Source organism: Scyliorhinus canicula, chromosome 13 (genome assembly GCF_902713615.1).
Source record: "Scyliorhinus canicula chromosome 13, sScyCan1.1, whole genome shotgun sequence".
Taxonomy (NCBI): domain Eukaryota; kingdom Metazoa; phylum Chordata; class Chondrichthyes; order Carcharhiniformes; family Scyliorhinidae; genus Scyliorhinus; species Scyliorhinus canicula.
Window position 1 is genome coordinate 61,374,714 of NC_052158.1, and position 1,002,150 is coordinate 62,376,863.

A 1,002,150-nucleotide genomic window follows, 5' to 3' on the forward strand; every position below is an offset into this window, starting at 1 on the left:
GATGTTCCCGGACTGAGATGCGAAAGTGCACACAACCAGGAGCTGCAAGGGGGTCGACCACCCAGGCGATTTTCACCAGGTGACTTGTTGTATATTCAAAACTTTTCACCCAGTGGGTGTCCACGACTAGCCTCCGCCAGACAGGGCCAGTTTCCTATCAAGTACACTTGCAAGGTCAAATCGTGCAAAGGCACCTTGATCATATTCGGTCCAGGCAACCGATTCTTAGAATATTTCCTCATGAACTGAACATCTTCATCCAGCCACCTCTGGTGCCAAAGCAGCCGGTAACGGGACCATAAGGAGGTCAAGAGGTCAAGATGATTGCGGTCATGGTCCAAAATGGAAACTCAAGCATCGGAAATCTCCAATGGGAAGTCATTGGTGCAACATTCACCAGCGGACCAACCACCACTTCAGTTGAAGAAGAAGCGGAGTTCGCCTTCCAGGTTCATGCCCCCCCAATCTGGCACCTCAGGTGTACAATGTCCAAATAGGCGCAAAGAGAGCTCCCCCACCCTCCTTTCCCACAGATGTCAGATGATTCTTTGGACTTTGTGGGGGGAGGGATGTTATAACCCACAAGTATCTTACGGGTGGGAACAATTAACTTCCCCTTGAACCTTGCAGAATACAAGCTCCCCTGTTAAGGGGACGGGGGACCTCTAAACATATAGAAGTATATATAAAGCTGTCAGTTAAACACCGGCAAAGCAGATCCAGTTGGGATCTATTATGTGGTGTATATAATAGTTATTGTAAATAACCTAAATTTCTTTGAGCTACTCGGCGTGGACTCCTTCGAGGCCTTATAAAAGTAGAACTTAGTAATAAAAGGGGACAGTCACACTGCTGGGAGAGTATTATAGACCACCAAATAGTCAGTGGTAATAGAGGAGCAGATATGTAGACAATTCACTGAGGTGTGTATAAACTATGATAGAGTAATTATATTACGGGTGTCGGCTTTCCCAACATTGATTGGGAGCAGATTTGTATTGAAATGTATTCAAGAGAGCTTTTTACACAAACATGTCAAAGGTCCAACAAGGGATGGTGCAGTGCTGGACCTAGCTCTGGGGAAAAAAACTGGACAGGTGTCCGAGGTAGCAGTGGGGGAGCGTTTTAGTGATTGCGACCACAGCACTGCGCTTTAAATTTGTCACAGAAAAGGAAAAAGATGGTCTGCAAAAACGTGTTTTGGATTGGAGGAAGGCTGATTTTATTAAAATAAATAAAATAAAATAAATACCTTATTAAAATAAGGCAGGATCTGGCCAGCTACTTCTGGGTAAATCTGCAGCAGAACGGGAGGAACATTCAAAATGAAATTGGTGAGAGTATAGGTCCAACATGTTCCCTTTAGGGTGAAATATAAGAGCAGCAAGTCCAGGGAAGCCTGGATGTCTAGGAATATTCAGGACTGGATAGCAAGGAAAAGCGAGGATTTTAATGTGTACAAAGGAAGCAAATCTACAGACGGCCTCGTGGAGTATAGAAAGTGCAGGAGGTACTCAAAAAAGCACTTAGGCGAGCAAAGAGGGGCCATAAAAAAGCACTGGTGGGTAAGATTAAGGAAAATCCAAAAGTATTTTATAAGCATATCAAGGGGAAGAGGATAACCAGGGAAAGAGGGGGTAGTCTGTGTGTCGAGCCGGATGACATTAGTAGTGTGTTGAACGAGTACTTCACATCCATCTTCACTTTGGAGAAGGAGGATGTGGGTGCAAAATTCAGACAGGGACTGTGAGGTGCGTGAGCAGTTTGACATAGGGAGTGAGGAGGGACAGGAGATTTTAGCAGGATTAAAAGTGGACAAATCCCAAGGTCTGGATGAGTTATATCCCAGGCTGCTTTAGGTGATGAAGGGGGGAATTACAGGCGCTCTGACCCTTAAAATAAAGTTTTAATTTATCTCTGGCCACAGAAAAGTTATCAGTGGACTGGAGGAGGGCTAATGTGTTTCCACTTTTCAAAAAGGGTGTTCGAGATAAACCAGGAAGTACATTCCGGTGAATCTCACATCGGTGGTCGGAAAACTATTAGAGAAAATTCTGAAGGACAGAATCCATCTCCACTTGGAGAGGCAAGGTTTGATCAGGGTCAGTCAGCATGGCTTTGTCAGAGGGAGGTCACGCCTAACAAATTTAACTGATTTTTTTGAGGAGGTGATCAGGTATGTAGATGAGGGTAGGGCAGTTGATGTAGTTTATGTGGATTTCAACAAATACTTTAACAAGCTCCTACATGGGAGACTGATAAAGAAGGTAAAGCACATGGGATCCAGGCTAACATGGCAAGTTGGATCCAAAATTGGCTTTCACACAGTTGGTGTGTGATACAAGGTGGAGGTAGAAGGCTTATTGTGTGACTGGAGGCTGGTGTCCAGTGGCATTCCACAGGGTTCCTTATTATTTGTGATATATATAAATTATATAGAAGAATATGTGGGAGGGATGACACGAAGATTGGGCAAGTGGTTGAAAGTGAAGAAGAAGGTTTTAGGTTACAGGAGGATATAGATGGAATGGTCAGATGGGCACATCAGTGGCAGATGGAACTTAATCCTGAAACGTGTGAGTTGATGCACTTTGGAAAGAGTAACATGACAAGTGAGTAATTAATGAATGGCAGGACACTAGGAAGCTCAGATGAGCAGACAGATCTTGAGGTGCTTGTCCAGAGATCTCTAAAGGTGGCAGGCCGGGTGAATAGGGTAGATAAGATACCTTTATCAGTCATGGCATAGATTATAAGAGCAGGGAAGTTATGTTGGAGCTGCACAGAACTTTGGTTGGGCCGCAGCTGGAGTACTGTGTGCCATTCTGGGCATCACGCCATCAGAAGGATATGATTGCACTAGAGGGGGTGCAGAGGAGATTCACTAGGCCTGGGGGGGGGGGGGGGGGGGGGGGGGGGTGAGGTTTAAAAAGCGATCTTGCCTGGGTGGATTAGGCTGCTGGTTCATGTTGCAGAGTGATACTAACAGCATAGGTTCAATTCCTACACCTGCTGATGCTATTCATGAAGGCTGTACCTTCTCAACCCTCCCCCTCACCTGAGGAGTCGTGACCCTCAGGTTAAACCACCACCAGTCAGCTCTCTCAAAGGGGAGAGCAGCTATGGTCCTCTGGGACCATGGCGACATTTATATTATTATGTTTTCAGCAAGGAGGCAAAACTGATAATGGATGCAATGGTCCAGGGAGCTTTTATGCAAATCCTCATCCGAGGCAGGAGGTGAAGAGGGGAGAGGCGTCTGCATGCGCAGCTCCAGCAGGAGGCACTGCATGTGGGGCAAGGTCAGGGGGAGCTGGAGCATCAACGGGGGGGGGGGAGGGGGGGGGGGGGGCTGAGAAGCAGAGGCCCGGACTGTGGAGATGACAGGCAACACCAAGGATCTATTGTCCATGAATATCCTTCCTGCAAATGAGTGTTTGGAAATTCAGGACAAGGCTGTGATTGTTCAGAGTTCTGGACAGCCACATATACCACGTGCTCCGAGAAGACCTGACGCCACATGGGTTTGGAGTCTTCCCCTTGCCAGTGACCCTGATGGTGACAGCAGCACTGAACTCTTTTGCCTTTGGATCTCTCCAGGGAGCAACTGGGGACCTGTGTGGCAATTCACAGTTGGTAATACATTGCTGCATTCAGAAGGTGACCAATGCCCATTATAGGAGGGCCCATCATAATGTGAGCTTTGCATTGGACAAGAACAACCAGACTCAGAGATTCATGGGCTTCGCAGCTATCTCTGGGTTCCTGAGAGTTCAGGGTGCAATTGGCTGCATCTATGTGGCTATATGGGCTCTCTGGCAGCAGCACTCGAAGTTCATAAACCACAAGGACTTCCATTTCATTAATGTGCAGTTGGTGTGTGACCATCAAAAGCACATCCTGCATGTTTGTTGATTGTTCCCTGGGAGTTGCCATGACTCCTACATCCTCAGTCACTCTCAGTTGCCTGGGATCTTCGAGAAGCATCTGCAGGGATGGTTGCTGGGGCAGAAGGGTTACCACTCAAATACTGCCTCACGACTACTGTCGGTCGACCTCAGACTCCAGCCAAGGAAAGTTGCAACATTGCTCACGCCGGCACACGCTCCCTGAAAAGCAGACCATAGGACTGCTGAATATATAATTCAGATGTCTGGAGTGCTAAGGTGGCTCTCAGCATTGCGCACCGGAGATGATTTGCCGCAGGATCGCAGTTTGCGGTGCCCTTCACAATCTGACCATTTGAGGCCCTGTCAGAGAGGGAACTGGAGGATATGCCCTCCTTGGACGATGAAGATAAGGAGGCACAGAAAGCCCAGGGGGATGCGGCGGAACAACATGAACGAGTGAATGTCATGGAGAAGGAGACACTTCGGAGCTGTGCCCATGATACCCTAATAGCTGACCAGTTCCAAGAGAAGTAAATTGAAGTCCAATCATCAGGAGACATCTCCTCTAGCCCTCCAAGCCATTACCTGACTTTTGAGGGAATTGCTGAACCATCGTTGAGAGGACTGGTCACTTGGGCTTTAAATGCTCATGACTCACTAGGGCTGGATCTTAGCTGTGGTCATCGAAGACCTGGTAATGTGCTCACTCCGTCATCTTAAAGTTCACCAAGGAAGAATGGTGATGTGAATCGAGGTCAGACTTTCCTACGCCATGTAGGATGCAAACACTGCTGTGAAGGAAATTAATATAGAACATTACAGCGCAGTGCGGGCCCTTCGGCCCTCGATGTTGCGCCGACCCGTGAAACCATCTGAAGCCTATCTGACCTACACTATTCCATTTTCATCCATATGTCTATCCAGCGACCACTTAAATGCCCTTAAAGTTGGCGAGTCTACTACTGTTGCAGGCAGGGCATTCCACACCCCTACTACTCTCTGAGTAAAGAAACTGCCTCTGACATCTGTCCTATATCTATCACCCCTCAATTTAAAGCTGTGTCCCCTCGTGTTGGTCATCCCCATCCGAGGAAAAAGACTACTGAACCAAAAAATACTTTAGGACTGGTAACCAAACGTTTGGTCGATGCTCCCATCATAATGTGCAGGTCTTCATTTAGGACACTATCAGCTAGGATACGCAGATGCGCACAGAGTCACATTGGTGATGAGCCATCCTCAGCCATTGCTATCCCTTTGAGGACTAAGGACTGAGAACTCTCCCAGCATACACTCTGAATATAGAATTACACACCTCTGCCTGAGAACACAAACGGAACACTGAGGAAGACATCATCTGAATCTTAACATTAAAAAGGTTGAGAAAGGTCAGAATAAGAGGATTGCGAGGGCAGCATGGTGGCCCAGTGGTTAGCACTGCTGCCTCATACACCGAGGTCCCAGGTTCGATCCCAGCTCTGGGTCACTGTCTGTGTGGAGTTTGCACATTCTCCCCATATTTGCGTGGGTCTCACCCCCAGAACCAAAAGATGTGCAGGTTAGATGAATCGGCCACGTTAAATTGCCCCTTAATTGGAAAAAAATTAATTGGGTTCTCTAAATTTAGTTAAAAAAAGAATAAGAGGATTGCAAAGATCCAAACCAAAATCCGTTCATCTGACCATTACATTCATATACCCATGGAATGGTTTTCAAAAGGTGCAATTGCAATTTAATCCCAATGATATAGAGTACCCATCATGACCCTGGGGTGAGATCAAAAGTTTTTAGTTTTCCTAATCCTGCCACTAGACCTTGGTACAAACCCAATATCTGCAACAGTGACAGAGGCAGCCTGCTGACTGCTACATCTTGATGCCTGTTGTCATAACCCACTCAAGTCTGACAGAGTGGTCGCCACCTTCAATTCCATGGACTCGCTGCTGGTCACCGCATCGTGTGTCTGCAACTGGACCCAGATGGACCCCAATCTTGCCAAGGTCCGATATCTAATGTTATATGGGGGTCTTCTCCTCAAAGTTGTCTGAACTGAGTGTGGAAGTCGATGTTCTATTGTGGGGCACATGGATTGTTATCCCAGTGAAGGGTCAAGAGCTCGTCTTGTAAGACCTTCACAACGGGCACCCGGGATGTCCAAACTGAAGGTGTTGGCGTGGAGCTATGTCTAGTGACCGAGCCTAAATACCGACATTGAGAAGATGACTCAACAGTGTTCCATTTGTCAGGAGCACCAGAAGCTCCCGCCAGCCAAGCCCCTTCACCCTTGGGAGTGGCCGGGCCACCCTTGGACTCGAGTGCATGCCGACTTTGCTGGTACGTTCCTGGGCTCGATGTTTCTTCTTTTCATAGACGCTCATTCCAAGTAGTTTGAGTTCCACAGAATGAGAACCATCTCCTTCTGTGCAATCGTTGAGCTGTTGCGTAAATCTTTCTCAACTCACAGCATTCCTCGCCATAGAGAATGGTTCTTCATTCACAAGTGAGGAGTTCTCAGCGTTCCTGACGGCCAACAGGATTCGACATATGCGTACTGTCCCATACCACCCGGCGTTGAACAGGTTGGCAGGGTGAGCCATGCAGACATTTAAACGGGGGCTCCGGAAGCAGACTTTGGTATCGATGGGTACAAGGCTGGCTTGTTTCCTATTCTCCCATTGGACTGTGCCACACACTTTGACAGGGGTAGACCCAGCTGACATGCACATGGACCGACGTCCTAGTATCTGCCTTGGCTTGCTATTTCCTGATATCGGCATGAAGGTGCGCCATAACCAGGAGCTGCAAGGGAATTGCCCTATTCAATGTTGCCCACCCCAGCATTTCACACTTGGTGACGTGGCTTTGCTCCGCAACTTCGCAGATGGTGCTCACTGGCTCTCGGGGTTGTCTTCCGTCGGACAGGACCAGTCAGCGACCAGATCTGAGTTTGCAGCCAGCTGATGAAAAGGCATCTGACTCACCTTCAGTTACAGAGACCGCTCCTTTGTAAGTAAGGTTCCTTATGTGCGACCTGTCCTGGATCGTCCTGATCCGAGATCGGACCAGCCCGGGGATATCTCAACGCTGACATGTGGGATGTCGTCTCTTCGGATTCCGACATGGAATCCGCTTTCTGAACTCTCTGATGCCGATTCCACTGTGCAGCTGCCTCTAGCCGACCGGCCACCATGATATTCCTGTGGGAAAAGGCATTACCCTCTGCAGCATACGTCACCAGATCTGGCGCCCCGGATATACGACACTCCACCTGCATCAAAGAGAGTCCGGACTACTCCTCCTTATCATCCTCATCCACGGCCGTCGAAGGTTCCTTTGGACTTGGGGGGGAGGGGGGGGGGAAGGGTGTCAAAACTCGTACGGGACTTACGGGGTGGGAATGATGGTCTTCTCCGTTTCCCTTGCTGAGTATGATCTCCCTCATTAAGGGGGCGGGAATTCTCAATCTATATTGTATATAAGGTTGGCCATTTCGGCGCTGACCTGTTAAGACCCAGTTGGCGGGAGCACCAAGGTAGCGCAGTGGTTAGCACTGCTGTCTCACGGCGCCGAGGTCCCAGGTTCGATCCCAGCTCTGGGTCACTGTCCGTGTGGAGTTTGCACATTCTCTCCATGTTTGCGTGGGTTTCACCCCCACAACCCAAAGATGTGCAGGGTAGGTGGATTGGCCACGCTAAATTGGCCCTTAATTGGAAAAATGAATTGGGCACTCTAAATTTTTGTTAAAAAAGAAGAGATTAAAAAAGACCCGGTTGGGACTTACCGGGAGTTGTGTATCTTGTAAATAAACCTATCTTTCTTTTATAGAACTCGGTGTGGACTCTCCGTGACATCCGGAATCCTGTGATGACCTTGCTGGACACCCTCTGGTGGCCCAAGTCCTGGATTAATGCAGACTCATTAGGGTCTCCTGCTCAGGGGCAGAAGCATCCTCGGTGGTTTGCGCTGCTGTAGTTAGTGCAGGCAGAGGAGGCTCTGCGTGACTGCACACCATTGGAGTGTCCTGAATGGAAGGCCCTAGGGTGTCCTGCTGGCGCCCATTCTCCCTGTGGATGTCAGAAATCCCGGAATGACCCCTGCAGGAGATGGAGCGCCGAAAGGGAGGTCAAGATGCCTCGTCTCCATGTGGCTCACATCTTGATGATGCACCAGAGTGGCTGGCCATGGAGTGCATGGCCGAGCACAAATCGGTGCTGTTGGACCTGTTGGACCAAGGTCTCCACGGTGGTCACCAGCCTTCCTATTCTGGCCCTGCGGCGCTTGCATGTCGGAGCCACGACTTCAGACAGAACACAGACGCACTCTTCCATAATTCGCTCTGGTCTGCTGAGAGACTCTCGAATCTCTGCTCGATATTCCGTTGTCTCCCTTTACGTCTCCACCGTGAGCTGCTTCCAGAGGCTCATCACCTGACTAGGACTGAGCGGGTGGCTGCTCTCCAGGAGCCCTCTGAGTGCTGGAGAACTGGGCTGTCCCTGCCTCCGACTGGTGTGGGGACGGTCAGTGAGGGTGACCCTGAGTCTGACCTCGAGCTATGTCTCATCGAGGTGTGTGACTCTGCACTGGTGGGGGGTGGGAGTGATTTTTCTCCCGGAGCCCCCTCATCCTTAGACAGGCTCCAGGGGCTCGGAGAGCTGCTCAGCTGGACAGCTGGCTGCTGTCTGTTGATAAGATATAAAAGGGCAGTTTTTGTGGATGAGCTGTAGCTGATTCTGAGTACACGGCACAGTGTGAATTGCAGGATTGGGTGAAGTGATGGAGCTGGGATCTGTACCAGGTTACTGGGAGAGGACAAGCTCTGCATCACCACAGGAGTGATCCTAGTCCTCCCGGGCGAGCTCTGTAGCAGCCTCCTCGAACTTGCTGAGGGTGATCTCTCCCTGGTCTGAGCTCACTCCAGCCTGTTGTGTGTGAGTTTGGCCTGTATAGTGACCAAAGAAAGAGATGTGATCAGAGGGGATGGAGCAGAAGTTGATGTGAAATGCATGTCCCCTGTGTGTGGTGTGCCAAACTGTGGTCGTCACCACTGATGCATATATTAGGTGATTTGTGGTAAGGCCCTGTACTACAGGTACGGGGTAGTTCCATGCCTGCTGGCTCCGCCCAGTAGGCGGAGTATAAATATGTGTGCGCCCCGTACAGCAGCCATTTCGCCAGCTGCTGCAGGAGGCCCCACATCTTAGTGTACTAAAGCCTCGATTGCATTCAAATCTCGTCTTTGTGCAATTGATCGTGCATCAATTTAATACACTAAAGTTTTCAGAAGATAGACCTCCGCATCAAGCCGGATCGCCTGCAGCTGTATCCGAAATCAGGCAACGCCAAAAAGGACTTTGAACACTGGCTAGCCTGTTTCGAAGCTTACATCAGGTCTGCACCAGACCCTATTCCGGGAGCTCAGAAGATTCAGATCCTCTACATGCGGCTGAGCTCCAACGTCTTTCCGCTTATCCAGGACGCGCCGACCTACGACGACACCATGGCGCTACTGAAAGAAAACCACGCTCAGCGGACTAACACGCTTAACGCAAGACACATCCTCTCCACTCATATTCAACTCCCTGGTGGGTCAGTAGAAGATTTCTGGCGTGCTCTAATTCTCCTAGTCAGACACTGTGACTGTCAGGCCGTCACAGCCACGGAACACCCGAACTTGCTTATGAGAGACGCTTTTGTTATGGGGATAGGGGTCAGATTACATCCGCCAGCGCCTTTTAGAAGGGGCCACGCTTGACCTCGCGGCAACCAAAAAGCATATGCTCTCACTGACGATCGCCTCGTGCAACAACTAGGCCTACACCCCCGGCCGCGTGGCCCCCTCCTACACATCGTCGACTCTGCAGACGGCCGCCCCATCGGGCCTGTGCTGTGCGTGCGCCCGCCAACCAACCCCGGGGCCCAGATGTTACTTCTGTGGGCAGTCAAAACACCCCCAATAACGCTGCCCGCCCCGAAGCACCCTTTGTAAGGCCTGCGGCAAGAAGGGGCACTTCGCTGCGGTGTACCAGAACCGCTCAGTCGTCGCTATTGTTCCGACCCCCCCATTGTACGGCCAGTGCGTGCCGCCATCTTCCCCTCGTCGGATCACGTGCGGCCCGTGGGTGCCGCCATCTTGTTCAACCCCCACCATGTGCGGCCTGTGGGCGCCGCCACCTTGTTCTCCCCAGGAGCATCAAGCGCCACCATCATGTCTCCCCCACGGCACGTGCGGCACGTGCGGCACGTGCGGCCCGTGGGTGCCGCCATCGTACCAGGACTCATGCACCCCGGGCACCCCATCATCTACCACCATCGACGACCAGCCACGTCTCGCCACGGTCACGATTGACCAGTCTCGACCACACAACCTAGCAACCGCCTCTACAAGCATGAAAATCGATGGGCACGAGATCGCCTGTCTGCTGGACTCTGGGAGCACTGAGAGCTTCATTCATCCCTATATGGTAAGGCGCTGCTCCCTCGAGGTACACCCCGCCAATCAGAGAATCTCCCTGGCCTCCAGGTCCCACTCCGTGGCAATCCGGGAGTACTGCATAGCCACTCTCACTGTCCAGGGCATGGAGTTTACCGGCTTCCACCTCTCCATCCTCCGCAGCCTCTGCGCTGCCTTACTACTCGGCCTGGACTTCCAGTGCAACCTCCAGAGCCGAAAATTGAAATTCGGCGGGTCCCTACCACCCCTTACTGTGTACGGCCTTGCGACCCTAAAGGTCGACCCACCTTCCCTTTTTGCAAACTTAATCCCAGATTGCAAACCCGTCGCCACCAGGAGCAGACGGTACAGCGCCCAGGACAGGACCTTCATCAGTTCCGAAGTCCAGTGACTGCTTTGGGAAGGCATCAACGAGGTCAGCAACAGCCTCTGGAGAGCCCAAGTGGTAGTGGTGAAAACTGGGGAGAGACACAGAATGGTCGTGGACTACAGCCAGACCATCAATAGGTACACGCAGCTCGACGAGTACCCCCTCCCACGCATATCTGATACGGTCAATCAGATTGCACAGTACCGGGTCTTCTCAACTGTGGACCTGAAATCCGCCTACCACCAGCTCCCCATCCGTCCTCCCCAACCTCTGCGCTGCCTTACTACTCGGCCTGGACTTCCAGTGCAACCTCCAGAGCCTAACATTGAAATTTGGCGGGTCCCTACCACCCCTTACTGTGTGCGGCCTCGCGACCCTAAAGGTCGACCCACAATCCATATTTGTGGATAGCCGCCTCTACCACTTTCTCAGGGTTCCCTTCGGCGTCACCAACGGGGTCTCGGTTTTCCAACGGGAAATGGACCGAATGGTCGACCGGTACGGGCTGTGGGCCACCTTCCCGTACCTTGACAATGCCACCATCTGCGGCCACGATCAGCAGGACCATGACGCCAACCTTGCCAAATTTTTCCGCACTGTCACTCTCCTCAACCTAACTTGCAACAAGGAGAAGTGTGTGTTCAGCATGAACCGCTTACCCATCCTTAGCGATGTGGTCCAGAACGGAGTTCTGGGGCCCAATCCCGACCGCATGCGCCCCCTCATGGAACTCCCCCTCCCCCACTGCCCCAAGGCCGTTGTCTGGGGTTCTTGTCTCACTCCGCACAGTGGGTCCAAAATTATGCGGACAAGGCCCGCCCACTCATCCAATCCACTCTTTTTCCCCTAACGGCCAAGGCTAACCAGGCCTTCAGCTGTATTAAGGCCGACATCGCCAAGGCCGCGATGCACGCAGTCGACGAAAAGTTACCATTTCAAGTCGGGGGCGACGCATCAGATGTCGCTCTAGCCGCCACCCTCAACCAGGCAGGCAGGCCCCTTCATGCCTCCGAAATTTGGCACCCCTCCGTCGAAAAAGAGGCCCAAGCCACCATTGAAGCTGTGCAGCATTGGAGGCATTATCTGGCCGGCAGGAGATTCACTCTCCTCACTGACCAACGGTCAGTAGCTTTCATGTTAAACACACAGCGGGGTAGGATCAAAAACGATAAAATCTTGACGTGGAGGATCGAGCTCTCCACCTACAACTACGAGATTTTGTATCGCCCCGGTAAGCTCAGTGAGCCCCCCCGGTGCCCTATCCCAAGGTACATGTGCCAGCGCACAGGTGGACCAGCTCCGGACTCTGCACGACAATCTTTGTCACCCGGGAGTCATACGTTTGTACCACTTCATCAAGGCCCGCAATCTGCCCTACTCCATCGAGGAAGTCAGGGCAATCACCAGTGACTGCCAGGTCTGTGCGGAGTGCAAACCGCACTTCTACCAGCCAGACCGTACGCGCCTGGTGAAGGCTTCCCGCCCCTTTGAACGCCTCAGTGTGTACTTCAAAGGGCCCCTCCCCTCCATCGAACTTAACACGTACTTCCTCAGTGTGGTCGATGAGTACTCCAGATTCCCCTTCGCCATCCCATGCTCTGATATGACGTCTGCCACCGCCATCAAAGCCCTCAACACCATCTTCGCTCTGTTCGGCTTCCCCGCCTACGTCCACAGCGAAAGGGGATCCCCATTCATGAGCGATGAGCTGCGTCAGTTCCTGCTCAACAAGGGTATTGCCTTGAGCAGGACGACCAGCTATAACCCCCGGGGAAACGGGCAGGTGGAGAGGGAGAATGGGACGGTCTGGAGGGCCGTCCAGCTGGCCCTACGGTCCAGAAATCTCCCGGACTCCGCTGGCAGGAGGTCCTCCCCGACGCGCTCCACTCTATCCGATCGCTCCTATGCACTGCGACTAACGACACACCCCATGAACGTCTCGTTGCCTTCCCCAGGAAGTCCACCTCCGGGATGTCGCTCCTGACTTGGCTTGCAGCTCCAGGACCCGTACTCCTCCGTAAGCACGTACGACTCCACAAGGCGCTGGTTGAAAGGGTCCAGCTACTCCACGCCAACCCACAGTGCGCCTACGTAGCGTACCCCAACGGCCGCCAAGATACTGTCTCCCTCAGGGACCTGGCACCAGCAGGTTCCACACACACACACCCCTCCGGCCCGGCGCCACCCTCCCCTTCCCCGGCACCCAGCCACAAGTCCCGCCCCAGGACAATCCGTCCCCCCCCCTGCCCACGCCCGAGGATGACAAGGATTTTGGCACGCTCCCGGAGTCACTGAGGACCAGACCGACACCGGAATCGCTGCCACCACTGCGGCGCTCCCAGCGGCAGATCAAGGCACCGGACCGACTGAATCTGTAACTTGATCGGGACTCTTGAAACATCAGCTTTCTCTATAATTCTCCACCACCCCCGCCGGAATCAGTTTTAACAGGGGGAGAATTTGGTAGTCACCACTGATGTATATATTAGGTGATTTGTGGTAAGACCCTGTACAATAGGTACGGGGGTAGTTCCCTGCCTGCTGGCTCCACCCAGTAGGCGGAGTATAAATATGTGTGCTCCGCGTACAGCAGCCATTTTGCCAGCTGCTGTAGGAGGCCACACATCTTAGTGTATTAAAGCCTCGATTGCATTCAACTCTCGTCTTTGTGTAATTGATCGTGCATCACCTACCCAGAAGGGACAGAGACAGGAGTGTGAGCAATAAGACAGATGGGATGGTGATGTTGTCAAAGTCTTGTCGAGAGAGTAAGTGTTGATTTGTGTCCCTCGGAAATGTGTGAGATCTGTGAAGAGAGTAACCATTAGTGTACATGATGCCATGCTGAGAGTTTGATAATGGAGGGAGCTGAGAGGGGTCTTACCCTAGCGATGTGGATGAAATCAATCATCTGCTTCCGGCACTGTATGATATATTGTAGGCAGGTGTCAGCCATGCCGACCTCCTGGGCAACTGTCTCCCAGGCCCGAGAGGTGAGGTTGATGTGCTTCTTTGAGCCATTGCTGGGGTACAGCAATGCTGGGAACCCCACCTAACCTTTTGGACACTAAGGGGTGATTTAGCATGGCCAATCCACCTAACCTGCACGCAGACACGGGGAGAATGTGCAAACGCCACATGGACAGTAACCCGGAGCCCGGATAGAACCCGAGTCCTCAGTGCCATGAGGCAGCAGTGCTAACCACTGTGCCACTGAATTTGTCAGCTGTATTCAGGAGAAATCCCCAGCACCGCAGCGACTTGCATTTATATAGTGTCCTTAACATAGGTAACATTGCAAGGCACTTCACAGGAGCATAATCACACCAAAGAATGTGAGGAAATATTAGGATGGGTGGCTCACAACTTGGCCAAGGAAATTGGTTTTAAGATCTGTTTGGAAGGAGGGAAGAGAGATAAAGAGGCAGAAAGGATTAGGGACCAAATTCCAAACTTCGGGCCTGGACAGCTGATAGCACAGTCACCAATGGAACAAAGGAAATCAGGGTTCACAAGAGGCCAGAATTAGAGGAACGCAGTGTTCTCAGAGGGCTGGAGCTGTTACAGAAATAGAGAGGGGCGAGAAACCCAAGAATTTTACAGTGTCTTAAATTAAATTATACTGTAGGTAAGCGTCTGGCCTACAAAGGTTAATGTGGGACTGGGTACAGCACCTCCCACAGTGTGATGCAAAGGGATATACGACCCGAGCCTAAGGGGTAGTCTTGTACTAGTCAAAGATGTGTATAGAAGCAAGCATGGAGACAGCTCCTAGCTTAGACCTTATCCTGTATATTATATATATATATGTCACTAGTAGTTACTTTTAAACTACATAAGGTTCTGAACCTCTTCATGAGACCCACCAAACTATGCAAAACATCTTACACATATACTACTCGGCATGCTGGTATAGATATTTTCAGTGTATATGGTGGGTACATTCTTTTTATAGTTATGACAACAAAATTCCAATCATCTCTTCTTAAATTGATGGTTATTAGGAATGTTCCTGCCAAACTGGTCACGTGCAAGACTATGTAACAGCCTGGAAGGTAGATGCAAGCAAACACCTTGAAGAACTTTAAAGGTATCTTACACTGAAAAAGAAACTGGCTGCACCGAGCAACAAAATCCTCCACAAAATGTTGGTTATTAAGTTCCAAAAATTGCAATAGTCCTGGCAGCTGGAAACAGAGGAACAGGGGTTGGCTATTTAACCCCTGGTCTGCCACTTATGGTTAATCTGTGCCCTTACTCCACATACCTGTCTTATTTGCCTCATATCCTTTATATTTTAGGATTACAAAAATCTATCAACGTGAGGTTTAAAAGTAACAATTTATATGGCATTAACTTTCATTTTACAGAGGAGATTTTCAAGTCTTGTGTGTCGAAGTGTTTCCTAACTTCAGTCCTGGAAGTTCTGGCTCTAGGATTTTGGTTATGGCCACAGCCTGAGACCAACAATCTATCCTCTATGTATCTTATCAGCTGTTCATACTGTCTTGAAAACTTTAGAAGATTTTAAATTCCAGAGAATCCAACCTTAGTTTGTGTAAGCTAACACTGAAAATCAACAATACAAAGGAAACTTTAATAATTTCTGATAAAACTAGTACTGGCCTGCCTCTGATGTTGCAATAGAGAGGGTTACAATTGTTCTTTTCATATTTTCACACTCTTCCCTTTGTGAACAATGTGAAGTAATGGAAGGATTTGCAGGCTGGTTAACATTACAGGCCTCCCATCTTCATACTAGTCTATGGGCTGGTTCATCTGAAGCAGGGTTCAAGCGTCCCTTCTGACTCAGGGGCAGGAATCCCACCACAAAACCAATGACTCACTCTGGGTGCAAATAGTTATGCGTAAATGCCTGCGTTGGTGCTGGCAGCTCTCCCTCAATGCATTAAGAAACCTCAATCTAGCGTGGCCCAGCCCAGAATGATAATTGCATCCTCACACAATACGCTCAGTGTAATTCTAAGATAACCCTTTTGGCACGTATTCATCTGCTCCAAATAACCTCAGGATATTCATTTGGACTGTGTCTGCCATCCGGAACTATGTTGAGACAGCTGACAGCTGGTCAAATTTGGGCCCTGGAGCAATACCATCGGGTGTGCAGGCAGAGCAATATCTGTATGAGTATGGAGCACCAGCTGCCCAGGAACTGCAGGGGGCAGACTGACCCTCAGTTGTGCAGCAAATAGCATGTGCTGCTTGACCACACAGCTTTACCTCTGTGCCTCAAAGATTTGAAGAACTACAGAGGGAACAGGTGCTGGAATGGAAAAGATGCTGTACATCTTCCACGAGATCTCAGTTGCAGGCGGCGAAGCTGGCCATCGAGCAGATTTTGGCAGTCCTTTCGTTTTCACAAGCCTCGGCCAATTTCACTCATCCGCTCTGGAGCAAATGTAGGGTTCAGCCAGCAGTAATGTGGGGTGCTAAGGAGACACGAAGTGAAAAATACAATGTTTATGGCTCAAGTGGGTACTATTTGCATTGATTTTTACATGTGGAGGCATGGTGGCAGAGTGGTTAGCACTGTTGCCACACAGCACCAGGGACCTGGGTTCAATTCTGGCCTTTCCCCCCGTGTGTGCGTGGGTTTCCTCCGGGTGCTCCGGTTTCCTCCCACAGTCCAAAGTTGTGCAGGTTAGGTGGATTGGCCATGCTAAATTAGTGTGCAGTTTAAGTTTGGCTGACAGGAATAGGGTGGGATGGATGGGGGAATGTAAATGGGTAGAGTGCTCCTTCGAAGGTTCGATGAAGGCCCGATGTGCCGAATGGCCTCCTTATGCACTGTAGGGATTCTATGATTCTACATGGAAGTGGCCTAAACTTGAGCTACGTCGTATATACACAGGACCTGGGCTTGATCCAATTCACACCGCACATGGCTTGTTCGATCCGAGTCATGTATACATTTCATCTAGATTGATCCATGCAAAGAGTATTAACACATCATCGCAATATTGCAATAGGATCAGGCCAACTAGGCAGCCACCTGAACAGTTTGTCTTTAATGTTCATTTGTGGAATGTAGGCATAGCTGGCTATTTATTGCCCATCGCTTATTGCCCTTGAGCCACCTTCTTGAAGACCTGCGTTCCATGTGGTGCAGGTACACCCACAGTGCTGTTAGGAAGGGTGTTCCAGCATTCTGATCCCATGATAATGAAGGAACAGCGACATATTTCCAAGTCAGGATGGTGAGTGATTTGGAGGGGAACTGGCGGTGTTCCTGTGCATCAGCTGCCTTTGTCCTTCTAGGTGGTAGATGCCCACACAACACATGGTTTCTGGATATTCAAGGAAGCCAATTCATCTATCCATTCCCTCTCCCCAGCACTGTCCTTAAGGTTGTTCCTGCTAAACTTTGTGCTGTGGCTGCTGGCTTAAGGAGCTTGCAGAGATACATTTTTTTTTAATAAATGTTTTTTATTGAGTTTTCATATTTTATCTATGACAAATTACAAATTATTAGAGAGAAAAAAAAAAGAAAACACAAAAATTTAACATGAATATTTACAGGTAAGCATCTTCATAACAACAATTGTGGCCGCCCCCTTTAGCCAGCATACATATTTTACATTCCCCAATATGGCCGAGGCACATGTTTATAGGTATTTATTTATAGTTTGGTTTTGGGCCTTGGCTTGCCATCAAACCCCCATAACGAGCCCGTAACCCCCCCCCCCCCCCCTCCCCCCGGCTACCTTCCCCCGATTCCCGTCCATTTTCCCCTGATTCTTGGCCACCCGACTATTCTTCCTCTTGTACGTTGGCCACAAACAGGTCCCGGAACAGTTGCATGAATGGCTCCCACGTTCTGTGGAAGCCGTCGTCCGACCCTTGGATGGCGAATTTGATTTTCTCCATTTGGAGAGATTCCGAGAGGTCGGACAGCCAGTCTGCAGCTCTGGGCGGTGCTGCTGACCGCCAGCCAAACAGGATTCTACGGCGGGCGATCAGGGAGGCAAAGGCAAGGGCGTCCGCCCTCCTCCCCAGGAATAGATCTGGCTGGTCTGAAACCCCGAAGACCGCCACTATCGGGCATGGCTCCACCCTCACCCCCACCACTTTGGACATAGCCTCGAAGAAGGCTGTCCAGTACTCCACAAGCCTGGGGCAAGACCAGAACATGTGGGCGTGGTTGGCCGGGCCTCTTTGGCACCGCTCACATCTGTCCTCCACCTCCGGGAAGAACCTACTCATACGGTTTCTCGTTAAGTGGGCTCTATGTACCACTTTTAGTTGCGTCAGGCTGAGCCTTGCGCACGTGGAGGTGGAGTTGACCCTATGCAGTGCTTCGCTCCAGAGTCCCCACCCTATCTCCATCCCCAGGTTGTCCTCCCATTTCCTTCTTGTTGCGTCCAGTACGGTGTCGTCCCTATCTACCAGTCGGTCTTACATGTCACTACAGTTCCCTTTCTCTAGGATACTTGCGTCCAGTAGGTCTTCTAGTAGTGTCTGTCGTGGCGGTTGTGGGTACGTCCTTGTCTCCTTTCGTAGGAAGTTTTTGAGCTGCAGGTACCGTAGCTCGTTCCCCCCAGCTAGCTGAAATTTCTCTGTCAGTTCGTCCAGTGTTGCGATCCTGTCGTCCGTGTATAGGTCCCTGACTGTCAGTGTCCCCCCGTCCTGCCTCCACCTTTTGAAGGTGGCGTCAGTCAGTGCTGGTTTGAACCTATGGTTGTTGCAGATGGGAGCCTTGCCCGACATTTTGTACAGGCCAAATTGCTGCCGCAGTTGGCTCCAGGATTGGAGGGTGGCTGTCACCACTGGGCTGCTGGAGTGTTTTTTGGGTGGGGATGGGAGTGCTGCCATGGCGAGGGCCCAGAGGGAGGTTCCCATGCAGGAGGCCTCCACCGCACGCACCCACTCGGCTTCTGGCTCCTGGATCCATCCCCTTACTCGCTCGGCTGTTGCCGCCCAGTGGTAGAATTGTAGATTCGGGAGGGCTAGCACCCCCCGGATTTTGTTTTTAGTAGGACCTTCTTTGGGATCCAAGCATTTTTACCCCCCCATACGAACGCCATGATAAGTTTGTCCAGCGCTTTGAAAAAGGCCTTGAGGATGTAGATCGGAATGGATCTAAACAGGAAGAGGAACCTGGGCAGTACGTTCATTTTGATCGTCTGGACTCTCCCCGCGAGGGAGAGCGGGAGTGTGTTCCATCTTTGCCTGTCCTTTTTAACTTCCTCCGTCAGGCTGGTGAGGTTCCATTTGTGGATCCCTTTCCAGTCATGGGCTATTTGGATCCCCAGGTAGCGGAATTTATGTCGGGCTTGTTTGAACGGCAGCCCCTTTAGTGCTGCCCCCCCCCCCTCCCCCCCCTTGCGGGTGTACTGGGAAGATCTCACTTTTGCTCATGTTGAGTTTGTAGCCCGAGAAGGCTCCAAACTCTTTCAGGAGCGCGATGATTCCGTCCATGCTGCTTTGTGGGTCCGAGATATAGAGGAGCAGATCATCCGCATAGAGCAGGGGTGGGCAAACTACGGCCCGCGGGCCGCATGCGGCCCGCCAAAGGTATTTCTGCGGCCCACCAAGTCATTAAAAAAAAAAAAAAAAAATTTTTTTTTTTTTTAAATTTTTTTTTTTTTTTTTTAAATTTTTTTTTAAGTTAATGGGGGGGGCTGTTGGGTTACTTACTGGTATAGGGTGGATACGTTGACTTGAGTAGGGTGATCATTGCTCGACACAACGTCGAGGGCTGAAGGGCCTGTTCTGTGCTGTACTGTTCTATGTTCTATATGAGGCGCCCAGAATCATAACCGGGTGAAGTAATTATTTTACTTAATATACTATGCGGCCCTTTGTGAATTGTGAATTTCTGAATGTGGCCCTTGCACGGAAAAGTTTGCCCACCCCTGGCATAGAGTAAGACTCTGTGCTCTCTACCTCCCCTTCGGATCCCCCTCCAATTTTTTGCTGCCCTGAGCGCGATTGCTAGAGGTTCGATTGCTAGTGCGAACAGCAGCGGGGACAGTGGGCATCCTTGTCTGGTGCCCCTGTGCAGCTGGAAGTATTGGGAGTTGGTATTGTTGGTCCGTACACTCGCCATGGGAGCGTTGTATAGGAGCTTTACCCAAGCGGTGAACCTTGTTCCAAGCCCGAACCGCTCCAGTACCTCTATGAGGTATTTCCATTCGACTCTGTCGAAGGCCTTTTCTGCGTCCAGGGAGACGATCACCTCTTGTGTTCTCTCCCCGGAGGGTGTCATTATCACGTTCAGCAGGCGCCTGATGTTCGCGGTAAGCTGTCTACCTTTGACGAAGCCCGTCTGGTCCTCTGTGACCACCTCAGGTACACAGTCTTCTAGCCTTTTGGCTAGGATTTTGGCCAGTATTTTGGCGTCTGCGTTCAGCAGAGATATGGGTCTGTATGACCCACATTCCGTTGGGTCTTTGACTTTCTTAGGTATCAGCGAGATTGAGGCCTGTGCTAACGTGGGTGGCAGTGTTCCCCTAGCTAGCGAGTCTGTGAACATCTCCCGCAGGTGCGGGGCCAGCGCTGTCGTGAATTTTTTGTAGAAGTCCGCCGGGAATCCGTCCGGTCCCGGCGCCTTCCCCGTCTGCATGGAGCTAATGCTCTCCATGATCTCTCCCAGTGCTAGTGGTGCTTCCAGATCCCGTTTTCTGCCCTCTCCCATGACTGGTATGTCCAGTCCATCAAGAAACCGGTTCATCCCAGCCTTCCCCGTTGGGGGCTCTGAGGTGTACAGCTCTTGGTAGAAGGCCTTGAAGGTTTCTTTAATCCTCTCTGGTTCTGTTTCCCACGTGCCTCTGGTACCTCTGATTTGCGCAATTTCCCTGCTGGCTGCCTGCTTTCTCAGCTGGTATGCTAACAGGTGGCTGGCTTTGTCTCCGTGTTCGTACAGGGCCCCGCGTGCCTGGTGGAGTTGGTGTACTGCTTTCCTGGTGGAGAGCAGTTCAAAGTTCCTTTGTAATTCTTTTCTCTCCGCCAGGAGCTCTACGGTCGGGGCCTCGGAGTATTTACGGTCTACCTCCAGTATGGAGTCGACCAGCTTCTGCCCAGCCACCCTTTCCTCCCTATCTCTTTGCGCTTTGAAGGCAATGATTTCCCCTCTTAGTACGGCCTTAAGCGCTTCCCAGAACGTGGAGGATGAGACCTCCCCGTTTTGGTTGTTCTCCGTGTATTCCGCTATGGCCCGCGCTATCCTTTCGCTGAAGGCCTTGTCAGCTAGTAAGGCACCGTCCAACCTCCATGTGGGGCGCTGGGCCCTTCCCGTCTCCAGCCGCACGTCCATGTAGTGTGGGGCGTGGTCTGATATCACAATTGCGGAGTATTCCACCTTGTCTATCCCTGGAAGCACCGTTTTCCCCACCACAAAGAAGTCAATTCTGGTGTACACTTTGTGTACTGGGGAGAAGAAAGAGAATTCTTTCTCCCCCGGGTGGGCGAATCTCCAGGGGTCCACTGCTCCCATCTGCTCCATATAGTGACTGAGTTCCCTTGCCATGTTTGAGGTTTTCCCCGTTCTGGGGTTTGATCTGTCCGTCTTTGGATCCTGTACACAGTTGAAGTCCCCCCCCATGATTAGTCGGTGCGTCGCTATGTCCGGGATTTCTGCCATGGTCTTTTGGATGAAGCTCGTGTCGTCCCAGTTGGGCGCGTACACGTTGACTAGAACTACCGGCGCCCCATCCAGGGCCCCGCTGACCATGACATACCGCCCCCCTGGGTCTGTAACCGTCTTTGTCGCCCTAAACATTGTCCTCTTGCCAATCAGGATCGCCACCCCCCTGGCCCTTGTCCCATAACAGGAATGATAGGTTTGTCCCACCCAGCCCTTTCTTACCCGCAGTTGGTCCTGCTCCCTCAGGTGCGTCTCTTGGAGGAAGACTATGTCGGCCCTCATGTTTCTGAGGTGGGTGAGGACTCTAGATCTCTTCACTGGGCCGTTTTGCAGAGATACTTAAGCTCAACAAGCAGTGAGCTTTCTCAGAAAACTGTAACGACCAATATGCTGCTAACCAAAGTCCATCATCTCAGCTAAGATCAAATCAGCATCGGCTGGGTGATCGCGCTTGGCATCCACTTGGGTTGGGCTCATTTTACCAACTCTGGGAATTAATTGGAAGACACTGGGGGTCCAATAAGATGGCGAGAGAAGATGGGGATGGGGAAGGTGGTGTGCCTGATGTCTTTCATCGTGCAATTTTACCCGCATTGGGGAAGGTGGATGATAGCCCTCCCACCCAGAGACCAATTGAGCCACAGGGCACCACTTGTGGGCATCCTCCTCCCACTGCTATAATTTTACCTGCAGTGGATGAACCACCCACCCTTTGGGAAGACCGCCAGCTAACACCTTGCAGCTTCCCAAGTGGCTTGAAGATGGGGGAGGGAGGGGGCTTCTATGGGGGCATGCTTTGACCCAGAGACCCCCATACCACACACTACATGGCTGGGAGAGCAGCCCACTTTCTTGGCGTCCTCTTATTCCAGGTGTAGTACCAGCATTGACCAGTGCTCCAGGTGGTGCTGCTGAGACTGTTAAGCTTCCAGCCCTCTGATTGGCCAAGAGCTCCTGGAGGCAGGCAGCCTTCCTCTAATGAGCCCAACAGTAACTAGTAAGTTGCCCAACTTGCAAAACAGCTGAAGCAGGGTCACCCGTGGCTTTCTGACCCATCACCGGCAACACCTGACACACTAAATCAGCCCTTTGTGAGGAAATTGGGAAGGGGAGGGGCGGGTTGTTAAAAAAACAAAGTTTCAAATTGATGATACTTTATTGGGTTAGAACAATCAAGTATGAAGTGTAACTGATAATCAAAATAAGTAGGTACCACCGAATAATTTGCAATGGTTACATAGAGAATTCTATTCACTGAATATAAGAGTATAAGCTGGTTAGACCAAGATGGAGATCTCATCCTCTCATACCAGCAAAATAAAGCAGGATCTCTGCAAAATTGCTGAGAAGTCAGACAAACAGGTTAGCTTAGATAATATTGCCTGACATGAATGAAATGTAATTCTATGGCACTTTTCAAAGTGATTTATAGCCAGTGAGGTACTTCTTTGAAGTGTAGTTCAGAGCTGGACGTGCAACTCCAATACATGCACACAATCAACATTAAGGAAACTGAAGAAATTTACCAGCCTGTTCCAGGAAAGCCCTATCTACACCCCCTTCCCAGAACCTGTCAGCAATGATAAGTTCACTTTTCTCAATGGCATGCTCTCTCAATCTGTCTATATCGATGGAGAAACATACGCAAAAGTTGCCAAAGCAACTGTACCCTTCGACAGGTTTCAGACAGCAGTCTGGAATCAAACTTAGAACATATAGAACATAGAACAGTACAGCACAGAACAGGCCCTTCGGCCCTCGATGTTGTGCCGAGCAATGATCGCCCTACTCATACCCACGTATCCACCCTATACCCGTAACCCAACAAAACAAAACACTTTCATTTGAGTTGCTCTTGCACGCTTCTGAAGATCAACATTAAATGCTCGACACTGAGATGTTCACCTGAGCTGGCATGACAAGCATCCCGACCATTTTGAAACAGTTACAACCAAGTTGGGCTATTCACGTAGCCAGAATGCCTGGTGCTCGCTTACCAAAGTAAAGCTTGAGTCTGGGATGCGCTCTCATGGTTAGCACTGGGAATGCGGTGCTGAGGTCCCAGGTTCAAATCCCGGCCCCGGGTCACTGTCCGTGTGGAGTTTGCACATTCACCCCCACAACCCAAAGATGTGCAGGTAAGGCGGATTGGCCACGCTAAATTGCCCCTTAATTGGAGAAAAAATAATTTGGTATTCTAAATTTATTTTTTTTAAACTGAGGGCTGTCCTCGGGCTGGAGAAACACTCATGCGGCAGAACTGATGTACCTGGGGAGAGGCCAGAGCCATTTTGAGAGTCTGAGCTTCACTTTCTTAATCCCAGAAAGCTGTGAGTGCAGTTGGTAATTTAGTGGCCAGAGGTGGGTGTGGTAGAAATTGTGATGGTTAATCGTAACAGGGAACCTGGAAATGCTCCCCAGGGAGCTTAGGCAATCACATTTTAGGGTGTGGGGTGAGGGCAGGGAGGATCGTGTGGTTTGGGGTCAGTTGGTGGGGGTGGCAATGGGATGGGAGATTTTAGTGGGATCAGGAGTAGCATTTAAGCAAATAGAATGCAGCTTGCTTCAGAGCGATGTACAGCAGTCTCTGTAAGGCCTACTAGACACCCGGTACCAGTGGATGGAGCCAACCTATGTACACTCTACCTATCAGTACCTAAACATCCCATCAGCATCCTGTGTGACTACTGGACTCCAATTCACACATTAGAATGAGGCACGGGCCTTAACGAAAAGATATGGTTAAGACATGGGGAGGTCCAGTGGTAACATAACTGGCCTAGTAATCCAGAAGCCCAGGCTAACACTCTGGGAACATGGGTTCAAATCTCAAGTGTGGAAATTCAATTCAATTAATACAATTTGTAGTTAAAAGCTAGTCTTAGTGGTGACCATGAAACTAAAAACCCAGAGTATTTTTGGGCAGCACGGTAGTATAGTAGTTAGCACAATTGCTTCACAGCTCCAGGGTCCCAGGTTCGATTCCAGGCTTGGGCCACTGTCTGTGTGGAGTCTGCATGTTCTGTGTGTGTGTGGGTTTCCTCTGGGTGCTCCGGTTTCCTCCCACAGTCCAAAGATGTGCAGGTTAGTTGGATTGGCCGTGCTAAATTGCCTTTAGTGTCCAAAATTGCCCTTAGTGTTGGGTGGGGTTACTGGGTTATGGGGATAGGGTGGAGGTGTTGACCTTGGGTAGGCTGCTCTTTCCAAGAGCCGGTGCAGACTCGATGGGCCGAATGGTCGCCTTCTGCACTGTAAATTATATGATTCTATGACTTGGGCTGACCATTTGGAGGCTATGAAGGAAATGGGAGCAGCAGGAATGGGATGGGAATGTGGCGTTAAGGAGATAGAGCAATAGTTGGATTGCTGGCATTTCCTTTCTGCCCTGGAGAATGACTTTAAATCAGTCCCTAGCTGTCCTCTGAACCCCGAGCAGCAGGATATTGCACTGCAGATCCTGAAGATAGATTGTACAATTTTAATCATGGTTTGAGACACAAGCACCTCTTCAACTCCCATTTTTTTGAGACTTTTGATCGTAAGTGTTACTATTGTTCAGCCTGTGATGATATGCAAAACGTAAGTTTGTACATAAAGTTATGCACGACTTCTGACCACAAGGTGGCATTGTAATCCCATCACATCACCGTGTGATCTGGGAGTTGGGAGTTGGTCGTGCTGGGAGGTAGACGTATTTGCAGTTGTTCATTGTTTGTTAGTTTACTTATCCAGGTTATCTTACCACGCAGTTTGTTCTATAATAAATTATTTTAAACTACATGTTCTGCAGTTTATCATTCACATCGGCCAGCCAACAGAACATGACATGGTGCCAGGATTGATGATGTAACCAGAACTTGAAGATTCTGTACAAGAAAATTCGAACCACTGAAGATAACTCTGCAGGAAAGGAAAGGAAACAAATCTTTGCGACTAACCTTGCAAGCAACTGGCCTCTTGTGCTCAATGCGCGGTAGGTAAAACTTCGAAGCCTGGAATGGAAGGTATCAAGCAACCTCAACAGCTTTGGTTTGCCGGTAATGTAGATGAAAATTGGAGGGTGTTTAAACAGCAGTTTAAACAACCCAAAAAGATGTGCAGGGTCGGTCAATTAACCATGGTAAATTGCCCCTTAATTAGGAAAAAATAAATGGGTACTCTAAATTTATTTGAAAAAAACATTGCTGACACCCCAACTCACCATCCCCAGCCTCCATTTCTGACCTCAGGGGCACCCCAAAATTCAGGCAAGAGCATCCAATATTGATGGGTATGAAGGGCCCTGCGGGTCAGTTGTGCTCAAGATGGCCGTAGCACCAATGCTCAACACGCCCTCTCATCCATAGCCCACCCAGTCATGTAATCAATTGCCTGTGAGAAACTAAAAGCAAATGGAGAATGTACCCAGGTCAACAAGGGAAAAGAAACTCTGGGAAATTCCTCAATGATCCCCTCAGGCAGTCAAACAGGACTTTTTCTAGGCTGCTCATGATACTCAGAATGAGAACAGAACAAACTGGAAATACATAGCAGCTTCTAAGGATTGAACATTCAGATGAAATGTTGAGCTTCTGTGTGACCTCTAGCATAACCTGAGAGTTCCTGAAGCTGATAGTGAGCTAGAAAGCAAAAATCACATTGCATTCTCTGCATTGGAGTCCCTCCAGTTTGCAGGACAAAAGACCGAAAATCTCACAAAAGTTAGGAAAAGATTTGCACAACTCAATACAGCCAGAACGGAGTTAAATGATATACTGGTGCCCTCCTGACCCTGAACGGATTTACTTCACATCAGTGCATAAATTAGAATTTATTTGGGGGCATGTCCGCAGCAAAGACATAAGTGCAGTGATCTGTTGCTTATGTACACACAATAGGACCCTTTGTTCCTGAGAAACACTGAGGATTCAGGAGCTCCGGGGTCAGGGAGAGGGGTCACCATCTTTAACAGCCACCATTTGTGCTTCTCAATGCGGCACCGGAGCCCTGAGCTGAAGTCTCTTGCAAGCCTGGAGTGGGGAAACTGACCCTTTTTGAGATCAATGAAAGTCCCTGACGCTCCTTCAGACTAAGCCACTGGGACAGCAGCACCGGAGAATAAAGAGGAAGTTTTCAGTTCCAAGTAGATAGCATTAATGAAGATATTACATGGATTTTGCAGCAAAGAAAGAGGTCCGCATCGGTGTTTATGCCCTGTACAAGCCTCCCACCCCGCTTCTGCCCCTATTAGCATATTCCGTTCTTCCTCACCCATTTATCCAACTTACACTTGGCCACAAGCCGACAGGCGTGGTCTTTCAACACAGGCTCCTGCTCCATCACAGGACAACTCCCCTTGCCCCTGAGAATGCCAGGTCGCAGAATTGCCTCCTTGTGGCAATTCACTTTCATGTTAGTGTTCGATAAAGGCACCAGTTCGCTCCGGGACTGGTACTGGTTCCACAGGCATCAACATCCCACACATTCCCTCAGCATTCACCGGTGAATCTATAAGCTGTGGAGGGCACGATGGCCAAGCATAAACTGTGCTCTCCGCCCAGCAGGGGTCAGTGGGCGGTGATCAGAAGCAGAACACTGATCTTCTTTTCTACTTTGTAGCCTAGAGACCAGTAAACGTACTGGAAGAACAGTCAGGAAAACGTGATTTTCCTCGAAACGTTGATTGCAAACAAGCAAAACCATTCAGATATAAGCAGTAGTACTTATAGACAAATTACAAGAAGAACAAAGTAATGATCAACACAAATGAACGGCTGCAGGACACCCTAAAGGGGGAGGGTGAAAAGTCCGAGGTCTGTGGTGATATAACCACTGTAGTTATGTGTACTTGCAGTAGGGGGATGTATGCCTGTACCTGTAATACAGGTTCCTCCGGTAAGCCCCTGCCGGCTAGCTCTGCCCACAGAGAGCTTGTGTATAAATATGCGTGTGAGTCACTCAGACCTTAGTCTACAGTTGCAGATGGAGGAATAGCATCGCACAGCAATAAAGCCTCTATTGTACTAGTCTCTCGTCTTTGAGTATAATTGTTAGCGCTACAAGGTTATGGTGCATGTTGGTACTAATAATATAGGTGGAATGCAGGATGAGGTCTTGCATCAAGAATTCAGGGAGTTGGGCAGATTAAAAAGCAGGGGGCTGGATTCTCCGTTATTGGGACTATATTCCCATGACGGCGTCAGAACTGTGGATTTTCATGGCAACAAAACTGTCGTGAAAGGGCCACATATTTCCAGCCCTGCATGGGGCCAGCAGGGACCCGGCGTAAATCTAGCAGCTTTTGCTGCAGATACGGGCCCGCGCACTTCTGGGTCGAAAGCCGCGCATGGTGGCCTCCAGCGTCTGTGCCGTGCTCCATGGCGGTCTCGGACCGTGGGGCTGTACCCTGAAAATAAACCCCCCGATCGGCCGCGCGCCTGACCCTGACAGCCCGCACAAACATTACCCGGCCACGTATAAGGTTTCCCCCCCACCCCGCCCTCCGATCGGCCCGCCCCGGACCAGGGCGGCCGTGGACTGAGTTCTCAGCCGCCACGCTAGTATCCCGACCGGCAGGGCCACATTAAATCCACGCCATCGGGACTTTGGCCGGTCTGGGACGGAGAATGGCGGAGCGGGTCACCAGCAATGGCCCGAGGTAGCTGCTAGGCGGTGGTACGCCGCTTTGCGGGGCCCGCAGAGTCGTGGAACCGGAGCCAGTTCCATTCCGTGTGGGGAAATGGATTCTCCGCCCCGGCGTGGCCGCAATTTTGGCATCAGGGTGCGGAGAAGACTGCTTGTCTTAAAGTGTCATGTCCATTAATCATCAATGGATCAAAATAATAACAGCAAAATAAGAGAAAGGGGAAATAAGGGAACAAACAGGGAATAAACAGGAAGGATTCTCACACTGCTGGGAGGAGTTTAAACTAGTTTGGCAGAGGGAGGGGACACAGAATATTAGTAAAATAGAGAAACATCATGCTACAGTAAAGGAAGCAAGCCAGAGTGAGCTCAACTGTGTTTTTATGTTTATAAATTTAAAGTACCAAATTCATTTTTTCCAATTAAGAGGCAATTTAGTGTGGCCAATCCACCTACCCTGCACATTTTTGGGTTGTGGGAGCGAAACCCACACAAACATGGGGAGAATGTGCAAACTCCACACGGACAGTGACCCAGAGCCGGGATCGAACCTGGGACCTCGGCGCCGTGAGGCTGCAGCACTAACCACTGTGCCACCGTGTTGCCCCAAGCTCAGCCTTGTTGAATGTCAGGAGAGTAAGACAAGGCTGGATGGTCTTTACTTTAATGATAGGAGGGTAATATGTAAGACTGATGAGTTATGGGGAGTTTTCTGTATCAATATATAGAAAGCCCAACAAGAGATGGAGCAGTGCTGGAACTGGTTCTGGGGAACGAAGCCATACCACATTCGCAATGTGGTAGTGGGGGGTGTTTTAGTGATAGTGACTACAACACGGTACAGTTAAAGTTTGTTATGCGGCAACACAGTGATTAGCACTGCCACCTCACAGCGCTGAGGTCCCAGGTTTGATCCCGGCTCTGGGTCACTGTCCGTGTGGAGTTTGCACATTCTCTCTATGTTTGCCTGGGTTTCGCCCCAGACCCAAAGATGTGGAGGGTAGATGGATTGGCAGCGCTAAATTGCCCCTGAATTGGAAAAGAATAAATTGGGGATACTCTAAATGTTTTATTTTAAAGTTTGTTACATACAAGGAAAAGGTTAACCTGCAAAAGATGATGTGGAGATGCCGGCGTTGGATTGGGGTGAGCACAGTAAGAAGTCTTACAACACCAGGTTAAAGTCCAACAGGTTTGTTTCAAACATGAGCTTTCGGAGCGCAGCTCCTTCCTCAGGTGAGGTCAGAGGGACGTCATGCTTAACAAATTTGATAGAACGTTTGATAAAGTGACCGATGGCGCAGTGGGTTAGCCCTGTTGCCTCACGGCGCCGAGGTCCCAGGTTTGATCCCGGCTCACTGTCCGTGTGGAGTTTGCACATTCTCCCCGTGTTTGCGTGGGTTTCGCAAAAAATGGTTTTGGATTGGGAGAAGACAGATTTTACTAAAATAAGGCAGGATCTGGCCAAATCTGACAGGGAACAGCTTCTTGTGGGAAAATCAGCAGCGGAGGACTTTCAAAAAGGAAAAGGGGACAGTACGGGTCCAACTTGTTCCCTACTGGGGGTAATGTAGGAGCAATACATTCAGAGAACCCTGGATGTCTAGGACAATAAGGAAGAGGGAAAAAGCTTTTCGCAAGTCCAAAAGGGAGAAATTCAACTGCGGCACGAGAGAGATATGGGAAGTGAAAGAGGAAACTTGGGAAAGCAATTAGAAGAGCGAAAGTGGGGCATGATAAAGGAATTGAGAATAAGATTAGATTAGGGAGAACCCTAAAATACTCTATAAATACAGTAAAATGAAGAGGTTCACTAAGGAAAGAGTAGGTCCCATTAGAGATCAAAGGGGCAACCTGTGTACGAAGGCACAGGACGTTGCTCGGGTGTTAAATTCATATTTCTCCTCGGTCTTTACTCTTGGTACAGCATTCAGGGAATGGAAGTGTGAGGACCTTGAGCAGTTTGACATAGGAAGTGAGGAGGTATTGGAGACTTTGACAGGCTCAAAAAATAGACAAATTCCCAGGCCCAGATGGATTGTAGTCCAGGCTGCTGCGGGACAAGAGGCAGGAAATTGCCAGGGCTCTGACCCAAGTTTTTAATTCCTATCTGGCCATGAAGGAAGAGCCAGAGGACTGGAGAACAGCTAATGTTGTTCCATTTTTTAAGAAGAGTGGTAGAGGTAAACCAGGGAATTACAAACCGGGGAAATATTGCAAATTCTGGACTTCCGGTGGCTGTGATGGAGTAGGAAGCCACACATTTGGGAGCTCCCGTTTTAAACTGACTTTTCGGCTCTTTTTAGAGCCCAAAACGGAAATTTTTCGACGTCTCCCAGTGGGGGAAGGTGTGCTGAACGATTTCCCCGCAGTCCATGACTCGAACTCGGAGTGGAAAGGGAGAAAAAGCAGCAGCAGCTCCCCAGAAAAAATGGGGGAAGGGATCCAAGATGGCCGCCGGCAGAGCTCCAGAGGAGTGGAAACAGTGGGCCCAGGAGCAACTAACTGCTCTCCTGCGCTGCTTCACAGACTTCAAGGCTGAGGTACTGAGCTCTCTGCAGGAAACAAACTGAAGGCTGTCGGAGATTCAGACCACCCAGGGTGCTGCCATCAATAAGTTGCAGACGCAGGCCACTGAACGAGAGGAGGAGGCCGTGGTCCTCGTGAGTAAGGTGGAGGGGCACAAGGCACTCCACAAGAAGTGGCAGGAACGCTTCGAGGAGCTTGATCACCGCATGAGGCGGAAAAACCTGCGGATCTTGGGCCTTGCGGAGGGGCTGGAGGGGTCGGACCTGACAACCTATGTGGCTATAATACTGAACTCGCTAGTGGGGGCCGGGTCTTTCCATCTGCCCTTGGAGCTGGAGGGAGCACACAGAGTACTGGCCAGGAGGCCTAAGGACAATGAAACCCCGCGTGCGGTGCTGGTTAGGTTCCACCGGTTCAGTGATCGGGAGTGTGTGCTGCGCTGGGCCAAGAAGGTGAAGAGCAGCAAGTGGGAGAATGGAGTAGTACGGATCTACGAGGATTGGAGTGCGGAGGTGGCTAAGCGGCGGTCCGGATTTAATCGGACGAAGGAGGTACTTTACAGGCAAAAGATAAAGTTCGGAATGTTGCAGCCCGCGCGCCTGTGGGTAACTTATTCGGACTGGCATTATTATTTCGATTTCCCCGGAAGAGGCGTGGGCCTTCGTGCGGACAGAGAAACTGGACTTGAACTAGGGGTTTGGGGTTGCGGGGTCGGTTGTAATATCTTAGCGCTGGATTCTGCTGTTGCTATGTTCTCTTTTTTTTGTACTTTTGCAAATTTGATATGGTTATTCATGGGGGTGTTGTTCTGCTATGTTTTTTTCTGCTGTGGGGCATTGGTTGAGTTGTGTATCTTGCGGGGAGGGTCGGGGGGGTTTGTTGTATTCTATGTCGGGTTGGGGGTATGGAGTGGGGCTGTTATTTTGGAGCTGCGTCAGAAGGGTGTGGTGGAGCAGTGCTGCGCTGCGGGGCTGGGAGGCGGGGCCTTAACTGGTTCTTCCCCGCGCTGGAGCGGTGCCTGGAGGAGGGATAGATTGGGGGATGATCCCACTTTGGGAGGGGTCGGGTTATTGGCGGGAGTTTCCGGGGTCAGCAGAAGTTAACTGACCCACGGAAGTACAATGGAGGACGGTTCGCAGCTGGGAGGGTTCCTAGCCTGGGGGGGAAGGGAGGGGGGGAAAGGGGAATACCGGGTTGCTGGTGGTAGGGTCAGGAAGGAGCTGGTGGGGGCTGGGGGTGACAGAGGAGAGGTGTTGTCGCTGTGGGGACTGGGTCGGGCAGGAGGTGCTGGCCTGGGGCGGGCAGTCGACGGGCTTTGGCTAGTCAACGGGGGAGGGGGGCGGGACGCCCTCTGATCCAGTTGGTCACCTGGAATGCGAGAGGGTTGAATGGGCCGGTGAAGCGGTCGAGGGTACTGGCTCACCTGAAGGGGCTAAAGGCAGATGTGGCAATGCTTCAGGAGACCCACTTGAAGGTGGCGGACCAGGTCCGCCTGAGGAAGGGATGGGTGGAGTAGGTTTTCCACTCTGGGTTGGATGTGAAGAACCGGGGAGTGGCGATTTTGGTGGGGAAAAATGTGTTGTTTGAGGCATCGGAGGTGGTGGCGGATAAGGGTGGTAGGTATGTTATGGTTTGGGGCAGGCTACAAGGAGAGAAGGTGGTACTGGCTAGTGTGTATGCCCCAAATTGGGACGATGCGGGCTTTATGAGGCGTATGTTGGGACGGGTCCCGGATTAAGGGCAGCATGGTAGCATGGTGGTTAGCATCAATGCTTCACAGCTCCAGGGTCCCAGGTTCAATTCCCGGCTGGGGCACTGTCTGTGCGGAGTCTGCACGTCCTCCCCGTGTGTGCGTGGGTTTCCTCCGGGTGCTCCGGTTTCCTCCCACAGTCCAAAGATGTGCGGGTTAGGTGGATTGGCCAGGCTAAATTGCCCTTAGTGTCCTAAAAAATAATGTTAATGGGGGTTGTTGGGTTACTGGTTGTTGGGTGGATACGTGGGCTTGAGTAGGGTGATCATTGATCGGCACAACATTGAGGGCCGAAGGGCCTGTTCTGTGCTGTACTGTTCTAATTCTAAAAAAAATCTGGATGCGGGATCATGGGGGGGACTTTAATACGGTGTTGGATCCTTCACTGGATCGGTCCAGCTCTAGGACGGGTAGGAGGCCGGCGGCGGCCAAGGTATTGAGAGGGTTTATGGATCAGATGGGTGGGGTGGATCCATGGAGGTTTGTGAGGCCGAGGGCACGGGCGTACTCTTTCTTCTCCCACATACATAGGGTCTACTCTCGGATAGATTTCTTCGTGGTGAGTAGGGGACTGATTCCGAGAGTGGAGGAGGCCGAGTATTCGGCCATTGCAATCTCCGACCACGCTCCGCATTGGATAGAGTTGGAGATGGGGGAGGTGCGGGACCAACGTCCGTTGTGGCGGTTGGATGTGGGGTTGTTGGCGGAGGAGGAGGTGTGCAGGAGGGTCCGGGTAAGTATTGAGGGGTACCTCGAGGTGAATGATACGGGGGAGGTTCAGGTGGGGATGGTCTGGGAAGCCCTGAAGGCAGTGATTCATGGGGAGCTGATATCCATCCGGGCACACAGGGAGAGGAGCAAGAGGGATAGACTGGTGGGAAAGATGCTGGAGGTGGACAGGAGGTATGCAGAGGCACCAGAGGACATAGAACATAGAACAGTACAGCACAGAACAGGCCCTTCAGCCCTCGATGTTGTGCCGAGCAATGATCACCCTACTCAAACCCACGCATCCACCCTATACCCGTAACCCAACAACCCCCCCCTTAACCTTACTATTAGGACACTGCGGGCAATTTAGCATGGCCAATCCACCTAACCCGCACATCTTTGGACTGTGGGAGGAAACCGGAGCACCCGGAGGAAACCCACGCACACACGGGGAGGACGTGCAGACTCCACACAGACAGTGACCCAGCCGGGAATCGAACCTGGGACCCTGGAGCTGTGAAGCATTTATGCTAACCACCATGCTACCGCGCTGCCCCAGGAGGGACTGTTGGGGGAGAGGCGCAGCCTCCAGGCTAAATTTGATTTTCTGACCACTAGAAAGGCGGAGGCACAGTGGAGGAAGGCACAAGGGGCAGTGTACGAACATGGTGAAAAGGCGAGTAGGATGCTGGCTCATCAGCTCCGCAAGCGGGATGCGGCTAAGGAAATTGCTGGAGTGAGAGACAAAAGTGGGAATGTGGTGCGGAAGGGGGTAGAGGTGAATGAGGTCTTCAAGGACTTTTACGGGGAACTGTACCGGTCGGAACCAACGGGGGAGAGGAGTGGAATGGAGAGGTTCCTTGACGGGCTTTCTTTCCCGAAGGTGCAGGAGGAGAAGGTGGGGGGGGGGGGGGGGGGGGGGGGGGGGGAAGGGGGGGGGGGTTGGGTGCGCCGATTGAGCTGGAGGAGCTAGTTAAGGGGATCGGGCAGATGCAGTCAGGGAAGGCACCGGGGCCGGATGGGTTCCCGGTGGAATTTTATAAAAAGTTTGTGGACCTAGTGGGCCCCTTGCTGGTGCGGACACTCAATGAAGCATGGGAAGGGGGGACTTTGCCCCCGACGATGTCACGGGCGCTGATCTCGTTAATTTTAAAGAGGGACAAGGACCCCCAGCAGTGTGGTTGATCCAGGCCCATATCTCTCCTCAACGTGGATGCTAAGGTCCTGGCAAAAATCCTGGCCACCAGGTTAGAGGACTGTGTGCCAGGGGTTGTGCACGAGGACCAGACAGGTTTCGTGAAGGGAAGGCAGCTGAACATAAATGTGCGGAGATTGTTGAATGTCATCATGATGCCGGCGATTGAGGGGGAGGCAGAGATAGTGGTGGCGCTGGATGCGGAGAAGGCCTTCGATAGAGTGGAGTGGGGGTACCTATGGGAGGTGTTGGGGAGGTTTGGATTTGGTGAAGGGTTCATTAGATGGGTAAGGCTGCTATATGAGGCCCCAATGGCGTGCGTGGCCACGAATAGGAGGAGGTCGGAGTACTTCCGGCTTTACCGAGGGACCAGGCAGGGTTGCCCCCTGTCCCCCTTGTTGTTTGCACTGGCAATCGAGCCGCTGGCGATGACGTTGAGGGATTCAGAGAGGTGGAGAGGTTTGGTGCGAGGTGGAGAGGAACATAGGGTGTTGTTGTATGCCGATGACCTGTTACAGTATGTGGCGGACCCGGTGGGAGGGATGCCGGGAGTGATGGAGTTGCTAGCTGAGTTTGGGACCTTTTCAGGTTATAAATTAAATTTAGGCAAGAGTGAGGTGTTTGTGGTGCACCCTGGAGACCAGGAGGAAGGAATTGGTAGGCTCCCGCTTAGGCGGGCAGGGGAGAGCTTTAGGTACCTGGGGGTGCAGGTAGCCAGGGACTGGGGGACTCTTCACAAGCATAACTTCACCAGACTTGTAGATCAGATGGAGGAGGAGTTCAAGAGGTGGGACATGCTGCCATTATCGTTGGCGGGGAGGGTACAGTCCGTCAAAATGACGGTGCTTCCGAGGTTCTTGTTCCTCTTTCAGTGCCTGCCCATCTTTATCCCCAGGGCCTTCTTTAGGAGAGTGACTAGCAGTATTTTGAGCTTTGTGTTGGCACATGGGACTCCGAGTGTGAAGAGGGTGTTCCTGGAGCGAGGGAGGGGCAGAGGCGGGCTGGCGCTGCCCAACCTTCTGGGGTACTATTGGGCAGCCAATGTGTCAATGGTGCGTAAATGGGTGATAGAGGGGGAGGGGCGGTGTGGAAAAGAATGGAGATGGCGTCATGTAGAGGTACGAGCCTGGGTGCCATGGTAACGGCACCGTTGCCGCTCTCCCCTAAGAGGTTTACCACGAGCCCGGTGGTGGCAGTGACCCTAAGAATCTGGGGACAGTGGAGACGGCATCGGGGGGAAACAGGGGGCTCGATGGAGGCTCCACTGGGTGGCAACCATCGGTTCATCCCGGGGAACAAGGATGGGGGATTTAGGGGATGGCAAAGGGCGGGCATCAGCAAATTGAGGGACCTGTTTATTGGCGGGAGGTTTGCGGGCCTGGGGGAACTGGAAGATAAATTTGGCCTTCCCCAAGGGAACATGTTCAGATACCTGCAGGTAAAGGCGTTTGCTAGGTGACAGGTAGAGGGATTCCCTCTGCTGCCGTCGCGGGGGACGATGGACAGAGTGCTTTCGGGGGTGTGGGTCGGAGAGGGGAAGGTGTCTAACATCTATAAGGTAATGCAGGAGGTGGAGGAGTCATCAGTGGAGGAGCTGAAGGCTAAATGGGAGGAGGAACTTGGGGAGCAGATAGAGGACGGGACTTGGGCGGATGTCTTAGAGACAGTCTACTCTTCCTTCTCATGTGCGAGGCTTAGTCTCATCCAATTTAAGGTGCTGCACCGGGCCCACATGTCCGGGACTAGGATGAGTAGGTTCTTTGGGGGTGAGGACAGGTGCACCAGATGTTCGGGGAGTCCAGCGAACCACGCCCATATGTTCTGGGCATGCCCAGCACTGGAAGAATTCTGGAAGGGGGTGGCGGGGACGGTGTCGAGGGTGGTTGGATCCAGGGTCAAACCAGGGTGGGGACTCGCGATTTTTGGAGTTGCGGTAGAGCCGGGAGTGCAGGAGGCGAAAGAGGCCGGTGTCCTGGCCTTTGCGTCCCTAGTAGCCTGACGAAGGATCCTGCTACAGTGGAAGGATGCGAGGCCCCCAAGTGTGGAGACCTGGATCAGTGACATGGCGGGATTTATAAAATTGGAAAGGGTCAAATTTGCCCTGAGAGGATCAATACAACGGTTCTATAAACGATGGCAGCCTTTTCTGGACTTCCTGGCTCAGAGATAGGTATCTTGGTCAATAGCAGCAGCAACCCGGGGTGGGGGGAGGGGGGGGGGGGGGGGGGGGGTGGGGTGTTCCTTACTGTAATGTCTAGTCTGTAACTTTATATTGTGTTAATTTGCGTTGTTGTTAAAATGCTGTGTTGTTCATGGAGGTGGGGCGAATGTTTATGATTGTTAATATTATTGTTATTTTTGGTATTTTACTATGGTGCGTTATTGTTGTATAAATTCAAAATTTTTCAATAAAAATTATTTCAAAAAAAAAAGTATTGCAAATTCCGAAGGAGAGAATTAATCGGCACTTCGAAAGGCATGGGTTGCTTAGGGATAGTCAGCATGGCTTTGTCAGAGGGAGGTCATGCTTAACAAATTTGATAGAACGTTTGATAAAGTGACCGATGGCGCAGTGGGTTAGCCCTGTTGCCTCACGGCGCCGAGGTCCCAGGTTCGATCCCGGCTCACTGTCCGTGTGGAGTTTGCACATTCTCCCCGTGTTTGCGCGGGTTTCGCCCCCACAACCCAAGATGTGCAGGGTAGGTGGAGTGAACACGCTAAATGAAAATGAAAAATGAAAATCGCTTATTGTCACGAGTAGGCTTCAATGAAGTTACTGTGGAAAGCCCCTAGTCGCCACATTCCGGCGCCTGTCCGGGGAGGCTGGTATGGGAATCGAACCGTGCTGCTTGGTCTGCTTTAAAAGCCAGCGATTTAGCCCAGTGAGCTAAACCAGCCCGTAAGCCTAACCCTAAATTGCCCCTTAATTGGCAAAAAATGAATTGGGTACACTAAATTTAAAAGAATAAATAACTAAAAATAAAGTGACCGAGTGTGTGGATACAGGAAGTGCAGTTGATGTTGTTTATGTGGATTTTAGCAAAGCCTTTGACAAGATCCGCACATTGGAGCCTAATTGAGAAGGTTGCATCACATAGAATTCAAGGAAACTTGGTGAGATAGATCTGAAACTGGCTGAGTAATAGGACACAAAGGGTGGTGGTAGAAGGCTGTTTGAGAAACTGGAGGCTAGCGGCATGCCACAGTGATCAGCGCTGGGTCACTTATTGTTTGTTATATATACACAAATGGTATAGATGAGAATGTGCAGGGAATGATAAATAGGATTGCAGATGGCACAAAGATTAGTAGGATGGTTAACAGTGAAGAAGGTTACAGGAAGATACAGATGGGTTGGTCAGATAGGTAGAGCAGTGGCAGATGATATTTAACCCTGTTAAGAGTGAGGTGATGCACTTTGGAAGAAGGAACAGGACAATGGAGTATATAATGAATGGCATGACACTAGGAAGCTCTGAGAAACAGACAGATCTTGGGGTACTTGTTCACAGAATCCTGAAGGCGGCAGAGCAAGGAACTTATGTTGGAGCTGTACAGAACATTAGTGAGACCATTGCTGTGTGCTGTTTTGGTCACCTCGCTATAGGAAGGAGATGATTGGACTGGAGGGGGTACAGAGGAGATTCACCAGGATGTTGCCTGGGATGGAGCATCTGAGCTATAAGGAGAGACTGGATAGGCTTGGTTTGTTTTCTTTAGAGCAGAGAAGACTGAGGGGGGACATGACTGAGGTGTATAAGATAATGAGGGGCTTGGACAGGGTAAATAGGAAGCAACTGTTCCCCTTGATTAAGAGATCAATCACAAGGACGATCTTAACATTTATTTTTTCCTTTGCTTATCAACTCTTTAGCTAAGATCAAGCAATGAGATGGATTAAGGGTTTGCCCTGTCCACACTGCGGATTTGGAATTGTAACTTCAAGAATGGGCTTACAAAAATTGAACTATTTTTTCCCCTCAATGGTATTTGCCTCAACTGTGGCAAAGTATTCCTCATGCCAACGAAACCCGTATTAAGGAGGTTCACCTGAACTCTCTCAGTGGCAATTTTAATTTGATGACTGCTCACAGAAAGTAGCCTTTAGCCAACAGAAGCATCCCCGATTTATTAAATAAACCCCTATTAATTCTCCTCACAGCCTCATCTTCTCAATATCTCGATCTCTTCATATAATTATATTTTCTCATTGCTCATGTTCTCCCAGTATTCACAGCATATCCTGAAGGCTTTCTAAACCTTCAAGCACTTCCTACAACAGGGTGCCCAGAACCTGTTAATTACAATCAAACTTAGAGTCATAGTCATAGAGTTGTTCATCGCAGAAAAGTCCCTTAGGCCCATCAAGTTTGCACGGACAATAACTACCCCATATCTTGTGCTAATCCCACTTATCATATCCTTGAATGTGCTTCAAGTGCTCATCCAAGTGCTTTTTAAAGGTTGTAAGGTTTCCAGCCTCCACTGCCTTCCCAGGAAGTGCATTCAAGATTCTCACCACCCGCAGGGTGAAAAATTATTTTCTCAAATCCCCCCGGAATCGCCTGCCCCTGAACCGAAAACTATGTCCCCTTGTGATTGACCCCTCAACCAATGGGAACAGCTGCTTCCTAATTACCCTGTCTAAACCCCTCATAAGGTTAAATACCTAAATTATATCCTCCTCATCCTTCTCTGCTCCAAATAAAACAATCCATGCCCATCCAGTCTCTCCTTATAGCTCAGATGCTCCATCCCAGGCAACATCTTGGTGAATCTCCTCTGTACCCACTCCAGTGCAATCATTTCCTTCCTATAGTGAGGTGACCAAAATTGCACACAGTGCTCCAGCTGTGTCCTAACCAACGTTCTGTACAGCGCCAACGTAACCTCCTTGCTCTTATATTTTATGCTACAACTGATAAAGGCAAGTATCCCATATGCCTTCTTTATTACCTTATTCACCTGCTCTGCCACCTTCAGGGATCTGTGAACAAGTATCCCAAGATCTATCTCTTCCTCTGAGCTTCCTAGTGTCCTGCCATTCATTTCATACTCCCTTGTCCTGTTTCCTCTTCCAAACCACATCACCTTGCACTTATCAGGGTGAATACCATCATCTGCCACTGCTCTGCCCAACCCATCTGTATCTTCCTGTAACCTACGGCCCACATCTTCACTGTTAACCATCAATCTTGATGTCCTCTGCAAACGTACTTATCGTACCCACCACATTCTCATCGATGTCATGTATGGGCAGCACGGTGGTACAGTGGTTAGCATTGCTGCCTCACAGCGCCGAGGTCCCAGGTTTGATCCCGGCTCTGGGTCACTGTCTGTGTGGAGTTTGCACATTCTCCCCGTGTTTGCGTGGGTTTCGCCCCCACAACCCAAAGATGTGAAAGGTAGGTGGATTGGCCACGCTAAATTGCTCCTTAATTGGAAAAAGTTAATCGGGTAATCTAAATTTAAAAAAAATCTATGTCATGTATATATATATAAATATAAGGGACACAGCACTGATCCCTGTGGTGTGCCGCTGGACACCGACCTCCAGTTACTCTACTCCTGGCTGCACTTCAGCCCCCTCTCCTGATCTCTAGCCACCTGGTGTGGACAGGAAGCGGGCAGACTGGGGGTCCTCAGACCTGTTCCTAAACCCTGACTATTAACAGGTCCAAATGTGCGCGATCGAAGCGGACCCACATTCAGGCTGCCTGCCTCTCTTCTGTGGTAATGTCTGCACCTACACAAACCTGCTCGTAGGCCTGACCAAACGTGCTGTCAACAAGGCTTTGACAAAGAGTCATCCAGACTTTAAACGTTAGCTCCCTTCTCTCTCTACAGATGCTGGCAGACCAGCTGAGATTGTCCAGTGTTTTCTGTTTTTGTTGCCAACATCAGGTCCAGGCAGCGGTCGATCGAGGGGGTAGTCTGCTCCGACTGTCTTCCCCTCTACCGCCCTTGAAGTCTTCCGTGCCCGATGGGCACCGCGGGGGGCTGAGATGCCTTATTAACCCCTTTAATCACATTTTAGTTTGAAGTTTCATTTGTGATTCCTTTGTTTGTTTTAGTCAGTTTCCCTTTAAGGGACTGTCTCTCTCATTTGTCCCTCAGTTTAGTTGATTTAGTTTACTTGGTTATTTGTGTTCAATGAAAATAGTTGGCGAGGGGGCATGCAGTGCCCGCTGGTGCCATGAGGCTTTCTGCGAAACAGCGGGCACTGAGGAGACTGAAGTACATTGCTAATAAAGGGTGCGCAGTCATAATTTGGCACGTTTTGAAATGAATTTTGATCATCATTTGAAACTTGTGCCCTCATAAACGTGGCACTTATGGTCTGCTTACGGATGATGTTTTAATAATCAGTGAGAGCTCACTAAAAGGGTCTGGCTGGTTTCACGCTTGTATTGAGAACTGCACTTTGGGGACGAGCCCTAAAGGGACGGGAAGAATGTTACTTTCCTTTGTCCTTTTCGAGCACGTGGTGGGGAGGCTTTTGGTAAAAAAAGTGAATGAAAAATTGTAGAGCTTTGTTACTTTCTCCTCCACTCTTGATGTGTCAATATCGAGCACAGGCTTTCCTGCTGCAGTATCTGAGGTCTGGATTAAAGAAATATATCAAGGTTTAACAAATTGGGCACAAACTAGTGCCTCTAATCTCCAAGAACTGTGAGTAAACATCTCCGCAAAGTGCTGGGACTGGAGTGTGAGGGCGCTGATTTGTAACCCTCCCTTTTGAAGCATCATTGTGTGTTTGTTTTAAAAGTTTCCAACTTGTTGGCGATGTTGCCCCATTCTACATGTTTGCAGAGATATGGATCACAGTTAGTGGCTGCTATGAAGGATTCACAGCATTTAAAAAAAGTATTGTAATATTTTTGAGCAAATAATTTCAATCATTCGAAAAAACCCTTAAGAGTCAGAATTTCGTCCCCGTCCCCCCCCCCCCCCCCCCCCCCCCTCACATTAATTGTGTTAAGCAACACAGTCAATCCAAGAATACTTTGGTTTTTGTATCTTTAAAAATCCAGATAGCTGGGAAATTCGAGTTTGTAATTAGAGTATAAGGAAACAAAAGCCTTTGCAAGCACTGGAAATAAAATCAGACAATGTTGCAAAACGCACAGCAGGTTTCGATTTACATGGAGCAAAAACATGACTAAAGGGCTGCGTTAGGTGTATTGTGGGGGCAAAGTACTGGAAATTTGCCTCGGTGCTCTCTGTGAAGTGATTCGTTCGGTGGAACAGAAGTTCAGCCGCTGAAAGATGCAAATCTTCCAATAGGCCAGTCAGCATTTGAAAATTAAGGTTTTTTAAAAAAAAATCGCTCACTCATTCTGTCCTTTCCCAAATGCTTTCTTTATATTTCATGCCTGGGGAAATACTCAGGGGTTTATCTCGCCCACTGTGATGCTTTATAAAATCCTGCACGATTTCTTCATCTCCTCTCGGCACCTTTTCATGTATTTGGAGGGTTTGAGGGAGGGTATAAACACTTTGGCAGTTGGTTAAAGCCAGCAGTGCATTACTGAATCAAAGCTTTCACCCCCTGCAGTTCTGGTTAACGCGGAGGGGCTTCCCAACTCCCTGGAGTGGCAGATCTGTGCAACTGTTACAAAAAGGAATCGCTGCAAACTCATAGTCAGTCAAATCTCAATCTCAAGCAGCACCTAGGGAGACAATTTGGCCCCATTTTGCTTCTTCCGAATCTTTGGGAGAGTGACTCCAATAAATCCTATTTCCCCATGCTCTTTGTCCACGTCTCTGCAGATTGTTCCATTACAAGTTGTCCAGTTCCCTTTTGAAGGTTACTACCAAATCTGTTTCCACTATTCTCACAGGCAGTGCATTTCAGATTATTGTAAATCAAGAGTAAAAAAATTAACTCATCCCTGGGCTGGATCTTTTTTTTTACCAATTATCTTCAATCGTCCTCTGGTCCTTCTCCTAGTGGAAACAGCAACTGCTCCATAATTTTCAACAAGTCTTTTAAATCTCCCTTCAACCCTTTTCTGCCAAAAGGAGAAGAATCCATCCCCGCTTCTCTCACTATTGAATTCCTTTTGAAAGTTACTGTTGAATTTGATTCACCCATCTGTTCAGGCAGTGCACTCCAGAAATCTGGATTGAAACAGAAGGTGCTGGGTATACATATCAGGTTCTCGAGAACCTGGAACACTAGATTGACGATGTTGGGTTAGGGTTTTATTGCAATGTAAAGGTTTTAACAGTAAAGCATTATCAGCCAGTTTGAGCTTTTTTGTGTTTGCAAAAGAGCTTTGGTAACTCAGCACTTGTCCCAGTGCAAGCTTCCCCTTCCCAGTTTTATCCGTCGGATAAACTCTTTCATTCTTAAATGGCCCATGCAGAATTTCCGAATTTTGTTCTTTAGTTTTCTTGCTGCAAATGCCTGCTAATGTCTTTTCACAATTTGGAGATCACCCCCCCCCCCCCCCCCCCCCCCATGTTAAGGGGGTTGGGGATTGTGGGGCATTTGTTTTAAAACCTTTTCAAAGGGCCAATAAAGACTGATTGAAGTCAGTCATGAGGAGAGATAAAGAATGCTTAATCCTGCAGGCCCAAATGGGATCTGGTTTGTCTGGGGGTAGGGGTAGTGGATTCATTGAAGAGTGTGATGACTTGAGGCAAATGATGAATGCTACTGTACTATAAAATATGTATGAAGGGACGTAAATTTACAACTGTTTCACCAAAGGTGTCCCCTCAAGCAACAACTTTGCCCTACTTTTTTAAAATTTTAGAGAACCCAATTCATTTTTTTTCCAAATAAGTGGCAATTAAGCACGGCCAATCCACTTACCCGGTACATTTTGGGTTGTGGGGCTGAAACTCACGCAGACACAGGAAGAATGTGCACGCACTTCAAGCAACAACTTGCATTAATGTATGTCGCGCCATTAATCTCGGAAAATTGGTCAAGGGGCTTCATAGGAAGGTAAATCAGATAAAAATGAACACCAATCCAAAAGGAAAGATCTTGGGAGAGGTGCAAAAAATGCTTGGTTGAAGACGTGGGTTTTCAGCAAGGTCTCAAAGGGAGGGAAAATGGTATAGAGATTTAGGGAGATGATTCTAGAGCTTGGGGATTAAATGCTGAAGGTTTGGTTGCCAATAGGGAGAGTGCAGACCGATTAAATATTTAGAATAATTAGGTGGAGTCATAGGGAGAAAAATGTTGAAGATTGTTGTGGTTGGACAGGTAGGCTACTGGAAGAATCAACTTTAATGGTGATTTGCTTTTTCCTCATCCTGAGTGATGCTTACATTGTTACAGAAAATGGCCTGCTATTAAATCAGCTATTTCTCTTTATTCCTCTTTGGTCCGAATCCACTGCTAATACTTGTGACTTCTAACAAATCGGGATATTTGAGAAGCAGATCTCGTTGGGACATGGCTTTCGCTCACCATGTCTTCCTTGTATCAGGAAGTGTGGACCTTATGTCTGCAGATAACCTGCCTCCATCTTCCACCATTACTGCAGTGAACCGTGCCCTTGTTATCAATCCTTGTATGAAGTAAACCGCCCCATAGGGCAGGCTTGATGCCTGGTCAGATTTGTCCGGGTTGATCATCTGCATACAGATTGTGGGTGGGAATTGGTTATTGAGGTGCTGTTTTTGCAAGGCCATCGTCCATTTAAACAACTTCACGCACTCTACAGATTCCAAACCACAAACTGTCAGGGTTGAAGGAGGTATGTGTTTAGAATATTTTCTTTGTTCTCCTGGGAATGTAGTTTTTTACTTGTCCGCCCTCACTTCTTTCTTTCGACCATTGGTGCCATAATTCCAGCTGCCTTGGCCCTAAGCTCTGGAATTCTCTCTCTAAACCTCTGCACCTCCTTCATTCTTTTAGAAGTGCTTCTTCAAACTTAACTTTCATTACCTGTCCTCATATCTCCTTATGGTTCAGTTTCAAATTTTATTTTGATTCTGTTGCTGTGAAGCCTTTTTGAGATATTTTTTGATGTCAAAGGACTGTATCAGTGCGGTGGCTTCAGTCCTGTTATGGTACGGAATGAAAAAGCATCAGCTATGGCGTTCCCGAATCTACATTTGCAATCCAATGTGTGTGGACATTGAATAGGAACAGTTTTAGCCAGCGCTGAGCAGCGATCTGTCAATTTTCATTATTTATCATGTCTCTTATAGTGTAGGACACTGGAACCATAGAATCCGTAGAGTGCAGAAGGAGGTCATTCGGCCCATCGAGTCTGCACCGACCAGCTGAAAGAGCACCCCACCCAGACGTAATCTTCCGGCCTATCCCCTAACCCCACCTAACCTACATATCCTTGGATACTAAGGGGAAATGTAGCTTAGCCAATCCAGTTAATCTGCACATTTTCGACTGGGAGGAAATCGGAGCACCCGGAGGAAACCCATGCAGACACTGGCAGAAAGTGCAAACTCCACACAGACAGTCACCCAAGGCCGGAATTGATCCCAGTGAGGCAGCACTGCTAATCACTGTCATTGCCACTCCAGTTTAGTTTTTTTTTAAATTTAGAGTACCCAATTCATCTTTTTCCAATTAAGGGGCAATTCAATGTGGCCAATCCACCGAGCCTGCACATTTTTGGGTTGTGGGGGCGAAACCCAAGCAAACACGGGGAGAATGTGCAAACTCCACATGGACAGTAACTCAGAGCCAGGATCGAACCTGGGACCTCGGCGCCGTGCTAACCCACTGTGCCACTGTGCTGCCCTCACTCCAGTTTAGTTAAAGAACATGTTGTGTGGTTAGCTTCCATCTTTTTTGCTCACACCGATATAATGAGTGGTTTTTCCTTCTAGTCCTTGTTTCTAGTTTGAACTTCCACATGCCTTTTCAAGTGGATTTCAAACATCACAGAAAAGTAGGAGGAGACTTTCCGGAGTCCTGGTCAGCATTCCTCCCTTAAGTCGCAACCAAGAAAAACTTGAATTAGCTGTCATTTATCTCATTTTCCCTTTGTTGCACTTTTCTGCGTGTAGGATAAGTGGCGTGTTTACTCATGTAACTTCATTGATCACACTTTTAAAAATGGTTTTCATCAGGCCTGAATTACTTAAGATCTCTAGGCAATGCACTTGTTTGAGGCAGCACGGTAGCATAGTGGTTAGCATAATTGCTTCACAGCTCCATGGTCCCAGGTTCAATTCCCGGCTTGGGTCGCCATCTGTGTGGAGTCTGCACGTTCTCCCTGTCTGTGCGTGGGTTCCCTCCGGGCGCTCCGGTTTCTTCCCACGTTCCAAAGATGTGCAGGTTAGGTGGATTGGCCATGCTAAATTGCCCTTGGTGTCCACAATTCTCCTTAGTGTTGGGTGGGGTTACTGGGTTATGGGGATAGGGTGGAAGTGTGGGCTTGGGTAGGGTGCTCTTTCCAAGAGCCCGTGCAAACTCGATGGGCTGAATGGCCTCCTTCTGCACTATGAAATCTATGAATCTATAGAACCCTCCATTTTTTTTCTCTGCCAAAGCGTGGTCCTCGAAACATTAGCTGTATTATTTATTGCTGAGCCGTTTTTCTTTAAATATAAAGGTATTTGTCAATGCTCTGTGAAATTAGGTCAATTCTAAGAACATTGTCACCTAAGACACCATTCCTCTACTTGGACCTGGTGGGTCTCTGCAAGTGCAAGTGACTACTCTGTATACACAACTGCGGCACACCCATTCAAATTTAGTCCCCACCTTCCTTTCATTTGTTCCCCCCCCCCCCCCCCCCCCCCATCGTACCACCTTTGTATCCCCTGAGTAGAGCAGGTTAAAGAGTTCCCTTGTCTAGATCCGGGGCTCTGAGATGCAGCTTCCTCTTCCAGTGGGATAGTGTTGTATCCCTCCCATTGACATGCAATGCCCGAAGATCAGTGACCGTGCCAATGAAGCCTGCATCCTGCCCCCTTTGTGATGCTGCAGAAATCTCAGCTTCGTAATACACTGGTGTCCTTTGTTGCCTGGAGATGTGTGACGGTGGCTGAATGCTCACTTTGGCACTGGGTCTATGCTGCTTCATGTTTCAGAACGGAATCTACACTGGAGTTCATCTCTGTGTAAACCCAGCAGCCTAGATGTGACGGGAGCAAATCCATCATTAGGCTGCCTCAGAGAGTGCCATTTTAATGGCCCTTGCAAATTAAAGGAACCTTGAGGAGTTACTAGGTGTCATGGTCGCTGTGAGATATTATTTTACCTTGTGTCCACTTCAAGACTGAACAATACCCAGCAGTACAATTAGAGATTTCTGCCCTTCAAACTGTGAGCATTCTGAACTGTAAAACAGCAGGGTGAAGTACTGGCGGTGTGTGCCACTGATCAATAACGGGGAGTCGAAGTGGTGAATTAACGTCACTCAGGAAATGTGTTGCTTTCTGTGTGTGAAACGAGCCTGGTGATGTGGTCTCGGCTAACTCTTGGGCTAGGTGGTTTATTTCCCATGGAATTGGAATCCGGCATGAGGCGGAGAAGAATTGCAGAGGGGAAACAAAACTACACTGCTCCGAGGATTTGAATTGCAATTTCTTTGGGGAGGGAGTGCTGATTTGTGTCCTTGCTGACTTATATTGGCTGTCCGACTCTCCACCCCCAGCTTAGAACATAGAACATAGAACAGTACAGCACAGAACAGGCCCTTCGGCCCTCAATGTTGTGCCGAGCCATGATCACCCTACTCAAACCCACGTATCCACCCTATACCCGTAACCCAACAACTCGGGCCCACCCGTAACCTTAACCTTACTTTTATTAGGACACTACGGGCAATTTAGCATGGCCAATCCACCTAACCCGCACATCTTTGGACTGTGGGAGGAAACCGGAGCACCCGGAGGAAACCCACGCACACAGGGGGAGGACGTGCAGACTCCACACAGACAGTGACCCAGCCGGGAATCGAACCTGGGACCCTGGAGCTGTGAAGCATTTATGCTAACCACCATGCTACCCTGCTGCCCCAATTGTGGCAGTTTTGCAATTGTGCATTTTAAAAATCTTTAGGAGCCTCAATCTTTCAGTGTCTCTCTCTCTCTCTCTCTCTCACACTAATCTTGTCCATCCCTCCTACAGACCTCTGAGATCTCTGTGTTCCTTCAATTCTAGCCCCTTATTGATTTCCTCATTCTACCGCTAGCAGCTATCAACCATTGCGGCCCGTAGCTCTGGAATTCCATGCCTAAACCCCTCTCTTGCAGTAGCTGCTTAAAACCTACCACTTGGTGATCAACATTTGTCCTATTAACACCTCTTTTGACTTGATGTCAAGATTTGCCTGGGTGAGAGGGTGGCGCAGTGGTTAGCCTGCTGCCTCATGGTGCTGAGGACCTGGGTTCGATCCCGGCCCTGGGTCACTGTCTCTGTGGAGTTTTCACATTCTCTCCGTGGCTGCGTGGGTCTCACTCCCACAACCCAAAGATGTGCAGATGTGACTGGCCACACTAAATTGCTCCATAATTGGGGGGAAAAAAGAATTGGGGACTTTAAATTTAGAAAAAGTTTTGCCTAATGATGCTCCTTGGATGGAGGGCCTTGGGATGTTTGACTGTATTAAAGGTGCTGTAAAAATGAAAGTTTTTTTTCACCCAAATTCTCCACAAGAACCATTTCTGATTAAGCTGTTGCTCTCCTGGTAATTTTTGCCTCGGTAGCTATACTTTACTCTGGTTACTCCTGCGTGGAGTCCCTGGTGACCTTTCCTTCGGCATAAGTGCAAGTTGTTGAAGGCAGTTGTTTTCTGAGGCGAGGAATTCGATTGAATTGAAATTTTGTGTAGGTGGTTTCAGCCTTGGCGTGCTCGGCCGGGCACATTGTGGGTGGAGAGTGGAGGAAAGAAAAGAAAGAGCTGCTGTGCATTTCAAGAGCGTTTCAGCTTCTAAAACCATTCCTGGCTACAGAAGGACAAAAGGCCCCGTGAGTCATCCAGCAAGGTTTTGATATGGTCGGATTGTCTTCGTCGACTGAAATAGGGGCAGAGTGGCAAAAAGAAAAAAAATTTCAGCCGGCATCGAAAAGGGAATCAGTTGGAACATTGGGTGGTTAAAAAAATCTAGATGCAACAGTGCACCATAACGAGCGTGTTGTAACACCTCAGTGAAAGTTGTGAGCCGGCAGCCAAACATTAATTGGGCAACAATTTGGTCAACATTAATCTTAGTGCATCTCTGAAAATCACAGGCGACATCTGCACCCAGTACATACATGTTGCCTGTGAAATCATTTGGCCTATTATGTATTTGTGTCAATCACTCAAGACGCTATGACTGTCTGTTAGGCTCCTTGTATGATTGTTTTCATTCATCATCTCAAATGAATCTTGCTGTGTAATCAACGGTACATAAAAACCTTAGGAAGAGGAGGAGGCCTTTTCAGCCCCATGGGCCTGCCGTGCCATCCATGTAGATTGGATGAGCTGCACCATGATACCATTTACCCACCATTGCTTCTTGTCCCCGTGATTTGGCTAAGATGAGTATGAGGTCAGGTGTAATGCTTGGATCCGGTATGTCTCTCTTGTGGGACCATGATTTGGATTCAATTTGAATTGTTTTTTGGAGCAGGCAAGGAGCTGGATTAGGGGTTTGCCCCTGTCCACACTCTGAGCTCTGGCTTTGTAATTCTGATAAAGGAATAATCCTGTAATTTAACAAGAATATACAGGGGCAGGTTTAGCTCAGTTGGCTGGATAGGTGCCAGCATGGGTTCAATTCCTGTGCTGGCTGAGGTTATTCAACCGCCTTCACAAACTTGCCCCTCGCCTGAGGTGTGGTAATCCTCAGGTTAAATCACCACCAGCCTGCTCTCCTCCTCAAAGGCCTCTGGTCATCTGGGACTGTGGCGACTTTACTTTTACAGATCAGAGTCTTGAAAGTTGCAAATGTTCCCAGAGGAGGGGGAAATATCCCGTACCTGGGCGGCACGGTAGCACAGTGGTTAGCACTGCTGCCTCACAGCGGCAGGGACCCGGGTTCGATTCCTGGCTTGGGTCGCTGTCTGTGTGGAGTCCTCACATTCTCCCAATGTCTGTGTGGGTTTTGTCCGGGTGCTCCAGTTTCCTCCCACAAATCCCGAAAAACGTCCTTGTTAGGTGAATTGCATGTTCTGAATTCTTCCTCAGTACCCGAACAGTTGCCGGAGTATGGCGACTGGAGAATTTTCACAGTAACTTCATTGCAGTGTGAATGTAAACCTACACTAATAAAGATTATTATTATTATAGATATTCCTGTGGTGATATTAGGGATGATTGTCGTTGGTCTGCTTGGTTAGCTGAGTCACTACTTCCTTTTAAATAAACACTTGTGTTTAAATAGAAGGGAAATAAAGACTTTTGTTTGTTTAACTCAATGGTTTCCTTTTTTTTAAGTAAATTTTTCCAATTAAGGGGCAATTTAGCGTGGCCAAACCACCTACCCAGCTCATCTTTGGGTTGTGGGGGTGAGACCCATGTAGGCATGGGGAGAATGTGCAAACTCCAAGGAAATAAAGACTTGCATTTGTGCAGCACCACTCACTATCTCAGGACATTGTTTCATTGCCAATGAAGTACTTTTAAAATGTAATGTAATTAACAGCAGCCAATTTGCACACCGCAAAGTCCCACAAAGAGCAATGTGCTAATCGTCCAGATAATCCGTTTTTAGATAAAGATAACTAAACTTGGATAAATGTGGGATTTTTATTCTTGAGAGAGCAGACCAGGCCTTGGTTTAACATCCCGACTCACAAGATGGCACCCCAGAGTGTAGGTTAGATTTTCCGCTCAAGTTCGCAGAGTCTGACCCACAGATTTCTGGCTCGGTTGCGGGAGTGAGCGACCAGTAACACCAAGGTGGCCCGTTTGAAATTGGGAGCTCACTGTGTGGGGGAATCAAGGTGCACTGAGCTCTCTATCCCATGGGGAAGACACTGAGATTGCAGTCATGACAAAAGGTTGGTGCATAACCCTCCCCCCCCCTCGGGTTAAAGGTTAGCCGAAGCTTAAAGATGTCCTGGGAAAGCAGCACCAATGCTTTGTCAATGTGATACTTTTCAATTCTTCCATTGACCTGTAATGGTTGAATTTAAAGGGGCATTGTCCTTGCACTTTGGTGAACATTTGGGGCAACATTAGTTTCCCAGAAAGCTAAGAAAATGTATTCTGCTTAAATGGCATGCTGGCCTCTGGGGTTAAGTCCAGCAGTGCAGCCTCTGCTGCAGCAGGAGCCCTTGCAATCATTTATAATGGTCGGTTGTCAGGGTCGTATCTAAGTGGGGGAGGGGGGCTTAAATTCCAAACCAGCCTTCACTTACGAGTTGTTTAGGTAACCATTCGGGACAAACTTGATAGAAACGCCATGGAAAAGAAAAATCATCTTTTCGTGTGACGCTGTTCCATTTCTTGTTTTCTAAACCCTCCCCCTCCCCCCAGAACTTTTTATTGCTCGTCCAGACATGGGAGACCATTTCAGAAAGCTAGCACAACCCCGTGTCAGCTTCAAACATCCCCAGTTCAGAGAAAGGTCCCTCATGCAAATTTTATGATTCCAGTTGATTTAATCAAGGGTCCTTCCAGTGAGAAGAGAGGGGAGACCAGCCTGGTCCTTTTGTCCTGGGTTTCAATCGAGAGGCCGGATGTGGAAGGGCAACTTGTTTGCTAATGTACCTTGGGTCAGCACAAATGCTAGGCTGCCTAGGGCCAGACATTTTTAACCATCGCGGATGTGGTTTAACAGGAAAATGGAATCCTCGAAACTCCTCAACCTGAAATACTGTGATTGGTTTTAGATAATAAATTGGATTAAACAATCACCGTTGTGTTGAATGCGGGTAAGTGAAATTCTCTTCGAATGTGAATGTCTACATTACCGTATTTGGTTTCTGGTTTGCAATGAGTGAAAGATTGAGCTTTGACAAACGGTTATCCATTTATATATTCCGTCTGATTCAAAAACATTTCTCAGCAATTGGCTCAGGGTGTTCCATTTATTGCAGTTATGCAGATAAACAAGGTGACCGATTTGGGAGAAGCAAGACCCCACAAAGGGCAAGTGAGATAAATGGTCAGTTAACATGTTTAGAATGTTGACTCAGATGGGTGGAGTCTTCCTTGTATTTCTTGGAACAGTGTCGTCGGGTCCTTAGTACACCCTAAATATTATGCCCTGCCCACGGCAGTACAGCACCCCCTTGGTAGTGCACTGGGGTCTCAGCCTAGATTATGCCCACCAGTTTCTGGAGTGAGATTTGAACCCACAACATTCTGACTTTGGGATGAAAATGGCACTCTTTGTGGCAAGATTTGATTGGGCTCCACTGCACATTAATAATAATCTTTCATTGTCACAAGTATGAAGTTACAGTGAAAAGCCCCTAGTCGCCACATTCCGGCACCTGTTTGGGTAAGCTGGTACAGGAGTTGAACCCGCGCTGCTGGCCTTGTTCTGCATTACAAACCAACTGTCTAGCCCACTGAGCTAAACCAGCCCTTAATGAAAGCTAACTAACTTTCCATGGTTAGATCATTAAGCGCAGAGTAATTAAATACTGTCTGGTATATTTGAAAGTTTGTGTTTTTTTTGTGAATATTTATCAACACCAGAGAAAGAAAGAACTTGCATTTATATACAACATCCGTTCTAAGCTCAGGATATCCAAAAGATTTACTTTTCAAGTGCAGCCAATTTGTGAAATGCAGTGGCCAATTTGTGCACAGTAACCTCCCACATTTGGCAATGTGATATTGAGCAGATAACCTCGGTTAGATATGTGCATTGAGGGTTAAGCTAGGACAGGACAATGGCAAATACTGCTGTACAAATCATAATGGGGGATCTTTTACACACACCTGATAGGGCCTCATCTGCGGGAATTGAAAAGGTTTGTGACTGGCGAATGGAACACTTTTTTAGAAAAAGAAGCTGGACGGAATTTTCAACCACCATCCCCCCGCCTCGGCGTGTATTTTGGCGACGGAGGAGGCTTGTCATTGGCCGTCGGTGGGATCTTCCGGTTCCCTCAATGCCTACACCGTTTCCTGTGGCTCACCCAGGACAGGCAAACCTGCTGCAGAGGGTGGGGGTGGGGGGGGGGGGGGGGGGGGGGGGGGGGTTGCCTTCAATGGGACCCGTTGGCGGGAAAGGCCTGAAAAATCCCAACCGCTGCCTCCAGTATCTTTTATTGACTATTCCCAGTTGGCCCTCTTGCTGTTAAACATTCAAACCCTGTGAGCCACCACAGTGGGAAAAGGGATCAACTTTCGTACTGTCAGTCTTGGTTGGACTAGAGATTTGAATGTCAAAAAGCACCTATTACCAATTTTATTGTAATGGGCATGCAGCCAACTTTGATAATAATAATCTTCATTGTCACAAGTAGGCTTACATTAACACTGCAATGAAGTTACTGTGAAAAGCCCCTCGTTGCCACATTCCGGCACCTGTTCAGGTACACTGAGGGAGAATTCAGAATGTCCAAATTACCTAACAGCACGTCGTTCAGGACTTGTGGGGGGGGAAACCAGAGCATCCAAAGGAAACCCATGCAGACATGGGGAGAACGTGCAGACTCTGCACAGACAGTGACCTAAGCCGGGAATCGAACCTGGTACCCTGGCGCTGTGAAGTATCAGTGATAACCACTGTGCTACCATGCTGCCCACAGGCCAGGAGCTTACTCTGGTCCAGTCCTAGGGAAAAGGAAATGGAAAATTTGAAGCATTTCCTGATGAAATGTGCTCTTTTTTTGTTTGCATTCATTCGTACACAGTAACATTGCTTCGCTCTCCAGTACACCACAACCAGAGACATTAATAAGTTTCATGTTTAGCCCGTGGGGTTCAGGGGATTTTGCCAGTATTTTGTGGATTACCCTTCATTATGCCATCAATTGAAATTAGACCCATAGGTTCATAGTGATACTCCACTTCTTTATTAGCGACATAGGATTCTAGGAATGTTAAGTGTCTTGAGAGATTAAATAACATTATTTGGTCCATTAATCTGTTAGAGCAGGCTGGCATACGATGCTTTAACGTGCCGCTTTTTCGATCCAAATCTCCAATATGTCAGATTCCTTTGGCCATTTAATAATGGCTTGCGTATATGTAGTGCTTTTAAGTATGAAAAAACTGGTGAAGGGGGAAAACTGGCATGGAGAATTTAAATAGATATAAAAGGAGTAAACAATATTTGTTTTTTTTAAAAAATAATTTTTATTGAATTTTTCAAAATACAAACATTTTAACCCCCCCTACATTTACATTTAAATTATAACAAAACAAAGTCAAACCCCCCTACTTAACAAGAAAAAGAAAAAAGTCCCCCCCCCCCCTACCCGCGCGTCCCCCCCCCCCCCCTCCGCCGGCGAACCGACAGTCAGACCAACTTATCATTTCTAGCAGCGTCCTCGGGCAAGCCTTGCCCGTGCCACCACCGTAAACAATATTTGTTAACAAGATCAAATACACCATCAGATGGGGTGGCACGGTGATGCAGTGGTTAGCACTGTTGCCTCTCGACGACGAGGATCCAGGTTCGATCCCAGCCCCGGGTTGCTGACTGTGTGGAGTTTGCACATTCTCCCCCCGTGTCTGTGTGGGTCTCACCCCCACTACCCAAAAAAGATATGCAGGGTAGGTGGATTGGCCACGCTAAATTGCCCCTTAATTGGGGAAAAAAAGAATTGGGTACTCTAAATTTATACTAAAAAAAATTAAGCCACCAGTTTTTCACTGGAAGACGAAATGGCTGCATGCCTATCTGCTGTGGTCAGTGTGGCTGCTAGAGTCACACCTCGCTCCAGAGATCTGAGTCTTTGTTGTCTTTCAAATGAGGATGTAAGAGACTCTCTTTCTGGCCTCTCAGAGGGACATCAAAGATCCCACGGCGTTATTTTGAAGAGCAGGGCAGTTCTCCCCAGTGCACTGGCCAATCTATCGACCAGTGTCACTGAAACAGCTCATTGTGCCGTTGCACAATGTAGCTGCTGCGTTTTCCCTGCATCCCAAGTGACCACAAATTCAAGAGAGCCCCGTTGGCTGTAACATACTTTGAGATGCTGTGAAAGGCGCTATGTAAATACAAGTTCCTTCGCTTGCGGACATCATTGTGGAATGCGATTGAACAGTTGGGGGAAGGAGTTGCTCAGTTGACTTGTGGATCCTCGATTTGCCCTGTGACGCTCGGAGTCGCAGGCAGCTTGAAATTGTGACCCCCCCCCCTGACCTCTCTCAAATGTGGCCAGGCTGCATTCAGCCTTGAACAAAAGGAGCAGAAGATCAATTGGACCCCAACAAAAGCACCACGCAGAAGGCCGAGTGACCCTTCAGGTTTTATCTGCAATTCTAATCAGAGTGGAGCTGCCCTTTCAGATGCCCTCAGCCATTTGTAAAAGAAAAAGAAACTGTTTGATTTCTTCCATTTGTGCCAATGAAGGCACATTTATTTAAAAAAAAAAAATTTAGAGTACCCAGTTCATTTTTTCCAATTGAGTGGCAACTTAGTATGTTCAATTCACCTACCTTGCATATCTTTGGGTTGTGGGGGCGAAACCCACGCAGACACGGGGAGAATGTGCAAACTCCACACGGACAGTGACCCAGAGCCGGGATCGAACCTGGGACCTCGACAACGTGAGACTGCAGTGCGCCCGCGGCGCCACCGTGCTGCCCTGAAGGCACATTTATAATGGGAAAATGCAAGGTTTGTAGAACAGTCATTCGGAGAGATGAGTTGGGCTGTTGAAACTAGGATTTAAATATTTCATTCACAAAATGCCGTCGTCAATGACCTTCTGGGCAAAGACACCTGCTGCAACAATTCTGTGATTCTGTATTGCGAAGCCCTGTATCCCAGATCAACCCAACTTTGAACATGTTTTGGAGCGGCCTGGGGTAGAAGGTGAGGTACTGGTATTGGATTTGGTGCAATAAGGGGCAAGGTTTTTCTGTCTCTGATGATGCCCGCTGTAGAAGAGGTCACTGAGCACACTCAAAGGAACACATCACCGGCAGGATCCAACTCCGCCATGCCCGGACCCTGCAGCCCAACAGCCTGCGGATTGCTTGCTGTTTCGGCTTGCACATGATCCACTCCAGTGAGATGGAAAGAACATGCGCGTGTTTTTGGAACGCCTTACAGCCAATATCGGAACTTTGAAGTGTTGTGGTAAATTAGGAAATGTGACTGATGGATTTTGCAGAGCGGACTCCCACCCGCAGAAATGAAATAAATGAACAGAGCATCCGTTAGTTTTGGAGTCAAGACACTGGGAGACCTTCCCTGTTTTTCAAATTGTGTCAAATGGATCTTTTATATCCACGTGAGGGAGCAGTGAGTGCCTCGGTTTAATGTCTTATCTGGAAGACAGCGGACGGGATTCTCCGGATGCCGACAGTTAAATCGCATTTGGCGATTGGCGGGAGAATCCCTGTTTGCGATGGAATCAGGGGCGCCACCGCTTTCGTGATGTTCAGCCCCCTCCAAAGCGGCATACTGCACACCGTATCGGCGGCCTCAGGACGTTTCCTGAGGCCCTTACCCGATGATCCGCCCCTGACCGGCCGAGTTCCTGATGGCGTGGGTCTCTCATACTATTGTTTGTCGGGAACTCAGTCCAGCACTGCCACAGTCGGGGGGAGAGCTGATCCGCGGGTAGGGGGGACTTTGGCAGGGGCTGGGGGCAATGTTTTGGGGGTGGTCCGAGAGTCGCAAACCTGGCCAAAAGGGGGGCACGATTTGGCAAGCTGGGTCTGCATGTGGGTGGCACAATGTTGCACGGTGAGAGGTTCAAAATATCTTGCATCTTGAATCTGCAGAAGTCGTTTCTCCTTTTAACTTTTAGGTATAATTCAGTGTCGTCCCGAGCATCTCTTAATTGTAAGTGTGTGAAATTTTCATGCAGTATCTTGACTTAGAGAAAGTTCAGCACAATTCAAGATTGTCACCTTCCAAACTGGGGTTGTTTACAAAGGGGACTTTGACCCTTTCATTTAAAAGGATATGCCACGACTAACATGGATTGTCCATCTCTAGTTGCCCAGCAGGGGTGTTTGAAGGGCACCCTCTTCAGCCACTGTTGTCATTCTGATGGGTGTTCCCATAGGGCCTCTGGATGGAAGCGTTCCTGGATTTTGTCCTGGTGCTGAAACGGAAGGGCAGCAATATACCCTAGCTAGGACAGTGTATGACATGGAGGGGAACTTGGAGCTGACGCTGTTCCCAAGACCTTGGCTTTTCTTGACCGAACTTGGGGGGTTAAAGGTCATGCGGGAGATGCTGTCGAAGTAAGTAATGGAAGAGTAGGACTGGGAGTAATTTGGGGGAAGGTATATCCCACTAGAAATACATTGACATGAAAATAAAGTCATCGTTAATTCATGTGTCCTGATTTTCTGCTGCATTGCACCATTGACATCACCAAGTCTTCATGGGGCAAAAATAAAGTACGCTTACATTAACACAGCAATGAAGTTACTGTGAAAATCCCCTGGTTGCCACACTTGAACGCACCTGTTCGGGTATCCTGAAGGGGAATTCAGAACGTCCAAATCATAACAAGCGCGCCTTACGGGACTTGTGGGAGGAAACTGGAGCACCCGGAGCTACCCCACGCAGACACTGGGAGAACGTGCAGACTCCGCACAACCAGTGACCCAAGCTGGGAATAAAACCGGGTCGCTGGTGTTGTGAAGCAACAGTGCTAACCATGGTGTCACCCATCAGTTGGCTTGGCTTCCAGTATCTGTCCGGTGAGATTCCATTCTGGTCCATAAGTGTACTTCATGCTTTAGGATAGTTAAAATGGGTTTGGCTCAGGTTGAAGTGATTCAGGTCAGCCATTCGAGCCTCATTGTGCAGTCCCAAAAAAAGTGCAGCGAGTGGTGCCAAGACATCAGCTCAGGGCCCTAGAAACAGCTTTGTTCTGGTTTTGGGTGCCCCTGCCCTACAAGTACCAGTTAAATTTGGAGTTGTTTTAAACGTTATGACATAGGCATTAATTCACCGAGCCACTGAGACAATCTGAGAACATGCACTTTCCAGGCCATGCACAAAGATTAGCTATTTGGACAAAGTTCTGAATGAATAGTAACCTGGCACCTCTGGAACAAGTGTCTTCTGTGAGTCCTCAGAGTCATTAGGTTGTGGGTTAGTACTTCACTGCAGGACTTAAGCAGCACACTTAATTAAATGCGGCATTACAGAGTGAGTAGCAGAGGCGCAATTGTTTTAGATCAATTTTTTAATAATGCATTCAGGCAATGTGGCCATTGTTGGCTGGGCCAGCATTTGTCGATCCCTAATTGTCCCTGATGATCTTCCTAGGCCATTTAAGAGTCAACCATATTGCTATGGATCTGAGTCACATGTAGGCCAGACCAGGTAAGCACAGTAGATTTCCTTCCCCAAAAGTGGGTTTTTATGACAATCGGCAATGGTTTCATGGTCATCACTAGACTTCTATTTCCAGGTTTTTAAAAACAATTTAATTCAGATTTCATCAGTGGTTAGCACAACCGCCTCACGGCGCTGAGGTCCCAGGTTCGAATCCCGGCCCTGGGTCACTGTCTGTGTGGAGTTTGCACATTCTCCTCGTGTCTGCGTGGGTTTCGCCCCCACAACCCAAAAATGTGCAGAGTAGGTGGATTGGCCACACTAAATTGCCCCTTAATGGGAAAAAATAATTGGGTAATCTAAATTTTAAAAAAAGAAAAAAAAAAAAAAATTCAGATTTCATCATCTGCCGTGGTGGGATTCGAACCCAGAGAATTAACCTGGGCCTCTGGATTATGAGTCCAGTGGCAAGACCATTGCGCCACCGCCTATATGAGGTTCCGTCTGCCCTTTTAGATGGATGTAAAAGACCCCATGCCAGTAAAGGATGGAAGTTCTGGCCAATTTTCATCCTTCAACCACCAAGAGCATTCATCTGATTGCTGCCTGGGTGTGGACTCAAAGAAAGTAAACTAGATGTGGAAAGAGCTAGAAACCAGAAGCATTGAGCAGACATTTTAAAACAGTGAGTAGAACCTGTTGCACTCATAGATACTCACGTCATAGATCTGAGATATAAAATATACAAAACTGTTTATGGGATCTTGTCGTCAGCACTGAGATTGCCATATTTCCTCCAAAGCCGCAATTATACTTCAGAAGTAATTCAGTGGATATATATTATTGGTGACTGGGCATGCACAAGCACTGCACACTTCAAGTGAGGAGAGGATAAATGATTGCGTCTCAATTTCTTTATGCCCAAGATCAGTGAGCATCATTTCAGAGAAAATATAATTTAGAAAAAAAAAAGGATGGAAATTGGTAGTCGGGGATGGCTGGCGAGGAGCAGTGAATTACCTAAAGACTGCCTTGCAAATAGTTAGTTAGATGGATGTAAAGAGTAGCGCTTTTAAGCCAGTTAGCCACTCTCAAAATCAGTGCTGTGATGTTCTGATCACATGTATTTAATCTCTCCAAATCAATAGACATTGATCGTTGTTGCAAAAAGAATTAATTTATTTAACCTTCCTCTCCCTCTTTTATCTTCACCTCGTCCATCAGTCTTCTGATCGGTTTTGGGCTTTTGGCAAGCGACCAAAATATTTGGAATATAACAGGAATCTCTTTTGATTCTTTATCTGCTTCCCCAGTTCCATTCTATTTTCCCCATTCTTCTACTACCGTTGCGTTCCATGTAGGGTACATCTTCCCAGGTACTAACTCTCTTCAGATTCTTTGTCCAAGTAATCACTTGTCAAGTGTGTGTTCAGACAGTGTGATCAAGGCATTCTGCCCTGCCCTTGTTGGTTGTAGAATCTTAAGCCCCATTCTGCCTTTGCTGGCTCTTTCTGGGAGCTCTCCAGTTAATCCCATTCTCCAACCTTTTTCTGATAGCTCTGCAATTCTCCCTCCTTCTAGCATTTATCCAATTCCCATTTGAAAAATATCATTTAATCTACTTCCACTCCTCTTTCAGGCATTGTATTCTGGATCATAACACGCAGAGTAAAATAAAAAAACCTTGGGGTTGATTCCGCGATTGGGATTCCCGATCGGGAGGAGAATGGAGCGTCCCCCGGAAAACAGGTTTGGAGCAGGGCATTTCTGCTGTTAATTAGAGGAAGTAAAACCACTCGGCTCCTTTTGATGTGGCAAGGAGCTGTCAATCATAAAAAGAGTGTTTATAAACATCAAAGCAGCATACTTGAGATGCATTCAAGCGTGAAGGGAAAGATAGATAAACAATCCAACTGTCTCTGGTCTAATAAAACTCAATCACTGGCTAGTAAAATATATTACTGTGTGAAATTGAATAGAAGTTATTTATTTCAAAAACTGACAAGGGATTTGAAGCCCTTTCAAGTGTACTTGGCTTTGAGAGGAAGCCTCTGACACTTGTAACAGCTGCTTCTTTAATCATTTTTGTCTGAGGCAGCAGATGTTAGGGAAGGGTAAGTGAAAAAATACAGTGATCTTTCATTTTACTGCCTGGACTGCTCTTCCGTGGGGGTCTTTGATTGGGGGGAGGGGGGGCGGGGCTGATTGGGAGGGTCATGGGGAGTATCTGTGGGGAGGGGTTTGGGTCACCCTCATGTGGGCGTGCTGTGGGGGGTGACCTGTTATTCCCGTTGAGTGAGGTGAATGTCTCTACTTGTCGGTTTTTGGGGGGGGGGGGGGTTGGCTGCTGCCGGACCTCGGGGTCAGGCATCAGGGCTGCCAGCTGAAAATGCCAGCCCAATACCGGGATTCCGACAAAATTCCATGAGCTCTCCTCCGTACGTAAATGTGTATGATAAAGGAGAGAGAGAGAGACGCTTTTGGACACGAAGGGCAAATGTAGCATGACCAAAGTCTGCGCATCTTTGGACTGATGCCAACTGTATTTTTTCAAAGCGGTCATGTCCAAAATAAGAATGTTGTGATGTTAGATGATATCTTCCGAAATGGTCTTCCGATCATCCCAAACTCTGCTGCCAATGTGCCAAGTCCCGTACACATCAGCCTTGTGCTCACTGACCTACATTGGTTCCTGTCAAGCAACACCTCACTTTAAAATATAAATTCTCAGTCTTATTTTTGAATCCCTCCATGGCCTACTGCTCTCAATCTCTGTCATCTCCTCCAGCTCTACAACCCTCCGATATCTAAGCTACTCTAATTCTGACCTCCTGCTCGCCTCCGATTTTAAACACTCCGCTATCAGTGATGGTGCCTGCTGCCTAGGCCCCAAGCTTTGGAATAATACAACCCCTCTTCTTCTCTCTATCTCACATTCCTCATTTTAAAACCTTCCTTAAAACCTACCTCTTTGACCAAGCTTTTGGTCACCTGCCCCAATAACTCCTAACTGTGCCTCAGTGCCATATTTTGTTTTATTATGATCTTGTGAACCACCGTTGGATGTTTTTATTACACTAAGGCACTAAATAAATACTTGCTGTGGTTCTGGATTGGTCTGTGCTCAGCTGTCCTCATTCGGGATCCATTTGAATAGAATTCCTACAGTGCAGGAGGAGGTCGTTTGGCCCATTGTGTCTGCACTGACCCACCGAAAGAGCACCCTACCCAGGCCCACTCCCCCACTCTATCCCCATAACCCCAGCTAATCTACACATCTCTGGACACCAAAGGGTAATTTAGCCTAACCTGCACATCTTTGTGGGAGGAAACCGGGCACCCGGAGGAAACCCACACACACGTGCAAACTCCAAACAGCCAGTCAACAAAGGCCGGAATTGAACCCGGATCCCTGATGCTGAGAGGCAGCAGTGCTAGCCACTGCCACCACCATGGCTTTGCATTGATTTTGAGAGAAACTTTCCTTCACACAAACTCTGCAGTTGGCTGTTGAGGTGACGGACCAGCCAGTTCTGCAGAGTACTCCCTGGTCTCTATCGAGTTGGCTGTGACTGACTTCAACCAGGCTTGATGTAGGGGCAGCACGGTAGCATGGTGGTTAGCATAAATGCTTCACAGCTCCAGGGTCCCAGGTTCGATTCCCGGCTGGGTCACTGTCTGTGTGGAGTCTGCACGTCCTCCCCGTTTGTGCGTGGGTTTCCTCCGGGTGCTCCGGTTTCCCCCCACAGTCCAAAGATGTGCGGGTTAGGTGGATTGGCCATGCTAAATTGCCCGTAGTGTCCTAATAGGAAGGTTAAGGGGGTGAGTTGTTGGGTTACGGGTATAGAGTGGATACGAGGGTTTGAGTAGGGTGATCATTGCTCGGCACAACATCGAGGGCCGAAGGGCCTGTTCTGATTGACTTCTGGGTTAAGATGGAGCAAGTTAGCCTCTCCCGGAACTTTGGCTTGTGGGACGATGCATAAGATGCATAAACTGTGGCTCAGTTTGCGGCACACTTGCATCCGACTTACCAAAGTTCTGGATTTAAACCCCACTCCAGGACTTGAGCACAAAAATCAAGGCTGACACTGTGGTACAGTTGTGAAAGAGTGCCACAGTCTCGGGTCCTCTTCTGATGACATAACAAACCAAGGCACCACATGCCTGTTTTCCTGGATGTAAAAGATCCAATGGCACTAATCTGAAGGAGAGGAGTTTCCTGACAACATATACCCTTCAATCAGCATCACAAAAACAGATTAACTGGTCATTATTACATTGTTTAATTTTGGCCGCACGATTCCTACATTAAAACATTGACTTTTTATAATTTCTTGGGAGGCTGTTGCGCTAACAATTGCACACAGAAACATGAAACGGTACAAAAGAGGCTTTATTACCGTGAGATGTTATTACCTCAAGTGGAGCTATAAAATGGAGGCTTAGGAGACCTCATGGATATTTATACTGCTCCTGTGGGCGGAGCGAGCCAGCAGGGGCTTACCGACAAACTATGCAGGGGCTTACCGACAAACCTGTAATAGCCGGTACTATTGTACATCCCCTAATAGAGGCACACACATATATACATATCCAGTGGTATTACCACAGAGGCGAGGCCAGCATTTACTGCTGATCCCTAATTGCCCTTGAACTGAAGGGCTTGCTAGGAGAGGGCAGTTAAAGGTCAATCACATTGCTGTGTATCTGGAGTCATGTGTCAACCAGACCAGGCAAGGATGGCAGATTTCCTTCCCTAAAGCACATTAATGAACGGGTTTTAACGACTGTAGTTTCACGGTGGCCGTTACTGCACCAACTATCGTGGTGGTGTTTGAGCCTGCCCACCCCCCCACAAGGCATGGGGTTGCAAACCCCCAGGATTGGCTTGGAGTGTCCAGGAATTGAAGACCAATTTCCCAAGACACTGCTGTGTACATACTGGAGAAAAAAATCATTGAGACATTAAGAAATATTTATTTTTTGTCTTTTTCTTTGAATAATTCTCTTTACCAGACATAAAAATTGTGAACATGGAGGGAAAAACAGACTGGTGGTAGTCGAGGATCATCCAATTGGGTGATGAGTCTCTTTGCTTTCCAATTGGTGTAGGAAGGCAGTGAGTCAGAAGGATGGATGTTGGAATGTGGGAGAAAGTCATATGACAAAATCTCCAGGAGTACATTTAATCACAATTGGCAGCCCTACCAGAGCATTATGCTAGGCCTCTGGATTACTAGGCCAATGACATTACCACTGTGCCACCCTCTCCCCATACTGTGCTTCAGAAGTACTTCATTGGCTGTAAAATGCTTTGGGTTCTGAAAAATGTCATATCAGTGCAAGTCTTTCCTTTTTTACTTTCTATATCTTCAGAGTCCTGGTCTGGCAGATCTCCTTTGGGGTTGTCCGTGGTGTACTGATGCACGGTTTTACATTCATAGTGCATTATTGGAGTGTGGAAGGCGATACCGAACGTGAATGTGATACATAACAGAATAATGTATATCAATGCATGCGTTTAGCGATGTAGTGTTGCTGCTGTTTGTTGACTGTGGTAGTTTTGTTTTATTTGGGGGGGGAACTAATTTTGTGGGGCCAGCTTCAAATGTTTGAAGAGGAGTAGGGGAATACTCTGTGTCCTAACCAGCATTGCCCCCTCAACACCACCTATAACAGGCTCAGCACTCATTCTACATCTTTAGCATTTCAGCAATGTTTCAACATGAGAATTATCAGCAAACGTAGGCAACCGGTGGTTACATAGAAATGTAGAAAATAGGAACAGGAGGCCATTCGGCCCGTTGAGCCAGCTCCGCCATTCATTATTCAATAGCCTAATCCCTCTTTCCCCCCCCCCCCCCAAAGCCTTTGATCCCTTCGCCCCAAGTGCTATATTTAACTGTTTCTTGAAAACATACAGGGCGCGATTCTCTGCTGCCCACGACGGGTCGGAGAATAGCGGGAGGGCCTTCCCGACAATTTTCATGGCCTCCCGCTATTCTCCCCCCTCCGGCCGCCCCCCGACACGAATCACTGCTCGCTGTTTTTTACGGCGAACAGCGATTCTCCGCAGGCCGATGGGCTGAATACCGCGGAGTTTATGGCCGTTTTCACGGCCGCGATCACACCTGCTTTCAGCGTTCGTGAAAACGGCCGCAAAGTGCCCGTCCCGGACAACCATGGCACCGATTGGCACAGCTGCACCGATCGCGGGCAGCGGGTCCGATACCCGCGCACTATTTGTTCTTCCGCCGCCCCGCAGGATCAGTCCGCAGGGCGGCTGAGGGGCATGACGGCTGGCGCATGCGCGGGTTTTGACGCGTCTGCGTGATGACGTCATCCGCGCATGCGTGGGTTGGAGCCGTCCAACCCGGGCATGCGCGGCTGACGTTATCGTATGCGTCAGCCACCGTGACTCTTGGTGGGCGGAGTTAGCGACGTTCGCTAACTCCGCGTCGTCGTGCTTCCACCGGCCCCGGTACTAGCCCCGCCCGGGGGGGGAGAACCGGATCCCGGGTCGGAGCTCCGAAGCTGGTGTGAAACACGGCCAGTTTCACGCCAGCCTTCACGGCACGCCGGATTTGCGGAGAATCGCGCCCACCTTGTTTTGGCCTCTACTTTCTGTGGTAACGAATTCCACAGGCCGATCACTCTCTGGGTGAAGAAATTTCTCTTAATCTCTGTCCTAAATGGTTTACCTTGTATCCTCAGACTGTGACCCCTGGTTCTGGACACACCCACCTTCAGAAACATCCTTCCTGCATCTCCCCTGTCTAGTCCTGTTAGAATTTTATATGTTTCTATGAGACCCCCCCTCATTCTTCTGAACTCCAGTGAATTCGATCTCTTCTCTTACGTCAGTCCCGCCGTCCCAGGAATCAGTCTGGTAAACATTTGCTGCACTCCCTCTAGAACAAGAACATCCTTCCTCAGATTAGGAGGCCAAAACGGCACACAATACTCCAGATTACATATCTACAAAGACACCTGGAGGCCAAATAGTCGAGTAAACTTATTCACAGTCAAAAGAAGCGGCCCGCTACAGTGGCGTATACGCACAGTATAAGTCCCAGTCGGGACTGCCAATGTGCTGGCGGTCCCTGTCCGGGCTGGCTTTTATACAGGTTAACCATGAGCCCCAGCTGGACGGGTCTCCGCCTGCGACCAGGGAAGCTCGTATTCCATGAATCCCAGGGGGACTAGGGTATCCCCGTGGGCCTGGTGAGGGTTATTACAATATCAAAAGTTCTTCATTGACAATAAATGGGGTGAGCTGAAAATGTGACGTGGGAGTGACGGAGGGGAGGTGGGGGGGAGGGGTGGGGGTTGTTCTGTAAACTCAAGCTTGCTTTGTTTTTTTTTTAACGACTGACATAGAGACTACAGGTTATTTTGTAAGTCATGTGCTCCCAGCAGCAGCATTAAAACAAACGGACGTGTGTTTGCTGCCATTTTCCAACCATCTGCAGCCAGGGAATTGGATGTCCATCCTTCTCCTTTTCCACTGTCTGTTATCAATGGGCAGTCACCAATTTGCTTTTATCTTAAATGAGAATTAGGTCAGTATTTGAAAAGAAAAGATACGAGGGCATGGTGGGGAAATGGATTAGCATTTGAATTTAATGAGCTACCACCAGCTCAGTGGGCTGGATGGCCTATTTGTCTTCCCAAATTCCATTATCGTTAATTTCACTGGATGAATATTAAATAGGAACAACACCGATGCAAGTGATGGGTTTTACTTTGAAGTTCAGGTGAAATGCAATGATAATGATTTAAAAAATTAAATGGCAAAATAGTTGAGAACAAATGTTTTTCCTTGACTACAGTGGGAAGAGCATTGCAGTTCCTGAATGTTCAGAGTTCATAATTGGCCAACCAGTTTTGTCATGGAGAGGGAGCTTCTGCCTCTGTGCTCTGCAAAGATTTTTTTTTTAAATAAATTTAGATTAGCCAATTATTTTTTCCAATTAAGGGGCAATTTAGCGTGGCCAATCCACCTACTCTGCACATTTTTGGGTTGTGGGGGCGAAACCCACGCAGACACGGGGAGAATGTGCAAACTCCACACGGACAGTGACCCAGAGCCGGGATCGAACCTGGGACCTCAGCGCCGTGAGGCGGTTGTGCTAACCACTAGGCCACCATGCTGTGCTCTGCAAAGATGGCATTTTGAGGTAAAACTTGTCCTGGAAATGCTAATTTGGGACGCTGTCTTGCCAAAAACACTGGGTGGTTCTCCAGCATTTTGGTGAGACTCATTTGACATTCCAGTGCAGCAATATTGAGATTTTACCATTAGGTGGCCACTTGAAGAGAAGTAGAAAATGAGTTCCAATTGTAATTCTGTTCCCGCATCTAGTGATACACTAAGGCAGACTTTTGTCTTTTTCCATAGCCAGTAATTCCTGGAGCAGGCCGCTGGTCTGTCTCTGGGGTCTTATGGCTTACGATGCACCACTCCACATCAAGTGTTGCTGACCAGGATTCTCTCCCACTCTTACCACCAGCCATTGTCACGTTGGAAGGATTTTGCAGGTTGACACACTCAACCTTTTGGCCGCATTTTGAATGCATGTTCCTTAGTGCAGAGCTTCAGGCTCAGAGGCAGGGGTGCTCCCATTTAACCCAGAAAATGGATACCTCCTCCCTTATTAGCCATAACCAGCGATTAAGGGACCATAGGTATCACAAGCGAGGGAGACCAGTGGCTACAGCTTTACATCAAGAGACGGAGACCAGGAGTTGCAGCTTGACAGACACCATTAAGCTTCAAACATGACTGATGCGGAATTGCTCCCACTCTTACACCTGCCATGGGCCTATTGGATTGATCATCAAGCTACTTGGCCATGTCATGCACACACATTCCACAGCCAACAAATCTTGGGGTGGGACTTTGCCTCAGAGCCAGAAGCTCTGGCGTTTGAGGTGCTACCTATTGAGCATTTGGATCTCTAAAATGGACAACAGACCATTTCACTCGATCCTAAAGGTTCTTCAGTAAAATTCCCCAATTATATATTTGGAAGGCAACCGAAGAGCATGAGAGTTGAACATTGGTCTTTCTCCTTTCTGGATATGGGTCCAGTGCCAGTTCAGTGTCAATTCAGTGCTGTGGGAGCACGGAACAACAAAATTGCTCCCCAACTCAACACCGCTTGACAATCCCACCTGGATCACAGGATGGCTGGTATTGGAAATAGGAAAATTTTGCATTGGCTTAGTCAGAGTTGACGAGTTGGGGGTAGAGTCAGGGAGGTTAGTTCTGCATCAGAAAGTTCCTGATGCTGAGACATGGGGTATTTGAAATGGAAATTCTGATGCAAACGTAGCAGACGAGAAAGATCCCCAAGGAATGTATAATTTTCAGTGAGCGGAGTTTTGTAATGTTAATTTATTTCCCGGCCCCCCATGATTCTGATGCTGCAGCACCATCCTGCCCGTGACCATTAAAGTGAATATTGGCAAACTCTGACCATGAGGGAGTGATTCTGCACAGCTAAATTTGATTCTGTTCGCTCCAAAACTCCACACGTATGTCTTTCTCCTGCAAGTGCTGCTGCATAATGCTCAGTAACAAAAACCGTCCCAACCAGTCGTTACCTTTCTGTCCACCTGACTGAGATTTACCACCTCCAGCAACATCGGATTGACTCAGCTGTGGTGGCTGAATATTGTGTTAATTTACACTCTGTATGTGCTGCTTACTGGGACCATGCAAAATGCACACATATGTGCATATGCGCACACATACGTGCATACACACACATACATGCATAGGCACACACGTGCATATGCACACACATACATGCATAAGTACCCAGATATACACACGTGCATATGCATACGCACACATGCATATGCAGACACGCACACGCATACATTACGCACACATACGCATACACACACGCCAATTGCAACTTTAATTTATCACTTTAAGGCAGATTTCTTCCCAGCTGGGGACCTAATAGGATATTTCCCATCACCAGGCTGCAGCTTTTGGTTCAATTTGAAGCCTATTTTGGGGGATATTGGTGTATATCCGACCGGTAATTCCTGACAAAGTGAGTAGATGAGCTCCTCTCTGTAGAATTGGATGATGCATTTTGTCACTGAAATATCCGGCCTCATTTCCATTCTCTAACTTCAATGAGTCATCATGATGTGAAGTCCTCCCCGATGGATGGATAACCAAGCGAGTATATCAAAGTCGGTGCTGTAGTTTATCTTTACAATGATTGTAAAATCATTGATAATAGATGTGATTCTATGCCAGTCGTTGTTGGTCCAAAATGATTAAAGGATTTGCTATCTTATCGATTGAAAGATCCTGGGCTGGATACTCCCATTTTGAGGCTATGTCCGGAGGAAGTGTCTGCTTTTACGATAAAGAGGTTGGCGCTGTCCCCGCACCGATGCTCCGACCGGTGAAGGTCTAGCACCCACGCCACGTTAAACGCACGACCGTCCCGATATAAACGCCTGGAGAATTGCCGGGCCCATGCCGCGTATGCGCACGGCGATGACCTGCAGCGGTCGCACCGTCCAACATGCCGGCCGTGCGCGGACCCGACCTGCCAGATAGTGCCCCCCGGACATACCCTCGCCACCCCCCACCAGCTCCCCCAACCCCCACCGAAGCCCCCATGGCCAACAGCACGGCTCCTTCTCCCCCCCCCCCCCCGACTGTGGCCACCATGTCGGGTTCACGAAAACTGGAGCACACGTTCCCCCGCGCCATCGGGAACTCGGCCCATCGGGGGCAGAGCATCGGGGGAGGGCCTTCAGGTAACTATTTTGGAGTGGGCGTAGCATCGGAAAACGGGCGCCGTCCCCGTTTCGGTCGTAAACAAGGATTCTCCGCCCGATCGCCGATTACGATATCAGTGTCGGACAACAGAGAATCCCGCCCCCTATTTTCACGGCTGGGAGAATCCAGAACAAGTTGGCGGAACCTTAAAATTAAAAGTGGGTCATTCAGGGTTGATGTCAAGAAGCACCTCTTCACACATAGAGTATAGAAACTCTTTTCCCCCTCCCCCCCCCAATAAAGGTTGGTGAGATGGCAGACGGAGGAGGTCAACTGAAATTGATAGACATAGTTAGGGCGGGGTAGTAAAGGTTATGAAACCAAGGTGGCTAAATGGAATTCTGATACAGATCAGCCATGACCTAATTGAATGTTGGAACAGGCTGGAGGGGCTGAATGGCCTGCTCCTGTTCCTATGCAAGTTGCAAGTGTTTTATAAAATGGTGATTCTTTTCATTTACACTGATTCAAAGGTAAAGTAAATTGAAAATCGGGCTAATTTTATTCAGCGAGGGCAATAAACAAGAGCCAATATCATTACAATGAAAGTTTCTGCTGAAGTGCAACGAGACCTGGGTGTCATGGTGGAACAGTCGCTGAAGGTTGGCATGCATGTACAGCAGGCGATGAGGAAAGCTAATGGCATACTGGCCTTCATAGCGAGAGGATTTGAGTACAGGATTAGGAATGTCTTGCTGCAGTTATACAGGGTCTTGGTAAGGCCACACCTTGAGTATTGTGTGCAGTTTTGTTCTCATAGTTTGAGGAAGGACATTCTTGCTATTGAGGGTGTAGAACGAAGGTTCACCAGACTAATTCCTGGGATGGCAGGACTGACATATGAAGACTAGATCGACTGGACTTGTAATCGCTGGAATTTTTATAATCATCTTTATTAGTGTCACAAGTAGGCTTACATTAACACATACAATGAAGTTACTGTGAAAATTCCCCTAGCCACCACACTCCGGCGCCTGTTCGGGTACATTGAGGGAGAATTCAGAATGTCCAATTTACCTAACAAGCAGGCCTTTCGGGACTTGTGGGAGGAAACTAGAGCACCCGGAGAAAGCTTACGCAGACGCTGGGAGAATGTGCAGACTCCGCACAGACAGTGACCCAAGCCGGGAATCGAACCCGGGTCCCTGTCGCTGTGAAGCAACAGTGCTAATTAGAAGAATAAGAGAGGATCTCATAGACACATATAGATTCCTGGTGGGACTGGATAGGCTAGATGAAGGAAGAATGTTCCCGATGTTGGGGACGTCCAGAACTAGGGGGGTCACAGCCTTAGAATTAGGGGTAAGCCATTCATAACTGAAATGAGGAAGAATTTCTCTTGGAGAGTTGTGAACTTGTGGAATTCTCTACCACAGAAAGCTGTTGGGGCCAGTTCGTTGGATATAGTCAAGAGGGAGCTGGACTTGGCATGTTAAAAGACGCTCAACAATACTTTGGTATCAATACATGTGTAATTTGGTGTCCAGCTCCTTTCAATTACTTACGCACTCTCACTATTGTTCATTTCGATCTATTTTTAACGCGTTCTTTGATTTCCTATATCTTTGCTCTCATGAAGATAGCGTTCTCGTGTCCATTTTGGTGGCCACATTTTTATCACTGGGATTTCAGTGAAGCACACTGCTAGCTGGATGGTATTTCAACTGTGATGAAACTATTTTTCAGAGGGTCGGTGCAGACTCGATGGGCTGAATGGCCTCCTTCTGCACGGTAGGAATTCAGCAGTTCATTGAGAGACCATTGTCCTTCATACCAGGTGGATGGTTAGAGTTGGAAATTTTGGATGATATGAAACTAGAGGGAAATGGGGAACCACAGAATCATTACAGTGCAGAAGGAGGCCATTCAGCCCATCAGGTCTGCACAGATCCTCTGAAAAAGCACCCACCGGACCTCTGTAACCCCACCTAGCCTTTTTTGGAAACCAGGAGCAATTTAGCATAGTCAATACACCTAACTTGCACATTTTTGGACTGAGAGGAAACCGGAGCACCCGGAGGAAACCCACACAGACATGAGGGGAATGTTCCAACTTCACACAGATGGTCACCCAAGGCTGGAATTGAACCCGAGTTCTTGGCGCTGTGAGGCAGCAGTGCTAACCACTGTGCCACCATGCCGCCTGTAACGATTTAAAGACTATCCTGGAACAAGCCTTTGAGGTAGCGGTGGGGCAGTTTTCTCCCACTCGCCCCTCCGAATCTAGAAGGTGCAGGGTTCAATCTCCATCTCAGACCTACAGCTCGGAATCTGACATCAAGCAGAATACTCATGTCTGGTGGACGTAACTCTTCTTCCCATGCAGTGATGCTTATTGCAGTGGAGTGGTTTACTTCCCCAGCTAATAGAGACGGAATTATCTGCCTTCAGCTGTGGTGCATAGGATGGATGGCAGCCCGAGCCCCATCCCTGATTGATGAGCTGAAAGTCTCCTGTGTTTGCTGGTTGTAATTGTAAATAGGTTTGGACAGTGTCCATCCAGTTTATACTGGGCAGGTGTTTGACAGATTTATGAAAAGCTGCCCCCTAGGGTGGCATGGTGGCGCAGTGGTAAGCACTGCTGCCTCATGGTGCCGAGGACCCAGGTTCAATCCCATCCCCGGGTCACTGACCGTGTGGAGTTTGCACATTCTCCCCGTGTCTGTGTGGGTTTCCTCCGGGTGCTTCGGTTTCCTCCCACAAGTCCCGAAAGACATGCTGTTAGGTAATTTGGACATTCTGAATTCTCCGTCCATGTTCCCGAACAGTTGCCGGAATGTGGCGACTGTGTGCTTTTCACAGTAAGTTTCCACAGTAATTTCATTGCAGTATTAATGTAAACCTACTTGTGACAATAAAGATTATTATAAAAAAAGATTCAAATTCCACCATCTGCCGTGGTCCCCAGAGCATTGTGATCACTCTCGGAAGGAGCGATCACAATATGGTGGAATTTAAAATACAAATGGAGGGTGAGAAGGTAAAATCAAACACTAGTGTTTTGTGCTTAAACAAAGGAGATTACAATGGGATGAGAGACTGGGAGCAAAGACTTTATGGTGAAACAGTTGAGGAACAGTGGAGAACCTTCCAAGCGATTTTTCACAGTGCTCAGCAAAGGTTTATACCATCAAAAAGGAAGGACGGTAGAAAGAGGGGAAATCGACCGTGGATATCTAAGGAAATAAGGGAGAGTATCAAATTAAAGGAAAAAGCATACAAAGTGGCAAAGATTAGTGGGAGACTAGAGGACTGGGAAATCTTTAGGGGGCAACAGAAAGCTACTAAAAAAGCTATAAAGAAGAGTAAGATAGATTATGAGAGTAAACTTGCTCAGAATATAAAAACAGATAGTAAAAGTTTCTACAAAAATATAAAACAAAAAAGAGTGGCTAAGGTAAATATTGGTCCTTTAGAGGAGGAGAAGGGAGATTTAATAATGGGAGATGAGGAACTGAACAGGTTTTATGGGTCGGTCTTCACAGTGGAAGACACAAATAACATGCCAGAGACTGATAGAAATGAGGCTATGACAGGTGAGGACCTTGAAATGATTGTTATCACTAAGGAGGTAGTGATGGGCAAGTTAATGGGGCTAAAGGTCAACACGTCTCCTGGCCCTGATGGAATGCATCCCAGAGATGGCTAGGGAAATTGCAAATGCACTAGTGATAATTTACCAAAATTCACTAGACTCTGGGGTGGTCCCGGCGGATTGGAAATGAGCAAACGTGACACCACTGTTTAAAAAATGAGGTAGGCAGAAAGTGGGTAATTATGGGCCAGTGAGCTTAACTTCGGTAGTAGGGAAGATGCTGGAATCTATCATCAAAGAAGAAATAGCGAGGCACCTGGATGGAAATTATCCCATTGGGCAGATGCAGCATGGGTTCATAAAGGGCAGGTCGTGCCTAACTAATTTAGTGGAATTTTTTGAGGACATGACCAGAGCGGTAGATAACGGGGAGCCAATGGATATCTGGATTTCCAGAAAGCCTTTGACAAGGTGCCACACAAAAGATTGCTGCATAAGATAAAGCTGCATGGCATTAAGGGTAAAATAGTAGCATGGATAGAGGATTGGATAATTAATAGAAAGCAAAGAGTGGGGATTAATGGGTGTTTCTCTGGTTGGCAATCAGTAGCTCGTTGTGTCCCTCAGGGATCAGTGTTGGGCCCACAATTGTTCACAATTTACATAGATGATTTGGAGTTGGGGACCAAGGGCAGTTTGTCCAAGTTTGCAGACGACACTAAGATGAGTGGTAAAGCAAAAAGTACAGAGGATACCGGAAGTCTGCAGAGGGATTTGGATAGGTTAAGTAAATGGGCTAGGGTCTGGCAGATGGAATACAATGTTGACAAATGTGAGGTTATCCATTTTGGGAGGAATAACAGCAAAAGGGATTATTATTTAAATGATAAAATATTAAAACATGCTGTTGTGCAGAGAGACTTGGGTGTGCTTGTGCATGAGTCGCAAAAAGTTGGTTTACACGTGCAACAGGTGATTAAGAAAGCAAATGGAATTTTGTCCGTCATTGCGAGAGGGATGGAGTTTAAGACTAGGGAGGTTATGCTGCAATTGTATCAGGTGTTAGTGAGGCCACACCTGGAGTATTGTGTTCAGTTTTGGTCTCCTTACTTGAGAAAGGACATACTGGCGCTGGAGGGTGTGCAGAGGAGAATCACTAGGTTAATCCCAGAGCTGAAGGGGTTGGATTACGAGGAGAGGTTGAGTAGACTGAGACTGTACTCGTTGGAATTTAGAAGGATGAGGGGAGATCTTATAGAAACAAATAAAATCATGATGGGAATAGATAGGATAGATGCGGGCAAGTTGTTTCCACTAGCGGGTGAAAGCAGAACTAGGGGCATAGCCTCAAAATAAGGGGAAGTAGGACTGAGTTTAGGAGGAACCTCTTCACCCAAAGGGTTGTGAATCTATGCAATTCTTTGCCCAGTGAAGCAGTTGAGGCTCCTTCATGAAATGTTTTAAGATAAAGATAGATAGTTTTTTGAAGAATAAAGGGATTAAGGGTTATGGTGTTCAGGCCGGAAAGTGGAGTTGAGTCCACAAAAGATCAGCCATGATCTCATTGAATGGCGGAGCAGGCTCGAGGGGCCATATGGCCTACTCCTGCTCCTAGTTCTTATGTTCTCTCGATTACTAGTCCAGTGACAGCACCACTACACCACACCTATTGTCTCCATGAGATGGGATTCCCAAAGAGGGGCATGTTTCTTTTTAAAATAAATTTAAAGTACCTAATTATTTTTTTCCAATTAACGGGCAATTTATTTATTTTTTAAATTTAGAGTACCCAATTGTCTTTTTGTCCCAATTTAGGGGCAATTTAGCATGGCCAATCCACCTAACTTGCACCTCTTTGGATTCTGGGGTGAAATCCACGCAGACATGGGGAGAATGTGCAAACTCCACAGTGATCCAGTGCCGGGATTCGAACCCGGACCCACAGCGCTCCAGTCCCAGTTCAAACCACTGTGCCACCGTGCTGCCACTTAAGGGGCAATTTAATGTGGCCAAATCACCTACACTGCACACAGCATACAGACGCCACACAGTGATCCAAGCCGGTAATCGAACCTGGGACCCTGGAGCTGTGAAGCAACACTGCTAACCACTGAGCTACTCTGCCGCTCAGCTGATAAAAATCTGGAATTTAAAGTCTAAATGATGACTCGGAAACCATTGTTGATTTTCTTAGAAACTCATCTGGTTTACTGACGCCTATAAGGGAAGGAAATCTGCTGTCCTTACCTTGTCTGGCTTGCACATGTTCCACCACAATGTGGTTGACTATTAATGCCCCCCCCAAGGGCAATTAGGAATGTGCAAAAATGCTGGCCCAGCCAGCGACACCCACACATCCCATGAAAGAACATTTAAAAAAAATAACTGACCTGGTTTGGGAAACTTGTGCTGGTTACGTCGGAATGGCAGAAACTTTCACTTCATGTGGCTTCCGAGGGAGGAAAGCGTGGACAATCCACCTCCCCTGCACATCTTTAGTTATGGGGTGAGACACACAGACACAGCTGGGTGGGTGGGGGGGGTGGAGAATGTGCAAACTCCATATGGACATTGACCCAGGGGTGGGATCAAACCCGGGTCCCTGGTGCCGTTAGGCAACAGTGCTAACCACTGCGCCACCATGTTGCCCAGAGGTGCCCGGTTGAGGTTGGCAGACTGGACACATAAATTCTTGATTTCTCAGATGCTACCATCCCTTTGCTCCCAATGGGCAGCTGTGCTCGGTTTGTGTTGGAGAGCTAGTTGCATTAGTCCTAGATGTGCCCGTTTATAATGAAGGTGGTAACAGCAGCCCTGCCAGCACTCTTGTTCACAAGGAATGTATTTGTGGGCCCTAGACTCATCCCTGAAGTTAAGAGCAGGGAGCTCTCCTAGAAATGGACAGTAAGAGTTCAAATGGCCTCCTTCAGCTGGTGCAACTTGCACGCTTCGGAACACAGCAAAGGAAGTCGGCCATTCGGCCCCTCGTACCTGTTCTGCCCCTCAGTTGGACCACTGTTGATCTGTACCTGGTACCTTTTGGCCCAGAAGACTACCCATCCCAGTCTTTGAAGCTCCAATCCTTCCAGCCTTTTGGGAGACAGTTCCAGATTCCCACCACCCTTTCTGAGAAAGAGGTGCCTTTTCTAATTTCACTGCTGTCTTTAGATTCTACCCCCCTTTTGTTCTGCATTCCCCACACGGCGGGAAACGGGTTTTCTTCCGAACTCGAGGCAAAACGAATCAAGTTTTAACCCGTGGTATCCTTCGGAGTAAATAAAGAGGCCTGAAAACGATTCCCACCCTGTTTCTCATCTCGCTGCGGAAAGTAGGTACGCTTTCGTAGCTGTCTTTATCTCAACACGCCGAAAACTTTTTCAGGGTTCCAAATTTGTTGCAATCTTATTTTCCTCTTGCAGTGACTCTCACGTTGGAAAAAGTGGTCTTTTGTTCCAATGTTGTGTTTACTGACGAGATAAGGAAGCGGGCATTTCAGTTGATAGTGCTTCTGTATGTGTAAATTACATGTTATTAATGTGTTTCCCAAATCCCATGTATTTAATTTCTCATTAGTGTTTGGACCTTTATCTCCCCTCCCCTCCCCTCCCTTAAAAACAAATGCATTTCTTGGTGGGGCCTCTCCATCTTGCAAAACACGTTGGCTTAGAGGAGCTGTAAACATTTTCTTTTCAGAAGGAATATTCCCCCCACCACATCCTTGTTACAGTTCAATGCTGGGTGTGTTTTTTTTCCCCCTCTCCCTGTTTCAGCAGGAGCTCCAGTACAAACAGGGCGAGTCTCTGTCGTGTCGGTGGAAGCAATTATTTAAAAAAAAGCCCGAATCAAAACGCAGCATTTAACGAGGGCGGGGAGGAATTAAGTGCTTTTAAGATGTCAGCGGGGCTCCTCAAGCCCGTGGCTGTCTCTTTAGGGGGGATTTTAGTTTAAATTCGCAAAGGAGGCAGAGAGAGTGTTGACGTTTTCGTAGTTTGCCGTGAGTGGTTCCGAACGGGCTGGAGAGTAAATCGCTCTTAAAAGGCGGATGCAAATAAATACTGGCAATATTTTATTAACTTTTCTTTTCCCTGTTGGAAACGAACGAATGCAGAAAAAGTTGTTTGTTCCCTATCCAAGCCATCCATCCGATTCTCCGTCGAGCGGACAGAGTAACTTTTGTGTTTTTATTTGTGGAGTATTGCGAGGAGGGGGAGGGAGCTAATCTCAAGTGTCTTTTTGAAAAGAGCTTTTGGGCTTGCAGCTCTTATGGGGGTATCTTTTTTTAAAAAGAGGAACATGCAGCTCCCGATCTTTTTCCCGTGGTCGGGAAGGCTTTTATCAAGAAACCATGAAATTAAATGGGAACCGACCGGATACTTTTTTTCCCTCTCTCTCTGTTTGCATACTGATTGGTAAGCCCCGTGACATCACTGCTTCCCTCCCTCCCCTCTTTTTTTTACTATTTTGCAGCCACAATCTCTTGTGTCTTAATTTCCATGTGGCTTGAGCATTTTCCCCCCATTCTCACTCTCTCTCTGGGTTACGTTCTGCATCAGAGAAAATTTGACGATGAGACGAATTTAAAAAAAAAAGACTCGGAAGGAAGCCTTGAATCGGATGTTGAGGAACACGAGGGGGAAACGGTCGGAGTGGGTTGTTAAAAACAAAAAGGCGGTGAGGAAAGTCTGAATACCCCATCTCTCCCTCTGTGGGGGGAGGGGGGGTTTATGAATGGAGGCGCCCGGCAGGGATGGAACGTTGCGGCAGCCGAGGTTTCAGCACTCGATACATTGTTGCCGTCCCGCGTTCCATTTTGGAACGTCCGGACATTGTAACTTCCGCGGGTTGTAAGTTTCGGGCTGATCGCGGCAGAGGCGCAAACACGTGGGAAGAAGGGGGTACCGCTGCTTTCTTTCTCTCGCCGTCTGATTGTGTTGCTTTCGATCTCTTGCGTCGTGGGTGGGTTTCAGTTTTGTTTATCTGTTGCAGAGAATGGGTTGCATGATTTTGTATTCAAAGCCGTTCATTTAAAATGTATATATATTTCCCCCACCTTCCCAACAAAACAAGATTGCGCACGCTTGTGGGTGGGGAGGGATGGGAGGACTCGGGCAGCTTTTGGCTTAAGTGCGCCACTTTTGTTAAGTTCAGTTGCGGCAGGCCTTTCTTCCGGCTTATGGCCTTTTCCATGCTCTTTCCCCCCCACCCCGTCTCTTGCACCTCCCTTCTCTCTCTCGCCTTCCGAAGAGTTAAACAAAGGCAGAAGAAAGTGCAGCACCCAAAAAAGTGGGGAAGAGGGCTGGAAAAGGCAGGGAAGCATGAAACCGAAAGGCGACAGGGAACCAGCCAGCATGGTGGGGCTTACAATCTGGGCGTTTTACTTGTAATTCCCACCCTTCCCTTCCCTCCCCTCCCCTCCCTGCAGGATTTAACCGTCCGGTTCAAATCAGAACAGACTCGCGCCTTTCTGCACAGACCCCAGCCTTTTGGGTGCATTGCACTGGACGTTGAAGTTTAGCGCCAAATCTTCTCGTTTTGTATTCCACGAATTGTAAAGCCGCCCCTCCATCAATTTTTTTTTGTTATTGCGACTTTCCGCGAGTGAGCATGAGACACAAATCCGGCCAATTTTAAACGTGCTTTTTTTTTCATTCGGAAACAGCTCTTTCCCCGCATGTTTCATGTAGACTTTTCTTCTCGATTGTGCGATTTTCACGGTACTTTTGAGGGGAGGGGGCTCTCTCTGGGGTGACTTGTTTAAATGAGCAGTGAACAAACCCCAGTTTGGCCGCCCCGATGGTTTGCTATCTACACCTCTATCCATGCACCATTTGGCTTCCAGGCGGTTCCTCGGCTGGTGTGGATTTGAACCGATTCGTCCCATGATCGAATGACTCTCTCTCTCCTCCCCCAACCCCCCCCCCCCCCCCCCCCCCCCCCAAAAAAATCCTGGTCTTCCTCAAAAATATCCAGGTGTGTGCACACTTTCCAGTTGAGGCACCCAGTGTGATTGGTGTTTTCGCTTACAGCAGCACCCTCTGAGGCCCACTCGGTCCTTCAGTGCTGAGATCAGAGGGCTCAATCCTCGCGTGTTTCCATAGAATCCCTACAATGCAGGAAACCATGTGGCCCACAGAGTCTGCAGCACCTGGTGGACCTAGGCCCGTACACCCCCTTATCTATCCTTGCAACCCCTGTGCATTGATCCTGCACATCTTTGGACACTAGAGGGCAATTTAGCATGACCAATCCACCCTTTCTGCTCTTGTGGCTCATGTTTCCCAATTGAGGAAGATAGAATCTTCATTCTGCGACACCTGCCCAGTGTGGCATGTTACCAGGGCAGTGGCGGCACCTCCCAGGCACATGACCACTGCCATCTAGAGAGGATGAGGGCAGCAGATACATGGGAAACACCGCCACCCACATGTTCCTCAAGTCGCTCACCATCCTGATTTGCAAATATCAAACCAATTGTTCGCTGTCACTGGGTCAAAATCCAGGAACACTCCAACAGCATTGTGGGTGTACCTACAGTGCATGTTCATTTTGTGGACTGCAGCGGTTCACCACCAGCGCAAGGGCAATTACGGATGGGCAATAAGTGCTGGCTTAGCCAACGGCGCCCAGATCTGCCGAAGGAATAAAAAGAAAATGAACTGTAAAGCCTTTAGTGTAGAGAGATGTCCTATCATTGTTCACGGGAGGAAAATGGGTAGCCAGTGTGACTCGAGAAGTCATGAGGTGTGATGGAGAGTATGATTGATTGGGACGGGAAGGTGCTCCGGGGGGGCAGGACATTGGGGTGTGTAGGAGTCCACAATTGGAGGAAGAAAGTGCAGAAGGTCGAAGAGGTTGTTGGATTAAAACCATTGCAGGGTTCGTGCATGAGGCTAAGAATATATGTTGGTGTGAGAGCAATGCTTCAATGGGACCTTTTGGATGATTGGAGGGTAGGATGACAAATTTTGAATGAGCTGGAGTTTGAGGGGATGGTATTGGAGCAATTAAGTCTGGATGACAAGTGTGTGGGTTAGGTTCAAGCTGCAGGGGTTTGAGGGGGGGGGGGTTGGTGGGAAGGGATGTGAAGGTATGCACTGTTGATGCTGGCCAGGGTATGGTATTTGAAGAGATTTCAATCCCACCTTTTAAAGGTGTTAATTTCTGGCTCATTTCCTCCGTTTTGAGTTCGAAGTGCCCTGTTACTCTGACAAACCTGGTTCATTTTTAGCAGTAAACAGATTAGTCCCTGCCCCATAGTATTGGAGAAGTGTTAGCACTATGGCTTCACAGCACCAATGTTCCAGGTTTGATTCCCGGCTTGGGTCACTGTCTCTGTGGAGTCTGCCCGTTCTTGTGTCTGCGGGTTTCCTCCGGGTGCTCCAGTTTCCTCCCACAGTCCAAAGATGCGCAGGTTGGGTGGATTGGCCATGCTAAATTGCCCTTGGGTTAGATAGGGTTGCAGGGTTACGGGGATAGGGTGGAATTTTGGGCTTAACTTGCCAAGAGCCGGTGCAGACTTGATGGGCAGAATGGCCTCCTGCACTGTAAATTCTATGGCGGGAGACCATCGTGCTTCAGAGTGGGGGAGCCTTGTGGCACGTGGTCTTGTGGTGTGACTCAGCAGGAATGTGCAGCCCTATCTCAGTTCGGTTGCCCAGATTCAGAGTATTGAGAGTGTGGCTGTGCTTTACTAATTTTTGAGTAGCTAGCACTATTAGTTTCAGATCCTCTCAACGCCCTTGGTCCTGCTTACCACAGAACTGCTTTACTAAGGGTGAAATTCCCTTTATGTCTATCACCCGTTCTGAAACTTCCAAAAGTGCTATAATTAATTTTGAAATGTAGTTAGTCACTGTTGTAGAGCTGGGCGGCATGGTAGCTCAGTGGTTAGCACAGTTGCTTCATAGCACCAGGGTCCCAGGTTTGATTCCTGGCTTGGGACACTGTCTGTACGTTCTCCCCGTGTCTGCATGGGTTTCCTCCCATAAGTCCCAAAAGACATGCTTGTTAGGTGAATTGGGCATTCTGAATTCTCCCTCACTGTACCCGAACAGGCGGCGGAATGTGGTGACTAGGTGATTTTCATTGCAGTGTTAATATAAGCCTACTTGTGACAATAGTAAATATTATTATTATTATTGAAGAGCTGGTCCTGAGTAAGCCAGTGATCAGGCCACTTGGGCCTGTACTCCTGGGCTAACTGCTTGTGATGTGTCTGCCTGCAATATCCAGCTTTACTTGGGCCCACTTCCAAACGCTCCCTAGTTTTGCTGTACTTCTGTCAGTTGGGGAGGGGGGTGGAGGAGGGGGTAGAGCGAGAGGGAGATACCTCTTCGAGGTGGCAAGCCCAGACTCTCCTTTCCACGGAGTAATACTGCATTGCACTGTGCAGAGCCAGGTGAGTGACTGGCGCGATTGAAGGTGAATTATTCCTGTCCTGAGTAATGAATTCTTGCATTGGATGGGACTGTGTGGTTTTCGGTGCGGTTCATCTTTCGTGTTGCATGCAGCGTTCCACTCACAGCTTGAGGTTCAGGCTGTGTCACTGGCGAACAATTTATTTAGAAATCTCGGGCAAGCTTGTGTGACCACTCGTTACAGTATAATTGTCGGTATGAGAAAAGCCAACTGGTTGCCTCTGATCTATGAACGTACCGAATGCTAAACCTGCCCAGCAATTATAACGGCTGCAACAACCGAGTGAATTTGTGACAGGAGAGTACGTGAAAGTTAATGAGCCATTGAAAGAGCCGTTATTGCTCTGAGTGTACAGGACAGCCCAAAATAACTACCAGTTCATTTAATAGAATCCCTGTAGAAGGAGGCCATTTGGCCCATCGAGTCTGCACTGACCCTCTGAAAGAGCACTCCTCCAACCTATCCCAAAAAACACTTGACCTAACCTACAAATCCTTTTTTGGACGTGAAGGGGTAATATAACATGGCCAATCCACCTATCTGCTCTGGACTGTGGGAGGAAACTGGAGCACCCGGAGAAAACCCACGCAGACACTGGGAGAAAGTGTAAGGAAGCTCCTCACAGACAGTGACCCGAAGGCTGGAATTGAACCTGGGTCCCTGGTGCTGTGAGGCAGCGGTGCTAACCACTCGTGCCACGTCCCTTCCTGTCTGTGGTCCTTTAGCTCTTTTGAGGTATAGGCTGACGTGACTGCATCACGGAAGCTGGCTATCTCTGGGCCAATGTGAAGTTATCCCCGCCTGCTCTTCCTGACCTATCTCTTTACCCCCCCCCCCCCTAAATTAACACCAGCAGAATGGTCCAAACAGGAATGGAAACCCAGCATCAACCCTGTGGCTCGCAGCACGAGAGCCCATAATTCCTGTGGGAATGTGGATTGCGCCTTGCTTTGACATTCCACTGAGGATAGTGGTCAAGAATAGAATCGTTGCTGCTGCTTTATTTTCCATGCCCCCCTCCCACACACATCAATTATACGAGGCCAGTTGTGACTAACTCGACCCAAGCAAATAGAAATTGAGCGAACTGTCTCGAATTAGGTTGCCCTAAGGTGAGTTTGAATGATCAATGTATTTATCCTTGACCACCATCACACAACAGATTACCTGGTCGCTACCTTGTCGCTGTTTATGGGGTCATGCTGTGCACGACTTGGATGCTGCACTTCCTATGGCGCAAGTGACTAAACTTCAAAAGCATTTAATTGGCTGTAAGCCTCTTTGGGAAGACTGAATGGCACTATATAAATGCAAGTCTCTTCAACCCACCCCCCCCCACGCGCTGTAAGAGGGTGTATCTTTGTTTTAAAGATAAAACAATTAAACCTATTGGAAGTTTATTCCTCCCTGATCGGATAGTCATGTATGTCTGGCTCCTCTGCAAGTTAGTGAGATTGGGGAGGGGGCATGGACATTCGCTAGCATCTTAACACGTTGACTTCTCTCTACACAGACCCCTTTGGAAACTTCGCAAGTTGATTACCCTAAAAGAATAATGGAATTATCCAATAATCTAAAGGTAGTGATGTAAGAAAGCACAGAATGGGCCATCATGAAGAGCGTCAAGTGAATTGGAACTGGGTAGAAGATCAGTGATGCTTCCCATCGTGCGGAAGCTTCGCTTTTGCCCAGGTCTGGGAAGTTCCGTCGGTAAGAACAGTGAAAGCGAGAGTTTGATACCTGGGGGCGTGGAAGGTGTTCGCTGGGCCATCGACAAGTAGAAAATGAACTTTGGCCTCTGGGCAGAATTGAGAGATTAACCTGATTGAGACACTATTTGATCCTTCTCTGTCTTTCCTCCAATCTTTTGGTCACCAAAATGTAACTCAAAACCATATTCTTCTGTAGGCTGATGTGGCTCTTCATAAATCTTGGTGAAGAGATACTGCATTAGTCATATTTTAACAGGATGCTGCTTTTTCATTCCCTCAGTTTTGAAGGATAGGCCCCCTGAATCTGATCAAATGCAATCCATGCAGGTCAAGTGACCAGCAGCCTGGATTACTTGATCGTGAGCAGTCAGCATGTTTGGCCTCGTCAGAGTGAATACTGTGCCCCTTCTCTCCCAGGCTTCGATTAATGGTCTTGCCACTCCCTCTTGAACCTGAGTATTTGTCTTTTTCATGTTTTGGTTTTGTGCTGCACCCTGACATCCGTAAGAACTGACTTGGAAGTGCCCTAAGCATTAAACCCAGTCAAATCCTTTGCACAAAGAAGCGATGATGAAGGGCTGGGTTTGGTCTGGAATGTTGGGTATGAGAGGGCAGCATTATTACCTCATGATATTGCTTAACCCCACCCCATCCCTTTTGGTACTGAGCACTCTGTACCCACAACAAGACATGTGGCAACCTTAAGGTTAAGGTTGGGCACATTGAGTCCTTATTTTCTTCTTCGGAGACCTTGGCTGAATGTGTAGATATCAAGTGCTAAAGAAGACTGGCTAAATGTGCTGGTTTCTGAGGTTTTTTTTATTACTGTAGCAACACGCTGAAGGACTGTTGAGTTTGTTAGTTTTTTGTTTGTAACATCCCAAGAAGGCCCTGGAGCCCACATTGAGCGATTTGATGTGATGTTCCCCATTCTATTCTGGGAGTGCCAACAGCCTCCAAGTATCTGCCCATGTGACAGTCCTGCCAGGGAGGGGACCCATGACCACAGTGCGTATGGGTGGCACGGTAGCACAGTGCTTAGCGCTGTTGCTTTGCCGGGGATGGGTTCGATTCCCAGCTTGGGTCGCTGCACGTTCTCCCTGTGCCTGCGGGGTTTCCTCCGGGTGCTCTGGTTTCCTCTCACAAGTCCCAAAAGACGTGCTTGTTAGGTGAATTGGACATTCTCTAAATTCTCTCTCCGTGTACCCCAGCAGGCATGGTAGCGTGGCGACTTGGGGATTTTCACAGTAACTTCATTGCAGTACTTACTACTACTTGTGACACTAATAAAGGGGCACTAATAAAAATAGGGGTTGGTTTAGCACACTGGGCTAAATAGCTGGCTTTTAAAGCAGACCAAGGCAGGCCAGCAGCACGGTTCAATTCCCGTACCAGCCTCCCCGAACAGGCGCCGGAATGTGGTGACTAGGGGCTTTTCACAGTAACTTCATTGAAGCCTACTCGTGACAATAAGTGATTTTCATAATAAAGATTATTATGTTGTGTTCACATAGTGCTTTCTACCAGGGGTAACTGGTTCCCTCTGCTCAGAAACAATTGTAACTTGCCCCTACTGTGTTGTATCTCCTCACCTCACATTGCCACTCAACCATTCCTACCAGCAAACATCTCTGAAAATGTTATCTGAACAAAAACATTTAACTTGCATGATTAGATCGAGGTAGGCTGTTCTGGGTAGTTTAATATTGCTTGGATTTCAACTCCATGTGACAATCTGGCCAGTGCAGCATATCTTCGACTCATCATTGGGCAGTATTATTATTTTGTGAGTATTTCAGTATCTTGGCTGGCCAATGGGTTGTGACTCTGTCATTGAATCCTTCACTTTTTATCATCTCTCCTCCAATATTGGTTTGTATATTCTGTCTCTTGACTCTCATGACCCCCTCTTATGGCTTGTGAGTATGTTAACGTTAAATTTTCTCTGCAATATTTTGCCAGTAGACCGTGGTGGCTGAGGCCTATCTGAAACAATGTGTTCAAATCAGCATAATCTAGCTCATGGAATGAATGAGGCCTAGTTTCAGCAATTTGAAGTGTAGTGCCTGGGCTGTAAAGATGGAGTTTGATCTAGCCTATTGGCGATTCTTGTTTCTTCCCCCCCCCCCCCCCCCCCCCCCCCCCCCCCCCCCCCCCCCCCCCCCCCCCCCCCCCCTCCCTCCCTCCTCTCCTGAAGCGATCGTCTTCTCCATGGGGTGATCTGCCTGCTGATGCCCATGATTTTGCTGTGAGTTGTGTCAGTGGTCGTCTAGAGGGCAGAGACTACCTGGCATGAAATAAATATGTGCGTTTGTATAATGCTGGGAAGGCCCCCTTTACAGCCAGTGAAATGTAGCCTGTTGTATTGCAGGATATGCAGCAATCTGTTTGTGCACAGCAAGATTCCACAAAAAAACAGCTGGCCAGATGATCTGTTTTAATAATGTTTTTATTGAGGGTATATCTTTGAGGGAAAATATGGTTTAGCCTCTGAAACCCAGCACTCCTTCAGCGCAAAAATGTCCAAATTTTGTGCTCGAGCCTTTTTGAAGTGCGATTTGAACCCCCAACCCCCTGACTCCGAGGCGAGCTGTGAAAGCGAGCCTCTGTCTGGGTGCTCGTTGATATTTAGGCCTCACTTGGCTCTTGCTCCAACCTTGGTGACTGAATTGAAAGTCATGACTGAATGCTGCAAAGGAATTACGATAAATTGTTTTCTTATTTCAGGATACCTCCCAGAATGTGATGAGCATCATTAACAAGTTGAACGTCTGAGAGGGAGAGGTGGAGTGAATATAAAATGGCTGCTGTTGGGTAGATGAGGTGAGTGCTGTTTTCGTCTTTGTCTTCAGCAGGTGTATCCCATTGTGCAGCCCCCATATTTTGGCACTTAAGTGCTTTGCTGACTTGTTGATACCCTCCGCCTGGCCTTGCATGGTGTGCCTCATTGGGATGTCACCTCCATAAGCCCCACCAGGGCAGTCCTTAAAGCCTGGGGAACGAGGACCTGTTTTGCACTTAGAAGGAGCATGCCTGCAAACCAGCACTCCCGGTGAGTGGCAGCTTTTGCCGGGAGCGTGTTTTGGGAAGTCGGTCAGAAAGCCTATGGTTCCCCCATCCATTCACTTCAGTAGAAAGAGGCACTCCTTATGCGTGCAGATCTCTTGGCATCTCAAGTCACTCCTACTTTTCCTCTTTGGGAAATTTGCCCTCATTAAACGTCTGACGTCTCAAAATTTGGCAAGTACCTTTTGCCTCGGCAGACCTATCCTCAGTCCAAATGCCAGGAGCTGTTCATCATTATTGACTTAAAATGGAAGCAATTTATGGAAATATGGTTTTAAGCTTGATATACAAGTGCGCCCTCTCCCTGAGCTGCTGTAGTACATTACTACATGTACTATAAATGCGCAGAAAGTGGGCGAGACCTCTTATGCCTGTGATTTCGCAGCTAAATGAGCAATCTCCTTCAATTGAGAGTCATGGGCAGGGACTTTCCGTTGCGAGACTGACTCGCTTCCGCTGCTAGCGAGGACGGAGAATTTGCGCTCAGCCAAATCTCCATTCACTGCAGCGGGAATGGAGAATCCTGCTGGCGTGAAGGAAGAGAATCCAGCCCTTGTTATACTGTGGACATTTAGATTGAGATTGTCCCTGTAAAATCTTCTCTCTAATGACCTTTTTGAGGTATTGCATTGAGATGTGGGTGTAAATCTCACTTTGGCTACTTCTGTGCCTGAGAGAGTGGAGGGGACTCTGGTCGTTTGGTGTTTTATTGAAAGTTGGGCCTCCAGTGGCCTCCCAAGGACTCGCTGGGCCATAAGAGAGCAGGGAGGTCTGAGGTTTGGTCCTAAATCTGTTTCGCTGCAAATCCACCTTGACTCTGACCAGCTCCTATTTGTAATAATGCGCAGCCAGTGATCGATTCTAGTCACTTCTCCACAACTGACAGATGGGTCCCCCTCTTTCTCGACTCTCTCCCTTTCCTCCCTCCCCCCCAACCCTCTTAGTAAGTAATGGAGTGAGATTTGCAATTTTTCAATCTAAAAGTAAATTACGGAATCTACAGACCTTGCAGGGGGGGGGGGGGGGGGGAGGAGAATCAGACTAATGCACTTGTGTTTTCCTCAGCATTTACCTTCCATTCTCTGGCTACGAACCACCAAGTCTTCAAGTTTTGTCTCAAGTCCCATTATTTTCCCCATCCCCATATTTATAAAAAAAAACTGATGTTCTCTCCTTGACTTATTTTTAGATTCTCATGTCCTGCTTGCATTTTACCCTCTTGCTCCACAGTGAACAGAAAGAGTTTTCTGTTTCCTTAGTTGTCCAGCTCCCAGTTGACAGTGTTAAGGAGCTTCAGCAGTTGATACTTCTGAGAAGTGCCGAGTACACAAGGGGCTGAACTGAATGGTGTGTGTTGTGTAAATATTTCTGTTGTAGAGCAGTTCAAGGCTGCCTTCTGGCACTCTGCCAGTATTCAATGAGTTCAGCTGTTTACAGGTGTGCTCGCTGCAGCAGAGAGCGAGAGAAGACTGGGGAGGGGGGATGGGAGGAATCTCTTCAAGTGTGGAAAAAAGAGAATGGATAATGCCATGCTCTGGTACTTGACCTGGTGGGGGAACAGGGTCACGGGGTTGAGGCCTGTAGTTTTGTCTTGAGTGAGCTCAGACCTTGGTTGAACTGATGGAACAAGTGCAGAGGGTTATGCCATTCAGTCTTAAGACTTGATTGCTGGGCATTTTCATGAATTTTGGAAAAATGTGCACATGATAGATTTATTCAATCCAAATGAGGGTTGTCCCAAAATGCTTTACAGCCAGTGAAGTTGTTTTTTGACTAATGTTCTAATGTAGGAAATGCAGTAGCCAATCAATGCACACAGCAAGCTCCCACAAACAGCGATATGACCAGTTAATCGGTTTTAGCAATGTTGGTGGAGGAATAAATATCGGGCAGGACACTCCTCTGACCTCCTTCAGAAAAGTGCCATGTCCACCTGCAAGGCCACAGAGATACCTGTTTTTCAAAAAAAAACAAATGTTTTATCCCATCCGAAGTGACAGTCAATGCGCAGACTGGACAGGGCAAACCCGTGATCCATCTCATTGCTCGTTTGAAAAACCAATTCGAATTGAGCCCAATTCAAGGTCTCCACAACGGAGGCATACAAGATCCAAGCTGACGAGAAAAGACATCGCACCTCATCTTGGGCTTGATCTGACACTTGATCGAAGCCAAAAGGCCGAGAAAGCAATTCAGAAACTTGGTTGAACATGTCATCTGAAAAACAGCACCTCCGACAGTGCAGCGCGCCCTCAGTACGACACCGTGGAGTGCCAGCTGAGATCGACACTGGAATGCCAGCTGCATTGTGCTCCGGCCTCTGGACAGGGCACTTCCGCGTGCTTGGACAGAGGCACGATTGCTTCTCACTGAGCCGGAAGATTAGACTTGCTTTCGATTTTGGTGTTGGGGGGGGGGGGGGGCGCCTGGCTGACGTACAGTCACCTCCCACGATCAGCGAGAGTGGAGAGTTCAAACTGGTAGATGGACTGCACTCTGAGGAAGAGCCAACTTGTCAAGATATAGATGGGGGGGGGGCGGGCGGAGAAACAACTCCTTTGTCACCTTCACCCGTGATTAAATTAACAAATGCTCTGTGGAGCTGATGTGCACCAGTGTGGAGAAGAAGAAATGATTGTTTTTGTGGTAGGTTCAGGAGTGGAGGAGATGAAAAGGATTGACAAACAGGATTTTAATCAGTCACAAACCAATTTTTGGGGATTGATGTGTGTTGGCCGATCCGTGTGAATCCACACCCCATTCTTTGCAAATCTGCTTTTCTGCAGTTGTGGCGCCAGAAGTTGAGGGTCGTCCTGACTTGTGTGAATTCTGGACGTCCCTGGAAACGTTGCCGCAGTAACCCACGTCGCGCTTATTATCTGCTGCTGGAGGCTGCTTATCCCTAACTGATTGTAACCAGTCATTTCATCCTCCATCCTGGGTGATCTAGGAATCCCTGGGTTTCCTTTAATCTATTCTGTTAACTGCTCTCTCAATAAACTCAATTCAGGGTTAGCACACCAGAGCGATGAGATGTATGTGTTTAATCGAGAGAACAAAAGTTCCTTTTTAGCGGCGTTGTGTCATATATTGAGGCCAGGTGTTAAGCGGAGTCGCTCCCAGGGGTCAGTGCAGGGCCTCTGTTGCTTCTAATGTGCAAGAACAACCTGAATAAGTTGGTCACATTTTCTGATGACCTCGCAACACTATTAATGACCAGAGAATTGAAGGGTGGATTGACTCCTCCCCTCCCCAGGAGGAAGAGTAAGACAGTATTTTAAAAAATACATTTTAGACTAATCCAATTCTTTTTGTTTCCAATTAAGGGGCAATTTAGCGTGGCTAGCTAAGGCCCAAAACCAAACTGTAAATAATTGCCTATAAACATGTGCCTCGGCCATATTGGGGAATGTAAAATATGTATGCTGGCTAAAGGGGGCGGCTACAGTTGTTATTATGAAGATGCTTACCTGTAAATATACATGTTAATTTGTGCGTGTTTTTTTTTTCCTCTAATAATTTGTTGGATATAAAATATGAAAACTCAATAAAAAACATTTTTTAAAAAAATAAAAAAATTTAGCGTGGCCAATCCACCTACCCTGCACATCTTTTTGGGTTGTGGGGGTGAGACCCATGCAGACGTGGGGAGAATGTGCAAACTCCTCATGGGCAGTGACCCAGGGCCGGGATTGAACCCAGGTCCTGGGTGCCGTGAGGCAGCAGCGCTAACCACTGTGCCACCGTGCCACCCTGAGCAAGACCGAGTAAATGGCTTGGGCTGTTGTAATTTTAGGGTCTCAAAGTATTTTACGTGGATTAGAAATGTGGGGTGTAAATCTGAAATGAGTTTAATTAGCACAGCACCAATCTGGGACGGCTTTGAATAGTAATCGTTGACCGCAGTTGCATTGATGTAGTGCCTTTAACTTAAATATAATTGGACAAAAGTGGGTTGTGAGGTGGCACAATGGTTAGCACTGCTGCCTTACAGCGCCAGGGACCCAGGTTCAATTCCAGCTTTGGGTGACTGTGTGGAGTCTGCACTTTCTCCCTGTGTCTGCGTGAGGTTCCTCCGGGTGCTCTGGTTTCCTCCCATAGCCCCTTAACTGGGGAAAAAAAAAGAATTGGGCACTCTAAATTTATATTTAAAAAAATAATGACACCGAGCTAAAGAAGATGGGTGAGACAAGTGACAAAAAGGTAGGTTTAAAGGAGAGGAAGCGAGTGGCAAGGAGATTACAAGAGGGTGCGGAATTCTGGGATTTTGACTGCTTCATTGATGGAAAGGCAATATATTTCCAAATCAGGATGGTGAATGACTTGGAGGGGAACTTGTTCCTATGTATCCGCTGCCCTTGTCCTGTCTACGTGGCAGAGGCCGTGGATTTGGAAGGTGCTGTCAGACGAGCCTTGATGAGTTCCTGCAGTGCCCTTGGTGAGTTCCATGGTAACATTAGGCTGACTGATGCCACTAAGGGGCATGAGTAATGGCTTTCAGGGTATAGCATGTCAAACAAATTTATAACAAGTTCCCTGTACATAACCCCACCCTTTCATGACCTCGGGATGTCCCGAAGCTCTTAATTGCTCATAAAGTACTTTGTGAGGTTGAGTTAATAATGTACGAAACACAGGCAGCAAATTTACACCCAGCACGTTTGCTACAAATGTCAATGAGATAAATGGCTAGTTCCTTTGTTTTTAGTTGTGTTGAGCAAGGTGTAAATGTTGGCCTGGACACCAGGGGAAAACTTGCCAACAATTTGCATATTGCAATGGGATCCACTCTTTCCACCAAGAGGGCTAATGGCCTCGGTTTAACATTTCAACAAAAAAATAATGGCATCTCCCAACAGTGCAGCACTCCCTCAGTACAGCACTAAAGTGCAACCTTGATTTTGTTTTCGGCTTCCTGGAATGTGACTTCTGATTCAACAGGGAATGTAGCCAACTGTGTCCCAGCAGCACACTTTTCCTCACCCTTGTTGAGGTTAACCATGCTGTGGCCCCACCATTGATCAGTTGGGATAATATTCTGGACTGCAATGGTTTCAGTAACATCACTTTTTATTCACCTCAGGATTCACCCGAGGAAGGAGCAGTGCTCCGAAAGCTCGTGTTTGAAACAAACCTGTTGGACTTTAACCTGGTGTTGTAAGACTTCTTACTGTGCTCACCCTAGTCCAATGCCGGCATCTCTACATCATGGCACTTTTTATGGGTGCTGTAGCTCATAGATATCAAAACACACAATGGTCAGCTGAGTGTCTGCTGGTTCTCCGTCAGAACTACTCAGCCGGTCCCATTGTGTGTTTTGCCAGCAGCCTTGCAAAGCTTTTCTTCTTCCGGTGCTTATCCAATTCTTCTGTTTGTGAAGTCCAGAATTGGATTGAATCTGCCTCCAGCACTCTCCCAACTGCTGCATTCCAGACCATAATCAGTCACCCCTTTGTCAATGGGAGCATTTTTCTCCCTGTCCTCTTTGACCAGGCCACTAGTGAGTTTGAGCACTTCATTCAATTCTCTCCTCGGCCTTCTGTGGGGAGAATAAGCCCGAGCTTCATCAGCCTCCAAAATCCCTCATCCCTGGAATTCTTCTCGGGAATCTTTTCAACACTTTTTTAAAGCCTTTACCACCTTCCCAAAGCACCTGGAATTGGGCACAATATTCCAGCTGAGGTTGAACAACTTTTATAAAGATTCTTCATAACTTCCTTGCTTTTGTACTCTTATGGTTCTCTTTATAAAGTCCAGGATCCTGGCTGCCTTATTAACTTCTTTCTCAATCTGCAGTGCCACATTCAGGGATTTGAGCACCTACACTCTCTGGAACACCATCTGTTTTAGTACTCTTTATTTTATATTGCCATTCCTTTGTTCTTCCCACCAAAGCGCATCACGTCGCACATGAGACATGTTCTGAGATGGGAAGAAGGGTGATGGGGAAGGAGGCACTGCTAATCAGCGATTTTAGGATTGTTTGCCCCCATAATGGGTTGTGTGTCTCGCATAGTAAGTGTGTTGCCCCCTGTGGTGCTGAGCCACTTTGGACAGGTTGGACGTGGGTATCAATCTGTGGTCAAGTAAAACCCCAGTCAATTACACCAGTCATGTCAGCTTTCGATTAACCTCTGGCACTGAGAGAGGTCGGGCACCAAACCTGGTCAAGCGGCTCACTCATTTATTGCTGTTGCAAGGTGAGAGGAGAGGATATTGGGGGGAGTGGCCGACTTGCTGTTACCATGCTAGCTGAAGCGCGGATGGGCATCTCTATTTTGCGCGTGTGATGAGAGGGAGAGGGCAGTGTCTGCGGTTGTGATGAATCGGCAGAGTCTGCCTGAACATAGAACATAGAATTTACAGTGCAGAAGGGGGCCATTCAGCCCTATTGAAAGAGCGCCCCACTTAAGTCCCAAAACTCCACCCTATCCCCGTAACCCCACCTAATCTTTTTGGACACTTAAGGGCAATTGAGCATGGCCAATTCCTTACCTGCACAACTTCGGGAGGTGGGAACAAACCGGTGCACCCGGAGGAAATCCACGCAGATACAGGGAGAACGTGCAGACTCCGCACAGGCAGTGACCCAAGGAGACTGCAAGATGGACTGGCAAACTGCTGTTCTCTCTCTCTCTCTCTCTCTCTCTCTCTCCCTCCCCCCCCCCCAGCCCCAACCGATTCTGGAGCTTGTGGTGGAAATCTCAATAAGATCCCAAGCCCAGCTGTTTGAGGGAATGTATGCTATCTGATTCTTTATCCAGAGCAGAGGCTTGACACATTGTCACATATTAGTGCGAGGGCTGTGATGAAATGTGAAAATGCCGGGAGACTACCAGGAGAGGTCAAAAACTGGTTATTTGGGAATGTGGGAGATATGAGAAAGGTCATTATCATAATGTAGAGCGGAGTGCAAGTTTATAATCGAAGATTGCAGTGCGGTGTGACAATTTACGCAAGGTGTTCACTCGATACAGTGGAAAATACAGTTGTGAATTCTGCCCTCCCAAGCAGTGTGGGTTTCGTAACACTGGGGTGACACACTCCTGATCCTAAGTCTACCACTTCTGTTGGATCAATTTGCGGTGATGAATCAAGAGAATAGTTAGAGAACGTGGGGTGTTTGACTGAAGAAAATCGACTTGTGTGTAGAATGTTGGTGCTTGTACAAGGAAGAAACCATGTGACCATAACACCATATTGGCAAGTGCTTTAGTGAATCGCCAGGCAGGACCCTGCTGGTGAATTCTCACCTTCTCGCAAATTAACATTTGTTGTTTTTTTTGGGGATGGAGGTGGATGGCAGTGGTAAATGTGTTTGTGGAAAAACCTCTGACCATATGGGAGTTGACCCCATGCTGCAGCAAAATGGCTGCCCAATCTGGTGAATGTGAGCCGCCATTTTGAATTTAAGGATTTTGCTAACCTTCAGTCTCGTGCAGTTGGCGACTACATCTGTTGGCGATTACAATGTGCGAATGAGTCACAAAGATGAGAAGTCTGTACGGGTTGTATGGCAGTTCACATTTAATGATAAATTCTGCTGTAAGTAATTAATCTGGCACATGTGAATGGTAGCTGTGAGGCAATGCAGTTTTTGGGGGAAAAAAATTCATTGACTTCATCCTCGGGGGGGGGGGGGGGGGGGCGATTTTGCTCTTTGACCGGATCTCGGTCAGTCTTAATGACCACACTGAGAATTGGTGGAGCAGTTCCACTGTGAGGAGCCCAATTTAAATGCACCCAGTTTTCCAGGATGGAAATGGGCTTGTTTGCTTGAACGCTTTATTACAAAAAGAAGGCAAATAATCAGCCAGTCGACAGTTCCTAGCCAGGAGTTTCCTCATGTCCTGGCCACTTGTTTAGTGGGGAGAGGGGAATGTCCTGGTCAGTAAGCTGTTTGCTGTGAAAGTCCATTGGTAAACTGGCCTGTGCAGAGGCAGCTGTGGATGCTCTGCGCTGTTGAGCTGCGTTTAATCAGAGCTAACACTGCTGAGTGACCTTGTGGCCAGTGTGTTTTTATCTCTTCTGTCTGCTTTTCTTGCTCGGCACAGTTGGTTCTGTTCAGGGCCACCTTCAGGGCTGATTGGCAGATAGAGATTTGCTCCTGCCTTCCTTACCCCAACCTCCTCCCTGAGTGTACATTGTCCCAAGTCCTCGGAAAGCTCTGCGTGCGTGGGTGTGGGTATTTTTCTTTTCTCTTTCCCCCTCCCATTCATTCATTCATGGCGCATCTATATTTGTTTCAAACATGATCACGTAAACCTCTTTATACTCTTGGGGCAGCACTGTTGCTTCACAGCTCCAGGATCCCAGGTTCGATTCACGGCTTGGGTCACTGTCTGTGCAGTCTGCACGTTCTCCCTGTGTCTGTGGGTTTCCTCCGGGTGTGCCGGTTTCCTCCCACAGTCTAAAGACGTGTAGGTTAGGTGGATTGGCCATGCTAAGGAGGTGAGAATGAGCTTGGCCTGTCAGGGTATGCAGCAATGACACATCATCGCTAAAGGCGGAAGAGGGTGTTGGAAACCTGTCTGTCTCACTCTCGCTCTCTCCGCTCTCGCTCTCTTTCTCCCCCCCACCCCCGAAAAAAAGAGGACATTCGGCCCATCAAGTCTGCACCGAACCACCAAAATAGCTCCCTACTGTGGCCACTCCCTCAACCTATTCCCTGACCTGCACATCTTTGGACTGTGGGAGGAAACCCACGCAGACACTGAGAACCTGCAAACTCTTCCAGCCTTGGCCAACTGTGTATGGAACTCTGGTCTCTGGCACTCTGAGGCAGCAGTGCTATCTACTGTGCCACTGTGCTGCCCAAAATATTACTATTGATTCCAGCAGATGACGTGATGGGATTTGAGCCATGTCCCTAAAACACTAGCCTGGGTGCCTAGCTTACCAGTCTAGCGGCATTACCTCTGCACCCCTAGTGTGCGGTATTTTCAGTGCACCAAGCTTTCTTCAACAATATCTTCCGAATCCATAACCTGTTGCTACCTTGAAGAACAAGGGGAGCAGGTACATGACCTACAGGTTCCCCTCCAAGTTTTCCAACCTCCTGACTTGGAACAATATCACCATTCTTTTAATTTCCCTAGGTCAAAATCCTGGAATACCCTCCCTCACTGTGGGTGTACCAACATGACATTTACTGCAATGGTTGAAGAGGGCAGTTCACATCTAGTGAACAAATGGAAAAAAAAATCCTCAAAAGGTTTGCATGTGCACAGAAGCTTATCTTCGACTTTGCGTGTTCAGCCATCATGTCCTTCCAGTCCAGGGTGACAGCAGTGGGAACTGTCAAATGGTGTTCATTAGGGGTCAGAGGCCTGCTGAAGGCCCACTCTTCAGCCTTGGGGCTCAGCTTTCTCATGCTCAGCAGACTCCAGTTCATTGTCTGCAAGTGAGAATGTTTCCGCAATTGAAACAGAGATTAAAGTGATTAAAATTGTTGATCATGACTTGGGTTTTATTAGAATTACTCAAGCTCTGTTGATCACTAATATGTTCCACCTGTGTTGGTGGTTGGTTAATCTGAGCCGTAACAGTTTGGGAGCTCCACTGTTCTTCTTCCCATAATCCCAGTGGATATTTTACATCCAATTCGGTTTAACATCTTGCCAAAACCTCCGACAATACAGCTCTCCCTCCGTTAACTGAGCTGTTGGCACAAATTATGTGCTTGGGACTTGAGGAACCTCTTGAGGCGAGATGGGTAGTACTGAGTGGAAGTGACTTGTGGTTGAAAGCGGAGGGGTGGTTTTGTCCTCCAGGCCCTTTTCATAGCAGTTCGCATTCCATTTGTGAATCTTCAGACCAATTTTACACCAGGGTTGCAAAAAGACTAACATCAGATTAAGTTCATATCCAGGATCCCAATACATTCTGTACATGTCAGAGTGCCAATACCTGCGATGTGGTTCCGGACTCCGAATAAATCTCCAGACCCACAAAAATTCCAGCAAGACATCATTGTGTGTCAGAAATTTAATGGTTAAAAATAGGACTAGGCATCCAGACTTCCAAGGGCCAGGTTGTCGAGGCTCGGGGAACCTTGTAGTTTCAATGTTGCCAGTAGGGAGGTTCTGGTTTTGAGATATGTTAAAAGGATCCCAAGCACATCCAAGTTAAACTAGCTGGTTGCTGAGACTACATCGCTAAATGTCTGCACTCCTACCAATGTCATTGCTAGGCTCTTTCACCATTCATGATTGGTGCAAGGACATACATTTTACTACCACGGGGCATAAGTATTGTGCTGCACGCTTTGTTTCATCGCCTAACCTCGGCCCACTGGTCATATCCCTGTGTTAAACGAGACAAGTCAAGTTGGAAAGAACAAGAGTTGAGCACCTGCATCCTGCTGAAGGATTTATTTATTGTTTTCCATCCGCGGTTCGAAGGGGCAATATGCTGCGCATCCACCATTGAGCCATGTTGATATATGAGCGGGTGGTGAGGGGGAACTGGAAGTAGTTTGGGTTTCAGAGGCCTAATGATGTGGCCTGGAATCGCCTCCTGTGGCTGTGTAAGTGTGTGTGGCCTGTTCTGTGATGTGCACAATGTATTAATGTGGAGTGTCCTGCAGTTAGGAGTTGAGTGTGCTCTTTTGCAAAACAAAGCCGGGGTTCCCACTGGATTCGCCGAGACCGGCCTGGGAATTGGTTAATGGGAATTATACACGCATTTCTTGTAAGTGTTTGTTCGTTCTGAGTGAATGCTCCAGTGTTTGGATATTGCAGGAGTATTAGCAGCAAATATTGAGAAGTGACTGCAGTGTGTATCAGTGCTGGTGGTTCATTTTAAACACTGCCTGCTTGTGTTCACAGGGTTTGGAAGCGATATCGGACAGCTCTCCAGATCACCAGCTCCAATACCTTCCACAGGACCATCCATGTGTATTTTTAAAACTGAAACTGGCGCGTGGCCCATTTATCCCGTTGTCAAATGTAAGTATCGATGAGTGAGTAACTTACTTCATTCCTCCTCCTCTTTGTCACCTTCCTCCGTTCTGCTCCACTCGCTCTATTCTCCCTCGCACCTTTTCTCCTCCTCCCCCCCAAATAACCCTTAATCCCTTTATTCTTCAAAAAACTATCTATCTTTACCGTAAAAACATGTAATGAAGGAGCCTCAACTGCATCACTGGGCAAGGAATTCCATAGATTCACAACCTTTTGGGTGAAGAAGTTCCTCCTAAACTCAGTCCTAAATCTACTCCCCTTATTTTGAGGCTATGTCCCCTAGTTCTGCTTTCACCCGCCAGTGGAAACAACCTGCCCGCATCTATCCTATCTATTCCCTTCATAATTTTAAATGTTTCTATAAGATCCCCCCTCATCCTTCTAAATTCCCTATCTTACCCTATCCTCAAATCTCTTGATTCTCTTTCGTCCAGAAATATATCCGCCTCGGCCTTGAATGTGCTCATCGACTGACCGTACACAGCTTTCTGGGGCATAGGACTTCAGGATTGACGGCCTTTCAAGTGAAGAAACCTCTCCTCAGAACAGCCCTAATGGTCAGCATCTTCTCTTGTGACTGTGCCCCAGTTGTAGATTATCCAGCCAGGGAAATAGCCTCTTGGCATCCACCTGCTTCCATCACTGTTTCAATGGAGGGTCACCTCTCATTCTTCCAAACGCCAGAGTGTAGGCCCATTCTCTTGGGATGAAAGGTTTGTCCCATCTGATTGCTATTTTTGGGAGCTTGCTGTGCACAAAATGGTTGCTGTGTTTCCTAAATCATAACAGTGACTGCACTTCAAAAAGTGCGGTTATGAGGTGCTTTGGGGTGTATTTTTCAGTAACATTTTTCTGATGGTTGATGGGGACTAAAACCCTTGAATCTGAAAGTTCCACTCCGGCTAAAGAACCATTGTTCATTTGAGGTCCCACAGCTTGTCCTCCCCTGAGACTTGGGACATTATCTGAACTCCTTACCCTGATTGATTTCAGAATAGCCAATCATATTTTTGGGTGGGTTGTGAATGAGGTAGGGTTTCTTTCTCTTGTTGAATCCTTGACGGTCCGTTGTTAAATGTCTCCTTTTAATGGCCATCTGTAAGCCCCTTCTATAGAGCCTTAATCACTGAAGACCCCTACCTGAGGGAGGGGGCAGTGACCCTGAAGGCTCCATTGAATTTTGACGGGGCCCAGGAATGCACGCTGCATTAATCTGTGTGACAACGGTGATTGATGCTGCCTGAGTAGCCTTTGTTGTGGTCAGGGTGGCGAGGTTACTGAGGGGCCGGGGGTGGGGGTGGCGGTCAGGTACACAATGGAGAATGGGATCAATCGAGCCCGCCCCTCTCCTTTCCCTTTTCCAAGCGTGAGAACCATGGCAGAGCTCAACGCTGAGTTTAAGCGAGCTGGGGGAAGCTCTTGTCCCAATTGGCAATCTACCGATTACAGTCAGTGAGGGATAGTTTCACCAGGCAGGACTGGGATCGGCATATCCTGAGAAGGGTCGTGACCTCTCGTGCGGGGGTGGGGGAGGAGGTTATCCGTACTCCCTGCAGATGTTTTATTTTCAGGACAGATGGGTACTTAGGCTGATTGAACAGCCAGCTGCACAGAGGCATCTTTTAACAGCTTACTGACCAAACTGAATAGTTAATGTGAATTTTTTCTCTCTCTCTCTCTTCCCCCATAGATGCGTACGGTCTGCGCATCTTAAATTTCTCTTCGACCCTCTTTTCCCCCCTCCCCCCCCCCATAATCCCTCCTTTCAACAGGTTTCCACGGTCTGTGATTGTTTTTAAAAAATGTACTTAAGCAAAAAGATCAAACCTCTTTGGAAGCTTGGAGTCCTTTGCCTGTTTCAAATCAAGAAAGAGAGAACTTCCATATATCATTCGCAATTTCTGGACACTCCAAGGTGCTTCATTCACATCCAGTGTCAGTACTTTTGAAGTGCAGTCACTGTTGAAACATTGGGATTATTGGGCAGCTGCTTTTTACACAGCAGTGTGATAATGAGTAGAATCCTCCATTTTCCGGATGTTGGTTTAGGGGGTACGTATTGGCCAGTGAGAGAGGGAGAACGGCCTTGTTCCCCGCATCAACCTGACGGGGCTTTGTTTTCACATCTAACTCCAAAAGGCGAGGCCTCTGACAGTTTAGCATCCCCTCAGCCCTGCCCTGCGCTGAGATTATATATCCCAATAGTCCGGAGTGGGTGAACTCCCAACCTCTTGAGGAGAGAGTAAATACCCACATATGACAAAGTTGAAGATCGTTCTGGGCCTCAAAATCTGTTGAGGCAGGGGGGGTCGCATGGTTAATTTTGATTTTACTGGCCCAGCTCCCCATCCCCCTGATAGGATTCAGCAGGTATATACCTGCAGGTTGTTAGTGGCAACATTAACCCATTCATTTTCAAATAGCCGGGTGAGGAATTTCAAACGCGTATTCCGAGCTTGTGCACTCTGTGCAAGTTAGTTCCTCCTGTTATTGGGACCGTTCACAGAGCTTTATTTGTCTGACCTTCACGTCCTACAAAGATGGCTGCAGATCCGTCTTGTATAAATAGGGTCGGTTTTCTTGTCCATCTCCGTTAAGAGTGGCACCGCGGACCCTACAACTGGTCACTGTGTCCCACCCGGCTGTTAAATATAAAGAATTGGCTGCGGTTTCTGCAACTGATCGTGGTCCAGTGCCTGCTACTGATTGTTAACCTATTTGAATTTACACAAGGGTGGGTCAAACTTCGCCATAGTTGAATTGCATGCCAACATTCCTGTCTGGGCAACCAGTTGGATGTGGAGGGCCATGGGTGGATGGAAGCAGGGAACAGGATTATATTAAAATACTTTGTGTATGAAGCACTGATACTCTTTCGGGTATTTCATCTGGAATCATTAAACGATGAATCTGGCAGCCCCAGAACAATGGTCGGGTTCAAGCTATGATATTTTTGGAGTCTGCACCCATGTTCATTTCCAATATGGAAGTATTTTTTAAAAATTGCTTAATGGTCGCTTTCGTTTAGTGTGTCTTGCTGACCTTTTCCCTCTTTCGTTCCCCTACCTCCTGTCCCAGTGTAATATAGCACGGTGTTTTTTCTGCCAATGTATTGAAAGGCCTGTGATTTACTGGAAGGTTTGGTGGGCCTCTGGAGGAATGTGTTACCGTGGAAACTATTGTGCGGCCATCTGTCCGAGTAGTGCCAAAGTGCTGACAGTGCAGGTAGTGATGAGGCCTTCTACTGCAGTGTAAGCACTTAACGTACTCCTTGTGTACACCATCTTCCCTGAAGCTGCAAGCTCCCAATGATCGTGTGTACGTGTGCGTGCATGCATAGAGTATCCTGTATTCTCTTACTCTTCCTCCTGCCCCTTATCTCCATCTCTGTCACTCACCATCATCAGGGATGCTGATTTTTTTTTTCTCTAGGCCTCCCCAGAAGGTAATGAATGCTGAGGTAATGTAGTGATTACGGCTAATAATCCGGAGAGCCTTGAAGTAACTACCGTGGTGCTTTGACTTCAGTTTACAAAAGAATATCTGGAAGTAAAAAGCTGATAACAGCAAAAGTGACCATGAAACACTGATTTTCGTGAAAACCCCGACTGGATCATCAGTGTCCTTGTCGGAAAGGAAACCTGCCATCTTTACCTAAATTGGTTCAATGTGACTCCAGTTCCACTTTGTTTGACCCTTAACTCTCCTCCAAGTGGCATAGCCAATAATCTCTGTTAGGTCAATTGGGTGGATAATGAAGATTGTTTTAGCCAGTGATGACCACATCATGAATGTGTTTTTTGTTTTTTACAAAAGCAAGCTATGCCATTAAAGCAAATTTAATTTCCTCGATTGCTGGGTATCCTTGATCCGGGCCCCATCCCAGTTACACTCCCTGGTACACTTGGATAATGGAGCCGGTAGCTGCGCTGGCAGTAAACGCAGAGAGAGTGTGTGCAGGACTGATTCTCTGCGGGCTTGCAAAGCAGTGCAGACTTGGCTCTCGCTGAATGGTTGGGGAGGTATGGGACAGCTTCAGGTGACCTTATCCACCGGAGTCGCAGGGGCAGTGGCTCCACTCGAGAATCAACGAGCAAAGAAACAAGGGAGCAGGCTTCGGCCCTTCGAGCCTGCTCTGTCATTCAATATGATCTTGGCTGATCCTCGCTCCTAATGGCACATTCCTGCTTTCTCCCCATCCTTAATGCCATTAAAATCTAATAAATGATCCAGCTCTACATTAAATACATTCATTGATTTGCCTGTGCAGCCTTCTGTGGTAGAGAATTCCACAGGTTCAGTACCCTTTGAGTGAAGACATTGTTCCTTATTAGTCCTAAATGGTCCGCCTCACATCCTGAGACTTTGGCCCCTGGTTCTAAATTCCTCAACCATGGCAAACATCTTCCCTGCATCTAGTCTATCCAGCCCTGTGAATTTTCTGTGTTTCAATTCCATCTCCTCTCGCCCTTCTAAACTCCGTGAATACAGGCCCAGGCGAGCCAATCTCTCCTCGTAGGCCAGTCGTGCCAACCCTGGTTGTCTAGTGAAGCCTAGTGAATCTCCGCTGCACCCTCTCTAAGGCAAGTACATCCTTTCTTGGGTATGGGGACCAAAACGTAAGGCGTGGTCTCACCAAGGCCCTGTATGACTGCAGTATAACACCCCTACCTCCTGAATTCATTCTCTTGTAATGAAGTGACATAGGTTGCAGGCTGGCACAGGTGTTGAGCGCCCCCTGGCGTCCACTACCTTCTGAATGCCCAACCTTCGCCACCTTGACTTGGTGAAAACCTGCACACAGCACTGTGGCTATTAACTTCCTGCCTGTTTCTGGGTTCTCCTCCACTTCGCAGACTTGTGGCTGACCACTTGCTGGCAGCAGTTCCTGTGAGACCTGGGGGCGGGATTCGCAAAGCATTGGTCTGCTTTTCTTTACAGTTTCACTCTTGTTTTTCATTATTGTATCTCCTTCGTGCTCCCCCTGCTGTTCCCACCTCTTCACTACATCCCTTCTGTCGAATGGGCTGGAATGTGAAAGCTGGTTGAATAAATCTCTGAATATTGGAGGCGAAACCCCTCTTCAGTCAATCGCTGCTTGTGCTTCAACTCTTGGCTGATTGAACACACCGGCCCAAAGGCATGGTTTTTGTTTTGGGTTGACGCCCCTGTGTGAGGCAGTTCCACTGTTGAGATGGTCTGCTTTGATAAGGGTTCCAAAAAAATGGGAGTTGTGGGGAGGCGCAGTAGTTTGCACAGCTGCCTCGGCGCCGAGGACCCGGATTCGATCCTGGCCCTGGGTCACTGTCCGTGTGGAGTTTGCACATTCTCCCCGTGTCTGTGTGGGTTTCTGCCCCACAATCCGAAGATGTGCAGGGTAGATGGATTGACCATGCTAAATTGTCCCTTAATGGGAAAAATGAATTGGGTACTCTAAACTGATATAAAAAAATGGGAAGGATGCAGTTTTAGATATTAAAGGAATTAATAAGGCTGAGCTGTTCCATCGTTCTTGAGGGAAAAGAAGATGCTGAAGAAAACCATATCGATCTGAGGTGGCTGAGTCTCCCGAAGTAGAGAATGGATAGAGATGTTTGGTGAGAAGATTAGCTGAGATCATCCAAGGAGGGACAGGTTTGTGATGATGTGTTTATATAATGTCTGTTGTTCAAATACAAAGTTTTCACATTTCATGATACCTGTAAGTGCAAACCAAATCGTGAATACATAACTGCCTCATGGAGGTTGGCACTTGTAATAATCCAGTTTTTGAGCAGACTGGTACAGGCTTGGGCCTACTGGAAATAATATTTCGTTTTGTCTTTTTTGGGCTGTTTGAGATGCTGGTGGGGGGGAGGGGTGCGGTTACAGGTGCTTTATTCTGGGTCTGGAGTGCCAAAGTGCAAATAGTGGTAGGTAGTACAGAGTGAATCCTAGCTACACTATTTACACTTCAAGCACTCTTGTGCCCATTTGCTGACCGGAAATAAATGAAAAATGCCTTTCAACCTGGCCTCCATTTTGGATGCAGCCTCCAGCTACGGTATTGTGCACTGTTCTGTTAGGATAGGTTGTGTTTCTTTTTAAACCAATAGAAATATACAGTAACAGCCTTCAAACCAAGTGATTCTTTTCTGAAAGATTCCCAACCATTGGGTAGGTGTTGTCTTTTCTGTGGTATGACTTTGGGGCACCAACGATACTCCATTCTCCCCACCCACTCAAGTTGGCTGTATTTCACGTGATGGGAGTATCAGTTGGAAATCTGTCAAGAGAGGTCACAGTGTGGCTGCTGTGCGAAATGGGAAAAGGTCACCCTGATTCAGCTGGAGGTACTCTGCACACAAGTTAAGTGGCATGGATTCGGAATGATGGGACAACTTGGAGGGAGCTTAAGTCTGGATGTTACCTGTGTACCTGACCCGAGTGTTTGGTGACACGGGATGACGTCAATGGGCAGTGTGTTATTTCACCACACTTGACAATTCTCAGTGGAGATGGAGGTTTTAATTTGTCTTTGTTTGACAGGGAGGACGAACAGAAAATGTCTGATCCATGGGAATGTAAAGCAGACTGCCGAACGTTGAATTCTGGAACCGTTGGCCATGCTCTTGGCTGACCTAGTATAATTGCCTTATGTTGTTTTATTTTCTCCTTCCATACAGTGTCTTGATAGTAAATCATGCTTGTGTGCAGATCTAGATCACATTGTTTTCCTTCCATTAGCAACCCATCGTTTTGTTTTGGATGTCCTGCCGATTGTAGAGAAGCTGCTGGGGCAGCAGCACGTTCCGCAGCTGTCGGCCTTGCCCTGTTGTATTTGCTTCATTCCCCTTGCCATCCCTCACCAGAAGTGATCAACATCCGGCTTTTTGAGGGAGGGGACGGAAAATATTTGGTGTATTGCTGAGCCGGTGGGGGACGGACGGACGGGGGACAGGAGGAGATTTGATGCCTGGGGCAAGATAAAAACCCCTTAACAACAACGACTCCTCTTGCCATCTTGAAATGCAGGAGGGCTGTGTCCACGCAGCCCAAAAGTGCTTGTAGTGCAGGTAGTGGTATTGAAACCTACTGCAGAACAATCACTTTCAGCGCTGCCTGAATACATGCGCCTGGACCACCTCGGGTTAAGAAGGACTGACTGAAATCCAGATGTCTTTATGCGATGGCTGAACGGCGGGTCTGGTCAGTTAGGCATTTGGTCTGAGTCCTAACCTTGGAAAACTCACATAAGCTTGTTTTATGGTTCTATTTCAGTCAGCTCTTGGGCCGATTGAGTTTTTGGAGGGGGGGCGGTGGTCGGTTGAAAGGAAGTTGAGGTACAGATTACGTGTGATCCAACTGAATTCTGGAACAATCCCAAGGGCTTGAATGGCCTATCCTATGTTCCTAATTATGTGAACCAAGAGGATTGGGAATGGCTGCTCTTTTCATCCTGACGATTGTTACATCATAGGTTTTGATCTCTTGGCAATAGCGGTATGGATGAATATCTCCCAGAACTGTTGCAGTTAAACTTCCTTTGTGGATCTGTGAAGCCAAACGGTTTGGCTAACCTTTACCCTATTGCCCGTTCCCTGGTTTAACACCCCTTTTACTCACAAATTATTTAGACGGCAATGTCTGAAAGAAAACTGGGTTTCTTGCCCCAATGTGACGAGCAGAATTCCCACTTCATTGCTGAGCTCTGTGTCTTGAGCTACTGCTCTTAAAGGAGGGGGAGTCCATCAAGTTTCATTCTCTATTGAAATTTTGACACGCAGCCATCTTGCCATTACAGCACCGAAGGAGTCCACTTGCTCCATGCTGGTCTCTGTAGAGCAGTCCCACGCTCTATCCCTGTAGCCCAACAAATTTATTTTCCTCCAATCCCCATCCAATTTCCTTTTGAAATCATTGATTGACTCTACTTTCTACCACCCTCGCAGGCAGTGAGTTCTAGACCAATCACTTGAGTTTAAAATAAATAATTCTTGTGACACCCTGTTACTCTTTCCCAATACTGCAAATCTGTGCCACATAGTCCTTGGACCATCAGCTAATGGGAGCAGCCTTTATTTGTAGGAACCTGAGGCCAGAGGTGCGAGTTTGTGATTTGCTTTGGATCAATGTGGGATGGGGAGATGCTGGATCAGAATTGGGTCTGGGTGGAATGTTTGGACGATGGACCTCTGGCGTCAAGAGCTGGCCTCGGTGCTGGATGGTGCCGACTCGCGGTTAGTTTTGCTGGCTTTGCAGTCAGTTGGTGATCCTCATTGCTGTGCAAATCCACGCAAAACTGACCGCGTCGGCAATGGCGACAATCTCGCACTCACCCGGCTGGGTGACTTATCGATCCAAATCCTGAGCAAAATCGGGCAGACTCGACCCGCATGGGATCATGGAGGATGAAGGTTGGACTAGACGTGGCTTGAGAACAGAAACCAGTGACGTGGGCGATTTGACTTGTACATTTAATAATCAGCCCTCGTCTCTTTGACAAAGAGTCATCCAGACTCGAAACGTTTGCTCCCTTCTCTCCACAGATGCTGTTGGACTTACTGAGATTGCCCAGTATTTTCTGTTTTTGTTTCCGATTCCGCAGTAATTTTCCTTTGTATTTCTATATGAAACAGCCTGTCTGTGCAGGGAAACGTTTTTACTGTGATCCTAGGAGGGTTAGAATGGCGAAGGGGAATGTGTGTGAACAACCTCTCTCTTTCCTTCATTACTGTATGGGGGCATTGAGCAAGCAATGGGCATTTAAATCTGTCCTGACTATTCCACAGTGACCATCGAAGGCACTGCAACAGAATTGGTGCTGATGTGGTCTGAAAAGTAGTTTAGGTGTGGTGGCACTGTCGATAAACAAGGCAGTTCTCTACTTGACTCCACAGTAAAACCTCCCTCATGTTTGATAACGAATCCCCAATGCACTGAGGCACCTTCGAGTCTATGGCTCGCCACTCGTTCGATGAATAAGAAAGTGCGAGCCGCTGGGCTATGTTTTAAAGGCTTGAAACAGCTGAGGGTTCTGCCATACTGAGAAACCAAGGAAGACATGTGCAAAGCTGAGAGGACGCTGGGAAGCTGATCCCCTGTTTTGTGAAGGTTGGGATGGGCAGCAGTATTTACAGTTGGATTGATATTGCACTTGTCCCGGCCTACACAGGTCAAGAGGTAACGATGTCATGTGGGCCTTGTCTGCCATGTCTAATGCAAGCACTGTTTGGAGAGTTCATCAACTGTGGGCTGTTTGAGCTGATTTAAAACAATGGAGTGTTCTCTTCCACTATTTTTCCTTTGCTCACCTCTGTTACCTGCTCTGTCTTTCTCTCTTTCCCCCCCCCCCCCCCCCTTCCCCCTTTTGTCTACTGCCCTCTGTCCCCCTTTCCCATATCAAAGACTAGCCAGTGTTGAGAGGCGGAGACTGGAGCAATTGCTGGGTTTCCCGTGAAGCATTGCACTTGTCTCGGTCCGACAGTGCTGGTACAACACCACTGCTCAGTCGCACTTATTCCATCACCATTGGGGGCAGAGTTCTGACAACCAAGATGTACAGCCATACAGATCACCTGATGTTCCATTACAATTCCAGGCTGGGCTGGGCACATCTCAATCAAGTGGAAGTGAGTAGGTGGTGAACTGCAGTTGTATGCTGTGTGTCCCCAGCAACATTCCAGTGCTGGTGTCCTGTGCCACCGCCTGGTACCGTGTATGGTTATGCAAAAATAATTGAGGATGACTGTAAACCCTCATCCTGTGGTTGAATGGTAGTTAGTTGCCTGAGTTGAGAGTCTGTTTTCAGGAGGGCTCAAGCTGTGATGCTAGTTGTAGGCATCCACCACACTGGAACAGATCCTCCAAAAAGGAATGGGAGAATATTTTGGGGAAGGAATTCAAGGCATTCCTTATCTCAGCCCCCACATATTTAAATGGGTATTTTGTGCTTTTCCAGGCAACTGAGGCTGAGTTTGCCTATTTCTGCCACCCTATATCTCTGGCCAACTTACCTCCAAACTTGTCTTTGAAGCCAAATGCTGAAGGGCACTTTACTGCGCCAACCATGCATATGAGCTGCCAGTTAGTCTGATAGATGTGTATATCTCCTAGGTGTTGTATGGTGGCCTTTTGGAGAGCGAGAGGCTTTGTCGTTTGAATTCTGCACTGGCCTCCCCAGGTCCGGAGGTGATGAGCCAATGGTCATTCCTAACTGCTGGTATATGTTTTAATTTGATTCATGAAAGAGTGCCACATACTTAAATCAATGTTCATTTTTCTAACCTCACTAGCACCTGTTGCTGCTATCTATTGAGAGTCAGGCGTAAGATCTGCGATTGTACATTTGAAGGATGATCATTAAACATTTAATTACTGGATGAATTCTGTGTGTGCTTCTGCATTGAAAAGAATCACTGAGCTGAGCGGATGAAAATTAAGATGTATCTGCTGATTTGGCCCCTCATTTATGTAATGAGATTCTCCGAAAGATTGGCTGAATGAGCAGGATATTAAAGAGCTGTAACAGCATACTAAATGCTGTGAGGCTGCATGAGCACCTGGAGGGGGAAACTCCCATTTGCTTCCAATATAATCGGAGTAGGCCGAACTTTTACATCAATTGGATTCTGGTGCTGTATCCCTTAATGCCAAAAAAATGTATTAATCTCAGTGACTGAACTAGGTTGGAGAGTTTTTTTTTATGGAGGGGAGGGAATATTTTTATAGAACATAGAACAGTACAGCACAGAACAGGCCCTTCGGCCCTCAATGTTGTGCCGAGCCATGATCACCCTACTCAAACCCACGTATCCACCCTATACCCGTAACCCAACAACCCCCCCTTAACCTTACTTTTTCTAGGACACTACGGGCAATTTAGCATGGCCAATCCACCTAACCCGCACATCTTTGGACTGTGGGAGGAAACCGGAGCACCCGGAGGAAACCCACGCACACAGGGGGAGGACGTGCAGACTCCACACAGACAGTGACCCAGCCGGGAATCGAACCTGGGACCCTGGAGCTGTGAAGCATTTATGCTAACCACCATGCTACCCTGCTGCCCCAGGGTTTTTATTAACCTTTTTAACAATTTTAATTCAAAACCTACAAAAACAGAATAACAGTAGAAATCGCCTCCGCCAACCCCCCATATCCACCCTGTTTCTCTTCCCCTCCCCCACCCCTCCTAGCAGCTAAAAGTGCCAAGCACTCTAAAGTACCATCCAAACGGCCACCATCTGCGGTAAAACCGTTCCACCGAGCCTCATGGTAAACTTGACCACCTTGAGGTGTAAAAACTCCCAAGTCACCCGAGGCGCTTGGCGTTGTAATCGGCTTCCAGCCCATGAACGAAATGAAATTCGCTTATTGTCACGAGTAGGCTTCAATGAAGTTACTGTGAAAAGCCCCTAGTCGCCCCCATTCCTGCACCTGTCTGGGGAGGCTGGTACGAGAATCGAGCCGTGCTGCTGGCCTGCTTGGTCTGCTTTAAAAGCCAACGATTTAGTCCAGTGAGCTAAACCAGCCCCATGAGAATCCACCTCATTGTTGCCAGTGAGGCAAAGGCCAGGATGTTTTGCCTCTCCCCCCCCCCCCCCCCCCCCGGTCCGGAATTCCGGCACAAACGCAAGCTCAAAAATGGGATCCCAATGTTTAGGATTCCGACGTTGTCTTAAAGAACCTCCGGACGTCCGCCAGCTTTGAGCATGATGGGCCGAGCCTCCCAGACTCTGATCGCATCTATCCGTTGCCACTTCAGAAAATCAACCTCGTCTTCGGAAGGTGTGCTCGGAACACCACTTTCAGCTGGATAAGACTCGGCATTGCACAGGACGAGTTCGCCCTCCTCTGTGCCTCAGTCCAAACCTCTTCCTCCAAGAGTGGACCCAGCTCGTCCGTCCGCTTTGACTTCACACCCTCAACAGAGCCCGTTTGCTCACCATCATCCGTGGGTACATACCCAACGTGCTGGCCACATCCGAACCAGAGCAGAATAAGATCCTCATGAGCAAGGTAGACGGCTGCTTCAACGGACAGGCTGAAAAGTACTTTTGACCCAGCTGTGCACCTGGAGATAGCTAAACCGATCAGCATCTGTGAGCACATATTTTTCTTTCAGTTCCCCAAAACTAGTGAACTGACCTAAAAATAAGTCTACTTTCTCTAAACCTTTATTCTTCCATACCCTAAATTAAACATATGACTTAGCAAGTTCGAATAACTGCTTTACACAGATAGGGGTCAGCCGAGAGGCAGCCCTCAAGTTTAAATGATGGCAGAGTTGCCTCCAAATTTTCAACAAAGCTACAAGTTGGATAAATGTTTCTTTGGTACTGCCGGTAACGGAGCTGACACCAGCGCCACTCTTCCTGCTCCCCTCAGCCAAAGCTCATCTGAATCTCCGAAGCACCTTTTCAGCGTTAGCTGCCTAATAATGGTATTGGAAGTTTGGCAAGGCCAAGCCCCCAGATTGCCTCCCCCCTCTAGAGTAACATCGTCCTGATGCTTGGGCTCTTCCCGCCTAAATGAACCCAGCCACCAGACGGTCAGTCTCTGAAAAAAACCTTGGGTAAGAATATAGGAAGGCACTGGAATAAGAAAAATCGCAGCAAGATGTTCATTTTAACTAATTGATCTCTGAGCCTCCGCCCATAATCTAGCCTCCATCTCCCTCCCCAGCTCTTCCTCGCACTTACTTTTCACATCTCCTATCGAGGCTCCTTGCCAACTCCTCTTTTTGACACCACCTTGTCCTGTCGCCCTGGGGTGTGGCAGATTGGGAAAGCACGGCGCCTGCTTCCTAACATAATCCTGCACCTGTAAGTACCGGAACACATTCCCACTGGGCAGCTCATACTTTTCTTCCAATTCCTCTCGGCTCAAGGATCGCCCCCCTCCCACAAATAGGTCCCCAAACCACTCGATCCCTGCCCTCTGGAATCCCGCGACCCACCCTCTGGGAGAAAATCTATAATTCCCATGGATTGGTGCCCAAACTGAAGCACCCTCCAGCCTCTGGTGCTGTCACCACACCCTCGGGGTCGCCACCACCACTGGGCTTGTGGAGGATCTGGCTGACGAGAACGGCAGAGGTGCCATCAACAGTGTCCCTAAGCTCAAGTCTTTACATGAGGCTGCCTCCATCTGCTCCCGCACCAACCCCTTCCCCACTTCCTGACCATGGCTATATTCGCTGCCCAGTAGCAGTTCATTAAATTTGGCAAGGCCAGCACCCCCCCCCCCCCCCCCCCCACATCCACAGAACGTTACACTGCAGTACAGGCCCTTCGCCCCTCTATGTTGCGCCGAGCTGTGAAACCACTCTAACGCCCATCTACACTATTCCCTTATCATCCATATGTCTATGCAATGACCATTTGAATGCCCTTAGTGTTGGCGAGTCCACTACTGTTGCAGGCAGGGCATTCCACGCCCTTACTACTCTCTGAGTAAAGAACCTACCTCTGACATCTGTCCTGTATCTACCGCCCCTCAATTTAAAGCTATGCCCCCTCGTGCTACACATCACCATCCAAGATCTTCATAAGATCTTCCCTCCATACCAGACAACATTCTGGTAAATGTCCTCTGCACCCTTTCCAATGCTTCCACATCCTTCCTATAATGCGGCGACCAGAATTGCACGCAATACTCCAAATGCGGCAGCACCAGTGTTTTGTACAGCTGCAACATGACCTCATGGCTCCGAAACTCAATCCCTCTACCAATAAAAGCTAACCTACCGTACGCCTTCTTCACAACCCTCTCAACCTGCGTGGCAACTTTCAGGGATCTATGTACATGGACACCGAGATCTCTCTGCTCATCCACACTACCAAGAATCTTACCATTAGCCCAGTACTCTGTTCTCCTGTTATTCCTTCCCAAATGAATCACCTCACCCTTTTCTGCATTAAACTCCATTTGCCACCTCTCAGCCCTGCTCTGCAGCGTATCTATGTCCCTCTGGAACTTGTAACATCCTTCCGCACTGTCCACAACTCCACCGCCTTTAAAGTGTCATCCGCAGATGTACTGCCCCATCCTTCGACGCCCTCCTCCAGGTCATTTATAAAAATGACAAACCGCAGTGGCCCCAAAACAGATCCTTGTGGTACACCACTAGTAACTGGACTCCAGTCTGAACATTTCCCATCAACCACCACCCTCTGTCTTCCAGCTAGCCAATTTCTGATCCAAACTGCTAAATCACCCTGAATCCCATGCCTCCGTATTTTCTGCAATAGCCTACCGTGGGGAACCTTATCAAACGCTTTACTGAAATCCATATACACCACATCAACTGCTTTACCCTCATCCACCTGTCTGGCCACCTTCTCAAAGAACTCAATAAGGTTTGTGAGGCACGACCTACCCTTCACAAAACCGTGTTGAGTATCGCTAATCAACTTGTTCTTTTCCAGATGATTATACATCCTATCTCTTATAAAACTTTCCAAGACTTTGCCCACAACAGAAGTAAGGCTCACTGGTCTATAGTTACCGGGGTTGTTTCTACTCCTCTTCTTGGAAAACATTTGCTATCCTCCAGTCTTCTGGCACTATTCCTGTAGATAAAGGTGACTAAAAGATCAAAGGCTCAGCAATCTCCTCCCTAGCTTCCCAGAGAATCCTAGGATAAATCCCATCCGGCCCAGGGGACTTATCTATTTTCACACTTTCCAGAATCGCTGACACCTCCTCCTTATGAACCTCAAGCCCTTCTAGTCTAGTAGCCTGTATCTCAGTATTTGCCTCGACAACATTGTCTTTTTCCTGCGTGAATACTGACGGAAAATATTAATTTAGCACCTCTCCTATCTCCTCGGACTCCACGCACAACTGTCCTTGACTGGCCCTACTCTTACCCTGTCATTCTTTTATTCCTGACATATCTTTAGAAAGCTTTAGGGTTATCCTTGATCCTACTTGCCAAAGACTTCTCATGTCCCCTCCTGGCTCTTCCTAGCTCTCTCTTTAGGTCCTTCCTAGCTAACTTGTAACTCTCGAGGGCCCTAACTGAACCTTCACGTCTCATCTTTACATAAGCCTCCTTCGTCCTCTTGACAAGTGTTTCAACTACTTTAGTAAACCACGGTTCTCTCGCTCGACCACTTCCTCCCTGCCTGACAGGTACATACTTATCAAGGACATGCAGTAGCTGTTCCTTGAACAAGCTCCACATTTCCATTGTGCCCATCCCCTGCAATTTCCCTCTCCATCCGATGCATCCTAAGTCTTGCCTCATCGCAGCATAATTGCCTTTCCCCCAGATATAACTCTTGCCCTGCTGTATATACCTATCCCTTTCCATCACTAAAGTAAATGTAATCGAATTGTGGTCACTATCACCAACGTGCTCACCTACCTCCAAATCTAACACCTGTCCTGGTTCATTACCCAGTACCAAATCCAATACGGCCTCGCCTCTCGTTGGCCTATTTACATACTGTCAGGAAATCCTTCTGCACACATTGGGCAAAAGCGGACCCATCTAAAGTACTCGAACTATAGCGTTTACAGTCAATATTTGGAAAGTTAAAGTCCCCCATAACAACTACCCTGTTACTTTCGCTCCTATCCACAATCATCTGTGCAATCCTTTCCTCTACATTTCCTCTGGAACTTTTCGGAGGCCTATAGAAAATCCCTAACGGGGTGACCTCCTTTCCTGTTTCTAACCTCAGCCCATACTACCTCAGTAGACGAGTCCTTATCAAACATCCTTTCTGCCGCCGTAATACTGCCCTTGACGAACAGTGCCACCCCTCCCCCTCTTTTCCCACCTTCCCTGAGCTTACTGAAATATCTAAACCCCGGCAGCTGCAACAACCATTCCTGTCCCTGCTCTATCCATGTCTCCGAAATGGCCACAACATCGAAGACCCAGGTACCAACCCATGCTGCAAGTTCACCCACCTTATTCCGGATGCTCCTGGCATTGAAGTAGACACACTTTAAACCACCTTCCTGCTTGGCGATACACTCCTGCAACATTGAAACCTTACCCATAACCTCACTACTCTCAACCTCCTGTATATTGGAGCTACAATTCAGGTTCCCAACCCCCTGCTGAACTAGTTTAAACCCTCCGGAAGAGCATTAGCAAATCCCCCCCCCCAGGATATTGGTACCCCTCTGGTCCAGGTGTAGACCATCCTGTTTGTAGAGGTCCCACCTACCCCAGAATGAGCCCTAATTATCCAGGAATCTGAAACCCTCCCTCCAGCACCATCCCTGTAGCCATGTATTCAACTGCTCTCTGCCTATTCCTCGTCTCGCTAACACGTGGCACGAGTAACAACCCAGAGATAATTTTTTTTTTTTTAAATTTAGAATATCCAATTCGATTTTTCCAATTATGGGGCAATTTAGCATAGCCAATCCACCTACCCTGCACATCCCTGGGCTGTGGGGACGAAACCCACGCAAACACGGGGAGAACGTGCAAACTCCACACGGACAGCGACCCAGAGCCGGGATCGAACCTGGAACCTCGGCGCCGCGAGGCAGCAGGGCCAACCCTGCGCCACCGTGCTGCCCTCAACCCAGAGATAATAACTCTGTCCTAGATCTAAGTTTCCACCCTAGCTCTCTGAATGCCTGCCTTACATCCCTATCCCTTTTCCTGCCTATGTCGTTGGTGCCTATGTGGAACACGACTTGGGGCTGCTCCGCCTCTCCCTTAAGGATCCCGAAAACATGATCTGAGACATCACGGACCCTGGCACCTGGGAGGCAACACACCAACCACGTGTCTCTTGTTCCCACAGAATCTCCTATCTATCCCCCTAACTAGGGAGTCTCCAATGACTAATGCTCTACCCCTCTCCCCCCTTCCCTTCTGAGCAACAGGGACAGACTGTGCCAGAGACCTTTACCCCTGGTAAGTCGTCTCCCCAACAGTATCCAAAGCGGTATACCTGTTACTAAGGGGAACAACCACAGGGGATCCCTGTACTGACTGCTTCCTCCCAGCCCCTCTCCCCATCACCCATCTATCTTTATTCTTCGGAGTAACTAAATCCCTGAAGCATTTATCTATGACCACCTCTGCCTCCCGAATGATCCGAAGTTCATCCAGCTCAAGTTCCCTAACACTAGTTCTGAGGAGCTGGAGATGGGTGCACTTCCCACAGATGAAATCAGCAGGGACACTGACGGCGTCCCTCATCTCAAACATTCTGCAGGAGGAACATTGCACTGCCTTCCCTGCCATCCCCTCTAGATAAAACAAGAAAAAGAAAGGAAGAGCTTACCTGATATTCACTCAACCCCTTGGGTTAGAGGAGGTGGAAGGGTGGGGGACACCACAAGTGTAGTATCTCGGGTTTAGCAACCGCCCAACTTATATACAGGTACTACACACCTTCCCAGAAATCCCCACGGCCGACTTCCTGCAGCTCTAAAGGTAAGTTTTTACAGAGGTAAACGTACCTTCCCGACAGGCCCCTGGACACTGCTCCCACCGAAAATCTGGAGGAATCCACAATCCCCGCTCCAGCAGCCCCGCCCAGCCAAACCCCAAAATTACGGTGCCAACTTTCCAAAAAAAAGGCCTTTGGGATAAAACCAGAAGGTTATAAGAAACGCGGAAGCACCGTTATTTTCACGGTTTGCACCTGACAGCGATAGCGGGACCATGTCCCATCTCTTAAAATCCCCCTTCATCCACTCTACCAACCTCGCCAGGCTCAATTTGCGCTGTTCCCATCCCCGCGCCACCTGGATGCCCAAGTATCTAAAGTTCGTCCCCATCACTTTAAACGGCAGTACGCCCAGCCTCCCCTCCTCGCCACTTGCTTGAATCAGGAAGACCTCACTCTTCCCCCAAGTTAGATTTTTACCCGGAAAACCAGCTGAATTCCTCTAAAATGTTCACGATGCCGTTCAATGGGTCCAAAATATAAAGTAACATAAAGTTCATGTACAGTGAAACTCTATACTTCACCCTCACACTATCCCTTCCCAACTCCTTGCAGCTCTAAGCGCCATTGCCAGTGGCTCTGGTCAGCAAGGGGAAGTGGGCATCCCTACCTTGTTCGATGATGAAGTCCAAAATACCCCAAACTCACCCGATACGTCCAAATGCTCACTCCCGTTGCCCTATATAGCAACCGGACCCAATCCACCAATCCCCTGCCCAAATCTGAACCATCCCAGCATTTCCCACAGATATTCCATTCTACCCGATCAAAGACTTTTTCCACATTCATAGCGACTTCCACCTGTCCCACAGGGGGCATCATACTCACATTCAATAAGCACCCAACATTCGTCAACAGATGCCTCCCCTTTACAAACCCCGTCTGATCCTCCCCCATCACCCCCAGCACACCGTCCACAATCCACGAGGCCAAGATCTTTACCAACAGCTTGGCATCCAGATTTCTCAGTGAGATTGGGCGGTAGGACCCACACTGCTCCGGGTCCTTGCCCTTCATCAAAATTAAGGATATCGAAGCCTGTGATAATGTAGGGGTAAGCTCCCTTTTCTCCCTCGCCTCATTGTATCCCCTTACCAACAGGGGCCCCAGATCCCCTGAAAACATTTAATAAAATTCCACCAGCAACCCACCGGGGCCCAGAGCCTTCCCTGCTTGCATTACCCCCTTGTCCTCCATTACCTCCACCAGTTCAATGGGGTCCCCAGTCCCTGAAAGAACAAAGATCCTCCTCCCCCCTAAGGGAACTCTAACCCACTTAGAAATTGGTGCATTCCCTCTGCCCCCATTGGGGGCTCCGATTCATATAACCTCTTAAAAATTCTTCAAATGCTCCATTCACCCCATCGGGTCCAAGACCGCTCTTCCCCTCCAATTCTTCACTTTTCTGATCTCCCTCACCAGCTCCTGCTTCCTAAGCTGGTAGGCCAGTGTCCTACTCGCCTTCTCCCCATATTCACACACTGCCCCCTGGCCCTCCTTAACTGCCCCATTGCCTTTCCCGTTGACACCAGCCCGAACTCCACCTAGAGCTTATGCTGCTAATCTCCAAACTACCTGCAGGATCTCCCCCTCTAGCTATCTCTGCCTTCTCTGTCTTATCCCTATGCGCCCGGATGATATAAACACCCCCTGATCACTACTTTAAACGCCTCCCATAGCACAGCGGCCGAAACCTCGCCCGTGTCATTCAGCTCCAAGAACCCCCATATGGCAGCCCTCACTGCCTCGCATTCTTCCTTGTCTGCTGACAATCTTCATCTCATGTTCAATGCGCATGCTGCCTCCCCCACCCCCCGCCCCCTCGGGTCCATTGGCAAGTCCACCCATTGCGGCACTTGGTCAGAAGCCAAAATCACCGAATACCCCGAGTTGACCACCCCTGCCAGCAGAGTCTTATCCACCACAAAGTGATACAAAAGAGACCAGAGGGGAAGTTATTTCACACAGAGGGTGGTGAGCATCTGGAACTATCACTAGCTTAGTCATCGAAACTGGGCGGCATGGACATGCTGGGCCGAAGGGCCTGTTTGCATGCTGTAAACATCTATGACTCTATAAAATAACAGGTTTGCGAGGACACCCTGTGCTCATGGGAGAAATACAAAATAGGAAAATTCCTTCGCCCTCGACCTCCCAAACCTCCACGGTCCACCACCCACCCCCATGCCCTCCATGAACCCCCTTAGCTCCTTCGCCACTGCTGACACCCTCCCTGATCACGGATACGACCGATCCAATCTCGGCTCGATAACCGTACTAAAATCCCCCCCCCCCCCCATGATCAACTGATGTGAGTCCAGGTACGGGATCCTCCCTAACACTGCCTCATAACTTCAACATCATCTCAATTTGGGGCATACAAGTTCACCAAGACCACAGGCATCCCCTCCAATTTCCCGCTCACCGTCACTCTTCCCCCTGGATCCGCCACAAGATACCCCACCTCAGATACTACCCGTCTATTTATTAGAACCGCCACTCTCCCAGTCCATCGTCACCAACTCCCTCCATCAACTGCCCCACACCAATTAGCAGTCCCCACCTCCCCAAACCAAGCCACAATCCCATCCGCCCTCTAAAACACTAACCACCTGTTCACCATGTCTTGGGCAGTAGCAACTTTGGTAAAAGACAAATGCAAAGTATTAATTTAGTAGCTGAGTTCACTGAGCTTCCATGAACTAGCTAGCCTGGCAGGCCCCGCCATGGCGCAGAGCATCCTACCCCACCCCCCGCTCCACTGATTCCCCTCCCTCCTTGCTCGCCCCACCCTCTTTGCTCGCACTCTGCAATAGTGCAAACAACAATAACAATGTAAAGAAGAAAAAAAGGTGCTCCCACCTTCCGCCGTCTTTCGGACTCCCACCAAAGAACCCCGTGAAAATGCTAAACAGCTACTAAGAGAAGAGAGGTTTTCCCCCTGGCATCACCCAAAATAGAACACACAGTAGTACAACAAAAAGAGAGGCAGGGAGAACCACCACCAATTCAGATTTCCTCCAAAGTTCAGTGTCCTCCCTCTCCTTCCAGTTCATTGTCTCTCAAGAACTTCATTGCCTCCTCTGCTGTTCCAAAATATTATTCGCAGCCATTGTGGGTCACCCGAAGGCGGACCGGGTACAGCATCCTGAACTTCACCCCCTTATTAGAGAGGGCAGCCTTGACCCAATTGAGTCTTTACCAGTTCTGTGCCCACGTCCTGATATACCTGGGCTCATTGCCCTCCCAAGTACATCTCGTCTGCCTGGCCCACCACAAGATCTTCTCTTTGTCCAAAAATCGGTGTAACCTCATCATCATCGCCCTCGGCGGCTCATTCATCAGTGCCCTATGTGCCTGATCGATTTCCAGGGGTCGGTCGAAGGCCCCCCCCCCCCCAGCTGCTCCAGCATTTTGGCTACATAAGAGCATGTGCCTGCTCCCTCGATGTCCTCTGGCATCCCCACTATTCTCAGATTCTGCATCCAAATCATCCACTTTCTCCTTGAGTCACTTCTGGGTCTCCCTCTGTATCCCAACTTCGGCGGCCAATGAGGTGAGCTGCTCCTCGTGCTCCCCCACCGCCTCCTCTACCTTCTGAATCACCTGGTTCTGGGTCACCAGCCTCAGCTCTACCCGGTTGATCCCTGCTTTCAATGGGCCTACCACCTTCGCCAGGTCTTCCTGAGCCTCGCTCCTCTGCTGGATGAAATATTTGTGCAGAAAGTCCACCAACTGCTCTGTCGACAATTGGGTTGGCAGGGCCGACCCTTTACCCTCCGCCACCTTCCCTGAGTTGCACGAACAGTTTCTTGTTCCTGCAGCTCCTTTCTTCTTAACCCACTTCTGGTCCGCGGATCCATCCACCGACCTCACCAGTGGAGTATGGCTTTCCTCCACCACCTCCGCATCTTTCTTCTCCAAGCGTCCACCCAGCAACTGGGGAAAAGGGACCAAAAAAAACCGTCTTGAGTGGGAGCTGCCGAATATGCGATAACGCACACCATGGCCGTCACGGAGGTCGTCAAGCGGAATTTCATCAAGGTCCTTTTGTAACTCCTTCTCCATGTGGGAAATTCCAACCCACCCAGAAATTCCACCACATCTTACCTCTCGTGGAGGATACAACCTGTATCAATTTTGGTTAAAGGTGTTAAATAACCTCAGATACCTTCTCTTTTTAAAAAAACAGGTCACAACACAAACGCACTGGGAAACATACTTCCCAACAATCAACTATACAGTCTGTACAAATGTTCCCCCTTTTTCACCCTCCCTTTCCCCCACTTGGTGACGAACAGCTCCTCAAACATGGTCACAAACATCCCCCACCTTTTCTTAAACTCCTCCACAGAGCCCCTTAAGTCATATTTTATCTTCTCCAACCACAGGAAGTCGTACAGGTCACCCAACCATGCTGCTACCCCTGGTGATGATGCAAAATTCGCCGCTGTGCAATCAGAGAGCGAAGGCCACGACATCAGCCTTCCTCCTCTCCATGAGCTCTGGCTTCTCTGAAACCCCAAACATCGCCACCAAAGTGTCAGGGTCCACTCCCTCCTCCACTACCCTAGCTAATACTCTCGCCCAGAATCTTGCCAGTTTTGAAACCCCAAAGCATATGCGCGTGATTCGCTGGTCCCCGCCCACATCTCTCACACTCATCTGCTACCCCCTGAAAGAACCCACTGAGACATATACACCCTGTGCACCACCTTAAACTGTATCAGGCTCATCCTTGCTCAGAGGAGATCCCATTTATGCTACGTAGTGCCTCACTTCATACTCCGCAATTGATCTCCCCTCGCAAATCCACTTCCCATTTCTCCTTGATTTTCACCACCCGCTCGCCTCCTTAACCCCCCCAGCCACTTGTGTATATCCCCAATTCGTCCCTCCCCTTTCACATCCGGAAGCAGCAGTCGCTCCAGCAGGGTGTATCCCGGCAATCTAGGGAACCCCTTCCAGACCTTTCGTGCAAAGTCCCTAACCTGCAGATATCTGAACTCGCTCCCCTTCGGCAGCTCTACCCTCTCCCTTAGCTCCCCCAGTCTGACGAACCCTTCCTCCAAATACTGATCCCTGACTTTAGCCAGCCCCACTTCCCTCCACTTCATGTGTACACTATCCATTCCCCCCCCCCCCCCCCCCCCCCCCCAAGCTCAAACCCATGATTCTTGCACAGCGGTGTTAGCACCGACATCCCTTCCACTCTAAAATGCCTCCTCAACTGATACCATATCTTCACTGTGGATTGCACTACAGGGTTCCCTGAATACCTACTCGGAGCTATTGGCAATGCCGTCACCATAGTCCTCAAACTAGACCCCTTACAAGATTTGTCCTCCATCCTAACCCACTCTACCCCTTCTCCTTCCCACCACTGCCGCACCTTATCCACATTCGCTACCCAATAATAATGAAGCAGGTTCGGCAACACCAACCCCACCCCTGCTGCTTCTGCCTCTGTAGCAGGGTCCTCCCGTCCTTCAACACCTTCCCCACCTGTACAAAGTCCGAAATGATCGTGCCAATTTCCGAAAAAAGGCCTTTGGTATAAAGATGGGGAGAACCTGAAAAAAAAAGATCCTTGGAAGAATATTCATTTTTACCACTTGGACCCTCCCCACCAACGTTAGTGCAGTGTATCCCACCTCCTCAGATCCTCCCTGGCCTCCTCCACCAGCTTCGTTAAGTTCCACTTATAGAACAGTACAGCACAGAACAGGCCCTTCGGCCCTCGATGTTGTGCCGAGCAATGATCACCCTACTCAAACCCACGTATCCACCCTATACCCGTAACCCAACAACCCCCCCCCCCCTTAACCTTACTTTTTAGGACACTACGGGCAATTTAGCATGGCCAATCCACCTAACCCGCACATCTTTGGACTGTGGGAGGAAACCGGAGCACCCGGAGGAAACCCACGCACACACGGGGAGGATGTGCAGACTCCGCACAGACAGTGCCCCAGCCGGGAACTGAACCTGGGACCCTGGAGCTGTGAAGCATTTATGCTAACCACCATGCTACTGTGCTGCCCACATGGAGCCCTGTCCATTCCCTACCCGAATCCAAAAATACCTAAACCTATCCCTTACTCCGGTAAATGGCATCCCCCCCTAAATTAGCCCGCCGTCCCAGCTCATTCACCGGGAAAACCTCGCTTTTCCCTACATTCAGTTTATACCCGGAGAACCCTCCAAACCTCCCCAGCCGGCCCATCATCCTTCCCATACTCTCCGGTGGATCCGCAACATACAGGTCATCGGCATAGACCGACACATGATGCTCCCTCTGTCCCCTCATAATCCCCCGCTATTCTGCCAACCCCCTGAGAGCCATCGGCAATGGTTCCATGGCCAGTGTTAACAGCAGCGGCGACAACGGGCATCCCTGCCTCGTACCCCTGTGTAAGCCAAAGCTCCGCAAACTGATATTATTCATCCTTGCACTCGCCATTGGTGCCACATACAGCAACTGTACCCATGCCACAAATCTCAGCCCAAACCCAAACCTTCCCAAAACCTTGAACAAGTACCGCCACTCCACCTGATCAAATGCCTTCTCCGTGTCCATGGGCACCACCACCTCCGGTACCAGAGCCCCTGATTGATTCACTACATTCAATACATTGTATTACTCACGAGCTGCCTGCCCTACACAAAGCCTGTTTGATCTTCTGCAACCACCCCCGGGACACAATCCTCCATCTTCCCTGCCAAAACCTCAGCCAATACTTTCACACCCATGTTCAATAGTGATATGGACCTGTATGACCCACATTCCACCAGGTCCTTCTCCTTTTTCGGGATTAGCACGATTACTGCCTGCGTCATCATCTCCAGCAACTCCCCCCCTTCTCCAGTGCTTCATTAAACGCCCCCAACAGATGTGGTGTCAGGTCCGTCACAAATTCCATATAAAATTCTGCTGGGTACCCATCCGATCCTGGGGCCTTCCCAAACTTCATGCCCCTGATACTATCCAGCACCTCTCTCAGACCAAGGGGCTCCTCTAACACCTGACTCTTTCTTTCCTCCACCTGGGGAAATTCCAGCTCGTCCCGAAACCGCCCCATGTTCCTCTCCTCTACCACCTGGTCCGCCTTGTACAGTCCCTGATAGTACTCCCTAAATGCCTCAATTATCTTCCCCGGCTCTGACACCACATCTTCAGTCCATATCTATAATATTTCCCTGGACGCGGCCTGACTCTGCAGCTGGTGCGCCAGCATGCGACTTGCCTTCTCTCCATACTCATATTGCACCCCTCTTGCCCTACTGCCCTCCCTGTTGTCAACCTGCTAAACTGCCCCTGCAACGTTTTCCTCCTCACCAATCCCTCCACGGTGGGTACCCTCGAATACTCCCTGTCCACCTCCTTTCCCTAGCCGTACGAGCTTTCAACAAAATAATTTCCCCCATGACCACTACCTTTAGTGCTTCCCAAAAAATGGCTGCCGACACCCCCCATTCTGATTGAACTCCACATACTACCCAATCGCCGCCCACACCTTATCACAAAAACCTGCCAACTACCTCGAAGCAAACCTCCACCCGCCCTCTGCTCTCCCTATCTAAACTGAACCTCCAGTTTGTGGGGTGCATGGTCCGAGATAACTATTCCCGCACACTTTGTCCCCTCCACCCCAACCAAAATCTCCCGACTCAATCAATCCTCCAAAGTAATCAATCCTCGAAACGCCTTCTGGATGTGTGGAAAGAAGGAATACTCCCTTCCCCCTGGATTCTGTAAGCACCATGGATCCACCATATCCATCCTCTGCATAAATCTCCTGGCTCCCTTGCCATTTGTACCCATCGACCTAAGGCTCGACGTAACCACCCTTTTCCCTAGGACACAGTTAAAATCTCCTTCCATGATCAATTGGTGCGTGGCCAAATCCAGGATTGCTGCCAGAAACCCCCTCATAAAACCCACATCATCCCACTTCGGGGCGTACACATTTACCAACACCACCGGTGCTCCTTCCAATACCACACTCACAATCACATATCTCCCACCCGGATCCCTCACCCCATTTTTCTGCTCATTTAAATCACCACTCCCTTCGATTTTGAATCAAACCCCGAGTGAAAAAACTGCCCGACCCACCTAACCTGGCCCTTCACATGGAGGTGCATCTCCTGCAGAAAGATCAACTCCGCTTTCAAGCTCCTGAGTTGCGCAAATACGCATGACCTTTTAACCGGCCCATTCAGTCCCCGGACGTTTCATGTTACTAAGGAGGGGTGGGGGGGGGGGGGGGGGGGTCGTTAATTTAAGATGAAGATTGGGTGAGTACATGGTCACTTGAAATGAAATGAAAATCGCCTATTGTCACGAGTAGGCTTCAATGAAGTTACTGTGAAAAGCCCCTAGTCGCCACATTCCGGCGCCTGTCCAGGGAGGCTGGTACTTCCAGCCCAACAGACCCCGGAGTCCCAACATAAGAGGATTAACCAATTATTTGTGTTTTCCAGAGATTTTTAACCCATGACTGCTACAATGAGTTAAAGAAACCAGATTTATAAGTAAACCATTAACAAATTGTTTATTTATAACAAGAGTAAAAGAAGGGCATATAATGGAACAATGTCCACTGGCCTAGCTATTCCCAAAACCCGTCCCATCCTCCACCCAGCCACACACAAGACAGACACATAGGGTGCGATTCTCCGCACCCGCGAAAAATCGTGAAATTGTCGTAAAAAACGGGCGCGTTTTACGACGGTCGGGAAGGGTCCATTTCCCGACGTATTCACTTCCGGGAAATGGGCTAGTAACGCGGCCGCGTCAATCATGTGCGCGATGACGACAGAACGCGGCGACGACACGATCACGCCCACGTGACGCCGCCCGACGCCGTAAAAAGGTGCGGGCGAGCACAGAATCTGTAGGCCATGATGTCGGAGCCCAGGAGAGCTGCACCTCGTTTTGTGGAGGCCGATGTTGAGACGCTGCTCGATGCTGTCGAGCAGAGGAGGGGCATCATCCGCCCGCGGAGAGGGCATCGCCAACCTGCCAGCGCGGTACGCCAGGCCTGGCGTGAGGTGGCTGCTGCCGTCAGTGCTGTGGGGCAGACCCCTCGCTCTGCAGAGCAGTGCCGGAAAAAGCTTCACGACCTCACCAGGGCTGCCAGGGTAAGTACCAAGAAGGTGCCCCCTGGTCACAACCATCCCTCCCCCCCTTTACTTAATCACCCACCTCCCCCCCTGGCACGGGGGGGTGGAGGGGGATTGGGGCAGAGTTATTTGAGGGTGGTTTACAAAGTTGTCACAGACCCAGCGCTCTGGCCCCGTGGAGAGATGTAATCGTCTTATGACAACTTGACCCCCAAACTGTGCCAGTATCTGAACGGACTGCTGATACCTGCCGTATTGTAATGATCTACCTATGTACCCTCCCCCAACAGGCCAAGTCCGCTCACAACAACCGTGAGCGGCACAAGACTGGAGGGGGTTCGCCCAACCTGCACCCCCTCACCACCTTTGAGCAGAGGGCACTGGACCTTGTTGGGGGGTCTGCCACCCGGGATGTCGCGCTATGCGAGGTTGGCGGAGCTGCAACAAGTGAGACAACCCTCCTTGACAAACACCCACCCCTCCCCCATCCTCTGTCCCTTCACACACCCTGCCCACTTGGACACCTCCCCCATCCTCTGTCCCTTCACACACCCTGCCCACTGGGATACCTCCCCCATCCTCTGTCCCTTCACACACCCTGCCCACTTGGACACCTCCCCCATCCTCTGTCCCTTCACACACCCTGCCCACTTGGACACCTCCCCATCCTCTGCCCCTTCACAGGCTGCCCACAGCGGCCTGCCGAGCAAATCTAAATAACCCGTCTCATTCTCTTCCCTAGGACGTGATGCCGAACGACCAGGGCCGTCTGGCTGCAGACGGACACAGGCATCTGCCGCCACCTCACCCGGGGCCGCATGACAGAGGGTGTCCGATCAGCGGGGAGTCCCATCCTCCCCAACCCAATCTGCGGATCAGGACGCCCAGAGCGTGGCGAGACCACAAGCCACGGAAATGGCCAGCGATAACCCTCCGGACTCTGAGCGGCCCCACACCATTGAGGAGGCGCTAAATTGCGACAACATCGGGCTTGCGGCACTGCTATCTCCCACAACATCTATCATCCCAGAGACACTCACCCCGGCGGGCCTATTTAGTGATGAGTCTCCTGGGTCACAGTCTGGTTTGCACATCACAGCTGAGCAGGTACAGCAGGTGGAGGTCGGAGCAACCGAGGGCCCGGACTCGCGGAGGCCAGACCAGGCCCAGGATGCAGCTGGCTCCCAGATGTTTTCGGAGTTCCTGGAGTTTCTCAACCCACCCGCACAGCCGATGCCTCAAGAAACCCAGGGAAACAACGACGGGATGAGGGCTGCCTTCCAGACTCTGCAGACGCTGTTAGAGGAGTCGAACCGCGTCCACGAGCAGGGAGTGGTGCCGCTCATGGCAGAGACCCAGTCTGACACCGCACGGATGGCATCCGTGGTGGAGGCAATGGGTCAGGTGATGCAAGGCATTGGGGTTAATATGCACGCGTCATCCTCGGCCCTGGACAGGGTTGCCCTTTCACAGGCAGCAATGTGCCAGAGGCAAAGCGACATTGCTGGCGCCCTGCAGGCCTTGGCCCAGTCTCACCAGGTCATTGGCCAGTCGCAGCAGTCAGTCGCCGAGAGCATCAACCGCCTGACACATGTGCTGGATGGCGTCGTGCACACACAGGTTGAGATCGCACAGTCCCTGGTGGGAATGTCTAACTCCCTCGACTCCGTGTCTGCAAACCTTTGGATCCTGGTGGATACCGTTGCAGGCCTCCAGGACTGGCAGCGCCAGGTGTCGGTGGTGCGACGGGGCACCTACCCGCTCGCACCTCTGTCCCAAAGTGAGGCCCGGGGGCCACCGGGCTCCCCGAGGGAGGAGGAGGTTTCGGGGCCCGTCCCATTAAGTCCATCACGGGACGTCCCGGAATTCTCGGCCTCCCCCCGTCCCATCCCTGGTGCATCGGGTGGGCAGCAGGCAGAGCAGGGTGGCACAACGTCACCCGAGACGCCCGCAGAGCAGCCTGGCCCATCAAGGCCGGGTCGCCCCAGGAAACGCTTGGCCAAGGAGAAACGAGTCGACAGGGGCGATTCGCAGCAATCCTCCTCCACTCCTGCTGTATCATCTGGGGAATCACTTAGACGTAGTGGTAGGGCCCGTAAGGCAACTAAGATAGACACTGAGTAAGTTGGCACTGGTGAAGGGCACAGTTTAGTTGTAGGGGCTAGGGCACCTGTAAATAATTGTTAACATTAAACGCACTGTTCCACCTTACTTGTAATACCGTGTGATTGTTCCACAGCCACAGGAATCGTGATGGTGACCGAGTGTCGCTGGGGTTGACGAGCGGTGAAACTTCGGTGCCGGGTGTGCAGTCCCTGCCCCTCCCCCCTACCACAGCTAGCCCACGCGGGCACGTGATAGAGTGTCAGTGACGATCTCAGCGGCCACCAAGGTGGATGGTTCAGCTGTTGCCATGGGTCAGACTCTCTCTAACGATTCTGAGCTCACAGCTCATCGCAGAGCGGGCTGTCATCATTCCACATGGCACTGATCACACCCGCTGACACAGCCATCAATGTTGTGCCATACCGTCTGGACCCAGTGGTAAGGGTGATGTCGAAGTGGAGCAGTGTACACTGAGAGGGGGTTGGGGGGGGATTGTGGTGGTGGAAGTTGTGTGTTGACCCTCTGCACGACTAGCGATGCAGGTGGTGGTTTGGTGTTCAGCGGGGACGTCACATGCGATGCGTGAACCGTGCTGCCACCAAGGCGTCGCGTGCCCGCCGTCCTCGCCGGGTCTGTCGTGCCGCCTCCTGGACATCACCAGCACCTGGGTCGTGTCTGCGTGCTGCGCCCGCCACTCCACCAGCCTCCTCCTCCTCCCTCTCCTCCTCCTCCTCCTCCGCCTCCTCTGTGCTGGCACCACTGCCACTGGCTTCTCCCTCCGCCTCCTGCAGCAGGTCATCTCCCCTCTGCATCGCGATGTTGTGCAGCGCACAGCAGACCACTACAATGCGAGCGACCCTGTCGGCCTGGTACTGCAGGGCCCCTCTGGAGCGGTCCAGGCACCTGAATCTCATCTTCAGGAGGCCAAGGCAGCGCTCCACCACACCTCTGGTTGCTGCATGGGCCTCGTTGTATCGTGTTTCTGCATTGGTCTGAGGCCTCCGTATAGGCGTCATCAGCCAAGACCTCAGTGGATAACCCCTGTCGCCTAGCAACCAGCCCCTCAGCCGGGGGGGGACGTCCCTCAAACATCGCAGGGATGAACGACTGCGCCAGTATGTAGGAGTCATGCACACTCCCTGGGAACCTTGCAGAGACATTCATGATCCTCATGTGGGGGTCGCATACCACCTGGATATTCATGGAGTATGTCCCCATTCTGTTGGTGAACACGTCCCTGTCCCCTGCAGGTGGGCGCATGGGGACGTGAACACAATCGATTGCCCCCTGCACCACCGGTATCCCGGCCACACTGGCAAATCCACGAGCTTGTGAATCTTGACTTGCTTGGTCCTCGGGAAAGGTGATGTAGCAGTCCGCGATGGCATAGAGGGCATCGGTCACATCCCGGATGTGCACCGATGACTGGGAGATCCCGGAGACGTCCCCCTCGGAAACTGGAAGGAGCCGGTAGCATAGAAGTTAAGAGCGACCGTCACCTTGATGGCAACCGGGATCGCGTGTCCTCCCCCCGTTCTACGTGGGGCGAGGTGCGCCACGAGGTGACAGATATGTATCACCGTCTGCCTACTCAGCCGGAGTCTCCTCCTGCAGATGATGTCCGTCATTGTTAGGAAAGAGACCTGGACACGGTACACCCTCGGCCTTGGTCGTCACCTCTGGCGCCGTGGCTGCACCCTCACTCTCTCCTCCTCCCCCTCCTCCTCCTCCCCCCCCATGCTGCTCGACGACTGGCAACTCCTCGGCCCTTCCCTCTGCTGCTGCAGCTGGCCCTGCATCCACTGCGGGTTGTGGCTGTGGATGCTGCTGCATCACCAAATGCAGTGCAGCGGCCCCAACCACTGTGCAGAACATAGGCGTTCTGTTCGCAGACATTGTGCTAACCTACAGAAGGGTGGTGGGAGGCAGAGAAACGGGACATGTTAGACGGAGGTTAGTCGACACCTCGGCAGCCGCCTGCCACGGGATACCTGTGTGCCCCGGTGGCCTGGTCGCGCTGCTGACACGCGGGCAGCCTAACCCCTGGTCACTTTCTGCATCCAACGGCCAGTAAACTATGGCCTCCTCACGGGTGCGTCAGTGGCCTGTGGCCGTAAGCCACAGGGCAACCAGCGGCCGTGTCCTCGTGACCGGCACGCCATGGCATGGTGGCAGACATTTTGTAACCGGGGTTGGACGGCTCACTCGCTCACTCTCTACCTAACCCCCCCACCCTCCATCTCCCCCACCCCCCCTCCATCTCCCCCACTGCCCCCTCCGTCTCCCCCACTCCCCCCCATCCCCCCACTTCCCCTCCATCTCCCCCACTGCCCCCTCCGTCTCCCCCACTCCCCCCTCCATCTCCCCCACTGCCCCCTCCGTCTTCCCCACTGCCCCCTCCGTCTCCCCCACTCCCCCCCATCCCCCCACTTCCCCCTCCATCTCCCCCACTGCCCCCTCCGTCTCCCCCACTCCCCCCTCCATCTCCCCCACTGCCCCCTCCGTCTCCCCCACTGGCCTCTCCATCTCCCCCACTCCCCCCCTCCGTCTCCCCCACTCCCCCCTCCGTCTCCCCACTCCCCCCCCATCTCCACCACTCCCCCCTCCGTCTCCCCCACTCCCCCCTCCGTCTCCCCCCACTCCCCCCGCTCTGGACCCCCCTCCCGGTCTCAGGGATGCCTTCCCCGTTGTGGCCAGACTCGAGCGGTGCACTGAGCGGTGCGCTGAGCGGTGCGCTGAGCGGTGCGCTGAGCGGTGCGCTAACCTCCTCGAAGCTGTCGTCAGCCAGCACGACTGGTTGATGAACTTAAAAAGCAGGTGTGTTTGACGCCGTGTAAAAGTGCGCGATGACGTCGGGACTTCGGCCCATCCGGGCCGGTGAATAGCGGGGGGAGGGCCAATTTGTAGCGATTCTGGTTGTGTCGGGGGCGTGATGGAGGCGTTTGGCGGGAATGGCGACTCCGAGATTTTGCGGGGTTCGGAGAATAGCGGGAGGGCGTCGGACCAGCGTCGCCGTAAAAATTTGCGACACCCGCTATTCTCCGACCCGTCGTGAGTGCGGAGAATCGCGCCCATAGAAAGGGGGCAGGAGAAGAATTGAAAAAACAGGAATTGAAGGAAATGGTTTGAGATGAATCAACACTGCTGTAGTTGTGGCCTCTGGAAGCACCGGTCTTCTCCGATTTGGACCCTCCGGGGAATGGATTTAGTCAAGAGATTCAGGTTGGTGCAATTCTGTCCCTCGACTACTGGATGGAGCCTTACACAGGAGATTCAGGTCGGTGTAATTCTGACTTTCAAACACCAGATGGAGCCTCCGTCTCCATGAGATATTAATAGAGCTTTATGTCTGAGAATTTTACAGACTCTTCCGTTCGCCTGATCTCTGTGCAGAAACTCCGGCTGTATAATGAAGAGTCTTCTCAGATTGGGCTTTTCCTAGTCATTCAGACAGAGGATTAATGTATAACAGACCTAGTGAGAAACTGCTTGTAGCCTTGCACCCCAGAAGTTCCCTTCACAGATCTAATTGCTGTCTGCAGCCTTCCAAATAAGAGTGCCTTCACACGTTTGGCTGGGAGCCTTTTAAAGTGCCTGGTCAGAAGTTCATCTTGGAACAGTCAACAAGGCCTCTGGTACTTGAGAAAACTATTTGTTTAGAACTGCAATCACTTTAATTGATGTGGGGGAGGGGACTAAAGAAACAGGCTAGTAACTTCCTGGAAATCACATGGAACAGAGAAATGGATCTGCTGGTTTTGAAGGCTGTTAGGGGACAAGCTGAGAAAAGAAAGTTACCCTACTGGTCTTTCACTCATCTATAATACACACAATTGTGTGTGGCCATGAGTGTACCTTGTTGGCATTTAGATCTGCAAATCTGAGACCAGAAGAGTTGATGCAATCCTCCTCCATGGCAAAGTCCCATTGGTGAGAACGTCTAACATCCAGGACCAACATGAGGGAACTAGATCGACACCGCCAAGACCCTGTGAACTTTATCTTTTATTTTATAACACCTATCATCTCAAGCTCCCTTCTGCAGAGAGACTCTGTGTGTGCACTGGGGAAATTATTAGGAAGGGATAAATAGTTATACTTCAAGCAAAAAAGAGTCTCATCCCTCATCCAGTTTAGTCCCTGTTATTTTGAACCTTTCCTACCCCTCCACCGTGTGTCTGTCTCGCATGTGTCAGGATGGAGGGTGCGGTGGGATTTGGGAAGGAGTCAGATTGGTAGACCATTGTTTTATTATTTCCATTCCATGTTTATCTCTTCTCTTATTATAAATAAACAGTTTTTAAGTGTTTTACTTGCAAATCTGTTGCCTGTAAGTCATTGGACCATCGAGGGTCAAAGATCTCAGGAAAACATACAAATTAGTGGTTATTTCACTTATGTTGGGACTCCGGGACCTGTGGGGCTGGAATTGACCATCCACTAGTCCAGGGTGTTGGAACACTGTAAAGATATTACTGGGGTAAAGGAATAGTGTGAATCTGGAGTGTCTTCTTGTGTTTGTATTGAGATATTTCCAGCCTGTTTGCCTGGGGTAATATAGTTCATTTTTCTTGCTTAAGACATATGCTATTCTTTGTGTTAAAGGTTCATCAGCTTCATGAATTTGTTCAGTAACTTTCTTCCACATTTTCTGAAAGAAAGTTTGGATTTATCAAGCCAAGTTGTAACATCGGCTGGGATCAGAACACTTTCCTACCTAAACTTTGTATCATTAGGTTTAACTACCACACATTTGGTCCTTTCAAGTCATTGACGTAGATTCTAAATGGTTGAAGCTCCAGGACTGATCACCTTGGCACTCCTAACAGCTTTCCAACCCAAAAGTGACCCATTTATTCTTACTCACTGCTTCTTACTGTTGGCCAACCAATCCTCAATCCATGCTAACCCGCTACACCATGAACTCTTATTTTGTGCAGTATCCCTTGATGCAATGACACCTTACCAAATGCCTTTTGGAAATCAAAATACCTGTTACTTCATCAAAGAACTCTAATAAATTTGTCAAACACGATTTCCCTTTCACTAAACATGTTGACTCTGCCTGTTGGTATAACGATTTTCTAAATGTCCGGCCTCTACCCCCTTAATTATGGATTCTAGCATTTTCCCAAAGAAAAAAGATAGGCTAACTAACTAGCTTCCTGATTTTTTTGTCTCCCCCCCTTGAATCAAGGTGTTACATTAGCCATTTTCCAATTTGTTTGCCCCTCTCGGAATCGAGGGAATTCTGGAAGATCACAACCAATTCATCAACTACTTCTTTTCAGACCCTAAGATGAGAGCCATCATGTCCAGGGGATTGGTCAGCCTTTAGTGCTAATAGTTTTACCAGCACCTTTTCCAGAGCAATTGTGATTGTCTTGAGTTCCTTCGTCCCTTTCACCTCTTAATTTTCATGTACTCTTGGGATCGTTTTGTCCTTTACAGTGAAGAAAGGATACAAAATATCTGTTCAACACTTTTCTATGTTCACCATTACTAATTCCCCAGACTCATTCTCTCCCTGACCAACGCTCACTTTAATTACTCTTTTCCTGTTTAAATGTTTGTAGAAGCTCTTGCAGTCTGTTTTTAGTTAGCTTTTTCTTACGCACAAAGTTTTACCTCCTTAATTATTTTAGTCATTCTTCACTGAATTTGACAATCTCTCCAATGTTCTATCCTACCACTAACCTTTTCAGTATTGTACATCTTTTCTTTCAATGTGATCCGATTCTAAATCTCTTCAGTTAACCAGGGATGGTGCATCCTTTTCATAAGAGTCCGTTGTGCTCAATATGTTTGCTGAGAGTTATGGAATATCTCCTTAAATGTCTGCTACTGTTATTCAACTGTCTTTTTAACCTATTTTATCAGTTCACTTCAGTCTTTTAAAAAAAATATTTAATTAAGGTATTTATAATTTAACAATTTTAAACATCAGGGGCTGGATTCCGACGCCGAAATCGCATTCGGCAAATGGCCGGAGAATCCAAAGTCCTGATGAAATCGGGGGCGGAGCCACTTTCACGATGCTCCATGAATGGTCTCATCCGTCGGGAACTGGGCGTGACGGCTGCGGACTGAGTCCAGCGGCGCAACAGTCGGGGGAGAGCCAATCTGCCGGCAGGGGAGACATTATTTGGGGCTGGGGGCACTGTGGTGAGGCAGTCCGAAGCGCGCAAGCCAGCCGAAGAGGGGACTATTTCATGGGCCGGGTCTGCGAGTGGCCTCCGCCATGTAGCACGGCACGGACCCGGCAATTCTCCAGGCCTTATCGGCAGCTAGAGCCGGATGCTCAACGTTGCTGTCCTGCCATCTCCCGGCAAAACGGGGAATCGGTGGGCATTTTGATCCAAAGCGGCACCGTTCCCGTGCCAGCATAGGGAGATAGCCCCAGAATTGGAGAATCCAGCCCCAGGTTTCAACAAAAACATAAACAAAACAATATAACCAACCCCCCCCTACTGCGCCCCCCCCCCCCCCACCCCAGTAACAAACCCCAGCCAACATAGCTTACACAAACAGGACCACCTTCCCCAACTCCCTTTCCACTGGTTCTTCTGCCCTTACTTGCCTTCCCCATGCCTCCTTTCCCACCCCCCCCCCCCCCACCTTTGCTGACAGCTTATTTTTTCTCAAAGAAGTTGGGCAAACCCCTCAAGGCAAATTTACTTTTCTCGAGTCTGAGAAACCCCACCATGTCACTAACTCAAACCTCTGACTTTGAGAGTTCAGTGTCCCTCCAACCTAGTAAGCTCCGCCTCCGGGCCACCAGGGAGGCAAAGGCCAGGACGTCGGCCTCCCTCACCCCCTGGGCTCCCGGGTCTTCCGACACAGCAAAGGTCACCACCTCTGGACTCGGCACCACCCTCACCTTTAAAACCCCTGACATGACGTCAGCAAACCTCTGCCAGAAACCCCTCAGCCTCGGACATGCCCAAGACATATGGATGGTTCACAGGCCCCCCCCCCCCCGCGACATTCCAGTGACAACATAGCTGACTGGAAGAGTCCCAACGGCTTCGGGCGCACCGAGAATGTGTGGCACTGAGGCCAACACTGCTAGGGTGGTGACCGCAGTGGAAAGCCTGGAGCACGACATCCACATCTAGAGTTTGCTGCCCAAGGCATGGCTCGGTCTGTGACGACCATGGCTGAGGGCCTCGACAGCATGTTCCAGTCGCTGAGGGATGTGTCCCAGATGCAGATGGACATTGCCGAGGCACTGCAGAGAGTGGCCCAGGTCGCTGAGGGCGTCGACAGCATGGTGCAGACAATAGGGAGCCGCCAGTGCTGGTAGAGCCAGATGACTCAGAGGCTTCTAGAGCTCACTCCAGCTGTCCCTCCATCCCATGGAGTCCCCCAATCAGGAGCCTGCCACCAAACAGATGACAACGGTCTCCCGTTCTTCTGATTTTCCCCCCCCTTCTGACACAGAAGCATCTCAAGGGCAGTGACAGAACAGGATGGCACGGCGACCCCTGTAGCACCTGTTGGTCAGCTGGGGCCCTCCAGCTCCAGGCACTCCAGAGGACGTCCGCCCAGGGCATCACAGTCCACAGGGTATGGAAAGAAGCAGACTGCCTCCTGCAGACTGTGCATCTTGGGGACAAACCTAGACATAGCACTAGACCACGAAAGACGAAGAAGAGTGAGAAGCACTGAGGAGTTCACTATCGGTAGCTAGTAGCTAAAGAATTCACTATTAAAACACCTAATACTGTGAGCAGTTTAGGAATTCCGGATCTGAAGGGACTATCTTAAAAACCTGTATCAGGCTAAGCCACCAAAAGAGGGAAATGTTTTTCTCTGTTAAAACTGCAAAGAGCTCTCACAAAGGGAGGTTACTTTTTTGTGTCTCAAACAGTTAAACAGGATTTCAGTTACTTTCTAATGGGTGATGTTCAGATATGTCACTTATCACTAAACCCCCTATCTCTGTCGGTTGTGGATCATTGGGCGCGATTCTCCGCTCCCCACATCGGGTGGGAGAATTGCAGGAGGGCCAGGCGACTCACGACACGCCGCCCTGGCACCCCCCGCGATTCTCCCACCCCCCGCTCGGAGAATCGCCGCTCGCCGCTCGCCGTTTTTCACGGCGACCGGCGATTCTCCGGCCCAGATGGGCCGAGAGGCCTGGCGTTCCCGCCCTATTCACGCCGGCGGCAACCACACCTGGTCGCTGCCGTCGTGAACATGGCACCAAAGCTTCGTTTGTGGGGGACGGAGAGGGGAGTGAGCACCACGGCCGTGCTCGGGAGGGGACTGGCCCGCAATCGGTGCCCACGGCGTCTCCAAGGGACGCACTCTTTCCCCTCTGCCGTCCCGCAAGATCAAGCCGCCACGTCTTGCGGGGCAGCGGAGGGGAAGACGGCAACCGCACATGCGCGGGTTGGAGCCGGCCAACCTGCGCATGCACGGCTGGCGTCACCTAGGCGCCGCCGCCGCATCATTCTCGGCGCGCCGCCTTGACGCAAGTGTCAAGGCCCGGCGGCCGAGATTTGCGGAACGCCGCTCCTAGCCCCCTTGGGGGGGGGGGGTGAATAGGGTGCGAGGAGCGGCCTCCGAGGCCGTCGTGAAGCTCGGCCGAGTTCACAACGGCCTTCCCGATGCCGCGCGGGAGCGGAGAATCGCGCCCATTGTCTTTTAAGACTTCCTAAAGGTGTGTCTAGGATCTAAAACCTATTGTGAGTAAGACTGCATAGTTTAATTTCTAATAGTATTTTATTATAAAATATTCTCAATTGATACATACAGAATTGCAGAGTTAAAAATATAAACCAGTTAACAGTCCTTTGTTATCTGCTAACAAACTAACTTCTCTAAGAGAAGGATACATCTAAACGTGGAAAATCCGCAAGTATCTCAGATCAATTTCTAATACATTTCTAAGACGTTTATTAGAAACATACTTACAAAAACCACGATGGCCATTGTTTGATGAAGCATGCCGATAAACAGAACTTTGCCGCACTCTTAGCAGGAGAGAGAGTGAGTGCTGATTCTGCAAATCTGCTTGTCTTTATACATATTTCTTCCTATTTAGTGTGCAACCTTCCCTGTGACTTATCTGTCCCAATTTCCCAATGCCAAATGGCTAAGTTTGTGGTTTCTCAACAATATGTGGTTTAATGATCTTAGTGTCGGCTTGAATGGCAGGTGCCTAAGATATATGGTCGGACAGGGAGTTATTGAAGACACATTTCTACTTTTGTCTATTTTTAATGTGTCAAGATTCTTAAATATATAGAAGTTCAAATAGCCACTATTCCAAATGGCATTATCTTAAGTGTCAAAGGTTATATAGCTGAGAAGGAAGTTTGCTTAATTTATATGACTTTTTATCTCTATATACTTTCCCGCTCTCTCGCTTGTGGGTATAATTGCAGGAAGGTAATTTGAAGAATTTATGGGCTGTCAATTCAAGGATCTCCCTTATCCCTGCATTTGTCTGGGATAGCTTAATGATCCGAGGGATCAGCTACAGTTTTTGCTGAGATCTTTCTGCTGAAGTGGTTTTATTCCACTTTGAATTAAAACACTTGATGTATTGATTTCTGCTGCTTATACATATCCTTATTCTAGACCGAATTCTGCGGACAGTGTGATCTCCATCACAATACATGTGAAGCCTCTATTACGCTAATCTTCACAGCGGTCCTGCCTGCACTCCCATCCCCTGTTGCCCTCCGCTCCCCCAACCCCCAAGCACAGTAGTCCAAGATCAAAAGCCCCCGATGGAGACCCCGTTCTGAGGATGGGTATGTAGTTGTCAGCATAAAGACAGGAGTCAGACTTTTGCATAAACTGAGGAGCGCCGGAGCTAACCTCACAGTGAGTGATCATCACTCTCCTGCCTTGTATATTGACCCGCTGACAGTGTCAACACAGACCCATCACCCTGGAGTGATGTTACACAGAGTTCTGGAGAGCGAAACAAGGTGCTCGGGATGGCTGGGGGGGCGATGAAGGAAAATGTGGGAGAGGGAGAATTGGGGGCGGAAGGAGGGAAATGGGGGAAGGGGATTGGAGGGGAAGGTGGGTTTGGGGTAGGAGGAAAATGGGGGAGGCGGTGAGCTGGCAGACACAACCTTGTCCTGTGAGAATCTGGAGACGATGAGGGCAGCCCTGGTCCTCCGGACGTGTTGGACCCTTGCCGCCGCCTGTCCTCCATCCTCCTGCTCCTCCACGGTCTCATCCTCTGCCGCCACCTCCTCCTGATCCTCAGAAGAGGCCACATATCCCTCCTTCTCCTCCTCCAGCATATCGCCTCACTGCTGTGCCAGGTTGTGGAGGGGACAGCAGACTGCCACAAATCAGGAGACCCTCTGGGGGGTGTACTAAATGGCACCACCAAGCGGTCCGGGAAAAAGAATCGCATTTTCAGCAGTCCAATGCACCCCTCAGCGACAGCACGGGTGGCAACATGGGCTCTTTAGTGTATGATTGGTGCCTCTATGAACTAGAGTTCAGGCGCACTGTTCAGGCTTCAAAATTGACTTGATCTGCAATGCACTAACCTTCCTCTGAAACAAGGCACTTGAGAGTTGAAAACATTTTGCTTATTAAACGGTCAACAGTAAGAGAGATTTAAGAATCAACTTTCATACTTAACATTCCACATATCACACTAGCCATTAAACAGCAAGGAAATGTCGCCGTTCCATATTGGTACCAACACAAAGCTATAGCTCACTTTCACAAAAAAACATCCAGTATCATCATCACAGGCTCCTCAACAGTAATGGATGATAAGTCTAAGAATGTCATCGTGTCCAGAACTTTGTCTTAGAAATGATCTATCCATCAATGTGTTACTTTTTCAAAGTATCAGTGTCATTGTCCGTCCGGGGGCTGCAGATGTACAGGCCCTCCTACACGACCCAATCTCACCGGAACCAAATCCTGGCATCCGCATATTCCACTGGCGCTCAAGATGCAGTTGAACATCCTCGACTTCAAGTGTGTTTAACGCGTGGTGATGGGCCAGTTACATGAAGCACTCACCACACCAGCAACAAAAACATCAGCAATCAGAGAAAGCAATTCTTCAAATGGTCCATTTGGATCAATGTGGCACACCAGGTCCCACAGCATCTTCTTGCTTCAAACCGGATTGCCTTCTGGACACGGAAGTCCCTTTGAGCCTGGTGCTCCAGGAACCATGTATCTTAGAAAGAGTTGTCTTTCTTTCCAGCTACAGAAAAGGAAGGAAACAGCAACAGCAGCCTCCAGGCATTTGCAGCCATCAGCAGGAGCTAGGAGCAAACACCAACCTGCAAATATTTAGTTTATTGACAGTGTCAAAAATACAAAAGACAATACAATAAGGACACTCGGCACCCAGAACACTCCCTCCCCTTGTCCCAACATGGAGCACGGTGGGGAAGAGAGAGGAAAGCATTCCCTCCTCCTAAGAGGGGCACAGTTCAGTCCAGAACAGATTTGACACATGATAAACAAAACCAACTACAGAACAATTTGCACCAAAAGAAAACACAAAGCAGGCAGGAATATAACTAGGACACCAGCTGCACACAAAATCGAGACAAAAAAACAAAAGAATACAATGCCGCCAGCTGTCGAGTCAGCCCACGTTCCCTCCCCACCCCACATTGATGGAAAGATGCTAAGAAGTGATGGTAACCAACAGAAGACGTCACTGACATGGTGCACAGTGGAAAAAGGAGGGGGAAGACCCCACCCTTTCTCCAGCACTGATAATTTGTAGGGGTCTGGGTGTAGAAGCAAGAGGGGTCGCAGCAAACAAGCACACAGTTGCCAGAGCAATACACTGCCAATGGTGCAAAAATGATTTCCCCCCCCCCCCCCCCCCCACCCCCCCCCGCATAGCCTCTAAAGTGGACTTGCAACAGTGGAAAACCACTGGATTGTTCCACTGATCAGGAGCATGGCAGAGGAGGGAGAGAGAGGGAAAACCACCTCCCCCTCTCCATCACTGGCAGCGCTTTCCAGCGACTCCCAGGCTACAGAGGCAGGAGGGTCTGCAACTGGCAAAAGGATAATCTGCAGCCACATGATATCCAACATACAATTCCCCCCCACAGACATAAACCAAATGTATTACAAAAGGAAAATAAAGAACACAAGCCTGCATGGCTTGCATAATGGGAGCAGTAGATGGCCACTGAACACAAAAGTCACCGGTCGTCAATGAAAGTGTCCCGATGCAAACTGCGGGCTGCGCAGTTGAGCCGAGCCACCGCCCCTCCTCTCCTGCAGTAGCGGTTTCAGATCTTCCATCACCGCCCTGTCCGAGGACTGGGCCATAGGAACACAGGAGCCATTAACAGGTGATCCACAGGGCCAGAACAGAGGACACCATCAACGGACAAAACGGACCTTTAAAAACATCCACAGACTGCTCGAGCAAGTCCTCCTGCATCCTCAGCCCGGTAGTAGGCCCGCCGGAATCCTCCCCTCGCCACACTCCAGGTAAAAGAGATCTTGTTTTTTCCTTCCCTTCATCCAGAAAGCAGCAAGTAAGCCCAAGGCGAAGAGGTGGCAGGCAAGCAGAAAAGGCAGCAACAAACAGCAAATAAACTCACAGCTACAGCAGCCTCCAGGCATTTGCAGCCACTAGCAGCAGCAAACACAACCTGCATCTGTGAAATGGTCTCACAACTAACCAAGCTAATTTGTCATTTGAAATAGCATTCAGCTGTGAAGCTAGAGACTGCTCACAGTTAACGGGAGTGAAATTGACTTTCAGGAGAGAAGCTGCAGCAGAGCTCTGTCCTGGGTTAGTTTGGTAAGACAGATAGGCAGCAACTGTGGTTGCTCCTGTTATGGCTCTCCACAATATTTAAAGGTGGCTTGAAGGCCTCACAGATCCAAAGCCTCTCCCCCTTCCCCCCCCACCTCCCAGTCCACGGGTAACCCCTGACCTAGAACGCTTCAGCTCCCTGACCAAACCCAACCCCCCTGAGCCCCAGCTTCGACATAAGGCAGCAGCCACGGTGCCCTTGAGCTGCATGCCGGAAAATGGAAATGGCTACTCACCTCCTCACTTAACCTCAGCAGCCTTTGCGGCAGCTTCACGGTTTTGAAAAGGAGTACTAAACGGAAACCGGAGCACCTGAAGGAAGGCCATACAGACATGGGTAGTTCATGCAAACTTTCCACAAAGACAGTCACCAAAGCCTGGTATTGAACCCAGGTCCCTGACGCAGCAGCACCAACCACTGTTACAGGTTGCCATCCTGATAATGCCCCTCTTTTCCCAACTCCCTATCTTCTATCAGTTAGCCAATCCTCTATCCATGCTAATATACTACACCCAACACCATGGCTCTTATCTTATTAAGTAGCATTTTGTGCGGTACCTTATTGAAGGCTTTTTGGAAATCCAAGTATATTACATTTACTGGTTCCCCTTTATCTATCTGCCCATTAGCACCTCAATTAATTTGAATAACTTAGTCAAGCATTATTTCCCCTTAATGAAGCCATGCTGACTCTGCTTGATCTAAATGCTCTGCTATTATATCCTTTTTAATGGACTCTAACATTTTCCCAGTGACAGATGTTAAGCCAATTAATGTGCTTCCATTAATATTTTCCGTTATATATTTCAGGTCAATATAATGTTTTTACAGCACTGAAGCAGGTCACTCAGCTCAACAGCTGTGTGTGTAAAAGGATTTCTCCTCATCCCATTATACCAATTACCTTGCATCTGTATCTAATCTGCCACTGGTAACAGTTCCTCCCTATCAACTTCATCCAGAATTTTGAATGTCTCAATTAAATCTCCCCTTAACCTTCTCTACTATAAGGACCCCAGGTTCTAAAGTCTCTTCAGGTACCATTCTAGTTAGAGTGGCATGGTAGCACACTGTTGCTTCACAGTGACGGAGCTGGGTTTAATTCCGGGCTTGGGTCACTGTCTGTGCAGAGTCTGCACGTTTTCCCTGTGTCTGCGCGGGTTTCCTCCGGGTGCTCCAGTTTCCTCCCACAAGTCCTGAAAGATACGCTTGTTAGATGGATTGGACATTTTGAATATCTCCCTCAGTGCACCTGAACAGGTGCCGGAATGTGGCAACTGGGGGATTTAACTTCACTGCAGTGTTAATGTAAGCCCACTTGTGTCAATAAAGCTTATTATTGTTAATCTCCTTTTATACCCTGCACCCTCAACTTCCTTCATCCTTTATCCATTCATGGGATGACGGTGTCACTGACAAGGCCAGGATTTATTCTCCATTCCAAATTGCCTTTGAACTGAATTGTTTGCGAGGCCACTTCATTTAAGAGTCAACCCACATTGCTGTGGATTTGGAGTCACATGTCGGCCAGACCAGGTAAGGACGGCAGATTTCCTTCCCGAAAGGACATTAGTGATCCAGATGTGTTTTACAACAATCAATGATAGTTTCAGGATTCTGCATTTATTAATTGAATTTGAGCCCAAGTCTCCAGAGCTTTGGTCTGGGCCTCTGGAGTTCCAGTCCAGTGACATTACCCTATGCCGCTATCTCCCCTGTCTAATTGGATGCAATACCCCAACTAAGGCTGAGTTAGAAAGGTTTAACACAACTTCCTTGCCGATGTACTCCAAGGTGGCTACTAAAGAAGCTAAAATGGTGAGGTGGGATTGGAATTAAAGTCGAAGAAAACCCCTGACCCAAACTCACTCATCCCTGGCTTTAACTGAACTGGAAGGTGATTAGTCTGGTAACCCACTTCAAGGAACTGGTTAAATCTGATAATGAGGTAGTAAACTCCTTGTCAATCAGGTTTTAAACTTCAGCTGGTGTCAGCCAAGCTTCCCAAGTGTTAGGAACGGAGCTGCTTGCTGGATTTGGGAACTTTGTACCTTCACACCCAGGTCCTGGAACCAGGTGCCTGAGGACCCTCTGCGCTTGTGCAATTCCCCCCACCCAAACCCCACCCCAACCCACCAACATCCATGTCTCTGAGACCTCGGATGTCTTGCGGCCTCTGATTCCCACACCGTCCTCCAAGTTCCCCCAAACACTGCAAACTTCCCACTCTTTTCTCAGACCTGCAATCATCCCTCTTCAATCCACCGATCCCCCTACAAAGGCCTGTGTTCTCTTCTCCTCGCAATTTCCCCCAACCTCCCCGCCCTATGGCCCCCAATCTCCCCATACCCAGCATCTGCATTGCTTCTGATCGGCCTCTCCCCCCCCCCCCCCCTCCTCCACCCACCCCCTCCAGCATGTAGGAGGAATCCTGAATTGAAGATTTCTGACAAAGACACTCCCTGTGGGACAGGTAAGTGAAACCACTCCCCGACGCCTCTATTTACAAAAACAAAGATTTAGTATGCTAAGATTAGTCAGCAGAAAGTACAGCGGCAGTATATGTAAAGGCTGCTTTGTCCTCACTTCACCTCACAGACAGAAAGTTCCCTCCTTGACTTGATCATACTGACCAGGGTACATAGTACCAGTCTTTGTGTTAATGCTGTGATTATGGTGATTGTAATTTTCATCCAGTAGAAGACACTGAAACAACTTTTTCAAATCATTTATCATCAATTTATTTGGTTGAGGGGAAGATTTGTGTTCCTGAGCATGGACCAATCACAGAGCCAGGGCAATAGCACATCAGCTGACACAAGGCTTGTAACACTTCCCCTGCTGCGTGACAAGTGACAAAATACCATGGGCCATCGATGTGATCCTCTGCTTCACCGGCAGTGCACTCATGCCCATGGATTTCCTGATGGCATGGGGGTGCCCAAAATGGGAAACCCCATTGGCCAGCTGTTGGGATGGAGGATCCCGCTCTCGGTTGGGGTGCGGCACACCAGAAAACAGGTGCGGCGGGACGGAGAATCCTGCACCCACTCCAGAAAATTGAGCACAGCATCTGAGCTGACATCCAGTGCAGTATTTGCTAATATCAGATGTTAGTATATAACGGAGGAATAATACAGCAGCTTATGTTTTGCCTTCAGCAAGTTTATTGTTCATCCAACTCGGCAGAGATATAAATCCCCACAGCAACTGTTCCATTTATACACTTTTGGAGATTCAGCGAATAACCATTACCTGTCTTTAATAATGCAATTAGCTTAACAATTTAATTGTCACAGCATGCACTTGCTAATACATTGGCACATTGACAGTATTGAGGGAGCATCAGCGTCTGGGCTGATCACCCCCCTCCCCAATGCAGCACTGAGGGAGCACCAACATCTGGGCTGACCCCCCCAATACAGCACTGAAGGATGTCATCTGAGTGTCCCTTTAAGAAAGGTTCTTGGCTTATCACATGGCTTCAGTGATGCCATTGTATGGGTGGAGCTGGGCTGTGGCTATGTGAGCTGTTTTTGGTTTTGCTTTCAGATTTGACTGCGATGGACAGAGAACAGAAGTGTTTTGGCCTGTCTCTCTCTAGTTTCATTTTAAACATCTGTTCATCACCAATCATCTTGATGGTGGCTTTTAAGATATAGTTTGCTTTCCGGAAGGGTTGAAACCTGCTGGTGAGACGGGGTCAGAATCTCAGGGAAAGCCAGTCTTATTTAAGTGAGAATGCAGAGTGCTGGATCACGCACTTGAAAAGGGGTTTTTGGTTTATGGGATTTTGTTTTTGAATTGGAACAGTTAAGGGGAAATTCATTAAGTTTTATACATAGATTACTGTAGCTGTGGGGTGTCTTTATGTTTATAATTGATAACAGTTCTTGCTGTGTGTTTATATAAATGTTAACTAAATTCTTAGAATAAAGCTTATTTTTATTAACATGTCTATAGAGACTGAATCACACCTCAAGGGAGGGCTCTTGTGTTCATCCCAGCCAAATTCAACAAAGAGTTAAAGGTCAGGTGAACTCCATAATACACTTTGGAGTTTCTAAACCCTGGCCCATAACAGGGAGTACCAACATGTGGGCTGACCCTCCAATGAGGGAGTGAAATGAAGCCATGGTCCCAGAGGATTGTAGGCTGCTTTCCATTTGAGGGAAAGGGTCACCACACCTCAGGTGGGTGGCAAGGTTGAGAAGGCTGAGCCTTCATGAATAACTTCAGCTGGTACAGGAATTGAACGCAAGCTGTTGTCGTCGCTCTGCATTGCGAACCAGCTGTTCAGCCAGGTCAGCTAAGCCCACCCCTTTATGATCAAAGTTACAGCTCATTGAATAACATCGACATTGATACAGAATTGGCTGAGTGACAGGAAACAGAGAGTTATGGTTATTGGATGTTTTGTGGAGGAACGTTTGCAGTGAAGTTCCCCAGGGTTCAGTGTTGGGCCTCTTGCTTTTTCTGATATATATTAATGGCCTAGATCTTGGAGTGTAGGGGACAATTTCAACATTTGAGGATGGTACAAAATTTGGAAATATTGTGAAATGTAAGGAGGTGAGTGCGGAACCTCAAAAGGTCATAGACAAGTTGGCGGAGTGGGCAGATAGGTGGCAGATGAGGTTCAGTGTGGAGGAATGTGAAGTGATTCATTTTGGCAGGAAGAACATGGAGAGACAAAATAAAATAAAGGGTACAATTCTAAAGGGGGGGGGGCAGGTGTAGGAGCAGAGAGACATTGCTGAAGGAGACAGGACAAATTGAGAGAGTGGTTAGGTAAAGCATACAGTATCCTAAACTTTTTCAATAGGGACAAGGAGTGCAAGAGCAAGGAGGTTCTGTTGATCTTGTATTAGTCACTAGTTCAGCCTCAGCTAGTGTTTTGCATCCAGTTCTTGGCATCACACTTTAGGGAGGATATGAAGGCATTGGAGAGAGCGCAGGAAAGATTCACGAGAAGGGCTCCAGCGATGGGGAACTTCGGAGAAGCTCGCATTCTTCGAGACTCACGGGGAGGCTAATTGATCCATCCTCGTAGGTGTAGTGCAGGTTATAACAAGTTACGAAGATATGGAGAAGTTAGAACTGCTCTCCTTTGAGAAACGAAGGCTGAGAGGAGATTTGATGGAGGTATTCAAAATCATGAGGGTCTGGACAGAATAGATAAGGAGATCCCCACCCGTGAAAGGATCAAGAACGAGAGGGCAAAACTTTAAAGTAATTCATAAAGGAAACAAAAGTGACACGAGAAAAATCTTTTTCACACAGCGAGCAGTTAAGGTCTGGAGTGCACTGCTTGAGGATATGGTGGAGGCAGGTTTAATCGAGACATTCAAAAGGCAATTGGATTGTTATCTGAAAGGGAGCAATGTGTGCAGAGTTACGGGGAGAAAAAGGGGGAATAAAAATAAGGGAATTGCTCGATCAGAGAGAGCTAGTGCTGACACAATGGGCCGAATGGCCTCCTGGGTTGTCACAATTGCGTGATTCTGCGAGCTTGTTTGACCCACACCATGAACACTGCTTCCATGGGCAACAAGTCGTGGGGTGGAACTTAAAGCTGAAGCTTCTGTCTCAGAAACGGGCGTGCTATTTACTGAACCACAAGGCCTCCAGTTTAACGTGTATTAGTGTGTTAACCATTACTAAGTCAGTCAATCTAAATGCAGCAAGTTGGCTTTGTGTACTGCTCATTGCCTAGATATCAACCCTTTGTTACGATCAAGTGAAGCGGGTTACACTGGCTCCCCTCTTTCTCCACTCCTCTTTCGACCACAACAGGTTTTTGTTTTAAGAAAGAATGCCTGCCCAATTAGTGAGTGTTTAACTGTTTAAGTGCTGTGACTGTAAAAGACAAACACAGACAGGCTTCCTTGTAAGCTTTTAAAATAAAGAGAATAGTATTTGTTATGCTTAATGCCTGATCTAAACAAAATAATAAAAATCCTCCAACTCTCACACACACACACACACACACGTGCATTCAGGGGTTCACACGCACACATACTGAAATACTGTTGCTCAGTCATTTTATTGGATATTGGATTTGTTTATTGTCATGTGCACCGAGGGACAATGAACAGTATTTTTCTGCCAGCAGTTCAAACAGATCATTTAGTACATGAAAATAAAATAAAATAAAAAGTAAATATATAATAGGGCAACACAAGGTACACAATGTAAATACATAAACACCAGCATCGTGTGAAGCATACAGGAGTGTAGTATTAATCAGGTTAGTCCATAACAGGGTCATTTAGGAGTCTGGTAATAGAGGGGAAGTAGCTGTTTTTGAATCTGTTAGTGTGTGTTCTCAGTCTTTTGTATCTCCTGCCCAATGGAAGAAGTTGGAAGAGTGAGTAAGCCGGGTGGGAGGGGTCTTTGATTATGCTGCCTGCTTTCCTCAGGCAGCAGGAGGTGTAGTAGACAAAGTCAATGGATGGGAGGCAGGTTTGTGTGATGGATTGGGCTGTGTTCACGCCTCTCCGAAGTTTCTTCCAAGCAGTTGCCATACCAGACTGTGATACCAGATAGGATGCGTTCTATGGTGCAACTGTAAAAGTTGGTAAGAGTCAGTGTGGACATGCCAAATTTCCTTAGTTTCCTGAGGAAGTATCGGTGCTGTTGTGCTTTCTTGGTGGTAGTGTCGACGTGGGTGGGCCAGGCCAGATTTCTGGTGATGTTCTATTTTTTAAAATGAACTATGTTCTGTCACTCTCTTTCAGAACTTAATTCTTGTTCATCCAAAGTGACACATTTATTAAATCATAGGGATGCCCATCTGTTGTCTAGTAAATGCATCTCCGACATTATTCCAGCAGCTCCCAAGCTGAGAGCTCCCCGGCTCAGCGCCAAAGTGGATTTATGTTCAGCTCTGTCCGATGGTCATCAATATGAATCATCAAATCTGCTTCTCTCTCCACAGAAACTGCCAGACCAGCTGAGTATTTTCAGCGTTTTACACCTCGATTAGAGGTTTCCAGCATCTGCAGCATTTCACATCTGCCTTTGTGTTGGATCCTTTAACAGGCTGGAAACTGGCCCAAGGCACATCAAAGGCATTAATCAGACAGAAATCAGACACCCAGCCAAGGAAGGAGACATTAGGAGAGGCCACCAGTCAGAGAACTCATTTTTCACAAAGGTCTTCAAGGAGGAATACGAGACGGAAAGGGAGTTCTATAGTTTAGAGCCTGGATTGCTGACAGCATGACTGTCGAGGCTCACAATCTGACCTACAGTGAGCAAAGATCATATACCGTCACCGTAGGATCGGCCGAGAGAGGGTGCTGAGGAGATTCATCAGGATATTGCCTGGTTTAGTAACTTGAGGAAGTCGGCAGTAAGAGTCCCAAGGTTGATTTAACTATATGCAATATTCTGCTCTCGGCAGCAACTCGCTCCCAGTACAATACTTGCTGAGAGAACACAATTTGCTGCTTGTTTGTATTAGTGGTCTGAAACTTTTAGCTGGGGAGGGAGTAGAGGGTGGGGAGAGTGAGGGTGGTCTTGAGAGTTCCAATGGGGTGGTCTCCGCTCCCTCTCTGGGAAGCTTGTGCTTCACCAGTCCTGCTGGGATATCAATATGGTTTCACTGTGGTTCTCGTGGGCGTTATAACACGCTCAACTACCCCACAAAGTTCCCCATCAGCCAGCAAAGGTGAGGCGTTCTGTGCCGTTTTGCCTGTCATAATATCCACTCGTGTATAATGAGATGCAGACAGGCAGTGATTGACACATAGGATGACCAATGAACACACAACACAGAACAATCAATCACCAGACAAGACACCACCACTATAAAGCCCACAGGGCATTAAGACTCCCACTCTTTTCGGGACCCAGACACTGAGACAGTCAGAGTGCACAAGTCAGTGGACATTATTGCCATGTGGTAGCTAGTAGGTCTGGTTGAGACAGTAAAAGGTCGTCAGTAGGATTAGTAGAGTGTCAACCCACAGCTGAACATGTATAGCAGCTCATAGTTTAAATAAAACCGTGTTGGATCATCTCCGGTGTTAGACGTTTGTTTCTAGCTTCCCTGCATCCAGTTGCAGTCAACGCCAAACCAACCCGCCTAACACATCATGGTACCAGAATGCTATTAATCCTGCCGAACCTACCTCAAGTAAATCTGCAACGACCAGAAAGCGGCCATCCAGTGACATGGAAAACATCCAGCCTCCTCCAGCGAGACGACTCCTCGTCCTGGGCTCCAGTGGCATATGCCTCCAGGGCCATGACGCCCACCGAGCAACGATGCCCAGATCGAGAAGGAGTGCTTGCGTCTCCTGACAGGAATAGTCAAGTTTCATGACTATGTATATGGCCTGCTGAAGTTCACGGTGGAAACAGACCACAGGCCTTTAGTCCACATAATCCAGAAGGATCTAAATGACATGATGCCTCGGCTACAGCGCATTCTTCTTCGTCTCCACCGTTATGACTTTGAACTCGTCTACACACCGGGTAAGGAGCTGATCATCGCAGATGTCCTATCCAGGTCCATCACCCCGCCGTGTGAACAGGGCGACTTGTGTGCCAGCAATTTACCAGCCACTGATGAACGTGTGGTCCAAATACGTGAAGAAACTGCCAAGGATCCTCTACTGCAGCGCGCGATGCAACACCTCGCCCATGGCTGGCAAAAGGGGCAGTGTCCCCAGTTCTTTAACGTAAAGGACGAGTTAATGGTCATTGAGGGAGTCCTTCTTAAACTGGACAGGATCGTCATTCCTCAAAGCATGTGAGCTATGGTGCTCGGGCAGATCCATGAGGGTCACCTTAGGGTCGGAAAATGTCGACGCAGAGCTCGGGAGGCGGTTTATTGGCCGGGTATCAACCAGGACATTGCTAACACGGTCCTCAACTGCCCAACCTGCCAGAAGTTTCAACCGGCTCAGCCCACGGAAACACTGCAACAGCACGAGCTTGTGACCTCTCCGTGGTCTAAAGTAGGGGTAGACCTCTTTCACGCCAATGGGCATGATTACGTGCTCCTAGTCGACTACTTCTCCAGCTACCCGGAGATGGTGAAATTGTCAGACCTCACGTCTAGGTCCGTCATCAAAGCCTGCAAAGAGACGTTTGCCAGACTCAGGATACCACTCACAGTAATGAGTGACAACGGTCCGTGTTTTTGCAGCCAGGAGTGGTCTGATTTTGCATGATCCTACAACTTCAGACACATCACTTCCAGTCCCCATTACCTGCAATCAAACGGGAAGGCCGAAAAAGGGGTCCATATCATTGTGCAAGGCTGCAGACTCAGCATCCGATTTCAACTTGGCGCTGCTGGCCTACAGGGCAGCCCGTCTGTCGACTGGTTTGTCTCCGGCGCAGATGCTCCTGAACCGCAACTTGAGGACGACTGTTCCAACCATTCACATTCCAGACCTTGACCACCTCACGGTGCTGCAAAAGGTGCATCGGTCCAGGGACCAGCAGAAGATCGTGTATGATGCTCATGCCATGGATCTGCCTGCGCTGGCTCCCGCAGATGTTATTCGTGTCCAGTTGCCTGAGGGAGGTTGGTCGGCCCCAGCTGTTGTTATCAGGAAGGCCGCCCCAAGGTCTTTCATTGTCCAATTGGCTGATGGCTCCATTCTCCGGCGCAACAGGAGGGCGCTGCGGAGAGTTCCCTGCCCACCGCCTAATCGCCTTGCTCCTCCGGCTACTGTGCCTCCTCCAGATGTTTCCTGCCACGAGGACAGCAATCTGCCATCGATCCCGCCTGTCCATGACACCGCCGCAATGCCGGCAATTCCGCCTGTCCAAGTGCCGGCGTCTCCTGCTCCACCTCTGTGGCGATTGACCAGAATTCGGCGCCCGCCTCAAAGACTGAATCTATAGACTTTGCTTTTGTAAATTTCGTTCAGTTTGCTCTGTATCTGTACGATAGACACCTACCCATGTATATATGTTCGTTAACGCACCGTTTCTACATAGTCAGGCATGTATATACCTTCACGTTTCATAACTTATTTAAAAAAAAAGGGGAGATGTCATAATATCCAATCATGTATATAATGAGATGCAGACAGGCAGTGATTGACACATAGGATGACCAATGAACACACAACACAGAACAACCAATCACCAGACAAGACACCACCACTATAAAGCTCACAGGGCATTAAGACTCCCACTCTTTTCGGGACCCAGACACTGAGACAGTCAGAGTGCACAAGTCAGGACATTATTGCCATGTGGTAGCTAGTAAGTCTGGTCGAACCAGTAAGAGGTTGTCAGTAGGATTAGTAGAGTGTTAACCCACAGTTGAACATGTACAGCCGTTCATAGTTTAAATAAAACCGCGTTGGATCATCTCCGGTGTTTGACGTTTGCTTCTAGCTTCCCTGCATCCAGTTGCAGTCAAGGTCAACCCAACCCGCCTAACACATCATTGCCCATGGCTATGCTTCTGCCTGTGACGGCTGTAGGTCAGGCGGAATGTATCAATTTGCCGCCTGTTGGACAGATTTGTCGGCTTCATTACCGGAACCATGGGCGTGGCCCATTCCGCAAACTGCATTGGGCGTATGACCCCCCTGATCCTGAAGGCACCAAAGCTCTGGGCTAACCTTGGCAAGCAATGTGGAAGGGACAGGCCTCATCCTTAAATACCAGAGCTGAGCATCAGGATCCACGGGGAAATGAGCTTTAGTCCCATTTATGCTGCCTAGACCCTCCTGCAACACTTCAGGGTAATTACCCAGCATGCCCTACAATCCGAGAAACCTGATGCCAGTCGAAATGGAGGACTTGCAACCAGTCTCATCCAAACAAATTGGGCCCTGGTCCCTGCACCACAACCAAGGGAAGACGGACCGACTGCTGCCCGTGTGTTACCAGGGTTCTGGTAGTCCCTACGATGTTCAAAGGCTCACCGGTGTAGTTCGCTAATCTCACAAGTTAACAGCATGATTCCTGTGCAGAGTCACTAAAATGACAGTTGTCCATGATGGCGTCGGCAAAGCCTGTGTCCATTTCCATTATCAAGAGGTGACCATTATCACGAGGTGACCATTGACCACTAACGTTACCCGGATCAGTGCTACCTTCGGGGCCGTGATACAGTTCAGCTGCATTAAACAGTCCTTATCTGGTGGGCCAACATACCAGGCCCTGGTTCACAATGATCATGGTGGCAGTCATGGACAGCGTTTTCTGCATCGAAATTGGCGGCTCTGACCATGACGAGCTCTCCGACCACACATTTGGCAATGTGGCCGGCTCTCCCCTTCATCCTCTGGGGTAGTATCCCACCGGTCAGCGGTAGCTCCGGAGATCCTGACCCGGCTGTAGAATTGTCTCTAGGGCTGCCCTTTCGGAGGAAGTCTGTTCAGACTGGCACGTCCCGCGATATAGAGGGAGTTTGAAACAAAGGGTGGGTCAAACTAAATGCTCCATAGTCCATGGACCCCTGCAGCTCCTACACTCATTTCTCTGCATGCTCCATGAACAGCAAAAGCTCGATTGCCCCTTTCAAATCCAAGGTGGGCTTGGCCAACAGGTTCCCCTGAGTTGCTGTGTTGTTTATGCCACACAGTAGCCTATCCCTCATGATTTCGAGTGGGAGGGCAGCACGGTGGCATAGTGGTTAGCATTGCTGCCTACGGTGCTGAGGACCCGGGTTCGAATCCTGGCCCTGGGTCACTGTTTGCACATTCTCCCCGTGTCTGCGTGGGTTTCACCCCCACAACCCAAAGATGTGCAGGATAGGTGGATTGGCCATGCTAAATTGCCCCTTAATTGGAAAAAATAATTGGGTACTCTAAAATTTAAAAAAAAAGAACAAAAAAATGATTTCGAGAGGGACGGCCAGAATTCGCAAAGCTCACTAGACGTCTTAGGCGGGTCAAGGAATCAGTGACCGATTCACTGGGAGACCGCACTGACATATTAAAATGATAATGCTGCATAATTACAGAAGGCTTGGGGGCCATAGCATTCAGAAACCAAAGCAACCAGCTCATGAAAGGATCTGGAATCAGGTTCAGCCAGGTAAGTCAGACTTTTTGATGATCTTCCCTCCAAATCCAGTTTGCCTGGAAAAAAGTACCTCATGCACTCTGCATACTGGTTTCAGTCTTCCAGGCCTGCATCAAAGGCTTCCAACTTCCCAAATTTCAGCATTTTGAACTGTTAGTGCCCTATATCCTGGGATAGCAAATTACCGGGTGGCTACGCAGTTCCACTAGTGAGTCTGGAGTTTCCTTTTTTCCTCGTCGCCAGTTTAGTAACTTGAGGAAGCCAGCAGTAAGAGGACAGACTATTTAACTATATACAATATTCTGTTCTAGGCATCAACTCACTCCCAGTACAGTCCTTGCTGAGAGAACTAACCACACCAGGCCCTGTAATGGGCACCAGCTGGGAAGCTTGTACTCTACAAGTCCTACAGCGAGATCACAATGGGTTGCACGTAGTCCTCGTGGGGTTTATAACGCTAGGGATCGAGCATTTCAGCTATGAAGGGCAGCTGGATAATCTCGTGTTGTTTTCTTTGGAGCAGAGAAGGCTGAGAGGGGATCTGATTGAGGTGTATACGAGTATGAGGGGCATGGACAGGGTGGATCGAAAGCAGCTGTCCCTCTTAGTTGAAGGGTCAGTAACAAGGAGGTATAATTATAAGGTGAAAGGCAGGAGGTTTAGAGGGGACCTGAGGAAACATTTTTCCACCCAGAGTGTGGTGGGAATCTGGAATGCACTTCCTGGGAAAGGCAGGAAACCGCAGAATCTTTAAAAAGTAATTGGATGAGTACTTGAAATGCCATAACATTCAAGGCGATGAGTTCAGTGCTGGGAGGTGGGATTAGTGTAGATGAGAGAAGTTATTTGTCGTTGTAGACTTGATGGGCCGAATGGCCTCTTTTGTACTGTATGATTCTAAGAGTGGGCAAGAGTTACAAAAAGAAAACACTGGAGATCTGGGAGCTTTACAAACCAGTTAAAACATGCCGTTATATGAAGAGTTAATTAATTTCTTCTTATTTTCTTTTCAAATATATTGGCAAACTTGATTTTGGATTGTTCATATTGAAAATAGTTCTGAAAATACTACAGTGACATTTAGTGGAGAAATGCACTGTGACCACAATTAGAAACACAATTTGCTGCTTGTTTATATTAGTGATCTGTACTTTTAGTTGGGGAGGGAGAAGAGGGTGGGGAGAATTAGGGTGGTCTTGAATTGCAGTCAAAATGAAAATATTAGCCACACACTAAGTATTGCATAAAATAATGTCACCTCTATTACTCCATGGTGGCAGAGATGCTGGTGGTGAGCCGTTATAGATCAGGGGTCACGTGATAATGTGTTGACGCGGCAACCAAAAGGTCACATGTCAGGAACAGGGGAGGTTTCCCCAGGCGTGCAGGCACCGTACAAGCATGAAGTAGCTGCAAAACTAGTGAATAAACTACACTTCATTACAAGTCCTTGTTGTCAGTCTTTAGGGAACCCAACACATTGACATGGTGTCAGGAGTTGGCAGTATGGTACAAAGACTTCGCTGCATCAACCCACTGATCTTTGATGAATACATTACATACGGTTGGGAAAAGTTTGAGAAAGAGTGGTGTATTAACTGTGGTGTCACCTTGTCTGACAAGTTGAAAAAGGTACGGGCTTTGGGCAGCACGGTGGCGCAGTGGTTAGCACGGCAGCCTCACGGCACCAAGGTCCCAGGTTCAATCCCGACCCTGGATCACTGTCCGTGTGGAGTTTGCACATTCTCTCCATGTTTGTGTGTGTTTCACCCCCACAACCCAAAGATGTGCAGGGTAAGTGGATTGGCCATGCTAAACTGTCCCTTAATTGGAAAAAATAAATTGGGTACTCTAAATTTATTTTTAAAAAAGGTACGGGCTTCTACTTTATTGTTCTTAGCAGGCCCCAAGGCTGTTGAGAAATTCAATTATTTTGCTTTCTCAATGGAGGAGTTAAAAGAGGACCTTGAAATAATCCTAAAAACAATTGAGAATATCTGTCTTCCGGTAAAAAATACAATCCTCGACAGGCCTGGGTTCAATTCAACAACCAAAGAGCAGATGAATCAATACAACCTTAAATGGCCACCCTGCAAATCTTGGCAAAGAAATGGCCGTTTGGAACTCTCATTGATGAACTAGTCAGAGATCGAATAGTTTGTGGAATTCATAGTGATTTAGTCTGCAAGCAGCTGCTGCGAGAGAAAGATCTAACATTACATTAGTAGCTGCATACTACATGAACAATCAAACAAATGAAGAGATTTTAGCAGGGAAACAATGGTAGTAACTGTACAAGACACGCCCTGCTCCAACTGCAGTGGCCAACACCCTCAGAACAGCTTGTTTCTCACACGATGAAAGAAGCAGCAAATGTGGAAAATCAAATAATTTTGTAAAATGCTGCAGATCGAAACCACAGCAGCCGTCCCCCGCCACCAGAAACATGGCAGCTGGTCTGTCCTCCATGGGTAGGATTGACAGTAAATTGGAGCTCCGACAAAGCAGCAAAGCTATAGAGCCTCCAACAGCACCCTATTGTAAAAGGGTTGTTGACACTCACAGAAAAGTGTGAGATCTTCATCACTGTGGTAATTTGAGACCACAAGAAGGTAGTCAAACGTGTTGTTTAAAAGAATGAACATCTTTGTATAAATAAATACCAAAGTTTAACAATAACAGTAAGTCAGCTGAACCGTACTAACTATGAAAACAGGAGCACGAGTAAATAGGTCTTGCTTACAGGTCCCCTCTTGCAGACTGAAAAGCCCACCAAAGCCTGCACATGCTCAGAACCCCGAACAGACACCAGTAAAATAATTACACAGGCGGAAGACTTATAAAAACACTGTACTCAAAATGATGGGCAGCACAGTGGCACTGTGGTTAGCAGTGCTGCCTCACAGTGCCAGTGACCCAGGTTCAATTCCAGCTACGTGTGACTGTCTGTGTGGAGTTTGCATGTTCTACCTGTGTCTCCGCGGGTTTCCTCCGGGTGCTCCGGTTTCCTCCCGCTGTTAAAAGACGTGCAGGTTAGCCATGTCAAAATTGCCCCTTAAACTTCAGAGATGCGCAAGTTAGGTGGAGTTACGGGAATAAGGCAGGGAAGTGAGCCTAGATAGGGTGCTCTTTCAAAGCATTGATACAGGCACGATGGGCCGAATGGCCTCCTCCCCCACTATAGGGTTTTAATGGACACTCAGTAATGATCACCCTCAACATGATTTGCAGTAGTGTAATCTATTGTCCAGCTGAATGTTACGGGAACTAGACCGATACACAGCACCAGGCCTCCAGTACCCAGGCGGATCTCATTGTTTATGGTGGACAAACCATCCACACTGAAGTCTCTCTCCACTCCGCACCGAGAAATTTGAACAGTCTGTGATCCGAGAATAGCAGAAGGACATTGATGTGCTCAGTCAGATGACGACACTGGGTGTTATAACTCCTATAGACACAGAATGGGTTTCAGTAATGGTGGCGGCTGTAGAGAAAGCCGGCATAGTCAGGATAAGTATTGGCCCAGTACACCTGAACAAGGCACCGCTCAGACCTCATCTGAAGTCAGTGGAACAGATGGAAACAGACAAGCCAAATGCCAAGGTGTTCAACATCCTGGATGCAAAATGTGGATTCTGGCAGATTCCGCTCGATGAAGAATCCTTGAAACGAACCACATTCTTGACTTCAGTTTTTATTGTTTGCCCGATGGGTTGTTCACTGGCAGTGGGGTCTTCCAGTAGTGCATGGAGCAACTCTTTGCTGGCCAACAGTATGAAACCATCGTCGATGATATCCTGGTTTGGAGTCAAACTGAATAAGAACATGGTGCATCATCTTCGACAGAATCAGAACCATACAGCTGGAGCTCAACCATGTGAAATACGGGGTCAACCAGGTTCCCTACATGGGTTATTCACTCACTGCCGTTGGTGTAAAGCCAGATCCAGACAAGGTAATGGCGATATAAACGATGGTCATTCCTGTGGACAAGTACACATTCCAGCATTTCCTCAGTACGGCAAATTATCTTTTAAGTTCATTCCTTGCTATAGTGAGATTAATGGATCTCTTCGTTAATTCACCCACCAGGATGTCGAATGCTGCTAGCAGGAGTACCACACATCTTCAACAGACTCAAAAAGACACTTGCAGCCCCACCCGGTGCTCTAATACTTTGGCGTTCGAGCACCCATATTTATATCAGCAAATGCTTCCCAGCACGGACTTGACACTGTCCAAAATGACAGACCAATAATAACAATAATAATAATCTTTATTGTCACAAGTGGGCTTACATTAACACTGCAATGAAGTTACTGTGAAAAGTCCCGAGTCACCATATTCCGCGCCTGTTCGGGTACACAGAGGGAGAATTCAGAATGTCCAATTCACCTAACAGCATGTCTTTTGGGACTTGTGGGAGGAAACCGGAGCACCCGGAGGAAACCCACGCAGACACGGGGAGAACATGCAGACGCCACACAGACAGTGACCCAAGTCGGGAATCGTACCTGGGACCCTGGCGCTGTGATGCAACAGTGCTACCCACTGTGCAATAGCCTTTGCACCTAGGGCCCTCACTGACACTGAGATTCGTTATGTACAGATCGAAAAGGAACTCCTGTTCAAACTGATCATCAGCCACTCAAAACCATCTTAAAAAAGCCTCTTTACAATACTGCACGTTAGCCGCGCATGATGCTAAAGCTGCAACGTTACAATCTCAGCATAGTCTACAAACATGGTAAGGAGCTATACTTGGCTCATGCCCTTTCCAGGGTCTTCCTATCCACTACAGATTGGCAGATCGTGAGGTGGAGATCACGTATAGACAATTGCACAACATCACCATGAGTCCTCAAGGGAGCTTCCCCACAAGCTCTGCATATTCTTCACCATCAGAGATGAACAAACCATTCAGGATGGACTGGTACTGCAAGGTCAGGGATTCATCATCCCTACTGGTCTTCAAAGATACTACACACAGCAACTTCACTGGGGCACCCTGCGGTGTAAGCAACCAGATACAGAACTAAGGAATCACTGTACTGGCCTTCCATGTATGCAGACATGGAAAGGGAAGTCTCCAGATGTGCACCATACAATGTACTCAAACCGCATCAAGCAAAAGAACCGTTGCATTTACACGAGGTTCCGGACCTCCCATGGTCATTCACAGCAGCTGATGTCTTTAAATGGAACGGTAAATAGCATTTAATCTTAGTTGATTCATATTCTGGGTGGTTTGAACTTGACAGTATGCCAAACATGATGAGTAATACAGTCATCATCAAGCTCAAGAGACACTTTGCCACACGCGACATTTCTCAGAGACTTATAACTGACAACACTCACCAGTTCATCTCCACTGAATTTCAAAACTTTCCACATACATGAGACTTTGAGCATATCCCCTATATCCACAGTCCAATGGTCTGGTGGAATGGGTGTTACGCTCAGCCAAGCATCTTTTAGAGAAATGTGCCCAGGATCGCACAGATTACTATGCCTGTCACGAAGCACGCTGATGCTATTTGCGAGGGTATCCCATCTTGTATCACCGGTTTGTGGAGGTGTATAGTTTTGTTTTGTTTCCGTGTGAGGAGACAAGTGCAACCCCAGTGAGAGTAAATAGCCCAGTCGTCATGTACCAGTTGTCAAAGACAACTTATACACAAATGCACACAAACAGGACAACACAATAAAGATGTATGAATTATTAATCACACTGTTTATTTAGAACATACCCCTTGTTACACAATGCATCTACAATACCTGAACTCCGTAAGACTTCCCCTATTCCCCAAATAACATCCAAATTGAATAAACAACTATAGTTACCACACAATACAGGGATGATATTCAAATCTGGGATTTCCTTTTTCCTGGTCCAGTGAAGATATTTTAAATCTACTGTTACAAAGGTTTTCTGCACCGCCTTGGCTCTTAGACTTAGAAGCTTGCTTGTTGTAAAATTGGCCTTACGGCTTGGTGACTGGAAACTGGCCTGTCCACTTTCTGAGACAGCTAGATGGTAACTGCCTCCCTTCCTTCTCAGGGTCTGAGCAATTATACCTTTTTGTTCTTTGATTATGCCTTATGTGTATTTGATTGTCTGCCCCCCATCAACTTCCTGGCATCACCCTGGACTCGCAACTCCCCCCTCTTTTGTCCACACAATCCAGAAATGCTCCAGATGGCTCTGTTTGTAAATTCTCTGTGGTAAAATTCTCTATTGGCTAATTGACTACTGCAGGCATCACTGTCATGTGGGATCCTGCGATATAATTCCCTGGAATGAATTGAATCCCTGCAATGGGCATGATTTCTACCATGCCTACCACTACTTCTCCTCTTCAAGCTACTCTGTCGGCTTATTTTTACTGAAGGAATTTCTTTCCTTTCTCTGATCAGCACCATTTCTTTTAATACCTCTCCTGGACAGCAAATGTCTTTATCCCACCACATTAGGGATTGACTCCCGCCTGCATTATAATACCTTTTCCCTTTTGATCCTGTCCACATGTAAAATTTTACCGTGGCGCACAATTTCTTTAAGTATGCTCTTACCTGCTAGTCATTCTGCCCATGTGCATGTGGCGCACACATGTTACCTCCTATTGTCAGTTCCGTTATTCGGTTCCAGGGAGAACACCTGTTTCACCTGTTCTCCAGCCTATAATTTCATAATTTCACTTTAAAGATTTGTAACACCCTGCGGCCGATCATTTAATCTCCAGCATAGTGGGGGCGATTCTCCGCACTCACGACGGTGCGGAGAATAGTGGGGTTCGTAAATTTTTATGGCCACGCTAGTCTGACGCCCTCCCGCTATTCCCCCCCCCCCCCCCCACGCCCGCCTCCCGACACGAATCGCTGCCCGCCGTTTTTTTACGGCGAGCAGCGATTCTCAGCTGGCTGATGGGCCGAAGTCCAAGCCCTTTACGACCGTTTTTAGGAACGTCAAACACACCTGGTCTGACCGTTCGTAAAAACGGCCATAAAGTTCGGATCTTGGGAACCATGGCACCGATTGGCACGGCAGTACCACGGCCGTGCCAAGGGTGCCATGGGCCCACGATCGGTGGGCACCGATCGCGGGCAGCGGGTACTTACCCCGCACACTCTTTGTCCTTCCGCCACCCCGCTGTATCCATTCGCGGGGCGGCTGAGGGGCATCCCGGCCCGCGCATGCGCGGGTTTCGCGCAAATGCGCGATGACGTCATCCGCGCATGCGCGGGTTGGAGTCTTCCAATCCGCGCATGCGCGGCTGACGTCATGTGACGCGTCAGCCATCGCAAACTCTGGCAAGCGGGCTTAACAAAATTCGTTAAGCCCGCGATGCCGGAGTTCACGGCCGTGGGATGCTAGCCCCGACCAGGGACCAGAATCGGTTCCCGGTCGGGGGGGTGGAGGCTGGCGTCAAACCCGCCCGTTTTTGACGCCAGCCTTACGATTTCTCCCGGTTTGGGAGAATCTCGCCCAGTGATTTGGTGTTGCCTGGTTTATTATAATAAAAACATATGACCTTTTTCATATTGCTCACCCCTTCAACAGACACTGTTGTATTTGAGGTGAGATCTCCTTGGGGTTTCCAACCACTCCTTCTCTAGTTGGCCTGTCCTCTCTGTTATATTTTAAATACTGACTTATCTAAAATATATATATTACTCTTGAATCCAACAGGATGATAAAATGACCAATAGTCCTCTTGTTGAAAGACAAACTATTTAATGAGTAATAAAATAATAATCTGTGAGTCCTTTTACTCAATACTAAACTAACAGTAAAGAATTAAAGCACAATACAGATACACTATTATAACAATAGTTTGAACTTCTCTCACTCTGACTATTCGATGTCTTGCTTGTTCACTGTTCTGAGTCACATCAACATGTCACCATCATGTCATCTGACTTCGGAAAGGCGGGAAACCAGTTCTTATAGTATCTGACTGTGAGCCATCTAGTGTTGAAATGACTGTACTACATTTACATACATTGATCATGTATATTGATATCTGAATATTGTTATAGGAGAGGTGTTTTCAGAACCCCAAAATGTATCATGGAGTCCAACCAACGCCCCCTTTAATGGATTGTTGCTTTTGAAGCCCGCGGCTTGTTCCCTAGGTGTGGTATTACAATTATGGACACGTGGTTTTAAAAACAAAACAATGTTTATTCCATGAACTCAACTTAACCTTTTAAAATAAACATTGGATCTCTTAACACCCCTTAGTTCAAAAATAACCCCGAAAATAATACAACACTACCCAATCCTGCAAACTGTTCTTTTAAACCTCCAAAAGACTTCAACCCTTCAAAAATAGGAGCACAACAGGTTACATTCAATATATCTATAGTCTTTGGATTTGCAGAAATCAACAGACCAGCTCTTTTCCTTCCTGCAGCTCTCAGCAAACCAGCCAGGCACTTTTCAGCTGCTCTCTCAAACTGAAACTAAAAACTTCAAAATGGCTGAACTAGAAGCCCAGCTCCACCCACACTCTGACATCACTGCATTTCTTAAAGGTACATTGCTTAAACATCCATTTCTTAAAGGCACTCTCACATGACAATATCCTCCCTAATTTTGAACTTTCTCTAATTTAAAATTTGCTCTAAAGTGGGGTTTTGGTCTATGAACCAGCTCATTGTCGTCCACAACCGTGGCTTGTCTAGCAGTTCTAACTTTCTGCTCCTCGACATGAGTTCTAATCAGAGCAAGCAACGAACCTTTAAATGCCTCAGACAGAATTACCTCTCTAAGGCCTTCAAAGGTTTCTTCTATTTTCAAGGTCCTACCCACCTATCAAAATAACTTTTCGTAACCCTTTTGGATTTAAGGTAAGTATGGTCAGCCTGTTTTCGTAAAGCTCTAAATTTCTGTCTGTAAGCCTCTGGGACAGACTCATATCCCCCTAATATAGCTTTCTTCACTATCTCCTAGTCCCCAGACCTTTCCTCTAATAAGGATGCACTAACCCTATGCACAAGTTTTGCCTGTTAGAGTAGGGCCCAACATTCTTGTGGCATTCTCAACCTTTTAATTATTTTCAGAAAAGCAACAAAAAATATCATCCCTGTTTTGTGTGGTTATCGGACCATTGAGTCTGCTCAGCCATTTAATGTGATCATGGCTGATCTGATATAATCCTCAAAACCACCTTCCCGCCTTATCCCATAACCCTTGATTCCCTCACTTTTTAATCAAACATCTGTTTATCTCAGCCTTGAATATAACAACCCAGCCGCTACACCCCTCCGCGGTAAGGAATTTCACAGATTTACTATCCCCAGAGAGAAGAAATTCCTCCTTATCTCTGTCTTAAATGGCTGACTCCTTACTCTGACATTATGCCCTCTGGTCGTAGACTCTCCCACAATGGGAAACATCCTCTCAGCATCTACCCTGTCAAGCCCCCGAGAATCCCATATGTCTCGATAAGGCCGTCTCTCATTCTTCTAAATTTTAATGAGCACAGGCCCAAACTACTCAACCTCTCTCCATAAGAAAATCCCTCCATACTCAGGATCAACCCAGTGAACTGTAATGACTTAAACCTGGCCTTTGAGATTGGCCAATTGGAATACGAGTTCCCTGATTAGTGGGACAATCAGGGAATCTTTCATTTGTATATAACAGGGAGTGTCAGATCTGCTGCTCCCAGTGTAGACAGCAAGCTGAATGCACCTGGTTGTACTGCTGTTGGTATTATTAATAAAGGGATTCTGGTGAAGGGACTGGTGGTGAATGTGATTCACACTATATATAGTTGCCAATATCACTCATGTATATATGTTCGTTATCTACACGTTGTAAGATCAATGCTGTATATAGTTGCCAATATAACTCCGTGTATATATGTTCACTATCCACCATTGTAAGTGCAGTTGCACTATCCGACCACCAGGGGGAGTCGCTCTGGGAGTACGTGAGAGTTTGTACTGGGCTCCTCCCTTGGCTCCGCCCAGCAACTCCTCCCCCTGGGACCGATGTATAAAGATCAGTGCCTTAGAGCCAGCCTGCCAGTCATCTGGAGTTCAACAATGAATAGGCTGGCTCTGTTGTAAGTGCATTAAAGCCTCTGTTCAGATCCAACTACACGTGTTCGCTGAATTGATGGTTCCATCAGGACTTATGCCTCCGTGGACTTATTATATGAGCCTTCTCTGGACTGCACACTTCATGGACTTCCTAGAATCTTGCCATTTCTGTGGTCTTGTGGAGTCCGTGAGCCATGTCTATGTTCAGTATCCGAGGCTGCACTCCCTTTTCAGTTTCTTAACAACAGTTACAGTTTTGTTCACGCTTTAGCCCCAGGTTCCTGATTTACGGGCTCCCAGTGCGGAGAGGGGCAGGAAAGGTGGAGGACCTCCTCGTGAACCATCACCTGGGGCTGGCGAAACTCGCCATTAACAGGTCCAGGCAGCGGGCGATCGAGGGGTTTGTCCGACCAGGCTGTCTGCCCCTCTTCCACAGCTTCATTCATGGTCGGATGTCCCTGGAGAGGGAGCATGCGGTATCCATGGGCAGACTCGAGGCCTTCCGTGCTTGGTGGGCACCGCAGGGGTTGGGTTGTTTTATCGACTCCTCTTCCCACATTTTGATTTGATGTTTCTTCGAAAGATTCCTTTTCTCTTTATTATTTTTTGGGGGCTTTTCTCCTATTAGGAGCGATCCCCTTTTAATTTGTCCCTGAGTTGATTTTTGTTCTTCTATTAAGTTGATGCACCCTAACACACTGCTGCCTTTCCAATGGGTTCATTGACTCAGAGTCAGTAACTATTCCCCTGGGATGTTGGCTGATTTAGCTCACTGGGCTAAATCGCTGGCTTTTAAAGCAGACCAAGCAGGCCAGCAGCACGGTTCAATTCCCGTACCAGCCTCCCCGGACAGGCGTCGGAATGTGGCGACTAGGGGCTTTTCACAGTAACTTCATTGAAGCTTACTCATGACAATAAGCGATTTTCATTTCATTAATGCAATTTTTAATAAAATAATATCTGGGCAAAGGACATCGGGCGGGATTCTCTGATCCTGAGGTTAAGTGTTGAAGCCATCGTAAACGCTGCCACGTTTCTCGACGGTGTCAACAGGCCCTCAGGAGCAGCAATTCAGAGCCCCTCAGTAGGCCAGCAAGGCACTGGAGCGACCCACGGTGCTCCAGCTGCCGATGCCGGGGTCAAATGGGCGTCACGGGTCTGCGCATGCGCAGTGCGACTGGCGCAGTTGCCCGCATGCGCGCCGGCCCCGACGCAACATGGCATAGGGCTACAGGGGCCGGTGCGGAGCGAAAGTGGCCCCCAGCCCGAGAGGCTGGCCCACCGATCGGTAGGTCCCGATCACAGGCCAGGCCATAGCAGAGGTCCCCCTCTGGGGTCGGACCCGCCCTATCCCCCCACCAGACCGCCCCCCGGATGGATGCACACCGAGGTCCCGCCGGGTAAGACCACACGTGGATGGTGCCAGCGGGACTCGGAGATTTTTTACGGCTGCTCGTCCCATCCCGGACGGTGAATTGCTGAGGGGGCACCGCCGCGCTGACCGTGCCGGCGCCAATGACGATGATTCTCTGCTCTCCGGAGAATCAACGGACTGGCATCAGGGCGGCATAGCGTGTCTCTGTGCGGAGAAGCTTGGTGATTTCCATTATGCATCAGGGGACAGCAAACTACAAGTTGTTGCCCATCCTGTACCTTCAACAGCAGGATTTCTCTTCAAAGACTTCTGTGGACTCAACCTCCTGCTGAGAGACCGTCTTCACCCCCCTCCTCCTCCCTCTTCCTGCAGCTTGTCTTCCTGTGTGTAGATTCTGTTCACTCTGCCTATCATGCTTAATTCTAAGAGGTAAGTTGAACCAGCCGCCCATGCCAGGAAACCACCTGGTTCAGCCGAAGCCTTTAAACCACCCATTAATTATCTTAGCACCAAACAGACCACGCTCTGTAAATTATTCAAACTTTAGACAACGATAGGAAATTGCCTGCATTACGTACAATCGACAGCTGAAGTAGTCCAGCAGTTAACCTGTAAGTAATCATGACCGCTTTAGTGTCGTTGTGGAAGGTGGGGGGGAGGGGGGTGTTCATGCTGGTTCACATATCATTTTCAGGTGTGGGAGGTTAATAAGTGTTGGTTGGAGAGTGGCCTCCGAAATGGTAGCACTGGGCGGGATCAACAATCTAACCTAGATTTCAATCGGGACCGATATTCGAGACCTCTGTGCCTCACTAAACAATTATTCACTGAAATCGGCCAATGACTGCAGCCACAACCCAAGGAGGGAAAGGAGAGCATTGCCAGTGGTTGTCAAGATGACTGTAGCTTGTGTGCACCAACATGTATAGTACTGCATCAACAAGGTGAGTAGGGGTTGCCATACATAGATTTAATGTCTCATTCTATTGGCTCTGTGTGGTAGTCACCACTGTTGTATTGTGTATACTGCATACGAGGGTATTACGGTAAGGTCCCTGTAGTACAGGTACGGGGGTAGATCCCTGCCTGCTGGCTCCGCCCAGTAGGCGGAGTATAAATGTGTGTGCTCACCGAGCTGCAGCCATTTCGGCAGCAGCTGCGGGAGGCTCCACATCTCTGCGAAATAAAGCCTCATTACTCTCTACTCTTGTCTCGTCGTAATTGATAGTGCATCAATTTATTACGCAGAGATTTTACAACGATGGATCTCTGCATCAAGCCTGATCGCCTGCAGCTGCACCCTCAAGCAAACAACGCCAAGTCGGCCTTCGCACATTGACTAGCCTGCTTCGAGGCATACATCGGATCTGCCCACTGACCCATCCTCAGAGGCACAGAAGCTCCAGATCCTTTACACGTGGCTGAGCTCCGATATCTTTCCCCTCATCCGGGACGCACCAACCTACGCTGAGGCCATGGCGCTGCTGAAGGAGAACTACACTCAGCAGACTAACAAAATCTACGCCAGGCACCTCCTGTCAACTCCCCGGTGAGTCTGTGGAAGATTTCTGGCATGCCCTGCACGTCCTGGTGAGAGACTGCGATTGCCAGACCGTTTCGGCTGCTGAACATTCTGACCTGCTACTTAAGAGACGCATTTGTTATAGGCATCGGGTCGGGCTACATCCGCCAGCGCCTCTTAGAAGGGGCTACCCTCGCCCTCGCGGCGACCAAGAAACTAGCGCTTTCGCTCACAGTCGCCTCACGCAATATACAGGCGTATGCCCCCGACCGCGCGGCCCACCCCTTCTGGGCATCATGGACGCCACTAGCGAACACCCCACCGTAGACCCCATCAGTGATCTGCCCCAGCCAACCCTAGGCCTGCGCCACTCGGCAGCCACCCAACCCCGGGGGACTCAAGTGCTACTTCTGCGGACAGTCAAAACACCCCCGACAGCGTTGCCCGGCATGGAGCGCACTCTGTAAGGCCTGCGGGAAGAAAGGACATTTCGCTACTGTATGGCAGGCCCGCTCGGTTGCCGCTATTGCCCCGGCACCCCCCCTCGCCTCAGACCCCATGCGGCCCGTGGGCGCCGCCACCTTGCTCCCCTCACAACACGTGCGGCCCGTGGGCACCACCATCTTCCCCGCTTCAGGGCACCTGCTCGTCGGGCACCTCATCGGGCCGCTCATCGCCTGCAACCACCACTGACCAGACACACTGGTCTCCATCACGATCGACCAGTCCCGAACGCACAACCTCGCGACCGCGTTGACGACAGCGAAGGTCGACGGTAACAAGATATCCTGCCTTCTGGACTCTGGGAGCACTGAGAGCTTCATCCACCCCAATACGGTAAGGCGCTGCTCCCTTACGGTCCACCCCACCAACCAGAGAATCTCCCTGGCCTCTAGATCCCACTCCGTGGCGATCCGGGGGTACTGCACCGCCACCCTCACCATCCAGGGCGTAGAGTTCAGCGGCTTCCGGCTCTACATCCTCCCCAACATCCGCGCTGCCCTGCTACTCAGACTGGACTTCCCGTGCAACCTCCTGAGCCTAACCCTGAAATTTGGTGGGCCCCTACCACCCCTTACTGTATGTGGCCTCACGACCTTAAGGTCGACCCACATTCCCAGTTTGCGAATCTCACCCCGGATTGGAAACCCGTCGCCACCAGGAGCAGACAGTACAGTACCCAGGACAGGACATTCATCAGGTCTGAGGTCCAGCAGCTGCTGGGAAGGTATTATCGAGGCAGCAACAGCCCCTGGAGAGCCCAAGTGGTAGTTGTGAAAACTGGGGAGAAAAAACGGATGGAAGTTGACTACAGTCAGACCATCAATCGGTACACACAGCTCGACGCGTACCCCCTCCCACGCATATCTGATTTAATCAATCAGATTGCACAGTACTGGGCTTTCTCGACAGTGCACCTGAAATCTGCCTGCCACCAGCTCCCATTTGCAAGATGGACCGCCAGTACACAGCGTTTGAGGCTGACGGCCTTAGGGTTCCCTTCGGCGTCACTAATGGGGTCTCGGTCTTCCAACGGGAGATGGACCGAATGATTGACCGGCAGGAACTTCGGGCCACTTTCCCGTACCTGGATAACATCACCATCTGCGGCCATGACCAGCAGGACCACAACGCTAACCTTTCCAAATTCCTCCACACCGCCAAACTCTTCAACCTAACCTACAAGAAGAAGTGCGTGTTCAGCACAGACTGATTAGCCATCCTTGGCTATGTGGTTCAGAACAGATTTCTAGGGCCTGACCCTGATCTCATGCGTCCCCTCATGGAACTCCCCCTCCCCCACTGCCCCAAGGCCCTCAAACGATGCCTGGGGATCTTCTCGCACTACGTCCAGTGAGTCCCTAACTATGCGGACAAGGCCCGCCCACTCATCCACTCCACAGTTTTTCCCCTGATGGCCAAGGCCCACCAGGCCTTCAACCGTATCAAGGCCGACATCGCCAAGGCCTGATGCACGTGACCGACGAGACGCTCCCAAGTCAAGAGCGATGCATCAGACGTCGCTTTGGCGCCACCCTCAACCAGGCAGGCAGGCCCATGGCATTCTTTTCCTGCACCCTCCATGCCTCCGAAATTCAGCACTCCTCTGTCGAAAAGGAGGCCCAAGCCATCGTAGAAGCTGTGCGGCATTGGAGGCATTACCTGGCCGGCAGGAGATTCTCTCTCCTCACTGACCAATGGTCAGTTGCCTTCATGTTTAACAACACACAGTGGGGTAAGATAAAAAATGATAAAATCTTGAGGTGGAGGATCGAGCTCTCCACCTACAATTACGAGATCTTGTATCGCCCGGTAAGCTCAACGAGCCCCCCGATGCCCTATCCCGAGGTACATGTGTCAGCGCGCAAGTGGACCGACTCTGCACCCTGCACGATGATCTCTGTCACCCAGGGGTCACCCGCTTTTATCACTTTATAAAGGCCCGCAATCTGCCCTACTCCATCGAGGAGGTCAGGGCTATCACCAGAGACTGCCAGGTCTGCGCGGAGTGTAAACCGCACTTCTACTGGCCAGACCGTGCACGCCTGGTGAAGGCCTCCAGCCACTTTGAACGCCTCACCGTGGACTTCAAAGGGCCCCTTCCTTCCACCGCCCGCAGCACGTACTTTCTTAATGTGGTCGACGAATATTCAAGATTCCCCTTCGCCATCCTATGCCCCGATATGACGTTTGCCACCGTCATCAAAGCCCTCAACACCATCTTCGCTCTGTTCGGTTTCCCCACCTACGTCCACAGTGACCAGGGATCCTCATTTATGAGCGATGAGCTGTGCCAGTACCTGCTCAACAGGTACTCGAGCAGGACGACCAGCTACAATCCCCGGGGAAACGGGCAGGTGGAGCGGGAGAACGTGATGGTTTGAAAGGCCGTCCAGCTGGCCCGTCGGTCCAGAAATCTGCCGGCCTCCCGCTAGCAGGAGGCCCTCCCCGACGCCCTTCACTCCATTCGGTCGCTCCTGTGCACTGCGACGAACAAAACTCCCCATGAACGTCTCTTTGCCTTCCAGGAAGTCCACCTCAGGGGTTTCGCTCCCAAAATGGCTGGCAGCTCCAGGACCCGTTCTGCTCCGCAAGCACGTGGGGGTCCACAAGGCAGACCCGTTGGTTGAGAGGGTACTGCTACTCCACGCAAACCCACAGTATGCCTACGTAACGTACCCCCACGGACGGCAAGACACAGTCTCCCTCAGGAATCTGGCTCCAGCTGGGTCCCCACACACCCCCCTCCCTCTGCCCCGGTACCATCCACCCTCCCCCGGTGCACCCCACCACAGCCCCTTCTCCAGGACGATCCGCCCTCCCCTTGGTCCCACCCGGGTTGAAGATGAGGTCGACACGCTCCCAGAGTCACCGACGACTGAACCGATACCTGAATCACCACCACAACTGCTGTGCTCGCAACGACAGATCAAGGCACCCGATTGTCTAAATTTGTAACCTCTTTCTTAAATTTTAAACAACCTGTATGTAAATAGTTTTCCACCACCCCTGCTGGACTCTTTTTTAACAGGGGGTGAATGTGGTAGTCACCACTGTTGTATTGTGTATACTGCATAAGAGGGTATTACGGTAAGGCTAATGTACTACAGGCACGGGGGTAGATCCCTGCCTGCTGGCTCCTCCCAGTAGGCGGAGTATAAATGTGTGTGCTCACCGAGCTGCAGCCATTTTGGCAGCAGCTGCGGGAGGCCCCATATCTCTGCGTAATAAAGCCTCGATTACTCTCTACTCTCATCTCATCGTAATTGATAGTGCATCAATCTGCAGGTGCTCCTAGTGGGGATTCGCTGCACACTCTTAAATGATTATACCAGGATGGCATCCAATGCACTTCCTATTTGGGGTCAGCAGACACATCCACGACCGCATTTTCCATTAGATAACTGATTAGCAACCAAAACAGGAGCAACCAAGCTCAATTACTCGGGCAATGAATCAAGACTAAACTCCTGCACTCTCATCAAACAGGATTTGGAACAATCCATCTTATCAATGGTTTCATCTAGAGACTGGCATGGGACAGAATGCAACCTTTCATGCAATGGTTAGAAAACAGGAACAAAAGATAATACCAGTTGCTTCAATCCCCCCCCCCCCCTCCCCCCCCCCCTCCCCCCCCCCCCCCCCCCCCCACACCACCTCAGATACTAATACCCCCTGGTTTACATTACAGCGCTCCTATGGACACTGTTACCCCCTTGTTGACATACCTGGACTTCTTCTCCACACCAAGACACAAACATTAATTTTTTTATTATCATGATTGCATAGTTAACACCAGAATCAGTAACCTGCTCTTGTAAGCTTAGCTCCTGACCTCATTCCAGCCTTGATATAAAAATGAACAAAAGGACTGAATTCCAGAGGTAAGGCGAGAGTGATTGTCCTTGACATCAAGGAAGCATTTGTCTGAGTGTGGTATCAAGGAGCCCTAGTGTTACGATCCCAGTTGATGTTGTAACTGAACAGGAAGATTCCAGAATGGAACCCTGGCTCAAAAGACTAACTTTTATTTTATTTTTAAAGCGTGGAGGAACAGAGTCACAGGGCCAGATCACATCTATCCCAGATTACTGAGGGAGATGAGATGAAATCGCTGGGCCTCTGACAGAAATCTTTGTGGCCTCGTTGGCCACAGGGTGAGATCCCAGAGGATTGGACAACAGCTGATGTTGTACCATTATTTAGGAAGGGTAATTATAGGCCAGTGAGCTTGATGTCAGTGATAGTGAAATTGTTGGAACCTCTGCTCTTTGTAATATATATAAATAATTTATAAATGACTTGGAAGAAAACGTAACGGGTCTGATTAGCAAGTTTGCGGATGATACTAAGATTGCAGGAGTTGCAGATAGTGATGAAGATTGTCGGAGAATACAACAGGGTGTAGATAGGCTGCAAAGTTGGGCAGAGAGATGGCAGATGGAATTTAACCCGGACAAATGCGAGCTAATGCATTTTGGTAGATCCAATTCAGGTGGGAGCTATAAAATAAATGGCAGAACCATCAGAAGCATAGAGACACAGAGAGATCTGGCATGGCAGGTCCACAGATCCTTAATAGTGGCAGAACAGGTAGAAATGGTGGTAAAGAAAGCATATGGTTTGCTTGCCTTCATAGGATGGCCTGGAGGAAGGTATAGGTGGTCTGATTAGCAAGTTTGCAGATGATACTAAGATTGGTGGAGTTGCAGATAGCGAGGAGGACTGTCAGAGAATACAATAAAATATAGATAGATTGGGCAGAGAAATGGCAGATGGAGTTCAATCCAGGCAAATGTGAGGTGATGCATTTTGGAAGATCAAATTCAAGAGTGGACTATATGGTCAATGGAAGGGTCTTGGGGAAAATTGATGTACTGAGAGATCTGGGAGTTCAGGTCCATTGTACCCTGAAGGTGGCAACGCAGGTTGATAGAGTGGTCAAGAAGGCATACAGCATGCTTGCCTTCATCGGACGGGTATTGAGTACAAGAGTAGGCAGGTCATGTTACAGTTGTATAGGACTTTGGTTAGGCCACATTTGGAATACTGCGTGCAGTTCTGGTCGCCACATTACCAGAAGGATGTGGATGCTTTGGAGAGGGTGCAGAGGAAGTTCACCAGGATGTTGCCTGGTATGGAGGGTGCTAGCTATGAAGAAAGGTTGAGTAGATTAGGATTGTTTCCGTTGGAAAGACGGAGGTTGAGGGGGGACCTGATTGAGGTATACAAAATTATGAGAGGTATGACAGGGTGGATAGCAACAAGCTTTTTCCAAGAGTGGGGGTGTCAGTTACAAGGGGTCACGATTTCAAGGTGAGAGGGTGAAAGTTTAAGGGAGATGTGCGTGGAAAGTTTTTTACGCAGAGGGTGATGGGTGCCTGGAACGCTTTACCAGTGGATGTGGTAGAGGCGGGCACGATACCATCATTTAAGAGGCATCTAGACAGGTATATGAACGGGTGGCAACAGAGGGAAGTAGACCTTGGAAAATAGGAGACAGGTTTAGATAAAGGATCTGGATCGGCGCAGGCTGGGAGGGCCGAAGGGCCTGTTCCTGTGCTGTAATTTTCTTTGTTCTTTGTTCTTTGATGGGGTATCGAGTATAAACGCTTGTAAATTATGTCTCAGTTATATAGAACGTTGGTGAGGCCACATTTGGAATACTGTGTCCAATTCTGGTCACCGCACTACCAGAAAGATATGGAGGCTTTGGAGAGAGTACAGAAAAGGTTTACCAGGGTGTTGCCTTGTACTGAGGGTGTTATCTATGAGGAGAGATTGAATAAACTGGGATTGTTCTCTCTGGAGAGAGACGGAGACTGAGGGGCGACCTGATAGAAGTTTATAAAATTATTAGGGGTATAGATAGGGTGAAGAGTTGGAGGCTTTTTCCCAGGGTGGAATTTAAAATTGCAAAGGGGCACAAGTTCAAGGTGAGGGGGGACAGGTTCAGTGGAGATGTGCGGGCAAAGTTTTTTACACAGATGTGGTGGTGGCCTGGAATGCACTGCCAAGTGAGGTGGTTGAGGCAGATACGTTAGCGACCTTTAAGACCTATCTGGATAGACACATGAACAGAAGGGGTATAGAAGGATACAGGCGGTTGGTCTAGATGGGACTCGTGATCGACGCAGGCTTGGAGGGCCGAAGGGCCTGTACCTGTGCTGTCTTGTTCTTTGTTCTTAATACATATTAATGAATTAGAGAGGAAACTAAATGTAATAACTGCAAATTTGCAGATGACACAAAGCTGGGTGGGAGGATGAGCTGTGAGGAGGATGCAGAGATGCTTCAGTGTAATTTGGACACGTTCCTGTAACTGTCTCTTTAACTCAGAAAACTTTGTTTACTCTTCCTTGAATTCTTCTGAACCATACTTTGGTCTCTGTTCATTTAACTTCAGATTTCTCTGAGACTTCTTTTCATTTATCTAGTTTTCGTAACTGGGAGAACAATCCCAGTTTATTCAATCTCTCCTCATAGCTAATACCCCCCAAACCAGTTTTCTTAACTAGCTGGACTTTAGATTTCTGGCATCTGTTTCCTTAACTGTTTCCATAGTATGTCTTTTCTTCCAGCAAATCTGAGAGAGATGTTTCCCCTGTAACCTTCTAAAACTAACTGCTTCTAGCAGAACTATGAGAACTACGTTCTCTCTCACTACCTGTCTCCAAATGCTATCAAATTAGCGAAAATAAAACATAAAAGCTTCTTTATCTTACAAGGCCCCAGTTGTTTGGCAACCACTGCCGGTTTATTTATTCTTCACGTTGTAGCCATCTCTAAACACAATAGAAACACAGTTGAAACTTTATCAACCCCACATATACAAACAGTTTTGTTCAGCATGAATCACTAAGGAGGTAATGATGGGCAAGCTAATGGAGCTAAAGGCAGACAAGTCTCCTGACCCTGATGGGATGCATCCCAGAGTACTAAAAGAGATGGCTAGGGAAATTGCAAATGCACTAGTAATAATTTACTAGACTCTGGGGTGGTCCTGGCAGATTGGAAATTAGCAAACGTGACACCAATATTTTAAAAAGGAGGTAGGTAGAAAGCGGGTAATTATCGGTCAGTTAGTTTAACGTCGGTAGTAGGGAATATGCTGGAAGCTATCATCAAGGAAGAAATAGCGAGGCATCTGGATGGAAATTGCCCATTGGGCAGACGCAGCATGGGTTCATAAAGGACAGGTCATGTCTAACTAATTTAGTGGAATTTTTTGAGGACATTACCAGTGCGGTAGACAATGGGGAGCCAATGGATGTGGTATATTTGGATTTCCAGAAAGCTTTTGACAAGGTGCCAAACAAAAGGTTGCTACATAAGATAAAGATGCATGGCATTAAGGGTAAAGTAGTAGCATGGATAGAGGATTGGTTAATTAACAGAAAGCAAAGAGTGGGATTCATGGGTGTTTCTCTGGTTGGCAATCAGTAGCTACTGATGTCCCTCAGGGATCAGTGTTGTTCACAATTTACATAGATGATTTGGAGTTGGGGACCAAGGGCAATGTGTCCAAGTTTGCAGATGACACTAAGATGAGTGGTAAAGCAAAAACCGCAGAGGATACTGGAAGTCTGCAGAGGGATTTGGATAGTTTAAATGAATGGGCTAGGGTTTGGCAGATGGAGTACAATGTTGACAAATGTGAGGTTATCCATTTTGGGAGGAATAACAGCAAAAGGGATTATTATTTAAATGATAAAATATTAAAGCATGCTGCTGTGCAGAGGGACGTGGGTGTTCTAGTACATGAGTCGCAAAAATTTGGTTTATAGGTGCAACAGGTGATTAAGAAGGCAAATGGAATTTTGTCCTTCATTGCTAGAGGGATGGAGTTTAACACTAGATGAATGAAATGAATGAAAAAATGAAATGAAAATCGCTTATTGTCACGAGTAGGCTTCAATGAAGTTACTGTGAAAAGCCCCTAGTCGCCACATTCCGGCGAGGCTGGTACGGGAATCGAACCGTGCTGCTGGCCTGCTTGGTCTGCTTTCAAAGCCAGCGATTTTGCCTGGTGAGCTAAACCAGCCCCTAGAGAGGTTATGTTGCAACTGTATAAGGTGTTAGTGAGGCCACATCTGGAGTATTGTGTTCAGTTTTGGTCTCCTTACCTGAGAAAGGACGTACTGGCACTGGAGGGTGTGCAGAGGAGATTCACTAGGTTAATCCCAGAGTTGAAGGGGTTGGATTATGAGGAGAGGTTAAGTACACTGGGACTGAACTCTTTTGAATTTTGAAGGATGCGGGGGATCTTAGAGAAACATATAAAATTATGAAGGGAATAGATAGGATGGATGTGGGCAGGTTGTTTCCACTGGCTGATGAAAGCAGAACTTGGCAGCATAGCCTCAAAATAAGGGGAAGTAGATTTAGGACTGGGTTTAGGAGGAATCTAGGGAATTCCCTGCCCAGTGAAGCAGTTGAGGCTCCTTCATTAAATGTTTTCAAGATAAAGATAGATAGTTTTTTGAAGAATAACGGAATAAAGGGTTATGGTGTCCGGGCGGGAAAGTGGAGCTGAGTCCATAAAAGATCAGCCATGATCTCATTGAATGGTGGAGCAGGATCAAAGGGCCAGATGACCTACTCCTGCTCCTAGTCCTTATGTTCTTATGAATGCAACTATAGGTTTTTACCCTTCTAGGCACAGACACATTAAATAAAACACTCTTAAAACTATACCTTATTTCTAATGTTTACCAATACAAATCTAATTCCCTTAAAACTACCTTTGTTCTTCTGAAATCTAGGAAAACTCGATTCAATGGGAATCAAGAGAATACTCTCAGCTGGTTGGACTCATACCTAACACATGGGAAGATGGTTGTGTTTGTTGGCGGTCAATCATCTCAGTTCCAGAACATCACTGCAGGAGTTCTTCAGGGTCAGATCCTAGGCCCAACCGTGTTCATCTGCTTCATCAATGACCTTCTCCCGATTATAAAGTGAGAATTGGAGATGTTCGCTCATGATTGCACAACATTCAGCACCATTTATGACTCCTCAGATAATGAAGCAGCCCATGTCCAAATGCAGCATCCAAATTCAGGGGTTGGTTTAGCACACTGGGCTAAATCACTGGCTTTTAAAGCAGACCAAGGCAGGCCAGCAACACGGTTCAATTCCCATACCAGCCTCCCCGAACAGGCGCCGGAATGTGGCGACTAGGGGCTTTTCACAGTAACTTCATTGAAGCCTACTCGTGACAATAAGCAATTTTCATTTCATTTCAGCAAGACCTGGACAATATCCAGGCTTGGGCTGACAAGTGGCAAGTAACATTTGTGACACACGTGCCAGGCATCTTCACCAACAAGTGAGAATCAAACCATCGCCCCTCGACATTCAATGGTATTACCATCGCTGAACCCCCCCTATCAACATCCTGTGGGTCACCATTGACCAAAAACGGAAATGAACTAGCCATATAAATATTGTGATTAAAAGAACAGTTCTGAGGCAACATATTCTGTGGAGAGTAACTCACCTCCTGACTCCCCAAAGCCTGTCCACCATCTACAAGGCACAAATCAGGAGTGTAGTGAAATACTCTCCACTTGCCTGGGTGAGAGCAGCTCCAACAAACACTCAAGAAGCTTGACACCATCCAGGACAAAGCAACCTGCTTGATTGACACCCCGTCCACAGACATTCACTACCCTCCCCCGGCCACCACGTGCACAATAGCAGCAGTGTGCACCATCTACAAGATGCACTGCAGTACCTCATCAAGGCTCCTTAGGCAGCATCTTCCAAACCCATGACCACCACCAGCTAGAAGGACAAGGGCAGCAGACACAAGGGAACATCGCGACCTACAAGTTTCCCACCAAGTCACTCACCATCTTGACTTGGAAGTATATCGCCGCTCCTTCACTTTAAAAAAATTTATTGAAAAGTTCTGTCTGTAACAAATACACCAAATAAAATTTAAACAAAATACTCAGTAGTAATATGACATAATGGATATTTACAATATTAAAAAAAATATATTTTTTTATTCTCCTTTTTCACATTTTCTCACAAATTTACACCCAACAATAAACAATAATCAGTAACGAATGTAACGTCAATCCCCATATCAATAACAACGATCCCATCCTCCCACCAAATCCCAGACATCAGCCCGCATGTAAACATAAACAAATGACAAAAAGGAATCAGGAATCAGCCATAGTCACCATTAACATATACGTCCCCCTCCCCCCAACCCCCCCAGCCCCCAACCCCCCTAATGTTCGATGTGATCCAATTCTCGAAAGTGCATAATGAATAACGCCCATGAATTGTCGAACCGCTCCATCCTTTCCCTCAGTTCAAATTTGACCTTTTCAAGCATTAAGAATTCCAGCATGTCCCCCAGCCACACCAGGCCACGGGGTAGAGAGGTTGATTGCCACCCTAACAGTATCCGTCTTCGGGCGATCAATGAGACGAAGGCTACGACATCTGCCTCCGCGCCTGTTTCCAACCCCGGCTGGTCTGACACCCCGAATATGGCCACCCGGGGGCCCGGGTCCAGTTTCACGTGCACCACTTTAGAGATTACTCTAAACACCTCCTTCCAGTAATCCTCCAGCTTTGGACAGGACCAAAACATATGAACGTGGTTTGCTTTGCTCCTTTCTAGTGGTGCCTTCTCCTCCTCCAAAATAGCCCGGCAAACCGTCGATGCTACCCCCTTCTCCAGCCCCCCTGTCGTCAGCACCTCCTCCAGCAATGTGGAAGCCAACTCTGCTGGGAAGCTCTGTATCTCCTTTCTGGCAAAGTCTCAAACCTGCATGTATCTAAATATTTCCCCCTGCTCCAGTCCATACTTCGCTCCCAGCTCCTTCAGTCCTGCAAAACGACCCCCGAGAAATAAATCTTCTAGTGTTCTAATTCCTTTCTCCTCCTATAGGGCAGCACGGTAGCATTGTGGATAGCACAATTGCTTCATAGCTCCAGGGTCTCAGGTTCGATTCCCGGCTTGGGTCACTGTCTGTGCGGAGTCTGCACATCCTCCCCGTATGTGCGTGGGTTTCCTCCAGGTGCTCCGGTTTCCTCCCACAGTCCAAAGATGTGCAGGTTAGGTGGATTGGCCATGATAAATTGCCCTTAGTGTCCAAAATTGCCCTTAGTGTTGGGTGGGGTTACTGGGTTATGGGGATAGGGTGGAGGTGTTGACCTCGGGTAGGGTGCTCTTTCCAAGAGCCGGTGCAGACTTGATGGGCCGAGTGGCCTCCTTCTGCACTGTAAATTCTATGATAATCTCCTAAAATTTCCATCCCACTTCCCTGGCTCAAATCTATGGTTCCCCCGAATCGGCATTTCCCTTGACCCTGCCCCCAACCCAAAGTGCTATCGAAACTGCCTCCAAATTCTCAACGAAGCTATTACTACCGGACTCCCTGAGTATCTCCCCGGGGCCGTCGGGAGCGACGCTGTTGCTAGCGCCTTCAATCCCGACGCCCTGCACGAACTTTCCTCCAATCTGACCCACTGGGAGTCAACCCCTCTGACCCAGCTACGTACCTTCTCCACATTCGCCAGCCAGTAATAATACATCAGGTTCGGAAGACACATACCCCCTGCCTGCCTTCCTCTCTGCAATAGCACCTTTTTAATTCTGGCCACCTTCCCTCCCCTTATGAACGAGGTGATCATCCCTTCAATCTCTCTAAAAAATGCCTTTGGCAGGAAAATTGGCAGGCATTGAAAAATAAACAGGAATCGCGGCAGCACATTCACTTTACCCGCCTGTACCCGACCCACCAGTGACAGAGGGAGACCATCCCACCTTGCCAGATTAGCTTTCACCCTCCCCACCAAACTAGAAATGTTGTACCTACGGAGCCCCCCTCCCCCCACCCCCACCTGCAATCTCGGGCAACCTGCACCCCCAGGTATCTAAAGTGAGTCCCTGCCTTACGGAATGGCAGCCCTCCCCACCCCTGCCCCCACCCCTGGCCGAGACACCACAAAATATTCACTCTTGTCTAGATTTAATTTGTACCCTGAGAAAGACCCAAACACCCCAAGTAGCTCCAGTAGTCTTCCTATTGACACACTTGATTCCGACACATATAATAATAAGTCATTGGCATATAAGGACACACTATGTTCTATCCCCCCCCCCCCCCCCCCGCACTATCCCTTTCCATACCCCAAAACTTCTTAATGCGATGACCAATGGCTCAATCGCAAGTGCAAACAGCAGGGGGGGGGACATCGGACATCCCTGCCTAGTCCCACGGTGGAGAGGAAAGTATTCTGAGCTGATGTTATTTGTGCGGACACCGGCCCTCGGCTCCTTATACAATAGCTTTTCAGTCCACAAATCTGGGTCTAATTCCAAACCACTCTAGAACTGCCATCAAGTACCCCCATTCTACCCAGTCAAATGCTTTCTTGGCTTCCAATGCTACAACCACCTGTTTCTTTCCCCTCCGCCGGTACCATAACCACGTTCAATACCCTCCTAATGTTCGAAAAGTGCTGCCTCCCTCTCACCTATCACCTTCAGGAGGCACTCCTCTAGCCTTCCTGCTAGTACCTTCGCCAATATCTTTGAGTCCACGTTTAAAATTGATATGGGCCTATATGACCACACTCCGCTGGATCCTTATCTTTCTTAAGTAACAGTGAAATCGATGCCTGACCCAAGGTTTGTGATAACACCCCCTTCCCTATCACCTCCTCAAACATCCCCACCATCAGCGGTACCAGCTTATTTTTGAATTTTTTATAATATTCCACTGGAAACCCATCCGGCCCTGCCACCTTCCCCGACTGCATCCTCCCAATCGCATCTTTTATCTTCTGCTCCATTATCGCACCCTCTAATGTAGCCCTGTCCCCCTCCCCTAACCTCGGGTACTCCAGCTTATCTAGAAATTCCTGCATCTCCCGGCCTCCTCCAGGTGGCTCTGACCTGTACAATCTCTCATTGACTTCCTTAAAGACCTTGTTAATCTGATCTGGAGCTACCACCAACTTCCCTGCCCTGTACCGCACCTGGACAATTTCCCTTGCCGCAGCCTGCCTACGGAGCTGACCCCCAATATTATGTTATTCTCTAAGTCTGAATAAAGACTGTAGACTTCCAGTTAACACAAATACTTTATTCAATGGGTTTGTTCTGTTTCCAGAGTTTAACTAGATATAATACAGTCAAGAGGTATGACCAGTGAAGCTAAGGTAAACTGCCTATGCTGAGCTGTCTCTGTCTGCTGCTGCTCACTAGCCCTGTGCTTCTGAAAGAGGCAGATCCTCCCTTGGGCTGGACCCTTTATACCCATCTCTGATGTTGCCCTCGAGTGATGCTGTGGCTGTTACATCTGTCTGTAGTCCCTGGTGTATGTGCAGATGTATGTACAGATATACAGATCACTACAAATATGACCCTCTTTCTCTCCATGGTCGTAAACTGCCCCCCTTGCTTGCCTCAATTGGCGCACTGCTTTCCTGGTAGATAGTTGGTCAGAGCTCGCCTGGAGGTCCTTCCTCCTTTCCAACTGCGCTGGGTCCCTATCTTCTGCATACCTCCTGTCCACCTCCAGGATATTTACAATATTAGAGACAAATATCAAACGCAAAAAGACAAAACCCCAAATTAAACGATTTGCAGGGCCATGTTACAGTAATACCCTATCCCTAGCCCCCTTCCTCCTCCCCTCCCACCCAGCTGCTGGTTATGAACAGGTCTTTGAAGATATTTATGAACAGTTTCCACCTGAGGTGGAACCCTTCATCCAATCCCTCTGGTGGCAAATTTTATTTTGGCAAGCCTCAGTAATTCCGCCAGGTCGGCCGGCCAGTCTGAGACCTTGGTTGAGGCTGCCGACCTCCATCCAAATAGGAGTTATTGCCAGGCTATCAAGGAGGCGAAGGCCAGGGCGTCGCCCCCCCTACCCTCGATGAGCTCCGACTGTTCTGACACCCCGCGTGAGCATGATTCGACTTGAACCCCCACAACCTCGGACATGGCCTTGAAGAAGGTGGTCCAGAATCCGGTCAGCCTTGGGCAGGGCTAGAATATGTGGGAGTGGTTAGCCAGACATCGCTCACATCTGTCTTCCACCTCCGGGAAGACCCGCTCATGTGTGGCCTGTTCGAGTGTGATCTGTGCATCACCTTTAGCTGTCTCATGCACGAGGAGGTGCAGTTCAACCTGTGGAGTATCTCGCTCTAGATTCAACCCTATCTCGATGCCCAGTTCTTTTTTCCACCTTTCTCTCGTTTCGTTCAGTGGGGCCCTCACTTCCTCTTGCAGTCGCCCACATTTGTCCACGCACTTACCCCTCCAATTCCTGTGCTAACAGTGTCCAGCAGGATGTGTCTGGGTAGCTGGGGAAATGATGGGACCTCCTTGTGGATGAAGTCCCGCACTGGAAGCTATCGGAGCTCTTCCATTTCGGGAGCTGTAGCTTCTCCATTAGTACTCCAGGGTTGCTACTCTACCGTCCACACCTAGGTCTCTGACCCTCAACACCCATTCCTCCCTTCCCCAGGTTTTGTACGTCATGCTCAATTTGGCCGGGGTGAACCTATCGTTATTGTAGATAAGTTATGTCTTTAAATTTGAAGTGGTGTCCAGGTTCTTAGTGTGGCAACCATTAACGGGCTCGTCGAGTACTTGGCTGAGGGAAATGGAAGCGGGGCAGTGGCCAGTACTAGCAGAGACATCACAATGCAGGAGATCTCTTCCATCTGTATTCCATTCCACCCCCGGCTCCCCCAGCCAATCCTGCAGCCTTTCTAGATTCGCTGCCCAGTGGTTGGACAGGAGCTTTGGCAGTGTTATGCCTTCCGAGCACCACCCTCTCTGTAGGACGGTTTTGCAGATCCTGGGGTTCTTCCCCCCCCCCCACCCCGCCCGTGATTAGTTTCATACAATCATAGAAAGGTGACAGCACAGAAAGAGGCCATTCAGCCTATCTTGTCCATACAAGCCCGAGGACACCCAGGAGCCCTTTCTAATCCCACCTTCCTGCACCCAATCCATAGCCTTGTATCTTACAGCGCTTAAGGTGCAGATCCATGTACTTTTTAAAAGAGTTTAGGGTCTCTGCCTCCACCACTAACTCGGGCAGCAAATTCCAGACTCCCACTACCCTCTACGCAAAAAGATTCTTCCTCATGTCCGCTCGAAACTTTCTGCCACTTATCTTGAATCTGTGTCTCCTGGTTCTAGAATTCTCCACCAAAGGAAACAATTTTATCCTGTCCACTCTATCGCTTCTCCTCATAATTTTGTACACCTCAATTAAGTCACCCCTCAGCCTTTTTTGCTCCAAGGAAAATAACCCCACCTTGTCCACCTTGGTGAAGAAGCATTGAGGGATGAAGATCTGGAGTATTCTGATTATGAAGAGGAATTTTGGCAGAACGTTCATTTTTATTGTCTGCCCTCTCCTCACCAAAGAGAATGGGAGTGAGTCTCATCTCCGCAGGCCACTTTTCACCTCTTCCAACAGGCTAGACAGGTTCCATTTGTGGAGCCGGGCTCCGTTATGGGCCATCTGGATCCCCAGTTATCTAAACTTGGTTTGGGCCTACTGGAATGGCAGCCTTCCCAGCTCAGCCTCTTTCACTGGGATGATTTCGCTCTTGCTCAGGTTAAGTTTGTAACCCGAGGAGGCTCCGAACTCCCTCCGGAGTTCAATCATCTTTCCCCATGCTGGCCGGAGAGTACGAGACATTGAGGAATGGGTCATTCGTAAAGAGTGAAACTACGTGCTCCCTGTCTCCTCTCTGAATGCCTCTCCACTCCTCCGCTTATCTGAGCGTGGTAGCCAGTGGCTCAAATGCCAGTGTGAACAGCTGTGGGGCCAATAGGTGCCCTGCCTCGTGCCTCTGTGCAGCTGGAAATGACCTGAGTTGGTGGTATTTGTCCATACACTCGCCATGGGAGCGCTGTACAGCAGTTTCACCCATTGAACATTGCTCCAATGTTCGCAGATGATGGATCTGTGTGACCCCACACTCCAAGGGGTCTTTGTCTTTCTTTGGGATTAGTGAGATCAAAGCCTGTGCCAGCATTGACGATAGGACCCCACTTGACAGAAAGTCATCGAACAGCTGCGGGGCCAGTTCTGTTGTAAACATTTTGCAGACATCCACCGGGAACCCATCCGGTCTGGTGCCTTCCCTGATTGCATAGAATTGATGCATTCTATGACCTCCTCCACCCATCGGTGCTTCCAGCTCCTGTTCCTTTTCCTCCCTCACAGGTGGGAAGTCCATTCCGTCCAGGAACTGCGACATCATCGAGTCCACGGCAGACGGTCATGAAGGCTCCATTGATCTCCCCTTCTCCCCATCCGTCCCTTCTCGTCTATGTCCTGCACAATCCCTCATGTGGCTGCCTGTTTCATTAGATGGTGCGCCAGTATGCGATTGGCCTCATCCTCTTGTTCATGAAAGGTACCCCGTGGAGAGCAGGTCGCATTCCATTTGCAATTTCTTCCGCTCCACCAGCAGCTCCATGGCCGGGGCACTGGATTACCGTCGATCCACTTCCAATATGGAGTCCATCAGCCGCCGCTTGGCCGCCTTTCCCTCCCCCATCCCTGTGAGCCTGTAGGCTATTATCCCCCCACACCTCCCCGCCAGATCACTGTCTTCAGTGCCTCTCAGAGTATTGTCATGAGAATGCCACTTTAAGAAATGTCTGTCTGCTCATGTTACTGCAGTGAGATCAGAGTGTGGGTGGAGCTGAGCTCTGGCTCTGCTTTTTAGTTTCACTTTGAGAAAAGCTTGGGTGTGTCTGTGTCTTTTTGGTTTCATTTTTTCAGTGTTGGAGCTGAAGCCAGACAGAGCAGGTATACTGTTGATCTCTCTGCCATGAAAAGATTATCTCTTGATCATTTGGTGAATTCGGAATTATAAATGTTTTCAGTAAACCAGTTGTGCTTCTGTTAAAATGTGTTTCTTTTGTCTTTTGGATGTTGTTTGGGAAGTTATTAAGGATTACTTAGTGTTGTATTCTTTGGGGGTTGCATTTGAATTAATGGTTGCTAATATGTTCACTGTATGTTTTAAAAAGGTTAACCTGAGTTCATAGAATAAACATTGTTTTGCTTTAAAAAATACTTTTCCATTTCTGCTGTACCACACCTGTATAGTGGGCCGTGTGCTCCCCATACCCAATCTAGTAAAAGTTGTGGGTCAGGTGAACTCCATGATACACTTTGGGGTTTTCTAAACCCTGGCCCATAACAGTATGGAGGGTGAGACCTCCCCATTCCGGTTACAGGTAACGTATCGCTCCAGGGCTAAGCCTTTTTGGTGAGGAGGACTGTGTTCACCCTCCATGGGGCACTGGGCCCAGCCTGTCTCTAACCTCACGTCCATGTAATGTGGCGCATGGTCTGAGTATTCCGGAGTATTCCGCACCAGCCACACCCCTAAGCACCAACTTTCCTACCACAAAGAGGTGTATCTGGGACTAGGCTTTAAAGATGTGGGAGAAGAAGAACTCCTTCTCCCTCAGGTGACTGAACCTCCACGGGTTCACCCCCCACCATCTGTTCCATGAGGACGGCCAGTTCCGTAGCATTCCTGATTTAGCCGCTGATTTGGGACTTGACCGATCTCCCTTTGGGTCCAATGCTCAATTAAAGTCTCCCCCCATGATCAGTTGGCATCGGAGATCTCTGCCATGGTATTTGTGATGAACATGGCGTACATATTGGGCATACATATTCATTGTACCACCCTTCCAGGACCCATTATGTACCGTCGCCGTGTGTCAGTCACCATGTTCATCGCTGTGAATGCTACCCTTTTGTTGAAAAGTATTGCCACCCCCCCCCTCACCCTCGTGTTTAAGTATTCCTGATAAGCCTGTCCCATCCCAACCTTTCCTCAAGCCCACCTGGTCCTTCGCTCTTAAGTGTGACTCCTGGAGAAAGACTATTGATGCACGATCAATTGTACAAAGACTAAAGTTGGATACAACTGTGGCTTTATTGCAGTCAGATGCGTGGCCTCCTACAGCAGCTGGCGAAATGGCAGCTGAACAGAGGACACACATATTTATACTCCTCTCCCTGGGCGGAGCCAGCAGGCATGGGCTTCCGGCGAACCTGTAGTACAGGTCCTACCTTACATCACCTAATACAGGTGTAACAGTGGTTTACCACATTCACCCCCTGTTAAAAATGAGTCCGGCGGGGGAGGTGTAGAACTATATACAGTAGTGAAAATTATGTACAGTGTTTTATTAGAAAAGAGAGGGGAAAAAAAAAAATGTATTTTGAAAGTCCAGTGCCAGTTAGAGGTTCAACCGGTCTGGTGCCTTGACGTTCCGCTGGGAGCGACGTAGCGGTGGCGGCGATGTTGATGCTGGCAAGGTTGGTGCCGGCCTGATGTTGGGTGATCCCGGGAGCATGCCGAAATCCTTTCATCCTCTTCATCCTCTTGCGTGGGAAGGGGAAGGAGGGATGGTCCTGGTGGGGTTAATGTTGGAAGCGCTGGGGGAGGGGAGGATGGCGCCTGGCCGGGGAAGTGTGTATGGGTGGAAGCTGTGGGTGCCAGGTCCCTGAGGGAGACAGTATCTTGGCGGCCGTCGGGTATGCCACATAGGCATTTTGGGGGTTGGCATGGAGCAAGTGTACCCTGTCCACCAACGGGTCCGCCTTGTGGAGTCGGACGTGCCTACGGAGCATGACCGGTCCTGGAGCTGTGAGCCAAGTCGGGAGCGACACCTCAGATGTGGACTTCCTGGGGAAGGTAAAAAGACATTCATGGGGTGTGTTATTCATAGAGGTGCAGAGTAGTGACCGGATGGAGTGTAGTGCATCAGGGAGGACCTCCTGCCAGCGAGAGGCTGGGAGGTTCCTGGACCGTAGGGCCAGCTGGATGGCCCTCCAAACCGTCCCGTTCTCCCTCTCTACCTGCCCGTTTCCCCAGGGGTTGGAGCTGGTCGTCCTGCTGGAGGCGATACCCCTGCTGAGCAGGAACTGACGCAGCTCATCGCTCATGAATGAGGATCCCCTGTCACTGTGGATGTAGGTGGGGAAACTGAACAGAGCGAAGATTGTGTTGAGGGCCTTGATGACGGTGGCAGATGTCATATCGGGGTATGGGATGGCGAAGGGGAACCGGGAGTACTCATCGACCACACTGAGAATATACGTGTTTGGGTCGGTGGAGGGGAGGAGCCCTTTGAAGTCCACGCTGAGGAGTTCAAAGGGGCTGGAGGCCTTCACCAGGCGTGCACGGTCCGGCCGGTAGAAGTGCGGCTTGCACTCCGCACAGACCTGGCAGTCCCTGGTGACTGTCCGTACTTTCTCGACGGAGTAGGGCAGATTGCGAACCTCGACAAGATGGTACAACCATGTGACCCCCGGGTGACAAAGGCTGTCATGTAGGGCCCGGAATCGGTCTACTTGTGCGCTGGAACATGTACCTCAGGATAGGGCGTCTGGGGGCTCGTTGACTTTGCCGGGCGATACAAAATCTCGTAATTATAGGTGGAGAGGTCGATTCTCCACTGCAAGATTATATAATTCTTGGTCTTGCCCTGCTGCGTGTTGTTGAACATGAAGGCGACCGACCGTTGGTCAGTGAGGAGAGTGAATCTCCTCCCGGCCAGCTAATGCCTCCAATGCCGCACCGCTTCAACGATAGCTTGGGCCTCCTTTTCGATGGATGAGTGCCGAATTTCTGAGGCATGAAGGGTGCGGGAAAAGAATATGACGGGTCTGCCTGCCTGATTGAGGGTGGCGGCAAGTGTGACGTCTGATGCGTCGCTTTCTACTTGGAAGGGCAGTGTCTTGTCTACTGCGTGCACCCCGGCCTTGGCTATGTCTGCTCTGATACGGGCGAAGGCCCGTTGCGCCTCAGCCATAAGGGAAAATGGGTGGACTGAATGAGTGGGCGGGCCTTGTCCGCGTAGTTTGGGACCCAATGAGCGTAGTACAAAAAGAACCCCAGGCAGCGTTTGAGGGCCTTGGGGCAGTGGGGGAGGGGGAGCTCCATGAGGGGGCGCATGCGGTCGGTATCGGGCCCCAGAACTCTGTTCTGGACCACATAGCCGAGGATGGCTAAGCGGGTTGTGCTGAACACACACTTCTCCTTATTGTAGGTGAGGTTGAGGAGAGTGGCGGTGTGGAGGAATTTAGCAAGGTTGGCATCGTGGTCCTGCTGATCATGGCCGCAGATGGTGACGTTGTCTACGTACGGAAAAGTGGCCCGCAAACCGTACCGGTCGACCATTCAGTCCATCTCTCTTTCGAAGACCGAGACCCCGTTAGTGACGCTGAAGGGAATCCTGAGGAAGTGATAGAGATGACCGTCCGCTTCGAAGGCAGTGTATGGACGGTCCGATTTACGAATGGGGAGCTGGTAATAGGCGGATTTTAGGTCAATCATCGAGAAGATCCGGCACTGCGCAATCTGATTGACCATATCAGATATGCGTGGGAGGGGGTACGCGTCGAGCCGCGTGTACCGATTGATGGTCTGGCTGTAGTCCACGACCATTCTATACTTCTCCCCAGTTTTAACGACTACCACTTGAGCTCTCCAGGGGCTGTTGCTGGCCTCGATGATACCCTCCCGAAGCAGCCGCTGGACCTCGGACCTGATGAAAGTCTTGACCTGGGTGCTGTACCGTCTGCTCCTGGTGGCAACGGGTTTGCAATCCGAAGTTAGATTGGCAAAGAGGGAGGGTGGGTCGACCTTTAGGGTCGCGAGGCCGCACACAGTGAGGCGTGGTAGGGGCCCGCCGAATTTGAGGGTAAGGCTCTGGAGATTGCACTGGAAGTCCAGGCCTAGTAATAGTGCAGTGCAGAGATTAGGAAGGGCGTAGAGGTGGAAACCGCTGAATTCTGCGCCCTGGACAGTGAGAGTGACCGTGCAGAACCCCGGATCGGGACCAAATGGGATCCGGAGGCCAGGGAGATTCTTTGGTTGGCGGGGTGGACCGCGAGGGAGCAGCGCCTTACTGTATCCGGGTGGATGAAGCAGGCAAGAGGTCATGTGGCCGTTGATTTTCACCGTAGTCGAAGCGGTGGCCAGGTTGTATGGCCGAGACTGGTCGAGCGTCATCGAGGCGAGCTGCGGTTGATCGTCACTGGTGTCAGAAGATGGAGAGCGTGGGGGGCCCCGGTCGTGGAATGTTGTCGGCGTCCATGCCCCGTGGGGAAGATGGCCCCGGGGGGTGAAAATGGCGGCGCCCACTGGCCGGTCGCGGCCCCGGGGGGTGAAGATGGTGGCGCCCAATGGCCGCATGTGGGCCCGGACGAAGATGGCGGCACCCATTGTGCGTGTGTCAGGGGTGAGAGGGTGATCGCGGCGACTGCGCGGGCCAGACACACTGCGGCGAATTGGCCCTTTTTTCTGCAAGCCGTGCAAATGGCGGTGCGAGCCGGGCAGTGTTGGCGAGGGTCCTTCTGCTGGCCGGAGAAGTTACATTTGGGACCCCCGGGGTGCGCGGATTGGCATGTGGCGCCGGCGTATTGGCTGGGTAAGGCCCCGGCTGGGGGGGCCATTTGCGGGGTCCATGAGGGATAGAAGGGGTAGGCCGCGCGGCTGGAGGGGTAGGTCTGAGCGTTACATGAGGCGACCATCATGGAGAGTGCTAACTTTTTAGTCTCCGCTCGGTCGAGCGTGGCCCCTTTGAGCAGTCATTGGCGGATGAGGTCCGACCCAATCCCCGTTACAAAAGCATCGCGCATGAGGAGATTAGAATGTTCGGTGGCCACGACCTCCTGACAGTCACAGTCCCGGACAAGTGGGATTAGGGCCCGCCAGAAGTCTTCAATGGACTCACCAGGGAGTTGAGAGCGAATGGCGAGTACGTGCCTGGCGAAGAGTGAGTTCGCTTTCTGCACGTAGTTCTCTTTGAGGAGCGCCATGGCGTCCACGTAAGTCGGGTCGACCTGGATCAGCGGAAACACGCTGGAGCTCAATCTTGAGTACAGGATCTGTATCTTCTGAGCGTCCGTCGGTGTGTTGGTTGCTGAGTTGATGTAAGCCTCGAAGCAAGCTAGCCAGTGATTAAAGTCTCTTCTGGCGTCGGTCGATTGTGGATCCAGCTGCAGGAGATCTGGTTTGATTCGGAGGTCCATCTTGTTAAAAATCTTACTACAATAAATTGATGCACGATCGATTGTACAAAGACTCAAACTGGGTACAACTGTGGCTTTATTGCAGTAAGATGCGTGGCCTCCTACAGCAGCTGGCGAAATGGCAGCTGAATAGAGGACACGTATATTTATACTCCTCTTCCTGGGCGGAGCCAGCAGGCAGGGGCTACTGGCGAACCTGTAGTACAGGTCCTACCTTACATCACCTGATATAGGTGTAACAGTGGTTTACCACAACCATGTCAGCCCTCAGGGTTTTTAGATGCACGAAAACCCGGGATCTTTGCATTGGCCATTGAGTCCTCTCACGTTCCAAGTGAGTATTCTGGTATTTTTTTGTTCCCATGCGCACCCCCCACCCTCACTGCCTCCTATGGGGTCAGCCATGTTTGTCTCGTGGACATGACACTGAATGACTCATTCGCCTTTGTTCCTGGGTTGTCCTAGATGACCACCACCACCTTCCTCTTTCCACCCATCTCCATGTGTGACCAGTGTGACACACAATCTACCCTCCCCCATCCCCCCTTACATTATCCCTCCTTACGTGATCCCCCCCCCCCCCCCCCCCCCGGAAACGGAGCCCTATGGTCCTGACCCGTCTGAACCTACACCCCCCCCCCCGCTCCGCTCCCTCCCTTCCCCCTACCCCCGCTCCACCAACACCGGCTCTGGCATTTGCTGTCCCTGTTTAACATTGCCCTATCTGGAGTCAGGGGTGGGGGGGCGCTTATGGAAGAGTGGCGGTACCTTCCTTGCCCCGCTGGCCTGACCCCGCTGCAGGTGGGGATCCGCCACTTGGCTCTACCCCGCTATGTTTCCCAATTTTCGTGCGCTAGTTCGCAGCGACAATACCTTTGGCGTTTTCCCACTCAGCCATCGCAGAGTGAAACGTGGGCGGGTAAGAGGCATATAGTCGCAGGCTTAGAAATGACCCAAATGATAATAATAACAATCTTTATTGTCACAAGTAGGCTGACATTAACACTGCAATGAAGTTACTGTGAAAATTCCCTAGTCGCCACATTCCGGCGCCTGTTCGGGTACACTGAGGGAGAATTCAGAATGTCCAATTCACCTAACAAGCACGTCTTCCAGTGACCCAAGTTGGGAATCAAACCTGGGACCCTGGCATTGTGAAGCAACTGTGCGGCCCACTGTGCCATTTGATATGGAAGAGTGAGGCAAGAACACTATCAGGCAAGAAGCCAGACCCAACACGAAACTAATCCTCAAAAGAGAGAAAGACAGAACAACTGGAGAGCAAATTCCCCCACATATAACATACACCTCCCCTACCATTTCAGGAGATCTATAGTTTCATGCCTTCCCAATGAATTCTTCCCAAGTCCGTTCTTCTGCACAAAATCAAATGCTTCTTCCGGCGTGTTAAAGAAGTGGTCCCTGTCCTTCTAAGTGTCACAAAGTCTCACCGGGTATGGTAGGCCGAATCATGCTTTGTTCTTAAAGGGTGCAGATTTTGTTCCATTGAACTCCGCCCAGCGCTTGGCCAGGCCGACCCCAAAGTCCTGGTAGATCCAGATGGTGTGTCCTTCTCATTTACACGACTGCGTGTTCCTCGCCCAATTCAGGACCCGCTCATTCTCTTGGTACCCGTGGAGTCTTGCGATTATTGCCCGCGTTGGTTCCCCACATTTTGTTTTTCAGTGGAGCGACCTGTGGGTCTGTTCTAGTTCTGGGGGTTTGGTGAAGCCCTCCTCCATGACCAGCTTCCTGAGCATCCCCGAAACAAACTCAGTTGGGCTCCTACCGTCTCTGCCCTCTAGTAGTCTGACGGTCCGGAGGTTTGGCCATCGGCACCTGTTCTCCTGGTCGTCTACTTCTCCCTTCAGTATTTTTTTGGGTTGCCACAAACCTCATTAACTCGGCCTCAAACGAGGCAATCCGCTCATCCTGCCCGGTGGCCACTTTTCCCAGGTCCCAGATCGTCGCTCCTTGGGCCTCCTAATTGCCAATCTACCCTGTCCATCCTTCCCCATCTGAGGGCCAGCGCGGCCTCAATTGCTGACTTCATCGCTGACACGAGGTCCTCCTATACTTTAGGAGTTCTGTGGAAATGAACTCCATCAGCTTCTCCATCGGTGACTGGGATGGCGTTGCTGTGCCTGCTGGTTCTGCTATGTTCATGTTTAAGTTCACGTCGCCACACGGGTCCCCTCCCCCACTCGGAGGTTGGGGTCTTTCTCTCTCTGCTTTTAATCCCTTTGTGGTTTGACTGTGAGCTCGCCAGCATCTCCGACTGAGTGGGTTATTGATGGGGAGGGGGGAGGGGGGTGGGTGCGGGTGAGGATAGGATCGCTTAGTTTGGCTTTATGCTGGTTTGGTGACCGTTTATTGGGTCACAAAGGGTCAAAGGGAAGTTCCCAGGCGAGAGTCACCTTTCGTGCCACCGCTCAGCTCATGGCCGCCACCGGATGTCCGCCGTTCCTTTACTGTCGCTGGGTCAAAATTGTGGAATGCCCTCCCTGACAGCACTGTGGGTGTGTCCACACTATTGTACTGCAGGGGTTCAAGAAGGCAGCTCACCATCGCCTTCCCAAGGGCAATTAAGGATGGGCAACAAAAGCTAGCCTCACCAGCGACGCCCACATCCCATTAATCTGCTACCTTTGGTTTATCACTGACAGGCCTTCTGCATTTAGATTACCATTTCTTTTCTCATTTCTCCTTCAGCTCTTCCCACTTGTTTCACACTCCCATTGATGACCTCTAGATCCCTATGTTCCTGAAATTGCTCCCACTTCCTGGGCACTTAGCTAAGTTCTCACTGACAAAACAGAGATGAAACGGAGGGCAGGGACCCTCTCAGCTCACTGGTGTTATCTGGTAACCTCCTGTGATTCTTCCCACTGCCAGTAGGTGGCAGAATAACATTGCAATGGACAGCGTGCTGAAGCATAATCTCGTAATAAATGTTTCCAGCACCTTGTTAAACACAGTTGGCCCCGTCACACACCCAATGCACATGCCCCCAACCCTTTTAGACTTAACAGGCCCGGTTCACCACTTGCAGGGTTAAAATCAGGTCCAAAAGCTTTGTGGGGCAGGCTGGTATGCGGGAGGCATGGTAACACCAGGTGGGGTTGGAAGTGACAATGAGGAGAATCCAGCAGCCGGTGAGGTCACAGCTTCTTTCGGAAAGCCAGGGAAAAGCCACTATTGCCCGATCACTGTGGCAAAGTGCCTCAGGTGAAGGAGCAGTGCTCTGAAAGCTAGTGATTCGAAACAAACCTATTGGACTTTAACCTGGTGTTGTAAGACTTTTTACTGTGCTCACCCCAGTCCAACGCCGGCATCTCCACATAATGTATAAAATAGGGTACAGCAGCTGGAAGACGGTAGAAGGCCAGTTATAGGTTGGAACTAGGAGAGATTACAACAAAGATGTACAGTGTATGAGATAGAGGAAGTGTTAATGGCAGTGTTAAGGACTAAAGAAGATGCAAAAAGTGGCATATGGATAAGATAACAGTGTTAATAGGAGAACAGAGGTCAGCGCTCAGTGAAAGCAAAACTGAAGAACAAGCGACAGATGTTTGGTAGTCTACACTAGGTGGAAACTTTCAAAATATCACCCCTATGTGAGGCACAGGATAGGAGGCAGTTTGTGTCCGGTCAGTTCACTACTGATCACAACTGCACTTCTGTAGCACCTTTAATGCCTTTAAACAATGGAACCTTCATCAGATACTGTGACGCTGGCAGGTTAAACATGGAGATACATCAGGATCGGGTCATCTAAAGATTGGTCGGAGAGGCGGGTTTTAAGAAAGGGGATTGAGGTGGAGGGAGAGAGCTTTTAGGTAGAGGCCTCCAGGGTTTAGGCCTTGGCAACTGAAGGCACAGTCACAATTGGATCTGAATTGGAGCAATACAGATTTCTCAGGTTGGGGGGAGTGCGGGGTTTAGGACTGGAGGAGATTACAGCGGTATGGAGGCACAAATTCATCGAGGGATTTGAATACAAGGATGAGAATTTTATAATCGAGGTGTGGTTGGACCAGAAGCCAATGTAGACAATTGAGCAGAGGCGAGTCTTCTCAGCTACTTCAGGATGATGTCACCTGCTGATACCTCAATATTCTCAGAGGGCTGTCTCACCCCCAGGCACAGCATCATATGGTCGCCTGCGCCCATGTTCTCCTTCACTGTGTCGGGCAGATAGCACTGGCTCAAATCACCTCAGCTTACTTAATTTCCAGACCTTTATCTACCAGAATGGAAATGACGCTGTTCACTCTGCGTTTACTCTGGAGGTGATTGGACTGGTTCCTTCACCCGAGGAACTGGTATTATCCTCTAGCTGTGTTGCAGTGAGTAATTTGCCTGGTTCGATTCACACGGCAGGGTAAGGTGCTTACGTTGAGCAATTGGCCTTACATCACTTATCCACAACTGTGTACAGACCTGCCTGATGGGTCTGTAGCTTTAGCCCACAGACGGCAGTTCAAGCACCATGCAACTCAATCAATATGCACGTACTAGCATCAACTTTTCTGTTTTAGCTGCTGCTCACTCTTGCCTCTCAAGTAACAGTTTGTTGGTTCAGAGGCTTCAACATGTAATGCAGGCAAATGCAATACTGAGAGTCTTGTTCTCTTCATGGGGTGTAGGCATTGTCAGATGGACCAGCATTTGCTCATCCCTAATTGCCTCCTCGAACCGCTGCAGTCCGCCAGGTGTAGGTGCACCCACTGTGCTGTTGGGGAGGGTGTTCCAGGATTTTGACCCAGTGACAATGAAGGAAAGGCGATATATTTCCAAGTCAGGATGGTGAGTGATTCGGAGGGGGATCTGCAGATGGTGGGGTTCCCATGTGTCTGCCGCCCCTTTCTTTCTAATTGGTAGTGGCCATGGGCTTAGAAGGTGCTGTCAAAGGCGCCTTGGTGAGTTGCTGCAGTGCATCTTGTACATGGTGCACAATGCTACGACTGTGCGTCAGTGACGGAGGGAGTGAATGTTTAATGATGTGTGTTGATCAAGCGGGCTGTCTTGTCCTGGATGGTGTTGAGCTCCCTGAGTGTTGTTGGAGCTACACTCATTCAGGCAAGTGGAGGTGAGTTACTCACTGCAGAATTCCAGCCTCTTCCCTTCTCTTGTGGCCACAGTATTTATATGGCTGGTCCAGTTCAGTTTTTGGTCAATGGCAAACCCCAAGATGTTGATTCAGAGATGGTAATGCTGTTGAATGGCAGGGTAGATGGGTATATTCTCCCTTGTTGGAGGTGGCCATTGCCTGGCACTTGTGTGGTGTGAATGTTGCGTGTCACTTGTCAGCCCAAGTCTGAATGCTCTCCAGCTCTTGTAGAATTTGGGCATGGGCTGCATCAGTTTTAGGATTCCCAAACGGTGCTGAACATTGTGCAATTATCAACAACTTTCTACATTGCCGGATAGATGCCAGTTGATGCACTATCAATTACGCCGAGACGAGAGTAGAGAGTAATCGAGGCTTTATTAAGCAGAGATGTGTAGCCTCCTGCAGTTGCTGCTGAAATGGCTGCAGCTCAGAGAGCCCACACATTTATACTCCGCCTACTGGGCAGAGCCAGCAGGCAGGGATCTACCCCTGTACCTGTAGTACAGGAGCCTTACCATATTACATCTCATATGTGATATATATACAACAGTGGTGACTACTACACCAGTGCTGTACTGAAACAGCTTGGCTAGGGGATGTGGACCACAAGACTTCAGTACTATCGCCGGAATATTGCCTGGGCCCATAGCCTTTGCAGAATTCAGCCTTCAGCCGTATCTTAACATCACATGGCGTGAATCGTATTTATTGAGGGCTGACATATGTGATGATGGTGACCTCCGGAGGAGGCCAATCATCTACTCGACACTTCTGGCTGATGACTGCTGTGAATGTTTCAGCCTTGTCTTTTGCACTGATGTGCTGGACTCCCCCATCATTGAGGAATGGGATATTTGTGGCGTCTCGTCTTCCAGTGAGTTGTTTAATTGTCCGCCAGCATTCATCACTGATTGTGGCAGGACTGCAGAGCTTAGATCTGATCGGTTGGTTGTGAGATCGCTTTGTTCTGTTTATCACAAATGCAGCTTGTGGTATTGTGCTGCACTGCCAGAGGTGCCATCGTTTGGATGACACACTGGCTGTGTCTGCCCTCACAGGCAGATGTAAAGGATCCTGCAGCGCTATTTTGAAGAGCAGCAGAGACGTCCTGTACAACATTGACACCTCAACAAACAGCGATTGTCTGAATGCTGTATTGTGCGTGGGACTTTGAAGTGTGCAAATTGGCTGCTGTGTCTCCTACAATACACCTTCTGAAGTATTTCCAGCTCCCTGGAAGATGTTCTAGGAATACAGTTAAGCAGATCTGTGTTTTGTTGCCTGGGACACTGCCTGACTTACAATAAATTGGATTTCTTTGGCAGTATTTGACACGCAGCCCTTTTCATATGCTGAATGAATCTGCCCGTGATTGGGTGGGAAATCCATCCTCCAGGGCATTGAAAGACGAGCATTTGGATGTTTCTCTCTACACAGAATGAACAGTTAGCATGGCTGCCTCACAGCGCCAGGGACTCGGGTTCAATTATGGCCTCGGGTGACTGTGTGGAGCTTGCACGTTCTCCCCGTGTCTGCGTGGGTTTCCTCTGGGAGCTCCGGTTTCCTCCCCCAGTCATTGAGGAATGGGATGTTTGTGGAGACTCATCTTCCAGTGAGCTGTTTAATTGTCCGCCAGGATTCACAACCAGTTGTGGCAGGATGTGTAGGTTAGGTGGATTGGCCATGCTAAATTGCCCCCTTTTTTCAAATAACTTTAGAGTATCCAATTCTTTTTTTCCAATCAGGAGGCAACTTGACATGGCCAATCCACCTACCCTGCACATCGTGTTGGGTTGTGGGGGTGAGACCCACACAGACATGGGAGAATGTGTAAACTCCACACGGGCAGTGACCTGGGGCCAGGATTGAACCCGCGTCCTTGGTGCCATGAGGCAGCAGTGCGCCCTTAACTTGCCCCTTAATATCCAAAGATGGGCAGTATCGATGGATTGGCCATGATTAATGCGCAGAGTTGCAGGGAAGCGGGGGGGGGAGTGGGTCTAGTAGGGTGCTCTTTCGGAGGGTCGGTGCAAACCCGATGGGCCGATTGGCCTCCTTCTGCACTAGGGATTCCACGTCATCTATGCCCATGTCAGCAGTCCAAGGAGGAAATACAGTTCGGAAATGATTTTGTTGATGACTTTTCTGGACAAAGAAAGAAAGTGTAAACCAAAGAGAGATTTTGTGGACAGTTTCAAAATAAAACAGAGAGAAAAACGTGGAGTGGAAATACATGACCGAGTATGCTCCAGATACCCGTGGCAATCTCCGATACTGTTTTTCTTGAAGAGCAACAACTGATATGAACAGTAGGTGGCAGCAGTGCACACAGAATGGACTGCAGCACCCTCGAGGTCAGCAGTGGTTCACACGCAATACGTTCCAATTTGTTAAATGAAGTCAGACCACACATTAGTGTGTAATTAGTTGAGAAATGCGGTTAAATGGCCTGGACCAAAATGAATTCACATTCTCCCCCAACCTGGGGGGTAAGAGAGATGAAGCTAATCGTGAAGAACCCGCAGCCATACTCAGGCTGTGGGACTGAAGACTCCAGTAGGAATCTAGGACCAGTCTGTCCCAGTACAGCTGCGGACAATGGGGAAAATTGCCCAGGTACATGCCATCCACAAACAGGACAAATTCAATCTGGCCAATTAGCTTTATTAGCAGAGTAAGCTGAGATGTGGGCAGAGGCCCTGGGGAAGGTGAATGCTCCCTCGTCGTGTGTGAGGTTAAGCCTCATCCAGTTCAAGGTGACACAGAGGGCGCATATGACGGTGACAAGGATGAGGAGAGGACAAGTGTGGGTGATATGCGGGGAAGCCCACGAATCACGCCCACATGTTTTGGACGTGTCCAAGGTTGAGGGGGATCTGCCAGGGTTTCGCCGACGTGATGTCTGAGGTGCTGGGTGTGGTTGTGATCCCAAGTCCGGAGGTGGCAATATTTGGGGTGTCGGAAGTCCAGGGAGTCCAGGGGACAAGAGAGGCCGATGTTTTGGCTTTTGCCTCCCTGATAGCCGGAGAAGGATCTTGCTCGGTTGTAGGGACTTGGAGCTACCCAAAGCAGGGGTGTAGATGAGTGACCTGGCGGAGCTCCTGAGGCTGGAGAGGTCAAGTTCAAGGTCAAGAGGGGGGGGGGGGTCAGTGAATGGGTTCACCTGAAGGTGGAAGCCGCTTATCGACTTCTTTAAGGAGGCTGGGGGGGTCAGCAGGGGGAGGTAAGGGGGTTAAAATGGGTAAGGTGGAATGTGAGAAAGGGGCGGTATTAGGGGCAGGGGAGGAGGGGGTTTTGGTTGTTCATAGAGGTGTTTGGTTGTTTTTCTGCTTTTGTTTGTTGAAATGAAAATGCCTTGAATAAAATATTTTCTGAAAAGAACTATTAGCAGAGTGATGGAAGGTGTCGTTGACAGCACTGACTCAGCAACTACCTGCTCAGAATGCTCTGATTGTCTTCCACCAGCACTGAGGGACACCCACAAGGCCGAAAGGCAGCACCTCTCTGGGTGTGGTCACCCCGCAGCTAGAACAGGTGCAGTCAGCGAGGGCAGGGGTGACTGCCAGCAGTCAAGGTGAACCAGGCAAGTGATGTAGGAATCCCCTGAGTGCATCTCTTTCTCGAACTGGTTCAGTTCTGAATACTGGCAAGAGCAGTGGTTCCTCTGGGGAAGTCACTGGGGGGTGCAGCCAGAGCCAGGTGCACTGTACAAGGGGGAAGGGGAAGGGAGGGGCAAGACCAGGAAACCAGTAGTGATTGAAGGTTCAAGAGTTGGGGGACAGACGGTCATTTCTGTGGACACAGATGTGATTCCTGGATGGCGTGTTCCCTCAGTGGTGCCAGGGTCAATGGTGTCACTGAACAGTAGCAGAGCAGGGGAAGGGTGAACAGCCAGAGGTCATGGTCCACATCAATCCCAACAACATAGGCAGAAGCACAAATGAGGACCTGCGGGTAGATTTTGGGAAGCGAGGGAGGAAATTGTAAATTGGAACCTCAAAGGTAGCTGGCAATCAGGATGAAGGGCTTTAGAAACCTGGGGCATTGACACAATGACGGCACGGTGGCACTATGGTTAGGACTGCCGCCTCACAGCGACCCGGGTTCAATTCCAACCTGGGGTGACTGTGTGGAGTTTGCACGTTCTTCCCGTGTCTGCATGGATTTCCACCAGGTGCTCCGGTTTCCTCCCACAATCCAAAGATGTGCAGATTATGTGGCTTGACCATACTAAATTGCCCCTTAGTGTTCAAAGGTTAGGTGGGGTTACGAAGATAGGGCAGGAGTGTGGGTCTAGATAGGGTGCTCTTGCAGCGGGTTGGCGCAGATGCGATGGGCTGAATGGCCTCTTTCTGTATTGTAGGGATTCTACGATTCCTGCGCGAAGGGGAGATGGGTTGCAGCTCAACGCGTCTGGGACCAATATCATGGTGATCGATTTTGGCTGGCCAGGATTTAAACTAGCCGACTGGGGGATGGGAACCTAAAAGTAGATTCAGAAGAGAGAGAAGCAAAGATGGAAATGGAAAGCAGAAAATTAGTGAACCAGTCAGGAAGACAAAGGCTAGACAATGAATAAGGTGGGGAGTTGATCAGTAAATAATAGCACATGCATCAATGTAAGGAGTCTCATCAATTAGGGAGATGGACATGTGGTTTTTACAGAAATACAGCTTAAAAAAAAGTAAAAATGGGCAAGTCAACATTCCTGGGTTGCAGGAATTTCGGATAAGACAAAAAAAAGAAGAGGGGCTTCACAATATTGGCTAAAGAAATAGTCACACCTTTGAACAAGGGACACTTTACGAGATGGATCATCAAATGAGGCACATTGGTTGAACTGAGGAACAGTAATCACACTGCTGGGAGTTCACTGTAGGTCACAAAACAGCTAGAGGGAGATAGAAGAACAAATATATGGTTAAGATTGTGTATTTTACTTCCAGGATAAAAGAATGGAAACATTGAAGCATGGGGGTTGAACACAGTAATCAACAAAGGTTTATGAGATGGTTTTGAACTGTACAAAGGCTTGATCCAGACTGAGAGACAGCCCACAAAGTAGCCAATGATGTCACTGGAATATGTTCTATCTGTGCACAATAGAAGATACTTTCATTACGGGGTGTTATCTGACCAGCAGGCAAAGGCAAACATGTCAATGCATCAGCATTGCCGTGGCACCCTGACTGACAGTATTTGATCTCGTAGGAATGTGTGGATAGAATTGAATACCATCGTTGGAATCCACTGGCTGCCAATGACGGAATACCTTCATATGGCCCAAAATTAGCTGCTAAGGGCCTGTGATCTGCCAACAACGTGAAGTGACGACCATAGAGGTATTGGTGAAATTTTCTCACACCAAATACAATACTCCGCACCTCCTTCTCCAACTGAGCGTAGGTTGACTTAGCACTTGTTCAAGTACGTGATGCAAAAGCAATTGGCCTTTCGTCCCTTGAGGATAGTTTGTGTGGCTGTCCCAGAATTGCAAACTGCTTTTAAACTGCAACTTTTAGTTTTGAACTGACCCCCCCTCCTCCCCCACTGTAAGCTGTTAGTTGACTGACCTAAGCACATCTCTTGATGCCAGTAAGCTCTGTGGCTCGTGATGTCATTTTGATGGACTTGGCTAGCAGCTAATTCCTTCTTCTGGAATTCCAGGATCGCTTCTATTCTTGACTGGGATTGGTAGGACCTTTCAGAAAATTCTGTAACAGAAAGGAAAATTCCATTTTGGCTTTCAGTTTCTGCTTAGACCTGAAAGGCAGCTCATAGCAGGTAAAGTCTCTCTCTACTCCCTCTCTCTGTAAATTTTAAAGGCTTCCAATTAGCCTGTGGAAGCTCTTCTGTTTCGAAAGGCTGGGGAAGGCACCATGCTGATTGCTCTCCTCTGAGACCTCTAGAGGTCTGGAAAAGGTCCTTTTACTTTCTTGATTTGCAGAAACGGCAGACAAGCTTTCAATAGATGGAGTAGATGGACCTTATTTTAAATTCTCAGCTAGAGAAATCTAATATTATTTCAGTGAGTCTTATGGTCCTGATGAAATCAATAACCGCGGAACAAACTATCAAAAAGCTCAGTGTGATATTCGCCAGGCACCACGGCGGCACAGTAGTTAACACTGCTGCCTCTTAGCACCAGGGACCCAGGTTCAATTCAGCCTTGGGTAACTGGGTGGAATTTGCACTTTCGGTGTGGGTTTCCTCCGGGTGCTCTGGTTTCCTCCCACAGTCCAAAGATATGTAGGTTAGGTGGGATCGGGTGTGGGAGTGGGCCGAGGTAGGGTGCTCTTTCAGAGGGCCGGTGCAGGCTCAATGGGCTCCTTCTGCACTGTAGAGATTCTATGATTCTATTTAGGAAACCAGAACAAATTGTAAGTGACAAAGATCCACAGTTCACGGCTCAGGAATTCGAGGATTACTTAATGATGAGTGGTATCCAACATATAAAATCAGCACCTTACCACCCATCCAGGAACGGTTTAGCCGAAGGTTTTGTCCAGTGCTTGATGCACGCACTGAAAACTTCTAAGATCCAAGGTTCATTACATTGCTGCTTAAACTGTTCTTGATAATGTTTTGCAACACCACACATGTGACTACTCAGAGTTTCCCAACATTATTACTGATGAAGAAGGAGCTGAGAACTAACTTTGATTTAATCTTACCGCAGGAGACGCCCGGGATAGTGGAACGCAATCAGCAGTCGCATATCATGAGAAGAGAAGGTAATTCAAGAAGATACTTGTTTAAACAAGGAGAGCAAGTGTTGGCGCGCAGCTCTACCATGAACGAGAAGTGGGTTCCTGAAACTGTGTTGGCTCAAACTAGTCCTATCTCCTATACAGTACAAACTGAAGATGAGTTATTGTGGAGATGATAGCGATGTGCCAGTGCCATGTTTGACAGAAGTAGCTCAAGAGGAAACACCGTCCCTACAAACAGATCATGTCAATCCGCAGAAGCAGAGATTGCTGAACAATCCCCTGCTGCTACTAGTCTTGGTTCTGCAAGATAATGCCTTCCAGGACAGAGACATCCACAGTGGAACCCAAGGGCAGCACAGTAGCACAGTGGCTTGTACTGTTGCTTCATAGCTCTAGGGTCCCAGGTTCGATTCCCGGCTTCAGTCACTGTATGTGTGGAGTCTGCATGTTCTCCCTGCGTGGGTTTCCTCTGGGTGCTCCAGTATCCTCCCACAGGTCCCGAAAGACATGCTATTAGGTAATTTGGACATTCTGAATTCTCCCTCTGTGTACCCGAACAGGCGCCGGAATTTGGCACCTAGGGGCTTTTCACAGTAACTTCATTGCAGTGTGAATGTAAACCTACTTGTGACAATAAAGATTATTGTTATTTATAAGAATACATCCAAGGTCAAGAACAATCAAATCCCTGAAATGCTCAGGCAACCAGTGCAGAATAGATGCCCAACAGATTATCTTTCCTATTGATTGTATTACCACCATGTAATAATGGAATGTCTGCCATTATATATATGTGTAAATGACTATGTAAAAATACTATAGTTATTTGTTGTGTTACACCTGAGAAGTAAAGGGGGAGGTATGTTATATATGTGGGTTGATATTGTTGTGCTATTGCATGGTCCTTTTAAGAGTTGAGTCATGTGATAGTCTGTGACATCGTTGTCTACTTTGCAGCTTAGAGTCAGTCTATACCAAGTTTTTGTACAGTTCCCAATGATCTCATAAACCTCTGTTGATTATTGTGTTCAACCCATGTGCTTCAACAATTCCATTCTTTTATCCTGCTAGTATAATAGGAGAGTTTGAGATGGAGTTAAGGGAAGTTTGGAGAAGAGTTTTGGAAGGATGTTGTCGTGAGGTTTTGGGAAAGTTGGGGTATTTGGGGATTTGGAGGGGGTTGGGGGAGGTCGGAGGCCATTGGACAGAGGTCGGACGGGTCTTGGGTGGAGTTTGGAATGGAGGTATTGTAATATCCCCATCAGGTTGAGCTGCATAGTAGATATTGAAAATATATTGTAGTGAGAAAGAGCAATCAGCAGAGTCTTCAGACTGCTGATAAAGAAAACACAGATACAATTGCGAACCATTCAGTCTTTATCCTCTGGCTTCATACAATTTGTGTTGCACCGAAATACCTGAGGATGCCTACACTTCTCACTGACTGTGAAGACCTATGATGTTCACAGCGGCAGGGACCCGGGTTCAATTCCGGCCTTGGATGACTGTCTGTGTGGAATATAGAACATACAGTGCAGAAGGAGGCCATTCGGCCCCACGGGTCTGCACCGACCCACTTAAGCCCTCACTTCCACCCTATCCCCAATAACCCCTCCTAACCTTTTGGTCACTAAGGGCAATTTATCGTGGCCAATCCACCTAACCTGCACGTCTTTGGACTGTGGGAAAAAAACAGAGCACCCGGAGGAAACCCATGCATACACGGCAGATCCACTCAGACAGTGACCCAGCGGGGAATCGAACCTGGGACCCCGGGGCTGTGAAGCCACAGTGCTATCTACTTGTGCTACCATGCTGCCCCTGAGTTTGCATGTTCTCCCTATGTCTGTGTGGGTTTCCTCCGGATGCTCCTGTTTCCTCCCACAGTCCAAAGATGTGCAGGCTAGCTTAAGAGGTTATTGGGATAGGGCGGGGGTGGGCATGGTGGAGTGCCTTTTCAGGGGGTTGTTGCAGAATTGATGTGCCAAATGGCCTCCTTCTGCTTTGTAGGTATTATATGAAAATCGTCTTGATGCGACCATCAATTCACTCAAGACACGAGAGGAGGTAAACTGTGGCTTAAATCGACTTACAACTGAGCCTGCCTGCGACCAGAAGAACTGAGGGCGGACTCACAAGACCGCAGCACTTTATACTTATGGTAGTGGGAGGGCCCATGGGCGGAGCCAAGGGTGGAGCCCTGTACAAGCTCCTCATCTCCCCCTGTGGGCAGAGCCGTGCAACGGCTCACAGATGGAGCCCACAGGGACACAGTGATACACAGTGTGAATTATGCGTTATACATTCACCACATTCACCCCCTGTAAAGTCGTTCAAAGGGCCGGGAAGCCTTTACCAGGTGGGCCTTGTCTGGTCTATAGGTGCGGTTTGCACTCCGCGCAGATCGGGCAATCCCTGGTGATGGCTTTTACCTCCTCGGTGGAGAAAGGCAGATTGCGGGCTTTGATGTAGTGGGCGAGCCGGGTGACCCCCGGGTGGCAGAGGTCATTGTGGATAGCCTGTAATCGGTCGTCTTGCGCGCTGGCGCATGTGCCACGGGACAGGGTATCTGGGGGCTCGTTGAGCTTCCCCGGCCGATATATGATATCATAATTATAGGTGGAGAGTTCGATCCTCCACCTCAAGATTTTATCGTTTTTTATTTTGCCCCGGTGCGAGTTGTAGAACATGAAGGCAACCGATCTCTGGTCGGTGATGAGGGTAAACCTCCTACTTGCACGGTAGTGACTCCAGTGCCATACGGCTTCCACAATGGCTTGAGCTTCTTTTTCGACTGAGGAGTGTCGAAGTTCTGAAGCGGAGAGGGTTCGGGAGAAGAAAGCTACTGGTCTCCCTGCCTGATTCAGAGTGGCGGTGAGAGCGACCTCTGAGGCGTCGCTCTCCACTTGAAAGGAGACGGATTCATCCACCGCCCGCATGGCGGCTTTGGCGATGTTCTCCTTGATGCAGTTGAAGGCCTGGCTGGCCTTGGCTGACAGTGGGAAGAGTGTGGTCTTAAATAGTGGGCGGGCTTTGTCCGCATACTGGGGGACCCACTGGGCGTAATAGGAGAATAATCCAAGGCACCTCTTGAGGGCCCTGGAACAATGAGGGAAAGGGAGTTGTAAGATGACTGTATGGGAGGTCATATCGGGGCACGGTATAGCAAACGGAAAATGGGAGAATTTGTCTATGATGTTGAGGAAGTTGGGTCAGGCCCCAGAACCCCGTATTCCACGACGTAGCCGAGGATGGCTAGTCTGGTTGTGCGGAAAGCACATTTCTCCTTGTTGTATGTGAGGTTGAGTTTCTTGGCTGTTTGGAGAAATCGGTGGAGGTTGGCGTCGTGGTCCTGCTGGTCATGGCCGCAGATGGTGACATTATCCAAGTACGGAAACGTGGCCCGCAGCCCGTACTGGTCCACCATTCGGTCCATTGCTCGTTGGAATACCGAGACCCCATTCGTGACGCCAAAGGGGACCCGGAGGAAATGGAAGAGGCGACTATCTGCCTCAAACGCCGTGTAGTGGTGGTCCTCCGGGCGGATTGGGAGCTGGTGGTATGCAGACCAGATCCACCGTGGAGAAGATGCAGTATTGGGCGATCTGGTTGACCATGTCTGCAATCCGGGGAAGGGGGTACACATCGAGGTGTGTGAACTGGTTAATGGTCTGGCTGTAATCAACCACAGTCCGGAACTTTTCCCCGGTCTTGACGACCACCACCTGACCTCTCCAGGGGCTATTACTGGCCTCTATGACTCTCTCACGTAGGAGCTGCTGGATTTCGGCTCTAATAAGTACCCTGTCCTGCAGGCTATACCGCCTGCTGCGAGTGGCTATGGGTTTTCAGTTAGCGGTGAGGTTAGCGAAGAGTTGAGGGGGTCGATTTTTAGAGTCGCTAAGCTGCATATAGTGAGAGGGGGTAGGGGTCCACCGAAGCTGAGTGTGAGGCTTCTAAGATTGCATTGAAAATTGAGCCCGAGTAGGAGGGGGGGCGCAGAGGTCTGGGAGTACGTACAACTGGAAGTTGGAGTAGTTGGCACCCTGTATTGTTAATGTCGCAACGGTGCGCCCTTGTATTTGGACCGAGTGTGACCCCGAGGCGAGGGAGATAGTTTGCCGTGCTGGAAAGACAGGGAGCGAACAGCGTCTTACCAGGTCTGGATGAACAAAGCTCTCGGTGCTCCCGGAGTCAAAGAGGCACGGTGTCTTGTATCCGTTGACCTGAACGGACATCATTGAGCTTCTGAGATGCTTTGGCCGCGACTGGTCCAAAGTGACTGCGTTGAGTTGCGGGTAGTCGGTGGCTTGATCAGCAGTGCTGGAGTGGCCCCGTGATGACTGTCCGCGGCGGTTATAGTTGTCGATATGAACATCGGGTGATGGCCAAGATGGTGGCCCCCGTTGATTGCGCGTGGCGGGCGATGAGGAAGATGGCGTCCAGGATGGCAGCCCCCATGTCTCGCACATGGCCGGCTACGTGGGGTAGGATTGCCAAGATGGCGGCCCCCATGAGTCGCACATGTCGTGCGGAGGCGGAGTCGGCAGACACGCTGCAACATTGCAGGGTCTGCGGACCTGCGAGTTGGAGGAACGATTGCTCTGGATAGCGGGAGAGTTAGAGGGTTTAGTTTTAGACAGGCATACCTTAGCAAAATGTCCTTTTCACCCGCAGCTGCTGCAGGTCGCGTTGCAGGCTGGACAGTGCTGCCGTGGGTGTTGGGGCTGACCGCAGAAATGGCACGATGGCGCTCCGTGGTGGGCGGGTGGCTGCGCGGTGCAGGCCTGGGGCAGTCTCTGGTCGGGGGTCCATGATGGGGTCGCGTGCTCGGTGGGGAATGAGTTAAAACTTTGAAACGCGACCTCCAGCGAGGTTGCTAGCGTTACAGTGTCCTCCAGGTTCTGGGCCCCTTTTTCGAGGAGATGCTGGCGCACGTAATTGGACCGGACCCCTGCAACATACACATCACGGACAGCGAGTTCCATATGCTGGGAGGCAGTTACAGCCTGAAAGTTACATTCCCGTGCAAGAGCTTTTAGGTCGCGCAGGTAGTCCTCTAGCGACTCTGCAGGGCGCTGGCGGCGGGTAGTGAAAATATGCCGCACGTATAGGTGGTCGAGAATAGCGAGGGCTTCGGTGTACGAGTCGGCACGATCGAGTTGCGTAGAAATGCGATGGCTCACCCGTTCGTGTAGGAGACTGAATTTCTGCTCTTCAGTAACAGCGGAGGTAGTCAATGCAGCCAGGTAGGACTTAAAGCACCGAAGCCAATGTAGAAAGATTTCCTTCGCTTCTGCGGCCTACGGGTCGGGTTCCAGTCGATCAGGTTTGAGGGCTGATTCCATGGTGGTTTTTTTTAAAGACGATTAAATTGATGCGACCATCAATTCACTCAAGACATGAGAGGAAGTAAACTGTGGCTTTAATTGACTTATAACTGAGCCTGCCTGTGACCAGAAGAACTGAGGGCAGACTCACAAGACCGCAGCACTTTATACTTCCTCTAGTGGGAGGGGCCATGGGCGGAGCCATGGGCAGAGCCAAGGGTGGAGCCCTGTACAAGCTCCTCATCCCCTGTGGGCAGAGCCACGCAACGGCTCACAGATGGAGACCACAGGGACACAGTGATACACAGTGTGAATTATGCGTTATACATTCACCACACGTCTATTCTTGCTCAGGGAGTCATTTGATCTTTCTACCCTGTGAGATTTCTGATAAAATAGAATCCAATTGCACCCCATGTATGAAATGATTATATTGAATAATATCATGAACTGCAGAATGGAAAAGATCCTGTGCAGTTGATCTGTATTGCAAGTGTTAAATGTTTCCCAAAATATGAATTTCCTGTCACCATATCCATGTGGCGTAACGTGCAGAACACGTTAATGAAAGTTGAGTCGGGCAGCACGGTGGCGCAGTGGGTTAGCACTGCAGCCTCACAGCGCTGAGGTCCCAGGTTCGATCCCGGCCCTGGGTCACTGTCCGTGTGGAGTTTGCACATTCTCCCCGTGTTTGCGTGGGTTTCACCCCCACAACCCAAAGATGTGCAGGGTAGGTGGATTGGCCACGCTAAATTGCCCCTTAATTGGAAAAAACGAATTGGGCACTGAATTTAAAAAAAAAATGAAAGTTCAGTCAGTCAGTCAATGTTACGATCTATACAGTGTTAGAAATAACCAATAGGATATTTTCTTGTGAAATTAACAATATTACATTATTCTGTCCAAGTAAAATTCGTAATCTTTGGCTTGTTTAATAGTCAGGGGCTGGTTTAGCTCACTGAGCTAAATCGCTGGCTTTTAAAGCAGACCAAAGCAGGCCAGCAGCATGGTTCGATTCCCATACCAGCCTCCCCGGACAGGCGCCGGAATGTGGCGACTAGGGGCTTTTCACAGTAACTTCATTGAAGCCTACCCGTGACAATAAGTGATTTTCATTTCATTTCATTTCATGGTGGTATCACCTCTTGGGCACACACAAACTAACAATGCATTATATTGTGACTGCTCTTAATATTAATGATCCATGCTGCATGATGGTAGCACAGTGGGTATTACTGTTGCTTCACAGTGCCAGGGCCCCGGGTTCGATTCCCGCTTAGGTCACTGTCTGTGGCTCTGCACGTTCTCCCCGTGTCTGCGTGGGGTTCCTCCCGGTGCTCCGGTTTCCTCCCAGAAGTCCCAAAAGTCGTGCTGTTAGGTGAATTGGACATTCTGAATTCTCCCTCTGTGTACCCGAACAGGCGTCGGAATGTGGAGACTGGGGGATTTTCACAGTTACTTCATTGCAGTGTTAATGTAAGCCTACTTGTGACAATAATAAAGATTATCATTTTTTAAAAATATATTTTTTATTAAAGTTTTGCAAAAGTTTTCATAATAAATAGTAACAATCCTAACACAGCAAAATAGAGTGAACATTAACATAGTGCAGAAAGAGAATATACAATAGCAATTAACTAGACGTTACCCCACGCGCCTCAGTTTTCCCACACCCTCCCAATGAAGCACTCACCCCCCCCACCCTATGGATCGCTGCTGCTGCTGACGTTTTAATTTTCCCCGAGAAGTCAACGGACGGTATTATGCTCAACAGCAGCAGCTCTGTACACTTGGCAAAGCTATTTACACACATATGTAGGCATCCGTTCGTGGTGTTGTCCCTTGCTTCTCCCGGACGGAGTTCGCTGCCGTTGTCGTCTCGTGCGCACTTCCGCTTCCTTCTGCGGCCCTCCCGTCTTCCCCATTTTCTCTGTTCCTGTGGATGCCAAGTTTTTTTTTTAGAACAGTACAGCACAGAACAGGCCCTTCGGCCCTCAATGTTGTGCCGAGCAATGGTCACCCTACTCAAGCCCACGTATCCACCCTATACCAGTAACCCAACAACCCCCATTAACATTATTTTTTTTAGGACACTAAGGCCAATTTAGCCTGGCCAATCCACCTAACCCGCACATCTTTGGACTGTGGGAGGAAACCGGAGCACCTGGAGGAAACCCACGCACACACGGGGAGGACGTGCAGACTCCGCACAGAGTGACCCAGCCGGGAATCGAACCTGGGACCCTGGAGCTGTGAAGCATTGATGCTAACCACCATGCTACCGTGCTCCCCAAGTTTGTTAACGTTTCCCTGCCTCCCCCCCTTCCCCTCCCTGGCTCTCCTCTATTGTTCCCTGTCTCTTCCCTCTACCCCCCCCCCCCCCCCCCCCCCCCCCCCCCCCCCGCTTCTGCCCTCTTCCCCCGCCCTGTGGTTCGCCTTTCCTTCCTCTTAGGTTTAGCTGTTCCTCCCCCCCCTCTCCCGGTCTATCTCTCCCTCTCATGCTTTGGCTACTTGCCCGTTTCTTGGCTACCTGGCTATTCTGCTTGTTTGTTTGTTGGCATAAAGATTATTATCATTATATCAGGCAATATTTGTAACCCCAGATGACAACAATGGACATTATCATTTTATCGGGAACTTTGTGCGATTGTTTGGTGAATTGATTTGGGAATCTTGAAAGGAGCAAGAAATATGCATGTTAGAGTGGGAGGATTAAACTGAGGAGAGGAATAAGGGGCCAGGAAACAGGAGAAGGACCAGGGCCCAGGTTTCTCTCCCTGGCCCTCTCTTCAGCTATCCACACTGCACGCAATCCAGAATCACAACGTTTACCCAATACTAAACTCAATCCAGCTTTCAATTTGCCCATCAGTGAAAGCAATCTAACTCTCAACTTTACTCTGTATTACACCAATTTTGCCCACACTACCCAAGAATAAACCCAGCAGTGCCCACATTTCGAACCACTATTGAAACCATCCAACCCACAAATATACCTAATACTAAAACAACCCCAATGCATCCAGAATGATATTCAGTAGAGCACCCAAGCTAGCATGGAAAAGTCCGTAACTTCTAGTGGATTGGCAATTGGGTTTGATTGTCACTCCACTCGTGGTTACTTAACTTGAAATTCAGTCGATCCTATCTTGCCTGGCCTGTGGGGTTTGGAGGATTAGTGGGAGTTTGGGGGAGCCGGCTGGGAGATAGTGGGGAGTAGGGCCGAGGGTGTCCAGTGGGAGATCACTGTGTTAGTCTACATTTAAAAAAAAAAAATTTAGTGTACCCAATTCTTTTTTTCCAATTAAGGGGCAATTTAGCGTGGCCAATCCACCTAGCCTGCACATCTCTGGGGTGTGGGGGCGATACCCACGCAAACATGGGGAGAATGTGCAAATTCCACATGGACAGTGACCCAGAGCCGGGATCGAACCTGGGATCTCAGTGCCATGAGGCACCAATGGGTGAGGCACCAAGGGGGGTAGCACGGTAGCATGGTGGTTAGCATAAATGCTTCACAGCTCCAGGGTCCCAGGTTCAGTTCCCGGCTGGGTCACTGTCTGTGCGGAGTCTGCACGTCCTCCCCGTGTGTGCGTGGGTTTCCTCCGGGTGCTCCGGTTTCCTCCCACAGTCCAAAGATGTGCGGGTTAGGTGGATTGGCCATGCTAAATTGCCCGTAGTGTCCTAAAAAGTAAGGTTAAGGGGGGGGGGGGTTGTTGGGTCACTGGTATAGGGTGGATACGTGGGTTTGAGTAGGGTGATCATTGCTCGGCACAACATCGAGGGCCGAAGGGCCTGTTCTGTGCTGTACTGTTCTATGTTCTATGTTCTAATGCTAACCACTGTGCCATCGTGCTGCCCCCGTGTCAGTCTATATTTACCCAGAAGCTAGAAGTGCTTTTGAATTCCTCTAACGTTTTCTGCTATTGATGTAATAGTCAGAACTATGATTTAAATCACGTTTTAAGATGGTTCCCAGTGCAGGGCAACTACCCATCGGAGGTTTGAACTTTCGTCGCATTTGCTCTGCAATCCTTACCTAGGAATAATAATAATCTTATTAGTGTCACAAGTAAACTTGCATTAACACTACAATGAAGTTACTGTGAAAACCCCCAGTTGCCACATACCGGCGCCTGTTCACTATACTGAGGGAGAATTCAGAATGTCCAATTCACCTAAAAGCACGTCTTTTGGGACTTGTGGAGGAAACCCACGCAGACACGGGGAGAAGATGCAGACTCCTCACAGACAGTGACCCAAGCCGGGAATCGAAGCCAGGTACCTGGTGCTGTGATGCAACAGTGCTAACCACTGTCCTATCGTGAAGTGTCGAAGAGTGTTCACCCAGTTCATCTCTGGGTCACTGCCCCACCCCAGATACAATGCACTGGAACTCAGAGGTTACAGCGTACTATTTCTGAAGATTAGTAGAATTTACTGGGAGTTAAGTCCTTGGGCGGGATTCTCCCAGCCCCATGCCGGGCCGGAGAAACCCTGCAACCGCGGAGTGGAGAATCGGAGGTTTTGGCGCAGCGCCGATCGCGGGCCGCTCTATGCGGCAGGGTCGCCAATTCTCTGGCCCAGATGGGCTGAGCGGCCGCTCTAAAAAGTCAGAGTCCCACCGGCGTGGTCCACACCTGGTCGCAGCCGGCGGGAACTCTGCGTGCAGGGTCGGGGAGCTGCCTGTGGGGGCGGGAGGGGGGCTCTGACCCTGGGGGTGGCCTCCGATGGGGCCTGGCCCGCGATCGGGGCCCACTGATTGGCGGGTCGGCCTCTCGCTCCCTGGGCCTATTTTCCCCAGGGCAGCACGGTAGCATGGTGGTTAGCATAAATGCTTCACAGCTCCAGGGTCCCAGGTTCAGTTCCCGGCTAGGTCACTGTCTGTGCGGAGTCTGCACTTCCTCCCCGTGTGAGCGTGGGTTTCCTCCGGGTGCTCCGGTTTCCTCCCAGTCCAAAGATGTGCAGGTTAGATGGATTGGCCATGCTAAATTGCCCGTAGTGTCCTAAAAAGTAAGGTTAAGGGGGGGGGTTGTTGGGTTACGGGTATAGGGTGGATACGTGGGTTTGAGTAGGGTGATCATTGCTCGGCACAACATTGAGGGCCGAAGGGCCTGTTCTGTGCTGTACTGTTCTATGTTCTAATGCGCCGGCCCCAGAACTCCCACGCCATGTTGCGTCGGGGCCGGCGCATTGAGGGAGGCCACCGCGCATGCGCGGGTTGGCACCGGCACCACTGCGCATGCCCTCGTTGACGCCGGTGTCACTGCGCATGCGTGGATCCCGCGGTGAACAATTCATGCCGGGATGAAAGGCTGGAGCAGCCTGAACCGCTCCGGCGCCGTGCCGGCCCCCTGTAGCGGCAGAATCGGTACTCCCAGCGGCCCGTTCACGACGGCGTTTCCGACGGCGTGGATACTCTGCCGCGGATGGGAGAATCCCGCCCCAAATATGCTGCATTATGTTGCCTCACTGCCATAATATGGCACGAAGTTAGATTATGTTGTAACTCTGTCCCAGTCACTTACCCCCAAACTTGATCATCCACTCTACATCTGCCCTATTGCTTACCGCCTCCCGATTACTCCCCTCCCTTCTAGCCACTTACTTTCTCCACTAATTGCTTATCTTTCCTCTCCTAGCCTTGATAATGCAAATATGGCCTAAAATTTAAAATGCATTTGTCATTAAAATGCTTGGAGAGGTTCCGCAGTCTCCGCAAGTCACTGATCCAATGTAAATGAGGCCCAAGCCTCAATGGTGGTTGGGCCTTGGGCAGGTCTGACATGAACTGAAGGCATTAGCCTCCTTGTACTACGTCCCGCTGAAGGTGGGAGGCATTACCTTTTTCGTTGGTTCTTTGGATAGACGTTTACCTAAAAAAAGCACATAAATGAACAATTTTCCCTTGAGGCTGTTCCAGTGGTTGGGGAAGTGAAATGAGGCCATCATATCCATGATTAATCCTGTTCTGCCTCAAGATCCACAGTCCAGTCACTGGTTAGTGCACAGAGTAGGAATGCCAATTGATTTCCCTCCCCCTTCAGGCCGACCTGCGATGGATTGAACATCCTCGGTTATATAGCTCTGTACCAAACCAGAGAGAGCCACCGAAAGCCAACCCTCCAGGATTGCCCTAGAGTCCCCAGGAATTGCAGATTAATCCCGAGGTCCCAGCTGCAAATAAATCCGTGGAGTGGGGGGGGGGGGGGGGGGGGGGGGGGGAATCATTGGGCAATAAAATGGTGCGTTTTTAAAAAAATGCATCTTTGAACACTTTTGCTTATTGGTAATAAAAATACCAGACATAGGATCAAAAATAGCTATTTGACTGACAATCAAGAATCATTTATTCAGGCAATAAAGAGTTTATTATTTTCCAGTTGATTGGAAGGCTTTTGCACTGCGAGAGTGGACATTTGGGGTGATGGTTTTGATGGAAATTGTTTCCATTGGCAGAACAATTGCAAATCAGAGGACACAAATTTAAGGTGACTTTCCAAAGAACCAGAGGGGAGCCACAAAGAGTTTTTTTTTAACACTGTGCCTTGTCATGAACTGCAATGCACCAACTGGCAAGGTGGTGGAAGCCGATACTACGGCACATGGGTATCTGGCATAGCAAGGGTTAAAGTGGGACTGGGAAACAGTACCACTCACAGTGTGTTGTAAAGAGACACATGACCTGCAACTAGAGTCAGTTATGGACTGGACAGAGACCTGTGTAGAAGCAAGCACGGAGTTAGCTCATGGCTTGGACCATATCCTACAGATAGGTACATGGTTACGTGCTATCAATGAACAGCTAATGTTCAACCCTATAAGATTCAGAACCTCTTTGTGAGACCTGCTGAACAAAAAAAAACATGGCGGCAGCTAACGGAAAACCCGGAAGCTCAGAGAAGCTGGAGCAGAAATTCAAAGGCTGGAACATTAAAGGAGCAGCATTCTGACCTGACTGAAAGGATCTGAAATGAAGACAGAGAGAGAGAGGGAGAGAGTGAGACACAGAGTGAGAGATTGCCTGAAAGAAGCTCCAATGCAGAATTGCAAGCAGGAAGACAGCAGGAAAAATATCACAAGAGAGGCCCAGAATAGTTGATTGAGGAAAATCGCTACACAAAACTAAAAACAAGGAGGTCGGGACCACCATTACCAAGAGAGCCCACCAAAGCACGACCAGTGCGAGAAGACTCTGTACCCCCCTGAACTTTAAAGCAACCGTGGACAATAAATCACCATTAACAGATCAATTGGCACTGATCGAAGGGCCAGTCCTAACACAAATTTGGAAACATTGGCAGAAAAGATCCCGAAAAAAACAAGATAATTTCTCTATTAGATAAAATGGCAGAAGCTGAACGAGTGAATAGTACTATATTCAGGAGGTCCAATCGCTGACAATATTATTGCAGGGCAAGGAATGAACAAATCCTCAGATAAATTTGATGAGGTTCTAAAATAATTTGATAACATACTTTAATCTAAGAAGGAACAAAAGTTTAGAGCGAATTTCAACAAATGCGTCCGACAGCCTGGAGAACTGGTTGACTCCTTTATATACAAATTAAGACCGTGACTATGATGATCTTAATTCAGAACTCACAAGGGACAGACTTCTTGTTGGAGTGGCTGACATACTACAAGCCAAGGGCTCTAGAAAAAGTAATCTAAATAGTCAGACAGCTTGGCATCTGCCAACAGCTCCACCCATTTTACGTGGCGAAAGCAAACCATGGTACAGAGCGACGCCAACTGTCCAGCTAGTAAAGCAACCAAGGGGCATGGAGACTCCAGGCCAAGGAAGGCAATACCCAAACTGATCACAGGGGGATGGGTAATGACCTTACAGGCGAGAGCAATGTTCAGTAATCTCAGTGCAGTATTTCAACTGCAACCACATCAGACCCTTTGGAAAGCAATGCAAAGCTAAGATGCCCAGTTGGGCAGAGGATCCCAAGATGATCCATGAGATTGAGGTACCACTCCAGTAAGAGACCCAACCGTGCTTCTTGGGTGAGGTCAAAGATCTTGGATTCTCTTTTTGATCGGTCACCTACCAAATTCAAATTGGACACGGGAGCCACTGTTACAGTGTTCTCGGATAAGGAACTGTGGCTGAGAAATCTCTGGTGACACACAACATACCAATCCATGGGTCTGGAGGAATCCGACTTCCAGTCACAGACACAATCCTACAACCACTAACGTATGGCGAGAAGCAGATATTTAAGACATGGATGTCATCCGAAACCAATCTTGTTCTCTTCTGAGCAGAGAACCAACTTAAAATGGCAGAAGATGCCAAGGCAACTTCTGTCGTCAGCTACACGGAACTGCAAGTTCTCAAGAGGTCCACCAGTAAAGAGACTCTTTTTTTTTATAAATGTTTTTATTCAGTTTTCATATTTTATATTGAACAAATTACAAATTGTTAGGAGAGAAAAAAAAAACAAACACGCAAAAATTAACATACATATTTACAGGTAAGCATCTTCGTAGTAGTAACTGCGCCCCCCCCCCCCCCCCCCCAACATGTTTATTTAGTTTGGTTTTGGGCCTTAGCTAGCCATCGAACCCCCGTAACGAACCTGTAGCCCCCCCCCCTCCCGCTACCTTCCCCCGACTATTCTTCCTCTTGTACATTGGCCACAAATAGGTCCCGGAACAGTTGCATGAATGGCTCCCACGTTCTGTGGAAGCCGTCGTCCGACCCTCGGATGGCAAATTTGATTTTCTCCATTTGGAGAGATTCCGAGAGGTCGGACAGCCAGTCCGCAGCTCTGGGCGGTGCTGCTGACCGCCAGCCAAACAGGATTCTACGGCGGGCGATCAGGGAGGCAAAGGCAAGGGCGTCCGCCCTCCTCCCCAGGAATAGATCTGGCTGTTCTGAAACCCCGAAGACCGCCACTATCGGGCATGGCTCCACCCTCACTCCCACCACTTTGGACATAACCTCGAAGAAGGCTGTCCAGTACTCCACGAGTCTGGGGCAAGACCAGAACATGTGGGCGTGGTTGGCCGGGCCTCTTTGGCACCGTTCACATCTGTCTTCCACCTCCGGGAAGAACCTACTCATACGGGTTCTTGTTAAGTGGGCTCTATGTACCACTTTTAGTTGCGTCAGGCTGAGCCTTGCGCACGTGGAGGTGGAGTTGACCCTATGCAGTGCTTCGCTCCAGAGTCCCCACCCTATCTCCATCCCCAGGTCGTCCTCCCATTTCCTCCTTGTTGCGTCCAGTATGGTGTCGTCCCTATCTACCAGTCGGTCATACATGTCACTACAGTTCCCTTTCTCTAGGATACTTGCGTCCAGTAGGTCTTCCAGTAGTGTCTGTCGTGGCGGTTGTGGGTACGTCCTTGTCTCCTTTCGTAGGAAGTTTTTGAGCTGCAGGTACCGTAGCTCGTTCCCCCCAGCTAGCTGAAATTTCTCTGTCAGTTCGTCCAGTGTTGCGATCCTGTCGTCCGTGTATAGGTCCCTGACTGTCAGTGTCCCCCCGTCCTGCCTCCACCTTTTGAAGGTGGCGTCAGTCAGTGCTGGTGTGAACCTATGGTTGTTGCAGATGGGAGCCCTGTTTGACATTTTGGTCAGGCCAAGTTGCTGCCGCAGTTGGTTCCAGGATTGGAGGGTGGCTGTCACCACTGGGCTGCTGGAGTGTTTTTTGGGTGGGGATGGGAGTGCTGCCGTGGCGAGGGCCCGGAGGGAGGTTCCCATGCAGGAGGCCTCCTCCGCACGCACCCACTCAGCTTCTGGCTCCTGGATCCATCCCCTTACTCGCTCGGCTGTTGCTGCCCAGTGGTAGAATTGTAGATTCGGGAGGGCTAACCCTCCCCTGGTTTTTGTTTTTTGTAAGACCTTCTTTGGGATCCTAGCATTTTTACCCCCCCATACGAACGCCATGATGAGTTTGTCCAGCGCTTTGAAAAAGCAGTAAAGAGACTGGGATTTGTAGAAACAAATGAATTAGGAGCAGGAGTAGGCCACTCGGCCCCTCGAGCCTGTTCCACCATTCAATAAGATCATGGCTAATCTGGTTTCAATCTCAACTCCACATTCCTGCCTAGCCAGCTCTGAATTGTCTTCACTCTTTGTAGAGCAGTTTTGTCCAATTGCTTTGCAGGCGGCAGAAGCTCCTACTTGGTTAGACCAGCCAAGCCTTCAGCGAATAGCCATTGTACCTTAAGTGGAAGACACACAGGAAAGCGGCCAGAAACAGAAGGATGACCCTCAACTCCAGGCCCACAACAGTTGCTGTCGCATTACCTGTAAACACTACGGCACAGACCCTACAACCTCCAGGTGACACGCAAGATGATGCTGGAGCAAGGAACTCAAGGCCATCAATTCGCCAGAGCTCACATCTGTGAGGCACAGGCACGTGGAAGATCAGTGTCACAATAGAATCCAAACTGTAAAGTGAGCCCACTGATGAGGAACATCCAAACGACAGGGAGAGACACCTTCAGCTGCCACAATATCACTGCAGACAACACGGACAAAGGAAAACCAGGTTCATACCATGAAGCAACAGAGTAAACACGGTCTCCGGAAGGAATGGAATGACTCAATGGTCCCTGAGCAGAACAGAGTAAGGTCTGTAAGAATTGTCAAGCTTGCAGATGATCTGAATTTATGATGTCAGAGACTTGAGGTGGAGAAAGGGCATACCACGATTATAATGTAAACATGTTGGGTAACGAATTGGGGCAGGGGTGGAAGTGCAGTGCAAGTGCATTTGGCATAAATCCATAGAATCCCTACTTTGCATAAGGAGGCCATTCGGTCCATCGGGTCTGTAAGCCTCTGAAAGAGCACCCTACCTATGCTCACTCACCCGTCCTATCCCCATAACTCCTTGTAACCTGCACATCTTTGGACACTAAGGGGCAATTTAGAATGCCAATCCACCTAACCTGCACAGCTTTGGGCTGTGGGAGGAAACCAGAGCACCAAAGCCCACACAGACACAGGGAGAATGTGCAAACTTCACGCAGTCACCCAATGTCGGAATTGAATCCGGATCCCTGGCGCTGTAAGGCAGCAGGGCTAACCACTGTGCCACCATGCCACCCTTGAACTGGAAATGGTACAGTCCACTGTGATTGAAAGAGACTCATATCCTGAAACTAGAGTCACTTGTGGAATGGACAGAGACCTGTGTTGAAGCAAGCATAGGTACATAGTAATATATTTTAATAATAGTTAATGTTCAACCACACAAGACTCAGAACTACTTTGTGAGATCTACTGGACATAGAACAAATTGAACAATAACTTTCAAAAGAGAACCGGATATATTTTTACGAGAAAAATTATGTAGTGTAGGCATGGGCCCTGGGCAGAGGGACCTGCAATATATGCATGTGGTGTGTTGAATGCATATCCATGCACATTCTATAGATACATACTAATCACAAATAACAGTAATAATGCACACACACAAGCTATAATTATACACACTAACACACATACATAATACACACTAACAATCCTATATAATCTGAAAACCTGCTTCAAAGCGAAACATAGCAGTTTGTGAGGCATCATGGGGTTTATGGTTAAAGGACTTGACCATTTGTGAATCCTTTTTACTTCCCACAGATATACATGGGAATGGCTGATGCAGCGGGACATCCCTTATCAGCAGCTGCCTCTGAGGAATGCTGTTTGCAGCACAGAACCGCAGAACCCAAGGACAGTCGATAAGGGAGGGCCTCCACCTGTTGTTGAGCAGACAACGCAGCCCCATGCTGCCTGGCAACCAATAATTGTTATTGAATTGCATCCAGCCAACATGGGCTGTGTAGCTGTTTCCATGACTGTATAAATGTTCATGATTTCATATGCCCGGCAGACAAACGCTTGATATTCCCAGCAGACTGCTCCCCGCTAGCGTAATAAACCGTTTGACGTTGAAGTATACCCGAGATTCGAGTGATCCTTCTGGATTCATTCCTGCTAACGTAAGGCTATGGGGGTAAAAACAGCCGATTGGGATTAAGTGGAGGGCTCCAGTAAAGAGTTGACGCAGGCATGCCGGATTGAACGGCCTCTTTGTGATGAATCGTTTAAGGATGCTATGAAATGGCGGCAATGTGAGGCAGTTTTGAGGGAGGAAGTCATGCGCTGAGAGCTTGAGGATCATGGCCAACTGGAACTGGCAGTCCCCAGCCACCATGACAACTTACGTCAAACAAACTTCAGCTACACTTGACAGAAAGCAGGAACTGTAGTCCGGGGGGAGATCAGGCGCAATGCATCTGGCATCTCCCCATAGTGGTTAGTTCAGGAAGAAGGGATCTGTAGCTGCTCTCTTGCTCTCTGGTTTGGGAAGAGAGAGATCAGAGCAAAGAGCTTAAAAGTTAACAGGAAAGAAACAAGATTAAGTAAACATAAAAATGTTCCTTCGGTCAAGTAATCCTGAATAATGTGACTTCCAGGTGGTTTGTATTTATGTTGAGGTTTGTGTTGCAAAATTTGCAACTTTACAGAATCAAAAGCATTTCACATCTGTTCACCATTCCAGGAGCCCTGTATAAATAAATCAAGGAAAGTTTTGTAAAATATCAAACATTGTACTTTTAATGGGCATTACTCATTTTCTAGTGGGTTTCAGGTGAAGGAGGCAGGGGCGGTGGGTGCAGCAGGGGTGGAATATACCCAGTGGGGGAACCTCCGTGTAAGGGTTCAGCTTTGGGGGCCCTAGACTTTATGACTCAATAATACTACTGCGGACTTCAACTTGTCCCAAATCCACACACGAGCATGAAAGGCCATATTTGCTCTTGGTAACATTTAATCAGTTGACAAAATGATAACGCGAGCAAGTAATATGGAATGGTTACAAATGTCTTAAAACACAGTTGTCATGTCAGTAACTAAGCCATGTGACAACTCATAGACTAGCTTTGCATGCTCAGGCTACAGTCGGCTCTTGTACAAATGTTGGGCAGTTCAGTGATATTGACAGTTCTTAACTGAATCTTGTCTTCTCCTTACCCCAGCTGAGTCTTGACTGTGGAGTGGATGAGTGAGAGGAAGGTGAGCATTGAGATCAGAATTGGTATGTTCCCTGAATCACAACTCTTGTTATATAGAATCGGCGACACAAGAACAGACCATTCGACGCAATTGGTGCGTGCTGGTCTTTATGGTCCATAAGAGCCTCTTCCCAGCTTACAGAGACTGGGCAGGGGAGTTTTCCAAGGTAGGGTGCTCTTTTAGAGAGTCAGTGCAGACTCGATGGGCTGAATGGCCTCTTCCACATTGTAGGAATTCTATAATCTATGAAAACTTGTGGTCTTGCGGTTCGCCTCGTCCAGCTTTGGGCTGAATAACTGATTGGAACTCCAAGATAAGTTGGCACAAGCATGGAACAGTACGACTGTCAGCTAATGTGTAAATGTTGACTATCACCGCACTGTACACATTTACCGCCAATTCCCGCACCCCACCATCACCACCCTGTCTCCCTTACCCCCTCCCCCAGCAATAAACAACATGCCATGTAGCAGTGTTAATCTTTTGGCATGGATCACCCTCAGGAATGCTGCAGCATTAAGTGTTTGTCATGGGTTGAAAATGGATCTGACCTGGAGTCATCTGGGAAGGAATCGCAGGCTGTAAATCCCACGTTCCCTCAGGCAAAAGGAAAGGAGTTTCCTCAGATTTATAGCAGGATCCAAGAACAGTTTTCAGTGAGATTGACAGGCAAAGTCAACTGAACCACAGCAACAACTTGCATTTATATAGCGCCTTTAACAAGCAAGAATATACAAAGAGGCTTCATAAAAACATAATCAGGCTCCCAACTATCAGGCCCCCTTTCAAGCTTTTCCACTCAAGCACAGCACGGAGCACGGTTCCATCTTGGAACTGGAGATGAAGACATTTTAAAGAAAATAAACAAATGATACAAAGGCTAAGGAGAACCCTTGAAAGGTTTATATAAGGGGCCAAACCATGATTGAAATGTTTTGGATTGCAATTACAGGCTTGTAACAGGCGGGCACGGTTGCACAGTGGTTAGCACAGTTGTTTCACAGCTCCAGGGTCCCAGGTTCGATTCCCGGCTTGGGTCACTGACTGTACAGAGTCTGCACGTTCTTCCCGTGTCTGCGTGAGTTTCCTCCGGGTTTCCCGGTTTCCTCCCACAAGTCCCGAAAGACGTGCAGGTTAGGTGGATTGGCCATGCTAAATTGCCCTAAATTTCAAAAAAGGTTAGGTGGGGTTACTGGGTTACGGAGATCGGGTGGAGGCGTGGGCTTGGGTAGGGTGTCCTTGCCAAGGGCCGGTGTAGACTCGATGGGCCGAATGACCTCCTTCTGTACTGTAAATTCTATGATTCTATGACTTGTCTCCCTGAAAGGTGGGGGCTGGGGGAAGGTATGCAGGATTAACATATTCCCGTGTTTAACCAAACTAGCCACTGGTTTTTGGTGGGGGGAATTACCAGGGTGCTCCTGCCCCTTGGAAATGATCGCAGGGTCAAACGTTGGTGCCTTGCGGCTGGCCTCATGACCCTGGTAAATGTCCATGACAGCAGGTGCAGGAAAGATCTAAGCTGCAGTTTCAAGGCTCGCATTGTGTGACCACTCCTCTTTGGTCACGGTCTTTGGTTTCTTGATTGGAAGCGCTGGAATATCACCTTCAGTTTAAAAGACAAAAGTTGACAGCATTGCATTGAGCCAATCATCTCCGCACTGCAGCCATGAATGAGCACAGGTTCAATTCCTGCTGCACTCCATTCCACTTGGAGCTGGTGTCTTCGCACCTTCACAATAGAAAGAATTGCAGCGTGATTGACAAGATTAACACGTTGTGATTTGAACACTGCCTCAATGATCAGTAGGGATGTTATTCTGACACGGTTGGAGGGTTTTGTGTTGGCTTTCACAGTCCATCCAATACATGGAGGGAGAGAGGGGGTGGGGAGCTGCAGTTAACACATACACTCACTGGAACCAAGCATTCTGATGGACGCCAACCTGCAATCCAGAGCTGGAACTCTGGTCCCCACTCACTACCTCTGTCCTGAGTGGAGTTTGAACTCTGCACCATATGTGGAAGAGGTCGGGACGTTATCACTAAGTAAAAGACTTGCTAATTAAAGCGGACATACTGAAAGATAATACACATATGAATATAGATATGAATGGAGATAAATATTGGCAATACACAGACAGATAGACAGATAGTTTGGCAGATAGATAGCTGGGCAGACAGACAGATAGTCAACAGTTAGATAGGTAGACAGACAGACAGATAGACAGGCAGACAGGTAGTCAGGCAAATAGTCAGGCAGACAGGTAGTTAGGCAGATAGACAGACAGTCAGGCAGATAGACAGGCAGTCAGATAGACAGGCAGACAGATAGATAGATAGACAGACAGAGATTGAATTACGGAGTCCATAAATCAGAAACAGGCCTTCAGAAGCTATTCTGAGTCAAGTGCTCCAACATGTCCATCCAGATGTCTACATTCCGCACAAGCCTCCTCCCACCATTTCTCATCTAACCCTTTCAACATATCCTTCTGTTCATTTTCCCCATCGTGTATCTATCTAGCTTTCCCTGTGCTAACTGCATGAACTGCTCCCTGTGGCGATAAGTTGTACAATCGCACAGGATAAAGAATTTCCTTATTAGATTTATTCTGCTTTGTATTTATTGAACCCTTTCATAAATTTAAAGACTTCTATAATGTAAGCTCTTTCTTTAGAGGGAGAGAAAAAAGTTATAACCTCTCTCCGTTCTGGGATCATCCTTGCAAATTTCACCAAAGTCTCCATGTCATTTTCCTGATGTGGAGACCATGGCTCTATGCAGTTCTCCAAGTGTGGCCCAATCAACGTTGCACGCAGATTTAACATAACCCCTGTATTTACCAATTCTGTCCCTGGAGAAATGAACCCCAGTATTTTGTTTATGGCCAGGTGCCAGGTTGGCATGATGGCGCAGTGGTTAGCACTGCTGCCTCACAGCACCGAGGACGCTCGTTCGATCCCAGCCCTGGATCACTGTCCATACGGAGTTTGCACATTCTCCCCGTGTCTGCAGAGGTCTCAACCCAAAGATGTGCAGGGTAGGTGGATTGGTCATGCTAATTTGCCCCTTAATTGGGAAAGGAAAGAATTGGGTATTCTAAATTTTAAAAAAATGTGGCCAGGAGCCACTAATTTTAGTGTTAGGTAATTATTTATAGTAACAATGGCTAGCTGTACAGGCATGGTTAGGGAAGAGAGAATGACACAAATAGACAGAAATACACATTACACACACACACAATGACACAGGTCTCCTTTAGATTACAATTTACTGCTAACGGAGAATCAAATCTTGAACTGATGCTTTCTCACCGCTATTCTGCAGAGGACATTAAAAAAAATACCATTTTCCTTCCCATCCATCAGAGAGTCCTGTTCAAAAATCTGGTTCACAGAGACTAGAGTCCAAAATATCAAAGTGAGCGAGAGAGCGGCGGGTTTTAAGGGACAAGTGCAGCCGGGGGCTGTACAATGAGGCGTTTGTTGGGGGCGGTGGTGCTTTAAAGGAGGCTTCACAGACTGTCAGGGCTAAGAATAGCGAGCCAATGGGCGAGGCCCTACTGCACACAGCCCCATCCCCAAGCTGCCTGGACAGTCGGCACAAGGCAAGTTGGAGCTGTGCACTCCAGAGGCACTGGCGGGCTAATAGTTCAGAGAGAGAGTGTGGGAGAGAGAGATCGAGCTTCCCTCAAGCAGGAGCAGCCAAGGATTTCACATTGCTGGGACAGCAGTCTGCACCTCAGGAGCTCTCACACTCTGCCTCCCCTAGGATGATGAGCTGAACTTTCAAAACTTTGGATTTTCCCCCTCCTCCTCTCTTTGCACAGGAGCAGGGGAGGGACAAAAAAAAAATAAATTATTATTTTTTGTGACTCGAGGAGAGAGCTTTGGGGTGTGTGTGGGGGGAAGGGGGCGGTTTGGGAGGGAGGGGTGGTGAGGAGGGGAGGGGGTGGGGGGTAAACAAAGTGTGTTCATCCTCCTTGTCTACCTGCGTTATGGAAATGAACCCGCAGCGGCTGAAGTGGCTCTTGCTCCTGTGGTCGTTACTCGCTTGGTTCAGTGGGGTCCACCTGAGGAGCCCAAGTTGCCATGAAGTGCGGACCGCCTTCCAACTCCGACAGATCGGACCTCTGAACTTCGTGCCGGACTTTCCCGGGAGAGGTTAGTTCAGAGAGTGAGAAAGTGCAATCTCATAGAACCATGTGAATGATCCAGCTTCTCAAACTGCTACACATATCACGCTTACAGCTCTCATTTCTGTTTTATCGATCTTCAATTGGCATTAAAAGGGTTTTGTTTTTGCAAAACTTTGGTTTTAAGTTCGGTTACAAATGTGATTTATTTTTGGGTGCAATCTCTTATCTTCCTCAGGTGTCTTGTTACATCACTGGGTTAACTGGGACACACACACACACAGTGGCCAAGATGCTGAGAGTGTTAATCGACCCAGACACACGTCAGTACTTTTAAAGAAATGCCATCAATTCTGGAGGGAGAGGAGAGGGAGAGGGGAGGAGGAGGAGAGGGATGCATTAGCTATGAGGAGCGGTTGAATAAACTTGGTTTGTTCTCACTGGAACGATGGAGGTTGAGGGGCGACCGGATAGAGGTCTGCAAAATTATAAGGGGCATAGACAGAGTGGATAGTCAGAGGCTTTTACCCAGGATAGAGGGGTTAATTACTCGGGGGCATCGGTTTAAGGTGCGAGGGGCAAGGTTTAGAGGAGATGTACGAGGCAAGTTTTTTTACACGGAGGGTAGTGGGTGCCTGGAATTCGCTGCCGGAGGAGGTGGTGGAAGCAGGGACGATAGTGACAGTTAAGGGGCATCTTGACAAATACATGAATAGGATGGGAATAGAGGGATACGGACCCAGGAAGTGTAGAAGATTTTAGTTTAGATGGACAGCATGGTCGGCATGGGCTTGGAGAGCCGAAGGGCCTGTTCCTGTGATGTACTTTGTTCTTTGTTCTTGGGAGGAGGAGGGAGAGGTTGGGGAGGATGAGGGGAGGAGAGAGGTTGGGGAGGATGAGGAGGGCAAGAGAGTGGGCACAGAGTGGGGAAAGGTAGTGAGGAACGAGGAGAGTGGATGGAGGCAAGGGAGGAGGAGGGGACGGAGGATGGAGGGGAACATGGAAGGAAGGATGATGAAAGCATAGCGAATGGTGTGGAGGAATGAAAAGATAGTGGTGGGGAGGAAATAAGGGAAGAGGGTGCTGGGTAGAAGGGAGAGGGAGGTTGGAGTGAGGAAGAGATAGTAGGAAGGAAGTGGAAGAGTTAAAGGGAGGAGAAGAGCGGATGGGAGACCAGAGCTGGAAAGTGTAACCTGCAAACAGCCAACCATTCTTCTGAATGTAACTCAGGTTCTACTTTTGAATGAAGCCAAACATTTAGGATTTGCCACCATTGCTGTTATCAATGTTTGTGATTGGTTTCTGCTTTTCTAAACTTAAACTATTTACTTCAAGGCCAAGCCAATTGAAATAATAATTCCCGCTGTGTTACATTCATATTATTGTAGATTGAATGATTTCTGTAGATGTGAGTTTACATTGTCAAGAGGAGTTATCTTCTGCTGTCCTAGGTACAGTAAAATGTGTGGGAATGTAAGGGGAAGATCTGAACTTTACCCTCCTGTGAGGAGGAAACCTCATCCCCCCCCCCCCCCCCCCCCCATGTTCTATGTGACCCAACAGTTCGATATGGCTGAAGAATGGAGTGATTTTATGTTCCTTTGCTTTGTAACATCTTCTTCCCTTCCTCTACTGACTATTGCCTGACTGTCTTGACATTGTCCAAGCGGACTTGGTCCAGATGAAAAATGCTCACAGGCATTGTAGGTGAAGGGCTTAGTTTATGATAAAGAGCCGAAATAGACTGTGGGACCAAGTGCTGGTAAATGGGATTTGGTAGTTAGGTCAGGTGTATTTCACGTGTCGGTGCAGACCCGATGGGCCGAAGGGTCTCCTGCACCGTGTGATTCTGTGAAGTTGGACCTATACCCATCGGAGTTTAGAAGAATAAGAGATGATCTTTCTGAAACATTTAAAGGGATTTGATAGAGGAGGATGTTTCCTCGTGAGGGAGACGACAGCCATGGGGCACAGTTTCAGAATCAGAGGGGTCCCTTTTTAGACAGCGTTGAGGAGAATGTTTTTCTCTCAGAGGATGGTTGGTCTGTGGAATTCTCTTCCGCAGAAAGCAGTGGAGGCTGCGTCATTGAATTTATTCAATAGAGTCCAATTGAGTTTTGATCAACAAGGGAGGAAAGTGGAGTTGAGACTACAAACAGATCGTCCGTGATCTTATCGAATGGAGCAGGTTCGAAGGATTGAATGGCCTACTCCTGCTCCAAAGTTCTATGTTCCTATATTCCTCAGTCCCTATTTGGCCACAGGGTTCTTAGCAACTGAGATATATGTGGTTATATTGGCAATTGCACACTACCCAACAGGGGGCACCAAATATCAGTTGGGACCCTGGCCTGAATCATTTCCCCTCCACACTTTCTCTCTCCCCTAACTCAAAGCAATTCTGATGCTTGAGATGAACAAACTCAGCACAGATTGAAGCTGGAGCCTGGCGCTTCCCTGCTCATTCTGCCTTAGATTCACCCTGCATTAGCCCAGGGGTCAGAGCAGGGGTCTGGAGCTTCAGAGATGTCAAGTTTTTGTACAAATATTTTGCTGCAGCAGTACTTTTGCAGGGAGGTTTAGCACCTGGCTTTGCCAGCATTCTACTCAGTTTGCGATTGAATGTCTACTGGGGAAACCTGTCCGTGTCACCAGAAACCTGACCAGCCTAGAACGTCCCTTAAAGCTTTAGAAATGTCTCTCCGCTTGAACAGCTGTAAATCATGCTTTCATTGAGAAACTGCAAGTGAGTTAAAGTGTCCTCTGACGTGACAACGAATTGCAGAATCATGCAGCACCATTCAGCTCATTGTACGTGTGTTGGATCTTTGAAAAAACTCAACAATTAGTTCCACTCCTTAGTTCTTTCAGGCTCTGCTTTCTAGAGCAAGATAAATCACCACATAAATGTGTTCTTGTTATCTTAAGTCTGCCCTGTCTGGTTGCCTGCTAGGGGAAACGGTTTCATCTTATTTACTCTGTCAAAACTCTTCATAATTTTGAATATCTCATGTTAAATTTGTCACTAAATGAAGGTTGTGGGACTGTTCTGTTCTGATGGAGAGTTGCTGTTTGGAATCGGGACTTGGGAAACTTCTTAAACAGATGGCAAAACTCTCATGCTAATTGTAGTAGTCCAAATCCAAGGGTTGGCGGTCTTGGAATGTGATCCCAGGTGTCATTTTTATTGTTTTTCTTATTGTTTTTAACCTGGCTTTATTGATAATTTGGTTCCAAGGATGTGGCTGGTGTAATTGGTGGGTCACAGTAGCGGAGTGAGAGACGGGAAGGGGGGAAAGATAGAATGAGCTGACCACGGTCCTGTTACGGTTACACAAACCAGTGATGCTTTCTGCAGCCCCTCACACTGGCCACTGAGTGCGGACAGGGCGTAACTGCAATTCCTTCAGTAGTTAAATAGCCGGTAGCCATTCAGTGGAAGTTTTCTGGGTCTTCACTGCTGGAAAAGGAAGGGGCACACATTGCTTTGGGAAATTGTGAGCACTTGACCCTGCTCAGGTGATGAGGAGACAGCAAACCTGAACCTGGAAAGATATGTGCGAGGCTTTGAGAGGCTGCTTTTACCTGCAGGACGGAAAGAATAGGTGCCTGCAGCAGACAAGGAGAGAAAATGTCTGATTAGGGTGTGGTTTATAATCCCACTGAGTTAAATGCACAGGGCGACAGGGTACTGTAAAATTTTTGTAAAATGGTATTGATTTTCTCCTTGAATAAGAATTTGCATTTATAAATCATTGAATCTTTACAGTATAGAAAGAGGCCATTCAGCCCATCGAGCCTGTACCCACCCTCCAATAGAGCACAATACCTAGGCAAACTTCCCCGCCCTATTCACGCAACCCCATTACCTAACCTACACATCCTTGGATACTATACCGTCTTGTATAGCGTCTCATGTTCTCAGGATAGCCACTGAACTTTTTGAAGTGTTGTCATTGGTGTAATGGAGGAAACACATTGTGCACTGCAAGCTCCCCAAAAGCAGGAATCTGATAATGACCAGATAATCTGTTTCAGTAATGTTGACTGCAGGATAAATATTGGCTATGATAACAGTTCACGGCATCTTTTACCTCCAACCATAAGGGAAAGTAGGGCTACAGGGTGCGATTCTCCCAGAAGGCAATAAGTCCCATAACAAGCGTGTTTAGCTACTGTTTCCCAGCACTCGCAGTACCGAGAAACATATGGCTACTCAACGCGACTTGTGTTGTATAAGGGGCCTTAAAGGGGAACGTGCAGTCGAGGTGGGACATACCCCCGCTTTGCACAGTGGAGAGCTCTGCTCACCAGACTACTCAGTGTAGTGATCCTTGATCTCTCCCTCAGCCCAAACACACTATGGGAGGGAACCCCCCCTCCCCCCCCCCCCCCCCCCCCCCCCCCCCCCCCCCCGCCCCCCAAACATCCACACAGGCACCCACGGCCTGATCACGCGCACACAAATAATGCCAACCTGGCACCCTGGCAGTGCCCATTGCAGCTGTAAGCGCCACCTGGTACTGCCAGGCACCCATGTGGCACTGCCAAGGTGCCAGGCAAGCACTGCCAGGGTGCCCAAGTGGCACCATGCTGCCCAAAGGGCATGCAGCTGGGGGCCTCCGATCCACTGGGAGACCCCTATGAGTCTCTGCCATTACATCTGGTCCCCATTTGTGGGGACCAGTGCTAAACAGTACTCACCCAAGGTCTCTGAAGTGAAAGGGATGAATCCCAAAGCCTCAGGTACTTTGGGAATAGTCATATATGTTTACAGCATGGAAACAGGCCCTTTGGCCCAGCTTGTCCATGCCGCCCAGTTTCTATCACTAAGCTAGTCCCACTTGCCCGCATTTGGCCCATATCCCTCTATACCCACCCTCCCCATGTAACTGTCTAACAGTTTTTTAAAGGAAAAAATTGTACCCGCCTCTACCACTGCCTCTGGCAGCTCATTCCAGATGCTCGCCACCCTCTGTGTGAAGAAAATTCCCCTCTGGTCTCTTTTGCATCTCTCCCCTCTCACCTTAAACCTCTAGTTCTAGACTCCTCTACCTTTGGGAAAAGATGTTGACTACCTACCTTTTCTATACCCCTCATTACTTTATAAACCTCTACAAGATCACCCTGAAGCCTTCTACGTTCAGGGAAAAAAGTTCCAGCCTATCCAGCCTCTCCTTATCGCTCAGACCATTAAGTCCTGGTAGCATCCTCGTAAATCACTTCTACACTCCTTCTAGTGTTATGGACCAGGATTTAGAGAGCCCCAAAGTGTATCATGGAGTTCACCTGACCCACAACGTTGAATAGATTGTGGTCATGGGGAGCCCACGGCCCTGCTCTGCAGGTGTGATGCAACAGAAATCTACAGTACTTTTAAATTAAAACAATATTTATTTATGAAACCAGTTAACACTTTATAAACCCACAGTATACACCTTAACAACTATCAACACCAATAAATCCCCCAAAGAATACAGTACTCTCTAAGTCTCTAAGCAACTTAATATTTCCTTGCCACATCCATAAGACAAAAAGAATCCTTTTTACAGAAAGACATCAGGTTTAACTTTACTACTGAGAACAGTTACTACTTTGAAATCATCAAATGAACATTAATAAGCTTACAGAGATTCACACATATCTTGCTGTGATTGCAGCTTTTCCAAATCTAAAACAAAACAAAACACACCCTGTAGCTGCGAGCTCAAAGTGAAAGTAAAAGCAGACAGACAGCCCAGCTCCACCCACACTCTGACATCACTGATAAACATTCATTTCTTAAAGGTACATCCACTACAGCTATTTTTCTAAACACCCATTTCTTAAAGGTGACACATGACACTAGTTTAACACTATCCTTCCTATAATAGGGTGACCAGAACTGATAACAGTATTCCATGTGTGGTCTGACTAATGTCCTGTACATCTTCAACAAGACGTCCCAACTCCTGTATTCAGTATTCTTTTATAAATGTTTTTTTTATTGGGTTTTTAAACAAGGTATAATTACCGTTATGTACACAAGATAAGAAACATATATATATATATATATACACACACATATATAGAAGAGAAGGGCACACCCCAACATACCAAAGAGAAGAAAATAATACATAGCAAAAGATAAAAATACAATTAAAAATGAAATAGAATAACTGGTAGGGTATTGTGCACCAGCTCGGCAGCGGCAGCTCTGTACACCTGGCAATTGTTTTTTACACCATGGAAGTAGGCGACTGTTTGCGGGGGGGGGGGGGGGGGGGGGGGGGTGAGGATTGGGGAGGCAAATATGCAAATATACATTTCAGTGCCGGGGAGATAATTACAGTGTGCGATACTTGGCTGTGTTTCGTGTTGTCGTCGCCTGCTTCTCCCGGACAGGTCTTGCTGCCGTCTCGCGCCCACCTCCGCTTCTGCTGCTCCTCCCGTCCTCTGTCTTTATTTTCCCCGTTCCCCGCTCCTACAGATGCCATGCACATTTTGGTATCCCGTGCCTTCCTTCCGGCTCCCATTTCCCAGCCCCCCCCCCCCCCCCCCCCCCCCCCCCCCCCTCACCTCGCTGGTTCTCCTCTCTTGTTTCCCCCCCCTCCACGGTTCGCTTTTCTTTCCTCCGGTTTAGCTGGAGTGTTTTTTGGGTGGGGATGGGAGTGCTGCCGTGGCGAGAGCCCGGAGGGAGGTCCCCATGCAGGAGGCCTCCTCCGCGCGCACCCACTGGGCCTCTGGCCTGTATTTAGTATTCTGACCAATAAAACCTAGCATGCTGAATGCCTTCTTCACCACCCTGTCCACCTGCGACTCCACCTTCAAGGAGCTATGAACCTGTACCCCTAGACCTCTTTGTTCCATATCTCTCCCCAACTCCCTACCATTAACTGAATAGATCCTGCCCTGATTCAATCTACCAAAATGCATCATTTCACATTTATCCAAATTAAACTCCATCTGCCACTCATTGGCCCACTTAGTCAAGATCCTGTTACAATCTTAGATAACTTGCTTCACGATCCACAACACCACCAATCTTGGTGTCACCTGCAAACTTACTAACCATGCCTCCTACATTCTCATCAAAATCATTGATATATATATATAACAAATAACAGTGGACCCAGCACAGATCCCTGAGGCACACCGCTGGACACAGGCCTCCAGTTTGAAAAACAACCCTCCACAACCAGCTTTTGTCAAGTCAATTTTGGCTCTAATTGGCTACCTCATCCTGGATTCCGTGAGATATAATCTTTTGCAACAACCTACCATGCGGTACCTTGTCAAAGGCTTTGCCAAAGTCCATGTAGACAACGTCGACTGCACTGCCCTCATCTACCTTCTTGGTTACCCTTTCAAAAAAACTCAACCAAATTGGTGAGACGACTTTCCCCTTACAAAGCCATGCTGATTTTCCCTAATTAGCCCTTTCTTGTCTAAATGCCTGCAGATCCTATCCCTCAGAATACCTTCTAACAATTTACCCACGACAGAAGTAAGGCTAACCGGCCTGTAGTTCCCAGGCTTATCCTTACAACCTTTCTTAAACAAGGGCACAGCGTTTGTTACCCCCCAATCTTCAAGCACCTCTTCTGTCACTGTCAATGATTCAAATATCTCAGCTAGGGGGACGGCAATTTCATCCCTAGTCTCCCATAACTTCCTAGCATACATTTAATCAGGTCCCGGGGATTTATCTATCTTGATGCACTTTAATACCTCCAGCACCCCCTTCTCTGTAATATGTTCACTGCTCAAGACATCACTATTTCCCCAATTTCTCTAACATTCATGCCTTCTCAACAGTAAATACTGATGAGAAATATTCATTTAGGACCTCTCCCATCCCTTGTGGATCTGCACATAGATTATCTTGTTTATCCTTAAGAGGCTTTACCCTCTCCCTAGTCTCCCTTTTACCCTTTATGTATCTGTAAAAGCTCTTTGCATTTTCCTTTGCCTTATCTGCCAAGACAATCTCATGTCCCCTTTTTGCCCTCCTGATTTCTCCCTTAACTCGACTCCGACAAGCCCTATACTCGTCAAGGGACCCATTTGATTCCAGCTGCATTTGCATGTCATATGCCTTTTGACCATGGCCTCAATATCCTGAGTCATCCAGGGTTCCCTGCCGTGATATTCTCTCTAATAAAAAGCCTAATTTCCCCGTCCTCTATTACCTCCTGTTCTATCTTTCCTACAGCATATGTAAACTGGAACAATGAGCTGCCAGTCCTGCCCCTCTATCCAAGTTTAAGTAATAACTATAATATCCCAGTCCCATGTACCTATCCATGCCCTGAGTTCATCTTCCTTGCCCGTTAAGCCTCTTGCTTTGAAATAAGCGCAGTTCAATCGTTTCTCTGCCTTCCACTTTTCTCCTCACTGACTTTTGTTTCTATCCTCTCTTTACTACCCTCCGACTTCCTGCATTGGTTCCGATCCCGAGCCACATTAGTTTAAACCCTCACCAACAGTACTAGCAAGCAACCCCCCAAGGACATTGGTTCCAGTCCTGCCCAGGTGTAGACCGTCCGATTTGTAATGGTTCCACCTCCCCCAGAACCAGGTCCAATGTCCCAAAAATCTGAATCCCTCCCCCTTGCACCATCTCTCAAGCCACACACATTCATCCTGTCTATCCTGTCAATCCTGCACATTAGGGTGGGGCTACCTGTCTAGCTCTAATGTGCAGATTTGCCAAAATGTCATCCAGACCACAATGGAAGGGATGTACTTTGAAACGTCACACGCGATCACGTTGGATATCGCGAGTCGTTGCAAGCCGGGTAGATCTTAGAACATAGAAAAATACAGCACAGAACAGGCCCTTCGGCCCACGATGTTGTGCCGAACCTTTGTCCCAGATTAAGAAAAAATTAATCTACACCCCATCATTCTACTGTAATCCATGTACCTATCCAATAACCGCTTGAACAAAGAACAAAGAAAAGTACAGCACAGGAACAGGCCCTTCGGCCCTCCAAGACCGTGCCGACCATGCTCCCCGTCTCAACTAAAATCTTCTACACTTCCTGGGTCCGTATCCCTCTATTCCCATCCTATTCATGTATTTGTCAAGATGCCCCTTAAATGTTACTATTGTCCCTGCACCCACCACCTCCACCCATTACCCTCTGTGTAAAAAAACTTGCCTCATACATCTACTCTAAACCTTGCCCCTCGCACCTTAAACCTATGCCCCCTAGTAATTGACCCCTTTACCCTGGGGAAAAGCCTCTGACTATCCACTCTGTCTATGCCCCTCATAATTTTGTAGACCTCTATCAGTTCGCCCCTCAACCTCCGTTCATTCCAGTGAGAACAAACCGAGTTTATTCAACCGCTCCCCATAGCTAATGCCCTCCATACCAGGCAAAATCCTGGTAAATCTCTTCTGCACCCTCTCTAAAGCCTCCACATCTTCTGGTAGTGTGGCGACCAGAACTAAACACGATACTCGAAGTGTGGCCTAACTAAGGTTCTATACAGCTGCAACATGACTTGCCAATTCTTATTCTCAGTGCCCTGGCCAATGAAGGCAAGCATGCCGTATGCCAACTTGACTACCTTCTCCACCTGTGTTGCCCCTTTCAGTAACCTGTGGACCTGTACACCTAGATCTCTCTGACTTTCAATACTCTTGAGGGTTCTACCATTCCCTACCTGCATTAGACCTTCCAAAATGCATTACCTCACATTTGTCTGGATTAAACTCCATCTGACATCTCTCCGCCCAAGTCTCCAAATGATCTAAATCCTGCTGTATCCTCTGACAGTCCTCATCGCTATCCGCAATTCCACCTACCTTTGTGTCGTCTGCAAACCTACTAATCAGACCAGTTACATTTTCGTCCAATTCATTTATATATACTACGAACGGCAAAGGTCCCAGCACTGATCCCTGTGGAACACCACGAGTAACAGCCCTCCAATCAGAAAAGCACCCTTCCATTGCTACTCTCTGCCTTCTATGACCTAGCCAGTTCTGTATCCAACTTGCCAGCTCACCCCTGATCCCGTGTGACTTCACCTTTTGTACCAGTCTGCCATGAGGGAACTTGTCAAAGGCCTACTGAAGTCCATATAGACAACACCCTACCTGCATCAATCATCTTTGTGACCTCTTCAAAAAACTATCAAGTTAGTGAGACACGACCTCCCCTTCACAAAACCATGCTGCCTCTCACTAATATGTCCATTTGCTTCCAAATAGGAGTAGATCCTGTCTAGAAGAAATCTCTCCGGTAATTTCCCTACCGCTGACATAAGGCTCACCGGCCTGTAGTTCCCTGGATTATCCTTGCTAACCTTCTTAAACAAAGGAACAACATTGGCTATTCTCCAATCCTCTGGGACATCACCTGAAGACAGTGAGGATCCAAAGATTTATGTCAAGGCCTCAGCAATTTCCTCTCTAGCCTCCTTCAGTATTCTGGGGTAGATCCCATCCGGTTCTGGGGACTTATCTACCTTAATATTTCTCAAGACACCCAACACCTCGTCTTTTTGGAACTCCATGTGACCCAGGCTATCTGCACACCCTTCTCCAGACTCAACATCCACCAATTCCTTCTCTTTGGTGAATACTGATGCAAAGTATTCATTTAGTACCTCGCCCATTTCCTCTGGCTGCACACATAGATTCCCTTGCCTTATCCTTCAGTGGGCCAACCCTTTCCCTGTCTACCCTCTTGCTTTTTATGTATGTGTAAAAAGCCTTGGGATTTTCCTTAACCCTATTTGCCAATGACTTTTCGTAACCTCTTCTCGCCCTCCTGACCCCTTGCTTAAGTTCCTTCCTACTTTCCTTATATTCCACACAGGCTTCGTCTGTTCCCAGCCTTCTAGCCCTGACAAATGCCTCCTTTTACTTTTTGACGAGGCCTACAATATCTCTCGTTACCCAAGGTTCCTGAAATTTGCCGTATTTATCCTTCTTCTGCACAGGAACATGCCAGCCCTGAATTCCTTTCAACTGACATTTGAAAGCATCCCACATGTCAGATGTTGATTTACCTTCAAACATCCTCTCACAATCTAGGTTCTACAGTTTCCGCCTAATATTGTTATAATTAGCCTGTCCCCAATTTAGCACATTCACCCTAGGACCATCTTATCCTTGTCCACCAGCAGTTTAAAACTTACTGAATTGTGGTCACTGTTCCCGAAATGCTCCCCTACTGAAACTCCTACCAGCTGACTGGGCTCATTCCCCAATACCAGGTCCAGGACAGCCCCTTCCCTAGTTGAACTGTCTACATATTGTTTTAAGAATCACTCCTGGATGCTCCTTACAAACTCTGCCCCGTCCAGGCCCCTAGCACTAAGTGAATCCCAGTCAATATTGGGGAAGTTGAAGTCTCCCATCACAACAACCCTGCTGTTTTTACTCGTTTCCAAAATCTGTCTACCTATCTGCTCCTCTCTCCCGCTGGCTGTTGGGAGGCCTGTAGTAAACCCCCAACATTGTGACTGCACCCTTCTTATTCCTGATCTCTACCCATATAGCCTCGCTGCCCTCTGAGGTGTCCTCCCTTAGTACAGCTGTGATATTCTACCTAACCAGTAGCTCAACTCCACCAACTCTTTTACATCCCCCTCTATCCCACCTGAAACATCTAAATCCTGGAATGTTTAGCTGCCAATCCTGTCCTTCCCTCAACCAGGTCTCTGTAATAGCTACAACATCATAGTTCCAAGTACTTATCCAAGCTCTAAGTTCATCTGCCTTACCCGTAATACTTCTTGCATTAAAACATATGCACTTCAGGCCACCAGACCCGCTGTTTTCAGCAACATCTCCCTGTCTGCTCTTCCTCAGAGCCATACTGGCCCTATTCCCTAGTTCTCCCTCAATGCTTTCACCTTCTGACCTATTGCTCTGGTGCCCACCCCCCTGCCATAGTAGTTTAAACCCTCCCGTGTGACACTAGCAAACCTCGCCGCCAGGATATTTCTGCCTCTCCAGTTTAGATGCAACCCGTCCTTCTTATACAGGTCATACCTGCCCCGGAAGAGCTCCCGGTGGTCCATATAACGGAAACACTCCCTCCTACATCAGCTGTTTAGCCACGTGTTTAGCTGCTCTATCTTCCTACTTCTAGCCTCATTGGGACGTGGCACAGGGAGTAATCCCGAGATTACAACCTTAAAGGTCCTGTCTTTTAACTTTCTGCCTAGCTCCCTGAACTCCTGCTGCAGGACCTCATGCCCCTTCCTGCCTATGTCATTAGTACCAATATGTACAACAACCTCTGCCTGTTTGCTCTCCCCCTTCAGGATGCCCGCTACCCGTTCGGAGATATCCTGGACCCTGGCTCCAGGGAGGCAACCTGGACCCTGGCACCAGGGAGGCAATATACCATCCTGGAGTCTCTTTCACGTCCACAGAAGCGCCTATCTGTGCCGCTGACTATAGAGTCCCCTATGACTATTGCTCTTCTGCGCTTTGACCCTCCCTGCTGAACATCAGAGCCAGCCGTGGTGCCACTGCTCTGGCTGCTGCTGTTTCCCCCTGATAGGCTATCCCCCCCCCCCCCCCCCCGACAGTATCCAAAGGGGTATACCTATTTGAGAGGGGGATAACCACAGGGGATTCCTGCACTGACTGCCTGCCCTTTCTGGTGGTCACCAATTTCTCTGACCGCACCTTGGGTGTGACCATATTTATATAATTGCTATCTATGACGCTTTCCGCCACCTGCATGCTCCTAAGTGCATCCAACTGTGTCTAACTCCGGCTGTGCCTCCTTCACTTGTGCAAAGCTTACTGAGTACGCTTTCTGTCTGTCTTTTATACAGACCTCAGCTAACCAGGATGACTCGTACTACTTAAGCTTCAAAGAGAAAAATACAATGTGCACCTTTGTGCCACTAAACAGGCCTCAGGTCCCTAATGTTTCCGACTCGACTACTTCCACAGGCAGTGTATTCCATGCCCCCACTACTCTCTGGGTCAAGAACCTACCTCTGACATCCCCCCTATATCTTCCACCATTCACCTTAAATGTACCTCCCCTTGTAATGGTTTGTTCCACCCGGGGAAAAAAAGTCTCTGACTGTCTACTCTATCTAGTCCCCTGATCATCTTATAAACCTCAATCAAGTCGCCCCTCAACCTTCTCCGTTCTAATGAGAAAAGGCCCAGCACCCTCAACCTTTCCTCCTAAGACCTACTCTCCAATCCAGGCAACATCCTGGTAAATTTCCTTTGCACCTTTTCCAAAGCTTCCACATCCTTCCTAAAATCTTGGAGGAGGGGGGGGGGGGGGGGGGGGGGGGAGGTGCGGTTGGGAGGGGAGTCTCCAGGCTTTTATCTGCACCTTGGCGAGCTGCTTTTCCGGTGCAGCGTGGCCATTGGACTGTGCCCGCAGTTTAATGTCTCACCTGAAATATGGTACCGCGACAGCGCAGCACTACTACTATACTGCACTCGAGTGTCAGCCTAGATTCTGTGCTCAACCAGAAACCAAAACTTTGCCACTCAGAGGTGGGGATGATACGTTGAACTCTGGCTGTCAAATTGGGCTGGATTTCACTGAGCGTTCGAGACCCGGACCAGGAGCTGGGAAAACACTGGTCCTGAGGCTGCACTCACAAGCAGCAGGACAGGCTTGCTGATTTTACCAGAGGTGGCCGCCTGCAATTAAAGATGGTGGGTGGGCTTCTCATACTGCCAGCCCAATCAGAGGGATTGACCGGTACAGGCTTAGAAGGCCGAAGGGCCTGTTCCTTTGCTGTATTGTTCTTTGATACCTCTGCAATCTCAGCTATGGCATTTGGGGAGGTGTTTGCTTCTGGGGCAGGCAGGAGTAGACTGGTAACTTTAATTTAAACTTTAGGGGCCTGAGGGCATTTGGCCCCTCAGGATGAGGAGAAAATCCTTTTGGGCAGATCCTTGTGCCAGCAGGGGCTGCCTATCCTGCAGCCAGTTGCATCTCTGGGTCATGGAGTAAACCGCTCCAGTGTGCCCCCCAACCCTGCAACCCACCTCACCGCAAGGAGATCCCCTGCCATTGCACCCCCCCCCCTCCCCCAACCCATTGGGACTGTGCTTATTCTTGCCTCTTGCTCACCCCACATCCCTCCTCACCACTTGAGGACTGTTAAAATTCAGCTCACTCTGTTTCCCGTCTCATTCTTCCTGCTTAAAAGATGTTGTCACTTGGTGCCAGCCTGAGATGAAACCATTTTTACCGACCTGGTGCCATTCTTTGCCAAATGGTGGCCACCACCCCCTCCAATTTTACCCTTGCTGTATTTTATTTCCACCTATTTGTTTCGCTATTAATAAGAACATAAGAACCAGGAGTCGGCCATTTGGCCTCTCGCCATTCAATAAAATCATGGCCGATCGTTTTGTGGCCTCAGCTCCGCTTACCTGCCCGCTCACCTGAACCCTTAATTCCTTTTACTGTTCAAAATTCTATCTATCTTTGCCTTAAAAATATCTAACGAGGTAGCTCAAATACTTCACTGGGCAGGGAATTCCACAGATTCACAACCCTTTGGGTGAAGATGTTCCTCCTCAACTCAGTCCTAAATCTGCTCCCCCTTACTTTGAGGCCATGGCCCCGAGTTCTAGTTTCACCCACCTGTGGAAACAACCTCTCTGCTTCCATCTTAACTATTCCCTTCATAATTTTCTATGTTTCTATAAGATTCCCCCCTCATTCTTCTAAATTCCAATGAATGCAGTCCCAGTCTACTCAGTCCCTCCTCATAAGCTAACCCTCTCAACTCTGGAATCAATCTAATGAATCTCCTCTGCACCCCCTCAAGTGGGAGTGGGAGAACATCCTTTCTCATGCAAGCCGTGTTATGGGCCAGGGTTTAGAAAACACCAAAGTATACCATGAAGTTCACCTGACCTGTAACTGTTTATTGATTTTGGTTATGATGAGAACATGAGGCTGCCTTTCAGGTGTTATTCAACAGAGGTCTGAGGCGCTTTTAATAAAAAAACAAACTTTATTCTGCAAATTTAGTTAACATTTTTATAAACACACATAGTAAGCATTTTTATCAACCACAAGCATAAAGACCCCACACAGCTCCAGTAATCTATGTATAACCCTTAATGAATTCCCCCCTTTCAATTTAATAACAAAATCCAAGTGAAAAAACAGTACTCACTTTTCAAAAGTGTGACCCAGCACAAGACACTCAAGACTTGGTATTGATACTTTTGTTTCCTTTCCAAAAATCAGGTTTGAATTCCTGCTAGAAAGCAATTATCTCTTTTAAGTTATCAAGCAGTCTGGAGACAGCTTTTAAAATGAAGATGGAGAAACCCTTCTTTTCAATCTGTGCAGTACAAACCAGTCCAAACACAAAATGAAAGTAAACACTCATAGAGCCACAGCCCAGCTCCACCAACGCAATGACATCACTGAAACCATGTGATAAGACAAAAACATCCCTTAAAGGGACACTCACATGACAGGAGACCAAACTGTACCCAGTATTCCAGGTGTGGCCTCACCAGCATTTTGTACAGCTGCAACATAACCTCCCTGTTTTTAAACTCCATCCCTCTAGCAATGAAGAACAATATGCCATTTGGCTTCTTAACTACCTGCTGCACCTGGAAATCAACTTTTTGCGATTCATGCACAAGGAAACCCAGGTCTGTCTGCACAGCAGATTGCTGAAATGTTTCCCCATTTACCATTTGCTGTTATTACTACCAAAATGGATGACCTCACAGTTACCAACATTATACTCCATCTGCCAGACCCTTGCTCACTCACTTAAACTATTTATATCCTTCTGCAGACTTTCAATGTCCTCTGCGCACTTTGCTCTACCACTCATCTTAGTGTCATCTGCAAACTTTGACGCATTACACTTGGTCCCCAATTCTAAATCATCTATTTAAATTGTAAACAATTGTGGTCCCAACACTTATCGCTGAGGCATACCACTATTCACTGATCAGAAACCAGAAAACACCGATTTATCCCCACTCTTTGCTTTCTGTTAGTTAACCAATCCTCAATCCATGTTAACACATTACCCGTAACGTCATGCACCTTTATATTATGCAGCAGCCTTTTGTGCGGCACATTGTCAAATACCTTCTGGTAATCCAAATCCACCAGTTCTCCGGTGTCCACCACGCACATAATGGCCTCAAAGAATTCCAGTAAATTACTTAAACGTGATCTGCCTTTCATGAACCCATGCTGCATCTGCCCAATGGGACAATTTCTATTCAGATGTCTCGCTATTTCTTCCTTGATGATAGATTCAAGCATTTTCGGACTATAGCCTTTTGTCTATCACCATTTTTTAAGTAGTGGTGTAGCATTTGCAGTTTTCCAATCTGCAGGAACTACCCCAGAGTCCAGCGAAGTTTGGTAAATTAATTCAAGCGCATTACCACAAAATGCATTCCATCAGGGCCAGGAGACTTATCTACCTTTAGCCCAACACTAGCTTGCCCATAACTACCTCCTTTATGATAATGATCGTTTCTAGGTCCGCACCTGCCATAGCCTCCTTGCCATCAATTATTAGCATGTTATTTGTGTCTTCCACTGTGAAGACCGACCTCAGCCATTTCCTCATTTCCCATATTAAATCCCCCTTCTCATGCTCTAAAGGACCAATGTTTACCTTAACCACTCTTTTTGTTTTATATATTTGTAGACACGTTTGCTCTCTGTTTTTATATTTAGAGCTAGTTTACTCTCATAATCTATCTTACTTTTCTTTATAGCTTTTTTTGTGGCATTCTGTTGACCTTTAAAGATTTCCCAATCCTCTAGTTTCCCACTAACCTTTGCCACTCTGTATGCCTTTTCTTTCAATTTGATACCCTCCTTTATATCCACGACTGATTATCTTTTTTCCTACTGTCCTTCCTTTTCATTGGTATATACTTTTGCTGAGCACTGTGAAAAATCACTTTGAAAGTCCTCCACTGTTCCTCAATTGTCCTACCATAAAGTCTTTGCTCCCAGTCTACCTTAGCCAACATCTCCTTCATCCCACTGTCGTCTCCTTTGTTTAAGCCCAAGGCAATAGCATTGGATTTTACCTTCTCACCCTCCATCTGTATTTTAAATTCAACCATAATGTGATCGCTCCTTCTGAGAGGATCCCTAACTAAGAGGTCATTAATTATTCCTGTCTAATTAGACAGGACCAAATCGAGGATAGCTTGCTCCCTCTTAGGTTCGATTACATACTATTTGAGAAAACTATTGCGGATACATTCTATGAACTCCTTCTGAAGGCTGCCATGACCGACCTAGTTTGACTAATCGACATGTAGGTTAAAATCCCCAATGATAATTGCTGTACCAATTTTACATGCATTCATTATTTTGTTGTTTATTGTCCGCCCCACCATGATGTTATTATTTGGTGGCCTATAGACTATGCCCATCAGTGACCTTTTCTCCTTACTATTTCTAATTTCCACCCAAATGGATTCAACCTTTTTCTCCATAGAACCTCTATCATTTCTTGTTACTGCTCTTTATCGGCCATTCTTCAAAACAAAATGAACATTTCTATAGCCCTGGCAGGTTTCAAAACAATGACCAGAATTTTCCCGCCATTGGGATTCTCTCTCCCACTGGCAGCAGATCCCCGCCCATGGGTTTCCTGGCGGCGTGGGGGACTTCAATAGGAAATCCTATTGACAGGTGGCAGGAGTAGAGAATCCCTTCACCAGCGAAAGGCGCGCCATCGAGGAACACACGACTGAGGGACTGGAGAATCCCATCCAATTTTTGTGAAATGTTTGGACATACTTTCAGTTTTATTTGGGATTTGCCTGCCTTTTTAAAGGGCCCTGATTTCACACTTCGCACCTAACATAGAAAAATGCCTAAAGATACTTCATATTGGTGCAAGAAATAAAATTAAAACTTTTCACCTCCATATCTGGAAGTCCCAAAGCTCTTCACAGCCACTGAAGTACTTTTCATTAAATGTCATCACTGTTGTGACGTGGGAAACATGACACTTAGTTTGCACGTAGCATGCTCCCCACCAACAACAATGTGATAATGACCGGATAATCTGTTTTTTTTAAGGAATAAAAATTGACTAGGAGACCAGGGAGAACTCCCTTGGTCTCCCTTGGTCTTCCTGGAATAGTATAATTGGATCTTTTACACACATCTGAGAGGACAGACAGGGCCTCAGTTTAATGTCTCACCTGAAAGACAGCATCTCTGAGCATGTGGCAGTCCCTCAGTCCTGCACTGATTCATGTTCCTTCTAAACTGCAGGGTGTTCCGCAGCACCAACAGGCAGTACACAACCATTCCCCATATCTAGCGTCCCACCACCCCACCCCCAATATGATCGTCAGGGCTTTCCCCGTTTTTCTTGAAGGCAGGCCCAACCTGTCACCACCATCACCTCCACCCTCCGCCTGGTTGAGCTTGTTCTCTCATTCAGTAATTCCTCATTTAATTTGTCTTACATCCAACCCTCAACTCCACAACTCTTTTTCTGGTACATTGGTGACTGCATCAGTGTCACTTCCTGCTGGAAAAGCTCATAAACGTTGCCTCCAATTTCCGCCCTCCCCTCACCTTCACAAGATCTATCTCCAACTCTTCCCTTTCCCTCTGGATTCGCTGTCTTCATTTCTGGACATACGCTGTCTTATGCCCACTGATCCTTGCATTCACCTTGTCTACACTTTCCCATAAGCTGTCTTCTGTAAGGACTCCATTCCATTCTGTCTGTCATACATGTTCTGATGATGCAGCCTTGCACACCAGTCTCTGACATGTCCTCCTCTTTGTCTCACCGTGGAATCCTCCCCACCATGGTTGACAGGACCCTCAACTGCATCCAATCCATTTCTGCTGTCATCTGCTCCTCCCTTTGAGAACCACAAGAAGGTCCCCCTTGTACCTTCCATCCCAGTAGCCTCCACATCCAAGTGATCATCCTCCACCATTTCTGTCACCTTCAGCATGATGCCATCGCCAAACACATCTTCCCCTCCCCACTCAGTATTCCGAAGGCAGCCTTGTCTCAATGACATGCAACACATCATCCCCTTCTCATGGCACCTTCTCGTGCATACACAAGAGATGTAATGAGCATTTAGACCTTCTCTTGTCTCATTGTCTAAAGTCCCAGCGTCTCCTTCCAGGTGAAAAAGCAGCTTATATGTATTTGGTGGATCAATTGCAGATTGTGTGACCACTTTTCAGAACATCTCTGTTCTATTGGCTTGCCATTTTTATTTTCGCCTGGCAGGCATACTGACATCTCTGTCTTTGGCCTGCTGCAGTATTCCAATGAAGGTCAACCCAAGCTCGAGGAAGAACACTTCATCTTTCCATTTGGCACTTTACAGCCTTCTGCACTCAGCACTGAGTTGAACCATTTCAGATCATGAACTCTACCCCAATTCTGTTTCTGCCTTTTTTTTTGGCTGGCCTGTCTTCACCTCGATTTTCATGTCTTTGCTTTCAGACACGTCCGTTCATTGTTGTACTATTCACACCCACTCTGAACAAATCATTTGTTTCCTTGCTACAACTATTATCAATCCTGTTGCCTTTTGTAACATGAAATTTGTTTTGTCAGTGAATCCTCCACCCGGCCTCCAATCTATGACGGGCATTCCCTGTATGTCCTTCCCCTCTCCCGACTTTTACTTGATGTGGAGATGCTGGCGTTGGACTGGGGTGAGCACAGTAAGAAGTATTACAACACCAGGTTAAAGTCCAACATGTTTGTTTCAAACACTAGCTTTCGGAGCGCTGTTCCTTCCTCAGGTTCACCTTCAACTGAGGAAGGAACAGTGCTCCGAAAGCTAGTGTTTGAAACAAACCTGTTGGACTTTAACCTGGTATTGTAAGACTTCTTACTGGACTTTTACTTGCTCAGAGGTCACAACCGCCCCGCCTCTTTAACACTGTTTCTGTTCCGATAGATGCTGTCAGACCTGCTGAGTTCTTCCAGAATTTTCAGTTTTTATGTGCATGACCAATGGCCTTTTAAGATGTGCCTTAAACAGTCTTAAATGGACAGCACAGTGCAACAACCTGGTTGTGTAAAGTGTCAAATCCAGTTAGTAGTGTTTAATAAAATAGTTTTATTGGTTTACAAGACTTGTTCTCTGATCAACACTACACACCAAAGCTATCCAGATAGAGCAAGGCAGAGAACAACACATTGCAGTTCATACTTAACAACCTTTCTGCAATATCAGAATTGCTAATGCAATCTCCTCGCAGAACTGTTCAAGTCTCATTCCTGCACACAGGAATGCACAACATAGGTGCAGATGTGTCTCATTGATAGAGATCTGAAATATTTCAAATTTTAAACCTTTGAGGGCATGAAATTCATCAGGGGCAGAAGTGGCAGCTTGGGTTGGAATGTAATGTTGAATGGTTACATGGTGTTGTGATTCCAGTTCCATTGTAGAATTGGGATTTCAATTTGCAATGTCTCTGCATGTATCAGCTGCAGGTTTACCACTGTATCCGTATTGAAAGCGGGCAGAGTTCACAGCACGGATACGGCTCAGCAAAGGGCTTTATTGTAAATGGCTTGAGATTTTCTTGTTGCCTATGTTTCCAGTATCTTTTCCCCTGCCCCCTGTGATTTGACAAGGGTAAGAGGAGGTTGGGCAGGATTTGTCTTTATATTTCGCTGTACAGCCAACTCATAGAACCTGCTCGCACCTTGCTGCCAGCTTTCCGTCAAGGTTTTCTGGAATCATGCCCAGCCCGAGTAGGCAACTCAAATTGGAGAGCGATGTGCACGATATGATAACATACATGTTACATTTGGAGTTGAAATCAAGTCCTACCCAATCATATTCCTACGTGATGTCTTCGATAGGCGCACCCAGGCAGTAGGTGCATTAATTTCGGGGATTGCAGTTATTTTTCTGGTTGTGTCTGCAGGCTTTCTACGCCTACACAACTGGTGTAAGTGAGAATTGCAACATGGGTGCAGATGTGTCTCATTGGTGAGTACATAAAATAATAACATTTCACAGAGTCCTTCAAAAGCACAGATTTTCATATTTATATGACGTATTGTATGTTGATCTAACAGATGTGAACTTTAATAATTACATACTGAATGCTACTATGCTGCTTTTTTGCTGTTTCGTTTTTGTTGGTGTTTGGGAGTGCATTAATTTTCATACGTTAAATGGAATCATATTGAAAAACAGCTCAGGAAGCACTGGTCAAATATCGAAGTGGGAATTGAATCCACAACCTTGTAACTCAGGTGCAGAAGTGTTATCAAGTGAGTTAGAAGTGTATAGAAGGGGCGTTATGGCAAACATAGACTCCTCACGGGTTGCTGTTTTACTCTGTTGGTCTCTATCCACAACAACACAGCTGCATTCAAAGATTATCTGTGGTCTGTGTGTCTGTCAACCAATAGGTCACAGCACCCTCAATAAGTTTTTGGAAAGTCTCAAAGAGTTTAGCATGAAATATGAGGCCTGAGACAAAGTCCATTGATGGAATTCCAGGACTATGACCTGTGTTTTGGCACCTCTCTGTTTGCTCCAAGGGCAGTTAGTTAATAGCGGCTGAGCAAATGGCTCTGTTATTACATGGGACTTCTGGGATTGACTTCTATGATTTGTTCCAATTTATTTTAGTCTGGCTTGAGGGTTTTATTGTCAGTCGTGATTGGCCTTTCAGGTGGAATTTCTCAGGAAAGCCCCAGCTCAAATTCTGCCAAGTTAGCAGTCACCACAGGCCCCTTGGTGCAGCAGATCCCATGTCTGCTGTGATTTGAAGCCTTGCCAGGCACTGTCGGTGCTGTTGGGCAAAAGCTTCCTTGGGCACTATGTGTTTGTAGCATAAAACCTTGTCATACTATAGCTGCAGTGGTGTAAAGGCTTGTTGGGCTCTGCATCTATGTTCGGGTTACACCTCTCAACACCATATTCTCCAAACAACTGTCACTCCAATGTAAAACCAGACCCTGGTCTTGACTGATGAGACTGTGTGAATGCGTGTATGTGAGCTTTCTAAACCCGCTGACATACTCAAGTGCAACACATGTTGGGCAAATATTTCCTTGACAGGTGAGTTAACTGAAAGTTTTATATCCTCAAGAATTTTGACAGGACCTTTCCTGTTGTCCGCCAGATTATCCGCACTAGTTCAATTAACTGTTGTGAGGAGTTTTAATTTCCCACCTGCTTGGATAACACCGATCCAGATGTAATACTAACCTGTTCAGACCTGATAGGGTGAAGCTCCTGGTTATTGTGTGCACTGGTATTCTCGACAAAAGGTTTTCCTCTGATCGGGAATCATAAAGAAACACGCGATTCCGGTTTGGCAAGAGTTAGTAACCATCTGCTTTTAACTGTGTGAAGCTGCTATGCACTGTGAGCAGAGGGAATTCATCTCCACTGAATCACCCACACCACCCCAGGTGTAACCCTGGTTTGCATTCAATTAACTACATTCAGCCATGGAAGTGGTCGGGCTGAAAAGTGCAGTTAATCACCCATTCCTGCAGCAAGGGGAAATCAGCCCCTGATGGTGCTGGAACTGTACAAGTGTCAGATGGGGAACCAGATTGTGTGGAATGTTGGGTGGTGGTGAGAAGGGAGTGGGCAAGTAGCAATGTCTGTTCTAATTAATGAACCTAATAACATTCACTCTTAAGAATACATATGAAGAATGTTTGCATGGGTGGGTTACTGAGGGGTGCTATCAACCATGGAAATGTACCCCAAACCGAGGCTTCTCGAGAGACTCTTCTTATCTTTCCTTTAAACCTTCACCCGAAACTAAGAAAGAATAAAGTTGCATTAATGCAGTGCTTTTCATAACTTCAGGATGCCCCAAAACACTTTATAGTCATTGAAGCTCTCTTGGGGTGTAATCACTTTTGAAAATTCATTCACAGGATTTGGGCATTGTTGACTGGGCCAGAGTAAAACAGTGATCATTCTTTACCTGCTTCAACACCTTTAAAGTGAGTTCATCTGAAGCCACTGATGCAGGCAAACTGACATAATACTTAATGCAATTGTGATATTAGGAAACAATCCAGAGAGTCTAAGTTTGAGTATTTCTAGAAGTGTTTTCTTTGGCTTGCAATCCAGAGAACTGTTTTCATTCTTAGAACTTTATGTTGAAAAACTATCCATTATAAAGAGTTACTGCAAATTAATAATATGACAACTTCAACCATGTGCTCGCTCTGCTGCATTAACGTATAGCGTACTTAAACCCTCCTTCACACGCCAGTAGGATATGCTGCACAGACACTGCCTGATGTATAATATAGAATAGCAAAACTGACTTTATTTTCTATGTTATTTCCTGAAGCACAAACAACAAGTTGCAAAACTTATTAAATTCCAAATAATTTACAAATGTCTCAATGTGAAGCCTCCTTTGAGGTTGAGGCCCAGGCCAATTGGCCCCCATGCCCCCCCCCCCCCCCCCCCCCCCTCCCCCACGCCCTAATTGGCCCTGACAATGACAACAATAGAACAGACAATGAGAAATTTCCAACTAGGGAGGTGGAGAAGCCGGATTCATCCTCAAATGATGATGAAGGAGAAGAATCCGAAAACCCTGGGGAGATGCTAGGTGCAGCTCCAGGTGCAGATGCTATGGGGAATGAGTGGCCTGCTTGACAGGCCCGTGACACCTACATTGAATCCTGGTTTAAGCCAGAGTGAGAACCCTTCCAGATCTCTTGATTTCTGCCTGAGCAACAATCGCTGGGAAAATATCATCACATTGGGCACATCCCTCCAGACAGGCCCATAACCTCTGACACCTCGAAGAGGAAGGCCTACTGGCCGCTGGTATTATCAAGCCCATGTGTATGGCTCCTTCTAAGGCTCACATGCATCTGACTTGGAAGGAGGTTGCACATAACTCAGCCGTACATGCTCCAATGCTGCGGAGACTTTTCTTATATGTTCACCTGTAAAATATGGATGGCCTCAGCTGAAAGCCCTGCTGAGATAAAAGGTTTCTGAGGGGTGATAGGGGAGCAACACATGCTGACAATTGCCAGTGAGCCTTCATTCCCCCAACCTAATAAAGGCTAACAAACATAGGCTCAGATTTGCCACTACTTCTGTGTGCTGAGCTATGCGTCCCATTTCGAAATGGGGTAACAGCAGGTGATTGGGATCAACAGGTGGGCAGCAGCTCCTAGGAACGAAGTGTGGCAAGTGGGCAGGAGGGTGGCAGGGGTTCAAAGGTCGAAATCCATGGTTGAGACAGTCAGATTGATGTTGTTGTCTTGCAGGCGTGTGCGTGCACGTCCAGGTGGCATTTAAATAAGGTGGCCAAATCATCAACCCTGTTAGCTAATTGCAGGGCCAACTACATGCTGTCTGCCCTCGCTGTGCAATTGGCCTGACCCCTCTGTTACGTTCTGGTGCTTGGCCGGTCGGAATAAGTGCATTAGAGAACGTCGAGTTCATGGCTAGTTAAATGTTTATTGTTAAACAATAACATGGATTAGATAATACATCAGGAAATTATGAAAAACTACTAAGTACTATAAATTAGTAAAGATAATGTGACCATCCACTATGATGGCTATCTCCAGATTCCCTGAGGTAACAGTGTCACGTGGTTGTTCTCTACTGCCACCTGCTTGTTGGAGGTTGTATACATTACTATTTGCATAATTGCTTATGCCTATCATCACACCCTTGACTCTGCATCGGGCTGGTTGCTGCATGGTTACTCCGTGGATAGCCATCATAATTCCAAGAAAAGTTCTGTGCCATTGGCACACTCGTCATTGCAATAGAATCCCGCTCACCGCATTAAGAAGGATAGGTTTATAACGGGGTGCATAGCGAGGGGTGTGGCAAGAGATAGGAATGTTCCTTTGTGTTGTCATATTTATTTCGACCCTGCATTTTAAACGTTTTTGACTGCTCTGTTTTGATGTTGTTCTCTTCAATCGACAATCTGTCAGCTCCCATCCTTGTACTAAAGCAGTTCCAAGAAGTACATCCACATTCTTTTCGCCTTTTAGTGTTTGAAGTTCGAATATTATTCATTTTGTTCATACTTGCAGATGCAGTGGGTGGGAAGGTGACAGATGTTTTCTGCCAATGCAGCGTTGAAACCAGCTGTTCAAGGTAATGTGCAGTCATGGCCTTGGATGAAACATTCACTTCACAGCTTGACAGACTGTTAACCAGCCTGTAAGCCCTTCCCTTACTTCACATTAACCTCCAAGGAATGAGCACAAAGATATAATGGAAAAAAAAACCCAATCCCTAGGATGCAGAAACGGGACATTCTGTCAGCTTTGTTCACACCAGTTTGACTAGCGTTTAGAAGAACCTGTGAATAACTGGTGAAGTGGAAGAGGCCAGTGAGACTCCAGCATTTAGCTATGCATCACTTTTCCTATAACTGACAGTAGTGTTAATAGAGTTAGCAGAGTTCGATCCTTGAGAGGCTGGTGTCAGTGGGTGCTCAGGCTAACACTATCTATATTTTAAAAGTTAGACAGAAGGCAAGCTGTGGTGGGAGCCCTTGTGATGTATAGGCGGATTGTGATTGCCTGGCTATCAAGCTCCTCCACTGTATTCAGGAGCAACATGTTTGCATTCAAAAAATTGTGTCTTGAGTTGAGTCCCAGAAAGTAAATTAGAGGCATTTCTCCTTAATGTTTACTTTCATTTTTTCATGTGATGTTGGCATCGCTGGATAGGTTGGCATGTTTTTCACAGATTTCATAGAATCTCTATAGTGTAGAAGGAGGCCATTCACTCTATCTAATGAGCACCGACCCTCTGAAAGAACACTTTGCCCAAATCCCCACCCCGCAACCCCATAACCTAATCTGCACATCCCTCGACAATAAGGGGCAATTTAGCATGGCCAATTCACCTAACTTGCATATCTTTGGACTGTGGGAGGAAACTCCGGAGCACCTGGAGGAAACCATGCAGACACAGGGAGAATGTGCAAACCCCACATAGACAGTCATCCAAGGCCAGAATTGAACCCGGGTCCCTGGTACTGTGAGGCAGCAGTGCTAACCACTGTGCCGCAGCAGTGCTAACCACTGTGCCTTCCATGCCTCCCATTCCATTCCTAAATGCTCTTGAGAAGGTGGTAGTGTGCCCCCTTTTCGAACTGCTGCATTCCATGTGGTGTTGGTACACCCACCGTGCTGTTAGGAAGGAAATGCCAGGATTTTCATGCAATGACAATGAAGAACAACAATATATTTCCAAGTCAGGGTAGTGGATTACTTGGAGGGGAACTTCTAGGTGGTGGTGTTCCCATACATCTGCTTCCCATATCCTTATCTAAGTGATAGAGGCTGTGAGTTTGGAAGCTGCTGTCGAAGGACGGTTGGCAAGCTGCTGCATTGCGTCTTGTATAGTTTACACAGCTGTCACTGTGTGTCAGTGGTGGAGGGAGTGGAAGTTAAAAGTGGTGAATGAGTCGCCAATCAAGCAGGTCCTGGATGATGTCAAAGGTCTTGAGTGTTGTTGGAGCTGTATGAACTGTATGATTTGTGCCTTTTAGATGGTGGATAAGCTTGAAGGAGTCAGGAGGTGAGTTATTCGACACAGAATTCCCAGTCTCTGACCTGCTCTTATAGTCATCCAACAACCAGAACCATCTTCCTTTGTGCTGGTATGACTCCAACCAGTGGAGAGTTCCCCCCCAAAATCCCATTTCTTCAGCTTTACTAAAATCCCTTGATGTCAAATTTGATCAAATATGGCCTAGATATCTAGGGCAGTGACTCTGACCTCACCTTTGCAATTCAACTCTTTTGAACGTGTTTGGACCAAAGCTGTAATGTGATCAGGAGCTGAGGTGTCTTGGTAAAACCCAAATTAAGCATCAGTGAGCAGAGCCCCGGTTAAGAGATCTTTGAAGTGTTCCTTCCAGTGGACACTGACTGTCTTTCTGTTCTTGATGAGCACGTCTCCATTCATGGCCAGCAGTGGGGTGGGGCCTTGGGTGCTTGAGCCATTGGTGCTAAAGAATCCTCGCACATCATGGTTCTCTGCTATCCTCTGGATCTCCTGCGCTTTCTCCATCTGTTCTTTCGGTCACTGCTTTTCTGGTGCACTTCAGCCTTCAGCCATCTGTTGAACTGCTTTCCTATTCTCGAGTTGAAAGGCTGTTTCATTTTCAGATTAAAATTAAGATTAGAAAGGCCAACATGTGGCTTCATATGTCACGCAGGAGAGAAAAGTTCATATTCTTGTGATATTGTGTGACTTCTGGAACAAGGGATTACTATAGAGGAGAGACTCACTAACCCAACCCAAATGTACTGTTCCAATCAGGTGAGGAGGGATAGGCTGGCTCCCCTCTTTTCCCATTCCTCAGTTGAGTGCAACGGGACGTTTTTTGGGACATGCCTGTCAATTCGGTGTGCTTAGCTTTTTATATGCTGGTACTGTAAAAGGCACATTAAGCATTTATGGTATTTAACACCCAATATGAATAAAAATAATAAACTCTCACACATACATACATACAAGGATTTACAAACACACATAGACACAAATAATTTACAAAGTGAGAGGATAGGTTAAGCAGTTTTTAAAAATCCAATAAACGTTAGAAATAGAAATAGAGAAATCCAGCACTGAACAGGCCCTTCGGCCCACAATGTTGTGCCGAACTTTTGTCCTAGGTTAATCATAAAATTTTGGACACTAAGGGCAATCTAGTGGTTAGCACAACCGCCTCACGGCGCTGAGGTCCCAGGTTCGATCCCGGCTCTGGGTCACTGTCCGTGTGGAGTTTGCACATTCTCCCCGTGTCTGCGTGGGTTTCGCCCCCACAACACAAAAATGTGCAGAGTAGGTGGATTGGCCACGCTAAATTGCCCCTTAATTGGAAAAAATAATTGGGTAATCTAAATTTAAAAAAAAAAATAAAGGAATAGATAAGACTAATATTACCAGAGGAGAAGGTAAAAAACAAAGGTGTAAGGAATATCTATAAAAATAAATGGCGGATCCAAGAACAAGGACAAGCGTAAATGTTCTGTTAAATCAGAGATTTGGAATGAAGAGGCATTTAAAGCAAAATTGATAGCATTAGAAGTAATTATGGAAGATGCAAAGCATAATAGAGAGAAAGCTTACTTTTGTCTCATGAGAGCCTAATGTGGGAACATGACAGAGCAGGCCTTTCAACTTGACTGGTCCAAGTTGATGTTTGTACTCCACATTCGCTTCCTCCCACCTTATTTCATCTCACTCTATCAACATTTGCTTCTGTCCTTTCCCTCTCATGTCCTTAGCTATTTCCTGCTTAAGTGTGTAATTTAAAGTGAAATGAACGGGTACTTAGAAAGGCAAGGGTAAAGCAAGGAGAGTTCAACACGCAAGTGTTAAGGAAGACTTATTTAAAAGTTTGCATTTTTTTGTGAAGTAATTACTTACATAGGCAAAGCGAATGAAATCAATATAATATAAATTGACTTTCAGAGCATTTCAATGCGTTGTATCAAAAGAGGCTCATTAGAAAATGTCCGATGAACGGTGTAAAGAGTTACAGCGACTTGGATAGAAAGTCGGTTTACAGATAAAGAACCAGGATAACGCTGAGTTCATTTTTGTTCTTTGTTTAATATCTGATTTGGACTTGAGTATAGGGAACATGAAAGCTGGTGACCCCACAAAAGTAAGAGGTTTGACAAAACAGTGAGACAGACTACAAAAAACTTGAGGGTGAGTGGAACGGGCAGACAGGTGGCTGATTCATCTTAATTTGGAAAGGTGTGGGATTATGGCGTGGAAGTATACTCTCAATGGAAACATGACAAAGGATCTTCCATCAAATGAACCATGAGACCGAAGGATTCAAATGTGTCATTCTTCGAATGTGTGAGCGCAGTTAAATAAAGCCACCTAAAGGCCAGGGCATTTTGGGTTTTATAATTGGGACACAGAAAAAAGGGTAAAGAAGAAATTATACGTTTCTACCAAACATTGATTTGATTTGATTTTGATATATTGTCACGTGTACCGAAGTACATTGAAAAGTATTTTTCTGTGGCCAAGGGAACATACACAGTACGTACATAGTAGACAAAAGAAAATTGACAGAGTACATTAACAAATGGCACATCGACAAACGGTGATTGGTTACAGTGCGAAACAAGGGGCTAAACAAAGCAAACACATGAGCAAGAGCAGCATAGGTCGTCGTGAATAGTGTTTTTGCAGGGAACAGATCAGTCCAAGGGAGAGTCGTTGAGGAGTCCAGTAACTGTGGGGAAGAAGCTGTTCCTATGTCTGGATGTGCGAGTCTTCTGACTTCTGTACCTTCTGCCTGATGGAAGGGTCTGGAAGAAGGCAAAGCGTGAGTGGGATTGGTCTCTGATAATGCTGTCTGCCTTCCTGAGGCAGCGGGAGGTGTAGACAGAATCAATGTGCGGGTGGCATGTTTATGAGGTGCGTGCGTTGGGCCGAGCTCACCACACTCTGCAGTTTCTTGCTTTGGGCCACTATTGGAATACCACATGCAATCTTGGACCTCACATGATAGAATCAACATTACAGTCAAAGGGTGTGATCAGCATGGATTCACCATGGTGAGGGTAGACGTGGGGAATTTCAGTTTTGAGGAGAGACATGAGATATTGAGTTGGATTCTCTGGTTCCCCCAGCCATGTGTTTCTCAGCGGTGCGCTGTTCCCTGGTGGTGGGATTCTGTACTCTTGCCACTTGTCAATGGCATTTCCCACTGAAGCCACCCTACTCCGCTGGGAAACCCACAGCTGGAGCTGGGCTGCCAGCAGGAAAAGAGAATCCCAATGGCTGGGGAGTTCCGGCCACTGAATAAACTTCCGATAGAGTGGTGAAGGTTAAGATAAGAGACGCTTTTAAAGGTCGAGAGTATGAAGGGCTTGTTAGAGTGAATAGATGGAAGCTATTTACACTTGTTAGCAACAAGGGGGCTCATGAATATAAAATTGGCACTGAGAGCAAAGGGGGGATTTTAGGAGAACAACAGCATGTGGAAAGTTGCTGGTGAGTGGAATAGAATCAATAATCCTTAGGCTGTAGGAGAAGGCCATTTAGTCTATCAAGCCTACACCAACCCTCTCAAAGAACACCCTAACCTGAGCTCACACCCCACAGTATCCCCGCAACCCCACCTAACCTACGGATCAATTTTAACATGGCTAATCCACCTAACTTGAACATCTTTGAACTGTAGGAGGAAACCGGAGCACCCAGAGGAAACCCACACAGACACGGGGAGAACTTGCAAACTCCGCACAGATAGTCATCCAAGACCAGAATTGAACCCGGGTCCCTGGTGCTGTCAGAGAGCAGTGTTAACCACTTTTCTATGGAAAATGGAACATTGCATCTTTTATAAGGAATATACAAGGTAATGGGGAGAGGTTGGAGCAGTTGGATTAGTTTTGGATTGTATTAGTCGGCCTTGTTGTGTGCTGTAAACTCCTAAGCTTCTAAACCTAATCTTCTCTCCAATTTCCCTCCCAACAGAGAGTAGTAAATGATGTGTTGGGTATGCTGGGTCTGTGAGGACTGCGTTTACCAGAGCAGTGAGAGAGACAGGCTACCAACACTTGTAGAAGTACAACTCTTTTATTTAACTATGAGCTGTTAAACATACTTGCACTGTGGGTTGACACTATGTTAGGTTGACTGTAGATAACCTGAGGATAACCTGACCAGACTATACTGCTAGCACATGGTAGATGTTGGTGTTGCTGATCACGGGCTCTGGCTGTCTCAGAGGCTGCATCACGAGAGAGCGGGAAAACTAGTGCCCTCTGGCTTTATAGTGGCCGTGTTCTGTCTGGTAATTGGCTGCTGTGTTCTGTGTGTTGATTGGTCTTTCAGTGTGTCAGTCAGTGTCTGTCTATGCACCATCATATACTTGTGTGTATATTATGACAGTGAATATTTGAAATACTCTGCAGGACAAACAATTTTGACAGTTTTGGTTACATCTATCATCCCTTTGATTCCTACAAATGGAACTGAATAGGCAACTGGTTGGGTTTAGGGTATAAAGACATAGATTAAAATAATTCTGAGATTGTAGTGCAGGGGGTTAGAGGTCGGCAAGATTGGTCAGAGTTGGCAACAGGCCATGCTTGAGAATCTGAAGACCAATTTTCCAAATGGTCATCATTGGCACTGAAATAGCCTTGTGATTACAGTCAAGTTAGGTTTTGGATGTATCCTTTTATAGTATGATTTTTGACAACCCATCCAGTCTGAATTGGTTTTGTCTTGGTTTGTTCAGCTGACCCTGTTCCTGCAGTACTTTGTACTGGAGTGATCAGAACATGGAGTGTCCCATCACTAATGGCTCTCCAGCAGCTTATTTGATAAATACACCATCCATTGTAGAATAGGGCGGTCCAGACTGCCACTATCACCAGCTGCCAGACAGACTGCTGAGAAAATCTGTACCAGGCCGTTGAATAATACACAATTTTTTGACCCATGTAAAATGTTTAATTTTGTAATAAATACTTGAGGTGGTTTTTGGTGCATTCTGACATTTGCTGCCTGTGTGTGGTAAGTATAGTCAGTATGGGATGGCGGTGGGGGTGGGGGATTTTGGGGGAATGGGTCGGGATTGGTGTGAGAAACTAATTTAATTCGAAGACAGGGGTTAAGTAATTGAACAAGCTTCTTAATTGGCTTTTCAGTCGCTGGTGCCCATGTTAGGATGTATTGTGGCAGCCTGTCATGTCACGTACGAATCAAGACTGTCTGACTGCCAGACAACCCTATTGAAAGTAATGGGAATTCCTGCTGTTAATGGGAATAAGATAAATGAAGACTCAGACTGAAGCGGTAACTTAGTACAGTGGAATAGGCTTTCAGCAATGCCTGCAGCTGTTGCCGTTTAAATGGCTTTCCGGTGGCCAATTACCCAATGCTGTTCAGAAACCCCTCTGGCCTCATCTCTTCCTATCTCTGTAATCTGCTCCAGTCCACAATTCTCCAAGAACTCTGCTTTCTGCCAATTCCTGGACCTTTGGGTATCCTTGATTCCCTTTCCCCACCATTAATGCTTTCAGATAAGCACCAGAACTCTCTCCCGAAACCTTTCCAACCCCTCTCTTCCTTCCAGACGGTTAGTAAAACCTACCTCTTTGGCCAAGACATTAGTCACCTGTCCTAATATCTCACTGTGTGACTCGGTGGATAATTCTCTTTTAATAATTGTCCTTAGGAAGTGAAGCACCTTGAGATGTTTTATGATTCTGAATGTGGGCAAATGGGATTAGCTTAGATGGACTTTTCTGGTTGGCATGGACCAGTTAGGGCCAAAGGGCCTCGACTCCACGCCATAGATTCAGTGATTCTAAATTCAATGATTATTAGTTTAAACGATCTATTAAGTTCAAGTTGTATGTGAACATACCCTTTGGCTCGATGAGACTGTTTTTTCGGTTAGTACTCACCCTGTGCCTGGGTACGGTGTCACAAGTACCATCAACCCTACTTGTCTAAGTGACCTTGGTTGAACCTGGACACTAAGTGGAGGCATGCCATTTGGGTGTGGCAGATGTCCACCTGCCCACATTAGCCAGCAGGACACATCTGTTCTATTCCTCCTGTTTTTACACCTGGCTGTGGTCTCTGGTTTCAAATGCATTTTCAGCAACCTTCATTTTGTTTTATGGCTTCCATCAGTGTCAGGGCGGTTTGGGAGGTCATGGCCCTCCCCTGTCCTTTTGAGGTTAACCAACATAACTTTATTGGGCCACCTTCATGTTGATTCATTCTTGGCACCAGTCTTTGGCTGAAAGTCTGTGCAGTTCCCAACTCTGGACTAAGTCTGTCGGCAATCCCCCTGTCCCACTTCAGTCCTTTTCCTAATAGGTTGACGGCTGAGTTTGATGCGCCTCATTGGCCAAACTAGCTCCACCACTCTATCAGTGTGCATATTAAAGAGTACATTTCCCGTACCAGCCTCCCCGGACAGGCTCCGGAATATGGCGACTAGGGGCTTTTCACAGTAACTTCATTGACGCCTACTCGTGACAATAAGCGATTTTCATTTCATTTCATTTCTTTGTATTTCTTCATTTTATTAAAGGACATCTGAAAAAGGGGTCAAAATGACATAATGCTCATTTAGTAGGTAAGTACCACTTCAAATACTGTGACTCTTTACTTCCAGGGAAGTAATTCCCTTTTATCCAGCTACAAAGAGAATATTGCTTATAATGAACGATTATTGCTTCCAAGTGTTGTGTGGTCAGTAACCAGTAACACCTATAGGCTTGTTCATCAATATTGGTATAATTCTATAATGCGCCTGTTCTGGGATGGTTAGGTGGGACTGTGCAACTGAATGGATAATCATGGAGCAGTAATTGGGTACAGCCAGTTCTTTGCATCTTTGCAGGAAGAGTGCCTGTATGCTGTTTGGAAGCTGTCATGCATGGTAAAGTGTAATTGATGTATATAAATGAGCCTCATGCAACCGTGTAGCTTTGAAGATACATCTCATGGTGATAGGTAACCTGTTTTGTTCGGAGACATAAGAGCACAAATTGCCCCGCCCTATTATAAAGGGGGCACAGTAGCACAGTGGTTAGCACTGTTGCTTCACAGCACCAGAGACCTGGGTTCGATTCCCGGCTTGGGTCACTGTCTGTGTGGAGTCTGCACGCTCTTCCCATGACTGCGTGGGTTTCCTTCTGCACTGCAGATTCTATGATGCTATCCATGATTTAATTTTTTCAAGAGATATGGGTGTCCCTGGCAAGGGCAGCATTTGTTGTTTTTATTAACTTGAGGAAGCCGGTGGTAAATCAACATAGATTTATTTAACTATTTACAAAATTCTGCGCAAAGCAGCAACTCCCTCCAGTGCAGTGCTTGCTGTGAGAATTAACCACACCAGGCCCTGCTTTGGGCCAGCTTTTATATTAGCTCATAACAATCCCCAGGCAGGTGGCCTCCGTCCCCTATCTGGGAAGCTCGTACCTCCACGAGTCACACGGGGAGATCAATGCTGGTTTCCCCATGGTCTTCATGGGGGTTATGACATTGCCCATCTCTAATTTCCCTTGAACTGAGTGGCTTGCTGGGCATTTTAAGACGGGCAGTTAAGAGTAAACCACAGTGCTGTGGATCTGGAGTCACACGTAGGCGAGACCAGGTAAGGACGGCAGATTTCCTTCACTGATGGACATTAGTGAACCTGATGAGCTTTCACAACAAACGATGATAGTTGTCATGGTCACCATTACTGAAACTAGCTTTCATTTTCAAAACGTTATCAATTTAATTTAAATTCCACCAGCTGCCCTGGTGGGAGTTAAACCCGTGCCCCAGAGTATTAACCTGGGCCTCTGGAGTGCTCGTCTATTGACAATACCATTACACATTCAGGCATTTAGGGAATTTGGGGGAACATAATCAGCAAGTTCGCAGATGACACGGAAATTGGTGGCGTGGCAAATAGCAAAGAGGAAAGCCTTAGATTACAGGGCAATACAGACGGGAAGGTCAGATGGGCAGAGCAGTGGCAAGTGGAATTTAACCTTGAAAAGTGCGAGCTAATGCATTTTTGGAAGACTATCAAGGTTAGGTAATACACAAGTAACAGCAGGACACGAGGAAGAACAAAGGACCAGAGGGACCTTGGGGTGCATGGTCCAAAGATCCCTGAAGGCAGCAGCATAGGTAGATAAGGTGGTTAAAAAGACCTTTATTGGCCGAAGCACTGAATATAAGAGCAGCGAGGTTATGATGGAGTTGTATAAAATGCTTGTTAGGCTACAGCTAGAGGACTGTAGCAGTTCTGGTCACCACACTATGGGAAAGATGTGATTTCACTAGAAAGGGTGCAGAGGAGATACTGCAGGATGTTGCCTGGGCTGGAAGGTTTCAGCTATGAAGAGAGGCTGGATAGGCTGGGGTTGTTTTCCTTAGAACAGAGAAGGCCCGAGGAGGGACCTCATCGAGGTGTACAAGATTATGAAGGACATAAATAGGGTAGATAGGAAAAATCGTTTCCTTTGACTAGAGAGGTAAATAACTGGAGGCATAGATTTAAAGTCAGGGGCAGGAGATGTGAGGGGATTTGAGGGAAAACATTTTCACCCAGACAGTGGTGGGAATCAGGAACTCACTGCCTGAAAGGGTGGTAGAGACATTCCAACATTTAAACAGCATACGGGTGAGCACTAGGAATGCCATAGCATACAAGTCTACGGGCCAAGTACTGGAAAATTAGATTAAAATAGATATATGCTTTATGGCTGGCACAGTGACGCTGGGCCGAAAGGCTGCATTCCATGCTGTAAGATCTCCTTGACTCTCGGGTATCTCAGTGAGAACATTTTTATCATACTTGGGAGGACAATAGAGAACAATGATTTAGAAAGAGAGGTGAGAGGGGTGTAAAAGGGAAATGGCCAAAAGAGGGGAACGTGCCAGAGATTTAAGAGGTCAGGTGTGTGGTAGTCACCACTGTTGTATATATCACATACATCCAAAATTGCCCTCAGTATTAGATGGGGATGCTGGGTTACGGGGATAGGGTGGAGGTGTGGGCTTGGGTACGGTGCTCTTTCCAAGGGCCGGTGCAGGCTCGATGGGCCGAATGGCCTCCTTCTGCACTGTAAATTCTATGAGTTGTAATACGGTAAGTACTACAGGTACAGGGGTAGATCCCTGCCTACTGGCTCCGCCCAGTAGGCGGAGTATAAATGTGTGTGCTCACCGAGCTGCAGCCATTTTGGCAGCAACTGCAGGAGGCTACACATCTCTGCTTAATAAAGCCTCGATTACTCTCTACTTGCGTCTCGTCGTAATTGATAGTGCATCAATTTATTAAGCAGATTTTACAACGATGGACCTCTGCATCAAGCCAGATTGCCTGCAGCTGCACCCTCAAGCAGGCAACGCCAAATCGGCCTTCGTCCACTGGCTAGCTTGCTTTGAAGCCTACATCGGACCTGCAACAGAACCACCCACAGAGGCATAGAAACTCCAGATCCTATATATACGGCTGAGCTCTGATATCTTTCCCCATAGCACGGTAGCATGGTGGTTAGCATAAATGCTTCACAGCTCCAGGGTCCCAGGTTCGATTCCCGGCTGGGTCACTGTCTGTGTGGAGTCTGCACATCCTCCCCGTGTGTGCGTGGGTTTCCTCCGGGTGCTCCAGTTTCCTCCCACTTCCAAAGATGTGCAGGTTAGGTGGATTGGCCATGCTAGATTGCCCGTAGTGTCCTAAAAAGTAAGGTTAAGGGGGGGGGGTTGTTGGGATACAGGTATAGGGTGGATACGTGGGTTTGGGTAGGGTGATCATTGCTCGGCACAACATCGAGGGCCGAAGGGACTGTTCTGTGCTGTACTGTTCTATGTTCTATATATCCGCGACGCGCCCACCTAGGCTGAGGCCATGGCTCTTCTGAAGGAGAACTACACCCAGCAGACCAACAAACTCTACACCAGGCACCTCCTGTCCACGCTCTGTCGAGGGACTGCGATTGCCAGGTCGTTTCGTCTGTTGAACATTCTGAACTCCTAATCAGGGATGCTTTTGTTACGGGCATAGGGTCGGCGTACATCTGCCAGCGCCTCTTAGAAGGGGCTACCCTCGACCTCGCAGCGACCAAGAAACTCGCGACCTCACTAACGGTCGCCTCCCGTATGTACAAGCATACGCGCCCGACCATACGGCGCCCCCTCCTGGACATCGTGGACCCCACCAGCGAACACCCCATTGTGGACCCCACCAGCGACCGCCCCCAGCCAACCCCAGGCCTGCACCGCGTGGCAGCCAGCCAACCCCGGGGGGCCCAAGTGCTACTTCTGCGGACAGACAAAGCACCCCCAGCAGCGCTGCCCGGTGCAGGGCGCACTCTGCAAGGCCTGCGGGAAGAAAGGACATTTCGCTTCCGTGTGCCAGGTACGGTCGATCGCCGCTGTAACCAGGCCCATTGTTCCTGCACCCCCCACGTGCAACCCGTGGGTGCCGCCAATTATGCCACCGCAACCCACGTGCAGCCCATGGACGCTGCCATCTTGCTTGCCTCAGGATGTGTGCAGCCCTTGGTGCCGCCATCTTCCCCCCCATCAGGCCTCGTGCGGCCTGTGGGCGCCGCCATCTTCCCCGCCTCAGGACCCCTGCTCGTCGGGCACCTCATCGGGCAGCTCATCGCCTGCAACCGCCGCCGACCAGCTAAGGGCCTTCCAACACCGGCTACAGCTCGCCTCCATCACGATCGACCAGTCCCGGCCGCACAACCTCGCAACCACGTCGACGACGGTAAAGGTCAATGGGCACAAGACATCATGCCTTCTTGGCTCCGGAAGCACAGAGCTTCATCCACTCCGATACGGTATGGCGCTGCTCCCTCGCGGTACACCCCATTACACAATGAATCTCCCTGGCCTCCGGATCCCACTCCATGGAGATCCGGGGGTACTGCACCACCACCCTCACCATCCAGGGCGTAGAGTTCAGCGACTTCCGCCTCTACGTCCTCCCCAACCTCTGCGCTGCCTTGCTACTCGGCCTGGACTTCCAGTGCAATCTTCAAAGTGTAACTCTGAAATTTGGCGGGTCCCTACCACCCTTACTGTATGCGGCCTCACGACCCTTAAGGTCAACCCACCTTCTCGGTTTGGAAACCTCACCCCGGATTGCAAACCCGTCACCACCAGGAGCAGAGGGTACAGTGCCCAAGACAGGACATTCATCAGGTCTGAGGTCCAGAGGCTACTGCTGAAAGTATCATCGAGGCCACCAACAGCCCCTGGAGAGCTCAAGTGGTAGTTGTGAAAACTGGGGAGAAACACAGGATGGTCGTTGACTACAGTCAGACCATCAATCGGTACATGCAGCTCGACGCGTACCCCCTCCTATGCATATCTGATATGGTCAATCAGATTGCTCAGTACCGGGTCTTCTCGACAGTGGACCTGAAATCTGCCTGCCACCAGCTTCCCATTCGCAAGACGGACCGCCCGTACACTGCGTTTGAAACGGACGGCCGCCTTTACCACTTCCTTAGGGTTCCCTTCGGCGTCACTAATGGGGTCTCGGTCTTCCAACGGGAGATGGACTGAATGGTTGACCGGTACAGACTGCTGGCCACCTTCCCGTACGTGGATAACGTCACCATCTGTGGCCACAACCAGTAGGACCACGACGCTAACCTTTCCAAATTCCTCCACACCGCCAAACTCCTCAACCTTACATACAACAAGGAGAAGTGCATGTTCAGCACCAACCGCTTAGCCATCCTTGGCTATGTATGCAAAATGGAGTTCTAGGGCCCGACCCCGATTGCATGCAGCCCCTCATGAACTCCCCCTCCCCCACTGCCCCAAGGCCCTCAAAAGATGCCTGGGGTTCTTTTCGTACTACACCCAGTGAGTCCCTAACTATGCGGACAAGGCCCGCCCGCTCATTCACTTCACCGCTTTCCCCCTGACAGCCGAGGCTCACCAGGCCTTCAACCGTATCAAGGCCGACATCGCCAAGGCTGCGATACACACGGTCGACGAGACGCTCCCTTTCCAAGTCGAGAGCGATGCATCGGACGTCGCTCTGGCCGCCACCCTCAACCAGGCAGGCAGGCCCGTGGCATTCTTTTCACGCACCCTCCATGCCTCCGAAATTCGGCACTCCTCTGTCAAGAAGGAGGCCCAAGCCATCGTAGAAGCTGTGCGGCATTGGAGGCATTACCTGGCCAGCAGGAGATTCACTCTCCTCACTGACCAACAGTCGGTTGCCTTCATGTTCAATAACACACAGCGGGCAAGATCAAAAATGATTAAATCTTGAGGTGGAGGATCGAACTCTCCACCTACAATTATGAGATTTTTTATCGCCCCGGTAAGCTCAACGGGCCTCCCGATGCCCTATCCCGAGGTACATGTGCCAGCGCACAATTGCACCGACTCCGGACCCTACACGACGCTCTCTGTCACCCAGGGGTCACCCGGTTCTTTCACTTCATAAAGGCCCACAACCTGCCCTACTCCATTGAGGAGGTCAGGACTATCACCAGAGACTGCCAGGTCTGCGCGGAGTGCAAACCGCACTTCTACAGGCCAGACCGTGCCCATCTAGTGAAGGCCTCCTGCCCCTTTGAACGCCTCAGCGTGGATTTGAAAGGGCCCCTCCCCTCCACCGACCGAAACACGTACTTCCTTAACGTGGATGATGAATACTCCAGATTCCCCTTCACTGTCCCATGCCCCGATATGACATCTGCCACAGTCATCAAAGCACTCAACACCATCTTCGCCCTGTTCAGTTTCCCCGCCTACATCCCCAGCGACCGGGGATCCTCCTTTATGAGTGATGAGCTGCGTCAGTACCTGCTCAGCAAGAGCATAGCCTCGAGCATGATGACCAGCTACAACCCCCGGGGAAACGGGCAGGTGGAGTGGGAGAATGGGACGGTCTGGAAGGCCATCCAGCTGGCCCTATGGTCCAAAATTCTCCCGGTCTCCCGCTGGCAGGAGGTCCTCCCCGATACCCTTCACTCCATCCGCTCGCTACTTTGCACTGCGACTAATGCAACCCTCCCCCAGGAACGTCTCCTTGCCTTCCCCAGGGAGTCCACCTCCGGGGTTTCCCTTCCAACGTGGCTGGCAGCTCCAGGACCTGTTCTCCTCTGCAAGCACGTGCGGCTTCACAAGGCGGACCCGTTGGTCGAGAGGGTACAGCTACTCCATGCAAACCCACAGTACGCCTATCCCGACGGCTGCCAAGACACAGTCTCCCTCAGGGACCTGGCACCAGCAGGTGCCCCCCCCCCGCCCCGCCCTGCCCCGGGTCCACCTTTCCTCCCCCCAGCGTACCTCACCACAGGCCCTGCTCCAGGACAATCCGTCCTCCCCTTGGTCCCACCCGGGGATGAAGATGAGGTCGACACGCTCCCGGAGTCACTGGCGACAGAGCCAGCGCCTGCACCGCCACCGGGACTGCGGCGCTCACAAAGAGGATCAAGGCACCCGATCGGCTGAATTTGTGAACTTTCCCCAAAATGTTAACCTTAAAATGCATGTAAATAGTTTTTCCACCACCTCTGCTGGACTCTTTTTAACAGGGGTGAATGTGGTAGTCACCACTGTTGTACATATCATATACATGAGATGTAATGCGGTAAGGCTCCTGTAGTACAGGTACAGGGGTAGATCCCTGCCTGCTCCCTCTGCCCAGTAGGTGGCGTATAAATGTGTGCGCTCACCGAGCTGCAGCCATTCGGCAGCAGCTGCAGGAGGCTACACATCTCTGCTTAATAAAGCCTCGATTACTCTCTACTCTCGTCTCGTCGTAATTGATAGTGCATCAAGGTGAAAGTGTGATTTGATGATAAGTGCCACACGACCACCACAACTGTCTTGAAATTAGTGGGAGATATAGCATGTATAATTGTGTGGTGAAAATGGGTTAATGATCCACTGCGGTGCTCTCCCCCACCCTTCTAACCCTCGTCTTTAAACAAGCTAGCTTGCCGACAGTCGAACTTCAGTGAAGGTGTGGTTAAACTATATTTGAGCGAGTGGTTGTTTTGGGAAAGGAGTGGAGAAAATTCACTCAGTCGTTTTTAGGCAGGCCTGACTTACTGACTCATTGGCTTAATGTTGAACCAGCTGACCTTTCCAGAATACAATCGTTTAAACGTGATCTGCATCATGAGCCTTTGCCTGTTGAATGTGTCCTTCCAATGTGCCTTTCAGTCTTTGCTATTTGTTTTACTATTTTATCGCATTGTGCCTGTAATCTGAACCATGGCTGATTTAGGGTGTAACCTGTTTGTTAGTGTGCATACCATTGAAACCTATTGAACTTCAGACCCAAATGTTTTGTTTTAAATAGCTGGCTACATATTTAACTGGAGCAATGAGAAGCCCCAGCTTCCGCGCTCAGTTAGTAACTCACTTGCCACTCATTCAGATAATTGTGGATTCTACACTGACACTCCAGAACAGTCGGCTGGCCATATTGAGGGGCTTCCAGAAAAGCGGACAATTGTTCCCCATCCCTCCATGCTGTCTGTCTCCCAGTATGCCCCTTTAAGATTGAGAGGCTGGCTCTTTACCCTTCCCTCTGTGATGTAAACGGCAGGGCCAGGGCCGAGGTGCCAAGGTTGGTGTTTTTGGGTGAAGTGGAACTTCTCTCAGATTCAGAGCGGAGGGCAGCAGCAGTGGTGGTTTCACGGGGTCCAAGGCTGTGACTGGGGCCGGGACACAAACAGGTACAGGCTACGGGTTCATGGTGGAAATCAGACACACGGAGCCCATGGGCTATGCAGGAAAATCAGACAATCCAATGAAAACAAACCAGGCTAGGTGAAAACTCACTGTTCAGTATCAAACCAGACCAATAGCCACCGTAGACCCGAGTTTGTGGAGTGGGAATTGGAACCATGACATTCCGACTGAGGCGGGTGTGTGCTCCAAACTGAACCAAAGCTGACATCATTTGACTCATAAAAATAACTGGCAGACTGAAGTTTAAACGTATTTTGATCCACTACAGGAGATTGTCAACCTCACCTTTCCTGAATGGGATGCAGGTCCGTAGAGGGAGCTGTGCAGTGTTTGCAGTCTTGGATTCATCCACTCAGATGGTTTGCACACATATAGACACTCAAAGTGATTAGCGTCTCCATTCCTGAAGCTTAGCATTGGCTAAAGAAAGAGTAATGCCCCATGTCCAAGGTATTTCCACAATGTCAAGAAATAATTATTGCACTTGTTTTTGTTAGAAGTTACTTATTTACTTAACATTGACCTCCCCTTGATGGAGGGCCTGCCTCCATTTCAGAATCCCTGCACTGAGTTAGTGACTGCCATGGCCTAGCCTATACACAGTGAAGATGATCTTAGCTGCATTGGTTTAGTTAAGGTGCTACAATTGATCTGAAACCCAAGGGTAGGGGATGTGAAAAAAAAATCCGACCAAATTCTTTCAGATGATAATAATAATAGCTTATTGTCACAAGTAGGCTTCAATGAAGTCACTGTGAAAAGCCCCCAGTCGCCACATTCCGGCGCCTTTTCGGGGAGGCCGGTACGGAATTGAACCCGCGCTGCTGGCTTATGTTCTGTCTTACAAGCCAGCTGTTTAGCCCACTGTGCTAAACCAGCCCCTACGATGACGTTAAACTGAGATCCCATCTTCTGTCTATTTTTTAAAAAATGCACAGAAGGTCTTCTCAGTCACAAGACTAATATTTATCCTTCAACCGACATCACAAAGGAAAAGATTGTGGTGCCCAATGCAGTTGAATAATCCGCAGACCCTCACTTTCTATCTTTGCCATACTCCCAGCCAAGGTCATATCAAAGCTCCAAAACCTCGGACAAAACCTCACTCTGCAACTGGATCCTCGACTTTCTGACCCACAGACCACAATCAGTAAGAATAAACAACACCACCTCCTCCACAATAGTCCTCAATACCGGGGACCCGCAAGGCTGCGTACTTAGCCCCCTATATACCCGCTGTACACACATGACTGAGTGGCAAAACTTTGGTTCCAGCTCCATCTACAAGTTTGCTGACAACACGACCATAGTGGGCCGGATCTCGAATAATGACGAGTCAGAATACAGGAGGTGCAACATTAACAATCTATCCCTCAATGCCAGCAAAACTAAAGAGCTTGTCATTGACTTCAGGAAGCAAAGTACTTTATAAACCCCTGTCAGCATCAACGGGGCCAAGGTGGAGATGGTTAACAGCTTCAAATTCCTTGGGGTGTACATCACCAAAAATCTGCCTTGGTCCATCCACATCAATGCTACCACCAAGAAAGCATCTATACTTCCTCAGGAAACTAAGGAAATTCGGCATGTACACATTAACTCTAACCAACTTTTACAGATGCACCATAGAAAGCATCCTATCTGGCTGCATCACAGCCTGGTATGGTAACTGCTCAGCCCAAGACCGCAAGAAACTTCAGAGAGTCTTGAATATAGCCCAGTCTATTACACAAACCTGTCTCCCATCCATTGACTCCATCTACATCTTACGCTGCCTGGGGAAAGCGGGCAGCATAATCAAAGACCCCACCCACCCGGCTTACTCACTCTTCCAACTTCTTCCATTGGGCAGGAGATACAAAAGTCTGAGAACACGCACGGACAGACTCAAAAACAGCTTCTTCCCCGCTGTTACCAGACTCCTAAACGACCCTCTTATGGACCGACCTGATTAATACTACACTCCTGCATGCTTCACCCGATGCCGGTGTCTATGTATTTACATTGTGTACCTTGAGTTGCCCTATTATGTATTTTATTTTTATTTTCTTTTTATGTATTTAATGATCTGTTTGAGCTCAGAAAAATACTTTTCACTGTACCTCGGTACACGAGACAATAAACAAATCCAAATCCAATGTTTACCTCATTATTAAGAAGACAGATGGTTTTTAAAAATTCATTTCTGGGATGTGGACATCGCTGTCTAGGCCAGCACTTATTGCCCATTCCTGAAGGGCTCTTGAGAAGATAGGTAGTGGTGAGCTGCATTTTTGAGTTGCTGCAGTCCCTGTGGTGTAGGTTAGGGAGACGGTTCCAGGATTTTGACCCAGCAACAATTTACATTTATATAGTGCCTTTGATGTAGTAAAATGATTCAAGGCACATTACAGGAGCATTATAAAATAAAGTATGACACCAAACCACATAAGTAGATATTAGACCAGATGACCAAACGCTTGGTCAAAGAGGTAGGTTTTAAGGAGCATCTTAGAGGAGGAAGTGAGGTGGGAGGCAGCGAGGTGTAGGGAGGCAGTTACCAAGGCAACTGAAGGCATGGCCACCCATGGTGGAAAACGGGAGTGCATTAGAGGAGCACTGATATCTTGGAAGATTCTGGGCTGCAGCAGATTAAGTATATAGGGAGGGGCGAGGTCATGGAGGGTTTGAAAACAAGAATGAGAGTTTTAAATCAGGATGTTGCTTGATCAGGAGCCAATGTAAGCAAGCACAAGAGCGATGGGGAATGGAACTGGCTATGAGTTAAGGCACAGGCAGCAGAGTTTTGGATGATCCCAAGTTTATCCAGAGCAAAATATTGGAGACCAGCCAGGGGTGTGTCGGAATAGTTGATGTAGAGGCAACAAAAGTACTAATGTGGGTTTCGGTAGCTGATGAGCTGAGACAGGTGTAAAATTGGGTGAAATTTCGCAGGTGGAAATAGGTCGTCCTCATGATGACACGAATAGGAAGTTGGAAGATCAATGTTTACACCAAGGATATTAACAGACTGTAATCATATAATTATTCAGCTAGTCCAGCAGAAGACAATGTTCCAGGAATTCTAAAAAGAAAAGCAAGAAAGAAACTTGCAACTATTTGGTGCCTCTCTTGATCATTAGATTTAGATTTCATAGAATTTACAGTACAGAAGGAGGCCATTCGGCCCATCGAGTCTGTACCGGCTCCTGGAAAGAGCACCCTACCCAAGGTTAACACCTCCACCCTATCCCCATAACCCAGTAACCCCACTCAACACTAAGGGCAATTTTGGACACTAAGGGCAATTTATCATGGCCAATCCACCTAACCTGCACATCTTTGGACTGTGGGAGGAAATCGGAGCACCCGTAGGAAACCCACGCACACACAGGGAGGATGTGCAGACTCCACACAGACAGTGACCCAAGCCGGAATCGAACCTGGGACCCTGGAGCTGTGAAGCGCAATGCAATGGGATCTCTGCCTGAGAATTCTTGGTTTAACAACTTCATCCAAAACAAAGCACCTCTGGCACTGCAGCACCTCTTCAATACTATGCTGGAGTGTCAGTGTTAATTTTTTGTGCTCAGGAATGGGGGTTAACCTAGCCTTATGATTTGCAGGCAAGAGTGCTACTAACTGAACAGTGGCTGATGCTATGGGCCGGAGTTCTGTGGGGAGGCGGGACGGTTGGGTTGAGAAACTTACTGACTCAACAGACTGGTTTCCTTTAAAAGGGCCTAATACGCCATGTCCTTCCAACTAAAAAAGCAATAAGGGGGGAGAAGATGAAACATGAGTGCAAGCTAGCTAGCAATATGAAGGAAGTTAGAAAGAGTTTGTTTCAATATATAAAAGGAAACAGAGAGGCAAAAATAGACATTGGACCACTGGAAAATGTGGCTGGAGAAGTAATATCAGGAAACAAAGAAATGGCAGAGGAACTTAATAGTTAATTTACATCGGTCGTTACGATGGAAGACACCAGTGGGATGCCAGAGCTCCAGGAGAATCAGGGGGCAGAGGTGAGTGCAGTGACCATCACGAAGGAGAAGGTTCTGGGGAAACTTAAAGGTCTGAAGGTGGATAAATCACCCGGACTGGATGGACTACACCCCAGTGTTCTAAAAGAGATAGCTGAGGAGATTGTGGAGGTATTGGTGGTGATCTTTCAGGAATCACTGGAGGCAGGAAGGGTCTCAGAGGACTAGAAAGTGGCTAATGTAACCCCACTGTTTAAGAAAGGAGGGAGGCAGAAGACGGAAAATTATAGACCGGGTAGCCTGACTTCAGTCATTGGTAAGATTTTAGAGTCTGTTATTAAAGATGAAATCGCGGAGTACTTGGAAGTGCATGATAAAATAGGACTGAGTCAGCACTGCTTCGTCAAGGGGAGGTAAGTCTGACAAATCTGTTCGAGTTCTTTGAAGAAGTAACAAAGAAGTTAGACAAAGAAGAACCAGTGGACGTGATTTATTTAGATTTCCAGAAGTGCTTTGACAAAGTGTCCCATAAGAGACTGCTCAATAAGCTAAGAGCCCATGGTGTTAAAGGTAAGATCCTGGTCCGGATAGAGGTTTGGCTGACTGGCAGAAAGCAGAGAGTGGGTATAAAGGGGTCTTTTTCAGGATGGCAGCCGGTGAGTAGTGGTGTGCCTCAGGGGTCGGTGCTGGGACCACAACTTTTCACAATATACATTAATAATCTGGAAGAAGGAACTGAAGGCACCGTTGCTAAGTTTGCAGATGATACAAAGATCTGTAGAGGGACAGGTAGTATTGAGGCGGGCTACAGAAGAACCTGGACAGGCTAGGAGAGTGGGTAAAGAAGTGGCAGATGGAATACAATGTGGAAAAGTGTGAGGTTATGAACTTTGGAAGGAGAAATGGAGGCATAGACTATTTTCTAAATGGGGAAATTCTTAGGAAATCAGAAGCGCAAAGGGACTTGGGAGTCCTTGTTCACAATTCTCTTAAGGTTAACGTGCAGGTTCAGTTGGCAGTTAGGAAGGCAAATGCAATGTTAGCATTCATGTCGAGAAGTCCAGAATACAAGATCAAGGATGTATTTCTAGGCTACAAAAAGGCTGTGGTCAGTCCCCATTTGGAGTATTGTGAACAGTTTTGGGCCCCGTATCTAAGAAAGGATGTGCTGGCCTTGGAAAGGGTCCAGAGGAGGTTCACAAGAATGATTCCTGGAATGAAGAGCTTATCGTATGAGAAACGGTTAAGGATTCCGGGTCTGTACTTGGAGTTTAGAAGGATGAGGGGGGATCTTAGTGAAACTGACAGGATACTGAGAGAATGTTTCCACTTGTAGGAAAAACTAGAAGCAGAGGACACAATCTCAGACTAAAGGGTCGACCCTTTAAAACAGAGATGAGGAGGAATTTCTTCAGCCAGAGGGTGGTGAATCTGTGGAACTCTTTGCTGCAGTAGGCTTTGGAGGCCAAATCACTGAGTATCTTTAAGACACAGATAGATAGGTTCTTGATTAATGAGGGTATCAGGGGTTATGGGATAAGGCAGGAGAATGGGGATGAGAAAAATATCAGCCATGATTGAATGGCGCAGCATACGCGATGGGCCAAGTGGCCTAATTCTTCTCCTGTCTTGTGGTTTTATTCAATCCCTCCACCGCCAACGAACTGTGGCAACCGTGTGTACCATCTACAAGATGCACTGCAGGAGCTCACCAAGGTTCCTTCGGCAGCGCTTTCCAAACCAACGATCACTGCCATCTTGAAGGACAAGAGCAGAAGATACCTGGGAACCCCACCACCTGGAGGTTCTCCTTCAAATCACTCACCACTTCAACTTGCAAATATATCGCTATTCCTTCACTGTTGCTGGGTCAAAAATCCTGGAATTCCATCCATAACAACACAGCGGGTGTACCTGCACCTCAGGTACTGCAGCGGTTCAAGAAGGTAACACCACCACCTTCTGAAGGGCAACTAGGGATTGGCAATTAATGCTGGTCTAAACGGAGACGCCCACATCCCGTAAATTAATTGAAACTAATTTTATCTTCAAAGTGGAAAAGAAAGAGTACCTTCTTTTGGTTAATAACTGTAGAAAGTGGATTAATATTGAACCTATGCCCAACACCACAAGTACCAAAACTATTGAGGTTCTGAGAAGTTGGTTCACAATTTTTTGGGTTGGTTACCAAAGGTGTTGGTGTCAGATAACGGTCCACAGTTTATATCAGAAGAGTGTGAAATGTTTCTGAGTATAAATGTCGTCAAACACTCTCATACCACCATACCACCTAGCATCGAATGGTGCTGCAGAAAGAAGTATAGATATTGTGACAAGGTCTTTGCAGAGGTATTTGTTAGGTGACAAGTGAGGCAGTAATTTCTCTTTTTGACACAAGCTAGACAATTTTCTGATGTCTTGCAGAATAATCTCACAGTCTGCAACAGATTGTTTACCTTATGAGACGGCATTTAAACATGCTCCTAGGCCAATGTATAGTTTGGTTAAGCCTGGCATCAATAGAAAAGTAAGTGAAAGGTAAAACATGATACATCAAGCGTGAACCTTAGAGTTCAAAGCTGCTCAGAAGGTTATCACAAAAAGATAGAGATAGTGTAGAGACGTTTATGACTTGAGTTGTTGTGAGGGAACCAGGTGCCTTCAAATATCCAGTGAAGATTGAAGAGAACATCTGTCAGTGTCATGCAGATAATTTGCTTGAAAGGGGAAATCTGACAAAGGGAGAGCATGAGAACCTCCTACAGTCCAAATTCCTCCCACAGTCCCAAGATTAAGTCAGGAAGAAACTGAAAGTCACAAAGAAATTTGAAAGCTGCGGGTATCACAGAATCCCCTACCAGAGCAAAGTGCGTTAGGGGTCAGGACCTCCCTTCTGGGGACTAACTTTCCACGCCAGCCGAAAAACGGGCGGGAATCACTCCGGACATTTTCTTCGAAACTCTGGGTTGATTCTCCGTCTTCAAGGGTGCTAGCAGGGCCCCTGTGTGGGTCTCGCAGCTCTGGCTGCTGGCGGGGCCCTGCAGTTACGCCTGCGCGGCCATGTATGCGCACGGCGGCTGGCCGCGAGTCTGTGCATGCGCGGCGGCCGTATTCGCGCCGGCCCCTGCGCAACATGGCGGCGCCCTATAGGGGCCCAGCGGGGACCAACATAGGCCCCCCCCCACAGAATTAGCACGCCCACTAGCCACTGTGGAGGCCCCCCCCCCCGAGTCGGATACCCCTCCCCCACCTCCAACCAGGACGGCCCCCACAGACAGAACGCTGAGGTCCCGCCGGGTGGGACCACATAATGAACCACGCCGGTGGAACGCGGCGGGCACTCAGCCTGTTGAGGACAGAGAATCGCCGTGGGGGCCGCTTTCAACGACCCCCAACCGGTGCCGCGTCGATCGCGCACGACTGTTGGCGATTCTCAGGAGAATTGCGTGCCGGCATGGGAGCCTATTTTGGGGAATTCTCCGCCCTCGCTCCGAACGTGATTTCAGCGCTGAGGGTCGGAGAATCCCGCCCAGGGTCTTTGATTAAGACAAACCAATCAAAGTCACAGTCCAACCATTCAGCGGAGTTAGCAGCCAAAGTCAAAGTTCAGATCTGACACAGTCAGATATGTTGAGCGAGTAGAGCCAAGCTAATGAAAATGGAAGGAGATTGCCAGACACAAGAAAGAGAACAAAAGCAAGAGAAGTTTATTGAAAATATGAAGGAAGGAAGAAGCAAAAAGCTACACTTTTTATTATTTGTCAAATGATGATATTTTTGTTAAATAGTTTCAGATATTAAGAAAAAATCTTTTTTTAAACAGGCAAAAAACACAAACATGGAACCCAACCACTTAAATTTCTGATATTGTTTAACCATACTGTATTCTTGAAAATCGAGCACATGCACCATTTTAATCTGCACATTTTTTCTAAAGTGGGGAGGGGTGGTTTATATTGCACTATCTGAGCACCTTGTTATATTGCCCCCTCTGCTGGGGAGGGGTAAATAAAGTTGGTCAATGATGGCTGCCTGCTGTGAATCCACATGTTAATCTTTTCTCAGTGCAATATACAGATCACACGAGGCGCTGTGTCGATAACATGGGAAACTCTCTGACAATGATAAGGAACAGCATGTGCCTTGTGCACCCAGCTGTTCTGTATGTTGCAGGCTGCAATCTGGTTGATTGGGCGAGGAAGGATGTTGCTCTGAATAGCTCGATGTCTCACCCACCTTACCAGCATGCAGCAGGTCACTAAACCTCCCGCGCAGGCACCCATGTGTGGATGTGCTCCCACGAGGCACTGCCACTTCCGTTATTTGGACCCAGGCCCTCTTGATGAGGGTCAGGGACAACGAGAGGGGTAGAGGATCCCTCCCCCCCCCCGCTCCATGGACCACCTGCACCAGTAGATCCAGGTTATGGTCAGCGAATCTTCGAATTGTCAAGTCCTTGCTTGGCTGTTGATCAACCCCATTAGTGATTTGGCTTCGCAAATATCCCCCAAATCTAACAACACTGTCATCCATTCTTCCCATCCAGAGGGACCAGAGAGTCACTCCAGAGTCACACGATTCTCCTTTAGGGGCAACACAGAGGGTGTGGTGCTTGAGATAAATAACCTTCGACATATGATCTCACACGGAGCAACCAGAGCAGAGGTCAATCGCAAAAGAAAGAAACAAGGAATTTCCTACCATTGCTGGAGATCTGCTCAAATGATTTTGAGTGCTGTTTGTTGCTGGTGTATTGACTTTGGGGGCTGAAAAGACTCTAGTTACATGTACTTACTGTTTGTATATCACATTGACATTGCTCAATGATCAACTTGAGTTATCTGCAAGTTCTACCATGGAGGATGAGTGTGATATTTAATACCTGACTGATTTCCCCTCCTACCTCTTTAATTATCAGTGTTCCCTTGTGAGTTATCTAGCCCCTAGCCCCAAAAGAGGTAATTCTGACCCGGTTTGATTTTTACCATATTAACATTGACTATCTTAACACACAGGCTTTTATGAACTTGACTTTTAATCTGGTTTTGGGAATGCAATGCTATTCTTATACTCAAAGTCCTTAATTGGCTTGGAGGTGAGCCTAGCGGGCAATTAATGGCACTGGGTGCTGCCTGGAGGTGGGAACTGACTCTGGAGCATGAAGCTCAAAGGCAGTCGGCAACCTTCACTGGATCTGTTGGAGCCAGAGAATGGAGCAGGAGGAAGAACATTGAGCCAGTGTCCAAATGGCCAGTCAGAAGGTTGTTGATACACACTGCTCAAGTGATGGTGACTTTGTGCCAATGCTCAAGCATCTGGGTTCTTTCACATTAATATGACAGACTATGTACGTTAGGACTTGCGCAGTACCAATTACTTTGTTTGAATGCTTTACTTTTGGTCCGGTCTGACGTGTGTACTCCGAGTCGCGCTTATGGTTTAAAAAAAAAGCATAAAAGTATCACCATCATTCCATAGGCTGATCTCCCCTTTGAGAGATGACTACTGGTGATTTACCCTGAGGGTCAAGGTTGAGAAGGCGGGGCCTTCATGAATAACCTCAGCTGGAATGGGAATTAAATCCGTGCTATTAACATTGCTCTGCATCGCGAACCAACTGTCCAGTCAACTGAGCTAACTGACTTCCTAGTGGGTAACAGTTTAAGAAATACATGCAGTGGACTTCTCCATCGGCGGGATGCTTTGTTCCACTGGCAGCGCACCCATGCCCCCGGGTTTCCCGATGATGTGAGGTGACCACAATGCGAAACCCCATTGGTCTGCTGTGGGAACAGAGAATCCCGCCACCAACCAATAGCGCGCCGCAGAGAAACGCGTGGCTGGAGGATCGGAGAATCCAGCTGCTGCTGTTTTGTGGAAGGTTTAGAAGCAAGAATGGAAAGAACACACTGCAGCATGCAATACCTATCCAGACATTGCTAGTATCCTGAGATATGGCTGGACGAGTTTGAAGAGAACAGCAGGCCAGTGGTTAATGAGCCAAGGCTTCTTCACCTGATCAAATTAAATCTCCAATGTTCATCGAACGACAAAGATGCTGTTGTCAAGAATTCAATGGGTCATCCCTTCCTCTGAATGTAAGGCAATTGTTGAAGACAACATGCATTAAAGAAACACTGACATGATTCACTGCAATCCAGTTTTTTTTCCAGTGTGTCTCTCCAATGAGGTACAGGAAAGGGCCCTGCTGCACCGTGCTTAGAATGTGGAGAGCATGGTCAGACATGCCCCTGGCAATTCACAGTTGGCCATTTCGCTCCTTGAAAAAGGAGAAGGGCTACCTTTCCCTTTGTGCGGATCAGCTTAATATTGCCAATTGGATTGACTGCACATCTGCTGATTAAAAATGGATGGCACTAGTTTTACATACTACCTATAACCTCTGTGTCGGCATTTTGTCTTCATAAACCTCTACCTTGCAGTTAAAGAGCAAGGTTAAACTGAGTCAGCTGGAAGGTTGGGGCTCGAGGGCATTTCTGGCACCAGTTACAGTATGTGACTTGGTTTTGTTAGCGTTAAAACACAAGGATCAAACTTCACAAGCTCTTCAAGCTTTGAAAATCAAACCTGGGAGCAATGGAAGGCGTATCTTCCAACAAATTGTTCTTGGGATATGAGCGATGTTGGAAAGGTCACATTTATCGTCCACCACTAATTGTTGTAAGGCGATGATCTTGCCACAAGGCTAATTTCATGCTGATGGACTCCTAACCCCTTCTAAGTGGGGGAGATTGCAGATGTTGGTCGGATGCCCCTATACATCCTGTGGTTTGGACATTCTGCAGCCGTGGCGCACCGATGGTAGAACAAGTGAATGTGGGAAATGGACTGATGCCCTTTACTGTATCTGTTCTTTTAATCAGGGTGAATGATTGGAATTCCTAATGAGCATGTCTTTGTTGCTCAGTGATTCACTTGGAATAAGGACTGAAATAACTACAAACCCTAATACACTTAACAGTTGGCACGAGAGCTCGATCAGTGCAGGCACGGCAACGGGTTGCATTCCCAGACTCTTGGCCAGGGAATGGCAGGTAGCAGTTAGTGGGGGAGGTTACAATTGGAAATGCAATTACAAGGGAAGAAAATAAACTGAAGAAACACAATCTGATAGTACAATGTCTTTTCCTGGATCCCCTCGGGAGACTGCCATCAGCTGCACTGGCAGCTGCTCTCATTTCTCATCTTTAGACCAAATGTTTTTCCAGGAGAGACAAACTGGACAGAATTGCTATCTGCATACATTCAACTTTAGCTTGGGGTGCCAACCAAGGTAAATAGGTGACCACTGCCTCAAACCCCCCCCCCCCATTACGATACACAGACATGAATGGGGTGGGATTTTCCTCCCGCTCTGTGGCGTGTTCTGCAGCGTCAGGGGTCGGTGGCGGGATCTTTTGCTCCCGCCATTGTCAATGGGATTTTCCGCAGAAAACACCCCTCGCTTGCAAGACCCACAGCGAGGCTGCGCTATCAGCGGGACTCTAGGAGCCCGCCAGTGTGAACGACCGGAACATTTTGCTCCTTGTTTACAAGTTTACCTTCACAACGTCAAATACTACAAATCCTTGAGAAATGTATTTTTAAAAATTTGATCTTTCGATGCAAGCATCGCTGGCAAGGCCACCGTTTATTCCCCATCCCTATTTGCCTTTGAGCCACCTTCTTCAACCACTACAGTCCACCTGGTGTAGGTACACTCAGTGATGATAGGGAGGTAGTTCCAGGACTTTGACTCATTGACAGTGATGTAATGGCAAAATAGGTTCCAAGTCAGACAATGAGTTACTAAGAGCAAAAGAAAATAAGAATTGGGGGCAGGATTAGACTACTCCGCCTTACAATTCGTGGCTGATCTTCAGCTTCAGTTCTGAGTTCCTGGCCGCTCCATTTATTCCTCGATTCCCTGAGAGACCAAAACTCTGTTTACCTAATTTTTAACTGTTTGTAATTGTGGAACTCACAACCCGCTGGGGTAGAGAATTCCAAAGATTCACAACTCTTTGAGTGAAGAAATCTCTTCTCATCTCAGTCCTAAATGTTGGCCCCCCTCTCCTGAGAAGCTGCCCCCATGTTCTAGATTCCTCAACCAGGGGTAAAAACCTCTGTGTCTATCCTGTGAAGCCCCTACGGAATCTTGTATGGTTCAATGAGATCACCTTTCATTCCTTTAAACGCCAGACAATATTACCCCAATTTACTCAACCTTCCATCATTGGGCAAACTTTTCATTCCAGTGACCAATCTAGTGAACCTTTGCTGTAATGCCTCCAATACAAGTATATCCTTCCTTAAATATGGAGACCAAAACTGCACCCAGTTTCCAGGTGCAGCCTTACCAAAGCATTGATCAGTAGCAAGGCTTTTTTATTGCTGGATTCAAATCTCCGTGCAATAAATGCCAACATGCCATTTGCCTTTCTAATCTATGTGTGGAGCCAGAGGAAATGGGCGAGGTACTAAATGAATACCTTGCATCAGTATTCACCAAAGAGAAGGAATTGCTGGATGTTGAGTCTGGAGAAGGGTGTGTTGACAGCCTGGGTCACACGGAGATCCAAAAAGAGGTGTTGGGCGTCTTGAAAAATATTAAGGTGGATAAGTCCCCAGGGCCTGATGGGATCTACCCCAGAATACTGAAGGATGCAAGAGAGGAAATTGTTGAGGCCTTCACAGAAATCTTTGGATCCTCACTGTCTTCAGGTGATGTCCCGGAGGACTGGAGAATAGCCAATGTTGTTCCATTGTTTAAGAAGGGTAGCAAGGATAATCCAGGGAACTACAGGCCGTTGAGCCTTATGTCAGTGGTAGGGAAATTTCTGCTGAGAATTCTTCAAGACAGGATCTACTCCCATTTGGAAACAAACGGACGTATTAGTGAGAGGCAGCATGGTTTTTTGAACAGGAGGTTGTGTCTTACTAACTTGATAGACTTTTTCAAAGACGTCACAAAGATGATTGATGCAGGTAGGGCAGTGGATGTTGTCTGTATGGACTTCACTAAGGCCTTTGACAAGGTCCCTCATGGCAGACTGGTACAAAAGGTGAAGTCACACGTGATCAGAGATGAGCTGGCAAGATGGATACAGAACTGGTAAGGTCACTGAAGGCAGAGAGTAGCAATGGAAGGGTGCTTTTCTGATTGGAGGGCTGTGACTAGTGGTGTTCCGTAGGGATCAGTGCTGGGACATTTGCGGTTCGTAGTATATATAAATGATTTGGAGGAAAATGTAACTGGTTAGATGAATAAGTTTGCGGACGACACAGAGGGTGAAATTGTGGATAGCGATGTGGGCTGTCAGTAGATACAGCAGGATTTCGATCATTTGGAGACTTGGGCAGCGAGATGGCAGATGGAGTTTAATCCGGACAAATGTGAGGTAATGCAGTTTGGAAGGTCTAATACAGGTAGGGAATATACAGTGAATGGTAGAACCCTCAAGAGTTTTGACAGTCAGTGAGATCTTGGTGTACAGCTCCACAGGTCATTGAAAGGGGCAACGCAGGTGGAGAAGGTAGTCAAGAAGGCATACGGCATGCTTGCCTTCATTACCCAGGGCATTGAGTATAAAAATTGGCAAGTTATGTTGCAGCTGCATAGAACCTTTGTTCGGCCACGCTTGGAGTATAGTGTTCAATTCTGGTCGCCACATTACCAGAAGGATGTGGAGGCTTTAGAGAGGGTGCAGAAGAAATTTAGCAGGATGTTGCCTGGTATGGATGGCATTAGCTATGAGGAGAGGTTGAATAAACTTGGTTTGTTATCACTGGAACGAAGTAGGTTGAGGGGCGACCTGATAGAGGTCTACAAAATAATGAGGGGCATAGACAGAGTGGATAATCAGAGACATTTTCTCAAGTTAGAGGGGTCAATTACTAGGGGGCATAAGTTTAAGGTGCGAAGGGCAAGGTTTAGAGGAGATGTACGAGGCAAGTTTTTTACACAGAGGGCAGTCGGTGCCTGGAACTCACTGCCGGAGGAGGCGGTGGAAGCAGGGACGATAGTGAAGTTTAAGGGGCACCTTGACAAATATATGAATAGGATGGGAATAGAGGGATACAGACCCCGGAAGTGCAGAAGATTTTAGTTTAGACGGGCAGCATGGTCGGCGCAGGCTTGGAGGGCCGAAGGGCCTGTTCCTGTGCTGTACTTTGCTTTATTCTTTGTTCTTTGTTCAGCACAGAAGACACCCTCGTATTTTCTTATCAGTTCAGGCGGTCCCTCTTCCCACACTTGAAAATTATTGGCCCAATTCAACTTGATTCTTCAAGCCAAATGCGGCCGAGAAGTTTTGATCCTTCACTTATCACTGCTATCACTGCGAGTTGAGTAGATGTTGTCCACAGTATTATTGTGGTGCCTTTTATTTTTATTTTTTTCTCTGGTCTACGTCTTCAATTTGGCAGGGTTGCTGTTCAAGTTCAATGGTTGGACTCCCTCGGTTAGGCACGGAAATGTATGCTCGCCCATCACAGTGACCGATGCCTCTGTATCTATTTCCATTTTAAGAGGCTTCCCATTTACATGGAGCATTTCAATGATAGGGTCTATATTGCCCGTTTTTAGATTAAACAGAGAGTGAGTACCAGAACCACTGCTTCTTGGCTCCTCCACATTGTACACTTGTAACATTTTGTTTGCTTGATTACTCGGTGATCTTGATTCAACTCTGCACTGTTTTATTAAATGCCCTCTTCTGCGACAATAAAAACACATTGGGCGTGATTTAACGTCCGCGCGCATTGGGAGTGAATCCCTGTGAGCCGGTTTGATTGCGGGAGAGGCCGAAATTGGGAATTACGCTTCCGATCTAACCGGCCCGCTCCAGTTTGTGAGATCCAGTTCCCGCAGCGATGTAGCGAGAAACCAATAATCATTTAAGGCCAATCTCCATCTCATTAACGGGAAGGACCGTCTATCTAATGGCCTCCCATGATCTAACCGGCGCCTCAGCAAGCAGTCATGTGTGTACCCTTTAACAGACCAATTTAAAAATGTGAAGCTAGCTTAATGGTTACTGTGGGGAGTGAAGAGGTGAGTAGCCATCTTTGAAATTGGGCAGTCAGTCCGGGGGTACCGGGGCTGCTGCCCCAGTGCTTGGAGTGGGTGAGGGAGCCCCCAAGGGGGACAAGTGCGACCGGGAAGTCAACCGCCATCGGTGGGGGTGTTGCTCCTGGTCTGGAGAGGGTGAGGGGCTCCGTGTCTGCAGATCCAACATGCCACACCCCCCGGATCGTGTATGTTCATAAAGGGGCAACTTCAGTTGCTGCCTGTCATCCCACTGAACACCCCCAGGGCAGAGTTCCATCCGTGGTAATATGGTGAAGGTCAGTTTAACTCCCATTGACCGTGGAAGTCTCTGGCTGAACAGCTGAAGGCTATCACTGATAAGGCATTGGGAATGTTAGTTATGTGAGTTATGACACAGATCCCAAGTGGTTTCCCGTTGGTAGACGTGCCATGTCTCAGGCAGATGTTACTGCCTGGCACCCTCATCAGACTATGAGGCCTGACCACTTTGCCTGAACACTGAAGGCATCAACACCACAGAGGCAGCAGCTAATAATCAAACACCCAAGAGCTGGGCTTCCGTACTGGGGACATCCCCGTGACCAGAAGGTCCCTGTGTGTGGATCTGGAGGGAACCTGCTCCTGGTCCAAGTAATGTTCTCGGCTGCTGGTAATGGGTGCCGGGGTGTGCTTGGCCACACGCTTGGTATTGTGCCCGGTGGGGGTGCGGGGGGAGGGGGGGGGGGGGGTGGTGTGGTGCCAACCGCGGGGTCGGGGGGGGGGGGGGGGGGAGGCCGGCTGGTGTGGCAGGTTGGCCTGCTGCCAGGGGGCTAATGCCAACTTACCTATGTGGCCCGGTGGAGGTCGTTTACCTTCTTGCGGCACTGGGTGGCGATGCTCCTTGTGACACTCCCTGTTAGGAATGGGTTAAGAGGCATTCCAAATGCATGTCAAATTGATGTTAAGTATCTAATAATTGACACTGATATGTAAAGAGGTTGCAGGTGGCACTTGTGGTGTATGGTGATAGAGATTTGTATAGAGTATGTTCAACGAAAGTAAAGGTGTCTTGGGAAAGCAACAGAAGTCTTTACTCTTTACTCAACAGCAGCCAGAAGCTAACACTCCCCGCTCTGATGGCTGCTGCCACTGCCTCCCTGGGGCAACACACTGCCCTGTGTCTGACCCTCAGACTCCCTCGGGGAAGAGGGTATCATGTCTGCACTCCACCGTGTCCAACACTCTGGCCATGTTGGCATCTCTGGATCATGGGGCTAGTCTGTGCGGTGCCATGGCTGTGTGCTGTATGGGGTTTGCTCGGCGGGATTGGTTTAAATTCTGCTCCCCCTTGATAGGGAGGCGCTGCGGGGCACGGTCCAGGTGAATTAGCCTGGGTAGTCATTCCTGACGCAAAGTCCGTGGGGCATCATTATCTGCTCTAATTGGCAGTAAATACCTGTGGTAGTCTTGCCAGGTCGGCAAGCACCAGGCAATTCCTGATTGCTAACACACGTAGAAACCTTTCCGTTAGATCGTGCCCGCAGTCGCCTTAAACCAACATGATTCAGGAGTGTGTTTACCTCCACATCGTAACATTCCCCTTGAAGCATCACTGACTGACTGCCTATTCTGTACCTTCTTGTTTTGTTGGCGGCTGAATTAGTTCCCCTCTTTGCAACTGCTTCAGCGGTTTTGTTGCTCACAGCTAATGGTGAACGGTGCTATTTTATACGCTCTGCAGCTCTGTTGCCCCTTTTTTTCAGTGCTTTCCATGACCAACGCTATCTCCATTGCTCGTTTAAAATTTATGTCGACCTCTGCAATCTGCATTGAACAGTGTCGTTGTTCACGCCACAGCCTAACCTATCCGGTAACATGTCATTTAGGGTGGCTCCAAAATCACAAATTCCAACAAATGCTTTGGTTTAGCATTGTAAGTCCTGATTGATACACCTGGGGTTTTCGCCCTCAAATTTAATTTAAATGTCTGGAGTATGACTGATTGTTGAGGGTGCAATTGAGCCTTCACTAAATACACAAGCTCACTAAATGATTTAGAGTCGGGTGCGCTTGGGTCTGTAAGACTGCGAATAAGCTTTGCGTTTCATCTCCTCCCCTATTTTGTTTGCTTGGAAATAATACCCAAGGTGTGTGACGTATTGCATCCAGTCCTCCATGAAGGAGGAGTCTATTCACCCAAAGAGAGGCATTCTGGTGATTAATTTATCTTTTAGACTTTGATTAAAACAGCATACTCACATGTGTCGGGCCAGAGGCAGTGTCAGGATAATTTATCCTTGTTGCCAGATGTAAAGATGAAATGAAAATCGCTTATTGTCACGAGTAGGCTTCAATTAAGTTACTGTGAAAAGCCCCTAGTCGCCACATTCCGGCGCAGCTAGTACGGGAATCGAACCGTGCTGCTGGCCTGCTTTTAAAAGCCAGCGATTTAGTCGAGTGAGCTAAACCAGCCCCTTTCACAGACTTTCACAGACTTCAGTCAAGAAAACAAAAGGTATTTATTAATACGAATTGTACAGCAGCCGCATGGTTGTAGCTAGCTCCCCAAAATATCTCTGCCTCGTAGTCTTTCGCACACTCTTGAGTCCTGATTGGTCAGGCAGCCCAGGTGACCCTTAAAGGGACAATCACCACAGCTTCACAGAGCGGAACATGTTTTCAATGGCGGCAAGTAGTTCGGAAAGAGTTGTGATCTTGTTTTTTAAAAGTAGAAGGGAATGGGCAAAAAGTTTGAATTAAAGTGTGCACTACATGGTTGGAAATGGATTAGGTTTCAGTTGTGTAATCCTGCACTGATAAGTGATGTTTGATGAAGAGAATGAAATCCTCGGTCCCCGAGGCTCCCACCAGATTGTTCTCATTGATTCTTTTATCCCCACTTCATTCTAGACAAGAGCTCAATACTGGCATTTTAAATGAACCGAATAATCTTCCTTCCACCTGTGCTTTAAATTTTACTTTTTTTTGGTTTCATCTCTTCTTACCCCTCTTGAGGAATTAAAATACTTATTCCCTTTTCCCACCCTCAATTACATTAGGTTTAACTGTTGTAGTGAAGAATGTACCGTTCTGCTATTGCATCTTGCAAAGAAAAACTTTCCGTAGCTTCAAGCCTCTTGCCAGCTACTTTCTGATACATTACTCGGGTCCTCCTGATGTGTGAGTTTGGACTATGCGTGTCGACAGGCAATTTGTGGGAGGATATTACTACTTGAATTCCATCTGTGTCGACCAGCTGCACTTGTTTTGCAGGGTACAGGGGCCTGATGATCAGAAATCACACAGCCATTCGGCCCATTGCACTTGTGCCAATCATAGAATCCCTACGGTACAGAAGGAGGCCATTTGGCCCATCATGTCTGCACTGATTCTCCAAAAGAGCACCTTAATCTAGGCCCACTACCACGCCCTACCCCGCCGACCCTGGGACACTAAGGGACAATTTGGCATGCCCAATCCACCATGGTCAATCCACGTAACCTGCACATAATAAGAATAACCTTTATTATTGCCACAAGTAGGCTTGCATTAACACCGCAACAGAGTTACTGTGAAAATCCCCTAGTCACCACACTCCGGTGCCTGTTCAGGTGCACAGAGGAAGAATTCAGAATGTCCAATTCACCTAACAGCATGTCTTTTGGGACTTGTGGGAGGAAACGGAGCACCCAGAGGAAACCCACGCAGACACGGGGAGAACGTACAAACTCCCCACAGACAGTCACCCTGGCGCTGTGATGCAGCAGTGCTAACCACTGTGCCACCGTGCCACCCCATTGTGTTAGCCATTCAACCAGAGCTATTGAATCCAATTTCTTTGCCCTTTCATCCATATCGTTATTATATTATTTCCTTGCAAGTACTTATGAAATTGCCTTCAACAGGATGTTGGAGTCTCTACTTCCTCCCCACGGTTGTAAAGCATTTTAAAAACTTGCATTTATAAAGTGCCTTTCACAATCATTGGATGTTTTACACCCCTTAACAGCCAATGACATACTCCTGAAGTGTACTATAATGTAGGAAACAGTGCAGCCAATTTGAGGACAGCATGCCTTTAGGAACAGCAATGTGATAATGATCAAATAACCTGTTTTTGTGATGCTGATTGAGATATCAATGGTCAGGACACAGGGGATTACTCCCCTGTTCTTCTTCATAATAATGTCAGGAGATTACCTTACATCTGGGTAGGCAGATGAGACCTAGGTTTAACATTTCATCCAAAGACTGCACCTTGGGACTGGTTTAGCTCAGCGTGCTGGGCAACTGGTTTGTGATGTAGAGCAAGGCCAACAGCGTGGGTTCAATTCCCGTACCGGCTGAGGTTATTCATGAAGACCCCACCTTATCAACCGTGCGTGAGATGTGGTGATCCTCAAGTTAAATCACTACCAGACAGCTCTCCCCCTCAAAGGGGATAGCAGCCTGTGGTCATCTGGGACTATGGTGACTTTACTTATATTTTCTACACCCAATAGTGTAGTATGCCAGTGGAGTAGTCAGCCATAATTTTTGTGTTCAAGTATTGGAATGGGATTTGAACCTGCAACCTTGTGACTCCGAGGCAAGAGTACTATCAACTGAGCTGTTATGTTCCAAAAGTATTCTGTGTGGAGAACAACATCCTAAATTTTATTTCCGTTCACCCATTCTTCAATTAATTAACTTCAGTTTATGTCCTCAGTGACTGGAGAGTGCACATGCGCAGCGGGAGAGAAAATATCCTGAGTGAGACATAGCCAGAGTGAGTGTGGGTATCGGTAATTTGGAACAGAGTAGAAGTTGGCGCAAAGGGAAAGAGGTGCTCTCTCTCTTTTTGCTTTCCAGCTTATTCACCCTTCGGAGAGTGGTCTTGCCCTGCTGCAGCAATAGAGGCTAAAAGGGAAACCACTGATTGGAAAGTAGTGAGGAACGTCAGATAAACATCCACTACTTTTATCGCTTACAGTTTCAGGGAAGAAGGTCTCTCGAGTAATTGATATTATCTGATGTTCAGCATCTTCCAAGGGATAAGTCATGGCAGGAGAGCTCCTCCTGCTCCAAGTGGGAAGCTGTGAACATTTGCAGTGCGTGGGGCCAGCATGTACACAGGAAGTGTTTCCAGCAGAAGCTCCTAGAAGATTTTCACAACATATGTCAATGGACGGAAGCAAATGTACTGTAGCCAAATTTGCAGACCACACAAAAATAGATGGAAACTCAAGTTGCGAGAGGGATATAAACAATTTGCAAAGAGATATTGATAGGCGAGGTAAGTGGGCCCAATGTTAGAAAATGGGAAAATGTGATGTTTATTTTGGAAGGGAGAAGAAAAGAACAGTATCATTTAAATGAAGAAAATCTGCATAAAGTTGTGCATGAAACATCCAGCAGGCATAGGAAGGTGGATCGAATTTTGGCCATTATTTCAAGGGGGTTGGAGTATAGGTTGCTGCAACTGTACAAGGTATTGGTGAAACCACATCTGGAGTTCTGTGAGCAGTTCTGGTCCCCTTATTTAAGGAAAGGTATTATTTCATTGGAAACGGTTCAGAGAAGGTTCACCAGGATGATCTCCCATATGGAGTGATTGTATTCTTGGCAAAGGTTGGGACTCTACTCATTGGAATTTAGAAGAATGAGATGTGATCTCATTTAAACATATAGGGTGGGATTGTCTGATCTTGAGGCTAAGTGTTGACGCCGTCGTAAATATCGTCGTGTTTCCCGACGGCGTCAACATGGCCTCAGGATCAGCAATTCTGGCCCCTGCAGGGGGTCAGCACAGCACTGGAGCGACCCACGCTGCTCCAGGTGCTGATCCTGCCGTCAGCTGGGCACCGCGGGGTCCGTGCATGCGCAGTGGCACGACGCAGTGGCTCCCTTCTCTGTGATGGCCCTGACACAACATGGCGTAGGGCTACAGGGGCAGGCGCGGAAGAAAGGAGGCCCCCCAGCCCGTGAGGCCGGCCCACTGATCGTTGGACCCAGATCGCGGGCCAGGCCACAGCGGAGGCCCCCCTGGCCACAGCGGATCCCACCCTCCCCCACCCCACTGCCGGCCCCCGGACCCTTCTATGCCGAGGTCCCGCCGGGTAAGACCACTCGTGGACGGTGCCTGTGAGACTTGGGTTTTTTGTTATGGCCATCCCAGCCCGGTGGAGGGGGGGGGGGCATGTAGAGTGGCCTCTGACCGGTGTCGCGCCGACCACGCCGGCGCCGATTCTGCACTCACCGGAGAATCGCGTGCCGGCTTCGGGGCGGCGTGGCGCGATTCGCGCCGGTCACGGGGATTCTCCGGCCCGGCCCCGGGCTGAGAGAATCCCGCCCGATGTTTCCCTTCATGGGAGAGTCTAGGACCAGAGGGCATAGTCTCAGAATAAAGGGGTACCATTTTAAAACTGAGATGAACATAAATTTCTTCTTTCAAAAGGATTGGGAGTCTTTGGAACTTCTTGCCACAAAGAGCTTTGGGAGCAGAGACCTTGTGTATATTCAAGACTGAGATAGATAGACTCTTGACCTGTAAGGAAACCAGGGGTAACAGGGAAAAGGCAGGAAAGTGGATGTGAGGGATATCCGATCAGTCTCTTGAATGTCGGAGGAAACTTGAGGGATCAAACGTCCTACACCAGTTCCTATTTCTTATGGTCTTATGGGGAACTATGGAATTTGTCTTGCAATAATTATTCTCCCTAACATTCTCCGAGAATTAAAAAAACTCTATGAGCTTCCCTCTCAGCCCTTTCTGTTCCAGTGGGAAAAAGCTTCAATCTGAGGAAAATAAGAACATGATTAGCCCATTCAGGTCCGCAAGCCAGTTACTGATGTGTATCTGTAACACTGGCTGCCTTGGTTCCTCAGCCCCTAATGCCCTCGATAAATCTTTGTTTCCATTTTGAAATTTTCCATTGACATCGTCTCAACAGCTTCTTTGGGGAGGATTTGGAGATTTCCATTCCCCCTACTCTGACCTAACTGACGAGCAGCCTAAATCCAATTTTTAGGTTATTTCTCCTTGTTCTTGGCTAGCACAACAAAGGAATAAGTTTCTGTCCACTCTGTGCAATCATTTAAACATCTTAAAACCCTCAATTATATTAATCTTCCATTCTCCTTAAATACCAGTTTAGTGTGTGTGACCTGTCCTCATAACTGAACTCTGTAAACCTCTGGAGAATTTGTACTGTACCCCATCCAAGGCCAATCTCTCCTTCCTGCAGGTCATGAGGTCATGGAAGACACTCCATAAAGGCAAGATTTCGTATGTGGAGTCAACAACATTGAGGATGTACAGCCTGATCTCTAGCTAGTGCTGGATGCAGTCTAATCAGAGCTTAATGCAACGATATATCGGGTGTATTTTAAAGTCTCACTTTAATGTGCAGATTCCCGAGGTAACTGGGGCTTGGGATTGGTTTCCTTTACCTCAGATACCTCGGGCGAGCGCTGTTCAGTACTGCCATCCACAAACGGCGACCAGATGGAACTGCACTCATGGGGATCTCCCAGGGGATCGGAGGCTCCCAGGTGCATGCCCTTTGGACAGGGTCCAGGTGGCATTGCTGGTGCCACCTGGACACCCTGGCATTGCTGGCCTGGCATGGCCAAGGTGCCCAGGTGGCACTGCCAACTGGAAGTGACACTGCCAAACTGCCAGGTTGGCACTGCCAAGGTGCCAAGCTGGCATTTTTCTGCGCAGTGGCAATCCATCCAGGTGTGAACTGCACGGATGATGGTAGGGGTGGGGGAGGGTGGGGTGCTCGGGAACCCTCCCATAGTGCGTTGTGGCTTGTGGGCTGGTCGCCTCGGGTGATCCAGAGATTGGGAAGCCATTTAAAATTGGCATCCCAATCGCTCGCTACAAAGGAGTTTCACATTTGGCCACAATTCTTTTCGTTATTCTTGAACGTGGATCCCTAAATCTCTCTGCCCCACAGTTCCTAGATTCTCACTATTTAGAAAATGCTTTGATCTATATTTTGTGGATCCAAAGTGAATTTATTTAAAATTCATCATATGGTGCGGGTATCGCTGGCTGGGGCAGCATTTATTGCCCATCCCTAGTTGCCTTTGAGAAGGTGGTGGTGAGCTGCCTTCTTGAATTACTGAAGTCCTACAGTACTGTTAGGGAGGGTATTCCATGATATTGACCCAGTGCAGGAATGGCGATTCCTGTGCAGGGAAGGAATCTGCAGTGCATCGTGTAGATGGTACACATGGTAACCACTGTTCGTTGGTGGTGGAGGGAGTGAATGTTTGTGGAAGGGGTAACAATGAAGCGGGTTGATTTGTTCTGGATGGCATTGAGCTTGTCGAGTGTTGTTGAAGCTGCACTCATCCAGGCAAGTGGAGATTATTCGATTACACTCCTGACTTGTGCCTTGTAGATGATGAACAGGCTTTGGGAGGATCAGGAGATTTTCTACAGGATTGCAAATCTCTGACCTCCTCTTTGCCCAAGCTGGGATATCGTCCAGGTATTGCTGCATTTGGACATGGACTTCATTATCTGAGGAGTCGTGAATGGTGCTGAACATTGTGCAGTCATTATAGAACATCCCCAGGGCAGCATGGTTGCACAGAGGTTAGCACTGCTGTCTCACGGCACCGAGGTCGATCCTGGCTCTGGGTCACTGTCCGTGTGGAGTTTGCACATTCTCCCCGTGCTTGCGTGGGTTTCGCCCCCACAACTCAAAGATGTGCAGGTTAGGTGGATTGGCCAGGCTAAATTGGCCTTTAATTGGAAAAAAAGAATTGGGTCCTCTAAACTTATAATAAAAAAAAATCATAGAACATCCCCATTTCTGACCATATGATGGAAGGGAAGTCATTGATGAAGCAGCTGAAGATGGGTGGGCCTAGGATACTCCCCTGGGGAACTCCTGAAGTGATATCCTGGAGCTGAGGTGATTGGCTTCCAGGCACCACAACCATCTTCCTTAGTGCCAGGTATGACTTCAACCACCAGAAACTTTCCCCTCAATTACTATTGACTCCATATTTGCTGGGGCTCCTTGATACCACACTTGGACAAATGCTGCCTTGATGTCAAGGGCAGCCACTCTCACCTCACCTCTGGAGTTCAGTTCTTTTGTCCATGTTTGAACCAAGGCTATAATGAGGTCAGGAGTTGAGTGACCTGGGTAGAACACAAACTAAGCGTCCATGAGCAGGTTATTGCTAAGTAAGTGCTGCTTGGTAACGTCGTTCATGGCGCTTTCCATCACATTACTGTCCATTGAGAATAGATTGATGGGGCGTTAATTGTCTGGATTTGACCTGTTTCTTGTCTGCAGGTCATATATGGGCAATTTTCCACATTTCAAGGTAAATTTCACTGTTATAGCTGCACTGGACAGCTTGGCTCAGGGCATGGCAAGATTTGGAGCTCAAGTCTATTATAGCAAGTACTATTGCCAGAATATTGTCTCATCAATGGTCTTGCCCTGAACCCCTTTCTTTGCCTATCTCTCTTTTATTGTATGAGTTCAAAAGGGACAGACATTTCAAAACCCCTTCACATGTGTGTGTGTGTGTGTGTGTGTGTGTGTGTGTGTGTAAAATAAACCAAACCTCTTAGTTTACCTTATCTTGAATTTTCTGTGGGGTTATGAATAGCGATTAGAGTAAGGGGATGGATCCAGGAGCCAGAAGCCGAGTGGGTGCGTGCGGAGGAGGCCTCCTGCATGGGAACCTCCCTCCGGGCCCTCGCCACGGCAGCACTCCCATCCCCACCCAAAAAACACTCCACCAGCCCAGTGGTGACAGCCACCCTCCAATCCTGGAACCAACTGCGGCAGCAATTTGGCCTGTACAAAATGTCGGACAAGGCTCCCATCTGCAACAACCATAGGTTCAAACCAGCACTGACCGACGCCACCTTCAAAAGGTGGAGGCAGGACGGGGGGACACTGACAGTCAGGGACCTATACACGGACGACAGGATCGCAACACTGGACGAACTGACAGAGAAATTTCAGCTAGCTGGGGGGAACGAGCTACGGTACCTGCAGCTCAAAAACTTCCTACGAAAGGAGACAAGGACGTACCCACAACCGCCACGACAGACACTATTGGAAGACCTACTGGACGCAAGTATCCTAGAGAAAGGGAACTGTAGTGACATGTATGACCGACTGGTAGATAGGGACGACACCGTACTGGACGCAACAAGAAGGAAATGGGAGGACGACCTGGGGATGGAGATAGGGTGGGGACTCTGGAGCGAAGCACTGCATAGGGTCAACTCCACCTCCACGTGCGCAAGGCTCAGCCTGACGCAACTAAAAGTGGTACATAGAGCCCACTTAACGAGAAACCGTATGAGTAGGTTCTTCCCGGAGGTGGAGGACAAATGTGAGCGGTGCCAGAGAGGCCCGGCCAACCACACCCACATGTTCTGGTCTTGCCCCAGACTTGTGGAGTACTGGACAGCCTTCTTCGAGGCTATGTCCAAAGTGGTGGGGGTGAGGGTGGAGCCATGCCCGATAGTGGCGGTCTTCGGGGTTTCAGACCAGCCAGATCTATTCCTGGGGAGGAGGGCGGACGCCCTTGCCTTTGCCTCCCTGATTGCCCGCCGTAGAATCCTGTTTGGCTGGCGGTCAGCAGCACCACCCAGAGCTGCAGACTGGCTGTCCGACCTCTCGGAATCTCTCCAAATGGAGAAAATCAAATTCGCCATCCGAGGGTCGGACGACGGCTTCCACAGAACGTGGGAGCCATTCATGCAACTGTTCCGGGACCTGTTTGTGGCCAACGTACATGAGGAAGAATAGTCGGGTGGCCAAGAACCAATGGAAAATGGACGGGAATCGGGGGAAGGTAGCCGGGGGGAGGGGGGGGGGGGGGGGGGGGATACGGGCTCGGTATGGGGGTTTGATGGCAAGCCAAGGCCCAAAACCAAACTATAAATAAATGCCTATAAACATGTGCCTCGGCCATATTGGGGAATGTAAAATATGTATGCTGGCTAAAGGGGGCGGCCACAATTATTGTTATGAAGATGCTTACCTGTAAATATTCATGTTAAATTTTTGTTCCTTTTTTTTTCTCTCTCTCTAATAACTTGTAATTTGTCATATATAAAATATGAAAACTCAATAAAAAAAACATTTATAAAAAAATGAATAGCGATTAGGCCACGCCAAACTGAACATTTGGGGAAAATATGTCAACTGCTCACAAAAGGGGGGGAAAAAAATCAGAAATGAAGGCACTTTTCTGTTCACAGATAGGTTGGGAGAGGAGAAATCAAAGCTGTTTAAGTTAATCCCCCTCCTGTCCATCAGTCTCCAAACTCCCAGCCAGTACATTAGCCATGTCCAGAGTTTGCCTCCAATTCCACGCACTTCCATTTATCCAAACATGCATTCTTCCAATATTTTTCATCAAAATTATATAGCTTATTTCAAATGCCCTGTTAATGAAGCTGTGATCTAGGCTGATTTATTCATTTGCCATCCCTTACTGGCTGAAATGGGTTAACTTGGCACAGATTGGGGATACACCTGGGCCTTCCTGACCTCTATGGCTCAATGCAGTGATGAAAGAGATACTGGAGGGCTTGCTACCAATGTTAAACTACTTGTTTTGTTTGAACGTGTCTGTTGAGAGCAGGCTGCACACCTTCAATGCTGTGCACTCCCCCATAGAACAAAGACTTGCCTTTATGTAGTGCCTTTTGTGACCTCAGGTTGTCGCAAAGCACAATACACAGTCAGTCAAGTTATTTTGAAGGTTAGTCGCTGTTGTAATGTAGGAAATGTAGCAGCCAGTTTGCAAACAACAAACCTCACAAACAGCAGTGAGACCATGATCAGATCACTATTTTCCGGTGATGATATTTGAGGGACAGGTTTGGCCAGGATACCACGGGGTCTTCTGAAAGACAGGACCGCAGATAGTGCAGCACTTCCTCAGTACTGGCTGGGAGTGTCAGCCTGGAGTTTGAAGTCTCTGGGGAAGATAGCCTTCTAAGTTGGAGGTGAGAGTGCGGCAGCTGAAACGAGAATATAGTTGAATCCCTCCCTCCTGCGGACTCTTCCCATTGACAGAGTGGCATACTACATCGCACTGTTCTGTAGGATTTTGGGTGGGAATCTTCAGCCTCCCAGCTGCTTGTTTCTCGACGGCCTCTCTGCTCCCACCGCTGGTACTGGGAATTCCCATCAAAGCCACCCTACGCTGCCGGAAACCCGCGGGCAGGGGGTGCACTGCCAGCGGGACCAGAGAATCCCGCCGCCAGCGAACGGCTGGCGAATTTCGGCCTCCCTCGCATTTTATCTTGGTTTTCTCCTGAAAGCGCTGGCTTCTTGCATGGCTTGCGGCAGGTTATCTGTTGGCACCTCACCCATTGACCCTGTGAGAGTCTGGGCAGTGCGTGCGCCAACAGGAAATTCCACCGCAGGGTGCATCACAGCTGGGTCATTCCTGTTGCCGCCTAACATCCTGGAGTTCCTATTGACATTAAAAGCTTGCGGATTCCTCAGCTCCTTGAAGTCTTTCAGCTTGCATGTTGTTGTTAGTTAAATATTCCCCAAGTAAATTCTTCCCAGAAAGCCCGGCCCCCAGCCATGCAGCTCCTGTAGTGGAAGAGTGGATGTTCCCCTTTAGCCGCATTGATTGTCAGATTCATTTACTGAAGTTTGACTGTTTAAAAAGAGGGTGCCCTTAACCAGCAAGAGTGCAACTGGAGGAATTTGCCATCCTGCTTTTCTTTCTCCATTTGTATTCCCTGATCAGATATTCCCTTACACGGACCCAGCTCTATTACAGCTCCTGCTGTCTTGCTGGGGGAATGTTGTTTAAAAAGCCAATAGCTTTTCCTGTTAATCCGATCCTTCATGGCTCAGCTGAGTCTTTCCCAGTTCCTAAACAGACTGGTTCTTTGTGCGGTTTCTGAATGTAAACGGTTCTCTTGCCTCTAATCCTCTTGCCTGCGTAGTCTGGTCGGGGAGTTCATTTAGTGGAAGTTTGGATGTGGCATGGGGGTGAGGGTTGGGGGGGTTGTGTGGAGCGTGGGGGTTGGGGGGGGGGGGGAGTGGAGAAAATCCGCAGTGCCACCTAACTCTTAAAGGCACTTTGTGCTGTAATTGAGATGTTGAAAACGGTCCCAGTTTGGTGGCCAGATGTTCTGTTTTTGATTGCGATAGCCTTTCCTCAATAAATACAATGTAATTTAATCTCCCGTAATGATCTGGACACACCCCCCCCCCCCCCCCCCCCCCCCCCTCCAGGAGTTTTAGTGAGTAAAGAAACCACCTGTTGTCTTGCTAAGCTATGGAGACGAGATGCTCCCCAATCAGTATAAAATTAGCTTTTCTCCAGACAGGACAGGACTTGATTCCCTGCACTGAGCTTTAGGGGAAGGAATCTTTGCACGGTTGCTGTTTTGGATCGCTATGTGCGTGTGCAGCCATTTGGGTGAGGGCAAGACTGACTTCAAACATGGTCAAGTGGCCGACTGTTCAGGCTGGCGCGTGCAGAATAGCCACTCAAGCAAAGTGAAAAAAGATGCTCGATACACATTGAATTGTGAGGCAGTGCCATACTTCTCAGTGCCTGTCTCTGTTGGGAAAACAAATAATTTAAGGATTGAGGTGGCATCAAAAAATGATGGATTCCTCATGGCATCTTTTGAGCACCTAGAAATGCAAAGGAGCATTTGTTGAGCCACAGCTGGAATGCTGCATTCACTGTGTCAGCCTCAATCGATGCTACCGATTGAGGCATGGCTGATACATTGAATGCAAGTTTCCAGCTCTGGCTTAACAAGTACTCCTGTGTGTTTCAACGATTACGGGCGGCACATTAGCACAGTGGTTAGCACTATTGCTTCACAGTGCCATGGTCCCAGGTTCAATTCCCGGTTTGGGTCACTATCTCTGCGGATGCTGCACGTTCTCCCCGTGTCGGCGTGGGTTTCCTCCCACAAGTCCCGAAAGACGTGCTTGTTGGGTGAATTGGACATTCTGAATTCTCCCTCAGTGTACCCCAACAAGTGCCGGAATGTGGCGACTAAGGGCTTTTCACGATAACCTCATTGCACTGTTAATGTAAGCCTACTTGTGACACTAGTAAAGGTTATTATTATTGATTGTCTTCCCGCATCCCTTGCGGAATATGAGCTCCCTCATTAAGGTGTTGGGAGAATCTCAATCTATGTTGTATATAAGGTTGGTCACTTCAGCACCGACCATTAAGACCCGGTCGGGATCTTTCGGGAGCTGTGTGATAGCCTTGTAATTAAACCTACGTTTCTTTGATACAACTTGGTGTGGACTCTCCGTGACTTCATAAAATGACCCCTATTTGGAGACTTGGGTATGTAATCAAGATTGGCACATCAATATTACTGCTGAGGAAGTGCTGCACTGTTGGAGGTGCCGTCTTTCAGTTGAAATGTTAAACCTTCTCGGATGGATTTCAAAGATACGATGGTACTACTCTGAAGAAACAAAGGGAGTTTTCCCTTGGGTCCTGATTGACATTTACCCCTCAGCCAACCTTTTTTCTTTTATAAATTTAGAATATCCAACTTTTTTTTCCTCAGCCAACCTGACTAATATAAATGATCGCATTGCTGTTTGTGGGATATCGTTATGTGCAAAATTGATTGCTGAGTGGCCCACTTTACAACCCACATCTCTTTGTGACTGGAAAATTCAGCAGCCCTTTAACGTTCTTTTAAAACTCGACTCCAGTTCAGTCGCAGGAAATGTGGCGCAGGTAATTGTTTGGGAAAGCAAGGAGTGAATTTTAAACCTCCACAATAATCAGGGAATGGTTTAACTGGTTATTAATATAAAAGCCAACTCCAAACCACTATGAAAGTGGTCATTTCCTGTGGCAATTTTGAGGTCGTCAGTCATTATAGTATTGAAGTAAGATCACTTTCCCATATTTTGGGAACTATTTTGGGAGCTCAATGGCTGCGGACCGGGATTCTCATGGCTCAGGAGACTCAGCAAAGCCAAAGGTAAATGAGAACAACAGGATAACCTGGTCTGGCCTAGATATGACTCCAGATCCACAGCACCGTGGTTGACTCTTAAATGCCCTCTGAAAATGGCCGAGAGAGCCTCTCAGTTCGAGGGCAATTAGGGATGAGCATTAAATGCTGACTCAGCCAGCGACACACATCCCATGAATAAATAAAAAAACTCTACTAATAACCCATTGATTTCAACTTCCACCGTGACAGTTTGAGAATTTGAATTAGGTTTATTAAAAGAAAAATCTGATTTTGCTAAGAGGCCACAGGAACCCAACTGATTGAAAGTAGGACTTTAACAAATGCATAATTTCCCAATGTTATTTTTTAAAATGTGGTCAATTGTTTTAACAAGGCAGCCAATATGTACACATCCTGGTTCCACAAACAGTGAAGAATTGAAGGCGTCTGACTGTGCAGCACTCCCTCAATGCTGCACTGTAGTCACATATCCTGATGCCTCTAGTTTTTTCAACAACGGAGGTCTGTTGTGTTGTGCATTGGATGCACAATCAATGGGTTGATGATAGTGCTGCTGAAGCTCTGCGTCTCAGTTGATAGTTGGAGATCTAACCACTTGTACCCTTCTGACTAAAACCAGAATGGGCAAAGGTCGAGTGCTGGGAACGATCAGTGGGTGGGAGTAAGATGTCCATCCTGAATTTCTAAGAGTGAGCAGCCAGGTGAAAAGATAACTTGCAGCTAATAAACTCTGCAAAATGACAAGAGAGAGGAGCAAGAGCTGGACACGAGCACTCAAATTGTAAAATAGTTCTGGCAGTAAATCGGCGACCTGCAAACTGCAATTGCGAACCTTGTGTATGTTTATATTAACTTTGGTAATGCTCCTTGGAAAGAAATCAAAGTATCACAGTTTTGCAGCCTAAGAGAATTTGGCGTCTTCCTATAAAGGCGTAGGGACCTAATTGAAAGTCTCCAATTACCTGGGGTGAATGTCAAATCCACCCAGATTTGCTTTGGCACTTTAATGGAGTTCCGTAGAGATCACAGGGTAAGTCTAATGTTTATGTAGTTTGCTCTGCCAACTTGAGAAAATGCCAAGCACTTTGGCACGTCCCTTTCACAAGGTCCATCTGTAGGAGTTGCTCAGATTGCAATCACAGGATGCAAAATTCACTGGCTTCCCTAAAGTGAGAATGGGGACCTTGGTAACGTGCCGTGCTCCAGGAGGGAGCAACAATGTACAAGAGGGACCAAATGTCCTGGGATAGGCTGTCACCTCCCATATCTGTGCTCACCTGTCCCAGCACTTCAGGTTTGAACCCCTCCAATCAGGTTTCCACCCCTGCCAGGACTGAAAATCTCTTTATTAACGTGACGGTGACAATTCCTTCATGTCCTTTGTCACCTATCTGCAGCCATTGACATGACTGATCCGACTATCTTCCTCCAATGTCCCTCCACTGGCCTCCAGCTGACTGGGACTGCACTTGATGATTCCATTCTTATCTGAGCAGCTGCAGCCAGAGAACTTTCTGCAATAGCTTCTCATTCTCCTCCCACACCATGTCCTCTTGTTCCTGCCCCCAGGGATCCAGCATTGGCCTCCTCCTATTTTTTTAAATCTATATGCTCCCCCTGGGTGACATCATCCAAAAGCACAATATTAGTTTTCACATGTACACCAAGATCTACCTCAATGTCACCTCTCTCAACTCTTCCAATGTCTCTGATGTACCATCAATTCGACTCAAGACACATTTAGGATCCGAACTGTGGCTTTAATCAGCTAGTTGTTAGCCCGGTGGTTGACTACAGAGAATGGCCGACCGCCGGGAACTCTGGGTACTTATACCCCACCTCGGAGGCGGGGCCTACTTGCCTCTCGGCCAATTGGAGAGCAGTCACATAGTCCCAACCAATCGGACGAGAGGCACATGACCAGCCAGAGCCAATGGGAAGCCAGTGCTCTGCACCAATGGCAGTGCTCATATCCATACCACCACAGTCTCTAGCTTCCCAGACTGCTTATTCAACGTCCAGTACTGGATGGGCAGAAACTTTCTCCATTTTCTTTGGTCCTGAGCTGTGAAGATACACTTTCACAGACATCATTAATTACCACACAAATTATTTATTAATTAGAATTATTCAACAGCTTCAAGGCTGACTCTTGCTCCCTATGTGCCTCCTGCCTAAGAGGGCTACCAAAATATCTCTTTGCCAAAGAGGGCTCCACTCCCTAGGTTGATTTGCTACTCTGAGTCCTCATTGGTCCCCCAGGCCTGGTGACCTTCAAGTTGATGATGCGGACGATTATAAATCAGGTCTTTGAGTGTTTTTTGTGTTTCTGGTAGAACGGCATAATTCTGTAGCCTGAGGTGCTTCCACAGGATCAACATTTGGGCAGCATGGTAACACAGTGGTTAGCACTGTTGCTTCACAGCTGCAAGGTCCCAGGTTCGATTACCGGCTTGGGTCACTGTCTGTGCAGAGTCTGCATGTTCTCCCCGTGTCTGCGTGGGTTTCCTCCGGGTGCTTAGGTTTCCTCCCACGGTGCAAAGATGTAGAGGGTAGGTGGATTGGCCATGATAACTTGCCCTTTGTATCCAAAACGGTTAGGTGGGGTTACTGGGCTGTGGGGATAGGTTGGGAATGTGAGCTTAAATGGGGTACTCTTTCCGAGGGCCGGTGAAGACTCGATAGGCTGAATGGCCATCTTCTGCACTGTAAATTCTATGATTAACAGGAATTGCAATAATAGATACTGTTCATCACTCAGCTCCAGGACATCACTGCAGGAGTTCCTCAGGGTAATGTCCTAGGCCTAACCATCTTCAGCTGCTTCATTGATTACCTCCCTTCCATCATAAGTTCAGAAGTGGGGATATTTGCGGATGGCTGCACTACGTTCAGCACCATTCACAACTCCTCAGATAATGAAGCAATCCATGTCCAATTGCAGCAAGACTTGGACAATATCCAGGCTTGGACTAACAAGTGACAAATTACATTGTGCCACACAAGAGCCAGACAATGACCACCTCTTACAAGAGAGGACCGAACCACCACCCCTTGACATTCAATGGCCTTACCACCACAATCAACATACTGTGGGCTACCATTGATCAGAAACTGAACTTGACTAGCTAAACTAATACTGTGGCTATCAGGGCAGGTCAAAGGCTTGGAATCCTATGGCAAGTAACTCACCTACTGATGTGCCAAAGCCTGTCCATCATCTGCAAGGCACAAGTCAGGAGTGTAATGGAATACTCTCTACTTGCCTGGATGAATTCAGCTCAAGAAGCTCAACATCCTCCAAGACAAAGTGGCCTACTTGATTGTTCCCCCTTCCACAAACATTGAAACCATCCACCACTGATGAAGAGTGGCAGCCGAGTGTACCATCTACAAGATGCACTGCAGTAATTCACCAAGGTTCCTTAGACAGCACCTTCCGATCACTACCATCTGGAAGGACGAGAGCAGCAGATACATGGAAACCCCACCAACTGGAGGTTCCCCTCCAAGTCACTCACCACCCTGACTTGGAAACTGTTGCTGGGGCAGCATTCCGGAACTCCCTCCCTAACAACACAGTGAGTCTCCCTACACTTCAAGGACTGCAGTGGTTCAAGAAAGCAACTCATCACCACCTTCTGAGGGGCAATTAGGGATGGCCAATATATGCTGGCCTAAGCAGTGATGCCCACATCCAGTAAATTAATTTTAAAAAACTTGCTTCCACGAAAACATCAGTTATGTCTATAGCACCTTAGCAATGTTTTTACCTCTTCCTTTAATTTCTCATCGCCAAGATTCCTTTCTTCAAGCTCTTATTCTCCTGATTCAATTCTTCACTTGACTTGTTATTCTCTCTTTTGTTCGTGGAGTTCAGCGTATTCTACATTGTCTCATTAAGTTCTCCTTCTTAACTTCATTTTGTAAATTTTTGCAACTTTTTTTCAAGTTTGCAGTCAGTCATTTCATCTTGTCGTTCTAATGTCTTCACAGCTTTAATTCTTTTTGCTGATTCCTCTTTATGTTCAATAATCCTTAATTTCTGTGTCTCCTCTAAGGGGAATACATCAAGTTCTTACCGGACATATACCATATACATTTCACAAATGGAACCTTCATTTCTACTTGTCTTAAATTCAGCCAAATTCTTTTGGCTTTATTGTTGGTAAGGTCTATCTCTGACAAATTGTTGACCTGTTTCCATTCTGTAATTCTCTCGTTGCCCTTCTTGTGGGGTCTTATGTTTCCTTTCTTATGGGAGGTTTCATTGCCCTTCTGGGGTCTTTCAGTGCCTTCTGGGCTCTTTCATTGCTTTCCCTCTGGGGTCTTTCAGTGCCCTCTGTCTGGGGTCTTCTTTTACCCACTTTCTGAGGTCTTCTATTGACTCTTTGACATCTTTCTTGCCTCCGCTTTGAGGTCTTTGCCCCCTATGGACCTTTTTATTTGAGAGCTGCCTTTTATCTCGGGTCTGTCTTTTGCCCTCTTTCTGGGATCTTCTCGGCCTCCTATCTGAGGTATTTGTTGCCTCTTCTTTGCAGTCTTCCGGTGCCTCTTCCGTGAGGTCATCATTGCCTCCTCTGAGGTCTTCCTTGCTTATGGACCTTTTTTGAAAGTCACCGTCTATCTAGGGACTTCTCCAATTTTCCTGTCCATAGCCGTTTATTCCTTCTTCTGTGCTTTAAGTGCATTGCCACTTTAAATGTATTACCTCTTTAAGGATATTGCCACTTTAAGACAATGCAATAATTTTCTCCCCCTCACACAGCCTGTAGTTGCTCGCGGACAAGGGAGAACGTGCAAACTCCACACGGACAGGTGACCCGGGGCCGGGATCGAACCCAGATCCTCAGCATTGTAGGCAGCAGTGCCAACCAATGCGCCACCGTGCGGCCCCCTTTTTTAACTCAGCAATTCTTTGCCTTTTATCTAATTTCCTGCAATTGGGGAGTATGGAGTGAGGCACTGCAAAGGGTAAACGGGACCTCCTCTTGTGCAAGGATGAGCCTGATACAGTTTAAGGTGGTGCACAGGGTGCATATGACTCGGATGAGAATGAGTGGGTTCTTTCAGGAGGTAGCAGATGAGTGTGAGAGGTGTGGGCGGGGGCCAGCCAATCATGCGCACCTGTTTTGGGGTTGTGAAAAGTTGGGAAGATTCTGGGCGGGAGTGTTTGCGGTCTTAGCCAGGATAGTGGAGGAGGGTGTGGATCAGGACCCTTTGGTGGCGATATTTGGGGTTTCAGAGAAGCCAGAGCTCATGGAGAGGAGGAACGCCAATGTCTTGGCCTTCGCCTCTCGGGGGTCGGCATCGCCATCTTGGGTAGCAGCAAGGTTGGGTGACCTGTATGACTTCCTGTGGTTAGAGAATATAAAGTATGAGTTAAGGGGCTCAGCAGGGGAGTCTGAGAAAAAGGTGGGGGATGTTTGTAACTATGTTTGAGGATCTGTTCGTCGCAGGGGTGTGGGGGTGTGGGTGATGGGGAGGGGGGGTGAAAAAGGAGAAAAATTGGTACCAGCTGTATAATTGATTGTTGGGAAGAATGTTTCCCGGGCTGGAACCTACTTTGATACAAGTTTGAATAAAATGCGTTTAATAAACCTTTCTTCCTTGCTCAACTCTGTGTGTGCTCCCTTTTTTTTAATAGAGAACAAAGCTCTATACAACTGAAGCATTATTTCTTTGCCTTGTATGCCAGTTCCCTTCGATAAAGGCCTCACATTCCCTTAGCCCTTCTGAGTTTTTTTGGGGTTGTGTGCTTGGATTGACTAACGCCTCTTGGCCATGTGCACTTGTGCGGATGCCTGGGTGAGGGCTGGATTCAACTTTGATGCCCTTCATGATGAATAGCTTGCCTATATTGACCACCTGGACTCAGTGGAGGAATGTTGACTTGCCTGGCTAGTCTTCCGCATATGATCCTCGTATGATCCCGCATATGGAAGCTTACCCAGCAAGATCTGCATCTCCAGGAGAGGAACAGAGGTGAAGACATGACTTTGTGAAACTCGGACAGTGTTTCTCAAGGCTGAGCAGGCGGCAGGGTGGTTACAGTGGCACTATTTTAACCTCATGTATGAACTTTAGCAGGAAACAGCCAGCAATGTGGTTCAGTGTATATGTATGTGCGCAGGATGGCTGCTGCATTCCCTACATTACAACAGTTCTTCCTGGCCTGTAAAGCACTTGGAGATGTTCAGTGATCATGAAAAGTCCTAAATTAATGCAAGTCTTTCTTTTAAATCTTTCTACTTACGTTAAAAACATCTACCACCCCTCAGCATTCAGGAATTAAAGCACTCAGGTACACTGGGCATGATTCTCCGCACCCGGGAGAAATCGTGAGGCTGGCGTCAAAAACGGGCGGGTTTGACGCCAGCCTCCACCCCCCCGACCAGGAACCGATTCTGGTCCCCGGTCGGGGCTAGCATCCCACGGCCGTGAACTCCGGCATCGCGGGCTTAACGAATTTCGTTAAGCCCGCTAGCCAGAGTTAGCGATGGCTGACGCGTCAGATGACGTCATATGCGCGGATGACGTCATCACGCATTTGCGTGAAACCCGCGCATGCGCGGAGCGGTATGCCCCTCAGCCGCCCCGCGAATGGATACAGCGGGGCGGCGGAAGGATAAAGAGTGCGCGGGGTAAGTACCTGCTGCCCACAATCGGTGCCCACCGATCGCGGGCCCATGGCACCCTTGGCACGGCCGTGGTACTGCCATGCCAATCGGTGCCATGGTTCCCCAGATCGGGACTTTACGGCCGTTTTTACGAACGGTCAGACCAGGTGTGTTTGACGTTCATAAAAACGGTCGTAAAGGCCTTGGAAATCGGCCCATCGGCCAGCTGAGAATCGCTGCTCGCCGTAAAAAATCGGCAGCCAGCGATTCGTGTCGGGAGGCGGCCGTGGGGGGGGGGGGGGAGACGAGCGGGAGGGCGTCGGACCAGCGTGGCCGTAAAATTTTACACCGCCCGCTATTCTCCGCCCCGTCGTGAGTGCGGAGAATTCCGCCCACTATGCTTTGTCTTAACATTGTACAAAATCTTTTTAAAAAAAAAAGTACAAGTTCCTATGCATATATCATTCATCTGAGTCTTGAGGTTTTGGGTGCGATCGAACGGCCTCGTCACGCCTGTACGAGGCAATATTTTGCCAAGATTTGTGTTCTTGTTCCAGTGTTTGCCAGTCCTTCTCCCCAAGTCCTTTTTGGTGGAATCAAAAAGATGATCACGTCCTTTATATGTGTGGGGAAGACCACGAGGATTCGAAAGGGAGTCCTCCAGAGGGACAGACAGTCAGGGGAATTGGCGCTGCCTAGACTGATACATTATAACTGGGCAGCGAATGAGGAGAAGCTGTTGGATTGGCATAGTGGTCCGGCAGCCACGTGGGTGCAGATGGCATCAAAGTCATGTGAAGGGTTTGGGTTGAGGACATTAGTGACGGCGTCTCTCTCGTTCTCACCGGTGAAATATTTGGCAAATCCGGTGGTTGTGTCTCCACCTTGAAGATATGGAGACAATTTTGACAGCATTTTAAATTGGGGGCTGTATTGAAGTTGGCTCTGATTTGTGCGAATTATGGGCGAAATTCTCCGCACCCGCGGAAAGTCGGCAAACGGTCGTAAAAATCGGGACCGTTTTACGACGGTCGCGAAGGCTTCATTTCCCGACCGATTCACTTCCTGGAAATGGGCTAGCAGCGCGGCCGCGTCAATTACGTGCGTGATGACGACGGAACGCGACGACGACACGAACCCGCCCATGTGACGCCGCCCGACGCCGTAAAAAGGCGCGGGCGACCACAGAATCTGTCGGGCAGGATGTCGGAGCCTATGCGAGCTGCACCTCGCTTTATTGATGCAGACGTCGAGGCGCTGCTCGATGCCGTGGAGCAGAGGAGGTGCATCATCCGCCCGCGGAGAGGGCATCGCCAACCTGCCAGCACGGTACGCCAGGCCTGGCGTGACGTGGCTGCTGCCGTCAGTGCTGTGGGGCAGACCCCTCGCTCAGCAGAGCAGTGCCGAAAGAAGCTACATGACCTCACCAGGTCTGCCAGGGTAAGTGCCATGAGGGTGCCCCCTAGTCACAACCATCCCTCCCCCTTAACTGCCCGGGGGGGGGGGGGGGAGAGGGATTGGGGCAGAGTTATTTGAGGGTGTTTCACAAAGTTGTCACAGACCCAGCGCTCTGGCCCCGAGGAGAGATGCAATCATCTGATGACAACTTGTCCCCCCCCCAAACTGTGCCAGTATCAGAACGGACTTCTGATACCTACCGTTTTGTAATGATCTACCTATGTTTCCTCCCCCAACAGGCCAAGGCCGGTCATAACCACCGTGAGCGGCACAAGACTGGAGGGGGTTCGCCCAACATGCACCCCCTCAGCACCTTTGAACAGAGGGCACTGGACCTTGTTGGGGGGTCTGCCACCCGCGATATCGCGCAATGCGAGGTTGGCGGAACTGCAGCAAGTGAGACAACCCTCCCTGACAAACACCCTCCCCCCCCCCATCCTCTGTCCCTTCACACACCCTGCCCACTGGGACACCTCCCCATCCTCTGTCCCTTCACACATCCTGCCCACTGGGACCGTCCAGCGGCCTGCCGAGCAAATCGAAATAACCCGTCTCATTCTCTTCCCTAGGACGTGATGCCGAACGACCAGGGCCGTCTGGCTGCAGACGGAGACACGAATCTGCCGCCACCTCACCCGGGGCCTCACAACAGAGGGTGCCCGATCAGCGGGCAGCCCTATCTGCCCCAACCCAATCTGCGGACCAGGACGCACAGAGGGTTCGAGGTCCACCACCACCACCAGAAATGGCCAGGGACAACCCTCCTGTCGCTGAGCGGCCCCACACCCTGGACGAGGACCTAACCATTGAGAGCGTCGGGCTTGCGGCACTGCTTTCTCCCACCACTTCCATCATCCCAGAGATACACACCCCGGCGGGCCTATTTAGTGATGAGTCTCCTGGGGCACAGTCTGGTTGGCACATCACAGATGAGCAGGTACAGCAGGTGGAGGTCGGAGCAACAGAGGGCCCGGACTCGCGGAGGCCAGACCAGGCCCAGGATGCAGCTGGCTCCCAGACGTTTTCGGAGTTCCTGGAGTTTCTCAACCCACCCGCACAGCCGATGCCTCAGGAAACCCAGGGAAACAATGACGGGATGAGGGCTTCCTTCCAGACTCTGCAGACGCTGTTAGAGGAGTCGATCCGCGTCCAAGAGCAGGGAGTGGTGCCGCTCATGGCAGAGACCCAGTCCGACACCGCACGGGTGGCATCCGCGGTGGAGGCAATGGGTCAGGTTATGCAAGACGTTGGGATTAATGTGCACGCGTCATCCTCGGCCCTGGACAGGGTTGCCCTCTCACAGGCAGCAATGTGCCAGAGCCAAACCGACATTGCCGGCGCCCTGCGGGCCATGGCCGAGTCTCAGCAGGTCATTGGCCAGTCGCAGCAGTCAGTCGCCGAGAGCATCAACCGCCTGACACATGTGCTGGATGGCGTTGTGCACAATCAGGTTGAGATCGCACAGTCCCTGGCGGGAATGTCTAACTCCCTGGACTCCGTCTCTGCAAACCTTCGGATCCTGGTGGATACCGTTGCAGGCCTCCAGGACTGGCAGCGCCAGGTGTCGGTGGTGCGACGGGGAACCTCCCCGCTCGCACCTCTGTCCCAAAGTGAGGCCCGGGGGCCACCGGGCTCCCCGAGGGAGGAGGAGGTTTCGGGGCCCGTCCCATTAACTCCATCACGGGACGTCCCGGAATTCTCGGCCTCCCCCCGTCCCATCCCTGGTGCATCGGGTGGGCAGCAGGCAGAGCAGGGTGGCACAATGTCACCCGAGACGCCCGCAGAGCAGCCTGGCCCATCAAGGCCGGGTCGCCCCAGGAAACGCTTGGCCAAGGAGAAACGAGTCGAGGGGGGCGATTCGCAGCAATCCTCCTCCACTCCTGCTGTATCATCTGGGGATTCACTTAGACGTAGTGGTAGGGCCCGTAAGGCAACTAAGATAGACACTGAGTAAGTTGGCACGGGTGAAGGGCACAGTTTAGTTGTAGGGGCTAGGGCACCTGTAAATAATTGTTAATATTAAACACACTGTTCCACCTTACTTGTAATACCGTGTGATTGTTCCACAGCCACAGGAATCGTGATGGTGACCGAGTGTCGCTGGGGGGTGACGGGTGGTGAAACCTCGGTGCCGGGTGTGCAGTCCCTGCCCCTACCCCCCTCCCACAGCTAGCCCACGCGGGCACGTGATGGAGTGTCAGTGACGAACTCAGCGGCCACCAAGGTGGATGGTTCAGCTATTGCCATGGGTCAGACTCTCTCTAACGATTCTGAGCTCACAGCTCTTCGCAGAGCGGGCTGTCATCATTCCACATGGCACTGATCACACCCGCTGACACAGCCATCAATGTTGTGCCATTCCGTCTGGACCCAGTGATAAGCGTCATGTCGAAGTGGAGCAGTGTACACTGAGGGGGGGGGGGGGTTTGGTGGTGGCAGTTGTGTGGTGACCCTCTGCATGACTAGCGATGCAGGTGGTGGTTTGGTGTTCATCGGGGACGTCACATGCGATGCGTGAACCGTGCTGCCACCATGGCGTCGCGTGCCCGCCGTCCTTGCCGGGTCCGTCGTGCCGCCTCCTGGACATCACCAGCACCTGGGTCGTGTCTGCGTGTTGCGCCCGCCACTCCGCCAGCGTCCTCCTCCTCCTCCTCCTCCTCCTCCTCCTCCTCCTCCTCCTCCTCCTCTGTGCTGGCACCACTGCCACTAGCTTCTCCCTCCGCCTCCTGCAACAGGTCATCTCCCCTCTGCATCGCGATGTTGTGCAGCGCACAGCAGACCACTACAATGCGAGCGACCCTGTCGGCCTGGTACTGCAGGGCCCCTCCGGAGCGGTCCAGGCACCTGAATCTCATCTTCAGGAGGCCAAGGCAGCGCTCCACCACACCCCTGGTTGCTGCATGGGCCTCGTTGTATCGTGTTTCCGCATTGGTCTGAGGCCTCCGTATCGGCGTCATCAGCCAAGACCTCAGCGGATAACCCCTGTCACCTAGCAACCAGCCCCTCAGCCGGGGGGGACGTCCCTCAAACATCGCAGGGATGAACGACTGCGCTAGTATGTAGGAGTCATGCACACCCCTGGGAACCTTGCACAGACGTTCATGAACCTCATGTGGGGGTCGCATACCACCTGGACATTAATGGAGTATGTCCCCCTCCTGTTTGTGAACACGTCCCTGTCCACAGCAGGCGGGCGCATGGGGACGTGAACACAGTCGATTGACCCCTGAACCCTCGGTATCCCGGCCACACTGGCAAATCCACGGGCTCGTGAGTCTTGACTTGCTCGGTCCTCGGGAAAGGTGATGTAGCGATCGGCGATGGCATAGAGGGCGTCGGTCACATCCCGGATGCACCTGTGCACCGATGACTGGGAGATCCCAGAGACGTCCCCGCTCGGAGACTGGAAGGAGCCGGTAGCATAGAAGTTCAGAGCGACCGTCACCTTGATGGCTACCGGGATCGCGTGTCCTCCCCCCGTTCCACGTGGGGCGAGGTGCGACAGGAGTTCGCAGATATGTATCACCGTCTGCCTACTCAGCCGGAGTCTTCTCCTGCAGGTGATGTCCGGCATTGTTAGGAAAGAGACCCGGACACGGTACACCCTCGGCTTTGGTCGTCGCCTCTGACGCCGTGGCTGCACCCTCACTCTCTCCTCTTCCTCTTCCTCCTCCTCCTCCTCCTCCCTCCCCCATGCTGCTCGACGACTGGCAACTCCTCGGCCCTTCCCTCTGCTGCTGCAGCTGGCCCTGCAGCCACTGCGGGTTGTGGGTGTGGATGCTGCTGCATCTCCAAATCCAGTAGAGCTGCCCCAACCACTGCGCAGAACATAGCCGTTCTGTTCCCATGCATCGTGCTAACCTACAGAAGGGCGGTGGGGGGCAGAGAAACGGGACATGTTAGACGGACGTTAGTCGACACCTCGGCAGCCGCCATCCATGGGATACCAGTGTGTCCCGGTGGCCTGGTCGCGCTGCTGACACGCGGTCAGCCTAACCCCTGGTCACTTCCTGCATCCAACGGCCAGTAAACTATGTCCTCCTCACGGGTGCGTCAGTGGCCTGTGGCCGGAAGCCACAGGGGAACCAGCGGCCGTGTCCTCGTCACCTGCACACCATGGCATGGTGGCAGACATTTTGTTACGGGGTTGGACGGCTCACTCTCTACCTAACCCCCCCCCTCCGTCGCCCCCACTGCTCCCTCCGTCTCCCCCACTGCCCCCTCCGTCTCCCCCACTGCCCCCTCCGTCTCCCCCACTGCCCCCTCCGTCTCCCCCACTGCCCCCTCCGTCTCCCCCACTGCCCCCTCCGTCTCCCCCACTGCCCCCTCCGTCTCCCCCACTGCCCCCTCCGTCCCCCCCACCGCCCCCGTTCTGGACCCCCTCCCGTTCCCAGGGATGCCTTCCCCGTTGTGGCCAGACTCGAGCGGTGCGCTGAGCGGTGCGCTGAGCGGTGCGCAGAGTGGTGCCCTGACCTCCTCCAAGCAGTCGTCAGCCAGGCCGACTGGTTGACGAATTTAAAAAGCAGGTGTGTTTCACGACGTCCAAACAGGGCGCCATGACGTCGGGACTTCGGCCCATCCGGGCCGGTGAATAGCGGGGGGGCTCTCAGTGGCGATTCTGGTCGTGTCAGGGGCGGGAAGGAGGCGTTTGTCGGGAAACGCGACTCCGACAATTTGCGGGGTTCGGAGAATAGCGGGAGGGCGTCGGAACAGCGTCGCCGTAAAAATTTCCGACGCCCGCTATTCTCCGACCCGTCGTGAGTCCGGAGAATCTCGCCCTATATATTTGAGCCTGCGAGGTTGGATGCTTCGTTCGGTGGGTGGGAGGGGCTGGGGTTGGAAAGAATGGGAGGTCTGTGCCTGGATGGGGGGGATTGCCAGTTTAGAGGAACTGTCGGAAAAGTTTGGGCCCTCGCGATCTGACTCATTTGGATACTTAGACGTTGGCAATTTTGCAAAACAGATCTTCCCGACATTCCCTGTGGCGCCGCCAACCTCATTACCGGAGAGAGTTCTTTCTCTCTCAGGGTCGGAAGAAGGGAGTATTTCTGGTATCTATGGACAGAATATGTTGGAGGACTCCGAATCGGTGGAGGGGGGTTAAGGCCAAGTGGGAGGAGGAGTTGTGGCCTGTGTTGAATGATGAGGTGGGGAGTGAGGCCCTGTGGAGAGTAAACTCCATGCCCTCGTGTGCGAAGTTTGGTATAATACAACTTTAAGTAGTATAGGGCTCACCTGACTAGGTTCAGTATGAGTCGGTTCTTTGCAGGGATGGAGGACAGGTGTGAGCGCTCTGCGGGGATCTGGCCAATCATGCGCATATGTTCTAGTCGTGTCCCAAGCTCGTGGGTTCTGGGTCTTCTTCTTTAGCACCATGTCAGTGATTCTGAAAACTGAGTTGGAGCCCTGTCCCTGAGTGGCCATATTTAGGGTGTCAGACTCACCGGAGCTCCAAACGGGCGCAGGGGCCGATGTCCTGGTCTTTGCCTCGCTGATTGTCCGGATGCGAGTGCTGATGGGTGAATGTCAACTCATCCGCTGTGTGTGGCTGGGAGGTCTGATGAGGTTACTGTACCTCGAGGAAGTCAAGTACACCGTGAGGGGAGCACTTGAGGGGTTTTACCAAAGATGGCAGCTGTTTATTGTGTATTTCAAAGAGATAGTCACCGTTCGTTGCTGGCCTGGAGGGTGGGGTTGAGGGACAGGGGGGAGGGGTTAAGTATTTGGGAGGGGTGGGGTTACGTTCTAGGGTGCTGCATGTGTGATGTGGGGGGGGGGGGGGGTTCTTACTCTGTTTGATTGTGTTTTATAATATGTATAAAGTAGGAAAAAAAGTTGAATAACAATTTTTTTTAAATCGCCAGAGGCACCGCTGGGTGAAATCCAGATTAACATATTTAAATATCCATATCTGCACCGCATTATCCCAGCGCCCGAGAATTAACGGCCTCCCAGTGAAGCCTCAACCGGGCACCGTTTAGTACTCGTCCATACAAATGTGGACCAGGTGTAACAGCACCTGGGCTAGTCTACCAGTCCATCAGAGGCCCCCGGGTGTTCTGGCTCTGGGCAGGGGTGGTACTCTGGTACTCCTGTCACTTGGGAACCCTGGCGCTCTCTGGTTGGCAGTGCCAATGTGCCTGGGTTCCAGGTTGCCCCTGCCAGGGAACAGGCCCGGGAGTGCCCTTAATAGGTGGGGTGATGGGGAGCTTGAGGACGCCGTAAGAGTGGGGGTCTGGAGGCCGTGGTGGGTTGGCTGAGGGGCTTGAGAGATTGGAATGTCGCCCCGATCTGTTCCTGCACCGTGAGCTGTGCTGGTCAGTGCAGGAAGTGAGGTAAGTTCCGCTAGATGGGGCATTCCTAACCGAGGCCTAAAAACAAATCAAAGTCTCGTTTGATTCTCAGTGCTGCTGGCTCCAAGAAACACCCCGCAATTCGCGCCCAAATCGGGACTCTGTTTTATTTTCATTAAATCATGCCCAATATGCTTGACGACCGTGACTATTATTACTCATCTTATGAAGTAACTAATTAAACACAATTATCTACACCAGGAATCCTAATTAGCCACAAGTAACTGGCGGTTAAAGCACTGGAGTTACTTTTGTTTTCAGTGTTCTGCCTGAACAAGCCTCCCCTTACATGTCTCTGGTACTGACCTGGCTTCTCTTTCTGTTGCAGATGGGGATTTACAGATCTGCACGTATGATGGGCCGACCTGTTGCACGAAGAAAATGGAGGAGAGATATCAAGTAATGGTTCGCAGAGAGATCCTGCAGAACATCCATTTCCTGAGCTACGAGCTGAAATACAGGATTGAGAAGAATGGCGAGGCTTTCCAAGGTAGGAATGTTCTGGCAAATGTACCACAGCTGGAGATCCAGTAGCAAGTGGCTAATTGATCTGAGTTCTCGCAATGAACGTGATCCTCTCTGATAATGCTTGTAAAACTGTCTGGGGCTTTATGGTACACGTCTGTCCGTACCCAGGCTGTGGTAAAAGTGCGTCGAGTCAGAACTTCAAAGGATCTTTTTAAGATGAGTATGGAATTTAAATTCTGACCATTTTCTGCTCAGATTTCTCTTTCGCCACACATCTGTCCGCCTGGTTTTACTTATGTCCCTCAGACCGTTTCTCTTCCTTGCACATCTCTTGCTTTTTACAGATGTGTGTTTCTGATGATCACCACCTCCTTTAACAGGTGGCTCCAAACCTGAGTGAACATGGAACAGACAGCGGGGGATGGTGAAGGAAAAAGACAGGAAATAGTTCAGAGATATTCACACTCACTTCATCTTACTTTTGAGAGGGTTGGCCGATTTGATGTGTTACCAGGGAAATAGTGTTGTCTGAAATACGTCAGTATATTTTGTCCCCCTTTACAGATTTCATCCATTCGTTCTATTGTAATCTGGATCTTGTTGGAGGTTCATATACAGCTGTTCTCCTTTTACGGAAGGCAAAGACAGTTGGATAACAGGCACAGAACATAAAACAACAGGGCCGGGATTCTCCCCTACCTGGCGGGGGGCCCGGCGTGATGGAGTGGCGTGAACCACTCCGGCGTCGGGCCGCCCCAAAGGTGCGGAAGTCTCCCCACCTTCAGGGGCCAGGCCCTCACCTTGAGGGGCTAGGCCCGCGATGGAGTGGTTGGCGCTCCGCCGGCTGGCATGGACGGCCTTTGGCGCCATGCCAGTCGGGGCCGAAGGGGCTTCGCCGACTGGCGTAAGTCCGCGCATGCGCCGGAGCGTCAGCGGTTGCTGACGCCATCCCTGCGCATGCGCAGGGGAGGGGGACACTTCCGCCTCCACCATGGTGAAGACCATGGCAAAGGCGGAAGGAAAAGAGTGCCCCCACGGCACAGACCCGCCGCCGATCAGTGGGCCCCGATTGCGGGCCAGGCCACCGTGGGGGCACCCCCGGGGCCAGATCGACCCCCCCCCCAGGACCCCGGAGTCCGCCCGCGCCACCTTCTCCTGCCGGTAAGTTAGGTGGTTTGATCCATGCCGGTGGGAGAGGGTTGACAGCGGCGGGACTTCAGCCCATCGCGGGCTGGAGAATCGCCTGAGGGGGGGGCCCACCGCTGAATCTCTGGTGGTGGAGGATTCGGGACACGGCGGGGGCAGGATTGACGCCGGCCCTAGGCAATTCTCTGACCCGACGGGGGGTCGGAGAATCCCGCTCCAGGTCTTTACACTTTAGCTCACTCGTCCACACTGCTCCCAGGGTCCTGCGCACACTCCCTATTGGCCGGGATTTATGCGCTCCTGCACGGGTGACCCCGAGCCGGTCATGTTTTACACTGCCACAATTGGTCTAGGTGTGAGCGCTAATTAATTAATTAATAATTGCTTATTGTCACAAGTAAGCTTCAATGAAGTTACTGTGAAAAGCCCCTAGTCGCCACATTCTGGCGCCTGTTCGGGAAGGCCGGTACAGGAATTGAACCCGCGTTGCTGGCATTGTTCTGCATTACAAGCCAGCTATTTAGCCCACTGTGTTAATATACACTCTTGTCGCGAAACCTTTCTGTTATTATTATGCATCATCTTCATTTTATTTAAACCCATTGCCGATGTCATCAGTAAGTGCTGAGACATTACCTGTTGTTACCTGCGTCCATTCGTATTTAACTGGCATTAGTTCCGATTCTTTTCCGTTACTGTTATTTCGATGTTTAACTAGCCGTTCCCGTTTTAGAGTCCACCCTGTATTCTAAGCTTCGTTATTTTTATATATTAAAGAAGATTGACTTATAACACACGCTTTCAACTACGTTTTGTGGTCAAGTCACCACATCTTTTTGACACTGAGGATAGGATAATAAAAAAGTTTTGGTTTCCGCACATTCAGCATGAGGTTTTGCTGAGTTTACTAATGGGAGACAGGTTAGCTGCACCATGGCTATGCTTGTGTCTGTTAGTGAGCTGGTGGAGGGGAACGCAAACTGGACTGAATATGTGGAAAGGTTGGAAAACTTTTTCTTGGCAAATGGGATCACAGATTAAGCTAGAAAGCGTTCAATTCTCCCGAGTGTGTGTGAGGTGAAGACTTGCAAGCTCGTGATGCAACTGCATTCTGGAAGCGGGATTCATTTGTGGATTTAATTACATTCATTCAGAAGCACCACAATCCTAAGCCCTCAGTAATTGTACAAAATTCCATAGTCATAGTCTGTAACTAACTTTGTTACTGAATGGTGTCAGCTGTCTGAAGATTGTGAGTTTGGTGCAGTTTTGGAAGACATGCGTCATAACAGATTAGTTTGTGACATTAACGAGGACAGCATTTGCTGGGAGAAGCCAAGCTTACTTTTAAGATGGCTCCATACATTTCGCGAGGCGTGTAAATGTCTGCCAATAATGCAAAAGATATTCAGAAGGCCAATGGTGACAGGCAAGCAGTTGCACTGCATCAGAGACTGGTTTAGCACAGGGCTAAATCGCTGGCTTTTAAAGCAGACCAAGGCAGGCCAGCAGCGCGGTTCAATTCCCGTACCAGCCTCCCCGGACAGGCGCCGGAATGTGGCGACTAGGGGCTTTTCATAGTAACTTCATTTGAAGCCTACTTGTGACAATAAGCGATTTTCATTTCATTTCAAGTAAAGAAAGAAGCTGCAAAGAAAAAGGTGGAGACAGTGGAGGAGGGTCACACTGTGGGAATCATTGTAAGTTTAAGAATACAGCTTGCCACCAGTGCACCAAGAAGAGGCATTTGGCAAAGAAGTGCCAAGGTGCAAAGAGAATGTTGAAGACTGAGCAGCGAACTTCAAATGCAAGGAAGCCTCAGTCAATGGTGCATTGCTTGGAAAGCTCAGGCAGGCAGAGGAGCACTATTATGACATGTTTAATATGAGTGAGGGGCATGGAGGGCCTATTCATGCTGCAATGGAGGTCGATGGACAGAAAATCTAGATGGAGGTGGACATAGGAGCCTCTGCATCGGTAATCAGTAAGGAGACTTTCAAGAAGATTTGGGGCTCTAAGCAGGTTCTCGGGCAGGAATCAAACATGGACGTACACCGTCGAGACTATACCATTGCTTGGAGCTTTCCAGGTAGACATTTAATATAACAGCCAAGAAGCAAGAGCCCAGCTCTACTAGACGTGATTGGCTCAGGAAAACTTTGTTGAAAATGGGGTGAGATAAAGCAAACAAAAGTGACAGAGGACATCATTCAGAAATATCCTGAGGTTTTCAAAGATGAACTGGGTATGTTGTGGGGCGCTCCAGTTAAATTGTTTGTAGATCCTCAGGCTACTCCTCGCTTTTTCAAACCGAAGACAGTGTCTACGCCATGAAAGGCAAAGTAGAGGAGGAGTTGGAGTGGCTGCAAAGGCTAGGAGTCATTGAGCCCATTCAGTTTTCATGTTGGGCAGCTCCAATTGTTCCTGTTCATGTGTTGGCATTGTCCGCATACTTGCCACTACTCAGGTTTCCAAGCTGGACGCTGAGGACCCTTGTTTTCCATCTTGCAGGAAGTAAGACTTTCCAAACCTGGACATGAGCCACGCATATCAACAACTCTTGATGCAGGCCGATTCAAAGCCGTATGTGGCCATCAGCACACGTTAAGAGTTGAAATTTAAGTATAATCGTTTGGGTTTTAGCCTATCCTCCATCTTATTTAAATCCATTGCTGATGTCATCATTAAATGCTGTGATATCATTAGTTGTTGTTACCTGTGTATATTTGTATTTAACACCATTCGTTCTAATTCTAGTGAGTTGCTGTTAACCCAATGTTTAATTAGCTGTCTCCGTTTTTGAGTCCATATTCTAGTTTAAATTTTGTTATTTTGATGTATTAAAGAAAATTCTTTGATGTATTGAAGAAGATTTTTTAAAGCGTCTTTGAATATCTTCTTGTGGTCCATGTTATGACACTTTCCTAGAAGCAATGTTAATCCATGGCCCAGCGCGGGTTCTTACTATAACATGTCGAACCAGGATAAGATGGTTGTAATTAGCCTTGCAAAGGTAAAACCCAGATGCCCAAGTGTTACACTCGATAAGGCAGAGAACAGCCATCAGTGAAACAGACAGGAAACACATTAAAATTCAGAACTGTGTATATTTTGTTTTATAGCCAAACACGGGCAAACAGTTTAGTGAGATTTGGCAGGTCTGTCGAAGCTGCTGTATCAGCATTTTTTTCTGACTGAAAGTGATCCTGTTCAAGTTCAAAGCTCTGTAGTCGGTTCCACTGGGGCTGTCTCTCTCCCCCCCCCCCCCCCCCCCCCCCCCCCCCCCTTCCCCCCCACACACACACACACACACACACACATTCCACTAAGCTGTTCAGAAGATATTTGGCTGGATATCCCTCCGCCCGTCGTTGGTAATGGTGTTTCTGATGTGGTGGAGAATCCCATTTTGGGATGGGGGGGGGGGGTGGCTAGATCCGCTGGTGGGGGCATTGAGGTTTGCTTCCTGGGCGAGCGGGTCATTTTGACCCATTTGCATCCTATTAATGGTCTGGACACCAGATTCTCCACAGCTCCGTGATTCTCTCCCCCCCACCTCCGTGATTATCTCCCCCCGCCTCTCCCCCTTCCCCACCATAACTGAGAACAGGAAAAAAAAGTAATTTTCTCACTATTTCAGCCTGGACTGTGGTTTAGCTTCCAGGCAGGGGTGGCTGATTGGGGACGGGGCGGGGGGGGTGCTGCGGGGAGGCAGATAATCTCTGGTGGGAGAGGGTTTGGGTTATCCTCAAGCATGCGCACTGTGGAGGGGCCCGGATGACCCAACAATCCCAGTGGTGTGGTGTAGCGGGTGGGGGGGGTGGCTTCCACTAGACCTCACTATCGGGCAGCCTGCTCAAAATGGTGGCCCAATAACGTGATTTGTGACGGAGTCTCTTGTGCTCTCTACCATGCCTAATTTGGGGGTGGGGTTGGGCGGGGTGCTGGTGGGCCTTACCAGGTGGCGGGGGAGTGAGGGGTGTTCCCGGGGGCCTCCCTGAGATTGGAGGGGGGGAATATCAGGGCGGCCAGACAAAATGGCGCCCTGATCTGTGAGACTTTCCTGCTGGGCTCGCCAGCAGTAAATGATTCAAGTGTAGCCTCGGCAGAGAGAAACACCCCAAGGCCAAAAAAATGGTAAATTGCCATAAGTAGCAGCGGTTTTCTCAGTTTTGCAGCCACTGAGAAACACCCCGCTAAACGTGCCCAAAACCAGACATAGGTTTTTTTTCCATTGCTTCGCGCCCATGGTCTTCTGAGTGGAGAATCCTGGGCGGAATTCTCTGCAAGGCCCGACGCCGTCATGAAACCCTGAGAGGTTCACAACGGCATCAGAGGCCGCTCCTGGCCCCCTATTCTCCCCCCCCCCCCCCCGGGGGGGCTAGGAGGGCCATGCTGTAAATCTCAGCCGCCAGGCCTTGTCATCGGCGTCAAGGCCCGGCGTGCCGAGAATGACGCGGCCGGCGCGCCTAATGACGTCAGCCGCACATGCGCAGGTTGTCCGGCTCCAACCCGCGCATGCGCGGCTGACGTCACGACGGCTGACAGCTCAAACGCGCGCATGCGCAGTTGCCGTCTTCCCCTCCGCTGCCCCGCAAGACGTGGCGGCTTGATCTTGCGGGGCGGCGGAGGGGAAAGAGTGTGTCCCTCTGAGACGCAGGCCCCTCTCGAGCACGGTCTTGGTGCTCACTCCCCTCTCCGGCCCCCACAAACCACAAACCAGGTATTGGCGCCATGTTCACGCTGGCAGCGATCAGGTATGGTTGCCGCCGGCGTGAACCGGTTGGGAACGGCAGGCCGCTCGGCCCATCCGGGTCGGAGAATCGCGGGCCGCCGTGAAAAATGGCGGCCCGCGATTCTCCGAGCGGCGTGTCCCAAAACGCGACACGCCATTTTGCAGGGGGGTGGGAGAATCGCGGGGGGAGCGAAGAATCGCGCCCTCTGTTCATTGTCTTTTAATGGCCCAGGAATGTCTGAGAGGGGACATTAAACAATGCCTGCTGTTAGTTGGACTTGTCGCTATCTGTTTAATGTTGGTGATATTATGCTCTATTGGAACCACAGGATGTAAACTGTGCCATGCCCTGGAGGGTATCTAAGACCTGAGTGAAAAGGCCCAGCAAATGTGGATCTTCTTCACCAATCAGGCTGAATAACTCTGAAATGAAAATCACGCGGACGGACAAAAAAGTGCAAGTTTAAATGGGCAAATACAATGTTGAATCAGGCACAGAAAGCGAAATAAAGGGAGAGAATGAGAGAAAGGAAAAAAAGAGTCTTTAAAAGCAAATTTTCACCAGTGACTAAAACCCGATGGAATGTGGCGCCACACTTTGTAATGGTTAATTTTCAGTGCTAGAGAGGTTAACTGGCAGTAATTAACATGCATCATCATTGTTAGAAGGGCAATTAGATGTGAAGTGACATTAACTCTCTTGTGATATGTGCTAACACAGGAATGTCATGCCTCTCAAAGTTTTTCGATAGGGAGACAGATGGTGAGGTGCTGTTTTCGTGAAGTTAACAGCGGAGTGATGATCTCCGACAATTTCTTGATTTCCGCATTTAATTGAGTGTCTAACGTCTTCACGGGCTGCTGTAGGATTTTCATGTAAATGAGAGCGTTGCCATGAGCTTCGCTGATGACAGAAACGTTTGGCCTTTCCACCTTCTTTGTAACTCATGTTGAGGCGTTAATGTTGGTACTGAAGTGACTTTACTGGTCCAAGGTTGATCAGGAAATGTTCATTATGCCACGGGTTTCTGAAAGACATTTAAAGAGGTACAAGCCATTCAGCCCATCATGACTGGCCGTGTGTTGACATTTTGCTCGAGGTATGTAAAACTAATCCCACTGCTATCCCCCATGTACCCCTATATCACCTTCAATGCTTGATGTTTCCTTTTTGTATCTGTGTCCAGTACTGTAGGCGTTTTCTGGCCAGAGCATTGTACCGTTTGATCAAAACCTCCTCTATTCACAAAATGGAGCAACTGAGCATCATGTGGGATATTAACAAGGAAAGTTTTATTTTAAAATGATTCCCCTGACCAATGAATTCTCCAGCCTTTCCATTATCATCCCAATTACAGGAGACTGACAGCATCAGGCGTTTGTGTCATCGTTCCATGGTCCAAGGTCCCCAATTATCATCTCGAACTGCTTCTTGAATATGCAATGTTACAGCAGCAATCCCGGCACCATGTGTAGTATGGTACTCGACCATATAAACCAGAAAGTTCCAAATAATAATCTTTATTGTTGTCACAAGTAGGCTAACATTAACGCTGCAATGAAGTTACTGGGAGAATCCCCTACGCGGCACACTCCGGCACCTGTTCGGGTACACTGAGGGAGAATTCAGAATGTCCAAATTACCTAACAGCATGTTTTTTGGGACTTGTGGGAGGAAACCAGAGCACCCGGAGGAAACCCACGCAGACACAGGGAGAACGTGCAGACTCTGCACAGTCAGTGACCCAGGCCGGGAATTGAACCTGGGACCCTGCTGCTGTGAAGCAACAGTGCTAACCACTGTGCTATCATGCCGCCCTTAGTGTTGGTCAAGCTAGTGTGCAGCAATAAGTTAGCCTCTATTTTTCCTTTGTTAACACAGGTCAGGACGTCTCCATGTAGGTTACCGTTTCCAGTTAGCTTAGAGCAGTCCATGCTGAAGTTTATTTGATGTCCAGGCATTGTGGATTCAGACCCAGCTGTTACATTATGGCTTGGCTTGCTGATACACTCAGCCAGTGATGAATGACCATTGGCTTCAGGAGCAGAGAGACCTGGAACTACATGTGCACAAATCATTGATGCTGGGAAGGCAGGTTGAGAGATTCACTGATTAATAAAGCATCCTGAACTTTATATATAGAGACGTAAGAGTACAAAAACAAGGGAGTTGTGATAAACTTGTATGCTTAGCTTCAACTGGAGTATTGATTCCCGTTCTGATCACCACAGTTTGGAAAGTTAAAACGGTATTAGTGAGGCTGCACAAAAGATTCATAGGAAAGACTTCAGGGAGGAGGAACTTCAGATGTGTGGATGTATTGGAGAAGTTTGGGCTGTTGTCCTGATACGTGGATGGATTGGAGAAGTTCAGGCTGTTGGCCTGATACGTGGATGGATTGGAGAAATTCGGGCTGTTGTCCTGATACGTGGATGGATTGGAGATGTTGAGGCTGTTGTCCTCGGAAAAGAGAAGGTTGAGAGGAGATTTGATGAAGGTGTTTCAAAATCATGAGGGGTCTGGACAGAGTCGATCGGGAGAAACCTTTCTCAATGGTGGAAGGATCAAAAACCAGAGGGGACTGATTTAAGGTGATTGGCAAAACAATCAACGGCGACATGAGGGAAACATTTTATGCAGCAGGTGGTTAGATCTGGAATGGTATCGCCCGAGAGTGTGGTGGAGGCAGATTCAATTGTGGCTTATGAAAGGGAATTGGTTCATTATCTGAAGTATTAAAATTTGCAGGTCCACAGGTGTGAGGAATGGCTCTCGGCCCTGGCAGAGGGCCTGCACAGCCAGAATGGGCCAAAAGGCCTCCTCCTGTTCTGTAGCTGCAGACATTCTATTATTGTATCTATTGATATCGAACTTGAATATATTCAAGTGTAGCATCCACAATCGTCTGGGATAAAAAAATTCAAATTATTCACCACCCTCTGTGTGAAGACAGTTCTCCTCATCTCAGTCCTATATGATCATCCCCTTATCCAGAGGCTGTGCCCCCCCCCCCCCCCCCCCCCCCCCCCACCACCACCACCACATACACACACACACACTGTGTTCTAGATTCTCCAGACAGGGGCAACAACCTCTATCCTCTCAAGTTCCTCCAGAACCTTATATATTTCAAAGAGATCACCTCTCATTTTACTAAGCTCCAGGACAACCCATGAAACAAATCCGTTTAATCTCTTCTGTATTGCCTTCGAGACAAGTAGATCCTTTCCCAGGATATGGAGTACAGTGGACAGTACTTCAGAGGTGGTCTCACCAAAGGCCTGTAGAATTGTAGCACAACTTCTTTATATGTACTCCAATCTCCTTGGAATAAAGCCCAACGTGCCCAGAATTATGGAAGCGTTTACTGCTAACTATGTACGTTAAAAGATCAGAAGAATAATTTTGCCGGGTCAAAACTACATGAGCTTTTCTTCAACTAAAACATATCTGTTGTCTTTGATATTACAAACAGAAACTGGTAGATCAGCTCAGCAGGTCTGGCAGCATCCACAGAGAGAGAAACTACTTAAGTCCAAGTGACCCTTCTACAGTCTTTGGTTTGCTAACAACATCTTACAACAGTTTACCTATGTCTCATTCACAACTGCTATATTCAGGAGAATATTTAGTAAACTTTCAGTGGTAGAATATTTATGCAGAGCTTTTCAGAATGCCCCAAAGCACTTTACAGCCGGTATAGTAATTGTAACCACTGTTGTAACTTAGGAAGGGTAGATGTGCACAGCAATATCCCACAAACAGCAATGTGATAACGAGTAGATCATCTGCTTTTTAAAAAAAGTGATCATTATTGGTGAGGCATCAGGGCAAACTTCCCCGTTCTTCTTTAATTAGTACTATGGGATCTTTGACATCCTCCTGGGAGGACTGACAAGGCCTGGGTTTAATGTTTCATCTGAAAGATACGCCAATCTCCCACAACCTCAACATTTTCCAAGTTAAACTTTGCTGGGTTGCCAAGGAGACCACCCCTTGACCACCTCTTTAATTTTTTTTTCCTGATCCTCTTTAAGTAATAGTGAGGTGGATGATGAAGTTGAGTTGCCAGGTTTTACCTTGGGGGAACTGAGGGCTCTGCAATTTCTCCGAATCATCCGTGGCGACGCGATTTTTGGAGCTGACAGAACCTTATCAAAACGCTTTTTGGCTGTTTTGATCTTATCTCCTTGGGCCGGGCTGTCATAGTAAATTGTCTGGCTCCTTTCTTTCCTTGGGCCTGGTTGAGTGCTAAAAGTTAATGAGACAAAAAAAAGGTGTATTTATCAGGTGTATGTGATTTATGATGCTTCGTTTTTTTTCTTAACAATTGACTTCCCAACTAAAATATTTGGCCAAACTAAGGTGCACCCAAATTCTGGGAGCAAACTGCAGCTGCTGTTAATTGGGCTATTGAGTAGTCGTGGTAATCAAGCCAACAGACGGTGTACTTGCTGATCATATGAAACATTTGCAATGTTTAATTAGGAATGTGATGGCTGCTTGCAGACCACGATGATCAAATATTCCGGCGGGGGGGGGGTTCCTGTTTTGCCCTGGGGTCGGTGATAGATTTTAATTGAGTACATTGGATCATGGCTGAGTAATGGATAAGTAAGGATGAAGGACACACAAGTATGAGGAAAATCACCCTCCTGCCCCATCACAGTAGTCGCTGTATTCATAAATAATTTCAGATGGTTACATTCACTGTTCTGCCTGGACGTTCATTTCAAATGCCAATTACTCCTTGTCTGATAAAGCTTCCTGACTTTACTTGAACAGGTGACCTCTTTTTCTCCACAGCAATGACCCTGAAGTGTATGTACTCTGTTGACACAAATGGGCCAAATGGCCATTTCAGCAATCTGCAAGTGATATGAGGACAGGTACCTGGGCAGTGACATGCTGCTGCAACCAATGGTTGCGTCTCCACACTCATGCTTTTCCTTGTGCACTTTGTGTTGCCAGACCTGCACGCCAAATAGTCCCAAGCCAATTGTAAGGAACCGAGCTGGTGTAATTCAGTCTAAGAAACGGATATCAGATTGAGCAAAATGTAACTTGAACTCTTCAGTGAAATGTTCAATAAATAATGTGACTTTGCATGTAACGGAAACCTCGTGGGTTTCACTTTTCTTTTCCAGCATACCTTCACGCTGTTTTTCCCTTTTGGGGAATATTGGTTGAAGGATTCTCCAGCTGATTATCAACCTATTGATCCTGACGTAAACGATCCTTCCATGACCAACGAGTCCTGACGTTGAACTTGAACCCGTAGTTTCAGGTCCAGAGGCAGGGGCACAAACCACTGTGCCTCATGACTGCCTGCAGTTTCACATTGAGAAAGGAAGTGAAAATTCAATTGGTTGTGAGACAGGCACAGTATGAGGTCTTGGCAAGAGGGAAATCTAGAATCATACAATTTACAGTGCAGAAGGAGGCCATTCGGCCCATTGAGTCTGCACCGGTCCTTGGAAAGTGCACCCTAACCAAGCCCATGCCTCCACCCTATCCCCGCAACCCCACCTAATCTTTTTTGGACACTAAGGGGCAATTTAGCATGGCCAATCCACCTAACCTGCACATCTTTGGACTGTGGGAGGAAACCGGAGCACCCAGAGGAAACCCAGGTAGACACGGGGAGAACGTGCAGACTTCGCACAGAGACCCAAGCCGGGAATCGAACCTGGGACCCTGGAGCTGTCAAGCAACTGTGCTAACCACTGTGCTACCGTGCCGCCCCCACAATCTAATTGCCAGACTCTTGCTGAGATTTCTTATAATATTGGAAAGATTTGGCTAAATAATATGGTGGTATATGTAGTGGACCAGCATCGTGCAAGGGTGACCGCATTAATAGAAGCATTCTATAATTGGACATGACAAAACCCAGCTGATCCATCCATCCTGTCCACATCAGGCTACCGTAACAAAAAACTTTGGCCGGGATTTTCTTGCTGGCGGGAGCTTCCGGTCCCACCGAAGGCGACGAACCAACTCCCCTCTCGTGGTAGGTTCCCCAGCAGCGGGATGGGCGAGCGACACACAGCGCCACACCGCCACAATTATCGGCAGGACTGAATTGTGACTTCAGCAACCAATGGTGAGCTGCCTCCGCTGCAAAAAACACACCGCGGGTGGGCCGGGAAATCTCTTCCCCCCCTCCCACCCCCCGCCCCCATCACCACGTAGCGTGATGCAGAAGGCAATGAGAAAATAAATATTATGTTAAAGAATCAGAAAATTTGAGGGAGAATCAGACGAATTGGATACTTGGGGGCAAGGACTTCATAAGAGGTTTTACCCATAAATACAAATATGAGGAGGTGGCATGTGATTCAGCAAGATTGTCTCGGCATGCAAGGTGGCACAGTGGTTAGCACTGCTGTCGCACAGCTCCAGGGACCCGGAATAGATCCTGACCTCGGATGACTGTATGTGTGCAGTTTACACTTTCTCCCCGGGTCTGCTTGGGTTTCCTCCGGATGCTCCGGTTTCCTCCCACAGTCCAAAGATGTGCAGGTTAGGTGGATTGGTCATTCTAAATTGCTCCTTAGTCTTCATACGGTTCGATAGGGTTACGGGGATAGGGTTGGGGCATGGACTGAGATAGGGTCCTGTTTCCAAGGGTCGGTGCAGATTTGATGGGCCGAATGGCCGCCTTCTGCACTGTAGAGATTCTATGATTCTACGTCCAGGATCATTTATGATCCTACTTTAATTGTTCATAGCACCTCTGACGCTATTTAAAGGCATGGGCACAATGGGCGGGGTTCTCTGATCCTCAGGCTAAGTGTTGACGCCCTTGTAGAATGGGCGCTGGGGGGGGTGCATGCATGCGCAGTGGGTCAGGCACGAACCCACGCACACGCATTCCCACTGGCGCGATTTCCGCACCTGTGCGGTGTCTCCCTTGTCCGCGCCGGCCCTGACCCAACAAGGCGGAGGAGTACAGGCACTGGCGCAGAAGAAAGGAAGCCTGGAGACAAAGGCCGGCCTGCCGATTGATGGGTCCTGATCGCGGGCCAGGCCACATCGGAGGCCCCCCCACTTCAACGCTGAATTCCCGCCGGCTGAGAGGAGGTGTGGATGGCGCCGGCGGGACTCAGCGTTTTCACGACGGCCGCTGGGCCTATCGCGGCCAGAGAATCAGCGGGCGGCGGCATTGTCTGCAGAGAATCACGTGCCGGTGCCGGGGCGGCGCGGCGTGATTCGCATCGGCCGCGGGTATTCTCCGGCCCTGCCCCTGGCTGAGAGAATCCTGCCCAATGAGTTTGCCTGGTCTTTTAAAGAGTCATCGGACTCGAAACGTTAGCTCTTTTCTCTCCCTACAGATGCTGCCAGACTCGCTGAGATTTTCCAGCATTTTCCCTTTCCTTTTAAATCCCCTCGTCCCTCTAACCTTCAATGACATCGTGTACATTTATGCCGACGAAGTGGACGCCTGTTTTATTAAATGATTCAAATGAGGTAACTGAAAAGGGAAAGCGTCAAAGGAGTATAAAATACAACCAATCTAATATTGCCCATTTCATACCCTGCTGATGTTCAAAGTCCTTGATATTTTAAACAGTTTTCTTTTTAAATTGCATGGGGAATTATAAACGCGCTTGCCCCCATCGATCCTCACCAACCATGCAGGGAAGTTGTGTGTGAGAGTGTTGGGGGGTGGGTTGCAGGACAGTTGTACAATCACTACACTGTTTCCTGGCATCCTGGGAGTTCTGCTTCACACTGGGCAAATTGGATCATCTCACTTCCATCCCCTCGGGGGATGGCGGTTCTTTCAGCACAGCTCGATCCAGGGACCAGCTCCAAAATTGACCTTATTTACCCCGATCTGAGCCGAGAGAGTTAAACAATGAGGAATACACAGAGATTTGGAGTTGCGATCACTTTGCTGGAAGTCCGAGTCCTGGGGCGCTTGTGCTGAAATTGTAGAATTATTATTGAATGACGATGTTTTTCTTGCCAATGCTTTGATTGGATCAGGGTCTGAGAAGCAGTCACTGTTATTAAATTGGTAAAAAAGAGTTTGAAGTGTTGCTTTGTCTTGCTGATAGAAGGGAAAGATCAGGGTAAGAGGGCCTAAGGCCTTACTGGCAGACTTTGCTTCAGCCTCCTAAATAAAATCCAGATGGCATTTTGAAGCCATGCAGTCCCAGTGAAATAAAAACCATATGTCTATTTGTAAACCTTTTTTTTTAATATAACAATATGTCCATTCAATTAGTTAATGGTAATAATTGAGGATAAACACAAATGTTTAGGAAATATTGACCCGCCCTCCTTCCTTCTCTCCTTGGCCCCCAGATTGGACTGTAACCCTCAGAGGCTATTGTATTCTGACCTTGATTTGTGTCTAATAATTAATTGTAGGCTATTTAACGCTGTTTTTCTTTGTCCCTATGAAAGCTCTTGATGCAACAAAGTAACTAAGTCAATTAAAATCATTTTTTTCTTCCTAACTTTCTCACAATCTGTTCCTTGTAATCCGCTCCCAAGACTTCCAGCAGTCTATATTGTGGACTGCTGCTATAAAGGCCTGCTGTCAGTCCCTCTGAGCTATAGGTCTGCTATCATGGTGATTTCCACTGGGATATAGGCCTGTTAACATGGTGATTTCCACTGAGATATAGGCCTGCGATCATGGTGAGCTCCTCTCCAATATGGGCCTGCAGTCATAGTGAAGCTCCTTAGGGTTTGCAAGCATTTCGGGCAGTTTCATTACAAGAACACAAGAATTAAGAGCAGGGGTAGGCCATAAACCTTTGAGCCTGTTCCTCCATTCCATACATTCATGGCTGATCTTGATCCAACTTCACTTTGCTGCTAGTTTTCCATATTCCTTGAATCCATGAGAGACCAAATGTCTGTCTACCCAAGTCTTAAATGGATTCAACCACGGAGCATTCGGAACCCTCTGGCGTAGGAAATTCCAAAATTCACAACCCTTTCAGTGAAGTAATTTCTCCTCATTTCTCCTAAATCATTGGCCCTCAGTCCTGAGACTGTACCCATGTATTTTAGATTCTCTGACCAATGGAAACAATCTCTCAGCATCCCATGTATGTTAACGTTTTGCATTCCTTCTGTGTTCATTTCCAAACTTCTTCGAACTTCCTCACTAACCAGTTTCTCACATTAAAAAAAAAAGTTATTCAGCCCCTCTATCCTTTCGACTAAAGTGAATATCTCACTACATTAGTGGAGGCGATGGTGTGGTGGTATTGCCACTGGACTCGTAAACCAGAGACCTCCAGTAATGGTCTGGGGACCCAGGTTCAAATCCTGCCACTGCAGATGGTGAAATTTCAATTAAATAAATTCTGGAATTAAAAGACGAATGATGACCATGAAACCATCGTTGATTGTCGTAAAAACCCACCTGATTCACTAATGTCCTTTTGGGAAGGAAATCTGCTGTCCTTACCTGGTCTGGCAGACATGTGACCCCAGACCCACAGCAATGTGGTTGACTCTTAACTGCCCCCTCAAGGGCAATTAAGGATGGGCCATAAATGCTGGCACATCCTATGTCCCATGAACAAATAAAAAAAATTATACTCCAGCTGCCATCTTGTTGCCCGCTCACTTGGCTGTCTCTGGGCGCAATCTATGGACGTGACGAGACCTGACAAAATTTACTATGCTTGACACACCTCACAGGCCAGTTTTCCTGTGCCAGTGATGCCCTGCCCTAATGAGGTGGGTGAGGAGGCTTGAGGACCCACTAATCGGTAAATTGAGGTGCTGGGGTAGGCTGGAGGCTGCGGTGGGGGGGGGGAGTGGGGGGGGGGGGGTGGGGGGGGTGGTGGTTTCAGAGATCGGGGCAGCATTTAATAACGGGGTCATTTTCGGTGCTGCAGGCTTCGTGAAACATACCAATAAAAGCGCCTAAAACGGGACTCTGTTTCTTTTTTGCTAAATTGTGCCTGTGTCCTCTCTACCGCTTACCTTTTCACTTAGCTTTGTATCCTCAGCAAACTTGAATACATTACACTCTCTCTTCAAGACTTCTCCCTCCCACTCTCGCATCATCAGCCGCCCGAAACGTCCGTCTCATCTTGCCCTGTTTTCTTTTGTCAATCGGAAAGCAAGCAGATTCCCCTTTATCCGATTGGGATGATTTGTGACTTTTGACCTATCAGCCACTTGCACATCTCTGATATTTTTTGAGCTAATAAAGAGAAGTGTCCAAAGACGTGAAGAAACATATTTTTAAATGTCCCTTTTGCTATTCTCCAGAGTTACTCACAGCAGTGTCCTGTAGATTCATCTTTTAATTCATGGAGACTCCAGGCCAATCTTGGGGGGGGGGGGGGGGGGGGGGGGTTTGAAAACCTACAAGCCCCTAATCCCAATGCTTCTGCAGTGGCAAGTTGCTGAACAACTCATCTGTGTTATCGAGGCTGAGGAATACCTGCCTCCATACCTTGTTTTTTCTTCCTGGAGGGCAAGCGATGAGGCAGCAGTCTGGAATCAGACTGAAGTCACATCACTTAGACGTGAATGGAGGCCATTGAGTGACAGTTCATTCAAAGCATTCCTGTTGTTCAGTATGGGGTGGTTGGTTGCAGGCAACAGTTTGCCACTCCCCTTTTAATGAACAAACAAACTTGTGTTTTTGTTGTGCCTTTGCCAAACTTCTGGGGACATACCAAAGAGTTTCACACTCAGTAAGGTACATTGGTTATCACCGATACACTTTAGAAACCGCAGTGGCCAATTTGTGTACAGCAAGACCAGATAAATAGTTGTGACAAATGATTGCATAATCTGCTGCATTGATGGTGGCTGAGGGATAAATATTGACCCGGACTCCAGGGAGTACTCCCCTGTCCTTCCTACAGTGGAGTGGGATCATTTACATACATTTGAGTGGGCAAACATGTGTCATTCAGAATGTTTACACAGGCAAAAATAATTATTCAGCGACCAAATGAAATAGGCACCCAATCATCAACTAAAATCCAATTCCAGGACCTATCAACTGAAGATAGTCAGTAATAAATCCAATCGGGAATTCAAGAGAAACTTCTCATCCAGGGAATAATTAGAATATGGAACTCGCTACAGTGATGATATGCATAAGCAGTTATGTAAATATTAATAGATACGACCTCCAACCAGCAGGTGGCAGTAAAGAACAACCACGTGACACTGTTATCTCGGAGAGTCTGGAGATAGTCGTCGTGGTGGATAGTTGCATTTGTAGTAGCAATAATTAGATAATTTTATAATAGGGATTTAATAGTTAGTAGATTTTAGTTTTCATATTGTTATCTGACCCACGTTTTGTTAATCAATAAACATTCAACTAGTCATGAACCAGACATTCTCTAGTGCACTAATTCCATCCCCAAGCATCAGAACGTAACAACCACAAGGATTAATTGCGGCGAATAGTGTAGATCTTAGAACTTAGAACTTAGAACAGTACAGCACAGAACAGGCCCTTCGGCCCTCAATGTTGTGCCGAGCAATGATCACCCTACTCAAACCCACGTATCCACCCTATACCCGTAACCCAACAACCCCCCCCCCCCCCCCTAACCTTACTTTTTAGGACACTACGGGCAATTTAGCATGGCCAATCCACCTAACCCGCACATCTTTGGACTGTGGGAGGAAACCGGAGCACCCAGAGGAAACCCACGCACACACGGGGAGGACGTGCAGACTCCGCACAGACAGTGACCCAGCCGGGAATCGAACCTGGGACCCTGGAGCTGTGAAGCATTTATGCTAACCACGATGCTACCATGCTGCCCAAATCTGTATAGATAAACAGGAGGAACATAGAACATAGAACATAGAACAGTACAGCACAGAACAGGCCCTTCGGCCCTCGATGTTGTGCCGAGCCATGATCACCCTACTCAAACCACGTATCCACCCTACACCCGTAACCCAACCGTAACACACGGGGAGAATGTGCAAAGTCCACACAGACAGCCACCTGGAAATTGAACACAGGTCCCTAGCGCTGTGAGGCAGCAGTGATAACCACTGTGCCATCATGTTGCTCAAATGGCCGACCTCTGTGGTGTAAGTCCTACATTTTAAAAAAAAACTTTCCTCTCCCTGCATACTTAGCAAGCTGTCAACATTGTCAGTGAGCTGGTCTGTAATAGGGAGTATATGTTTTGTTTTGTGGGGACATTGAGAGAGAGAGAGATAGACACGTTAGTTGGCTCGCACTGTGGATATTGTTAACAAAATGGCTGGATCATTACTACCAAAATATAATATCTTGGAATGTGCTCTTTTCGTCCTTTGATAGATAAACTGGCAACCGGTTTTGTTTGTTTGAGTTGTTATTCTGGAATCATTCTGGGGGTCGGGACAGCTAGCTCAATGGCAAAGTTGTGACCAACTGACTAGCTGGTTAAGTCGATGCCAAGGCAACTGTTGAAGCAATCTGTCTGCCTCCTGTAAACTAAAGGGCAAAATGATAGAGAGGTTTGGTTTATGCCAGGTTATTCTTGGCTCCTCCTGTGCACCAGATGTGAGGAAATTCCAGAAATAATCAGAGTTGACGATTTGGTGATGCAGAGTTAGATGGGAAATCAGCATTACCTCCTATCAGGCCAAATCTCCATCTTCAAACCGTGATTTAATCCAGCTGACACAAATGGTGTCAGTGCTTGGCAATACATCCGCCCTACAGATGCCAAAGCCTCTCTGTATATTAATGGGGCTATCAGCCTTTCAAATTTACTTGACCGCAGACTGCATTCCCAAACTAAATGCAGCGAGATATTGCAGGGACGTTGGAGGATGGAAATAATTTATGGTTCATCTGCCCTTTGTTTTCTGCTCCTCTGTTTCATGTACACTTTCCAATCTATGGAACGAGAGAATTTCAGAGTACAGAAACAGTCCACTGGCCCACCTGGTCCGTGCTGGATCTGTGTTCCTCATGAATCTAATCCCACATTAGTTCATCTCGTCTATCAACACCCTCTTCCACGTGGCAGCATGCCCTACATTCTCAGTCCTTTGAGTAAAGAGGCTTCTCCTGAATTCTTTATTGGATTTACTAATGACTATCATATTTATTTCCCCTGATTTTGAACCTCCTCACCAGTGGAAACATATTCCCAGCCAATTCCTTCACGTCCTCCGTCGGATCACTTCTCCATTTTTTTCACTTGTTTATGGGAAGAGTCCAAGCCGGTTCAGTCTTGCCTCCTTTGTGTTGTCTGCAATGTGCAGCAATCCAGATTCATTCCAATGTTTCCCTACACTAAAATATTATTTCCCTGTGAAGTGCTTTGCTTCCCTCCTCCTTTAACAGAATCATGGAATCCCTACAGCGCAGAAGGAGGACATTTGGCCCATCAATGTTTTTCCCAGCCTCCGGAAGAGAGCCTCCCCCACTCCCATCCATGTAACCGCACCCAACCTTTAGACACAAAGGGGCAATTTAACACGGCCAAATCACATACACTGCACATCTTTGGACTGTGGGAGGAAACTGGAGGACCTAGAGGAAACCCACACACACTGGGGAGAACGTGCAAACTCCAACAATTCCTCCAAGGCCAAAATTGAACCCGGGTCCCTGGTGCTGTGAGGCAGCAATGCTAACCACTGTGCCACCGTGCTGCCCTCTAATTTCTCTAATAATATACAGACTTTTTAAAACCCAGAATGCCATCGCCTCTCAACTTCAATTACCCCATCTGCCTTTCTACCCCAATCTTGATGGTATTCACCATTATTGACTTGCTCTTTCACCTAGACTTTGTCAACTCTTTTTGATCATGGATCTTATGTGAGATGCTCCCAACGGAGCTGGGTGCTACCAATTGTCCATGAGTATGATCACTCTGGAGGTTGTGGCCTTTCACCTTTGGGACACAGGTTCAAACCCAGCCAGGCTGCTGGGATACAAGTCCTAAACATGCTCTTAATGTGCATGAACTGATGGCATACAATTGCCTTCGGGTGGCATTAATTGGTAATGCTCCTCTGGAGAAAGTATACTGATGAAAATAGGGTTGCAACAGCGAAGACAATTCTTTATTCCACATATGGCTGTGCTAAACCTGGCCTGGGAATATTTAATGGGAAGGGAATTACTATTCTCCATCACAAACATCCCTCACTTTGAGTACAAATAAAAATTTGAGGTACAAATGCAAAATGCTTTAAAGGCTGTGGTAACTCAAAAACTCCTCTAAAGCTGGAGCAATCTTTGCAGCCAGCACAGTAGGTGGTAACAGGTATAATTCCACTGGGTTTTGAAGGAAACCCGAAATGCTCAATAACCCCAAAGCAGTCACTCGATCTGGAGATGAGAGGTTTGTTCCAGAGAGAGGAATTGCATTGTTCTAGCACCATAATCACATCCTCAGGATAACCCCAGTCTGCTTAGCGTCCATCTAATTAGTTTCGAAGTCGAGGTATTGTGACAAAGGAAAATGCACAAACCACAAACAACGAATGAGACAAATGCCCTTGTCATTTGTTTTTGGAGATCGAAATCGCAATATATTCAAAGCTCACCCAGTTCAGGCCCAAAGGTGGGCCTCAAGGAATATCCACTTTTTTAAGAACAGGAAGTGAACCATAAACTCTTTGAAGTGCCATCTGGGCATCCTGTGTCAAGTGAGCTTTAATTTTAAATTAAACATGACGTTGGAGTCCAATCTGAGGTGCAGTTTTGATTTGTATCCCCTGAAATTTTGAAGATTAAAGGCATGGTGGCACAGTGAGTAGCACTGCTGCCATGCAGCGCCAGAGACCTGGGTTCAATTCCAACCTTGGATGACAGTCTGTGTGGAGATTGTACGTTCTGCCCAAGTCTGCGTGGATTTCCTCCCGGTGCTCTGGTTTCCTCCAACAGTTCAAAGGTGTAGATTAGGTGGATTGGCCATGCTAAATTTCCCCTTGGTGTCCAAAGATGTGCAGTTTAGGTGGGGTTACGGGGATAGGGTGGGGGAGTGGGCTTATGTAGGGTGCTCTTTCGGAGGGTCGGTTCACACCCTATGGGTCGAATGGTCTCCTTCTACACTGTAGAGATTCTATGGGTGATCTGACGAATTGAGCTGTTTAAGAGATTAAAAGATTTGATGGGGTAGATAGAAGCCTATGGTGGGGGGGCCCAGAATGCGACAGCATCATATAATTGGAACTGGACTGTTCAGTGGCGATATCTGGAAGTACCTTATCCCACAAGATGTCGTGGAAATCTGGAACATTCTCTTCCACCAAACATCTGAGATGAAAATCTTACTCTGCTGAGGGAGATTTTTCTCATACCTGATCACGTCTTTGGGACGACCCAATCTCCTTCCCATCCAACCAATGAAATTGGAAATTGTTATTGGTTCAGAGGAAAATGCACAGTAAGATTCCACATTCATTGAATGAGAATTAATGGGGCAGCACGGTAGCATGGTGGTTAGCATAAATGCTTCACAGCTCCAGGGTCCCAGGTTCGATTCCCAGCTGGGTCACTGTCTGTGTGGAGTCTGCACGTCCTCCCCGTGTGTGCGTGGGTTTCCTCCGGGTGCTCCGGTTTCCTCCCACAGTCCAAAGATGTGCGGGTTAGGTGGATTGGCCATGCTAAATTGCCCATAGTGTCCTAAAAAGTAAGGTTAAGGGGGGGGTTGTTGGGTTACGGGTATAGGGTGGATACGTGGGTTTGAGTGGGGTGATCATTGCTCGGCACAACATCGAGGGCCGAAGGGCCTGTTCTGTGCTGTACTGTTCTATGTTCTAATCACCTCCTTTTGTTTATGGTGATATTTCTTAAAGGAGGAGTATTGGCTCAGCTTACTGATCTATTTTTTTAAAAATGTCCTGGGTCTTTCATGTGCAACAGAACATTTCGACTTGGCGATGGTTGGAAGTCAACCCAAAAAACGGCACCTCTGACTTTCCCTCAGCACTGTGCTGGAATGTCAGCCTAAGTATGTACTGTGGTTCTAGGCGAGGCAGTAAGAGTGATATAAACGGAAATAATGATAGCACTAAGTTTATATGTGACACGACGCAAACATGTCTTCCACCATCTGCCATTCGGATCCCCACCCCTGTCCCCGGACCTGAATATTAATGTAGGCAAATTTGGAAAGGGAAACGGAACTTTTCAAAAGTGAGATTGAGATTGTTTTTTGTTAGGTAAAAGTGTTGAGGGGTATGGAGAAAATACTTGTATGTGGAGTGGCCATAGAGATTATCCATGAGCTGATTGAATGGCAGAACTGCTTCGAGGGGCTGAATGGTCCAATCTTGGTCCTGTGTTTCTAAAGTAGAATTAATGGACATGAAGGTTTTTGTGCTGTCGAAGATTTGTTCAAATTTTAACGAAAGCCTCATGGTTCATTGTGATTGGTGTTTCTGTGTCATTATATTATGGGGGAACACAATGAAACCACTATATGGAGGATGAATGATATCAGAGAAAATGGATTAAGGATTCGAGCTCTCAATCTGGTCTCAACCTTGTAGAATATACCTTGCACAATCCGCAACTGAGTCAGACAGTGACAAGCAGTTGAATCACTGGCTTTTGATTTTCTTTTTTTAATGTCTGACCTCCTAAGAATATTAAATCATCACTGGTCCTTGATGGAGCATTTCTGGTCAGTCAGTGAGAGTGTTACCTGGTTCTCTTGTGGTATGTGGGGTAAGGGGCATTTTAGGAGCCTTGCAGTACAAACTTGCTGTGAGCATGGGCCGCAACCTGTGAGCACCTAACTAACCCTATCATCCAACTCCACCCTAACCATCCATGGATGGATTCTTCAGCCGTTCTCCACATGATTAGCGGGAGTTCCATGCCACTCCGGTGCCCGCCCCTCACCGGAATTTGTGAGGGATTCTCTACGATTTTCCCATTGTGGATCACCACGGATTGGCACCGGCACTTAGCCTCAGAAATAACGAAGCAAGTCCGGTATCTCTCCAGAAGGGCCTGTGAGTATTTCTGAAGCTGCAGTGATCTGAATGAACCTGCAATAATACCATGAACAGAAAGCAAGTTTTGAAGAAGAGGGCAGTGCTGGAAACCACCATCTAAAACAAAGACTTTTACTTCTGGTTTTTTTTTTACCCCTTTCAACTCTTCTGTGCCATTTCCATCTTTGTCATGAGTTATTGACCAAGCAGAAAGTCTAGAAAATGTCTGGATGGAGCCAACAGGACAGACCAGTTGATCTTTTCCTGCCATTTCTTCAATGTTTCTCATCCTCAAATAATAAACTGAGGCTCATGATAAATGCTGGGCATTTGGAAAAGTGATCCAAGGTTACCCTTCATCCATGGAATAAGGACTTCATGTCTTCAGGAGATGTGGAATATAATCCTGTGGTGAATATTTTCAAGGAACTGAAGAGTAAGGATAATCCACCAAAATTCACTGATCCTCTTTTTTCCAATGCTGCGGCAGAATTTGGGCTTCTGGTTTTTTGCTCACTCTGATGACTGCATGGTACCAACAATAGTGCTGAGGTCTGGAGTTGTAACCATGGACTACACTTTCACTCAGGCACTTTATTGCAATAAATTAAAAATAATTTACAGTATAGATCATGCCAACTGGTTTGGTGTTTATGCTTCACATGAATGTCTTCATAGTGGCACAGTGGTTACACAGCGCCAATGACCCAGGTTCGATTCCGGCCTTGAGTGACTGTCTGTGTGGAGTTTACATGTCCTCTCCGTGTCTGGGCGGGTTTCCTCCCACAGTCGAAAGATGCACAGGTTAGGTGGACTGGCCGTGTTAAATTGCCCCTTGGTGTCCAAAGATGTGCAGATTGGGTGGGGATGCAGTGGTCCTTGATGGTCGGTCCAGGCCCAATGGACTGAATGGCCTCTTTCTGCACTGTGGAGATTCTAAGGTTGTACCCTAATTCATTTTACGCCATCAACATATTCTTTCATTCCTTTCACCCTTGTGTACATATGTAGCTTCTCCTTATATCATGTGCTATTTGCCCCAGGTACCTTGAGGTACTGAGTTCCCCATTCACTCACCATTCACTGCATAAAGAACATTTCTCCTGTATTCCTTTTTGGATTTATTCGTGCCTATCATATATTTATGGCCCCTAATGTTTTTTAACTTCCTCATCAAACTTGAAAGATCTCAAGTGTCACCACTTTATTCTCTTTTTGAGAGAAAAGTGCAACTAGCCTGTTCAGTCTTTCTTGATAGTTATAACCACTCAGTTCTGGTATCATTCCAGCAAATCTTTTTGCACCTTCTCCAGTGTCTATTGTTTTTCTAATATGGAGACCAGTAATGTGCACAGTACTTGAGATGTAGTCTAATCAGGTTCTATGTCTGCTTTTCAATTTTGTTCCTCCAGAAAAAATTCCCGGTGCTTTATCTTTGTTCGCATTTTTTTGAGGCTTTGTTAACCTATGTTGCTATATTGCTAGTTTTAATGATCATAGAATCATAGAATTTACAGTGCAGAAGGAGATAATTCGGCCCTTGGAAATTTCAGCCCAAATCTCCACCCTATCCCCGGACCCAATAACCTCACCTAACCTTTTTCTTTAGACACTAAGGGCAATTTTAGCACAGCCAATCCACCTAACCTGCACATCTTTGGACTGTGGGAGGAAACTGGAGTACCCGGAGGAAACCCACGCAGACACGGGGAGCACTGCATAGACAGTTGCCCGAGGTCGGGACTCAAACCCGGGACCCTGGAGTTGTGAAGCAACAGTGATAAACAATGTGCTATCATGCTGTCCTGATTTGTTGCTGTACCCCATTTACATACCTGTTTTCCAGGACTGATGATTTTCTTTTAGTTCCCACCAAAGTGTAATAATTGTAAGAGAGTGAAGTTCTGCTACATAGCCATTGTTGTAATATTTTTGTCAGATTGGATCCTGTTTACTTGCTGGAGAGGCTTTATGTGAAAATCAGATTGCAGATTCTGCTGCCTGCCGAAATGTATTCACACATGCACAAGTAATGCTCCCTGAGGTGTCTTGCTCTTTCAAAACATTAAAAAAAGGCACCTCACCATCTGAATCGCTATTCAAATACATTGAATAGAACAACGTTTCCACACCCTCCTCGAGAGATGCTGACTCATCCGTCAAAATGAATTAGGGCTAAATTGAGTCTTAATTACTCCCAAGCAACCTCTCTGGCAATGAAAATTAATTTTCACAAATAGGGTATCTCATTGCTTCAGCTTTTGATTCTTAATATAAATATAAAAATAATGATCATTAAATATTTTAACTTTCTGCCTGCCCTTCCACCTTAAACCAATCTTACCATAATTTGCTTTCTGCACCTGATACAACGACGTTTTCATTATCTTAACTCATGCACCCTAGTTCCGACTTTGCGCTGTTCATTGACAATTTTTGAATCTGATGGGTTAAGAATATATAGATTGCCTGCAAGGTTTAGATAACTGTCTGCCAGCAAGTCTACGGGGCCAATTGTAAGTCTAACAAATAGCTCTGTCCAACAACTCTCTCTGGGGGAGGAATGGGCTATTTGGCCCATCAATTTAATCGGCTATTTTGTTTGACTCTTTGAATTTAGTGTTGAACCCAGGAAGGGGGATGCAGGGAACTGAAGAGAGTTTTATATTGTGGTACTATTTCTTCCTGAAGTGATGTGGATAATGGCCCTTTCAATCCTTGGAACAATTATTCTGCAAACTCCACACAGACAGTCACCCAATTATACGTGGTGTTGTATATGTATGTCTGATTAAAGTTTGTACTTGTGCAGATGGTTAAGAATCTAAAATCTTGCTCTTTATGTTCTATGGTGTAGACTTCTGCAATGGAAAAGACTAAATGATTGGCGTCTATGAGCGTTCAGCCTAATTGAGGCCTGACGCAAAATGGTGGCCTTAGAGCACCTCCCCATTTCCAATTGCTGTCTGCTTCTTTCTGGCATTTAAGAGCCGTCTTCCTGTCACTTGAATTTGGGTTCGCTCAATGTAACATAAATACGGCTCTTGTGTCAGTATTCTGGGTCTGAGAGTGCATCTGTGATTCATGAGCTTGGGGAGAGAGGGTAAAGAGAGCTTGAGCTGACTGGTTTAAAAACAAAAATTCCAACAGCATCAAATAAAAAGCCCATTAATTTCCGAAGCTGGCACTTTCTCCCCATCATGGGGTCTGCTGCTTTGGCCAAAACTTTGGATTGGTCCAACAAACAAATACAGCCATGAGTTTAAAAAATAAATAAGGTCAACTTATCTCACTCCCTAAGTGACTCCAAATTAACCTGGCACAGTGAAGCCAGGCAGGAGGAGTTGATTGTGGCTTTATTTATTTTAATTTGGAGAGAAGTGTTGGAGTGAAAGTAACTGTTTGCTGACTGTTTGGAACTAGAATGTTCTCCAATTGAACGTCTATTGCTAACATTTGTGTGGGGTTTCAGTTTTGCTTTTGGTTTCATTTACGGGATGTGGGCGTCACTGGTTAGGCTAGCATTAATTGCCCATCCTTAATTGCCCCTTGAGAATCGCTGCTATCGTTGAGGTGTAGGTGCACTCTCGGTGCTGTTGGGGAGGGAGCTCCAGGATTTTGACCCAGCGAAAGTGAAGGAACAGCGATTATATTTCCAAGTCGGAGTGGTGAGTGACCTCGAGGGGAACCTCCAGGTGATGGGGTTCCCAGGTATCTGCTGCTCTTGTCCTTCTAGATGGTAGTGGACGTGAGTTTGTACAGTGCTGCCGAAAGAACCTTGGTGAGTTCCTGCAGTGCATCTTGTAGATGGTACACACGGCTGCCATTGTTCGACTGTGGTAATGGGATTGAACGTTTGTGGAAGGGGTAGCAAGGGGTAGCAAGGAGTAGCTTTGTTCCGGATGGTGTTGAACTTCTGGAGTGTTACTGACGTCAGACCAAATCCCAACAGTGGCTAAGATACTGGACCAGTACCTTAACTTTTGTTTATTTTTAAGATTATGCAGAATGATCGATTCGCTCCAGGGGTAATTGCATGAGAAATAGCGTTTGGTTATTTTTACAAATCAAACTTTATTAAAACAAAAGAAAAACAATATTTAAATTTTAAAACTTCAAACTTGGCAAGAATAGCTGACATATATCTCTTAACCCTAACACACAATTTCCCGTGAAACCGCACGTTTAGTAAACATACAGCACAGAAAATGAGCATGCAGCTCTCAACTCCAGTTACACACGTAGGTGTTTTGTTATGCTCTTGACGTAGCAAAAGCTGCTTCCTTAGATTTTCACTCTGACAAAGGTAGGTTCAGACTTGGAGATAGCTTTAACACAATTATTAAACTGTTAACGATTCTCCTACTTGGATTCGACTCTCCTGTTAATCCTGCTATAGCTACTCAGACTGACGAACCAGTCTGCTACAATCCACGTGGTGGGTGTGATGTGTTCCAAATCAACACTGTCTACTCACTGAATGTGTCCACTGGAAAGAGGAAGATGATGTGTGCTGTGTCCTTATATATGGTTTGGTGTAATGCCCCCCTGTGGTAGTGTCACCTCTGTGTGTATTGTGAATGCCCATTGGTCATGTCCTATCTTACTGACCTATTGGTTGAATGTCCGTGTGTCATGTCTCTGGTGCTCCCTCTAGTGTCTAGCTAGTCTACGTGTATTTACATTAACCCCTTGTGTATTTACAATGATGCATATCACCTCATTAGGTAAAAATGTTACTTGCATTTTCAGAACATATACTTGCTATTCATGAAGCTCCTTCAGACGTTGGCTGGAAGGCTGTCTATGTGGCAGTCTTTTCATGGCCTTTCCCGATTGCTCTCCAAATCCTTCTGCTCCTACCTGTTTGAATAGGATTCTTTTATCTCTCTAAGCTCTGCCCAGCCCCTCAAAGATATTTCTGTCCAGGTGTGTCCAGATTTTAACTCATCATCACTATCTGGACTTTTGATTATCCACTCCCTTTTACACAAAATAACAGGGCCATGCTTTGAATATACAACTAACCTCCAATTTACAGACAAACAAGGCCATCAGACTGTGTAATGGGCTAATGGCTGGTTAGAGTGTCATGTGTTGTTGGAACTGTACTCATTCAGCAAGGGGAGAGTATTCCATCACACTCCTGACTTGTACCTTGTTAATGGTGGACAGGCTTTGGATGGTCAGGAGGTATGTTACTTGCTGCAGGATTCCTAGCCTTTGACCTGCTCTGGTAACCACAGTATTTATATGGCTAGTCCAGTTCAGTTTCTGGTCAATGGTAACTATCAGGATGTTGATAGTGGGTGATTCAGTGATGGTAATGCCATTGACTGTCAAGTGATGATGGTTAGATCCTCTCTTGGAGATGGTCATTGCCTGGCAATTGTGTGGCGTGAATGTAACTTGCCACTTGTCAGCCCAAGCTTGAATATTGTCCAGGTCTTGCTGTATTTGGACATGAACTGCTTCTGTGTCTGAAGAGTCAAAAATGGTGCTTTATATTGGGCAGTCACCAGCAAATATCTCCACATCTGGCCTTATGATGGCAAGAAGATCATTGATGAAGCAGCTGAAGATGGTTGGGCTTAGGAAACTACCCTGAGAATCTGCAGTGATGTCCTGGAGCTGAGATGATTGTCTTCCAACCACCACAACCATCTTCCTTTGTGCCAGGTATGACTCCAACCAGCAGAGAGGTTCCCCCCCCTGATTCCAATTGGCTCCAGTTTTGCAGGGCTTCTTTGATGCCATACCTGATCAAATGCTGCCTCTCACCTCACCTCTGGCATTCAGCTCTTTTGTCCATGCTTAAACCAAGACTGTAGTGAGATCAGGAGCTGAGTGACCCTGGCAGAACCCAAACTAATTGTCCATGAGCAGGTTATTGCTGAGTAAGTACCGCTTGATAGCACAGTCGATGACACTTTCCATCAGTTTACTGATCATCAAGGATAGACTGATGGGGCAGTATTTGGCCGAGTTGGATTTGACATGTTACTTATGTATAGAACATACCTGGGCAATTTTCCACATTTCTGGGTAGATGACACTGTTGTAGCTGTACTGGAACAACTTGGCTAGAGGCACAGTAGGTTCTGGAGCAATATTACTGGAATATTGTCCAGGTCTGTATCCTTTGCTGTATCCAGTGCCTTTCAGCAGCTTCTTGACAACGCCTGGAGTGAATCCAATTGGTCAAAGACTGACATTTGCGATGCTGGGGATGCCTAGAGGAGACCGAGATGGAGCAACTTCTGGCTGAAGATTATTGCGAGTACTTCAGCCTTATCTTTTGCACTGCTTGTGCTAGGCTCCTCCATCATTGAGGATGAGGATATTTGTGGAGCCTCCTCCTCCAGTGAGTTGTTAAATTGGCCACCACCATTCACAGCTGGATGTGGCAGGACTGCAGAGCTTTGATCTGATCCATTGGCTGTGGAATTGCTCATCTCTGTCTATTATTTGCTGCTCATATTATTTGGCAGGTTAGCCTGTGTTGTACCTTCATCAGGTTGGCACCTAATTTTTAGGTATGCCTGTTGCTGCTCCTGGCATGGTCTCCTGCACTCTTCATTGAAACAGGGTTGATGCCACAAACAGGCATCACCACCGACGAACAGTACCACCATCGACAGGATGCAAGAGCTCACCAAGGTTCCTTGGCAGCACCTTCCAAACCCATGACCTCTGCCATCTAGAAGGGCAAGAGCAGCAGAAACCGGGGAGCATCACCTTCAAGGATAACTATGAAATGAAATGAAAATCGCTTATTGTCACGAGTAGGCTTCAATGAAGTTACTGTGAAAAGCCCCTAGTCGCCACACTCCGGCGCCTGTCCGGGGAGGCTGGTACGGGAATCGAACCGTGCTGCTGGCCTGCTTGGTCTGCTTTATAAGCCAGCGATTTAGCCTTGTGAGCTAAACCACCCCCTAGGGGTGGGTAATAAGTGTTGGCCTAGCTCAGGGGTGGGCAAACTACGGCCCGTGGGCCGCATGCGGCCCGCCAAAGATCTTTATGCGGCCCACCAAGATCAAGTCATAAAAAAATAAAAAATAAATTTTATTTTTAAAAACATTTTTTAAAAAATTTTTTAATACTTTTTTATAAGGTTAATGGGGGGGGGGCTGTTGGGTTACTGGTATAGGGTGGATACGTTGACTTGAGTAGGGTGATCATTGCTCGGCACAACATCGAGGGCCGAAGGGCCTGTTCTGTGCTGTACTGTTCTATGTTCTATATGAGGCGCCCAGAATCATAACCGGGTGAAGCGACATTTTTGAAAAGTAGAGAAAAAGAGGGCTAAAGGCAGGATGCCGCCGGGGGAAGCGCTGAGGTATATGCCGCACGCTAATTGGTTACAACCGGGACTATTAATTAATATACTATGCGGCCCTTTAAAATTGTGAATTTCTGAATGTGGCCCTTGCACGGAAATGTTTGCCCACCCCTGGCCTAGCTAGTGACAACCACATCACTCAAATGAATGAATTTTAAAAATAGATCCCTGGCTTGGTGGTAATGGTAGAGTGGGGGATATGCTGTGTCATGAAGTTACAGATTGTGGCTGAGAACAATTCTCCTGCTGCTGATAACTCACATCACCTCATGGATGCCCAGCCCTGAGTTGCTGTATCTGTTTGAAGTCTATCCCATTTAGCATGGTGGTAGTGCCACACACACACGATGCGAGGGTACCCTCAATGTCAAGACTTGACTTTGTCTCCCCAAGAACTGTGCGGTGGTCACTCCTTGCGATACTCTCATGGGCGATGCATCAACGACGGATGGGTTGGTGAGGGCAAGGTCAAGTATGCTTTTCCCTCTTGGTGGTTCCCTCATCCCCTGCCGTCTCTAAGTCTCCTGTCCATTACTTCATGCCCGCTGGCTATTGATCCCTCAACTAAGGGGAAAAGTCTCTTTCTATCTATATCCCTCATAATTTTATTCACCTCAATCAGGTCCCCCTCAGCCTTTACTGCTCTAAGGAAAACTGCCTCAGCCTATCCATCCTCTCTTCATAGCTCAAATGCTCCATCCCAGGCAACATCCTGTTTTTAAGCATTGGAAATATTACGCAAGTAATTTCAGTGGCTAAGAGTTTCACTCGTTCCATTCCCACCTCCCCTCTCCCCTCTCCTTTTTTGCAATCGTCTCCTCCTCTCCCCTCTCAAAGGTGCTACTTCTATCTGGACTAAGGTTCCATGGTGGTGTGCTGATGACCTCTGACCTTGTCCGAGTGTCAGCCAACTTGAGCATTGACAGGGTATCATGGCCAGGCTTGGTTGTGTTTAGGTGCACGGCCTTTATAACAGGGAGCACTGAATCAGAGGCTAAAGGAAGGCCTCTGGACAAGAAGGAGTATCTTTGCAGACGTATTTTTACCCCTCTTTCCACTTGAAGGACTCAACTTGGATAGTGTGCTCTAGGCTCTATTAAGAGCTTCAACGTCCCACCCTCTGATTCTGAAATTAGAGTGTTACCAAGCTAACTCGAGGCAAGTGAGTATTGCCAAAAAAAGAGATGTGTCTTGCACTCAACAGGATACTTCGCAAGAACACTAATAGAAAGGAAAAAAACAATTTATACTGCATGAGATGAGAATACAGATTGCTTGGCAAGTAGTCTCTGATTGGTAGCGGCATTGTCGTCAAGAATGCGGCAGTTGATGGTGACCGACAGATTGTTTTAAATTTAAGCCAGGCAGCTTGATCCTGATTGGTCAGGGCATTGCCCTGGGGAATGAATCAGCGAATGGCCATCACTTGGTTTGTTCAGCTGAAACAGACACAAATTGCATATGTTCTTTCTGTCAGCGTGAAACAGGTAGCTTTCACCTTAAATATTTGAGAGACCTTGCCCTTCCAGGACAATGTTTCAGCATCAAGTTGCATGGTGAGCAAATGGTTGGAGCTCCATTTACAAGGTTGCCAGTTAGGCCAATGTTATAGTGTGTGGAACTGTAAGAATCCCAAAGTGCGTGTTGACCAGTGAAGGTAGGCTTGTCGTAGACTGTGGTCGCGAGCCCACTGTCGGGTTTCTCAACTAGTAAATGAAGAAAAGGGAGGCTGCTCAATTTCAAAGGTGAATTTTAAACTCCTGGTCGGGCGAGTTGTGGAGTGATCAGTCGTGGCATTTGGATCGTGTGAAGAAGTGCCCAACAACCATTTCAAGAATGCCAACCATCCCATGCAGGCGTGCCTCCTCGGCCGGATCTAGTAGTCCACGGGCCTAGAACCCAGCTGGGCAGACCGCCTCCTGACGTCAGTGCGCTGTCCCAGACCCGATTTCTTTTTTAATTGATGGAGTCTTCCTGCCAGAAGCAGTGGCAGAGAGCAGTTCACACGCTCAGTACACTGATGTCACGTGCTCCCCACGCAAAATTACGGAGGAGAGATTCCTCTTTTGTAGCTGCCAGCAAACGAGCAATAAGACTGTGTGAAGAACTGAAGATGGATTATTTTGTAATAAGGAAGAGTGGACCAGAGACAAATGAATCTGTTGGAGAGAGCATCACAGGAGAGTCCACATCAGGAAAGCAGTGCTGGTGTTAACTGTATCCAGAGCTCCAGGGCCTCTGGTGAGCAACCCATTAAGAAGAAACTGAAATCGGGAACAAAGCAGGAGAAAGATGATTTATTGAGGTATGGCATTGTTAATTTTCTCAATGCAAATCAGAATGGAAAGCCCATGTGAGTTATATGCAGGGAAGTACTGGAGAATGAAAGTTTAAAATCCTCAACATGTCATGTCAAAAGCATTTGAAGATAGCGAGTTAGAGGACAAACCTCTCGATTTTTATCAAAGGATGAAGCGACAACTTAAAATGTCAGCTGATGTCCTTCTCAGAAATGTATCATTGAATGACAATGCAAGTGAGATTGTGAGAACCAAGCAGGCTCACTTGCCGCATTAATGATAAGTGAAAATTGCGGGTCGCGAAGGTCAGCTGGTTGGTAAAAGTGGGTCCCGGGAGGAAAGAAATTTGAAAAACACTGCATTAAGGCATGTCAGGAAACTATTACACATAGCTGTGGATTGAAATATAGCAAACGTATCACCCACTCATTGGAAATATGCAACTGGTAGGAGGCGAGGTGTCATTACATGGAACCTAACAAAGATGTTTGTGAGAGCTGGGCTGAGAGAGGATGCAATGGCAACACACCTTCTATTTGGGCATATATGGTGTCATTAAAACTAAACTTAACACTGACTTACACAACGATCACCAGGATATAGTGCTGTAGTACAAACCTCACATTGATGAATAGCCCAGTAATGTCAAATCAGCATGTGGACGTGGCATTGCTATCTGTGCGCAAGTCCCATATGGCCTTCGCAAATATGAAGCAACCCTTTGCTGTGTATGTGTTCAAAACTGGTTGCAACAATTCACCCAACCATTTGTCCAATTAATGCTTTGCAATCCGGTCATAGGTAGGATCGGGCATAAAGTGATATCGTTTTTGTATGTCTTGGACAGTCCATATGTACGTGGAAGCAGTGAGCTGTGAGGACAAATGCTGTTGTATATCTTACACGAGTTTAGCAAGCAGGAAGAGGTCAAAACTGAGTTTAAACTCCTCTACTCCCAACTGTCCCAATACAAACCAGCATCCATGGAAGGCACTGAATCTTTGAAAGCCTAGTTGTTCTACTGCATGCAAATTGTGGGATTCTCGACTACCTGTCTGACTTTCGTGTGAATGTCTTACAGCTTTGCGAGACCTTAAGACGAACCCAGATGTGCACATCAGTATACCTGACAAAGGGTTGTGAATAGTTACAAGCGTGACTATATCAACAAAATTCACAACGTGCTAAATGACAGGTCTAAATTCTTATCCATTGGACCTGCCACTCAACATGACTGGACATCCTTGCTCAAAAATAAATTTAAAGTAATGCTTGTTAGAGCAATGAGCTAAAGCATGATATATATGATAGGGTTCACGGTATATACAACAGCATGTTCCATCTGTCGTTCCCGATGGGCGAGATACCGACCGTACCCAACCAGCCCATGTTGTCGAAACTCATAACAGTGTCCAACATAAGATGTGATTCTGTGATTGGACAACATTCGTAAATAATCCTAAGCGTGCTAAGAACAAGGTGGAGAACTAATTTAAGATTTTCATTCAGGCTCGCAGTGTGGTGCATTTGCATGTACTGGAAGCTACATATGTTAGTACACGGGGCCCTGTATTTTGCAGAAGAAAGAACATTGTGCCTGTTTTAGCTAACCAAATTAAGTGACAACCATTCGCTGATTCATTCCCCAGGTAAATGCCTTAACCAAAAAGGGTTAAGTTTCCTGGTTTAAATTTCAAACAATGCTTGGCAGTTATCTGTCAGCCACCACCAACTGGTCCATTCTCAATGGCAACACCTCGACCAATCAGCCTACCTGCCAACCAATTAGTCCTCTTCTTGTACCTTATAAATTGTTGTTTTCCTTTTATACTGGTATTCTTGCGAAGTGTCCTGGTAAGTACAAGACAAAAAGCTTCAACATGTCTCTTTTTTGCAGCAATACACAAGTAAAGATATAGCAAAGAGAGAAGCAGGTGACATTGGATAACTGGCTTATAGAAGCTAGATAATTTACAGGAAGCTGGAGATGAGATTTTCTTGTTTCATTTCCTGTTCTTACTGATGCGGGATCTGTAACTGATATTTAATTAAACATAAATCTCCAGTGCAATTCTGGTGGAATACCTTGTCTTGCGCCTGACAATCATGAGGTTTAATAACACACGGCAATATGATATCACATGAGCTTTAATACTCAAAGAAATGAGAGAGAAGAAACATATTCTTAGCAAAAGCTTCATTAGAGTGGGGAGAGAGAAGGGGGAGGGAGTAGAGCCTGCGTGTGAAGGCTTTTTTGTGTGTGGAGAAAATCCATCTGATTTTCCTTCGGATTCCTGACCCTGTGCCATTTTCCTCTGACGTTCTTGCAGATTTTGAATGCCCAGTGTGCAAAACACACCCCCCCCCCCCCCCCCCTCCCTCCCCCCCCTTCTCGGTTTGGGTTATCCATCTTAAATGAGGAAAGATATTTAGATTTCCTCCAGCACATCATTTTAGTGGTGCAAAGTTTTGTACCATTGAAAAGTAAGCTGGGCTTGAGTGTTTATAACTAAAATGGAAAGCCTGCTGAGGAGTCTGAAACATTCTGAAAGTTAACTAAAATATTTCCATGCCTTCAAATATCACTATTTGTGTATTTGTTCATATTGTCATGAACCCTGCTAATGTTATCCGTGAGGGCATCCCAATTTGAAACATTGGTTCATGGGGATGTATAGTTTTGTTTTTAGAATAGTGTGAGGAGTCAAGTGAAACCCCAGTGAGAATAAGCAGTCCAGTAATCATGTAACAGTTATAGATTATTTATTAAATTAAAGAAACAACAAATACACACAAACTGGATGATACTTTGCTACGACAATTAAGAATATGAATTACTAAACACACAAGACAGTTGATGTAGGACCCACCCCTTGTTCCAAAATATCTACGTTCTCTGAACTCATTAAGACTTCTCCTGTCCCCGAAACAACATCCAAATTAAAATAGATCGATAAGTTAAAAACAGCTTATACTTACCACACAATACAGGGGCTGGTTTAGCTCACTCGGCTAAATCGCTGACTTTTAAAGCAGACCAAGCAGGCCAGCAGCACGGTTCAATTCCCGTACCAGCCTCCCCGGACAGGTGCCGGAATGTGGCGACTAGGGGCTTTTCACAGTAACTTGATTGAAGCCTACTCGTGACAATAAGCGATTTTCATTTCATTTCATTTCACAGGGAGGATAATCAAATCTGTGAAACACCTTGTCCTGGTCAAGCAAAGGCATTTAAATTGCCTTTACAAATGTTTTCTGCAGTGCCTTGGCTCTAAGACTTGGAGACTGTTAAATGTAAAGCTAGGAAACTTTCTTGCCTGCTTCTGTGGCTGCTAGATGTCAACTGGCCTCTCTGCGTCAGAGGCTGCTAGCAATTATATATTTGTTAAATTTTGATTCTGCCTTCTGTGAATTTGGCTGTCTGACCCAATCAAATTGCTTGACTCCAGATATTAGCATGTGATTATCTAATTTAGTTCCCAATCGTCTGGTACGCTGTTTCTATCAATAAGTTATTCATCTAAATGCCTTCTAATCTCGTTACTGGGTAGGGTGCATCCCATCCTGCCTTTTGCATACTGGCTACTGCTATCGCTAGGCAGATTTCTTCTACCTGTTGCTAGGAAGTACGTATCCTATTATTTCTTGTTAAATTTGATACTAGGCAAATCAATGATCACATGCACTACAGTACTTTTCCAATGGAGAAAGCACCATTAAGCAGTGAAGCATGTTGCAAGATGTCATCTTAGCTTGTGTAATCTTTTCTACTGTGATTTAAATGGCTTTGACTGATATATAAAAGCACTAAAATAAAAGCAGAACATGTGTTGAAAACTCAGCAGGTCTGGCCGCATCTGTGGAGAGAAACGGAGTTAGCATTTCATAGAACATAGAACATACAGTGCATAAGGAGACCAATTGGTCCATCGGGTCTGCACCGACCCACCCAAGCGCTCATTTCCACCCCATCCATGCAACCCAATAACCCCTCCCAACCTTTTGGTCACTAAGGGCAATTTAGCATAGCCAATCCACCCAACCTGCAAATCATTGGACTGCGGGAGGAAACCGGAGCACCCGGAGGAAACCCACGCAGACGCGGGAAGAACGTGCAAACTCCACACAGACAGTGACCCAGCGGGGAATCGGACCTGGGACCCTGGTGCTGGGAAGCTACAGTGCTAACCACTGTGCTACCGTGCTGCCCCAACGCTGTCATTTCAAGTACCTGTGACTCTTCAGAGCTAAAGAGGGAGAAATTTGATTCATTTTATGCTGTTTAAGATGAGGTGGAGCAGGGGCAGTAAAAGAGAAGGTCGGTGATCGGTGTGATTGAGGAGAGGTATTACGGTAGCATTGTGGATAGCACAATTGCTTCACAGCTCCAGGGTCCCAGGTTCGATTCCGGCTTGGGTCACTGGTGCGGAGTCTGCACATCCTCCCCGTGTGTGCGTGGGTTTCTTCCGGGTGCTCCTGTTTCCTCCCACAGTCCAAAGATGTGCAGGTTAGGTGGATTGCCCATGATAAATTGCCCTTAGTGTCCAAAATTGCCCTTAGTGTTGGGTGGGGTTATGGGGATAGGGTGGAGGTGTTGACCTTGGGTAGGGTGCTCTTTCCAAGAGCCGGTGCAGACTCGATGGGCCAAATGGCCTCCTGCACTGTAAATTCAATGATGATAAAGATATTTAGGGCACAAGACAAAGGAAGTTTAATAGAAGTTTAAAGACTAGAAAGAGGGTTCTGATAATGTCATTATGGTAAGAAAGCAGAAGGTGTTAATAGGAGAACCAGGGCCAGTGCACAATGAAAGCAAAATTTAAGAATACATGACAGGGGGCTGGTGGGGGAGGATTTTTATTTTTGGAAAAGGGATCAATTTGGAGGAGAATGGTCATGGTATAAAGTACTTCAACTCATTGTTGCGTTCAGAAGGCTGTGACGTGTCTAATCGGAAGTTGAAATTCTGTCCCTCCAATTTTCCTTGGGCTTCACTAGAATACTGCAGCAGGCCAAGGACAGAATGTGGGCTTTGATTTGCAAGGCAAGTGATAGGAAGGCATCATCAATGCAGTCATCCAGCCTGTGATTAGCCTCCCCAGTGCAGACGATACTGCATTGGGAGCAACGTTCATTAAGTCTGTTGACACAAACTAATATTGCAAGCTTTATTTTCACAAGCCAGAATGCATTTGTTTTGCATTTGTTTTATTAGATGGGGAGAAGTCGATTTCCCCCCCACCACAAAAAACAAATGTAAAATATTTTCTATTTCTGTTTAGATTTTGAGGATCATATATAGTGAGGATGGTGTGAATGGCTGAGTGGAGGATACATACAATCAGAAGGTGATGTGAGGAGCCATGGAGGGGGCATGGACTGGGATGGAGTGATGGGTGGTGAGATAGATGAGGTTGACTTTTAACTGGCTGTTGGGAGCTGCAATACTGTGTTGGCAAAGCAAGGCAGGCCTTGTTTCCGGTCCCCCTCCCCACCCGTGCTCCTCAGGCACTCCAATGCAGCTTGCAAACAGCACTGCAAACCCAGGCACTGCTGTGAAAAGATCCCAGCGGGAAGTGAGGTCGCACACAGAGTTGATGTGCAATTGGGAAGTCGAGAAAAGGCAGAGTTTGGGGTTTCCCTAAGTTTCGAGAACGATTCGGCCCTGAGCCTGCGATGGAGCCTACACCATTCACTCTGCAACTGTTTTCTGCTGATGGGGAAGCTGGTAGGTTTGTAAATATTATTGTGAGCCCAGAAGTGCGAGAGTCGCTGATCTGATCTCTCTTCTGCCTCTCCTCGCTGGGCATGCTCCTTCGTCTGCGGCACGGTGGCGCAGTGGTTAGCCTACAGCGCCGAGGACTTGGGTTCGATCCTGGCCCCCTGGTCACCATCTATGTGGAGTTTGCACATTCTCCCTGTGTCTGCATGGTTTCACCCCCACAACCCAAAGATGTGCAGGGTAAATAGATTGGCCACGTTAAATTGCCCCTTATTTGGAAAAAAATAATTGGGTGCTCTAAGTTTATTTTTTTAAAAACAAGACAAAAAGCAAGGGGCAGCCTGGTGGCACAGTGGTTAACACTGCTGCCTCAAGGCGCCAGGGACCCGGCTTCAATTTCGGCCTCTGGTGACGTGCTGTGTGGAGCTTGCACTTTCTCCCCTTGTCTGCATGGGTTTCCTCCGGGCGCTCCAGTTTCCTCCCACAGTCCAAAGGTGTGCAGGTTAGGTGGATTGGCCATGATAAATTGCCCCTTAGTGTCTAAATAGGTTAGTTGGGTTACGTGGTTACAGGGCTAGGGTGGAGGCGAGGGTTTAAGTGGTGTGCTTTTATCAATGGCTGGTGCTGGCTCGATGGGTTGAATGCCTCCTTCTGCACCGTAAATTCTATATTCTGGCTTTGGCTCCTCCATCCACTTGCTTCTACTAGTCCTACCCCTGCATCTCCTCCAACAGTTTTACCACACACCCATCCCAATCGCACTCACATTTCATCTTCCCCATCATGAAACCCAACTCCTCGCACCTCTAGGCTCACCTCTCCTATCCCCATGACTGTTTTGTCCCAGCCTTCCCTCCAACTCAAACCCCCATCTCGCCTCCTCCACACTAGACACCCACAGCAGATGTGTCTCTATTTTAATTCTCCCTACATCTTACCACATTCTCCCTCACTTCCTGGCTTTGCTTCCTCCCACAAACCCAGCCTCTCCTCCACCAACACTCCTAACCTCATCACAAGCCTCATTACCACAAGCCTCTCCATTTTTGTCCACCCCACTATCCTCGTCCTTGTCCACGCCACCCTCCTCACTCTCCTGTCCAACCACCGCCTCCCCACCACCCCCGAGTCACTCCCTGGACTGGGCCCATGCAGTGCTGTTGCGACGAGTCCTGTTAATTCAGACCAGTTGTTCCCCAGCTGGAGTGTGAGATTGGACCAGACCCCCTTCTTTATTTCGACTCCCCCTTCTCACTTTTCACTCCTCCTTTTCTCTCTCCAACCCCTCTCCTCTCCACTCCGTCCTCCTCTCTCTCCGCTCTGTCCTCCTCTCTCCCCGCTCCGTCCTCTCTCTCCGCTCTGTCCTCCTCTGTCTCCGCTCAGTCCTCCTTCCTCTCCGCTTTGTCCTCCTTCCTCTCCGCTCTGTCCTCCTCTCTCTCTGCTCCGTCCTCTCCTCTCTCCGCTCCGTCCTCCTCTCTCTCTGCTCTGTCCTCCTCTCTCTCCGCTCCGTCCTCCTTCCTCTCCGCTCTGTCCTCCTCTCTCTCTGCTCCGTCCTCTCCTCTCTCTCCGCTCCGTCCTCCTCTCACTCCACTCCGTCCTCCTCTCTCTCCGCTACGTCCTCTCCTCTCTCTCCGCTCCGTCCTCCTCCCTCTCCACTCCGTCCTCCTTCCTCTCCGCTCCGTCCTCCTCTCTCTCCGCTCCGTCCTCTCCTCTCTCTCCGCTCCGTCCTTTCCTCGCTCTCCACTCCGTCCTCCTCTCTCTCCGCTCCGTCCTCCTTCCTCTCCGCTCCGACCTCCTCTCACTCCGCTCCGACCTCCTCTCTCTCTGCTCCGTCCTCTCCTCTCTCTCCGCTCCGTCCTCCTCTCTCTCCGCTCCGTCCTCCTTCCTCTCCGCTCCGTCCTCCTCTCTCTCCGCTCTGTCCTCTCCTCTCTCTCCGCTCCGTCCTCTCCTCTCTCCGCTCCGTCCTCTCCTCTCTCTCCGCTCCGTCCTCCTCGTCTCCGCTCCGTCCTCCTTCCTCTCCGCTCCGTCCTCCTCTCTCTCCGCTCCGTCCTCTCCTCTCTCTCCGCTCCGTCCTCTCCTCTCTCCGCTCCGTCCTCCTCTCTCTCTGCTCTGTCCTCCTCTCTCTCCGCTCCGTCCTCCTCTCTCTCCGCTCCATCCTCCTCTCTCCCTGCTCTGTCCCCCTCTCTCCCCGCTCTGTCCTCCTCTCTCCCCGCTCCGTCCTCCTCTCTCTCTGCTCCGTCCTCTCTCTCCACTCCGTCCTCTCTCTCTGCTCCGTCCTCCTCCCTCTCCGCTCCGTCCTCCTCTCTCTCCGCTCCGTCCTCCTCTCTCCCCGCTCTGTCCTCCTCTCTCTCCACTCCGTCCTCCTCTCTCTCTGCTCCGTCCTCTCTCTCCACTCCGTCCTCCTCTCTCTCCGCTCTGTCCTCCTCGCTCTCCGCTCCGTCCTCCTCTCTCTCCGCTCCGTCCTCCTCTCTCTCCGCTCCGTCCTCCTCTCTCTCTGCTCCGTCCTCCTTCCTCTCTGCTCCGTCATCTCTCTCCGCTCCATCCTCCTCTCTCCCCGCTCTGTCCCCCTCTCTCTCCACTCCATCCTCCTCTCTCTCTGCTCCGTCCTCTCTCTCCGCTCCGTCCTCCTCTCTCTCCGCTCCGTCCTCCTCTCTCTCTGCTCCGTCCTCCTTCCTCTCTGCTCCGTCATCTCTCTCCGCTCCGTCCTCCTCTCACTCCGCTTCGTCCTCTCCGCTCCATTCTCCTCTCTCTCCGCTCCGTCCTCCTCTCTCTCCGCTCCGTCCTCTCCTCTCTCTCCGCTCCGTCCTCCTCTCTCTCCGCTCCGTCCTCCTCTCTCTCCGCTCCGTCCTCCTCTCTCTCCGGTCCGTCCTCCTCTCTCTCCGCTCTGTCCTCTCCTCTCTCCGCTCCGTCCTCCTCTCTCTCCGCTCTGTCCGCCTCTTTCTCCGCTCCTGCCTCCTCTCTCTCTGCTCCGTCCTCCTCTCTCTCTGCTCCTTCCTCCTCTCTCTCCCCTCCGTCCTCTCCTCTCCCCGCTCTGTCCTCCTCTCTCCCCACTCTGTCCTCCTCTCTCTCCGCTCCGTCCTCTCCTCTCCCTGCTCTGTCCTCCTCTCTCTCCGCTCCGTCCTCCTTCCTCTCTGCTCCGTCCTCCTCTCTCTCCGCTCCGTCCTCTCCTCTCCTCTCTCCGCTCCGTCCTCCTCTCTCCCCGCTCTGTCCTCCTCTCTCTCCACTCCGTCCTCCTCTATCTCTGCTCCGTCCTCCTCTCTCCCTGCCCTGTCCTCCTCTCTCTCTACTCCGTCCTCCTCTCTCTCCGCTCCGTCCTCATCACTTTCCACTTCCCCTCCTCGCTTTCCACTCTTCTCTCCTCTTTCTCCTCCATACCCCATTACTCTCCTGTCCGTCCTCCTCTCTCTCTCCGCTCCGCCCTCCTCGCTCTGCGCTCCATCCTCCTCTCCCTACACTCTGTCCTCCTCACTTTCCACTTCCCCTCCTCACTTTCCACTCCCCCCCACCCCCTCCTTTCCAATCCTCCTCCTCGCTTTCCACTCTTCTCTCCTCTTTCTCCTCCATACCCCGTTAATCTCCTGTCCGGCCACCGTCTCCCTGCTCCTGAAATTTCCAGGAATACGTCTTTATCTGCCTCTTTTATTTCCCATCCTATCTCTTATTCCCCACCCCCCCATACCCTCTCTCCTCCTTTTTCTCTCTCTCTTTCTGTTCTTGATAATGCTACTTCAGGAAAATTGAGCCCCTCCCTGGACTGGGCCCATGCAGTGCTGTAGTGACGAGTCCTGTTAATTCAGACCAGTTGTTCTCCATCTGGAGTGTGAGATTGGACCAGGCACACAGCAGGATCCTATCCAACACAATCTGAATGTTCAATTATAAAAGCAAATAGCTTTAAGGTCGGAATGCTGTCTTGTCTGCCTTGCTGTTTGCCTCCTTTTGACCTTAACATGGCAGCGCCATTGTTTAAAAAGGCAATGGAAGCTACTGAATCTCAGTACTCTATCAAACCTCTCTGAAGCAAAAGTTTCTAATGTACAAGTGGCCTATCAGCTGTCATTATTGTATCAACGTTATCGTCAACCCTTTGACAAGATGATCTTATAAATGTCATGAGTGTGGAAGCATTGGGGTCCTGTCAACACCAGTCTTTTCTGAGTGGATAACACACATGTTTTGTGGCATGAGCCAAGCTAGGTCCTGGACCCTGAGCGATCACAGCTGCATCGGGAAATAGGCACGTGTACTTCAGACGCTTCACTCCTTAATACTAACTTACAGTTCGTTAAATGTTTGGTTGTTAATAAGCAGGGCAATAGTGGATTCCTGGAACTGAATTACTGGCTGGAATCTCGTTGGATTTGGGCAGTTTATTTTTTCTAGAGTTAGTCACAATCTGTCAAAGGGCGGGAAAATTACAAATGTCACTCCGTTATTTCGGAAGGGTGGGAGAGAGGGATACCGGAGAACTATATGGCAGTTGGTCGGGCAACAGTTGTGGGTAGGGTTGCCAACCCTCCAGGATTGGCTTGGAGTCTCCAAGAATCGAAGATCTAACTCCAGGATCACTGCTGTGTGCAACTGTGGAAACGAATCTCCGAGACTTTAAAAATAAATCATTTTTGAACATTTCACTTTACCAGATACAAAAAATATTGAGAATGGGGTTTTAAAATACAAGGCAGTATGGCTAACAGTCCTTTTGCTTTCCAATTGGCCCAGGGAGGCAGTGCGTCACAAGGATGGAGGTGTGGGCTGACGAATGGCTGAGGTTTGGGGACAAGTCATTTTTTTTCTTATTTCTTTCATGGGGTGTGAGCAGCGTTGGCTAAGCCGGCATTTGTATTTCCCACCCCTAATTGCCCTTGAGAAGGTGGTGGTGAGCTGCCTTGTGGAACTGCTGCAGTCCATGTGGGGTAGGTACACCCACAGTGCTGTTAGGGGGAGAGTTCAGGGATTTTGACCCAGCCACAGTAAAGGAACGTCGATATATTTCCAAGCCAAGGTGGTGAGTGGCTTGGAATGGAACTTGCAATTGGTGGAGTTCCCAAGTATCTGCTGCTGTTATCCTTTTTGATGGTAGTGCTTGCGAGTTTGGATGGAGCCTTAGTAAGTTGCTGCAGTGCATCTTGTAGATGCTACACACACTGCAGTCACTTTGCATTGATGGTACACACCGTGCCGTTTATTAAATGTTTGTTTTGATGGATCAGGGTGCAATTGGGGCTGAGATTATTGTGCAGTGGGTCCCAGAATCACCTTGGTGCTCAAGGCGCCAAGGATTATTAATTTGGCTCTTGGTCTGCTTCAGTAAATTTAGTTAATCTCCCTGTACTACCAAACCTCGGGACAGTGATACTCATCCAGCAGCCCCTGAGACGAGAGACTGATGCTGCACTTTACTGATCCGTACAGCTCAGCTACAAATTGATTGGGAGAATAAAGAGAAGGAGCGAGAGAGAGGGCAGTGGTAGAAGAGAGGACGAGTGAATGGGGGATAGAAAGAGGGATTGTGAGGAATAGAGACGGCAAGGAGACAATAGGTTGAGGGAGAGGAAAGCGAATGGTGGATAGAGATAGAATGAAGGGGGAGTGAGGGGGGAAGAGGATGGGGATGGAGAAAGTGGAGAGAATGGGATGAGAGGGAAGGAGAGGCGGGGGGGGGGGGGTGGTGAGAGAATGGGCTGGAATAAGACAGCCGAAAGAATAGAATGGGGATGGAGAGAGAGAGAGAAGGATGAGAATGGGGATGGAGAGAGGGAGAGGGGGATGAGAATGGGGATGGAGAGAGGGAGAGGGGGATGAGAATGGGGATGGAGAGAGGGAGAGGGGGAATGAGAATGGGGATGGAAAGGGGAATGAGAATGGGGCCGGAGAGGGAGAGGGGGAATGTGAATGGGGATGGAGAGAGAGGGGGATGAGATTGGGGATGGAGAGAGGGAGAGGGGAATGAGAATGGGGATGGAGAGAGGGAGAGGGAATGAGAATGGGGATGGAGAAAGGGAGAGGGGAATGAGAATGGCGCCGGAGAGGGGGATTAGAATGCGGCCTGAGCGGGGATGGAGAATGTGGGCAGAGGTAGGGGTGGGAATGGGAGCAGGGGGGAAGAAGGGACTAGGGATGGAGAGAGAGAGGGGGGATGAGAATAGGGATGGAGAGAGGGAGGGGGATGGGAATGGGGATGGAGAGAGAAAAAGGGATGGGGATGGAGAGACAGAAGGGGATGAGAATGGGGATGGAGAGAGGGAAGGGGATGGGGATGGAGAGAGAGAAGGGGATGCAAATGGAGAGGGAGAGGGGAATGAGAATGGGGATGGAGAGGGGGAGGAGAATGGGGATGGAGAGGGGGATGAGAATGGGGATGGAGAGGGGGATGAGAATGGGGCCGGAAAGGGGCCAGAGAATGTGGGCAAAGGCAGAGGTGGGAATGGGAGCCGGGTGAGGGGGGGGGGGGGGAGAAGAGACTGGGGTTGGAGTGAGACAGGGGGATGAGAATGGGGATGGAGAGAGGAAGGGGATGAGAATCGGGCTGAGAATGGAGATGGAGAGAGGGAAGGGGATGAGAATGAGAATGGAGAGAGGGGAGGGGGTGAGAATAGGGATGAGAATGGGGATGGAGAGAGGGAAGGGGATGAGAATGAGGATGGCGAGAGGGAAGGGGGTGAGAATAGGGATGAGAATGAGGATGGAGAGAGGGAAGGGGGTGAGAATAGGGATGAGAATGGGGATGGAGAGAGGGAAGGGGATGAGAATGAGGATGGAGAGAGGGAAGGGGGTGAGAATGGGGATGAGAATGTAGATGAAGAGAGAGAAAGGGGTGGGGATGGAGAGAGAGAAGGGGATGAGAATGGGGATGGAGAGAGGGAGAGAAGGGTGAGAATGGGGCCAGAGAGGGGGACAGAGAATGGGGCAGGCAGGGGCGAGGGGAGATGGGAATAGAGGTGGGGGGGCAGGAATGGGGGGGGCGAAAATAGTGGCAGGGAGGCGGCAGAAGGGAGAGAAACGAATCGGGGCGGAGGGGATGGAAATGGGGTGGGAATGGGGATGGAGTGAGGGAAATAGATAGTGAGGCAGATAGAGAATGGGAGATAGAGGATAGAGTGATGGCGCAGAAATGGGGATTGGAGAGAATGCACATAGAACATACAGTGCCAGAAGGAGACCATTCAGCCCATCGAGTCTGCACTGACCCACTTAAGCCGTCTCTTCCATCCTATCCCCGTAATCCAATAACCCCTCCTAACCTTTTTGGTCACTAAGGGCACTTGATCATGGCCAATCCACCTAACCTGCACGTCTTTGGATTGTGGGAAGAAACCGGAGCACCCGGAGGAAACCCACGCAGACACGGGGAGAAAATGCAGACTCCGCACAGACAGTGATCCAGCGGGGAATCGAACCTGGGTCCCTGGCGCTGTGAAGCCACAGTGCTATCCACTTGTGCTACCGTGCTGCTCCAGAGTTAGAGGATTGGGGAAAGAGAGGATAGAGAATTGGAAAAAGAATGGAGGAAGCGTGAGGGGGAAGATAATGTAGGCAGGGTAATGTTGAGGAACCATGAGTGTGAATGAGCTGAACAAGATGGTGTTTGGGTTGGAGATGGAATGCGGACATATATTCTTGCCTCCATATGGTACACTAATGAAATGCAGGTTCATCTGATTTTCAGCAGAAACTGAGCCAATATTTTTATTTCCACTTGGCGGCCAGTTCCCTGAAGCCGCGTCTCTTGCTACTGACGGAAGGTTGCTTCTGTTAGTCTGGCCTGAAGAGGGAAGAAAAACTGATGTTTGGCAGAGTGAAGGAGTTAATCCTGACACCCTTCATATACAGATGATGTAATGAGGAATTACTGGCTTCTTGATAGCTTTAAAAATCTTTCCCCCCCCCCCCCCCCCCCCCCCCCCCCCCTGTGTGTGACATCCTTCAGCTTAAGTCAAGTTTGGATAACCAAGTCAAATCACTATGTGTGTTCGGTAGATTGCCTCAAAATCTGTGGCAATATTATCTTGGTCATATTCATTCCCAGTGATCCAGGTGACACAAACCACACGCGGGGCTATCCTTGAAATTCCATTTGTGGAGGGGGTGTGAAACTGTCTGTGCAGAGTCCGCGTGGGTTTCCTCCGGTGCTCCGGTTTCTTCCAGAAGCCCCGAAAGACGCGCTTGTTAGGTGATTTGGACATTGTGAATTCTCCCTCTGTGTACCCGAACAGGCGCCGGAATGTGGTGACTCGGGGCTTTTCACAGTAAATTCATTGCACAGTTAATGTAAGCCGACTTGTGACACTAAAAAAGCTTATTATTATTGTAGCCTTGCATGTGCGATTCTTTTTGACTGTCCACCATTATTTGAGGGAGTTGGAGAAACTATTGTCAGATCGCAGCAGAACTCTGCTGTTTCTCCCTATGCTTTTCATTATTGGAACGATCTGCCTGGACTTTATGCAGAACAAAACTTTTCACTGTACCTCGGTACACGTGACAATAAATTAAATCAAATCAATATTAGTGCCGATTTGTTCGCTTCAGAGTTACTGGAGGTTTCCATTTTGTTTTGAAATATGATGCCTTGGAACAGATCAGTGGGAGGCCACCCCGGTTGTATTGGCTTGTAAAAGTAGGGGCGGGATTCTCCGAGCCTCTGTGCTGAAATCGCGGGGGCGGAGAATGGGCGTCAAACCTGAGATAGGGTCCAATGCCGTTTCCGCGATTCCCCGGCCCCCAGAGATTCGGCGGCAATCGGGCGCATGCGGTCGATGCAGCGCTGGTCGGGGGCCATTGAAAGAGGCCCCCCGTGGCGATTCACTGAGTGCAGCTGGCCGAGTTCCCGACGGCGTGGTTCTCTCATGGTTTCACCCGTCGGGAACTCGGTGTGGTGGCTGCGGACTCGGCTGCCGCCGCCCTGGTAGGGGGCGGGGGGGATCATTCACTGGTGGGGGGGGGGGTCCTCCAGGACGGCCAGCTACCGATTGAGGGCCACCAATTCGCAGGTGCGGGCAATCGCTATGCTTTTGGTGTTGGTCCGTGGTGTGGGTTGGCCATGTCGGCCATGGGCGGCCACCGAAGGCCGCCGCTGTGCGTATGTGCGGACTCCCGACCGGAAGTGCAGGGCCGCATATCGGCAGCCGTAGCTGTGGGGACTACTCCGGGGCCCTGCTAGCCCCCTGCAAATCGGAGAATCACCCTGGTCTTTCTCCAGGTAAGCCCAGAGTGACTCGCGCACGTTGTTTCGCGGGCGTGGGGACATAGCCCCATTATTGGAGAATCCTGCCGTAATTTACTGTTCCACTGAATCCTACAGACACAAACACCTCTGATTCTAACCCTACTGAAATACTGATAGGGATGTATGACAGTGACCCAAGTGCGATTAAGTTGAGGAAGGGGGGAAATCCTGTTCCCTGAACACTGATCAGTGCACCGTGCTCCACACTGCCCATCGTGTGAAGGTGAGATGAACCTCGGTCATGCTTGCTCCAGGTGGAATAGCCAGTCGATACTTCCAGACTGAGGAACGGTGAGTGATCTAGTGTAGGATGCCTGCTGTCTCCGTGACTGATGTGAGTCAGTGGGGGGGGGAGGTGCCTTCCATTTAAACCTGTCCAGCCTGCTGTGTGTCTTGCCATCTGAAATGAATTATGCAAAGCAAGGAACTAATCTTCAGACTCTGAGGTTTAATAAAATTGCTGGCGTTGTTTCAGCTGTGCTGTGCTGCATGATAATCTGCATGTAAGACTGTCAAACTCCCTTTAATAAGGGCTTGCCTCAGTATGCTTGGTATCTGAGGGGATAATAGCGGGAAGGCATTGCAATCATGAGCACTGTGTGTGTGTCAGGGGACTAATTCTGCCTCTTACACTACTTCCCGCTGGGACATGTAGCGAACTGCTTACAGCCTCGGGGGACACAGCATTGCAAAGTAAAACAGATGTTACCTGTGATCAGGCAATGAAACCTGGTTTAAGGCTTAGAGTTAGGATTTTAATTTATCGTACAAGCTGCAGAGGGAAGTGTTGGGGTGGTGGATGGGGATGCTGATGTTGGTGGTTAGGCCAGCGGCAGATCTGCACTTAATTTACAATTAGCAAAGAAAGGAAACCCAGTTTTCATCTTTCCTCCTTGCGCTGTGGGCTTAGGATGGGAGCAGGAGACACCAGAGTGAATTTTCATACAGCTAATCATCTTTATTAGTGTCACAAGTAGGCTTACATTAACACTGCAATGAAGTTAGTGTGAAACTCACCGAGTCGCCACACTCCGGCGCCTGTTCGGGTACACTGAGGGAGAATTCAGAATGTCCAAATCACCTGACAAGCACGTCTTTCGGGACTTGTGGGAGGAAACCGGAGCACTCGGAGGACACCCACGCAGACATGGGGTGAATGTGCAGACTCCGCACAGACAGTGACCCAAGCTGGGAATCGAACCTGGGACCCTGGCACTGTGAAGCAACAGTACTGACCATTGTGCTACCGTGCTGCCCTTGAATCGGCAGATCTGTGTATGCGTTTAAAATGAGCCCATGCTAATTAAGTTTACAATCCAGCCAATTTTTGCTAGGGCTAGGATGAGGCCAACCCTGGTTGGACACATTGCTGGGGATTTAATCGCATGGCCTCCCTTTTTTTGCTTGCCCTCAGTCAATTGGACTTTTAAATGCAGCTCTAATATTTTCAGAATCAGTAAACTAAAATGTTCAGTGTTTCAAAATGTAAGATTTTGTTTAGGAACATTAAAACAAAAGTCGGCCATATATCACGTCGCGTCTACTCTGCCATTCAGTAGGATCATGGCTAATCGGACATTTAAATGCCTTTTATGCCCACTATCCCTATAACCCTTCACATTATTGTTAATCACAAATCTATCAATCTCTGGTTTCAACATACACAATTGCTGAGCTTCCACAGCCCCCTGGGGTAGAGAATTCGAAAGATTCACACTCTGTATAAAGATATTTCTCCTCATCTCTGTTCTAAGTGACTTCCACCTTATTTTGAAATTGTCCTTCCTGGTTCTCGACTCCACAACCAAGGGAAACATCTTATCTACTATTATGGGCCAGGTTTTAGAGAACACCAAAGTATTTCATGGATTTCACCTGACTCACAACCTTTAATAGATTTTGGTTATGGGGAGCACAAGGGCCCACTTTACAGGTGTGATGCAACAGCGATCTAAAGTATTTAAAAATAAAAACAATGTTTATTCTATGAATCCAATAAACATCTTATCAACTATCAACACTGATACCCCTCCCGCACAAAGATACAGTATTGCAGGTAACCCTTAGTAACTTTCCTAACCACATCCATAAGTCAAAGACCCTTTTTAACAGACAGAAGGTTTGCATTCCTTACAGAAACAGGTATTACTTTGAAATCATCAAGTGATCTGGAGACATTCTTTAGCACACAGAGAGAGAGGCCAAAATTCACATCCTTGGTTTGAAGGCAGCTCTCGAACTGAAAACAAAACTAAAATTCCGAGCCAAAAACAGCTTCCAGTTCAAAACGAAAGTAAAAAGCAGAGCCAGAGCCTTGCTCCACCCACACATTGACATCATTGCAGCTACTTGAGAAGACAAACATTTCTTAAAGTGACATTCCCATGACACTACATTTATCCTGTCTATTGCTTTAGGTATTTTGTAGGTTTCACTGAGATCACCTCTCATTCTTCGAAACTCTAGAGGATACAGGCCCAGTTTTTATAATCTCTCTTCATAAGACAGTCCTGCTATCCCTGGAGCAAGTCTGGTGACTCATCATTGCGCTCCCTCTGTGGCAATAATATCCTTTCTGAGGTAAGGGGACCAAAACTGCACACAGTGCTCCAGGTGCAGTCTAACCAAGCTTCAATATAATTGAAGCAAGACTTCACTACTCCTGTACTCAAATCTCTTTCGATAAAGGCTAACATTCAATTAACCTTCCTAATAACCTGATGGACAAGCATGTTAGCTTTCAGTGACTCATGGACAAGGACTTTGTGTATCTACACTTTCTAATTTCTTACCATTCAGGAAATACTCTGCATATCTGTTGCTTCTGCCAAAGTGGACAACCTCACATTTTCCACATTGTATTCCATCTGCCATGTTCTTGCCCACTCACAAAATCTGCCCAAATCCTCCTGTAGTCGCTTTACATCTTCCTCACAACGCACTTTTCCACCTAGCTTTGTATCATCTGCAAACTTGGAAATATTACATTTGGTCCCCACATCCAAATCATTGATACATATTGTGAACAGCTGGGGCCCAAGTATTGATCACTGCGGTACCTCACTAGTCACAGCCTGCCAACACGAGAATGGCCCATTTATTCCTACTCTGTTTTCTGCCAGTTCATCAATCCTCAATCCATGACAGTCTGTTGCCACCTATCACGGGTGCTTTTATTTTGCTAATTTACCTCCTCTGGGGGACTTTATCAAAAGCCTTCTGAAAATCCGAATATCCTCCTTCCATCAACACTCCATTATCAATGCTGTTGGAAAATCTTCAAAAAATTTGTCAAATATGATTTCCCATTTGTAAATCCACGTTGACTATGCCCACTCAGATCATGAAAAGGCTCCTGTGGTGTGCACCAGGATGTTATAGTGTGTTAAACACTATGCACTCGAGCTGTTCTTGGTGATGATACAGGAAGTTTATCTCCACACAATGCACTTTAGGTCTGCAGCATTGTCCAGGGGTGGGGCGGAGGAGGGGGGGGGGGGGGGGGGGTGGGGGAGAGAGAGGAGGGAGGAGGACCAGCCTTAGACACAGAAATTGACAAGAACACGAGATCTGAAAGGATTATTTTTATCATCTGGCCGGGTGCGGAGGTCAAAAACAGAATACCTATTTCAGGAATTCCTGGAGGAATGGTTTTTATAATTGAATGATACATGCCACAATATTTGTGATTTGTGGATTTTTTAAATATAAATTTAGAGTATCCAATTAATTTTTTCTAATTAAGGGCCAATTCAGCATGGCAAATCCACCTAGCCTGCACATCTTTGGGTTGTGGTGGCGAAATCCTCGTATGAGGAATGGTTGAGGACTCTGGGTCTGTACTCGTTGGAGTTTAGAAGGGTGAAGAGGGGTCTTATTGAAACTTACAGAGTACTGCGAGGCCTGGATAGAATGGACGTGGCGAGGATGTTTCCACTTGTAGGAAAATCTAGAACCAGAGGATTCCATCTCAGACTAAAGGGACGATCCTTTAAAACATGGATGAGGAGGAATTTCTTCAGCCAGGGGATGGTGAATCTGTGGAACTCTTTGCCGCAGAAGGCTGTGGAGGCTAAATCACTAAGTGTCTTTAAGACAGGGATAGATAGATAGATTCTTGATTAACAAGGAGATCAGGAGTTATGGGGAGAGGACAGGAGAATGGGGCTGAGAAAATATCAGCCATGATATTTGGGTGGAGCTGAGCTCAGTTCGCCCATTTTGAGGTTAGTTCTGGGATTTCTTTTAGTTTCAGTTTGAGAGAGCAGCTGGGAGTGTCTGTGTGTTTTGCCGAGAGCCGCAGGAAGAAACACCGAGCTGGTCTGTTGATGTCTACAAATCCAAAGACTATAAGTATTTTGAATGTAACCTCATGTCTGTTTTTGAAGTACCTGTTAAGTCTTTTGGATGTGTAAAGGAACAGTTTGCAGGATTGGGTAGTGTTGTATTATTTTTGGGGTTATCAAAAAAAGGGCAGCACGGTAGCATGGTGGTTAGCATAAATGCTTCACAGCTCCAGGGTCCCAGGTTCTATCCCAGGCTGGGTCACTGTCTGTGCGGAGTCTGCACGTCCTCCCCGTGTGTGCGTGGGTTTCCTCCGGGTGCTCCGGTTTCCTCCCACAGTCCAAAGATGTGCAGGTTAGGTGGATTGGCCATGCTAAATTGCCCGTAGTGTCCTAAAAAAAAGTAAGGTTAAGGGGTGGGGGGTTGTTGGGTTACGGGTATAGGGTGGATACGTGGGTTTGAGTAGGGTGATCATGGCTCGGCACAACATTGAGGACCGAAGGGCCTGTTCTGTGCTGTACTGTTCTATGTTCTATGATTGAATGGCAGAGCAGACTCGATGGGCCAAGTGACCTAATTCTGCTCCTATGTCTTATGCTCTTATGGAAACACGGGGAGAATGTGCAAACTCCACACGGAAGTGACCCAGAGCTGGGATCGAACCTGGGACCTCGGTGCCGTGAGGCAGCAGTGCTAACCACTACACCACCATGCTGCCCTCTGTGGATTATTTTTGGCCTTTAGCATAACAGCATTCGGATCAGGTAATGCACCAACTTTGGATAAAGCACATGTTTACAAATCTGTCTTGGCCTCACCCCAAGCTTACCTGAATCATTCACCTGTGGAAGGAGCAGTGCTCTGAAAGCTAGTGATTTGAAACAAACCTGTTGGACTTTAACCTGGTGTTGTAAGACTTCTTGCTGTGCAAAAGGGACACTATAGGTGGAATCTCCTGTTCTGGTGTCTTGAGTCTAAAGTCGACGTGATTCCCACTGGGTGATGGGATGGCTGAACATGCTCGCTATCATCTCATGAGTCATGCATCCGCGAGGGGCTTGGTCAAACTCGTGGTGACATGGATGGGAAATCACCAGTCCTGCCATTACCTCATGGGGTTGAAGACTCTGGCGCTATATTTAAAAGACAACGGGACAGCCATTCTCTTCCTGCCGGCATTACCCTCCAGACATCTTGCGGCCAAAGCTGATGCTGGAGAAGTTGACAGATGTGAGCGACCGTATGAGGAGGACCTCCAGCATTGTCTGTTGCTCATTTCTAGCAAACAGGCGCTGCCGGCGGTACATGGTCAGACCAGCGCTCGTTAATGCAGTAGTCCATGTTTGTCCGCATCTTGGCCTTCCACAGGTCTGTTGCCTCTTGCTGCTCAGGCCTTTGTTCCTCCTGACTCCTTGCCAGCCTTTTCCTTATCTGGATGAGAGCCATTGCAATGGCAGAGTTGCCTGCAGCTTGTATCATCAATATCTCGGTGGATGTGTGAATGAATTGAAGTGTTACATTTAATGAGCATGTTCTTTAAAGGTTTCCTTTTATCTCAAAGCCAGCAGGCAAATGCTAAACCTTTCACTGGCCTTTATTTAGACAGGCATCCCCACCGCAGTGCTTCCAGGTGAAGGACATCATGGAGCACCAGAGATGGATGTCCCTCCTGTTCATACATGACTACATGTGGAAACATTGCAATTTGACCAAGGTATGAGAGCCATGTGCAAGAAGCCACCCTCTGACACTATTCCACTTGCCACCACTAACTTTGAGACTCTGTAGAGTGACCATTGCCTTGAAGCACAGGCTCCTATCAGCCACGACCATTCAACCAGTAGGATGGAGGTTTGGAGTCAGTTGTTGGCTGCCCTCCAGCAGTGCCCCTTGGAGGCATCCACCTCCCTCCCTCCCTTCATCCCTACCTCCGACTGCAGGCGATGGTAAATGCACAGAATGAACGTTGGCTCCACACATTGCTGGGATTTTGATGTTATGAGACCCATGAGTCAGGAACAACCCTGTTGCCGTGTAGGTTTCACTATGGAGAGGAGAATACCAGCAAATGTTGTTATCATCTAGTTGCTTCATGGTTATTAGAGTGTCTCTTTAGTTGGCCACTTGGGCTGACCTTGAACTACACCAGGCCGAAAAGACCCTCTTCCAATCTCGAGGGATCTCACTGACTGACTAGCTGCATGGTCAAGATCAGGATTGATAAATGATGTGCAACATCTACGAGACTCAGCCCATCACCCACCAACTCCCTCCCCCACCCCCTACCATCACCCATCCAATATCACCATTACTCACCTGTCCACTCTTCCCCCCCCCCCCCCCCCCCCCCCAATTCCCCCCCCCCCCCCCCACACACACACACACACACAATCTCCTGGGCTCTATCATGATCAATCTCCAGAAGCCTACCCTCCCCTCAGAACCAATACCCATTACAGTCCCCCAAGTTTCTTCTACAGAAGAAAGTCCATTTACCAAATTGGGCGGCACATGACATTTTGATGATTCCCAACTGTTTTATTGTGATATCATAGCTCAGTACAAACACTGATACCCACTCTTCCTTGCTGGATCCTCTCCCTGCCCTGAAGCAACCCCAACTAGGTAAAAACCCAGCACTTAAGTCCAAGTTTAAATAAGCAACACTTGCTTTCATAAGTTCATATGATATGGGAGCAGAATGAGGCCATTTGGCCCATCGGGTCTGCTCTGTCATTCGATCATAGCTGATCTCATCCTGGCGTTAACCTCACCGTCATGTTCATTCTTATAACCCATCAACCTATTACCAGTTAAACATCTGTCTAACTCCTCAAATTTACTCACTGTCCCTGCATCCACCGCACTCTGGGGTAGTGAATTCCACAGATTCACAACCTTTTGGGAGAAGTAGTTTCTCCTCAACTCAGTTTTAAATTTTCTACTTCTTATCCTAAGACTATGACGTCTCATTCTGGAATGCACCACAAGAGGAAGCATCCGCTTCACGTCTACTTTATCCATATCTTTTAGCATCTTATATACCTCAATTTGATCTCCCCTCATTCTTTTTAACTCGAGAGAGTATAGGCCTAAACTGTTCAATCTCTCCTTGTACAACAAACCCCTCATCTCTGGAATCAATCTAGTGAACCTGCTCTGAACTGCCTCCAATGCCATTAAATCTTCCTCAAATGAGTGGACTAAAACTTCACAAAACCCCAGGTGTGGTCTCTCAATTCACTCTGCAGCAAGACCTGGTTTACTCTTTTAAAGGGACCTGCATTTCTAACATTGTTATGTTTATGTTGACATTGCCCCCTCCTGAGCCACCTGTCTAGTTCCCCTCTGTGAATCTCCCCTGCCGTGAGATCTTCACCTACCAGATTGTAGGGCAGCACGGTAGCATTGTGGATAGCACAATCGCTTCACAGTTCCAGGGTCCCAGGTTCGATTCCGGCTTGGGCCACTGTCTGTGTGGAGTCTGCACATCCTCCCCGTGTGTGCGTGGGTTTCCTCTGGGTGCTCCGGTTTCCTCCCACAGTCCAAAGATGTGCAGGTTAGGTGGATTGGCCATGATAAATTGGCCTTAGTGTCCAAAATTGCCCTTAGTGTTGGGTGGGGTTACTGCGTTATGGGGATAGGGTGGAGTTGTTGACCTTGGGTAGGGTGCTCTTTCCAAGAGCCGGTGCAGACTCGATGGGCTGAATAGCCTCCTTCTGCACTGTAAATTCTATGATTGTCACTGTGCCACCTTCTACTTCCTCCTCTAGTGTCTGTTCCCTCGTAGCAACAGTACCCCGAGTTCAACCTCCCAGTACCCCACTGTCAACACCACTGACCCCCTCCATTCAAATACACTCTTCCCCACCCCCTTCCAAACACCCCTTCGCCTGCCTACCCATCCAGCCCTCACTGCACTCTCACACCCTAATCACCGCCCCACTGCCTTCAACCTTTGTCTACTTCCCATGTCCTGCTCGATGTAGCATTTGCTGCAGGCACATGATATGATTGAAGTTATGTGAGGCCCCCAAGAAGGCAAAGGCATGGGAGAGGTGAAGCTTGCGAGGTGCACGGGACACATATATACAGCCGTAAAACTGAACATTCTGAATTCTCACTGACGGGAAACTTAATTTGGAGGAGGACCTTAATTCCAACGAGGTGGCCTTTTAATGAATATGCATGGATGCTAATGCATGCAAATGGGGTTCCGGACATTGTTTGTCAGGAAGCTCGATTCCGCTATTGGATTTTTTGCCTCCTGCCAAATGAATGATTCCCACACTGGCGGGACTGCAGGATTTCACCCTATGTCATGGTACTAGAGACCTTTAAACACTGCCTTGGACATTGCAGTCAATGTGATGATCCATAATTGCCCAATTTTATCACAATGTGCCACTCTCTGAGAGTGCAGTCAACCCTATAGCCCTTGTGTGCTTCCATGAGGAAGCAAGAAAAAGGGAGATTTCAGCAAACTGGGAAGGATGGCAATCTTCCTATGCCCATCCTTAATGGGCAGTTCCCAAACCTGACCTGAAGTTCAGAAATGTTTTGATGCGTACGCAAGAGCTTTAACCTTGTTAGGTCCAGAATTCGGGCAGATTGGGAGCACATAATGAGTCACTGAGTGAAGGACAAATAATGAGTGACCTGCAGGTTATGGGAAGACCATTGATGAATAAAAGGGATGGTTTCTTTATTGGTGTTGTTGATAACCTCAGGATGTTTACAGAAATCTGAAGTTGCAATTCTCACACTCTTCAATTTGATCTGCCACTACCTGGAGCCAAAGGCTAACTCAATTATTGGGGTAGGTCATAAGTCACAATTTTGACACATCCAGTGAGGTCCATAGCCTTAACTGACCACTATTCATCTCTATTTCTTTGCTGGAACCTCTATGACTTTTTTGTTTGTATGCTTTTGATACAGCCGGACAGCTTGATGTTGACGTTCTGTTACGATCTCTGTTGATGTTATAACTGAATGAGTAGATCCCAGAATAGAACCCTGGCTCAAAAGGCTGTAACTTGTCATTTTTAAAAATAATATGTGGAGGAACAGATTCACAGGACTGCTAATTAGCATTAACAAAAAGAAGATTGAAAACGAAAAGTTGGATTATTGTACAATACTCCTTTCCCCTCCCCTTAGCTTAATAAATACACACAGATTTTAGAGTAAAACAGATGACAAATACATCTTAAACTACAATGGTCTCGTTAACACAAAGTCCATTTAAGTACACAGATTCTCTATGGTCAAGGACACACACTTTGCTCTGTCTGCAGTTCTCCTCAGACCACCCCAGCGGATGGCCACATGAGAGTTTTCGCACTCCACTCCCAAAAGACATTTTAAAATCTTGGGCGGGATTCTCCGACCACCCCCGCCAGGTCGGATAATGGCCGGGGGGGGGGGGGGGGGGGGGGGGGGGGTGGCATGAATCCCCCCCCCCAACCGAATGAGATTCAGCGGGGGCGGGAATCGCGCCGGGCTGGTCAGCGGCCGCTCGCAGTGACCCCCCCCCCCCCCCGTCGATTCTCCGACCCGCGATGGGCTGAAGTCCCACTGGTTCTTTGCCAGTCCCACCGGCATAGATTAGACTAGGCCCCTTACCGGCGGGACCTGGCAGCGCGCGCGGGCTCTGGTGTCCTGGGGGGGGGGGGGGGGGTGCGGGGCAATCTGGCCCCGGGGGGGTGTCCCCACAGTGGCCTGGCCCGCGATCGGGGCCCACTGATCCGTGGGCAGACCTGTGCCATGGGGGCACTCTTTTCCTACGCGTCAGCCGTATCAGCCTCCGCGATGGCCGACGCGTAGGTGAACCCCCCCCCCCCCCCCCGTGCATGGCGGGGCTGCTGACGCTCTCGTGCATGTGCGGACTCGTGCCGGCCGACATAGTCCTTTTGGCCCCGGCTGGTGTGGCGCCAAAGGCCTTCCACGCCAGCCGGCGGGACGCAAACCCCTCCGCCGCTGGCCTAGCTCATGATGGTGCGGATGATTCCGCACCTTTGGGGCGGGCCGACGCTGGAATGGTTCACACCACTCCGTCCCGCCGGGACCCCCCGTCCTGCCGGGTATGGGAGAATCCCACCCCTTATCTCTCAATATTGATTTTCTTTGCATTTTGCATTCCAAAATCCAATCCAGGTTTTACAAATTACTCTTTTAAACAAAGATCCAGTTCCACTTTTAACAGTGAATCCAGTCCAGGATTTACACTTCCCCTTTGTCTTAAAGGCTTTTACACAATCTCAAAGGTCTCTAATATAATAAGAACCTTTATGAGGCTTTTATTAAAACTGTAATGAAGCTACTGTGAAAAGCCCCTAGTCGTCGCACTCAGGCGCCTGATTCGGTACACTGAAGGAGAATTCAGAATGTCCAATTCACCTAACAAGCACGCCGTGTGGGAGGGAACCAGAGCACCCAGAGGAAACCCATGCAGACATGGGGAGAACGGGCAGACCCCACACAGATAGTGACCCAAGCCGGGATTCAAATCCAGGACCCTGGCCTTGTGAAACAACAGTGCTAACCATTGTGCCACTGTACTGCCCTGATTTCCTCAGTTGTTTCGAACAATGTCTCCCAAATTGTAATAATTTCTCATAAACCTTAGCACTACTACAGACATATTTCTGGTATCTCCTGCTCCAATGCCTTTTCAACTTTGTAACTTTACTGAACAGTAATCTGTTCTGGTTCCCAGCTAACTCCATTTTCATTTCATTTCTCTAGTTTCCTGAACTAGCTGGACTTTAGGGCCGCGATTCTCCGCAACCACGATGGGTGGGAGAATAGCGGGAGGTCCGCTCCCGCACCTCCCGCTATTCTCCGACTCCCCCCCAAAATGGCGTGTCGGGTTTTCCGACACGCCGCTCGGAGAAACGCGGGCCGCCGTTTTTCAACGCAGCCTGCCGTTCCCGACCTGTTCACGACGGCGGCAATCACACCTGGTCGCTGCCGTCGTGAACATGGCGCGCCAGGTAAGTGTGGGGCCTAGGAGGGGCAGATCGGGGATCGAGCACCACGACCGTGCTCGGGAGGGGACTGGCCCGCGATCGGTGCCCACCGATCGTCGCGTCGGCGTCTCAAGGGGGCGCACTCTTTCCCCTCCGCCGCCCCGCAAGATCAAGCTGCCACGTCTTGCGGGGCGGCTGAGGGGAAAGACGGCAACCACGCAAGTGCGGGTTTGTCATTAGGTGCCGCTGCGGCATCATTCTTGGCACGCCGGGCCTTGAAGCCAGGGACAAGGCCCGGCCGTCGAGTTTCCCGGTACGGCCCGCCTATCCCCCCCTGGGTAGGGGAGAATAGGGGGCCGGGAGAGGCTTCCGATGCCGTTGTGAACCTCTCCAGGTTTCACAAAGGCATCGGGCCTTGCGGAGAATTCTGCCCTAGGTTTCCAGCATTTCTGTTAACCATTCCTGCAAAGTATGGCTTTTCTTCTAGCAAATCTGAGAGAGATGTTCTCTCTTTAGCCTTCTAAACCAGCTGCTTCTAGCAGAACTATTAGAGTTGCCTTCTCTCATACTACCTATCTCCAACTGCATTCAAATTAACTAAACTAAAATTTAAAAGCTTCTTTGCCTTACAATCCCCAGTTGCTGAGCAACCATTGCTGGTTTATTTACTCTTTACGCCCTCTCTAAGCTCAATAGAATTGGAATTTAAACCAACCCCCACACATATAAACACCTTTATCCAGCATGAATCTAACTATAGGTTTCATCCTTCCAGGCACAAAGTCATTAAACCAAACACACTTAAAACAATCCCTTATTTCTAATGTTTACCAATACAAATATAACCCATTAAAAGTACCGTTGTTTTCCGAACAATACAATTGAACGTCATAAGGTGCGAATAGATTTGTTACCAACATGTACATTAGCACATGCAAATCTGGAGAAGATCAATGGAGAATATGTCTGCAGATCTACTTAATAATTTTCCTACTTTAAAGACTTTAATGAGCTCAGTATTTTTACCTTGTCTCTTTTGAGTGTTCAAAGCTGAACTGTTTTGGTTGAACCCAATGGAACTGAGTTAGATGCCAATAGTAATGGGTGAAGGTTTATTTCCCCATTGGCTGAAACTTTGCTACATTAAGTAACTTTTGGGCTGCTTCATGATTATTCTGTGTCAGTATGGACCCACAGCACAAAATAAACCTGATTTGTAACTGAAAATATCCAACAAGGGACCAATGGTCATTTCAAGCCTTTGTGCTGACAGACCTACATTGGTAATAGGTCAAGAATGGCCTCACCGTCCCTATCTCTGAAATCTGCTCCAGCCCTGCGACCCCCTAAATGCATCGGACCCCTCTAATTCTGGTAATCTTGCGCCATTGGTGACTGTTCCTTTTCAGTTGCCCAAGCCTCAAGTCTTGGAATATTCTCCCTACACCATTTCCACTCACTTTCCACCTCTACAACAATCCTTGCAGCCAATCTATTTGACCTTATTTTTGGTCATCTGATCTAATATCTCCTCATGTAGCAGTGTCTAATATTTTGTATATATATTTTTTTAAATTAAGGAGCAATTTAACCTGGCCAATCCATCGACCCTGTACATCTTGGGTTTGTGGGGGTGAGACCCACGCAGACATGAGGAGAATATGCAAACTCCACACGGACAGAGACCCCGGGGCCGGGATCGAACCCGGGTCCTCAACGCCGTGAGGCAGTAGTGTCTCTCAGATATTTTGTTTATAACGTTCATGTGATGCACATTGGGATATTTTGTTTTGTTAAAAGTCCTATAAAAATGTTGTTGATCACAGCAGCCATTTTGACATAGATTACATGGTCCTTTGCTGAACTTTGCATCAAATAATCCCGTGACATTAATTAAAAGAAAAATATTGACAGAGTAGGTGTGTCAGTATGGACCCACAGCACAAAATGAACCTGATTTGTAATTGAAAATATCCAACAAGGGACCAATGGTCATTTCAAATCTGTATGCTGACAGTTCTACATTGGTAATATGAAATAAAATGAAATGAAAATCGCTTATTGTCACAAGTAGGCTTCAAATGAAGTTACTGTGAAAAGCCCCGAGTCGCCACGCTCCGGCGCCTGTTCGGGGCTGTACTGTAGACGGGGCTGGCGCTGTTCCGAGCTATTAGCAGGTGTTATAATGGGCAGGCCAGTTAGTGCAGTGTTAAATTGACCAGTCCAGTCTAATAAAACTGCAAGGTTGCCGAACATTGCAGACTCGAGCTGTTCAAGTCTGGCCTGGGGGAGAGAAAAAAAGCCTAAACTGTGGGGGATTAGAAGTAAAGCTGGTTAGTTGGATGCCAAAGCTGTTGTACTTGATCACCCTCGCACACTGACAAGACAACCACCGAGGAGAGAAAACGTCATCTCCAAACCATCAAGAAAGGACAAGCCAGTGATATCTTAAAAGTTTAATCTGGCCAATCAATACTAATCAGATCTGACAGCACTCATCTAATTGGCCCATGCTGTACAACAGATGGCTAATTAGCTTTAAACACACCACCAGAAACTGTCGCCAGACGTTCATCAGTTCCTGTTTCTCAGCAGGCTTTCCTAAATAATCGGTTTCCTTTTTTTTAAGCGTTTCCTCAACCTTCCATCCAGGATTGAATGCTCCATGTTTAAAAGAAAACCCCACAGCCCAATGAAGCACTTTTTGAAAGGTGGTCAATGTTGACAATGCAGCGGCCAATGTGTGTTTAGCAAAATCTCCCAGACAGCAGTGTGCTAATTGACCAGATAATCTATTTTAGTGATACTGGCTGAGGAATAAGTGTTGACCAGGACAAAAGGGCAACTGATTAATTGGTGTAATTGAATGTCCTTTATTTCAATAAAGGAACAAATTGGGCGAATGCTCCAAATGCAGGAGGTAAATGTGAGAATAATATTTCACTCGGCCCCACGGATACAAAAGAATGTTGTTTTAGTCTGATTTCATATTCATGGAGGAAACCCCTCATATTTCTAAGACTTAATACTAGACTGTCTCCCAATGACTCGGCAATGTAATGGTAATCATTATTCTATCGCACCATATCTGTGTGAAAGCATTTGGCATGATGGATTGCGTTTACAGTGCGGTGATTGTTATATCGGCAGCATGTCAGGTAATACAGATCTGGAAGATCACCGGGTTCAACTCCCAGTTGGTGTTGAGTGAGCTGACCTCAAGCACTTGCTCTCCGTTAAAACCCCTCGGTTAGTTAGGGGTCAAAATCAGACTGGGCCCTCCTGGAGAGGGCATTTGAGTGGACATCTTGGGACACTTGTTATCCAGTGAGTTGGGCCCTGAGAATATTGTTTATATCTATAAATTCATCTATACGTCTGTTTCTCTCAAATCATGCCTTTCTATTGTTCTCTCTGTCTCTCCCGCTGGGAGAGACTTTCAGAGTGCTTTAGGAGTCAGTGTGGATGCCAGATGCAAGATCACATTCCCAGAAGCTGTTTCTGGATCCTGATGCCCCTGGAATGCACTACAGTTTTCAGGGAGGGCATAGTGGGGTTGGGAATGTGAGGGCATAGCTGGCAACCTGCTTGCTTCCAAATATCTGCCTTATTGAGGAGCTTGTTAATGGACCAGTGAAGGTCAGAAAAGAATTTTCAAAGTGGAGAGTGTTGTGTTATTGGGTCTTAACCCAAACAGACCAAGCATAATGACAATGATTGGTAATCTAAGCAAAGAATTCTTTATTGAAGAATGGTAGGACTGGCTAGAGTACATGTAGTAATCCACGGGAGGCAGGAGTTCCATCACCACACCAATATTTATTTACAATAATGATATTACAGGAGCAGCTACAAACAGTGCTGCTAGCAGTCCAGTCAACTTAAGACTGGCTCACAAAACCTAAACAAGTGATTATATGGGCCCCCTCAATGAGCTATCATTGAGGGAGCTCATACTCCAATTGGCCAACCAATAAAGCCAATTGGAGTTCATTACCCCCCCCCCCCTCCCCCCCCCCCCCCCCCCAAGGTCCGAGGAATTCCTGCCAGCTGGCATTCCTCTGAGCTTCTTCCTGCTCCTCATGTCTGGGTCTGTCAACTCTGTGTCGTCCGCCGGGTCGATCTCCAAAGTGGGCGGGGTGTACCTTATAGGTGCCCGTCTTTTCCTTGATGACCTCCTTGGAAGTTGTTCTTCCTCCTCCTCGGGGAGAGGTGTCGCGGCGGCCTCGTCGAGCGTGTCCATCTCCGACTCTGACGACTGGATGACGGGGTCTGGAGAAATTGCTCGGGGCTGGGGTGTGGGTATCCTTTCCGTCTGGGCTATCCCAGCTTGAGGCGGTCCTGCTTTGCCTGCCTCCAGGTGTGGTTCCGCTGCCCTTATTTGGTCTAGGTGTTTCTTCAGCACCTTACCTCCTATTGAAACCTCATAGGATACGGGCCCTGTTTGGGACTCTACCGTGCCTTTGACCCACGTTGGTCCATTCCCAGAATTCTTGACCCAAACTGGTGCCCCCACCTGGAAATGTCTCTGCTGCCGACTATTACCATGCCCCCTGCGTTGGGCCCCCTGTTGTCTCTCCACTTTCCCCGTTAAATTTGGGAAAAGGAGACTCAGCCTCGTTTGCAGCCGCCTTCCCATTAAGAGGTATGCCCGTTGTGGAATGTGGTGTGGTCCTGTAATCAAACAGCCAGCGAGAGAGCTTTGTGTCCATTGACGCTGCCGGCTGCTTCTTGAGTCCCGCTTTAAGTGTCTGGACCGCTCTCTCTGCCAGGCCGTTGGTCGCTGGATGGTAGGGGGCCGTTTTGATGTGACGGACTCCGTTTTCCTTAAGGAATTTTCCAAATTCCCCTCTTGTGAATGCCGTTCCATTATCCGACACCAATACCTCCGGAAGTCCATGTGTTGCAAACGAGGCCCTGAGCTTTTCAATTGTCGATGCTGTGCTTGCCATGTTTACCCGGTGGACGTCCAACCATTTGGAGTGGGAGTCCACTATCACCAAAAACATTGAGCCCATGAAAGGGCCGGCGTGGTCAATATGCAGGCGGGTCCACGGTCTGCCTGGCCATTTCCACGGGTGCAATGACGCCACTGGTGGCATTCTTTGCCCCTGTTGGCACTCCTGGCACCGACGTACCAAGGCTGCTATGTCGGTGTCCAAACCTGGCCACCAAACGTAGCTTCGAGCTAGCATCTTCATTTTAGACACCCCTGGGTGTCCGTGATGTAACTCGGTTAAGATTACCTGACGGCCCTGAGCTGGGACGATTACCCGGGCTCCCCATAATAGGATATCATCTTCTACGGTTATTTGGTCCCTTCTGCTCCAGTATGGGTGCATCTGGGGTTCCACTGGTCTTTCCAGTTCCCCTGTTAGCAGTAAATGCTATATCTTGGCTAAAACTGGGTCTTTTTGCGTCCACAACCGAATATGTTGTGCGTCTACTGGTAGGATGTCCAAAAAATTTAGAGTCATTACTGTCTCCTCTACTTTTGGTATTTGCGGTGGAGTGTCCGGGAGGGGAAGTCTGCTCAAAGCATCTGCATTTGCTCCTCGCGTTCCCGGTCTGTGCTCCAGAACGTATCTATACGCCGCCAGTAGCAACGCCCAGCGTTGGATTCTAGCTAATAACCCTAATAACGGCTTATGGTCCGTCACTATGGTGAATTTCCGCCCGTACAGATACTGGTGAATTTTTTTTACTGCGAATATCACCGCCAGTCCTTCCTTCTCGATTTGGGCATACTTCTTCTCAGCCATCGCCAAGGTCCTCGAAGCATAGTCTATTGGCCGTTCTTCCCCATTCCTTCCTCTATGGGCTAAGACGGCTCCTACCCCATAGGGGGATGCATCACAAGTGACCACCAAACGCTTCCTTGGGTCATAATGCTCTAGGACATTTTCGGATGACAGCTGTTCCTTAATGTCCCTAAGTGCTCGGTTTTGGCGGGTGGACCATTTCCATTCTTGCCCCTTTTTTAGTAGCTGGTGGAGGGGTTCTAGGATGGACGCCCTATTTTCAATAAATTTTCCATAATAGGTTACCAACCCTAGAAATGATCGTAACTCTTGGTCCGTGGTGGGAGCTGGGGCTTCTTTTATTGCCCATACTCGGTCTTCCAATGGGTGTAAGCCTGACTCGTCTACTTTATATCCCAGGTACGTCACTTGTGGGGCCAGAAAAACACATTTTTCCCTTTTTAGCCATACGCCTGCCTTTGTGAAACGCCTGAGCACTTCCTCCAGGTTCCTTAAGTGTTCCCTGTTTGTCCTACCCGTGATTAAGACATCGTCCAAATAAATCGCCACCTGCGGTAGTCCCTGCAGAATATTTTCCATCGTACGCTGGAATATAGCGCAGGCTGATGACACTCCGAAAGGTAGCCTAGTATAAAGAAAAAGGCCCTTCAGGGTGTTGATCGTAGCAAACTTCTGGGAGCCCTTGTCCAGTTTTAACTGCAGGTAGGCGTGGCTCATGTCCAGTTTCGTGAACAAAAACCCACCTGCCAATTTGGCATATAGGTCGTCTATTTTCGGGATTGGGTATTTGTCCAGCAGTGCATATTTGTTTACTGTCTGTTTGAAATCTCCACAGAGACGTATCGAGCCGTCTGGCTTCAAAATTGGTACCACCGGCGCTGCCCATCCCGAGAACTGTATAACTGTACTGGTCTGATAATGCCGTTGCGCCGTAACCTTTCTATTTCATCATCTACTTTCTTCCTTAATGCAAAAGGTACCGGCCTGGCCTTACAAAATTTCGGAAGGGCTTCTGGGTCCACATGCAAAGTTGCTTTGGCGCCTATGATTTCCCCCAAACCTTCCTGGAAGGCCTCCGGGTATTTTTGGAGTACTCCACTCAACTGCCCGCTTCCACTCTGGAAAATTTTCACCCAATCTAATTTTAGGTCTTTCAGCCAGTTCTATCCAATTAAGCTCGGTCTGGAGCCCTCTACTATCGTCAACGGTAATCTGAGCAATTGTTTCTCATATTCCACGGGTACATGAGTCATGCCTGGAACTTTCTAAATGCTGCCACTCCCATTACTAATACGGCCGCACCCGTGTCTATTTCCATTATTGTCGGCCGCCCGTTCACCCGTGGGGTAATCCTAATGGGTTCTGCTTCCTTCGTTGCAATATTATATAATTGTTCCCCTTCGGAGGAGGATGGGGCGTCTAGGTTGTGTACTTCCCTGCGTCCCCACCTGCTATTCTTCTTTTGCCACCTCCTTCTAGGGTTTCTGTCGTTGTTACCCCACTCTGTCTGGTGCCAGAAACGGTCCTTCTCTGTTGGGGGAGCCTCAGCCAGTACTTTCCTCTGTCTCCAGTTAGTCCTGGCAGACTTGGGGGCAGTTCTGGGGTTTTCTTTTTTCCCTCTATTCCTCAGGTTTTTCCTGAGGGCGGCTATCTGGTAGCAGGACCCATTGTGGTAGTCCCCCTCACAGGTATCTACCTCCATTGGCGTGCCCTGTAGTTCCTGCGCCCCACTTTCTGCCTTTTCTAGGGACAGTGCGAGCTGTAACGCCTGCCTGCAGTCTAGCTCTGTTTCCGCCAACAGGCGTTTCTGTATTGTGAGGTCGTTTATACCACACACTAACCGGTCCCGAAGCATTTCATTTAGCGTCGGGCCGAACTCACATTTTTCTGCCAGCCTTCTCAGGCGGGTCAAGAAATTCGTGACTGACTCCCTGTCTTCCCGCTTCGCTGTGTAGAATCTGTACCTACGCAAAATGAGGGGTGGTTTTGGGTCGTTGTGCTCTGTCACCATTTCCGTTACTTCTTGGAAAGTTTTCGTGTCCGGCGCATCGGGATACGTCAGACTAACATAATGGGAAAAGCTGAGGGTCCGCACGCCGACAGCAGGATAAGCCGTCTCCTTTCGTCCGTCAGTATATCATTTGCCCGGAAGAAATAACACATTCTCTCCACATACTGGGACCAGTCCTCAATAGCCGGGTCGAATGCCTCTAATCTTCCAAAAAAACGGCATTTTTAAAATGGCAAGGCTTACCCTCCGAGTGCGGCAGCTGGTCTCCACAAAATTCTTAGTTTACCTCGTCGCCACTGTAGTAATCCACGGGAGGCAGGAGTTTCGTCACCACACCAATATTTATTTACAATAACGATATTACAGGAGCAGCTGCAAACAGTGTTGCTAGCAGTCCAGTCAACTTAAGACTGGCTCACAAAGTCTACACAGGTGATTATATGGGCCCCCTCAATGAGCTTTCATTTTCCAATTGGCCAACCAATAAAGCCAATTGGAGTTCATTACAGTACACATGAATTTATTAAAGGGAAATCATGTTTGACAAACTTGGTGGAGTTTTTTTAAGGATGTAATTAGCAGAATAGATAAGGGGAAGCCAGTCAATGTGATGTATTTGGCTTTTCAGAAGGCTTTTAATAAAGTCCCACACAGGAGGTTAATAAACCAAATTATTGCTCATTGGCATGGTTTGAGGATTCATTCCTGGAGAGAATATGGAGAATAAGAATAAACTGGTCATTCTTAAGTTGGCAGTCTGTAACATTTGAGTTACCGCAAGGATCAGTGCCTGGGCCAGATGGACACAGTCTCAGAATCAGACTGAGATTGAAATGAGGAGGAATTTCTTAGGGACCCAGAAATTACCATTGCATCGGTGTCTCGCTCACTGTCCCGCTCTCGCTCGCTGTCTGTCCCGCTCTCGCTTGCTGTCTGTCCCGCTCTCGCTCGCTCTCTGTCCCGCTGTCTGTCTCGCTCTCGTTCGCTATCCATCTCGCTCTCGCTCACTGTCTGTCTTGCTGTCTGTCTTGCTCTCGAGTCTTGTGAACGGCCACAGAATCCTCTTTCCATTCTTCTTACAATTGAACCCCCTATAACTATTGCATTCCCACACTTTTTACTCCTCCTCTGTGCAGCAGAGCCAACTATGATGCAAGAATTTGGTTGTTGCTTTCCCCTGAGAGACCATTATCTTAACAGTATCCAAAGTAGTATATGTTTTGTAGGGGAATGGCCGCAGCAGATTCATGCACTGCTTGCCTAGTTCTCTTGCTCTGCGTGGTGGTCAACTATTTCTTTCCTGCCAGTGGACTCTTAGCCTGCGATATGACCACCTCTCTGCATGTGCTATCCATGTTATTGTGCATCTCGTGGACGTTTCACACCGTCCCTAGCTGCCCCTCCAACTTTGAAACCTGGGGTCCAGGCACTGGCAGCTTGAGACACTTCCTGCACACATGCTGGCCCGGGGCACTGGAAATATTCCTGTTTTCCAACATAGAGCAAGAGGAGTACACCACAGCTTGGAGCTCTCCTGCCTTGACTTACTCCTTTTAATTCAACCTTTTGGAAGATACTCAATGTCAAATAATATGAATTACTGTAAGGTTCATCTAATTAATTGAATTTAAATTCCCCATTAACTGCAGTGGGATTTGAACTTGTGTCCTCAAAGCATTAGTCTGGACCTCTGGATTACACACCCAGTAAAGCTACCACCACAGAACCATCTCCTGCCCCCCTCAGCTTCACGAAGAAATTAGGAGCAGTTCCTTATTGTGGAGCATGCTCAGAATGTTAAACCCACTCAGATTTGGAGTGGTTCAATAATATCCCCTTGTTAGACAACAACTTTAGCATAATAAAGTGTCCTAAGGTGCTTCACTGGAACATTATAAAGGAAAGTACAACACTAAGGGCGCGATTCTCCCAAACAGGGAGAAATCGTAAGGCTGGCGTCAAAAACGGGCGGGTTTGGCGCCAGCCTCCGTCCCCCCGACCGGGAACCGATTCTGGTCCCCGGTCGGGGCTAGCATGCCGCGGCCGTGAACTCCGGCATCGCGGGCTTAACGAATTTTGTTAAGCCCGCTTGCCAGAGTTTGCGACAGCTGACGCGTCACATGACGTCAGCCGCGCATGCGCGGATTGGAAGACTCCAACCCACGCATGCGCAGATGACGTCATCGCGCATTTGCGCGAAACCCGCGCATGCGCGGGCCGGGATGCCCCTCAGCCGCCCCGCGAATTGATACAGCGGGGCGGCGGAAGGACAAAGAGTGCGCGGGAATCGGACCCGCTGCCCGCAATCGGTGCCCACCGATCGCGGGCCCATGGCACCCTTGGCATGGCCGTGGTACTGCCGTGCCAATCGGTGCCATGGTTGCCAAGATCCGAACTTTACGGCCGTTTTTACGAACGGCCAGACCAGGTGTGTTTGCCGTTCGTAAAAACGGCCGTAAAGGGCTTGGACTTCGGCCCATCGGCCAGCTGAGAATCGCTGCTCGCCGTAAAAAAATGGCGGCAGCGATTCGTGTCGGGAGTCGGGCGTGGGGGGTTGGAGAATAGCGGGAGGGCGTCAGACTAGCGTGGCTGTATAAATTTACGACCCCCGCTATTGAGTGAGTGCGGAGAATTGCGCCCTAAGTTACATAAAGGTGACATTAGGGCAGATGGTCAAAATGTTGGTGGGAGAGGTAGGTTCTGAGCAAGGAAGAGTTTTGGGGAGGATATCTTGGAGCTTCAGGCTGAGGCCTCTAAAGGGCTGGCTGCCAATTGTGAAATGATTAAAATTGGGAATGCTCAAAACGAGAGGGGTAGAGATGGATGAGATTATAGACATTTTGAGGGGTCAGGGCGTGGGGGAAAACTTGTAAACAAGGCTGACAATATTAGAATTGAGGCTTTGCTTAACTGGGACCCACTATAGATCAGCGAGCACTTGGTGCTGTAACATTTACACCCTCCCCACCCCCGGCAATTAAACACACCTGAGAAAACGCAACAGAATGTCATTATTCCTGTCAGTGTAAAAGTAACCGAAAATCATTCGCAGCTCTTTTGGGATGCTGGTTTTCTTCCATTTGAGGGTTAACAACTCTCCAGGCTTGTCCTAGAGTCTCCAGGAATAGCAGAGCTCTGGATGGTCTCAAGTTTAGAGAGAGTGGAATTGGTGACTGTGTCGGAATAGTCAAGTCAATAATAGTCGCAAAGCTGATAGCAATGATTATTTGAAGGATTACACACACGAGGGGCAGGGGAATAGAATGTAAAGATTATAGAGCAGAAAGAAGTAATTAAAAGTGCAAGGCTTGTGTGTACAAAGAAGGTCATGTATTAATGCACCACCTATCTCAGCCTCTGAATGTGTCAAAACATTTTATGACAAATCAAATCCTTTTGAATGCATTCAGTATTTTCATGGATGAAACACAGCGATCAGCTCACAAGCAGCAGGTTCCTGCAAAGGGGAATGTGATAAATGAGCAGATGATCTTTATCAGTGATGTTCATTAGGGGATCCAGAGGATCTTTCTGTCCACCCAATCAGACAGACGAAGCCTCAGTTTAACGTCTCATCTGAATGTTGGCACCCCCAACAGTTCAGCACTAGTTTTAGTCTCTTGTGTCATTTGACAATGCGTATGGAAACCTGGGTCCCAGGTGCGGGGGATGAAAACCAGGGCCAGGAATTTAATGTGTCGCTTGCAGCCACTCAGTGCAACATAAACTGAAGTCCTCAAGCCAGCCCTAGGCTGTGCAGAAGCTCACTTTCCCGTTCGTAACAAGTACAGATTGCTGCTTTTCATTACCCAGGACATTGCCCATCTCCAATCCGTCAATGGATTTGAAAGTCGCACAGAGTTGGATTGCCAACTTTGCTGGCATGCCTTGCTGGAGTTTTCATCGTGCACTTAACTGCCCTGCCCACACACTCACCATTGGTTACTCAACATGCCCATCCTTCTCAAGCCAATGGGCTGTTTAGCACAGGGCTAAATCGCTGTCTTCGAAAGCAGACCAAGGCAGGCCAGCAGCATGGTTCAATTCCCGTAACAGCCTCCCCGAACAGGTGCCGGAATGTGGCGACTAGGGGCTTTTCACAGTAACTTCATTTGAAGCCTACTTGTGACAATAAGCGATTTTCATTTCAGTTCATGTCAAAGTTGGTTGGATGACTCAGTCAAAACCATCGCACTTTTGCAATATTTCTTCAATATTTTTGGAACTAAACTAAAATTGTTCAAAGGTAGTGTTTTAAACAAAACTATTTTTCAAATAACTGTGGTTTCTCTCATGGATGTCGCTCACAACAGTTGTCCTGTAGATTCATCTGCTATTCCTGGAGACTCCAGGACAAGCCTGCAGAGTTGGCAACCCTCACACGAAGAAAACCAGCATCCCAAAAGAGCTGAGCATGATCTTCTGTAACTCAGACACTGACAGGAATAATCACATTCTGTTGTAGTTTCTCGGGTGAGTTTAATTCTATTGCCGGGGGGGTGGGGGAGGGGGCAAAAGTTACAGCACCCTTGGGAAATTTATTTCCCATTTTCTCTCTCTGAATACGATGACAGGTTAAAGAATTTCGGTGACAGACAGTTAGGATTCTATTTCTCCTGTGTATAAAACTCGCTGTTGGCCTCTGGACAAGTCCAACATTCTGCAGAGCAAAACACTCTCGCTAACCCTGCACTATTTACTCAAGTATATTCAGACAAAGGTTTGCTGAGGCCTGGATTTAATTTGATGGGCCCTCCCACTGTTAAAGGGATATTGTCATCCAGATTTTGTGGCTCATGAGAAACTGCTTGCTTGCAGACTGAGAGATGGGGAGTAAGCAGGAAACATAAATATATTATTAATGCAATAATGTTTCTCTCCACATATGCTGTCAGACCTGCTGAGTTTATCCAGCATTTCCTGTTTTTATATTGTATATTATTAATGTGGTGTTTGGACTGCACTGAAGGAGGCAGATTTCTCAGTTGCACTGCATGCACTCTTTCGCTCCCTTTCCATCAATCCCTCCCGTGCTCTCTTTCTTTCCCTCACTCTCTCGTTCACTCTCGGCCCCGCCCCCTATCATTCCTCAAAACAGCTGTGCTTTAGTTTTGTTACTTTGGCAAGTGTGCAAGAATTACACCTGCACTAAATATCGGGGTTTCTTTGTGAAGTGGAAATGTTTTGGTGATGGCATTAAAATCTAGTTAATTACAGCATACTTTATAATTGGGAATTTTGTGTGGTAGAGTCAACGGGAAAAGATTTAGTCCATCTGTATACTGAATGTTATTGGGAAGTGAGTGGGGGGGGGGGCATTGGAATTCAGTGCTATGAGAATGAATGGGAAGAAGTTCAGGCTTCTGGACATCTGCACAATGAAATGTTAGTGCACTGGGATTTAATTTCTATGTTTTCCCATTTGATAAATGTCTTTTCAATCATCAAGGTGAGGAATATTGATACTAGTAAAATAATCCCACTTCAAACATCCTCGGATCGTCTTGCGAAACGTAGACCAAAGGCCCCTCTACAGTACTTGAATCTCAATTTTAAAAGGGCACTCGTGTATTCTAAATGAAAGCGTCAAATTATCACTGATTTGGGGTTTTAATGTATAATTGTCACACCATGGCCGGGATCTCCGAAATCCCGGCCAAGTGTTGACACCGGCGTAAACATCGGAGTGCTGTATGCTGGCGTCAATTGGTCTCCTGGCGCAGCAATTCACCGCATTTCAGGGGGCTAGCATGACACTCCCAGGTAACATGGCGGAGCCCTACAGGGACCCGGCAATGAGCAACATAGGCCCGCCCCCCAGAATGAGCGCGCCCGCCGATCGGCAGTCCTTGACCGCGAGTATGGTCACTGTGGAAGCCCCCCCCCCCGGAGTCGGATCTCCCCCACCACCCCCCCATCTCCAACTCCAACTCTCTCCATAGGGAAGGGTTACCCCCTATCTGTTGACTTTCCCTGGACAAGGATTATTCCCTATCTGTTGACTCTGCCCCGGACAAGAATTATTCTCTGTATGTTGAATGCAGCAAAATTGGAGCCTCATTCTTCACAGATGTGCTTATAATTTCACAAAGCAGCCAACACTGCATACACTTGCTCACACACTCTCTCACCTCACTTCATCTGATATTGTACAAGGAGTCACCCTGCAAGGTGACTGCTTAAACTTGCTGACTTCCTGGTCTGAGTTGGGGCATTGGTAAGGATACTAACATTGGCCTCAGTGGCCATTGGTAAGGTAGGAGTCAAGGTCCCAAGCAAGGTCATTAGCATGGCAAGGTCCTTGCTCCTATCACTACCCTGTTCTCCCGGTGGATAGCCCGGTTGCGTTGACATTGATTGTGGGCAAGGTTAGTTTTGGCTACCAGTGTCCAGGCTCACTGAGAATAATCCCTTGCGTTATGGTGAATAATAGTGCCAAAGAAGCCAGGCTGAAGCTGAATTGAAGTGGACTTCCCCTCATCAGTTTATATTCTTCATTTTAAAATGCCAATTCCTCTGTAACAAATTAACCATCTATGCGAGTGTGAATCAGGATTGCTTCCAAATCTCCCCCTGGCTTTCCGGCTGCTGATTCGAAGTTGACATCAGCATCCATCCCTCAGGAGGTAGTGCCAGGGAGAGCCGCATTGTGGAGGGGGTGCGGAGTGGGGGTGCGAGGTGCCCTTTATCCGTGGGGGAGGGGGGTGCGGGGGAGAGGAGGGTCAAACTACAGACTAATGCCAGTGGAGTCAGACACACTGCAAATAGAGCAAGATATACTGGTGACAGGGAGATGTGAGGAAAAAATTGAACTTACATGGCATCTTTCACAAACTGAGGATGCCTCTAGTGTGCAACAGCAAATTAAATGCTTTTATCAAAGTGAAGCCACTGGTACATTTTAGGGAAGCATGGCAGCCACTTTGTTCGCAGCAAGCTCCCACAAACAAGTGATGTGGCCAGTGGCTGGATAATCTGATTTGCTGATGTTGATTGAGGGTTACACATTGGCTGGGAGAGCAGGGGGATCTCCCGTGTTTTTCTTGGAAGTAACGCATTAGGATCTTTTTTTTAAATTTAGAGTACCCAATTACTTTTTGTCCAATTAATGGTATAGAGATCTACCATGCGGATCTAGTGGCACTCGCGAACACTAAAACTCAGTGGAGATTTGAGTTAACACTTCTCGGATGCAAATAAGAATCGTTTATTGCCTCAATTTGATCACAATTGAGAATTACTTAAATCTAATAGGTCCGGCACGCGAAAGGACTCAAAGAGAAGCAACATGTACACAATTTAACTTTCAAAATAATACAGAAAAGGTTTTTCTTGCTTACGGCAAAAACAGCTTGCATTTACTTCAAGAGTTAGAGTGGAAAAGTGAAAGTATAGATACAGCGAATAGTTTAGATCAAAGTATAGATGATTCTGGAATAAAGATGGCCGTACGGACTCTTACGGTTATACTAAATCATATCAGTCTTTAGCTATCTGTCTACACCCCTATGTAATCCTAATTGGTTTGGGTTATAATCAAATGAGTTTGATTTGACGGTTAACTGTCTGAATACTTGTGCATGTTATGGAATGCGATTCTTTGATGTTATCGCAACCAGCTTAAACTGGTCTTCTGCTGACTTAGCTGTTATCTGCATTGTTAACGATGGTGCCTTCATATTACTATGACGTTGCTATGTCCTTGATCTGACAGCACAAGTATAGTGTCAAACTGTCTTGCAAATGTGCTGCTTTAATCTATAATGGAATTATGCTGTTTCATGCTGTTTAGTATCTCTGTATGTTTTGAGATGACCTGAGGTTATGAGTGAATTTAAAATGGGTATTTAAAAACTGGGGCTTAATATTTACACACAATAGCTATCTTTTGCCTATCAGGTATATTAGAAAATAGTTGGTTTCTACAAAGGGGCAATTTAGCGTGGCCAATCCATCTAACCTGCACATCTTTAGGTTGTGGGGGTGAAATCCACGCAAACACGAGGAGAATGTGGGAGAATGTGCAAACTCCACATGGACAGTGACCCAGGGCCGGGATTCAAACCCAGTGCCCAGTGCCATGAGGCAGCAGCGCTAACACGCATTATGATCTTTTACAAGCCACCTGAGAGACTTGCAATAAACCTCACCTACAATCTCGCACCCCAACAACGCAGCACTACTTCACTTCTGCACTGATGTTGTCAACCTCGATACTTTCCTGACGTGTAGTGCTTGAATTCACGTCTTCTGACTGAGAGACAGGAGAGTTGCCCACCGAGCCATGGCATGAATCCTGAGCCAACAAGTCTGCACCTTCAGGAGAAGTAGGAAGAGAATATTAGAAAAATTTTGGATGAGGTGAAACTCTGAGTGGGGGATGAGGGGAGTAGAATTCATGCTTGCGAGTGATGTAAAACTTCATCCAGCAGGGCCGATTATTTACAATGCTGCAGCCAATCCCCGAGAACCACAGGAACAATTTGTATTTATTGAGTGCCCCCTACAAACAAAATGTAACAAGGTTCATCCAAAGATCAGATACCCAACCACATGATGTTATGACAGCTGACCAAAATCTTTCCAAAGGCAGGTGGGTTTTAAGAAAGATTAAAGGAGGAAGAAAAGAGGCAGTGAGGGGTGGGGGTTGGGGGGGGGGGGGGGGGGGGGGTGGATCAGAGATTTCAGGATGGGACCCTAGAGTTCAAGGTCTGGGTAGCTGAGGGCTTGGCTTCCAGTGATGATGTGATTAAGATCAGGGATGCGCAGGAAGCCTAAATTGGAGGAGTGTGTCATAATATCCGCTCATGTATATAATGAGGTGCAGGCAGGCAGTGATTGACACACAGGATGACCAGTAAGCACACAACACAGTGCAGCCAATCACCAGACAGGACACAACCACTATAAAGCCAGAGGGCACTAGGTTTCCCGCTCTCTCTGGACCCAGCCACTGAGACAGTCAGAGTTCACGAGCTAGCAAGTGCAAACACCATGCGGCAGCTAGTAAGACTGGTCAGGCTACTACTACGTCTCCAATCAGTTCAGTATAGTGTTGACCCACAGCTGAATATGTTTATCAGTTCTATCGTTGAATAAAACAGTGTTGGATCTTCTCCGGTGTTAGACGTCTGTTTCTAGCTTCCCTACATCGAGTGCAGTCCACATCGAACCAACCTGCCTTACACATCATGGTACCAGAGTGAAACTGATATTGATGGACCTACCTCGAGTGAATCAGCATTGACCAGCAAGCAGCCATCCGGTGAAATGGAAAACTTCCAGCCTCCTCCACAGCTCCGCATCTCCAGCAACCTCGGCGCCAATTGGAAGGTCTTCAAGCAGAAGTTCCTCCTGTATATCGAGGCTTCCAATCTCGAGGCAGCATTGGATGCCAGGAAGATTGCACTATTTCTCTCCACTGCGGGGGACCACGCCATCCATATCTACAACTCCCTTACGTTCGCTGAAGGCGAAGACAAAACAAAATTCAAAACAGTCCTGCTGAAGTTCGACAGCCACTGCGACATTGAGGTGAATGAGAGTTTTGAACGGTACATTTTCCAGCAGAGGCTTCAGGGTAAGGATGAACTTTTTCAGTCCTTCTTGACCCATCTCCGCCTCCTAGCGCAGTCATGTAACTATGACTCGACGGCTGATTCTATGACCCGGGATCAAATCGTGTTCGGGGTCCACTCCAACTCCCTTCAGCAGCAGCTCCTGAAAGTCAAACAGTTGACCCACCCTGTCGCTATCGAGACATGCGTTGTCCATGAGCATGCTAAGAATCGTTACTCCCACATCAGGGCGGCAGAGACTGCAAAGCTGGCCTCCCACAAGGCGGAAGGGGTGCAGGCCTTCGCAAAGATGCAGGGCCTGAGCATCGAGGAGAGTGGACGTTTCGCGCACTTTTCCCGGGTCCCTGCGCATGCGCGCCACGACCGAGTGGACGCCGGGACTGACAACCCGACTGTGCGGGTGTGTACGTCAACTGACCGCACTGCGCATGCGTGATGGCACACGGAAAGCACTGACGTCGGTGTCATGACGTGTCCGAATTGTGGCTCCACCCACCGGGGCCTCCCGGTGGCATGGTGGTTAGCATCAATGCTTCACAGCTCCAGGGTCCCAGGTTCGATTCCCGGCTGGGTCACTGTCTGTGCGGAGTCTGCACGTCCTCCCCGTGTGCGCGTGGGTTTCCTCCGGGTGCTCCGGTTTCCTCCCACAGTCCAAAGATGTGCGGGTTAGGTGGATTGGCCATGCTAAATTGCCCGTAGTGTAAGGTTAATGGGGGGATTGTTGGGTTACGGGTATACGGGTTATGTGGGTTTAAGTGGGGTGATCATTGTTCGGCACAACATCGAGGGCCGAAGGGCCTGTTCTGTGCTGTACTGTTCTATGTTCTATTGAGCGGCAATGCCGGTGTCTACAGTGTGGCAAGCTTGGCCACTATGCAGCCTTTTGCAGATCTGCTCCACCGCTCAGCAGCCAGCTATCCCAGCTGCGGCGCAGAATTGTCCGCTCAATACAACAAGGCATACCAGATTCCGTTCTCGACAGTCCAACAGATCCTGATGCTGAGTTCCTCAAGTCCCCACACCGGGTAGGCATCATAACTACACATGCGCTGTCTTCCATCACAATGGCGAAACACCTCTCGATCCTCAGTGTGGATCCCGATGACGAGTGGTGTGCTGTCCTCACAGTTAACAAGGCTCGCATCCGATTTAAACTGGACACCAGCGCATTGGCAAACCTCATCTCAAAATCCGACCTCGACACCATCCGCGCCAGACCAAGCATTCTTCCACCGGCCTGCCAGCTCCTTGACTACAATGGCAATGCCATAGCTGCCAGTGGCTCGTGTCGCCGAGGGGGTATCCAATAAGGCAATGAAGGCAACGCTATGGTTTGAAATCATCAGCCTGACAGGGCATCCCTGCTTGAGGCTCGCGTCTGCAAGCTCCTGAACCTGGTTCAGCGAGTCCACACCGAGTCATCATCACCGGCGACGGCCTCGCCTGATGGAAACTTGCAAGTCGACATATATGACATTATCACGCGGTACCACAGCGTATTCGATGGAATGGGCACGGTCCCATACAGATATAAAATCCTGCTCAAACCGAACGCCATCCCTGTAATTCATGCACCACGCCGGGTGCCAGCACCCCTCAAGGATTGTCTGAAGAAGCAATTACAGGACCTCCAAGACCAGGGCATCATCTCGAAGGTCACAGAGCCAACAGACTGGGTCAGCTCCATGGTCTGCGTAAAGAAGCCGTCAGGGGAGCTTCGCATTTGCATTGACCCTAAGGATCTAAACCGCAACATCATGCGGGAGCATTACCCGATACCAAAATGTGAAGAGTTGACCAGTGAGATGGCTCATGCCAAATTCTTTACTAAGCTGGATGCCTCCAAGGGTTTTTGGCAAATACAGCCGGATGCGTCCAGTCGCAGGCTGTGCACGTTCAACACCCCGTTCAGTCGCTACTGGTACAACCGGATGCCTTTTGATATCATATCTGCCTCCGAAGTATTTCACCGCATCATGGAGCAGATGATGGAGGGCATCGAGGGGGTGCGAGTATACGTGGACGATGTAATTATCTGGTCCACAATGCCCCAGGAACACATCGCTCACCTCAAGAAGGTATTCCAGAGAATTCATGAACATGGTCTCCAGCTCAACAGGGCCAAATGCTCATTTGATCAATCGGATATTAAGTTTCTAGGTGACCACATCTCGTAGCAGGGTGTGCGGCCAGATACCAACACGGTCTCGGCAATCAACGCCATGAAGACCCCGGAGGACAAAAAGTCGGTCCTCCGCTTCCTCGGGATGGTCAACTTCCTCGGGAAATTCATTCCCAATAAAGCATCCCACATCACGGCCCTCCGCCATCTCGTCAAGAAGTCGACGGAATTCCAGTGGCTGCCCACATATGAAGAGGAATGGCGTGAACTGAAAGCAAAGCTCACCACGGCCCCGGTTCTAGCGTTCTTCGACCCAACCAAGGAAGCCAAGATATCAACTGATGCAAGCCAGGACGGCATTGGGGCGGTGCTCATTCAGCGAGATGACTCCTCGTCCTGGGCTCCAGTGGTGTATGCCTCCAGGGCCATGACGCCCACTGAACAACGGTACGCTCAGACTGAGAAGGAGCGTCTGAGCCTCCTGACAGGGATAGTCAAGTTTCACGACTACGTTTATGGTCTGCCAAAATTCATGGTAGAAACGGATCACAGGCCTCTAGTCCACATAATCCAGAAGGATTTAAATGACATGACACCTCGGTTACAGCGAATTCTTCTCAAGCTACACCGCTACGACTTCAAACTTGTCCACAGTCCAGGCAAAGAGCTGATCGTTGCAGATGCCTTATCCAGATCCATTATCACACAGTGTGAACAAAGTGACTTAATCTGCCACACAGAAGCACAAGTGCAGTTGTGTGCCACCAACCTTCCGGCCTCTGATGAGCGGGTGGTCCAAATTCGTGAGGAAACGGCCAAGGATCCTCTGTTGCAGTATGTGATGCAGCACCTTACCAATGGCTGGCATGAAGGAACAATGTCCCCAGTTCTACAACGTAAAAGACGACCTGAAGGTGGTGGAGGGAATCCTTCTGAAACTAGACAGGATCGTAATTCCTCAGAGCATTCAGGCTATGGTGCTGGGTCAACTCCATGAGGGTCACCTTGGGGTCGAGAAATGCCGATGCAGAGCTCGGGAGGCGGTCTATTGGTCGGGCATCAGCCAGGACATTGCCGACACAGTCCTCAACTGCGTCACCTGTCAGAAGTTTCAACCGGTTCAACCCAAGGAAACGCTTGAGATCGTGACATCACTGTGGTCCAAAGTAGGTGTAGACCTTTTCCACGCCAAGGGGTGTGACTACGTACTCCTGGTCGACTACTTCTCCAGTTACCCAGAAGTGGTGAAACTGTCCGACCTCACGTCAAAGGCGGTAATCAAAGCCTGCAAAGAAACGTTCGCCAGGCACGGGATACCGCTCACGGTAATGAGTGACAACGGTCCTTGCTTTTACAGCCAGGAATGGTCTGATTTTGCACAGTCCTACAACTTCCATCATGTAACCTCCAGTCCCCACTACCCGCAGTCAAATGGGAAGGCCGAGAAAGGGGTCCATATTGTCAAGCGGTTGCTGTGCAAAGCTGCAGACTCAGGCCCCGACTTCAACCTGGCAATGCTGGCATGCAGGGCAACCCCACTGTTCACTGGGTTGTCTCCAGCGCAGATGCTCATGAATCGCACTCTGGGGACCACAGTTCCAGCCATCCATGTTCCAGACCTTGACCACCTCACGGTCTTACAGAAAATGCAGCAGTCCCGGGCCCAACAGAAGGCCACATACGATGCTCATGCCACGGATCTACCCGAGCTGGCCCCAGCTGAATATATTCATGTCCAGTTGCCTGAGGGTGGCTGGTCAGCCACAGCTGTTGTGATCAAACAAGTGGCCGCAAGATCGTTCCTTGTCCGCATGGCTGATGGCTCCCTGCTATGGCGCAACAGACAGGCACTGAGAAGAGTTCCACGCCCGCTACCTGACCGAAGTGCCCCGCTGCCTATGATGCTTCTTCCGGACGTACCCTACCACGAGGTCAATGATCTACCAGCAATTCTGCTGGCCCACGCAACCACCGCGATGACAGCGGTCCCGCCTCTCCACATGCAGGCGGCTCCTGATCCACCTCTGCGGTGATCGACAAGAATTCGTCGCCCACCACAAAGATTGAATCTGTAGACTGAACTTTTGTAAATTTTGTGACTTCATCGATTTAACCTCTGTAAATATTGTTTCATTTGCCATGTATCTGCACTATCCTATGTATATACGTTTATTTAGAAACCTTTTGTAGAGTCAGGCATATTAAAAAAATATATATATATATATACACACGCACAACTTAGTATTTATTTATCTAAAAAAAAGGGGATGTCATAATATCCACTCATGTATATAATGAGATGCAGACAGGCAGTGATTGACACATAGGATGACCAGTAAGCACACAACACAGTGCAGCCAATCACCAGACAGGACACTGCCACTATAAAGCCTGAGGGCACTAGGTTTCCCGCTCTCTCGGGACCCAGCCACTGAGACAGTCAGAGTCCACAAGCTAGCAAGTACAAACACCATGCGGTAGCTAGTAAGTCTGGTCAGGCTACTACTATGTCTCCAATCAGATCAGTATAGTGTCGACCCACAGCTGAATATGTTTATCAGTTCAATCGTTGAATAAGACAGTGTTGGATCTTCTCCAGTGTTAGACGTCTGTTTCTAGCTTCCCTGCATCGAGTGCAGTCCACATCGAACCAACCAGCCTAAGACATCAGAGTGCAGATATCTCCGAAGGTGGGAAGGTTGCGAAGATGGGAAGGTGTGAGAGGCCATGGAAGGATTTGAAAACAAAATGGAGTTTTTGAAATCAAGGCCTGTTTAACCGGGGAGCACTATAGGTTAGTGAACACAAGGGTGATGTGTAAAGTTCTTGGTGCAAGTTAGGACATGGATATGGGATAATTCTCCGTCCATTTATTTACGGACAGTTGTCGGAGAATACATGGTCTGGAGTGATCATGTATTTACTTTCACCATTGGGACCAGGGGTTGGACTGAGCTGTACCCAATGCTGTACTTTCAGTCAATGAATGTGATGTTGCTGCTAACCAGTCTAGCAGCTGTCCAAGGTCAATCATTGGTCAGTGTATCTATCAAAATTAAAATAAAAAGAATTGATGGGAGTGTTTTGAAATGTCACTGTTAATGTAAAGCTGTGCCAAGAATTCTGAGTGTCGGGCTTTTGTACATTTGTCATCAAGTGGCTACGTATCTGTCTCCATTTCCCATTTGCTGTTTCTGGGTGTGTTTTGCTGCGTGCACATTCTAACTCTGTTATAAAGCATTAATTCTTCTCCACAGCACCTCCAGGTTTAACTTCGCATGGCACTTTTCTCAGCAGTGTTTTAAAAATGTTGAGTGCAACTTGTTTCTTGCTGAGCGAGTGCGGTGAAAGTTCCCCTTCATCTGGTCAGCACACTGGCTGCAGTCTTTGGTTATTCTAATCAAAGAATTCCTAGCCCTCCGCTCGCCGTCAGCTGTCTGAGTGATCCACATGCTTGACTGGGCAGGGTGTATCTGCAATTCCAGCACATACTTCACCCGAGCTTGGCATTAGTTTAAAGCATTCAGTTTTTGACCCTGCTGCTACTGGCTGACGGCATATTTTGGCCAGAGCAAGGCCTGCCTTTTCAAAGGATCTCGGGTATTGTAACCATATATCAATGACTATCCCTGGTATGAGCGAGGGGCTGGCACCAGTGTTTTCATGTGCTGAGTATCTGATACTCCCCTGGCAGAGCCATGGGAACTTTCTTCCTTAAACTGAAGGGAAAGAGGGTTGAGGTTTAGTATGCACCAACGGACATTTGCCCTGTACATCTTGTTTTTAGCAGAGTTGCTGGTTGGTCGAATCCTGCTCCACCACTATTACAGGAGCATAGAGTTGGTTATTTGACCCTACGAACCTGGTCTGCCATTTGCTTGCAATAGGCACCAAAATTCCATCTGCCTTCCTTTTTTAAATAAATTTAGAGTACCCAATTAATTTTTTCCAATTAAGGGGCAATTTAGCGTGGCCAATTCACCTACCCTGCACATCTTTCGGTTGTGGGGGTGAAACCCATGCAAACACTGGGAGAATGTGCAAGCTCCACACGGACAGTGATCCAGAGCCGGGATCGAACCTGGGACCTTGGGGCAGCAGCACTAACCACTGCGCCACCGTGCTGTCTTTCATCTGCCTTCCTAATCACTCTCCCATAGATCTATCTTCATTCTCAGCTGCACTACCTTCTGCGTTCAATAGTGGGTCAGTGTTGTTGAGCATCTTTTCAATATGGCGCCCGTACGCAATGGGAGGGAACGCGCTATCCAGGCCTAATGCCCCCCCCCCCCCCACCTAACATGGTGTAAAACCCCTGGATGCATAATTAATAAAGTCGGGGCCAGAGGAACATAGAACAGTACAGCACAGAACAGGCCCTTCGGCCCTCGATGTTGTGCCGAGCAATGATCACCCTACTCAAACCTACGTATCCACCCTATACCCATAACCCAACAACCCCCCCCTTAACCTTACTTTTTAGGACACTATGGGCAATTTAGCATGGCCAATCCACCTAACCCGCACATCTTTGGACTGTGGGAGGAAACCGGAGCACCCGGAGGAAACCCACGCACACACGGGGAGGACGTGCAGACTCCGCACAGACAGTGACCCAGCTGGGAACCGAACCTGGGACCCTGGAGCTGTGAAGCATTGATGCTAACCACCATGCTACCGTGCTTGGGATTTGGGATGTTTTTCTTCCCGTCTCCACAGCGGAGACACTCCATGTTCCCTTACTCACCACAGCATCTAACCTCAAAATGGGAGAATTTCGCTCCATATTCACTCTGGCTGATCCCATTATGATTTTCTAAATATCCTTCTATAAATTCCTTAATAACGCACAGACTTTTACAGATGTTGGTCTCATGAGCCTATAGTTTCCTTGAATAAGGAAACTATATTTCCTTATTCAAGGGCGGGGGTATTCGTAGACATCTTCAACCTCTCTTTACAACAATCTGAGGTCACTATCTGCTTCAAGAAGACGACCATCATCCCTGTACCAAATAAAAGCCAAGCAGCGTGCCTTAATGACTATCGTCCAGTGGCTCTGACATCCATTATGATGAAGTGCTTCGAAAGGTTCGTCATAACACGAATCAACTCCAGCCTCCCGGATTGCCTTGATCCACTACAGTTCGCCTACCCCTGCAACAAGTCCACAGCAGACGCCATCTCCATAGCCCTGCACTCTACCCTGAACACCTAGATAACAAAGACACCTATGTCAGAATCCTATTTAGCAACTACAGCTCAGCCTTCAACACCATCATTCCTATGAAACTCATCTCCAAACTCCGTGGCCTTGGCCTCGGCTCCTCCCTCTGCGACTAGATCCTGAACTTTCTAACTCACAGGCCACAGTCAGTAAGGATAGGCAACAACATCTCCTCCACGATCATCCTCAACACCGGTGCCCCACAAGGCTGTGTCCTCAGCCCCCTACTATACTCCTTGTACACCTGTGACTGTGTGGCCAAATTCCCCTCCAACTCGATTTTCAAATTTGCTGATGACACCACTGTAGTGGGTCGGATTTCAAACAATGGTGAAACAGAGTACAGGAATGAGATAGAGAATCTGGTGAACTGGTGCGACGACAATAATCTCTCCCTCAATGGCAACAAAACGAAGGAGATTGTCATCGACTTCAGGAAGCGTAGTGGAGAACATGCCCCTGTCTACATCAATGGGAATGAAGTAGAAAGGGTCGAGAGCTTCAGGTTTTTAGGTGTCCAGATCACCAACAACCTGTCCTGGTCCCCCCATGCCGACACTATAGTTAAAAAAGCCCACCAACAACTCTACTTTCTCAGAAGACTAAGGAAATTTGGCATGTCAGCTACGACTCTCACCAACTTCTACAGATGCACCATTGAAAGCATTCTTTCTGGTTGTATCACAGCTTGGTATGGATCCTGCTCGGCCCAAGACCACAGGAAATTATAAAAGATTATGAAATGGTCGCCCAATCCATCACGCAAACCAGCCTCCCATCCATCGACTCTGTCTACAATTCCCGCTGCCTCGGAAAGGCAGCCAGCATAATTATGGACCCCAAGCACCCCGGACATACTCTTTTCCACCTTCTTCAGTCAGGAAAAAGATACCAAAGTTTGAGGTCACGTACCAACCGACTCAAGAACAGCTTTTTCCCTACTGCCATCAGACTTTTGAATGGACCTATCTCGTATTAAGTTGATCTTTTCTCTACACCTTGCTATAACTGTAACATTATATTCTGCAGTCTCGCCTTCCTTCCCTTTGTACGGTATGCATTGTTTGTATAGCATGCAAGAAACAATGCTTTTCACTGTATACTAATACATGTGACAATAATAAATCAAATCAAATCAAAATAAAGATGCTACACTTTTTACTTTCCAATCCACTGGGACCCTTCCAGAGTTTAAGGAATTTTGGAAGACTTGCTATCTCTGCAGTCCCTTCTTTTAAGACCTTAGGGTACAGGCCATATGGCCCAGCTGACCTGTCAGCCTTTAGGTTTAATAATTTCATCTTGCATCAGAACATTTCACAAGAATACATATCCAAGGGAGACAACAAATCTATGCTGTATGAGAAGGGAATACACATTGGTTTGCAAGTGCACTCTGATTGGTAGAGGTCTTGTCATGGAAAATGCACCAGTTGATGGTGACTGACAGATAACTTCCGAGCATTGTTTGAAATTTAAACCAGTCAGCTTAATCCTGTTTGGTCAAGGCATTTCCCTGGGGAATGAATCAACAAATGACTGTCGCTTATTTTGTTAGCTGAAACAGGTACAATGTGTGTACATGTACTTTCTGTCTGTAAAGAACAGGGCCTGTGTATTAATATATGTAGCTTCCAGTACACAGCGTGTACCACACTTAGAGCCTGACTGACAATCTTAAATTGGTTGTCAGCATAATTCTTCGCACCCTGAAGATTATTTAGCAAGTGCGGCCCAATCACAGAATCACATCTAATGTTGGGCATTGTGTTCTGTGTTTGTGAGTGGCAGCCATTTGCTGGTTCATTCCTCAGGGCAATGCCTTCATCAGAGGAGTCAAGCTGCCTGGTTTAAATTTCAAACAACTCACCAGTCTGGGGCGTTGGTAACTGCATGTCTTCCGTTCCCACCGGCACAGTACTCCACCAGCCCCATGGTGGTGACGGCCCTGAGAGTCTGGGGACAATGGAGGAGACATGTGGGAGCAGAGGGAGCATCGGTCTGGTCCCCAATCTGTAATAATCACCAATTTGCCCCGGGGATAGGTTAGATACGTGGGCTTGAGTCGGGTGCTCTTTGTAAGGGCTGGTGCAGACTCGATGGGCCAAATGGCCTCCTTCTGCACTGTAAATTGTATGATTCTATGAAATTTGTAGAAGTTTTTTTCTTGCAGAAATTTGTTGAGCCCTCCTGGAAACTGTGACAGAAGTAGGATAAATAATTTATTTTAAAAGGAAAATGGATAAATATTAGAAAAACTTACGAAGGGAAAGAATAGGGGAGAAATGGAATGAAGAACTGGCACAATGGCACAAGTGACCTTTCAGACTGTAAAATTCCACAATTCCATGAGCAGTGATGAACTTTACACTTGTTCGTCTGCAATGACCTTGTGAATAGGCCAAATACATTATTGCACTGGGAGGCTCCTTTTCTAATGATTGTATTCATCCCACGAGATGAATTCTGATTATGTTGGCTTCCCAGTTCAACTCTGAGACCTAACATTTATTCTGAATGTGACTTTGTACCTCCCTGTTATTACTTTTAAATGTTAAAATAGCATTTGGATAAATGCAGCTTTGCAGTTAATGGAAAGAAATGGTAAAATGTGGAAATAACACAGCTTAAAGAAAACCACTTTGGCTTCTCTACCAATATGATTTTAGCTTCTTCAGTCCAATTCAATGGGCTGGATTTTTCTGTGGGCTACAGTCAGGATCAAATGGGGGTTCTGAGCCCACACTTGGTACTGAAAAGACCAGTGAAGCTGTTTTCCTGAAGGCCTCCAAATGGGCTGCCTCCTGAAATCGCCGTCCATTGAGGGACAATGAGTGCAGACCTCTGACCTTGCCAGCTTCGTCAGAAGGCTAGTAGATCTGAAGCCTTGGCAGCCCCAATGGGAAGGGGAGGTGCTGCTGCGGCTGATCTGAGATTTGAGAAGGCATCTGGACGTTGTTTATTTTAAAATAAGTTTAAAATAAGTTTCAGAGGAGCCAAGCAGGCAAGTCCCTCGTATTAGAGGCGAAACTCGGTCTGGGGGTAGAGGGGGGTTGGACGGGGAATGGGCACTCTGCCATCAACAAGGTGCTGGCCAGCTGTTAAGGTTGTTCCTAATTTTGGCACGAAACTGCCCGCCTTTGTTCAGCAGGTAGCCGATCTGACTCCCTGACAGTCATTAGGAAACTTCGCCGGTGACAAAAATGTTTTGCCCCGAAGCCTGTTACCACAGGGTCGAACTTGGGTGAGAGCTAACCTGGTAGATTGTTTCGCTAAAGCTCACACATTCGAGATGGTGATTAGTTGAGACGGTACGATCAGGAAGCCTTGTTCAGTCGCTGGCTGGGGCTGTACAGTTGATCAATGCCCTTACTGTTATATTATATTGCTACTCCTGGTAGCATGTAAATTACTTGGTTTAAGTAATATATGTCATTACTAACTGTAGATGATGTTGAAGAACACTCGAGTCTTCGAAGTAAACTGAAAGAATTTATTAAGTAACGATAAAACTAATAAATGAGTTTGACACTCCACTGAACTATCTCTAGCAATAAAGTAAGGATAAATAACTATGCAAACTGTATCTAATCTACACGTGGTATCTAGGCTGAGATCCTCTCTGCTACACTGTTGTTATCTGGTAACCCCTGCATGGAAAAGAGAGAGAGCCTCTGGGAGCTCTTATTATATAGTGGGTCTTGTAATGCCCTCTAGTGGTAGTGCCACAGCTAGGTATTGTGAGTAACCCTTTAATTACATGTCTCTCTACATACATTACACTCCAAAGAGGAAAGCTCTACCCCCCAAAACTGTGGAGACTGAGACATTGATGTTTTCAAGGCAGAAATAGTCAGATATTTGAACTGCAGGGGACTCCAGGGTCACGGGGAACAGGCAGAACGTGGAATTGAGGCCAAGATCAGATCAGCCTTCCTGGAATCCATATAATCCATACTGTGCAGTGGCCTGCTGAGTCATGTGGAACATTATCCCAGGAGCAGACGCGTAGAAACTGGAGAACAAACACACCCCTGGACAAGCTATGCTGAATTGCATGTTGCTGGCACCAGCTGGCAGCTCTGTTTTTTCAAATTAATTTTTTGTGGGATGTGGGCTTCGCTGGCTAGGCCAGCATTTGTTGCCCATCCCTAAGTACCCTTGAGAAAGCAGTGGTGATCTGCCTTCTTGAACCGCTGCAGTCCATGTGGTGAGACTTTGTGGGTCTGGAGTCGCATGTAGGCCAGGCCAGGTAAGGATGGCAGATTTCCTTCCCTGAAGGACATTCGTGAACCAGCTGGGTTTTCCACAAACATCGACAATGGTTTCATGGTCATTATTAGACTTTTAATTCCGGATATTTATTGGATTCAATTTCCACCATACTTATCATGCAATACTTCTCTCTCCGCACACTGATAAAGATATTTGTTTGGTTCAAGAAGATAAAAATTGTACCCAATTGCAATGTGATATTTACCTTCATCCGACTAAAAATAAAATTACTGGTCCCTCCCTTAAGCTACTCCATGCCTCTTGCTTCCATTGTGATCCGATGGTGCCCTATATGTGCACAGTAAGAAGTCTCACAACACCAGGTTAAAATCCAACAGGTTTGTTTCAAATCACTAGCTTTTGGAGGGCAGTGATTCATCTAAGGAAAGAACTATGCTCCGAAAGCTAGTGATTCAAATCAAATCTATTGGGCTTTAACCTGGTGTTGTAAGACTTGTTACTGTGCCCACCCCAGTCCAATGCCGTCATCTTCACACCAAGGCACTATTTGTGGACAAATGAGAGCAGTGTGGGCTGAAACAATGACCATGCCTTGGTTTATGAACAGGTCATGATGATCTGTGTGCCTTTACATGCATTTCAGTCTTCACAAAGGGCACCAAGCTGATTCATTTTGCAGTAATTTGGTGAACATGCAGATCAACATTGAAAATCAATCTTACTTTGATCTATTTTTGTAAACTGCCTCGTCGTGCGGAAAAACGACAAAGCACGCCACACCTTCCCTGTTAACGAGGGCCAATTAAATTTTCTGACCAAGGTTCCCTTTGTAGTTTATCTGCTGTTAATTTAGAAAAGATCCCTTGGTCCCATCTGTGTCTCTCACCAGCATTGCAGAGCTCCCACTCTGCTGGATAGGAATTGTTCCCGAGCTTGGCTGAAATTCAGAGGCTTGATCTCTTTGTCTGCGTTTTGGCCATTAGGACTGCCAATTAAACTGGCTAACCACAATTCTCGGGTGGGGACCACGAGAATCCAACTCCCAACTATTTGCAAAATATGACATTCCAATCTCCTCAATGTGCAAATACTTATTGGTCTGTATCACATTTCATATCCGATGGCTCAACAAACAATCTCCTTCATCTAGCCTTCGGGGGCTCGTTCCTCCTCACTGGTGAGGGGTTTTAATCCCCTGTGAAATAGATTTTATGTACCCACAACATGGTATTAAAAATGTTGAGACATGACAGGGGCCCAATTACCTCCCCAGTACTTGCCAAAGTGCTTCATATCTATTGAATTGGATTTGATTTATTGTCATCATAGAATTTACAGTGTAGACGGAGGCTCTTTGGACCATCAAGCATGCACCGGCCCTTGGAAAGCGCACTCAGCCCACACCTCCACCCTATCCCTGTAACCTAACCTTTTAGAATGCTAAATGCAATTTAGCATGGCCAATGCACCTAACGTGGACACGACTGTGGGAGGAAACCGGAGCACCTGGAGGAAACACACGTAGACAAGGGGGGAACATGCAGGCTCCACACAGACAGCGGCCCAAGTTGGGAATCGAACCTGGGACCCTGGCGCTGTGAAGCATCAGTGTTAACCACTGTGCTACCGTGCCGCCAAATGTGTACTGAGGTACAGTCAAAAGTATTGTTCTGTGTACAGTCCAGGCAGATCGTTCCATAAATGAAAAAAGAAGACATAATAATAAATTTTATTGTTGTCACAAGCAGGCTAACAGTAACACTGCAATGAAGTTACTGTGAAAGTCTCCTGGTCACCACACTCCAGTACCTGTTCGGGTACACAGAGGGAGAATTCAGAATGTCCAATTCACCTAACAAGCACGTCTTTCGGGACTTGTGGGAGGAAACCGGAGCACCCGGAAGAAATCCACGCAGACACGGGGAGAACGTGCAGACTTCACACAGACAGTGGCCTAAGCGGGAATAGAACCTGGGACACTGGCACTTTGAAGCAACAGTGCTAACCACTATGCTACCATGCCATAGGACATACGATAAACACACAATGTAAATACATTGCAGAGGCATCGGTGAGCATTCGGAATGTAGTACTGCTCAGTAGAGAAGATGTGTGAAGAGATCAGTTCAGTCCATATCTATTGCTTTTGAAACATGGTCAGCGTTGTCATGAAAGCAACCACAGCCGCAATGCTGCACACGGCAAGATCCCACAAACAGCAGCAGGCTCAGTGACCAAGTGATCCGTGTTTGGCGGGGTCAGCGAAGGGCTCACTGTTAGGCAGGGCCCCAGGTAAAATCTCTGCCCTTTAAACAGCATTGTGTGATGTTTCCTTTCTCCATCTATGCTTAAATCTCAACTAGAAAATTGCACCTCTGACGGTGCTCCTCAGAACCACACCGGAGTGTCAGCCTGGGGTAGATGTGGAGCTTGAAAGCAACCACTCACTCTGAGACTAATTCATTCATCAATGAATCAATGAAATCATTCAGATCTCCCTCTTCTCGTTTGATTATTCCCATTTTAATGATGCACAATAAGGATGGAATCGTATCAAAATGGAAACCAAAAAGTGCAGAGCTCTGGACGAATGATGTTGGCTGATTAATGAGGGTTTGAAGAAGGAAATATGGCTGCTGGAATGTGATTGGACTTAGATCAGCCTGGGATGGTAATAGCTGGTGATAGAGGGGTTGGTGGCCGGCCAGAGGCTAGGAATCCTGTGGTGAGTAATTCGCCTCCTGACTCCCCAAAGCCTGTCCACCACCTACAAGGCAAAAGTCAGGAGTGTGATGGACTACTCCCCATTTGCCTGGATGAATGCAGCTCCAACAATACTCGAGAGGCTCGGCACCATTCAGGGTAAGCAAACCACTTGAATGGCACCCTGTCCACCTTCTTAGACATTCACTTCCTCCACCACTGGCACGCAGTGGCAGCCAATGTCTACAAGGTGCATGGCAGCAATTTGCCAGGGTTCCTTCTCCAGCGCCTGCGAAACCGTTGACCTCTATCATCTGGAAGGACAAGGAAAGCAGAGAAATGGGAACACCATCACCTGCAAGGTACCCTCCAAGCCATGGTTCTCTCATGGTTCTAGCACGTAGCTGACTACCCCCATCTCAAGGGAAATTAGAGATGGGCAGCAAATGTTGGCTTTGCCAGTGATGCTCCACACCCCAAGAATACATTTGTTTAAAAAAGAGGCAGTGCCTGAGCAAAGGTAGGGTTTCCCTGTGTTTCAAAGTGAAACACATAACACTGGCTACAGACCACACTGGAGCAAGCTTGGGTTTGGAGCATTGTTGAGGCACTTGAACCAGTTTTTCATGAGGTTCTGGAATTAGCAAAGGGGCTGAATTGAGCAGGACTGTCAGTAAAGGCCAGTGTCATCTGGGGTTGTTGGGCCACACTCTAGAATTTTCTTTTGAATGCCGAGTGACTGCGCAGCAACAAGAAACTGATCTGAGCACCTTGGCTTGTTTAGATGGTTTGTAAGGGGAAGCTGAGTTGAAGTGTCAAACAACGAGTGAATGCACTCACGATGGTTCAATGGTATTGTGTGGATCTAAATCCTTACATACCAGGAAGACCCAAATTTGATCCCATGTCTTGGACTGGTGGAGAATGGGTGCTGCATTTCGACTCGGATCAATGGGCTAGGACTCCTTCTGGAAAGTTCAAATCAGGAAGCAGCGTGCCTTCTATTTGTTAAACAATCTGCCTGCATTCTCACTCTTGACCCACTGATGAAGAGTGACCAAGGGTGAAGAGCTGGCATTTATAAAGGTTCTTCTCATTCTCAGGATATCCCACAGTTTGGTATCCAAAATATTTACCCGGTGTAGTGAAATGCATTTGCGTTGCAATTTATATAGTTGGAGGATATAGCGAGGATTAGTGGGAAGCCAGAGGATTATGAAGCCTTTAAATGCAAGCAGAGGACAACTAAAAGAGCAATAAGGGGGAAGAAGATGAAGTATGAGTGCAAGCTAGCTAGTAATATAAAGGACGATAGGAAGAGGTTTTTCCAATATATAAAAGGTAAGATAGAGGCAAAAATAGACATTTGACCAATGGAAATGTGACTGGAGAAGTAATCATAGCAAACAAAGAAATGGCAGATGAACTAAATAGTTACTTTACATCAGTCTTCAGGGTGGAAGACATCAGTGGGTGCCAGAGCTGCAAGAGAACCAGGGAGCAGAGGTGAGTGCAGTGGCCATTACTAAGGAGAAGGTTCTGGGGAAACTGAATGGGCTGAAGATGGATATGTCACCTTGACTGGATGGACTATACCCCAGGGTCCTAAAAGAGATAGCTGAGGAGACTGTGAAGGCATTAGTGATGATCTTTCAGGAATCACTGGATGCAGGAAGGGTCCCAGAGGACTGGAAAGTGGCTAATATAAGGCCATTGTTTAAGAAGGGAGGGAGGCAGAAGACGGAAAACTATAGGCCAGTTAGCCTGACCGGTCATTGGTAAGATTTTAGAGTCTGTTATTAAAGATGAGATCGCGAAGTACTTGGAATTGCATGGTAAAATAGGATTGAGTCAGCACGGCTTTGTCAAAGGAAGGTCGTGTCTTGACAAATCTGTTAGAGTTCTTTGAGGCGGTAAGAAGGAAGTTAGGCAAAGGAGAACCAGTGGACGTGATTTATTTAGATTTCCAGAAAGCCTTTGACAAAGTGCCGCATAGGAGACTGTTAAATAAGTTAAAAGGCCATGGTGTTAAGGGTAAGATCCTGGCATGGATAGAGGATTGGCTGACTGGCAGAAGGCAGAGAGTGGAGATAGAGAGGTCCTTTTCAGGATGGCAGCCGGTGACTAGTGGTGTGCCTCAGGGTCTGTGCTGGGACCACAACTTTTCACGATATACATTAATGATCTGGAAGAAGTAACTGAAGGCACTGTTGCTAAGTTTGCAGATGATACAAAGATCGGTGGAGGGACAGGTAGTATTGAGGAAGCAAGGGGGCTGCAGAAGGATTTGGACTAGCTAGGAGAGTGGGCAATTAAGTGGCAAGTGAAATACAATGTGGAAAAGTGTGAGGTTATGAACTTTGGAAGGAGGAATTTAGGCATAGACTATTTTCTAACTGGGGAAATGCTTAGGAAATCAGAAGCACAAAGGGGCTTGGGAGTCCTTGTTCACGATTCTCTGAAGGTTAACGTGCAGGTTCAGTCGGCAGTTAAGAAGGTAAATGCAATGTTAGTATTCATGTCAAGAGGGCTAGAATACAAGACCAGGGAGGTACTTCTGAGGCTGTTAAGGCTCTGGTCAGACCCCACTTGGAGTATTGTGAGCAGTTTTGGGCCCCGTATCTCAGAAAGGAAGTGCTGGCCTTGGAAAGGATCCAGAGGAGGTTCACAAGAATGATCCCTGGAATGAAGAACGGTTGAGGACTCTGTGTCTGTACTCGTTGGAGTTTAGAAGGATGAGGTGGGATTTTATTGAAACATACGGTATACTGCGAGGCCTAGATAGAATGGATGTGGAGAGGATGTTTCCACTTGTAGGAAAGACTAGAACCAGAGGACACCATCTCAGACTAAAGGGACGATCCTTTAAAACAGAGATGAGGAGGGATTTCTTCAGCCAGAAGGTGGTGAATGCAGTGCTAAAATGTTGAACTCTTTGCCGCAGAAGGCTTAGAGGCCAAATCACTGAGTGTCATTAAGACAGAGATAAATAGGTTTTTGATTAATAAGGGGATCAGGGGTTATGGGATGAAGGCAGGAGAATGGGGATGAGAAAATATCAGCCATGATTGAATGACGGAGCAGACTCGATGGGCCGAGTGGCCTAAATCTGCTCCCCTGTCTTATGGATGTACGACCTTCGACCTGCAGGTGGGGACAGTGATCTACCATGTCATCCCACAGCTTGGGAGTTGGTAGTAAGTTGTACTAGAGGACAGTTGCATTGGAAGTAGCTACAGGAGAATTCAATTATTCGTTATTGTTTGTATTCTCATTCATTAGTTGTCTTTCCACGTGTTCATTTTGTTAATAAATGACCTTACTAGTCAAAGAACAAGATGTTCTGTGTGTATTTTTTCAATGGCCACACCACAGAACATAACATCTGGTTTTCTTCACGTGCAGTCTCTGTGTTGGCAATTTCTGCACAGCAAGATCCAACAAACAGCAAGTGAGGTGAGTGATCAGTTACTCTGTTTTTCATTAGAGTTGGCGGTGGCTGATTGATCACATAGTCAAGGTCTCAGTTCCTCTTCAAATGATGGTACGCATAGGTCTTTGTTTAATGCCAGTTCTGAAAGTCCGACACAGAACTCTTTTAGCACTGCATTGAAGTGTGAGCCTAGATTATTGTGCTTGAGTCATAGAATCTCTAGAAGGAGGCTATTTGGCCCATCGAGTCTGCACCGGCCTTTGGAAATAGCACCCTACAGAAGCCCACATCTCCACCCTGTCCCGGTAACCCAGCAGCCCCACCTAAAGTTTTGGACACTAAGGGGTAATTTAGCATGACCAATCTACCTAACTTGCACTTTTTTTGGACTGTGGGATGAAACCCACTCAGACACAGGGAGAAACTGCAAACTCCACACAGTTACCCGATGCCGGAATTAAACCCAGAGCTGTGAGGTGGCAGTGCTAACCACTGTGCCGGCGTGCGGCCCGGGTCCAGTGGCTTCAACCCAGTCCCCTAATTCTGAGCTGAGACTGAGTTTAAGATACTCCAGCAACTAACACACGCAGCATCAGTACAAGAAGGGAAATGTGTGTGGGAAACATTACAAGGCGATTATTTCCAGATATTGGAAGTGCTTTTTACACTTGCTGCTTGAAGCTCACACACATCTGTGCTTCCAGACTGCCTGTAAGTCTTCATGTGGCCCCCTCCAGTCCAGTCATAGTCTCTCCCTGGTGTTATCCTGGTCGCTATCAAACACCCTGCCCATGCAGCAACTTTGTGCGAGGTACTCAAAGTGGGCCACAGACAGCAGCTGTGGTGGATGTGATCCAAACCTCCATCCGTTACCAGCAGGAAATGAGAATCCCGTCTGTTGGCAGCACGCACATGCGTTGAAAACCTGACTGGTACCTGTGCAACCGGCTGGATTGCACTTCCTGACAAGTGCTAATTGCTGTGGTTGCCAGGAACTGCCCGTGGGACCATGGCAGAAGAGGGGAGAAGTCATTTTGCGGACAGTTGTAACCAGTGAATCCCCTCCATGGTAGCTGATGGACGGTGTGAAATATAGATCAGAAAATCTGCTGCTGACGCATCTGGGGAGGTTAGCAGGTCTGCAGGAGAGGAGCGTTAAAAAAAGCTTCTGATAGCTGATCACAGTTTTGATCCCTGTTCCCATCTCTATCAGTCTGTCTTCTTTTTTTTCCTTATCTTCCCTTCTCTCCCTCTCTTTTTTCCTTCTGTCTGTCCCCATCTGTTTGAGTATCTCTCTCGTTCACCCTATCCTTTTCACTCTCCTTTCTCTGTTTTACTTATAGTGTCATGACCCGTGCTTCTTTAAATTGTCCCCTTGTTTCTCCGAAGCTCGGCATATGTAACACTGGATGTATTCTCTCCCCTTCAGTGTTGAAAGAAAATTCCATGGCACTATTTCCGACTCATTTTTCTGATCATTACGAAGAAAAACATCCAATGTTGACACAAAAATTCTGCGTTTATTTGTTATGTCCCAAGGAGTCAAAGCTGGGGAAGGGCAGCTCGTTCAGCACATTCTGCTCACGAATGTAGTTGTCGACCTGAATTTAACACTGTGAAAACAGTTGGGAACAACTGGGGAAAAGTTCTGAAGCCAAGAGCTGTTCCAGTTCCTTTCAAATTACTAATCAACACTCGTCAAACTTTGGTTTGAATGCACAGCCCTCTCCCCCCCCCCCCCCCCGCCATGAGCAACGTTTATCCATCGACCAGTATCGCTAAAACAGATCATCTGGTCACTTTTCTTGATGCCATTTATGGGATCTTGCTGCTCACAAATTGGCTTCCACATTTCCCCACATTACCGCAGTGACTACACTTCAAAATTCCGTTGCATGTGCTCTGGGATGTCCTGAGATTGTGGATGGCACTATTTAAATGCAAGTCTTTCTTTTTTTGAACTCCTGCAGTTTACCGATCAAACTGTTGAGAGAGGAGAGGGATGAGCTGTAACAGGAAATAAGAATAAGACTTTGGGTTCAGAATATCTAAAGGCTCCTTTACCTTGTAGCGTTCTCTCGTGCTGCTGGAGGCTCCATTGCATAATTAGTTTGGGCGACATGCAACCTTTAAGCCATTAAAACTGAGGTCCCTTAGTGCCTACTTATTTGGCACCTACATCAGAGTATTTTCTGTATTTTCACATTTACCTGTGGTGGTTACCTGAGATCATCTGTCCCGCCTGCTATGGGCGGAACTCATCACTTGAGATACGTAGGCAACAGTCTGTGGGTACCCTCCTTGTAATCAGTAGCTGGTAGCCAAAGAGCTAGTGAATGGACTGAGAAACGAGGATGGGACACATTTAACACCACCTCCATTTTATTCAGTCGGCTATGGGGACCCGTCAGAGCTCCAAGCATGTACCCACAGATAGGTCGATTGTTTAATGTCTTGTTCAGAATATTTATACAAGCAGAATTAAATGCGCAGCACCTCAGTAGACATCCATTATAGTCCATTGTGTTTCATGCTTCAGAGATATACGAAGCTGAGAAATCAGCTTCTATGTGTGGAACAGGAGTTTCAATCGATGCTTTGAAATATCTGCTCCTTTGTGCTTACAACAGCTTACCTCAGTTTAGTTTCTTTTCCCAAGTGGACATAGTAACTATTCATACACAGTGAGCGGCAAATGGTCAACAGACACACACAATTAACCACTGAACAATCAAACACTACACAATCCAAAACAAGAGTGCATCAATATAAAACGATCATAAAAAATGTAAGAAGGAACTTTGGGAACAATCTCTTGCCTGGTGAGATAGTACAGCTTGGGCGGGATTCTCCCCTACCCGGCGGGGCGGGGTTCAATGTAATATTAGTATAGTAACACAAACATGAACAGTGCCATGGAAAAGCTCCCCTCCAAACCCCACACTATCCTGATTTGGACAAATCAATTGTTCAAGGAACAGACCGAACACCAACATTTCAGCAGAACAATGTCTGGGTAATAAATCCGGCCATACGAACATCACCCACAAATACAAGAATATATGAAGTATAATTCTGTGAAAAGAAGTGGTGATCACTGGTGCAATGCACTCGTCATAATGCCAATCTCTTTCTTGTATGTTTCTAGTATAAAAACACTGGCCATGGTTTAACCACTGTGTTGTGGCGGGCGTGGATCTGGGATCCCCGGTTAAATAATGGGAGAGGCCAAAATCAAGATTTGCGCCGGGCGCAAATCAGTTTGCTCTCTAACCAGTCAGCTCCTGATGACGAATTCCAGATCTCGAACAGATGTGGGCAGTATATCATTTACCCCAATTTTCATTCATTCTTATCTCCTTAGCGAGATTGAAGTTGAATTTAACGCCACCCCCGGGAATTAACCGGAACGCCAGTGAGAGATCACGTGGGCGTCATTTGGTACTCCTTTTTAAAAATGTGAAGCTGACGCAATGGCTGCTGAGGGAAACTGAGGAGGTGAGAATTCATTTCCATTTTCCCACATGCAGTTCAAGGGTACCAGAGCTTCTCTCACCCAACTTCTGAACAGGGTCGGTATCGAGGCGTTCGATCTTGGACCACTGTGCCGGGGAGCAGGGGGCAGTGGAGGACAACATGGACGGGGAGGTGCAGGCAGGGCAGTTGTGAAGAGTAATGTGACAGAGGCCTAACATGTATCAGGTGTAACATGTTCTAAAAGTAAACATTGGACGTTTCCATTCTACCTAGCTACAGATAGTGCCCCCCCCAGTGCTCACTCAGTGATATTCTCTCCTTGATTTTTCATGGTCTCCTGCTGTGTCTAGGTATGTCCCCAGGATGCACATCAGATGTGGAGGCAGTCTGCTGTTTTCCGTGCCCTGTGGCATTTGATGCCCTTGGCGGCTATCCTCTGGAGGGCCTGGAGTCGACATCGCTGAGCCACCCGGTCTGCCTGCTGCCCTTGAGATGCGCCAGTCTAAGAAGGGGGGGATTTGGAAGAACTGGAGATCACCATCGTCTCCTTCGTGGCAGGCCCCGGGTTGGCCTCCAGCACTTCTTCCTCCCTGAGGGTGTTTATAGGGCCCTGGGGGTCTCCATGGTTGGAGGGGCAGCAGTAGCATGCTCTAGATGCCTCTGCTTCATTTGACTCTGCCGATCCTTGAGTTTCCACACCCCCACCCCCCTCCCATTTTCTGCAGCATGTTGTTGACATTTTCAGTGTTGTTCCTCAGTGTCTGGGCCATGTTCTGAAGTGTCCTGGCAATGTTTACCTGTGTCTCAGCGACTGGAACATGCTCTGGAGCACCTGTGTCTGGGAAAAGACATGATGTAGAGACCCTCATGGTCTGAGCCACGCTTTGGACACCACCACTCAAGATGCTGACCTCGTGCTGCAGGCTTTCCACTGCAGTCACCACCCTTGCAGTATTGGCCTCCGTGCAACGCATTAAAACAATGTCGGCATCATCTCCAGCCTGTGGGACTCCTTCAATTGGCTATGCACTCACTGGAATGTTGCTGACATCCCTTCCTGAACCTCATGGCTGTGTCCTATCATCTGCATCAGCTCTGGAATAACCTTGTCCAGAGACTCGGCATCTGACTGGGACTCGGCAGTGTCCTGGAATCCAGCTGACCTCCGACTGCTGATTCCCTTGGATGTTCCTGGCTCCACCTAATGTGCATCAACAACTGTGTAGTTCTCACCAGATTGTTGCCCAGAAGTCTGTCCACTAATGTAGCTCACTGAGATGTGTGCATTGGCTGAAGGTGGAGTGATAGCTGTGGCGCCTCGATGGTGGTCTCCTCAGAGCTCTTCTCTGAAGTGGTCTCTTGGGTGGCTGGGCGGGGGACAACCCCAGATGATCCGGCCTCATCGGATGCAGATTTTACGAGAGAATGGACATGCGGTCAGTCAGAAGAAAGGCTCATTTTGATTGACATGAACAACTCGCTTGAGGCAGGCCACCGGGTGAAGGGGCAGTGGATCCTCACCTCTATGGCGCGGGCCAACCTTGCAGTTTGTAACTGATCTCTCCTTGATCAACCCCGCGGTCTCCAGGGCCGACCTGGCCAGGCCTCTTGACGCTGTGGATGCTCGACAGAATATCCTGTTTCCCTGAGGGGCTCGGAGGACCACCGGCTTACACCTGGAAGTTCCCCTCCAAATCACTCACCATCCTGACTTGGAAATATATTTCTGTTCCTTCACTGTCGCTGGGCCAATATTCCTGGAACTCCCTCCCTAACAGCACTGTGGGTGTACATACGCCACATGGCTGCTCACCACCACCTTCTCGAGGGCAGTTGGGGAGGGGCAATAAATGCTGGCCTAGCCAGCGACACCCACATCCCATGAACAAATAAAAAGAAAATATCATCCTGGACCAGAGAGAACCATTACAAAGCCCACCTAGCAGTGATCCCCATCTCTTTGTCTTACGTGCCTCAGTCCCTTCCTTCACTAAATATCCTGTTCCATCCTGAATTTGTAGGCAAAGGTTGGAATTTTCCAGTCGTTTCCGCCGACGTATTCCAATCCCACCGATGGCGACCCCACACCCGCTGGTTCCCCAATGGTGGAGGGTGAGAACAACAGAAAAACCTGTCGACTGCGAAGGGACCAGAAGATCCTGCCATCAGCCAAGGGCAGGCTGCCTCCACCGCTGTTACTCCCCCAAAGAAATGTTTATTTCAAGGTGGGTGGGTGAGTTAGTTATTTACATTGGGTTAGAAAATGAGTTGCCCATGATGTCCTGCAAGGCCAAAGAGCTGCCGCGGTGCTCATGGAAAGAAGACCCAGTGAGTGAGGTGTTGTAGATTTGTTGATCTTCAAGGAATCTTGGGCTGGATTTTATTCTGCCCCGCTTGCAGGTTTGAAGGCAGAAGCACAGGTAAAATCCAACGGGTGGCCTCCCCACTGTCTACCATCCCGCCTCCAACCTGCCTGTAATTTTAAAGGGGAGGCATGGGAAGCATCAGGCAGCCCTCCTGGTCTTATCATGTCCTTAAGAATCTTAGGAGGCAGGTGGGAGGCTTTAGCTGCATGGGCGGGTGTCGGCAAAGTGGATTGGGGGGGGGGGGTAATCCTTTGCAGGCCCCCTTGGCCTATTTGAGGCCCCCCTTCCAAGGCCTTCCCCTCTCTTTATCCTCTCCCACTGTGCTCTTGAAGCTGGCCTCTTGCCTTTTCTCGCCTCTCCTCCTGCGACTCCTGATCCCCGACTTACCTGGGCCGTCTGGTGTGGTGGGGCCGCCTGTATTCCCAGCAGTGGCCACCGCTCCCAGCTGGCGTTGCTGAGACTACAGAGTTGCTCGCCATTCAATTGGTTGGCAGTAAGAACATAAGAACTGGGAGTAGATCATCTGGCCTCTCGAGCCTGCTCTGCCATTCAATAAGATCATGGCTGATTGCTTTGTGGACTCGGCTCCACTTACTCGCCCGTTCACCTTAACCCTCAATTCCTTTACTGTTCAAAAATCTATCAATGTTTGCGTTCAAAATATTCAATGAGGTAGCCTCAACTGCTTCAGTGGGCAGAGAATTCCACAGATTCACGACCCTTTGGGTGAAGAAGTTCCTCCTCAACTCAGTCCTAAATCTGCTCCCCCTTATTTTGAGGCTATGCCCCCTATTTCTAGTTTCACCCGCCACTGGAAACAACCTCCCTGCTTCGATCTTAACTATTCCCTTCATAATTTTAAATGTTTCTATAAGAGCCCACCTCATTCTTCTAAATTCCAATGCGTAGGTCCCAGTGTACTCAGTCTCTCCTCATAAGCTCATCCTCTCAACTCCAGAATCCACCTCATGAATCTCCTCTGCACCTCCTCCACTGCCAGTACATCCTTTCTCAGGTAAGGGGGCTAAGGATGCGACTTCCTCTTGAGAAAGTAACTAATGCTGCTCCCAGCATTAAGTTGATATGGGGCAGCCTTTGGGATCATGGGCACGGTGAAATCCAGCACCATGATTCAGCAAAAGACAATGCTGAGGAAGAGATGAAAGCTGGAACCTTCTGTGAAAAAGGACGTCATTCAACTCCACGATTTCTGCTAAGAGTATGACAGAAACAACAGATATTTGCAGCATCTCTCACAGCTCTTCAGCCTTGGCAAACAATCTCCTTGCACTGACCGAGGAAGAGATCGTACAACATAATTAAGAACAAATTAGTTGGTCATTGCCTTTTTGCAGCTCATCGGAACTTTGTGTGAAAATTGCTTGCCATGTTTCCTACAGGACAGTAAAATCTACATCTCAAAAGTACTTCATTAGCTTAAGTGTTCTGCAACATTGTGAGGTGGTAGAATTACAAGTTTGTTCTTATGAACATTAACTGTTGTATGTAAGATGCTATTTTCTTTGGCCAGTTCTCTACGTATAGGGGTAAATAAAGAGGTAAATTGTGGCCGGCAGGACGGAAAGTCTGTTAGACCATTTAAAGGTCCATTGAAGGACGGAAGTTTCCGGTCACGTCCGGCCCAATACCAGAAATTTTGTACAATTGACCTTTTGAAGTCACATGTCTGTCTCTGAAACCCATCTTTGACCTTATCAATTCGTGGAAATAAGAATTGAGTGACCACTTTGATTTGAGGAGTATCCACCCCCAATTTAATATTGATGTTTGATGCCGCCTTTTGGAATGGGTCACGCACCTCACAACAGAACTGTTCCAAAATGAAGTTGTACCTCACGTGTCAGAGATAATTCCGTGCTTACAGTTTCTAGAGTGGCCTTCTCTTTGCTGGGCTTGCAGTGCACCAGCTGGGAATGTCAATGAGGAAAAGATTCTTTTGCCCTTTGCAAAATAAGAGGACAGATGAAAAGGTTCTCCTGCTTCGAGGAAGCCTCTGCTCCCCTTCCTGCAGTTTGTTCTGATCGTGCGAACGAGGGCATGGGGTGGGTGGAATTCGAGGTTGCCAACCCTGACTGCACCTATTCCTGTAGGTATGGAAACGTGATGTTCCCCAAACCCCACAAATCTGCCATTGGTCACCCAACACACCCACTTCATGGTGTCCCGTTTCCTACCCAATTGAACAGAGTCTTTATTATCCGATCGATGCTTCATGAGTGTCACATACATTTTCTTTCCATCTCCAATATTTTGGATGGAAATGTTTCCAAAAATTACATTTCTTCCTGGGCCGATAATTTTTCTCCAGGTTGGTTGGAAGCAGTGTTCGGAAGATTAATCATTAATTCCTGAAGACCCCCAGGATAATCCTGGAGAGTTGGCAACCCGGAAGGATGAGGGGCATGAGGTTGGATTTAATGGTTGTGCCATAAAATCAGAACTGTGCAGCCAGATTTCTAAAAGCTTTAAGAACAGTATCCCTTGTAAAGCATCATTGGATGACTGGCTGTACTGTACAATGTAAGTTAAGACTGAAGAGACTGGTATTTTAACACATATCTGCGATGGTTACTTGAGGCCCACAAAAGAATCTCTCCCATCATTCCATGGACAGAGCTGTGACAGGATGATCGTGTTGACAGCACTCAATCCCCAGGGACGTGGCAGCTGCTGGGCTGACCTGGGCCTCCACTACTTCAGCAGGGTTAGAGCCCTGGTCTTGAGATAGGCCAGGCGCCCTCTCCTTCTTCGGGGAGACGATTGCTGAACGGTGTGCGGATTAACCTCGTGAGGGGCAAGAAAATAGATTTCAACCCTGCTCCTTGCAGCGTGAACATTCTTTCATTTGAGGGAAGGTTTCCTGTCGATTCTGAATGTTTACTGATCTCAATCAGTTCTCACAGTGCAGTGCTTCCTGGAAAATTTGCAAAGCAAACATTGATTCACTGTCAAATGGAATATAAGTAATAAAAAATGGGCAGAATGTTCTTTTCATGTACAAGAACAATCTCCAACTTTATTTCTATTTGCAATCAAGGATTGAGCTTTTTGTACTGCATCAAAAATATAGACAGAATTGCATTTATATAGCACCTTCCATAACTTCAGAATGTCCTTAAGATATTTGCAGCACATTAAATAGATTTTGCATTATAGCTACTGTTGTAAAGTAGTGAAAGCAACAACCAATTTACACGCAGCAAGTTCCCACAGTCAGCAATTTAAAAACAAGCAGATTGTCTGATTTTTATTTTTGTGATGTTGGTAGAAGGATAAATATTGACTAGGACCCTGGGGAGAGCTTCCCTGCTCTTATTCAACATCGTGCAATGGGACCTTTTGCGTCTGCTGTGTTTTACACCTCAGATGTTCGAGGCACAGCAGATTCGACCTGTGGAGAAGTTTTATTCAATAGTTGAAAATGCCTGCTCTTTCATGCTTATAGCTGCTTGATCATTTTAGTTTCTTTTTTGTCTAAGTTATCGCCTTCACACACACATATATACACACACACACACACACAGCGAGGGATTGAGAGAGAGAGAGAGAGAGAGAGAGAGAAAAAAGAAGTGAATGCTCAGTGTTCGCCAGAACTGGAAGAGCGAAGCAGATTCACACAATAGGTACGGTGGTGGGGAAGCTGGGAAATGTCCCATCAAGCCAACATATTCTGCCACATTCACGGGCAGTATTTCCATGTGGGACATCAGGATGGAGATTTTTCACCAGCTGGTCATTATCACATCGCTGTTCATGGGATCTTGCTGTGCACACATTGGCTGCCACGCTACCTACAGTGCAAGGATTTTTTTGGTTGGAAAACACTTTCGGCTGTCCTGCGCTCATGAAAGGCACAACTGCAATTTCCTTTGTTCTGTAACAATCAAGTGTGGATCAGTGTCCATTAATTCAGTATTGCTGAGCGTGCTGGGATAGACCACAAACCCAATGTGCATGTGCGAGAGAGAAGACAATTGCAAACCTTACAGACTGTGATGGGGAAAAAGAAATGCAGGAAGAGAGACTAAAAGGGGATAAAGGCAAACCCGGATCTGAAAGAAAGAAACCTAAATGAGGCCACTTCTTATTTCACTGCAGGCCAACAGACAGTTATATTTTCCTGGCTTTAGTTAGCTTTGTGGCCAGGACAGGGATATGGACCACAACCAATATCCTCTCGCGTGCGGAGCACTGTTTGTTCTGTGTGTATATTATCCCTCCTCTACCCCTGCTGTTGACCGTCCCACGCCCTGCTCCCATGTTATAAGCCTACATAACATTGAAGTGTCCTCATCTTAATTCAGCAGATAAACAGCTGATAATGAAGCAATGGCCTATGACCACACATGCAACAAAATTATTATTTTCAGTTCCCCTCCCATGTCATGATAGCTAAGCCTCATATCTTAATTCACTGATCTACTCAATGAAACCAACCTGAGGCGACGCATTTAATTGGACTGGAATTCTGTGCTTCCAGGGATCGGTCTCATCCCGGTGCCTGAAAGGACATACGTGAAGGATAACAACAGGCGAGTTCCTCTGTCAGAGAATCCAGCGACCTGCTGCTGGTTGTCTTCACATTCATAGCCATATATCTGTGCCAAGACCCGGCTGAGGCCTAGTATTTTTCAAGCCTTTTCATTCTGGAACCTGATACCCAGCAAAGAACATAATCGATTATCCCTCCCTTGTAAATCCCAGAACTTTGCTCAGTATGCCCAACATATCAGTGACCGATTATGCCACCTTTAATCACTTCCTTGCATTACCATCCAAGCACATCTCCCTTCCACACCCCAACCCTACCTCCTTCCCCACAATTAATTTACAAATGCACTTTCAAAATCTCAACAATCTAGCCTTTCAGCCTCCATTCAGCAAATAAAACATTTCTGTTGCATCTGGTTTAACCTCACCCCCCGCCTTTGATGCCCTAGCCCCCAATAAAACCATTACTCTTTCTCACTCTGGCCGTATCCCTGGTATGGCCCTCCCCTCCACTCCCTTAAGTCCAAGATATACAGACTTGAAAGGATATGGAAGGCATTGGACAGATCAGACCGGACCAGATGAAATGAAAAATGAAAATTGCTTATTGTCACAAGTAGGCTTCAAATGAAGTTACTGTGAAAAGCCCCTAGTCGCCACATTCCGGCGCCTGTTCGGGGAGGCTGGTACGGGAATTGAACCACGCTGCTGGTCTGCCTTGGTCTGCTTTCATAGCCAGTGATTTAGCCCAGTGTGCTAAACCAGCCCCAAACACTGTTGGGTCCTACTCTAGTCTCTTAATACTGGACTGGATCATCCTAGAATATAAAGATAACACTTGGCTTCTTTTATTAACTGCAAACTGTCTTCATGAACCCCTCTCCCTATCTCCTCCAACAATAAGTGTGACAAGTTCCTGGATTTCTTTGTCTAATTGGAGTTGTTTATGTCTTGTTATGCTCTTGGCGTAGCATAAGCGGCTTCCTTGATATGCACTCTGACAAAGGAAAGTTCAGACGTGGAGATAACTTCAACACGTTTATTGAACTATGTACAATTCTCCTACTTAGGTTCGCCACTACTGTTAACCCTTCTATAGCTACTCAGACTGACAAACCAGTCTGCTACAATCCACGTGGTGGGTGTAATGTTGAATTAACCCTGTGTCTGTACTCACTGAGTGTCTCCACTGGAAAGAGGAAGATCATGTGTGCTGTGCCCCCCTGTGGTAGTGTGATCTCTGTGTGTATCGTGAATGCCCATTGGTCGTGTCCTATCTTACTGACCTATTGGTTGAGTGTCTGTGTGTCATGTCTCTGGTGCTCCCTCTAGTGTCTAGCTAGTCTACGTGTACTTACATTAACCCCTTGTGTATCTACAGTGATGCATATCACCACAGTTTATAGATGCCGAAGTCTATAGGAGTGGCATGGCACATCCTGCAGGACTTGCTCTCACTTTGTTTTCTGCACCGGTTACTTACTGCCAGATGTTGGTGCAGTAGTTTGCATCCCACTTGGACTAGAGCTTGAAGGGGGGGGGGGGGGGGCTGGGGGAGGAGGAGCAGAGGTGACAGAGAGAAAGACAACGCTTCTGAAAGAGGAAGAGAGAAACACTTGACAGGAGGCCATATCTACCCAGAATGGTCAGGGAGCAATTCCCCTACCCAAGTGCCAGCAAGGAACACGTGTGTCAGACATTCCTGTTTCACTATCTGCCACATTCTACACCACAACTGCAGCCTAAAATAAGGTGAAGGGCCATATTGCCAGTGGCTGTGACGATGTCTGTGGTCAGGAACATTTGTATGTTTGGATCCTTGCTGGTTGGAGTAAATGATAGCTGTAACATTTTAGTTTGCCTTCCTCTGCTTTTACATGAGATATATCGCTAAGGTTCTGCATTCTCAGAGAGATTTCATTTTCTCTTACTGGAAGAAAGCAGCTGGAGCATGGACATAGATTACAGGCTTCCCATGGTGCAGTGGGCTATTGTCAAATGTCAACTCAGATGTACAGCAACCAATAAGGATTCTACATCCAGCCTCTGTGGACCATACACTTCATTTCATGCACAGCAGTGCCTGGCAGTGTGGAGAACCCTTCATTCTGTGGAAGGCTGCTGTGAAATTTGCCTCTGAGCCACCATGACAAACTAGAAGGTGGCTACGAGGCGAGAAGGCCTACCTTTTTGACAACATCGATCCTGACTCCTGTATGCACTCTGCACGTACCTAGGATTGTGCGATGAGGGGAAAGTGGGAGTGTGAGAATATCAGATAACGTCACGTTCAATTGCTTCAGCACAGTCACTGTCCACGGCCTCAGCAAGATGCATTCAAGGATGGCAACCATTGCTCCATCCATCAGGTGCAGCCGTGCCCGTCTCCCATCTGTTAGCTCCTGCTGCCTCTAGTTATATGCCACTTTTCTTATGAGAGAGAAGGAAGTCAGTCAGCGAGTGTAGTGCAATGTCAATGAGTGATGTGGCAGTCTTGGTTGAATAGTTTGCATTTTTGTGCCAGCTGTGAGCTATGGCTGTGAGGGTACATAAGAGCATAAGAACTTGGAGCAGGAGTAGGCCATCTTGTACCTCGGGCCTGCTCCACCATTCAATGAGATCATGGCTGATCTTTTGTGGACTCAACTCCACTTTCCGGCTCGAACACCATAACCCTTAATCCCTTTATTCTTCAAAAAACTATCTATCTTCACCTAAAAACATTTAATGAAGGAGCCTCAATTGCTTCACAGGGCAAGGAATTCCATAGATTCACAACCCTTTGGGTGAAGAAGTTCCTCCTAAAGAAGTGCAACATACGAGGGTCAGGTGAAGCTATCAACATTGATTATAAGTCCTCATTGATTGATATTGATATTATGTGAGTGTTGGAGTGAATGAGCCCATTGGTACAGTTGGTGGGATTATGACATTTAAGATGGAATTGGATACCTTGTCACTCATGTGAGGTCATTGAACTTCTTTCGGGCACTGCATCCAAGTCCTTGGACTTGAATCTGGGCATTGACCTTTTGCTTTGGGTTCCCATTTTGTTGGCCTAGTTTGACTGAAAGGTCTAGTATACCACTTTGAACCTCTCCCCTCCTCCTACTTCCTCCTCCAAAGCATTGAGAGCAGTATCAGGGAACCTTGAAGCGCACACTCTGCCCTATTGCACCATACTTCACTGTTCATTTTGAGTGCAGTATTCTACAATCAGCTTCAGCACCTGCTCTATCATCTCCCCCTGTAACAGGCTCAGGCTGGATTTAAATGCTTTCAGCTGTGAAAAAGAGGAATTGAAAGCACTTAGCTGCTACTGATGTGGTGAGATACTTGAGTGTTATTAAACATTTTGGTTAGCATCAAAGCAGGGTATTTGCATTCAAGTGTGAAGGGAAAGATAGATCAATAATCCACCAAGCACCTTTCTCTGTAGTAATAAAACTATCAATTGCCAGTTAATACAATGCATTGCTGTGTAAACTTGAATGGAAAATTTGCATTTCAGAAGCTTTCAAGTGATTTGGAGCTCTTTGAAGTGTACTTGGTATTCGAGGAGGCTTCCAACACTTGTAACAGCTGCTTCGTTAAACACTTTTATCTGAGGCACCTCAGTTATGCACTGACCCACTTGACCGACTGTGGGATCCACCGCATCAGGGCCAAGCTTGGGATAACTTGCACCAAATCCTGCTGGGAGGGTTTCCTGCTGTCTGGGTCGGTGAATAATTGGGGGTGGGGGGGAATCATGGGCTTCCTGCCTGTTAATCAGCTGGAAATGGATGAAAATCACTGATTTGTATCTTCTCGTCGGCGCAGATTGCGTAGCTCGCTCCCGCCGGTATGGGACCACAGCAACGGAATGTCCGGTGCCAATCCCGATTTTTGGTTGACGTTCCACACTCCCACTGATCAGGAAACCTGCTACTGGTGTCAGGCAATATTAAATCCACTCTAATAAGCAACAGTTTCCTCCAATGATTACACTCTGCAAATGCAAGTTTCTTCTTTTACTCTGTGTTGCCAACCCATTCCGTAGGCTGAAATCCCTATCCCAATCACTGTCTTGTGGAGGAATCCATCGGCAAACAGTCTCGAGCGTAGCCTAGCACCCTCTTTCGGAATGCTCCGCGCGCAGTTTGTAGTAAATCGACTGCCAACCCTCGCCCAACAACTGTGGCACATTTTGAAATCCTAATCACTTGTGCGTATAAACAGCTTTTTGTTCACTTGTGTGGTGGTTTTATTCAGACTTCTGAATTGCTGAATGAATGATAAAGGGAGCTGCACTAAAAAGGCTCCCAAATTGGCTGCTATTTAGCTGAAGTTTAGAGAGATTGAGGTCCAAATGTAATACTTCTTGGCAAAGTGCAGCAGAGTGCTCTCCGAATTGCAGCTCTCCCGCAGTGAAAACCTGCCTCTGCTCTACTCTGTCCTTTTCGCCTATGAATTAATTTTTTTTAAAGTCGTGCTACAAGTGATCCCGGGTTTGGGTGCCACTGAGCATTAGCGCTGGATGTCAACAGGATAATGCTTCTTCTGACAGGGTGGAGATGGGCCCTAGAACAAAGAACAAAGAACAAAGAAAAATACAGCACAGGAACAGGCCCTTCGGCCCTCCAAGCCCGTGCCGACCATGCTGCCCGTCAAAACTAAAACCTTCTACACTTCCTGGGTCCGTATCCCTCTATTCCCATCCTATTCATGTATTTGTCAAGATGCCCCTTAAATGTCACTATTGTCCCTGCTTCCACCCACTACCATCTGTAACCCACTACCATCTGTGTAAAAAACTTGCCTCGTACATCTCCTCTAAACCTTGCCCTTCGCACCTTAAACCTATTCCCCCTAGTAATTGACCCCTCTACCCTGGGGAAAAGCCTCTGACTATCCACTCTGTCTATGCGCCTCATAATTTTGTAGACCTCTATCAAGTCGCCCCTCAACCTCCGTCGTTCCATTGAGAACAAACCGAGTTTATTCAACCGCTCCTCATAGCTAATGCCTTCCATATCAGGCAACACCCTGGTAAATCTCTTCTGCACGCTCTCTAAAGCCTCCACATCCTTCTGATACTGTGGCAACCAGAATTGAACACTATACTCCAAGTGTGGCCTAACTAAGGTTCTGTATAGCTGCAACATGACTTGCCAATTCTTATATTCCATGCCCCGGCCAATGAAGGCAAGCATGCCGTATACCTTCTTGACTACCTTCTCCACCTGTGTTGCCCCTGTGGACCTGTACACCTAGATCTCTCTGACTTTCAATACTCTTGAGGGTTCTACCATTCACTGTATATTCCCTACCTGCATTATACCTTCCAAAATGCATTACCTCACATTTGTCCGGATTAAACTCCATCTGCCATCTCTCCGCCCAAGTCTCCAAATAATCTAAATCCTGCTGTATCCTCTGACAGTCCTTATCACTATCCACAATTCCACCTACCTTTGTGTCATCTACAAACTTGCTGATCAGACCAGTTACATTTTCCTCGAAATCATTTATATATACTACGAACAGCAAAGGTGCCAGCACTGATCCCTGCGGAACACCACTAGTCGCAGCCCTCCAATCAGGAAAGCACCCTTCCATTGCTACTTTCTTCCTTCTATGACCTAGCCAGTTCTGTATCCATCTTGCCAGCTCACCCCTGATCCCGTGTGACTTCACCTTTTGTACCAGTCTGCCATGAGGGACCTTGTCAAAGGCCTTACTGAAGTCCATACAGACAACATCCACTGCCCTATCTGCATCAATCATCTTTGTGACCTCTTCGAAAAACTCTATCAAGTTAGTTCAAGTTTGAGTTCAGCTCTGCTGCTGATGAGTGAAGGTGAGCGGGCAGGCACTGAATACAGTGTTGCCTTGAGGATAGAGTGATGATTAAGGAAGAGAGTTGTGTCTAGTTTGCCACGCCCGGTGGCTGAATGAAAAGGGCACTGATGGCAATCTAGGCCACATACTCCTCGGCTTGGTGTCAGCCATGTCCCAGTGGCAGCACTCTCACCTCTGAGTCAGTACGTTCAAGACCCACCCCAGAGACTTTAGTCCAAAAGTAGGTTGAAACTCCAGTGCAGTACTGAGGGAGTGCTGCACTGTTGGAGATGCCGGCTTGCAAATGAGCTATCTTGCCCTCTTGGAAAGATGCAGAGATCCTATAGCACTTGTTATGTTTTGTTGTATTACCTGTATCTACTTATAAATAGCTAGGAGCAACTTAGCTAGGAACTAATGTGTAAATGTTCAAGTAGGCCATATTGCACAGCCACACAAGTGGCAGAAAGATGTGTACAGAGGCCATTCAATCCAGTTTCACTTTTGATGCAGGCAGCATGGAAAATTAATCATCAAGAGTTTCTGATCTTTACAAACCAAAAGTATGATCTTGAGCGACATCTGGATAGCAAAGAACAATACAAACTTATAGCAGGGCTTCCCTCTCTCATAATATCTCCAATATTAATTTCTAAACTGCCATCACTAAAATGGATTACCTAGTCATTATCACATTGCTTTTCATCGAACCTTGCTTTTCACAGCTAGGTGGCTGTGGTTCCAACATTACAGAAGTGTCTAAATGTCAGGGCCACATGTAAATGCACGACATAAAGCGTTTCATTCATTGCAACTCCTTCTTTCTTTTTATTGCTTCCATTTTCTTTTCTCTTTCTCCTTTTCTCATACCTTTCTTTCCCCCTCTCATTCCCTCTTTCTCTCTGTCTTTGCTCTCATTTCCCCCCTTGCTTTGCCATTTTCTGCCTTTCTTTCTCACTTTCTACTTCTCTGTTTTTTTGGAGGGATATGTATGCAAAGTCTGAAAAGGTGGGGTAGAGAAAGTTGTCCAAGCACATCCAGGGAAATGAATGCAAAGAAGGAAATGACGAGCTGGTTTTAATCCTAAAATAGAATCAGAGAATCATACAGTGCAGAAGGAGGCCATTCAGCCCATCGGGTCTGCACCAGCCTGATGGATCTCTGTGTCTATTCGGAACCCTGGATATCCGTTTTCCATTGTCAGTTCCCAAATAACAGAGGTCAAGTCTGTGCTTTTTTGCAAAGTCCACTGGAACTTTATTAGTCAGCTGTTGTGCCCACTGGTAACTTTATTTGCCAATACAAGATTAGGTCAGATTGATTGTCTTTAGCGAGTACAGTGGTTGAATTTTAAAATACAGATCGTGGTAATTCTTCAAATCATGATACACAGTATAAAATGACTGAGTGATTTAAACAAAAGAAAGTAGGCGATTTAGAAAAAGCAAGCAAAGAAAATATGTTTCAGAAAAAGAGAGATTGATTCCGCAGTGGATTTTTCCCTCCCCATAAGTGATTCCTCAGGAGGTTATTATCTTAAGGTCTTGCCTTCTTTACAGCTGTGATTGGCTTTATCTAATTTATAATTCACTCAATTCGGCCAAACTTTTTGTCTGTCAATTTAAGAGAGATATGTATTTGAATATATTGGTGTGATATTGGTGTGAATTTCCCATTCTATCGCTTGAGAAAAACACATTCTTCGCTAGGACTTATCACCCGAGACTGGTTGTTACCATAGAAACAGAACTTTCACTCAATGGGGCCGTTTAGCTATTTGACTTCACTGTCCTTGTAACCTCAAGCTGTTTGCAAAATGTAAAACCTGAGAAAGAAATTAGAGAGTGTTATCTGGATTGACCCTTAGCAGATTCCCAGCTATAGTTGTACGAAAGAGTTCTCCTTTCAACCTCTTATATCTGATTAGAATAGTCAATTTGGAAGGATATGTATGCGAAGTCTGAAAAGGTGGGGTAGAGAAAGTTGCCCAAGCACATCCAGGGAAATGGATGCAAAGGAGGAAATGACGAGCTGGTTTTAATCCTAAAATAGAATCATAAAATCATACAGTGCAGGAGGCCATTCAGCCCATCGAGTCTGCACCGACCCTTGGAAAGAGCACCTATCTTAGCTCACGCCTCCACCCTATCCCTGTAACCCAGTAACCTTACTAAGTGGCAATTTAGCAAGACCAGTCCACCCAGCCTGCACATTTAATCAAGTTGCATTTGGTAGGTTTTTAAAGGCTTGACCACAAGTAACTGTTATGAAATGTATCATTAATTCTCATCTTCCAATGATTTATTGGGAAATTTATACTGTAGTGCCAACTATTGTGAATGATGAGCCTTTAGTGATTTAGTGAAATGTACCGCCTAACGTTAATAACGTTTCTTAAAAGGCTGTGCCTTCGCTGGTAATGTTTATCTGAATTTTCTGATTGGCAATTCCTTCATTGGTCGTTGTAACCCATTTAAAATAAGTGAATTAGTCTCAGATTAGGGAAATACAGTGGCACAATGGTTAACACTGCTGCCTCACAGCACTGGGGACCCGGGTTCGATTCCAGCCTTGGGTGACTGTCTGTATAGAGTTGGCACATTCTCCCCATGTCTGCGTGGATTTCCTCCCGGTGCTCGGGTTTCGTCCCATAGTCCAAAGATGTGCCGGTTAGGTGGATTGGCCATGCTATACTTTTTCTTAGTGTCTCGAGATGTGCAGGTTAGCTAGGGTTATGGGGATAGGGTGGGAAGGTGGGCCGAGGCAGGGTGCTCTTCTAGAGGGTTGGTGCCGACTCGATGGGTCGAATGGCCTCCTTCTGCACTGTCGGGGTCTTATAGATTCTGAGCTGTTTTGCCAGAATTCCGCCTCTAATCAATGGCTCGTGATCAAAGTGAAAGATTGAATGTTTACAGATGTTCAATGGAAATAGCAATAAGCTAGGCTGCAACACTCATGACGGACCATCACATGATGAATAGGAGGTTCGGCAGTCTACCTTGGGTTACCAACCCTGCAAGATTAGCTTGGAGTCTCCAGGTACTGAAAATAAATCTCCAGAACATTGCAATTGTGGAGAAAAATCATTTGAACATTAAAAAAACATTGCTTTTTTTGTAATTTTCCTTGAACATTTCCGTTTACCAGATATGAAAATATTGAAAGTGGGGAAAAAAGATTGTTTGGCTGACAGTCGAGCATCATCTAATTTAGTAATGGCCCATTTGCTTTCCAAAGCAAAGTGTAAGGATCATTATCTTAGCCAGCTAATGGCCAGTACACAGGGGCTAGTTGTGCTATGAAACCTCCAGGAATACATTTAAACACAGTTGGCATCCCTAAGTACTCCTTGCTGGCCAAGCCCATATTTGAATTCTGGGAATTTTGGCGAGAGACAGCCAGAAGATTGATGCGATATGCTTATAAGCAGAGGGAAACTGCACAGCTGATGGTTCCAACAGTGGGACGCATTCAAGAAGGGAACAGGGAGAGTGCAGGGCCAACATGTTCCAATCAAGGAAAAGGGTGGGACCAACAAATCCAATAAACCCTGGTTATCGTGGGATATGCAGCATTGGATCAGGAGAAAAGGAGAGGCACGGTGGCACAGTGGTGCTGCCCCACAGCTCCAGGATCTCAGGTTCAATTCCGGCCTCGGGTGACTGTCTGTGTGGAGTCTGCATGTTCTCCCCATGTCTGTGTGGCTTTCCTCTGGGTGCTCCAGTTTCCTCCCACAGTCCAAAGGTTAGGTGGATTGGCCATTCTAAATTGGTCCATAGTATCCAAAAAGGTTAGGTGGGGTTACTGGGTTACGGGGATAGGGTGGAGGTATGGGCTTAAATAGGGTGCTCTTTACAAGGACGGTGCATACCCGATGGGCCGAATGGCCTCCTACTGTACTGTAAATTCTATGATTCTGTGCTTCTATGAGCTATTGAGGGCTCAGAACAGCAGAAACTCTCGAGGTATATAGAATGTGCAAGAGGAAACTTAAAAAGGAAATTAGGAAAGCAAAAAAGCGACATGAAAGGATACTGACAGGTAAAATAAAGCAAAATCCAAGGTTACCAATGTGGTACCATTATTCAAGTGTAAATTAAGGGTAAAAGGATAACTCGGGAAAGAGTAGGTTGTTAAAGACCACAGTGATAATTTGTGTGCTGCTGGAGGATGAGGTAGAGTAATACGTTTTGTAGGTGTTCACTCGTGAGAGGAACGGTGTGGGTATGGAAATCAGGGAGGAATGTGATATAATTAAAGAGATTAATATAGACAAGAGAGGAGGTTCTGAGTGGTCTGGCAGGCTTATACATAGACAAACCTCCAGCACCAGATGAAATGTATCCCAGGCTAATGAGTGAGATAAGGGAGGAAATAGGAGGGGCACTGGCAATAATTTTCAATTCCTCCCTGGTCACAGAGGACTGTAGGATAACCAACGTGATAACATTATTCAAGAAGGGAGGAAGGGATTAAACAGTCCAGTCAGTCTAACCTCAGTGGTGGGGAAACTATTGGAAGCCAATTCTGAAAGACAGAATTAATCTGCATTTGGAGAGGCAGGGGTTAATCAAGAACAGTCAGCATGGTTTTGCTAAGGGCGGGGGGTCATGTCTGACAAACTTGATTTGATTTTTCAAAGAGGTGACCAGGTGTGTAGATGAGGGCAATGCATTTGCCGTAGTCTACCTGGACTTCAACAAGGCTGTAGATAGGTCCCACATGGGAGACTGATAACGAAGGTTAAGAGCCCATGGGTTCCAATGAAATTTGGCAAATTGGTTCCAGAATTGGATGAGTGGCAGGAAGCAGAGGGTGATGGACGAGTGTGTCCAGTGGAGTCCTACAGGGTTCAATGTTGGGGCCTTTGCCGTTTGTGGTTTATATAAATGACTTTCACATGCGTGTAGGCAGGTTGATCAGTCAGTTCATGGATAATGCAAACATTGAACGGGTGGTAAATAGTGAGAAGGATAGCCTTGGAGTACAGGATATAGACAGGCTGGTCAGTGGGCTGCACTTGGGCAGGACAAACAAGGCAAGGAAGTACATGATAAACAGCAGGACCTGGGAAGCACCAAGGATCAGAGGGACAGTGGTGTGCATATACACTGGTCCCTTAAGATAGCAGAGCAGGTGGATACAGTGGTGAAGAAAGCATATGGTATACTCACCTTTATTAACCGAGGCATAGAGTTTAAGAGCAGGGAGGTTATGCTGGAACTGTATAAAATGTTGGTCAGGCCATAATTAGAGTATTGTGTGCAGTTCTGGAATCGACATTTATAGGAGTGATGTGATTGCACTGAAAAGGGTGCAGAGGAGATTTACCTGGATGTTAAAAGCAAATTACTGCGGATGATGGAATCTGAACCAAAAGAGAAAATGCAGGAAAATCTCAGCAGCTCTGGCAAAGGGTCATCTGGACTCGAAATGTTAACTCTTTTCTCTCGTGCAGATGCTGCCAGACTTGCTGAGATTTTCCAGCATTTTCTCTTTTGGTACCAGGATGTTGCCTGGGCTGGAGAGTTTTAGGTATGAAAAGAGATTGGATAGACTGGGGTTGTTTTCCTTGGGTCAGAGGAGATTAAGGAGGGACATGATTGAGATGTATAAACGTATGAGGAGTGTCTGGTGGAGGTATAAATGACCAGGGGACATAGATTTAAGGTAAGGGGCAGGAGATTTGAGGGGATGTGAGGAAATTGTTTTTCACCCACGGTAGTGGGAGTCTGGAGCTCCGTGCCTAAAAGGGTGGTGGAGGCTGAGACCGTCAAAACATTTAAGAAGTATTTAGATGTGCACTTGCATTGCCAAGGCATACAAGACTATGGGCCAAGCACTGGTAAATGGGATTCAAATAGATGGTTATTTTTGACTGGTGCAGACACGATGGGCCAAAGGGCCTTTTCTGTGCTGTAGACTTCTATGACTCTAACTGTGGCAGCCTAGAAAGTGAGACGGAGCTGGGTCTGGTCAAATAATTTGGGGTTTTGTTGCTCAGTTCTTGCCTTTTCAAGCAACGTTCCTGGTCATAGTACGTCAGTTCTATTCAATGCAGTAGATTTATTCCGTGAAAGCCACCCAGCTCGAGTTTCTGCTGCAGAGCTTGGTGTTAATAACAGACCATATTCTGCTTTGATCAGATAAGGAGTGCCTGGAATATGCGATTACTCACTGATGCAGATATAGGTTCATAGCTGAATAACCGGCAGCACATGAACTGAAAGCGATTGATGCAGTCCTGTCCAAAGCCAAAGCATGTCCTCTGGTTCATTTATATCAAGAGTTTGTGAAGGGACCTGCAGTTATTTAGTCATTTTACACATATTTAAGAAACATCCCAGACATTTTGGAGTTCATGGTGTTGGCTGTAATGGTGTAATGGCAGCCATTTTAGAGACTGTAAGGTGACATAAGCAAAAATTGGATGAATGACCAGTTAATCTATTTTTAATGTGTTGGCTGAAGGACAGGTCAGAACACTGGGAGAATGTAAAATTAAGGGCATGGGACCTTCAGTGCAACGGTCTTCAGTAGAAATAGTTTACTTTCCACAGGGTGGGCTAAGAAGACACTATTTTAGTCACATGCTTTAATCTTAATAGGAAAATGTTTACACCCAATAGAAGAAAATATTCTTCACCTGTACATTTACTTGACAATTCAGCAACTGTGAAAGTACAGCATTCATGATAATAATAAAATCTCTTGCGCACTCTACTCTTTGTCTGAGTGTTTTACCAAAAATCTCACAATTAAGCTAAAATCCTCCAGGATATGATGTGTATCAGATGTACAGATCAACATCTCTTTGAGATGTTGGGGTCATCAGGTCATGGAGCACGCTAATTCTGCAGGCAGCAAAGGCGAAGACAGTTCAGCCTTTTCTCTTGCCTGGCATATATTACCTAGGTCTCATCGGTGTAGAGGAGTGCACTGAGCATGCAGGCTTGGTTGACTCTTACTTTGATGTTCTCAGTTAGGTTGGTGTTGTCCATACTTTATTACTCATTCATTGATTGCTAACCTGATGGCATCTGCGTTGGTCCAGACACTACCTTCGGATGGATGATGGCCGTACAACCAATGACCTCCTGAACAGTCAACTGGCCACTGGGTCACGGCCTCCTGAATTGTCATCCCTTCACTACAAAGACAACTGCAAGCAAAGTAGGGAGCTGACAGATATCGACATTGACAACTGGGAGGCAGTTGCTGACAGCTGTCCTGGAGGCTGACTGTTTGGAAGGGCAGCGGAAGAGGTGAAAAAAACTACAAGCAGAACTGGCCAAGAAGAGAGCCCAGAGCAAACATAGGCCCGCAAATCCTGCGCTTTCGTAGCCCTCTGTTTTTCTCTGCAGCAAATACAACAGAGGCTGCCATGCCAGAGTGGAGCTCCTGAACCACACGAGGTGATGCTGAACACTGAGATGTCCACCACCACAAAGACCATTGCCTTACAAGTCAGAGGGCTGCTACCCTGGCCTGCAATTACCATGGAATTCCCTTGCCATTGGTCCAAGAAGCTCCTTTGCCAAAACCGTGTCGTAGTCACCATGTAACAACCAGCCCACATTAAAAAAGATCATGTACAGGCATCTTTCATTTGGGACCTGGAATGTCAGGACCCTCATAGACACCCCCATCATAGAACCAGGGCACCTTGCTGCCTTAAATGAGACACTATGTGCAGTGGAAGACTGCACAGGTGGGTACACCTTTTTTCTGGAATTGCCTTCCAGAAGAGGGACAGCGCCTCCACAGGGTGGGATTTATCACCACTAATGAGCTTTTCTGGTGCTTCGGCGAGTGGGATAGCGAGTGGCTCATAATGGCCTGGCTCACCCTAAGTAGGAATTAGTGTGCCACTGACATAGTGCACATGTTGCTATACGTTTGGCAACAAGCAAGGTCGAGATCGGAATCTACATCGACCTTGAGAAAGCCCTTGCCCAGGTCCCAGCAGGCAACAAACAGATTTCAACACCAGAGACGGGAAGAAGGTGCAGCTCTGGATAGGTGTGATAGGTAAGAAGCAGCAGGGAGACCAATCTCCAACAGAGTCCTCCTCCTGACACAATGCCATAACCAACACCATTCCATGGTGACCCTTCTCATTCCGCATCTCCCTGCCAACCTTTCTACCTCCTTCCACTGGGAGTGACAGTATTCCCATTATGACTGGTCAATACTAAAGTCCACCATAGCAAACACCTATGAAGAAGCCTTGGTGTCTCTCGCAGGAAACATCTTACCTAGTTTGAGGATGATGACTAAGAGATGCAGAACTGAATCAAGCGTCTGCTCAAAGCTTTCTGAGACTTGAAACTCCACCACATCTTGAGGAAAGCAATGGTTCTCCAGGCACATGAAGGCAACAGTACAACATAAAACTTGTGACATAAGGAACGAATGGTGAGTAGAACGAGAATAGGAGATCTAGTGACTCATGCCACCAATGACATTAAGGGTTTCTTCAGCGCTGTTGAAACAATCTATAGTCCAAGCAATCAAGGGCCACCCCAGTGAGAGCCAAACATGGGGGGGGGGGGGGGTGCTGGCTCACCAAGGATAGGAAGGCAGTCAGTGTTCACTGAGGAGAACATTCCAAAGAACTCATCAATTGAGACTCTGTCTTCGGCTTGAACACCCTCAACTCCATTCCTCTACAGTTCATTTTTGGCACTAACCCAGTCATAAGCAAAGTTGAAAAAGTCATCCAACAGCTGCAAAACAACAAATCCTCTGGAACAGATGGAATCCCTACCAGAATTCTGAAACGCAGTGAAGATAAACCGCTCCATCCTTCATCTGGGAAGAGGTGCACATGACAGTGGAACTCCGGGACACTGTGTGACTATATTCAAGAAGAGGGTCAAATCCATTCCGTGAACAACAGAAGCCCTTGTCTCCCTGCTGTTGGCCACAGAGGAAATCATTGGAAAGAACCACTTCAATCGCCTCCTCCCAATGGCTGAAGAACTCCTTCCAGTGTCGGTGGTTTCCACCCATCATGAAGCAGCATTGACATGATCTACACTTGAGTGCTAAATCTAAGCAAAAACAAAATCACGGAATCGCACAAATCTCAGTACGTGCCCCTTTTTCTACTTCATGAAAATCTTTAACTCTGTGAACTGTGAAGGCTGTTGGAGTAATCACCTCAGGATTAGCTTCCCCAGAAATTTGTCACCGGCTTCCTTCTCCACCATGATGATATGCAAGCCATGATCCTCACCAGCAGACTTCCTCCACACAGATACCTCAGTGAAGACGGGTCAAACAAGGCCGTGTCATTGCATATACCCTCTTCTACATCTTGCTCACTGCAATACTCCACCCCATGTCCAAATTAAGCTATGCTAAAGTTCACCATAGCAAACACTTTTGAAGAAGCCTTGGTGTCTCTAGCAGGAAACATCTTACCTAGTTTGAGGATGATGACTAAGAGACACAGACTGAATAAAGCGTCTGCTCATAGCTTTCTTAGACTTGAAACTCCACCACATCTCCACCAACAGGGACCTACACCTCCTTCAATCCAAAATCTAAATCACACCGACATCAGTCTTGGAGATTCAGTATACAGATAACGCTTGTGTGCGCGTTCACTCAGAACCTGAGCTCCATTGTCGACTCCTCTTCCTAAGTCTATTTAAGTCTATTTTTAAAAAATGGACCTTTCACTAAGCACCTGGAAAACTAAAGTCTTCTTCCAAACAGCTCCTACAGCACAATACCCACCTCATCGATTAAGATTAACAGTGAGATCCTGGAAAATGTGGACCATTTTTTGTATCTTGGGAGCCTCCTCCAGGCAAAGGCAGAGATAGATGACATGGTTCACAATTGCCGGTGCCAACACAGCCTTCAGCTGACTGCGGAAGGGAGTATCAAAGGGCCAGGAGAACCCAAGCATTAAGTCCTGGTTTACTGGGCAGCAATGATCTCTGTGCTGCGAGTTTCTTCAGAGACTTGGACAACCTACAGCTGGCACCTCAAGGCACTGGAGAAGTACTTTGTAAGATCCTCTGAATCTGCTGGCAAGGAAGGTGGTCCAACAGCAATGTTCTGTTCTCAAGCCAACTTGGGGGGTGCTAATCACTCAGAACAAGCTCCGCCCTGTTGGAGGTCATTCGTATGATTGACACCAGCGTCCTGAAGCAATTGCTTTACTTGGAACTTGGTTCTGGCAGAAGACGCCCAGCAGGAGAGCGGAAGTACTTTATGGGTGTGATCAAAGCATCCCGGATGTCATCGAAAGCATCCCTGAAAAACTCAAACATCCTTGCCAACTCATGGGAATCTCTTGCTTGTGGCAGACTGAAATGGAGAAGGCTTACTCTGGAAGGCACAGAGCACCTCAAGAAACGTTGTCAGGAACGTGCAGAGGTGAAGTTGAGGTGTCAGAGGGAGTGGCCTTCAAGCAGCACTTGTCCCAAATGTGACAAGAGTCTGCATATTGCTTGTTGGGTTTATCAGCCATCTCAGAACTCATCGAACCAGAGTGGAATCAAGTCATCCTCAATCCTGAAGGACTGCTTAAGAAGAGAATTAGCTTGTGCCTCTGCCTCTGACTATATTGGTCTGTGCCTCTGTCTCACCCTGTATTGGTCTAAGGCTGTCTCTACTTCCATTGGTCCATGTCTGCGACCTTTACTGCTGATCTCACTGTCTCGCACAGTGTTGGGCTGTGCCTGTATATCTCATTGTGTTGTTCTGTGTCTACCTCTCTCACTGTTGCTTTATGTCTGTGTTGGCTACTGTGTATGTTGGCCTGTGTCTGTCTCCCTGTGTTGGTGTATGGGTGTCACGCTGTGTTGGTCTGTATCTGTCTTGGTTCTGTTAGCCTGTATCTGTCTCACGGTGTTGGTCTGTGTCTGCCTCGCTGTGTTGGTCTGTGTCTCTCTGATTGTGTTGGCCTGTATCTGTCTCGCTGTGTTGGTCTGTGTCTGTCCGATTGTGTTGGCCTGTATCTGTCTCGCTGTGTTGGCCTGTATCTGTCTCGCTGTGTTGGTCTGTGTCTGCCTCGCTGTGTTGGTCTGTGTCTCTCTGATTGTGTTGGCCTGTATCTGTCTCGCTGTGTTGGTCTGTGTCTGTCCGATTGTGTTGGCCTGTATCTGTCTCGCTGTGTTGGTCTGTGTCTGCCTCGCTGTGTTGGTCTGTGTCTCTCTGATTGTGTTGGCCTGTATCTGTCTCACTGTGTTGGTCTGTGTCTGTCTCGATTGTGTTGGTCTGTGTCTGTCTCGATTGTGTTGGTCTGTGTCTGTCTCGCTGTGTTGGTCTGTATCTGTCTCGCTGTGTTGGCCTGTATCTGTCTCGCTGTGTTGGTCTGTGTCTCTCTGATTGTGTTGGCCTGTATCTGTCTCGCTGTGTTGGTCTGTGTCTGTCTCGATTGTGTTGGTCTGTGTCTGTCTCGATTGTGTTGGTCTGTGTCTGTCTCGCTGTGTTGGTCTGTATCTGTCTCGCTGTGTTGGCCTGTATCTGTCTCGCTGTGTTGGTCTGTGTCTCTCTGATTGTGTTGGCCTGTATCTGTCTCGCTGTGTTGGTCTGTGTCTCTCTGATTGTGTTGGCCTGTATCTGTCTCGCTGTGTTGGTCTGTGTCTGTCTCGATTGTGTTGGTCTGTGTCTGTCTCGATTGTGTTGGTCTGTGTCTGTCTCGCTGTGTTGGTCTGTGTCTGTCTCGCTGTGTTGGTCTGTGTCTGTCTCGATTGTGTTGGTCTGTGTCTGTCTCGCTGTGTTGGTCTGTGTCTGTCTCGATTGTGTTGGCCTGTATCTCTCTCGCTGTGTTGGTCTGTGTCTATCTCGCTGTGTTGGTCTGTGTCTGTCTCGATTGTGTTGGCCTGTATCTGTCTCGCTGTGTTGGTCTGTGTCTATCTCGCTGTGTTGGTCTGTGTCTGTCTCGCTGTGTTGGTCTTTGTCTGTCTCGATTGTGTTGGCCTGTATCTGTCTCGCTGTGTTGGTCTGTGTCTGTCTCGCTGTGTTGGTCTGTGTCTGTCTCGATTGTGTTGGCCTGTATCTGTCTCGCTGTGTTGGTCTGTGTCTGTCTGATTGTGTTGGTCTGTGTCTCTCTGATTGTGTTGGTCTGTGTCTGTCTCGCTGTGTTGGTCTGTGTCTGCCTCGCTGTGTTGGTCTGTGTCTCTCTGATTGTGTTGGCCTGTATCTGTCTCGCTGTGTTGGTCTGTGTCTGTCCGATTGTGTTGGCCTGTATCTGTCTCGCTGTGTTGGTCTGTGTCTGTCTGTCTCGCTGTGTTGGTCTGTGTCTGTCTCGATTGTGTTGGTCTGTGTCTGTCTCGATTGTGTTGGTCTGTGTCTGTCTCGCTGTGTTGGTCTGTGTCTGTCTGGATTGTGTTGGCCTGTATCTGTCTCGCTGTGTTGGTCTGTGTCTATCTCGCTGTGTTGGTCTGTGTCTGTCTCGATTGTGTTGGCCTGTATCTGTCTCGCTGTGTTGGTCTGTGTCTATCTCGCTGTGTTGGTCTGTGTCTGTCTCGATTGTGTTGGCCTGTATCTGTCTCGCTGTGTTGGTCTGTGTCTGTCTCGATTGTGTTGGTCTGTGTCTGTCTCAGTTGTGTTGGTCTGTGTCTGTCTCTCGCTTTCTCTCACACTGTTAGTCTGTGTTGGATAGTCTGTGTGTGTCTCTCTAAGTCAGTGCCTAACTCCACTTCACATGTGGAATGATAAAAATGATCCAATGTCAGTAACCAGATATAGGAGGCGCTTTCTGTGGAACAAATGGCCTGTCTGGAGCCTGCTGCTTTCTCTTATTAAAGTATATTTACAACGCTGTTTAAATGCTTGCTCATATCTTCTTAAAATAGAGGGTTGCTACTTCCCATCTCATGCGAGTGTAAGTTACCCCTCCAGAGACTGGATTTACAGCTGCATTTTAGGCTGTGTTCAGTATAGACTTGGCTCAGCTACCACTATTTTATGGCACCCATCCAATCGCACCAAGGTGATATTAGGATACACCAGTGTGCTGTTGAATCAGCTGTGCTGTCTGTCAAGTCATTTGCCAAATGGTATCTTGACTGCAAACAAGTCCTATCTGAGCACAGTGTTTCCAGTTAGTTGTGGAATAAGAACTGGATTTGAAAATAAAGTTAGGAGGTGTAGCACTGTCCAACAGGCTGCTGATATTTCCTCTATTATCTATAACATACTTCAAATTGTACAATCAATGAAAACAAAGCCCATTTGCCCCGTGACCTTGCCCCACTAATGAAAGCTGCAACCTCAGTTGCAATGGTGTTCCAGTCCTCTGAAATTGGCTCTCAATTTTAGAACCTCATCTGCAATCCTGAATTCCATACCCCATCCTTATCCTTCAATCACCTGAGGGAAAGCTCGATATCAATATTTCCCAATTCCCAAAAGGAATTGAACAAAACTCCCAACTTCATCCATCTTCATCTCAGGTCTTATGAAACTGAGGTTGGAACGGCAGAAAGTATAAAGTAAGTATCAGGAATATGGCTAAGTTTGTGACTTGGGGCGGGATTCTCCGACCCCCCCACCAGGTTGGAGAATCGCCGGGGGTGGCGGTGTGAATCCTGCCCCCGCCAGCCGCCGAATGCTCTGGCGCCGGAGATTCGACGGGGGTGGGAATCGCGTCGCGCCGGTCGGTGGCCGCTCACAGCGGCCCCCCGGGTCCCTTACCGGGACCTAGTGGCGCGGGCAGGCTCCGGGGTCCTGGGAGGGGGCACAGGGTGATCTGGCCCCGGGGGGTGCCCCCACAGTGGCCTGGCCCGCGATCGGGGCTCACTGATCCATGGGCAGGACTGTGCCGTGGGGGCACTCTTTTCCTACGCGCCGGCCGTGTCAGCCTCCGCGATGGCCGATAGGTGAACCTCACACTGCGCGTGCGCGGGGATGACGTCAGCAGCCGCTGATGCTCCCACGCATGTGCGGACCCACGCCGGCTGGCGGAGTCCCTTCGGTCCCGGCTGGCGTGGCGGCAAACGCCTCCCACGTCGGCCGGCGGGGCACAAACCACTCCGCCGCCGCCCTAGCCCCTGAAGGTACGGAGGATTCCGCACCTTTGGGACGGCCCGACGACAGAGTGGTTTGCGCCACTCCGTCCCGCCTGATCCCCCACCCCGTCGGGTATGGGAGAATCCCGCCCTTGATTTAGGAACTATTAGAGGCTGAAGTAAATCATGTTAAACTTTTCTGGAAAGAATTTTTTTTTTTTTCCTTGCTCATTTAAAATTAAGGTTTCACTCAAGGACAGTAAAAATACTTCACCAAATCACAACGTTTGCCGTTAGGCCCTTGTTGCTCTCTGCCACGAGCAGCATCCCTGCTTCCAGCAAGGTGAACTGACTCTGATGCCATGACAATGCCTTTTCCATACCCTTCAACATCTTGCCTTGCTCTTTCACAACATTCAAAGTCTTATCCAGCTGTTCCCAAATCGGGCCCAATGCCTCCTCGATATTGACTTTGAAAGATTCCTTCATCTCTTTACCTTGCCGTTCGAACTACTTGTCCACCTTCTTCCCAAACGTTTCTAGTTCCTGCGCCATCACCACAGCTAGCGTGTCCACCATGATGGGCGTCTCTGCCATCTTCTCTCTTTCAGATTTCCTCACCGGGCTACCAGCCGAGGGTTTCTTCCTATGGGCTTATTCAACTAGACTTTCGACATAGCTGCAAGAGTGACTAGTTTGGCCAGCTGGGTTTGAACCCAAGAAACTCTGTAAAATGGGCAAAAAGGATCGAAAAACAAAGCTCTGGCTGGAATCCACCTTCCGTGCATTTTGCTCTTTCATGACCTCACCAGAGGTTCTCTTCATTGACCTTCATCTGCCATCTGCAACCGATCTGCCCACTCCACCTATGTCCTTTTGGAGTTCTGCACAGGGCACCCCTGGGCCCAATCACTGTCACGAGGAAAATGCCAGTTTGGCACCTTGGCATTGCCGCTGCCAGCTGGCAGTGCCATCTGGGCACCTTGGACTTGCCGGGCTGGGCTGGCACTCTGGTGGCACTGCCAGGGTGCAAGACAGGCAGTGCCAGGGTGACTGGATGGTACCAGTAGTGCCAGTTTGCCACCCTGCCCAGAGGGCAAGCACCTGGTGGCCTTCGATCCCCAAAAATGCCATTCCGTCTGGTCCCCATTTTTGGAGACCAGCACTGAACTGCGCTCACCTGAGATCTCCACAGCAAGGGGGTTAGATCCCACGCCTTGTTTACATCTCAGGAATGAACTTAGAACGACACTAGCTGCAAATTTGCCAGAAAGTGATCCCACCCACAATGGGCGGGATTCACATTGCAATGTCACGTGAGATCGCATTAGATCCCCTGGGGCGTGGGGAGCCACGTAGAACCTAGACGAGGGTTCTCGCAGCATCAACCGGCCGTGCCACGCTGTTTTTTGGGCGCTATGTGGCCGGGAGATCTCACCCAAAATTTCCAAGTCAAGATATCAAGTGACTTGGAGGGGATCTTCTAGGAGGTAGTCCCTTGTCCTTCTAGATGGTAGTGGTGGTAGGTTTGGAAGATGCTGTCAAAGGATCATTGAATTTTGTAAAAACTGATTCCACTGTTCGCTGGTGGTGGAGGGAGTGAATGTGGATGAGTGCCACTCAAGTGACCTTTGTTCTGAATGGTGTTGAGCTGCTTGAGTGTTGTTGGAGCTGCACCTAGCCAGGCAAATGGGTGGTGTTCCATCACACTCCTGACTTGTGCATTGTAGGTGGTGGATCGGGAGTCAGGAGGTGAGTTACTTGCCGCAGGATTCCTAGCCTCTGACCTCCTTTGGTAGCTACATTATTTATATAGCTAGTTCAGTTTAGTTTCAGGTCAGTGGTAACCCCCAGCATTTTGATGGTGGGGATTCAGGGATGGAATGCCATTGAACATGAAAGGGCAATGGTTTGATTCTTTCCTGTTGGGGATAGTAATCGCCTGTCACTTGTTTGGCACAAATGTAACTTTGCCACTTGTCAGCCCAAGCCTGGATTATGCCCAGATTTTGCTTCATTTGGACATTGACTGCTTCAATACCTGAGGAATCATGAATGGTGCTGAATATTGTGCAGTCATCAACAAACATCTCCACTTCTGACCTCATGATGGAAGGAAGGCTATAAGTTTACCTCCAAGAAAAAGCCCTGATTGATGCAGCGTAAGATGACTGGACCTAGAACACTACCCTGAGGATGATGTTCTAGAGCAGAGGTGATTGGCCACCAAGAACCACAACCATCTTCCTTTGTGCTAGGTCTGACTCCAACCAGTGGAAAGTTCCCCCCCCCCCCCCCCAGTTCCCAATTACTCCAGTTTTGCGGGCTCCTTGATGCCCTCCTCATTACCTTGGTGTCAAGGGTGGTCGCTCTCACCTGTCCTCTTGTGTTCACCTCATTTGACAATGTTTGAACCAAGGCTGTAATGATGTTGTTACTATCCCTTTTAATCCATGAGCTCTGACTTTTCTCACAAGTCTGTTGTGTAGTTGGGCAGCAGCATATCACCTCCTTGTCACGTTTTAAAGTGCTGAAAAGTCATGAATTAATTTCACCACACAGGCATTGTTTGTATTGTTACAACCACGGCAGAGATTTTGGGCAGGATTTTCCTTGCGAGCATCTGAAGCATGCTGTCAAACTCAAATGGAGATCAGAAACCCACACAGTGTGGGGGAACAGCCACTCGTGATTTTCCTTGGAGTGGCCAGTTAATAGTGAGAAGGCACGCTGACCATCCGATTAAGGATGCTGGGTGAGTTCTTGAAGCAGGGGCTGGATGCCATGTCAGGTAAGTCAGGGAGAGGACACTTCAAAATGGAGATAGGCACCATGGCCGGGATTCTCCCCTACCCAGCGGGGCGGGGCTTCCCGGCGTGTTGGAGTGGCGTGAACGGCCTTTCCGCACCTTTAGGGGCCAAGCCCTCACATTGAGGGGCTAGGCCGGCGCCGGAGTGGTTCCCGCTCCGCCGGCTGGCGTGAACGGCCTTTGGCGCCATGCCAGCCGGGGCCGAAAGGACTTCACCGGCCGGGGTAAGTCCGCGCATGCGCCAGAGGGTCAGCGGCTGCTGGTGTCAGCCCGGCGCATGAGCAGGGGAAGGGGTCACTTCCGCCTACACCATGGTGAAGACCATAGCGAAGGCGGAAGAAAAAGAGTGCCCCCATGGCACAGGCCCGCCGGCCGATCGGTGGGCCCTGATCACGGGCCAGGCCACGGTGGGGGCACCCCACGTGGTCAGATCGCCCCGCACTCCCCCCCAGGATCTCAGCGTCCGCCCGCGCCGCCAATCCTGCCGGTCAGATAGGTGTTTTGATTCCCGCCGGCGGGAGAGGCTTGAAAGCGGCGGGACTTCGGCCCATCGCGGGCCGGAGAATCGCCGCGGGGAGGCCCGCCAAATCTCTGGTGGCGGAGAATTCGGGACATGGCCGGGGGGGGGGGGGGGGGGATTGACACTGGCCCCGGGCGATTCTCCGACCCACCGGGGGTCGGAGAATCCCGCCCCATATCTTCATGCATGTCAGCAACTAAATAAAAAATGCATTCACAGCCAGACCACCCCTTTTGGGAGGGGGTGAGGGGAGTTGCCTCTTCACAGGGTGGTCTGCAGCTGCTGATGCACCCAGACAGGCACTGGGCCCCCAGTCTGCCACAGGGAAGCTGTCTCCTGACAGATACACCAATGTCCTATTACATCGAGGAATTCCCTACTCTTGGCCTCCTTCAATTGGCCTTAACTGCCACTTGGTAGTTTGATCAGCAACCTGATGAATGTTGTTTGGGTAAAACCCTGTTGTCCATTCCTGTCCTGAATGCACTCAATCCCTACAAGTCTACCTCCATGAAAATGCCCCGATGGTGGGATGGAGATGGGGAATGGAGGCATACTGATCCACCTGTGTTCCCTGTCCCCATGAAACATGAGAATTAGGAGCAAGAGCAGGCCATTCAGCCCCTCCAGCCCGCTCCGCCATTCAATAAGATCATGGCTGACCTGCTTGTGGCCTCAATTCCACGTTCCATCGACACCTTGTTCGTCAAGAATCTGTCTGTCTCTGCTTTAAAAATATTCATTGACCCTGCCTCCGTCACCTGCTGGGGAAGCAAAGCTTTGAGCATCCTGCTGGGAGCTCAATAGCTAACCTTTCTTGTGGAGCAATATCCCAGAAAATCAGCGACAAGAATATGTGTGTTTGGTGGCATTGGTTAAAGGGCACATTTTTGATGACACAGGGACAAGCCCCCTGTTATTCCTTCTATAGTGCCAAGGCATCCTTAACACCTACATGAGCAGGCAAATGGTGCCTTGTCCTCAAGGTGACACCCCCAACAATGCAACATTTGCTCACTCGTGTGCCAAAATATCCTAGATTATAAACTGATGTCTGGGAATGGGGAACAGAAACCACAGCTTTCTGATTAAGGACGCAACATTATCATCGACTGAGCAAACCTTTGTGGTCAAGATGCATTGTGGTATTGCAGAAGAAACTTCTTCCTCCAACTAACAATTTACCAGGTTCAAGAGTGTTTGATGCTGAAACCAGGAGCCGGAGAATTTCCTGTTCTCTGGCAGTGAACAGAACAAATGAAAATGTTTACGTCTGACTTGCAAACCCTCTCCCCCAATCCCACCCCCCCCTCTCTATTTGAGAAAATGACAGCAGCAAGTGAACATAGTGTCTGACACCTGTGGTCATTTATCACTGCTTGGTGTGCTTTATACCAGAGTTTATGTAGAATTCTGGGTGCAATGAAAGACTTGGTACAGTAACGCTGAAGTACCTCTTGATCTAAAAGTGAATTTCCTTTTCCCAAGTGAAAGCTTCTTCATTGTTGGTTTCATCAGAATCAAAATATAAACGAGCCGATTTAACTTGACCATGAGTGGGGAGTGGGGAGCTGAGTTTGTAGGACCTGCATCATCTGTTATTAATAATGACAAATGAATTCTGAGTGTTGTGATAGAACGTGTTTATACCTTTAAGAAATTGTATCTTAAATTACTGTCAATCATTGCTGCCTCATGTTGCCACTTCACGATCAAACCACAAGCAGCGAGTACATTTCTTATATTGACCAAATGACCACACAACCAATATGTTAGTTCAAAAGACAGTTTATTATTAAAAACAAGACTTATCTCTCTGTGCACTGATACACACGGCTACGTACTAAACTGCACCTATCAACTAAGATGACCTTTACTTAACTTCTGGATGACCAGCTCTGTGCGGATAGATAAGGCCTTTATCTGAATCCCCACGTGTGTTGGCTGGAAATCGTCAGGTTCGTCTCGGCTGCGGCTCATCTCTCTCGGGTAGTGATCGTGGTCTTGAACTTGGCTGGTCGTTATTCTGCAATTGGAGTGGGCACAGGCCAGTCCCAAAAGAGGCCGATCCCTAGTGTGCAGGGCTTCTTATCCTTATTCTCTTTCGCTCCTTTTTGGGCAGGGCTAACTCAGGGTCCAATGGATCGATAGGGTCGCGATCACTCTGATCGATACCGACAAATTAGGGGCGGGTACCTTGATGGCTGGGCGGATCCTAGTCTTGTTGTTCCAAGTGCGTATGCCTTTCCAAATAAGGGGAGGTGGCGCTGGGGAGTTGTTGCTATTGTTGCTATTCCTTAATTTGAGCCGATTGTCCCCTGGGGAAAACGGCGATTGACCTTTAACAGGTGCAAGTTTCGGTTCAGTCTGGTTTTCCTTTGCACAATACACGGGGCTGCGCACTGTCTGTGTCCCAACTTGACCACAATTCCCTTTATCCTTTGCGGGCAGCCATTTTAGGTGGCCACACTTGACAGGATGTGATGTTTTGGTCCTGTTACAAGTCAGTCTTCCAACCGAGATCAGATACTATACTGAGCATTCTGGTTGAATCTCTCTGTCAATAGACTGGTCTTCAAATAAAGTAGCGTAATTATTGTTTCATCGTCCTTGTGTATAGTTTGTACATTTACATCAGAGAAGAAGAAGGGAACATGATGGCAGGGTTGTAGCATTGTTTTTGAAGATTTGACTGAAAAATATCAAACTTCAACTCTTCACATCCAGCAGACAAAAAGAACTGGTGTGAAAATGAAACCGGTAACATAACTCGGTGGCCTGATGGCACAGTGGTTAGCACTGTTAGCGGTTGCCTCATAGTGCCAGGGACCCAGGTTCAATTCCCGCCTTGGATGGCTGTCTGTGTGGAGTTTGCACTCCCCCAAATGTCTGCATGGGATTCCTCCGGGTGCTCCAGTTTCCTCCCACAGTCCAAAGATGTGCAGGTTAACTGGATTGGCCATGATAAAATTGCCCTTTTGTGTTCAGAAATGTACAGGTTATGTGGGGTCACGGGGTTGCGATGATAGGGCGGGCGTGTGGGCCTAAGTAGGGTGCTCTTTCAGGGAGTCGGTGCAGGCTCACTGGGCTGAATAGCCTCCTGCACTTTAGGGATTCTCCGATAATTCTATTCTATAATAACTCACCCTGTGCTGGTGATTGTGCAAATCTGTACAAATCCTACATCCTGTACTTTCATTCTGGGATCACACCTCACTCCAGTCAGCAGTCATTGAGTAAGATTTTTAAAATCTAGAAGTATAGTGAAAGTCTGCCTGCTGCAAAGATTTAAGCTACGACAGAAATTATATAGCGATCTCCAGAGCCTTTCTTGAAGCGGAACTCCCCAGACAGTAGAGTTCATTACTGCTTACTCGAGGAAGGATCAACAGGAGACCTGGAAAAACAAACTACAGCAGACTGGGCTAGGAAGAAGAATCCATCCAGCAATAGCTCCTAAAAACTAGAAGAAACCTTTAAAACAGCTTTTTTTTTCACTGTTTAAATCCACTCTTGAAGCTCTGCATCCAATTTCCCACCTAAATCACTGCTCCATGGGCAGAACGTAGTGCGACCTAGGAAGAATCCGAAAGAGCTGAATAATGCTACCATTGCAGTCAAGCAGAAACCTATGACTAAGGTTCTTAGTCACTACAGGTACTGCAACCAAAAGGAAAATCAATTATAAAAGAGCTGGAGGAAACTTGTAGAGCTGCCAAAAGCTCCAGAAAGCATTAGGATTCCTGCAAAGAGCTGAAAGATGACCACAAAATCTCCATCACTCAATTGGAAAGCGCCAGATCTCCGAGTTGAATTGACTTTGTTCTGACAATGTATCAAGTTGTGTTTTCTGGACTCAATATTTCTAAGCTAGCTAAACAAGCCATTAAAATTAAAATTGCAATACGCACAAAGGTGGCCACAGACTGAACGCATCAGGTGTGTCTGACGACCATCTGAAGAATCTAGATAAAATATGGTCAACATTCAAGATGGGTGAAGCTCAACTTCACCTTCTGGATTTTGTGTCTTTTAGGCAACAATGGAAAAAGACCCTTGACCAATTCATAAACAAATGCAGAGACAGGGGTACGATGTGTGCTCATGACAGCTAAACTAGTCAACAGAATAATCGAGTTAAAAGCAAATTACTACGGGTGCTGGAATCTGAAACGAAAGAGAAAATACTGGAACATCTCAGCAGATCTGGCAGCATCTGTAGGCAGAGAAAAGAGCTAAAGTTTCGAGTCCAATTACTCTTTGTCAAAGAATAATCAAGTTCATGGCTGTATCTGCCCCAATCGAAGCATTCCAAAAAGATATCTTGCACCAATCCAAAGGTTATACTGTTGAAGCACTACTACAAAGCGGACACAAGTACGAAACCATGCTACTGGGACAACAAACTATACGTAATTTGACCACCACTGGTAGGATATCCAATACAACTAAGCCTAGTAAGAAATGTGGGCTCATATAAATTAAGTTAAGTAAAGTCACCGTAGTCCCAGATGACCATAGGCTGTTTTTCCCTTTGCGGGAAAGAGCTGACTGGTGGTGATTTAACCCGAGGGTCACCACACCTCAGGTGAGGGGCAAGGTTAAGAAGGCGGGGACATTCTGGGAAAGCACGGTAGCATTGTGGACAGCACAATCGCTTCACAGCTCCAGGGTCCCAGGTTCAATTCCGGCTTGGGTCACTGTCTGTGCGGAGTCTGCCCATCCTCCCCGTGTGTGCGTGGGTTTCCGCCGGGTGCTCCGGTTTCCTCCCACAATCCAAAGATGTGCAAGTTAGGTGGATTGGACATGATGAATTGTCCTTAGTGTCCAAAATTGCCCTTAGTGTTGGGTGGGGTTACTGGGTTATGGGGATAGGGTGGAGGTGTTAACCTTGGGTAGGGTGCTCTTTCCAGGAGCCAGTGCAGACTCGATGGGCCGAATGGCCTCCTTCTGCACTGTAAATTCTATGAAATTCTATGATATGATATGAATAACCTCAGCCAGTACGGGGATTGAACCCATGCTGTTGGAGTTGCTCTGAATCAGGAACCAGCCGCCCAGCCAACAGAGCTAAACCATCCCCCAGGTTCATATATGCATACCAAGGAAATACCCAGACTTTAACACTGTACTCAAAGCATGTGGCACCACAGGACATTGGAAGTGCCAATGCCAAAGCAAAGACTAGTGCAAGTGGTTCGACATGATGAATAGCTCCAACCAGAGGTCAGACTGGTATGGCATTTCAATCAACGATGAGTGTGTACCAAACAGTGCCAAGACAAGATGCACAAAGATGCTACACACTCTGATGATGAGGATTATCAGACCTGACCATCGATATACAAAGTGAGCTGACTTTCAGCATGGTGAATATCAACTAATATATTGGCACAGTGGTACCACAGAAGCCTTTGCCACCATCCAGATTATATGTCCACAGATGTAGAACGGATACCAATGCCAGGTGCAAGCATGTGTACCCACAGAAGTGGCAAGTGGTGATTCAACTAACTAATGCCAAACTCCCCACAAAAGATTACTCAGCGCTCGGATTCATTATGCTCCAGCGTCACTGTAAAAACTCACCCTGTCATCTCAGCTTTTTTTATATTGTGGATACCATGGGTCAGTGATCACAGTCCTTCTGGTGTTCAAGGATCTGCCCTTGGCCACCATCCATAGTACCAACAAGACACAGACCACAGACCTCCAGATGCACCATCGGAAACCCTGTGCTGGGTTTCCAGCTGGGAGATGATCACCTTCACTGGGAGATGATCACCTAACTTTGAAGTACAGATCATCAACCAACAGGCTACGGAACATTGAACTGAATATGTATACCCATTCCAAATTTAAAGCTTCATACTGCAGAGCCAACACAATTGTTACTCTTTTGGCACCCTCGGTGGGTGCACAGTCAATTCCAGCCCCACAGACCCTGGAGACCCTACACAAGAGAATTAACCAATAATTCATATAATGTTTCTGAGATCTTTGGCCCTTGACTACTCTAATGACTTACAGGCACCAGATTTGTATGTGAAACACAACTGTTTATTTATAACAAAAGTAGAGATAAGACATGCAATACTTCGGCCAGATAATCTCTTACTCCCCCATCTTACTGCCCCACCCTCTGTCCAAACTCACACAAGACAGACACACACCGAGGAAAGGGGAGGGAAAAAATAAGCGGATTATTATGGAATGGAAGATGAGCGTCCTTGCTTTGAATGTTGACGTTGTTGCAGCAGCAGCTGTTCTTCCAGGACGCAGATTGGTTGGAACCATTGGTTGGATTGCTAACAAGGATCTTCTAACAGTAGCATTCAGTCAGAAACCCCAGGCTGTAGGGTTTCCTCCAGAGAAATCACTTTAGCTTTTATTACCCTGGACGTTCACTCAAAAGAACAGCCTGAGGCCTGTGGGATAATTATTTGTTTGAATGACCAGCAGTCGTTCTGAGACAAGGGGCGGAATTCTCCGGCTCGGAGACCGGAAAATCCCACCCGAGGTCAATGGCCCGCATGTTGCCCGTGACAATCTTGCGGCAGGCAGGGCAGAAGAATCCAGTCCAAGAACGTTGTTCCCCACAAAAAGTTGAAAAGGGTTTTTAACAACTGCCTCTGCTTTCAGCTGGTGGCATTTCTGGGTGTTCTTAAGATTTTCTTTGTTTCTCCTCAAACCGCTTCGAGCTATCTCCGAGTTTTACTTCCAGTCTCATTAGAATGTCCTCCAGCTTTACTGAGGAGAAAACAGAGTCTCCAATCAAGTGCCTGAGACCTTTCAAGGAGAGAAAAACTCAAAGAACCTCCTTCAACTCGGTGTTCAAGACAAAACTATAACTTGGAAATACAGTCTCACAGAGGAAGGAACATTCCAGAACGGTCAGCACCAATCAGCATAGATTATCAGCTAAATCCTGGCAATCTGAACAACTCATTGGCCGGCAGTCAAGTACATCAGGAGGTGTTATCACTGATGTCACAGCAGATAGAATATTCTGCTGGAGCACCCATTTTTTTAAAATTAAAGGTAAAGTCTTTTTTAAAGGCGTAGGTCCCATTCACTGTCCAGGTACAAAAATTTAAATAGCCAAAAGAACACGAGGAAAGGCTCAGGGACTTGAGGTTGTTTTCGTTAGAGAGGAGAAGGCTGAGAGGTGACTTAATAGAGACATATAAGATAGTCAGAGGGTTAGATAGGGTGGACAGTGAGAGTCTTTTTCCTCGGATGGTGATGACCAACACGAGGGGACATAGCTTTAAATTGAGGGGTGGTAGATATAGGACAGATGTCAGAGGCATTTTCTTTACTCAGAGAGTAGTAGGGGTGTGGAACGCCCTGCCTGCAACAGTAGTAGACTCGCCAACTTTAAGGGCATTTAAGTGGTCACTGGATAGACATATGGATGAAAATGGAATAGTGTAGGTCAGATAGGCTTCAGATGGTTTCACAGGTTGGCGCAACATCGAGGGCCGAAGGGTCCGTACTGCGCTGTAATGTTCTATGTTCTATGTTCTAACAGAAATTTAAAAGAAAAACAAGGGACTGATGGGGACTAACAGGACGATCCTGACACCACTCAGCAGACGAGTGCAGCCAAACTTCCCCAGTTAATTCAGTGGGCCGGGTGGCCTCCTTCTGCATTGTAAATTCTATGATATCTATGATGATATCACTCAGTGATACTGACATGCCAGTGCTACCTGAAAAACAGAGAAAAGTGAATGATGTCCAAGACTGACATGTGGGTAACAAACAGAAACACCGAGCAGTCCTTTTGCAAACAGAACATGGTCTAAGATACAATACAAACAAAACATCCCTAATGAGCATCCTGAAAACATACAGCTGCTTCCAGCAAATATCACCATACCTTAAATCTGGATGGATAAGCAAAATGCCAATACATTTCAGAGATTTTTAAATTTATTGCTCTGTGATAGAATTAATTCAGGCACAATGCTAATTTATTTTGCTTTCACATAAATAGTTGATTCTTCAAAGGTAAACCTTTGGTTTAGAAAAAAAGGGGGATGTTGTGACACAATGTGCTAATAAATTACGAGAACATTCTTAAACTACCATCAATTATACTGCCTTGACAGAATGTGATGCATTAATCCCATAACTTGAAGTCTATCTGCAAGCAGCAAGAATAGAGATCAGGGGCGCAATCTGACAGCCACACCACGCCTGACTCGGGACATGATGCGGACGGTAAATCATACGAGAGGCCTCCCGGGATGATGTGCGGGTCCTAAATTTGCAGTGAGGCAATCGGAGGCCCCCAAGTGGTAGGCCTCTGGCACTACTGATACTACCCGGCTACTCTGGCAGTGCCACACGGGTGCCAGCCTGGCACTGCCAGGATGCCAAGGTGGCATTTTTCCCGTGCTGAGGATCAGGTGCCCTATCCTTATGAGGTGCGGTGCAGGGGGAGGGGGAGGTCAAGGACCCTCCAACAGGTTAGCTGGGGCATTGGGGAGGTCCAGGGGCATTGGCAGATCGAGATATCCGGGGGCAATTTAAAAATACTGCCCCAATCTCTTCCTGCACTAATGAATGGAGCTCCTCAGTGTGGGAAATAAAGGGAAGAGTCAGTTCCGTTCAATAGCTGGATCGTTCCCGGCGCTAAGCATCCCGCTAAACCAGGCCACAAAGGACTCCTTTCTTTCCGTTAAATTGCGCACCAGATCTAATCGTACTTGGCCTACTCACAATCTAGGTATAATCTTATCTTCAGATATCCACATATTGTTTTGCCAATCCTTGTTGTGTTACATCAGAGAGAAGAAGAATGTAACACTGATTTGTGAATGTGCTGTTTATTATTCAATAATGGATGTGCATTGCAAAATGGATCATCATTCTTTGGAGCTGTTCAGGTGGCTTAATTTGACTTTTCAAAATGGCTGCCAGAGACATGTGATCACTTTGCCTGGTGATGCTCTTTCTCAAACGTTCTGCCCAAGTTTGTCTAATGTTGGCACAGTGCTCGTAGTGCCAGGGAGCCGGGTTCATCCGGCCATGGGTGACTGTGATGTTTTCAATTTCTCTTCATGTTGGCGTGGGTTTCCTCCATGTGCTCCTGCTTCCTCCCAGTCCAAAAATGTGCAGGTTAGGTGGATTGGCCATGCTAAACTGCACCTTGTCCAAGGATATGCAGATTTGGTGGGATTACGGGGACAAGGTAGGGGAGTTGGATCTTTTAAAGGGTCAGTGCATACCCGCTGGGCTGAATGGCCTCCTTCTGTACTTTAGGGACTCCAGGGATTCTATGGTTGACTACCTTGCATGAAGCAACTTCCCGTTCTTCTGTGTGACAGCGTCAACCAATATTATGGATGTCAATGCATTTTGGTACTTGATGGATAATCTTTAACTAATCCAGGTAGTTGTCAATGTGACTATTCTATGTAGTACTGACATCCTCCTTCACTTAAATGTTTACTTTTCTGAGCACCATACGTGTTGGTGTAATGGGTCATCAGCAGCAGTGCTTCATCTGGTTATTGTGTCATCTTCAGAGTCATTCCTTCATTTTATGCTTGTTCAGTGTGATGTTGCCTCAGTAAGAGCTTCCACTTTCTCAGCATTTTCCTGTTCATCTGGCCCGAGCTTTAGGTTTCATCCCCCATGTCAGCAAGTCACTCCAGATTTTCAAGTGTCACATGAAGCCATCCCTGGATTGCCTTTCAGAATGGAATGAGCAAACAACTTTGCCTCATGAACCATGTTAAAACTGTCTATAGCAGTGGTAAATTTTGCTCATGCTAATTTGGGCAGAAGGCCATTTATATTTCAAAGTTAATGCCTTCAAGAAGCTTTGGATTGCTATCAAGCACAATTCATCATTTGCCGTCATTATCAATCAAGTAGGTTGCTGATTGGTGCATGAGCTTTCCTATCACCAAGCTTATTAATGGGCATCTTATCTAACTCCGTATATAGCTCTTGGTAGTTTCCTGACTGGCAACAGCCTGGGGTTAGACCTCAGAATGAATGTGAAGATGGAAGTATACATTCTAACTTCCCATCCTCAAAGATGTGCTGGTAGTCAGCCACTGCATCTCATGTTGTGGGTTTTCATGAATGATCCAGTAATCTATTGCCATTCATTGTAAAGTTTAAGCATCAAAAATTGATTTTCACCCACTATGCAGTTAAAACGTGGTGCTGTACTTGGGATTTCTACCTTATGGCTCTTTTGTCCAGTGGCTCCGTTTCTGAGTGTTATAATCTGTAGCTGCTGTTTGTCTTTGTGTTGATTTCTAGGCTGTGGCCACATATTAAACTTGCAACCTCAAGCTAGGCAGGACTTTTCTTCTCAAATTTTCTTGCTACTTCGGCACCTTTATAAATTTGACTTCATATCTGGAGCCATTTTCTGTGCTAAAGAATGAATTTCTTCAGTTCTTAATTCCTTCAGCTCTGTTGATTCGCAAGCGTTAAATTCCAATCTTTTTCTTGTAGGATTCGCTCCCAGGTACCGATGTCCAGTATGCCAACATCACTCTCTCTTGAATCCTCAGAATCTGCCCTCGCTCAGGTGCATAGGAGTGTTACGTTTAGGGGGATTGTTGAAAATGTAACGTTCACGTATTTCATTACTTTCCCCAATACACTGTTTTGTTTTGGTCTGGATGCTCTCTCACTGTCAATCGTACTTCAACCTATCACAAATTGAAGACCTGCAGGTATTTTCACTGCCTTTCTGGTACTGCAGGTATTAGGAATGGTAACTTTGACACGGTAGCATTGTGGATAGCACAATCGCTTCACAGCTCCAGGGTCCCAGGTTCGATTCCGGCTTGGGTCACTGTCTGTGCGGAGTATGCACATTCTCCCCGTGTGTGCGTGGGTTTCCTCCGGGTGCTCCGGTTTCCTCCCACAGCCCAAAGATGTGCAGATTAGGTGGATTGGCCATGAAAAATTGCCCTTAGTGTCCAAAATTGCCCTTAGTGTTGGGTGGGGTTACTGGGTTATGGGGATAGGGGGAGGTGTTGACCTTGGGTAGGGTGCTCTTTCCAAGAGCCGGTGCAGACTCGATGGGCCGAATGGCCTCCTTCTGCACTGTAAATTCTATGAATTCTATGACACCTTTCTGGCTGCTCAATGAGAGACAGTGCAATCACATAGCTGTCCCACATTCTGCCAAAGCTTTTCTAATTGCTCAATTACATGGTGTGTCTCATTTTACTGGCAGAAGGACATTTTGAATAATGGATTTGTAGGCCTGTATGGTGGCAGCAGTCACGGTACATAACATTTTAATTATCTTGTTTTAAAGTGATTCTCCAGCTGATATGGAGTAGCGTACAGTCAAGATAAAATGTTGCTGGGACTTATAATAATAATAATAATAATCTTTATTGTCACATTAAAACTGCAACGGAGTTTCTGTGGTAAGCCCCGAGTTGCCATATTCTGGCGCCTGTTCGGGTACGCAGAGTGAGAATTCAGAATGTCCAATTCACCTAACAAGCACGTCTTTCGGGACTTGTGGGAGGAAACCGGAGCACCCGGAAGAAACCCATGCAGACATAGGGAGAACGTGCAGACTCCGCACAGACAGTGACCCAAGCTGGGAATCGAACCTGGGACCCTGGCGCTCTGAAGCAACATTGCTAATCACTGTGGTGCTGTGGTACTGAAGCACTCACCTTTAGGATAAGTCCAGTAGCAGACCAGCTCGGAAGTCTTCCTGCAGTCCCAACTTGCTTGCAGCAGTGCCTGGATATCAAAGCACAATGCTGGGATACTCCCCGACTGTCTGCAAGTAAGTGGGCTTCAAGAGTCTGACTACAAATGTTCTTCCTTTTCATTTGAATTACTCTCTAAAACATTTGGGGGCTGTGGAGCTGTTGTCGCCACCGCCCCCAACCCGGGAAATCAACATAGCCTGCATAGCTCCACTCGAAACAACAATCCATCCTATCATAATTAGCACTGCTCCATAGGGTGCATTGTGGACATCTCTCTCAGTTCCCTGGAATTCTGCATGCCGCTATCGTTCCTCCTTCCATTCCAGGTTTAGATGTTGTCCACCCACCCGGTCCTTCTCCGACCCTGGCCTGTTCTTTCCTGATGGTTTAGTATCTATTGTCTCCCAACACCAGCGACTCTCGCCCTGCCTTGTACAGTGATTGCACTCTCTGAATCCTCACATCGTCGCTGCAACTTAAAAGTCCGTGAGATGCTGGGACTCCGCTTTTCCTGCCGTCAAACCTATTTTGTTCTGTTGAGCTGATTCGAAGAACCATTTGCCAGAGCCACGTTTCAAATCTGTAATCCTCTTCTCGTCGGCCTTTTGAGGGCCCAGCTCACGTGTAAGGCACAATGCTCCACACCAGGGATTTTGCCAGTTGTTTTCCGAATTGCGGGCCATTGTTATTTTTCATTCCGCTGCCAGGTTCCGCAGAGTGGGGGACTTGCAACCTGTCTTTCTTTAAAGCAGCAATTCGTGAACAAATATTTCCCCCAAGAACCCTGCAGTTTGCAAATGACTTTTCTTATTAGCTTACATAGCTCAGTTGGTGGCACTCACACCTGAGTTCATAGAGAAATACAGCACAGAACAGGCCCTTTGGCCCACGATGTTGTGCTGACCTTTTGTCCCAGGTTAATCATAGATTATCATAGAATTTTGGACACTAAGGGTAATTTATCATGGCCAATCCACCCACCAACCTGCACATCTTTGGACTGTGGGAGGAAACCGGAGCACCCGGAGGAAACCCACGCACACACGGGGAGGATGTGCAGACTCCACACAGACAGTGACCCAAGCCGGAATCGAACCTGGGACCCTGGAGCTGTGAAGCAATTGTTCTTTCCACAATGCTACCGTGCTGCCCTTAAGAACAAATGTAATCTACACTCCATTATTCTACCATAATCCATGTACCTATCCAATAGCCGCTTGAAGGTCCCTAATGTTTCCGACTCAACTACTTCCACAGGCAGTGTATTCCATGCCCCCTCTACTCTCTGGGTAAAGAACCTACCTCTGACATCCCCCCTATATCTTCCACCATTCACCTTAAATTTATGTCCCCTTGTAATGGTTTGTTCCACCCGTGGAAAAAGTCTCTGACTGTCTACTCTATCTATTCCCCTGATCATCTTATAAATCTCTATCAAGTCGCCCCTCATCCTTCTCCGTTCTAATGAGAAAAGGCCTAGAACCCTCAACATTTCCTCATAAGGCCTACTCTCCATTCCAGGCAACATCCTGGTAAATCTCCTTTGCACCTTTTCCAAAGCTTCCACATCCTTCCTAAAATGAGGCGACCAGTACTCCAAATGTGGCCTTACCAAGGTTTTGTACAGCTGCATCATCACCTCACAGCTCTTAAATTAATTCCCTCTGCGAATGAACGCTAGCACACCATAGGTCATCTTCACAGCTCTATCCACTTGAGTGGCAACTTTCAAAGATCTATGAACATAGACCCCAAGATCTCTCTGTTCCTTCACATTGCCAAGAACCCTACCATTAACTCTGCATTCCGCATTCAATTTGTCCTTCCAAAATGGACAACCATAAGACCATAAGACATAGGAGTGGAAGTAAGGCCATTTGGCCCATCGAGTCCACTCCGCCATTCAATCATGGCTGATGGGCATTTCAACTCCACCTACCAGCATTCTCCCCGTAGCCCTTACAACCTCACACTTGTCAGGGTAGTTTGGAAGTTAGGAAGTTTGTAGTTACAAATTCCGCTCCCAAGACTTGAGGACAAAGTCGAGGCTGACACTATGGTGCAGTGCTGAGAGACTGCCGCACTGTTAGTGGAGCCAAGGCTCTCTCAGATGGAAGTAAAATGGCACAATTTTTAAGACTCTTTCAGGGATTTCTCTCTCCCTAGTGTCCTGGCCAATATTTACCCCCTCAGTCAACACCACAAAAACGGATTATGTGGGCATTATCGCATTGCTGCCTCTGGGAGCTTGATGTGCGCAAATTGGCTGCTGTTTTCTACTTTACATTACAGAGACAAACTTCAAAAGCATTTCATTGGCTTAAAAGTGCTTTGGTGGTTGTGAAAGGCGCTATGTAAATGCAAGTCTTTTCACTTTGTTTTGGGAATTAGTACGCGGCTCGTAACCATTCCGTTCCAAAGTCTTTTCTTGTCTGCCTGTGAATAGGATGAGGTTTAAAAGGCTGTGAGAGGTTATTTTGATGAAAGCAAAATAAGCTACTACTTGGGGAGTGCAGCAGATTCATTATTTTGTAACATTGCTCAAAGTCATACTGATTGAATAAAATGGTCATCACTGTTGTCCCGCATGTTCAGTCCCAGTGAAGTAAAGCAGTTTTAGCAATTTGTATCTGCCCTCCCTTCCTCCACGCCAGCCGAGCCAAGAATGTGTGAACACAAGGGTACCCTTTTGTTATACCCCAGTATTATGCTGTTTTGTGTTCAGATATTGGATGGTAAGGAATTGCTATTGATTGTACGATGTTCAGCTTTCCCCAAGGCGTGACCTAATATAATAATTGCTCATTGTAGGCTTCAATGAAGTTTATGTGAAAGCCCCTAGTTGCCACATTATAGCGCCTGTTCAGGGAGGCCGGTACTGGAATTTAACCTGCGCTGCTGCCTTGTTCTGCATTACAAGCCAGATATTTGGCCCAGTGTGGTACCAGATTTGCCCTTTTTCTGAAGAATTTCTGAAGTAAAATGCTTAACTTGTAATTCTTAACACCAATTTCAGTTAAGTTGGTCTTTTCCTTCCAGTTTCCCTGTTTGAAATGGTGGTCTTCCCTCTTCCCAGTGTGGTGATATTCATGCACACATAAATGTATATATTTGTATAAACGTATAAAACTGCATATCAGTATACGTAATCACAGGTATGACCTCCGGCCAGCGGGTGGCACCAGAAATGCATCAGGTGACTGAGGTGACCTGCCAGTTGGTAATAGGACATACAACAGGATAGTCGCACTTACATAGAACAGTACAGCACAGAACAGGCCCTTCGGCCCTCGATGTTGTGCCGAGCAATGATCACCCTACTTAAACCCACGTAACCCGTATACCCGTAACCCAACAATCCCCCCATTAACCTTACACTACGGGCAATTTAGCATGGCCAATCCACCTAACCCGCACATCTTTGGACTGTGGGAGGAAACCGGAGCACCCGGAGGAAACCCACGCACACACGGGGAGGACGTGCAGACTCCACACAGACAGTGACCCAGCCGGGAATCGAACCTGGGACCCTGGTGCTGTGAAGCATTGATGCTAACCACCATGCTACCGTGAGGCCCTTAGTGTAGCTCCCTAGCAATTTGAGTAACTGTGTCTGTACCAGCCTCCCCGAACTGGTGCCGGAATGTGGCAACTAGGGGCTTTTCACAGTAACTTCATTGAAGCCTACTTGTGACAATAAGCGATTTTTGTTTCATTTTCATTTTTCTGTATATAAATCTGTAAGTTATCTTTCCACGTGTTTGACAAATCATCATTCTGGTTGAACACAGATATATGTTCTGTGTGTACCTTCATCATCGGGGGAACCATGGGATACATCACCCAGGAACTATGACTCCAACACATGATAAAGAATGTTGAGGGGGGCGCTGCACTATCAAAGCTGCCACGTTTCGAATAAGCCATTAATCGGAGGCCCCTGTTTAGATCCACATAAAAGATTTTGTAGCTTTCTTCGAAGAACAGATAGGAAGCTATCACTCAACCAACCCCACCACAAACACAGACGAGCTGATCATTTGTCATGCTGCTGCTGCTGCTGGGATCTGACTGTGTGCAAATTGGCTGTCGTGTGGCCCTTTTGAAACCACAATGCCTGCATTTCAAGACATTCTGAGGCTGTAAGAGGCTTTAAATCCACAACTAAAAGCAAATTACTGTGGATGCTGGAATCTGAAACGAAAGGGAAAATGCTGGAAAACCTCAGCAAGCCTGGCAGCATCTGTTAGCTTTGACAAAGAGTCATCGGACTCGAAACGTTAGCTCTTTTTTCTCTCCCTACAGATGCTGCCAGACTTGCTGAGATTTTCCAACATTTTCCCTTTCGTTAAATCCACAACTGTTCTTTTTGGTTGTCTCTTTGAATTACTCTCTTCCCTCCCTGCCCATCTGTCTCCGTGCTGTCCCATGGTTTCATTGAGGTAACAAGACAATAACACCTTTTCGAGTAGTCGGGTTCTGAAGGAAAAGATGAAATTACCATTGTTTAGCATGCTTCAAGATGGCAAACGCCTCACCCCCTCTGTGCTTTGTCCAAAGTCCTGCAAATCTTTTCATTTTCAAGTATTTCTCCAATTTGCTTTGAAAATCTGCTTCCATCACCCTTTCTGGCAGTGCAACCCAGATCACAACACATTGTGTCAAAGTATTTCTCCCCATCTCTTCCCCCAGCATGTTCCTTTATCAATCATTTTAAATCTGTGATGCCTATGCCAGTGGAGAGATTTTCTTCCCAAAAGCCCTTTGTGTTCTTGAACACTTTGATTGAATTGCCCCTTAACCTTCTCTGCTCTAAAGGGAAGAATGCCAGTTTTTCTTCCTCGGTAGTCCAAAGGTGTGCAGGTTAGGTGGATTGGCCATGATAAATTTCCCCTAGTGTCCAAAATTGCCCTTAGTGTTGGGTGGGGTTACTGGGTTATGGGGATAGGGTGGAGGTGTTAACCTTGGGTAGGGTGCTCTTTCCAGGAGCCGGTGCAGACTCGATGGGCCGAATGGCCTCCTTCTACACTGTAAATTCTATGTAATACCCGAAGTCCCTCATCCCCGGTACCATTCTGATCAATCTGCTCTGCACGCTCGCCAAAGTGTCACATCCTTTTTCAAGTGCGGGGTTCAGCATTGAACACAATACTCCAGCCGAGATCTCGCAAGTTTTTTTTCTTAGAGGGTTAGTATAATTTTCACTTTTCTGCATTCAATGGCCACATTTGTAAGAAAGCCTAAGGTGCTTTTTTAACAACCTCCTGAACTTCTCCTGCCAACTTCAGAAGATTTGTGTCTGCCCCACTCACTCTGTTTTTCTTTAAATTGTACCATTTAGTTTATGTTTCCTACCCTTATTCCTTCCCCCAGAATGCACCACTTTATACTGCTATGTGTTAAATTTCATCTGCAATGTGTCTACCTATTTCAGCAGTTTGTGTTTTCGCCATAGTGAGGCATTTCTCTCATAGTAACTGATGTGTGGACAAGCAACATTCTACTGTGTATAAGGTTGCCGCGTAAATTGAATAATCTTCAAACACTAGCACCAACAGGAGCTGGTACAGCACATATAGGTGCTATTGTTGTCTTTGCCTCCCCCCCCAACCCCCCCCCCCCCCCCCCCCCCAACCCCCCACCCCTCCTCCCCACAACGCAGGCAGCAGTGTGGTGTCTCTTCATATTTCAAGGCTGCACCATCCCTCCCAGGATATTGAACAAACTAAAATGCAATTCCAGGTGGGGTAGGGGGATTGAGGATTGAGAAAAGAGGGTTTTGGAAGGGTAATAGTAACCCCCGATTCACAGTGCAGCATCATCGAGAAGAGAAATTTGGAGTATTGGAGAAAGGTATTGTCATGATCCCCGTGTAACGTTTTAAATGAGAGAAGGTGGTGGAGGCCAAATCACTGAGTATCTTTAATACAGAGATAGATAGGTCATGGATTAATAAGAGGATCAGGGGTTATGGGGAGGAGGCAGGCGAATGGGATGAGAAAAATATCAGCCATGATTGAATGATGGAGCAGACTCGATCGGCTGAATGGCCTAATTCTGCTGTTATATCTTATGGCATAATGTTGTTATGAGATTGAATAGAAATTATTAAGAGGAAGGGACCAATGATTGACTGGATACATGCAGCATAACTGTGCACATAGAGAGAAAGCTGTTGGAGGCCATATTGTACACTTGCAGCAGGTATGAGAAAAACCAGACATAAAAATGAATTTCCCAAATGAGCAACGAACATAACCAAAGGATAGATTTTGCTTTGTAAAGATTTTTATTGCAACAAAAAAAAACTTAAATCAACAGAGATCAAACATGACTTAACAGGCAATTAATATATTGAACTGAAGAAAAGGTACTTTCCCATCAACTGCGGAACACAATTGAGATGTATCTCACAACTCCTTTCATTGTGCTCTCCACTTCTGGAAGATGTGTAGCATTCCAAGAACAAGTCCAAAGTTACTCCTGGCATTTTAGCAGGCTTTCTTCTCCCTGCCACACGTGATTGGAACTTTTGATGTCCTTCAAAATTCGGTCCACTCAGTCTCAGTCATTCAAATCTGACTTCCACCAACAAAATCATCCCGGCGATCCCCCATTTTTTAAATCTCCAAAAACACCATTAGTTTGCTCTCACTTCCTTTGAATTAAAAATCAATTCTCATAAGTTCTCCAAAGCAATAGCCTCCTTTTTCCTCGAAACTATCTCTCTTTTTCTGCCTTGTCTAAAAAAGTAGCTATATCTCAGGTGTGAACACTGTCACTTGATATTTCAATAGGTTTCTGTCTGAGTTTCTTTCCCCCCATAGCCACCAGATCACATGGGCCTGTCTCTGAATGCAGGTGGTTGCAATGAGCTCACTATTCCCCTACCAGAACGAACTGTTTCACCAAATGTTAAAGGAGACATGTGAAATATAGCCATCTTGTAGAGTCTAGCATTCATTGCAATATTTGTAAATACACAGAACGCTGACTCAAACATGGTGTAAGCCTTAATCGCAGACACGTTGGGCGCGATTCTCCCAAAACGGGAGAAATCGTAAGGCTGGCGTCAAACCCGGGCGGGTTTGACGCCAGCGCGCCCCTTCCCGACCGGGAACCGATTCTGGTCCCCGGTCGGGGCTAGCAGCCCGACGCCGTAAGCTCCGGCATCACGGGCTTAACGAATTTCGTTAAGCCCGCTTGCCGGAGTTAGCGCCGGCTGACGCGTCATATGACGTCAGCCGCGCATGCGCGGATTGGAAGACTCCAACCCGCGCATGCACGGATGACGTCATCGCGTATTTGCGCGAAACCCGCGCATGCGCGGGCCGGGATGCCCCTCAGCCGCCCCGCGAATGGATACTGCGGGGCGGCGGAAGGAGAAATAGTGCGCGGGCATCGGGCCCATGGCACCCTTGGCACGGCCGTGGTACTGCCGTGCCAATCGGTGCCATGGTTATAAAAAGCGAGTTGTTCCCGCCGTTTTTACGAACGGCCAGACCAGGTGTGTTTGCTGTTCGTAAAAACAGCGTAAAGGGCTGGGACTTCGGCCCATCTATCAGCTGTGAATCGCTGCCGGCCATAAAAAAACGGCAGCAGCGATTCGTGTCGGGAGTTGGGCGGGGGGGGGGGGAGAATAGCGGGAGGGCGGGAAAAATGTCGGGAAGGCCCTCCCGCTATTCTCCGACCCGTCGTGGGGGGCGGAGAATCGCACCCGTTGTCTGACTATTCATGGAGACATGGCTATTCTGATTCCCTGAACAATGGAAAGTTATGAAAAGTAGCTTTGCATGAAGCTACTGTCCAATTTCCAATTTTATTTTGATTTTAAGTTGTTCTTCAGCAGTGTTGTAAAAAAACTCCCGAAGTACGCTGGATATGAATGATTTGGAACATAATTCCTTTAGGAGTAAGTAGAGGCCTTTTAGCCTTGCCTAATCCATCCTTCTCCAGACGTACTCTCAAATCGGCTTTCACACTATTTTTCACCCTGCAGCAACTGATCAAATAGTTCTGTGCTTAAATGTCCCTTCCGGGGAACTCATCTCGTTATTCTTGGTGGGAACTGGTTGTGCTGGGCCTTTTTTTGATCTTTATATGTACTTTTCAACTCCCTGCTAAGTTTTTGAGTGGGCAGGGTGGGGGGCAGCATGAGTGAAAGGACTGGGAAATCAACTGAGATGGTGGTGGGTGGGACTTAGAACCAAGAGTGAATAAGGGAAGGGACTGAGATGTGTAGCATGTTCTGTTTAATTCCTCCACGTGGTCAATCTGTTGCTAATGACACTCCCTCTTTTCCTTTGGCAGAGGCTTTTACGTCCTTGATTCACGTTGCAAGCAATCACACCAACTCCTTGTTCAAGACCGGGTACAGGACAATGGCAAAGGAGGCTACGGAGGTGGTGAAAGGCTTGTTTACTGACCTATCCCTCTATGTCCTGGATTTGAGCTGGAACATTGACGACATCGTCCTGAGTTTCTTCGACAGCCTTTTTCCATTGGTTTACAATCGGCTAATACAACCTGGACTCAATGAGGTTTCCGTGGATTATTTGGAGTGCCTACGATTAGCCAGGCAGGACATCAACCCCTTTGGAGCTTACCCGATGAAGATGGTGGCTGAGATGACCAGGCCACTGCAGGCAATGAAAACCCTCCTCCAAGTCTTGAATGTAGGCAGCGAAGTGTTAAATATGACCAAGAATGTCGTCTTCACCCGAGAGTGTACCAGAGCCCTGGTGAAAATGGGATATTGTTCTCACTGCCATGGCCTTACTCTGATCAAACCCTGTGTTGCATACTGTCTCAATGTAATGCGGGGATGTCTCGCTAATGTTGCAGATATTGATCCATACTGGCGGGGCTATATTTCAAACCTGGATGAGCTCACCAGTATCATTACAGGACCACGAGGTGTGGAACAGGCATTGCTAAGGGTGGCACCAATGGTCAATGAAGCTATTTTGCACGCTCAGCTGAATGGACCAGAAATCTCCACTACAGTAAGTAATGATTACAGTGAGTTGCTGTCAGTTTTCAGACACTTCTAGGTTTGCATTGGACTAAAACGCAGGCAGGTAGGGTACGCATTTTTCTGAGTGTATCTATGCCTCTCTCAAATTTGCATATCTACTGTGTCTTTTTTAAAATTATTGTCTCTGCCTGTGTTACTGCGTCTTTGTACGTGTGTGTTTCTGTGTGCGTGTGCATGTCTCTTTCTCTGTCGCTGTTTGTATTGCTGTTTGCCTGAGCATCTCTTTTTCTGTTTTCCTGCATTTCTGTCTCTATTTATCTGTTTCTTTCTGCCCCTACCCCACCCCCACCCTATCTTCTCTGTCTACCTGTGTTTTATCGCTCTCTCTCATCACTTTATCGGCCTGTGTGCGAATCCTTGGCCGGAATTTTCCAACCCGACACGCCGGCAGGATCTTCCTGCACCGCCACGGGACTGGAAAAGCCCACCAGCGTGAAGGGCTGGAAAATTGTGGCCTTTGTTTCTCCTCACCTGTGGGTGGGATTTTCCAGCCCTTCCCCACTGACGGGGATTGGAGAGCTGTGCAAATTGCCAATGACGTTGGCGGGACTGGGAGATTCTGCCAATAGCCAATGGCGAACGGCCTCCGCCTGGGGATGGGGATGACTGGAAAATGCCGGCCTATGTCTCTTGTTGGCTTCTCTGTTGATCTGCCTGTCCCACTTTCCTTTTTCTCCCTCTTTCCTCTCTCCCTTCCTTTGCTTCACCTCTGTTTATTTTTGTACCTGTCTTTCTCCCTCTCTCCCATGTCCTTCTCTCTCTCTCTCTCTCCCTCGCTTCTTTTTCTGTCGTTTTGCTGCAAAGAATAAATAAGTCTCGATCGATCTCGATTAAGGTTTGTGTAGACTTTGAGCTGCACAGCACAAATTAAGCAGCCTGGCTCCCGCACAGTGTGGCCAATTGTTTGAAACTGTTTAAAATCTTCTTTGTTGGGTTGTCAGTATTTGAAATAATGAGAGGTCTAAATCGTAGGTGTCAGTCGTGGCTTGGTTGGCAGCAGTCCCACTCCAGAGAATTGAGCACAAACTCTTGGCTGAGGCTCTCAGTGAAGGTCTGGGAGGGGAGGGGGGGGGGGGGTGGTTGCGGTTGGGTGGTCAGAGGGCTTTCAGATGAGGCATTGAACTAAGGCTCTCTCTGCCCTCTCAGTTGGGTATATAAATCGTGTGGCACCATTTCGAACAAGACAAAAGGAGTTCAACCTAATGTACTGCCCAATACTTATCTCTCGTTAAAAATGGATTATCTGGTCATTATCACATGGCTATTTGTGCTTCTTACATTGCAACAGTTAACACTTCATAGTGAATGAAGTAATTTTTGTGAAAGGTGTCCTGAGATCATAATGCAAGTTTGTTCTTTCACCCATCGATTTAGGAAGGGAGAATAATGGTCGGCTGGAATCTCTGCTCTCGATTGCTTTCCAGTGATCTTCTGCCTCCATATAACACATATAGACCTTCAAAGGGGACTGCTCCTCCCCCCGACACCTATAACTACCTAAACTGTAGACATTCACAGAGTAGGATTACACGCATGCGAATTGGCCACATGGGTGGGCTGGCAGAGTGGCTGCGGAGCGGTCCTGCAGCATAAATTTTGTGTCTTCCGGAGGGGAGTGATGGGGGAGGAGGGGTTGAATTAAATGGATAGGCATCCATGCATGAATTATTGGGCTTGCAAGGAGAATGTTAAGTTATAAATATGGTACCAAATCGCATAGGCAATTTGGAGACGTTAAGGGAATTTGCAAAATTTGCCAGTAGTGTTCGAACAGTATTTACAAACATCTTCAAGAATGTGCACTTCTCTACAATCGAGAACAACATCACTGTCCCTTTTAAATGTGAGTGGGATGTGGAGAATGCACAGCAGGTAAAGAATAGATATTTCATTTCTGTTTCAAAGCAGGCTGGCAGCATCTTTCTTTCGCTAATATTTTCTGACAGGAAACCTTGAGCTGGAATCACACACAAAATAAATAAATAAATAAATTTGAAGAACGGCCGAGGTGATTTTTCTTTTCTGAAGAACCGCTTAGTGGGAACATTTCCACAAAAATCAGCAAAAAACAAAAATATGAGAAGCCTCATTATGCCGACTGTGAAGGATCCTGCCAAATCTCTGTGTGCCAGTGTGCTGGATGGCAGCCTTTGAGTTTCGCTATCAAAGCAGGCTCTGAACATTTTTTTTTGCTTGTTGGCAGTTCTCCTGTTTGAGGCTTTAAGGGCTGACTTGCTGCCGCTGGGAGCTGTAGATGCTTGAAAGGGCTGTATGGTTACCAAGCAGCAGACATAGACTGCTTCAAGTGAGGTGGAAAAGACCAGAAATTTATTGTTGGCCCAGTTCATCCAGGCTTTTAAACACCGCATGTAGCCCCCCCCCCCCCCCCCCCCCCCCCCCCCCCCCACTTTGGGGAAGGTGGGGACACCCAAACAGCAGATATTTCTAACCATTGGACACTCATTTGACAAGCACAGCTGGCTGAATGGTGCAGTGGTTTGTTAACGGTTATTGCTCTCCAACGTGCAGTGTCACTAATTGGAGCAGAATTATTCCAATTTGTACCAGAGTTTGTGCCCATGAGTTGGGTGGGTTTTGTGTAAGATTTAAAAAAAAAATAAGTTTAGAGTACCCAATTATTTTTTCCAATTAAGGGGCAATTTAGTGTGGCCAATCCACCTACTCTGCACATTTTTGGGTTGTGGGGGCGAAACCCACACAGACACAGGGAGAATGTGCAAACTCCACACGGACAGTGACCCAGAGCCGGGATCGAACCTGGAACCTCAGCGCCGTGAGGCAGCTGTGCTAACCACTAGGCCACCGTGCTGCCCCGGGCCCCGGTTTTGTGTAAGACGACCGTCTCTCTTGAGAGTACCCTACCGCTCGTCATCTGTTTCAGAGCTTTTGGCCACCCTGAGGAGTTGCTCCTGGTCATCTGTGAAGCGTTGTGGTCGTACAATCATTGTGGCACAGGAGGAGGGCCACTCAGCCCATCTGTGGAGCTGAATATCAAGCCTTCACCTTCTTGCCTCATGATGCCCCTAACTTTCAGTGGCACTTGGGTCCCAGGCTGTGTAAAAAGCAGCCCTCACTACACCACTTGAGCTTTTGCTCCCTACATCAGTCATGCTTGCCACCCCACTGATTGGAAACACCAATCAGCTAGAGACTGAGTGAAAGATAGCAGAATAGCAACAGCCTGACTTCATGTAACAACCTTCAATACAGCAAAAATGTCCTGAAACCATGACAGCTCGGCCAAAAGTAAATTTTGAGGAGTATCTTGGAAAATGAGCGAGAGGTGGAGAGGATTAGAGAAGGAATTCTCTGGACCAGTGCCTTGTAATGATGGTATCAGAAGAACCTTCACCTCCTTTATCAAAGTGAGCTGCCCAGTTTCTGTTGGTTAAGAAGATAAAACCTCTTAGTTTAGTTTCAGTACTAATCTCAGTTGGAAAGAGTTGACATTTGATTGAGTTGTTATAAAAGACAGAAAGACTACATGCAGCAAACCCGAGAGCATCTCAAAGCTCGATACAGAGGATAAAGCACTCTGGAAGGGCAGTCATTGTTGTAATGTAGACACGCGGCAGTGAAATGTGCACAGCAAGCTCCCACAAACTGCAATAATTGGCCACATAAATCTGTTTTCACTATGTTGATCGAGGAATAAAAATTGGTAGGACTCCCGGGAGAACTGTGCACAGCACAGTGGGTAGCACAGTTGCTTCACAGCTCCAGGGTCCCAGGTTCGATTCCCGGCGTGGGTCACTGTCTCTGCAGAGTCTGCACGTTCGCCCCGTGTCTGCGTGGGTTTCCTCCGGATGCTCCGGTTTCCTCCCATAGTCCGAGGATGGGCAGTTTAGATGGATTGGCCTTGCCAAATTGCCCTTAGTGTCCAAAAAACGTTAGGTGGGGTTATGGGGATAGGGTGTGGGGATAGAGTGGAAGTATGGGCTTAGGTAGGGTGCTCTTTCCAAGGGCTGGTGCAGATTCGCTGGGCCCAATGGTCTCCTTGTGCATTGTAAATTCTATGATTCTATGAACTCCTCCGCCCTCCTTTGAACAGTGCCATAGAATCTTGCGTGTGCACCTGAGATGGCTGACAGGCCTTGGTTCAATATCTTGTCTGAAGGACAGTACCTTCAACTTTGCACAACTCCCTCAGTGCTAGAACTGAGTGGCTGCCTGGGATGCAAGGCCCTGGAGTGAAATGTGAACCCAAACTCACCCGATTCAGAAGCACGAGTGCTGTCACTGTTGGGTGCTGGCCAGATGCAGGGAACCTGCTTGTCCAATTCTTGGGTCTCGGTCATAAAGTGAGGGTGGAAGGAAGCTGTAGTCACTATTCTAGAAGAGGAAAAAGGGGAGGCTAATGAATTCCGCAGTTTCGAGAAGTGACTTGACAGTTTCCAGCTCAGCTGGTTCTTGGGTGACATTGAGTTGGTTTCATTTGGAGAATGGGGACATGAAACCAGCCTGAGGTTCTGGGGGATTACTTAAAATGTTACCCCTGATTTCAGTTCCAGTTCATGTGTAATTAATGAAATTCCGAACCTATTGTTGAATTGTGAGAATGCACCATTAAGTTGTCAGAATTTTGCATCTCGATTGGATGCTAAGCATTGCCGTGTGCCATTCCTGGACATGGGACCCTTTCCTTTTTTGAGTGAGGAAGACATTTTGAGTGAGGAAGCCACCTCATTTCATGCAGGGAATGAACCAGCTTCCAAAGGGAATCAGAATTTACCAAAATCAGTTGTGCATTTTTGTCAAAGTTCAATGTCTTGTCTTTCACTCGTTCTCATTCTGAAGGTTGGCCACACCTTGGGCAATCTTTCCCCATTGATTTCTCTTCTCTGCTGCCCTCACTTCCTGTTCCATAGAGAAGCCAGTCCGCATTCTGATATTATCCATCCATGTCATCCCGGGTCTTCCTCGTGCACGTTTTCCAGGTGTTTTTTTTTCTTGCATCGCCTCTTTCTCCAAACATTCCCCTCCTGTTCACATCACGTGTCCAAAATACGTGAGCTTCCTTGATATCAACCTCTCAAACAAGTTCTTCTTAGCATCCTTCTCCAGCACTCACTTATTGTCCACTTGACCGTCCATGGCTCGCGTAATATCAACCTGAGTCCTTTCATTTCAAATGCTCTTATTCAAGCCTCGTCACTCTTACTGGTGGTCCAGCCTTCATGGCTTTGCTGTCCCATTTTATTCCCTTTGAGTAGGCATCAATACGAGAGATCACTTCAAGCTGGAGTTTAGCTCAGGGGCCACTGGAGTTATAGTGAGCAGTCTTGCTGATTGGGTACAAAGGAGGGTTGGCAGACCCAACTTTCATTTCCATTGCTGCATACTGGGGACTGTGTATGTTTGCATGTGAGCATTAAACTCTGTGAAAACTACATGCGGTGTATATTGTGGAAGCTGAGTTTAATGGCAGCATGGTTTTTCTTCAGACTGGTTATATCTCAACTGGGGTGTGCAGTTCGGGGAGTGGGGGCTGATGTAATAACACATCTTTCCATAATGCGCTTAAATTCAGATCACGATTTCATAGAATCCAATACAGTCCAAAAGGAGGCTATTCGGCCCATCAAGCCGACTGAGGCCCAATCCCCTGCCCCAACCCTTGTAACCCCGCCTCAGCTTTGGACATTTAGGGTCAATTTAGCATGGCCAATCCACTTAACTTGCACATCTTTAAACTGTAGGAGGAAACCGGAGCACCCGGAGGAAACCCATGCAGATACTGGGAGAACGTGCAGCACAGTCACCCGAGGTTGAAGTCGAACCCGGGTCCCTGGCGCTGTGCGCAGCAGTGCTAACCACCGTGCTGCCCCATTTGATGGCTGAATAGTACTATACTAGTAGTATAGATATTCTTCCTGATGCAGCTCACCAGTGCAGGGGCCTGGTAACCTAGTTCTTAGTGGATTTACTCGGGTGATCTGAGTTTGGTTCCTTCTCTGTATTGTATTTTGATTAGATTTTCAGTTCTGTCCCTGCAGCAAAAATCATTATTTTTTCCAACAGACTTTATTTACTGATCACTCTCAAACTTAGAGCCATGTTGGTGCTTTAACACAAGCCCCCACTGCAGGGGATCCCCCAGTTCTACAGAAGCCATTGCAGTGCCAACATGGGAGTCTCCAGTCGCAGTGATGTCCATGTCATCACAGGAACCAGCGAAAGGAGATTGAGACTGCCGTAGCAAGAGGGACAATAGGAGATAACTGTTGTTTCACATCACTCTCTAGCCAGATGAGAGCTACAATTGTGGTACCTCGGTAATCTTTTGAGCATACCTCTTTCTCCTTTAGGGAATTGCTGGGAAGCGGTGAAAAGATTTGTGAGTTGATTATCAGTCCATTGAACCAGGTCATGAATGCCCCTCCTGTGGCCAACAAGTCTTGGTGGGGACTTGAACTCGGAGCTTCTGGCCCGAATCCAGAGATTCTTGCCCTTAAACTAAGGGCAACGCCATAAGACCGCCTTACTTCAGTAACGTTGACTTTCCAGTATTTCACCCCAGTGACTTATTATGCATGTGAGCTTTGAGAGTTAATGTCATGCTGCTGGTACTCATGGGATTGAACCTCAACAAGAATAAGTGCCCCTTCTGCTCAATGGAATGGCCATACTACATTTGTGAGTCCTGATATCAGTTACATCAAACAAGGAGGGGGCATCATCACAGCTGATTCTGAGCTTGTCCTCACCAAATCCTATACAAACATACTGTACACGAGTACAAGGGGCAGAGCATGAGGGGATGGTGTAGCTGTCTTCTTTATCCCTATTTCAGTCTCCCACATTGGGTGAGATCTTCCAGCTCTTTCATGCCGGCGGGATCTTCCAGTCCCTCCAATGGCCCACATCTGCTGCGGGTTTCCCGGCGTCCTGAGGTGGATTCAAAGGGAAATCCCATAGACAGCAGCGGGACCAGAAGGCCCCGCCATTGGCCACTGTGCAACATGCCGCGCGCGGGGGGAGACCAGAGGCTCATTGTTTCGATGTCTGTCTCATGTATTTGTAGGATACATGATTCTGAGTATGCTCCTGTGGATATGCATTCTTCATGAACAGAACACTGTCAAAAATGTTCCTCCACATTATTTTTTGCTTCTTAATTTTTCACTTGTATTTCAAGGACATTCAAAGTACTTCTTAAAACTTTGAAAGTAAACTGAGTGACTAAGAGGTGTTGGAATTGAACTCTCTGCCAGCTTCTGGGGTCAAGATACATATATAATTGCGTTAACACCTTTGTTTTGCTTTGGTAAGATTATTCTCAATAATTCACTGCAAGTTATTGCTCAGTATGAACACCTGGAGTCACCCCATTGGCAGTCAACACTTGCATGGGATCTGTAACAGAATAAGACTTCTCCATGGGGACTGCCTTCTATGTGAAAAGAGATATTGACTGGGATTATTTCATTGCTGTAATCTTGTTGTGCAGCTTAGCTGAGTAAAAGCCAGTTCCTTTTGCAGTGATGTTATATAATTCCTCCAATTGATTCCAGTCTACAGCTCACTTCCAGGTATCCATTGCGTCTTGGGCAGAATGCATGTGTTTCCTTATTGTCTGTGTGATCGAGTGTTTTGTATGTGAGGGGTGGGTAGTTTCTTACCCGAATAGTGATCATTCCAATTTAAACGATTCCATAAAACCATAAAATGTAGGAGCAGGATGAGGCCATTCGGGCCATCGAGTCTGCTCTGCCATTCAATCGTGGCTGATTATGTTTCTCATCCCCATTCTCATGCCTTCTATCCATAACCTCTGATCCCTTTATTAATCAAGAACCTATCTACCTCTGTCTTAAAGACACTCAGTGATTTGGCCTCTACACAGTGTTCCACAGATCCACCACCATCTGACTGAAGAAATTCCTCCTCATCTCAGTTTTAAATGGGCCTCAGGCTCAACTCCAGAATTGTGCCAATGTTTCAGTGTTAAGTCCACTTCAGCCAGATGAAAATAGTGCAACAGGCCTTGTGAGATAAGGATAGTGACTCCTGTTTCTTTTGATTTTTTTATTGGCATTTCCCACATTTATAATCAGTTGTATATATAAACGCATCACATTTTTCTCACCCGTGCTAATTTGCTTTATATTACAGAGAGGTTTAGCTTGTCCTTCGTTTAACTGACCTTATGTGCATTTTGTTGCCCTCTGGATCGGTCTATGGTTCCTCCCCCTTCCCCATTCTCCCCCCCCCCCCCCCCCCCCCCCCCCAACACACACACACACACACACACACCCCAGGTTGTGCAGTCTTTTGTACCTCATCTATCTTGCCATTTAAAAAAAATTCTTATTAGGTTACTCCACGTTGCTGACCTCGAACAGGTTTTGGAACAGACCGATAAACTGTCCGCAAGTATCCAGGAAGCCTTTCTCTGACCCTCTGGTGGCGTACTTAATAAGGATAGTGACTCCTGCCTCAAAACTGAAAATGGCTGGTCCTCAGTGTTCGAATCTCATAGCCACTAAGTCGAGGAGAGTCAATATTTAAGAAACCTTTATGGCAGACTGACAGGGTTATATTGAGAAACCTTACCAACGCTCTCTTGTTTCGCAAGGAACCGAGTAGCATCTTTATTATGTTTATGTAGTCAAGGAGGATGGCAGAGCATAAATATCATATTGCTATAGTTTTTCTGTTTGCCAATCCAGCCTTTGCAAAAAAAAGTACTCCATAAACCAAAGCCAATGTTCCAAATTAATAATAATATTGATCCCATATGCAGCTCAGAGATAGGATACATACAGAGTGAAGATTCACTTGTTACACTCCCTGGTTCTGTAGGCTTGCTATTATTTCTCAGTATTGGACATGAAAGGCACATGTCAGGTCATAGGTAAAGCAGAGTTCACTTAGCCTTCGTGAGTGGTGAAGAAGTACCTGACACAATATCCTGTGCAATAACCCGGCAATAACCAGGGGCTGGTTTAGCTCACTCGGCTAAATCGCTGGCTTTTAAAGCAGGCCAGCAGCACGGTTCGATTCCCGTACCAGCCTCCCCGGACAGGCGCCGGAATGTGGCGACTAGGGACTTTTCACAGTAACTTCATTGAAGTCTACTCGTGACAATAAGCAATTTTCATTTTTTCAATAACCCAAAATTGTGGCAGTGCCTTGTTGATAGATGGTGGAGTGTACAGCTACCCTGGACATTCATGGATTAATGTAGTCTTGTGCCATTTACTACATTTTAATGTAGTCTTTTGGACCCTTATGACATGATGTAATCCGACATCGGTTATTATAATGTACGAGCAATAATATAACATTATGTACCTGCCATTCAGATATTAAGAGTAGTGATGCCATGTAAGGGCTCATGAGGTGGGGCTCGTTGGTCTAGGGGTATGATTCTCGCTTTGGGTGTCTCGGTGTCGGAATTTGTGAGAGGTCCCGGGTTCAAATCCAGGACGAGCCCTTTGATGAGGTTTTCCATTGATCAAGCAACATGTAAGGGCTCATGAGAAATATGGGGCTGGATTCCCTGCCCTGCCGTGCCACATTTCTGCCTCGACCCGCCGGCGGGATTCTCCATTATGCCGGCCGATCAATGGGGTTTCCCATTGTGGGGCAGCTCCACGCCTTCAGGAAACCTCCAGGCGCCGGCAAAACGGAGCATCCCGCCCATGGTTTGTTATTGTGTGGAATGGGTACTTGGTGACTTGGTCACATGGTCTGTTTTTTTGAAAGAATGTTGGGTATTTAAGTAATTAATAGGTATTTAGAATCCTTTCTCCTCTAATTCGATTTGTCTTATTCCTGTTGGAAGTGCTGAGGTCTGCTTGTGGCCTGTCCCTTGGGCACACATTGTCCTCTATCTCTTAGAAAATAATTTCTGAACCTGCACACTGAGCATTGACAGGCTGTTCTATCACCTGTGATGTGGCTACCTTCACTAATGCCCTCATTCAGCTTGTACAATTTACCCTTGGGAGTATTTACTCTTGGGAGAAGAGGCCTACAGCGAGCCTCCCGACAGCCTCTACACCTCGTGGGATTCTCCAAAGTCCCGCGAGATGTCGGAGTTGGGACCCCGCCACAAATGGGCATGACCAAACCCCGCTCCCTGATGTAGGTCATAAACCTACTTACGATCTACCTTCCCGGGATCCACCGGCCTTCCTCGATTCTACGGCCTCCCCAGGGAGGCTGCAGCCGGGCGCAGATCAGTGCTGGCACTCAGGCACCCTTGTACTGCCATACTGGTGCCCAGGCAGTGCTCCAGCCAGCTTGGCAGTGCCACCTGGGCACCTTGGCAGTACCAGGGTGGCAATGCCAAAATGCCAGCTGGGCATCTTGCACAAATGTTCCGGGCCATCGGAGACCAATGGGTTGTCAGGGATAGTGCAGGGTGGTCCCCTGGCCCTTTCCTTGGAACAGGGGCATCATGGCACTGCCCAGCTGGCATCTTGGCATTGCCACCCTGGTACTGCCAAGCTGGCTGGAGCACTGCCTGGGCACCAGTATGGCAGTACAAGGGTGCCTGAGTGCCAGGCACCTGAGTGGCAGTACCAAGGGCCAGTGGTTAAGGGGGGCCATGCCCATGATATGAGGGTGGAGGGGGTTTTGAAAGGTTGGGAGATTGCAGGGCAGGTATGTAGGGGCATTGAATAAGGGGCCCAAACAGGGAATGTGCAACCAAGGCCGCACATAGTCCCATTTTTTACAATGGGGAGCTTTGCTCACCGGAACTCCCCTTCGTAGCGAGAGATTGAGGTGCCATTTCTAAATGGTACCCAATATCCGAGGGCCACAAAAAAAATCCCCAATCTATCCCCAGCCAGAATGCAACATGGGAGGGACCCCGCATGGGCAATGGGGGGCATTGCCCATATGGGCAACCCCAGCCCAATCGCACGTGTGCCAAAAATGCTAGTGCCCCTGTCAGTGCTACATGGGCACTTCAGTAGTGTCAGACTGGCACCAAGGTGGCACTGCCAGGGTTGCTGGCTGGCAATGCCAGGGTATCCAGGTGGCACCAGCAGTGCCAGGGCACCACCATGCCCAATGGGCATGCACCTGGGGACCTCTAATCCCCTTGGAGACCCCCACGAGTGCCGTTTTGTCTAGTCCCCGTTTGTGGCGACCAAACGGTGCCTGCCCGAGGTCCCCAAGGTGAAGGGATTGAATCCCAAAGTCTCAGGTACCTTGGGAATCTGCACAGTAGAGTAAGGCTTACTGCCTTGCTCTAATATGCAGATTTGCCACAAACTGATCTCAGCCAAGGCTTGCAACGCCTCGCAAGATTGCGTTGAGTCTCACGAGGCGTTGCGAGCCAGATGGATCCCAGGAGCAGGGTCTCCTGGCTTTCACCAGCCACGCTGCTCCACTGCGAGCTGCTTTTTGGGTGCAGCGTGACAGGAAGGTCGCACCTTAAGTGTGGGCTAAACCGGTGAGAAACTCCCCAGGGCCCCAAAAAGTGACTAAGTGTCATTGAATAGTGACGGGAAACTCCCTGAAAAACTCTCACAAATTAACTTTTGGGAGAATCGCACCGCAGAGCATTCATCCATCCTCATGTTCCATTCCGATTAACTTCCTCCACAGATCACCCAAAGGTGGTACAGTGGCGAGCACTGCTGCCTCACAGTGCTGAGGACCAGGGGTCAATTCCAGCGTTTGGTGGAGTTTGTAGATTCTCCCAGTGTCTACGTGGGTTTTCTCCGGGTGCTCCAGTTTCCTCCCACAGTCCAAAGATGTGGGGCGGAATTCTCCACTCCCCACGTGGCGTGGGAGAATCGTGGGAGGGCCTCCCGACATTTTCTACGCCCCCCCGGCACCCCCGCGATTCCCCCCCCCCCCCCTCGGAAAAATCACTGCTCGCCGTTTTTCACAGCGAACGGCGATTCTCCGAGCCCGATGGGCCGAGCGGCCGGCGCCGGATGCCCGTTTGGGGCATCCAGGGGCCCGATTGAGACGGGAGCACCGCGACTGTGCTCCGGAGGGGACAGGCCCGCGATCGGTGCCCACCGATCGTCAGGCCTGCGTCCAAAACGGACGCACTCTTTCCCCTCCGCCGCCCGGCAAGATCAAGCCGCCACGTCTTGCCGGGCAGCGGTGGAGAAAGACGGCACCGCGGGTTCGCGTCGTCTGCGCACTGATGTCATCCGCGCATGCGCTGTGTTATCACCATGTGATAATGATTATCTGTTTTAGGTGTTGCTTCGGGGATCATTGTTAACCAGAACATTGGGGAGAAACACCCCTGTTCTTGAAATAGGGGATTTGTTTTGCTTTGTGTCCCCCCATGAGATGGTTTAACGTCTAATTTGAAAGAGCAGCACTCTCCCTAGTTCTGTAATGGGAGTGCGAACCTAGACTATGTGTTTAAATCTCTGTGGAGGAAGAATTCAGTCCAAATCCCCATTCTCCGAGGTGCGAAGTGCGCCTCTGAGACTAGATACTGCTGTATTGAAATAAACAATATATTTTGTACAGCTCAACTGACTAGAATATTTTTGGCTCTCTGCTCAATTCACCTCATCCCACTCACCTGTCTTTTCCCGCGGGCTCTGCAAATCTTTCCTCTTCAGATATTTATTCAGCTTTGAAAGCCACAACTGAACCTGCCTCCACCACACACCAAACCAGTGCATTCCAGACCTGAACTATGCGTTGTATGAAAAGGTTGTTCTCTGATAACGGTTACCACTTCTGCAAATCACTTTAAATCTGTGCCCTCCACTATTTAACCACTTTATCAACCTGCCCTGTCACCTTCAATGATATGCCCCCAGGTCCTTCTGCTCCTTGAGAATGTCTTTTGTATTGTCTTCCTTCATTCTTCCGACCAAAATGAATCCCTTCACCCTGTTCTGCACTAAAATTCCACCAGCTTGCCGATGTCATCTTGGTGTTTATCACCGTCTTCCTCAATGGTTCACACTGCTTCCACTTGATATCAATTTGTCTTAGCATTCCTTCTGCAGTTACCTCTGCTAGCAAGTGTACATGTGTGGATATCGAGTCAAGGACAGACTGAGCCTCACCTGTGATACATCCAATGGCCAAACTGCCTGCACACAGTTGGTCAACTCAATACCTGGATGGAACTTTGTGTTCAACGCCTCATCTAAAGAACAGCACTTCCAACAGAGCCACGCTCCCTCTGCCGCACTGCAGCCTGGGTCTGGATCACATGTGCAAGTCCTGACCTGGGACTTCAACCCACATGCTTCAGACTGGAAGGGGGAAGAGTTCTACCAATTAACTCATCCTTGAGCCTGTTTTAATTTTTACATTTTTAGCTTTCTGAAACTTCTGAGTGGGGACGGGTTGTTTACTGGTTCAGCTAGTCTGTTTCCTATCTCACATTTGAAATGGAATTCTGTTATGACTTTTTCTTTTCTTTTGCCAATCAGTCAACTTGGAAAAGACAGGCTGTGTCAAAGGGCTGCATCTGTAGTTTGTGGCTGGGTTAAAGCACACTCTCCGACATTAAATCTGGAACAGTTTGGCTTTCGCACGCAGAATGAAACATGTTCCATGAGGGTGAAATAGCCTTTTACTAAAAAGTTCGACCTGTCATTGCTTGAAAAGTTAGCTCCGTATTAGGCTTGGTTCACATTGGGCAGATTGACATGGGCAAGATCTCTGTGACCTTTCTTTCTCCAGTCTCATTGGTACACCACTCCCCATACTGCATATGTCTTCAATCACAAGCCATCCCTTGATTTGACCTGACCCCCACCCATGGTCCCTGCTACATAGGACAGTATTCCATGTAATCTCACATTCTGCTGGGCCCCAGATGCAAGTCTAGAAGCAGGTCAACTGGGAAAGTATTTTGAGGAGATTATTCCCCCTTTCTCAGAGACTTTTGCTCTTCAGCCAGTCCTTTGGCTGAGATAAAGAGATGCACACACACTAGGTTTAATTCTCAAACACCAGCCCAGAAGCACCATCTCAGATATGTATCAGAATGTGTGCTGCTTTTGCCAGCCAGTGTTCTATTTAATGCTTTAATTTTTCACAATCATAAATTATCTTGTTCACGATGTGGAGATGCCGGCGTTGGACTGGGGTGAGCACAGTAAGAAGTCTTACAACACCGGGTTCAAGTCCAACAGGTTTGTTTCAAACATGAGCTTTCGGAGCACTGCTCCTTCCTCAGGTGAACGTGAGGAAGGAGCAGTGCTCCGAAAGTTTGTGTTTGAAACAAACCTGTTGGACTTTAACCTGGTGTTGTAAGACTTCTTACTATCTTGTTCACAATCGATGTGGGAAATAAACAATTTCCTTCCGTTCCAAAATGCTCTGATCTGAAACTTGGCAGTCCAACAAAATATTTATGGATTTTCTGAGTACCCATATTGTTCGTTTAGTGTTCCTTTTAAACTTATTTTAATATTGGAAAGAGCTTGCATTCCTGTAGCACCTTTCACAGTCACCCCAGCGTGCTTCATGGCTAATGGAGTACCTTTGAAGAGCAATCTTTGGGAAAATTCCACAACTGATGTGTACACAGCTGGACCGTAAGCCAGAGAGCCAGAATGTAAGGGCATGAGGCAAAAAGGAATAAAAGGTTGGGCTGAGAAGATTGGGCCGGGCTCTTCTGGAGCACAAACACTGGCATGGGCCAGTTGGTCTGAACGATGTGTATCTGTGCTGTTTCTGTTATATCGTTCTAATGATCGAGGGATGGCCCACCAAGGGTTAAATGACTGTTTCTTGCCTTTGAGTCCTTTTATGTGGTTATTGGTGGCCGAAATTCTGAGCCCATGCTTCCAACGTGAAATTTCCCCCATGGAAAATGCCAGCCGTGTTGTTTTGACTACTGCCCGGCACAGAACAGCCAATTTAGCACCGACTGGAACTTATAACCTTCTAATCTGCATGATCCTGCACCTCACAGTGAGCCATACGGTTTCCCAACAAAGTCACTGGGGAAATTAGAGTCAATTAACCAGCGGTGTTTGCATGCTCACTAGGCCTTGACAGCGATTGCTGCCAGAAACTCAACCTTCTGTCAGAATATACGTTGTTTCTCAACAATCTATTCATGGTTTGACGAGAGTTTTTAGTTTCAAAGTCAGAGAATATTTCAACATTACATAGTTTTACATAGAATTTACAGTGCAGAAGGAGGCCATTCGGCCCATCGAGTCTGCACCGGCTCTTGGAAAGAGCACCCTACCCCCTACCCAAGGTCAACACCTCCACCCTATCCCCAGAACTCAGTAACCCCACCCAACACTAAGGGCAATTTTGGACACTAAGGGCAATTTATCATGGCCAATCCACCTAACCCGCACATCTTTGGACTGTGGGAGGAAACCGGAGCACCCGGAGGAAACCCACGCACACACGGGGAGGATGTACAGACTCCGCACAGACAGTGACCCAAGCCGGAATCGAACCTGGGACCCTGGAGCTGTGAAGCGATTGTGCTATCCACAATGCACATGCAGGAGTCAAGGTAATATTGTCCCATGGTTTTGTCATTGGACCCTCCTCATTAGGCTTTTGGACCCGGTTGCTTCAATATGCAGCTGCTGGCACTCTGGCCTAAATCACTATGTTGTCAACAAGCTCTCGTGCTCCACTGCAGGGAAAGCAGGGTTAAGAGTTGGATTTATTGAAGAAAACAGTCATGGCGCCAATGGAGAGCATAAGGAGAGGTGTCTCCACAATGATGTGAAGAGTGACTGAGAGTGGAAATAATGCATGAAAAATAAGAGGGAAGTGCAGGCACTTCATTAGTTTGCAGATGTTTCTTCAGAAGTCTGGCATCTGCCCAGATCCCAGCATTGTGCATGACTGGGAACTCTTTATTTCCCACTCACCCTGAAGGGGAGATGACTCATTCTGGTGTACCACTGCAATGGGAAACTTTCCTTTGTGAGCATGGACAAGAGTACAGATGTTGTTCTGCACTGGATATCACATCAAGCCTGATCCAGTCTGTATGCCATGTCCTTACATGAAACATGGAATAGGTTCAAGGGTTGAAGGGTCTGTGCTTACTCATGCTTCACCCAGATAGCCTATAAACATACATAAAAATGAAATTGGCTATTTTTATTTCTCTATCATAAGCCTAGTGGCACTGAGGGCAATGGTCGTATCTCTGCCTCAACTGGCTCTGGCTTCATGTGCAAAATGCACCCTCTTTTTCTCACCATTACCTTTAGCTGCCCAGGCCCTGAATTCTGAAATGCCCACCAACTCTTTCTCCTCTTCCACCATCTCTCACTTTTTAAGAGCAGTGAGACCTGGAAAATATTCGGTCTTGTGCTGATAACTGGAAAATAGCAGTTGCATCACACAAGTGCCAGGCAATGCCATCTCCAACAGGAGAAAATTGACCATCTCCCCATGACATTCAATGGCTGAATCCCCCACTATCAATATCCTAGGGGTTACCATTGACCAGAAACTGAACTGGACTAGCCATGTAACTGTGGCTACAAGAGCAGATCAGGGGCTGGGAATTCTGCAGTGAGTAACTCACCCTCTGACTCCCAAAGCCTGTCCACCATCTACAAGGCACAAGTTAGGTGTGCAATGATATCCTGCATTTACCTGGATGAGTGCAGCTCCAACAGCACTCAAGAAGCTCGCCACCATCCAGGTTAAAGCAGCCCACCTAACCAAAACCCCATCCAACATCTTAAACACATACTCCCTCTACTGTCAGCACACAGTGGCAATAGTGTGCACCATCTACAATTTGCATTTCAACTTGCCAATACTCCTTCGACAGCACCTTCCGAACCTGCGACCTCTATCACCTAGAGAGACGAGGGTAGCTGATGCATGAGCAATGATACTATCCGCATGTCACCTCCAAGGGAGTCACCAACGAGACTTGGAAATATATCACAGTTCCTGAACTGTCACTGGATCAAATCCTGCAGCTCCCTTCCTAACAGCATGTGGGTGTACCTACACCACCTGGAAAGCAGTGGTTCCCCAAGGTTGCTCGCTACCACCTTCTCCAGGACAATTTGGCAGGGGCAGTAAATGCCCAGCTTGTTAGTGGCATTCACATCCCAAGAACTAAGAAAACAAATATCTGCTTAAAACCTCCATCTTTGACCAAGCCCTTGTTTTCATGTTTCCTTCAGCACCTTGGTGTCTGAACATAGAACATACAGTGCAGAAGGAGGCCATTCGGCCCATCGAGTCTGCACCGACCCACTTAAGCTCTCACTTCCACCCTATCCCCGTTACCCAATAACCCCTCCTAACCTTTTGGACACTAAGGGCAATTTATCATGGCCAATCCGCCTAACCTGCACGTCTTTGGACTGTGGGAGGAAACAGGAGCACCCGGAGGAAACCCACCACACACGGGGAGAATGTGCAGACTCCGCACAGACAGTGACCCAGCGGGGAATCAAACCTGGGACCCTGGCGCTGTGAAGCCACAGTGCTAGTCACTTGTGCTACCGTGCTGCCCCGATTAGACAATGGACTACCCTGATTAGACTCCTGTGAAGTGCTGGAGCTTGTTTTACTGCATTAGTTACTGTATAACTGCAGGTTGTTGGGGTTGCACAGGGAAAAATGTGGCAGAACATCACCTCGGGCATGGGTTGCATGGTGTCTGTGATAAAGTAGGTTGCCAATGGACTGTGGATAGGTCGATGCCCTTTTCCATTCTGCACTCTGTTGTTCTAAATGAGTTTCCGTAATCCACTGATGCTTTCCATTTGTGATTGGCTACATCTCCGAGTGTTATAAAAGTTTGTGGTTTCTTTATCAGCGAGGATGGCAGAGACAATAGACAGCTCATCATCAAAAATCACACTAGACAATGGGTGATTTGTACATTTATTTATTCCATTTTTTTTTCTGTTTGAAAGAATGCAGTGAGGCCCATGCTGTGGGGAGCTCATCTTCGGTGACCGTGAAAGATAAAATGATGCAGAACGTGAGACATTGTCGCTGTAATAAATGTATTGGGGAGAGAGTTTCTTGAATGTTTCCCATCTGACTGGGAAGCTTAAACGACATATCTTCCATTAAATCTTCTGGCCGATGGGGTTCTCCGTTCCCGCTAACAATGCATCCCCGTCCATTGGTTTCCTGATGGGAAGGGTTGGCTTCACTGGGAAAACCCATTGATGAGCAGCGGGAGTAGAGCGTTCTGCTGCCAGTGAGCGGCACATCACTGAGAAACACGCGGCCGGGGGACCGGAGAATCCAGCCCCATATCTATCGGTGAGCGTTTATAATTCCCGTTCAATAGAAGTAAATAACAGTGTGCCAGCACAGTGGCGCAGTGGTTAGTGCTGCTGCCTCACGGCGTCAAAGGTCCCAGGTTCGATCCCGGCCCTGGGTCACTGTTCGTGTGGAGTTTGCACATTCTCCCCGTGTTTGTGTGGGTTTCACCCCCACGACCCAAAGATGTGCTGGTTAGGTGGATTGGTCACGCTAAATTGCCCCTTAATTGGAAAAAATGAATTGGGTACTCAAAATTTATATACAAAAACAATAAAATTAAAGAAGTAAATAAGAACGGTCTTGTCCAATGGATATTATCCGAAACATTTATTCAATGTTCTGGGCCTTTGTTTCTCAGGCTGGACCAAGGCCCAGGGCTGAGGATGTGTTACAGCTGGATTGACTTGCGCAACATCGTCTTGTCTTGGCTTGGAGGCACCTGGAAGGCAATGACTCTGAGGGCTGCCTTTGTGGTCAAATGTGAGCAGAGCCATTGATCATTAGTTTAGCTTTGAATTTAGAAATTGTGTAGGAAAGGAACAATTGAAAGGGTGTGCCCCAATTTTATTATAGAATTTACAGTGCAGAATTAGGCCATTCGGCCCATCGAGTCTGCACCGGCTCTTGGAAAGAGGACCCTACCTAAGGTCAACATCTCCACGCTATCCCCATAACCCAGGATACCCATTATCTGCACATACTCTGCCTTTGACCATGTGAAGTGATTGACGGCACCCTCTAGGGGCTGGTTTAGCACACTGGGCTAAATCTCTAGCTTTTAAAGCAGACCAAGCAGGCCAGCAGCACGGTTCGATTCCCCTTCCAGCCTCCCAGGACAGGCGCTGGAATGTGGCGACTAGAGGCTTTTCACAGTAACTTCATTGAAGCCTACTCGTGACAATAAGCGATTTTCATTTCATTTCAAAGGCCTTTCTGCCACGCAATTGTTGGAGAATTCTCCTCTAATCTGTAGTTCTGGCATAATGAGTTGTAATGGGCCAGCGCTTAGAAACTCAAGTGTATTATGAAGCTCACCTGACCCATAGCTTTTATGTTGAATTTGGCTAGGATGAACACAAGAGCCTTCACTTCAGGAGTGATTCATCAGACTTCCTGGGCGATTTTATCAAAAAAAAGCTTATTATCAGAATGTAGTTAATGGGGGCGATTCTCCAATATTGGGCCCAAGAGTTTGCGTCGTCGTGAATGCCATCACGTTTCATGATGGCGCGAACCGGGCCCGGTTACGTACGATTCTGGCCCCAGCACGGTGCTGGAGCAGTTCACGCCACTCCAGCCTCCTTCCGCAGTGGAAAGTGGGCACCGCGCCAACCCGTGCATGTGCAGTTGGGCAACGCCAACCTGCGCATGCGCGGGGGACTTCCTTTGCGTGCCAGCCCCGACCAACATGGGGTCGGTGTTCAGGGGCCGGCTGCACCAGGAAGTAGGCCCGGTAGGGGAGAGGCTGGCCCGCCGATCGGTGGGCCCCGATCGTGGGCCAGACACCATTGGAGCCCCCCCCCCCGGTGAAGGGGCGCCCCTCCTTCCCCTCTTACTGGCTGCCACCCCAACCGTTTCCGCAGAGTTCCCGCTGGCAGCGGCCAGGGGTGAACGGCGCCAGCGGGACTCTGTCGTATCGGAGCAGCCGCTCAGCCCATCCGGACCGGAGAATCGGCGGCCCCGCCGGTTCCAGTGGCCGGCGCCGCGCCAAACGCGCCGGCGCAAAAGGCACCGATTCTCCGCACCTCGGAGAATCGCGCCGCCGTAAGGGCGTCGTGGCGCGGTTGCGGCGATTCTCTGGCCCGGCGCAGGGCTCGGAGAATCGCCCCCAACATATATAAAACAAGAATTTGTTATCAATTACAAATATGAAAAAACACACAACAGCTACAGTAATCTATGTATATAACTCTTCATGAATTCCACTTAGCTGTTCCAATTCAATACAAAGTTCAATAAACCAAAACCTCTTTCAAGCGACCCAGCACCGTATAATCTCACTAGAATGGGACTGGTCCTTTCTCTGAGATTCTGGTCCAGCCTCCAACCATCAGATTCAAAACTCCTTCTGGAAAACAACTCTGTCTTTAAAGTTACCAAGGCAGTTTGCCACACCCAATGTGCTTTCAGTTCACAACAGCGTTAAAATATAAAAACAGGATGACATCCGGTGACGACGGGCGGGAGGCAGCTGCGCAACGGAGGGTTCCCATTCGGGAACGGCATTGTCGGGGTTTAAACCTGCTCCCAGGCTCCATGGACGCAGAAAAAGCAGGCAGAAGGCACGTAGAAGCCACACAGGAGGCACAGCAGAAGAGGATGTCCAGGATCAGCAAGAAGACGGCCGTTAAAAAGGCAGCTGAGGGTGCGTCGGGGAGTGGAGAGGTCACCACGGGGTCACCTAGGAAAATGGAGGCTGGAGCACCAGGGAAGGCCGCATTGCCTACGGCTGAAGAAATAACTAAAGTGATGGCTGCAGAATTCGAAAAGCAGTTTACAAAACACTTGGAGGCGATGAGGAAGGAGATGAGGGAGGTTTTGAGTGTGCTGGTGGAGGAGGCGATTTCCCCGGTGACGACGGCGGTGGCGGGTGCAGTGGCGGAAGTACGGGCGCAAGGTGAGGCGCTGAAGGAAGTGGAGGAGACGGTGTTGCAGCATGGTGATCAACTTACCTCGATGGGAAGGGCAGCATGGTGGCCTAGTGGTTAGCACAACCGCCTCACGGCGCTGAGGTCCCAGGTTCGATCCCGGCTCTGGGTCACTGTCCGCGTGGAGTTTGCACATTCTCCCCGTGTCTGCGTGGGTTTCGCCCCCACAACCCAAAAATGTGCAGGGTAGGTGGATTGGCCACGCTAAATTGCCCCTTAATTGGAAAAAATAATTGGGTACTCTAAATTTATAAAAAGAAAAAAAAAAACTTACCTCGATGGGGAAGGAGATGCGGAAGGTGATGGAGATTAACAAGGATCTGCGAGGGAAAATGGAAGACCTGGAAAACAGATCCAGGGGACAGAATTTGAGGATTGTGGGGCTGCCCGAAGGAGTTGAAGCGCCGAGGCCGACTGAGTATTTTGCCGCTATGCTGGCGAAACTATTGGGGGAGGGGGAGGATCCCTCCCGAAATGAACTGGATCGGGCTCATCAGTCGTGGAGGCCTGTACCAAAGGCGAGTGAGCCGCCAAGGGTAGTGACTCTGTGCTTCCGTAGGTACAGTGTGAAGGAGAAGGCCCTGTCCTGGCCCAAGCAGAAGCGGGAGGTGCAGTGGGCTGGAGCTGGTATACGTGTATACCAGGACTTTACAGTGGAGCTGGCGAGGAGGCGGGCTTCTTTCAACCGGGTGAAGTGGGCACTGTACATTAGCAAGGTGCAGAGCGGCATTGTATATCCAGCGAAGCTGAGGGTGACTTATAAGCTCAAGGACTTTTATTTTGGAACGGCGGAAGCAGCGGAGGAGTTTGCGAAGGCAGAAGGACTGTGGCAGAACTGAGAAATTGAGAAATGGCCATGTGCCGATGTAACCTCAGGACTGTATTTTCTTCTTTTTTGTTTCACTGTGTGCGGGTGTGTGGGCTAAAGGAGCCAATGTTGTATATACTTGGACAAGGGAAGTGGGGGGACTTGCACTCAAAGTGAGGGCTCTTTGAGGTGTAGGTGGATATGCGGGGTGTGTGTGCTAAAAGGGGATTTCTGGGCTTTCCTAGGGTCGGGCAAGGGGGAAAGGGACCCAGGTGGGGGCCTCCACTCTGGCCGGTTTAAGCCGGCCAGTGAACAGGAGTGAGGTGGGGGGAGGGGTTGCGGCCATCGGAGCCTGGCAGAACAGGGTCCGAGTGGTCTAGCCGGGGTGGAAAGTTGGGGGGAAGGAACCGAGGTTTGGGGGAGGGGTTTTACATGAGGCAGTGGATGGGAGGAGTTGGGGGAAGGGGGGGTTTACAACTCTTGGGTATCACGTACGGTACTCTTTCAGAGGTTGGATGGCGTTGAGTGTGGTGGGGGGGAGTGGACTCTATGGTGACCATGGACGGTGCCGGACTCCTTTTTTCTTTTTTTTCCTTTGTTTTTTGTTTCCACCGTGGGAGGGTTTGTTTTATTGGATGCATATCTTGACAGGTGGGCCGTTGTTTGGGGTTGTGGGAGGATGGGATCATTGTCATTGTTAAGGGGATTGATTTTGTATTTGTTACCGTTTACTGTTTGTGGGTGGGGTGTATATTTTGGAGGAAAATGTGAAAATGGAGAATAAAAACATTTATAAAAAAATATATAAAAACAGGGAAACACTGCTTTTTCCTTCTGCAGTCCAAAGGAACAAACGAAAACTCAAACCAAAGCACTAAACCCCCTCTCAGCTGACAGCCACAGCCCAGCTCCACCCACAAAATGACATCACTGAAGTTGTGCTACAAGCCATGTGATAAGACAAAACCTTTCTTAAAGGGACACTCACATGACATGATGTAGACTTCATAAGGGGGTGAAGGCTGAGGGTAGGTTCTCCAACCCTCAGGAAGGCGAGTCTGCAGCTCATCTCCATTTTCCCAGCCTTGGTCGGTATCTATTGCTGAGAGTTCCCTGACATCTGGGGTATCTCTCTCTCTGAGCTGTGCCTCTCGCAGCTTTGCAAATCAGTTATTCCTGTTTCTCACCTTGTTCTCTGATGTCATTGGCTACTGTTGCATCCTCAACTTTTGTGATTGTGTTGTCAATGGGCCAGCACTTTAGAGGGGGGAGGGGTGTTCAGCATCTAGTGCTGTTGGCATTTGGGGTGTGGGTGCGAGGTGGTGTTGTAGGGAGGTGGAGGATTGGAGAGTCCACAATCGGCAGTGATGGATGTTCTGAACTCAAGGGCTATGAAATTGGGAATGAATGGGATTTGAATAGGGAAGTTTGAAATCGAGTGTTAGGTTGGATGGGCAAGAGAGTATGGAAGGGAAAGAGACTTGGATGGAGGGGATACTGGGGAATAGGGATTTGAGGGGGGTCAAAGTTGGAGCGTGGGAAATGGGGGTTTGGTGGGCATGAGCTGGAGCCTGGGTAATGTGGAATCGATGGAAAAGCTGGGGGATCAGGGGAGAGATGAAGATTGAGGATTGCTTATTTGAGGAGAGGGGGAATGGGGGTTCGGGGGAAAGTTGGGAATATGGGGGTGGGATGCCATGAGGAGAAAAGAGGACAAATGGTTGGGGATTGGGGCTGAAGTGGGGTTGGGGTGGGCTGGGGTACCAATATTTCCCACAGTGTCTGGAGCAGCAGCGATATCAATGTGATGAAATGGAGGGCAGTTGGAGAAGAGCCATATTGCCCTCTGTGGTCAAATACTGGAAGGTCATTTCCATTTACTGGGCAAATGGTGAACAATTGACATGAAAATCAGGATTCTCATTAGAGAGAGAAGAAAAGGGATATTTTTAAACAGAGTACAATAGATCACAGAATTCTTTACTTCATGTGGCGATTGAGATCAGGACTAAAATTTAATTTCAAAGAGAGTGGTATATGGAAAAGTGTTGTGTTTGGTCTTCTATACCTTTCAAAGGACTCCACTAAATATCTAGACTTGTCCAAATCAGGATCTTTATTGAATCACACATAGTAAGATAGTGATCTGCTACAGAGCAAGTTATCATGGAGTTGCTTTGTACTCCTCGGGAACAACACCTAGCATGACTGTTCACCTGTATGTCTTACTACCATCTCCTTCAACCATCTTCCGATGGCCCGATGTGTCTGCACTTATATGGGAGTCACTGATCACATGATCACAGTCTTGAGACTGCATGGTGTGTCAAACACAGATCAAATAAACCATTAAATACCACAGCTCCATTGCCCTGCTCTGTAACTTTGTCCTTTTTTAATGTAGTTCCAATTCTCTTTGGAAAGTTACGAGTGAATTTGCTTCCACCACCCTTTCTGGCATGACATCATAGAATCACAGAATTGTTATAGCGTAGAAGGAGGCCATTTGGCCCATCGTTTCTGTGCCTACTCTCCAAATGAACATTTCGCCTGGTGCCTTTCCCCTGCTTTCACCACATATTGCTGCACATTCCTCCTTTCCAAGTCTAATTCCCTTTTGAATACCTTGATTGAACCTGCCTCCACCAGACTCTTAGGCAGTGAATTCCAGACCATAACCACTCGCTGCATGAGAGCTGTATTTTTCTATGTTCTATGTTCTACAGCTTTTCCTTCTGTTGTTTTTGCTTCTTTTGTCAATTACTTTAAATCTGTGCCCTCTCGTTCTTCCAGCGGGAACAGTTTCTCCCTATCTACTGTGCCCAGCTCCCTCATGATTTTGAACATCTCTATCAAATCTCCTCTCAGCCTTCTTTCCTTCAAGGAAAACAGTCCCAAATTCTCCAATCTATCTTTACAGCTGAAGTTCCTCTTTCCTGGAGCGATTCTCATGAATCTAATGCCTTCACATCTTTTCGAAAGTGCTCAGAACTTGCTGAGAAAGTGCCCAGAACTGGATGCAATCCTCCAGCAGAGGCTGAACTACTGTCATGTACAAGTTCAACATAACCTCCATGCTCTCCTGTGCTGTATGCCCCTATTAATAAAGCCCTGGATATTGTATGCATCATTAACCACTCTCTCAACCTGTCTTGCCACATTAAATGATGTATGCACACACCCAGATCCCTCTGGTACTGCATCGCTTTATATTGTTTAGTGTGTTCTCCTTGTCAAAATGAATCATTCAGATTTCTTTGTGTTGGGCTTCATCTACCACTTCTCCGCTCATTTCAACAGTTTCTCTACGTCCTTTTGAAGTTCTACACTATTCGCCTCACATTTCGCAATATTTTCAAGTTTCGTAAATTTGTAAACGGGATTCTCCATCGGCGGGATCCTCCACTTCGCCGGCTGCACACCCACGCTTGTGGGATGGCCACTATTGGAAACCCCATTGGCTGGCTGCCGGAACGTAGGATCCCGCTGCCGGAGGGGGCGTGCGTCACTGGAAAACGGAGCTGGTTGGACGGGGAATCACGCCCCTCAAACTTTAGATTGATCAGATCATCATAACTCGCGGCATTAAGAAAACTCCTTGAATTATTTGAAACATTTGCTGAGTAAATTGGGCATATATTCTCAGGAGTTTACAGAGGAATGTGAGGCGATTTCATTGAAACCTCTGTAAAGCACTGAAGGGGCTCGACAGAGTGAATGCTGAGAGATTGTTTCCACTGGCTGGGGAATCTAAAACGCAGGGCCACAGTCTCTGGATAAGAGGCCGATCATTTAGAACCGAGATGAGGAGAAATTACTTCACTCGAAGGGCTGTGAATCTTGGGAATTCTCTACCCTAGGGGGTTGTGGATGCTCCTTTATTGAACATATTTAAGGCTGGGGATAGACTGAGCTTTCTTCCTTGCAGGAATTGAGGGTTTTGGGGAGTGGGTGGGAAAATGGAATTGTAACCCAAGATCCGCTTGATTATATTGAATGGTGGGGCAGGCTCTATGGCTGTGTGGTCTACTCCCACCTCCAATTTCTTATGTTCTTGTGAAACATTCACTTAGATCATCCCTCAACTGACACGCAAGGGTGTTCAACCCATCTAAAGGCAGCTTGTCTCGAGAGTTTAGCCTCCCCGAGTGAGGTGGATATTTTGAATGAACATTGTCACCCGGCTGGAGATCTAGCCCTACTCAGGAGGGCAGTATCAACTGCTGTGTTAAAAAGGAAACTTGTTTTATGTTAAATGATGAATGGTGCAGCTGTGTATCTGGTAATGAGAGGGATTGTCATCGATTATTCTTTTAAACGAACAGAGGAGAGCTGGGTGAATTCCCTTTATGTGCTGCCCACGATGGAGTTGAAAACATGATGGAGGCTCAGCATCAAAGCACCGTCCTGTCAGGACTGTCATATGACTCCAGCATTGTGTGATTTTTAACTTCAGCTTCCCAGAGTACAGTTGCCTGAGTTGCCTCAGCCACTTCCTGCGTTTGAGTGGGTGAGTATGGTCGATTAACTCATGCGGGCTCCAAAGTCTGTCCTCACCTGAAATTTATACTTTCTGGTTTATAATAATAATAATCTTTATTGTCACAAGTAGGCTTACATTAACACTGCAGTGAAGTTACTGTGAAAAGCCCCTAGTCACCACATTCCGGCGCCTGTTCGGGTACACTGAGGGAGAATTCAGAATGTCCAATTTACCTAACAAGCACGTCTTTCAGGACTAGTGGGAGGAAACCGGAGCCCCCGGGGGAAACCCGGGCAGACGCGGGGAGAACGTACAGAGTCCGCACAAACAGTAACCCAAGTGGGAATCGATCCTGGGATCCTGGTGCTGTGAAGCAACAGTGCTAACCACTGTGCTACCGTGCCACCCTTGGGGGCCGCTGTGTAATGATGAATGGTGGACTTCCGTCTGACTAATTTTCTGCCCCCACCGATCCCTTCCTGGTCTCGAGAATGCCAGAGTCAACAGTGGAGATCCCACTGGCTGAGGTCAACTAAATCACTGGAGGCTGCGAATTGAACCTGGCCGGTTCAAGCGACGTGTGTCTCAGATTCAGTTCACCGGATAACATCCTGTCGTCGCTTTTCCAAAGGATGAAGATGACTTTCCAAGTTCAGCAATCGAAGTGGGACAGGTCCAGATTGCACACTGCTTGAGCAGCAATCATTACAAAATGTCAGCTGTCTCACAGCTGGTTCAACTTTAGTTTTAATTTACAACCTTCAACCTAATCCCAGGAGCTGACAGTTGGGAGAAACAAAAGAATTGTTTTCCAAAAAGATACCATCGCACTCAGTCCAACTGCACTAATATTATTCTGGATGGCAGTGCCAGCAGAATATTAAGGTTAACACTTAGAGGCCCAAGGCAGCTGCTAGGTTGATGCAATTAACCTCCAAAATCCTGGACTAATGGACCGTGCAAAATCAATTAATCATTCCCCCGATCACTATCGCTGCAAGAATGTGCATGTGAGTGGATGTTGGGTGAGAACTGGATTAGCGTTTGGCTGACGATAGTTTCCTAACTGAATGGCCAGCTTGTGTGTTCGCTGTCGGGTCTCGCAGGGAAAGACTGAGTAAGGGTGCAAAAGCCTGGAACTATCCCCTGGAAATGAGTCAGCTGACTGCCGTGGCAAGGGGAGAAAATTATACTCCATAAACAATCCGTGAGCGATCACAAACCACATCAGTGCTTGAATACTCTGGGAAACAGGCCTCCGTCTGTGATCCGATGGGAGTTGAGACTGTGAGAGGGCTTTTGTCGCTCTTTCAGCTAATCAATGTATGTCTCTGTTCTAAGGGTATTTAAACTTTGATTCCTTCCCTTCCCACATTATTTTGTCCCTCCTGAGTTAAATATCATCATCAGTTGGGAGGGCACATTTGTGACTTGACCTCATATTGATGTTTCCAACAATTTTTAACAGATACATGTCCTCTCTTGTTTGCCTAACCTGATTTTACCCTGGATTATAGATTCAAGCACCTGGAGCCTGACCTTCTAACTCCAAGGCAATAATGCAATTTGATATGTCCTCCACTGTATGATGAGTCCGTCATCATCTATGTCCCTCATCATATGTTATTCCCTCCTATTGTATAGCATCATAGAATTTACAGTGCAGAAGGAGGCCATTCAGCCCATCGATGCACCGGCTCTTGGAAAGAGCACCCCACTTAAGCCCACGCCACCACTCTATTCCCATAACCCAGTAAACTCATCTAACCTTTTGGACACTAAGGGGCAATTTATCATGGCCAATTCACCTAACCTGCACATCTTTGGACTTGTGGGAGAAAACTGGAGCACCCGGAGGAAATCTACGCAGACTCGGGGAGAACGGGCAGACTCCGCACAGACAGTGACCCAAGGCCGGAATTAAACCAGGGTCACTGGAGCTGTGAGGCAGCAGTGCTAACCACTGTGCCACCCTGCCGCCCCACCATGATCTGCCTTCCACCATATGGGGAGAGACCGTGAATTTTAATCCACAAAAAATGGTTGGAGTTGCGTGAGAGGTTGCGTGAGAGGTAAAAGCTATTGAGTCTCCAACCCAAGTTCAATGCTCCTCAGACTGGTGGAACAGGAACATGATGGTCATTTGGTGCCTCATATATAACCTGACATAGGTTTATCTCCAGCTGTCTGGATTCTCAACCTCTGTAAACATGGCAGCTCCTGGAGGGCAAAGAGAGCCTCATGGAAAAGGATACTCAGCGAGTCCTTGATGTCCTCATCAGCTGAAAGTAAGCGCATAGGTTCAGCAGGCAGTAAAAAAGGCAAAAGGTATGTTGGCCTTCATAGCAAGAGGATTTGCGAATGGGAATAGGGATGTTTTAATGCAATTGTGTAGGGCATTGGCAAGGCCACACCTGGAGTATTGTGTGCAGTTTTGGTGTCCTTATCTGAGGAAAGATGTTCTTCCTATGGAAGGAGTGCAGAGAAAGTTTACCAGGCTGATTCCTGGGATGGCGTCACTGTCATATGAGGAGAAACTAAATTGGTTAGGATTATATTTATTGGAGTTTCTATTGGAGCTGAGTTCTAACAGGATTAGACAGGGTAGATTCAGAAAGAATGTTCCCGATGGTGAGGGAATCCAGAACTAGGGGCCATAGTTTGAGGATAAGGAGTAAACCTTTTAGGACTGAGATGAGGAGAAATTTCTTCATCCAGAGAGTGGTGAATCTGTGGAATTCACTACCACAAAATGTAGTTGAGGCAAAAACGTGTAATTTCAAGAAGGAATTGGATATTGCTCTTGGGACTACAGGGATCAAGGGATATGGGGGGGAAGGTGGGATCAGGATATTGAACTTCATGATCAGCCATGATCACAATGAATGGCGGAGCATGCTCGAAGGGCCGAATGGTGCCCTCCTACTTCTATTTTCTATGTATGTTTCTAATGCTTCTGTGCGAAGTGCCTTTTCTATACTGCTAATAAAGCACGAATGGTTCCCCTTGCCATTAGACAGTACCTATTCCTTCCCCTATCTCTATTGAACACCCTCCCCACAGCATTGAATAACCACATCCAAGGACTGCTCTTTGCCTCCCACTTTCTTCTGAATTTAGACCCACCCCCACATTGGTTGTAGATTTCACTCGGAGCGAAACCTGCCCATTGCATGACATAGGTACAGGAGGAAACCATTTACTCCTAAAACCTGTTCCTCCATTCATTGAAACCATGGCCAATCTGTAAATTAACTCATTGCACTCACCTCCCCCATATCCCTTAATACCTTCAATTTTGAATTTAAAAAGGGCGTCACGGTGACACAGGCACTGCGGGCTCACAGCGCCAGGGACATGGGTTCCGTTCCACCTTAGGTGACTGTGTGGAGTTTGCCTGTTCTCCTTGTGTCTGGATAGATTCCTCCGGCTGCTCCAGTTTCCTCCTTCGGTCACTAAGATGTGCGGGTTAGGTGGGGGTACATGAATAAGGCAGAGGAGAGCCCCAGTTAGAATGACGGTCGGTGCAGACATGATGGACTGAATGGCTTTCTTCAGCACTGTCGAGATTCTATGAAACCCCCTATTCTATGAATTGATCTATATTTTTTATTCATTCATGGGATGTGTGGGCCTCGCTGACTAGGCTAGCATCTATTGCGCGTACATAATTATCCTTCTTTTGAGTGGCTTGCTTAGCCATTTCAGAGAGCATTTAAGAGTCAGCCACACTACTGTGGGTCTGGAGTGACATGTAGGAGAGACTGGTTAAGGATGGCAGACTTCCTTCTTAAAGTGAACTCGATGTTTTTTTACGACAGTAGTTTCATGGTCATCATTAGACCTCAAATTCGTAAGTTCACCATCCGACATGGTGGGATTTGAACCTGTGTCCCCAGAGCATTGTCCTAGGTCTCTGAATTATTGGTCTAGTGACAAAACCTCAACACCATAGACTACCATTTGCAGAAGAGATTTCCAAACTGCTACCACCACCTCCCACCCTTTACATGAATAAGAGTTTTCTAATTTCATTTCTGAAAGACCTGCCCTTAATTTGTCGGCTTTGTTTATCATTTGTAGCTTTTCATCTATAGAAAGTATATTGTTCTACTCTTTATGCGTCCAAAGCAGATTACCTCCCGCTTACCTGCCGTGAAATTCACTTGCCACCATTTTGTCCATTCACTTTACCTATCAATATCTCTGTAATCCTGTGCTTCCGACTACACTACTTACAGTGCCACATATCTTTGTGCCATTGGCAAACCTGGATATGTGGCTTTCTATCCCGTCATCTAAGTCATTAATAATACAGTGGCCTGTACATTTTGCTGTTATTGGTCACAAAACTGCTCAGCTTTTACCATCACTACTGCACTAAAACTGACAGTGACTTCAGGAGTCTGCACGGAGTACTTGGAAATCCAGAGATTACGATCAGTGATTCTATACTTTTCCAGAACATGTATTGTTGAGTGTCCAGCCATCATGCAATCCCTGAGGAGTCAGTGAATTGATCAAAACTTCCACTTTTGCACTGTTAGGTGCACTGTTTAAAAAAATATTGAAAACATTTCAACACCATTCTAAGTTCACTTGTCCTAAACGCTAATTTTATATTTGTGGAATGTCAAATTTCTCCATGATCATTTAAAAAATCCACATACTTTAAAACAATCTTTTAAAATTTTTTATGATATTTTAAGCTTCTATCTTGATCAATTCACCATGTATTATGCAATCTGAAAATATAAATTAAAAGTGATGGTTGGTAGTGCCTTTCAACCTCCTGGTTTGCTGCCTGTGAGGATATTTCACTCTGATTGGCTGCTTACTCTAAATGCTGATGTCACTACTGCTGGATGCCTGGAGATCTCCTTGATCTGATAATAATAATAACCTTTTATTGTCACAAGTATGAAGTTACTGTGAAAAGCCCCTAGTCGCCACATTCCGGCGCCTGTTCAGGTAAGCGGGAATTGAACCCGCACTGCTGGCCTTGTGCTGCATCACAAACCAGCTATCTAGCCCACTGAGCTAAACCAGCTAAACCACCTGGTGCCAGATTTAAACCACTGAGAAAAGAACGGAATTTCGTATCACCGTGATCACTGGGTCTTTGTAGGCAGCTTTCTTTGAGGTCAGTGGTAAGTGCCTTGGCTTCACTGCTGACCTCAAAATTCAGACCGCGGAATATTTGAGACCCCAACAAAGATTCCTGTGGGACGCCACTAGTCATATCATCGCAGTTAGAGTATCTGCGTATTATATCTACTGCCTGTCTCCTGCTGCAGCCAATTTCCCAATCGGGCCACTCATTTGCCCTTAATTCCATGAACTTTGACTTCCACGAACAGTCTCTTACACTGAATGTCTTTTGGAAGTCCACATAAATAACATGGATAGACTTCCCGCTGTTCACTACTTAGGTCAGTTAGGTCTGCCAGCTACAGTATCTTTTACAAATTCATGCTGCTTCTCTCAATGTACCTGTGTTATTGACAGGGGAGAGAGAGGTCGACTGAAGCCCCCAATTCCCTTTTCCTTCATCCTGCAATCAATGTAGTTTAATTTTGATAAGGCTGATGTCTGGCCTCGTTGGTGTGCGGTTAATTTACAATTCACCAGCAACTGACTTTCACGATTTAAACAAGGAGGATTTGCACACTCACCCCAGAAAGGTCTGTCACCACAACAATGACACGTACACACCCCCAAAAATATAATTAAAGACAGGACTGTACATAGAACATAGAACTTACAGTGCAAAAGGAGGCCATTCGGCCCATCGAGTCTGCACCGATCCACTTAAGCCCTCACTTCTCCGCACCTTTGCCTGCACTGGCATGATGTCTGTCAGTTATGATGGTATTTAGTCGCTCTTTCCTCAATTATATTGATGCTAAATTCCAGGCCAATTATTCTCTTTCATAGATGTTTTCATAGAATTTACAGTGCAGAAGGAGGCCATTCAGCCCATTGAGTCTGCAGCGGTCCTTGGAAAGAGCACCCTACCCAAGCCCACACTTCCACCCTATCCCTGTAACCCATTAACCCCACCTAACCTTTTTGGACACTAAGGGCAATTTACCATGGCCAATCCATCTAACCTGCACACCTTTGGTGTGTGGGAGGAAACTGGAGCACCCGGAGGAAACCCACGCACACATGGGGAGAACGTGCAAACTCCGCACCGACAGTGCAGACTCTAATTCCCTGGATTCTCCTCTCTCACCTTTAAATTGCAGAATGATTTTCTAATCAGAAGGTTTGGCTCCCAAATTGAAAGAATTTGAAATGACTACAGTTTGGGTATCTACTTCCCTCAGACCCTGCAAGGAAAATCATCTGGTCCTGAGGATTAGTCACCCTTTATTTCTATCAATTCTCTCCTGTTGTTTTGTTAATTTTGGTGCGTCCCTGTTCTTAATTCAATAGTAGTTTCTTTAGCATTGCGGGCATACTTCTACTGTAAATGCTGCCGTAAAATAACTATTTAAGGGCAGCACGGTGGCCTTGTGGTTAGCACAGCTGCCTCACGGCGCTGAGATCCCAGGTGCGATCCCGGCTCTGGGTCACTGTCCGTGTGGAGTTTGCACATTCTCCCCGTGTCTGCGTGGGTTTCGCCCCCACAACCCAAAAATGTGCAGAGTAGGTGGATTGGCCACGCTAAATTGCCCCTTAATTGGAAAAAATAATTGGGTAATCTAAATTTATAAAAAAAAAAGAAAAAAAAAAAAACTATTTAAAGATCTGCCACTTCTTTATTTTTATTTAAGGTATCCCAGTTTCAAAACAGCCTTATTTTTCTCAGCTACCCTCGCTTTTCCAATTGTAATTGTAAATTATATTTGTTTTGACTGTGACATCTGTTCCAAATTTATGTTCATCTTTTTTGTCACTTTCAAATATATTATGAAATTTCCATTGATAGTTTATAAAAGCTGAGAAGAGGCTGCAAAAAAATGGTTGCCTGAAGGTCACCTGACATCTTTTTATAGGTTTAGAACCGCTCCCCTGTCTCAAGCGGGAACAAAAGGAACCCTCCAGATTGGTGTTGTATCCATTCATTTTCAAGAAACTAATGTGTTTAAATAGGTCATTCAAACACAAAAACACTCTGTCTTCAACTCTCATGGTGTCAAAGCAGTATGACTGGAATAAACAGACTCGTCACCCTTTGTTTGAAAGAATTATTTGTTCTTGTGGAAGTCACATGACGAGGAAACTATTTGATTGACTGGTTTTTAATGAGCAGAAACTGCTTGCGGAGATGGAGAATTCCACCAAAAGCTATCAAAATGGCCAACAATCATTCCAAATAGCCTATGTAATCAAGAGCAATATCTTGAAAGTGGGAGAAGGACGATCCCCAATCTGTTCCAACTTCACCTGACAGCCATCTTCCTGGAAATTTATCTGCAAAAAACATTGTTGCTTACTGAGAATCCTTTGCTTTACCAGACTTTCATTTAATCTAAAGCATCAACTTTTTCTCAGAAACTGAATAAATAAAATAAATAACCTTTTATTGTCACAAAAAGGCTTACATTAACATTGCAATGAAGTTACTGTGAATAGTCCCTTGTCGCCACATTCCGGTGTCTGTTCGGGTACACTGAGGGAGAATTCAGAATTCTCAGCCGGCACGGGAATTGAACCCGCGCTGCTGGCCTTGTTCTGCATCACAAACCAGCTGTCAAGCCCACTCATGGGAGCTAAACAGGCCTCCCATGAAAGGGACTGCGATAACTAGAAATTGCAATTGTATAATTTTACCTTCATCTGTATCTAAGCTTTGCATGTGTGAGAACATGAGACAAATTATTTGATGCCACTCTTTCTAAATCTGGGGCAGGTGTGTGATAATAAATAGTTTATTATCTTTAATTTTAAAGCTCACCAAAAGCTTGCTGCTGGATCTATTTCATTGGGACATTCACTCTGGGGGTAAGAATATCCACACCTTTTAACACCAACATAGTGAGTACAGGCATAAATAGGGAACACACAAATTCTGCTCAATATTTTGTCACCTTTTACCTTTTTAAAAAATTAATTTAGTTCACTAGGATCAATGTTTTAGTTTTGTATTCTTGCATGACTTTTCTGTTTTATGTTGCGCCTTCGCTATTTATTCATCCTTTTCTGGATTTGTTTTAGCAAATAGAAGCCTTGGCCCTTATGGGTGTACACTGTACTGTATTGCACATTTTTTGATTACCTCCCACCTATCTTACAATTTTGCCCTTTAAAAGACTTGCCTGGATTATTATGGTCAGTCTCTGTCTCACCCTGTTGAAGTCAGCTTTACCTAAATCACACTGATCCTTTAAAACACCATATTGAACTCAGTCAGGGGCGATATTCTCCGACCCCCCCTCCCCCCCCCGGCGATTCTCTGGCCTGCGATAGGCCGAACTCTCACCGCTGAGAGGCCAATCCCGCCGACGTGGTTTGAACCACCTCTGGTGGCGGCGGGATTGGCGGCGCGAGCGGGCCCCCGGGGTCCTGGGGGGGCGTGGGGCGTTCGGACCCCGTGGCGTGTCCCCACGGTGGCCAGACCCGCGATTGGGGTCCACCGATGGGGCACTCTTTTTCTTCCGCCGCCGCCACGGCCTCCACCATGACGGAGGCGGAAGAGAACACCCCTACCGCGCATGCGCCGGTGGTGACGTCACCAGCGCATGCGCAAACCGGCGAAGGCCTTTCGGCCATCCCGGGTGGCGGGCGTCAAAGGCCGTTGGCGCCGGTTTTGGCACCAGTCTGCATGGCGCCAACCATTCCGGCGCGGCCCTAGTCCCCAAAGGAGTGCCACTCGGCTACGCCGGGACCCCCCGCCCCGCCGGGTAGGGGAGAATCCCTGCCGATGTTTCATTGCTGATATTTTTTTTTATTAAGGGGCAATTTAGCATGGCCAATCCACCTACTTTGCACATTTTTGGGTTGTGGGGGCGAAACCCACGCAGACACGGGGAGAACGTGCAAACTCCACACGGACAGTGACCCAGAGCCGGGATCGAACCTGGGACCTCAGCGCCGTGAGGCGGTTGTGCTAACCACTAGGCCACCGTGCTGCCCCTCATTGTTGATTATTAAATCTATAATAGGTTTGCCTCCTTTTGGTTCTCAGACATATTGGCCGGGATTCTCCCCTACCCGGTGGGGCGGGGGGGTTCCGGCGTCGGGCCTCCCCAAAGGTGCGGAATTCTCCGCACCTTTGGGGGCTAGGCCCGCGCCGGAGTGGTTGGCGCCATGCCGACTGGCGCCAGAACCGGTGCCAATGTCCTTTGACTCCTGCCGGCCGGCGTCGAGGCTGGCCGAAAGGCCTTCGCCGGTTCGCGCACGAGCCGGTGCGTCAGCTACTGCTGACGTCACCACCGGCGCATGCACGGTAGGGGGTTCTCTTCCGCCTCCGCCATGGTGGAAAAAGAGTGCTCCCACGGCACTGGCTGGCCCGCCGGCCGCCGATGGGCCGAGTGGCCGCATAGAACTGCAGAGTCCCGCCGGCGTCGGCCACACCTGCGCACAGCCGGTGGGAACTCTGCACCGCAGGGTCGGGAGAGGCCTGTGGGGGGGAGGGGTGGGGTGGGGGCTCCTTCACCGGGGGGGGGGGGGCCTCCGATGGGGCTGGCCCGCTATCGGGGTCCACCAATCGGTGGGCCGGCCTCTCCAGCCCCGGCCCTATTTTGTTACACGGCCAGCCCCTGAACCCCCGCGCCATGTTGCGGAAGTCCCCCGCGCATTGAGGAAATCCCCCGCGCATGCGCGGGTTGGCGTGGCGCCCAGTTGGCGCCAGGAAGGGAGACTGGAGCGGCGTGTACCGCTCCAGTGCCGTGCTGGCCCTCTGAGGGGGCCAGAATTGGTAGGGCCCGCGCCCGTTCCGCGCCATCGTGAAACGCGACGGCTTTCATGACGGCGCGCACACTCCATTTCGGAGAATCCTGCCCCTGATCTGGGAATGCCCTTTAAGCAGCGTGTTGGGAGCGATAGTGGTATGCTGTACTTTGCACAATGCACTCCAGCAATGCAGACTACAATGCTTTTGAAGATACTGAGTATTCCACCTCTTCAGAGGAGGAGGAATGGCTTGTGGCAGAAACATACATAAGCAGTTGCCTGGGGTGACCTAATTCTGGTACAGTCAGACTAAAGCAATGCACCCATTTGGCAGGCACGTTCTGATCCCACTGCATCCCCAGTCCTACAAACACCAACACAACCCTGCCAATGGCATCAGTTGCTCATCTTTAACTCTGTGCTTTCCCATGCATCACAAGTCAGAAGGTAACTTGCCAGGCAACAGGCAAATTGGGGAAACGGTGCAAATGAACACTATTAACCTTCCGGAAAAAGGAAGCACAAGCTTAACACGATGCTAAACACCCTACAAAGCTGCCAAATTCCTTTTTCAACCACTCATATCTAACATAACCCCTGTGGCTTCAACAGAGTTGGAGTCACACTGCTCTGACTACTGAGGTGTTACTGACTGGCACCCACTGGGATTTGGTGGTGGTAAAGGCCCCGCCAAAGACTTCTCCACCTCTGTTGGTTTAAGGTAGAACTTGTAACCTTTGGCAGGTGGGTGGTGAGGGGTTGCGGGTGGGAGGTGGGGTGAAGGGGGTGGGAGGGAAGGTGCGAGACAACATGTAATTGTCTGACTGAACGCCATGCGCCATGCAGGTGCCAACTCTATTTATTGATGTTGACATTATTGTGAATTCCTGTGACATCATGGCGATATGGTACAGACGGTCTCCTCCAGTCTCTCCACACGTGGGTAGTACAGCAGTAAAAGCTGACAGGACACTGCACAATTTAATTTTCTTGCTGTTCCATAATCATCCTGTTCATCAGTGGCCCACGTTGCTCAGCATCTGCGTTCAGCTGAGCTGATCTTTGGCCCGCTCTGCACCCGTTAGTGTGCACTCTCTACTTTGGCCCCTTCTCCAACATTAGTTCAATCTCAGTTGTGATGTGTGAGACAACGCGTGAGAATCTGACGAGACGGCTCGTTGATCCCACTCAGGTATGCATAGCCAAACTGGCACGTGATCTGCATGAATCTTCTGATGATGCACCTTCAGAGTCTGTGCACACATCCAGATAGATGCTCGATGGGCCTGTGAAAGACATGATTTAGATCTGTCAAGGACAGAAGATCAACATTGTGCGCAACATCATATCTCAGTGGTTGCTGACAGCAAGTCAACATGAGTGTGTCGTGTGGTACACGGGATGAGGTAGCTAGGACAAGTCCATCTCTGATGACCAGCTATGCTGCAACCCAATTTATCCACAGCACTCTCTCATTGGCAATATCAGTCTCCATCGCTCTGTCTCTCCCTAGTGCTTTGTGTTCTTCCATGCAACGAGTCATGAGTTTGAGTGCATAGATGGACATTTGTTGAGTGACCTGTGAAGTATAGGTGTTGCATTGTATTAGGATGTGGATGAATGTCAGTGATGAATGATTAGTTCGGGAATGTGAGGAGACGCATACACAGAGAGGGATGGGGGCACATGCCAAGTTCCATTGTTACGAGGAGTGAGTTGCTTGGAAAGGGGGTGGGTTTGAGGTCAGCCCAGATCAGGATATATCTGAATGTGCTATTGCATTCACCTCTGGTCATTGAGTTCCTTCCGACACTATTTAGGAAGAGGGCACCATGCTCCTGTTATTGGTCTCCACTACAATATCCAGCTACCCCTTTTCCTTTACAGGCTTCCTTCTCCCATTAACAAGAAACAGAATCTCCTCACGGTCCCATATAGACTGAGGGTAGCACAAGTGATTAGCACTGTGGCTTCACAGCGCCAGGGTCCCAGGTTTGATTCCCCGCTGGGTCACTGTCTGTGCGGAGTCTGCACATTCTCCCCGTGTCTGCGTGGGTTTCCTCCGGGTGCTCCGGTTTCCTCCCACAGTCCAAAGACGTGCGGTTTAGGTGGATTGGCCATGATACATTGCCCTTAGTGACCAAAAAAGGTTAGGAGGGGTTACGGGCATAGGGTGGAAGTGAGGGCTTAAGTGGGCCGGTGCAGACTCGATGGGCCGAATGGCCTCCTTCTGCACTGTATGTTCTATGTAAACTTGTCATCGGGCCCAGAGATTGTGAATGAAACTTTCATCCTGGCAGGACCCCATTAAATACCTCAACTGAAATACACTTGTGCGCACCATCATCCCACCCACTCAGCTTAATTGACTGGGGACTTGTAGGTCAGATATCAGTGCAGTGGCTGGGGGATATAAGTCACTGACAAAGACACTGCTGAACCCCCTGTGTTCCCTACATGCTTCAGGGCTCCCCGGATACCAGGGTGCCAACTGTGAATGGGTTAAGAGACATTCCAATTAGATCTCATTGATGTTAAGTATCAAATAATTGACACTGATATGTAAAACGGTTGCAGGTGGCACTTGTGGTGTATTGTGATACAGTTTTGTATAGAGTCTGTTCAAGAAATATAATGGTGTCTTGGGAAAGGAGCAGGAGTCTTGACTCTTTACTGAATAGCAGCCAGATGCTAACACCGACAAGTTAAACTCTAACCCGTTGCTCCCCTTTGCACTCTCCCATCTATTGCCAGTGCAGAGTTACTTCAGCACAGGCCATGCATTAAAACAGGAAGAGTTTGGTGTGCAAAGGGGCAACTTGTTCACCCAGTGGACCACTGACAACTGAGTGCCTTTCCTCGAATGTAAATCCAACTGGATGGAGATCAACGGGGCACGAATTTAAGATTCTATTCCAAATAGCAACCGATGATTCAGGAGAATACATATGTTTTATATTTATTTTACTGTCACACGGAGTACCAGCCTTAACTCTAATAAATAGCCAGTGAACTGTCATTTGATGCATTCATTGTTTGCGTGAATTTGGCAGATTAACCTCTGCTGTTTGGAATCTGATGTGGTACTGCAGACATGACACTCATGTTTTCTTTTCAATTGCTCTGACAGTATGTTTTGGCAAGATCAGCACTTTTGCAATGGAATAAACCCTTGTCTGGAATGTTCCGTTGTTTTAATTATTTCAAATGAGCTGTTTTATGCTGGTTTGGCCTCTCGAACAGTCTGCTGTGCAGATTTCATGTTGGCTGCTGGAGAGCTCTCTGGGAAAGTTCTTGCAGCTTTCACATGAGACTGGCTGCCTGACTGCCTCGAATGGAGCCTTGCCTGCTGTGGCGCATTTTAGGAAATTAGGGGTTCGCCTCCTGTGATTTTGTCTCCCAGCGCATAACGACTTGTGGCAAGCAAGCCCTGCAATTTCCTGCTGGGTGATAATAAGGGACAAAGGAGCCATACTGGACAGGTGAATTTGGAGAACCAAACCTGTGATGTTTGAATTTACAAAAAAGTGTTGCCTTACTATTTGACTGGGAGGGACGTCAAAGGACCTGTCCACACCATCTTCATCTACCTTCACACAAGTACACTTCCACAAAGGTTGGTGGGGGTGTCACCTAATAGCGATTCAATGCATTAACCCCATCTGATATGTCACCAACCCAAAGGCACAGATTACTTGCAACATACCTATTGCCTACTCTCCCGTTCACACGAAGAGTAGTGAGCATCTGGAATGGGCTGCTAGAGACAGTGGTAGAGGCGGGTACAATTTTGTCCTTTAAAAAGCGTTAGCCAGTTACATGGGGAGGGTGGATGTAAAGGGATATGGGCCAAATGTAGGCCAGTGGGACTAGCTTAGTGATAGAAACTGGGCGGCATGGACATGCTGGGCCAAAGGGCCTGTTTCCATGCTGTAAACACCTATGACTCTTCTATGTGTCAGTCCTAATTCGATGGTGGCACTCTCCATCTCAGAGTTTAACATGGTGCAACCTGCTCACATTGTGTCGCCCACCTGATACCGGCCCCCTGCTGCGAGGAGTGCAGGAAACGAGCAGAGGCCAATTTCGGGGAAAGGGTCCAGGAATTCTGCAGTCGCTGATGCCTCTCGCCACTCTTCATGCCCTGATGCTACCCTCCACTTGCAGGAGCTCAGCCTTTTGAATGCTTTCAGTGAAGCTGTACTTCCACACGTACTGACGACATGTGCCAAAGGTCAGCAACTCTGCAAGCAGAAACATTTCCTGCCATCTGTGCTTACGTCATTCATACTGATGTGCCAGTCTTGGCTCAGTGGTAGCACTCTCACCTCTGAACCTGAAGGTGAACCGTGGGTTCAAATCCCAGTCCAGAGATGTGTGTGCATGACCTGGTTTGACACCTGCATGTGGTACTGAGATAGTTGTGTCGCACATTTGGAACCCCTGTCTTTCAGATGAGATGTTAAACCGGGACTGCACCTGTCTTCTCGGGTGGATTGTGAAGGATCCAAATGCTATATTTTGTGCAAAGGCAGTGGAGCAATTATGTTGTAAGGTTGCAACTAGAATAAAATGCGTTGTGCCATCTCTATCAAGGAAGGTTAACAGTCCCATCATTGTGCACTGGTCTGTTCCCTCAGGTACTTCAGTCCCACTCTTCTTGTTCTGCCAAATCTTAATATTCCTTTCTTTGAGTTCCCCTTTTAAAAAGAAATGTTATCAAGAATGGCTAGTGACAGCAGGTTCCACGTTCGAACCACCCTCTGTGTAAAGGCATTTTTCCCTCGGCTCCCCGTAATTTTTTTCATGGCTTTTCTCACATCCCCGTTGTCCTGTTACTGTCTCGCTGAGCAATGAGAAACAATCGAGCACTATCTCGCTCATCGGGATCTTGAAGATCAGAATCGGGCTCTCCCATAACCTTAAATGACACCACTTGCTATGGACAACAATGTTTCTTTCAGAAAAAAACCCTTCAGTTTCAGAAATATTGTGTCATTTCATCTGGTTGCCAAGATTTAAATGACCAATAGGTCATGATGATTTATGTGCCTAAAATGTGTTTATTTCACATTTAAAAAAAAATCTGGGGCCACACAATGGCCATTGTGAAAACAATATGTTATGACAGCTGTTGCTGTCAGTCAGAGAGATTGAAGCCCAAGGCATGCCTACTTTTACTTCGCCAATGATGAAGCACGGTTGGAGAAGGTATTTAAAAGGTTTGAAGCCAGGTGGCACTGATCCAGAAGAAGCTAGGCCGTAGATAAGCACAAATCTCCACGTATTTCTCAATCTGTGACCAGTTGGCTGGTGAGAGATAACTGTGGGGCCAGAGTGGGTTCTGCACCTCTATGGTAGGGATGGACAAACCCAGCGGGGGTGCTTTACCCTGATGACTGCCCTCGATCACTCTGGAGATATGTGCTCTAGGTGTGAATTGAGATCAGGACTAAGCTATACAGTAATACTTCAGAGTTGGATAACTTGCCAGCAACTGATTGTCTGGGTTCTGTGGTAACTCTCATGGGGATCATGAAGAATCACTCACTGATCTCCCCGTGGGGCTCGTGGAGTTCCCATGGTAACGGGTGGAGACCGGCCCAGCTGAGACTCGTTATCGAACCCTTTAAGTACCGTCTCAGACACGGACCTTCTAATCCTGTTGGTCTTGGACTGGGACACTAACGTTGTATGGTTTCGGTGTGACTTTACTTTTGAAACCTTTATCGACGTGTCTCCTGGATTACTCCAGGTTCACACATGTGTGAGGTCACAGAGGGGTACGACCATTGCCTGAGGAACTATCCTCCAACACCAGTATTCCGGAGAGGACAAGCCGATTCTTTTGGTACATTAATATAATCCTGCTCTATATTTCCTGTCAAACACAGCACTCTTTTGTGTCAAGTGCTCTGTGCATCTCCTCTTGATACAATATTAGTGGCAAGTCCTTTAGCCTGTTCGATTATGCTCTTGAGAAATTTCTCCACTACCTCTCTGCCTCCACATCCCTCTCCTCTCCTTATACACTTTCTCAAAACCCAATCTTTTATTTTCTGTTCTAATCTCCCCTCTTCTCTGGGAAATCTGTTATTGTGAGTTGGTCTCAGGATTCCTTAGTTTCTTACTCCAGGTGACATCTTGCGAAGGGCATCCTTCATCCAAAACAGCTTTATTTACATCACTAATACAGTAGTCCCCCTTTATAACGCGGGTGTTGGGGTCCAAGACCCCAACCCGCGTTGTAACCGAGCCGCGGATATCCATGATGGGGGTTTTAAATTTATTTAAAAATCTATGCTAGCGCTTCCCATTGTGAGTCTACGGGGGGGGGCGGGGGGAGAGGTCAGACCCCCGTAGACTCACAATGGGAAGCGCATGCATAGATTTTTAAATAAATTTAAAACCCCCATCGTGGATCCAATTAAAATTTCAGCGGCCGGCTCACTTTGATCCGGAGAAGGAAGCTGCTCTCACTGAAATCAGCCGGCCGCTGAAATTGACACTGCCCGCTGCTCTCTCCCTCCAATCCAACTTTTAAGTTTTAATGTTTCTGATTGGAGGGAGAGAGCAGCCGGCAGTGTCAATTTCTTTTTTTTTCCTCCAGCTCGCCCCCTCTCCCCCCACATCCTCCAACTAGACCCCTCTCCCCCCACACCCTCCGGCTCGCCCCCTCTCCCCCACACCCTCCTGCTCTCCCCCACAGCGTCCAGCTCGCCCCCTCTCCCCCCACACCCTCCGGCTCGCCCCCATCCACCCCCCTCCGGCTCGCCCCCTCTCCCCCCCAACACCCTCCGGTTCGCCCCCTCTCCCCCCACATCCTCCAATTAGACCCCTCTCCCCCCCACACCCTCCGGCTCGCCCCCTCTCCCCCAACACCCACTGGGCTCTATCTCCTCCTCTCCCCTCCCCCCCCCCACCCCACCCACCTCACACCCTCCGGCTAGCCCCCTCTCTCCCCACAATCTCCAACTAGCCCCCTCTCCCCCCACATCCTCCTGCTCGCCCCCTCTCCCCCCCCCCCCCCACACCCTCCGGCTCGCCCCCTCTCCCCCACACCCTCCTGCTCTCCCCCACAGCGTCCAGCTCGCCCCCTCTCCCCCCACACCCTCCGGCTCGCCCCCTCCACCCCCCCCCTCTCCTCCTCCGTCCCCCAACACCCGCAGGGCCCTCCTCTCTCCCCCAACACCCGCAGGGCCCTCCTCTCTCCCCCAACACCCGCAGGGGGGTCTCCCCCACACCCGCAGGGGGGTCTCCCCCACACCCGCAGGGGGGTCCCCCCACACCCGCCCCCCCTCTCCCCCAACACCCGCCCCCCTCTCCCCCAACACCCGCCCCCCTCTCCCCCAACACCCGCCCCCCCTCCTCTCCCCCCCAACACCCGCCCCCCCCTCTTCTCCCCCCCAACACCCGCCCCCCCTCTTCTCCCCCCCCAACACCCGCCCCCCCCTCTTCTCCCCCCCCAACACCCGCCCCCCTCTTCTCCCCCCCAACACCCGCCCCCCTCTTCTCCCCCCCCAACACCCGCCCCCCTCTTCTCCCCCCCAACATCCGCCCCCCCTCTTCTCCCCCCCAACACCTGCCCCCCCTCTTCCCCCCCAACACCCGCCCCCCCTCTTCTCCCCCCCAACACCCGCCCCCCCTCTTCTCCCCCCCCTCTTCTCTCCCCCCCCCCTCTTCTCCCCCCCCCTCTTCTCCCCCCCCCTCTTCTCCCCCCCCTCGGGGCCTCAGGGTAGCATGGTGGTTAGCATCAATGCTTCACAGCTCCAGGGTCCCAGGTTCGATTCCCGGCTGGGTCACTGTCTGTGTGGAGTCTGCACGTCCTCCCGTGTGTGCGTGGGTTTCCTCCGGGTGCTCCGGTTTCCTCCCACAGTCCAAAGATGTGCGGGTTAGGTGGATTGGCCATGCTAAAATTGCCCGTAGTGTAAGGTTAATGGGGGGATTGTTGGGTTACGGGTTACGTGGGTTTAAGTAGGGTGATCATTGCTCGGCACAACATCGAGGGCCGAAGGGCCTGTTCTGTGCTGTACTGTTCTATGATCTATGATCTTCTCCCCCCCTCTTCTCCCCCCAATCTTCTCCCCCCCTCTTCTCCCCCCCTCTTCTCCCCCCCCTCTTCTCCCCCCCCTCTTCTCCCCCCCTCTTCTCCCCCCCCTCTTCTCCCCCCCCTCTTCTCCCCCCCTCTTCTCCCCCCTCTTCTCCCCCCCCTCTTCTCCCCCCCCTCTTCTCCCCCCCTCTTCTCTCCCCCCCTCTTCTCCCCCCCCTCTTCTCCCCCCCTCTTCTCCCCCCCTCTTCTCCCCCCCTCTTCTCCCCCCCTCTTCTCCCCCCCCTCTTCTCCCCCCCCCTCTTCTCCCCCCCTCTTCTCCCCCCCTCTTCTCCCCCCCTCTTCTCTCCCCCCCGTTTCCGCTTCTCTCCCCCCCGTTCTCCCCCCCTCTTCTCCCCCCCCTCTTCTCCCCCCTCTTCTCCCCCCCCCCCTCCTCCCCCCTCTTCTCCCCTCCCCCCCTCTTCTCCCCCCTCTTCTCCCCTCCTCTTCTCCCCCTCCTCTTCTCCCCCTCCTCTTCTCCCCCTCCTCTTCTCCCCCTCCTCTTTTCCCCCCCTCTTCTCCCCCCCTCTTCTCCCCCCCTCTTCTCCCCCCCTCTTCTCCCCCCCTCTTCCCCCCCTCTTCTCCCCCCCCTCTTCTCCCCCCCCCCTCTTCTCTCCCCCCCCTCTTCTCCCCCCCCCCTCTTCTCCCCCCCCCCTCTTCTCCCCCCCCCTCTTCTCCCCCCCCCCAACACCCGCCCCCCCCTCGGCAGTGTCAATTTCAGCGGCCAGCTGATTGTTTCAGTGAGATAGCAGCTTCCCTCTCTGGATCAAAGTGAGCCGGCCGCTGAAATTGACACTGCCCGCTGCTCTCTCCCTCCAATCCAACTTTTAAGTTTTAATGTTTCTGATTGGAGGGAGAGAGCAGCGGGCAGTGTCAATTTCAGCGGACGGCTCACTTTGATCCGGAGAGGGAAGCTGCTCTCTCACTGAAACAATCAGCTGGCCGCTGAAATTGACACTGCCGGCTGCTCTCTCCCTCCAATCAGAAACATTAAAACTTAAAAGTTGGATTGGAGGGAGAGAGCAGCGGGCAGTGTCAATTTCAGCGGCCGGCTGATTATTTCAGTGAGAGAGCAGCTTCCTTCTCCGGATCAAAGTGAGCCGGCCGCTGAAATTGACACAACTGACAGTTGGGGTCCATCAGCCCCCCCGCGGTATATTGCGAACCGCGGTATTGCGGAGCGCGGTATAACGGGGGACTACTGTATTCACAAGGTTATTGAACATCAGGACATAGATGGAGCTATTCTCTGAGGGGCTTCTCACTCATTTTCTCTCAGTGGGTGACATCACTATGACATAGCTCCTCACAGATTCACCAAAGTCCCGCGAGACATCGGAGTCAGACCTCCACTCCGGGAGTTCCAAACACCGCTCCGGGAAGGAGGTTGTAAACTTACTTACTGCCTGCCCGGGATCCAATGGCCTCCCTCGATTCTTCGGCCTCTCCATGGAGGCTGCAGCCAGGCAGCAATCAGTGCTGGTCCACACAAATGTGGACCAGGCGGAATGGCACCATCCAGGTCATTGGAGACCCCTGGGTGGTCAGGCTAAGTATACGGTTGCCCCATGACATCCCCCTGGAATGTGGGCACCTTGGCACTGCCAATCCAGCAGGAGTACTACTTGAGTGCCATGGTGGCCGTGCAAGGGTGCCCGAGTGCCAGGCTGGCACTGCCAAGGGCCAGTGAGCGAGGGGACCATGACCATGGGGGTGGGGTGGGGGGTTTGAAGGGTGTGGGAGGGAAAATCAGGTAAGTAGGTTCCTCTGGAAGGTTGACGGGTCTTGGGTGAGGGTCGTAGAAGGGAGGGGATACTGTATGGGGGCTTAGGGGGGCCTGAAGAGGGGGCGACCCCCAGGGACCCCATAGCAGAGGCACCTCACTTGGGGGTTGTGGGGTATATGATGTTCTTTTCAGATGGCCTGATTTATTTTACAAGAACACTTGTATAAATGATTCATTAATATTAACTGTGGGTAAACAAAACAACAGATAAATAATAATAAGATGAAGCCCAAGCAACCTCTCTCTTCAGCTTCCTCCAGTCAGTTGAGAGGTCACCTGCCTCTAACATTCACTTATATACTAATGAGACTCCTAGTGGTGAGTCGGTGAATTACAACACAATCACGACAGAGTAGTGTCCATTGATGTGTGGGATCCAGAAGCTCAACGAGATCAGGGCACCCTTTCAAAATGGTGGCCCGATCTCTGAGTTCAGCTCTCCAGTGCTAAAAAAAATTCGAAAGGTGGTCTAAACCGGTGAGAAACTCCCCAGGGCCCAAAACAATGACCAAGTGTCATTGAATAGCGGTGGGGAACTTGCCGGCAGAGCCGGCGGGAAACTCCCTGAAAAACCCACCACAAATTAACTTAGAACTTTTTGGGGAGAATCCTATTAACTCTGATTCTCTCTCCACAGATGCTGCCAGACCTGCTGAGTTTTGCTAGCATTTTTCTGTTTTTATTTAAGAAGTTACCAAATTGGTTGATTATTCCAATCATTGCAGCTCTGTTATGTGTCTAGGTGTCTGGAATTCCTTTATTTCCTGTGGGCCTGTGGTAATCCCAATTGCTTGTATAATATGACCGAGGAACTTTATCGTATCGTCCATATGGTTTATGATGCCTTTCAGTATATTCGACATTGTCTGTTGGAATATTTCTGGAATTATGCCAATTGGCAGAGGGTTAAAACACTCCCGTCCAAAGGTCGTTATGAAAGTGATTAGGAGTTTTGCAGTAGGATCGACTTTGGTGAAGATTGTGCTGTTTTGCAAGTTGACTAAGTTCTCAGGTACTGATGTTATTCGATGGATTTACCTCAGCATCATCTTTTTGAGGATTGTCAGATCAATACAGATTCAAATGGAGCCATTGACTTTGATCTGATACCATACCAGAGCAATGACTGAGTGTGTTTCGGGATCTGGTAAATGACCCCTTATTGAAGCGTCCCCTCCATCTCACTCTGAAAGTGTTTGGACCTTCCTTGGTGTAAATAGACAAATGGATTCAGCAAATGGACAAATGGATCCTCCGATGTGGCCTGGCCTGCGATCGGGGCCCACTGATCAGCGGGACGGCCTCTCTGGCTGGGGGCCTCCTATCTTCCGCTGTTGCTCGTTCTGGGTGAGTGTGCTTTACACTCAATTTGGCTCTGTTTCGTTCCTTAGCTTTAGAGTCGCCAGGTATCATTAAGATACCGCCACAAGTTTCAAGTTCAAGTTCAGACCAATAACTCCATACACCAGTTAGTAAGTTCAAACAAGACACGTTTATTATATTAGAGTTATCTACTAATCATGCATATAAAACTACAAGACTAGGCTAATCCTACCACTAACAGGCCAATACTTATCTGGATAAGGGAACAGCCAGATCAGGGATCAATGGTCTCTTGCTCTGCACTGGGTCCGCAGGTTTCCAGTAGTTATGGACTAAAGGGGTCAGGAGTGTCTACTCTCGTAGCGTGCGTTGTATGACACTTACGTGATGGCGGCTGCTGTCCAGGCCTCTCCTCAAGGTTCTTCGAGAGCTGCTAAGATGTTCTGCTGGGAGGGCCGGCTAAGAGAGCTGGTCAAGGAGAGGCTGGCAGAGAGAGAGAGCTGGGGTCGGGGTCTCTGTCTCATACCTCTCCCAGGGTCTCGCGCCCACCTGGGCGGACCCTCTATACACTCGCAATCGATTGGGTCTCTTCCCAATCGATTGATTTGAATTCCCCAATAACGGGGCAGCCCCTCGATCACTGGGCGGTTCTTGGGACTTATTGTTTTGGACTTCTCTTGGCGCCGAGAAGTCTGGCCTTCCATTCAATTTATCGATTCGAGTTAACTTGTTTCCATTGTACCTGGGAATCGCCCGGTATCGCCTCATTAGAATGCTAACTTGTTTTCTTTCACAGTGCTGTCTGGTTTCTGCAGCAGTCAGAATACACAAGTGCTTTTGCAAGCTGCTTGCTTTTGCAACATGTCCATTTTCCCTGCATTCCTTGTAATCTTCCATTTCGTGTTGGGCAGTGGCCACCCCAGGCGGCTACACCGCGTTGGCCCCTGTAGCCCTACAGCATGTTGCATTGGGTCCGGTGCATTGAAGGAAGCCACTGCGCGTGCGCGCATTGGCGCTGGTGCCACTGCGCATGTGCGGATCCCGCGGCGTCCAGTTCACAAACGGATCAGTAGCTGGAGCGGCGTGAACTGTCGGGGCCAGAATTGCTGATCCTGAGGCTGCGTTGATGCCATCGAGAAACACGGTGGCGTTTCCGACGGTGTCAACACTTAGCCTCAGGATCACAGAATCCCGCCTAGTGTTTCATGATTTTTCTTATCTTTGTATTTTAGCATTAGGTCAAGCTGATCTTGCACATTTAGTTTGATTTTACCTGCACTTTTAAGAGTTGAATAGAGGACATTTGCAGAGTTTGTTGAGTCAGATAAAGCCCGCGACTCCAGCTCTGGTATCCAGTTTGAATACAGTAGGCTGCCCATTCACTTCCCTCCAATCCTGCCTTTTATTTTTCTTGATATCTCCGAGGAATGTGATTTTCTGGTTATCAAATATGAATTTCTTGAATGGAGGTTCCTTTAACAGATTTCCCCTTCTGTCTGGAACAGCAAATCTCTTCAAAGTGACCCATTTTTCCATAGCCATGGTGCAATGCAATTCAGGCAGCCATTCACCCCTCCTGTGGGCCTTTTTGCCACTGCAGCGGGGACATTAGAAAATGGCAGCTGGTGCTCTATCAGGGTGTTTCCCTGGTCTCTGTCTTGCTATACTTTCAGTTTTACAATTCACAACCTGAGCAATGTCATTGGGCTGGTCTTGCGGAATTTCCCTTTCATCTCTTGCAAAGACTCTTTGGCTTGTCTTGCAGTTGTCCGCCATTACATGAAGTCAAATCTTCCTGAAATTGTAAAGAGCCAGCGAGATTGTCATCACAAACGCCTCTGACTATTCTACCTCTGCCATCAGATTATCTTCGATTTTCCATATTTACAATTTTTGGCTAGACGGTACAAATTATTGAGGAATGAGTTGACCCCTTCACCCTGCTTTAGGCTACGTCAATTAAATTTTGCCCTGTCTATAACAATATTTTTATGGCGTCTGAAATATGAGTCAAAGGCTTGGTTAACAGCCTCATAGAACATAGAACATAGAACAGTACAGCACAGAACAGGCCCTTCGGCCCTCGATGTTGTGCCAAGCAATGATCACCCTACTTAAACCCACGTAACCCGTATACCCGTAACCCATCAATCCCCCCATTAACCTTACACTATGGGCAATTTAGCATGGCCAATCCACCTAACCCGCACATCTTTGGACTGTGGGAGGAAACCGGAGCACCCGGAGGAAACCCACGCACACACGGGGAGGACGTGCAGACTCCACACAGACAGTGACCCAGCCGGGAATCGAACCTGGGACCCTGGAGCTGTGAAGCATTGATGCTAACCACCATGCTACCGTGAAGCCCCTCATAGTAGGCTGTCTCTTTGTTCACTCCGTTGGCTGACCAGCACGTTATCCAAATTGCGCGCAGCAACATGCACATTGGGGCGGCTCGGCAGCACAGTGGTTAGCACTGCTGCCTCACAGATCCAGGTTCGATTCAGGCCTTGGATGACTATATGGAGCTTACGTGTTGTCTGTGTGGATGTCCTCTGGGTGCTCCGGTTTCCTCCCACAGTCCAAAGGGGGGTTTTGGGGATACGGCATGGGAGTGGGCCCAGGTAGGGTGCTCTTTCAGAGGGTGGGAACAGTCTTGATGGATCGTATGGCCTCCTTCTGCGCTGTAGGGATTTTATAGATTCTATGGGTAACAAAGTGCAAACTTGGTCTTTGTTCACTTTACTCACAAGACCTGAAGCGGCACCTGGTGAAACGTATTCGCAATTTTGCCATTGCTCAGCCTGTCTGGGGCCCTCGATATTTTGAAGTGATTTGGTAGTGGTAAAGTAGTAGCCATTTCTCACCATGGATGAAGGTTCCCTTTTGCCATGCTTGCTCCTCTTGCCAGTTGCTGGGCTGCCCTCATGGTTTGGCCTCAACATCCTTTACTCGCTGCTCAGCTGGCTTTCTCTCTGGGCTTTTCTACTGTTCCTTTGTGGGTGTTGTCACTGCTACCACTATCTGTCATGGTGCGTTTGTCTTGGGATTCCTTGATCTCTTCATCTGGAAGAGATCCTGCTGAAGATCTTTCTTTCAAAGTAGGCTTATTTACATCACTGTATTTACAAGGTTACACATAGCTACAGCTACTCTGTGGTACTTCTCTCATCATCTCAGTGTGTGATATTGCTCCTTATGCACCTGCTGGGCAGCTATCATTAAATTTGATCCTTTATGGGAAGGACTTAAGGATGTTCCTTTTCCTTTGTTAAATAGGTAGTAGAACTTCAATTTTCTTCAATGGTCAACAGTTGGGTGGCTCCTTTACAATCACTATATAAGGGGTGAAAATACAGTTATTCATAAATGAGAACATAGAGGAAACTAAAGGTAATTTAGCAGAAGGCCAGAAGTGGGGCTCTTCCATGATGACTGCACAATGTTTAGCACCATTCACGACTCCTCAGATAATGAAGCAGTCCATGTCCAAATGCAGCAAGACTTGGACAATATCGAGGCTGGTTGACCAGTGGCAAGTTATGTTTGTGCCACTCAAGTGCCAGGCAATGGCCATCCTACAAGACGGGATCTAACCACCACTCCTTGACATGCAATGGCATTACAACCGCTGAATCCCCCACAATCAACATTCTGGCTACCAGGGCAGATCAAAGGCTAGGAATCCCACAGCGAGTAATTCACCTCCGGACCCCCAAAACCTGTCGACCATCTACAGGTACAAATCAGGAGTGTAATGAAGTACTCTCTACTTGCCTGGATGAGTGCAGCTCCAACAACACTCAAGAAGCTCGACAACATCCAGGACAAAGCAGCCCGCTTGATTGTTTTGTCATGGGAGTGTCCCTTTAAGAAAGGTCTGAACACATGGCTTCAGTGACGTCATGTTGTGGGTGGAGCTGAGCTGTGGCTGTGAGGTTTCCAGTTTCATTTTTAGTTTGACTGCTGTGGACTCAGAGGGAGATAGAAGTATTTTTTTCTTGTCTTTCTATGGTTTCATTTTAAAGAGTTGTTCGAGTTTAAAAAAAAACATTGATTATAGCTACCTGCTTTGGTAAATTAAAAGATGTAGTTTGCTTTCCGGAAGGGTTTAAACCTGCTGGTGAGACAAGATGAGAATCTCAGCAAAAGCCAGTCTTATTCAAGTGAGAATGCAGAGTGCTAGGCCACGCCCTTGAAAAGGGGTCTTTGGTTTATTGGATTCTGTTTTTGAATTGGAACAGTTAAGGGGCATATCATTAAGTGTTATACATAGATTACTGTAGCTGTGTGGTGTCTTTATGTTTGTAATTTATAAATTCTTGCTGTGTGTTTATGTATATATATATATATAAAATATATATATATATGTTAACTAAGTTCTTGAATGGCGCTTATTTTGATTAAAGTGTCTCAGAAGATTGATGAATCACATCTGAAGGGAAGGCTCTTGTACTTATCCTAGCCAAATTCAACATAAAGGTTGTAGGTCAGGTGGAATTCATAATATACTTTGGAGTTTCCAAGCCATGGCCCATAACAGCTCCTCTTTCCACAAACATTCACTCCCTCCACCACCAAACGGTGGCAGCTGTGTGTACCATCTACAAGAGGCGCTGCAGTAACTCAACAAGGTTCCTCAGACAACCCCTTCCAAACCCACAACTGCTACCATCTAGAAGGACGAGCAGCAGATACCTGGGAACACAACCACCTGGGGGTTCCCCTCCAGGTCACTGACCATCCTGACTTGGAAATATATCATCACTCCTTCACTGTCGCTTGAGCAAATCCCTCCCGAACAGCACAGTGGATATACCTACACTTCAGGGACTGCTGCGTTTCAGGAAGGCAACTGACCACCACCTTCTGAAGGGCAACTAGAGATGGGCAATAAATGCTGGCCTAACCAATGATGCCCACATCCCATAAATGATTTTTTTTTAAAAACAGCACTCACAGTGAATGATTGAATGCTAACGATGTGAGGAAAGTATCTGGGGAGAGTCAGGAAGTGCTGAGTTAACAGCGGTTTAGCATTAAACCATGTATTGGTATTTTGAAAATACATTCATTCAGTTTTCACACTGTGGAGATTTGTGATGTCCCTCCTAGTCACTCACCTCTCTGAAGCCGTCAACACTCATTGATGGAAATGCGACTTGAGAAACTGCAGCATTGAAAGCCAACAAGCTGTCACAATTCCGCTGTTATTTTGCACCATGCTGCACCTGCAGTGAATCTCTCTACATGCAGAGAGGAATTGAATTGCTGCTGTGTGCTTTTGTTTTGCAGGTGAGCAAGGTTTGTGACCAGCCTCAAGAGAGAGTACAAACGGCACCGCTGGACAGCACGGTGCGGACCCCAGCCACGCTCGGCTTCAAACCCCAGGCCACAACCCAATTCGCCAACCTGACACAGAGAAGAAGGTAAGAACGTTGGCAAACCTGCACGAGTGCTAATTTACTGGCATGCCAATCAGTCTGACTTCTGTATGTGCGCTGAGAAGTATAGATGCTATGTGGTGCCTTGTCCAAGGATATAACTGAAGTCAGACGATGAGAATGACAGTTTCTACCAAATAACACTGTCACAAAGGTGCCCTGTGTCACTGTGCCAGCTTTAAAAGTGGTATAAGCAAGGAACGCTTCATTATAGGAAGTTCTGTTAGAACTGTACGTAACTCTGTATACACGGGCTTGAGCTCTACTGAACATGTCTGGTCGCCACATTACAGGAAAGGTGCAGAGTATTTGAAATTTATGAGGATGTTGCCTGGATTGGAAAATTGTGGCTGTGAGGAAAGATTGGATAGGCTGAGATTGTTTTCCTTGGGACAAGGTGATGTAGTTGAGATGCGTAAAATCTGGGGGGCTTAGATAGGACGATTACCTGAGCAGAAGCATCAAAAACCAGGGGGCATAGACTTAAACTAATTGGTAGAAGGATTAGAGGGGAGAGGAGGAGACCATTTTTTAACCCAGTGGGTGGTCCACACCTGGAAACTACTGCCCCAAAGTGATGTAGAGGCAAAATCTCTTGCCACATTGTCAAATATTTGGGTATCTACTTGAAGAGCTGTGACCTGCAATGCTCTGGACTTCGTGCTGGGAAGTGGGATTGGCAGGGATACTCTACTGTGTGATAAATGTTCTATGGTTTTGATATGAGGAAGCATGATGAGTTGAGGGCTGGCGTGAATAGATCCCATGTTTGGTCCCCAATCTGTGATGAGCTCACCAATGTCAGCTGAGATTGTGGGAGGGAAGCTACAATTGCCTCAGTGTCTTTTTGCTCCAAGGGGGAGAAAAATCATGAGTTTTTTTAAGGACATTGAATGAACATTAGATCAGGCTTCGACGATATATTCACTTGTTTAAAGCAGCTATATTTAGCTGGCACTCTTAGAACTGCATCCCAGTAAGTGTGGGAAGACTGGCAGGAAAATTAGAGTGAGCACTGAACAGGAGTTTTTCTATTTTTTCAAGTCACAACTGTGTTGAAGAGAGGTGGCAATGTGATATTGTACAAACCTAATGTGTCCACCTCAAGGTTCATCAAATGATGCATCATCTCTGAAGAACATCCACTGTTGTCCTATATATAGCTCCCCCTCCTGGCCCCCATGTTAGCCAATATTGAAAACTGTTTTCCCTCTGCAAGTGTGGCCCCCTTTCCTGTACATCTGCTGTCATCACCCCTCTCTTCAGGAAAAAAACAACCTTTGTCCCCTCTGCCCTTGCAAATGAACGCCTCGTCTCCAATGCTCCCTTTCTCTCTATGTCCTTGAATATGTTCTTGAGTCCCGAATCCATCTCCAGTTTTCCTGGAACTCCATGTTCAAATCTCTCCAATCAGGTTCCCACTCTTGCCACCTTAACAAAGTCATGAATCCAGCTGGGTAGGACAGCTCTTACCTGGTTCCATTCTTGTCTATCTAATCATAGCCAGAGAATCACTTGCAAAGGCTTCTCTTCCCAATCACACACATTACCTCTTGTGTCCCCCAAGGATTTGTCCTTCGCCCCACCCTATTTCTAATCTATGTACTTTCACTCAGCAACATTATCCAAAGCCAACATTATCCAAAGAATTACCTCACCACCATCTCACCTGACTCCTCCACTGTTGCTTAAATTACCAGACTGCTTATCTAACATCCATGACTGGATGCACAGAAAAATCCTTCAATTAAATTTTGGAAGGCAGAAACCATTGTGTTTGGCCACTGACCCAAACGCCACCTCAGTCTCAAGCTCTGGAATACCTGCCCTACACCTCTCAGTCTCTCTACCTTACCTTTCTCCTCTAAGACGTTCCTTCAAACCTCCCTTTTTGACTAATCTGACCTAATATCACCTGCTGCGGCTCAGTGTCCAACTTTGTTTGACAATTCCTCTGTGAAGCACCTTGGCACTCTTTGTTACATTAAAGGCAACTATTTAAATATAAGTTGTTATTGTTGTACGTGTGGCAGTCGTTTTGAATTGGAGACCTCGCACAAACAGAAATGCGGTCAAATACCATAATCCGTCTATTGAAATTGATGGTTGATGGAGAAACATTGTTCAGGGACTGGGAGAACTCCAAGCTCATCTTCTATTAGTGGCTGTTACCTTTAACATTGAAGGGCCAACACATGCTCGATAGGTAGTATGGTGCTCTATAAGCTATAAGTTCTATAAGTTCTATGTTTATTGCTCCTATAAACTGTTAATGCTCATTACTCTAAAAAAAATGGGAATTCCCAATAATGTTTTATGGAAGCCAACCGTTTTCCAGATGTTTAAGTTGAACTTTCCTGTGTAAATGGCAGATAGACGATATCTTCATACTCTGTCCCAATGAAATGTGAATCCACTGCCCTTTGTGTAAGAAACCTTCCCTCGCACACATCCTCTAAACTTTGCCCCTCGCACCTTAAACCTATGTACCCTAGTAATTGACTTTTCCACCCTGGGAAAAAAGCTTGACTATCCACTCCATCCATGCCCCTCATAATTTTGTTGACTTCTATCAGATCACCCCCTCAACCTCCATCTTTCCAGTGAGAACAAACTAAGTTTATCCAACCTCTCCTCATAGCTATTGCCCTCCACACCAATAGATGTAAATAAATCCAGCTTTTATTTTGTTCGCCCATCTTGCCCTTCAAGATGTGTCACTGGCTGCACAGCAGCCAGAGACCAATACATTCAGAGGAAAGCCGAAGGTCTTGGACTCTTTGCAACACAAGACTTTGGGGCTTGAGGACCTGTTTGTCTCAGGTAAAGCGCAGCCACAGTCGTAATGTGGATGACTGCAGCAGACAATTGTGTCACAGTAAGGTTCCACGAACACCGAGGAGACAACCGACCAGGTAATTGTTTTTTTCGTTGGCGTTACCTGAGGGATTAATGCAGGCCAACAGATCCTGGAGAACTCCATCTCTCCTCTTCAGAAAATGCTGTGGGATCTTTTACCTGCACTCGAGAGGGCAGAGACATCAGATCTCTCTCTCAGATGTCAGTCTAGATTATTGGGGGGGGGGGGGGGGAAAGACACACGTCTGGGCCTTCTGGCTCTGAAACACAAGTGTTACCACCGGGCCCTAACCAACACCAAGTAACAGACAAATGTGTAACATCCCTCCATTGTAATACAGGAGTTAACCAGTTTTTTTTTAATCCATTAAAATGGCGTACAGAAGAATTCCTGTGAGAACATTATACTAATATCAGTACTAGTCACCTCTATGCTATAGGGCTGATTTGCCAATCGACCTGCCTGGTGTGGAATGTTCCCTGCTGGCAGCATGTAGTTAGAAAATTGGTCCCATAAATTTTGCAATTGCCCTCCAATTTAGCTTAATGGAGTGGATAATTATGCTTCTTTGTAATCCTGTAGCCTGATTATGTCATTTCTAAAAGTGCTGGGACACAGCTAAGTAAATAAGTGCTAATTTACTGCTCCCCATATCCTGCGGTCCTGCGGTTCCCAGTGCCCTGGATTTAACTCCTTCAACATCACTTTTTCTTCTGGTTTCTGCTCAGATTGTTTTCTCTTATATTTTTGCGTGAGGTCCTGACTTTTGCTGGGCACTCGGGGTGAATTAGCAGCCTGGCCCATGCGAACCGTGCCCGGGTGCTGCAGCCTAATGTGAGGCTTCCTTTGAGCACCAAACCATGTCCAACAGGTGGGGTCTGCCTGCTACAACAGCACCTCCCCCCACCCCCCCCCCCCCCCAAACCAACATCTCGCTCCCCCAACCCCAGCACCTTTTTCCTCTTCTCCCCCACGCCCCTCCCCAAGCCCTCAGCTTATTGGAGAAAGAAGTCTCTTGTCCATGGGCATGACCCCCTCAAGCCCCGAAAGCAGCAGCTCCATATTCTCCATTGGTACAGGATTTATAGATCATGGAACAGTGGGGCAGGAGGTTGTGCAAAGAGCCCTCATATACTCCTGATGCTCAATCCATCACTGCTGGCTGTTCCTTCCTTGGCCTTGTTTCTAAGATATGAAATTCTCTCCCTAAACCTCTCTATCTCTCTATCCTTAAAAGCTAACTCTTCAACGAAGGTTTTGATCATCTGACCTAACGCCTTCTTATGTGTCTCGGTTTGATACTTTGTAATGTTCTGGTGAAGGGTCTTGGACACTTTAGTACTTTAAAGGCATGATATCAATATAAGTTGGTGTTATTTGGCTCGTTGCCCAAATGTTGTTACATAATGTTCCTTTGAGACACTTTATGATTTTAAAAGCACGGTATAAGTACACATGGTTATTGTTGTACATTTGCTTCGAAGTGACAGTCCTGTTCCCAACCTGATCGTCATGTAGTCCTCTCATCAGAACTGGGAGCTAGAGCATAATATTTAATTTCCAAGTATAGATAGGAGTCCAGAGGAAGCAGCTCCTGAACTCTGCAGATGAAAGAGTGCCTTGACCTCCCTTAACGTCTATTAACCTGATGATGTACAACACCTAAAGAGAATTGGCCAAACACCATCAGTTTGCTCCATGCCAGCCATTGCAAAAGCTCCCAATACTTTCGAACAGAATAGAACAGTACAGCACAGAACAGGCCCTTCAGCCCTCGATGTTGTGCCAAGCAATGATCACCCTACTTAAACCCACGTAACCTGTATCCCAACAATCCCCCCATTAACCTTACACTACGGGCAATTTAGCATGGCCAATCCACCTAACCTGCACATCTTTGAACTGTGGGAGGAAACCGGAGCACCCGGAGGAAACCCACGCACACACGGGGAGGACGTGCAGACTCCACACAGACAGTGACCCAGCCGGGAATCGAACCTGGGATCCTGAAGCTGTGAAGCATTGATGCTAACCACCATGCTACCGTGAGGCCCTCGAAGGTGGATTGATCCCAAGGACTTTGAGGAAACATTGCCCAATGCTTGGAGCTTCACGAATTGGGTATCGTGAAAATCTCATTACTTCAGCAATGCCAGGAGAGAAACCTTAGACTCAGTTAGGACAAAATTTAAGTCACAATTTCCAAAGAATTGTACTTTGGACACTGGGTTGCTGCTGTGTAACTACCTAGAATAAGATCTCAGTTATTTGAAGAAGTTACCTGGCTGCACCTGCAATGCATGATGAGAAACATGCATTGTGTTAAATTTCACACTCGTTTCAGACTCACCACAAGCCCCCATTTTAATTGGATCCAAGCTAAGACTAGCAACAATTGACATCGTCTTTTCCAGGGAGCGACATGGAATGTTAAATGCAGAGATGGGCAATCAGAGTCACAAAAGCTGTAGTTTTGGTCAATAAATGGAACCAGTTGCTGTATAGTTTATTTTCTAGCCTGCCCTCTAGTTTTCAGATATGTTACTAGTTGCTTTAAGAAACCTTCTCCTTTGGCCAGTTTTTTAAAAAATGTTTTTTTATTGAGTTTTCATATTTTATATCCAACAAATTACAAATTATTAGAAAAAAAACAAAAACTCTTTTGGCCAGTTTTTAAAAAAAGATTTGATCATGGGTTGTGGGCATCGCTGGCTGGGCCAAGCTTTTCTTGGACTGAACTCGGCCATTCCAGAAGCATTTAAGAATCAATCACATTGCTGTAGATCTGGAGTCGCATGTAGGCCAGACTAGGTGAGGATGGCAGATTTCCTTCCCTAAAGGGCTTTAGTGAAACAGGTGTTTTAAAAAAAATGACAATCAGCTATGGTTTCATGGCCATTTGACTCTTAAGTGCAGATTTTTCTATTGATTCAAATTTTATTGGATTCTGCCGTGGTGGGATTCAAACCCGGGTCTCTGGATTACTAGTCCAGTGACAATAACACGACACCACTGCAGATGGGACAGTTTGGGTGGAAGGGAAGCTGAAAGAGGTCAACAAAGAAATGCAAATAAAGATTAGTACTTGAGGTCTGCTTGAATGTACATGAATGGGGGACTAACCTGCTCACATCCATTTGAGCTAATTAGGTGGCACGGTAGCACAGTGGTTAGCACTGTTGCTTCGCAGATCCAGGGTCCCAGGTTCGATTCCCGACTTGGGTCACTATCTGTGCGGAGACTGCACATTCTCCCCGTGTCTGCGTGGGTTTCCTCCGGGTGCTCCGGTTTCCTCCCACAAGACTTGAAAGACGTGCTGCTAGGTAATTTGGACATTCTGAATTCTCCCTCCATGTACCCGAACAGGCGCCGGAATGTGGGGACTCGGGGCTTTTCACAGTAACTTCATTGCAGTGTTAATGTAAGCCTACTTGTGACAATAAAGATTATTATTTTATATTATTATTTAATGAAAGATGAGAAGTTTAGGGCTAAATGTTCGTAAGCTTTTCCTCATGAGATTAGGTCAAGACTTCTTCCTCCCAGCTTTTTTCACATTCCTGGGTCAGGAAATAATTTTTCCTTCATGCCTGGCTTCCAGTGGGATTCTTGCCAGCCAACAACCCACAGGAGTACATCACTGCGGGAGCAGAAGGAACAATCAAAAAAATAAGCATAAAGGGAAGTCATTCACTGAAGGCTTTCACCCAATAAAGGGCCTCTAGCAGGTAAGGCAAAGCTCCCTCCACTTGGTGTTCCTGGAGAATGGTAGGAACAGTTGCAGACGGAAGGAAATGGACAGCAAACCCAGGCACGACTGCCCCCACTCTCCCTCATTTAATCATTCCTGCCCACTGTGCCACAAGCAAATTGATCAAATAGTCAGTTATCTCCGGAGCAAGTACTGTGTGACTGAGCACCAACCAGATGTGATTCTAACTCCACTTGAACAATCCTGCTGGATTTCTTTCCCCCTAATTCCTGCATCACAGTGCTTAAGTACCAGAATGAGGCAGTAAGTGATTGTCCTGTGTCTTAGTCTCCACAGACTTGGGAGAATGGCTCTTTTATTCTTCTTGCTGATGTTGTTCCCACTGAGCATGTGCATGATGTTTTGTTTTTCCGTGCGGCTTCATTGTTTTCACTTGTATTTTTCTTTTCTCTTTTTATGATGTGCTCCTTCTTCCCCTCCCACCTCTCCTTCTCTCCGCTCACCTTGTGCCGAAATTCTCTGCTGCCCTGTCTGACTGATGCTTGCTGACTCCGATTCTGTTCAGCTCCCTGCCTCTGAAAGAAGTAAAGACTGATAGGCCTAGGACAATGAAAAAGAATACTAGGTAAGCGAATACCTGCTCGGTGGGCAGCCGAGTCACTCATTTTGCTTCAGCTGAGGTAACGGTTTTGCAAAAGGAAGTTCCTGGTATTTGGAAGCGTGCCTGGTGGTGTGGGGGGGGGTTTGGGTGGGATGGGGGGTGGGCATGGTGCGGGGGATGGTGAATTGTCATGCTCACTAATGTGACGTGTTGCAGTCATTCAGCACCAGCCTCAAACACCCTCAAGCCAAGTCCAATGCAAAGAGCTGTAATGTCCACTACTCTGCCCCGAAGATGTGTCCTCTCAAAATAGCTTCCCACTTCCATTTTATTTTGCAAGACTGCATACCAATCTGGTGACAAATCTTTAAAAAAAAGTTTTGCCAAGCACCAGCTAAGCTGCTTTGAGGCTGCCCCAAGCATGAATCAAATAGCACCTTTGCACCCGGAGATAGGGAAGACTCTCGTTCCATCAGTCTGTGTGGGATTTAAATGGGAATCATTGAATAAAGGCACAGAAGGAGGACATTTGGCTTATTGTACCTGTGCCGATTCAATTAACTATCCAATTAATTATCCAATTAATCCTACTCCTCAGCTCTGTTTGCCAATGCCCTATAATTTATTTTCCCATTCAGTTCCTTTCTTTCGATCTCATTTTGAATCTGCTTCCTCTGCCCTTTCAGGCAGTGTATTTCAGATCATCATAACTCAACTGTGCGGAACAAAGAACTTTCCTCATGACACCTCTGCTTCTTTTGCCAGCCACCCTAAATCTGCGTCTTCTGGCTGCTGGGCCTTCTGCATCGAGAAGAAGTTTCTCCCTATTTGCTCTGCCAAAACCATGTGTAATTTTCAACACCCCTTTCAAATCTCCTGCTAACTTTCTCTGCTCGAAGACAAATAACCTCAGCTTCTGCAGTGTCTTCCACTGTGCCATGTGCAATTAACTTATTTTATCTCCCAGGCAATGATTTGTATCTGAGCCACAAGGGTAATCAAACAAATCTTCGAATGTTCACCCATCATCACGCACCTACCATTTACACTGGCCAACTTCCATTCAACAACTACTCTTCCATTCCACGCCCAGAAAATACAAAATTCATACATATCTCTTGAGTGAACTCCTATTGTGGCCTGGACTTTCTCCCACCACTTTTAACTTGTGCTCATGGCTGACTGATATAAACAGCTCTGCCTCCTATATTTTGTTTCCTTCATTTATTGATGGGATATCCACATTCATTACTCATTCCGAATTCCCCTTCAGAAGATGGTGGTGAGCAACATTCTTGTTACATTCCATGTGCGGAAAGTGTTTCTACAATGCTGCCTTCTGGGAGTATTTATTATTCCTTACCTATGGCACAATACAAAAATGATTACATAGGATGCTCACAACATTGTTCTGTCTATTCTAAAAGACAACAAAATTCACACGATCAGACTACTACCTTCAGGCTAAAGTCAATATTCAGTGGCCCGTGAACCCACAATCCTGTCTGTGAGGCAGGAATGCTACCATTGAGCTAAGGCTGATGTAAATGCCATAGCATTGGTCCACAAGAAGTTAAATACTAAATGTATTTCTTACACAGTCCCAATCATTTAGGATGAAACAACCTTTTGTGGTCTTGTTGACACATTGTTACAGGAGAGCGATGCGACCCCTATGTTAACTTCATCGAGCTCAGATGGTCCATGGAGAATTGGACTGAACAAAAGATCAGAAAGATCTTCATTACTTATCCCAGTCCAAGCTTGGATGCTTAATCAAAGGCTGTCAATCAACCCGAGATCAAGAGCACAATAGGACTTGGCATTCATAGAATGGTCTCCTGAGCAGATGCACCCACCTTATCTGCCGATCTGTTAAATCTTAGACCATGTGTAATTTGATTAACTTGTGGGACAAATTCCGATTTATCTTTACTGATTTACAAATCAAACATCCTGGTCGCGTCCTCTACCTTGAAGTGATAAAAGGAAAACCAACTTCCACAGCTGCTATTTATTACAATAGTGTGGGAGTACCTTCACTATACAGCGTTTCAACAAGTCAACACATTCTCAAGGGCAAATAGGATGGCGAAAAATAACAGTCTTGCTGAAGACACTCATATCTCAAGAAGGAATTTTTCAAAAATAAATCATGTGATATGGAAGCAGAAAAACATTTCCTATTTTGTGAGAGATGAAAAATCTGTAATTCGAAGGAAGGAATCAACTTACTTGTGCTGACATGTGCTTCAACAATTGCTCAACTCATTTCACACTTCCTAAAGTGGAACTCGTGGTCTTCTAATTGTGTGCACAGATCTGTTTATGAATTTTAAAAGTTTAAAATTGTATTTGAAATGGGTGCCATTTAAAGATATCCACTATCCACTGGTGCTCTGTTGGTATAAAGCCATGACTCAGATGGAGGTTTTGAGGTGATATAGAACATAGAACATAGAACAGTACAGCACAGAACAGGGCCTTCGGCCCTCAATGTTGTGCCGAGCAATGATCACCCTACTCGAACCCACGTATCCACCCTATACCTGTAACCCAACAACCCCCCCCCCAACCTTACTTTTTAGGACACTACGGGCAATTTAGCATGGCCAATCCACCTAACCCACACATCTTTGGACTGTGGGCGGAAACCGGAGCACCCGGAGGAAACCCACGCACACACGGGGAGGACGTGCAGACTCCGCACAGACATATGATGCTGCAATATAGTGCAGACATGCAAGTGGAATGGATTGGATTTGCAATGGGCGCACGTTTCCTTTGTGGATTGTTTTCTTTGTATTGGACCTGAGCGCAGAGGAGGGTTGACTCTGTGTTTGTTTCGACAGGGACTTCATGAACTACATCCGACGGTTCAGAACCTTCTACGCTTCTCTGGCAGAGCAGATCTGCGAAGGCGAACTCCTGCCACAAGATGGCTCAACCTGCTGGAGCGGAGAGAATGTCGTCGAAAGGTAAGTGTTTGGCTGCAGTAATGTTCCAGATTGAAATGTAAAGTAATAATGACCGCAGTTTGCTCTGAGGGATGTGACATGTTGGACCGTCCAAGCTTTGTGTATAACTTTGGTGTGTTTTATCGCACAAACATTATGGAAGCATCCTCTTGATATTTTTGATGGTTTTGTGGAGTTGGACTCCCCTGTTAATTTAGGTCCAAATTCAGGAGATGTGTTTCAGCTTGATTAGATGCACAGAATAGCAACAGTCTTGCTCTGAAAGAAACATCACATGTTGGCTAAAAATCTTGACACTGCTATCTTTGCGCTGGGCAAGGCTTCCAGACTCTTTTGATGTACTCTGTGTCACTGCATTTTCTTCAGTTTGTGGCGTAGCTCATAATGATCTCGTCGTTGGATTGTGTGTTGCCACCTTTTAAGGATCCTCTTAGCCTCCTGTGTTGAGGGTTACCTGCGATGTGTGGGTTAGATTCTAATCGGGCACAAGAAAAGAATTGAGAGCTTCAAATGTGGTTTTCAAAACCGCTGCCGGGGCAGTGGGAATGAGCCCTCGGAAAAGCCAAGGCAAAACCGACCGCTTCTAACGAGGTTTGAATAATATAAACGTGATTATCAGTTGGGTAACTTTGCAGCAGGAGAAACTCCGTTGACCTCTGGAACTCCAGTTTTGTATCCAGCCCAGAAGGTTCCCTCACTTGGGGGTGCGTGGTTTGCAAATAGTCACAGCCTTGTGTCCATTTGGAGTGCCTCTAGCCAACAGACTGTGTAGAGTTTAATCGTGACTGGTGATAGTTGAAAGCATCAAATTGTGCCTGACAATTTTAATACGGATATATAGGAAAATATTATCAGGAAATCTAAAGACAAATGAGCCCAACCCAATCCATAAACTGATCCAGTAGGCATTTAAGAAGAAATGAGACGCTTGAGGGCCAGATTTTCTCTCCTGTATTGGGTACACGGAGACGAGAGCTTTGAAAATGGTGGCCCACAGTTACTGATTTTTGGATAAGAAGTCGCCACCCTCAGAACGAGTGCTCAGAGTGTTGGTTGTGAATACAGGCTGGATGGAAGGCCTGCCCTGTGCTTCACCATTTTGTTTGAGTTATTTAAAAAAAAAATTGAAACAAAAAACAGCACTCATCCCCTCACATGTCCATGCACACTCTCCATGCCCTATTCATGTCAACCAATGCCACCTCGTGCCTCTCATTCACCTCTTGCCCCCTCCTATTCCCTATGCTAACCCATAGTCTTGTACCCATTCCACATTCCATCATATCACCTTTGCTCCTCACATTCCCATGCCAACTTAATGCTAACTCATGCAAACTCATACCATCACCTTTTGTCCTTACCACCTCCATGCCAACTTACCTAGAAGCCTTTAAAAGTTCCTTGATAGCTTTGACAGTTGCATGGCAGTTGCTTGACAGTTGCTTGACAGTTGCTTGATAGTTCATTTAAAACTCCTTGTCAACGTGAAAGCTTCAATGCGTTTCTGCACTTATGCATAATCATGTTCACTTTTACCACTCCCAAAAGGTGCCTTACCTCCCCCAAAGGGTATCTTACCACCTGAAAAGGGATTGTTACCTCCCCTAAACATGTCCCAGGACCAGATCCAAAAGGGTACCTGTCGTTTCCGAAGGGCACCTAGCTATCCAAATATACACAAAGTTCAGACCTCCTCTTACTTGGCCTAGTCTGTACACTCCATGGTTTCCACACCTGGCCGACCAAAACGCAGTGGAGGTAGCTCATGATTTAAATGGCCATCTACCTCCATAAACTGTGTAAGTACAGATCCCATCCTGACTCCATTCCCAATGCTGGGAAATGGAACATGCCATGTTTGAGGGCAGGACTAGGGATTTCCGGCCATTTCTGGATTTTTGACAAAACAGAGCGATTCTCCATCATGGTTAAAATCACTGAGAGACAATCGCTGCTTTCCGAGCAGGTGAACTGTCCTTTATATTATTCTGTGTTGCACTCTTCCTCCCATAACGAACGAGTTCAAACTTTGTTACGACACCCTTTGCTAGTGTACGGTCAATTCCAGCCTCACTTGACCTGGAGTCCAAACATAATTGAATTTAATGCTTAATTTTAAAAGTACCCGAAGTCTTTCATCCATGGCTTCCCAATAACTATAGTCACCAGGTTTGTAAATTTAAATACAATTAACTTTTATTATTAACAATAACTATAATTAAATAGGCAACAAATACAACTGGTTAACTACCATCTAATTTCTAGCTCCACTCTTTAAATCTCCCCACTCTCTCGGCACACAGAAGAGAGACAAACACAGAGGGTAATGGGGTGTAAAAAATAACACTATAAGTTTCACTTTCAGATGGACATCTTCCAGATTTCCTTTCAGTCTAGGCCTCCAGTTGGATGAGGTCTTTGCTCTCAGTCTGCCATGGTTTTCACTATAGACTGATCGGGTTCTTGGGATTTTGCTGCAGACTCAGAAACAGCAGGCAGGAAACATCTGGGAAAAAGAGAGCAACAAACAACCTCTCCTCTCACTGTCCAGGAGCTTTCCAGCTTATCTGAGAAAAACCCACTTGGCAGGACCCAATCGCCATCTGTTGCCGGGCAGAATGCTGTCCCTGGCCAATCCATTGGCCATCAGCCAACCAATCAAGATCAATTAAATCAAATTCCTCCAATCTGTGAGGCTACTTTAACAGTTACTTGACAGTACTTTGACAGCTGAACAGTTCTTTAACAGTTGCTCGACCGTTCATAAAGTGTGTCATAAAGTCCGAGTTCTTCTGTTCAAAATCGAAATCTTCTTGGCACAGTGTACAGCTTTTGAGTTTCTCACTTCTCCTGCTCAACTTAAAGATCCTTGATCAAAAATGATAACGACAAAATAAAATAAAGAGGAAATAAGGGAATCAACAAGAATGGGCCCTTACACCTTTCATAACCAGACAGTACATGCATTTCCATAAAGAAAAATCAAAATATTGTGGATGCTGGAAATCAGCAATAAAAACAAAATGCTGGAAAGATTCAGCAGGTTTGGCTGTATCTGTGGAGAGAAACAGAGTTAATGTTTTGACTCCATTTGACATCTCAACTGTAGAGGGGCAGAAAAGTGATGGATTTTAGAGTTGGAGAGGCAAAAGGTGTAGCAGAATAGGACAGGGGCAGGTGGGAACTCGGGAGACATTGACAGGAATATCATGGACACAAGACAAAGGAAACGCTGACGGTAGTGCTAAAGCCTATAGAAGGTGCTAAAGGACAAGGAGCAGAACGAGGGTCAGTGTTCTGTGAAAGCAAAGCAAGTCACAGAATGCCCTGTGGGGAAAGGGGTTGGGGTGAAAATAAAACTTAAGTTGTTGAACCCCGTGTTAAATCCTGTGGGCTGTAACGTGCCTCATTGGAAGATGTGGTGCTGCTCCTTCAGTTCGTGTTGGACTTTGCTGGAACATTGCAGAAGGCCAAGGACAGAAATGTGAGCGTAAGAGCTAGTTGATGAGTTAAAATGGCAAGTGATGGAAAGGCTGAGGTCATGCTTGCGGACTGAGTGAAGGTGTTCCGCAAAATGGTCACTCAGAAGGAACGTTTAAGCAAGGATTTATTGGAGTCCTGGCCAATGTTTATTCTCCAAAAAACATCCCTGAGAAGCACAGCACCTAGGTATGATCAAATTGCTGTTGGAAACCTTGCTGTGTGCAAATTAGTTGCTGCATTATATATTACATTATATATTAGAACTATACTTCAAAAATGCTTTGGGAAATTCTGAGGTTGTGAGAGCTGCTTTTTTAATGCAATCCTTCTTTCCTTAATTCTCTCTCTCCATCTATCTCTCTATCTATCTCTCTCTCTTTCTCGCTCTCTCCCTCTTAGCCCCTCTCTCTTACCACTCTCTCTTCCCCCCCCTCTCTTCCCCCCTCTCTTCCCCCTCTCTCTTCCCCGTCTCTCTTCCCCCTCCCGCTTCCCCCTTTCTCTTCCCCCTCTCTCTTAACCCTCTCTCTTAACCCTCTCTCTTACCACTCTCTCTTCCCCCCCTCTCTTCCCCCTCTCTCTTCACCCTCTCTCTTCCTCCTCCTGCTTCCCCATTTCCCTTAACCCTCTCTCTTAACCCTCTCTCTTACCCTCTCTTCCCCCTCTCTTCCCCCTGTCTTCCTGTTCTCTCTTCTCCCTCCCTCTTCCCCCTCTCTCTTTCCCCCTCTCTCTTCCCCTTTCTCTTCCCCCTCTCTCTTACCCCTCTCTCTTCCCCCTCTCTTCCCCCTCTCTTCCCCCCTCTCTTCTCCCTCTCTTCCCCCTCTCTTCCCCCTCTCTCTCTTCCCCCTCTCTCTTCTCCCTCTCTCTTCCCCCTCTCTCTCTTCCCCCTCTCTCTCTTCCCCCTCTCTCGTCCCCTCTCTCTTCCCCTCTCTCTTCCCCCTCTCCCTTTCCCCCTCTCTCTTTCCCCCTCTCTCTTTCCCCCTCTCTCTTTCCCCCTCTCTCTTCCCCCCTCTCTTTCCCCCTCTCTCTTTTCGCCCTCTCTTTTTTCACCCTCTCTCTTTTCGACCTCTCTCTCTTTCCTACTCTCTCTCTTTCCTACTCTCTCTCTTTCCTACTCTCTCTCTCTCACCCTCTCTCACTCTTCCACTCTTTCTCGCTCTTCCACCCTCTCTCGCTCTTCCACCCTCTCTCGCTCTTCCACTCTCTCGCTTTCCTTTCTCCCTTTCTCAATTGGACGAGCTCCGAAGAGCCGAAGGATTGGCCTATATGTATTTTGTGAAACAAAGGGTTCTGGAGCTTGAATGAAACACTTAGCTCCAGTTTTGTGTTCCTGACAGCAATGAGTAGCAGTGACATTCACAGGGGGTGAGATTGAAATTGGGTGAGGCATCTGGGGCAAATAGTCATGAATTCCCTTTCTTCCTTCAACCATACACAGTGGAAAAATTCCACGCCAGTTCAACAATTATCCAAAATCTTGCAATAATTGGAATACTTTTTGGTGGGAAATAATTCTGTTGTCTTCTCTGGACAGCTGGAAAATATTACATTCTGCCCACAATCATTTTCTTTTGCTAATCAGCCACAGAATCAGGAGGCATTGCGGACAAAAGAGCTTTCCAGGAGTCCCTTTCAAATTTTCCATCAGTCTCTCGCAAGTACTTCTTCAGATTCTGGCTTCCCAGACGTGCCAGAAGTTTGATGTTAAAGATCAAATGTGTGCCTACCACAAAGCATGTCACTGCCCAGGTAAGGAGAGGGTGTGTCACTCATTCCAAGTTCAATCAGCATTGACTGAATTAAAGGCCATTGGTTCATGAGCTGGTGAGGACTGGACTTGTAAAGGATTCTTCTTCACTATCCCGCTGTCGGCACTCATGGATAAGCTAAGTTATGTTTGTCCACAATCTCGGGAGAATACCTCCACACTAGTTTGGATTGCGATGCTAAGAAGTTCCTTAGGCATCATAAAAAATAATAAGGAAGTAAAGGAAAGGCTTGGTTCATGGGAAGCACAGTGGTTGGCACAGTTGCTTCACAGCTCCAGGGTCTCGGGTTCGATTCCCGGCTTGGGTCACTGTCTGTGTGGAGTCTGCATGTTCTCCCCGTGTCTCCCTGGGTTTCCTCCGGATGCTCCCACAGTTCCAGTGCAACAATCAAATTGCCAAATCTGATCCTTGTCTTTGCAGGGACAAAGGTGGGAGCACTATAATGGGCACCAGAAGTCTTGGAATAGCCGTGTAAAATACAAGCCAGATTCATGATCCCGAATGTGACTCATGCTGCAGAAATGTAAGCAGGTGAGACTGCGGGCACCAGGTGAGAAGATGTGTCGTTATAGATTGGGAGAGAATTGGGGGATAATTTCCCATTTCCAGATCTCTCGGCTGACCACAAAGAGACGTGTTTTTGAGAAGGGGTGTTGTAACTTCTGTACCTTTTTACCATTTTAAAAGCTGTACCTTTTAAAATGGACATGAAATAGTCTTTCTTGTCAGTTCAAATTGGAAGAAAGGATAAAGTTCTGACCTTGTGGATTAATAAGGTACTTCCAGGTATTTCTTATCGCGAGCTAGTTTCTGTCATGTGACAACACGATTGATGTTTTTCCATTGTGCACACAATGGGTTGATGACGAAAGGAGTTGCTACACAATGGAGAGTATTAGCTGTCGCATCCATATTCCATCTGTGATTGCTTTCCTGAATAACTTTATTTGAAACACCATTCTCACAGGGCTGCCAGATTTAGCAGCCATTGTCATGTCAAATCTCTTCCATGGAAATGGCGAGGGTGATTTGAAACGGGCACATAATATGATCGTAACAGGGTACCAGGAGAGAAAAGAGTTGAGTTTCTCTCTGAAGTCTTCCATTGACAAATAACTATAGCCCAGCCTCCTGTATGAAAGAATAACTGAAGAGGTGGCTGCCAAATTTGCCGATGACATAAAAATAGGTAGGAATTGTGAAGAAAAATGTCAGGTGTCTTCCAAAGGGACATAGGTTAAGTGAGTGGGGGGAAATCTGGCAAATTGAGTACAATGTGGAAAAAAGGGAAATTGTCCATTTTGGCAGGAATAATGCAAAAGAATGGTCTAAATGGTGAGGGGGTGCAGAGGGATCTGGGTATCCTAGTGCATGAATCACAAAAGGCTAGTATGCAGATACACCAACCAATTAGGAAAGCGGATAGAATGTTATTGTTTATTGCGAGGGGAATTAAATACAAAGGTAGGGAGGTTATGCTTCTGTTATACAGGATACTAGTGAGACCACATCTGGAATACTCTGTACAGTATTGGACCTTATTTAAGGAAGGATGTAAATGTGTTGGAAGCAGTTCAGAGAAGATTTACCAGAATAATAACTGAAATGGGCGGGTTGTCTGCTGAGGAGAGGTTGGACAGGTTGGGCTTAGAGTTTAGAAGAGGAGACTTGATTGAAAGGTATAAGATCCTGCGGGCTATTGACAGGGTGGATGTGGAGAGGATATTTCCTCTTGTGAGAGAATCTAAAACTAGAGGGTCACTGTTTAAAACTAAGGGGTCGCTCATTGAAAATGGACATGAGGTGACATTTTTACGCCGGGGGGGAGGGGGGGGGGGGGGGGGGGTCATGAGTCGTTGGATCTCTCTTCCTAAAAAAGCAGTGGAAGTGGAGTCTTTGAGTATTTTTAAGGCAGAGGTGGATAGATTCTTGGTGAGCAAGAATGTGATAGGCTAACGGGTGTTGACAGGGGGCAGGAGGTTCCTATCAGATCAGCCATGATGGCAGAGCAGGCTTGAGGGGCTGAAGTGCCTAACTCTGTTCCTTTTTTTGTAGATTCTGCCACTTGGGTGAGATGTTGGTGGGTTGGCTAGCAGCTACAGAATAACATTCCAACAAGAACGGCAACTCCACAAACAAGGGAACTAAAGCACCTTTAATGGCCGATTCCGTTTGCTGCCCTGTTTGTTTAAGGCTGAACCAGACAGTTTACAACTCTGGCATTCTGTGTTTCTGACCCCCATATTCCCTCCATGAATAAGATCCCCTCCTTCCACCCTTCATAAAATGATCTGCCTTCACCAGTCTAACACCACGTTTGCTGTTGAAATTTTTCAACATGCTGATGTTATTTTGAGATTTGAAAATGCCAATTCTCCCCTCGCTGGCCTCTCATCCAACACACACCATGAAATTGGGCTTATTCAAAGATTTGCTGCCTGTGTCTAACCTTGCACCAAATTATCCTTGGCTCGTTTGGCTACATTGGCTTCCAGCCCACCAACACCCGATTCTCCTGCCGCCTTTACTTCACCACTGGTGACTATGATGTGGAGATGCTGGCGTTGGACTGGGGTGGGCACAGTAAGAAATCTCACAACACCAGGTTAAAGTCCAACAGGTTTGTTTCAAATCACTAGCTTTTGGAGCACTGCTCCTTCCTCAGGTGAATAAAGAGGTAGGCTCCAGTAGCATTATAGACAAAGTCAAAAATGCAAGACAATACTTTGAATGTGAGCATTTGGAGGTAATTAAACCTTTACAGAGCCAGAGAGAGGGGTAACCCCAGGTTAAAGAGGTGTGAATTGTCTCGAGCCAGGACAGTTGGTAGGATTTTGCAAGCCCAGGCCAGATGGTGGGGGATGAATGTAATGCAACATGAATCCAAGGTCCCGGTTGAGGCCGTACTTGTGTGCGGAACTTGGCTATAAGTTTTTGTAGGTCAAGTAGTGGGGGTGTGGGGATGACCTTGGCAAGATGTTCGTCTTCATCGATGACGTGTTAAAGGCTGCAAAGAAGATGTCGTAGTTTCTCCACTCTGGGGAAGTACTGGACAACAAAGGGTACTCTGTCGGTTGTGTCCCACGTTTGTCTTCTGAGGAGGTTGGACCGACTACTATTTGCCGTCAACCAACCGCGCAACGTCAAACAAACCATTGTTTGCAGAACACAACCCAGCCTTCAGAGCACGACTATGACACTACTGCCATGGCAATCTGTGCAAGACGTGCCAGATCATCGACATGGGTACCACCATTACACGGGAGAACACCACCCACCAGGTACGCGGTACATATTTGTGTGACTCGGCCAACGTTGTCTACCTCATACGCTGCAGGAAAGGATGTCCCGAATTGAGGTACATTGGCAAAACCATGCAGACGCTGCGACAACGGATGAACAGACATCGCGCGATCATTGCCAGGCAGGATTGTTCTCTTCCAGTCAGGGAACACTTCAGCAGTCGAGGACATTCAGCCTCTGATCTTCGGGTAAGCATTCACCAAGGCGGCCTTCAGGACGCGCGACAACGCAGAATCGGCGAGCAGAAACTTATAGCCAAGTTCTGCGCACATGAGTACGGCCTCAACTGGGACCGTGGATTCATGTTGCATTACATTCACCCCCTACCATCTGGCCTGGGCTTGCAAAATCCTACTAACTGTCCTGGCTTGAGACAATTCACACCTCTTTAACCTGGGGTTACCCCTCTCTCTGACTCTGTAAAGGCTTAATTACTTGCAAATGCTCACATTCAAATTATTTTCTTGCATCTTTGACTTTGTCTATATAAATGTATCTGGAGCCGACCTCTTAATTCACCTGAGGAAGGAGCAGTGCTCCGAAAGCTAGTAATTTGGAACAAACCTGTTGGACTTTAACCTGGTGTTGTAAGACTTCTTACTGGTGACTATGCCTTAAACTGGTTTAGTCTGAAACTCTGAAATTCCTCCCGAAAGCTCTTCACCTGTCACCCCTTTAAAATGTTCATTAAAATGTACCTCAATCCTATTGTACCCTTCTTCAGCCCCGTTGCTTCACTGCGCCAGGGTCATGGGTTTGATTCCCACTTGGGGTCACTGTGCGGAGTCTGCACATTCTCCCCGTGTCTGCGTGGGTTTCCTCCGGGTGCTCCCGTTTCTTCCCACAAGTCCCGAAAGCCGTGCTCTTAGTTGAATTGAACATTCTGAATTCTCCCTTTGTGTACGCAAACAGGCACCGGAATGTGGCGACTAGGGGATTTTCACAGTAGCTTCATTGCAGTGTTAATGTAAGCTTACTTGTGACAATAATAAAGATTATTATTATTAGATGTAAAATTTCATTATTGTGTCCTTACCAAAATATGCATTTGGGGCCATCTGCGTAATAGCAAAGCAACTTATTGCTGATAGAAGAGGCATTTTCTGCACAGACATTACTCCAAGAAGTCAAAGGTTATAACTCATTGCCAACGTTTGTAGAATTACGATCTGCTTTCCCCCAACAGAGCATTAAAACTGCAATAGAGCTTGCTGTAATAGAATGTTTCTACTCATTAATCATTAACAAATATTCTGCAGTCAGTTTGCTAAATGGAGGCTGATCCTGATTGGCTCACTTGGGCTTGCCTTTAGGCATTAAAAGAGATGGCCATTGTCTCTGAAGGGAGAAGGTGAGGCCCGAGAATGTTAACTGATAAAGGAATGTTTTTTTTCTTCTCTTGTTTATATTAATGTCTGCCTGTCTCATAAGATCCAGTGTCAGTGCCTGGGCTCAGAGACTGAAAAAACTAAATCAAATGGAAAGTAAACAATGCCTTCATTTCATCTGCACTGTGGGAAAATCAAGGCCAAGGGTGCTTTGCTGGTTAGAAAAGGAGAATTTGCCCCGAATCCTTCCGGACTGTAATGAAAGCAAATAGTTCTGTGGTAACGTAATCTTCTCTCAAATGAACCTGGATGTAAACTGGGATGATTATTTTTAAATCTCACTGGGCTTGCCTCTGTGCATTGATGCTGCCTCAGTAACTGTTTCTGGTCTCATCTATTCCACTTTCAAGGGCAGAGTCTTGCACTGGCCCTACGCCCTGTAACTCTGTCCCTAAACCTTTCTACCTTTAACCTGTCTCCCCCACCTTAAATAGTTATCTTAGCACCTCTCTCTTTAAATCCACCTTTCTTTACTCGTCCAGTTCTTCCTCCTCCTCCTCCTATCACTTGGTCTGCTTTTTCGCTTCTCCTAAAAGCGCCCAGGAAATGTTTCTATGACACTAAATAAATGCAACTTTTTGCTGTGTCTTTTGCCTTTCCTATTTCAAAATGAAACCAGCTCTGATAATTACTCCTGCGCCTCCAAGTATGCACTTGGAAGTTGAATGCAGCCATCATTGTGGGACAAAGACATCTAATAGACTTGGCCGCTGAAGATGGGGGCATAACAATGTGGGTCAGTAAGGAAAGCTGTTCCAAGTTATAAACGCATTTCACGGAGAAAACACTATCATGTGGGGGATTGGTGGCAAGATTATGTTACTAATCCCCATGAACCTTTATACTGGCTTTGGTTTTAGCTGTAATATTTGCAACAATGCTGTTCGCTCGCAGTGAGAAATAAGCAGACCTCCAATTCAATGCAAATGTGGAGGATTTTAACTAGTATGACAGTGGGGTGGTAACCAGAGTGTTAGCTTAGAAGGTGGAATAACTGAAGGGGAAATAGAGAACAAAAATAAGAGAACAATAATATCACCCTGTCTGCTCAAACGCAGTAGTCTGAAGTGTATTTGTTTCAAGGCTAGAAATATAGCAAGTAAGGCAGATGAACTTAGAACACTGATAAGTACTTGGAACCATGATGTTGTGGCTATCACAGAAATGTGGTTAAAGGAAGGGCAGAATTGGCAGCTGAACATTGGAGGATATAGATGCCTCAGGAAAGATAAAGGAGGATGTAAAAGGGGTGGGGGAGTAGCATTACTGGTTAAGGAAAATCTAGCCGCACTGCGGGAGGACACCTCGGAATCTCATACAATAATGCAATATGGGTAGAGCTCAGGAACAGGAAGGGGGCAATGACAATGTTGGGGGTTTATTACAGGCCCCCCAACTGCCAGCGAGAGATAGAGGAGCAGAAGGGTAGAGAGATTTTGGATAGGTGGAAAAGTAACAGAGTTGTTGTGGTCGGGGATTTTAACTTCCCCTATATTGACTGGGACTCACGTCGTGCTAGGGGCTTGGATGGGGCAGCGTTTGTCAGGTGTATCCAGGAAGCCTTCTTGATCCAATATGTAGATAGCTCAACTAGGGAAGGGGCAGTACTGGACCTGAAAGAGGAAATGCTGGAAAATCTCAGCAGGTCCGGCAGCATCAGTGGGGAGAGAAAAGAGATTTTTTCTAATCTCTTTTCTCTCACTACAGAAGCTGCCAGACCTGCTGAGGTTTTCCAGCATTTTCTCTTTTGTTTCAGATTCCAGCATCCGCATTAATTTGCTTTTATTAGTACTGGACCTGATATTGGGGAATGAGCCTGGACGGATGGTTGGGGTTTCAGTAGGGGAATATTTTGGGAATAGTGACCACAATTCCATAAGTTTTAGGGTACTTTTGGGCAGGAATGAGGGTAACCCTCGCATTAAGGTGCTAAACTGGAGAAAGGAAAATTCCGTTAACATTAGATGGGAATTGAAGAATTTCGATTGGGTGTGACTGTTAGAGTAAACCTACATCGGGCATGTGGGAGTCTTTCAAATGACAGTTGATTAGCATTCAGAAACATTGAGAGAACGAGGGATGAGTATGGGAAATTTAGGGAGCCTTGGATAACAAGGGATAATGTGAACCTCATCAAAAAGAAAAAAAGGCTTTTGTATGGTCTAGAAGGGTGAGGACAGTCAAAACCCTTGAGTTATGGGCAGCATGGTAGCACAGTGGGTAGCACTATTGCTTCACAGCTCCAAGTTCCCAGGTTCGATTCCCGGCTTGGGTCTGTGCAGAGTCTGCATGTTCTCCCCGTGTCTGTGTGGGTTTCCTCTGGGTGCTCCGGTTTCCTCCCACAAGTCCCAAAAGACGTGCTGTTGGGTGAATTGGACATTCTGAATTCTCCCTCAGTGTACCCGAACAGGCGCGGAATGTTGCAACTCGGGACTTTTCACAGTAACTTCATTGCAGCTTACTTGTGACAATAAAAATTATTATATAATAAAGATTATTATGTATAAATAAAGTAGGAAGGTACTTAAGCGGGAAATTAGGAGGGCTAGGAGGAATCATGAAAAGTCCTTGGCAAGTAGAATTACGGTGAATCCCAAAACTTTTCATTCAAATGTAAAAAGCAAGAGGGTGGCCAGGAAAAGGATTGGACCACTTAAGGACAGTGGGGGGAATCTTTATGGTGAGCCAGAGGAAATGGGCGAGGTACTAAATGAGTATTGTGCATCTGTGTTCACCAAAAAAAAGGACTTTGTGGTAGATGATTCTTGGGTAGGGTGTGTGGATAGTCTGGACCATGTTAACATCAAAAAGGAGGTAGTATTGGGTGTTTTAAAAGATATTAAGGTAGATAGGTCTGCTGGGCCTGATGGGATTTAATAATACATTACAAGCCAGCGATTTAGCCCACTGTGCTACTGAGGGAAGCAAGGGAGGAAATTGCTGGGGCCTTGACTGACATCTTTGCAACCTCATTGGCTTCAGGTGAGATCCCAGAGGACTGGAGAATAGCTAACGTGGTTCCACTGTTTAAGAAAGGTAGCAGGGATAATCCAGGAAACTATAGGCCAGTGAGCCTCATGTCGGTAGTGTGTAAATTATTGGCGCGAATTCTCAGGGGCAGGATCTTTACCCATTTGGAAACAAATACTCATTAGCAATAGACAGCATGGTTTTTTGAATGGGAGGTTGTACCTCACTAACATGACTGAGTTATTTGAGGAGGTGACAAAGATGATTGATGAGGGGAGAGTGGTGGAAGTTATTTACATGGACTTCAGTTGAAGCCTTTGACGAGGTGCCTCATGGCAGTTTGGTACAAAAGGTGAAGTCACATGGGATCAGAGGTGAGGTGGCAAGGTGGATACAGAACTGGCTCAGTCACAGAAAGCAGAGGGTATCTATAGAAGGGTGTTTTTCTGAATAGAAGGTTGTGACTAGTGGTGTTCCACAGGGATCTGTGCTGAGGCCTCTGTTGTTTGTAGTGTACATAAACGATTTGGAGGAAAATGTAGCTGGTCTGATTAGTAAGTTCGCAGATGACACCAAGGTTGGTGGAGTGGCAGAAAGTGTTGAGGGTTGTCAGAGGATACAGCAGGACATAGATAGGTTGGAGACTTGGGCAGAGAAATGGCAAATGGAATTTAATCCAGAAAAATGTGCGGTAATGCATTTTGTTAGGTCTAACCTAGAGGGGAAATATACCATAAATGGCAAAACTCTTGGGAATATAGAAAGTCAGAGGCATCTGGGCGTACAGGTGCACATATCTTTGAAAGTGGAAATACAAGTGGACAAGGTAGTCAATATAGTATATGGAATGCTTGCCTTCATTGGGCGGGGCATCGAGCATAAAAACTGGCAAGTCACGCGTTGGCAAGGCCACACTTGGAATACGGCACACAATTCTGGTCGCCACACTACCAGAAGGATGTGGAGGCTTCAGAGAGGGTGCAGAGGAGGTTTACCAGGATGTTGCCTGGTCTGGAGAGGCTGAATAGACTCGGACTGATTAGAAAGACGGAGCCTGAGGGGCGACCTGATAGAGGTCTACAAAATTATGAGGGGCATGGATAGAGTGGATGGGCGGGCACTCTTTCCCAGGGTGGAAGGGGCATAGGTTTAAGGTCCGTGGGGCAAAGTTTCAAGGAGATGTGCGAGGCAGGCTTTTTTTACACAGAGGGTGGTGAGTGCCTGGGGAGGTTGTGGAAGCAGATCATTAACATGATTAACATAGAACATAGAACAGTACAGCACAGAACAGGCCCTTCGGCCCTCAATGTTGTGCCGAGCAATGATCACCCTACTCAAACCCACGTATCCACCCTTACCCGTAACCCAACATCACCCCCCTTAACCTTACTTTTTAGTACACTACGGGCAATTTAGCATAGCCAATCCACCTAACCCGCACATCTTTGGACTGTGGGAGGAAACCGGAGCACCCGGAGGAAACCCACGCACACACGGGGAGGACGTGCAGACTCCGCACAGACAGTGACCCAGCCGGGAATCGAACCTGGGACCCTGGAGCTGTGAAGCATTTATGCTAACCACCATGCTACCGTGCTGCCCCTAATTCAAAAGTCATTTCGACAAATACATGGCTATGATGGGTATAGAGGGATACTGCACTAGGAAGTGCTGAGGGTTTTGGCCAAGGGTGGTACCATGACCAGTACAGGCTTGGGAGGGCCGAAGGGCCTGTTCCTGTGCTGGATTGTTCTTTGTTCTTTGTCTACAACATTTACATTTCCTTCTCTGTCCAGATCACCATATAGAAAAATAACTCAGTCATATGTTTCTGCATTGATTGATAGAAACTACCTGTACTGGAAGTGAACCTGATATGTTTAAGACTAAATGACATGTCTGAAATATTATCGAAGCCCAAACCGGAACTATTTCGATTTAAGTTCGCTTCAGTGTCAGAAAGACTGCTGAATTAGACTCTCTAGGCTCCAATCTCCCTTCTATGCCCCTGAACTAATTTTTAAAAAGTGTTCCTCCATGCCTTGTCTGAGGTGCCATCTCCTGGCTGGGATGCTAAGCCGAGGCCCCACCTGCCCTTTCAAAATATTTCATTCAAAGAAGCGGAGGCCGATACTCTGGCCAATTTTTAATCCTCCAGCCAACAGTTAATTCATGATTTTCACCCCTGTTTGTGGAATCTTGCTGTGTGCAAATTGATTGCCGGGTTTCCTTACATTACCATAGTGATTGCACCTTAATTGGCTTCTTAGTGCTTTGACGCATCCTGAGCTGGTGAAAGGCACATTATAGATGCAATTTTTTTTCCGTTCTGAATGTTCCTTTTGTTTGTGTTTGTGTGTACCTATCCACTGAGATGATGTGTACCCTGCAGCTGGTAGCTTGCCCTTTCCTGCCTTTGGTTTTTGTAAGCACAGAGAAGTTGTTACTGTGGTTGCTTGAGACATACACTGGAGGCTTCCACTAGTTAACAAGGGGTTGATTGATGAAAGGAAAAGGCAGGTAAGTAACAGGCACAGAACTCAATATAACAGGTTTGGTCACGTCAGCTCCGGGGTCCACATTGCCCGGAGCCCAGCTCCCAGGGCCCCACATAAGCACCCTATTGGCTGGGTGATGCGCGATCAATAACCACAGAAACGAAGGAGTAGTCCGAATTGAAGGCTTTAAACTACAAGATGTTTCCCCAGCAGCTTGAGTACAGAAAGAACGATGGCTGCTGGGAAACACGGGTTCTTATACCCCGCCTCATTGGGCGGAGCTACCTTTGTCTTGACCAATGAGAAAGCAACACTTGGGCCAATGAGCAGCAAGCCTTCTCCACCAATAGCAGCTCACACTCCCAGGTACTGTAGTACCTCTAGTCATACTACCACACTGGGGTTCACGCACTTCTGTTCGATTGGCCCTGAGCTGGTCACGAGGTTTGGCGAGCCCGCCCCCTTAAACGGGTTGCACTATCACATCCCTGCCCCCCCCCCCCCCCTTAAGTCCCTGATAACATACTGCATTAAAAAACTTTGTACAGAGTTTACAAACATAACATACAGCATGGTGGCACAGTGGTTAGCACTGCTGCCTCGCAGCAGCAGGGACCCGGGTTCAACTTGGGGGACCCACTCTCTGGAACTCCCTCAATCTCGGGGACACCTCAGACAGCCCCCTATCAGTCACACCTGCCTGGAAGCTAATCAGCAGTACAGGTAGAAACAGGGAAAGGGGTCAGGCAGGAGGGGGTGTGATGGAAAGGGGGTCAGGCGGTTGGTGTTGGGTCGGGGTAGGGTCAGGTGGGGGCAGTCGGGGAGAGTTCAGACAGTACAGCATTAGGTCGCCTCAGGTGAGGTCTTGTGCCAGGGTGTTGAAGTTGTGGGTTTATGGGTCAGGGGGATTTGGATGGCAGAGATTGTTGGGTGGGTGGGGGGTGTTGGGAGAGTTAGGGGGTGGGGTTCAGGTCAGGTCACGGTGGGGGGAAGGGGGGGAGAATCGAGTGTTAGGATGGTGTGCGGTACCCCTAAATACTAACCTGGGGTCATTGACCCAAATGACTGGATGTGCCTTTCGTGATCTGATTGATTGGTTTTACTGCACATTAGGAATCACTAAAATATTTGGACCCGGTTAATCTGCAGGGTATAGGATCCTGCTGGATCAGGTTTGGCATGCCATCACCCCAACAGGCTTTGACCTACTGACTGAGGTGGAGTCAACTTTAATTTCAAAGCACCTGTAATAGCTCTACTTCCTCATTAGTTAAGATCTGGTCCGATGCTCAGCTCTTCAGGATTCCCAGTGACTGGTGGTGGTAAGGAACTTTGAATGGGTGTTTCAGCACTGCCAACTAGCATGGATTTTCCGTATTTCATACGGAAAATCTGCTTGAATACAGGAATGCAATTTCTCACGTTGAGATACACAATCCACTGCAGCACCTCAGTCAAATCCAAACTGACACTGCACTGGAGGAGAGTATTTAAGCGAGAGAAGATTTTTTTGGGGAGGGAAGAAAATAAATATTAAGAGTCGGCTCCCTGTGAAGGGCTGTCTGGCTTTGTGCGGTCTCGGGGGTGAGGGGTGAGGTGGGAAGAGGAGGTGATTGGCAAGTCGCAGAGAATGCATTCCTCCCGAAATGCTTCGATTGGTTTCCTTGGCGACGGCTGCTGGAGATGGGGGCCCTCGCAGAGGCCCCGTACCCTCTCATCTCCGTCCCGCTCATGACACAGCGCATGCATGTCGTGATCCTTCAGGTCTCGAATTGAAGTGCCTGTACATTGGGTTTGCATTTTCCATTTGTGTTTTAGATTCGTGCAATATAGGTGTACAGCTGTACTTCAGATTGGTGGGCATTTTTTCTTTGGAATGAAAATACCGATTTTACTGCCAAAATACTGATTTTTGGTATCTGGAATACTGATTTCTGTTGGGAAAGGTTGGCAGTTCTGATGTTTAATCGGCAGCTCTTCTGAAGTTCAAATTCCACCCCCAGTGTTTCATTGTGTCATGCGAATACTGATTGTTGACATTTCAAGGACCTGAGGCAAGTTATTGCTCGGATTGTTTAGATTTTACTGAATATCTCATTTAGATTGAAGAGCTTTTGAGCTCTTTTCCCAGGGATACTTTATGAAATGATTCACTGGCGGAGCTGCATGTTTGGGAACAGTTTGAGGATCTGACATTGCCGCTATTTGTACATTCACTCTCCCTCCCTTTGGGAACAGGGCTGTGGTAGTGGAGGGATTCACAGGCTGCAACATGAAATCTCCTCTTGTTGCCTTAACCCTCTTTCCACCAGCCAGCAGCCTCTGCTAAAGGGGAGGGATATACCCACAGGACACGTGTATCCTGTCGGAAGCCATCCTAGGATTCAAAGCTCTGGCCTCCACTCACCGGAACCTTCCGGAAAGGGTTTGAACCACCTGACTCGGGCAGAAATCCTACCATTGGAGCAAAGAACTTTAGGGCGAATGTGAAGGCATTAGAGAGGCTGCAGAAAGGATTTCTAAGAATGGAGGTCTTCAATAACGAGGATAGAGTGGAGAAGCTGGATTGTTCACCCCAGAGAAGGTTGTGAGGAGATGGGATATACCATCTTTGAGGACATAACAGATTGCAATATAATCTTGTTCCAATTAACCTCTTGTAATGATGTGCGTCCTCTGCAAATACTTCTGATTGGTGCCAGCTATATAGGATGGACAAATAGGATAAGACGTGTTTGCATGTGAGGCCTGGTAGGCAGGCCTCCCCCACAGCCCATTTGCAAAGAAGGCTGGCATAATTATCAAAGTTGCCCCATCATGATGGGCCACATAAAGATTTTCACCCTTCCTTATCCCCTTTCCCTCTGGGGAGTCAGTGGTATAGTGGCAATGCCATTGGACTAGTAATTCAGAGATCCAGGCTAATCCCCTGGGGATATTGGTTCAAATCCCATCGCAGCTGGTGAAATTTAAATGCCATTTAATAAAAAATAATTCTGGAATTATTGGTCTGGTCGTGATGACTGCAAAATTATAATTGAGTGTTGTAAAATCCCACCTGGTTCACTAATGCAATTTAGGGAAGGTAATTTACTGTCCTTACCTAGTCTGGCTTATATGTCTCGAGATCCATAGCAACAGGGTTGACTCTTAACTGCCCCCTGAAAGGACAATTAGGGATGAGAACAAATAAACATGCCATCGTCAAAACTTGGAGAATGGAAAGGCTTATGTGATTTGAACACGTAACATACTGAATCATTGAACAAACAAAGAACAAAGAAAAGTACAGCACAGGAACAGGCCTTTCGGCCCTTCAAGCCTACGCCGACCATGCTGCCCGTCTAAACTAAAATCTTCTACATTTCCGGGGTCCTTATCCCTCTATTCCCATCCTATTCATGTATTTGTAAAGATGCCCCTTAACGTCACTATAGTCCCTGCTTCCACCACCTCCTCCAGCAGCATGTTCCAGGCACCCACTACCCTCTGTGTAAAATACTTGCCTCGAACATCTCCTCTCAACATTGCCCCTCGCACCTTAAACCTATTAGTAGTTGATACGCGATCAATAACCACTGAAACGAAGGAGTAGTCCAAATTGAAGGCTTTAATCTACAAGATGTTTCCCCAGCAGCTCGAGTACAGAAAGAACGATGGCTGCTGGGAAACACGGGTTCTTATACCCCACCTCATTGGGCGGAGCTACCTTACGTCTTGACCAATGAAAAGGCAACACTTGGGCCAATGAGCAGCGAGCCTTCTCCACCAATGGTAGCTCACATTCCCAGGTACCGTAGTACCCCTAGTCATACTACTACAATAGTAATGGTAATTGACCCCTCTAGCCTGGGAAAAAGTCTCAGACTATCCATTCCGTGCTCATATGTAACATTCGTACAACACAAGTGCCAGGCTCTGATCGTCTCAAAAAGAGAGAATCCCAACCCTCTTCCCATGATATTCAATGGTGAATCCCCAGCAAACTAAGGAAATTCGGCATATCCAAATTGACTCTTACCAATTTTTACAGATGCACCATAGAAAGAATCCTAAATGACTGCATCACAGCCTGGTATGGCAACTGCTCGGCCCAAAACTGTAAGAAACTACAGTGAAAACAGCCCAGTCCATCACGTGAATCCTTATCCCATCCATTGACTTTGTCTGCACCTCCCGCTGCCTTGAGAAAGTGGGCGGCATTATTGAAGAACCCTCCCACCCGAGTTATTCTCTCTTCCAGCCTCTTCCATCGGGCAGAAGATACAAAAGTTTGAGAACACGTGCTAACAGGTTCAAAAACAGTTCCTTCCCCTCTGTTACCAGACTCCTGAATGACCCTCTTATGGACTGAACTGATCTCTCTGTGCAACTTCTCTACTGTATAGCACTATGCTCTGTCTGCATCACCCAATGTCTATGCCCATGTGTATTATTGTATATTTTGCATATATGGAACCATCTGTCTGTACTGAAAGCAAAATAATACTTTTCACTGTACCTCGGTACAGGTGAAAAATCTAAAGCCTGGCTGGAAACTGAACTGGGCCAGCCATATAAATACTGTGGCCACAAGAGCAGGCCAGAGGCTGGGAATTCTGCAGAGTAACTTACCTCCTGACTCCCCAAAGCTTATTCATCATCTAAAAGGTGCAAGTCAGGGGTGTGATGGAATGCTCTTTATTTGCCTGGTTGAGCGCAGCTCCAACAACACTCCAGAGACTCGACACCATCCAAAACACAGCAGCCTGTTTGATTTCCACCCTAACCACCACCGTCGACATCTACTCCCTCCACCATCGCGCACAGTGTCAACAGTGTCCTCCCCTATGACAAGACGCACTGCAGGATCTCAGCAAGTCTCCCTCGACAGCACCTTCTAAACCCACAACTTCAACCATCTAGAAAGACAACTGAAGCAGATAGATGGGAACTCCACCACCTGCAAGTTCCCTTTCCAAACCCCGCACCATCCCAACTTGGAAATATATCGCCATTCCTTCACTTGTCACTGGGTCAAAAGTCCTGGAACTCCCTCCCTAACAGCACTGTGGGTGTACCTGCACCAGATGAACTGCAGCAGATCACGAAAGCAGCTCACCACCACCTTCCCGAGGGCAAATAGGGATGGGTTAATTGCTGCCCTACCCAGCGATGCCCAAAACCCACAAAACAATTGTTAACAAAATGTAATGGGTAATTTCATGAGCTTGCCACCTTGGGGACATGCTTTGCCCTGTGAGGTACGCACATATCAGGGATTTCGATGCTGAGGCAGTTAAGGGGCTGGAAGCATCAGAGGGCCTCTGGCCTCGATGTCCAAATTCCTGCTCTGTGTGTGTCCAAAGCTCTGCAATTGAGCGTGAAGTTAATTGCTGCCGATCAACTATGTGCCAGAAACAATACTGTAAGAAATGGGATTATAATTAGAGGCCTGCGATGGCTATTCCTGGACTGTGTTTGTTTGGCAGTAAAAGATAATGAAGGCATGGGGAGGTCCGGAGGTAGTGTTGCCAGTTGTAGTTGGATGTATTTCTGCAGATTCCCTCGCGTAACCTCCCATTTCCAATGCCAGTTTTATTCCCATCTTTCATATTTTACCCACTAATAAATAGAAGTATCCATGGAAACAAAAGTGCATGTTTTAATGTTTTCCAAGAACTTTTTCCTGGGTTGCTCGCAGCAACAACAACTTATATTTGTGTAGCACCTTTAGCCTAATCGAGTACCCCAAGGTGCCTCCCAGGAGCATTATAAAACAAGATAGGACACTGAGCCACGTAAGGTGATATTAGGTCAGGTGACCAAAAGCCAGCTAAAAGAGGTAGGTTTTAAGGAGTGTTATAAAGGAGGAGAGTTTGAGGGAGGGGCATAGAGCTGCAGGTAGGTAGGGCATTCCAGAGCTTGGGGTCTAGGCAACTGAAAGCATGGCGACCACTAGTGGACTGATTAAAATTGTGGATTTAGCAGATCAATCAGTAATTCTTGAAGACTGCGGAACAATCTGGATAATTGGCATCCCTTGGCAAAGGCAGTTGTTGGAGATTGAATGCATACTCTTCATTCCTTATCTCAGTCTCCTGGTTAACTTCTTCTCTCCTGAACACATCATGCTGGTGTTGTGAAAGACATAGAGCATAGAACATACAGTGCAGAAGGAGGTCATTTAGCCCACCGCGTCTGCACCGACCCACTTAAGCCCTCACTTCCATCCTATTCCCCTAACCCAATAACTCCTTTCTCGACACTAAAGGCAATTTAGCATTGCCAATCCACCTAACCTGCACGTCTTTGGACTGTGGGAGGAAACCGGAGTACCCGGAGGAAACCCACGCAGATACGGGGCGAACCTGCAGATTCTACACAGACAGTGACCCAGCGGGGAATCAAACCTGGCACCCTGGCGCTGTGAAGCCACAGTGCTAGCGACCTGAGCTACCGTGTTGCCCACAGGAACATTGTGTTATAACTTTTTATGTCTCTGTTTGGGAAGGCACTTTTACCCTTCCTTTGGTCCGCAGCAGTTCGGCTGAAACAGGTTGCCTGCCATGTGGAGGAGATGCTGCACCTTGTCTGTAGAAGGTCTGTGTTACCATGTGCAACCATGCTGTCAATGGGTCTATGTTACAGGCAGTGCAGGAAGTGCACTCATCTGTCCCTTTGTTAACAGACAGTGCGGGTGGCTTGTATTATCAGCCTGTTTCTGAGTTTCAATGTTAGCAAGCATAAGGGTCTATGTTACAAAGCAGCGCAGGAGGGCCAGTGTTACTGGGCAGTGTGTGACCTGTGAGGTCTGCAGCATTTGGTTGTCCTTGGGATTTGCGCTATCGGGTTGCAAGTGAACACACAAGAACACAAGAAATAGAAGCAGGAGTAGGCCACCAGGAACTTCAAGCCTGCCCCGCCATTTAATGCGATCATGGCTGATCTATGCCGGCCTCAGCTCCTTTTCTGTGCGATTTCCCCACAGTCTCTATTCCTCGATCTATCAAATATTTATCCACCTCAGATTTAAATACTTCTGATGATCCAGCTTCCACCGCCCTCCGGGACAGAGTTCCAGTGATTCACCACCTTCTGTGAGAAGACATTTCTACGGTCTATATTATTAGGCAGATTCTGCATGAGGCTTGTGTTATCAGGTTATGCACGAGTGTCTATGAGCAGGCTGCCCCTGAGGTTTGTATTACGAAGATATGCATGAGGGCCTCTGTCACCAGGCTGTAGGTAAGGCTTGAGTTATCATGTTTTGCATGAGGGCTTGCATTAGCAGACAATGCCTGATGCTTTGTATAAGCAGGCTACGCCTGAGGGTCTTTGTTACCAGACTCTACACGTTCTCTCAGCTTTCCTCTTGTGGTGACAGAGTAATCTTGGCCCACCCTCCGGAACACATCTTACTTACAAAAACAAAACTTTTCAAATTCTATGTTTTAAGTCATGCTTTCTGTCCACTCTCCGAAACCATCTCCTCCCTCTCGATCCATTGCCTTGTGTGCGTGCTGTGCATTGGGATGGTCTATAGAGATTAGCCACTGAAAAGCAGGAACTGAGAATATTGACAATGCCCTCAAATGGTTCCATTTTATTCTCCCTGCCACCATAGTCGTGGGGCTGGATTCTCCGTTTTGGAGACTAAGTCCCCACGCCGGCGTGAAAACGGTGGTGTTTTACACCAGGAAAACTGGCCCAAAATGGCCATCGATTCCCTGTTTTGCTGGGGGCTAGCAGCGAGGCAGCGACCTAGACCGCAAAAGTAGAGCCTCCCCTTTGGCTGCTCACAAACCCCGGACCACCCGCCCATAGTGCCCCCAACCCTGAACGAAGCCCCCCCCCCACCCCTGCCAGCGGATCGGACCTTCCCCCGACTGTGGTGATGCCGGATTGAGTCCGCAGCCGCCATGCGAGGTTCCCAGACGGTGTGAGCTGAGCACACGTAGCCCACGCCGTCGGGAACCCGGCCGGTCGGGGACGGAGTGTCGCCGGATGGGCTGCCGGCAATGGCCTGAGGCCATGGACAATCAGGGGGCGGAGAATACAAAAACCGGCGCTACTCCCGATATTGGCGTCAAGACCAATTCTGCGCCCCGTTGCCGAACTCCATTGCGGCGTGGGGGGGGTTGGGGGGGGGGGGGGGGGGGAGAATCCAGCCTGTGGTCTGTAAAAATATGTCAAGCTGATGGCAAAATCCATGGGATATGATTTTGTCTTACAAAGAAAGACTGATAGTGAGTTGGGGTAAAACTGTGTATCAGGTTTCCCAATCATTCTCACTGCTTCTAAACCACTTGAGTTTACAGAGGTCACTTGACCCTATTGCGTCGCCGACAGACCAGGTTTGCTTAATCAAAAACAAATGATTTCCTTCTGTAAACAGCATTTCATTCCAAACAATCCAATCTCTGAATTACCTCAGAACATTTTTCACAGTGGTTTAACCCTCTCTAGGTTGGATTGTAACTGCAAGATCAGCTGCGAGGCAGTTCACCATTACCTCTGTCACCCTTGTGAATGGGGATGTGGAGTTACATTCGCCCACTGCAGCCAGCAGGCACGTTGATGGCGATGCAATTTTCCTGCTATGTGCAATGGATCACATTGTCCAAAGTCTTCACTTATCTCCAGGATGACCTTTGCACGCAACTGTTTGAAGGGCCAAACTTAGTGTGAAATCTGCGGTTTTTAAAATCGTGATGCACTCAAAAGCGATGCCTTTGTAATCATTGCTGTTTACCTGATATAAGAAGTTTCCTGGTGTGAGCAGATACAATGGCCTCAATTTTTTGAATGGCGGGGGCTCGCTCCTGCCATTTGAAAAGTCAGTGGGGAACACCGATGAATGTAGGAATTTTAGATATATTGTATAATAGGTATTTGGTGCAGCAAGGGTTAAAAGACTGGGTTAGTGTGTGCATAACTGCTGCAGTCATGTTTTTTTAAATCCTGGTTTGGAAGATTGGGGTGCAAATAAGGCATCATAAAAATCACAGAACCTTTACAGTACAGAAGAAAGACATTCAGCCCATTGAGCCTGTACCAACCCTTTGGAAGAGAACCCTTCAATGGCCAATGCCCCTGCAACCCCACCTAATCTTTGGACACTTGAGGGGTAATTTTAGCATGGCCAATCCACCTAACATCTTTGGACTGTGGGAGGAAACCGGAGCACCCGGAGGAAACCCCTGGGGAGAATGTGTAAACTGCACACAGCTAGTCGCCCAAGACCGGAATTGAACCCGGGTCCCTGGAGCTGTGAAGCAACTGTGTAACCACTGTGCCACCCGGCTGCCCCCTGGTCTAGTGTAGTTTTCTTTGGGTTGGGGGGGGGGGGGGGGGGGTTCCCTGTGGAGTTAATTAGATTTCAGCTTGGTAAGATGATGCAGTTCTGGGTACCGGGCATTTTTCAGAAAAGCAGTTCAGTTGAGATTTCAAATGGAGTTGTGCGCAGAGGTCAAGCACGTTGTTCTCACAGCCATTCAGTTATGCCTGTAGACAAGTTTGCAGATTCTTTCAAAGCAGTTCAGAATAGTCTTGTTAGAAGCTGCCTGAAACAAACCAAGAAGTATCTTCTGATGCAATACCGCCAGAGTTTCTGCATGGTTCTGAAAGGAGTTAGATAGAACATAGAACATAGAACAGTACAGCACAGAACAGGCCCTTCGGCCCTCGATGTTGTGCCGAGCAATGATCACCCTACTTAAACCCACGTAACCCGTATACCCGTAACCCAACAATCCCCCCATTAACCTTACACTACGGGCAATTTTAGCATGGCCAATCCACCTAACCCGCACATCTTTGGACTGTGGGAGGAAACCAGAGCACCCGGAGGAAACCCACGCACACACGGGGAGGACGTGCAGACTCCACACAGACAGTGACCCAGCCGGGAATCGAACCTGGGACCCTGGAGCTGTGAAGCATTGATGCTAACCACCATGCTGCCGTGAGGCCGCAGATAGGAGTCAGCTCTTTTCTTTAAGGCAGTGTCAAAAGATCCCTTTCTCAAAGTAGGCTATCCAGACATCTGTAAAGCAGGTATTCCTGAGTGCTCAAGGTATTTAACAATGGATTGAGAGCTGAGATTTGTTTTGTTATTGTTTGGTGGGTATAAATTTTTAATGTGACCCTAATCTCCCAACCCCAACACGATCCCTCTGACCCATAACACCCCAACTCACCTATAAGGGGGTCCTTGGGGGCCTGCTTGCACCCCACCTCATACGGGCAGGGTACCCCTGGGCCTGATCCCCAGCACGGGCCAAATGCCAGCTTGGTACCCTGGCAATGCCCCCCTATTAGGGCTGTTTAGCACACTGGGCTAAATCGCTGGCTTTGAAAGCAGACCAAGGCAGGCAGGCAGCACGGTTCGATTCCCGTAACAGTCTCCCCGAACAGGTGCTGGAATGTGGCGACTAGGGGCTTTTCACAGTAACTTTATTGAAGCCTACTCGTGACAATAAGCGATTTTCATTTTCATTTAATTTCATAGTAGTACCCCTGCAAGGCTGGTAGCACTATGGTGCCCCTGAGTGGCAGTACCAGGATGGCAGTGCCAAGGTGCCCAGGTGGCATCAGCAGTGCCTGGGTACCGCGCTGCCCGGAGGCCGGCTAACCGGAGGCCTCTATTTGCCTGGGGAGCTTCCCGGAGTGCTGTTCTTCCTGGTCCCAGTTTGTGTGGGCCAGTGCTAATCAGCGCCCGGCTGAGGTTCCTTGGCGAGGCCGGTGATTGCTGGGCGGCTGTTTGATCCACCATCAACATGGTTAAGTGAGATTTTAAACTCAATTAACAGTGCAAGACTGGGTCCCGCACATTGTTGGCAGGATTCGGATTGCGGTGTTCGCGAGGTGTGATGGCTGTTGGGGATCCACAAGAGGCCTCTGCCGGGATCTACAGGATGCGTCCCATTCTGATTCCGGTAGGATGTAGCAGCTACATTGCGCCCATCATAAAAAGCTTGGGCTAATACAGTTTTGTTTAGATTAAGGAGGGGTTCCCTGTAGAGTTAATTAGATTTCAGCTTGGTAAGATGATGTAGTTACTGGGTGGAGCTAAGGTATATGGTACTTTTCTGAAAAGCAGTTCAGTTGAGTTTTTAAAGGGAGCTGTGAGCTGAAGTCAAGCATTTTGCGCTCACTGCAGTTTAATGAAAGGTCTGTTTGTAGACATGTTAGCAGTTTCTTTCCAAGCAGCTCAGAATTGTCTGGTTAGAAGTTGAAACAAGCTGAGAAGCAGCTTCTGAAGTAATGCAGCCAGAGTTCCTGCATGGTTCTGACAGGAGTCACAACTTGTCTTTAAGGCAGTCAAAAGACCTCCCTTTCTCAAAGTAGGCTATCCAAACATCTCTGGAAAGCAGGTATTCCTGAGGGCTAAAGGTATGTAACAGTGGATTGAGAGCTGAGATTTATTTTGTTATTGTTTGAGTGGGAATAAAGATAGCAGTTAAAGGTCACTGTATTCACCCTATTGATTAGAATTGTTTCAGGAGTAATTGTAAGCTAACTCTTGGTGTGATATTAACAATTTTAATACTGTGTTAGTAATAAAGTTTTTTTTATTATATACCATATCCCTATTTTGTGTGTAATCACTCCTGGAGCGAAGTAACCTTTCCTCACAGTCTTATAAAATAAAAATAAAATATTGGGGTTTCTGCCCAGTATCCTAGCCACTGTTGGGACCTGGTTCAGGATCGTAATAAACACATCTAAATGTCTACAGGTCAGGTTAGGTTATGGGGTTACGAGGATAGAGCAAGCAGTATGCCTCGATGGAGGACCTTTTTGGAGGGTTGGTGCAGAGTCAATGGGCCGGATTACCTCCTAGAGATTCAATAGATTATATTCTATGGACTGCAACTTCCCCACAACCAATTTACACCACGGTGAGCATTGATTAGCTGCAGGTGGGATTTCCGCCCTTCACTCTGGAGGAAATCCCGCCCCTTAGATAGCTGCCAGCCAATCAGATTGACTGGCAGCAATTCCGTCCCTGCGGCGACTGTACTGCATTGGACAGAGGTGAAAGAAGACCAACCTTCCCTGAGCCGATGTGCCAGAGGACAAGGGAAGATTAAGGGCTGCCACGGCAAGAAGGGTAGGGAAGGCATGGTGGCAGTTGCAAGGGGGCTGATCAGGGTCTCACGGGGGAGACTGGGGGTGAGTGGAGAAAAGTGTGGAGGTCACTGGACTTTAAAAGGAGGGTGATGACACCTGCTGATGGAATGGCCTCCTCGCCTCTTCCAGCCCGAGATACAACTTTGATTCCTTCCCCCACAAGAGGTTTAATATTCCCACCAGCCCTGAAATTGAGAAGCCAATCCTTAAAGTGGCTGTTAATTGGGCTCTTCGGGCCTCAATTGGGACTTCTCAGCCGAGGCTTTGCCTACCCCAGTATATGTGGTGGGAACTGGGAGGGAGTCCCGTCCTTGCAATTTCATCCCCCCTTCCCCCACCATCCAAAACCCTACCGGGGGGGGGGGGGGGGGGGGGGGGGGGAGGTGGGGAAGAGATGCAAAATTCAGGCCCATAAGTGAAATGCTCAGCAAAATGGTGCAGGTGAGTTGATTTAACCATAACTCTGACCAGACTGTGCGAGGAGGACACGCGCAGTTGTTCATGGAATCAAGGTCAATTCTTGAAGGAGGAAAAGTGATTTTGTGAAGACCAAGAAGCTCCAAAAGCAATGCTGCATGAGAAAGAGGTGTTGATAGATTCCGTGAAGAGACAGAACCAATTCAGGCTTTTGTGAAGAGAAAAAAATGAATAGTGATTCTGTGAAGGAGAGAGTCAGATTGAGACATTGAATAAGAGTTGAAGAGCACTTCTGCGCAGAGAGCCTAAGTGACTCTGTGCAAGAAGAAGTATTGAATAATTCGCTGAAGGAGAGAGTATGGAGGAGAGATTCCATACAGGCAGTGTGGAAGAGTGGTTTTATAATGGAGAAATTGACAAGGGATGATTCTGTAATGGGGAGATTCTGTAAAGGGTAGAGTGGAAGATTGATTGTGTAACTGATCAAGTGCCGAGGAGTGATTCTGTGACAGAAAGAGCATTGAGAAGGATTCTATGAAGGGGAGAATATCAAAAAGTGGAAGAATAATTCTGCGAATGAGAGTGTGTAGTGGAGTCATTCTGTAAAGGTGAGTGTGTACGAGGGGTCAATCTCTGAAAGAGAGAATAGAATTGTGATTCCCTGTGCTGTGATTCTAATTGATGTTATAAATGGACAGGAAGATCCCAGAATGGACAGCTGGATCAAAAGATCATAATAATTACTTTTTTGTAATAAGAAGTGGAGGAACAGAGTCAGAGGACCACTAATTAGTTTTAATAACATGAAAAAAATTATTAAACATGAAAACAATTAGATTATGATACAATACTCATTTACTCCCCTCTTAGCTTCATAATTACACACCAATTTTAAGGTTAACATGGGTTGCAAAGAACATCTTAAGCTCCAATGGCTTCATTACCACAAGGTCCCTTTTAAGCACATAGAATGGCTGTGATCAAATACATGCACTGCTCTGAACACAGGTTTGTGGTTGTGGTTTATTTCCTCAGAATCCCCCCAGATGATTGTCACATATGAGTTTCCAAATTCCACATTTGGATAACCATTTAAAGTGCCATAATCTACAGAGCTATGGATCAAGAGCTGGAACATAGGATTGGGCTGATTAGCCCTGTTTCTCCAAAATGGATATGATAGCTTGAGTGTTGTCCACCTGTATAGTAAATTATATATTTCTAAGAAGCTGTTCAGTTTATCGGGTCGGTTCCATTATTTTGCTGGTCTAAGCATCTCTTTGTCCTTTATTCCGATTCTCTGCTCTAACTGTATCCTTTAGTATCTTTGCTTCCCTGGTATGCCTTTCTTTTAGCAGCACAGTTTACTTTGCATTGATTCCCTAAAGGACACCAAATTCCACACTCTCCGAGCCCTGCGCAAAGACTTTCTGAGATCGACCTTTAGCTTGTTTAATTTCAATTCTGACAGATGCCTTGGATTTCCTTGCTGGAGGCTAGAAGTTACCTCATTGTCAGTCTCCTACCTTATTTTGAATACCTCAGCCGGACCTTGCCTGAATCTTTCATACGAATGTAGGAATTAGGAGCAGGCCCCTCGACCCTGCTCTGCCACTCAATACGACTGTGGCTGATCTGATTATAACCTCAACCCCACATTCCTGCTTACCTTCGATAACCTTTCATCCTCTTGTTAATAAAGATTCTATCAAGCTCTGCCTTAAAAATATTCAAAGACTCTGCTTCCACTGCCTTTTGAGGTAGAAAGTTCCAGACCTTTTGAGAGAAACAAATTCTCCTTATCGCTGTCTTAAACACGTGACCCCTTACTTATAAACTGTGACCTGGTGTTCTAGATTCTCCCACAAGAGGAAGCATCATCCTCTTCACATCCACTTTGTCAAGACTCTCAGGATCTTACAGGTTTCGATCAAGTCATTCGTTTCTTACTCCTTTTTAAAAATGTATTTTTATTGGTTTTGCATTTAACTTGTGACAACATTGCTGAGTAAAGATTTAAGTAATAAAAAAGAAAAGAGAACGTAAGATCCAAAGGCAACGCCCTCTTACTCTTCTACACTCAAGTGGATACAAGCCTAATCTCTCCGACCTTTCCTCAAAAGACAGCCTGCCTGTTCCTGGTATTAATATAATAAACTTTCTCTGAACTGCTTCCAATGCATTTACACATTTCCTGAAATAAGCAGACCAGTACTGTACACAATACTCCAGATGTGGTCTCGTCAATGTCCTGTACAACTGAAGATTAACCTCTATACTTTTGTAATCAATTCCCCTCACAATAAATGATATTCACTTTCTACTGGACACTTGTGGGCCTGCTGTATATTTCCAATCCTTTTCTGTTTCTGAATGAGCGAGGGACAGCATTTGAAGCACAGAGTTATTTTGTGATGAAGGATTCTAAGCAGATCAGTCCTAGTCCTGAGGCACAAATTAGTGAACAGTCCTGTTTGAGGGAGTACAGAAGGTCACCAAAAGGGATTGGTTACTTCAGAAGATTAGCACAGGCTCATTGCCACCTCATTAATGGTTTGGTCTCCTTGAGACATTTTATTGTAAATACTTTCTGCATTTTTATCAACACATGACAAGTTGATTTGAAAACCACACACATCTGGAATGGATTTGGGACTGAGGCTGGCACATGAAGACTCAAATGTGGGAAATGCAGCAATGAACTGTAGGAATTAGATGGATGCGATTGATGAATCATGCATAGTTTGTCATGGAGACCATTACACGGGATGTGATTATGAGCTGATTAAAATAGCCAAAAATTACAATTGTTCACCAGGTCAAAATGTTTTAAATAAGTTGGAATATGTCAGATGCAAATTATTTTGTCATTTTAATTTGAGTTAAATACTGTATAGTTGAGTCCCCCATCCCCCAAGCCCTTCCCAGGATTTGCTTGTTAGAGACAAGTAAATATATTTGGAAGTGCAGTCCCTGTTGTAATACAGGAGCTGTGGCAGCCAATTTGTGCACCACAAACAGCGATGTGATAACGACCAGGTGATCTGTTTTTTCTGTTGTTGCTTGAGGGATAAATAGTAGCCAGGATGATACCAAGGAATCTCCCCTGCTCTTGTGCTATGGGATCTTTTATGTCCATTTAAAAGGGCAAATGGGGACTCCAGTGATGGAACCATCAATTCACCAGACACGTGTTTCCGATATGAATCTAGGCTTTAATCGACTTACTTCAGAGCCAGCCTGTTACCCGTTGATGAATTCTTAGTGAACTCAGGCTGACTCTGGACAAGGGTATTTATACAGCGGCACTAGGGGGAGGAGTCGTGGGCGGAGCCAAGGGTGGAGCCTAGTACAAGTTCCTGAGTACTCCCAGAGCTACTCCCCCTAGTGGTAGGATAGCGCTACTGCGCTTACAAAGACAGTGTGAATTATCATATATATATATATATATATCATTCACCACATTCACCCCCTGCAAAAAAAAGTCAAGTCGGGCGGGGCTGGTGGCCTACAACGTCAGTCTGTCCGGTGGTCGGATTCTCCGCTGTGATCTGTGGAGCACCGGGGTTGCAGCCTCTTGCGGTGGCTGGGTGGGTGTTATGTGCTGGGGTACGATGGCGGACTCCAGGGAGGGTTGTATCTGAGCTTCATACTCTCCTGGTTCGACCGGGGACTGGGGCCACTGGGGGCTGGCCGGCGCGGGTGCGCGGAACTGGTGGAGCGAGCTCGTGGGTTCGGGAGCGCGAGGGGGCGGCAGCATGGGGTGTAGGGTGAGAGGTCCTCCTGTGGGGGTAGAGGGGGCGCTGGATCCGGCGGGTGCCAGATCCCGGAGGGATACCGTGTCCTGACGGCCGTCAGGGAACTCCAAGAATGCGTGCTGTGGGTTGGAGTGGAGCAGGCGCACCTTTTCAACAAGGGGGTCGGTTTTGTGCGCCCTGACGTGTTTCCTTAGAAGTACGGGGCCCGGTGTCCTCAGCCATGCCGGAAGTGAGACCCCCATGGTAGTGCCCCTGGAAAAAATGAAGAGCCTCTCGTGAGGGGTCTGATTGGTCGCCGTGCACAAAAGGGACCTAATAGCGTGGAGCGCGTCTGGGAGGACTTCCTGCCACTGGGAGACTTGGAGCTTTCTAGACCGGAGGGTCAGTAGGACGGTCTTCCAGACCGTCGCGTTCTCCCTTTCCACCTGCCCGTTCCCCCTGGGGTTGTAGCTGGTAGTCCTGCTCGAGGCAATGCCCTTGTCGAGCAGGTACTTACGCAGCTCGTCGCTCATGAAGGACGAACCCCGGTCGCTGTGTACGTAGCTGGGGAAACCAAACAGGGTGAAGATGCTATGCAGGGCCCTAATGACTGTGTGGGAGGTCATATCGGGGCACGGGATGGCGAATGGGAAACGGGAGAACTCGTCTACGACGTTTAAAAAGTAAAGGTTCTTGTTAGTTGAGGGGAGTGGCCCTTTGAAATCAATCGTGAGGCGTTCAAAGGGCCTAGAAGCCTTGACCAGGTGGGCCCTTTCTGGTCTATAGAAGTGCGGTTTGCACTCCGCACAGATCGGGCAGTCCCTGGTGACCGCTTTTACCTCCTTGTTGGAGAAAGACAGGTTTCTGGCCCTGATGTAGTGGGCGAGCCGGGTGACCCCCGGGTGGCAGAGGTCATTGTGGATGACTTTTAATCGGTCAATCTGCGCGCTGGCGCATGTCCCGCGGGATAGGGCATCCGGAGGCTCGTTGAGCTTCCCGGGTCGATATTTGATATCGTAATTGTAGGTGGAGAGTTCGATTGTCCACCTCAGAATTTTGTAGTTTTTAATTTTGCCCCTTTGCGAGTTGTCGAACATGAAGGCAACCGATCTTTGGTCGGTGATGAGGGTGAACCTCCTACCTGCGAGGTAGTGCCTCCAGTGACGGATAGCCTCCACAATGGCTTGTGCTTCTTTTTCGAGTGAAGAGTGTCGGAGTTCTGAAGCGGAGAGGGTACGGGAGAAAAATGCGACTGGTCTTCATGCCTGATTTAAAGTGGCTGCAAGAGCTACCTCTGAGGCGTCGCTCTCTACCTGAAATGGAGTGGATTCATCCACCGCCCGCATGACCGCTTTGGCGATGTCCTCCTTGATGCCGTCGAAGGACTGGCGTGCCTTGGCTGACAGGGGACATCGTGTGGCCCTAAAGAGTGGGCGGGCTTTGTCCGCATATTGAGGGACCCACTGGGCGTAGTAGGAAAAGAAGCCCAAGCACCGTTTGAGGGCCTTGGGGCAATGGTGGAGGGGGAGTTCTAAGAGGGGGCGCATACGGTCCGGGTCTGGGCCCAGGACTCTGTTTTCCACGACATAGCCGAGGATGGCTAGTCTGGTTGTGCGGAAAACGCATTTCTCCTTGTTGTACGTGAGATTCAGTTTCTGTGCCGTCTGAAGAAAACGGTGGAGGTTGGCGTCGTGGTCCTGCTGGTCATAGCCGCAGATGGTGACATTGTCCAAGTACAGAAACGTGGCCCGCAGCCCGTACTGGTCCACCATTCGGTCCATTGCTCGTTGGAACACCGAGACCCCATTAGTGACGCCGAAAGGGACCCGGAGGAAATGGAAGAGGCGGCCATCGGCCTCGAATGCTGTGTAGTGACGGTCCTCCGGGCGGTTTGGGAGCTGGTGGTATGCAGACTTCTGATCCACCGTGGAGAAGAGCCGGTACTGGGCGATCTGGTTTACCATGCCTGCAGTCCTGGGGAGGGGATACGCGTCGAGGAACGTAAATCTATTTATGGTCTGACTGTAGTCGACCACCATACGGAATTTTTCCCCGATCTTAACGACCACCACCTGAGCTTTCCAGGGACTATTGCTGGCCTCTATAATCCCCTCACTGAGTAGCCTTCGTACCTCTGTTCTGACAAATATCCTATCCTGCAGGCTGTATCGCCTGCTACGAGTGGCTACGGGTTTACAGTCCTTTGTGAGATTGGCGAAGAGAGGAATGGGGGAATTTGCAGCGTAGCGAGGCTGCAGATAGTGAGTGGGGGCAGGGGCCTTCCGAAGCTGAGGGTGAGGCTCTTGAGGTTACATTGGAAGTCTAGGCCTAATAAGAGTGGCTCGCAGAGTTCGGGTTTAAACGTAGAGTTTGAATTTCGAGTAGCTAGCGCCTCGGATTGTGAGTGTCGCGGCGGTGCGCCCCTGGATCTGGACCGAATGGGAGCCTGAAGCGAGCGGGATAGTTTGCTGCACGGGGAAAATGGGGAGCGAACAGCGTCTTACCAGGTCTGGATGTATGATGCTCTCCGTGCTCCCGGTGTCGAAGAGGCATGGCGTTTTGCACCCGTTGATATGGACCTCTGCCATCGAGTTTCGTAGATTCTTTGGTCGTGATTGGACCAGGGTGACCGCGCTGAGTTGCGGGTAGTCAGCGGCTCGATCAGCTGTGCTGGAGTGGCCCCGTGATGACTGCCCTCTGAGTTCATAGCCGAATTCGAATTCTTCCACAGAGTTGTCCGAGCGCGGAGATGCCGATTGGGCCCCGTGGATCGCACGGGCGGGTGGCGAGGAAGATGGCGTCCAAGATGGCGGCCCCCATGAGTCGCACGTGGCCGGCCGCATGGTGGAGGTTTTCCAAGATGGCGGCCCCCATGGATCGCATGTGGCTGAAGGGGGCGGAGTCGGGGCATAGGCCGCAGCGTTTCGGACCCCGCGGGCCTGTGAGTGAGGGGGGCGATTACCTCGAGTCGCTGGGGAGTTGGAAGCTGGGGCCCTTTTAGCGAGGCACACTCTTGCGTAATGGCCTTTTCGCCCACAGCTGCTGCTGGACGCGTTGCGGGTCGGGCAGTGCTGCCGCGGGTGCTGGTTCTGGCCCCAGAAATGGCTGGCTGGAGCAGCATAGTGGCTGGCTGGAGCAGCATAGTGGCTGGCTGGAGCAGCATAGTGGCTGGCTGGAGCAGCATAGTGGCTGGCTGGAGCAGCATAGTGGCTGGCTGGAGCAGCATAGTGGCTAGCTGGGGCAGCATAGTGGCTGGCTGGAGCAGCATAGTGGCTGGCTGGAGCAGCATAGTGGCTGGCTGGAGCAGCATAGTGGCTGGCTGGAGCAGCATAGTGGCTGGCTGGAGCAGCATAGTGGCTGGCTGGAGCAGCATAGTGGCTGGCTGGGGCAGCATAGTGGCTGGCTGGGGCAGCATAGTGGCTGGCTGGAGCAGCATAGTGGCTGGCTGGAGCAGCATAGTGGCTGGCTGGAGCAGCATAGTGGCTGGCTGGGGCAGCATAGTGGCTGGCTGGGGCAGCATGGTGGCTGGCTGGGGCAGCATAGTGGCTGGTTGGGGCAGCATGGTGGCTGGCTGGGGCAGCATAGTGGCTGGCTGGGGCAGCATGGTAGCTGGGCGGTCGCGGGGTCCGCGGGGAACGAGTTAAGGCTGCGGAAGGAGACCTCCATCGTGGTAGCAGCTTCCACAGTCGTTTCTAAGTCCTGGGCCCTCTTTTTCAGCAGTCGTTGGCGCACATAGTTAGACCTGAGGCCCGCTACAAAAACATCGCGTACCGCAAGTTCCCTGTGTTGAGCCGCGGTAACCGCTTGGTAATTACAGTCATCGGATAAATTATTGAGTTGCCTTAGAAATTCGGCGAGTGATTCTGTAGGCCGCTGGCGGCGAGTTGTGAACACATGGCGAATGTAAACTTCATTAATAGGCCTTACATAAATTTTATCGAGAACTGCTAGCGCCGCAGTATATGAACTGGCCAAGTTTAGTTGCGTAGAGATTCTGTGGCTCACCCTCGCGTGCAGTAGACTTAGCTTCTGGTCCTCTGTCGTTTCGGCTGTGCTCGCTTCTGCCAGGTAGGCCTTGAAGCACCGGATCCAGTGGGAGAAAATTTCGTTAGCCTCTGCATCCTGCGGGTCGAGTTCCAGGCGTCCAGGCTTGAGGGCCGATTCCATAATCGATCTTTACTGTTCTTAAGTTGATTAAATTGATGGAACCATCAATTCACCAGACACGTGTTTCCGATATGAATCTAGGCTTTAATCGACTTACTTCAGAGCCATCCTGTTACCCGTTGATGAACTCTTAGTGAACTCAGGCTGACTCTGGACAAGGGTAGCGCTACTGCGCTTACAAAGACAGTGTGAATTATCATATATATATATATTACATTCACCACATCCAGTTTAACATCTTATCTGAAACACGGCACCTCCGACAGAGCAGTGCTCCCTCAGCACTGCACTGAAATGTCAGCTTTGATTTTTGTACTGCAGTCCTGGAGTAAGTCTTAAACCAGGAACCTTAATTCGCCCAGCTCTTCTGCTCTTTCATCATAGCCCTATTATCGCATATGGGTCTGGCATATTTAGTGTTAACGTGGGACTGAGTACAGTACTGCCCACACAGTGATGCAAAAGAACACATGACCCGAACCTGGGGATCAGTTTAGTATTGGAAGAAAGATTCTGAACAGAACTGAATGTCCAGGCGATGTTATCAAATTTAGATTCTAAACAGAACTGAAGTTGTTGGGTGGGATTCTCCCAGCCCGGGGCCGGGCTGGGGAATCCCCGGAACCGGGCCATGACGCCCCGACGCTGGCACACGATACACCGCGGTGCGGAGAATCGGCGCCATTGGCGCTCGCGCATATGGCGCGGCGCCGGTCACGGCCCGCTGTATGCGGCAGGGCTGCTGATTCTCGGTTCGGAATGGGCTGAGCGGCCGCTCCAAAAAGGCAGAATCCCGCCGGCGCTGTCCACACCTTGTTGCAGCTGGCTGCGCGCAGGGTCGGCGGGGAGCGGCCTGTGGGGGGACCCCGGTGCGGATCTCCGATGGGGCCTGGCCCGCGAATGGGGCCCACCAATCGGCGGGCTGGTCTCTCGCTCCCCGGGCCTACTTTCTTCCACGCTAGCTCCTGAAACCCCACGGCATATTGCATCTGGGCCGGCGCGTTGAGGGAGGCCACTGCGCATGCAAGGGTTGGCGCCGGCGCCACTGTGCATGCGCGGATCCCACGGCGCATAGTTCGCACCGGGATGGGAGGCTGGAGCGGCGTGAACTGCTCCAGCGCCGTGCTGGCCCCCTATCGGGGCCAGAATCAGTACTCCCAGCGGCCCGTCATGACGGCATTTCCGACGGCATGGCCACTCTGCCGCCGAATGGGTGAATCCTGCCCCATAAAGTTATATAAGAGTTCAGCAGATAGCCCTGGATCAGAGCTGAATGAAAATATTCACGAGCTCAAAAAACAACACGAAAAAGGAAAGAGAAAAGAGAAAGAAAAAAAAAATTTGGCTAAAATGGTGAACTAAGTTGGAATGAAGGTTTCATTGAAGGGAACTTCAATATGTGTCGTGATGGGCTGCATGATGATAGGAGGAAAACTCTTAAGGGCGAGGAGGTTCACCCTGGAAACAAGGAGAGAAATCAACAACTAGCTGTCAGCACAACTGCTGAATTGACAAAGAGCGGTTTAAGACCAAGGAATGGGAAACAAGAAATGAAATGGTACCCAAATGTCAGAACAACCTCCAAATCAACAGAGTTTACTTGCAGCTGCAGAGCAGATCACTCCTCTGACAGCATCATAACCAAAATATTGAAGGGTTAAAAGGTCTCCAGATTGCCTGAACATATGAACGCAGAGACTTGAAGTGGGGATGTAGTAATAATAATGTAAATACATGGGGTAAACTTGAAATACACTGGATAAAGACTTAGGGGAGGTGTAGTATAAGGGCCTGCCACAATTAGGGTTAACATGGGACTAAGTACAATAATTAATAATAATAATCGCTTATTGTCACAAATAGGCTTCAATTAAGTTACCGTGAAAAGCCCCTCCTCGCCACATTCCGACGCCTGCTCGGGGAGGCCAGTACGGGAATTGAACCCGCTCTGCTGGCATTATTCTGCATTACAAGCCAGCTGTTTAGCCCACTGTGATAAAAGTAAGCAAAATCTCCATAGTTCCAGTTGGCCATAAGCTGCCCTTTGAGGGGGAGAGCTGACAGGTGGTGAATTAACCTGAGGATCACCACACCTCAGGAGAGGGCCAAGGTTGAATAACCTCAGCTGGTTCGGGAATTGAACCTGTGCTGTTGGCCTTGTTCTGCACCACACACCAGCTGTTCAGTCAACTGAGCTAAACCACCCCCACTAAGTTCAGTACCACCCACTCAGTGATGTCAGAGAGCACATGACGCACACCTCGAGCGGTTAATCTAGTGTTGGACAACGCTGTATGTATATGCAAACATGGAGACAGTTCTGAGCTTGAATCTTTCCCTGTATGTATGTGCACAGTTCTTGTAATTAATAGATACATACAGTTTAGCACAGGGCTAAATCGCTGGCTTTTAAAGCAGACTAAGGCAGGCCAGCAGCACGGTTCAATTCCCATAACAGCCTCCCCGAACAGGCGCCGGAATGTGGCGACTAGGCGCTTTTCACAGTAACTTCATTGCAATGTTAATGTAAGCCTACTTGTGACAATAATAAAGATTATTATTATTGTCACACCAGATTCTCAAGTCTCTCAATAAAACTGAAGTTCCTCATGCATGAATTATTCTGCTAAATCTGCTCTGCATGCACACAAAAGCCTTGATCACCTTCCTAAAGTCAGGTGACCAAAATTAGTTGCAGTCGAGATCTAAATAGTACTTTATTAAAGTCCTTGCTTTTGTACTCTTTTATTGGCATTTAATGGAGATGATGATGCCTTCGTCCACTGGCTAAATAACCACAGGGGCCTCGATTAGGGAGTGCCCATTGAATTAAGTGCTGCTCGGGCACATAACTAGGCAGCAGCTGATTTTACCCAGGATAAAAGACCCTGAGGGTCACAGGTCCATCTCGCTGAGAGCTACTGGCCACTCAGAAGCTGGCAGCTCTATTGAATGGCGGCACCACCAGGGAAGTGTTTCCTGCTGCCGGTTCAACACCCTCCCACGGCCAAAATCCTGTTGTTGGTTCCTAGGTCATATGCGAGTGATTGCAGGAAGGGGTGGTTGGGATGAGGGGTTATGAGGGAAGGGGGTCAGCACCAAAGACAAAGGAGGTGGCTCTCAGATGGCTACTGACCAAACTCTGGAAAGTGGGATTAAGCGGGGTGGCTCGTTTTTCTGGCTGCCCCAGACACGATGGCTGTCTTCTCTGGGGTCTTTCCATGATGCTCATTGCTACCTTCTGGGAATTCACCACAAATCTCAGAAGCAAAGAACTCTGAGATATGGCCATCTCCCCCGGCCTCTATAGCCTCACTCTGCCCAGTTAGATTAGCTCTTGGAAAATGCACTGATAGTCAACTAGGGACTGTTCTACTCTCCGGTTTCAGCTCCGTCTCACATTGTATAATGTGCATTTATACAATGAGAAATGAAACTAACTTAGCAAATGGATGACGGGAATGATTGCAGCTGAAAAGTCTCATTAAGGCAGTCAGTGTATCATGTAGTGAAACTCGGACGTTATCGTCACCTGCACCTTATTCTGAGAATAAGCGTTTACAGTGCTTAATTTTTGATGCCCGTTGCCTAGCGACCAATTAAGAGTCCCAAGCAGGACAGGCCGGCTTCCGCTCCACTCTGACACGTTGATTATCAGTAAAGGAGACTAAAGTAGGCATTAGGCCTCATTTACATACGTAGGGGGTCCTGTTTTCGGTGGCCACCTACATTGGGTCGAACATCTTTCAGGTGTCCTCTGGGCCCGGGACTCCTGGCACAAGGTCCATCTTCTCCCCCAGAGATTCCAATGTAAATCCAAATGAGAGAAGGTGTACAAGCCCTGTGTACAAGGCTACCAAGACACAGTAAATCAAGAAATGTCATACTTGACCAGAAGAAAGGGTCTTTGTTTCTTTTCAGAGATGGAAGTTGAAAACCTGGAAATCCATCGTGGGTTAATTAGCATCAGAAGGAAGAAGAAATGTTAATTAAATTTCAGCTTGTAATTCCATTCTGGATATCAATTATCTGTATAGAAACCACCATGCCCCCTCAGGTAGTGTTCTGGTTCCCACACATACGCCACACCTCTCAGCAGAACAGTGAGCAGGAGTGGCAACGTTGGTTGGCTTATCTCCCTAGTCAAGGGGACACTTGTGGTTCTGTTCCTTGCCCAGGGTGAGATGGAATGACTCGTTGAGCGTGAAGGGCTTCCTGGTGGGAGACAATCTGCCACATATGGGCTGTGTAATTCTGGCAGCCAAAACAATAGAAAGCAACGTCTGACGTGAGCACAAAGCGTTTGTGTTAATCCACTGCAGCCAATCTGCTTCGCACACTCGGGGATCACTTTCACAAATCCTTGTTAGGCCCTGCTCCAAACCTGGATTAAAGCAAAACGTTTGTTGCCGCCTCATCAAAATGATTCAGCCCGTTCATATTCCTTTCAAATATTGACTGCAGGTCATGTCGTTGGAGAGCTCCTGCTTAATAACAATGGGTAATCAGTTTTACATGTAACTGAGCAAACGGCCCTCAGCACTTTGTGCACAGTGGACTCAGCCCACTGCGCCCTGGGAGAGGTCGATAAACATTTAAATATCCTGTCCTCGCAGGATTGTCAGAAGTCAGGTCACATTAAAACTGCAAATGTGCAGAAAAAAAAGCTTGCATTTATATAGCACCCTGACCACAGCACATCCCAAATCGCTTCACACAATGGATAATGGAGACCTGGAACCATCACCCAGACAAAACATTCAGTTGGAACATGGCTGACCCGCATCTTAACCACTTTTACCCTCCTTGCTTCTATATCCCTTAAAAAACCATTACCATGGAATATTATCAGATCCATTGTGGCTTCTGTAATTGGTGGGATTGAACCCCACCCTAAAACCGTGCATTTCCTTCAAGGAGGGTCGTCATAGGGTGAGCAGGGTTGTGTGTGTCTTACTTTCCTTCTGTCCAATGAGATCCATCTGCTGATGTTGCATGTGTGAGACATTCACCAATTATTATGAATGCTGGTGTGAGTTCACCCTGTAGTGTACACTGACCCTGTTTGGCCTCACCCCTGCTATGTCCAGGAACAGGAGGAGGCTATTCGGCCCCTTAAACCTGTTCCACCATTCAGTGATGATGTGGGGATGCCGGCGTTGGACTGGGGTGAGCACAATAAGAGGTCTTAATAATAATAGCTTATTGTCACAAGTAGGCTTCAATGAAGTTACTGTGAAAAGTCCCTAGTCGCCACATTCCGGCGCCTGTCCGGGGAGGCTGGTACGGCAATTAAACTGTTAGCGTCATTGTGCATTACAAGCCAGCTGTTTAGCCCACTGTGCTAAACCAGTCCCAGTTACAACACCAGGTTAAAGTCCAACAGGTTTGTTTTAAATCACTAGCTTTCGGAGCACTGCTCCTTCCTCAGGTTTCACCTGACATCTTAACCCCTTTTGCTCTCCTTGCTTCCATGTCCCTTAAATTATCCTTACCCAACAAAAAAACTACCAATCTCACTTTTTGAAAATGTAATTTGTTCTATCCTCACCTTTTTTTTGGCTGAGGGTCCCAGGCCTCCATTATCCATTGTGTAAAGGAGTGCTTCCTGACCAATATTTTTTCCTGGCCAATTAACATCACTGATGGAACCATCAATTCACCAGACACGTGTTTCCGATATGAATCTAGGCTTTAATCGACTTACTTCAGAGCCAGCCTGTTACTGTTGATGAACTCTTAGTGAACTCAGGCTGACTCTGGACAAGGGTACTTATACAGCGGCACTAGGGGGAGGAGTCATGGGCGGAGCCAAGGGTGGAGCCCAGTGCTAGTTCCTGAGTACTCCCAGAGCTACTCCCCCTAGTGGTAGGATAGCGCTACTGCGCTTACAAAGACAATGTGAATTATTATATATATGTATATATTACATTCACCACATTCACCCACTGCAAAAAAATTAAGTCCGGCGGGGGTGGTGGCCTACAACGTCAGTCTGTCCGGTGGTCGAATTGTCCGCTGTGATCTGCAGAGCACCGGTGTTGCAGCCTCTTGCGGTGGCTGGATGGGTGTTGTGTGTTGGGGTACGATGGCAGACTCCAGGGAGGGTTGTATCCGAGCTTCATACTCTCCTGGTTCAACCGGGGACTGGGGGCGCTGGGGGCTGGCCGGCGCGGGTGCGCGGAACTGGTGGAGCGAGCTCGTGGGCTCGGGAGCGCGAGGGGGCGGCAGCATGGGGTGTAGGGTGAGAGGTCCTTCTGTGGGGGTAGAGGGGGCGCTGGATCCGGCGGGTGCCAGATCCCGGAGGGATACCGTGTCCTGACGGCCGTCAGGGAACACGACGAATGCATACTGGGGTTGGAGTGGAGCAGGTGCACCTTTTCAACAAGGGGGTCGGTTTTGTGCGCCCTGACGTGTTTCCTCAGAAGTACGGGGCCCGGCGTCCTCAGCCATGCCGGAAGTGAGACCCCCGTGGTAGTGCCCCTGGAAAAAATGAAGAGCCTCTCGTGAGGGGTCTGATTGGTCGCCGTGCACAAAAGGGACCTAATAGCGTGGAGCGCGTCTGGGAGGACTTCCTGCCACTGGGAGACTTGGAGCTTTCTAGACCGGAGGGTCAGTAGGACGGTCTTCCAGACCGTCGCGTTCTCCCTTTCCACCTGCCCATTCCCCCTGGGGTTGTAGCTGGTAGTCCTGCTCGAGGCAATGCCCTTGTCGAGCAGGTACTGTCGCAGCTCGTCGCTCATGAAGGACGAACCCCGGTCGCTGTGTACGTAGCTGGGGAAACCAAACAGGGTGAAGATGCTATGCAGGGCCCTAATGACTGTGTGGGAGGTCATATCGGGGCACGGGATAGCGAATGGGAAACGGGAGAACTCGTCTACGACGTTTAAAAAGTAAAGGTTCTTGTTAGTTGAGGGGAGTGACCCTTTGAAATCAATCACGAGGCATTCAAAGGGCCTAGAAGCCTTGACCAGGTGGGCCCTGTCTGGTCTATAGAAGTGCGGTTTGCACTCCGCACAGATCGGGCAGTCCCTGGTGACCGCTGTTACCTCCTCGTTGGAGAAAGGCAGGTTTCGGGCCCTGATATAGTGGGCGAGCCGGGTGACCCCCGGGTGGCAGAGGTCATTGTGGATGACTTTTAATCGGTCGGTCTGCGCGCTGGCGCATGTCCCGCGGGATAGGGCATCCGGAGGCTCGTTGAGCTTCCCGGGTCGATACTTGATATCGTAATTGTAGGTGGAGAGTTCGATCCTCCACCTCAGAATTTTGTTGTTTTAAAATTTGCCCCTTTGCGAGTTGTCGAACATGAAGGCAACCGATCTTTGGTCGGTGATGAGGGCGAACCTCCTACCTGCGAGGTAGTGCCTCCAGTGACGGATAGCCTCCACAATGGCTTGTGCTTCTTTCTCGACTGAAGAGTGTCGGAGTTCTGAAGCGGAGAGGGTACGGGAGAAAAATGCGACTGGTCTCCCTGCCTGATTTAACGTAGCTGCAAGAGCTACCTCTGAGGCATCGCTCTCTACCTGAAATGGGGTGGATTCATCCACCGCCCGCATGACCGCTTTGGCGATGTCCTCCTTGATGCCGTCGAAGGCCTGGCGTGTCTCGGCTGACAGGGAAAATCATGTGGTCCTAAAGAGTGGGCGGGCTTTGTCCGCATATTGAGGGACCCACTGGGCGTAGTAGGAAAAGAAGCTCAAGCACCGTTTGAGGGCCTTGGGGCAATGGGGGAGGGGGAGTTCTAAGAGCTACTCGAAATTCAAACTCTACGTTAGAGCATACGGTCCGGGTCTGGGCCCAGGACTCCGTTTTCCACGACATAGCCGAGGATGGCTAGTCTGGTTGTGCGGAAAACGCATTTCTCCTTGTTGTACGTGAGATTCAGTTTCTGTGCCATCTGAAGAAAACGGTGGAGGTTGGCGTCGTGGTCCTGCTGGTCATAGCCGCAGATGGTGACATTGTCCAGATACGGAAACGTGGCCCGCAGCCCGTACTGGTCCACCATTCGGTCCATTGCTCGTTGGAACACCGAGACCCCATTAGTGATGCCAAAAGGGACCCGGAGGAAATGGAAGAGACGGCCATCGGCCTCGAATGCCTTGTAGTGGCGGTCCTCCGGGCGGATTGGGAGCTGGTGGTATGCAGACTTCAGATCCACCGTGGAAAAGAGCCGATACTGGGCGATCTGATTTACCATGTCTGCAATCCTGGGGAGGGGATACGCGTCGAGGAACGTAAATCTATTTATGGTCTGACTATAGTCGACCACCATACGGAATTTTTCCCCGGTCTTAACGACCACCACCTGAGCTCTCCAGGGACTATTGCTGGCCTCTATAATCCCCTCACTTAGTAGCCTTCGGACCTCTGCTCTGACAAATACCCTATCCGCTATACCGCCTGCTACGAGTCGCTATGGGTTTACAGTCCTTTGTGAGATTGGCGAAGAGAGGAGGGGGGGGAATTCGCAGCGTAGCGAGGCTGCAGATTGTGAGTGGGGGCCGGGGTCCTCCGAATCTGAGGGTGAGGCTCTTGAGGTTACATTTGAAGTCTAGGCCTAATAAGAGTGGCACGCAGAGTTCGGGCATAACGTAGAGTTTGAATTTCGAGTAGCTAGCGCCTCGGATTGTGTGTGTCGCGGCGGTGCGCCCCTGGATCTGGACCGATTGGGAGCCTGAAGCGAGCGAGATAGTTTGCCGCACAGGGAAAACGGGGAGCGAACAGCGTCTTACCAGGTCTGGGTGTATGAAGCTCTCCGTGCTCCTGGAGTCGAAGAGGCATGGCATTTTGTACCCGTTGATATGGACCTCTGCCATCGAGTTTCGTAGATTCTTTGGTCGTGGTTGGTTGAGGGTGACCGCGCTGAGTTGCGGGTAGTCGGCGGCTCGATCAGCTGTGCTGGAGTGGCCCCGTGATGACTGCCCTCTGAGTTCATAGTCGAATTCGAATTCTTCCGCAGAGTTGTCCGAGCGCGGAGATGCCGATTGGGCCCATGGATCGCACGGGTGGGCGGCGAGGAAGATGGCGCCCAAGATGGCGGCCCCCATGAGTCGCATAACGTAGAGTTTGAATTTCGAGTAGCTAGCGCCTCGGATTGTGAGTGTCGCGGCGGTACGCCCCTGGCGGTGCGCACCACGTGGCCGGCCGTGTGGTGGAGGTTTTCCAAGATGGCGGCCCCCATGGATCGCACGTGGCTGGAGGGGGTGGAGTCGGGGGCATAGGCCACAGCGTTTCTGGCCCCACGGGCCTGCGAGTGAGGGGAGCGATTACTTCGAGTTGCTGGGGAGTTGGAAGCTGGGGCCCTTTTAGCGAGGCACACTCTCACGTTGCGTGCCGGGCAGTGCTGGCGTGGGTGCTGGGTCTGGCCGCAGAAATGGCAGGCTGGAGCAGCGTAGTGGCTGGCTGGAGCAGCATAGTGGCTGGCTGGGGCAGCATAGTGGCTGGGCGGCCGCGTAGCACAGGCCTGGGGGAGTCGCTGGTTTGGGGCCCATGATTGGGTCGCGGGATCCGCGGTGAACGGGTTAAGGCTGCGGAAGGAGACCTCCATCATGGTAGCAGCTTCCACAGTCCTTTCTACGTCCTGGGCCCCCTTTTCCAGCATTCGTTGGCGCACATAATTGGACCTGAGGCACGTTACAAAAACATTGCGTACTGCAAGTTCCCTGTGTTGAGCCGCGGTAACCGCTTGGTAATTACAGTCATCGGATAAATTATTGAGTTGCCTTAGAAATTCGGCGAGTGATTCTGTAGGCCGCTGGCGGCGAGTCGTGAACACATGGTGAGCAGAAACTTCATTAATAGGCCTTACATAAATTTTATCGAGAACTGCTAGCGCCGCAGTATATGAACTGGCCGAGTTTAGTTGCGCAGAGATTCTGTGGCTCACTCTCGCGTGCATTAGACTTAGCTTCTGGTCCTCTGTCGTTTCGGCTGTGCTCGCTTCTGCCAGGTAGGCCTTGAAGCACCGGATCCAGTGGGAGAAGATTTCTTTAGCCTCTGCATCCTGCGGGTCGAGTTCCAGGCGTCAGGCTTGAGGGCCGATTTCATAATCGATCTTTACTGTTCTTAAGTTGATTAAATTGATGGAACCATCAATTCACCAGACACGTGTTTCCGATATGAATCTAGGCTTTAATCGACTGACTTCAGAGCCAGCCTGTTACCCGTTGATGAACTCTTAGTGAACTCAGGCTGACTCTGGACAAGGGTATTTATACAGCGGCACTAGGGGGAGGAGTCGTGGGCGGAGCCAAGGATGGAGCCCAGTACAAGCTCCTGAGTACTCCCAGAGCTACTCCCCCTAGTGGTAGGATAGCGCTACTGCGCTTACAAAGACAGTGTGAATTATCATATATATATATATATATTACATTCACCACAATCACAGAAACAGATTGTCTGCTCCGTATCACTTGCACAAATTAGCTGGCATGTTTCCGATATTGCAATAGTGAAGGGCAGGTGGTAGCGTAGTGGTATTGTCACCAGATTAGTAATCCAGAGACCCAGAGTAATGCTCTGGGGTCCCAGGTTCGAATCCCGCTGTCGCAGTTGGTGAAATTTGAATTCAATAAAAAAAATCTGGAAATAAACGTCTAATGATGTCCATGAAACCACTGCTGATTGTCATAAAAATTCATCAGGTTCACTAATGTCCTTCAGTGAAGGAAATCTGATGTCCTTACCCAGATTGGCCTACATGTGACCCCAGACTCATACAGCAATGTGGTTGACTCTTTTTTAAATTATTTTTTCCTTCTCTTTTTTTGAATATAAATTTAGAGTACCCAATTCATTTTTTCCATTTAAGGGGCAATTTAGAGTCGCCAATCCGCCTAATCTGCACATCTTTGGGTTGTGGGAGTGAAACCCACTCAAACACGGGGAGAATGTGCAAACTCCACATTGACAGTGACCCAGAGCCGGGATCGAACCTCGGAACTCAGCGCCGTGAGGCAGTAGTGCTAGCCACTGCGCCACTGTGCTGATGTGGTTGACTCTTAACTGCCCCGCACTGAAGTGGCCCAGCAAGCCACTCCGTTCAAGGGCAGTTAGGGATGGGCAACAAATGCTGGCCCAGCCAGCAATGCCCACATCCCAAGAACAAATTTTTAAAAAGACTACAGTTCAAGAATACTGCATTGGCTGTAAAGCGATTTGGGATGTGCTGTGCTCATGGAAGGTGTCATATAAATGTAAGTCTTTTCCAACACCTCCCTCAATGGCCTGACTGTAATATTCGGCGTCTATTCCTCTGGTCTGGACTACCCCACCAGAGGAAACAGTTAATTTCTGTTGATCCTATGAAATCCTTTAATCACCTTAAACAGCTCCATTAGATAAGCCCTTTATCCCTTGAACTCAGATATTCTTGGCCCCAATCACCATCCAGCGACCCCTGGTGTAAGTGTGTGCATGTTAGTATGAGGAACACAGTCCAAATCTATGCAACCTAGCATTGTAATTTAGCTCTTTTAACTCCAGTATCTTTCTGGGGAAGCTCTGCTGCATCCTTTCCATGCCAATCCTTCTGTGGTGCGGTGTCCAGAACTGAGCACAGTACACTGACTGTGGTCTAACTAGAGCCTCGTATAACTGGAACATGACTTCCGTCCCATTACAATCCATTAGTTTTTAGAGATTTCTCTACGTGGGCTGCTAAATCACTCTCCTCCGCACAGCCTCGATTCTTGCCATTTAGAAAAAACGCTGATGTTTCCTTAGGGTCAGAGTGGATCATCACACACTTCCCACATTGAACTCCATCTGCCGCGCTTTAGCTCACTAACAATCTATCAATGTCCCATTGCAGCTTTTTAACATCCTAATTACTTCCTGTGTTTTAAACCCCAAGGACATGTCTCAACCGGCAGATTGGTGGGGATGTGCGACCCATCTGCTCTCAGGAGGCGGGTCAGTGATGCCCAATCATTCTAACCAGATGTATCCAGTAGTAACACTTCGAAGGACGCTGTTTGCAGCCGTTTGAACAATATTTTATTTTTAAGCCTGATGCGACCATCAATTCCCACGAGACGGAGAGTTGAAGTAAACAGTGGTTTTAATCAGCTAGAACTGTGCCTGCCTGCAACTGCTCAGTACTGAGTGCCACCTCCAGGCTGCAGATCTATATACCTCCCCTGAGGGGGCGGAGCCATAGACGGAGCCCACAAGGGCATCAACATACTACAATACAATGTAATGTAATACAACGGTGAATGGTAGCATTAATACATTCACCTCAATGCCTTGGAGGCCAGGCTACCTAAACTGTGAGAATCCTGACAGGTAAAAGAAGGCAACAAGGACAGGATACTCCGGTTGACCGGCACAAGCATGGATCAGATGCATGCCCGGGAGCTCATTTATAGTACTAAAAGTGCGATTGGCCAGATTTGAACTTTGCCCGTGCGATTTTCTGGTCTGCGCAGGGCAGCCAATCCATTTTTCCCATTAAGGTGGCAGGACCAAAGGCTGGCTGAGTTGGGAGGAGGGATTGGGAGTTTGGTGAAGGCCTCGTTTGGACTCTTGTGAGTGTTTTCACTGCTTTCTCTGGACGTTTGAGCATCTAGGCAGGACATTTCAGTCTTGTGATTTCTGAGAACTGCCATCCTTTGGCACTCCCCATTCATGTGTCAACCCCATTTGCACCTCTGCAGATGGATATAGTCCATTGAGCAGGGAATGCCTCCTCCTCCTCCTCTGAGGAGGAGGACAGGGGCCAAAGAAAGAGGAGGCCTGGTGATCGCGGGCTTCACCCCAGAGGAGAGGCACAGGCAAAGGGTGCCAGCAGAGGATGTTCCCGCAGAAGACACTACCGTCCAGCTGCCAGAGTTTACAGGCAGCGATCCAACTACCGAGACATGACAGAGGTCCAGTAACGCAGGAGGCTCTGGCTCTCGATGGAGGCCATCAAAAATAATTCCCAGATGTTTGGGCCGGAGGTAACCTCTAATTGTGTGGGTGGACACCCAGGGCGGAATTCTCCGCTCCCGGGAAAAATCGGGAGGGCCGTCGTGAACTCGGCCGAATTTCACGACGGCCTCGGAGGCCGCTCCTCACCCCCTATTCTCCCCTCCCGGTGGGGCTAGGAGCGGCGATCCGTAAATCTCTGCCGTGCATCGCGCCGATAATGACGTGGCCGGCGCACCTAATGACGTCAGCCGCGCATGCGCAGGATGGCCGGCTCCAACCCACTGACAGCTCAAACCCGCGCATGCGCGGTGGCCGTCTTTCCCCTCCGCTGCCCCGCAAGACGTGGTGGCTTGATCTTGCGGGGCGGCGGAGGGGAAAATAGCGCGTCCGATTGAGACGCTGGCCCGACGATCGGTAGCACCGATCGCGGGCCTGTCCCCTCCCGAGCACAGTCGTGGTGCTCATTCCCCACCAGGCCCTCTACGAGCCCCAAACGGGCATCTCCACATCCGTTTCACGACAGCAGCGACCAGGTGTGGTTGCCGCCAACCTGAAACGGTCGCGAACGGCTCGGCCCATCTGGGTCGGAGAATCGGCGCTCGCCGTGAAAAACGGCGAGCGGCGATTCTTCCAAGCCGGTGGAGGGGGGGGGGAGAGAATCTCGGGGGGGGGGGGGCGTGAAATTTGTCGGGGGGCCCTCCCGTGATTCTCCCACGTGGCGTGGGGAGCGGAGAATCGCGCTCCCAACGTCCGTGGTTCACACGGTCAGTGTCGCGCTTAACATTCTAGCCTCCAGATCTTTTCATGTCCCAATGGGTGATCTTTGCAGAATGTCCCAGTCAGTTGGACACAGCTGTGCCAACCTGGTGACTGCCACTGTGTTCAGATACGTGAGAACATTCATCCATTTCTGGAAGGACCAAGTCATCCAGGCTCAATGGGTCACAGGCTTCACTGTTATTGCAAGGCTCCCCCGCATCCAGAGTGCCATTCATTTCATCCACGCATCCATCAAGGCACCTGTAAATAGGAAGAATTTTCACTCCATGAATGTTCTGATAGTTTGTGACCCACAGGACCCAGATTCCACAGGTCTGTGCACGATACCCTGGCAGCTCCCAGGATGCTACATAATGTGTCACTCACGAGTGCCAAGGTTGTTTGCGGCTCCAGCTTACCTCAACTGATGGTTGTTGGATAATGGGGAATAGCCCTTGATTAGGTTGCTAAAGGTGGCTCTCAGGCACCCAGGAACAGAGGCGTCGGAAAGATACAATCGCTACCACATGTCCAAAAGAGCAGTGGTGGAGAGTACGATAGGTCTGCTGGAACTGAAGTTCCGATGCCTGGGCTGCTCAGGGAGGGTCGAAGGACATCGAGGTTAGTGCAGCTGCCTCAGAGGAGGAATCAAATGACACAGGTGCAAAGCTGGGGCAGGCAGCTGGCGAGGACGAAGAGGCTGAACTGATGAACCTGCAGGGAGGGAGACCTTGTTTCAGCAGTCCTTCAGCTTGGCTGCCAGGGCTGGCCTCCCATCAGAGACCAAGGGCACCACCTCCTTCCCAAACATTTCACACAGAACCCTGCCATGAGACCAATATCCCGTCACTGCCTCAGTAATAAAGTTTTCTGCTCAAAATGTCGTTCAGCAGACACTGTTGAGGTAAACATCCAGCGAATCCATAGGACACGCAGGGCTGGTGAGCATTGAACTCATTTCTCTTTCTAACGTTGAAGTGAAAATAACAACTTCCAAAAAGACCTGGGCCGGGATTCTCCCCTACCATGCGGGGAGGGGGGGTCCCGGCGTAGCGGAGTGGCGCCAACCACTCCGGCGTCGGGCCTCCCCAAAGGTGCGGAATTCTCCGCACCTTTAGGGGCTAGGCCCGCGCCGGAGTGGTTGGCGCCATGCCGACTGGCGCCAAAACCGGCACCAACGCCCGCTGCCCGTCGTCGGGGCTGACGTCACCACCGGCGCATGCGCGGTAGGGGGGTTCTCTTCCGCCTCCGCCATGGTAGAGGCCGTGGCGGCGAGGAAGAAAAAGAGTGCCCCCACGGCACTGGCCCGCCCACCGATCGGTGGGCTCCGATCGCGGGCCAGGCCACCGTGGGGGCACCCCCCAGGGTCTGATCGCGCCGCGCCCCCCCCCAGGACCCCGAGGGCCCGCTCGCGCACCAATCCCGCCGCCACCAGAGGTGGTTGAAACCACGGCGGCGGGATTGGCCTCTCAGCGGCGGGACTTCGGCCCATCGCGAGGTGGAGAATCGCCGCGGGGGCACGCCGATCGGCGCGGTGCGATTCCCGCCCCCGCCAATTCCCGGGTGGCGGAGAATTCCGGCCATGGCGGGGGCAGGATTTACGCCGGCCCAGGGTCGGAGAATTTCGCCCCTGATTTCAACATGTGATATTTCCAAAAATCATTAGTCACCTGTGCAAGTCCATTGCTTTGCTCAGTGTTTTAGGTTTATGTTTACAGATGCTATATCTTGGTGCCCGCACACCTCGTGGACATTTGCATTAGAGGCAGATTTCTGACTCTGGTGTCCTCTCGGCACATATGACCTTAACCTCTGGTTGGTGGGGCCTGAGTAAGCTCTGCCTGGGAGGGTACGTGCCGCGACATGGCTAGGCACTCCTGAGCCGCTGTGGACTCTGAGAATGGTGTGGTGACTGACAGCTAGGTGGAGGAGTTGCTGCCCTCGTCCAGGCGCTGTGAGAGGAACCCATAGAGATGTCAGGCAGCTTGTCGCCATTGTGAGGTGCGCCTGGATCTCACTGCTCGCCACTGAATGATGGGCACCCATCTGAGAGACTGGGTGCCGTACCCTTCTCCCATGTGGTGATCTGCATGTACACACCAATGTATATAGTTGTCTAGCAGTGCACACAGTTATCGGTACGACCTCCGACCTGCAGATGGCATTAGAGATCTATCACGTGACTCGAGACACCGGCAAGTTGGTAGTAAGTCGTACAGGAAGATAGTCACACTTAAGAGTAGCTGCAGGAAAATTTACCAAATTCATTTAGTAGCCGTCGCCTGTATTATAATTCGTTAGCTATCTTCCCACGTGTGTGTTAACAAAATCATCTTTCTAGTTAAACAACTATATGTTCTGTGTCCATCATTATAACGGTTATGTCACAGAACACAACACCCCGCACTGGCAGTGACCTCCTAAGATTGGCGGCTGTGTGAGGACTTGCAGGTCTGGCCGCAATCCCAGAACCCCTCATTCCGTCCCTTGAGCAGCCTCTATTCCTGAATCTGGACAGCTTTATAAATTCATACTTAAACATTGACAATCTATGTCCACCCACATCTTTTAATAACCTGGAGTGGAAATGATCAGGCCTGGAGATTGTGCACCTCATCTTATTATTTTTTACATTTCCATATTTTTTATTAACATTAAATCCAGTAAGCTCCTCCCTGATTTATGTGTAGTTTACTTTATATCTCCATTTATCCCCTTCCCTTAGCGTGAATAGAATTCAAAGTAATGATTTAGCAAGTCCGCCATTTTCCTATTTTCAATTAAAATATCCTCTGTGTCTGTCTTTAAGACATTAACATTAGACACCCTCTTTCTCAAAATGTATTTTAAGAACTTTTCGAGTTGATCTTTATGTATCGCCTCAGATTCCCTTTTCCCCCCTCACTCTCTTCTTTCCAACCCATCCTCGTGCAATAATGTTAGCCAGTCCATGGGATCTCCTCTGTTCTTTGTATTTGTCTCAGCACTTTCTATAATTTTACTCTACCCTGTGCCTCTTTTGTTGACCATGATGCACTGACCCAAATGTGAACTTACCATGTGCTCCATCCAATAGATTAATTCTTGTATTAAAATAGCTGCAGAGGAATGCAGTAAGCTTATACATGTTAACATCTCCACCCGGAATGTATTGGTTTATCTGTCCTTAGCTGCTTCCCTACATCCTTGCATGATCCCATTAGTTTTGACATTGCAATTTGCTATTTTCAAGAAAACTGAACAAAGTAATTCCTGTAGCCAAGAGACACTGGAAAGAGTGATTGTACCAATGAATGTGAGCATGGCTCTGTGCAAGAGGTAGAGATTGGGAGGGTCTGGTGTTGGGTCCATCTTGGCGCAAACATTTCGTACTCTGACATGTTCTGGAATCTGGGTGACTGTTGTTGTAGGTTGTCTAGCTCTGGAATGTGTGCGCCGCACAAGATAGCATGGCACCTTGTCACTTGAGGTCCTATTTTGGTAGGTGGAGATCAATCTGCCACATATTTTGGAGTGTTTAAATCATCCTCATAGCTCCTCACATCGAAGCATTTTGACCAAGTGTCCAGTATTAATCTCAGCCCTTGCTATCATATCCCTTCACACTTTGATTGCCAACTCTGTTTTGACATATTCCTGGAGATTTGATCATGTGACATTTGATTATCTGCCTCACACTGAGGTTTGATAAACGTTTTGAATAACTCCCCTACTTTCCAATTTTAACCCTCTAGAAATAGAGCCCGGTGTTTGGTTTACATTATTTATGGCCTTGCTAAATCTGTGGCGTGATTTTTAATGACTGATATATTTGTACTTCGAGTTCCCTTTGTTCCTCCACTTCATCTAGACTTCCACCTTCCAAGTGATCTCCCTATTCTTCCGACCAAAATATATAACTTCACATTTATCTGTGTTGAACCCCATTTTCTTGTTAGTCGTCCGTTCTGCACGTTTATTAATGTCCTCCTGTAATTTTCTGACTGTCACATGACACCACTCATGTATATGAGGTACAGAGGATTACATAGGATATCCGACACAAAAGCAGGCCATTCAGCCCAACCCGTCCCTGTCAGTGTTTATGATCCACTTGAGCCTCCTTCCATCTTTTCTCTTCTGAATCTCACATCGGAACCCTTGACTCCAATCTCTATCGTGTGCTTTTCCAGCGTGGTAGTATGACTAGGGGTATTACGGTACCTTGGAAGTGAGCTGTTATTGGTACAGAGGACTTGCTGCCCATTGGCCCGGGTAAGTCATGTGCCTCTCAGCTGATTGGCTGAGAGGTAGGTAGCTCCGCCTACAAGGCGGGATATAAGAACCTGTGCTCCCGGCAGTCAGCCATTCTTCTGTACATCTGCTGCCGGGCACACACCTTGTGCATTAAAGCCTATCGTTTGGATCACATCTTCGTCTCATGTCCATTGATGGTGCATCAATTTAATACACAAGTTTTTAAAGGATGGAGCTTCGTATCAAGCCGGAGTGCCTTCGACTCAGCCGGCACGCAGCAAATGCTCCAGCAGCATTTAAACACTGGCTGGCGTGTTTCAATAGTTACTTGAGCACAGCCGAAAACCGCCCGACGAGGGAACAAAAACTGTATATCCTCCACTCGTGCGTTGGCACTGCCGTGTATACGCTCATAGAGGACACAACAGACTTTGACGCAGCCATGGACTTGCTTAAGGGACATTTCAACCGGCCGGCGAACCAGGTCTTACTGGTCACAAGACAGCAATTCCCTGGTGAGTCTTTAGACGAATTCTACCGGGCCCTCCTTGGTCTGGGGAGAAACTGCGCCTGCCCACAAGTTTCTGCGGCCGAGCACACCGATTGCGGGTATGCAATCTTCCCAGATCTGCCAGAGACTCTTAGAGAAAGAAACGTTAAGCCTTGCTGAAGCATGGGCCCTCTCCTCCTCTCTAGATGCCGCTAATCGCAACGCCCGTGTGTACGCTCCCGACCGCGCGGCGGCCCCCTGGGCAGCATGGAACGCGGCCCCCCTCCCCCCCACCTCCGCAGACTCGGACCTCCCTCAGGCCTGCACCGCAGGGCGCCCCGATAAACCCACGGGGCCCCGCTGCTACTTTTGTGGCCAGGCCAAGCATCCCCGCCAGCGCTGCCTGGCCCGCGCCGCAACCTGTAAGGGCTGCGGCAAGAAGGGTCATTTTGCAGCCGTTTGCTAGTCCAAGGCTGTCGCTGCAGTCCCGAGCAGCGACCGCGGGTCCCCCCCCACGCTCCTCATGCGCCCCGCGTGGCCCGCGGGCCTCGCTGCCCCCACCCCCCACCGCCACGAGTGATCCCCGGGCGCCACCATTGTGGGCCCCCGACGCCACGTGCGATCCCCGGGCGCCGCCAATTTGGGCCCCCGACTCCACGTACGACCCCCGGGCACCACCATTTTGTTCACCCCCACCACGTGCGACTGACGGGCGCCGCCATCTTGGATCGGCACCGAGGACCCCGCAAGTGACCACTCACTGCCGGATGACGACTCGGAGTTCCTGCCACAACTCGCCTCAGTAACATTGGATCAGTCACGGCCCCGCACGCTGTCCATGGCGACCACGAAGATCCTTCTCAACGGCCACGAGATGAGCTGCCTGCTGGACTCCGGGAGCACAGAAAGTTTCGTCCACCCCGCCATGGTAAGACGCTGTGCACTTCCCGTTTACCCGGTGAAACAAAGAATCGCTCTGGCCTCCGGTTCGCACTCGGTCCAGATCACAGGGTGCTGCATAGCAAATCTCACGGTCCAGGGGAGGGAGTTTAAAAACTATAAGCTCTTCGTCCTTCCCCACCTCTGCGCGGCAGCACTCCTGGGTTAGATTTCCTGTGCAACCTCCAGAGTTTAACGTTCAAATTCGTTCCTGTCTGCAGCCTCGCGTCCCTCAAGGTCGATCCCCCATCCTTATTTGCAAACCTCACCCCAGATTGCAAACCCGTCGCCACCAGGAGCAGACGGTACAGTGCCCAGGACCGGACCTTCATCAGGTCCGAAGTCCAAAGGCTTCTGAAGGAGGGGGTTATCGAGGCTAGCAACAGCCCCTGGCGAGCGCAAGTGCTGGTGGTTAAGACTGGGCAGAAAAATAGGATGGTCATAGACTACAGTCAGACCATCAACAGGTTTGCACAGCTGGACGCGTATCCTCTCCCACATATCTCCGACCTGGTCAACAGGATCGCGCAGTACAAGGTTTTTTCCACGGTGGATATTAAGTACGCCTACCACCAGCTCCCCATCCGCGCGAGTGACCGAAAGTACACTGCGTTCGAAGGGGATGGGCGACTCTACCACTTTTTAAGGGTTCCTTTCGGTGTCACAAATGGGGTCTCGGTCTTCCGGGAGATGGACCGAATGGTCGACCAACACGGTTTACTGGCAACCTTCACGTATCTCGACAATGTCACCATCTGCGGCCACAACCAGCAGGACCACGACACCAACCTCCGCAAATTCCTCCGTACCGCAAAACTCCTTAATCTGACCTACAATAAGGATAAGTGCGTGTTTAGAACCGACCGTCTAGCCATCCTCGGCTACGTAGTGCGTAACGGAGTAATAGGCCCCGACCCCAAACGTATGCGCCCCCTGATGGAGCTCCCCCTCCCCCACTCCCTCAAAGCCCTCAAGCGCTGTTTGGACTTCTTTTCATATTACGCCCAGTGGGCCCCCAATTACGCCGACAAAGCCCGCCCACTCATCCAGTCCACCACGTTTCCCCTGTCGATGGAGGCCCGCCAGGCCTTTAGCCGCATCAAAGCAGACATTGCAAAGGCCATGATGCGCGCTATCGACGAGTCCCTCCCCTTTCAAGTCGAGAGTGACGCGTCGGATGTTGCTCTGGCGGCCACCCTCAACCAAACGGGCAAACCCGTGGCCTTCTGCTCCCGTACCCTCCACGCTTCCGAAATCCGCCATTCCTCGGTCGGAAAGGAAGCACAGGCCATAGTCGAAGCTGTGCGACATTGGAGGCAATATCTGGCCAGCAGGAGGTTCACCCTCCTCACAGACCAACGGTCAGTGGCTTTCATGTTTGATAATGCACAGGGGCAAGATAAAAAACGATAAGATCTTGCGGTGGAGGATCGTGTTGTCCACGTACAACTACGACATCTTGTTTCGTCCTGGGAAGCTAAACGAGCCTCCCGATGCCCTGTCCCGCGGCACCTGTGCCAACGCACAAGTGGACCGCCTCCCAACCCTCCACACGAACCTCTGCCACCCGGGGGTCACCCGCTTTTTCCATTTCATAAAGACCCGCAACCTGCCCTACTCCATCGAGGAGGTCAGGACAGTGACCAGGGAATGCCACATCTGCGCTGAGTGCAAGTCGCACTTCTACTGCCCCGAACAAGCGCATCTGATAAAGGCTTCCCGCCCCTTTGAACATCTCAGCATGGACTTCAAAGGTCCCCTCCCCTGTACCAACCGCAAGGCGTACTTCCTCAACGTGATTGACGAGTACTCCCGCTTCCCGTTCGCCATCCCCTGCCCCGACATGACCACGACTACCATTATCAAAGCCCTACACACCATCTTCTCCCTGTTCGGTTATGCCGCATACATTCATAGCGATCAGGGGTCCTCATTTATGAGTGACGAGCTGCGTTAATTCCTGCTCAGCAGGGGCATCGCCTCCAGCAGGATGACCAGTTACAACCCCCAGGTTAACGGACAGGTCGAGAGGGAGAGTGGTACGGTCTGGAAGACCATCCTGCTGGCCCTACGGTCCAGAAATCTCCAGTCTCCCACTGGCAAGAGGTCCTCCCAGACGCCCTCCACTCAATCCGGTCTCTTCTCTGTACCGCCACTAACCAAAAGCCTCACGAACGTCTTCTTGTTTTTCCCAGGAAGTCTTCCTCAGGGACCCCGCTCCCGACCTGGCTGGCTACCCCCGGGCCCATTCTGCTCCGGAAGCACGTGCAGGTGCACAAGTCATTCCCGTTGGTTGAAAGAGTCCAGCTACTCCACGCAAATCCGTAATACGCGTATGTGGAGTATCTCGACGGCCGACAGGACACGGTCTCCCTTCGGGACCTGGCACCCGCCGGATCTCGGCCACATCCCCCAACACCAGCACCCCCCCGACCCAAACTACCCCCAGCACCGACGCCCCCACGGCCCAGCGGACAGGAACCCCCCCACGGCCTGGCCCCCGCTAGCTCCGACCTTGGGTATGGACACAGGAACAGGATCGTCGCTCCCTGAGTCACGGACGACCATCGCTTCGACGTCGCCAGCACTCCGCAGGTCAAGCAGGACATCGAAGGCGCCCACTCAACTGATTGAATCGATGTGACCTACGGATGGACCCTTGTGTTTTGTGTTCTTTTGTTCTTTACCTGTTCCCCCATTTTTCTCCTCCCCTAATTTTGCACACTGTACATAGTTGTTGTTTTTCCTTTTGCACATAAGTTGCGGGTCAGTGGGCAGCCATCGATGCAACGGTACGACCTAAACATCTCTAGTCATACTACCTGTCTCACGTACTCACGGGACACGCTCCCCCCTCATGCCCGTGTTCCCCCCCCGCTTCTTTTTCAACAAGGGGTGAATGTGGTAGTACGACTAGGGGTATTACGGTACCTTGGAAGTGAGCTGCTATTGGTGCAGAGCACTCGCTGCCCATTGGCCTGGGTAAGTCATGTGCCTCTCAGCCGATTGGCTGAGAGGTAGGTAGCTCCGCCTACAGGGCGTGATATAAGAACCCGTGCTTCCCGGCAGTCGGCCATTCTTCTGTACGTCTGCTCCGTGCACACATCTTGTGTATTAAAGCCTATCGTTTGGATCTCATCTTCGTCTCGTGTCCATTGATGGTCCATCATCCAGGTTCTCCATGAGCACACCTACAGTATTCAATTTTAACAGCTCCCTGTGGTAGTAAATATATTTCTTCTAAATTCCCTACTGGATTTCTTGGTGACTGCCTAATTTTTTTTTTAGTAATCTTTACTGTCACAAGTAGGCTTACATTATCACTGCAATGAAGTTACTGTGAAAAGCCCCTAGTCGCCACATTTCTGTGCCTGTTCGGGTACACAGAGGGAGAATTCTGAATGTCCAAATTATCTAACAGCACGTCTTTCGGGACTTGTGGAAGGAAACTGGAGCACCCGGAGGAAACCCACGCAGACACGGGGAGAACGTGCAAACTCCACACAGTCAGTGACCCAAGCGGGAATCAAACCCAGAACCCTGGAGCTGTGAAGCAACAGGGCTGAAGTAGGGTACAATAGGATCGAGGTACTTAAATTTGTTATGGATCTGGACCAGAATCTCAATTTTTTGCATTTGGCAAAACTGTGAGGGAATATTACTGCACCACAGGCATTTAGCTTCCTAATCACTTGCTGTGTCTACACACTGAATTTTTTGTGATTCATGTGCCATGACAACCAGATCCCTCTGTCCTGATGCATTTAAATCATATTCTGTTTTCTTTTAGTTCTCCTGCTAAACTGGAGAACTTCATGTTTTCCCACATTACATCCATCTGCAAAATCTTGCCCATAGACTTAACCTATCTGAATTCCTTTCCTTTCCAGATTCTTTGGGTGGGATTATGCACCCCCCCCCCCCCCCCCCCCCCCCCCCCCCCGCCAGAAGATCCCATTGGCGAGAAGGGAGGTTGTTGAGGTTGGAGATGGGTGTCCTCAAGAGTACATATGAACCCTTATATGGTGTTTTTACATGATGTTGCTGAGGGACAGGCAGCGTGGAAATGAGAAATAGGAAGGAGCTAAGTTGTACATCCTTGGGGAACACAAGACAGAATGGTGCAGGAACGGGACAGAAGTCCACTGCAGTGACTCTCTGCCTCTGATGGGATACATGATGTGGAGATGCCGGCGTTGGACTGGGGTGAGCACAGTAAGAAGTCTTACAACACCAGGTTAAAGTCCAACAGGTTTGTTTCAAACACGAGCTTTCGGAGCGCAGCTCCTTGCACAGGTGAGGAAGGAGCTGCGCTCCGAAAGCTCGTGTTTGAAACAAACCTGTTGGACTTTAACCTGGTGTTGTAAGACTTCTTACTCTGATGGGGTAGATCAGGAATGGAATGGGATTGGTGCAGACCCATCCAACTAAGTGACGGTGGAGAGGTGGTGGAGAAAAATGGTGTGGTCGACCATGTCAAAAGTTGTAGGAGCATTAAGAATGCTGAGGAAGGATAGTTCTTCACGGTCACAGTCACCTACGGAGGATAATGGTGGCTTTGTAATGAGTGCAGCAGAGATTCTCCTGAATGAAACCAAAACTTAGGTTTTTAATTTTTTGCACGTTGTATAAACTTTACTTGTCGACCCTTGAGCATAACAGGTTCGGGGGGAATCGATCTGCTTGAGATTCTTAAAATATGGAAAGGATTTGGTTAGGTCAATACAGGGGTCGGAATTATGCAGCCCTTCCTGCAGGCGGGTTCTTCTCCTCCCGCCGACGGTGAACCCCCGCTGCAGGTTTCATGGCGGCAGGGGAGGGGTGGTTGCATACAACGGGAAACTCTGCTGGCAATGGCGGTACCAGAAGATCTCTCCGCTGCCAATGGCGAACCCGCCTTTATCACCACGAACTACGCTGCGGGGGGAGGTGTGGAAAATCCCTCCCAGAGAAATCGTTTTCTCTAGTGGAGAATCGAGAATCCAAAGACACATTTCTGAGGTTGGAGCTGGTCCATTTAGAAATCTGGAAGCACTTTCTCATACAATAAGTGGTAAAGATTTAGTGGTTCACTCACCCCAAAACGGCTTTGGGGAAATTGGAACTCTCAAGACTCTGACTGAATGTTTTGTTTGGGTCAGGGAATGTGGGGACTAGGATTGATAAACTAAATTGGATCTGCCCTAATTGAGTGGTGCAGCAGGCTCGAGGGGCTGAACGGCCTATTCTAATGGCCTTTCAGTTTTGGTTTCTATGTGACCCCTGACTGAACGTTCCGCATACCAACTACAAGGTGAACAAATTAACCCAAACTCAACCCCGATCTAACTGGGGCAGCACGGTAGCACAGTGGTTAGCATGGTAGCATCACAGCTCCAGGGTCCCACATTCGATTCCCTGCTGGGTCACCGACTGTGCGGAGTCTGCACATTCTCCCCGTGTCTGCGTGGGTTTCCTCCGGATGCTCCGGAATCCTCCCACAGTCCAAAGATGTGCAGGTAAGGTGGATTGGACATGATAAATTGCCCTTAGGTTAGGTGGGGTTACTGGTTCACGGGGATAGGGTGGAGGTGTCGGCTTAAGTGGGATGCTCTTTCCAAGAGCTGGTGCAGACTCGATGGGCTGAATGATCTCCTTCTGCACCGTAAATTCTATGATTCTATGAACTGAATGGAGGAGCGGGCGAGGAGACACCGCACTATGGAGGGAGAGGCTGAAAAGGATAATGAAGAGAAAGTCGCGTGAGAAAGTCACACATTTGCGACAGCAAACCATCCCAGTTCATAATTCCAAAGGCTTTTGTCTCTGTTCCCCTACCCACCCAAAGTCTGTTGTGAGTATTGATGACCATTGAATCAATAAGGGGTGACTGTTTCCATGTGCCAAAGGGTCAGTTATCAGAGGATGCAGATTGAAGCTAATTGGCAATGGGGACGAGGTGAGGAAGAATTTGCTTGAAAAACAGCGAGTTGTTGCATTTTGGAATGCACTGCTGGAAAGGGTGATGGATCAAGATTCAATAGTAACTTTCAAACGCGGAGAGAATGCCGGCTATGAGGTAAGAGCAGGGCAGTGGGACACTCTTCCACAAAGCTGCCACAGGACGTAATGGGCCAAAGGCTACCTTCTGTGCGGTTATCATTCTATAATTCTGTCAAAAGGAGTGTAAATGACTAGTCAATGAGACAGTGTGAGTTGGAATGTTGTCGAATTAATAAAAGCTTGAAAATCATCGAGGAACCTTGGTGTACGAGAGTAAAGTCTCTCTCTGTTTGTATCCCCGTTGATGCTGCTAATGATGGTTTTGAATTGGGGGAGGGGGAGGGAGTGTGAATCTGAGGAACGTGAGCTTCTTATCACAAGGAGAAGAGAGCTGGAAATGGGTTTGTGAGTGATGATTGTCCGTCTTTATAAAATGTGTCGAGACTCCTTTATGTCGCTGGCAGGAGCGGACTTCCCATTGGCAGTGTGGTTCCCTCATACTCGAAGCGAGAGAGATTGGGGATGGGTTTGAAATACTTGACACCCTGAGAATCCCCTCTTCATCAGGGTGGATGCTGTGAGCTGAGACCGTTTCAACCCCCCCCCCCCCATCTCTCCCCCACCACCCACCCTGCGTGTGGATAAGAAACTGGAAAGGCGAGTAGTCACAGTCAGTTGGTTCCTGTGGGAACTTGGAGCCACAGACTCGGAAGAGCAGAGTGAGGGAGCAGTGTTTACTCTCTATCGCTGAAAGGCTGAAAACAGGTTTTGTTTAGGTTCACTATGGAGATGGTGCACAAAAAAAAAAGGCAACTTTCATCCGATTGCTCGGGTCTGTCCTTTGTCTGTCGGAGCACGAGTTTGTCTCAATTGTCTGTTGCCATGGTTCCCTGGAGCTTGACCCTCATTTCCTCTCAAGAATGTGATGTCTTGTTTTTTTTTTCAGAAACAGTGAATGCGGGGATTGCTTTATCAGCTTAAACCCGAGGGGACAAAAGATTTCAAGTTGAAAGGGTATTTTTTTTGTCATTTGGTTTTTACAAAAAAGGTGAGAAAACCACAGCAAGTTGGAAGTGCTTGTCAACTTGTGAAAGAGCATTGAGGAGCAGGAAGGGCACCAGAGCCACACTGGATTTGATTGTTAGGATGCTACGATGGACTGAAGCTTTCTCTCGGATACTAATGCAGAGGGAGATCTTGTGGAGGGTGGGAGGGGAAAATAGGGCATTTGTGGGCATGAAGGCCAAGGGTGTTTGTGCTGGATAATAGGACTTTTCTTCGTCACCCTGTGTGCACACTGATCACTCACCATGCAGGTATAGCACGGGTTAAAGAGTAAAGCTCCCTCTACATTTTTCTGTAAAACACTCCCAGGACAGGTATCATATGGATTAGATACAGAGTAAAGAACCCTCTACACTGTCCCCATCAAAATCTCCCAGGGAAGGGAAGGTATGGTATGGATTAGATACAGTGTAAAGCTCCCTCTACACTGTTCCATCAAACACTCCCAGGGAATGTACGGTGGGATGGCATGGTGGCACAGTGGTTGGGGTGGCAGAGTGGCTAGTACTGTTGGGAGTGAAATGAGCTAATGTTTCGAGTCCGATGACTCTTTGTCAAAGGCTTTGACAAAGAGTCATCGGACTCAAAACGTTAACTCTTTTCTCTCCCTACAGATGCTGCCAGACTTGCTGAGATTTTCCAGCATTTTCTTTTTTGTTTCAGATTCCAGCATCTGCAGTAATTTGCTTTTATTTGGCTAGTACTATTGCCTCACTGCCGGGTTCAATTCCGGCCTTGGATGATATGCACCTCACCCCACACATGTCCTTTGTCTCTGCATTAGTGGCCCAGCATACACAATGGGCCAATGGGCTGAATGGCCCCTTCTGTAATCTAATCATTCTATGATTCTGTCCCTCAATTTAAAAAAAAATCATCAATCTCCGTCCTGAAATCTCGAGTAGTTCCAACTTTCCGCTACTCTGTGAAAACATTCTTCTGGATGTCGACGCTGAATGGGGTGTGCAGATCCCCACATCCTGTGAGGACTCCATCTCATTCTCCCAATTCCTTCGCCTCCGTTGCATCTGTTCCAATGATGCCACTTTCCAAAATGATGCTGCTGATATGTCTTCATTCTTCCTTAATTGTGGTTTCCCACCCACTGTGGTTGACTGTGCTCTCAACCTTGTCTGACCCACCCCTGTTCTCACCCCTTTCCCCTCCCTCCCCGAACCAGGCTAGGTTCCTCTGGTCCTCAAGTTTCAGCAAACCAGCCTCTGCATTCAATCAATCATCCTCCTGCAGTTCCATCATCATCTTTCCCTCAGTCCCCCTGTCAGAATTCTGCAGGGACCATTCCCTCTGGGATACCGTGGTCCACTCCTCCATTACCCCCCAACACCTCACCCTCTTCCCATGGCACCTTCCCATGCAATCGCAAAAGGTGCAACACCTGCCCCTTTACCTCCTCCCTGCTCACCATCCAAGGACATAAACCTTTCAGGTGAGGCAGCGCTTCAGGTGCACCTCCTTTTATCTGGTCTAATTGCGTTCTCTGCTTCAAATGCGGTCTACTCTATATTGGAGAGCAGGACGGTGAGTTGAATTGGCAAGAGACAGGAAGGTCTGGGTCCTGTTTGCAGACAGAATGGAGGTTTTCTGCAAAGTAGGCACCCAGTCTGCATTGAGTCTCTCCATGTCCTTGGATGGTGAGCAGGGAGGACGTGCCTAATTGGAAGATGAGGGGCTGTTCCTCCAGTTTGCGTTGGGCTTCATTGGAACATTGGATTGGATTGGATTTGTTTATTGTCACATGTACCGAGGTACAGTGAAAAGTATTTTTCTTGAAGCAGCTCAACAGATCATTCAGTACATGGGAAGAAAAGGGAATTAAACAGAATTCAAGAAAATACAAGAAAATACATGAGAATACATAATAGGGCAACACAAGATATACAATGTAACTACATAAGCATTGGCATCGGATGAAGCATACAGGGGTGTAGTGTTAATGAGGTCAGTCCATAAGAGGGTCATTTAGGAGTCTGGTGACAGTGGGGAAGAAGCTGTTTTTGAGTCTGTTCGTGCGTGTTCTCAGACTTCTGAATCTCCTGCCCGATGGAAGAAGTTGGAAAAGTGAGTAAGCCGGGTGGGAGGGATCCTTGATTATGCTGCCTGCTTTCCCCCGGCAGCGGGAGGTTTGGATGGAATCAATGGATGGGAGGCAGGTTCGTGTGATGGACTGGGCGGTATTCACGACTCTCTGAAGTTTCTTGCGGTCCTGGGCCGAGCAGTTGCCATACCAGGCTGTGATGCAGCCCGATAGGATGCTCTCTATAGTGCATCTGTAAAAGTTGGTAAGGGTTAATGTGGACATGCCAAATTTCCTTAGTTTCCTGAGGAAGTATAGGCGCTGTTGTGCTTTCTTGGTGATAGCGTCGACGTGAGTGGACCAGGATAGATTTTTGGTGATGTGCACCCCTAGGAATTTGAAACTGAATTTCAAATTCCAAATTGCAGCTAGCCAAGGAAGGACATGCAGATCCTAGAGCAGGATGGCTTTTCATCCATTGCCATCAATTCTGCAGCAGGCAACATGCAACCGGCATCTGCCATCTCCTGTTGAACCAGTCAGATTGACCGACATCGACTTCTGCTCACCCAGGGTCGGACTTTTAAAGTTTACATCCTATCACACAATCTCTTCGGGGCCTCAGCCCCTCCGTATCTCGAGAACCATACAAACCAACGCCTCTCTACACCCGATCGCTCCAATCCTCCAATTCCGGCCTCTTGCATGACCTCACCTTCACCTCATTATAAATGGCTGTGACTTCACCTCATCCCCAAAATTTCCTCCCTAAACCCCCTCACCCCCGTCCTTTGGCTCCCTCTCCTGTTTCCTCACCCTCCTGAACACCACCCCTTAGACTGGTCGACTTCTCACCCGTCCCCACATCTTTGTTTTAAAATTGAGGATCTACTTTCCCTTGCCTTTGTGAGTTGCCATCGGAGACACTCCCCTCGCATTAAGAAGGATTGATGCAAGAGGATCTTGGGCTGGATTCTCCATCTCGCCCCAGGTGGGATCTGCTGCGAGCGAGAATGGAAAATTTGGCGTTCCAGCCAAAAAACACCATTCACTGTCAGCGACGCCACCGGAAGGTCCCAGCCAAACCCACGACCACTACCATCCTTTCCCAAACATAGAGGAGTCTAGAACTAGAGGCCATAGGTTTAAGGTGGGAGGGGAGAGATACAAAAGGGTCCAGAGGGGCTGTTTTTTCACACACAGGTGGTGAGCATCTGGAACGGGCTGCCAGAGGCAGTGGTAGAGGTGGGTGCAATTTGTTCCTTTAAAAAAACTGTTAGACAGCTACATGGACAGGGCGGGTATAGAGGGATATGGGCCAAATGCAGGCAAGTGGGACTAGCTTAATGATAGAAACTGGGCTGCATGGACAAGCTGGGCCGAAGGGCCTGTCTCCATACTGTAAACATCTAGGACAAGAGCAGCAGGTACCTGTGAAGCCCACCACTCTGACTTGGAAAAATATCGCCGTTCCTTCACTGTCGCTGGGGCAAAATCCTGGAACTTCCTCCCTAACAGCACAGTGGGTGTACCTACATCTCAGGGACTGTAGCGGTTCAAGAAGGCAACTCACCACCACCTTCTGAAGGATAACTGGGGATGGGTAATAAATGCTGACCGAACCACTGACGCCCGCATCCCATAAATGAATTTTTAAAAAATCTTGTCCACTATTTCCACCCACCTCTCTCTTAATACAGCCCTGTCGATAGACTTGCAAGTGCCTCTATCACTTCAATGTTTCACTCTCTGGCCCTCAATCTGTATCTCCCACTTAACTCACCTCAGCCTGTTTCTTGCAGTCACTGTCTCTCTCTCTCTCTCCCTCTCTGTTCTAATTTTGTTCGCCATTTCTGACCACGTTCTCTCTGTCTGAATCGTTCTGTTTCTTTCACTCCGAACTCTGTCTCAAACTCTGTCTCTATTTCTCTCATTCTCTGTGTGCCTCTTGCCCTCAGTGTCGGTGTTTATTCTGAGACTGCTCCTTTCATTCCATTTCTCATTGTCTGCCTCCTTTTCAATTTCAATCGTACTGTCTTGGTTACGCTCGCGCTCTCTAACCCTCACACACCCTCTCTCTCTCTCAATAGAACTCAGATACATTAGAAACAGCTTGCCAGGGTGTCAGGGTAACAGGATTGGCAAACCCAGGCTTGCTCCAGCCACAAACACAGTTAATAAAATCGAAATATTAGATTATGTTGAAAATAACCAGTTGAAAACTGGGACTGAGCTATTTGTTATCCATGTAATCCCACATCAGAGCTTTGAACTGTCCTCTGCTGCCCTCTGCTGTTGGAATGAGTGGGATGTCTGAACAGCTGGATCTGCTTTGTGAGCCTTGTACTGGCCACACAGCCAGTATCTCACTCCCAACATCATCCGTCCAGTGCAAACAGATAGCGGGGATAGGGGGAAGGAGGATATCGGTGTGATTGAGGAAATGTTAGAACTGAGAGGTTCATTGTAAAGATGAGATGTTAAGAGGGTTAAGACAATTCCTGCGACCTCCTACGTTGGGGTGAGTGTAGATCTGGAGCAGGAGTTAGGTTGGATGTTGTGTGATGAGCAGCTCACCCCTCAGCACCAGCAATCCCTCTCTACCTCCGACAGGGCTCAGGAATGGAGTTTAATCAAATGCCCCCCAGTCACCTGGAATGTTACAGATTAAACGCCTCAAAACATAGAAACCAAGAGCAGGAGTAGGCCATTCGGCCCTTCGATCTCGATCTCAGTGCTGTATTCCAGCTTTCTCCCCTTACCCCATGGAGCTCAACATAACCCAGGACACAGCAGCTCCCTTGATAGGTGCTCCTTGGATACAGGGTAATAACAGCTCCTTAAACTGAGGGCGCAATAGAGCAGAGACAATGTATTTATAACAGAGACATGTTTTGGTCTCTTTACTTAATAAGGGACATCATTGGTTTAGAAGCTATTCAGGGAAGGTTCACTTGACTGGGATGAAGGGGTTGTCTTATGAGGAAAGGTTGGGCCTGTATCCATTGGAGTTAAGAGTGAGAGGTGATCTGACTGAAACATATAAGATTCTGAGGGGGTTTGATAGGGTGGATGTTGAGAAGATGCACCTGTTTCATTACTCTTCTGTAGTATATTTGATATATTACTGAATGTAATATATGTTGCTCAATGCTGCTGTTGATGAGGTTTTCTAAATCTTGATGAAAAAGACTCGAAGTTGTCCAGTAGTAACAAGAGATTTATTGAGTAACTAAAACAATAATTTTGTGAGTTCTTTACTTTAATATTAATACTAGTAGTAAGGTTAACAAGATCTAAATACAGTAACTATATTTAACTACACTAATCACTCTGAGCTAATCTATGCTGCTCTCGACACAGTACACCCCAGAAAATGAGAGGGGCACAATGCAGTTGCTTTTATACCCCAGTTGGTACTGCCCTCTAGTGATCATTTGATGCTACTGATTACACATTAATCCCTTATGTACATGCACATACAGAGATCACTACAGCACCCACCTCCCCCCGTAGAGGAATCTGGAACCAGGGATCACAGTCTTAACGTGGAGGTACTCCATTTAAGATTGATATGAAGCAATATTTTTTTCCCTAAGAGTCGTAGGTCTGTGGAATTCTCTTTTCCCAGAGAACGATGGATCGTTGAATATGTTTAAGGCTGAGTTAGAGTTTTGATCAGGGGAAAGGCAAGAGTCGAGACCACAAATAGATCTGTCATGACCTTATTGAATGACGGAACAGATTTGAGGGGCCAAATTATCTAGTCCTCTCCTTATTTTTGTGTAATAACAAAGCCTTATAGTGACGTTCCAGTAATTACAGAGATCCATCCAGGGGAAACATGATCCTTTAGATAGAAGTAGAGGCGATGACCATGATGTGTCGATACTGGGCACTTTATAGGCAGAATCATACCCCTTGAAAAAAATGTTTTGAGAGGTTGGGACCAAAAGCGGTCACCCCTCTGGTGATGCCTGGCACTCCCACCCCCCCCCCCCCCCCCCCCACCCCCCCTCCCGCGATCTTAGCAGAGGTGACCACTGAGAGGCTATCCAATTAAGGACGATGGGCGGGACAGACACCTTGTTTGGGTAACGGGAGGGCAATCGGTTTTATTCCTGCTGGCAACCCCAGTTGGAGATGCTGGCAGGCAGGACAGTGCATGGTGGCCTCAAGATGGAGTCACCCACCCTCTGTGGAATTGCAAACTATTTAAAATGGATTCATGGCCAGCATTGTGCAGCCCCCCTCCCCACGTTCCACAGTGTGTGCCTGTGTCCACAGATATGGCCCTCTGGCAAATGTTGGTGGGTGGGATCTAAATACAGGAGGCTTCACTGGTCCCCTGGCCTTCCACTGAGCGTCTTCCTCCGCGGACCCGCCTGGCTTTGCCCACAGTGGGGTCAGGTCCACCACTGGTTGGCCCCTGACATAGTCACTGATATGGACCCAATAGGTCAGATGATTGGCACTAACTTGCTCCCGGGTGGTTAGCCTCTTCAATTACTCGCCCACCTCTGGCAAGATCAGCAACATAGCAGATGGCTGCCCTGATGTTCCATTCTCCACAATCACTCCACTGCCCGTCACCCACTGCCTTGGTGCAGCTGGTACAATTCTCCCCTGGAACCGCACAAGCTCTTGAAGCACATAGGAAGGGCTTGCTTTTGTGGTTCGGGGTCACAAATATTCACAAATAATATAGTGACCATGGGAGCAAGCCTCCTTCCGCCCCACTTATCCCAGTATAATAGCTTTTTTTTAATAAATATTTTTATTAGAATTTTCTAATTTTAACAATTTACCAGTTAGGCAGATAAAACAATAATATTTACAGAATGAGACGGTTTTTACGTACAACTTGCATGTACACCTTTCATCGGCCCTCCCCCTTCCCTTGCTGCCTTTCCCCCCCCCCCCCCCCCCCCCCCCCCCCCACCTTCCCCATATTGTTAATCGGGCTCCATCATGGCCCCATAGCCCCTTCTTCCACCCTGGGTGTTTTATTCTTTCTTTCATTTCATGATTGTTGTTGCCCCGATGGCTTTACTGGAGGGGGCTCTCTGCTCCTCTTCCCCACTCCCCCCCCTCAGTCACTCTTTTCCCATGTCCCTTCCTGATACTTCCATGGGTTCCTTCTTTGCTCCCCCCCCCCTTTGTTCCTATATGTTCTGTGTGATCCTATTTGCCCTCATTGATTCCCCCTCCTTTCCTATTCGCCATTGACTTGAACCATTCCCCTAGATTCTCTATCTCTCTCCTGTATTCTGACTCATCATTATTCGAGATCCGACCCACTATGGTCGTGTCGTCAGCAAACTTGTAGATGAAGTTGGAGCCACATTTTGCCACGCAGTCATGTGTGTACAGTGAGTATAGCAGGGGGCTAAGTACGCAGCCTTGCAGGGTCCCGTTATTGAGGACTATCGTGGTTTGTGAGACCATTTCAGAGTCAACCACATTGCCGTGGATCTGGAGTCACGTGAAGACCGGACTGGTGTTAAGAAGCCCACTTCCGTGAGCGAATGTCTCAGAACACCACAGGCTTACTTGAAACTCATTGGTTCTTAGTGGTGAATGTTTGTTTGGAATAATGTGAGGAACAATGTACAACCCAATGAGGAATCTATCCAGTTGGAATTTAAATTCAATTAATAAATTTGGAACTGAAAGGTAGTCTCAGTAATGGTAACCATGGTTAAGGAGGGGACTGCCGACCTCAATGTCCTCTTGGTTAAGGATGAGAATGTAGACCTCAATCTCCCTTCTGTTAAGGGGGGAGCTGTAGATGTCATTCTCCCCTTGGTTAATGGGGGGACTGAAGACCTCAATCTTCCCTCGGTTAAGGAGGAGACTGCAGAACTCAATCTCCCCTCAGTTAAGGAGGGGACCGCAGACCTCAATCTCCCCTCGGTTAAGGAGGGGACCGCAGACCTCAATCTCCCCTCGGTTAAGTGTCACGGGAGTGTCCATTAAAGAAAGCTTTTTGTCTTATCACATGGAGGTGGAGCTGGGCTGTGGCTCTGTGAGCTGCTTTGGTGTCGCTTTCACATTTGGCTGCTGTGGACTCGGACAAGAAAAAGAAGTGTTTTGGCCTGTCTCTCTCTAGTTTCGTTTTCAATATCTGTTCCAGTAAAAATCACCTTGTGGTAGCATTTAAGATATAGCTTGCTTTCCGGAAGGGTTTAAGCCTGCTGGTGAGACAGGGTCAGGATCTCAGGGAAAGCCAGTCTTATTCAAGTGAGAATGCAGAGTGCTGGACCACGCACTTGAAAAGGGGTTTTTGGTTTATGGGATTTTGTTTTTGAATTGGAACAGTTAAGGGGGAATCCATTAAGTGTTATACATAGATTACTGTAGATGTGGGGTATCTTTATGTTTGTAATTGATAAAAATTCTTGCTGTCTGTTTTAATGAATATTAACTAAGTTCTTCGAATAAAGATAATTTTGATTAAAGTATCTCGGAAGACTCTTGAATCGCACCTCAAGTGAAGGCTCTTGTGTTCACCCTAGCCAAATTCAACAAAGAGTTATAGGTCAGGTGAACTCCATAATACACTTTGGAGTTTTTGAACCCTGGCCATAACATAACGATGAACTGTAGACCTCAATATCCCCTCAGTCAAGGATGAGACTTCAGGAGGAGGTAGTGGTGTGTTGATATTATCGCTGAAATAGTAACACAGAGACCCAGAGTAAATCTCTGGGTTTGAATCCTGCCATGGCAGATGGGGAAACTTGAATTCAATAAAAATCAGGAATTAAAAGTCTAATGGTGACCATTAAACTGTTGTTGATTGCTGTAAAAAACCCACCAGGTTCACGAATTTCCTTTAGGGAAGGAAATCAGACTCCAAACCCATGTGACGCTTAACTGCCCTCTAAAATGAAGGGTAAAATGGGATGGGCAATAAATGTTGGCCCAGCCAGCAATGCTCACAATCTCTGAACGAATCATTTTTTTAAAAACCTCAAAGACTCCTCAGTTAAGGAGGGGACTGCAGACCTCAATGTCCCCTCAGTTAAGAGGAAGGATGTGGACTTCAATGTCCCCTTAGTTAAGAGGGAGAAAGTAGACCTCAATGTCCCTTCAGTTCTGAAGGTGCATGAAGCTGAGGCAGAGACTTTCAATCTGCTGTGAACCCTGAGCATTGCAGGTGCCAAGTGAGGAAGAGGGTGAGCTTCACTTCTGACGCCGCACCTTGCCCCAGGGCAGGATAGCCTCCCATGTTCACTGTCTTGGATCACGAATATCAAATGGCTGCCTGGGTGAGGCCGGGGCAATTGCTCCAGCGAACTGGACCCGTCCAGGAATCGGCAGAGTCAGGAGGGGGAGCAAAGTTCCCCGGAGACGCGGCATCGGAATGTTCCGCCGGTGTGCGAAATCCGAACCCGGCCAACAGGACAATGTGGCGTGGATTGATATCACTTGAGTGGCGGTGTTGTCATCTCGGCAACAGGCTAGTTCTCTGCTTATTAAAGCCTTCTTTTACCGTTCCACTCTTTTGTGTCGTTATTGAGGGTACCACACATTGGAATGTCAGCGAGGAGCAGGAGCCAAGCACCTTGTCGAGAGCTTAACTCCCAGTCCGCTTCGGGAAGAGCCTGAGTGAGGACGAGTGATTTTAATCTGTCTGTGCTGCCTTTCTGTCACAGGTCACCATGAGCGGGTTGTTTTCAGTCACTTGCCTTTGTGTGCAGAATAGCCCATATTCATCCGTAGCCAGGGCTCTGGTAGCTTACCTCTGTCATGTTTACGGTGGGGAGCCGGCATGTGCTGGGAATGGGAGAGGGAAAACTAGCCCAGGATCCTTGCACCTGATCCCTCTCCGGTGACGTGTGTGCATGAGTGCCTACACAGAATAGGGCTGTGAAGTGCCTCTTGAGTAGAGAGGAGCTCACATTCATAGTTCAGACTGCGCACCCGTGCAGAATAACTATTTGGCTGCAGAAATGGCGCAAACAGAGTAACTCCAGGCCCTTGGTTGGCGGGGAGGGAGAGTCAGGCAGTGATTTTGTGCAGTGAGTTCCCGGAGGAGGGCTCCTTATGCCTTCCTGCAAGCTGCCACATTTGCCCCAGTGTGCACACATCGCACACGTACCAAACCGTCACGTTGTCAAGAGTGTTCTTTTAAGTTATGAGGTGCAAAGTTTAGAGGAGATGGATGTGAGGGAAGTTTTTTTCTAAACAGAGGGTAGTGGGTTCCTGGAACTCGCTGCTGGAGGAGGTGGTGGAAGCAGGTGCGATGGTGACATTTAAGGGGCGTCTTTAGGGCGGCAGGATAGCACAGTGGTTAGCACCACGCTTCACACCTCCAGGTTCGATTCCCGGCTTGGGTCACTGTCTGTGTGGAGTTTGCACGTTCTCCCCGTGTTGCGTGGATTTCCTCCGGGTACTCCGGTTTCCTCCCACAGCCCAAAAATGTGCAGGTTAGGTGGATTGGCCATGCTAAATTGCCCTTAGTGCCTAAAAAAAAGGTTGGGTGGGGTTACTGGGTTACGGGGATCGGGTAGAGTTGTGGGTTTAAGTAGGGTGGTCTTTCCAAGGGCCGGTGCTGACTCGATGGGCCGAATGGCCTCCTTCTGCACTGTAAATGCAATGATTGACAAATACATGAATAGGATGGGAATAGAGGGATATGGACTCCGGAAGTGTAGAAGGTTTTAGGCTAGACGGAAAGCATGGTCGGCGCAGGCTCGGAGGACCGAAGGGCCTGTTCTTGTGCTGTACTTTTCTTTGTTCTCTACTCTTCAGAGCTCTCCTTGCTGTCAGCCCTCTACAACCCTCCCAAGTCTCCGCCCCTTTGAGTCTGATTTTGGGGGTACACTGCACTCATAACAAAAAATGTTCTCATCGTATTAAGTTGGGTAACAAATGCCCTGCTAACAGCACACAACTCCCGCAATGAATAAAAAGATAAAACTACACGTTCATAACTCATTGCACAGTATGATTTTCCAAAATTCTGCATAAAAGATGTCCCAGTTCCCCCATCCCCCGCTCTACTCAATACAGGGGTAGAGAATGGCCCCTTGGGAACTGAGGGGGATTAGTGCAGTGCCGGCTATGCTCTCTGTTGTTTATGGTCTGCTAAGATTTGGCACCATTCACTTGCTCTGCATAAGACCATAACACACAGGAGCAAAATTAGGCTCATCGGGTCTGCTCCGCCATTCAATCGTGGCTGACATGTTTCTCATCCCCATTCTCCTGCTTGCTCCACATGACCGGGTGCTCCGGATTCCTCCCACAAATCCCAAAAGACGTGCTTGTTAGGTGAATTGGACATTCTGAATTCTCCTTCAGTATACCCGTACAGGTGCTGTAGTGCGGCGACAAGGGGATTTTCACAGTAACTTCTTTGAAGTGTTCAAATAAGCCTATTGTGACACTAATAAAGGTTATTATTATTGTTATTATTAATGAAGAACCTATCTATCTCTGTCTTGGAAACCTGCCAAATGAAGTCTGCTCGTTAAAATGGGTCTGAACCCACCCGCTGCCAACTTATATTGGCACATTCCTCCAGGGTATTAGAGCCAACCCCTGACATCTAACCTTCTCCTATTTGAGAGCTGGGAAGGGACACCTCTACTGGTAGGCCTGACAACTGATGGAGAGTGGGGCGGCAGAAGGAGAGACTGCAAAGGAGCAGTGGGAGGTCATGGTCAGTCTGGAGATCAGGGAAGTCATCAGATTAAGGGAGGGGTTCAGCAAGTCAAGGGAGGCATTTGCGGTCATGGCAGATTCCAGGAGCTGGAGGAACGCAAACCTGCTTCTCCTGGCCCACACGCAGTGCTGGAAAAATACTTGCCCACTGGGTTCTATTGTTCTCATCTACCTACAGCTGCCAGGTTTCTCGAGCCCCGAGGAAATCGAACTAGAGACGAAAGGTATCAAAGTCTCTTGAAATCTGAAGCCTGCAGTCTCCTCAGCATATAAGAGTTACCGGCCTACTTCTTGATGGCTGACCTGCCGCCCTATCCCTAACTATTCCAGTTAAGCCATATGTAAGTGGGTTTGTATTTTCCAGAATTTAATCATCCCACCTCCACCACCAGCCCCTCCCCCCATCCTGTCCTCTCATCCTGTGGGTTGAGGTTAGTGAGTTGAATGATCAGCACAAATGCCCATGGAGTGGTGGGGTCAAAGTTCAACCGATGACTCCATCTCAACTGCATTTCCCACAGCATATATCAAGTAAAAGTCTATGTTGCCCCTTGAGAGGATGGGATAGGCAAAGGAAAGCCTTTTTTTGTTGGCATCATTGGCAACCCTCCCAGGAGCAGGCCCCAAAAAGGCCTTGTCAACATTTGCCTCTCCTCCAATGAGCAGCGGGTACAGCTGGCTGGCAGGAGAGGTCAGTTCTCTGAGCTAGTTGAGCTCACTTGGCACTTGATTACTTCTTCCTTTTGGGTGCGATCAAGTCCCTGGTGTGGACGATTAAATAGCACCAGGAGGACAAACATGAATCATACAAAAGCTGTGAGCCGATATAGGACAGGGTTTTCCAAAGTGTGAGTCAGGACCCGCGGGTGGGTCGCAGTCAGGTGTCGTGAGGGCTGCAGAGCAATTGATCGTGGTGTTACAGCAGTGCTCCTGATGGTGGGCGAAGCCTCAGTGGCCACTGTTGACATTTTTGTTGAAAATGGCGGCTACTGCCCACTTGTAAATGAGAAGGAAATGAGGCTGTGGAATCTTCTGATCAGAAGTGACAATAATGAGCAGGTCACTCATCCTGCACTTACACTTGATGTCCAGCACCCTGTATGTAAGTGCTTTTGGCACTAAATCATAGAATCCCGAAAGTGCAGAAGGAAACATGGAGCAGATCCGCTTCCTTTTTCTAGCTGCTGGCAAGAGGACTGTGAAGATGCATTGTTTTGTTACAAGAAAGAAACGGGCAGAGACACAGATGGGCAGTGTGCCGACTGGCTAGGATCTCACATCTGAACCTGCCAGAACGTCTCAGAAGAATCTACGGCAGGTCAGAGCAGTGCTAATGTTAGCTTTGTACAGACCTCCAGGGCTTCTGGTTAACAGCATACAAAGGGCGGCAAGTGGCGCAGTGGTTAGCACTAGGACTGCGGCACTGAGGACCTGGGTTCGAATCCATGCCCTGGGTCACTGTCCGTGTGGAGTTTGCATATTCTCCCCATGTCTGTGTGGGTTACACCCCCACAACCCAAAGATGTGCAGGGTAGGTGGATTGGCCACGCTAAACTGCCCCTTAATTGGAAAAAAAATTAGGTATTCTTAAATTTTAAAAAAACAGCACACAAAGAGGAAACTTAACTTTGGAACAAAGCAGAATAAAGATGATTTCATCAGGTATGGTTTTGTCAATTGTGCCAATGCAAATAATGATGCAAATCCATGTGTGTTATATGCAGGGATGTACTGGCAAGTGAGAGAAGTTTCAGATTTTAAAAGAGAAGTGGTGGGCGAAAAGATCCTTTTGAGGTTGAGACCCCAGAGTCAGTTATTAACTTACAGCTGACTCCAAATTAAAAAACTAAGCTGCCTTTATTCACTGGCCTGTGATCGCACATTAAAAACACACCAAAAGCCCATGGGGATGTCAGCATTCTGGAGAAGCATCTCCCAGGAGTTCACAGTGCTGAGTAAAATTAGCATTTTGTTCCAATTGCCCTTCACGCTGACTTACATGTGTGAGATTGGATTTTCCATTCTTACAAAGATGAAGAAGGCACAAAGAAACTGGTTGAAGTCTGCACCTGATACGCGCATTGCCCTTTCCTTCTGTGAACCTGATTGGAGTGAGTTCATGAGCACCAAGGAGGCTCCCCTTTCGCATTAAAGGTAAGCCAACGTGACATGGGTTACAAAGGTTGGCTGGCATGGGTCCCTAAGGTCGGCTGGTTGGCAAAAATAGGTCCTGGGAAAAAAAGTTTGAAAAACACTGATGTACGCCACATACTGCATGTACTTTTAACATAATCACAGTACTTGAGGCATCCGTCTGAAAGTTTTTCAGTGATTGGATCAACGTTTGTCTCCTCTTCTCAAAGGTAAATTAGTAGGAACATGTGGAGGCCATTCAGCCCCTTGAGCTGCTCTGCCATTCAGTTAGATCCTGGTTGATTTGTATCTCAACTCTGTTCAGCCTCTTCAGCTTTGTCACCTTTGACAATCTTACCTAATCTATTAATCTGAGCCATCAAATCTCCAATTGAACCCCAGAAACAATGATCTTTAGGGTAGTGAGTTCCAGATTTCCACTACCCTTGATAAAAGTACATCGCCTAGCTCAAATTTTAATTTGGCGTTCCCCTTGTTCTGGAGTGCCCCACTTGGAGGAAGTCATTTCTATCCATCGAATCCGTTTAACAATTTAACCTCCTTGATCAGATCTCCTCTCAGCCCTCTATCCGGGTGATGGGCAACCTCGGCTGGTGAATGGGATGCATGAATGGCCCTCCTCCACGTCAGCAAGATTGGAATTGGACCTGTTCACTAACCATGACCCTATGAATAAGATTAAATACGTTTCATACACACCGAATATTTCATAAGCTATAGAAAATGCTTAATCATTTGTATATTAATAGAGTTATCATGAACTTTAAATGTTAAAACCAAAATAAATGTTTACACTCTGGACACAAACGCACGGCCCCCACAGTCCATGTTGGGAGCAGTTGGCACACAGCTCTCATCACTTGCCCTTGCTTTACGTGTGGATCACCTCAGTCACATCGGTCAGAAAATAAATGACACGGATGGAAACCAGCGGAATGTGGCAACCCTGCTGGTGGGCAACGGTCAACAAAATGTCTCGTAGGCCGCACGTAGAACCAAGATGGGCCGCAGGTTGCTAAGCACCGATGTATATTGAGGGAGTACAATCTAAGTTTATGCAAATAATTTAATCCTCACAACCTAGGCATCATTCAGGCACCGCTCCCTCTCCAAGGTCCGTGCATCTGCCCAGAGATTTCATGCTCCCGATTGAACCCAGTGTTGAACCCTACAATTGAAGCAGAGCTTCCTCACTTTTGTAATCATATAGGATTTCCGCCACGTTTTTAAAACGCTGCCTCAGCTTGCTGCGAACTGCCTGAGATTCCATTCCAGAAGTCATTTAATGCTAATGCCCGCAGCCAATTGGCATCGCACAATATAAGCCGAGTGAAATGAGCCAATTACTGCTTGCTGGAATCACTGATGCCTCAACTATCCGAAATGTAATACACATCCCCATTAACACAGTAACTCTGATAAAATCTCAATCTATTGACAGGCTCAGCATTTCATTCAACATTGATTTTGAAACAGTTGATTGATTTAACAGGGTTTATAATCACTCCTACGTTACATGTATTTTTAACAGAGGTAGAAGTATTCGGAACATAAACAGGGGTTGTAAATCCGGAAGAAACTTTGAATTATTTATCGGCAGTGAACTGGGGCATAGGGTTTGTTGTTAGCCATTCAAAGCAAGGTGGCCATTGGGTTTAACCTTTCACCTTCAGTGGTTGGGCCCTGTTTCTGCCTGGGTGATCTGCATCCCCTCAGCAAGGTAAGTCGCCATTTGTGTCACCGTCTTACACCACTGTCATCCTCACTGTAAGCCTGGTGATGGATGTTAGATTTGTGTTGAAGTGCCTCTGCTTCATGTTGTGAGGGCAGCTGTGAGATTAAGTACCGACGCATTGCAGGCCTCAATCGGCTTAATACAGAATCTCTATCAACTTTCCAACCTGAACCACAGGCATTGGGGTAAACCATTCAGATTAAACCATGGATGATCAGTTCACCAGCTCCATTTATCCACTTTATTTATTCATTCATGGGATGTGGGCGTGGCTGGCTAGTCCTGCATTTATTGTCCATCCCTAATAGCACTTGTGAAGGTGGTGGTGTTACCACACCCTGGGCGAGTGCATTGTCAGTTCCAGCCCCACAAATCCCGGAGTCCCAACATAAGTGAATTAACCAATAATTTGTGTATTTACCTCAGATCTTTAACCCTTGACTGCTCCAATGAGTTACAGGCACCAGATTTACAAGTAAAACATTAACAAACTGTTTATTTCTAACAAGAGTAAAAGATGAACATATAATGGAAATAATTGAATGATGGTCTACCAGTCCACCTATTCCCAAAGCCCCGTCCCACCCTCTACCCAGACACATACAAGACAAATATACAGGAGGGGGTAGGGCAGGGAGTAAATATAACAAGGATTATCAGGTATGAGAGAATTGAGGATCTTTGCTGCTGGGTTTGATGTCCTTCTAGGCGGTAATCTCTTCCGAATACGAGGTGTTGAACCATCAGTTGGTTTGGATCTTCTAGCTCAACCTCTCAAACTCTCAGGCCAGACTCTCTTGGTTTGGGTCTTCTAGCTGAACCGCTCAGCTGATGCCCTCTGGGGACGCACTCTGACATCTGTTGACAGAGCCTTACCCACGGTGGATGCACTTCAGGACTGTTCCATTCCTGATATGTGGTCAGCTTCAGCAGACTCACAGCTTGCCTCAGTTAAATAGAGTATCGGAGCAACAGTTTTCGCAGGGTCTTTGAGTGGTTGGTAATTTTAATGGGGGAGGAATGCAGAAAGTTCCCCTTCCCCCAGCTCTGTCATTAGGCTTTGAGTACTCTCTTACTGCTCTGTGTACCTGAAGGGAATTCCAGCCAAGATTTCAGAGAGAACTCCCCTTTTCTGGGAGAGAGACTCAAAAGGATTCTGCTTAGCTCTCCAGGTCCCAAACAAAATTGAATGCAAAAACAGAGAGAGAGAGAGAGAGAGAGAGAGACCAGCAGGACTTTCTAGAATCAACTGAACCAATCTGCATTGAGAATCTGCTACGTCTCTGGAAAATGAAAGACGTCTGTCAAGATGTGTCACTACCAATGTCAGCATCTCCTGCTTTTGCTTTATTAAATTTAAAGGTGTAGGCTCCAGCAATGCCCAGGTGCAGGACTTATAACAGACAAAATAACAGTAATTAAAACGGAAACAAGAGTATAATGAGGATTTACAAGAGGGTTCCTTACAGTGGTGAGCTGCCTTCTTGAACCGCTGAAGTCCATGCAGTGTAGGTACACCTATAGTGCTGTTTGGAGGGGGAGGTCCAGGATTTTGACCCAGTGACAGTGAAGGAACAGTGATATATTTCCATGTCAGGATGGTGAGTAACTTGGAGGGAAACCTCCAGGTGGTGATGTTCCCATGCATCTGCTCCTCTTGACCTTCTAGATGGTAATGTTTGTGGGTTTAGAAGGAGCCTTGATGAGTTTCTGCAGTGCATCTTATAAATGGTACACATGCCTGCCACTCTCCATCAGTGGTGGAGGGATTGAATGTTTGTCGATGGGATGCTCACCAAGATGGCTGCTTGGCCCTTGATGCCGGGAGTTTCTCGAGTGTTGTTGGAGCTGCACTCATTCATGCAAGAGGGAAGTATGCTGTCATAATTCAGACTTATGCCTTGGAGATGGTGGACAGGCTTAGGGGATTCAAGAGGTGAGTTACTCCCAGCAGAGTTCCCAGCATTTGACCTGTTCTTGTAGCCAAATTATCGATATGGATAGTCTAGTTCAGTTTCTGATCAATGGTAACTCCCAGGATTTGATACTGGGAGATTCAGTGATGATAATATGATTGAATGAAAAAGAGAGATGATCAGATCCCCTCTTGTAGGAGATGGTCATTGTCTGCCATTTGTGTGGTGCGAATGTAACTTGCCACTTGTCAGCACAAGCCTGGATATTGTCCAGGTCTTGCTGCATTTGAACATGGACTGCTTCATTATCTGAGGAGTCATAAATGGTGCTGAATATTGTGTAGTCATCCGCCAACATCCCCACATCTGAGCTCCTGTTGGAGGGAAGGTCGTTGATGAAGCAGCTGAAGATGATTGGGCCCAGGGAACTACCTTGAGGAACACCTGCAGTGATGTCCTGGAGTTGAGATGATTGACTTCCAACCATCACAACCATCTCCCTTTGTGCCAGGTATGACTCCAACCAGTGGAGCATTTTCCCTCTGATTCCCATTGACTCCAGTTTAGCTAGGGCCCCTTGATGCCACAATCTGTCAAGTGCTGCCTTGATCTCATGGGCAGTCACTCTCATCTGACCTGTGGTGTTCAGTTCTTTGGCTCATGTATGAATCAAGGCTGTAATGAGGTCAGGAGCGAGTGACCCTGGCGGACCCCAAAGTGGGCACCCGTGAGCAGGTTATTGCTGAGTAAGTACCGCTTGATAACACTATTGTTGGCTCATTCCATCACTTTGCTGATGATGGAGAGAAGACGGATAGGGCGGTAATTAGCTGGGTTGGATTTGTCCTGTTTTTTCTGTACAGGACACACCTGGGCAATTATCCACATTTCCAGTGTTGTCGCTGTGCTGGGACAACTTGGCTAGGGCTGCGACAAGTTCTGGAGCACACGTCGTTAATACTATTGCCGGAATATTGTCAGGGCCCATAGTCTTTGCAATATCCAATGCCTGGGCGGCACGGAAGCACAGTGGTTAGCACTGTTGCTTAACAGCTCCAGGGTCCCAGGTTCGATTCCCAGCTTGGGTCACTGTCTGTGCGGAGTCCGCACGTTCTCCCCGTGTCTGCGTGGGTTTCGTCCGGGTGAATTGGACATTGTGAATTCTCCCTCTGTGTACCCGAACAGGCGCCGGAGTGTGGCGACTAGGGGCTTTTCACAGTAACTTCATTACAGTGTTAATGTAAGCCTCCTTGTGACAATAAAGATTATTATGATTATTCAGATATTTCTTGTATCATGTGGAGTGAATTGAATTGGCTGAAGTCTGGCATTTGTTACATTACAACATTAAAACTACTTTGTCTACAAAGCGTTTTGGGGTGTTCTGAGGTTGGAAAGGCGCTACATAAATACAATTCTTTGTCGTGGCTGAAAACTCAATGGAAACATCAGGTGCAAAAACATATCAAACCACAGGGTGGTAGTAGAGGGTAATGTTTCAATCCTCCGTCAGGTCACCCTGAGCTGAGAAACACCGACTGTGAGGAACTGAACTGCTTAATATCTCAGAGTTTATTTTGGGTTTCCACAAAACTGCAGTAAGCATCTTACCATTGGGGAAAATTGGGTGGGTAGAAGGGCAATGTTGCTTTGAGAATTTTGTATAATGCAGCCGGAGAGCGTTAACGTTGCAAATTGCTGGATTTAAGTTAAAGCAAACTGACGGTGCATGTCAGAGGCTCAATGGCACCAGTCTGCTGTTCAATAGGGTGGTCAAAGGCAGATTTACAGCATAAATCCCCGATGCTCCCTGACCCGTTTATTCAAGGCCAGCTGCTTACTGTGTCATGCTGTCTGTTACACACTGTAACACTGTCTTACACACTTAAACACGCCCAGCTCCCTGACACACTCCCAGCTCTCTGACACACTCCCAGCTCTCTGACACACTCATAGATCATAGGATTTACTGTGCAGAAGGAGGCCATTCGGCCCAGCGAGTCAGCACCGGCCCTTGGAATTAGCAACCCACTTAAGCCCACACCCGTAACCCCACTTAACCTTTTTGCGCAATTTAGCATGGCCAATCCACCTAACCTGCACATCTTGGGACTGTGGGAGGAAACCGGAGCACCCGGAGGAAACCCACCCACACATGGGGAGAACGTGCAGACTCCACACAGACAGTGACCCAAGTCGGGAATTGAACCTGGGACCCTGGAGCTGTGAAGCATTTATGCTAACCACTGTGCTACTGTGTTGCCCCAAGCTCCCAGCTCCCTGGCACACTTCCAGTTCTGACACACTCCCAGCTCTGACACACTCCCAGCTCCCTGACACACACCCAGCTCTGACACACACCCAACTCTGACACACTCCCAGCTCCCTGACACACTCCCAGCTCTGACACACTCCCAGCTCTGTTGCACACTCCCAACTCTGACACACTCCCAGCTCTGACACACTCCCAGCTCTGACACACTCCCAGTTCCCTGACACACTCCCAGCTCTGACACACTCCCAGCTCTGACACACTCCCAGTTCTGACACACTCCCAGCTCCCTGACACACTCCCAACTCTGACACACTCCCAGCTCTGACACACTCCCAGTTCCCTGACACACTCCCAGCTCCCTGACACACTCCCAGCTCTCTTACACACTCCCAACTCTGACACACTCCCAACTCTGACACACTCCCAGCTCTGACACACTCCCAGCTCCCTGACACACTCCCAGCTCTGACACACTCCCAGCTCTGACACACTCCCAGTTGTGACACACTCCCAGCTCCCTGACACACTCCCAGCTCTGACACACTCCCAGTTCTGACACACTCCCAGCTCCCTGACACACTCCCAACTCTGACACACTCCCAGCTCTGACACACTCCCAGTTCCCTGACACACTCCCAGCTCCCTGACACACTCCAAGCTCTCTTACACACTCCCAACTCTGACACACTCCCAACTCTGACACACTCCCAGCTCTGACACACTCCCAGCTCCCTGACACACTCCCAGCTCTGACACACTCCCAGCTCTGACACACTCCCAGTTCTGACACACTCCCAGCTCCCTGACACACTCCCAGCTCTGACACACTCCCAGTTCTGACACACTCCCAGCTCCCTGACACACTCCCAACTCTGACACACTCCCAGCTCTGACACACTCCCAGCTCTCTTACACACTCCCAGCTCCCTGACACACTCCCAACTCTGACACACTCCCAACTCTGACACACTCCCAGCTCTGACACACTCCCAACTCTGACACACACCCAGCTCTGACACACTCCCAGCTCTGACACACTCCCAGTTCTGACACACTCCCAGCTCCCTGACACACTCCCAACTCTGACACACTCCCAACTCTGACACACTCCCAACTCTGACACACTCCCAGCTCTGACACACTCCCAGCTCCCTGACACACTCCCAACTCCCTGACACACTCCCAGCTCTGACACACTCCCAACTCTGACACACTCCCAGCTCTGACACACACCCAGCTCTGACACACTCCCAGCTCCCTGACACACTCCCAGCTCTGACACACTCCCAGTTCTGACACACTCCCAACTCTGACACACTCCCAGCTCTGACACACTCCCAACTCTGACACACTCCCAGCTCCCTGACACACTCCCAGTTCTGACACACTCCCAACTCTGACACACTCCCAGTTCTGACACACTCCCAGCTCTGACACACTCCCAGATCCCTGACACACTCCCAGCTCCCTGACACACTCCCAGTTCTGACACATTCCCAGCTCCCTGACACACTCCCAGCTCTGACATACACCCAGCTCTCTGACACACTCCCAACTCTGACACACTCCCAGTTCCCTGACACACTCCCAACTCTGACACTCCCAGCTCTGACACACTCCCAGCTCTGACACACTCCACTCCCAGCTCTGACACACTTCCATCTCCCTGGCACACTCCCAGCTCCCTGACACACTCCCAGCTCTGACACACTCCCATCGTGTTTGGAAATCGGCCAGAGAATCCCCGTTTGCACCGAAAGCGGGGCAGCGCCGCTTTTGCGATGCTCCGCCCTCCCGAAATGGCATACTCAGAGTATGCCGAACGCTGTCGGGATGGCATCAGGACATCACCTGAGGCCCTTTCCCGATGCTCCACCCCCAATGGGCCTGAGTGCCCTTTTTGTTCCGGGAATCCAGCGGCGCCATAGTCGGGTGGGAGTCGTTCCGCGGGCAGTGTGGGGTTTGTGGGGGCTGGAGGCACTGGTGGGGGGTGGTCTGGGAGGGAGGAGCCTGGTCAAAGGCGGGACGTTTTTGGCATGCTGGGTCTGGGCGCGGCCTGGCGCCATCTTGCATGGCGTGGCCGCCGCCGTGCACGTGCGCGGCCACGGATACTGGCATTTCAATGGCCATATCCGCAGTTAAATCCGGGCACGTAACGCTGCGTTTCTGCAGGCCCTCCACCAGACGGAGAATCGATGCAGCTTTGGCGCCATCTTTCCGGGCGTAAAACGCCACCGTTCCCATTCCAGCGTCAGCACTTAGTCTTCAAATCGGAGAATCCAGCCCAATGTATCCTGAAGTGCGGAGATTCTGGGCTCGATGCTCCTGCCCCGTCTGCCGCAAGAACGCCACGGGCGAGCCGCATATAATGGAAAAATCCATTGTCCTCGGGTGGGATTCTCCGGTCACTGGGCGAAAGCAGCCGGAGAATCCCGCCTATTCAATTGGTGTGGGGAATGTGAGTTTTATGATTTTAGCAGCTTTATGATTCCCTGATGCAGTCTGAAGGGCCTATTGAAATGATATTTTGACAAGTTTATGAGCTTTTCACAATTTACAAACAGCAACAAAATTATAGGGGTTTGTTGGTATGTGCTTTTTTATTCTTTAGTGGGATATAGGCATCACTGGCTGGGCCTGAATTTACTGCCCTCACCATTTGCCCTTGAGAAGGTGATGGCGAGTCACATTCTTGAACTGCTGCAGTCCTTGTGGTGCAGGTACACCCACTGTGCTGATAGGGAGGGAGTTCCAGGATATTGTCCCAGCGTCAGTGAAGGAGCGGCGATATATTTCCAGATGTAAGTAGTTGTCAATCTGGGAGGTGCTATTGGAGGAGATGAAATATGTTGCTGCAGTGCTTGTAAATGCATCACGCTCATAGAATCCATACAGTGCTAACAGAGGCCATTCGGCCCATCGAGTCTGCACCCAACCTTCTGAATGAGCACCCTAAATAGGCCCAATCCACCACCCTATCCCCATAACCTCAACTAGGGGCAATTTAACATGGCCAATCAACATAACCTGCACATCTTTGGACACTGGGAGGATACCGGAGCACCCAGAGGAAACCCATGCAGACATGGGGAGAAAGTGTAAACTCAACACAGACAGTAACCTGAGGTCGGAATGCAACCCAGATCTCTGGCGCTGTGAGGCAACAGTGCTACCATTGTGCCACCATGCCCCCCCCCCCCCCCCCCCCCCCCCCCCCCCCACCCCACCCCACCCCACCAAACACTGTTGCCACTGTGTATCAGTACTGGAGGAAGTGAATGTTGAAGGTGGTAGAAGGGATGCTATTCAAGTCGGCTGCTTTGTCCTGGATGGATTTGAGCTTGAGTGTTGTTGGAGCTGCCCTGATCCAATTAAGTGGGGAGTATTCCATCACACTCCTGAATTGTGCCTTGTTGATGGTGGACAAGCTCTTTGCGGTGTCACGAGGTGCGTTACTCGCTACAGAATCCCCAGCCACTTACCTGCTTTGGGTGCCACAGTATTTGTATGCTGGTCCAGCTCAGTTTCTGCATGATGTTAACTCCCAAGATGTTGATACAGGGGGATTCAGCAATGGTAATGCCATTGAATGTCTCTTGTTGCAAATGGGCATTGCTTGGCACCTATGTGGCTTGGGTGTTACTTTCCATTTGTCAGCTCGAGCCTGAATGTTGTCTAGGTCTTGCTACATATAGACATGGACTGTAAGGGGGTGGGGGGTGATTGATGATGCAGCTGAAGATGGTTGGGCCTAGGACACTCCCCTGAGGAACTCCTGCAGTGATGGCCTGGAGCTGAGGTGTTTATGAATGTGATTTTGAATGAGGAGGGTGAGGGTTGTTGATGGTGTTGGAGGTTAAGGAGGTGATGAGAAGAGGCAGCATGATGGCACAGTGGTTAGCACTGCTGCCTGACAGTGCCGAGGACCGGAGTTCGATCCCAGCCCCGGGTCACTATCCGTGTGGAGTTTGTACATTCTCCCCCTGTCTGCGTGGGTTCTCGCCCCCACAACCCAATAATGTATAGGGCAAGTGGATTGGCCACGCTAAATTGCCCCTTAATTGGAAAAGAATAATTGGGTACTCTCAATTTTTTTTTTAAAGGAGGTGGTGACCATGTGAGGGGCTTTACACTGCTCTGTAGGTTACCCCAAGACATAAAGATTCCAGCTGACAGCCCTGCCAGAATAGAGACAGGTTTTGACATCAGGATTAATCCTGGCTATGAGATCCCATTTTGAATGTAAAAATTCCAGTCACACTCCCAGTCCTCCTTTACACACTCTTGGATCTTAGAAAGTCACAAGGCTAGCAGAGACTGACAGCAACATGGAGGCTATGGAGGTGACGAGTTGATACACAATCATCTTTGTATTCAAAGCTGCAGAGGAAATTATTTGTTTTAAACGGGTGAGATATCTAAGAGGAGGGGTTTGTGTGTGCAAGGAGCAGTGTGTGTGTTTGTGTGCGAGGAGCAGTGTGTGTGTGCGAGGAGCAGTGTGTGCGAGAAGCAGTGTGTGTGTGTGTGAGGACCAGTGTGAGTGTGTGTGAGGAGCAGTGTGAGTGTGTGCGAGGAGAAGTGTGTGTGTGTGCGAGGAGCAGTGTGTGTGTGCGAGGAGCAGCGTGTGTGTGCGAGGAGCAGTGTGTGTGTGCGAGGAGCAGTGTGTGTGTGCGAGGAGCACTGTGTGTGCGAGGAGTAGTGTGTGTGTGCGAGGAGCAGTGTGTGTGTGTGTGTGTGTGAGGAGCAGTGTGTGTGTGTGTGTGTGTGAGGAGCAGTGTGTGTGTGTGTGTGTGCACGCGCATGTGAGGAGGAGAGTTTGCGTTCAAGGAGCAGTGTGTGTGTTTGTGCGAGGAGCAGTGTGTGTGCGAGGAGCAGTGTGTGTGCGAGGAGCAGTGTGTGCGAGAAGCAGTGTGTGTGTGAGGAGCAGTGCGTGTGAGGAGCAATGTCTGTGTGTGCAAGGACCAGTGTGAGTGTGTGTGAGGAGCAGTGTGAGTGTGTGCGAGGAGAACTGTGTGTGTGTGCAAAGAGCAGTGTGTGTGTGCGAGGAGCAGTGAGTGTGTGCGAGGAGCAATGTGTGTGTGCGAGGAGCAGTGTGTGTGTGCGAGGAGCACTGTGTGTGCGAGGAGCAGTGTGTGTGTGTGTGCGAGGAGCAGTGTGTGTGTGCGCGAGGAGCAGTGTGTGTGTGCGAGGAGCAGTGTGTGTGTGGGTGTGAGGAGCAGTGTGTGCGTGCGCGAGGAGCAGTGTGTGTGCGAGGAGCTGTGTGTGTGCATGCATGTGAGGAGCAGTGTGTGCGAGAGGAGCTGTGTGTGTGTGTGAGCTGTGTGTGTGTGAGGAACAGTGTGTGTGTGTGAGGAGCTGTGTGTGTGAGGAGCAGAGTGTGTGTGTGTGTGCACGCGCATGTGAGGAGGAGAGTGTGCGTGCAAGGAGCAGTGTGTGTGCGAGGAGCAGTGTGTGTGTGTGTGAGGAGCAGTGTGTGCGAGGACCAGTGTGAGTGTGTGTGAGGAGCAATGTGAGTGTGTGCAAGAAGTGTGTGTGTGCAAAGAGCAGTGTGTGTGTGCGTGGAGCAGTGTGTGTGTCCGAGGAGCAATGTGTGTGTGCGAGGAGCAGTGTGTGTGTGTGTGTGTGAGGAGCAGTGCGTGCGAGGACCAGTGTGAGTGTGTGTGAGGAACAATGTGAGTGTGTGCGAGAAGTGTGTGTGTGCAAAGAGCAGTGTGTGTATGCGAGGAGCAGTGTGTGTGTCCGAGGAGCAATGTGTGCGTGCGAGGAGCAGTGTGTGTGCGAGGAGCACTGTGAGTACGAGGAGCAGTTTGTGTGTGTGTGCGAGGAGCAGTATGTGTGCGTGTGTGTGTGAGGAGCAGTGTGTGTGCGTGCGCAAGGAGCAGTGTGTGTGTGCGAGGAGCAGTGTGTGTGTGAGGAGCAGTGTGTGTGAGGAGCACTGTGAGTGCGAGGAGCAGTTTGTGTGTGTGTGCGAGGAGCAGTATGTGTGCGTGTGTGTGTGAGGAGCTGTGTGTGTGTGTGTGTGAGGAGCAGTGTGTGTGTGTGCGCGAGGAGCAGTGTGTGTGTGTGCGAGGAGCAGTGTGTGTGTGAGGAGCAGTGTGTGTGTGTGAGGAGCAGTGTGTGTGTGAGGAGCAGTGTGTGTGTATGTGTGTGTGTGAGGAGCTGTGTGTGTGTGTGAGAGGAGCAGTGTGTGTGTATGTGTGTGTGTGAGGAGCTGTGTGTGTGTGTGAGAGGAGCACTGTGAGTGCGAGGAGCAGTTTGTGTGTGTGTGCGAGGAGCAGTATGTGTGCGTGTGTGTGTGAGGAGCTGTGTGTGTGTGTGTGAGGAGCAGTGTGTGTGTGTGCGAGGAGCAGTGTGTGTGTGTGCGAGGAGCAGTGTGTGTGTGAGGAGCAGTGTGTGTGTATGTGTGTGTGTGAGGAGCTGTGTGTGTGTGTGAGAGGAGCAGTGTGTGTGCGAGGAGCAGTATGTGTGCGTGTGTGTGTGAGGAGCTGTGTGTGTGTGTGTGAGGAGCAGTGTGTGTGTGTGCGAGGAGCAGTGTGTGTGTGAGGAGCAGTGTGTGTGTATGTGTGTGTGCGAGGAGCTGTGTGTGTGTGTGAGGAGCAGTGTGTGTGGAGTGTGACTGTGCAGAGCATGTCTGTGTGTGTAAGCAGTGGGCATGTTTATGTGTGATGTCTGTGTATTGAGGGTCTTTAGTACATATCAGCCTTTAACGAGTTTAATGACGGAACTACTCAAGGTGGCACAGTGGTTAGCACTGTTGCCTCACAGCCCCAGAGACGCCCCCAGGTTCAATTCCAGCCTTGGGTGACTGTGTGTGGAGTTTTCACATTCTCCCCGTCTGTTTGCGTGGGTTTTCTCCGGGTGCTCCGGTTTCCTCCCAGAGTCGAAAGATGTGCAGGTGAGGTGGATTGTCAGGTTTGGAGAGGTTACGGGGACACGGCGGGGGAGTGGGCCGAGGTAGAGTGCTCTTTCAGACGGTTGGTGAAGGCTCGATGGGCCAAATAGCCTCCTTGTACACTGCAGGGATTCTATGGGCTGAATGGCAACTCCTGTTATGACCACACTAGCTGTTTAAAATATCAAGGATGATAGCAATCTCGCTCTGAGAGGATTTCTCAGGCTGCACTTGTCCCAGTTGGCCTAGCCCATTCTGACCCTCCTGCTGTCAGCTAAATGAAAGTTTAACCTTGTCTTTAATGGAAAATCTGACCATCTCTTTCTGAGAATTTCACCATTACTCTTAATTAGCAGTCCGAGTGGTTCGACAGCACGAGAGCCTGATATAGAAATATCTATGACTGAATGTTAACGCATTATCCAGATGATCGATTCCTGACACCTTTGGAGTCCTTGACAGAGGAAATTTGACAGCAACAGAATTAAAACATGTATCCAAAATGGAAAATTAAATCATTTCCAGCTCATTGCCAGTGGGAAGGCTTGGGCCGAAAGCTGTTCGGAGTCGGAGGCAATGTGGGGATTTGAGTGGAGGAATGATAAGAGTGGGATGAGAGCAGTAGGGACAGAGCGATGGTGGGAAGGGGGAGGAGGGATGGAGCAATCAGTGGGGTAGGAGTGGAGGGATGGTCGAGGTGGGTGGGGAAAGTTGGGGGGGTGGGTGCTTGGGAGGGAAGGAGCAATTAACGGTCGACGGTCCAGTTTGACAGGCAGTTGGGGGGGGGGGGGCAATTTGAGTGGGGGAGGGTGGGCACCTAGGAGGGGATAGGCAACCTCTGAGAGCGGTGAATGAATGATGTGAGGAAGCAGAGGATTAGGAAGAGTGGATGGAAGGGGGGGATGCACTATCAATTACGCAAAGACGAGAGTAGGGTGTAATCGAGGCTTTATTACACTGAGATGTATGGCCTCCTACAGCAGCTGACAAAATGGCTGCTGTATGGGGAGCACACATATTTATACTCCGCCTACTGGGCGGAGCCAGCAGGCAGGGATCTACCCCTTACCTGTGGTGCAGGGGCCTTAGCGTAAAGCACCTATAACAACATCCTCTATATACAATATATACATCAGTGGTGACTACCACATTCACCCCCTGTTAAAAATGAGTCCGGCGGGGGTGGTGGAGAACTATGTACAGGAAATTGTGTATTAAAAGTACAGATAAAATTATAAATTCAGGCGGTCCGGTGCCTTAATCAGTCGTAGAGAGCGCCGTAGTGCTGGTTGTGATTCTGGGGTGGATTAGATTCTTTGCATTTATTAAAAACTGAGCGTCTCATCTGTAAACAATAAAAACTTTCCTTTGTGTGAGAAACCTGGCCTCTGCTGTGTTCGCCGAGGCTACATCCGGAGTTCCAAACTTACCCTCCTCATCCTTGAGTTGTAGAAGTCTTACAATGCCAGGTTAAAGTCCAACAGGTTTGTTTCACATCACTAGATCTCGGAGTGAGGATGTGAAGCAAAGCTTAAGAGCCAGAATGAATGGGATATGTTAGTGGAAAATTACAAGTGTAGAAGCTTGTTATTAAAGGAGAACGAACTTGCTGAAATAAGGGAGTTGAATAGCCTTGAGAAACAAGGAAGATGGCCAGGTGACGGGGTATGAAATGTGGGAGCCGCTTGCAACTATAGCTAGCACCTGCTAATTAAGCTACGACTGCTACATACTCATGTGCCAATAGATAACTTTAAAGTCTGTATAATTATGTACTGGAACTATTGCAATAATGAATTAATAACAAATTTATGCTTTGTAATGGGGGCGAGCTCAAGTGAATGTAAGAGACAGCCCCTAACAATACATATAAAAAAAGGATGTTTCGAGCAAAACTTTGGCACTCTCCGAGGTGGTTCCCCGGAATACCTAGGGAGCGGCCCCGATCGCAATAAAGAATATTCTGAAGTACGAACGTGTTCGAGACCGTTTCTTCCGGACTGAGAGACAAGTGAATTAGAGACGCATTCACAGGAGCACTGTTCCTTCAAGGAGCTCACCCCAGTCCAACGCCGGCATCTCCACATCATCCTTGAATTGGGTGAGGGGAGGGGATGGAAGTGGTGGCTGAACAAATGCGGCTAGGGTTACCACTGCCAACCTGTTTGCTGCTGGAGTGCGCATATATGAGGATTTGATTCACAACAGCCTAGTCCTCATAGAATAGCTGGGATTGAGGAGAAGACGCTGCTTCCAGTAAAATCGATTGCAGGAAGGTGGGAGAGCGGGAATAACTAACAACATGTATTTAAAGGTGAGCCCAGCAGGCATCCAATAGGACACGAGCAGGGGCTATGGTTTTGACATAGGTTTTTATAGTACTTGAGCTCTGGCTGTCCATTCTGGGCTACCCCCGGGGGGCTGACCCTCTGACCTGTTCACGCTACCCCTCTGTGACAGCCTGCCAGTCCAAAAGAGAAGCCCAGGTGCTGCTGAGCTTGAAACAACATGATCACAAAGGCTTTCCAGCTAGTTCTGAAGAAAGACAAGGCCCCATTGCACGGGTGCCCACGACTTACATTTGCAACAAGGAGGCAGGATCAAACACGAACTGGCGTGGAACAAGTCCGCTAGCTCCGAGTCTTGACAGCCCAGCTGTTGTTGTGTTTGTTTTTTCAGTGAACCAGGTGCTCTGAACAGCCCCATTTGAGTTCTGAGGGAGAAGATTAGTTCATAGAAAGATGGGAGGCTGAGTAATTGAATGAGACAAAACTCTGAGACAAAGGAAGACAAACCCGAGAGCTTTCATGTGACTCAGAAATTATACATGTGAGGACAGAGTAGCATCTGAATGTTTGAAGCACTTTATTATGAACTATCTGATTTCTATTCATCTTATGTGACAATTATTTGGCAACAAAGGTTAAGCTACAGACGAACAATCTGCAGATTTGAGTTCACCAGCTGTGGAAATGATATTCAGCACTTCAGCTGTAAGGGGATCCTGGAGAGGCTTGTTTCTTTTTATTCTTTCACAGGGTGTGAGTGCCGCTGGCTAAGCCAACATCTATTGCCCATCCCAAATTGCCCTTGAGAAGGTGGTGGTGAGCTGCCACCCACTGTAGTCCTGGTGGTGTCAGTTCACCCACAGTGCTGCCAGGGAGGGAGTTTCAGGATTTTGACGCAGCAACAATGAAAGAGCGCCGATATATTTTCATGGTGAGTGGTTTGGAGGGGAACTTGCAGATGATGGCGTTGCCATGTGTCTGCTAGCCACAGGTTTGGAGGGTGCTATCGAAGGAGCCTAGGTGAGTTGCTGAAGTTCACCCTGTAGGGTACATACTGCTGATCTGTGCTTTGGTGGTGGAGGGAGAGAATGTTAAAGGTGATGGATGGGGCACCAATCAAGCGAGCTGCTTTGTCCATGGTGTCAACTTTCTTGATTGTTGTTGGAGCTGCACCCGTCCAGGAAAATGCATCCATCACTCTCCTGATTGCGTCTTCTATGTGGTAGACAGCCTTTGGGGAGTTCAGGTGTATGAGCACACACATGCACTCGTGCATGTCCAGGGTTAACTAAACAGGTGAAGGTAACAAGAGACAGGGGGCGGGATTCTCCTGTACCCGGCGGGGCGGGGGGGTCCCGGCGGGACGGATTGGCGTGAACCACTTCGGTATCAGGCCGCCCCAAAGGTGCAGAATCCTCCGCACCTTCAGGGGCTAGGCTGGCGCCGGAGTGGTTTGCGCCCTGCCAGCCAGCGTGGAAGGCCTTTGGCGCCGTGCAAGCCGGGGCCGAAGGGACTCTGCCGGCCAGCGCTGGTCCGCGCATGCGCGGGAGCGTCAGCGGCTGCTGAAGTCATCCCCGCGCACGCGCAGGGGCTTTCAGCTACGCATTGGCCATCGCGGAGGCTGACACCGCCGGCGCATAGGAAAAGAGTGACCCACGGCACAGGCCCGCCCACAGATCGGTGGGCCCCGTTCGCGGGCCAGGCCACCGTGGGGGCTCCCTCCGGGGACAGATCGCCCCCCCCCCCCGATGACCCCGGAGCCCGCCCGCGTCACCAGATCCCGCCGGTAAGGGACCTAGTCCAATTTACACTGGTGGGACCTGCATATTACGAGCAGGACTTTGGCCCATCGCGGGCCGGAGAATTGCCGGGGGGGCCGCTGTGAGCGGCCGCCGACCGGCGCGGCACGATTCCCGCCCCTACCAATTCTCCAGCGCCGGAGAATTCGGCAGCCAGCGGGGGCGGGAATCGCACCGCTCCCCCCCCCCCCCCCCCCCCGAACGTTTCTCCGACCCAGCAGGGGAGGTCGGAGAATTCCGCACAGGTTGTCTGTGAGGGCTAAGAGATGAAAAGTTCAAGGTGTTAGATTGATGTATTTGTGATGAGAGGTTGTACTGTGTGTAAGTTGGGGAGGCAGTGGTTAAGTGGTATTGTCACTCGACTATTAATCCAGGAACACAGGGTAAAGCTCTGGGGACGCGGGTTCGAATCCCACCATGGCAGATGACAAAATTTTAATTCAATACAAATCTGTAACTAAAACTCTAATGATGACCATGAAACTATTGTTGATTGTCGTAGAAACCCAGTTTCTTTCTGAACATCCTTTTGTAATTCCACATCAGAGTCGAAGTGTTTGAGAAGTGGTGTGTTATACCTTCATTAAAATGACAACAATTTGTTGACCTCGGTAATATTACTGGAATTTTATGGTTAGAAATCCATAAGGGCTTTGTTGCCAAGAAGGTAGTTTACCAATGTACTTTTGACCAAGCAGTGTACACCAACAGTGTAACTTTATTCTTGTTTGCTTAAGTTTTTCTTCTTTTTAATAAATCTTTTAAGTTTTAAAATTCTAAGTGTGCGACTGGAATTCTATGCTTTTGGGGTCAGTAGCTCATCCCTCTCATTTTCACAATTAACAGTATATTTGGCTTCCTCAGCGATAAGATCTGCTGTGGTGGTAACATAAGCAGAAATTGTTTCCAGTGAAAGGAAGGTCAGTATATTCCAAACAAATAGGAGAGATTTATTTTTTCAGCAGTAGTGATCAGAACTCGGTTCTGGTGAAAGGTAACCTCAGCCTGAAGTGTTAACTCTGCTTCTCTTCGCAGATGCTGCCTAACCTGCTGAATATTTCCAGCAGTTTTCTTTGTTTTTATTTCAGCTTCTGTTGCCTTTTTCTGCTTGCTATAAATATGGCAGTCAATAAGGTTGCACTTCTTTTATCCAGATAGTGATATGATATGCTCTCAGAGTCGCCAGGTATCAAATGATACCGCCACAAGGTTCAACCGGGTATTGATCAAAGAGCCAAACAACCAGTTCGTTAGTTCAAGATCAATGCTACTTTATTTAAACACAAGATTAACTTACACATGCAACATAAACACTACCAATTAAACTATACCTAACAACTATGACAACCTGTACTTAACCTCAGGCACCCGTTTTAGGTCAGAGGAACAGTGGCCTTTGTTCGAATCTGAATCTACTGGGTTTGGAGAAGTAACTGCTGTTTAGCTGGGCTCATCCATCTGGTAGCGAGCATTGAACTTGAACTTGCTCCTGGTCGTGGTGCTGCAATTGGAGATGGACGTTGCTGGACTGCCAGGTCCAAAAGAGATCGAACACATGGCAGTGTCTCTCTTTATCCTTGGGGGGGGTTTCATGCTCTTTTGGGCGGTCCTTCGGTTTGGACGCAATTAATTGGGCAGTTCTCGATCACTGCCTTCGATCTGAGCCAATAAAGGGGCCGGTTGGGGGTTTCGATGCTGTCTGGACTCTCTGCTCACGAATATACATGCAGGCTCTGTGCCTGTCTGAATTTTACATTGTCCATATTTCCCTTTAGGCTTTGCGAACGTCCATGTTTCTTGTTGTAATGGCCATCCCAGATGGCTACACTTCCCAGCATCTGCCATATTTTTGCTTTTGTAGTTAAAAGCACTGAGCAGATTGGAAATGGAATTACTTCAAAAATTAAAATGGAGGGTTATTTTTTCAACAGAGGTTATGCGTCAAGTTATTGTCTAAAGAGTCACAGCTTCTGAATGGACAATGCTCATCCAATGAGTGACTCCACTATCTCTGCTGATCAAAGTCAAGTACACTCATCTCCTGCAGCCAACGTGTACGAGGCATGTGGATTGGCGGCAGAGACCATGTTTATCCCACCGGCACAATAGGCACAGGATGCCCATAAAGGAGGTAACCCCCTACTCCTTGATCAGCTACTCGCTTCTCAAGTAAAACCTGCTCAACATGGGCCTCTCTTGACAGGGGTAAAATCCCAGAGGCATCTAGATGAGGCCCTTAGGTGGCCATTAATTGGTCACTTAAGGGCTTCTATTGGCCCATTGGCGGCGGGTGGGCCTCCCATCAGCTTCCCCGCAGGTAATATTGTGGCAGGAGTGGGTAGTAGCCGGGAATGGTACCCCATGACATAGCACCCCTAATGAGACTGTTTCCCTCCTCACAGGCAGAATTGAGAGTTGGGAATCGATCCTCTTGGATTGCACAAGGACAAAGCGGAAGGGGCACTCGGGTCGGAAACATGTTCTTCAAGTTGAAGAGTACAGGGCAAGAAAGTCTCAGCTTTCATTCCGAGACTGTGCCCACGTTAGCAATGGGAATCCCTGAGGAAACGTTCTCCACTGCACCGCACCCTATAATCACTTGACTGAGGTGTAAATTGTCTGCCCCGTCAGCACTTTGGGCTCTTCATTGCCTCAACTCATGTTGGACAGTTGCAGAACTACTTTGTTGGAACAGTGGGAACGTTAATGTCTCACCAATTACACAGTTAACGTTAAGAAAACCAGGTTATGGATATTAATTGTCTTTGAACAAACATAAAAAGGGAATACATGCCATGGCATTTTGTCCTGCAGTGACAGAGGTCCCCAGTGGAGGGCACTCGATATGGGAGTTCTTCCCATTTCCATCGGGTATTTTGCGGGAGGGTGGTGCATGCAGCACTCTTGTGCGACAGAAGGTTGAGGTGGTTCAGAGACTCCCAGACTGTGTGTGCTTCCTGCGGTCAAGTAGAGTCTGTCTTCCATGTTTAGATTTCCTGAGGTTGCAGCCATTTTCAATTTCTTTTAAAGGGCTGCTCCCCAATTGGCTGTACGGCAGCCTCACGCTCCTGCCCACCCAATGCGGAGGGGGTGGGTAGGGAGGAGGACCTTCTTGTAAGCCTGCTCCTGAGCCTGACCAAGGTGGCCATCAGCAGGTCTAGGCAGCAATCGGTCGAGAGGACCATCCGACCCTGCTATCTCTGCCCCTCTGCTATGGATCTGTTGGTACGCTTGAGGCCTTCTGCAACCGGTGAGTGTAAGCGGAATGGTGCTGCATCATCAACCTGGGGAATTATATTTTAGTTTGATTAGATAAGTTTCCTTTTGTAAATGTTATATTTTTTGCAATGCCCTTTTAAGGGGTTGTCACCTCTTTCCACCCCCCCCCCTCCCGCCACCACCCTGAAATCTGATATTCTATTGATTCAATTTCAAACACATATAAATAGGGGATGTCTGGGACACTGGGTTGAGTGGAAGGAGATCTGTGAGACTGAACAAGTCAATAAAGAAAGGTTCTGTGCCTTGGTTTTGGCTCGGATCCTGTTGGCATGAAACCCATAACTAAAGGCCTAATATGTCTTGACCTTCCTCTTACCCTTCAATCTACCCCGGAACGTTCCCTTTCACTTTCGTTTTTCCTGCAGAAGAAGGGAGGATGATTTTTGAGAGTCTGGGAGCAGAAAGCTTCACCCAGTCAGATAGTGATACAGGAGTTTGACTGGCATTCATAAAGCCGGGAGCTCTGGGGGGGAAGAAGGAACGGGAAAATAAAACAAAATTACGTGTATTTAATGTGCCCTTAACAACGGCAATACATTCTGAAGCGCTGCATAGATAAGGAAGAACATTTGCAGTCACTGTATTATGGACGAGAATGCCTCCCCAGTCATATTACAAAATATGCTAATTACACCAACCTTGTGGGCCGGATGATAACCATCAAACACATTGACAGCACAAGGGACTGAAGCAGTGCAGCGACTGAGCTCAGGAACAGGAAGTGGGGATGTTGAGATGGTCACGTCATGCCATTTTCATGCCAGCCAGTTTAATTAAAGCAGGGAGGGTAGTGATCTGTACATCTGCACATACACCAGGGATAGCAGCACAGATGTAACAGTCACAGCACCACTAGAGGGCAGCATCAGAGACGGGTATAAAGGGTCCAGCCCAAGGTAGGATCCTCCTCTTTGAGAAGCACAGAGCTAGGGAGCAACAGCAGACAGAGACAGCTCAGCATAGGCAGTTTACCTCAGCTTCACTGGTCATACCTCTTGACTGTATTATATCTAGTTGAGTAATCCTCCCCGTGTGTGCGTGGGTTTCCTCCGTGTGCTCCGGTTTCCTCCCACAGTTCAAAGATGTGCAGGTTAGGTGGATTGGCCATGATAAATTGCCCTTAGAGTCCAAAATTGCCCTTAGTGTTGGGTGGGGTTACTGGGTTATGGGGTTATGGGGATAGGGTGTTGTTGACCTTGGGTTGGGTGCTCTTTCCAAGAGCCGGTGCAGACTTGATGGGCTGAATGGCCTCCTTCTGCACTGTAAATTCTATGAGCTCTGGAAGCAGAACGAACCCTTTGAATAAAGTGTTTGTGTTAACTAAGTCTACAGTCTTCGTTCAGACTTAGAGAATAACATATGGTACCAGGAATGATTTCAGCAAGCTAGCTAGACACCAGCAAGAGAAAGGGACTTAAACCAGACATTCGACCACGGAAGGCCTCGCAGCATTCGGACCCTTCAGATACCAATCGGCACGATGGACCAATCCAACCTCCAAGCCTGCTCAAGATCACTCGTAATATGCATTCCAATTGGAAACTTTTTATACAACAGTACAAAATATATCTAGAAGCTAAGGATCTAACCTCAGCGTCTGATGCCAGAAAGATAGTCCTGCTCTTATCCCTGACTGGGCCGCAGGCATGAGAAATATATAATTCCTTTACCTACCTGGCAGGGGAGGACAAGGGCAAGCTGGAAATAATCATCAAAAAATTTGAAACCCACTGTCAATCTAAAGTCAATGAGATATTTGAAAGATTCAAGTTCACTAGGCGCTTGCAAAAACCGGGCGAATCTTTCAGCAGTTTTGTAACTGATTTAAAATTACTAGCTCAATCCTGCAACTTTGAAAACCTCCGTGACTCCCTCATCAGAGACCAGATAGTCAATGGTATATCTGATGAGAGACTTAGAAAATCCTTATTAAAACGAAAAGACCTAACCCGAGAAACAGTCATGCAAAGATGCTCTACTTATGAAAAAAGTAGAGAAGAATATGAGGAGTTTACTTACCGGGACCAAGGCCTTCACCACGAGGTCAAGCCTGTCAAAATGGTGGCCCAGGCTTCCAGAAGGCACTCCTCGAACGGCAATCCCGCGCGCGTGAACCTGGATGCAGGCCACACGCATGCGCAGTTCTCCCGAAGATTTGACGCGGAAGAAAGGCCTACTGCGCATGCGCGAGCATGGAGGGACAGCGTCATGACATGTCCCCGCTGCGGACACGCCCACTTAAAAGGGCAATGTCCAGCTTCTGGAAAACAATGGGCGGAATTGCTACCGCGAAAAATCGGGAAGGCAGTTGTGAACTCAGCCGAGTTTCACGACGGCCTCGGAGGCTGCTCCTCTCATCTTATTCACCCCCACCCGGGGGGCTAGGAGCGGCCCTCCCTAGCTCTCGGCCGCCGTGCCTTGATGCTTGCGTAAAGGCGGCGTGCCGAGAATGACGCATCCGGCGCGCCTAAGTGACGTCAGCCGCGCAAGCGCAGGTTGGACGGCTCCAACCTGCGCATGCGCGGCTGACGGCTCAAACCCGCGCATGCACAGTTGCCGTCTTCCCCTCCGCTGCCCCGCAAGACGTGGTGGCTTGATCTTGCGGGGCAGCGGAGGAGAAAGAGTGCGTCCCTTTGAGATGCCGGCCCGACGATCGGTGGGCACCGATCGCGGGCCAGTCCCCTCCTGAGCACAGCCGTGGTGCTCACTCCCCTCTCCGCCCCCCACAAGCTTCAAACCAGCTTTTGGCGCCCATGTTCACGACGGCAGCGACCAGGTGTGGTTGCCACCATCGTGAACCGGTCGCGAACGGCAGGCCGCTCGGCCCATTCGGGCCGGAGAATCGCCGGTCGCAGTGAAAAACGGCGAGCGGCGATTCTTCCGAGCGGGGGGTGGCAGAATCGTGGAGGGTGCCAGGGGGGGAATGTCGTGAGTCGCCTGGCCCTCCCACGATTCTCCCACCTGGCGTGGGGAGCGGAGAATCGCGCCCAATGTTTATTTAAAATACAATCACTTTGCATCACAGTGCAGAGATGCACTGCAACTGAAGACAACTAGACAGAAACACATGAACTTCAATGTAAAAAACATAGATTCAACGGAGCACAAAAAACCCAATGATGAGTATTCCTCAGATGGGGATATCCTCGCTTACGCCAACTCGCTTTTTGTCGACACGATTGAGACAATCGAGGAACATGACGCAACAATCGCCATGCCTCACCCGGCCAACGGCATTGATTCCAGCAGTGAGTGGACTGCGACTGTGCAAGTCAATGACTTTCCATTAGTCCTCAAGCTTGACACTGGGGCCTCAGCTAACCTCCTCATTAGCAAGGATCTCCATTTGATTCCAGGAGACCATGAAATAATACCCGCTGCATGCCGGCTGAAGGACGACAACGGCAATCAGATCGCCTCAAAGGGATCGTGCCATCTCCAGGTGGACTACAAGACGATACTCAAGCAGCTACGATTCGAGATTGTAGATGACAACAAATCATCACTGTTAGGCGCTCAGGCCTGCAAAGACTTGCGGTAGGTGCAACGCATTTACATGAACACCCAGGATCCATCAAGCCTGGAAGCTAAAATCCACAGCATGCTATAAGAATACCCTGACGTATTCAAAGGCATGGGCACCTTACCCTGCCAATCCAAAATCATGCTGAAGACAGACGCCAAATCCGTCATTCAGCTGCCCAGGAGGGTTCCAACTCCACTGCGGGAGAAGTTGAAAGCGGCACTCAACAGACTGCAGTCACAAGGCGTCATATCGCGAGTCACACAGCCCACTGACTGGGTTAGCTCCATCGTCTGTGTTAAGAAACCTTCTGGAGATCTTCGCATATGCATAGACCCGAAGGACCTGAACCAGAACATTAGCCGGGAACAATACCCCAGCCCCAAGCATGAAGAGATCACATCTGAGATAGCGAATGCTCGTATCTTCACCAAACTCGACGCCTCGCAGGGGTTTTGGCAGATACAGCTCGATGATTCAAGCAGATTACTGTGTACGTTCAACACGCCATTTGGACGTTTCTGCTTCAATCGCACACCCTTTGGCATTATCTCTGTGTCAGAGATTTTCCACAGGATAATGGAGCAAATGACCGCGGGTATCGAGGGTGTCAGAGTCTATGTGGATGACATCATCGTCTGGTCCACCACTGAAGAAGAACACCTCTGTCGTCTGAAGAAGGTGTTTCAGAGGATTCATAAATACAGTTTGAAACTGTACCAGGCACAATGCACATTTGCGAAGGAGTCTGTAACCTTTTTGGGTGACACCATATCATCTCAGGGTGTCAGCCCTGATGAGGCGAAAATCGCTGCAATCTGGACCATGAAGACGCTACATGACAAGAAGGCGGTGCTACGATTTCTGGGCTTTGTCAACTTCCTCGGCAGGTTCATCCCAAACCTGTCCGCACGGACGGCAGCTTTACGCAATCTCCTACGAAATATCACTGCGTTTGAGTGGACACCACGTCACCAAAATGAATGGGTGGATCTCAAACAGCAACTAATGAGGGCACCGACCCTTGCTTTCTTTGACGCAACCAGACCCACCAAGATCTCCACTGATGCCAGCCAGGACGGGATTGGCGCCGTTCTCCTCCAACAGGATGACCAGTCTGACTGGGTCCCGGTGGCATACACGTCCAGGGCCATGACCCCAACTGAGTGCAGATATGCACAGATCGAGAAAGAATGATTCGGACTCCTCACTGGGATTCTGAAGTTCCATGACTATGTGTACGGCCTTCCCACGTTCATAGTGGAAACCGATCACAGACCATTGGTCCATATCATAGACAAGGATCTAAATTTCATGACACCTCGTTTGCAGCGCATCATGAAGCTGTGAAGGTTTGATTTCACCCTAGTATACACACCCGGGACGAGACTTTGCCATTGCCGATACACTGTCCCGATCAATTGGCATTGACAACGCACCATCAGCCCCTATCAGAGAGATCGAAGCCCAAACACAGTTATTCATGGAGAATTTGCCTTCTTCGGATGAGAAGCTTTGCCTAATCCAACAGGAGACGCAGAAAGACACAACGTTACGGAGGCACCTACTCCAGCACGGTTGGATGAGGTGACAATGTCCACAATTTCAGAATGTCAAGTCAGAACTGATTGAAGTTGACTGCCTGCTGCTACGCAATGCGCAGATTGTGATTCCGGCCACACTCCGCACCGAGATGCTACGTAAGATTCATGAAGGCCACCTAGGCATTGAGAAATGTAAAAGGCGAGCATGACAGGCTGGGTACTGACCCAGCATGAATCAAGGCATAACGGACATGGTCATGACATGTGACACCTGACAAGGACATCAACCCGCACAGTGTAAAGAACCACTGCAGCAACACAAACTCACAATGGCGCCGTGGACAAAAGTGGGCATTGATCTATTTCATGCCACAGGGCGTGATTACGTCTTCATCATAGACTGTTACTCAAACTATCCAGAGGCATTGAAACTCCCTGATCTCACATCTTCATCTGTCATCAAGGCGTGTCAGGAGACATTCGCGTGACATGGAATCCCATGTGTGGTAATGTCAGATAATGGTCCCTGCTTCGCGAGCTGGGAATGGAAAGAGTTCTCAGACCGATACAGCTTTTGGCATGTAACATCCAGTCCGTGCTACCCACAGTCAAATGGGAAAGTGGAAAGGTGTGTCCACGTCGTTAAACGGATTATTAGCAAGGCAACAGATTCCTCTCGGACATCAACATAGCGCTGTTATCCTACCGAGCAATCCCATTGAGCTCAGCACTGTTGCCAGCGCAGATGCTCTTTGGCAGGGACATCCGGCCAACCCTACCGACAATTCAATTCCGAGACCCCGATAACGCGCTGGTACTCGACAAAATGCGGGTACTATGGTCCAATCAAAAACAATACTACGATCAACATGTGATCCCACTCAAGCCACTGAACATGGGTGACATCGTCAGGATCAGGGACCTAGATGGCGGATGGTCTGAACCAGCCACGGTGATCAGGCAGGAGGCACCGCGGTCCTACATTGTCAAGTCGTCGGTGGGAGTACTCTTTCGCCGTGACCGCCGGGATCTGTTAATGCTTCGGCCTACAATGCCGGTGTTTCCCACACTGGACTTGACCAAGTCCATTAGTCCACAGGACGTTCCTAGCCAGACAACGCCAGACAGTACTCTTGATGACATCAAACCGTCATCTCCATCTCCACCGTTACGACACTCCAGCAGAAGTCGTAAGGCACCCGACCTGCTGGATATGTAACGACACTTCAACACACCCACAAGACGAATATGAACATTTCTAACGATGGACTCATAACACTGTTAATTTTTTCTGCATTACTTTTATCATTTTCGCAGTGTGCAGATTTGCTTATTCTCACCACTTATTCTGTACAGTTTTCTTGCGGTCGGTTTAGGAAACATATCAAATCAAAAGGGGGGATGTAGTGATCTGTAAATCTGTACATACACCTGCAAATACACCAGGGACTGCAGCACAGATGTAACAGTCACAGCACCACTAGAGGGCGGCATCAGAGACGGGTATAAAGGGTCGAGCCCAAGGCAGGATCCACCTCTTTCAGAAGCACAGGGCTAGTGAGCAGCAGCAGACAGAGACAGCTCGGCATAAGCAGTTTACCTTAGTTTCACTGGTCATACCTCTTGACTGTTTTCCATCTAGTTGAGCTCTGGAAGCAGAACAAACCCTTTAAATAAAGTGTTTGTGTTAACTGTAAGTCTACAGTCTTCATTCAGACTTCGAGAATAACATAGTGAGCACCTCGATAATTTTTAACATTGCATTGTTCAATAGTGGGCCTCTCTTGCCTGTACCTCTTGACATTCGCACCTCCGATTCATGTGGAGACACTGATAGAATTAAACCCCTTCACTCCATGCGGAGGATGGAGATGATTCAGGTCTTGACATTGCTGAGGGGAGTGGAGAATATGAATTTAAACAGGTTATCATTATTGGAGGACTAGTAAATACGAACAAAATATATAATCTACAACCGGATGACTTGGTATGCGTTGGCCCAGAATTACAGATCTGTGTAGTAGATTCCATTCAAAAATTATTTAACCTACTGTCAAAAGCTGCTGTCAGAAACAGTTGGCTAAATGTCTGGTTAAGATCTGTATCGCAGCTTGCAGTACAGATGCAGATGATACAATATTATCTGTCAATGGTGATTTTAACATGTGGCATGATGTACGTCAGTGTCAGTGGCTCTTGTGTCAACAACAATCCACAATCCCAGCCAGTTGACATTGGCATGGGATAAAGGTGCGAGGAGCCAGCAGAATGGGACACTATCAGACCCTATGGTGGGTGCTGTCTCCAAGCATTCTAAGTGGGAGCTGTACCACTTCGTGGCTGGCCAAAGGAAAGGTGTGTGTGTGTGTGTGTGTTGCCTATCAATTTGATAAGTTTGTATGTAAAACTAGCTTTAATCTGTGACTGCATACAACAGTGGTCACGCCACTTTTCCCCCACTCACTTATCCTCTCTATGTCCCTTTCCAGCCTCCTTACGTCCTCTTCACAATTTACTTTCCTACCTATCTTTGTGTTGCCTTTGTTGGCATCTGATTCCAACTTGTTTATCTTCCTGGCCTATTGCCCCACTTCCTGTCTCAAGACAGCCCTGGTTGGTTCATTTCACAATGCAGCCACTGAAAACATCAGGGCGGATCAATGATATGCACTTACTTTCAGAAAACCGAAACAGCACCATCAGTTAAGTTGTAGCCTGACCCATTAACCCAATGGGAATTAAAATTGTTTAGCCGTGTCGCTATTTCCAGATACTTTAATTAACTCCAAGCTTTTAATACTAACGAAAGGAAAAGCGAATCCTAATCATGCAAGTTTATTCTCTTTAAAAATATACACTTTTGTTTTCTTTTCGAGCATCCAATTCTGTTTTTCCAATTTCGGGGGAATTTTGCGTGGCCCATTCACCTGGCCTGCACATCTTTTTGGGTTGTGGGTGTGAGAGCCATGCAGACACGGGAAGAATGTGCAAACTCCCCACGGAGAGTGAACTAAGGCTGGGATCAAACCCGTGTCCTCGGGACTGTGAGACAGCAGTGCTAACCACTGCGCCACCGTGCAGCCCTGATAAAAGTATATACAACTCAAGTATCTTACAAGATACTTAGGAGTGTCTATACACAAGACTTAAAGTTAGCAGGATAAAATGAGAAAGGCATTTAAAAAATAAATGAGGCCATTGATGTTATTAAAAGCAAGGAAGTTCAGCTAAAACTTTATAAATCACTCGTTAGTTCTCTACTGGAATATTGTGTCCAATTCTGGGCAGAATATTTTAGGCCTTCGAGAGGTTGCAGAAGACATCCACTAGAATCAAAGAATCACAGAATTTACAGTGCAGAAGGAGGCTATTCGGCCTATCGAGTCTGTACTGGCTCTTTGAAAGAGCACCCTATCCAAGCCCACACTTCCACCCTATCCCCATAACCCAGTAACCCGATCCAACACTAAGGGCAATTTTGGACACTGAGGGTAATTTAGAACATAGAATAGTACAGCACAGAACAGGCCCTTCGGCCCTCGATGTTGTGCCGAGCAATGATCACCCTACTCAAACACACGTATCCACCCTATACCCGTAACCCAACAACCCCCTCCCCCCCTTAACCTTACTTTTTAGGACACTACGGGCAATTTAGCATGGCCAATCCACCTAACCCGCACATCTTTGGACTGTGGGAGGAAACCGGAGCATCCGGAGGAAACCCACGCACACACGGGGAGGACGTGCAGACTCCGCACAGAAAGTGACCCAGCCGGGAAGCGAACCTGGGACCCTGGAGCTGTGAAGCATTGATGCTAACCACCATGCTACCGTGTTGCCCTTTAGCATGGCCAATCCATTAATCTACACATCTTTGAATTGTGGGAGGAAACCGGAGCACCCAGAGGAAACCCGAATGATACCAGGGATTGTGGAATTAAATTATATGGCGAGACTGGAGAAGCTGGGATTGATCACCTTAGAACAGAGAAGGTTAGGAGGAGATTTAATAAAGTTGTTCCGAATCATGACAGGTATTGACAGAATGACTGAGAAGCAACTGCTCCTGATGGCAGAAGAGTTGACAAGCAGAGGAGGCAGACTTATGGTGATTGGCAACAGTAGCAGAGCCGACAGAAGGGAAAATGTTTTCGACCTGCAGGTTGTCATGATCTGGAGCTTGCTGGTGTAAGCCAACACGCACATTTCACAAGAGAATTGTATAAATATCTGACGGGGAAACTTTGCAAGGTCATTGGGGAGAGAGGAGAAGATGTAGAACTAATTGAAGAGCTCCACAAAGAGACGGACCGTGTATGATGGGCTGCAGGATCTCTTATGCTATGTCAGTCTATGATACTTTCGAGGAGGTCACTGTGATGGCAGGATACAGATTCAATCCGTTGAATTCTATGCTTTCTCTTTTTCCCTTTGATCAGGCCAAGCTTCAATGAAACACATTCTTCTTCCTCCATCTCCCTTTCATATGATTGAAGTCAAAACTTTGACACCTTCTATTGCTGATTCATGCGTGCGAGGAACCGAGGGAAGCAAGATCTCCTTCCTCCTGGATGCCTTTTTACCAACTTTACATTTCGCACATTCAGTGCAAAGGTTGCCAAGTGCATCATGTGATTGAACTAATTGCATCAAGATGCACCTGTTGGTCAAGTGAATGTTGACAATCTCCTCGGTACAATGAAAATGATAGGGGCGGCACAGTGGTTAGCACTGCTGCTTCACAGCACTGAGGACCTGGGTTGGGTCCCTGCCCCCGGTCACTGTCTGTGTGGAGTTTGCACATTCTCCCCATGTCTGCGTGGGTCTCACCCCCACCACCCAAAAAAGATGTGCAGGGTAGATGAATTGGCCACGCTAATTTGCCCCTTAAATGGAAAATAATAATTGAGTACTCTAAATTTATTTTAAAAAACAAATAAACTGACAGATTAACCTGCTTTTGAATACCTTTGAGTCCTGATCATGCAAAAATTCCAGAGAGATTGGTGGGCTATAGAACATCGAACATACAGTGCAGAAGGAGGCCATTCGGCCCATTGAGTCTGCATCGATCCACTTAAGCCCTCACTTCCATCCTATCCCCGTAATCCAATAACCCCTCCTAACCTTTTTAGACACTTTAAGGGCAATTTATCATGGCCAACCCACCACACCTGAACGTCTTTGGCCTGTGGGAGGAAACGGGAGCACCCGGAGGAAACCCATGCAGACACGGGGAGAACGGGCAGACTCCGCACAGACAGTGACCCAAGCCGGGAATTGAACCTGGGACCCTGGCGCGGCGAATCCACAGTGCTAACCACTGTGCTACCATGCTGCCCTATGAGACATGTAGGGCACAAAATCCACCAAAAAGCAATGTAAGATATATTGATGTATGTTTCCCCCATCAAGCATAATTTGAAGAAATAGCAAAAGTAGCGAAGCCCAATGCGTGTGGAGTGACTGAACTTGTGTAAGGGAAGTTGCTTTTGTGTTTTGAATCCCAGATAATTCGGCACAGAAAACAGTTTGGGCAGCTTTGCGTTCCAGTGCTATTCGGCACAGTGAAAGAGAAAGCTTTTTGCTTTGCGGTAACATTTCTGCCACTGAGTCAGATGGTTCAGGGTTTTCACCCTGTTCCAGGCAGTCGCAATAACTGGAGAACATAATTCCGACTCATTATGGGCCTGTGGAAGCCCAGAAAACATTTCCACCATCTTGGACTAACTTCCCTATTTGGCTGTGATGTTGAAGCTTGTCAGACCGTTAATCAGCCTCCACTATTTTATACAAATCTCCAAGGGAAAGGCTTTTAAGACGGTAAAGCAGCAGCAGTGGTTGGACTTGAGTAATTCTTTTAAATATTTGATGAAATAATGTGTTTGTTTGAATGCTGGCTTTTGTATCGCACCTCGAGTCATCTCAACGGCCCTCTTGTCAGTACGAGAGGTCCAGCTGTATTGAATTGTAGTTATCTTTTCAAATCGAGAGTGGTTTAGGGTTAAGTTAAAATCCATTCTCCGGCAAGTGGAGCGAGCCTCCCAGAGACATATCCAGTCAGCAGTTTCTGCTTAATTGTCAAACATGTCTCGAGTATCTTCGCAATGCATCGACTCTATCCTGACTCAATTATTCACTCACAGAGCATTTAAACCATTGCAGGAAGCCTAGTGATTTCATTCCCCAATCCGTGCCCAACTGATTGATTTCAAGAAGGTCCCAGATTAGGGGCACTGCATCTCACTTCTGTATCCATAGTCTGAATGGGTTGAAAATCTCCATCAGGGGCTCTAACCCCAGAATAACGTTTTTTTTTGAGTCACCTGTCCCAGTAGCTCCTCCCTTTCATTTCTGACGTGCGCTAACCTACTCAGAATAGAAAAGTTGACCCCAACGGCACCAAACGAAACTGACGCTGCCTCAAAAGGTCAGGAAAGTGAATAAACAACTCTGATCTAGTTTGAGGACGTGTGTGGTGTTCTTTGTGTTTATTATACTCAGGATGTTGTACTGTTCACAAAGACCACACAAGCTAAGTTCAATAACAAAGCTAACATTTATTACACTACTTAATATACAGCTCGATCACTTACTCCTATAGCAAGCAATAATCTATGAAACTACAATCTACACAATACTAATACTTGTCTCATGCACTCTGTCTTAAACTGTACACTCTCTCAGACGCCTGAGAGTCAGTCCTTTTTCTAGGTCTGCTCCCAGCTCCATCTAGTGGTCAATTATGATATTACATCAACCTTTTATATACTCGACATTCTACATAATGTCACAATGTGAAGACAAAAGGTTTGGCTGAGAGTGCAGTGGTCCAATTGCGGTGAAGCCTGTGATTCCCCCACTGTGGTAAAAATAGAACCTGCTTTGCATAAAACACTGATGTACCATCAATTGAACGCAAGACGAGTCAGAATAGAAAGTTTGGACAGCTACCTTGGCTTATCCATTTAATGCTGGGAGGTAAAGTGCTGTTCTAATCTGTTTAAAGCCATCGTGAGCAGTGAAGTTTTGAAACTCCGCACTTACGAATATGGTTCAACTTTCTGATGCCATGGAATTCTGAAACTATCAGGAGGAACCTTGGAGACCAAAACCTCACAATTCCTCCTTAGCTATCGTACCACTCCACATACAATGGGAGCTCCACTAGCAGAACTGTTAATGGGGCCTCACGGTAGCATGGTGGTTAGCATCAATGCTTCACAGCTCCAGGGTCCCAGGTTCGATTCCCGGCTGGGTCACTGTCTGTGTGGAGTCTGCACGTCCTCCCCGTGTGTGCGTGGGTTTCCTCCGGGTGCTCCGGTTTCCTCCCACAGTCCAAAGATGTGCAGGTTAGGTGGATTGGCTATGCTAAATTGCCCGTAGTGTAAGGTTAATGGGGGGATTGTTGGGTTACGGGTATACGGGTTACGTGGGTTTAAGTAGGGTGATCATTGCTCGGCACAACATCGAGGGCCGAAGGGCCTGTTCTGTGCTGTACTGTTCTATGTTCTATGAGTTGCTGAACAAAAGTATGGCTTTAATCTGCTAGATGTTAGCCCTACGGTCGATTACAGTAGAAGGACGACCGCCGGGAGTGCTGGGTATTTATACCCCGCCCTGGAGTCGGGGTTAACTCAACCTCTCGACCAATCGGGGAGCCGGCACATGACTGGTCTCAACCAACCAGTCGAGAGGCACATGACCGACCAGGGCCAATGGTAAGCCGGTGTTCTGCACCAATGGCAGGCAGCTATGCTAATCATACCACCACAAACACATTACAAAACATCAATAAATTTCCAAAGCACTTTCCAGCCAACAAGGTGCAGTTTCGCAATTTATAATGGGTGCTGTTGATGTGGAAGCCACTTGCCAGCTTTATTCACAGGACAGTTTAAAACCAAAGTTTGGCAATCAACACATTAAATAAAACAAAACAAAACTCAAGTAGCATCTGCCACTCCAAATTGATTATGTCAGTCCATTCCTGGGCACAATGTTTTTGCTCGTGATTGATACACACTCTAAATGGATGGACATTTTTGAGGTGAAGTCACCTACCATGCTACCATCGAAAGATTATACCAATGCTTTTCAACTCCCGGATAACCTGAAGCCATGGCATCAGAAAATTGAACCATATTCGTAAGTGCGGAGTTTCAAAACTTCACTGCTCACGATGGCTTTAAACAGGTTAGAACAGCACTTTACCTCCCAGCATTAAATGGATAAGCCAAGGTAGCTGTCCAAACTTTCAATTCTGGCCGAAAGAGACTATCAGGAGGAACCTTGGAGACCAAAACCTCACAATTCCTCCTTAGCTATCGTACCACTCCACATACAACAACGGGAGCTCCACTAGCAGAACTGTTAATGAGACTGGAAAGTTCCAGGGAGCGACCACAAGGAAGCGATAACTGTAAGAAAAGCTCAAATTTATTTCACCCATAATATTACGCCTCCTGCTCTCGGAAGGGTCACTTGGGCCGGGTTATTTATGTCCCAGAGACCCCTGGCATAAGCGGGTGGCTCCGCCCCCTCATCTAGGGAGATTGTACTTGGGGGAGGCCACAGGGACTCTGAGGTTACAGACACACATGGTCTACGATTGGCTTATAACAGAGACCTTGCCTCAGAACAAGACTTGAGCCTCTTGTTACCAAATTTGCCAGGGAGGGTGGAAAGGTAATCAGAAAGCAAGCCATGATTTACATAGTACAGCATGATTTATGTTAAATGAAGTGGTATACATGAGAAACTTCATTCGTGGACCAAGTTGGAGTCCTGGAATAATTGCCTCTGAGACTGGACCCATTTTATACCAAGTGGACGTGGAGGAACAGACACACTTAGACCAAAATAGGGAGATGATCTACAGTTTGTATTCCCATCATATGCTTTAGAACCCCTTAAGCACCGAAGTACCTGATCGACCAGTTGTCGACATAACTGATGTCTCTATGGAGGAAAATAGTAATGAACTGCCTGTGCCAGAAGAGATACCAATTATTACAATTCCTGTTAATGTCAATCCTGTGGAAGCATCTCAGACAACAGAATTACGCCGTTCTACAAAGAACACAAAAACCCCTCAGAGACTCAATTTATAATTGTCCAACTCATGTTTAGTTAGTATTGAGGACCGGGTAAATTAGTTTTTGAAGATTGTATAAAGGACTTAAAGGAGAAGGGATGTGGTGATTGTCCCTTTAAGGGCAACAGAGCAAATAATGGTCAAGTGGGTGACCAATGGGGAGTCAGAGTACGGAATCACCCCGGGGATGGGGTCCTCTGAGGCGAAGAGAAATGTTGGGGAGCTAACTATAGCCATGAGGCAGCTATACAATTCTTCTTAATAAATACCTTTTGTGTTACCTAATTAATTCCGTGAAAGTACATTTTTACAGTCGTGTCCTCTACATATCAGATTCTTGTGTATTCTACATATCAGACTGTTATTTATCCTACGAATTGGATTGTTGTGTATCCTACATATTGAATTATTGTTTGTTTATCCTACATATCGGATTGAGGTGTTTCCTACATATCGGATTGTGGTGTATCCTATATAGTGGATTGTTGTGTCCCTACATATCGGATTGTTGTGTATCCTACGTATTGGATTGCTGTGTATCCTACATATTGGATTACCTTGCACCCTACATATCGGATTGCTGTGTATCCTACATATTAGATTGTTGTGTATCCTGACATATCAGATTGAAGTCTCAATTCAAGAGGTTGAGCCCATTATCTAGGCTGTCACTTTCAGTCAGTCAGGTCGATGTACTGTAATTGTCAGTCCTTTAAGCTGAGCCTACAGCTGCCCTAGTGCTACTTTGGAGGCGAGTTGGAAATTGCTCGAGTTAACATTCCTCTTTCATCCAGCAACACTCAATGTCGTTTAACTGATAATTCTTTGGATTGATCTTTGAGAGATGTTGCTGACACAGAGGAGTTCCCATTTTTGCCAATCACTTAGGAATGGGATGAGGAGAAATGTCTCCATTCTGAGAGATGCGAATGTATGGAATTCTCAATCCCAGAGAGATGTTTCTTCGATCATAGGGTACATTTAAAGCAGAGATAGATGTATGTTGAGTCTCTTGGGAACCTAGGGATATGGAGAGGGGGATATTGGAGTTAAGGCCAACGATCAACCATGATCAGGTTCAATGAAAACTCGGGTTCATTGGATCCTATAGTGTATTCTTCCTATTTCTGATGGTTCTTATTAATCCTTCACTGACTTCACACTCCAAGGGAAGAGACTCACTATTGGATAAACAAATAAGTCATTATTTACATGTAATTATTTATCTTTATTATCTACTGTCTTCTAGAATCTCAATATCTTGTTCTTGTTTCTAGTTACACAAGTAGGGTGGTTGGGAACGGACTGAAAGAACAGGCGAACAACCCAGAAGTGAAAGTCCGAGGACCTGACTCGCTGGTGAAGAAAGTCGTTGAGAAGCTCCTGTATGTGGACACGGTAAGATGCTCAGACCTACATCTTGCTTACAAGTAATAGCAAACTGTCATCTAGTATCTCAGCCACGCGGTCGAGCTGGCAAAATCAGGCAAACGTATTCAAGGTATGACAGGGTTCTCAGCACTTTCATGATGATGACATTTTGATCGTTATTGTCCAATTCTCTCCTTCCTCCAAGGAAATGGCCAGTGCCCAGTCGATGCCCAATGACTTTACAGTGCTACTGGTGTTGTCCTCATGCCCCACTGCCCCTCCTGGCATAGCATGAGTGACCATCTGAGAGACAAAAAATATCCGCAAATAAGCGCCTGGTGTTGCTGGGCAAGGACAAATCACCAGGTGGATGATTGTGGCCTGCCTGATTAGCATTGTGAAAACTGCATTATCACACACTCTGTCACTCCCTCTTACTCAGCCTACTCTCCTTCCATCTGCCTCCCTGTGTCGTTAAACTCTTTCATTCTGTCTTTCAATGTTCACTACCTCCGGTCCTCGGTGTCTCTCTCTTGTCCTGCTACCTTTATGAGTCCTCTGTCTTTCTTTCTGTCTCTGTAAACTTTCTGTCTCTGTCACCAACCCTCTCTTTTTCTATCTTTGTGAGTTTTTCCTTTCCATCCCTGTGAGCTCTGTTTCTGTTCCTCTATCTGTGAGAGCACGTATATATTTCTCTGTCCCCCCACCCCATCTCCTCTTTCACTCCACCTGTGCCCTCTCACCATTTCTCTTCAGCTCGCTTTGATTCTATCATTTTTTCTGTCTTGCTCTCTCTATCTGCATCCGTTCCCCCTCCTACTTTCTTTGCCCCGGGTCTGTCTCACTCACTCTCTGTATTTTGCTCTTATCCTTCTCTTTTCTCTCTTGCATTCTGTTGTTACTCTGTTTCTCCGACCTTGTTCTGGGTTTGCATATACAGTGCTTTTATGTACAATGCTGGTTACTGTAGGTCAGACTGCAGCATTCTGGGTCACATACCCATGTGACGAATATCAAGTCCAGGACACACACATACATTTGGGTTCACTAGTCACATGTTGCGACTCGAGATTGTTCGGAAGAGATTCCCACACATCTAACTGAACTTTTTCCCCACACACACACAGCCTCCCATTCCAACAGCTAATTTGTCACAAATAGCTCCTTCATAACATTGCAGCCTGCCCCACTGTAAACCAATTTCTACCGTGACTTTGTTTTCAATAATGTTGGAGCACCATTTAGACTGGCACTGTTGACAACATTAGCATGAGATAGTCATGTGCGGGACACATGATGCTCTGTCACATGATACCCTTCTTCAAACAATCCTGCACTACCAATCATCAACTGAGGCCCAGAAGGGGTGCAGAGTTACTCCGTATAGTTTTACAGGAGTCCCGAGCAGGCTTGAATTCAAGATTTATTTAATTAAAGAAATGCAAGGCCACAACGTGGTAAGCAGTACGTCCAGTCCCAGCCGGGGCCATCCGAAGATGCCACTTCCAATCCTGGCTGGCATTCATCTGTCCAATTCAGTGAAGCCCCGCTTGTATACCACAAACCCCACGGGGAGAACAATCGGGTCATCCCTGTGGGTCTCGTGGGGGTTATTACACTCAGAATTCTCTCTTAAAATTGCCTGTGCTCTTGTGATGGTGACGCATGTCAAAGGACCACCGGTGAGAACCCTCTGTGAACCATGACAAGGGGTCAGCCAAGGTCAGGCCAGTAGATTTCAAACCCTGATGCCATTTGACAAGGACAAGATCGTACTGGGTTATGGTGTCCCCAAGATTGAATAGCTCATATTGTCCAAGGCCCACATGGAAACAACACTCAAGATGCCAGAGAGTACTGGGAGAAAACTAGAGAAGTACATGCGCTGTGTATGATATCAAAAGTATTTAGAGGCTGATGAGAAAGAAGGAAAACCTTGGTGTAATGTTGCATTTGTCACATCCTCAGGACATCTCAAACGCTTTGCTACCAATGAATTCTTTTGAGGAAGAGTCACTGTTGCGAAGTTGATAACAGTAGCAGAGAATTTGCAAACAACAAGTCTTATAACCAAGAACTGAGATAAATGGTCAGTCAATGGTTTTTGCTAATGGTGTTTGATGGGGGGTAACGTTGGCCAGAATATGCTGCACTCACAATGGGCAGCCGCAAGAGATACAAGGTGGAATCTTGTTACATTGGGTCTACATCCTCACGGTCTGAACCTGGGACCACCTCATGAATTTTACTGAGTGGGGCGGGGGTTCCAGGCTCACTTCTGCAGCAGGGGCCTTTTCCTGCCCAGTGGAGGAGTACTGAAATCTAACCCAAGGGCCTGTCACCTTCCAGATCTGGTTGAAGGTGATGAAGAGCCATCAGACAGTTTCTTATTCAGTTTCCCCTAATATTCAGGTCAGTCATGGCGAAGGCCTGCAATAGAGAACGTACCATTGAGGGAAATCGCCCTGATGTGCCTAAATCCAAGATAGGGCCTTCATCCTTCTGATGGCTTCAGCCCACTAACACTGAAGTGCGCCTTGTACCTTCTGACATATACAACAAGTTGCAGCAACAGAACCAAGCATCCCAAACTGTAGCCATTGACGGCTTTTACCCTCCATGTAAGTCCGATGCTTTACTCAAGGTGCTGATTCTCGCTTGAACACACTTCTACCCTTGCCAATCACCCACTGCTGTATCACCTAAGTGACTGACATTGAGAATCAGCAGGATGCTTGAACATGAGGTCATAAGAACGAAGAGTGGGATTAGGCCAATCAGCCCTCTTTTATAAAAAATTTTTATTGGGTTGTTGAACAAAATATATTGACCGTTATGTACACAGAGTAAGAAATATATATATATATATGTATATGTAGAAGAGAAGGGCATACCCAAACATACCAAAAAAAAAGTAATAATTTTTTTAAAAATAGAATAACTAGTAGGGTATTGTGCACCAGCTCAACAGCAGCAACTCTGTACAACTGGCAAAATTATTTACAACACATAAGTAGGCATCTGTTTGTGGGAGGGGGGGGGGGGGGGGGGGGGGAGGAGGGAGGGAGGGTGGCTTGGAGACTGGGGAGGTACATATACATTTGGGTGCCGGAGAAAAAATTACAGTGGGCAATATTAAAATGGGTTTGGTGTTGGTATTGTCCCTTGCTTCTCCCGGATGGATCTCGGTGCCGTTGTCGTCTCGTGCTCACCTCCGCTTCAGTCGTTCCTCCCGTCTTTCGTCTGTATTCTCCTTGTTTTCTGTTCCTGCAGATGCCAAGTTTGTTATCGCATCCCCAGCCCTCCTTCCGACTATTATTCCTGGCCTACCCCCACCTCCCTGGTTCTCCTCTCTTGTTCCCTGTCCCTCCCCCCCCCCCCCCCCACGCTTCTGCCCCCTCCCCCCTGTGGTAAACACCACTGGTAACATACTATGTGTATTACGGTACTGCCACAGTATTACAGGTACCACAGTAAATCCCGGCCTGCTGGCTCCTCCCAGCAGGCGCTGTATAAAAGTGTACGTTCTCCTGCGCTGCTTCCATTCTGGTTCCAGCTGCAGGAGGCTCAACATCTAATGCAATAAAGCCTCAATTGTTTCACCATTCCCGTCTCGTGGTCATTGATGGTACATCAATTTATTGCACAAGATTTTTAAAAGATAAACATCTCAATCAAACCTGATCGCCTGGAGCTGAACCCTCACGCAGCGACACCACAGCCACCTTCGAGCACTGGCTAGCCTGCTTTGAAGGATACCTCGGAGCAGCCACTGAAGAACTCTCAGACCCACAGAAGCTCCAGATCCTCTCCTCACGGTTGAGCCCACAAGTTTTTCACCTCATCCGGGATGCGCCCACCTACACAGAAGCAATGACGCTACTGAAGGGTCACTACATTAAGTCTGTGAATCAAGTGTACACCAGACACCTCCTGGCCTTGAGCCGGCAACTCCCGGGGGAGTCTCAGGATGAATTTTTGCGGGCTCTATGCCAGTTACAGGAACTGTAACTGCCAGGCAGTTTTGGAAGTCCAACACACCGAACTACTAATCAGAGATGCTTATGTCACGGACATTAAGTCTACTTACGTTCGCCAGCGGCTATTGGAAGGGGGTACGCTTTGCCTTGCAGAGACCGTGCAGCTTGCAAACTCCCTAGAAGTGGCCTTCCGCAATCTGGAGGCCTACACCGACTGCGTGGCACCCTCGTGGGCATCATGCTGCCGACTCGAGTACACTGCAAGCCTGCGCCGCGCGGCAGCCGACCAACACCGGAGGGCCCAAATGTTACTTTTTTGGCCAGAGCAAACATCCCAGGCAGCGCTGCCCGGTGCGGAGCGTGACCTGCAACGGGTGTGGGAAGAAGGGCCACTTCGTTTCCGTTTGCCAGGCCCGGTCGGTAGCCGCTGTTTCCAGGCCCAGCATCGCTACACCCCACCACGTGTGATCCAGGGACGCCGCCATCTTCTCCACTACAAGCCACGTGCGTCCCGTGGGTGGCACCATTTTTGATGATGTCCGCCATGTGCGTCCCCGTGGGTGCTGCCATCTTCGACGCCATCTTGGACCGCGCCTCAGGACCTCTGCTCGCCTGGCTGTTCGCGGACCGCTGATGCCCGGGACCTCCCAACATCTTCCGCAGCTCGTCTCCATCACGCTTGATCAGTCTCGGCCCCGCAACCTCGCAGCCGCTACGACGATGGTGAAGATCAACGGGCACGAGGCGACCTGCCTCTTTGACTCCGGGAGCACAGAGAGTTTCATCCACCCTGCTACATAAGGCGCTGCTTCCTCCCAGTACTCCCCTTCACCCAGCAAATCTCCCTGGCCTCCAGATCCCATTCCGTGCAAATCCGGGGGTACAACGTTGCGACCCTCACCGTTCAGGGCGTAGAGTTCAGCAACTTCAGCCTTTACATCCTCCCCCATCTCTGCGCTGCCCTGTTACTAGGTTGTCTCGATTTTCAATGCCACCTCCAAAGCCTTACTCTGAAATTCGGCGGACCCCTGCCCCACACTTACCGTCTCCGGCTTCACGACCCTTAAGGTCGATCCGCCTTCACTTTTTCCAAATCTCACCCCGGACTGCAAGCCCGTCACCACTAGGAGCAGGCGGTACAGTGCCCAGGACAGGACCTTTATCAAGTCAGAGGTCCAATGACTTCTGCGGGAGGGGATTATTGAGGGCAGTAACAGCCCCTGAAGAGCTCAAGTGATGGTAGTGAAGACTGGGGAGAAGCATAGGATGATCATTGACTACAGTCAGACCATCAATTGGTACACACAGCTCGACGCCTACCCCCTCACACGCATATCTAACATGGTCAATCAGATTGCGCAGTATCGAGTCTTCTCCACAGTTGACTTGAAGTCCGCCTACCACCAGCTCCCCATCCGCCCGGAGGACCGCCAATACACTGCGTTCAAAGCAGATGGCCGCCTCTATCACTTTCTTAGAGTTCCGTTCGGCGTCACCAATGGGGTCTCGGTCTTCCAGTGAGAGATGGACCGAATGGTTGACCAGTACAGGCTGCGGGCCACCTTCTCGTACCTAGATAACCTCACCATCTGCGGCCACGATCAGCAGGACCATGACGCGAACCTCCAAAAATTCCTCCATACCGCTAAACCCCTTAACCTCACCTACAATAAGGAGAAATGGGTGTTCCGCACCAACCCTTAACCATCCTTGGAGACGTAGTGGAAAATGGAGTCCTAGTACCTGACCCCGACCGCATGTGCCTCCTCCTGGAACTCCCTCTCCCCCACTTCCCCAAGGTCCTGAAACGATGCCTAGGTTTTTTTCTCATATTACGCCCAGTGGGTCCCTAATTATGCGGACAAGGCCCGCCCACTTATCAAGTCCACAGTTTTTCCCCTGACGGCTGAGGCCCGCCGGCCCTTCAACCACATCAAGGCGGACATCGCAAGGCCACGATCCACGCGGTCGACGAGTGCCACCCCTTCCAGGTGGAGAGTGATGCATCGGACGTCGCTCTGGCCACCACCCTCAACCAGGCGGGCAGACCCGTGGCTTTCTTTTCCTGCACCCTCCATGCCTCCAAAATTCGGCACTCCTCTGTCAAAAAGGAAGCCCATTGTGCAAGCTGTGCGACATTGCCAGCATCACCTGGCCGACAGGAGATTCACTCTACTCACTGACCAATGGTCGGTTGCCTTCATGTTTAACAGCAAGGTTGGCGTCATGGTCATGCTGATCGTGGCCACAGATGGTGACATTGTCCAGGTACGGGAACGTGGCCCGTGGTCTGTACCGGTCAACCATTCGGTCCACCTCCCGTTGGAAGACCGAGACCCCATTGGTGACGCCAAAGGGAACCCGAAGAAAGTGGTAAAGGCAGCCATCTGCCTCGACCGCAGTGTATGGGCGGTCCGCCTTAAGGATGGGGAGCTGGTGGTAGGCAGATTTCAGGTCCACAGTTGAGCAGACCCGGTACTGTGCAATCTGATTGACCATATAAGATATGCGTGGGAAGGGGTACGCGCGAGCTGCATGTACCGATTGATGGTCTGACTGTAGTCCACGACCATCCTGTGTTTCTCCCCAGTTTTCACCACTACCACTTGGGCTCTCCAGGGGCTGTTGCTGGCCTCGATGTTGCCTTCCCGAAGCAGTCGCTGGACCTCAGACCTGATGAAGGTCCTGTTCTGCGCGCTGTACCGTCTGCTCCTGGTGGCGACGGGTTTGCAATCCGGGGTTAGGTTTGCAAATAAGGAAGGTAGACCGACTTTTAGGGTCGCGAGGCCACACACAGTAAGGGGTGGTAGGGGCCCGCCGAAATACAGTGTTAGGCTCTGGAGGTTGCACTGGATGTCCAGGCCGAGTAGCAGGGCTGCGCAGAGGTTGAGAACCGCTGAACTCCATGCCTTGGACAGTGCGAGTGGCAAGGCAGATCGCCATGGAGTGGGACCCGGAGGCCAGGGAGATTCTCTGGTTAGCGGGGTGTACCGCGAGGGAACAGCGCCTTACCGTATCGGGGTGAATGAAGCTCTCCGTGCTCCCGGAGCCCAGTCGGCAGGAGATCTCGTGCCCATCGACCTTCACTTTGGTTGAAGCAGTTGCAAGGTTCTGTGGACGAGATTGGTTAATCGTGACCGAGGCGAGACACGGCTTGTCATCGACGGTTGCAGGTGACAAGTGGCCGGGTGAAGTGCCCGGGGGGGCATGGGTCCTGGGTCGGGTAAGGTGGCGGCGCCCATTGGCTGCACATGTCGCGGGGAAAACAAGATGGCGGCGGCCGTTGTGCCGCACGCGTTTCGAGTCGGGCAAGATGGCGACGCCCACTGGCTGCATGTGGGAGGTACCGGAACAATAGCGGCAATTGAGCAAGCCTGGCACACCGCAGCGAAGTATCCCTTCTTGCCACAGGCCTTGCAGAGGGCATTCCAGGCCGGGCAGCGCTGTTGGGGGTGTTTGGGTCCCCCGGGGGTTGGTTGGCTGCCGCGAGGCACAGGCATGGGGTTAGCTGAGGGCGGTGGCTGATGGGGTCCACGATGGAGCGGCCGTCTGCGGAGTCCACGATGCACAGGGGGGGTGGGCCGCGCGGTCGGGGGCGTAGGCCTGGATGTTGCGTGAAGCAACCGTAAGTGAGAGCGCTGGCTTTTTGGTTTCCGCGAGGTCGAGCGTGGCCCCTTCTGAGAGGCGCTGGCGGATCCTATCGGACCCTATGCCCGTAAGAAATGCATCTCTCATGAGCAGGTTCGAGTGTTCCATGGCCAACATGGCCTGACAGTCACAGTCTTTAACTAGGGAAACCAGGGCACGCCAGAAATCTTCCACGGACTCACCAGGAAGTTGCCGACACGTGGAGAGGAGGTGCCTGGCGTAGAGTGTGTTAGGCCGCTGAGCATAGTTTCTTTCAGTAGCGCCATGGCTTCTACGTAGGTCGGCGCATCCTGGATAAGTGGAAAGACGTTTGAGCTCAGCCGCGTGTAAAGGATCTGGATCTTCTGTGCTTCTGGGATTGGGTCTGGCCAGATTCGATGTACGCTTCAAAACAGGCTAGCCAATGTTGAAAGTTATTTTTGGCATTGTCTGATTGCGGATCCAGCTGCAGGCGATTCGGCTTGATGCGGAGGTCCACCTTCTGAAAACTTGTATAATAAATTGATGCACGATCAATTACACAAAGACGAGAGTTGGATGCAATCGAGGCTTTATTACACTAAGATGTGTGGCCTCCTGCAGCAGCTGGCGAAATGGCTGCTGTATGGGGAGCACACATATTTATACTCTGCCTACTGGGGGGAGCCTGCAGGCAGGGAACTACCCCCATACCTGTCGTACAGGGCCTTACCATAAAGCACTTACATCAACATCCTCTATATACAATATATACATCAGTGGTGACTACCCCACTATTGAACGCCTTTTCTGTGCGAGGGAGACGATCACTTCTGCTGTTCTCTCCCCGGAGGGGGTCATCATCATGTTCAGCAGGCGCCTGATGTTCGAGGTAAGCTGTCTACCTTTGACAAAGCCCATCTGGTCCTCTGCGACCACCTCTGGTACGCGGTCCTCTCGCCTTTTGGCTCGGATTTTGGCCATCATTTTGGCATCTGCTTTCAGCAGTGAGATGGGTCTGTATGACCCACATTCCGCTGGGTCTTTGTCTTTCTTAGGTATCAGCGAGATTGAGGCCTGTGCTAGCGTGGGTAGCAGTGTACCCTTGGCCAGCGTGTCTGTGAACATATCCCGCAGGTGCGGGGCCTGTGCTGTCGCAAATGTTTTGTAGAAGTCCGCCGGGAATCCGTCCGGTCCCGGCGCCTTCCCCGTCTGCATGGAGCTAATGCTGTCCATGATCTCTCCCAGTGCTAGTGGTGCTTCCAAGCCCTGTTTTTTGCCCTCCCCCATGACTGGTATGTCCAGTCCATCAAGGAACCGTTTCATCCCGGACTCCCCCATTGGGGGCTCTGAGGTGTACAGCCTTTGGTAGAAGGCCTTGAAGGTCTTGTTGATCTTTTCTGGTTCTGTTTCTAACGTGCCTCTGGTATCCCTGATTTGTGCAATTTCTCTGGTGGCTGCCTGCTTTCTCAGCTGGTGTGCCAACAGGCGGCTGGCTTTGTGTTCGTGTTCGTATAGGGTCTCACGTGCCTGGCGGAGTTGGTGCACTGCTTTCCTGGTGGAGAGCAGGTCAAAGTTCCTTTGTAGCTCTTTCCTCTCCACCAGGTGCTCTACGGCTGACCTCTATGGCCTCGGAGTATTTACGGTCTATCTCCAGTATGGAGTCGACCGTGCCGGCCTTTCCTACCTATCTCTTTGCGCTTTGAAAGCGATGATTTCCCCTCTTAGTGCTTCCCAGAACTTGGAGGGTGAGACCAACCCGTTCTGATTGTTCTCCGCGTACTCTGCTATGGCCCGCGATATCTTTTCGTTGAGGGCCTTGTCAGCTAGTAGGGCAATGTCCAGCCTCCATGTGGGGCATTGGGCCCTGCCCGTCTCCAGCCTCATGTCCATGTAATGTGGAGCATGGCCTGATATCACAATTATGGAGTATTCCACTTTGTCTATCCGGAAGCACCATTTTCCCTACCACAAAGAAGTCAATTCTGGTGTATACGTTGTATACTGGGGAGAAGAAGGAGAATTCCTCTCTCCTGGGTGGGTGAACCTCCAGGGGTCCACCCGCTCCCATGTGCTCCATAAAGTGACTGAATTCCCTTGTCATGCTTGAGGTTTTCCCCGTTTTGGGGTTTGATCTGTCTGTCATTGGATCCTGTACACAGTTCAAGACCCCCCCCCCCCCCCCCCCCCCCTCCCCCCCATGATTAGTCGATGCGTCGCTATTTCAGGGATTTCTGCCACGGTCTTCTTGATGAAGCTCGTGTCGTCCCAGTTGGGTGCATACACGTTAACTAGTACTACTGGTGCCCCATCCAGGGTCTCGCTGACCATGACGTACCGTCCCCCTGGGTCCGTAACCATCTTTGTCACTATAAACACCGTCCTCTTGCTGATCAGTATTGCCACCCCCTGGCCCTTGTCCTATAGCAGGAATGGTAGGCTTGTCCCACCCAGCCCTTTCTTACCCGCAGTCAGTCCTCTCTCAGGTGTGTCTCTTGGATGAAGACTACATCGGCCTTCATATTGTTTAGGTGGGTGAGGACTCTGGATCTTTTCACTGGGCCGTTGAGTCCCCTTACGTTCCGGGCTTCTGTCCCCTCGCTCCTGTGGGATTAACCATACTTAGATGCGCCCCTGCCCTCCAGGGTTTCCCTTTGTTAGGGGGCCGTCCAGGATGGCCGCTGTCACTGCTCTCTCCATGCGGTCGGGTCCCTGCGCTCTGGGGTTTCCCTTTGGCCAGGGGGCATCCGGCATGGCCGCCAACTGTGCGTCCGCCATGCGGGTAGTCCCCTGCATTCTGGGGTCTCCCTTCGCCCAGAGACCGTACTGGGTGGGTGCTTGCAGCTATTCCTTGTTTCAAGCCCTTGGTTGTGGCACTTTGTAGCCCTATTGCTATTCCTGTTCTGGCCTTGTTTGTCCCTCCTTCCCTGTGTCCCCCCTCCCTGGTCTCTCCCACCCTGTACCCCCCCCCCTACCCCCCCCCCCCCCACCCCCGGTCCTCTCCCTTCCCCCCCTTTTTCCCCCCTCTCCCGTATACCCCTCCTTTGTCCCTCTTTCCCCTGTTCCTTTCCCCGTTTGCTCTCCCGCCTCTGTTGAGTGATCCCCCCACCCCCTGCCTGGCGCCTTCGCCCCCCGTTGGGGGCGCGCTGGGGCCCTGCTTTGTTGCATGCCCCCGGCGCTAGCTTTCCTGCTCGTGCGGTGGCCCCCCTCTCGGGAGTTACTGTCTCGCTTCTCCCCTGCCCGGCCTCTGCGGTTTTCTGCCCACTCTTCCCCCATCCTACCCTGCACTCCTCTTGCTTGCTCTCCCTTCTCCACTACTCTCATTCCCTCGTGCTGGGGCCTGGTCTCCCACGTGAAGCGGTCCCTCGGGCAGTGGTTTGATTTTTGTTCGGGATGCGCTCGCTGTGGCGGGGGTGGGGCGTGGGGAGGGGGGGGGGGGCTGGCGAGTTGTTGCCCCTTGTCAGGGGCCCCTTATTTCTACCCTAGCTGTTGGTTTCCGGCCCGTGTTCCTCGACAAACTTGTTTGCTTCGGCGGGGACTGTGAAGAAGTACTCTCTTTCTTGGTATGTGACCCAGAGTTTCGCTGGGCACAGCATACCAAAACGCACTTCGTTCTTGCGAAGAGCTGCTTTCGCTCTATTGAATTCGGCCCATCACCTGGCTAGGTCTGCCCCAATGTCCTTGTAAATTCTAATGGAGTGTCCTTGCCATTTGCAGGTTCTGTTTTTCCTGGCCCAGTGCAGGATTGTTTCCGTCTTGGTACTGGTGTATTTTAGCTATAACTGCTCTCGGATGGTCTCCTGCTTTGGGCTTCGGGCGCAGCGACCGGTGCGCTCTGTCCATTTCTGGTGGGTTGGGGAAAGTTTTCCTCCTCACTAAGTTGCCCAGCATCTCGGCCACGTATGTCGTGGGGTTTCTACCCTCAATCCCCTCTGGTAGTCCCACTGTCCTGACATTTTGCCTCCTTGAGCGGTTTTCCTGATCGTCCACTCTGCCCTTCAGGCTCCCCCTGTGTTGTGCCCAGGCTCGCCACCTCCTTCTCCAGGGCCATGATCTAGTCGCTCATGTCAGTCGTGTCTTTTTCCAGCTCCTTAATGGTCGCCTCTTGGGCTTCGAGTTTCTCCTCTTGGGCTTCCAGTTTCTCCTCTGCTCTGACCAGGGCGAGCTGCACCTCCGTCAGAGCCTTGGCCATTGCTGCCTGCACTGCAGCTTCCATGTCTGGTCTGGCCTCTGCCTTGTTTTCCTGCTGATGTTTCCTCAGCGCCTCGGCAAAGGCTGCGTTCCAGTTCCAGTTCCCCCCTCGCCCAGGGGGAAAATGCTTCTGTCTGCCCAGTTTTTTTTGTTGCGGCGAACCTTCCATTCCACCGCTTTGTGCGCTGATTAGCTCGTCTGAACAGGCTCGCACATTGCCCCGTCTGCTTTTGGTGCCCCGTCTCCCTCTGCTTTGGCCCCCGTCTGGCATTTTGTTTACCCTTTTTTATCCCACCTCCCTTTTTTACCTTCTTTTTCACCTTTATTCCCCCCCCTTTTCTTTCCCCCTCCTTTCTCTCCTTTACCACTTTTTTTGTTAAAAAATTCTTTTCAAGAGAATCTGTTTTTTTTTAAAGATGTGAAAAAATTTATTTCTCTTTAAAAGTTTTCTTTTCAAAGCATTTTTTTGAAAAAGAGTAAGTTCTTTTTTTCTTTTCCCTCACTCACCCAGGGTCAAGAGAGAGAGAGAGAAAGAGAGAGGCTTCTGGCTGGGCCGAATGTCCCTCTTTGTTCCTGCCTTGTGGTGGTTGTCATAATATCCACCAGTATATCATGGTGCAGACACATACTGATGGACATACACTAGGACCAATCAACATGCACAGACACCGCAGTTAGAGGGCATCACTTTTCCCGCTCATTCTGGATGCTGCCTCTCAGAAGCACAAGAACTCATCAAGTACAGCACAGACTCACACCACGTGCTGAGAGATTCAACTGGTTCGGACAGGCACAGGTCTCTAGTTAAACTAGCATCGTGTAAACCCACAGTTATCGTATGTCTATTATTTTATAAGTAGTTAATAAAATAGTGTTGAACCATCTTCAGTGTTGGTGGCATATGTCTGCTTCACAAGTCCACAGTGCCGAACACTTCAATGGTCGCCACCGGGAACGGGGCGGGGGGGGGGGGGGGGGGAGTGGTGTCGGACCTTGCTGTGGCTTGGTCCCTGCTACTGGCTCGGCCCCACCTTTGGCCCCTGCCTTGGTCTGGGCCGCCACTCGTCTTACCCTGCACACTCCTGTTGTGGGTGGGGGGGGTAGTTGGTCGTTCCTGCTGGCTCGGTCCCCGCTTTGGTCCGGGCTGCTGCTCGTCCTGCCCTGCGCTCTGCTGCCGTCGCTGCACAGTCATTATTACCATGGCTGATCTGATGTGGACCTAACTCTAATTTCCTGCCTGCCCTTGCCTGTGACTCTTGACTCCCTTGTCAATCAAAAACCTCACTCAGCCTTGAATAAATTCAATGCCCCAACATTATACGAGGTCTTGTGCCACAGTGGTAGCATCCATACCTCTGGACTAAAGCTCCGGGTTCAAGTGCAATGCCAGGTCTTGTTGGCCACTTATGGAGTGTTCACAATGTGGTTCAACGGGCTGATAGCTCGGGATTCCTTCCACCACTATTCCCCACTACTCCCCAGGGGGATGATACGCTAAAAAAAAATGACCCATCCTCCACTACTGTCGGGATGAAGAGAATTCCAAATACCCTCTGAGAGAAGAAATTCCTTCTTATCTCGTTGGAGACTCCTTATTTTGAAACTTTGCCCCTTCGTTATAGAAACATCTGCTCAGTATCCACCTTGTTAAACCCCCTCAAAATCAGTAAGATCACCTCTCAGTTATCTGCAATTCCTGGGAGTTTGAATCCTGTTTCCTTCTTCCACATAGTCCAGGAAGTGGACAGCAGTCGGGATCAGGAAGCTTGGCTAATCTTCCACCACTTTTCTCACCCTTTACCCCACACCTTCCTGTCACCTTTACGACCATGGGCACTGAGTCAGATTTGAGGGTTCCATCTGCCACAGATAACCAGGAATCAGAGACTGAACCTTGCCTCAGAAGGAGGCTGTTCAGCCCATTGGGGAAGCACAGTGGCACAGTGGTTGGCTCTGCTGCCTCACAGCCCCAGGGTCCCGGGTTCAATTCCAGCCTTGGGTGACTGCCTGTGTGACGTTTGGACTTTCCCCCCCGTGTCTACATGGGTTTCCTCCGGGTGCTCCAGTTTCCTCCCACAGCCCAAAGATGTGCTGCTTAGGTAGATTAGCTATGATCAATGACCCCTTTGTGTCCAACGGTTAGGTGGGGTTACAGTGATAAGACAGGAGAGTGGGCCTGGGCAGGGTGCTCTTTCAGAGGGTCAGTGCAGACTCGAAGGGCCGAACGGCATTCTTCTGCACTGTAGGGATTCTATTATTCATTGAATCTGCGCCACCTTTTTTTCAGAGTGTAATCCTGTTGGCCATCTTTTCCCATATCCCTGCATTTTCCATCTGGTATTTATGCAATTCACATTGAAGGCTATATCGAATCTGTACCTATCACCCTACTCAGCAGTACATTCCAAATCCTAACCGCTCATTGCGTAAGACTTCTTGTAAAGCTTTCTTGATTTCAATACCAATCTTCTTTCATTTAAAACAAACAAGATTAAATAAGAATACTGCAAAGGAATGATAAACAATGGTTGTGTTTTATACATAACTGCAGGGCCATTCAGCATCAATGAGCCCCTGTTTCATGATTCATGCAGCAAAGAGCATGAATATGCAAATATTACCTCTCCTGAAAAGATGTTTTAAGTGCAATTCTGTTTGATATCATCGTCCCCTGAAGATATGCTTGGTTTGATATTTATAACTAATTGATAATGTGTCCGGTTTGGTAATCCGCTGTGAGGTTACTGCAGACACAAGGTCAACCATTTTATTTCTTACCAGCTGAACTGCAATTGAACAAGAACATTTCAGAAAAGGAAAAGGCCAGGCAAGGGGCATAAAATTCATTTAAAGCAACTGTCCTGACATGAGAATGCAGACTATAAGGAGTTCCTAGTCCCACCAATCAAATCCAACCACATTGTATAGAGTTGTAAAGAACCCAATGCTCTCCTTTCAGTCCCATTGTGTAGTGTTTCAATAGACTAAGCCCTTTCCCATTCACCCCTATTGTATAGAATGCCATTGGGCTGAACCCTTCTCACTGTGAATGAATACGGTGAATGATACTGGACTAACAACCATGAGCTCAAATCCCAGCTCTGCAATTTGTGGACCTGGAAATTGGACTGCAAAGCAGCTATGAAGAGAATTTTGGGGGGTCAACCAGACACATCGCCAAGAGCGTCGGACACGCATTCACTGTCATTGGTTGTACTGCAAGAGGTACCCTCAAGGGCATCGTAAAACAGGCGCTATGGGCTCCTACAAATGGGCCTGTATTTAAAGCCCAAACCAAAAGTAGGGTTATGTAGGACCAAGGAGGTCAGGCCTGTTGCCTTAAGGGTGACGTGGGCTGCAAGTCACACGACCAGTTGTCCTTCTAGAGACTGCTGGAGGTCGTCACCCAAAAGGTAAATTTTAGAACAAAGCACTGTAGGCCGCTGCCGCTCATCCCTCCCTATGTACCGTCACACTCCTCCACCATCACCCCAATTCAACTGAGATCCTCAGCCAATATCCTGGCTGTCACAATTTTGCTCCTGCTCCCCTGCCCCCCCCCCCCCCCCCCCCCCTGCCAACGTGGCCAAACAGTGACACTGTTGTAAATAAACCCCGACGATTCATGATCTGGGATCATCAAAGACACACCAAAAGCTGTGACTGTCTTCATAAAGCCCGACAGGTGCATTAAAATCAAAGCAGGATATTTATTGCAGATGTTGGAATCTGAAATAGGAACAGAAAATGCTGGTTAAGCTCAGCAAGTCTGGCAGCGTCTGTGGGGAGCGAAACAGAGTTAATGTTTCAAGTCCAATATGCGTGTGTAGCCTACATATCGGATTATTATGTCGTACCAAAATAAAGGCAAAATTCGCAGATGCTGGAAATCCGAAATAAAAATAGTAATTCTCGAACGGGCGAACTGAAGGAACAGCATCTCATCTTCTTCTATCATTGAGTCAGGTCCAAGGACCCGCGGCAAACCTGGACCTTGAATGGGGGCATTACAGGTACCAGCCACCGCCCTCCCGTTGGTGCTGCCAAGCAATAAAGAGCTGACGACCTCTGATTGGCTGGCCACTCTTGATGGGTGGGACCTATGCCTCTAGGGTTCTTGATCCTGTGGAATGACTGCCATTGCCCTGCTTGATACCTGGTTGCCACTTAGCGCGTTCTTCTCCAACAGAAGAGAAGCAGGGGCGCGATTCTCCACACCCCACGACGGGTCGGAGAATAGCGGGAGGGCCTTCCCGACATTTTTCCCGACATTTTTCCCGACCTCCCGCTATTCTTCCCCCTCCATGGCCGCCCCATGACACGAATCGCTGCTCGCCATTTTTTTACGGCGAACAGCGATTCTCCCCTATCCGATGGGCCGAGTCACCAGGCCTTTACGGCCGTTTTCACGAACGCAAACACACCTGCTCTCACCGGGCAGCATTCTCCCCTACCCTGCGTGACGGAGGGTCCCGGAGTAGGGGAGTGGCGCCAACCACTCAGGGGTCACGCCTCCCCAAAGGTGGGGAATTCTCCCCACCTTTGGGGGCCAGCCCCGTGCCGGAGCGGTTGCCACCAGAAGACCGGCACAAAAATCCGGCGCCCCCGGCAGCGGGGCTGGCTGAAAGGCTTTCGCCGGTCCGTGCATGCGCCGGCAGTGACGTCAGCGGCAGCTAGCCGCTAACGTCACTGCCGGCGCATGCGCGATGTGGGGTTCTCTTCCGCCTCTGCCATGGCGGAGGCCGTGGCGGCCGCGGAAGAACACAGTGCAACCAGGGCACTGGCCCGGAGTCTGAGCGGGGGGCCCCGATCATGGGCCAGGCCACCGTGGGGGCACCCCCCGGGGTTCGATCGCCCCTGCCCCCCCAGGACCCCGGGGGCCTGCTCGCGCCGCTGAGCCCGCTGTTCCAGAGGTGGTTTAAACCTCGGCGGCGGGAGAGGCCTCCCAGCGGCGGGACTTCGGCCCATCCGGGCCGGAGAATCACCGCAGGGGCCTCTCCGATCGGAGTGGCGAGATTCCGCCGCCGCCACTTCCCGGGTGGCGGAGAATCTCTGCCACGGCGGGGGCGGGATTTTAGGCGCCCCCAGGCGATTCTCCGACCCTGCTGGGGGTCGGAAAATTTTGCCCACCGTTCGTGAAAACAGCCGCAAAGTGCCGTTCTGGAGAACCATGGCACCGATTGGCACGGCTGCACCACCGCATGCGCGGGTTAGAGCCGTCCAATCCGCGCATGCGCGGCTGACGTCATCGTGCACGTCAGCCGCCGTTACCCTTGGCGCGCGGGCTTAACGAAGTTCGCTAAGCCTGTAATGCCGTGGTTCACGGGGCCCCGCTGCTAGCCCCGACCGGGGAGCAGAATCGGGTCCCGGGAGGGGGCGCGGAGGCTGCCGTGAAACACGGCCAGTTTCACCGCAGCCTTCATGACTCTCTGCATTTGCGGAGAATCGCGCCCCTGGTTTTTCACCAGTTCCTTCAGCCTAAGGGAGAACCCCCTCGTGTCTACTCTAAGTCTTGCCCTTTATCTCTCTGTGACACATTCTCATCCAAAACAGATGAATACAGAGCTCCAGAGGGAGCCTGAAAGTCATGGAGCTGGTGTTGTTTGATGCCTGAAGAAGTGAGGCAAGAATGAGCCCTCGTCAAAACAGCAACACTTCATGGGTTTCATGACCTACATTCCATCCCAGTTCCTCTGACCAAATTCGAACCATTTCTGAGCAATGGTTGGGGAACTAGATTGACGGCGGGCCTTACTCACCCCAGATACAACCCTTGGAGGCTGAATACAAACCCGGAGCAGAGAGTGACAGTGCACTAACCTGCTGCACCAGCCAAACTATCCCAGTAAGGTCCACCTTTAACTACAAGCACTGGCTTAGAGGTCGTGAGGTGTTGCACGAGAAGTAGCGAAGCCCCTTGCCTCCTTTATATCGGAGAAAATATAGTTTGATTCACCTATTTTCGGACCATCCCTTTTAGTCATTGCGAAACAGAAGCAACCACAGTAGAATCTGCGGCAGAATTGATTTACATTATTCATTGTCACCCTTTAAATAATGAATCAAAATAAGATTGGACATTTTAGCTTCATTCGAAATATCAGAAAACATTGGTCAAAAATTAATTAGAGCTGACTCCTGTCAACAACTCTGTATATTTTATTAATGTATTCATGATGCATTTATAAATATTTAGATTTAAACACGAGCACACAATCTATTTAACAGGCCATTCAATTTGAAGGAGAGATGACAAAGAGGCTGCGATTTATTTTGGAGGAAGCACGGTAGCATAGTGGTTAGCACAATTGCTTCACAGCACCAGGGTCCCAGGTTCGATTCCCAGCTTGGGTTACTGTCTGTGCGGAGTCTGCACGTTCTCCCCATGTGTGCGTGAGTTTCCTCCGGGTGCTCCGGTTTCCTCCCACAGTCCAAAGATGTTTCCTCCGGGTGCTCCGGTTTCCTCCCACAGTCCAAAGATGTGCAATTTAGCATGGATTGGCCATGCTAAATTGCCCTTAGTGTCCAAAATTGCCCTAAATGTTGAGTGGGGTTACTGGGTTATGGAGATAGGGTGGAAGTGTGGGCTTGGGTGGGGTGTTCTTTCCAAGAGCCGGTGCAGACTCGATGGGCCGAACGGCCTCCTTCTGCACTGTAAATTCTATGAAAGAGCCATGTAAATGCACAGCTACATTTTTCTGGGGATGATGGGTGGCAGTATTAAGATCAGGAGTATTGCTCACAAAGAAGTAAGCAGCAGGAGGGCTAATCAACCTGGGTCAAAGTAGTTCCTTCCGATTGGCCCAGATATGGGATTGAGAGCCACTTATTGCTTCGAGTGGAGATCACAGTCTTACATTACAAACAAGCTTTGGCAAACGAGGTAAGCTGTAATTGGCAGCAGTTCTGTCACTAGCACTTCAAGCCTGCTCCGCCATTCATTATGAACATCGCCGATCATCAAGTTCAAGACCCTGATCCTGCCTTCCCCATATCCATTGATCCCTTTAGCCCCAAGAGCTATATCAAATTCCTTCTTAAAATTACACAATGTTTTGCCCTCAACTGCTTTCTGTGGTAGCGAATTCCACAGATTCACCACTTTCTGGGTGAATAAATTTCTCTTCATCTGTCATAAACATTTTACCCTTTGTCCTCAAACTGTGACCCCTGGTTCTGGACTCCCCCACCATTGGGAGCATACTTTCTGAATCTACCCTGTCTAATCCTGTTAGAATTTCGATGAGATCCCCTCTCACTCTTCTAAATTCCAACAAATCTACTCCTAACTGATTTAGCCTCTCCTCATATGACAGTCCCGCCATCCCAGGAATCAGCCTGGTAAACCTTTGCTGCACTCTCTCCATAGCAAGAACATCCTTCCTCAATCTGCACACAATCCTGGTCACGGCAGGGCCATGCTGGTCACGGCAAGGCCATGCTGGTCAATTCAGGGTCAGTGTTGGGTCATGCTGGTCAGTGTAGGATCATGTTGCTATGCAAGGTTATGCTGGCCACTTGGATCTTGCTGGTCAAATCATGCTGGTCAGTTCAGGGTTATACTGGTCAGTTCAGGGTCATACTGGTCAGGGCAGGGTAATGCTGGTCAGGGCAGGGTAATGCCGGTCACGGTAGGGTCATGCTGGTCAGTTCAGGGTAATGCTGGTCAGTGTAGGGTCATGCTGGTCAGTGTAGGGTCATGCTGGTCAGGGCAGGGTCAGGCTCGTCAGGGTAGGGTCATGCTGGTCAGTGTAGGGTCAGGCTGGTCAGGGCAGGGTCAGGCTCGTCAGGGTACGGTCATGCTGGTCAGTTGAGGGTCATGCTGGTCAGGGTAGGGTCAGGCTGGTCAGGGTAGGGTCAGGCTCGTCAGGGTAGGGTCATGCTGGTCAGTTGAGGGTCATGCTGGTCAGGGTAGGGTCAGGCTGGTCAGGGTAGGGTCAGGCTCCTCAGGGTAGGGTCATGCTGGTCAGTTGAGGGTCATGCTGGTTAGTGTAATTTTATGCTGGCCAGTTGGGTCTTGCTGGTCAAATCATGCTGGTCAGTTCAGGGTCATACTGGCCAGTTGAAGGTCACACTAGTCAGGGTAGGGTCATGCTGGTCAGTTCAGGGTCATGCTGGTCTGTGTAGGGTCATGCTGGTCAGTTCAGGGTCATGCTGGTCAGTGTTGGGTCATGCTGGTCAGTTCAGGGTAATGCTGGTCTGTGTAGGGTCATGCTGGTCTGTGTAGGGTCATGCTGGTCAGTTCAGGGTCATGCTGGTCAGTTCAGGGTCATGCTGGTCTGTGTAGGGTCATGCTGGTCAGTTCAGGGTCATGCTGGTCAGTGTTGGGTCATGCTGGTCAGTGTTGGGTCATGCTGGTCAGTGTTGGGTCATGTTGGTCAGTGTTGGGTCATGCTAGTCAGTGTTGGGTCATGCTGGTCAGTGTTGGGTAATGCTGGTCAGTGTTGGGTCATGCTGGTCAGTTCAGGGTCATGCTGGTCAGTGTTGGGTCATGCTGGTCAGTTCAGGGTCATGCTGGTCTGTGTAGGGTCATGCTGGTCAGTATTGGGTCATGCTGGTCAGTGTTGGGTCATGCTGGTCAGTTCAGGGTCATGCTGGTCTGTGTAGGGTCATGCTGGTCAGTGTTGGGTCATGCTGGTCAGTGTTGGGTCATGCTGGTCAGTTCAGGGTCATGCTGGTCTGTGTAGGGTCATGCTGGTCAGTTCAGGGTCATGCTGGTCTGTGTAGGGTCATGCTGGTCAGTGCAGAGTCAAAAATAGGAAAGGAGCAGTCACCTTGTTGGGAGTTTTCTGTAGGCCTCCCAATAGCAGCAGAGATGTGGAGGAACAGATTGGGAAACAGATTTTGGAAAGGTGCAGAAGTCACAGGATAGTAGTCATGGGTGACTTCAACTTCCCAAATATTGAGTGGAAACTGTTTAGATCAAATAGTTTGGATGGGCTGGTGTTTGTGCAGTGTGTCCAGGAAGCTTTTCTAACACAGTATGTAGATTGTCCGACCAGAGGGGAGGCCATATTGGATTTGGTACTTGGTAATGAACCAGGGCAAGTGATAGCTTTGTTAGTGGGGAGCATTTTGGAGATAGTGACCACAATTCTGTGAATTTCACTTTAGTAATGGAGATGGAACGGTGCGTGCAACAGGGCAAGGTTTATAATTGGGGGAAGGGTAAATACGATGCTGTCAGACAAGAACTGAAGTGCATAAGTTGGGCTGTCAGGGAAGGACACAATTGAAATGTGGAACTTGTTCAAGGAACAGATACTACATGTCCTTTATTATGTATATCCCTGTCAGGCAGGGAAGAGATGGTCAAGTGAGGGAACCATGGTTGACAAGAGAGGTTGAATGTCTTGTTAAGAGGAAGAAGGAGACTTATGTAAGGCTGAGGAAACAAGGTGCAGACAGGGCGCTGGAGGGATACAAGATAGCCAGGAGAGAACTGAAGAAAGCGAGTAGGAGAACTAAGAGAGGGCATGAAAAATCTTTGGCGGGTAGGATCAAGGAAAGGCCTTTTACACATATGTGTGAAATATGAGAATGACTAGAGCAAGGGTAGGTCCGATCAAGGACAGTAGCGGGAGATTGTGTATTGAGTCTGAAGAGATAGGAGAGGTCTTGAACGAGTAATTTTCTTCAGTATTTACAAATGAGAGGGGCCATATTGTTGGAGAGGACAGTGTGAAACAGACTGGTAAGCTCGAGGAGATACTTGTTAGGAAGGAAGATGCATTGGGCATTTTGAAAAACTTGACGATAGACGTCCCCCGGGCCTGACAAGATATATCCAAGGATTCTATGGGAAGCAAGAGGTGAAATTGCAGAGCCGTTGGCAATGATCTTTTCGTCCTCACTGCCAACAGGGGTGGTACCAGAGGATTGGAGAGTGGCGAATGTCGTGCCCCTGTTCAAAAAATGGAATAGGGATAACCCTGGGAATTACAGGCCAGTTAGTCTTACTTCGGTGGTAGGCAAAGTAATGGAAAGGGTACTGAGGGATAGGATTTCTGAGCATCTGGAAAGACACTGCTTGATTAGGGATAGTCAGCACGGATTTGTGAAGGGTAGGTCTTGCCTCACAAGTCTTATTGAATTATATGAGGAGGTGACCAAGCACGTGGATGACGGTAAAGCAGTGGATGTAGTGTACATGGGTTTTAGTAAGGCATTTGATAAGGTTCCCCATGGTAGGCTTATGCAGAAAGTAAGGAGGCATGGGATGGTGGGAAATTTGGCCAGTTGGATAACGAACTGGCTAACCGATAGAAGCAGAGAGTGGTGGTGGATGGCAAATATTCAGCCTGGAGCCCAGTTACCAGTGGCGTACCGCAGGGATCAGTTGTGGGTCCTCTGCTGTTTCTGATTTTCATTAATGACTTGGATGTGGGAGTTGAAGGGTGGGTCACTAAATTTGCAGACGATATGAAGATTGCTGGAGTTGTGGATAGTGAGGAGGGCTGTTGTCGGCTGCAAAGAGACATAGATAGGATGCAGAGCTGGGCTGAGAAGTGGCAGATGGAGTTTAACCCTGAAAAGTATGAGGTTGTCCATTTTGGAAGGACAAATTGAATGCGGAATGCAGAGTTAACGGTAGGGTTCTTGGCAATGTGAAGGAACAGAGAGATCTTGGGGTCTATGTTCATAGATCTTTGAAAGTTGCCACTCAAGTAGATAGAGCTGTGAAGATGACCTATGGTGTGCTAGCGTTCATTCGCAGAGGGATTGAATTTAAGAGCCATGAGGTGATGATGCAGCTGTACAAAACCTTGGTAAGGCCACATTTGGAGTACTGGTCGCCTCATTTTAGGAAGGATGTGGAAGCTTTGGAAAAAGTGCAAAGGAGATTTACCAGGATGTTGCCTGGAATGGAGAATAGGTCTTACAAGGAAAAGTTGAGGGTGCTAGGCCTTTTCTCATTAGAAAGGAGAAGGATGAGGGGAGACTTGATAGAGGTTTATAAGATGATCAGGGGAATAGATAGAGTAGACAGTCAGAGACTTTTTCCCGGGTAGAACAAACCATTACAAGGAGACATAAATTTAAGGTGAATGGTGGAAGATATAGGGGGGATGTCAGAGGTAGTTTATTTACCCAGAGAGTAGTGGGGGCATGGAATGCACTACCTGTGGAAGTAGTTGAGTCGGAAACATTAGGGACCTTCAAGCGGCTATTGGATAGGTACATGGATTACGGTAGAATAATGGGGTGTAGATTAATTTGTTCTTAATCTGGGACAAAAGTTCGGCACAACATCGTGGGCTGAAGGACCTGTTCTGTGCTTAATTTCCTCTATTCCATGTTGGTCAGTGTAGGGTCATGCTGGTCAGTGTCGGGTCATGCTGGTCAGTGTCGGGTCCTGCTGGTCAGTGTCGGGTCATGCTGGTCTGTGTAGGGTCATGCTGGTCAGTTCAGAGTCATGCTGGTCGGGGTAGGGTCCTGCTGGTCAGTGTTGGGTCCTGCTGGTCAGTGTCGGGTCCTGCTGGTCAGTGTCGGGTCATGCTGGTCAGTGTAGGGTCATGCTGGTCAGTGTCGGGTCCTGCTGGTCAGTGTTGGGTCATGCTGGTCTGTGTAGGGTCATGCTGGTCAATGTCGGGTCATGTTGGTCAGTGCCGGATTATGCTGGTCAGTTCAGAGTCATGCTGGTCAGTTCAGGGTCATGTTGGTCAAGGCAGGGTCATGCTGGTCAGTGTCGGGTCATGCTGGTCAAGGCAGGGTCATGCTGGTCAGTGCCGGATTATGCTGGTCAGTTCAGAGTCATGCTGGTCAGTTCAGGGTCATGTTGGTCAAGGCAGGGTCATGCTGGCCAGTGTCGGGTCATGCTGGTCAAGGCAGGGTCATGCTGGTCAGTGTCGGGTCATGCTGGTCAGTGTCGGGTCATGTCGGTCAGTGCTGGATTATGCTGGTCAGTTCAGGGTCATGTTGGTCAAGGCAGGGTCATGCTGGTCAGTGTCGGGTCATGTTGGTCAGTGCTGGATTATTCTGGTCAATTCAGGGTCATTCTGGTCAGTTCAGGGTCATGCTGGTCAAGGCAGGGTCATGTTGGTCAAGGCAGGGTCATGCTGGTCAGTGTCGGGTCATGTTGGTTAGTGCTGGATTATGCTGGTCAGTTCAGGGTCATGCTGGTCAAGGCAGGGTCATGTTGGTCAAGGCAGGGTCATGCTGGTCAGTGTCGGGTCATGTTGGTTAGTGCTGGATTATGCTGGTCAGTTCAGGGTCATTCTGGTCAGTTCAGGGTCATGCTGGTCAAGGCAGGGTCATGTTGGTCAAGGCAGGGTCATGCTGGTCAGTGTCGGGTCATGTTGGTCAGTGCTGGATTATTCTGGTCAGTTCAGGGTCATTCTGGTCAGTTCAGGGTCATGCTGGTCAAGGCAGGGTCATGTTGGTCAAGGCAGGGTCATGCTGGTCAGTGTCGGGTCATGTTGGTTAGTGCTGGATTATGCTGGTCAGTTCAGGGTCATGCTGGTCAGTTCAGGGTCATGCTGGTCAGTTCAGGGTCATGCTGGTCAGTTCAGGGTCATGTTGGTCAAGGCAGGGTAATGCTGGTCAGTGTAGGGTCACGTTGGTCAAGCAGAGCCATGCTGGCTGGGATAGGATCTTGCTGCATTAACAGCCTTCTCTTCATTTTCCCTTAAGTATTGGTTTAGTGATTAGTGGCACCCATTTGAAGAATAGTCGGGATGATCTTGCTGATATTTATCCCTCAACTGACATCAGATTACCTTTTTTTAAATAGGGCAGCACGGTGGCGCAGTGGGTTAGCCCTGATGCCTCACGGCGTCGAGGTCCAAGGTTCGATCCCGGCTCTGGGTCACTGTCCGTATGGAGTTTGCACATTCTTCCCGTGTTTGCGTGGGTTTCGCCCCCACAACCCAAAGATGTGCAGGCTAGTGGATTGGGCATGCTAAATTGCCCCTTAATTGGAAAAAAATGAATTGGGTACTCTAAATTTAAAAATAAATAAATAAATTTAGAATATCCAATTCTTTTTTAAGGGGCAATTTAGCATAGCCAATCCACCCACCCTGCACATCTTTTTATTTGGGTTGTGGGGTGAGGCTCACGCAGACACGGTGAATGCGCAAACTCCACATGGACAGTGATCCGGGCTGGGATCGAAGGCTGGTCCGTGGCACCGTGAAGCAGCAGTGCTAACCACTGCACCACCGTGCTGCCACAACATCAGACTATCTGGCCATGATTAATCACATTTAAGGGAGCTTGCTGTGCAGAAACTGGTTGCCGTGTCTTCCACATTGTGTCCTCTTGTTCAAAAGTGATGCATTGGCTGCAAAGAACTTCGGGAAACATGAAAGCCACAATTGAAATGGAAGCAAAGGCAGTACACCATCTGCCCTCTGACACTTTCCCCAAAGGACCATCCCTCTCCAGTGTCATGGCCAGTGTCTCCCAATCTGGCAGGGAGCAATAAGGACTGTGCACCTTGGCTGATTTCTTTCCTCCTGCCTAGTCCCATTGTAGAACAACTCGCTGTCAACCCCTCAGCTGAGATTAACAAGCTCTTCATGGACACGGCTTCATCCTCCGACCTTTTCGAACTGTCAAGTGGGTACGCTGCGTCAGTTGTGCCATCAGGAAATCTTGGGCGCGATTCTCCTAACCCTGCGTCGGGCCAGAGAATCCCCGCGAACGGGCCACGCCGTCCCAACGCCGGCCGGATGGGCCGAGCGGCCATAGGAAAAAACCCGAGTCCCGCCGGTGCCGTTCTAACCTGCTTTGGACCGGTGGGACCTCGGCATATAAGGGTTGGGTGGGAGGCGGGAGGGGGGCAGGGGGGTCCGACCCCGGGACGGGGGCTTGATGCGGCCTGGCACACGATCGGGACCGGGACCCATCGATAAGCGGGCCGGCCTCTGTCCTACATGCCGGCCCTTGTAGTCCTGCGCCATGTTGCGTCGGGGCCGCCGCGTTGAAGGAGACCACTGCACATGAGCGTGTTGGCGCCGGTGCCACTGCGCATGTCCTCATTGTCGCCAGCGCAACTGCGCATGCGCGGATCCCGCGGTGCACAGTTCCCGCCGGGATCTGCAGCTCGAGCGGCGCGAACCGCTCCATGTCGTGCTGGCCCCTTGTAGGGGCCAGAATTAGATGTGGGAGCGGCCCATTCACGCCGTCGTAAAAGGCAAAGCCGTTTACAACGGCGTGGACACTCTGTCGCGGGATTGGAGAATCCTGACACTGACCAGCAGGACCCTACACTGACCAACATGGAACATAGGAAATTAAGCACAGAACAGGCCCTTCGCCCCGATGTTGAAGGGCGGGATTGTCCGGCTCCCCGCCGGGTCGGAGAATCGACGGGGGGGGCGGTGTAAATCCTGCCCCTGCCGGTTGCCGAATTCTCCGGCACCGGGGATTTGGCGGGGGCAGGAATCATGCCGCACCGGTCGGTGGTGGTTGGCAGCTGTCCCCCCCGGCGATTCTCTGGCCCGTGATGGGCCGAGTGGCCACCCTTTTTTTTGCTGGTCCCGCCAGCGTAAATTAGAGTAGGTCCTTACCGGGGGGACCTGGTGGCGCGGGCGGCCTCCGGGGTTCTCGGGTGGGCGCTGGGGGATCTGGCCCCGGGAGGTGCCCCCACGGTGGCCTGGCCCACGTTCGGGGCCCACCGATTTGCCGGCAGGCCGTGCTGTGGGGGCACTCTATTATTCTGCACCGGCGGCTGTTCCGGTCCGCCATTGCCTGTGCGGAGATGAAGCCCTCTGCGCATACGCTGGGATGACGCCAGCACACGCTGGCGCTCCCGTGCATGCGCCAACTCGCGCCGGCCGGTGGAGGCTCTTTGGTGCCGGTTGGCGTGGCGCCAAGCACCTTCCCCGCTGGCCAGCGCGGCGCAAACCACTCCGAGGCCAGCCTAGATCCTGAAGGTGCGGAGGATTCCCCACCTATGGGGCGGCCCGACGCTGGAGTGGTTCACGCCACTCCTTCCCGCCGGAGTTGCCTGCCCCGTCGATTACGGCAGAACCCCGCCCAATGTCTTGTATTTCTAATGTCTCAAAGTGCTTTAGAACCAATGAGGTGTTTGGAAACACACTGCGCTGAGCAAACTTTCACAGATAGCAACCTGATAATCACCCAATAATCTGTTTTCATAATGTTGTTTGAGAGATAGAGGCCAGAACACAAGGGATAATTTCCTGGAGCCTTCTTCAAATAATGCCTTGGGACTTCTCACAACTACTTGAGAGAACAGGCAGGGCCACGGTGTAAAGGCCCATCTGAAAGGCTTGTGCCTCTGCCAATGCAGCGTTCAGTTCCTTCACTGCTACAGCGTCAGCCGGGAATTTTGTGCTGAGGTCCTGGGGTGCAATTTCAACCTGGAATCTTGTGCCTCTGAGGTGGGAATGCTATCAACTAATCTTCAAAACCACGTGTGGGAACAAAAGATTGAATGAGGTTAGACCTCTTCACTGCTGCTAAGTGTTCCCTTGCTGTAAAATATCTGTGTGAGGGGAGGAAGTGGCACAGCTGTGATTGCTACATGGTAGAACCCACAAGCACGCTCAGTCCAAGCTTGCACACTTTAAAGTTCCCACTCGGGTAGCGGAGGGCTGGGCCCGTGCCCGTGGCACCGTAGCCCATGCATGTGCAGATGCACATGCAAGTCTCAGCTGAGTTGCGATGCTCCCCACGGTGGAATGTTCCATTGGCTCAAGATCCAAGGATACCCACCTATGGGGTGGTTGGCAGTAAGAGGTGTAACCGTGGAGCCACACCAAAGCGGGAGTTGGGAGCAGAGGGGAGGTTTGAGGGAAAGGGTGTGCGGTGGGGACTGGAGCAGAGAGGCAGAACTTTATTATTCAGCAACGACAAATTATATGTGTGTGTGGTGCCTTTAAAATAATAAAGGACTCCAACGTGCTTCACAGGAGCCTTCCAAGAACAATACCTGCACACTAGCCAACTGAGCCACATCAGGAAATATCAGGTCAGGTGACAAAATCTTGGTCAAAGGGGTGGCATGGTAGCACAGGGGTTAGCATTGTTGCTTCACAGCGCCAGGGGTTAGCATTGTTGCTTCACAGCGCTAGGATTCCTGGTTCGACTCCCGCATGGGTCACTGTATGTGCGGAGTCTGCATGTTCTCCCTGTGTCTGCGTGGGTTTTCTCCGGGTGCCGAAAGATGTGCTTGTTAAGCGAATTGGACATTCTGAATACTGCCTCTGTGTCTCCAAACAGGTGCCGGAATGTGGCGACTAGGGGATTTTCACAGTAACTTCATTACAGTGTTAATGTCAGTTTACTTGTGATACTAATAAAGATCACTATTATTATTAAAGAGGGAGGTTTTAAGGAATCTTTTGAAGGAGAAAAGTGAGTTCAAGGGGTTGGGTGGTATGGGGAGGGAATTCCAGAGTTTAGCGCTGGTTAAATATTCTCCTATTCAGAATAGTGGCCTTCACAATGGGTAACTGATCAGATGAGGCAGAGGTCCAGAAATGGGCCCTCTTAATCGGTAGATGATAAAACATCTCATAATCTATTAATTTTTCTTTTGAAAGCTTTTCAGAGCAGTTGGATGGTGATTAAAATGTTGTCAACACTCCTTTGCGCGTTCGTTAGAACCGAACAATGAATTTTACTCAGTAATTGTTCTGTTTTCTAATTCCACTCTCCAAAGAAGCTCATTTGTTATTGATATAAGTTATGTGCAAGCACACAGCCCAGTTTAGTTGTTTGAGTGGCCTACAGTGAGATAAAATGAGAGTCTGTGTATTAGTTTCTGCCATTATAGTGCTTAAGTACATGACTTCTCCATTAAGGCAACGGCATATTTAAGGCCTGTTGCAAATGGATGTCCATCAGCAAGGGAATTGCTAAAATGATCGTAGATTTGTGAGGGCATCATCATGTAAAATACATTTCTGGACAATAAATCTTCAGTCTGATGATTCTCATCTTTCACAGAGCACAGTTGAGTACTGGTTATGCAAGGACTTGCAATCCCAGGGAATGTGATTTCAAATGCCGCCTTGGTAGCTTTGAGAATTGATGTGACCATCAATTCACTCGAGACACGAAAGGAAGTAAACTGTGGCTTTAATAGACTTACAGCTGAGCCTGCCTGCGACCAGAAGAACTGAGGGCAGACTCACAAGGCTGCAGCACTTTATACTTCCGGTAGTGGGAGGGGCCATGGGCGGAGCCACGGGTGGAGCCAAGGGTGGAGCCCTGTACATCTCCTCATCTCCCCCTGTGGGCAGAGCCGCACAACGGCTCACAGACAGAGCCCACAAGGATACAATACTATACAGTGTGAATTACACGATGTACAATCACCACAAGAATATTGAATGCAGTTTTCAATTAAAACTTGAAAGCAAGGAGTTGTTATCAACAAAAATGTGATGAAGCTGGTGCGTTGACATTGAAAACACAACTGGTCCATAAGAAAGGGAATCTGCCAGGTTAACTGGGTCTGGCCTGTATGTGACTTCATCCCAACACAACATGGCTGATTCTTTACATCCAGATGTGCAAAACTCAGTTCCGCACAATAGCTGCCAACCTCGCCAGTGATGCCCACATCCTGATCATAACTAAAACTTGGTAGCTAGATGTGAACAGTTAACTTGTGAAGCCATCAGTTCTGTGGAAATGCAGTGCCAGTTCAGTATTCTGTCGCCATTTAATTTCCTTCTGCCACCCCAGGCCTAGATCGGGTGGTGTGATCGGGTTGCCTCTCTGCCTGCTGCATATAAACGCTGGCAGGCAGAACCTGCACTCCCTTCTAGACAATAAATCTCCAGTCTGATGATTCTCATCTTTCTCAGGGCACAGTTGCGTACTGGTTATCGCTGCCCCCAGTGACCACCTGACGAAAGGCGATGGTGAAGAAAGAGAAAACTTTGTCCCTTTGGTATTTTACGCAACCTCCGGACGCTCCAATAGCCCTTGAAATACTTTTAGGTCCAGTCACTGTTTGTAATGTGGGGAACACAGCAACCAATTTGTTCACAGGAACTCGCATAAACAGCAATGTGCTGATGAGCGAGTAATCTGCTTTTCCATGTTGCTTGAGGGAGAGATATTGGCGGCCTGGTGGCGCAGTGATTAACACTGCTGCCTCACGACACTGGGGACCTGTTTTCAATCCCATGGCCCAAAGATGTGCAGGGTAGGTGGATTGGCCATGCTAAAATTGCCCTTTAATTGTAAAAAAAATAATATTGGCCAGGTCACCAGGATGGCTGCCCACTTCTCTTCCTTGGTTCCACCTGAGGGCGCAGACAGGATGAATGTATCATCCAAAAGGTGACAAGTGCAACAGCGCAGCACCCCCTCAGCGCAGCAGTCCCTCAGCGCAGCACTCCCTCAGCGCAGCAGTCCCTCAGCGCAGCACTCCCTCAGCGCAGCACTCCCTCAGCGCAGCAGTCCCTCAGCGCAGCACTCCCTCAGCGCAGCAGTCCCTCAGCGCAGCACCCCCTCAGCGCAGCACCCCCTCAGCGCAGCACCCCCTCAGCGCAGCACTCCCTCAGCGCAGCAGTCCCTCAGCGCAGCACTCCCTCAGCGCAGCACCCCCTCAGCGCAGCACCCCCTCAGCGCAGCACCCCCTCAGCGCAGCACCCCCTCAGCGCAGCAGTCCCTCAGCGCAGCACCCCCTCAGCGCAGCACTCCCTCAGCGCAGCACTCCCTCAGTGCAGCACCCCCTCAGCGCAACAGTCCCTCAGCGCAGCACTCCCTCAGCGCAGCACCCCCTCAGCGCAGCACTCCCTCAGCGCAGCACCCCCTCAGCGCAGCACTCCCTCAGCGCAGCACCCCCTCAGCGCAGCACTCCCTCAGCGCAGCACCCCCTCAGCGCAGCACCCCCTCAGCGCAACACCCCCTCAGCGCAACAGTCCCTCAGCGCAGCACTCCCCTCAGCGCAGCACCCCCTCAGCGCAACACCCCCTCAGCGCAGCACTCCCTCAGCGCAGCACCCCCTCAGCGCAGCACTCCCTCAGCGCAGCACTCCCTCAGCGCAGCACCCCCTCAGCGCAGCACTCCCTCAGCGCAGCACCCCCTCAGCGCAGCACCCCCTCAGCGCAACACCCCCTCAGCGCAGCACTCCCTCAGCGCAGCACCCCCTCAGCGCAGCACTCCCTCAGCGCAGCACCCCCTCAGCGCAGCACTCCCTCAGCGCATCACCCCCTCAGCGCAGCACCCCCTCAGCGCAACACCCCCTCAGCGCAACAGTCCCTCAGCGCAACACTCCCTCAGCGCAGCACCCCCTCAGCGCAGCGCTCCCTCAGCGCAGCACTCCCTCAGCGCAGCACCCCCTCAGCGCAGCACTCCCTCAGCGCAGTGCTACCTCAGCATTGCACCCCCTCAATGCTGCACCCCTCAATGCTACACCCCTCAATGCTGCACCCCTCAATGCTGCACCCCTCAATGCTGCACCCCTCAATGCTGCATCCCCTTCAAGGCAGCATCCCCTTGAAAGCAGCATCCCCTCGATGCAGCACTCCCTTGATGCAGCACCCCCTCAATACAGCACCCCCTCGATGCAGCACCCCCTCGATGCAGAACTCCCTCAGCTCAGCACCCCCTCGATGCAGCACCCCCTCAGCGCAGCACTCCCTCAGCACAGCACCCCCTCAGTACAGCACCCCCTCAGCTCAGCACCCCCTCGATGCAGCACCCCCTCAGCACAGCACCCCCTCAGCGCAGCGCTCCCTCAGCGCAGCACTCCAGTATCAGACTAGATTATGATCTCAAATCGCAATCACCGCCTACTGACTCTGAGGCAGAAACTGCTACCACTGAACCACGGCTAATTTGCAATGTAGGCCTGAGTTAGTAGCTGAAATTTTTGTAAGTGGACCAAACAGAGGATCTCTCTCTAATTTATATCTATAATAAAGACCTAACCATAGCTAATTAAAGCTGGATTTTATTCTTGGATATAACTTTGATATTTATGGGCACAGGGCATTGATTGTCTGAACCAGCCTGCCACTGTTTTGGTCAGCAGTGCTAGGTTCCTCTTCAGAGTCCTGCCTGAAAACTGATTCAGTCCGGAAAATGGCTGCACAAAGTCCCCACCAGAATTATGACTGCTGATTGCCTCATTTCTTAGAATTGAGTGACGAGCAGTTCAAAATGATACTCCCAATGAAAATGTAGAGGCAGCTGTGTGCCAAATAGAACCAGTATCCATGGCTCTGGAGTGGAATAGGAGGATTCAAGGCTCTGGGGTGTGTGGGGCAGGGTGCCATTTCTGTGGTGCTGAAGCCAGGAGAGGAGAGTATATTAAACAATAACGTGCAACACAGTTGTCAAACAATGACTGGCGAGGTGCAGTGAGATTGATTTACATTCACTTTGCTGGCTCCCTCACACGCAAACTTTACTTTGTCTTGTTGTAATTTGGGAAATAATTTCAATAGACTCATCCTGTTCTTTGTCTAACTTAAGAAAACCAGTCCAAAAAATTCTTTTTTTTTAAAAATAATTTTTATTGAAATTTTTACAAAATACAAAATATAAACATCTTAACTCTATTAACATACAACCGCGGTAACACCCCATGAACAATACCCCCCCAGCTTCAAGAGCAACTTCAAACAAACGTAAAGAACAAAAACAAAGAAAAAGAAAAAAGAAAAAAACAAAATAGAGAGAGATAGCACCTTCCACAAACCCATGTGTGCAGTTCTCCCTCCCCCCCAATCCTTACCCCCCCCCCCGGGTTGCTGCTGCTGTCGGCCTATTTCCCTACCTTTCCGCCAGGAAGTCCAAAAAAGGCTGCCACCGCCTGAAAACCCTTATACTGATCCCCTCAGGGCAAATTTCACCCTCTCCAATTTAATGAACCCCGCCATATCCGAGATCCAGGCCTCCACGCTTGGGGGCCTCGCATCCTTCCATTGGAGCAAGATCCTCCGCCGGGCTACTAGGGACGCAAAGGCCAGAACACCGGCCTCTATCGCCTCCTGCACTCCCAGCTCCACTGCAACCCCAAAAATTGCGAGTCCCCAGCCTGGCTCGACCCTGGATCCCACCACCCTCGACACCGTCCTTGCTACCCCCTTCCAAAACTCCCCCAACGCTGGGCACGCCCAAAACATATGGGCGTGGTTCGCTGGGCTCCCCGAGCACCTAGCACACCTGTCCTCTCCCCTGAAAAACCTCCTCATCCTCGACCCAGTCATGTGGGCCCTATGCAGCACCTTGAACTGTATGAGGCTAAGCCTCGCACAGGAAGAGGAGGAATTCACTCTCTCCAGGGCATCCGCCCACGTCCCCTCCTCAATCTCCTCACCCAGCTCCTCTTCCCATTTACCCTTCAGTTCCTCCACCGAGGCCTCGTCTACCTCCTGCATTACCCGGTATATGTCCGAAATCCTCCCTCCTCCGACCCACACCCCCGAGAGCACCCTGTCCCGTACCCCACGTGGGGGCAACAAGGGGAACCCCTCCATCTGCCGCCTGGCAAACGCCCTAACCTGCATGTAGGGAAACATGTTCCCCGGGGGGAGCCCAAACTTCCCCTCTAACTCCCCCAAACTCGCGAACCTCCCCTCCACAAACAGGTCCCTCAACCTCCTAACCCCTGCCCTGTGCCAGCCCAGAAATCCACCATCAATGCTCCCTGGGACGAACCGATGGTTCCCCCGTATCGGGGCCTCCATCGAGCCCCCCATTTCTCCCCTGTGCCATCTCCAGTGCCCCCAAGTTTTGAGGGTAGCCACCACCACCGGGCTCGTGGTATACCTCGTTGGAGGGAGCGGCAACAGTCCAACAAATTCTTAACAAGTCGAAAGTTTAAATAGTGCAGCTCCTGCAGTATTGCTAAAGCACATCCTTGCTCAATCCACAAGAAGGGCCCTGAAACAATCAGACCTGGAGAAGTGTAATAGGGGAATCATTTAACCCATGCTCATGTGTTGGTAACAATTTACCACATTCCAGGCACAATCCCTGATCGATTGTGCATCATCCTTCAACACTCTATCAGTGCCGTGGGTAAGACCTTCCGGCTACATGTATGTATGTATTCCGGCAGCAGAGGCTGCTGGTCATTCGCCGTCAGTGTGATCTTCCAGTCCCGCCGATGTCGACAGTATTTTATGTGGCTCGTCTGTCCCTCCATCGGGGAATCCACCACGGGAGGGGAGGGAGGGGTCACCTTCAGCAGGACTGGTAGATCCCTTCAGTGCGAAGGGCTAGTAAATCCTGACAAATGAGTGCTGTATTCATGTCTTGTTCACTATCCCATGTTGCGCACATTTTGTTCAGTTGCGTTCCTGAGCACATTTGTACTGATCAGATTCCCATGTTTTGTTCCCAAAATATCTAATTTTCGAGTCGATTATACGTAGCAGCTGTCTGGCAGTACCCATTGTCCTTAGAGGATATATATATCCAGCTACCCAGCAAAAAAAAGAAAAATTAGAGATTGTATCTTTAAAAAAAATATTCTTGGAATAAAATGAATTAAGGGTGCATAGAGTATAGGGTACAGATTGAGTCCATTTCACCCAGCTATTCTATGCTGATGTTTATGTACCACCCAAATTTCCATTTACCTCATCAGCCTTTCAGTTGATCTCTCTATTCCCTGTTCTCTCATGTACTCATCTCATTTCCTTTTCAAAACATATTCTACATGATCAGCTTATTTCCTCTGAATACTAGCTCATCATGTTCTGGAATGCACTGCTGTAAAGGACTAGTGGAAGCAGATTCAATCGAAGCTTTCAAAAGCGAATTGAAGAAATACTTGAAATGTAAGGAATGTTTACGGCCGTGAGGAAAAAGCAGGGAGTGGGATGAATTCGAGTGTTCTCTCAGGGAGCCAGAACAGGCATGTTGGGCCAAATGGCCTCATTCTGTGCTGCATGTTTCTGTGAAAATCTCCCTGATCATGGTGCCAGTAGCGTGGAGAATGACCCATTATTGAACGGTATCCTGCTTTGTTTCGGGGTCTCGGTGAGGAACGCACCGCCGAGACTGGACTCGGTCCCATTTCCAGCACTAACGATCTCCGCTCACCAGTGCAGGAAGAGATCTGGACGTCATTTATAAATGGCGCCTCGATCTCAAGACCCCCACCACAGCCTCCAGGACCCTCTCCCCCGCAAGTGCCCCAACTCAGCTATAAGGGGATCATTGTGCCCCCCGCACCCCACCTCATAAGAGCAGGGCACAGCCGGCTGGTATACCCAGTCCACATTGGTAGAGACTAGTACTGACCGGTCCACCACCCCCCCCCCCCCCCCCCCCCCCCCCCCCCCCCCGGCCAAGGTCTCCAAACCACGGGGGTTAGGTACCATGCCTGGGGTAATTCCGGCAAGTGCATATCAAAGTGTGCCGATCTGCACACTTTAATATGCATATTTGAGCGGGATCCAGATCGTGAAATCTCGCGAGATCCCTTTAAACGTCGCGAGGTCGAGCGAGTCGGGTAAATTTGGTGAGAGGCCTTTCGTGGGATTTACCAGCCGCGTCGTGTCCTGAGTTGGGTGTGGCCCGATTTCGCCCACGATTGTTTGTTAGACATCTGGGCCGGGATTCTCCCCTACCCAGCGAGGCGGGGGGGTCCCAGCGTGTTGGAGTGGCCTGTTGGAAGTCTCCGCACCTTTAGGGGCCAAGCCCTCACATTGAGGGGCTAGGCCCGCGCCGGAGTGGTTCCCACTCCGTCCTGGCGTGAGCGGCCATTGGCATCACGCCAGCCGGGGCCGAAAGGACTTCGCCGGCCGGCGTAAGTCCGCACCTGCACCGGAGGGTCAGCGTCTGCTGATGTCAGGGCCGGAGAATTCGGGACACGGCGGGGGCGGGATTGACGCAGGCCCCGGGCGATTCTCCGACCCGGCGGAGGGACGGGGAATCCCTCCCCTGATCTTTCTAGGCTTGCTCTGTCTCCAGTGACACTACTTCCAGCCTGTGGTTGAGCCAAGGCTCTCTTCTAATCAAGAATTGGTCATCAATATTTAACTCGTGTTCTCTAATTTATTTTTCCTTTCCTGATTCGTAGAATGACCCAGCACTAAAGGAAACCATTCAGCCTATTGCTCCAGTGGCTATTCACTTAATCCTCCCCTGCAATTTGCCTCAACCATGTATGTTTCCCCTTCTGGTGCTTATCCAATTGTCCTTTGAAAGTTGCTATTGCATCTGCTTCTACAGTATGCCCCAGATCTCAGCAACTCACTGGATCAAACTCTCCTCTAGTTTCTTTGCCAATTATCTTCAATCCACCCCCTCAGGTTTCCAAATCTCTTTGCCGGTGGGAAGTTTCTCCCTATCCGCTCTATCGATGGGGGAAACCGCTGTTCACTGTTATCAACGGGGAACACAATGAAGAAGGACGGGAGGGAGGGGACGTCAGCTCTCCAGCTACTAGAAGCCTGTGTACCTCACCCAGGAGGTCACGAGCCCAGGCAGCGAGAGTCAGTGGATTGTATGAATGTGGAACCCCACAGAAACGCACTGCCACCCTCCTCCCGCTTCTCCACCCTCCTCCCGCTTCTCCACCCTCCTCTCCACCCTCCTCCTGCTTCTCCACCCCCCCTTCTCCACCCCCCCACTCCACCCCCTCTTCTCCACCCCCCCTCTCCACCCCCCTCTCCACCCCCCCTTCTCCACCCCTCCTTTCTCCACCCCCCCTTCTCCACCCACCCCCTCCTTCTCCACCCACCCCCCCTTCTCCACCCCCCCCTTCTCCACCGCCCCCCCCTTTCTCCACCGCCCCCCCTTCTCCACCCCCCCACCCAGTGAGGAAACCCACCTAATATTTGCTGTATAGGCACACACCTGAAAGACAGCAGGGTGAATGAGATAGCAGAGAGCTACATGCATCACAGTTTTAATAGACTGAGAGGAATAAACCCGAAAAAGGAAGTTAAAGTTCCTGGGTCACGTGACAGTTAATCCTGATTGCTTTTAACTGGTAGGTTTAACAGAGCAGTAAGACTCCCTCTTTAAAATAATGCCCATGGCCATAAACTGAGACGTAAAATGGTTTTTGCTCTATAACTGCGGCATTGTGTTAATTAATTGAACTCAGTTAATGAAAACTCATAAACCACTGCTCGGCAAACTGGCTGGGTCTTATTACCTGTACTGATACAGCCACTTCACATCCTGCCGTGAAAGTGCAGCATTATTAATAAAATGGACTTAACGCTGCTCCCATTCTGCCGGCTCATTGCAAACTTTAATGAGCACGTTTGCACTTTGCAGCTGAGCTGATGGAGGTTCTTCCAAGGTTCAAGTAGGAGCCCTTCAGAAGTAATGTATTAACCTGCGAGGCATTGGAATTCCTGCCAGCTTTGCAAATGAAGTGATTGTATTTATTAATGTTTCAACGATTAATGCTGCTGCTTAGATCTCGGCCTTCTCTACTGATTAAGCTCATCTTGCCTGGCGCAGTCACGTGGCCTGCCCTGATAGCTCTTGTGTCCCTGGCTGGGAAGAATGAAATCGACTGGGATTCCTTTCCCAAACTGCTGTCCAGTGACCTCTGATGGAATGTGCCAGTGTACAGAAATGTACAGAGCCTGGCTGATGGCAGTACTGGATTACGGTGCACGACACAGTTGAATGGCTGCTCACATTTGGAAGGGCCACTTGAACGAGGAACCATACTCCAGCCCATGCCTTCAGAACAGGAATGAGTTGAACCTTCCCTCTCCCCTGTTACACCAATACTCTGACTTGGGTGAAAGCTTCCCCATTGAGGGGTGGCACAGTGGTTAGCAATGCTGCCTCACAGCAGCAGGGACCCGGATTCAATTCCAGCCTTGGGTGACTGTGAGGAGCTTTGCATATCCTCCACGTGTTTGCATGGGGTTCCTCCGGATGCTCCAGTTTCCTCCCACAGTCCAAAGATGTGCAGGTTAGATTTATTGTCACATGTACCGAGGTGCAGTGAAAAGTATTGTTCTACATGCAGTCCAGGCAGAGCGTTCCATACATGAAAAACATAGGACATATGATATACACACAATGTAAATCCATAGACATAGACATGAAGCATACAGAGTATAGTGCTACAACAGTAGAGAAGATGCATCAGGAGATCAATTCAGCCCACAAGAGGGTACTTCAGGAATCTGGTAACATTGGGGAAGAAGCTGTGTTTGAATCTGTTCTCAAGACTTTTGTTTCTTCTTCCCAATGGAAGAGGCTGAAAGAGAGAATAACCCGAGTGAGAGGGATCTTTGATTATCTTGCCCGCTTTCCCAACGCAGCGGGGGGTTGGGTGGATCGGCCATGATAAAAGTGCCCCTTAATGTCCAGGGATGTGCACGTTAGGTGGAGTTGTTGAAATAGGGCTGGAAGGGCAGCACGGTGGCCTAGTGGTTAGCACAACTGCCTCACGGCGCTGAGGTCCCAGGTTCGATCCCGGCTCTGGGTCACTGTCCGTGTGGAGTTTGCACATTCTCCCCGTGTCTGCGTGGGTTTCGTCCCCACAACCCTAAAAATGTGCAGAGTAGGTGGATTGGCCACGCTAAATTGCCCCTTAATTGGAAAAATAATTGGGTAATCTAAATTTATTTAACAAAAAAAAACAACAAAAAAAAAGAAATAGGGCTGGAGAGTCAGCCTAGGTAGGGTGCTCTTCCAAGGGTCAGTACAGACTCAATGGGCCGAATGGCCTCCTTCTGCACTGTGGGGATTGAATGGAATAGTAATGTCTGGTGCAAAATCAGTTTTGCTCACTAACCCCTGTGTGTGAGACAATGCTAAACAATCCAATCCTGTTCAAAAACTTCATGTACTGCTGACTCTTTTAGTGTTGTGTTGGCAGGCACAATGTGACAGCGTACTGGACAATTCAGCTCACGCACGTCAGGATCGGTTTTCTTAACCTTTTTCAGCAGATTCAGTGAACCAGGAGTTAAATTTAATATTTGAAAGGGATTCACTTTTAGGCCCTCTGCTTTCTGGGATAAGCAGCTATATGGCAGCACAAGGATGATGTCACAATCCCAGCTAATGTTAATGCTGGACAAGATGATGTCACAATCCCAGCTAATGTTAATGCTGGACAAGTCAGATCCCAAAGTGAAACCTGCCTTGACAAATCCTAACATTTATTTTGGTGATTGTGATACCCTCAATCACAACACAGGAGAGAAGATAGATTATTCAAAGGCTTTAATCATCTGAGAACTGTACAGCAGCCGAGAAGTGTGCTCATCACATGTTGCCTGAGTGAGCCTTATCTTATATACCGTTTCCTGGGGGCGGAGCCAGAGGAGGAGTCCCCCAGGGTTCCAAGCCCGATCTTAAAAGGGCCAATGCATTAACGGTAAGGTACCATTATATCAGCTACTGATAACATTCATCACAGTGACCATGGAGGAAAGTTACTGAACAAATTCATGGGAGTTTACTGATGAATTTTCAACACAAATAATGAAACATTTATTCAACAAGGAACTGTATCACACCAGACAAAGATCTCAATATGAGCACCAGGAAATCATTCAAACTCTCAGTATTCCTTTTATCCAGCAAATCCTCGCGCACACTAAAACCCAGTGAAGATTTAACACCATCTTCGCACCAAGGTTTCTTGGTGAACCAGTCGCAAATGGTTTTCTTCTCGGGGATTTCTGAGCATTCATTGGATGTGATTTCCCAGCTGGTCTCTTGCCCTCAAACATGCAAAACCACCCTCTAAACTCACTATTACTTCAATGGCAGAGCGAATACGAGTTCCTCAAATTCTGTCCCCAGCAGCCATGCAGTACTTGTTTTTATCTGAGAGCTTAGAATTACTGCCACACAGCAACCCCCCTCCCAACAATAAAAACTAAAAGCCCCAGCAGAAAGAAGCAGAGCACAATACAGGGCACCCAAGGCAGGTGGCAACACTAAGAGGGGAACTAAACCAACGAGGGAAAGGGAGGTAGGCGGTACCTCGTGTAAAAACCGTTGTCAGTGAGACACATGCATGTTTGTAAATACCAGATACACATGAGCTGCCGCTCTGTAAAAACTGGAAAACCCCAACAAAAATACCTTTTAAAGAAGAATTACTGCTTTCACCCTCTGACATATACACTCTCTGCTTCGTTTCTGTCTTTCCTGCTGTCCCTTTGTGTCAATGGACCCCTGTCCCTTGGCAACAGCACAATTCTTTCTTCGTGTTTTTCCCCCAAATCATTAAAACTACGAAGTTCCTTGTAACCCATCTCTTCACCTCAAGGGTTGTAAAACCTCATTAGCAATGCATCTATACATAAACAAATCACCAAAAATGGGCCTCATAAAAATAACAAAATGAAACTGAAGCCGTGGTCTGAATTTTCCCGTTAACGGGGTCCACCTTTCCGCACAAAAACGAAGATCAGAGCGTGGTGTGAACAGCCAGGGGTATGGGAGGTTCAGTGGCGTGAAGGAGATGATACCCACCCTTCCTGCCTGAGACCAATGCCCGTTCTTTTTCAGCCTTCCCCCATGCCAGGAAAATACTCCTGCCAGCCTACAAATTGAAGCTGCATGGGAAACAGCCTTTGGTAGCTATGGCACAAGGGTCACATCACGCCTGAGGCCTGACCCGCCCCAGCCTAAAATCAATGCGTGGTTATGGTGGGTGGAACCCAGAGGGAATCCCTTTCCTTCAATTTCACGCATCCCCCTCCCCCCCCCTGCCCCCCTCCCAGGCCTAAACGTCAATCGCTAAGGGAGTGTGAAAATCTGCCCCATGTTCCACCTTTCTTAATGCACAAATATAAATATTAATTAAATTTAAAGTTATACATTGCTCCAGGGCAGCACGGTGGTGCAGTGGTTAGCCCTGCTGCCTCACAGCGCTGAGGACCTGGGTTAGATCCTGTCCCTGGGTCAGTGACCATGGGAGTTTGCATATTCTCCCCGTGTCTGTGTGGGTCTCACCCCCACAACCCAAAGATGTGCAGGGTAGGTGGATTGGCCATGCTAAATCGCCCCTTTATTGGAAAAAAAGAATTGAGCACATTACATTTAAAAAGAAAGAAAAAAGCTACATGTTGCTCCTAAAAATCAAATGATATTTACATCATCAGAAGGACAATATCACACACTCAGTCCTATATCACACTCACTCAGTCCTATATCACACTCACCCAGTCTATTATCACACTCACATTATCCAATGTCACACTTACCTAATCCAATATCACACTCATGCAGTCCAGAATGATACGCACCAAGTTTGGATTTGGATTTGTTTATTGCCACATGTACCGAGGTACAATGAAAAGTATTGTTATGCATGCAGCTCAGACAGATCATTCCATACATGAAAAGAAACTACACAATAAGGCAAACATGAAATACATAGAGTCAATTATCACATGCATCCAGTCCAACATCCCAGTCACTAAGTCCAAAATCACACTCACCAAGGACAAAATCACACTTACCCTGTCCAATAACACACTCACTTAGTCCTATATCACACTCACTCAGTCCTATATCACACTCACTCAGTCCTATATCACACTCACTCAGTCCTATATCACACACTCAGCCCTATATCACACACTCAGTCCTATATCACACTCACTCAGTCCGATATCACACTCACCCAGTCCTACATCACACTCACCCAGTCCTACATCACACTCACTCAGTCCTATATCACACTCACTCAGTCCTATATCACACTCACTCAGTCCTATATCACACCCACTCAGTCCTATATCACACTCACCCAGTCCTACATCACACTCACCCAGTCCTACATCACACTCACTCAGTCCTATATCACACTCACTCAGTCCTATATCACACTCACTCAGTCCTATATCACACTCACTCAGTCCTATATCACACTCACTCAGTCCCATATCACACTCACTCAGTCCTATATCACACTCACTCAGTCCTATATCACACTCACTCAGTCCTATATCACACTCACTCAGTCCTATATCACACTCACTCAGTCCTATAGCACACTCACTCAGTCCTATATCACACTCACTCAGTCCTATATCACATTCACCCAGTCCTATATCACATTCACCCAGTCCTATATCACACTCACTCAGTCCTATATCACACTCACTCAGTCCTATATCACACACACTCAGTCCTATATCACACTCACTCAGTCCTATATCACACTCACTCAGTCCTATATCACACTCACTCAGTCCTATATCACACTCACTCAGTCCTATATCACACTCACTCAGTCCAATATCACATTCACCCAGTCCTATATCACACTCAGTCCTATATCACACTCACCCACTCCTATATCACACCCAGTCCTATATCACACTCACCCAGTCCTATATCACACTCACACAGTCCTATGTCACACTCACACAGTCCTATATCACACACTCAGTCCTATATCACATTCACCCAGTCTAATATCACACTCACCAATTCTAATATCGCACTCACTAATTCTAATATCATATTCACCTAGTCCAATATCAGTCCTATATCACACTCACTCAGTCCAATATCACATTTACCCATACTAATATTACACTCACTCAGTCCTATATCACACTCACTCAGTCCAATATCACATTTACCCAGACTAATATTACACTCACTCAGTCCTATATCACACTCACTCAGTCCAATATCACATTTACCCATACTAATATCACACTCACTCAGTCCTATATCACACTCACTCAGTCCAATATCACATTTACCCATACTAATATTACACTCACTCAGTCCTATATCACACTCACTCAGTCCAATATCACACTCACTCAGTCCTATATCACACTCACCCAGTCCTATATCACACTCACCCAGTCCTATATCACACACACTCAGTCCTATATCACACTCACTCAGTCCTATATCACATTCACCCATACTAATATCACACTCACTCAGTCCTATATCACACTCACCCAGTCCTATATCACACTCACTCAGTCCAATATCACACTCACTCAGTCCTATATCACACTCACTCAGACCTATATCACACTCACTCAGACCTATATCACACTCACTCAGTCCTATATCACACTCACTCAGTCCTATATCACACTCACTCAGTCCAATATCACACTCACTCAATCCTATATCACACTCACTCAGTCCTATATCACACTCACTCAGTCCAATATCACACTCACTCAGTCCTATATCACACTCACTCAGTCCTATATCACACACACTCAGTCCTATATCACACTCACTCAGTCCAATATCACACTCACTCAGTCCTATATCACACTCACTCAGTCCAATATCACATTCACCCAGTCCTATATCACACTCACTCAGTCCTATATCACACTCAGTCCTATATCACACTCACCCACTCCTATATCACACCCAGTCCTATATCACACTCACCCACACCTATATCACACACTCAGTCCCATATCACATTCGCCCAATCTAATATCACACTCACCAATTCTAATATCTCACTCACCAATTCTAATATCATACTCACCTAGTCCAATATCAGTCCTATATCACACTCACTCAGTCGAATATCACATTTACCCATACTAATATTACACTCACTCAGTCCTATATCACACTCACTCAGTCCTATATCACACTCACTCAGTCCTATATCACACTCACTCAGTCCTATATCACATTCACCCAGTCCTATATCACATTCACCCAGTCCTATATCACACTCACTCAGTCCAATATCACACTCACTCAGTCCTATATCACACACACTCAGTCCTATATCACACTCACTCAGTCCTATATCACACTCACTCAGTCCTATATCACACTCACTCAGTCCTATATCACACTCACTCAGTCCTATATCACACTCACACAGTCCTATATCACACACTCAGTCCTATATCACATTCACCCAGTCTAATATCACACTCACCAATTCTAATATCGCACTCACTAATTCTAATATCATATTCACCTAGTCCAATATCAGTCCTATATCACACTCACTCAGTCCAATATCACATTTACCCATACTAATATTACACTCACTCAGTCCTATATCACACTCACTCAGTCCAATATCACATTTACCCAGACTAATATTACACTCACTCAGTCCTATATCACACTCACTCAGTCCAATATCACATTTACCCATACTAATATCACACTCACTCAGTCCTATATCACACACACTCAGTCCAATATCACATTTACCCATACTAATATTACACTCACTCAGTCCTATATCACACTCACTCAGTCCAATATCACACTCACTCAGTCCTATATCACACTCACCCAGTCCTATATCACACTCACCCAGTCCTATATCACACACACTCAGTCCTATATCACACTCACTCAGTCCTATATCACATTCACCCATACTAATATCACACTCACTCAGTCCTATATCACACTCACCCAGTCCTATATCACACTCACTCAGTCCAATATCACACTCACTCAGTCCTATATCACACTCACTCAGACCTATATCACACTCACTCAGACCTATATCACACTCACTCAGTCCTATATCACACTCACTCAGTCCTATATCACACTCACTCAGTCCAATATCACACTCACTCAATCCTATATCACACTCACTCAGTCCTATATCACACTCACTCAGTCCAATATCACACTCACTCAGTCCTATATCACACTCACTCAGTCCTATATCACACACACTCAGTCCTATATCACACTCACTCAGTCCAATATCACACTCACTCAGTCCTATATCACACTCACTCAGTCCAATATCACATTCACCCAGTCCTATATCACACTCACTCAGTCCTATATCACACTCAGTCCTATATCACACTCACCCACTCCTATATCACACCCAGTCCTATATCACACTCACCCACTCCTATATCACACACTCAGTCCCATATCACATTCGCCCAATCTAATATCACACTCACCAATTCTAATATCTCACTCACCAATTCTAATATCATACTCACCTAGTCCAATATCAGTCCTATATCACACTCACTCAGTCGAATATCACATTTACCCATACTAATATTACACTCACTCAGTCCTATATCACACTCACTCAGTCCTATATCACACTCACTCAGTCCAATATCACGTTTGTCCTGTCCAATATCACACTCACTCAGTCCTATATCACACTCACTCAGTCCTATATCACACTCACTCAGTCCTATATCACACACACTCAGTCCTATATCACATTCACTCAGTCCTATATCACACTCACTCAGTCCTATATCACACTCACTCAGTCCTATATCACACTCACTCAGTCCTATATCACACTCACTCAGTCCAATATCACATTCACCCAGTCCTATATCACACTCAGTCCTATATCACACTCACCCAGTCCTATATCACACTCAGTCCTATATCACACTCACCCACTCCTATATCACACTCACACAGTCCTATATCACACTCACACAGTCCTATATCACACACTCAGTCCTATATCACATTCACCCAGTCTAATATCACACCCACCAATTCTAATATCGCACTCACTAATTCTAATATCATATTCACCCAGTCCAATATCAGTCCTATATCACACTCACTCAGTCCAATATCACATTTACCCATACTAATATCACACTCACTCAGTCCTATATCACACTCACTCAGTCCAATATCACATTTACCCATACTAATATTACACTCACTCAGTCCTATATCACACTCACTCAGTCCAATATCACACTCACTCAGTCCTATATCACACTCACCCAGTCCTATATCACACTCACCCAGTCCTATATCACACTCACTCAGTCCTATATCACACTCACTCAGTCCTATATCACACTCACTCAGTCCTATATCACACTCACTCAGTCCTATATCACACTCACTCAGTCCTATATCACACACACTCAGTCCTATATCACACTCACTCAGTCCTATATCACATTCACCCATACTAATATCACACTCACTCAGTCCTATATCACACTCACTCAGGCCTATATCACACTCACTCAGTCCAATATCACACTCACTCAGTCCTATATCACACTCACTCAGTCCTATATCACACTCACTCAGTCCAATATCACACTCACTCAATCCTATATCACACTCACTCAGTCCTATATCACACTCACTCAGTCCAATATCACACTCACTCAGTCCTATATCACACTCACTCAGTCCTATATCACACACACTCAGTCCTATATCACACTCACTCAGTCCAATATCACACTCACTCAGTCCTATATCACACTCACTGAGTCCTATATCACATTCACCCAGTCCTATATCACATTCACCCAGTCCTACATCACACTCACTCAGTCCAATATCACACTCACTCAGTCCTATATCACACACACTCAGTCCTATATCACACTCACTCAGTCCTATATCACACTCACTCAGTCCTATATCACACTCACTCAGTCCTATATCACACTCACTCAGTCCAATATCACATTCACCCAGTCCTATATCACACTCAGTCCTATATCACACTCACCCACTCCTATATCACACTCACACAGTCCTATATCACACTCACTCAGTCCAATATCACACTCACTCAATCCTATATCACACTCACTCAGTCCTATATCACACTCACTCAGTCCAATATCACACTCACTCAGTCCTATATCACACTCACTCAGTCCTATATCACACACACTCAGTCCTATATCACACTCACTCAGTCCAATATCACACTCACTCAGTCCTATATCACACTCACTCAGTCCAATATCACATTCACCCAGTCCTATATCACACTCACTCAGTCCTATATCACACTCAGTCCTATATCACACTCACCCACTCCTATATCACACCCAGTCCTATATCACACTCACCCACTCCTATATCACACACTCAGTCCCATATCACATTCGCCCAATCTAATATCACACTCACCAATTCTAATATCTCACTCACCAATTCTAATATCATACTCACCTAGTCCAATATCAGTCCTATATCACACTCACTCAGTCGAATATCACATTTACCCATACTAATATTACACTCACTCAGTCCTATATCACACTCACTCAGTCCTATATCACACTCACTCAGTCCAATATCACGTTTGTCCTGTCCAATATCACACTCACTCAGTCCTATATCACACTCACTCAGTCCTATATCACACTCACTCAGTCCTATATCACACACACTCAGTCCTATATCACACTCACTCAGTCCTATATCACACTCACTCAGTCCTATATCACACTCACTCAGTCCTATATCACACTCACTCAGTCCTATATCACACTCACTCAGTCCAATATCACATTCACCCAGTCCTATATCACACTCAGTCCTATATCACACTCACCCAGTCCTATATCACACTCAGTCCTATATCACACTCACCCACTCCTATATCACACTCACACAGTCCTATATCACACTCACACAGTCCTATATCACACACTCAGTCCTATATCACATTCACCCAGTCTAATATCACACCCACCAATTCTAATATCGCACTCACTAATTCTAATATCATATTCACCCAGTCCAATATCAGTCCTATATCACACTCACTCAGTCCAATATCACATTTACCCATACTAATATCACACTCACTCAGTCCTATATCACACTCACTCAGTCCAATATCACATTTACCCATACTAATATTACACTCACTCAGTCCTATATCACACTCACTCAGTCCAATATCACACTCACTCAGTCCTATATCACACTCACCCAGTCCTATATCACACTCACCCAGTCCTATATCACACTCACTCAGTCCTATATCACACTCACTCAGTCCTATATCACACTCACTCAGTCCTATATCACACTCACTCAGTCCTATATCACACTCACTCAGTCCTATATCACACACACTCAGTCCTATATCACACTCACTCAGTCCTATATCACATTCACCCATACTAATATCACACTCACTCAGTCCTATATCACACTCACTCAGTCCTATATCACACTCACTCAGTCCAATATCACACTCACTCAGTCCTATATCACACTCACTCAGTCCTATATCACACTCACTCAGTCCAATATCACACTCACTCAATCCTATATCACACTCACTCAGTCCTATATCACACTCACTCAGTCCAATATCACACTCACTCAGTCCTATATCACACTCACTCAGTCCTATATCACACACACTCAGTCCTATATCACACTCACTCAGTCCAATATCACACTCACTCAGTCCTATATCACACTCACTGAGTCCTATATCACATTCACCCAGTCCTATATCACATTCACCCAGTCCTACATCACACTCACTCAGTCCAATATCACACTCACTCAGTCCTATATCACACACACTCAGTCCTATATCACACTCACTCAGTCCTATATCACACTCACTCAGTCCTATATCACACTCACTCAGTCCTATATCACACTCACTCAGTCCAATATCACATTCACCCAGTCCTATATCACACTCAGTCCTATATCACACTCACCCACTCCTATATCACACTCACACAGTCCTATATCACACTCACACAGTCCTATATCACACACTCAGTCCTATATCACATTCACCCAGTCTAATATCACACCCACCAATTCTAATATCGCTCTCACTAATTCTAATATCATATTCACCCAGTCCAATATCAGTCCTATATCACACTCACTCAGTCCAATATCACATTTACCCATACTAATATCACACTCACTCAGTCCCACTCAGTGCAATACCACCGCCACCCAGTCCAATATCACACTGAACCAATCGAATATCCACACTCACCCAGCCCAAAATCACTCACCTAGTCCAAAAACACATTCACCACATTGATTATCACACTCGCTCAGTCCAATATCCACAGCCACTCAGTCAAATATCCACACTCACCTGTCCAATAGCACACACCGTCTAAAACCACACTCACCCTGTCCAATATCAAATTCACCTTGTCCAATATCACCCTGTCAAATATCACCCTGTCCAATATCACCCTGTCCAATATCACCCTGTCCAATATCACCCTGTCCAATATCACCCTGTCCAATGTCACCCTGTCCAATAGCACCCTGTCCAATATCACACCCTATCCAATATCACACTCACCCTGTCCAATATCACCCTGTCCCATATCACTCTGTCCAATATCACCCCGTCCAATATCACACCCTGTCCAATATCACCCTGTCCAATATCACCCTGTCCAATAACACACCCTGTCCAATAACACACCCTGTCCAATATCACCCTGCCCAGTATCACCCTGCCCAATATCACCCCGTCCAATATCACACCGTGTCCAATATCATCCCGTCCAATATCACCCTGTCCAATATCACCCCGCCCAATATCACACCCTGTCCCAATATCACACTGTCCCCAATATCACACTGTCCCCAATATCACACTGCCCAATATCACACTGCCCAATATCACCTGTCCCAATATCACACGGCCCCAATATCACACTGTCCCCAATATCACACTGTCCCATATCACACTGTCCCAATATCACACTGCCCCAATATCACACTGTCCCAATATCACACACCCCCATATCACACTGTCCCAATATCACACTGTCCCCAATATCACACTGTCCCAATATCACACACTGTCCCAATATCACACTGCCCCAATATCACACTGTCCCAATATCACCACTGCCCCAATATCACACTCCCCATATCACACTGTCCCAATATCACACTGTCCCATATCACACTGCCCATATCACCACTGTCCCAATATCACACTGTCCCAATATCACACTGCCCCAATATCACACTGTCCCAATATCACACTGTCCCAATATCACACTGCCCCAATATCACACTGTCCCAATATCACACTGCCCCAATATCACACTGTCCCAATATCACCCTGTCCAATATCACCCTGTCCAATATTACCCTGTCCAAAATCACACCCTGTCCAATATCACCGTGTTCAATATCACCCTGTCCAATATCACACCCTGTCCAATATCACCCGGTCCAATATCACCCTGTCCAATATCACCCTGTCCAATATCACACCCTGTCCAATATCACACCCTGTCCAATATCACCCTGTCCAATATCACCCTGTCCAATATCACCCTGTCCAATATCACCCTATCCAATATCACCCTGTCCAATATCACACCCTGTCCAATATCACACCCGGTCCAATATCACCCTGTCCAATATCACACCCTGTCCAATATCACACCCTGTCCAATATCACACCCTGTCCAATATCACACCCTGGCCAATATCACACCCTGTCCAATATCACAGTGTCCAATATTACCCTGTCCAATATCACCCTGTCCAATATCACACCCTGTCCAATATCACACCCTGTCCAATATCACACCCAGTCCAATATCACACTGTCCCAATATCACACTGCCCAATATCACACTGTCCCAATATCACACTGCCCCAATATCACACTGCCCAATATCACACTGCCCAATATCACACTGTCCCAATATCACACTGCCCCAATATCACACTGCCCCAATATCACACTGCCCCAATATCACACTGTCCCCAATATCACACTGTCCCAATATCACACTGTCCCAATATCACACTGTCCCAATATCACACTGCCCCAATATCACACTGTCCCAATATCACACTGTCCCAATATCACACTGTCCCAATATCACACTGCCCCAATATCACACTGTCCCAATATCACACTGTCCCAATATCACACTGCCCCAATATCACACTGCCCCAATATCACACTGTCCCAATATCACACTGCCCCAATATCACACTGTCCCAATATCACACTGCCCCAATATCACACTGCCCCAATATCACACTGTCCCAATATCACACTGTCCCAATATCACACTGTCCCAATATCACACTGCCCCAATATCACACTGTCCCAATATCACACTGTCCCCAATATCAACCTGCCCCAATATCACACTGTCCCAATATCACACTGTCCCAATATCACACTGCCCAATATCACACTGTCCCCAATATCACACTGTCCCAATATCACACTGTCCCAATATCACACTGTCCCAATATCACACTGTCCCCATATCACACTGTCCCAATATCACACTGCCCCAATATCACACTGCCCCAATATCACACTGTCCCAATATCACACTGCCCCAATATCACACTGCCCCAATATCACACTGCCCCAATATCACACTGTCCCAATATCACACTGCCCCAATATCACACTGTCCCAATATCACACTGTCCCCAATATCACACTGTCCCCAATATCACACTGTCCCAATATCACACTGTCCCAATATCACACTGTCCCAATATCACACTGTCCCCAATATCACACTGTCCCAATATCACACTGTCCCAATATCACACTGTCCCAATATCACACTGCCCCAATATCACACTGTCCCAATATCACACTGTCCCAATATCACCCTGTCCAATATCACCCTGTCCAATATCTCCCTGTCCAATATCACACCCTGTCCAATATCACCCTGTCCAATATCACACCCTGTCCAATATCACCCTGTCCAATATCACCCTGTCCAATATCACCCTGTCCAATATCACACCCTGTCCAATGTCACCCTGCCCAATATCACCCTGTCCAATATCACACCCTGTCCAATATCTCACCCTGTCCAATATCACCCAGTCCAATATCACCCTGTCCAATATCACACCCTGTCCAATGTCACCCTGCCCAATATCACCCTGTCCAATATCACACCCTGTCCAATATCTCACCCTGTCCAATATCACCCAGTCCAATATCATACCCTGTCCAATATCACACCCAGTCCAATATCACCCTGTCCAATATCACCCTGTCCAATATCACCCTGTCAATATCACCCTGTCCAATATCACCCTGTCCAATATCACCCTGTCCAATATCACCCTGTCCAATATCACCCTGTCCAATATCACCCTGTCCAATATCACCCTGTCCAATATCACACCCTGTCCAATATCACCCTGTCCAATATCACACCCATTCCAATATCACCCTGTCCAATATCACCCTGTCCAATATCACCCTGTCTAATATCACCCTGTCCAATATCACCCAGTCCAATATCACCCCCTGTCCAATATCACCCTGTCCAATATCACCCTGTCCAATGTCACCCTGTCCAATATCACACCCTGTCCAATATCACACCCTGTCCAATATCACCCTGTCCAATATCACCCTGTCCAATATCACCCTGTCCAATATCACACCCTGTCCAATATCACACCCTGTCCAATATCACCCTGTCCAATATCACCCTGTCCAATATCACCCTGTCCAATATCACACCCTGTCCAATATCACCCTGTCCAATATCACCCTGTCCAATATCACCCTGTCCTATATCACCCTGTCCAATATCACCCTGCCCAATATCACACTGACTCAATCCTATACTCAGCCACAATCTGTAAATTCATGGCTTGTCATAGTACTCTTTACCATTACCACCAAGCCAAGTGGTGGATTGTGTATCTTGTGTTGCCCTGTTATGTATTTCCTTTTATTTTATTTCATTTTCATGTACTTAATGATCTGTTGAGCTGCTCGCAGAAAAATACTTTTCACTGTACCTCTGTACACATGTCAATAAACAAAATCCAATCCAATCCAATCCTAGTTCAATGAAGAGTTCAGGTGGGCATGCCAGGAGCAGCACTGGGCATGCTGAAAATTGAGGTGTCCTGGTGAAACTACAATACAGGACTACTTGCATGCCAATCAGCATAAGCAGCAAGTGATAGACAGAACTACGCAATCCCATAACCAATGGATCAGATCTAAGCTCTGCAGTCCTGCTACATCCAGCCGTGAATGGTAGTAGATAATTAAACAACTCATTGGAGGAAGAGGCTCCACAAATATCCCCATCCTCAATGATCGAGGAGCCCCAGCACATCAGTGCAAAAGACAAGGCTGAAGCATTCGCAATAATCTTCATCAAGAAGTGCCGAGTCTTCAGCCAAGTTGATTCACCCCACGTGATATCAAGAAATGGCTGAAGGCACTGGATCCTGCAAAGGATATGGGCCCTGATAATAATCTGGCAATAGTACTGAAGACATGCTCCAGAATTTGCTACACCCTGTTCCAGTATAGCTACAATCCTGGCATCTACCCGACAGTGGAAAATTACCCAGGTATGTCCTGTACAATAAAAGCAGCACAAATCCAGCCTGGCCATTTACTGCCCTAACAGTCTACTCTCAATCACAGTAAAATGATGGAAGGGGCAATCAACAGTGCTATCAAACAGCACTTACTTAGAAATAACCTCACTGACGCTCAGTTATGATTCCGTCAGGGTGACTCAACCTTGGGTCAAACACTGTCAAAAGGATTGAACTCCAGAGTTGGGCTGAGAGTGACTACCCTTGACATCAAGGCAACATTTGACCGAGAATGGCATCAAGGAATCCCAGCTAAACTGGAGTCAATGGGAATCAAGGGGGAACCTCTCCATTGGTTGGAGTCATACCTGGGACAAAGGAAGGTGGTTGTGGTTGTTGGAGGTCAGTCATCTCAGTCCTGGGACATCACTGCAGGGGTTCCTCAGGGTTGTGTCTGAGGCCCAACAATCTTCAGGTGCTTCATCAATGACCTTTCTTCCAATATAAGGTCAAATGTGAGGACATTTGCTGAAGATTGCACAATGTTCAGCACCATTCCCGACTTCTCAGACACTGAAGCAGTTCACATGCAAATGCAGCAAGACCCGGACAATAGACAGGCTTGGGCTGACAGGGGGCAAGTAACATTCACACCATACAAGTGCCAGGCAATGGCTATCTCCGATAAGAGTGAATCAAACCATCGTCCCTTGACATTCAGTGGCATTCCATCACTGAATACCCTCCTATCAACATCCTGTGGGTTACCATTGACCAGAAATGGAACTGGACTTGCCAAAGATGTTCAGGTTAGGTGGACTGGCCATGTTAAATTTCCCTTTATTGTCCAAAGATGTTCAGGTTAGATGGATTAGCAATGATCCATGAGCAGGGTTACCGGAAAAGGATGGGGAGTGGGCCGAGGCAGGGTGCTCTTTCGGAGGGACAGTGCAGACTCAATGGACCAAATGGCCACCTCCTGCACTGTAGGGATTCTATGATTCTATTTAAATACTGTTGCTACCAGAGCAGGTCATAGGCTAGGAATCCTGTGGCGGGTAAATCACTTCTTGACCCTCCCAAAGCCTGTCCACTATCTACAAGGCACAAGTCAGATGGAATACTCTCCACTTGCCTGGATGAGAGCAGCTCCACAACACACAAGAAGCTCAACACCATCATTGATTCTGTCTACACCTCTCCCTGCCTCAGGAAGGCAGACACACCCAGGCTTTGCCTTCTTCCAGGCCCTTCCTTCAGGCAGAAGGTACAGAAGTCTGAAGATCTGTACATCCAGACTTTGGAACAGCTTCTTCCCCACAGTTACCAGACTCCTCAACGACTCTCCCTCAGACTGATCTGTTCCCCATAAGACACTATTCACGATGCTCTACGCTGCTCTTGCTTATGTCGTATTTGCTTTGTTATTTTGCCCTTGTTCCATACTGTAACTAATTATTTATTTGTCGATGTACTGTATTTTTTTGCATTAACTGTAGCTCTCTACTTTTTTTTTGTCTACGTTTCCTTGGCCGCAGAAAAATACTTTTCACTGTACTTCAGTACATGTGACAATAAATATCAATCAATCAGTCAACCATCCAGGACAAAGCAGCCCGCTTGATTTGCACACCTTCTCCAAACATTCAATCCCTTCACCACCGATGAACGTAGCAGTCGCATGTACCATATACAAGATGCACTGCAGGAACTCGCCAAGGTTCCTTAGGCAGCACCTTCCAAATCCATGACCGCTACCATCTAGAAGCACAAGGGCAGCAGATACTTGGGAATGCCACCAGATGTAATTTCCCTCCAAGCCACCCACCATCCTGAGTTGGGAATATTATCGCCATTCCTTCACTGTCCCTGGGTCAAAATTCTGGAACTCCCTCCCTAATAGTGGGTGTACCTACACCACATGGACTGCAAGGGTTCAAGAAGCCAGCTCACCACCACCTTCTCAACAGCACTTGGGGGTGGGCAACACATGCTTGCCCACCAAGCGAAGCCCACATCCCAGAAAAATTAATATATTTTTTTAAAGCATGCTCAAAGTCATCCAGAGCTATCCAGTGTGTTCAAGCTATCAAATTCACTCAGCAAACTGCATTGAAAAAGCAAACAAATTAATTACTTAAATAAGATCCAAATTTATTCAGCTTCTCATTTATTCCAAAAAATTGTTCCTCTATATGATACATGCTTGACAGCACCACAGCATCCCCATTAGTTCTTAATTTATTTTAGTCTCATGGTCTATACTTTTCACCCACCAACCCCCAGGTCTCAGAGCCTAAATGCACCCCCTCCCTCTTCTCAAGGTGTAAACTGTCTCCTCCCAACCCCAGTCTCAGAGTCTACACACACACCCCCGTCCCACCCCCCCGCACCCACCCGCCCTTTTCATCCAGTCTCTGGGCCTTACTGGATTCCAGGCCTCACCGGATTCCAGGCCTTGCCAAAGCTGCAGGGCCCACCGACTACTCCCCAAACAACACCTGCCCCCAAATCTCTCTCATAAACCATCCCCCCCCCAACCTCCTGACCTACCCAATATTCACCTTGTTGCGACAGTCCTCGCTGCTGCTGCTCTATCTTCAAAACCAGAGAAGGCCAGCTGGATAATGTAACTTCTGACTGTGGTGATCGTAGATTGACCAGATACAAAAAACAACAGAGCAAACACGAGCGGGAGAGCTATAAATACACTGGGACAGGATGTACAATTTTCTTTAACGATGTTCAGAAAATATGTTAAGAGAAAAAGGGGGATGTGGTGATCACAAGTTAACCAGATGCAACACAACTGAGCGACCACTAGAGGGAGCACGGGAGAGCCATATAAATAGATCAGGACAGGAAGTGAGGACACACTCTTCACAGCAGGGGGGCTGGTAAGCAGGACACACAGCAAGCAAAGCTGGTAGTTAGCACTGGAAGGTAGTTCTAGGTCGAGCTCTGGAAACTGAACGAACCCACAATAAAGCATCTTCTCCACACTTGAGACTGCGAGCTTTATTAAGACACGAGGAACAACACATGGTACCAGCAGTGATTTCAGGACGCTTACGACAGGACAACTCAGCTGCAGATACAGAAAGCACAAAATGGCATGGAAATCTCCTACTGGACATTTGACTGGGGAAGACATCGCTAATTCGAGGATGTGGCATGGATACCCACCTCAGCTGGACACGACTGGTAATGTAAGAAATGTCTGGAAAAGGTTTAAACAAATGTTCGATTTTTATCTCATAGCTAATGATGTTGCAGAAGCCTCAGACAAAATTAAAATAGCAATTCTCATCGAAGGGCCTGTCAATAGGAAAGTGTATAATGGATTTAAACACTCAAAAGGTGAAGACAGGAACAGCTTACAAACGTTACTAAACAAATTTGAAGAGTACTGTGAGAAATTTGAACAGCAAGGCATGCTCACAGTCCAACCTGCACAGAGACTGAGTGATGCAAGACTTAAAAAATCACAAAAAGATCAGGAAATCGCGAATGCACAGTACAGATCAAAAAGAAGAAATAACATGAATTTTTCACAAAGCCAAAACGCTGAAATCCAGTCCAGATCGGAAAGAAAAGGTAACTTACAACTTTTAGAAACGCTGAAATCCGCGATAAAATGGCGTCAGAGCACATTTTGCAGTCTCTGGTAAGCAAAGAACTACAAATCGCGTCTGCGCATGCGCTGGAACCGGAAGTTGCGCATGCGCCGGAACCGGAAGTCGCGCATGCGCCGGACCCGGAAGTCGCGCATGCGCAGTTTACAAAAGATCGCGTCGCGGATCGTTATGCGCATGCGCAAGCCGCGCATGCGCAGTCAAAAAAAGTTTTCGTCGCGGACCGTCATGCGCATGCGCAAGCCGCGCATGCGCAATGGACACCGAACCGCACAAGGAAAGAAAGTCGATTTGCGCATGTGCAAGTCGTTCCTACGCGTGACGTCATGACGTCTGAGAATCCTGACCACGCCCACTTAAAAGGGAAATGCCCGAAAATTGAAAACAAGACACTTAAAGTGGTAAAACCAAATTTTCTTGCCTCAGAACACAGAAAAACGCCTGAACTTAAACCAACAGTGAAAAACAACTTGCACAAAACCTTGGAAAAAGCTGCCTTCACCACACACAGTGAAGCGAACAAAAAGAATTCCGAAACAACAAAAGATGATTTGTTTTTCGACGATTACCTCTCAGACCTGACTGGGTCAGTCGGATATGCTTATCACAGCATCAGCGACACGGTCGCAAAGCACAACACGAACCAACTCGTGGTAGATGAATCCAACCAAGATGATTTGGTTTTCAAAGAATACTACTCAGACATGGCTGAGTCAGTCGGATATGCTTATCACAGCATCAGCGACACGGTCGCAAAGTTCAACACGAATCAACTCGTGGTAGAAGAATCCAACCAGGATGATTTGGTTTTCGGAGAATACTACTCAGACACAGCTGAGTCAGTCGGATATGCTTATCACAGCATCAGCGACACGGTCGCAAAGTTCAACACGAATCAACTCGTGGTAGAAGAAGCCAACGAAGATGAAATGGGTTTCAAAGAATACTACTCAGACATGGAGGAGTTATTTGGACATGCTGATCACAGCATCAGCGACACCGTTGCAAAGCTCAACACGACTCTACTCATGGTGGATGAATCCAACACCATGGTGCCATGGCAGCTCGTCGATACATTGGATGACAGCAATACCCAAGACGAAGACGACGCCACACAGAGAGCACAGGAAGACTCCACGGAGCGAGCGATGACAGGCTCCACAGTGCGAGTGATGAAAGACGCCAACAGGGATGCAAGCAAACACTCCCGGGCGGACACCAAGCATGAACAAGACCATGAAGGTAAACCCGCTGTACCTGAGCAACCGCAAGCAGACTATGAAAGTCTACCAAGCTCACAGGAACAAGAAGAAAGAGCGGACTATGAAAGTCCAACACGCTCACAGGAACAAGAAGCAAGAGCAGACTATGAAAGTCCAACACGCTCACAGGAACAAGAAGAAGACAATGCACCTCTGCCCACTGCATGCGAAGACAGTGACAAGGTGATCACACTCAACGTACAGGATCACAGTGAGACTGACAGTTCTCAGCTTGTCTGTACCGAAGCACAGAGCGAAAACAGTGACAAGGTGCTCGCACTCGACGTACAGGATCACAGTGAGACTGACAGTTCTCAGCTTGTCTGTACCGAAGCACAGAGCGAAAACAGTGACAAGGTGCTCGCACTCGACGTACAGGATCACAGTGAGACTGACAGTTCTCAGCTTGTCTGTACAGAAGCACAGAGTCGGGCCACCCAACAGTCCAGAGAGACGATGCCGAAAGAAAACATGCAGATTTTGACTCCAGAAGAGGAGCACCTTGAGCCCAGAGAGACAACGCCAAAAGAAAACATGCAGATTTTGACTCCAGAAGAGGAGCACCTGGAGTCCACAGAGACAATGCCGAAAGAAACCATGCAGATTCTGACTCCAGAAGAGGAGCACCTGGAGTCCAGAGACATCAAACAAAAAGAAACCATGCAGATTTTGACTCCAGAAGAGGAGCACCTGGAGTCCAGTGAGATAACATCAACAGAAATCATGAAGATTTTAACTCCAGAAGCGGAGCACCAAGAGTCTAGAGAAACCACGTCAACTGAAATCATGCAGATTTGGACTCCAGAAGAGGAGCGCCGAGAGTCCACAGACACCGCGTCAAATGTAATCAAGAAGACTTTGACTCCGGAAGACGAGCACCAAGAAAGCAAAGATGCGGAATCCAATTCTCCACAACTGATTGATGTCACCTGCACCGATGCAACATCAGATCATTCGCACCACTCGCGAGACGGAATGCTCAATGACTCAAATTATCCACTCGGGACACTCATAGAGTATAACAAGAAAAACAAAAGTCAAAAGAAACACAGCAAGAACAAAACAACATGAAGCGCGACAAGACCAACAACAATAGCAAGAAGCACAGCAGAAACGAGAACGACAACAGCAAGAAGAAAAGCAACATGAAGCGCGACAAGACAAACAACAATAGCAAGAAGCACAGCAGAAACGAGAACGACAACAGCAAGAATAAAAGCAACATGAAGCGCAACAAGACAAACAACAACGTCAGGCACAAAGATAGCGACAACGACAGAGGCAGAAACAACAAGAAGGGCAACAAACACAACAAAGTCAGGAGCAAAGATAGCGACAACAACAAAGACGCAAACGACAAAAACAGCGACAAGTACGGCAACGGAAACAACAAAAACAGGAACGACAAAAACAACAGCAATGAAACAACGACTTGTACACAATGGCACTACTTGGCACATGATGGACGATGCCACAGCACACTGCAAAACGATAACAAGACTACAAACATGTCATGGGATGACAACGAATCGCACAAACTCACGTCTGCTCCAGAACAAGCAAGCACACCAGCATCCAAGGCGGATGAGACAATAAATCAACACCACAAGCACAAAAAAAAAGTCCATGCCAGTCAACATCAGTGATGTGACCATGCAAACACCTCGGGATGACGCATTGGGTACTTAAGATAACAAGGAACACCAACAACATTCACAGCGGACTTGCAATATCAATATCACCACGTCATCAACAACAAAAAGAAAAAAAAAAAAAAAAGCTCTGAACAAATTCATCAAGTTTGGACTCATAAATGTGTTTATTAAGTTTGGACATATAAATACATTGGCTTTGTTAACCAAGGCAATAGCATCATCACTTGTATAGATACGCATATCATGAGTTACTGTTTTGTATAATTTTCCTTAATGATGTACAGAAACTATGTAATGAGAAAGAGGGGGATGTGGTGATCGTAGATTGACCAGATACAAAAAACAACAGAGCAAACACGAGCGGGAGAGCTATAAATACACTGGGACAGGATGTACAATTTTCTTTAACGATGTTCAGAAAATATGTTAAGAGAAAAAGGGGGATGTGGTGATCACAAGTTAACCAGATGCAACACAACTGAGCGACCACTAGAGGGAGCACGGGAGAGCCATATAAATAGATCAGGACAGGAAGTGAGGACACACTCTTCACAGCAGGGGGGCTGGTAAGCAGGACACACAGCAAGCAAAGCTGGTAGTTAGCACTGGAAGGTAGTTCTAGGTCGAGCTCTGGAAACTGAACGAACCCACAATAAAGCATCTTCTCCACACTTGAGACTGCGAGCTTTATTAAGACACGAGGAACAACACACTGACCAGCCCTGTAAAGAGGGATCTCCAATGGGGAGCATGAGGTAGAAAATGGGGAAAAGAGGAGAGCGGGAGGGGGCGGGAAGGGGAATAAGAGTGGGAGAAATCAGAGTGGGGGTTGGAGGAGAGAGGAAGATGACTGCTGCAATTTGGGGGAAAGCCAGCAAATGTGACTTTTTTTCCGGATTGTATTTACCTGAAGTCAAAAAGTTCAAAAGGTACGTGGCGGGTGCCTGCTGGGTCTGGAAAATCCAGCCCGTCATTTCACACACTCAGGCCAGGAGTTTTCCCATAGGCTTTGGTGTTAAATAGGGCTCAGATGGTCACATTGTGGGTAAAGTAGTCCATGGCCTTTCTTGAATCTTTAAAATCCATTTCACCTCTGTAATCCAGCTTCTGGTCACCTGACCCAACACGGCTTTACATTGGCTCATTCTTCCTAAAAGATTTGACCTTATAAAATTTGGAAGGAGGTGGGGCACAGAATTAAATTGCTTGTGGGGAGCTGGTGGGGAGGGAAATTGTTCTGGGGAGGGGGTGGTTTAATGGCGGGTGAACAGCTGCAATCCGAGAGGTGGAGGGTATGGGTACACCAACGGCAGGGGGTGTCTGGGCAGGTTGTGTTACACGAGTTAAAGGCTATAAAGCGAAGCAGAAAAGTACCTCATCAAAACAGGATTCTTGATGCTATCGAAATTCAGAAATGTGGAAAGTAAATTCTATGATTGTTTTTGGTGTCCGAATGCTTGAGTGATATTATTAATCACACAAGATTTGAGCCCTGTGGTTTGGGGCAATTGATGACATTGAAAAAATGAAAATCACTTATTGTCACGAGTAGGCTTCAATGTGTGAAAAGCCCCTAGTCGCCACATTCCGGCGCCTGTCCGGGGAGGCTGGTACGGGAATCGAACCGTGCTGCTGACCTGCTTGGTCTGCTTTAAAAGCCAGCGATTTAGCCCAGTGAGCTAAACCAGCCCCATGATGTCAGTTACAATGTTTATAATGTTAAATGATAGCTGAATGATTGGTTTTGAGGGCAACTGATGTTAGCTGATACCCAAATGATTGCTTGTGAGCGCAATTGATATCAAATAAGTTCTAATGAACGCTGTTGAATGCAAATGATGTCAAGCCTTTCAGCTAGGGCAAGCTTCGGAATGTCCGAAAAGACTCTTTCCCATGTGAGTGCGTCTCTCTATAACCCGATATGTCTGCAAATGCAGTGTTTCAAAAACAACAGATTCAAATGCCAAATTAAAATACACTAGATATTAAGACTGTGAAAAAGTCTGTATTCAATTTGTTCACATCCTGAATTGTCTGGCCTTGTAAAAGACAATGACTTGTACCGAAGAAATGTTGGTGGCCATCCAGGCGGTTCTGTATTGCATTAATAGTATCTTGTTCATGAAGCAACACAGCTTCTTGGATTCATTTTGGGGTTTATCGGGCGGCACGGTAGCACAGTGGTTAGCACTGTTGCTTGACAGCCAGGGTCCCAGGTTCGATTCCCGCTTGGGTCACTGTCTGTGCGGAGTTTGCACATTCTCCCCGTGCCTGCGTGGATTTACTCCGGGTGCTCCGGTTTTCTACCACAGTCCAAAGATATGCAGGTTAGGTGGATTGACCATGCTAAATTGCCCTTTGTTATAACCTGCCTGCTTACCATTGGCTGGGGACTAATGACAATCCCACAATCCTATGGGAGCATGAGCTTCCCCAATGAGGGGGGGGGGGGGGGGGGGGGGCGGAGAAATCAGTAGCAGACTCCCTGCATAAATAGAGCTGGCCAGTTTGGAACCAGCAGAGAGAGAGGAGTGAGTAGCAAGGGAAGTTGCTGCTGCTGTTGTATATATATATATATATGTTATTGTAGATAAATGTTATTTCTTTGTATCCTGAAAACTTGTGCTGGATTCTTCGTGGCCCTCACAAAACCCTTATTGTCCAAAAAGGTTAGGTAGGGTTATGGGGATAGTGTGGGCTTAAGTAGGGTGCCCTTTCCAATGGCGGGTGCAGGCTTGATGGACCGAATGGCCTCCTTCTGCACGTAAATCCTATGAAATCTATGAAATGTTATCTTTAATCATCAAAGAACATTCTGGCAAAAGATGAGAACATCACCTGCAGCAGAAATGTCATACTCGTTCAAGATGTGGGTGAGACTATTTTGCAGTTAATCATCTGTCATTTCTGCTATAATCCCCGCACGCTCACCATTCACTGCACGGAGAATGACCCCGTACCTTGTCTTGAATTGGTCCAGTCATCCGTTGCTGCAGGTGAAACTTCACGTGGCTCAGCTTCTTTGCCAGGGTGTCTCCCCTTTCCTTCCAGTATTGGGCCAGAGGGATTGAGGTTGGGGGAAATGTTCTCTGCTTGGGCTGCCTAGAACTACGTTAGCAGAGATTCAACTTCAGGGTAGGCAGCCATCCCCATCCTCCTCTTTGCTGGAGAGAATGACTGTTTGTCAAACTGTACCAAGGAATTCACCTTGTGATTCATAATGGTGGACACACTTGATGACCGAACCTCCGAGTCCTTGAATGTGTCCACTTTCCGCTTCACTCCACGCTTTTACGTTTGTTGCATCAACTTCACTTTCTCTCCAGTCAACAACTGTTTTAACCTTCTCGTGGGTTTAGCACCACTTGTAGGTTTTGCACATCTTTTCACAGTGTGACCTCAATGCGAGATGGCTTTGTGTTTTCGTACTCATGTGTGTTCTAAGTCCGCTCCAATTGGCTGGCTTGTTCATCTGACAAGTTGAGATAAATTTGGCTAATCCGCAGTTAGCAGTGCCAAATTTCAGCTCTTCATGGGCGACATTATACAGGATTGGCTATTCTGCTGCAGGGTATGCATAAGCTGCTTCCTTGATGTGCACTGACAAAGGAAGGTTCAGACATGGAGATAGCTTCAACACGTTTATTTAAACTATTAACAATTCTCCTACTTGGATTCGACTCGACTGTTAATCCTTCTATCACCAGTCAGACTGACGAACCAGTCTGCTACAATCCAGGTGGTGGGTGTGATGTTCAATCAACCCTGTGTCTCTACTCACTGAGTGTCTCCACTGGAAAGAGGAAGATCATGTGTGCTGTGTCCTTTTTATATGGGTTGGTGTAATGCCCTCCTGTGGTGGTGTCACCTCCGTGTGTATCGTGAATGCCCATTGGTCGTGTCCTATCTTACTGACCTATTGGTTGAATGTCTGTGTGCCATGTCTCTGGTGCTCCCTCTAGTGTCTAGCTAGTCTACATGTATTTACTTTAACCCCTTGTGTATTTACAGTGATGCATATCACCACAGGGTATATGGGTAGCACGGTGGTTACTACTGCTGCCTCACAGCTCCAGGGACCCGGGTACAACTCCGGCTTCATGTAACTGTCTGTATGGAGTTTGCACCTTCTCCCCGTGTCTGCTCGGGTTTCCTCCGGGTGCTCCGGTTTCCTCCCACAGTCCAAAAATGTGCAGCTTAGGCGGATTGGCCATGCTAAATTGCCCCTTAGTGTCCAAAGGTTAGGTGGGGTTGCTGGGCTACGGGAATGGGGTGGAGGCATCGGGTGCTCTTTCCAAGGGCCGGTGCAGACTCGATGGGCCGAATGGCCTCCTTGTGCACTGTAAATTCCATGATACTATAACCGGCAACGTGTTTACTGATTGTGATTTCCGTGTAGACTATTTGAAGTATATGTTTAGGGAAAGATGCTAAACCAGAGCAGTGATTAACATGCTGTCTGTGTTGCATAAGGTGAAACAACTGTTTCACTTTCTGAGAAAGTTATATCATCAATAAATACAACCACCATGCAAATTTACAATGCAGTCAGCTATTCTCCGCTGACTTTACGATGTCTTTACACATGCGGATATTGAGTGGAAACAGAAGGAGTTACAGCCATAAAGCCACTGATGGTCACGTTTTTAAAAAAAATTATCTTTGGTTTTAGCTTTTACAAGCAGATGTTAAGAGCGATGCCGAACCGTTGCTCATGTATCAGATTTCTTTATAATGTTAACTCTTCCTTGATAACAAATGATGCCCAGAGAAAAGACTTCCATTCTCTTCAGAACCTTAGGATGTCCCACTTTGGAAGTGTAGCCAATTCAATCGCCCCCACCCCCACCCGATCTGAAGTCTGCATGATCAGGCTAACAGGTCGGACATGCCCGTACTAGCACAGGTGTCAGCTGGCCTCATGCAAATCATAGAATCCCTACAGTACAGAAGGAGGCCATTAGGCCCACCGAGTCTATACCAGCCCTCCAAAAGGGCACTCTAACCAGGCCTACACCCTGCCCCAACCTGGCTACCTAACCTGCACAGCTTTGCACACTAAGGGCAATTTATCGTGGACAATCCACCTAACCTGCACATCTTTGGACAGTGGCAGGAAACCAGAGCACCCGAAGGAAACCCACACACACAGACACGGGGAGAACGTGCAAACTCCACACAGTCACCCAAGGCCGGAAGTAAATCCGGGTCCCTGGCGCTGCGAGGCATCAGTGCTAGCCACTGTGCCACCATGCCGTCCACACTACTTTGTACTACTTTTTGACTAACTTGCAGATTGAGATAGGATAAAGTACCAACTGTCAACTTCCTAGCAAACCAGTTGAGATTGCAGTTCTTGGATAGTCAATGCCATGATTTTACAGAATTAGTGTCAGCTAAGCATTGCCCCACAGTTGCATGGCTGACATCGGAAAGGGTTAATTTCACCCCCTTTCTGTATCTCACAATATGAGTTGGCTTTGACCTCGGGCTTGTTTCTCACTCAGGGCGAGGTGACATTTATACTGTTGATTAGCCATAGTTAGGGCGGGTAGAGATGGGCATTCTAAATGGACAACTACAACCTGACAGGTGGATACAAAAACACCTTGGTCATGAACGTGAGACAGTACATGAATCTAAGTGATAGCGATAAAGAACTTGCATTGATACAGCACCTCAGAAGTGTTGTTCCTATTTTATTGTAGGGAAATGCAGCATCTAATCTGCACACAGCAAGATCCCACAAACAGCAATGTCATAAATAGCTAAATAACTGCTGATGAATAGCACAGTTTGAACAGAGGTACGCCATATGGACCCGAAAGCCTGTTTTACCAGTCACTGAGATCATAGCTGATGACAGTACGCAGAAAAGGAAAGTCTAGCGTTTATATACTGCTTTTCATGATCGCCGAATGTCTCAACGCGCTTTACAGCCAAATACCTACGTTTTGATGTGTTGTCACTGCCATGACGCAGGAAGCACTAAGAGCCTAGCTAAGGCCTCAGCCTGTATCTACAGGCCCAACATTGTGGGTTTCACCGCCCAGTACAGATCGATCAGTAAGTGGATGGGTAAGTTCCCAACTGCTTCACTTCAGCCTAATCTAGGATTTACAACAGAGGGCAGCAACAGAAGCCCCAAGGGAATTCAATCCCACCATCACCACTAACCACACAAAATTTGAGTGTGGCCTTTGAAGCGCGTGCACGAGCTCGAAAGTTGCTTCAGTGCGTGAATTTTGCCAGAAGACGTTCTGCAGAACAACTAGGGGGATTAGGAGCACACAAGAGACTATTATCACAGCTGGGATCAAACTCCGATTCAAACAAGATGCACTATCCCATTCTCCCCCCCCACAACCTACCTTGGCCTAGGTTCTGAAATACTTGATTGCATGACTTGGATCCTCTCCAAGGCCATTCCCTGTCTATTGCTCAGATGACAGGAGATTTACATTCACCCTGAGCCACACTAAGCAGACAGCCCAGAATAGAATGCTACCAGTTTGCTTTACCTGAAGCCCCGCAGGCCTCTTTGAGATGAGAGCAGCTGTGCTTTCAGTCTGTGTGTGGCCTGGCATCAACATGAGGTCCCTCTTAAATAGTTTGACATTTCCAAGCTTTTGATAAGTGTTTCTTTAGACCTGAAGTCACTTTCATTTCCTGCATTTCGTTGGATGTTGTTCCCTTGTAAATCAACGAATTGGAGCAAGGTTTACAACAGTTGTCTGAGCACAGAGGTGAGGGATTAAAAATGCCACTGCAAGGGCTTCTGGTAATTATCTGAAATAAAGGGCAGAATATCCACCCTCGGGATATCCACTTCCTCGAGGCAATTTTGTGCCTCAGTTGGGTGCCTGACTGTTTGTAGTTCAACTGGAGCCTTGGATGGAAACTGAGGGAGTTGGGGGGAGATTGTTGTGACAAGAGACAGGAAATGACATCACATGGCATGTTATCCTCATTATGGGGAGGTGCTAATATTGTGGTTTTGACACGAGACGAGCATCCTGGAGACCCAGAGTAATTAGAACTAGGGGCAAGAGTAGGACATCTGGCCCTTCGAGCCTGGGTTCGAATCCCACCATGGCAGATGTTAAAATTGAATCCAATTAAAAACCAAATCTAGAATTAAACGTCTAATGACGACCGTGACGCTATAGTCGATTGCCGTATAAAACCCATCTGGTTCACTCATGCCCTTTAGGGAAGGAAATCTGCCATTCCTACCTGGTCTGGCCTGCAGGAGGCTCCAGATCCACAGCAATGTGGTTGACTCTTAGGTGGCCTAGTAAGCCACTCAGTTCAAGGGTAATTAGGGGTGAGCAATAAATGCGGGCCCAGCCAGCGACGCCCACATCCCATGAGTGAGTTCTTTAAAAATTGCATGTTTTGTTCTGTGGAAATGATGTGAAGTGGACATTTGGGCAGGGGACCTGGTATAACTTAGTCCAGATACAATTCCGATGCCACCCAGCCAAAATTATTCGGGTTTTACTACAGATGCCAGAGTACAATTTTAGTCCCAAAGACTCCTGACCGTCTGTTTGCTCCTCCCTTCCTATTTCCCCTATTCATCTGTGATGCTGACTCTTGCTGAACTCTGGCTCAAAGTTCACTCCATGTGCGTTCACACTGACGGAGAGCGGAACCGTCCAAGGGGGCCGAGGGTGGAAGGGGCGAGGTCAACGGTTTCTGTCTTCAACTGGCAGCCAAACCCTCGGATGGGTAGCAATGAGAAACAGGTACCCTGGCTGATTTCTCCCTCTTTGAAGTCTGAGGCATTGAAACCCTTAATGTAATTCCAGCTGTGTTCAGCTAACCCAGACCTGAGGTTCACTGAAACAGCAAAATCCTGCAGGTTGATTCCCACAGACTGTGGATCAAATCTAAGCTCTGCCACATCCAGCCGTGATTTGGTGGTGGAATATAACAACTGACAGGAGTAGGGGGCTTCACAGATATCCCCACCTTGAATGATGGAGGGGACCAGCACATCAGTGTAAAAAATAAAACTGAAGCATTTGCAACAGTCTTCAGCCAGAAGAGCTGCGTGGATGATCCATCCCGGCTTCCTCCTGAGGTGCCCGGCATTACAGATGCCAGTCGTCAGCCAATTCAATTCATGCTTCGTAATATCTAGAAAGAGCCGAAGACATTGGATACTGAAAAGGCGTTGGGCCCTGACAATATTCCAGCAATAGTACTGAAGGCTTGTGCCCCAAAACTTGCCACGCCCTTCGTCAAGTTGTTCCGGTACAGATACAGCACTGGCAAAATTGACGATGTACATCCTGTCCATGGAAAGCAGAATAATTCAAACTGGCAAATTGCTGCCCCGTTACCCCCCATCATCCCCGAAGTGACGGAGGTTTATTGTTAACAGCGCTACCAAGCATCACCTACACAGTTACAACCTGTTTCAGACACCCAGTTTTGGTTCCGCCATGGCCACTTGGCTGTCCCTTACAACTGTGGTCCAAGCACGGCCAGAACAACCAAAGTTCAGAGGTTAGGTGAGAGTCACTGCCCTTGACATCAAAGCCACATTTGACCGAGTGTGGCAACAAGGAACCCCAGTAGAATTGAAGTCTGTGGGAATCGGGAAAACTCTCCACCAGCTGGACTCATTCCCAACAAACCAGAAGATGGTTGAAGCCAATCATCTGACATCCCCCCCCTCCCCTCGTTCAAGGACATGGCTGCAGGGGTTCCTCAGGGTAATGTCCTAGGCCTAACTATCTTCGGCTGCTTTGTCAATAACCTTCCCTCCAACATCAGGCCAGAAGTGAGGATGTTAATGGGCGTCATGTGGCGCAGTGTGTAGCACTGGGACTGTGGCGCTGAGGACCGGGTTCGAATCCCGGCCCTGTGTCACTGTCCGTGTGCAGTTTGCACATTCTCCCCATGTCTGTTTGGGTTTCACCCCCACAACCCAAAGATGTGCAGGTTAGGTGGATTGGCCACGTAAATTGTCCCTTAATTGGAAAAGAAAAATAATTGGCTGCTCTAAATTTATTAAAAAACAAGAAATGGGGATGATTGTTGATGGCAGCAGAATGTTCAGCACCATTCACAAGTCCTTAGATACTGAAACAGTTTGTGGAGTAAGTCTTGGACCATATTCAGTATGTGATCAAGTCTCTGAGCTCCGTGTTGACCCACTGAGTCAAGCTGACAAGCCAGCACCAAAAGTGTCAAAATGTTCTTGGAACATCCCCACAGATATCTTTTGACGAGGAAAAAAGAAGAACCTGAGGGATGGCGGTTTCCTGCCCCTTAAAATTATGGGCAGGGTTACTTTAAATCCAAACCAAAATGTTGTTTAAAATGTTTTTGCATGCTGCTCTTTAATCTTTCCCGCTCTCAAAAAATGCTTCTTTACCTTCCCACTCAATAATCTATTGGTTGGTTCCAACACTCTTTTGAGTAAAGTAGCCAAGGGGGCAGGGAGGCTCAAAGAAAATGAATTGCTTTGGAAAACATGCTTCAACCAGAACATTTCAAATGCAAATAGAAAAGAATGGTACGTGGAATCGTGTACAATGGAGAGCACACAACACTGATTCAGCAACAAGAATTAACATTTATAGAGCACCTTTAATGTAATAAAATATCACAAGGTGCTTCACAGGAGCGTTATAAAGCAATATAACACCGAACAACATGAAGAGTCAGATAACCATATGTTTGGTCAAAAGAGTAGGTTTTAAAGAGTGCTTTAAAGCAGGAAACCAAGGTAGTGAGTGTTACAATCCCCGTTGATGGTATAACTATACGGGAAGATCCCAGAATGGAACCTGGCTCAAAAGACGGTAATTTTTCATTTTATAAAACATGGAGGAACAGTCATAGGACGGCTAATTAGGTTTAACAACAAGAAAAAAGCATTTATTAAACATTGAAAAAATTGGATTATGATACAATATGCCTTTACTCCCCTCTCACTTTCACAACTACCTGTACACACAAATTTTAAAATTAACAGAAATTACACAGTACATTTTAAACTACAATGGTCTCTTTCACATAAAGTCCCTTTTTAAGTGCACAAGATGACTATGGGCAAATACACTCTCCACTCTGAATCCCAAGTGAATGTTTGTGGATGCCTCATGAGAATCCCTCCAGATGATTGTCTCGTGAGAGTTTCCAAACTCCGTTCCCAAGAACACACTTAAAATCTTCTCTCATAATAATAATAATGCTCTCCCCTAGCCATTGTATTCTGAAATCCAGACCAGGTTCCCCAAATGACATTTCTAAACAAAGCTTCCACTCCACTTTTAACAGTGAATCCAGTCCAGGATGTTACATCACCCGCTTTTGTGGTTTACTTTGACTTTTACACAACATCCGAGATCCAGTTACCGATTTCTATAGTTATTTCAAGTACATTCCACAGGCTGTAGTAAAATGCCACAAACCTGAAAATGACGAGATATCTCTCACAGGGCTCGGCCTTCTTCTCAACTCTGTCTGTCTTTACCGAACAGTGCTCTATTCTAGTCACTTTCACCTCAGACGTCTTGGAAACTTTTCATTTCTCTAGTTTCCTTAACACGCTGCTCTTCAGATCTTTGCACTTGTTTTATTAACCATTACTTGGTATGGCTTTTCTTCTCGCAAAGCTGAGAGAGATGTTCCCTCCCATGCCTTCGAAACCAACCGCTTCTAGTAGAGCTGTGAGAGCTGCCTACTCTCTCACTACCTATGTTCAACAACAATCAATTTAGCTGAAATAAAACTTAACAGCTTCTCTAACTTACAAGACCCCAATTGCAAAGCAGCCACTGGTGCTTTTTTTATTCTTCACGGTGTAGCACTCTCTTAAGCACAATAGAAACACATTTTAAATTTAACCAACCCCACACATACAAACACCTTTGTCCACCATGAATGTAACTATAGGTTTTACCCTTTTAGACATAGAAACATTAAATTAAATCCAGATAGAAATATACCTCATTGCTAATGTTTACCAATACAAATATTAATCCCTTAAAACTATTTTTGTTTTCGTGTTAGCGCGGCCCCTTTAAGGGGCAAGCCCTTGTGGTCCAGATTACGACCTCAGGCATATTGCATGGGGAGGCGTGAACCCTGAACAATGGGGAAAAACCACAGAGCCTTGGGATCAGGGTCCTAGGTCGAGTGAATGCAGGAGCCAGAGAGTGAAGGCCTGTCTGGTGAATCTGTCACTTGTTAATAATAAATCCTTGTTCCATTATACTGAAAGTCTCCCTCGTGTTACCTCAAGTCACCATAGTTTTCCTAACATGGGACAGGTGAATGGAGAGTTCTCCAAAGCTTAGGGATTAGGTAACTAAAGCTGTGACCACCAATGGAGGAGCTAATGAAATTGGAGGTGCTCAAGAGGCCAGACTTGGGAGGAATCTTGGAGTTGTGAGGCCCAAACTGTGATAGGGCCAGTTATGATTGCCAGCAGAGGCTTTAGAGAATTAAACACACCCCACACTATATTTGGAGGCTTAATGGGATTTTTGTTTTATTCTTTCATGGGATGTGGGCGTCACTGGCAAGGTTAGCATTTGTTACCCATTGCTAATTACCCCGAAAATTAAGTGGCTAGGACATTTCAAAGGACAGCCCTAACCCTAACCAACCACATTGCTGTGGGTTTGGAGTCACAGGTATGCCAGAGGGCAGCAGATTTCCTTCCCTAAAGGGCATTAGAGTTTTCCAGAAGACAGTCGGCAATTGTTTCATGGTCAGCGTTAGACTTGTCATTAGACTTGTTATTGAATTCAAATTTCACCATCTGCCATGGTGGGATTTGAACCCATTCTCAGAGCATTACCCCAGGCCTCTGGATTACTAGTGACGATACCACTGCACCACCACCTTCCCCCAAATAGCATATCCCACAAAGGGAGGAATTGTTGTACTGCATGTGCACACTGAGCATGCTCTAAAGGCTGGAAAGTTCTGATGAAGCAGGGGTGCATTCACAGGATTCCATAGTAATTACAACTGGGGAGCAGCATTCAACCTATATTAGTTCATTCATCCAGAAATGCTTTGCCCTGTCTCCACCCCCAGCATTGCTGCATCTCAAATTGATCCAGGGATTCCATCTGCACCACTCTGATGTTATCCATTCCCCATTTTGTTGCTCTTTCCATACAGTGCCTCCTGTATCACAGTCCTAAATTTACCTTTACCCACTTCCAGTTTTTAGTTTATGGTACAATTCTGCATTTAAACACCATTTACTATTTTCTACACCTCTACCTGTTTGGGTGCCTTCAGTCAAGAATTAAAAGTCCGAGCTGCTCCAATCTTTCATTGAATCATAGAATCACTACAGTGCAGAAGGCAGCCATTTGGCCCATCGAGGCTGCACTGACCCTTGGAAAGAGCACCCTACCTAGGCCCACGTCCCCAGCCTATCCCTGAAACCCAGTAACCCCACCTAAACTTTTGGACATAAGTGGCAATTTAACATGGCCCATTCACCTAATAACTTGGACCCTCCCCCAACCTGAGGATCAGCTCATGGGGTTTCCCATTGCTGTCATTAGTGCTTCAAATCTTGGTGTGTTTCAGCAGAGTTCAAGGTGCAGTATAAACAGTTTCATCGTGACTTCCACTCACTTTAAACCTAATCGGGTTCATTTGTGTGAACGGAAAAGAGTAGAAGTCCGAGCACTAAGCCCTAGAATAGCCAACCCAGTGTGTCCCCTCACCTTAACTTGGTCGCTTTCTGCCCTTCAAGCGGTTTTACTCTGATACCTGGTAGCTTTGTGTTGGACATGTTTTGGGCATGCCCGAAGCTTAGAGAGTTCTGGCAGGGTTTCGCTGAGGTGATGTCTACGGTACTCAAAACACAGGGTGGTGCCGAGTCCAGCGGTGGCAATCTTTGGAGTGTTGGAAGAGCCGGGAGTGCAGGGGGCGAAAGAGGCCAACGTTCCTAATAAAAGTAAGGTTAAGGGGGGGTTGTTGGGTTACGGGTATAGGATGGATATGTGGGTTTGAGTAGGGTGATCATGGCTCGGCACAACATTGAGGGCCGAAGGGCCTGTTCTGTGCTGTACTGTTCTATGTTCTATGTTTTGGCCTTTGCCTCCCTGGTCGCCCGGAGACGGATCTTATTAATGTGGAAGGACTCGAAGCCCCCGAGTGTAGAGACCTGGGTTAGTGACATGGCTGGGTTTCTCAGTCTTGAGAAAATAAAGTTCGCCTTAAGAGGGTCAATGTTAGGGTTCACCTGGAGGTGGCAGCCATTCGTCGACTTTCTCGGGGAAAAATTTAAATGTCAGCAGAAACAGAGTGCCAAAGGGGGGGGGGGGGGGCAGACTATTGTTTTATGAGGTGTGTGAAGATGTGATGGGGGTGGGAATGTTTATTGTACCATGTTTATGTCGCAGTTATTGTTATTATTATAAAAATTGCAAATACCCTAATAAAAATATTTTTTAAATAAAAAGCTTTGTGTTGGACCAATAACCTTTCATGTTACAAATCTCGATAATATTGAACCTCAAACCAACCTGCATTGTACAGAGCTTTTATGTTGGTCCGGAGTTATGCTCCATGTCACATCCTATGGTTTTCCTATTCTGAGCCGGAATTATTCGGCCATCGTGATTCACTTTTCCTGCTGGCATCGCACCTCCACCCGTGGGTTTCCTGGCGACATGGGGTGACTTCGATGGGAAATTCCACTGGCACGCGGCGGGAGTAGTGAATCCCTCAGCTAGCGAATGGCGCACTGTCAAGAAACACGCTGCTGGGGGCCTGGAGAATCAAGCCCCTCCCCTTTTGTGCGTTTTCCCTCCTCTTGCCTCCATATTGCTGGCTGAGCCAGGTAGTTTTATATATGGAATAATAAAAATGTTCACATGCGATAAAAACTGGAATCCTAACTAGGGGTCCATGTGATTCAAGTATCGAATAATCAATACTGGTGAGTGAGTTACAGCATGGTATCTAATCAAAGGGTTTAATTGATTTGTAGAAAGAATAGTGGATAATTGGCAGTGGGTCTACAGGATGGAATCAAATTGAAATGCCAATTGGTTTACATTTCAAATAATGGATATTTGGGAGTTTGTTGCAGCTGAAGTGTAATTGAGAGGTTTGAATATAGAATAAAGGATTCCTGGGTGTTCATTTCCACTCGGAGGGCATGAGTCTTTGGAACTCTCTTCCTGAAAAGGTGGTGGAAGCAGAGTTTGTGAGACAGAGTTGGATAGAGTCTTGGTCAGCAAGAGAGTGATAGGTTATCGGGAGTAGATGGGATGCAGATATGGTTACTATCAGATCAGCCGTGATCTTATTAAATGGCGGAATAGACTCAAGGGGCTGAATGGCCGACTCTTTGTTCGTATGTACGTGTGGTTATATGTTATGGGCTGGAATCTCAGCGAGTAGTTAAAACATAGAATAATAGATTCTTGGGAGTGTGTTATGGGCTGGAATCTAATCATGGCTCTGAGGTGCAAGACAGGATCGACAGGCACAATAGAGAACCAGAGTCAATCTTCGGGGCAGAATCAAAGTCAGAAAACGGGGAAAAGAATGGGTCGTCAGCCCAAAACAGGTGGATGCTATCGGTGTGGAGGAGATCATCCCCAGGAAGCTTGCCATTCTCGTGGGTTTGTCTGTTTCCATTGCAACCAAAGAGGCCATATCCAGGCTTGCTGCTGCGTGAGGTAAAATATGCCAACGCAAAAAATAACAGCAGCAGTAATTCACGACATCACTGAACCAAGTGGAGAAGAGCTCTGAGGAGGAGCTCAAAATGTACCATCTGAATATTGTCAAAGTCATTAAGACAGCCCCAATCGAAATAATTCTGTAAGTGAATGGAAGACCTGAAGGTCAATACCAGAGCATCGGCTAAGGTTCTGGAGGAGCAAACGTTTGATTATATTTGAGATGGGGCTCAGACCCTGAATTTCAGCAGCACGATGGCCAAACTGTCAGCTCCACATGGGGAAAACCTAAAAATTCTTGGGGCCACCAGTACGCCAAGAGCTTACAAAGAACAATAGGCCCAGCTGCCTTTGATTGTCAAAGGGGCATAGACCAAGCCTGATGGGAAGGGGCCGGTTACAATGAATTAAACTAAATTGGCTGGAAACCTTTAAGCTATATTGATAGGATGCAGAGCTGGGCCGAAAAATGGCAGATAGAGTTTAACCCTGATAAGTGTGAGGTGATTCATTTTGGTAGAAAAAATTTCAGTGCGAATTACAGGGTCAACGGCAGGGTTCTGAGGAATATGAAGCAACAGAGAGATCTTGGGATTCATGTCCACCAATCTCTGAAGGTTGCCACTCAAGTGGATAGAGCCGTGAAGAAGGCCTATAGTGTGTTAGTGTTTATTAACAGGGGGCTTGAGTTTAAGAGTCGTGGGGTTATGCTGCAACTGTACATGACCCTGGTGAGACGACATTTGGAGTATTGTGTGCAGTTCTGGTCACCTCACTATTGGAAGGATGTGGAAGCATTGGAAAGGGTGCAAAGGAGATTTACCAGGATGCTGCCTGGTTTGCAGGATAGGTCTTATGAGGAAAGGTTGAGGGAGCTAGGGCTTTTCTCTTTGGAGCGGAGGAGGATGAGAGGCGACTTAATAGAGGTTTATAAGATGATGAGGGGGATAGATAGAGTGGACGTTCAGAGACTATTTCCTTGGGTGGATGTAGCTGTTACAAGGGGCCATAACTAAGGTTCAGGGTGGGAGATATAGGAGGGATGTCCGAGGTAGGTTCTTTACTCAGAGTGGTCCGGGTGTGGAATGGACTGCCCGCTGTGATAGTGGAGTCGGACACTTTAGGAACTTTCAAGCGGTTATTGGATAGGCACATGGAGCACACCAGAATGACAGGGAGTGGGACAGCTTAATCTTGGTTTTGGACAATGCTCGGCACAACATCGAGGGCCAAAGGGCCTGTTCTGTGCTGTACTGTTCTATGTTCTATGTTCTCCAACGAAGATATGAGGACGTGTTTTACGGTGAGTTAGGCCGGATCAAGAGTGTGATGGGCAAAATCCATGTTGACCCGGACTTGACACCAAAGTAATTTAGGGCCAGACCAGTCCCTTCTCATCTGCATCAAAAGGTTGAAGCTGAGCTAAAGCATTTAGAGGAACTGGTAATTAAACCAGCGCAATTTTCCGAGTGGGCAACCGCATAATCCCCGCACTGAAGCCATCTCGGTCAATAGGAATATGTGGGGACTATAAACACTACCAACAAGGCCACCCAGGTGGCTGAGTACCGGATCCCTCCAATTGAGAACCTCTACGCCAAGATCTTTGGAGGCCTCACCAACGTGTACCTGCAGTTCGAACGAGCCCCAAAATTTTGCTACGATCAATACACATAAGGGCCTATTTTCAGTACACAAGGCTACTTTTCAAATTTTCCTTGACCTGCGCTGTTTTCCAGCGCACCATGGAAAACCTCCTTCAGAGTATCCCAAAAGTGATGGTCTACCTAGATGATGTTTTAATCATGGAACCACATATGAGGAGCACATGTCAAGTTTGGAGGACGTATTGAAGTGATTCAGAGATGCGGGAGAAGGCCTTAAATGTGGGAAATCTACCTTTCCGTTCACAGAAGTTTCGAAATTGGGATACCAAATGGATCCCAAGGTCTACACCCATTCAAAGAAACAGTCAAAGCCATACAGAGGTCCCAGCATCCAGGAATGTAGCTGAGCTGAAATTGTTCTTGGGAATGGTGAACTACTATGGCAAGTTCATTCCAAACCTGGCCATGCCATTGGCGTCATGACATTGACACCACTATACCAGTTGCTAAGGAAACAACAACGTTGGAAATGGAAGGAGCTCTGCAATCTTCAAATCTTTTAGTTCATTTCAATCCTGGGAAGCCAATTGTTCTTACATGTGACACCTTGCCCTATAAGATAGGGAACGATCTACCCTTTAAGGTGGAGGATGGATCAGAATGGCCAATTTTCTTTTCTTCAAGGATCCTTCCAGAAGTGGAGCAAAATTAGGCTAACTTGAAAAGGAGGGACTGGCCGACATATATGGTGAAAGTAATTGAGTAAGTTGTACCGCGATGCGTTCCTTTCCAGTCTCAGCAATCGGTATCTCTATCGGCCAACTTCCATCCCTGGGAGTGGCTGGGTCATTCATGGACCAGAGTGCATGTCGACTATGTAAGCCATTTCTTGGCAGGATGTTTCTTGTTTTGGTAGATGCTCATTCCAAATGGCTATCCATACAAGAGTCATATCCATACAACCTCAGCGGCTACTGTGGGTGCCTTACACTGCATATTCGCCACAAATGGCCTACCAGAATCCATTGTGTCCCATAATGGTACCCCTTTTACTGGGAATGATTTCCAACACTTCTTTCAGACAAACGGGATCCACCATATCAGGACAGATCCATATCGCCCCGCATAGGACCATACAGTCCAAGGACAAGAGACACAAGGGAAAAGAGTTCATCACAGAATCAGTATATCGGTGGACCTTCAAGTCCTTGCTTGACTACCAGAGGTAGTCTTGTTAGCTATAGGAAATGGTTCAGGTGACAGAGGAAGCAATTAGACCGGCATTGTTCGACCAACTTCCTATTATCCTGCAACACGATCCCCCGCGCCACTATGGAGGTCACACCGGCTAAGTCGCTTATAGACCGTCACCTATTTGCACTTTCTCGCCGTATTCGCATTGGTCTCACCCCGAAAACCCAAAGATGTGCAGGGTAAGTCGATTGGCCACGCTAAATTTCCCTGAATTGGAAAAAATATATAATTGCATACTCTAAATTTATTTTGAAAATTTTAAAAGTAAATGTTAAAAAAAGAACTCGTTTGGACATAATAAGGGGGAGTTGCCCGCCGTGTGTTTTTAGGCCGTGAAGGCGGTCCGCCAGAGGGATCTACCGGTCCCGGCGTAGTCAACGGATTTTCACGTTGCCGGGAAACCCGTGTGCCGGCATGGGACTGGAATTTCCCATCAGCATGAACAGCCAGTAGATCGCGCCCAATATTTCCAATTTGGTGGGGAGGGTGGAGGCACGTTCCAGATGGGTGACCTGGTTCTAGTTCAGAATTTTGCCTCGGGGCCCACTTTGGTTAGCCGGTCAATCATGTCCCAATTGGGACCTGTATCGCATCTGGTCAGTGTCAATGGCAGCACTGTGCGGAAGCATGTCAACTAGATGAGGTGATGGGGGACAGTAACCCCTATTCCAGATCAGATGGGTCCACCTCGTGCTGCTGGCCCTCCTGTGGCCATTCCAAAGCGGAGGGAGCCGGGAATTTCAGAATCAACCCCACCAGCAGTCCAGGTGGGAAATTGGGAGAGAGAGAGCAGCCCTGCAGAAGAGGTGGTGTCACCTGAACCATTTCCTATAGCTAAGAAGACTACCTCCGGTAGTCAAGCAAGGACTTGAAGGTCCACCGATATACTGATCCTGTGATGAACTCTTTTCCCTTGTGTGTCTTGTCCTTGGACTGTGTGGTAAACAGTACTAGTGATATATTGTATGTATTACGGCACTGCCTGTGTATTACTGCTACTATGGTAAATCCTGGCCTGCTGACTCCTCCCAGAGGCGACGTATACAGGTGTGTGCTCTCCTGTGCTGCTCCCATTCTGGTTCCAGCTGCAGGAGGCACAACATCTGGTGCAATAAAGCCTCGATTGTTTCACCATTCTGGTCTCGTGGTAATTGATGGTACATCAATTTATTGCATAAGATTTTAAAAGGTGAACATCTTAATCAAGCCTGATTGCCTGGAGCTGAGCCCTCACGCAGCCAATGCCACATCCACCTTCGACCACTGGCTAGCCTGCTTTGAAGGCTACCTCAGAGCAGCCACTGAAGAACTCTCAGACCCACAGAAGCTCCAAGTCCTCTACTCACGGGATGCGTCCACCTACACAGAAGCGCTGACGCTCCAAAAGGGACATTACGTTAAGTCAGTTAATCAAGGGCAGCACGGTGGCCTAGTGGTTAGCACAACCGCCTCACTGCGCTGAGGTCCCAGGTTCGATCCCGGCTCTGGGTCACTGTCCATGTGGAGTTTGCACGTTCTCCCCGTGTCTGCGTGGGTTTCGCCCCCACAACCCAAAAATGTGCAGAGTAGGTGGATTGGCCATGCTAAACTGCCCCTTAATTGGAAAAAATAATTGGCTAATCTAAATTTATAAAAAAAAAGTCAGTGAATCAAGTGTACACCAGGCACCTCCTGGCCACGAGACAGCAACTTTCGGGGGAGACTCTGGATGATTTCTTGCGGGCCCCACAGATTCTCGGTAGGAACTGTGACTGCCAGGCAGTTTCGGCAGTCCAACACACCGAACTATTAATCAGAGACGCTTATGTCACGGGCATGAAATCTAGGGACGTTCGCCAGTGACTATTGGAAGGGGGTACGCTCGATCTTGCAGAGACTATGCAGCTTGCCAATTCACTAGAAGTGGACTCCCCGTAATCTGGATGCCTACACCCCCGACTGCGCGGCAGCCAGCCATGGGCATTGTGGGCCCCACCAGCTGCCGACTCCAGCTCACCGCAAGCCTGCGCCACGCAGCAGCCAGCCAACTCCGGGGGGCCCAAGTGTTATTTTTGTGGACAGAGTAAACACCCCAGGCAGCGCTGCCCGGCGTGGAGCGCGACCCACAACGGGTGTGGCAGAAAAGGACACTTTGTTTCCGTTTGCCAGGCCCGGCATTACTAAACCCCCCATGTGCAATCCAGGAGCGCCACCATCTTCTCCACCGCAAGCCACGTGCAGCCCATGGGCGCTGTCATCTTTGATACCACCCGCCATGTGCGCCCTGTGGGCATCACTATCTTCGGCGCCATTTTGGACTGCACCTCAGGACCCCTGCTCCTTTGGCCATTCACTGCCTACTGATATCTCCGCCACCGCTGATCAGCCCAAGACCTCCCAACATCTTCCGCAGCTCGCCTCCATCATCCTGGATCAGTCTCAGCCCCGCAACCTCGCAACCGCTATGGTGACGACGGTGAAGATCAACAGGCACGAGACGACCTGCCTCTTTGACTCCGGGAGCACAGAGAGTTTTATCCACCCTGCTACGTAAGGCACTGCTCCCTCACGGTACACCCCGTCACCCAGAAAATCTCCCTGGCCTCCGGATCCAATTCCGTTGAAATCCAGGGGTACTGTGTCGCGATCCTCATCGTTCGGGGCGTAGAGTTCAGCAACTTCAGGCTCTACGTCCTCCCCCACCTCTGTGCTGCCCTGTTACTAGGCCTTGTTTTCCAGTGCCACCTCCAAAGCCTTACTTTGAAATTCGGCCGACCCCTGCCCCCCTCACCGTCTGCGGCCTCACGACCCTTAAGGTCGATCCACCTTCGCTGTTTGCAAACCTCACCCCAGACTGCAAGCCCGTCGCCACTAGGAACAGACAGTACAGGGCGCAGGACAGGACCTTTATCAGGTCGAAGGTCGAATGGCTACTGCGGGAGGGGATCATTGAGGCCAGCAACAGTCCCTGGAGAGCTCAAGTGGTGGTAGTGAAGACTGGGGAGAAGCACAGGATGGTCATTGACTACAGCCAGACCATCAACCGGTACACGCAGCTCCCACATATATCTGACATGGTCAATCGGATTGCGCAGTATCAAGTCCGCCTACCACGAGCTCCCCATCCGCTCGGAGGACCGCCAATACACTGCGTTCGAAGCAGATGGCCGCCTCTCTCATTTCCTCAGAGTTCCCTTCGGTGTCACTAATGAGGTCTCGGTCTTCCAGCGAGAGATGAACCGAATTGTTGACCAGTACAGGCTGTGGGCCACCTTCCCGTACCTAGATAACGTCACCATCTGCGGCCACGATCAGCAGGACCACGACGCGAACCTCCAAAAATTACTCCATACCGCCAAACTGCTTAACCTCACCTACAATAAGGAGAAATGCGTGTTCCGCACCAGCTATCCTTGGCTACGTAGTGGAAAATGGAGTCCTAGAGCCTGACCCCGACCGTATGCACCCCCTCCTCGAACTCCCTCTCCCCCACTGCCCCAAGGCCCTGAAACAGTGCCTGGGGTTTTTCTCGTATTACGCCCAGTGGGTCCCAAATTATGCGGACAAGGTCCGCCTACTTATCAAGTCCACAGTTTTTCCCCTGACGGCTGAGGCCCACCAGGCCTTCAACCACATCAAGGTGGACATCGCCAAGGCCACAATGCACGCAGTCGACGAGACCCTCCCCTTTCAGGTGGAGAGCGATGCATCAGAGGTAGCTCTGGCCGCCACCCTCAACCAGGCAGGAAGACCCGTGGCTTTCTTTTCCCGTACCCTCCATGCCTCTGAAATTCGGTACTCCTCTGTCGAAAAGAAGGCCCAAGCCATTGTGGAAGCTGTGCGGCCTTGAAGGCATTACCTGGCTGGTAGGAGATTCAGTCTCCACACTGACCAACGGCCGATTGCCTTCATGTTTAATAATACGCAGCGGGGCAAGATCAAAAATGACAAGATCTTGAGGTGGAGGATCGAGCTCTCCACCTATAACTATGAGATCTTGTATCGCCTGGGTAAGCTCAATGAGACCCTTGATGCCCTATACCACGGTACATGTGCCAGGGCACAAGTGGACCGACTCCGGGCTCTCCACTATGACCTCTGCCACCCAGGGGTCACCCGGTTCTTCCATTTTGTCAAGGCCTGCAACCTGCCCTACTCCACTGAGGAGGTCAGGACTGTAACCAGAGACTGCCAAGTCTGCGTAGAGTGCAAGCCGCACTTCTACCAGCCAGATAGAGCGCACCTGGTGAAGGCCTCCCGCCCCTTTGAGCTCCTCAGCATGGACTTCAAAGGACCACTCCCCTCCATCGACCGCAACGTGTACTTCCTCAATGCAATTGATGAGTACTCCCTGTTCCCCTTCGCCATCCCATGCCCCAACATGACTTCTGCCACGGTCATTAAAGCCCTGGTCAGCATCGTCACTCTGTTTGGTTTCCCCACTTACATCCAAAGCGACCGGGGATCCTCTTCCATAAGTGATGAGCTGCGTCACTTCCTGCTCACCAAAGGCATCGCCTCGAGCAGGATGACCAGCTACAACCCCCGGGGAAACGGACAGGTGGAGAGGGAGAATGGGACGGTCTGGAAGGCTGTCCTGCTGGCCCTTCGGTCTAGAAATCTCCCGGTCTCCCGCTGGCAGGAGGTCCTCCCTGACGCGCTCCACTCCATCCGGTCGCTCCTCTGCACCGCCACAAATGAGATCCCTCATGAACGTGTGTTTGCCTTCCCCAGGAAGTCTACCTCCGGGGTCTCGCTCCCAACATGGCTGACAGTTCCTGGACCCGTCCTCCTCCGGAAGCATGTGCGGAGCCATAAATCGGATTCCTTCGTCGAGAACGTCTACCTCCTCCATGCCAACCTGCAGTACGCCTACGTGGCACACTCTGACGGGCACCAGGACAGTCTCCCTCTGGGACCTTGCACCAGCTGGGTCCCCACCCACGACCCCCGACCTGACACCACTCCTCCCCCCCCCCCCGGTTGCCTCATTCACCCCATGCGCCACCCACCCTCCCTCCAGCGAACCTCACAGCAGCCCCCACCCCAGCAGGATCCATCCTCCCACTGGATCCACTCAGGGGTGACGAAGGAGAGGACAACATGCTCCCGGAGTCGCAGGTGACCATGTCGGCGCCGACATCACCACCAGGACTGAGGCGATCGCAGCGGAGGGCCAAAGCCCCCGACAGAATTAATCTGCAATGTTGTTCTTCACACCCGCCAGACTCTTTTTCTAAACAGGGGGTGAATGTGGTAAACACCACGAGTAACATATTGCACAGCATCTTGTGCAATAAAGCCTTGATTGTTTCACCATTCTCGTCTCGTGGTAATTGACAGTACATCAGACGGGTTTCTCCAGTTGTCGGGATTCTCTTTTCCCATGGCAGCGAACCCTCACCCATGGGTTTCCCAGCAGTGTGGGGGGCTTCAATGGGAAATCCCATTGATAAACGTCGGGAAGAGATAATCCTGCTGCCAGTGAACAGAAGCCGGCTGAGAAACACACGGCTGAGGAACCGGAGAATCCAGCCCCTTCAAAATAGCACTTATCTCTGGCTTACTTTGTAACATGAAACAAAGGAGTTACTGGCCACTACATACAGGGCAGCACGGTAGCATGGTGGTTAGCATAAATGCTTCACAGCTCCAGGGTCCCAGGTTCGGTTCCCGGCTGGGTCACTGTCTGTGCGGAGTCTGCACGTCCTCCCCGTGTGTGCGTGGGTTTCCTCCGGGTGCTCCGGTTTCCTCCCACAGTCCAAAGATGTGCGGGTTAGGTGGATTGGCCATGCTAAATTGCCCGTAGTGTCCTAAAAAGTAAGGTTAAGGTGCGGGGGGGGGGGGGGTAGGGTTACGAGTATAGGGTGTATACGTGGGTTTGAGTAGGGTGATCATTGCTCGGCACAACATCGAGGGCCGAAGGGCCTGTTCTGTGCTGTACTGTTCTATGTTCTAAAGGAGTTAAGGGGGCAGGAATGTGGTAGCCCCCTTTTAGGGGGCGCGTTTTGCAGTCCATGTGACTAACTTGGGACTGACCGTGTGGGAGCGTGCAAACCTTGACAAATAGAGAGAAAGTGCAGAGCCCTGGGAGCAGGGGCCCGGGCAGCGTGGACTCTGGAGCTGGAATCTAAAGACCTAACCAGCATTGATCTGTACCTATACATAGATACCGAAGCCTACTGTTACTAAGCCTCTGTTAGTTGTTACTGGAAGTCTCCAGTATTGTCCCAAGCTATCACAGGCTGGAATCTAACTGATGGGTTTAAATACAGAATGATGGATCCCTGGGAGTGTGTTACAGGCTGGAATCGAACAGAGGAGTTTAAATATAGAGTAAAGGATCCTTGAGAGTGTGTTATGGACTAGAATCTAACAGACTTTAACTATAGAATAAAGAATCCCTCGGAGTGTGTTACAGATTGCAATCTAACCGAGGAGTCTAAGTTTGTAGTATTATATAGACAGAATAACGGATGGTCAAAAGTGAAAACTATGGGCCCAGATTTTATTCTGTATAAGTGAATGAATTTTGAATGAGTTAAAATCTCACCCTATGTAGATGGTATGTGGTATGAGTTGGTTGAAATGATTTGCTAAGCAGGTGAATGAAGCCCCAGTAATTGACTGAACTTATTTCTGTTTTGGACTCTTACCTCTGTTAAACTTTGTCAAATGGGCGGTGGCATAGTGGTTAGCACTGCTGTCTCACAACACCCCGGACCCAAGTTCAATTTTGGCTTCGGGTAACTGTCTGTGTGAACATAGAACATACAGTGCAGAAGGAGGCCATTCGGCCCATCGAGTCTGCACCGACCCACTTAAACCCTCACTTCCACCCTATCCCCGTAACCCAATAACCCCTCCTAACCGTTTTGGTCATTAACGGCAATTGATCACGGCCAATCCACCTAACCTGCACGTCTTTGGACTGTGGGAGGAAACCGGAGCACCTGGAGGAAACCTGGTAGAATTTGCACTTTCTCCCTGTGTCTGTGTGCTTTCCTCCAAGTGGTCTGGTTTCCTCCCACAGTAAGATGTGTGGGTTAGGTGCATTGGGCATGCTAAATTGCCCCTTAGTGTCCAAAGATGTGTAGGTTAAGTGGGGTTAGAAAGTTATGGAGACAGGGTGGGGCAGTGCTGGGTTGGGTGCTCTTTCAGAGGGTTGGTGCAGACTCGATGGATTAAATAGCCTCCTTCTGCACTGTAGTTCGATGGTCTGTGCATGTTCCTAAGTTGTTTTTGTAATTTAAAAAAAAACAAGTACCAAAAGAGTACCCTCTGTTCTGTGACCCCCTCCCTATACCCTCTGAAAAATGTGAGTGAATAATTTCAATTGCCTTTATCCTGCTATTTTTTTAATCTCTCAAATTCATTTTGGGTCTCATTTTGTTCAGAACTGTGCTGATAATGCCCAGCTTGCAAAAGGTGCACTATTCATCAGGGTGGCATTGACTTCAAAGGGGTACTCGGAGATTTGGACTGTTCTGACAGGACTGGTCTGACAGCCAATCATCAGGACCCAAGTCTGGACAAAAACATCAGCTACCGTTTGCCTCTGTTCTCAGTTATGGCCATTCTCTTGCTGGGGCCTCATACTAACTGGGTGCCATCTGGGCTGTCAATTGTTGGAAACATTAATTATATTCTAGACAATGGCTTCAGTCCTGCCTCTATTTGTTTAGAATAAATCTGAACACAAAGTCAAACATTTGGGACAGAATGTTACTCTCCCTCCTGCTGCCTGGATTTTCCAGCCCTGCCAGAGTCAATGGGCGTTTGAACAGCTCGTTGGATTTTCTCACCCCGCTGCCTTGGCGCCATAAAATTCCGCTCTTGAAATTTTTGAGGATTAAGCGTGCAAACTCATGATTAACACTAACGTTATTTAAAATGAGACCACAAAGGAAGAGCATGTTTGCAGCCTTCCAATGCTTTCCCTGCCCTTTCATCTTTCCAGCTTACACTGTGGCTTTAGCAGTCCTTTCAGTCTTCATTTTGTCTCACTGTCAGAGTTTAATGGGTGCAGTGTCCAAATTTTGGGACACCTGACTGGAGCACCTGCTGGTTGCAAGGGAGGTCCGCCACAATGTGCTCTACTCTTGCTCTCGACATAGAATTCCAAGCAAGGTGACCAAATCAGCTTGGGAGGTGGTGGCTGCGGTGGTCAGCACTAACGCACTGTAATTTGGTCGGCAACCCAGTGCAGGAAGAGGATGAATGATCTCCTCCATTCCGCCAGGGTTAGTCACCCAACTCATCACTCTCAACTCACACACTCACAAGCCCATCACACATTTGCGAGGATCTCACTTGCTGACAGTTCTCACCAGTCACCCTAACACATCCTCGCACCTCCATCTGGCCTAATCTCTTGTGGCGATTGCGTCCTTTTCCTGCCCAGTGCTCCACACATGGTAGGCATCCTTGTCACCTGCGCTCGCTTGCGTCTTCCTCACACTCTCCAGGACAAAACCAGTGGTCCCATATCAGTGGAGGAGTTGCTGGGATCAAGGCCCTGAGAGCTGGCCGGCGAGGTTGTGGACCCTGCCTGTGCTGATACTGAGGTAGGTGACATTCAACCAAGTGAGGGGCTACAACATCCATCAGATAAACATACTGTGAGTGATTCCCCCTGCCACTGTTCCCTGCACTAATCATCTCTCCTTAATTTTGCAGGCCCGTTTGGACCGTTTCCGAGGTCAGGCATGAGCCAGGCCATCAACTCCAACTTAAGGAGTCCTCAGATGAGGAATCGGAGGGAAGCCACATTGAAGACTCATCACCGCGCTAACCCCTATCCTTCACCAGCGCAGAGACGCACACCTCGGTTGGACCTAGTTCTAGAGTATGCCTTGGAGGACACAATCTGGTGAACAAAGCCCACTGCCTGACCAACAGCAGGCAGAGGGAGAGATAGCCCAGGTTGCCAGCACCCAGGGCTGTGGGGGGATTGCTTCTGGAGGTCGGGAGTCTGCTGAGTCTGAGTTAGATGGCAAGCTTCCTGACTCAATCCTAACTCAGTTGCTGAAGCTGCAGAAAAAAGCACGGAATATCAGGAAGGGATCATAAATCATAGATCATTGAATTTACAGTGCAGAAGGAGGCCATTCAGTCCATTGAGTCTGCAATGGCCCTTACAAAGACCACCCGACTCAAGCCCACGTATCTACTCGATCACCGTAACCCAGTAACCCCCATTTAACCTTTTTTTTTAGACCCTAAAGGCAATTTAGCATGGCCAGTCCACCTAACCCGAGCATCTTTGGACTGTGGGAGGAAACCAGAGCACTCGGAGGAAGCCCACGCAGACACGGGGAGAAAGTGCAGACTCTGCACAGCCAGTAACCCAGCCGGGAATCGAACCTGGGACCCTGGAGCTGTGAAGCAATTGTGCTAACCACTATGCTACCGTGCTGCCCACTATGCTACCGATCTCAGCTGCACTCCTCAGATTGCCGCGAAGGATGGAGGAGTCCGTCCGCCTTCAGTCTGAGGTGATAACGCCAGTATGCTAATGTACTGAGGTCAAGACTGGTAGGATAGCAGCCGCTGTGGAAACCTTGGTCTAGGACGTTGGTCCTGCACTGCATTCTACCACTGTAGCCATTAGTGGCACCCATCTGTGTCAACTCGAGAGGGGAAAAGGGCATCTCTAGCTCACTCCAGCTGTCCCTTCTCGTCAAGGGGTCAGCCAGGGGCCGTCAGCCATCCATAGGGAGGAGGGCCAAAGCTGGACACCCTAGGACCATCCTTCCAGGCGACTCATGCCTTAAGGCCTCCTCATCCTTCAGAGCATCAGAGCAATGTGAGAAAGCCGGGTAAAGATGCACTGTTGTCTGGACGTTCATGGTTGAAATTCATGGAGTTGCAATGATTATCTTCAGGCTGGCCCATGATGGAGGAGGTTTCTACAGGAGTGTGCTCACTGCATCTCGTCATCCTCCTCCTGGAATCTTCTGGCAATGAGGGCCTCACGAGCACTCCTACCTCATCTGGCCTCTTTGCTTGCCTCCTCGGTTTCCAGGATTCATGTCATGAGTCATGAGGCTCTGCCATCTCCTCATCAGCCAGGTCTTCTCCTTGATTTGATTTGATTTGATTTATTATTGTCACACGTATTAGTATACAGTGAAACGTATTGTATCTTGCATGCAGACAGACAACGCATGCCGTACATAGCTTGGCATTTGCAGAATGTGAAGCACACAGCAATCCGCGACAATGTGCAACACCCTCTGTAGAGTATACTGGAGTGCTCCACTGGATTAGTCCAGGCACCGGAACCACATTTTCAGTATCAGCATGGTGTGTTCCACCAGAGGTTGCGGCACAAGCCTTGTTATACCTTCTCTCAGCAGGAGTCCGAGGCCGCCACATAGGCGTAATAAGTCACATTTTTTGTTGGCAACCTTTGTACCAGAGGAACCAACCCTGCATGGTCCCTGGAAGATGTCAGGGATCTCAGACCTACTGAGGATATAGGAGCCATTGACACTTCCGGGCTACCTTACGCAAACCTGCATGATCCATTTGTTATGGTCACAGACCTGCTGAACATTGAGAGAATGCTTTTGGGGTTGATGCACAGGGATGCTTGTTGTCAGGCAGATTTAAGAGCCACATGAGTGCAGTCGATGGCATGTGGGAATTCAGAAATCTCTGCAAAGCCCAGTGCTCTTGTGATAAAAGCTAAATGACTGCGGGTGCTGGAGTCTGAAACAAAAACACAAAATACTGGACAATCGCAGCAGGTCTGACAGCATCTATGGAGAAAGAGAAGGGAGCTAACCTTTCGAGTCTGGCTTACTCTGTCAAAGAGCCAGTGCTCTTGTGTTCTGGTTTGCCTGGTCTTTTCAAAGTTGACAAAATTGTGTGCCTTTGCAAAAAGGGTGTCTGTGACCTTCTCGATGTGTTTGAGGATGGAGAGTTGCAAACTCCTGTAAAGGTTTCCAGTGAAGTCCTGGAAGGAACCATTACTGTAGATGTTGAGTGTAGCTTACACTGCCATTGGATGCCCTCCAATCACTGTAGCACACTAAATCCTACAGAAGGTGGAATATCTGAATGATCGGTTTCCTTGTCGTGCCCATGTCATGGGAATGCCACTTTAAGAAATGTTTGTCTTCTCAAGTGGCTGCAGTGATGTTAATGTGTGGGTGGAGCTGGGCTCTGGCTCTGGCTCTGCTTTTTACTTTCGTTTTGAGTTGGAAGCTGTTTTTGGCTCTGAGTTTTAGTTTCGTTTTCAGTTGGAGAGCTGCATTCAAACCAAGGAGATGTATTTTGGTCTCTCCCTCTGCGTGCTAAAGAATGTCTCCAGATCACTCGATGATTTCAAAGTAATACCTTTTTGTATACGGAATACAAACCTACTGTCTTTGTTAAAAGAGTCTTTGACTTATGGATGTTAGGAAAGTTACTAACGGTTACCTACAGAGTACTGTATCTTTGGGGGAGGGGTATCAGCGTTGGCAGTTGATAAGATGTTTACTGTGTGTTTATAAAATGTTAACTGGATTCATAGAATAAACATTGTTTTGTTTAAAAATACTTTGTTCTCTGTTGCATCACACCTGTAAAGTGGGCCCTTGTGCTCTCCATAACCAAAATCTATTAACAATTATGGGTCAGGTGAACTCCATGATATGCTTTTGTGTTCTCTAAACCCTGGCCCATAATACCCAGGTGTCGACACCACTGCTTCTCACTCATCCGCAGGTAACACATGTGACGCCTATACACCTGGGTCCAGCGAGGTGCCTGTGCATGACAGCTCTCTGAGATCATCCACTGTGTCTGGAGGAAACCCTGCTGCCCTTGATTTTGAGCATTCTGCTCCTACCATTGGTGAGCCAGGCACCTCCGTCACATTATTCTCCTTCTTCTCTCCTTCCCAAAGTTCAGCTCAAAGTTTCCAACATGCAGAATATAATTTAAACTCAGTGTGCCAACCAATGTTTTTTTTCTGAAAATTAATACTTTTCTATGCACACCATACCAGCTCAAGGTCAAACATATCCCCAGGCTTCTCAATGCCATTCTTGGTTTATGCGGCTTTATTACATGGGATTCTCGGATTTCACTAGATTTTTACCAGTGTTTTGAGGACCACATTCCATAATTCCATTGGAAAACCACAAACAGGTGGACTTGGGCTTTTATCTTGTCTGTTTTATTTTTATTTTGATCAGTTTATTCCCAAATGCAGTTTACATTGTTCAGCTGGTGCTGGATATTCTAGTGTAGCTTGGACAGAGTACTCGGCGCTGCTTAACCTGGGGTTTCAAATGTTGCTACAACCAATGGGCTTGTTTGACGAGTACAATGCGTCACATGTAAATCAGACCTGCAGTGGTTTATACAAAGGGCACCGAGAGTCTCCTGCGTTTTTGTAGCCCAACACCCAGTGAATGTTTTGAAGGATCATCTTACAAGGACCTCCCTTGGGGTCCTCCAGTGTTCCCCAGCGACCCCTTTCGAATTCTTGGTGCCTATTGCCAACAAGCAAGTCTCAGCTGGTTACTGAGCCTTTGTCCAATACACTAAACCAGCAGTGGAATCCATTTACAAACCAAGAGAGTGTGTGTTACCCGCTTTCGTAGATGACAGCCTGCTGCCTTATTCTGACATTAAATGGAGCATTTTCAACGCAGCCAGGAGGACAGTTCCAACGCTGGGCCTTAACCAGAGTGGGAAATAATCTTAGTAGCCTTTACAATACTGGAAACGCTGATGCGCTGTGTGAGGCATTGATCACCTTTCTTTTTCAAGTGGGTGGTCTCGGGAAGAGACCCTCTTACACACTAGGGCTGGTGTTTTCAATGATTGAAGCCATACCTCATGTTTGCACATCTAGGGAATTAATAAGCAGATTGCCCGTGACGGTGTGATTCACTCAGGGAGAGGGCAGGACCCTGGTTAGCGGCCATTTGCAAAATTGGTCGCACGAAGCTGTGATGAATTATGGGTCTATAAGCAACAGCAATCCTACTGCACTGAACTAAAGTAGTCATTCTCCACATCTGGACCTACATTGAAAACCTCACTGCTAACACTTTGCTCGAAATCCACACACATGCTCTTTGGCTGATGAGACGTTGGAGAGTGTCTTGGAAAAGAGATCTTGCGCTATGATTTATCCTCCCCTGTGGTCCAAGGATGTTGAGGTTAATTGTAGTGCCTCCCAGGGAAGCACGGTGGCCTAGTGGTTAGCACAACCGCCTCACGGCGCTGAGGTCCCAGGTTCGATCCCGGCTCTGGGTCACTGTCCGTGTGGAGTTTGCATATTCTCCCCGTGTCTGCGTGGGTTTCGCCCCCACAACCCAAAAATGTGCAGAGTAGGTGGATTGGCCATGCTAAATTGCCCCTTAATTGGAAAAAATAATTGGGTAATCTAAATTTATAAAAAAAAAATTGTAGTGCTTCCCCCCCCCTTCTCTCCACCCCATCCAGCAGCAGCACCCCCCCCCCCCCACAACTACCCCCGCCCCACCCACCATCAATATCAGCTCACTCAGCCGAACCAACCAGCCTGGGACTGAATGGTTCAGGACATCACCGTTAACCGAGAAGCTCATTGGGGGGAGCTCCGGGGCAAAATTCTCCAATAATGGACCAAGGCCCCGCCTGCGTAAAAACGCTGGCGTTCCTCTCAGGACTTTCCTGAAGAAAGTCCTGAATGATACTCCCATCTGCAGGGGGCTGGCAGGGCCCCGGATTGGTTCTCGCAGCTCTGGCTGCGGATATGGTGCCCCGCACGTCCGGTCGCAAGTCCGTGCATGCGAACGGTGGCGGCCTGCAGCGGTCGCCCCGTGGGACATGGCGGACTTGGACTGCGGAACGGCACCAAAAATGTAGGCCTCCCCGAGATCACGCACGCCCGCGGGTCCGTGACACCCGATCGCTCCCCTGGCCGTCCATGAGGCCCCCCGTGGTGAACGTCCATGAGGCCCCTCGCCACCCAACATTCCCAACGGCCGATAAGTGGTTAGAACCACGCCGTTGGGAACTCGGCCGGTTTCGCACGGAGAATCGCAGCAGGGGCCTCTGTCAATGGCTCCCTACCCGCGCCACGTGGTTTGCACGCGAGAGACTCCCGAGAGATTCTCCAGTCGTCCCCGACGAATTTTGGGTTTGAAGACCATTTTCCGCATGCTTGGAAAATCCAGCCCCTGATCTTTTCAAATGGTACAGTAGGCTTTGATTACACTTGCTCTTCATGGCCAGAGCATGTCTATGATACAAGAGCAACCTGTGTTTACACAGCACGTTTAACATCATAAAGCATCCCAACACATTTCACAGGAGTGTAGTGGGACAGATCTCGTCACTGAGCCAAGGAAGGAGATTGTAAATTAGGTGAACCAAAAATGTAATCAACGAGGACTGTCTACATTCGCCCTGTGTCTGTGTGGGTCCCACTCCCACGCCCGAAAGATGTGCACAGTCGGTTCAGAAGCCATGCTAAATTGTCCCTTAATTGGAAAAAAAATGAATTGGGTACTCTAAATTTATATAAATTTATGTATAAAACAAGAAGAGTGTCTTAAAGTAAGATATCCTGAGAAAAGGGTAAAGAGGCAGAGCAGTTTTGTGAAGGAATTCTGGAGCTTAAGGCATAGGTTGCTGACAACACAATTGCCATTCATTGTGTAAAGTGCAGCACTGCAGCCTCACAGGGCCAGTGACCTAGGTTTGATTCCTACCTTGGGTGACTGCAGAGTTTGTACGTTCTCCCCGTGTCTGCACGGCTTTCCTCCGGGTGCTCTGGTTTCCTCCCACATGTTGTATCATAGACATGCTCTGGCCATGAAGAGCAAGTGTTATCAACGCTCAGTGTACCATTTTAAAAGATCAGGGGCTGGATTCTCCAAGCTTCCGCATTCGGCGGGGGGAGGGGAATTGGTCATCAAACCCAAAATTTTGACCGGTGCTGTTCCCGCAATTCTCCGGGGACGACTGGAGAATCTCTCGGGATTCTCTCGTGTGCAAACCACGCAGCACGGGTAGGGGGCCATTGACACAGGCCCCTGCTGCGATTCTCCGCGCGAAACCGGCCGAGTTCCCAACGGCGTGGTTCTAACCACATATTGGCTGTTGGGAATGGTGAGTGGCGAGGGGCGGGGGGATCGTTCACCACGGGGGGCCTCATGGACGGCCAGGGGAGCGTCCAAAAATGTGCAGATAATGTGGATTGGCCATGATAAAATTACCCATTAATGTCCAAAGATAATGGGGACAAGGCGGGAGAGTGGGCTTTGGTAGAGTGCTCTTTCGAAGGGTCGGCGCAGACTCGATGGGCTGAATGGCCTCCTTCTGCACCTTAGGGATTCTGTGATTCTAAGTGGAGAAGTACTGAGATCGCCATGGGTTGTACCACTCTACACAGATAGGGAAGCCAAGGCAATAGAGCAGTTTGAATTTTAAAATCAGGGTATTAGTAGACTGGGAGCTTGTCGACAGTCGGCGGTAATGGGTGAAATGGGACTTCATGCAGCTGAGGATATGGCAGCTCAGGTGTCTGAAGAGTGGGAGATTTAGATGCCAGCCACAAAGCAACAGTGTCTGGACTAATACCGTTCTGGACACTAATGCTTCTGGACAACAAAGGAGAGTTCAGTTTGTCCTACAAAGGAGCGAGGAATGTCTCACAGAGGTCCTGTGGCGGAAGACGACCAATGATTTAATTCTAATCCGGTATAGGTATGGTCCTCCTTCTCATGGTTACCCTTGTTTCATCTCAGATGCTGCACGGTAAAAAAAGTAAGAAGTCAGAGCAGTGGCCCTCGAGAGAAGCTGGAAGCGGTGAAGGCAAGAACGAAGACACAGAATCAAGTGGAGATTGTGACGATGAAGATGGATGCACGGGATCTGGAAGCGGAGAATTGGGTCGTAAGAAGAAGACAAGTAAGTGGCATTTTGTGCGTGAGCTGTCTTGCCGATTGATGGTTCTAAATAACATCCAGCGAGACTGAGGTCAAGGGACCAATTTTAGGGTTAATTTGATACGTACAAAATCGTTGAATGCCGAACATGCAGTATTACAATGGAAACTCTCTCACGTTTCAGATTAATACAATGGACCCAGTATAGAACAGTCAGGTCCCCTGGGGTCTGAAACTCTGGAAGATATTTCATATTCTTACATTAGTCAGTGAATGTTTACAGCTGTATTTGAAACTCGAAGCAGGTAAAGGCAGGACTGAGGCAAGTTGACACTCCGAAGCTGTCAGCTAATCACTCGTGGCAATGTTCCATGTTTGTGCCTTATGGCTCAAATACAGGAAGTACAAAGCTGGATAAGATGAACAAATACTTCATATCACATTTGGTGATTAAGTCGAAAGGCAGTTGATAACTCATTTTCAAATTTATTACAACCATCCCATGTTGGAGAGGTTCAGCCGCCAGTAGACTTTTGGCATGAGATTTATGGTGTTCGGAAGACTTGCAACCGTTGGCAAATCATGTTGACTTTATGCCCCAAGATCACTTTAATTGGATTGCTGGCATGTTTATTATCATGGTGGCTCGTGGCTGGGAAATTATTGCTTTGAATATGCGTGCCTTCACCCTCTATCAGGATTCTCTTCAGAAAATGCTGGCGATATTCCCCGGATCAGGCAGCATTGTTGGAGAGAGGAAAAGAGTTACTGTTCCAGGCCAATGACATTTAATCAGGACATCTGCAGCATTTCCTCCTTTTATTTCAGATTTAAGGCATCCACGGTATTTTGCTCTCGTTTTATGTTAATCACCCTTCATGGTTCCAAGCTGCCCTCCAGAGAGCGCCAGGAGAATCTCCGCCGGGGAAAGATGGGGGTTTCCCATCTTTTCATTTCACTCTTCAAACTGTGATGAGACTTGACGTCAGCCCCTTAGGGAGATTGTTGTTCACAGACGTTACTCCATCGAGGGAGCCCCATAGACTGGAGTCACAGCATGTAGTGAGCGCAGCGAAGGGAATCCCAGCAGGTTGTGAGCCCAATGATGGGAGTCCCAGCAGGTAGTGAACCCAGAGACTAGAGTCCCAGCAGGTAGTGAGCTCAGAGACTAGAGTCCCAGCTGGTAGTGAGCTCAGAGACTAGAGTCCCAGCAGGTAGTGAACCCAGAGACTGGGGTCCCAGCAGGTAGTGAACCCAGGGACTAGAGTCCCAGCTGGTAGTGAGCTCAGAGACTACAGTGCCAGCAGGTAGTGAACCCAGAGACTGGAGTCCCAGCTGGTAGTGAACCCAGAGACTAGAGTCCCAGCAGGTAGTGAGCTCAGAGACTAGAGTCCCAGCTGGTAGTGAGCTCAGAGACTAGAGTCCCAGCAGGTAGTGAACCCAGAGACTAGAGTCCCAGCAGGTAGTGAGCTCAGAGACTAGAGTCCCAGCTGGTAGTGAGCTCAGAGACTAGAGTCCCAGCAGGTAGTGAACCCAGAGACTAGAGTCCCAGCAGGTAGTGAGCTCAGAGACTAGAGTCCCAGCTGGTAGTGAGCTCAGAGACTACAGTGCCAGCAGGTAGTGAACCCAGAGACTGGGGTCCCAGCAGGTAGTGAACCCAGGGACTAGAGTCCCAGCTGGTAGTGAGCTCAGAGACTACAGTGCCAGCAGGTAGTGAACCCAGAGACTGGAGTCCCAGCTGGTAGTGAACCCAGAGACTAGAGTCCCAGCAGGTAGTGAGCTCAGAGACTAGAGTCCCAGCTGGTAGTGAGCTCAGAGACTAGAGTCCCAGCAGGTAGTGAACCCAGAGACTAGAGTCCCAGCAGGTAGTGAGCTCAGAGACTAGAGTCCTAGCTGGTAGTGAGCTCAGAGACTAGAGTCCCAGCAGGTAGTGAGCTCAGAGACTAGAATCCCAGCTGGTAGTGAGCTCAGAGACTAGAGTCCCAGCAGGTAGTGAACCCAGAGACTGGAGTCCCAGCCGGTAGTGAGCTCAGAGACTAGAGTCCCAGCTGGTAGTGAGCTCAGAGACTAGAGTCCCAGCTGGTAGTGAGCTCAGGGACTAGAGTCCCAGCTGGTAGTGAGCTCAGAGACTACAGTCCCAGCAGGTAGTGAACCCAGAGACTGGAGTCCCAGCAGGTAGTGAACCCAGGGACTAGAGTCCCAGCTGGTAGTGAGCTCAGAGACTACAGTCCCAGCAGGTAGTGAACCCAGAGACTAGAGTCCCAGCAGGTAGTGAGCTCAGAGACTAGAGTCCCAGCAGGTAGTGAGCTCAGAGACTGGTGTCCCAGCAGGTAGTGAACCCAGAGACTGGAGTCCCAGCAGGTAGTGGACCCAGAGATTGGAGTCGCAGCAGATAGTGAGCCCAGAGACTGGAGTCCCAGCAGGTAATGGACCCAGAGTTTGGAGTCCCAGCAGGTACTGAACCCAGGGACTAGAGTCCCAGCTGGTAGTGAGCTCAGAGACTACAGTGCCAGCAGGTAGTGAACCCAGAGACTAGAGTCCCAGCAGGTAGTGAACCCAGAGATTGGAGTCGCAGCAGATAGTGAGCCCAGAGACTGGACTTAGCAAGGCTGAGCCATGAACCTGGGCCTAGACTGGAAACAGTGAACTCTTGTGAACCCTGGAGATTCCAGCTCCAGTGGGCAGTAATGGTTGTGACTTGCGTTTGAAAACTGTTGATGAACTTTGAGACTACAAGACTAATAGGAAGTGTGCTTCGACGAAGGTCAGAAGGATGAGACAAGTTTTAGCCAGCAGCTTACATTTGTTTTTTTCCCGCCCCCTGTTAATTGGAGTAATCACATCAATCTCTGTGAAGTGAGGAGACATGCTCTGAACAATGTCTCTCTGTGTCAGAGCCAAAGAAAACAATAGAAGATCAAGTGGAATTGAAATGAGAGTAAGAATTGATCTGAGGTTGATGGAAGGTTGTAACTAAAGCCATCACCTTTACAAACCCTGACATGAGTTTTAACTATTGATAAGTAGGGTAATTCCCTGTTGAATTGTTTTGACTGTCAGGTACCTGACGAAGACAATGGAATGTAGTGAAATCTATGTTCAAGATTCAGGTTGGGCAATATACCATTCCCACTTGCTGGAGTGAGAGGTTAGATTGAGAGAGTCCAAGGGCGGCACAGTGGCGCAGTGGTTAGCACTGCTGCCTCACAGCGCTGAGGACACTGGTTCGATCTTGGCTCCGGGTCACTATCCGTGTGGAGTTTCCACATTCTCCCCGTGTCTGCATGGGTCTCATCCCCACAAGATGTGCAGGGTAGGTGAATTGGCCATGGTAAATTGCCCCTTAATGGGGGGGAAAAAAAGAATTGGATACTAACTTCAAAAAAAAGGAGATTGAGAGAGTTCGAGGGTTTGTTTTCATCGTATCCCTACAGTGCAGAAGGAGCCCATTTGGCCCATCATGTCTGCACCGACTCTTGGAAAAACCTAGGCCCAATCCCCCACCCTATCCCGGTTACTCTACCTAACCTTTGGACACTTCGGGTCAACTTATCATGGCCAATTTACCTAACCTGCACGTCTTTGGACTGTGGGAGGAAATCGGAGCACCCGGAGGAAACCCACGCAGACACGGGGAGAATGTGCAGACTCCACACAGTCACCCGAGGTCGGAATCGAACCGGGGTCCATGGTGCTGTGAGGCAGCAGTGCTAACCACTGTGTCGCAATGGCGGGGACTCTGACAAAACACCAGGGAGCACTCAAAGAATCCCCCCCCCCATGCCACATCTCCACTACAAATGAACCATTGCAGCTCACAAACACACCACATCCTCAGCCTGTCTAAGAGTTGCTTTAAATACAACAATCTGTTTGTTCAAATGATGGAAGGGTATCGGAACCAATTTTCCCTGAGCTCTCTGCACGTAAGATGTGTGTAAACAAAATGTTTGAGCACATTGGAAGTTGAGAATTAAATCTGGCTGTGGCTTGTTTGTTTCAGAGCTTAGGATGCAGACTGCAACTGCAGCAATTAAATAAACACAGGCTCCCTACATGGAAGGAATCTCACCACCAACAATTGCTTCACAGATATTGACATTACCTCAGTGTTCTGGTTCTGGATCACTGCTGCTCCATCAGAGGGGAGTGAGCTCCAGGAACAGCACTCCCAGGCACGTTGTGTGCTGCTGGGACTCTCCCCTTTTAGGGTCATTGCAGTTTGGTTTAGGGCAAGCTTGAGAACCTTCATGAAACCTGTTCTGGGCGGGATTCTCTGGCCCCACCGCCGGGTCGGAGAATCCCCGGGGGGATGGCGTGAATCATGCCCCGTTGCTCCGACGCCGGATGCCGTATTCTCCGCCGCCGGTTTTCGGGCGGGGGCAGGGTTTACGCCTCGCCGGTCAGGGGCTGTTGGCAGCAGGCCCCCTCCCGCCAGCAATTCGCCGGGCCCCGATGGGGCCAGTCCTGGCCAGTCCCACTGGCGTGAAATGCACATGGTCCCACACGGCAGGACCTGGCTGGTAGGCCATCTAATGGAGTCCTCGGAGGACGTGGGGGGATTCCGAGGAGGGTATCCACGGTGGCCTGGCCCGCGATCGGGGCCCACCGATCTGTGGGCAGGCCTGTGCCGTGGGGGCACTCCTTCCTTCTGCGCCGGCCTCTGCATGGCTCCGCCATGGCCAGCGCAGAGAAGAACCACCCTGCGCATGCGTAGGAACATGCCCGCCAATCTGTGCATGCGCGGAACCACACCGGCAGTTCTGCGCATACGCCAACTTGCGCCGGCCCTTTGCCGCTGGTTGGCGCGGCTCCAACCCCTCCGCCGCCGGCCTAGCAGTGCAGAGGATTCCACAACTTCCGGTTGGCCCGACACCGGAGTATTCCGCGCCGTTCTTGCCGCCGGTGTCGGGCCATCCCGCCAATTGCGGGAGAACCCCGCCCTCTTTATGTCTGCAGAGATATCACGGTGCCATGTGCCATTAGAGCAGACATTTAGGGCAATTCAGCAGACGTCGCCAGCAGTTAGCATGACAATCTGTTGGGATCCTTTATTCTGTGAGCAAGTGTGTCTCCCAGCAAAGGCATCTCTTGTTGGGAAAATGGAGAGTTCCCTCAAGTTAAGAACTTCCATCGAGGCAGCGCAGTTTCACAACATTTAATTTCCCAATAAAAACAGAAGAACCTCAGTTTCGATCAATACATTGATACTCAACCTCCACGAGTTACCAGCTGAGATGGATCTACAGAATCAGACATCTATCACTGAGAGAATCTCACAATCAGACCCCATCACTGAGAGAATCTCACAATCAGTCCCCATCACTGAGAGAATCTCACAATCAGACCCCATCACTGAGAGAATCTCACAATCAGTCCCCATCACTGAGAGAATGTCACAATCAGAACCCATCACTGAGAGAATCTCACAATCAGACCCCCATCACTGAGAGAATCTCACAATCAGTCCCCATCACTGAGAGAATCTCACAATCAGACCCCATCACTGAGAGAATCTCACAATCAGACCCCATCACTGAGAGAATCTCACAATCAGTCCCCATCACTGAGAGAATCTCACAATCAGTCCCCATCACTGAGAGAATCTCACAATCAGTCCCCATCACTGAGAGAATCTCACAATCAGACCCCATCACTGAGAGAATCTCACAATCAGACCCCCATCACTGAGAGAATCTCACAATCAGACCCCCATCAAAGAGACTCTCACAATCAGTCCCATCACTGAGAGAATCTCACATTCAGACCCCATCACTGAGAGAATCTCACAATCAGAGCCCATCACTGAGAGAATCTCACAATCAGACCCCATCACTGAGAGAATCTCACAATCAGACCCCCATCACTGAGAGAATCTCACAATCACTCCCCATCACTGAGAGAATCTCACAATCAGTCCCCATCACTGAGAGAATCTCACAATCAGTCCCCATCACTGAGAGAATCTCACAATCAGACCCCCATCACTGAGAGAATCTCACAATCAGTCCCATCACTGAGAAATTCTCCCAATTCCCATTACTGGAGAATTTCACAATCGTCCCCATCATTGGGAGAATCTCACAATCAGACCCCCATCACTGAGAGATTCTCACAATCAGTCCCATCACTGAGAGATTCTCCCAATTCCCATTACTGGAGAATTTCACAATCGTCCCCATCATTGGGAGAATCTCACAATCAGACCCCCATCACTGAGAGATTCTCCCAATTCCCATTACTGGAGAATTTCACAATGGTCCCCATCACTGGGAGAACCTCACTTTCTGTGACCTTCAAACAAGGGAGCCTAGGTAGAATCTAATATAGTGGGCCTAGATAGGCTGGTCTTTCAGTGGGTTGTGCTGTCTTGATGGGCCAAATGGCCTCCATTGCACTGTAGGGAATCGAGGAAATCACCCTGTGAGCCAAGGCAACAATTAGAGAGGATTTTGGTTGAGCACCTGTTTTTTTCCCAAAAAGCACAAGGGATCATGACAAGGGATTTTGGAGACTGGGATCAAAAGAACAATTTGTCTGTCTATAGCCCCTTGAATTTAGTGTAAGCCCCGCGAATGATCTTTTAAATTTGGTTCCAAGCTACAGAAAGAGATACCTTGAGAGCTGCTCGAAAGCAGACAATGAAGTCGCATTCTAAGATAGAATTGGGGAGAAACAGGTCTTTTTAGTGAGGATCTCCAGTGCTTAAGGCCTGGGCAGCGGGAATGGACGAGCAAGAAATGATAGCGAGGTTACAAATGGTGTGATGTGCCAATGTATGGGGAGAGCATTGAGACCTGATAGGTTGTCAGGGCTGGTGGAGACAATTGGAATGGAGAATGAAGAGGCAATGGATTTGAAAATGTGGATGATATTTTCAGAATTAAGGCCTTGCTGGTTCAGAAGCCAATGTAGCTCACTGAGCACAGGGGTGATGCGTGAATTGAACTTGGCGCGTGTTAGAAGGTGGGCGGCCAAAATTGGGTTGAGCTTGGGTTCTTATCGGGTGGAAAGTGGATGGCTAACTGAGAGCAGTTGAACCGTCAGAGCAGGAAATTAACTTGAGCAGCAAATGAGCTCAGGTGGGGTGGAAAGATGCAATGTTACAGAGGAGAAAATAGGCCATCTTGGTAATGGTGGCATTTGTGATTGGAAACTCACCCTGGAGACACATAGGACATCACGATTGTGAAGATTAGAATCTTATCTGATAGCATTGACCTAAATTAAGTACTTGTTTTCACCAGGAAATCCGGTTGAGATATTCTCCGGGTTCAACTCATTTAGTACTATTACAGATGGTAGGAAGAGCAGACTTTCACTCTGTTGAAAGCATTCTTCAAACTGAATTTGCCACCCATTTTCCTATGTGACTGGCATTTATATAGCACCTGTAATATAGTAAAACACCCCAAGGCGCTTCTCAGGACCATATTATGGGCTGGATTCTCCGTTCCTGCAGCTAAGTGCCTGCTCGAACAGAAAATCCGCGGGAGGTTTACGTCAAAGAAATCATCGCGAACCCCTCACCGATTCCGGTACCAGTGAGGGGCTAGCACCGGCGCCAAAGTGGAACTCCCATCTCTGCAACGAGAATGACCGGGTCCCGGGCCGCACAGGCACATGGCTGATGATCTGCAGTGGTCGCGCCATACAACGTGGCGCCGCCCATGCACAGACCCAACCCGCCATCAGCGACCCCACAGCCCACCCCCTTGCCACCCCTCCACCAGTCCCCCCAGCCCTTGTAGAAGCTCCCCCAGCTAGTGGCACGGATCCCAATCGAGTGTGGCGGCGTTGGACACAGTCCACAGCCACCACGCCGGGTTCACGATTTGTGTGACTGCACGTGTACCACGCCACCGGGAACTCGGCCCATCGGGGGGGCGGGGCATTGCAGGTGAGCTGGCCGATGAGGCAGCAACGGCATTGTGACGCCGTGCATCACGATGATGCCATTTCGGAGGTGGCAGAGCATGGCTGACTGCCGCCGGCACCGATTTCGGCGTCAGAGCCCATTCACCGAACACGATTTTGACGTCGGGCAACGGAGAATCCCGCCCAATATTTTTGAGACAAAATGTGACAACAAATTTCTTCAGGAGATTCAGCAAAGTGACTAAAATCTTGGTTAAAGAGAATCAAAGGAGGGGTAAGGAGGCTGGGAGGTGATTCTAAAACCTTGTAACCACACAACTGAAGTATGGCCACCAATGAGGGAGATAAAAAGATAACGATTTCCAAGTAGCCAAAATTGGAAGAATGCAACAATGTCGGAGAGTGGTGGGGCTAGCGGATGTTACAGAATTGGGGCGTATGGAAACCTTCCTTCATTCTCTCGAGCTATGTCATTTTGCTGATCAAATTGGCAAAGGAGCTTATGGATCCGTGAACAAATTGGTTCCCAGATTTGATCGATTGCGAGTGCCAAGGCGCAGAACCAATTTATTTTTTGGCTCCATTGTTTAGATTTGGACACCATTTTTGTGTGAATTAGGAATTGTGTTAAAGACCTGAGACTGCTTATCTGCCAGGCCTCATGTTTCAAACGGTCCATAGCACTCATCTGTATGTGGAGAGCTCTCGTTTTTTTTTTGTTTTTTTTTTATAAATTTAGATTACCCAATTATTTTTTCCAATTAAGGGGCAATTTTAGCATGGCCAATCCACCTACTCTGCACATTTTTGGGTTGTGGGGGCGAAACCCACGCAGACACGGGGAGAATGTGCAAACTCCACACGGACAGTGACCCAGAGCCGGGATCGAACCTGGGGCCTCAGCGCCGTGAGGCGGTTGTGCTAACCACTAGGCCACCGTGCTGCCCTCGAGAGCTCTCGTTTAAAGAGAGCATTTTGCTCAACCACAGACTAGTTCTCAATTCCTTTTGCTACAATCATACCTTGACCCCCTCCCTCTGATGGCACTCAGGTGTACCGGTCCATGAATGGAACTGTCCACCTGCCATACCTCACCCAAGTGGCTACTGTTCATGTGTGAGCCGACGCTGTGTCAGTGTGAGCTATTCAACTGTGGGGGAGGGAGGGGCGGGGGGGGGGGGGGGGGGGGTCACAACCAGCCCTGTCCTCACTCAGTATGTAAATGTTCCACCAGGTGTCATAAGATGGCAAACAGGAATTTAGATGGTAGCTTCCCATTCTATAGGGGCACAGCTACTCAGTGCCTGAAGACTCTAGGCTACTGTCTGAGCTTGAGCCTGGCATTTTGGCCGCAGTTGCCATGTTCCGCACATGTTTGTCCTCCTTTTGAGACAGGGCATAGGTGGCAAGGAAAGGTGGCAAAAAAAGTCCATCAGGGATAAATGTCCTTAACAAGATTAATTACAGAAGACAGGGAACTAAAATAGAAGGTGGAGAGTGATTGTAATGAACTCCAATTGGCTTTATTGGTTGGCCAATTGGAGTATGAGCTCCCTCAATGATAGCTCATTGAGGGGGCCCATATAAGCACCTGTGTAGGCTTTGTGAACGGAGTCTTAAGTTGACTGGACTGCTAGCAGCACTGTTAGTATTTGCTCCTGTAATATCGTTATTGTAAATAAATATTGGTGTGGTGACGGAACTACTGCCTCCCGTGGATTACTATAGTGGCGATGAGGATGGGATTCGAACCCATGCGTGCACAGCACAGCATCGACAATTGAAATGCTCAGGGCCTCGTTTGCAACACATGGACTTCCAGAGGTATTGGTGTCAGACAACGGAACAGCATTCACAAGTGGGGAATTTGGAAAATTCCTGAAGGAAAACTGAGTCCGTCACATCAAAACGGCCCCTTACCATCCAGCGACCAACGACCCGGCAGAGAGAGAGGTCCAGACACTTAAAGCGGGTCTCAAGAAGCAACCGGCAGCGTCAATGGACACAAAGCTCTCCCGCTGGCTGTTTGATTACAGGACCACACCGCATTCCACAACGGGCATACCGCCAGCTGAACTCTTAATGGGAAGGCGGCTACGAACGAGGCTGTCTTCTTTTCCCAAATTAAATGGGGAAAGTGGAGAAACAACAGGAGGCCGAACGCAGGGGGCATGATAATAGTTGGCAGCAGAGACATTTCCAGGTGGGGGCACCGGTTTGGGTCAAGAATTATGGGAATGGACCAACGTGGGTCAAAGGCACGGTAGAGTCCCAAACAGGGCCCATATCCTATGAGGTTTCGATAGGAGGTAAGGTGCAGAAGAAACACCTAGACCAAATAAGGGCAGCGGAACCACACCTGGAGGCAGGCAAAGCAGGACCGCCTCAAGCTGGGATAGCCCAGACGGAAAGGATACCCACACCCCAGCCCGAGCAATTTCTCCAGACCCCGTCATCTATTCGTCAGAGTCGGAGATGGACATGCTCGACGAGGCCGCCGTGACACCTCTCCCCAAGGAGGAGGAAGAACAACTTCCAAGGAGGTCGTCAAGGAAAAGACGGGCACCTATAAGGTACACCCGCCCACTTCGGAGAACGACCAGGCGGATGACACAGAGGTGACAGACCCAGACATGAGGAGCAGGAAGAAGCTCAGAGGAATGCCAGCTGGCAGGAATTCCTCGGACCTTGGGGGGGGGGGGGGGTGTAATGAACTCCAATTGGCTTTATTGGTTGGCCAATTGGAGTATGAGCTCCCTCAATGATAGCTCATTGAGGGGGCCCATATAAGCACCTGTGTAGGCTTTGTGAACGGAGTCTTAAGTTGACTGGACTGCTAGCAGCACTGTTAGTAGCTGCTCCTGTAATATCGTTATTGTAAATAAATATTGCTGTGGTGACGGAACTCCTGCCTCCCGTGGATTACTATAATGATAAAAGAGCAGGGGAAACCTGTTTTATTAGGCCTTACCTGAACAAAACAGTATTTCCAAGTCCAGGGTAGTTAGTTCCACTCGCTAGCTTCATTCTAGGTCATAACCCGAGCATGTATGAAGACCTCATGAAAATTGATGTGTTGAAGCATACCTCTGTTCACTGATGAATAATGACTTGGTGGAATGCATCACTGCTGGATGTGATTGAGTGAAATTTTTTAAAGAATTCCAATTAAAAGTTGAAGGAATAATTATTTATGGCCTTGAATTGTTACAGAAGTGATGCCTTGCATGTACCGCTGTGTGTATGGTGATTACCTACTTTCCCTTGTTGGCTCTGGGAACCTTTCTTACACAGCGAGATGTTATGATCTAGAACATACTAACTGCAAGGATGGTGGAAGCAGATTCAATTCTATCTTGCCAAAGGGAATTGGATATATATTCGTAAAGGGAAAAAAATATTGCTGGGCCAAAGGGAGAGGGGAGGGAGGGGGGTAGTGGGATTGATTGATTGCTGTTGGAAGGAGGCATAATAGAGGCCTCATGGGCCTCATGGGGCCTCACGGTAGCATGGTGGTTAGCATCAATGCTTCACAGCTCCAGGGTCCCAGGTTCGATTCCCGGCTGGGTCACTGTCTGTGTGGAGTCTGCACGTCCTCCCCGTGTGCGCGTGGGTTTCCTCCGGGTGCTCCGGTTTCCTCCCACAGTCCAAAGATGTGCGGGTTAGGTGGATTGGCCATGCTAAATTGCCCGTAGTGTAAGGTTAATGGGGGGATTGTTGGGTTACGGGTATACGGGTTACGTGGGTTTAAGTGGGGTGATCATTGTTCGGCACAACATCGAGGGCCGAAGGGCCTGTTCTGTGCTGTACTGTTCTATGTTCTATGTTCTATAGGCAAAGGTCACACCTGTTGCAGCTTCGGATGTGCACTTTTTAATCTTGAGGGAAGAAATTGTGGGTTCGTCCCTTCAGGTTTCACTGTAATGTTTTTAAAAAGAACCTTTGATTCCGTCAGGGGCCAGCTGGCTTCTGACAGCACACTGCATTGGGTCGAAGAGCCGGAAGAGAGAGACTTTCAGATGGAGGTGTTGATCATGAATAATGATCCCACCTGGTAGAATAACGGGCATATTTATAGTCGGATTCGCCACCCACAGGACAGCTTGGGTTCTACCTGTTACTCGATGGGACAGATTCATTTGTCACCATAGAGAGTCCATAACATTGGTTCACCAAAATGATAACTGGAATGAGAAGCTGTAGTGAAAGGAGAGATACTGACCCTGTACAGAAAATCATAGAATTTACAGTGCAGAAGGAGGCCATTCGGCCCATCGAGTTTGCACCAGCTCTTGGAAAGAGCATCCTACCCAAGGTCAACACCTCCACCCTATCACCATAACCCAGTAACCCCACCCAACACTAAGGGCAATTTTGGACACTAAGGGCAATTTAGCATGGCCAAGCCACCTAACCTGCACATCTTTGGACTGTGGGAGGAAACCGGAGCACCCGGAGGAAACCCACGCACACACAGGGAGGATGTGCAGACTCCGCACAGACAGCGACTCAAGCCGGAATCGAACCTGGGATCCTGGAGCTGTGAAGCAATTGTGCTATCCACAATGCTACTGTGCTGCCCCAAGGCTAAGGGGAAAATTAATAGATGTTTTTGAAACATCAAAGGTTTTGGTGTGAAGAACAGTGACATCAATTATTGGTGTTTGGTAATTTGGTAAGCACAGTGTTAAGAATGTCAAGTAACTTGACCTGATATCAAATGGCTGTGGAAAATCATTTTTATTATCACACGGCAGGGATCAATATATTACAGAGTGTGGACAATAACTTGTCATAATATCCACTCATGTATATCATGAGATACCACTCACAGTAATGAGTGACCATGTTTCTACAGCCAAGAGTGGTCCGAATTTGTACAATCCGACCACTTTAGTCATATCACATCCAGTCCCTATTACCCGCAATCAAACGCGAAGGCCGAGAAAGGGGTCAAGTGGTTGCTGTGCAAGGCTGCAGACTCAGCCTCGGATTTCAACCTGCCGCTATTGGCAGACAGGGCAACCCCTCTGCCGACTGGTTTGTTTCCGGTGCAGTTGCTCATGAACCGCAACATGAGGACGACTGTTCCAGCCATCCATGTTCCAGACCGTGACAAACTCACAGTGCTGCAGAAGGTGCAGCGATCCAGGGACCAGCAATAGATCACGTATGATGCTCATGCCACGGATCTGCCTGCGCTGGCTCTAGACGATGTTGTTCGCGTTCATCTGCCTGAGGGAGGTTGGTCAGCCCCAACTGTTGTCGTCAGACAGGCTGCCCCCAGGTCTTTCATTGACCAAATGGCTGATGGCTCCATTCTACGGCGCAACAGGAGGGCGCTGCGTAAGGTTCCCTGCTCACCACCTGACCGCACTTCTCCGCGTATCATCATTCCTCCTCCGGACATCTTGCACCGTGAGGCCACCGATCTGGCAGCGACCCCGCCTGCCCACGAGGCCACCGAGATGGCAGCCATCCCGCCTGTCCAGGTGCCGACATCCCCCCCTCCACCTTTGAGGCGATCGACAAGAATTCATCGCCCACCACAAAGACTGAATCGATAGACTTAAATCTTGTAAATTTTGTTCAGTTTGCTCTGTATCTGCACAATAGACACCTTCCCATGTACATTCGTTCACCACTTGTACATAGTCATACATGTATATATAGCCACGTTCCAAAATGTATTTTTAAAAGGGGAGATGTCATAATATCCACTCATGTATACCATGAGATGCAGACAGGCAGTGATTGACACACAGGTTAACCAATGAACACACATAGCACAGAACAACCAATCACCAGACAGGACACCACCACTATCAAGCCCACAGGGCATTAAGATTCTCCCTCTCTCACATGATACAGCTACTGAGATGGTCACAATGCACAAGCCAGTGAACATCATCACCGTGTGATAGAGAGCTAGTCTGGTCAAGCCAGTGGGAGGTTATCAGTTAGGTTAATAGAGTGTCAACCCACAGCAGATTATGTACAGCAATCAGCAAGTTCAATAAAACAGTGTTGAACCATCTCCTTTGTCGGAAGCCTGTTTCTCGTTTCACTGCATCCAGTTGCAGTCGATGTTAGACCAACTCAGATAACACATCATAACTCACCACACCAAACAGACCATATATTACCATTCAGTTATTGGACAGAGTGGCGAGCATTGATCTCTTCTCTCTCTTCTTAATGCGTTATCTTGTTAGGAGTTAGACTCCATCCAGTGTTTACGTCCACCTACTCAAACTAAGGTGCTAATTCCATTGCTTTCTAATGCTGTGCTCTCTGCCAAAATGCCATCTCCTTTATAAATCTTTCTTTTGGTGATATGACCCTCAGGATCCTATCGTTCTTTCCCACCTTAGGTCTTTTACCCTACTAACAGCATCTGCAAATACATTTTTCCTACTTCCCTTTTCCTTGTCGCACATATTGTAGAGGGATCCTGTTAATCAGTCTCTCGCCTCACACTGTGGTCTTCCCTTATCTAATTCTAATAGTCATCTGTTGTAATGGTTGACAACTAAATTTAGAACATGGAGCATAGAACATATATTGCAGAAAGAGGCCATTCGGCCCATCGAGTCTGCACCAACCCACTTAAGGCCTCACTTTCACCCTATCCCCGAAACCCAATAACCCCTCCTAACCTTTTTGGTCACTCAGGGCAATTTAACACGGCCAATCCACCTAACCTGCACGTCTTTGGACTGTGGGAGGAAACCGGGGCACCCAGAGGAAACCTACGCAGACACGGGGAGAATGTGCGGACTCCGCACAGACAGTGACCAAGCAGGGAATTGAACCTGGGACCCTGGCGCTGTGAAGCCACAGTGCTAGCCACTTGTGCTACCAACGACTGTGGCAGGACGAGTTTCTCTCAGCTTGGTCACAAATACTTCGCAAAATATAGCAGACCAAGTAAGGTTTTGAATGATCCTTCAGTCTAGACGTCAATATTTGAAAATTAGTCAGGTCTTATTGTCAAATGTGAAATTATATAGAAAGACAATAAGACAAACATTAACAAACAAAACCACTCGTGATAATTGTTTTTATCCACTCACAGCATCTGAGCAGCACAGGCTAGGCTACCACATGTTGCACATCTCTAATTGCCTTTGAGAAGGTCATGGCGAGCCACCTTCCTGAGCTGCTGCATGTGGTGTAGGTACATCCACAGTGCTGTTGGGGAGGGAGTTCCAGGATTTTGACCCAAACAGTGAAGGAACGGCGATTAGACTTCCAAGTCAGGATGGTGAGTGGCTTGGAAGGGAACTTGCAGGTGGTGGTGTTCCCATGTGCCTGCTGCCCTTGTCCTTATAGATGGCAGAGATCATGAGTTTAAAAGGTGCTATCAGGGGTAGCATGTGGCGCAGTGGTTAGCACTGGGACTGCGACGCTGAGGACCCGGGTTTGAATCCCGGCCCTGGGTCACTGTCCGTGTGGAGTTTGCACGTTCTCCCCGTGTCTGCGCGGATTTCACCCCCACAACCCAAAGATCTGCAGGTTAGGTGGATTGGCCACACTAAATTGCCCCTGAATTGGGAAAAAAAAAATTGGGCACTCTAAATGACTCAATGGTAACTCCCAGGGTCTTAGCGTGGGATTCAGTAATGGCAATGTCATTGAATGTCACAGGGAGATGGATAGATGCTTTCTTCAGTGAGATGGATGGCCATTGCCTGGCATTTCTGTCACAAAAATGTTACTTGGCACTTATTAGTCCAAGCCTGAATATTGTCCAGCGCTTGCTGCATATGGACACGGACTACTTCAATTTCTGAGGAGTTGAAAATGGAACTGAACACTGTGCAACCTTCAATGAATATTCCCACTTCTGATCTTATGACGGAGAGAATGTTATTAATGATGCAACTGAAGATGGTCAGGCCTAGGACACTAACCTGAGGAACTCCTGCAGTGATGGCCTGGAGCTGAGATGATTGATCCCCATCTTCCTTTGTGTCAGGTATGACTCCAACCAGTTGAGTGTTTTCTCCCTGATTCCCATTTTCTCCAGTTTTTACAGGGCTCCTTGATGCCATACTCTGTCAAATGCTACCTTGATGTCAAGTGCAGTCACTCTCACCTCACCTCTGGAGTTCAGCAATTTTTTTTTGGCTTACAATGGACGTGACTGGTCCAGTGGTCCCCTGCACTGTACATTTCTGTCTTCCATCTGGCATTATGAAGGATGCCAACCATACCTACCCTCTTCTCAGCAGCTGCTCATAATTGTATGCCAGTAGTTTTGCTGCTGACTGCTGAAACCAAATCATTTAGTATAGATAGAGGATAAAACCTGGGGCATTTCTGCTGTGTGTGCATTAACAGACAGAGCTACAGAGACCTTGTTATCTCACGTTTTAACCATTGATTCAGATACAATATGGCCACGGTTTGATCTAAAACATGGTTTGATCTACAAGTTTGATCTACAACATGGTTCGATCTAAAAGTTAAAATGGCAGGTCAGATAGCATGTGACTTGATGGGCCAAATGGCCTCCTGCTCTGTACCAATTCTACCACAGGACCATGCTTCTGATGCATCTGTTCTTTGAAACTCATTCATTCAGTTTGCCAGTGTGCTATTCAGAGACCCTCAGATAGCATTGTCCTCCATAACTTCCAGCTTTAATGTGTTCCACAAAAATAGGCTCCCAAAAGCAAGCACTCTTTAAGAGCCGATAAACTAAGCTGGAGTACCATAACCTGGGAACCCAAGGCAATTCTTCACTGTTCCACAATTTATACTTGGTGCCTCCACTATAATGCCAATTATTCCAGGCCACGTAATTATCAGACTGGAACGCCAAATACATTTCCCTTGGTGATGCATAGATTAATAGCTGTGAGCAAAGGTATTGCAGTTTTGTCACAGGCCCTTGGATATAATTTGCTGGGCCCACTGATTTCAAGCTAGTTGATGACAGGTATGCTGCAATTGGTTTCAGTGGCTCGAAGGAAGCAGTAGCATCACGGTTATGCTGCTGAAGTTAGTAAGTCTGGAATGAAAAAAAAAGTTAGTTTCAGTATCGGTGGCCTTGTAACCACCAGACTGTTGTGAAATCCCATCTGACTCACTAATATCCGATACAGAAGGAAATCTGCCATCCTTACCTGGTCTGGCCGATATGTGACACCAAACCCACAGCAATATGGTTGACTCTTAACCTTTGAAGTGGCCCAGCAGGTTGCACAGTTAAGGACAATTAACAATGGACTAGAGATGATGACCTTGGTGGCAATGCTCGCACCCCACAAGTGAAGAAAAAATATATAGTCAGGGGTTAGACTAAGTAGACAGAGTTTTTGTCATGGATCATTGTTCATTGAATTCTGCTGGAACATGACATTTTGTTTCTGGAAGCAAGCTGCCAACCTATCCTCCAAAGGGAAAATCTGTCCCTACCTGTTTGGGAAGAATTGCGCTCAGTGAAGATAACTCACAGGTTGAATAGTCGAGGTTCATGGCATATGACTGGGCAGTTGTGAGAAGTAAAGCAAAGCTGCTAACATCAGTGGGACAGAGGCCAAGCATGAACCATCCCTTCTAGACCCTTCCACACAAACCTGAGACTGACACAGCTGGACCATCAGAGGGATCAGCTGAGATGTTAAACTGAGGCTCCACTGTTCTCTCAGGTGGATGTCAAATATTTTCCGGCCAAGATTTCAAAGAACAGAGGAGTGTCCTGACCAATATTGATCCGTCAGCCAGCACCACTAAATACACATCATCTGATCATCAGCACATTGAGGACAAATTATTTTCTTTTATAAGGTACATTTTTCACCGCAGGATATTCCAAATTCCTTTTCAGCCAATGAAGTACTTTTGAAGTGCTGCAATGCAGGAAACAGAGCTGGCAATTTCCGCATACTCATCTCCCACAAACGACATGCGAACACATATATGATGTGCTTCCCACATTCCAACACTTCGAAACAACTTAATTGGCAGAAAAGCACTTTGGGATGTCCTAAGATTTTTTAAAAAGTGCTTTATATATGATTTGCTCTTAGAGAAATATTAAGTAAAGTATCAGGCATTATAAGATCATAAGGAGTAAGAGCAGGAGGAGTCCATTAGGCCCCTGAAGCCTACTCTGCTGGTCAGTAAGATCGTGGATGATCCGATGTGGCCTTAACTCCACTGCTCTGCATTCCATGACCCTTGACCCCCTTGTCAGTCCAAAACCTGTTTAACTCAGCCTTGAATATATTCAATGACTGCCTCCATTGCTCACTGAAGGAGAGAATTCCAAATATTAACAATCCTTCTGATCTCCGCCTTCAATGGGAATCCCCTTGTTTTGAGTATAATTTGCTGGGGGACACAGACAGAAATATGTTCATCACGTTTAAAGCCTTTTTTCTTTCCAGTGACATTCCTCTTGCAATTAAAAATATGGAATCTTAAGAAACAATTGAATTCCATTCAGTACCTCAGTAGAAGTGTATAATTAGCTATGTTGAGCAAAGTAGTCAGTAATTAATTGCTCCTTAATTCCTCGGATCGCTTGCGTTTACCACTTTAGTATGCTTTAGAAGTTTGCGGACTGCTTCTCAGTGTGATGGTTGTGTGAGGCACAGTTCAGTATCTTAGTGATTTTATTCCTGAACTGACAGAATTCAAACTCGGCTGATATCGTAGTGGGTGAGTGCCCCTGCCATACGTTGTGGTGATCTGTGTGGTAGTCGCCACTGTTGTATTGTGTATACTGCACACGAGGGTATTACGGTAAGACTCCTGTACTACAGGTATGGGGGTAGATCCCTGCCTGCTGGCTCCGCCCAGTAGGCCGAGTATAAATGTGTGGGCTCTCCGAGCTGCTGTCATTTTGGCAGCATCTGCGGGAGGCTCCACATCTCTGCGCAATAAAGCCTCGATTACTCTCTACTCTCATCTCGTCGTAATTGATAGTGCATCAATCAGCCCTCCAGTTCAGCTGATCCCGCATCCAATCATGGGCGTGCTCCACGTTGGCTGCCTTGGCAAGGACGTCTTGTGAAGGGTTGCAATTAATCCTCGGTACTCCAGGACAAGGGAGGAGGGAAATCAGCTGCTACGGTCCATCTCACAGGGGACTGCGTAGCCTGGAACATCCTTGAAACTTGTCCCACACTTCCTCACCATACCTTTGGTGGGTGGGCTGCACTGTCTGAGGTGCCATTGTTCAGATGAGATTTTACATGACTAGATCATTTGTTGCTCGTAATGTTAGTTGAAGGGTAAACATTGGTCAGAATACTAAGTTCCCTTGAATTTCTTCAGATAATGCCATGGGATCACCCTATATTCGTACCTTGATGAATGAACTGCTTTTGCATGTAATTTTATGATTAAATAAATCTGTAGAACTAACCTGAATCTTACACGTGTGTCTAACAATATGTCACTTTTGCACCTTGTTAAGTTACAGCAGAATCAGCCTGCGTATTTTCAGACAGGTGATTTCCTGTGATTTTGGCAATTTGTTTTATAGAATTTTATAGAATTTACAGTGCAGAAGGAGGCCATTCGGCCCATCGAGTCTGCACCGGTTCTTGGAAAGAGCACCCTACCCAAGCCCACAACCCCACCCTATCCCCATAACCCAGTAACCCCACCCAACACTAAGGGCAATTTTGGACACTAAGGGCAATTTAGCATGGCCAATCCACCTAACCTGCACATCTTTGGACTGTGGGAGGAAACCGGAGCATCCAGAGGAAACCCACGCACACACTGGGAGAATGTGCAGACTCTGCACAGACAGTGACCCAAGCCGGAATCGAACCTGGGACCCTGGAGCTGTGAAGCAATTGTGCTAACCACAATACTATCGTGCTGCCCTGTTGGACCTGTTATTCTGACCGCTACCCAGAAGCGAACACACGGGTATCTCTTGCCTGTATATATTACATAATAAGGCATGCATTGCTGAGTATAAAACAGTGGGCGGGATTCTCCGTTCCTCCAGCCGCGTATTTCTCGACACCGGCCGCTCGCTGGCGGCGGGAGTCTCTCTTCCCGCCGCTTGTCAATGGAATTTTCCACTAAAGCCACCCCATGCCACTGGGAAGCCCACGGCCGGAGAACTCTGGCCAGTCTGTTTAAATTTTTCACTGTATCATTTTCTCATGTACAACTCTTAATTCCTGTGCTGCCATGTTTTTCTGAGTTTATTTTGCCATTACACTTGCACCGTCACACTTGACTTCTGTCTCATCGTTCTGTCACACTTGATTGTACAAATCACAGGTGAGGAAAGTGGCGAGGCAACTGCCAGTGAGTAATAATTAAGGGCAATTATAAAAACAACCAATTCTGAATGACCAGTCAGGAAAACCAAGTTAAAAAAGGACAAGCTGAATCGATTTATGTCAAGTTGCATTGACATAACGCCCTCAAACATAGTGAAACATCTGAAAATGCTCCATAGGAAGGTTATCAAACAAAGTTAGACACCAAGCCTCATAAGACGATATCAGGACAGGTTTTGAAAAAAGTAAATTTAGAGTACCCAATTCTTTTTTTATTGCCAATGAAGGGCAATTCACCTACCCTGCAGTGATATCAGGAGGAATGACCAAAGCTTTGTCAAAGTGGTAGCTAATTTGGAGCATTTTAAAAGAAAAAAAAAGAGATTTGGAGAAGCTATGTAAGAAAAAAGAGCCGGCGGAAAAAATTCAAAAAGCATTATTCGAGTAAAGTTCACAAAGAGATTTTTTGGCGCTACGCCCAGACGCCCTTGTATCAACGAGGAGCAGCGGCCATTGAGAGCTTGGGTGGATCTGAGGGCATGTGTTTTCGATTTACCTGATTTTTTTATGATTTGCTGCACCTGAGCATTGCTCCCAGGAAGGTCCCTCCTTACATTGAAGTGGAGAAAGGGTTGTTTGTGTGTGTACCTGTGAATTACAGAGCATTGCTTCATGCATGACAGACCATGCTGAGTGCACAATTCTGGCAGCTGCTATTTTGTTCGATGTTCCAGTTTGATTTTTCCATAATTTTTCTCAATTGCAACGTCAATTTATCTCATTTCTGTAGAACAGCAATTTAGTTTGTGTGATTTTTATTATAACTTCAATACAAGCTGGACCATGAATTTGAGTGCATGATCAATATCTCCTGCTTCAAAGACGATCAAATAAAGACAGAAGGAATAACCGGAAGAGAATCAAGAGCAGCGAGAGAAGCCAGACAGGTGGATAGATAGAAAGAAAGAAAGAAAGAAAGAGAGACAAATGGACAGACTGAACAAGAGACAGGCACAAAGGCTCAATTTTACAGGGTGCGTGGTCTCCGCACTCTAACTGCCAACTGGATAAAATGTCAGTGAGGAACCGGCTCAGGAGTCCAGGTGCCAAGCTGCCATCTTACATTAAGAAATTGGAGCAGGATTTCCATCTCTCGGAGACAGAAGTCCCGCTTCTGAGAGCGGCCTGTCAATCAGATGCCAGCAGCTCTCCAGTACAGCCAGTGCCAACCAGAAATACATGCGGAGGCATCCAGCTGTAGATCAGGGCAGGAGGGAGGGGTGGGACCTCCAGGCAATCGGTTAAGGAGTGAACTCCCCCCTCATCCCTGCTACTACCAACACAAGCAAAGAATCCTTCAAGTCGAGCCATTCAGTATAGGTCTCTCCCGGCAGTGGTGGGAATGAAGCACTTCACTGGATATTAATAGCCCACTTGAGGGCCTCAATAGGCCCATTGGTAGTCGGGCCGCCTGCCTGTATTCAAGTGTCCCGCTGTCTTCAATCCTGCTGACGGGAATAGTAAAATTCAGCCCATGTAGAGAGGCAGACACCGAAAAGGAAATCAAAAGAAAATAGCCTTTCTCCCTGCCTGGGGGATTGTTTGAGGAAGCAGAAAATGCCTTTTATACCTCCAGTTCTGATGGCCTCTGGAATACAGCGGGAGGCCAATTCCTTGAGGTTAGTGGCCTCCCCACCCAGCAAAGGCGAGCCCATTGGCAAAATGCCAGTGACCCTATAAGATGTCCCATAACGCGGGCCGTAAGTTTGCAAATTGGCTGCCTGTCTCCATGGAATTGCCAGCCAATCTGCCTTGCAGCCTGCCTCCTACCCAGCGCTGAGCAACTTCCCTGGCGGCGGGACAGGAATAGGGAGCCATTTAGATGTGGCCATTTAGATATTTTGCCAGCTCCTCCCCACCCACCACCACCCCACTTCCGTTGCTGTGACTTAGATGCCAGTTAAATTGCTATCAAGTGACGGTTAGCCATGACTCAGCTGGCTCCATTCTCACATTTGAATCATAAGCTTCTGGGTTGAAGTCCCGCTCTCGGGCTTGAGAATACCTGAGGTGCTGCACTGTCAGAGGTGCCACTTTTCAGATCAGATTATAAACCATTTCCTTGTGCGGCCAAACATAAAAGATCACCTGACACTATTTCGGAGAAGAGCAAGGATGTTACCCCGGTGTCCTTGCCAATATTTATCCCTCGGTCAACACAGCAAAAAATATGGTCGTTATCACACCGCTGGGTAAATTAGCTGCATTGTTTCCTACTTTATAGCAATGATTTATTTTTTTTTATATAAATTTAGATTACCCAATTATTTTTTCCAATTAAGGGGCAATTTAGCGTGGCCAATCCACCTACTCTGCACATTTTTGGGTTGTGGGGGCGAAACCCACGCAGACACGGGGAGAATGTGCAAACTCCACACGGACAGTGACCCAGAGCCGGGATCGAACCTGGGACCTCAGCGCCGTGAGGCGGTTGTGCTAACCACTAGGCCACCGTGCTGCCCTGCTTTATAGCAATGATCACACTAGCATTTGGTGTGAAGCATCTTTCGGCATCCAGTGGCGGTGAAAAGTTTTTCTTTCAAGTCTGTTACTTGTACCACATAGGCCAAGGAATCATGCAATGGAAAATAGATAATAGAGCATTAGTTTGAAATGGATGAGTTGACCCATCCATTGCTTTTTACAGCTTGCAGAAAGCAACCTGTTTACAGGTGAGTGTGCTCTCAACTGAGGTATGGCTGAGTATCAATTTGTAGCAAATGTTCCGTGTCGTTGCTTATGTTGTGTCAGAAGAGCCTCTATTTTGTAATAATAATAGTGTTGTGCCTCATAATGTGCAATGTTCTAAAGGTGCTACTGATTTACACTGACTGGCTGGGCAATTCCGTTTTCAGTGATTGTTATTCTGCAAATTTTACTGCTATCTTTGGAGATCAAATCCAATTGCTGTCTGCTTATTCACTAAAACCATGACAGGGTATCTGGATTATTACTGTGACAATTACTAGCTGCCTCTTTGCCTCTTTGTTTGATTGTTCTCTCCTGTCCAGCCCTGGGCACGCATGAAGGTGGGTCGGCAACATGTTCAGGTTGGCAGCAGTTATGTGGAGCTGACCAGTACTGGGGTTCTAATGTGGGGTTCAAGGGAAGTTACATGGATGCTTGGGTTGAGTGGGATTTGTCAACAAAGCCCATTTGGACAGGATGCTAGTCTGACTTTCGCCTCCCACAAGAGAACCGGCTAGATGTGATCAGGAGATCGGGGCATGGATTGGGTGGTTGGGAGGGGCGCGGCGGTGGTGGGGGGGGGGGGGTTTAGGAATGTTCCACATAATTCCCCTGGGCATGAGTATCCTGCCTAATGTCAATTCAGTACTCAGATCTTGAATATTGCTGCAAAAAGAGACATGCTATCAAAACTTTTGTTTTGCACTCAAGATGACAGGCCACAAGAATGCCAATAGTAAAGGTAACAATGGTTTATACTGCAGGAGAAGAGAGCGTTGATTGGTTGGCAAATGGGTTCTGCTTGGTGGAGGCGTTGCCCTGGGGGAATGCAGCAGGAAACAGTTAGCTGCCAAGCTGCTTGTTTAAATCCAAGCCTGGCAGGTCAACTCTGATTGGTTAACACAGCAAGAAGTCTTACAACACCAGGTTAAAGCCAACAGGTTTGTTTCTGTCGCTGAAACTATTCACAAACAGACCTTTGAGTGAGTAAAGAAGCAATTTATTAATTTTAAGAGCCCCGGGAGAAAGGGCCTTTGACCCCCACAGTCTGTGCAGCACCTTTTCTCATCTGAGCTGAGGTCGCACTGGGTTAATATACAGAAGGAAAGCGGAATTAGTTTACATTCGCATTTACATATACCCAATCAATTCTGTTTGCGTCACAATTCATAACATGCATCTTCAATGCCATAAATGGCTACAAGTTAGCTCCTATAACCTCTAATTGGCAGTTTGACTGACCCGATCAATTCATTACATAGATAACGGTTACATAAAGTCATGGGGTCAATAGTCCAGCCACGTTGAACATGTCCTTCCTCATTCCTTGCTAGTTCCTTAATTTGAGACCCCTTTGTCAGTTACAATAGCTCAGAATACAGACATTGGGCAAGGGTTGCCATTGTCTCTCCGGATGCATCTGGTTGTGGATCACTTGTTTTGCACAAAGCTTTACTACTTCAGCAGCAGACACTGATAATAACATAGGGTCAAGAACATTGACAGAGTCCATTTTATATCAGGCTGCATCCATTTTGTATCTTCTGTAGTCCGTTCGGAATTCTACCTCTTCATTTCAAATCACGAGCTTTCGGAGCACAGCTCCTTCCTCGGGTGAATGAGCAGTGCTCCGCAAACTAGTGATTCAAAACAAACCTGTTGGACTTTAAGCTGGTGGTGTTAGACTTCTTACTGTGCTCACCCCAGTCCAGCGCCAGCATCTCCACATCCTGATTGGTTAAAACATTGCCATGGAGAAAGAGCCAGGGAATGGCTGTCCATCAAGCTTTTGTGGAGAAAGGCGCAATGCGTGTACATGCTCCTTCTGTCTGCGAAGGACGGGGACCTGTGTGTGAATATGCTTGGCACTCTCTTCTCCTGTAATATTACATATTGCTTCTTTTACATTTGGTATTTTCTTGTAATCTGTTCTGATGAGTACAAGATGAAAAGTGTGGTGGTATGAATGTGAGCACTGCCATTGGTGCAGAGCATTGGTTTCCCATTGGCTCTGGCTGGTCATGTGCCTCTCGTCCGATTGGCTGGGACTAGTCATGTGACTGCTCACCAATTGGTCGAGAGGCGAGGTATAAGTACCCAGAGTTCCCGGCGGTCGGCCTTTCTCTGTAGTCGACCACCGGACTAACAACGAGCTGATTAAAGCCACAGTTTGGATCTTCATCATGTCTCGAGTCCAATTGATGGTACATCAAAAAGCTTTGATAGTATGTCTCTTTTTTTTCAGCCATGCTCAAGTTTGTGCTTCCAAACAAATAGCCAGATCTTCTCTGCTCACCAATGCAGTCTGAATTGGCTGTCGCTCTCTGCTATTTTAGTTTGCTTACTGCAGGTGGGTTAACTTGCCTGTTATTAGATGGAAAACACAGCGTGAAAACAAACCATTTGGTTCAAACAATCCATGCTGGTGTTGACATGAAGAGTAGCTGTAATGTATTAAATGCATTGTAATTTATTAGTCTGTTATACTAGTGTGAGGGAATCAATACTTATTGGAGTTTTGTCTGTGTGGTTTTTGTAAATTAGTAACCTTTTGTTGATTGGAGATTAGAACATTTAAGAATGTACCGAGCTTGGATTGATTTGGGATCCTGCCCAAAAATGGGTTGGAGGGGCGGGGGCTGGTGGCAGCACCCTGTTGGGAAATTCAAAAGGTCACACTTCAGTTCAAGGGGCAGAGTGAACAGCAAGCCCGTGGAGAGCAGAGAGAAAGAAAGGTCAGCTCCATGCAGCTGAAGTGCCTTCATTAACGCTGTGCCGTTCAAAAGAGGAAGAGACTCTGAGAAACCTTGGGAACTGTCGCTAGTTCCGTGCTGCTGAGGAGTTGGGGTTCACGGGAAGCCCAGGAGGAGTATTTGCTCGGTGCAGCTGGGGAGATACAAACTAGAAGCCCTGGGGCAGGGACAGCTTAGTGAAGCTGGCTGTGTGGCAAAGGAAAGCCCAGAAGTAGTGACTGGCAGCAGCAGGACTGAGAAGAATTCATAGAGTCTCAACAGTGCAGGAGGAGGTCACTCCACCTAACCTGCACACCTTTTGGGCACCAAGGGACCATGGCCAATCCACTTAACAGGCGCATCATTGGGCTGTGAGAGGAAACCGGAGCACCCGGAGGAAATCCACGCGGACGCGGGGCGAACGTGCAAACTCCATACAGACAGAAGCTGGGACCATGCCTGTGTTTAGATGCTCGAGTGTAGCCTGGTCAGCACTGGGTGGTGCAGTCTCTGTAGTAGGTCAGCTTAGCTAGAACAGTCATGGCGCTGAGGACCCAGGTCCGATTCTGGCCCCTGGATCACTGTCCATGTGGAGTTTTCACATTCTCCCCATGTCTGCGTGGATCTCACCCTCACGGCCCAAAGAGGTGCAGGGTAGGTGGATTGGCCATGCTAAATTGCCCCTTAAATGGAACAAAAAATTAGGTACTCTAAATTTATTAACTTTTTTTTAAAAAGCGTAGCTAAAATAGCAGACCATGAGGGCTGGCCCTGGGAGCAGGTTTGAGAGAAATCGCCTTCTGGGTGTGGATTGAACCTGTAGAAGAGAGCTGCTGTCAGACGAGCCCTTTGAAAGAGAGGAATTGAAATTTCCTCAGGGAAAAAATAGAGTTTTAAAGGACTTTGTGACTCTCGTGGTCACTGATGTCTGGGTGGAATGCTGAGAAACCCATGCACCGGAATTCTCCGAGTCCGCGCCAGGTCAGAGAGTCGCCGGGGGGGCACGCGAATCCCGCCACACCGCTCCAACGCCGGGCTGCCGATTCTCTTGCGACTGGAGAATCTGTGTCAATCGTGCCGGCGCGGTTGCCGCGGCACCGGTTGGGGGCCATTGAAGGGCAGCACGGTAGCATTGTGGATAGCACAATCGCTTCACAGCTCCAGGGTCCCAGGTTCGATTCCGGCTTGGGTCACTGTCTGTGCGGAGTCTGCACATCCTCCCCGTGTGTGCGTGGGTTTCCTCCGGGTGCTCCGGTTTCCTCCCACAGTCCAAAGATGTGCAGGATAGGTGGATTGGCCATGATAAATTGCCCTTAGTGTCCAAAATTGCCCTTAGTGTTGGGTGGGGTTACTGGGTTATGGGGATAGGGTGGAGGTGTTAACGTTGGGTAGGGTGCTCTTTCCAGGAGCCGGTGCAGACTCGATGGGTCGAATGGCCTCCTTCTGCATTGTAAATTCTATGTTCTATGAAAGCCCTCTCGGCGATTCCGCGCGCTCGACGGGCCGAGTGCATATGGTCCTACCCGGCAGGAACCCGGCATTTGGGCTGCGGGGCCGTTCTGGTGGGGGGGGGGGGGGGGGGGGGGGGGGCGGTTGGAGCCGACTGCAGGGCGGCCTCCACGGTGGCCAGGTCCGCGATGGGCAACCGATCGGTGGGCGCGCTAATTCCAGGCGGGACCTATGTTTCTCCCAGCTGGGCCCCTGTAGGACTCCGCCAAAATTCCCGCAGGCCAGCGCAGAGACAGCCGTGGCGTGCATGCGTGGACCCGCGCTGACCGTGGCATGCATGCACGTGGCGGGCCGGCTTTCGGCGCCGGATTAGCTCACAGCACTCCAGCGCCGTTCTACCCCCTGAGAACGGGGAGAATGATTGGGCCTGGAGGCCTGTTGACGCGACGTCACTCGCGCCAGTTTTGACGCCGGCATCAACACTTGGCTGGGATTCTGAGATATCTGACATGGTGGTGATCTGCCATTTGAGGTGCAGTTCCTGTTGTGTCCGACCACAATTTGTCTGTTTGTTCACGGTTATCTTGGGCGAAATTCTCCCCTACCCGGCGGAGCGGGGGGGGTCCCGGCATAGCGGAGTGGCGCCAACCACTCCGGCGTCGGGCCTCCCCAAAAGGTGCGGAATTCTCCGCCAAAACTGGTGCCAACGGCCTTCACCGGTCGGCGTGAGTCCGCGCATGCACCGGAGCGTCAGCGGCCGCTGTGGTCACCACCGGCGCATGCGCGGTGGAGGGGGCCTCTTCCGCCTCCGCCATGGTGGTGGCTGTGGCGGTGGTGGAAGAAAAAGAGTGCCCCCACGGCACTGGCCCGCCCGCCAAATGGTGGGCCCCGATCGCGGGCCAGGCCACCGTGGAGGCACCCCCCGGGGTCCGATCGCCCCGCGCCCCCCCCAGGACCCCGGGGGCCCGCTCGTGCCGCCACTCCCACCGGCACAGAGGTGGTTTAAACCACGTCGGTGGGAGAGGCCTGACAGCGGCGGGACTTCGGCCCATCGTGGGCCGGAGAATCGCCGCGGGGGGCACACCGATCGGCGGAGCGCGATTCCTGCTCCAGCCGATTCCCGGGTGGCAGAGAATTCCGGCCACAGCGGGAGCTGGATGTACGGCGGCCCCGGGCAATTCCCTGACCCTGCGTGGGGTCGGAGAATTCCGCCCCTTATGTTAATTCTGAACGTTCGAGCAACAGATAGATAGTATTAATTGTTTGCTGACTTTTGTACAGATAAATTTCCTGGTAGTTTAAAACTCTGGAATCTCACGGTTCTATTCTCTTTGTGAGTAACTGGGATTTCAAATTGTGTTTACTTTAGGACAAAATGGATACTGGTCCCTAACTGGGTCAAAATACATTTGGGAGTCTCAACCGGGTTTGTAACAAAATAGTGGGTCTGGTTGAGGATCCAATACTAGTGACAGAGAAATGCAGTAAAAATATGTTGATTGATCCGTAGAATTCCTACAGTACAGAAGGAGGCCATTCAGCCCATCAAGCCTGCACTGACCCTTCGAAAGTGCACCCTAGCTAGGTCCACCATCCCACTCGATCCCTGTGACCCTCCCGCATTCATCATGGCCAACCACCTAACCTGCACATCTTTGGACAGTGGGAGGAAACCGGAGCACCCAGAGCACCACACAGACATGGGGAGAAAGTGCAAACTCCACACAGATAGTCACCCAAGGCCGGAATGGAACGTGGGTCCTCGGCGCTGTGAGACAGCAGTGCTAACCACTGTGCCACCACTCGTGATACTGGCATTGCACCAGTTAATCTCTAACCTGATGCGTGCCGTGCACATCACATTCAGTAACTTTGACCAGCTTAATGTATCCAGTAAAGCGCTTTGTTCACTCGATAAAGCTGCGTTGAAATGTAAATATAGGTTTGTACAGGTGAAGAGATGCAATACAAAAGCCTTAACCTCCTGTGGATGGAGGTGTAGTATCTACATAAATATTTGTAATGTTCCCTCAAAAAAAAATCCTCTACAGTCTGGATGTTATGACCAGATTCCCACTGGATGTCACTCAGGTCCCATGGAAGTAACCCAGTGCCTTTGTCCTCGGGCTGTGGGTGAGATGAGAAGGAAAATAGGCTTTTGTTCGTGTGAGACATTCCTAGGATTCCAAAGGGTTCTCCACTAAAAAGCTTCACCCAGCGAAGCCTTTCATCCAGCCGGCATATGCAGGCTTCTCAGGCCTGATTAAGTCCTGCGCATTTGACCCACACAATAGGCCAATCTGAATCTCTTGACAGCTGTTTGTACCCAGAGGTTAGTGGTCACAGAGGCTTGTTCTCAGCGCCCGGGCTGGACAATGTCTCCGCATTTCATATGTCATCTCTCCCAGTCTCAGACACATCTGTGGATCTGCAAGTGCAGACCTGCCCCAATATGTTCACCATTCAGCCAGGAATTCTTTTCAAGCCGCGCATGAAAGGAGTAGCATTAGGTACATAGTACTGAGTGAATGAGCACCCGCAGATCAGGGAGAATGCCATTTACTATTTCAAACACTCTAATTGCACAAATATTCTCATTCTGCCTGCTCTGTGGAAGTGTTGTCAAGACTGGCTTCTTCTGGTGCAGAGGGATTAATAGGACGATTTTTTTTTTTTGCGAGGTAGCGCAGTCGTGTGATGGGAATGCAAATCAGGAATTTGGGCCCAGGATTCACGATCCCTGACTGGTTTTCATTGTGCTTTTTGATCCTTTAATTTTCACTCGGCAACTCATCAACATTACCCCATAATAAAACCTTTGACAGTTTTTCGGTTTGGAGTCTGTCTTGGCTTATTTGATTGCCTGAGCTATGCAATGCTGAGGAAGTGCAACACTGTAGAAGGTGCTGTCTTTCAAAAAAGATCTTGAACCAAAGGATCCTCTCTGGCTGTGCATATATTGACTGCTTTGTTTCCTACATTATAACAGTGAGTACATTGCAAACTCACTTGATTGACTGTAAAGTGCTTTGAAATACGCTGAGGCCATGAAAGGCACTATACAAATGCAAGTAATTTCTTTGTTATGAATGTTTGATCTCTTCAGCAATGGATGACCAGGCGTCACATGATCTAATCTTAAATTCAGAAGAAATAGCAGCAAGGGTAGATCGTATGACCCCTTTGACCCTGCTCCACCATTCAATAGGATCATGGCCGATCCCAACTCCACTTTCCATATCCGTCATTTCTTGAGAGACCAACAATCTGTCTATCACAGCCTTAAATCTACTCAACAATGGAACATCCAGAATCCTCTTGTAGAGAACTCCAAAGGTACACAACGCTCTGATTGAAGACATTTCTCCTCGTCTTAATACTAATTGATCGGGCGACACAGTGGAGTAGTGGTTAAAACTGCTGCCTCACGGCGCTGAGGACCCGGGTTCGATCCCGCAGTCAGGTCACTGTCCGTGTGGAGTTTGCACATTCTCCTCTTGTCAGCTTGGGTCTGACCCCCACAATCCAAAGATGTGCAGGTTAGGTAGATTGGCCACGCTGAATTGCCCCTTAATTGTGGAAACAACCCTTCAGTGTTTACACTGACAAACCCCCTCGGAATCTTGTATGTTTCAAGGCGTCCACTATTAATTCTTCTCAATTCCAAAACGTATACGCCCAATTTAGTCAGCCTCTCATCATAGGTCAACTCTTCTTGTCCCAGGAACCAATAGAACCATAGAATTCCTACAGTGCAAAGTGAATAACCACATGCTTCCCCATATTATATTCCATCTTGTTGCCCACTCACTAATTCTGTCAAATCTCTTTACAACTTCTTTGTGTCCTCCCATCTTATATTCCCACCTAGACTTGCATCATCAATAAATTTGGATTGAGTGGGATTCTCTCAGCCCGGGGCCGGGCCGGAGAATCCTCGTGACCTGTGCGAATCGCGCCACACCGCCCCACCGATTGGCGGGCAGGCCTCTCTGGCTGGGGGCCTCCTTTCTTCCGCGCCGACCCCTGTAGCTCTACGCCATGTTGCATCGGGGCCAGCACGTTGAAGGAGCCATGGCGCTTGCGCGCGTTGGCGCCGGTGCCACTGCGCATGCAGTGCATGCATGCACCCCGCGGAGCTCAGTTCACGCTGGGATCAGCAGCTGAAATGGCGTGGTCTGCTCCAGTTACGTGCTTGTCCCTTGTTGGGGCCAGAATTGCTGATCCTGAGGCCGTGTTGATGCCGTCGAGGAATGCGACAGCGTTTCCGACGGCGTCAACACTTAGGATCAGAGAATCCCACCCATTATGCTTGGTCTTTTTGTCTAGGTCACTGATACAGGTTGTGAATTGCCCCAGCACTGATCCTTGTGGTACTTGACTGGTTACAGCCTGAAAACAGCCTATTCTTTCCTTCCTGCCCATTAACATATCCATGCGAAAGTATTACCCCTAAATCCATGAACCATTAACTTGTGTATTAATCTTTTGTGTGGAACCTGATCAAATTAACTTTTTTTGAAATCCAGGTGTACTAATCTACTACTTCACCTTTGTCTACCCAGCTCGTTACATCCTCAAAACACTCTGCTTAGAATAGAATAAAATACCCACAGTGCAGAAGTGCAAAATATCCACAATGGCCCATTGAGCATGCATCAACAGTCTGAAAGAGCATCCTACACAGGCCTATTCCCCCGCCCAAACCCCGTAACCCCATCTAACGTTTGGACACTAAGGGAAAATTTAGCATGGCCAATCTATCTAACCTGCACATCTTTGGACAGTGGGAGGAAACTGGAGCACCCAAAGGAAACCCACGCAAACAGTCACCCAAGTTCAGAATCGAACCTGGGTCCCTGGCGCTGTGCGGCAACAGTGCTAACCACTGTGCACCATGCCACCTTGACTAAATTGGTCAAGAATGATTTCCCTTTCGTAAAAGTGTTTTGACTCTGCCTGATCATGCTTTAATTTTCTAAGCGCATTGTTAAGGTTTCCTTAATAATAGATTCCAGAATTTTTCCTGATGACTGATGTCCGGCAAACTGGTCTGAGGTTTCCTGTTTCCTCTGTTTCACTCCTAATCTGCTTGGTCCACTCTAGAATCCAGGGAAATGTGGAGAATGATGAGCAGTGCATCCACCATCTCTGCAGTTACCTCTTATAGACCTCTAGGATGCAGGCCACCCAGGTCCTGGGGACATGTCAGCTTTTGGTTCCAAAGGTTTTCCCAATATTTTGTCACTGCTCATATTGATTCCTTTAAGCTTCTCACTCTTATTTACCCTCTGATTTTCATCTGTACTTTCTTTGTGTCTTCTGTTGTGAAGACAGACTTCAAGAAACTCTGTCCCTGCCACAGTGGGTTTCCCAGTGCCAGATATGGCGATCCAGTCAAGTTCCCGTTGATTTTGGCAGGACCGGAAGATCCCACCAGTGGGATAGACCGGAATATCCTGCCCAGAGACAAAATGTTTGTTTTGAGTCCCTGTATTTTCTCATTTCCCCGTGATAACTTCATCTGCCTTTGTCATAATTCATTGTCCCAAGCATGAAGACTTTTTTGAAGATCTACCCCATTGGTCTATTGGCCATTGGGATCAGACATCATTTTATAGAGGAAGAGTTGGCTGCTAGCCATAGTGTAAGTTTACGGATTATCTGGTGCTTTGATACTCTGGATGGTGGTTGCTGGAACTATTGACCTCGCTCTGCAAGAATCATGGATTTCAGGACAAATGTCCGATCCGTAGACTTTATCTAAACCAGAGCCAAGGACTTGAGGAAAGTCAGTGGGGGTCAAGGCAGTTTCTTCCAGAAAAGATATATATGTTCATCAGATATGCTGGACCGATGAAACTGGACACCAGCAGGAATTATGGAAATTTACCGTCCACGGAACTGCGTCCCAGCAAGAATGAAGATGGAAGTAAAATGGTGGCAGTTTTTAATCGATGAAAGCAGAGAGGTAAAAGTGTACAACACTGCCCTGGTATCAAGTGTTTGGAAATGATTTGAACTTTGACATTGCGGGCCTCAGAGGAAACGACAATCAATAAGCTGAGCAGGTCAGTGTGTCGACAACGTGCTACTGCTGTCATTTCACACAGCTGTTTGTGCCTGTGTGAAATCCTCCATCCCTTTCACAATCAATTAGTGCTTTAAATGCAGTCTGAATTATTCAGACAGGTTAATGCATGAGAGTGCAGGCAGTCCATCAATTCTCCTTTAATTAACCAGAGTCATTTTCTACTCCAGTTAGACTTTGACCACTTTTACTTTTACACTTCCACTCATTGTAGTTCAGATTCCGCATACAATGTCATTCATCAGGCAGCTCGCAGTTTGTACAATGCACAATCCTGTTTTGTAGGCCAGTGACACACTTGTGGACCTAGTTTTGCTGAGTGGGAATTTCCATACTGGCGATGCGATTGAATGTCAAGTGTAGACGGTTAGATTTTCCTTGTTGGAGATGGTCATTCTTCCACAAATTTTACTTGCATTTACCAGCCCAAACTTGAATGTGGTCCAAGTCTTGCTGCATGTGCGAGGGGATGCGTCGTTATCAGAGGAGATGTGAATGGATTTGGATTTGTTTTATTGTCACGTGTACCGAGGCACAGTAAAAAGTATTGTGCGTACAGTCCAGACAGATCATTCCAAACATGAAAACAAAATACAGGACATACATAGATACACAATGTAAATACATAGGCACAGGCAATGGGTGAGCATAGGGAGTGCAGTACTACTCAGTAGAAAAGATGTGTGAAGAGATAAGACCAGTCCATAAGAGGGTCATTCAGGGATCTGGTAACAGCGGAGAAGAAGCTGTTTTTGAACCTGTTAGTGTGTGTTCTCAGACTTTTGTATCTCCTGCCTGATGGAAGAAGTTGGAAGAGTGAATAACCCAGGTGGGAGAGGTCTTTGATTATGTTGCCCACTTTTCCCAAGGAGGTGTAGACGGAGTCAATGGATGGGATGGACGAGCTGTGTTCCAGACTCTCAGTCAATGGAACTGAACTCTGTGAAATCATCAGCCTGCATCCTCACGTGCAGCTTTATGATTGAGGGAAGGTCATTGGTGAAGATGGTTGGGTTTAAACTATTGCAGTGAATAAATCCTGCAGTAATATCCTGGGCTGATTATGAACCTTTGATGCCTCAGTAGGTCAAATGCTGCCTCAGTGTCAAGGACAGTCACCCTCACGTGATCTGGAGTTCAGTTGTCTTGCCCATGTTTGGACCAAGGTTGTAATGAGATCAGGAGATGACTGGCTTTGGTGAAACCCAAACTGAGTGTCAGTGAGCAGGGTGTTAACGTGTAAGTGCCACTTAATAGCACTATCAACGATGCCCTCCATCACTTTGCAAATGATTGAGATGGAGTGTAATTTTCCAGATTGGACTTGTCCTGCTTTTGTGAATGGCAAATTCCAGGGCAATGGTCCATTTTGTCAGGTAGTTGCCAGTGTTGTAGCTGCACTGGAATAGCTTGGCTGATGAAGTGGCAAGGTCTGGAATACAGATCTTGAGAATGACAGCAGGGTTGTTGTTGGTATGCATGGCCTTTGCTGTAGCCAGTTTAACTTGATGGGGTGAACCGAAGTGGCTGAGGATGTGCCGATCCTGCCTGTATACTATCCTGAAGGACGCACAGTGCCGCTATCTGAGCTGGTGGCTATGAGTGTGAAATCAAGTGATGGCGCTGTGTCTTCATCATCATTGTCTTCTTGCTGTTCCTTCATTTTCAGCAGTTGCAGTTGTTGATATCAGAAAGGCACAAGAGTATGGTTGTGATGTGGTGAGTGTGGAAAGTGAAGCGTGTATACTTTTGGTTTCCCGATACCCCATACAGGCTTAGTCCTACTTACATTACAATAGTCGAAGCCTAAGCTAGCTACAGCCTAAAGTAAATAAAATGGCCGAAAGGTAAGATGTACCATTGAATAATAAACACAGGGTGCGGTAAGGGTGGTTCCTGTCACAGTTCAGGTCACAGACTTATGGACGGCCCGTGCTAAAGAGGTCAAAAATATGATTTTTGGATGTGTTCGGTTTTCAGACTTACGGATAAATGATCATAGAATCCCTACAGTGCAGAAGGAGGCCATTTTGCACATCGAGTCTGCACCAAACCTCTGAAAGTGCAGCCAACCCAAGCCCACATCCCTGTCCAATCCCTGTAATCACCTCACCTAACCTACACATTCCTGGACATTAAGGGGCAATTTAGCATGGCCAATCCACCTAACCTGCACATCGTTGGACTGTGGAGGAAACCAGAGCACCCGGAGGAAACTCACACACACACACGAGGAGAAAGTGCAAACTCCACAAGGTCACACAAGGCCTGAATTGAACCCGGGTCCCTGGCGCTGTGAGGCAGTAGCGCTAACTACTGCGCCACTTAATCAACCTGTGCATGTTTGTACCATCGGCAGTTTGTACAACAGAGGAGAGTGTGTGACAAGGGAGGAATAGGATATGAGAAGGAGTGAGTTTTAATTGTGACGGATACCATCATCTTTGATGGTTTCACCCACCTGCTGACCATGGACTCATCAATAGCCATTCCAATAATAGGCAGCATGGTCTCCTCCACGGGGATTTGGACATGTTCCACTTCACTTAGTTCCTGCTGTCTCCAGTTGTTCACCACCATGTCTTGCAAGAAAGAGGGAAGGGTGTCAGTGAGTGTCGCCCAATCTGTTTCGGTGATGTGATTGTGGTGGTTCAAAAGCTGGCAGTGTGGGCAAGCTTTGAAATGTGAGTGTGAAGCTTACAACAGTATGGGCGGAATTCTCCGCTCCCGCGAGGCATCGGGAAGACCGTCATGAACTCGGCCGGGTTTCACGACGGCCTCGGAGCCCGCTCTTCGCACCCTATTCACCCCCCCCCCCCCCCCCCCCAGGGGGCTAGGAGCGGCGCTCCGTAAATCTCGGCCGTTGGGCCTTGACGCTTGCGAGAATGACGCGACGGCGGCGCCTAAGTGACTTCAGCCGCGCATGCGCAGGTTGGCCGGCTCCAACTCGTGCATGCGCGGCTGACGTCACGACGGCTGACGGCTCCAACCCGCGCATGCGTGGTTGCCGTCTTCCCCTCCGCTGCCCCGCAAGACGTGGCGGCTTGATCTTGCGGGGCGGCGGAGGGGAAAGAGTGCGTCTCTTGGAGACGCCAGCCCGACGATCAGTGGGCATCGATCGCGGGCCAGTCCCCTCCCGAGCACGGCCGTGGTGCTCACTCCCCTCTCGGCCCCCCACAAGCCACAAACAAAACTTTGGCGCCATTTTCACGACGGCAGCGACCAGGTGTGGTTACCGCCGTCGTGAACCGGTCGGGAACGTCAGGCCACTCGGCCCATCCGGGCCGGAGAATTGACAGTCGCCGTGAAAAACGGCGAGCACGATTCTCCGAGCGGGGGGTGGGAGAATCGCGGGGGGGGGGGGGGTACCAGGGCGGCGTGTCGTGAGTCGCCCGGCCCTCCCGCTATTCTCCCACCCGGCGTGGGGAGCGGAGAATCGCGCCCTAAGTGTGTCAGGTTGAGATGAAGCATATGAATGTCAAATCTGAGTGATTAATAGTGACTGTTGGAGGGTGAGTGAGGACCGTGTGTGGTGAATTGAACAATGGCTGAGGCTAGTGGTGATGTTGGTAGCATTTGGTACATTTACTGAACTTGACCACTCATGTGAGGTGATTGATCTTCTTGTGGCACTGCTGCATATCTGTGGAGCTTGACTCTTAGCATTGACTCCTGCGGCTTTCCGCTCCCATTTCTTTATCAGCATTTGTCTGGAGAGCCTCCTGAGTTTACCCCAGCCCCCGTTGCCCACTGTGGATTCAAGATATCTCTTGGCCTTTCCACCATCTCCACAGTGCAGCATCCAAAAGCCCTTGAAGTGTGCTCTCCCCCATGTTGTATCATTCCTTACTGTTTCCCAGGTCAGACTCACTCCCTGAACGACTGTATTCACTTGTCCAGCTATCGTGCACCTCCCCTTTAAGAGAAGCAGGCCGGTCTTAAGCCATTCATAATATTGTGTCTAGATTGAATGGTGCTGATTAAATGCTGCAATCATTGAAATGATGAGGAATCAAAGAAGTTGGCGAGTTGCCTACATCGCAATGAATGAACACGGGTTAATCACTTGTCACGATCCCCACCCTTGTTTTTGGGTATGATCGAATTCAGCTTCGACAATACCCTATTGTGTAATGTTTGCAAAGCTTGTCCTGAAAATGCAAACAATCAAGCATTAAGAATAATTGAATCAGTTATTTACAAACCGCAAGTAACTGTAACATTGAACTGGAGTAAAGGAGGTGTCCCAGTCTTTAAATTTGAATCAGATTGCTAACGTTGGGTCTTCACATCCTGATTTAGTTTCTGGTCAATCAAACACATTTAGTGCCTCCTCGTGCTGTAATCTGGACGATTGACAACTTTGTAAGGAAGGTTTTTGCAGCCCCCTCCCCCACCCCCTCTGTGTTCCTGGTTTCTCCATTCCTTTCTTGAAGACGCCGAGTTTCACTAGGAAAGGATCCCAGTGTGCCGACAGCTTCTGGCCACCCATAGAAGAAACCAGTGGTGAGCCAAGGCAGTAGATGTTGGCAATGCGACTGTTAGAGCTGAGTCTCATCATGTACCCTTGTGCGTGTGTTCTCCAGCAGAGACCTGTGGATTGCAAGCAGGAATCCTGGGAATCCTGGATATCTCCTTTACTGAACCAAATTGTGCTGAGAATTGTTACATTCCCCACAATCACTTTGACCAAGATCATTTAGCCTAGCACAACTTGGAAGCAAACCCAAGATATATTAAAGGGGCGATCGTTCAATTGCGTTGAAGTTTTCATGGTCAGTGTAAATGCAGAAAAGGTAGAAATACTCTTGTTTATATGTTGCCTTTCACAACCTTTAGTACTGAATGCTGGACAGGACTGTTGGAAAATATCCCAAGATCTTTGAAGAGTGGTTAGCACAGTTGCTTCACAGTTCCAGGGTTTAGATTGGGAGTTGTAAATGAAATATAGGGACAGGATTGAGTCTGTCCTACCATTTAAACGGATCATGGCGCTTACTTACTTTCCTCCAAATCCCTTGTTACCCTTAACTAATAAAAATCGAAAGATCTCTGTCTGAAAAGATCCAGTTGACAAAGTGTTTGGAAAAAACATTCCGCCAGTGGGATCTTCTGCCCCCGCCGGATGTGACCGGGACAGGTCAGCCAGACAAAATGCCATAGACATAAGTGGATAACATCCACATTGCTGTAGCGACAGCATTTGTACAGTGCCTTAGGGCAGAGGCCTGTAACAGAGGCTTCTTTAGGGGCTGGTTTAGCACAGGGCTAAATAGCTGGCTTTTAAAGCAGACCAAGGCAGGCCAGCAGCACGGTTCAATTCCCGTACCAGCCTCCCCGAACAGGCTCCGGAATGTGGCGACGAGGGGTTTTTCCACAGTAACTTCATTTGAAGCCTACTTGTGACAATAAACGATTTTCATTTCATTTCATTTCTTTTCATTATGAAAATAATATTTCATTTAAAATGGTGGTGCTTGAAATCAGAGACCTGCAAGCCATAAACTCAGCCCTCTTCGCAGTTTAACCTGGCCGAGTGCCAACTCTTCACTGAAGATGTTGGTGTGTGTTTCTCAGACAACCCTTCCTGTGCAACTGGAGGAGATGCCACGAACGAAAACTACTGACTTTTTCTCCGCCAATCAGCAGTAGCGGCTGATCTTGCCGGCCCTCTTTCAGATGTTTAAAGGAAAAATTGCTGTGCAAGTGTCGGACTGCACAATCGCAAACCCATTTAGATCTGACTATTCAGCACTGAGTTGCAGCTTCCGGGGAGAAAAAAATGAAACAGTGTCACCTTGTAGAACACAGTATCTGCCCTCCACAAGGTGGTTCCGGCAATGCTTCAGTGACACATCAAAAACTTTATGACAAGGTTAACACTTGTCACATTATCGCGAGACAACAATAGGATATTGCATAGTGCTGATCACTGCTTTAGCACACAAGGTCTCCTGGAATAAAACCAGGTCCCCATCATTACACCATTCCACAGAGACGGATTAAAAAAGAAACAGCTAAAGAAACAATTTAATTGGGGACAGAGTGCTTTAATGACACAGCGATGCCTGCATTTTCTCCAGTCCAACCTTCTGACATTCATCGTTCAATGGTCTTTTTCATTATCCCAAATTTGCCACAGGAAGATCCCGTGAAGATCATGCTAACATAATCAGGCTCTCATTTATATTCTTTCCTCGCTTGTTCTTTGTCCGCTTTATTCAGAGAAAAGTTATGGACCGGGGGAAGCAGAGGCATCTCAGCCTAGTTCCTAATGCACAAGTGGCCCACATACAAAGTTTATCTTCATTTGACATTCATCAGAACCTCACTCCAAATAGCCGCAGAATGGTAGGCGTGGGAATTGGTTAAGAATAGGCTGGATTTTCTAGCCCCCAGCTGGACGTGCTTTTTGCAGGGAGCAGGTAAAACATGATGGATTGCCAGCCCACCACCTTTTCACCAAGCTCCACTCGTTCCCCATAATACGACGGGTAGGTAAGGTGCCTGTTAGCCTGCCTATCGTTAGGCCTATTGCAGCCCTTACCTGCCTAGTTAAGAAGCAATTAAGGGTTTAATTGCACCTCTACCACCATGATACAGTTGCTGGGGGAAGGCAAGCAAATGTAGTATGCCGATTTTCACCAACGCTGATGAAAATGTGGGAAAGAGTGTACTCTTGGGGGGGTGCACTATGCACATTAGGGACAGCCCTCCCCACCCACCACCAAAATAGTATCTCCCCAAGGGCAGCACGGTGACGCAGTGGGTAGCACTGCTGCCTCACAGCACCGAGGTCCCAGGTTCGATCCCGGCTCTGGGTCACTGTCCGTGTGGAGTTTGCACATTCTCCCCGTGTTTGCGTGGGTTTCGCCCCCACAACCCAAAGATGTGCAGGGTTGGTGGATTGGCCACGCTAAATTGCCTCTTAATTGGAAAAATGAATTGGGCACTCTAAATTTATAAACGAAAATAGTACCCTCCCCCACTTTGTGCTTTTCCCTATCCCGGCCTTCAAATGATCAAGCCACTGTCCATAGTTCACTGAGTCTCTCTGATTCTTTAAAGCTTTAACCTGTCGTTTCCAACACTGCCACTTTAAAATAGTGACACATTGGTTAGCACTATTGCCTCACAGCACCAGGGTCCCAGGTTCAATTCTGACCACCGGTGAATGTTTGTGTGGAGTTTGCACATTCCCCCCCTGTCTGCGTGGGTTTCCTCCGGGTGCTCCGGTTACCTCCCCCAATCCAAAGATGTGCAGGTCAGATGAATTGGCCATAATCAAATACCCAAATGTTCGGTGTGGTTACGGGGATAGGAGTTGGGGTAGGGTGCTCTTTCAGGGCAAGGGCCGGTGCCTAGTTATTTCTAATTCTGTATTTTTCTTACCAATATAAAATACTTTACACATATCTAAATGCAATCATGTGCAGGGTGTGAACCCATAACCTCCTGACTCGGATGTAATAATTTCTCCCAATTGAGCTGCCGACCTGACTTTGCTTGTAGCACTGTGATATCAAGCCGTGTCATCCTCCCTTCCACACCCACAATGAGCGTGACAACCACTTTGCATCAGCGTATGCTCTGTATTTTTACAGTGCAACCCAATAATTCTACATCAACCATTCTTGTAGCCATTTTGATTGCGGTCAGCTTGCCAATATAGTCTTCATTGAAGCTAAATTCTAATTGATTCAGCAACTTTAATGTAATAAACCTCCCAGATGCTTAATAAAGAAGGGTCAGATGCCTTGGAGCAGCAGAGGATTTGAGATGGAGAGGTAATCAGTTTGGGTCACTGTCTGTGCGGAGTCTTCACATTCTCCCTGTGTCTGCGTGGGTTTCGTCCGGGTGCGCCGGTTTCCTCCCACAAGTCCTAAAAGAGTGGCTTGTTCGGTGAATTGGACATTCTGAATTCTCCCTCTGTGTACCCGAACAGGCGCCGGAGTGTGGCAACTAGGGGATTTTCACAGTAACTTGATTCCAGTGTTAATGTAAGCCTACTTGTGGCACTAATAAAGATTATTAAAATCCAAGCCATTGTCATAAAGATAAGCTTTTGGCAATTTTGACGGCAAAGAGAGAGATTGTGACAAGGATGGTTTTAAAAAGCTGGCTCCAGAATGTAAAACTAAGAATGCTGAAGGATCTGAGGCTGAAGATGAAGAAGCCATACCAGTGGACTTACAGAGGTAGAGATGGGAGTGTGGGCTGGAGCGAGCTGGAAACTTTTGTTGACACGAATGTAGTGCATTGAGAGGTGTGGAACCACTGGAAGTCGGCGACGACAGGGTGATATATTTTTTAATCTTTTCTGCCCCTCCCCACTTGAGATCTTTCAACTTTCTTAATTTGGACTACTCTTGTAGATGAGCCACAATGCCTTGTGACCTCTTCCACCAACCTTGAGACCTCAATCAACTTTCAGTCAGAGGCCCAAGGTGGAACACAGAAAGGGTTTGTGTTAACCCATTGTAGCAACTGGATCTGTCCTGTACAATCACAGGAATTTCTAACAGGAAAATCCATTCACCAAAAGACAAAACATAAATAATTGACGAGAAACAACATGAAGCACACATGTTTACAGTCGAAATCGTGCTGTCCAGCTCCTCAAAAGGAAGAAATATTTGCAATCTCTAGATGAGACAAGCCGTTCTAAAGTAACATTTTATACACACTGATTTTTTTTTGCTCACCACTGTAAGAGCTATCTTGTTCGAGCCAAACTATCGAAGGTTCGAAATGGATTCTCCTTGATTTGAACACTTCAGCTCACTTCATATGCCCCCTGTGTCGGTTGGAATAGCCCCTTGGATTTAAATAGCTGACTATTTGATTCAGAAAGGAGCTGTCAGTCACACACATAATGAAACCAATTACACATTGTTTATGTTTAAATTATACAGCTTGGTTTCTCTCTCAAGCCTGTAACCTTGGAGACAAATGAACAAATCTCCACTTTTTATTAATTTAGGCTGAGGTAATGGGGTTTAGCTGCACTTGGTTTTCCACTTAAGGAATCAGAGCAAGGTGAGACCATTCTGCCCCTCGGGCCTTTTCTGTCATTCAACAGGACCACGGCTGATCTACTTCAACTCCTCTTTCTAGCCAGGGAGGGAGCAGAGGGACTCAGTTTAATCATTCTCGCAGGGCTCCTGCAGCAGTGCAGCACTCCCTCGACACTGCTCTGGAGTGCCAACCCGGATTGCATCCTGAGGTCTCTGGAGTGGGATCTGAACTCCTAACACAGAGGCAAGGGTGTCAACCACTGAGCCAAGGCAATCATCTACCACGGAGCTAGCAAGCTAAGAATGCTAAATGTTGTAGAACTTATTTGCAACTATTAGCCATATAAATACTGTGGCTACAAGAGCAGGTCAGAGACTGGGAATCCTGCGGTGAGTATCTCACCCCCTGAGGAGAGGAAGAAGACCAAATGGTCAGGGTGGGATGCCTTGGATGGAGGTGCATGACGATGGCAGACCTGCGCCCACCAGAGCAAGGAGCTGCTGAAGGCAGCATGCTACAACGACGGGGGCGCAGAATAAGGACCGATGCTCACATTTGAGTGTGTGTGGGGAAAGAATGACTTATCTTCATATATCTAAGACTCAGGCTCTCGCGAGCCACAGTGATCTCACTGTGACCTATTGTGGGGCGGTCACCCAAGGCCACTTTGGTGCTGGATTTCTTTGTGTCTGGATCCGTCAGGCTGCCTGTAGAGATCTCAGTGGCATTGTGCAGCCTGCTGCCCACCACTGCCCAACGGTCTATATACAGACGCCGTGTTCCGAAGGGCAGCTCAGTATATTGCATTCTCCATGGGCCACCACAGCCAAGTTGAATGAGCCAGAGTTTGCGGCGATGACAGATTTCCCCAGGATTCAGGGAGCAATAGACTGCATGGATGTCACCATAAAGGCTCCAGCAGGCCAACCCTGTGCATTTATTAACAGGAAGGACTATCGCTCTTTTAATGGTCAGTTGGTTAGTAACCACGATTGAAGAATTATGCTGGACTGCGCTAGGTACCTTGGCAGCAGCCACTAACCCTACATTCTCAGGAACCCTCGAGCACCAGACGTGATTAATGGACTTCGAATCCCTGCAGTGCAGAAGGAGGCCATTTTGCCCATCGAGTCTGTCCACTTCCCCGTCCAATCCCAGTAACTCCACCTAACCTGCACATCCCTTGGACACTAAGGGGCAATTTTTATCATTGCCAATCCATCTAACCTGCACATCTTTGGACTGTGAGAGGAAACCAGAGCACCCGGAGATACGGGGAGAAAGTACTAGCTCCACACAGTCACCCAAGGCCAGAATAGGTGACCTGGAATGTCCTTCCAAATGACAGCAGTTGCTGCTCCACCTCCGGCACAAGGACCTATTGAGCCTCCCCGCCTACCTGTAAGGTCCCAGGAGCTGGCTGACTGTCCAGGCTCCTGTTCCCCAGTCGGCCTACTCTGGACCCCTGTGTAGTGCAGATCAGAGTGGATACCCACGGTTACTCCTGCTGAGTCTGCCCCTCCAAGGCAATCGGCAGTCTGTCTATGGAGGAAGCTTGGCACTGTAAAGAGGGGGTGCTCACAGTGCATGTGGATGGACACCTCCACAGCCCGAGTCAGAGCATGCAACCCCTCTGGTACATCTGCTAAAATCTCCAGGCTGGACCACGCGCTGGACCGCCATGTTTGCTGCCTCACGGATGACTCCAGAGGCCCTCGTCTGACTCAGACTCCATCTCTGAATCACCTTGAAACTCCTCCAACTGCTCGAGGCCTGCTCCACCACACTCTCTGACAGCTGCACTGGCCCTCACCAGATTGTGCTTTTCTCTCTTTCCACCAGGCTAATCCATGCTGAGGTCTCAGCATCTGCAGTGGTTCTTGGTGCTGGGAGAGTATGTGAGGCTCCTCCTTCCGAGGCTGCCTCTTCCTCCCCAGAGGCCAGTGTGGGTCCCTCAGGGCTGATGGTCACAGCAGCTGATGGTTCACCTGTGCTGGAAACACAGAAGAGGCGTTAATTGGACTTTCACAATCTTCATGGAGTTTGAGGAAACAAGGTTCAATTGAATTAGTACTAGCTGGATAAAGGGACATAACACCTTGCAACCATTAAACTGCTAATAACATCTCACAGGGCTTCCACAGGGAACACTTGCGACTTTGAACACACAAGACAACAATGTTCAATTCATATAAGTATGCCAGGTATCATACATCCTACAGCCAGCCCTATCTTTCCTTCTCTGTTCCAGCTTTGGAAAATGCCCCTTGTAATTTCACCACCCCAAGGCCTTCCTCCAGTTCCGCCTCTGCCATCAGACTAGCTCCATTCACTCGAAGACAACTGCAGAACCTCCTGCTACAGCGGGATGGGGCTTGCCAGGGTCGGGCACGCCGCCTCCAGTCCTGTTCCTCTCCCTGGCACTACGGGCCTACTTGTCCTGCAATGAAGCGTGACAGTGTTGTGATTTTCATTCCCAGAGATAAGCATTTTCTCACACTTCCAAGAGCTGTGAGAAACGCATAGTCTGCACAATGATTGGCAGACAATGCACATGCTACCACCTGAAATTCAAAGCCCCCCCCCCCCCCCATCCCCACAACCACGACAACACCTCAGCATTGGCATCAGGGTTACAAATAGTGTAATTTGTTCATAATGATGCCTCAAGGCACTATACCCACACTGCTGAGTTCTGCGGCCACATCTGCCTGGGCAGCTCTGGTGACTACTGGAGGTGTTCTCCTCACGTCCACTGGCATTAAAACCACACGACTGGTGGTCACAGCCTGGAGGAAGCTTCTGAGGGAGTCATCATCAAACTTTGGTGTTCTTCGGTACCTTCACCCCTCCCCCCCACCCCCCCAACCTGGCTCCCTTCTCTCCTTTATGGAGGAGAGACGTTTTAAATCAGCTGCTCAATATTCAGAACCTCACATTATGTGGATGTGTACAATGTATGATGCTCCACGTGTTCCCTGCCCATGCTGATCTTCTCTGAAAATGCACGCATTAGTCAGATTATTAAATCTTACAGGAGAAAATAATTGCGAGTCTTTCAAAGGTCCAAAAGAAACCCTGCTTCTTTCCAATTCGAGCTGCAGCTGTTGGTGTCCCGTGCCAGATGGCCCTCGAAGTTAGTGACCCTGACCTCCTCCTGGTCATGGGTTGTCAATTCGGATGCGGATAGCCCACCTTCCATCCCTGATTGGGTGAAAAGATGGCAGTCGTGCAATGTCACGAGGTGGAAACCCACTCTGCGGCCAGTAATTGGTTCATTTCCATTCTACATGGCATCGATGGTCGGGGTGGGAATCGGCAAGCCACCTCTTTCCAGATCTGACTCCCTCTCAGCGACATGCTGCATATAATTCAGCCCGTTAACCCCGTTTCTCTCTCCACAGATTCTGCTGGACCTGCTTTTCCCAGTATTCCCAGCACTTCTGATTTTAATACAGACCGCTGGCTTTGAATTAAAATGTAACTTGCCACATTTCCTTCCAACACTATTGATGGATGGCAAAGCAAAAAGTCAAATTCCATTGTTCTTTTTGTAGACGATTCTGGGAATATTGGGGATCAAATTCTGTGATTCTGACTGTTTAAAAAAAATAAATTTGGAATACCCAATTATTTTTTCCAATTAAGGGACAATTTAGCATGGCCAATTCACCTACCCTGCACATCTTTCGGTTGTAGGGGTGAGACCCACGCAGACACTGGGAGAATGTGCAAACTCCACACAGACAGTGACCCGTGGCCGGGATCGAACCCGGGTCCTCAGCGCCATAGGCAGTAGTGCTAATCACTGCACCACCCTGCCACCCGTCTGACTTTTTTTTAAATTGTGAAAGTGCTAAGTTATTAGCCTTGCTTCCTGCCATTAGGGGAACATTTCCAAATTACTCTCCTTCAAACTGATAAATCATTGCAACCTACAATTCTCGCTATCAATAGCTGCCTAGTGAAAACAGCCCATGTGCCCATTTTAATAATTGCACACTTAACACTGATGTAAAATTGAAATGTCCATTTGACTGGTTATTGAAAATCAGTACAGGAGATTTATGGAGTGGAGGACAGCTGTTTAAGGCCCAGTAGACAATTGCACAATGGCTGTTGCAAATCAGTCCTAATCTCAACCTGTTGTTAACTCCCTCTCTGCATTCCGCTTTTGAGCATTTTGTATTTTTAATTCTCCTTTCCCCTAACACAGTGAAAAACCATCAGTCAAACAGAAACTCTGGGCTGGATTCTCCGACCCCCCCCCCACCCACCACCGCCGGGTTGGAGAATTGCTGGCGTGAATCCTGCCCCCCCCCCCCAGGACCCGCCGGGACCCCCCGCCCCGCCGGGTAGGGGAGAATCCAGCGCTCTATCAAATACACACCTCTGTCAAAGGATTCTATCTTTTGGAGTTATCAATTGGGTGAATCTTTGCCCCATTCCCAAAACCAAATCGCCAATGTCATTAGAATCGTCTACCTGGCTGAGATCAGCTCGGTCCAAAGAAAGTGGGATAAGACAGCACGATGTGGCCCAATGGTTAGCACTGCTGCCTCACAGCCCCAGGAACATGGGTTGGAATCTGACCTGCATGTTTGCCCCCCGTGTCTGCATGGATTTCCTCCAGGTACTTCAGTTTCCTCCCAACGTCCAAAGATGTGAAGGTTAGGTGGATTGGCCGTGATAAATTGCCCTGAGTGTCCAAAAAGGACAGGTGGAGTTATTGGGTTGCGGGGATAGGGTGGAGGTGTGGGCATATGTGGGGTGCTCTTTCCAAGGGCCGGTGCAGACTCGATGGGCTGAATGGCCTCCTTCTGCACTGTACATTTTATGATTCTATGACTCGATGGGTCAAATGGTCTCCTTCTGCACTGTAGTGATTCTATGATATCAAATGGGACATGTTGGTGGACTTGGATAAGTTGCATTGAATGTGATGTGCCGGGAGACCTACGACTGCATGTGCTACTGCTGCCCTTGCCTCTTTATGTGGGCTGATGCTTCCACTCTTGAGCACAAACAACATATGGTGGGCGACACTGCAATGAGGGGCTCCGATGTGTTTTGACACTGTTTTAACGTCAAACTTTCTGGACTAGTGTTACACTAAGCAATACCTTTAGCCTCAAGATTTTGTGCTCTAGTCTGCACAATCCTTGGAGCGCAATTGAGAGGAATTGTATTTCTGTAGATATAAGTAATTAGCCAAACATGTTATTTCAATAAGGAACTGAACGTGAGTTCGGCTTGTTGCTCTGTCGCATAATCAGCAGCCTACCTGCGGAGGGTTGTTGGGGTGGGCTTCTTTCATTGAAAACATTCTCCTACCTGAATGGCTGACATGTTAATTGAAGGCCTCTTTTATATTGGCAAATCCGCGTCAAACAATTCCTTGTCTCAGCTGTGAATAGCATTTGTCCCAGCAGTGCAACAGGGCCGATCTTTGTTTTTGTCCTCCTTTGCAAGGTATTGCACTGTTGCATCAATCCCAGACTCTTTGCTCCATGTGCCCCGTTCTAGTTGCCACGGAGCTGGTTGAAGGGATTTGCAGCAAAAGTGAAGCACTTTTTGTCCGTAACTTATTTTACGGATGGCTCTTTATTTATGTCATGGTAGATAAAGGGTTAAAAGCCAGCCTCACTTGTTACAATAGTTACAGAATTATTTGCTTCATCTGAGGCAGTGCGGGACGGGGGCAGTGGGGGGGGGGGGGGGGGTGGAGGCAGTTGAGATGGGCACAAGACATCCCATCCAGCAACTAGCATCTTGTTGGATTTGTTCTGGAGTATATGTTTTTTTTTTATTTAGCAAAGATGTTGGGTGGGACTCCGCCATGCTCCGCCCCCTCCAAACCAGCATCATTGTGATGTGCGCCACGGGCCTTTTCAACGCCGTTGGCGCGTCATCATAGATCATAGAATTTACAGTGCAGAAGGAGGCCATTCAGCCCATCGAGTCTGGAAAGAGCACCCTACCCAAGGTTAACACCTCCACCCTATCTCCATAACCCAGTAACCCCACCCAACACTAAGGGCAATTTTGGACACTAAGGGCAATTTATCATGTCCAATCCACCTAACTTGCACATCCTTGGACTGTGGGAGGAAACCGGAGCACCCGGAGGAAACCCACGCACACACGGGGAGGATGTGCAGATTCCGCACAGACAGTGACCCAAGCCGGAATCGAACCTGGGACCCTGGAGCTGTGAAGCGATTGTGCTATCCACAATGCTACCGTGCTGTCATCGGCCAGCCCACCCACGATGCTCCGCCCCCGTAGGGCCAAATTCCCGGCGGCGCGGGCCACTTGTGATCCAAGTGGTCGGGAACCCGCATGCTGGTTGCGGACAGTGTCCAGCGCCGCCACAGCTGTCCGGGATCCGTGCCGCTGGCCGGGGGGTGGGGGGTGGGGGAAGGGGGGGCTTCTGCCAGGACTGGGGGAGCTGGTGGGCGGTGGCCAGGGGGTGGGTTGTGGTGTTGCGTTTGGTGGATTAGGGTTCGAGCATGGCCGGCGCCATGTTTACGGCACGACCAGTGCAGGTCGGTAGGCCTGCGCATGCGTGACCCGGGACCCAGCCATTCTCCACCCGTTTTCGGCGTGATCCACGGGAGTTTCACACGGCGCTGATGGTAGCCCCTCACGGGTACCGGAATCGGTGAGAGGTTCGCGCTGATTTTCCTGTCATGAACCTCCTGCAGATTCTCCGTTCGCGTGGGCACTTAGCCTCAGGAACGAAGAATCCAGCCCATTAAGTGTGATTTACCGACCATGTCCCTCGGGGATTCCTGATGGTCATTACACCTCGCGAGATCTAACCACATGTCACGAGACGGCATGATGGGGTGGGATTCAGACCCGCATGGTTATGTGACCTTAAAAGCCCACTTTTAAAAAAAATTTAGAGTACCCAATTAATTTTTTTCCAATTAAGGGGCAATTTAGCACGGCACACCTTTGGGTTGTGGCGTTTGTTGACTTGTCTGAAAGTCACCGTGTTTTCAGGCACACATCGTGTTTGCACAATGACTCTTGTAAAACTGGTTCTACTGTTTTTAACAATGGCTCACCGAGAAAGACAATGATGGATGAAGCTGTTGGAGATTAGCCTTGAGGCAAAAGGCTTTGTCCCCAGCCAGGCCCAGAGGGACTTGTTCTGACATGGCTGCAGTGTCTTTGCACACTGCAAGAGCTCGCCTCAGAAATGTCTTTGTGGAGGTTTTGTTAACTCTTCAATTTCCAAACCTTTTCTGGTGTGTGTTTTAAATGGGTGTCGGAGCAGGCAGGTTAAGATGCTAGCTCGAACTGCTTGGGGCCTTGACAGAAATCTCTCACAAGGAACCTCCTGACGCCTCCATCCCACCTGACGCACACACAGCTACTCTCCAGTCCACTGCATTGGTCTTTGACCCTTCCCAACGCTGGCTGGATATATTCATGGTCATTTCAATACGTGACCTCATTTCCCAGCTCACACCCAGTCAAACATCTGTAGCACAGTGGTTAGCTCTATTGCTTCACAGCGCCAGAGTCCCAGGTTTGATTCCCGGCTTGGGTCACTGTCTGTGCGGTGTCTGCACGTTCTCCCCGTCTCTGCATGGGTTTCGTCCGGGTGCTCCGGTTTCCTCCCACAAGTCCCGAAACACGTGCTTGTTAGGTGAATTGGACATTCTGAATTCTCCCTCAGTGTACCCAAACAGGCGCTGGAATGTGGTGACTAGGGGCTTTTCACAGTAACTTCATTGCAGTGTTAATGTGAGCCCACTTGTGATACTAATAAAGATTATTATTATTGCACACTTTCCTCCAAACTCGAATCTTTTCATAAGGAAACTGAAGTATCCAAAAGAAAAAGGAAATATAAAACACCGTTTTTAACATTCCTGTGAGTTATTTCTCCAGATTGTTCAAGGCCGCGTTCCCACAGAATCTTAATCCATATATCAATCTTTGGAGGGATGGCAACATTGTGCCGTGAGGATATTTAGTTGGGTCAGAGCATCCAGAGGTATGGAACAAAGGCAGGTAAATGAGGTACAGATTAACAGGGATCTATTGGAATGTGAAAGCTGTAGACTTGGGGAGTTGAGCGAACTACTCCCATTCCTAATATCTGACATCTATCAGAAAACACCATAGAATTTACAATGCAGAAGGAGGCCATTCGGCCCATCGAGTCTGCACTGGCTCTTGGAAAGAGCATCCTACCCAAGGTCCACAGCTCCACCCCATCCCCACAACCCAGTAACCCCACCCAACACTAAGGGCAATTTTGGACACAAAGGACAATTTAGCATGGCCAATCCACCTAACCTGCACATCTTTGGACTGTGGGAGGAAACCGGAGCACCCGGAGGAACCCCACGCAGACACGGGGAGAATGTGCAGACTCCGCACAGTCAGCGACCCAAGCCGGGAATCGAACCTGGGACCCTGGAGCTGTGAAGCAATTGTGCTAACCACAATGCTACCGTGCTGCCCAACAATGCTAGTTCCTCTTTATTAAACTTAATTCCCAGTGGCAGCTGTTGGACCTGATACTGAGGTGCAGCTGAGGAGAAGGGGAACACTCGGATCTTCAGGCCCAGACACACTCCAGCAGCCGGCTTCCCTGGCCTGGAACTGGAATGAGCGCAGGAAACAGGAACATTCTCTAAGCCGGAGGTCAGCAGTGATAAAGCCTCGCAGATCTGTAGGTATGAGGAAGATATCTTTCTAACATATCCTGGACTCTTCTTTTATTGCCTCTGGATTTTCTGCAAATCTTCCCATTCTCTCTCTCTCGTTGCTGCAGACCTTGGCTGGTGCATGCTCCCATGTGAAAAGAAATACATTTATAAAGCGCACGTTATGACCTCAGTGTAATGGTCTCGTCGGATGGCCTGATATATATTACCAGAACACTTGTAGCTAAAGCTATAAATGATTTATTAACATTAACTGTGGGTCAACGAGGGCAGCACGGTGGCCTAGTGGTTAGCACAACCGCCTCACGGCGCTGAGGTCCCAGGTTCGATCCCGGCTCTGAGTCACTGTCTGTGTGGAGTTTGCACATTCTCCCCGTGTCTGCTTGGGTTTCGCCCCCACAACCCATAAATGTGCAGAGTAGGTGGATTGGCCACGCTAAATTGCCCCTTAATTGGAAAAAATAATTGGGTAATCTAAATTTTTTTTTTAAAACTGTGGGTCAACTATATACAAAACATCAGATGAATAACAGTATGAACATGCACAAGCAACCTCTCTCTTTCCCTGCTCTCCAATCAGTCTGAGGTCACCTGACTCTAATATTCACTTATATGCTAGTGAGACTCCTAGTGGTCAGTCGGTGACTTACAACACAACCATGATATCACTACACCCAAAGCACTTTACAGTTAATGAAGTACTTTTAAAGTGTAGTCGCTGTTGTAATGTGGGAAACACCACAACCAATTCATAAACAGAAAGCTCCCTCAAAGAGTGTGATTAAAACACAAATAAGGACATGATGATTGATTGATGGGTCGATGTTGGCCAGGACACAGGGGATAGCACCCCTGCTCTTCATCAAATGCTGCCATGGGGATCTTTTACATCCGTTAAAGAGCACATTGCTTATGCTCACGTTTGACAGTGGTAAACCAGCCTTCAATAATTTCAGATAGATTTTCCGTTTTTAAAAAAGCAATCCCTTTTGCGCAACCTTCTGTATGTATCCCATTTATTCAGGGCATGGTTGAAAGGAGATTGGTTGTGTTGTGTGAGTATGAATTATCTTCAAATAGTTGCTGAATGCACAGGCGTAGCTCGGCTCATTTCCAGATAAGACGAGTAATTTCCTTCATTCAAGCTTTATCTTCCCTATTTGTCAGCTACATTATCAGAGAAAACCGTGCAATCAGTGGCAAGTCTTTACCTTCAAAAGGCTAGAGAGGTGACTGTTTCTCTGCTGTTTGAGCACAAGTTCACCTCAGGGTTGAAAAGCTTTCCGTCGCTCAATGGAACACTTCTCATTTCACCTGAAAGTCCCATTGGGCGACATTGTAGCACAGTGGTTAGCACTGTTGCTTCACAGCGCCATGGTCTCGGGTTCAATTCCTGGCTTGGGTCACGGTTTATACATTGAACCAAATACAATGGGGCTGAACATTCTCCGTTGTCTGCATGGGTCTCCTCCGAGTGCTCCGGTTTCCTCCCGCAAGTCCCGAAAGACGTGCTGTTAGGTGAATTGGGCATTCTGAATTCTCCCTCTGTGTACCCGAATAGGCGCCGGAATGTGCCAACTTGGGGATGTTCACAGTTACTTCATTGCAGTGTTAATGTAAGCCTCCTTGTGACAATAATGAAGATTATTATTATTATTATTATATTGATCACAGCTGAATGTTCCAGCAGAAACTCTCTTAGTTCAAACCGAGATCAAGGCTGCGGCAGGCGATACTCTGGTGTTTGAGGTGCAGCATGAAAATTGTAGTGATATGCATAAACAACTATCCATGTAAATATGTACAGCCTCCGATTAATAGGTGCCAGCTAAGTAATTGCACGTGCCACTGTAGCCTGGAGGGAGACTGGAGGAGAAACTATTGTGATCAGTCGTGTTTGTATTAGTTCCAGTTTGAAAGCATTAGTTTTCCATCCACAGTTTAGTGTGGGCTGTAATAAAATGAACTAGTTTTGAACTAGCTGTTCTTTAGTACGCCGACCCAGTAATTGTTTCTGTACAAGAGCATAACAGAAATGTTGAGCGGAATTCTCCGCAAGGCCCGACGCCGTCGTGAAACCCGGAGAGGTTCACGATGGCGTCGGAGGCCTCTCCTTGCCCCCTATTCTCACCCCCCCCCCCCCCCCCCCCCCCCCCGGGGGGACTAGGAGGGCAATGCCGTAAATCTCGGCGGCGGGGCCTTGTCGCTGGCGTCAAGGCCCAGCGCGCCGAGAATGACGTCAGCCGCGCATGCGCAGGTTGGCTGGCTCCAACCCGCAAGTCGTGGCGGCTTGATCTTGCGGGGCGGCGGAGGGGGAAGAGTGCCTCCCTTTGAGAGGCCGGCCCGACGATCGGTGGGCATCGATCACGGCCAGTCCCCTCCCGAGCACGGTCGTGGTGCTCACTCCCCTCTCCGCCCCCCACAAGCCACAAAACAGCTGCTGGCGCCATGTTCACGCCGGCAGCGACCAGGTGTGGTTGCCGCCAGCGTGAACCGGTCAGGTACGGCAGGCCGCTCGGCCCATCCGGGTCGGAGAATCGCGGGTCGCCATGAAAAACGGCGGCCCGCGATTCTCCGAGCGGCGTGTCACAAAACGCGACACGCCATTTTGGGGGGTTTGGGAGGATCGTGGGGGGTGCCAGAGCGGCCACCCAGCGTGGGAGCAGAGAATCGCGCCCATTGTCTTAAAACCTTACAGAGATTTTGGGACGCTCTCCCTGTGCTTTTGGGGGTGGCGGGAATGGGGTGGCGACGGTGGGTAGGCCAGGTAAATCAAAAGAGAGGGTTTGGTCTGGTATTCCAACGTCCTCCTGTCTTTTCCAAAGGGTGGTTTGCACGGATTGTTGACAACCCACATGGTAGCGACTGGAAGCCAACTGAAATATTGAAGGAACTAATTAAGAGCTATCAACCCAAGACCATGATATTTACCAGCAGGTTATGAGCCTGATGCACATCATCAGGAGCTTTCCTAATTAGGGGTGGCGCAGGCACAGCAGGACGTCATTGAGACTGATGCTGACCAGCACTTAAAAGCAGGAAAACAAGAAGGCTGAGACCAAGTTGCTGAATGTTTCTGCAGCATTTGACACCTCAGTATTGCTGCAGACCTTCCACCCTGCACAGGGCCATGTGGTCAGTTCGAAGTTTGGGTGATGTATTGAGTTCAAGGAGCTGCAGCGTCATCCAACTTGGCAGCCACAGCGGGCAAAGGAACCAGCAGCTACAGCATGAGGCACACCCCAATGCAGTTGGATGTGCCAGAGGAGATGGCTGAAAGCTAGGAGGTAGAAGAAGATGCTTCCCTCAGCACAAGGTCAACAAGCAAAGTATCAACATCCTGGACTTCTAACTGTAGCGGTGCCTCTGAAGGAGGCAAACGGTTGCAGATCATGGCAGATTCTTGGAGAAGGACCTGAGGGCAGAATTGAATTCAGGTTCTGAATGGAAGCTCAGTCTGATCAGCCAGGTGTATTTGTAAATAGAACATAGAACATAGAACAGTACAGCACAGAACAGGCCCTTCGGCCCTCAATGTTGTGCCGAGCCATGATCACCCTACTCAAACCCACGTATCCACCCTATACCCGTAACCCAACAACCCCCCCCCTTAACCTTACTTTTATTAGGACACTACGGGCAATTTAGCATGGCCAATCCACCTAACCCGCACAACTTTGGACTGTGGGAGGAAACCGGAGCACCCGGAGGAAACCCACGCACACAGGGGGAGGACGTGCAGACTCCACGCAGACAGTGACCCAACCGGGAATCGAACCCGGGACCCTGGAGCTGTGAAGCATTTATGCTAACCACCATGCTACCCTGCTGCCCTAATGGGAAAGAATTCCACTGTGCAGCTGGATCCCCTAGGTGTGTGCAAGGTCCTGTAAAGCTGCTATGCTGCAATCATTCTGAGGCAATCTCAAGTGCCACAACTCTTTGACCCACTGTGGAGAAACAAGGGGCAAGATCTTCCAGCTGTTCCCACTGGTGGGATCTTCCTGACCCGCCGAAGGTGAACCCCCAACCGCAGGTTTCCCGGCAGTGTGGGGTAAATCCAATGGGAAATCCCATTGACAGCAGTGTGACCAAAAGATGCTGCCGCTGGCCAAAGGCAGGACACCTCCGGCCGCCGAGGAAGACACCACGTCGCAGGGCCGGTGCAGGCTCGATGGGCCGAATGGCTGCCTCCTGCACCGTAAATTCTATGGTTCTATGAACAAGCTTCTGCCCTTTGTGTCAGGCCATTGCCTCCAAGTCAGGAGGTTGTGAATTCACGCTCCTCTCTGGATTTAAGCATATGGTCCATACGTGGTGCCGATGGAGGGCGGCATTGACAAAAGGTGCTTTTTGAATGAGCCATTCAGCATTTGCGAATTAACTTGCCGAAGCTTGCAAAGCCTGGGAGTATGTGTATGAAAGGAATTTGCAATAATGTTGTTCAATGTCAAGATAGCAGAGAAACAATGTTGGTAGAATCATGATATCCTGTAACAGAATGTAGCTGGAGGCAGTTGTGACATTGAACACCCCGACAAATTAAACCTGGCACTTTCTGAGATGAATGCCTGGAGCACTGAGTAGCCAAAGGCCTGGACTGCAGGTTCTCTGTGAGTTAATATTCACTGCAACAACTGCAGGCGGTGGTAAATACTCCACGTTACAGTCAAGCGTAGCATTAGGGCTACAGTTAGGGTAAGAAGGCAGGATGTGTGAACTTTCCCGACTGCTTTCCTAAAAATACATTTTAGATTGTTATGGAAAACTAAGGTTTAGGGTACAGCCGTGTACACCAAATGCAGGTTGAGATGGGGTTTAAATTCAATCACCTGGGGTGGCACGGTGACACAGTGGTTAGCACTGGTGCCTCGCAGCGCCAGGGACCCAGGTTCAATTCCAGCCTTGGGTGACTCTCTGTGTGGAGTTGTTATGATGTGGAGATGCCGGCGTTGGACTGGGGTGAGCACAGTAAGAAGCCTTACAACACCAGGTTAAAGTCCAACAGGTTTGTTTGGAATCACTAGGGGCTGGTTTAGCACACTAGGCTAAATCGCTGGCTTTGAAAGCAGACCAAGGCAGGCCAACAGCACGGTTCAATTCCCGTACCACCCTCCCCGAACAGGCGCCGGAATGTGGCAACTAGGGGCTTTTCACAGTAACTTCATATGAAGCCTACTTGTGACAATAAGCGATTTTCATTTCCTTTTCACTCGCTTTCGGAGCGCAGCTCCTTCATTAGATGAATGTCTCACCTGAGGAAGGAGCAGTGCTCTGAAAGCTAGTGATTCCAAACAAACCTGTTGAACTTTAACCTGGTGTTGTAAGACTTCTTACTGTGTGGAGTTGGTTCTTCCTGTGTCTGCATGGGTTTCCTCCGGGGGCTCAGGGGAGTAGGCCTTGGTAGGGTGCTCTTTCAGAGGGTCGGTGCAGAATCAATGGGCCCAATGGCATCCTTCTGCACTGTAGGGGTTCAATGGTTCCAACTCTTCACGGCTACATTTCTGCTTCCTCACCAGGTGCATTAGGGGCTGGTTTAGCTCACTGAGCTAAATCGCTGGCTTTTAAAGCAGACCAAGCAGGCCAGCAGCACGGTTTGATTCCCGTACCAGCCTCCCCGGACAGGCGCCGGAATGTGGCAACTAGGGGCTTTTCACAGTAACTTCATTGAAGCCTACTCGTGACAATAAGCGATTTTCATTTTTCATTACAGTTAGGAGTTGAGGATTGGGTGCCAGCTAATTTGGCACTGATTCTAACATTTGGCACCTTCCACTTTAGACTGTTACCACAGTAACACCAGTCGAAGACTTTGAAAAGAGAAATTGGCCAGATACGGAGGAGGTACTGAAATTAGTATTTGAAGGATTGGATGGCTCATTGGATTAGAAATTATAACAATTTCACCCCTGGCCCACACAGTACATGACCTGGGACCTGGGATTGTCCTAACAATTGACTACTAGGTGTCTGAAGAAACAACTCAGGTTTCAATCATGGCATTGACACGTCTAGGTAGGGTGTCCAATTTTGGCTGGGCAATTTCCTGTGGGTGGATCTTCTGCATTTGTGTGTCCCACCCAGTCAAACACGCTTTTTCTCCCATCTTCCAATATTTTGACAACTAACAAATGAAAGTGATGAGGAAAAAAAAACATATGCTATTATATGGCTTCATGATTTTGTTTTTATAGTCATAACCTTTATTGTCACAAGTAGGCTTACATTAACACTGCAATGAAATTGCTGTGAGAATCCCCTAGTCACCACACTCCGGTTCCTGTTCGGGTACACAAAGGGCGAATTCAGAATGTCCAAATTACCTAACAGCACTTCTTTCGGGACTTGTGGGAGGTAACCGAAGCCCTCAGAGGAAACCCACGCAGACATGGGGAGAACGTGCAGACTCCACACAGACAGTGACCGGGAATCGAAACTGAGACCCCTGGAGCTGCGAAGCAACAGTGCTAACCACTGCGCTACCTTCGCGGTTTCTTGGAATTGCTTTCAGACGTTATGAGGAGATGAATCCTGGAAATTAAGTGACAATCTGGGACAACCACGGAGGGCGAAAACGCAAAAGCATGCAAACCCCTCCAAAACTTCAGACACAATTGACAGGAAATCTGAACGCTGATCATTTGTGGACTTTGTAGTTTGACTTCCAAAACAAGATTACAAAGAGAAAACTACCATCTGTCTGCATTTGCCGCTAATACTTGATTTGATCTTCTCTGTGACTGATCTTCATCATGTTCTGCCTTGCATTGTCATCTCTGCTTTATCGAGATGGTCATGTCTGAACTGCTCACTGTGGGTTGTTTAGCGGGCTTCACCGAAAGATTTTTAAGAGCGAAACTTTGGCTTTTCCGCTCTCGGCATGCAAGGCACTATGGCAGGAGCATGGGTCAAATCATTAGCATGGAGTGTTGCCAACTCTTGTTGTATATCTCCTGCAGATTCCACCCCATGGCCTTCCACCCCTGCTCAGTCCGCCATTTCTATGGCTAATAAACAAAAATGAACAATAAACACTATTTGTTAACATACACCGTGTGATTTTTCTCCCCGATTTGGAGACCCAAAGTGCACAGTATACCGCTCCTTCCACTCATTCACTCTATATGCATCCCCTCCCTTTCTGTTAAACATGGCATTTCACTGGGCGGCAGCACCACAGGCGGTCATCCTCTCTATTGCTGCCTAGCCTTTACTTTTGAGCTGGCTAACTGAGGGTACTGGACATGGTGAGGCTTCCGGCATTTTCCAGAAAGGGATCATTGGTTTGGATTGGATTGGATTTGGAATGGATTTGTTTATTGTCACGTGTACCGAGGGACAGTGAAAAGTACTTTTCTGCGAGCAGCTCAACAGATCATTAAGTACATGGGAAGAAAAGGGAATAAAAGAAAATACATAATAGGGCAACACAAGATATACAATGTAACTACATAAGCACCGGCATCGGATGAAGCAGACACGGGTGTAGTGTTAATGAGGTCAGTCCATAAGAGGGTCATTTAGGAGTCTGGTAACAGTGGGGAAGAAGCTGTTTTTGAGTCTGTTCGTACGTGTTCTCAGACTTCTGTATCTCCTGCCTGATGGAAGAAGTTGGAAGAGTGAGTGAGCCGGGTGGGAGGGGTCTTTGATTATGTTGCCCGCTTTTCCCAGGCAGCGGGAGGTGTAGATGGAGTCAATGGATGGGAGGCAGGTTCGTGTGATAAACTGGGCGGTGTTCACGACTCTCTGAAGTTTCTTGCGGTCCTGGGCCGAACAGTTGCCATACCAGGCTGTGATGCAGCCAGATAGGATGCTTTCTATGGTGCATCTGTAAAAGTTGGTACGGGTTAATGTGGACATGCCGAATTCCCTTAGTTTCCTGAGGAAGTATAGGCGCTGTTATGCTTTCTTGGTGGTAGCGTCAACATGGGTGGACCAGAACAGATTTTTGAAGATGTGCATCCCGAGGAATTTGAAACTGCTAACCATCTCCACCTCGGCCCCGTTGATGCTGACAGGGGTGTGTACAGTACTTTGATTCCTGAAGTCAATGACCAGCTCTTTAGTTTTGCTGGCATTGAGAGAGAGATTGTTGTCCCTGCACTACTCCACTAGGTTCTCTATCTCCCTCCTGTATTCTGACTCGCCGTTATTCGAGATCCAGCCCATTATGGTCGTATCGTCAGCAAACTTGTAGATGGAGTTGGAACCAAATTTTGCCACGCAGTTGTGTGTGTACGGGGAGTAGAGTAGGGAGCTCAGTACGCAGCCTTGCGGGGCCCCAGTATTGAGGACTATTGTGGAGGAGGTGTTGTTGGTCATTCTTACTGATTGTGGTCTGTTGGTCAGGAAATCGAGGATCCAGCTGCAGAGTGGGGAGCCAAGTCCAAAGTTACAGAGCTTTGATATGAGCTTGGCTGGGATTATGGTGTTGAATGCGGAGCTGTAGTCAATAAATAGGAGTTTGATGTAGGAGTCCTTGTTGTTGAGATGCTCTAGGGATGAGTGTAGGGCAAGGGAAATGGCGTCTGCTGTGGACCGGTTGCGACGGTATGCGAATTGCAGTGGATCAAGGTGTTCTGGGAGTATAGAGGTGATGTGCTTCATGATCAACCTCTCGAAGCACTTCATTACGACTGAAGTCAGGGCCACCGGGTGGTAGTCATTGAGGCACATTGCCTTGTTCTTCTTTGGCATTGGTATAATGGTGGTCTTCTTGAAGCAGGTGGGTCCTCGGAGTGGAGTAGGGACAGGTTAAAGATGTCTGTGAACACCTCTGCCAGCTGGTCTGCGCAGGCTCTGAGTGCCAGGGATCCCATCCGGGCCCGTCGTCTTCCGAGGGTTCACTTTCAGGAAGGCCGATTTGACTTTGGAAGCTGTGATGGTGGGTATGGGTGAGTTATGGGCTGCTGGACTGCGGATTGTTGGTTACCTGTTCGAACCGAGCATAGAATGCATTGAGTTCTTCGGGGAGAGGTGCTCTGCTGCCAGAGATACTGCTCGGCTTCGCTTAGTAGCCTGTTATGTTGTTTAGTCCTTGCCACAGTCGCTGAGAGTCTGTCTGTGACTCTAGCTTGGTTTGATATTCTCTCTTGGCATCTCGGATGGCTTTGTGGAGGTCGTACCTGGATTTCTCGTATTGGTCAGGATCGTCTGACTTGAACGCCGCAGATCTGTTCTTCAGTAGGGATCATTGCCGAGGCTTAATCCACCTCTCCGAGTCGAGGGCTGTGCCCCCACCCCCACTGCCAGCAAGCAAATGTAAATTCATTCCAGATCAGAAATGGTGCAGAGCGCCTCGGGACATGCACAGTGCAATCGGATCACTAAAATGCAGTGTGACCCTGAGACATTGCACTGGGCCAGACTGCCCTATGGCAGCTAATAGGAAATCTCTTGGATGGCACGAAGGGAAAAACAAGTCTCATTGTTGACACATTGCTCAATGTTTCCCATTTGCTTCTGTGTGAAATGAAATAGACACCACAGAAAGCTGGCGTTCCACTTTGGATTGAAGCTGCTTTTGCCTAAGTGTGATGCATTTATGTAAATTGTATGATGAGTGTGAAGTGCTGTTGGAAAAGGTTTTGACATCCTGAGGACCCCCATCAAGCTGACCACACATCATTCCCATTATTAGGTAGGAAAGGCCTCAAGCAGTTTCTGCTTCGTTTGAAGAGCAGGTTAATGATATTGCACTATCATTAGGACAAATGACTTTTCCTAATGCATGTGCTACTGTGTTGTAGTGCTGCTGAGGCGGTGAGTGGCTGGATGGCTCTATACAATTAGCTGGGGAATGGAATAGTATCAAATGGAAAATGCATGTGGTTTGGAATTACTGACCCCATAATGAAGTGGAGACTTTCTGACATTAATTGAATGCTAAAAGCTGTGCTATAATTTAGGTGATGATAAACAAAAGATATACTTAAGAAAATCAGGCTACGCTTATTCCCCAATGGTCCATTTAGGCTGCATGTTTAGCGTTGGTACAAACACCATCTGAAACCTGTGTAGTGCAAATCAGTGTTAAGGCCCAAATTGACTCTGAATTGAAATAGAGTGCTACGATCTTCCCGCTGCACTCTCTAAGTTCCTGAGCATCTCTGGTTGAAATCTGCCAAATGAATCCTCTGAAAACTGTTAAAGCGGGCGATCACTGCCCGTGGGGGCTCATTCGGCTGTGGCTTCTGCGGCAGAGCCCGATGAGTCCTGTCCAATTCCGGAGGAATCGCTCCCACCTTTCGAGAGAACTTCTCTGTAAAATATTCGGTTGGTCTCGGGCCCTCCACTCCCTCCGGCAAACCCACCACACTCGAGATTGAGGTGCCTGGGCCTGTTCTCCAGATCCTCAACTTTAGCTGCCTTCGGGCCCTTATTCCTCTCTGCCATGAGCAGTATTTCAGCTTCCAACAAGATAAGCTGACCTCGGATTCAATTCTGGCCTCAAGTGACTGTGTGGAGTTTGAACTTCCTCCCCGTGTCTGTGTGAGTTTCCTCCTGGTGCTCCGGTTTCCTCCCACAATCCAAAGATGTGCAGGTTACGTGGATTGGCCATGCCAAATTGCCCTTTAGAGTCCAAAAGATTAGGTGGGATTACTGAGTTACTGGTGGAGGCATGGGCTTAAGTAGGGTGCTCTTTCTAAGGGCCAATGTAGACTCGGATGCATCAGGAGGATTATGGGATTGGAGATTACAGAGATCGAGAGAGGTGACACCAGGGAGGGATCTGAAAACAAGAATGAAAGGGTAGAAGGATAAATATTAGCCAGGACACCGGGGAGAATTTGACTGTTTTAATTCTCCAGTACCATGGGATCTTTTACGTCCATCTCAGAAGACAGCCGGTCCCTAGTTTAATGTCTCAATTGAAAAGCAAGACCTGCAACTGTGCAGCTCCTCCTCAGATCATCTCTGACGTCCCAGTCTGGTTCACGGGTGAACCCGCAAACAGGTGAGAGTGCTAATCATTGAATCATGGCTGACGGATGCTCACTCACACCCATCCTGCGTTCCTGTTGGACATAGGGATGTTGAAAATCATGGTGCCGGGTTTTCCACACCATACTATCTTTGAGCATGGACACCCGCTGGGAATGGGAGACTCAGTGAATATATTGTGGTGTGGCACTGACTACTCAACTTTGTAAACTACTGTGAACTCAGCACTTTAAAAAACAAATGTTAAAGCATGAGGTCTCTGCTGCCTAATAAACTGGGACTGTCTTAATCTATTTTTCATTGGGTATGTCTCCACAACATAAAAAACTGGTCCATATTTAAGATGCATGACACTAAAATGTTGGATGTGTTCGGACAGGCAGAATTGATGGCTTGTGTAACTGAGTTGTACTGGTGTAGTTGAGAGTGCTGCCTTGATGTAAGGTGTCATTGAGATCATGGTGCATATGGGGTGGGACATATCTGGCGAATGAGTGACCCATGTGTCAATGTTGTGAAAAGGCTGCATTGGGCTCAACTGTGATACCCCATGGTTGAACAGCGCATTGTGCACAGGCCCACATCAGAAGAATGGTTGCTTGGGGTGAGACACAAAATGGTTTATAATTAATCGTTTAGGGTCAATTCAATGATGCTACACTCGTCTCGAGGTGCCACACTGCTTCATGATCCCCATTTTCCGCCTTCTTGTTCCATTTCAGCAAAGTTTGGTGCACACAAACAGCAAGTTTACCCTCAGGGAAGGAGAGGTTTAGGAAGAAAGCTAGGGATGCACTGGACATTGTGGTGCAGCTTGCATGATCATGCTCGTGATAGCAGCATAGAACCAGCTCGGTACAGAAAGGGGCAGCACAATAGCACAGTGGTTATCACAGTTGGTGCTTCACAGCTCCAGGGTCCCAGGTTCGATTCCTGGCTTGGGTCACTGTCTGTGCGGAGTCTGCACGTTTTCCCCGTGTGTGCGTGGGTTTCCTCCGGGTGCTCCGGTTTCCTCCCACAGTCCAAAGATGTGCAGGTTAGGTGGATTGGCCATGATAAATTGCCCTTTGTGTCCAAAAAGGTTGGATTGGGTTACGGGGATAGGATGGGCTTAAGTGGTGCCCTTTCCAAGGGATGGTGCAGACTCGATGGGCCGAATGGCCTCCTTCTGCCCTGTAAATTCTATGAGAAACGGTCTAATTTTGGTGCATTGGCTGGGTTGCTCTATTCTAGAAAGGATGGAATCTAAATTGGCAACTGTGAATCAAACCCATGGCAGGCAGATGCTCACGGCTCAGCACCTTCAGTAGCTTTAGGTTCTGTTCTCATACTAACTGATCTTGGTGGCGAGAAAAAACTTTTCTGTCAAAAATTGAAGCCGAAGATGCACCGTAAATCTTCAATAAACTTTCTTCCTTTTCCGAAAGGCTGGAAAGTGTGAAATAACCTTACTAAATCTTGGAATAGAACTGGTCCTGTCCAGCAGTACCGACTTGTCACTCGGACAGGATTCCAATTATCTACATGCAGAATTTATGAGGTTCCACAATGGTTCGAATCTGTGTGGTGAAACACGCTTCTCTCAAATTATGGACGTGAGTGGAATCCTTTGAAATTTATGAGGCACAGGCAACCTCCAAAATTAAAGGCTGAACATACATGTTAAAATCAGAACCTTTGGACCAATAATGATAGACTGACAGGATGGAACTCCCTGACCCTGCTGACCCTCCTGACAGCCAATGACAGGTTGCTTATCTGACACTGAGAGTGATGGGTGTCAGGCTGGGAATATGCCAACCTACAAAGCCCCTTATCACACCAGTCAAGTGACTGGAAATGCTGCCTACATTCTGTCGGGGGAATGGAAATAATCCCAGTTTTCTGCCTTTCACTGTTGACAATGCAGCCTAGGTTGGGAACAGTTCCTTGGGCGCCAGTGAACCCTGTCTTTACCCAGTGACCATCTTTCACACCAGAGCTGACATATTGACCTAGAAATTAGTCTGGGCCTCGGCCCAGCAATGGCCAGCCAGTGTTTGCCTGAACTTAGGGGCCCAGTAGAAAACCATCCTCCCTTCTGATCATTGTGCTCATGTAAAGTACCTGTACAGTCCAGAGTCGGCTCACCCGAGTAAAGACATCAGCGTCAGGACTCCAGCTAACGCAGGAAGGGACACACGTGGCTTACTGAGAGAGGTGGGATGGAGATGACAGGGGCGCAATGGGATGATGTTGACCTGTTGGATAAGGGGGGTTGTTCCTGCTCCTCAAGGCTCCACAGGGTAGTATCTTGAACAAAAAAAGAGATTTATTTCAAACTTATCAGAAATACTCCACATGCCTGGATGAATACAACTCCAACAAAACTCACGAAACTTGATGCCATCCAGGACAAACCAGCTTGCTTGATTGGCATCCCATACACCAACTTAAACATTTATTCCCTCCATTGCTGATGCACATCTGCAGCAATACAGCAACTCACCATGGCATCTTTGACAGCACCTTTCATTCTCCGGACCTTGACCACCTCGAAGGACAAAAACAGCAGACGCTTGGAAATACCGCCATCTGCAAGTTCCCATCCAAGCCACTCACTACCTTCACCTGGAAATATAAATTTTGAACTGTATTCTTTCCCAGGATGTGGGTGTTGCTGGCTAGACCAACATTTATTGCCCATTACCAATTGCCCTTGAAAAGGTGGTGAGCTGCTGTACTCCATCTGGTGTAGGTACACCCACAGTGCTGTTAGGAAGAGAGTTCTAATATTTTGACCCAGCGACACTGAAGGAACAGCGACATACTTCCAAGTAAGGATGGTGTGTGGCTTGGAGGAGATCTTGCAGGCGGTGGTGTTCCCATGCGCTTGTCTTTCTCGGTGGTCGGGATCACATGTTTGGAAGATGCTGTTGAGGAATCCTTGGTGAGTTGCTGCAGTGCAACTTAAAAATGGTAAACATTCCTGCCGTTGTGCATGGATGGTGTTGAGTGTTGTGGATGGTGTATGGGGTGTCAATCAAGCAGGCCACTTTTTCCTGAATGTGTCGTGCGTCTTGAGTGTTGTTGGTACTGCACTCATCCAGGCAGGTAGAGAGTATTCCACCAGACTCCTGATGTGTGCCTTGTACCTTTGGGGGAGGGGGGTCTGGAGACGAGTTACTCTCTGCAGAATTCCAAACATCCGACCTGCTCGTGAAGCCACAGTCCAGTTCAGTTTCTGGACAATGGTAACCTTTAGGATGTTGATAAAGGGGCATTCAGTGATGAGAAGGCCATGCTGTCAAGGCGAGATGGCTTGCTTCTCTCTTGTTGGAGATGTTCATTGCCTACATTTGGTAGCGTGAATGTTACTTGCCGTTTATCAGCCCAAGTCTGAATGCTGTCCAGGGTCTTGCTGCACATAGACAGGGACTGATTCAGTGAGAAGCCAATGCTGCACATTGATGATTGTGCAATGAACGTTCCCATTTCTGAATGTCATTGATGAGGCAACTGAAGACGATTAAGCCTAGGACTGTCCGTGAGGAACTCCAGCAGTGATGTCCCAGGACTGAGAGGATTGGTCCGAACAGCCACCGCCACCTTCCTTCATACTATCAGTCAGAAAGTGTTCCTCCTGACTCCCATGTACTCCAGTTTTGCTCAGGCTCATTGATGCCACATTCATTCAAATGCTGCCTTGATGTCAAGGACAGTGATTCTCACCTCACCTTTTCAGTTCAACTCTTTTCTACATGTTTGGATTCAGGCTGTAATATACCGCTGTTCCTTCACCATTACTAGGTCAGAGCCCTGGAACTAGGTTCCTAACCACACTGTGGTGTTCCTACACTGCATGGACTGCAGCAGTACAAGAACGTGTTTCAGCACCACCTCCTCAAGGGCAATTAGGAGTGGGAAATAAATCCTGCCTAGTCAGCGGTGCTTGCATCCCACGAATACATTTGAAAGCAGCCAGCAGTCTGTTGCTATGTTCACCCAATGACTATGTGCAGGCACTTCCATCAGAAGACACGAGGGGCCGTTTTGCCCCAATCCCAGACCAGGAGGATAATTGTAATGCTGGCCATTTCCTGCCAGCTGAGATCAGGCAACACCGTACATACTAAGGGCAGCACGGTGGCCTAGTGGTTAGCACAACCGCCTCACGGCGCTGAGGTCCCAGGTTCGATCCCGGCTCTGGGCACTGTCCGTGTGGAGTTTGCACATTCTCCCCGTGTCTGCGTGGGTTTCGCCCCCACAACCCAAAAATGTTCAGAGTAGGTGGATTGGCCACGCTAAATTGCCCCTTAATAGAAAACATAATTGGGTAATCTAAATTAAAAAAAAAAAAACACCGTACATACTGGGGAAATCAAACCCGGCTGTTGAAGTGCAGCAATTTGATGAGCAAACCCATTGAGTAATTTTGGCAGCTTCTTGATAAATGAGAAGATAGAATTGATCAGGTTAAAAAGCCCCCCTTGGCTTGACGTCAAGAGTGTAAATGCATCATTTCCTTTTGTTAAATCCTCAAGGACTAATTTAACAACTTCACTGGAGTTTGTCAAGAACATGATGATTAAACCACCTTCTTAAGCATCAAAAAATACTCCAGGCACAACATCTTCACTGATGGGTAATCCACTGAAACACAATGCTTTCTGCTAGATGGGGCCAGGAAGAGCAGAGATACAGAGATCTAATTGAGTGTAATTTGTCACAGTGAGCAATTCCCTCGGCAGGCTAATTGAATCACTCAAAGTGCCGAGCGGGTCCATCAGAGTTAGGAGCAACTTTTTGAAAATGTTTTAATAAGATCATATTGCCTGCTGTTGCACTCTCTTCTCCTAAGACACCTGCTCATGTTGAGAGATCACTTGATTGGCGCACTCAGATCCCAGAACCTTGTTGAGGTGAACTGAGGCCTTTTCAAGAGGATGAAGGCCTTTGGAAATAGGAACTCAGCTGAGAGAACAAAAGGGTCATACCTACTCTTCCCCATTGCTACCCCCAGGAACTGAACACTGATCCGAAGCACGAATTACGTTTGATGCCTCTGTAGTTCAGATCGTACAGAAAGCAATTTAAACATAGAACACAGATTTATACAGTGCCTTTCACACCCTCGGGACACCGTGATTTGTAACCGATTTATTATTTTTGTACTGTAGTCACTGTTGTAATGCTGGAAGTTGGCAGTAAATTTGCACACAGCAAATCCCACAAACATTACCTGACGATGTAATCCATGTTACAGAACTACCAAATGTTAAGGAGCCTCAGGAATTGAACAGGGACCAAAGCTGCCACTGTCACATTGGTGCTTTATATTGGCAGCAGGAATAGGGCAAACACTAAACAATACAAAACCACACCCTTCTGCCATTTTCCTCACGCAGTAGGCCTATGATAATAGATTGATTGAGAAGTCAGGATAATTGTAGCATCCCAAGTGGTGAACCTGTTAAGATCAGGAAAATCTGAATTGTTCCTGTTTCCTTTTCTTCTGTCTTTCTTCCCCCTCCTCTGTCTCCCTCCCTCCCCCCTCTCTCCCTCTCCTCCCTTTTTTTCTTTTCCTTTCAATCTTTCTATTTCTGTCATTTTCCTCTCGCCCTTTCTTTCTTCACTTCTCTGTTTCTCTCATTTTCCCTCTCCTCCCCCTCTTTCTCGCTCTCTCATTCTTTCCATCCTTCTCTCCCTATTTCTTTTTCAATTTCTCTCAGCTTGTGTCTGAGTGCTCCGGTTTCTACCTGCAGTCCACAGATGTTCAGGTTAGGTGGATTGGCCAGGCTAAATTGCTGCTACGTGTCTAGAGACATGCAGGTTAGGTGGAGTTACGGGGATAGGGAGGGGGAGTGGGAGCAGGCCTGGGTGGGGTGCTCTTTCGGAGCGTCAGTGCAGACTCGCCGGGCCGAATGGCCTCCTTCTGCCCTGTAGAGATTCTATGATCCTGGCTCAGGCAAGCATGCAGGGACCAGCACCTCCCGTTTATGAACACTGGACCCTCAGTGAAGACCGTCCATTTAAGAGACAAGCTTCCAGGCAATGCCAAGCACTTCTGTCCTTTAACCTTTAAGGGCCATTGGCTGTGAATGGAAAATAATGACATTGGTATTTGTGCAGAGGTAGCAGCAGCAACGGAGCACTTTGAGTTGCTGCCAAGCAACTGCAGTTTGAACTTGACTCCCATCATTCTTTTTTCCCCGTACCATTGATTGAAGAGAAGCAATTTCTGGAATAATAACAGAAGAAAATAATTAACAGAAAATTGCTTTCCCTCTCTGAGGCCATACATTCTGTGATTATCATTTATCTATGTGATGTAAACGCTCGATAATTCAGATCCTTTCTGCAGCTGAGTTCCACTGGAGATTCACAAGGTCACTGAGTAAACAAGTTGCACGTTTAAATCATCACATTTTCTCCTTTCCACATCAATTTCCTTTTCCCCGAATCTCCCCCTCTCCCCCCTCTGCACTTCCTGTAGACAGCGTTTTTTTTCTGGGGGGAGTGGGGGGGGGGGGGGGGGGGGGAGAATGAATATATTTACGAAGTTCTCCCAATATCATCTCCCGTCAATTGTCCCCACAATCCCATCAATGCACTTTTGTCAAACACCCTTTTCCCCTCCCATCGCCAATACTCTTATTACATGCAAACAAATGGCTGGAAAGAAATAAAAAAGAAAGCACGTCCTTAATGCTGCGATGACTTCTCCCGAAGACTGCTCACAGCAGTATCCGGGAGATTTCGTTCATTCATAGGATGTGGGCATTACTGGCTAGGCTTGAATTTATTGCCCATCTCTAGTTGCCCTGATGAAAGTGGTGGTGAGCTGCCGCCTTGAACTGCTGCTGTCCATGTGGTGTAGGTGCATCCACAGTGCTGTTGGGGAGGGAATGCCAGGATTTTGAGCCAGCGACAATGAAGGATCGGCGGCATATTCCCAAGTCAGGATGGTGAGTGACTTGGCGGGAAACCTCCAGATGGTGAGGTTCCCATGTATCTGCTGCCCTTGTCCTTCTAGATGGTAGCGGACAAGGGTTTGGAAGATGTTGCATCAGGAGCCTTGGTGAGTTCCTGCAGTGCATCTTGTAGATGGCACACATGACTGCCACTGTCCTTTAATGCTTGTGGTTGGGGTGCCAATCAAGCGTTCTGCTTTGTCCGGAATGGTGTTGCGTGTCTAGAGTGTTGTTGGAGCTACACTCATCCAGGCAAATGGAGAGTATTCTTTCTCATCTCCCGAAGAAGAGTCATATTGGACTCGAAATGTTAACTTTGTTCCTCTCGCCACAGATGGGGTCAGACCTGATGAGTTTATCCAGCACCTATTCTTTTTATTTCAGATCTATAGCATCCATTGTGCATTTATATTCCATCACATTCCTGCCTTGTAGATGGTGGACAGGCTTTGAGATTCAGGAGATGAGTTACTCTCCACACCATTCCAGCCTTTGACCTGCTCTTATAACCAGAGTATTTATATGGCAGTGTGAATCGCCTCTGCAACTCCTCCAGTGCAATCACATCCTTCCGATAATGTAGTGACTAGAATTGCACACAGTAATCCAGCTGCGGCCTCACCAAAGTTCTGTACAACTCCAACATGCTCTCCTTGTTTTCGTAGTCAATGCCTCGATTGATAAAGGCAATATGCCATTTTCACCACCTGCCTTCACAGATCTATGGACAGACTTACTTTAAGAAGAGAAGACTAGTGGCACCACTTGCTATCCACACACATTACCTGTCTCCTTGTTGAGTGGGAAGCAGCCAGTAGCAGCCCACATGGACCAATGTCGCATTTCGGTAAATGAGGAGGCAGGGCTAAATTTGCATCCTGCTATTTCCACAGCAACAAACATGGGCAGATCACAAATCATGACTTCTGCACTCAAGAAAAAAGCACGGACGGGCAGCATGGTAGCGCAGTGGTTAGCACTGCTGCCTCACAGCGTCGAGGTCCCAGGTTCGATCCCGGCTCTGGGTCACTGTCCGTGTAGAGTTTGCACATTCTCCCCATGTTTGCTTGGGTTTCACCCCCACAACCCAAAGATCTGCAGGGTAGGTGGATTGGTCACGCTAAATTGCCCCTTAATTCGAAAAAAATGAATTGGGTACTCTAAATTTATATTTAAAAAAAAACATGAACAAGTTTCCTTCAAATTCACAGGTCATCCCAAAGCACTTCGAAGCCAGAGAAGAATGTTTATAATGTATTTGTGGTAACAAAAATGTACGTGGACCTTATGCAGTTATCTTTTTGAAAGGTCATGGGCAAGTAGACTTATTTATTTTTAATTGTGCCGAACTGGACGGCGTCCTAAAAAATCTGGCAAATGTATATAACTGCCACTGGCTATACAACACCCAAGCCCAGGTAACTAACGAGGCATGTGGCCCAGTATTTGAAAGAAGGTGTATATTATTGTTGAAGTCCCGAATGAGAACCCAACTATTGTCAATGTGTAAAACTGTGAGGAAATGTTACTGCACCACAGGAGTGATAACGCTGATCAATAGGTATATTTTATGTTAAAACAAACATTAATTTAAACACAGAATTGACCACAGTAGTAACAAAGAAATAGATTTACTGGTAACAGTTACAACAGTTCTTAAGTAAACAAAGAAACCTTAACTTACTTCCTGAACCTGCCACTATATTCCAATTAAGCAAACCAATATATATCAAATACCACTCATGAATAAAGTTAACAACCAGGGTTTTTCTTGCTTCTGTCTGTGCAGAATCTTTGGCGAGAGAACTTTTCAGGACAAAACTGAAACAATTCTATTCATATTAGAGTTCTACTGACTCTTCAGACAGACCTGGCTCCTCCCATTAACTACATCATCAAAGCATTACGCAATCTTCTAAATAAGAACATAAAAACTAGGAGCAGGAGTAGGTAATTCAGCCCCTCCAGCCCCCGCCACCATTCAATATGATCATCGCTGATTTCAACTCGGCCTCAACTCTACTTTCCTGCATATTCTCTGTAACCATTCAACCCATTACTAATTAAAAATCTGTCTAACTCCTCCTTGAATTTACTCAATGTATGCATCTTAACCCAGATTTTAATACTGTTACTGCAAAAATTATAAAATTAAAAATATGACAATTTCTTATATTCATCACATTACATAACACCTTTCACAACCTCAGGACATCCGAAAGCACTTTACAGGCAATTAAGTATTTTTGGAAGTCACTGAAGTCTTTTAAAGTGCGGACCTTAAGATTCAGAGCAAAGAGTGCTGCCACTGAATGAAATAGGTTGTGTGGGGAGGAGGAGGGCTTGTAGAGGGCATGTATGTCTGACAATTCTGATTGGTCAAACTAAGTATACTGCACATACTCAAGACTATGGAATACACATTTGGCTCTTGGCTCTGGGCAAAGATCTCAAGTCTAATTACTAACCTTTTGGGAGAGGTAGTTGTCTTCTAGCTAAAATCTTTTTTAAAAAAAATTTTTAATTCATTTTTCCAATTAAGGGGCAATTTAGCATGGCCAATTCATCTACCTTGCACATCTATTTGGGTTGTGGGGGTGAAACACACGGAGACACGGGGAGAATGTGCAACCTCTACATGGACAGTGACCTGGGGCCGGGATCGAACCCGGGTCCTTGGTGCCGTGAGGAAGCAGTGCTAACCACTGCGCCACCGTGCTGTCCCCCTCGCTAAAATCTTAGTGACGACATTAAAATACACACAGGGCTGCCAAATGGATAAGTATGATACTATAATGAAACATATAATTATTTCGGCACAAACTTTGAATATTAGAGGTTTCTGAGATAAAAATAGAAAATGACATTTTTTCGGAAAGCATTTTGAGTAATTTCTTTGTGGAAAATGTCACGCTGTCTAAGCCACTGTCTATATTGCACAATACGAAAGTTGATGAGTTTATTGAGACGATTCCATTACAAATTTGGGCATTAGAATTTATAATGTAAAAAAGATTGACACATGGTGTGACAAAAATTGTCACAACACCAAGTGAGATTTTGTAAGCAGTAAGTGAATATGTCGACTCAAGGTCTATAATAAGGCATGAGGTGATTTCCCATTATGTTCTGCACAGGAGTCAGCACCAAATATTGTTTTCAGTCAATGTAGGATTTTAGGGAAGAAGATATTTTTGTATCGAGGTGCATGTTCAGAATACAGACTCTGAAGACCAGGGAAAGGAATCCTGGGCCCTGATGCTACTCTGGTTTCTGGGTCCTTTATTCTTCCAACCCATCCCAACTTTAACCCTCCCCCTAAATTATGCATGATGTTTTTCTCCTGTCATGATTCACAAATCAATTAACCAAACAATTACAGAGGGTCTGAGTAAAAAGAGGACACCCTTTGTTGGCATCTGGTTACAAATATTGGTCGATTATATGTGCATAGGTCATTACTGTTAAGAGCAGCAATAACAGTTTGTGTGCACCCTGTAAATGATCCCAACGTGACTATTAAACAAACTAGAAAGTACAAATTTGATTTAACGTCATCATGCAATATATGTTAATTTGAAAGGAAAATATCCCATTGGTTATTTATAACTGTGCAGTCAGTAACACTGGTTTTGGTGACTGACTCAACCCTTATTAATATGTTTTACGCATTGCACTATATGGACACAGTAACAGTAAATTCATATTTCGGGGAAAGATTCAATACTTGCAATCCAGATAAACTACACAAGACCTTTTCCATTCTGTAGAAGTAGAAGAAAATGACTATTTTCTGCCTGGGTGCATGATATTATTCAAAGAACAAAAATAACAGGAACAGGCACTTCGGCCTGCCAAGCCTGCGCCGGTCATGTGTCCTATCTAGACCAACCGCCTGTATCCTTCTATACCCTCTCTGTTCATGTGCCTATCCACATAAGTCTTAAAGGTCGCTAACGTATCTGCCTCAACCACCTGACTTGGCAGTGCATTCCAGGCCACCACCACCCTCTGTGTAAAAACCTTCCCCGCACATCTCCACTGAACCTATCCCCCCTCACCTTCAACTTGCGCCCCCTTGTAATTTTCAATTCCGCCCTGGGAAAAAGCTTCCAACTGTTCACCCTATCTATATCCATAATAATTTTATAAACTTCTATCAGGTCGCCCCTCAGCCTCCATCTCTCCAGGGAGAACAATCCCAGTTGATTCAATCTCTCCTGATAGCTAATATCCTCCATACCAGGCAACATCCTGGTAAACCTTTTCTGTACTCTCTCCAAAACCTCCACGTCCTTCTGGTAGTGCGGTGACCAGAATTGGACAAAGTATTCCAAATGTGGCCTAACCAACGTTCTATAATTTTCGGACTTTTGTACTCTATACCCCACCCGATGAAGGCAAGCGTGCCATATGCTTTCTTTACCACCATTTCCACCTGTGTTGCCACTTTTAAGGATCTGTGGACCTGCACGTCTAGCTCTCTCTGTGTCTCTATGCGCCTGATGGTTCTGCCATTTATTTTATAGCTCCCACCTGAATTGGATCCACCAAAATGCATCACCTCACATTTGTCCGGGATAAATTCCATCTGGCATTTCTCCACCCAATTTTGCAGCCTATCTATATCCTGTTGTATTTTCTTTTTTTTTTAAAATAATTCTTATTCAAATTTTTCAACAACAAATTTTTTCCCAACAGTTAAAGTAAACAAGGTGTAAAATTAAACAGAAACAGAAAAAGAAATCCCCCCCAATACAAAGTAATAAATTAATAACTAATAACAATACAAGAAAGAAAAAAAAAATCACAAACACACCGTTGCAAAAACAAACCCCCTTAACAAACCCCTCACGGCTCATCCTGGCCCCAGTCATGTGTGCCCCATGCAGCACCTTCAGCTGAATTAAGCTGAGCCATGCGCAAGAAGAGGATGAGTTTACCCTCCCCAGGGCATCCGCCCACGTCCCATCGTCAATCTCTTCCCCTAGCTCCTCCTCCCACTTCGCTTTCAGCTCCTCCACCGAAGCCTCCTCCCCTCACCGTCCCATGTCCCGGAGAGCACCCTAATTGCACCCCCATAGGCGTCAGCAACGGGAACTCCGCCACCTGCCGCTTAACAAACGCTCTAATCTGCATATACCTGAAAGCATTCCCGGGGGGAGGCCCCACTTCCCCTCCAACTCCTCTAAAGTCGCAAACTTCCCATCGAGGAAAAGGTCCCCCATCCGCCTGATGCCTGCCCCGTGCCAACTCAAAAACCCACCATCTATTCTCCCTGGTGCAAACCGGTGATTGCCCCGTATCGGGGCCCACACTGAGGCCTTCACTTCCCCCCTGTGCCGCCTCCACCGCCCCCAAATTTTGAGGGACGCCACCACTACCGGACTCGTGGAATATCTTGCCGGGGGGAGTGGAAGCGGGCCATCACCAATGCCCCCAAACTCGTACCCACACAGGACGCCACCTCCAGCCTCTTCCATGTGGCACCCTCCCCCTCCATCACCCACCTGCGAATCATTGCCACATTCGCAGCCCAGTAATACCCACACAGGTTGGGCAGCGCCAAACCGCCTGCCTCCCTTCTTCGCTCCAGGAATACCCTCCTCACTCTCGGGGTCTTCCGCGCCCACACGAACCCCAGAATACTCTTATTCACCCTCTTGAAAAAAGCCTTCGGAATGAATATGGGGAGGCACTGGAAAAGAAACAAAAACCTCAGGAGCACCGTCATCTTAACCGACTGGACCCTGCCCGCCAAAGAGAGTGGCAGTGCGACCTCCTGAACTCCTGAACTCCTCCTCCATCTGTTCCACCAGCCTCGAAAAGTTTAGCCTGTGCAGGGCCCCCCAGCTCTTAGCTATCTGGACCCCAAGATATCTAAAGCTCCTCTCCGCCCTCTTCAACGGGAGCTCTCCTAGCTCCCTCTCCTGGTCCTGATGGAACCATCAATTCACTAGACATGTGCTTTAAGATATGAATTGTGGTTTTAATCTACTTACAACAGAGCCAGCCTGTTCCGCGTTGAACTCGTGATGAACTGAACGACTGGCTCTGAGCATTGGTATTTATACAGCAGTCCAGGGGGAGGAGTCATGGGCGGAGCCAAGGGTGGAGCCCTGTACAAACTCCTAAGCATTCCCAGCACTACTCCCCTAGTGGTCGGGCAACGCAATTGCGCTTACAAATGCATGGTCTCATGTATATACAATACAGTGTGAATTACAGAGTTACATTCATCACATTCACCCCCTACAAAAAAAAATCAAGTCCGGCGGGGGTGGTGGTCTACAAAGTAAGTCTGTCCAGTGGTCGAACTGTCCGCTGTGATCTGCAGAGCACCGGGTTTGCAGCCTCTTGCGGTGGCTGGATGGGTGTTGTGTGCTGGGGTACAATGGCGGACTCCAGGGAGGGTTGTATGAACCCTCCAGGGAGAGCTTCATACTCTTCTGGTTCGACCGGGGACTGGGGGCGCTGGGGGATGGCCGGCATGGGTGCACGGAACTGGTGGAGCGAGCTCGTGGGCTCGGGAGCGCGAGGGGGCGGCAGCATGGGGTGTAGGGTGAGAGGTCCTTCTGTGGGGTTAGAGGGGGCCTGGATCCGGCGGGTGCCAGATGCCGGAGGGATACTGTGTCCTGACGGCCGTCAGGGAACTCGACGAAGGCGTACTGGGGATTGGAGTGGAGCAGGCGCATCTTCTCACCAAGGGTTTTGTGTGCCCTGACGTGTTTCCTCAGGAGTACCGGGCCTGGTGTCCTCAGCCATGCCGAAAGTGAGACTCCTGTGGTAGTGCCCCTGGAAAATATGAAGAGCCTCTCGTGAGGGGTCTGTTTGGTCGCTGTGCATAAGAGGGACCTAATAGCGTGGAGCGCGTCTGGGAGGACTTCCTGCCACTGGGAGACTTGGAGCTTTCAAGACCGGAGGGTCAGTAGGACGGTCTTCCAGACCGTCGCGTTCTCCCTCTCCACCTGCCCGTTCCCCCTGGGGTTGTAGCTGGTAGTCCTGCTCAAGGCAATGCCCTTGTCGAGCAGGTACTGACGCAGCTCGTCGCTCATGAAGGACGAACCCCGGTCGCTGTGCACGTAGCTGGGGAAACCAAACAGGGTGAAGATGCTATGCAGGGCCCTAATGACTGTGTGGGAGGTCATGTCGGGGCAGGATAGCGAATGGGAAACGGGAGAACTCATCAACGGGTTTAGAAACTAAACGTTCTTGTTAGTTGAGGGGAGTGGCCCTTTGAAATCAATCGCGAGGCGTTCAAAGGGCCTAGAAGCCTTGACCAGGTGGGCCCTGTCTGGTCTATAGAAGTGCGGTTTGCACTCCGCACAGATCGGGCAGTCCCTGGTGACCGCTTTTACCTCCCCATTGGAGAAAGGCAGGTTTTGGGCTCTGATGTAGTGGGCGAGCCGGGTGACCCCCGGGTGGCAGAGGTCGTTGTGGATGACTTTCAGTCGGTCAATCTGCGCGCTGGCGCATGTCCCGCGGGATAGGGCATCCGGAGGCTCGTTGAGCTTCCCGGGTCGATACTTAATATCGTAGCTATAGGTGGAGAGTTCGATCCTCCACTGAAGAATTTTATCATTTTTTATTTTGCCCCTTTGCGAGTTATCAAACATAAAAGCAACCGATCTTTGGTCGGTGATGAGGGTGAACCTCCTACCTGCGAGGTAGTGCCTCCAGTAACAAATAGCCTCCACAATGGCTTGTGCTTCTTTCTCGACTGAGGAGTGTCGGAGTTCTGAAGCGGAGAGGGTACGGGAGAAAAATGCGACTGGTCTCCCTGCCTGATTTAGTGGCTGCTAGAGCTACCTCTGAGGCGTCGCTCTCAACCTGGAATGGAGTAGATTCATCCACCGCCTGCATGGCCGCTTTGGCGATGTCCTTCTTGATGCAGTTGAAGGCCTGGCGTGCCTCAGCTGACAGGGGAAATCGTGTGACCATAAAGAGTGGGCGGGCTTTGTCCGCATATTGAGGGACCCACTGGGCGTAGTAGGAGAAGAAGCCCACGCATCATTTGAGGGCCTTGGGGCAATGGGGGAGGGGGAGTTCTACGGTCATACGGTCCGGATCTGGGCCCAGGACTCTGTTTTCCACGACATAGCCGAGGATGGCTAGTCTGGTTATGCGGAAAATGCATTTCTCCTTGTTATAAGTGAGGTTTAATTTCTGTGCCGTCTGGAGACAACGGTGGAGGTTGGCGTCGTGGTCCTGCTGGTCATAGCCGCAGATGGTGACATTGTCCAAGTACGGAAACGTGGCCCGCAGCCCGTACTGGTCCACCATTCGGTCCATTGCTCGTTGGAACACCGAGACCCAATTAGTGACGCCGAAGGGGACCCGGAGGAAATGGAAGAGGAGGCCATCGGCCTCGAATGCCGTGTAGTGGCAATCCTCCGGGCGGATTGGGAGCTGGAGGTATGCAGACTTCAGATCCACCGTGAAAAGAGCCTATACTGGGCAATCTGATTCACCATGTCTGCAATCCTGGGGAGGGGATACGCGTCGAGGAGCGTAAATCTATTTATGGTCTGACTATAGTCGACAACCATGCAGAATTTTTCCCCGGTCTTAACGACCACCACCTGAGCTCTCCACGGACTATTGCTGGCCTCTATAATCCCCTCACTGAGAAGCCTTCGGACCTCTGATCTGATAAATACCCTATCCTGCAGGCTATGCCGCCTGCTACGAGTGGCTATGGGTTTACAGTCCTTTGTGAGATTGGCGAAGAGAGGAGGGGGGGGGGGAATTCGCAGCGTAGCGAGGCTGCAGATCGTGAGTGGGGGCCCGCCGAAGCGGAGGGTGAGGCTCTTAAGGTTAAACTGAAAATCTAGGCCTAATAAGAGTGGCGCGCAGAGGTCGGGCAAAACGTAGAGATGAAATTTTGAGTAGCTAGCGCCTCGGATTGTGAGTGTCGCGGCGGTGCGCCCCTGGATCTGGACAGAATGGGAGCCTGAAGCGAGCGAGATAGTTTGCCGCACGGGGAAAACGGGGAGCAAACAGCGTCTTAGCAGGTCTGGGTGTATGAAGCTCTCAGGGCTCCCAGAGTCGAAAAGGCATGGCGTACTGTACCCGTTGATTTGGACCTCTGTCATCGAGTTTCGCAGATGCTTCGGGCGCGATTGGTCCAGAGTGACTGCGCTGAGTTGCGGGTAGTCGGCGGCTCGATCAGCTGTGCTGGAGTGGCCCTGTGATGACTGCCCTCTGAGTTTGTAGTCGTACTCTTCCGATGAGGTGTCCGAGCGTGGAGATGCAGGTCGGGCCCGTGGATCGCACGTGGCGGGCGGTGAGGAAGATGGCATCCAAGATGGCGGCCCCCATGAGTCGCACGTGGCCGGCTGCGTGGTGGAGGTTTGCCAAGATGGCGGCCTCCATGGATCGCACGTGGCGGGAGGGGGCGGGGTCGGGGCATAGGCCGCAGCGTTTCGGGCCCCGCGGGCCTGCGGGCGTGGGGAGCGATTACTTCGTGCCGCTGGGGAGTTGGAAGCTGGGGCCCTTTTTGTGAGTCACACTCTCGCGTAGTGGCCTTTCCGCCCGCAGCTGCTGCAGGTCGCGTGCTGATTCTAGCCGCAGAAATGGCAGGCTGGAGCAGCATAGTGGCTGGCTGGGGCAGCATGGTGGCTGGGCGGCCGCATGGCACAGGCTTGGGAGAGTCGCTGGTCGGGGGCCCATGATTGGGTTGCGGGGTCTGCGGGGAACGAGGTGAGGCTGCGGAAGGAGATCTCCATCGTGGTAGCAATTTCCACAGTTGTTTCTAAGTTTTGGGCCCCCTTTTCCAGCAGTCGTTGGCGCACATAATTAGACCTGAGGCCCGCTACAAAAACATCGCGTACAGCAAGTTCTCTATGTTCAGCCGCGGTAACCGCTTGATAGTCACAGTCATTTGATAGATTATTGAGCTCTCTTAAAAATTCGGCGAGTGATTCAGTAGGCCGCTGGCGGCGAGTCGTGAACACATGGCATGCGTAAACTTCGTTAATGGGCCTTACATACATCTTATCGAGTATCGTTAGCGCTGCAGTATATGAACCGGCCGAGTTTAGTTGCGTAGAGATTCTGTGGCTCACCCTCGCGTGCAGTCGACTTAACTTCTGTTCCTCTGTTGTTTCGGCTGTGCTCGCTTCTGCCAGGTAGGCCGTAAAGCACCGCAGCCAGTGGGAGAAGATTTCTTTTGCGTCTGCATCCTGTGGATCGAGTTCCAGGCGTCCAGGCTTGAGGGCTGATTCCATGATCGATCCTGACTGTTCTTAAGTAGATTAAATTGATGGAGCCATCAATTCACTAGACACGTGCTTTGAAATATGAACAGTGGTTTTAATCTACTTACTACAGAGCCAGCCTGTTACCCGTTGAACTCTCGATGAACTGCAGGCTGGCTCTGGACAAGGGCATTTATACAGCAAGTCCAGGGGGAGGAGTCGTGGGTGGAGCCAAGGGTGGAGCCCTGTACAAACTCCTGAGCATTCCCAGAGCTACTCCCCCTAGTGGTCGGATAACGCTACTGCGCTTACAATGGTATTGGTAAATACAGTGTGAATTACTAAGTTACATTCACCACACTGTGCACCCGAATTGAGATGAATTCACCCCTTACTACGGCCTGAAGTACCTCCTACAGCGTGAAGACCGTGACCTGCCTCCGTGTAGTTTAGCCTTATATAGCTTCGGACAGCCGCCCTCGCCCTCTCACACAAACACCCTTATCCAGCAATCCCACATATAACCTCCACTACGGCCGCTGGACTTCTTCCATGCCACCTGAAAAGTCCACCCAGTGCTGTGGGAGTACACCCGGTGCACATGCACAAAGTACGAGATCTCCTTCATCCCTGGCCTCCCGAATCACCATGGATCTGCCCATCCTATATGATCCATGAACGTTCACCAGAACCACAGGCGTGCCCTCCAGCTTCCCACTAACAATCACTTATCTGCCCCCGGTGCCAGCTACAATACTGCCAACCTTGAAGGCCACTGTTGTTAACCAGCACCCCCCCTCATCATCATATCCAACCCCAAGTGGAACATCTGCCCCACCTCAGCCTCGTCTGATCTCCAGTCTCAGATGTGTCTCTTGAAGAAACACTAATTCCGCCTCCAAGCTCCTCAAGTGTGCGACCGTTTAACTGGCTCATTCAACTGCCCCCCCCCCCCCCCCCATGTTCCAAGTAATCAGCTGGGTCGGGAAGCTCTTCCCCCACCCCCTTCCCTGCCGGTCAGTCATAACCCTTCTTTAGCCAGCTCCCCCGGCCCGCGTCTCACACTCCTCCGGGCCCACCCCAAGATGTCCGTCACCATTCCTTCCCAGCCAACTTCCAACCACGCCCACGTGACAGCATCCCTCCACCCCCACCTACTGACAATCCCCCACTTCACTCCCATTAACTACCCCAACCAGCTAGCATGGCAGCCCCCCTCCCGGGGCCTCTGGCTACCCCTCCTCCCCCCAGTCAGCCCTTCAACCCCCATCCCCCCAAACAACAAACATACCGGAAGAAACAAAAGGCACACTCGCCCTTGCCACTCTCATCACCATAACCTTCGCCAATCCACCCCGCGTGCCCACATTATACACACCCGAACTCCAAAGTTCAACGTTCTCACACCCTCCCAGTCCATGGTCTCTCATGAAGTCCTTTGCCTCCTCCGGTGAATCAAAATAGAACTCTTAGAGCATAGAACATAGAACATTACAGTGCAGTACAGGCCCTTCGGCCCTCGATGTTGTGCCGACCTGTGAAACCCCTCTAAAGCACATCCACACTATTCCCTTATCGTCCATATGTCTATCCAATGACTATTTGAATGCGTTTAGTGTTGGCGAGTCCACTACTGTTGCAGGCAGGGCATTCCACGCCCTTACTACTCTCTGAGTAAAGAACCTACCTCTGACATCTAGAACATAGAACAGTACAGCACAGAACAGGCCCTTCGGCCCTCGATGTTGTGCCGAGCAATGATCACCCTACTGAAGCCAACGTATCCACCCTATACCAGTAACCCCCCCCCCCGATTAACCTTATTTTTTTTAGGACACTAAGGGCAATTTAGCATGGCCAATCCACCTAACCCGCACATCTTTGGACTGTGGGAGGAAACCGGAGCACCCGGAGGAAACCCACGCACACACGGGGAGGACGTGCAGACTCTGCACAGACAGTGACCCAGCCGGGAACTGAACCTGGGACCCTGGAGCTGTGAAGCATTTATGCTAACCACCATGCCACCATGCTACCAGATATCGGTCCTATATCTATCTCCCCTCAATTTAAAGCTATGCCCCTCGTGCTAGCCATCACCATCCGAGGAAAAAGGCTCTCACTGTCCACCCTATCTAACCCTCTGATCATCTTGTATGCTTCAATTAAGTCACCTCTTAACCTTCTTCTCTCTGACGAAAACAGCCTTAAGTCCCTCAGCCTTTCCTGATAAGATCTTCCCTCCATACCAGGCAACATTCTGGTAAATCTCCTCTGCACCCTTTCCAATGCTTCCACATCCTTCCTATAATGCGGTGACCAGAACTGCACACAATACTCCAAATGCAGCCGCAAATGGTTCTGGTGCGTGACCCACAGACGAGCGAGGTACAGAACCCCAACTTTCACCCGCTTGTAGAGGGCAGCCTTGATCCGATTGTAAGCAGCCATCCCCTTGGCCAGCTCCGCTCCCAGGTTCTGATAAATACACAACACATTCTCCTCCCAGGTTAACATCTTTGTCTGCCTCTCCCACCTCACAATCTTCCCTTTGTCGAGAAAACGATGCAACCTCACGATCATCACCCTCGGCGGATCCCCCGCTTGAGGCCTCCTCCTCAGAGCCCTGTGCGCTCGATCCACTTTGAGAGGACAGTTAAAGACCCCCTCCCCCATCAGCTTCTCCAACATGTTCGCCACATATTTGGTGGCCTGCACTCCTCCCTCAGGCATCCCCACGATCTGTAGATTTTGCCTCCTGAAATGGTTTTCAAGTTCCTCCAACTTTTCCCTCAGTCTTTTTTACTGCTTGTCACCATCCCCATCTCTGTCTCCAGTATGATCAATCGATCCTCATGCTTCCTCCATCTTCGGGATTGCCAGGCCCTAAGCCTCCTGCCTCTATTCCACATGCTCAATAGCCGCCCTATGCGGCTCCACCACCTTAGCCAGGTCCTCTGAGGCCTCCTTCCTTTGCTGCTGAAACTTGTTGCCGACAAAGGCTACCAGCTGCTCTGTGGACCACTGGGTGGGCAGCGCTGCTCCCCCCCCAACCCCCACTCTCTGCCATCTTTTCCTGTGTCGCACCTCTATTAATCTCTCAGGCAAACTGCTGCCTCTTGCTCGTTACATTCCTCATCCGGTAAGGCATAAACCAGTCCCACCAAAAGAGTATTACATTCCCTCAGTGCTCATGCACCTTTTACCATCAAAAGCCCCTCAGAAGAGTCAAAGCATTCCTCTTCGAGCGGCAGCCACCAAATGTGCGACCACATTTCAGATAGAGCTGAGGAGACATTTCTTCACCCAAAGAGTGGTGAGGTGAGCTTGTGGAATTCATTACCACAGGAAGTAGTTGAGGCGAAGACATTGAATGCATTCAAGAGGCAGCTAGATATGGCGCTTGAGGAGAATGGGATCAAGGGTTATGGGGAGAAAGCTGGATTAGGCTATTGAATTGGACGATCAGCCATGATCGTGACGAATGGCGGAGCAGATTTGAAGGGCCGAATGGTCTCCTCCTGCTCCTACCTTCAATGTTTCTCATTCCCTCCATATGGTGACATGCATGAGATCAGCAACTCTGTGTAAGGCCATTTCGCACCAGATCATGGCAGTGTGGATTCATGGCACTGCACAATCCCAGACCAACTGTCTTTCACAATTTGTCTTTCTTGTTTTGTTGGATGTCTTTTTCCTAATGCGGATCTTTGTCATCTGTGCTTCTTTGACCATTGTGAACCTGGCATCTGCTGGGAGAACAGGGCACATTGAACTATGGACTTGGACATCCTGCTTTGCCATTACTTCACCAAGCTTGTCTTCAAAAGATAGACTCGAATCCTCATTTGGCTTTCTATCCCACTCCATCCAGAAACCAGCCCAGAGCTGAGCGAAGGGCAGGCAAGTTGAAATGCCAGTGAGGAATGGTGCTTACATTGGGGAGCCCTGTGTTGACACATGTAACTGAGGGATCGTTGGGACTATGTGATCCATGTATTCATCCTAGCCATGTGACCAAGCTTTGCCAGGAATTCCATAGGTTAATTGGTTTGACTGTGGTGTTGGTGGGCCAAGACAAACACTGCGGTACTGTGTCCAGTTACAGTGCTGAAGGCTGGGAAGAGGAACAATTAACCAGGAATCCTGATCCCCATTTCTTCCCGGCACCTTTCATTCAAAAGTATACACGTGTCGACACATGAGAACAATAGAATTAGACTTGACAGTAATTTTTAAAAAAAATTAATTTATGGGGTATGGGCATCGCTGGTTAGACCAGCATTTATTACCCATCCCAAGTTGCCCTTCAGAAGGTGGTGGTGAATTGCCTTCTTGAACCGCTGCAGTCCCTGAGATGTAGGTAGACCCACTGTGCCGTTAGGGAGGGTGTTCCAGGATTTTGCCCCAGTGAAGGAACGGCGATGTATTTCCAAGTCAGGATGGTGAGTGACTTGGAGAGGAACCATAAGATGGTGGTGTTGCCAGGTATCTGCTGCTCTTGACCTTCTAGATGGTAGTGGTGTGGGTTTGGAAGGTGCTGTCTAAGGAACCTTGGTAAGTTGCTGCACTGCATCTTGTAGATGGTATACATGGCTGCCACTGATCTCTGGTGGTGGAGGGTTTGTTTGTGGAAGATGGAGCAATCAAACAGGCTGCTTTGCCCTGTATGGTGTCGAAGTTCTTGAGTGTTGTTGGAGTGCAGTCATCCAGGCAAGTGGAGAGTATTCCATTACACTCCTGACTTGTGCCTTGTAGATGGTGGACAGGCTTTGGGGGTCAGGAGGTGAGTTACTCGCCATAGGATTTCTAGTTTTTGACCTGCCCTGGTAGCCACAGTATTAATATGGCTAGTCCAGTTCAGTTTCTGATCAATGATAATCCCCAGGATGTTGATTGTGGGGGATTCAGTGATGGTAATGCCATTGAATGTCGCAGGTCAGTGATTAGATCCTACTTGGAGGAGATCATCATTGCTAATGACATTGAAAGTCAAGAGGCGATGGTTAGATCCTCTATTCTAGGAGATGGTCATTACCTGGCACTTGTGTGGCGCGAATGTAACTTGCCACTTGCTGCATTTCGACATGGACTGCTTCATTATCTGAGGAGTTGCAAATTGTGCTGAACATTGTGCAATCATCGTCAAGTGTCACCACTTCGGACCTTATGATGGAAGGGAGGTCATTGATCAAGCAGCTGAAGATAGTTGGGCCTCGGGCACTACCCTGAGGAACTCTTGCAGTGTTGCCTGGAGCTAAGATGATTGACCTCCAACTACCACAACCATCTTCCTTTGTGCCAGGTATGACTCCAACCAGTGGAGAGGTTCCCCCCCGATTCCCATTGATTCTAGTTTAGATAGGCTCCTTGATGCCATACTCAGTCAAATGATGCCTTGATAACGGGCTGCACGGTAGCATGGTGGTTAGCATAAATGCTTCACAGCTCCAGGGTCCCAGGTTCGGTTCCCGGCTGGGTCACTGTCTGTGCGGAGTCTGCACGTCCTCCCCGTGTGTGCGTGGGTTTCCTCCGGGTGCTCCGGTTTCCTCCCACAGTCCAAAGATGTGCGGGTTAGGTGGATTGGCCATGCTAAATTGCCCGTAGTGTCCTAAAAAGTAAGGTTAAGGGGGGGGGGTTGTTGGGTTATGGTATAGGGTGGATACGTGGGTTTGAGTAGGGTGATCATTTGCTCGGCACAACATCGAGGGCCGAAGGGCCTGTTCTGTGCTGTTCTGTTCTATGTTCTATGTTCTATGTCAAGGGCAGTCATTCTCACCTCATCTCACCTCTGGTATTCAGCTCTTTAGTCCATGTATGAACCAACGTTGTAATGAGGTGTCATGAGAATGTCGCTTTAAGAAATGTTTGGCTGCTCATGTTACTGCAGTGATGTCAGAGTGTGGGTGGAGCTGAGCTCTGGTTCTGCTTTTTAGATTCACTTTGAGAAAAGCTTGGGTATGTCTCTGTCTTTTTGGGTTTGTTTTTCAGTGTGGTGCAGCTGAAGTCAGACAAAGCAGCTGTACTGTTCTCTGCCATGAAGAACTATCGCTTACTCATTTGGTGAATTCTGAATTATAAATGTTTCAGTATTGAATGCAAACCCTGATGTGCCTCTGTTTAAAGGTTTGTTAAGTCTTCTGGGTGTAAAAGGACAGCATACAGGTTACTTAGTGTTGTATTCTTTGGTGGTTGTATTTGAATTAATGGTTGCTAAGATATTCACTGTTTGTTTTAAAAAGGCTAACTTGCGTTCATCGAATAAACATTGTTTTGTTTCTAAAAATACTGGTCCATTTCTGCTGTACCACACCTATAGAGTGAGCCGTGTGCTCCCCATACCACAATCTATTAAAAGTTGTGGGTCAGGTGAACTCCATGATACACTTTGGGATTCTCTAAACCCTGGCCCCTAACAAAGGTCAGGAGATGAGTGACCCATGGCGGAACCTAAACTGAGCATCCGTCAGTAGGTTATTGCTGAGTAAGTGCCGCTTGATAGCACAGTTGATGACTCCTTCCATCACTTTGCTGATGAAGGAGAGTAGACTGATAGGGCGGTAATTGGCTGGGTTTCATTTGTCCTGTTTCTTGTGTGCAGGACACACCTGGGCAATTATCCACAATGCTGGGTAGATGGCAATATTGTAGCTGCATTGGAACAACTTGGCTAGGGGTGCGGCAAGTTCTGGAGCACAAGTCTTCAGTATTATTGCCAGAATATTGACAGGGCCCATAGCCTTTGCAGTATCCAGTCGCTTTAGTCGTTTCTTGTTATTACGTGGAATGAATTGCATTGGCTGAAGACTGAATTTTATAGAATTTACAGTGCAGAAGGAGGCCATTCGGCCCATCGAGTCTGCACCGGACCTTGCAAAGAGCACCCTACTGAAGCCCACATATCTACCCTATCCCCGTAATCCATTAACCTCCACTTAACATTTTTAGGATACTAAGTGATATTTATCATGGCCAATCCACCTAACCCACACATCTTTGGACTGTGGGAGGAAACCGGAGCACCCAGAGGAAACCCACGCAGACCCGGGGAGAACGTGCAAACTCCGCACAGACAGTGACCCAGCCGGGAATCGAACCTGGGACCCTGGAGCTGTGAAGCAACTGTGCTAACCACTGTGCTACCGTGATGCTGGAGACCTCCGGAGGAGATCGAGATGGATCATCCACTCGGCACGTCTGGCTGAAGATTGTTGCGGATGCCTCCGCCTTGTCTTTTGCACATTTGTGTTGGATTCCTCCATCAGTGAGGATGGGGATATTTGTGGAGCCACCTCTTCCAGTGAGTTGTTAAATTGGCCACCACCATTCACTGCTGGATGTGGCGGGACTGCAGAGCTTAGATCGGATGTGTTTGTTGTGGAATTGCTTAATCCTGTCTATTACTTGCTGCTTATGCTGTTTGGCACACAAGTAGTCCTGTGCTGTAGCTTTACCAGATCTGCACTTCATTTTTCGCAGTGTCTGATGTTGCTCCTGGCATGCTCTCTTGCATTCTTCATTGAAACAGGGTTGATCCCCTGGCTTGGCTGTAATTGTAGAGTGGGGGATATGCTGGGCTATAAGGTTTCAGATTGTGGTTAAAAACAATTCTGCTGCTGCTGAGGCCCACCGCGCCTCATAGATGCCCAGACTTGAGTTGCTAGATCTGTTTGAAGTATATCCCAAGTGGTGTTCAACATGGAGGAGTATTGATTAATCAGCTGATGGTGGCCGGAACGTGCTAATCAGCAGGAGGTTTCCTTGCCCATGTGTAGCCCGAAGCGATGTGACTTCATGGGGTCTAGAGTCAATGTTGAGGACTCCCAGGGCAACTCCCTCCCGACTTTATACCACTGTGCCGCCGGTGAGATAGGACATAACCAGAAATGATGATAGTGGTGTCTGGGACATTGTCTGTCAAGGTATGATTCTGTGAGTATGACTATGTCAGACTGTTGCTTAACTAGTCTGTGAGGCAGCTCTCCCAACTTTGGCACTAGTCCCCAGGTGGTAGTGAGGAGGACTTTGTAGGGTCGACAGTGCTGGGTTTGCTGTTGTCGTTCCCGGTGCCTGGTCCGATGCTGGGTGGTCCGTTTGGTTTCATTCCGTTTTTGTGTTTTCGTAGCGGTTGAATATAACTGAGTGGCTTGCTAGGCCATTTAAGAGAGCATTTAATAGTCAACCACATTGCTGTGGGTCTGGAGTGCTCCCTTTTATTTCCCTTTATCGCGATGTGAATTTGTTGCTTGGCCAGCATTTATTGCCCACTCCTAATTACCCTTGAAAAGGTAGTGGTGAGCTGCTTCTTGAAACGCAGCAGTCAATGTAGTGTAGGTACACCCACCGTGCTGTTAGGGATGGAGTTCCAAGATTGTGACCCAGCGATGGTGAAGGAAAGGCGATATGTTTCCAAGTCAGGATGGGGAGTCAGTTGGATGGGAACTTCCAGGTGTTGGGGTTCCCATGTGTCTGCTGCCCTTGTCCTTCTCTAGATGGTAGTGGTCGTGGATTTGGAAGGTCCAGTCGAAGAAGCCTTGGTGAGTTCCTTCAGCGCTGTCAAACAGCTTGCCGGAATGCATTGGCCAATGGCCTCTCCTGCAGCCAATGGGCACACATTGCCCAGTAGCATTAGAACATAAGAAATAGGAGCAGGAGTTGGTCATTGGGGCCCTCAAGTCTGCACTGCCAATCACAAAGATGGCTTAAATACCACTTTTCTGACTGCCTCCCATAACCTTTGGCACCCCTGTCAATCATAATCTGTCAATTCCCCTCTGAGTCTTGCATGTTTCAATCAGATCACTTCTTATTCTAGGGGCTGGTTCTTATATAGGGGCTGGTTTAGCACAGTGGGCTAAACAGCTGGCTTGTAATGCCGAACAATGCCAGCAGTGCAGCTTCAATTCCCGTACCGGCCTCCCTGAACAGGCGCCGGAATGTGGCGACTTGGGGCTTTTCACAGTAACTTAATTCCTACTTGTGACAATAAGCGAATATTATTATTATTATTCTCCTAAACTCCAATGAATATAGGCCCACCCTGCTCAACCTTTCCTCATAATCATCTAGGGAGTCAGCCTTATGATCCTTCTTTGAACTGCTTCCAATATAAGTCTGCCCCTCTTTAAATAAGGTGACCAAAACTGGACACAGTGCTCCAGGTGTGGTCTCAACAAAGTGCTGTAGTTAGATTTAGATTTATTGTCACATGAATCAAGGTACAACGAAAAGTATTGTTCTGCGTACAGTCCAAACAGATCGTTCCATACTTGAAAAACGCAGGAAATACACAGTAGATGCATCTTGCATTGATGCAAGACTTTCCTACCCTTCCTCCTTGCAACAAAGGCCAGCATTCAATGTTCCTGCAGTACCTACAGATGTACAAGGACACCCGGATCCCTCTGCACTGTTGCATTCTTCAGTCTCCCTCCATTGAAATAATATTCTGCTTTTCTATTCTTTCTGCCAAAAGTGGGCAACCTCCTATTTTCCAACATTATGCTCCATCTGCCATATTTTTCCCCACTCACTTCACGAGAGTACATATAGACAACTTCTGAACAGAGGAAACGGACCAAAGGAAAATGGCTGCACGCGACCACGCAGGAACTGCGAAGCAGGATTGCCTGAGCTGCAATTGCCGTCATGCAGTGGACTGTTCAATACACAGAAGGGGCAGACTGCTGAGTGATGTTCCACTTGCACATGTTGACAAGCCATCTTGCCGCCGTGGAGTTTGCAGACTCTGCATGAATTGCAAGGAGAATATGGATGGTACCTTAATCAAAGAGGGAAATGTCCATTAGGTCACTGTACAGGCTGGTAATTTAGTTAAGATGCCTGGCATTCCTCTCAGAGAGGGGGCATAGCTGATATTAGACATGGAAAGCTGTGTCGTACCCATTAGCCTGTTGTCACTATTTCATGCCTAATAGATTTCTGTCGCAAGGATTTGGATGATAAATAAAGCTGCTGTGTCTCATCCACCTCGATTTGCCGGCTCCTGCTTGGCAATTTATGATCTCAGCTTTGTTAATTTCAGTCCGCGAGGACGAGGGCCTTGGAAGAGAGACAGGGGCTGGATGGATTGCACATGAGTTTCCATTGGGGTTTTAATCAAGGACAGAGAAGAACATGGTGTGCTTGCCGGTTAGTTTTAAATTGCACCCGGTATTTCCTCACTCTTTTTTTCCTGTTCTGACACAGGCACGGGCGGAAATGAGCTCACCGCTGACCCCCTCCGCCATTGAATGTGCTGTCATGCCCCCAACGTTTGTTGGGTCTTTGATATAACCCCCTACCCCACCCCACCCATTACAAGCAGTCTGAACAGTAGAGAGGAAAAATGCAAATTGGCCATTCTCAATGTGTCAGCGCAGACAGTCATTGTTAATGAGCTGTTCTACCATGAAGGGCTTCACTCACCTAAGGTCAAACACAGGTGTGCGTGACCAGCCAGGAAGCAGGGGGGTGACTTTTCTCTCTCTCCCCCTGGCTTTGGGATTCTGAGTTACATTGCGGAGCCCTAACCTTGTTTCTTCCCTCTGGCGGATGAACATCCTTGGATGGCTAGAGTTTGATTCCAGTTACCTGCAGACTTGCACGTTAAAAGAATACTTCAAAGGTGGCGATTGCACCACCAGGGGGAACGTTGAAAACGCACTCATGGATTTTTGAACTCTCTGTACTTAAACAGCTATAGGGCGCTGGATTGAACCTTGTGTCCCCAGGTTAAGGGTGGGAAGAATTCCTGATTACGACCTGGCAATCTCTGCACTTGTGGGAGCTCGGGAAAAGGCAGGATTGACCTTGATCAGGAAGAAGGGCTGAAGAGTCAGGTGGAAGGTCTGGGATGGTGAGAGGGAGGAAGAGATTAAATACCAAAGATGGCATCAAACAAAAAGGCAAAGGGAGTGGCAATGGCAGTAGTAAAGAAATAAAGTTTGGGCTCAGGGTAGGTGTTAGTAGCAGAATAAAGGGCAGCTCAGTCTGAAAGCAAAAACAAGACACAGGCTGGCATTTGGCAAAACAAAATAAAATATTTCTAAAATTCAAAATGGAGGACAGAGTCCCTTGTCTGAAGTTGATCAACTGAATAGCCAAAAGGCTGTAAAGTGCCTAATCAGCAGATGGGATGCTGTTCTTGGAACTTGCTTTGGGCTTCACGGGAGCATTGAACACAATGGATGTACCTACACCACAGGGACTGCAGTCGTTCAAGAAGGCAGCTCACCATCACCTTCTTGGGGGTAGTTAGGGATGGGCAGTGAATGCTGGCCTAGCCAGTGACTCCCACATCCCATAAATGAATTTTAACAAATTGCAGCAGGCTGAGGACTGAAATGTGAGCAGAAGATCAAGGTGCCGAATTAAAATGGCAGGTGGCAGAAAGGTCTGGATCATGCTTGCAGACTGAATGGAGTTGTTCCACAAAGTAGTCACCTGCTCTGTGTTTGGTCTCCCCAGGTAAGGTAACCACATTGTGAACAGAAAATGCAGTCAACCAAACTGAAAGAGGCAGAAGTAAATTGCTGCTTCACCTGGAGCCTTGGTCAGTGAGGAGAGAGGAGGGGAAGGGGCCAGCAATACACCTCCTGCGCATGCACAGCAATGTGACTTTGGAAGGGGATGAGATGTTGGGGGTGATAGAGGAACGGACCAGGGGGAATGGGGGTATTAGTCCCTTCGGAACGCAGAATGAGGGGGAGAGGGGAAGATGGGTTTGCTGGATGGCAGAATGTTGGAGGATGATCCTTTGACTGTGGAGGCTGGTGTGATGGAAAGTGAGGACAAGGAGAATGCCATTGAGGTTCTGGGAGGGAGGGGCAGGGGCGCATGGAATGGGTATGACACGGTTGAAGACCTTGGGTTCTGTCAGCCACAGTGGGAAGGTTGAGGAAAAAGGGAGACATGACAAAAGTGGTGTTATGGAATGTAGCATCATCAGAACAGCTACGATGGAGATGGAGAAACTCAAAGAATGAAATAGAAGCAGGGTGTGAGGAAGTGTAATTGAGGTAACTGTGGGAGTCAGTGGGCTTGCAATGAGTCTTAGTAGACAATGTATCCCCAGGAATGGATTCCAAAATGCCAGTCTGTATCTTGTTCTTGCTTCCAGACAGAGCTGACTTTAATTTGCAGTTAACACCTACTCTAGGCCAATGAACATAGAACAGTACAGCACAGAACAGGCCCTTCGGCCCTCGATGTTGTGCCGAGCAATGATCACCCCACTTAAACCCACGTAACCCGTATACCCGTAACCCAACAATCCCCCCATTAACCTTACACTACGGGCAATTTAGCATGGCCAATCCACCTAACCCGCACATCTTTTGGACTGTGGGAGGAAACCGGAGCACCCGGAGGAAACCCACGCACACACGGGGAGGACGTGCAGACTCCACACAGACAGTGACCCAGCCGGGAATCGAACCTGGGACCCTGGAGCTGTGAAGCATTGATGCTAACCACCATGCTACCGTGAGGCCCCTGCTACTGTGAGGCCAATGGTTTGTTTCTTTACAACCATGCATGACCCTTTGCCTTTCGTTTGATGACATCTTTGGCATTTTATCTCCCCAACGAATCTCTGACCTTCCCTTTGGTTCCAGCTGTCCCTCCTCCCCTTTTAAACGAGATGAAGCACGTCACATATCCACTCCCCATCAGTTCCAAGGGGGTCGGGTACGTTTTGGCGCCGCCCTTTTGGCACCGATCATTTGACACCGCCATTTTGGCGCTAAATTGATTTGGCGCTCATTATTTTGCCGCCCAGCTGTTTTGGCGCCTTTGTTGTGTATTGAATATATTGCCAGGAATGTAATGATAGGTTAATAATAATAATAGATAAAAACATGACATTTATTTCTAACACCAAATAACAAGTAAAATGAGTATAAAAGTTTAATGCATTTCATAGTTAATAATAATAATAATAATGGATAAAAACCTGACATTTATTTCTAACACCAAATATTAAGTAAAACGAGTATAAACGTTTAATGCAGTTCATAATTGTGGGCCAAACCACGTAAATATTCAAGTGGTGCCCGTGAATCAAACTGTTGTGCGATGTTTAAGATACGCTCATCGGCCTTAATGTATTAGAAGTTTTTGATTTGGAGCATTCCCGGCAATCAACTGCTCGTAGTAAGCATCACGCCCTTTTTGAATTTTCCTTATACCATCGATGAACTTCCAAACCACACTTCTGAATCACGTAAAAAAACTACCCAGCTCTGTCTCCCAAAAATTAAAATTCTCTCATCTTCTTGACCACCATCGCCAATTAAAAAGTTCTCACTTTGACCATTGCTTGTCACATAGCATTTGTACTCGTCAGGGATCACCAACTCTCTTGAATTTGTAGGGTTTGGAGGAGCAGACTTTATTAGATTTCGTTTTCTTCTTACGATTTTTTTCATAGCCTCTGAGTTTGGAAGTGATGCTTGTGCAGCTTGAGAACTATTTTCAAGACATCCGTTTATAATTGTTGATGGCACTTCAAGAGTTTCTTCAGCTTTACGCTTCAAACTTGTTTTGATGGTAGCAACTTCCACACCCACTGCTGAAGCACCATGAGAATGTCCGTTCACTTCCTTCACTACTTCTTTGTTTTTAGTGTGAATGCGACCTTTACACTCGTTTTTTAATTCGCATCTCCAAAACATTAACAATGGGTCGCTTTTGTTAATTTGTGTTAATTTTGGTTTGTCTCTCTTGCTTAGAATTTTTTCAGCCATTTCTGGTATGGGGTCTAAGAGAAATTAAAAGCAAAACTGTATTTCTAGCTTTCAAATGTGAAAAGATAACAGGCTTATGTAGCACCAAGGCTGTAGATTGTTATCATTAATTGCTGAAGTAGTCTGAATTGGCGCCAAACAGATGAGCGCCAAAAGGTCGGCGCCAAATGATCGGCGCCAAAAGGGCGGCGCCGAATAGTCCCATTCCAGTTCCAAGGAAGGGGACTGTTGGGCTCGAAACTTAACTCACACATGTTTGTCTGACACATGTTGCCAGGCCTGCTGAGTTCTTCCAGAACGTTCTGTTTTGATTTCAGATCTCCAGCACCTGCGGTGTTTTGCTTTGATTCTGACCTTGAAATCAGGTTTCCAAGTACCTGCCCATCAAGTCAAAGATGGCCATTGCTCTTCAGCAAAGAAACAGAGGGCAACGTGAATCCGGATCTTGCCAAAGTCCAAAGGTGTGCAGGTTCGGTGAATTGGTCATGCTAAATTGCCCCTTAGATTCCAAAAATTTGGTGGGGTTACTGGGTTATGGGGATGGGGTGGAGGCATGGGCTTAAGTAGGGTGCTCTTTCCAAGGGTCGGTGCAGGATCGATGGGCTGAATGGCCTCCTTCTGCACTGTAAATTCTATGAGAAAGGTACTTGGGGCGGGGGGGAGATCGAAAACATGATCATAAGATCGAGGGTCTTATTTCTACCCACAATCATCACTGGGGATGGGAGAGTATTGGCTGAGCGCATCAGTGTGAGGGAGTTGTTTGAAGACCAGCAGTCTGAAGCACCCTTTAACTTAATTGCTGTTATTTTCACTGATGTTATTCAACTCCCTGACCTTCTCAGTAACTTAGTCAGAACAATTAACACCCCAGTCCTGCCACCCACCTCTTGTTGCCTCCCTCAAGGATACAAAGGGCACTCGCTGTCAATTACATAAAACAGCCGATGATCAGCTGACAGAGGAAAAAAGATGTTGGATTTTGTCAGGAATCTTTGTCACACTCTCTGTTTGAGCAGGTGCTGAGTGGCACGGCTTTGCCTCTTCAAGAGGCGATACGATTAGCTTCCACTTCTTCCTCCTATCTCTGAGGTTTCTACTCTTGTTGCAAAAAGAGCGAGAAAGGAAGCGTTAGTCATTAGGCTCCTTGTGTGATCTCGGCACACCCCAAAGTGCTTTACACAGTACATTTGATATCTTATCAAGATAATGTAGCAGTTTCTGGACACACAACTCGCTCATGTAAACAGCTGTGAGATAACAGGCGAGACGTTATATAATGGTGGAAAATGGGTGCCATTGTCCTTGAGTGAAGTAACCATGAGGAGGGAGATGAAACAGGCAGCTGACTCACAATCACACATTTTATATCAGTGCACATGATCAAGATCCATCTGAATCACCAGATAATTCACTAAAAGCAATGTCACTTGAGGGAAATATATTGTTAAGAACACGGGGTGAAATTCCAGTCATGCCATGGGATCTTGTACTTTAACTGAAAAAGCAACAGTTTTGTAACCTCCAGTTGGTATGAGGGTTACTGAGTGACAGTGTGACGGAAGCTGGATTAACATCAATGGAGATATAGTCAGTAACACAGGGTGATAGGGGAGAGGGGTTACTGAGTGACAGTGTGAGGAAACTGGATTAACATCAGTAGAGATACAGTAGGTAACACAGGGTCCTGGGGGAGAGGGGTTACTGAGTGACAGTGTGAGGGAGCTGGATTAACATCAGTCAAGATACCATCAGTAACACATGGTGCTGAGGGAGAGGGGTTACTGAGTGACAGTGTGAAGGAGCTGGATTAACATCAGTAGAGATACAGTCAGTGACACAGGGTGCTGGGGGAGAGGGGTTACTGAGTGACAGTGTGAGGGAGCTGGATTAACATCAGTAGAGATACAGTCAGTGACACAGGGTGCTGGGGGAGAGGGGTTACTGAGTGACAGTGTGAAGGAGCTGGATTAACATCAGTAGAGATACAGTCAGTGACACAGGGTGCTGGGGGAGAGGGGTTACTGAGTGACAGTGTGAGGGAGCTGGATTAACATCAGTAGAGATACAGTCAGTGACACAGGGTACTGGGGGAAAGAGAGGTTACTGAAAGTGTGAGGGAGATGGATGGGGGGACAGGAGGGTTACTGAATGACATTATGGGAGCGATTTTCCCACCGCATCACAAATTTCACTGGGCGTGATCCAGATAATAATATTTACATGAGCCAGCAGGCCATTTCACTGCCAGAGTGCCAGGCTATCAGTGCAAGATGCCTGAGTGCCAGGTTGGCACTGCCTGGGGCCATGCCCATAAAAGGGACGTTGAGGGGTGATACGCTATCAATTGCACATAAAGACTCGAATCGGTACAAGAGAGGATTTATTACCATGAGATGTTTATCCTTCGACTGCAGCTGGTAGAATGGCAGCTGAGGAGAACTCATGAATATTTATACTGCTCCCTGTGGGCGGAGCTAGCCGGCAGGGGCTACCGACAAACCTGTAATACAGGTACTGCTGTACATCCCCTAATACAGGCACACATATATTAACACAGTGGTGGATTACCACATTCACCCCCTGTTATGAATGAGTCCGGCGGGGGTGACGTGGAACTATACACATAATCCGTGAATTATTTGCAGAGGGGAGGGGAAAAAAAAATTAAGTGTCCATCTTGCAACCTGGTGCCCGACAGAGGTTGAGTCTGATGGTTCGTTGAGATCGCCGCAACAGTTGTGGCGACGTCTGTACAGGCGGTGTCGGTGTCGACAGCATCGGTGCTGGCGGTGTTGGTGCTGGCCAGTGGCTGGACGACTCCGGGAGCGTGCCGAAATCTTCCATGTCCTCTAGTGTGGGCAGGCGAACGAGGGATGGACCTGGTGGGGCTGATTCTGGGAGCGCCGGAGGAGGGGAGGGTGGCGCGTGGGTGGGGAGGTGTGTGGGAGTGAGATCGGCACCCAAGGGAGCCAGGTCCCTGAGCGAGACAGTGTCCTGGCGGCCGTCAGGGAGCTCCACGTAGGCATACTGGGGGTTTGCGTGGAACAGGCGTACCCTGTCCACCAGGGTACCTTGTGGAGTCGGACATGCCTACGCAGTAGGACCAGCCCTGGAGCTGCGAGCCAAGTCGGGAGCGACACCCCGGATGTAGACTTCCTAGAGAAGTTAAAAACACGTTCATGGGGTGTGTTGTTAGTAGCGGTGCACAGCAGTGACCGGATGGAGTGTAGTGCATCAGGGAGGACCTGCTGCCAGCGAGCGGCTGGGAGGTTCCTGGACCGTAGGGCCAGCTGGACGGTCCTCCATACCGTCCCGTTCTCCCTCTCTACCTGCCCGTCTCCTCGGGGGTTGTAGCTGGTCGTGCTGCTGGAGGCGATACCCCTGCTGAGCAGGAACCGACGCAGCTCATCGCTCATGAATGAGGATCCCCTGTCACTGTGGATGTAGTCGGGGAAAACGAACAGAGCGAATATGGAATTGATGGCCTTGATGACTGTGGCAGACGTCATATCCGGGCATGGGGTGGCGAAGGGGAACCTAGAGAATTCATCGACCACACTAAGGATATAGGTGTTGCGGTCGGTGGAGGGGAGGGGCCCTTTGAATTCCACGCTGAGGCGTTCAAAGGGGCGGGACGCTTTCACCAGGCGCGCGCGGTCTGGCCAGTAGAAGTGCAGCTTGCACTCCGCACAGACCTGGCAGTCTCTGGTGACTGTCCGTACTGTCCGTAATACAGGCAAACATATATTTACACAGTGGTGGATTACCACAAGGGGAGTTTGAAGGGGATGCAGAAAGATTGGGGTGATGAATGGGGGAGGAGGGATTCCTGAAAGCCGGTAGTTTTGAAACGGCTGGGGGAGGGTGTGGGGTGGCGGTGCAGAGATCGGGGCAGCCTTTCAAAATGGCTGCCCGGTCTGTGAGGAGCCCGTCCTGCTGGCAAGCTCAGATCACCAGTGCCGTGATGGGGAAATTCCCCGTGGCCCAAGTGCCATTGAATAGCGGTGTCAATCGCAACACTGCTACCATCGTGAAACGCCTCATCCAGGCACACCCAAAACACCGACCGACATTTTTCCTCTGATTTGCAGCCATTAACGGCTTGGACCCCTGGCATACCTGCCTGTCCTCTGCAAGGAATAACAAAGAGTAAAGATGGAGGGCGTGATCCAACTGTCCCCAAAAACCAGCGCACCATGCAGCAGTGTGGCCGATAAAAGCCTTATTGGCCGCCCTTTTATGCAAAAGTTAATAGAGATCCCCCGCCCCTAATGGGGGGGGGGGGGGGGGGGGGGGGGGGGGGGGGGCGCGGGGCTCGAACTTCGCAAGGACCATGGAGAAGATAATCATTCCCCCGCTCCTCTCCCCGTAGGCCCCATGTGGGATATTACAAGTTCTATCATGAAAAACTCGAGTGTTAACCACCTGAGCAAATGAAATTTCTAATTCTGTCTCTGAACTGATACATAATTGCCCGAATAATTGCTCCATTGTGTGGTTCACCTCAGCAGCCTTTCTAACGTTCTGTGACAGTGCTAGTTAGCTCCTCTCTCCAATGTTCACAGCCAGGAATAAACTTAATGGGGTTGACATCATGAAACATCAGCCTGATGGTATTCAATTCTGTGTTGTCACCTCGGGCTGTATCAAACATCAGAGTGGGTGAATGTGAGTAACACTTCATTGCACATCTGTCGGCTATCCAGATGTTCAAAAACTTTGGTCCCTTATCTGGCGACAATTGCCAATGCAAAGATTTTAAGAATAATGTTAATAACAGATTCAAAGGTAGCACGGTGGCACAGTGGGTTAGCATTGCTGCCTCACGGCGCCGAGTTCCCAAGTTTGAATCCCGGCTCTGGGTCACTGTTTGTGTGGAGTTTGCCCATTCTTCCCGTGTTTGCGTGGGTTTCGCCCCCACAACCCAAAGATGGGCAGGCTAGGTGGATTGGCCACGTTAAATTGCCCCTTAATTGGAAAAAAATGAATTGGATACTCTAAATTTATTTTTTAAAATAACAGATTCAAAATGATATCAGCAAGGAGGAAACTTTTATTTTTCCAAGCTCTGAAGAAGAGACATACAGACGGAAAACGTTAATTCTGTTTCTCTCTCCACAGATGCTGAGTTTTCCAGCATTTTCAGATTTAAAAAAAATGTATAATTCATATTTCCAAGGTGTGGTGAATGTGTAACCACTAGAAATTCACACTGTACATTACTGTGTCCCTGTGGGCTCCATCTGTGAGCCGTTGCACGGCTCTGCCCACAGGGGGAGATGAGGAGCATGTACAGGGCTCTGCCCTTGGCTCCGCCCCCAGCAGGAAGTTTAAGTGCTGCGGTCCTGCGAGTCCGCCCTCAGTTCAGCATAGTCGCAGGCAGGCTCAGTTGTAAGCCGATTAAAGCCACAGTTTACTTCAACTCGTGTCTCTGAATGAATTGATGGTCGCATCACAAGGTTTCTTTCATTCCCAAGTTCTAAGTTCCCTGAGATCCCCTATTTTAATGACAACATTTCTCATACTCCTAAATATGAAAACCCTTGAGAAATATTAAATAACGATCACACCCTGATATCTTTAATAATGAACACTCTCTGACATTTAATAATGAACACACTGGTTATATCTTTTTTTTAAATTTTTTATAAATTTAGATTACCCAATTATTTTTTCCAATTAAGGGGCAATTTAGCGTGGCCAATCCACCTACTCTGCACACTTTTGGGTTGTGGGGGCGAAACCCACGCAGACACGGGGAGAATGTGCAAACTCCACACGGACAGTGACCCAGACACTGGTTATATCTAATAATGAACACAGATATATTTGTATTTCACACGCTGATGTCTTACTTTATTCATTCATGGGATGTGGGCATCGTTGGCTAGGCCAGCGTTTATCTAAATATATTTAGAATGAACGTGCTTTTAAAGTCCATGTTTTTAATGGACAAACTGGGCTGAATTATTCTGAACACAAGAAACTGCCAACAAAGGCAAAAGTGGGAGCTGATCCATTTCCAGTGGGCGGCGGGACCCTTTGGTGCCAGTGGTGCCATCAACTTGAGAAGAGAGTCCCACCGCTGGAGCCTCTGGCCCGATCAGTAGCACCAGCTAGCGATAACCACTGCTGAGGCTGCAGCATGAGGTACAGGGGATGGGATTCTCCCATCGGGCGGCAAAGTGTCGACGCCAGCGTAAAAACAGGAGAGTTTTACTCGGGTGTCGGCGCCCGTTCCGGGACCCCATTCTCTGGCCCACAGGGGGCTAGCACGGCATTGGAGTGGCCCACGCTGCTCCAGCTGCCAATCCTAGCGTGAACACGGCGCCACGGGGTCCGCGCATGCGCCGTTGGGCCGGCACCAACTAGCGCACGTGCAGTGGCCTTCTTCCCCGAGCCAGCCCCGACATCAAATGGCGCAGAGCTACAGGACCAGAGAGGGCGGCCCACCGATTGGTGGGCCCCGATCACGGGCCAGGCCACTACGGAGGCCCCCCACCGGCATCGCCCCGGCATCAGGGTGGCGTGTCGCGATTCGCGCAGCGACGATTCTCCGAGAATTCTGCCCAGGGTGTCTCATTGCTGAAGTGGCTGCAAGAACGCCAGAGTCCTCATGAGGAATATATGAGGCCAAATATGATGGCCATGGCTGTGGACCCAACCTAACCCCGGCGTAACCATTTGTGGTCGCCACTGCAGGATTAAATGCCCATCAGGCAATTTAAGACCCAGGTCTTAAAGCTGATGAGGCCTCCAAGAGATGCCAGCCAAACAGAGAGCTGATATATTTATGATGAACATCTAACATGTTATAATGAAGTCATTGATATATTTATAAAGAGCCAATTAGAGGCAAATATATTTATGATGGACTCTCTGCTACATCAATAACATAAATTAATATTTTGGGTATTTATTTTGCTGGCTCTGGGCAAGATCCAGATCTAAATATTTAAATGAGACTTATGAACATAGACACTCTGATATATTTATAATGAACACTCTGATATATTTATAATATAGACACTCTGATATATTTATAACATAGACACTCTGATATATTTATAATGAACACTCTGTTATATTTATAATATAGACACTCTGATATATTTATAACATAGACACCATGATATATTTATAACAGAGACGCTCTGATATATTTCCAACATAGACGCTCTGATATATTTCCAACATAGACGCTCTGATATATTTCCAACAGAGATGCTCTGATATATTTCCAACATAGACGCTCTGACATATTTCCAACATAGACGCTCTGATATATTTCCAACATAGACGCTCTGATATATTTCCAACATAGACGCTCTGATATATTTCCAACAGAGATGCTCTGATATATTTCCAACATAGACGCTCTGACATATTTCCAACATAGACGCTCTGATATATTTATAACGAATATTCTGATATATTTACAGAATAGACACTGATATATCTGTAACATAGAAATGCTGATATAATTATAACATAGGCATTTTGATATATTTGTAACAGACTCTAATATATTGATAAAATAGACACTGATATACTTATAACATAGACACTGATATATTTACAATGAATATTCTGATATATTTATAATATAGACTCTGATATGTTTATAATGAATATTCTGATATATTCATAACATAGACACTGCTTTTGCATACACACTCGTATATTCATAATGTATAGTCTGATATATTTAGAACAGACTCTCTGATAAATTTATACTGAATATTCTGATATATTTATAACATTGACACTCTGATGGGCAACATGGTAGCGCAGTGGTTAGCATTGCTGCATCACGGCACTGAGGTCCCAGGTTCATTCCCGGCTCTGGTCACTGTCCATGTGGAGTTTGCACATCTCCCCATTTTGCGTGGGTTTCGCCCCCAGAACCCAAAGATCTGCAGGGTAGGTGGATTGGCCACAATAAATTGCCCCTTAATTGGAAAAAAATGAGTTGGGTACTCTAAATTTTTTTTTAAATGATACTCTGATATATTTACAATGTATATTCTGATTTTGTTTTTGCAAAATAGTTTATTGAGCCATTATACACATCAAACATAACCATAAAATAAAAGAAGCAAACAGGGCTGCACCCGCCTCATAAACTCTGCACATCCCAGTTCGGGGCATAAACATTCACCAACATCACTGGCATGCCCTCCAATTTCCCACTCACCATAACGAACCTCTCCCCGGAGTCTGCCACTGTATCCCCTACTTCAAAAGCTACCCACTTATTTATCAAGACCGCCAACCTCCTTGTATTCAAATCCAATCCTGAATGGAAGACCTGTCCTACCCACCCATTCCTGAGCCTAGTTTGATCGTCAATCTTCAGGTGCATTTCCTACAAGAATACCACATCCGCCTTTAAGCTCCTCAAATGCACGACCATGCGGGACCTCTTGATCGGCCCATTCAACCCTCTCATTCCAGGTGATCAGCCTGGTTGGGGGGATTTCCCATCCTCCTGCCCCCCGCCAATCAACCATAGCCCCTCCTGGGCCAATCTCCGGCCCACGTCCCGCACCCCATCAGGCCCACCCTTGGATGTCCACCGTCATCAACCCCCCTTACTCCATATTTCAAAAGTCCATCTCCTGTCAGTATTCTGATATATTTATAACATAGACCCTCTGTTATATTTATAACATAGGCATTAATATATTTATAATGTATATTATAATATATTTATAACATAGACTGTCAAATATTTATAACATAGACACTCTGATATATTTATAATGAATATACTTATATATTTCTAACATAGACCATCTGATATAATTGGAATGAATAGACTGATATATTTCTAACATAGGCACTGATATATTTATAACAGACACTAATATATTTATAACATAGACACTAATATATTTTATAGTGTATACTCTAATATATTTATAGTATAGCACTTTCTGATATATTTGTAACATAGATACTCTGATATATTTATAATTAATATTCTGATATATTTATAACACAGACGCTGATATAATTAGAATGAATATTCTGATATATTTATAACATAGACATGAATATATTTATAATGTATATTATAATATATTTATAACATAGACACTCTGATATATTTAGACTGAATATTCTTATATAATAAGCTATAATCTTTATTAGTGTCACAAGTAGGCTTACATTAACGTTGCAATGGAGTTACTGGGAAGTTATTTGTAACATATACTCTATGATATGTTTAATGAATATTCTGATATATTTATAACATAGATGCGCTGACATATTTACAATGGATATTCTGATACATTTATAAAATAGACTCTCTGACATATTTATAATGTTGCTCTATTAATAATGTTGGTGAACCACAAGCCTTCCCTTATATCGATCAAATGACCACACAACCAGTTAGTTAGTTCAGAAGATGGTTTGAAATGAAAATGAAAATCGCTTATTGTCACGAGTAGGCTTCAATGAAGTTACTGTGAAAAGCCCCTAGTCGCCACATTCCGGCACCTGTCCGGGGAGGCTGGTACGGGAATCGAACCGTGCTGCTGGCCTGCTTGTTCTGCTTTCAAAGCCAGCGATTAGCCCAGTGAGCTAAACCAGCCCCTGTATTTACATACACAAGGGCTATGTCAATATGCAAACACAATATCTACTACAAGTTAAACTACACCTATCAGCTACAATAACCTATACTTAACTTCAGGGTGACTGGCACTGTGCAAATGGATAAGGCCTTTAGCTGGATTTCACTTGGCTGGTTCGAAGAAAGTGGCTCTGTCTCTGCTGGGCTCATTCGTCAGGCAGCGATTATTGGGCTTAAACTGAGCTGGCTGTTCCTGCTGCAATTGGCCTCACTCAGGCCGGATCCAAAAGAGACAGAACTCTTTGGGGCAGTCCTTAACCTTGGACCCAATAGTTCGACAGGGCTCTGATCACTGTCTTCGATTTCGGCCAATAAAGGGGCAGGTGCCTTGGTAGCTGGGTGGGTCCTTCGCGATCATTGACCTTGGCAGTTGGGCTTTCTGAGTAAAGGGAGTGGCGCCAATCAGTCTGTGGCTGTACCAGTTGCTTGTGATTTGAGTTCTATTGTACTGGAAAAATGGGCTATTTAAAAGCAAACGAGGCGAGGGGGGGGTTTCGATCAGGTCTAGTTACCTGTGTTTCGGATACACATCGGCTCTGTATCTGTCTGAGTCCAGGGTTGGCCATGATTCCCATGGCCCTTTGCAGGTGGCCATCTTAGATGGCTACAATAATGAATATTCTGGTATATTTATAACATAGACAATCTGATATATTTATCATGAATATTTTGAAATATTTGGAACATAGACTTTCTGATATATTTAGAACATAGACACTGATAAATTATGATGAATATTCTGATACATTTATAACGTAGACTCTGATATATTTATAATGAATATTCTGATATGTTTGTAATGTAGACTCTGTGATATATTAATAACATAGGCAATCTGATACATTTATAATGAATATTCTGATATATTTATAACAGACGCTCTGATATATTTATAATGAATATTCTGATATATTTATAACATATACTCTGGTATATTTATAATGAACACTGATATATTTATAACATAGGGGGCAGCAGGGTAGCATGGTGGTTAGCATAAATGCTTCACAGCTCCAGGGTCCCAGGTTCGATTCCCGGCTGGGTCACTGTCTGTGTTGAGTCTGCACGTCCTCCCCCTGTGTGCGTTGGTTTCCTCCGGGTGCTCCGGTTTCCTCCCACAGTCCAAAGATGTGCGGGTTAGGTGGATTGGCCATGCTAAATTGCCCGTAATGTCCTAAAAAGTAAGGTTAAGGGGGGGTTGTTGGGTTATGGGTATAGGGTGGATACGTGGGTTTGAGTAGGGTGATCATGGCTCGGCACAACATTGAGGGCCGAAGGGCCTGTTCTGTGCTGTACTGTTCTATGTTCTATAGATTCTGTGATATATTTATAACATAGACACCTCAATATATTTATAATGAATATTCTGATATATTTACAAAATAGACATTGATATATTTATAACATAGAAATTCTGATATAATTATAACATAGGCATTCTGATATATTTATAACATAGACACTAATATATTGATAACATAGACACTCTGATATATTTATAACATAGAGACTGATATATTATAATTAATATTAATTATAATATTACGGTAATAGCACGGTAGCATGGTGGTTAGCATAAATGCTTCACAGCTCCAGGGTCCCAGGTTCGATTCCCGGCTGGGTCACTGTCTGTGCGGAGTCTGCACATCCTCCCCGTGTGTGCGTGGGTTTCCTCCGGGTGCTCCGGTTTCCTCCCACAGTCCAAAGATGTGCGGGTTAGGTGGATTGGCCATGCTAAATTGCCCGTAGTGTACTAAAAAGTAAGGTTAAGGGGGGGGTTGTTGGGTTACGGGTATAGGGTGGATTCGTGGGTTTGAGTAGAGTGATCATGGCTCGGCACAACATTGAGGGCCGAAGGGCCTGTTCTGTGCTGTACTGTTCTATGTTCTATGTTCTATATTCTGATATATTTATATTGAATGCTCCGATATATTTATAACACAGGCATAGGCTGATATATTTATAATGCATATTGTGACATATTTATAACATAGACTCTGATATACTTATCATGAATATTCTGATATATTTATAACAAAGTCTGAAATATTTATAGCATATTCGGATATATTTTTTCTGTATTTTCTGATATGTTTATTTTTTTTAAAAATATTTTATTTAGGTATTTGAAAAATGTTATAACAGTAACAAAAACAGTGACATCAACGTGGTAAAATAAACATTTCCCTCCCAATCCAATCTTCACACACCTCAACCATACAGCAACAATCCACCTCCCCCCCCCCCCCCACCCCGAATACAGTATCTGCTGACATTTAAAATTTTCCCCAAGCTGCCACATCCAGGAGAACCCTAACAGTGACCCTCTGAAGGCAAACATTATTTTCCCGAGACTGAGAAACCCAGCCATGTAACTAACCCAGGTCTCTACATTCGGGGGCTTCGAGTCCCTCCACATTAATAAGATCCGTCTCTGGGCTACCAGGGAGGCAAAGGCCAGGATGTCGGCCTCTTTCGCCACCTGCACTCCCGGCTCTTCCGACACTCCAGAGATCGCCACCTCCGGACTCGGCACCACCCGTGTTTTTAGCACCATGGACATTGCCTTAGCAAAACCCTCTAAGCTTCGGGGATGCCCAAAACATGTGGACATGATTTGCTGGGCTTCCCGCGCACCTCGCACACCTATCCTCTACCCCCAAAAATTTGCTCATCCTAGCCACCATCATGTATGCCTGGTGGACTACCTTAAATTGTATCAGGCTAAGCCTAGTGCATGATGAGGAGGTATTAACCCTGCTTAGGGCATCCACCCATAGACCCGCCTCTATCTCTCCTCCTAGCTTGTCCTCCCACTTGCCCTTATGCTCCTCCACCGGAGTTTCCTCCGCCTCCAAAAGATCCTGGCAAATATTCGATACCTTCCCCTCTCCCACCCAGGTACTGGAAACTACTCTATCCTGTGTCCCCCGTGGCGTCAGCAGCAGAAAGGCTGGCACCTGTTTTCTCAGGAAGTCGCGCACCTGCAAATACCTAAAACTATTCCCTGCTGGAAATTTAAATTTATCCTCCAAAGCTTTCAAGCTGGAAAAGCTCCCGGCCACGATTCTCCCAAAGGGAGACAAAGTGCCGACGCCGGAGTGAAACCCGGAGTGTTTCACTCCGGCGTCGGAGGCCACTCCTCGCCCCCTATTCTCCCACCCCCAGGGGGCTAGGAGCGGCGGCAAGTCAATCTCGCGCGCCGGGCCTTGACGCTTGCGTCAAAGCAGCTCCGCCTGAATGACGCAGCCGGCGGCGCCTAAATGACGTCACCCGCGCATGCGCAGTTTGGCTGGCGCCAACCCGCGCATGCGCGGGTGACGTCTTCCCCTCCGCTGCCCTGCAAGACATGGAGGATTGATCTTGCGGGGCAGCGGAGGGAAAAGTGCGCGTCTTTCAGAGACGCTGACCCGACGATCGGTGGGCACCGATCGCGGGCCAGACCCCTCCTGAGCACCCCCCTGGTGCTCGATCCTCCCTCCGCCCCCCACAGGCCCCACACGCAGCTGTCGCGCAATGTTCACGCCGGCAGCGACCAGGTGTGGTTGGCGCCAGCGTGAACCTGTCGTATTAGGCAGGCCGTTCGACCCATCCGGGCCGGAGAATCACCGCTCCACCGGAGCGGCGATTCTCCAAGCGGCCCGTCGCAAAACGCGACATTCTATTTTGGGGGGCGTGGGAGAATTGCGTGCGGGTGCCAGGGCGGCGTGGCGTGAATCGCCCAGCCCTCCCGCGATTCTCCTACCCGGCGGGGGGGTCGGAGAATCGCGCCCCCCATCTGTGACTAGATCCCCCATCCTTCTGATTCCTGCCCTGTGCCAGCTCCAGAACCCGCCATCTAGCCTACCCGGTACAAACCTGTGGTTGTTATGAATCGGGGTCCAAATCGATGCTCCCTCCACTTGCTTATATCTTCTCCACTGCCCCCAGATCCTCAGAGCTGCCACTACCACCTGACCTATGGAGTATTGGGCCGGCGAAAACAGCAGAGGTGCCGTTACCAATGCTCCCAGACTGGTGTCTTTACATGATGCCGCCTCCATCCGCTCCCATGCTGACCCCACCCCCACTACCCACTTCCTAATCATGGCTATATTAGCTGCCCAGTAGTAATTGCAGAAGTTCGGCAGCGCCAACCCACCCTCCCGCCCGACAGCTCTCCAGAACAATTTTTTCACTCGTGGGGTTTTACTCACCCACACAAAGCCTGAAATAATCTTATTCACCCGCTTGAAAAAGGCCTTAAGGATGAAGATGGGGAGGCACTGAAAGACAAACAGAAATCTGGGGAAGACCGTAATTTTCATGGTCTGTACCTTCCCCGCCAGTGACAGCATGTCCTATATCTTAAAGTCCCCTTCCATTTGTTCTACCAACCGGGATATGTTTAACTTGTGTAGTGCCTCCCATTTCCAAGCCACCTGGATTCCCAGATATCAAAAGCTCTTCCCTACCATTCTCAGTGGCAGCTCTCCCAGTCTCTTCTCCTGCCCTCTTGTCTGGATCGCAAACGTCTCACTTTTCCCCATATTCAATTTATACCCCGAAAAATTACCAAATTCCCCGAAGATTCGCATTACTTCCCCCATCCCCTCCAACGGGTCCGAAATGTACAAATATCATCTGCGTAGGGCGAAACCTGGTGCAATCCACCCCTCCTCCCCACCCCCACCCCGAACCAGCCCTTAGAGGCTCTTAATGCCATGGTAAATGGCTCCATGGCCAAAGCAAACAGTAATGGGGAGAGGGGGGGCACCCTTACCTCGTCCCTCGGTGCAGTTCAAAATACCCCAACCTCAGGGCAGCACGGTGGCCTAGTGGTTAGCACAGCTGCCTCACGGCGCTGAGGTCCCAGGTTCGATCCCGGCTCTGGGTCACTGTCCGTGTGGAGTTTGCATATTCTCCCCATGTCTGCGTGGGTTTCGCCCCCACAACCCAAAGAATGTGCAGAGTAGGTGGATTGGCCACGCTAAATTGCCCCTTAATTGGAAAAAATAATTGGATAATCTAAATTTAAAAAAAAAATACACCAACCTCAGCCGGTTCGTACGCACACTCGCTACTGGTGCCTGATAGAGCAACCGCACCCAGTCAATAAAGCCCTCACCAAACCCAAACCTTCCCAGCACCTCCCAAAGGTAATCTCACTCCACCCGATCAAAAGCCTTCTCCACATCCATCGCTACCACTACCTCTGCCTCCTCTCCTTCTGAGGGCATCATAATAACATTGAGAAGCCTTGGAACATTGGCCTTGATTGCCTGCCCTTAAGAAATCCCGTCTGGTCCTCCCCCATCACCCCCGGGACACAGTCCTCTATCCTTGTGGCCAGTATCTTAGCCAGCAGTTTGACATCCACATTCAGTAGAGAAATTGGCCTGTATGACCCGCATTGCTCCGGATCCTTCTCCCGTTTCAAGATCAATGAAATCGAGGCCTGCGACATTGTTGAGGGGAGGACTCCCTTCTCTCCTGCTTCGTTAAATGTCCTCACCAGCAGTGGGCTCAATATCTCTGAAAACTTCTTGTAGAATTCCACTGGGTAGCCTTCAGGCCCCGGGGCCTTGCCCGACTGCATGCCCTCCAGCCCCTTGATTATTTCCTCAATCTCAATTGGAGCTCCCAGCGCCTCCACCAGGTCCTCCTCGACCCTCGGGAACCTCAACTGGTCCAGAAATTGCCTCATCCCCTCCACCCCTGCCGGGGGTTCTGACTCATATAATTTACTATAAAAGTCCTTAAACACCCCGTTCACCCCCACTGGATCCAGGACAGTATTACCGTCTCCACTCTTTACTTTACCTATCTCCCTGACTGCCTCTCTTTTCCTGAGCTGGTGCACCACCATTCTGCTTGCCTTTTCCCCGTACTCATAGATTGCTCCCCTTGCCTTCCTCAACTGTGCCACCGCTTTCCCTGTGGTCAACAGCCCAAACTCCACCTGTAACCTCCGCCGCTCCCTCAGTTGCCCCGTGTCCAGGGCCTCCAAGTTTCTCCTGCCCACCTGGAGTATCTCCTCAACTAACCTGTCCCTCTCAGCCCGTTCCGCCTTTTCTCTATGGGTCCATATTGAGATCTGACTACTTCCTTCAAAGCTTCCCAGACCGTCGCTGCAGAGACCTCCCCCGTATCATTTGTTTCCAGGTAGTTCTGGGTGGACTTGTTAACCCGCCCACAGATCGCTTCATCCACTAGCAACCCCACATCCAGTCTCCACAGCGGGCGTGCCCTCTCTCCACACTAACCCGTAAATCCACCCACTGCGGGGAATGATCCGACACTGCAATTGCCGAGTACTTCGTATCCACCACCTTCGGTATTAGCGCCCTGCTCAGAACAAAAAAGTCGATGCGAGAGTATACCATGTGGACCTGTGAAAAAAAGGAAAACTCCTTCATCCTCGGCCGTGCAAACCTCCATGGGTCCACTCCCCTCATCTGCTCCATGAAACCCATCAATTCTTTTGCCGTAGCCGGCCTCCTCCCTGTCCTGGATTTTGACCAGTCCAATTCCGGATCAATGACTGCGTTGAAGTCCCCTCCCATGATCAAGTTATGTGACTCTAAGTCTGGGATCGTACCTAACATCCGCCTCATAAATTCTACATCGTCCCAATTCGGAGCATATATGTTCACAAGTACCACTCGCACTCCTTCCAGCTTCCCACTCACCATTAAGTACTTACCCCCCCTTGTCTGACACAATTCTCCCTGCATCGAATGCCACTCGTTTGCTGGTCAAGATCGCTACCCCCCAGTCTTAGAGTCCAGTCCTGAGTGGAATACTTGGCTAACCCACCCCTTCGTCAATTTTGCCTGGTCTGTAATCTTTAGGCGTGTCTTTTGTAGCATTGCCATGTCCGCCTTCAGTTCCCTCAAATGCACGAGCATGCAAGCCCTCTTGACTGGCCCATTCAGTCCTCTCACGTTCCATGTGATCAGCCTGGATGGGGGGCTTCCAACCCCCCCCCCATCCCCCCACCTACCGACTAGCCATCACCCCTTTTAGGCCAGCCTCCGTTTCCTCGAGTCCCCACTCGGGCTGTCGCCGTTCCCGACCTCCCATTTGTCCCCTAGTAAAAGTTCCGCCCCTGTCAGCAAAGCAGCTCCCCCCTCCCTCTCCCCCTAGCAACAACACTAAAAACCCAATCCCCCAAGTCAAGCTCCAGCTTCACACCTGTCCACCCCTACTGCGCTTCCGAGAGTCAGCTGATCCATACTGACTCGATAGCTCCTGCCCCGGCACCAAGCAGTCTGTCTCCCTATTGTACTCTCTTCTCCCCCCCCCCCCCCCCCCCCCCCCCCCACATGAATAAACATTTTAAAAACATTGCATTCCCCAGTAAACAAACAACAGGGAAAAAACAGTGAAGAAACAAAAAGCAGAACTAAATTTAAAGCCAAAGGCCCCCTCTAACAAGGTCCCTACAAGACTGATCAACCTTTAACCATCCACACAGTCCATTATTTCACATAGAGCTACTTAAATTTATACAATCCATCACCACAAATCACTGCCACAGTTCTTCTCCAAGGCTTAAGTATCTTTTAATTTGCCCCCAGCTTCATTTCTTTAATAAAGGTCCATACTTCATCTGGCGTTTCAGAGTAGAAGCCCCGTTCCTCATCTGTGACCTACAGGCAGGCTGGGTACAGTATCCCGAACTTCACCCACTTCTTAAAGAGAGCTGTTTTTGCCTGATTAAACCCAGCTCGTTGCTTGACCAAATCCGCTCCCAGGTCCTGATAAATGCGCATCTCACAGTTCTCCCACTTGCTGCTCCCTTCTTTCTTGTCCGTGAAATGTTGAAAACGTACCACCATGGCCCCAGCGGTTCGTTCGCTCTGGGCTTCCTGGCAAGGGCTCTGTGCGCTCTGTCCAATTCCAGTGGCCGAGGGAACGCCCCAGCCCCCATCAACTTGTCCAACATGTCCGTCACATAGGTCCTCATATCCGATCCCTCACTGCCTTCAGGGAGGTAAACAATTCTGAGATTCTGCCTCCTGGACCTGTTCTCCAGGTCCTCCAGCTTCTCCTGCATTCTGTTCTGGCGGTCGTTCATCTTCCTCACCTTGCTTTCCAGCACGGTTATATACTCCTTGTGCTTGGACAACTTTTGTTCGACCTCCTGGATCGCTCTCCCATGGGTTTCCTGATTCTGAACCACTTGATCAATCGAAGCCTTAATGGGGTCCAGCGTGTCCTTCTTCAGCTTGTTGAAGCAATCCTTGAAAAACTTCATCAGCTGCTCAGTCGACCACTGTGCTGTCTCCCCACGGCCCTTGCCCTCCGCCATGCTGTACTGTGTTACCAGCTCTGCTTGTGTCTTCCTTATAGGACTTTGTCCATACATCGGAGGGGGATTTCTCCTTACTGTCTCACTCTTCACTGCTTTATCCCATAAAATCTGGGGGAAAAAATGGGGGAAAAAGGATCAAAAGCCTGTCAAGAGCTATCAAATGTGTGACCTACCCCTCCATGGCCGCCACCGGAAGTCCCGTATATTCTGATATGTTTATAACAGACACTGCTAGATTTATAATGAATGTTCTGATATATTTATAACATAGACTCTCTGATATATTTATAATGAATATTCAAATGTTTCTAACAGACACTGATATATTTGTAATGACTATTCTGATATGTTTAATTAAAAAATTTTTTTAAAAGAAATTTAGGGCGCGATTCTCCCAAACAGGGAGAAATCGTAAGGCTGGCGTCAAAAACGGGCGGGTTTGACGCCAGCCTCCCCCTCCCCGACCGGGAACCGATTCTGGTCCCCGGTCGGGGCTAGCATGCCGCGGCCGTGAACTCCGGCATCGCGGGCTTAACGAATTTCGTTAAGCCCGCTTGCCAGAGTTTGCGACGGCTGACGCGTCGCATGACGTCAGCCGCAAATGCGCGGATTGGAAGACTCCAACCCGCGCATGCGCGGATGTCGTCATCGCGCATTTGATCCCTTCCAGTGGTCCGTTCTCGTCTTCCAAAATAGCTCCATAAACCGTCGACACTACCCCCTTCTCCAGTCCCCCTGTCATCTCCAGCAATGTGGTGGCCGGCTCCACCGGGAAGCCCTGTATCTCCTTTCTGGCAAAATCTCGAACCTGCATGTATCTAAACATTTCCCCCTGTTTCAGCCCTACTTCGCTTCCAGCTCCTTCAATCCTGCAAACCGTGTCCCAAGAAACAAATCTGTTAGTGTCTTAATCCCCTTCTCCTCCCATTTCCGAAAATTTCCATCCCACTTCCCTGGCTCAAATCTGCGGTTCCCCCGAATCGGCATTTCCCTTTACCCTGCCCCCAACCCAAAGTGTTGGCAAAACTGCCTCCAAATTTTCAATGAAGCTATTATTTCCGGACTCCCTGAGTATTTCCCCAGGCCATCGGGAGCGGCGCTGTTGCCTGTACCTGACAGAGGGAGACCATCCCACCTTGCCAGATCAGCTTTCAATCTCCCCACCAAACTAGAAATGTTGTATCTGCGGAGCCGGGAAACCTGCACTCCCAGGTATCTAAAGTGAGTCCCTGCCTGATGGAATGGCAGCACCCCACCCCCCACCCCTGGCTGAGACACTACAAAATATTCACTCTTGTGTAGATTTAGTTTGTACCCCGAGAAAGACCCAAACACCCGAAGCAGCTCCAATATTCCCTCTATTGACACACTCGGTTCCGACACATATAACAGCAAGTCATCAGCATATAAGGACACCCTATGCTCTGAGTCTGATATATTTATAATTAATATTCTGATATATTTATAACATAGATTCTTTGATATATTTATAATGTAAACTCTCTGATATATTTAGAACGTAGACTCTCTGATATATTTATAATGAATATTCTGATATATTTATAACATAGGCAATGTGATATATATCTAATTAATATTTTGATATATTTATAACATGGACACTGATATAATTATAATAAATATTCTGATATAAAAATCTATAATCTTTATTAGTGACACAAGTAGGCTTACATTAACACTGCAATGGAGTTACTAGGAAATTATTTTTCTCATAGACTCTCTGATATAAGACCATAAGAAACAGGAGCAGAATTAGGCCACTCGGCCCATCAGGTCTGCTCCGCCAATCAAACATGGTTGATATTTTTCTCATCCCCATTTTCCTGACATATTTATAACATAGAGACGCTCTGACATATTTATAAAAATGATAAAATGAAATGAAAACCGCTTAGTGTCACAAGTAGGCTTCGAATGAAGTTACTGTGAAAAGCTCCTAGTCGCCACATTCCGGCGCCTGTTCGGGAAGGCTGGTACGGGAATTGAACCGTGCTGCCAGCCTGCCTTGGTCTGCTTTCAAAGCCAGCGATTTAGCCCTGTGATATATTTCTAACATAGGCAGTCTGATATATTCATAATTAATATTCTGATATATTTATATCATAGACTCTGTCATATTGTTATAACATAGACAGTCTGATATGTTTAAAATTAACATTCTTATATATTTATAACATAGACACTGATATATTTATAACATAGACACTAATATATTTGTAGTGTATATTTTAATATATTTATAACAGACTCTCTGTTATATTTATAACATAGGCACTGATATATTTCCAACATAGACGCTCTGATATATTTTCCTCCTTTTTCACATTTCCCCCAAATTTACACCCACCAACAACAAACAGTAATCAGTAACAAATATAAATCCCCATATCAATAACAACGATCCCATCCCACCAAACCACAAACTTTAGCCCGCATGTTCACATAAACAAATGACAAAAAAGAATCAGGAATCACCCATAGTCACCATCAACGCACACCGCCCCCTCCCTCCAACCCTCCCACCCACCCTCCCCCCCCCCCCCCAACTCATGTTTGATGTTATCTAGTTCTTGAAAGTACATGATGAATAATGCCCATGAATTGTAGAACCCCTCCATACTTCCCCTCAGTTCAAACTTAACCTTCTAAAAAGTCAAGAATACCAACAAGTCCCCCCCGCCAAACCAGGGCACATGGTTACTCTCCATCCCAGCAGGCTCCGCCTTCGGGCGATTAGCGCATTCCAACATCTGTCTTATCTACATATATCTTATGTATTTATAATTAGGATTCTGATGTATATAATAAACATTCTCATTTATAATGTACACAATCTGATAAATTTATAATGAATGCTGTTTTATTCACACTGAACATTCTATATATTTACAACATAGACACTGAAATATTTATACTGAACACTGATATATTTATAATGATCACTGCTATATTTGTAATATACACATACTGATATGTTTCTGCTGAACACTCTGACATATTTATAACGAACACATTGATATATTTAGAAATAAATACTCTGATATGTTCAGAATGAACACTCTGTTCCACTTTATTTATAATGATCAATCTGACATCTGTATAATAGACACTGATGTATTTAAAGCATGGACACTGATATATTTATAATGAATATTCTGCAATAACACAGACACTTTAATAAATATTTATAATGATCATACTTATGAATAATTATAATAAATATATATGACATAGAATTGCTGGTAAATTTCTAATGAACACTCTGACAGATCATAGAATCCCTGTAATGGAGAAGGAGGCCATTTAGCCCATCGAGTCTTCACTGACCCTCTGAAAGAGCACCAAGGCTCACCCCATCCCCGTAACCGCACTCAATCCGAACACCTTTTGGTCACGAAGGGCCAATTTTGCCATGGACGATTCATCTAATCTGCACATCTTTGGTATGAATATTTTGATATTGTGACAGAGACCCCCGTCATTGGCTCTTTGGTGCATTTTTTAAAAATCCTGCCTCCTTTGGTGGACGTTTGGTCTGCGAACGCTCAAGATGTGTGTGGACTTTCGATAAAATGTTGATGGGGAGTGCTTGACGGACAGAGACTGGGCACGTGAATTGCAGGGTATGGATAAGAGTGTCTGAGAGATTGGTGGAGAGCAGACACGTGCACATACACATCAGTAAGAAGGCCATAAGGCCTCTGTGTGCCCTCTTCAAACACCAAAACTGTCCAGTTTTTGCTATGTGTCTCGTCATGGTGATGTTGATGCAGGAAAGTGTAACATTGATCTTGTTGAGTTATTGGTGAATGTTAATGGAAAGAAAGAAAGACTATTACTGCTCTACTTCACTCAGGTATCTCATTCTCTCATGAAAAAATGTAATGTTACAGATCCCAACATTTATCAAAGTCATCACAACCTCTTACAATGGTAGGTTTGCAGATGATACAAAGATATGTAGAGGGACAGGTAGTATTGAGGATGCGGGGTGCTGCAGAAAAACTTGGACAGCCTAGGAGAGTGGGCAAAGAAGTGGCAGATGTGGAAACGTGTGAGGTTGTACACTTTGGAAGGAGGAATGGAGGCATAGACTATTTTCTAAATGAGGAAATGCTTCAGAAGTCAGCACAAAGGGACTTGGGAGTCCTTGTTCAAGATTCTCTTAAGGTCAACATGCAAGTTCAGTCCGCAGTTAGCATTTATGTCGAGAGGGTTAGAGTACAAGAGCAGGGATGTACTTCTGAGACTCTTTCAGGCCCTAGCCAGACCCCATTTGGAATATTGTGAGCAGTGTTGGGCCCCGTATCTAAAGAAGGATGTGCTGGCCTTGGAAAGGGTCCAGAGGAGGTTCACAAGAATGATCCCTGGAATGAAGAACTTGTCGTATGAGGGAACGGTTGAGGACTCTGGGTCTGTACTCGTTGGAGTTTAGAAGGATGAGGGGGGATCTGATTGAAACTGACAGGATACTGCGAGGACTAGAGAGAGGTGGACATGGAGAGGATGTTTCCACTTGTAGGAAAAACTAGAACCAGAGGACACAATCTCAGACTAAAGGGACAATCCTTCAAAACAGAGATGAGGAGGCATTTATTCAGCCAGAGGGTGATAAATCTGTGGAACTCTTTGCCGCAAAAGCTGTGGAGGCCAAATCACTGAGTATCTTTATGACAGAGATAGATAGATTCTTGATTAATAAGGGGATCAGGAGTTATGTGGAGAAGGCAGGAGAATGGGTATGAGAAAAATATGAGCCATGATTGAATGGTGGAGCAGACTCGATGGGCCGAGTGGCCTAATTCTGCTCCTATGTCTTATAGTCTTGGATGGTGAAACTAAGCAATACCTCACGACGGAGATTATGGTTGCTAATCATGACCAGGCTTTTCTGTTAAACGTTGCTGTGGTGGAAAATTTACCCAGTGAGTTTGTTCTGGGTGGAGACCTTTGTGTCCTGCATGACGTGGTGCAAGGGGAATCACGGGTGGAATTGTGCTGCCCAGTTGTTACTTTCTCGCAAACACAAACTGGATTACAACTTTTAACAGATCGAAAAGGAGTCGGAGAATGGCTGAGAGATAGGCGGAGACCAGACACATGCACATACTGGGCTATCCGGGGATATAGTGACTCCGCTGATGACACTCAATCAGCGAACTGCGACCATCAGCCGATGTATTAGCTATCGACACTGACTATTCCGGAGATGCATGTGAGTGAGAGAGGGAGAGAAGGCAGTGAGTGGGTGTCAGGAGATACAACCCGCCCTTGTCAATGGTGGAGAAGCAAGCTCGGAGTGATGGAAAGGATGTTGAACATCTGTTCTTTGTTTTAAATAAATTTAGAGTACCCGTAATTTTTTTTTTCCAACTAAGGGTCAGTTTAGCATGCCCAAACCCCCTAAATTGCACAGCTTTGGGTTGTGGGGGTGAGACTCACGCAGACACAGCTAGAATGTGCAAATTCCACACGGACAATGACCCAAGGTTGGGATTCGAACCCGGATCCCCAGCGCCGTAGTTCCAGTGCTAACCACTGCACCAAGTGCCGCCCTGATGAGCATCTGTTTTAAGATCGTGACTATAACATGCCCCAACAGAAAAGTACAAAGAATCTCTGTAACAAAGGCAAATGGACGCCTGAAGAGGATGAGAAGTTAAATATGTTGGTAGGAAAGGACAATGGTTTTAACAGTTGGAACAGAGACCGTAGCACATGCCTACAAAGCCATACTGGTGAGGAGCTTGTTTTGTCTGAGATCCATTGTTTGTTATTCTGGTCCATGAAAACGTCTTTTGTGGAGTATTGAAAATTGTTTTTTGCACTGGAATTTGGAGTTTACATCAACACCTTTGCATGAAGGTGTGAATTTCGCCATTATCAATATAGATATATTTTTAGCTCACCCTTGGGCCCTCTTTACTGTCATCCAAGCCTGGGGTGTGACAGTATAAATATATCAAAGGTAGGTGAATCCCCCCCTGGGAGATGCTCCTAGCACCAGAAGGAAGCTCTCTGCTTTTCCCGCTGGCAGGAACACTTTGTCTGCTGACGGGAGAATCTTAGCTCCTGATATATTTATACAAACATTCTGATAAATTTACAACATAGACACTCTGATATATTTATCACTGTAACATACTTATAATGAACATTCTGATGTATTTATCATGAACTCTGTTATATATTTATAATCAGCACTGATATATTTATAATTAACCCTCTGATATAATTATGATCAATTCTCTTTATATTTATTATGAACCGTTTGATATATTTATAATTAACTATTTGAAATATGCATAATATAGATGTGTAGATACTCTGATACATTATATTAATAATGTTTCCCCCCCCCATATATTATTATAAGCATGCTGATATTAACATTGATTGTATTTATAACATTAAAACATTCTGATACATTTACAATGGACACTCTGATATAGTTGTATAGTTGGGTTGGATTTAATCAGCCCCTCATAGCCAGAATCATGGAAGCCAGACCTTCTTAATCGCATGGAATGGTTCTGCATCCGTCTCTGGCAACTGCAAAACTGGGCAGCACGGTAGCACAGTGGTTAGCACTGTTGCTTTACAGCTGCAGGGTCCCAGGTCTGATTCCTGCCTTGGGTCACTGTCTGTGCAGAGTCTGCACGTTCTCCCCGTGTCTGCATGGGTTTCCTCCGGGCGCTCCTCTTTCGTCCCACAGTCCAAAGATATGCAGGTTATGTGGATTGGCCATGATAAATTGGCCTTAGTGTCCAAAAGAAAGGTGGGGTGGGGTTACGGGGATAGGGTGGAGGTGCGGGCTTGGGTAGGATGCTCTTTCCAAGGGCCGGTGCAAACTCGACGGGCCGAATGGCCTGCTTCTGCACTCTAAATTCTATGATGAAGCTGGTAGACAGAAGGGGCTGACCAACGTTTCCCAGCATGCCACCACCAGTGGTCTGGCAATTTGGTTCATTTATGAGCCAGTGAAAGCCGTTTATGCTAGGGCCCTCTTCAATTTGCTGGAGGAGCGGGAATTAAATGGGAGCCACGCGGATTTTCACACCTCCCATTGGCAGCCCAGCAAACACTGTGAGCTTTGCTAGCAGCTTTCTGGAGGTGCCCTCATTGCCCTCCACTCAGTGCCTTATGGTGAGACGCGGTTTCAAGCAGGCTGTAGCCAGTGAAAGCCATACCTCCTACCCCACTTCTGTTAGGAAATAACTGTGCCAAGGCCAAACTTTGTTTCCTCTTTGGTATGGACGTCACCCTCTCCTCATACCCAATTCATTCTTCCACTTGTAATAATAATAATGTTTATTGGCACAAGTAGGCTTACATTAACACTGCAATTAAGTTACTGTGAAAAGCCCCTAGTCACCACATTCCGGCGCCTGTTCGGGTACACTGAGGGAGAATTCAGAATGTCCAATTCACCTAACAAGCACGTCTTTCGGGACTTGTGGGAGGAAACCGGAACACCCGGTGAAAACCCACGCAGACACGGGGAGAACGTGCAGACTCCGCACAGACAGTGACCCGACCCGGGGATCAAACCTGGGACCCTGGCGCTGTGACGCAACAGTGCTAACCACTGTGCTACCATCCCGCCTGCTTGGTTCAGACTCTGAAGACATCAGTTGATAATAATACGCTGACGATTTACATTTGCAATCTGCCATTTTTCACAATGGCTATTAGGATTTTAAACTTTTTTTTCAGCTTCCAATCTTCTCCTTTAGACAAGCCAGTACCTGTTGCCATGTTTTACTCAGCAGTGGCCTGCTGTTTGTTTTACTCCTGGAAGTTTTCCATAACACTGAAAACATCCTGCATGTTTTACTCCAGGAAGGATCGCCTTACAACTGGGGCTGGATTCTCCAATATGTCCCCACGCTCGCGTAAAAACGCTGGCGTTTCACTCTTGACTTTCCTCAGAAAAATCTACAGCGATTCTCCGACCTTGAAGGGGCTGCCAGGTCCCCGGACTGCTTCTCGCAGCTTCAGCTGCGGATACAGTCCCACACTTCCAGTCGCGAGTCTGTGCATGTGCATGGCGGAGGCCTGCAGCGGCTCGCCGTGCCCGATGGCGGACTCATATCGCAGTGGCAGCTGCAAGATGTAGGCCCCCCCTCCCCAGGATGGGCACCCGCCCGCAAATCCGAGCTGCCCGATTGCTGCCCCAGCCGCACATGAGGGTCCCCCCCTCTCCGGTATTTGATTCCCCCGCCACCCGCCAGGGCGGCCACGGACTGAGTCCGCAGCCACCTCCTGAGGTTCCCGAAGGCCGATATGTGGTTAGAACCACGCCGTCAGGAACCCGGCCAATTTTACGCAGAGAATCACAAGGGGGGGGCCTCTGTCAATGGCCCCCGAGCTGCGCTGCGTCAATCACGCGCGAGCGGCGCCGGCTACGATTTTGGCGGAAACGGGGATTCTCCCCCCCCCCCGTGCTGAACGCGATTTTGGCGTGGGGCTGCAGCGAATCCAGCTCCTGGTCTTTAATCTGCCTCACATTTTTTTTTAAGGGTACCCAATTCCTTTTTTCCAATCAAGGGGCAATTTAGCATGGCCAATCCACGTAGCCTGCACATCTTTGGGTTGTGGGGGCGAAACCCACGCAAACACGGAGAGAATGTGAAAAATCCACACGGACAGTGACCCAGAGCCGGGATCGAACCTGAGACCTCAGTGCCGTGAGGCCACAGTGCTACCCACTGCGTCACCCTGCTGCCCTTCCTTACATTTATTTATGGAGTGAAAAATTCCAAGCATATACCTCATAATGCAACACAGTTTCAATTAGTATCTCCTTTTATGTGGCAAAGTGAAGCCCCCCAATTGATGCCGACACTGCAATACAATTAAACAAAATTAACATGCAATTAACATTAAAGTATATTTATCATTTTCTGACATAATAATGAACGCTTACTTTATAGTGAACTCTCTGATGTATTTATAATGAGCACTTTGATATATTTAAAATGAGCACTCTGGTATATTTACAATGCGCACTCTGTATATTTATAAGGAACACTGGCGGATATGTTTATAATAAACAATAGATGATGTATTTACTATTAACACTCTGACATTCTTTACTACATTGAAACCATTGTAAATGAAATTCTGACCATTATGGTACAAGCTTCTGGTCTATAAAGCTAGTTCCGCACATGGGCTGGGATTTGAAAGTCTTCATACTTTTTCTTTTGTTACAGCACCCTGGGCTAGTATGTGGTCAATTCCAGCCCCATGTACCCTAGAGTCACATCACAAGTGAATTAATCAATATTGCTTAGAAAAACTCCCAAAGTCTTTGGCTCTTGGCTGCCCATATTTACAGCCACCAGATCTGTAAGTTGAAACACAAATACTGCTTATTTATACCAACAACTAACAGAAATATGCAGTAAATACAATTGAAGAACAACTACCCCGTTTAATTGTCCCACCCTCTACTCACACATACATGACAGACAAACACAGAGGGGTGGAAAGGGGTAGAATATTAAGGATTGGTTCTTCAGCACGCTTTCCTCACAGCACGCTGGTTGGTCAGAGAGTCTCTGGTTTGCAGCTGGTGATGGTCTGCCTTGCAGAGTCATTCATTCAGGACCCCTGCAGGCTAGAATACACAATACTTACAGGCAGCAGGCTTTCCGGAAAGAAGGTTTATTTCTTATCAAATTGGGTCTTCAGCTCAAGGTTCACATTCAGGCTTATATCTTCCTGTATTGGCACTTTTATTTCACATTAAATCTGGCTTTCAGCTCATGGTTTGACTTCAGTCCTTTGCAGTCTCAAGACTTGCTGGAGAGAGAGTCATCCCTCACAGTAGCCATCTGAGGAGGTTTAGTTAGATAATTTTGGAGATTAGTGGAAGATTTTGGAGGATTACATAGATACATAGATATATAGATAAGAGCAAGAGGTGGCCTTTTGGCTCTTCGAGCCTGCTCTGCCATTCATCAGTATCATGCCTGATCATCCAACTCAATAGCCTAATCCTGCTTTCTCCCCATAGCCTTTGATCCCATTCTCCCAAAGTGCTACATCCAGCCGCCTCTTGAATAGATACAAAGTTTTAGCATCAACTACTTCCTGTGTAATGAATTCCACAGGCTCACCACCCTTTGTGTGAAGAAATGCCTCCTTATCTCTATCCAAAATGGTTTACCCAGAATCCTCAGACTGTAACCCCTGTTTCTGGACAGACCCATCATTGGTAACTACTTCCCTGCATCTACCCTGTCTCGTCCTGTTAGAATTTTATAAGTCTTGATGAGATCCCCCCTCATTCTTCTGAACTTCAGTGAGAACAATCCCAACCTAGTCAATCTGTCCTCATACGATTAGTTAGATCTTTTTTGGAGAGAGTAAGTTCCATCCTTCCATTCATGCTGCAGAATCAAAAATGACACCAAACTGGAACCTCATGACAATGAAAACATTCCAATGGGATAATATCCAATCACCACCAGTGGCCGGGCAGAGCATCGCTTCATTGGCCACCAGTCAAATCAATCAAACCGAGTCCCAGCCAATGTCTAATACTGGTGCCAGTCAATCTATGGCTCCTATTCAAACCAGCAGAGGCTTCTGCTTTGAATTAAAGATAAAGGCTGCCTTAAAGACACCTATCCAAAAATCATCCACGGATCAAAAACGTAACGGCAAAAATAAAAGAAAGGGGAAAATAAGGGAATAACAGCAAGGGCCTTACATTCTGAATTTCTTCAATGGAACTATCCGGTACACCAGAGTCCCTGCCCTGGGGGAAAAAAAGTGAGGGTGTGCCCACCTCAGCTCCGGCACATTGTCCCGCATGGATCTAGCGGCTATTCAGCCACTAATTGGTTTATCGCAGAACCTCCGTCCCCATTTTGGGAGGAGGTCCAGCCTCCAGGGGCTGCAGGCCAGTCAATTGTAGGCTACTGCTGGGACTGCACCCAGCCCATAAAGGCAAGGAGCCATGGAGCTGGTTTTACAGGTAAATTTTGGGGTTGGCTGGTTGTCTCGTCAGCGGCAGGTTGACAGACCTCAATGAGGGCAGTTTGGGGGACACGGGTGGAAATGTGGGGAGGCAGAGGAATGTGACTGGAAGAAGACCTGGGGCGTCCTTTGGGCCTCCAATGAGCCCAGGGGACCCGTCAAGGATGCACCCTGTTTTTCTGCCAACAATTCGCACAGTAAAGATGGCAGGCTGGGTGCTTGGTGTGGGCTTCTCCCACTGCTGAATCCCATAAATGGTGGGATGAGGCCATTAAGTGGCCATTAATTAGCACTTGAGGGCTTCAATTGGCCCATAGGAAGGTGGGCCTCCCAACGGCTGTTCTGCTGCTGGTAAAATTATGATGGGGACAGGGACGGGTATTGGGCACATGGTATCTTAATGCCCCCTCCAACCAGTTACTCACCCCTGGGGGTGAGGGGGGAGGGAGCAAGGGTGCAAAATCCAGTCCGATTGAGGTCCTTAAGTTTGCTGGTCTATGTTGTAAGAAGTTGTGAATTGACATGTTTGCAGCCTAAAACAAATTTGAAAGATGTAACCGATGTACGGTCGCACAGACCTGCGTCTCACCCCCACAGAACACCTCAAAATGGTAAATACCCCAGTGAATGCTGCCTATATGTGGCTTTAGGATTGGGATTTCGTAGGGCGGAATGGTGGCGCGCTGGTTAGCACTGCTGCCTATGGCGCTGAGGACCCAGGTTTGATCCCGGCCCCGGGTCACTGTGTGGAGTTTGCACATTCTCCCCATGTCCCCACAACCCAAAGATGTATAGGTTAGGTGGATTGACCATGCTAAATAGCCCCTTAATTGGAAAAAAATAATTGGGTAGTATAAATGTTTTTTAAATGGATTCAGATCTTGCACAATGCCTTCAATTTAGAGGTGTGAATATGTATTTTTAAAGATGGAATTGTACTAAAGTGACATAATTTTAGTTAGACATTGAGTAAAGCTTGGTTCATTAGTACACATGCTAGCTCATTCAGAGCAGTTGGTTTTTGCACTAAGTTCACAGTGTGAAATTTTCTACCCAGCACAGGGCGAATCCTGCCTCGTTATCCCTGATCTCTGTATGAAGTGTATTGTCAGTATTGATGGCGTGACCTTCCCTAATTGTGCACGTGCTCATTCCAATCCCAGGGGCCCAATAGCTACGATCCTTAAAGCTTAGATTAGGAGATCAATCTATCCGTGAGACCCTGTCAGAAAGGTAGCATATTGGCAGGAGATAGTGTGACAGTCACATTTTTTAATTAGACCTGACCACCTTCAATCCTTACATCAGCTTAGCTTCAGCCAGGCCAGGCTGGAAGTACTGTCAACACATGGGTCTGCTGAAGCAAAGATTGATCGAGATGTCTGAAAGCGAATTACCTCTGTAGCTAATGATACTGAGTCTGAGGGTGCCCATTTAGCACCTCTATGTCTCAGAACGTTTCATTTATTTGAAGGGTTTCCCGGTGCTCCCCTTAACCAGATCAGCGGATATTTCCACATGGGCCAAGTGAAATCCAGAAGCTCACTTAATTTGAACATCTCTAATTGGGAGTCTATATAATGAGTACCAGAAGGTCATTTCAATAAGAGGGCATTTCAGATAATCTCAATTCTCTTTCCACTGACACTGACAAGGGGTTACTGAATAGTCATCAGGAACACGAATTGTAGCTGATTTTCCCCTCCTTTCCCCATGGACAATGATGTCAAATGCCATTCCCTGAATAGCAGCCAATTGTGAAGCTCTGCGTGGGTTGAAACCAGCTCAAATCTAGTGGGCCGTGTGTGACCTTTATCTGATTCATGCTGCAGTGTAAAATGACTTTAGTTTTCCTCACCTTTCTGAGTACTTTATAAATGGCTACAAACTGAAGCAATGGGCGCCAAGCATGAGAGAAAAGGAGAAGTCAGGCGTCTGCACTACCCTTCCTCATCCCCCACCACCTCTTTGCAGCCCTTGATATGGCCTTCACCATCTTCCTCCAATGCCTCTTCCCTGTCCAGCCAGCCCAGTGTTGGCTGTGCTAATCCACCTAGTTGTAACAGCTTTGTAGCTCAGTGGTTAGCACTGTTGTTTCACAGCTGCAGGGTCCCAGGTTTGATTCCTGCTTGAGTCACCATCAATGCGAAATCTGCACATTCTCCCCGTGTATGTATGGGTTTCCTCTGGTTTCCTCCCACAGGTCCTGAAAGATGTGCTTATTTGGTGAATTGGACATCCTGGGCGGAATTCTCCGTAGGGTGCCGAATTCGTGAAGGCCGTCATGAACTTGGCCGAGGTTCACGATGGCCTCGGAGCCCGCTTCCCGCACCTAATTCACCCCCACCCGGGGGGCTAGGAGCGGGCCTCCGTCTTTCTCGGCAGCGAACTCGGCACGCCGAGAATGTGAAGTCATCCGCGCATGCGCGGGTTGCCGGTTCCAACCCGCGCATGCGCGGATGACTTCATCGCGCAGACGGCATGAACCCGCGCATGCGCAGTGGTCGTCTTTCTCCTCAGCTGCCCGGCAAGACGTGGCGGCTTGATCTTGCCGGGCGGCAGAGGGGAAAGAGTGCGTCCGTTTTGGACGCTTGCCCGACGATCGGTGGGCACCGATCGCGGGCCTGTCCCCTCCCGAGCACAGTCGTGGTGCTCCCATCCCAATCGGGTCCCTAGATGCCCCAAACGGGCATCTGGCGCCCGTTTCACGAATGCAGCGACCAGGTGTGTTGGCCGCCGTCGTGAAACGGGCGTGAAGGGCCGGCTGCTCGGCCCATCGGGCTCGGAGAGCGCCGTTCGCCATGAAAAACGGCGAGCGCCGATTTTTCCGAGCGGGGGGGGGGGGGGGGGGGGGGGGGTGGCACACAGTAACTTCATTGCAGTGTTAATGTAAGCCTACTTGTGACACTAATAAAAATTGTTATTGTCATTGTTTCAGGGTGGCAGGGCGAGGCAGTGGTGAGCTGAGGCCCCGGGTCACTGTCTGTGTGGAGTTTGCACATTCTCCCCGTGTCTGTGTGGAGTTTGCACATTGTCCCCGTGTCTGCGTGGAGTTTGCACATTCTCCCCGTGTCTGCGTGGGTTTCACCCCACAATCCAAAGATGTGCACGTTAGGTGGATTTGCCACGCTAAATTTCCCCTAACTTGGAAAAAAGATAATTGGGTACTCTAAATTTATTTTAAATAAAGTAACAGCTTTGTTTCCCATTGCATCATCTCCAACATCCCCATACTATCTAACCTTAGTCCCTTCCTTTCCATACTGTGCAATAGCAACATCATTATCGGTTCTCTTTCTACCTATCGATTGATAACACCCATCCCTACCTCTCCACCACCTCTTGACACATTTTTTTGCACTCTCAGTTTGCTTGCCACACCCAGTCTCCACACCCTAGCCTTTAATTCCAAACTGCCGACTGGCCACTGTCCTGGGTTCACTTAGATTGTTCACGATCTATCAGATCCCAAGCTGAGTTTCCAATCGAAAATGAAAATGAAATGAAAATCGCTTATTGTCACAAGTAGGCTTCAATGAAGTTACTGTGAAAAGCCCCTAGTCGCCACATTCCGGCGCCTGTCCGGGGAGGCTGGTACAGGAATCGAACCGTGCTGCTGGCCTGTTTGGTCTGCTTTAAAAGCCAGCGATTTAGCCCAGTGAGCTAAACCAGCCCCATATCCTCTATGAATATTTCCACCTGGGTCACAGTATGTGCTTTATGCCCCACCTCAGTCAAAATGCCACTGAAACCCTCATCCGTACCATTGCAATTTTCATCTCCCAATGCGTCATCCTATTCTACCTCTGTATCCAGCTCTCTCTCTCCAACCAATTACAAACCTATCTCACAAGGTTGCATCAGATTCCATGTACTTTTTTTACATTCGTCAACTGTCTCTTCAGCAGTCTTCTAAATGCCTTCTCGATGTTCATATTGACAACATCCATCATCATTCCTCGACATGTAATATCAGTGACTTCTTCAAAGTATTCACTAGTTTAGTCAGAGATAACCCACCTTCACAAATCTATACTAGCTGGCTTTGATCAGCGCACATGTCCAAATGTTCCATCATCCTGTCCCTAATCATAGATTGCAGTAACTTCCCCACAACTGATGTTAAACTGACAGGCATATAGGCCGGGATTCTCCCCTACCCGGCGGGAGGGGTTCCCGGCGTGTCGGAGTGGCGTGAACCACTCCGGCGTCGGGCCGCCCCAAAGGTGCTGAATTCTCCGCACATTTAGGGGCCAAGCCCTCACATTGAGGGGCTAGGCCCGCGCCGGAGTGGTTCCCACTCCGCCGGCTGACGTGAACGGCCTTTGGCGCCACGCCACCAGGGCTGAAAGGACTTCGCCGGCCGGCGCAAGTCCGCGCATGCGCCGGTGCGTCAGCGGCTGCTGCTGTCATACCAGCGCATGCGCAGGGGAGGGTGTCTTCACCATGGCGGAGGTGGAAGAAAAAGTGCCCCCATGGCACAGGCCCGCCAGCCGATCGGTGGGCCCCAATCGCGGGCCAGGCCACCATGGGGGCACCCCCCGGGGTCAGATCACCCCCCAGGACCCCGGAGCCCGCCCGCGCTACCAATCCCGCCGGTAAGAGAGGTGGTTTAAACCACGCCGGCGGGAAAGGCCTGTCAGCGGCGGGTCTTCGGCCCATCGCAGGCCGGAGAATCGCTGCGGGGGTCCCGCCGTCCGGCGCGGGGGACCCGCCGACCGGTGCAATTCCCACACCCGCCGAATATCAGGCGGCGGAGAATTCGGGACACGGTGGGGGCGGGATTGACGCCGGCCCCGGGGGGTCGCAGAATTCCACCCATAGTCTCCTGGTTTCAGCCACCCTCCTGCCTCAAATAACCAAATAACATTCCACATGGTCATGCAATCAGCTTTCTAGTCTCAAGCTCAGAGTTCTCTCCTAAAATCCCTCTGCTCAATACTTCCTTCTCTCCTTTTTAAGAACCTCCTTAAAAGTCACCCAGGCTTTAGTCAACGCTCCTGACATCTCCTTCTTTGCCTCAACACTTATGCTTTCATTCTGGCTCTATGAAAGGTCGTGGGACTCAATTTAAATGCAAGTTGCTAAATGGAAAGATTAAAATCAGGACACTTGAAGGGAAGAGTTTGAGAGGAATTCTGAATGCAGAGAGGAAGGGGACAGTTGAATGAAACTGAAAGGAGAATTGAGAGGCAAAGATGAAGGAAGAGAGTGGGAAGGCATGTAGGGTGAGGTAAGAGCCATTGTTAGGGAAACAGGTGTGCAAAGAGCGAGGCAAAGTCCAGTTTTAGAGGAGTGTGAGATGAGCTAAACAGAGGAAGGAAGGAGTGCAGAGATTGTCCAGTTTTTGAGGAGACACAGTGAAGGGTGAAGGGCTGGCCAGTGGTAGCAAGGAGATGCAGAATATGAGAGTGGCGAGAGGGAGGGGGCTAAAGTGATGAAGAGTGTTAGAGTGGAGGAATGGGTGAGGAGTGGCAGAGCGTAAAAAGGGACGGAGCGAAGCGTGGCTCAGTGACAGAGGGGAGAGAAGGAGGGGTGAGGAGTACCAGGGTAGGAGAGGAGAGGGAGGAAGGGGAGGGGAGCAGCCCATTCTATTAATCAGGCGAGGGAGAGAGGGATGGATGAGGGCGTGCAAAGTGTGGGGGGGGGGGGGGGGGGGGTGATGAGACCATCAATTCACGCGACATGTGGTTAGAAGTGAACTGTGGTTTTAATCGTCTTACAACAGAGCCTGCCTGTGACGAGATGAACTTGAGATGAACTGGCAGCAGGCTCACAGCACTGATCTTTATACTTGCGGTTGAGGGAGGAGCCATGGGCGGAGCCATGGGCGGAGCCAAGGATGGAGCCCCGTAGAAACTCCTCATCTCCCCCTATGGGCAGGGCCGCGCGATTACACACAATCCGGTACAGAGTACAGGCTCAATATGTGGTACAATACAGTGTGAATTACTGAGGTTTATAATTCACCACATGGGGGGAAGGGACGGAGGGATGAGGAGTGGCAAAATGTGAGAGGGCAGGGAGAGAGTGGTTGGCAGTGGTACATTGGCAGGGGGAGGGAGTGAGCAGTGAAGGGTGGTAGAGTCTTAGAGTGGAGGGAGGGAAACGTGAGGAGAGGCCAGGTGATAGAGGAAGGAAATAGGTCACAATATTTTTAATAATAGAAATAAGAATCAAGTGGCAGATCCTGATGTATGAAGGACACGCGGTTTCTTGGTGCTAAGTGGAAACTAGCACAAAGCAACAATTAAAAAATAGTGTACTTTTATATTTATTGTAATCCTATATCTATTTCATACTATAACCTATTTTCTGTCTTATGATGAATGAGTCATAGAATTATCTAAGCGTTAAGACTCCAGCTTCATCATTTTAATTTTTAAAATGGCCTCAGTTGTGTGGGAGAAATGGGTTTCCATTCACCAGACACTGGCACTAGTACGAGGGAAAGAGGGAGCTGTATTGTTCTGATGGCCGTCACTTGAACTGTGCTGGGACTGGTCTCTGGGGCTGCAGAAAGGGCTTTACATTAAATAATGGAGGGAAGAGTTCATGTAAGGTGAGATCGGGAATGTTTAAGAGACAGGACAAGGTGATAGGACAGGGTGGTGATGAAAAAATGAAAAATGAAAATCGCTTATTGTCACGAGTAGGCTTCAATGAAGTTACTGTGAAAAGCCCCTAGTCGCCACATTCCGGCGCCTGTCCGGGGAGGCTGGTACGGCTGGTAAAGCTGATGTGGGGCATGATAACTGGATTGGGACATGGAGGGACAGAGCGTATAGACATAAGAGTTTCTCAGCAAATAAGGTAAGAATTGGGAAAATTGGTAAAATGCCAGAATTAAGGGATTTGTCCTTTAAGCTTTTATTATATATTTATATATTTCTTGCTAGTTTTCTCTCATACTCCAATCTTTCCATCTTTGTTTTTTCCTATTTTTTTAAATTTAGAGTACCCAATTCATTTTTTCCAATTAAGGGGCTATTTAGCGTGGCTAATCCACCTACCCTGCACATCTTTGGGTTGCGGGGGCGAAACCCACGCAAACACGGGGAGCATGTGCAAACTCCACAGGGACAGTGACCCAGAGCCGGGATCGAATCTGGGATCTCAGCGCTGTGAGGCAGCAGTGCTACTCACTGCGCCACCGTGCTGCCCCCTTCTTTGTTGTTTTAAGTCACCTTTTGTTGATTTCCATAATGTTCCCTATCTTCTAGTTTACCCCACTAATCTTCGTCTCATTGTAGGTCTTTCTTTTCAATTTGATACCATCCTTAACTTAGCCTACTAAGGGCTGGAGAAAGGTTGAGCGAGTACGCAAACATTTGGCAGATGGAGGGAAGATGTGAAGTTGTTCTCTTTGGCAGCAAGGCAGAATATTATTTAAATGGGGAGAGACTGCAGGATGCTGTGGTACAGAGGGATCTGGGTGCTTTAGCCACAAAATGTTAGTATGCAGGTATAATAATAGGAATGCTTTGTTGCAAGGGATATGGAGTATAAAAGTAGGAAAGCCTTGCCACAACGGTACAAGGCCTTAATGAGAGTGTACCTAGAGCACTCTGTCTAGTTTGGGTCTCCTTCCTTAAGCAGGGACATTTTGGGCGACACAGTGGTTAGCACTTGTGCCTCACAGCGGTAGGGACCCAGGTTCAATTCCGGCCTCGGATGACTCCCTGTGTCGAGTTTGTACTTTTTCCCCGTGTCTGCGTGAGTTTCCTCCCACAGGCCATAGGTATGTAGGTTAGGTGGGGTTATGGGGATGTGGCGGGGGAGTGGGTCGAGGTAGGTACCGCTTCAACACTTACCTGAAGTTGACCCGGCCATATGAGCCAACAGTACAGGCCAGTCGCCCTGTGTTTGCGAGGTCTCCTTTCAAACTGTGGGGAGGACAATCACCTGTGAGTCACAGAGTGTTCTCGCCTTCGTTCTTGATCTAACCTGTGCTATAAGTGCCCTGGGAGTAAATGAGACAGCCCAAAAGGAGCTGGATCAACATCAGTACAGATGCAGGCCTGACTTTTATCACATATATTTCCATCCCAACATCGGTCTATAAAGTGCCACACTTGCGGCAATGGGACTGCCTCAGCAATTTTACTGAAGGGAGCTTCCTAATGAACCACCTTTGACCCGGCCATCCTTGGAAGGACAGTGGATGGCCTCTTGGTGATGCGGGTCCAGTCAGAAACGAGCAGCTCGGAAGCCGCAGCAGAGCCGCTGGAAGAGGTGGGTGCTGCTGAGGTTAGGGAGGAAATTGTGGGAGCTGGGACAGCTAAGTTTTGAAAACATATACAAAAATAATCAGGACGCCAAGTGTCAAATCCTTTCCAAAGGGCTGGGCCTGCAGGAGCTGCTTTCCCTGGGTCTTTGCGATTTTACCGGCCCGTGCTGCCTCTCAGTCTGCCACCCGGCAGCCGGGGGAAACCTGGCCATGAGCGTCATTGCCGGGCCAACCAAATTTCATAAGGTTTGGGCTTTTCACTTCCGTCTCCGTCACTTCTTTCCGAAAGCAGCCAGAAGGGGGCAACCAAGAGCCAAGATTATTAACATTGCAAGTCAACCCCATGCCAAGCCACTGCTGATTGGAATGTCAGTGCCTGGAAGTAGTGCGTGGCAGAGTGGGTTAACAATATTTTCCATTCATCTATGGGAGTTGGCATTGAATGTAACCCAGCGTTTACTGGCTACAGTATGCACTGTTTTGGAAACAGAGTTATCCATTTCCTTTTGGGTAGCACTTCACCCACAAATTGGAAGTGGCATTCAGAGAGGTAATGAAGATGAGTGAGGAGGAAGGAGTGTTTAGATAAACCATCTTATGGCAGCCTCTTTGAAGTGTATCATTATAAAGGCAAACATGCCATTAATATGTGCACTGCAAGATGCCATAATCAATCACATTTATCTGTTTTTAAATGTGTTAGTTGAGGGAGGAATGTTGGCCTGGGCAATAGTAGAACTCCCTGCTGTTCTTCAAATAATGATAAGGGATCATTAACAGTACCTGAACAGGTCGACACTGTATCTAGCCTTGGGGTTTTGGGTGACAGATTCGATGCAACTTTTATTCTGGCCTGGGTTTTTCCCACAATGGAAAGCCTCTCCGCCATTGCACAAATACCAGAAATGACCAAAAATGTTAAATCCAGCTCAAAAGCCTGGCATTTCCTCATCTTGGCAGTAACAGGACTGGAGTTGGGCCGGGGTTCACACATGAGCAGTTGGCAGAGGCAGCCGGCCATTTATATCACCAGCTGCCTCCATTGAAGTGGAATTTTGGAAGAACAGGATTATGTGATGGGGTGTGTGCAAATCACAAAAAAGGTAAAAGGTCTGAACTTGGTGTATTCTAATGGACATCTTTGGGAGAGGTATGGCACGCATTCAGATTTTAAAAAGTGACTATTATTATGCACCTTTTACACACAAACGTATTGGAACTGTCAAACTGTAAAAGAGGTCCAACTGACCTGCTGTCCAGGTGAAGCAAGGTGGCGCCGGAGCGTGGCGACTCTCTGCGAGCTCTCTCACACAGATCCTCTTCTTACATCTCCTATAACCGTACTAATCTCTTAAAACTTTATTACATTGTGTACCTTGTGTTGCCCTATTACGTACCTTCTTTCCATGTATTAAAGATCTGTTTGAGCTGCACGCAGAAAAATACTTTTCACTGTACCTCGATACACGTGACAATAAACAAATCCAAAGATGTCTAGCGGTCCAGGAAATGTTCAGTTGTCCAGGAGATGTCCATCTTCTACGACATTCAGCTATCTAGGAGTTGTCCAACTGTCCAGGAGATGTCCAGCTGTCAAGGAAATGTTCAGGAGCTATGGAGTTCTCAAACCTGTCAAAGCAACCTAGGAAGTGTCAAAGCTGCCAAGGAACTGTTCAAGGATATTTGGATATTAGGTGAGTTGGCATGGGAGGGATAAGGGAAAGGGATGTTTGCTGGGGACATGGGTTAGAATGAGTTGACACTAAGTTTCCATGGGCCCTGGAGGGTGAGTAGAGGGTAACCAAGTTGGCATAGGGATATGGGTGCAGTGGGGTGTGGGGGGGGGGGAGGGGGGCATGGGTTAGCATGGATGGGGCATGGGAATTTTTTGTTTATTGTAAAACAGTGCCTTGCGCCCAGCCCACCGCCCCCCAGCAATCTGCAATTAATTCCAGGACCGCGAGGCCCCACTCCATCAATTACTCATTTTTCAATCCACCAACACCCGGCGCCCCCCCACTCCCCCCCCCCCTCGCCGCCAACTGGAAATCGCACCTATGGGCGGCCATTTTTAAAGAAAAATCTCCCGACTCAGTGAACCCAACTGGGGGATGAAAACCTGGGCTCTATGTCGAACTCGTGCTGCACCTGACATAGGAGTGCGCAGTGCTGACAATTATGTGTTTAAATTGTCAAAAGCAAATCAATAGACAATTTCCTGTCAATGTACTTGTAGGCTTCCTGGCATTCTGTTAGACCTCTTATTATACATCCATTAGTGCAGCTCCTGTCTGTGACCTGGATATAGATTTCACAATCCCTGCCATTGTTTGCATCAACACGACTGGATTATTCTGATCGTGAAGGAATGAAAGTAGCAAACAGCCAACCAGAGCCACAAAGGGACTGCCAAAGTGTCTTTAAATATGTTGATTGTTCAGTGTGTGCATCAACCGTGACTCAACTGGTAGCACTCTCGCCTGAGTCAGAAGGTTGTGGGTTTAAATTGCACTCCAGGGCCTTCAACAATTCGGCACAGTTTGACACTGCAGTGAAGGTTTAGTTCAAGCCCCATTCCAGGACTTGATCACAAAAGGAAATCAAGACTGACACTCCACTGCAGTACCGAGGGAGTGTTTCCGTGTCAGGGATGCCGTCTTTCAGATGGGACATTAAACCGTGACCCCATTTTCCCACTTAGATGGATGGATAAAGATCCCTCTGGCACGATTTCAAGGAATAGTTCTACCCAGTATCCTGGCAATCTATATCGCTCAATCAACATAAGAGCTGGTTTAGCTCCGTGGGCGAGACAGCTGCTGTGTGATGCAGAACAAGGTCAGCAGCGCGGGTTGAATTCCCGTACCAGCTTAGAATTCTGAATTCTCCCTCCGTGTACCCGAATAGGTGCCGGAATGTGGCGACTAGGGGCTTTTCACAGTAACTTCATTGCAGTGTTAATGTATGCCTACTTGTGACAATAAAGATTATTTATTTACATCATTATGACCATGGAGCGACTGTTGCTTTCGGATGTGGAAGGGGAGGGAAGAATTGGGGAAATATACAAGTGGCTGGGGGAGCAGGGAGGCGAGCGGATGGTGAAGTTCAAGGAGAAATGGGAAGCGGAGTTGGGAATGGGGATCAATTGGGGAATATAGAATGAGGCACTGCAGAGGATAAACAGGACCTCCACTTGTGCAAGGATGAGCCTGATACAGTTTAAGGTGGTGCACAGGGTGCATATGACTCGGGTGAGAATGAGTGGGTTCTTTCAGGAGGTAGCAGATGAGTGTGAGAGGTGTGGGCAGGGCCACCGAATCATGCGTACATGTTTTGGGGTTGCGAAAAATTGCGAAGATTCTGGGTGGGAGTGTTCGCGGTCTTAGCCAGGATAGTGGAGGAGAAAGTTGACCCGGACCCTTTGGTGACGATATTTGGAGTTTCAGAGAAGCCGGAGCACATGGAGAAGTGGAAGGCTGATGTATTGGCCTTCGCCTCTCTAATTGCACTGCGACGAATTTTGCTGGAGTGGCGGTCGGCATCGCCATCGGGGATAGCGGCTTGGTTGGGTGACCTGTACGACTTCCTGTGATTAGAGAATTTAAGTATGAGTTAAGGGGCTCTTCAGGGGGGTTTGAGGAATGGTGGGGGATGTCTGTGACTGTGTTTGAGGGGCTGTTCGTCACGGGAGAGGGGGGCAGTGAGAAAGGGGGAAAAAAATCTGTGCAGACTGTATAGTTGATTGTTGGGAAGTATGTTTCCCGGGTTGTTCATTTGCTGTAACCTGTTTTGATACATATTTGTAATAAAATACATTTTAAAAAAACATCGTTATGACCAGCCCCAGCTGAGGCTCATCAAAAGCCATTGATCTGGGCGAGATCAATCGATTTGTCACCGCCCAGCTGGGATACCCTCTGATTGTCAGAGACTCCAGTGAGGAGGGGTGACTGGCTCCGTGTTGTCATTCAACCCACCCTCTGCTGGCAGCAACCAAGGTTTAATCTAACAAGGTTCCCTTTCCCTTGGATAGTCTTTTCCAGACCCAATACTTATTTTCAAAAACAAACCAATTTAACCAGACTTTTTTGAGTTTCGAGTAAGTTTATTAACTACTAAATTAACTGCTGTAAATATATCGCCGTTCCTTCACAGTCGCTGGGGCAACATCCCAGAGTTCCCTCCCTAACAGCACATTGGGTGTACCTGTACATGAAGGACTGCAGCAGTTCAAGAAGGCAATTCACCACCATCTTCTGAAGGGTAACTTGGGATGGGCAATAAATGCTGACCTAACCAGCGATGCCCACATCCCGTAAATGAATTTAAAACAAAGGGGAAGGAGAAATGATAAATCACATGCATATATGGATTATAAGTAAGAGTTGAGTTCAATAGCAAGTAAATATAAATGAAGATTTATACAGAACAGCCTTGACTTGCGAGGGGTAGATGATTACACTTTGTGGGCTATACAGGTTGATTCCAGCAGTTGATTCATCGGTTCAGATGTTCTGTATGTAGTCCGGTAGAGAGATTTCAGTTCTTTGTTCAGCCGCGATCATTCTGCTGGCTGATTGACTTCCACAGTCAGAGAGAGAGAGTTTTAGACGTTCCTGCAAAAGCTGGCTATTTTGCAGGAGGCCGGCCTCGGTTACTGTACTACCGTTCAATGTGGCAAACTTCCAGCTACTTTTCTCACAGTACTCGCACACAGGCCAACATACACTGGCTGGCTCTCTTGGCTAGCTTTTAACCCCCTGTCTTTGTGTATTCAAGCTGGAGTCCGCAAGTAATTCTAGGCAATTATACCCAAAGTCTTTGACTGAGATAGCCATCATGTTCCTTTGTCTTTACCGGTGACGGTAATCAGTCTTTAGATTATTTTATAATTACCTTGTCTGGAACACAAGGAGGGGTTCTATTGTACCTTGCAGAAACCCCCTACAGCCATTCCTGTTTGTGACTAGCAGTACTTTCTCAGCCATATTCAGGGTCCCTTTTTCTAAGATACAAAACAGCCTTGTCCAATATTTCCATGTATGATTCCAAGGTTTTTTTCTCTATCCTCGTAACAATATCAGAATAACAAATTATCTGGTCAGCACATTGCTGTCCGTAAAGTAGCTGACGTCTTTTCTACATCACAACAGTTACTGCACTTCAAAAAGTATTACATTACACGTTGACATAATTATTTTTTATCTGAGAGGTGGTTGCACTGTCAGACAATGCATGAAAGGGGCGATTCCTCGTCTGTCCTCTTTGGTGGGTGTACGAGATCCTACAACATTATTCAAAGAAGAGGAGGGCACTCCGCCTGACCAATATTTCTCCCTCAAGCGACATCACTAAAATAGGTTATCTATTCATTCATTCTTTTTGTTTGTGCGATCCAGCTCTGCACAGATTGACTGCCTCAGCTTCTACATTGCAGTTGTGCCTACACCGCAAAAAAGACTTAATTGGTTGTAAAACACTTTGGGACCTCCTAAGGTTATGATAGGCGCTATATAAATGTAAATCTTCCTTTTTCATGATGCTGTCAGAAGGCTAACCTCACATTTGCTGACCTCACATTTCCTGCAAGGATGCTTGCTGGGGGTTGCAAATCAGAAACTTGGGCAGCACGTGCGTTGCCGACAGACTAGATAATGATTCATCCCGACCCCATCCCCTCCCTCTCCTCCCACCCTATCCCAATAAAAGCAGGTGGTCAGAATATTACGCCCCCACACCCCAACAAATGCAGCTCCGGGCTAATCAACGAACTCGGCCTCGATCCACCATCAAAGCTGCAATCTAGATTCTTCCATTTGCCTTTAGACATGAGGAAGAACGTCCTATTTGCAAAAGAATGGGTCTGTTAATGAGATGAATAAAACTGTCTCATACGCAGTAAACAAAAATAAAATCAGGAAAGGTCATCCATTCAGAATGCCTGTGCCTGTGTAAATAGAGGCGACTGTGAGTGCAGACTGGATCTGCTCTGAATTACAATTTTGCATTGATTTTCTCTCCCCACAGACTCTCACTAATTTTTCCTATTCGGAAGGCGGTTGAGTTTTTTAAAAAAAGGGCTCCATCTCCGAGAAACCACTGACTACTCCACTTTGCATTCCTCCTCCCAGTTTGGTTCAGTAGTGTCACAATCCCAGTTGATTCTACAACAGGGTGGGAAGATTCCATGATGGAACCCTGGCTCAAAAGACCGGCAGTGGAATTCTGCGTCGGCGTCTGCCGGCAGCGCACCCACGCCTGCGGGTTTCCTGACGGCGTGGGGTGGCCACAATGGGAAACCCCATTGGCTTGCTGTGGGAGCAAAAAGTCCTGCTATCGGCGTTGCTCCGGAAAACGTGGCTGGTGGACTGGAGAATCCTGCTCCGGAACTATGACTTTTTTTTAATAAAGCGTGGGCGAACAGAGTCACAGGACCGCTAATTCATTTCAACAAAGAGAAAAACAAATTATTAAACATGAAAAAATGTAATTATGATACACTTTGCCTTTACTCCCCCTTTAGTTTAGCAATTGCACACAGGTTTTAGGGTTAACACGGATTACAAAAGTACATCTTAAACTACAATGATCCCATTTACACAAAGTCCCTTTTAAGCACACAAGATGGCTGTAGGAAAATACACTTTCCATTCTGATCCCCAAATGAATGATTGAACGTCTCCTCAGAACTCCCCCAGATGATTGTCACGTGAGAGTTTCCAAAATCCACCCCCAAAAATCCACTTTAAAATCTCCTCTCATAATAATAACCATCACAGACTTCGTCAGCAAATGTGTGGAAGACTGTGGGTGCGATTCTCCGCCCCCCACGCCGGGTGGGAGAATAGCGGGAGGGCCTCCCGACATTTTTCATGCCCTCCCGCTATTCTCCCCCCCCCCCCAACGCCTGACCCACGGCACGAATCGCTCGCCGTTTTTTACGGCGAGCGGCGATTCTCCGAGGCCGATGGGCCGAGCGGCCCGACCTTCACGCCCGTTTCAACACGGCAGTAAATACACCTGCTCGCTGCCGTCGTGAAACGGGCGCCAGATGCCCGTTTGGGTCATCTAGAGGCCCGATTGGCACGGGAGCACCACGACTGTGCTCGGGAGGGGACAGGCCCGCGATTGGTGCCCACCAATCGTCGGGCCAGCGTCCAAAACAGACGCACTCTTTCCTCTCCGCCGCCCGGCAAGATCAAGCAGCCAGGCGGCTGAGGAGAAAGACGGCAACTGCGCATGCGCGGTGATGTCATCGGCCGCGTCAGCCGCCGTGACGCTTGACGTGCGGCCTTGACGACAGTCGTCAAGGCCGCGCCGCCGTGACGCACGGGGCCGCGCTCCTAGCCCCGCCCGGGGGGAGAATCAGCCCCAGAAGTGGCCGTGAAGGCTGCCGTGGGTCACGGCCTGTCCCACGGCAGCCTTTACGATTCTCCGCATTTGCGGAGAATCTCGCCCTGTGTGCCAACGAAGGTAATATGTACGTTCCCCAAATGGAAATCATGGTTTAATTGGGAGATTGACTCCCGACTGAAGGCCAGGTCTGAGGCGTTCAGACAGGCGACTCTGACCTATACAAGAAACCTCCACAATGTCATCGGGGCTGCCAAGAGACAATATCAGACTAAACTAGAGTCACAGACAAACATCACAGACTCTCGTCGGTTGTGGCAAGGCTTAAATAACATAACGGGTTACAAAGCGAAGCTGAGTAGAATCTCCAGCGGCAGCACCCCTTCCCCGATGAACTCAATGCATTCTAATATCGGATCAAACAGAAAACCATCAAACCATTGTCAACCTCCCCAGCAGCCTCAGGCACATCCATACCTACTGTCACATCCATACCTACTGTCACATCCATACCTACTGTCACATCCATACCTACTGTCACATCCATACCTACTGTCACATCCATACCTACTGTCACATCCATACCTACTGTCACATCCATACCTACTGTCACATTCATACCTACTGTCACATCCATACCTACTGTCGCATCCATACCTACTGTCACATCCATACCTACTGTCACATCCATACCTACTGTCACATCCATACCTACTGTCACATCCGTACCTACTGTCACATCCATACCTACTGTCACATCCATACTTACTGTCACATCCGTACCTACTGTCACATCCATACCTACTGTCACATCCATACCTACTGTCACATCCATACCTACTGTCACATCCGTACCTACTGTCACATCCATACTTACTGTCACATCCATACCTACTGTCACATCCATACCTACTGTCGCATCCATACCTACTGTCACATCCATACCTACTGTCACATCCGTACCTACTGTCACATCCATACCTACTGTCACATCCATACCTACTGTCGCATCCATACCTACTGTCTCATCCATACCTACTGTCACATCCATACCTACTGTCACATCCATACCTACTGTCGCATCCGTACCTACTGTCACATCCGTACCTACTGTCACATCCATACCTACTGTCACATCCATACTTACTGTCACATCCATACTTACTGTCACATCCATACCTACTGTCACATCCGTACCTACTGTCACATCCGTACCTACTGTCACATCCGTACCTACTGTCACATCCGTACCTACTGTCACATCCGTACCTACTGTCGCATCCGTACCTACTGTCGCATCTGTACCTACTGTCGCATCTGTACCTACTGTCACAGCATCCAAAGTCAGATCGGTCTTCTTGAAAGTGAACCCTCGGAAAGCGACGGGTCCTGACAGGGTCCCTGGTCGTGCTGTCAGATCCTGTGTGGACCTGCTGGCAGACGTGTTTGTGGACATCTTCAACCTCTCCCCAGTCAGTTCCGAGGTTCCCACCTACTTCAAGAAGACCACTAACATGCCGGCACCAAAGAAAAACCAAGCAATGTGTCTCAATGGGTACCGTCCGGTGGCCTTGATAGCGATCATTATGAGCACGGTAGCAGATAGGTTAGCACAGTTGCTTCACCCCTGCAGACACAGGGAGAACGGGCAAACTCCACACAGATAGTCACCCAAGGGTGGAATCGAACCTGGGTCCCTGGCACTGTGAAGCAGCAGTGCTAACCACTGTACCACTAATAGGATGGGGAAAATCAAAAAGGGGTGGGGAGGGGGTTCCCAGTTGCTTTTCGACAAGTTGACATCGGGTGAGGAGAGGATGGTTACAGTGCCTCAGCCAAGAGTGCCCCCCCCCCCCCCCCCAACCCCCTCCCCCCCAGACAGCCAGCTGAATGTGTGAATGTTTCCCCAGGGCATGAGTCACCGAGCTAAAAAGCGTAGGAAATCTGAACCTCGCAGAAGACTCACTCTTTGTTTAGTGACTCGCATCTAATTAAAGAAAAACAAATCAAATTGGATGCCTGTAGTTATTCAGCATAATCTAAACAAGCAGGGAAAGTGTGTGAGTCAGTGACTGACAATCTCTCCCTTCGAAAGGAGTCAGTGCTGGGAATGAGATAATAGTTGGATATTGCTGCAAGGAATGCTTTTTGTAGCTGGGGAGGTGGGAAAGCTTTGAAGTTTCTATCTCCCTTCTAAACCTTCCATTGCTGGCTGAAGAGATGGCCAGCGCTTCAGCTTAACATCTCATCCCGTGATATCCTCTACAGCAACGAATTAAGAATCTTTATTAGTGTCACAAGTAGGCTTACATTAACACTGCGATGAAGTTACTGTGAAAATCCCCTCGTCGCCATACTCCGACGCCTGTTCGGGTACACTGAGGGAGAATTCAGAATGTCCAATTCACCTAACAAGCACGTCTTTCAGGACTTGTGGGAGGAAACTGGAGCATTCGGAGGAAACCTAACCAGACACGGGAAGAACATGCAGACTCCGCACAGTGACCCAGCGGGAAATCGAACCTGGGTCCCTGGTGCTGTGAAGCAACAGTGCTAGCAACAGTGCTAACTGCTGTCCTACCGTGCCGCCCATATGTATAGCCTAATTCCTTTTCCCATTGCTTTTTTCTCCCCACTCCAATTATCCCCTCCCCTCTGGAGGCTGAGGCTTTCTGAGTGTGAGGTTTGGCGAGTAAGTCAGGTGATTTGAGGGCTCCCGGGATGGTGATCAGGCGGCAGCAGACTAACGAATAATCGAATTGAGACGCTCAAGATGATTAGAGGTGTTGATAGGGTAGATATTTCCTCCGGTAGGGGTGTCCTGAGCAAGGAGGCACAACCCTAAAATCAGAGTTGGGGTAGTGGAAATGAGGAACTCGCTCCCCCAAAAATGCCGACTGAAAATTTTGAAACTGAGATTGATAGCTATTTGATCGGCAGATCTAACACTCCGGGTGTTAGACCATATGCAGCTAAGTGGGTTGATGGTGCTGAGATGCAGGTCAGCAATTGAACAGGTTAAAGGGACTGAACAGCCCATGGTTCTCTTACCCTGTGCTGTTTTTACCTGAACAGAATTCAGGGGCACCAAGCAGCGCCGGCCCTAGGGTTGCTGGCGCCCCGGGCAAGCTGAACTTCGGCGCCCTTGGGGGGGGGGGGGGGGGGGGGGGGGGGGGGGGCGGCCGAGAGGGGGGCAGGGCCGAGGGGGGTCGCGGGGGGGGGGGGGCCGAGGGGGGGCGGACCCGGGGGGGGGGGCAGACCCGGGGGGGGGCGGACCCGAGGGGAGGGCGGGGGGGAGCGGACCCGAGGGGGGGCGGGGCGGGCGGACCCGAGGGGGGGCGGGGCGGGCGGACCCGAGGGGGGGGCGGGGCGGGCGGACCCGAGGGGGGGGCGTGGCGGGCGCACCCGAGGGGGGGGCGGGGCGGGCGGACCCGAGGGGGGGGCGGGGCGGGCGGACCCGAGGGGGGGGGCGGGGCGGGCGGACCCGAGGGGGGGGCGGGGCGGGCGGACCCGAGGGGGGGGCGGGAGGGCGGGGGGGACGGACCCGAGGCGGGGGGGGAGCGGACCGAGCGGGGGAGCGGACCGAGCGAGGGGACGGACCAGGGGTGCGACCACACTGGGGGAGTGCGGCCACCGCGCATGCGCTGGTTGGCGCCGGCCCAACTGCGCATGCGCGGGACCCGAGTCTGGCGCCCCCTAGCACATGGCGCCCCGGGCGACAGCCCGAGTTGCCGGTGCCTTGAGCCGGCCCTGGCACCAAGACTGATGCCCATTCCAACTCTTTTTTTAAATAAATTTAGAGGTACCCAATTAATTTTCTCCAATTCAGGGGCAATTTAACGTGGTCAATCCACCTACCTTGCACATCTTTGGGTTGTGGGGGCAAAACCCATGGAAACAATATCCACAAATTAAAAAAAAATAAAAAATTTAGAGTACCCAATTCATTTTTACAATTAAGCAGCAATTTAATGTGACCAATCTACTTATCCTGCACATCTTTGGGCTGTGGGGGCGAAACTCACGCAGACACGGGGAGAATGTGCAAAACTCCACACGGACAATGACCCAGAGCCATTGATCGAACCTGGGACCTCGGCGCCATGAGGCAGCAATGCTAACCACTGCGCCACCCTGCTGCCCGTCCATTCCAACTCTGACCAGGAATCTTCAGTAAGAGCATGGATCAGAACCAAACCCTTCCAGATCTGTTTGCTCAATGTTAGTCTATTGATCCACTGGAACATTCCCACTGCCTGTTTGATTTGACAGATCTCTGGACTGTTTATTCTGGTTGATGGCGAATGTGACCAAGGACTCACGGTTGAATCCTTATCCAGTTAGCGGCCGAAACCATTTTGGTTCATGGTCTTGCCCCATGTATCTATGTAGTGAATGTTTGAAAATAGAAGTCATCAGGTCAAGTCATGAATATCATTATTCATCATCCCTGACGCGCATTAAATTTTAATGTTGTTTCCTTGGTCACAGAGCTGCAAATTCTTCCTTGTCTGCCCTCCTGTATAATGCTGTAACGTAGGCTGGTGGTGTTAATCCTGTTTACGTGCTGTTTCTAGTTTCCCCAGTAGCTTCCCCCGAGTTCTGAACATAAATATTTCCTGATGTTCTTTGCTAAATCCCTTTTTCCCTCTCTGACTTTATCTTCTTCCCGATATTTCTGTCTTACGTGCACAATCCTATTCCCATTAAAGCTAGGTCATCCAATTTCCTTTCCTGGCTCCCATCTTGGTTGATATTGTGACTGCTTCTCTCTACCCTGGTATTGTCTTACTTCCTTTCAAACCTGCCATCATCACTCTCCTCCCCAGAACGTTTACCATTTACTCCCTTTGCCACTGCAACTTTCCGTCGTCATGCGAGCTGAAGAAAAAGTCCTGGGGCTATATTTCATAGAATCTCTACAATGCAGAAGGAGGCTATTCGGCCCATTGAGTCAGCACTGACCCTTGGAAAGTGTACCCTCCCTCGGCCCACGCACCACCCCATCCCTGTAACCCCACTTAACCTTTTTGGACACTAAGGGGCAATTTAGCATAGCCAATCCACCTAACCTGCACATCTTTGAAGTGTGGGAGGAAACCGAAGCACCCAGAGAAAACCCACGCAGTCACGGGGAGAGAGTGCAAACTCCACACATTGAACCCACGACCCCTGAGTTGTGAGGCAGCAGTGCTAACCATTGTGCTCCTGGCCATACCTGGTATTGAACCAGCGATCTATTCTCATTCAAAGATTTACGATCGTTCACTCACAAAACTCCTTGCATCCAACTGGTGAAACCTTGCACACCCAAATATCACACTGCCAGCTCCTTCTTCATTTGGCGATAACTGTACTGAGTTGACATCAATGCTCAAGAGGTTTATGTGATGGATTGGTGTTTCTGTCGTAATATTATCCTCATTCCTCAATGAAAGGCAGGTTTAGCTGGTTGTGTGTCTGGGTTTAGTTGATGCTTTGCTTTCCTGCTCTACATCCCAGGTCTTAAAATACCTTAATTACCTGTTGTGCCATTTAATCATATTGAAAAGGCTCTGGTAAACTACCATGGAATAGTCTAACAAATAAGGCCAGAGTTTGGGGAGTCGGGGGGATAAGGTGTGGAACAGACAGCTCTAGCACACCTGCTTTAAGACAGAAAGCGGAGAGCCGGGGAAGATGAGAAATGGACTCCCCATGGGGATCAGTGCTGGACCATTGTTTAACAATTTACGCTTTGGAATTCAAAACACAATTTCTACAGTTGTGGGCAATGCCGAATTGGAAGGCTATTCACACTGAACAAGGTGGCAACAAATTGCAAGAAGGTAATAATACACACCATCGTAGAATTTACAGTGCAGAAGGAGGCCACCCGGCCCATTGAGTCCCTTACAAAGAGCACCCGATTCAAGCCCATGTATCTACGCCATCCCCGTAACCCCTACTTAACCTTTATGGACACTAAGGGCAATTTAGCATGGCCAATCCACCTAACCTGCACATCTTTGGACTGTGGGAGGAAACCGGAGCACCCGGAGGAAACCCACGCACACACGGGGAGAACGTGCAGACTCCGCACAGACAGTGACCCAGCAAGGAATCGAACATGGGACCCTGGAGCTGTGAAGCAACTGTGCTAACCACTATGCTACCATGCTGCCCCTAAGTGCCCCGGCACTTCAGGACAGACAGGAGTAAAATTGACAAATGAATTTCAACATGAACATTCATGAGGTATTGCAATTTAGTAAGAAAAATAAGGAAGTCATATTGGCCACAATCTACCGCTCTCGTCGTCGGAGGTGGTGGAAGCAGGGACGATAGTGATGTTTAAGGGGCATCTTGACAAATACATGAATAGCTGCCAAGCCAACTGAGCTAAACTGAGAGCAGCAGTAAATTCCAGAAAATCCACATGGATTTGCTCCGCTGTTACCAGGTGCTTCCGGAAGGAACATCACCACAGGACACTATCTGTTTCAGAGCAGTATTGGTGGATATGTGGGAGTTGGCCTATGACCCCTTAATGGTCAGAAACAGGTGGTGAAGATCCGGTCAAGAAGGTCAAGATGAAAAGCCTCAGAAGAGTAGACACGTCTACCAATCTACTAATTCATAAGGGGTTCCTGCATAGTCTTCATGTAAATCCCTGTTCCAACACTGAGAGCAAGAGAGAATGAGAGAGAATAGAAAGTGCAGAAGAGAGATAGCGTGGCGACATAGACAGTGGAAGGACAAGATTATTGTAGAGAGGGAAAGACAGGCAAAGTGATTTTGATTTCGAGTGATAATGTAAAACTAGGATCTGATGGAGATGAAAATTGGGAGAAATACATGCATATGAGAATAACAAGCAGCTCAATCCACATTGCCCATTTTACACCCTCTCCCAATATCATGATGACTCCCAGAGAGAGGGATTGGGGTAAATGTGTGAAGGAGTGTTGCTCGTTCTGGGTGAGTGTGCTTAACACTCAATTTGGCTCTGTTTTGTTACTTAGCTCTGGAGTCGCCAGGTATCGTTAAGATACTGCCACAAGTTTCAAGGTGAAGTTCAAAGCAATAAAACCATACACCAATTAGTAAGTTCAAACAACTGAGTTTATTATAATACAATTATAATCCTACCCATGCACACGCTAAGAGGATTAAACTATTCCTACCGTTAAATAAACAATACTTATCTCGAAGGAACTGCCGGATCAGGGGACAAGGCCTCTTGCTCTGCTCTGGTCTGCAGACTTCAGGTTGGTACGGGTTAAAAAGGGGTCAGGACTGTCTATCTCTGGTAGCGATCGTTGTGAGACACTTACTTGCTGGCGGCTGCTGTCCCAAACCTCTCCTCTCTCTCGTTCAAGGTCTTCTTGGCAAAAGCTGGTCGAAATGCTGGTCTAGAGAGGAGGGCTGGTTAAGGAGAGAGGAGGGCTGGACAAGAAGAGCGAACTAAGTGTGGGACCTGTCTTTTATAGGTCCAGGGGTCCACGCCCCTTTGGGCGGACCCCTTTACCTGCTCGCAATCGATTGGGTCTCTTCCCAATCGATATGTTTGAATCCCCCCCAATACTGAGGCTGTTCCTTGGCTACTGGGCGGGCTTTCAGGTGCTTTGTTTTCGGACCCCGCTGGTGCCGGGGTGTCTGGTATCCTATACAATGTTGCAGTTACTTCCCCATTTGTGTCCATTGTCTCTGGGATCGTTCCATTACTATGCTAACTATCCCGGAGATTGCCTCATTAGTATGCGGAATGTTCGTTTCGGTGCTGTCTGCTCTTTTAGCAGACAGAATCCACACCTGCTTGGTGCAGCCTGCTGGTGCTGCAAACATTGTCCATTTTAACCTGTAATCTTTGCGTTCCTCCATTTTGTATTTAGGGAATGGCCAACCTCGGTGGCGACAGGAGACAGAAAAAGAAAGTGGGGGAAGGATGGGGATAACAAAACAAAGTGGAGAGCATGGGAAGGGAGAGGAAAATGTAGGGCAAGTTTGGTGTCAGGTTGATTTGCTGTAGTCCGTAATAAACCTGATGGAATGTGACTAAAGGTCTAGGTACAGGAGTGATATGTAAGAGGAAAATCAGACTGGATGTACATGTGTGCCAAGCTGAATGGCTGGACTAATGAGTTGAGTATAAATGGATGGCTGCTATGCTTCTGGTCTAATTTATCAGACTATGACAGACGAGATACTTTATGAAAAGAGTGTTAGTTGCACAGCATCATTTCAGTAACCCTGATATATGGCTCCTGCAAAATTCTGAAAGCAGTTTCACCACATGGTTTGCCTATTTTTCTCCCACCTTTCTGTTACAAAATAGACTGGTATGCCAGGGACAAATCCAGAGATTGTCAGAGAATCCTCTTGATGCTCCAGGAGAGTTTGACCGTGTATGTTTTCTTTAAACAGGATGTGAAACGTAGCAATCCTGTAGCACTATTCAATTAAATCATGGCATTTACCTGCCTCCAGTCCTGGGTTTTTCACTTGGTCCCCAGCCATTTGGGCGATAGAGTTCCAGACTGGGTGGCAAGGTGGCACAGCGGTTAGCATTGATGCCTCACAGCGACCTGGATTCAATTCTGGCCTCGGGCGACTGTGGAATTTGCACTTTCTCCCCGTGGCTGCGTGGGTTTCCGCCGTGTGCTCCGGTTCCCTCCCAATTTCTGAAGATGTGTTGGTTAGGTGGATTAGCCATGCTATATTGCACCTTAGTGTTCAAAGATGTGCAGAGGTTAGGTCATGGCGATAGGCGGGGTGGGCTGGGGAGTTGGCCGAGATAGAGTGTTCTTTCACAGGTTCAATGCAGACATGATGGGCCGAATGGCCTCCTTCTGCACTGGTGCAATTCTATGATTCTGTGATTCTATTTCCGCCATCCTATGTATGAAAAGACGCATGATTCCATACCTAAATGGTCTCGCAAGTCTAGTCGGAGGGAGGAGCAGGCCATCTTGGCAGAGTGACAGTTTCAACAAAGAATTCAGCTCCTGAAACTGGCGAGTGAGAGAATTCAAAGTGTGTAAAGATTGATAGGAACATGGGAGTAGGCCACTCAGCCCTTCGAGCCCGTTCCACCATTCAATAAGATCATGGTTGATCTGGTTGTGGTCTCAACTCCACTTTGACCCCCATAACCCTTGACTCCCTTTGACTATGTAAAATCTCTACAACTCAACGTTGAATAAATTCAATGACGCAGCCTCCACTGCTTTCTGAGGAAGATAATTCCACAGACCAATCACCCTCTGAGAGAAAAATAAATGTCCTAATCTCCGCCCTAAAAGGGAGAACTCTTATTTGTAAACTGTGGTCCATAAACGTAAACTAATCTCTCCATAAAATTTATTTGCGTGTGCGTTTAGCATTTAAATTTAGTTTAAATTAAACTGCAATTTCTTTCAATCTTAGTCAGTGATAAACATGATGCCTGTTGGTGGCAGCTGCACTATTAGCTAATTAGCCGGCTAGTTAGAACTGGTTCCCTCGTCAGCAGGACCTGACTCAGATCTTTGGAAGTATAGCTAGTTTAAATACAGGAGGTTTTTGCTGATGCACAGGATAAGTAGATTGGGAGTGCTACTTCAGGGCTCAGACCTCGGGAAACTTAAATTTCTCAATTACGCATCATAGGAAGTCGATTTTCTGTATCTACCTTATTGGACATATCATTCAACTGATTTAATTTGATCACAACTCAACCTTTCTAAAAAAATGGGAATATAAACTCTAGGCGCGATTCTCCGAAATGGAGACAGTGTTCGCGCCATCGTGAACGCCATCGCGTTTCACGATGGCGTGAAACGGGCGCGGGGACTACCGATTCTGGCCCCACTAGGGGCCAGCACGGCGATGGAGCGGTTCACGCCGCAACAGCCTCCCTTGCGCCGTGCCAACCCGCGCATGCGCAGTTGGGCCACGCCAACCCGCACATGTGCGGGGAACTTCTTCAGTGCACCGGCCCCTATGCAACATGGCGTGGGGGTTCAGGGGCCGGCCGCGCAACAAAGTAGGCCCAGGGGGGGAGAGAGGCCAGCCCGCCGATCGATGGGCCCTGACGGAGCCCCCCCCTCCCCCCCCTCCCCCTTCTCCCCCCCCCCCCCCCTCCACAGGCCGCCCCCCGACCCTTCGTGCAGAGTTCCCGCTGCGGGGCTCGGAGAATTGCGCTTCCTGAATTAAAGCCCAGTTATCATTCTCATGAATTTGCATTGCTTGTCCTAAAAGACCAATGGATTTATCCTGAGTGTGATGTCCATAACTGAACATAGTAACTTAGGAGGTGTCTGACCGAGGCACTGTTCAACTGAAGCACTCTATCCTCACTTTTGAATTCTAATCCTCTTAAGGTGATGGGCAGCCAGTATACCATTTGACTCTTTCACTCTTTCTAAAATGCTTCACCAAAGAATGCTTCACCTGCTTGTAGATATTGGTTGAGGATTATATATTGACCAGGACAATAGGGGAGAATTGGCCAGTTCCTCTTCAGATGTTGTCCATATGATCTTGTATATCGGCCTGAGATGGTAAATGGGCCCTTGGTTTAACTTTTCCTCTGACAATGCCTCCAATAGTTTGGCACTCCTTTAGCATTGCACCTGAATATCATTTTGGACTATGCTCTCAAATCCCTGCAGTGGGATTTGAATCCATAGTCACCTGATTCAAGAGGTAAGGCTACCAATTAAACCACAGCTGGCATGGGCGTAGCTGTGGGCAGTGGGGTGGACTAGTGGTTCTCATCTGTTTTTAAAACAAATGGAGTCCAAATGTAATTATGAAACCGAACCATTCTCTTCTATCCATCAAATGGACAGACCTGTTCCTGCACTTTCTGGAAGCATCGATCATTTGGGAGGCAAATTGTTTCCCCAGATAATAGGACCATTTTAAAATGATTTTGTCTGATTGTGTTGCAGTTGTTGGGAATTAAATTATCACTTTATTCAGAAGAATACCACTCTCCTCTTCAGAATGGGAGTTTTTCACGTTTATCCACGATGATCTAACTAGTAAAGACACAGCCAGCGCACTTTCCCAACTGCCTTTGCTGCTTCTTGTGACAGGCTGAGAGAGCAAAGGTCACCACCTCTGAAGCGAATAAGAACAATGGGTGACGCCGTCGCCATCTCTGACACCTTGATTTGTTTTGCGACAGTGGACAGGATCAGTCAGCCACGGAGTCAGGATTGGGAGGTGGGTGGGCCTGAAACCTCACGCTGCCGACTACCGTGCCAGTTTAATGCCAGCGGACGGCCAAGTGAAGGCAATTAAAGCCTATTGAGGCCCTTTTCCCACACCGACTGGCGTTTGAACTTTGCACATCGAGCCAAAACACGCCAGTGTCTCAAGGCGGCCTCACGGCAGGAAAGGGTGGGTTGCTGTGATTAACCCGTGAGACTTGTTCCTTTCTGCTTGATTCTTCCATCATGGAAGTCAGCACTACTGGAAAAGTGAATCACCCCACATCAGTTTCAGCCGGCTAACCTCTCTGAAGGAATGAACGGTTGGAAATTTGAATCTGGACTCTGAACTCTTTGCCTGTGGTCTTTGCCCTGCACCTACCTCTTTCCCTTATCCCTCTTTTATTGCATGGATACAAAAAAGGGGGATATTGTGAGCCCAACCCTCTGATTTTACCTTATCGCTCACTTGCTTTAGAAGTATAAATAGAGGATCGGATCACACCAAAACTGATAAGTTGGGGAAAACACACTACCACTTATAAAAGTGGGGAAATAAAATATATATTAAAAAAATCATTTTTGGTTACAGAGGGGTGACGATAAGAGAAATCAGGGCTGTTTAAATTAATCCCCTTCCTGTACGCAACATAGGTGACTGTGAAGCCCATTGTTGGTGATTAGCCTTCTGACATTGTAAGAGTCCTTCCGGTTTATTTCCTTCGTTTCCATTTGTTTTATTTTGTTTTTTGGTCAGTGGACCGATAATCGGAATGTGCCTTAAAGCAGAGAGCTCAACCTGAAACAGCCAGGCGGTCAGGACAGCTTGTTCCCAGGTTTTGTGTTTTGGAGAGGAGAAAGCAGACTTGTTGGCGCCAAGTGGATTTTAGGAACTAGCTTTGGAGGAAGTCGGTAAGATTGGCAGACAGGCGAGGGCAGCACGGTGGCACAGTGGGTTAGCCCTGCTGCCTCACGGCAACGAGGTCCCAGGTTTGATCCCGGCTCTGGGTCACTGTCCGTGTGGAGTTTGCACATTCTCCCCGTGTTTGCGTGGGTTTTTCCCCACAACCCAAAGATGTGCAGGCTAGGTGGATTGGTCATGCTAAATTGCCCCTTAATTGGAAAAAAATTAATTGGGTACGCTAAATTTAAAAAAAAGATAGGCAAACAGGCAGCGTGTGGGTTGGCCAGGGACAGTGTTCTGCCTGACAACAGTCAGTGATTGGTTCCTGTGTGATGCTTCTGAGAGTTGGGAAGTAATGATTAGATCATGAGCGAAGAAGGAATTCTCTCTTTCTCATGCTTGCTAAAGTGACAGAACTCCTTTGTTGGGCGCGATTCTGTCAGCCCCGCGCCGGGCCGGAGAATCGCTGGAACCGTGCCATGCCGCCCCGACGCCGGCACGTGATTCTCCGAGATGCGGAGAATTGACGCCATTTGCGCCGGCATGTTTGGCGCGGCACCAGTCATGGGCCGCTGTCCGCCGATTCTCCAGCCCAGATGGGCCGAGCGGCCGTACGGAAAAAGCAGAGTGCCGCCAGCGCCGTCCACACCTGGTTTCAGCCGGCGGGAACTCTGCATGCAGGGTCGGGGGGGGGGGGGCGGCCTGTGGTGGGGGGTGGGGGGGGGGTGGCTCCATCCCCGGGGGTGGCGTCCGATGGGGTCCACTGATTGGGGTCCACCGATCGGCGGGCCGGTTTCTCCCCCCCGGACCGGCCTCTGAACCCCCATGCCATGCTGCGTAGGGGCCGCGCACTGAAGAAGTCCCCCGTGTATGCGCAGGGTTGGCACGGCCCAACTGCGCATGCACGGGTTGGCGTGGCGCCCATTTGGTGCCAGGAAGGGAGGCTGGAGCAGCGTGAACCACTCCAGCGCCGTTCTGGCCCCCTGTGGGGGCCAGAATCGGTAGTCCCCGCACCCCTTTCACGCCGTCGTGAAATTCGACGGCGTTCACGACGGCGCAAACACTTAGTCTCCATTTTGGAGAATCGCGCCCATTGTTCTGCGGCACACGCTTGCTGTAAACTTCAAATGAACCTGAACCTACAGAAAAAATAAACAACCTTGCCAGAAGCCTGTACACCCTAAAAGGAAGAGACGCAGGGCGGGATTCTCCATTGCCCAACACGAAATCGGGAACACCGATTGGGCGGGGAATTTGCTCCCTCTGCCGGAATCGCGGCAGGTGCCATTTTGATGCTGGTTGATGATGTTCCGCCTCCCCAAATCAACGTAATTGATACACGCGGCACATGTAGTTGCAACCGCGTTTGCATCTCATTAATGGGCCCACCCGCGATGCTCCGCCTCCGATGGTCCAAGTTCCCAATGGCGCAGGCCACGTATGGTCTCAACAATTGTGAATCTGGCATGGTGGCTGTGGAGAAAGATGGCGTGCGGATAGTGTCCAGCATGGCCATACGTTATGGGTAGCATGGTAGCAAAAGCGGATAGCACTGTGGCTTCACAGCGCCAGGGTCCCAGGTTCGATTCCCCCGCTGGGTGACTGTGCGCAGTCTGCGCGTTCTCCCCGTGTCTGCGTGGGTTTCCTCCCACAGTCCAAAGACGTGCAGGTTAGGAGGATTGGCCCGGATAAATTGCCCTTAGTGACCAAAAAGGTTAGGAGGGGTTATCGGGTTACTGGGACAGAGTGGAAGTGAGGGCTTAAGTGGGTCGGTGAAGACTCGATGGGCCGAATGGCCTCCTTCTGCACTGTACGTTCCATGTTCTATGTCGCCGACAGTCATGCCGCTGGCCAGGGGGCATCTGCCAGTGCTGGGAGCAGTGCTGTGGGGTGGCCGGGAGGTGGGCTGTGGGGTCGGGGTAGATGGATACGCGGTCCAGCACAACCAGCGGCAATTGTTCGGGTGCGATTGGTGCGTGAATGGGGATATAAGAGTGCTAGCAGCTGCAGCTTGTCAGCTCTGTGCGTGCCCAGCACGGACCCGGCAATTCACCCACCATTTTTCACGGGTATTTCACGCGACGCCGGTGCTAGCCTCTCATCGGTAGTGGAATTGGTGCGGTTGTGGCGTCGAGTTTTTCGTCGTGGAACTCCTCGGATCGTCCATTGGCGCCTGCACTTGGAAGTAGAAACGGAGAATCCAGCACACTGGGCGCGATTCTCCCAAAACAGGAGAAATCGTAAGGCTGGCGTCAAATCCAGGCGGGTTTGACGCCAGCGCGCCCCTTCCCGACCGGGAACCGATTCTGGTCCCCGGTCGGGGCTAGCAGCCCGACGCCGCAAGCTCCGGCATCACGGGCTTAACGAATTTCGTTAAGCCCGCTTGCCGGAGTTAGCGCCGGCTGACGCGTCATATGACGTCAGCCGCGCATGCGCGGATTGGAAGACTCCAACCCGCGCATGCGCGGATGACGTCATCGCGTATTTGCCCCTCAGCCGCCCCGCGAATGGATACTGCGGGGTGGCGGAAGGACAAATAGTGCGCGGGCATCGGACCCGCTGCCCGCGATCGGTGCCCACCGATCGCGGGCCCATGGCACCCTTGGCACGGCCGTGGTACTGCCGTGCCAATCGGTGCCATGGTTATAAAAAGCGAGTTGTTCCCGCCGTTTTTACGAACGGCCAGACCAGGTCTGTTTGCCGTTCGTAAAAACAGCGTAAAGGGCTGGGACTTTGGCCCATCGAACAGCTGTGAATCGCTGCCGGTCGTAAAAAAACGGCGGCAGCGATTCGGGTCGGGTGTTGGGCGGGGGGGGGGGGGGGGGGGGGGGGGGGGGGGAGAATAGCGGGAGAGCGGGAAAAATGTCGGGAAGGCCCTCCCGCTATTCTCCGACCCGTCGTGGGGGTCGGAGAATTTCGCCCACTGTGTTTCTCCCTCTCTCTGTTGCTGGTTGTCTGTGAATCTGCAGTGAAGATCATTACAAGCTGAAGGAAAGGAAAGTACCAAACTGAAGGCCTTACCTTCACAAAGACATTAACTAGAATTTATCCCAAAGATCCTTTATCCTTTTATTTTATTAATATTTTCTTTACCTCTCAATCACACTTTCCTCTCTTGTCTGTTTGTGTGTGTGTGTGTAGAAAGTGGGTGTGGCTATAAAAGGGGTAGTTGAGAAAGGTATTTTAGATCATCAGTTACATTTTTCTGTCAGTTTAATTATAATATTGGACATAATAAAAGGTTTCTCGTGTTAAATTTGTAAACCTGTTGACTGCAGTTTATTGAGCATGGTTCTTCGGTATTTTAAAATAATATTGAGGCTGGAATTCTCTGGCCGTTCGCAGGCAGCGGGATTCTCCGGTCCCACCAGTTGCACACCCCCGGCATCATGGGGTGACTTCAATGGGAATTCCTATTGACAGCGGCAGGAGCAGAGAATCCCGCTGCCACAAACAGAATGCCGCTTCTAGCCGGCTAGAAACACACGGCTTAGAGGCCGAAAAAGCCCGCCCCCGATTTCACTCGTGTTGCAACTCCGGGTCAAGCGGGGCTGGAATTGACCACTCACAACATGCCCAGGGTGTCGTGACATCGGGAACACTCGAGGCTCAGTTGGTCATGGTGTTGGAGAACTGTCAATGCCCGCATCCAGCAAGTGTGAGCAGCAACAGGACAGCAGAAGAGGACCACCCGAGGACACTAGCACACATGGATATATATAGTATGACTTGTGTCATTTACACCATTTCAGCTGATTTGGAAAACCTCAGGTTAAGAAAGAGATTCTAAGAGTGTTGAGCGTGTATGAGCAGTGAATATTCTTCCACAGCCTTTTGCGAAATAGATAAAGTATTCCCATTTTGATTTCAAAAAGGTTCCAGTTTAGAGAACACTGGCATGTTTGGCTGCTCCCATGGGGGTGAGGGGCAGGCGTCTGCTGGGGGGTCTCAAGGGGACTGTGTTACATACCAGTCTACCTGAGGAGATGTAACTCAGTTGAATGCAGTACTGCATAGAACTTGACTAATGATGGCATAAAGAATGTGAACAGTGACATGGAAATTCTTTGCCTTAATGAGCTCTGCAAATAAATGGTTTAAATAACAGATAAGAATCACCAGGGGGTGAGAAATAGCAACCGCATAGGGACAATAAAGTAGACTACTGTTCACAGAGGCACTACCCAGCTGAAAGGGTTTACAGTCAGAGAGGCTGTGTTTCATGGAAATGATGGAGATCAGCCACTCCGAAGACTCTGGGCGGAATTCTCCGCTCCCCACGCCGGGTGGGAGAATCGCGGGAGGGCCCCCCCGACATTTTTCAAGCCCCCCTGGCGCCACCCGCAATTCTGCCCACCGATCGTCGGGCCAGCATCCAAAACGGACGCACTCTGTCCCCTCCGCCGCCCGGCAAGATCAAGCCGCCACGTCTTGCCGGGCGGCTGAGGAGAAAGACGGCCACTGCGCATGCGCAGGTTCGTGCCGTCTGCGCGATGAAGTCATCCACGCATGCGCGGGTTGGAACTGGCAACCCGCGCATGCGCGGATTACTTCACAAATCCGCCGGATGCGCGTCATTCTCGGCGTGACGAGGTCGCTGCCGAGAAAGACGGAGGCCCGCTCCTAGCCCCCTGGGTGGGGGTGAATTAGGTGCGGGGAGCGGGCTCCGATGCTGTCGTGAACTCGGCCGAGGTACACGACGGCCTTCACAAATTCGGCCCCCTGCGGAGAATTCCGCCCTCTGTCTGTCCAGGTAGGTCACTGACCGGTGCTGAATACTGGAGGAGGAATTGAACCCACTGGAATGTGGTGAGCACCCATTGTCAGTCCTGTTGAAGGTGGCCAAGACGTTCAACATTTTTACTGCAGGATCATTCCAGGTATCGTCTGGAGACTTAAGTGGGATATTGCAGTCAGTGGGCCCATTATTGCAGCAGGCGACAGATGCTTTGTGCCCGAGGGCAGGGCACTATATCAGTTATCACATTGATCAGGCCTAGTTGAGCTGATAGGGAGGTTAGGTTTGGGACTATGGCTAGATTATCTCGGGTACCTACTTGACTGTGCAAGGTCATGAAGAACAGCCAGCAGTCTTCATGCACAAGATGGATATCTGCTTGCTGAATGATCAAATGGTCCGGCCACCTCAAAAAGGATCCTCTAGGCATTCCTGGGAAGCTGCCATGCCTCGTTCGTCCGTGCTGGGTGCGACACCTCATGCGAGTCACCTAGTGCCGGCGGCTCAATGACCGTGCCTGGGAGACCTCGCCAGAGCGCCACTTAGTATTGGTCCACACAAACATGGATCAGTCATAACGGCACCTTGGGGGGAGTGGGTCTCAAAGGCCATTGGAGACCCCCAGGTGGTCAGGAACAGGGGACAAAGCAGGGTGGCATCTTGGCACCCCACCTGGCACCTGGGCACCTTGGCACTTCCAAGCTGTCACCCAGGAAGTGCCACATGGTGGCAATGCCAGAGGAACTACCAAAGTGCCAGACTGGCAGGGACAGATTGGCACTGTCAGTGTTCGGGCCAGGGGAGAATCTGCCAGTTACTGGGTTGTGAGGGAAGGGGGTGATGAGATGAGGGTCATAAAATGTGGGGGAGGCCTGAAAAGGGGGGAGGGGAAAGATCGGGCTGCCGGGCAAAATGGCACCCGATCTGTGAGGAGCCCCTCTGAGTGCAGCCTCAGCGCAAATAAACTCTCCAAGACTAAAAAAGCAGCAAAGTGTCATTAGATACGGGATGTGTCTTGGACAAGCGTGGGGCAGCACCATGTTTTCCTCCCAGACTTCAGTGTGGGGCAGCATGGTGGCATAGTGGTTAGTGCTACTGCCTCACAGCACCAGGGTCCCAGGTTCGATTCCGATCTCAGGTCACTGTCTGTGCGGAGTCTGCACATTCTTCCCGTATTTGCGTGGGTTTCCTTCGGGTACTCCGGTTTCCTCCCACAGTCCAATGATATGCAGGTTATGTGGATTGGCATGATAAATTGACCCGAGGTGGGATTACGGGTATCGGGCGGGGTATTGGGCCTGGGTGCTCTTTCGGAGGGTCGGTGCTGACTCGATGGGCGAATGGCCTCCTTCTGCACAGTGGGGATTCTATGATCCTGTGATCGGTGTCTAACCAAGGTGCTGTCTGCTCTCTGCCGTGGATGGAGCTATTTTGAAGAAGAATAGAGAGCACCAGCTAATTTTTATCCTTTGGTTTATTGCTTCATCTGAAAGATTGCAGCTCTAAGCGTTGCAAATCAGAAATAAAAACGGTAAGTGCTGCGAGTTCAGTGTGCACAAATAAGGGAGAAGCAAGTCACTGCATTACATTGGATATGCATGGAATTAATCAAGAGAGATGTATAAATGCAAGGATAGCTTTTACTCATTGTATAAATGCCTGTGTGCATTAGCTGTGGAGAGAGAAAGCAGTCACACAAAGCATCATTTATGTCAGCTGGATGCTTACAAAGAGACACTATTACAGGCTGGATTTTAAAACTCACCAGCTGGTGTGCAACTCATTTGCAAATCTCGACTCTTCAAAGCTGATTGCATTAGGCCCGAGTTTGCATGGGACCCCGAGTAATTTTTATCTATAGCTACGTCTCCGAGAGGAGGGATGGAAATAAATTGTATTCCTGACTTCCTCCAGCTTTATAATTAATGCAGAGTGTTTGACTGTCAAACTCCATGAGTTAAAGGTCGGGTGGCATACATACAAATCGTGAAATTTCTCTTGGGTGATATTAGAGGATGAACACTTGATATGTTTGTGTGACATTCCTCTGTTCCAGATCTTAGCAAAAGTGCTCATAAATGAAGGAGTCAAAAGCTGTAAAACGAAAGTAAAACTTGCATTTGTGTAGCGCTTCTCACAACCCCATCATGCCCCAAAGCAATTTACAGCCACTGCAGTCGCTTTTTAAAAAATGTTTTTATTAGGGTTTTTCTTTTTATACAAAACAAAGATGGAAGTGAACATATTCAGATACTAAATACATCGGTTACCATTCAGCGTATACATTGGTTGCACTTCATAATTCTCTGCAAGGGCCTAGTGTTGACTTCGCCTCCTGATCCCAACTCCCCCCTTCCTGATTCCCCCTTCCCTTCTGGCTATCTGGCAATGCAGTCGTTTTTGAAGTGCAGTGATTTGTGTACTGTTGGAAACGTGGCAGTGATGCTCGTGAGAACTCACCTGCTCCATTTCGAAATTACGGTCAGATACTCCGGGAGGGCAGACAGGTTTAACGTCTTATCTGTAAGGTGGCACCTCTGACGGTGTAGAATTCCCGCGGTACTGCACTGAAGTATCAGAATGGATTTCACGCTCAGGAATCTGGCACGACTGTTTGAAAACCAGCTGTCCCGACCAGCAAAATAGCTTAATAGTCATTTATAGGAATTCTCCCCACCCCTAAGATTGGGAATCCCATGTCGGCCCAAAAGTGGGATCGGCGGCAGGTGGCAGACCCGTGCCCAATATCCGGTCTCGCCCCGCCAGCGATGACGGGCTTCACGCGCTGACGGGACCATGCAAACAGCTCATACACATTCATTTGAATGTGATTAACAGGCTGGAAGCCCAAATCTCCACCCACCCTCATCATGCTCCCTCACCCCTTCCGAAAGAATTCTACCTGGTGGGTTTCGCGGCAAATATTGCCAAATGCAGTCCGAGCTCATGTGCCCTCTGCCACTGCCAGGCTTCAGAGGGATGCCCCCCCCCCTCCCCCCAAAGAGTCCTGGGGGATGGGTGAGCTCGGGCTGTGGGTAAGGGGTTGACCCCGGGACCCTCGCCCAGGATAGGAGACCTATGTCTGGACTGCCCCTGCCTGTACTGGGCAACTTGAAGATGTCTCTTGACATGGTGATCTCAGGCAGCCCTCTGTTGAAAATCATCATCCTGGCCTGAACTGTTTAAACTCTGAAGTGTCTATCTCACTCTGAACTCCTCTGCCTGATAGTTAACCAGACAGTTCAGCGAAGAATCAAACCAGGAAAATTTTCCCTTTCCTCACCCCTGCTCCCTCAGCGCTATGCTTTGAAAACCACTCCTGTCTTCTGATGAGGTGGAATTGGAAATCTTACCCAAGCTGCAATACGATGAACAGAATGCCGGGCTACCATCCAAACTCAAACAAGAAGAATAGCCAGCTTTGGAACTGACACCGCCACAGGGAAAGAGGCGAATGATGGGAGGGTGTTAGATCAACGTTGCTGTGATAGTAATAAATGTCCCACTGAGGTCTATTGACAAAGCAATTCACAAAACATATTTAGTCCAGTAACAGCTCTGTGAAGGTCCAGCCGTGGTTGAGTTGGTAGCATTCTTGCCTCTGAGGCACAAGGTTTGGAGTTCAAGTCCCACTCCTGGGCTTGAGCACAAAAATTAAGGTTGACATTCCATTGCAGCACCGAGGGAAAACTTTTGTTGGAGGCGCCCTTTTTCAGATGAGACGTTAAACTGAGGCCCCGTCTGCCTCTTTAGGTGGTTGTTAAAGATCCTGTGGTACTATTTTGAAGAAGAGCAGAGGAGGTATCGCTGGTGTGCCGGCCAATATTTATCCCTCAATCAACATCATAAAATCAGATTACCTGGTCCTAATCACATTGTGGGAGTTTGCTGAGGAGAAAATCGCTGCTGTGGTTCCTGGAGTACAAGAGTGACTCCACTTCAAAAAGCACTTCATCGGCTGTACAGAGCTTCGAGACGTCCGGTGTTTGTGAAGGGCGCTATATAAATACAAGCCTTTCTTTCGTTTGATGAGTGTCGAGAGCCACAAATAGTGGTTTGAAGTATCTGTGAATCCTTGTGACCAGTTAGTGGTCTCTCTGCACTTCAACCATCAAAGAGATCTGAGTTCAAATTGGGTCAATAGAGAGGAATAACTGAATTAATACCTTCATCTGGCCGGCCTGAGTTATGGCGAGCAATTGAATTACAAAGCTGGACACGGTTGACTGGAGAAAGGGAAATAGATTTGCCCCAGTGAGGTCTTAATTTAATCAGATGATCGTGGAGTACTGGAGTCAGCAAGATGGGAATGTAATAGAAAGCAGAATGCTACAGGGATGTGTTATATTCATTGCAGCAGGAGATAATGAAAGAAGTTTGAAGTGAGCCAAGGAGCTGCCCAAATGTACCTAGCAAAGTGATTTATTGGTAATTTATCTCAATAACATTTTGAAGGTTCTCCTCTTGTACCTCTTAAAGGCATCAAATTCTTTTCTGAGCCGAGGTAATGGTGGGATAATTAAATTCCCATTGATAAGATTGAAAGTTATGTAACTCTTATAGCGATCGATAAACACTAATGTTTGTTTTCTGGTTGGTGGGGGGAGGGTGGGGAATGGTTGGAGTATCCTTTAGCCTTTGAGATGTGCACGTGATAGAGCCCACAATGTTCAGGCAAAATGTCTCTTGGGCGTTTAGTAGGCCCGAAGGTTTATCTGTTGATGGGAACTCCGGGGAAGTCTGTTTCTTTCTCGCAGCCTGCACACCCACGCTTTACCTGCTGCCTCTCTTCCCCTCGCCTTCTTCTCAAGGTGTTAGAAGGTGGATTCGCCCTCATGCTGCAGTGCTCGTTCTTCATTGTGTTAGCCTCAGATGTCCGTTCAATCGTGGCGATCTTCAGAGGTTTGGGAGATAGCAATCAATAGCAGGGAGCCTGGTTTTAGCCAGTTAGAACGTATCATAATCTGTTTTCATTCAGGCCAGCCAATTTAGCCATTCTTGAACCCTCAAAGGTTAAAGGGGAGGGCCGGAAATTCTGTTTCCAGCCATGTTGTGCCACCGGTTATGCTTACGTTATGAACCTCAGAAGGATTGAAAGGAAAGGAAAATATTTATGCAGCAACTTCCACTTCACAACTGCTACCAGGGTCATATACATAACAACAGCTACAGTCTGAAATCTTTTAAAGTGGTATAAAACTAGAAAGGGTGGAGGTCCCAAGGGACCTGGTGGTCCAACTCCATAGATCATGTACAAAAAATGATCAAAATGTTGACTGGAATGCTGACTTTTATATCCAGAGGACTAGAATATGAGGGGACAGAGGTCACACTTCAGCTAAACAGAGCACTGGTTAGACTACAGTCCGAGTACCGTGAAGAGTTCAGAGAGCACCACACCCAAGACCTTGGCATATAAAAGCAGCAAAGGTTTACCAGAATGAGACCTGGCCTTGCAAGGATTGACTTCTGAGGAGAAATTACATAAACTATGATTGTATTATCAGGAATTTAGAGGGTTTAAGGGATGATTGGACTGACGTTTTTCAGATAATAAGAGTACAGTTGAAGAGATTGGGAAGTCTAGGCCTTCAGGGGCATAGGTTAAAAATTCCAGCAGGAGTGAAATTAGGACACAGTTCCAGAGCCGGGATCGATCCTGGGACCTTGGTGCCATGAGGCAGCAATGCTAACCACTGTGCCACCATGCTGCCCTTGTATTCTTCTTTCTATTGGTCTTGGGATCTCTCATTTTCACCTGACAAGACACAGAGGGATTATTGTCCCATTGGAAAGGTTGAGGAGTGGCCGCCTGGATTGTATGTGCCACTCTCTGGAGTGTGACCTAAACCCACTTAACCTTTGACTCAAAGACACTTTCCAACCAATGAGGTTACTGCACTGCAAAAGTAGCTCATTGGCTAAAAAAAGTTTTGGGATGTGCTGGAGTTGCGCAAATACATTGAAGGTAAATCGTCTGGCTTCACTTGCTCCAAAAACGTGAGAGATCTTTTAAAGCCCAGGCACATGTATTTCTTGGTAAGGGGCGGCATAGTGGCACAGTGGGTAGCACTGCTGCCTCACGGTGTTGAGGACCCGGGTTTGATCCTGGCCCCGCGTCACTGACCATGTGGAGTTTGCACATTCTCCTCATGTCTGTGTGGGTCTCACCCCCACAACCCAAAGATGTGCAGGGTAGGTGGATTGGCCACGCTACATTGCCTCTCAATTGGGAAAAAAATGAATTGGGTATTTTTAATTTATTTAAAAAAAAAACATATATTTCTTTGTGGGCCGGAATCCAACACTGTTAGGCCTTCCACCGAGTTTGTCTAGTTTTCAACAATGCTCATTCTACATCCGCTATGATTGACTTCTGTCCAATGAATTATTCCCTGGATGGTTGGTATCCTGAAGCTGATTTCCCCTGGGGAATTCCTCAAATGACACTTGCTGCCTTTAACAGTGTGACTCATCCCGATGAACTAAAGCCCAAGGCCTTCATAATCCTTTGAGCATGATTGGCTGTGTGACAGCTTGCAAATACGTGATGGCATTTTCTGACATCCAATGCTGGTGGCTTCTGTCAGCTGCCGATGATATTATGCCCGATACCAAGGGCAAAAAATCCCCAGAGTTCCGTTCTTCCATGACAAGAAGGTGATTTAATTATAGGCCAATTTTCTGTGTTACTGATGTGGGAAATTATCAACTCCGGTCCCCCCTGCCCCGTCCCCCCCTCTCCCCACCACCACCACCTGCACCACCATATGTAGGGCCATGGGCAAAGGTCCTTGTCAGAATCCCAAACCTGGGAACACATCCTGTTCAGCTAAGACCAATGCAGGGAGGCAAAAGGGATTCATAATTCCATCTTGAACTATTGTTGGCAAGGACCAAACTGTTAGATTTCTATAATAACTTACTGTATGTTCTTTTAATCTCCAGTTCCCCTCCCTGACTTCAATGTTCTTCTTTTCTGATACATCCTGGAATATGATCATGAGGTGCTGGCTCAATTTAGGAATTGGTAGCGCTCTCACCCCCGAATCGTGAGGTTCGAGTCCCAGTCCAGTGTTTGAGCAGAAAGGTCACTTCTCAGACTCCAGTGCAGTACTGATGGTGCACTGCACTGTTGGTGATGCTATCTTTTGGATGAGATATTAAACCAAGGCCCCATCTGCCTGCTCGGGTTGATGTGGAAGATCCCACGGCATACTCCAATAAGAGCGCCAGAGGAGTTACCACAATGTCCTGGCCAATATTTACCCCACAATCAATGTCACACAAACAGATTACCTGGCCAATGTCACGTTGCTGGTTCGTGGGAATGTGCTCTGCACAAATTGGCTGCTGCAATCCTTTTTTTTTTTTTATAAATTTAGAGTACCCAATTATTTTTTCCAATTAAGGGGCAATTTAGCGTAGCCAATCCACCTATCCTGCACATCTTTGGGTTGTGGGGGTGAAACCCCCGCAGACACGGGGAGAATGTGCAAACTCCTCCCGGACAGTGACCCAGGGCCGGGATCCGAACGGCTGCTGCAATCCTAACATTACAATGATGGGTGCACTCTGAAAATACTTGAATGAAATGTGCTGAGAGATCCAATGGTTATAGAATTTACAGTGCAGAAGGAGGCCATTCGGCCCATCGAATCTGCACCGGCTCTTGGAAAGAGTACCCTACCCAAGGTCAACACCTCCACCCTATCCCCATAACCCAGTAACCCCACCCAACACTAAGGGCAATTTTGGACACTAAGGGCAATTTTATCATGGCCAATCCACCTAACCTCTTTGGACTGTGGGAGGAAACCGGAGCACCCGGAGGAAACCCACGCCCACACGGGGAGGATGTGCAGACTCCGCACAGAGTGACCCAAGCCGGAATCGAACCTGGGACCCTGGAGCTGTGAAGTGATTGTGCTATCCACAATGCTACCGCAATTGTGCTATCCACAATGCTAAATGCAAGTCTTGCTTTTGTTTTTTGTGAGCAAGGCCAGATTATTGGGTTTATTGTAGTTGAACCTGATTCTGCCCTGATCTGCCTTCCTTTCCAGAAAGAAAGGACCTGCAATTTTTATCGCATTTCTCACATCCTCAGGACAACTTAGCATGCCACAAGGCGAATTAGTTACTCATTAATTACTCACTGTTGTTATAGAGGCAAATTAGGTAACTAATTTGCAGTCATCAAGGTCTTAGACAATAATGAGATAAATGATGAGGTAAATGCGCCGTAAATTCGAAGCTCCAGGGTGTTGAATTGGTGGGGAGGGTGATGTGTTGGGCGCTCTGGATCCGTGAAACAAATACAGACCACCAACACTTAAAATAGTTCAACACTATTTTATTAAATCTTATAAACTGCTAAACATAATATTACTGTGGGTTACACGATGCTAGATTAACTAGAGACCTGTCCTAGTGTCTGTCCTAACCAGTCGAATCACTCAGCACGTGGTGAGAGTCTGTGCTGTAACTGATAAGCTCTTGTGCTTCTGAGAGGCTGCATCCCGAATGAGCGGGAAGAGTGATGCCCTCTGTCTTTATAGTGAGTGTGTTCTAATTGGTGATTGGCTGCGGTGTTTGTGCATGTTGATTGGTCCTAGTGTATGTCCATCAGTGTGTGTGTCTGCACCATGATATACTGGTGTATATTATGACAGAGGGCACCCCAAAGATGCACTAGGGAGCCATCTTGCTGAGGTTCCCAGGTAAGGTGCAGGATTCTCTGTCCCCCGCCGGGTGGGAGAATCGCCGGGGGTCGGTGTGAATCCCGCCCCCACCGTCCTCCCAATTCTCACGCCCCCAAAAAACTGGCCCGGCGTGGGTTGCGCCACCCGCCTCGGAGAATGGCGTGGTCCGGCGCGACTCAATGGGCGCCGGAGCCGACCGAATTCTCCGGCCCGCAATGGGCCGAAGTCCCGCCCGCCTGTAGCCGGTACCGTCGGCGTAAATCAGAGTAAGTCCCTTACTGGAGGGACCTGGCGGTGCGGGTGGGCTCCAGGTTTCCTGGGGGGTATTGGGGGGATCTTGCCACAAAAGGTGCCCCCACGGTGGCCTGGCCCGCGGTCGGGGCCCAACGATCCGCGGGCGGGCCTGTGCCGTGGGGGCACTTTATTCCTTCCGCATCGGACGTTGTGGTCCTCCGCGATGGCCGACATGGAAGTGAATCCCTGTGCGCATGGGCGGGGATGACCTCAGCACGCACTGGTGCTCCCATGCATGCGCTGACTTGCGCCGACCGTCGGAGGCCCTTCGGCTCCGGTTGCCGTGGCGCCAACTGCGGGGTGCCAACCATTCCGGGGCAGGCCTAGCCTCTGAAGGTGCTGAGGATTCCGCACCTTTGGGGTGGCCCGACGCCGGAGTGGTTCACGCCAACCCGTCCCGCCGGGACCCCCCACCCCGCTGGGTACGGGAGAATCCCGCGCTGGTCGCGGGCCGCTCTATGCGGCCGGCCGTAAGAAAGGAATCGAGTCCCGCCGCCGCTGTTCTAACCAGCAATGGGCCGGTGGGACCTCGGCGTTGAAAGGTCGGGTGGCGGCCTGTGGGGGTGAGGTGGGTCCGAACCCAGGTGGGGGGTTCCGATGTGGCCTGGCCTGCGATCGGGGCCCACCGATCGGCGGGCCAGCCTCTGTAGCTGGTGGCCTCCTTTCCTACGCGCCGGCCCTTGTAGTTCTGCACCATGTTGCATCGGGGCCGGTGCGTTGAAGGAGGCCACTGCGCATGCACACATTGGCACCACTGCGCATGTGCGCATTGGCGCCGACGCAGCTGCGCAAGCGTGGATCCCGCAGCGCACAGTTCACGACGGGATCGGTAGTTGGAGCGGCGCGTACTGCTCCAGTGCCGTGCTGGCGCCCTGTGCGGGCCAGAATTAGTCCTGGGAGCGGCCCGTTCATGCCGTCGTAAAACACGACGCCGTTTACGATGGCATGGACACTCTGCCGTGGGATTGGAGAATCCTGCCCCACGAGTGGAGTGGCTATCTGATTCAATTGCCATTCGATCAGAAGTTACAGCCCAAAATGTTTTTGGTAGTACATTCTTTGAGACACAATGATGTGTAGAAATTATAAGGTGGATACAAAGTGGGAAGGAGTGATTATATCGGAGTTACGTTGAGAGGAACTGCAAGATATATCCAAGTGTTATACAATGGGAAACAGTGAAATTAAACAGAATGTACAGTCGGATTCTTGAGGGGATCTACAGAACTACATTGAATATACAGCATTTCCCCTCCTCCATCCCTGTAGATCTGCAATTTTTTCCCCCCCATGTGCCTATCCAATTTATTTTGGAATTTATTGATCAACTCCGCCTCCTCCACCTCATGGGAAGCTCATTACCACATGCTGTTCTTCCTCACATCCCTCTTCCATCTCTTTCCCAGGACCATCTCGTTCCCAGGACCATCTCTTCCCCAGGACCATAAGTCTGTGTCCCTTAGCCCTTGTATCGTCAACTAATGGGAACGGCCTTTCTTTGTCTACCTTACTGTACCTGGCAGAATCTTGTACACCATTGCATCTGGTGTCCCAAAAGGATGAATCATCAGACCTCTCCTATTTTTGATTACATGCTGCCCCTTTGTGACATCATGCAAAGAAATTGTTATTTTTCACATGTGCACTGACAATACCCAGCTCTACCTCAGCGCCTCTCTCAACTCCTGCATTTTTCCCAAATTATCAGACTGCTTACCCAACATGCAGCATTGGTAGATGACAATTTCTATCAAATTAAATATCAGGAAGACTGGAGCCTTTGTATTCCGTTTCCGTTCTTAGCTACCGGACTCCATCTCTCTCCCAGGCACCAGTCTGAGATTAGGCTTGTCTTTTTTCAACTTCGATGGCACTTTTGATCCTGGGGTGAGTTTGCATATCTCGGCGGGGATTCTCCGTTGCGAGTCCGCCCCGCTACTGCTGCTGGTGAGGATGGAAAATTTGGTGCTGGGCGAAATCTCACATTCACTGAGTAGGACCGGAAAATTCCGCTGCCGTGAATGGACGAAGAATCCCACCCCTCATATTTACGTCGTCACAAAGACTGCCTGTTTCTACATCCATAACATTGCTCGACATCACTCCTGTCTCAGCTTACCTACTTCTGAAACCCTCATCCATGCTTTTGTTACCTCTCGGCTTGGCTATTCGACTCTTGGCTCGTCCCCCACATTCTATGCTCTGTAAACTTGAGGTGTTCCAAATCTCTGTTTTCCGTGACAACTGACAGGTCCTGTTCTCTTACCCACCACTGTGCTCACTAACTTACACTGGGTCTTGATCAAGCAGTGTCTGGTTTTTAAAAATTATTATCCTTGTTTTCAAATCTCTCTATCCTCCCTATGGTCTCCTCCAACTGCATAATCCTCCAAGATACCCATGTTCTTTTCATTCTGGCCTCTTGTGCATTCTCAATCGTAATCGTTCTATTTCAGATTTCAATGGTCTGGGGCCTAAGCTCTGAATTCCCTCCCTACACCTCTCCACCTCTCTGCCCCATTTTCCTCCTTTAAAACACTTCTTAAAACTCCGTCACTAATCAGACTTTTGGTCATCTGATGTAATATCTCCTCCTATGGTTCAGTGTCAAACTTTATTTTATAACAATCCTGTGAAGAACTTTGGGATATTCCACTATGTTAAAGGCGCTAACTAAATATAAGTCACTGGTGTTTTAGTTTATACCTCGATCAGATTTCTGCTCTGTTGTGTTTTATGTCTTGGAGATATGCAGAAATGATACATGTGATATTCAATGCCTTAAAATGTCTACTCTCACGCCTCCAGCAGCTTGCCTCAGTGTGGTAAATGTATTCACCTAATGCATGTATGATACTGTAACCTATGACCTATGACCTGGAAGTGGTGATACGAGCTGCTTCCAGGTACTGTACTGTAACCAACCGACTCTAGCTAGGCAAGTTCATGATTAATAAAGCCTAATGTTCACTCGCTCTCTCTGCCTCTCGGTGAACTGAAGGTATATCACTCAGTTTAGTTTCTTTTTCTAAATGGTCACGTTTAGGCTTAACCAATCACACTCTGAGCAGTCAGCAGACAGGTATAATCAAATACCGAACAACTAAATATTACACATCCTTCAAACTCCCTTGCTCCAAGGAGAACTACCTGAGCTCTACAACCTAACATTATAGGAAAAATCTCTCATCTTTGGAATCATTCTGGCAAACCACCCCATGCAACCACTCAAGGACCTTTACCTCTTTCCGAAAGTGTGGTAACAAGAACGAGATGCGGTACTCTAGTTGTGGCCTACCCACCTTTTTAATGACTCGGCATAGCTTCCCAGCTTAACATCTCTGTGCATGAAGCTTAAGATCCAAGGGCGCGATTCTCCGCAAATCCAGTATGCCGTGAAGGCTGGCGTGAAACTGGCCGTGTTTCACGCCAGCCTCGGAGCTCCGTCCCGGGACCCGATTCTCCCCCCCGGGCGGGGCTAGTATCAGGGCCGGGGGAATCACGGCGACGCGGAGTTAGCCAACGTTGCTAACTCCGCCCGCCAAGAGTCACGGCGGCTGACACGCACGATGACATCAGCCGCGCATGCACGGGTTGGACGGCTCCAACCCGCGCATGCGCGGATGACGTCATCACGCAGACGCGTCAAACCCGCGCATGCGCGGGCCGTCATGCCCCTCAGCCGTCCCACGGACTGATTCTGCGGGGCGGCGGAAGAACAAATAGTGCACGGGTATCGGACTCGCTGCCCGCAATCAGTGCCCACTGATCGCAGGCCCGTGCCACCCTTGGCACGGCCGTGGTGCGGCCGTGCCAATCGGTGCCATGGTTGTCCGGGACGGGTACTTTGCGGCCGTTTTCACGAACGCTGAAAGCAGGTGTGATCGCGGCCGTGAAAACGGCCGTAAACTCCGCGGTATTCGGCCCATCGGACTGCGGAGAATCGCTGTTCGCCGTAAAAAACGGCGAGCAGCAATTCGTGTCGGGGGGCGGCCGGAGGAGGGGAGAATAGCGGGAGGCCGTGAAAATTGTCGGGAAGGCCCTCCCGCTATACTCCGACCCATCGTGGGCAGCGGAGAATCGCGCCCCAAATGTTTTTCTCAACTATTCTCGCAATATGTCCTGCCATCTTCAGGGAACAATGTGCATGAACTGCCAGGTCCCCCTCTATCTGGACAGTCTTCAGAATTGCCCCAGCAAGCCTAATATGCCTCTCCCTATCCAAAATTGTTCACATTACACTTCCATCTGCCACTTGTCTGGCCATTCATGCATTTAATTTGTATCGTCTTTGCTGTTTGCCACACCTCCAAGTTTGGTACCTTGACAAATTTTGCAATTTTACCCTGTATTCCAGAACCCAAATCATTTATAAATGCAGAAGAAAAAGCAGTGTTCCTCGCACTAACGACTTGGGATCACCACTGTCGAGCATCCTTCAGTCTGAAAAGCAACTATTTACTACAGGAGCTGCTTAAGCCTATTTTTGTTTATCAAAGCTGACATTCGCTTCAATCACTCATAGAATCATAGAATTTACAGTGCAGAAGGAGGCCATTCGGCCCATCGAGTCTGCACCGGCTCTTGGAAAGAGCACCCTACCCAAGGTCAACACCCCCACCCCATCCCCATAACCCAGCAACCCCACCCAACACTAAGGGCAATTTATCATGGCCAATCCACCTAACCTGCACATCTTTGGACTGTTTGAGGAAACCGGAGCACCCGGAGGAAACCCACGCACACACGGGGAGGATGTGCAGACTCCGCACAGACAGTGCCCCAAGCCGGAATCGAACCTGGGACCCTGGAGCTGTGAAGCATTTGTGCTATCCACAATGCTACCTTGCTGCCCCGAACACACTCCATGGGCGAAATTCTCCGCGGACCGTCGTGATGCCGATTTCCGGCGAGCAAAAGTGGTGCAGATGACTCCGGCGTTGGGGCCTTCTTTTAGGCCGCTAATCTCCGTTCCCGGAGGGGCCAGCATCGGACCGACGCGATACGCGTCATTTTAATGTGCTGCAGAAGTGGCGCGTTGAGAGAGAGAGGACGGGTACAGGCGGGAGGAGAGGAGGAGGAAGGAAGGGGGGGGAGGAGGGAGGAAGGAAGGGGGGGGAGGAGGAAGGAAGGGGGGGGAGGAGGGAGGAAGGAAGGGGGGGAGGAAGGAAGGGGGGGAGTAGGAGAGAGGGGGGGGTGTGTGGGTACCGGCGTGGGGAGGGGGTGTGGGTACCGGCCTTCAGAGGGAGGTGGGGGGTGTGTGGGTATCGGCGTTCAGAGGGAGGGGGGTTGTGTGGGTACCGGCCTTCAGAGGGAGGGAGGGGGGGGGTGTGGGTACCGGCCTTCAGAGGGGGGGGGTGTGGGTACCGGCCTTCAGAGGGAGGGGGGGGGTGTGGGTACCGGCCTTCAGAGGGAGGGGGGGTGTGTGTGGGTACCGGCCTTCAGAGGGAGGGGGTGTGTGGGTACCGGCCTTCAGAGGGAGGGGGGGGGGGTGTGGGTACCGGCCTTCAGAGGGGGGGGGTGTGGGTACCGGCCTTCAGAGGGGGGGGTGTGGGTACCGGCCTTCAGAGGGGGGGGGGGGTGTGGGTACCGGCCTTCAGAGGGAGGGGGGGTGTGGGTACCGGCCTTCAGAGGGGGGGGGGGGGTGGGTACCGGCCTTCAGAGGGAGGGGGGGGGTGTGGGTACCGGCCTTCAGAGGGGGGGGGGTGTGGGTACCGGCCTTCAGAGTGAGGGGGGGGGATGTGGGTACCGGCCTTCAGAGGGAGGGGGGGGCTGTGTGGGTACCGGCCTTCAGAGGGAGGGGGGAGTGTGTGGGTACCGGCCTTCAGAGGGAGGGGGAGGGGGGTGTGGGTGAGGGGGAGGGGGGTGTGGGTGGTGGTGAGGGGGGTAGGGGTGGTGAGGAGAGGGGTAGGGGTGGTGAGGAGGGGGGGTAGGGGTGGTGGGGTGGGGGCAGCGGCGTGCAGGGGGGGGGCGACGGTGCGTTGACGCCGCCCCCACCACCCCTACCCCCCTCCAACGCCGCCCCCCCTCTCTCAATGCCGGTACCCCCCCCTCTCTCTCTCAACGCCGGGACCCCCCCCCCCACGCCGGGACCCCTCCCCCCCAATGCCGGGACTCTCTCTCTCCCCCCCCCCCACCACCCCACAAACGCCGGTACTCTCCCCCCACCACTCCACCACCCCACAAGCGCCGGTACTGTCCTCCTCCCCCCCCACACTCGATATTGGTAACTGAACGGCGTCAACCATCATCAATGTTTGACGCCGTTTTAAAGGTACTTTGTTTTTCGCCGACGTGACCCATGGCCACGTCGGCGGGACTTCGGCCCATCCGGGCCGGAGATTTGGTGAAACTAAAAATATAATGAAATCCCGCCGGCGCCAGCTGTTCTCAGAGGCTGCCGGCGGGATTTTCACAACGCCGGTTTTTGGCCGGTCGGAGGTTTAAAAACCCGGCGGGAGCGGGAATAACGCCGCCGCCGGCCGATTCTCCGACCCTGCGTGGGGTCGGAGAATTTCGCCCCAGTGTTCAGAGTGACATTCTAGTTTTTGAAGCCCCAAATTCAGTTTCATGTGTTGTGGTGTTTCAGGATCAAGCCTACTTTAAAACCAAATTGTCATTTTCCTGTTTTTGCTGACAGATGATATTGGGTACTCATTTCAGCTTAATTTGGTAACACTTATCTCTGGAAAAAAAAAGAAGAACTTGCATTTATATAACACCTTTCAGAATTTCAGGATGTGCTAAGCACTTCACAGCCAGTGTAGTCACTGTTGTAACAGAGGAAATACAGTTTGCACACAGCAAGCCCTCCCAAACAGCAATGCGATACAAATCCGTTTGAGTGATAGTTTTTGTACCTGTAAAACCTCAGATATTTCGACCAGTGTATTGAACAAAAGTTTTACCCAGGTGGCCTTATTTACGAGATGAGCAAAGGACAAAACAGGTTCACGGTTTAACCCAATTTTATTCACAATGTTCTCACTCAGCAAAGTATGATTTAGACTGACAGCTGAGCTTTAGGTTTTACCCGCACTTAGTGAAAGAGGCTGGCAAGGGTAGGATCACTCCAAGTGAATGTCTTCTCTGGGCTTCGAAACCCAGGGTCCTTTCTTCTTGCGATGGTTGTGCTTTGGGGGATGCCCAGGTTATCGCTGAAGATCTGTTCCGCAGTTCCTTCCTTTGTTTGTCTGCTCACATTGAGTCATAAGTTCCTGCCCAAAACTGACCTGAGTTCTTGTGGCAATAAGCGATTATTATTATATTACTATTGTCCCATCCAGACCGAAACTCATTAATGGGAATAAACAGGGTACTCCTGTTCATCCAGGGTGATTCAATCAGGACCCATTGTCCTCTGAAACACTCGTGTATGACCAACTATTAGCCTATTCTGGAGTCTGATGGCTTATTTTTTCTGTCCTTCATCCTGCTGCAAAATTGATCACGTGTCTGGAAATTTGTTACATATTCATAGCATGGTCTTGTTCTTTTGTGTAAATGTGAGTGGGTAATAGTGAGTTTATGTGTTGCGATAGTGAGTTTATGTGTTGACTTGAGTGCTCTTGCAGACGGCCAGTATCATTTCAGCCGTGGCCTCGTGGTTGTCATAAAATACACCCAAGTATATGATGGTGCACAGACAGACATTGATTGACACACAGGATGACCAATGAACACACAGAACACAGCAGCCAATCACCAGACAGGACACGGCCACTATAAAGCCAGAGGGCACTAGTTTTCCCGCTCTCTTGGGATGCAGCCTCTGAGACAGCCAGAGCCCATGAGCAACAACACGAACATCTACCATGTGGTAGAAGATAGTCTGGTCAGGTTAGCCTCAGGTCTCCAGTCAACTCAGCATAGTGTCAACCCACAGTTAAAGTATGTTTAATAGTCAAGAGTTCAATAAAATAGAGTTGCATTTCTCCAAGTGTTGGAAGCCTGTCTCTCTCACTGCTATGGTAAACGCAGTCCTCGCAGACCCAGCATACCCAACACATCAGTGGTGGTTTCTGTTCTTGGCCTATGTGTCATGTCAGCCTGTTTCTGTTCCACATTCCTTCCTCTGATCCCATAAGTCTAAACACATGGGATCACTAGTTTGGGCAACCCTATTTCCTAGAGTGAGTCCAAGATACATACTTTCCTTACAATATTCAAAGCTTATTCAATTACATATTTACATATTGAAAACCAATTCCTATGTCTCATTACCAATGCCACATTTAATTAAACTTCCATTTGTCTTTTTCCAACTTTTAAGCATAATAATTGTAAAAGCTTGATATGTGGTAACACGAGCAACAGCAAAAATACCAAAATGCAACACGACCAGTATCCAAGGGTGTATTCCCACTTTAGACCCCAATCCCAAATATTTTTTTTCAAAATAATTTTTATTCAGATTTCAAAAAATATCAAAAACAGAAAATAACAACAAGAAAACAGTATTAACAACGACAAAAAGAAAAACACAATAACCCCCAAAACCAACCCCCCCCCCTCCCCCCCAGTAACTACAAAAAGAAGAAATAGATAAGCACCCGGCATATTCAATAAACACATATACACATTTCTCCCCTCCCCAAAATAACCCCCCCCCTCCCTCCCCGCCTCCCCCCCCCCCGCCCCCCCCCCCCCTCCTCCCCCCCCCTCCCGGTTGCTGCTGCTGCCAGCCTGTTTTCCTACCTTTCTGCCAGGTAGTCAAGGAAAGGCTGCCACCGCCTAAACAACCCCTGTACCGATCCCTCAGGGCAAATTTCACCCTTTCCAATTTGATGAACCCCGCCATATCATTGATTCAGGCCTCCACGCTTGAGGGCCTCGCATCCTTCCATTGAAGCAAAATCCTCCGACGGGCTACTAGGGATGCAAAGGCCAGAACACCGGCCTCTTTCGCCTCCTGCACTCCCGGCTCCACTGCAACCCCAAAAATTGCGAGTCCCCAGCCTGGCTTGACACTGGATCCTACCACCCTCGACACCGTCCTTGCTACCCCCTTCCTAAATTCTCCCAGTGCTGGGCATGCCCAGAACATATGGGCATGGTTCGCTGGGCGCCCCGAGCACCTAGCACACCTGTCTTCGCCCCCGAAAAACCTCTCATCCTCGACCCAGTCATGTGGGCCCTATGCAGCACCTTGAACTGTATGAGGCTAAGCCTCGCACAGGAAGAGGAGGAATTCACTCTTTCCAGGGCATCCACCCACGTCCCCTCCTCAATCTCCTCACCCAGCTCCTCTTCCCATTTACCCTTCAGCTCCTCCACCGAGGCCTCATCCACCTCCTACATGACGTGGTACATGTCAGAAATCCTCCCCCCTCCAACCCACACCCCCGAGATCACCCTGTCCCGTACCCCACATGGGGGCAGCAGAGGGAACCCCTCCACCTGCCACCTGGCAAACGCTCTAACCTGCACGTATCTAAACATGTTCCCCAGGGGGAGCCCAAACTTCCCTTCTAACTCACCCAGGCTCACATACCTCCCGTCCACAAACAGGTCCCTCAACCTCCCGTCCACAAACAGGTCCCTCTGCCCTGTGCCAGCCAAGAAACCCGCCATCGATGCTCCCTGGTACAAACCGATGGTTCCCCCGTATCGGAGACTCCATCGAGCCCCCCACCTCCTCCCTATGCCGCTTCCATTGCCCCCAAATTTTGAGGGTAGCCGCCACCACCGGGCTCGTGGTATACCTCGTTGGAGGGAGCGGCAACGGCGCCGTTACCAGCGCCTCCAGGCTCGTGTCCATGCCATCTCCATCCTCTTCCATGCTGCCCCTGCCCCGTCCATTACCCACTTACGTACCATCACTGCATTGGCAGCCCAATAGTACCCACAGAGGTTGGGCAACGCCAGCCCCCCTCTATCCCTGCCCCACTCCAAAAACACCCTTCTCACCCTCGGAGTCCCATGCGCCCATACAAATCCCGTAATACTCCTGTTGACCCTCCTAAAAAAGGCCTTCGGGGTAAGGATGGGGAGGAACAGGAACAAAAACCTCGGGAGCACTGTCATCTTGACGGACTGCACCCTGCCTGCCAGCGACAGCGGCAACATGTCCCATCTTTTAAACTCCTCCTCCATTTGCTCCACCAGCCTAGTGAGGTTAAGTTTGTGAAGGGTCCCCCAGCTCCTAGCCATCTGGACTCCCAGGTACCGAAAGCTCCTCCCTGCCCTTTTCAGTGGGAGCCTACCAATCCCCTCCTCTTGATCCCCCGGGTGCACGACGAACAGCTCACTCTTACCCAGGTTGAGCTTGTACCCAGAAAAGCCCCCAAATTCCCGAAGAATCTTCATCGCCTCCGGCATTCCCTCCACTGGGTCCGCCACATATAGCAACAAATCATCTGCGTATAATGACACTCGGTGCTCCTCCCCACCCCGCACCAGACCCCTCCAATTCCTCGACTCCCTCAACGCCATGGCTAGGGGCTCAGTTGCCAACGCAAAGAGCAAGGGGACAGGGGACACCCCTGTCTCGTCCCCTGGTACAACCAAAAGTACTCCGATCTCCTCCTATTCATGGCTACGCTCGCCATTGGGGCCTCATATAACAGCCTCACCCCTCCCCGAACCCAAACCTTTCCAGCACCTCCCACAAGTACCCCCACTCAACCCTATCAAAGGCCTTCTCCGCGTCTAATGCTACCACTATCTCCGCCTCCTCTTCTACCGCCGGCATCATTATAACATTCAGAAGCCTACGTATATTGGTGTTCAGCTGCCTTCCCTTCATAAACCCCGTCTGGTCCTCATGAATGACCCCCGGCACACAGTCCTCTATCCTTGTGGTCAAGATCTTCGCCAACAGCTTGGCATCCACATTTAACAACGAGATCGGCCGATATGATCCACACTGCAGGGGGTCCTTGTCCCGTTTAAGGATCAAGGAAATCAGCGCCTGTGACATAGTCGGGGAAAAGCCCCCCCCCCTCCCTTGCCTCGTTAAAGGTCCTAACCAACAGGGGGCCTAGCAGGTCTGCGTACATTTTGTAAAATTCGACCGGGAACCCATCCGGCCCCGGAGCCTTCCCCGACTGCATGCTGCCTATCCCTTTTACCAGCTCCTCCAGCCCAATCGGCGCCCCCAGCCCCTCCACCTGTCCCTCCTCCACCGTCGGAAATCTCAACCTGTCCAAAAAGCATCCCCACCCGGACCTCCCCATTATCATTGGCCTCTAAGTACCTCTTGATACACCCCCGAACCCGCCCGCCCACCTTCTCATCCGCCAGCAGTCCCACCTCCAGGCGCCAGAGCGGGCGCTGGTCCCTCTCCTCCCCCAGCTCCAGGTCTACCCAGTGCGGGACATGGTCCGAAATGACTATGTCCGAATACTCGGCATCCTCCACCCTCGAAATCAGCCCCCTGCTCAGAACAAAAAAATCGATCCGGGAATAGGCTTTATGCACGTAGGAGAAAAATGAATACACCCTGGCCCTCGGCCTCACGAACCTCCAAGGATCCACCCCTCCCATCTGATCCATAAACCCCCTCAACACCTTAGCCGCCGCGGGTCTCCTGCCCGTCCTGGACACGGATCGATCCAATGGGGGATCCAGCACTGTGTTAAAGTCCCCCCCCAGTATCAGGCCCCCCGTCTCTAGATCCGGAATACGGCCCAACATGCGCCGCATAAAACCCGCATCATTCCAGTTTGGGGCATAGACATTCACCAGCACCACCCGAGCTCCCCTTGCAATTTGCCACTCACCATCACATACCTCCCTCCACTGTCAGCCACCACCTTTGACGCCTCAAACGACACCCTTTTTCCCACCAGAATCGCCACCCCCCCCGATTTTTTTCATCCAGCCCCAAATGAAACACCTGACCTACCAGCCACGTTACTCCCTCCGTAGCACTCCCGTGAGCCAGCTAACTTCTGCTGACCCCGGCAGCTCCCGCCACACCTCCGACCCCTTCCAATCCCAAATATTGTCCCACCAAGTTATTTCCTTTAAGGTTCTGACTCCCGTTCCCTAACCCAGATCATTAAAGGATGGAAGAATCCCACCATCTGTTGCAGCTTCATTGACACTCCCCAAATTTAACATTATCTCTCCACATGGAGATCACCTCACTCATGGACACATAGCAGCCCTTATCTTTTTACAGAAAGTCATTCATTCGTAAATTATTTGTAGTTAAATCCCAGAATTTAAAAATGGATTTTACATGTTCACGTACTCATTACCTGAATTATCATTTATTCAGTGTTGGTAAGACACACAAAAAAAAATGTTACTTTGATAAGGTATCTCTGATTCAAATGGTGACCTAGTAAGCTAAGAATGTTTAATTTATTTCCTTTGGAACAATGAAAGGGTTTTGAAGCTCAGAAACCACAGACTAACTCCTATTGCCCTTTATTTGCAAAAACTAAAATTTGAACAAAGCTACACTCAGCCTGGAGCCAAATAGGAATATAAGAATTAGGAACAGAAGCAGGCAATTCAACCCCTTGAGCCTGCGTCGCCATTCAATCAGATACTGGCTGATCTCTTCCTGATCTCAAAGCCACCTCCCTGCCTGTTCCCCATATCCCTTTAACCCTTTTTTAAAATCAGAAATATATCTATCTCCCTCTTGAAACCATTTAATGAATTGGACTCCACTGGACTGGTGGAGTTCCTCAAATTCACCGCCCTCTGAGAGAAGTAGTGCCTCCTCATCTCAGTTTTAAATCTACCACCTCTCATCCTCTATCTGTGACCTCTTGTTCTAGATTTCCCCACACGTGGGAACATTTGGTCTACATTTACTTTATCAATCCCTTTTAGAATTTCTCGATCAGACCCCCTCTCATCCTTCTAAACTCCAGTGAGTATAAGCCCAAACTGTTTAATCTCTCCTCACACATCAACCCCTTCATCCCTGGAATCAATCTGGTGAATCTCCTCTAAACTGTTCCCAATGCCACCACATCCTTCCTCGAATAAGGAGACCAAAACTGGGCACAATACTCCAGATGTATTCTCACCAACACTATACAATTGCAACAACACTTTGCTGTTTTCATACTCCAGTTCCTTTGCGATAAATGCCAATATTCCATTTGACTTTCCAATTACATTTTGTACCTGCATATAGACTTTCTGCGATTTGGGAACAAAGACATCCAGATCCCTCTGCCCAGATGCATTTTAAATCTGCTGTCCATTTAGACAATAATCTGCCTTTCTATTTTTTTCGGACAAAATGAGCTAATTTGGTTTAGATGTATCTGTCAATTTAAAAGAAAATTAAAATCCACAATCTTCACCATATGAAAATTCCCGAGAAGCAAATTTGATGTTTAATGAACTTACAGAGAAAATATTGAAATCTCTACCAGTTGGGAAAAAAACAGAACAGAAGTTTGTCGTTACATCATCACTGCCCTTAACGAAGGAGCACATGGACTCGTTAAACAAAGAATACCGGGCGCAATTTTCCCATCGGGAGATTAAGGGTGAAATTCTCCGCTCCCGCGATAAATCGGGAAGGCCGTCGTGAACTCGGCCGTGTTTGACGACGGCATCGGAGGCCGCTTCTCGCACCTAATTCACCCCCACCCGGGGGGCTAAGAGCGGCGCTCTGTAACTCTCGGCCGAGAATGAAGCAATGGCGGCGCCTATGTGACGTTAGCCGCGCATGCGCAGGTTGGCCGGCTCCAACCCGCGCATGCGCGGCTGACGTCACGACGGCTGACGGCTCAAACCCGCGCATGCGCGGTTGCCGTCTTCCCCCCCGCTGCCCCGCAAGATGTGGTGGCTTGATCGTGTGGGGCGGTGGAGGGGAAAGAGTATGTCGCTTTCAGACGCCGGCCCGACGATCGGTGGGGGGCACCGATCGCGGGCCAGTCCCTTCCCGAGCACGGCCATGGTGCACACTCCCCTCTCCGCCCCCCCACAAGCTTCAAACGGCACTTTGGCGCCCATGTTCACGACGGCAGCGACCAGGTATGGTTGCCGCCGGCGCGAACCGGTCGGGAATGGCAGGCCGCTCGGCCCATCCGGGTTGGAGAATCGCCGGTCGCCGTGAAAAACGGCGAGCGGCGATTCTTCCGAACCGGGGGGGGTGGGGGTGAGAATCGCATGGGGGTGCCAGGGGGGCATGTTGTGAGTCGCCCAGCCCTCCCGCGATTCTCCCACCCGGCGTGGGGAGCGGAGAATTCCGCCCAAAGTCCTGACGCCGGAGTGAAAACCGGAGTGTTTCACTCCGGCGTCGGAGGCCGCTCCCAGTCCCCTATTCTCCCGCTACTGGGGGGCTAGGAGCGGTACCGTGACATTTATGTGCGACGGGCCTTGGCGCAGCGTAAAAGCGGCGCCGCATAACGTCACCCGCGCATGCGCGGTTGCCGTCCTCCCCGCGGCCGCCCCGCAAGAAATGTCAGATAGATCTTGCGGGGCGGCGGAGGAAAGGAGGTCCTCCTTCAGAGAGGCCAGCCAGCCGATCGGTGGGCACCGATTGTGGGCCCGACCCCTTTTGAGGCCCCCCCGGTGCAAGAACCCCCTCTCCCCCTCCCACAGGCCTCCCCCCCAGCATTCCCGTGCTGTTCCCGCCGGCAGCGACCAGGCGTGGACGGCGGCGGCGGGAACCTGTCGTGTTGGGCAGGCCGCTTGGCCCATCTGGGCCGGAGAATCGCCGCTCGCCCATTACAAATGGCGAGCGGCGATTCTTCCAGCGGCCAGCCGTGAATCTCGCTGCGCCAGTTTGGGCGGGTGGGAGAATCGCGTGCGGGTGACGGGGCGGCGTGGCGGGACTCGCTCGGCGCCCCGGCGATTCTCCCGCCCGGTGGGGGGGGGGGGGGGAGAATTACGCCCACCATCTTTGAATTCTAATTTAGATTCCTTTGGGGTTTTTTCCCACCTTGAACTAAGAGCATCCAGGATTATGTCAAACTCAAACTAGTCATTTCCAAATCTCAATTTACTTTCTGAGAATTGTGTTCCAAGTTACTTCCATGATAATAATAATGATCTTTATTGTCACAAGTAGTTACTGTGAAAAGCCCCTAGAAAAGTCCACAGGGAGAACGTGCAGATTCCACAGACAGTGACCCAAGCTAGGAATCGAACCTGGGTCCCTGGCGCTGTGAAGCTAACCACTATGCTATCGTGATACTTTTTTAATGTAAATACTTACCCTGTTTCAAATGATACTTTCAATCCAGTTTATAACTTCCATTTGATTTAAAACTCAGATTTGCAAAATCACCATTTGGGGAAAACAACATGAAAACATTAAAGTTAATAATAATAGTAAACTTCATTGTCACAAGTAGGCTTACATTAACACTGCAATGAAGTTACTGTGAAAATCCCCTAGTCGCCACATTCCGCCGCCTGTTCGGGTACAGAGAAGGAGAATTCAGAATGTCCAAATTGCCCAACAAGCACGTCTTACGGAACTTGTGGGAGGAAACCGGAGCACCCGGAGGAAACCCACGCAGACACGGGGAGAACGTGCAGACTCCGCACAGACAGTGACCCGGAATCGAACCTGGGATCTTGGTGCTGTGAGCCAACACTGCTAACCACTGTGCTATCATGCCGCCCAGTTAGAAACGCAACAAAGGAAATCCACACAAATTCTTTATTAAACACACACACACACACTCATTCACCCACAGAGGTTTCCACTCAAATAAAAGGGATTCAAAGCATGATACTTTCATTCAATCTCAACAAACTGAAAAATAAAATTAGAATTTTCAAAGAAAACAAATGAAGTGGATTAAGACCGTAGTCTTCATTCTTCTTTCTTCAAAACTGTAATTAGAACTCAAAGAAAAGTGAAATTCTCCAGCAAAAATATATAGTGGGCTGGATTCTCAGAGCCTCTGCACCAAAATCGTATTCGGGGCGGAGAATGGTCATCAACCCGGAAATTCGACCGGCGCCGCTCCCCGGAGAATCGCTCGAGAATCGCACGCGAACTGCGTGGCGCGTAGTCGCCATTGACAGAGGCCTCCCCTGCAATTCTCCACGCACAACTGACTGAGTTCCCGACGGCGTGGTTCTAACCACCTACCGGCCATCGGGAACATCGGGTGGCGGCTGTGGACTCAGTCCGCGGCCGCCCTGGAGGAGGTGGGGGGGGGGGGGGTGGGGTGATCGTTCACCGGGGGGGGGCCTCATGCACGGCCAGGGGAGCGATCGGCGACACGGACCCGCCGTTGCACGCAATCTCGCGGGGGCCTACATTTTTGGTGCCGCTCCGCAGTCCAAATCCGCCATGTCCCACGGGGCAGCCATTGCAGGCCACCGCCGTGCGCAGAAGTGCGGGGCTTCGTGTCTGCAGCCAGAGCTGAGAGAACCACTCCGGGGCCCTGCCAGCCCCCTGAAGATGGGAGAATCACCTCAGGATTTTTGTAAGGAAAGTCCAGAGTGAAACAACGCTGGCGTGTGGACATAGCCCCATTATTGGAGAATCCAGCCCAGTACTTTTAAACTCCTCCGCAACCACAAGGGGGTTTTCCATTGCCCCAGAATCACCACTGTCCTGCTCAGAACAATTCCTTTCCAGCTTACCCTGCTCCTCAACCTAATTCAAAATACAACTACAAACATCGATTAAACTAGGGACTTCGAAATGAATAACAAAACCAGACCACAGAGGGGAAACGCAATGACACAGGCACGAGGCAGACTCACAGACAAGGGAAAATCACACACGCTAACACACAAACAGCAACTTAACAAACACAAGTTCTATTTTTTCAGCTGCCAACAGATCTGAATGAGTTGATTAAAGTCTGCAGACTCCCTTTTAACCTTTTATTGAATAAAACCAATCATTTCCCAATTTCTTTCAAATATGCATTCAGAATATAATTTGAACCCTTTCCAGATTATTAATTCAGCTTTTTGTTTTGAAACATGAAAAAAATATCTCCCCAATTTATCTCTCTGTCATCTTTATCTGTTGTTTGATTCCCCAAAACACACATGTACTCCTTTGGATGGAGACTGGAGACTCTCTTTTTCCTAACTTCTAACATTAACACTGATTTCCACACTGACTTCCATAACTTCATGGATGGGATTCTGTGATCCTGAGGGGATCCGTTTCTCGACGGCATCAACACGGCCTCAGGATCGGCAATTCTGGCCCCTACAGGAGGCCAGCACGGCACTGGAGCGGTTTACGCTGCTCCAGCTGCTGATCCGGCATCAACTGGGCGGCGAGGGATACGCACATGCGCAGTGGCACCGGCGCCAACGCACAAATGCGCAGTGGTTTCCTTCTCCGCGCCGGCCCCGACGCAACATGGCAGTGGGCTACAGGGGCCAGCGCGGAAGAAAGGAAGCCGGCAGCCACATCGGAGCCCCCCCCCCCCCCCGGGTCAGACCCCCCTTCCACCCCTCCCCACAGGCCGCCCTCACCCCAACCCTTCCACGGTGAGTTCCCGCCAGTTGAGAGCAGGTGTGGACGGCGCCGGCGGGACTCAGCAATTTTACGATGGCCATGGGCCGAGAATCGGTGGGTCAGCCACCTAGAGCGGTCCCCGATTGAGGCTGCGCCAACCACGCCCGGCTTTAGGCTGAGAGAATCCCGCCCCATATACCAAGACTCACGCGCCTTTATTTTAAGCTCTAATAGTTAGATAATCCCTAACTATCCGGGAACTGAAATTTTCCTGACTTCTTCTAAAACTCATGATTCTACATAGACTTCTTGTAAAACTCAAATCTCCACACTGACATCTTCTAAAACTCATATTTCCACAGTGCTGGTTAGCACTGTTGCTTCCCAGCGCCAGGGTCCCAGGTTCGATTCCCATGTTTGTCTGTGACTGTCTGTGCGCAGTCTGCACGTTCGCCCAGTGTCTGCGTGGGTTTCTTCCAGGTGCTCCGGTTTCCTCCCATAGTCCAAAGATGAAGATCTATTTCGCAGTTCCTTCCTTTATACCAGTCTGCGAGCATTGAGTCATAGGTATACGCCCAAAACTGGCCTGAGTTGTCCCATCCAGACTTAAACATTAATGGGAATAAACAGGATACTCCTGTTCATCCAGGGTGATTCAATCAAGACCCATTGTCCTCTGAAACACTCTTTTTAAAAAAAAATTTAGATTACCCAATTATTTTTTCCAATTAAGGGGCAATTTTATAGAATAGAACAGTACAGCACAGAACAGGCCCTTCGGCCCTCGATGTTGCGCCGAGCCATGATCACCCTACTCAAACCCACGTAACCACCCTATACCCGTAACCCAATAACCCCCCCTTAACCTTACTTTATTAGGACACTACGGGCAATTTAGCATGGCCAATCCACCTAACCCGCACATCTTTGGACTGTGGGAGGAAACCGGAGCACCCGGAGGAAACCCACGCACACACGGCGAGGACGTGCAGACTCCACACAGACAGTGACCCAGCCGGGAATCGAACCTGGGACCCTGGAGCTGTGAAGCATTTATGCTAACCACCATGCTACCGTGCTGCCCGCTATTTAGCGTGGCCAATCCACCTACTCTGCACATTTTTGGGTTGTGGGGGCGAAACCCACGCAGACAAGGGGAGAATGTGCAAACTCCACACGGACAGTGACCCAGAGCCGGGATCGAACCTGGGACCTCAGCGCCGTGAGGCGGTTGTGCTAACCACTAGGCCACCGTGCTGCCCCTCTGAAACACTCTTGTCTGACGAATTATTAGCCTACTACAGAGCCGGATGGCTTATTTTTTCTGTCCTTCATCCTGCTGCAAAGTTGATCAACAGTGTCTGGAAATTCGTTACATATTCATGTCATGGTCTTGTTCTTTTGTATAAATGTGAGTGGTTAATCCCAAATCCATACAGCAATAGTGAGTTTATGTGTTGACTTGAGTGCTCTTACAGACAGCCAGTGTCAATTCAGGCCAGGGCCTCATGTGGCAGTTTCTGTTCCTGGCCTATGTGCCTTGTCAGCCTGTTTCCAATACCACGTGGTGAAAGAGGGATACGTCTTGGTCAGGACTCTAGCAGAACTTCCTGGATTATCTTCAAATTGTGCTATATGGCATCTTTTATGTTCATATTCAGCTGAACGTTACACCCAAAAGAGAACATCGCCAACAGTGCAGCATTCCCTCAGTGTTGTACTGAAGTGTTATTAGATTAAAATGCTCAAAGGAGTGGAACTTGAATGGCAAAACTGACTCCGAGGAAAGAGCGCTGAGCCGTCCTCGGACAATGTATAAAACTGGAACAACGAACTCATTAGAAAGTACGGATCAGAAGATTTTGAGTTCCAAGTTCTCACTCCAGCACTTGAAAACCTAATACGGGTTGAAGATTTCACAACTTTGCTGCGATAACCTTGCCCCACTGAGTGGAAACCCTGTTGGTTTTATCGATAACAATTCCCACCCAGATTTCCTATGGCTTTCACAGAATTGTTCTGGCACAGAAGGAGGCCATGTCTACATTGACTCTCCAAACAAGCAGCATTACTTAATGCCATTCCCCTGCATTTTCCCCGTACCCCTGCATATTCATATAATCATCTAATTCCCTCTTGAATGCCTCAATTTGAACTTGCCTCCACCACACTTCCAGGCAGTGCATTCCAGACACCAGCCACTTGTTCGTGAAAAGTATTTCCTCACATCACATTTGCTTCTTTTGCAAATCACTTTAAATTTGTGACCTCTCGATCTTGGTCTTTTTGTGAGTGGGAACAATTGCTCCCTATTCTATCCAGCCCCCTCATTATTTTGAACGTCTTTATCAAATCTCCTCTTGGCCTTCTCTTCTCCCGGGAGAACAGCCCCAACCTCTCCAATCCTAATAACTGAAGATCACATCCGGAGAACCATTTTTGTAAACTTCTACATTCTCATCCTCTCTACCAGAACTGTACACAACACTCCAGCTGAGGCCAACTAATGTCTTGTATATGTTCAGCATAACCTCTCTGCTCTTGCCGTCTGTGCGCCTGTTAATAAAGCCCAGGAAACGACATACTCTATTAATTTATTTCTCCACCTATCCTATCACCTTTAATGATCTATACATATATTGACCCAGGTCCCTCTGCTCCTGTCTCCCTTTAAGAATTTTACCCCTTATTTTACATTGCCTCTCCGTGTTCCTCCTACCAAAATGCATCACCTCACAAACTCACCACCCTTCCAAACTCAGATTGCTGAGTGCCAACTGATATTAGAGGGTAATTGTCCAAAATTGTACCCTCAGCTAAGATCGTAGACTGGAAATTCAGATCTGAAAAATTGTCAACGTTTAGGATCTCACGCTCTTTCCTTGGAGAGAGTAAAGAGTAGAGGGATTCACAGGTTGATGGGCCACAACAAACAAGCGTCTTCTATGTCTGTCACCATCTTTACACCATCCACTAGACTGGTTAGTCTTATTCAGCTGGAGGTCCCCACAACCCATGCTATGATGGCAGAGGACCATCCACGCTTATTACCCACCCACCAGGCATGATGAATCCCACTGGATACCATCCCAGAGTTGGACTCCGGCCTTCAATTCCCACCCAGCATGCCTGTGAGGGGCAGAGTTCAAAGCCTGTACCACCTGATACAGAGTTGGGTATGATGCCAATGCATGAAGAGCTTGCGCGAATGCTCCCTATTAAATAGAATAGAAGCAGACATTACATATGCACTTCAGTCACAAAGCTCTGGCTGTTTCCAATATCACAAAAGTGTTTGTAAATCATAGCAGCTCGAATAGTTGTGACAAACAGGGAGCCCCAAGAATTTTGATATGTCAATTAATAGATGCTTTGGGGTGCATTTTTCCTGCGAGAATGAGATAATGGAATAAAGAATGAAATTCTTCAATTACATTTTTTATTCCTTTAGTACAAGCTGCACAAAGGAACAATGTCAATGTCACCACTTAAAATAACCTTGGCAATGGTAAAGGCAACAGCACTGCAATAATATGGAGTACCTTGGGACTGGAACTTGACTGAGCAAGGGAATGCAACAAGTTATAAGAGAGGATGGACAATGTAATTAATGTCAGTACAGAAGGAGTCCTTCAATCTCCTGCCTTCAATTACAGTGCAGCATGGCAGTTGCTTTTTAATATAAATATACATAATAATAAGATAATTAAAGTAGAAGACAAAGTGGTAATGTAAATTTCTGGGCATGATCTAACCAAATAAGAACTATGTCCCATAATGAACGCATTTAGCCTCGTGTTTCCCAGCGCTCACAGTGCCAAGAAACACAACACTGTCTATCGTGACAGCGGTTAGAAACGGGCCTCGGCGAGGAAGCCTCGATAAGGCCACACTTAGCCCTGTTTTCTGCACTGAGAAGCTCCTCTTGCCAGAACTCCTCAGCGCAGCATGAGATTGGACACCATTTATAAGTGGCGTCCCAAGCTCTTGAGACTCCAATGCGACCCCCCCAAACCCCCCCAAGCCCCAACTCACCATTAAAGGGGTCCCCCCCCCCCCCCCCCCCCCCACCACCCACGGAGGGCACCCCCAGCCTGATCAGCACTGCACAAAAAAAAACATATATGTTTGTAATGTTTGACCCTTTAAATAAATGTAGGACTGGGTAAAGAGTGGCTCGAGTACAATCCTCCGCTAGCTGGCTCTCAGAGAGTGACAGAAACAATGATTTGGTTAGGAGGGCGGGCACTGGAGGCTCTTAAAACCAACTGCCAACATTAGCCAAGGTCTTTAAGACAGGAGAGGGACAAACAAGAAGAGAATTCATTGCCTCCATGTAGGTGTGCTGCTATTGGCTGACATTAGCATTGATGCATTGTAATTATTGGCTGTAATGGTCATGTTTATTCATAAGATTTTCATTTACGTTGTTCTGCCTGCAAGGCCACATTGAAATTAGTCCGTCCACATTAAATGAACCACTGTCTAACTGTCCATTTCTTTGTCTCTCTCTTCTCCTCAGATATGGCAGGAGACCGGGTAAAGGACAACATTTTCCCAGCGGTGGCTCCCACTTTGAAGGGAGTGATGGTGGCCTCCCCGAGCTCCATCCCTGACAACCCAGCTGGGAGCAAGCCAGGAACTGCGCCCAATCATTACAGCCTGTCTTCCGTCGCCTTGATCACAACACTGGGGCTGCTATGTCATTGGTTGTTATAGTTGCAATGCACTGTGGGTGCTTTTGCCCGCTATTATTTATCCTGTATTACAACTGTCACACAGCTTTTTTTCTTTGTTGGAGGACACGTGATGCTTTAGGATCTTGTAATATAGATGAGAGCTGCAATATACTATAGCAAACTATTATTCTAGGAGGGATTTTGTTTAAGCAAAATAAATCATGTGGAAAATGTACATAGTTTGTAAAAAAAAAGCAGTAGATTTAGAGGTAATGGGACTGCCCAGGTACAAATAGTCTATCGCTTTCAGCATGAGCTCTGTGTACAAATGTTTTTAGATTCATTTCTAAGTAACTAATTGTAAGAGCCTGGCACTGAGGCCTAATATGCCTTCTTGTCTTGAAATCTTCTCCTTTAATTGTCTAGCCCCTTGACTCCCATGATGAGTAATACGTGATGTGTATCAATGGTCAGGAAAACGCCAGGGATGTGGAAAGTCAGCCAGAGTCTCCTACCTCTGCTGATTAAAATGTGAGTGCTGCTGGAAAATGGATGTGTGCGCTGGCCACAGGGACGAGTAGATCCAGTGATAACTGTAAGGACTGAGATCAGTTGATTTGACTTTATCCAGGGGCTTCCTAACCCAACCTAGGCACGGAGTGCTGATATAAAAGGGGAAAGGGGAGGTTGGCATGGTAAACAGTGCCCCCTGTGCTACTCCTCCTCTTCCCTGCAGTTTTGCCACCAAGGTCAGAGTCACAGTGAATGCTCAAATTGACGTTCAAATTTCCTGAAAACTATTTTCCGTCCCCACCTGGATTCTGGGATCAACTGATAAGTATGATTGGGTGTATCAATTAAAAGGCTTCGCTGTGGAAAGCAAACATTTGGTTTTATTTGTAACCGGTACATGTCCTTAAGAAAATGAGACTGGTTCTGTGTTACGTCAGGAATGGAATGAGCGAAGATGGTAATTAGAAGAATACCTACAGTGCAGAACAAGGCCATTCGGCCCATTGCATCTGCACCAAACCTCTGAAATAGCATCAAACCCAGACCCACCTCCCTACCCTACCCCTGTAACTATGCAACCTAAATTAACCTCTGGACACAAAGGGACAATTTAGCATGTCCAATCCACCTAACCTACATGTCTTTGGACTGTGGGAGGAAACCCACACAGACACGGGGAGAATGTGCGAACTCTACACACAAACAGTCAAGGTCAGAATTGAACCTGGTTCCCTGGCGCTGTGAGGCAGCAGTGCTAACCACCGTTCTGCCATGCTGCCCCTGTTTAGCCCACTGTGCTAAACCACCCCCTGGTTCAGCACAGTGGGCTAAACAGCTGGCTTGTAATGCATACCAGCCTCCCTGAACAGGCGCCGGAATGTGGCGACTAGGGGCTTTTCACAGTAACTTCATTGAAGCCTACTTATGAATATAAGCGATTATTATTATTTGCCTCCAGCTTTTCCCCTTATAATGAGTACCCTCACCCAGCACCACCAAAAATATATTACCTGGTCATTTAGTTCATTGCTGTTTGAGGGATCTTGCTGTGCTGCACTCTGGGTTTGCCACACCCTCTCCCAGCATCTCAAACTGGCGATCATTCTCTCCTTATCTGCAGTCAACCTGAACCGCCGGCAGTCTACCAATGTCTCAAAAGCCCGAGCTCGCTTGTCGGCGAATCGCTGCTGGACCTTTGTCTTTGGGCTGTGATGTTAAACCGAGGCCTCCACCTGCCCCCTCATTTGGACATGCAAGACTGCATGGCACTCTTTTTTTAAAAAAGGAGCATTCTCCCTCCTGTGCCCTGGCCAACATTTCTCCTACAATCAACATCACCAAAACCAAATTATTTGATCTTTCATCCCTTGTGGGATCTTGCTGTGTGCTAATAATCTGTCATGTTTCCGAGCATCACAACAGTGACTGAGCCTCAAAGTGCTTCATTGGTTGTAGTGCACTATGGGTTTGCCTGAGGTCATGAAAGGTGCAAGCGAATTTCTTTTCTGTCTTTGATTTGCCCCTTCTATATAACCTATTATCTGGAAGATTGGCAGTTTACATTTCAAATGCTGCTCAACCGACAGTAATCTTCAAAAGATTTCCTGCGTTACTCGGGAGCATATGCACTGCAGATGGCTGGAGTGAGGCCTTCTCTTTGCCCTCCCTCTCGCAACTGTTTCATCATGAACACAACCTCGGTCCAGCTGCAGAGCATGACAGGGAACCTCTTTACGAGCACATCTGGCAGCAAGCAGCGACATCCACCCCCGACAGGAAGCGTTTTCCCAACAAATTTGTTGCCTCCACTCCCTGCGAGGAAGCGATCAGATCCAACCCTGAGGTTTCCTTTCCCTCAAGGGTATTCGTGAGCAAGTTGGACTCTTGTGACAATTCTACAGCTTTGCGACTACTGCCACTGAAATTAATATTTCATTTTCTAGATTTTAATTTTAATTTGGGTTCAAATTCTCAAGCTGCCACAGTGGGATTATGAATGCACAATCCTTCTGGATTTTAAATCTAGGTTTCTGCACAGCTAGACCAGTAACAGAACCATTACACTGGCATATGTAGAGTGAATATGCTGACTCCTGACAACCCAAACCTTACCCAAACTGCAACGCCCTGTGGCATCCCCCATCCCTAGCTATAACTCCTGTCAACACGTACATCTTTTTGGCCAAAGCAATGTCACTGGGTCACCAGATGATGGTGCTTTCAGTTTATTACATCACCCAGTTCCTTTGTTTAAAATGAAAAGGAAGTCGGACAGCTTTGCTTCAGAAAAATACTTCTTTATCGGTTAGGGTTTAGCGAGAACACTCTGAGGCCTTCATCTTAGGCTTCCCATTCACCGCCCCATGTACGGAGGCAGATATTAGTGTTTCTTCGACCCTCAACTTAATACAGTACTTTAAAAGAACGTCCTAGCTTCGCAGCAAAAAATATTTAGAACATAGAACATAGAACAGTACAGCACAGAACAGGCCCTTCGGCCCTCGATGTTGTGCCGAGCAATGATCACCCTACTCAAACCCACGTATCCACCCTATACCCGTAACCCAACAACCCCCCCTTAACCTTACTTTTTTAGGACACTACGGGCAATTTAGCATGGCCAATCCACCTAACCTGCACATCTTTGGACTGTGGGAGGAAACCGGAGCACCCGGAGGAAACCCACGCACACACGGGGAGGACGTGCAGACTCCGCACAGACAGTGACCCAGCCGGGAACCGAACCTGGGACCCTGGAGCTGTGAAGCATTTATGCTAACCACCATGCTACCGTGCTGCCCCTTTCTCTCGTTGTTTTGTGTGAGGCAGGGAGATACCCTTGCTCTATCTCTTTGTTGTCCCAGCCCATTTAATGAGGGGCTTGGGATGAAAATCCTTTACTTTTTAAATAATTTCCACTCATCCTTTCGTCTCAAGTGAGCTGTTTCCCGCTTTATTGCGAAACAACGGGTAAAGCATGTCAGGAAGATTACTATCATCTCACCATCGATGGGGCAACCTTCACTTCTCTGATCAATGGCTATCTGGGTGACTGAGGTTATCAGGGAGCCCATTGTGCAAACAAGAGGCCTGAAATATGCAAAGTTTGCTCAATTCCGCTCTGTTACGAGTCCTAATGTGAGCATGTTGGTGCTTCCCCTTATGCACGGCAGTGTGATTACTGGTCCAGCTATGCAGATACCTGGATTTACAATCCAGAGATCGTGCATTAATAGTCCCACTGTGGCAGTTTGACAATTTGAACGCAATTTAAAATATAAATCTAAAAATAAAATCTTAATGTCAGTGAAAGTAATCATGAAGCTATCGAATTGTCATAAAATCCAACTTGTTCACTAATACCATTCAGGGAAAGAAAAGCTTGCTCGTCTTACGTGATCTGTGGCTGCAGTCCCACATCAATGTGACTGACTCTTGACTTCCCTCTGAAGGAGACTAGAAAGCCCCTCGTTAGCCTTTGCTGACAGGCGATGGTACTTCACCCTGAGCCACCAGTCTGGATGCCCTTGTACCCTGTTGAAGTGGACCTGCTGATCTATTCACTTGTATTTAGGTTCCAAGGTATGAGGTTGCTGTTGGTTTTAGTCAAGTGCTTAAGCACAAGCTGGATGTAGATAAACATTCTTGGGATTGATCATGTGAGGTCTTGGGCGTACTGACTAAACAGGGTGCTCAGGGAGACAGGAGGCAGAGTATCACCCTACAGGCTATCCTTCTGTCTATTTGAGAATCCAGACTCTCTTTCTAGTGTGTTAACTGCTACTCAGTCGTTAGCACTCTTGCCTCTGAGCTGGAAGCTTGCTGGTTCAAGTCCCACTCCACAGAACTGAGCACAATAAACTAGAATGATACTCCACTGCAGAACTGAGGGAGTGCTGCACTGTCGGAGGTGCTGTTTTTCAGAGAACTTGTTGAGCTGAGGCCCCGTCCTGCCCTCTTGGGTGAATGTTAAAGCTCATATCGCACTTTTAGAAGAAGAGCAGGGAAGTTCTCCTCACTGTTTTTAATCCCTCAACCTGCACCTGGGAAACAGTTGACCTGGCCATTAGCACATCGCTGTTTGTGGGAGCTTGCTGTGCGCAAATTGGCTTCCACGATTCTTACTCTTCAAATGTACTTCATTGCAAAGCACTTTCGGATGTCCTAAGGCTGTGAACGGTGCTATATAAATGCAGGTCCTTTTTCTTTCTCCTGAGGGCCAAATGTGTTTCTGGGTATAGACTGGTTGGGTCAAGTGGCCTGTTTAATGTGCCATATACACCTTGCAAAACATAATCCTTACATATGCTTGCCCTGCTCCCTGTGTTTGAAACCAGAGCTTAAATGTTGTGCTGCACTGGGGGCCTTGGGTTCAGAACTAATGTCAGATGCAGCAGATCCTGTGTGTAGGGTATTTCCTCATCAGCCAGTGCATCAGGGGCTGGTTTAGCTCACTGGGCTAAATCGCTGGCTTTGAAAGCAGGCCAGCGGCACGGTTCGATTCCCGTACCAGCTTCCCCGGACAGGCGCCGGAATGTGGCGACGAGGGGCTTTTCACAGTAACTTCATTGAAGCCTACTCGTGACAATAAGCAATTTTCATTTTCATGTGTCTAGTTATCAGTTAATCTTGTTCAAAATAGGGGACTTCAAAAGATACCGTTTTACTATAATATATTGCAGCTTTTAAAACGTTTCCTACAAAACTAAACAATGGTAAGATTGTATTTGCAACGTATTACAGGAAGAGGAAGAGTAACATGTTAAAAAGAAACACTTGCTTCAATATACGAGCAACAGCAGCAATGCCCTTTCACTGCTACACTTGCTGTCTGTGCAATTGTGCTCTCTATCATTCCTGATGTTAAGGTAATGTCTGTTCAACCACCTTTAACAAAGAAAACAAATTTGCCAATAAAGTTAATTATTTTATACACAGTATTTAACCCATATTATCTTGTGCGCCAGCAGTTACTGGAAAACATGGCCTGGAGGTCATGGCTGACAATATATCATGGGGTAAATTCAATGATTCTTGAGCTCCCATTGGGAAATTGTACCTAAAAGGAGGTCAAATCACTGAGCGTCTTTAAGACAGAGATAGATAGGTTTTTGATCAATAAGGGTATCGGGGGTTATGGGGAGAAGGCAGGAGAATGGTGATGAGAAAAATATCAGCCATGTTTAAGTGGCAGAGCAGACCCGATGGGCCGAGTGGCCTAATTCTGCTCCTATGTCTTATGGTCTTATGGAACATGAGTGAGATATAGGCTATTACTGTGCAGTGTGGAATGGCTGCGTTTGCACTCAAGGCTTTCCCTCCATGCTCCAGAGACGTGTACAATGCAGAAGGTAGCCATTCGGCCCATTGAGTCTGCACCAACCCAAATTGATTGCATTGATTACATAAAATGTCCCAAATACGATCTAGGTGCCTGAAGAGGAGCCAATCAAGTATGGCGTTGCAACGGGCAGTGCATATGCTGGAAGTAACCAGGTTAGGGATTGGGTGATACAGTGGTTTGTAATGCCAGTCTTTCATCTCAGAGACCTACAGCGTTCAATCCAATCCACTCCGATTGGACAAAAATCTCCCTCCACGCTCAGTGTAGGCGCCTCAAGTGAAAGGGGTTTGGTGGTAGGTTTAATCTCGTTCCTAATCACGAAACTGTGCCGAACTCAGCACTAAGTTATCAGCCTTAGTCGGAGAGGCTGATAAGCGAAACAGAAAACACACATTTGTGCAGGAAGGAATTCCTTCTGACTGGAAAGGGAAACTTGCTCGCACAACCAACTGGGAAATTTGGTGACTGATACATGTTGATCATTTGTTTTTCTTCCTTTCTGTGGAGATTGGTAGAAAGGTTCCATCCACTATTTTCAAACAAGTTCTAAGTGGTTTAGTACAGATCCGCATTCCACCTGGAAAGGTCAGTGCATAATTCAACGCAGGTTCAGACGGCATCACCCAAGTGGTGGAAGAAGCATATGGCATGGAAATCAAATTTATAACAAAATGCCACAATTCCAGGAGAGTGACAACCTCAGGGTAGGGGGGCTATGTGGAAGGGGGCATAAATGTCCAGAAATCTTTATAGAATCCTTGAAAAACATCATAGCCCATCATCAATTGTTTGCCAAGCAGAGCAGACAGAAAGAAAAAGTTGAGGAACCCCAGGTACAGCCATGAGTCTGCAACAAAATGAACGGTTAAGACAGCAGTAGATCTCCTCACTGATGTTAAGCTTGTGCTGCAAGAGGTGATTTAGAGGATGGGATCTCCTCTGTGCCCCTTGCCATCGATCAGCACTACAACATAGTTCCCGGAAAATTTTTCGAAACCATGGTTAATGGTTCCTACATGGTGTAATGACCTCCACAGAAACAGTAATTTTTAAAAAGAGATTTGAACTTCAAGCCACCAGCTGAAAGAATGGCATGGCAAGATTTCACGTCATAACGCTTTTACTGTAACAAATTACTAAAAGCGCTATGCACTAAACACCTTTTTTCTGGCAACTTATACTTTAAACTACAGAGAGGAACATTGCCCTTTTCTCTGTTGACAACTCCGAGTCCCTGCTGTCTATCTGTGATATTCATTGATTTGTAGGGAAACCTGTAACGTGATCTCTAACAATCAAACCACCCAGTTTACTGTCAGACAGACTCCAGAACAGGTACATGACTCTCTTTATTCACCCTAAATTTAAAGGTACAGTCCCAAAATATAATAATTTATCAACATCATAATTGTAATAACAGCAGCTGCACATGTCCTTGCAGTAGACAGCACGGTTCAACACCTACCTCCAAGCTGACCCAAACCCTGAGCAGGTTGACAGCTGCAACTATCCTATGTAAGGATGTCAATAAGGCAAGTACAGGAGCAGGCCATTCGACCCCTCATGTCTGCTGTGCAATTCAATGACCGATCTGATTTGTGGCCAAAACGTGCAGAAATGTTTGGTGGTATTGTGGTGGGCACAGCCAATCTGCCAGCATCAGCACTTTCTTCATCCCGCATGCCTCCTCTAAATTAAACATGTAAGGTTTATGAATGAGGGTCAGAAGGCAAGATCAAATCCCTGACCCCAAAGTTCTGCCATACCAAGGCATAGCTGGTTTATCATTTAGGCATGGTTAAGGTAGTTAGGTCACATGGAGTGAATGTCTGATGAATGAATCTTGGAGATGCTCTTCTGCAGTGCAATGATAAATGTGAAGCAAGTGGTGAGTGGCGGGCGGCAAGAAGGATAGAAAGGTTGCTTCAAACACTGAAACAGTGTCAAATAGACATTCACAAGAGGGAACAACTTTCTCGGGGAGAAGAAAACTATCAATGAAAGACATGCGGAATTCTCCATCGGCAGGATCCTCCTGTCCGTTGGTAGCAGACCCCCTCCCGTGGGTTTCCCAACGGCCTGTTTTGGCCACAATGAGAAGCTCCATTCGCTGGCTGCGGGAAGGGAGACTCCTTCTGCTGGTGGGGGAGTGCCTCGCCGGAAAACGGGGTTGGCGGATACACCTCTGATGTCGAATACTAGCTGGAGAGCTATCATTTGAAATAAGGAAGATTCCGAACCTGGGGTATCCAGGATTCCCTGAACACATTTTCCCAGCCATCAAAGCACCCCCTGCAAGAAAAGAAAATGGCAAGGTATTCCATTAGCCTTCTTTGTTGTCGGATGGATGATGACTACATAAGTGAAGCATGACTTGCTGAGACTGGTGTTCTGTGGTTGGTTTCTTTCTGCAGAGACTTGCGTTTGGTTGATGCATCACTGGATCACAAGCATTTAACTGTTTTGCTCCTTTGTGACCCCGCCCCATGATAGGCACTGATACATGGACCACCAAGAGCCTTGTTCTACAGGGAAGTGCTCAGAGTTCTCAAGAATAACAGCCTGGTTTGCTGTTTGAGGGTCCCTGTGCCCAGTTTCATTCACTGACCACTTGCTAAGCCACTTCCAAAGATTCTTCGGAACTCAAGGCGCTGGTTTGAGTCATGCAGACCCTTACCACTTGTGCTGTGGCCTCTGAAATAAAGTAGCATGAAGAAGTGGAGCTCCTGTGTCGTTGCATACGTAGCCCCCCGGCGTCTGGAGCATGGCTTGTGATGTTCAGCTCTCTACCTGGCTTAGTCATAGATTCATAGAAGGAGGCCATTCGGCCCATCGTTTCCAAATATCTGACTATACTAATCCCATTTTCTAATACCTGGCCCATGGCCCTGGAGGCTACAGCAATTCAAAGGAATTTCTACATACTTCTTAAATGTTATCTAAGTTTCTGACTCAATCACCTTTTCAGGCAGTGAGTTCCAGTCTCCCACTACATTTTAGGTGAAAAGGTTTCTTCTGAATGCCCCTCTTAGCCTTATACTTCTTACTTTAAATATATTCCTCTCTCTGACTGACATCTCTACTAATGAAAGAAGTGCCACCCCAACTATGCCCCTCATAATCTTATGCACCTCGATCAGTTCCCTCTCAACCTTTGCTGCTCCAAGTAAAACAGCCCCTGCCTATCCAATCTCTCTTCATAGCTTGACCCTCCAGCCCTGCTCCCCCCCCCCCCCCCCCCTCCCCCCCAACAACCAAACACACAATTTTCAATATTTTTAAATCTGGTAGAAATATTCAAAGAAAGTGACAAAAGAAAAATCTTATAAATGCGCTGATGATTTTTCTCCAGGGCTGCAGACATCAGTGTCCTGAAGATTGATCTTAAAGTCCTGGAGACGCCAGGCCATTCCTGGAAGGTATATCCTATGTAAAACTTTAATATGGCATATGTTGCAAGATTAGTGCTAGACCTCTGCGGAGTGAAACCAGGGCCGGAATTACCTGGCTGTTCGCTGGCGGCGGGATTCACTGCTGCCGCCGACGGCGCACCCCCTACCCATGCGTCTGCCAGCAGCATGGGGTGGCTTCTATGGGAAATCCACTTGACAAGCAGCGGGAGTGGGGAATCCCAGCAGCAGAGAATGGCACACCAAATTCTCCATTCCCCCGAGAGGGACAGATTCACAATGGAGAATCTCAGTCCAGGAAGCACTGTTCACAGAAATATTGAGCTCATTCCTCGAATGACTATAGCTGTTGGGTCAGTCAGAGTTTTCAGGATGGAGATCGATAGAGTTTTGTTGGGCAGGGGTATCAAGGAAAGGTACATGAAATTCAACAACAGAGTGGGCGAACAGGCTAGAGTAGAGCGGCTGAATGGCCTCCAACTGTTCCTATGGCGATGAACACATCAACAAATATACAGTGTATTGTAATGTAATATAGTAAGGCATAAGGAAGTTATATTGTTTTTTTTACAAGAGCCAATCTCCAGCGAGGTTTTGATATTCTGTCAGAATCATTATTTATGGATTTTGCTGGCAAAAGGCCCAAATGGTGATAGAAATGGTGTCTGTAATTAACTGAACAATAACAAAAGCATTTTGAGTTGGAACTTGTACGATCCAGCTGTGGGAGATATAGATAACGTGCCTCGAGATCGTTTTTAACAGAGGATTTGTGCTTCTGTACCTCATCTATCTTCTGTAAATGGGTTTCTGTGGCAGTGTGCAGGAGGGTGCGATGTTCAGTCCTCTGCGTCACAGATTAAGAACATGGTATGGAATGTGTGCTCTGCCCAAGGGCACGTTCTTGGCCCACTGTCCGCTGCTGATTCAACTGGAGCTGTTTTATTGTCAGCTTTTGTCGATAGTATTTTGCCATTGCCTCCCACTCTTGGGGGGTGGGGGAAGGTTGAGGAGGCAGATCCAAAGTTTAGCTCAACCAGAATGTGGATGGAGTTATTCTGAAGCAAACGCTAACCAACTAATTAAAAACATGCCGGGGTAAATAGACGATACCTACAATTCCATCGAGTCGACACCGGCCCTTGGAAAGATCACCCCACACGTCCACCCTATCCCAGTAACCCCACCTAACCTTTTTTTTTGGACACTAAGAGCAATTTAGCATGGCCAATCCACCTAACCTGCACATCTTTGGACTGTGAGAGGAAACTGGAGCACCTGGAGGAAACCCACGCAGACACAGGGAGAAGGTGCAGATTGCGTACAGACAGTGACCCAAGCCGGAATTGAACCTGGGATCCTGGAGCTGTGAAGAAACTGTGCTAACCACTGAGCTACCGTGCTGGCCTAAATTCCATGCAAGAGGCCTGGCAAAAGAGCACTGTGCCTGTCTTGCAGAATTTCCTGAGATTGGCCCTCATTGAACATACAGCCCATAATGCACAAGACAATGAAAAGAAAGGGGGCACCAGGGAATTGAAAATAGCGACAACCTTTAAAATACAAATGGAAAACATTAAAGGCGGCAATATGCGGGTGAGATCTGCTGAACTTTACTTCTGTAATAATGATAATCTTTATTTGTGTCACAAGTAAAATTACATTAGCAGTTACTGTGAAAATCCCCGTGTCTCCACATTCCGGCGCCTGTTCGGGTACACTGAAGGAGAATTCAGAATGCCTAAATCACCTAACAAGGACGTCTTTTGGGACTTGTGGGAGGAAACTGGCGCACCCGGAGGAAACCCACGCAGTCACGGGGAGAACATGCAGACTCCGCACAGATGGCGACCCAAGCCGGGAATCATTCACGGGCCCCTGGCGCCGTGAAGCAACAGTGCAAACCACTGTGCTACCGTGCCTTTGCATGTAGTAAAATTGAGCAAAGGCAGAATATCCATGGTAGATGCAAATGGAGTCCGTGGACAAGCAACAAAGCTCCACAACAGCTGAACCCGCTCCTCAAAATCCCACCCCGCCACCCCAAACCCCCTCCCCCCCATACACATAATACACTCAATTCGATGGCTAATGAAGCTAAGGTATGTAGCACCAAATGGTGTGTAGCACCAACTGGGTATTTAAAGAATTGTTTCAGGAGACCCTCCTCAGAGGCGCCAGAGCACCATGACTGCATGCGATATTGGGGAAGGGCAGCAGCTGCATGGAAACACCATCAGCTGCAAGTTCACCTCCAAGCCGCACACCATCCTGACTGAGGCATACATCGCCGTTCCTTCGTCATCGCCAGCTCAACATCCAAGAACTCCCTCCCTAACTGCACTGTGGGTGCACCTACGTCACCCTGACTATAGCCATCCAAGAAGACAGTTCACAGCCTCAGGGGTATTCGGAGATGGGCAACAAATGCTGGTCTTGCCAACAACACCCTTATCCTGAAGTCTAGAGGTGCTGCCAGTGCAGTTGTTAGGTTGGAAGTGTCAGGAATTTTGACCCTGTGCCAGTCATTGGCGTTTTTTTCTCCGAAAGTTATTCTGGAACACTCTGCGGTGATGGTGAATCAGTGATGCTAACAGCTGGTGTCTGCGACAAATGGAATTCGCTGATGAACAAGTCAGTCTTTTCCAGGATGTGTCAATGCTACACTGAACAAATTTCTGAGTAATTTGATGTTTTGTCAAAGCATCCATGATTTTTAATTTAAATGTTTTTATTTAGAAATGTGTATTTTTGGTGGACTTGTCTATTCCTGTTGGCGAGTGGGATACTTGGCATTTAGCTCTGCCAGGCAGGATAGTTCAGTGTAAAGTTCCTTCAAACTATGACCCCATTGTGTACCCCAACCTCTCCAGCACAACCCAAACACACATGAGTATCCTTTACAGGACCTGTGGAAAGATATGGGGCTGGATTCTCCGCACCCCGCGCCAAAATTGCGTCCGGCTCCGGGGGGGAGAATCCAGTTCCACGTATGGAATCGGAACCGCGCCGGTTCCTCAATTCTCTGGCCCCCGAAAAGCGGCGGACCCGGGAACTACGTCGCACCGCGTATCCCCTATTTGCAGCCATTGCCAGAAGCCCGACCCGCTATTCTCCACCCCGAGTGGCCGAAGTCCTGACAGCGTGGACCACTCATGGTCCTGCAGTTTGAATACTCGCGTAGCAGCTGCGGACTCAGTCCGTGGCCGCCATGGTCGGGGGGTGGGCCAATCGGAGGGCAGGGGGGGCCATATACGGGACCGGGTTCTTTTCGAGCGAGCGATCCCAGTCAAGCACATGGCCAATCTTGGGTGCCATTTGTGCGGTCCAGCTCCGCAATCTGAGTCCACTATGGAGCCGGGCACGGTTGCTGGAGGCCGCCACTGTGGGCAGGCACCGCCTCTGACCCAGAAGCGCGGGGGGCAGTATCTGCAGCTGGAGCTACGAGCCTCAGGACGGCTCCCATCTAGCCCCCTGCAGAGCTGTGAATATGTGACCTTTTTCTGGCATAAAAGACCACAGTTTTCACGACGGCATGGGGAGGTAGTCCCTGAAACGGAAAATCCAGCCCATGACCTGCCATACTGAGCATTTCATGGCTTCTCTGAGTCAGATTGGCAAATCAATGCCTTGTTTTGGTCTTGTGCCGCCTGGTAGCATGACTGACTTCCCAAACAGAGACACTTGAATGGGAAAACCTGCATCCCACAACATCAGCTTGGAATCAAATGCAGAACCAGGAAGTCAAGGGATGATATTCAACCAACTGCTCTAACCCAATCCCTAGCAATTTTCAAATCTGATTGAGAAAGCAATGATTGAAGCATATTCCATTGCATTATCAGGTCATTTAAAAAATACTCAATACAATCATCTTTATTTTCGTGCAGGTGTTAGTGGTAGCTCCTTGACTCCCATTGTTGTGTTTGTTGGCATTAAGTTCTGATGTATGCACCAATTTGCAAGGGTGTTTTGGAGTGAGGGAATTAGGGGAAGGTGCCTTTGGTGGTCAGAGATGGATTGGCCTTTTCACCAACAGTGCTCTCAGCCTTGACTTCCCAAATTTCCAAGAAAATTTCAAGTGCCTAAAAGAAGGCAAAAAAGAATTATGCGGTTCCCCGGCTGCGTGTTTGTTGGTGACACGCCATTCTCTGGTGGCATGATTCTCTCTTCCCACCGCTTGGCAATGGGATTGCCCAATTGAAGCCACCCCACATCGCCGGGAAACACACGGGTGTGCTGCCAGCGGGAAAAGAGAATCCCAATGGTCGGAGAACACTGGCCACCGTTTGTTGGTATGAATGAGTGCGGCACTGAGGAAGGAGGGAACATGGAAGGAGAGATAAAAAGCCTTATTTAATACTAGGTTAATGACCAGAATTTTCACAAAACAAAATTAAAACCAATTTAACTGAAGATGTTTTAAATGTTATTTTGATGTTTGATGATCCATTAAATAAAATGTTACAAATGAAACATACTTTCCCACATGTGTCTCTGGTATCTGCAGTTCCTGCCAATGTTAGATGGTAAAGCAGCTAATAAGGGGGTATAAGGGGCAGAGGTCCGTTTCGAGAGCTAGTTTAAGGTGAAGCCCACATGGTCACTAAACAAATTGGATCACAATAGGATTAATTTTCCAGCCATTTGATCCCAGCAGGAAGTCTTGACTACCTAGAAGACATGCTAGAAATTCAGATGCAATTCCCTGAGGCCGTAAATAAATGGCCCGATAATTGGGACATGTGGGACGGCACGGTAGCACAGTGGTTAGCACTGCTGCCTCACAGCTCCGGGGACCCAGGTTCAATTCTAGCTGCGGATGACTGGCTGTGTGGAGTGTGGACTTTCTCCCCGTGTCTGTGTGGGTTTCCTCCGGGTGCTCCAGTTTTCTCCCACAGTCCAAACATATGCTGGTTAGGTGGATTGGCCATGCTAAAGTGCCCCTTACTGTCCAAAGGTTGGATGGGGTAACGGGGATGGGATGGGGGGGGGGGGGTGGAGTGAGCCTGGGTAGGGTGGAGAGTCAATGGGCCGAATGGCCTCCTTCTACATTGTATGGATTCTATGATTCTTTGAACGTATGTCTATAATTCTGACAAGGATTCTTGGTTGGCAAGACTCCATGGGATAACAATAAAAATAATATCTGATAGGTGTGTTCCTGAGATCACTGGAGAAATAGAATGGAAACTAATGAAGTGGGTAAATGTTGGGTACCAGTACAACTTGTCCGAATTGGTGTCAGATACCTTAGAATGTCCGTAGTATTTATTTTTTAACTGGGAATTGAACATTTTGAACTTTTTTTTTCTTCTGGTTATGTTCATTCCTCTTCATTCTCAGTTTTGTCTGGCAGTGTCACTTTTATTTTGCCAGTTTTCTACATTATTATTTCAGAAACTCTGACTTAACTTCCTGCAGCAGCCATTTCAGTTCCCAATGGGATATTATAGGAGTGAGGTACTTACGGGCTGCCGTGATGTAAAACACAGTGTGCACACCAAGTCCCTTCACATGTATTATCACAATTCTAAAAGCACCATCAGACCGAGAGAAGGTAGGGCATGTTCCCATAAGTGTGACCTGGCTGGCAGTGAGGGAGTGCGTCTGCCTGGGCTGGGGGTGCAGCGGGGGGGTGGGGTGACCACGTGGTGGGCCGTGGTGACCCTCGGGATCAGGGTGTCCAGGCACTGACTGCCATTGCGGCGCCCTGCAAGGTGCCACCTTGCTGCACACCCCACTGATGGATAGACCACTGTGGCCCGTGGTTGCGTAGAGTGACACAGCTATATGGACAATCTCAACCCATCCCTCCCTAACCCCCCACCTCTACCTCACCAACCCCCCCCCCCCCCACTCTGCTCACAAACGGGCACCACTGATCGGTGGGCATCACACGGCTCACCCAAGACCCAAGCTAACAGTAGCCCCTATAGGAGGGCGCCGGACCCGGGTGGGTGGGGGGGGCACAGAGTATACCACTGGCATGTGTGGTGCCAGCCACTGCTACCCTTGCCAACAGGGATGGGTGCCGGGGCCAGAGCCCCCGCGGTACCAGGGGGGCCAGGGGTGTGGTGCGGAGGGAAGAATGCCAGGGGGATCGGCTGGGTGTGGGGATAGGGGAGGGGGACATGCAGGGGCAGGGACTGCAGTGCAAGCCAGGGCCACCATTGCACCCATTGGACCTGGTTGGGCACAGGGGTACACTCCACGCTGACATGTCTGCCTATCACCATCTGCAGACAATGAATTTCAGAATCCAACCAGGAATGGTTGCCATGTTCCAGGCCACCGCGGCCTTCGTGTTGTACTGAAGCTACACGAGCAGGAGCTAACTGGGGCGGACCCTGCAGCACCTGCTGCAGAGGAACAGGAGGCAGCCGGTGAGGATGGAGAGCCGTCCTCCCAACAGATTGAGGAGAAGGTAGAAGGAGGCGCTGCATTAGGCCTTGTGAGTACCAGCAGCGCCTATAATTCGAGGACCTGCCACACCTGGCAGGCCGTCGAAGCCTTCAGCTGAGCAGGGGGTTGTACGGCATACCTGCCGGATCATGGTACACTAGGAACCACGGGGATATGGCGAAGAATACCTCCTCTGGGTGGCCATCAAGGTGACAGTTTCCCTGAACATATTCACTACAGCGTCCTTCCTGATGCCAAGAAGGATCTGTCTGGTATCTCACGGAGCCTGGTGCACAGGTGTATCTGCCATCACGGTAGGCCCGATCAGCATAATATATTCAATGTGGACCGAGCCCATCAGGATGACCGGGCAGTGGGGTTTGCCTCCATCGCTGGGAAACACCAGGGGGTGATCAACTGGACACATATACCCCTATGAGCAACGCCGCATGAGGAGGTGGTCTTCACCAACCAAAAGGGCTATAATCTATGAACCTGCTGCTGGTGTGCCACTACGAGAGGCACATTATGCATGTCTGCCCCCAATACCTGCCACTTTCATCCTGGCGCACTCAAAGGTTGTCGACACCTTTGAGGCGCTCCCCTGGGTGAGGAGCGGGCTCCTGGGCAACAGGGCTTATCAGCGGTCATGCTGATGATGCCTATTCGGAGGCCACAGTCCAACGCAGAGACTTGCTACAACGACGCCCATGCAGCGACCTTGGGCATGACCGAGCGGTGCTTCGGCATCCTGAAGATGCAGTTCAGTTGTCTGGACCGCTCTGGAAGGGCCCTTCAGGAGAGCGCTAGGCAATTCTCCCACATCGTGGTGACCTGCCGCATCCTCCACAGCATCACACATCAGAGGGGCGACATGCTGGAGAAGGAGGCTGAATGGCAGGCCTCTTCCATTGAGGAGGATGTGGGGAAGGGCGAGGATGTGCAGGACATGGGGCCTGGGCACGCACGGGATGCTGCGCAATGTATTCCAGGGCCGGTGCTCACGGGCGCTATGATTGCCTGCAGGTTCACCAACTAGGGGCATTGGCCGACAACGGCATGAACATCCCATCACACCCCCACCATCCCCAACCGACATCTCCTTTCCATGTCCACCCTCCCTGCCAACCCCCTCCCCCAGCACCTGCAGCCCCCTCCGTGATTTCTACCTGCCTCACTACAGGGTGCGGGCCCTGGGTTCACAGGAGCATTGGGTCTGGTCCAATGGATGGAGGATGATGATGGCCTGCTCTGCGATGAACACAGGTAACTGCATCGTTCGGCAACGTCTGACTCCTGCCCACAGTAGCACTTTCCATAGTCCACCAGTGTGATCCCTGCAGGCGAGTTGGCCTTTTCATCACACAGTCCCATCAAACCCTTGGGGAGAGAGAGGTGGGGACGGGGGGGGGGGGGGGGGCGGGGGGAGGGGGGTTGGGGTGGAGAGGGCTGGGAGTGGGACCAGGTGCCAGGGCAGTGAGCCCCCTCCAATGGCATTCCCATCCCCCTTTATCCCCCCCCCCCCCCCCGCCCCAAGTGCCTCCTCTGCAGCCAGCCCAGCCCATCCCTCACACCCTTCTGACAGAGCACTGAGGCAGGCTGAAACGTTTGAGGTGTTAATTGTGAACAGGCCAACATTTATCCTAGGCCCTCCCACAATCCTGTGTGCTGCACGCGTGCCAACTTAACTGTTGTATAACTTTCTAGCCTTACGGGCCGTAATGGATCCCCAAGCGATACATCTGAAATAGAGGGGGCCTGCTGTGAAGCCCGCCCTGTGACCTGGATCTGCTTTGGCGGCCATCCTCTGGCGCGATGGGGCCGGACTGGCCCAGCAGTCTCTCGGGCATCCCAGGTGGCGTAGTGCCACCCTGATCTGCCAGCTGCCAGGGACAGGGGGGGGGGGGTCAAGGCGCTTGGTCACTAGCAACGGCCTCATCATCTCCTCTTCCCTCGGGGTGCCCGATGGCCCTTGGGCTATATCTTGGGATGAGGTGCGGCCGGAGCGAGCACCAGGGGCTCCCCCGCCACCTGGCGCTGCCAGTCCTGGAGGCCCGCTCTCGTCTTGACCGGGGTCTCAATGCTCGCAGCCATGGAGCGCAGGGGCTGGGTCACCTCCCTCTGGGACGGTGCCACATCTCTCTGTGACAGGCTCAGGTCAGCTGTGGATGTCCGCAACCATGACCCGTTGTGACTTTGCCAAGCTCTGGAGCACCGCTACAATGTCTGCTGGGCCTGGTACATAGCTGCCTGTCACAGGGCAACCCTGTTCTGTGCCTCAGCCACTGCCCGCACAGTGTTGTCCAGTCCTTGGACAGCTTGACCCATGGCCGATACCTTCACCCCCAAGGCCTCCACTGCGGCCGCCACCCGTGCGGTGTTGGCCTGGGTGGCACGCCTGGTCGGCGCCGCCTCCGCCCCCGGAAGCCAGTTGGACTCTTCCAAGTGCACCTGCAGGCGCAGGATGGTTGCTGACAACCTCTCATGTAATCCCCGGCTCTGTGTCTGCATCTCCAGCATCGATCGGACCGCCCTTTCCAGAAGTCTGAGACCCCTCTGGATGGTAGCTAGTTCCTGGGGTCAGTCCACCCTCCGACCGTTCTCCCCCTCGGAGTTTCCAACCTTCACCTGCTGCACGTGTGTGATGCGTACCAGATGGTGTCCCGGATGGTTCACTAACATGTCCAACCAGGGTGAGTGTCTCTGGGAATGTTGGAGGGCATTGGAGACAGCTGTGTCGGGAAGTCAGTGTTGTCCCCAGACTGGAGCTCCGGGGTGTCGCGCGCTGGCGCTTGGGGGTGTGTGTTGCCATCCATTACCGCCTCCTTGCTGGATGTGTTCTGGGGTTGTTGGCCGGAGCAGGGGACATCAGAAGGAGCCGCCTCATCACCAGGTGATCCTGCAAGGCACAAGACATGATGCATGCTTGGATTGTGAGTTGGAGTGGTGGTGTGGAGGAGGTGAGGTGGTGTAGAGGTGATGGGGTGCTGGGGTTGGGCTAATGTGGAGGTGGTGTAGGGGTTATGCCACGCATACCATACGTACACCGCAACTCAGCAGGGTCTCACTTAGTTCCTCAATGTCAGCTCTGCCTTTGTAACTGCCCTCTCTCTGGACTCACTGACCAGGTCCAGTGCCTTTTGCTCTGCGACGGTGAGAGGCCGTAGGTCTGGCAAACCCCCTCCAGTCTTCTCTCCCTCTCCCTGTGGTTATGCGTCGCATTCGCCTGGGGCGGGGAGGGCGGGACAGAAACAGAAAGTGCACAGTGTTAGGCAGACAACTCCGAGAATAGAATCTTCCTCTTGACGTCCTTCACCATTCACCCACAAGTCCCGGCTGATACTTTGTTCTGCAGCAATAACTGATTTAGCATCAGGGGGTGGGCAGCTGGTTACCTTTGTGAAAAGGGCACCCAGCCATGGCAGGCATTATGGGTGCTGGCGTGTTTTGCAGAGTGAGGTGCGAGTAGACTGCTGGCGTGTAGGGTTCGGTCGCCCTCCGGGGGGGATTAAGGGTGTGTGGGATGGGGGTTGGTGCCAGGGGTATGGTGTTGGCTACTCACGCTGGCCGCCCTGAGGAGATCCTGCAACTTCTTCCTACACTGCTGTCCGGTCCTGGCAGTGGGACCTTCGGCGCGCACGCCCTCCGCCACCTGCACCCAGGATTGGTGTATGGCAGCAGGTGGCAACCTCCTTCCCACCTCGGGGAACAGGGTGCCCTTCCTCTCCTCCACAGCGTCCATCAGGGTCTCGAGTTCCGAATGTGCGAACCTCATTGCCACTCTTTGAGCTGCCATCTTGTTGGCTGGAGTGAGTGAGTGTGTGTGGGGAATGGAGTACTTATCTGCGGCTGCAGTTTATCAGCCTCTCGAGTGTCAATCCCAACTCCATTGTTCTGTGTAGATGTCAGTGAATGGTGCAGAGGATGGGCCATTTCCACTTGTTTAAATTGGTTGTCTCTGGTGGACGACTTCTAGACAGTCCGGCTCCTTTCTGCCAGCGTTGCTAATTTGCAACGTGAAGTTCTGTAAATGTTCAACCATCTTAAGAGCTACTGTTTAAATTATTTAACACGTTGTGGCCAGTCTTTTCAAACTTATTCGATGGTTTCAGCCCAGTCAATAAATAAAGACCTTTTCGATATAAAATGTGGTTTGAAACAATGTTATCTGGCTGCTGTTACAATGCAACGTGATTTTAGTGCTTCATGGTTCCAAAGGGTGCAGTGCAGCACGGTGGCACAGTGGTCAGCACTGCTGCCTCACAAATCCAGGGACCCAGGTTCAATTCCAACCTCGGGTGTATGTTTGTGTGGAGTTTCTCCTCGTGTCTGCATGGGTTTCCTCCAGGTGCTCCAGTTTCCTCCCACAATCCAAAGATGTGCAGGTTGTCATGATATGCAGACATGCAGATAATGATATACAGACAGGCACAGACAGGCAGCTAATGAACACGCAGAACAGGACATGACCAATGAGCAGGCAGGACACTCAGGGGTGGTATCTCACTATAAAAGGCACGAGGCGCTCACAGTCCGCCTCTATCCACTGATGAACATCTACAGAGTGAGTCAGGGTGTATGTACAGTATCACACCTCCAGCACGTGGCTAAGAGCTAGTCTGGTTCAGTCAGACAGAGTAACCACACTTAGGTTAGCAGAGAGTCAAACTCATAGAGAACTGTGCTAACTGTGCTGCTGGTTCAATAAATCAGATTGAACTAACTTCAAAGTCTGGAGTATCTTTCGGTTAAAGCTGCATCCAGTTGCAGCCTGTGTTATCCCAGGATACATAACACATCACATGTTAGGTGGATTGGCCATGCTAAAATTTCTGCTGAATCAGTGGTTAGCACTGCTGCCTCACGGTCCCAGGTTCGATCCCAGCCCCGAGTCACTGTCCGTGTGGGGTTTGCACATTCTCCCCATGTCCGCGTGGGTCTCACTCCCACAGCCCAAAGATGTGCAGCATAGGTGGATTGGCCACGCTAAATTGCCCCCTAATTGGAAAAGAAAATAATTGGATACTCTAAATTTTAAAAAAAGTATTAATTTTTTTTAAAAATTGCTCTTTAGTGTCCAAAAGGGTAGGTTAGGTGGAGTTACTGGGCCAAGAGGATAGGGTGAGGGCCTGACCCTAGGTAGGGTACCCTTTCAGAGGGTCGGTGCAGACTGATGGGTCAAATGGCCTCCTTCTGCACTGTAGAGATTCTCTCATTCTATTAGGTGCTGAAGGGTCTTTCATCTGACTCTGAGGCTTCTGAAGCACAAATGACTTGCTTCCAGAAATGGGTGCATGAGTAAACCTTCCTGGTGGAATTGAGCATGGCTGGGAGAGTGAGCAGGGCAGCATGCAATGGGGAAAACTGCTACAAGAGGGAAAGAAGGGCGCTTAGTAGGAGCTCAGAGCATTCAAAGAGAAATTCTTCAACCTGTATTTTAGCGCCAGCCAGGGCAGCACGGTGGCCTAGTGGTTAGCACAGCTGCCTCACGGCGCTGAGGTCCCAGGTTCGATCCCGGCTCTGGGTCACTGTCCGTGTGGAGTTAGCACATTCTCCCCGTGTCTGCGTAGAAAAAATAATTGGATCATCTAAATTTTTTTTTAAGTTATCTTAGCGCCAGCCAGTATTTGGCATGTCTGCCCAGGACGGAAATATCTGCCAACCACTGTAGCCGCAGCAGCCACCTCAGGTGGGCAAGGGCCTCATTTCCAGTGGTTGCGCAGGTGACCATGACGATGAACTTTCTTGTGCCTGCTGGCTACCCAATTAATTTTTTCCAATTAAGGGGCAATTTAGCGTGTTCAATCCACCTACCCTGCACATCTTTGGGTTGTGGGGGTGAAACCCACGCAAACACGGGGAGAATGAGCAAACTCCACACGGACAATGACCCAGAGCCGGGATCGAACCTGGGACCTCAGCGCCGTGAGACAGCAGTGCTAACCACTGCGCCACCGTGCTGCCCTCGCTGCAGATTTTCAGCATCTCACAATTTGCAGTGCACCACTGAGTGTGTCTCGCCAAAAAAACAAGAACTTTGCATTATTCCATCTTCCCAGAGAGAGTAGCAGATGGAGCAAACACATGCTTTGCTCGAATTTCAGGCTTTCACACGCTTCAGGTGTCACTGACTGCGCACACATTGCCTTGCGAGTGCCACACACCAATTCGGAGCCGAACATGCAGCTGGTATGAGGTTAAGTTGGGGGAGGACACATCCTGCAGTTCAATGCCAGGTACCCTGCCAGCAGTCACAATGTGTTTACCCTGTGGCAGGGCACTGTGCCAGCTGTTCTTCACTCGCCAGGGAAACCAAAGGATGGCTGCTGGGCAACAAGGACCATCCACCAAAAATGTGGCTCATGACTCCAGATCACAACCAACGCACACATGCACAGTAGAAATACAATGGACCTTAACTTCCGTTCAGTTTGCGGAGATTGTCTGCCGCACATTCTCACCGGGACGATGTGGAAATCCGACGCATGGGCGTTTAAACTATCGACCCTTTTTTAAAAAATGGTTTACTGCAAATGCTGTGCTGAAACAGCTACATGAAAGTTAAGGGGACATCGCTAACTAGGCCGACTTGCCCCGATGTTCGGGAAGCTTTTAGGCTTTTTTATTTGCACCTTTTTTTTTTCCATCCAGGATCATCGAGCAGAGGTTGGAGATATCGGACAGCATTTGTTTAGTGATTTAATGCTTTGGAATATTGTTTATAAATCTGTTTAAAATGCACATAAATTGAAAGAAAGATACAAGTCAATTTTGTTTGTCGTAAGTGATGCGCGATCAATGAACACAGAAACGAAGGAGTAGTCCGAATCGAAGGCTTTAATCTACAAGAAGTGTGCCCAGCAGCTTGAGTATAGAAAGAACAATGGCTGCTGGGAAACACGGGTTCTTATACTCCGCCTTGTAGGCGGAGCTACCTTCCTGTCGACCAACGAGAAGACAACACTTGGGCCAATGGGCAGCGAGCCTTCTACACCAATAGCAGCTCACACTCCCAGGTACCGTAGTACCTCTAGTCATACTACCACAGTAAGGATGTTAATTCCATAAAAGGAACTATTATGGACAGAGTAGGTATGGAGTTTATGTAATCTTCGGTGATCACTCACAAACGAGTATGATTGTCTACCTAAGATACTCCGCCTTACAGGACCTGGGTTCTGTCGGGTCTTGCGTGGCTGGTGAGTCTGACCTTAAAGCCGCATCTTCAACAGGAATATTGACAGGTGTTTCCGGGAGGTGGGATCTGTCCTCGGACTCTAGGTCAGTTATTCCTTTCTCAGGCTCCTTTTCCAAGGAAGATTTTGCTCTTGTTCAGGTTAAGTTTATAACCTGAAAAGGCTCCAAACTCATTGAGGACTTTCATTATCCCTTCCATGCTGGCCTGGGGATTCGAGATGTAAAGGAGCAGGTCACCCACATAGAGTGAGACTGTGCTCTCTGTCCTCCCTTTGGCACGATCGCCAGTGGCTCGATTGCCGGAGCAAACAGCAGCGGTGATAGCGGCACCCCTGCCTCGTTCCTCTGTCCAGCCAGAAGTATCTAGAGCTGGTGGTGTTGTCTGTACGATCACCATGGGAGCACTGTACAGTGGTGTCACCCAAGAGGTGAACCCTGACCCAAACCACTCCAGTACCTCTCTGAGGTACTTCCATTCAACTCCGTTAAAGGACTTTTCCGCATCCAGGGAGATGATCACCTCTGCTGTTCTCTCTCCGGATGGAATCATTATCACATTCAGCAGGCGTCTGATGTTTGATGTTAGCTGCATGCCCATGACAAAGCCCGTCTGGTCCTCTGCGACAACCCCTGGCACACTGCTCTCTAGCCGCCTCGCCAGGGACTTCACTAGGATTTTTGCATCAACATTAAGTAATGAGACGGGCCTGTAGAACCCATACTCCGTCGGGTCTTTTTCCTTTTTGGGTATCAGCGATATTGAGGCTTGTCCCAGTGTTGGTAGCAGGCTGCCCCTTAAGAGCGAGTCTGTGAACATCTCCCACAAGTGCAGGGCCAATTCTGGTGCGAATTTTCTTAAGTCTGCCCGGAATCCATCCGACCCTGGCACCTTTGATTTGTATTACAGGTACGGGAGTAGTTCCCTGCCTGCTTGCGCCGCCCAGTAGGCGGAGTATAAATATGTGTGCTCCCCGTACAGCAGCCATTTCGCCAGCTGCTGTAGGAGGCCACACATCTTAGTGTATTAAAGCCTCGATTACATTCAACACTTGTCTTTGTGTAATTGATCGAGAGTTGAATGCAATCGAGGCTTTAATACACTAAGATGTGTGGCCTCCTACAGCAGCTGGCGAAACATAATCTGACCCTATCCCCGTAACAAAAGCGTCTCTCATAAGCAAGTTCGAGTGTTCCGTGGCTGTGACGGCCTGATAGTCACAGTCTCTGACTAGGGGGATTAGAGCATGCCAGAAATTTTCTACTGACCCACCAGGGAGTTGACTACGTGGAGAGGATGTGTCTGATGTAAAGTGTGTAGTCCGCTGAGCGTAGTTTTCCTTCAGTAGCGCCATGGCGTCGTCGTAGGTCAGCGCGTCCTGGATAAGCGGAAATACGTTGGAGCTCAGCCCATGTAGAGGATCTGAATCTTCTGAGCTCCCGGAATAGGGTCTGGTGCAGACCTGGTGTAAGCTTCGAAACAGGCTGGCCAATGTTCAAATTCCTTTTTGGCGTTGCCTGATTTCGGATCCAGCTGCAGATCAATTACACAAAGACAAGTGTTGAATGTAATCGAGACTTTAATACACTAAGATGTGTGGCCTCCTACAGCAGCTGGCGAAATGGCTGCTGTACGGGGAGCACACATATTTATACTCCGCCTACTGGGCGGCGCAAGCAGGCAGGGAACTACTCCCGTACCTGTAATACAAATCAAAGGTGCCAGGGTCGGATGGATTCCGGGCAGACTTAAGAAAATTCGCACCAGAATTGGCCCTGCACTTGTGGGAGATGTTCACAGACTCGCTCTTAAGGGGCAGCCTGCTACCAACACTGGGACAAGCCTCAATATCGCTGATACCCAAAAAGGAAAAAGACCCGACGGAGTATGGGTTCTACAGGTGATGTGGAGGTCCATCTTCTGAAAACTTTAGTGTGTTAAATTGATGCACGACCCGCCAGCGCCTTTTAGAAGGGGACATGCTCGACCTCGCGGCAACCAAAAAGCTTACGCTCTCACTGACGATCGCCTACAGCCCCGGCCGCGCAGCCCCCTCCTACGCATCGTCGACTTCGCAGACGGCCGCCCCATCGGGGACCCCACTCAGCCAACCCCACGCATGTGCTGCGCGCCCGCCAACCAACCCTGGGGGCAGCCTAAACACCCCCGACAACACTGCCCAGCCCGGAACGCCCTTTGTAAAGTCTGCAGCAAGAAGGGACACTTCGGTGCGGTGTGCCAGGCCTGCTCAGTCGCCGCTATTGTTCTGACCCCCCCATTGTAAGACCAGTGGCGCCGCCATCATCCCCTCCTCGGACCACGCATGGCCAGTGGGCGACGCCATCGTCCCCTCCGCGGACAACGCACAGCCAGTGGCCGCCGCAATCTTCCCCTCCTCGGACCACGTGCGGCCCGTGGGTGCCGCCATCTTGTTCAACCCCCACCACGTGCGGCCCGTGGGCGCCGCCATCTTGTCCTCCCCAGAAGCATTAAGCGCCACCATCTTGTCTTCCCCACCGCCTTCGTACCAGGACGCATTCCCCTCCCGGACACCCCATCGTCTGCCACAATCGACGACCAGCCGCGTCTCGCATCGGTCACGATTGACCAGTCTTGCCCACACAACCTAGCAACCGCCTCTACAAACGTGAAAATCGATGGGCACGAGATCTCCTGTCTGCTGGACTCTGGGAGCAACGAGAGCTTCATTCATCCTGATATGGTAAGGCGCTGCTCCCTCGCGGTACACCCCACCAATTAGAGAATCTCCCTGGCCTCCGGGTCCCACTCCGTGGCGATCCGGAGTTACTGTCCAGGGCGTGGAGTTTACCGGCCTCCGCCTCTCCGTCCTCCCGCAACCTCTGCGCTGCCTTACTACTCGGCCTGGACTTCCAGTGCAACCTGCAGAGCCTAACATTGGAATTCGGCGGGTCCCTACCACCCCTTACTGTGTGCGGCCTCGCGACCCTAAAGGTCGACCCACCTTCCCTATTTGCAAACTTAACCCCAGATTCCAAACCCGTCGCCACCAGGAGCAGACGGTACAGCGCCCAGGACAGGACCTTCATCAGGTCCGAAGTCCAGCGACTGCTTTGGGAAGGCACCATCGAGGCCAGCAACAGCCTCTGGAGAGCCCAAGTGGTAGTGGTGAAAACTGGGGAGAAACACAGGATGGTCGTGGACTACAGTCAGACCATCAATCGGTACACACAGCTCGACAAAAACCCCCTCCCACGCATATCTGATACGGCCAATCAGATTGCACAGTACCGGGTCTTCTCAACTGTGGACCTAAAATCCGCCTACAACCAGTTCCCCATCCGTAAGGCGGACCGCCCATACACTGCCTTTGAGGCAGATGGCCGCCTCTACCACTTTCTCAGGGTTCCCTTCGGCGTCACCAACGTGGTCTCGGTTTTCCAACGGGAAATGGACCGAATGGTCGACCGGTACGGGCTGTGGGCCACCTTCCCGTACCTTGACAATGTCACATCTGCGGCCACGATCAGCAGGACCATGACGCCAATCTTGCCAAATTTCTCTGCACCGCCACTCTCCTCAACCTAACTTACAACAAGGAGAAGTGTGTGTTCAGCACAAACCGCTTACCCATCCTTGGCGATGCAGTCCAGAACGGAGTTCTGTGGCCCGATCCCGACTGCATGCGCCCCCTCATGGAACTCCCCCTCCCCCACTGCCCCAAGGCCCTCAAATGTTGCCTGGGTTCTTTTCTTACTACTTCCAGCGGGTCCCAAATTATGAGGACTAGGCCCGCCCACTCATCCAGTCCACTCTTTTTCCCCAAACGGCCGAGGCTCACTAGGCCTTCAACCGTATTAGGGCCGACATCGCCAAGGCCGTGATGCACGGAGTCGACGGGACGTTACCATTTCGAGTCGAGAGCGACGCATCAGACGTCGCTCTAGCCGCCATCCTCAACCAGGCATGTAGGCCCGTGGCATTCTTTTCACAAACCCTTCATGCCTCCGAAATTCGGCTCTCCTCCGTCGAAAAAGAGGCCCAAGCCATCGTTGAAGCTGTGCGGCATTGGAAGCATTACCTGGCTGTCAGGAGATTCACTCTCCTCACTGACCAACGGTCAGTAGCTTTCATGTTCAACAACATACAGCGGGGCAGGATCAAAAATGATAAAATCTTGAGGTGGAGGATCGAGCTCTCCACCTACAACTATGAGATTTTGTATCGCCCGGTAAGCTCAACGAGCCCCCTGATGCCCTATCCCGAGGTAGATGTGCCAACGCACAGGTGGACCGACTCCGGACTCTGCACGACAATCTTTTCCACCCGGGAGTCACACGTTTGTACCACTTCGTCAAGGCCCGTAATCTGCCCTACTCCGTCGAGGAAGTACGGACAGTCACCAGGGACTGCCAAGTCTGAATCGACCGACTGAATCTGTAACTTGATCGGGACTGTTGAAACATCATCCTTCTGTATAATTCTCCTCCACCCCACTGGACTCAATTTTTTTTTCTCTCTGTATTTTATAACATGTGTTCGGATATATTTCTCCCCCCCCCCCCCCCCCCCCCCCCCCCCCCCCCCCACTCACCCCCGCCGAACTCAATTTTAACAGGAGATGAATGTGGTAGTCACCATTGATGTATATATTTGGTGATTTGTGGTAAGGCCCTGTACTACAGGTACGGGGTTAGTTCCCTGCCTACTTTCTCCGCCCAGTAGGTGGAGTATAAATATGTGTGCTCGCCGTACAGCAGCTATTTCGCCAGCTGCTGTAGGAGGCCACACATCTTAGTGTATTAAAGCCTCAATTACATTCAACTCTCGTCTTTATGTAATTGATCGTGCGTCACCCTCCAAAAGAGCAACCCCTACATATGCCTATTCCCCTGCCCAGCCCACCCTAACCCCTTAACCCCGTAAATTAACCAACACGTCCCTGCATATTAAGGGGTAATTTAGCATGTCCAATCCACCTAACCTGCACATTTTTGGACTGTGGGACAAAACAATAGAACTCGGAGGAAACCCACGCAGAGTCGGTGAGAACGTGAAAATTCAGAATCAAACCCGGGTCCCTGACATTGTGAGGCAGCAGTGCTAGCCACTGTGCCGCCTGAGTCGCAGTCTTTTCCCTGGGGTGGGGCCTCACCGGGCCTAGGAATTGTAGGAAGACTAATTGCTGGAATGCTGTGACATTCAGCAAGGCCCTTCGAACACTGGTACCTGCAGCCCTGATGACAACAGTCTCCGGATGCGTGACAGCAAGCTGGTCCATCATAACCTTCAGTCTGAGCTTCTACTGCGGCACTTAAACGGTCACTGAAAAGTGCTCGGTCTGCATGATATTGGCCTTCGGACGCTGCATCATGGCTTTCTGGCAGAGCTCCCAGTGCATCAAGCATTTTGTCGTGTACATCCATCAACCTTCTTCAGCAGCCTACAGAAGTCCTCAGCTGCGTCCTCTGCAGCAGAACCAATGTGAGGCCTTGCCCTCTGGTGAGCTGTCCTTGCTCACCAGTACACCAGACCTCATTCTCCCAACACATGGTTTCCCCACATTGCAGCTCTCCTCTGAGAGACAAAGAAAATCAGTACCTGACTCAATGGCTGCGCGTGTGAAATAAAATAACAGTGGCCGGGATTTTACGTTTCAAGTCGAGGTTGCTGCTGCCCCAAGCTTGCGTGTGATCCAACACGGTGACATTGAGGTGACGGCGGCATGGTAGCACAGTGGGTACCACTGTTGCTTCACAGCTCCAGGGTCCCAGGTTCGATTCCCAGCTTGGGTCACTGTACGGAGTCTGCATGTTCGCCCCGTGTCTGCGTGGGGTTCCTCTGTGTGCTCTGGTTTCCTCCCACAAGTCCCGAAAGACGTGCTATCAGATGAATTGGACATTCTGAATTCTCCCTGGAATGTGGTGACTAGGGGCTTTTCATAGTAACTTCATTGCAGTGTTAATGTAAGCCTACTTGTGACAATAAAGATTATTATTATCATGAATCCGATGTCAATAGTATCCATGATACCATTGGTGTTAGATTGCAAAATCATTAGCCCACCCACCATTTAAAGCATCATTGTGGGGCAATTGAGATTGTTAACAAACCAATTGGCCCAAATATGATGCTGCCGATGCCTGCATGCAGTTGACGTGGGAAACCAGGTGGAGCCTGATTCATCATCTGAGATGGAAAAGCAGGAAGTGAAGTCTGGAAGGCTGCTAAATCCTATTGCTCCCGAGATGATACCCACACCCTCCCCATCACTCTTTGTGCCTCTCTGCCGAGCCTCCAAAACAAACAAACCCCTCCATTGACTCCCTCTTTAGGGTGCCCGATACAATCCAGTGACAGATCCCAGACCTGCTGAGGGCCAGTGTCCATGTTGCCTTCGTCGTGAGACTGCTTTCTGTCCCAGCAACACCCATTGCTGAGTTCTGGGACTGCCAGAAGACAACCAGAGCTGGTTTAGCACAGTGGGCTAGACAGCTGGTTTATGATGCAGAACGAGGCCAGTTGCACGGGTTCAATTCCCGTATCGGCTGAGAATTCTGAATTCTCCCTCAGTGTACCCGAACATGCGCCGGAATGTGGCGATGAGGGGATTTTCACAGTAACTTCATTGCAGTGTTAATGTAAGCCTACTTGTGACAATAAAGATGATTTATTTAGTGCTCCCGGACAATTTGATTGGCCAGTAGGTCTTGAGGGTGCGACTTCCTTCCACAAGCGTATTGTTCACAAAGCTAACATTTATTACACTACTTAATAAATTAAAGCTCGACCACTTACTCCTATAGCAAACAGTAATCTACTCTACTAACACTAGTCTCTACACCTTAGCTATAACTGTACTCTGCACTCTCTAGGCCTCTCCTCTGCACTCTCTCCAGCCCTCTCCCTGAAGTCTGAGAGTCAGTGCTTTATATAGTTCTGCATCTAGCCCCATCTAGTGGTCAATTATGATATTACATTAACCTTTTATTTTCTAGACATTCTACATAATGTCACAAGCAACTCCATCAGCCATAATCTACACTACCCTTTAAGAAGTGCGGGCTAGCTTTAAGTAGTGCTGGCAAATAATGATTCGGGTCCCCTGCGCAGCACAGACAATGAACAGTGCATTTAGCATTGGTCGTTACCGAAGTTCTGACAGTGAGCAGGCAGCATAGGAGTGTGGGTAATCACGCATCCCAATCCCTGTATTCATTTTCGGGGTCTGTGAAATTCAGCCCTCCTAGTCTTTGCGATACACTTTCCCATTACAGACCCTCTGTATCACTGTCTACGACGTCCAGGTCATGCACACATGCCAAGTAAAGTGTCCTTTTCTCTGATTGAAAACATGCCTCAGCCTAACTCCCAGAAAACTGCATCAAAGTGACATTTTATTCAATGTGCCACTCTCACTCTCACTCACCTGTGACCACGTTCTGTGAGGGTGACAATTAATCCCAGACCAATTCAGTTTTGAGCTCTGAGCTCACTCAGAACTGGCCCAGACTAATTCTCATTGAACCTTTACCACCAGAAACAACAATAATTTGCATTGATACAGCACCTTTAATGTTGTCGAGCGTCCCGAGGTGTTTCCCACGATGTCATTACTGAGCCAACATGAAATATTAGGACAGGTGATGAAAAGCATGGCCATAAAGGAATGCAATACTTTCATCACATCATTCTGGGCTGGATTTGAGCCTAGGTTACAGAATTTATTGGCAATACAATGTCCGTTTGCACATCATTCTGCAATCCTGTGGCTGGATTATCCGCCGCTGGTAGCAGGGTTACTGAAGCGGCAGAGAATCCAATGTGGGACAAAAAACGGGATTAGTGCCCGGCACCGATCCCCTTTCGGATGCTCAGGTCCCCCGCTGGCATCAGGATCGAGGTTCGCGCCTTGCACCAGTGGGAGGGTGAAACGGATCATTAAGACCCACTTGCATTCTATCAACAGACCAGGCACCATATTCTCTGGTCTTCTGGGCCAGGAATCACGTGGGCGAGAATTGGTGCACATCTTGACAAATGTTGCCCTGACACAGCTCGCAGTGCACCCCTGCCCAGCCGTGAAAATAACCAGTTAAGTCCTCTCACTTCCTGTTTTTCTCTGGAGAAAGCACTTACCTGTCTTTGAGGTGTTCCAGGGGCTGTCTATGATGTTTATAAACATTGTGATCAGTTTCACAGTTTTGTACTTCAAAACCACGCAAAGGTAAAGGGAGCTGAATGAAACAATACAGACATCTGTGTGTGTGTGAAAGCTGTCTCTTATGGGGGCCTTCCAGGCAGGGGTCTCTCTTATGGGGGCCTTCCAGGCAGGGCTCTCTCTTATGGGGGCCTTCCAGGCAGGGCTCTCTCTTATGGGGGCCTTCCAGGCAGGGCTCTCTCTTATGGGGGCCTTCCAGGCAGGGCTCTCTCTTATGAGGGCCTTCGAAGCAGGGCTCTCTCTTATAGGGGCCTTCCAAGCAGGGGTCTCTCATTGGGGCCTTCCAGGCAGGGCTCTCTCTTATGGGGGCCTTCCAAGCAGGGGTCTCTCTCATTGGGGCCTTCCAGGCAGGGTTCTCTCTCATGGGGGCCTTCTAGGCAGGGCTCTCTCTTATGGGGGAGCTGGCAAGCAAGGCTCTCTGTAATGGGGGGGCTTCCAGGGAGGTCTTCCTTATGGGAAGATTTCCAGGCAGGGGGCTTCCAGTGAGGAGTTTCTCTTATGGGAGATTCTGGTAGGAGTCTCTCTCTAATTATGGGGGTCGTCTCTGGTGGTGGTCCAGTGGGGGGGGGGGGGGGAGGTATCCCTGAGGGATGGAGGAGGGGGGGGGAGTCCCTTGTAATGCTTGGCATGGCTATGGTTGTGACTTGCTTCCTGATTTGCCCTCTGGCGTGAGCACAGATCAGGTGAGATTCAGTTCCAGTGGGAGAACATAGGGCGGAATTTTCCATTTTGCCAGCAGCCCAGGGGTTTCCCGACGGTGTGGGGCTGCCCCACAATGGGAAACCCCAATGACCAGCCAGCGAAACAGAGAATCCTGACGCCGTGCTGAAGCAGAAATCTTGTGCGGCGGGACAGAGAAATCCGTCCATAGTCTCCCAAATGGAAAATACTGTCCCTGGAATTCTGTAATATCTAGCTGGAATTCTCCAGTCTTTGAGATTCAATTTTCCCGCCAGCAGCGGGGTGGCGTGGGGTGGTTACAATGGGAAATCCCAATGAAAATCGGCGGGATGATAGAATCCTGTTGCCAGCGAATGGCACGTGTCCGAGAAGCATGCAGCTTGCCGACCGGAAAATCCCACCACTAGTTTCTGTGAGAGCAATGATTGAATGGTGATCTGAGCCATAAATAGGCCTTTTCTCGTTGGCAGAATGTGACGAGTGGTGTTCCACAGGGCTCAGTGCCGGGGCCTCAACATTTTATAAATGACTTGGGTGAAGGGGCAGATGGAATGGTTGCTAAATTTGCTCACGACGCAAAGACAGGTAGGAAAATGAATTGTCCTGGCATCAGCACGATGGGCCAAATGGCCTCCTTCTGTGCAGTAACCATGATTCTATGACATAAGGAGGTTATAAAGGGACACAGATAGGTTAGGTGAGTGGGTAAAGATTTGGCAAATGGAGTGCTTATTTTGTTCATTCATGGGATGTGAGCGTCGCTGGCTGTACCAGCATTTATTGCCCCCCCATGAGGGCAATAAAGAATCAACCAACTGCTCTGGGGAGTCTGGAGTCCATGTAGGCCAGACCAGGTGGGAATGGCAAATTTCCTTCCCTGAATTCCAAATTCAGTTCCATTCTTGGACACACTCGTCTCCATCAAGGACGGTCACCTCAGCACCTCGCTTTACCGCAAGCCCACAGATAATCTCACGATGCTCCACTTCTCCAGCTTTCACCCGAAACACATTAAAGAAGCCATCCCCTATGGACAAGCCCTCCGTATACACAGGATCTGCTCAGACAAGGAGGAGCGCAACAGACACCTACAGATGCTGAAAGATGCCCTCGTACGAACGGGATATGACGCTCGACTCATTGATCGACAGTTCCACCGCGCCACAGCAAAAAACCGCACCGACCTCCTCAGAAGACAAACACGGGACACCACTGACAGAGTACCCTTCGTCGTCCAGTACTTTCCTGGGGCGGAGAAACTACGACATCTTCTTCGCAGCCTCCAACACATCATCAGCGAGGATGGACATCTTGCCAAGGTCATCCCCACACCCCCACTACTGGCCTTCAAACAACCGCGCAACCTCAAACAAACCATTGTTTGCAGCAAATTACCCAGCCTTCAGAACAGCAACCACAACACCACAAAACCCTGCCAGGGTAATCTCTGCAAGACATGCCAGATCATCGACATGGACACCACCATTACACGTGGAAACACCACCCACCAGGTACGCGGCGCATACTCGTGCGACTCGACCAATGTAGTCTACCTCATACGCTGCAGGAAAGGATGTCCCGAAGCGTGGTACATTGGCGAGACCATGCAGACACTGCGACAACGAATAAACGGGCATCGTGCGACTATCAACAGGCAGGACTGTTCCCTTCCAGTTGGGGAACACTTCAGCAGTCAAGGACATTCAGCCTCTGATCTCCGGGTCAGCATTCTACAAGGAGGCCTTCAGGAGACGCGACAACGCAAAATTGCTGAGCAAAAACTTATAGCTAAGTTCCGCACGCATGAATGCGGACTCAACCGGGATCTGGGATTCATGTCGCATTACATTCGGCCCCCACCAACAAGCCTGGACTTGCAGAGGCCTACCGACTGAACTGGCTTGGGACAATTCACACCTCTTTAACCTGGAGTTACCTCTCTCTCTGCATCTTTGATGATTTGATTGCCTGCAGGTGCTCGCATTCCGGGGCATCTCTGACTGTGTCTATATAAACATTTCTGGAACAAGCCTTTCCATTCACCTGAAGAAGGAGCCGTGCTCCGAAAGCTCGTGTTTGAAACAAACCTGTTGGACTTTAACCTGGTGTTGTAAGACTTCTTACTGTGTCCCTAAAGAACATTAGTGAACCAGATAGGGTTTTTACGACCATTGACCATCATTAGACTTTTGATTCCAGATGTTTTTTAATCGAATTTCTATTTCACCATCTGCTATGGCGGGATTTGAACCCAGGTCGCTGGAGCACTACCCTGGATCTCTGGTCCAGTGACAATACAACTGCGTCACTGCCCCCTATAATGTGGGGAACTGTGAAATTGTCCATTTTGGCAGGAAGAATAAAAAAAGTATATTTTCTAAATAGTGAGAGATTTCCTCCTTGGACAACCCTCCCATTCCAGGTATTAGTTTAGTAAATCTTCTCTGAACTGCTTCTAAAGCAATTAAATCATTCCCTCGCTAAGGCGACCAATACTGTACACAGTACTCCAGATATGGTCTCATCAGTACCCTGTATAACTGAAGCATTATACACTACAATGACATCACCTCTCAGGTGTTCCAGGGGAAAAAAAGGCAGCTTATCCAATGTTTCCTCAGGGCTAAAATTCTCCATCCCTGACAACATCCTCATAAATCTCCTCTGCACCCTTTCCAATACAAACGCATCTTCCTTGTAATGTGGTGTTCAGAACTGTGCACAGTACTCAAGCCATGGTCTAACTGGTGCATTACACAGTTCTGGCAGAACTCTGCTCCTCTAACTGATTGAATGGTGGAGCATGCTCAGTGGCCTGAATGGTTTTGATTGTGTTGTTTTAATGAGAAAGAGATTTGAGTTAAAACGAGGTCCATGATCTCAACACGAGGCAGTTAACAGTCTGCCCCCTGACTCATGGCGTGGTGACAGGAGTCAGCACTTGTCAGAAGACAGAAATTTCTTGCCGGTTTAGACTGGAGGAACTCAGCAGATTGCAGAATTGTGTTGAAGGTTGAAAAGCTGAGTTTGAATCATGCGATGCCAGCCAAGCGGTGACTCGACCACATTCTGAACAGCTCGAACCCACTTCACGAGGCTCTCGGCCACAAGGCCCCCTGCACAACCCAACACCAAGAAGCTCGTCAGGGGGCTTTCAACTGCTGCAAACCACAGCAAAATAGCACAGACAACTGAAAGGACTTTTACAAATGATTGAACCACAGGGGAAATTGAATGGTGCCACAGGCTGAGCATGTTGCTGACTCTTGGGGTTTGGTTGCAGCCCGGATCAAGGAAGAAAACAAGTATTTTCTGTCTCGAAGGGTTAGAATACCATATGCATTTTTCGTAGACGTCCCTAAGTCGAACCAATATGAAAATGCCTATTGTTCAGCCAGAGGGACCACACAAAAGATGAGTGCAGGAAATGGAAATGTCATATTGCTGCCCTCCTGAGGCAAGGGTCAAAAATCCCTATTACACAACTAGCTTGTGCTGAAACCAAAGTGGTGATGATAACACAGGGTCATCTAGTCTCCTAACAATGAAAGTCCCACAATTAAAAATATGAGCCTTCTTTACATGGACTATGTCAAACAATTAAGTTGCCAAAAATATGATATGAAACTCTGAATTAAAAGAGTGATGGAGTGTACCATTTAATGACTGAGAGGGTCAAGGGAATCTTCATTATTTATTTACTCAAGGAATGTGGGTTTCGCTGGCTAGGCCAGCATTTATTGCCCATCCCCAATTGACCTTGACAAGCTAGACATGAACTACTTCAGTCCATGTCCTGGGCGGGATTCTCCCATTTGGGAGAATCGCTGGTCACGGCGATTTTTTGCGCGACCCCCAGTCCGATCCCGTCCCGCCATTCTCCCAACCGGCGAGAACGGCGTCATCGAGGCTGGCGCTGCGCCTGCCGGAGAATCGCCCGAGGTGCTAAGTATGCCGTTTCTCCATATTCAGCTATTCAGCGGCCCGAATGGGCCGAGGTCCCCGTCACCTTTAACCACTGCTAAATAAATACGTCAGCCAGTCGTACTGGCGGGGGGGAGGGTTTTTGGGGAAGGGTGCCGCCATGCTCTGTGGAGGGGGGAGAGGAGGGGGCGGAGGGGGGGAAAGTAGGAGGGGGTGAGGGAAGGATGCCGCCATGCTTGGGGGGGAGGGGGGGAAGGAGGAGGGGGTGGGGGAAGGATGCCGCCATGCTTGGAGGGAGGGGGGGAAGGAGGAGGGGGTGGGGGAAGGATGCTGCCATGCTTGGGGGGAGGGGGGGAAGGAGGAGGGGGTGGGGGAGGAGAAAGGGGGGAGAGAAGGATGCCGCCATGCTTGGGGGGGGAAGGGGGGAGGAGGGGGAAGGAGGAGGGGGGAAGAGGGGGAGGAGGGAGGAGGAGGGGGAACAAGGAGGGTGGGGGAGGAGGGGGGGGAGGGGTGCAGTCATGCCGGGGGTGGCGGGTCGGTCGGGGCAGGGGGCCTCCATGTTCCAGGGAGGGGGGGTGGTGGGGAGGGTTTTCCGCAGGAGTGACATGCCAGCCGGCGGGCACCATGGCAGGACGGTGGCGAACACGCTTGCAAGTTGAGGTCACGCTGATGGGCAAAAGCCACTGGCGCCGCCATCCCACGCAGTCACACACCTTGATCTTGGGTGCTCCCAGCCCCACCCCCCACAGGAGCCACAACACCCAGCCCCTGTGAGGGCATGGCCAGCCCACGGTGGCGCAATGAGGAGGGATGGGGTAAACTGGGCGATGGACGGAGACTGTGGGTGGGGTCAGGGTGTCTGTGTGTCTATAGCGAGACCAGGCAACGGGGGAACACATGTATCCCATGGCACCTGGCTGTTGAGGTGTCAAAGCGCCATCGTTAAACATGTTGTATCTCCTCCCGCCCTCCTGCAGATCGTCATGTTTGCGCACCAGCCAGCAATGTTTGCTGTCGTGGCGGGAGCCGATACCCTGCAGGTGGCCCTTTGGCAGCGTCGACGCGGGCGGCTGAGAGCAGCAGCGGTGGCTGCTGCAGGGGGACTGGCTGCAGAGGGCCCTGTGCCACCCGCTCAGGCTGCAGGCCCGCCCGACAGGTGCAGGAGGAGGCGGAGGGGGACGATGACCACAAACGTCGGGGATGCACAGGACGAGGATTCTGATCTTGATGGGGCAGGTGGAGGGGGAGGAGCAGGGGTGGTGCCAAGGCGCCGGAGGCACCCCATGAGGTCTCGAGTGTACCGTATGTCGTTCGAGGACCTGCCGGACAGGGAATGCAGGAGGAGACTCCAAATGAGTAGGGAGACCGTCGCACATATATGCCACCTCATAGCACACCTGGCACCATGTGGAACGGGGAGTGGACATGCTATCCCGGTGACCGTCATGGTGACGGTAGCCCTCAACGTCTACGCAACGGGGCCGTTTCAGGCGCCGAGCGGGGACCTGCCCGGTATCTCACAGGTATCAGTGCACCGGTGCATCCGAGCAGTAACCAACGCCCTGTATGCCATCGCCGACCGGTACATCCGGTTTCCAAAGGACCGTGCACACCAGGATGCACAGGCAGCGAGGTTTGCCTCCATGGCCAGGATACCGATGGTCCAGGGGGTGATTGATGGGGTGCACATCGCCATGCGTCCACTATCGGAGAACAGGGACATTTTCATGAACAGAAACAGGACCTACTCCATGAACATTCAGGTGGTCTGCGACCATTACATGCAGATCATGCATGTGTGCGCCCAGTATCCCAGCAGAGTGCATGATGCCTTTATACTGGCGCAATCTTTCATCCCCGCCATGTTTGAGGGACACCCCCCCCTCCCTCCCCCGCCCCCCCCCCCCTCCCCCCCACCCCCGGCTGAGGGGCTGGCTGCTGGGCAACAAGGGTTACCCGTTGCGGTCGTGGCTGATGACGCCTATACGGAGGCCACAGACCACCGCGGAGACCCGCTACAAAGAGGTCCATGCAGCAACCAGGGGTGTTGTAGAGAGGTGCTTTGGCCTCTTGACGATGTGCTTCAGGTGCCTGGGCCGCTCTGGAGGGGCCCTCCAGTACCATTCAGAGAGGGTCGACCGCATAGTTGTTGTCTGCTGCATGCTGCACAACATAGCCCAGCAGAGGGGCGATGTCCTGCAGGAAGAGGCACGGGGGAGCCCGATGAGGGTGACACATCTGCACATGAGGAGGAGGAGGATGGGGAGGGCGGCACAGACACGACATGGGGACTTGGTTTGGCCGGGAGGCTGCACGACGCCTCGCTTGGCAAGCGAGCACGCGAGGCGTTGATCGCCACACGTTTCACGAACTAGGGGGAGGGCATCGCTGAGCAAGGCACTTGCACACCGTTCCGCCCAAATGCACCACCCAGCACCCCCCACCTCCCGCACCATCTGACAACCCTAGCTCACACACACTCACTTTCACAGCACATTACACCTGCAGCACAACGGGATGGTCTCACACAGTTGCTTGTGTAAGCGGGTGTGATCAGTGCCATGTTGAATGATGACAACCCGCTCTGCAATGAGCTGTGGGCTCCGGATTGTCAGACAATGGCCACATGGCCATTGACTCATGGCCACAGCTACACCCTCCACCTCGGCGGTCCCTGTATGCGTCACGGACACCATCACATGGCTATGTGGGGTATCTGGCGTCGGTGTGCCGAGGACAACGGGGTGTTGGGGTGGGGGGCGAGGAACACACACCCGGCCTCACCGTTGTACAGAGCTTCGACCCCAGCGCCACTCGGTCCCCTTCACGACCCCTCAGGCACCGAACATAGCACAGAGTCATCTAGGTTTGGTGTAACAGTGACTTTAATCATGACATTCACATACAAGTGCCCTAGCCCCTATAACTAAGCTGTGCCCTGCACCCGTGCCAACTTACTACGTGTCTAACTTCTTTGCCTTACGGGCCCTACCACGAGGCCTTGGTGTTTTCCCAGACGGTACAGCAGGAGTGGAGGCGGACTGCTGAGACTCCTGCCCTGCGACGTGGCTCCCCGTTGGCGCGCGTTTCATGGGGCGGCCCGGCTTGGATGGGCAAGGCTGTTCGGCGGGTGTGCTGGATGGCGTGGTGCCACCCTGTTCTGCCCGCTGCCCACCAGATGCACCAGAGACGGAACGCAGGGAGTCCGAGTGTTCCGGGACCTCCCTTGCTGGAGTCACCGGGACAGGCCCCAAAACCTCCTCCTCCCTTGGGGAGCCCGGTGCCCCCCCCCCGAGCCTCACTATGGGACGGTGGTGCGAGCGGAGACAAGCCATGGCACCACCGACACCTGGCGCTGCCAGTCCTGGAGGCCCGCTGTGGCATCGACCAGGGTCTGAATGTTAGCAGTGATAGAGCTCATGGAGTGTGCCATCCCTGTCAGGGACTGTGCAACCTCTCGCTGGGCTTGTGTGACGCCATCCAGCACGTGCCGCCGATGCTCTCAGCGATGGCCTGCTGGGACTGGGCCGTGGCCTGCTGAGACTCAGCCAGACCCTGGAGCGTGGCGGCAATGTCCAGCTGGCTCTGGTACATGGCTGCCTGTGAGAGAGCAGCCCTGTCCTGGGCCCCAGATGACGCAAGCACATGAAGCCCCACGCCTTGCAGAACCTGACCCATGGCCGAAACCGTGGCCCCCATTGTCTTCACCGCGTACACCACACGTGCGGTGTCGGACTGGGTGGCAGCCATGACCGTTACCACTCCCCGCGCCTGGACGCGGATGGACTCCTCCAGATGCTGGAAGTCGGCCGTCAGCCCGTTGTCCACTCTCTGGGTTTCCAAATGCATCGGGTCTGTGGGTGGTTCTGGTAAGTCCAGGAACCAGGGAACCGTCTGGGCGGCAGCTGGGTGCTGGGCCTGGCTTGCCCTCCGAACGTCCAGCCCCCCGGCTGATCCTACCTCCACCTGCTGTACCGGTTCGACTGTGTGGTGCGCACCAGTCACTGTCCCAGAAGCCTCATCACTAATGTGCCCAACCGAGGTGAGTTTATCTGCGATGGTGGAGGGTGTGGGTGACAGCAGTGACGCAAGGTCCATGTCCTCATCGGACCCCAAGTCTGGGGTCTCCTGGGTCGAGCCTTGGACCGATGGACGTTGTCCCCGGCCCATGTGAGGTACCATATCTGGTCTGTCCATCATCTGTCTGGCCGTCCTCTGTGCGCCACTGTCCTGGCTCTCCGTCCTCTCTTTGTCTGTCTCATGGCTGTCAGTGTCCTGACTGTCCTTCCTGTGTTCGTCAGTGTCGTTTCTGTCGGTCCTCTGTGTGTCTGCTTCCTGTGCCCCGGCCTCGGAAGAGGGCCATCCTGTTCGTCTTCCTTCCCCTCTCTGGCATGCGTCCCTGTGGGTGGATGAACTTGGATCTGGACGGCGAGGGCTTCTCCAAGACATTCCGGGTCGATCTGCTGCTGCCCCTGGAATACACAATAAAGCATGTATTGTTAGACACACGGTCGGGTGTGGGGGGGTAGAGGGGGCAGTGTGAGGGGGTGGAGAGTGAGGGGGGGTTAGGGGGTGGAGACTGAGGGGAGGTTCAGGGGTGGAAGGGGCAGTGTGAGGGGGTGGAGAGTGAGGGGGGGTTAGGGGTTGGAGGGGGCTGTGTGAGGCGGTGGAGTGAGGGGGGTGAGGGTGTGGATGGGGCAGTGTCAGGGGGTAGAGTGAGGGGGGGTTAGGGGTTGGAGGGGGCAGTGTGAGGGGGTGGAGAGTGTGGGGGGTTAGGGGGTGGAGACTGAGGGGAGGTTCGGGGGTGGAAAGGGCAGTGTGAGGGGGTGGAGAGTGAGGGGGGGTTAGGGGTTGGAGGGGGCAGTGTGAGGGGGTGGAGTGAGGGGGGGTTAGGGGTTGGAGGGGGCAGTGTGAGGGGGTGGAGTGAGGGGGGTGAGGGGGTGGAGGGGGCAATGTGAGGGGGTGGAGAGTGAGGGGGGGTTAGGGGTTGGAGGGGGCAGTGTGAGGGGGTGGAGTGAGGGGGGTTCAGGGGTGGAGGGGGCAGTGTGAGGGGGTGGAGACTGAGGGGATGTTAGGGGTGGAGGGGGCAGTGTGAGGCGGTGGAGAGTGAGGGGGTGAGGGGGTGGAGGGGGCAGTGTGAGGGGGTGGAGACTGAGGGGAGGTTAGGGAGTGAAGGGGGCAGTGTGAGGGGGTGAAGAGTGAGGGGGGTTCGGAGGTGGAGAGGACAGTGTGAGGGGGTGGAGAGTGAGGGGAGTTAGGGGGTGGAGACTGAGGGGAGGTTCGGGGGTGGAAGGGGCAGTGTGAGGGGGTGGAGAGAGGGGGGTTAGGGATTGGAGGGGGCAGTGTGAGGGGGTGGAGAGTGAGAGGGATTAGGGGGTGGAGATTGAGGGGAGGTGCGGGGGTGGAAGGGGCAGTGTGAGGGGGTGGAGAGTGAGGGGGGGTTAGGGGTTGGAGGGGGGCAGTGTGAGGGGGTGGAGAGTGAGGTGAGGTGAGGGGGTGGAGGGGGCAGTGTGAGGGGGTGGAGAGTGTGGGGGTTAGGGGGTGGAGACTGAGGGGAGGTTCGGGGGTGGAAGGGGCAGTGTGAGGGGGTGGAGAGTGAGGGGGGTTAGGGGATGGAAGAGGCAGTGTGAGGGGGTGGAGACTGAGGGGAGGTTATGGGGTGGAGGGGGCAGAGTGAGGGGGTGGAGTGAGGGGAGACCAGAGTTCGGCAGTCATCAGCAAGATGCGCAGATGTTTGCAACATTATGACTGCGGGGGGGTCACTGGGCACCACGCCATGGCAGTTCGCAAGGGGGGTGTGGTGCCCCTGTGGGTCGGGTGCAACGTGGTACCCCCCTTCCTGTGTGAGCGGAGGGGGGGGGGAGGAGGGCGACACATGGTGGGGGGGGGAGGGGGGAGGGGGGTGTGTGGCCCGGGGGAACTCTCGGGGTACTTACCCTGGCAGCCCTCATGAGGTCGTGGAGCTTCTTGCTGCACTGGTCTCCAGAGCGGGGGGTGTGCCCCACAGCGCTGACGGCGATGCCCACTTCACGCCAGCTGCGTTTCACTGTGCTGGCCGGTTACCGGTGGCCGCGTCTTGGGCACAGGATCGCCCTGCGCTCTTCAACTGCGTCCAGCAATGCCTCTAGGTCACTGTCCCGGAACCTGGGAGTGGCACGGCAGGGCTCAGCCATCTCTCTCTGTCGGGGCCTGTGCGCGGATCGCGCACATTAAATGACGCGGTACGGAGTCATCCGGGCGTCGCGCAATGACAGCGCTGCTCTGGCGCCATGCCCACTGCGTTTCTCGTGGCCCCGCTGCTGGCCCCTTTTCGGGGCCTGAATCGATGCGGCCGGCGGCCCGTTCGTACCGTTGTGAAATGCGACGGCGTTCACGACGGCGCTGACACTCTGACTCGCCATCGGAGAATCCCGCCCCCTAATTTGAAACATTAAGGCGTATAAAAGCTCAGAATGCCTAACGAAGGTAAATCCAAAAAGAATTTTAATTCAACAACAACAGTAAAGCCCGCAACGCGTCTTTCAGCTCCAAGGTCCCAATCAGGAAGATCATTCTAGCCGGTCCCAGGCCTGGCCGGCTTTTATAGGTCGATTTCGACGTGCCCCAGCTGATGGGCCTCCGCCCACTAGAGGGGGAGCCCGTATTCCACGAGCCCCACGGGGAGATAAATCGGGGTGTCCCCATGGATCGGGTGAGGGTTATTACATCCCTCTTCCCCACCCCCACCAAATGTCCGAAGGACCCTCAGTAGCCAGTTGTAGAGAGGGTCTCCTTCGCTGTTTTTCTCATGGCTGTGCTTCTTCCGACTGTGGGGTCGCGGGGCGTGTATTGTGTCGGGGAGTGTGCCGAGCAGGGGCTAATGGTCTCTGATTACAGTAAAATGATGCCTGTAGATGTCCTGATGGAATTGCGTAACTGCAAAAATCACGGCCAGACATTCTTTTTCAATTATCGGATAATGGCACTTTGCATTGGCCAGGATCCTGGACGTAGGCTTTTGGCCTTTCCGACCCCTTGTCCCACCAATGGGACAAAACTGCCCAAAGCCGAATGGAGAGGCATCACCCGTCAGGATGAGCGGCTTCGCTGGGTCAGAATGCGTTAACAATTTTGAAGATTACAGCTGCCACTTCACCCTGTCGAATGCTTCCAATTGTGGCGCTTTCCGTGCCCATTTCCGATTCTTTTTTAGAAGCTCATGAAGAGGTGCCAACAAAGTAGCCAAGTTCGGGATAAACTTCCTGCAATAGTTGCCAGTCCCAGGATCGAGCTTTATCGCATTCTGAGGTGTTGGAGCTCCTTGATGGCCCTGACTTTTTCCTCCACTGTGAGCAACCTGTCCTTATTGACATGGTATCCCAAATATGCAACCTCTTTCACCTGGAAGACGCATATGCCTCCTCGGTTGTCCAGGTGTTCCTTCTCGATGGCGCCTGTGACCTTAGAATCTGAGAATCCCTACAGTACAAAAGGAGGTCATTCAGCCCATCGAGTCTGCTCTGGGAAAGAGCACTATACTTCAGCCCATGCTCCTACCCTATCTCTATAACCCAGTAAGCCCACCTAACCTTTTGGACACGAAGGGGCAATTTAGCATGGCCAATCCACCTAACCTGCACACCTTTGGATAAGTACATCATCCAGGTAGATGGTCACCCTGTAGAGCCCTTGGAGGATGCTTTCCATTACCTGCTGGAAAATTGCACACACTGACAACACCCTGAATGGAAGCTGGGTGAACTTGTACAACCCCCTGTGGATGTTGACGGTGCTGTATTTTCTGGATGTTGCGTCTAACTCCAGCTGGAGGTACGTATGGCTCATGTCCAGCTTCATGAACGAGAGGCCCCAAGCTAACTTTGTGTACAGGTCCACTACACATGGCATGGGATATCTGTCCAGACAGCAGGCTTTATTGATGATCATCTTATAGTTGCCACACAGGCGAATGGGATTGTCTGGATTCAGCACCGGGACCACTGGCGCTGCCCACTGTGAACTGGACCAGGCGTATGATGCTCAAGTTCTCCAGCCAGCTGAGTTCATCATCTACATTAGTCAGCAAGGCATATGGGACTGGACAAGCCCTAAATATTTGGCTAGGTTTTGGGTCAATGTGGATTTTAGCTGTAGTCCCGTTTATCTTTCCCAGGCCATCCTGGAAAACATCCGGGTACTTTCCAAGGGCTTTGACAAACAGTCAGTACCCATCCGGAAGGTTACTTGCCAGTGCAAGCGGAGTTGTTGTAACCAGTCACAGCCTTGGAGGCTGGGCCCGGGTCCTTGCATCACTACCAGTGGTAGCCGGACTGACTGCCGTCCGTGGGTAACTGGAGTCACCAAGATTCCAATGGTGGTCAATGGTTCTCCGGTGTATGTTGCCAGCGGGCCTTGGTATCATAGATTATCACAGAATTTACAGTGCAGAAGGAGGCCATTCGGCCCATCGAGTCTGCACCGGCTCTTGGAAAGAGCACCCTACCCAAGGTCAACACCTCCACCCTATTCCCATAACCCAGTAACCCCACCCAACACTAAGGGCAATTTTGGACACTAAGGGCAATTTATCATGGCCAATCCACCTAACCTGCACATCTTTGGATTGTGGGAGGAAACCGGAGCACCCGGAGGAAACCCACACACACACGGGGAGGATGTGCAGACTCCGCACAGACAGTGACCCAAGCCGGAAATCGAACCTGGGACCCTGGAGCTGTGAAGCAATTGTGCTATCCGCAATGCTACCGTGCTGCCCATCCTTCAAGACCAGGTGCTAGATACCCAGATGGGGCTTATGGAATGCTGTTGTAAAATAATTTAAACATCTGCCCCTGTATCAATTTCTATATCCAAGGAGTATGGAATAACTTGACTGTTATCTTTGTTGGTGCTACTTTGGGATCCCTCATGCAGTTTAACTGCATGAAGTCGTCTTCCTCAGCCGGGGCAATGTGCAAAGCCCTGGCTCAGGTGTTTGTGTCACCTGGCCAGGGTGACGTGATCGCTGGTGATTCTGCTGCCTTCGGCCACTGTGGTTCCTGTGGCCGCAAGTGCAGCACACATCTGGGTATTCCTCACTATCCTCTGGGGAGATGTCCCAATAGGTTGTGTTGGCCCTTGGCGCTGTTTTGGAGGGGAGTGGGTCATATAAGTCCTCTTCTTTTTTTAAATGAATTTAGAGTACCCAATTAATTTTTTCCAATTAAGGGGCAATTTAGCGTGGCCAATCCACCTACTCTGCACATCTTTGGGTTGTGGGGGTGAAACCCACGCAAACACGGGGAGAATGTGCAAACTCCACATGGCCAGTGGCCCAGAGCCGGGATCGAACCTGGGACCTCGGCGCCATGAGACAGCAATGCTAACCAGTGCGCCACCGTTGTAAGTCCTATTTTTGGGGCGCATCGCTCATCAGAATGGGGGCTGGCCAACACTGTGCACATCGTAGTCCGTGAAACCCTGGGGTTCCTGAACGCCAATTTCTGCGTTCTTGCGTGAGAGCGACAACTCTGTGACCTGTTTCAGTTCCAAGGATGGTTCCGCAAACACATTGCTTTGGGTTGCCATATTGTTTACACCACCCACCAACCGATCTCTCAACATCTCAGGAGAGATGGACCCTTGTCACAGTGCTCGGCTACCCTGTGAAGGCAAGTCAAAAACTCCGTAATTAATTCCTCAGTGTTTTGCCCGGCTATATTTAAATGGTATCTCTGCATGATCACCTGAGGAAGGAGCAGTGCTCCGAAAGCTAGTGTTTAAAACAAACCTGTTGGGACTTTAACCTGGTGTTGTAAGACTTCTTACTCAGCCCACCCCAGTCCAACGCCAGCATCTCCACATCATGATTACCGGCAGCTTGAGGTCAAAATGATTAGCAACAAGTTCGAGTTTGTTCAAGGATTTTGAGTCCAGCACCTCCGGGTAGGTGATGCTCTTAATTACGCTAAAAGTCGGGGCCCTGCAGGTGGTCAGGAGTCTTACCTTTATCCGGTCACCTCCAACAATATCATTTGCCTGGAGTAAATACCAAATCCATTCAGTATACTGGGCCCAGTCTGGGGAGCTCTTATTCCACAAGCCCCACTGGGAGATAAATTGGGGAGTCCCCGTGGATCTCATGAGGGTTATTACAAGGCCGACATTCTCCGGCTGTTGAGATTATCTTTCCTCCCGACAGTACACCCCCGCCTGAGGGTTTCCTGATGGCAAGGGGTGGCTTCAATGGGAAATCCCATTGACAAGCGGCAGGAGGAGAGAATCCCGCTGCCAGTGAATGGCATGCTGCTGAGAAACACCGGGCTGTGGGAACCGGAAAATCTCGCCCTCAGTCTGTCTTTCTGTCCACAGAAGCAGCCCCGGTCTGTTGAGTATTTGCAGCTTTTTCTGTTTTTATTTCAATATCATTGTGCCCATTTTAAGAGCTTTGAAAAGACACAACAATAACTAGTTTAGCAATGCAGGTGGATATTCAGGCCACTGTTGCCGACTTTTCCTGGGCCTTGTGTACCTAATTTGGACCTGCAACAGGGAGCATGGTAGCACAGTGGTTAGCACTGTTTATTCACAGCGCCAGGGTCCCAGGTTCAATTCCTGACGGGTCACTATCTATGTGGAGTCTGCACGTTCTCCCCGTGCCTGCGTGGGTTTCCTCCGGGTGCTCGTGTTTCCTCCCCCACATCGCGAAAGACGTGCTGTTAGGTGAATTGGACATTCTCGTGTACCCGAACAGGCGCCAGAATGTGGCGACCAGGGGAGTTTCACAGTAACTTCATTTCAGTGTTAATGTAAGCCTACTTGTGACAATAAAAATTATTATTAAATTCGTTAAGACTAATTGAATTTATGCTGCTTAAGCTCAGACCAATTTATTCTGACTTCTGAGCTAAATGACGAAAGGCCCGTAAAAGGGGTCACACAAAATAAAGCTGCAATGTTTCCAAAATGTTCTTTGTCACAGAGTCAGAATGAGCAGGCATGCTCCGCAAAACAATCGTGGGCAGCTACCAAACCGGCCAGTCTGCTCGCAGGTAATCCCTGCCATTTTGAAGCTCCAGTCCTCATTTGCTAAATGAGCATTCCATGGAATCTTGGCAGTTCTCGTCAAGTGGGAAATTAGAAGGAGATATTTGGAGCCTGGGATGATTTTCTTTTCTAAATTTAGAGTACCCAATTATTATTTTCCAAATAAGGGGCAATTTAGCATGGCCAATCCACCTAACCTGCACATCTTTGGGTTGTGGGGGCGAAAGCCACGCAAACGCGGGGAGAATGTGCAAACTCCACACAGTCAGTGACCCAGAGCCGGGATCGAACCCGGGACCTCGGTGCCATGAGGCAGCAATGCTAACTACTGTGCCGCCGTGCTGCCCTTGGAGCCTGGGATGATTAAGGAGCAGCGTTCAACTCTGGTGCTTTTAAGGGTTGCTGGCTGGGCCACTCACCAGTTTGGCATTGTTTCGCGGAACCTCAAAGTTGCAACCAGGGCCCCTGTACTTTCTGTACCATCTGTACTTTGTAGAGAGTCTGATTTTCGTCTTATCTCCTGTCTAAATAGAGGCGAATTGACCAGGCACCCACCTCGGCCCCCTGGCCAAGATGGTGCTGGCGTCAGTGGATGTCGTGTGAACCGGCGCCATTTTCGGATTTGCCAAGAACCCCGCGCCTGCCAGTCAGAGGGAGTTCAAATTGGCCCCTCCTTCCTGAGCTGGGAGTGGGGCGGTTGGATGTGGCCAAGTGGCTGGTCTGGTTCAAACCCAGGCGTCACTGGGACCGAAAACTGTCAAGTGAAACGATTTCCAAGCTAAACTGAAGCATTCGTGGGAGAAAGTTGGCTGGGTTGCTCCTCAAATGAGCTCTCGGCATTAGTTGATGCTCTCTGAAGCTGCCACCAATTTTCTCAGTGAACACATAGATAAATACGTGAAATCATTAAGCACATTCAAGGTTTAAGCTGAGCAAAGTGTAATGAGCTCGTCCAACTGTATTTCCACCGACAGATTAGTGCTGCTGCACAAACACTGAAATAAAAGTGCGAATATAAATCAATGCGAAGTGTTCAGGCTTGTTTGAAATTTAATTGAAATAGGCTCCGCTTAACACCTGCTTCCTTCAGCAAAGATCCACTACGCCTTTAATTGGCTTTAATTGGTGAGTTTGTCACCTTGATTTATTCTATTAAAGTGATTTTCACCAAAATAAGAGGAGGCTGTGATAATTACCAGTGATATTAGTGTCAGTATTGTTGTATCCCAGGGAGTGATCAGAGCCAGACTCTGTTCAAGGGGCTCAGGTGGGTTGTCTGTAGAATTATGTACCCCGGGCGGTGAGTTACAGACTGGGATCTAATTGACGGGGTTTGGTTCAGCTACAAATGGAGGGTTTGGAATTACCCGTCAATTTGTCAAATGCTATCGCAAAAGGAAACCCTAGGGTCAAGAGTTTTCACCCGATCTTACTCCTCATATGAAAGGCCTCCCGATGTTGTATTGGTTCTTTCGAAAGTTTTGTCCCAAACCCATTGCCTCTCAACTTTACCAAGGCCCCACTTTCTCATTTGGAGGAGGGAGCCAGGTCAATTTCCTGTTCTCACATGAGTCAGAATGGTTGTAAAATTGCATCCCAAGTATCAGTCCTTTGAATTCCCACCTCTCAGAGAGACTGGTCCCAGTCCTGGAATTCCGAAGCAAAAACACTGTTGATCAAGGCACATGAAAAGAAGATTTATTGTCCATTTATTTTGTCAAGCTGTAACTCATGAATCTATCAATAAATCATATAATGCAAGGCGAGAACCCAACTGACATTCTGCTCTGCCCCGGGGTGCAATCATTCCATTGTTTAACAGACAGACAAAGAGATCTCTTTATCGGCGCATTGAAATTGAACATGTGGAGAGAGCAAATACCACACTTGTATAACTGTGGGAGGGAGAATATCCTTCACTCATAGCAGGAACAGTTTCATCGTGAAGTGGCTAGCCATCTTAAACCAGCCCTAAGTTTATGTGCCCATAGCGGGAATGAAATTTGGGTGGCATGTAAAACAGGCAGCCACTTAACTGCCAGCCCCTTCTTCGCCGATGAGCATCCTGGCCAATATTTATCCTCCAGCCAACTACAAAGAGCAGATCATCTGGTCATTGTCACATTGCTGCTTTCATAAGTTTGCTGTGTGCAGATTGGTTGCTGTGTTGCCCTATGTTACAGCAGTAAGTACACTTTGAAAACATTTAATTGGTTATCGGGCACTTGAGGATATCCAGGTCATGAAAGGAGTTATATAAATGCAAGACTTTTGTGTGGGTATTTTTTATCCACTGCATTCAATTCAGGGCACTGCAGCCCTGAAAGGTTTATTGACCTTGGAGGGGATGTTGTGCAGGTTCACCAGATTAATACTGGGTGTTACGGACATGATAGAGAGAAACTGAATGTCTTCATCCTCTCCCCATCTGTCTGTAAACAGCGGTGATACGTTTGTATGATCCAATTTAATAATCACTCGCAACAAACTCACGTTACAATGAACTCAGAAGGTTAGTTTATTCCCATTCCAACCCAGGAGAGGGGGAAGTGTTTGCAAACGCACACATACATACACACTCACATATATATTATATATGCAATAATCAGTAAGGTGGGATAGAAAGGAGGAAATTTCATTGACAAGCAGCGCAAGTGCAGAATCCCACCACTAGCGCATGGCGCGGTGTCGAGAAACACGTGACTAGTGGACGGGAGAATCTAGCCCACTATCTCCTCTTTTGATGGAGTCCATAACAATGAAGTATTACCCTAAAGTCAGAACTAAGGTGTTCAGATATTGTATCAGAGTGCACTTCACACGAAGGGTAGTGAAAATCTAAATTTAGCATAGACATATTCTCCTGTCCTGGTTCAGTGACTACAAGCTGTATGTAAACAGACCGGAAAAGCGGTCAACAAGAATGGAAACTCCAACACAACGGGGGCGAGAACTAATGAGCCAGGGATGCCTGAGGGAGATCCGAATGTGGGATAGTGGATGGGGTGGGGAGGTGAGGGGTGGGGGTGGGGGAGGGAGGCGTGGCAGGGAGGTGCAGTACTGGGAGCTGAAGCAACAAGGCCCAAGTCATGAGTGGGGCCTGTCAACTTGGTGGGGTGTTCCCTGAGTCGGGTTGCCACTGCTCCAGGATTGGCTTACAATTTTCAGGAATTACAAATTAATCTCTGGGCCACTGAAGTGAGCAAAGAGAAAAGTCAGAGTTGTTAAAAAATATGTGCATACATATATATTTATAAAATATTGTTTTTTTTTTCACTTTCATTCAGCACTTCTGCCTATTAATTGTACAAATGTTGGAGATGTGGAACAAAGCTGGTTGACTGTTGGACAAGAATCATCCAATGGGTGAATGATGAGTCTGTTCATTTGCCAGTTAGGGTACAAGGCTGGGCATGCTGGGTGACTAATAACAGAAATGTGAGGTTATCGGTCCTGCGCGGAAGACAGGCACGGTATCACTATCCCTGTGAGGCCAGGGCAGCAGGCACTGGATCAGGGAGTGGATTTAAGGTCACGAGATCTATAAGGAAGGGTTGAGTGGGATTGCTGACAAACAGGACCTTATATGGATCACAAGCAGATGGGAGGGAGAGAACCGCAGCCACCGACCTGAAAGCCGCAAAAACAGAGGGAGATTTGGCAAGATATGGGCAGGCTGTATGTCACATGCTGGTGCAACCAGGAGTCTGATGACTAGATTAGTTTGGTACTGGAAACCCTATTAAAACAGCAACCTAGGCATAACAAGGAATCATGACAGGTAACTATGGACATTTGAACTAGACTTCCTGACAGAAACTGTTGCTATGGGATATTTTATGGCGGGCAAATGTCTCTGTGAATTGTTAAGGATAAATGGTCTGAACCACTTCATAAAATTGCAGCCTGTATCTTTCCTCGCGGATTTGCAACCTTCGGTATATATGACATCTGAATCCCTCGACAAGATTCCAATCTGTAACTCACTCACAATCTTCCATTCTTCTATTTTTTTTAAACTACCTGATTCCCCCTCAACCAGATTCCATTTTGTGATTAATTCCTGGACACCTCCAGTTCTACCTGTTCAATCACCGAAGCCCCTCGGTCAGATTCAAGGTTGTAAATGATTTCAGTTCACCATTAATTTGTCTCCACTCTGACTTTCAGACCAGGGTTAGAGCAGCACAGTGGCGCAGTGGTTCGCACTGCTGCCTCACAGCGCAGAGGACCCGTGTTCGATCCCGGCTCCGGGTCACTGTCCGTGTGGAGTTTGCACATTCTCCCCGTGTTTGCATGGGTTTCGCCCCCACAACCCAAAATTATGTGCACGGTAGGTGGATTGGTCACGCTACATTGCCACTTAATTGGAAACAAATTAATTGGGTACTCTAAATTTAAGAAAAAAAGGCTTTCGTCCAGCAGTTGATGCACTATTCCTTTCCATGGCGGAGATCTTGTCCCTTCAAATCATCAATGGAGCAACAGCAGAAAAGACTGACGCTGGTGCGCCAATGCAGCCAATTCCACAATCTGCAGTGATGTGAGAGAGCAATTAAACAGCCAGCTTGTCAGTATTTGCTGGCAAATTTAATTAAACCACTGGCATCTGACATAAACAAACACTGGTAAATCCCCAAACTTTGAACTGACCATAAAGGAAGAAGGACCCATATCCACTCACTAACTCCTTAGGAGGCCATTCGGCCCATCGAGTCTGAACCGGCTCTTGGAAAGAGCACCCTATTTAAGCCCACGCTTCCAACCTTTCCCTGTGACCCAGTAACACGACCTATGCTTTTTGGACACTAAGGGGCAATTTATCATGGCCAATCCACCTAACCTGCACATCTTTGGGCTGTGGCAGGAAACCGGAGCACCCGGAGGAAACCCACGCAGACACGGGGAGGATGTGCAGACTCCGCACAGACAGTGACCCAAGCCGGGAATCGAACCTGGAACCCTGGTGCTGTGAAGCAACAGTGCTAACCAATGTGCTACCGTGCTGCCAATCCACCTAACTTGCACATCTTTGGATTTTATTCATTTTAATCAACGCAACGTAAATCAGGAATGCTCCCGTGCAAAGGTAGCTTAAGAATTAACAGCAGACAGTGTCGTGTGCAATTTTGAAATTCTATAATTCACCATGATTCTATGAACAACATTGCCCTGGCAATCAGAGAAATGAAACTGTCTCTGCCAGCACTTAGACTGCTTAATTTGCACTGAATGGTTAGCATTTTTACTTTGTTGCAATAACCCTTTTGTGACATGAATTTGTGCTATTTATTAACTCTACACATACCAGACACTAATCACGAGGCTTTGGGAGGATGCAATATTCAATGTAGTAATCATCTAATCCCATTCCTGATGTTGTCCTGGCCTGCAGAGGGTGTCGGGAAACAGCTGGATTTTCAATTGCAGGTGTGCGTGCGACTTGAAAATTGCGTTCCCAGAGGGCAGCGTTGGATACGACACCTCTGGGGAAATTTGCAATTTTCTTTTTTTTTAATGTATTTTATTCCAAACATATAAAAAAAATCAAATCACAAATCAGTAACATGATCAACACCCCCACAGTTCACAGTTTGTACAATTTTTCCCCCTTTTCATCCGCCCCCACCTGCGACAAGCAATTCCTCTAACACTGTCATGAATAGTCCCCACCGTGTTTCAAAGCTCTCCGCTGATCCCCTCAACTCGAACTTGATCTTTTTCCCACAGCCAGGTCGATACCCCTGGTGGCGTTTCCGACCGTCAATCCAACAATATCCTTCGCCAGACAATTAGAGAGGCGAAGGCATTTCTGATACCCCAAAGATCACCAGCATTGGGCCTGGCCTTTCCTCCACCCTGACAACTTTCGATAGTGTCCCGAAGACCGCCTACCGGTACCTCATCAACTTCTCACAGCCCCAGAACATGGGCGCGTGATTTGCTGGCCCTTGCCTGCACTCGTCTGCCACCCCCTGGTAGAACCCACTCATCCTCGCCCGGGTCATATGCACCCTGCATACCGCCTTGAATTGAATCATACTAGCGCATGAGGAGGTCGAATTTACCCTATGCATCACCTCACTCCACATCCTATCTCCCCCCAACTCCTTCTCCCATTTATTCTTGATCCTCACTACCTGAGCACTCCCTTGCTCCCCAGATATATATCGGAGAGAGAGAGAGGACGGGCCTGACAGTTAATACGCTTTTTAAACTCCTCAATGAGCTTGCCTTTATGGAACAAAATGAGATGGTCAATCTTTAGGGCAGAGCAGAGCAGGCTGGTGCATACTGGTGTCCACCTGGCATATTTACCAAGGGCAAAAGGAAGATCATTTCGGTCGAGATTGGAATCCATGGTCATTTGAGCTGACATTCTCCTCCTGGCCATCGTATAGACAGTTGATAGGGCAAAGTTGCACTCAGTGGAATGGGTTAAATTGTGTATGTTTCAATGCAAGGAGTGGCAGGAATAAGGGAGATGAACTTAGAGCATGGATCAGTACTTGGAACTACAATGTTGTCATTACAGAGACATGGATTTCACAGGGGCAGGAATGGTTGTTCCGAGGTTTAGATGTTTTCAGAAGAATAGGGAGGAGGTAAAAGAGGAGGGGGAGTGGCACTATTATTTAGGGAATGCATCATAAAACTGTTTATTTAAAAAAAATTAGGGTGTGCATCATAGCTGCAGAAAAGGAGGTAGTTGAGGAGAGTTTGTCTACTGAGTCAGTATGGGTGGAAGTCAGAAACAAGAAAGGAGCATTCACTTTATTGGGAGTTTTCTATAGGCCCCCCAATAGCAGCAGAGAGATAGAACAAAGAACAAAGAACAAAGAAAATTACAGCACAGGAACAGGCCCTTCGGCCCTCCCAGCCTGCGCCGATCCAGATCCTTTATCTAAACATGTTGTCTATTTTCCAAGGTCTACTTCTCTCTGTTCCCCACCCATTCATATATCTGTCCAGATGCATCTTAAATGATGCTATTGTGCCCGCCTCTACCAGCTCCGCTGGCAAAGCGTTCCAGGCACCCACCACCCTCTGCGTAAAAATCTTTCCACGCACATCTCCCTTAAACGGTTCCCCTCTCACCTTGAAATCGTGACCCCTTGTAATTGACACCCCCACTCTTGGGAAAAGCTTGTTGCTATCCACCCTATCCATACCTCTCATAATTTTGTAGACCTGAATCAGGTCTCCCCTCAACCTCCGTCTTTCCAATTAAAACAATCCTAATCTACTCAACCTTTCTTCGTAGCTAGCAACCTCCATACCAGGCAACATCCTGGTGAACCTCCTCTGCACCCTCTCTAAAGCATCCACATCCTTCTGGTAAAGTGGCGACCAGAACTGCATGCAGTATTCCAAATGTGGCCTAACCAAAGTCCGATACAACTGTAACATGACCTGCCGACTCTTGTACTCAATACCCCGTCCGATGAAGGCAAGTATGCTGTATGCCTTCTTGACCACTCTATCGACCTGCGTTGCCACCTTCAGGGTACAATGGACCTGAACTCCCAGATCTCTCTGTTCATCGATTTTCCCAGGACTCTTAGATTTTCCAAAATGCATCACCTTGCATTTGCCTGGATTGAACTCCATCTGCCATTTCTCTGCCCAACTCTCCAATCTATCTATATTTTGCTGTATTCTCTGACAGTCCGCCTTGCTATCTGCAACTCCACCAATCTTAGTATCATCTGCAAACTTGCTCATCAGACCACTTATCCCTTCATCCAGATCATTTATGTATATCACAACCAACAGTGGTCCGAGCACGGATCCCTGTAGAATACCACTAGTCACCTTTCTCCATTTTGAGACACTCCCTTCCACCACTATTCTCTGTCTCCTGTTGCCCAGCCAGTTCTTTATCCATCTAGCTAGTACACCCTGTACCCCATACGACTTCACTTTTTCCATCAATCTGCCATGGGAAACTTTATCAAATGCTTTACTGAAGTCCATCTATATGACATCTACAGCCCTTCCCTCATCAATTAACTTTGTCACTTCCTCAAAGAATTCTATTTGGTTTGTAAGACATGACCTTTCCTGCACAAAACCATGCTGCCTATCACTGATAAATCTATTTTCTTCCAAATGTGAATAGATCCTATCCCTCAGTATCTTCTCCAACAGTTTGCCTACCACTGACGTCAAGCTCACAGGTCTATAATTCCCTGGATTATCCCTGCTACCCTTCTTAACCAAAGGGACAACATTAGCAATTCTCCAGTCCTCTGGGACCGCACCCGTGCTCAAGGATGCTGCAAAGATATCTGTTAAGGCCCCAGCTATTTCGTCCCTCGCTTCCCTCAGTAACCTGGGATAGATCCCATCCGGTCCTGGGGACTTGTCCACCTTAATGCCTTTTAGAATACCCAAAACCTCCCCCTTCCTTATGCCGACATGATGTAGAGTATTTAAACATCCATCCCTAGCCTCAACATCCATCATGTCCCTCTCCTTGGTGAATACCGATGCAAAGTACTCATTAAGAAGCTCACCCATTTCCTCTGAGTCCACGCATAAATTCCCTCTTTTGTCTTTGAGTGGGCCAATCCTTTCTCTAGTTACCCTCTTGCTCCTTATATACGAATAAAAGGCTTTGGGATTTTTCTTAACCCTGTTAGCCAAAGATATTTCATGACCCCTCTTAGCCCTCTTTATTGAGCGTTTGAGATTTGTCCTATTTTCCCAATATTCCGCCAAAGCTTCATCAGTTTTGAGTCGCCTCGATCCTATGTATGCTTCCTTTTTCATCTTAGCTAGTCTCACAATTCCACCTGTCATCCATGGCTCCCTAATCTTGCCATTTCTATCTCTCATTTTCACAGGAACATGTCTGCCCTACACTCTAATCAACCTTTCCTTAAAAGACTCCCACATTTCAAATGTGGATTTACCCTTAAACAACTGCTCCCAATCCACATTCCCGAGCTCCTGCCGAATTTTGTTATAGTTGGCCTTTCCCCAATTTAGCACTCTTCCTTTAGGACCACTCTCGTCTTTGTCCATGAGTATTCTAAAACTTATGGAATTGTGATCGCTATTCCCAAAGTAATCGCCGACTGAAACGTCAACCACCTGACCGGGATCATCCCCCAATACCAGGTCCAGTATGGCCCCTTCCAGAGTTGGACTATTTACACACTGCTCTAAAAAACTCTCCTGGATGCTCCTTACAAATTCTGCTCCATCTACTCCTCCAACACTACATGAGTCCCATTCAATGTTGGGGAAGTTAAAATCTCCCATCACAACCAGCCTATTGCTCCTACATTGTTCTATAATCTGTCTACATATTTGTACCTCTACTTCACGCTTGCTTTTGGGAGGCCTATAGTAAAGTCCCAACAATGTTACTGCACCCTTCCTATTTCTTAGCTCTATCCATATTGCCTCAGTGCTCGAATCCTCCATCGTGCCCTCCTTAATCACAGCTGTGATATCATCTCTGACCAGTAATGCAACTCCTCCACCCCTTTTACCTCCCTCTCTATCCCTCCTGAAGCATCTATACCCTGGGATATTTAGTTGCCAGTCTTGCCCATCCCTCAACCAAGTCTCAGTAATACCAATAACATCATATTCCCAGGTACTAATCCAAGCCCTAAATTCATCTGCCTTACCTGCTACACTTCTCGCATTAAAACAAATGCACCTCAGACCACCTGTCCCTTTGCGATCATCATCTCTTCCCTGTCTACTCTTCTCCTTAGTCACATTGAGTTTATTATCCAGTACCTTACTGGCTTTAGTTGCTGCCTCTTTACTGACCTCTAACTTCCAAATCTGGTTCCCATCCCCCGCTACATTAGTTTAAAACCTCCCCAACAATGTTAGCAAAAGCACCCCCGAGGATATTGGTTCCAGTCCTGCCCAGGTGTAGACCATCCGATTTGTAATTGTCCCACCACCCCCAGAACCGGTTCCAATGTCCCAAAAATCTGAACCCCTCCCTCCTGCACCATCTCTCAAGCCACGTATTCATTCTGATTATTCTTAAATTTCTACTCTGACTGACTCATCCCGTTTTTTTACCTATATCGTTGGTACCTATATGCACCACGACAACTGGCTAGTCACCCTCACCCTTCAGTATGTCCTGCAGCCGATCTGAGACATCCCTGACCCGTGCACCCAGGAGGCAATATACCATTCGGGAGTCTCGTTTTCGACCACAGAAACGCCTGTCTACTCCCCTTACGATTGAATCCCCTATAACTATAGCCCTGCCAGTCATTTTCCCACCCTTCTGTGCAGCAGAGCCAGCCACAGTGCCATGAGCCTGGCTACTACTGCCTTCCCCTGGTGAGTCATCTCCCACAACAGTATCCAAAACGGTATACCTGTTTTGGAGGGAGATGCCTTCCTGCTCTTTCTCTGCCTTTTGGTCACCCATTCACTGTCTCCCTCACCAACCCTAATCTGCGGTGTGACCAACTCACTGAACATGCTATCCACGACCTCCTCAGCATCGCGAATGCTCCACAGTGAGTGCATCCGCAGCTCCAGAGAAGTCATGCGGTTTAACAGGAGCTGCAGCTGGACACACTTCCTGCGCATGAAGGGATCAGGGGCATCGGCCGCGTCCCTGAACTCCCACATTGCGCACGAGGAGCATAACACGGGTCTGGGATCTTCTGCCATTTTCACACTTTACCTTAACTGATTACAAATAAAGTATCAAAAAATGAATAAATGAAAGGAATAAGGATTTTACTTACAATAACTGTCACTTGACAACATCACCTCCACAAACCACTTTCAAATTACGCTGACCGCACTGCACGTATGCAAATCTCCCCGGAACAGCCAATCAGTAGCTCCGCTCTGGTGCCCTCTGCTGGATGCTTGCTTTCACTTGAACACCTCGGGTCTCTTGCACAGGTACACCTTCAAATTACGCTGACCGCACTGCATGTATGTAAATCTCCCCGGAACAGCCAATCAGTAGCTCCGCTCTGGTGCCCTCTGCTGGATAGAGGAACAGATTGGGCGGCAAATCTTGGAAAGGTGCAGAAGTAACAGAGTTGTTTTCATGAGTGACTTCAACCTCCTTACTGCAAATGGTGTGGATGGAGCAGATTTTGTCAGGTGTGTACAGGAAGGATTCCTGAGTCAATATGTAGATAGGTCAACTAGGGGGAGGCCATATTGAACTTGGTGCTCGGCAACGAACCAGGCCAGGTGTCAGATGTCTTGGTAGGACAGCATTTCACTGACCACAACTCCTTAACCTTTACCATAGTCATGGAGAGGGATAGGAACACACAGTATGGAAGGTATTTAATTGGGGGAGGGGATATTACACTGCTACTAGACAGGAGCTGAGGAGCATAAAGTGGGAACAATTGTTCTTGGGGAAATGCACAACAGTAATGTGGGAGTTGCTTAAGGAGCACTTGCTGCAAGTGCTGGATAGTTTTGTCCCACTGAGACGAGGAAGGAATGGAAAGGAAGGAGCCTTGGATGACAAGAGAAGTGGAGCTTCTATACAAGAGGAAGAAGGAAGCTTACGTAAGGTTGAGGAAGCAAGGATCTGACTTGGCTCTAGAGGGTTCCAAGGTAGCCAGGAAGGAACTCAAAAATTGACCTAGGAGAGCTAGAAGGGGGCATGAAAAAGTCAAGGCAGGAAGTATTAGGGAAACCCCCAAGGCGTTCTACACTTATGTGATAAATAAGAGGATGATCAGAGTGAGAGTAGGGCCGATCAGGGATAGTGGAGGGAGCTTGTGCCTCGAGTCTGAGGAGATGGGGGAGGCCCTAAATGAATATTTTGCTTCAATATTCACGAGAGAGCGGTACCTTGTTGCTCATGAGAACAGTGTGAACCACATTAATAGTCTCAAACAGGTTGATATTAAAAAGGAGGATGTGCTAGAAACTTTGAAAACCATCAGGATAGACAAGTCACCTGGGCCTGACGGGATATACCCAAGGCTACTATGGGAAGCAAGGGAAGAGATTGCTGCACCATTGGCAATGATCTTTGCGTCTTCACTATCCACTGGAGTGGTACCGGATGATTGGAGGGAGGTGGATGTTGTTCCCCTGTTCAAGAAAGGGAATAGGGAAATCCCTGGGAATTGCAGACCCATCAGTCTTATGTCTACGGTGAGCAAAATATTGGAAAGGATTCTGAGAGATAGGGGCCACGATTCTCCCTTAGCCAGCGGGACGGGGGGGCCCGGTGTGTCGGAGTGGCGTGAACCACTCCGGCATCTTGCCGCCCCGAAGGTGCGGAATTCTCCACACCTTTAGGGGCCAAGCCCTCAAAAAAGTGGCTAGGCACGCGCCGGAGTGGTTCCCATTCCACCGGCTGTCGTGAACGCCGTTTGGCGCCACACCAGCCGGGGCCGAAAGGACTTCGCCGGCCGGCATAAGTCCGCGCATGCGCCGGAGCGTCAGCGACTGCTGGTGTCATACCGGTGCATGCCCAGGGGAGGGGATCACTTCCACCTCTGCCATTGTGAAGGCCATGGTGGAGGCGGAAGAAAAAGAGTGCCCCCACAGCACAGGCTCGCCTGCCGATCGGTGGGCCCCGATCGCAGGCCAGGCCACCATGGGGGCACCCTCCGGGGTCAGATCTCCCCGCACCCATCCCCAGGACCCCGGTGCACGCCTGTGCTGCCAATCCCGCCGGTCAGGTCGGTGTTTTGATTCCCGCTGGCGGGAGAGTCCTGTTAGCGGCGGGACTTCGGCCCATCGCGGGCTGGAGAATCGATGCGGGGGGCCTGCCGACCGGCGTGATTCCCGCCCCCGCCGAATCACGGGTGCGGAGAATTCTGGACATGCTGGGGCGGGAGTGACGCTGGCCCCGGGTGATTCTCCGACCCCCCGGGGGGTCAGAGAATCCCGCCCAGGATTTCTGATTATTTAGAAAAACATAGTTTGATTAAAGATAGTCAGCACGGCTTTTTGAGGGGCAAGTCATGCCTCACAAGCCTCATTGAATTCTTTGAGGATGTGACAAGACACATTGATGAAGGTCGGGCAGTGGATGTGATGTATATGGATTTCAGTAAGGCATTTAATAAGGTTCCCCATGGTAGGCTCATTCAGAAAGTTAGGGGGCATGGGATACAGGGAAATCTGGCTGTCTGGATACAGAATTGGCTGGCCGAAAGAAGACAGCGAGAGGTAGTGGATAGAAAGTATTCCGCCTGGAGGTCGGTCACCAATGATGTCCCGCAGGGATCTGTTCTGGGACCTCTGCTCTTTGTGGTTTTTATAAATGACTTGGATGAGAAAGTGGAAGGGTGGGTTAGTAAGTTTGCCGATGATACGAAGGTTGGTGGAGTTGGAGATAGTTGAGGGCTGTTGCAGGTTACAACAGGACATTTCCAGGATGCAGAGCTGGGCTGAGAAGTGACAGATGGAGTTCAACCTAGATAAATGTGAAGTAATTCATTTTGGAAGATCGAATTTGAATGATGAATATAGGGTTAAAGGCAGAGTTCTTGGAAGTGGGAGGAACAAAGGGATCTTGTGGTCCACGTACATAGATCCCTCAAAGTTGCCACCCAGGTTGATAGGGTTGTTAAGACGTATGGTGTGTAGGCTTTCATTAACAGGGGGATTGAGTTTGAGAGCTGTGAGGTATTGCTGCAGCTTTATAAAACCCTAGTTAGACCACACTTTGGATATTGTGTCCAGTTCTGGTCGCCTCATTATAGGAAGGATGTGGATGCTTTGGAGAGGGTACAGAGATTTACCAGGATGCTGCCTGGACTGGAGGGCATGTCTTATGAAGAAAGGTTGAGGGAGCTACGGCTTTTCTCACTGGAGCGTAGAAGGGAGAGAGGTAACTTGATAGAGGTGTACAAGCTGATGAGAGGCATGGATAGAGTGGATAGCCAGAGACTTTTCCCCAGGGCGAAAATGGCTGTCACGAGGGGACATAATTTTAAGGTGATTGGAGGAAGGTATAGGGGAGATGTCTGAGGTCAGTTCTTTACACAGAGAGTGGTGGGTGCGTGGAATGCACTGCCAGCCGAGGTGGTGGAGTCAGAGTCATTAGGGACATTTAAGTGACTCTTGATCAGACACATGGACAGCAGTAAATTGAAGGGGTGTAGATTAGGTTGATTTTAGATTAGGATAAATGGTCGGCACAACATCGTGGGCCGAAGGGCCTGTACTGTTCTATGTTCTATGTATAGGCTCCTTGCTCTCCCCGACAAGGCAGAAATAACTGCAAACTGGACTGGTGCCCGCCTTTGCCATTGACACGGGACAGGCAGTTCCAGCTTCCAGGAGAGTACCGAACTCGCCTCCTCCTCAATCAGTCCATTTCCATTTCAAACCAGCTGTTTGGGTGCAGACTGAGAAGCTCGAATGATCCAGCTTTGGGGTTCCTGATCCACATTGAAATCCTGGCCATGGTATCTGTGCCACCCAGAACTGTGATGTTGACTGCTTTGAATGAATGGGGATTATAATCAACTATCTTGAACAACAGATATCTTAAATGTGCTATCCTGTGTCAGGCCTTTCTGATGCTGTCAGAGAGCAAGGTATGTGAGACAATGGCCTTGTTATTAATAAGAGGATGCTGTCAGGAAATGTGTTAATGAATATTTAACTGAGACCATGATGATATGGGCAGCACGGTAGCATTGTGGATAGCACAATCGCTTCACAGCTCCAGGGTCCCAGGTTCGATTCCTGCTTGGTTCACTGTCTGTGCGGAGTCTGCACATCCTCCCCGTGTGTGTGTGGGTTTCCTCTGGGTGCTCCGGTTTCCTCCCACAGTCCAAAGATGTGCAGGTTAGGTGGATTGGCCATGATAAATTGCCTTTAGTGTCCAAAATTGCCCTTAGTATTGGGTGGGGTTACTGGGATGGGGTGGAGGTGTTAACCTTGGGTAGGGTGCTCTTTCCAGGAGCCGGTGCAGACTCGATGGGCCGAATGGCCTCCTTCTGCACTGTAAATTCTATGATCTATGATATAAATGATGTAACCGCGTCCCTTGATTACCACATGCTTATCCTGGGGATTTTGTAAATAGTTCTTAATCAAAGATTTGAAGTTATACCGTACCAACAAGCTCAAGTCTGTCCAACAAGAAACAAAGCCCCATCAATGTTCGGCAACAGGTGAACCAGTTTAGAAAGCTAACGCAGTCAGAAGGAAATCTGACAGCAACAAAATCATCAATAAAATGGGAATGTCTGTGCTCCGGGGGCCTTTTATCCTACCCTTGGATGACAAATTGTTAAAAACATAACGCCCGTCTGCCCTTTTTGCCCGTGCAATGAGCGCAAATTCCAGCAGGCAATCTAAGATCAGTGTTAATAGATTTTTCAACGTCCTTAATTAGCCTGTTAATTGTTAGCAGGCATGGCTCTGTCTCCAGTGTGCATCTGCCAACCTCAATATTGCATGTGTGTGCCATTTGACGCCCGACATCATCTCGCACAATGTTAAGTGCATTTGGGTTGGGCGCGTGCCTGACGCGATGGTGGTCATTCTAGCTATCAGCAATTGTTGTAACAACCCATCTGGGCCACTTCCTTTCGGGATGGAAATCTGCCGTCCTTACCTGGTCTGGCCTAGATGCAACTCCAGACCCCCAGCAATGTGGTTGATTCTCAACTGCCCTGTGAAATGGCCCAGTAAGCCATTGTTCAAAGGGCAATTCAGGATGGACACTAGATGCTAGCCCACCCAGTGATGCCCACACCGCTTGGAAATAAAAATGGAAACTGGAGGTGTTCAGTAACTTTCTAGGGTGGATGCACATGCTCCCAGATTTAACTTAAAAGTAAAATGCTGCAGATTCTAGAAATCTGAAATAAAAACAGAAAATGCTGGAAATACGCAGCAGGTCTGGCAGCAGCTGGGGAGAGAGAAACAGAATTAATATTTTGAGTCAAATACAACTCTTCTTCTGCCTTCCAAACTGTGGTGGCTCGAGAAACACTCTGGAAGCTTCCAGTATTAACAAAGGGATTTATCAACGAAAGGCAAAGGCTGGTAATTGTACAGACACAGAACACATTTGGATGGGACTCGATTCTTCGGCTCTGGGGTCCACACTGTCCAGGGTCTCACTCCAGGGTCCTGCACAAACTCCCTATTAGCTAGGGTTTACATGCTCCCACGTAATTGGTCCTAAACTGGTCACATGGTCCAGCAGGATCGTGCCCCCCCTTAAAGGTCCGCGCTACCACACCCTTCCCCCCTTAAGTCCCTCATTACATTTTACACAGTAACCAGGTACAGGTTCAATATACATGGCAAAGGACATAAGGGGAAAGAGGGTTCATCAAAGAATCAATCGGTCCTGGGAGCTTCGCATCCTTCTTGATGTCCAAAGGACAGGGGATATCTACTATGTACAGCGCTCAGCCCATCCCTAAATCCCTATACACCCGGGAATGAAACCCAACCTCTCCAGTCCCCAGCCTCCCCCACAGGCACAAATAGAAGGCTGTACCTCCAATCCTCGGAGACAACACAATACCAGCCACGCCGCTGGGTCAGGCCAAGCCCAGCACCATCCAAAAATAAAACTCAGGGAATTATGACCCCCACCGGACCTCCTTCACAACTCTAAAATCCAACCAAATGCTGCACCCACCCAAGCCGATACTGGGCATTGCAACTCTCCCACGCTCAGATGGAGGGAAAAAAAATAATAACTCTAATCCTAGCCGTGAGGGGACCGTAGACCAGGAGAGAAAGAACCGTCAAGCCACCCAACAGTAGGGTGTACAGGAAGGGCTGACCCACCTCCCCCTGCCATCCAAGAGCCCCCACCCACTCCATCAGGCCGGACCTGAACCAGAACCAGCACAATGCTCTCCCAGATGAAAAGGTACACAGGGCCGTCTACATCCACAATCCTCAGCCACAAACACATATCCTGCCACAGCCTGCTCTAAGAACAGACAAGACATTCTAATACTTCCAATAGTACCGAAAACAGCTATAAAGAGAGAGACCCTCACGAGGGCAGCAGGGTAGCATGGTGGTTAGCATAAATGCTTCACAGCTCCAGGGTCCCAGGTTCGATTCCTGGCTGGGTCACTGTCTGTGTGGAGTCTGCACGTCCTCCCCCTGTGTGCGTGGGTTTCCTCCGGGTGCTCCGGTTTCCTCCCACAGTCCAAAGATGTGCGGGTTAGGTGGATTGGCCATGCTAAATTGCCCGTAGTGTCCTAATAAAAGTAAGGTTAAGGGGGGGGGTTGTTGGGTTACGGGTATAGGGTGGATACGTGGGTTTGAGTAGGGTGATCATGGCTCGGCACAACATTGAGGGCCAAAGGGCCTGTTCTGTGCTGTACTGTTCTATGTTCTATGAGGAGAAGAGATAAACTCAACCCGTAGGATGAGTCAGAAGAAACCCAGTCCTCCCGAGTGTTAGCAAAGAGTTGTTTCCCAGTGCTTAAGTCAGAATTGGAGCTTTAGTTGTTTAATATTCCACAAAAGACTGCATAGATCTATAAAGGGGATACAGGTGGCACTGTGGAGTTGGATGAGAAGTTATTGTAGAACACCATAAAACAGCAGCAGGGAGTATTGTCCAGGATAGCAGACGAGTCGCAGCGCAGTCTTCAGGATAAAGATAGCTTTCCAGTCAGATGAAGAAAGCAAGGATAAAGTGGTATAAGAATTAATGAGCACTCTTCAGGGTCTCTCAAGAATTCCAATGATCGAAGCACGAGACACCATTACTTCCGCCATTCCAACACCCAGGTGATCTGATGCACGCGACACCGCCAAGGCGAGAGCCCGATCGCCAGCTACTGTGCCACTGCAAGCAGGGCCCCACCCCAGCCCACTCCAGCCGTCACAAACAAACAAGCATTTTATCTCAGCTCCTTTCATAGAATCACATAATTTTACAGTGCAGAAGGACCCCATCCGGCCCATCGAGTCTGCACCAACCCTTGGAAAGAGCACCCTACCCCAAGCCCACACCTCCACCCTATCCCCATAGCCCAGTTACCCAACCCTTTTTTGGACACTAAGGGCAATTTGGCAAGGTCAATCCACCTAACCTGCACATCTTTGGACTGCGGGAGGAAACGGAGCACCCGGAGGAAACCCACGCAGGCACAGGGAGAACATGCAGACTCCGCACAGACAGTGACCCAAGCCGGGAATCGAACCTGGGACCATGGAGCTGTGAAGCAACTGTGATAACCACTGTACCACCGTGCTGCCCAAGATACTGACTAAACACTGACCAAACACTTCCTGGGAAATAACACAAGCTGTGTAACCCCAAACAAGACAAATATGAAATGTGCACTCTGATGAAAAGATGGGTTAAAAGATGACCAGATCCGGAGTTTGTGCAAACGAAGCCGTTCCCGTGCTCACATCACGTGACCCCCATGTCTCACCTTTCGAAGTTCAAGACTATTGTAATAACTTGGAAACAGTGGCAACCACCAAGCAGAGTAACGACAGAACTATTTATTCACAATATAACAATGTATAGAGAATGATAATAATGACCTTGACTCCCGTTTCTGCACTGGGAAAACCCACGCCCAGCTCCAGGATTCGCCAGCTTGGGCCCGATTGGCCGAATGGGTCACATGACACCCCAAGAACCCAGTCCCTTAAAGCGGCAGGCTATGACATCCCTCCCCTATTACATCTCTGATTAAGATGTTTCAATAACAATGGAACTATCTACAATATTACACAACAAATGGATCTCAACACAGTCCCTTAAAGCTAAGTCGGTCTTAGAACTTCCTGATCCTGTGGGAGCTTTATAATTCTCTAGTGGGTGCTCCAGCAGTAGAGGTAACTTCACTTTGAACCTGAATGGGCCAACTCTTGATTTGTAAAGGTGCGTCAGTGCAGATAACCTCTCCAGTTCCCACTGGATCATTTCTTGGTTCTTCCTCAGGCTAGTTTCCTGTAGCATCACTTTAATCCATAGGAATATCACTGACAGGCATACTAGGAGCGGATTGCCCCAAAGGTTCTGCCTGCAATTCTCTTCTCATGTGCTCCAGGTGTTTATTCACCCATTTACCTTTAGCATCTATCTCGTACGACTCGTGGCCTGTTCTGGCCAACACCGTTCCAGGCAACCAATGTGGACCAAAATCCTTTACAATTACCAAGTCGTCCACGTCAAATGTTCTCTCAGTTTTTGTTGAATCATGAGGTTTCTTGTGCACACTCTGCTTTGCCTCCAACCCTCCCGCCAAATTTGGAAACCCCAGGTCCAACCCGGCCCAAACCCGCCTGCCCATCAGCAATTATGATGTGGAGATGCCGGCGTTGGACTGGGGTGAGCACAGTAAAAAGTCTTACAACACCAGGTTAAAGTCCGTATGGTTTGTTTCAAATCACTAGCTTTCGGAGCACTGCTCCTGCCTCAGATGAATGAAGAGGTTGGTTCCAGAAACATATATATCGACAAAGTCAAAGATGCCAGACAATACTTTGAATGCGTGCATTTGCAGGTAACATCGGCAACTAGGCAGTACTTTGTTGGTCGTGTGGGGCATCATTCTGTAGGTAATAAGAAAACGTGATAATTTGATCGGCAAGGTGGTTGCTTTCTCGCGGCTGCTTTAAAAGTTTGCCCAGCCGTCTCTGCTAATTCGAGGGGGGGGTGGTAGGGCATAGTCCATAAATTCATGCCATTTGATGACGTGAAATGCTGGAACCCCTCACTGGTAAATGTTGTCCCATTGTCCCAAACTAACATCACTGGAAAACCACGGGTGGCGAAGGTTTGTCTTAACTTTTCCACTGTTGCCAAAGAAGTCGTGGACCTCATTTCATAGATACCTAGCCATTTGGAGTGTGCATCCACTATAAGTAGGAACATAGATGAGCCTGCAAAATCATCACATCCATGGTCTATCTGGTCACTGCCCAGGGTGTATCGGGGCTGCTGGCATTTGTTGTACCCGGCATTGGTCGCAGTGTTTAACCATACTTTCTGTGTCTGCGTCTAACCCGGGCCAGCGCATGTCGCTGCGAGCCGACATTTTCATATGGGACATCTATGGGTGGGCTCTGTGTAGTTCCTCCAATAACAATTTCCTGCCAGGCCTGTCGACGTCCACCCTCTCTTCCACAGAAGGACACAGTCTTTGCGCCTCAGTTCGTCCTTCCTTATTTGAAAAGGTTTTGTTGTTCAGACATCCCTGGTAATGGCAGCCATGAATTACCATGTGCTTAACTATGGACAATATTGGATAATTCTGAGTCCAGTATTTGATTTGTTTCAATGACACCGGTAGTGTGTCGAGGAAATTCAAAGCAAGGACAATTTCTTGTGGCACTGCCGGGGGTGAAGTACTTGCCGGTAGTGGGAGATGACTCAAGCGAAGTATATTCATAAGTGGCCATCAATAAAGCCCAACATTGTATTCTTGCAGACACTATTGGAGGGATTGTTTTATCTTCCCTAGAAACCTAATTAACCTAGCAGAGATTCGTGATCTGTAATTACAGTGAAATGCCATCCGTAAGTATATTGGTCGAATTCCTTTACCCAAAGATGATGGCCGATCCCCTTTTTGCGATCTGTGAGTATGTTTTTTCTGCATTAGTTAGGGTCGTTGAAGAATAGCCAATGAGCCTTTCTAACCCATCCATTTCATGAGACATGACAGCTCCAATTCCATAAAGAGATGAATCACAAGTGATTTCTTTGGAAGGGTCGAAATGGGCTGAAAGACAGGTCGACTGGAGGGCTTGCTTCACTTGTCTGAAGGTTTCATTTTGCTGTGCCTTCCAAGACCATCTCTGATGTTTTTTTAATAATGCATGTAGAGGTGCCAATATTGTGGACAAATTTGGAATAAACTTTCCATAATTATTTATCATTCCAAGAAAGCTCTGGTGCATTCTTCGGGGCTGGCGCCTCTTTAATGGTCTTACCTTTACCTCCGTCAGTGCAAACCTTGTGCATCTACTCTGAACCCTAAATGAGTCACTTCATTTGCCTCAAAGGTGCATTTCTTCCAGTTTGCTGAAACCATTTTAAAATCTCCTCTAGGTTAGGTTAGATACTCCTCTTATGTGCCTCCCATGATTAGCACATCATCTAAATAAACAACTACCTTAGGTAAATCTTGTAATAGGCTCCCCATTGTGCGTTGGAAGATTGTACAAGCCGATGAATCTCCAAATGGCAGTCTGGTGTACTGGTATTGGCCCTTATGCGTGTTGGTGATGGCAAACTCTCTGTGCCCTTCATCTAACTGTAGCTGCTGGTATGCATGACTCATATATAACTTAAGTTCAGTTTCCACCTTCTCATGCAGGGAATAGGACAGACGTCTTGCTCTATAAAATGTTGCTGTGGCCTCTGGACGTACATAAAGTTTGGCTTTCAAGCCTCGTATTTTGCCTTGTTCTTCCCGAAATACCTCCTGATATCTTTGGAGGACATCATGCAGATTCCCTTCATTCATTTTGAAACTTTTTAGCCAATTCAATTTTATTTCCTGAAGCCAATCTCTTCCTAGCATGCTTAGCCCTTTGTGGTGATATGCCTATGCACAGTTTTGTATATAGTTATCTATCGATGTATATAGTTATCAATACAACCTCCAACCAGCAGGTGGTGATAGGAATCTACCATGTGACTCGAGATATCCAGCAGTTGGTAGTAAGTCGTACAAGAAGTAGCTCCAGGCAAATTCACTGAATTAATTTATTTTGTTACCGTTTGTATCATAGTTCGTTATTTATCTTTTCACATGTTCATCTTGTTAATAAAACTAACTTACTAATCAAAGAGCTAGATGGTGTGTGTGCATCTGTACTACGGCCACAACACAAAACATAACACCCTTAACCCTCAAATACAATTAAAGGCAGTTGGGCAGACAGCTGCCTGTGACTGACAGGTGCTGCAGTTGTTCCCAAACTCGGTGTAGCACCTCCCGTTTACCTGGTTGCTGTGTTTTTTAATCTCAGGGACTGGACCTCTCCCTGTAAGTATCAATAGGTATCTATAGGTTTGTTCTCCCATAAAGACATTCCTGTGTGACCTTCAGCGGATGACTATTAACCCTCAATACGATTGTGATGGGAGCTATTTTGCCCACCTTAATATGATTTAACCTGTATACATCTGATCCTTCTTCTGAATTACTCGCTACGCTGTGCACTGGAGCTCAGATTTTCCTTTTCCAGCACCGGGCAGGTCTTGTTTAGCCCTGTACTTTCTTGTACTTATCCCTCCTGCCACGGGTGTAACTCGCAGCTTCCCTAAGCCCACACTTTTCCTGGGGGTGGGCTCCTCCACGCTGATAGCATTCTTCACCATTCTTGGTTTGTTGGCTGAATCTCCTGCACTCTCTCTGGTCCTGTACTTCATGATTCATGAAACTCTGCACCCACATCCCTGGCGCTACTGTCATCAGCTGTTTCCCTCCAGATTTGGCTGGCCTCGCCAGCTTGCATGCTTTGAAGTTCCATCGCTCCTTTTTCTGCACTTCCCACAGCAAGGGCAATTTGCAAACACCTTATTTCGGGCTATTTCTGTTTGTGCCAACAGTTTGTTCCGTATGACAGTATTATTCACCTCACACACTAGCCGGTCTCTCAACATCTCGTTAAGGACAGACCCAAATTCAGAATGGTCAGCCATTCGTCTCAACAGCACCAGGAAAGCTGCTTTGGCCTCCTTAGGGGGCTCTTTCCATTGAATTAAATTTACGTCTCTGAGGCCTTCGGGTGATAATGCCGTTTTACTATCTTTATGAGCTCTTCAAAGGTTTTAGCGTCAGGGGCATCCGGAGAACTCAAGCTCCTTATCAACTTATATATTTGGGCACCACAGGCTGTTAACAGTGTTGCCATCTGCTTCTCTTCCCCGCCTATTTTGTTTGCTTCGAAGAAATATCATAGGCATTCAACATAATGAACCCAATCCTCCGAATTAGGGTTGAAAGACTCAAGCTTCCCGAATAGAGGCATTATGGTAACTCACTGACAGTTGAATGGGTGTGCTTCCAATGATTCTCACACAAAGTCTGCTCTCCCATTCTCCGTGACTAATGGACCGTGCTGTGTTGATCCTCATAGCCAAATGTAATATCTTGGAAGGAGTGGCGACCAGCTAGCAGAGTAACGACAGAGCTATTTATTACAGAGCAATGTAACTAGGTATAGAGAATGACAATGATGCTACTGATGATTTCAACTCCAGTTTCTAGACTGGCTCAGAATACCCATGCTCAGTCCCACGATTCACGGGCTCTGGCCTGATTAGGCCGAACTGGTCATAACTCACCCCTTAAAGGGGCAAGCTACCACAACAATCCTCATCACAGTTGACAGCGTTTAAAACCTTTCTATCAACTGCAAATGTTGAAATCAATGCCCCGAACATCACATTCTAGGTCATTAATATATATCAGGAAGAACAAAGGTCCCAACAATGAACCCTGGGGTCTCCACTACAAATATTGCTCCAATCTGAGAAACAACCATTTATCACTACTCTCTGTTTCCTGCCACTCAGCCAATTTACTATCCAAGGGATGACTTTCCCTTTTATTCCCTAAGCTAGAATTTTGTCCACAGGTCTGCTGTGTGGCACTGTATCGAATGCCGTTTGAAAATCCATATACACCACAGCAACAGTGTTGCCCTTATCAACCTTCCCTGTTACCTCCTCAAAATACTCAAATTAGTTAAACATGATTTTCCCTTAATCAATCCAGACTGACTTTTCTTAATCGCACAGTACTTGTCTAAGTGACTATTGGTTTTGACCCAATCAGCAGTTTCCCTGCTTCTGAAGTCAAACTGAATGGTCTGTAGTTATTGACTTTATCCTTGCACACCTTTTTGAACAAGGGTGTAACATTCACAATTCCCTATTTCTCTTGAGACCACTCCTGTAGCTAAGGAAGACCGGAAGATTGTCACTAGTGTCTTTGCAATTTCCACTCTCACTTCCTTCAATACCCTTGGATGTATCTCATCCAGTCCTGGCACCTTATTGTCATGGAAGTGTCCCTTTAAGAAATGCTTTAGGGCAGCACGGTGGCACAGTGGTTAGCATTGCTGCCTATGGCGCTGAGGACCCGGGTTCGAATCCCGGCCCTGGGTCACTGTCCGTGAGGAGTTTGCACATTCTCCCCGTGTCTGCGTGGATTTCACCCCCACAACCCAAAGATGTGCAGGGTAGGTGGATTGGCCACGCTAAATTGCCCCTTAATTGGAAAAAATAATTGGGTACTCTAAATTTATAAAAAAAAAAGAAAAAAAAAAAAAAGAAAGAAATGCTTTTGTCTTATCACATGGCTTCAGTGATGGAATTGTGTGGGTGGAGCTGGGCTGTGGCTCTGGTAATTGCGTTTTACTTTTGTTTTCAGTTGGAACTCATTTTGTTCTGCACAGTTTGAAAGAAGTTTATTTCTCTAACTGCATTTTAAAAGCTGTTTCCAGACTGCTTGATGAGCATTTTTTTCCAAGTTGAAAAGAAACAACTATTTTCTGGAAGAAAGTCAAACCTTCTGTTTTGGAAAGGAAAAAGGAGCATCCATACCAGGTCTTGAGTGCTGTGTGCTGGGCCACACCTTTGAAAAGGGTTTCTGGGATCTTGTTATTAAATTGGAACAGGTAAAGGGGGAATTTATTCAGGGTTAGACATAGAGTACTGTAGCTGTGTGGAGTATTTATGTTGGTAGTTGATAAAAATGCTTACTGCGTGTTTATAAAAATGTTAAAATTCGTAGAATAAACTTTGTCTTTGATTGAAAGTGTTTAAGGCCTCTGTTGAATAACACCTGAAAGGCGGGCCCTTGTGCTCATTGCAACCAAAATCAATAATCAATTGTAGGTTAGGTGAAGTCCATGATATACTTTGGAGTATTCTAAACCCTGGCCCATAACATTATCTAATTTAAGTAATAATATCCTCCTTCTCAATTGTAAGTTCCTCAAGTGTACCCATTCAACATGCCTGCCATTCTGATCTTGGCCGTTTGAAGTTTTGAAAAAGCTGCATCCACACAAGCATTTTTAGTCAAACATTAACCAGAGGAAACTTAGACTGTGATTGTGATAAGTGAACAGTTGTGTAGGTAGAACAGTTAGAAACTTAAATACTCACCTGAACAACTGCTCAGTCATGCCTCCGTTCCCCTGGTTAGTTTCCTGAGCTCCAGCAAGCCCATGCTGGAGATGTTAAGTTCAAACCTAATTAAAATTTAATGCAAAATGGCTTCATTATTATCTCCTATGTGATGAGCACCTGCCCACCTGCACTAATTAAGGTCCTTATGCACCTCTGTTAAACCTGGGAATTATGCATTGGAGCTGGGTTGAGATAGTGATCAGAAGGTAAAACTCACTCACCCAGGGATCTTGAGGGAGGCAAATTAGCCAAAGTCTCCATTCTCGATTCAAGATGACCCTCATCAAAGACGTTCTTTGTGACTATTTTGCTTTACCATTCTTCGTATTCCACAATCTCTATGTATCTGTGGACAGATCAGTCACACGATCATCCACACTATCAAGATTCCAGAGATAGGGAGGGGTGGCCAGAGTTCTAAATGTAAGGCATAGCAGAGCTGGAAGCCAGAGTCAGCCAATGAGTTTATTGGTAATGGGTGATCAGGACTTGGTGCTTTAGGGTATGGGCAGTAGAGCTTTGGATGAGCTCAAGTTCATGGATGCTGGAAGATAGGTTTTTAGCAACGTGAATGAGCGTTTAAGCAGCAGGCTAACTGCAGGTGGGGATATGTGATGATACAGACAGGATGTAGATGGTCTTAGTGACGGGAAGGACATCATGTTGGATGCTCAGCTCAGGTTCAAGTTCCTTTCCAAGTCACATGCCACCTTGCCTTGGAATTGTATTACCATTCCTTCACTGTTACTGGGCTAATAATCTGACCCTCCATCCCTAACAGCTTTACCACATGGACGGCAGTGGTTCAAAAAGGTGGCTCGCCATCACTTTCGCAAGGGCAATTAAGGAAGGGCAACAAATGCTGGCCTTTCCAATGATGCCCTCAAATGAATTTGCCATGGCTGTGAACAGTCTGACTAACCTGAAATAGCAGCCAAGGTTTCCCCGTATTTAATTGGAGCACATTGATTCTTACCCAGGACTGGATTCTGGAGGGGTCAATGGAGGTAGTGGCGAAGTAGTTCTAAGTGCCATGGGTGCACATGTTGAAACTGGTGCTGTATGTTCAGCCGATGCCACTGAGGGGCATCTTTGGAGATGGGTGGGGGTGAAGGATAGATCCACTGAGGCACACCATAGCTAACAGTGTGGGATTGGGAAGAGAAACTATTGCAGGAGATTCACTGGCAAGTGCAGAATCAAACAAATACATCCACAATCATGCTGGCCAGGGCAGCAATTTCCAGACTTTTAAATACTGATTTAAAGTTAAGTAAGTCTCACTAAGTTCCTCCTCTTTTTCTAGGAAGGCTGCGGTCAAACAGGTGATTCGTAGTCTAAGGTTTCTAACAGACGAAAGGGGTGCTCTATTTGTTCTGTCCCTAGATCTGTTTCAATTCATTGAAAAGACTCGACTACATATAGTGCCAATGGACATCTCAAAGCACGTTTCAGCCAATGAAGAACTTTTTGAAGTTTGGTCACCGCTGCGGTGTAAGGAATTAATGTGCAAGCCGTACATTTTGATTCCTGTCATCTTCTGAACACTTAATTATAGCTGCATTAAAAATTTAAATTCTGATTCTGAAGTGATCCTACATTGATCTTTTATTTATAAAACTTCAGCTTCGTCTTTCAAATTTAAATTATTTTCTCTCTCTTTTTATGTAGCTGCCTTGAGATATGAATATCTTATGTATTTTCTTTTTATTTTATTCTCTTTTCATGTATGGGGCTGGTTTAGCACAGGGCTAAATCGCTGGCTTTGAAAGCAGACCAAGGCAGGCTAGCAGCACGGTTCAATTCCCGTACCAGCCTCCCCGAACAGGAGCCGGAATGTGGCGACTAGGGGCTTTTCACAGTAACTTCATTTGAAGCCTACTTGCGACTATAAGCGATTTTCATTTCATTTTTTTTCATTTCATGTACTTAATGATCTGTTCGAGCAGCTCGCAGAAAAATACTTTTCACCATATCTCGGTAAACAATAAACAAATCTAATTCAATCTTCAGAATATCACCACATCAACAGAAAGACTTCCGCTTGTTTGAATGAAGCAACCTGATACTTCTGGAATATTCTATCTCTTCTGCTTAAATGCCTTGAGATAAAGGCTTAAATCTGCCATTCCTCTCATTTATTTTTAACCACAATGTACTCCTCCATTCTTTCCCACTGAGAGACTTTACTGCTTTTAGCCTTGGCAGCGAGCGAGGTTTCAACCCCACCCCCTCATCTCAACTCACATTGCTTTCTTTCCTCACAACTCACTGTTCTCTCATAATCTCTCCCTCCATAAAAACTCGCCAACGCCTATTCCTGGCCAACTTCTCAACCTTGCCATCTCCGATGACCTCTCTCTTCTTGCTGTATTTCCACAGGCAAGGCCATTCTCTGGTCACTCCCTTGCATCCCTCATCCCCCCCCCCCCCCCCCCCCCCCCCCCCCCCCACCCACCCCCCCACCGCCTTCCAAACCAAATTACTTGGGTGCCAGTGCCTGGAAAAAGTACTCATCCCAAGTCACTCACAATGATACCTTCATGATTCCCAGTTGTCTAACTTTTGGCCCTCCGTTGAAAAGGTCATTTTTGCAGCTATTGCCCCTTTGATGCCCCTGTCCACAATAAAACTATTACTCTCTCCCAGCCTGGTCAGTACCCTGGGTACAGCCTGTGACTCCGTCTCCAAAGGATGTAGATTTGAATGTTTATGCTGCAGAATTAGTCTTGAACACAGTAGCATTAAGTTACTAACCTGGTAACCCAAAGCATTGACAATTCAGAGAGCTTGGGTAGACTTTCCAGTCACCCCCACAATGTGATTCCCAGCGATGGAGGCAGCTGATGGGATCTTTCATCCCGCAGATCTCTACGGCATTTAGCGCTGGCTCGCCTGTCCTGCAACAGACAAGCCCGTGGGACCGGTAGGCCCTGCTGGCTGGAATGAGCCAGAAAATCCCAGCCCATCAATTTAAATCTCACCATGTCAATTCAGGAATCTGGGCCTGGATTCTCTGATTCATGGGCTATGACCCCACGCCAGCGTGGGAACGGTGGCGTTTTACGCCAGATGAAATGTCGCAAAACGGCCGTTTTTCTGGGTGTAGCAGGAAGGCAGCTTAGAGCACCCGGCTCTAGCTGCCGTTATGCCCCGGAGAATTGCCGGGACCGTGGCCACGCATGCACACGGTGATGACCTACAGTGGCCGGGCCATGCCACATGGCGGCGGCCGCTCGCTGACCCGCCTGCGAAATAGTACCCCCTTCGGCAGGCTCGCGCTCCCCGGACCAACCCCATTCCCCCCCCCCCCTCCCCCTGCCCCCAACAGTGCCCCCAGCCCCTAATAATGTCTCCTGCTGCCCTCCCCCGACTGTGGCGGTGCTTGGCCAAGTTTGCAGCCGCCACGCCAATTTCCTGACGGGTGAGGCCATGAGAGGTGTAAAGAAACTTATTTTGTTGCAAAGCAAACTTGGTACACAATACACTCCATATCCCAGCTAGCGATGACTCTGCTCAGCACCCATCTGGGCCGGCTTTCATGGCAGGATCCATTGCCCAGCTGATGGATCCCCGACCCTCAGTGGGGACGTTGGTGTTCCACGAGCCGCACAGGGTGACTAAGTGGCCTTTCCGGTAGGTCCTGTGCAATTTATAACACCATTAAATCTCTTATGGCTGAGCTAACAATGTTGGTCAGGATAGCTGACTGCAAGTTGAAAAGTTATATCAAAGGGTGGCTACAGTTCATCTATCAGAATAGGCTGATGTTGCCTCAGTTTGACAGCTCAGAAGAAAGATGGCGCCTCTGACGTTGGGTCACCTCCTTAGTCTTGTCTTTGTCTGCCGTGGATATCCATTATGCCTCTCAATTAGGAAGTAGTAGGGAGGAGCGACCTACATTTCCTGTCCAGCTCAGAGGAATGTTCCTGCTGTCGGGGCACCATGGCGGCCTAGTGGTTAACACTGCTGCCTCACAGCGCTGAGGTCCCAGGTTCGATCCCGACTCTGGGTCACTGTCCGTGTGGAGTTTGCACATTCTCCCCGTGTTTGCATGGGTTCCGCCTTCACAACCCAAAGATGTGCAGGTTCGGTGGATTGGCCACGCTAAATTGTCCCTTGATTGGAAAAAATTAATTGAGTACTCTAGATTTATTTAAAAAAAGGAATGTTCCTGCTCTGCTTTCCCCACGAGGAAATTAAAAACAAACTTACTGGATTGGGAAGAACGTTTTTACCTCTTCTGGCCTCAGCACCTCTGCCCCATAAGCTTCAGCCGCTTTCTACTCAGCCCATCATTTTCAGGAATAGCCAGGGCTCGATTATGCCCTGAGAGACCCAATCACCCTCTTAATGAAAGTCCCAGTTGGCTGGATGGGTGCCCGTGCTGCCTGCTCAGAAGAACGGGTTAAAATAGAAGAAGCAGGTGTCAAGATGCATTTGCACAGACTTCAGTAATGAACACAAAAGGTATTTATTCATTAGAATTTGGGATTGAAAACATTTCTTAATGGCAACAGTGAAAGTTGGGCCACGTGTTTACGAATGATCCATCCATCCTCGTCCACTTGGTATGAAAGGGGTTTCAGGAATCCACATGATGCACCACTGAAGATTCTCACGTATACAGTTTCATTTACGATAAATGATCGTGCAGTACTGTGTGAATCATGGCTTGCTTTGTGATTACTTTGGCTGGCTTCTATCCATCCTTGAAAATTTGGAAACGTGAGGGGTGTGATCTAATGACTGCGCTGCGCCCAACTCACGAGGGGCCTCTTGCAAGATTTATCAGCTTTCTGCGTCTCGTGAGATCTAACAGGATCTCACGAGATGTTGCGACCGGGATCCTGCCCACAAAGGGCGAGATCCAGAGCTGGCTAATCTGCATATTCATGTATTGCAGTAAGCAGAACTTTGATATGCACTCGCATGTTACCCAACGCGCGTGTTTTAACCCCTGCGCCTGGGAAACCCTGAGCAAGCGCTGGTTAGCACTGATATCCACAAACAGGGACCAGATGTACTGACACTTGGGGGGTCTCCAAGAGAATCGGGGACCCCCGGATGGCCGGGCTCTCAGCAGGGTGGTACCCCGGCACCCATCATGCCACCTGGCCCTCTGGCAGTGCCAACCAGTGCCACCCTGGCACGGGGGTGCCCTGCCATTACAAGGTGGATGTTCAATGACCCCCTTATAGGCGGGTTGAGTGGATGTTCGGAGGCCGTGGTGGAGGGGGTCTTGAAATCGGGGCATTTTTAGATGGCGCCATGTCGGTGAATCCCAGGGGGGGGAAGCGTGAATCCCGCCCCGACGTGGGCTACCATATGCTCCGGTGCCTTTTGTTGGGTGGGGACGGGATTCCCGCCATGCCGGCGATTCTCCGTGGCCCGATGGGCTGAGCGACCGTCCATTTTTGGCCAGTCCCGCTGGCGTGAATTACTCACCTCACGCATCTGCAAGACCTGGCAGCTGAGTGCGCGGGGGCTGTCCTCGGGGGGGGGGGGGGGAACGCGGAGGCATCCGACCCTGGGGGTGGCCCCCACGGTGGCCTGGCCCGCGATCAGGACCCACAGATCTGCGGGCAGGCTTGTTCCGTGGGGGCACTTCTTTCCTCTGCGCCGGGCCCCTGTCGGGCTCCGCCATATTGCCCGGGGGCCGGCACGGAGAAGAGAACCCCCGCTCATGCGCGGAAATACACCGGCCGGTCCGCGCATGCACGAGATCACGCCGGCTGTTCCACGCATGCGCAAACTCGCGGCCGCCCTTGGGCTCCGGCTGGAGCGGCACCAACGACTCCGGTGGCAACCTAGCCCACTAGAAAGGGGAGAATTCCTCACCTTGGGGGGCCATTGACGCCGGAGCCATTGCATCCGGTTTTCCTGCCGGCTTGGGGGCATAGCCCCATTTTCTGAGAATCCCGCCCAGGGTGTTTCCCACTCGGGCCCTGAAGTGAAACAGAATCCTTTTCGACAACATAGTCTTTCTTAGCGCTGTGAGTGTCGGGAAACACCCAGCTAAACGTGCTCGACACAGAACTCTGTTTCACTTCCCTTGAATCGCACCCGAGCCTTAGAATAGTTCTGGGACATCTCATGAGCAGTTCTGCTGGTGAAACTCCCGTTGTTGCACGTGGAGTGGGACGATAGCTCAGGAGGAATCGTGAGATTTTGGTCTCCGACTTTCCTTTTGACAGTTCCTTTAGGCCTAAAATGAAAGTCTGGACAGTCTCTCGGGTCGTCCATTTGCTGCTGGGTGGGAAGGTGCAGTTCCTATGTGTTTAAAAGTGGTGAGGTTTTGGAACTCAGCACTTGTGAATATGGTTCCATCGTCTGATACCATGATTTCAGGTAATCCATGAGTTGAAAAGCATTGGTGTAATCTTTCGCTGGTAACATGTGATGTAGGTGACTTCACCTCAAAAATATCCATCCATTTAGAGTGTGCATCAATCATGAGCAAAAACATTGTGCCCAGGAATGGACAACATAATCGATATGGATTCAAACCCATGGCTGGCCAAGCTGTTCAAAAGGGTGCAGTGGGGCTGTAGCAAGAAACCTTTGTTGCAGTTGGCATTGTTACCAGTGCTTGACTAGCTTTTGTATCAGGCCACCACACGTAACTCCTGAGAAGCATCTTCATTTTGAATGACGATGAGGGTTGTATAATTCGCTCTGGAGCTGCTCCCTGCCTGGTACAGGAACAACTAATCTTGCTCCCCAGAGTATTATGCCATCCAGAAAACTCAATTCATTCTTGCGGGTAAAGAATAGTTTCATTACCTTGGAAACTGTCTCATTTATCCATTGTATAAGTCGTTTGCCTGTCACTTTGGATGGAAATGGATCTTTTTTTAATATAAATTTAGAGTATCTAATTTTTTTTTCCAATTAGGGGTCAATTTAGTGTGTCCAATCCACCTAACCTGCACATCATTGGGTAGTGGGGATGAAACCCATGTAGACATGGGGAGAATGTGCCAGAAGTGGATCTTAATTGTTCAGCCAGGCCATGTGACCCTTACTCTGCTGTGTTGCCCTTAAGGGACAATCACCTTATCCCTCCCCCTTTAATCATGTAAACAATCTTCAATAACTAATTCACCCCGCCTTGAGTGGTTTTCTGTTTCTTATAGAGCAGTGTAATTCTGTTGTCTGAGGTGCTTCCACAGAATCGACATTAACAGGAACTTCAATCATTGGTACCTCTTCTGGCACAGGCAGTTCATCACTATTTGCTTTCACAGAGACATCAATTATGTCGATAACAGGTCGAGCAGGTACTTGGTGCCTACAGGTTGGAAACATTTCTTGAAAGCAACACTGACTGCTAGAGGGTCTCTCTACACCTCAGGTGGTCCACATGTTTATGAATTATCCGTCTGACCCTCATCTCCGGATGTAAAGACTTTCACAGACTTCAGTAATGAACACAAAAGGTATTTATTGATAAGAATTGAACAGAAGCCTCATGACTGTAGCCATGGGCAGCACGGTAGCACAGTGGTTAGCACTGTTGCTTCACAGCGCCAGGGTCCCAGGTTCGATTCTCGGCTTGGGTCACTGTCTGTGCGGAGCCTGCACATTCTCCCTGTGTCTGGGTGGGTTTCCTCCGGATGCTCCGGTTTCCTCCCACATGTCCCGAAAGACGTGCTGGTAGGTGAATTGGACATTCTGAATTCTACCTCTGTGTACCCGAACAGGCGCCGGAATGTGGCGACTCGGGGCTTTTCGCAGTAACTTCATTGCAGTGTTAATGTAAGCCTACTTGTGACAATAATGATTATATTTTTTGAAAAGCCCCCAAAATGTCTCAGGCCAAGAGCCTTTCTCACCATGGGGGATTCCACACCCTGAGTCCCAATTGGTCACCTGGACCATAAGGTCAGGAGCCGAGTAGCCCTAGCAAAACCCAAACTGAGCAGATTATTGCTGTGTAAGTGCCACTTGATAGCACTGTAAATAATACCTTACATCGCTTTACTGATGGACAAGAGTAGACTGATGGGTCAGGAATCGGCTGTGCTGGACTTGTGGGCAGGACAGCCCAGAGCAACTTCCCACATTGTTGGGTAGATAGCAGTATTGTAGCCATACTGGGACAGCTCGGATAGGATTGCAGCAAATTCTGAAGCAGAAGTCTTCAGTATTATTATTGGAATATTGTCAGGCCATGGCTTTTGCAGTATCCAGTGCCTTCAGCTGTATCTTGATGAAAGAAAATCGAATTGGCTGAAGATTGACATCTGTGATGCTGGGGATAGAGCCTTTCATGGCTTCAAGACATCCCAAAGCACCTTAGCAGCCAATAAAGCATTTTTGAAGTGCGATCACAGCTGTAATCAGGAGAGAATTCAGTAGAGAATTTGCTCACAGTTCAACCTCACAAACAGCAATGTTAGAATGATCAGATGGTCTGTCATTGTGATCTTGAGTGAGGAATACACTTTAGCCAGACAGGGGAGAGAACTCTCCTACTCTTTTTTGAAATAGAGCCTTAGGATCTTTTACATCAGGGTTTTCAAAGTGCAGGTCATGACCTGCAGATGGGTGTTGTCCATCACGGGAGAAGCACCCAACATTAATGAATGGCTTTTAAATTGTGAATGCTGGCAGCGACCGGCGTTTAAATCAAACCATGCAGTCTTCTGGCCAGACGTGGCCAGGGCCGGTTTTAAGCCTATTTGACCAATTTCATCAAATTGGGCCCCGCATCTTAAGGGGCCAGCGGCGACAGAGTTACCGTTTGAAGCCTTTTCTGTATTCTAAGAGGAACTATAGGGTAGTTTTTACTTTTGGGGAACGCACCGCATTACCGTCGACAAATCCTTCAGCCCTGCGTCGCCAAATCCTTCCGCCCGGGTAAGTAAGTTTCAAAATTTTAGTATATCAAGCATTTAATGTTTTTTTTGGTTAAAGAAGAGCATACTACACGAAATATAAACATACATAAATTTTTACTTTTGTAGAGTAGGGGCCCCGCCATCACTTTTCTAATTGGGCCCGCAATTCCTAGCACCGGCCCTGGACGTGGCAGCACGGAGCAGATCAAGCACTCGGCATGTACACTGACGTTACGCAGCCTCTACATCCGTACTTTTCATGCAAAATGACAGAGGACAGATTCCTGCATTTTCTAGATACAAGGAGGAGGTGGGAAGGAGGCACCGCTTGAGGCCTCGCGTGTGCCAGTAGCGCCTGTCATTTGAGGAGCTGCCGGACCGGACATGCCGTTGAAGACTCCAGCTGAGCAGGGGGGCAGTGTGACATATCTGTCAGATGGTGGCCTGTCTGGCACTGTGGGGTGCGGGCAAGGACACCTGCTCCCAGAGGCCATTAAGGTGACGGTCACCCTGAACCTTTATGGGTCCTTCCAGGCGCCAAGTGGGTATCTGTCTGGGAGTTCACAGACCTGGGTGCACGGGTGCATCCACACCATAACAGAGGCTCAGTCGGCACAATATATCCAAATCAATATGGACCGAGCCCACAATGATGTCCGGGTAGCAGGATTCGCTGCCATCGCTGCCATCGCCGACAGGAGTGATCGATGGGATGCTTATTGCCCTATGAGCCCCTGGGCAACAGGGGCTATCCTCTGCAGTTATCGCTGATGACGCTCACGGAGACCCGCTACAACAATGCCCATGCCGAGTCTAGAGTCATGGGTGAACGTTGATTTGGCATCCTGAAGATGCAGTTCAGTTGTCTGGACTGCTCTAGAGGGGCCCTCCAGTTTAGCGCTAGGAGAATCTCCCATATTGTGGTGGCCTGCTGCATCCTCCACAACATCGTGCAGCAGAGGTGCGACGTGGTGGAGGAGGAGGATGAGTGCCACGTCTCGTCCGACAAGGAGTGCATGGGGGAGGGTGTTTGGCAGGGCTTGGGGCCAAGGCAGGCACAGGAGGCCACACAACAAATGCGCCTGAGCGTGCGCGCATGGGCACTCTAATCGCCTCCAGGTTCACCAACCAGGAGGCCTGGCTGTGGTGATAAGCACATATGCATATCTGTATATAACTGTACATAATTGCACCAATGTATCTAACTGGATATAGCAGTACCAATGTATACAGCTGATGATCATCACATAATGACAGTTATGACCTCCTGCCACTAGGTTGAACCAGACACAAATGAAGCCATATATACATATCGGGGGATGGACGAGACGCAGGCACCTGGTAGCAGGACGGAGAACAAGACAGTTGCATCTCACCTTAGTGCTACTGTAACTAAGATATAATTGTCTGTACATAGGTTTGTTAGTTGAGGGGAGACAGAAAGTGCACAATGTTAGGCAGTCGGACCCATGCAGCATGGTGGGTGGGTAAATGGTAGCCTTCGAGGCCAGGTGCCGTACCATAGTGACTGGCATGGTTGCTGGCATGTGATGCAAGGTGGGGAGCGAGCACACTGACGGTGGGTAGATCCAGTCACCCTCTGGATGGGGGTTACCGGGGTTACGGGGGTGTAGGACAGGGATTCGTGCCACAGCAAATCGTGCTGGCTACTCACCCTGGCCGACCCAAAGACGCTGTGCAGCTGTCTGGTCCTGGAGGTGGGGGCCACGACCTCACGGCCATGGCCTCTGCCAGCTGGTCCGAGATCCGGTCAACGGCAGCGGGAGGCAGCCTCCTTCCCACCCTGGGGTTCAGGGTAACCCACCTCTCCTCCACGGCATCCTGTAGGGTCTCCAGCTCTGCGTCCATGAACCGGGGTGCTGCTCTCCGTGCTGCCATCTTGTTGGCTGGGATGAATGTGTGGGGAGTGGAGTGCTGATATGGGGCTGCAGCTTGTCAGCCTCTCCAGTGTCAATCCCGATTCTGGCATATCTGGCACACTTTCTCATTTGAATCAATCAGGTTCCATGTGGCACCAGTGCTAGCCCATTTAACGGTTGTGGAATCGCTCCGGGAGTGCTGCCAATTTTACCGTCGTAGAACACCACAAATTCTGTCCCGGCTTCAACACTTAGGGTGGGATTCTCCGTTTCCCGACGCCAATATCATAATCGGTGATTGGGGGGAGAATGGGCTCCGACGCCCAGATCCGGGCCACTGCCGTTTTGACGCTGCTCCACCCCCATGCAAGTAGCGTAATCGCGTTGCACACTGCACGCCATTGCAGCGCCATTGGCACGTCATCAGAAGGCCCTCCCAGATGCTCCACCCCCAATGAGCCGAGTTCCTGATCGCGCAGTTGACGTGTGGTCTCAGCCGTGCGGGAACCCGGCGTGGTGGCTGCGGACTGTTTCTGCCGGTGGGCGAACGCTTCCTTGAGGGCTGGGGGGCGGGTGATCAGTGGGTGGCCTGTGGGGTTGTGGATGGCGGGTAGGGCCCGCGCATGGCCGCTGCCATGTTGTACAGCATGACTGCTGCAGGTTATCGCCGTGTGCATGGACCCGGCCATTATCCGGCAGTTTTTGGTGCGGGAGCCAGGAATTCCACCTGGAATCGGAGAGGGGTCGGTGCCGATTTGGGCGGCATAAAACACCCGCGGATTCTCCGTTTGAGCCGACACTTTGCCGCCGAAATGGAGAATCCAGCCCTTAGACTCTAAAACGTAGAATCCTACCCCGTGTGTTTTGTATGCAAGGAAGTACTAGCAAATGAGAGTTTATAACCCTTGAAACTTCAAAGGCATTTGAAGACTTCGAGTGGATGTCATAATATACACACAGGTGCACAGACAGGCAGTGATTGACACACAGGATGACCAGTGAACACACAGAACACAGCAGCCAATCACCAGACAGGACACGACCACTATAAAGCCAGAGGGACTAGTTTTCCCGCTCTCTCGGGATCCAGCCTCTGAGACAGTCAGAGCTCGTGAGCAGCAACTAGAACATACACCATGTGGTAGTCAGTTAGTCTGGTCAGGTTAGCCTCAGGTCTCCAGTCAAGTCAGCATAGTGTCAACCCACAGTTAAAGTATGTATGATAGTTCAGAGTTCAATAAAAACGAGTTGCATTTCTTCAAGTATTGGAAGCCTGTCTCTCTCACACACACAATTTACAGTGCAGAAGGAGGCTATTCGACCCATCGAGTCTGCACCGGCTCTTGGAAAGAGCACCCTACCCAAGGTCAACACCTCCACCCTATCCCCATAACCCAACCCAACACGAAGGGCAATTTTGGACACTAAGGGCAATTTATCATGGCCAATCCACCTAACCTGCACATCTTTGGACTGTGGGAGGAAACCGGAGCACCCGGAGGAAACCCACGCACACACGGGGAGGATGTGCAGACTCCGCACAGACAGTGACCCAAGCCAGAATCGAACCTGGGACCCTGGAGCTGTGAAGCATTTGTGCTATCCACAATGCTATCGTGCAGCTCACTGCTGCAGCAAACGCAGTCCTTGCAGAACCAGCTTACCCAACACATCATTGGCGAGTTTGAGGACAAACCTCTTGGGCTGGATTCTCCAATTTGGAGACTGTGTCCCCACGCCGGCGTGGGAACGGTACGCCAGGAAGAATGGTGCAAAACGGCCACAGATTCCCCGTTTTGCTGGGGGTTAGCAGGAAGGCAACGTAGAGCACCTGGCTCCAGCCGCCGATATGGCCTGGAGAATTGCCGTGTCCGTGGCTCCGCATACGCACGACGGCAGCCTGCAGCGACCGCGCCGTGACTCATGGCGGACATAGCCCGCGGACATGGCCCGCGAAATAGTCCCCCTCCTTCAGCCAGCTTGCGCAACCCAGACCGCACCACCACTGTGCTCCCAGCCCCGAATATGTTCACCCTTGTCGGCAGATCGCCCCCCCCCCCCACAGACTGGTGACGCTGGACTGAGTCTGCAGCCGCCATGCCACATTCCCGACGGGTGAGACCATGAGAGACCCACGCCGTTGGGAACTCGGCCAGTCAGGGGCTCTCTAATAGTGTAACGCACCTTCAGCGCTCCAATACTGTAACAATCCCACTCTTAATGTAACACTCCCTCAACACTCCCATACTGTAACACTCCCTCAGCACTCCCATACTGTAACACTCCCTCAGCACTCCCATACTGTAACACTCCATCAGCACTCCCATACTGGAACACTCCCTCAGCACTCCCATACTGTAACACTCCCTCAGCACTCCCATACTGTAACACTCCATCAGCACTCCCATACTGTAACACTCCATCAGCACTCCCATACTGTAACACTCCCTCAGCACTCCCATACTGTAACACTCCATCAGCACTCCCATACTGGAACACTCCCTCAGCACTCCCATACTGTAACACTCCCTCAGCACTCTGACACTGTAACACTCCATCAATGCTGCAACAGTGTTTCAGCTCCTCAGCACTCTGATACCGTATAACACCCTCAGTACTCTCATACTGTAACACTCCCTCAGCACTCTGATACCGTATAACACCCTCAGTACTCTCATACTGTAATACTCCCTCAGCAGTCCCACACTGTAACACTGACACTGTTACACTCCATCAGCACACCCATACTGTAACACTCCCTCAGCAGTCCCATACTGTAACACTCCATCAGCACTCCCATACTGTAACACTCCCTCAGCACTCCCATACTGTAACACTCCCTCAGCACGCCCATACTGTAACACTCCCTCAGCACACCCATACTGTAACACTCCATCAGCACTCCCATACTGGAACACTCCCTCAGCACTCCCATACTGTAACACTCCATCAGCACTCCCATACTGTAACACTCCCTCAGCACACCCATACTGTAACACTCCCTCAGCACTCCCATACTGTAACACTCCCTCAGCACTCCCATACTGTAACACTCCATCAGCACTCCCATACTGGAACACTCCCTCAGCACTCCCATACTGTAACACTCCCTCAGCACTCTGACACTGTAACACTCCATCAATGCTGCAACAGTGTTTCAGCTCCTCAGCACTCTGATACCGTATAACACCCTCAGTACTCTCATACTGTAACACTCCCTCAGCACTCTGATACCGTATAACACCCTCAGTACTCTCATACTGTAATACTCCCTCAGCAGTCCCACACTGTAACACTGACACTGTTACACTCCATCAGCACACCCATACTGTAACACTCCCTCAGCAGTCCCATACTGTAACACTGACACTGTTACACTCCATCAGCACACCCATACTGTAACACTCCCTCAGCACGCCCATACTGTAACACTGACACTGTTACACTCCATCAGCACACCCATACTGTAACAATCCCTCAGCACGCCCATACTGTAACACAGACACTGTTACACTCCATCAGCACACCCATACTGTAACACTCCCTCAGCACGCCCATACTGTAACACTCCCTCAGCACGCCCATACTGTAACACTCCCTCAGCACACCCATACTGTAACACTCCCTCAGCACGCCCATACTGTAACACTGACACTGTTACACTCTATCAGCACACCCATACTGTAACACTCCCTCAGCACGCCCATACTGTAACACTGACACTGTTACACTCCATCAGCACACCCATACTGTAACACTCCCTCAGCAGTCCCACACTGTAACACTGACACTGTTACACTCCATCAGCACACCCATACTGTAACACTCCCTCAGCACGCCCATACTGTAACACTCCCTCAGCACGCCCATACTGTAACACTGACACTGTTACACTCCATCAGCACACCCATACTGTAACAATCCCTCAGCACGCCCATACTGTAACACTGACACTGTTACACTCCATCAGCACACCCATACTGTAACACTCCCTCAGCACGCCCATACTGTAACACTCCCTCAGCACGCCCATACTGTAACACTGACACTGTTACACTCCATCAGCACACTCATAATGTAACACTCCCTCAGCACGCCCATACTGTAACACTCCCTCAGCACTCCCATACTGTAACACTCCCTCAGCAGTCCCATACTGTAACACTGACACTGTTACACTTCATCAGCACACCCATACTGTAACACTCCCTCAGCACACCCATACTGTAACACTCCCTCAGCACTCCCATAGAGTAACACCTCCTCAGCACTCTGACACTGTAACACTCCATCAATGCTGCAACAGTGTTACAACTCCTCAGCACTCTGATACCGTATAACACCCTCAGTACTCTCATACTGTAACACTCCCTCAGCAGTCCCACACTGTAACACTGACACTGTTACACTCCCTCAGCACACCCATACTGTAACAATCCCTCAGCACGCCCATACTGTAACACTCCCTCAGCAGTCCCACACTGTAACACTGACACTGTTACACTCCATCAGCACACTCATACTGTAACACTCCCTCAGCACGCCCATACTGTAACACTCCCTCAACACTCCCATACTGTAACACTGACACTGTTACACTCCATCAGCACACCCATACTGTAACACTCCCTCAGCACGCCCATACTGTAACGCTCCCTCAGCACTCCCACACTGTAACACTCCATCAGCACACCCATACTGTAACACTCCCTCAGCACACCCATACTGTAACACTCCCTCAGCAGTCCCACACTGTAACACTGACACTGTTACACTCCATCAGCACACCCATACTGTAACAATCCCTCAACACGCCCATACTGTAACACTCCCTCAACACTCCCATACTGTAACACCTCCTCAGCACTCCCACACTGTAACACTCCCTCAACACTCCAATACTGTAACACTCCCTCAGCTCTCTGACACTGTAACACTCCCTCAGCACTCTGACACTGTAACCCTCCCTCAGCACTCTGACACTGTAACACTCCCTCAGCTCTCTGACACTGTAACACTCCATCAGCACACCCATACTGTAACACTTCCTCAACACTCCAATACTGTAACACTCGCTCAACACTTCAATACTGTAACACTCCCTCAGCACGCCCATACTGTAACACTCCCTCAGCACTCCCACACTGTAACACTCCCTCAACACTCCCACACTGTAACACTCCCTCAACACTCCAATACAGTAACACTCACTCAACACTCCAATACTGTAACACTCCCTCAGCACTCCCATACTGTAACACTCCCTCAGCACACCCATACTGTAACACTTCCTCAGCACGCCCATACTGTAACACTCCCTCAGCACTCCCACACTGTAACACTCCCTCAGCACTCCAATACTGTAACACTCCCTCAACACTCCAATACTGTAACACTCCCTCAGCTCTCTGACACTGTCACACTCCCTCAGCACTCCCATACTGTAACACTCCCTCAGCTCTCTGACACTGTAACATTACCTCAGTACTCCAATACTGTAACACTCCCTCAACACTCCAATACGGGCAGCACGGTGGCGCAGTGAGTAGCACTGCTGCCTCACGGCGCCGAGGTCCCAGGTTCGATCCCGGCTCTGGGTCACTGTCCGTGTGGAGTTTGCACATTCTCCCCGTGTTTGCGTGGGTTTCGCCCCCACAACCCAAAAAGGTGCAAGCTAGGTGGATTGGCCACTCTAAATTGCCCCTTAATTGGAAAAATGATTGGGTACACTAAATTTATAAAAAAAAACACTCCAATACTGTAACACTCCCACAGCACTCCCATACTGTAACACTCCCTCAGCTCTCTGACACTGTAACACTCCCTCAGCACTCCCATACTGTAACACTCCCTCAACACTCCAATACTGTAACACTCCCTCAACACTCCAATACTGTAACACTCCCTCAACACTCCAATACTGTAACACTCCCTCAGCACTCCCATACTGTAACACTCCCTCAGCACTCCCATACTGTAACACTCCCTCAGCACACCCATACTGTAACACTCCCTCAGCACTCCCATACTGTAACACCTCCTCAGCACTCTGACACTGTAACACACCCTGAACACTCCAATACTGCAACACTCCCTCAACACTCCAATACTGTAACACTCCCTCAGCTCTCTGACACTGTACCACATCCTCAGCACTCCCATACTGTAACACTCCCTCAACACTCCAATACTGTAACACTCCCTCAACACTCCAATATTGTAACACTCCCTCAGCTCTCTGACACTGTAACACACCCTCAACACTCCAATACTGTAACACTCCCTCAGCTCTCTGACACTGTAACACTCCCTCAGCACTCCCATACTGTAACATTACCTCAGTACTCCCATACTGTAACACTCCCTCAACACTCCAATACTGTAACACACCCTCAACACTCCAATACTGTAACACTCCCTCAGCTCTCTGACACTGTCACACTCCCTCAGCACTCCCATACTGTAACACTCCCTCAGCTCTCTGACACTGTAACATTACCTCAGTACTCCAATACTGTAACACTCCCTCAACACTCCAATACTGTAACACTCCCACAGCACTCCCATACTGTAACACTCCCTCAGCTCTCTGACACTGTAACACTCCCTCAACACACTAATACTGTAACACTCCTCAGCACTCTGTCACTGTAACACACCCTCAACACTCCAATACTGTAACACTCCCTCAACACTCCAATAATGTAACACTCCCTCAGCACTGCCATACTGTAACACTCCCTCAGCTCTCTGACACTGTAACACTTCCTCAGCACTCCCATACTGTAAAACTCCCTCAACACTCCAATACTGTAACACTCCCTCAGCTCTCTGACACTGTAACACACCCTCAACACACAAATACTGTAACATTCCTCAGCACTCTGACACTGTAACACACCCTCAACACTCCAGTACTGTAACACTCCCTCAACACTCCAATACTGTAACACTCCCTCAGCACTCCCATACTGTAACACTCCCTCAGCTCTCTGACACTGTAACACTCCCTCAGCACTCCAATACTGTAACACTCCCTCAGCTCTCTGACACTGTAACACTCCCTCAACACTCCAATACTGTAACACTCCCTCAACACTCCAATACTGTAACACTCCCTTAGCACTCCCATACTGTAACACTCCCTCAGCTCTCTGACACTGTCACACTCCCTCAGCACTGCCATACTGTAACACTCCCTCAGCTCTCTGACACTGCCACACTCCCTCAGCACTCCCATACTGTAACTCCCTCAGCTCTCTGACACTGTAACACACCCTCAACACTCCAATACTGTAACACTCGCTCAACACTCCAATACTGTAACACTCCCTCAGCTCTCTGACACTGTAACACTCCCTCAGCACTCCAATACTGTAACACTCCCTCAACACTCCAATACTGTAACACTCCCTCGGCACTCCAATACTGTAACACACTCTCAACACTCCAATACTGTAACACTCCCTCAGCTCTCTGACACTGTAACACTCCATCAGCACACCCATACTGTAACACTTCCTCAACACTCCAATACTGTAACACTCCCTCAACACTCCAATACTGTAACACTCCCTCGGCACTCCAATACTGTAACACACTCTCAACACTCCAATACTGTAACACTCCCTCAGCTCTCTGACACTGTAACACTCCATCAGCACACCCATACTGTAACACTCCCTCAGCATGCCCATACTGTAACACTCCCTCAGCACACCCATACTGTAACACTGACACTGTTACACTCCATCAGCACACCCATACTGTAACACTCCCTCAGCACGCCCATACTGTAACGCTCCCTCAGCACTCCCACACTGTAACACTCCATCAGCACACCCATACTGTAACACTCCCTCAGCACACCCATACTGTAACACTCCCTCAGCAGTCCCACACTGTAACACTGACACTGTTACACTCCATCAGCACACCCATACTGTAACAATCCCTCAACACGCCCATACTGTAAAACTCCCTCAACACTCCCATACTGTAACACCTCCTCAGCACTCCCACACTGTAACACTCCCTCAACACTCCAATACTGTAACACTCCCTCAGCTCTCTGACACTGTAACACTCCCTCAGCACTCTGACACTGTAACACTCCCTCAACACTCCAATACTGTAACACTCCCTCAACACTCCAATACTGTAACACTCGCTCAAAACTTCAATACTGTAACACTCCCTTAGCACTCCCATACTGTAACACTCCCTCAGCTCTCTGACACTGTCACACTCCCTCAGCACTCCCATACTGTAACACTCCCTCAGCTCTCTGACACTGTCACACTCCCTCAGCACTGCCATACTGTAACACTCCCTCAGCTCTCTGACACTGCCACACTCCCTCAGCACTCCCATACTGTAACTCCCTCAGCTCTCTGACACTGTAACACACCCTCAACACTCCAATACTGTAACACTTGCTCAGCACTCCAATACTGTAACACTCCCTCAGCTCTCTGACACTGTAACACTCCCTCAGCACTCCAATACTGTAACACTCCCTCAACACTCCAATACTGTAACACTCCCTCAACACTCCAATACTGTAACACTCCCTTAGCACTCCCATACTGTAACACTCCCTCAGCTCTCTGACACTGTCACACTCCCTCAGCACTGCCATACTGTAACACTCCCTCAGCTCACTGGCACTGCCACACTCCCTCAGCACTCCCATACTGTAACTCCCTCAGCTCTCTGACACTGTAACACACCCTCAACACTCCAATACTGTAACACTCGCTCAACACTCCAATACTGTAACACTCCCTCAGCTCTCTGACACTGTAACACTCCCTCAGCACTCCAATACTGTAACACTCCCTCAACACTCCAATACTGTAACACTCCCTCGGCACTTCAATACTGTAACACTTCCTCAACACTCCAATACTGTAACACTCCCTCAACACTCCAATACTGTAACACTCCCTCGGCACTCCAATACTGTAACACACTCTCAACACTCCAATACTGTAACACTCCCTCAGCTCTCTGACACTGTAACACTCCATCAGCACACCCATACTGTAACACTCCCTCAGCATGCCCATACTGTAACACTCCCTCAGCACACCCATACTGTAACACTGACACTGTTACACTCCATCAGCACACCCATACTGTAACACTCCCTCAGCACGCCCATACTGTAACACTCCCTCAGCACGCCCATACTGTAACACTGACACTGTTACACTCCATCAGCACACCCATACTGTAACAATCCCTCAGCACGCCCATACTGTAACACTGACACTGTTACACTCCATCAGCACACCCATACTGTAACAATCCCTCAGCACGCCCATACTGTAACACTGACACTGTTACACTCCATCAGCACACTCATAATGTAACACTCCCTCAGCACGCCCATACTGTAACACTCCCTCAGCACTCCCATACTGTAACACTCCCTCAGCAGTCCCATACTGTAACACTGACACTGTTACACTTCATCAGCACACCCATACTGTAACACTCCCTCAGCACACCCATACTGTAACACTCCCTCAGCACTCCCATAGAGTAACACCTCCTCAGCACTCTGACACTGTAACACTCCATCAATGCTGCAACAGTGTTACAACTCCTCAGCACTCTGATACCGTATAACACCCTCAGTACTCTCATACTGTAACACTCCCTCAGCAGTCCCACACTGTAACACTGACACTGTTACACTCCCTCAGCACACCCATACTGTAACAATCCCTCAGCACGCCCATACTGTAACACTCCCTCAGCAGTCCCACACTGTAACACTGACACTGTTACACTCCATCAGCACACTCATAATGTAACACTCCCTCAGCACGCCCATACTGTAACACTGACACTGTTACACTCCATCAGCACACCCATACTGTAACACTCCCTCAGCACGCCCATACTGTAACGCTCCCTCAGCACTCCCACACTGTAACACTCCATCAGCATACCCATACTGTAACACTCCCTCAGCACACCCATACTGTAACACTCCCTCAGCAGTCCCACACTGTAACACTGACACTGTTACACTCCATCAGCACACCCATACTGTAACAATCCCTCAACACGCCCATACTGTAACACCTCCTCAGCACTCCCACACTGTAACACTCCCTCAACACTCCAATACTGTAACACTCCCTCAGCTCTCTGACACTGTAACACTCCCTCAGCACTCTGACACTGTAACACTCCCTCAACACTCCAATACTGTAACACTCCCTCAACACTCCAATACTGTAACACTCGCTCAACACTTCAATAGTGTAACACTCCCTCAGCACGCCCATACTGTAACACTCCCTCAGCACTCCCACACTGTAACACTCCCTCAACACTCCCATACTGTAACACTCCCTCAACACTCCAATACTGTAACACTCGCTCAACACTTCAATACTGTAACACTCCCTCAACACTCCAATACAGTAACACTCACTCAACACTCCAATACTGTAACACTCCCTCAGCACTCCCATACTGTAACACTCCCTCAGCACACCCATACTGTAACACTTCCTCAGCACGCCCATACTGTAACACTCCCTCAGCACTCCCACACTGTAACACTCCCTCAGCACTCCAATACTGTAACACTCCCTCAACACTCCAATACTGTAACACTCCCTCAGCTCTCTGACACTGTCACACTCCCTCAGCACTCCCATACTGTAACACTCCCTCAGCTCTCTGACACTGTAACACTCCCTCAGCACTCCCATACTGTAACACTCCCTCAACACTCCAATACTGTAACACTCCCTCAACACTCCAATACTGTAACACTCGCTCAACACTCCAATACTGTAACACTCCCTCAGCACTCCCATACTGTAACACTCCCTCAGCACTCCCATACTGTAACACTCCCTCAGCACACCCATACTGTAACACTCCCTCAGCACTCCCATACTGTAACACCTCCTCAGCACTCTGACACTGTAACACACCCTGAACACTCCAATACTGCAACACTCCCTCAACACTCCAATACTGTAACACTCCCTCAGCTCTCTGACACTGTACCACATCCTCAGCACTCCCATACTGTAACACATCCTTCAACACTCCAATACTGTAACACTCCCTCAACACTCCAATATTGTAACACTCCCTCAGCTCTCTGACACTGTAACACACCCTCAACACTCCAATACTGTAACACTCCCTCAGCTCTCTGACACTGTAACACTCCCTCAGCACTCCCATACTGTAACATTACCTCAGTACTCCCATACTGTAACACTCCCTCAACACTCCAATACTGTAACACACCCTCAACACTCCAATACTGTAACACTCCCTCAGCTCTCTGACACTGTCACACTCCCTCAGCACTCCCATACTGTAACACTCCCTCAGCTCTCTGACACTGTAACATTACCTCAGTACTCCAATACTGTAACACTCCCTCAACACTCCAATACTGTAACACTCCCACAGCACTCCCATACTGTAACACTCCCTCAGCTCTCTGACACTGTAACACTCCCTCAACACACTAATACTGTAACACTCCTCAGCACTCTGTCACTGTAACACACCCTCAACACTCCAATACTGTAACACTCCCTCAACACTCCAATAATGTAACACTCCCTCAGCACTGCCATACTGTAACACTCCCTCAGCTCTCTGACACTGTAACACTTCCTCAGCACTCCCATACTGTAAAACTCCCTCAACACTCCAATACTGTAACACTCCCTCAGCTCTCTGACACTGTAACACACCCTCAACACTCCAATACTGTAACACTCCCTCAGCTCTCTGACACTGTAACACACCCTCAACACACAAATACTGTAACATTCCTCAGCACTCTGACACTGTAACACACCCTCAACACTCCAGTACTGTAACACTCCCTAAACACTCCAATACTGTAACACTCCCTCAGCACTCCCATACTGTAACACTCCCTCAGCTCTCTGACACTGTAACACTCCCTCAGCACTCCAATACTGTAACACTCCCTCAGCTCTCTGACACTGTAACACTCCCTCAACACTCCAATACTGTAACACTCCCTCAACACTCCAATACTGTAACACTCCCTTAGCACTCCCATACTGTAACACTCCCTCAGCTCTCTGACACTGTCACACTCCCTCAGCACTGCCATACTGTAACACTCCCTCAGCTCTCTGGCACTGCCACACTCCCTCAGCACTCCCATACTGTAACTCCCTCAGCTCTCTGACACTGTAACACACCCTCAACACTCCAATACTGTAACACTCGCTCAACACTCCAATACTGTAACACTCCCTCAGCTCTCTGACACTGTAACACTCCCTCAGCACTCCAATACTGTAACACTCCCTCAACACTCCAATACTGTAACACTCCCTCGGCACTCCAATACTGTAACACACTCTCAACACTCCAATACTGTAACACTCCCTCAGCTCTCTGACACTGTAACACTCCATCAGCACACCCATACTGTAACACTTCCTCAACACTCCAATACTGTAACACTCCCTCAACACTCCAATACTGTAACACTCCCTCGGCACTCCAATACTGTAACACACTCTCAACACTCCAATACTGTAACACTCCCTCAGCTCTCTGACACTGTAACACTCCATCAGCACACCCATACTGTAACACTCCCTCAGCATGCCCATACTGTAACACTCCCTCAGCACACCCATACTGTAACACTGACACTGTTACACTCCATCAGCACACCCATACTGTAACACTCCCTCAGCACGCCCATACTGTAACGCTCCCTCAGCACTCCCACACTGTAACACTCCATCAGCACACCCATACTGTAACACTCCCTCAGCACGCCCATACTGTAACGCTCCCTCAGCACTCCCACACTGTAACACTCCATCAGCACACCCATACTGTAACACTCCATCAGCACACCCATACTGTAACACTCCCTCAGCACACCCATACTGTAACACTCCCTCAGCAGTCCCACACTGTAACACTGACACTGTTACACTCCATCAGCACACCCATACTGTAACAATCCCTCAACACGCCCATACTGTAAAACTCCCTCAGCACTCCCATACTGTAACACCTCCTCAGCACTCCCACACTGTAACACTCCCTCAACACTCCAATACTGTAACACTCCCTCAGCTCTCTGACACTGTAACACTCCCTCAGCACTCTGACACTGTAACACTCCCTCAACACTCCAATACTGTAACACTCCCTCAACACTCCAATACTGTAACACTCGCTCAAAACTTCAATACTGTAACACTCCCTTAGCACTCCCATACTGTAACACTCCCTCAGCTCTCTGACACTGTCACACTCCCTCAGCACTGCCATACTGTAACACTCCCTCAGCTCTCTGACACAGTCACACTCCCTCAGCACTGCCATACTGTAACACTCCCTCAGCTCTCTGACACTGCCACACTCCCTCAGCACTCCCATACTGTAACACCTCCTCAGCACTCCCACACTGTAACACTCCCTCAACACTCCAATACTGTAACACTCCCTCAGCTCTCTGACACTGTAACACTCCCTCAGCACTCTGACACTGTAACACTCCCTCAGCCCTCCAATACTGTAACACTCCCTCAACACTCCAATACTGTAACACTCGCTCAACACCCAATACTGTAACACTCCCTCAGCACCCCATACTGTAACACTCCCTCACTCTCTGACCTGTCACACTCCCTCAGCACTGCCATACTGTAACACTCCCTCATCTCGACACTGTCACACTCCCTCAGCACTGCCATACTGTAACACTCCCTCAGCACTCCCATACTGTAACTCCCTCAGCTCTCTGACACTGTAACACACCCTCAACACTCCAATACTGTAACACTTGCTCAGCACTCCAATACTGTAACACTCC

At 48.5% G+C, this 1,002,150-nt stretch overlaps 1 protein-coding gene and 2 long non-coding RNA genes across 7 annotated transcripts; 2 read left to right on the top strand and 1 right to left on the bottom strand.

The window, feature by feature from the left end:
• The first annotated feature begins 40,620 nt into the window (after positions 1–40,620).
• On the top strand, positions 40,621–101,774 carry LOC119976040. 3 transcript variants are annotated; one of them, XR_005462861.1, is made up of 5 exons: positions 76,255–76,461; positions 81,722–81,918; positions 84,648–84,743; positions 95,816–95,935; positions 99,383–101,774. It is a non-coding gene; the product is annotated as an uncharacterized LOC119976040 (long non-coding RNA). The 3 variants fall into 3 exon arrangements; XR_005462862.1 differs by lacking the exons at positions 76,255–76,461; positions 81,722–81,918 and adding an exon at positions 40,621–40,798; XR_005462860.1 differs by lacking the exon at positions 81,722–81,918.
• Positions 101,775–203,601: 101,827 nt separating this feature from the next.
• Positions 203,602–218,728, bottom strand: LOC119976312. Its single transcript, XR_005462909.1, has 3 exons — positions 218,458–218,728; positions 205,979–206,136; positions 203,602–204,033 (listed from the first exon to the last, which is right to left on the bottom strand). It is a non-coding gene; the product is annotated as an uncharacterized LOC119976312 (long non-coding RNA).
• A 356-nt stretch (positions 218,729–219,084) lies between these two features.
• Positions 219,085–906,981, top strand: gpc5b (glypican 5b). 3 transcript variants are annotated; one of them, XM_038816037.1, is made up of 9 exons: positions 219,085–219,306; positions 305,221–305,382; positions 452,596–453,290; positions 505,811–505,944; positions 513,097–513,156; positions 515,985–516,110; positions 627,838–627,958; positions 720,484–720,646; positions 905,596–906,981. In XM_038816037.1, exons 1-9 carry the CDS (start codon positions 219,141–219,143, stop codon positions 905,790–905,792), a joined length of 1,824 nt encoding a protein of 607 aa, XP_038671965.1. In that variant the 5' UTR covers positions 219,085–219,140; the 3' UTR covers positions 905,793–906,981. The 3 variants fall into 3 exon arrangements, with proteins under 3 accessions (XP_038671965.1, XP_038671966.1, XP_038671967.1); XM_038816038.1 differs by lacking the exon at positions 513,097–513,156; XM_038816039.1 differs by lacking the exons at positions 720,484–720,646; positions 905,596–906,981 and adding an exon at positions 640,220–640,417.
• Positions 906,982–1,002,150: the final 95,169 nt, after the last annotated feature.

Bases quoted from the DNA above. Each gene is read 5' to 3' on its own strand.
- gpc5b (XM_038816037.1), top strand. From the start codon at position 219,141: ATGGAAATGAACCCGCAGCGGCTGAAGTGGCTCTTGCTCCTGTGGTCG. The intron at 219,307-305,220 runs GTTAGTTCAGAG...TTTCTGTTGCAG, and splicing joins GCCGGACTTTCCCGGGAGAG to ATGGGGATTTACAGATCTGC. The intron at 720,647-905,595 runs GTAAGTGGCATT...TCTTCTCCTCAG, and splicing joins GGGTCGTAAGAAGAAGACAA to ATATGGCAGGAGACCGGGTA.